Raw genomic sequence first — 893,581 nt, 5'->3', positions numbered from 1 at the left:
GGGCTGGTGGGGGGTCCCGTTCCGCATCCCCCCCGCTCACAGCTTGCACCCCCTCTTGCCCCGCAGCCAGCCAAGCCGCAGGGACCCATGGGCTTCCCCAAGGGGGTGACAGGGACAGCAGCAGAGCTTGTTGTCCCCCGGATCAGCCGCTCGCAGGGCGCTGGGCACGCAGAGCCTGCCTGTCCCCACGGCCCTCTGCCCCATCGCCTGCCTGTCCCCCCCAGTTCCTCTTTCCGGGTCCCGAGACACGTCCCCCCCAGGGTGGTGGCGTCTGCAAAGGGGAACCTGCTGGGGAAGCCGAAACAAGGGAAGAAAATCGGGGAAATCAGTGAAAGTGCGCAATGTGCCCGCGGAACCCCCGCCCGGGGAGCGGGGACTGGCACCGCGGGGCCTGGGGACACAGCTCTGCCCGTGCTGCCTGGGGACACCCGTGTCCTGCCTGGGGACACCCGTGTCCTGCCTCGGGACACCCGTGTCCGGCCGCGATTGCCTGGGCTGGAGGAGGGACAGGACCCCAGGGCGTGGGGGGCCGGGAAAGGCATTCGCTCCCTCCCCAGGAGGAACGCGGGCTGATAATATCGACAGATAACGGGGCATCCCAGGAATTCGGGGTGTGGGCTGGCGGGAGGGAGGCGGGGAGGAGATCCATGGGAGAGGGAGTGTAAATCAGCCCCGCTGGCAGGGGTGGGCCTGCCGCCCCCTCGGGAACCCCCCCTGCAGCAGAAAGGGGCTCAAAACCTGCTTCCCCCAAAAAACCTGGCTTTTTGGCTTTGCAACAGCGGGACGTGGAGGGGAGCGGGAGGGAGAGGAGGCAGCGCTGGAGGGTGGGGGCGAATCTCCCTGCAGCCCCCTCCCCAAAAGCCCCCTCGTCTTGACCTTGGTGGGGTGAAAAGCTGCAAGAAAAGGACAAATCAGATAACTAAACGGCTCCGGTGGGAGTGGGGCTGCAAACGGCCGCCCGGCCCCGGCCGCACCGCGCTCAGCCGGCACCCCAGTCAATGCACAGGATTTGGCTTGGGGGGGACTGGGAAGTGTGGGGGCCAGGGCCGGGGGGGCTCCGGGGGTCTGGGTGCCGGTTGGGGACGGTGGGACACCCCCCGGGGCCACTGTCCCCCCTGCTCCGGGTCAGACAGATGTTGGGCATCCCCTGTGTGATGCTCTGGGTGCACCCCCGCCTCTGCAAGCCCCCCCATTGCACAGAGCACACCCCCCGCAGCAACACACACAGGGATCCCCTCGCTCCGGAATGTTCGGGGGCTGGCAGGGATTTAACTGTCCCTCCAGCCTCACGGAGCCGGCTTGCAGCCGGAGCCGCCCCGCCGTGTCCCCCCGTCCCCAGCGCCGGCGGGACGCCAAGGGTCACCAGCCCGGGCACCGGCCCAGCTCCCGCGCTGGGTAAATATTGCCTTTGGCAGGGGGAGGGGTGAGGCCCCGGCCCCCCCGCTCCGCAGGGCTGGGAGAGGTGGGGGGGCTGCAGGCGGGGATGTGGGGCCGGTGCGGGGGGCTGAGCTATGGCGGCCTGTCCCAGGGGCGTGTGTGTCCCCAGGTATCTGGGGTGGCTTGTGCTGAGCCCAACGCTGGGAGAGAGGGGGGAGCACGGGATGGGGGGGGGAAACCCCACCTAGAGGATGGGATGGGGTGGGTGGGATGGGATGGGATGGGGATGGGTGCGGTGGGATGGGATGGGGTGGGATAGGATGAGGATGGGTGGGGTGGGATGGGATGGGGTGGGGTGGGATGGGGATGGGTGGAATGGGATTGGGATGGGATGGGATGGGATGGGATGGGATGGGATGGGATGGGATGGGATGGGACGGGATGGGGTGGATGGGATGGGGTGGAAGGGATGGGATGGGATGGGATGGGATTGGGATGGGATGGGATGGGATGGGATGGGATGGGATGGGATGGAATGGGATGGGATGGGGAGGGATGGGGTGGGATGGAGTGGGATGGGATGGGATGGATGGAGTGGGATGGGATGGCATGGGATGGGATGGGATGGCATGGGATGGGATGGGATGGCATGGGATGGGATGGGGTGGAAGGGATGGGATGGGATGGGATGGGATGGGATGGGATGGGATGGGGTGGGGTGGGATGGGATGGGATGGGATGGGATGGGATGGGATGGGATGGGATGGAATGGGATGGGATGGGAGGGGGTGGATGGGATGGGGTGGAAGGGATGGGATGGGGTGGAAGGGATGGGATGGGATGGGATGGGATGGGATGGGATGGGATGGGGTGGGATGGGATGGGATGGGATGGGATGGGATGGGATGGTACGGGATAGGGTGGGACGGGGATAGGATGGGACATCGTGGGGGTTGCTGGGGGGTGTAGAGCTGGCGCCAAGGGCGGTGGCAGCAGCTGGAGGGGCTGATCGGGCAGGGGACACCGCAGGGCTGGGAGTGGGGCTGTGCCACGGGCTCGAACCTTTGCAGAGCATCGTCCTCCCAGCCCCTGTTCACCCAGATGTGCTCCAGCTGCAATCCAAACCCCAGCTCGGATAGCCCTGGCAGGCCTGCCTGGTTTCCGTGCTCACGAGAGCACAAGTTTTGGGCTGAGCTGTTGCTTGACTCGAAGGAAATGTTTTGGGTTGGATTCTACATCTCCAGGAGCTTTTCAGATTCACATATGTAGAAGCAAAGTGAGCTTTCAAGTGAAAAATCAATTCTGAATGCACAAATCTGACTTGTAAATTTAGGAGATGCTGGACTGAAGTGTTTTAGGCATTTCAAGTCACTGATCCCAGACGCTTCATTAGTTCGAGAGTAAGGCAGGGTTTTTCTGCGGTCCCAGATGAGAAAAGCAGCTTAAATTATTCCTGGGACACGATGAGCAATAAGGTACAATGCGATGTGATATGACACGGCCACGGTCGCAGCCGCCGCTCGTCCCTGACAGCGCAGCGATGGGGCCAGCGCAGCCTGAGATGGGCCACCAGCGGGTCCTGACAAAACCCGACCTAAAGCCCAGCTCAGCCTAAACCCTGGGGTTTGCTCTTCCTGCACTGTTTGCACAACCCCCTCAGACACACAGTGTGACCTGTGGGGTGTCCTGTACAGAGACAGGAGTTGGACTCCATGGTCCTGTGGGTCCTTCCAGCTTGGGACATTCGATATTTCTACTTGTCCCCCCTCACCCGCAGGGACCAAAGTCCCCCAGGTCTGGAGCCATCTGAAGCCATCCTGATGTCCTGAGTGCATCCCGGTCCCAGTGCCGCTCTCAGGGACACACAGGGTCCCCCAGTTCCGGCATCCAAGGAGCCTCTAAACATCCCCCAGGTCCTGTCCTGCATGGCAAAGGGACTCAGGAGCTTCATGCTCAAGGGTTGGGGACAGATGTGGCCTCGTTGTGTCCCCACAGGCAGGGCCCGGCTGCCCTGAGCTTGGGGGGCACTGGATGGGACCCAGGGGTGCTTCTGCCCTCACCCAGCTTTGGCTCCCAAGGTCCTGACAAGCCCAATGAGGGAAATGCGAGCACAGGGATGCTCAAACATCCCTGGGATGCAGGAGATGCTGGAGCACCATGAGATGGGAGCACAGGGATGCTCAAACATCCCTCGGGATGCAGGGAGTGCTGGAGCACCATGAGACAGGAGCACAGGGATGCTCAGACATCCCTCGGGATGCAGGGGATACTGGAGCATGGTGGGATGGGAGCACAGGGATGCTCAGACATCCCTCGGGATGCAGGGATGTTGGAGCATGGCGAGACGGGAGCACAGGGGTGCTCACATGTCCCCCAGGACAGTGTGAAGTCACGCAGGTGTCAGGCCACCCTCACCCCATCGCAGCCAGGAGCTTGAGGATGATTTCGCTCCCCAGACACAGGGACAGGCCAGCTCTGTGTCTTTTGCTGCCACGGGGCAGAGCCAGCAGTGAGGACAGGGATCAAACCCTCGGTCCCCAGCTGTTCCCATGGATTGGGGACATCCTTCTCACACCCTGGGCATGGAGAAAACGTCCCTTCGCTCCCACCCGTGCCAGCGCTGGGACAGACTGACACCATTTGCCATCGCTGTCCAGGGAGCAAGCAGGACCTGTGACCCCGGGGACGTGGCCGTGTCCCTCCCTCCTGTCCCCTCAGCGCCCACCCGGACCTGCGGGAGCTGCTCGGGCTGATGGGACGAGCCCCTCGGTGATGCCAGCAGCAAAGGGACAGAGCGGTGCCTGCTGAGAGCCACAAACCAGCCTCCCCATCCACGAGAGGCTCCATGCAGAACAGCAACGGCGGCTTTGGGTGGAAATGCTCGGAGTTGGGGTTTCTCTTCAGCTTTCTGGCAGAGACAAAGCTGCTTCTGCCAAAACTGCTGGCGGGAAAACATCGCCTTGGAAGTCCCAGCGCTTGCAGGGGGGGTCAGAGAAAGCAGCTTCACGGGGAATTTGGAGGTTTTAAGGCATCCTGCCACAACGCAGCTTTTCCTCAATGGGTCCCCAAGGACGCCGGGGACCAGGCTGGGACACCCCGGGGTTGGCACCGCCTGGGAGATGGGGACCCCCCATCCAGGCACCTTTTCCCCCAATCCTGAAGCGGGGCCGCAGTGCAGGGTGCAGGGTGCAGGGCAGGAGACGCTCGCACCCCGCGCACGGGGAGGACACGGAGCTCGGAGCGAAGGACGATGTTCCAAAGCGCTCGGGGACAGGGGCTGTCAAGACGATGTCCCCGGCACGGCTCTCGCCTGCATCGCGTTACCGAGCACCAGCGAGGCGGCGGGAAGAGGCTACAGATCCTTGTTCTCTGGCTAAAGCCGCTTTGCTACATCGTTTTGCATTTTGCTCATCTCTTTGCGCCGCTCACGGTTATCAGGACCTGAAACATCAGTCGCGGGGGCTGGAGCTGGACCCCCCTTCCCACTGCGCTGTGGGCCCAGGACAGGGGCCCCCAGGGCACAGGAGGGGCTGTTTTGGTTTGAAATCCTCCATTTTCTGTGCCGGGAGCAGCTGGGGCCAAGCAGCAGCGATGCCCGTGGTGCTGGGGGTGATGCCATAGCGGGGTGATGCAGTGAGGGGTCTCTGTGCCAGTCCCCAAAACAGGGAAGGACATCTCCAACCCCCCCCTGCCGTGACTGTGTGATGGGATTTAAATCCCCAGAGCCCCCCAGGAGGGCAAAAATGGCAGGGAAACAGCAGGGCCCTGCTGCACCCCCCTGCCCAGCGGCCGTCCCGCTCCTTTGTGTCCCCCCCTTCGGCTGCCGGCGCCCAGGGGGTCTCGGGTGTGGGTTCCACGGGACAAGCGGTGGGAACACATGGCCTATGATTTAGTGTCCCCTCCATGGGGACTGTCACTAGAGAGTGATGGTGGCACAGACAAGGGCACAGCTGGGCACAGCTGGCAGTGGGAGGGGACCAGCAGCCCTGACCCCCCCCCGAGACAGCGTGAAGGTTCCCAAGGCAAAGCTGCCACACAGGGTCCCCCCCATTCCTGCGCCCCCGATCGGACCCTCTGGCCGGGTTTATTTTCCTTTTCCAGAGAACTGCAGCTGACCCAGTTCCGGAAGCCCAGGCTGGGGGGAGCGGGGGGAGCGCAGCGCTCGAGCAGCGTCCACGTCCTCCACACACCAGCCTGGCTGGTTAATGGTTTCCAGACCCGCACGGGGGCTCAGGCTGGGATGGGGGCGCGGGGGCCCAGCCGGGGGGGCAGGCGGGACCCCCCGGGCAGGGGACGGGGAGAGGCCATGGGTGGGGGGCCATGGGCTGGGGGCCACGGTGACAAAAGGTCTTGTGAGCACCGAGTCCCCACCGTGCCAGGTGCGGCAGAGCTGGGGGGTCACGGCTGGATCACAGGGATGGTGGCTGGGGGTGTCATAGCCCCCCATCACTTCCTCGAGGCCAGAGCTCCACGGGGCTCCTGGCATCCTCGGGGGGCAGAGGGGATGTCACCGCTTTGGGACCAGACCCAGGCACTGGGATCGCACCCAGGAAAAAATCGGGGCCACGAACCGGCTGGTCACCCCTGCACCCCCAGCCCCACCAGGCATGGAGAGGGGTCTGGGGGGGCCCCTCTGCAGGGCTCCACTGGCGAGGGCCAGGTCTCTGCACCCCCAACCAGCACAGCCCCCCCAACACCTCCAGCACAAGAAATGTGGGGAAACTGAGGCACGGGCTGTTTGCTGATGGCCAAATCTCGAGCACAACGCGCGCAGATGCCCCCGCGCCCCAGCGCTTTCCATCCCCCCGCTTCATGACTGATGTTGATGATGATGATGATGATTGATGATGATGATGATGATGATGATGATGATGCAGATTGCCCTCCTCACTGCAGGACCAGCTCGCAGCTTTGCTCCCCTGGGAGGTGCCGCCTGCCTGTGCAGGAGCAAACTGGGTGAACTGGGCAGGGGGCTGTGCCCGCCCCGGCTCCAGGGAGGGGACACCGCTGGCAGCCCCCGCAGCAGCGCAGGGTGACAGTGTCGGGACGCAGCAGCCTGGCACCGGCTCCGGTGCTCCCTTCCCAGCCCCGGTTCCCGTTCTCCTCCCGCCGTTTCCTGTCCCGGCGAGGCATTTCCAGGGGTTTGCCTCAATTACCGGAAAGCGCTACCTCATCGCTTGTCCGGGCGCCAGGGCCGCGCACAGGCGGAGCCGCCTCGCCCGCGCTTCCCCGCGGCCTCCGGACCCTTCCCGGCTCGGGGCTGAGACCCCCCCGCTGCGGCCACCCAGCCCGCACCTCCAGCCCAGCGCAGCCCAGTGCAGCCCAGTGCAGCCCAGCGCAGCCCAGTGCAGCCCAGTGCAGCCCAGTGCAGCCCAGTGCAGCCCAGCGCAGCCCAGTGCAGCCAAGCGCAGCCCAGTGCAGCCCAGTGCAGCCCAGTGCAGCCCAGCGCAGCCCAGTGCAGCCCAGTACAGCCCAGCGCAGCCCAGTACAGCCCAGTGCAGCCCAGCGCAGCCCAGTACAGCCCAGCACAGCCCAGTGCAGCCCAGTGCAGCCCAGCGCAGCCCAGTACAGCCCAGTGCAGCCCAGTACAGCCCAGTGCAGCCCAGTGCAGCCCAGCGCAGCCCAGTACAGCCCAGTGCAGCCCAGTACAGCCCAGCGCAGCCCAGTACAGCCCAGTGCAGCCCAGCGCAGCCCAGTACAGACCGGTGCAGCCCAGTGCAGCCCAGTACAGACCTGTACAGACCTGTACAGCCCAGTACAGACCCAGTACAGCCCTAGTACAGACCTGTACAGCCCAGTACAGCCCCAGTACAACCCCAGTACAGCCCAGTATAGTCCAGTACAGTCCCGTACAGCCCAGTACAGCCCAGTACAGCCCAGTACAGATCTGTACAGACCTGTGCAGCCCCAGTACAGCCCCAGTACAGCCCAGTACAGACCAGTACAGCCCCAGTACAGCCCAGGACAGCCCCAGTACAGCCCAGCACAGCCCAGTACAGTCCCAGTACAGACCAGTACAGACCAGTACAGCCCCAGTACAGCCCAGGACAGCCCAGTACAGCCCAGTACACCCCCAGTACAGCCCCAGTACAGCCCTAGTACAGCCCAGTACAGCCCCAGTACAACCCCAGTACAGCCCAGTACAGTCCAGTACAGCTGCTTTGCATGGCCTGGAAAGCAGTTTTTTCTGTCTGGGAACCAGGATTCAACACGTGTGCACATATGCACATACACGTGTGTGCACATGCATTATACACACGTACATGTGCATGCACAGGCTGCTCGGAGCCCACGACGGCCCCAAATCCACCCATATTTTGCCCATGTCCTGCTTGCCCCCACCCAGCGCCCATCCAGGCACCTCTGGGCTCTTCCCAGTTCCCAAACTGGGAGCGGGGACTCAGGCGCTGCTACAGCACGAGGAGGAGGGGAGGGAACGGGCAGCGAACAGGCAGAGGAATGTCCCCTCCAGCCAGTGTCACCCCGCTGGGACAGCGGGCACGTCCTGCTCCGGGACACCGCGTCCGGCTCTCTCCATCCCCAGCAGCAGGAGCCTCCGCTCCCTCAGATGGTTCGGGACCTGCTGAGATCCCTTGGGATCCGATTTGGATGCGCCATCTTCATTTTAGACACCTGGATTTTACACATCTTTGTGGGTTTTCAATAAGACCATCCCTGCAGTGATCAGCAGGGCAGGGGCTTCTGGATCTCAAGGCGTGATGCAAATAATCTCAATGATGTTCCTAATCCAAAGGATCCCAATGATCTCAAGATCAGTGATTCCAATGATCTCAACTGTCCCGAGGATCAAAATGATCCAAATGATTCAAATAATTTCAATGATCCCAATGATTCCAAAAGATCCCAATTGTCTCAGTGATCCCAGTGATCTCAATGATCTCAATAATCCAAAACAATCCAAATGATCTTGAGCTCAGTGATCCCAATGATCTCAACGATCCCAACGATCTCAATGATCCCAACGATCTCAACTACACCAACTATCTCAATGATCCCAGTGACCCCAGTGATCTCAACAACCCCGATAATCTCAATGACATCAATGATCCCAATGATGTCGGTGATCTCAACGATCTGCCTCTGCTTCTGAGTCCTCCAGGGCTGGTTTCTCCTGGGCACGGGGACATCTGGGAGCCACAGGATGAGCTCTCACCTGTCCCTGTCCCGCTCCCTGTCCCCCTCCCCTGTCCCCCGTTCTGGGGACTCCCCGGCACGGCCAGGACCCCCATTCCGGGAGCAGCGCAGCTCGGGGGGCTGTGGGAGTGGGAGAAACGGGGCTCTGGAGTCGGGAAGTGTCTGGACAGACGGACAGACAGGCAGGACAGACAGATGGGCAGAGCCCTGGGGCTGCGTCCTATGTGTCAGTTGGGATACAGAGAGTGACAAAACTGGGAGAGGAACGTGCGTGGGGCCGGAGAAATGACAAATTACCGATGTGACAGCGCTGGCAGAGGCGGGGGATTGCGGGTGTCTCTCCCCTCTACCCCGATTTCGGGTGTCTCTCCCCTCCCCCCAAACACCCCCATCCCCGGCCGTTTAGGGACACTTGTCCCCCCCGGGGTCCGTCCCCCCTGGGCAGCTGTGGGTCCCCGGCTGGGGGGCTGTGCCGAGCCCGGGGAGTTTCGGGGAGACGAGGTTTCGGTCCCGGCAGCGCTGGCCCTGCCTCCTCCTCCTCCTCCCGTCCCACAGCTGCAGCTGGAATTGCAATTTGAGGCGCTGGCGGGGCCGGGCGGGAGGAAGGCGCTGGGGGGCGGAGGAAGCCGGAGCGCCGGGGGCTGCGCGGCGGGGCCGGGGGCAGCGCCGGGGGCACCGGGAGGCACGGCCGGACCCAGCGGTCCCCAACCTGTCCCCACAGCCCAGAGGTAAGCGGCCGTGGGGCTCCGTGGCAGCCGGGGTCCCCCCGAGGTGCGAGGTGGGGCGGGGGTGTCACCACCCGGCCGGACGGGACGACTGGGGTCGCTCCCCAGTTTGAGGGCACTGGGGGGCTGGGGGTGTCAGGGCCCCGGGGCCTGTCCCCCGTGGGGACAGGGGCTGCGGGCTGGGGTGGGAGTGGGGGCTGTGCCTTGAGCCCCCCCGTGCCGCCGTGGGCACCGTCCCAACACACCCCGCCCTGGGGATACTGGTGTGACTGGTGGGGACACCACGAGAACCACGGGGACAGTGCTGTGACGTGCCAGCAGCGTGCGGGGGCTGCAAGTGCCACCGCAGCCCGCACTGGGGACATGCTGTGCTGGGGACATGCCATGCTGGGGACATGTCACTGGCTCCCGTGGCCCAGCCGTGGCCAGGGGAAAGGGGCGATTCCCACAGACGGCCATAGAAACGCGGATTCGGGGGCTCCCCAGCCCCGCAGCCGTGGTCGCTCACGGGGAAAACGTCTCCTCCCACTCCCCGCACATCTGGATCCCGGCCCCACATCTGCACTGAGGCCCTCGGGGACACCCTGCCCGGCCCAGCCGGTGACCCCACCGCGCCGGTGTCCCCTCCGCGCCGGCGATGCCGTGCCCAGGGCCCGCTGCCCCGAACCCTCCCAAACTTGTTTCCTTTCCCCGTTTCCGTGAGTCCCTGTGGAGGCGGAAATGGTGGAAAAGTCCTCAAAACCGCTGCAGAGTCCACAAAACCGCGGCTCCCGCACCAGCTGCTGGAGCGAGAGCCCGGAGCTGCGGGGAGAGGGGGCAGCAGGGCCCCCCAAAACCGGGGGGTTCGGCTCGTGTCCCTGGGGCAGCTGTGGGTGCAGGCAGGTTTGGGGGCAGGCAGCTGCGCATGCGGGCAGGTTTGGGGGCAGGCAGCTGTGTGTGCGGGCAGTTGTGGGTGCGGGCAGGTTTGGGGGCAGGCAGCTGCCCACGCAGGCAGCTGTGGGTGCGAGCAGGTTTAGGTGCAGGCAGGTTTGGGGGCAGGCAGCTGTGGGTGCGAGCAGGTTTAGGTGCAGGCAGGTTTGGGGGCAGGCAGCTGTGGGTGCGGGCAGGTTTGGGGGCAGGCAGGTTTGGGGGTAGGCAGGTTTGGGGGTAGGCAGGTTTGGGGGCAGGCAGCTGTGGGTGCGGGCAGGTTTAGGTGCGGGCAGGTTTGGGGGCAGGCAGCTGTGGGTGCGGGCAGGTTTAGGTGCGGGCAGGTTTGGGGGCAGGCAGCTGTGGGTGCGGGCAGGTTTAGGTGCGGGCAGGTTTGGGGGCAGGCAGCTGTGGGTGCGGGCAGGTTTAGGTGCGGGCAGGTTTGGGGGCAGGCAGCTGTGGGTGCGGGCAGGTTTAGGTGCGGGCAGGTTTGGGGGCAGGCAGCTGCCCACGCAGGCAGCGCAACCACTGCCCAGGATCTGCTGGAGGACACAAGGGCTCTGCCCAGCGTGTGCCCCACTCACACGCATGTGCACGGGAAGGGGGATCCCCTTGTGTCCCCCAGCTGGGATTGTGGGGTGCAGGGCTCACAGGGTACCCCAAAACCTCACCGGGTACCTAAATCCTCACCATGTACCCCAAAACCTCCCCAATGGGGTGCAGAGGCTGGGTGTCTATGAGAAGAAACCCCTTGGGGGGCGGGGGATGCTCTGACCCCTTGGGTCTCTGCCACCAGCTGCCAGGGCAGGCTGAGCCCCCTCACCGTCCTCACTGGGACCCCAGCAGGGGCCTGGCAGCTTGGGGACCCCCAGTGGGTTTGGTTTGCTGAGGTGGGGGTTTTAGCCCCCCTGAGCCCGAGGGGCTGCGCAGGCTCTTGAAATCCCACAGCCACGGTGAAAGGGCCAAAATATTGGGTCGTTGGAGCCTGGGGCCTCACTGCTCCCTCGTGCTCAGGTGGTGGGGACAGGGACACAGAGGATGTCCCTGCACAGCCCTATCAGGCTGGGACCCAGGGTGACAGACCCTGGGTTACCTCCAGCCAGGCCCCAGCAGCACGGGGTTGTCCGACCCACAGCCGGGACAAACGGACGCCAAACACGCCAGCTGAGCCCGAGCAGAGGTTTCGCTGGAGGAAAGACAAACTCCTGTGGCAGAAGGAATGTCCCCTGTGCACGTCCTCGCAGGGCACCAACACAGCCCAGCCTGATCGATGTAATAGCTGTAACCCCCCTGCATCACACCAGCACCTGCCCCGCTGTGGTTTGACCCGCAGCCTTCATCACACGCAGCCTTCATCACCCACCGCTCCTCCTTGCTCGGTCCCTGTGCCAGGGTGGCTGGAGCAGAAATCCCCTTATTTTGAGGAAAAACTCCCCACCTGCCATTTTTAGCACCAAGTTTTTCCCCTGGAGGCTGCTGGAAGCGGGACCGGCTGCGCGGGGTGGCTTTAGCTCAGGGCAGAGCCTGTCCCCGCTGAGCCCAGCCTTGTCCTGAGCCTGGTCCTAGGCCCAGCGCTGGTGGGACGGGCAGCCCGGGAGGCGATGGGAGCTCTGGCATCGGGCCCATCAGTCAGGTGGCAGCTTCCATGGAGAAAATCACTTTAAAGCATCACCTATCCTGTTTCCTCCTTGGGTTGAGCCTAAAAATCTGACCCCTCGCTGGTGGAGCGTCACTTCACACACATCTGGATCATGCACATCTGTCTGAGCTGCTTAATGAAAGGAACTGGGACCCCCTCTCACAGAGGCTCTGAAGCAGGACAGCCCCCACCCCTGTGCCCCCTACACCCCCTGTGCCCCGAGCCCCCAGGCTTTGGACTCTCCCACCATCCTGGGGGGCTTCGAGGGGGCCTGGAGCCTGGGCTCCCCAGTAACGCTCAGAGGGGGCATGGGGACCACTGCCATGCACTCCCTGCCCAGGGGACACGGGGACCCTGTCCCACTGTCCCCTCTCCTCTCCCACAGCGGGACGGCGTGGCCATGGCGATGCTGCTGGAGCCCGGGATGCAGAGTCTGAGCGTGGGTAAGTATGCGCCCCAGGGGGGCGTGGGGATGGGTGGGGGGTCCCCTGCGTCCCCCCCATCAGCAGAGCTGTGTGACACCGTGGCCCTTCTCCCTTCCCCTCCCCATACACCCCAGTGTCCCCTCCGCCCCCTGGTCCTCTCGCAGTCATCGTCCCACCGGGGGCACGGAGCACCCCCCCCACACCCCCTCACCCTGGGGTAACCAGACCCAGATGGGGGAGCAAACCCGACCCTAAAACTCCCCCCAGCAGCCACAGCAAAGTGGCGGCTGCACAAATGAACCCCCTGCGGCCCCCTCAGCGTCGCTGGGAGTCCAGTGCCCCCCCACTGGTGGGTACCGGCTCCGGCTCTGCCCCCACGGGAAAGGGGCTTCAGGGTGGGGTCCCCGGAGCCCCCGCTCCCCGTCAGCCTGGGCGATGCTCCCCCCGCGGTGGGGACCGCCCCCGCCCCCACCCCCACCGCGGGGCTCTGCCCACGCACCCGGGGGGGCGTTCCCGTTGTCGGGGATCAAATATTCATGGCCAGACGCGGGGTACAGCGAAAGGCACTTACGGAGCAGGTGTGAAGGGATCGGGGCTGTGTCGGGGGGAGCAGCCGAGCCCCCGACCCCCCCCGCGGGGGGACATGGGACAGCACTGTGCCCCAACACCGCCATGTGCCACAGCTCGGCTCCCGGCCCGGGACATAGAGCCGCGGGGGTCAGAGACCCCCCTTGTAGGACGGGGGTCCATGGCTGCTGGTGTGGGGGCCCCGAGCACCCCCAGTGCAGGCTCGGGGGCTGCCGGAGGGGCTTAGGGAGCAGCCCCTTGGGCGTCCTGGTGCAAACTGGTGGCAAAGTGGGGGCTGGGGGCATTCGCCAGGGGACAGTCATGGGCACAGGGGACCGGAGCCCATGTCTCAACACAGCCAGAGCTGGCGAGCTCCCTGGGGACAGTGACGCCCCTCCACCAGCTGCCCCGCCTGCAGCCGGAGCCCCTCGCTCGGTTCGTGCTTTCACAGGGCGGTGATTAATCCCCTGCGCTAATTGGAGCCATGTGGCCGCGGGAGCGCAGGCAGCGGGGCAGGGGGTCCCGTGGGGGCTCCTGCAGCCCCCCCAGCCCGGGCTGGCACAGCGGGGTTAATGGGGGTCCCCAGTACAGGGGGGATGCTGGGGGGCACCCGAGCAGACACAGAGCTGAGGGGTGTCCCGAGGAGGAGGAGGAGGAAGCACCGCAGAGCGAGGGCGAGTGCGCAGCCACCGCACCACAGTGCTGGCCTCACACATGGACCGCGCTGGTGCTGACCCCACGCGTGTCTGTGGGTCCCCACGTGTGTCACCACGGTACCCATCCCCACGCGTGTCCAGGGGTCACCACGGTGCCCACGCCCACGTGTGTTTGTGGGTCCCCACGTGTGTCACCACGGTGCCCGTCCCCACGCGTGTCCAGGGGTCACCACGGTGCCCATGCCCACATGTGTCTGTGGGTCCCCACGTGTGCCACCACGGTGCTCATCCCCACGCGTGTCCACAGGTCCTCATGTGTGTGACCACGGTGCCCATCCCCATGTGTGTCTGGGGGTCACTGTGGTGCCCATGCCCACAGGTGTCTGTGGGTCCCCACGTGTGTCACCACGGTGCCCATCCCCACGCGTGTCCGGGGGTCACCGCGGTGCCAACAGCTCCTGGCACAGGCTGAGCCTCCGTGCCCCAGCGTCACCACAGGTGCCACCGTGTCCCCCGAGCCGGCCGTCCCGCAGCGTGGCCGCGGCGCTGAGCCCAGCGCATCTCCCCTTGCCGAGCAGCCGGGTCTCCGCGCCCTCGTGCCTCAGTTTCCCGAGTTTCCCCCGTTCCCGCTGGACACAGCATTCCAGCCGCCGGCCCGGGGCAGCCCCCGGCACCCCTCAGCATCGCCCCGCCAAGCGCGTGTTTATGTGACAGTGGCTTTTCCGATTTAAAGCCGGGAGCCACCGCGTCCCGCTGTGCTGCAAACGCAGCACGGGCGTTCGGTCCTGACTCCTCTGTCGTTGTCACAGGGGGTGATTTATGGCTCTGCTGCTGCAGGACAGCGTTTAGATTTCTTAAAGCCAAGTGCAGAGCAGGCAGTCAGGAGACTGGACGCTCAGAAAATGAGGAGTTCAGTGGAATAGAATGGCAGCAGGGCTGGCTCCGGCTGGTACCTGTGCAGAGCTCCACCCCAGCATAGAAAACCACAAACTTCTCTGTCTTTACAGACCATTCACACCAGGATCCAGTCCCATAGCAGAACTTCCCCACCAGGTCCTTTGCTCCCCACTGGACCCTTTCCCCTGACTCCACGTGGCCTCTGTTTTGTGCAGCTGCAGACATTGGTTTTGGTCCATACCCCTGGAGGTGCCGTTTTGTCTGGATAAATCCTTTCTTCTCAGTGCAGTGCAAAATAGACCCCCCTGTGCAGATACCTGCAATGTCTCCATGTTAGCCCTGGATCACTGTTTTCCCAGTCGGTTCCGTTTTCCCAGCAAAGTGCAAGCTGGACTTTATTTTGCAGGCGTTTAGCGGAGTCTGCAGTCGCTCTTGGTAAATACAAGCAGGACCTTACAGCTTAAAACTATAGCAAATCTAGTCTACCAAGTAACGTGAATCAAAGAGTACACTAAAAATCATAGAAACGTCTATCTCTAAATAATCCATCGCATTTGGTGTGCATCTACTCGAGCTAAATGATGAGTATTGAACTCGAACTGGGCTCATCCACTGACCTCTGGGTAGCAAAACCATTGCCATACACTCACTTATTTAGCAGGGAGAGCTCACAGTGGCTCATCCAGGCGGTTGTATTTATGGAATGAAGTGGCTGACTCGTGGTCAGATTGCACACAGTAGGAAAAGTCTGCACGAGGCCCCTGAACCCACGACCCACGGGCGTTCAGTTCCAGTTCTGCTGTTTTGCTGATCAAAACCCCTCGATGTGCCAGGCAGGGTCCGTCCCCCCTCGGCCGGGTCATTTACAGAACTGTCCCCATCTGCAGCCGCCACCAAGGGTCCCTGTGGACACAGCTGGGAGGAACTGGGTTGTGGTTCACCCGCCTTCAGGTGCCGGCTCCGGGGGGAGAGCTCTGCCCCGTGTGCCCGTTCGTCCCTGGCACGGAGCAGACGTCGGGCCAGGGACTCAGCACCAAAACCCACCTGTGCCAGCCAGCTGGACCCCCCGAAACACCACGACTGACACTCCAACCCATCTCCCTGCCGAGCAAGAGCCAATGTCCCCGGAGACGGTCCCTCAGCCCCAGGGCTTTGGCCACTGTCCCCATCCCCTGCCTGAGCCCCAGAGCCAGCACCAGCTGCAACCAGCTCCTCACAACACCTGCGAGTGGCTCCTCATTTGCTAATTTAATTGGTGCTGATTAGACCCTTCCTTACACATGGTTGAAAACTGTGGGAAGCCTGCAGAGCCCCGACTTGCCACACAGAGCCCTGACTTGCCACACAGAGCCCCAAATTGCTGTGCAGAGCCCCCTCAGTGGCTTGGACCCAAACCTGCACCGGCTGCATCTCCATTGGGAAGTCATACATTGTCCTTGCCCTGCGGAGGGTCTTTGGGAGGGACAGGGGCCTGTCCCCCTCCTAGCCTCTCCCCCTGTGTCCCCAGGTGCCAGCGGTGAGCAATGTCCCACACCGTCCCCTCCCGGCTCCCCGGGGACGCCCCACGACAGCTGCAGCATCGCCCCGCTGACTCCCTCCCAGTCACCGGTAAGGAAATCGGGGTCCCCTGGGGGTGCTGGCGTCTGTCCCCACAGGATTGTCCCCTCTAGTCCTTCCCTGGGCAGTGCTCACCCCCCTGGTCTGGTTGTCACCACACACCCCAGGATCAGGCTCAGAACGGGTCAGGTTGTCACTGGGACCAAATCAAACCCCCCTTAGCTCTGGGGTCCGTGGGGCTGAGGGTCTTTCCCAGCACAGGGGAAGAGCTGGAGGAAGCACCAGTTTAACCCTTTGCAAAGCTCCTGGTCCCACTTTGCCCCCACCCAGCCACCCCAGGGGACTTCCCGGTGTGGGGGGGGACATGGGCAGGGAATGTCCCCCCGTGCTCGCTGTCCCTGCAGCTCCTGAACATGCACATTTCTGAGACAACCCCCTCGCCCGTGCAAATTCCCGGCGCTTTGCACAGCTCCCTAATGTCTGCGTTTAATCTGGGTGCGTTAAAAGTTAATGAGGCTTTTAGCTTTCCGTGTCTGTCCCACGCCGGGGGGGCCGCGGCGGGCGGTGACACAGGATGGGGCTCGCTGAGTGTTTGCGGCTGCTTCAGCTCCACCGGTCCCTGCCACCTCCCTCTGCCACCGTGGGGACGAGGGATGGGGATGAAGGCAGGACCAGAAACCCATCAGCCATGGGGACCCCCTGAAGCCAGAAAGGAGGAAGGAATTGTTGCCCCGAGGGTGGAGAGACCCCAGCCCAGGTACCCAGAGAGGTGGTGGATGAACCATCCCTGAGACATCCCAGGCCAGGCTGGACGGGCTCTGAGCAACCTGAGCTGGTGAAGATGTCCCTGCTCATGGCAGGGGGAACTGGGGAGCTGTAAGGTCCCTGCAACCCAAACCATTCTATGAAGCACCTAGGCCAGGAAGGTTTTTGGTTGGGTGAGCCCTGGGACACCTGGGACAGGCTCCCTTGGAGCGAGCTGGGGAGCAGGGAAGGTTTTGGGGAACCCCAGCTACAATTTACCGGGGTTCATGTGTGGAGGGCTCAGCACCACCCCAGCTGCAGAGAAACAGGGACCAGAAGCCACTGTGTCCATCCCTTGGGGCTGCCCAGGTCCCCGTGTCCCCTGAGCCCGGTTTTGGGGACAGCCACAGGGACCGCCAGACCCTGGTGCAGCCCCTCTCATAGAATCCTAAAGTAGTCTGGGTTGATTTGGAGCTGTGTGAGGGAGAAACCGCAGCATCTCCGCATCCCTTGCCCCGGCAGAAAGCGCAGCGCCCGCGGGCCCAATCCGGGAGAAGTTCCCCCTTTCCCGGGCTGTTCTGGCCCATTTTGGCAGCATCCAGCCCAGCCCGTCCGCTGCCGCTCCGGCCCGCGGTCCCTAACGCTGCCCTTGGTTCCAGCGGAGCGAGGCTCGGTCCCAGCCCAGCCAGCCCTTCGCCGTGGTGGTTGCCATCGACTTCGGCACCACGTCCAGCGGCTACGCCTTCAGCTTCGCCAGCGACCCCGAGGCCATCCACATGATGAGGTGAGCAGCCAGGTTGCCACAGGGCTTCTTCTGGGCCCAAACGGGCTGGAATTGGACTTGCTGGGAGGGGAGGATGGAGCAAGCTGGGCGGTGGACACCCCACCGCGATGGGTGAGGATGCTCGGGGATGTTGGTCCCATCTTTGTCCCTCTGGAGGTTGTGCCCACCTAAACTGATAAACTGGACGGGACCAGCTCTCTGGCCCTGAGGTTCACCGGCTCCCGTTTGCAGGAAATGGGAAGGAGGGGACCCGGGGGTGGCCAACCAGAAGACCCCCACCAGCCTCCTGCTGACGCCGGAGGGCACGTTCCACAGCTTCGGCTACACCGCCCGCGACTACTACCACGACCTGGACCCCGAGGACGCCCGCGACTGGCTCTACTTCGAGAAGTTTAAGATGAAGATTCACAGCACCAGCGTGAGTCCCTGGTCACGTCCCCACCTCCCCGGGGACCTGTGGGGACACGAGCTGGGCTGGGCTTGCAGAGAAAGCGGGTCTGGGGGGAGCAGGAATCTGTGAGGGCTGCAGATCCCATCACCAGCACCCATCTCCCCGGTTGCTTTACACCTGGCAACATTTCAGCCCTTTTTGGGGGTGAATTTTTGGTTCCCCCATCCCAGGTGGCTGTGGCTGCAGAAGCCGCATTTCAAACCCCTGTGCCACAGCATTTATGGTTGGATTCGATGATCTCGAGGGTCTCCTCCCACCCAAAGGGTGCCGTGATTTGGCACGGGGGACGAGCACCCTGCCCCGGGAACGTGGGCCGGAGCCGCGATGTGACACCAGCCACCTCCCAGCCACCTGCGTGTCACCATCGTCCCCTCGGCCCGCAGAGACAGCCAGGGCAGCGCCCCAGAGGAGCAGACACTGCACGCATCCCAAAAGGCCCCAGGACTCCTCGTCAGCTTGTTCTGTTTTCCCTGCCAAAAGAACGAAACAAGATCAGCTTTATAGCTGTTGATCGCCCAGCGCCCAAGGAAACAAACTGTGCTTGGGGACACGCGGTGTACATGAGAAAACACAGGATTTAACACGGAACTGAGAATCATCTCAGAAATTAACACCTGGGATGACATTAGTAAGATTAGGCAGTTACCTAGTGCATTGTTACACAGGACCAAAAATACTGATCCTGTTAGCACAAACAAGTCTCCAAATCAGCGGTAGCACGTGTCTATAAAGTTTACATACAAAATATCACTGTTTGTGTCTCTCACCCGTACAAGCTTTGCTCAAACGCTCCTTTCTCAAAAGAGCTGCAGGCTTGCCCTTGCGCCATTTGAACGCCAGCATTATTACCCACGCGACCCATCCTCTGCCCCCGCTCTTCCCGCAGGACCTCACCATGAAGACGGAGCTGGAAGCCGTCAACGGGAGGAAGATGCCGGCGCTGGAGGTGTTCGCCCACGCGCTGCGCTTCTTCAAGCAGCACGCGGTGCAGGTGGGAGCCCCCGCTGCACCCTCCCGCCGGGACCACCGGCCAGCGCTGGCCCTTGTGGCCAGGAAGGCAATGGTACCTGGGGTGGGTTAGACGGGGTCGTCAGCAGGTCAGAGAGGTTCTCCTGCCCCTCTGCTCTGCCCTGGGGAGACCACACCTGGAATATTGTGTCCAGTTGTGGCCCCTCAGCTCCAGAAGGACAGGGAACTGCTGGAGAGAGTCCAGCGCAGCCACCAAGATGCTGAAGGGAGTGGAGCATCTCCCGTGTGAGGAAAGGCTGAGGGAGCTGGGGCTCTGGAGCTGGAGAAGAGGAGACTGAGGGGGGACTCATTCCTGGGGATCAATATGGAAAGGGGCAGTGTCAGGAGGATGGAGCCAGGCTCTTCTGGGTGACAACCGATGGTAACGCAAGGGGTAATGGGTACAAACTGGAACACAAGAGGTTCCACTTACATTTGAGAAGGAACTTCTTCATGGTGAGGGTGTCAGAGCCTGGCCCAGGCTGCCCAGGGGGGTTGTGGAGTCTCCTTCTCTGCAGACATTCAAACCCGCCTGGACACCTTCCTGTGGAACCTCAGCTGGGTGTTCCTGCTCCATGGGGGGATTGCACTGGATGAGTTTCCAGGGCCCTTCAACCCCTGACATTGTGACTCTGTGACTCCTCCCCGAACGGAGCGCGGGCCGTGCCCATCACGCTCCCGCGTTCCCCCGGGGCCGGGGGTCACCGCCGCCTGTCGCCGCAGGAGCTGCGGGAGCAGTGCCCGGCGCTGCCCGAGCGCGGTGCCATCCGCTGGGTCATCACCGTCCCGGCCATCTGGAAACAGCCGGCCAAGCAGTTCATGCGGGAGGCTGCGTATAAGGTGAGGGGACAGGGGGGGACATTCCTGCACGGCCCCCCGCACCTACCCCCCTTTCCCTGCGTAACAGAGCGTGTCTGGGTGTCCTGGTAGCCCCACAAACCCCCAGCTCAGTGTGCGGATCAGTATTGTACCGTTACTGCCAAGTACCTATTAGTCTCTCTTATGAATTTCCTTAATCCCAACTCGAACGTGGATAAATGCAGCAGTTTCACCTCTGCTGAAGTTCATATTAATGAATATACCTGATTCTGAACATCCTCAGCATCATGAAGTTAAAAGCAATTTAAATATTCTGCGTAATACAGGCCCTAAAATGTCATACTAGCACTGAAGTTAAATTTGTGGGGACATTGTTAGAAGATTTCCAGACAAAAGCCACCATTTGCTGTTTAGATCGGGCATCACCCTTCTAGCTGCTGCGTATAGAGATTGTTAACGGTTGGACTCAGTGGTCTTAAAGGTCTTTTCCAGCCAAAGAATCATTCTGGTTGGAAGAGACCCTTAGGATGGCCGAGTCCAACCACGGAATGGTTTTACAGCTCTGTTCGCATGGATGTGCCAAGGCCAGGGATGGGGGACCCTTCCCGTGGCACCGTCACAGCACACAGGGACCCCCCGGTACCGCGCCACCTCCCCTGTGTGACCCCCCTGTCCCCTGCAGGCCGGGCTGGTGTCCCCCGAGAACCCCGAGCAGCTGCTGATCGCGCTGGAGCCCGAAGCCGCCTCCATCTACTGCAGGAAGCTGCGTCTGCACCAGCTGCTGGAGCTGAGCTGCAGAGCCCCGGCCGGCGGGCCCGAGCGCGCCATCGACTCCAGCTTTCGGCAGGGTGCCTGTGGGCTCTGAGGCTGGGGAGGGGGCCGGGGCAGCCCTGGGGGGCAGCGGGGGGTCCTGGGCTGAGCACCCTGTAACCCGGTGCTGGGGTGCAGACGTGGTGCATCCACCATGGTGCTCGGGGACCCCCAGCCCGAGGATCGGGCCCTTCCCCGGGTGGGGCTCTGGGAGCAGCCCCTGGACCAGTTCTGGTAAAAGCTGGTTGGGTTTCTGGGGTGTGCTGGGGAGAATCCCTGGCGGGTGACCCCCCCCGTTGTAAAGCGGGGGTAGTGATCCCTCACCCCCCCGTCAGGACAGGGCAGGGCTGGCTCCACTGTGGCAGGGACCCCCAGCCCATCACATCGTCTGGTGATGGGGGAAACTGAGCCAGGGACGAATGGGGCACCCTACCGAGGGGGGGCTGTGGTTGCTCCCCTCTCTCGCAGCCCTGGGGGGCCCTTCTCCTCCCTTTGCCCTCCCCCACCTTGAGCTGCACCCCGGGGCTCATTAATGAGGCTAATTAGTGTGCCATGTCCATCCTGGTGTGGCAAAAATAGGCCGGGGTGACGCCCCCAGCCTCCACAAACAACTCCCCACCCTTCCGGGCTCCTTTGATGTCCCCTGCCCCGGGACGCGGGGGGAGCAGAGGAAACCCCACCCGGGCTGGGGACAACAGGGGAAGCGGTGGCATCGCCCGGGGCCACCCGTGCACCGCGGGATGGATGTGGGGGTGTTGGGGGGGCTGGACCAGTTCCTCCTCCACACTGGAGCTGGGGGGCAGCGCTGGGTGTCCCAGTTGGAGGGGAGCAAGAAACCAGCGCTCCCAGCGCGGTTCCCGCCGGCAGGGGGTCCCAGGGATGCTCCTGCCCCGCCCCCCCCCAGCCTGACAGTGTCCCCCGCTCTGTCCCCAGCGCGGGAGCAGCTCCGGCGGTCCCGGCACAGCCGGACGTTCCTGGTGGAGGCGGGAGTGGGGGAGCTCTGGGCCGAGATGCAGGCAGGTACGGACAAGATTGGTTCAATTTGGGCTCCCCCGGGGGGAGCGCAGCCCAGGGCCGCGTCCCCGTGTCCCCCAGCCCACGGGCGGGTGTCCTGGGCTCAGCCTGGGGGACACCCCGCGGCGGGGACGCACACGGGACCCCAGTGGCCGCCGTCCCCGCCGCAGGTGACCGGTACATCGTGGCGGACTGCGGGGGGGGCACCGTGGACCTGACCGTGCACCAGATCGAGAAGCCGCAGGGGACGCTGAAGGAGCTGTACAAAGCCTCAGGTGCGCGGCCCCCGGGACCCCCCCGCCGCGGTCCCCGCTGTCCCTTGCAGGGTTGTGGCTGGGCTGGTGGCACCACCTGGTGTCCGCGGGGAAAACGACAGGGGAGGGGGGCCGGGGAGGGAGGGAGGGGGTGATGAGCTGGGGGGGGTCGGGGGTGCTGGGCTGGGGGGCTCAAGTGGGGCAGGAGTGCTGGGTTGGGGGGGTGACAGGGATGCTGGGCTGGGGGGGGCTTAGGCGGGACACGAGTGCTGGGTTGGGGGGTGACAGGAACAAGGCTGCTGAGTTGGGGGTGCTCAGGTGGGACAGGGTGCTGGATTGGGGGGGGTCAGCTAGGAGAGGATGCTGAGTGGGGGGGGCTCAGATGGGAGACAGGGGTGTTGGGGGATCGAGTGGGTTGGGTGACAGGGATGTGGGGGTGGGCTGGGGGGGTCGGGGGGGTTCAGGTGGGACAGGGGTGCTGATGGGAAAGGGGTGCTGGGTTGTGGGGTGACAGAGGGACAGGGTGCTGGGCTAGGGGGTCTCAGTTGCACAGGGATGTGGCTGGGAGAGGGCGGGGGGCAGGGGGGGCAGGGGGACCAGGGTGACTGCAAAGGGGACAAGGCAGAGGCTGATGCCCACGGGACCCTGGTTTGGGGACACAACCCCCCCCGATGTCCCCACATTCTGTGGATCGCAGCCCCCAGTGCCCCCTGGGCACTCAGGGAAGGCACAGGGTGACACAGCTGTGACATGTCCTGGTCTGTGGGACGTATCCTGACCTGTGCCCGTGGGGTCCCCACCCTGCTCCTGGGGGGCACGCAGAGCCCCCAGCCTCAGCCCATCTGGGGGGTGACATTGTGGGAGAGGGTGGCCGTGCACCCCTGGAGAAACGGGTGACAGCCACCAACCCGGGCCGTCCTGCAGAGCCCTGCCATGGGGGGACACTGAGCCCCTCCAGGGACCCCTGACAGGGTCCCCTTTGTCCAGGGACCTTTGTCCGCTGTCCCCACCGCCACCCTGCTCCTGGGGGACATTTCCATGGCCACTGCAGGACCTGTCCCTGTCCCCGGGGCCAGCCCTGGGTGGGGGGCTTCCCTCCATGTCATCCCCCCCATAGTGGGGCTGGGGGGGATGCAATCTTGCATAAAAAGTGCCCTGGCTTTGCTGGTGATGTTGGGGGGGCCTGGGGCCATGGTGATGGGGGATGCAGGAACATGGTGATGGGGGATGTGGGCACACGTCCCACGGGGACACTGCCTGACCCAAGCCCCTCCTCGTTCCCAGGGGGTCCGTACGGGGCCGTGGGGGTGGACCTGGCCTTCGAGCAGCTGCTGTGCCACATTTTCGGGGCGGATTTCATCGCCACGTTCAAGGCCAAGCGCCCGGCGGCCTGGGTGGACCTGACCATCGCCTTCGAGGCCCGCAAGCGGGCGGCCGCCCCCTCCCGCGCCAGCCCCCTCAACATCTCCCTGCCCTTCTCCTTCATCGACTTCTACCGCAAGCACCGCGGCCACAACGTGGAGACGGCCCTGAGGAAGAGCAAGTGAGACCCCGGGGGGCAGTGGGGTTTGGGGACCCCTGGGTGGTGTGTGACCCTTAGGGAGAGCAAGTGGGACCTGCAATGGGGGGACAGCGGGGTTTGGGGACCCCTGCGGGGTGTGTGACCCTTAGGGAGAGCAAGTGAGACCCTGGGGGGCAGTGGGGTTTGGGGACCCCTGCGGGGTGTGTGACCCTTAGGGAGGGCAAGTGGGACCTGCAATGGGGGGTCAGTGGGGTTTGGGGACTTCTGTGGGGTGTATGACCCTCAGGAAGAGCAAGTGAGACCCTGTGGGGGGGCAGTGGGGTTTGGGGACCCCTGTGGGGTATGTGACCCTCAGGAAGAGCAAGTGAGACCCTGGGGGGCAGTGGGGTTTGGGGACCCCTGGGGGGTGTGTGACCCTTAGGGAAGGCAAGTGGGACCTGCAATGGGGGGACAGTGGGGTTTGGGGACTTCTGTGGGGTGTGTGACCCTCAGGAAGAGCAAGTGAGACCCCGGGGGGCAGTGGGGTTTGGGGACCCCTGCAGGGTGTGTGACCCTTAGGGAGAGCAAGTGAGACCCTGGGGGGGCAGTGGGGCTTGGGGACCCCTGTGGGGTGTGTGACCCTTAGGGAGAGCAAGTGAGACCCTGGGTGGGCAGTGGGGTTTGGGGACCCCTGCGGGATGTGTGACCCTCAGGAAAAGCAAGTGAGACCCCCTTGGGGTGGTGGCAGAGTTTGGGGACCCCTTGGGAGCACATGGCCCCAGGGGGACTTGAATTGGGGGGCACAGGCAGCTGGGGTGCTCTGCTCATGGGGCTGCTGGGCTGGGGGAGGATTGGGCAGAGGTTTTGGCAAGGGGCAGCCTTGACCCCTCTGTCCACCCCCAACCCCTCTGTCCCCCCCACCCCTCTGTCCCCCGCAGCGTGAACTTCGTGAAGTGGTCGTCGCAGGGGATGCTGCGGATGTCGGCGGAGGCCATGAGCCAGCTCTTCCAGCCCACCATCAGCCAGATCATCGCGCACATCGGTACGTCCCGGGGGCTGCCCCGGCCCCTGCGTGTCCCCCCACAACGGGTGTCCCCTCTGCAGGGTGACACGGCCCCCAGCCCCGCCCACCGCCCCGCTTTGTCCCTCCCTCCCCAGCTGATCTCCTGAAGAAGCCGGAGGTGCAAGGCATCAAGTTCCTTTTCCTGGTGGGGGGGTTCGCCGAGTCCCCCATGCTGCAGCACGCGGTGCAGGCGGCCTTCGGCCTCACCTGCCGCGTCATCGTCCCCCAAGACGTGGGGCTGACCATCCTCAAAGGCGCCGTCCTCTTCGGGCTCGACCCCACCATCGTCCGCGTGCGCCGCTCGCCCCTCACCTACGGCGTGGGGGTGCTCAACAAGTTCGTGGAGGGGAAGCACCCGCGGGAGAAGCTGCTGGTGAAGGAGGGCAAGAGCTGGTGCACCGACGTCTTCGAGAAGTTCGTGTCGGTGGACCAGTCGGTGGCGCTGGGGGAGGTGGTGCAGCGCAGCTACTGCCCCGCGCGGCCCGGCCAGCGCCGAACCATCATCAACGTCTACTGCAGCGCGCGCGACGACGTGCTCTACATCACCGACCCCGGCGTGCGCCACTGCGGCACCGTCAGCCTGGAGCTGGGGGACACCGGCGGGCCCCCCCGCGCCCGCCGCGAGATCCGCGCCAGCATGCAGTTCGGGGACACCGAGATCAAGGTCACCGCCATGGACATCTCCACCTCCAAGACGGTGCGAGCCACCATCGACTTCCTCTCCAACTGAGCCCCGCGCGCTCCGGACCCCCACCCGCCCCCCCCGGCACCGCGGGACCCCCACGGGCAGAGACCGAGCGGAGCTGTGAGCTGACACCGGGCTGGGCCCCCCTGCTCGGGGACACCCCGGTGCTGCCCCCCGGGAATGAGGGGGACTGGCCCCCCAGCATTGCTGAGCGGGGACCGGGACTCAGGCTGCCCCCCAAATAGGCGTAAGGGCCCCCGCCAGCCCCTGTAAATACCAATATGAGCATTTTCTGTGCCCTCACATTCCCATATTTTACCTATATTGCACATCACCGCACAGCTGGCAGCTCCCCCAGCAGAGCCTGATGGGGACAGTGAAGGGGACAGTGAAGGGGACAGTGAAGGGGACAGTGAAGGGGACAGTGCCCCCACCCTCACCTGGACTCCTTTTATGTAGAGAGGGGGGGCACTGACTGCGCTAAGCCCCCACCTCCCAGAGTGCACAAATCAATGGACGTGACCCCCCTGTGCAGGCCCAGGAGCCCCTGAACCAGCCCAGCACTGCGGGAATGGGGGAGCTGAGTCCCCCCAGTGTCCCCTGTCCCCTCCCCGGGTATCACCTGTGTCCCCCCGTCACAGCAGGTTTTAATCAGCTCCCACACTCTGGGGGTTGAACGGGTTGATCTGACCTCCAGAACCTTCTCAGCTGCAGTTTATTGTTTCCCTCTATAGATTTTCGTACTTAACCCCCCCCCCCCCCCACACACACACACAGAGCCGTGTGTATATATACAGCTCTATATTTATATATATATATATATATATATGTAGGCACATAAAGCCTCCTGTTGCTTCCTGAACTGAGCCACTTCTTGTACCGCGGGTCGTACCGGGGAAAAGAAGAAAAATAGGGAAAAAAGGGAAAAATAGGGAAAAAAGGCAAGGCGACTAAGGCAACGGCTGCGCCATGGAGGGGGGGACAGGGACACCGGGGACAGGGACAGTGGGCCCAGGCTCCAGCCCTGGGGACCAGCCCCCCCACCAGCTGGATCCTGCCCCCATCCCAGCTCCAAACCCCGCTGGGAAAATGTCACCGTGGGGGGGTCCCTGTCCCCAGGTGTCCCCTCACCGGGGGTGAAAGCAGAGGGACAGCAGCAGCAGCCAGGGGCAGAAGCGGGATCCCCCCCGAGGCGCCAGCAGATGCTCCAGCATTTGGGGGCCCCCAGAGCGGCAATGACAGCTGGGGGGGCCGCAGAGCTGCAGCCCCCGGGCTGGGGGAGCTTTGGGTGCGTTTCCTCTATGGTTACTTGTTTCCGTTCCCCTGGCGGGGGCGGCGGGGGCCGGGGGGGTCAGTCGAAGCCGTGCCAGTCGCTCTGCTCCGAGTCGTACTCCAGCTCGGCGCCGACGCAGCGCACGCCGTCCAGGAGCATCGGCGTGCCGTGGTGCCGGTCTGCGGGACGGGACATAGGTGGGGACATGGGACAGGGATGGGGACAGGGATGGGGACAGGGATGGGGATGGCACAGCCACCTCCCCCCAGGGGCTCCCGATAGCTTTTCAGGGGGGTTTTCAGGCTCGTAAGTGCTTGGCCTCCCCACACGGTCCCCACATGGGTTTGGGGTGAGAGGGGCAAGGGGGTGGCCCTGACCTCCCCACTGCACCCCACTCCATGAATCCTTTGGGGGAGCAGCTCACAGCCCCATCCCCTGTGCTGGGGAGTTTTGGGGTGAAAGTTGTCTGGTTTAGACAATTTCATAGAACACCTGCAGTGGCTGAACTGGGAGAACTGGGGGGAACTGGGATGGGGAGAATGGAGCTGGGTCCAGGGGGACATGGGGAGAATGGAGCAGCACAGGGAGGATGGAGCGGGGTTTGGGGTGCAGGGGGGCGGAACAGGATTTGGGGATACAGAGAGGATGGAGCAGGGTTTGGGGTGCAAAGAGGATGGAGCAGGGTTTGGAGACACAGAGAGGATGGAGCAGGGTTTGGGGACACGGGGAGGACGGAGCAGGGTTTGGGGTGCAGGGGGACAGAGCAGAGTTTGGGACACGGGGAGGACAGAGCAGGGTTGGGGGACATGAGGAGGACGAAGCAGGGACTGGGGACACGGGGAGGACGGAGCAGGGTTGGGGACACGGGGAGGACGGGGGAGGCTTTGGGGACACGGGGAGGACGGAGGAGGCTTTGGGGACACGGGGAGGACGGAGCAGGGTTTGGGGACACGGGGAGGACGGAGCAGGGTTGGGGGACACGGGAGAGGACGGAGCAGGGTTGGGGGACACAGGGAGGACGGAGCAGGGCTGGGGACACGGGGAGGACGGAGGAGGCTTTGGGGACACGGGGAGGACGGAGCAGGGTTGGGGGACACGGGGAGGACGGAGCAGGGTTTGGGGACACGGGGAGGACGGAGCAGGGTTTGGGGACACGGGGAGGACGGAGCAGGGTTTGGGGACACGGGGAGGACGGAGCAGGGTTGGGGGACACGGGAGAGGACGGAGCAGGGTTGGGGGACACGGGGAGGACGGAGCAGGGTTGGGGGACACGGGGAGGACGGAGCAGGGTTGGGGGACACGGGGAGGACGGAGCAGGGTTGGGGGACACGGGGAGGACGGAGGAGGCTTTGGGGACACGGGGAGGACGGAGGAGGCTTTGGGGACACGGGGAGGACGGAGCAGGGTTTGGGGACACGGGGAGGACGGAGCAGGGTTTGGGGACACGGGGAGGACGGAGCAGGGTTGGGGGACACGGGGAGGACAGAGCAGGGTTATGGGACACGGGAGAGGATGGAGCAGGGTTGGGGGACACAGGGAGGACGGAGGAGGCTTTGGGGACATGGGGAGGATGGAGCAGGGTTGGGGGACACGGGAGAGGACGGAGCAGGGTTTGAGGACACGGGGAGGACGGAGCAGGGCTGGGGACATGGGGAGGATGGAGCAGGGTTTGGGGTGCAGAGCAGGGTTTGGAGACACAGAGAGGATGGAGCAGGGTTGGGGGACACGGGAAGGACGGAGCAGGGTTTGAGGACACGGGGAGGACGGAGCAGGGCTAGGGACATGGGGAGGATGGAGCAGGGTTTGGGGTGCAGAGCAGGGTTTGGAGACACAGAGAGGATGGAGCAGGGTTGGGGGACACGGGAAGGACGGAGCAGGGTTTGGGGACACAGGGAGGACGGAGCAGGGTTGGGGACTCCCCTGGCCCCCAGCAGCCCCTTACCCATGACCCGGGCTTGAACCGTGACCTTGACACTGGCGCCTTCGCCGGCCTCACTGGCCAGGAGCAGCTCCTCCTTCAGCACCCCCTCCCTGTGCGCCGTGTACTCGCACTTCACGCTGTGCCCTGGGACGCAGAGCACAGAGAGAGATACACAGACACATGTGGGCACGGAAAGCCTCCTGCTGTTCCCAGAACTGAGCGGCTCCTCCTCACCCTCGTACCGCAGGTCTTACCAGGGGAAAAAAAAGGAATAGAATTTAAAAAGAAAAAGCAAAAAGGGGAAGAAGAAAGGAAGGAAAGGGTGGAAAAGGGGGGAAAAGAAGGAAAAAGGGGGAAAAAGAAAAGGAAGGGGGAAAAAAGAAGAAGAAACCGAAGAAAGAAAAAGAAGAAAAAGAAGAAGAAGAAGAAAAAGAAGAAGAAGAAGAAAAAGAAGAAGAAGAAGAAAAAGAAGAAGAAGAAGAAAAAGAAGAAGAAGAAAAAGAAGAAGAAGAAAAAGAAGGAAAGAAAAAATAAAAAGAAGAAGAAGAAGAAAAAAAGAAAAAGAAGAAGAAAAAGAAGAAAAAGAAATCAAAAGGAAAACCAGCAGGTACCAAGGCAATGTGTGCGCCGTGCGGAGGGGCCAGGGTCGGGCACAGCACAGGGACCCGGGGACAGACCCCCTGCTGCACAGCGCCGCCTCCCACCGTCCCCTCCACCGCCACCCGCGCTGCGTCCCCAGAGCCCCTGTCCCACAGCCTGGCCCTGTGCCCGCGCTGAGCCGCCAGCCCCGGCCGCGGAGAGCGGGCAGACCGGGCTTAAGTGCTTTGCTGGGCCGGGGCCAGCGGCAGCGCGGGAAGAGCCACAGCCCGGCCCTGCACCAGCACCGCGGCTGCTGTCAGCACAGCCGCCTGGCCCCGCACCGCCACCGCCCGGCCCGGCACCGCCACCGCCACCGCCCGGCCCCGCACCGCCACCGCCCGGCCCGGCACCGCCACCGCCACCGCCCGGCCCGGCACCGCCCGGCCCCGCACCGCCACCGCCCGGCCCCGCACCGCCACCGCCCGGCCCCGCACCGCCACCGCCACCGCCCGGCCCCGCACCGCCACCGCCACCGGTGTCAGCAGAGCCACCGCCTGGCCCTGCACCGGCACAGCCACTGGTGTCACCCAGAGCCGTCTGTCCCTGCACTGGCACAGCCACTGGTGTCAGCAGAGCCACCGCATGGGATCCGCCAAGCGTCCCAAGGCACTGGTGGTGGCCTCAGAGCAGGTCCTGTGTCCCCAAGACAGCTGTCACCAAACCCAGGGTGACACCAGAGCCACCCTGCGCAGTTCTGCTCCCGTCTCTCATGGCCGGGCTGCTGTTTGAGCCTGGTGCGTGCTGGAGCAAACCCTGTCCCTGTCCCCAACAGCCTGATGGTGCCAAACCCTGTCCCTGTCCCCAGCAGCCTGACGGTGCCAAACCCCGTCCCTGTCCCCAACAGCCTGATGGTGCCAAACCCTGTCCCTATCCCCAGAAGCCTGACGGTGCCAAACCCCATCCCTGTCCCCAACAGCCTGCTGGTGCCAAACCCTGTCCCTATCCCCAACAGCCTGCTGGAGCAATCCCTGTCCCATACCCAGCAGCCTGACGTGCCCGCTGGAGCCAACCTTGTCCCTGTCCCTGTCCCCAGCAGGCTGCAAACCCCCGGCTGCTCTTTGTCTCTGCAGCAACAAGAAACAGCAGCTGATGGACATGCATTGGGGAAAACAGAGCATTTAAGCTCCCGATTGCAGACGATAAATTGCAGATGATAAATCGGGAAGGCGGGCGCGCAGGGGCTGGAGCTGCAGCCGTGGGGCAGGGGCGGTCGCGGGGCCCCAAGCAAAGCCCAGCAGCTGCTTTGCGAGCCACGTGTCAGTGCTCAGGACGCAATTCTCCTTTTCCCTACAACCAGAGAATTAGCAAGAGGGCTGGAGGCACGTAGAGGTGACTCCCCCTCGGCGCTGGGCACAGGCAGAGCGAAGTGCTACAAATCCCGCGGGTCTGGGCTCCGTTCCACCCGTTCCTGGATTTAAACACCCCAAAAGCTGCTCAGCCCGTGCCCAGGTCGGGCTCGGCCATGGCTGCAAACACTGATTCATTCTCTATGGGGCAGAGCTGCCCGATGTTTGGAAAGCGCTTTGGGGGACACTCAGCCACCAAGGTTCCCATGAGGCAGCAATAAAATCCATCCCCAGGGTGTCCTGGGGGGCTCCGAGGTCCCCAAGCGAGAGGAATTGTCCCCAATGCCTGGCAAGGGCTCAGCCCGCTGGCCACGGGTGCACCAAGGCACCCACCACCCCATGGAGATACCCGGTGTGTCCTCCCCACGGGGGACAAAAGGGGGTGACAAAAGCGGGGGGACCTTACCTTCAGGCAGGGGGGTGACGGCGATGACGCGCAGGTTGAGGTTGGGGACGGGGACGGCGCAGATGTCCCTCCCCAGCCGCTGCAGCGGCGGCAGCTGGAACGTGATCTCGTACTTGTGCAGGATCTTCAGGAACCCCACCTGCGGGACACGCGGGGGTCACACGGGCGCTGGTCACACGCGGCCATCCCGTCCCCGCCGGCCCACCCTGGGGACAGGGACCCCCTGCGGAGCCCGCGGGAAGGCGGGGGCACCCGCTGCTTCCTAAATAATGGGGAGAACGTAACAAACGCACCTAAAGCAGCAAAACCAACCAGTTCTGGGCAAAGCCCCCGGAACAACCACCCCCGGGCGCTGCGGGAGCCCGGACCCATTTTCCCAGCACTGGCTGTGCTTCTGGCTTCTAAAAGCCCAGATGTTTCCAGGATCACGTCTCCAAAGCTCATTTATCCAGCACCACGATGAAAACCAGAGCCCCGAGGGAGCCTCTGCCGCGGGGTCCAGGCTCCGGCGCGCTCCAAAATGCCATTTTGGGAAGGGAACAGCGGGTCCCGCCTGCGGCAAAGCTCGGAGCCACCAGCAGAGCCGCCCGAGCCCAGGGCTGAGCCAGGATCCGGCCCGGGGATGCAGGTGTATAAATACATATATAATACGTATGCACACCTACACATCGATCTATACACATAAATATAAACCTCATGCGGTGTGTTGGCACGTTCCCGGGCACGAGCGGCTCGGTAAAGATGGTTCATCCCCCCGGGGCCACCAGTCCCCAGCACCCTCTGGGAGCCGCCATAGAGGCCAAGGCGGTGCCACCCCCATCCTGTGGACATGGGCACATGGCGGGGGGGCTCAGCCGGCTCCAGGGGACCAACCCCCCCGCGGCCCCAACCTGACCCCTCCAAACCGCAGGAATCGGGTGCTGAACGGGTGAACCGGGAGCAAAGCGCCCACGTTTGTACCTGCACCCTCGGGAGCGTCACAGCTGTCCCCAGGGAGGGACGCGGGTTCTTGGGGTGCTCCCAGCCCCGCCTCGGCACACCAGGGAGCTGGTGGGGTCAGAAACACCCCCAAATATCTGAGGAGTGTGATGGGGCGAGAACAGTGTCCCCCCCCCGATGGAAACCACCCCCCAGGACAGCCCCAGCCCCATCGGGTGCAGGGACAGCCCAGGGTGGCACCGGGACCCCCGTTGTCCCCCAGGCCCCACCTTGACGAGGAAGCTGCCGTCCTTCTCCTGCGTCACCATCACCGCCGAGTCGTGGAGCTTCTCGTCGAAGCGCACGTGGCCGTGGGTGCCCTCGGGGGGCTGGCTGGGGGCGAAGCGCACGGCCCCCCCCTTGGCCTTGCTGCCTGCGCAGGACAGAGCGCCAGTGTCACCCCTGCCCGCCTGGGACACCACCCCCTGTCCCTGTGTCCCCCTGGGGATGGAGCATCGTCGGACATGGAGGGGTTTCCCCAGTTTCCCCGTCTTGTTTCAGAAACGCCCCGTGCCATGGGCTGGGGAGGGGGCACAGGGACACTGGTGACAAGTGGTGACAGCGAGGTGACCCTCAGAGCAGGGGGGGCACAGGGACCTGCCGCCAGCCCAGACGCTGTGGGGGTCCCATCCGCCCCCCCAGCTCAGCAGCATTCGCTCACCCCCGTGGTTTTCTCCACGCAGAGGAGCAGGACAAGCGGTGATGTGGGCTGTGCTGGGGAGGGGACCCGGATGGGACAAGGACAGGGGCAGGACAGCTCCCCGGGGTGCAAATCTGACCTGCGTGTTGGGGAGCAAACCCCACAGCATCCCAGGAAAACCCAAAACATCATGTCCCTGCAAGGACAGGCACCTGTCTGGGGACACCGAGGGACGCGGCCGCACAGAGGCACAAACGCTACCGAGCCCTTTTGCTCACACCTGTGCAACGTGTCCTCTGCGAGCCTGCCCGAAAAGGCAGCCCCTCCTGCGGCCCCTCCTGCGGCCCCTCCCGCTCGGGACAGCCCGGGACCCCCGGCCCCTCGCACCCATCTGCCCGCAGCCCCGAGCAGATTGTCGCCTCCTCGAAGAAAAGGCTCTTTGTGCCGGGCCCGGCTGGGAACGCCGCGGATTTAATAACCCGGCATTGTTCAGCCGGAACAGCTCGGCAGAAATCCCCTCCCGCGGGGGGAACGGGGGCTCGGCCGCGCGCGGGGCCACGCGGGGAGGGGGACACGGGTGGGACCGAGACCCCCGTGACGGGGCACGGGCACCCGCTGCCCGTGAGGGAGACACCGGGACCCCCGTGGGTCCCCAACGCCGGCTGGGAGCTGCGGCACCGGGCGAGGTCCCAGCCCGTGGTTGTCACCCGGGTCCCCGTGGGTGACGGGAGGGTCACCGGGACCCGCCGCGCCCCCCGGGCACCGGGGACAGAGCGAAGAGGCGGGAGCCGCGACCGGGCGCACAAAGGGAGCGGCACAAAGAGCCTCCTCGGTCTTTGTCTCGGCGCAGCGAGAGCCGGGCGCTGCCGCCGCCGCGCACCCCGTAGCAGCCGCCTGTCGGGGTCCCCTCCCGGCACGGCCAGAGCCTTTCGGGGGGGCGGCTGGAGGCTGGGAGCACCGCAGGAGCGCCCCAGGAGCACCCACCGCCTCCCGCAGCAGCCCTGCCCGGGGTGGGGGTGCCGGGGATCGCGCCGGTCACCGGAGCGGGGATGGCAGATGAGTGGTGCCAGCAGAGCCCCCGCGGAGCCCCCGCCCCACCACCAGCCCCCTCAGTGGGTGCTCGCTCACAACTCACAGCAAAAAAACAGCAGCAATGTCGCCCCCGCAAGTCCCCTGGCACCTCCAACCCGCCCGGCTGCTCCCTGGGCACGGGGGGCAGCTCCAAGCAGTGCTTGAGTCCCTGGCTGGGGACACAGGGACCCCCGGCAGGGCTGGGGACAAAGGGACTCCCCAGCAGAGGGACACCCCGGCAGGGTTGGGGACAAAGGGACCCCCCAGCAGAGGGACCCCCCGGCAGGGCTGAGGACAGAGGGGTTTTGCTGAAAAGGAGCATCAGATTTGGAGGCTGGCCCAGGTCCGGGCAGGCAGCCCAGGAGGGGCTGAGGTGCAGCGTGGCAGGGGGGGACACCGGGACTCACCCTTGCCAGCCGTAGCCATGTGTCCCCGCAGCCGTGGTGTCCTTGTGTGAAACTTCAGAGGCGCGGGCAGGAGGCCATGCTGGCCTGGCTGCCAGCGCCGGAGCTGGGGGGGGAACGGGCAGCGTCAGGCAGGGTGTTCGGCTGGTGCCAGGGCCAACCGAGCACCGGAGACACCACGGCACGGCGGGCAGGATGCGGCCACCACGCCTCCCAACCACCAGCACCCAGCAGAGCGCCTCGTGCCTCAGTTTCCCTATGTCCCCTCCCCGCAAAGGTTCCGGCAGCCCCACACCGGGGAAGCCTCATGTGCTGCCAACAAAAAGGCGGCCCCCAAACCCTTCCCTGGGGCCAGTCTCTCCCACACAGCCCCACCAAACAGGGGGCACCCAGCAGTACCACCAGCCCCAGGGTGGGCGCTGCCCCTGCACCAAGACAGGGGGAACCACCGGAGCCGAGCTGGGGGTGACGGGGCTCACGGCCCCCACATGGGGGTTTGGGATCAGACACCCCAAAAACGCCTTTGGTGGAAGATGATGCTCAAACCTTCCCCCCGCGGCGGGGCTCAAACAGCCCCCCTGCCCCTCGGGAGCCGAAATACGGGCTGGTCCCACCGCCAACATACCCTCCCACGGCCGGGCCCCCCCGAGGAACCCGCAGCGGGAGGCAGGTGCCCAAACCAGCCCCGTCAGCAGCTCAGCGGCCGAGCGCAGGGAAATCCACGGGAAAAGCGTCAACGGCGTCAGCCGTGGGGGAAAACAACAGAAAGACAAGCGGAGCTGGAAGGGCGGGGGCTCCCGGGGCTGGGGGGGGCCCAGAGCCCTGTCACAGCCCCCACACCGCACGGTGCTGCTGCCGGAGATGAGATGATCAGCACGGAAAAGAGCCGGGAGGGACGAGCCCAGGATTTGGGGACACCTGAACGGACACGGAAACGGGGCCATGGGCAGCTCGGGGTGGGAGGGGACCTCGGGACAGGACACGGCCCCACGGCGGGGCTGGGGTGGGCACCGTGTGTGGGCTCACACCGGGGGAAACGCGCGGCCCACGGGCTTCCCGTGTCCTTGCCGGGGTCAAGACCCCCCCGGCTGCATCCCCGGGGTGGGGGACACCCCACGGACCCCACGGAGAGTCGCACCCCACGGACACCCCCTGGCACCCCGGGTTCAGCCCCTTCCTGGTCTCCCCGGCACACCGAGGCCGGGGGGAGCGGCGAGAAGGAGGCGCCGGCGCTGCCGCGCGTCCCCCCCGCCGGGTGGCCCCAATCTGCCTCCGCCATCACCCGCGTGGCCCCGGTCTCCGTCACGCGTGGGTGTGGGTATCGCCCCCCGTGTTTTCACCCCCCCGCCGGCTCAACTCCGGTGCTGCGAGAGGGGACGCGGGGATCGGGCCCCAGCCTCGACGCTCCCTTCTGCGCAACGGTTGGCGGGGTGATCATCCCGCCCCAGCCCACCGGGACCCCACCGGAGCGGCTATGCCGGGAGGGGGCAATGCGGGGAGGTGCCCCCGCCGCCCCGGGCAGGGGAAGGCCCGGGGATCCCCCTCTGCCCCCTCCCGCTGCCGCTGCCCCCGCTCGTCCCGCACTCACCCCGGCCGGCGCGTCCCGGACACCACCGCGCTCCCCGCTCCCCGCTTCCCACTACCGGGACACGCCCCCTTCGCTCCTATTGGCCCCGGCACACCCTCGGCCTCCCGCATTGGTCCGTCCCCTTGACGGTTACGCCCCCAAGCCACGCCCACCGGCTGCGGCTCCGACGGCACCGCCTCCCGAGCGGCCCCGCGGGGCAGGGTCGTCTCCAAGGGGCGGGACCGTCGCTAGGGGGCGTGGCGAAAGGCTGGGGCAGCCAATGGGAGGCGGGCGCGCACGGCGTAGGGCGCCACGTGTGGGCGGGGGTGCCCACCTGGTCCCCCCACCCCCGGTGATGCGGTTGCCATGGCAACTTGCCATTTCCTGGCAATTTTTGCTGCTCAGACCCCGGTCTCCGAACCCGGCCGAGCTGCCACAGCGCAACGACACCTCGGTTAGGCTGGAGCCGGCGGTGGGAGAAAAGTGAGGGAAACAGCCGGGAAACCCCGGTGACAAAATCCTCATTTTCAGGTTATTTAAGAAAAAAAATTATAACAGCAAAACCCCTGGCACAAGAGGTCTGGGCAGAGCTTGGGCTTGGGAGGGGGAACGGGCACTGGCCGTGGAAGGGCCAGACCCTGCCTGGGGCTCGGGCTCCCCTGGCACAGCCGCACCGGCTCGGTGGTGCCACCACCTCCCCCGGCACATTCTGGTTCTCCTGGGTTGTGGGGGACACTGGCGGGTGGCCGGACACCGAGCTGGGATCCAGGCGTGATGGCTGCGCAGGGCCAGCTCATCCTGTCTCACCCCATCTCCATCCCATCGAGGGGACACGGAGGCACCAGCTGGGAATCATAGAGTCATAAAATCACAGAATCATTTTGGTTGGAAAAGCCCCTCAAGCTCATCCAGTCCAATCATAACCCATCCTGTCTCTGCCCCCTGTCCTGAGAACCTCCTGTCCGTCTGTCCAGCCCTCCAGGGATGGTGACTCCAGCACTGCCCTGGGCAGCCTGTTCCAATGCCCCACAGCCCTTTGGGGAAGAAATTGTTCCCACATCCAACCTCGACCTCCCCTGGTGCAGCTTGAGGCCGTTTCCTCTGCTCCTGGCGCTTGTTCCTGGGGAGCAGAGCCCGACCCCCCATGCTCCAAGCTCCTTTCAGGCAGTTCAGAGATCAGAAGGTCTCCCCTCAGCTCCTGTTCTCCAGCTGAACCCCCAGGTCCCTCAGCCGCTCCCATCACACTTGTGCTCCAGCCCCTCACCAGCTCCGTTCCCTCCTCTCCACTCGCTCCAGCACCTCAAGGGTTTCTTGGCCTGAGGGGCCCAAAACTGCCCCCGGGACTGGCGATCTGGGCTCCGCAGTGCCCGGCACATGGGATGGAGGGACCCGTCGGGGCAGCAAGGCTGGGAAAGGTGATGGGGACATGTCCCCACTGGGAAAACGTCACCGGTTCCCTTCCAAAGAGCACGTGCACCCGCCTGGGAATGGTGAGGGGAGGCAGCTGCCCCCCCGGGCAGGCGAGAGCCGTCCCCATGGGGAGTGGGTTGGGGACACAGCACAGCCAGGGCTGCGCTGGCCCCCTCGGCTCCTCCTGGCTCCTCCAGCCCTTCCCCGGCTTCGGCCGCAGCCTCCAGCTGCCAGAGCGCTCAAAACGCCTCAGAACGCCGGGTTTGGTTCCCAGGGAGCAGCTGCAGCCCCAGCTGTGTCCCCATGTCCGGGACGTGTGACACCGCACACAGCTCGGTCCCCCGGGAAGGGACACGCAGAGCTGGGCTCGTCCCTTTGCGGGACACCCCCGCCTTGGGAAAAAACAGCTGGTTTTTACCCTAAAAAGACCACAGGTGCCCCCTGTGCAGTGAAGGTCGTGGCCAGAGCCACCCCCAGGGATGTCCCCACCGCTGGGGACGTCCCTGGCACCGGTCCCACTGTCCCCCCACCCATGGCCACGCTGCCCACACCGTCAGTGCCAGGCCCAGGGCTGCGGCGCGGATTTTCTCCCAGATTACAAAAACAAGCAGCTTTGGGGATTAAATCCCAGCCTGTGCCACCGCACGTCCCCGCGGGTGGCCGAGCGCTGTCCCCACGCTGCCACCCCCCACAGCGACCCAGCCCTGCAGGGAATGCTCCGAGCCCACGCTTTTAATTACCAACGTGCACGAGGGTCCAGGGGTGGTCTCAGGGTCCCTGCCGCTGCACATGTTCACCTCCGGCTTTTGTCCCTGACAGTCCGTCCTAGGAACCGGGGCAAGCTGGGGGGTGCTGGGGTGGCCGTCCCGCTCGGCCACAGCTCCCTGCAGGCTCCGGTCACCGCTGCTGGCCCTGGGCGTCCCGCAGCCGCCGGCTCAGGTCGTCGATCCGCACGTTCTTGAGGTGCAGCAGCTGCTCCAGCCTCCCCACCTTCAGCTGCAGGATCTGCACAGAGCCCCGCGCCCCTCAGCTCGGTTTGGGGGCGGGGGGCACATCCAGCCGCCGCAGACAGCTCCATGGGGGCGCACAGGGGACACGGGGGACACCGAGAACTCAGGACCAGGCTGATGTGGCTGCTGGAGCCACTGAGCAGCATCAGGCGCTTTAACCAGAGGGAAACTGAGGCAGGGGAGCACCAGCGCCAGATTTGGGGTTCCAATTCCTGCTCCCACAACCCGCATCAAAGACTCCCCCAAAATGTGGCCCGAGAGTCCCAGCTCCCCAAAACCTGGTGACAAATCGGAGAAGCCCCACAGCATTCTTTCCCCTCTTTCAAAACTTCACATTCTAGGTGTTTTGCAGCAGAAAAGCTCCAGTTTTAGGCAAGACAGAGCTCCTGCCCTGGCTCAGTGCTGAGTGAACCTGTTTCAAAAGTCACGCAGGGTGGAATGTGGGGCTCCAGGGGGGTTTGGGTCCCCGGAGCTGCGTGCAGAGGGTCTGTGCAGCCGCGATGCCCGTTCTGTGTCGCCCTGGTGACTGCGGGCTGGAACGCTGACCACAAAACATGGGGACTGGGAACATCTGGGAATCCGGGATGGTGGGACTGAGCGGGGTGTGCGACTGAGGGCACAGCCCGGAGGGAAGGGACTGAAAGCCAAAGCCGTTCACCCCACGGGGGGATCCGCAGGCAGAGGCTTCACAGGGGATTTTACCCACAAACGGCAGAAACCACCTTCTGCTGCTGTGTGCACCGCGGCGGCAGCACCTGGGGACACACGGGGCCGGTCCCTGTGCCGGCGCTGGGGACACCGCGCTGGGGCCGCGGCGGGCTCACCTGGATGGTCTCCCGCGCCAGGAGCAGCGCCTGCTCCCTCTCTGCCAGCTGCAGGCGGACGGCAGCGTCCCCCGGGGCGGGCTGGGGACAGCCGGGGCGGCTCTTTGTCACCCTGCACCGGGAAGGAAGCAGCGGGACAATCACCGAGCCCTTGTGGTGCGCGGCTCGCAGCCCACGGAGCCGCACGGGCCGTGGGGTCACACATCCCAGCCCCAGTGGCACAGGGCTCCCCCCACACCCCAGGGACCCCCAGAACCCCGTCCCTCCAGAGTCCCCAGGTTAGGATGTGTCAGCAGCGGGCAGGAGCAGCAGCCGTACCCGGCAGCATGGGGAGCATCCTGGGCAGAGCCTCCTCCCGCGCCAGCCTTCGCCTTCGAGCAGCCTGAAAAACACAGCAATTAGAGCACGATCTGCACAAACCGCGCTGCCCCCCGCCCCAGGGACACCCCTTCTGCAGTGTCTCCAGCCCCCAGCGCTGGCCAGGCTCATCACTGGGTGTCCCAGCATTGGAAGGGCTGGGGGTGTCCCCTGCCAGGGACCAGAGGGTCATGGTTTGGGGTGTGCACTCGAGGAGCCCATAGCACAGCCAGAACAGGACCCCCCACTTCCCGATGTGCCACACACCGCCCTACCTGTCTCCAGGTAGCCGAGCTCCTCCTGCGCTGCCCATCCGCCTGGCTCCTGTATGGGGAATCACAGACTCACAGAATCATTTGAGTTGGAAAAGCCCCTCAAGCTCATCCAGTCCAATCATAACCCACCCCGGCACTGCCCCATGTCCTGAGAACCTCCTGTCCGTCTGTCCAACCCTCCAGGGATGGTGACTCCAGCACTGCCCTGGGCAGCCTGTTCCAATGCCCCACAGCCCTTTGGGGAAGAAATTGTTCCCCACATCCAACCTCAGCCTCCCCTGGGCAACTTGAGGCCGTTTCCTCTGCTCCTGGCGCTTGTTCCTGGGGAGCAGAGCCCGACCCCCCTGGCTCCAAGCTCCTTTCAGGCAGTTCAGAGATCAGAAGGTCTCCCCTCAGCTCCTGTTCTCCAGCTGAACCCCCAGGTCCCTCAGCCGCTCCCATCACACTTGTGCTCCAGCCCCTCACCAGCTCCGTTCCCTCCTCTCCACTCGCTCCAGCACCTCAAGGGTTTCTTGGCCTGAGGGGCCCAGAACTGCCCCAGGATTCATGGTTTGTCCTCCCCAGGTCCCAGCACAAGTTCGGTCACTGCCCTGGTCCTGCTGGCCACACCAGTGCTGGTCCCAGCCAGGATGCTGTGGCCTCTTGGCCACTTGGGCACACGCCGGCTCATGTTCAGATGCTGCCAAACAACTCAACACGTCCTGTAAACCCCAGTGCAACCCCCGATACCTGCCCTGCTCCTCTGCAGGGGCCTTGCTGGAGCAGGGAGCACAGCCAGGAGGGCCGGTGATGCTTCTCATCACCCTCCCCGCCGTAGCACATGGCACCTACAAGCAGGACAAGGCACGTTGGGTGCCCACTGACCTGGCCTGGCCCAGGCACTGCCTTGCTCTGCTTCTGCTTCTCCTCAATCTTCTGCCGCAGGAGGAGCAGCACCTGCTCCACCGTGCCCGGCCGGCACTGCACCACCTCCCGGATCACGTCAGCCGGGATGGAGAAGTTCAGCTTGCTCAGTACTTTCCTAAAACAGGAGCCAAACGAGCGCCCAGGAGAGCAGGGAGGCAGGCAGCCCCTCAGCCGGGTCCCAGCCGGCCTGGTCCCCGGCCAGAACCAAGGGGGACACTCTGCGGGGCTCCAAACGGGGGCAGCGGGGCAGCCGCCCGGCCGGTACCTGTTGAGATGGCCCCAGTTGGCGAGTTTCTGTGCCGTGGAGCTGGCGGGCACGTAGCTGTGCAGCTGCACCATGGCGGGGAAGAAGAACTTCACCACCTCGGCTGCCAGCACTGGGGAAGAGAGGAGAGGGGCTGGGGGTGGCGGGCACTCTGGGACCCCCGCGACCCCCGGCCTGCAAGGCCCCATAGCACCCCCTGGGCTAGACCCAGCCGCCCCGCCGGGCCCCCCCGTCCCACCCCCGTCGCTGAAGTCTCGGGCGATGTTCCTGCGCGGCCGGGAGAGCGGCACGCAGTCCAGCCAGCCGTACAGCGCCCGCAGCTCCGCCGCCCCGCCGCCCGCCATGCGCTCGCCGGCCCGGCCGCGTCCCGGCGCCATGGCAACCGCGCCCGGGGCATGCCGGGAGCGCGCCGCCGTCGCCTGGCAACGGGAGGCGGAGTGATGGGGGAGTGGGGGGCTGAGCAATGGGGGGCTGCGGTTCTGATATATGGGGAATGGGGTGCTGGAAGAGCAAGGGGGGGTGCTGACGGTCCTAGGACAGTGGGGCTTGGGGGGTGAATGAGGGACTCTGAACAACAGGGGTCTGGGGGGCTCTGAAGAAGTTAGGGGTGTCCTGAGCAGTGGGGGGGTCTGGGCAAGGAAGGGGTCTGGGAGTCCTGAGCGATGGGGGACTGGGGGGTTCAGAGAAAGGTGGGGGGGACCTAGGGGTCCTGAGCGATGGCGGCTGGGGGGATTAGAACAAGGAGGGGTCTGGGGGCTCTGGACAAGCTAGAGGGGTCTGGGGGTCCTGGGAAAGGGGGACTTGGGGGACTCAGAGCAAGAGTGGAGGCCTGGAAAAGGAGAGGGGACCCCAGACCCCCATCTTAGAGCAAGGGGGGTGTTGTCTGGGAGTCCTGAGCATTGGGGGCCTGGGGGGCTCTGAACAAGTTGGGGGGTTCCAGACATCCTGAGCCAGGCTGGGGGGCTCTGAGCAGGAGGGGGTCTGGGAGCAGGTAGAGGGAGCCTGTGAGCAAGGGGGTCCCAGGGCCACAGTGAGGGGGCCCTGAGCAAGGGGGGCTCAGGGGGGCAGGGTCAGGTCCAGGGGGGCCACAGGCAGTGGGTGAGGCTGGGGGGCCCCAGCACCCACCAGCAAGGAGAACCCGAGCAGGGGGTCCCCGCTCTGGGAAGGTGCAGGGACGAGGGTCCCCAGCCCCTGGGGGAGCCCAACATGGCGGTGGCTGCAGCTCCTGGTTCTACCAGGCTGGAGATGTTGCTGGTGGCCATGGGCACTCCAGCCTGGGCTTGACACCCCCTCCCCGGGACACCCTGCTGGGGGGACACCTCGGCTGGGATGGACCCCACAGCTGGGACGGACCTTCCCTGGGCCGACATCAGACCCTAGAGTTGCAGAGCTGGAAGGGCCATGGAGTCCAACTCCTGCTCCTCACAGATCTGCCTAAAATTGAACAATAAGACTTAGACTGTTGTCCAGATGCTTCTTGAACAGCCCTGAGGCCATGACCATGTCCCTGGGGAGCCTGTTCCAGGGACCCACCACCCTCTTGGTGAAGAACCTCTTCCTAACATCTTAGCTGGGACAGACTTTGTAGAGGGGACAGACAGCTCAGCTGTGACAGACAAATCAGCTGGGATGGACACCACGGCTAGGAGGGACCCTTCTCTGAGATGGACACCATAGCTGGGACAGACACCTTAGTTGGGATGGATACCATACATGATATGGACACCATACATGGGATGGACATCTTATAGAGAAGGACATCTTAACTGGGATGGACACCTTAGCTGGGATGGACACCATGGCTCAGAGGGACCCTTCTCGAGATGGACACCCTGGCTGGGACAGGTATCTTGGCAGAGAACATCTCAGCTGGGATGGACTCTCCTCTGGGATGGGCATCTTGGTGGAGAAGGACATCTTAGCTGGGACAGGCACCTGTCCGGGATGGACAGCCCCGCTGGGACAGACACCTCCCCAGACAGCGCCAGCACACCCGCCTGCCCCGGGCACAGGGTACCAGTGACACCAGTCACGTTTGTGGGGGGCAGTGGGGTACCAGTAACACCAGTCACGTTTGTGGGGGGCAGCGGGGTACCAGTAACACCAGTCACGTTTGTGGGGGGCAGTGGGGTACCAGTGACACCAGTCACGTTTGTGGGGGGCAGTGGGGTACCGGTAACACCAGTCACGTTTGTGGGGGGCAGTGGGGGTACCAGTAACACCAGTCACGTTTGTGGGGGGCAGTGGGGGTACCGGTAACACCAGTCACATTTGTGGGGGGCAGTGGGGTACCAGTAACACCAGTCACATTTGTGGGGGGGCAGTGGGGTACCAGTAACACCAGTCACATTTGTGGGGGGCAGTGGGGTACCAGTGACACCAGTCACGTTTGTGGGTGGGCAGTGGGGTACCAGTAACACCAGTCACGTTTGTGGGGGGCAGTGGGGTACCAGTGACACCAGTCACGTTTGTGGGGGGCAGTGGGGTACCAGTAACACCAGTCACGTTTGTGGGGGGCAGTGGGGTACCAGTAACACCAGTCACATTTGTGGGGGGCAGTGGGGTACCAGTGACACCAGTCACGTTTGTGGGGGGCAGTGGGGTACCAGTAACACCAGTCACGTTTGTGGGGGGCAGCGGGGTACCAGTAACACCAGTCACGTTTGTGGGGGGCAGTGGGGTACCAGTGACACCAGTCACGTTTGTGGGGGGCAGTGGGGTACCGGTAACACCAGTCACGTTTGTGGGGGGCAGTGGGGGTACCAGTAACACCAGTCACGTTTGTGGGGGGCAGTGGGGGTACCGGTAACACCAGTCACATTTGTGGGGGGCAGTGGGGTACCAGTAACACCAGTCACATTTGTGGGGGGGCAGTGGGGTACCAGTAACACCAGTCACATTTGTGGGGGGCAGTGGGGTACCAGTGACACCAGTCACGTTTGTGGGTGGGCAGTGGGGTACCAGTAACACCAGTCACGTTTGTGGGGGGCAGTGGGGTACCAGTGACACCAGTCACGTTTGTGGGGGGCAGTGGGGTACCAGTAACACCAGTCACGTTTGTGGGGGGCAGTGGGGTACCAGTAACACCAGTCACATTTGTGGGGGGCAGTGGGGTACCAGTGACACCAGTCACGTTTGTGGGGGGCAGTGGGGTACCAGTAACACCAGTCACATTTGTGGGGGCAGTGGGGTACCAGTAACACCAGTCACGTTTGTGGGGGGCAGTGGGGTACCAGTGACACCAGTCACGTTTGTGGGGGGCAGTGGGGTACCAGTAACACCAGTCACATTTGTGGGGGGCAGTGGGGGTACCAGTGACACCAGTCACGTTTGTGGGGGGCAGTGGGGGTACCAGTGACACCAGTCACGTTTGTGGGGGGCAGTGGGGTACCAGTGACACCAGTCACATTTGTGGGGGGCAGTGGGGGTACCAGTGACACCAGTCACGTTTGTGGGGGGCAGTGGGGGTACCAGTGACACCAGTCACGTTTGTGGGGGGCAGTGGGGTACCAGTAACACCAGTCACGTTTGTGGGTGGGCAGTGGGGTACCAGTAACACCAGTCACGTTTGTGGGGGGCAGTGGGGTACCAGTAACACCAGTCACGTTTGTGGGTGGGCAGTGGGGTACCAGTGACACCAGTCACGTTTGTGGGGGGCAGTGGGGTACCAGTAACACCAGTCACGTTTGTGGGTGGGCAGTGGGGTACCAGTAACACCAGTCACGTTTGTGGGGGGCAGTGGGGTACCAGTAACACCAGTCACGTTTGTGGGTGGGCAGTGGGGTACCAGTAACACCAGTCACGTTTGTGGGGGGCAGTGGGGTACCAGTAACACCAGCCACGTTTGCGGGTGGGCAGTGGGGGCTTCCCAGGACACCAGCACCGCGGTTGTCCCGTGGTGGCCCATGAGCGGTGGCTCCTGCCGCGGCTGTGGGCAGCGGGGCTGCAACCAGGAGCCGGCAGATCCTGGCGCTGCAGGCAGCGATGCCGGGGCTGAGCGAGACGCTGGGGACCCCGATAAAGCCCGTCCGAGCTCGGGCCCCGGCCAGGTGGGACAGGGACACGCGGGGCCGTGTCCCGCCGATGGGCGCTTTATCGGCCACTGCCGCCTGCTCGGCGCCGCGGCTCCCGGCCCGCGGGCTGCGTGCCTCAGTTTCCCCACCCCGTCCTCCTTCTGCCCGCGAAAGGAGGGGGCGATGAGGTTTCACTCCTGGTTTGCTTCTCGCTGCAGATAAAAGTGGCCCGAAAAGGTTTATTCTCGGCCAAACCAGGACCCAACTCAGCGTGTGGAAGTAGAAGCCCCCTTTTCGTGGCAGGACAGAGGTCACCGTGGCCACCACTGTCCCCAGTGCCCCCAGTGACAGGAGCGTCCCTGGGTGCGCAGAGCAGAAAGCAGCAAAACAGGAAGGGAGGGACGGAGACGCCCTGTGACCCCCCCGCGGGTTCCTCCCTCTGTGGGTGCTGGGGTGGGCGGTTTTGCTCCAGAGCCCCTGCCGTGGGTCCCGGTGTGCCCCACAAGCGGGGCATCTCGCTGCCACCACCCTCCTCACGCTGCCCCTCCAGCTCTCCGACCGCCAAAGGCTGTAAAACCTCCCAAATCCCGTGTTTCGGTGCTAGGGCACCCAGAGCTCCACGGCTTGGGTGACCCCCCGTTTGTCTCCTGCACCGTTGTCCCCACACAGAGCTGCCACATTTCTGAGCCAGGGCCGGTGGCTTCGCAATGCCCGTGGTGACACTGGTTGTGCCAGGGTGCGTGCTGCCTACGAGCTGCCACAAGGGACCCTGGGGACCATGGGGACACTGGGGACCATGAGGACCCTGGGGAACATGGGGACCACAGGGACCCTGGGGACCACAGGATGCTCCATCTCTCCACTGCAGGGCTATGGGGATCATGGGGACCACAGTGACCCTGGGGACCATGGGGACCACAGGATGCTCCATCCCTCCTCTGCCCTGCACTGGCAGGGTGGGAGCATGACGCTGGTCCCCTCCTCCCTTGCCATCATGCTGTGCCACACCACGTCACGCGTGGGGCTGAGCACACCCTGCCCCACCGATCCCCCGGGTCCAGCACCAAGGACTCAGCACGGGTACCAGGTTCCTGCATCCCACTCCCCGGCATCATCCCACCCCCAGCGCCAGCACCGCGAGCACCAGGGTCCTGCCACAGGTGCCTCACGGGTGACAGCGGGGCCCCCCCACAAATAAGCCACCCCGGTGATAAAGAATTTGGAAGGAAACAGCTGGGTGGGCATGTGTGGCCGTGAAAGCCTCTTGGGGCAAAACCCAGTTTTTCGGTGTTGGGAGGGAGGCTCTCGCAGAAGGTACCGGTGGTTTTGGTGCGAATGCCCAGCCGGAGCAGCCAGGCCAGGATGGAACCGGGGTGAACAGGGGATGCAGGGGGGTGATTTTCTGAAGGGGGGAGCTCACCCCCAAAGCGGGGGCCCCGCATTGGGGTGCGACACCGTGGGGCTGCAGGGCAGGGGGTCTGACCCCCCGCCCCAGCCCTGCCCTGCGCACAGCCCCCCACCCCGTCCTCGTCCTCGTTAATTAGAGCAATCTTGATGGCAGCTCTTGCTGTGCGGCCATTAAAGCGAGCCAGCCTCCCGCAGCCCCCCCGCCGGACCCCGGCTCCAGCCCGGGGACATGGGGCTCGGGGGCCCTGCACCCCACCATAGACAGGAGCACATGGGGCTTGTGTGGGTCCTGCTTTGGGCAAGGGGCTCTGCGCCCCCCGGGACACCTCATTCCCCTGACCCCCTCTTCGGGTGGGGGGAGCACAGCTGCCTGCAGAGCTCAGGCTGGAGACCTCCGGAGCTGCCCCCCCGGCCCCCAGCCCAGCCTCGTGTGTCTGCAAGCAATTACAGCCCTTGGTGGCCATGCCGGACACCCCGCAGCCCCCCAGGAACGCTGGGGACCCCCTAGAGCCCCCTGTCCTCCTCCCTTGGGGGCTGCAGCCCTGCTCCCCACACCCCCAGGACCCCCAGCCCGGGAATGGGGGGGTGTGGGACCCCCGTGCCCTGCAGTCGCTCCGGGAGGGGCACGATCGGGCCCCTGCGGGGGTGTCACCGGAGGCGCTGGGCTGAACGCCCCCAGCCGGGAGAGCTGCCCCCCGCCCCCCTGCCCACCCCCCCTTCTCCTTTCCCCTCTGAAAGGGAAGAATGGGGCTGGGGACAATGGATGAAAGGCTGGGGACGGCCACCCAGGCGGCCACCCGGCGCATTCCTGCCCCCTCCCACAGAGCCCCCCCGGCTGGAGACCCCCCGGGCAGGGCTCTGTCCGGCCGCCCCCCGGACAGACAGCCGGACGCGGTCTGTGCCCGGGCCGGACAGGCAGCGCGGTCGGGGTCGGGCGGCACCGTGGCCCGTGGCACATGGCACGTGGCTTGGGCTCAGTGGGGATGGGGGGCACGGACACGGGGCCCGGGGCACAGCACATGCACCAGGCCCTGGCACGTGGATGGGGATGGAGGGGCCGGGAAGGGCCCAATCACTGGGACCCCCGCCCAGGGCTGCACCATCACCCATGTGCACCCACCCGTGTCCACCCTCGTGTTCCCACTGCTCACCCTCCCCAGCTGTGCCCCCCACGCACCCCCCAACATGTGCACCCCCGCCACGTCCCCCCCAGCCATGCACCCTTTTGTGTCCCCCAGCCCCAGCCATGTCCCCTCCATGTGCCCCCCAACACCATGTCCCCTTCCATGTCCCCTCCAGCCATGCAGCCATGTGGCCCCCCAGCCATGCACCTCTCCATGCCCCCCCGGCCATGTCCCCTCCATGATCCCTAAACCATGCCCCCCGCCACCCCCTTCCCATTTCCCCCGCGGCCATGCCCCTCCGTGTCCCTCATCCACTTTGCGCCATGTCCCCCCATGAACCCCCCACCCATTTCCCCCCGCGGCCATGCCCCCCCGCGTCCCTCACCCACTTTGCGCCATGTCCGCCCCATGCACCCCCCATCCATTTCCCCCCGCGGCCATGCCCCCCCGTGTCCCTCACCCACTTTGCGCCATGTCCCCCCATGCACCCCCCCGGCTGTGTCTCCCCATTCCTCGCCCCCACTTTGGACCACGTGCCCCCCCACGTGTCCCCCCTGCACCACACTGCCCGCGCCATCCCCCATGTCCTGCACCCACTTTGGGCCATGTCCCCCGTGCCCCCCCGTGCCCCCCGTGGCCCCGCCCCCCCCGCCGCCGCCCCATTGGCTCCCGCCGCGCCGCTCCCTGTTATTTTTCGAATATAAATAGAGGCGGCGACGGGCGAGCGTCCCGCCGGTCCCCCCCACCCTCCACCGGAGCGGGCGCGGTGCGGCGGGCCCGCCGGAGCGGCGGGAGTACGAGCGTATATAAAAATATATAGGATTCTTTCAAGTTAATTCCTAAGTCGCTTTCCTGCCCGCACATGGCGGCGTGGGGCGGGCGGCGCGGGCTGGCGGCGGCGCGGGCCGGCGTGTCCCCGGCCACCGTGTCCCCCGCCACCATGTCCCCGGTCACCACGCTGGCGCTGGACATGGACAACCTGGTGGGGCTGGGCAGGTCAGTGGGGCCGGGGGGCTGCTCGCGCGTGGCCCCTGGGGACGCGGGGACACGGGCAGCCCCGCGCGGGGCTCGGGGGCGGGTGGATGGTTCGGTCCCCCCCACCCCTCGGGAGGGGGCTCGGGGGTCCCGGGGCTGACCCCTCGGGAGGGGGCTCGGGAGTCCCGGGCTGACCCCGTCCCGCCCGCAGCCACGGGGACACGCCGAAGCGGCGGGTGGCGGGGCTGTCCCTGCAGAGCCAGCGCTGCCGCCCGGCCCGGGCCGCGGGGGCCCCCGGCTCCCCCCGGCGCTCCGGCTCCTCCGACTCCTCGGACCAGGGTGAGTGATGGGTCCCCCTCCCCGACCCCTCCTCCAACCTGGGGACGTGCGTGGAGCTGTGACACCGGGGGGTGTCCTGGCAGTGGGGGGGGGGGTGTGAGGAAGGGACCTGGCAGAGCGGTTGGGGGGTCTGAGGTTCTCGCGTGCACATGGGGGCCGGTCCCGCTCTGCGTCACCCCCGTGGGTGCTCGGTTTCAAACCGGGACTTCCTCCCCGCGCTTCCGTCTGTGTCCCCTTCCGGGGGGGGGGACAACGGGTGAGAGCCCCCAGCGCTGCTCCCCCCGGGGGCTCGGCCGTGAAGCACCCAGTGGGTCCTTGCTCGGGGGACATGGGACATGCTGGCCAGGACGGGTGCTCCCAGGGTCGGTGACAGCCCCTGTGCTGTGCGGGGGGTGCTGGGTGACCCCCATGAGCACTGGCCATGGCCACCGTCCCAGCGGGATGTGGGGGCTCATCTGCAAAGGCCCCCCAGGAGCGGTGCCAGTGCGGGGTCCCAGGGCAGGACGTAGTTCTGTCCCCAGTGGGGCCCGATGTCCCCCCCGGTGCCACCCCTGGCCCTTGTTCCCGCAGGAGTGGACCTGGAGTCCCCCACGCAGGAGGACCCCATGGCACTGGAGGATGTGTGAGTGTTCCCCCCCCGGGGGCTCCCAACGCCCCCCATCTCCCTGGGGAGCCTTGGGGTGCTGCTGCACGGGCCCCATGGTGTGGGGGTGCAGGGTTGAGGTTGGGGGTGCAGGGTTCAGGAGGGGCTCTGCCCCCCTGCTGGAGAGCTGTCCCCAAAGCCCCCCCACTGTCCCCAAAGCCCCCCGTGCTGGTGCTTTGCTCGGCTGTTGGCACAGCCTGGCCTGGCAGATGTGCCGGGTGAATGAATAACCGGGGGCAGATGGTGATACCGGGACAGCTGTGGGGCGGGGGGGGACGTGCCGGGCCCCCGCATGCCGCCGGCGTGGCCATATGGCTGCCGGCCAGCATCCCGGTGTCCCCGGCGTCCCCGCCGGCGGGGGATTTACATACAGGTGGAGAGCGACCGCCGGCTTTGTCTGGGGGTGGAGCGGGGTCAGGGGGCCCCCGGGACCACCCTCATGTGCTGCCGCCCCCCACACGGGGGTCCCTGGGACCACCCCCGTGTGCTGCTCCCCCGGGCTGGGGTCCCCAGCCTGAAACCAGCAGCATCCAGATGGGGCTTTAACCCTTTGTGGGGCTGAGAACGGGGGCTCCTGGGGGGCTGCTGGTCCCTGTGCGGGTGGGGGGCTGGGGCACAGGGCTCGGCCCCCCTGATCCCAGCTCTGCTCTCCCTGCAGCTTCGAGAGCGCGATGCTCAAGTCCGGGAGCGTTCTCAGAGGGTGAGTGAAGGGCTTTGGCCCCGCAGCGACACCTGGAAGCCGGGTGGTCCCCAGATCCTAAAACTCTGCTGTCCCCATGCCCAGGCTGTCCCTAAACCCAGACCCTGAAGCTCTGCTGTCCCTAAACCCAGACCCTGAAGCTCTGCTGTCCCTAAACCCAGACCCTGAAGCTCTGCTGTCCCTAAACCCAGACCCTAAAGCTCTGCTGTCCCTAAACCCAGATCCTAAAGCTCTGCTGTCCCTATGCCCAGGCTGTCCCTAAACCCAGACCCTAAAGCTTTGCTGTCCCTATGCCCAGGCTGTCCCTAAACCCAGACCCTAAAGCTGTGTTGTCTCCATGCCCTTTAGGGTTTGTCCCCAAACCCTAAAGCTCCACTGTCCACATACCCAGACTGTCCCTAAACCCAGGTCCAAAAGCTGTTCTGTCCCTGTCCCCATGCCCAGGCTGTCCCCAAACCTTAAAGCTTTGCTGTCCCCAAACCCATGCTGTCCCTAAACCCAGACCCTAAAGCTGTGCTGTCCCTGTCCCCAGGCTGTCCCCATGCCCTTCCGGGGTCCAAATCAGGCCATTGCTGTTGCTTTATCCCCAGACGATTTGCTGCCCCCGGGTCCTTTGGGAGCTGTGACAGCTCTGGGGAGGTGTCACCCCACTGTGGGGACCCAAGGGATGGGGGCCCTGCCAGCCTCGGGGACACCCCGGCCAGGGCTCTGTCCCCCATCCAGCCCTTGTCTCCTCGCAGCAATAAGTTCCTCGCCCGGAGAATCCACTCGGTGCCGGTAAGTCCGGAGGCCAGAGCCGGGGGAGGATGGAGCCGGGGGGGCACAGGGGCTGTGCGGCACCCCTGACCCCCCCTCCCCACAGCCGCAGGTGCTGGGGGCCAGCCCGGTCCTGAGGAACATCTCCCACCGCCCCGAGTTCAACGGGCAGAGGGACCCCGAGGGCACGGTGAGGGGGACACTGGGGCGGGGGCTGGGGAGGGGGCGGGGGGCTGGGGAGGGGGCAGGGGGTGCTGACACTGCCCCCCCGCAGGAGGGGTTTGTCTTCAAGAAGCCGCAGAGGCCGTGCCAGCGCGGGCGGCCGCCCCCCGGCCAGGGGGCTGCGGGGGGGGACCCCGGCACCCCAAGACCCAGCTCCGCACCCGACCTGCTGGTGAGAGGGGCTGGGGGTCCTGCAGGGGCTGCTCAGAGGGGCTGGGGGAGCTCTGGGGTGGGGGTCCCACTGCAGGGGCTGCTGAGGGGGGCTGGGGGGCTGGAGTTGGGGGTCCTGCTGCAGGGGCTGCTGAAGGGGCCTGGGGGGGCTCTAGGCGTGGGGGCCCCACTGCAGGGGCTGCTCAGAGAGGCTGGGGGAGCTCTGGGGCTGGGGGTTTCACTGCAGGGGCTGGGGGAGCTCTGGGGCCGGGGGGTCCCGCTGCAGGGTCTGGGGGAGTTCTGGGGCTGGGGGGTCCTGTTGCAGGGGCTGGGGGAGTTCTGGGGACGGGGATCCCACTGCAGTGTCTGGGGGAGTTCTGGGGCTGGGGGGTCCTGTTGCAGGGGCTGGGGGGGCTCTGGGGACGAGGATCCCGCTGCAGGGGCTGGGGGAGCTCTGGGGCCAGGGGGTCCCACTGCAGGGGCTGGGGGAGCTCTGGTGGTGAGGGTCCCACTGCAGGGGCTGGGGGAGCTCTGGTTGTGAGGGTCCCACTGCAGGGGCTGAAAGAGCTCTGGTTGTGAGGGTCCCACTGCAGGGGCTGGGGCAGCTCTGGGTGTGGGGGTCCCACTGCAGGGGCTGCTGAGAGGGGCTGGGGGTCCCACTGCAGGGTCTGGGGGAGTTCTGGGGCTGGGGGGTCCTGTTGCAGGGGCTGGGGGAGCTCTGGGGCCAGGGGATCCCACTGCAGGGGCTGGGGGAGCTCTGGGTGTGGGGGTCCCACTGCAGGGCCTGCTGGGCTGCTCCAGCGTCCGTGTTCACCCTGGAAACGCGTGGACGGAGGGGCCTGGGGAGTCCCAGCCTGGGGCGGTGGGGGGCTGACCCCACTGACCCATGGGCTGTGTCCCCCCCCAGTGTGACACCCCCGAGAAGGAAAATGTGTCCATGGGAGAGAGCCCCATTGTGCTGCGCCGGTGCTCCCTGACCTCCTCCATGTCCCAGGAGGATGACGATGGGTTCATGGAGATCCTGGATGAGGAAGAGATGAAGGTGGGGGTCTGGATCAGCCCGGGTGTGGGGTCTGTCCCACCGGGGGGGGTGGGAAGTGGCCGGTGGGACTCGTCCCCTTCACCCCCTCCTCTTCCTTCCCCGTGTGCCCCAGCAGAGCGATGGCGCCGTGCCGCAGGGCATGGAGAACCTGCTGACCGCGCCGCTGGTGAGGACCGAGGAGGCAGAGCCGGTACGGAGCAGGGGGGTGGGATGGAGCCTGGGAGGGTGGATGGAGCCTGCGAGGGTGGATGAAGCCCTGGGGGGGTGGATGGAGCCCCGGGGGTGGATGGAGCCCCAGGTCTCCCCCAGGCTCTCCAGAGGGGTCTCTGGGGTTGGAGGTCTCTGGCACGGGGGGGGTTGTTGAGCGTCACCAAGCCTGGGGGCTCATCCATGAGCACCAGAGTAGGACCCTTGTCCCCTGCCGGCGCTGGGGGGGGACGCAGGGGACAGCGGCCCCAGGCAGCAGCACGGGCTCTCCCCGCAGCGTCCCACCAAGCGCGGCAAGTGCCGGCAGCTGTTCCGCTCGCCCTCCATGCCCAGCAGCGTCATCCGGCCCATCCTGAAGCGGCTGGAGCGGCGCCCCCCGGACGGGGACACCCCCAGCCCGGTCAAGCCCAAGCGGCGGCGGAGTGTGGCCGGGACCCCCGGCGAGGACACGGAGCCGGTGGGTGATGGGGATGCTGGGGCGGGGGTCCCGGCCCGTGTGGCGGCTCTGCCGGTGACACCGGGGGTCGTGGTTCGTGTCCCCGCAGAAAGCGCGGCTGCTGCGCTCCAGGTCCTTCTGCCACCAGGAGATCGAGGACCTGCTGGCCAACGACCACCGCGAGCTCATCGGGGACTTCTCCAAGGTGGGGGGGCCTGGGGGTGTTGCCCCCCCCGAGCAGAAGTGGGGGCCATAGCAGAGCCCTGTGCTGCTGGGAGACCCAGACCCAGCTGGTGGCACTTGCTTGGGGACAAGGGCACGTGGGGCTGTGACTTCCAGCCTGAAGAGCCTCACGGCTCTGGCAGTGCCAGCGCTGGGTCTTGTGGGGGAGCAGGTGACAACCCCCCAGGACAGATCCTGACCCCCCCGTCCCCTCCAGGCTTATCTCCTGCAGACGGTGGAGGGGAAGCACCAGGACCTCAAATACATTTCCCCGGAGATGGTAAAGGAGCAGCAGCCTCTCCCCGCACACCCCGGGGCTGCCTGCCCCATGTCCCCCGCCCCGGTGACATTCCCACCCCCCCCCCCCCACCCCGGTGACGTTGCACCCGCCCCGGTGACGTTCCCCCGCAGATGGTGGCGGTGCTGACGGGGCAGTTCAGCAGCCTGATCGAGAGCTGCGTGATCGTGGACTGCAGGTACCCCTACGAGTACGAGGGAGGACACATCAAGGTCAGAACCGCCACAGGGGACGGGGTGGGGGGCTCCTGTGGGGTGGGGGACGCTCAAACCCATCAAACTCCCGGGGGGCTGAGCTCCCCCAGAGCCGCTGAGCGCCCCCCCAAGCCGCCCAGCCCCGAGCGATGCTGCGCTGGGAGGTGGGTGGTGCTGGGGCAGCGTGCAGAGCCCCCCCGGATGGAATGGGGGGATGAAGGAGCCTCCCCCCGCAGGGCGCGGTGAACCTGCCGCTGGAGCAGGACGTGGAGGAGTTCCTGCTCAAGAAGCCCATCGTCCCCTTCGACGCCAGCAAGAGGGTGATCGTCATCTTCCACTGCGAGTTCTCCTCCGAGAGGGGCCCCCGGATGTGAGTGGGGGGCACGCTGGGATCCAGACCCCCCCGGGCACAGCCAGCTCCTGGTTTGGTGACAGTCCCCCCGTGTCCCGCAGGTGCCGCTTTGTCCGGGAGAAGGACCGAGCCTGTAACGAGTACCCCCAGCTGCACTACCCCGAGCTCTACGTCCTGAAGGGGGGGTACCGGGAGTTCTTCCCCCAGTACCAGGTGAGCCCTCCACTGCCCTGTGCTGTAGGGGCAGCTGGGACCCCCTGTCCCCTCCCCAAACCCTGAGAGGGGAAGGAGGGGTCTGGCCCTGAGCATCCTCCATGGGATGGTTTCCATGGGGGGGTCCCGCACCCCGGGGGGGCCGTGGCTGCTGTCTGGGTGCTGACGGCCCCCCCCCAGAGCCACTGTGAGCCCCAGGACTACCGGCCCATGCACCACGCCGACTTCAAGGAGGATCTGCGGCGGTTCCGCCTCAAGAGCCGCACTTGGGCGGGCGAGCGCAGCAAGCGGGAGCTCTACAGCCGCCTCAAGGACTTCTGATGGGCCCCCCGGGACCCCCGCCCTCCTGGGGACCCCCCACCTCCTGGGGCTGCCATCAGGCACCAGTTCCCAGCCCGAAACCTCATGTCCCCCCCCACCCTGTGCTGGGGACCTTGCACAGTGTCACCCTTGGCCATGGGAAGGGGGGACAGGTTGTAGTTTTACCCCTTTTTACCCTAAGGACAGGGTAAAAAGGGGTTTAGGTTTTACCCTAAATGGGGAGGGGGGATGCAATGTGCCACTGCCAGCTCTGCCTCACTGGGAGTGGGGGGCTCTCCCCGCAGTGGGGTGGGGGCTCAGGGGCTGTAGGGAGCCCCCCAACCCCGTCACCCCGTTCCCCTCGCACCCTGTGCCAGGGGGCTGTGTCAGCCCCTGGGGTGCAGCTGGGGGGGGCACGGAGCTGGGGATGGTGGGGACCCCCCATGAGGGGGTGGGGGAGCCCCTGATGGGGCTTAATTAGTAGAAATGTTGCAGAAAAGCACTTAACCCTGGGGGTGCTGTGGGGCCTGTCCTGTCCCTGTGTGGGGGACCCTGGGGGTGCCCCTTATCACAGTCACCAACTGCCTGGGGTTGTTTGGGGGGGCTGTTGATGTTGTTGGGGTTTGTTCTGCCCCAGATGTTATTTAAAGTAGTTTGTTCTCTTCCCACAAGCCAGCTCTAGTGAACTGGGGGGGCAGGAGCGGCTGCACCCCCACCCCCGGGGCTGTGGCACCCGTGGGGGGGCCATGGCACCCGTAGGGTGGCTCTGCCCACGTGTCTTGTTTCTTTGTTTGTGTTTTTTACACTCCTGGTTAATAGCTCCTGGTTAATAACTCCTTGAGGAGGGAGAGCAACCCCCAGCCTGGTGTGTGGCTGCATTGCGAGGGGCTGCAGGGGGGAGGTTTGGGGGGTGATGCGGTCCTTGGGGGCTCCCCCAGGGTGGTGGCAGCTGGGGTGGGGACAAATGACCCATTTAATGCTGTCCTTGTGCAGGGGGTGGCAGGAACTGTCCCAGACCTTGGGCACACCGCTGGGGGACATGGAGCTGGGTCATGGCTGGGACCCCCAGGGCCATGCAGGGCTGAAAAGATGAGGAGGTTCTACCCCTCTGTTCTGCCCTGGGGAGACCACACCTGGAATATTGTGTCCAGTTGTGGCCCCTCAGCTCCAGAAGGACAGGGAACTGCTGGAGAGAGTCCAGCGCAGCCACCAAGATGCTGAAGGGAGTGGAGCATCTCCCGTGTGAGGAAAGGCTGAGGGAGCTGGGGCTCTGGAGCTGGAGAAGAGGAGACTGAGGGGGGACTCATTCCTGGGGATCAATATGGAAAGGGGCAGTGTCAGGAGGGTGGAGCCAGGCTCTTCTGGGTGACAATCAGTGACAGGACAAGGGGCAATGGGTGCAAACTGGAACACAGGAGGTCCCACTTAAATCTGAGAAGAAACTTGTTGGGGGTGAGGGTGTCAGGACAAGGGGCAATGGGTGCAAACTGGAACACAGGAGGTCCCACTTAAATCTGAGAAGAAACTTGTTGGGGGTGAGGGTGTCAGAGCCTGGCCCAGGCTGCCCAGGGGGGTTGTGGAGTCTCCTCTGCAGACATTCAAACCCGCCTGGACACCTTCCTGTGGAACCTCAGCTGGGTGTTGCTGCTCCGGGGGGGTTGCACTGGATGAGCTTTCCAGGGCCCTTCAGCCCCTCACACTCTGGGATTCTGGGTGATGAGTGGGGCGTCCCCCATCCCGGCTCACACTGGCCGTGTCACCCCCTCCCCCGGGCCACTCTGTGTCACTCCCCTGTCGTCCCCGGTGCCCCTGGCTCTGCCACCCCAGGGTGACCCTGTCCGCCCCGCCCCGGGTGTTCTGTCACCCGCACCGGGTGCCCCTGTGTCCCCCCGGCCACGCTGTTCCCTCCCAGACCCTACTTCCTCCTTCTGCCTCGCCCACCAGCGCCTCTCTGCCAATCAGCGCGTCGCCTGCGTGGCCTTGCCCAATCACGACGCAGCGGGCGGACGCCCAGCTCCCGGCTCCCTCTCCACGCTCACCAATCGCTGCCGCCGCTTCCTTCCGCATCGGCCAACCGCTGCCTTTTGCGCGCCGCGCCAATCCGAGCACGGCCCCGGCACGGCAGCTGACCAATGGCAAGGAGCGGATGGGCGGGCCGGCCGCACGTGACCGCGCGGCGGGCCGGGGTCTCGTTGCCATGGTGAGGGCGTTCGTGCTGCTGGCGCTGGGCGGGCCCGCCCCCCCGGGCCCCGCCCCCTGCCGCGTGCTGTACGCGCGCTCCTTCGGGGCCCCCCCCGGGACCCCCGCGGACCCCGCTCGGCAGCGCCTCCTCCGCAAAGAGCAGCTGCTGGCAGTGGCCAGGTACCCCCAGACCGGGGGGTGGGACTGGGGGACCCCCGGGATGGGAAACCCCCACGGGATCCCCTGGCTGGAGATGCTGGGGCTGCGACCCCCACTCCACGGGACCCCCCAGTCCCCACTCCATCGGACCCTCCGTTCCGATGCTGGGCCCCCCTCCTCTATGGGACCCGTGTTTCTGGGGATGCTGGGACCCCCTCCCCTATGGGACCCCCATTTCTGGGGATGCTGGAACCCCCTCCCCTATGGGACCCCCTTTTCTGGGGATGCTGGGACCCCCTCCCCTATGTGACCCTCATTTCTGGGGTTGCTGGAACCCCCCCTTTTTGAGGATGCTGGGACCCCCATTTCTGCGGATGCTGGGCCCCCCTCCTCTATAGGGACCCCCATTTCTGGAGATGCTGGGAGCCTCATTTCTGGGGATGCTGGGACCCCTTACCCTATGGGACCCCCATTTCTGGGGATACTGTGCCCCCCTTCCCTATGGGACCCCCATTTCTGGAGATGCTGGGACCCCCTCCCCTATGTGACCCTCATTTCTGGGGTTGCTGGGCCCCCCTCCTCTATAGGGACCCCCTTTCTGGGAATGCTGGGACCCCCTCCCCTATGGGGACCCCCATTTTTGGGGATACTGGGACCCCCGTTTCTGGGGATGCTGGGCCCCCCTTCCCCATGGGACCCCCCTTTCTGGAGATGCTGTGGAACCCCCCAGGAACCCCAGAGCTCCAACAACCACTTTTAGGGGGACCAGGGCTCGGCGGGACCCCCTAATAGAGGGGGTCACCCTGTCCCTGGGGGTCTTAACATGAGCGTCCCCCCTTCTCTTGCAGACAAGTGACCTCCCATTGCCAACTGCTCCAATCATCCCCAGCACTCCCACCCACCCCCCAGCCCCCCGAGGACCCCCTATCTCTGCAAGATGCCCCAGGGGGGCTTTTCCATCTACCCCCGGGGGACCCCTTTCCGCAGGGGGTCACAGTCGCCTGGCTCTCCGTCCTGGCCGTGGCTTTCGCGTTGGTTTGCGACCCCCAGGAGAACTTGTCGCTGGCCGAAATGACGCTGCGCCGCCTGGCCCCCCGGCTCCTGGCCGCGCTGCGGCTGCTGGGCCCCGGAGCCGATGTGCTGCTGCGGCCCGAGGCTGCCGACGCCGTCCTGGACCGCATCCTGCCCCACGGACAGATGCTCTTCCTCAACCAGGCGTTTCTGCAGGCGCTGGACCGGGAGATGGGCATCAAACCAGCGCGCTGAGCACCCCCAGGGGATGGGACGGGGCTGGGGACAAAGGATGTGGACAAAGGATGGGGACAGGGGATGTGGACGAAGGATGGAGCAGGGGATGGGGAGAAGGAATGGGTACATGGATGGGGACAGGGATGGCACAGGGGATGGGGACAAAGGATGGGGACGGGGATAGGGACAAAGGATGGGGACAGGGGATGGGGACAGGAGTGGGACAGGGGATGGGGACAAAGGATGAGGAGAGGGGATGTGGATAAAGGATGGGGACAGGGGATGCGGAGAAAGGATGGGGACAAAGGATGGGGAGAGGGGATGCGGACAAGGGATGGGGACAGGGGATGGGACAGGGGATGTGGACAAGGGATGGGGACAGGGGATGAGGACAGGAGTGGGACAGGGGATTGGGATATGGATGGGGACAGGGGATGGGACAGGGGATGGGGACAGGGATGGGACAGGGGATGGGGACAAAGGATGGGACAGGGATGGGACAGGGATGGGGGTCCCGGGTGCCCCCCAGGGTCCTGCTCACTGTTGGGCTCGGGCAGCAGAGGGTTCCCCTGCACCCCTAATATTGGGGGGGAGCTGAGAAACCCCACCAGGATGGACAGCAGAAGCGTCCCGGGAATAAAGAGACGCGAGCCAGCAAAGAGCAGATTTTAATCCGTTTGACCCATCACGGGGGGCTGAGACCGCCCCCGTAAGAACCCACCCTGAGCAGGGAGGGGGACGTGTCCCCACGTCACTTTGTGTGGGTGGTGGCTCCACAGGGGTGGCTCCCGGGGGGCTGCAAACCTGCCCCCCAGCCCAAGGGACGGGTGCTGGGGGCTCCGTCCCCTCCCCGTGAGGGACCCGCGTTGGAGGTCCCTGGCCGTGGCAGCACAGGGACGGGGGGACAGGGGCGACCCCGGGGGGCGCAGGTGCTGAGGGGTCCTGGCACTGTGGGGTGCGGGGGCTCATCCAGTGTATGCAGGGGTGAGCGGGGCAATCAGCAGATCCAGCTGTGGATCCAGCTGTGGATCCAGCACAGATCTGGGAGCAGATGCAGCAGCAGAACCGGCAGTGGATCCAGCAGTGGATCTGGCAGCAGAACCAGCTGCAGATCCAGCCACAGATCCAGCAGTGGATCCAGCCACTGACCCAGTTGTGGATCCAGCTGTGGTTCCAGCTGCATATCCGACAGTGGATCCAGCTGCAGATCCACCAGCAGACCCAGCTGTGACTCCAGCAGTGGATCCAGCTGCGGTTCCAGATGCTGATCCGGTAGTGGCTCCAGCTGTGGCTCCAGCTGCAGGTACCGCCGCAGGTCCCGCCGCGGGGCTCAGGGGGGGCTCATGTCGCGCTTGCAGATCCAGAGGAAGGTGAAGTTGCAGTTGTGGTCGTTCCAGAGCCCGTTGCCCACGGGGTGGATCTGGGCGCAGCTCTCCTGGCCCCACTGTCCGTAGTCGGTGCTGTCCGGCTGTCCGGGCGCCCAGAAACTGCAAGCAGGGTGGGTCAGGGGGGCGGGGGGCCGGGGGTGCCAACCCCCCCAGAACCCCCTCACCTCTTGGCCTGTGAGTAGGGGGCTCCATCCACCCAGCGCCAGGAGCCACCCGGGCCCGTGGCCGACAGCCCGATCCAGTAGGAGCCGCCCCGCGCCTCCCGCGCCAGGTAATCCTGGGGACAGGGACACGGGGACACGGGCAGCGAGGGGTGGGCAGGGGGCGCAGGCAGGAGCTGGCAGCAAGCAGCAAGCGATAGAAGCAAAGGAAACGGCCTCAAGTTGCCCAGGGGAGGTTGAGGTTGGATGTGGGAACAATTTCTTCCCCAAAGGGCTGTGGGGCATTGAACAGGCTGCCCAGGGCAGTGCTGGAGTCACCGTCCCTGGAGGGTTGGACAGACGGACAGGAGGTTCTCAGGACATGGGGCAGGGACAGGGTGGGTTATGGGTGGACTCCATGAGCTTGAGGGGCTTTTCCAACCAAAGTGATTCTGTGATTCTATGAGGTTGTGCAGGCAGGGGGTCACAGGCAGGAGGTTCATATGCAAGGGCTTCATATGCAGGGGGTCACAGGCAGGGGTTCACAGGCAAGGGGCTCACAGGCAGGGATCACAGTCAGGAGGTTCATAGGCAGGGGGGTCACAGGCAGGGGTCACAGGCAGGGGCTCACAGGCAGGGATCACAGTCAGGAGGTTCATATGCAGGGGGTCACAGGCAGGAGGTTCATAGGCAGGGGGTTCACAGGCGGGGGGGGTCACAGGCGGGGATTCACAGGCAGGGGGTTCACAGGCAGGGGGTCACAGGCAGGGGGTCACAGGCAGGGGGTGCTGGGGCTGCAGGGGGGGCCGGGACCAGCACCCACCTGCTCCTCGGGGCTGGTGACGGACGCCAGGTGCGCGTGTGCGGAGCGGCAGGCGGCCTCCGCGTCCCCCCAGGCCTTGCGGTCCCCCGAGAAGAAGTAGATCCTGCCCTCGTGGTAGCGCCAGCCCAGCGCCAGCCCCTGCAGCCACCGCCCTGCGAGCCGCCGTGGGACGGGACGGGGACACGGTGGGGACAGGACAGGGACAGGGGACGTGGGACAGCGATGGGGATGGGATAGGGACAGGGGGATGGGGACCAGGTGGGGGACACGGGGACAGGTGTCCCCCCCTGGGATGGCTGTCACCCCCCCAGGAGGGCTGTTACCCGCCCCCGGGATGGCTGTCACCCCTCTGGGATGGCTATCAACCCCCAGGATGGCTGTCACCCCCCCGGGATGTCTGTCACCCCCCCAGGATGGCTGTCACCCCCCCGGGATGTCTGTCACCCCCCCAGGATGGCTGTCACCCCCCCAGGATGGCTGTCACCCCCCCGGGATGGCTGTCACCCCCCCGGGGCATTACCAAGCTGATCCTTTCGTCTCTGCGCCGCTGCCGAGCTCTCATGGGGGCTCCAGGGACCTGTGCGGGGTCAGGGAGAGGAGTGGGCAGGGGATGGGACAGGGGATGGGACAGGGGATGGGACAGGGGATGGGACAGGGCTGGGACAGGGGATGGGACAGGGGATTGGACAGTGGATGGGGACAGGGGATGGGACAGGGGAGGGGGACAGGGCTGGGACAGGGGATGGGACAGGGATGAGGATGGGGAATGGGGACAGGGAATGGGGATGGGGAATGTGGACAGGGGCTGGGGGTCCCGCGTGCCCCCCAGGGTCCCGCTCACCGTGGGGCTCGGGCAGCAGAGGGTTCCCCGCTGCCGCCAGCTCTGCCCGCGCTGCCCGCAGCTCCGCCTGGCCCTGCACGTCTGGGGAGCAGGCAGGGGCTGAGCACCGTGCCAGGGCTGCTGCCCGCGCCCCTGCCTGCATCCCTGCCTGTGCCCCTGCCTGTGCCCCTGCCTGCACCCCTGCCCGCACCCCTGCCTGCATCCCTGCCTGTGCCCCTGCCCGCACCCCTGCCCACGCCCCTGCCTGCATCCCTGCCTGTGCCCCTGCCCGCGCCCCTGCCTGCATCCCTGCCTGTGCCCCTGCCCACGCCCCTGCCTGCATCCCTGCCTGTGCCCCTGCCCGCACCCTTGCCCACGCCCCTGCCTGCATCCCTGCCTGTGCCCCTGCCCGCGCCCCTGCCTGCATCCCTGTCTGTGCCCCTGCCTGTGCCCCTGCCTGCACCCCTGCCTGCATCCCTGCCTGTGCCCCTGCCTGTGCCCCTGCCCGCACCCCTGCCCGCACCGGATCCCTGCCTGCACCCCTGCCTGCACCCCTGCCGGCATCCCTGCCCGCGCCCCTGCCTGCACCCAGCCCCTGCCTGCGTCCCCGCATCCCCGCGTCCCCGCGGTGGCACTCACGCAGGACGACCAGCGCTGCCAGCGCAGCTCCCAGCACCAGCAGCACGGCGGTGCCCACGGCCAGGACGGTGCCCGGTGTCCGACGGGACGCGGCCGGGGGCGCCCTGGGGGCTGTGGGGAGAAGCCAGAGTCAGCCCAGCCCCAGCGCGGAGCGGGCAGCTGTCTGTCCGTCTGTCCGTCTGTCCGTCCGTCCGTCCGTCCGTCCCGCGGCCGTACCTGCCGAGGCGCTGGGTGGGTAGTGGATCTGCAGCGGCTCATACAGGTCGGGCCCCGGCGCTGCCATCGCCGCAGCCGCGCTGGCACCGGAGCTGTGGCCGCGCCAGGAAAGGGAACCGGGGCGCGGGGACGGTTCCTGCTGCCTGCCGGGCACCACACGTGTCCCCACACCCCGGGTGGCGTCGTCTGGGACAACCCATCATGTGAGGGACATGGGCATCATGTGAGGGACATGGGCATGTGAGGGACAAGGCTGGGGTCCTGCACCCCAGCCATGGCCCGACCCTGACCCCGGCCTTGACCCTGACCCCGGCCTTGACCCCGACCCCGGCCTTGACCCCGACCCTGTGCTTTTGTCCCCAAACACACCCCAGTTCCAATTTGTGTTTCCCACCCACAGACACAGAAACTTTGGGGGTTCCCTGCACCCCAGGAGGGAATGGGCTCTCCAGCCCCAGGGAGCAGCAGCTGGGGGGGTGCTGGGGAGAAAGACATCATCTTCATCACCATCATCACCTTCACCATCATCATCTTTGTCATTATCATCACCATCATCACCTTCATCATCATCATCACCTTCATCATCATCATCTTTGTCATTATCATCACCATCATCACCTTCATCACCATCATCACCTTCATCATCATCATCTTTATCATTATCATCACCATCATCATCTTTACCATCACCAACGCCACCTTCATCTTCACCATCCTCATCTTTATTATTTATCATCACCTTCATCATCACCATCACCACTTTCATCTTCGTCATCTTTGTCATTGTCATCACCATCATCACCTTCATCACCATCATCACCTTCATCATCATCCTCACCATCACCATCATCTTCACCACCATCACCATCTTCACCGTCACCATCATCACTTTCATTGTCACCATCATCATCTTCATCACCACCCTCACCATCTCACTGGGACGTGAAGCCCAAGGGGGACTCCATGCCACGGGATCACTCGGGGTCACCATCCGTCCCCCCGGCGCAGCCCCTGGTGCCATCCCCCACCGCAGGAGCAGGATGTGGGCTTCGGGACTTCAGGGGGGGTTTTCCTCTTTTTGACCCAAACCGTCGCCGCGTTTGACACAGACGCTGGAAATAGCCTCGAATATGCTGACACAGCGTTTTTCCGGCAGACGGAAGAATTGCCCGGAACCCGGGGGTTACATTTCCGCCCTGCTTCCCCGCTCCATTTCGCATCCTTTCAACCCGTCTTCCCGCCCCCCCTCGCGGTTACGTGGCTGCGGCCCCCGTGTCGCTCCTGCCCTGACCCACTTCCACTTCCACTTCCACACCACGGATCTCTGTGGGATTGACCCAATTCCCCTCGAACCGCGGCCGCGCGGGGACTTTCCAAATCACGGACCCCACTGAGCTCCCTGAGCGCCTGCAGCCGCAGGCTCCACCACCGTCTTGCCAGTGAGGGGCCACTAAAACCCGATAATTCAGATTGTTGTGTGATTGTGAGGTGCTGGGGACACCCGCTGGAATCAGCTGGGACCGGGCAGGACCCGCAGCCGGGGGTTTGGTGCTCTCTGGATGCTCTGGCGTCCATCCCCGCTCGCCATAGCTCTGCTCAGCCCTTCACGGCTGGGTTTTGGTCCATGGGGGGTTTGGGGTTCTCTGGGCTCCATCCCATCCCGGTTGGGTTTCAGTCCATGGGGGGGTTTGGTGTTCTCCGGATGCTCTGGGCTCCATCCCATAGCTCTGCTCAGCCCTTCCCGGTTGGGTTTCAGTCCATGGGGGGGTTTGGTGTTCTCCGGATGCTCTGGGCTCCATCCCATCACTCTGCCCAGCCCTTCCCAGCTGGATTTTGGTCCATGGGAGGGTTTGGTGTTCTCTGGATGCTCTGGGCTCCGTCCCATAGCTCTGCCCAGCCCTTCCCGGTTGGGTTTCAGTCCATGGGGTGGTTTGGTGTCCTCTGGGCTCCGTCCCATAGCTCTGCTCAGCCCTTCCCGGTTGGGTTTTGGTCCATCGGGGGGCTTGGGGGTCTCTGGGCTCCATCCCATCGCTCTACCCAGCCCTTCCCGGTCGGGTTTCGGTCCGGGGGGATTTGTTGCTCTCTGGATGCTCTGGGCTCCATCCCCGCTCGCCATAGCTCTGCTCAGCCCTTCACGGTTGGGTTTTGGTCCATGGGGGGGTTTGGTGTTCTCCGGATGCTCTGGGCTCCATCCCATCGCTCTGCCCAGCCCTTCCCGGTTGGGTTTCGATCCATGGTGGGGTTTGGTATTCTCTGGATGCTCTGGGCTCCATCCCATCGCTCTGCCCAGCCCATCCCAGTCGGGTTTCGGTCCGGGGGGATTTGGTGCTCTCTGGATGCTCTGGGCTCCATTCCCGCTCACTATAGCTCTGCTCAGCCCTTCCCGGTTGGGTTTCGGTTTGGGGGGGGTTTGGTGTTCTCCGGATGCTCCAGGCTCCATCCCATCACTCTGCCCAGCCCTTCCTGGCTGGGTTTCAGTCCATAGAGGGGTTTGGGGTTCTCTGCGCTCCGTCTCATAGCTCTGCCCAGCCCTTCCCGGTTGGGTTTCGGTCCATGGGGGGGTTTAGGGTTCTCTGGGCCCCGTCCCATCGCTCTGCCCAGCCCTTCCCTATTGGGTTTCTGTCCATGGGGGGATTTGGGGTTCTCTGGGCTCCATCCCATCGCTCTGCCCAGCCCTTCCCGGTTGGGTTTCGGTCCATGGGGGGGGTTTCTCCTCGGCCTGGCCGTCAGGAGAAGGCTCCGCACCGCGTGTGTGGGTGGAACAGGGACATGGTCACGGCTGCCCAAGGGGCGTCTGGGCGACACTCTCGGTCTTATTGTTTAATTTTGGGTTGTCCTGCAGGTTGGACTTGACGACCCTGATGGGTCGCTCCCCCTTGAGATGCTCTGCGACCCTACATATGGGCACAATAACTTGCTTCATTCGTTCCTGTCGGCTCAGCTCCTACGCGGCGCAGACACGGACTTCATACCGGAGCCTTCGGTTTGCTACGTCAATTTTTAGAATGTTTGCCGGGGTGCAGCACCCCGACACCCACCAGCAGCCTGGGATGGAGGCGCCGGCTCGCTGCGGTGTGAGGATGTGACCGGGGTCTGCGGTTGTGCCGCGTGAGTCAGGGCCGGCGTTCCCGTCACCGGGCCGGGCGTGCCGGGGGTGCCGGGGGTGCCGGGGGTGCCGGGAGGAGGAAGGAAACCGTCGGCCGCACGTTGCGCAAGCGGTGAATCATGAAGACGCAGAACGTCTGCAGCGGGAAGGGACCCGACAGGACCATCCGTGGAGTCCACGGCACGGCCGGGAGGTGGGGTGGGACTCACCGGCCCCATTGGGGTCCCCCCCGAGCTCCCCAAGGGCTCTCTGCCCATGAGCGAGGCCACAGCTGCTCCTCGCTCAGCGTCGCTGGTGAACTCGCCGTACGTCTGGTTGCTGCGTCTATAAAAACAGGAGGCTGAGCCCTGGGAGCCCCGCTGGGACTGGGCACCAGCCGGATGTCACCCCCGGGCTGGAACGCACCAGGGAAGGGCTCACCCAACCTGTGATGGACCCAACATGTGATGGACCCAACATGTGATGGACCCAATGTGTGATGGACCCACCATGTGATGGACCCAACTTGTGATGGACCCAGCGTGTGATGGACCCACCATGTGATGGACCCAACCTGTGATGGACCCAACTTGTGATGGACCCAACGTGTGATGGACCCAACCTGTGATGGTCCCAATGTGTGATGGACCCAACGTGTGATGGACCCAGCCTGCAATGGACCCAATGGGTGATGGAGCCAGTGTGTGATGGAGCCAGTGTGTGATGGACCCAATGGGTGATGGACCCAATCTGTGGTGGAACCAGCGTGTGATGGACTCAATGGGTGATGGACCCAATGGGTGAGGGACCCAACCTGCAAAGGACCCAATGGGTGATGGACCCAGCATGTGATGGACCCAATTGGTGATGGACCCAATATGTGATGGACCCAGTGTGTGATGGACCCAACTTGTGATGGACCCAGTGTGTGATGGACCCAACGGGTGATGGACCCAACTTGTGATGGACCCAACTTGTGATGGACCCAATATGTGATGGACCCAATTGGTGATGGACCCAATTGGTGATGGACCCAATTGGTGATGGACCCAGTGTGTGATGGACCCAACTTGTGATGGACCCAGTGTGTGATGGACCCAACGGGTGATGGACCCAACTTGTGATGGACCCAACTTGTGATGGACCCAATATGTGATGGACCCAGCGTGTGATGGACCCAATGGGTGATGGACCCAGTGTGTGATGGACCCAGCGTGCGATGGACCCAGCGTGCGATGGACCCAACGTGTGATGGACCCAGTGTATGATGGACCGAATGTGTGATGGACCCAGCGTGTGATGGACCCAGCGTGTGATGGACCCAGCGTGTGATGGACCCAACGTGTGATGGACCCAGCGTGTGATGGACCCAGCGTGTGATGGACCCAGCGTGTGATGGACTCGTCTTGCCGGTGCTGGGAGTTTGTGCAGAAGGACAGGGCCAAAAGCTTTGCTGAAATCCGAAAGAGCCACTCGATGGGTGACCTTGTCATAAAAGGAAGTTAAGTTGGTTAAGCAGGTCTTTCCCCTCATTAACTGGGGACCAATGGCCAATGACTGTGTTGTCTCCAGTGGTTTTCAGGCACTTCCACCTTCTCCCCCGTAAGACCAAGGGCTGGTATTACCAGGGTCTCCCCATCCCCGCCGGGGACCCCAGGTTCCCGCAGCCCCCCGCATTCCCCTCTCAAAATGGCGGCCAGAGCCTGCCCTCAGCGCCTGCCCGCACCCAAGATGGCTGACACGGGGGTGGGCGGGGCAGTGGGAGTGACGTCGCCGCGGAGGGCCACGCCCCTTCTCCAAGATGGCCGCGCCCTCCCCGCTGCCGGCGCATTGCCCTTATCCAAGATGGCGGAAGACACGGAGGCGGAGGGAGCGCGCGCCCTCTTCTAAGATGGCGGGCGCGGCGTCGGCGCTGCGCCCTGGCGCAAGGCCTCTCCGCCACGCGCCGAGCGTAGGGGCGGGGTGGGAGAAAGCGAAAGTGGCGGAGGGACCGGAACCGCGGCGGCGGGACCGGGAGAGGGAGTGGGAACGGGAGCGGGAGCGGGGGCCGCCCCGGCGGGAGGCGGCCGGGCAGACAGGCCCCTGCTGGGCTCGGGGCGAGCGCCCCCTGCCGGGCCGGGGGAACTCCGCCGCGGCGGCGCCGGGGGGTTCCCCCGGGCGGGGCGGCGGGCCGCGGGGACCCCCCTGTCCCCCCGCGGGGACCCTCGGCCATGTCGCGGCTGGAGGCGGTGGCCAACGTGGCGCTGCGGGTGCCGGCGCTGGCGCTGCTGGACCTGCTGTACCGCTGGGACGCGGCCGCCATCGCCGAGCTGCTGCGGTCCCGCCGCGGGGACCCCCCCCTGCTGCGGCCCCCCGCCCTCCGCGGGGCCTCCTGCCTGGGTAGGGACAGGGGACAGGCTGGGGACACGCGGGGATCCACGGACTGGGGACACCCCGGGGGATCCACGGACTGGGAACACCCCTGGGCTGGACAGGCTGGGGACACCGGGGACACCCCAGGGACAGACTGGGGACGTGAGGGGGCACCCTAGGGATGGGTGTGTTGGGGTCACCCCAAGGGATGCACAAACTGGGGACGTGAGGGGTTAACCAGGCTGGGGACATGGTGGGGACACCCTAGGGATGGACAGGCTGGGGACATGAGGGGACATCCCAAGGGATGGGCAGGCTGGGGACACTGGGGGTTGGACAGAGTGCGGACGTGAGGGGACACCCCAAGGGATAAGCAGGCACTCCAAGGGATCGATAGGTTTGGGACACCCCAGAGACGGCCAGGCTGGGGACACAAGGGGACACCCCGCAGGTTGGACAGGTTGGGGACATGTGGTGCTACCCCAAGGCATGACCAGGTTGGGGACATGGTGGGGACTCATTAGGGGTGGACAGGCCAGGGACATGAGGGGACACCCCAAGTGATGGATAGGTTGGGGACATCCCAAGGGGCGGACAGGCAGGGCACGCGGTAGGGCCACCCAGAGGGATGGTCACGTTGTGGACACAGGAGGACGCCCCAAGGCATGGGCAGGTTGGGGACACAAGGGGATACCCCAGGGGACAACAGGGCTGGGGACACACTAGGGATGGACAGGTCAGGGACATAAGGGGACATCCAGGCCATGGCCAGGCTGGGGACATGAGGGGACACCGTGGAGACACCCCAAGGGCTGGCTGTGTTTGGGACATGAGGGGACACCCCAAGGGCTGGTTGTGTTTGGGGACATGAGGGGACACCCCAAGGGCTGGCTGTGTTTGGGGACGTGAGGGGACACCCCAAGGGCTGGCTGTGTTTGGGACATGAGGGGACACCCCAAGGGCTGGCTGTGTTTGGGGACATGAGGGGACACCCCAAGGACTGGCTGTGTTTGGGACATGAGGGGACACCCCAAGGGCTGGTTGTGTTTGGGGACATGAGGGGACACCCCAAGGGCTGGTTGTGTTTGGGGACGTGAGGGGACACCCCAAGGGCTGGTTGTGTTTGGGGACATGAGGGGACACCCCAAGGGCTGGCTGTGTTTGGGGACGTGAGGAGACACCCCAAGGACTGGCTGTGTTTGGGGACATGAGGGGACACCCCAAGGACTGGCTGTGTTTGGGACATGAGGGGACACCCCAAGGACTGGCTGTGTTTGGGACATGAGGGGACACCCCAAGGGCTGGCTGTGTTTGGGGACATGAGGGGACACCCCAAGGGCTGGTTGTGTTTGGGACATGAGGGGACACCCCAAGGGCTGGTTGTGTTTGGGATCCTGCCCTCCCAGCCCTGCTGACACCCACTCGCCGGGGGTCTGTCCCCAGGGCCGGCGGGCGCTGTGTCCCCAGCGTTGTGCCCTTGTCACCACGTGTCCCCTGGCAGGGCGGGCAGCCTGGGGACACGGGGCCGGGAGATGCCCCTCGCACATCCCCGTTGTTCCCACCCCAACGTGTGCGTGGTGACAGCCGTGTCCTCGCAGGGGTCCCGGGGGGCGGGGGTCTCCGTGGGGACACTGACCCTGTCCCCTCCCGCAGGACACGTGCTGTGCCTGGTGGTGCTGGCGCTGCCGGTGCGGTCCCTGGTGAAGCTCTACCTGCACCTGCTGACCGCGCTGCTGCTGGCCGCGGGGCACGGGGCGGCCCGGTGAGCGGGGATGGCAGGGGACACCGCGTGGGACACCGCGTGGGGACAGCGCGTGGGACGCCGCGGCTGAGCCTCTGTCCCCGCAGGGACTACGTGCGGCGTGAGCTGGAGTCCGGCGCCCAGGACAGCGTGTACAGTGACACCGCGGCGCTCGGCCGCTTCGCCACCGCCCTGGCAGGTGAGCCGGGGGGGTCCTGGCCCCACAAGGTGTCCCTGGGGTGGGGACGGGGGTGACAATGGGTGGGGTGAGGGTCTGACCGGCTGCAGGAGCTGTCACCTGCAGGATGGCACGTGCGTGACAATGACACTGGTTTGTGTTGAGTGGGGGGGCTGGACATGAGCCCTGGGGGTCTCCTCTGTGCCCCCCAACCCAGAGAGGTGGCACAGGGGCCCTTTGTCCCTAGCTGTCCCTGTCCCCCAGGCCAGCTCTGCCTGTGTGTGCTGAGCTCCCTGTCACCCGTGGGATGACATGAGTGACAATGGCACAGTCGAGCAGGGAGGCTGGACACTAATCCTGGGGGCCCCTCTACCCCCCACACTGTGGGGAGGTCACACGGGGGTCCCGTGTCCCTGGGTGTCCCCGGGTGTCCCCAGCTGTCCCTGTCCCCCAGGCCAGCTGTGCCTGTGTGCGCTGTGCTCCCTGCTGATGCGGACCCGCCGGCCCTGGCTGCTGGCGGCGCCGGCGCTGCCGGTGCTGGGGCGGCTGTGGGGGCTGCCCCCCGCCGCGCTGCCCCCCCTCTGCACGCTGGCGGCCGCCGTGACCACCAGCCAGGTGCTCTACGTGCTGGCCACCCACGTCCTCGTCCCCTTCCAGCTGGCGGCCACCGCCTGCCGGGAGCTGCTGCAGGTCGGGGGCTGCGGGATGGGGGGCTCTGGGATCGGGGGACTGTGGGGCTGAAGGCTACGGGGTGGGGGGGCTGTGGGATGGGGGCTGTGGGATGGAGGCTGTGGGATGGGGCTTTGGGATTGGGGGGTGTGGGATCAGGGGGCTGTGGGATGGGGGGTGTGGGATGGGGGGTGTGGGATGGGGGGTGTGGTATCGGGGTCTGTGGGATCAGGGGGCTGTGGGATGGGGTGCTCTGGGATCGGGGGGCTGTGGGATGGGGGCTGTGGGATGAGGGTATGTGGGATGGAGGGTGTGGTATCGGGGTCTGTGGGATGGGGGGTGTGGGATCGGGGTCTGTGGGATCGGGGGGCTGTGGGATGGGGGAGCAATGAAGTGGGGGGCTGTGGGATGGAGGTCTGGGGGATGGGGGGACTGTGGGGTTGAAGGCTACAAGGTGGGGGTCTGTGGGACTGGGGGGTGTGGGATGGGGGTTCTGCAGGGTTGCAGGATGGGGGGGGTCAGAGGGGTGGGGGGCCTGCAGGATGGGGGCTGCGCGATGCGGGGGGCTACAATGCAGGGGACTGTGGGTGGGGGTCCCATGCTGAGCCCGGTGTGCCACAGGGTGAGCTGCAGGGTGTCCCCTGCACAGCCGCCCCCCACGCCCCCTTGTCCGCCACGTGTGGGGCAGGACGGGGCCACCCCCTGAGTGTGTCCCCCCAGGCGCTGGAGCTGTCCCGGCTGGTGGCCCTGGGGGTGTCCCTGTGGAGCCAGCTGGCTGTCCCCCTCCTCTTCCTCGTCTTCTGGCTGGTGCTGTTCTCCCTGCGCCTCGCAGCCTTCCTCCTCGGCCCCCCCGGCCCCCGCGCCCAGCACGGCCTCCTCTTCCTCCTCCTCAGCAGGTGGGGCCGGGGGCTCAGCCTCAGCCTTCCTCCCTGCAGGGCAGCACGGGGGGTGGGCTCCCCGGGAGCTGGGGAGGAGGATGAGGAGGGGTCGGAGCTCGATGGGTGCTGGGAGGAAGATGGGGAGGGTCTGGGGTCCAGTGGGTGCTGTGGGAGGAAGATGAGGAGAGTCTGAGGGTCTGGGGAGTGTGGTGGGAGGGTGAAGAGGGTCTGAGGGTCTGGTGTGTGCGGTGGGAGGGTGAGGAGGGTCTGGGGGTCTGGTGTGTGCAGCGGGAGGATGAGGAGGGTCTGGGGGTCTGGTGTGTGCAGCGGGAGGATGAGGAGGGTCTGAGGGTCTGGTGTGTGTGGTGGGAGGATGAGGAGGGTCTGGGGGTCTGGTGTGTGCGGTGGGAGGGTGAGGAGGGTCTGGGGGTCTGGTGTGTGCGGTGGGAGGATGAGGAGGGTCTGGGGGTCTGGTGTGTGCAGCGGGAGGATGAGGAGGGTCTGGGGGTCTGGTGTGTGCGGTGGGAGGATGAGGAGGGCCGGGCGCCCCGGCGTGTCCCCGCGGTGACGGTGGCCCCGCAGCGTGGCCGAGTGCTGCGGGACGCCGTACGCGCTGCTGGGCCTGACCTCGGCCGTGTCCTACCTGGCGCTGGGGCTGCTCAGCCTGTGCCGCTGCTACCTGCTGGGCTTCGGGGCCCAGCCCCACGGCCACGGCTCCCACCGGTGCGCGGGGATGTGGGGTGGGGGGCGCGGGCGGGGGGCAGCAGGGGGCACAGGCGGGGGAGGGCACTGGCAGCAGGGGCGTTCATGGGCAGGGAGGGGCATGGGGGGGTCCACATGTGGGGGGCATGGGCAGGAGGGGGGGCTGAGGATTGGGGGTACAGGAGGGTGGGGGGCACCGGCAGGTTTGGGGGCAGGGCCAGGGAAGGGTATGGGCAGGAGGGGGCACATGCTGTGGGGTGTCACAGGCTGGGGGGTGTCACAGGCCAGGGGTCATGGATGGGGGTACAGGGGCACGGGGGGTGTGGGCAGGATGCGGCCATGGGTGGGGGGCACAGGCATCCCTCCTCCCGCCCTGTTTGTGTGCAGGACCCCAGCACAGGGTGGGGTCACAGGGGGGTCACAGGGGTTTGGGGACCAGGCAGGTCCCTGAGGGGCGGGCAGGACACGGCCCGTGCGGTGCCTGACGCCCCCTCCCGCAGGGGGGTGACGGAGGGGGTGACGCTGCTGCTGCTGGCGCTGCAGACGGGGCTGCTGGACCTGCAGGTCCTCCAGCGGACCTTCCTCCTCAGCATCATCCTCTTCATCGTCGTCACCTCCACGCTGCAGTCCATGATCGAGATCGCCGACCCCATCGTGCTGGCGCTGGGGGCCTCGCGCAACAGGTACCGGGGGGGGGCACAGGATCCAGCCCCCGTGCTTGGGGGCCACAGTGGGGAAGAGCACGTTGGGTCCCATGGCCTCCCCCCGCCTTGGGTTCTCGCTCCCTGGTTTTGGGCACAATCTGTGCCACATTTGGGGTGCGGGGAGGGCGGGTGCTGCTCACGGGGGCACACGGCCCCGCTGAGCCGTGCCCCCCCAGGAGCCTCTGGAAGCATTTCCGCGGCGTCAGCATGTGCGTGTTCCTGCTGGTGTTCCCCTGCTTCATGGCCTACAAGATCGCCCACTTCTTCCAGCTGGACTTCTGGCTGCTCATCCTGGTGTCCAGCTGCATGCTCACCTCGCTGCAGGTCCGGCCCCCACCCCGCAACCGGGGCTCCCGCCGCCCCCCGGCTGCGCCCCCGCCAGCGTCACCGAGGTGCCGCCCCGGCAGGTGCTGGGCACCCTCTTCATCTACAGCCTGTTCATGGTGGAGCGGGCGCAGGCGGCGCCGCTGGAGCGCATGGACGAGATCGTGTACGGCGTGAACGCGGTGAGCCGCGTGCTGGAGTTCCTGGTGGCCGTGTGCGTGGTGGCCTACGGCGCCTGGGAGTCGCTGTTCGGGGAGTGGAGCTGGATGGGCGCCTCCGTCATCATCATCCACTGCTACTTCAACGTGTGGCTGCGCGCCCGCTCGGGCTGGCGGAGCTTCCTGCTGCGGCGCCACGCCGCCCGCCGGATCGGCGCCCTGCCCCGCGCCACGGCCGCGCAGCTGCGCCGCCACGACGACGTCTGCGCCATCTGCTTCCAGGTCAGCCCCCCGGACACCGCGGGCAGCCCTGGGGTCCCCTGCCCGCCGGTGACACCTGTCCCCCCGCAGGACATGCAGGTGGCCGTCGTCACCCCCTGCAGCCACTTCTTCCACGCCAACTGCCTCCGCAAGTGGCTCTACGTGCAGGACACGTGTCCCCTGTGCCACCAGCAGGTCACAGCGGTGGCCACGGAGGAGGATCCCAGCGGCGGGGGGGCAGCGCCAGCCAGCAGGGACACGGGGACACGAGACGGAGGAGCTGCCAGCAGCCCGGCCGCGGCTCAGCTGCCTGGTGGGGACAGTGTGGTCCCCGGCCAGGGGGACATTGGGGCTCCCCAGGACGATGGGGACCCCGCTCATCCCGGCACCCCCACCCCGCGGGAGCCCGAAGCGGGGACCGTCCCGCAGCCCCCCGGGGACTGTCACCCCCACAGCTGGGACACGCAGCACCCGTCCCCTACACCTGCCAGCCCCGCGCTGGGCGTGGGGGACAGTGGGGACCCCCACAGCGCCCACCCGCGCTCCTAGCACCGCCAGCTGCCCCCCCCAGGTCCCTCTGCGGGGGCCGCGCTGGCAACGACCAGGGCCGGGACCCCCCATGGCACCGGGGGCCCCGAGCACCCACATCCCCTTGGACTCTTTTTGCAATAAAGCCGGAGCTGAAGCGGCTGCACCCGAGGGCTGGGCTGCGTGTCACCCCCCGGGACAATGTCCTGTGCCTGGCGTGTCCCGTGGGGGTGTGGGAAGGGGGCACCCAGGTGTGTGTGGTGGGGGCACGGGTGCCTTCTGGTGTCACCACACTGGATGGCACGGGTGGCACATGCCGGGTGGCTCGGTGTGGGTGGGGGTCTTGGGGGGGACCTGGGGCTCATGTAGGTCTGGCAGGGGTCCCCTTTCCCCAAACCCCGTTCCCTGTTCCCGCACCAGTACAGGACTGGGGGTTCCTCTCCAGCCCGGGTGTGACCGGGGGTTCCCAGCCACGGGAGGGGGCTCGGGAGCGGGGTCCCAGCTGCAGGGGGTCCCCGTCTCCCTCCCAGTGCTGCTCACAGGGGAGGGGGCGATCACAGATGGGGGTTCCCAGGGGGTGGTAAATGGGCCCCCCCTGCTCAGCCCCACCCTGCACTTACTGACCGCAGCGGCTGCGGGCCCCGCAGCCCATTAGTGGGGGGGGAAGCCATAAAACCCATATGGGGGGTGGGGGAAACCCCCATCCCCTCCACCTCCATCCACCAACCCCCCTGCTGCCCTGAGGTCCCGGCCCCCCCAGTGCAAGCAGGTGGGGGGGTCCCTGCTGGTGCTCCTGGGCAGGGGGTGCAGCTGCCCCACCCCCCGAGCGCCTCCCCTGGGCCCCCCGCGCTGCGGCCCCCCCGCGCTCGCCCGCTGCCTCCATTAGGGCCCATTACCGGCGCTGCGCTGGGAACGGGATCCCCACGGACCTGGTCCCGGGGGGCACCCGCGGCCCCCAGCGCGGCCCCACCCGGCGCTGCCTGGAAATGGGAGATGGGGGTGGGGAGCAGGTCCCCCCGTGCACCCTGCGGGGGAGCTGGGGTCCCTTGGGGGGGGTCCAGCCCTGGGGTATCTGGGTGGGATGGGGGCATGAAGGGGTGGATGCTGGGATGGACGAGGACATGGACAGACAGACACTGGGATGGATGGGTGGAGGCTGGGACGGATGGGGGCACGGATGTATGGACAACGGGATGGACAGATGGACACTGGGATGGATGAATTCTGGGCTGGACAGGGACATGGAAGGATGGACATGGGGATGGATGGGAACATGGCCTGATGGCACTGGGATGGACAGATGGACACTGCGATGGACAGGTGGACACTGGGAGGGATGGGAGCATGGACGGACAGATGCTGGAATGGATGGGGACAGGGATGGATGGACAGATGCTGGGGTGGACAGGTGCACATTGGGAGGGATGTGGACATGGATGGATGAATTCTGGGATGGATGGATGAACAGATACTGGGATGGACAGATGGACACTGGGATGGACAGATGCTGGGTGGCTCTTTGAGGTCACTCCGAGGTGTCTGAGGGGTCCATTGGGGGTCAGTGTGGGGGAACCTGGGGGTTCAGGGGGCACAGATGGGGTCCCTGTGGCACCTTGGGGCAGGCAGGGCCCCATGGGGGTCACACCAGGTGTCAGTAGGTTTGGGGGGTCTGTGGGGGTGGGGGGGATGCCAGGGTGTCCCACAGGCTCCTCTGGGGTCTCTACGAGGCACCTCGCAATGTGGGGGTTCTGCAGGAGGTGTCACCAGGGCATTTCAGTGTCAGCATTGGGGTCCCTCTGCCTCATCTCCAGAGCCCATTTGGGGTGTCCCCAGGTTGTCCCGGGGCCTGCCTGAGGTCCTTGCAGGGTCGGTCAGGGGATGTGTTGGGGTCTGCTCTGGGGTACCCCCGGGGTCTCTGCAGAGTGTCCTGGGCGATGCAGCGAGGTTGCTCTGGAACATGTTTGGGGTCCCTTCAGGGTGTCACAGGGGACACAAGGGTGTCCCTGAGCCTGTCTGGGGTCTCTCAAGGTATGTCAATAGGGTCTCCCCAGGGTACCCCCAGAGTCTGCCTGGGATGTGTGCAGAGTGTCCCGGGGGATGCAGCGGGGTTGCTCTGGAACACGTTTGGGGTCCCTTCGGTGTGTCTCTGGGGACAGAGGGGGGTGTCCCCAGGGCGTCTCCGGGCCAGCCCGGTGTCTCTGGGGCCGCAGCGGGGTGTCCCCGCGGTACCGGGGTTGGCCGGGCTCTCCCCGGGAGGCTCGGCCGTGCCCCCAGGTAGCGCAGGGACTCCCCTCTCCATCCCTCCCCGGCGGCCCCGGGGGCGCCCGCTCCCGCCGCCCCCTCCCCGGTGCGGCCGGTGCGGCGGTGGCCGCGGAGCCCCTCCGCCGGCGCGGGGAGGGACCGCTCCTCCCCGGAATGATGTCAGCCTGCCCGGCCGCGGCCCCCGCCTCCCCCGGCGGCTCCGGCCCTGCCTCCCCGGGGAGGCGGCGGCGGCATGGCCCGGGCCGGCGGGGCGGCGGGGCCGCGGCGCCCGGTGCTGCTGCTCATGGTGCTGGTGGCCGCGGCGGGGCGGCGGGGCCGGGGCGCGGGGCGGCGGCGGGGAGGCGGCGCCCCCGGCCCCTCCGGTGCCCCCGGGCCCCCGGCGCCCCCCGAGCCCCCCTCCCGGCCGCTCCTGCTGCTGCTGCCGCTGCTGCCGCCGCCGCCGCTGCCGCCGCCCCCCCGCGCCGCGCCCGCCGCCGCCGCCGCCCGCCCGGTAACGAGCCGCTGCCGCCCGCCCCCGCCCCATCCCGGGCCGCGTCTGCCCCTCCCGCGCCCCTCTCCGTTCTCCTCCCCCCTCCATCCCTCCACTCCTCCTCTCAGCCTCCCTCCATCCCTCCCTCCACCCCTCCTCTGCCTCCCTCCATCCCTCCCTCCGCTCCTCGCAGCCTCCCTCCATCCCTCCCTCCGCTCCCCTGAGCCTTCCTCATCCCTCCCTCCACTCCTCCTCTGCTTTCACCATCCCTCCCTCCATCCCTCCCTCCGCTCCCCTGAGCCTTCTTCATCCCTCCCTCCACTCCTCCTCTGCCTCTTTCCATCCCTCCCTCCGCTCCCCTGAGCCTTCCTCATCCCTCCCTCCACTCCTCCTCTGCCTCCCTCCATCCCTCCCTCCGCTCCTCTAAGCCTCCCTCCATCCCTCCCTCCACTCCTCCCCCGTCTTCCCCATCCCTCCTCCAGCCCCCCCCGCCCCTTCCCCTCCCGGTCCCCGCACTTGGCTGCCGGTCGCCTCCGTCTCCAACTTCTCCGGCCCTGCCTCCGCCTGCCTCCGCCTCCCGCCTCCCCCCGAGCCTCCCCGAGCCTCCCCCCGCTCCCTCCCGCTCACCCGCCGCAGATGCCGCTTCCCCGGCGGCCGGGACGGCGGCGGCCCCCGGCACCTGCCCGGCTCTGAGCTCCGCTGCCGGGCCCGGGGCAGGAAAGTTGAGGGCGGGGGGCGACCGCTGAGCCCCTGCCATGTTCTCCGTGCAGGAGCCGCTGCCCCGGGGGGGCCTGCCCATGAAGGAAGAGCCGCTGACCGCCGGGCTGCCCTCCGTCCGCTGGCTGCAGGGCACCGGCATCCTGGACGCCAGCACGGCAGCGCAGAGGTAAGGGGCTCCGCGGGCACCCCGGGCACTGGGAGCATCCTGGGCATTGTGGGCATCCCAGGCTCCACGGGCACCCCGGGCACTGGGAGCATCCTGGGCATTGTGGGCATCCCAGGCTCCACGGGCATCCCGGGCACTGTGAGCATCCTGGGCACTGTGGGCATCCCAGGCTCCACGGGCATCCCGGGCACTGTGAGCATCCTGGGCATTGTGGGCATCACAGGCTCCACGGGCATCCCGGGCACTGTGAGCATCCTGGGCATTGTGGGCATCCCAGGCTCCACGGGCATCCCGGGCACTGTGAGCATCCTGGGCATTGTGGGCATCCCAAGCTCCACGGGCAACCTGGGCACTGTGCGCATCCCAGGCATCCTGGGTACCGCAAGCATCCCAGGTCCCATAGGCATCCTGGGTGCAGTGCTCATCCTGGGCACTGTGGGCATCCTGGGTACCGTGAGCATCCTGGGCATCGTGAGCATCCCAGACTCCGTGGGCATCCTGGGTACCACGAGCATCCCAGGTCCCACAGGCTCCACGGGCATCCCGAGTGCTGTGGGAATCCCAGGTGCCATGGGCACCCCAGGCACCTTGCACGCCCTGGGAACCCTGGGCACTCCACACCCGCAGCACCCTGGGACCCCTGGGCACCCCAGGTACCTCCTGCCCTCCAGGTGCTTCAGGCACTCCGGGTGCCACAAGTCCCCTGGGTTCCCAGGGCCTCTGGGTGACCCTGCAAACCTTGGGCACCCCGGGGACCCCACAGACTGCAGCACCCCGGGTACCCTGAGCCCCTGGCACCCCATGTGTGCCAGGCCTGTTGTCCCACGTTGGGAGGGTTGGTGGGTGCTGGCAGGGGAGCAGGAGCTGCTGCTGGGGCTGCGAGGGGCTTGTGTCATGTTATGCCACACCATGCCATGCCATACTGTGCCATGCCATGCCATACTGTGCCATGCCATGCCATACTGTGCCGTGCATCCACTGGGGACAGGAGCTGCACCCTGAGCCCCAGCCCAGGGTGAGGGCAGGGCTGGCAGCGGTGCCATCCCTGTCACCCGGGCAGGGCTGGTGGCATCGGCTGGGGTGAGTGATGCCACAGCCACTCGGGCAGCCTGTGCTACCGGCTCAACAGAGCCCGATGGCCACCCATGTCCCCAGTGGCCACCCATGTCCCCGCTGTCCCCACCCCCAACCCCTGCCCACCCCAGGAGCTCCGTGTGCCCTGTCCCCATCCCCTGCCCTCTCTCCATGTTCCGTGTCCCCATCCCCTGCCCTCCCTGCGGGGCTCCATGTCCCCTGCTCTCTCTCCACCCTGGACCAGAGGGGTCCTGGCTGCAGCTGGGGGACCTTCACCACTGTCCCCAGATGTCCCCCCAGTGTGCGCTGTGGGGTTCAGGAGTGCGGGAGCTGTGCTTGAACTGTGCTGTGTCCAGGGGTGACAGGTGACACCTGGGGTGACCCACATCCTCTGCCTGGCTGGGCACAGCAGGTTTGGGGCTCTGGGGGGTGTCCCCTGTGCACGGGGCCCCAGCAGAGCAGGACATCCCTGGCACCAACCCTCTCCATGGCTGAGATCACCTGGTTGTGTGCACTGTCCCCAAGCTCAGGGTCCCCAGCTGTGGTGTCAGTGCTGCCACCGACTCGCTGATGGGGACGGTGACTGCACCAGAGGCTGCGCCCCACGGCCGGGCCCCTGGGGGTCCCTGAGGCTCCCCCAAAGCTGCCATGTTGGCAAATACTGCAAGGTGCTTGGAAACTGCAGTGACTCCCTGGCAAGGCGGCAAAGCCACCCAGCTCTGTGCCAGCACAGCCACCATGGGGGGGACAGTCACTGCTGGTGTGGGGACAGTCACTGTTGGTGGGGGGACAGCCACCGCCAGGAGGGGACAGCCACTTGGGGGGGACAGTCTGTGCCACAGCCCAGCCTGGACCCCTGGGCCCCCGGCTGCAGGGGGCTGGTGGGCAGTGCCGGGGGGCTGCAGTGCCTGAGCCGGGGTGCAGGGGGTGCTGACCTTGCCATTGCGCACCCCAAAACTTCCCCACGCCCTGGAGCGGGGCTGTGAGAAAGGGGGTGAAATCCAGCCCCCTCCTGCCCGTCCCTGTCCCCAGCGGCGCGGGGGGCACGCAGGGTGGGACAGCTGGGTGGTGCTGCCTGGTGACAGGGACGTGTGCCCACGGGGTCCCACACACTCGGTGTGTGAGGACGGGGCTTGCAGACCCCCTACCCACGCCAGCCCCCAAGCTGAGTGTGGGGCACTCTGTGCTGCTCCCCAGGTCCCCTCCTCTCCCTGTCCCACCGTGGGACCCCACAGCTGAGCTGTGCCACCTGTGCCACATGTGTGGATGTGCTCGTGGGGTGCTTGCCACCCCCATCCTGTCCCCATCCTGCATCCCGCACCCCTCTGGGACCCCCAGCTGGCAGGGGGCTCCTACCACCCCCCTGCAAACACTGGCACCCGCAGGGAGCCCCCTGCTCCCCTGGGACCCCACAGCCACGCAGGGACCCCACAGCCACCGCAGGGTCCCTGGGTGATGCCAGCGGCACCCGGGCCGGGGTCCCAGGGCAAGGCAGAGGCACTGGGGGTGACTCCCCCTCACCCCCGTTTGCAGAGCCGCGGCTGCGGGATGGGGGGGCCAAGGGAAGCTGCTGCTTTCCTGTAAGAGCCGCTGGCCAGCCCCGCTGCTAGGAAATGCGCTGATTGCCCTTAATAATTAATGGCAGCGGCTGGGAGCGCGGGGCTCGCAGCGCTGGCGCGGGGACGCAGCCATTACCCCGGCTGGCGGCTCCATCGCCCCCCCGGCACTTTAGGGCCAAACCTTGGGGGGGGCAGGGGGAAATGGGGGGTGGGGGTGCTGGCTCGCTGCCCCGTGTCACCATCTCATCAGCTGGGAGCCCCAGGGATGCTGCCGGGGACAGCGGGGTCCTGTGGCACTGGGTCCCCATCCCCTGGGGAGCTGGGTGCACTGGGATGGGAGCTGTGGGGTCCTGGGGGGTCAGCACCCCCAAATGCCACAGGGGTGGCTCTGAGAACAAACCCACCAGCGCGGGTCAGACCCCCGGTTGGGGACAAGGGACACCCGGACGTGTGCCCCGGTGTTTGCCCACTGGGGATGCTGGGGCTCCCTGGTAATCAGCTTAACGAGGTTTCCCCTCGTCAGGGAGCCGCGTCCCTGGGGCTGCGGGGCCTGGACTCTGGCTTGGCCTTGGCTGGTGCCCACGGCTGCGCCGGGGGTGGTGCCGGGGTAATTAACACCCGGGGAGCCTCATTAAAGGGTGATGAGGGTGGCAGCTCCTGGGGCTGCTGGGAGGGCTGGGCCCCCTTTGCTCTTCCTGTCTGGGGGAGACGTGGGTGGCTCTGGCTGGGGGGGGCCCTGGGAGGTGTCCCCATGTCCCGTGGAGCTGGGGTGCAGGGGTGGGTGCTGGGCAGCGTCAGCCCCAGGAGGAGCAGGATGGGGGGTTCAGCTGTGCGGGAGCAAAGGGCCCCCCAGTTGGAGCAGCTGTAAGTGGGGGGTCCTCTGGGGCTGGAGGGGGAAGCGCTCGTGGACCCCCACCCTGACCCCCACCCATGTGCTGTGTTCCATGCAGGGGTCCGGATGTTGGGGGTCCTGCTCCTCCCCAGGGGCTCCTGTTCTCCATGGCCCTCCCGGAGGGGCTGTGGGCAGGGGGCTGGGTGTTACCCCCCCTACCCGTTCCCGGGCCACCCACTGGGTGACAGTCGTGTCCCTCCGTGGCTGGGGGTGGTGGCAGCGGGTCCTTTCAGTGGGCACCCCTTGGGGACAGGGACCAGCCAGGTTGGGGACAAGGTGACCGGGATGAGGACTGGCCGGTGCTGGAGCCATTGTCCCTGGGGATGGCTCTGCTACCCTCCCGTGCTGTCACTGTCCTGTCACCTGCTGTGTCCCTGCAGGGACAGCAGTGGTGGCCCTTGGAGCAGCTGGAGCCACAAGCAAACTGGTGTGGGCAGAGGGTGCATGGGGGTGGGCTTGGGTGCAGGGGTCAGAGATGTCCCCTCCTGTCCCCAGTGCCTGCGCCCCGAGCTGGGGAAAGGTGACACTGCTCAAGAGCTGCTGGGTGTCCCACCCTGTGTCACCCCCATCCTGGTCCGCAGCACCCCAGGGGCTCAGGGACCATTGTCACCCACTGCGGGGGGTCCAGCAGTTCCCACTGAGCCTGTCCCAGAGCTGGGGGGTCCCGGGCAGGGTGCGGGGGTCCCGGTCCCCCCCTCACCCCGTCCTGCCGCAGCGGGGTGGGCCTGGCCCGCGCCCACTTTGAGAAGCAGCCGCCGTCCAACCTGCGCAAATCCAACTTCTTCCACTTCGTCCTGGCCATGTACGACCGGCAGGGCCAGCCCGTGGAGATCGAGCGCACCTCCTTCATCGACTTCGTGGAGAAGGAGCGGGTGAGGCCCCCGGGGCGGCGGGGATGGGGGGTGGCGGCGATGGGGACGCTGCCCGGCTTGTGGGGGGACAGGGGAGCCGGTGCTGCAAGGCTGAGACCTCACCCCAACTCATTGCACGTGTGGGAGCTGCCGGAACGGCTCCGCAGCACCCAGAGGGGACCCCCCCCATCCAACCGTCCTCCCCCAGGAGCAGAACGGCGAGAAAACCAACAATGGGATCCACTACCGGCTGCAGCTGCTGTACAGCAACGGTGGGTGCCGGGCGGGGGGGCCGGGGGCGCGGGCGGCCCTGACCCCCCCATGTCACCGCAGGGCTCCGCACCGAGCAGGACCTCTACGTGCGCCTCATCGACTCCATGTCCAAGCAGGTACCAGCGGGGGGCTGGCGGCCCCTGGCCCCCCAGGAACACTCCAGAACCCCCCAGCACCCCTGCCCCCTCCAGCCCCCCCAACACCCCACAGCCCCCCCAGCATCCCTGTCCACCACAGTCCCCCCAGCACCCCCAGACACCCAGATGTGAGTGTTGGGGGGGTAAGGAGGGACACGTCTGTGCAGGGGCAGAGCAGCACATCTGTACACATCTGTACACATCTGGGTGCGCGCACACAGTTGCCCAGCCGGGGTCACCCGGGGAGGGTCCATGGGTTGGGGACAGGTGGTGGCGGGGACACGCAGGGTGCCCGGAGGTGGTGGCACCCCCCTCCCCGCTCTTTTTTACCCCCCAGGCCATCATCTACGAGGGGCAGGACAAGAACCCCGAGATGTGCCGGGTGCTCCTCACCCACGAGATCATGTGCAGGTAGGTGGGGGGCACGGGGGTCCCGGACTGGGGGGACAGCGAGTGCAGCCCCCCCGGCTGGCACGGGGTCCCCAGTGCCCCATTAGCCCCGCTCTTGTTTACCTCCCTGGCGCTCGGTGTTTGTGCAAATTAGCGCTCCGTGCCAGCACCGCTAATTGATCTCCAGGAGCCGCGCTAACGAAGCCAGGGCTGGGCCCCCCCTCCCCGCTGCGCCCCCCGGGGCCGACACCACCGTGTTTGCTGGCACCGCAAGTGCCGCCTTGTCCCCCTGGGTGACACCGTGTCCCCAAGGGAAGGTGCAGGGATGGGACACCCCCGTTCAGAGCCCCCCCTTGGCTCACTGAGCATTTCCAGGGCTGGGGGGCACTGAGAGCCCCAAATTGGAGCCCAACTCCATAGCACTGGGTGGGTAAGGGGGTACCCCAGTGGTGTCCTCGCTGCCACAGCCTCCCATGTCCTGGTGTCACCCGTCTGATGTCTGCTTCTTCTCCTGGGGTCCCCTACCCAGCCCCCTGCGCCCTTGTGGGCCCCCCCCGCCCCGCTCAGCCGCGCAGGGCTGGGTGATGATGGGGGGCAGGGGGTGGGAATGGGGGCTCTCCCCGGGGTGGGGGGGGGGTGCGGGGCTGCCCCCGCCGCTCCCCTCACACCCGCTCCTGTCCCCAGCCGCTGCTGTGACAAGAAGAGCTGCGGGAACCGCAACGAGACCCCGTCCGACCCCGTCATCATCGACAGGTACGGGGGGCCCGGGCACGGGAGGGGGCGGCGGGGGACCCCGGGGGCCGGGACGGGGAGTCCCCTGGGCCGGGGAGCAGGTGCGAGCGCTGCCTCGTTAGCACTAACGAGCAGGGGAGCGGTGTGGGGGCTGGGAGGGCGCGCGGTGCCCCGGTCCGGCTGCGGGGACAGCCAGGGGACAGCCAGGGGACAGCCAGGGGACAGCCAGGTTGCTGTCACTGAGCGCTTCTGATGTGCATCCAACAAATAAATAACACAGGTGACATCCGGGCGCCCCGGCGGTGGTGGCCATGTGCCGTGGGGACAGCCCGGGGCCACCTGGCGCCACACCGTGTCCCCAGGCCCCACATGCGCCACAGTGCGGGGTGTCCCTGTCCCCGTGCGGGATGGGACCCAGGGCCAGCACTGAGCGGACTGAAAGCCTTGGGCATGGGCAGTGCTCGCTGGTGGGGACAGGGACACCACATCCTCCTGGCACTGTGGCGGGCGTCTGTCTGTCCATCTACAGCCGTGTCCTTCTGCCCTGCCTGGACAGCATGGACTGCCCTCCCTCCATCCACCCATCCCTCTGTCTGTCCATCCTTGTCCTTCTCCATCCCTCCATCCACCCATCCCTCTGTCTGTCCATCCTTGTCCTTCTCCATCCCTCCATCCACCCATCCCTCTGTCTGTCCAGCCTTGTCCTTCTCCATCCACCCATCCTTCTGTCTGTCCATGCTTCTATCCACCTATCCATCCACCTGTCCCTCTTTCCCTCCGTCCATCCCTGTTCTCCATCCTTCTTTCCCTCTGTCCATCCCTCCATCTGTCCATCCATCCACTCACCCCTTCCCCTGTTCTCTGCTTCCTCCCTCCCTCCTCCACCCGTCTCACCAACCCTCCAGCAATTCCTCCCCCCATCGCACAGCACCCCCAGGCCCCACACCTCTGTCCATCTGTCCGTCTGCCCCTCCACCCACCGTGTCCTGTCCCCATCCCTCTGTCCCTGTGCAGGACCCCTCATGTGTCTCCTCACCCCCGGTGACACCAAGTGCAGCCCGGGCGCTCTGGGGGTGCTGGGGGGTTTAGGGGCCCCGTGTCACCCTGCAGGACTCGGTCACCTTGGCTCCAGGCCAGGGGGCCTCAGGGGCAGGATGGGGCTGGCCAGCGCTGTGCCCCCTCCTCGCCTCCCCCTGCCTGCACGGGGGACCCCAGGAGTCCCTGTGGGCAGCACCGTGTCCCCAGGGTGCTGGAGGGTCCCTGGGGACTGGGCAGACCCTGCTCACCCCCTCCCAATCCCTGTTGCCCCCCTGGGTGACACCATCCCCGCTGTGACAGGTCCCCACCCCCTGTTCCCCCCACCCTGCCAGCGCCAACCAGCTGTGTCCCCCCACCCCCAACCAGATGTGCCCTGGCCAGATGTGGAGGTCACAGCCCCGGAACTCTGGCCCAGCCAATACAAACCTTCCGGTAACAACGTCCCCGTGTCCCCTCAGCCACCTCATCCCAGGGGTGTCCTGGGCGCTGCACCCACGCGAGTGCCTTTGGGGTGCGCAGGGGGTCCCGGGTGGCCTGTGACCCCCCTGCGCTGGGGTAGGGGCTGTGTCCCCTCCCAGGGCCAGTGTCCCCAAGGCCACCCCAGCCCTTTCTCCCCACAGACCCCTCGGGGCTGCACTCCAAGGAGGTGACACCCCCATCCCTGTCCGGGGGGCTTCCCCGTGTCCCCCTCTGTCCCCAGGGCCCCCGTGGGTCACCCGGGGCCAGGCGGGTCCCCGGCCCCGCCGCCCGCTCCCCCGGCCCCCCCGGCCCCGCTCCCCAGCCCGACGCCCAGCCCCACTGGTTTAGAGAGCCCGATAAGTGCCCTATCAACATGTTAATCAAATTACTTAGGAGCTAAAATTGACGCTTTTCATTAATTATACAAGATTATTCTAATTGCAAATTCAAATTTATGCGCTCGGAACAGAAGGTGTTCGGCAGCAGCGCCGGGAATTTGCATATTAAATGGGCAGCGCTGCCATTAGCGATGCTAATGCATGCGCAGCGCCGGTATTTTTAACTCGCGGGCCCATATGCGCCGCTGCCGCTCGGGGGGGACGCGGCCGACCTGGGGTTCGGGATGGGCCCCCCCGGCAGTGGGGGGGCTGGGGGGGTCCCCCCAACCCCACGCTGCCCCTGTCAATCTCCTGGCGGGGGGGTGGGGGGCGTTCCGGCCGTTTTCCGGCTCCTTCCTTCCCCTGATTACCACCCGCCGGGTGACGGGGATGGGGGACACGGGGGGGTCCCCTCTTCCCGCCCTCGCCCGGGAAAAGTGTCTCCCGTGGGCAGCGTCACCACTGGGGGGCCCCTCGCCATGTGCCCCGGTGCTGGCGCGGTCTGGGGGTCCCCTCCCTGCACAGGGGCCCACAAGGTGCCCAGCGCCCCCTGGGGGGTCCAGCTGGCCCGATGTCCCCTGGCTGTGGCCACCGTGTCCCACAGAATGGGGCGGGGGGGGGCTGCACCCATCCCTGCGCCCGAGGGGTCCCGGGGTGCCCATGGCCCTGGTGCACTGTGCTCCCCAGTGTCCCCTCCCGCCCCCAGCAGCTGACGGGGCCCTGGGGCTGTTCCTGCTGGGTGCCTGTGTCCCCCTCCCAGCCCCCTGCCCCGCTGCAGCCCTTGGGGAGCGGTCAGGGAGTTGGGGGACAGAGCTGGGGGCTGCGGTGGGCACCGGGGGGCTGGACTGAGGTGGTGGAGTCAGCCGCTGGTTTGGGGGCTCAGACGAGATGCCGGACCCAGCTACTAAGACGGGATGGGGACAGGGTGGGATGCTGGAACAGGGATAGGGCAGCGCAGTGGGATAGGGGCAGGGTGGCACACTGGGACAGAATAGGATGTCACACTGGTATAGGACAGGGTGGCACAGCGGGATGGAGGCACCAGCCCCATGCGGTGCCCGTGTGGGCAGGACGGAGCCCGGCACACCAGTGAGGGGACCGGGACATGGGCCACTCTGTGCCAGGCCAGAGGACGGAGGTGACACGGAGGGACATGGTGGTCTGGCATGGCACAGTGACCATGTATGGCACAGTGCCCTGGTGTGGCACGCTGCTCTGGCACAGCACGGTGACCTGGCATGCATGGTGGCCGCGGGTGGCACGGTGCCCTGGCGCAGCGGGGTGACCTGGCACAGCTTGGGGACTTGGTGCAGTGACACGGCATGGCAAAGCCAGCTGGCACAGTGTGCCGGGCGGGCACGGTGCACAGCAAATACGTGTGTGCTGTGTGTGCGGGGTGAGTGTCCCCATGTCCCCGTGTGTGGCCACGCAGGGTGCCTGTGCATGGGGGGTGTCCCCTGGCTGGGGACAGCGAGCATCACCTCGGTGCCCAGAAGTGCCAGGAGTGGGGGTCCCGGTGTGCACCCAGGTGTGCACAGGGACATTCTGGGGTGGGGGGGTCCTGGGGACACATCTGGCGTGTCCCCAGGCACAGGGCTGTGTCCCCCTGCTTGTGGGTGCACCCACGCGTGTGTCACAGGTGGGGGGATGCAGGGGACACCGTGCGCTCTGGTGCGTGATGTGACATTCGTGGTGCCACCTCCACCTGGGGACACCAAGACGGTGGGGACGCTCAGCCCTGCTGTGCTCCCAGGGACGGGGTGGGGGTCTCTGGGACCCCTCGATTTCCTGGTACAACCGCTGTTTATTTTCTTCCAGGTTTTTCCTCAAGTTTTTCCTCAAGTGCAACCAGAACTGCCTGAAGAACGCGGGGAACCCCCGGGACATGCGGCGCTTCCAGGTGGGCACCGGGACCCCGGCTCAGAGTCCCCGGATGGGTCAAGGGAAATTGGGGAATCCATTCCTTAATTCCCCTCCACCCCTTTGCAAACCCCAGTTCCCCCGGCCCTTTGCAAACCCTCATTTCCACACAGTAATTGCTCTTCCCCCTTTGTAAACCCTAACTTGCAAACTCTAATTTCCCTTGTTCCCTTTGCAAATCCTAATTTGCAGACCCCTAATTGCTCTTGAACCCCTCGGCAGACCCCGATTTCCAAACCCTAATTGTTTTTGAACGCCTTTGCAAACCCCAGCTCCCCTCGCCCCCTTTGCAAACCCCGATTTCCAAACCCTGATTCCTCTTGACCCCCTTTACAAATGCTAACCTGCAAACTCTAATTTCCCTTGATCCCTTTGCAAACCCTAATTGCTCTCGAACCCTTTTGCAGACTCTAACTTGCAAACTCTCGTTTCCCTTGCTGCTTTTGCAAACCCCAACTTGCAAACTCAGATTTCCAAACCCTAATTCCCCTTGAACCCCTTGCAAACCCTAATTTGCAAGCCCTAATTTCCCTCGACCCCTTTGCAAACCCCAGCTCCCCTCAACCCCTCTGCAAACCCACGTTTCCAAGCCCTAATTTCCCTCGCCCCCTTTGCAAACCCTAATTTGCAGACCCTAATTGCCCTTGAACCCCTTGGCAACCCTTGGTTTCCCTCACCCCGTCTGCAAACCCTAATTTTCAAATGCCGATTCCTCTTGAACCCTTTTGCAAACCCGAATTTGCAAACCCCATTCCCCTCTGATCCCTTTGCAAACCCCAGTTTCCCTCACCTCCTTTGCAAACCCTGATGTCCAAACCCTAATTTACCGTGACCCCCTTTGCAAACCTTAATGTGCAAACTCTAATTCAAACTCCGATTCCTTTCAACCCCTTTGCGAACCCCAGCTCCCCTCACCCGTTTTGCAAACCCCAATTTCCAAACCCCTGTTCCCTCACCCCCCAGCAAAGCCAGATTCCCAAACGCCGATTGCTCTTGGACCCCCCTGCAGACTCCAATTCCCCTCACCCACGCAACAAACCCAGATTCCCAACCTCTGGTTCCTCTTGGACCCCCTGCAGACCCTGGTTCTGATCGCCCCTGTGCAAACCCTAATGTGCAAACCCTAATGTGCAAACCCTAATGTGCAAACCCTAATTGCTCCGGAGCCCCAGCTCCCCCAGCCCCGCTCTCCCCACAGCAGCTGCAGTTGGGGAGCGGAGCAGAGGGGGGGTCCGGCCCGTCCCCCACCCAGCACGGGCGCCTTCATTAGGGCCTCTCGTAAAGATATGATAATTGTGACATTTTTACATGATTAACGACCTATCCAATTTGCATAGCGCCGAGCAGCTCCGGGAGAGCAGCCAAGTCCACGCTGAAGGGGGAGCGGGGTGCAGGGGCACCGGGGACAGGCTGGGGTGTCCCCTGGGGCGTGGGGTCCCCCGGCCGGCGCCGCGGACACCCCTCGGCACATACACACGCACACACACACAGGCGTGCGCGGCCACGCGGGTGTGGGTTTGCACGCGCGTGTGGGCACGGAGGGGTCGGGGACCGGGGGGGGACACTGGGGTGACGCGGTGGCCCCGGTTGTCCCGCAGGTGGTGGTGTCGACGACGGTGAACGTGGACGGGCACGTCCTGGCCGTGTCCGACAACATGTTCGTGCACAACAACTCCAAGCACGGCCGGCGGGCACGGCGCCTCGACCCCTCCGAAGGTGAGTCCGGGGGACCCCACGTGTGTGCGGTGTCCTGACACGTGTGCCACATCCCGACACGTGTGTGCCACGTCCCAACACTTGTGCCATGTCCTGACATGCCGGTGCCATGTCCCGAATCGTGTGCCCCATCCAACACGTTTGCCGTGCCCCAACACGTGTGTGCCACACGCCAATACACATGTGCCATGTCCCCACGCATGTGTGCCACGTCCTGACATGCGTGCCATGTCACACGCATGCACGGCGGTGTGGGGGACAGACACACGTCCGTGCCAGCGGGTGCTGCTCCCCCCGCAGTGTCCCCTGTGCTAGGGCAGCCCCAGTGACCGTGTCCCCACACTGGGACCCTAAGGGGGACGTGTGGGTGCCCAGTGCTGCCCCACAGCACTTGGAGACCACAGCCCCCCCCAGCACCCCTTGCCAGGGACCTGGGGGCACCAGCCCGTGCTTGTGTCCCGCGCGTCTGTCCGTCCACCCAGCACACACACACAGCCTCTCCTCCCACCCGCTGGCCATTGCTGTCTGTCCCCGTGTCCCTCTGTCCTGCACCTGCAGGCTGTCCTGCCCTCTCTGTTTGCCCCTTTGTCCCTCTGTCTGTCCGTGCATCCACCACGTCCATGTCCCTCTGTCCAACTCACATGTGCTCTGTCTGCCTGTCTGGCCCATTCACTCTCTCTGTCCGTCTGTCTGTCCATCCTGAGGATGCTCTTTCCACCCCGATGTGCTCTCCGTCCCCCAGTCTGTCCCCTGCGCACTGTCCCCCGCTGTCCCCGTCCCCTCCCCGCTGTCCCCGTCCCCTCCCCGCTGTCCCCGTCCCCTCCCCGCTGTCCCCGTCCCCTCCCCGCTGTCCCTGTCCCTCCCCACAGCCTGACCCGACCCCCTGCTCCCGCCTGGTGTCTGTCCATGTCTGTGCATCCATGTCCGTGTGTCTGTCCCCCCAGCCGCCGCCTGGTTCTCACTCTGCCTCTGCTCTCCCTCTCTCCCCCAGCCTCGCGCCCCCCACCCCCCGCGCCCCCCCACTCACTGCTGCCCTGTCTCTCCCCCCCCGCCCGAAGCAGCCACCCCCTGCATCAAAGCCATCAGCCCCAGCGAGGGCTGGACCACCGGAGGTGCCACCGTCATCGTCATCGGGGACAACTTCTTCGACGGGCTGCAGGTGGTCTTCGGCACCGTGCTGGTGTGGAGTGAGGTAGGGGGGCGCGGGGCGGCGGGGGGGCCGGTGTGACCCCCCTGGCTGCAGGCTGAGCCCCATCGTGCCCCCCAGCTCATCACGCCGCACGCCATCCGGGTGCAGACCCCCCCGCGGCACATCCCTGGTGTTGTGGAGGTGACGCTGTCCTACAAGTCCAAGCAGTTCTGCAAGGGCGCCCCGGGACGCTTCGTGTACACCGGTGAGGGACACGGGACCCCTGGGAAAGGGGCAGGGACCCCCGGTAAAAGGACATGGACCCCTGGGAATGGGGCAGGGACCCCCGGGAAAGGGGCACAGACCCTCAGGAAAGTAACATGGACCCCTGGGAAAGGGGCACCATCCCATCCCCTCGGGACCCTCCAGTGGGGCTGGGGCTGCCAGGCTGGGGGGGGTGGGAGAGGACGGGGCGCTGGGGCAGTTGATGCAGGTGGGGACAGTGGAACAGCTGGCGTGTCCCTGTGGTGGATGGGGTGTCCCCCCCTGCTGTGCCCTGGCTTGGCCCTGCACCCCATGGCCCGTGCCTCAGTTTCCCCATGGGGTCGGGGCGGGGGGCCCTCGCTGACCCCTCGTCCCTTGGCAGCACTGAACGAGCCCACCATCGACTACGGGTTCCAGCGGCTGCAGAAGGTGATTCCCCGGCACCCCGGGGACCCCGAGCGCCTGCCCAAGGTAGGGATCCCCCTGGGTTTGACGGGGGGGCTGTGCCCGGGGACACCCACGGGTGAGGGCAGAGACTCACTGTCACCCATAGGTGCTGGCACCACCTCGCCCAGAACCAGGGCTGTTCCCTGGCAGTGCCAGGTGACCAAGGGACAGGGAGGGGGACACAGAGCCCTGGTGCGCCCCCCGGTGCTGAGTACAGCCCAGGGTCTGGCCTGGCTCCCCACCCCCTGCTGTGTGTGGGGTCCCTGCTGCACCCCTGGCAGGACATCGGGACATGGGGGATGCGGGGGGTGGCAGAAGGGGGGACGTGGGGAAACACAGGGAGGGATATGGGGGAATACAGGGGAGCCACAGGGACATGGTGGGGGGGACACAGGGGCACACGTGGGACACAGGCCGTGGGTGGTGGGCAGTGCTTGGCTGGGGCTCTGGGCTTCTCATGGCAGTTCAAGGAGATGCTGGCTTGGGGACGTGTCACTGGCGTGGGGATGTGGTGGTGGCAGAGCGCGGTGCCTGCGTGTCCCCTGGGTGCGGATGCGGCCGGGGGGACCGTGTCCCCTGAGCTTGTCCCCTCCCTGCCCAGGAGGTGCTGCTGAAGCGGGCGGCTGATCTGGTGGAGGCTCTGTATGGGCTGCCCCACGGCAACCAGGTACCGCGGCCCCCGGGGCATCGCACCCCCAGCCGGGCCCCCCTGCACCCCCCCGGCCCCCCCCACATCCCCTGCCCCCCCCGCCGCGCTGCAGCCGCCCCGCGCTCCGGCCCCACATCTGCTTCCCATCAGGATTCCTCGGGCGCTGAGTCAGCAGCGGGGCCCCCCCGCAGGGACAGGGGAGCAGCCGGGCCAGGCTGGGGGTGGCGCCTCCGCAGCCGCCTTTGTTCCCACGGCACCAGCTGGGGGGTCCCGGCCCCTCGCCCCATCTCTGCCCACACGGCCCATGCTGCACCCCGGGGCTCTTGGGGCTGCGGGTGCCCTGGGAGGTGACACGAGCTGGGGGTCTCAGCCCCCCACGGCTGCGTGTCCCGCGGGTGACAGCGTCCCCGTGTCCCGCGGGTGACCGCGTCCCCGTGTCCCGCGCAGGACGCGCTGCTGAAGCGCGCGGCGGACGTGGCCGAGGCGCTGTACAGCGTCCCCCGCGGCCCCGCGCAGCTCTCCGCGCTGGCCGCCACCCACGGCCCCCCCGGCGTCATGGGGGTCGGCTCCTTCGGCACCCAGCTCCCCGGCACCATGGGCGACTCGCCGCAGGGACCCGAGCAAGGTGGGCCGGGGGCTGGGCCGGGTGGAGGGGGTGCCTGCCCCCCGTGTCCCCCTCTCTGTGTCCCCCGTGCCACCGCGGCCCCTCTCGCCCGCAGGGTACGCCCGGGGCACGGGCAGCGTCTCGCCGCGGGGGTACGGGCCCAGCCCCACGCCGCAGCCCGGGGGGTACAGCGGCAGCGCCGGCATCGCCGGCTACGGCGGCAGCATGGCCGGGCTGGGGGTGCCCGGCTCCCCCAGCTTCCTCAACGGCTCCACCGCCAACTCCCCCTACGCCAGTGAGTCGCTGCCCCACGGCGTCCCCAGAGCCACGGACCAGCCCCTGGGTGTCCCCAGAGCCACAGACCAGCCCCTGGGTGTCCCCAAAGCGATGAACCAGCCCGAGTGTCCCCAGAGCCACGGACTAGCCCTGGGCGTCCCCATAGCCATAGACCAGCCCCTGGGTGTCCCGACAGCCGTTGACCAGCCCCTGGGTGTCCCCAAAGCCACGGACCAGCTCCAGAGTGTCCCCAAAGCCACGGGCCAACCCCAGGGTGTCCCCAAAGCCACAGACCAGCCCTGGTATGTCGCCAAATCCATGTACCGGCCCTGGGACATCCCTGAAAACTCTGCATCAGCCCCAGTGTGTCCCCAAAGCCATGCACCAACCGCGAGGTGTCCCCAAAGCTGTGCACCAGCCCTGGTAGTCCCCAAAGCTGGCGGTGAGGGGGAGCGGGGACAGTGACCCCAGCCCTGGCCCTGGCAGAGCGGGTCCCCAGGGGTCCCCGGGCTGCGCTGCCGCCCCCAGCCCCCCGGGGTCTCTCCCGCAGTCGTGCCCGCCAGCCCCCCGCTGGGCGCCTCCTCCATCACCATCCCCGCGGGCGCTGCCACCCCCAGCGGGGGCTTCTCCTTCTCCCCCGTCAACATGATCTCGGCCGTGAAGCAGAAAAGCGCCTTTGCCCCTGTGGTGCGGCCGCAGCCGTCCCCGCCGCCCGCCTGCGCCAGCGCCAGCAGCCTCACAGGTGAGCCGGGGTCAGCCCTGCCTGCCCCCCTGCCTGACCCCCGAACTGCACCCCCTGCCTGCACCCAATCTGCACCTCAGTCCTGTACCCCTGCACCTCAGCCTGCACACCCAGCCTGTACTCCAGCGTGTACCCCAACCCACATCCCAAATTGCACCCCCCCAACCTGCACCCCAGCTTGCATCCCTGTCCTGTACTCCTGCCCCTGCACCCCAACCTGCAGCCCTGCCCGCCCCCTGCCCGCCCCCTGCCTGCCTGACTCCAAGCCTCCCCCCTGCACCCCAGGCACGGTTGGGGCTGCGCCGCAGGGATGGGTGCACCGTGTCCCCCCCAACCCTGTGCCCCCATAACCACCGGTCTGCCCACCTCAGCTCACCCCCTTTCTCTGCGCCCCCGTCCCCCCAGACCCGGCATTCGAGGACTCGGACAAGTTCCACGCGCCAGCGCGGCCGCTGCAGGGACTGGCCTATTCCTAAGCACAGTAAGTCCTGGGGTGCCCTGCCCCCCCATCCCCCTGGAATAGGGCAGCCCCCCCGCCCCAGTGTCCCACCCCTCACCGTCTCTTGCAGCTGTGCCCGGCCACCTTGAGCCACCCGGGTGAGCTGGGACAGGGACAGAGCCGCAACATGGATGGAGACTGAGCGTGGCCCCCCAGCCCGCTCCCAGGGCTTCCTGCTGGGGTGGGGGCACGTGGGGCTGCAGGACCCCCTGCCCAGCACCATCAAGCTCGGCCCCCTCCTAGGACAGGGGATGACCCCCCAGTGGGGTGTCCCCAGGGTGGGGGGGGACCCTGGCCAGGGCCAGCACTGGCGCGGCTTGGCACAGCCCCCCCCAGGCAAGAGAGGGGCCTTGGGGGGACCCGGGAGTGACCCAAACCTCGGGGTTTGGCCTCAGAAAGACACCAAGACACCCACGGGGTGACAACAGCAGCCACGGGCAGGGGGGTACGGACGCTCCGGGGTGGGATGCGGGGGGCGTTCCAGGGTAGGATGGGTGCTCGAGGTACGATACACGGATGCTGGGGGGCGGGACGGATGCTGGGGGGCAGGACGGGTGCTCGGGGGCGGGATGGATGCTTCAGTGGGACCCACACTTCCCAGCTCTCTCCCTGCCCTGGCCAGCACTCTCTCCCCAGATGTGCAGCTCCACATCTGGAGCCGCCCACCCGCAGCTGCCGGATCTGTGCTGCACCCCCTGCCCCCGCGCGGGATCGGGGCCCCGGTGGTGCCCGGGGGGAGATCCCACACCCACTGCCCCACACCCAGCGTGGGGGCAGCACCGGCCCCGGCCCCAGGAGCCACCGGGCCTGGCCCCCCAGGACACAGCCACAGCGCTTTCCTCATTTCCATCACTATTATTGTTAATATTGTTATTGTTTTTAGCAGCAGGCGGGGGCTGGTGGGTGGGCAGGAGCCCCCCCCGCGCTGCCCATTCCCGGGGGTCCCACAGCCCCCAGCCTGGAGGGAGCGGCCGGGAAGTTTGTAAATAAAGAAAAAGGGAAAAAAATCCCAAACCACTCCCCCCCCCCGCCCCCCCCCCGTGGGGGTGCCTGTGTCCCCTGCCATGTCTCATGCCATGACCATGGTGGTGCCACCATGCCCTGGTCAGTGTCAACATGTGTCCCCTCTGTTGCCCCTTGCTTGGTGCTGGGTCCTGGCCCGATGTCCCCAGGCTGAGGTGACCACAGGGGGCCCGGGGCTGGGGGTGGGTCCCCCCCGACCTGGGGTTGGGGTCCCAGTCCCCCCGTGGCGGTGGCACAGGCCGGTGGTCCCGGGGTCCCTCGCAGCGGGGGGGTTTCTGACATGGAAATAAAAGGCCTTGCAGAAGGGCACTGGCTCCGGGGGTCTGTGAGTGGGGAGGGGCAGCATGTGGGGACACCCCTGGGGACGGTGACACCAGCCCCACAGCAAGGGGAGTGTGTGGGGGTCCCGAGTACAGCCCTGGGGAGAGGGGATGGGTCATGGATCCTCCCTGGGCCCCCCTTTCATCCCACCCCTTTGCACAGGGGTCTCTGTCGGGGGGTCTGGGACAAGGAGGGGACCCCGATGTGGGGACTCCGGGGACACCGCCACCGTGCCCCGCCGGTGTCCCCCATGCACACGGTCCTGCGGGTGCCAGCTCCCGCCCCCCGCAACAGCACAGCCACGATGTTTAGATTTAGAGGATAATGTGCTGGAGATAATTGCCTTAATCAAGAAAGGTTAATGAGGCTGCTGTGCGCACCGCGGCGGCAGCGGCAGCGTTCGGCAAGCGGCAGCCGCGGCACTGGCTGTGCCGAACCGGCAGCCCACGGGTGCCTGAGGTTGGTGGCACGGAGTGTGGCACACCCCGGGCAATTGTGTCACCTCGTGCCCATGACCCCCTGGGGACGTGTCACATTCCCAGGGGACACGGGGTGCCACCAGCCTGGCCCTGGCAGCCCCAGGGTGCTGCCCTGGAACCGCCGCCCGCACAGGGTCCCCACCCCACAGCCAAGGTGTCCCCCTGTGGTGGCTGTGACCTGCTGAGGGAGCGGGGGCTGCGGGCACGGCCACCCCCGCACCTGGCGCAGCTGGTGCCGGAATTGGCACTTCACGGCAAGCGAGCGCTCGATGGCTCTTCAGGCTGCGCCGAGGGAGCTGCGGCACAGGGCGAGAGCTGAGGGGGACGTGTATGTCCCCCCCAGGAGCCACCACCAGCGAGGGACTGGGGCACCCCATTGCTATGGGGCTGCACCCCAAGTGGACGGTCCCCAAATCCGCACGTTCACGCAGTGCCCTGCGTGCTTACGTGCTGCAGCAGGGCTCCGCACGCTTGTCACGCTGCTCGCATGGTGCCCTGCATGCTTTGCACGCGCAGCACGCTCACGTTTGTGCCCAGCACACGTCCCACGCACACCCTTGCACCAGCACCTCGCACGTGCCTGCTGCTTGTTTGCAACAGTGCCGTGCACACGCACCCGGCTTGCACAAGCACGCGAGCTCACACCGGCGCCCTGCGGTCACCCCCTGCCTGCGCACTGTGCTCACACCAGCGCCCCACACGCACGCCCGCTCACACGGGTGCCGCGCTTGCACCGTTGCACAAGCGACGCACGTGCAGTGGGGCCCTGCACGTGCATCCTGCTCGCACAAGCGCCGCGCTCACGTCGGGGCCCACGTCGCCGTGGGGATGTGTGCCAGACCCGGAGCTGAAAATCCCACGGGGACACGATGCTGTCTGTCCCTGTCCCCCTGCACACCAGCTCCGGGACAGGCCTCGGCTGCACCGCACCACAAGAGGGCTGTCACGGCCCGCGGATGGGGCTGCACCCCCGCCCTGCACCCCAGCCCGCACCCCAGCACACGCAGCTCGGGGACCCCGAGCCGAGGGGTTCACCGGCTCCCGTGGGGTGCGGGGGTCTCCCAGCTGGGGGCAGCGCAGGGAGAGGAACGTGCCCGGCACAGGCTGGGAGCACCCACCCCACAGACACCCTGTGCGGCTCTCCCACCCCGGGGCGCCCTGCTCCCTGCGACACCCCGCTCCCCGTGAGACCCCGCTCCCTGTTCCCTGCGACACCCCGCTCCCTGCGACACCCCGCTCCCCGTGACACCCCGCTCCCCGGGCACCCCACTGGAGGGCTCCAGCACCTGGCAGCCTCCGCAGCGCTGTATTTAAGCACCGCTGACATTTCCCGCTTTCGGGACGTGTCAGGAGCTCTCAGTCGCTCCTTGCGGCTCATTAACAGCCAGACGAGCTGCAGCAGTAATTGCTTTAATTTATTTGCTTACGGCTGGGGCAGAGGGGAGACGCATGTGGCACCCGCTGCCGTTATGGGGACCATATGGAAACCATTTATCATCATTTGCTGCACCGGGGCAGGCGGGGGAAGGAAAGACTTTTATTAATTCGCTTGTAACATTGGACTTTTCCAATCAGGCCCTTGCAGCGAGCGGCACGGCCGGTAGCCCGGCCTGTGGGGCACAGAGCGGCCACTGCCGGGGGAGACTGGGGGGTGCCCGGGGGGGCTGGGGTGAGTGTGAGTGCTGCAGGATGAGGCCCATGCACCAGCCCTCGCACAGCTCCATGCACCGTCCCCAGCCCTTGTACACCTCCATGCACCGTCTCCAGCCCTCGCACAGCTCCATGCACCGTCCCCAGGGCTCACACAGCTCCATGCACCGTCCCCAGCCTCACACAGACCCCATGCACTGTCCTCAGCCCTCGCACAGCTCCATGCACCGTCCCATGCCCCATCCCACCCCAGCCCTTGCACGGCCCCAAGCCTGACCGTGTTCAAGAACTATTCGGCCAGCGCCCTCAGACACATGGTGAGAATTTCGGGGTTGTCCTGTGCAGGGCCAGCAGACAGACTCGGTGATCTTGTGGGTCCCTTGCAGCTCAGGACGTGCTGGGGTTCTGTGATTCTGTGATTCGACGATCCGTGCGGGCTCTGCTTGGACCCGGGAACCCGCAATGGGAGGGACCCTAAAGAGGAGTCCAGGGGACCAGGGGTAGGAGCAGGGGACATCCTTTAGGACCAGAGGAAATGGCTGGTGGACATGGACACACACACACCCTATGGACCACCCACACCTGTGGGACATGGAGGGGACACCGGGGCACAAGCAGCCAGCACACAGAGACACCAGGAAACGCACCCATCATGCCATCATTCCAGCTTTATTGGTGGAGCCAGGCCGGGGTGGTACGGTGGCACGGTGGTGGTGGTGGTGGCTGTGGCTCTCAGCACCGGCTCCCCAGACGCCCGGTGCTGGGTGGGCTCAGCGGCGGCGGCGCCGTGACCCCCGGCGGCGGCTCCTCCTGTACCGCCGGCCGCGGCTGCGCCGGTAGCGGGGGCGAGAGCGCCTCCGGTAGCGGCGGTGGCGCCGGCTGTGGCTGCGGCTCCGGCTCCGGCTGCGGCTCCTGCTCTGCCGGTACCGGCACATGGTGGTGTGGCCGCTGCCCTGTCCCACCAGATGATGCGGCTCTGCACCCCCCAGTCTGCTTTTATAGGAGTGCTGGGACGGGGCCCTTTGTGACACGGTGCCTACCTCATCAGTGACGTCACAATGTCCCCACGGTGCAGCCGCTGCGGCTCCAGCCCAGCCGGTCGCTCAGCCCACACAGCCGCTCACTCACTCCCTCCTGGTCCAGGCAGCACTGTGGGGACGTTGTGACGTCACTGATGAGGTAGGCGCCCGTGTCACAAAGGCCCCCACCCCAGCACCCCTATAAAAGCTGGGGGGGACACAGAGCCGCATCCTCTGGTGGGACAGAGCGGTGGCCGCACCACCATGGCCCGGTCCTGGCAAAGGAGCCGCAGGCAGAGCCGGCGCCGCCACCGCAGTCCAAGCCAACACCGGAGCCTCTCCCGCCACCGCTCTGGGGGCAGCCAGCGCCAGCGGCACAGGAGGAGCCGCCGCCGGCAGGGACGTGGCACCGCTCCTGCTCAGCGCGCCTTCACACCGGGCTCCTGCCGGAACACCGGCCCCGACAGCCCCGGCCGCCGTGGCCGCCGCCGCGCTGCTGCGTCACCGCAGCCCTGGCTCCAATAAAGCTGCAATGATGGCACAGGGGTGTGCGTGTCCTGCTGTCATGTCCCGTGGGTGGGTGTCTGTGTCAGCTGGGGGTGTGTCCCGTGGGTGGCAGGTCCAGGACCAGCACATGGCCCCAGGGATGGAGACGTCCCGGCCTGGCTGCTCCTCTGCTGGCCCTGAGCCCCACATCCATGTCCCAGCCCATCTCCACATCCCAGCCCATCTCCACGTCCCAGCCCATCCCCATGTCCCAGCCCATCTCCATGTCTCCAGCCCATCTCCATGTCCTAGCCCATCTCCTTGTCACAAACACATCTCCATGTCCCAGCCCATCCCTATGTCCCCAGCCCATCTCCTTGTCTCACAAACACATCTCCATGTCCCAGCCCATCTCCACATCCCAGCCCATCTCCACATCCCAGCCCATCTCCATGTCCCAGCCCATCCCCATGTCCCAACTCATCTCCATGTCCCCAGCCCATCTCCATGTCCCCAGCCCATCTCTCTGTCCCCAGCCCATCTTCATGTCCCAGCCCATCTCCTTGTCACAAACACATCTCCATGTCCCAGCCCATCTCCATGTCCCCAGCTCATCTCTCTGTCCTCAGCCCATCCCCATGTCCCCAGCCCATCCCCATGTCCCCAGCCCATCTCTCTGTCCCAGCTCATCTCCATGTCCCAGCCCATCCCCATGTCCCCAGCCCATCCCCATGTCCCCAGCTCATCCCTTTGTCCCCAGCCCATCCCCATGTCCCAGCCCAGGGACAGGCAGCAGCCTTTGTGCACTTTGGGTCACTTTTGTTCACTTTAAGCGTGGCCATTTGAGGGCCCAGGTGGTATTCGAGTGCTCCCCGCTGCAGGTCTCCAGCTGAGCAGCGTCATTGTCCCCATGTCCCAGGACACCAGCGCTGTCCCCATGTCCCAGCCATGCGGCCTCCACCCAACACAAGCCCTGGAGCTCGGTCTGGCCGTGGCACCTCCACAGGGTTCCCCCAAAGCACTGCTGGGGACAGAGCTGGGGACAGAGCTGGGGACAGAGCTGTCCCTACGATGGGGGCCGTGCTGCTGGGCGAGGGGACAGTCACCGCAGGCAGTGGAGCAGGAGGGACACGGAGCTGCTTATCACGGTGGTGCCCACATCCCCCACCCCAGCAACAACACTGCGCTGGTGGGGACAGGGGCTTCTTATTGAGCAGCACGAGCAGGAGCGGGGGCCATCGTCATCCTCCGACGGGCTCTTGGAAAAGGAAGGTGAGCGGCAGGAGCAGGAGCAGGTAGAGGAAGAAGAGGGCGGCCTGGCAGGGGCAGCAGGCCAGCGCCACACAGGCCGTCACCTCCAGGAGCCACTGGCTGTCACCGTCCAGCTCCATCGTCCCTGCGCAGCCCTGGGGGACACCAGGCTGTGGGGCATCAGCCGCGCTGCAGCCGGGGAGCCCTGCTGGGGTGTTCCCAGAGGGTGTCTGGCACCTGAGCCCCCCAGCCCCTGCTCGGGCTGATACACACCAGCTCTGCTCCCGATGGGGTCCTGGCACTGATCCTGTGGCTGGTAGTGACTCCCAGCCCAGCACAGGCAGGTCCTGGCTGGGACAGCAGGGAGGGCGATGTCACAACTGAGGGTTCTGGGCTGCCGCTGTCCCTGGGGAGGGGACAGCCTTGGAGCCCACCCTCCCTGGGGCCACGGCAGGACTGGGGCTGGGGACAGGGACATACGCTGGGGACATGGAGATCGGCTGGGATGTGGAGATGGGCTGGGACATGGGGATGGGCTGGGACATGGATGTGGGGCTCAGGGCCAGCAGAGGAGCAGCCAGGCTGGGGTGTCTCCATCCCTGGGGCCGTGTGCTGGTCCTGGACCTGCCACCCACGGGACACACACCCAGCTGGCACAGTGGCCGGGGACAGCCCTGAGCAACCATGGACACCCCTGCAAAGCCCCTTGGAGTCTCGTCCCTCCCCAGAACACAGTGACAGGGCCACGCTGGCTCGGGGACCCCTCGCCCAGCCCTGGGACCCCTCGCCTGGCCCATGCACCCAGGCGCTAACCCCTGCCCAGCCACTGCCAGGGGATGTGGGGTTGCCGGGCGGTTTGGGCACGAGCCCTGTGGCCAGCCCAGTGGCTGCCAAAGCATTTGCCTTGGCTGCCAGCCCCGACCTCAGCTGCAGCCCGCGGTCCCCATGGTCCCCACGCCGGGGCAGCGAGCCAGGCAGGCGGCAGCACCGGCACCAGGTGCGGGGCACCGGCATCCCCGGAGACAGGGACCCAGTGTGGGGACAGGGCTCAGCCATTGCACCCCAGGGAGAACCCCCCATTTTGGGAGACCCCGACACTGGGGGTTGCTGGGGGGTCTCCACACCTCTGCAGAGCAGCAGGCTTTCCCGGGAGCATTAGCTCCAACACCGAGTCAGTGAGTTTGGCCCCCGCTGCCGCCCCACTCCAGCTGCAGGGTGGCGGGGGGGCCGTGGGGTCACCCGGTGACACCCCAGCCGGGACAGGCTCCGGCGCCTTTAAGGCATCTCCCGCAGCGGGCCCTGGCAGCCGCTGGCGGTGCGGCCACGGCCGGCTTGACTCGGAGCCAAGCTGCATGGGGAAATTCACAACACCCCCGAAGTGCTGAGCGGGCTGAATCGGAGCGCTGGAGCCTGCTGAGCCCTGCGCCGCGGCCCTGCAGAGCTGGGAGCTGGGAGCGCGTCCAGCCCCGCCGGCCTCTCCTGCCCCGGAGCCGGGAGCTGTGCCCGGCGCCCCGGCCAGGATGGTGCGGAAAGGTGCCAGGTCCTCAGCAAACCTCGAAAGTCCCATCACGTGGGAGCTGAGTCAGGCCAGCGAGGGCGGCCTCCCCACCTGGGCCCTTTCCAGAGCCCTGGGCAGGATGTGGGAGATGCCTCAGCTTCCAGAGAAACCCTTCCCACCACCCAGCCCCCGGAGACGGGCACGGAACAAAGCGTCGTCCTGCGCCAGACGGCTGGGCCCCCGCCAGCCCTGTCCCTGCCGTCCCTGCTCCCGGGCAGGGATGGGGAAGCATCTCCCAGCACTGCTGGGACAGGGGACACTGTCTGGCAGGAGCATCCCGGAGTGCTGTGGGTCCCCGTCCCACTGCCCCTTCAGCCAGGCACAGCCCCCGGGCTGCTCTCTCCCAGGAGAACACGCAGTGCCCGCTCTGCCCGAGCCCTGCGCCGGGGCTCTGGGGACCCAGGGCTGGCTGCGAGTGCCACAGGCTGCAGCGGGCTCTGGGGCAGCCCCGTGGGGACCTGGCGGGGGCACAGGGACGGGGATGGTGATGGGACCGGCTCCCCGAGCTGCCAGCTCTGCTCCCCTGCCTGCTTCCAGCGGGGCATAAGCCAGATACATGTCGAGCTGTCACCAAAGGGTGCTAGAGTCCAGCCAGCTCCTTCCCATCCCCGAGCCCAGCCCTGCGGCTGCAGGCTGCAGAACATCCCAATAAAAGAAGTAAAAGTCAGGCTGGGAAAGTCCTTTTGGGGTGGAAAATGAGCTCATGGGAGGCTGGTGGTAGCGCCAGCGTCGAGGCTTTTTGGAGGATCCTCCTCAGGGTGGGGGGAGAGGTAGGACCCAGAGACCTTCCCCTCGGTGGGACGGCGGCCCCTGGGCACCCCGACCCGGGCCCCCGCCTCCCACCCGGGCACCCCCTGCCCGCACCTCCGTCCTTGCGGTGCTTCGCTCCTTCCCCGCGCAGCCGCCGCTGCCGCCGCCCCGCCGGGGATGCCCCGCGGCTCCGGGGACCGCGTCCCCCGGTGTCCCCCCCGGGCAGGGCACCGGGCAGGGCCCCCCCGCTGCGGGGCAGGGCCGGGGTTCGGCCCCGCTGCTCCGCGCCGGATTTGGCCGGGAAGTCCGGGCGGGTTCTGCTCCGCGCAGGCGGCTCCGGGGCCTCCCGGGTCCCCGGGCTCGGCCGGCGGCGCTCGGCCGGCGGCGGAGGGGGGTACGGCAGAGCCCCCCAGGGCTCCCGGCCCCCTGAGCCGGCCCGGCTGCCCCCGCCGTGCTGGCGGGGAAGGGCTCGGGTGTCCCGGGCGGGGGGGAGCCGGGGGGAGCAGCCGGGGAAGGGCTCGGATGTCCCGGGCGGGGGGGAGCCGGGGGGAGCAGCCGGGGAAGCGCAGTACGGGGCACCCCTCGGTTGGGGTGCAGCCGCGGCCCCCCCGGGATGGCCCGGGGGCAGCGGGATGGGGGACACACACCGATCAGCTGGTTTTGTTCCCCGGGTGGTCGGCTGGGGGGGCGCGTTCCCCCGCCGAGGGCCGGGCAGCTCCGGGGGGCGGGGAGCACCCCCAGCCCCGTCCCTGCCTCCCCGTAGCCCCCCGGCCGCAGCCCGGTGTCCCGGCACATCGCTGCACGCGGGGAGGCCGGAACCGCGCGTTTCCCGTGGGACCGGGACCCGCGAGCGGCCACAACCCGGCGGGGTCCGGGCCCGGGCCCGATCCTGCCGCCACCCCCGCCCCCTCCCCTGCACAGCCATGGCGGGGGCGGCCGGCAGGATCGGGCCCGGGGTGCCGGGCGGCTGCTCCCCCCCACCACCGCGACCGGGATCGGACACCGGCTGTGGGGACAGCGAGGACACTGCAGGGTGCTGGGGACAGTGAGGACACGCTGGAGACAACGTGCTCAGCTCAGGGTGAGCAGGCGGGACCCGATGTCCCCTGTTCGAGGGGCCTCTCTGAGCAGCTGGTCACACGCGCGGGACAGTGTTACCCAACACCCCCGCAAGCCCCCGGGCAGCCCGGCAGGACCCCTGCCCGGCCCGGCCCGGCCGAGGGGTGCGGGCAGCGGAACTTCGCCCGCTGGGGGGGCCCAGCGGGAGCCCACCCGGAGCCGCGTGTGTGACCGGTCCCGCTCCGCCACGGCCCCAGCGCCCGGTGCCCCCCCCGCCCCCGGGGGTCCCGGCCAGGCGGGAGTGGGCGGGGGGCGCGGGGGCGGGGAGGGGCGGGGAGGGCGGCGGGGGAGGACGGGGCAGGCAGGACCGGGCAGGCAGCGCCGGGAACGGGCAGCGCCGGGCAGGCAGGGCCGGGGGCTGCTCCGCTCCGCTCCGCCGCGGCCATGCTGGGGCTGCCCCTCGCCCCGCTGCTGCTGCTGCTGCTGCTGCTTCTGGTCCCCCCGCCGCCCCCAGCCCGGGCGGCGCCCCCCCGCAGCACCCCCCGGCCCCGGGCACAGGCGGCCGCCCCCGCCGAGCCCGCCCGCCCCGCCGCCGCGGGGATGGGCACCGCGGGGGCTGCCCCGGGAGCCACCGCCACCGGCGCCCCCAAAGGCACCGGGACCACCCCCCCGAGAGGCACCGCACAGAGGCCGCCCCCAACCACGGCGGGGCCCCCCAGAGGCACCGGGACCACCCCTCCGAGGGGCACAGCAATGAGGCCGCCCCCAACCACGGCGGGGCCCCCCAAAGGCACCGGGACGGCCCCCCCGCGAGGCACGGCAGCAGCGCCCCCGAAGGGCACCACGACCGGCCCCCCCAAAGGCACCGGGCTGGGCACCAGGAGCCCCACGGCCGCCCCCACGAAAGGCGCGGGGGAGGGGGGACCTGGCAGCGCACCCCCATCCAGCCCCGGCCCCCCCGGGCACGGGCGGCTGAAGGAGGGGGGGCCGGGGGCCAAAGGTAGGAACGGGGGGCTGGGGGGTGCGTGAGCTGCGAGTGTGGGTGAGCACGGCTGAGTGTGTGCAGGGGTGTGTGTGCACAGCTGAGTGTGTGCAGGGGTGTGTGTGCACAGATGTGTGCAGAGGAATGTGTGTGCATGTGTGCACAGCTGTGTGTGTGCAGGGGTGTGTGTGCACAGATGTGTGCAGAGGAATTTGTGTGTGCAGGGGTGTGTGTGCACAGATGTGTGCAGAGGAATTTGTGTGTGCAGGGGGGTGTGTGCACAGATGTGTGCAGAGGAATTTGTGTGTGCAGGGGTGTGTGTGCACAGATGTGTGCAGAGGAATTTGTGTGTACAGGGGGGTGTGTGCACAGATGTGTGCAGAGGAATTTGTGTGTGCAGGGGTGTGTGTGCACAGATGTGTGCAGAGGAATTTGTGTGTACAGGGGTGTGTGTGCACAGATGTGTGCAGAGGAATTTGTGTGTGCAGGGGTGTGTGTGCACAGATGTGTGCAGAGGAATTTGTGTGTACAGGGGTGTGTGTGCACAGATGTGTGCAGAGGAATGTGTGTATAGATGTGTGTGGACAGATGTGTGCAGAGGAATGTGTGTGCATGTGTGCACAGCTGTGTGTGTGCACATATGTGTGCAGAGGAATGTGTGTGCACAAGTGTGTGTGCGTGCAGCTCTGTGTGTGTCTGTGTTCAGGGCTATGTGTCCATAACTGTGTGTGCACAGTGGTGTTCAGAGGAATGTGCGTGCATGAGTGTGTGTGTGCACAACTCCATGCATGTGTGCGCACAACTGTGCATGTGTGTTCACGGATGTGTGTGCACAGCTGTGCATGCAGAGGCACACGTGCACAATCGCCTGTGTGTGGGAGTGCATTAAAGTGTGTGTGCACAGGAATGTGTGTGTGCGTGTTTGGCTGCGTGCACCACATGTGTGGACACGTGTGGTTTGTGTATCTGTGCATCAGCATGTGTGAGTGTGCACTCTGTGTGTGTGTGTGAGTATGCATTCTGTGAGTGTGCACTCTGTGTGTGTGAGTATGCATTCTGTGACTGTGCACTCTGTGTGTGTGAGTATGCACTCTGTGAGTGTGCACCCTGAGCGTGCACTCTGTGAGTGTGTGAGCGTGCACTCTGTGAGTGTGTGAGCATGCACTCTGTGAGTGTGCACTCTGTGTGTGTGTGTATGCATTCTGTGACTGTGCACTCTGTGTGTGTATGCACTCTGTGAGCGTGCACCCTGAGCGTGCACTCTGTGAGTGTGTGAGCGTGCACTCTGTGAGTGTGTGAGCATGCACTCTGTGAGCACGCACCCTGAGTGTGAGTGTGCACTCTGTGTGTGTGTGAGCATGCACTCTGTGAGCGCGCACCCTGAGTGTGAGTGTGCACTCTGAGTGTGTGTGAGCATGCACTCTATGAGCGTGCACTCTGTGTGAGCATGCACTCTATGAGCGTGCACTCTGTGTGAGCATGCACTCTATGAGCGTGCACTCTGTGTGAGCATGCACTCTGTGAGTGTGCACTCTGTGCACTTGTGCAGTTTCTGGGTGTGTGTGACGTGCATTTTTGTGCAGCATGTGCAGATGTGCGTGTGTGTACACATGTGTGCGCGTGCTGGGGGCCGTGCTGCGGCCTGTGCAGAGGGGCCATGGGGGGTTGTGGGTGTGCACGAGGGGTGTCGGCTCTGTGGGTGCGGGGGTCCCTGAGGGCCCAGCCCACCCGCGGGTCCCTCTGCCCGTCCCAGCCCCGGCGCCCCGGAGGAAGCTGGTGCGGGTTAAAGTGGTGAAGAAGAAAGTGGTGAGGAAGAAGAAGCCGAAGACTCCGGCCAAGGAGGCGGCTGCTCCGCAGGACCCTCGTACGTACGCACGGGACGGGACGGGTCCTGCGGGGCTGCGCAGCACGTGTGTGTGCGCACACACCTTGCACAGACACCTCCACACCTTGCACGTGCACCCACAGATGTGAGGAGCAGCCCCAGCGCTCGGGGGGACGCAGCCACCATCCTGGGCACACGCAGTGGTCCCCAGGCTGTCACACACGTGCACCCTGCACACACAGCGCTGGGCACGCGCCCTGCGTGTGACGGCACAGGGACACCCCCTGCAAGCCGTGAGCACGCGTGTGCAGACACACTGAGCTCCTGCCCCTCTGTGTGACAGGGACTGGGGTTCGTGTGACACAGAGCGGCGTTGGCCCTGCCCGCAGCCATGGCCGTGGCCCTGATCCTCAATAGGACCTGCCAGGCGCTGCGCTGGGGACACGGAGAGGGGACAGGATGGGGGCAGCCCTGGGAGCGGGACCCCCGTGTGGGGACACCCATGCCTGGGGTCTCTGAGCCAGCCCGGCCCCTCTGCTCTGTCCCCAGAGTGTCCCCCGCTGGGGCTGGAGTCCCTGCGGGTGCTGGACTCCCAGCTCCGAGCCTCCAGCGACAAGCGCTACGGCCTGGGCGCGCACCGCGGGCGCCTCAACATCCAGGTGGGACACGCGGCGTGTGCGTGGGACATCTGCACAGTGTATGTGACGTGTGCATGGCGTGTGCATGGCGTGTGTGGCATTTGCATGAGGTGTGTGACATTGCACAGTGTATGTGACGTGTGTGTGATGTGTGCATGGCGTGTGTGATGTTTGCGTGGGGTGTGTGACACTGCACAGTGTATGTGACATGTGTGTGATGTGTGCATGGCGTGTGTGATGTTTGTGTGGGGTGTGTGACATTGCAGTGTATGTGACCTGTGCCTAGCTTGTGCATGGGGTGTGTGACATCCGCATAGTGTATGTGACGTGTGCATGGTGCGTGTGATGTTTGCGTGGTGTGTGCGTGCTTCGATGTTTGCATAGTGTGTGCATGGTGCATGTGACGTTTGCGTGGGGTGTGTGACACCTGCATGGTGTATGTGACGTGTGCATGGTGTGTGCATGGTGTGTGTGACGTTTGCACGGGGTGTGTGACACCTGCATGGTGTATGTGACGCGTGCATGGTGTGTGTGACGTTTGCACGGGGTGTGTGACACCTGCACGACGTGTGATGTTTTCGTGGCACGTGCGTGGCACACCTGTGGCAGGGGCTCTCCAGCGCGGACCCCTCCAGCCTCGCCGCAGCCGGTGCAGCCAGCGGTGCCGGGAGCCCCCGCTCCCCTGTGTGTTGGCTGGGGGGGCCTCTGCCGCGGCCCCTCGAAGAGTCCCGTGAACCCCAGGGCTTGGTCCCGTGCCCAAGTGGCACCGTGCAGCTGGGGACGCCATCGCGGTGCCGCGCCCCCCAGCACAGCGGGGCCGGGGGCACGCAGCAGTGGGGACGTGCCCCCAGGGCCCTGCGTCCCCTCCATCCCTGACACCCCCACAGTCAGGGCTCTACGACGGGGACTTCTACGACGGCGGCTGGTGCGCGGGGCGGGAGGACACGGCGCAGTGGCTGGAGGTGGACGCCCGCCGGCTCACCAACTTCACCGGCGTCATCACGCAGGGGCTCAACTCCATCTGGACGTAAGGCAGCGGGCAGGGCCAGCCCGGGGGGCCGGGGGACCGGGACCCTGCTGACCCTCTCCCCCGCACAGGTATGACTGGGTGACCTCCTACAAGGTCCAGGTCAGCAACGACACCTACACGTGGCACCAGTGCCGCAACGGCACCGAGGAGGCGGTAGGTGCCCGCGGGAATGGCCCCGGAAGGGGACGGTGGGACTGGGGACCCCCAAGCACCTCCAACCTGCCCGGCTCCCCAGCCAGGGCGAGGACACGGGGATTAACTGGGGGGTTAACTGAGAGGCACCAGTTAACCAGAAGGGTAACCGTGCCGGGGGTTACCGGTGCCGGGGGGGTTAACCGTGCCGGCGGGCACCAGGCTGGGACCCGGCTCTGTTGCCTTTGGCCTCCCCACCCGTGAACATCCTGCAGCTCTTCCCTTGAGCACAAAGGCCACTTGTCCCCAGCTGCCGCCGCGGGGGCTGGCGTGGGGGCTGGCACAGGGACTGACATGGCCATGCTTGCAGGTGTACACAGCAGCCTGGGGCACGGGTGCAGGTGTGAGTGCGTGTGCAAGGACAGAGGGTGTGCAAACAGCCGGCGTGTGCACCCGTGGGTGCGGGGGGTGAGACGTGGGGCCTGCCAGAGTGGGGGGCCGGGAGCTGCCAGAGCCAGACACGCTGCTGCTCGTGTCCCTGTGCCAGGTAGGGTCTGGGGGTCCCTGTGCCAGGGAGGGTCTGGGGGGTCTCTGTGCTCAGGCTGGGGTGGGGAGGAGCTTGGGGACCCCTGTGCCAGCGCTGTGCCAGGGACAAGTTTGGGGACCCCTGTGCCAGGGACAGGTTTGGGGATCCCTGTGCCAGGAGTGAGTTTGGGCATCCCTGTGCTGGTGACAGGTTTGGGGGTCCCTGTGCTTATTCCTGGGGACCGTCCCCTTGGGGTGTGGGAGCCAAGTGGTGCAGGCGCCCCAGGCCCTGCGGCACCATTGGGCTCCGGTTCCTCAGCGCTGCCGGGCTCGGCCCCCCCAGGGCTCAGCCCCCCCAGCCGAGTCTCTGCTGCTCCTTAGGGGCTGGGGGGCCCAGGGGACCCCTTTGTGCCCCGGCGGGCGGCTCTGCTGCACCCCCCCACCCCCACAGCCCCCGTGGGTCCCCCGAGCGCAGAGACCCACGGGGGCTGTGTCCCCCAGGTGTTCCCCGGGAACAAGGACCCCGAGACACCGGTGCTGAACCTGCTGCCGGTGCCGGTGGTGGCGCGGTACCTGCGCATCAACCCCCAGAGCTGGTTCCCCAACGGCACCATCTGCCTGCGGGCGGAGGTGCTGGGCTGCCCGCTGCCCGGTGGGTGCTGCTGCTGCCTAATGCTGCTGCCTGCCCATTGCCTGCTGCTGCCTGCCCATTGCCTGCTGCTGCCTAATGCTGCCTAATGCTGCTGCCTGCCCATTGCCTGCTGCTGCTGCCTAATGCTGCTGCTGCCCATTGTCTGCTGCTGCCTGCCTGTTGCCTGCTGCTGCCTGCCCATTGCCTGCTGCTGCCTGCCCATTGCCTGCTGCTGCCTGCCGCTGCCTAATGCTGCCTAATGCTGCTGCCTGCCCATTGCCTGCTGCTGCCTAATGCTGCCTAATGCTGCTGCCTAATGCTGCCTAATGCTGCTGCCTGCCCATTGCCTGCTGCTGCTGCCTAATGCTGCTGCTGCCCATTGTCTGCTGCTGCCTGCCCATTGTCTGCTGCTGCCTGCTGCTGCCTAATGCTGCCTAATGCTGCTGCCTGCCCATTGCCTGCTGCTGCCTGCCCATTGCCTGCTGCTGCCTGCCCATTGCCTGCTCCTGCCTAATGCTGCCTGCTGCTGCCTGCTGCTACCTAATGCTGTCTAATGCTGCCTGCCCATTGTCTGCTGCTGCTGCCTGCCCATTGCCTGCTGCTGCCTGCATCCCCCTGCCCACCACCCCTCTCCCCAACCCACGACCACCCAGGATGGTCACGCTCTTCCAGGGCTGTCCCCAGGGTTGGGGTCCAGGCTGTCCTCCCGCCCTGGATCTCTGACCATGTCCCCCCTTGTCCCCTCTGCGCCCCCCGGTTCCTGGCAGACCCCAACAACATCTACGCTTGGCACAGCCCCCCCCCGCCCACCGACAAGCTGGATTTCCGCCACCACAACTACAAGGAGATGAGAAAGGTGCCTGCTCGGTGTGGGGCAGGGGTCTGCACCCCTGGGGACGCCCTGGGGTGGGGTGGGGGGTCTGCACCCCTGGGGACACCCTGGGGTGGGGCAGGGGTCTCCGTGCCCCCGGGGTGCCCCTGAGCCGTGCCCTCCCCAGCTGATGAAGCGGGTGAATGACGAGTGTCCCGACATCACCCGCGTCTACAGCATCGGGAAGAGCTACCTGGGCCTCAAGATGTACGTGATGGAGATCTCGGACAACCCTGGGGTTCACGAAGTGGGTACGTGCTGGGGAGGTGACAGCTGGGCTGGACGGGGACATCCAGGCTGTGCAGGATGGGACGGGGGGGCCAGGGACACCCAGGCTGTGCAGGGTGGGGACAGGGTGGCCAGGGACACCCAGGCTCTGCAGGATGGGACAGGGTGACCATGGACACCCAGGCTGTGCAGGATGCGGACAGGGTGGCCAGGGACACCCAGGCTGTGCAGGATGGGACGGGGTGACCAGGGACACCCAGGCTCTGCAGGATGGGACAGGGTGGCCGGGGACACTCAGGCTGTGCAGGATGGGACGGGGTGACCATGGACACCCAGGCTGTGCAGGATGGGACAGGGTGACCATGGACACCCAGGCTGTGCAGGATGGGACAGGGTGGCCGGGGACACTCAGGCTGTGCAGGCAGATGGGGACAGTCCCTGGGCCGCCCGGGCTGTCCCGGGGCGCAGAGGCCGGGGTGGCTGTGTCCCCGCTGCCACCGGGCTGTCCCCGGCAGGCGAGCCCGAGTTCCGCTACGTGGCGGGGATGCACGGGAACGAGGTGCTGGGCCGGGAGCTTCTGCTGAACCTCATGGAGTTCCTGTGCCGGGAGTTCCGGGCGAGCAACCCGCGCGTGGTGCAGCTGGTCACCGAGACCCGCATCCACCTCCTGCCCTCCATGAACCCCGACGGCTACGAAACCGCCTACAAGCTGGTAGGGTCAGGGTGCTGAGCACCCATGTGCCGCGGGGCTGTCCTGGCACCAGCCTCTGGTGACCCAATCCCCCGGTGACCCTGTCCTCCAGGGACCCTCCCCCCTGGTGACCCCATCCCTTAGTGATGCCATCTCCCCAGTGACCCTGTCCTCCAGTGACCCTGACCCCTGGTGACCCCATCACCCTGTTGACTCTGTCTCCCAGTGGCCCCATCTCCCTGGTGACCCCATCCTTTGGTGACCCCATCCCCATGGTGACCGCTTTCCCCCGGTGACCTCATCCTCCAGTGACCCCATCCAGTGGTGACCCTGTCCCCCAGTGACCCCATCCCTTAGTGATGCCATCTCGCCAGTGACCCTGTCCCCTGGTGACCCTGTCCCCCACTGACCCCATCCCTTAGTGACGCCATCTCCCCAGTGACCCTGTCCCCCAGTGTCCCCATCCCTTAATGATGTCATCTCCCCAGTGACCCTGTCCCCTGGTGACCTCATCCCCTCAGTGACCCTGTCCCCAAGTGTCCCCATCCCCTGGTGACCTGGTCTCCTCAGTGTCCCTGTCCCCCGGTGACCCTGTCCTGCAGGGCTCGGAGCTGTCGGGCTGGGCCATGGGCCGCTGGACGTACGAGGGCATCGACCTGAACCACAACTTCGCGGACCTCAACACGGCGCTGTGGGACGCCGAGGACAACGACCTGGTGCCGCACGAGTTCCCCAACCACTACATCCCCATCCCCGAGTACTACACCCTCACCAACGCCACGGTGAGCCCCCGCGTCCCAAAACACCTCCGCTGCTGCCCCAGCGCCCCGGGGTGACGCTCACCCATGGGGGGGTGCGCTGGGGACGGACTCATGGGGTTTCAGCCCCAAGGAGGGGGCGACAGGAGCCTTTCCTGTCCCGGTGGGGGGTTCACCGCCACGGCCCCCCCGTGACGCGGGGTTCCCCCAGGTGGCCCCCGAGACGCGGGCGGTGATCGACTGGATGCAGCGCTACCCCTTCGTGCTGAGCGCCAACCTGCACGGGGGGGAGCTGGTGGTCACCTACCCCTTCGACATGACACGCAGCTACTGGAAGGCGCAGGAGCTGACCCCCACGGCCGACGACGGCGTGTTCCGCTGGCTGGCTACCGTCTACGCCACCTCCAACCTGGCCATGGCCAGCGAGGACCGCCGCCTCTGCCACTACGATGACTTCGCCCGCCATGGCAACATCATCAACGGGGCCAACTGGCACACGGTGCCCGGCAGTGAGTGGGGGGCTGGCGACGTGGGGCGTGGGGCCGAGGACCCCCTGACACCCCCTGTCCTGTGCAGGCATGAACGACTTCAGCTACCTGCACACCAACTGCTTCGAGATCACGGTGGAGCTCTCCTGTGACAAGTTCCCGCACGCATCCGAGCTGCCGGCCGAGTGGGAGAACAACCGCGAGTCCCTGCTGCTCTACATGGAGCAGGTGGGACGGGGACAGCGGGGGGGACACGCTGCAGGGGATGTGGGTGCTGAGGGGTCGGGACTGCGGCAGGAGCTGAGCACGTGGCAGCAGGACATGGCTCAGGGGTCCGCAAACACCCCCAAGGCTCCATGTCCCCTGTGGGCACCTCCACAGGCACAGAGCAACATGGAGCAGGTGGGGACACAGACCCCTGGGGGGCTCTGTGCTCCTGAGGGGGGACGTGGGCACTGGGGGGCAGGGGTTTGGCAGGGGCTGAGCACGTGGCAGCAGGACACAGCTGGGGGTCCTCAAACACCCCCGAGGCTCTGTGTCCCCTGTGTCCCCTGTGGGCACCTCCGTGGCACAGAGCATGTGGGATGGGGTGTGTGCCACATGCCGTGCAGATGTGCACCCAGATGTGCAGAGCCCGCAGGGTGCCTGTGCTCTCGCAAGCGTGGCAAGTGTGCAAAGGTGTGCGTGTGTGCACGCGTGTGTCCCCTGCACGCCCCCTGCTGACACCCGCCCCGCGGTCCCAGGTGCACCGCGGGATCAAGGGGGTGGTGCGGGACAGTGACACGGAGCAGGGCATCGCCAACGCCATCATCTCGGTGGACGGCATCAACCACGACGTCCGGACGGGTGCGGCGGGGCGGGGATGGGGATGCGGTGGGATTTGGGGATGGGAATGGGGACTGGGGGCGCGGATGAGGATACAAATGTTATTAGGCTGGGAATGGGGATGGGGTGGACTGGGGATGGAGGTGGGGAGGGGATGGGAAGGGGATGGGCGTAGGAATGGGGGTGGGGACAAGGATCAGGGCTGGGCATGGGATGCGGATGGAAATACAATTAGGTTGGGAATGGGATTGGGGTCGGGACAAGAATGGGACTGGGGATGGGAATGGGGACAGGGATGGGATCGGGGACAAGGATGGGATCGGGAACGGGAACAGGGCTGGGGCCAAGGCCAAGGGCCGAGGCTGGGGCTGCACTGACGCCCCCGCTGTCACAGCCCTGGACGGGGACTACTGGCGGCTGCTGAACCCGGGCGAGTACGAGGTGACGGCGCGGGCCGAGGGCTACGAAGCGGCCACGCAGCCGTGCCACGTCTCGTACGAGAACGTCCCCACGCCGTGCAGCTTCCGCCTGGCCCGGCTGCGGCGGCACCGGCCGCGGGGGCGGCTGCCCGGGCGGGCCCCGCTGCCCTCCGACCTGCGGCTGCGGCGGCAGCGCCTGCGCCGGCTCCGCGCCCAGCGCCGAGCGCCGTGACCGGCACCGGGCACACGGGACACGGCCCGGGGCCGCGGGCTCGGCGGGGGGCCGGGGTGGAGCCGGTGACGGGGCCGGGGGACGCAGGGGGGCGGAGCGGGTGCTCCGGGTGTCGCTGCTGTGCGGGACACGTCCCAGTAAAGCCGCCTGTGCCGCCCCCGCCTGCGCCTCTGTCGGGAACGGACCCGCTGCACGCGGTGGGGGGCTGGGGCCCGATCCTGCCCGGCCGGTACGCGGTGCGGAGAGGACGGGGACCGATCCTGTCCCCGCCCCAGCAAGCCCCGCCCCCGATAGGCCCCGCCCCTCGTTTGCCCGCCCTTGCCCTTGAAGGTCAATGGCGCCTCCGCAGCCGGAGGTCCCACCCCCTTGGCCTGGCTCCGCCCCTTTGCTCCGCCCCGTCTGTGCGCCCCGCTGACACCACCCCGTCCCCCTCCGTGGCTCCGCCCCCGCCGCTCCTCGCTGGGCGCGTATTGGCTCGTGGTGGCGGGAGGGGCGTGCCCCCGGGAGGAGCGGCGGCCAATGGGCTGTGAGCCTTGTCCGTATCAGGCGGGCGCTGGCGGCGGCGCGGCTGCGGGTGGGGGGCGCGGTGAGTGGGGCGGGACCGGGGGGACCGGGGGGACCGGGGGGACCGGGAGCATGGGGGGACCAGGGTCATGGGGGGACCAGGAAGGGAGCAGAGGGCGCTGGAGCCATGGGTGGTTTGTGGGGGGGCCAGGGTTGGGGAGCTCGTGGGGTGTTGGGACCATGGGGTCATTAGAGGGGTCCCGGGTAGGGGGTGGGTGGAGGGTGTTGGACCCATGGGGGTCTGGGGGCGCTGGAAAGGTCCCCGGGGGGCCAGAGGGGAGTGAGCCCTTGGGGAGGGGTGTGGGGCCACTCATGGGGGTGATGGGGAAGGGTTCAGGGGGGGCGGAGGGGGGAAGGACAGAGCCCTGGGGTGCGATGAGGGGGACGGGAGGGGAAGGACAGGCCCGCGAGGGGTCGGGGATGGGGTGTGTGATAAGGGGTCTGCGGTAGATAGGGGGGCGGGACAGGCCCATGGGGGGTCAGGGAATGAGATTGGGGGGATGGAGAGGGGAATTACCGACCCCTGGAGTGCAAGAGGGAGTTGGGGGGTGGGATGGGGTGGTCTTTGGAGGATGGAGGGGCCAGGACAGGCCTATGAGGCCCGAGGGGCAGTCGGGGGCTGGGGTGGGGGGACATGTGGGGCTGGGGGCAGGCGCTGCCTGGTCTGTGGGACCCCCGGGCCCGCCCCAGGGGCAGGGGGCACCCGCCATGAGTGACCCCCGCAGCACACAGCATGGTGGAGTACCGGATCCGGCCGTACCGGCAGGAGGACGGCGAGGCCGTGCGCGAGATCTTCGCCACCGGCATGAGCGAGTACGCGCCGGCGCTGTGCCTGCACGTGCTGCGGCAGCCCTGGGCGCTGCTGGCGCTGGGCGGCACCGCGGCCGCGCTCCTGGCCAGCGCCCGCTCGCTGCTGCTGCCGCTGCTGGCGCTCACGCTGCTGCTGGCGCTGGCCCGGCACCTGCTGGGCTGCGCCTGGCGCGCCTACATCGACCGCTGCCTCGCCGGCGACCTGCGCGACATCGGCGCCGCCTACGCCGAGAGCGCCGGGGCGCGGTTCTGGGTGGCGGAGGCGGACGAGCGGGTGGTGGGCGCGGTGGGCCTGCTGCCAGGCGATGCCGACGGCGAGCTGGTGCTGAAGAGGATGTCGGTGCGCAAGGACTACCGGGGCCTGGGCATCGCCGCGGCGCTGGGCCACACCGCGCTGGCCTTCGCGCGGCAGCGGGGCTGCCGGGCCGTGGTGCTCAACACGCTGATGCTGCAGCACCGCGCGCAGGCCCTGTACGAGCGCCTGGGCTTCCGCCGGCACCGCCGCTACGTCCTGCCCACGCTGTACGGCCGCCTGGCCAACTGCACCATCACCGTCTACCGATACGAGCTGCCCTGAGCCGGGGTGGCACGGCGGCACCGGCACCCCGAGGGGCACGGGGGAGCCCTGACCAGAGCCCCGCGCTGGCTGTGCCGTGGGGCGCTGCTGGTGACCCTGCCCGGCGGACACGGTGCAGCCACAGGGCACTGGCCGTGGGTCGATGCTTCTCAGGGACTGCGGTGGCACGGGGGGTAGGGACCCTCGTGCCCGGCGCAGTTTGGGGGCTGTGGGGTGCAAGGGGCGGCTGGGGGGCTGCCCCCCCCCCGGCAGCAGGCAGAGGTGCCGTGGTACTCCCCACCAAACCCTGCCTGGGGGGGCTGTGTCCTGCCTGCTCCTGACACCCCAGCTCTGTCCCCCCGGTCACTCAGCGGTGCCTGCAGGTCGGGCGCTGCCCCTGTGCGGGGGGAGGAATAAAGGCTCATCCACAGCACTGGGCTGGGTCATTCTTCCCTGGGGGGTCACCCCAGCACGATGATGAGTCCCTGGTGCCACAGCCCCACGGGAATAACCCAGGATGGGGCTGGGGGGACGGCACCCAGCTGGACCCACAGGGTGTCCCCCTGAGCCCCCGGGGACAACCCAGCGTGCTGGGGGGTCCCTGGGCAGGGGACAGTGGCCCCCAGGGTGATGACACCCCCTCCCAGGTGCTGGCTGTCCCCAAGGGCTTGTCGTGCCTCACCACACTTGGACCTTCGCTCAGGGGACAAAAGGTGAGTTGGCCATTGGATGAGCTGCTTGGTGCGGACTCCGGTTGGACCGGGCAAAGTCCCCGGTGGGGCTGAGCCCCCCCAGAAGGAGAGTGCGGGATGGAGGGAGCCCTCCCTATAGAGGTTCCCACCGTTGTGAGGTCCAGCGCCAAAGCACCTCCCCGATTTGGCAGTGATGGGGGTTCCGGGGGAGCCCATCCCCACCCCTGCCTGTGTCCCCGTTCCCGCGCGGGTCCCCCCTCATCCGCCCCCCAAGGCTGAAGTGACCCCGCGGCGCAGCGGCCGGGGCAGTGGCAGCAGCTGGGGCAGTGGAAACGGCCGGGGCAGTGGCAGCAGCTGGGGCAGTGGAAACGGCCGGGGCAGTGGCAGCAGCAGGGACAGTGGCAGCAGCTGGGGCAGTGGCAGCAGCTGGGGCAGTGGCAGCAGCAGGGACAGTGGCAGCAGCTGGGGCCGTGGAAACGGCCGGGGCAGTGGAAGCGGCCGGGACGGTGGCAGCAGCCGGGGCGATGGCAGCAGCCGGGGCGGTGACAGCGGCCGGGACGGTGGCAGCAGCCGGGGCGATGGCAGCAGCCGGGGCGGTGACAGCGGCCGGGGCGATGGCAGCAGGGACAGGGGCAGCGGCCGGGGCGATGGCAGCGTCCCGGCGGAGGCGGCAGCACTTCCCCAGCAGCGCCTGCGCTCGCCGCTTCCTCGGAGCCGCCGCCAGCCGGGGTAAGGGCCGAGCCGGGGGTGCGACCCCGGTGCTGTCACCCCCTCCGAAAGAAAGCTGGGCGAGCCCCCCCGCGAAGGGCCGCGGGGCGCTGGGCTGGACCCGACCGGCCCCTCTCTGCCGGCACACGCAGCGCCGCGGCTGCGGGAAGCGAAGGGCCCCCGCGCCGAGCCGGGGGGCTATCGGACCCCCAGGGTTTGGCAAGGGACCCCCCGTTTTCAGCCGGACGAGCGGCGCAGCCGCGCTCCCGGTTGGAGCAGCGGCGGAGCGGGAGCAGCAGGTGGGGGGGGCACGGGAACGCGGCCAAGTGGGGGATGTGGGCGCGGGGGCTGAGGCCACGCTCCCCTTCACCCCCCCGGGCTTTTCGGCCGCTCGGGGCCCCCTCCCCAGGGCAAGGGGAGATGTCCCCCCGGGTCCCCGCGCCGGGGTGACTGAGCCCCTGAGCCCCCCCCTGCAGGGGCACAACCCCGAGCCGCCCCGTCCCCCCAACCCGTGTCCCTTTGCCCCGCTCCCATCACGGCACCGCGGGGCAAAGGACGGGACACAGGCGGCTACTCAGTCCTGCCGCCTGCCCGGAGCCGCGGTGAGTGCCGGGGCTGCTCGGGGAACGGGGGTACAGGCACCCCCAGACCCTCCTGGGCTTCCCTCTGCGCCCCCCAGACCCTGCTCCCGCTCCGGGGCGTCCTCTGAACCCGCTCCTGGGGGCTGGGGGTGAATCTCCCAGGTCCCAGCGCGGGGGGACAGGGTCCCCAGCCTGTGCCACCCCCACCTGCACGGACACCCCACGGTGCTGTTCCCAGCAGGGGAACTGGGGTGACACGGGTGATGCTGGGATTTCCATGGGGTCCCCATGGGGAATGAGGGGAGTTGGGGCAGGAACCCCGTGGGGGGCTGGGGATGCAGGCGCTCACCCCAGGCCCGGCTGGTGATTTGGGGTGAGAAGAGGGTAGTTTTGGCAGCGGGGTGCGGGCGGGTGCCCAGCCACCGGGAGCCGAGGGCGCCCGCACGGTGCCGGGGCAGCGATTCCTGCGCCCGGGGCCTGGGGGTGCCGGGGGGGTCCCTGTGCTGACGCCCCCGTGCCGCAGGTGCCAGCCGCCCATGGCGTCCTTCCGCATCCGACAGTACCGTGACCAGGACTACGAGGCCGTGCGCAGCCTCTTCGCCCGCGGGCTCCTGGAGCACGTGCCGGCCACCTACCGCTTCCTGCTGCGCACGGCGCGGGCGCAGCTGGTGCTGCTGGTGCTGTTCGCCGCGGTGCGGGCGGCCGCCGGCTCCTGGCTGCTGGGGCTGGCGGCCGTGGCGCTGGCGATGGCGGTTGCCTGGCCCATGGTGCACTCCGTCTGCCTCACCTACGTGCAGAACGCGCTGAACACCGACCTCTGCGACATCGAGAGCAGCTACATGCGGGCGCCCGACTCCTGCTTCTGGGTGGCGGAGGCCGGCGGGGCCGTGGTGGGCATGGTGGCCGTGGCGCCGCCGCAGAACCCGGCCGACCGAGGGGTGGCCCTGGAGCTGCTGCGGATGTCAGTCAGCAAGGACTTCCGCGGCCGCGGCGTGTCCAGGGCGCTGTGCGGGGAGGTGCTGCGCTTCGCCCGGGCGCGGGGCTACGGCGCCGTGGTGCTGTCCACGTCCATGGTGCAGGTGGTGGCGCAGCGGCTCTACGAGAGCCACGGCTTCAGGAAGGTGGGGATCACCGGCCTCTCGCCGCTCGGCGACCTGCTCTGCATCCAGATCTTCCGCTACCGCTGCGACCTGCCCGGCGGCACCGCGGACCCGCCGCGCTAGGGACCGCGGCACCGCGACCCCGGCACCGCCATGGCGTCCCCGACCCCGGCACGCCAGACACGGCCACCGCTCTCCGACCCCGGCGCACCGCACGCCGCCCCAGCGTCCCCGACCCCGGCACCCGGGACAGGGCTGCCCTGCCAGGCTGCCGAGGCCTCTGCCGGCGCCTTTTCTAGCTTTTTAGCACTGAGAAATAAATGGAGACCTGCAGGAAAGCCGTGTGGGGTGCGCGGGGTGCGTGTGTGCGCGTGCGAGCCCGCGCGGTGCTGGGTGTGCGCGAGTGGCAGCGCTGTGTGCACGGGGCCGTGCACGCGTGTGTGCCTGTGCCACCGCCTGGCCTGCAGCCCTGTCCCCCCCCGCAGGCTGCAGCTGTCCCAGAGGCATCCCTGGGGACACCCTGGGGCACAGGGGACACTTTGGGGGACAGTAGCATCCGGGGTGCCCGGGGCAGGAGGATCCCCGTGCAGGGGACACGGGGGTCCAGGGACACTCGGGGTGCTGAGGGCTCCCCCAGGGGTGACGGTAGGGGACAACCGGGTACAAGGCACCACGGGGCCTAGAAGCCGACGGGCGGCTGTGCCATCACTGAAGATGGCGACGACGCCGAGCAGCCCTGCCCTCACTGAAGATGGCGGCGGTTCCCTTTTTCCTTCTCTCCGTGCCCTCACTGAAGATGGCGGCGGCCGGGGCGGTGTCGCGGCGGGGCGGGGCGGGCCGGGCCGGGCGGAAGCGCGGGCAGGGGCTGGGCAGCGGCGGTGCTGCCGGCAGCGCCCGGTCCGCCCGGCACCGGCACCATGGACTGTTACACGGCCAACTGGAACCCGCTGGGCGAGGAGGCCTTCTACCGGTGAGGGGCCCGCGGCTGGGCGGCTGGGAGCCGGGGGCTGCTCATGGACCCTGGGGCTGCACGGGGATCCTGGGGCAGGACCGGGCGCCTGGGGGGTCCCGGGGCCGGACGGGGGTCCTGGGGCCGGGCGAGGGGGTGCAGAGGCAGCCATGGGTCGTGGGGCTGGGCAGGGGGTCCCGGGGCAGGACGGGGCGTCCTGGGGGCTGGACGGGGGTCTTGGGGCACGACAGGCGGTCTGGGGACTGGATGGGGGCTGCTGGGGGGTCCTGGGGCTGGGTGTGGGTCCCCCGGGGCTAAACAGGCGGTCCCGGGGCGACCATGGGTCCTGGGGCTGGCCGGGGGGTGCACACTGTCTGTAGCCCCCCGGTCCGTCTGTCTGTCCCCGCAGGAAGGTGGAGCTGTACGCCATGGAGTGGGGGCTGCGGGAGGACCTGCGGGACTGCCTGGTGGCGGCCGCCCCGTACGGGGGGCCCATAGGTGGGGCTGGTCCCCGGGACCCCACACTGGGGCGGGACCCCCGGCCAGGGGCCGTCCTGGAGCCCCGGCGGTGACGGCGGCTCAGGCGCTCCCTTCCCGTCCCCAGCCCTGCTGAAGAACAGCCCCCGCAGGGACAAGTCCCCCGGCGCCCGCCCGCTGCTGGAGATCTACTCGGCCTCGGGGCTGCTCCTGGCCGCCATCCCGGTGAGCGGCCCTGCCGCGCCGCCGTGTGCGGGGGTTTGCGGGGTGCGGGGAGCTCGGCGCGGCCCCGGCTGCCCCCTTGCGCCCATAACCCCGTGGGCAGGGGCCGGGGTCGCCGGTGGCTGCAGGCTGTGGCACCCAGGGTGAATCGCCGGGCTGTGTGACCGCGGCCGCCTCTGCCCGTGCCGCTCGCCGTCCCTCTGCTCTCCGCGGGGGAGCGGGCGCTGCCGTGTGCCCGCGGCACCCTGAGCTCCGCGGGGATGGCTCCGTGCGGCTCCCGCAGCCCTGGCAGCAGCTCGGAGAGGGGGGAGCTGCAGGGAGGAAGGCGCTGCCCAGCCCCGGGGAGAGGGAGCGGGCTGGGGACGATCACACAGTGTTGGTGGCCCAGGAGCATTGTCCCTTCCCCGCTGGGCGGGCACAGGGCAGTGGGGACATCGGGGACAGGGGCAGCTGCTGTGAGCGGCAGAGCTGGGGCAGCCAGGGCTGTCGGACCTCCGGACACCCACCTGTGGCCGTGGGCTTCATGTCAGCCCTGGAGGGACATCTGTGGGCTGGGCGGGCATCGAGCGGCCCCCAGCGCGCTCAGGCGTGTCCCTCCGCAGTGGAAGAGCGGGCAGCTGGTGCAGCTGGGCTGGACCGCCAGCGAGGACCTGCTGTGCATCCAGGAGGACGGCACCGTCCTCATCTACAACCTCTTCTGCGAGTTCAAGCGCCACTTCAGCATGGGCAACGTGAGTGGGGCAGGGCCGGGGTGCGCGGGATGGGCTTGGGATGGGGAACCGAGCGCTGTGGGGCCTCCCCAAGCGCTCCCCCCACGGGGCTGTGGCCCTTGGGGGTGAATGAGTCAAACCCCGAATCTTGGGGCAGCTCTGGGCCCCTCAGGCCAAGAAACCCTTGAGGTGCTGGAGCGAGTGGAGAGAAGGGAACGGAGCTGGTGAGGGGCTGGAGCACAAGTGTGATGGAGCAGCTGAGGGACCTGGGGGGTTCAGCTGGAGAACAGGAGCTGAGGGGAGACCTTCTGATCTCTGAACTGCCTGAAAGGAGCTTGGAGCCAGGGGGGTCGGGCTCTGCTCCCCAGGAACAAGCGCCAGGAGCAGAGGAAACGGCCTCAAGTTGCCCAGGGGAGGTTGAGGTTGGATTTGGGAACAATTCCTTCCCCAAAGGGCTGTGGGGCATTGGAACAGGCTGCCCAGGGCAGTGCTGGAGTCACCATCCCTGGAGGGCTGGACAGACGGACAGGAGGTTCTCAGGACACGGGGCAGGGACAGGATGGGGAATGGGTGGACTCCATGAGCTTGAGGGGCTTTTCCAAGCAACGTGATTCTCTGACTATGAGCTGGCAGCTGTCCCCATGGCCCCTGGGGCCAGGACGAGCCCCTGTCACCACAGGATCGAGTCCATTGTGCTGTGTCCCCACCAGCACCCCAGCGCAGGGCTGGCTCGCCTTCCCCCGGGGCTTTGTCCCCGAGCGGTGGCAGCAGTGCGGTGCTGAGCCCCCAGCCCCGCTGTCCCCCACGGCGCAGGAGGTGCTGCAGAACCACGTGCTGGAGGCGAAGGTTTTCCACACCGAGTACGGCACCGGCGTGGCCATCCTCACCGGCGCCCACCGCTTCTCCCTGGCCACCAACATCGACGACCTGAAGCTGCGCAGGATGCCCGAGGTCCCCGGTGCGTGTCCCCCCTGCCGTCCCCGCCGCCGGCCGGCGCAGGGGGTGACGCTGGTGCCCGTCAGGTCTGCAGAAGCCGCCGTCCTGCTGGGCCGTGCTGTCCCAGGACAGGGTGACCATCGTGCTGCTGGCGGTGGGGCAGGACCTCTACCTGCTGGACAACACCTCCTGCTCCGTGGTGGTGAGTGACCCGCGGGGTGGCCCCCTCCCCTGTCCCCACTGTCCCCTAGGGTGCTCTCCAGCACCTACTGTGAGGTCCTTGTGTCCCAAATGTCCCATGGGGTGCTGTGCAGCCCCCGTCACCTGCTGGCAGGTCCTTCTGTCCCCAGTGTCCCATGGGCGCTCTCCAGCCCCAAACACCCGCTGGCAGGTCCCCCTCTTGTCATTAATGTCCCATAAAGTGCTTTCCAGCCCTGAACACTCACTGGCAGGTCCCTCCCCTGCCCCAGTGTCCCATGAGTGTCCCCCAGCACTCACCGGCAGGTCCTGTCCCCACTGTCCCGTGGGCGGGGTGTACACCAGGTCCATCTGTCCCCGTCCTGGCTGGGGACAAAGGGCTGAGGGTGAACCGGGTGGAGGGCGGGATGTGACAGCCCCGTCCTCAGGCCCTTCGATGCTGGTGTGTGTCACGTACCCTGTCCCCAGAGCACGTCCCCAGGTGTAACCCAGTCCCCGTCCCCATCGCAGACCCCCCCCGGGCTGAGCCCCTCCGCCGGCGCCTACCTGCAGCTGGCCGTGTCCTTCAACCACCGCTGCCTGGCCCTGTTCACCGACACCGGCTACCTCTGGATGGGGCTGGCCACGCTGAAGGTCAGTGTCCCCTGGTGTCACCCGGCGGGTGGGCTGTCCGTGCGGGTTCCTCGGGGGCCCCATGGACCCAGGCCCGCAGGTCCTACCCTCGGGAGATCCCCCTCTTCTGTCCTCGCCTGACTTTATACCGGGCTCCCCACTCGTATTTCTGGACCCACCATTTTGCTGGTTTGGTGCCTCCCTTTCAGTCCGAACTCCCTCCAGATTAACGTCCCACCGCTAATTGCATTTCCCCGCTGGTCGCAGCTGTTATGTCCGTGCCCAAGCGCGCTGGCCCCGGCGCCGTTTCCCGGGCCGGCTCAGCCGTGTCACCGCGCTGCGCGGCCGCCTGGGCGGCGGGTTCAGCGCTGCGGGGATGGCGAGGGGCTGGCGCCTCCCCCGGCCCCGGGAGCAGGCGGCTCAGCAAAGCGCGTCCTGCGTCCTGGAGCCAGCAGCGGCTCCGACGCAGGTGAGACGCCCCTTGTGTGGAGCCCCGTGGAGGAGCTGAGGGGCCGTGGGTACCGGTGGCTCCTGGGGAGATTCAATGGGAGACAAGGAAATTGTTCCCGATGGGAACAGCCGGTCGTGGAATCTCCCCAGGGCAGGGCTGGGCTCCCGGCACTGGGCACCTTTAGGATCCAGCTGGGCAGGGCTGGGCCGGCTTGTCTAGACCGGGCTTGTGCCATGAAAGGTTGGACCAGGCGATCCCTGCGTCCCTGAACCCGGGATTTGGTGATTCTGTGGTTTTCCTTTCACCTTCGTTCACTTGCTGGGTCTCAGTTGAGCTTGAGGGTGGTGAGAGCCTGGGCAGGAACCTGGAGAGGTGGTGGATGAACCATCCCTGGAGACATCCCAGGCCAGGCTGGACGGGGCTCTGAGCAACCTGAGCTGGTGAAGATGTCCCTGCTCATGGCAGGGGCACTGGGGGCTGGGGAGATCCCTCAGCCCAAACCATCTGGTTCCACAAGCAGCTCCTCGCTCTGTGCAGCAGGAACGCGTCTCACGCTGGGTGTGGTGCTCACACCCCGTGCTCGCCCCTCGCTGTGTCACCCGCGTCCCCGCCTGCCCCCAGAGCTGTGACAGGGCCAGCTGCTCCCATGGGACCCACTCAGGGTGCAGCACCCCCAGTGCTCGCGCTGCAGCCGCGGCTGTGCCGCTTGTCCCCGGCACATGTCCCCGGTGCCCATGCGGTGCCGCTTGTCCCCGCGCCACGTCCCCCTGCCCCAGCTCTCTCTCTGTCTCTCTGCAGGAGAAGATCTGCGAGTTCAACTGCAGCATCCGATCCCCTCCGCGGCAGATGGTTTGGTGAGTGGCCCCCGGCCGTGCCCCCCCCAGCTCCTCCGGTTCCCCGAGCCGTGGCGGTGGCTGCGCCGTGGGACAAGCGGGACCCGCTGGCTTCCGGGCGCGGGGGCTGCGAGCGGCCGGGGCTCAGCCGGGGCTCCCGCAGGTGCCTGCGTCCGCGCAGCCGGCAGCGCGCCGTGGTGCTGGCCTGGGAGCGGCAGCTCATGGTGGTGGGGAACTCCGCGGAGTGCATCCGGTATCCTTTGGGTGCTCGTTCCCCACAGCCAGACCCACCTGTGCTCCCCACCCCGGACCCACCTGTGCTCCCCCCCCGGACCCACCTGTGTCCCCTCCGGACCCACCTGTGCCCCGCCCCCCCCGGACCCTCCCACGGGTGAGGGGGCTCCAGGAGCACCCGTGGCCCCCAGGGTGGTCAGAGGAGGCTGAACCTGTTCCTCTCCTCTGCAGCTCTGCCATGATGTCCCTGTCCCATCCCCAGCACCAAACCCCCTCCTGTCACCCCTCAGCCCCCTCCTCTCACCCCCCAGCCCCTCCTGTCACCCCCGGTCCCTTCCCGGAGGGGGATCCTGCTCCCCCTCAGCAGCCGGTGCCGGTGGCCACTGAAGCCCTGTGCCGGGGAGCGCTGGCCCCGCCGGGCTCCAGCCCTGGTCCGCACAGGTGGGGCTGCCGGGGTGGGGGTTCCTGCCACTGGCAGGGGCTGGTCTCTGCAGGAAGGGGGTCAGGGGCTCTGGGGTCCGTCTGTCTGTCTGTCTGTCTGTGCCGTGCCGCAGCCGCCCTCCCAGCCCTTAGCGGCAGCGCAGCTTTGTCCTGGACGAGGACTCGTTCCTGGTGCCCGAGCTGGACGGGGTGCGGATCCTGTCCCGCTCCTCCCACGAGTTCCTGCACGAGATCCCAGGTGAGACGGGGCCGGGGGGCGATGCTGAGCGGGACCCCCACGCCGGGCAGGCAGCGCAGCCCTCTCAGGGCACTGGGGGTGCTGAGACCCCCCCGCAGCCACCTGGCCCTGGGCTCCTCCATCCCCAGCACCGTGCTGGGTCTGGTCCCCTCCTGTGCCAGCTCTGCTGAGCCCCTGTGCCCCGAGCAGGGTCTTGCAGGCTGAGCCCCCCAGTGCTGCCAGAGCCCCCCACTGCGCACTGGGGCTGGGCACAGCTCGACACAGTGGTTCCTCACCTGCTACTGCTGCCACCATCGAGTGTCCAGAGCAGAGCTGCCCAGGGCGGCGAATGGCTCCCTGGGACACCGGTGTCCCCACAGCAGCCCTGTCCCCGTCCCCTTGGGTCAGTGTTTCCGGGGGGCTGCGGTCGCCAGGGCTGGAGGAGCCACCCTGAGCTGCCCATCGTCGGGCACCGAAGGACGGTGCTGGCAGGGGCTGCCCAGGGTCCCGAGCTGCGTGGGGACAGTGAGGAGCGGTCACAGCGGGGGCAGGTGGGGACAGTGAGGAGCGGTCACAGCGAGGGCAGGTGGGGACAGTGAGGAGCAGTCACAGCGGGGGCGGGTGGCAGCCTCTCGGTGTTTCCCCTGTCCCGCAGAAGCCAGCCAGGAGATCTTCCGCATCGCCTCCATGGCACCGGGGGCTCTGCTGCTGGAGGCGCAGAAGGAGTACGAGGTACGGGCCGGGGCTGCACTGGAAACCACTGCCGGTGTCACCCTGCTGGGGCGGGGGGACGATCCCGGCCGTCCCTGCTGGGGCGGGGGGACGATCCCGGCCGTCCCTGCTGGGGCGGGGGCTCCCCGGGCCGCTGGGGCTGCCCCACGGCCGTGCCCCCCGCAGAAGGAGAGCCAGAAGGCGGACGAGTACCTGCGGGAGATCAAGGACCAGAAGCTGCTCCCGGAGGCCGTGAGCCAGTGCATCGAGGCGGCCGGCTACGAGCACGAGCCCGAGACCCAGAAATCACTGCTGAGGGTGAGCGGGGGTCGCGGGGTGCAGGGTGTCCCCGGGCAGGGTCCCTCACGGCCAGCCCCCCCAACCCGCAGGCCGCCTCCTTCGGGAAATGCTTCATCGACAAGTTCCCCCCCGACGGCTTCGTGCGCATGTGCCAGGACCTGCGGGTGCTCAACGCCGTCCGCGACTACCAGATCGGCATCCCCCTCACCTTCACCCAGTATCCGCCATCCCTGCGCAGGGGGGGCCGGGGCTGCTGTGTGGGGCCACTGGTCCTGCCGGGCTGGCCACCTCGTGGGTGGAGTGAGACGGGGGTACGGGCACTGCAGAGGCCAAACCCCCAATCCTGGGGGCAGTTCTGGGCCCCTCAGGCCAAGAAAGAGCTTGAGGTGCTGGAGCGAGTGGAGAGAAGGGAATGGAGCTGGTGAGGGGCTGGAGCACAAGTGTGATGGAGCGGCTGAGGGACCTGAGGGTTCAGCTGGAGAACAGGAGCTGAGGGGAGACCTTCTGATCTCTGAACTGCCTGAAAGGAGCTTGGAGCCAGGGGGGTCGGGCTCTGCTCCCCAGGAACAAGCGCCAGGAGCAGAGGAAACGGCCTCAAGTTGTGCCAGGGGAGGTTGAGGTTGGATGTGGGAACAATTTCTTCCCCAAAGGGCTGTGGGGCATTGGAACAGGCTGCCCAGGGCAGTGCTGGAGTCACCATCCCTGGAGGGCTGGACAGACGGACAGGAGGTTCTCAGGACAGGGGGCAGGGACAGGACTGGGGGAACGGTTGGACACAGTGATCTTGAGGGGCTTTCCCAACCAAAATGATTCTCTGATACGATTCTGAGATGTCCCTTGACTGTCCCCAGATACAAGCGTCTCACCATCGAGGTGCTGCTGGACAGGTGAGGGGCAGTGCCCATCCGCACTGCGGTGCCATCCCCGCTGTCCCCGTCCCCCGGCCAGGGGCTGCGCAGGCTCAGACCCCCGCGAGGCTGGGGGCGCCGCTCAGCCCCCTGTCCCCACACCGCTGTCCCCCGTGTCCCCAGGCTGGTCCTGCGGCGCCTCTACCCGCTGGCCATCCGCATCTGCGAGTACCTGCGCCTCTCGGAGATCCAGGGCGTCAGCCGCATCCTGGCACACTGGGCCTGCTACAAGGTAAGGGGGCTCCAGGGGGCTCTGCCCCTCTGGGGACACACTCGGACCTCCCGTTTGTCCCCGCCAGGTGCAGCAGAAGGACAAGTCCGATGAGGAGGTGGCCCAGGCCATCAACCAGAAGCTGGGGGACACGCCAGGCATCTCCTACTCCGAGATCGCCGCCCGGGCGTACGACTGCGGCAGGACGGAGCTGGCCATCAAGGTCTGGGGGTCGTGGGGTGACGGGGCCGTGGGGTGACCAGGGGCTGGGACGTGGTGGCCGCGCGCTGACAACCCCCCCGCAGCTGCTGGAGTACGAACCGCGCTCCGGGGAGCAGGTGCCGCTGCTGCTGAAGATGAAGCGGAGCAAGCTGGCCCTCAGCAAAGCCATCGAGAGCGGGGACACCGACCTGGGTGAGGGGCTGGGAGGCTGGTCGGCCTCCCTCGGGGGGAAGGGGAGGGGAGCTGGTGGTCTCTGTGGGGCTGCAGCTCCCTGGGGTGGCCATGGGGGGTGGGCAGGGTCTCCGTGTCCCCCCTGAACCGCTCTCTGTCCCAGTCTACACCGTGGTGCTGCACCTGAAGAATGAGCTGAACCGCGGCACCTTCTTCATGACGCTGCAGAACCAGCCGGTGGCCCTGAGCCTGTACCGCCAGGTAGGGGCTGTCCCTGCGGTGACACCTCCCTGACCTCCCCCCCAGCTCCCTGACCCCCCCCCCAGCTCCCTGACCCCCCCCCCCAGCTCCCTGACCCCCCCCCCCAGCTCCCTGACCCCCCCCCCCAGCTCCCTGACCCCCCCCCCAGCTCCCTGACCCCCCCCCCCAGCTCCCTGACCCCCCCCCCCAGCTCCCTGACCCCCCCCCCCAGCTCCCTGACCCCCCCCCCAGCTCCCTGACCCCCCCAGCTCCCTGACCCCCCCCTCACTCCCTGACCCCCCACCGCTCCCCAGTTCTGCAAGCACCAGGAGCGGGAGACGCTGAAGGACCTGTACAACCAGGACGACAACCACCAGGAGCTCGGCAACTTCCACGTCCACTCCAGCTACGCCGAGAAGGTCCGTGCTGGGGGGACGGGCTGGGGGGCTCCGGGCTGGCGTGGGGGGGTCAGGATCCCACCCAGGTCCCAGTCGCTGGGCATCAGCGCAGACCCCTGCGGATCTTGGCCGTGGCTCCATGTGGGCACCGACCACCCCTCCTGTCCCCCGGGGGCTCTGGGGTGCTGCCCCGTCCCCGCGTCCCGTCCCCGCGTCCCGTCCCCGCGTCCCGTCCCCGCGTCCCGTCCCCGCGTCCCGTCCCCGCGTCCCGTCCCCGCGTCCCGTCCCCGCGTCCCGTCCCCGCGTCCCGTCCCCGCGTCCCGTCCCATCCCCGCGGGGCTGAGGGCAAAGGTTCGTTTTGGAGCGCTCTGTGCAGTGACATGGAGTGACAACCATCACCCAAGAGGTTCAGTTAAATCGCGTATTTACTGAACACCACACAGTGGATTATGGCAAACAGTGGCTTGGCAGAGGTTTGTAACTTATATCAAAAACTTAGCGAGGCTTTAACAACAAAACTCGCCAGATGCTTCTCTTATGTGCCCAGCATAGAGTTAGAAAGAGGCAGAAGAAAAGGAGAGGTGGGTTATCAGAAGGAAGGTAGGAGCTCGCCATTCCATTGCTCCAGCTTGTGGTGGGTACGAATACTTGGTCGATGCCACACGACACGCGCAAACAAACCCACCGAGACAAAACCACCGCGCACACAAAGCACAGAGCAGCCGGGCCCCTGGGTGGCCCGGCGAGGAGGCTCCGTAGCCCGGCCCGTTTGCGCGCGGGGCGGGGAGGGGGCTCCTGTCCCTCCGCTCGCCCGTCGTGCTGCCCAGGAAGGTTCCAGGAATGGGTCGGTGCTGTTAAAACCAGAGTGCGGTCGCGGTGCTGACAGCCGTGGGTCGTTTTGGCCCTCAGGGGTAGCTGCTGGTTGGCGATGTCTCCTGGTGGTCCATTGTCTGCTAGGTGACCCATCTTGGTCATCTCAATGAGGACCGAGGCCTTGTCAGCAGCACTGTTCTTTGTCTTTGTCTCAAAAACGCGTGCCTGCGTTTCACAGAGACCTTGAAAGGGAAAAGATGGGGTGTCTGCCTCCACAGCCACCTATCCTTTCCTGCCCAAAACTGCAAAACCCAGGTGTTTAAGGCATAACACACAGCACTAACGGGTCCGCAGCTTTGCAGAGGATGGGGGGCAGTTCAAGGCTGTCACCCCACAGCGTGACCCCGCGCTGGAGGGGCTGAGCCTGGCGCGTTCTCTCCCCAGCGCATCGAGGGCCGGGTGGGCGCCCTGCAGAACGCCGTGGACGAGTACTACAAAGCCAAGAATGAGTTTGCTGCCAAGGTGAGCGCGGGCATCGCCACGGGGACGGGGCTGCACCGCCGCGGTCCCTGCCACACGGGCCGGCGTTCTGCTCCCCAGGCCACGGAGGAGCAGATCAAGCTGCTGCGGCTCCAGCGTCACCTCCAGGAGGACCTGGACAAGCCCTACCTGGACCTGTCGCTGCACGACACCGTCACCAACCTCATCCTGGACGGGCACCACAAGCGCGCGGAGCAGCTGTACCGCGACTTCAAGATCCCCGACAAGAGGTCGGTCCGGGGGGCTCAGCCCGGGCGGGGGCCGCGCTGGGGCACCGGGGGCCCGGCAGCCCAAGGGGTGTTGATCTGCTGGAGGGGGGTGGCCGTACGGAGGATCTGGACCCGCTGGATCGATGGGCTGAGGCCAATTGTCTGAGGGTCACCAAGGCCAAGTGCCGGGTCCTGCGCTGGGGTCACAACAACCCCATGGGCGCTGCAGCTGGGGAAGAACCACAGAATGGTTTTGGTTGGAAAAGACCCTTAGGATCATTGAGTCCAACCACAACTTGAATCGAGCACTAACCCAAGTCCCTAAGAGCCTCATCTGTACATCCCTGAGACACCTCCAGCGATGGGGAATCCCCCACTGCCCGGGCAGCCTGGTCCAGTGCCCAACGGCCCGCTCTGGGAAAACATGTTTCCTGATATCCAATCTAAGAGCGGCTGGGAAGTGCCTGGTGGAAAAGGACCTGGGGGTGTTGGTGGCAGCGGCTGAACACGAGCCAGCGTGTGCCCAGGTGGCCAAGAGGCCACAGCATCCTGGCTGGGACCAGCACTGGGGTGGCCAGCAGGGCCAGGGCAGTGACCGAACCTGTGCTGGGACCTGGGGAGGACAAACCATGAATCCTGGGGTCAGTTTTGGGCCCTCGTGCCAAGAAAGGCCTTGAGGTGCTGGAGCGAGTGGAGAGAAGGGAACGGAGCTGGTGAGGGGCTGGAGCACAAGTGTGATGGGAGCGGCTGAGGGACCTGGGGGTTCAGCTGGAGCACAGGAGCTGAGGGGAGACCTTCTGATCTCTGAGCTGCCTGAAAGGAGCTTGGAGCCAGGGGGGTCGGGCTCTGCTCCCCAGGAACAAGCGCCAGGAGCAGAGGAAACGGCCTCAAGTTGCCCAGGGGAGGTTGAGGTTGGATCTGGGAACAAATTCTTCCCCAAAGGGCTGTGGGGCATTGGAACAGGCTGCCCAGGGCAGTGCTGGAGTCACCATCCCTGGAGGGCTGGACAGACAGACAGGAGGTTCTCAGGACATGGGGCAGGGACAGGGTGGGTTATGGTTGGACTCCATGATCTTGAGGAGCTTTTCTAACCAAAACGCCTCGACGCGGTGTGACCTGTGTCCCCAGGTACTGGTGGCTGAAGATCAGCGCCTTGGCCACCCGCGGGGACTGGGAGGAGATGGAGAAGTTCTCCAAGAGCAAGAAGTCGCCCATCGGGTACCTGGTAAGGGTTTTCCTGTCCATGGGGGGTATGGGGTGAGTGCTGGAGCTGGGGGCCCAGGAGAGCAGCCCCTGCCCCCCGCCCCCTCCAGCCCTTTGTGGAGATCGCGGTGAAGCACCACAACCGCTACGAGGCCAAGAAATACGCACCCCGGGTCACCCCCGAGCAGCGCGTCAAGGCCTTCGTGCTGGTGGGGTGAGTTGGGGGGATGTGGGGGCTGGGGGGTGTGGGGCAGGGTCGGAGCCCCTGGGAGCAGCGGGGTCCTTGTGCAGCGGGGCTGGGGGATCCGGGTAGGGGTGAGACCCCGGGGAGTGGGGTTGGTGCTGGGGGGCACATTGAGCATCATCCTCTGCTGCTGGGGGAGTGCATGGGGCACCGGTGCCCCCGGTGTGGGTGGAATGGTGGCTGGGGATCCCGCCCCCCCTCCCCCCTCCCGCCCCCCCTCCCCCCTCCCGCCCCCCCTCCCCCCTCCCGCCCCCCCTCCCGTCCCCCCTCCTGTCCCCCCTCCCGTCCCCCCTCCTGTCCCCCTCCTGTCCCCGCCACCCCCCAGCTCCCGCTGTGCCGCAGGGACCTGGAGCAGGCGGCCGACGCCGCCATCGAGCACAAGAACGAGGCCGAGATGAATTTCGTGCTGTCCAAGTGCGGCGCGGGCACCGAGGCCACCGTGGCCGAGAAGCTGAACCGGGCCCGGGCGCAGCTCCTCAAGAAGTGACCCCCGTTGGGGCCCTGCCCTGCTTCCCCCTCCCTGTGCTGGGGGGCTCCAGCCCCCTCGCCGCGGGTGTCCGTGTTGGGGTGGGGATGGGGCGGCAGACGCGTCTGGGTCCTGGGCCAGCGCTGGGGTCCCCTGGAAGCGCCAGCAGCCGGGCCCCCTGCCTGCGCACCCCCCACCCCCTGGGGCAGAGGGACCCCCGCCCTCTCGCTGTGCCCTCCCCCGTTCTTGTTCAATAAAGAGGAGAGAGCTCGCTGTTTGGCTCCTGGTGGGAACGGCTCAGCCCCCCCTGGCACCCACTGATGCTCTTGCTCTGCTCAACACCCCCCTGCCACCCCGGTTTGGGAGTGGGGGGCTCCTGGGCAGGTTTAGGGGGAGCTGTAGGGCGTCCATGGGGGACACAGGGCTCTTGGGTTATGGGGCCTGGAGCAGGCCCTGGGGGGTCTGGAAGGGGATCCCTGGGTTTCCCCTCGGGGTCCCCAGGCGCCTCCCTAGGGGGTCTCAGGCAGCCAGGTGTTCCCTCCCGCCCGCCAGGGGGCGCCGCAGGGTTGGCCCCGCCCCTCCGCGCGTGCCCTGGCCGGTGAGCAGGCGCGGTGCACTGTGGGGCGGCAAAGATGGCGGCGCTGAGTGTGGGGCGGGCGGTGACGGGGGTGAGGAACGGGAGGAACGGGGGAGGAACGGGGTGAGGGCTGTGGGATGGTGTGTCCGTCCGGGGCGGCTGTCGGTCCGGAGGGCCAGGCTGGGGTGGTGGGTCAGACTGGATGGGGGAGAGGGGCCGGTCTGGATGGGGGTGTCGGGTGGGATCGGGGGTCAGTCCGGGACAGGGCCTGGGGAGCGGGGCCCGGGATGAGGGGCTGGGCTGGGGGGCGTGGGGTGAGCTCAGCCTTGGGGTTCAGCCTGGACGGGGGTGTCAGGGCTTGGGGCTCCCTGTGTCTCACCGTGGTGCTGCCCCCCAGGGTCTCCTGCGCGCCCGGAGCCTGGGGCCGTGGCGCGGCCTGTGCGCCTCCGCCGCCCTCCGGCAGCTCCCCCGGCCCAAGGTGAGAGCGGGACCGCGCTGGGGCAGCCCTCGCTGGTTTTGGGCTGGGGTGCGGGGGGGCTCCCAGGGCCTCTGTGCAGCCGGAGGTCACAGAAGCTGTCACAGGGCCCCGTCACCACCCAGGAGACGCAGGATGGTTCCTGCGGGGACGTTTGGCTGCTCGCGCTCAGGGGAGGGCGTCTGCTCCCTGCACAGCACCGTGTCCCCCCCGCTGGGGCTGCCGGTGTGTCAGGAGGGCGAGTGGTTTGTGTTAAAACCCACGGCCAGAGCGGGGTTAACCCAGTGGTGAAAGCCCTTTTGATCCAGTCCTTGCTGTTTAACCCTGACTTTACTGTACCCGCCTGTAGTAGGTATCCTAAAACACCACAGGGAATAACGTGATAGCGAGTAGAGCTCAGATAAGGTGTGAGAGAGCACCGCTCAGCGTTGCTGGGGCTCTGCAGGCAGATCAGAGCTGTGAGAGGGAGAGGAGCTGGTTTCTGTGGGACCGAGGGTGGCAGAAACAGCCCTGGTGGAGACTCGAGGTCGGTCCCACTGGGGCGGTGGGGGCGGGGCGTTCCTGCCCCGTTCCCGGCTGGGGGGGCACATTTCTGCCGTTGTTTGGGACGCTGCGGGAACGCTCGGCACCCAGCGCGTGTCCTTTCGACCTTGGGCCGGCCCGTGCCGCGGTTCCTCTGCAGATGCTCTGCCCCTGTTTGAAATGCGGTTGCTGAGTTGTGGGTGAGGTTCCCTGCCCCGGAGCTTGCGTCTGTGGTTGTGTTCTCTGGGATATTACAACCAAAGGCAAAGACAACCTCCTCCTTTCTTTTCACACCCTTTCACTTTGCCTTTCCACAGTCACCGTTTCCCTGTGCTTCATATTTTATGCCACTGACACGTTTGTTGCGTTGTGTCGCTGCTCGTTCCCTCGTTTTGTTGTCTGATTAAATTAAGTCAGATTCTGGTCCCTGCCCGTGACTGTTTAGTCCCTGAGGTGTTTCTGTGAGATCCTGTGTCGGGAGCTCAGCTCTGTAAGGGAATTACTGCCTGAAGAAGGTGGATTAGTAAAAGAGGTGTAAAAATAGGCAGCTGAGGTGGGGGCGCAGGCGGTGGGGGTTGGGAGCTGGGTCGTGTGCAGAACGTCTCAAGAATTATCCTTGAGACTGATTGTGTGCTCAGGACCGAAAGAAAAAGCAGCTTACCAAAACCAGTGAGACACTGTGGGTGCAAGAGGAGGTTAGACTGGCACAGGAACGCTGGGGAGATCCTGAGGGTGGAGTGGAAATGGGGGAGAACTTAGTAAAGAGGGAGAGGTACCACCTGGAAGCCCCGTGTGAGGAGAAGGCCTTTGGTTTGCTGGTGGATCGTGGGACATGGGGTGCCGGTGCTGCACGGGGTGCCGTAACAGCAGGAGCTCCCCGTGCTCCAGCTCCCTGCTGGCGCTGCGGTGAAGCTGGGTGTCTGACAGCCGTGCCCCGGGTGCGGGTGTCCCCGCGGTCTGGCTGTCCTCGCTGTCCCCCCAGTCCGGCTGTCCCCACTGTCCCCGCGGTCCGGCTGTCCCCGCTGTCCCCGCTGTCCCCACTGTCCCCGCGGTCCGGCTGTCCCCGCTGTCCCCGCAGTCCGGCTGTCCCCGCTGTCCCCGCGGTCCGGATGTCCCCGCTGTCCCCGCGGTCCGGGCCCGCCCGGCTCTGACTCTGAGCTCTGACTCTGCTCCTCTCCGGCAGGCGGAAGGCGCCAGGCCTGAGGGCGCGTTCCAGGTGACGATGCTGCCCGGGGATGGCGTGGGCCCCGAGCTCATGCACGCCGTCAAGGAGGTGTTCAAGGTAACGGCCCTGAGGATGGGGGGACGGGGACAGGGGTGGCGTCTGCAGAGCTACTGAGCCTGAGCCCCCCAGGCCGGGCTGTCCGGCTGCTCCGGTTGTGCAGACCCCGGGGTCTCCGTGCTGCCACACGCGGGTTCGGCTGGAGCAGCAGCCTTGGAAAACGTGTGAGAATGTCCCGGGCTGGGACGCTGTCCTGGGGCCATCGCCCCTGGGTCCCCCTCCCTCCGTGAGGCGGCAGCCGGTGCTGTGGGGCTGGTGACAGAGGACACAGCGCGGCCTCGCCGCTCCCGTCGGGAATGTGGCCACATGGCTGGCATCATCCAGCTGTCCAGAGCCCTTCGTGTCCTTCTGTCCCCTCCAAGCTGTGACAAGCCCTCGGGCAGCGATGTCAGAACATGAGGGTTGGCAGTTAATGGTTCTGTCGTCTGACACACGTGTTCTGTCACCTCAAGGCAGCAAAGGGGGGTGGCTGCTGTGGTATTGATTATGCAGCTGAATCGATACTTACAGTAAGGACGGGGCGTGCTGGAGGTGACACAAATGTCCTTGTCCAACCGGAACCAGGGTGACCCTGGCCCGGGCTTCTTTGGGGCGTCCCGTCCCGGTGCTCCCAGTCCTGCCGCAGCCCCTGCACCGCGTGGCCTGGTGGGGCTGTGCGGTGACGCGGCTGTGCGGTGACACTGCTCTGGCCGTGCCCGCCAGGCCGCCAGCGTGCCTGTGGTGTTCGACGAGCACCACCTGAGCGAGGTGCAGAACATGGCGTCCGAGGAGAAGCTGGACGAGGTGGTCGACTCCATGAAGGAGAGCAAAGTGGCGCTGATCGGTGAGGAGCCTGTGGGGCCGCGCTCCAGCTTGGGGGCCGCGCTCCAGCTCGGGGGCTGCTGGCAAAGGGCGGGAATTCCTGTGGTTGGAGGCGGGAGAAGGGAGCACAGAATCACTGAATTCTCTTGGTTGGAAAAGCCCCTCAAGATGACCAAGTTCAGCTGTTCCCCCAGCCCTGTCCCTGCCCCATGTCCTGAGAACCTCCTGTCCGCCTGTCCAGCCCTCCAGGGATGGTGACTCCAGCACTGCCCTGGGCAGCCTGTTCCAATGCCCCACAGCCCTTTGGGGAAGGAATTGTTCCCAGATCCAACCTCAACCTCCCCTGGCGCAACCTGAGGCCACTGACATTTTTTTTAAGCTAAGAAGCAAATTAGCAGCACTCGGTTTACTGAGCTTATCAAAGCGGAGGTTTTATTCAGCCTCTGCATTTGAAACGAGCTCTTGTACAGCCCCAGCAATAAAAGGACTCACAAGGGTCCCTCGTAGTGAGAACCACATCTCCTCTGGCTGAGGTTCTCCTGAAGCTGCCCCAATCCGCGCTGTCCCCGGGTCCGGGCAGTGTCCCCAGCAGCTGCTCCGTGCTCTGTGCTGTGCTCACTGCTCTGCCCTGTCCCGCAGGGAAGATCCACACGCCCATGGAGTTCAAGGGCGAGCTGGCGTCCTACGACATGCGGCTCAGGTGAGCCCCGTCCCGAGCCGTGCAGGGAACGGCCGCGGTTGGGGGTCTGCTGTGAGCAGAGGGGCGCACACGGGGAGATCAGCGCGTCACAGGGAGGCAGAGGGTCCTGAGGGACTGGCAGGGGCTGCCTCTGTCGAGGGTGACCGCGTGTCCCCAGGTCCCGCAGAGCAGGGCTGAGTGGCCGGATTAGACTGGGGATTGTTGGAAGTGTGTGACCAGGTGTGACTGGCTCGGGGTGCCTGAGGGGAACGGTGGGCGGGCGGGCGGGCGGACGGACGGACGGATGGATGGACAGGCAGACACAGCTATGGGGAGGTGTCAGGAGGTGGGAGCTGTTCAGTGTCCCCAGCGCTCCAGGGAGCAACCGCTGCCCCAGAAGCAGCTGTTGCTGAAGCGCTGCTGCCGTGTCTCTCGCAGGCGCAAGCTGGACTTGTTCGCCAACGTGGTGCACGTGAAGAGCCTGCCGGGCTACCAGACGCGCCACAACAACCTGGACCTCGTCATCATCCGCGAGCAGACGGAGGGGGAGTACAGCTCCCTGGAGCACGAGGTGCGGGCTCGGGGCCACTGCTGGGACAGGGGCTCTGCCCAGGACGCGCGGCTTCGCTCGCTGCCGGGACACATCCTGCTGGCTGTGCGCAGCCGCTCGGCACAGCAGGAGCGGCAGTGACTACCGGGTGACAGCGATGGGGCTGGGAGAGTGTCGGGGGTGTGAACACAGCCAGCGAGGGGGGTGGGCAGCAGGAGGGTCACACCAGAAAAAAGGGACGTGGAACCTCTTGATGGGGTGACCAGGGTTGGGCAAAGGCTCCTCGTGTCTGTGGGAGCACCGGGGCTGCCGGTGCCGTGTGGGATGGTGAGCTGGGCATGGGCTGTGGGGCGCACGGGCTGTGGGGTGCACAGGCTGTGGGGTGCATGGTGTGTGGGGTGCACAGGCTGTGGGGTGCACGGGCTGTGGGGTGCATGGTGTGTGGGCTGTGCAGGCTGTGGGGTGCGTGGGCTGTGCAGGCTGTGGGGTGGGTGGTGCGTGGCTGTGCAGGCTGTGCCGTGGCTGCTCACGCTCCCCGTTCTCTCCAGAGTGCCAAGGGCGTCATCGAGTGCCTGAAGATCATCACCCGCGCCAAGTCGCAGCGCATCGCCAAGTTCGCCTTCGACTTCGCCACCAAGAAGGGCCGCTCCAAGGTGACGGCCGTGCACAAAGCCAACATCATGTGAGTGCCGCGGAGCGCGCGTGGGCACTGCGTGCCCTGCTGCTGCTGTCCCCTCTTGTCACCTCGTTGCTCTCAACTTTGGTGCCGGGCTGGCTCCTGAGGGCTGGGCTGGCCCTGTGAGCCATGGGTTTTCCTCTAACGATCTTGTCTCCAGCACGAGGCCCCAGCGCTGCGTCCCGGCGCCGTCAGCTGGGATGGGACCGGCGCTGGCTCTGGGTGCTGCTCCCCTGGCGCTCCCCGGGCCCTGGTTCCAGCACCCGTGGGTGTGTGGTGGTTGGGCTGCACTGGGGTCACCCGCCTTCCCCACCCCGCTGCGGGACGCCGTGCTGCGGGGTTCCGCTGCCATGCCGGTGTCACCGCTGTCCTGGCGTCACTGCTGAACCGGTGTCACTGCTGTGCCGGTGTCACTGCTGTGCCGGTGTCACTGCTGTCCCGTGCAGCCTTCACCGTGCTGCTCCTCTCGCAGGAAGCTGGGCGACGGGCTGTTCCTGCAGTGCTGCGAGGAAGTGGCAGAGTTGTACCCCAAGATCAAATTCGAGACCATGATCATCGACAACTGCTGCATGCAGGTGAGGAGCCCGTTCCCCTGCCCGGGGCCGCGCTGCCGCTCCTGCTGCTGAGCCGAACCCTCGGGTGTGAAACCCGAACGGCTGCTGCGGGCCCGGCAGGTCCGCCCTGTTTGCTCCTTGCACAGGAGAGCAGCTGCCGCCCTGCCCTGTGGGACGGGGGTGACGGGGCGGTTCGATCCACAGAACCACAGAATTACTGAAGTTGGAAAAGCCCCTCAAGCTCATGGAGTCCACCCATAACCCACCCTGGCCCTGCCCCATGTCCTGAGAACCTCCTGTCCGTCTGTCCAGCCCTCCAGGGATGGTGACTCCAGCACTGCCCTGGGCAGCCTGTTCAACGCCCCACAGCCCTTTGGGGAATTGTTCCCAGATCCAAGCTCAGCCTCCCGGGCACACCTGTGGCTCATCTGCCGGTGTCGCTCTGTGGTTCCTGGGTGTTGCAGCCGGGCTCCCTGTCCCGCTGTCCCGGTTTTGGGCTGTTCCCAGGTTCATGTCCCCTCACGTCCCCGTTTCCCCCGCAGCTGGTGCAGAACCCCTACCAGTTCGACGTCCTGGTCATGCCGAACCTCTATGGCAACATCATCGACAACCTGGCGGCCGGTTTGGTGGGCGGCGCCGGCGTGGTGCCCGGGGAGAGCTACAGCGCCGAGTACGCCGTCTTCGAGATGGTGAGGGCCTGGGGTCTCCGGGGCTGCCGTCCCCGGGCGGGGGCTGCTGGGGCCAGGGCAGCGCCCGTCACCGTCCATTCCCTCCGCAGGGCGCCCGGCACCCCTTCGCGCAGGCCGTGGGCAGGAACATCGCCAACCCCACCGCCATGCTGCTCTCGGCCTCCAACATGCTGCGGCACCTCAAGTAGGTCCCTTTGCTGGGGGGGCACCGCGGGGGCCGGCGCGGGGACTGACCGCACTGCTTTCCTCCCACCAGCCTGGAGTTTCACTCCAACCTGATCGCGGACGCGGTGAAGAAGGTGATCAAAGTCGGAAAAGTGAGTGTTGGGCGGGTGTGCCGTGCGTCAGCCGCCGCGTGTGCCGGGGGCAGCGAGTGGCTCTGCGCTCCCGAGGGACACGCGTGTCCCACCTCACCCGCTCCCAGCTCCGGGCCCTTTGCGCGTGTGGGGACGGCTCCTGCGCTCCTGCTGCCCCGGCAGGTTAGGGACGGTCTGGCAGGGCTGGGGACATGCGGCAGCTGTGTCCCCGCTGGGGCTGTGTCAGGGTTAGGGTGCCTAGAGGGAAGCTCCTGTCCTCTCCTGTCCTGTCCTGTCCTGTCCTCTCCCTTCTCACGATCATTTCACTTGGTTCACAATCACGTTTCTCCCGTTTCTCCCCTTCCCTGTGTTGGCTTTTTAGGTGCGGACGCGGGACTTGGGCGGTTACTCCACCACCTCTGACTTCGTGAAGTCTGTGATTGACAACCTGCACCCCCACTATGGGGCCTAGGACCAAACCCCCCCCCCCCCCCGCCAATTAAAGGGTCCAGCACTTCCCTCCACCCCGTGTCCACCCACGTGCTGTCCCCAAACCCCCAGGGAGGGGACAAAGGCAGCTTGTGGAGTGGCTGCTGAGGCAGCTGGTGCCAGGAGCCCGTCCCAGTCCCTGCCCGCAGCACCGCAGCCCCTTCCCCGTCCCCTCCAGCCCTGGGGGTGAGCCCGGAGCCCAGGGAGGGCAGAGGCTGCCAGGAAACCCTCTGCAGCTCTAACCTGAGCCTGAGCCTTGGGGAACTCAGCTGGAGAAAAGCTCCAGGGAGACCCTACTGCACCTTTCAGTGCTTAAAAGGGGCCCATAGGAAAGATGGGGACAGACTTTAGAGCAGGGCCTGCTGTGATAGGACAAGGGGTGATGGTTTTAGACTGAAGGAGGGAGATTCAGGCTGGATGTAGGAAGTTTTTACCCTGAGGGTGGTGAGAGCCTGGCCCAGGTTGGGCAGAGAGGTGGTGGCTGAACCATCCCTGGAGACATCCCAGGCCAGGCTGGACGGGGCTCTGAGCAACCTGAGCTGGTGAAGATGTCCCTGTCATGGCAGGGGGGCTGGGAGGTCCCTTCAATACAAACCACCTGTGATCCTACCGTTCCCTTCCCTGCGGGCAGCAGACGCAGTGCTGGGGGTGCGAACACCCCTGTTACTGTTAGGAGTGTCGAGACAGTTCTCCAGCTGCTTGCTCAACAATTAACTGCTTGAGGTATTGTTCGTTTAACTCTCACTAACAGCAACATTTTAAGACCAAAGTTGAGGCTGCACCAACCAGTGCTGCCTGTTGCAGTTCATCCTGTGGTGTTGCTTTCCTGAGCTTGTACATCAACTTTGGCCCAACGTATCTTAAGCTTCACCTGCAGAATCCCCTGCAGTTTGAATCCTTTGGTGCCCTGAAGCCATTGTTAGCTGTATTAATTACAGCATTGTTAGCTGTATTAATTACAGCTTTGTGATGCATTTTTTACTGCACAATGGTAGATGTGACCAGTGAAGTATTTGTATCTGTGATTTGCCAGAAGGCAGTTTGGGCACAGACTCCAAGAGCCATTTTTAGTCTCAAAGAAAATGATCAATGCAATGGACAGTACATTAAAGCAGATAAATCAGGAACAGGGGCGAGGACGGGACCCCCGCCCTGAGCCCAGACGGGGTGCAGCAGCTCAGGGTGTCCCCCCGTCCCTGCCGTGGGGCAGACCCACTGCAGCATCCCCCGCTCCTGGGGCACAGGGACACGGGGGACCCTCCCGGAGCTCACGAGCCCACAGAGCAACAGCCCGAGTGCTGCAGGGCCCCCCCTCACCTCCCGTCTCCTTGCAGGTGCGCACGGCCGACATGGGGGGCTACGCCACATCCCAGGACTTCACCCAAGCCGTGATCGCTGCCCTGGACGCCTGAGCCCCCTGCCCTGCACCCATAACTTATTGCTTCCTGCTAATAAAGTGGTCTCTGCAGCACGGGGGCTGCCGGGCACCCCCACTCGCAGCCCCGTCTCTGCCCTCGGAGCCGGGGAAGGACAGTGGTGACTGGGGTGCAGCGCCTGTGCTGGGGACAGCATTGTCACCTCTCGCTGAGTGAGGGGAGGCAAAGCCACACAGCCCCCTGGGCTCCTGCCCTTTTGGCAAAACACGACACGAGGGTCAGCAACCGCCTCAGCCCTTTACTGAGGCCGTTCACACCGAGCGGCTCCCCCCGCAAACGCCGCACGCTGGGATGGGGACATGGTACGGTGCCGCGGGACAGCGCCGCAAAAGGCACAGCTGCCGGGGCCCGGCCAAAGGGACCCGCGCGGGCCCCAAAATGCGCTGATGTCACCTCAGCGTGGTGCACTGGGACACGCGGCTGCCACCAACACCGGTGGGCAGGGGAGGCCACAGCACTGACCTCCTGCCCGTCTGTCAGTCCATCAGTCTGTCCAGCTGGAGCACAGCCCAGCTCAGCCCTGTGCCCCTAATCCTCCTCCTCTGAGTCCTGCACCTTCACCTTTTTCTTCTTCTTCTTCTTCTTCTCCTTGTCCTCCTCCTCCCCGTCAGCCTCCAGCGCCACTTTCCTTTTCTTCTTGGGCAGAGGCTCCTCCAGCCCGTTCTCCTCCGGCTCCTCCTCCTCCTCCTGCTGCTTCTTTTTCTTCTTCTTCTTCTTGGGCTCGATGTCGTTCTCCTGAGGGGACCCAGGGTCAGCAGGAGCCGCAGAGCTGCCCCACACCTGCCTCCCTGACCCCCAGACCCCGCTCAGCTGCCCCATGGCTCCCCCTGCCCCACACGCCGCAGCTCAGCCCCCGGCAGCCCCGGTCTCACCTCCACCTCCAGCACCGAGTTCTCCACCTCCTCAGCCGCCGCAGCCAGCGCCTCCAGCCGCCGCTTCTCCCTCTTCTTCCTCTTCTTCTCCTTCTTCTCCTGCTTCCGCTTCACCTCGGCCACCACCTCGCTGGCCTGGGGGACAGAGGGGGCTCGTCCGCGGTTCCCAGCCCAGGACCCCCCAGCACCACAGGTCGGATCAGCCTCATTAAATCAGTCTTTGGCCTCCACAGCGGGTCAGGACAACACAGTGACATCACCTCCGACCAGGGGACACGGCCACCGTCCCGCAGCCTCACCTCCACCACCGCCTCCTTCATCACCTCCAGGTTCTTGCGGGGCGGCTGCCCCGTCTCATAGAAGGCCAAGCGCTCCTCCACCTGCTCCCGCAGCTTGTCCCCAAACACACTGGTGGGGACCTCTGTGGGGACAGAAAAGGGGCTCAGCACCCCCCGCCCCGCTCAGCACCCCGCGGCTGCCCCCCCGCCCTGCTCAGCCCAGAGTCGTCACCATTCACACTGTGAGATGCTGTTGACGAAAAATATTCCCATCATGGCAGGGGCCGCCGGTGCCCGTCGCCCCCGCCCCGTCCCGCACGCACCTGAGAAGCAGTCGATGCGCGAGGCGATGGTGCACTTGTTGGCCAGGTACCGCGAGATGCGGCCCTTGTTCTTGGCGGCCGCGCGCCCGATGAAGGTGGAGTGGAAGATGAGCCCGTACTTGGGGGTGTTCCCACGCGTCTTCAGAGCCCTGGAACCGGCCACGGGGGTCAGGGGGGATGTGGGAGCGCCTGGGGCCATGGGCACCCCTGACCAGAGCTGCCCCCCGCCGCCCCTGCTCGCCCACAGCAAACAGCCCGGCCGCCTCCCCCCCCGCGGACGGGGCGCACACAGCCACGGTGGTCGCTCAGCGGCTGGGGCGGCTGATCACGCGCAGCCGAGGCCGCGGGGACCCGGCGCGTCACAGCCGGCGGCCCAGGGACCTGCCATCACCGCAACCACCCCGCAGCGGTACCTGAAAAGGGCCTTCTCGGCCCCCAGGATCTGCACGGTGGAGGCCGGGTACTTGGCCAGGTTGGTCAGGCTGCCGGCGTGGGAGATGAGGCGAGCGCCCACCTGGGAAGACAAGGACGGGGTTACAGCTGCCCCGGCCGGTTCCAGAGCCCGCGCAGCCCCCCGGGCACGGATCAGCAGTGAGGGTGTCAGCAGGAGCCTCAGGGGATTGACAGATTCACTCGGTCATCATCTCCGCAGCCCGGGGCAGGCAGACACGGCCACGCTCGCACTCACCACCTCCCCGATGAGGGCCGAGAGGCTGGGGGCCACCTGGCTCATTTTGGAGCGCAGGTACTCCTGCAGGCCCTTGCGGTACTCGGACAGCGAGATGACGCGGCTGGAGAAGCTCTCGATGTTGATGAGGTCGAGGGGGGAGATGTCCATGCCTGGGGAGACGGCAGCGGGGGCTGAGCGGCACCTCCCGGGGCACACGGGACCCCCCGGAGCTGCCACCGCCTGGCCCCACTCACCCATGGAGGAGCGCGAGGCCTCCAGGATGGCCTGCGCCTTGGCACCGTCCATGACAATCTCCTCCAGCCCCTCCAGGCTCTCCTCGCTCAGCTCCCGCCGGTTCCCGATGAACTTGGCCAGCCGGCAGTACGTGTAGTTCTCGGACACGATCTTGATCAGCTCGGGGAAGTGGTACCCGTACCACTCCCTGGGGGACAGCGTCAGCGCCACAGCCCGGCCACCACCCCATGCGTCCCCCACGATGTGCTGCTGACAGGCACTGTGGCCCTCACCCCACGTGTCCCCCCAGACACGCTCCCACTCTGTCCCCTTGCCCCATGTGTCTGACCCCCCCATCACACTCCTACCATAGCCCCTCACCCTGCATGTCCCAAACACATAGCACAGTGTCCCCTTGCCCCGTGTGTCCCGTCAGCCACACTCCCGTCACAGCACTGTGTCCCATTTCCCCGTGTGTCACCCCAGCCACACTCCCATCACAGCACTGTGTCCCATTTCCCCGCGTGTCCCCCCAGCCACACTCCCATCACAGCACTGTGTCCCCTTGCCCCGTGTGTCCCCCCAGCCACACTCCCATCACACCACTGTGTCCCCTTGCCCCGTGTGTCCCCCAGCCACACTCCTGTCACAGCACTGTGTCCCCTTGCCCCGTGTGTCCCCCCAGCCACACTCCTGCCGCGGCACCGCAGCCCCGGCCGGGCCGTGCCCGAGGCACTGCTGTTGCTCCCCGTCCTGTGCAGGCAGCCGGAGCGGCAGCTACCTGCGGTAAGCGTGGGGAGCCAGCCCCGTGCCCCCCGCTGGGACCCCACTCACCGCACGCGCATGGAGAAGGTGTTGATGTCCTTGTCCAGCTGGTCCAGCAGGCTGATGGACTGGATGATCATGTTATCCACACGGTTGACGTTGAACTTGACCTTGGCGCGGGAGTAGCTGTGGCCCAGGCCCAGCTGTGCCTTGGACGCCGACTGGGCCGTCAGGCCCTTCACCAGCGCGTGGAAGTGCAGCCGGATCCCTGCACCGGGACTGGGCGTCACCTTCGTGGCTCTGGCAGCGCCGTCCCCACTGCAGGAACCCCCAGTGTCCCCCCCAGGACTCACCGCGCAGGATCTCGGCCACCACCCCCCCGGTCTGGCACTGGTAGCCCAGCTCCTCCAGGATGGCCGCCCCCAGCTTGGCGTCCGCCACCCCCAGCAGCGCCTTCTTCTTCTTGGCCGGCATGGACGTCTCCAGCAGCAGCCGCAGGTCCTCGTGCAGGATCCCTGCGGGGAGGGGGGGTCAGCGGCTGCTGGTTCCCCAGGGTCCCGCGGCCCCTGCGCCCGCTCACCCTCCGAGATGGCGTTGATGTTCTCCAGGGCGCTCTGCGCCGACTTGAACGGGCTGAAGGCCACGAGCTTCACCACATTGTGGAACTTGCCCACGGTCAGGATGCTCTCCTCCACCTGGGGGAGGGGACACGGGAGCACCGGGCCCGCGGGGCTGCCCCGGGAACGGGCCCCGGACACGGGGAGGCGGCAGCACCAAGGAACGGGCCCCCGACCCCAGACCGGCCAGACCCTCCCCACGGGACTGGATCGCACACCCCGGCTGCCCCCACAGCCCGGACCTGCGGCAGCAGCACTGAACCAGCCCCCGGTACCGGATGGGCCCCAGTGCCCGTACCTGCGGCAGCAGCACTGAACCGCCCCCGGTGCCCATTACCTGCGGCAGCAGCACTGAACCGCCCCCGGTGCCCGTACCTGCGGCAGCAGTAGGCTGATCTCCTCCACCTCCCGCACGGCGAACAGCGCGTATCCGGCCGCGTGCTCGAACAGCACGTGCAGCAGCACCTGCACCGGCACCGGTCACCGCGGGCCTGGGGCGGCCGCGGGCCCCGCTCCCGCCCCCCATCCCGCCCCATCGCGGGACAGGAGGCCCCGTCCCGGGCCCCGCGGCACCCCGAGCCCGCGCACGCCCATCCCCGCCCCGCGCGGGCCCCGTCCCGGCCCGATGCGGGCAGATGCAGCCAGCCCGGCCCGGCCCGACACTCACCATCCTGCCGCCGCCACCGCCGCCCGCCGGAACTGGCAGAGCCGCGCCGGAAGCCCGCCCACTCTGCCCGCGGCCACTCAGCGGCCCCGTCCGCGCGCTCTCCACCAATCAGCGCAGGCTATCGTCGACGGAGCGGTCCGCCGCCAATCAGGTAGAGGACGGGACGATCCCTCCTCTCTTTGCCCCTTCTGCCAATCACGCTCAGGAAGCGCCGCGGCCTCCCGCCCCTTCCAGCTCTCGGCCAATGGGAACCGCCCGCGCGCCTCCCACCCCTTCCCGCGCTCCGCTCCGCGCGCCCCGATCCGCGTTTCGCGCCGCCGCGGCCGCACGTGCCCGGGCCCGGAACCCCCCCGGTCACCCCGATCCCCGTGTCCCGCCGTGTTCCCCCCGGTCACCTCGTGTCCCCCGATCCCCGTGCCCCCCACGGCCTCCCCGGTCACCTCTGGGCCCCCCACGGTTCCCCCCCCGCCCCCTTCCCGTGACCTCCCCGCTCACCCCCGGTTCCCTCCCGTGTTCCCCCGGTCCTGGCGCAGGGATGCGGGGCCGCGGGCAGGGTCAGAGCAGCTTTATTGGGGAGTGCGAGTGCCGAGGCCGGGGGGGCCGCAGCCCCGGGCCCGGCCCCCGGCTCGAGTGAAGGCTCCGGCCCCCCGGTGCAGCCCGGGCAGGGGGGGGGGCCCGGGGGCCCGTAGTGTCTGAGAGCGCTGGCGGCAGCGGGGGAGCCCCGCGGGGCCCGGCTGCCCCGGGGGAGGCTGGGGAGGGGCGGCGGGGGCTGCTCTGGGGTCGATCAGCGGGGGTCGGTGCGGGGGTCCCGCTCAGGAGCCGAAGTGGCTGCGCAGCCGCTGGAGCAGCTCGGGGGTGAGGAGCAGCCGGTGCTCCCGGCCCTGCCCCGGCGCGCAGGGGAAGCTCACCCGGCCGTAGTGCGCCATGCCCGCCTCCTGCTCCTGCTTGGCCTGCGGACACAGAGGCGGCCCCTGGATGTCCCCTGCCCCCCCAGCTGGTCCCTGAATGTCCCTTCTCCCTCCAGCTGGCCCCTCCCGCAGCCAGGGACACCCCCACAGGGACCCCATGGGACAAGACAGGACAGGATGGCTGCCATGTGGTCACAAGCATCATGCGGGTCCAAATGGGACAGGGCATGGAGGCTCCTGCCCCCCTGGCCTTTGGCCACCCCCCAGGGCCCCGCACCCCCCATGGCCCCGCACCCCCCAGGGCCCTGCGCCCCCAGCTGAGGGTCTCACCTTCAGGAAGGAGGAGGAGGGGAAGGTGCCAAAGTTGGTGGGGACGCTGGCACCCAGCTGCTGCTGAACCATCTCCCTCATGGTGTCATCCTGGGGGGACAAGCAGCGCGGGGTCACCTCTGGGCCCGCACAGCCCCTCGCCCGCTGCCCATGTCCCCAGGGACAAGGCAGAGGGGTCAAACCCGTCCTTGTTTTGGAAGGGGAGGGGGCAGCGCCCCAAGGGCTGGCACCAAGGTGCCAGCAGCACTGCTACGGTGCTCACGGTGAGATGTGCCCACCAAACGCCCCTCGAGGGCCTGGGGGACAGGGGCCGTGCCCAGGGTGCCACGGGACCCCCACCCAGCCCCCAGTGCAGCCCCCGGGCAGAGCTGCCCTTACCCGCAGCGCATCGATGGTGGTTTTGAGAGACCAGAGCCGCGCCGTCTGCTCCAGCAGCCGCGCCGACGAGCTCCGAGCTGCGCGACACGAGAGGGGAGAGGCTCAGCACCACGGGGCTGTGACACGGACGAGCTGCCCTCTGCCACGAACCGCGGCACCGCAGACACCGGGGCCGATGGACGGCGAGCCCCACGCTGCGCACAGAGCGGCACCGCTGTGCCGGCTCGTGGCGGGGAGCAGGGGTTGGCAGCGGGCAGGAGGAGGAAGGTGTCGCTCGGGACTCGGTGTGTGCAGAGCACAGCTCAGGTCGTCATCAGGGGGGGTTCTGGGGGGTGAGAGGCCCCCTGCCCAGCCAGAGCACCGTGGGAGAGAGGCTGAGCCGCTGCCACGCTGTCCCCAGGCAGAGCGCCACGGTGGGGACGGGGACAGCCACCTCGCGGGGACACGAGCCTGGTCCCTGCCGCACAGAATCATCGAATCACAGAATCATTGTGGTTGGAAGAGACCCCTAAGATCACCGAGTCCAACCATAACCCAGCTCTGGCACTAACCTGTGCCACCAAGATCCTCATCCCGCCCAGCCTGAGCCGCCCGGCATCACCGGTGCCAGCGCGGACCCCGTGCGGGCAGCTCTGAGCGGGGCCGGAGCTCTGCCCGGCTCAAACCCCGCTCTGGACAGCGGCTGCATGGGAAGGGGGTGCCGGTCCCGCCCCGGGCGGTCTGTGTGTCTGTGTAGGACCTACCCGACTTGTTCTGCTTCATGTTAACGACCTTGGCGTTGGCGCTCATCTGGTAGAGGGTCTCGAGGAGCTGGCTGCTCCGGCGGTACAGCGCGTGCGTGGCCAGCGCCTCGGCCTGCCGGGCCTTGGGCAGCGCGACCCGCGGCACCTGCAGCGGCGCCAGGCTGGCCAGCGCCAGCTTCATCTGCGCGCCCTGCGGGGACGGACAGCGTGAGCCGCGGGGAAGCGCCGTGCGGCGGCAGCAGAAACGGCTCCAACGAGAAAACAGCGCCTACAACCCCAGCCCAAAGCCCCGCAGGGCGCGCGTTCCACGGGCGGGATGGCGGGTGCCCAGTGATGTCCCCGGGCAGCAGGACATGGGGACACCCCTGGAGAACCAGCTGAGCCAGGGACAGAATTGGGGACGGGGAAACGGGCCGGCAGGTCCGTATTGCAGAACCGTAACCCAACGGTGGCCGCGCACGTGACTCGTTAGATTTAAGAGCTGTCATTAGCAGCTTCACAGCTGTGCATAATGATACGCATAATTATATATCTGAAAATTACGATTAGCGGGGTGTTACTCAGTTAATGACACCATTTGCTGCTCTGCCCATTTCCCCAGGTGTTCATCAATGAACACCTTGACCAGGCTGCACTGGTGTGTCTGGGGTCCCCGGTCTGACAGAGGGACCGAGGCTGGGCAGTGACACCGCGGCTCTGCTGCCGCTGCCCCTGCGCCGGGGCCCAGGGCTGGCCCTGCCCTGGAGCCCGAGCCCCTTCCCATGGAGCCCAAGCCCCTGCTCTGGAGCCCAAGCCCCTTCCCATGGAGCCCGAGCCCCTGCCCTAGAGCCTGAGCCCCTGCCCTAGAGCCCCAGCCCTTGCTCTGGAGCCCGAGCCCCATTCCCGAGCAGCCGGTGCCGTGGCAGCACCGCGCTCACCGTGGCCCCGCAGCAGAGCCGGGCTCCGGCCAGCATGGACCTGCTGGGCTGAACACCCCCGGCTCAGCCACGCAGAGCACGTCCGCCTGAGCCCGGCCCTGGGCATCTCCCGCCGCTCTCTACATCCCTGTGTCTCCAGATCTCCGTATCTAGCAGCGCACCTTTGTATCTGCAGATCTCTAGATGTCTGTATAGCTCTGTATCTGTGTCTTGTTATATCTCCATAGCTCTCACAGCTCTCTGTATCTTTATATCTGTGTATCTATTTGTATATCTCTGTATCTCTGTATCTGTGTCTTGTTATATCTCTACAGCTCTCGCAGCTCTCTGTATCTTTATATCTGTGTATCTATCTCTATTATCTGTATATCTCTATATCTGTATATTGTTATATCTCTATATCTCTTGCATCTCTCTGTATCTCTATATCTGTATATTCCTATATATGCATCTCTCTATATGTGTATATCTGTGTATCTCTGTATCTGTATATCCCTGTATCTCCCTGTATCTCTGTATATCTCTGTGTATCTCTACATCTGTACATGTCTGTCTCTCTGTCTCTCTATATCAGTATCTGTGTGTCTGTCTCCACCCCGTCCGTGAGGCAGAGCCCAGCTGTCCTGTCCCAGCCCCCTCACCTTGAGCCGGTTGTTCTCGCTCTGCAGGTGCTTGATGGAGAGCTGCAGGGCGTCGATCTGCTGCAGGAGCAGGGGCGAGTCCTTCACCTGCACGGGTCCTGAGCCCCCTCCTGCCCCCGGGCCAGCGCTGACACCTGCGCACAGACCAAGAGCCGCAGCGTGAGCGACCGCCACGGCAGGACGGCTCAGCCAAGGGGCCCGAGCTGCGGCGTGGGGACTGTCTGCGTGTGCCCAGCACCCACGGAGCCGCCCCCGCACCGGGCACCGCTGCTGCCCGAGGACACGGCCGCGCAGGGCCCTGGGCACCTGTGGGCACGGCCCCGCTCTGCACCGCAGCCGCGTCACACCTGCCACCCCATCCCCAGTCCCGGCGCTGCCATCGGCTGCCCCAGGCAGGACCCGCTCCCCCCGGACCGAGCGGCTGGGACACCCAAGCCCCACACACAGCTGCGGTGGCGGCCGCGCGGCTCCTACCTCTCTGCTGGTCCTCTGCAGCGCGGGGGGGCCGGAGAGACAAGAAGAAGCAGAATTAAAGCCGAGGACGGAGCGTGGGGGAAGCCGTGGCCACAGGAGCCCTGGTCACCACGGCTGGGTCCTGTGCCACCCCTGTCCCCTGGCGCCAGAGCAGTGACGGCCACCCCACGGGGGTCGCGGGACCCCTGTGCTGCTGCTGCAGGATCTGGGGGCATCTGGGGGGCCCGGGGAGCCCTGGTGGCAGCAGCCGCCTCTCCCCGCGGGTCTGGGGACACCCCCGCAGCCCCCAGCCTGTCCCCTGCTCGGCACCCCGAGAGCTGGGGTCCCCCCGCCCGCACCCGTGTCCCCCGCTCTGGGGCAGGGGAGCTGGTGCTGGCGCGGTGCTCACCGGCTGCACACGCTGTTGGGGACCGACACCGCGCTGCCAGCGTCCCCAGGAGCCAGCGCTGGTGGCCGCAGTGACATGGGGACAGGCTGCAGCTCTGCAAGGGCCGGGAGCTGCTGTGTGCAGGTGTCACCAAACCAGACTGGGGACCTGGACCCCTCGGGTCACGGCCACGCCGGGGCCAGGCTGCCCCACCGCCCTAGGGACAGTCCCAAGGGACACCCGCACTCCTGCTGTCCCACGGCCAGCGCGGTGACAAAGCTGCCAGCGCATTCCCACTGCCCCATGCTCTGCTCTGCCACCAAACTTGCCCCGGACATTTCTTGTGGGACGTGTCCCCCAAAGCGAGCGACGAGGAGGGCGCGAACACCCTGCCACACAGCACCCGCCACCAGCACCACCTGCGGCTGCGGGACAGCCCGGGGGACACCACAACTGGCGTTTCTTGGAGCAGCTCGCACAGGGAGCCTGGGGAGCTCCCCAGTCACCGTTACAGCCCAAACGCCACCCGTCCTGTCCCCTGTCACCGCTGTGGGGGCTCTGCTGGCTGCGGGGAGGGCAGTGGGACGGGGACATGTTTGCTGCTGCCGTGGCCCCCGGGCAGTGTCACCGGACACACAGGGCAGCCCCTGCGCAGCCCGGGGCTCCATGTTCCCACCATGTCCCCGTGTCCCTCCCAGCTGCAAAGCCCCCGTCCCAGTCGGTGCCGCACCTCCGGCGATGCCGGACACGATGGAGGCCACCCCCGAGGCGGGGGCTCCGCGCAGGCCCTCGATGGTCCGCTTGGACTGGTTGTTCAGGCGCTGCTTCAGCTCCACCTTCTCGGACTCCAGCTGGTCGATGTCGGCCTGCAGCGCGTCCATGGTCTCCTCGAACTCCCTGCGAGGGCACACGAGTCACGGGGCAGCAGGGACGCGGCCCCACGGCACCCCCAGCGCTGCCCGGCCCCTCGGAGCCCCCGCTGCCAGCCCCGCAAAGAACGAGTCCTGTCTGCAACTGCTGACCTGCAGACTCGTCAGACCTTCCGGGCTCAGGTCTGTCTGCTCATGTAACAAAGAGCGACTTGCAAATCGCCTCATCATGAACTACAGACACTCCTGCCCTTCACCTTCACACCTTTTGAACCCGCACAATTAGTCGAGTCGCTTTAACACCCATCTCGAGACCACTGGATGAAGCGTCCTTTAGCTGAACGTTGTTCATTACACACTACAATGAATACGTAACCCATGTGCAAATGTGTGGCCAGCTGGCTCTTCAGGTGTGACCGTAATAAGGTTTGGTATACAACGGCTGTTCCCTTTCTCGCTGGCTTTGTTCAGCACCCAGACTTGTGCGACTCTGTAACAAACAACACCTCCCCTCTGTGCTGAACGTGGCCCATCTGTACGCACAGGGGGTACGGAACCCTGGTTTTGGGACAACACTGACGCCCCCCCACCTTGCACGTACTTCTCCTTCTTTTTGAGCAGCGTCTGGGTCTCGTCCAGCTTCGTCTGTATCTTCTCCACGCGGTCGTCAGCGTCCTTGGACGCGCTGTCCAGCTTCTTCTCCAGGAGGCTGAGCCGCACGTTGGCCTCGCTGAGCTCCTCGCCCTGCGACACGGAGGAAATCAGAGCTCGGGGGGCACCCAGGAACGCTCCCACCCCAAACCCCAGCTCCCCCGCGCTGCTGGGACCACCAGTGCGCCCTGGACCAGAAGATGGTGGGGACAGGCTGGGACAGCGGGGACAGGGAGGTGCCAGGCGGACGGCACCTCCCTGACAACAGGAAGAACATGTCTATTATATGGCCGGGACTCGTCAGCCCCACAGGCGGCAAATGTGTCACCCAGAGCATGGTGTCACCCGGAGCACGGTGTCACCCAGAGCATGGTGTCACCCAGAGCATGGTGTCAGCCAGAGCATGATGTGACCCAGAGTATGGTGTCACCCAGAGCATGGTGTGACCCAGAGCACGGTGTGACCCGGAGCACGGTGTCACCCGGAGCATGGTGTCGCCTGGAGCATGGTGTCACCCGGAGCACGGTGTCACCACGGTGTCACCATGGTGGCTGTGCTGGCCCGGCAGGACGGCAGAGAGCGGCCGTGGAGCTGCTCACCTTGATCTTGAGGGACTTCTTCAGCTCCTTGATGACCGTCTCCCTGTCCTCCAGCTTCAGCCCCAGCCCCTCGGCGTCCGTGATCTCCGCCCGAAGAGCCGCGGCGCGCAGCTCGGCCGGGGGCGTGGGCTGCAACGGAACCAGGGGGCGCCGGCAAAATTAGTGTTGGATGGACAATCCGCGTCACTGCAGACGGGAGCGTGGCGAGAGGGGAACCGTTCTCGGTCCCCGAGTGCCCAGCTCTCTGTCCCCGTCACACCCCAAGGGCAGTCCCCAAGTCCCCAGCTCTCTGTCCCCATCATGCCCCAAGGACAGTCCCCAAGTCCCCAGTTCTCTGTCCCCGTCACATCCCAAGGGCAGTCCCCAAGTCCCCAGCTCTCTGTCCCCAGCACACCCCAAGGACAGTCCCCAAGTCCCCAGCTCTCTGTCCCCAGCACACCCCAAGGACAGTCCCCAAGTCCCTAGCTCTCTGTCCCTGTCACACCCCAAGGGCAATCCCCAAGTCCCCAGCTCTCTGTCCCCACCATGCCCCAAGGACAGTCCCCAAGACCCAGCTCTCTGTCCCCGTCACACCCCAAGGACAGTCCCCAAGTCCCCAGTTCTCTGTCCCCGTCACACCCCAAGGGCAGTCCCCAAGTCCCCAGCTCTCTGTCCCCAGCACACCCCAAGGACAGTCCCCAAGACCCAGCTCTCTGTCCCCGTCACACCCCAAGGACAGTCCCCAAGTCCCCGGCTCTCTGCCCCCGTCACACCCCAAGGACAGTCCCCTCCCGGGGGTGGCAGTGGGACCGCAGGGGGCCATGGGGGGACCAGGATGCTCCGGCTCTGCCCCACCTTGCTCTGCGGCCTGTCCGCGTCGTACTCGCCCTCCTGCATGGCCGTGGCCATCTTGTTCATGGTGGCGATGAGGATGCTGCAGGACTGGCGCAGGCACTCGTAGGGGTTGATGCCTGCGGTGCCGTAGATCTGCAAAGGACACGGGGAGGGTGGCAGGTGGCCCTGGGCTGGGCTCAGCCAGCGTCACAGCCCCCTCCACGCCCCCCACAACGGGGCCACAGACCCTCTGGGGGCTGCAGCGCCAGGGCAGCTGCGGGAGCACAGCGCAGAGCAGGGGAGCACGAAGCCCCCGCGTTCTGTGTCCCCTGCCTGTTCCCAGCTCCACACGGCTCTGCCACCGCAGCCGCCCACGACGGTCCCAGGTCACCCCGCAGTGCGGGAGTCGGGGTGTCCCACCTGCTCGCTGGCTTTGAACGCCAGGTCCTCCAGCTTCACCGCCTGCAGCCCCTCGTTCTCGGCCAGCGGAGCGATCAGCTGCGCCCCGGCGGCCGCCACCTCCTGCAGCACGGCCACCACCCACGTCAGGTGCTTGCGGCACTCCAGCAGCGTCTCCGACACCTGCACAGCAGGAAAGGCCCCTCAGGATCATGGAGTCCAACCATAACCCACCCTGGCCCTGCCCCATGTCCTGAGAACCTCCTGTCCGTCTGTCCAGCCCTCCAGGGATGGTGACTCCAGCACTGCCCTGGGCAGCCTGTTCCAATGCCCCACAGCCCTTTGGGGAAGAAATTGTTCCCACATCCAACCTCAGCCTCCCCTGGGCAACTTGAGGCCGTTTCCTCTGCTCCTGGCACTTGTTCCTGGGGAGCAGAGCCCGACCCCCCTGGCTCCAAGCTCCTTTCAGGCAGTTCAGAGATCAGAAGGTCTCCCCTCAGCTCCTGTTCTCCAGCTGAACCCCCAGCTCCCTCAGCCGCTCCCATCACACTTGTGCTCCAGCCCCTCACCAGCTCCGTTCCCTTCTCTCCACTCACTCCAGCACCTCAAGAGTTTCTTGGAGTGAGGGGCCCAGAGCTGCCCCAGGATTCATGGTTTGTCCTCCCCAGGTCCCAGCACAGGTTCGGTCACTGCCCTGGTCCTGCTGGCCACCCCAGTGCTGGTCCCAGCCAGGATGCTGTGGCCTCTTGGCCACCTGGGCACACGCCGGCTCGTGTTCAGCCGCTGGCACCAACACCCCCAGGTCCAGCAGAAACAGGGTGGTTGGGACAGGCAGAGACACACATGCAGCCTCCCAGCTGCACCACTCGCCTCCCCTGCTCTGACTTTAACTGGTCCTGTGGCAGCACCAGAAGCAGCAGAAAGAAAGAAACTGAGGGCTGGAGGAAAGCAGGTTACAGGTCCCTGTCTCCATCCCACCCGGAGACACAACACCCCGTTCACCTGCTGCCCGAAGCCCAGCGCCGCGGGGATCCCCGGCGCGTCCGTCCCGGGCATGCGGCGCCGGATCTTCTTGCAGAACTGGCGGATGTCGCTGCAGGACGTGTCCAGGTCCTTCAGCAGCAGCGGCAGGTCGGACGCCTCCTGCCCGGCCTGGGCGCAGACAGCGGAGCTCAGAACGGCTGCCAGGGTCACAGGGAGCCCCACGGAGCCCCACGGAGCCCTGCCCAGCCCCACGGAGCCCCACGGAGCCCTGCCCAGCCCCACGGAGCCCCACGGAGCCCTGCCCAGCCCCACGGAGCCCCACGGAGCCCTGCCCAGCCCCACGGAGCCCCACGTACCTGCAGGAAGGCGCGCAGGCGGCTCACCTCCACCCCCATGCAGTCCAGGGCGCTCTGGGTGAACTGCGGAGCAAACACAGGCACAGTCAGACCAGCGCGACAGCGGCTCTGGGAAACAGGGGTTCGGTCTGGCCGTTCTGGGACAGCCCCTCCACGCACGGCCCACGGCTCCAGGGATTCTGGAGCAGGAAAACGCGCGTTCAGCCCCTTTTCGGTTTACTCTGTGGGGCACAGGACGCTGGTGCCTCCCTGGCAAAGCGATCTCGGGGTGGGGGGCAGGAAGGGCAAAGGCAGACAACAGGCAGCAAGGGAAGAGCGGGGTTATTTCCCCCCTCACCTTGATGTGGTCGGCCAGCTGCATGGTGCAGTCCTCAGCCTGGTCAGCCAGGTGGATGCTGTACAGGTGCTGTGGAGAGCGCAGAGATCAGCACCCTCAAACCCAAGGAGCAAATGCACAACGAAAACCCCAAACACCAAGGGCTCGGCCTCATTTTTAACTGGAAGTGACCCCGCCTGAGCCCCTCTGAACGTTCAGCCCTGCAAAGGAGCTGCTGGTCCTGAATCCAGCGGGTTCTGCAGCCCCAGCCGCAGCACAGAGCTGCAGAGACATGGAGGGGGAACGGGGCGCTGCATCCCCCCAGGGGCAGACACAGCCATGGGGGACACGGGCACAGAGCCGCGGGGGACATGGGCACAGAGCCACAGGGGACACGGGCACAGAGCCACGGGGGACACGGACACAGAGCCACGGGGGACACGGACACAGAGCCGCGGGGGACACGGGCACAGAGCCGCGGGGGACACGGGCACAGAGCCGCGGGGGACACGGGGGACATGGGCACAGCGAGTCCTGTGGGTTCCAGAGGTGAAAACATCCAGGGTCCTGTGCTGCCAACGAGCTGCGAATGCTGTGTCCCAGGGCAGGATTTCCAGCCGTGGCCCTGCCACCGAGGCTGTCCCCGTCCCCACCCCGGTCACACAGACACTGTCCCCCGGGCCCCAATAGAATATTATAGAATCACAGAATGTTTGGGTTGCAGGGACCTTCCCAGCCCCCCAGTGCCACCCCTGCCATGACAGGGACATCTTCACCAGCTCAGGTTGCTCAGAGTCCCGTCCAGCCTGGCCTGGGATGTCTCAGGGATGGTTCAGCCACCACCTCTCTGGGTGCCTGCCCAGGCTCTCACCACTCTCAGGGGCAGCAATTCCTTCCTCGTGTCCCCCGGACCCACCTGGTAGTACTTGATGGCTTTGGTCAGCGGCTCCACGTTGACCGTCTCGTCCAGCTGGTCCTTGTGCAGCAGCTCGATCAGGAAGTCCAGCGAGCGCTCATGGACGCTCATCTCGGGGTACAGCATCCCCACCTTCTTGTAAACCTCCACGCTGCACTTGTTCAGGGCCCTGGGGAGGGAACACGGTTAGCGGGGCTGGAACAGACCCCTGCTCCAGGGAGCATCGAGCAACGGCCCCAGGGGCAAAGGGATCTCCGAGCTCTGGTCACACCGAGCCACGTCCCCAGGGGCAAAGGGATCCCTGAGCTCTGGTCACACCGAGCCACGTCCCCAGGGGCAAAGGGATCTCCGAGCTCTGGTCACACCGAGCCACGTCCCCAGGGGCAAAGGGATCCCTGAGCTCTGGTCACACTGAGCCATGTCCCCAGGGGCAAAGGATCCCTGAGCTCTGGTCACACTGAGCCACGTCCCCAGGGGCAAAGGGATCTCTGAGCTCTGGTCACACTGAGCCACGTCCCCAGGAGCAAAGGGATCTCTGAGCTCTGGTCACACCGAGCCACGTCCCCAGGGGCAAAGGATCCCTGAGCTCTGGTCACACTGAGCCGTGTCCCCAGGAGCAAAGGGATCCCTGAGCTCTGGTCACACTGAGCCACGTCCCCAGGGGCAAAGGGATCCCTGAGCTCTGGTCACACCGAGCCACGTCCCCAGGGGCAAAGGGATCTCTGAGCTCTGGTCACACCGAGCCACGTCCCCAGGGGCAAAGGGATCCCTGAGCTCTGGTCACACCGAGCCACGTCCCCAGGGGCAAAGGGATCTCTGAGCTCTGGTCACACCGAGCCACGTCCCCAGGGGCAAAGGGATCTCTGAGCTCTGGTCACACCGAGCCACGTCCCCAGGGGCAAAGTGATCTCTGAGCGCTGGTCACACTGAGCCACGTCCCCAGGAGCAAAGGGATCCCTGAGCTCTGGTCACACTGAGCCACGTCCCCAGGAGCAAAGGGATCTCTGAGCTCTGGTCACACCGAGCCACGTCCCCAGGGGCAAAGGATCCCTGAGCTCTGGTCACACTGAGCCACGTCCCCAGGAGCAAAGGGATCTCTGAGCTCTGGTCACACCGAGCCACGTCCCCAGGGGCAAAGGGATCTCTGAGCTCTGGTCACACCGAGCCACGTCCCCAGGGGCAAAGGATCCCTGAGCTCTGGTCACACTGAGCCACGTCCCCAGGGGCAAAGGGATCCCTGAGCTCTGGTCACACTGAGCCACGTCCCCAGGAGCAAAGGGATCCCTGAGCTCTGGTCACACCGAGCCACGTCCCCAGGGGCAAAGGGATCTCTGAGCTCTGGTCACACTGAGCCACGTCCCCAGGAGCAAAGGGATCCCTGAGCTCTGGTCACACCGAGCCACGTCCCCAGGGGCAAAGGATCCCTGAGCTCTGGTCACACTGAGCCACGTCCCCAGGAGCAAAGGATCCCTGAGCTCTGGTCACACTGAGCCACGTCCCCAGGAGCAAAGGGATCTCTGAGCTCTGGTCACACCGAGCCACGTCCCCAGGGGCAAAGGGATCCCTGAGCTCTGGTCACACCGAGCCACGTCCCCAGGGGCAAAGGATCCCTGAGCTCTGGTCACACTGAGCCACGTCCCCAGGAGCAAAGGATCCCTGAGCTCTGGTCACACTGAGCCACGTCCCCAGGAGCAAAGGGATCTCTGAGCTCTGGTCACACCGAGCCACGTCCCCAGGGGCAAAGGGATCTCTGAGCTCTGGTCACACTGAGCCACGTCCCCAGGGGCAAAGGATCCCTGAGCTCTGGTCACACTGAGCCACGTCCCCAGGGGCAAAGGATCCCTGAGCTCTGGTCACACTGAGCCACGTCCCCAGGGGCAAAGGATCCCTGAGCTCTGGTCACACTGAGCCGTGTCCCCAGGGGCAAAGGGATCCCTGAGCTCTGGTCACACCGAGCCACGTCCCCAGGGGCAAAGGGATCCCTGAGCTCTGGTCACACTGAGCCACATCCCCAGGGGCAAAGGGATCCCTGAGCTCTGGTCACACCGAGCCACGTCCCCAGGGGCAAAGGGATCCCTGAGCTCTGGTCACACTGAGCCACGTCCCCAGGAGCAAAGGGATCCCTGAGCTCTGGTCACACTGAGCCACGTCCCCAAGGGCAAAGGGATCTCTGAGCTCTGGTCACACTGAGCCACGTCCCCAGGGGCAAAGGGATCTCTGAGCTCTGGTCACACTGAGCCACATCCCCAAGAGCAAAGGGATCCCTGAGCTCTGGTCACACCGAGCCACGTCCCCAGGGGCAAAGGGATCTCTGAGCTCTGGTCACACTGAGCCACGTCCCCAGGGGCAAAGGGATCCCTGAGCTCTGGTCACACTGAGCCACGTCCCCAGGGGCAAAGGGATCCCTGAGCTCTGGTCACACTGAGCCACGTCCCCGGGAACAAAGCCGAGCAAGTCTCAGGGTGAGAAGCCCCCAGCCGCGAGCATTTGGTGCCTGCTGGCACTTGCAGGGACAACGTGGCTCCGCCGTGCTGCCGTGCGCTGCCAGCGATGGGCTCACACAAACCACGGTGGGGCTGACACGGGGACACCCGCACGGGTACCCGGGAAGGAGCCTGGGGTGCAGGGAGAGCTGGTTCGTGGGAACTGGAGCCTGAGCCAGCTCAAGGCAATGTGTGAAGCATCTCCTGGCAGCAGAGATGGAAAAGGAACATCCCGAGGCCGCTGTGGCCTGGGGACACGGTCACAACTGGAGAAGGAGCAGCACGTGCGGGAGGATGGGATCTCCCCACGTGTCAGCTCTTGGGAGGAACGGAGGGAAGGACTGAAATGGAAGCAAACACCCCCTCACGCGGCAACAACTGGGATCCCTCGCTTTCCTCCAGCCCAGCTGCCGAAATCTGGAACTCCAGTGGGACCAGGCGGCAGAGCTGCCCCGGCTCCCGGAGCTGCAGCACGGGATGAGGATGAGGAGGAGGAGGAGGAGGAGGGCGAGGGGAAGGTCGGTACTCACTGCTCGTATTTGTGCAGGGTGGCCTGCAGGAGGCTCAGTGAATACACCAGCCCCGCGGCGAAGCTGAGCTGCTCCCCGGCAGCGCCGCGCAGCCCACTGCGCCCCGCACAGCTCTCGCTCACATCGAACCTCTCCTGGGCCTGCTTGCTGATCAGCTCGGCCTGTGGGGAACAGGGAAGGCTCAGAGTCTGCCCGCGCGAGCTCCGATCGGCCCCACGGAGCATGGGCCGGCCCCACGGAGCATGGACCGGCCCCACAGAGCATGGACTGGCCCCACAGAGCACGGACCGGCCCCACGGAGCATGGACCGGCCTCATGGAGCATGGACAGGCCCCATGGAGCATGGACTGGCGACACAGAGCACAGACCAGCCCCACGGAGCATGGACCAGCCCCACAGAGCACAGGCCGGCCCCACAGAACACGGACCGGCCCCACAGAGCAACGACCACCCCCTCAGAGCACGGACCGGCCCCACGGAGCACGGACCGGCCCCACGGAGCACGGACCGGCCCCATGGATCATGGACCAGCCCCACGGAGCATGGACCAGCCAAACGCCCCTGGAAAGCAAGAGAAGATTTTCGTGGTGCAGAAGGGAACAAGTGGGACAGCAGAGCACGAAGCCCCCTTGGTGCCGAGGACACCGCGGTCACCCTGCCCTGACCAAACTGGTGAGCTCGACCCAGCGGGAGCACAGCTGGGAGCCCCCCACGCTGCACCCCAACCCTGCGGGCCGGGTTCAGCACCAGACAATCCCGAAAGGGCTCAAACGAGTAAACACTGCAAATCCCGGATCCAGCCGGGACAGGACGAAAAGCGACATTTCCCACAGAGCCGTGTGGCACGGCCACCAAGCCCTGGCCAGCCCAACCAGCACCGCGGTAATGGACAACACTCCTGGTCCCAACAGCCCCGCTCAGGGGATGGTCCCAGCTCAGATGGTCCCAGCTCAGATGGTCCCAGCTCAAAGCTTTGGGGCAGAGCCACCACAAGGTGGTGACAAGGCCCAGCTCCCCGGCGCCCGTCCCACCTTGCAGATGAGGCGCGGGATGAGCAGCAGCACCAGCACGCAGTCGTGGTCCCCGCCGTGGCGCAGGAAGCTGTCGGGCATGAAGGAGGTGAGGAGCGAGACGTGGCGGTTGGCCTGCTGCACCTCCATCTGCCGCAGCTCCATCTCGATGGCCTGCGGGGACACGCGGTCAGGGCAGCCCCTGCTCCCCTCCCCAGCCCCTGTGTGCCGGCCCCTCCAGTGCTTTAAGAAGACAGAACATCTTTCCTGCCGGGGCACGGCGGCCGCCCGGCTCCCGGCTGCACAGGAGCTGTTTGCTCATGACAACCACGGGGACCGGCCTGGGCTCTGCTCTGACCCGGGCACGGGACACCAGGTGTGCGAGCTCACAGGTTCTCCTTCCCCCACCAGTGTTCAGTGTGATCACAGAACCACAGAATCACAGAACTGTTGTGCTTGGAAAAGACCTTTACGATCATGGAGTCCACCCATAACCCACCCTGGCCCTGCCCCATGTCCTGAGAACCTCCTGTCCGTCTGTCCAGCCCTCCAGGGATGGTGACTCCAGCACTGCCCTGGGCAGCCTGTTCCAATGCCCCACAGCCCTTTGGGGAAGAAATTGTTCTCCACATCCAACCTCAACTTCCCCTGGGCAACTTGAGGCCGTTTCCCCTGCTCCTGGCGCTTGTTCCTGGGGAGCAGAGCCCGACCCCCCTGGCTCCAAGCTCCTTTCAGGCAGTTCAGAGATCAGAAGGTCTCCCCTCAGCTCCTGTTCTCCAGCTGAACCCGAGGGCCCTCAGCCGCTCCATCACACTTGTGCTCCAGCCCCTCACCAGCTCCGTTTCCTTCTCTCCACTCGCTCCAGCACCTCAAGGGTTTCCTGGCGTGAGGGGCCCAGAGCTGGCCCAGGGTTGGCGGTTTGTCCTCCCCAGGTCCCAGCACAGGGACGGTCACTGCCCTGGTCCCGCTGTGCTAACGAACGCCCTCGCTGTGAGCTCTGGGCACGCTGGTTCACAGAACCACCCCTCTGCGCACCCCTGCTCGGGTCCCCATGCGCACAGCTCTCCTCCAGCCCTACCTTGGCGTGCGCTTTTGTCTCTGCAAATTTAATCTTGAAGTCGAACATCTCGGGTGGCGGCTGCTGCTGCTTCTCGGCAGACGCCTCTTGCTGACTCATGAGCTCTCGGTTCACGTCCTGGCACAGAAAGACGCTGCCGTGAGACACAGAAAACCGGCCCAGAGGAGACCTGTGGTATCCCAGCTCCCCAGCACCCCACACCCAACCCCAGCGCCACGGGCGCTCCCTGTGCAACGCACACAGTGGTGGACGGCAGGGCAGGAGGGGAATACGTGTGCTTTCAGGCGCTGGGCTGACAACGCGCCGTGCTAAAGCCAAGGAACCCCCAGACTCATCACCCATCTCCTTCCTGGCCAGCAGAGCCCCAGAGAACAATCCCAGTGCTGAACAAACAACCCCGGTGCCAAACAACCAACCCCAGTGCGAACAACCCAGTGCTGAACAAACAACCTCGGTGCCAAACAACCAACCCCAGTGCGAACAACCCCAGTGCTGAACCCTCCAGTGCTGAACAACCCCAGTGCTGAACAACCCAGTGCTGAGCCCCCCAGTGCTGAACCCCCCAGTGCGAACAACCCCAGTGCGAACAACCCCAGTGCTGAACAACCCCAGTGCTGAACAACCCCAGTGCTGAACAACCCAGTGTTGAACAACCCCAGTGCTGAACAACCCAGTGCTGAGCCCCCCAGTGCTGAACAAACCCAGTGCTGAGCCCCCAGTGCTGAACAACCCCAGTGCGAACAACCCCAGTGCTGAACAACCCAGTGCTGAGCCCACAGCTGCTCTGCCGTGCCCAGGCCTTGTTCCCAGCCTGGCACACGAGCAGCAGGAGCTGCAGGAGCCGCGTGTTTTTATTGCAGTGCATTTACAGGTGCGCACGGCCTGGCTGCAGCTGGGCGCTGCCTGCGGGCCCGCGGGACGAGGCAGGGACAGGCAGGGACAGGCAGGGACAGGCAGGGATAGGCAGGGACAGGCAGGGACAGGCAGGGCTGCTGGGATCACCAGAAGCACGGGGGTCTGGCACGGCCAGAGGTGCCAGGAAAGCTCCTGAGGAGCCCTGACCCAGCCCCAGCGCTGTGTCCTGCGGCGCCACCTCCCCCAGCGCAGGAGGCAGCCGCTGTCCCTGCCGGGGCCACCTCTGCTGGGGACGCTCCTGCCCACACCTGCCCTGTCTCCCTGTCACCGAGGGGGGTCCCCGAGGAGCAGGGGACACGGCCGGGCGCACCTGGAGGTGAGCGGTCAGCTCTCGGTACTTTTTGATGGTCTGCTGGTAGTCGGCCACGGTCTCCTGCGCGGCCTCCACGCGCTTCTCGGCCTCGCGCACCCGCGCCGTGGCCATGTCCAGCTGCTCCCGCAGCTCCAGCTCCGTCTCCCGCGCGTTTTCCTGCAGCTCGTCGTTCATCTCGTTCATGGCTTCCTGGCAGGGCGGCAGGATGGGACACGGTGACTCCACAGCTCAGCCAGCCAGGGCTGCCGGGCACTTTCGGGTGCAAGGGGCGCACTCTGCGGAGCAGGAGGCTGCACCGCTGGGAAGCGACGGTGGGGCGATGCCTGCAGAGGCTCCCCTGTCCCTCCCCACCCTTGCACCAGCGCAGCCCCACACCAGGACCCACAGCAGCAGCACGGATGCCCCAGCACCCCCTCGCTCCAGCGGGGTCCGTCTTACCAGGTCCCCAACGGTCTCGCGCAGCTCCCGGACCTTCTCCTCCAGGTCGAGGTTTCTCTCGGTCAGCGTCTCCACCATCTCTTCAGCCCCCAGAGCAGCATCCACCTGCGGACACACGCGCGTCAGCCCCGCCTGGTGCTGCGGGGTCACCCTGCCGGCTGCGGCACACGGTCGGTAACCACAGCGCCCACCACGGCTGCGGCTTTGCCACCGCGCAGCGGGTCCCTCCGCAGAGCAGCTTCCCTGGAGAGAAACCACCCAAAGCAGCATGGGCAGCAGCCCGGCCTGCGACCTCAGGACGGGTACCCGAAGAGCAGCTCTGGTTCCTGGGTGCTCACCGGCTCCGCGGCTGCAGCACCGGGCGGAACAGCTCCACAGCACCCAGCCCGGCGGGCTGCAGGAGCTCTGCGGATCCCCGGCCCAGCCCTGCTCACGCAGGGTCACAGAGCACATCGCACAGGGTCACAGAGCACGTCGCACAGGGTCACAGAGCACGTCGCACAGGGTCACAGAGCACGTCGCACAGGGTCACAGGCAGGTTTGAATGTCTCAGAGGAGACCCCAACCCCCCGTGGCCTCACCTGCTCCTTCAGCTCATCAACCGTCTTCTCCGCCTGCTTCAGCTCCTCCTGTAGCTTCTCCCTCTGCTGGCGCAGGGACTCCAGCTCCGTGTTCTTCTTCTCCATCTGCTTCTGAAGCTTCACGTGTTCCTGCTTCTCCGAGGCAGACAAGTCCCGCATCCTTGGGAGGAACAACCAGCCCCATTGCAGGCCCCGCTGCCAGAGAGCCCGTTCCCCCCGGACGCTGCTCCTGGTGGGCACCGGCAGAGCCAGGACCCCCCACCATGGGGGGACATGAGCAGTGTCCCCCAGGAACAGCCCCTTAACAGTGAGGGGGGGAATCAGTGCCTGAGGCAGCACCTTCCTTGGGGAGGGTGAGACCGAGAGGGGATGGAGAGAGCAGCATGTGGAAAACAGCCCAGGGATGCGAGTTCTGCAGCTCCTCACTCTCCGACCTCCGCCCCCCGCCCCATATGGACACTATAGTTCCAAAGGGTTGCTGCCAGACGCCTCTCCCGGTTGTCATTTTGTGTGATTGTCACATGTTGCCATGGTGAAATACACTGCTTTGCAACGGGGTCCATGTTTCAGAAACACGCTGTATGTGGATGGGAGCCCTGACACAGATGGCGCTCAGAGCGGGACAGCGGGGCTCTCGTGGGACAGAACCAGCGCGGGGAGCACCCAGCCCAGGGAACACCCAGCCCGGGGAGCACCCAGTCTGGGGAGCACCCAGCCCAGGGAACACCCAGCCCGGGGAGCACCCAGCTCTGGGGAGCACCCAGCCCAGGGAGCACCCAGTCTGGGGAGCACCCATCTCTGGGGAGCACCCACCCAGGGAGCACCCAGCCCGGGGAGCACTCAGCTCTGGGGAGCACCCATCTCTGGGGAGCACCCACCCAGGGAGCACCCAGCCCGGGCAGCACAAGTGCTCTCCTACCTCACCAGAGCCTCCTTGAGCCTCGCGTTCTGCTCCTCCAGCTGCTTCACCTGGTAACTGGAGGCGGCCCCGTCCGAGCCTGCGGGGAGAGGACACGTTGTTCCGCCGGCGCAGCCGCAGCAGCTGCTGCCGGAGCCCATTCCCGCAGCGCCGGGACGGGGCAGACATGCAGGACAGCCGAGGGGAACGCGCCGGTCCCTCTGCAGCCAAGCAAAACCAAAGCCTTGTGCTCAACACCGGCGTTTGCGGGCTGAGAGACTCCCCAGCGGCGCCGGAGCCGGCTGTGCAGACGAGGAACCCCCACAGCCACCCGCGGAGCAGCCGAGCGGCCAGCGAGACCACGAGCTCCCAGCTCCTGACCCTCCCGCTCAGTGACACAAACTGAGGCTGCTCAGGGCAAAGCTGGGAGGTGGGATCAGTAACAAAAGCTGCTGTGTTACCTGCCACATAAAGTGTGTCCCACCACACACCTTCTGGGGTGGGATCCCCCATCCCCAGGGACAATGACAAGCCTTAAAAAGAAGGCTGGGCTTTCCCAAGCCCAGGACAGGGACACCTGTCCCCAGGGTCAGAAGCACACGGCTCCATCTCTGCCCTCCCAGCGGGGCCAGGACCCAAAAGATGAAGCCGAGCTGCTGCGGACTGCCCGGCTATGACAGTGGCACCGGTGCCACCCAGCGGGGCTGGGGACACGGCAGAAACTCCCGCGGCTGCTGGAAATGGCAGAGGCGCAGCCTCAGCCCCGGCACAGCGAGAGCCAGCGCTGCCCACAGCCCGCACCGCTCCCTCCCGCCAGGGCTGCCGGGACCCCCAGCCGCCCCCTTCCCACCTTTCTCCTCGATCTCGTGCTTCAGGATCTCCAGGTCCATGGTGAGATATTCCACCTTCTCCTTCAGGGAGTCCACCTCCTGCTGCAGGGACTCGGCTCGCTCCTCGGCCATCTCCTTGTCCAGCGTGGCCATCTCGATGGCATCGGCCGTGTCTGCCATCTCCTCCATGTAGCGCTCCTTGGCTTCCAGGGCATCCTTGGCCTCCTGCGGGGCACACGGGGTGAGACTCCCCGGGGAGCGCGGGGCCGGCAGCGGACAGAGCCCGCTCACCAACACCAGCCCGGCCTGGTCTGTCCTCCCGAGGGACAGTGACCCATTAACTGCCGCCCGTGGGGCTGAGAGGGGCCAGCCCGCCAGCCAGCGCCATGTGCCCATCGCCCTCCTCACGGCACAGCCCAGCAGGAAACCGCCTGCAGGCCAGGACACGGATGTGAAGACACAAAATCCTGAGGCTTGTCCTGGAGCAGACAATCAAACCAACCACTGGGGGAACAGAGCAAGAACCCTCCCGGGAAAGCCAGGGCAGAGAGGCAGAGGCTGATCACCAGCACGGCCGGGTCCCAGGAGCAGCAGGCGCGGGGACAAGAGCCGGTCCCGGCCCTGGGGAGGGACAAGGGAAGATGCCACCTGCAGGGACACCCAGGGGCTCAGCGGGAGCCGAGTGGCCATGGGAGAAATGAGAAACGTTCTCCTTAACGAGCCACACCACGGTTAATGAGCTGCAAAGCCCTGCGGAGCTCGCTGCCTGTACCCACAGCCCAGCGCGGCAGGAGCTCGGAGTGGGCCAGTTAAGGAGATGAGGTTTAACTAATTAAAGTCTGTGTTAGAAAGTCGGGATTGGGACTCCCTGGGAAGCCAATGCAGAGAGGAACCCAGGCCGGAGGGGCCAGGAGCGACATGGCGCCCGGGGCAGGGATGGGTGTGCAAGAAGGGACGCGGTGCGCAGGAAGGGACGCAGTGCACAGGGCAGGGATGGGTGTGCAAGAAGTGATGCGGTGTGCAAGAAGTGATGCGGTGTGCAAGAAGGGACGCGGTGCACAGGAAGGGACACAGTGCACAGGGCAGGGATGGGTGTGCAAGAAGTGATGTGGTGTGCAAGAAGTGATGCGGTGTGCAAGAAGGGACGCGGTGCGCAGGAAGGGACGCGGTGCACAGGGCAGGGATGGGTGTGCAAGAAGGGACGTGGTGCACAGGGCAGGGACATGGTGCACAGGGCAGGGATGGGTGTGCAAGAAGGGACGCGGTGCGCAGGAAGGGACGCGGTGCACAGGGCAGGGATGGGTGTGCAAGAAGTGACGCGGTGTGCAAGAAGGGACGCGGTGCACAGGAAGGGACGCGGTGCACAGGGCAGGGATGGGTGTGCAAGAAGGGACGCGGTGCGCAGGAAAGGAGCCCCCCCAATGTCCCCATTCCGGGAGGGACAGGACTCGTGTGGCCGTGCTCTGGGGGGCTGGGACACCACAGAGCGGCTGCTCCAGGCCCTGCTGGAGCCCCACACATCCCTGGGGATGGAGACACCCAACAGCCCTGAGCGCCCTGCGCTGGTGACCACACATCTCCACACGAAAAAGGGCTTTCTCATGTTTAAAAGCAATTCCTGCGTTTCAGTTTGCGCCCGTCTTTCCACACTCTGGGTGGGCACCACGGGAAGGATTGGGCTCCATCTTTCCTTCCCCGTCAGGTTTCCACACCACCGGTGAGGCCCCAGGCACCCTCGGCCAGCCCCCGCACGCCCGTCACGGCGTCCCCAGCTCGGACGGGGCTCCCGAGCACCAGGGCCATCCCAGCCCTGTCCAGCTCACTCAGCCCAGCTCCCAGAGTCCGTTCCCACGTCCTGAGAACCTCCTGTCCGTCTGTCCAGCCCTCCAGGGATGGTGACTCCAGCACTGCCCTGGGCAGCCTGTTCCAATGCCCCACAGCCCTTTGGGGAAGGAATTGTTCCCACATCCAACCTCAACCTCCCCTGGGCAACCAGAGGCTGTTCCCTCTGCTCCTGGCGCTTGTCCCTCGTCTCGAACTTGCCAGCTCAAGATCTCCAGGTGTTCCACTCCAGTTTGTGGAGGTGGGACGGGCAGTTTATTGGCAGCTCTGGAATGTGACCAGAGCCCCCAGTGCTGGCGGATTAAACCAGGGACACACGGGGACGCCCGTCCTGCAACGTGCCCTCAACCTCCGTGCTTGCTGTCCCCAAACGTCCAAGGACATCACGTCTACCTCCACCTTGCCTTTCCCTGCCCGACACTGAGTGTTGCAGCGATGGAGGAATCGCCCCATGGACGGCTCGGATGTCCGGGTGGCACAGAACAGCCGCACGCCGGGTCAGGCGCCGGTTTAGGCCCCGGCACGTATTAGAAGAGAAGGCGGGCCAGCCCACGGCTGAATGGCAGCGGGTACCCCACGTGCCCCACGGCACGTTCAGCGCCGCACCGGCCCCGCAGTGCTGGTCCCTGCCAGCCCCGGCCCCCGTTCTCACCTTCTTGGCCTCCTTCAGCCGCTTCTGCAGCTCGGCCTGCTGCTCCTGCATCTTGCTCTTCCACTCCTGCACCTGCTCCAGCTGGATCTTGTACTTCTCCAGCTCTTTGAGCTTCGCTTTGTCTTCATTTCGCTTTATCTTCAGAGTCTCCAATTTCTCCTCCAGGTCCCTGACTTGGGAGCGCAAGTTCTCCTCCTCCTGCAACACCAAACCAAGAATGACCAACGGGAGCAGCAACGGCCTCTGGCGCGAGCTCCGGGCACGAGCCGTGCCCACGGAGCCCGACCCGGCTGCTGTTCCAGCACCATCTCTGGGACACTTTGAGAAGCACCACTCTGCACTTGCAGCGACACAGCCTGTCTGTTATTTATCGATGTTCCTTGACGCGCTGACATGAACCTTTTGGCCGCCAAAAGGTCCTGAGCACGTTGCTTTTGACTTCACCGGGATCTGTGGATGCCTAAATCCTTCAAAAACAAACTAAATGCATAAACCCAGCACTAGCAGGTCCAAGCTCCCCCTTCAGTAACCCGCGGGTGCTCAGAGCAGAGCAGCGACGTGCGAGAAACACATTCCGGTGGTCAGAAACGGATCTTAGAGAGAGGTTCTAACACACACCGTGCAGGAGGTCAGTGGGTTTAGTGGTTAGCGTGGGATCCAGCAGCACGGGGCACACACGTGGGGCGATGCAGCAGCACGGGGACGCACACAGGGTGACTGTGCACCCAGACCAGCTCACGCAGGCGTCCGGGACCTTGTCTGAGGCTTTCCCAGCCGGTACCGCAGCCGGGCGGCTGTTCGGGGCTGGGCAGCCCCCGAGCTCACCCGTCTGCTCCAGAGCCGCGGGGCTCGTCCTGGAACCAGCTCTGTGTGCGCAGACCCGGCCAGGAGGATCCCGGAGCAGCAGAGCGGCCCAGGAGCTGCCAGCACCCCGCAGTGCAGCTGGGACCGGTTCGGGTGGAAAAGCCCCTTGAGGTCACCCTGTCCCTGCCCCATGTCCTGAGAACCTCCTGTCCGTCTGTCCAGCCCTCCAGGGATGGTGACTCCAGCACTGCCCTGGGCAGCCTGTTCCAATGCCCCACAGCCCTTTGGGGAGGAATTGTTCCCAGATCCAACCTCAACCTCCCCTGGCGCAACTTGAGGCCGTTTCCTCTGCTCCTGGCGCTTGTTCCTGGGGAGCAGAGCCCGACCCCCCTGGCTCCAAGCTCCTTTCAGGCAGTTCAGAGATCAGAAGGTCTCCCCTCAGCTCCTGTTCTCCAGCTGAACCCCCAGGTCCCTCAGCCGCTCCCATCACACTTGTGCTCCAGCCCCTCACCAGCTCCGTTCCCTTCTCTCACTCGTTCCAGCACCTCAAGGGTTTCTCGGTGTGAGGGTTTCAGCCCAAAGCCAGCGGGGCTGAGACGAAAGCCGGTGCATGGGGAAGGGACGGAGGGTTGAGATTCCCAAGCAGAGGCAACCGCAGCCCTGGGGTCACCGCCCGCGGCTGCCGCGGTCCATGGCACACGCTGGTCTGCTCCCAGGGCCGCGGCACAGCCAGTGCCCCCAGCAGTGGCACCGCGTTCCCATTCCTGTGCTGTCCCCGGAGCGCGGCCACAGCGTCACCGCACAGCAGCACAGCCACACGTCACACGGGTTAGGTCACAGCAGAGCCCGCAGCTCCGTTAGAGGTGACATGCACGGCCATCACACCGGGGCCTCGGCACGGTCACCTGGCCGTCCTGGGGACGCTGCGCGGCCGGGCTGGGCTGCGGACAGAGAACAGGTTCAGTGCCACCGGCCTGGCCCACGCCGCACTGAGCCCTCAGCTCACATCAGGCCGGTGGCTCCACTCACACCGAGTCCTAAGCCAGAACCTTCTGGGCAGTCGGATTTTAATTTGAAGCACTTGCCTTTCCACCGCCCCAGCTCAACTGGAAGATTACTTTATGAGAAATAATAATAATAATAATAATAATAATAAACCAATCCTATCTCCTCTACTTCAGGACAAGGAAAAGCCTCCCAGCCCGTGGAGAAGGGAGAAGGACGGCTCGCTCAGCGCAGTCTGCACAGGACACCGCAGCAGGGCGGCTGCTCCCCAGCCTCGGGGACCATGGGATCAGTCACCCCAGTCCCCGGCACACCCGGCGTGTGGTACAGAGCGGGAATGGGGGAGAGAGGGTGTCCCTGTCCCCCTCCCCGCCCCATCACCAGGTGCCTTTGGGAAAACCCCGTGTCCCTTCAGAGAACCTCCCAAGGTCCCAGCTGCTTCATTCAGCACAGAGCGTGGTGCAGCATAGGGAGCCCGAGCTCCCGGACCTGCAGGCGCCTCCTCTGCCCACAGCCCTCGAGGGACCCTGAGTGCCCTGCGCTCCTCCCTGCGCCCCCAGGGCCCCCAGGAAACTCTCCTGGGTCTGTGGGTGCTGCTGTGGCCAGAGCAGCTCCTGGGGCCACGGAAACGCTGACAACAGCATGGGGCACCGGCAAGGGCAGGGACAGGGACAGGGACAGGGACAGGGACAGACCCAGGTCAGACTGGAACAGGGACAGACCCAGGTCGGGCAGGGACAGACCCGGGTCGGACAGGAGCCAGAGCTGGAGCCTGTGTCCAAAGCTGAATCACAACTCAGGTGGCATTAGAGATTTCAAAGTCCTGCACAGTGTCGATTGGCACAGGAAAGCCATGGATTCCTGTGTCTGTCGGGACAGACGGACAGCACCGTTCTGTCACGAGCAGGGCTCTGGCACCACTGCAGAACCATCCCCAGAGCCCCTGGCAGCGAGGGGTCCCCTGTGCCCCACCAGCTCCCGGCCTCGCAGACTCTTCAGTCCCTGCCCTGTGCCCCAAATCTTCAACAAGCTCTAATTTTAACTCATTAACACGATGCAGGCTGGAAGTAATTACAAACTATTTCGAAGATCAAAAGTGGAATAACTACACTGATATAATTATTAGAAACACTCAAGTTTGGGAAATATTGGAGCTAAGGGGACGCCAGAGCGCTCCCCAGGCACCTCCACTGCCGCTCGTCCATCCCAGCACACCCAGCGCTGGAGCAGGGGAGCTGGTCAGGTCTGCCCTGGACTCACAGGGTCAGGCTCTGACCTGGAGCCTCCAGCCCCAGCTGCCCTGAGCTGCCCCGTCCCCCGGGACCCGGGAAGGGACCCATGCACCAGAACGGAGCTGAGCTACAGCAGCTGTGCTGGGGAAGCACCTCCCCAGCTTTGCTGTGTCGGTCCCTGCAGTGTCCCCGGCCAAGTCCCCACAGAGCCACACACGGTCCCCTCTGTCCCCAGGCACCTCACAGAGCCACAGAACCATGTTGGTTGGAAAAGCCCCGCAAGCTCATCAAGCCCAACGACATAACCCACCCTGTCCTGCCCCGTGTCCTGAGAACCTCCTGTCCATCTGTCCAGCCCTCCAGGGACGGTGACTCCAGCACTGCCCTGGGCAGCCTGTTCCAATGCCCCACAGCCCTTTGGGGAGGAAATTGTTCCTAAATCCAACCTCAGCCTCCCCTGGCGCAACTTGAGGCCGTTTCCTCTGCTCCTGGCGCTTGTTCCTGGGGAGCAGAGCCCGACCCCCCTGGCTCCAAGCTCCTTTCAGGCAGTTCAGAGATCAGAAGGTCTCCCCCCAGCTCCTGTTCTCCAGCTGAACCCCCAGGTCCCGCAGCCCGTGGTGCCAAAACCTGGCACGACCTGACGGCCGGTGACACAGCCCCGTGCAGCGAGCAGCACCAGCCTGAGAGCCTGTTCTCCCTCTTCCTCCCCTCTCCTCCTCCTCCCAGTCCCGGCACAGGTTCCCTCTGCCTTGGGCAGCCCCGCCGCACAGGGCCGGCAGCTCAGCTGCGCCACGGCTCACCTTTGTGGGCGAGGGCACCGGCGGTGCCACAGGCGAGGCCAGGGCAGGCGTCGGGATGACCGGGGCCACCAGCGGGGTCTGGGCCGGCGTGCTGGGCTCGCTGCTGCTCATCTCCCCACCCGAGGCCGAGGCCGAGCCCGAGGGCCCGGCCGTGCCGCTGGACGCTGCCGAGCTGGGGGTCCGGGCGGGCTGCAAAACAACACAGGCAGGAGAGGGTCAGCGCGGCACGTGTGACCGGAGACGGTGCTTCCCCGGCCGCCCCCCTCCCGCGCTTTGCCACCGCGCCTCCTGTCACCGGCTGTTCCTCCCGCCCCCAGACCCGCGTTCCCAGCACACACGGAACCCACAGGGACATTTCCCAGGTGCTCTGGGCTGACCCGTGGTGACCGAGGGGAGCGGGGACTGACCGCAGGAGCCCGGGAGGGACGGGCCGGGCACAGCCTTGTGTGGACACAGAGCATGGGGACAGCGGGGACACCAGGGACAGCAGGGACACCAGTGACACAGAGCACGGGGACAGCGGGGACACCAGGGACAGCAGGGACACCAGTGACACAGAGCATGGGGACAGTGGGGACACCAGGGACAGCAGGGACACCAGTGACACAGAGCACGGGGACAGCAGGGACACGAGTGACACCAGGGACACAGAGCATGGGGACAGCGGGGACACCAGTGACACCAGGGACAGCAGGGACACCAGTGACAGAGAGCATGGGGACAGTGGGGACACCAGGGACACCAGGGACACCAGTGACACAGAGCATGGGGACAGTGGGGACACCAGGGACAGCAGGGACACAGAGCACGGGGACAGCAGGGACACGAGTGACACCAGGGACACAGAGCACGGGGACAGCGGGGACACCAGTGACAGCAGGGACACCAGTGACACAGAGCACGGGGACAGCAGGGACACGAGTGACACCAGTGACACAGAGCACGGTGATGGTGGGAACACCAGTGACACAGAGCATGGAGATAGCGGGGCCACCAGGGACACAGAGCACGGTGATGGTAGGGACAGCAGTGACACAAAGCACAGGGACAGCAGGAACAGCAGGGACACAGAGCACGGGGACAGACGGGACACAAGTGACACAGAGCACGGTGACGGTAGGGACAGCAGTGACACAAAGCACAGGGACAGCAGGAACAGCAGGGACACAGAGCACGGGGACAGACGGGACACAAGTGACACAGAGCACGGTGACAGTAGGGACAGCAGTGACACAGAGCACAGGGACACCAGTGACACAGAGTACGGTGATGGTGGGGACACCAGTGACACAGAGCAGGGTGATGGTGGGGACCCCAGTGACACAGAGCACAGGGACAGCAGGGACACAGAGCACAGGGACAGACGGGACACAAGTGACACAGAGCATGGTGACAGTAGGGACAGCAGTGACACAGAGCACAGGGACACCAGTGACACAGAGCACGGTGATGGTGGGGACACCAGTGACACAGAGCACAGGGACACCAGTGACACAGAGTACGGTGATGGTGGGGACACCAGTGACACAGAGCACGGTGATGATGGGGACACCAGTGACACAGCGCGGGGTGACGGTGGGGACACCAGGGGCAGCCAGCCCTGGCGGGACGCAGCACAGGGCCCAGACCCACGCCTGCCGGGAGCGGGGGCGCTGGGATCTGCTGCTCCGGGGAGCCCAGCCCGGCCAAAGCCCAGAGAGCCAGCTGGCGCAGGGAAAGGTGACTCGGGGGAAGCAAACGCGGCTCCTGACCCTGCCCAGCTCCGGAACAGAGGGGCAGGGACAACGAGGGTCCTCAGGGCCGTCTGCACAGGTTTTGGGGCTCCAGCTCCAGAGGATCACAGAGCACAGATTCGTTTGGTTGGAAAAGCCCCTCAGGATCATGGAGTCCACCCATAACCCACCCTGTCCCTCCCTGTGTCCTGAGAACCTCCTGTCCGTCTGTCCAACCCTCCAGGGATGGTGACTCCAGCACTGCCCTGGGCAGCCTGTTCCAATGCCCCACAGCCCTTTGGGGAGGAAATTGCTCCCCAGATCCAAGCTCAACTCCAAAGCCCCTGTGATAGGAGCAGGGGAGGTTTCGCCCCATCCACCCTCCACACCTGGAAACACCACAGCGCACATCTGGGGCTCAGCACCTGCAGGAGGCCGAGCCGGGTGCTGCTGTGCCACCCCTGTCACCAGCACCTTGTTGGGGACACAGCGGGGCAGGCGCCCGAGGCGGCACCTCTGTCTGCAGCTACAGGAGCTGGGGACCAAGCGCTGAATTTATGGGGAACAAAAGGAGAATATGAGAGAGCAGCAGGAGTTCCCTGGAGTGCAGGGCAAACCAGGGGAGCTCGGAGGAACCGGACTGCAGGGAGCACAGCTCCGACAGACACCGCTGCTCGTCCCCAAACCCACCCGCGTCTCTGGAGCAAACCCAGCAGCGCCCTCGCCGTGCCCGGAGCCTCTGGGGAGGCTGCAGAGGGACGTGAAGCTGCGCAGGGAGCGGGGGGCTCCCCTCGTGCCCGCTCGCACGGCCCCGGCTGCCGGGGTGCTGGTCACACAAGGTCTGCCCACGGGGACGCCGGACACCCAGCTGCTGGGGCCCAATGAACCCATCGCTGCCCTTGCACACGCCGGTGGAAACCAAGCCCTCCTGCGGTGTGCCCCTCAGCGAGGAGAAAACACCCCAAAACCTGGCTGTTGCAGACGGTCTGGATTCATCTCCTGTGTCTGCAACTGGGCCAGACCCCAAACTGGGAGCGGGTGGTGCTGGGACCAGTGCGGGGCTGGCTGACCAGCAGACACCCCAGCATCCCCTGGGAGCACCCCCAGGCGGCAGGGACGGCCGGCAGGGTGAGGCGACGAGGAGCGCCCGGGGCGCTGGGGCAGGGGACACCGCGGGCACGCTCCGCTGGGTGCCACCAGCCCTGGCCCCGCGGGACGCTGTACCCACGCAGGCTGTCCCCGGTGTCCCGGAGGGCACAGCACCCCCGGGAGCTCCCCCGGGCTCCGGACGGACGGATGGATGAGGACAGGTTGGCCAAGCACCCGGCGCAGTCACCGCGCGGCCCCGACCGCCGCTGCTCACCTTGGGCCGCCGGGCGCTGGTCTGCAGAGAGGAGAGATGCACAGGACAGAGGAGCAGAGGGACAGACCGGCAGAGGGACAGACCGGCAGCGGCGGAGCGGCAGAGAGGGGAGAGGAGACAAAAGACAGCAGGGCAATTAGTGCGCGTCCGGAGCTGGTTAACCGCGCACCGGGGCCGCGCGGCGCGGAGCAGCTCAGCCCAGCACAGCACTCCAGGAGCCTCAAGTGGAGGGGGGGTTGGTTTTACTTGTTTCCCCCTCCCCTCGCCCATTTTTCAGGGAGCAGAGCATCACCAAAGCAGCTCCGCACAGAGACGCCGGAGCCCCCGGGTTCTATTGCTCTTTAGTCACCAGACTGGCAGGGACGACGAGGAGCTTCTTCTCGAGCACTTCCAAGTTCTCATTTCTGGATAGGGATCCATGCACGGAGGTCGAGGGGAACGCGGCGCCGCCCGCACTGCAGAACCACCCGGCGAGCTGGGGAGGCCGGGTGCTCAGCACCCACACCACCAACAGGCAGCGCGCCCACGGCCGGGCAACAGCGCTCAGGGCGGCGCTGGTAGCCGGAGGGGCTGGGAGCTGCGGGGACGTCTGCTCTGCGGCCTGGGGACAGGGCAGCAGCTTCCAGAGCTTCTCACCTTCTGCTTCGGGTTCTGTTGTTACCTGAGCCACAGCTCAAGTGCCCGGGAGCAGGGCAGATCCATGGACGCCACCATCTGACACCCCCGAGGGCGCAGCACGAGCCAGACCCGGCCAGGCAGAGCGGGCAGGCACGCTGGGCCCTGCACGGCTGCGGCAAACCCACCCGGATGGGCTCAGCACCACTGCCACAGCATCGCTGCCACCACCACACCCACCCGGATGGGCTCAGCACCACTGCCACAGCATCGCTGCCACCACCACACCCACCCGGATGGGCTCAGCACCACTGCCACAGCATCGCTGCCACCACCACACCCACCCGGATGGGCTCAGCACCACTGCCACAGCATCGCTGCCACCACCACACCCACCCGGATGGGCTCAGCACCACTGCCACAGCATCGCTGCCACCACCACACCCATCGGGATGGGCTCAGCACCACTGCCACAGCATCGCTGCCACCACCACACCCATCGGGATGGGCTCAGCACCACTGCCACAGCATCGCTGCCACCACCACACCCACCCGGATGGGCTCAGCACCACTGCCACAGCATTGCTGCCACCACCACACCCATCGGGATGGGCTCAGCACCACTGCCACAGCATCGCTGCCGCCACCACCACACCCACCCGGATGGGCTCAGCACCACTGCCACAGCATCGCTGCCACCACCACACCCACCCGGATGGGCTCAGCACCACTGCCACAGCATCGCTGCCACCACCACACCCACCCGGATGGGCTCAGCACCATTGCCACAGCATCAGTGCCACCACCACAGCATCGCTGCCACCACCACAGCATCAGTGCCACCACCACACCCACTGGGATGGGCTCAGCACCACTGCCACAGCATCGCTGCCACCACCACAGCTTCGCTGTCACCACCATACCCACCGCGATCAGCTCAGCACTGTTGTCACAGCACCGCTGTCACAGCACCGCTGTCACAGCACCACTGTCACCACAGCATCGCTGCCAGCACCACTGCAGCTGATGTTCAGATGCAACCATCCTTGGCAAAGCACCGGAGAGACCTTGCAGCTACTCCAAACAAACCACCAACCAAAAGCACAGGTATATTACAGCTGGACAGCTTCTAAAGAGCTCAGCACCGACTGTGTTACTTGGGCTCGCCCCTATTTTGCTCACGTCCGGCCTCGTCTAAAAGGGCGCGCTCAACAGGAGGCCCGTTCCAGCCCCGAGGGGACATTCTCGGCTTCCAGAGCAATTCCTGCCCGGCCAGGTCTGCCAGGAAAACGTAACGGGAACGGCTGAAGCGCCCAGGGGACACGGGGCTGGTGCGGGAGCCGCCCAGCGCCTCTCACACTGCCACGGAACAGAGACCGCACTGAGCCGCACAGAGCTGGAGGAACCTCTGGAACCCCTCCCCGGGGCACGAGCGGCCGTGGGGGTTTCACACCCGCCAAGGTCTCTGCGCTGGAAACGGCTCCATGGAAATGGTTCCATGTCTGCACTGGAAATGGCTCCGTGTCTCTGCTTGGAACGGCTCAGTGTCTGCGCTCGGAACGGCTCCATGTCTGTGCTGGAAACAGCTCCATGTCTGTGCTGGAAACGGCTCTGTGTCAGCACTGGTAATGGCTCCATGTCCGCGCTAGGAACGGTTCCATGTCCGCGCTGGAAACGGCTCCATGTCTGTGCTGGGAAATGGCTCCATGTCTGTGCTGGAAACGGCTCCATGTCTGTGCTGGGAAATGGCTCCATGTCTGTGCTGGAAACGGTTCCATGTCTGCGCTGGGAAATGGCTCCATGTCTGTGCTGGGAAATGGCTCCATGTCTGTGCTGGAAACGGCTCCATGTCTGTGCTGGGAAATGGCTCCATGTCTGCGCTGGGAAACGGCTCCATGTCTGTGCTGGGAAATGGCTCCATGTCTGTGCTGGAAACGGCTCCATGTCTGCGCTGGGAAACGGCTCCATGTCTGTGCTGGGAAATGGCTCCATGTCTGTGCTGGAAACGGTTCCATGTCTGTGCTGGGAAACGGCTCCATGTCTGTGCTGGGAAATGGCTCCATGTCTGTGCTGGAAACGGCTCCATGTCTGCGCTGGGAAACGGCTCCATGTCTGTGCTGGGAAATGGCCCCTTGTCTGCGCTGGGAAATGGCTCCATGTCTGTGCTGGAAAGAGCTCCATGTCCGCACTGGGAAATGGTTCCATGTCTGTGCTGGAAACGGTTCCATGTCTGCGCTGGAAATGCTCAAGCAGCTGCCATGGAGCCCTCCCTGGCTGGGCGTGGTGGGGAGACACGGAGCATCTTCCCAACCAAACATCACCAAACCCTTCAGCTGCGGGACAAGGCCCCCGGTGACCCTGTGTGACAGCTGCTGGGGAACGGCAGGGGCTGCTCTGGCTGGCGGCTCCTCCGGTGTCCTGCGCAAGGCCCTTCGGGTCCCTCTCCGTGTAAAGCCCAGGACAAGCTGAAGCGCCGGCTGCGAGATCCCCGAGCGGCTCCTCGTGCAGGGACACCGAGGTGCTGCTGGCGCCAGGTGGAGACAGGGCCCTGCCGTCCCCTCTCCACGCGGGGTCACAGCAGCGCAGCCGCCGGTGGAGCACTCGGGAACCTGCGACAGCAGCTGCTGCCCTTCCAGCCCTGGGTGCGGGGTCCAGCCCGCTGGGAGATCTCCAGAACCTCATGACAGCTCTCTGGGAGTCCATGACAGATCTCCAGAACTCTATGACTGCTTTCCAGGACTCCACGACAGATCTCCAGAACCTCATGACAGCTCTCTGGGACTCCATGACAGATCTCCAGAACCCCACGACAGATCTCCAGAACCCCACGACAGCTCTCCAGGACCCCACGACAGATCTCCAGGACCCAATGACAAAGTTCCCAGGGCTGTACCCATGCAGCTGTCCCGGTCCCCTCGCCACAGCTCCAGGCGGTCCCGGCAGCACCAGCAGCTCTGCCCGGAGCAGACGCCCCAACCTCAGCCGGGCTGCAGCCCCCACAGCAGCTCAACCCCCAACCTCTGTCCCCCCGGATCTCTGACCACCCGCCTGGGGACGCTCATGTTTCATCTGCCCGTGCTGAACTCTGCTGCGTGACGTTGCTCCATCAATATTTAATGACATTACACAACCTTTGTTCCCTCGGTGGGTCCCGCAGGCAGCAGCGCGTGGGGCTCTGGACGGCCACGCTCAGCACAAGCTTTGGTTCTGGAGCAGAAATGCGGCACCACTGCCGTCCCCGCTGCCGGCGGTGCAGCCGGCTGGGGATGCCGGGCCCTTCTGGCTTGGTTCCGCTCCCGGTGCAGTCTCGACCGGACCGGCCGGGAGCACCGAACGTCGCTGTCGCGAGGACAGAGGAGGACGCTGGTGGTGGTGTCGCCAGGCGGCACTCGCGCTGCGCTGCCCATCGCTTCACCCGGACCAAGTCTGGGCTTCCCGGCGCAGAAAAGCAAAACTCATTGTGGCGCAAGTGCTGCCGCAGATTGCCCGTCGGTCCCGGGGCGCCCAGCCTCCTGCACACACGGCCTGTGGCTCCGCGCCAGCCGCCCGCGGCCGCGGCACCAGCTCCTCGCGCGTTCTGCCGGGCTGGCGGTGCCTGTGTCACTGCTGGGGATGCGCCACAGGACACTCTGCACTTTGAACAGCCGCCGACACGTCGCACAAGCCCTTTCTCACAGAGGAACACGAACCGAGGAGATGCGGGTGAACCGCGGCGCTGGGACCTGCGACGCTGCCGGCAGGGCGGGCTGGCCCTCAACCCTCCTCACCCCGCACCAGGACGCGGGGTAAACCGGAGCTCGCGGTAACCACCGCCTAACGAGGCTTTCACTGTTCGGTGAGCTCAGGAGCCACACACACAAATCAAAGCATTTCCTGTAACGGTAACGAAATGGCAAAGGCTCCTCGCTGACACAGCACAGCTGCTGAAGTTTGTGCCTTCGCTTGTTTTTATTTTCACCTCTTCGAGATCGTACAAAATTCTCCGGATTCCTCCTTAAGCCGAACGGTGACATCCTGGTTGTGCCAAAAATAACCACCCGGGACACCACGGAGCACAAAGCGGAGCCCGTGCTGAAGGCTGCAGAACGGCAGCTGCCGGGGAATGCGGAGCAGGGGGACGGGAGCGCCGGCGGCGGAGCCGGTGGCGCGGCAGGGGAGGCGTCACCGCCAGCATGCGGGTCCCGGCCCGGCCCGGCCGCAGGATGCTCATGCAACACAGGCACAGGGATGCGATGGAGAAACCGCTTCAGGGGAACTTGAAGGGAAAGGCGAGACCCGGAATGAAGGTGCTTGCTCATCCAGCCCCCCGCCCGCACCCCAGCCCAGAGATCGGCTCAGCGGCATTAGCATACGAACAGAGGGGAAAAGGGGAAGGCAGGCAGGGGGAGCAGCGCCCGCAGCGGCAGGGGAGGGTGTGATCCGGCAGCCGTACCTTGCGTGTGGCCGGGGCCTGCCTCATCATTGCGGGGAGGACGAGCGAGGAGGGAAGAGGAGCAGACGTTAGCACCGGCGCTCGCTGCGGCACCTGCAAATGGCCGCGGCTCCGCGCTACCCGCTCGCCATCCGCCCCAGCCCGGCGGCCGCCTCTGCCAGCGCCGGCCGCTGCGGCGGCTCCGGGGCTGCGCCGGGGCCGCTCGTCCTCCTGCGCCGCTGCCGCCAACCACCGCCCCGGCGGCTCATGACATCACCGCCGCCGGCTCTCCTCCCGCCGTGCCGCGGGATGCGCCGGGATGCGCCGGGATGCAATGGGATGTGATGTGATGGGATCGGATGCAATGGGACGGGATGTGATGCTCAGGGCAGGGGGCCACAGTAGCTCAGCAACACCCCGCTCAGCAACACCCCGCTCAGCCGCCGCACCCATGGGTCCAGCCGGGTCCGTCCCCCGTCCCTCTGTCCCCCCTCAGCACCCCCCAAGCACACAGAGCCCCACGGAGCTGCCCTGCACAGCCCAGCCCACCCCACGGCCACACCAGCCAAGGGCAGCCGGGACCTGCCAGCAAACCCTGGACAGACGCACGGCGCTGAGCGCACAGACGGACAGACGTCTGTGCAGAGCAGCGTCCATCTTGCAGCGCTGCCCAGCCCAGCCCCGCGCCTGCTGCCGACAGGGGTTGTTTCCACGGAGCTCGGCGCTCCCTGCACGGCCAACGATGCCACGAAACCCCCACACCTGGGAGAACCCTGCCCAAAACAGCCCCCGTCCTAAAACCCTGCCCTACAAAATAACCCTGCCCTGAACCAGCCCCTGCCCTACAAAATAACCCTGCCCTGAACCAGCCCCTGCCACAGGAAAACCTGCCCGAAAACAGCTCCTGCCCTAAAAGCAAACCCTGTCCTAAGCCAGCCCCGGCAGCGCCCGGCTCAGCCCAACTCCTGTCTGCACCCCCAGCACCACCCCCAGCAGCACCCACAGCAGCACCCCCAGTAGCACCCACAGCCCCCCAGCAGCACCCACAGCCCCACAGCAGCACCCCCAGCAGCACCCACAGCCCCCACAGCCCCCCAGCAGCACCCACAGCCCCGCAGTAGCATCCACAGCCCCCAGCAGCATCCACAGCAGCACCCCCAGCAGCACCCCCAGCCCCATGGCAGCACCCCCAGCCCCCTGGCAGGGCTGCGAGTGCCACAGCAGCCGGTGACGCTCTGAGATCTGTGAACTGCTGGTGAGCCCTGGTGCCACCACACCCCGGGGATCCCGGCCTGCTGGGTACCGACCCTTGGACACACGCCCCTGTAACTCTGCACACCGCAGCATACGTGCGAACACGGACCTTCCTTTCCACACTGACAGCTCCCAGCACAGTTCCACCATTTTCCGGCATTTCCAGGCTAAGGCACCAGGAGGGAGAGGAGCTCGGACCAACCCGGGCTCACCGCAGCACCAATGGTCCTTACATAGCCACAGAATCACAGAACCACAGAGCTTTGGGTTGGAGGGACCTCCCCAGCCCCCAGTCCCCTGCCATGACAGGGACATCTTCACCAGCTCGGGTTGCTCAGAGCCCGACCAGCCTGGCCTGGGATGTCTCAGGGATGGTTCATCCACCACCTCTCTGGGAACCTGGGCTGGGGTCTCTCCTCTCACACCCTGCGCACACTGCACACACACTGCACACACACACACTGCACACACACACTACACACACAGTGCACACACACACACTGCACACACACACTGCACACACACACACTGCACACACACACTGCACACACAGTGCACACACTGTGCACACACACACACTGCACACACACACACTGCACACACAGTGCGCACACTGCGCACACACACACACTGCACACACACACTGCACACACATTGCGCACATGCACGCTGCACACACCACACACGCTGCACACACACTGCACATGCTGCACACACACACTGCACATGCTGCACACACGCTGCACATGCTGTACACACACACGCTGCACACACTGCACACTGCACACACACACTGCACACACTGCACACACATTGCACACACACACTGCGCACACACACTGCGCACACTGCACGCACACTGCACGCACACACTGCACACACATTGCGCACACACACTGCGCACACTGCACGCACACTGTACGCACACACTGCACGCACACACTGCACGCACACACACCGCACACACTGCACACACATTGCGCACACACACTGCGCACACTGCACGCACACTGCACGCACACTGCACGCACACACTGCACACACACACACCGCACACACACCGCACACACTGCACACACATTGCGCACACACACTGCACACACACTGCACACACTGTACACACACTGCACACACATTGCGCACACACACTGCACACACATTGCGCACACACACTGCACACACATTGCGCACACACACTGCACACACACTGCACACACTGCACACACACTGCACACACACACTGTTCATTTTTCTGCACCTTCCCTCCAGCCAAAGCTCAACCCCAGGAGCAGTTCATAGGAGACTCCAGGGCCACACAGGGAGCCAGAACCCGGTATTCACGTGGGATTTCTGCCCCACGCGGCTCACCCGACACCGCCGAGCGGGCTTTCAGTGTCTGATGCACCAAAAACTCCCACGGTGGTTTTGCTGTGGAAGCGATTTCAGGGCCTGGCGGTAAGAACAGCACATCTGGACTTTCCAAAAGGCACCTGGGGTGCTGTGGCCGCTCAGCGCCGGGGCTCTGGTTCCAGCTGTGCCGCACAACACGGAGCAGCGCAGCTCCCATCGCTCCTCCCGCCCATCGCCGGGGCTCCGGTTCCGGTCGTGCTACACAACGCAGAGCAGCGCAGCTCCCACCGCTCCTCCTGTCCACCGCGGGGGCTCTGGCTCCAGCTGTGCCGCACAACACGGAGTAGCTCAGCTTCCACCGCTCCTCCTGCCCATTGCCGGGGCTCCGGTTCCAGCCGTGCCGCACAACACGGAGCAGCGCAGCTCCCACCGCTCCTCCTGCCCATCGCCGGCCCAGCAAACGCCATGCGGGGCCCATGGCGCGGGAGCTGCTCGGGCTGTCTCTTCGGTGCCTCCAAACTCCCCAAGACCTGGGCTTCGCTTTTGCTTTTGTTTTCGACCAGCAGCGTCATTCCAGAGCCTTGAGTCCTGTTCAGCCGGCAGCTCAAACAGCGCGTGGTTGGTTGAACACAGCAACAGCCGGTCCGGTTTTCCCGCAGCATAAAGGATTGTGCCGCTGGATAAGCCAGAGAGCCAATGTGGGCATCCCACAGAGAGATGTTAAGGTGGGAGCCGCAGCACATCATTTTATTCTAATACTCTACCATATTCTCTCCCAGCAGCCAAGCTCGATCACCAGCAGCTTCAGGGACACATCCACCCTCCATCTACAACCTGAGAGCTCGAGAATTCCTGGCCCAGGACCTGAGCTGCCCACAGACTCACAGAGTCATTTCGGGTGGAAAAGCCCCTCAGAATCCTGGAGTCCAACCATAACCCACCCTGGCCCTGCCCCATGTCCTGAGAACCTCCTGTCCGTCTGTCCAGCCCTCCAGGGATGGTGACTCCAGCACTGCCCTGGGCAGCCTGTTCCAATGCCCCACAGCCCTTTGGGGAAGAAATTGTTCCCCACATCCAACCTCAACCTCCCCTGGCGCAACTTGAGGCCGTTTCCTCTGCTCCTGGCGCTTGTTCCTGGGGAGCAGAGCCCGACCCCCCTGGCTCCAAGCTCCTTTCAGGCAGTTCAGAGATCAGAAGGTCTCCCCTCAGCTCCTGTTCTCCTGTGCTCCAGCCCCTCAGCAGCTCCGGTGTCCGGCTGCAGGGACCTGTGCCCGGTGCCACATGTCACAGGCAGATCTGCTGCAGCACACGTGGCCTGTGCTTCTCGCGGTGGCTCTGGCGAGGACGATGACAAGGACGATGACAAGGACAAGGCTGCCGTCGCCATCCTCTCTGGGCAGGTCAGATGTGGCTGCCCAGTCCCGTGGGCTGCAGAGCCTCCGCATCCCCAGCCCCATTGCGAGGGAGGCCAAACCTCGGCGGAGCTCAGCGGGGACAAGGGACAGACTGGGCAGGCTGAGTCCCTCCAGCTCGGGTCAGGGCGAGCGCCTGTGCCGGCCCTTTCAGGGTAACACTCGCTGGCTCCTGCGCAAGGCGCTCCCAGCCCATTGCGTGTCCCCCGAAGCCCAGGCGGGCGAGCAGCGGCCTCGGGCAGCCCAGGCGGTCACTTCAACCAGCATCACGAACTCTGGGTACCCGGCAAGCCTGGAAACATCATCTGGCATCACCCGCCAGGCGGCCTCGCTCACACAACACAGAGGTGGGGATTTCGGAGGATCCCAGATCTCAGAAGGTCACAGATTTCGCAGGATCACGGACTTTGCAGGATCATGGATTCTGCAGGATCACGGATTCCAGATGACTGCAGAGCCCCAGGGTTCCGGGTGCAGGGTCCCCTGGTCGTGCTGCAGAAGCGGGGCCAGGTCAGCGGCCTGTCCTCTGCAGAAGGTGCTTGTCACAAACCTGCCCCGCGCCCCCGAGGCTGGAACAGCAAACCCCCCGTGGCACGGGCTCCTACCCAAAAATACCCACAATTGCAAACAGCTACAGCAGAGCAACAGCGAGGAGCCACTTCCAGCTGCGGTGACACTGACCTCTGGTACTTTCTATGCATGACAGGCTGAAAAAACGATCGTCCTCGAGAAAACGCCTCTGATCTCACAGCAGCGCATGGAAACAAGCCAGACAGCGCTCTAATGAGCCGGGAGACGGTAAGTGTCCGATCCAGAGCCAAAGGGAAGCGCTTGGGCAAGCGCCCAAGAGCTGAGGCGCCGGGACAAACACGTCTCAGGGTTAACCAAGAGAAGCGGCTTCAGGACACCAAACATCGTCACCCCATCATCACCCTGCAGAGTCACCCACACTGTCACCCCATCACCCCACATCGTCACTCCATCACCCGCACCAGCGCAGCTCCAGGCAGCCCTGCCGATGGGGACCAGGGGTTTGTCTGTGCCAAAGCACGGCCAGCAGCGCAGGACAGGGGTGCGGGCGGGTGCGCTGATGAAGCACCACCGCGTTTCACCCGCTTGAGCCTGGCACGGCAAAGCCCGGCCCGGGTGAGGCGTGGGTGACACAGACAGGGCTCTGAGGCACCCAAGGCGCCCCACGGCTCCCGCAGCTCCCACAGGGAGCTCACGCGGATTTAACACTGGGCTGGAGAACAGGGGTGACCCAGCTGGGGACCGGGCAGCGCCTGCTGTAACGAACCAGCTCCCCCTAACACAAATCCCGTTTCCTAAACCGGGACCCATCAGTCCCTCCCATGGCGCTGAGCGCACGCAGCCGGGGTGGCCGCGCTCCCACACAGACACAGCGGATGAGGAAACGTCAGCAAGGGAAGGAACAGGTGTCGGCTGCTTCGAGTGGCCCTTTGGAAACACTCGGTGATCTGCGAGAGGGGCTATTTATCTCCACGACGTGCTGATCAGGAGCCTTTAGCCCCGGCACGGCTAAGGCGATTGCTGTGTCCCGCTTTGGACGGGTTAATCCGGCTCATCGCCGCGGGGCCGCCAGCTTGCGGCGCCAGGTGCTGCTCGGCTCCTGCGTCCCCCGGTCCTTCCCTCCCTCGGCGAACGGCAGAACCACCGCGATCCCGCAGCGCGACCGTGCCGGCATCGTCCCCAGCAGCGTGGGGATGCGCCCCGCGGGCACAGGGTCTCACGTCGGCGCCCGGGCGCTCTGAGCCCTCGCAGGACGGGGTTCGGCAGGGCAGAGGTGAGGCGCGGTCATGACACAACGGGATTGCTCTTTCCTTCAAGGGATTAGCAGGGCTTGGCTCGGCCCCTCTGCTGCATAAAGCAACCGTCTGGGACCAGCGTGCTCCGTGCTCCCCCCGGGGCCACCCGCTCCCCACGGGACAGGGACCGGGGACAGGACACGGGCAGATGGGAGCAAGTGCCCAAGGGGGAGATGGAGCTGTGGGTGCCACAGAGCTCCGAACAAACACTCGAAGTGCAGCCCCAGCACGCGGAGCACCAGCCAGGGATGTCACTGGAGCTGGGACAAAGCCAACGTGTCCCACGGGACAAAAAAGGAACGGGCATCACACTGGGTCTGTGCTGTCACACGCTGAGTGACCTGCGGGGACAGCCAGCACCCCTGGGCAAGACACTTATGGTCACACAGCCCAGTGGTGACAATGTGGGCCACCAGCTCTGTGTGCTGGGGACAGTGGGGACCACCAGCTCTGTGTGCGGGGACAGCGGGGGCCACCAGCTCTGTGTGTGGGGACAGCAGGGGCAGGGTCTGCAGGGCAGGCGTCCACGTGAGGGACAGGGACCCCCAACACCCTGCACCGAGCAGGAGGGACCTCCTGCTCCATGCAGCCCTGGTGGTGGCACAGCTGGGGTCCCTCCAGCCAGGGCTGCCAGCCGGGCCATGGCACCGCCCGTGCCACCGACAGCATTGCCCATGCCACCGACAGCACCGCCCGTGCCACCAACAGCACCGCCCGTGCCACCAACAGCGAAGTTCAGAGCAGCCACAGGTGCCGTGGTGAGACCCTGGCCCACCGTCCCCAAGGAGCCCAGAGCCGGAGCAAACCGAGGCCAGCGGGGGACAGCAGCTGGGGGGACAAGGGCCATCTGGCACAGAGAAGCAGCAGCTTTCAGTGCTATTAACGTCTATATTTAACATGCAAAGAGCCCTGCTAATCTCAGGAATAGGGACTTATCCACTAATCACGTTAATTACATTGTGACCGCACCCCCGACTGCCGTTGTCGCAGCTCACGCGGTGTCCCCAGCGGCAGAGCCGGGGGCTGGAGAGCCGGCCAGGGCACCGGGGGCTGAAACACCGCAACTCCGAGGGGACCTCAGCAAAGCGGCGGCACCGGCCTGTCCCGGAGAACGGCCGTGACATCTCCGGACAGCTGTCACCGGACAGCTGCCACCACACGGCCCAACAGCAAAGCCCTGCACGGGCGCAGCGTGCGTGGCAACCTGCGACCACCGGGCTGCCCCGGGCCCGGGGCCGCGACAGGAACGAGCACGTGTTCACACCAGGAGCCGTTCCCGACGGCGTGACCGGGCCAGGCAGCCGGGTCTGAAGCAGCCACGGTGCAAGTCCCGGAGTGACACACACGTCCCTGCAGCTCCCTCGGAGCACTGGGGTGCTGGTGACGGCTGGGGACAGCGGGGACAGACAGGGACAGGCGCCACCGCCACCCCTGCAGCGACTCCGCAGCCGCTGCCCCTCGCCCGCAGGCTCCCGGGGACAAACGCGCTGTTCGGATCGCCTCTCCGCCCAAAAACCGAAATGAGGGCGGCTGGGAAGACAAGACCTGCGCCGAGCCGCCGCAGCAGGTACCGTACCGCTCCCCCCGGCGCCCGCACCGCGCCCGGGGCCAGAGCCGCTTTCCTCTTGGCGGGACTCCCATGGCAGAGAAGTATTCCCCAAACAGCCAAGGGGAAACGGCAACTCTTGGCCAAGCAGCAGCTGTTCTGGCAATGAGCAACACAAAGGGCTCTGGCTGCTGCGGCACTCACCAGCGGGCAGGGGGAGGTCTCGGCTCGGGAGCCGCACCGGGAGCCGCACGGGGAGCCGCACAGGGAGCCCTCACCTCGGGAGCCACTCGGGGAGCCGCGGCCCCAGGGGACGAGCACCCCAGGCAAACGCACCGTGACCTGGTCCAGGTCACCACAGCGTGTTCCTCAGCATCAGTGCCCTGTTCCAGCTCCGGGGCTCATTCTGTCACCGCAGCAGCTCCTGTTTTACCGCCGCGCAGCCACAGGCCAAAACCGCTTGGGAGAAAACCCGTGGTGCGGCATTGCCTGGTGCTGGTCAGAAAGCCGCTCTCTCGGGCAATAACGGGTCACCCCGTGGCGCTGGGATCACAACACACCCGGTTACCGACACAAACGGGCAGTTCTAAGCGCTTTGTGGTCGGACAGCGCGGTTGTGCTGCCCACGGCCCGGCACGCACCATGCAGGAGCCGGCCCCGCGGCGCCCGACCGGGAACACGCTCGTTAATCGGTAATTAGAGGGAGAGAAGGCCGAGCTGCGGCTGTGCTGGCGCGGGGCGTGCGGGCGATGGGTGTAAAACCTGCACAGATGGAGCGACGCTGGGCGCAGCCCGCGGGCATCGCGGCCACGGGGAAACGCGAGCGGGGTTGATGGAGCTGAGCTCAGAGCCTCCCCCGCACACAAACTCCGTCCCCGCTCCCACGCCACCGCCTCTGCTGCATTCCCCAGTCACCCCCCGGCCCCGGGCAGGCGAGGGCACATGCAATGAGCAACATGCAACGGTGCGATGGGGCACGGCAGCCACGGGGACGATGGACTGGGATGAACCGGGCCTGTCATGCGGCCAGAGACGCCAACACACAGAGCAAGTGACAGAAAAGCAGCACCTTTTTAGGTTTCACTCCACGCTGCATGAGGAGGGAATAAAAGGGAACAAGGTTAGAGCTCACGTCGTGGCGACCGCGGTGACGAGCAGCGATCTGCCTCCCGTTCAAACCGCACAAGTGTACGCGGCGCCTGGCACAGAACACGCAAAGAAGCCACTGGGCTGCAAAGATACGTGTTAGCAGAAAGGAAAATGCGTTCAGGTGAGTTTAAACCAGTGCTAAAGGCTTAAAGAGGAAAGCGGAGGACAGGGCTTGTTCCAGCCCTGGGATCCGGTCCTTGTGCGGTGCCACTGACCCGGTCTGCACAGCCCTTCCTTCCCAAAGGAAGATCAGGTCACCTCACGGCAGCACCAGCGGCAGCGTCCCCCGGCGTGCTCGGCGACGGGCACCCGGGACGGGGGAGCAGGGTCCTGAACCCCGCTCAGCCCCCGGCCCTGTGAGGGAAGCGGCTCTGAACCCCCTGCCCCGGCCGCTACCCTGCCGAGGATCTTTCGTGGCAGCTCGTGCAGCCGTGCTGGGAAGAAACTGCGTGTCACCCAGAGCCTGCTGGAAATCCCCGCTTCCTGCTGCCCGGGGCTCGTGTACCTGCGGGAAAGCAGCTTCTCCCTGTTGAGAATTCCCGTGACGGCCACCAGGGTCTGGCCGGGCAGCAGTTGGCGTTTCGGTGTCGGGATGTCCCAGGACACAGGTGAACCCCGAACAGACCCAGCGGCACCTCCGCACCTTCTGGCGGAGCCGTTACCATTCTGCACCCAGGGGACTGCCCAGACACACGGGGCACCCTCAGCTGCTCGGGCACCTCGGGGACGCAGACAGAGAGCGACCGGTCCTGCCACCAACCCAGCGCTGGGACGGGGAACAGGAGTGAGCGACACGGCAGCAGAGGGGAGCCCCCGTTCCTGCGGGATTTGCACCCGAACGCGCAGGCTCTGGGACAGCGTGGTGCCCGCGGCTCGGCCGGCTCCGGCCACAGAGCTCAGGGTCCACAGCCAATATGGAGCTCAAAGAACCATGTTGGGTGGAAAAGCCCCTCAGGATCATGGAGTCCAAACCCCTGTCCCTGCCCCATGTCCTGAGAACCTCCTGTCCGTCTGTCCAGCCCTCCAGGGCTGGTGACTCCAGCACTGCCCTGGGCAGCCTGTTCCAATGCCCCACAGCCCTTTGGGGAAGAAATTGTTCCCACATCCAACCTCAGCCTCCCCTGGGCAACTTGAGGCCGTTTCCTCTGCTCCTGGCGCTTGTTCCTGGGGAGCAGAGCCCGACCCCCCTGGCTCCAAGCTCCTTTCAGGCAGTTCAGAGATCAGAAGGTCTCCCCTCAGCTCCTGTTCTCCAGCTGAACCCCCAGGTCCCTCAGCTGCTCCATCACACTTGTGCTGCAGATCACGAGCTCTGGGGTGATTCCCCAGTTTCACCTTCAGCAGCAGCGTTAAGTCCCCACTCAGGACGGCAAACACCCACAACAGTGCCCGGCAGAGGCTGTACCCTCAGGAACTGGCAGCTCTTCATTAGGAAAACTGTGACAATGGTCACAATGTAGTGAAACCAACACACGTGGATCTGGCAAAAAAGAATCGAGAGGACCATAACCAGCTGGGGGACAGGAGACACTGTGCCTGGGGACAGGACAGGACGGGACAGGACAGGACAGACCGTGTCTGGGGCAGAACAGGACACACTGTCCCCGGGGCCAGGTGCTGTCCCCGCTGCCGGCCGCTCTCTGCTCAGCCCGGGCTGCACACGGGGGCTCCCACCAGCCTGGACTGCCCACAGCAACTCACCCCGCGCTCCCCAGGCTCCCGCTGCTGGGACCACGAACCATTTATTGCAGCACCTTCAGCAGAAAACCCCCATGCTTGAGACCCGGACGAGAGGCGGCGCTGAGCACCCGCCCCGGCGCCGGGGCTGTCACACCTCGGCACTGTTGTCTGCCGTCACCGCAGCCCCGCGGGCAGCAGTGGCCTTTGTACCCTCGGCAGCGAGGGCCGTGATGCCGGGTGGCAGCCGGGCCCTGTGGTGGCCGATGGGACGTCCCCAAGGACAGCGGGACCCTTCGGGGTGTCAGCGCTGCCCCGACCCCCGTGTCCCACGGCCCCGCCAGCGGCACAGCCCACACAGCCCGGCTCGGGCTGCACCCCGGCCAGCGGCTCAGAGCCCCCGCGGCACCGAGTCCCCGTGTTCCCGGGGGCCGCGTGACCCAGCTCACGGGGCAAAGCCCCACTCGCCCATCGCTAACACAGGGCGGACAACGAACCGCGTGTGCCCCGCGCTCCCGTCACCCAGGCAGGACGGGGATTGCGGGCTGGGGCGCCTCCCGCACCGACAAACCAAAGCCCGCCCAGGGCACGTCCAGCGCCCGGCCGGGGCGGCACGGGCTCCCTCTGCCGAACGCTTCGCTGCCAGCACCAAATCCTCACCCTCTTACGCAGACAGCAGGTACCATCAGCTATTTATCTGGGCTTTCTTCACCCTTCCGAGTGCAAGCCTGCCGGTTCACCTCCTCGCCTGTGACCTTCTCAAAACGTGAGCAGCATAAAGGATTTAAAGAACAATTCCTAGTCTAGAACCCTGATTTTGTGAACGTTAAGATTTTTTCCACTTTGTAATTATTATATTTGTCTTTTAGTACCGATGTTCTACAGGAACTCTCAAATCTTCCCTCCCAGGGCTCGCGACCGCGCGCTGCAGCCTGTACTGGGGGGGCACCGTGCTCTCCGTTCTCACCACTCAGCTCCACCGCACGCTAATTCCAGCGAATCGTTAAAGCAGGAGGCAAGATGCTTGTACCACAGGCAGGCAGCAGGGGACAGAAAAGATGCCGCCAGTGCCAGAGGTCCCACCACGGAGAAGGACCAGACGCCGCTGGGAAGTCACATCCCACACACACAAACAGGTAACTGCCCTAAAATCCTCCAGATGCCTTTGCTGAGGGTTCTGCCCCCGCTCTGGTGTCAGCGGGACACGGCACAACCCGCGGGTCCCTCACCGTGGCCACTGCCGGCAGGACCCACACATTCCCCCACCTGACACGAGCCGGCTTTCCCCAGATGGGCCCGTCCCAAAGCAGCCAGAGCAGACCCAGCGCCACCACCGAGCCCTCGCCACCCGTACACATGCACACCCACCCGTGTGCGTTAACGCCTGTACCCACGGACTGCGCTTGCCTGGGGTCAGGATACCTGCAGACAGGCACCTGCTGCAGGTTTTCGTTCCACAGGGAACAGCCCCACGGCCAGTACAACAGGAACCCGTCTGTGCCCCGAGCGGCGCGGGGTCCTGGGCAGAGCCCTCGGGAGCACACGGTCCCGTGAGCCCCACGCGGCTCGGTCAGTGTCCCCAGGACACGCTGCGCTGCAGGACATGGGGCCGGGGAGCCCGCAGGACGTGGGGCCAGGGAGCCCGCAGGACGTGCGCCTGCAATGCTCATTGAGCTGAGATAACACCCGCAATACAGGAAACCGGGCTGGGTTTAATTCCTCAGTAACTTACTGATTTCTGGTCATTAGCTGGAAATTGCTTTTTAATGGCCTCGTTTCCCGTGGTTTTCGGAAGAAATGTGCTTTACCACGGTATTTTTATGACAGAGCACTGAGCTGAAAAGGGAGAACTAAGAGACAGGCTGCCAAAACTCTGCCTCTCTGTGTGTTTTGTGTGTGCGTCACCTTGTGTGGGGATGGCAAACGGAGCTTTCAGAGAGGTGACGCAGGCTACTGACACGCACGGGCCACCGACACGCACGGGCCACCGACACGCACGGGGAACGTGTCCGCAGCGGCACAGCCCGCGCTCGGCACTCACCAGCTTGCTGGCTTTGGCGGCGTCCACGGCATCTGCAAAGAGAACAGAAGCACAACGTGAGTTTGGCTGAAGGAGGCCCCGGTGCAACCATTTCCACGTGTTCTCAGGGACGGGGTGCAAACAGAGCAGCATCAACCAGGCAAGGGTGGCACAGGGGGCAGGGCCTGCAGGAACAGGGACTCCCCGTGGGACCCGCTGGCACGGTTTGGGGAACCGGCACTCAGACACGCTCAGAACCAGCTCAGGCTGCGCTGCTGTGCTGGGGTTAAACCCCACAGTTCAGAGCCCCCGAGCCTCCGCCAGCACTGCCCATGGGACCCCAGCAGCCGGCGGTGTGTCCGGCCAGCAGGGTGCACGGCCACAGCTCACCAGCTGCACACAGCCAAACCAAGGGTTCCCATCCCGGCCCCGGCGCGGTCGGGAGTGTGAACCTGCACGAGGCAGAGGCACAGAGAAAGAAGAAATTGTTCCCCAGACCCAACCTCAACCTCCCCTGGCGCAACCCGGGGCCGTTTGCTCTGCTCCTGGTGCCTGTTCCTGGGAGCAGAGCCCGATTCCCCTGGCTCCAAGCTCCCCTACGGAAGCCAAGAGCTAAACTGTGAAATGGATACTGGGCCACCATGATGTTCTTTCAAAATTGAGTCTCCTCCGGAAAACACGATTAAGAACTCAGCAACACGTAATGAGTTTGTGCTGAGAGACAGCAGTCTCAGGGCAAGCGCTGGCTGGGGTTCAGCGGGACCCGCGCTGCTCCGGGACACACAGGGCGCCGCGGCAGGGCCGGCCGTACCTCGCTTGGGGACCTTCAGGGCGGCCGACTCTGGTGTTTCTGGGGACGTTGTGTCAGCGCCATCTTCAAAGACTTGGATCTGGAAAAGGTGTAACAACTATAATTACAAAAATAAAACACAAAACACACACACATGCAAAAAAACCTCCAGCACCAAAAATCAAACAAAAAACCCCCACGAAGAGACACGCAGAGCAAGCACAGCCGGACGTGCTGGGAAAGCAGGGCTGTTCCTGGGCACTGATACTGAGCTCAGTGGTCCGGGCTCAGCTCCCCGAGCGCCCTCCTGCAAAGAGCCAAGTGTTCTCCATTCACAGGAGGAACAGCGAATGTCCACACAGGGAATAAAGAATGTTCACATGAGGAATAATGAGTATTCACAGAGGGAGTAAATCATATTTGCATAAAGCACAAAGCAAGTCGAACCCGGACGTGCCAGCCAGAGCTCCTCTACCAGCTCCGCTCACAGCTGGGTCGAGAACCCCGCTCTGACCCAGTTTGGGTTCCTGGCGCTTGACAGAAGGCTCAGTTTTTATTTTGTGTGTGTTGCCTTACCAAGAGTCATTTAAATCCCGTTCTGTTCCTAAGGAAAGTGCTGCTCCTGCTGCACAGCGACTCAAGAGCAAGAGTCATTTAAACCCCGTTCTGTTCCTAAGGAAAGCGCTGCTCCTGCTGCACAGCGACTCAAGAGCAAGAGTCATTTAAACCCCGTTCTGTTCCTAAGGAAAGCGCTGCTCCTGCTGCACAGCGACCGCGACTTGGGAGGAGACAGAGCCAGGAGCTGTGGGGGCTGAGCCCCAGAGTTGCCGGGCTCCCGGGCCCCCCAAAACACAGGCCCACGGCTCTGAGCCCTGTTAACACACCTACGGGTTGAAGGTTTAGGGTTTTCTCCTCAGTATCTTTTCTTTCATGCATTTTTGCTTGATAAACACAGAAAAGTCTAGAAAGGATGAGGTCCCTCCAGAACCGAAGATCAGCGCTGCTGACGGGTCCTGCCCCCGCAGCCTGAGCTCCGTCACGATCAGGAACCATCCCCAACCTGTCAGGCACAGCTTCTGTTCTGGGAAGATGCCCAAATTCCAGGAGCGTATTGTTAATTTAAGAGAAGCAAGGACACTGAGCACAACCGTGCCCCAGAAACCCCAACAGGTGCCCCAGTGCTGCGAACACCCAAACCTGCTGGGTCGTGGGAGACGGGACCCAGGGCATCACAGAATCACCAAATCCCAGGTTCAGGGACTGCAGGGATCGCCTGGTCCAACCTTTCATGGCACAAGCCCGGTCTAGACAAGCCGGCCCAGCCCTGCCCAGCTGGATCCTAAGGGTGCCCAGTGCCGGGAGCCCAGCCCTGCCCTGGGGAGATTCCACGACCGGCTGTTCCCATCGGGAACAATTTCCCTGTCTCCCATCGAATCTCCCCAGGAGCCACCGGCCAGGACTGTGACACGGCCAGAGCCAGGACACATCAGTGTCCCTGGGGCCACCACCATGGAGCCAGAGACCCTCCCACTCCCCACTAGAGGATGTGTCTGCTGTCTGTGATTCTCTCTGCTGTCTGTGATTCTCTCTGCTGTCCGTGATTCTGTCTGTCTGCATTTGGGCTGTTGTGCTCGGTCGCAGGTTGGAAGACGGACAGTCCCGGACACGTCGCTGTCCCCGGAGCGCAGGAGGTGTATTTCACCTGTCCCCCTGGTGCCAAGGGCCGTTTCCCCGCGTGTCCCGGCCCGGGGAGTGTACCTGGGACTGCCGCACGAAGATGCCATGGTTCTCCTCGCAGGTGAAGTACTTCCTGCCCTGCACGGTCCCGTCGTTCTTGCCCTTGGCTTCATCCAGGATGACGCCGACCCACTTGCCCGTGGCGAACAGGGTGGCCCCCACGTAGGCCACGGTGCCGCGGTGGCCCTTGCCGATGACCTCCACCCTGGAGCCCACCTTGAGGGGCTTGCTGCCGCCCTCCGCGCTCATCCTGGGGCCGCTGCTGGGCACCTGCGGACACAGGGACACACGGGTCACAGGCGGCCGGACGGACACGCAGACAGACCTGCTCTTCCAGGGGTCAGCAAAGGGAAGCCCGCCTGCCGAACCGGGACGGTGAACCAAGGAAAACCCCACAAACCGCAGCTCTTCAGCAATACCAGACACATCAGACACAGCCAATTTGTAAGCTTTTCATAAGCTTGGGGAGAAGAAACCAGCCCACAAGTGTGAAGGGGCAGCTGCCAGCACAGCCACGTTTACCGAACCTGTACCCGCTCCATCCCTTCTCCATCACACCGGGGTCTGCCAGCTGCTCCCCAGCCCCTGGCTCATGTGCCCTGGCACAGAGCGGCGCTCCCTGACCCCTTCGTTCCCCTCCTGCTCACAGCCGGGCTTTGATCTGAGCCGGGGACCCAGCCCCCGGGTCCTGGCGGCGCTGGTGCAGGAGACACCGACGCTCAGTTCGTGGGGCTGTCGCGGCATCACCACCGTGAACACCGATCCATGTGTCAGCGCCATCCCCGGCCCGCAGGCCGGCCAGCCCTGAGAACCCGTGTTTGGGTGCGGTTACCCGTTTCTGGAGCATTTATTAGCAGGGGAGGCGGGGTGGAGGAACTCCGTGAAGAGCCTCAGTGCTGCCTGAACCGCGGTGAAGTTTGTTGGGATCTCCCCCGCACAGCACCTCCCCTGGCACCAGCCCCAGTGCAACAGATGGGGTTCACGCCACACTGCCGTACACCTACATTAACGGTGTGTTTTAGCTGATCCGAAGCAGCGCTGCGGTGACAGCCCCTCCGCAAAAGCCGTGCCGGCAGCGGGACCCCCGTGCCCACGGCCGGCGCCACGGAGCACGTTTGGCATTCACGTCATCCCGCTGGCCAGGAGTTCTGCTCATTGTGTAGAAAACATTTTGCTTTGCTGAGCGCTGGGCTCAGAGGGAAGAAAGTGCTCTGTGTGGAGCACAGTGCCCTGTCACCGCCGGGACGGGGCCCGAGAGAGGGGACACCGAGTCACGGCCGCAGCCAGAGGCCGAGCAGGGCTGGGGGCTTCAACAGCCCCAGGAAACCCGGGCAACGAAACAAGGATGCTCTGAAAGCTGCTGCAGAACCCGGGTCCCCTCGCACTCACAGCTCCGGGTGCGGCACGGACCCCCCTCGGGAACACGCTGGTCGAGGATGCTCTGAAAGCTGCTGCAGAACCCGGGTCCCCTCGCGCCCACGGCTCCGGGTGTGGCACGGACCCCCCTCGGGAACACGCTGGTTCCCCACGCCGAACCGAACGCCGCTCGCCTGAGCACCGCTGGCACGAGTCAGAAGCACAAGATCTTTTAAGGAAAAATAAAATCACCATTTCCTAACAAACAAACAAAACCAAACCTCGCATCTAAAACTCCTGCTGCACACTCCAGTACATGTGGGCTGAGCACTGGATCCCTTCAGCCTGCGGGAACGGCACCAATAGTCTGCAAAGTGCCTGCACTGTGAAACCAGCGCGTCCCACGCCTGCAGGGAATGAGCGCGGAGCTCTGAGACAACGAGAGGCCTCAAGCAAAGCAAGATTCACCAGTTAAATACAACAGTTCCTGCTCGGGGATTTTAAAAACAGTCGCTTCCCTTTCCACCCGTCCTGGTTGGTGTTTGCCGGTTCACAGCCCTGGGGCTGCGGCAGTTGCAGGGCCGGGGACACCAGCGTGGGACGGTCCTGGGGACATCAGCGTGAGCCGCAGGGAGCCGGAGCCGCCGCGGGGAGCAGGAGCTGCCGCAGGGAGCCGGAGCTGCCGCAGGGAGCCGGAGCCGCCGCAGGGAGCCGGAGCCGCCGCAGGGAGCCGGAGGCAGCTCGCTGCTGTTCCGTGCAAAGGCCTCTCCAGAGACCCCCGAGCTGCAGAGCCCACCAGTGCGCGACCTCGGGACGTTCCCGCCGTGTTCCAGTGGTGGTTCCAGTGGCGGCTCCTGCGCCGCGGCTCCTCCCGTGCCCCAGAGCAGCGAGCAGAGCTTGAGCAGAAGGAAAGAGCTTTTCCCAGCGTTAACCCACCTGAGATCACAGCGGGTTACCCAGCCAGAGCAGCAGAACGGAACCGAGAGCATGAGCCATGAGCGAGCGGCTGGCGAGACGCCGGCACCGGCACACGCTGCGTCCAGCAAACCACACGAGGTTCCGGCCCCGGCCGGGAGCAGACACCCGTTGGGATCCCTCCCCAGCGCACAGAGGGGTGGACCAAGGCAATCCCCATCCGCACAGCAAAACAGCACTGTGCACACCGCGCAAAGCTGCTGAGCAGGCTGGATAAATTGCCAGCTCGGGTGGCGTTCCCTCCCAAAGAGCTGTTCTGAGGGAGTGGCAGCGTTTCCAGCAGCAAACAAGACGGGGGTCTGTCTGTCTGTCTCCTCTGCACACCCACTTGCATGGGAAAAGCATTTCAAGGTTACTTTTCCATGGTAAAACACCTGAAAATCCCCTTGGAGCCACAACGCCCCTGTTTCCTCCGATGCACCACAGATCTGCCCTGTCCTGGTTTTGGGTGTCCGTCTGTCCATCCGTCCCGGGGTGATGGTGCCGCATCCCGGTGCAGGCGGCTCAGCTCCGCAGCAGAGACGGGAGCGGTAACCAAACGGCTTTCGGTCCGTGCCGGCAGGACAGGACAGGACATCCCTGCTGCAGCACCGGCGCCAGGCACGGCCACCCCGCCAGGAACATTGAGAGGCTTTAAATTACCCAGGTACTGACCCTGAACACCGAACACCCAGGCACAGAGACCACCGTCCCATCACCACGTCCCAGCGCCGAACCACCGCGCCAGTCAAAACCAACAGTCAAACCAGCACCAGGGTGGACCCGGGAACAATTCCTTCCCCAAAGGGCTGTGGGGCATTGGAACAGGCTGCCCAGGGCAGTGCTGGAGTCACCATCCCTGGAGGGCTGGACAGACGGACAGGAGGTTCTCACGACAGGGTTAGTACCAGGGCTGGGGGAACACTGGACTCCATGATATTTAAAGTCTTCTCCACCCAAACCGATCCTGTGGTGTCACCGCAGCGCTCCCCCTTCCCACCCGAGGTACCGGAGCTGAGCAACGTCACAGCACACACGGCACCGCACCGACAGCCGCGGCACCGCACCGACAGCCGCGGCACCGCCAAAAGCTCCGGCCTGGCCTGCCTGGTGACTGCGCTCAGCCTGCTGAACACGGGTGGGCCTCAGGCTCTGCTTGTTGGATGTTATAATTAACACAGCAGCCAATTAATAACACACGAGTATGCATCACCACCAGAAAGTAATGAAACACGGCGGTAACGACCTTCTCACGTGTCTACGGTCTCACTAGTGCCGAATGACAGAAGTTAATGCAACTACATCTGGCAAAAGGAGGTAGAGTTTTCAGTCCCAAATATAAAATTATTATAATTTTGTAAATCTACCAAATAAGGTTTCATTTCAAAAACCAGACAGGAAGTTTGCTGACTGCACAGCATCCCTGCTGAGCACCCTTCCTTCCAGACCTTGTACCACCAAAGGGCGCTGAGAACACTTTCCAGGTGCACTTCGCTCCCAGGCCTGGCCCGAGTGCCCTGAGCAGCGTCCTGTGCCCCCGGCTGCCCGGGCACCAGCGCGGCCAGAGCTCCTGCACCAGACGCCGGCATGGTGACCCAACAGTCACCCAGACGCCGGCACGGCGACCCGGCCGTCACCAGACGGCTGCTACCCATACAGAAGTCACGCCGAACAAAACGGCAACAACCAGACTGATCAAAAAGGGCAATTCAGGTGCTGCACGTGTGCTCGGAGCAGGGATCTGCCCACCTGTGACTGCCCGGGCACACCGGACAGAAACAGAAAACCATACCCTTGCTAAGAACAGAGATAAGAAGGTCGGGGCACCCAGGGGTTTGGGAAAAGAGCTCCAGGTGTGAAACAGGTGCCCGGGGAGGAGGGAATGCCCGCTGGGCACGGCCCCGGCCCCCGCCCCCACCTCCACCGCAGCTCCGCAGCCTTTCTGCCCCGCTCCCCACCCGGAGGACGGCGCTCCCTTGGGGCGGAGGACGGCGCTCCCTTGGTGCGGAGGACGGCGCTCCCTTGGGGCGGAGGATGGCGCTCCCTTGGTGCGGAGGACGGCGCTCCCTTGGGGCGGCGAGGAAACACCTGCCGGTCGCTCGTGGCCACACCAATAGCCAGAGCTGCCGCGCGAGCCCAGGTCCAACCAGCCCCGCTAAACCCGAGACCGGCATTCCCATCGCAGCTCAAAACAACATAATGCTGCAATTCTGGATTTTAAAAGGAGCGAAACAGTCCAAGCTGGAAATGCTGCACTCACATTTACTATCCTAGGGGGATGAGCACAGGCTGGGAGCCGCTGGCCATCCCTGGGAGCCGCTGGCCATCCCCAGCAGACGTGCCAGGCAGAGCCAGGTCCGTGGTGGCACAGGGTGCCCAGTGCCACCTGCGGTCACTGTCCCTTCCCAGCTGCGGAGGAAGGAGGTGTGGGTGGGACACAGAGCCAACTTGGGGATGGTCACCCCTGGGGACAGCAGAGCCCAGCACAGCAGCCGGTGACAGCACCCGGAGCCCACTCGAGCCTCAGCTCCCCGCCGAGCTCAGCCCATGTCCCTCGCACACGGCAGCTCCCCGTCCTCGCTGCCACCGCGACAGCTCCGGGGTGGCTGAGCTGCCAAGTGACACTAAAGGAGGAACCGGTGTCCTGTGGGCACGGGGCAGCGCTCCTGCCCCCTCTCTCAAACCCACACCGCGGGTACCGGCAGCCGCCGATGGAAAATGGTGCAACTGAAGTACTTGTGCCCTGGGCCTGATTTGGGTCACTCCGTGTCCCACCCGAGCACGATGGTTTCAGGGTTCACTCCATTACAGTGGATAACCCAAGGAATATTTCTTGCACTCCTTCCAGCAGCCGCTCACATCCCCGCGGTGCACTCGGCCTCCTCCCCGTGCAGATGTGACTAAGGGAACCTCAAACTGCCACTCAAGGCGCACATCAAAGCTCTCAGCGGAACCCTGAAGGCAGCAGCCACCTCTGAAGAGCTCCCGTGGATTCACGACCACAGGGCAAAACGCCCTGAGCCTCCAATCAAACATGACCCAAGGTGGCTGAAATAAGTCTGAAATAACTCTAGTTTCTGTTAAGTCCGGTCGGCACGGGACAGCGCGGGGCGCTGCCAAACCGCCCTGCCGGGAGCGGCGCGAGCCGGGATGCCGGGTGGGCCATCGGGGGTGGCATGGGGGGGGCACAGGGGGTGGCGGCACAGGGAAGCGGGGGACACGGGGGGTGCTGTCCCTCCCCACTCAGATCTGCTGCGCTCAGACGTGCGGCCGAGCTGGGGTGAAGCCCTCACCCTGGTGCTGGACACATCCTGGCCAAGGCTGGGGAGCAGGGAGGCGAAGGCGGATGGTTGCGGTGCTCCTGAGCACGATGACACCGGCCACGGCGCCAGCGTACGAGCACGTGTCCCCAGAGCCGGCTCCGGACGCTGCCGGCCCCGCCGGGCTGCCGCAGCCGCGGTCCCGCCGCACCAACCGTGGGAGCACAGCGCGGCCCAGCCCGCGCGCCCGGGAGCCGCGGCCGCCGTCTGCCCGGCCGGAACGCAACACGGTGTCAGGACAGAACCGCCACCACCCCCACTGAACACACCAGCCTTTGGCAAACCCCCTGCCGTGGGGTGGGGGTCATCGCGCACCCACAGACCCCGTGCCCCAGCCCCTGAGCCCCCGCACCCACATCCCCGCACGGACACACGACACATGCTCCGACCCACACCCGTGGGAGAAGCCACTTCAAGCCGCTTCCAGCCGCCCCGAGCCGTGGGCTGAGCAGCAGCGGCTCTGGAGACTGCACTGCAAATCGCTTTGGCCAGGGACCCCGTCACCCCACGTGCCCACCGCCACGGGCACCCGGGCTGGGACAGGGGCAGCCGCAGGTCCTGCTGCCCACGGGGCTTTGGGACATGGGGAGCGGCCGCAGGTCCAGTTCCTCATGGGGGTTTGGGGCAGGGGGAGCGGCCGCAGGTCCCCTTCCTCACGGGGGTTTGGGACATGGGGAGCGGCCGCAGGTCCAGTTCCTCACGGGGGTTTGGGGCAGGGGAGCAGCCGCAGGTCCCATTCCTCACGGGGGTTTGGGGCAGGGGGAGCGGCCGCAGGTCCAGTTCCTCATGGGGGTTTGGGGCAGGGGGAGCGGTCACAGGTCCAGTTCCTCATGGGGGTTTGGGGCAGGGGGAGTGGCCGCAGGTCCAGTTCCTCATGGGGGTTTGGGGCAGGGGGAGCGGTCGCAGGTCCAGTTCCTCATGGGGGTTTGGGGCAGGGGGAGCGGTCACAGGTCCAGTTCCTCATGGGGGTTTGGGGCAGGGGGAGCGGTCACAGGTCCAGTTCCTCACAGGGGTTTGGGGCAGGGGGAGCGGCCGCAGGTCCAGTTCCTCACGGAGGTTTGGGGCAGGGGGAGCGGCCGCAGGTCCAGTTCCTCACGGGGGTTTGGGGCAGGGGGAGCGGTCACAGGTCCAGTTCCTCATGGGGGTTTGGGGCAGGGGGAGTGGCCGCAGGTCCAGTTCCTCATGGGGGTTTGGGGCAGGGGGAGTGGCCGCAGGTCCAGTTCCTCACAGGGGTTTGGGGCAGGGGGAGCGGTCGCAGGTCCAGTTCCTCATGGGGGTTTGGGGCAGGGGGAGTGGCCGCAGGTCCAGTTCCTCATGGGGGTTTGGGGCAGGGGGAGTGGCCGCAGGTCCAGTTCCTCACAGGGGTTTGGGGCAGGGGGAGCGGTCGCAGGTCCAGTTCCTCATGGGGGTTTGGGGCAGGGGGAGCGGTCACAGGTCCAGTTCCTCACAGGGGTTTGGGGCAGGGGGAGCGGCCGCAGGTCCAGTTCCTCACGGGGGTTTGGGGCAGGGGGAGCGGCCGCAGGTCCAGTTCCTCATGGGGGTTTGGGGCAGGGGGAGCGGTCGCAGGTCCAGTTCCTCACGGGAGTTCGGGGCAGGGGGAGCAGCCACAGGTCCCATTCCTCACGGGGGTTTGGGGGCAGGCGGAGCAGCCACAGGTCCCGCTCCCCGCGGGGGTTTGGGCACGAGGGGGCGGAGGGAAGGGGTCTGTGCTCCCCCAGAGTTCCGAAGCGCTCTGCCAAGTTGGCAAACACGGGTAACGGAGATGCCAAAACCGCGCTGCCCGGTCCCGAGCCGGCGGGTGCCTGGGACACAATGTCACCGCGCTGGCGGCGCCGAACAAAACGACAAAGCCGGCGCGAGGCGAGGCCCGGCTGGGCCAGTGCGCTGCCCGCCGCGCCGCCGGGGTCAACTGCAATACGGTAAAACCTGGAAGCGATTGCCAGGCACTCGGAAGCTCAGAATCGCACCGTGCAACCTGCAAAATAAGCACAGAGCACGGAAAAAACAGCATGCAGAGAAGAAAACAACCCTGAATCTTTGTGTTGAAAAGCCCTGGGAAGGTTCTGTCATCACCGGCGGCTCTGCTGACGCCTCGCTGCTTTATCAGCGATAATTCACAGCAAAAGCAGACTAACTTAAATCAAAAGGACACGGCTGCTAATATAATTCAGACTATTCATCCACCCACCGTACATCACGACAGATATTGATAGTGATGAAGAGATCGAATTCCAGACCCACGGAAGTGCAGGGAACACGAGCCAGATTTCAGTATAAAATCGCTGTTTCCTTCATTGCGACAGCCCCAGCCGCAGCACAATGTCACCCCCCGCACGGCGGAGTTCGCGCCGAGCGCCCTCCCCGACTCACCCGGCCGGCCGGGTGCCTCTTGCCCTGGGCCATGCTGCCGCTGCCGCTGCCGCCGCGCCTGCAGAGACGAGCGCTGCAGGGAACGCTCGGTCCCGGCAGCAGGGTTCGGTGGGGCTCTCTCAGGTCTCAGCCGACATCCCCATCGCTGAGTCCCCGCGCGGCTCCGCGGCCACACGCAGCGGGAAAAGCCCTTCTCTGGCAGCGGATTCTCTCCTACAGGGCGGCAGGAAATCCAGCCCAGCTGATGGAGCCGACTCTGCGCTAGTGCCGCTCCAGACTTGTCACCGCTGCCAGCGCTGGGTCCTAACGCTGCCGCTCCTGCCGCAGGAGCCGCCGCCGCGGCCTGGCCGCCGGCACAGCCACAGCACAGCCACAGCCTGGCCACAGCCTGGCCACCGGCACAGCCACAGCACAGCCACAGCCTGGCCACCGGCACAGCCACAGCACAGCCACAGCCTGGCCACCGGCACAGCCACAGCACAGCCACAGCCTGGCCACCGGCACAGCCACAGCACAGCCACAGCCTGGCCACCGGCACAGCCACAGCACAGCCACAGCCTGGCCACCGGCACAGTCACAGCATAGCCACGGCCTGGCCACCGGCACAGCCACAGCACAGCCACGGCCTGGCCACCGGCACGGCCACAGCACAGCCACCAGCACGGCCGCCAGCACGGCCACAGCACGGCCACAGCACGGCCACAGCACGGCCGCCAGCACGGCCGCCAGCACGGCCACAGCACGGCCACAGCACGGCCACAGCACGGCCTGGCCACCGGCACAGCCACCACTGCCAACCCGCACCGGGGCGGGCAAAGGCTCCTCCCGCACATCCAGCGGGTGCTGGGCGGGGACACCCCGATCTCCCCCTGCCCGGAGCCCACCAGGACGCCCAAAGGCAGCAGCACAGCCCACCCGGGCTCCCCGTGCCCCCTGCTGCCCCCAACCCCCCCACCCCATCCCTGCAGAGCCAACCTGGGGACACCCCCGCTCTGTCACGGGGTCTGTCCCGGTGCCCGCGCATGGCACGGGGACCAAACGGTTAATCGTGGGGCATCGTTAAAATCAATAATTGTTTTGTGCCTGGTTGATGTGAATAGACGTCTAATTAAAGTCACCAGCCCCTCTTCTCAGAGACTTCTGCGGCGCTAATTGCTGCCTGCAGAACGGCAACCGGGCACACTGAGGGGCCCTGGCCGGGCACCGTGCCCAGCACCACGTGTGCTGGCTGCTGCCAGACACCAAAACACCCGTGGGACACCAGAACACCCGCGGGACACCGGCACGGCACACCCATCAGATACCGGCACAGCACACCCATCAGATACCGGCACAGCACACCCATCAGATACCGGCACAGCCGGCTCTGAAATGGGGGCTGAACCGTGAATTTTAGTGTCTGTTTGCATCCCATTTCAGCCCCTGATCGCAGTGACCGCAGCTGAGTGATGAACCACCTGGAGGGAAAAACCAGCACCACCAGGGAGCTTTTAACGGTGACGAGGAACCTGCTCGGGAAGCTCTTGATAAGTCAACGCGGGGCCTCCGTTTTTCAGCATTAATGAGCACACCCTCTGCTCCCTCATCTCCTGGGTGGCTGCAGGTGACTGCCCAGCGAGCCACGAAAGGCCAGGAGAGCGAAGCTGTGTCAGCTGGAGGCTGTTAGGAACGTTAGGAACTGGAACTCGGAAAAGCCCGAAACCCCAGCGCCGCACGCTTGGAAAGACGAGGACAGAACGTCTCAGAGGAGCAGGTGGCCTTCGAGGCCACAGCAATCGCGCTGAAGGGAACCACCTTTCAGACACACACCCAGGACGAACAACAAGAACTTCCCCAGAAACGCGTGGTTCTCCAGCCTGGAGCAGCCAGGAGCCAACCCGAGCACCGCAGAGCTGCCAGGGGGAGCCGGCGCCAGCCCCCGCCTCGGGAGCCCCCAGCCCGCACTGGACGGGAACAGAGCCTTGGCAGACACAGCTGGATCCCTCACGAGAGCAAAGGCTGCGCCGTCCCCGGCCGAGGTCGCTGCGGGCAGCAGAGCTGTCCCGTGTCACTCCGGACAGCCAGACCTGACCACGGCTTCCCGACGCTCCCGTGGGGACGCAGGTGTACGCGCTGGAGGCATTTCTGCCCATCCGTGTCCCTGGTAATAGGGTGATCACGCTCATCAAGTAATGGGCCGATGTTGTTTCTAGTCTGCCTTTTGCCATTAACATTTTTGAAAGCCTTTCCACCGTTCTCCCCAGCGCTGGCGGGGTCAGCTCGCACCCAGCTCCGGCCGCACCAACCTCCTCCCGGCAGCGGCTCCGAGCACCCATCTGGGACAGATGTCCCTGCCCACGGCAGAGCTCCCACAGTCCCTCCGCCCAAACCGGCTGGGATTCCGTGATACAAAGGTTCCTGTGACCGGGTACCAGACAGACCGGAGAAATCTGGAATCTCAACACCAAAGTCTTTTCTCTTTTCCTGTGGGAGCTCTGGCCCCCGGGGCAGAGCCAGTGGAAGTGTGGGGCTGGGGACACCCGTGGGCTGGGGACACCAGCGGGGTCGGGGGACACCCGTGGGGACGAGGCGGCACCGTCCTGCGCACACCGCCGCACAGCGAGGGGCTCGCACTGGAGGGAGAGCCTGGGACCACGAGCGGGGAAAGGAAGTTAAATCAACGCTTCATGCAAGCACAGAGAAAATGGGGAGACTGCTGCAGAGGTTCAGAGGGACGCTGGAAAGAGCAGGAGGGTGGCGGCGCTGCAGCCCCTGGGGACGGTGCCAGGGGACACCGGCCCCTCTGCAGGGATGGGGACCCACGGCCGTTCTCCCCTCGCTGGCAGCAGCACACACCGGCGAGCGCAGGCCGGCCCTCCCGCCAGCACGGCCAGGGCCTCCGTCCATCCTTAACTGAATGACAAACGCCGCTCAGCTGAGCTCTCCCTCCTGCCCAGCCCTGGAGGGCTCCGCACTAACCCGGGCACCAGGAATTCCTGGCACACAAACGCAGTCTCCCCGATGCCCAAGGCAGGTGGGACACGGTGCCACCAGCACAGGTGACCAGACCCACAGCAAACCGCCCGCTCCCCCCGCGAACACCGCGGTGACGGAAACCAAACCCGGGCAGCAAAGCCACACCAAGGAGGATGCCACGGAGACACCTGCAGCGAGAGCACGCACCAGACTGCTAACATCCAGCGAGGGACTGGTTACAACTTCAATGGGAATCTAAAAAGTTATGCACGACTTGAGAACACTTTACATTTCCAACAAGTCTGCGATTAACCCTGGGGAGACACGAAGTCCCCGCCAACGTCCAGCCCCTGCAGCCCCCGCAAACGCTGCCCGCACAGGGGACCGAGCCTCTGCTGCAGGTCACTTACAGGCAAACCCAAATACCGGGGCACATTCAAGCCATACACATACACCCGTACGGATGAACAGAAAAGCAAAGGCCTCCGCACGTGAGCCAGCGGCCAACGCGGCTGAACACCAAACCCGCTGCTCTGCCACCAGGGATGTGACAGCGACACCCTCGAGGAGATCCCATCCCATCCCATCCCATCACACCCCATCCCACTCCATCCCGCCCCACCCCATCCCTCCCGTGACAGTCCCCAGCACCATTCACCATTTTCTGGTTGTTTCTCATTACCACACGGACTCTGGGTGACACTTAGAACTTGCCGGAGAGCCAAGAAGCGGCGGCTGGGCAGTACTTTAACTGCCCTGCACGGGATGTGTGAAGGTTTCTGGGATTAAAGCCCTTCGAGACGGTCTCAGGGAAGCCTTGGCTACGCCGGCTGCTGCGGACCCGGGACCACACGCTCCAGAGCCAGGAGGACACTTCACACCTTCCCCAGACCCACTCATGGGCATTTCTGGATGAGCTGCTGCTTCAGCCACACAGAACAACCGAGATGAACAAGCATGCCTGGCCGGGCAGAGCCGGTCACAGCGGCCCCTCTGCACAGCAACACAGCCCGTTTCTGATGGTGTTACAGCCTGCAAGTACACTTACTGCTTGAACACCCCTTCGTCAACCCACGTTAGCAAACCACACGAGGCGATTTGGTACGGCTGACATTATTAACTGGGCCGTACGACCGGTCCCGGCCCCAGCCCCACCGTGGCCCCTGGGTACAGACCAAGCACCGGCAAGAGCCCGCGGAGCGTCCCGGCTGGAACCGGAGGCCCAGTGCTGAGAGCTGGGCTAAGGATGGGCCCCACGCCGAGGGGCCGGGCACCCACGGCCCGTTCTGTCTGAGCAACAGAGCAGGGACCTCGAAACCCTCCAGAGAACTCCCCACCATCGAGGAGGAACAAAATTCCATCTTATGCTATTTGTGTATATATAAAATATACATACACACACATCTCCCCAGGAAATTGTTACAGCAAAGCTGCTTTTTGATTTATAAGCAGCTTAGTTTGCCAGAGAAGAAATTCTAAAAATGGCACTCCAGGGTTGGGTCTCTACGGCCTCAGTGTAAATCCAGAGCGGGTTTGCCAAGCTCAAGGCTTCTGTAACTAAACTCGCAGCTCTGCGTTCCCCTGGTGACCCGAGACCCAGTCCAGGCTCCTCTCTGCACCCTCCTGAGCGCAGATGGGGTGAGGGGCGCTCCCCAGCTCCTCCTGCCCCGCAGTCACCGTGGTTCAGCTCCTCTCTGCACCCTCCTGAGCGCAGATGGGGTGAGGGGCGCTCCCCAGCTCCTCCTGCCCCGCAGTCACCATGGTTCAGCTCCTCTCTGCACCCTCCTGAGCGCAGATGGAGTGAGGGGCGCTCCCCAGCTCCTCCTGCCCTGCAGTCACCATGGTTCGGCTCCTCTCTTCACCCTCCTGAGCGCAGATGGGGTGAGGGGCGCTCCCCAGCTCCTCCTGCCCCGCAGTCACCATGGTTCGGCTCCTCTCTTCACCCTCCTGAGCGCAGATGGAGTGAGGGGCGCTCCCCAGCTCCTCCTGCCCCGCGCTCACTGTGGTTTGGCACACGGGGCTGGTACGCAGGGGCAACACCAGCCCGGTGGGTGCAGGACCAACCTCCGCCCGGCTCCTGTCCCAGCGCTGCTGCAGGAGCGCGGCTCATTTCTGCCTCCCAACAGCCACCTGCGCGAGGCCAGCAACACAGAAACACCTGCTGAGCTGTTCAAAACCTTAACGGAGCTTCTCCTCCGCAATGCCACCCAGCGCCGACCGACAGACGCCGTGCTGTGACCGCGAGGCTGCCGCCCACCGCTCTGCCCGCGTGTCCGTGTCCCCCGTGTCCTGTTTCACACGCAGACCCCGGTGCTCCTGCAGCACAGAGCGTCACTCGTCCTGTCCCCTGTGGGTCCGGCATGGATGGGTCTCAGCCGCAGCTCCAGCTGCCACAGCGAGGTGTTTGCCACCCAAAACCATCGAACCACTGCATCGTGCTTGGAAAAGACCTTTAAGATCATTGAGTCCAACCGTTGAGCACGTGGCACTTCTAAACAAACACGAGGAAGAAATTCTTTATACTGAGGGTGGTGAGAGCCTGGCCCAGGTTCCCAGAGAGGTGGTGGATGAAGCATCCCTGGAGACATCCCAGGCCAGGCTGGACGGGGCTCTGAGCAACCTGAGCTGGTGAAGATGTCCCTGCCATGGCAGGGGGAACTGGGGGCTGGGAAGGTCCCTTCAGCCCAAACCACCTGTGACTCCAAACTAACGCGGTTTTGCGTTTGACCCAGACCTGCCTGGCAGGCACAGGCGGCACAAACACCCCAGCGCCGTCCCTTGTGCCGGGGACCCGCCGGCAGCGCTGCCAGCGCCTGCGCACCGGGACGTTTGCTGGCCCCTTCGCCTCTTTAAAACAAGTTCTTGGAACCAGGCGCCCAGCGCAACACAACCCAGCGCCAGCCCGGCCGGAGGAGGGGACACGGCCGTCACGCAGCCCAGCGCCGCTCACCACGGGGCACCCGCCCCCGGCTCAGCCCAAACACACCCGAGGCACCAGGACCCACCGCGGCACCAGAGCCTGCGCCATGCATGGCCGCACCGCGCACAGCTGCATCGCGCAGGGCTGCACAACCACACTGCAGACAGCCGCACCGCGCAGGGCTGCACAACCACACCGCAGACAGCCGCACCGCGCAGGGCTGTACAATCACACCGCAGACAGCCGCACTGTGCACAGCCCCACCGCACAGGGCTGCACAATCACACCGCAGACAGCCGCACTGTGCACAGCCGCACCGCGCAGGGCTGCACCACACACAGCCGCATCACGCACAGCTGCACAGCCGCACCGCAGACAGCCGCACCGCACAGGGCTGCACAGCCGCACCGCAGACAGCCGCACTGTGCACAGCCGCACAACGCACAGCTGCACCACACAGAGCTGCACAGCCGCACCAGTGCCACCGCAGCCGCGCCGCAGGGACCACGCACCGTTTGGCATTTCTCACACCGCAAACGTAACAATCGGAGCGAGCCTCCCGGGATGGCAATCGATGCAGCGGCAGCGCTGCTGGGGGACGGTAACCACGGCAACGGACTGAGCAGCCCAGGATGCCGCGGAGCAGCCCCGGCCGGCGCAGGAGGAGGTCAGTCCGGTCCAGCTCACCCCCATCCGAACGCGCATCCATTGTCCCCCTCCTGCCGCCACCCCTGTGCCCATGTCATTCAGCCTTCCCCGGGTTTAATCACCGCGGGAAACGCCGAGTTCGTTATCTGCCTGCACTGCTTCACTGCTCAAGGACTCGGAGCAACCAAAACTGTTTGTTCTGTGGGAGACACTGAACAACTCCTGGAAAAGCACCTGGTGCATTTCAGCATTTACACAACGACCTTTGCTTTCTTTTCTGAGCAATTGGCATCCTTAACAAACTTCCCCATCGCCACAGAATTCCTGGCCAGCAGGTCCCCTTCCCTGCCAGCAGCGACGGGGCAGCGCCAGGGGCAGTGACAGGGGCAGCGCCAGGGGCAGGGACAGGGGCAGCGCCAGGGGCAGTGACAGGGGCAGCGCCAGGGGCAGGGACAGGGGCAGCGCCAGGGGCAGCGCTGGGGGCAGGGACAGGGGCAGTGACAGGGGCAGCGCCGGGGGCAGTGACAGGGGCAGCGCCAGGGGCAGCGCCAGGGGCAGTCCCTGCGGGCTCCAGCGGCGCTGGGGGTCGTTCCATAGCCCAGGAAAACAAACCCGCAAAATAGAACAGAACCACAGAACCATTTTGGTTGGAAAAGCCCCTCAAGCCCATTGAGCCCAGCCATAACCCAGCTCTGTCCCTGCCCCATGTCCTGAGAACCTCCTGTCCGTCTGTCCAGCCCTCCAGGGATGGTGACTCCAGCACTGCCCTGGGCAGCCTGTTCCAATGCCCCACAGCCCTTTGGGGAGGAAATTGCTCCCCAGATCCAAGCTCAGCCTCCCCGGTGTGAGGATCCGGCCCTTCCCGGCTGTGCCGCCAGGCGGGTGCAGCTGCAGAGCGGCCGCAGCCCCAGCAGGTTCATGGTCCATTCCCCACTGTTTGTATTCTTCGGGAATTTTTCAAACCAAGTAGACAGACCTGCAAACTCACACAATCATGGAATGGTTTGGGTTGCAGGGCCCTCCCCAGCCCCCCAGATCCCCCCTGCCACGACAGGGACATCTTCACCAGCTCAGGTTGCTCAGAGCCCGTCCAGCCTGGCCCGGGATGTCTCATGGATGGTTCATCCACCACCTCTCTGGGCAGTGGGTGAAGAACTCCTGCAATTCAGCTTCTGCGAGTCCTGCCTGGGATCTGGGGCTTTGTGGGGCACTGGTCCAACACAACCCCAGAGGAGAGCCCTGCTCTGAGCTCCCAAAGCCTCTCCGGCATTAAAAATGAACAAGTATTGCCCATTGCTCCTCCTCCAGCACTTTGAGGGAACACAGAACTGCCTCATGTTTCATTTAGCAAGACCCCCCAAGCACCCATGGGGCAGATCAGTCCCTGTCTCGGCTCCGTGTTTGGGAAATGAGGGATAAAGAAAAGGAGAAATTGGTCCAAGGTCACATGGTAAGACCTTGGAGAGATCTTGAAACACCCGAACATAACAGCCCCAGCCTGCTGACAGCACAGCCCTCCCCGTCCTGCACCGCCGAGCACGCACAGACCGGGAGGTTTTGTGCCTAAAAGGGAAAACAAAAAGCTCTGTGCCCATCTCTGCAGCGCCGCAGGGTCTGAGTCCACGCACGGGGAGCCTGTGCTTGATGTGCGTTGCAGGAGCTCAGCCCGTCCGTGAGACCAGCCCTGGTTCACTGGCACCGAGAGGCTCCGCTTTCCTTTATCCGGAGCTGAGAACCCACGGGGACTCTGGTCTGGCAGAGCCGTGAGCGCCGCCGGAGGGGAGAGACCTGGTGGTTTGGTTGCCACAGGACAGCAACGGGGAATCCCCGCTCCACCCCACCCAAAACCCAGCCCCCGCGGCAAAGGGCACAATCGCTGCAACACCTGGGTTCGCTGCAACAGCCCCATTAACAGCCGGGGGCACGGGACGCCGGGTCTCAGCGCGAGGGACGCCTGGCACACCGTTCAAATGTGGGGCTCGTGTCCCCTGCAGCGCAGGGGAAAATTAACTCCTCCAAATGCAAAAGCGAACGCGTCGATCAGGAAAACCGAAGATGCTGGCTGAAGGCAGCAACGCACGGCGGACACACAGCTTTCAGCACCCCTGCGACAGCGGGGACAGCAACTGGGGCTCTGGCTTGGTCCTGATCCGGCCGGTCCGTTATTCAAAGCGTTGACCACCGAGGGTGCCGGTTTGACCTTGCGCACCCAGCTCTTTGCCAGAAGAGCCGCGCCGCACCTCCACCACTCTGCGCTAATGGACATACTGCCCATAACAGTCCTGCTAAACCGCCCTGGTGCACACATGCAAATGAGCCCAGTCATTAATTATCCAAATGCTGAGTCGCTTCTGTCCCTCCTCTAAATCCTAATTTTTCCAACCCAAAAATACCCTTCAGCTTGTGCAAATTACACTCCTTCTTAAACGTTATTTCTTAAGTTTTCATTTCTAATAATGCTTTGGCTCCACCTTTAATGCAGAACTGGAATTCGAATGGATGGGGAAGACGGGGGTCACCCACTGGTCACCCGCGGGAACGTCCGGCTCCCAGGACAGAAGTCACCGGAGGGAACAGCTCCGAGCGGCCGGCGGGGCTGGGAACGGGCTCTGCTTGCGGGGGCTCTGCCGCGGGCACAGAGAAGGAGCCAACACCTCCAGCTCCGCAGCCCCCGGAGCTGCGGTGCAGGCTCCTCATCCCAAACGGCTGCGCTGAGCCCCCACGCGGAAGCCAGCACCGTGCCCTGATGAGCCGAAGGTTTCCAGCACCACGCTCAGGAAAAAGGTGAATGACACGGGAAACAAACGCCAAGGCCCGCAGCTACAACCGGCAGCTGACTGAAGTGAAAAATTACACTTTTTATTCCCCAAAACCAAGTTTAAAGTGGCTACAGACGCCTCTGCTGCGCCCACCCGGACCCGCCTGCCCTCGCGTCCGCTGCTGGCGACACCCGCGCAAGCAGAACCCGCATTTCTGCGGGGCCGTTACCGGCCGAGCCTCCTCCCCAACGACCCCCGAGCCGGCAGCGCCACCGGGGCTGCGGGGGCTTGTGCCCCAGCAAACACCCGCCGGCCGCCCCCACTGCAGCGCCGGGGAACAAAGCGCCGTGCGCAGCCCCGCGGGGGCACGGGGACAACGGGGACCGGCGGGCTCCAGGGTGGGGACCCACACCCCCCGTCGGGGGCGGGAACGGGGAGCACCGGGGCTCCCACGGGGCCTGAGAGCCCCCGGGTCGGGGTCCCCAGCACTGCCCCCGCACCCCTCGCGGTGCCGGTGTCTCCCAGCACGGTCCCCGCCCCGCACACCCACGGGGGCGGGGCAGAGCTGCCCCCCCGCCCCATCACGGCTCCCCCCACAGGCCCGCACAGGCCTCCGCACACTCCCACGCAGAAGAGGACGCTCCGCAGCCCCGCACCGACACGACGCCTTCCCTCCCCGCCAAACAAACGCACCGTGGGCGGGGAATCCCCTCCCGACCCCCAGGGCCGCTCCCCCGCCCGGTACCTGCGGCCCGGCCGCTCCCCAGCGCCGCTCACCGGCTCCCGCTCTCGGAACCAGCGGCCTCCCCCTGCCCGCGAGGCCCCCGCTAGGCCCCTCCGGGCTGCCCGCCGCGCCGCCGCACCACCCGTCTGGGCCGCCGGCCGAGATTGGTGTCAGGCACAGCATGGGGCAGGCCTCAGGCAACAAAAGGGCGGAAGGGGCCTCTCCAGCAGTGCGCATGCGCAGTAGGGGAAGCGAAGCTGGCGGGGCGCGGGCGGGAGGGCGTGCTATGGCGGGACAGAGGGGACAGAAGGAACAGAAGGGCGGCGGGACGGCACGGCGGGACGGCTCTGCCCGGGGCGGGGGGATCGGGTCGGACCGGACCGGGTCGGGTCGGGCCGCAGCGAGTGAGGCGGCCTAGCGGGGGAGCCCTTTGGGCCCGGCGGGACGGGGCGCGGCAGGGCGGGGGCCGCCGGTGACTAACGGTGCCCCGGTCCCGCCCGCCGGGGAGGTGGGGCCGGGCCGGGCGGGAGAAGGAAGTGGGACGGGACGGGACGGGACGGGACGGGACGGGACGGGACGGGACGGGACGCGGAGCCGCCGGTAAGTGCCCACAGCTCCAGGACCCCCCGCCCCGGCTGATCGGGCCCGGTCCGTACAGCGCAGGGCGCCGGGGGAGGCGGCCCCGCGGCGGGGCAGGGCCGGGGGCTCCGTCCCGGGGGCTCCGTCCCGGGCACGGTTCGGCCTCGGGGGCGGAACTTCTCCCGTGTGTTCCACGGGGATTTCCCCGCTGAATCCCGGCCCGCCCCTCCGGGGGTCTGGTTCTCCCCCAGGGACCCCCCGTCCCGGCGACCCCCAACCCGGGCACGGTCCGGCTGCGCTCCCGCCGGTGCCGCGGCAGGACGGACCCGGCCCCTCCGGCCCCGCGCCCACGGTGGCTGTCGGGCCGGCAGCGCCCGTGCCGTTCCCCGCGGGGACAGCCCGAGTCCCGCTGTGACACCTCCGCTCCCGGCAGCGCGGCCGCTTTTCCGCCCGTGCCCGCCGGCTTCCCCGCTGCGCCCGGGCCGTGACGGGGCGACACCTCCCCACGCTACTCCTCGCTCCGCGGCCGTTCCCCGTGTGCCCGCGCTCCAGCTGCCGCCTTCTCAGCCGCCGTGTGCCCGGAGGGGCCGCTCCGGGCCCTGTCCTGTCCCTGTCCCCTTCCCGGGCTCTGCTCTGTCCCCGCTCCGGGCCCTGTCCTGTCCCTGTCCCCTTCCCGGGCTCTGCCCTGTCCCCGCTCAGGGCTCTGTCCTGCCCGCGGTCCTCAGTCCCCGGTCCCCTCCCAGCGCTGCCGAGGCTCCCAGCCCAGTGAGCTGCCCCCCAGCCCGGTGAGCCGCCCCCAGCCCGGTGAGCCGCCCCCAGCCCGGTGAGCCGCCCCCAGCCCGGTGAGCCGCCCCCAGCCCAGTGAGCTGCCCCCCAGCCCGGTGAGCCGCCCCCAGCCCACTGGCCGCACTGGGACAGCTCCCAGGGTTACAGAGCCGGGAGTCAGTGTCAGGCTGGCTGGCGCTTCAGTCTCATCAAGACACAGCTAATGGTGGTGACTGGCACAGTGCAATTACCAGGTGTGGTCAGTCCCAATTAACACCTTTGCCCGGTGTCCCAGCCCCTGTCCCTTTCCTGGCGCCGTCCCCTCCCGTCCTCGGTGCTGCCCGAGCTGCCAGCCGGGAGGAGCGCGTGGTGCTGAGGTTTGGCTGTCCCCTTGGCCGGGGCAGTTTGTCGGTCCCTGTCCCCGCTCTGTGCCGTGCCGGTCGGTCCTGTCCAGCCGCGGTGGGATTCCCGCTGGGGCTGAGCCACCTTTTCGGGGCACAAAGCCAAGGAAAAGCGAAAGCAGCGCCGTGTCGCTCGCCCACCCCCGGCACGCAGACGCCCGGCCAAGGGCCGCGCTGGGTGAGGCCGTGCGCACCGTGGCGAGAATCTCAACCAAGTTTGCAGAAGCGGTTGAAGTGCACCCAAAATAAACTCAGCCGCTGACATCACAGTGCCTGCAGGGCCCGCGGGCAGCTCTGACCTGGCCGTGCCCAGCCGTCCCTGTCCCCGCAGCAGCCAGATGCCCCGGAGGAAGGAGGTGCCGGCGCTGGGCAACCTCTGCCTGCAGAGCCTGGCCCAGCACATGCAGAGCATCTGGGTGAAGGACTACAGCGAGAACTACCTGGACGAGTACGAGTTCCGCTTCGTCATGGGCCCCTTCAACGACCTGGGTGAGACGCGGGGTGCAGGGTCCCCTCCCTGCGCGGTGCCGGGCTGTCCCGCTGACCCCCGTGTCCCCGCAGCCGGCAGCCTGGTGCAGGAGCTGATCCGGCTGCTGGGTGAGAGCCGGCGGCTGACGCGGGCCGCGCTGCACCTGCTGCTGCTGCCGCACCTGCGCCAGCTCAGCCTGCGGCCCTGCCCCGGCCTGGCCAGCAACGCCATCGCCCGCCTCGTCACCCTGCGCTGCAAGGTCAGGGGGGACCCCACCATGGGGACGGGGGACTGGGGTAGGAGGTGACCCCACCATGGGGATGGGGGACCGGGGTAGGAGGTGACCCCACCATGGGGATGGGGGACTGGGGTAGGGGTCCCTGGCCTGCCAAGGGGCTGGGGGAGTAGGGCAGGGGGTACCCCTGCTGTGGGGCTGGGGGAGTGGATGGGGGTGTCCCCACCATGGGGCTGGGGGAGGGGGGCTGGGGGTGACCCCTCTTGTGGAACTGGGGCTGGGAGTGCCCCTGCTGTGGGGCTGGGGCAGCAGAGCTGGGGGCGCCCCTGCTGTGGGGCTGGGGCAGCGGGGCTGGGGGCGCCTCTGCTGTGGGGCTGGGGGAGCAGGGCTGGGGATGCCCCCACCATGTGTGGGTGCAGAGGGGTGCTGGGGTCCCTTCGCCCCGCCCTGCTGAGGGGTCTCTGTGCCGGCGGCAGAACCTGAGCTCCCTGGACCTGCACGGCTGCGGGCGGCTGTCGGCGGAGGTGCTGGTGGACCTGGTGGAGGAGCTGCCGCGGCTGAGCCGCCTGGGGCTGGCGGAGACTCAGGCCAACGTGCAGGTGCTGTCGGCCGTGGGCTCCTGCTGCCGCTGCCTGCAGGAGCTGGACGTGTCCCGCTGCAGGAAGGTGTCCCCGCGCGCGCTGCGGCACCTGGCCTACGACCCGCTGGAACGGGCCCTCTGCTGCCCCGCGCTCCGCGTCCTGCTGGCGCGCAGCCTGGAGCCGGCGGGGGACAGTGACATGGTGACTGCGCTGGCCTTCCTGCTGCTGGCCCTGCCCCGCCTGGAGTTCCTGGCCCACGTTGCTGTGCCGGACGCCCTGCGCCTCCTCCACGAGCAGCCGCTGGACGGCACGGGGGACGCCGAGGGCTTCCCCTCGCTGGCGGAGCTGGCGCGGTGTCGGGGGGCTGTCCCGGGGGAGCCCCCGCTCACCCTGCCCCTGCGGCAGCTGGAGGAGGTGGAGGAGCCCGCCCTGCCCGCCGTCCGCGCCGCGTGTCCCCAGGCCGAGGAGCTCAGCGTGTGGCTGGGGGACAGCGCGGCGGGCGCGCGGGAGCTGCAGGGCTGGGGCCGGCTGGCGCGGCTGACGCTGGGCTGTGCCGGGCAGCGCGGCCGGGCGCTGGCGGAGGTGCTGCCGGTGGCGCAGAGCCTGGGCGCCCGCTTGCAGAGCCTGGTCCTGCACGGCTTCTGCTGCCGGGATGCGCTGTCCCTGCCCGCGCTGCTCGCCAGCTGCCCCGGCCTGCACGCCTTCAGCGCCGAGCTGCTCGCCCCGCCGGAGGCCAGCCCCGATGGGGACGTCCCGGCCCAGCCGCCCCGCTGGGACACCGACCTGCTGCCCCGCGGCCTCCCCCAGCTCCAGAGCTTCTCCCTGGCGCTGGCCGGCACCTTCCCGGCCCGGCACGGGCTGGCGCTGTGCGCCACGCTGGCCTCGCTGCTGTGCCGTGCCCCGCGCCTGCAGAGCCTCCGCCTGCTCGGCATCCCCTTCCCGCTGGACTCAGTGTTCGAGACAGTGCTGGCGGCACCGGGGCTGCCGCTGCTGGAGCTGCAGGAGCTCTCGCTGGCCGAGAGCCACGTGTCCGGCCGCACCGTGTGGCTGCTGCTGGGCTCCGAGGGGCCCCTGCGGCACCTGGACCTGTCCCGCTGCCGGGACATCCACCGGCGGGACTACGACGGGTTCCTGCAGGCCGTGCGAAAGCAGCGGCTGGACCTGGACATCACCTGGGAGTAGTCAGCACCGGCTGTGCCGGGCTCTTTAATAAAGGAGTTACACCATGGCCGGCGGCACCGTCTCTCCTCCAGCATGGCTGCCATCCCGGCACGGCTGTGCCTCGCGGCCGCTCTCCCCTTTGGGAGGGGCTGGGGGCCCAGCGCAGCGGGGTCACCTCCTCTGCTGTGCGCCGGGTGCTGGCTCCTCTGGCTGCCCCCTGGCACCAGCCCTGGCTCCCCGCTGGCAGCATCCAGCCCCATGTCCCGGGGGGCCACAGGGACTCTGGCACAGCAGCTGGCAGTGCCGGACGGCACAGCCCCCGCCGTGTGCCCGCGCGAAGCCGGTGCCGGCTCAGGGCTGGGAGCCGTCGATGACTCCTGTCAGCTGCTCCGACTCCTCCCAGAGCTTGCGCGCCAGGCCGGCGTCGCGGGCGGCCGGGGAGGGCAGCGCCAGCCTGCACTCGCTGTCGAAGTACTTGCCCGTGATGCCCGACACCTCCTCCGCCACGGCACAGTAAATGGTGCTGATGGCCCCCTGCTCCGCCGACTGCGGGCAAAGGGGGTGACGAGGGTCCTGTCTGCCCCCAACCAGCCCCCAGCCAGCTCAGTGCCTCCGGGGCCATGGAATGGGGGCTCGGGCAGGATCTGCCCCCGCTCACCTTGATGAAGGGGCGGATGAGAACAAAGAGCGCCCGGATGGCCCAGCTGAAGTGGCGCATGATGCCGGTGTTCACCACGCCGGGGCTCAGGGCGTTGACGGTCACCCCTGCAGAGCCGCACCGTCACGCCGCAGAGGGGGCACGGCACGGGCAGCGCCCTGCTCCCTCTCCAGGACCCAAATCCCTCGTTGCCATCCTGATGGGAGCAACCCTCGGCACAGGGGCTCCTTTGTTCCCTGGGGACCCGGCTGTCCCTGGCCAGGGCTCTCCCAGCCGCAGGGGACACGGGGGTGTCCCAGGGAGTTTCTACAGCAGCCAAGATGCCCCAGCCCCAGCAGATGAACCCGGGACAGCCCTGCCCGGGAGCTGCACAGCGCGAGCCAGCAGGGTACGGTGGGGCATGGCACGGCATGGAATGGCACAGCTTGGCTCAGCACAACACTGCATGGTGTGGCACGATATGGCACAGCATGGCACAATGTGGTCGTGTATGGCATAGAACAGCCAGGCCCAGCATGGCATGGCACAGCATCACGCAGCCCAGCGTGACACAGCACAGCACAGCAAAACGCAGCACGGCCCAGCGTGGCTCGGCTCGGCTCGGCACGGCGCGTTACGGCTGGGCTGGCACCCACCTGTGCCCTGCAGGCGCCGCGCCAGCTCGGCGGTGAAGAGCAGGTTCATGAGCTTGGTGCTGCTGTAGGTGGCGTTGCGGCCGTTGAGCCGCTGCTGCCCGGTGAGGAAGCGGCCGTCGGCCGTGCCCGCGTGGTGCCGGAACGACGAGACGTTGACGACGCGGGCGGGCGCCGAGGCCTTCAGGAGGCCTGTGCGGAGCGGGGGTGAGCGGGGAGGGCGCCCCCAGGCCCCCCCGGCCGCCCCTGCGCTCACCCAGCAGCAGGTTGGTCAGCAGGAACGGGCCCAGGTAGTTGGTGGCGAAGGTTCGTTCCAGCCCCTCCGGCGTGACGGCGAAGGGCAGCCCTGGGGGGTGCGGGACGCCGTGGGGCCGGGTGCACCGCCCGCCGCGGCGGGACGGGGGGCGGGAGCCGCCCAGTGCGTACCGGTGACCCCGGCGTTGTTCACCAGCACGTCCAGCCGCTTCTCCTCCCGCAGCACGGCCCGGGCGAAGGCGCGCACCGAGGCCAGCGAGCTGGTGTCCAGCAGCCGCAGCAGCACGGCGGGGTTGCCGGTGGCCGCCCGGATCTCCTCCACCGCCACCTGGCCCCGCTCCCGGCTCCGGCACGCTAGGATGGTGCGGGCGTTCCTGCGCGCCAGCTCCAGGGCCACGCACTTGCCGATCCCTGCGGCACATGGAGCGGCGCGGCATGCTCCCCTGGGGGTCTCTGGGCTCTGTGCCCCTGTCCCCAGGGTTCGGGCAGCCCGGCGCAGGGCAGGCGATGGAGGGGACCCCGTCCCGGGCAGCTCGGTCGCTGCCAGCAGCCCAGCGCCAACGCCAGGCTGCCGGTGCTGGAGGGGGGCACCGGGGGCAGTGGGGCTGATGCCCCAGGACGGGGCTCCCGGCTCCGCAGCGCCGTGTGGCTGTGCGGGGATGGGGACAGGCAGGACGGCCACCGCGGGGTGCAGGAAGGAGCCGGCGATGGCAGCTCCCGGCAGCTCGGTCTGGGGCTCACTCTGGATCGCAGGGACCACGGCCACCGACCACCCCCAGCCACGCTGTACCGGCACCGAACCCCCAACCACGCTGTGCCGGCACCGAACCCCCAGCCACGCTGTGCTGGCACCGCTGCGCCGCGGTGAGAGGCATCTGGGGGTGGGGGGACCCCAGCGCATGTGGGGCCACCCTGTCCCTGGGCACACAGAGGGACACCCCAGTGCCCTGAGTACCAGGGGACACCCCAATCCCAGCACACAGGCACCGCTGCCCCGGCTGTGCTGTCCCCAGCACTGTGCGGTGCCCGGGGCACTGGCAGCGCCGTGGCCTTGGCCGTCGGTCACTAACCCGTGTGGGGCAGAGTCCGGCCGCAGGGACCGCGGGCATGGGGCTCCCCCGGCCCAGCGGGGACAGGGGACACCTGCCGGGGCAGCTTACCGGGGACAGCTTCCGAGCGCGGTGCGGGGGGCACCGGAGCGCACCGGTGTGACGGTGCCACGGGCACGGGAGCGCATCACACCTGCCCAGGGACCGGCCACTCCTGCAGCCGTCCCGCAGCACTGCGCCATCACGCCGTCACCCACACCCGTGTCCCCAGCCCCTTCTCCATCCCGGGGGAGCAGGGAGCTGCCACCACCCCCGGCTACGGCTGCAAAAGGCGGGTGGCTGGTCCTGTGCCAGGTGGGACCCGCAGCCCCACACCCGTGTCCTGCACCTTCCCGGCCCCACGGCCCCCACGCTCCCCTGTCACTCGTCCCCGCTCACCGCTGTTGGCCCCGGTGACAATCACCGTCTTGCCGGTCAGGTCGGTGGGACACTTGCGGGGGTCCCAGGCGCGTCTCCTCCGGGCCCAGAGGAGCAGCCCCAGGAGCAGCAAGAGCAGGAACCAGCCCGGGTGGCTGCAGGCGCTTGGCAGCTCCATGTCTGGGGACACGGGGTGTGACAGGGGGGACAGAGTCCGGCCGGGGCTGGAGGTCGACCGAGGACCTTCGTCCGGCCCGGCGGCCTTGGCACGGCGCGTCCCCTCCCGCTCCCCGAGCCTGCGGGAGCGGAGCGGGAAGATGTGCTGGTACCCGGAAGTGCAGAGCGGGCAGGGGGCAGAGCCGCGTGTCTCTTGTCCCATGGGGGGATCATCGCCGGCCCCAGACTGCACCTGGATTTGGTGATCTTAATGGTCTTTTCCGACCTAAATGGTTCCACGATTTTAAGCTGCCGCCGCTCCCTGGGCACCCCTGCTGCAAAAGTCTCCGGTGTTGCTCTGGCTCCTGCCCTGGCTGAGCCACCCCTGAGCTCCGCTGTCCCCAAGCGTCGCCCTGCACCGTCACAGCCAAAACCTGGCTCTTTATAGAAAAAGCTGGGGTGCTTGTGCAGCCGGAGCACCGCTGGAGCCGGCGATCAGCCCTGCGGTGGCTCTGGGTGCGGGGACCAGAACGGGGGCCACCCGCGGGGCCGCAGACGGGGACACGGGGCGGTGACAAACGCCGGGGAGCGCTCAGACATCCACCCGGTTCAATCTCACGCCGTGTTTGCGGAGCTCAGCGCAGTGCGGTCCAGGCCGGTGACCGGCGGTGAGTGTGACCGTCCCGGGTGCCGCGGGGCCGGTGACTCCGCGGGTCCTGTGGATCCCGCTTCCGGCCCCGGTGCGGGCGCTCGGCGGTGTGGCGGCCGCGGGGCTGTCACTGGCAGGGGACGGGAGACCAGCAACTGAAACCTCTGCTTTATTGTTTTCTTAGCAGGGCTTGCAAAGGGCTCTGAGCTCCCGGCCTCGCCGAGCAGCCGGGAGAGCCCGCGGTACAGCGCCGGTGTCTGCGCTGTGCCGGCCCCCGCTGGCTGCGGGGACCCGCGGGGATGCGGGGTTAGGTGGAAACGTGCCCAACACAGCGAGCGAGGAGCCGGCGAGGAGCGGGGGCTCTCCAGGAGCGGGGTCCCTCTGAGTCTGGGTCTCTCTGGGACTGGGGGGTCCCCCCGGCAGCTCGGGCACTCTGCGCTGGGCTGCGAGCGAGGGCAGCGCCAAACCGGTCACCCAACCCCGGAGCGTCGGGAGCCGGTTCCCAGCACAGGAGCTCCGAGATCGGGGGCCAAGCGGGCGGGTCTGCGCCCCAGGCTGCGGGGAGGAGGAAGAGGAAGCTCCCGGGGCGCCGCGAGCCTCCTGCAGCAGCTCGGGGTGGTGTTTGTCCTGCCACAGCGGGGACACGGGGCAGCCCGGGGGACCCGGCCCAGCTGCGCCCCCGCGCTGGGGTCGGGCGTGGGAAACGCGTGGGACACGGAGCCCGCGGGACGGCCGGGGCGGGGGCACGGGAGGGGGTGGCAGAGAGCGGGGCTCGTCCGCTTCAGCACTGGGCGTCGCCCGGGAGCTGCCGGGCCGCCGTGGCGGAGAAGGGCCCCGGAGGGCGGATGGGTCTCAGGTCCCGCTCGGCCTCCTCCTCCTCCTCCTCCTCCCCGGGGATGCCGCGGCCCCGCCTCACGCTGCCGCCGCGCCGCACGGTCACGCCGGGGACCAGCCGGGCCGGGTCCAGCAGGGAGCCGAGCGGCCGGGGCAGGGGGCTGGGGGGCTGCGGGGAGTTCGGGGGGGCCGGCTGGAGCTGTGTCGCCCCCGCGGTTCCCGGCTCCCGGGGCAGACCCGGGCCCCGGCCGCGCCGGCGGGCAGCGGGGGGACGCGCCGGTGCCTTGGGCTCCGCGCCCGGGTCCAGCACCTCCACCTGCGGCCGGACCCAGCGCTCGGGCGGGCGGACGGGGCCGAACCTGGGGACCCCCGGGACGGTGCCGGGCGCCTCTCGCTGCCCCGCGGGGCTGCGCGGGGGCCGCTCTGGCTGGACCGCGGTCAGGCTGGTGCAGGACGGGGGCGGCGGAGCCGGCACGTGGCTGCGGGCCCCCGCGGCGCCGCTGCCCTCCGCGACCCCGGGGGGCGACAGTAGCGGAAGCTGTCCCTGCTCCGGCCGCCCCGGAGGGTCAGCCCGGCCCGGGGGGGCGCGGGGAGCCGCAGGCCTGGCCGGCCCGAGCGGTGGGCGCCCGGCGCGGGGGCGGTTTCCCTCGGACGGACGAGGAGCGGCGGCCGCCCGGTCCGGCAGCGGCTCCGGGGAGGGCTCTGGTGCAGGCGGGACGGTGGCGGCGCTGGGGACCCGGCCGGGACACGGGGGCTGCGCGGGGGGAGCTCCGGGCTCGGCTGCCCCGGGGGGGTCCTGCCTTCCGCCCTGGCACGGGCTCTGCGCACCGGAGACCTGCCCGGGAGGGGGCGGTGAGGGAGCTGGGCTTGGCAGGGGTCGCCGAGGTGCCTGCGGGGGTGGCCCCGGCCCAGCACCGGCGGCGAGTGCAGCCGCGGCCCCCCCGGTGAGCGGGAGCCGGGGTGCTGCTCCCCACCCCAGCAACAAACACCCCCCGGGCAAGCCCCCCGAACCCGGCAGAGCTCCCCCTGCCCCCCGGCCACCTCCGCACCTCCCCCCCGGCTCCGCGGAGCTGTCTGGGGGCGCTGGTGCCGCTCAGCAGCGCCCGAGGGTCCCCACGCCGGGACCGGGGGCTCGGGGGTGTCCCACGGCCGGGGACACGTCTCACCTCGTCCCGGCACAGCCGCAGGACCGGGACAAAGCCCTGTGCCCAGGAGTCGGCGGCGCACGGCTCGGGCTCCTCGTCCTCCCGCCAGTCGCTGTCCCCCGCGGGTCCCTCGGGCTCCGTGTCCCCCTCATCCCTCGCCAGGAACCGGCACTCGGTGATCTGTAGGATGGCGTCCCTCGCCTGGCCCACCGTGAAGGGGATCCGCTGGGGACAGAGCCAGGGATGAGCGGGGCTGCGGGGACACGAGGTCCCCAAGAGCGGGGTGCGGGCGCTCACCTGCCGAACCGCGTGTGCCCTGGAGCACTCGGCCAGCACCCGCTCCAGCAGCTCCGCCACGACGTCCCCCGCGTCCCGGTCGTCCCGCTCGGCGCGGAGCAGGGACAGCCACTCCGCCTGGGACAGGCGCCCGGCCACCGTGTCTGCGCGGGCGGGGGGGGCCGTGGGGGGCCGGGACTTGTCCCCGCGGGACCGGGAGGCGGCCACGCGCTCCCGGGCGGGCATTTTCTGCGGAGAGAAACCGTCAGCGCGCGGGGCAGCGGCAGAACGGCCCCGGGCCCCAGCCTGAGCGGGACCGGAGACACGACGCCGGGGTACAGGGGGAGCCCCATGTCCTGTCCCATGGCGGGGGCGTCTTTGACATGGCCCCCCCGTGAGCTCCAGCTCATCCCAGCCCAGCCCAATGTCTCCGGGCACGTCCTAAATCACTGTACCCCCCCCAGCACAGCCCAGTACATCCCAGCACACCCCAATATAAAGCAGTACGGCCTAAATCACCCTAACCCACCCCAGTACATGCCAGCGCACCCCAATACAACCCAGCATGCCCCAGCACACCCCGGTAGCCCTCAGCTCATACCAATACACCCCAGCACATCTCAGCACACCCCAGTTATACTCCAGTTCACCCCAGTACATCCTGATGTACGCCAGTGCACCCCAATTCATCCCGACCCACCCCAGCACACCCCAGTATGCCCCGGTACATCCCGGTACACCTCAGCTCGCCCCAGCTCAGGACAGCCCGGTACACTCCGGCACACCCCAGTGCGTCCCAACACACCCCAGCTCCTCCCAACACCCCTGGACACCCCAGCCTCCCCGGGGATCCCCCATGTCTCCCCGGCCTTCCCCCGTCACCTCGGCCATCCCACCCGGGCGGGCGGCGTCCTGGTCTCCACGGCAACGCTGACGCCGCCCGCAGCGCACGGCGCCGCCCTTACGTCATCAGGCCGCGCCACCGTCTCCATGGTTACGGCGGACACCGAGTGAGCGGGACGGGAGCGGGAGGTCCCGGGGTTGGCGGGGGGTCCCGGGAGGGAACCCGGGGCTGAGGGGACCGGCGGGGCCACGGGGAGGGCGGCGGGGCGGCCTTGGGCCGCTGCGGGGTGGGGGCGCGGCCGGTGTCCGGGAGAGCGGCCCCGGTGTCGCCGGGGCGGCTGAGCCGCCCGTCCCGCAGGATGTACCGCAAGGACAAGAGCCTCCCGCTGCGGAGCAGCAGCGCCGCGCTGTACAACAACCTGAGCGTGCTGCGCACGGCCGGCCCGCAGCCCGCCCGCCTCTGCACCGTGCACGGCCCCGGGCTCAGCCTGCTCAGCGCCGGGCCCGGCGCGGCCCTGCGGCAGCTGCAGCCCAAGGAGGGCGGCTCGGGCCTCAGCGCCTCGCTGCTCACGCAGGTACGGGCGCCTCGGCTGCCCCGTCACCGGCAGACGGGCCCGGCGGGAGGGCGGCTGCCCGGGGAGCGCGGCGCGGCCGGCGGGTTCGCCGGGACGGGGTGGCACAGGGGTCACAAGGGGCACCTGGGGTTTGCCGTGACCGTCTCTGGCTGTAGAGCGGCTGGGGCACCGCAGGAGCCCGCAGTGTCCCGGTTACAGGGAGGGGGAGAGGGAAGGATCCTCCCCAAACGGTCTGTGGGACCTCAGAGAGGTTCCCGAGCACAGTACGGACCCGCCTCCTGAAACCCGGACAGGAGCCAGAACCACGCGTGTGACCGCGGGCTGTCCTGCCCGGGGAGGGGCTCCGGCCTGTGTCCCCCGGGCTCCCGCTGAGCCGCTTCTCCCCCAGGCTGCCTGGTGCGCGCTGCCGGCGCGGGTGCTGCTGGTGCTGGCCTCGCAGAGGGGGATCCAGGTGAGGGGCTTTCCATGGAGGACGAGGGGCGAAGTTGCGGCACCGGGAGGGTGAGCTGGCGTGCCGGGGAACCTTCTGGAAGTCCCGCTGTGCACCCCAGGAGCTGTCCCGCTCCCTCGGAGCCCTCTCGGGGCAGAAGTTGAACCCGAAGCTGTAAGAGAAACTTCCCTGCCCTGCTGGGCCTCACCCTGTTGCTGTCCCTCCCCAGATGTACGAGGCCGATGGCTCCATCATGGTTTACTGGCATGCACTGGACGTCTCAGAACATCCCCCAGGTAAATCCCATGGTGGGGGTGCAGTGGGGAGCCCCCCGCCCCTCTGCCCGCTCTCCTTCCCAGTGTGTGATCCCTGAGGTGCAGCCCAGCAGCCTCGGTCCTGCACCCAGTTAGGATCGAGCCAGGCCAGGCCTATGCAGCGGCTTAGCAGGGCGGTCTGGAAGAGGCCATAGTGTCACCCTGACTCCGTGATCCCAGCTCAGCAGGGGCCGGGGGGGCTGGAAAGGGGTTCAGAAGGGACCCATTGTGGCAGCTACGGGACTCATCCTAAGATGAAACTCCAACGGGTGCCCCGGTGCCTCAGGGCGCTGCACCGGGCTCCCGGGAGCTGCCGCGGGTCGTGACCGGCTCTCGGTTTCCCCTCAGCACAGGCCGTGTTTGCCCGAGGGATCGCGGCAGCCGGCGGGCGCTTCATCTGCGTGGGTGAGCTGAACCGGGTCTGGGGAAGGGCAGCGGGAGGGGGCGCCGAGGGGGACACTGGGGCCCCATGGGGTCGGCTGGAGGGGCTGGGGTCCATCACGGCTCTCGCAGGACCTGCTCCCTGCGGATCGGGGGCACCTGCGAGGAGCCGCCCTGTGGGGCCAGCGGGTCTGGGGGTGCAGGGACAGTGAGTCTGGGGGTGCAGGGAGCCCAGCTGCACCACGAGCAGCGGCGGGGGCTCTGGGATGGGGAACCGGCCCCCGCTGTCATCTCCGCCATCCCGCCCGCAGGGACGTCCTCAGGGCTGGTGCTGGTGTTTGACATCCCCCCCAAAGGGACCAACATCACGGTGAGCCAGGTCCTGGAGCAGCACCGCGACGCCATCACCGACATCGCAGCCGAGCTGGGCCAGGTGCCGGTACGTGGGGGTCAGCGCTGCGGGCAGAGGGGCCAGGGGTCCTCGGTGCCAGGGGACTCCAGGGGTCGCAGGTGCTGTGGGGGTTCAGGGCCACCGCCTTTGCTGCCGGGCAGCACCAGTTACCCCAGTGTCCCAGTTCAGCCACTCACTGCCCCGTTAGCACCCGATTCCCCGCATGCAGCGGGAAGGAGCCGATCCCCGCACCCAGCGCAGCCCCTTCCTGCCCAGCCCACCCCCGGACCCGTTGGGCCGGGCCACACGAGCCATTGCAGCCAAAGGCCACTTGTGGTACAGATGAACCGAACTGGCCATGAATTAACCCAGGCTGACGCTGAGGCTCCTGCTGTTAGTGGTGATTGTCACAGCAGCCCTGAGCGGAGGCGCAGGACGCGTCCTGCCCCTGTCCCCTGGCACAGGACACGTCCTGCCCGTGTCCCCTGGTGCGGGATCCCGCTCTGCCCCAGCCAGGCTGGAGACGGAGACGCGGGGCAGCACTGTGGCCCCATGTCAGCTGAGGGGATGAGCCAGCGCAGGGAGGTGGCCGACCCAGCAGCAGCGGTACTGGTGACCTTTCCCGTGGCAGACGAGATAACGTCACCTGAGCACAGAGCAGCCTGGGACGGGGCTCCCTTCAGCTCGGCTGACTCTGGTGACACCTCTGCAGAGGCACTAATTGGCTTCTGCGTTACCAGCCGCCTCCTCCCCAGCCACGACTCTTCCTTAGCCTTTCTCTAATTAGTTCCGTGTGACTGTCTCTGCGTTTGGGACTCCCCTGGACAATTAATTGCTTAGAGCTGGTTCCCAGTCAGCCTGTGTACAGCGCTGGTTTCCATGGAAGCTGTCCTGTCGTGTCCCTCTGCCTGTCCCCAGGAGCCTCCCGCGGGCCCTGCACCCTGGTTTGCTCGGGGCTCTGGAGCGGGGCCCGGGCGCCCCGGTGCCGGTGAGGTGAGGTGAAGCGCCGAGAGCGGGCGCAGCGCGTGGGGATGCGCTAATTCTGCTGAGAACGTGGAACTGGCGTTGCCAAACATGAGCGTGTTGGAACTGTGATGCCGCGTGTGATCCTGGCCCGGCCGTGCTCCATGTCAGCAGTTCTGGAGCTGCACACGCTCCGCTCTGGCTCTGCTTGGCACAGCTCCGGCGCCGCCGGCAGACGGGCAGCCAGAGCCCTCTGCCCACTGTGAGTCAGCAGGGCCGGGCTGAGCTGCCTCTGCTTTGCAGGACGGGGCCGGTGACCTGGTGACAGCCGATGATGCCGGGACCCTCTGCGTCTGGAGCACGGGGGAGGAGTTCACCCTGCGCAGCAAAATCCTGGGCTTTGGGTGAGCCTGAGGGTTCTGGATGACGCCGCAGGGTCCCGGCGCTGCCGGGGATGTCCCAGCGGGGCCACGGTGCCTGGCGAGGGCGGGAGGGTGGCAGGAGGGGACGCCCGGCACCAGCCCCTGCAGCGGTGGGGTGGAGGTGAACGGTGCCCTGTGCCCAGCTGCACCTGCTCCTCCGTGACGCTGTGGAACGGGGTTGTGGCCGCCGGCTACGGCAGCGGGCAGATCCGGCTGTACGAGGCGGCGAGCGGCGTCCTGCGCGCCGAGGTCAACGCTCACGCGCGCTGGATCTATGCGCTGGACCTGGCGCCGGAGACGGGAAAGGTACGGCTGCTGTGCCGGGGCGCCGCGGCCCCTGTGCGGTGTCCCCCCGGCGTCCTGCCCCGTGTCCCCTGGTGTCCCACCCCTCACCCTGCCAGCCTGGAGCGTGGCAGCCTGCGTGTGCCCAGGCGGGGGTTGCTCCCTTGCCCCAGCACCCGGTGCTGCCGTCCCCGTGACGTCCCTCCGGGTCCCGCGGGCTCTCTCCTGCCCCGCAGCTGCTCTCGGGCGCAGAGGACTCCTTCGTCCACATCTGGCAGCTCAGCAGGAACCCGGACACCGAGGACATTGAGGTGGGTCTGGGCAGCGGCGCCTCGTGGTGCTCCACCATCGCTGCCCGCGGCGCTGCGGCGTGGGCGCTGCTCTGTGCCGCAGCCTCTGGCCTGGCACCACGGCCACGGAGAGCGGCTCCACGCCCGGGGGAACCCCGGCCAGGCCCGTCTGAGCTGCCGTGCGTGGCACAGCCCGGGGCTGGCAGCGGTAAAGCTGCTTGGGCCGACGGGGCTGTGGGAAGGGGCGAGCTGGAACCATGAACCACTGGCCTTGTGCCTGCAGTCCCTGCCGGCGTCTTGCCCCGCGGTACCGGCTCTGCGGGCTGGCAGGGCCCGGGGCGGGTCGCTGGGTTCTGCCTGGGGGGCTGCATGTTCCTCAGCCTGTGCCCCTGCTCTGGCGCCTCCAGATCCAGCACCGCCACGCCGAGTGCGTCACCGACACCCAGGTGTGCGGCGCCCGCTTCTGCGACCCCCAGGGGGACTCCTTCGCCATCACTGGCTACGACCTGAGCGAGATCTTGTGCTACAGCTGCGTGTGAGCTGTGAGGTCTGTCCGGGGCCGTGCAGGCCGAGCCGGGCCCCCAGCACCGCGGTGTGCTGGCACCCAGCACCATAACCCGGGGGTTCAGCACAGAGCCCCGGATGCTCGGCACGGCACAGGGCTGTGTCCTGTGGAGGTGGGGCTGGGCCCCCATCCCAGCGCTCGCAAAGCCAACCTCCCCTTGGCACCGCGTGTCCCCACGTGGGGGACGAGGGCTGGGAGCTGCTTGGGACCCCAGCGGGTCCCTGGGCCGGGGGCTCTGCCCCCCCAGCCCTTCTGGGGAAGGAGACGGGGCTGGGAGCAGAAGCGGCTGCCCCTGCCCCGCGGACTCAGACGGGAGGATCCCGGCAAACCTGCGTTACACGCTGCTCCGGCCGGGACAGCCGCGGGAGCCGGGAGAACCGGGGCGGCAGCGGCTTGTGGGTGCAGCACCCGCGGGGCCACCCTCCCCCGGGGCAGCACCATTACCGGGGACGGGGAGAGGAGCCTCTTCTGCTCCGCAAGAGCCGTAGGGACACATGGGGCCCCATCAGAGCCTCTTCTGCTCCCCAAGAGCCGTGGGGACACATGGGGCCCCATCGGAGCCTCTTCTGCTCCCCAAGAGCCGTGGGGCCACATGGGGCCCCATCGGAGCCTCTTCTGCTCCCCAAGAGCTGTGGGGACACATGGGGCCCCATCGGAGCCTCTTCTGCTCCCCAAGAGCCGTGGGGACACATGGGGCCCCGTGGGAGCCTCTTCTGCTCCCCAAGAACTGTGGGGACACATGGGACCCCGTGGGACGTTGCATCCCCGGGGCTGGGCCAGCTGTGTGGGATCCAGCTGTGTGGGATCCAGCTGTGTGGGATCCAGCTGTGTTGCGGGGCTGGAGCAGCTGTACGGCGCTCGCTGCCAGCACCCCCAGGGACAGTCCCCCAGGTCCCCACCAGCTGCCACCCCTGTCCCCCTGCACCCCCAGCTGGCCTCAGCTCTGCCCAGACCGGGCTGTGCTGCAGGGGGGCAGATGCTGCTCCCAGCCCCCCGGCTCTGCCTCGGGCCCCCTTTCCCAGGGGCTGCGCTGCCCTGGCGCCCCCGGCCCCGTCCCCACAGCAGCCGCTGATGTGGCCCCAGGGACCAGCACAGCCTCTGGCTCTGCTCCTGGGGCCCTGTGGGGCGGGGGGTGCAGGGGGGCCCAGCTCAGGGCTGTGGGGTGAGCTCAGGACAGGCCCTGGGTGGGGGGCAGTCGGTGCCCCCCACGTGCTGTCCCCCCCAGCTGTGGGTCAGGAACCCCCCCCTCCTGTTCCCCATCCCCATCTGCTGTGTAACCCCCACCCAAGATAAAAGCACCTGAATGAACCCCCCCGTGTCGCTCCTTCCTGGGGGGTTAAGGGCTGGGGGTGCTGTCTGAACACCGTGGGCACGGGGGGCAGAGTCTGGTCCCGTTACAAAAGGTTTTATTAAAGGTTAAAACAGCCGATGCTGGGAGGCCGGGGCAGCCCCGCTCACAGTGCTGGGGGCCCTGGGGGGGGCCCGACGGCCAGTGTGCTCATGGGGTGGGATACAAAAGTGTAAAAACGCTTGTGCAGTTCAGCCCGGGCCCCCGGGCTGGGGACGATGGCCCCGGGACACGGCCCCGCACCGGGACACGGCCCGCGGGGCACGTCCAAGGCACAGAGATGAGCCGGGCCAGGCCCCTCCGGGCAGGAGCGGCTCTCGGGCCACACGAGCACCAGGGACCCCAGGGACCCTGCACCCCCTGCCTGCCCCCTCACAGCTTGGCCCCCCCGGCGGGAGGATAAACACAAAAACAGCACCAGCGAGCCCGGCCGGGGGGCCTCCGCGCCCCCAGCCCCACAATACTGCTCGGTCAGAGGTAGCACCGGGGCGGAGCGGACGCTGCCGCACGGCACAGCTTGGCAATGCCGGCACAGCTCGGCGACACCGGCACAGCTCAGTGACACCGGCACAGCTCGGCAATGCCGGCACAGCTCGGCGATACCGGCACAGCTTAGCGACACCGGCACAGCTCAGCGGTACCGGCACAGCTCAGCGGTACCGGCACAGCTCAGCGGTACCGGCACAGCTCAGCGATACCAGCACAGCTCGGCGATACCGGCACAGCTCAGCGGTACCGGTACAGCTCAGCGACACCGGCACAGCTCAGCGACACCGGCACAGCTCAGCGACACCGGCACAGCTCGGCAATGCCGGCACAGCTCAGCGACACCGGCACAGCTCAGCAATGCTGGCACAGCTCGGCAATGCTGGCACAGCTCAGCGGTACCGGCACAGCTCGGCAATGCCGGCACAGCTCAGCGACACCGGCACAGCTCAGCGACACCGGCACAGCTCGGCAATGCTGGCACAGCTCAGCGGTACCGGCACAGCTCGGCAATGCTGGCACAGCTCAGCGGTACCGGCACAGCTCGGCAATGCTGGCACAGCTTAGCGGTACTGGCACAGCTTGGCAATACCAGCACAGCTCGGCAATGCCAGCACAACTCAGCGGTACCGGCACAGCTCAGCGGTACCAGCACAGCTCGGCAATGCCGGCACAGCTCAGCGGTACCAGCACAGCTCAGCGGTACTGGCACGGTTTGGCACGGCCGGTCCCGCTCCCGTGCTGGGAAGGCACGCGGGACAGGGGACGGGCCGCGACCAGCGAGCGGCAACGGGCAGCGCCTGTAAACAGCTGGGGCGGGGGGACAGCGGCCCCCAGCCCCACCGAACCCCCGCTCGGGAGCTGGGGCTCAGGAAATGGGGGCTCAGGAAATGGGGGTAAGGAGATGGGGGTCTCAGGGGATGGGGGTCAGGAGCTGGGGTCGGGAGCGGGGGTCAGGAGACGGGGGGCGAGGGCCGCCAGAAGCACCACTTGCTGCGCGGGCGCTGCTTGCGCTGCAGCTGCTCCTCGCGCTCGCGCTCCTTCTGGCAGCGCAGGTACAGGTCCTCCTCCTTCAGGTACCACACGGGCGGCCAGCGGTGCCGCTCGCAGTGCGCGCGGTTCTCTGCGGGACCGGCCCCGGGTCAGCGGCACAGCCCGGCCTGACGCCGGACGGGCCCTGGCCCTGGCCCCAGCTCTGTGCCCTGTCCCCGGCCCCAGCTCTGTGCCCTGTCCCCATCCCCAGCTCTGTGCCCTGTCCCCGGCCCCAGCTCTGTGCCCTGTCCCCATCCCCAGCTCTGTGCCCTGTCCCCGGCCCCAGCTCTGTGCCCTGTTCCCGTCCCCAGCTCTGTGCTCTGTCCCCATCCCTGTGCTCTGTCCCCATCCCTGTGCTCTGTGCCGTCTCCCCATCCCCAGCTCTGTGCCCTGGCCCCGTCCCCAGCTCTGTGCCCTGTTCCCAGCTCCGTGCCCTGTCCCTGTCCCTGTTCCCGTCCCCAGCTCTGTGCTCTGTCCCCGTCCCCAGCTCTGCGTCGTGTCCCCATCCCCAGCTCTGTGCCCTGTTCCCAGCTCTGTGCCGTGTCCCTAGCCCCAGCTCTGTGCCCTGTCCCCATCCCCAGCTCTGTCCCCTGTCCCCATCCCCAGCTCTGTGCCCTGTTCCCAGCTCTGTGCTCTGTCCCCAGCTCTGTGCCCTGTTCCCAGCTCTGTGCCGTGTCCCCATCCCCAGCTCTGTGCCCTGTCCCCATCCCCAGCTCTGTGCCCTGTTCCCAGCTCTGTGCCCTGTTCCCAGCTCTGTCCCCTGTCCCCATCCCCAGCTCTGTCCCCTGTCCCCATCCCCAGCTCTGTGCCGTGTCCCCATCCCCAGCTCTGTGCTCTGTCCCCAGCTCTGTGCCCTGTCCCCATCCCCAACTCCGTGCTGTGTCCCCAACCCCAGCTCTGTGCCCTGTCCCTGTCCCCAGCTCTGTCCCCATCCCCAGCTCTGTGCCCTGTCCCTAGCCCCGTCCCCAGCTCTGTGCCCTGTCCCTAGCCCCGTCCCCAGCTCTGTGCCCTGTCCCTAGCCCCGTCCCCAGCTCTGTGCTGTGTCCCCATCCCCAGCTCTGTGCCCTGTTCCCAGCTCCGTGCCCTGTCCCTGTCCCTGTTCCCGTCCCCAGCTCTGTGCTCTGTCCCCGTCCCCAGCTCTGTGCCGTGTCCCCATCCCCAGCTCTGTGCCCTGTCCCCATCCCCAGCTCTGTGCTCTGTCCCCAGCTCTGTGCCCTGTTCCCAGCTCTGTGCCGTGTCCCTAGCCCCAGCTCTGTGCCCTGTCCCCATCCCCAGCTCTGTCCCCTGTCCCCATCCCCAGCTCTGTGCCCTGTTCCCAGCTCTGTGCTCTGTCCCCAGCTCTGTGCCCTGTTCCCAGCTCTGTGCCGTGTCCCCATCCCCAGCTCTGTGCCCTGTTCCCAGCTCTGTCCCCTGTCCCCATCCCCAGCTCTGTGCCGTGTCCCCATCCCCAGCTCTGTGCTCTGTCCCCAGCTCTGTGCCCTGTCCCCGTCCCCAACTCCGTGCTGTGTCCCCAACCCCAGCTCTGTGCCCTGTCCCTGTCCCTGTCCCCAGCTCTGTCCCCATCCCCAGCTCTGTGCCCTGTCCCTAGCCCCGTCCCCAGCTCTGTGCTGTGTCCCCATCCCCAGCTCTGTGCCCTGTTCCCAGCTCCGTGCCCTGTCCCTGTCCCTGTTCCCGTCCCCAGCTCTGTGCTCTGTCCCCGTCCCCAGCTCTGCGTCGTGTCCCCATCCCCAGCTCTGTGCCCTGTTCCCAGCTCTGTGCCCTGTCCCCGTCCCCAGCTCTGTGCCGTGTCCCCATCCCCAGCTCTGTGCCCTGTCCCCATCCCCAGATCTGTGCTCTGTCCCCAGCTCTGTGCCCTGTCCCCGTCCCCAACTCTGTGCTGTGTCCCCATCCCCAGCTCTGTGCCCTGTTCCCAGCTCCGTGCCCTGTCCCTGTCCCTGTTCCCGTCCCCAGCTCTGTGCTCTGTCCCCGTCCCCAGCTCTGCGTCGTGTCCCCATCCCCAGCTCTGTGCCCTGTTCCCAGCTCTGTGCCGTGTCCTCATCCCCAGCTCTGTGCCCTGTCCCCATCCCCAGCTCTGTGCCGTGTCCCCAGCTCTGTGCCCTGTCCCTGTCCCCGTCCCCAGCTCTGTCCCCATCCCCAGCTCTGTGCCGTGTCCCCAGCTCTGTGCCCTGTCCCCATCCCCAGCTCTGTGCTCTGTCCCCAGCTCTGTGCCCTGTCCCCATCCCCAGCTCTGTGCCCTGTCCCCATCCCTAGCTCTGTCCCCGTCCCCAGCTCTGTGCCCTGTCCCCAGCTCTGTCCCCGTCCCCAGCTCTGTGCCCTGTCCCCAGCTCTGTTCCCGTCCCCAGCTCTGTGCCCTGTCCCCAGCTCTGTGCCCTGTCCCCGTCCCCAGCTCTGTGCCCTGTCCCCAGCTCTGTGCCCTGTCCCCATCCCCAGCTCTGTCCCCGTCCCCAGCTCTGTGCTCTGTCCCCAGCTCTGTGCCGTGTCCCTGCCCTCGCCCTGTGCCGTACCTGGGGACATAAACTTCATCTCTCGGGGGAAGCGGCGGCACACGCGGTTGTAGTTGGTGCAGATGTAGTGCAGGCACCAGGCGGCCAGCTGCCGGGCGTTGTGGAACTGCGGGCAGGGGGGTGAGCGGAGGGGCCGCTGCGCACCCCCCGGGCACCCCCGGACTCCCAGCCCTCCCCTGTACCTGCGTCATCTCCAGGTAGATGAGGACCTGCTCGTCGATCTCCACGCGCTGCATGAACGCTCGCAGCAGCTCGTCCACCGCGTGTTGCTCTGGGGGTCAGCACGGGGGGGTCAGCACGGGGGGGTCAGCACAGGGCGGGGGGGGTGTCAGCACGGGGGAGTCAGCATGGGGGGGTCAGCACGGGGGGGTCAGCACGGGGCGGGGGGGGTGTCAGCACGGGGGAGTCAGCATGGGGGGGTCAGCACGGGGGGGATCAGCACGGGGGGTGGTCAGCAGCGGGGGGATCAGCACGGGGCAGGTCAGCGGGGGGGGGTCAGCACGGGGAGGGTCAGCACGGGGTGGGGGTCAGCATGGGGGTTCAGCACAGGGGGTGGTCAGCACGGGGTGGGGGTCAGCATGGGGTGGAGGTCAGCACAGGGGGCTCAGCATGGGAGGGGTCAGCACAGGGGGGTCAGCACGGGGCGGGGGTCAGCACGTGGCGGTCAGCACGGGGGGGTCAGCACGGGGCGGGTCAGCACGGGGGGGTCAGCACGGGGGGGTCAGCACGGGGGGATCAGCACAGGGGGGATCAGCACAGGGGGTGGTCAGCACGGGGCGGGTCAGCGCGGGGGGGCTCAGCATGGGGCGGGGTCAGCACGGGGGGCGGGTCAGCACGTGGTGGGGGGGGTCAGCACGGGGGGGTCAGCACGGGGGGTGCGCACACCAGGGACGTGCGCCCCGGCAGCCGGGCTGTGCCCTGGGGCTCAGCCGGGCTGCTCCGGCTCTTACATAAGCACCCCATTAATAACACTGGGGACACATCGATCCCGTCCCCACGGTGCCGTCATCGTATCGGCGGGTGACGTCAATGGGGGGGCTCACCTGTGAGCGCCTGCAGCCGCGGCAGGCACAGGCGGTTGGTGAGCACCAGCAGCTCCATGGCGTCCAGGTCGGGCGTGGGGGTGAAGACGCCGGTGTAGAGGAACTCGAGGACGGCGCGGAAGCAGGCGCAGTTGGTGCCGGGCAGGGAGACCTGCGGACGGCAGAGCCGGCGCTGCCGGGACACCGTCCTCCCGCAGCCTCGGGCGGAGTCCCCCCCCCGTCCCCGTGTCCCCCTCACCTCCGCGGCGTAGCTCTCGCGGAACGCGCCCCGGAACATGGCCATCATCCAGTCGCAGCCCGCGATGAGCAGCGGCTTGTGCGCCGGCACGGCCCCGTCGTCCAGGCGGAAAACCACGTCTGGGATGGCACGGGGACAGCCTGAGCGTGGGGACAGCCACCCCCCCAGCTGGCCGAGGGACACACACCCCAGGACCCACTGTGGTGACCCAGCCCCGTGGCACTGCCGCACGGTGACAGCACCGGAAGGGACGGGGCTCCAGGACCCCAGAGCACAATGGCCTCAGCACAGGGAGGGGGGTCAGGGCAGCTGGGGCCCCAGGTCCATGCAGCTGGGACACCCGGCTGGAGGGGAAGGAGCCGGGTGACATCCTGGCCAGGGCAGCCCTGTGTCCCCCCTGCCCCCAGGGACCCCCGTACCTGCAAAGACGCCCTTCCCCAGGCACTCCTTGATGCGGTTGGCGCGGCGCACGTGGAAGGCCTTGGTGATCTCCTGGTTCATGAAGCTCTCCTTGTTGAGCACGTTGGCCACCATCATGCGCAGGTCGAAGACCTCCAGCAGCTCGGCGATGGTGGCCACCTGCATCAGGTCCCCGCGCGCCTCGTCCAGCTGCCCGGTGTACAGGTACTGCAGCACGGCGCGGAACGGCTCCGCCTGCACGCGCCCGTCCATGCTCACCACCGCCATCCGCTTCTCCTGCCCCGCCACCGGGTCCGGCACCGGCTCCCAGCGCAGGCTGACGAACCCGCGGCCCCAGGTCGACAGGTCGTGCCCGCCGGCCGGCACCGCGCCGTCCCCCGCCGGCCGCAGGGCGTCGTCGCTCTGCGAAGTCCGCAGCGGGGCCCGCGCCCCCTCGGCCAGGGGGCCCCGCTCCCCGTCCAGGCTCTTGGTGCGGGCGGCCGGCTCCTTGGGCGACCCCCGCAGCCCCTCCAGCGTGAAGAGGTCGTAGAACTTGGAGCAGGAGGTGGCCAGGTAGACGCGGTGGGCAAAGACGCGCTGGCCGCCCTGCAGCTGGAAGACGACGTCGGCGCACAGGGGGGTGCGGAAGAGGGCAGCAGGGCCCCAGCCGCGGCTGGTGGGGGGGTCGGGGATCTGGATGACGGGCGGGGGTGGCTTGGGGGGCAGGAAGGGGGCCTGCAGCAGCGGCCGCTGCATCTTCTTCAGGTGGGACTTCCAGAACTGGAGGTGGCGGCGGGAGATGAGCGCGGCGCGGATGGCGTTGTCGAAGACGTCCTTGATGCCGAACTGCGCCACCACGCTGGTCTCGTAGTACGGCACCCCCAGCTCCTTGGCCACCTCGTGGCCCCGCTCCGGGGGCAGGATGTCCGTGGGTTTGATGGGCCTGGGGGACAGAGCAGGGAACGTCACCGCGTGCAGGTCTCAGGTCCCGGCCCCGGCGCCCCCCGCCCGCCCGGCACAGCCGCTCACTTGGCCAAGGGGCGCCGGGCGCGGTTGACGGCGTCCAGGTCGGCGTAGCGCAGGTCGAGCTGGCAGCCCACCAGCACGATGGGCGTGCGGGGGCAGAAGTGCTTGATCTCAGGGTACCACATCGTCTTCACGTGCCGCAGGGAGTTGGGGTTCGCCAGCGAGAAGCAGAGCACGACCACGTCCGACCTGCAGCCGCCGGGACCAGGGTGAGGGCAGCGCTGTCACCCGGTGTCCCCGGCCACCCCCTGCACCCACCTTGCCCAGGGAACCGCACTGGGGTCCCAGCCCCGCCAGGCTCTGCCCCACAGACCTGGGAGCCCCACAGCCCCGGGAGCCCCACAGCCACACACGGGGCAGCTGAGGCCGAGGAGGGCGCTGAGGGCACCCAGCTCTGTGTCTCCATGGGTGGCCCCGCCAAGGCGGCACAGCCCGGCACAGCACAGCACAGGGCTCATCCCAGCACCAGAAATGCCGTGCAGGGCACCGGGGCCGCGGCCGAGCACACACGGCTGTGAGGAGGAGCCACGGGGGGCGGCCGGTGGGTGCCACGGGTGTGCCAGCCCCAGCACGGGCAGCGCAGCCGGGACTGACGCTGCCCGGCCACCCCCAGCCCCGTCCCGGTGCCCAGCGCCGGGCTGTCCCGCTGCCGGCACCGTCCCAGCCCCGCGCCGGCACTGCCAGCGCCCGGGGGAGACTCCCGGGCAGGGTGACAGAGGACGCTCAGGAGGTGCCAGCGGCACCCAGGTCCCCACAGCCCCCGGGGCCTTATAAGGCGGCCGGGAGCAGCCACGTGGCCCCAGACCTGGTTTGTTTTTAGTCTGCGCTTTGCCGAGACGTGACCAGGAGGCGCCTTTGGAGCCGGGCCCGTGTCAGGGACCAAGATAGACACCGCCCGCGGGCCCCCGGCCAGCACGGCGGCCGCTGCCCACCGCGGGCGATGCCGGCCGGCCGGGACCCGGCACCCACCGCCTGTGGGGCCGGCACCGGCGACGCCAACACCGCGGGCATCTCGGGCTGGGGCGGCCCCCGCAGCCCCACTGACCGGCGTCCCCACCCCACGGGGCCACCGCGGCCCCGGACAGTGCGGCCGGGAGATTAGAGCGTGCCGAGCCGCGCTGGCACCGTGCGGCGGGCGATAAGAGCCTGGACGTGCCTGCAGCCACGGGGAAAGGGGATGTTTACAGCCCGAGGAGCGCGGGGCGCCAGGGGGAGTGGTGACCGCTTGGCCACAGCCCAGGGGCATCCGCTGCCAGCCCAGCACCCCATGGAGGGGCCCCAAAACCCCCAGGGAAGGGTCCCAGCACCCCAACCAGCACCCCAGAGCCAGCCCCCACCCCAAACAGGCAGCCCCGGTGCGGCTGGTGCCGGCCGCCCCCGGTGAGCAGCCCGGGGTGCTCGCCCGCGGCTGTTGGGGTGCACAGACCCGCTGCTGCCCGAGCTGGGGCCGCGGTGCCCCCAGGGCACAGAAAGCACCCCGGCCGGGGGTGGGGCATTCCCGCCCCCCCGAGGGTTCGGGGCGCCAGAGCTGCAATCTGGGTGCTGGCAGGAGCCCAACGGGCTCGTTTGGCTCCACAAGTCCCCGGGTGGGGGGCCAGGGGCAGGGCTGGGGGTGGGGTATCAATGGAGGGCCGGGGTGCCGGTGGGGGGGGTCGGGGTGCCGGCGGGGGGGGTCGGGGCACCCGCGGTCCCACCTGCCGTAGGCGAAGCGCCGGTCCTTGTGATGGTCCCCGAAGGTGTCCCAGAGGCGCAGGGAGACGCTGACCTCGTCCACCACATCCCGGGAGCGCTCCAGCACCTGCCCGGACACGGAGCGCCGCCGTCACCGCCCCGGCCGCGGCCCCCGCGCCGCCCCCCGCCCCCGCCGCCCCCCGCGCCCCCCGGCGCCCGCCGCCCCGCACCTCCTGGCAGACGCGGTACTGGTCGATGGCCCAGACGGTGGGGACGTGCGTGGCCAGCAGCTGGTACTGGCTCAGCGTGGCGTTGCAGGCGCGGGCGCAGATCAGCCGCGTCTTCCCCACCGCGTTGTCGCCCACCACCACGCACTTGATGGTCTCGACGTTGGGGCGCTCGTAGTCCACGTCCAGGTCCATGGGCGCCGGAGGGACGCGGGGGGACGCCGGGGGACACGGGGCAGCGCCGGGACAGCGGCCCCGGGCAGCGGCCCCGCACGGAGCGGCCGCGCTCAGCGCCGCCCCCCGCCCATGCCCGCGCCGCCGCCCGGGCCCGTTACCCCGCCCGCCCCGCCCCGCGCCCAATCCGCGCCCGTTCCGCCGGCCCGCCCCGCCCCGCCGACCCCGCCCCGCCGGCTGCACCAATCCCAGGCCGAGTCACCCGCCTCGCCCCGCCCCGCCCCGCCTCCGAGCCGCCAATCCGCGCCCGCCCCGCCGCGGCCCCGCCCGCGCGCGGACAAAGGAGCGCCGCCAGGGGGCGCCGCGGCCACGTGACCGGCCCCCACGCCCCTCGCGGAACGGCCTCGCGGGGGGCGGGGCCAAGGGACACGCCCCTCTGGCCGCACCCCGCCCACCCGGCACGGCTTGGGCGGGAGGGAGCGGAGACCGGCGGCACCGGGGACACCGGCGACCCCAGCGACAGCCGAGACACCGGCGACACCAGTGACAGCCGTGATACCGGTGATACCGGTGACACCAGTGACAGCCGAGACACCGGCAACACCAGTGACAGCCGAGACACCGGCGACCCCAGCGACAGCCGTGACACCGGCGACACCAGTGACAGCCGTGATACCGGTGATACCGGTGACACCAGTGACAGCCGAGACACCGGCAACACCAGTGACAGCCGAGACACCGGCGACCCCAGCGACAGCCGAGACACCGGCGACACCAGTGACAGCCGTGATACCGGTGATACCGGTGACACCAGTGACAGCCGAGACACCGGTAACACCAGTGACAGCCGAGACACCGGCGACCCCAGCGACAGCCGTGACACCGGCGACACCAGTGACCGCCGTGACACCGGCGACACCAGTGACAGCCGTGACACCGGTGACACCAGTGACAGCCGAGACATCGGTGACACCAGTTACAGCCGAGACACCGGCAACACCAGTGACAGCCGTGATACCGGCGACACCAGTGACAGCTGTGACACCGGCGACACTTCGCCTCCCACCGCCCGGACTCCTGGTACACCCAACTCTCACGGCAGCGGCACCAACACACACCAGTATGAACCCCCAGTACACACCAGTGACTTAAGAGTACCAGTGACACCAGTAACACCACCAACCTCCAGCACTGCCCCATTGTCCTCAGCACTGCCTCCTGTCCCCAGCACTGCCCCCCTGTCCCCAGCACTGCCCCCTGTCCCAGCACTGCCCCCTTGTCCCCCCAGTACTGCCCCCTGTCCCAGCACTGCCCCCCTGTCCCAGCACTGCCCCCCTGTCCCCAGCACTGACCCCCTGTCCCCAGCACTGTCCCCCCAGCACTGCCCGCCTGTCCCCAGCACTGTCCCCCCTGTCCCCAGCACTGTCCCCCCAGCACTGTACCCCTGTCCCCCCAGCACTTCCCCCTGTCCCAGCACTGCCCCCCTGTCCCAGCACTGTCCCCTGTCCTCAGCACTGTCCCCAGCACTGCCCTATGTCCCCCCAGCACTGTCCCCTGTCCCCAGCACTGCCCTGTGCCTGGGAGGGTGACAGGGTGGGCACAGGCCCTGGGCAAGGACCACAGTGAGTGGGGGGGTTCACAGAGGGCTGGTGGCCTTAATGGGCTGTTGGCCACAGTAGGGAGGTCTGGGGGTGTCCCTGGACCCCCCCCTCCCCACATGGGTGGGCAAGGGACGCCCGGGGACACCCTCAGAGCCGTGGGGACACCCTCAGAGCCATGGGGACACTCCCAGCCCCAAGGCCCCATTTTCCAGCTGCTGCAAATATTTTCCCTCTCTGGGGCTTTGGGGTTTGGAGGCCGTGGTGACCAAATAAGGGCACGGGCCGAGCACGGCTCTGCTGGGACAGCTGGCGTCTGGTGGGGACAGGGACAGGGGCAGGACCCCCCCACGCCAGCCCGAGCAACCTACACCCCGGTTTGCATAGCTGTGTGTCACCCCCTGCCAGCAGCTCTGTGTGACAGTCCCCTGGGACCTGCACAGCACCCACGTCCCGGTGGGACCCCGGGACCTGCTCCCACATTCGATGTTGGACCCTGTGCTGGCTGGGACCCTCTGCCGCACCCATATCCGCATGTGGGACCCACGTCCTGGTGCTGGGTCCCACAGCACAGCACCCATGTCCCATCATGAGACCCCGAGACCTGCATCCTCATCCCAGCCCGGGACCCTGCGTAAAGCACCCACGTCCCAGCCCGGGACCCTGCACAGCACTCGCATTCCGCCGTGGGATCCTGTGCACAGCACCCAGGGCCATGTGGAGCCCTGCGACCCACACCCACGTCCCAGTAGGACCCTGCACAGCACCCACGTCCCCGTGCTGGGTGGTGGCACAGCACCCAGGTCCCAGTGTGGGACCCTGACCCCGCACCCGTGTCCCGGCGGGATCCTGGGACCGCCACCCACGTCCCAGAGCCGGCCCCGGCCCGTCCCGGTGCGGCCGGCCCGGTTGCTCCCGGGCAGCGGCCCTGGCAGCGCCTCGCGTTCCCCGCCCCGCCCGGCTGGCGCCGCCGCCCCCGCCCCGCCCGGTGCCGCCCGGTCCCGCCCGTGGGCGGCGGGGCGGGGGCGGGGCGGGCGCAGGAGCCACGGGGCTGCGGGGCGGCGGGCGAGGGATGGCGGCCCCGGGGCTGGAGCGGCATCGGCTGGCGCTGCTGGCGGCCAAGGAGGACGTGAGCAACCCCCGGGCCGGGACCAACTGGTGAGCTGGGGCGGGGAACGGCAGAGGGAACGGGCGCCGGGAGCAGACACCGGGAACGGGCGCAGGGCACCGGCACCGGATGGGCACCGGGAACGGGGACCAGGCACCGAGAGTGCCGGGGCGGGGGTCGGTCCGAGCCACACCGAGCGGCGGCACCGGGACGGGAGGGTCCGGGGCGCACCGGGGATCCGGCTGGGACGCGGGGTGCCGGGCCCGGGGGGGCTGTTCCGGGGTGCCGGGACGGACCCGCGATCCCGGGACTGAGCCCCGCCCGCCGCTGCACCCGCCGAGCGGCGCTGGGAACCGGGCGCCCGGTCCCGTCCCGCCCCGCCCCGCCCGGTCCCGCCGCCGCCGGGCTGGGAGCGGCGCCGCCGCCCGGGGAACGGGGCACGGCCGGGGGCTGATCGGGGCTGGGGGAGCAGCCGAGCCCCGCGCCGGCTCCTGGTGCCGATCCCGGGCTGGGGAAGGGGCCGGGGGTACCCAGAGCTGCCCGGGGCGGTCAGGGTTCCCTGCCCGGCTGTGCCCCCTCCTGCCCCGGGCCGCACCGGGGGGAGAGGCGCCGTCCTGCCCGGGGGCAGGGAGAGGGAGGGGCCGGGGGTCCCGGGCCGGTGCCGCGGGGCTGGAGCCGCTTCCTCCCGCCTCACCCCGCTGGGCTGACATCACCGGCACGGCCCGGGATGGGGGACAGCAGCACCGGGACTGCACGGGCCCCCTTAGCCGCCCCTTGCCCCGTGGCCCGGCAGCGGCACTCTGGGCTCGGCATCGGGGCCACCAGCCACCCGGGCACTGCCCTCTGCCCCGGCCAGCACGCCACGGTGCCGGAGCTTGGCTGGCCCCGCGCCAGCACCCGTCCTGCTGCTGCCAGGCCTGCGCGCAGCCAGCGTGTCCTGCCGTGTCCTGCCGTGTCCTGCCATGTCCTGCCATGCCCAGCCACAGCCTGCCATGCCACGCCACACCATGCCCTGCTGTGCCACACCGTGCCGTGCCCTGCTGTGCAGTGCCTGCTGTGCCATGCCCTGCAGTGCCATGCTGTGCCAGACCATGCCATGCCGTACCATGCCATGCTGTTCTGTGCTGTACCATGCCATGCTGTTCCGTGCCGTGCCATGCCATGCTGTACCGTGCCATGCTGTTCCATGCCGCGCCGTGCCGCGCTCCACGCGAGCTCCCAGAGCTGTGCCGCGTCCCGGCCGGCGCGCAGCGCGGCGCAGCACAGCGTGCTGCCACATGTGCGTGTAATCGGAGCCATGAGGAGACAAAGAGGCGGCAGAGCCGACGGGGAATGCCCAGCCAGGGCCTCCGCCAGCAAGGGGTCCCCAGTCCCGCAGCCTCCAGGCCTGGATAGGGGGTCTTGGCACAGTGGGGGGGCCGGGGCTGCTCCCCCCGGTCCAGGCAGGCGGGGGGAGGATGGGGCTGGCGGCCGGGGTCTGCCCGCCCGGTCGGGAGGGGTCCCGGGTGCCCTGTGAGGTGCCAGCCGGGTGCTGGGTGCCACCAGCATCGCCCCGAGGGGCTGGGGAGGGGACAGCCCCGGGGGCTGGGGGGGCAGGGGAGGCCGTGCCGCTGCGGCGCTTCCCGCGGCCCCATTGTCCCCGGGGCGGATGCTGCCGGCGGCACTTCCATGAATTCAGTGCGGGCAGACGGCACAGGGGGGCTCCGGGGGTGCCCCGGCCTGGCACGCCCCAGCTGCCTCCTCCTGTCCCCCCAGGTCCCCTGGGGCAGCTCCCGCCCCCCCGCAGAGCCACTGCCCTGGGGGGACACAGCGGGTGCTGCCCGGAGCGGGCCGGTGGCCGCGGCCAGGGCCGTCCGGGTGGCCAAAGCACCTGCCACAGGTGACCTCACCGGGACCGGGGCAGCTGCCTGTGCGGCTCCGCTGCCCCCGGACCCTGACCCCCCCTCCTCCCCCCAGGGCCGTCTTTGCCTATGAGAAGCACCATGACCTCAAGCTCCTGGACTCTGGAGGTAATGGGGAGCAGTGCTGCTGACCCCCCCCAGGACAGCTGGGGGTTACCGAGGGGTCCCACCATTCTCACCCCCTCGACCAACCCCTCCCTGTAGCCGGGGGTCCGGATGAGCTTGCCGAAAAGTTCTCCAGCACCAGCATCATGTATGGGCTGTGCCGCATCCAAGACCCCAGCACTGGCGCTCACCGCATCGTCCTCATCAACTGGGTGAGTACAGGGCTTGGCGGGGGCTCTCTGAGCATCCTGCCCCCCTACCCAGCATCCCGGGGGACAGGGACGTGTCACGGGGTCCCAGCCTGAACCGGGCGCGTTGGCACAGGTCGGCGAGAAGGCGCCAGAGTCCCAGCGAGAGGCATGTGCCGGGCACCTGCCCGCCATCCGCGCCTTCTTCAGGGTGAGTTCAGGGGGCACAGGACCCTTTGGGGGGCTGAGGGGGGGGAGTAGGTCCCACACCCCCCGCTGTGTCCCCCCCATCCCGGCCAGCCCGACCTTTGCTTGCTGCGCCGGGTGCATTCCTGGCTCTGCTGACTCAGACGCCGCCGTTCCCAGTTCCCAGCCTTGGCCGACGATCCGGGGCTGTGGTTGGGCTCCCCGCCCCCCCCAGCCGGATCCTGTCCTCGCTCGGTGGGATCCTGCCCCCCACCCTGCTCCCATGTCCCGGCCCCTGAAGACCCAGCTGGGTCCTGGATCTGGATCCGGCTCCACATCTGGATCTGCCCCCCACAGCTGGATCCAGCCCCACATCTGGAGCCAGCAAGCACACACGAGGGAATGGTGCCAGGACTCCCCGGGGAGGCTGCACATCCGTCCCGGGGTGGGGGGGAGCGTGGGGGGGCCACGGGTGCCGGGGCGATGACGCCATCCTGTCTCGGCGGCAGGAGGCCAGTGTGGTGCTGAGCGCCCGCCGCACCGCAGAGGTGACGCAGGAGGGGCTGAGCCGGGCCCTGGCACACATGGCCCCCGCCGCCCCCGCCAGGAGGGGACCCCCCCCGGACGCCCAGGAGCTGGTGGTGAGTGGGGGGTCCTGGGCGAGGATGTGCCCGCACAGATGGGGACCGGCTGGAAGGGCACCCGGTGGGCAATGGGGCTCTCGCCCACCCTTCCCAGTGCACTCCCGGGGCTCCCTGGCTGGGGGTCTCCTGCCCTGAGCCCCCGGCTCGGTCCCTGCAGGGCACCAACTACCGCAAGACCAATCCGGCGCTGGAGATCCGCCGCACCATGCGGGAGTCCTTCTGGGAGCAGGCTGAGGTGAGGGGAGGGGGGCACGGGGGACACGGACGCTGGGTGCGTCCCCAGCCACCCCGGCATCCCCGGGACCGGGGTCACGGCTGCTCGTTCGGGCCATGGCGGTGCCAAGGGCTGAGCCTGGTGCGGAGCTGAGTGCGATGCTGGTGCTGGAGGGGGTCCCAGTGGGGGTCCCGGTGCTGGGCGCGGTGCCGGTGCGGTGCCGGTGCTGAGCGCTCGTGCGCAGCTGGAGGAGCAGCAGCGCAAGGCGGACGAGCGGCGGCGGGCGCAGGAAGAGCGGCGGCGCTGGGAGCGGCAGCGCATGGAGGAGGAGCGGCGGGGGGCGGCCGAGCGGGAGCTGCGCTGCCGGGAGAAGGAGCGGCTGATCGAGGAGCAGCGGTGAGCGGCGCCGGCCCCGCGGCGGGACCCCCGCGCTGCGCTTCCCCATCCCCGCGGCGGGACCCCCGCGCTGCGCTTCCCCATCCCCGCGGCGGGACCCCCGCGCTGCGCTTCCCCATCCCCGCGGCGGGACCCCCGCGCTGCGCTTCCCCATCCCCGCGGCGGGACCCCCGCGCTGCGCTTCCCCATCCCCGCGGCGGGACCCCCGCGCTGCGCTTCCCCATCCCCGCGGCGGGACCCCCGCGCTGCGCTTCCCCATCCCCGCAGCGCTGTCCCGTGTGGCTCCAAGCACGGAGACCCCAGCAGGGTCCTGCGCCCCACGGCTGCGTCCCCTGTGCCCCTCTGTGACTGGTGTCCTTATGTCCCTCGCACCTCCCATACCTCGCCGTGTCACACGTATGCCCCGTGCCCCCTCTGCTCCCTGTGTCCCCCTATGTCGCCCATACCTCTCGTACCCCCTAATCTCCCCCACGCCCCCAATGCCCCCCATGAGCCCCGTACCCCCATGCCCCCCCCGACACTCTTGTCCCGGTAGGAAGGAGCAGGCGCGACTGGAGGCGGAGGAGCGGAGGAAGGAGAAGGCGCGATGGGTGAGCGGCCGGCCGGGGGGTCTGGGGGTGCTGGGGACCCACGGCCGCTCAGCCCCGCGTGTCCCGCAGGAGCAGCAGCAGCGGGAGCACGAGGAGGCCACGCGGGACCGCGGCCGGCACAGCGAGTCCAGCGAGAAGGCGGCGGTGAGTGCCGGGGGAGCGCCCGGTGCGGCCGCGGGCGGCTCTGGCTGTGCCACGCCGGGGCGGTGCGCGCGGCAGTGCCATGGTGCCGTGTCCCCTGACGGTGTCCGCTGCTGCAGGAGGCGGCCGTCCTGGTGTCGCAGCGCTCGCAGAACCCCCGGGATTTCTTCCGGCAGCGGGAGCGCTCGGGATCCGCCTCCGGCCCCCCGCTGCCCGGTTCCCCCCTGGGCGCCAGGCCCGGTAGGTGCCCCCGGGGCGGTGACGGTGCCCGGGGCGGGGTGCGGGGCGGGGCGGCCGCTGACTCCCCTGTGCCGCAGGTGCCCGGCGGCCGTTCCTGCGGTACCAGCGCAGCCTGACCGAGTCGGCGTTCATCTTCCGCCGGCCCGAGCCCCCGCCCGGACCCCTCCAGCCTGGGGCCTTCAGGGCTGCGCCCCCCCCCAGCCCCCACCGACCCCCACCCGCCATCCCCCCCAGCCCCACGGGGACGGGGACCCCAACCAGCCCCATGGGGACAGGGTCCGCTCCTTGTGCCAACCTGGGGAGCCCCCTCAGCCCCGCCAGGGCAGAGCCCCCACCCAACACTGGCCCCACAGGGACAATCCCCCCTCCCTGTGCCACCCTGGGGACCCCCCCCGGCCCTGCGGCCACAGGGGCCCCACCTCTGGCCAGCCCCATAGGAACAGGGCCCCCCAGCCCAGCTGGGACAGGGACGGGGTCCCCCCCCATGCCTGGGCCAGGGCCCCTGACCCCCACCAGTCCCCCCAGGACTGGGTGCCCACCCAGCCCCCCCGGATTAGGGTCCCCTGACAGCACTTGTGGGGCAGCGCCCGTGCCCCCCCCCAGCCCCCCCTGGCACCCCCCCCCGGACACGGAGGAGCCCGAGACTCTGCCCCCCCCCAGCCCCCCTGACACCCCCCAGGCTGGGGATGGGCCCCCCCCCGACACCTTCCCCCTGCCCAGCCCCCCAGCGTGGGCGTCTCCAGGGCTGGGCGAGGGGGGCCTGAGCCCCCGGGGGGGTTCTCCTGTACCCCCGGCTGGGACCCCCCCGCGCAGCCCCAGCGCCCCCAGCCTGCCGCAGGATCGGGCCCAAGGATCGCAGCCAGGTGGGTGGGCAGGATGCCCCTGTGGGGCTGGGGGGGGTCCCGCACCCTGGACCCCCACCCAGGCCCCAGGGCTGCCAGGGGGCTCAGCCTCCCCTCTCCCCATAGGGTCTGTGGGACAGGAGCCCCCCCGGGACAACTCGGGGCACAACGGCATCGGGGGCCATGAGCAGGGGGGGTGGCCGGTCCCCTGGGAGCAGGACCTCCCCCCGGGACAGGTATGGCACCCACCGGGGCAGCCGGGGGGAGGATGGTTTTGGGACTGGAGGCCATGGCGGGGGGCTGGTTCTGGGGGTCAGGATGGGGTGGAGGGGACAGGACAGGGCTGGGGGCCGCAGGGGGGACACAGGGCAGGAGACAAGGCTGGGGACAGGACAGGGCTGGGGGGTCACCTGGGGGGGGACAGGCACAGCTGGGGGTCGTGAGGACCCCTCAGGCCCCCCCACATCTTGCAGGGGGACAAGCTCAGTGACAGCATCTTCCTGCCACAGCCCCTGCACAAAGCCAAGCCAGGTACCCCCAAACCCACCCCCCCATACCCCAGCCCTCCTGTCCCTGTACCCCCTGCACCCCCACCCCTGTACTCCCCAAACTCCCCCTATCCCGGCACCCCCAGTCCCCCCCGTCCCCCACGCTCACCCCCCTCTCTTCAGGCTTCGCGCTGCTGCTGGACCGGGACGCGCCCCCCCCGCAGCGCCCCGGGGGCCGCAGCCCCCCCGCCGAGGACGAGGAGCTGTCCCCACACGCTGTGTAGCCGGGGGCGCAGCCCCTCGCAGGGACACCCAGCGGCACCACAGCCAGCGTCCCCAGCCACGCCGTCCCCTCCCCACAGCGCGCACCCCCCGCACAGCCCCACACGCACCCCCATGAGCAGCTTTGGGAGCCCAGCCCCCCGGCGGTGGTGCAGGGCGGGGGTGCAGAGCCCACCCCAGGGAGACCAGAGGGACCCCCCCCAATCACACAGAGCGGCTGTTAAATAAACTTTAATGCACATTAATAAGGTGGCAGCTCTGGTCCCCAGGGGGGCCGGGCTGGTCCCTGCTGGGGCGCTGCCCCACGGGAAGGGCGGGGGGGGCAGCAGAGGGGTGGGGCAGCGGCCCCCCCGGTTAGAGGTGAGGAAAGCAGAGCTGGAGCCCTGTGCACCCCGGGTTAGACCCGCACCCACCCAGCGGGGTTTGCCCTGAGCACCCACCCGGGGGTCCCCAGCGCCCCTGCCATGAGGGGTGTCACCCCCAGCGCCCCCTTGCAGGGTCAGCCCTGAGCCCACCCTGCCCCCCCCAGCTGGCAGAAATTCCAGTTTCTCCCCAAGAACAGATGCTGGAGCCCCCAGCCCCCCAGGACTCCCTGCGGTGTCACCGGGGCTGCAGGGGCGTCCCCCCCACCACAAGGGTCCTGAGGCTCAGACCTGGGACTGGAGGGGCCGGGGGGGCGCGGGGGGGTCGTGCTCGGCGGCCGGGCTGGCGCTGCCGCTGCTGGAGCCGGAGCCGGGGGGCGAGGGGTGCGGGGGGGGCGCTCGCCGGGACCCCCGGCCCTTCAGGCTGCTGAGCTTGGCGTCCAGGGACAGGGTGCGGGGGCGGCCCCAGGGCCGGCGGGGGGGGCTGGGGCTGCCTGCCCGGCACGAGGCGGGGGTGCCGGGAGGGGGCCCCTCGAAGAGGGACAGCCAGGGGGGAGCCCCGGACGCCTGGGTCCCCGCCCGCCGCGTCAGGATGTCCGTCACCGCCTCGATGTCGTCACCTGGATCAATAGCTGGGGGGGGAACAGGGGGTCAGCCGGCCCCCCCGGACCCACAACCCGCTCCTGTGGGGACGGGACCTGCCGGCGGCCAGGACGGGGTGTCCCTGCGGCCAGGACAGCGTGTCCCTGTGGCCAGGACGGGGTGTCCCCACGGCCAGCATGGGGTGTCCCCATGGCCAGGACGGGGTGTCCCTGCGGCCAGGACAGTGTCCCTGTGGCCAGGATGGGGTGTCCCCGTGGCCAGCACAGGATGTCCCCATGGCCAGGACGGGGTGTCCCCATGGCCAGGACGGGGTGTCCCTGCAGCCAGCATGGGGTGTCCCCATGACCAGGACATGGCTCGGGGCAGGGGGGACAGAACGTGCCCATGGCTGGGACATGCACCGGCGCCAGAGCAACCGGGCCGTGTCCCGTGGCTGGCACAGCCACACATGCCCGGGAGCCAGGACAAGCGCCAGAGCCAGGCCCGCCAGGACGTGCCGCACAGCCGGGATGTGCCGGAGTGTCCCCGTGTCCCAGCCGTCCCCGCACTGTCCCAGCGGTGCCTGGGCCGCAGCACGTGGGGGTGACCCCGCCGGCCCCCCACCCGTCACCTGTCGCTGTAATAGGAGGAGAGCAGAGCACGGATCTCCGCCGAGACGGCGTTATCCTGCAGCAGGAGCCCTTCGCACGCCGAGGGCGGCACGGCCGGGCCAGGCAGGGCTGGAGCCGCCGCATGCGGCACGGAGAGACGGGACAGAGAGATGGGAACGGAGAGATGGGGACAGAGAGATGGGGACGGAGAGATGGGGACGGAGAGACAGGGACAGAGAGACAGGGACGGAGAGATGGGGGACGGAGAGACGGGGACGGAGAGATGGGGACAGAGAAAGGCAGGAAGGTACAGGAAGGCAGGAGGGGCACACAGAGAGATGGGGGGCAGAGAGGGGACAGGGCAGCGGAGAGAACAGCGGCGTTAGGGAGGTGCCGGGGAGGACCGGCGCAGGTTAGCGGAGAGCAGAGAGGACAGCGGCGCAGCCCCGGCCCTGCTCACCCATCTCGTGGTACAGCGAGCCCTGCCGGGGCAGCACCGCGGGCGGCCGGCGCGGCGGCGGCACCTCCATCCGCATCAGCTCCTCGCAGCACTGCTTCCACTGGCCTGGGGACATGGGGTCAGTGCCACCGGGGGCCCGTGGGGAGGGGCTGCCAGGCTGCGGTCCCACCGGGGCACGAGTCACGCTGGGATGAGTGTCCCACCATGACGGGGGTGGCTTCAGGATGGGGCACTGCTGGGACTGGGGTCCCACCGGGAGGGGGTCCTGCCAGGATGAGCATCCCGCAGGGGTGGTGTCCCACTGGGATAGGGTCACACGGGGCTGGGGGTCACATGGGGCTGGGGTCCCAGCAGGATGGGGTCCCACAGGGATGGGGTCCCGCTGCGATGGGATCCTGCAGGGATGGGGGTCCCTGCAGGGATGGGGGTCCCCGCGCCGCCCCCACACTCACTCATGTCGTAGAAGTGCTGCCAAAAGGCCTCCAGCCAGCGCTGCGCCTCGGCCTGGCTCTCGGCCACCAGCGTGTGTGTCACCTCCTCGCCGCCATAGCGGTTGGTGACGGCCACGCCGTGGGGCTGCCCGCGGCCCTCGCGCTCCGTCGCGCGGATGCAGGTCTCCTGCGGGGGGCAGCGGCCCTGAGCCCCCGCAGCCCCACAGCGCTGAGCCCCCGCAGCCCCACGGCCCCGTCCCGCCGTACCTTGTTGACGGCGATGGTGAGCGCCGGCTCCGTGCCGGCCTCAGCCTGTTCGGGGTCGCGGTAGCAGAGCAGCCCGGTGCCGCGCAGGACGCAGAAGAGGCGGGTCCCGCCCGGCGCCTCGGCCCCCGGCTGCTGCCCGCGGAGCCGGCACCGTCAGCACGGCCAGCACCGGGACACCGTGTCTGCCCGGCCACCCGCTGCCCTGCCGGGACCTCCCACCGCCCTGCCAGGACCCCCCGCTGCCCTGCCGGGACCCCCCGCTGCCCTGCCAGGACCCCCCGCTGCCCTGCCGGGACCCCCACTGCCCTGCCGGGACCTCCCACCGCCCTGCCGGGACCTCCCGCCGCCCTGCCGGGACCCCCTGCCGCCCTGCCGGGACCCCCGCCCACACAGTGTGGGGGGACAGGGGCAGCCCCCTCCCCGGCACAGGGTTCCCCGGTCACTGTTCCCAGCACAGTCCAGAGCCCATCAGTGGAGGCTGCTGAGACCCATCACGCTTGAGCCACCACCCGTCACTGTCCCTGTCCCCATCCTTGTCCCTGTCCTTGTCCCAATCCCCATCCCATCTCCTTGCTGTCCCCATCTTCATCCCTGTCCCCATCCTCGTCCACATCCCCATCCCCATCCCTGTCCCCGTCCCATCTCCCTGCTGTCCCCATGTTCGTCCCTGTCCCCATCCCCGTCCCCGCTCACCTGCAGCCCCAGGAAGCCGCTGGTCACCGGGGCGGCCATGCAGCGCGGCTGTGCCACCAGGCGACAGCACATGCTGCCGTAGAGGGGCAGCCAGAAGGAGCTCTCCTCTGGGGGGGGACGCTTGCCTGGGGTGCCAGGGCACGGACCCCCCCCACCTGGCAGGACCCCACACCCATCCCACCCCCACGGCAGCCAGGATCCCAGTCCCGTCTCTCCCCCACTGCACCCGCTCCCCCAGACTCATCTGTCACCCCCTGATCTCCCCCAACCCCTGACCCATCACCCCCTGATCTTCCCAGACCCCTCACCCGTCACTCCCTGACCCCCCAGCCCCACCAGCACCCCCAGCCCCATCTCCCCCCAGAGCAGTGGGGATCCAGCCCCACCCGTGCTCTGCACCACTGGGTCCCCTGAACCCCCTACACCCCAAACCAGCCAGGACCGCAGACCCCTCCCCACACACAGCGCCAGCCACGCCGCCCCGTGCCGCGCCACACTCACCGTTGCTGGCGATGGTGAGGTCGTGGGTGCGGAACCCGTCCTGCACCTCGGCCAGGGACAGCACGGCGTGTGCCAGCAGGTGGAACCGGGGGCCCCTGCGGACAGCGTGTGAGCGGAGGGGCCGGGGCACAGGGGGACGCGGGGCCGGGGGGACGGGCACTCACGGCACGCTGGGCGCGGGCAGCAGCAGCGGCGCGGTGCCGCCGCTCCCGGGGGGGCTGCCGGGCGCCCCGTCCATGGCCGCGCGCACGCGCCGGCCCGAGGAGCGGCCCAGGGAGGTGCTGAGCCGCGTCGCCAGCTTCCTGGGGGCGCTGCCCTGAGCCGCGGCCCCCGCCAGCGCCGCGCTGTACAGCTCCACCTTCAGCTCGAAGTCCGGCCCGGCCTCCGAGCTGCGGGACACACACACACAGACACACAGACACAGACACAGACACACACACAGACACACAGACACAGACACACACCCGTCACCCAGCCGGGACCCCCCAGGCACCGCACAGCCCGCCTGGGGGCGGGGGAGCGCGGGGGTCCCGAGGGAGGGAGCAGGGGAGGGCGGGGGCAGAGGTCCCTTGGGGGTGCAGGGGAGGGCACGGGTCCCCTCGAGGGGCTGCAGGGGTCCCCCCAGGAGAGTGTAGGGGACTCCCTGGGGGCGCAGCGGTCCCAAAGAGGGGTGGCAAGGGGGCGCAGGTGTCCCCTGGGGGCACAGGAGAGTGGGGGTCCCTAGGGGGTGCAGGGGTCCCCTGGGGAGCACGGGAGGGCAGGGGTCCTGTGGGGGGTGCAGGGAACCCCTGGGGGGTGCAGGGGCCCCCTGGGGGCACAGGAGGGTGGGGGTCCCTGGGGGGTGCAGGGGTCCCCTGCGGAGCACGGGAGAGCAGGGGTCCTGTGGGGGGTGCAGGGATCCCCTGGGAGGTGCAGGAGGGCAGGGGTCCCTGGGGGTGCAGGGGTCCCTGGGGGGCGCAGGGTCCCGGTGCCCCGCTCACAAGAGGAAGGCTCCCTCGAAGCAGATGTCGGTGAGGGTCCGGTCCACCAGCACCATGGGGGTGTCGTGGATCTCGGCGCCCAGCTGCAGCAGGCAGAACACGGCGCAGCGGTGCAGCTCTGCGGGGCGGGGGGGTCAGCGCGGGCGGGGGGGCTGCGCACCCCCCCGCGCCCCCACTCACCTCCCTTGTTCCTGAAGTACTCCGTGTCCTTCCACATCAGCGGGATGCGCAGGTCTGGGGGCAGGCGGGCGGTGAGGGGGACCAAGCCCCCAGGACAGCCCCGTGGGGACGCCCGAGGGCCCCGCGCTGGCTGCCCGCACCCAGGACCCCCACCATGGCAGGGTGCAGAGATGGGGTGCTGGGTGCATATGGGGGTGCCAGGAGGGGCATGACAGGACCCCCCACCATGGGAGGGTGCAGAGATGGGGTGCTGGGGGCACCCACTCTACCCAGGGGGCACAGCAGGACCCCCCACCATGGGAGGGTGCAGAGATGGGGTGCTGGGTGCATATGGGGGTGCCAGGAGGGGCATGACAGGACCCCCCACCATGGGATCGTGCACAACAGGGGTGCTGAGTGCACCTGCTCCACCTGGGGTGTGCACAGCAGGACTCCCCAGTATGGGAGGGTGCACACGGGGGTGCACAGGAGGATGCGGGACTGGGGTGCAGGGTGCGCCCTGAGGTGCCTGTGGGGCTCCCCAGGACGTGAGGGGCACACAGGGCCCCGTACCTGAGAGGCAGACGGTGCCCCTGCAGGGCAGGCGCTCGTCCCCGGGTGCGGTGTCCGAGGGGCTGTGGGGACACATTCGTTAATGTGGTGCTGTGCTGTGCTCTGTTGCTGAGCTGTTGTGCTGTGTCGCTGTGCTCTTGTGTTGTGCTGTGTTGCGTTGTTGTGTTGCTGTGTTGTGTTTTTGTGTTACTGTGTTGTGTTGCTGTTGTGCTGCTGTATTGCTGTGCTGCTGTTGTACTGTGCTGTGTTGTTGTGTTGCTGTGCTGTGTTGTACTGTGCTGTGTTGCTGTTGTCCTGTGCTGTGTTGCTGTTGTACTGTGCGGTGTTGTTGTGTTGCTGTTGTACTGTGCTGTGTTGTTGTGTTGCTGTTGAACTGTGCTGTGTTGTTGTGTTGCTGTGCTGTGTTGTTGTACTGTGCTGTGTTATACTATGCTGTGTTGCTGTTGTCCTGTGCTGTGTTGCTGTTGTACTGTGCTGTGTTGTTGTGTTGCTGTTGTACTGTGCGGTGTTGTTGTGTTGCTGTTGTACTGTGCTGTGTTGTTGTGTTGCTGTGCTGTGTTGTGCTGTTGTACTGTGCTGTGTTGTACTATGCTGTGTTGCTGTTGTCCTGTGCTGTGTTGTGCTGTTGTACTGTGCTGTGCTGTTGTGTTGCTGTGCTGTGTTGTTGTGCTGTTGTACCGTGCGGTGTTGCACTGTGCTGTGCCGCTGTGTTGTTGTGTTGCGTTGCTGTGTTGTGCTGTTGTACTGTGCGGTGGTGGTGTTGTGATGTTGTACTGTGCGGTGGTGTTGTTGTGCTGTTGTACTGTGCGGTGTTGTTGTTGTGCTGTTGTACTGTGCGGTGGTGGTGTGCTGTTGTACTGTGCGGTGGTGTTGTGCTGTTGTACTGTGCAGTGTTGTTGTTGTGCTGTTGTACTGTGCGGTGGTGTTGTGCTGTTGTACTGTGCGGTGGTGTTGTGCTGTTGTACCGTGCGGTGTTGCACTGTGCTGTGCTGCTGTGTTGTTGTGTTGCGTTGCTGTGTTGTGCCGTGTGGGGTCCCGCCCCCGCGCTCCCCGCCCGCTCCCCCCCGCCCCCGCTCCCCCCGCCCGCTCCCCCGCGCTCACCGCCGCGCCGCGCGCCGCAGCAGCTGCGCCTCCTTGCGGCGCTGCAGCTCCGCCATGTAGGCCAGCGCGCGCGCCGAGCACAGCAGCAGCGACTGCGCGGCCCCCAGCGCCTGCTCGCGCCGGCTGCACGCGGCCAGCAGCTTGCACGCGCCGTCCCGCAGCCGCAGCTCGCGCTCCAGCTTCCGCTGCATCTCCGTGTCCTGCAGGGGGCGGCACGCGGGGCACGGGGGGGACCGGGGGCACGGGGTGAGGGGCGGCGTGGGGGGGCAGGGTGGCGGGACGGGGATGGGGGGGCACGGCATGGGGCAGGGGCTGGGGGTCACGGTGATGAGGGCACGGGATGGGGGACAAAGTGGGGGGCACAGGGGTGGGGACACGGGGTGGGGGGCAGCCCCTGTGGCTGCCACTTCCCCCCCAGGGCCAGGGAGCAACACAGACACCCCCCGCTCTGCACCCCGGGGGTCCCAGCCATGCACCCCTGGGGGTCCCGGCCCCACACCCCCGGGGGTCCCAGCCCTGCACCCCCGGGGGTCCCAGCCCCACACCCCGGCTCAGCACAGCTCGGGACGCCCGTCCCAGATCCGAGCGCAGGGGGCACACAGCCCCCCCTCAGCCCCATCCCACCGCAGGCTCAGTCCCGTGGCCACCTCCGTCACCCCGAACCAGCCCGTGCTGCAGCCGGGTGGACACGCTGTGACCCCCAGGGCCGCCCAGCCGGGTGGACACGCTGTGACCCCCAGGGCCACCCAGCCGCCAGCTCCTGGGGGTCCCCCTCCCGGGCCCCACAGCTGCCCCCCGGGGTCCCCTGTCCCACTCTCCCCCGACAGCCCCCAAACCCGCCCATGGAGACAGCGTGCACCCCACAGATGTGCCATGCATCCCCCAGATGTGCCACACACCCCCCAAATATATAATGTGTCCCACGGGGCAAACATGCATCCCACAGATGTGACATGCACCCCACGGATACTTCATGTACCCCACAGCAGAGCCATGCACCCCACAGGTGCGCCAGGCACCCCACAGATATGCCACTCACCCCACGGATACATCGTGTACCCCACAAATACATCATGCACCCCACGGGGGAGCCACATACCCCACAGATCCACTGTGTGCCCCACAGGGGGATGACACACCCCACGGATACACCGGGCACCGAACAGATGTGCCATGCACCCCACAAATATACCGTGTACCCCACGGATGTGCCATGGGACCCCCAGACATGCCACGCACCCCACGGGGGAATGGTGCACCCCACAGATACGCCCTGCACCCCACAGCTGTGCCATGCACCCCACGGCCACATCGGGCACCACACAGGGGACCCATGCGCCCCACAGATGCACCACGTGCCCCACAGCTTTACCACAGATCCCCCAGATACGCCACACATCCCACAAATACTTAATGTGTCCCACGGGGCCACCATGCACCCCACAGATAAACCACACACCCCACAGATACATCACACACCCCACGGCAGAGCCACGTACCCCACAGACAAACCACACACCCCACAGATACACAGTGTACCCCGTGGGAGAGCCACGTACCCCACAGACACACCATGCACCCCACAGACACATTGTGTATCCCCAAGGGACGGACACACCCCACAGACACCCCACGCACCCCCAGATGTGCTGCGTGCCCCACGGCCACATCACGCACCCCACGGGACCCACGTGCCCCACAGATGCACCCCGCACCCCCAAGATGTGCCCCACGGCCCAGACACCCCCATAGGGCGGACACACCGACAGCCACACCCCCCGCCCCCCCGGCCGGTACCGGCTGCTGCTCCATCCCGGTACCGGCTGCGCCTGAGCCCCCCCGGCCCCCCGCCCGTGAGCCGCAGTGACGTCACCGCGCTATAAATAACCCCCAGCAGCGGGCGGGGGGGCGGCAGCACCCGGGCACTCGCCCCCCGGACCCGCCGGTGGGATGCGGGGGTGCTCCCCACAGGACGGGACTGGGGCAGCGCTCTCCACTGGCCCGGGACCCCCGGCTCTCCAGGCTGCGGGGCGTCCCAGGGGGGTCCCCAGATTCCTACCTGGAGGCTAATGGCGATCTGGCGGATATAGAGCATGTTGAGATCTTCCAGGATCCGCAGCTTCTCCTGCATCTGCAGGCGCTGCCCCCTCCCCGCCACCTCCATCGGGACCACCGGGGCCCCCCCGCTCACTCCGGGGGGGCTGGGGGGGGTGGAGGGGGTGTCCCGCATCCACCCCGCGTCCCCCTCCGCGGACCCCGCGGCATCCAGCGCCGTCAGGAGCGGGGCTCGCTGCCCACCCCCCGCACGGCTGCGGAGAGAAAAGGGCCCTTTCATCGGCCCCCCCGGTACCGGCTGCCCGGCCCCCCCGACCGGGCACCGACCGCCCCCGGCCGCCGAACAACCGGACACTGTGCGGGAAAGGGCAGCGGGGGCGGCCGGGGAGGGGACAAGGGGTGCGGGCGACAAGAGGGGGTACAGGGAGGGGACAAGGGGTGCAGGGGACAGAAAAAGGGGACCTAGGGAGGGGGGACAAGGGACGGGGGTGCGGGCACAGGATGGGGGGTGCGGGGACAGGACGGGGTTGCAGGGACAAGACGGGGGACACAGGACAGGGTGCAGGGACAGGACGGGGGGCACAGGACGGGACCGGGGGGCACAGGACGGGACCGGGGTGCAGGGACAGGACGGGGGGCACAGGACAGGGTGCAGGGACAAGACGGGGGGGACAGGACAGGGTGCAGGGGACAGGACGGGGGTGCAAGGACAGAATGGGGGTGCAGGGACAGGGGTCCAGCAGCCCGGACGGGCGCAGGGGACGGGCCGGGTGGGGGGCCCGGGGCAGCGGGTGCCGGGGACCGGGAGCCGTTCGGGGGCTGGGGGGGGGGGGTCGGATCAGGGTGCGGGGAGCCGACCGAGTACCGGGATCGGGACGGGCGTGGGAATGGGGGACGAGGTTCCGGTACCGCCCCCCCTCACCCCCGCCGGTCCCGGTGCCGCCCGCCGCCCCCTACCGGCCCCGGTGGGCGCAGCAGCGCGAGCCAACCCCCCGGTACCTTCCGCCGCTCCCGCTCCGCCGCTCCGCGCACAGGAAGGCGGCGGCCGCCCGCCCCCGGCCCGCCCCCCGGCCGCTCCTCCGCCGGCTCCGCTTACAGGGGCCGCCCCCCGCCCGTCCCCACGCACGGCGGCACCGGGACCCCCCAGCCCCTGTGCGGCGGGACCGGCGGTGCTGGACCCCCCCACTAAATGCACCGGGAACCACTCTCGTGTTCATCAGGACCCCCCCGTGCACCGGGACCCCCCCTCATGTGCATACAGGACCGGGGCTACAGGGCCCCCCTGGAAATGCGCCAGGACTTTCCCCCGTGTGCACCGGGACCCCCCCGTGTGCACCGGGAGCCAGGCGTGCGCACCAGGACACCCCCGTGTGCACCGGGAACCCCCGAGTGCACCGGGGTCCCGCTGTGTGCATCGAGACTCCCGCCATGTGCAGACGGTGCCGGGCGAACCGGGACCCCCCCATGCGCACGGAGACGTCCCCAAAAGTGCAACAGGGAGCCCCCCATGCGCAGCTGTCACCGGAGGAACCGAGACTCCCCTGTACGCACCACGACCCCCTTGTGTGCATATGAGACCCTATGCGGGACCCCCTATGCGGGACCCCCTATGCGGGACCCCCGGCTGCACCGCCCCCCGCTTCACGCCGCCGGGTGCCACGTGCCAGCGGGACGAGGGTCCCGTTCCCACCGGCCCGTCCCCTGCGGTCCCCGCCGCGGAGCCCCCCCGGACCCCGTGCGGTGCCGGCGCCCCCCGCCCCCCCGCCCCGGTGGCCCCCGGCCCCGGGTCCCAGCAGGAGCCGCGGTGCCGCCGGGCTGGCGCGCTGCCGGTGGCGCGGGCGGCTGTGCCGGGGGCGCGGGCGATTCCCGCCCTGCCGGGGCCGGGGCCGGGGCCGGGGCCAGCCGGTGCGGCGGGAAATCCCGGCTGGGCCGGTGGCAGCCGGTGCTGCCGGCGGGACGGGCCGGACGGGCGGGACGAGGGCGGCGGGAGCCAGAGCGGGAGGAGCGGCCGCCCGCTGCCTGCCCGCGGCCGGTGGCGGGCCCGGGGCCGGTGGCGGGGCCGTACCTGCGCGGTGTCAGCCAGGAGGCTGAGCCGGCAGCGGCCGCGGCGGATCTCCATCTCCAGCGCCGAGCCGCGGGCCACCGTCACCCGGCCGCGCTGGTTGCGGCAGAACATGGTGCCGGCGCCGGTACCGATCCTGGGCCGCTCGGGCTCCCGCGGGACTTTCCCCGGCTCCGGCCCCTCCCCGGCCCCGCCGCACCTGGCACGGGGCGGGACGCGCCGGGGGCACCGGGACGCGCCGCTCCCTGTCCCCGCCGACCCGCAGGGCTGCCGGGCAGCGCGGGGCGGGCGCTGGGACCGGGGCCGGTACCGGGCGGCTCCTGGCGCGGGAGGACAATGGCCCGAGTCAGCGCGGCAGCTGCGGGCGGGGGTGACAGGGGTGCGCACGTGCACGTGCCAGCGCCCGCCGGCGGAGCGGCACCGGACCGCGTGTGTGCGTGTGCGTGTGTGCGTGCGTGTGTGTGCGTGTCTGTGTGTGTGTGTGTGCGTGTGTGTGTCTGTGTGCGTGTGTGTGTGTGTGCGTGTCTGTGTTTGTGTGTGTCTCTGTGTGTGTGTCTGTGTGCGCCTGTGTGTGTGTGTCTGTGTGCGTGTGTGTGTGCGTGCGTCCGTGTGTGTTCACACGCGTGGCAAGAGCTGGCACGGGGGCATGTCCCCGCGCGCGCGCACACACACGTGCACACCACGCGTGTCTGTGAGCGCTCCCCCGTGCGCCCGGCAGCGCGTGCCCGCGGGCACACTCACACGCGCTGCCCGCCGGAAACCGCCGCCCCGGGCCCAAGGATCCCGCGGGGTCGGTTTCCGCCCGGGCCGCGCTCCCCCTTGCCCGCTTCAAAGATGGCGGCAGCGGCGCCGCTGCGCCCGCGCGCCCGCCCGGGGTCACCGCGCCGAGCGGAAGCGGGTCCGCGCGGAACCGGTTCCCCCGCCCGGCGGGCCCGCGGTGCCGGATGAGCGCGGGCGGGCGGCGCGGCGCGATGGACGGCGGCGAGCGCGGTGAGCGCCGGGCCGGGGCGGGCCGGGCCGGGCCGGGACGCGCGGCTGCGGCCCCGCGGGGCTGGCGGCGGGTCCCGGGCCGGGCCGGGACGCGCGGCTGCGGCCCCGCGGGGCTGGCGGCGGGTCCCGGGCCGGGCTGACCGCCGCGCCCCCCGCAGGGCAGGACGCCGAGGCGGGCGGCGGGCACGGCGCGCACAAGAAGAAGCACAAGAAGCACAAGAAGAAGCACAAGAAGCGGCACCACCACGAGGCGGCCGGGCCGCCCCCCCCGGGCCCCGAGCCCCGGCAGCCGCAGCTGAAGCTGCGCATCAAACTGGGGGGGCAGATCCTGGGCACCAAGAGGTGAGCGGGGCGGGACCGGGGCAGATCCCGGGCACCAAGGGGTGAGTGGGACCGGGACCGAGGGGAGGTCCCGGGCACCAAGAGGTGAGCGGGGCGGGACCGGGGGAGATCCTGGGCACCAAGAGGTGAGTGGGACGGGACCGGGACCGGGGGCACATCCTGGGCACCAAGAGCCGAGCGGGACTGGGGGAGATCCCGGGAATCAAGAGAGGAGCGGGATGGGACAGGGGGCAGATCCGGGCACCAAGGGGTGAGTGGGACCGGAGCAGATCCCGACACCAAGAGGTGAGCAGGACGGGACCGGGGAGAGATCCCGGCACCAAGAGGTGAGCGGACGGGGCTGCACGGGCTCTCCCCCCCCCCGCAGATGCGTGTCCCTGTCCCGGCCTCAAAGCCCCCGCTCTCCCTGCAGCGTCCCGACCTTCACGGTGGTCCCCGAGCTGCCGCGCTCGCCCTCCCCGCTCATGGTGGTGGACGAGGAGGAGCCCACCGAGGGGGTGCCCATCGAGCAGTACCGCGCCTGGCTGGGTGAGCCGGGGCTCCAGGGGGTGTGGGGCGGGAGGGGACCCTGTGGGGATGCTCTGGCCCCTCCAGTCGTGCTGGGGTGCGGCTGTTCCCCTGTGCCAGGGCAGGGACGGTTCCTGTCACCTTGTCCCGGGGTGGGGTGACCCCCGCGCCTCCTGTGCCCCCGCTGCCTGCCCAGATGAGGACAGCAACCTGGACCCCTCACCGCTGCCCGACCTGGACTCCGAGAGCTGCTTTCCCACCCGCGAGGAGGAGGAGGAGGAGGAAGAGCGCTGGCTCGATGCGCTGGAGAAGGGCGAGCTGGACGACAACGGGGAGCTCAAGAAGGAGGTGGACGAGTCCCTGCTGACAGCCCGGCAGGTGAGGGGGCCGGGGGCCACCGGGCGCCCGGGCGGGGCTGGGGCTGCCAGCGCTGGGCTGGCCGTGCCGCCCGCTGGGGTGAGGTGGGGTGCGACAGCCCCAGAAGCAGAGCGGGGCTGGAGTTGGGGGGCAGGGGGCCCTGGCCAGGCTGTGACGCCGCCCCTGTGCCCCCAGAAAGCGCTCCTGCACAAGCAGCAGAGCCAGCCGCTGCTGGAGCTGCCCATGGGCTACAAGGCGAAGGAGCTGACGGAGGAGATGCTGGTGAAGCGGGAGGAGCGCGCCCGCAAGCGGCGGCTGCAGGCGGCCAAGAAGGCGGAGGAGAACAAGAACCAGACCATCGAGCGCCTCACCAAGACCAACAAGGCCAAGGTGAAGACGCTGCGGGAGCGCAAGGCCAAGCAGGCGCCCTGCCCCGTCGTGCACTACTGCAACGCGGCCGACCGCATCACCGTGTCGTTCCCGCCGGGCATGGCGGTGCCGCTGCCGCCCGCCCCGGCCCCCGCCGCGCCCGCCCCCGTGCTCTGCGGCGTCACCGGCTGCTCCAACCGCAAGCGCTACAGCTGCTCGCGCACCGGGCTGCCGCTCTGCAGCCTGGCCTGCTACCGCCGCAACCTGCAGCTGCGTGCCGCCGTGGCGTAGGGGCCGCAGAGGGACGGACAGAGGGGCCGTGGGGCGGCCCGGTGTGGACCGAGAAGGGCTGGGGGCCTGGGGGGTACGGTGCGGTTGGTCCGGGGGTGGGGCTGGTGCCGCGGGGCCGATTAAAGGCTTTTGGAGTAGGAGACGAGTGTGGGTCCGGTGGGGTGGGGGGGACAGAGCGCCCTCCCCCCGAGAGCGCTGTGGTACAGCCCTTCACCCCCCCCCCTCCCCGAGCGGTGTGGTACAGCCCATCCTGTCCCGTATACCCCCGCGGAAGGGTTATCCTCTCTTTCCCCCCGCCCGGGAGCGCTGTGGTACAGCCCGCCCGTCGCGGGGGCGGGGACTCATCCTGCTGCAGCGCTCATTGGCTGGGACCTTTCCTGGCAGCGAGCGGCGGTGCTGATTGGCCTCCCGCCGCGCCAATCACGCGCCAGGGTTGTGCCTGCGCCACGCGTTCGCCACACTGTTCCGAACGCCCGGCCAGCCAGGGGCGGCGGTGCCAGTCCGCCGGGCGGGGAGGGGTCGCCGTTGGCTGGTGTCCCCGTCAGTCACACTCGGGAGGGCGGGGCTCCGCCTCCGGTTGGAGCTGCTGGCCGCCAATCTCGGCGGGGGCGGGGCTCGGTCCCTTTGTCTCTGTTGTTGGGCGTGAGGCGCGGGCAGACGGCGCCCGATTGGCGGAGACGGGGCGGCGACGGCGCCGCCGATTGGCGGGTGGCGGCGAGGCGGCGGCGGATTGGCCGGCGACGGCGGCGGGGGGCGGCACCTTCGGCCCGGGCGTGATGGCGGCGGCGAAGGCTGCGGCCCGGGCGGCGGCGGCGGGTCGGGCGGCCGCGATGGCGGCGGCGGGGCGGGCGGCGGGGCAGCGGCTGCTGCTGCGGGCGGCGGGGGCCGGGGCCGGGGCGGCCGAGCGGGCGGAGCCGGCGCGGGGCCGCGCGGGGCTGTAGGCGCGGCCATGGAGCGGCCCGGGAGCGGCGGCGCCGAGGGGGCCTGGGCCGCGCTGCTGGGCCGGCAGCAGCAGCAGGTACGGGCGGGACGCCGGGGGGGCCGGGCCGCTGACGGGTGCGCCGGCTGACGGTTGTGCCCGCAGGCCCGGGAGTTCTGCCCGGGGGTGAACAACCAGCCCTACGTGTGCGAGACCGGGCACTGCTGCGGGGAGACCGGCTGCTGCACCTACTACTACGAGCTGTGGTGTGAGTGGGGGTGCCGGGGACCCTGCGGCCGGGGACGGCTCGAGGGGAGGGTGACCTCGTTCTCTGTCCCGCACTTCCCCCCGCAGGGTTCTGGCTCCTCTGGACCATCCTCATCCTCTTCAGCTGCTGCTGCGCCTACCGGCACCGCCGGGCCAAGCTGCGCCTGCAGCAGCAGCAGCGGCAGCGGGAGATCAACCTCATCGCCTACCACGGTGCCTGCAACTACCCCGCCTCCATGATGGACCTCAGTGAGTGCGGGGTCCCGCGGCCCCCTGTGCCCCCCCCCCCAGCCCCTGTGTGTCCCCCAGCTCTGCCCCAGGGCCCCCAGGGCTGCGGCTCCAGGTTCATCCCCTCCGGGGCTGGTGGCAGCCCGGGCTCCGTGCTGATTCGTGCCCCTCCGCAGGGCTGCTGGCCTCCTTCAAGCTGCCAGCCTACGAGGAGGTGGCCCACCAGCCCAGCACGCCGCCGCCGCCGTACAGCGCCATCCTGGCCCAGCTGAGCGGCCCCCGCGGCCGCCCGGGCTCTGGCAGCCTCACGCTCTCGCCCAGCTCGGAGAACTGCACCAGCTGCTCCTGCGAGTCGAGCTGCGCCACGTCCCCCAGCAGCACGTCGCTGTCGGCGCCGGCGACGGACGAGACGGAGCGCAGCCGCGCCAGCACGCCCAGCGAGGACGGCGGCACCAGCAGCACCAGCTGGGAGCTGCCCCCCGAGGAGGCGCCGGCCCGGGGGGGCCCCCCCAAACACACCCTATTCTCCTCTACCGTGGACTTCTTTGAGGCTGACGGCCACCCCTGCTCCGACATCGAGGAGGGCGAGGAGGAGGAGGGCGGTGCGGCACGGGAGGAAGGCGGCAGCAGTGAGCATTTTCGGCACCGGCGCCTGACGGGGGACTCGGGCATCGAGGTGGGACGCTGCCCAGAGGAGGAGGAGGGTGAGGGCGAATGCTCCCAGCTCCTGGGCAAGGCCGGACCCCCGCCCCGCTGCGCGCTGCCGGGCCCCGGGGGCGCTGAGGGGCCTGGGTCTCCCGTGCTGCCCGTCTGAGCCTGCGCCGCCCCCCTGGCCTGTGCTGCCCCCCTGCCTTGGAGCAGCTGTGGGGAGTGGCAGGTGCAGCCCCCCCTGCTCAGAGGGCACTCGGGACGGGCAGCACTGCGGGGGGCTGCCCCACGGCCCCCCATGGCCGCTGCTGGGGGTCAGGGCAGCATCCTGGGGTCTGGACTCTCAGTGTGGAGCCCCTGGGGCCCCTCACCCCAACTGACCCTCCCGCCCCCATTGTATCCGGTACCTCGTGTGGCGCAGACCCCCCCACCCCGAACTGCTCCCGGGGCCCTGCGCCTGCCCCGTCCCCCCGTGCTGCCGTGGGGGGGTCCCCCCGCTGCCGGGGCCACGCAGCCACGTAGCTCTTGCACCATTAAAGATGTGGAAGAACAGCTGCCCCGCGCCTGCCAGGGGGCACTGGGGGGGCACTGGGGCTGAGCTGAGCACCCAATCCCAGGGAGGGGACAGGGACCCCCAACCACTCAGGGGCCTCTGTCCCGGCGCAGTATGGAGCCGTGAGCCCTGAGAGAGGCAGCGCCAGCCCGTGGGGATGGAGTTTATTCTGGGGGGGGCTCTGTGCCTCCCCCTGCACCTGAGAAAGACAAGCAGCACAGGCAGCTGCCCGCACTGCACCGGCACTAATAGTCCTCGGCCATGGCCAGCACCACCAGCGCGGTCCAGCCAGCGAAGGGCCGGCAGCCGTGGCCGTGGCCGGTGCTGTCGCTGTAGTGCTCCCACAGGAACCCGCTGTCCCGGTGCTGCCGGTACACGTTGCTCACCAGGTTGTGCCGCAGCTCCCGGTACAGCTCGGCCACCCGCTCCCGCTGCGGCCCCTCGGCCCCGGCGTAGCCGTGCAGCGCCCGCAGCGCCAGGTAGTTGATGTTGACCCAGACGTGGCCGCGCCAGTACGGCGGGTCGTGCTCGGTGTTGCGCTGCAGGTAGAAGGGGCTGTCGCGCGCCAGCGAGCGCAGCCCGAACGGCGTCCAGAGCTGCCGCTCGCTGCGCATGGCGTCCAGCAGCGCCGGCAGCCGCGGCGAGTCGGGGCGCAGCAGCTGCAGCAGCAGCGGGAAGAGGCTGACGTAGCCCAGGGCCCCCACGAACCGCGGCCGCGGCGGCTCCCGCACCTCCCGCAGTAGCTGTGGTGCCGGGGGGGGCTGTCCCGGCACCGCGGGCGCCACTGTCCGCCAGCGCAGCCCCACGGCCGCACTGTGGTTGCCGTAGTCGGCGAAAGCGCCCAGCTCCGGTGCCCAGTGCAGCTCGTCCAGCAGCGCGTTGTCGCTCAGCGCCCGCTCGGCCTCGCGGTACGGCCCTGCCGGCTCACCCAGGCGCTCGGCCAGCGCTGCCAGCACGCGGGCGCCCAGCGCCATCCAGCAGCGCAGGTCCAGGTGCCGCTCCAGCGGCGAGGGGTGCGAGGCGCGCGGGTAATCGTCCAGCCCCGACGCCAGCGTCTTGGGGTTGAGGAAGCGCTCGTGCTGCGCGTCGCGCCCGCGCCAGCGGAAGGTGAGCGGCAGCGGCCCGGCCTGCGTGCGGTTGAACCAGTCGTACCAGGCGCGCAGGCGCGGGAAGAGGCGGCGCAGGAAGGGCTGGGGGGCGTCAGGCAGCAGCCGCTCCAGCGCCAGCAGCAGCGTGGGGGGGTTGGCTGTCTCACTGTGCTGCAGCACGAACTCGGGTGGCACTTTGGCCCGCGCCTCCTCGCCCAGGATCTGCTCCCGCGGGATCCAGCCCTCGGCGTTCATCAGGTCCAGCCAGTGCGCCACGATGTCCCGGCTCAGCGCCGGCGCCCAGCGGCCCAGCAGCAGCTGGTGGAACCCCTCATCCCACAGGAACCCGCGCGGGAAGAAGGAGCGGGACGGGACGGCGGTGAAGAGCGCGGCCTCGGGGCCGGGCACCGGCTGCTCCTGCCCTGGCACCTGCACCAGCGAGCGCCCGTGGAAGTAGCCGACCCCCCCCAGCAGCTCGCTGAGCGCGGCCTGGGCGAAGCGCTGCTGCGGGGGGGGGAAGCCCTTGCGCCCCAGCCCGAACGTCTCCTCGAAGCGCCGCTCGAACGCGGCCGCGTGCCGCGAGAGCTCCGCCGACAGCGCCTGCCCCGCCAGGCGCCCGGGCCGGCCCGCTGCCGCGCTGCCCGACTCAAACGTCACCTCCAGCGTCCCTGGCGGCTCCAGCGTCACCTGGTGCAGCAGCAGCCGCCCACGTGAGGGGTCCCCCGGCGGCCCCTGGACGGCGTCCACGGCGAAGAAGCGGCGGCGCTGCTGCCCCGGCGCAGAGAAGACGAAGCGGCTGCTCAGGCTGCTCCGCACCAGCTCGGTCAGGCGGTGCAGCCCCGGGCTGGCCGCGTCCAGGTAGTTGTAGCTGTGAATGGAGAGAGAACGTCAGGGGAAAGGGGGCGTTGGGGACAAGGGGACAGGGGGGACGTGGAGACAAAGGTGACACTTCAGCCAAGCACCTGGCGTGTTTGGGGTCCTCCCCGCCCTCCGCCGTGGGTGGGAGGAAGGTGAGGGTGAAGCTCCCCAGCTCCTCCGTTGTCCCCGTCACAGCCGTCAGCCGCGTCCCGTTCTCCAGCTGCGGCTGCAGCGTCCCCTGCCCGTCCGTGGCCACGTAGAAGAAGAGGGACAGGAGGGGGACGGGGCCGCCCGTGCCCTGCGCAGGGAGAGCGGGCAGAGGTGAGAAGAGCCCTGCCCGCCCGGCTGCCCCGGCACACCCCGTGCTCACCTCGGTCCGCGCGGTGACGCGCCAGCTCCAGTCCCCGCCGTGCTCCCCTCCCGGCCGCTTCACGAACTCGGTTCTCAGGACCAGCCCCCCGTCTCGAATCTCCTGCACCCCGAAGTTCTCCCCATCGTGCATGAGCCAGCCGTACCGCTCCAGCCCGTCGCTCTGCTCGCAGCCGTGCCGCAGCTGCCCGCCCTGCCCGCCGTGCTGCAGCCACATCAGCCCTGCGGACCGCGGCCCGGGGTCAGCCCCGGCGGCACGGGGGGTCAGCCCCGGCGGCACGGGCAGCGCGGAGCCCCCGGCCCCGCTCCTCACCGGTAACGAGCGCCCGAGGGCTGCGCGTCTTCATCCCGAAGTAGACGTGCGGGCGGTAGGTGCCCCAGAAGAGCCGCGGCGCGGCGAGCGGGCCGGTGGAGCCGGGGGGCAGCGCGGGGGCCGCGGGGTGCGGGGTGACCAGCCGGGCGGCCGCGCTCCAGCGGCTCCACTCGGCCGCGGCCGCCGCCAGGCCCAGCGCCAGCGCCACCGCCGCGCCCGCCAGCAGCGCCGTGCGGCCCCGGCCCGGCCCCCGCGGCCGCTCCCGCTCCCGCCGCGCCCCGCGCTCCCGGGGCCGCTCCCGGGGCCGCTCCCGGGTCCCGTCCCCGCCGCGCCGCCGCCGCTCGCCCGCCATGGCCCGTCGCGCCCTCGCGTCATCACGGCGCGACGGGCAGAGCGACGCGGGCTGCGGTCATGGCGCCCCCTGGCGGCCGGGAGGAGGAACAGCAGGGTCAGTCCTCCCAGCGCCCCCCCCAGCCCCAAACCCGCCCCGCGGGGACACGGAACCCCCGGTCCCCCCACACACACCGGGCTCAGCGCGTCCCTGGAAAACGCTTTATTGTGTCCCTTGGCCGGCCCCACGGCCGGGCGGGGGTCCCGGGCACAAGCCAGAGGCGGAGGGGGCCGCCCCACGGCGCGGGGTCGGCGGGACTCGGCCCCCCCACCGCCGCCCCCCGGGGCCGCCCCGTCACTGCTTCACCTGTCCCCCGTCGCCCTCGCTCACGAAGCGTTTGCGGCCCCTGCGGAGGAGGAGGATGAAGGGGGGATGGAGGGGACACGGGCTCCCCCGTAACGGGGGATGAAGGACGCGGGGTCACCCCGTGGCGGGGGATGGAGGGAATGGGGGATCCCCCCCGTGGAGGGGATGGAGGGGCCGGGGTCTCCCCGGTGGCGGGGATGGAGGGAATGGGGGATCCCCTCCATGGCGGGGGATGGAGGGGCCAGGGTCCCCCTGTGTCAGGGGATGGAGGGAATGGGGGTCCCTCCCGTGGCGCAGTGGGAGGGGCCGGGGTCCCCCTGTGGCGGGGATGGAGGGAATAGGGGATCCCCTCTGTGGCGGGGGATGGAGGGGCCGGGATCCCCCCATGGCGGGGATGGAGGGAATGGGGGATCCCCTCCGTGGTGGGGGATGGAGGGGCCGGGGTCTCCCCATGGTGGGGGATGGAGGCGATGCGGGGTCCCCCCGTGCGGGGGGATGGAGGGGCTGGGGTCCCCCCGTGGTGGGGATGGTGGGGCTGGGGTCTCCCCATGGTGGGGGCTGGAGGGGCTGGGGGTCCCTCCCGTGGTGGGGGATGGAGGGAATGGGGGGTCCCTCCCGTGGCGGGGCTGGAGGGGCCGGGGTCCCCCGCGCCGGTACCTGGCGGGACAGGCGTCCCGCAGCGCGCGGGTGACGACGCCGCGCTCGCAGCACCGCTCCAGCAGCCGCTCCAGCAGCCCGTGCGCCCGCGGCACGTCCAGGCTGATGTCCCCCAGCTCCTCGAACACGCGCCGGAAGCCCTGGGGGGACGCGGTGTCACCCCCGGCGTCCGCGCGCCCTCCCCCCCGCGGCCCCGCGCTCACCCGGTTCATCTGGTCCAGCGTCACCAGCCCCGACTCCCACAGCACCTTCAGCAGCGTCACCATCTTCTCCACGGGTCCCTCGCCCTCCAGCACCATCAGCACCGCCTGCGGCACCGGCGTCACCGCGGCCGCCGGGACCCCCCGGGACCCCCGGCCCCCCGCCTCACCTCGTACACCAGCTCGTGGTGGAAATGAGGCACCTCCAGCTCCCGCAGGCACTGCTCGGCCTCCGACACCTCCCCGGACAGCAGGTACTCACGCAGCAGCAGCTTCATCTGGGGACACGGGGACACCGGGCTGAGGGGACAGTGGGGACAGCGTGCGGACATGGGGACACCGGGTTGCAGGGACACGCGGGGACAGCAGGGACAGCATGGGGACATGGGGACACCAGGTTGAGGGGACAGCGGGGACAGCATGGGGACAGTGGGGACACCGGGCTGAGGGGACACGCAGGGACAGCATGGGGACAGTGGGGACAGCATGGGGACATGGGGACACCGGGTTGCAGGGACACGCAGGGACAGCATGGGGACAGTGGGGACACCGGGCTGAGGGGACAGCGGGGACAGCATGTGGACAGTGGGGACAGCGTGGGGACAGTGGGGACATGGGGCTGCAGGGACACGCAGGGACAGCATGAGGACATGGGGACACCGGGCTGAGGGGACACGCAGGGACAGCATGGGGACAGTGAGGACAGCATGGGGACAGTGGGGACTTTGGGCTACAGGGACACGCAGGGACAGCAGGGACAGCATGGGGACATGGGGACACTGGGCTGAGGGGACACGCAGGGACAGTAGGGACAGCATGGAGGGGACACGCAGGGATAGCACGGGGACAGTGGGGACACCGGGCTGAGGGGACAGCGTGGGGACAGTGGGGACAATGGGCTGCGGGGACACATGGGGCACAGCATGGGGACACGGGGACACAGCACTGCAGGGACATGTAGGGGGCACAGGGGGACAGTGTGGGTGGGGGGATCACAGGGGGAGCCGGGGGGCACCACTGCCCTGGGTGGGCACAGGGATGCGCGGGGGACACCACTGGGGACATGTCCAGAGGGACGTGGCAGGGGACACCCGGGAGACATCTGGAGGCAGGGGGGTGCAGGGATGAGGGATGGAGCAGGGGGACACAGTGACAGGACCGGGGGACAGAGTGGCAGGACGGGGGACACAGTGACAGAACCAGGGGACACAGTGGCAGGACTTGGGGACATGGTGGCAGGACCAGGGGATGCGGTGACAGGACGGGGTATGCGGTGATGGGACGGGGCACACAGGCACAGGATCAGGGGACGCGGTGACGGGACGGGGGACGCGGCGCTGACCTCCTTGACGAGGTGCTTGACGGGGCGCTGGCCGCCCCCCGCGCCCCAGACGTTGTCCAGCCGGGTGACGCCGCGCTGGACGCGGAGCAGCACGGCGGCGCGGTCCAGGGCGGCCCTGCGGGACGGGGGTGAGCGGCGGCGGGGGCGCAGGGGCGCGGGGGGGGCGGCGCTCACCTGGCGTGTTCGCAGCCCACGCGCCCCCTGTAGCGCTCCAGGAAGTCCCGCGGCAGCGCCTGGTCGGCCACCGCGCGCGCCATGAACTGGCCCAGCATCTGCGGACACGGCGTCAGCGCCGGGACCCGGCGCAGCCACAGCCCCCAGCGTGCCCATGGCCCCCCATGGTGCCCCCGGGCATGGCCACGGCTCCCCAGCACAGCCATGGCCCCCCAGTGCATCCCCAGCACGGCTGTGTCCCCCTGGTACACCCGTGTCCCCCTTATCACCCCCTGCCATGGCCACGGCCCCCAGCAAGGTGTGTGTCCCCAGAGCATCCCCCAGCACAGCCACAGCCCCCCCAGTGCAGCCATGGCCCCCCACATCGCCCCCAGCACAGCCATGACCCCCCATGTCACCCCTGGCATGGCCACGGCCCCCCAGCAAGGTGTGTCCCCCCATGTCACCCCCGGCACAGCCATGACCCCCCAGCACAGCCATGGCCCCCCACGTCACCCCCCAGCACAGCCATGGCCCCCCACATCACCCCCCGGCACACCCATGGCCCCCCAGCAGAGCCATGGCCCCCCATGTCACCCCCCGGCACAGCCATGACCCCCGGCTCAGCGTGTCCCCCCAAGAGCGTCCCCAGCACGGCCGTGTCCCCCACCCGTCCCCGTCCCCGTCCCCGTCCCACCTGCGGGGCCTCGGGGGTGTCGAGGATGAGGTCGGGCAGGTCGCGCAGCATCTTGTCGAAGGCCCAGGCGATGTCCTCGGGGGCCAGCGCACGGGCCACCAGCTCGGCCAGCAGGCGGGAGGTCAGCTCGCGGTGACTGGCCTTGCCCTCCAGCGCCAGGGCCACCGCCAGCGCCGGCACCGCCGCGCGCCGCGCGCCCAGGTTCAGCCCCCGCAGCAGCTCCTGCGCCGCGGAACCGTCACCCCGGCCCGGGACCCCCTCCGGCCCCACAAAGGCCCCCCCGCCACGGGGTGCCCAGCGCCCCCCAAGGGACCCTTCCCCATCCCCGAGGGTCACTGGGAAGCCTGTCCCCGGCCCCAGGGACACCCACACCCACAAAGGACCCCCCACCAGGAGACCCTCCCCCATCCAGCCTACTCACCCCCGAGGGACCCCATGCCCCCAGCGCAGCCCCCCACGCACCATGACCTCGCGGGTGTCCCCGTGCTCGAAGTACTCCAGCACCATGGGCTGCACGTTCTTCTCCAGCTCCCCCTCCTCCAGCTCGGGCACCACGGTGGCGTAAACCGTGTCCCCCTGCGGGGCCAGGACCACGTCACCCCCTGTGCCGCTGCCGGACCCCGCGGGGCTGGGGGCTTGGGGGGCCAGGCCGTACCTGAGCCGCCTCGTCATAGTTGGGGTCGCGGGCGTCGGGCTCCTGGAAGCCATAGACCACGCCGGGGGCGCCCCACACGCCCTTGCCCCCCGCGCCGCCTGCACCGGGCACAGGGGTGAGCGGGGGCTCAGCCTGGGGTCCCCAGGTAGCCCCCCGGGCAGGGACTGAGCCTGCAGCTCTGGGATGGGTCCCAGCGCCACGGGGGATGCGGAGTGATGGAGCTTTATGGGGTCCCCATGGAGGGGACAGGAGGGTCCCAGCCAGTGAAGTGGACAGGAGGGTCCCAGCCCGAGCCCCACTGGGGACACAGGAAGGTCCCAACCCCAGGGGGATGCAGGAGGGGACTGATGGAGCTTTATGGGGTCCCCGTGGAGGGGACAGGAGGGTCCCAGCCCAATGAGGTGGACAGGAGGGTTCCAGCCCCACGGAGACACAAGAGGCATGGGGACACAGGAGGGTCCCAGCCCCATGGGGACACCAGAGGCATGGGGACACAGGAGGGTCCCAGCCCCATGGAGGGGACAGGAGGCTCCCAGCCCCACAAGGACACCAGTGGCTCCCAGCCCCACGGGGACGCTGCCCCCACTGCAGCCCCCCACCTTTCTTGGGGAGCCCGCGGCCCTTGCCGGTGCGGGAGCGGCGGTCGTGGCTCCGGCCCCTGGGGCTGCCGGGCTCGGGGCCGGGCTCGCTGCCCTCGCCCAGCGACTCGCGCGCCGGGTCCCGGGACGACGTGCGCCGCAGCCGCCGCTTGGCCTTGGCCTTCAGCCGCGCCTCGTGCAGCAGCTTCTCCTGGGGGGTCCAGGCGCGGGGACCCCCGGCCCCCAGCAGCTCCTCGTCCCCCTCCTCCTCCTCCTCTGCGCCCACCGGGCCAGGGCCCTGCGCACCGGGCACGGGGATGTGACACGGCCACCCCTGACCCCCCTGGGACCCCAGTGTGTACCCCTGACCCCCCTGGGACCCCCCTGGGATCCCCCCTGTGTGCCCCTGACCCCCCTGGGGCCCCCCTGGGATCCCCCCTGTGTGCCCCTGACCTCCCTGGGACCCACATGGGACCCCAGTGTGTACCCTTCACCTCTCCCAGGACTCCCATGAAACCCAGTGTGCACTCCTCGACACCAGAAGGACCCCCATGTACCCCCTGATCAACCTCAGGACCCACATGAGAACCCAGCATGTACCCCTGACCCACCCCAGGACCCACCTCAGGACCCACATGAGAACCCAGCGTGTACCCGTGACCTCCCTGGGACCCCCGTGGGACCCCAGCGTGTACCCCCTGACCCACCCCAGGGCCCCCATGGGAACCCAGTGTGTACCCCTGACCTCCCTGGCACCCCCATGTGCCCCCTGACCCACCCCCTGCACCCCCATTGGAACCCACCATGTACCCCTGACCTCCCTGGGACCCCATGGAAACCCCACCATGTACCCCCAGCCTCCCCTGGGACCCCCAAGTACCCCCTGACTCCCCCCAGGTTTCCTATAGGACCCCAACTACACACCCCTGGCTCCCCCAGGACATCCATGTGCCCCCAGCCTCTCCCAGCACCCCCATGGGACCCACCACGCACCCCCAGGCCCCCATAGGATCCCCACCACGCACCCCGCCACCCCCTGAGACCCGCCCCAAGTGCCCCCAACCTCCTCCGTGACCCCCATGGACCCCCCAAAGCGACCCCTGGGACCCCCCCCTTTCCCGCCGCCCCGATCCCAACCGGGGCTCCATCGCCGGTAACGGGGCCGGGGGGGGACACTCGGTGCTGGCACTTGCCGTGGGAAAGGGGCCGCGCTCGGCGGAGGGGGCGGCAGCGGCGGATGCGGCCATGGCGGGCGGCAGCGGGGACCGCGGTTCGACTCCGCCCCGCGGCGGAAGTGATCGGGGCGGGGGGGGGGGGGGGGGGTATCAGCATCATGGGAACCGTAGTCACACCGGTGGCCACCGAACCCCGAGCCCGGGTCGACGGGGCTTCGGGAGCGGCCGTTCGGCCGCTCCCGAAGCCCCGTCGACCCGGGCTCGGGGGCCGTGGACAGATATAGGGACGGACATGTGGACACCGGTTTTATTGGCTCAGGTTTCGGGGCTCCCCACGCACGGCAAACCGGGGACGCGCCAGCGGCGGGCGCGGTGCAGCCGTAGCGCCAGCCATTGCTGCTGGCTGGGGGACAGGTAGGGCTCTGGGGACAGGTAGGACTCGGGGACACCGCGGTGCGGTTGTGACGGCGCCTCGGCAGCAGGAGGGGACAACGGGGGTGTCCCCGGTGTGGGGGGCTCCAGGGCGTCCAGGGCGTGAAGGGCACCCGGGTGTGGGTCTGGGGGGTGGGCGCCGTGATCTGAGCCTGGGGGGGAGATGGGGGTCAGAGGGGTGGACACGCAGCTGGGCTGGGGATCCTGGACGTTCCCCCCCAAGTAGCAGATGTCCCCACCACGATGTCCCCAACACCACCTGACAGGGCTGGTGTGGCCATGGAACCACAGAGGGTTTGGGTCCCAGTGCCCCCTGCCATGACAGGGACATCTTCACCAGCTCAGGGTGCTCAGAGCCCCGTCCAGCCTGGCCTGGGATGTCTCCAGGGATGGTTCAGCCACCACCTCTCTGGGAACCTCCACCAGTGTTCCTCATAATAAATAAGTTATTCCTCATGTCCAGCCTGAATCTCCCTCCTTTAGCCTAAAACCACCACCCCTTGTCCTATCACAACAGGTCCTGCCCTAAAGTCTGTCCCCATCTTTCTTATCAGCCCCTTTTAAGCACTGAAAGGTGCACTAAGGTCTCCCTGGAGCTTTTCTCCAGCTGAACCCCCCAGCTCTCTCACCTGTCCCCAGCAGAGCTGTTCCAGCCTCGGGTCATTCCTGGGGCTCCTCTGCCCCTCTCAGCAGGTCCATATGTGTCCTGTGCTGAGGACCCAGAGCTGGACCAGCACTGCAGGGGGGCTCACAGAGCGGTGCAGAGGGGCAGGATCCCCCAAACCTGCTGCCCACGCTGCGGGTGACACAGCCAGGATGGGTGGGCTCTGGGCTGTGAGTGCACACAGCCGGGTCACGTCCTATTTTTCACCCCCACGCCCCACGTCCTCAGGGCTGCTCTCCGTCCCTCCATCCCCAGCCCGGACCCCCCCAGTGCAGGACATTGTCACCCCGTCCCGTCCCGTCCCGTCCCGTCCCGTCCCGTCCCGTCCCGTCCCGCCGTGACTCACAGCAGCGGCGCAGGGAGTGCCACGGCCGGGGGGCCGCGCCAGCCGCCCCCCCGGGCTGCTGCAGCAGGCAGAGGATGGCGCCGTCCATCTGCTGGAAGACGCGCAGGGCGAGCAGGGACTGCCGCGTCTCGGGGGCCAGCCCGTAGCGCTCTGAGCCCAGCAGCTCCCGCACCAGCTCAAAGTCCTGCCGCAGCTGCAGGGCTCCCTGCAGGCTGGGGCACCGGCACGCTCAGCGCGGCCCCCCGGCGCTGCCGCGCCCCCTGGCCCCCGCCCTACCTGAACTTGATGCGCTGGGCCAGGATGTGGTCCATCCAGGCCTCCAAGAAGGCCGTGGTCACCCGGGCCAGCGCGGGCGCCTGCGCGTCGCGGGGCAGCAGCTGCGCGACCTGCAGCACCTGGCCCAGCACCGCCTGCGCCGCCGCCGCCGCGTAAGCGCTGGGGGAGCTGGGCAGGTCTGGGGGGACAGCGGCTCAGCCCGGCCCGGGGACCCCCCGGCCCTGCCCCCGGCGCCGCGGCACCGCGGCAGCGCGACCCACCGGCACGGAGGCCGACCCTCCAGTGCTTGCCCAGCGGCATGGTCTGCCCGAAGATCTCCGCCGACATGCGCTTGCAGTCGCTGGAGAACATCTTCAGCACGTCCCCCGAGAACAGCTGCGCAGAGCGGGACAGCGCTGGCACCACGGGCCCGCGGCACCTGGCAGCTCCCCGGCGCGCCCAGCCGGGGCAGAGCCACACGGCGCGGCACGGCACGGCACGGCGCGGCATGGCACAGCGCGGCCGTACCGTACCTGGATGCTGGCAGCCGTGGAGCGGATCTGCCGGCACAGCTGGTGCTCCGGGGGACACAGGGCGGGGGACAGGGGGGTGTCCCCGGGCTCCGGGAAGGTCCCGCTCACCAGCACCACCAGCCGGTCCGTCTCTGTCTGCAGCAGCTGGGGGGACGAGGGGTGAGAGGAGCCCTGCCCAGCCCCCCATCCCAGCCCCCAGCCCCCCATCCCACCCCACAGCCCCCAAGCCCCCACAGCCTCCCCCACAGCCCCGCAGCCAGTCCCACAGTCCCACAGCCGGCCCCCACAGCCTCCCAGCCAGCCCCGCAGTCCCACAGCCCCCCAGCCCCGTGACCAGACCCACAACCAGTCCCCAGCCCCACAGCCAGCCCCACAACCAGCCCCCAGCCCCACAGCCAGACCTACAGGCAGCCCCAGCCCCACACGGCAGCCCGGTCCCCGGTACCTGCAGGTCCCCCTGGGTGACGAGCAGGAACTGCGGCACGGCCCAGGCCGCCAGGTGCCGGCAGGCGCTGCCCATCAGCCAGGCGCAGGCAGCGTGCGCCGTGGCCAGGCAGCGGCCCAGCACCTGCAGCCGCAGGCAGGGGGGGCGGCCTGGGGACAGGGGTGTCACGGCAGCGGGGCGGCACCGGCGGGGGGGTCAGCCCGGGGGTGCCCCCCAGGCGCCACTCACCGTGCGGGCAGGCGGGCAGGGGCCGCAGGCAGCGCAGGGCGAAGGCCAGGGCCGGGTAGAGCCGCTGCAGGCACCGCGCCGTGCGGCTGCACACCGGCACCGGCACCGCCGGCTCCCCCGAGCACTTGTCAGACAGAGCCGAGCCCAGAGCGCGGGCGAAGTCTGGGGGCACCGGTCAGTGGCCCTGAGCCACTGCTGCCGGCACCACAAACCCCACACACCCTGCCCCGTAACCTGTACCACGTTCCCCACACCCCGTACCCTGAACCCCCCGCCCCACACCCCGTACTCTGAACCCCCCGCCCCACACCAGCACCCCCCGCCCCACACCTGCACCCCACACCCCGCACCTGCACCCCACACCCCGTACTCTGAACCCCCCACCCCACACCAGCACCCCCTGCCCCACACCTGCACCCCACACCCCACACCTGCACCCCACACCCTGTACTCTGAACCCCCCGCCCCACACCAGCACCCCCCGCCCCACACCTGCACCCCACACCCCGTACTCTGAACCTCCCGCCCCACAGCAGCACCCCCCGCCCCACACCTGCACCCCACACCAGCACCCCCCGCCCCACACCTGCACCCCACACCCCACACCAGCACCCTCCGCCCCACACCAGCACCCCCCGCCCCATAGCCGGTACCTCTCTCCCAGTCGTGGAGGACGCTCCGGCACAGCAGGCGCAGGCAGAGCCGCCCCAGCTCCTCCTGGCACTCCCGGGGCACGGGGGCTGCAGGGGAGGGGTGAGGGCAGCGCACCCCATGGCGGCACTGGGGGCTCCCCGGGGAGCTGCTCGGTGCCGCCGCCACCCGGTGCCCCCCGGGCCCCCACCTACCCTGGGCGAGCGCCCGGCTCAGCTCCAACGCCGCGGCCGTGCCAGTCCCGTGGTGCCGCAGCCCCAGGCGCTGCCCCAGCGCGGTGCCGGCGGCTGCCCAGAGCAGCGGGCGGTACCGCGCGTGCAGGGCCGTGGCCGCCGGTGCGCGGGAGGCGTCCAGCCAGCGCACCGACTTCCAGCCCGCGGGGCTCGCTGCGGTGACCGTGCCCGGCCCGGCTGCCCGCGGCTCCGGCGGCTCGGGGGTCCCCGCCACCGGCTCCTCCTGCGGGGGCTCGTGGAGGACGTGGTGCCACAGGCTGTCGGCCGAGGCCACCAGCGCCCCCAGCACGAGGCCCATCAGCTCCTCGTCATCCCGGCACAGCGCCCGCAGCTCCGCGGCCAGGCCCGGCGGCTCCTCCCGCCCGGAGGGTCCCGCGTCCGCCGCCAGCGCGGTCCCGTGCTCCGGGGGCCAAGGCACCACAGCATCCTCCCAGCAGACGTGTTCCGCCCCGGCGCCCCCATCCCGCGGCTGCAGGAGGGGCTGGAGCCGCTCGGCCACCAGCCGGCCCCGCTCGGCCGCCAGGACCCCCAGCACCCTGGCTGCCGAGAAGGTGTGGGAGCCGCCCCCGGTGGCACCGCGGCAGCCGGCGATGCCAGCGATGCCCAGCTCCAGCGCCAGGTCACCCAGCACCTGGTTGTAGATCTCCAGGCCCTGGAAGAGGTCGGAGAGCAGTGCCGGGGTGGGGGGGCCGGCCCGTGCCAGCCCCCGCAGCCGCGCCTCGGCGTGGCGCTCGGCCAGGCGCGCGGCGTGCAGCGCCAGCACCAGCAGCGCCCGCCGCATGTGCGCCACCGACTCGTGCCGCCGCAGCAGCAGCGGCCGCAGCCACGGGTCACCGCGCATCCGCCGCCGCAGCGCGCTCCAGTGCCCGGCGTGCGTCCGCAGCTCCTGGCACAGCCCCCGCAGCGGCTGCGCGGCCCCCGGCGGCTCCGGCTGCTCCGGCAGGGCCAGGAGCCGGCGCAGGAAGGCGGAGGAGGCCTGGAGCCGGCGGGCGTAGTCGCGGGCCAGGCGCAGGAGGTGCCGCTGCTGCAGCAGGGCGTGCAGGGCGGCCCCGCGCTCGGCCACGCGCGGGCGCACGGGGTGGCGGGAGAAGGCGTCGCCGGGCTGGGGCCGCACGTGGCCGCGGAAGGTCTCAGTGCGGGGGTCCTCCCAGACACAGAGGCAGCGGCGCAGCCCCGGGAAGCTCAGCTCCAGCAGTGCCGGGAGGGCCGGCGCCTCCTCCTCCTCGTCCTCATCCTCGTCGTCGCTGCCGTCGCCGCGCTGGCGGGGCCGCAGGGGCAGCAGGCGCCGCAGGCCGGGGCTGACACAGCTGCGCAGCTTGGCTTCCGCCTTCTGCAGCGAGCGCGCCAGCCCGCCCAGGGAGCCGCTGCCTGCGGGGCAGGACCCGCGCTGGGGGGCGGCACCGGGACGGCCCGGCCCCGCCACCCCGGCTCTGTGAGGAGCTGGAGGGCACAGCAGGACAGTCCCACCGCCCCGGCCACCCCGGCCCTGTCCCGCAGATGGAGGGCACAGCAGGACAGTCCCACCGCCCCGGCCACCCCGGCCCTGTCCCACTGCTGGAGGGCACAGCAGGACAGTCCCACCGCCCCGGCCACCCCGGCCCTGTCCCGCAGCTGGAGGGCACAGCAGGACAGTCCCACCGCCCCGGCCACCCCGGCCCTGCCAGCGCCGCTGCCGAGACCCCCAAGGGCACCCGGGAGCCCGGGGCTCCGCTGGGCACGGGGCCCGTTCCAAGGGCTGCTCCTGCTCCTGCTGCGGCCAGGAGCGCTCAGGTACGTGTCCCGTGTTAATGACATCAACCGCGCAACAGTTGTCACCTGTCCTGCCCCTGCGAACCTGCACCCCTCAGGGAGCCGCGGGGCTACGGGCGATGGGCGGATCAGCCCCCCGGGGCTGCCCCAGAGACCCCCGGAGCCGGTCCCACCACCGGGTTCCGCCCCCCCGGCCAGCCCCTCACCTGGCTCGGTGTGCTCCCCGCGGGCAGCCCCATCGCCCGGGCCGGGCGGGGCCGGCCGGGCCGTCAGGAGCAGCAGGACGAGGCCGCTCAAACCGGCGCCGTCACCCTCGTCCACCTGCGGGAGACCGCGACCGGTCAGACCCGCGGGGAAGGGGCGGGGCCGCCGGCTAAGGGGCGGGGCATCCTGCTCAGCCCCCGCCCCCTCGCAGTATCTCCGCCCCTCGCCGCCGCCGAGCGCGGAGTCTCGTCTCCAGAGCCACGCCCCCACCAGGCCACGCCCCCTCCGCGGCGGCCGGGGCCGTTGTCAAGGAGACGCCGAGAGCGGCCCCGAGCCCGGTGCCGGGAATGGCGGCTCCCGGCTGGGCGGCGGCACCGGGCCCGAGGCCTGGCCGCTGGCCGCGGGTTGAATCTCCTAGGGGTCTCCTCGCCCGTTCGAGGCCTCACCTGCTGGCAGGGCTCCCCGCCGCGACGCTCAGGGCTGCCGTCCTCCATGCTGGGCCATCCCCGGGGGCGGCGAGAGGAAATAGGCTTAGGCCGCGCCCGCGCTAATCCGGAGGCACGGGCAGGACTGACCCGCTGGGGGGGCAGCGCCGCGGCGCCCGGTGCAGGGGAGGTCCTGAGCAGCGGGAGGCGGCCGGGCCCGCGGGTCGAGGGAAGGCGGGGACGGCGGGAGGGCACGCGGAGCCCCGGCGCTGCTTGGTACGGGCCTCACGGGCCGCCGTCCTGCCCACACCCAACATGGCGGCCGGGCAGCCTCATCCGGCACATGCCCCACTTCCGTCCCGCACTCCCGCGCTGTGCCCCACTTCCGGCGCGGGCAGCGGGTGCCCGGGCGATGCGGGGGGCGGGCGGGACGCGGGACTCGCCCTGGCCGGGCCTGGCGGCCCTCAGGGCCGGGGCCGCCCCCGCCGCCTGCCCCTGGGGCTGCGCGCTGGGCCCCGGCGGCTGGAGCGGCGGTACGGGGCTGGGGGGCCGGGGAGCGGGACCAGGAGGTCCCGGGGCTGCGGGGCCGGGTCCCGCAGGCGGGAGCCGCGCTGTGACCGGCCCGCCGGGGCCGGGGGTGCCCGCAGGGCCGGGGCTCGGCGGGGTGGGGCGGGGCCAGCGCGGCCCCAGCGCCGCGTTTCGGTTTCGTTTCCGCCGGCTCAGCGGCGGCTCCGCTCCCCGCAGCGCCGTTCTGCCCCCGGCACCGCCCGCCCGGCACCGCCCGCGGCCCGCGCGCCCGCCCGCAGGTACGAGGGACTCGGGGGGCGGCGGGGCCGAGCGGGGGGCGGCGGGAGCCCCGGGGACCCGCGGGCGGCAGCGCCGCCTCCCCCGGGCCGGTGCCGCCGCTCCAGCTGCCGGTGCCGCCGCAGGCCGGGTCCCGCCCGGGGAAGCCCAGCGCGGCGGGGGACGTGTCCGTGCCCTGGGACACCTCCGGTGAGTGGGGAGGAGTTACCGGGCGGGGAGGCTGCTGGGGCACCGGTGCTTGGGAGCTGCCGGTAACGGCCCCGGTTCTCCCTGCGCAGACCTGGGCTTCTGGTACAGCCCCCGGCGGCCGGAGCCGCCCAGCGAGGATGAGGACGAGGAGCAGTGGGTGGACTTCAGGCACCACTGGGACATCTCCAGCGACGACAGCGACAGCACCTTCAACTTCTGTGCCTTCGAGAAGTCGCTGCTGCTGGAGGAGCCGCCCGCCCGCCCGCCCAGCGCGCTGGAGGTGAAGATGCGCGGGCTGCCCGTGCCCTGGGGACAGCGGCTTACGGCCGAGGTGAGGGGGACCCGCTGCCCTGCTCCCGTGGTGCGCCCTGCTCGGGCGGGTCGCGTCCTCCAGCCCCTCCTGTCCTCCCCGCCGCGGGGGTGCCGGGCGCTGGCAGTGCTGACCAGGGGGCCGGCGCTGCTGTCATCGCACCCATGGCTGTCCCGCCGTCCGGCCGCGGCTCAGTGCCAGGTGCCGGCACTCACGGTGTCGCTCCCCCAGGAAGCGGACAGGAATGCGCGGGAGCTGGTGGCGGAGGAGGAGCGGGTGAAGAGGAAGGCGGAGAAGAAGAAACTGAAGAAGAAGGTGATTGTGTCCCGCAGGAGTCGCCCTGCCTGCCCGCAGCGAGCCCGCAGCTCCGCTCCCTGAGCCCGGCTGTGTCCCCGGGAGAAGCCGTCCCGGGGGCCTGGGCTGCACTCCTGCCCCACAGAGCTGCGGCTGGGGGTCTGTGCTGCTCTGCCGGGCGCCTGCTCACAGCTCTCTCTGGTTTCCAGAAGCAGAAAGACCGGAAGAAACGAGAAAAATTGGGACAAGAGCCGCAAAGCCAGCGGGAGGCCGAGCCGGTGGGTGCCTGTGCCAGCTCCTCGCCCCAGCCGGGCTGGGCTGCCCCGGGCTCCGCTGAGCCCCACGGCGGGAGGCGGCTGCCAGAGCCGCCCGGGGCTGCCGTCTCACCACCGCCATCTCCTTCCAGAGCTCCTCGCTCCCGAGCAGCACCGCGGGCCCCGGGTGCCCCCAGAGCAGCAACGCTGAGGAGGGGGAGGCCTCGCCAGGCCACAGCCCCTCCCTGTGCCCTGGGGACAGCGCGGAGTCCTCAGGAGAGGAGCGCGGAGGCCGCGGGGCCTGGGCAGAGCAGATGGAGGTGAGGGCTCCTGGTGCGGGGTCTGCGCTGCGGGGGGCCCGGGGGCTCTGACCTCTCACCAACCTGCGCCCCCGCCCCTCCCAGGACGAGCTGGACCTGAGCTGCACCTTCGTCTGCAAAGCGCGGCAGAAAGCGGGCGTGAGGCTGCCGGTGCCGGGGAAGGAGAAGCCGCCAAGGAAGGAGGATGCGGAGCCGGGCAAGAGGGCACCGGGGAAGGTGGGTTGGGGTCCTGGGAGGGAGCTGCCCCCCCAGTGCAGGTCTCACTGCCCCCCCTGCCTGAGCCCTCACTGCCCCCCCTGCCCACCCCACAGGCAGCCGAGCCCACACCGGTGCCCCCGGATGCCGGCGTGGTGCAGCAGAGCCTGGTTCTCGCAGGTCAGTGCCTCAGGTCCCCGAGGTGCCATTCCCTGGTGACCGGGTGACGGTGGAGCCACTGTTGGCTCTGCGGCCCCGCTCCCCTGTGCCCGTCCCCAGCAGACGCCCATGTCCCTGCTGCACGCGGGGGCCGCGGCTCCGCTCCCCAGCCGGGCGGGGGGTCAGCAGCGGGCTGTGCTGTCCCCCCAGCCCGCGGCACTGAGGCTGCGCAGCAGGGCCGGTTCGCCGAGGCAGTGGCGGCGTTCAGCGAGGCCGTGCGGCTGAACCCCCGGGAGCACCGGTGAGCGGCGCAGCTGGGGAGCGGCCCCGGGGGCTCCACGTCCCGGCTGTGCCTGGCAGCGACCCCCTGGTCCCCGCAGGCTCTTTGGGAACCGCTCCTACTGCTACGAGAAGCTGCAGCGCTACGAGGAGGCGCTCGGGGACGCGACGGCAGCCCTGCAGCTGCAGCCCGGCTGGCCCAAAGGCCTCTTCCGCAAGGGCAAGGCGCTGCGGGGGCTGCAGGTGCCGCGGATGGGGGGCTGGCCGGGGGCTGTGGGGTGTCAGTGGGGCTGGCCATGGGGCTGTGGGGTGTCAATGGGGCTGGCCGGGGGCTGTGGGGTGTCAGTGGGGCTGGCTGTGGGGCTGCGGGGTGCAGGGGCGCTGTGGGATGGATGAGAGCTTGAGGCTGGCCATGGGGCAGTGGGGTGTCAGTGGGGCTGGCCATGGGGCAGTGGGGTGCCAGGGAGCTGTGGGTGTCAGTGGGGCTGGCCATGGGATGCCGGGGCCCTGTGGGTGTCAGTGGGGCTGGGGGCTGGCCATGGGGCTGTGGGGTGCTGGGGGACTGTGGGGTGGACCGGAGCCTGAGGCTGGCCACACAGAGCTGTGGGTCTCAATGGGGCTGGCCGTGGGGTTGTGGGGTGTCAGGGGGGCTGGCCATGGGGTTGTGGGGTGTCGGGGGGCTGGCCATGGGGTTGTGGGGTGTCGGGGGGCTGGCCATGGGGTTGTGGGGTGTCGGGGGGCTGGCCGTGGGGCTGGGGCTGCTGTGGGGCTGTGGGTGTCAGTGGCGCTGGCTGTGGGGTGCCAGGGCGCCGTGGGGCTGGGGGTGCCGGAGGCAGGCAGCGGGACTCGGCTCGTGTCCCCAGCGCTACGCCGAGGCCGCCAGCGCCTTCGAGGAGCTGCTGCGCCGGGACGGGGCCAACGCGGAGGCGGCTGCGCAGCTGTCGCTCTGCCGGGCCCTGCTGCCGGTGAGTCCCCGTCCTGCCCCTCCCCCGCTGCCGCCCCGCGGGGCCTGACCTCCTGTCCCCCCACAGCAGAACGGCCCCCATGGATGGAGCAGCCTGGAGGGGATCCCCGCGTCTCCGCCCATGCTGGAGGCTGGAGAGCCGCCCCCGCTGCCTCCCTCCGGTAAGGGGCCTCGGTGCTGGTTTTGCTTTGGAGCTGGTGGCAGAGCTGGCAGCAGGGGGGAGTGTGGGAGCTGGGCTGTGGTCTGGGGGGGTGCTGGGCTGGGGGCGGCCATTGTGGGGGCTGCGCCGGCCCCCAGAGCCACCTGAGCCCGTCTCCATCTCTCGGCAGGGGAACGTGTGAGCAGGAGCTGCCGGGACAAGGACACGAGTGGCCTCGGGAGCTGCAGGAGCCAGGGCTGGGCTGCGGCCCCACAGACACTGCCCCCCACCCACCCTGCCAGGTACAGCTGGGGCTGGCAGTGCCGGGGCTGCCCCCCCTGCCCCGCTGGGACACTGCCAGGGCTGCTCCCTGCCCCGCTGGGACACTGCCGGGGCTGCTCCTTGCCCCGCTGGGACACTGCCGGGGCTCACTGGGGCCACTGGGTGGGAGCGGGTGGATCCCAGAGCTCCCAGGGGCTGGAGGTGCTCAGGTTGGTGTGGGACAGCGCCGGCTGCCGGTGACGCCGGTGCGGTTCTGCAGGGACTGCTATCCCCTCTGGGTGGGGAACGTCACCGCCAGGATCAGCCAGAAGGTTCTGCAGGGCTCCTTCAGCCGGTGAGCGCAGCCCCCCAGCCTTGCCACTGTCCCGCCCCGTGTCACCTTCCCGCTGTCCTGCACCCCCTGCCTGCCCCGTTCCCTGGTGCTCCTGGCCTGGGGGGCAAACCCTGTGACGGGAGCAGGGGGGAGCCCTTGGGGTGGGTGCTGACACCCCCGCAGGTTTGGGGAGATCCGGTCCCTGCGGCTGCTGCCGGAGCGGCGCTGCGCTTTCATCAACTACGCGCACAAGGCGGCGGCAGAAGCGGCGTACGCAGCCATGCAGGTGAGCGGGGGCACCCCGACCCCCAGCTCCGTGGCAGGGGGTGCCGGGGGGTGTCTGTCATAGGCATAGCCCCTCCTGTCACCCCCCGTGGGGCAGCGCTGCCAGCTCCCTCTGCCCTCCTGTCACCCCCCGTGGGGCAGCGCTGCCAGCTCCCCCTGCCCTCCTGTCCCCAGGATGCAGAGCTGGAGGGCATCCGCCTGGTGCTGCAGCTCAAACACCCCTCCCACGCCACCCCGGCCCCCCCCCGGCACGCCGAGCCCTGTGGCAAGGTGGGTGCCCCCCCCAGGGGCCCCCTGTAGCCAGAGGGGCTTGGAGCTCCCCCCGACACCGCGGCTCCTGGGGCCCGAGCCAGTGCCTGCCTGTGCCTTTCCCTCTGCGGGCAGCGGGACCTGCCCCCCCGGGCCCTGCCCCCCCGGTTCCTCTAGTGTCTGTGCCTTGCGGGGCTGCCCTGGGGGCTGTGCTGGACCCACCTGCACGGGGCCGCGAGGGTGCCGTGGGGCTGGGGGGGTCTGTGACCCCCTGGAGCTCCTCGTACCGCTGCTGGGGGGGCTGTGCCCCTCGGCCCCTTCGTGGATTTGTACCTGATTTGGGGTTTTAATAAAACTGGGAGCCAGTGGTGGCTGTCTGTCCGTCCCATCCCTCCTCCCTCCCCATCCCTCCTCCCTCCCCATCCCTCCTCCGCTTCTGCGGGGCCGGGGGCTCCTTCCCACGCCGGCGTGGGTTTTGTCTCTGGGACCAACTCTGTGCCCCTGAGGCGCCCGGTGCTGCCGTTGAGCTCCATTACGGCTCCCGGTGCCGAGCCGGCCCCGCCGGGGTTCCGGTAGGTCGGTGCCAGGGACCGGCCCGTGGCTCCACCGCCCCGGTGCCGCAGCGCAGCGCTTCCCACCGCGGCGCTTCCCACCGCGGCGCTCCCACCGCAGCGCTTCCCACCGCGGCTCCCACCGCTCCCGGTACCGGCCCCGCGCGGCGCCACCGGCGGCCAGCAGGGGGCGGCCTCGGCCCGCACGGGGGCGGGTCCGGTGCGGAGCGGCGCTGGGCGCCCTCCCGGCCCCACGCGGGTCCCGCGCTGCCCCGGGGAGCCCCGGGTGCGGAGACCCAGCAGCGGGAGCGCTGACACCCCCGGCGCGACCCCCGCGGACCCGCCCCCTCCCGCCCCGCGGTCCCGGCCGCCCCGGCCCTGCGGTGGTGTCGTTTGCAGGTGACGGCGTCGCGGGGCCGTGCGGAGGTGACGGGCAGGCCATCAAGTAGAATTTGATTAATATGCAAATAGGCAACAGGGAGAAGGCGCGCGGGAGACAGCGAGTAATTAATCACTAGTTAAAAGAAATTAATACCAACAGCAGAGGTTGTCAGGAAACAGCAGTCGAGTTAATCATCCAGAAAATTGGAAGAGGAAGAAGATGAGCGTGTGTGAGGAGGGGAGGAGCGGGGGCTGAGCCCGGCACAGCCCGCGGCCCCGGCGACGGGCGGCAGGGTGACGGGTGACAGGGTGACAGGCGACAGGGGTGACGGGTGACGGCTGCCCCGGGGCTGCTGGGCTGGGCCGAACCCCCTGGGGCCGGTTCCCCGCCAGCAGGGGCCGGTGGTCCCGGGGGAGCCGCAGTGGGTGCTGGGCAGGGGCCGTGGGGCTCACACGTGTGTGCGGTGCTGCCCCAGGGTCCCCGCTTGAGCCGTGTGCTTGGTTGCCTGTGCCGTGATGGGACACGTGTGCCACCATGTGCACCGCCAGCGTGTCCCGGTCACGGCTGTGCCACGATGGGACACGTGTGCTGTGTGCACCGCCAGCGTGTCCCGGTCACGGCTGTGCCGCGATGGGCCACGTGTGCTGTGTGCACCGCCAGCGTGTCCCGGTCACGGCTGTGCCGCGATGGGCCACGTGTGCTGTGTGCACCGCCAGCGTGTCCCGGTCACGGCTGTGCCACGATGGGACACGTGTGCTGTGTGCACCGCCAGCGTGTCCCGGTCACGGCTGTGCCTGCAGCAGCAGCTCCGGGCCCCCCATGCACACTGGGTGCCCGGCTCTGCTCCTGCGTGTGCGTGTCCTGGTGTCCGTCCGTGTGTGTGCGTGTCCCCCGCGGTGTGCCCGTGCCAGCGGTGTGGGCAGGCGCTGGCGGTGGTCCCGGCGGGCTGGTGTGGCGCGGTGGGAGCCGGCGGGCGCTGGGCTGGCGGTGGCAGCATGCCCGGTGCCTGCACGGTCTCCTGCAGCAAAGCCTCCCGCGGGGCAGCCGGGGGCGATGCCAGACGCTGCCAGGCCTGGCCGACGCTTCCGCCTGCGATTAGCTGCCCCGGGGGAGGCTGTGTGGGGCAGGGTGGGGGCGGAGGGGCGGCAGCCCAGGGGCCACAGTGAGGGAACTTGGCATCCATCATCTGCCCTGGGCCGAGTGGGGACAGGGGCGTCAGGAGGTGCTGGACTGGCTCGTGCTGCGGGGACAGATGAGATCTTGGTGGAAAAGGGTCTGGTAGGGCAGGGCTGCCCGGCTCTGGGTGCGGAGGGGGCACCGGGGCCGTCCTGTGGCACAGAGGTGTGATCCTGATCCCCTGGTGAGGCAGGGCTACCCAGCTCTGGGTGCTGAGGGGGACCAGGGCCATCCCACGGCACAGAGGTGTGATCCTGATCCCGCCAGCTGCTCCTGCGCGGGCACGGAGGGACCCGGCCCGGCCGTGAGCTCATCATGGGGCTGGACCCCCTGCCCCTGCTGCTCCCACATGGGTACCTGCACACCAGGGACACACGTACTGCTGGGACTCACGTACATCTGGGACTCACGTACATCTGGGACACATGTACCGCTGGGACACACGTACTGCTGGGACACACGTACACCTGGGACACACGTACCGCTGGGACACACATACACCTGGGATGCATGCATGTCCAGCACACACGTGTGTGCCTGCACACAAGCCTGCACGTGTGCGTGTGTGCTGGGACATGCTGTGGAGTGATCCTGGGTGCAGCCAGAGCAGCTCGGCTCTGTCACTGGGGCTGGGACGTTGTCCAGCTCTGCTCACACCAGGCCCAGGCTGCGGGTGACACGGCTGTGGGTGACACGGCTGCAGGGGCAGCAGACCCCATTGCCTGCAGCAAATGTGTCTTTATCCCGCTGCGGTGGCCGGGCTGCAGCTGCGTAGCCACCGGGAGCTGCCAGGGTCACCGGGAGCTGCTGGCACAGGTCTGGGGGAAACCTTCCCTTTCTGGGTCACAGTTCCTGGAGCCTGCCCAGGGAGTCACCTGCTGTGGTTCTGTGTGTGAACCCACTGCTGGGTGTGCAAACCCCACTGCTGGGTGTGCAAACCCCACTGCTGGGTGTGAAAACCCCACTGCCGGGTGTGCAAACCCCGCTGCCGGGTGTGCAGCCCCCAGGCCAGGTTGTGAACCCCAGTGGTGGGTGTGCAGCCCCCCCAGGGGCTGCAGGGAGGGGGTGGGAAGGTGGCAGCCCTGGAGCAGGCCCAGGGAGAGGGGGGTGCCGGGGTCTCCTTAACCCCCGGGGTACTGGGATGGGGGCCCTGAGCCCGGGGGGTGCCAGGCTTGGGGCTCCTTAACGTCGGCGGGTGCCAGGGTGGGGCAGCCAGGGGAGGTCCCAGGGACCGGGGAGAGGGAGGCAGGATGGGATCCACGGGGTTGCTCCCCATTGTCTCTTGGCCCTGCTGTGCTGTCTGTCCCTGCCGGTCCCTGCCTGTCCCTGCACCCACGGGCAGGGGTCCATGCCCCCCTCCGCTCGCCGTGCCCCCGGGTCACCCCCTGCCGTTACCGGGCCGGGGCGGGCAGCGGAGCCGGGGGGCGGGGCAGCACCGCGCATGCCCCACGCGTGTCGGCCGCGGCCGCTCCTACCTGTCAGATGAAAAGCAATTCCCCGCGGGGACGCTCAAAGGCACTTTCAGGCTAAATCTCATTTCTCTCCCTCCCCCCTCGGCCGGGCGGCTGCGGCGCGGGGGGAGGGGCGGGACAATGCAATCAAAACCGGAGAAAATACCGGGGGGGCGGCTCTGCCTTCGGAAGTTCGCACCGCCGTAATTAGATCAGCGGGGGCTCATATGGACGCTGGAGGGACCCGCAGCCGCGCCGCGCGTAGCCGCGGTGACAGGGGCCCCGGGGGACCCGCCGGGGACAGCGGCGGCAGCTGCCCGATCCCCCCCGCGCGGGGCTCCTCCCGGCCCCCCCCGCTCCGGCTCGTCGGAGAGTGACATCAGCGCTTCGCGCAGTGGCGTCACCGGGGCATGACGTCACGAGGGGTGGTGTGGGCTCCAGCGGCTGGGGCGGGTCTGCGGGGGGGGCGGGGAGTGAGGAGCCGCCACCCGGCGCTGCCCCGGCCCCGCTCCGGTCACGTGTGGGGCAGCGGTCATGGAGGGGTGGGCGCTGTCCCCGCCCGCGGAACGTGTTCCCCGCCGCCTCCCCCGCGGGTTCTGCGCCCCCCGCAGCCGACATGCGGGTGTGGGCGTGGGGCTGGACACACAGACACCCCCAGATCCCGCAGCAGCCGGGACGCAGCGCGGCCCCGGAGTCGCTTTGGGGACGCCTCATCCCCTGCCCTCGCCCGGGCCGGTACCGGGTGACCTCCCCAGCCGCGCTGTCCCCCCGAGGGGGCCTTTCGGCTCTCGGGGGCGGCGAACGCGGGGCAGCGGGGGACACGGGGGTCCGCAGTCCCGGAGACGCGCGGCGAGGCCGGGGCGCCCGCGGGGTGTCTGGTGGCCCGTGTTCGGGCCCGGGGGGTGCGGGGGTGACCTTCCGTCCGCCCGTCCCGCCGCCAGAGCCGCTCCGCGCTCCTTAGTAAGGTGTCGCCTTTATTCCAAATATTTACACCCGGCCGGGCCGGGCCCCCCGAGCCCCCGGCTCTGCGGCCCCGGGGCCGCGGACGGGCCGGCGGGACAGACGCGATAGAAAATAACGTTAAAACTAAAAAGAAAAAAAAGGAAAAAGGCGAAAAATTGCACCAGTTGCCCCCGGGGGGGCAGCGCGGCCGCCCCGTCCAGCCCGGGGGCTCGGTCAGTCTCGGTGCCGGCCCGCGACCTCCCGGCCCCACCGCCGCCGCTTCAGTCCCCCACGTCGATCTCCTCCTCCGAGAGCTCGGCGGGCGGCGGCGGCGGCGCGGGGCCGGGCCCGGGCGGGCGCGGGGGGTCGGGCAGGGCCGCCAGCTGCTGCAGGGCGGCGGGGGGCAGCGCCTGCAGCGAGGCCACGTCGGCCCGGAGCTCCTCCAGGTCCCGCTTGAGCTTGGCGCGGCGGTTCTGGAACCAGGTGATGACCTGGGCCGTGCTGAGCGCCAGCCGGGCCGCCAGCTGGTCGCGGTCCGCCGGGGACAGGTACTTCTGCCGCAGGAACCGCTGCTCCAGCTCGTAGATCTGCTGGTTGGTGAACGCCGTCCGCGACTTGCGCCGCTTCTTGCAGGCCGGGCGCTGCCCCAAGGCGCCCAGCGGCTCCCGACCTGCGGGAACAGCGGGCTCAGCGCGCCGGCACCGGTACCGGCACCGCGCCCGTACCGGCACCACACCAACACCGCCGAGCCGAGCTGAGCCGAGCTTAAGCGACCCCAGCTGCGCGGAGCCCAACCGGGCTCGTCCCTGCCCCGCCAACCCCGCTGCCCAGCACCGACCCCCTCCCAGCCGTGAAACGCCGAAACCGGCCGAACCGACCCCACCCGGGTCGCGCCGAGCTGAACCGAGCCGAGCCGGCCCCAGCTCAGCCGCACAAACCAAACCAAGCCGCGCCGAGCCCCGGGCCTACCCGCGGCGCTGCCCGGGCGTGGCGCCGCTGCCGGGATCCCGGTACCGGGAGCGAAGAGCTGCCCGGGCTGGCCCCGCGCCGTTCCGCAGCGGTCCCTGTCCCGCCGGGGCCGCCGCCCGCTGCTGCGTGGGGCCGAGCCCACCCGTGTCCCGCCGGCGGCGCGGTCCGGCGGTCCCGGGACTCCGTGAGCCCGGTCCGCTGCCGCGGGGCTCGCACCGCGCCGGGGCCGGTAGCCCATAACGGAGCCCCGGGAGCTCCGGACGGCGGGGCCGGACCGGCAGCGCGAATCGCGGCCGTTCGACTGTGCTTTCACCCAACGATGTTCACGGGCCCCGGTGCCGGTGACTCCCCGGTTCGTGCGGTGCCCCGGGGTCCGGTCCCCGCTGCCGCTCTCGGCACGGCCGCGCCGCAGCCCCGAGGCCCCGATCCCGTCGCCCTCCGGTGCTGGTGACGGTGGAGGAGAGAAACCTCCCGTGAGGCGCGGATCGTGTCTGCCCGCGGCACCGGTACCGGCTCCGCACCGGCCGCAGGGTTCCGGTCCTGTCCCCCGGGGACCCCCGGCCCCGCTGCTGCTGTGAGCGGGTCCGTCCGTGCAGCGGCCCCAGTCATTCGTTACCGGAGCACCGGGATCTCCCGGCCGTGTCCGTGGGTCCGTCCCGGTAACGGGGTTTTACGTCACTCGCGAACCCCGATCGCTCCGTTTCTGTCTGTCTGTCGGTCCGTCGGGGCGAAGAGGCTTTTTTTTTCGTTTATCACGGGACCCGCGCTCTGCCCGGCCGTGTCCGTCTGTCCGTCCGAGCAATGAGATTTTACAATAATTACGGGAACCTCGATCTGTCTTCTTTCTGCCGGTGAGTCCGTCTGTCCGTGGGTCCCGGTTCACTCGCCGTTAGCCGCGCCCCCCCCGCTCGGACAGGGAAGGAGTTTTGTTTTCGCTGATTACAAGACCCACGCTCGGCCCGGCCGTGTCCGTCTGTCCGGCCGCGTAACGCGGTTTTACCTCCATCCCGGGAGCCCCACTCTGTCCCGTGTCTGTCCGTGGGTCCGTCCAAGTAAGGGGATTTTTTCCTTTATCGTGGGACCTGCGCTCCGCCCGGCCGTGTCCGTCTGTCCGGCAGGCAACGGCTCTTTTCGTTAATTACCGCAGCCCCGCTCTGCCCGGCCGTGTCCGTCTGTCCGGCCGGGTAACGTGTTGGGTTTTTTTACCATAATTCTGGGAGCTCTAAGCTGTTCCCTTTCCGTCCGCCTGTCCGTCCGTGCAACAGCTTCTTTTCGTTAAATACAGGAGCACCGATCCACCCGGCCGTGTCTGTCTGTCCCTCCGGATAAGGGCTTTTCCCCTTCGTTAAGCCCCGCTCTGTCCGTTTGTCCGTCCGGTTCGTTAGTTACCGGCGAACCGCTCGGCCCTTTCCAGCCCGGTGGGGAAAGGAGGTTTTTTTTCGTTAATTATGGAGCTCGGCTCTGTCCGTGTCCGTCTGTCCGTGTCCGTCTGTCCGCCCGGACAAGGGTTTTTTCGTTAACCGTGGGGCTGCACTCTGTCTGTCCCTGTCCATCTGTCCGGCCGGGTAACGGATTTCTTGCTTAATAACGGGAGCCCCGCTCAGTCTATTCGTGTCCGTCTGTCTGGCGGAGCAACGGTTTTCTCGTTAACGGCGAGGCCCGCGCTCTGCCGATCCATGTCCGTCTGTCCGGCCGAGTAACGATTTTTTTTTCTTCGTTAGTTGCATGAGCGCCGCTCCGCTCGTCCCTGTCCGTCTGTCTGTCCGGCCGACTAAAGGGTTTTTTTGTTGTTGTTGTGGTTTTTTGTGTGTGTTTTTTTGTTTTCGTTTTTTGTTTTTGTTAATCACGAAGCCGTGCTCTGTCTGTCTGTCTGTCCGTCTCGGTAAGGGTTTTTTCATTAACGGACGGAGCCCTGTTCTGTCTGTCTGCGTGTCCGTCCATTTAAGGGATTTTTCGTTATCGGCAGGCGCCGCGCTCCGCCCGCGCTTGTCTGTCTGTCTGTCCGCCCGACGGATGACTTTCGTCTGGGCCGCAGGGGCCCTGTTGCCGCTCGGTTCGTCCGTCCGTCCGTCCGCTCTCACGGCGGGTTTGTTCGCTGGGGCCGAGCCGGCGGCCGTTGGGACCGGTTCGATCCCGCGGGTCTATGACCCCCCGGGTCTGCCCAGCCCGGTGTCCCGGGAGAGCAGCCGCCGGACCCCGCCGGGAACCGCCGCGGTTCCCCGGCCCCCCGGTAACGGGTTTCTGCCGGAGAACCGGAGCCCGGCCGGAGCCGCCATGCCCGGGGCTCGCGGACGCTGGCGGCGGCTCGGTAACGGATTTTCGTTGCCGACGGGACTGATCCGTCGCTCTGCCCCTGCGCTCGGTCACGGTCACGGCTCGGCGGGGCCGGCTGCAGCCGCTCCACCCGGTGCAGCCCGGTCGCCGCCGCGGGACCGATCCGCCGCCCGGTACCGCAGCCGCCGAGGCCCGAGGCCGGGTCGGTCCCCGCGTGTCCCGGTAAAGCGCCCGGCCCGGCCGGTCCTCTCGGAGCTCCGGGCTGCCCGCAGCGGTGTCTCGGTCCCGGTCGCGGCTCGTCCGCCGCCGCGGAGCGGATTCGGCCGGGACTCGCTCGCGGTACCCGTGTCCGGCCCCGGGCTTCTCCCTCCCTCCGGGCCGCGGCCGCCGGTGCGGCTCCGGGGAGCGGTGTCGGGGCTGCCCCAGCCGGGCTGCCGCGGCCCCGAACCAGCACCGGCCTCTCCCCGGCCAGCGGCCGCCGGGTCTCTCGGCCGCGCTCGCCTCCCCGGGGGACGAGCGAAACTTACCGGGGCCGCGCCGGGCTGGGGGCGAGGAGGGACCCCGGCACCGCCACGGGCCCGGCGGCGGAGCAGTCCCGGACCCTCCCGCCCGCCGTCCCGGGCACCTGCCCGATGCCCGCCCCTGTTCCCCCGGTCCCGGAGCCCCCGACGCCCCGGTACCTTCGGCCGCCTGCAGCACGCCCAGCTCCAGCCCCTGGAAGGTTTTGCTGGCGAGTTCCTCCAGCGCGCAGAGCGGCGAGGACGGGGCGCAGCCGCCGCCGCGGGGCCCCGCTGCCTTCTCGGGGAGCCGGGCGGGGGGCGCGGCGGGGCCGGGGGGGCTCCCGCCGCGGGGCCGCCCCAGGATGTCCTCGATGCCGAAGGGGGTCAGCGGCTTGTTGGAGTTGGCGGGCGGCGGGAGCTGGTCCAGGGCGCTCCGCCGGCGGCCGCCGCCCGGGGGGTGCAGCGGGGGGGAACCGGCCGCCTCCCGCGCCGAGGTCATGGCGCGTCCCCGCTCCCGCACCGGGGCCGCCTCAGCACCGCGCCCGCCTCATCCCGCCGGGGTCCCCCCCTCTCGCCGTCCCGCCCGCGCATCAAGCCGCGGTCGCACTTAAACCCCGTGGGCGCAGCCCGCCCCCTCGGCGGGGGCCCGGCGGACCGCGGGGAGCGCTCGGCCTCCCGGAGCCGCTCGGCGGGGCTGGGCAGCTCCGCGCTCGCCGCCGCTCCCCTTGCCCCGCGGCCCGGCTGCCGCAGACTTAAAGACCCGGGGCCGGGGCGGCAAATTGGGCACCGGGAGGAGGAGGAGCCACCGGCGGGGGCGGGGGGCACCGCTCCCTCTCTGCCGCCGATACCGGGATGCAGACAGGGCGCGGTGCCGCGCCTCCCCCTCGTACAGCCATTTTAATTCCCTCCCGGGGGGCGGCCGGTGGGTGCCCGCTGTCCCCCCTCCATCATCCTCAGCGGAGCTTTTACCGTCGCAAAAATTTATTAGCTCCCCTGCTCTAAAATGCCCCATAAAAGCGCAGGGGCCGCCGCGTCTGGGAGTGATTAGGCCGCTTCGGGTGGGTTTTGGGTTTCAGAGTGCGGCCCGGCCATAAATCCCCCCCCCCGCAGCTGCCCTCCCCGGTACAAATAGCTCTGGGATCCTGACCGCTCGTAAAAAGCCCAGGGACGCCCGCACACGCAGGTGAGCCCCGGCTGCCGGCACCGGGCCTGGAGCCTCCGGTAGGACAGGGACCGGGGGGTGCCAAATCATCCCTCTGGGGCAATTTGGCATCCCCCAGTCCCAGTCCTGCCCAGTGACCCCATGGGGCTGCTGCCAGGATGTTCTGGGCCTGGCGAGGGGACATGGGGGGCACACAGAGGGGGTGTGGAGGGCACAGGGGTCACAGCAGTAATGGGAAAAAATGAACCTGTGGGCAGGGGGTGGTGGGAGAGCTGTGCTGGGCTGGGGGAGCAGGTGCAGGGGACCTGGCAGTGCTGGCGCTGGGAGGGGCTGGGGGCTTCCAATCTTGCTGACAAAGGCAGAACGCGATCCCCCGGCTGGAAATTGGAGTTAGACAAATTCAACCTTGAAATTTCCCAGCAGCCGGAGCAATTAAACGCCGGCGCGGGCGGGGGTAGGGGCTCCGGCAGCCTGGGATCAAACCGATTCGGGAGAGATTTCCAGGCTGCTCGCAGGAAGCGCCGGCCTGGCAGCGCGGCTGCCCCGGCATGGTGCTGCCAGACAGGCCCCCCCACGGGCTCACCGGGCCCCTCGCCACCGGCGTGCGAACCGCGGCAAGCCGACACAGCGGCGTTTGCATGGCTGCCTCGTGTGCGGCTTTTGTCCTCTCCGATGGCGGCAGCGTGACGTGGGGAGGTGTGGAGCTGCCGCTGCTGCGTGTGCCGCCAGCTCCCCTCGCTTGCTCCGGGTGAGCCGTGTCCCCCGCTCCCGCCCCGGCCGCTGGCCCCGCAGGAGCTGCCAGCAGACCCAGGCTCAGCTGGGCCCTCCCTCCTGGACACGAGGCCGTGGGCACCCAGCAGGCAGGGCCAGGGAAGGGACACAGCCCCAGCACGGCCCCGGTTGGTGCCTGTGCCCTGCGCTCCGTCCCAGCTAATGTCCTGTGACACACCAGGAAATTGCTGCTCGGGATAATTCCTTGTTCTTGCACCGCTCGGGCTCAGGGCTCGCAGGGTTCGCAGCCGCCCTACTCCACTGAGCAAAGCCCCTGCAGCCCAGGAGCTCGGGGGCCGGAGCGAGCTCTGCTGCAGAGTCCTGGGCCAGCAGTGCCTGAGCGCTGCAGCCAGGCCGGGCACTGGGCACCGGGCACTGGGCAGGCAGGAGCGGGCTGGCGCCCAGCGGAGCTCCGGCAGCATCGCTCACCCGATGGGACACCCCAGCACCCCTGCTCCATGTCCCCTGCCCATCGCTTCGCAGTGGTTGGGTGAACACCCTGCGCGGCAGCCAATGCCCAGGAAAGCTCCCGCGAGCAGTGCCAGCACCTCTCGCTCTCCTTGAGCCCCGACTCGTGCCCAGGAGCCCCGTGGCAGCCCAGGGCGCTGCCGAGGTGCGCCAAGCAACCTGGGTCCTGCTGGGCCCCAGGCAGCGCTGAGCTGGGCAGGGGAGGCGCCAGCTCCAGCTGTGGGAACCGCTTGTCACCCCAAAGCGGGACACACAGAGGAAACAAAAGGAGAGCTCTGGGTTCTTGCAGGAACGTTGGCATTTCCTGCAGTGTGGGGCAGAGCGCCCTGCGCCGGCTGGACGCCCGCGGCGGGGGGGATGGCGGCGGGCACGGCTGCTTGGATGAATCCGGTGGCACCACGGGGCAGCACGGCTGGTGTGGCACTGCCAGCGCCGCCTCAGCTCCCACGCCCCTGTCCCACGGGGCTGCGGTCCCTTAGGGGTCCCTGCGGGTCTGGGGCCACGTGCGAGGCCTGGGCCCCTCCCCAGCAGCCATGCCAGGCTCTGCACACCGGCACGGGGGCAGTGGCGCCTCAGCGTGCGTGTGCACAAGGGTGCGTGTGCACAAGGGTGTGTGTGCACAAGGCTGTGTGCACATGTGAGGGTGTGTGCACGCGCGTGAGGGGGTGTGTGCACAGGTCAAGGCGTGTGTGTGTGTCACGGTGTGTATGTGCACAAGGGTGTGTGTGCACGTGTGAGGGTGTGTGTGCACGGGTGCCAGGGTGTGTGTTTGTGTCAGGGTGTGTGTTTGTGCCGGGGTGTGTGCACGCACGCGGGGGTGTGCACGCAGGCACAAGGTTGTCCCTGTGCTGGGGACCGTCCATGCCGGTGGGGCCTGCCCTGTTCCCCCCGTCAGGATGCTCCATCTCGGGGTGACCCCCAGTTCCAGGCACCGGCAGCTCTGTGTCCCCCACGGCGGGGCACCCAGGGCCACCCTGCCCGCGTGGCCCAGCGCGGTGCAGCCGCGGGGGCGCAGGTTGGCGGGACACCCGCACCGCGCCGGGTAGCGCGGCTGGGGGAGGCGGTGGCTCAGCCGCTAACACGCTTACGAACCAGCGCCGCGCGCTGCCCCTGATCTATTATTTAGCGGATCCATTTCAATAACGCGTCTCCGTGCCGAAGCGCCTGGCGGTAACTCGATTAGGGCCGCTCCCGGCCCCACGCCGGAGCTGGCGCTGCAGAGCAGTTTGCACATGGAAATTGCTTGCAAATGAATTTTCCTTTAATAAGGGGAATAGCTCGGTGCAAAATTAAACTGTCGGTAGCAGAGACAAGTGGGGCATTGCCAGGGGAGCCGCCGGCAGCGCCGCGCCGTGCACGGGGGAGGAGACCCAGACAATTACTGGCAATAAATCCTGACCCTGCTCACGGGGATGGTGGCCACTGGCGAAGCCACAGCTAATGGGATTACACCTTGCCCCGGTAAACAGGGATTAATGTGCTGGGAGCCGGGGGACGCTGGGGATCCCCCCCAGGGGCTGTTGGCAAATGATCTATTCATTAACACGTGCTGACCTCGCTGTGCGCACCGGTGCGGGGCTGATCGACCTCGCCGTGCACACCAGTGCGGGAGTGACCGACCTCCATGTGCACACCGATGTGTGGCTGACCAACCTGGCTGTGAGCACCAGTGCGTGGCTGACCGACCTGGCTGTGCACACCGGTGAGGGGCTGATCGACCTCGCTGTGTCCAGTGAGCTGGAGGGAGCAGTGACAGGGACAGGGACGGGGACAGGGACGGGGACAGGGATAGGGATGGGATGGGATGGGATGGGATGGGATGGGATGGGATGGGATGGGATGGGATGGGATGGTATGAGATGGGATGGGGATGGGGATGGGGACAGGGATGGGGATGGGGATGAGGACAGGGATGGGGATGGGGACAGGGATGGGATGGGGATGGGGATGGGATGGGGATGGGGACAGGGATGGGAATGGGATGGGGATGGGATGGGGATGGGGATGGGAAAGGAATGTCAGGGGTGTGGCTGGGGACACACGACACGTGGGGCCTGGCACATGGCTCAGCTGCTTCCACATGCGTGTTCCAGGGCAGGCTCAGCCTGGCGTGCAGACGGGTGCTCACACGTGTGTGTGCTGTGCTCACACGTGTGTGTGGTGTGCACAGTCTCCCCCTCCAGACACCCTGCAGCCGTGTGCGTGGGCCCAACTGTGTGCAGGTGTGTGCAGCGTGTGCAGACGTGCATGGAGGCAATCCTGGAGCGGCAAGATGTGCAGAGCTGCCACACGCGTGTGCAGGTGCACACACACATGGGGGCACACACACGCAGACACACGTGCCAGCGCCGCGGCTGCAGGGACCATCGGGGCTGGGGCAGGAGCAGGACAGGGCCCTGGGGGGACGCCCGGGCAGGGTGGGAGGAAAACGCGGGTCCCCTGCCCCGCGCCATGCACAGGGGGAGCGACGTGCCAGGGACAGGGGTCCCGCCGGCTCCAGCTGCTGCCCTGCCCCGGGACCCCCTCTCCACGCCGGGGCCTCCATATGGGCCTGGGCCAAACTCCAGCCAAATGGGCTGGGGGGGGGTTGCATTTCAAAGCCTCCGGCTGGAGCAAACGCCGCTGCCCCCCCGCTGGGCTGTCACCCGTCCGCGCCCCCTGACCCCGGCACGGCAGCCCTGGCGGGGACCGTCCTGTCCCCTTCCCAGGGCTGGTGGGGACCCTCTGGCCAGGGGCCCGTGCTGGGTGGCCCCGTGCTGGAACCCCTGCAGGAGTCGGGGTCCCTCCTGGGCTGATCGCAGGGGGCAGGGGGACACGCCAGACGCCACGGGGAGTGGGCTGGGGCAGTGGGTTGTGGGAACCGCGTCCCGCCGTGGGGCAGAGCCGCTGTGTGGGGCCACGTGGGGCAGAGCCGCTGTGCGGGGCCACGTGCCCGCTGCCCGCGGCGGTGGGGGCTGCCGGCGGCGGGCGGCAGGAAGCGGGCAGCAGCGCCGGCTCACCGCGCCGCTTCCTTCCCTGCCGCAAAAATAGCTGAGAAGGGATGGGAAGGGATGGGGACAGGGACGGGGATGCGGTGGCTGGCAGAGGTGGCCGGAGCAGGGGGTGCCAAGGCCCCGCTCTCCTGTGACGCCCCGGCACAGCAGAGGTGCCAGCGGTGCTGGCACGGCCCGGGCAGTGGCTGCTGCAGGAGACCGCGGCCACTCTCACCGGGCACAGTGGCGCAGGGTTTGGGGCTCTGGCCATGGTCCAAGGGTGCCTGTGAGTGGGGCACCCTGGTCACTGCCTGCTGTCCCCCCAGTGTCCCCAGGGCCCGGGACCCTGGGACCCGCGGCCGCAGCAGCCGGGGTGCGCTGGCAGGGCGGCCATGCGGATTCAATTAGGGCGAGAGCGCGGGGGGCTCGGCGCTCGGGGGGCAGCGCGGAGGAAATGGCCGTCTGAGCCGCTGACAGCCCGGCCCCGCGCCCAAGATGAACGACCGCCGGATGAAAGCTCCGCACGCCGACAGCGCGCACCTGAGCGAGGAGCAGGGCCGGGGCGGCGCGGGGGCTGCCGAGGAGCTGCGGAGGGTGGTACCCGGTGGCCTCAAGGATGGGGACGTGGCACCGGTGGGGCGCAGCCCAGGGCTGGGCACCCATGGTCGGGCGAATGATCGAAGGGTGAGGGCGAGCAGGGCACCCGTGGCAGCGCCGTATGCAGGGTGACACAGGGGGCTGGCGGGGCTGTGGCGGCACAGCGGCTCCTCCGGCACACGGCGCCGGTGGCACCCACGGGGCGCCCGCCACGGGACCGGCCCCTCGCGCCCCGGCCGGCGAGCGCTGGGCTGGCAGCGCGGAGCGGGGATCGATGGGCCGCGGCGGGTCAGCGATGCCATTAACCCCGGCGAGGCAGCCGCGCCGCGCCGCGCAGAGGTTAATTAAAAAGAAAAGTGCACTGAAACGCGGCGGCGGCGGGGGGGGCGCGTGGCTGCGCTTTGGCGGGCAGCGGGCACGGTGCTGCTGGGTTTGCCATTGGTGCCTTGGTGCCAGCACCTGCCTGGTGGGGTGGGGGGGATGTTGGGGTTGCGTGTGTGTGTGTGTGTGTGCGCACGTGCGTGTGCCCCCGTCAGTGTCTGCACTTGGGCACTTTACCGTGTGGGGCTGGGTGCCCGTGTGCCATGGAGCTGGGGGGGCACGGTGATCTTGAGGGTCTCTTCCACCCAAAATGATTCCGTGACTCGATGACCTGGCCATTCCGGCAGAGGGCACAGCGAGGGTTGTGTCACGCTGTGCCATGTGTGCCATGCCATGCTGTGCCATGCCATGCTGCGCCATGCCATGCTGTGCCATGTCAGGCTGTGCCATGCCATGCCATCCTGTGCCATGTCATGTGTGCCATGCTGCGCCATGCCTTGCCGTGCCGTGCCGTACCATGCCATGCCGTACCGTGCCATGCCGTGCCGTGCCATGCTGTGCCATGCCATGCTGTGCCATGCCATGCTGTGCCATGTCATGTGTGCCATGCCGTGCCATGCCATGCCATGCCATGCCGTGCCGTGCCATGCTGTGCCATGCCATGCTGTGCCATGCCGCGTGGCAGGGCTGGGCCGGAGGAAGAAGAGCCGTCGCAGAGGAAGCCCCATCCTTCCTCCTCCTCCCGCCCAGCCCTGCTCTATTCTTAGTCCCGGTCTGTCCCGCATCCTCCCCGCCCGGCCCGGGTCCAGCCCTGTGCCCCAGAGGGACCCTGGGGTGGGACAGTGGGGCTCCCCCCGTGGGCACCGCGTCCCTCTCCACAACCTGCTCACTGCCCCCAGCTGCTGCCCCAACTCCAGACCCGACAGCTGTGCTGCCCGGCCCCCCAGCTCCCACGGCACAGCACGGCACGGCACAGCATGGCACGGAATGGCACAGCATGGCACGGCATGGCACGGAATGGCACAGCACGGCATGGCACGGCATGGGCATGGCACAGCACGGCATGGCACAGCACATCACGGGGGGTCAGCCATCCAGTGTGCTGGTGCAGGATCGGACCCTCCTGCCCGCTGGCATCAGCCCTCACGCAGGGCCTGGCATGACCAGGTGTCCCCTGGCCCATCCCTGTCCCCTGGGCTGGGGGGGCTCTGCCCCGCTGATGAGGGTGTGGGAAGGGAGACGGAGCCCCCAGGGTGTGAAGGGGGAGGAAGAATGGGGCGTGGGGACAGTGCCCCTGGGGACGGGGCTCATCTGGATGTGGGAACAGGGGACGGCACCTTTCCCTGGACGGGGACCCCGATGACGGCGTCACTCCCAGCATGGGGACTCTGGGCACCCCGCCTGTCCGTGTGTCCTGGGTATGTGTCTCTGTGGGTTTGGGACTGGAAACCAGCCTTGCTGGGTTTGGGGATCAGGGGGTGTCCCCCAGCTGGGGCAGGGCCGTGCTGGTTCGCGGTGACCCCTGTGTGGTGAGGCCATCCCTGGCCCGTGGCAGGTGTGGGGGGGTCAGCACAGCAGCTCCGCATTCCTGCTCCCGGCGGGGTGATCCGGTTACCCGGCTGGCTGCCGGCCCTGGGATTAATCTTCCCGGGTGCCCTTTGGAATTTGCCGCCCGAGGCCCCGCGGGGTGTTTGGGGGGGTCTGGCCAGGCATGGGCTGGGCCAGCAGGGACAGGGACACAGGGGGTGGCAGCCGGGCTGGCACAGGAGCGGGAGTGGCTGGGATAGCGGGAGGATGGATGGGGATGGACACAATCCCCTTGGCCCCAGCACCGGCCCTGCTGGGGTGATGGTGGCCCGGCCAGCGCAGGTGACACGGGCATGTGGCTGTGTGTGCTGAGGATGGGATGGGATGGGATGGGATGGGATGGGATAGGGATGGGATGGGATGGGATGGGATGGGATGGGATGGGAATGGGATGGGATGGGATGGGATGGGATGGGGATGGGAATGGGATGGGATGGGATGGGATGGGATGGGATGGGATGGGATGGGATAGGATGGGGATGGGATGGGATGGGATGGGATGGGGATGGGGATGGGGATGGGGATGGGGATGGGGATGGGGTGGGATGGGGTGGGGTGGGGATGGTGCCGCCCCCCAGCTCACCCCCAGAAGCAGCCTCTGCCGCACCAGCGGTGCCCCAACCCCTGTCCCCTGCACCGCGGCCGGTGCCCCCGCCAGCAGAGCCGCGGGGCACGGGTGCTGCGTGACTGCGGCGTGGGAGGGGGACTGTGCTGCCGCGGGACCGGGATCACATGCAATTAGCCGCCAGACGGAGACGCGGCGTTTCAATAACCCGCCAAATTGATTTAGGGAGAGTGGGAGCGGGCGGGCGGCAGCCGCGGCAGAACGAGCCCCCGCACTGGGGCTCCAGGGACACCCGCCAGCCCCATCCCTTGGTTGGACCTGCCTGGCAGCCCCAGTCCGTCCTGAGGACACGGTGGGGTGGGCAGCAGGACCCCCACCCCGGCTGCGGGTGTGCTGCAGGGGGGTGCCGGGGGGACAGGGCCAGGGGTGCCCGGATCCACAAAGCCGGTCTGGGCAGGGGGCAGCGGTATCGGGGGCTGGACGTGGGGCTGCTGTGCTCCCAGGGTACCCACAGCCCAGCATATCCCGGGGCTCATTCTGCACCCCCTGCCCAGGAACGTGGCACCTTCCTGCTCAGCATCCCATACCCCCTGCCAGGGTCCCGCTCACGAACACCCAGCCGGATGGTGACGATGGAGCTGCCGTCATGGGAGAGATCCCAGCTCCGGCCCGCAGCCCCGGCACGGCCACCAGGTCGGGAAAAGGCGTGTGGTGGCTGCCGGTCACCCCCGGGCCCCGGCACCGCGCGATGTCGGCACGCTGGGGATGGCATTGCCGCTGGCACGGCTGCAGCGGGGGCTCAGCCTGGTGTGTGTGGTGTGGCCAGGACCCCCTGCCAGCGGCTGAGCCCAGCAGTGCCATCACAGCTCTGGGGGTGCCGGGGCACGGACCCCATGCACTGTCCCACCAGGGCGCTGCAGCTGCCGGCGGCCACCGGCTGGGAGTGGGAACGCTGGAGCGATGGCTGCGCTGCTGGCGCGGAGCAGCGGGGAGAGAGCCAGGAGCGCCGTCCTGCTGCACGTGGAGCCGCCAGCCCTGCTGGGACCGGGGCTTCCTGCGAGGAAGGTGCGACCAGGAGGGGAAGGCTATAAAACCCAGGAAATGCTCTGAATAGCGAAGGTAACCGCTGTGCCGGGCCCGTGCTGCCGGAGCTGAGCCGAGCAGGAAGCTCCAGGGTGCTGGGCTGAGACTGGGACAGCGGGAACCCCCCTGTGGCCCTGGCGCCGGCAGCCCTGGCGCTGGCAGCCCTGGCACCGGTGGCCCTGACATCAGTGGCACTGGTGCTGGCAGCCCTGGCACCAGTGGCCCTGTGCAGTGCGTTGGGCTGTGCTGAGCCCTCAGTGACTGTGGGTGTTTCCACTCTTGCTGTGATTTGCCCTGAAAACCTGACCCCGCATGGTGCCTGTTTGACTGCTGGGGGTCACCGGGGACCGGGGGGACCAGTGCGGCCATGGGGAAGGGACCGGCCAGTGTTGTGTGTCCCTGCAGTGCTGGGGCAGGTGGCAGCACAGGGGACGCGCTGCCCCATGGGTGGAGTGCTCACGGGGCCAAGGGACAAGAGCAGGAGCACTCGTCCTGTGTCTCCCACCCTGCCCGGGGCTGTGGACCCCAGGACCATGCAGGGAGGGAGGAGCGTCCTGGCCAGGATGGCTCCAGTGCCCACGGCGCCTTCGCTGGGCCGAAGCACGGCTGGTGGGAGCCTTGGGGACCAGCCGCCATGGCGCGGTGCAGGTCCCTGCACCAGCCCGGCGCTGCTGCACGGCTCGCCCGGGTCCTGCCCCTGCCCTGGGCACGTCCCAGGCGGCCGTGGGCTCGGCCGGTGCCCTCACTGGGGCCGTGGGCGTGCGGGCGGCCGTGCCGCGCTCCCCGTGCAGTGATTTATGGCGGGGGAAGCACGCGGTGCAGACAGATCGGGCCATAAAGCCGGGACAGGAAGTCGCCCGACTTCAAAGGGCGCGCGGGACTGCGGCCGCAACAATGGCAGGGCCGGCGAGCACCCGGCTGCGGCGCCCACGGCACAGCGCAGCTCCCACGGCACAGCGCAGCTCCCACGGCACAGCGCAGCTCCCACGGCACCCACAGCTCGGCACCCACAGCACAGCACTCACGGCACGGCACCTGCACCGGCCCATCCCCGGCGACCTGGAGAGACCCCACCTGTGAACACCCCACACCTGCACCCAGTGTGCGCAGCCCGTGCGCATCCTGCGTGCATCCCATGTCCGTCCCCTGCCCGTCCCGTGTGCACGGCCGCTGGGTGCCCGGGCCTGGCCGCGGCCCCCGAGCCGCTCCGCGGGGGTGCCCGGTGCGAGCACGGCGCTGGAGCGCACCCCGCCTCGCGCCCCGCGCACGCAGGAAGGCGGGGGGGCGCGGTGGCCGCAGCCTGCAGACAAAGGGCCGCAGGAAACGCCGTCGTCCAAGATAAACCGGGAAAGGTGAGGGGGTGCGGGGTGCCCTCCCTCCCGGTTCCCACGGCCCCGCCAAGCCGCACGCCTTGAGATGGGCTGGAGGCGCCCGGCCCCGGCGCCCCCTTCGCCGGGAGCACCCGCCCTGCCGCCACCGGCACTGGAGGGACGCCGGGCGCGGGCTCGTCCTCGCAGCCAGGGTTGTGCTGGGGGTGCCGGTGGGGCCGGTGGGACCGGTGGGACCGGTGGGACTGGTGGCAGGGCTGGGTCCCGGGCTGGGGTGCCAGGGCTGCTCCCATCACCAGCCAGGACTGCTCCGAGCTCCCCTGGGCACCGCACCGGTCCCAGCCCCGGCCGGATGGGGACCCCATGGCTGGGGGTGTCGGGGTCCTGGGGGCAGCACTCAGGGGGTCCCTGCAGCCAGCACCACTCTCCCAGGGCCCCGCGGCCACGTCCCCCGGGGCTGGGGCAGGACCCGCCGTGGCCCCTCCATCCGCGGGAAGGTGCCCCCCGCCCCCATTCCCACGCTGCCGGGCGCCCGGTGCCAGCGCCGGTGCCCACATCCGCGGGAAGCCGGCAGGAAGCCGGCACCGCCATCCCGCCCGCCCCGGCCCCGCCGCCCCCGTGCAGGGCATGGCGGGCACCGGCCGGCGCTGCCGCGGTGCCGGAGGGCGCGTGGGCACAGCATGCCGGCCCGTCAGAACCGCACGGCGTCGTTTAAAGACGATCAGGCAGTGACAGGAATTAAATTGTGTTTTGATTTTCTCATTAGCCTAATCTCCAGCACGCCTCGTTACGGGATAATTTCCCCGCACCGACATGACAGCTCATTCACACCATGACAGCCATATGCCAGTGTGCCCACGCCACGCACCGGCTGGCACCGCGATGCCCGGCAGGGATGACCGTGTGCCCCGGCGGGTGCCCTCAGGGTGGGCTGTGGCGGGGGCCAGGGTGCGTGGCGGCGCCGGCCGGGCCCTGGCACACGTGTCCCCGCGGTGCCCATCCGTCGGCGCCCCGCGGAGAGGCGCTGGCAGGTCCCGCTGTGCCGCGGGCTGGCAGCCGCGTGAGGCCCCGCTGTGCGGCCCAGCAGCTGGCCCGGCAGCACGGTGCCACCACGCTGGCACTGCCGGGGCTGGGGCCGGGAGGCCGCGGTGGTGCCATGCAGGGGGACCCAGGCTGTGCAGGGGTGTCCCAGGGCCAGCCCCATGCGTGGGTCGCACTCACCCCGCAATGGGGTGTGAAGGCGGCGGGCGCGGGCGGCTCGTTTGTCTCTGTCAGGAGCCGCGTGGGAGCCGGTGCTGCCGGAGCGTGGCAGGGATGGCGCGGCCGGGGGTGCTCAGCACGGCCCCGCTCGCCTGTGACACGGCCTGTGACACGGCCCGTGCCAGCACCGCACACCAGCTGGTACCGCGGGTGGGATCCCTGTGCCCACCCGTGGGATGGGGCAGGGGCTGGGGGGACAAGCAGGGCCCCAGAGCGAGGTCCGTGGGGCAGCAGGGAAGGGGCTCAGCCCCAGCAAGGGACGGTCAGGAGGGGCCATAGGGCGGGGGGCACAGCAGGACAGGGTGCTTGGGGACCTCGGCATTGGAGGGAGGGGGGCTGACACCATCCCCTGGGCTGTGCCATGCGCCCAGTGTCCCCACCCTGCCACTCCACGGTGACTCCAGGGTGCAGGGGCTGCAAAACCATGGGGGCCGTTACGGCTAATGGCGAGGGGTCCCTCCAAGGAGTCCCTCCTGTCCTCCTGGCAGCCCCACAGCGCTGGCACGGGTTCATCCTCCCGCTCAGCCACCCCGTTACCGCCCGGGCAGCCAGGGGCTGCGGGACCCGGCCGCACCTGCAGGCCCCGGCACGGCTGGAGCATCCCCCCGGCACAAGGGGTGACCATAGCAGCACGTCCCTGCCCCAGTGTCACCCCATGGGGCTGAGGGGGGCAGCTGGGGCTGTTTACCCCTTCACTCCTCAACAGGCCCTTCGCCGGGCCCGGGACCCCCTGGGCTGGGGGTGCCACCGTCCCCAGTGCACAGCCGGGCACACTCAAGGGACATGGGGACAGGGGAGTGGGAACCCCAGGGTCCCTGCATGGCCGAGGAGCTCCCAGGGCTGGGGGCCGTGCAGTGACCGGGCCGTGCCAAGGTCTCCCGGGCAGGGCTGTGCAGCCCCCGCCGCCCCCGGGACAGGGGGCTCAGGTTTCTCCCGCTGCCGGGCTGGAGCCCGCGGCCATTAGCCCCCTGGGAGCATGACGGGGCCGGGATATCAAAGTGCCTTCGCCCCTCACTAACCGGCGTGATCGTGGCTTGCAGCCCCCCCACCACGGCCGGGCCAAGGGTGCAGGACCCCGTACCGGCACCTGTCCCTGTCCCACTGCCCCCGGCACCACCCGCGGCCTCGACCGGGGGCTCCCGCCGCACCCCCCAAGCTTGTCCTGCTCTCCCGGGCTCCCCTGGGAACCTCCGTCTCCAGGGCTGCCTGGGGCTCCCCTTGCACCCCCGGGCTCCTTCTGCCCCCTGGGCCTCCCCAGGTCCCCCGAACCGCCGTCTCCTCTCGCTCCCCCGCATCCCCAGCAGCCCCCGCCCCTGCTGGACCCCGGCAGCCCCGGGGGATGGTGCAGCCCCAGCCCCCGGCGGGCGATGGGGCCAGGCTGCGGGCAGGGGCTGCTGGCACCGACCCCCGCGCCCGCCCCCGCTCCCGTCCCGGCGGGGGCTCATTTACCAACGTCAGCCCCGCAGTTGGTTTGAATTAGGCTGCTCCGCGGCCGGCGCTGATAAGGGAGGGGGCGCGGGGCTGGGGGGCGCGGGGGGCTCCCGGCCCCGCTCCCGCTTCCTGCTCTGCCGTCTGGAACCGACTGCCAGAGCCGCTGCTGAAAGACACGGGAACGGCCCCCGCCTCACCACCCCCTTCATCCATCCATCCATCCATCCATCCATCCATCCGTCCATCCATCCATTCGTCCGTCCCCCGCCCGCTCGCACGGCCGTGCTGCCCTCCCGGCGCCCCGGCAGGCGGCCCCGGTTGGGACCCCCGTCCCGCGCCCACCCCGCGCCCCTCTGCCCTGGCTGCCCCAGGAGGCTCCGGTGGGTGCCGGGGGGCGGGACGGAGCGGTGCCGGCGGGCCCAGCGCATCCCGGGGCTGCCGGGCGCGACCCGGCGCAGCGAGGCCCTGGGCACCGCGGGGGGGCACAGCGGCGGCCGGACACTGATCCCGTCCCAGCAGGGGCAGCGCGGCCCCCGGGCCTCTGCCCGCGTTTCACCACGTACTTAGCAGGGGCTTTCGGCACGGGGGGGCCGCGGCCGCCCCGAGTGAGGGATGGCCGACAGCTGGGCCGGGGAGAGGGGCCGGTAACCGGATCCCCCGGCGGCGGCGGCTGCGCGGGGTCCCGGCCGCGGGGTCAGCCGCGGTGCGGGGCCGGGGGTGAGGGAGGGGCCGCGGCCGCGCCCCGCAACGGCTGGGGACCCCCGGGGTGCGGGGTGGGCACGGGACCCCCGGAGGGGACGGCGCCCTGACGGCTCCGTGCCACGGCCGCTGAGGCTGGCGGGTCCCCGCCGTGCCCGCCCCAGGACGGGCCGCCCGGCTCCGCGGCGCGGGGGCAGCAGAGGGGCCGCGGCCGCCACCGCAGCGAGCCCCGGCACCATCAGCGCCGTGCGGGGCGGGACGGAGCGGGACGGCGCTCCCAGCAGGACCAGGGCCCACGGGGACGTCCCATCCGGCTCCGGCCACCGCTCCAAGGACACCCGCGCCCCGTCCCCGAGCCCCGCCCCGCGGCCGGGGCCCCTCGGGTCGGCACCTGCTTGTTCCTCCGCCCGGAGCGGCGGCCGCAGCCGCCGGATCGTGTTCGCGGCGCCCGGGCGGGAGGAGCGCGGCCCCAGCTCCGCACCGGGAGGGACCCCCGCGCCCGGGGACCCCCGGGCCGCCCCGCGCCGGCAGCTGGGCCCGACCCCGCCGCGCTCCGGCAGCGGCCCAGATGGCTGCGATATTGTCCCCACAATAGCGAGCTAATTAGGCGAGCGCTGGGGAGCTGGGGGGGGGCGCCCCGTCCCCCCCCCGCTCAGGCAATCAAAGGGCCCATGACTTTATTACGGCTCATTATGCGCGGGCGGCGGGGGGGCGCGCAGCCTGCGCCGAGGCGACAGGCGTGTTATTTCCCCATCACTCCTCATCGGGATTCTGGCACCGGCGGCGGCGCGGGGGGGCCGGGACGTGCGCCAGGCAGCCGTGACGGTGATTAATCTGCCGAGCGCCCGCACAACTGCGCGCGGGAGAGGGACCGGGAGGGGCTGCACCCCCCGAACCCCATCCCCACCTCCAGCACCCCCCTGCACCCCACAGCCGAGTCCCCCCCCCGCACCCACTGCCCACTGTGCATCCCCAGCCCCCCCAACCCCAATGCTGCATCTCCTCCCCAGAGCCCCGAGCACCATCCCCCCCGCATCCTGCACAGCGCACCCCAGGGCTCAGCCCCTCCCCTCCCAGCACTGCACCCCCCATATCCACAGCCCTTTCTGGGGGCACTGCTACCCCCAGGCCCACTCCGGGAGGTGTGGGATGCTCAGCAGGGTCCCCAGATCCACCGCAGAGACCCCAGTAGCAACCCTCAGCCCCATCAATGCTCCCCCAGGATGGAAGAAGGACTCGGGGGTATTTTCCACAGTTTTATTCAAAAAATATACTTGAGCAGGAAGGGTATTAAGTTAGGGGGAGCAGAGTGGGGGGCAAGGGGAGCAGGGCTGCGCTCTGGGGGTAGCGCCCGCCCCCAGCCCCTACCTCCTCTTGTCCTTGATGCTGTAGTGCAGCAGGAGGGGCGCGGGCTGTAAGGGAACAGGGGGGTCAGGGAGCTGGCACCCCCAGCCCAGGGCAGGCACCCCCAGCCCAGAGCAGGCACCCCCAGCCCAGAGCAGGCAGTCCATGCAGACACCCCCACCCCGGACCCGCGGGCGGGCGGCAGAAACCCCTCCCCACAGGGAGAGCCCCGGGCTGCCCCGTGAACTTGTCCACCCCCTTCTGGGACCCGTCCCCCTGCTGACCCGCGAGGAGCCGCGGGCTGGGCGGCTGTGGGGCGGCTGTGGGGCAGCCGTGGGCAACCCGGGTCACCAGTGAGCGACATTAATCATCTTTGACTCTCCGGCTCCTGACTCGGTCTCACGGCCTCAGCCCAGCGCCGCACCGAGCCGCCTGCCGGGGACGGTCCCCCCGCCGGACCCATGGAGCTTCCTGGTCCGGATGGGGCCACCCCCACCCCTAGCTGTGCTGTGGGGGCCGCAGTGGGGTGGGCAGTGAGTCCCATCCCACCGGGGGACGCCCACCTTGCCAAACCAGCGCGAGAGCCAGAGCTGCTTCATCGTCATGTGGTCGGGAAGGGCCTCGTTGTTGAACAGGATCTGCACCTACGCACAGGAGGCTGCATCACAGGGGGTTCGTGACCCCCGCCCAGCACTGTGACCCCCCCGGTGCCCAGACTCACGTGCTGCAGCGGCAGCTCCAGGCGGTGGCACAGGACCCTCCGCAGGTGCCGGATCTGCGCCCGCACGGAGCATCTCACATACTTCTGCTGCAAGGGCAGAGCGGGTCAGGGGTGCGGGAGCCCCGGCCCCACGGGACCAGTGCCGGTGCACGGCGCGGCTCCAGCTCCCCTCACCCCCCGCCCGGGAGCCCACGCACCGAGCCCGGGTGAGGGCTGTGGGGCCAGGTCCGGGCAGAGCCCGGGGCTCGGGGCCCGGAGCAGCGGCAGGGCGGCCACAGGGACCCCCGCTCACCTGCAGCACAGCCTTGCTCTTGTCCTTGCTGGAGCTGCGGAGAGAAGGGGCAGCAGGGAGGGGGGCTGTGGGCTGCACCCCCTGTGGGCACAGCCCCCTGCAGAGGCACAGGCTGCCCTGGGCTGGGTGCCCCTGCCCGCCCCAGCACTCCCCCCGCCCGCCCGTCACGCACACGGAGCCGGGGACGGCTGAGCGGCACGGGGACAGCGCGGTGGCAGCTGAGCGGCACGGGGACAGCGCGGTGGCAGCTGAGCTGCAGCCATCGATCCCAGCGCAGCCCCCAGAGCTGCTGCTTATTGACTTTGCTGTCGGAGCGGCAGGCAGCTGCGCGGCGCCCGCGCGGCAGCCATGAACGCTGCGGCCTCGGGGGACAGGGCTGGGGCAGCTCCAGAGGGGCAGCAGGACCCCCCAGCTCAGCCATGTCCTCTGCAGGGGCCAGGGGACGCAGCAATGCTGGTCCCCCCCACCCCTCCCTGTCCCGCAGCCGGGCCCGCGCTCACCTCTGCTTCTCCAGGCACAGCGAGACGTGCTCGTCATAGCGGAAGTAGTGGGCGCGGGAGTGATCGAAGGTGCTGTAGGGCAGCCCCATGGGGTCACCCCCAACCGTGTCTGGGGAAACCAGGGGAGGGGGCAGGAGTCAGCCCATGGCTGCCTTGCTGGCACCGTGGCACTGCCTGATTGCCACAGTGAGACCCCACGGCTCGGCCCGGCTGTCGGCCCCAGGCCCCGCAGGGTCCCCGCGCCCACCCTCGCCGCTGGGCTGCGTCACCCGGTCGAGGCCGCGGGACTGGTAGAACTCTCGGATCCTCTTCTCTTCGCCTGCGGAGGAGAGGCCGGTGCTGCTCAGGGACGCCCCCCGTGCTCCCCAGCACCCAGAGGCAGGGCCGGGCTGCCCTGAGCATAGCGGAGCTCGTGCTGCCAGAAACCAGACCCTCCTTCCCCGTCCTCCTCCGTACCCCGGGGGCTCCACCGACCCCTGCTGCAGGGGGTCCCCAGTCCCTGTCCCAGCCCACACAGACACGTCCCCGATGCTGTCGCCCTCACACCTTCCCCACTTCCCCCCTCTCCGCTGCATGGTGGGGTCCAGGGCCCACGCTGCATGTCGCTGTGCCCCCCATCCAGCCCAGGCCCCCGCCCCGTGTGGCGGTGTGACATTTCCAGAGAGGCGTCCCCAGCGCCGTCCCCGTCCTGAGTGACAGTGGCAAATCCCGAGCGTGCGGCGCGGGGCTGCCCCCCCGCGTGCTGCTTTGCGTTCACCGCCGCCGGTTCACCGCGCCGCCACGGAGCGCCCGGCCCCAGGGACGCCGCTCACGCAGCTCCGGCCCCACAGTGCTGAGCCCTGGCGCAGCACCCACCTCCCCGCTCCGTTCCCCATCCGGCAGCCGCTCCCCCGCCGGCACCGCCCAGGGAAAGGCGCGGAGCCCCGGCACAGCCAGAGCCTCCAGCGGGTCCCCACACCCGGACCCTCCAAACTGCGGCACCAGCACAGAGCACGCCCCTCCGCTCCCCATCCCCGAGCGGCCCCATGTGCTTCCCGGGTACGGTCCCCGCGGTCCCCTGGCCCTTGCTGCCAGGCCTGGAGGCCGTTTGTCCCGCCTTTCCCTCTACAGCCAGTTTGGCACACTAAGCTGTGCCCCCTGCCAGGTTTAGTAGCCACCACAGACCTGGTCAGCAGCGTTTTGAAGACCCACGGGCAGTCTCCCACACCCCACAGTGAGGTACCTCCCAAAAATCTCCAATTCCTTCCCCTTCCCCTGCCCCTGCCCTGGGCCCTTCCCGGCTCCTCCGCAGGACCCCGGTGACGTGGGACACCCGACCCCGGCCCCGGGACACTCACTCTCCTGCAGGCCGGGCACCAGCTTGTAGACGATGTCCTGCATGACGCGGTCCAGCTTGAGGTTGAGCAGCGGCTGCGTCTCGTGGATCTTGGTGTTGCACATGGGGCAGTACTTGCTGGTCTGCAGGTACTTGACGATGCAGCTCTTGCAGACTGCAGCCAGAGGGGGGTGTCAGGGGCCTGGGGGGGGCACAGCCCCACAGCCCCGGACACCAGCGCTGACCAGGGGACACATTCCCCTTGGCCCCCCAGACAGGAGCCCCGGTCCCGGGGCAGCGCTGACCCGCCGGTGGGGACGGGCAGCTCCGCCAGGACACCCTGGGGACCCCGCGGCGATGGAGCCACCAGGCAGCTGCCCCAGCAGGCGGGGACTCACAGGTGTGCAGGCACTCGGTGATGGTGGTGGCGTCAATGAAGTACCCAGCGCACAGGCAGCACACGATGTGCTCATTCAGCTCTTTCATCTTCACCTTCACCTCCTCCTGCAGAGACATGCCACCGTCACCTGGTCCCCACCCGCCAGGCTGGCACCTGTGGGCACCCCGCACGGCCCCGCTGCTCGGGCTCTCACCCCCACACAGCCCCCGCCTGCCCCACACAGCCCCTGCCTGCCCCACAGGGCCCCTGCCTGCCCCACAGGGCCCCTGCCTGCCCCACAGTCAGCAGGAACCTCCAGAACACTGGGGAAGGTGCCCCATGGGCAGCACGGCAGGGGACACGGGGCTGGGGGCAGCTCCCACCCAGCACGGGCGGAGGGACCCCTCGCAGACATGGCTTGTGGGACAGCGGCTCAGAGCCCCCCCGCACCGGTACCCACACCCAGCCTCACCCCGCGGCCCGGCCCTGCGGCCCCGAGCGGGGCTGCCACTGTGACGGGGCAGGGGGACAGGGCTGGTGGCCAATTCCCCCTCTGCTTCGGTGCCCAGCGTCGGCGGGGGTGGGGCTGCCTGGCACCGACAGCCTCACAGAGCCGAGCCAGCCCAGCCCAGCTCAGCTCAGCTCAGCTCAGCTCAGCCCAGCCCAGCCCAGCCCAGCCCGACCCGGCCCGGCCCACAAAGCCCGTTCCCCGGCCAGGACAGGGCTTAAATCCGCTGTGCCACACCCTGCCCCTGGCCCCGCCCCCAGTGCCTGGCCCCGCCCTCACCTGCGCCCCGCCCCTCACACCTGGCCGCGCCCCTCTGCGCGCGCCCCGCCCCTGGCCCCGCCCCTCCCCCGCTGCCCCGCCCTCCCGGGGCGTGGGCGGCCCGGCGCATGCGCGGGGCGGGCGAACAGCGCCTGCGCGGCCCCGGCGCCCCCCGAGCAGCGGCGCGGCGGCCTCTTCCGCCCACGCATGCACCGGCCCGGCCGCCGCCGCCGCCGCTCGCCTCGTTCCGGAGCGGGTCCATCTTGTAGACGGCCTGGAGCTGGTTCCGCAGCCGCATGGCGATCGCCATCGGGCCCCCCTGAGGAGGCGACGCCATCTTAGAACCTCCTCCGCCTCCCCGCTCACTTCCGGGTTCGGGGCGGGGCCGCCGCCGCCCACGCCGTGACTACAGCTCCCGCCGCGCCGCGCGCGCCGCCGGGCATGCCGGGAAGGCCGGGCCGCCGCGGAGCGCTCCTGCCCCCTGCTGGGCGCGGCGGGGACTGCGGCCTCGCGCACCGGGCCCGGCGCTGACCCGACCCGCAGGGACACCCGGGCTTTCCGGGGCGCTCGGTGGGAGGGAACCCCGTCCCGCCCGGCCGCGACCGAGGAGCTCCCGCCACCGTTGTACGGGCAGCGCGCCGGGCAGGGGCCGCAGACCCGCTTCGGGGCGGGTGTCCCCGCCGGTGGCCAATGGCGGGGCGCGCTCTCTTGACAGACGGCAGCCGCCGCCAATCGGAGAGGCCGCTGTGTGCGCGGTGGGGTGGGGGGGGCTGTGTGTGCCCGGGCCGCCGCTAGGGGGCAGCAGAGCTCCGCGGGGCCGAGGGCGGGGGCGGCGGGGGGGTCCCGGGGACTCCGTGGGCTCCGCTGTCCCGAGGGTCCCGTCCTGCCCCGGTGCGGGCGGCGGGGCCGTTCGGGGCTGTGACCCGCGGGGCTGCGGTTGGGGACCGTGCCCCAGCCAGGGGGGTCCGTGCCCAGCCCTGCCGTGGCCCCCCAGCCGCCCGGTGCGGGCTGCACCGCGGGCCATGCGGGGGTCGAGCCCACCGTGCGGATCTCGTGAAGGTCAAGGCCGAGTGCGAGGTCTTGCGCGAGGGTCGGGGCAGCCGAGCTGGCAGCGATGGGCTGAGAGCAGCTCTGAGGAGGGGGACTGGGGGTGCTGGCTGATGAGAAGCTCAGCAGGACCCGCAGTGCGCACTCACAGCCCAGAGCCCACCCATCCTGGCTGTGTCACCCGCAGCGTGGGCAGCAGGTTTGGGGGATCCTGCCCCTCTGCACCGCTCTGTGAGCCCCCCTGCAGTGCTGGTCCAGCTCCGTCCTCAGCACAGGACACATATGGACCTGCTGAGAGGGGCCAGAGGAGCCCCAGGAATGACCCGAGGCTGGAACAGCTCTGCTGGGGACAGGTGAGAGAGCTGGGGGGTTCAGCTGGAGAAGAGAAGCTCCAGCTGGAGGAGAGGAGAGGAGAGGAGAGGAGAGGAGAGGAGAGGAGAGGAGAGGAGAGGAGAGGAGAGGAGAGGAGAGGAGAGGAGAAAGAGGAGAGGAGAAAAGAGAAAAAAGAGGAGACCTTAGTGTGGCCTCCAGCACCTAAAGGGACCTACATGAAAGATGGGGACAAAGTTTTTATTAATACAAGGACACGTAGTGACAGGACAAGGTGTGACGGCTTTACACGGAAAGAGCAGAGATTTACATTAGATGTGAGAAATAAATTCCTCCCTAAGGGGGTGGTGAGAGCCTGGCCCAGGTTGGCCAGAGAGGTGGTGGATGAACCATCCCTGAGACATCCCAGGCCAGGCTGGACGGGGCTCTGAGCAACCCGAGCTGGTGCAGATGTCCCTGTCATGGCAGGGGGGCTGGGGAGGGCCCTGCAACACAAACCATCTGTGACTCCATGGACCCAATGGCAGGGGCGGGGCTTCTGGCAGCGAGCAGTGTCCCCTCTGCACAGGCACTGCTGGGGCAGTGGGCCATGAGGGGTGCGTGGGGGCCCGAGGGGGCACATAGGGGGCTGAACTGGGGGAGAGTGGCTGCAAGGGCTGTACCGGGGGAGGTGGAGGGGGCCGTGCTGGGGGCAGAGTGCAGGGGTGCAGAGAGCAAGGCTGCAGGGTCCCAGGCTGGGGGGGTCAAGGGGCGTTGCTAGCACTGGCAAACCGGGGGTGCCGGGGTGCTGCGGCGCCGGTGGATCGGGGTGCCGGGGATGCCGGTGCCGCGGCGCTGGTGGATCGGGGTGCCGGGGGTGCCGGTGCCGTGGCACTGGCGGGCGGCGGGCGGGCTCCCTGGCGCTGCCCGCCGGAGCCTGGAGCCGCGCTAATGGGGGGTGATTGGATCAGGGCTCTGGAGGGGAAGGAGCGGCCCCGCTAATGCAAAGCAGAAGCCGTTAAATGCCGTAATGGTTCGTTATGGTTACGATTATTGCTCCAATCCCGAGCAACAAGTGCCGCCTGGGGACCCGGCGGGGGCCGCCGGCGCGGGGAGGCTGCGCGGCCCCCCCGGGGCTGGGCGGGCGGGGCGGCTGCTGCCCCGCGGGGGACGCGGGAGCGGGCGGGGGCGCGGCGGGACCCCGGGCCGGCTGGCACCGCCGCTCCCAGCCGATGTTCCCCCCGCGCCCCGCTCGCATCGGCCGAGCGTCCGCGCTGTCGCTGCGGGGGCTCGCGGGAGGTGATTAAGTGCCGGGGGAGCCCAAATGCCGCGTCCCAGCGAGCTGGCCCGGGCGGGGCCCCGGCACGGAGCTCCTCGGCTCGCAGCCGCGCTGCCAGCCCGGCCCCGGCCCCGCGGGCTAACGGGGCTCCGGCCCCCTGCGGCCCGGCCGTACCCGCAGGAGCGGCCGCGCTCGCCATGGCCGTGCTGGGGCGGCGACGTCTGCCTCCTGACCGAGTGTGCGGGGCCGGACGCCTCCGGCTCAGCGGGGAGCGGCAGCCGTGGGGCCCGTGGGTGAACCGGAACCGTCCCCGGCCCCACCGGCGTCCTCACACACCGAGCAGGCGGCTGCGGCTGGAACCCCCGGCTCGGGCGCTCCTGGACGGGTCCTGCTCCCGGTCCCACTCCCCCCGTGATCCCGGTCAGTTTCTCTCCTCCCGGTCCCCGTCAGCGCAGTGTCGCCCAGTCCAGCTGGCCGGGCTGTCCCGGCCCCCTGTGACCGACCGCGGCGGTTCAGCCTGGCCCTGTGCAGTGCAGCTGGCACCGCCTGAGCCCCGGGGACCCCGGCGTGTCCCCACGGCGCCCCTGCCTCCTGCATGGCTGGGCTCCAGCACCCGCAGCCCGGTGCCCCGGGAGGGGACCCCACTGGGAGCGGCGTGGGCCCCCTCCCCGGTGCCCCACGGGCAGAGGCGGGCAGGATCGTGGCCCCCACGACTCACCCACCCACTGCGCGCCGGAGCCTGCCCGCCCCCCGGCCCCTCCTCGCCGGGGGGTGAGAAATGAGGCTAGGGCGGGTGACCCCCGGTCTGGGGAGGACCCGTCCCCATTTGTACCTGCCAGGGGCAGTTCCTGGGCGGAGCGGCCGGTCTGGGGGACGCGGGGGTCACGGCCCGGCCAGCGCAGCCCTCGGGCAGGGCAGCATCGCTCACTGCCGGTGCCGCGCTGCACCCGGCACCAGCACCGCACCCGGCACCGGCACCGCACCCGGCACTGGCATCGCACCCAGCACCGGCACCGCACTCAGCACCGGCACCACACCCGGCACTGGCATCGCACCCAGCACCCACATCGCACCCAGCACCGACACCGGCACCACACCCGGCACCTGCACCGCACCCAGCACCGACACCGGCACCGTGCCTGGCATTGGCATCGCACTCAGCACCCACACCGCACCCAGCACCGACACCAGCACCGTACCTGGCACTGACATCGCACTCAGCACCAGCACCCCGCTCTGAGCACCAGCACTGGCACTGAACTGAGCACCAGCACTGCAGTGGCACTGGCCCCACACCAGTTGACCTCTGGCACCAGCGCTGGCACTGCACTGAGCACCAGCACTGCACAAGCAGCAGCACCAGCAGCACTGAAAGCCCCGAGCACAGCACCGCAGTGGACGCTGCCTGCCCGCTGCCCGGCCCTATGCGTGCCCTGCGTGCGCCCCTTGTGCCCCCGTGTTCCCCCTCGGCCCAGGCCCGCAGGACGGGCGGGTTGTGGTGCTGATCCAGAGTGAGGCAGCGCTGGCGAGGGCACAGCAGGACAGGGACGAGCGCAGGCATGTGCTGGGCAGTGGTGCCTGCTTGGCGCAGGTCCCTGCGGAACGCTCTGACTCCAGCACAGAGCTCTCTGCGCCCCACATGCCGCCTCCTCACGCCCCACCTCACGCTCACCCCTGTGCTCATGGCAGCAGGGCCCCGCACACCTGCACCTACTGCACCTGTGCTGACAGCCCCTGCACGAGGACCTGGTTGTGTGCATGAGCGCACATCCCACCCGTGTGCACCCCCTCGTGCCCCCCTGCTCACACCAGCCCGACCTGTGAGCACCAGGCTGGTGGGGTGTGGGGTCCGCAGGGCAGCTCCGGCACTGCCCAGGCAGGGCACCCGTGGGGATGAGGGGCTGTGGAGGGGCTGGGGGGCCTGCAGCACCAGGACGGGGTGCACACACATGGTCCCTGTTCATGCTGGCCATGGGGGCCGGGGAGCCAGCAGCCAACGCTCCCCAGGGCCGTGCTTGCCAGCCTGGCACGCATGAAGCCGCGCAGCTCTATCTCCCTGTAAATAATTAATGCCTGGGCGGCAGCCGGCACTTCTCCCGGCCTCAGAGAGGCTCTGGGGCCGGGTGGGCCAGTGCTTTTAGCAGAGGCCTGCTCAAATATTCAGCTCCATTTCCGCTGCGGAGCCGCGCGGGGCCTGGGCGGCTCCTTCTGGTAAGCGTGGCAGGGGGCTTTCCCGGCCGGGGCTGACTGGACACGCTTGTGACTGCAGCGGGCGCAGGGCAGCAGCGCTCAGCCCCGGGCCAGGCGGGGTGGGGGCCATGCCACACCTGGCTCAGGACAGCAGGGACCACAGCAGGGCCGGGGCCAGCAGGTCCCGGGGTGGGCAGGGTGGGCAGGATGGGCAGAGTGGGCAGGGCGGGCAGGACGGGCAGGATGGGCAGGACGGGCAGGACGGGCAGGGCAGGTAGGGTGGGCAGGACAGGCAGGATGGGCAGAGTGGGCAGGACGGGCAGGGCAGGCAGGATGGGCAGAGCGGGCAGGACAGGCAGGGCAGGCAGGATGGGCAGAGCGGGCAGGACGGGCAGGATGGGCAGGGTGGGCAGGACGGGCAGGATGGGCAGGGTGGGCAGGACGGGCAGGGCGGGCAGGACGGGCAGGATGGGCAGGATGGTATGGACGGGCAGGGTGGGCAGGACGGGCAGAGTGGGCAGGATGGGCAGGGCGGGCAGCACAGGCAGGGTGGGCAGGGGGCCCTGCGCGCTGCGGTGCGGGCGGCCGGGGGGCTGGGCAGTTATGGACTGAACTCCTGCCTAATGCACCTGATTGGATTTGCAGAATCCAATTACCTGCCCTCGGCCTTTGATAACGAGGTTCTGAGCGACGGCTTCTGTCAACGGCCCCACGGCAGCCACGGCCACGGCCACCAGCACCTGATGGGACCCCGGCACGGGCAGCACCGGCACCCGCAGCCTCGTGCCAGGCAGGAACCCCCAGCAGCCCCCAGGCAGTCTCAGGCCCCGGGGGAGGCAGTGATGGGGCTGTGGGCACCAGTGCCCCCAGGAACGCTTGGCCGGGTCATGGAGGCTGGAGTACGGCAGAGGATCCCAGGATGCCTGCACGCGGCTCCGGCACCGCTGGGCCAGGGCGGAGGAGCGAGCCGGGCGGGGGCCGAGGCTGCCCACCCTGCCAGCGCTGTGCCTGCCTGGCCCTGTGCACGACCCCCCTACCCCAGCACCCCCCGACCCCCCTCTCCATCGCCACCCCCCAGCCCTCCCCCCAAACCATCGCCCCCCTGAAGACCTGGGGACTTGGAGCTGCCCGTGGTAGGAGCCCCCACCCGCAGGGCTCTCCACGACCTTCCCCCAGGTGGGGAGATGGAGCCAGGGGCACCGCCACCCGCGGCCCCTGCCCGGCAGCCCCCCCGCAGCCCGGGCCGGTGTCCCTCGCCGCCCGGGCGTCCCCGTCGCGCCCGGCTCCTCCCCGAGGCCGCCGTGCAGAAGCCGGCGGTCACCGTGTCGGTCACCGTGACGTGCGGGGCCCCGGGCGCGCGGTCCGGCCGCCTCCCGCCCTGCCGGTGCTGCTCGCGCTGCCCCGGCGCTCCCGGCGGGCCGGGGCCGGACCGTGCGCCCACCGGCTGCCACCCCGCTCACCCCGCGCCCCGCGCACCCCGGCCGGGTGCCGGCGCCCAGCCCGGGGCGGGCGGCGGGGGGCACCGGGAGTGTTTCATGCGGTTAAGAAGTGTCTGATTGAGGCAGGAGGCGCCAGCAGCTCCCCCGGGAGCCGCAAGCCAAGGACTGGAGGACCAAATGCAGGCTAAAGTAATCCAATCTGGGCTGGCTTCATCTAATTAGCCCAGAATTAACCCAGCAGCCAGAGAGGAGCTGACTGTCCCTACAGTTTGCCAGCGGGTTTGGGGGGAAGCGGGAGGAAGAAGGGGACGTCCAACGGTAATGAGATTACGGGGGGGAGCGGGCGGGAGCAGGCGCTTGGCAGCGTCTTGCCGATGGTAACGTGGGGCCCTACCAGGCCTCCGCTGCTTAATTGCCACGCATGGCCGTGGTCGGCGTGAGGGGCTGGCAGGGACCCGTTTCCATAGCTCCTGCCCCAGCAGCACCAGCTGAGCCCGACAGGACTCCCTGCAGGGGACAGGGACACCGGCACGCTGGGCTGGCGGGGACGTGGCACCGTGAAGCCGGGCGGCTGCATCGGCCGCGATTGGCAGCCCAGGGCCATGGGCACCGCAGGCACAGTGCGGGACGGGCACGGGGCCGGTGGTGGGGCCGAGGGAGCTCTGGTAGCTCTGGGGTGGCTGCAGGGACAGGCAGTGCCGCCAACGGGACCCCGCTATGGAGCAGGGTGGCAGCCAGACCCCCATGTGCCCACCCCCTGCCTGGGGTGCTGAGGGCCAGGGAGCCTGGGCCGGTGTGGGGCTGTGGGGTGGTGAGATGCTGAGATGCAGCTCCACTCCTGGAGCCGGCCCTGGCAGAGCCAGTGCAGCTCCAGTGGGGCCCGGTGCCGCAGTGGCCACAGGCAGAATGTCATGGCTGCAGGCAGATCTGTCACCTGGAACTGGGCAAATACCCCTTCTGCTGTGCCCCATCTGGCCATCTCGGCCACCGAGGTGCCAGGTCACACTCCTGCCCCGATGTGGGGACGTGTTTGCTGTGCCCCGCAGAGAACCCCCGGTCCAGCCTCGTGGGGAAAGGAGGGACACGCTCTGGGGACCACGGGGGCTCACGCTGTGGCTGAGGAATGGGGAGTGGGCTTTACCTGCGCACGCTGGGTGGCCCCAGTCCTCCCAGTGCGGGTGTGTGGGGGTCCCACCGCCTGAGACCTCTCTGGCCGTGGGGCGTGAAGCTGAGGGCAGAGCCGGGGGAGCCAGAAGCAGCAACTCTGCCTAGACCCAGGGTGCATGGTGGCTCTGGGGACCCAAGGACAGGCACAGGGAGACAGCACTGTCCAGCTGCTGGTGGCCTGAGGGTCACCGGCCAGACAGAGCCAGCAGCACGAGCAGGTGACAGCGGGGGGGACCTGGAGTCCCTGGAAGGGTGACCCCCTGCACCCACAGCCGGGTAGCACAGGGCTCGCTGATACTTTGAGCACCCTCAGCCATTCCTGAGCCCTTGGGGCTCTCCCTGCCCTGGGGCAGCCCCAACCAGGGGTCCGGGGGGAGCTGGGCAGGGGTGTGCGCCCCAGCCACAGGGCTGCGTGTGCTGCCAGCCCAGCCCCCTGTGGATGCCTCCCATCCTTCCAGAGCCAGTGCTGGCTGCTGGGGTCCCGCTCTGCACTGGGATCGGGCCGAGCACCCTCCTGGTGAGGCTGCAGACGGGGGTGCTGCCCAGGAGACCCCCATGGGCGCGGGGCGGACCGTGGCGCAGGCAGGCGCCGCATGAGCCTGTACGGCCCGCGGCCCTGTCACCCGTCCCCCAATCCATCTCCCAGGAGCGGCAGCATTCCAGCCCCTGGGCACGGCAAACATCTGCCTCCAAACATCTGCCTCGCTCCAGGTTTAATTAACCTGCTGCCTCCTCCCTCCCCCAGCACTCGGCGTTTCCCCCCCACCGCCGCTCAGGGCTGGGACAAGCACTGATGGGGCCTGGGCCAACACCAGTGCCAACACAAGTGCCAGTGCCGTGGCCAGTGCCGTGGCCAATACTGTGGCCAGTGCCAGTGCCAGTGGGAATGCTGTGTCCACAGGGCCATGGTGAGCCTCCCTGCCGCACCAGCCCACAGCCGGCGGCTCTCTCTGGGTGGTAAAGCCACGGCCGTGCCGTGTGGGTGCAGCTGGAGCACTGGGTGAGTTTCTCCCGGCACCTGTCGGGCCATGAGCAGCAAACTGTAGGGAACTGGCACGGCAGGGTCCTGGTGCTGCAGACTGGGGCGCAGTGCCCCCCCAGCTGAGGCGTGTGGGGCCTCCCACCCGTGGCACGGGGCTCCACGGGAGCAGCAGGGAGAGAAATGCCTCCGGCACGCAACGGGGCAGTTCTGCGCCTGCCCAGCACTGTGGTGGGACGCTGGCACAGCCAGCTCGGCACAGCATGGGGTTGGGCAGGGCAGAGTGTGCCCAGCCTGGGCCTGGCGGGGATGGACGTGTGTGCATGTGTATATGTGTGCATCCACGCTGTGCTGCATGCGTGTACGCGTGTGCAGCAGGCTGTGCGTACACATGCGTGTGCAGCAGGCTGTGCCCTTGGGGAACATGTTTGTCTATCAGCACCCCATGGCACTGGGTGAGTGTGTGCCCCTGCGGCCACCGCTGCCCCACACCCCGGAGGAGCTGCGGGAGCAAGGACGGTCACCCCACACTGCAGCAGATCCGGCTGAGCCTGAATCCACCCAGCGCCCCTGGTGCGTGTGGCCCCTGGTGACCCCGGGATGTGTAGTGTCCATTGGGACACGCAGTGCATTGCATGCAGTGCCCCGGGATGTGTGGTGTCTGTTGGGACATGCAGCGCGTTGCATGCAGTGCCCCGGGATGTGCAGTGCCCCCAGGACGTGCAGTGCCCCCGGGATGCGGCAGCTGCGGTTCCCGGTGCCGCCGTGATTTACAAGCACAGGCCCCGGTAATGTCATTTACCCCAGACCGGTGGCGCCAGAGTGGCCGGGCAGCCACCCCCCCTCGCCAGCCCCTGCCCCGGAGCCGTGACCCGTCCGGGAGCCGGGACCCCCGGCCCGGGAGCCGCCGGGACCGACCCGCGGGGCTGCCCCACGGCCGCACCTCACGGGCCGGACCCGCCGCTTGCGGAGCGGCTGTCGTGATAGTCACCGGGAGCCCCGATCCGAGCCGGTCCGGCCCGTGCTGCTCTCCGGTGGCCGGTCCACCGGCCGGGGCCGAGCCCGCCCCGGGCGGAACCGTCGCACCCCGCACACGGGCACCCGCTGGGGCTGCAGCCGGCCCCGCTTTTGCGAGCCAGGTACGAGCGTCCCGACGGGCCGGTCTAGGCTCCGTGCCCGGGAACGGCGGGTCGGAGGGACCGGGGTCCGTGTCCCGCGAACGGCTGATTAATAGGAACGGCGGATCCGCGGGAACCAGAGTCCGTGACTCGGGAGCGGCGGGTCAGGGGAACTGTGATCCACGATCACAGAACGGCGGCTCCGTGGAAAATGGGGTCCGTGCTACCGGGAACGGCGGGTCCGGGGGAAACGTGATCCATGGCCCCGGAACGGAAGATCGGCGTAACTGGGGTCGGTGTCCCGGGAACGGCGGGGTCCATCTACCAGGAATGGCGGGTTTGGAAAAGCGGGATTCGACCCGGCAAGGCGGATGGGTCCGTGCCCCGGGAACGGCGGGTCGGGGGAAGCTAAACGTGTGTCCCCGGGAGCGCGGGTCCCTCCTACCGGGAGGGGCGGATTAGTCCGTGCTCCGGGCCCGGTGGCTCGGGGAAACCGCGGTACGTCTGGGAGCGGCGGGTCGCGGTAAACGCCGGGTCCGTGTCCCGGGAGCGGCGGCGCCAGGGACCGAGAGGTCCGGTCGCTCCGCTGTGGATGGGCTCGGTGGGACCGGACTCTGCGCGCCCGGAGAGCAGCGGGTCAGCGGAACGAAGCCTGCGCGACTCGGGAGCAGTGGGCGCGGTGCGGGTCCCTGCGTCCCGGGATGCAGGAACGGGACAACGGCACCCCGACCGGGGACTGCTCCATGTGCCCCGGGAGGCGCAGCCGTGTGTCCCGCGAGGACGGGAGGCCGCGGCTCCGCCTCGGGCGGGCGAGCGGCCGTCCCGGCCCTTCCGCGCTGGGCGCCCCGACGCCCCCGGGGCGCGGAGAGGCACCGGTATCGCGGCGGCTTCGGTGGCCCCCGCGCCGCCCCTTCGTTGCTGCGTGCCGGAGGACGCCAGGCGACTTCCCCGGCGGCGGGGAACCGGACCGAAGCGCGGCGGGGCCGGGGGCGTCCCGGGGCCGGCCGGGGCGCCGTAAGCTCTGGGCCCGACGGGCCGGGCTGGAGCAGGTGCGAGAGCCCCGGCGAGGGGCAGGCCGGGGGCCCGGTACCACGGCAGGGGGGACCGGTGGCGGGGTGTGGCCCCGGGATGCGCGAGCCTCCGCCCCCGGGGGCGCGGGGCTGTCAATCACGGGGCACGGCCGCCAATCAGGGCGCGGGCGGTCGGGATTTTGGCAGGTACAGATGGAGCGGGGCAGAAAAGCGCGCGCCGCCAGGACCCGCCGTGCACCCGCGCTCCCGCGCCGGGGCCGCCAGCAGCCGCGGGCCATGCCCCGGACCCGGCTCCAGCCCCGGCTCCAGCCCCAGCCCCGCCGGGCCCGCAGCGGGCGCCCCGAACCAGCCACCCCCTCTCCCGCCCCCGCACGGGGCCGCCCGCTGCCGCCCGCCGCCGCCCCCCGCCGCCCCCCGGCCATGTCCGCCCCCCGCCGGCTCTGAGCGCGGCCGGGCGATGGAGGTGGCGGCGCTGGCGCGGGAGGGCGGCGGCCAGGGCCCCGCGCCCCACGAGCCCATCAGCTTCGGCATCGACCAGATCCTCGGCGGACCCGAGCCCGCGGGCGGCGGCGCGGGACCGGGCCGGGCGGCGGGGGAGCCCGACTACGGGCTCTACGGCGGCGGGTACGGCCCCGCCTGCTCCCTCGGCTCCTACAACCTCAACATGAGCATGAACGTGAGCGTCAACGTGACCCCCGCGCCCGCCGCGCCGCCCGCCGGGGTCATCCGCGTCCCGGCGCACCGGCCCGCGCCCGCCGCGCCGCCCGCCCCGCCGCCGCCGGTGCCCGGGCTCTCGGGGCTCACCTTCCCCTGGATGGAGACGACGCGCCGCATCGCCAAGGACCGGCTCTCAGGTGAGCGCGGCGGGACGGCTACCGACGATTGCCGGCGGCTCCGCTGGCTCCGTCGGTGCGGCGCGGCGGGCGCGGAGCGGGGCCGCGTCACCCGCGGGGCCCGGGCGAGGTTGGCCGGGCACCGTGCGCTCCGCCGGTTCCCGCAGCGCGGAGTCCTCGCCCGCGGCTGCCCCGCTCCTCCGGGTCCCGCCGGGCCGGGCCGGGCTCTCGCCGCCGCGGGACGCGGCCGCCGTCGGGGCCCGCCGGGAGCAGCTCGGGGCTGGTGCGGCCACCGGCAGCTCCGCCGCGGTTCCGCTCTGTCTCCCGGCGGCCACGGGCAGCGGACGGGCCGGGGTCCGACTCCAAGTGGCGCCCGAGCGGTCCCGCCGCGCTCTGGCCTCGGACTCTACGCCGTGTCTGGTCCCTTCCTGGGGCCCGAGGGCAGCGGCTGTCGGCTCCATCCCACCCGCGGGACTCACGGTGGGGTTGCGGGGCAAAACCCATCTGTGTGTGGGACTGGGAATGGGGAGCAGATACCCCTGTCCCGTGTGCCCGTGGGGATGGGGCAGGTGCTGCGGGTGTCTGTGGGCTGCCTGGGGATGGGACTCAGAGACCCACTGTGCAGGGGCAAGCACCGGGCATGGGGTGCAGGTGCTATGGGAGATGCTGGGCTGGGGTTGGGGCTGGGAAGGGCAGCTGATGGTGCAGGTGTCAGGGAGGTGGTGCAGGGTCCCGGTGCTGCCAGTGGGGCCAGGAGCTGAGTGCTCGTAGTGGGGGCTGGAGCACCCAGTGCTGGGGTGGGGATGCTGACTGCTGCAGCCCGGAGCAGAAGGTGTGTGGTGCTGCGGCTGCGATGCTGGTGTGGGGCCTGTGTGCCGGGCGGGGGCCGGGGAGCTCTGGCCTGGCTCAGCTTAGCTCAGCTGCTTCCCAAGATGGCGGCACCGCCACGTCCGCAGTGCGTGGCTCCATGTGGGGACAAGGCTGGGGCCACACGGGGCTGGGGGCTGAGCGCTGGGGACACTGGGGCCATGTGGGATGTGGGGGCTGTGGGGGCCCAGCCTGGGCACCAGCAGAGCCAGGTTTGCCTCCCGGCCCACCCCGCCATCCCGGTGGTGACGAAGCACCGTCCCTCACAGGGTGGCGGGTGACGTCCCCATCTCCTGCCTGGCGCCAGTGGTGGGTGGACGAGGCGGCCCCTCCCCGGTACGGGGTCTCCCAGCGTGGCCATCACTCAGCACCGTTGGCCTTGGGGTGGTCTGTGGGCTGTCGGCATCTGTTGTCAGCGAGGGGCCGCCCCGCATGAGGAGGAGGCGCGGGGGCCTCTGTCCCCCGACTGCGCGGCTCCACCTGCATCAACCACGTCCGCCCCCGCCGGCGGGCAGCCTGGCTCCCTGCCCGCGCTGCCTGCGGGTGCTGGCGGGAAGGGGGGTCTGCTGGGCACCGGGGTGTCCCTGGGGCCACTGCAGGGTCTGCCCATGTCCCTGTGGCCCCATTGCGGCCCCATGGCGGCCCCATGAGCAGCCCTGCCCGTGTGGTGCTGGCGCTGGTGAGGGCCGTGGTGCTGCAGGGCTGTGGCTTGGCTGTGGGTGCCATGGGAGCAGGAGGGGAGCAGGAACTGGGTGCTGCACCCCACCGAGCTCTTGCCTTCGCCTGCGCCGCTTTGCTGCCCCGACACTCCCGGTGGCTCTGGCTGTGTCCGTGTCTGCACGCGGCACACCAGACTCGCTGTCTCTGGTCACACTGGCCATGCGGGGACAGCCCGTTCCCAGCCCCTGGGCAGCTGGTGGCGGCCACATCGGCCGCTGCCGGCACATGGAAGGAGATGCCGACTGCCTCCTGATGGCTTCTGGGATCCTGTCCCCTCCCCAGGAGGGCTGGGAAGTCACTGCAGAGCCGCGGAGGCTCCTCTGGGGCTGTGACAGGGCTCGGCATGCAGCGAAGGGTGAGGTTGTGCTGCTGGCTGCCCCGCTGGCCCCAGCCCGTAGCCACCGGGCCAGGGGAGCAGTTGGGCTGTGGCCGTGGGCTTAGGATTGGCCACGTCTTGAGCTGCCCCGCGTGCCTCTGGGCTCTGGGAGCAGGTGGGGTGACTTGGGGTCTCCTCCTCCCCTCCTCTCTGCCAGGCAGTGCTGGTGGCCTTCCTGGAGCTCGCTGTCCCCACGGCCCCTACAGAGCTCACTGTCCCCATGGCCCCAAGCATCCCCCCAGGCCCTGGGCTCAACCGGGACCCTGCCCGGCCCCTACCTGTGCGGAGCAGCGGTGACAGGGCCTCCCTGTCTCTCCCACGGCTCCCCGAGCAGCCCCTCACCCCGCCTCTGCCCACAGCCGCGCTGTCGCCCTTCGCGGCGACCCGGCGGATCGGGCACCCCTACCAGAACCGCACGCCGCCCAAGCGGAAGAAGCCGCGGACCTCCTTCAGCCGGGTGCAGATCTGCGAGCTGGAGAAGCGCTTCCACCGGCAGAAGTACCTGGCCTCGGCCGAGCGGGCCACCCTGGCCAAGGCCCTCAAGATGACGGATGCCCAGGTCAAGACCTGGTTCCAGAACCGCCGCACCAAGTGGAGGTAACGGAGCTGGGCCTGGAGCGGCTGCTGCAGCCCCCACAGCTCTGACCTGCTGCCCCCTCCAGCAGCCACTGCTCCCCATGGCTGCCGCCCTCGGGAGAGGCTGGGCTGGTGCCCGTCCCCATGGCATCCCGCTGTGCCCGTCCCCATGGCATCCCGCTGTGCCCGTCCCCATGGCATCCCCCTGTGCCCGTCCCCATGGCATCCCCCTGTGCCCGTCCCCATGGCATCCCGCTGTGCCCGTCCCCATGGCATCCCGCTGTGCCCATCCCCATGGCATCCCGCTGTGCCCATCCCTATGGCATCCCCTGTGCCCGTTCCCCACGGCATCCCCCTGTGCCCGTCCCCATGGCATCCCCCTGTGCCCGTCCCCATGGCATCCCGCTGTGCCCATCCCCATGGCATCCCGCTGTGCCCGTCCCCATGGCATCCCCCTGTGCCCGTCCCCATGGCATCCCGCTGTGCCCGTCCCCATGGCATCCCGCTGTGCCCATCCCCATGGCATCCCGCTGTGCCCATCCCTATGGCATCCCCTGTGCCCGTTCCCCACGGCATCCCCCGTGCCCGGCTGGATGAGGCGCGGTGGTGCCGGAGGAGGGACGGTCGGCGGGTGGAGGCTCTGGGACGGTGCCTGTCTGGTGCACAGCGGTGCCGGCAGCCGGAGGGGCAGCGCTGGATGGGCTGTGTTCCTGGCAGGAGGCAGACGGCAGAGGAGCGCGAGGCTGAGCGCCAGCAGGCCAACCGCCTGATGCTGCACCTGCAGCAGGAGGCTTTCCAGAAGAGCCTGAGCCAGCCGCTGCCCCAGGACCCGCTCTGCATGCACAACTCCTCCCTCTATGCCCTGCAGAACCTGCAGCCCTGGGCTGAGGACAACAAGGTGACGTCCGTCTCAGGGGTGGCCTCCGTGGTGTGAGGTCCCCGGGGGCCATGGACACGCCGGTGGGTGGCAGTGGGCGGCGGGAGCCCAGCGGGGTTGGAGCCCAGCACCTCGGGCTGCTGCTTCCCAGGAGCTGCCCCCATCAGCAGCCCCCTCCCCACCATGGGATGGCGTCCCTGGACCCCCTTTGCTGTCCCCCCGGGCCCATGGCCACCCTGCAGCTCCAGGGGGGCAGATGTGCCCCTGGTTGGACTCCAAAGCTCTGTCGACCCTGCCTGGACTCCGCCTGTGTCACCTCCGTGGGCAGACCCTGCCGGACCCTCTGGGGAGCCCAGGGCTGGACCCCGCACCCTGCTCTGCCAGACTGGGCCCTCTCCCCAGCGCCCCCCACGCTGGGGGCAGCTCCTTGGGTGGTCCCAGCTCAGGACCTGCTGCCCACCCGCCAGCAGCCCCCAGCCCGGCAGCCTCTACCGGAGCCCCCAGCTCGCTGTGCGGGGACCCCCTGCCTGCAGTGGCGGCTGCTGCGGGGTCTGCACCACCCACACGCACTTGCCTTGTCCTGGCTGGAGTTTGCCAGCTCTGGGTCCCAGCTGCAGCCCCCGGACTGGATGAGGAACCTACAGCCCCCAGCAGTGGGACAGACTGACGGACTGGGCTCACCCGCCCCGTGGGCCAGGATCCTGCCCACTCATGGCCCCTCACCCACTGGTGTTCTGGCTCCCTGCGGCCCCGGGCCTGGATGTGCCCCCACAGCACCCTGCGACAGACTCGGATTGCACCAGCCCCCCCCAAATGGGACTGCCCTTGTGCCTGCAACCCCCAGTCTGTGGTTTCAGGGACCCCCCTCACTTCCCCCTGCGCCACTGGGGTCAGACTGAACCGCCATCTGACGTGACCCGCAGCACACTTGTGGGGAAGGAGAGGGGTGCACTGGGGGCTGAAACACCCCCATTCCCCAGCAAATATCTCTCCTCCTTCCCTGGTGACCTCCTGAGTGTCCCCAGCCACGGCCGGGGGTCCCCACCCCTGCCTTGTTCCCCTCTCAGCTGCCCCCAGCCCCATCGTCCCCCCCACTCCACCAATGTGGTGTCTGGTCAGTGGGACCCTAAACTTGACCTTGACCCCCACCCTGGCGCTGTCCCTGGAGCCTCTGCCGCCCCCCCGTTGGGCCCGGCGGGAGGCGGGCAGCCGGTGCCCCGGCAGCGGGATTGGCTGCGGTTCCGTGACGCGGCCCCGTTTTACCGGGGGCGGAACCGCGGCGGCGCGGCCGCAGAAGCGGTGGGATGAGCGCGGCCGAGGGCTGGCCCCGGTGCCGGCGGGGCGGCGAGGCGGTGCTGCGCGCCCGGGCCGAGGCTGCCGGGTACCGGCGGCTGCTCCGCGCCCGCGCGGCCGAGGTGGAGGCGCTGCGCGGGGCCGTGGGCGCGCTGCACCGGCAGCTGCAGGGGCTGCGGGACCGGCGCAGCGGGGAGCTCGCCAAGTACCAGGTGCGGGGCGCCGGGCGGGCTGGGAAAGGGCAGGCGGGCTGGGAAAGGGCAGGTGCCTGGGCTGTGGGAGGAGGCGGAGATCTGGGGTTGGAGGGGGAGCCCAGGCGCTGGGGGGGGCGTGGTGCGGGGCTCGGATGCCCGGAGGGCTGGGGAACGGGAGGAAGGGAGTCAGGATGGGGCTGAGGAGGAGGGTCCGGGTGGGGTTGCGGAACGGGGTCAGGCAGGATCTGCGGAGGGGGGTTCAAGTGGGCCGGGGGTCCGTGCTGGGCACGGGTCGGAATGGGGCTGGGGAGGGAGGTTCAGGTGCGGCAGGGGGTCGGGATGGGGCTTGGGAGGGGGTTCGGGGGCCGGGCCGGGGCTGGGGGCTCCGGGTGTCCGTGCGGGGCAGGGGTCGGGCCGGGGTCCCGGGCGGTGCTGACGGACGGCGGCAGGAGCGGGTGGCGGAGCTGGAGCGGGAGATCGGCGCGGCGGAGGCGGAGATGGCCCGGTGCCTGCGGGAGTACCCGGCGCTGCTGCGGCTGCGGATGGCGCTGGAGGCGGAGATCGCCGCGTACCGGTACGCGGGGGGGGCGGCGGGGCGGGCGGGGCGCGGGGCTCAGCCCGGGCCTGTCTCTTGCAGGGAGATGTTGGAGGGCGAGGAGCTGCGCCTGGGCTGCCTGGCCCCGCCGTGACGGGACCCGCGGCCCCTGCGGGACCCCGCGCCCCCAGAGCCCGGACTCTGCACCTCGGCGTCCTCTAAGCCCCCCTTGCCCGCGCCTCGGGACTCCCAGCCCCAGACACCCAGACCGAGGGACCCCCGGCCCCTCTGGCGTCCTGGAGCCCCGGTCCTTCTGTCCCCTGTGCCATGGGCTCCCTGGACTCCTGGGCTGCCCAGACCCCCGCCCCGGGAGACCCCAGCCCCCCAGGAGGGCAGCGCTCGTGGGGCTGCACACTCTCACCAGCCTCTCCGGAGCAGCAGCGAGGCTGGGCTCCCAGCCCCAACCTGTGCGGAAGCACCTCAATAAAGCCCCATGGCATTACCCAGAGCTGGCCCGTCTGTGCTGGGGGCCTGCTTGGCTGAGGGGCCTGGGCTCCCTCCCACCTGGCTGCAGCCCCTCACCCCGGGCTGGGCCCCCCATGGGGATGCCGACTGGGGCACATCATGGAGGCCCAACCGTGGGCATGTGGTGGACGGGACTGTGCCCCCCCAGTGCTGGTGGGTGGTCCTTGGCCGCCCCCTCCATGTCCGTGTCCTGACCTAGGACAGATGTTCCTGGGGTCAGGCAGGGATCTTGCACCCTGGGATGTGGGGAGGGGGCGCAGCTCCCAGGGCATGGTTGCGCGGTGGGGACTGGGGATGATGCCCCACTGCAGCCGCATTGGAGGAGGCAGATCTGGGGGGGTGCCGCACTGGCACCATTTGGGCACCTTGAGCAGGAGGGCAGGGAGCAGACCTGCCTGCGGGTGCCTGGCCAGAACGCGGGGACCAAGGGGCCAGCACCCCCCACCCCACACAAAAAGTGGCTGAGGCTGTGGTAGCGTCAAGCCCAGCTCTTTAACGGTTAACGATCCATTCCAAACCGTGCAGGGGAAGGGGAAGGTTGGTGTCGGGTGCCCACGGCAGCTGCACCTGGGGGATGCTGTGCTGTGCTGTAGCCCCAGCCCCGGGGGGGCCATGGCCACGGTGTCCCTGCGCACGCTGGGGTGCAGCGGGTAGGACGGTGCGCGGGGAGAAGGGGAGAAGGGGAGTCCGTGTGCGAGGTCACCGCGCTCGGAGCCGGGGCTGCCGAACTGCACCGACGTCCTGCCAGGTGCTCCAGGGGCTCCAGGCGGGGTTGGCGTAGGGGTCCTGGCAGCTGATGCGCACCCGCCGCACCCGCCCCTGCAGCCGCAGCTCCTCCGTGCCCTCCACGTACCTGTCCACCTGCAAGCGGGGCAGGTCACAGCCTGGGGGGGCAGGAGGCACCAGGGCTGCGGGGGTGAGGCGGTGGGGATGGGGAACAGGGCAGGACCAGAGCTCAGTGCCGGGGCTCAGGGTCGGCAGACACGGGAACCTCCCCGGCTCGGGCAGCGATGCTGCTGGGTGCGGGCAGCGCTGGAGCGGGGAGCAGAGGTGACAGCCAGGGGTGACCGTGCAGCACCCCAAGGGGAGCAGCATGTAGTGGGGAGGCAGGGGGGGACATTGCTGAGCCCCCCGTGAGCCCCTGTTCCCAGTGGTCCCCCTGGCAGCGGGAAGAGCCCAGTCTGGGGCCGGGCGGGCGCAGCGGAGCGAGGGCCAGGGCAGAGTGCGCAGGGCTCGGGCGTCCCGCGGTTACCTGGGTGCCGTTGCGGAGCTCGTACTGCAGCCGGTAGAGCAGAGCGAAGTAGGACTTGGGGAGCGGCCAGGAGGCGGGGGGAGCCCAGGTGAGGTGGAGCTGCTCCCCTCGCCACTGCACGGTCAGCTCCTGCGGCGGGTCCGGCCGCACTGCGGGCACGGTGGGGTCAGCGCGGGGACAAACCCTCCCACAGGGCCCCCAGAGCCCCCCGGGCCCCAGCGCCGCCGGGTGAGCTCACCGATGTCGCGGACGAAGAAGTGGAAGGAGAAGTTGAGGTAGGAGGTGTCCGAGAGCCCCTCCAGCTGCAGCTCCATGGGGCGCAGCTCCTCGGCGAAGGGGCAGAAGGATGGATCGGCCAGGCTGGCGCTGAACCGGCCCCAGCGCCCGGCCGCCGGCACCCACTGCCCCAGGGAGCCGTCGCTGTGGGGGGAGGCGGGCGTGAGGGCTGGGTGCTCACGGGCCAGGGCGAGGGGGGTCCCTGGGACACCCACCTGCGCGTGAGGCGGGCGCGGAAGACGGCGGAGCGGGGTCCGGTCCAGGTGCAGTGGAAGGAGCCGCGGTAGGACTCAGCCTGGCAGGACACGTTCATCCCCTCCTTGCCTGAGGGGGTTGGTGGCTCGGGGGGCTGCACGGGCCGGGAGAGGTGCCCCCTCCCCGTATGGCTCAGGCGTGGCTGCCCCACACCTGCGCTCTCCCCAGCCCTGCCCGGCGCGTCCCCACAGCCCCGCGGGCTGGGCACCAACGTCCGCGGCTGCACGAGCACCTCCCGGTCCCCAGCCTGCCCCTGCACCCCTCGTCACCGCCTGCTTCCCCTGCACCCCCGTCACCCCCTGCTTCCCCTGCACCCCCGTCACCCCCTGCTTCTCCTGCACCCCCGTCACCCCCTGCTTCCCCTGCCTGGCCGTGCCCCCCCACACCCGCCCCACGTACCGGTGCCGCCGACCACCACGTAGGTGCTGTCCAGCAGGACGGGGCCAGCCCAGCAGCTGTAGTTGCCGGCAGCCGGCAGGTCCACGCCGAGGATGGTGAGGGTCTGGCCCTCGGCCACCACCTCGGCCATGGGCTCGGGCTCCCCATTCTGCGTCCAGCTCACGTGCTGCACCGACGTGTTGCATCTCACCACCACGTCCCCGTTCAGTTTCCCCACTTGAACTGGAGATCAGAGTCTGGGGTCAGGCGGGCTGTGGGGTGGGCAGCCCAACCCTGCCACAACGGGGCTGGGAGCCCCTTGTCCTGACCCACTGCATCCATCCTGACCCACGGTCCCCAGCCCTGCTCTGACCACCGTTGCCATCACCCCCCGGACATCCACACCCTGCCCATCCCCCCACACCCATCCCCTGCTCTGTCACCCCGTGTCCCCATCACCCTCCTGCCTGTCCTCTAACCCCCACCAGGAGTGCAGCCCCCACCTAGGCTCATGTTGCCCCATGTCAGAGGGATGTGGGTGCTCCCTCCTGCTGCTGTGCAGGTCCCACAGCCCCCGCCCCTGGGACATCCCCCCCCGAGGCCCCCACAGCGCTCAGGCGGGCAGGACTCACACTTTGGGGGGAAGGCGGTCAGGGCATCTGCAGACACAAGGCACAGCACCAGCCCCAGCAGCACCAGCATCTGCAGGGGAAGGAAGGGCAAGGGCAGCCCCGTGCCGGGGGTTCTAGTGGTACCACCAAGGATGGGAGCTGCCAAGCTGGGCGCACCAGCAGGACCAGTAAAGGCAGAGCCCTCGGCCCTGGGGCGGCAGCAGGGTCAGGCCGGGGGGGAAGCGGTGGGAGCTGATGTGACACCCCAACAAGACACCCCAACCCTTCCCACCGCCACCCCGCTGTGACCCCTGGGCAGGGGGCCACGGTGTCCCTGGGGATCCCCAGTGCCGTGGTGCAGGACCCAGCCGTGCCTACCTCTCCGCCGCGGTGTGCGCTGCTCCGGGGGCTCGGCCACGCTGGGGCCGGGTATATAGCAGAGCGGGACCCTGCGGGGCTGCCCCAAGGTGAAGCCAAACCACAGCAGCATCACAGTTCTCAGAAGAGGCACGAGCTGTGCGGCTGGGGCTGCGAGCAGGGCCCCACACTCAGCCCCGACCCCCGCCCAGCCTGGGGGACTCACCGCCCGTACTTCCCCAGCTGCGGGGAGCGGGGGGCACCAGGACCTGACCCACCCCCACCCCGGGGTTCTTCCCCCAGAGGTGCTGGACACTGACCAGGCTCCCAGGGAGGTGTCACGGCCCAACCTGACAGTGTTCAAGAAGAAACTGGACAATGTCCTCAGACACACGGGGTGACCTGTGGGGTGTCCTGTGCAGGGACAGGAGCTGGACTCCGTGATCCTGTGGGTCCTTCCAGCTCAGGACGTTCTGTGACGCTGTGACCGAGGGCATTGCCGGGGCAGTGAGGACGGGCCCCGTGCTGGGAGCTGCTGGGCAAAGGGGCAGCGCTGGCTCCGGGTCGGTGCCAGAACCCCGGGTGCTCCCAGCACCCCCGAGCGATCCCGGCTGCGGGTCTGCCCGTCACCGTGTGCCGTAGAAGCACCCACTGCCCTGCGGGGACGGGACCAGCGGCCAGCAGCGCCTGTCCCAGGGGTGCGGTGCTTGGCCCCAGCCCTCGGGCTGCCGTGGGTCCGGGGAGCGGAGCGGGTCCCCAGGGAGGCTTGGGGTGCTGCATCCCCCAGGTACCTGCCGTCCTGCCCCTTCTCCCCTTCCCAGGCCACACGGCTGCTCCTGGTGCTTGTCCCCCGGGATGCTGGGACAGGGACATGGGGATACAGGCAGCCAGAGCCACCGGCCTTTGCCATCCTGGCAGGCACAGCCCAGCTTCTGCACCCATACCAGGCACTGGGCGGCTCCCAGGACAGGCTCCCCAGGATGGGCTCCCCAGGACGGGCTCCCCAGGATGGGGTTCCCAGGACAGGCTCCCCAGGACAGGCTCCCCAGGACGGGCTCCCCAGGATGGGCAGGGTGGGAGGTGCAAGCGGCGCTCGCTGCTCCGCTCACGTACTTTCTGCAGTTCCTAGAAAGCAAAGGGGAAGCGGGGGCTGCGGGGAGGCCCAGCCCTCACCTTTCTGCCCGACCTTCGAGGTTCTGCGGTGGGGACAGGGCGGCGGGGTCTCCGGGCCCCTTCCCGGGAACAGCGGAGCCCCACGCGTGGGTGTGGGAGGGAAGGAGGGGCTGGGAGGGAGGGGGCGGGAAGGAGGACACGGCGGGGCATCTGCCGAGATGGCACAGTCCTGTGCCATGGTGCCGGGAGCCGTGCGACTCGCTGGAGGGGACCCCAGGAGGGGCAGGGAAGGTGCGCTGTGCCCCGGGGTGTCGCCGCGCCCTGTCCCGGCCCGGGGGGCAGGGACCGCTGCACACCAGGCTGGCGCCTGCCCCCGCACGGCCGCAGCTTCCCCTCCGCTTCTGAGGAAGAGGGGCGGCCACGGGGGGAAGCCCCGTCCAAAGGGCAGGGCTGCCCTCGGCCGTACCCAGAACCGGGGGCGGGACGCGAGCGGCACCGGGGCCGCCTCATGTTCAGAAACCCCCGGGAGAGGGGCGGCGGGGGGCGCAGCGTAGGGCTGGGGAGCCCTCACCCCACTGCAGGCCGGACCCTGGGGGTGACAGAGCCCACCCCACCGGAGCCTTTTGCGGCGCGAGCCTTCCTGGCTGTAATGAGGGACACGGGGCCAGGAGCAAATGTCACAAAACTTTATACAGACAGACACGCACGCGGCCCCTCGGCCCCAGCTGCTGCTCCCCCCGCGCACGGGGAGCGGGACGGGCAGGGCCGTGGCCCCAGCCCCAGGAGAACAAGGGGCGAAGGAGCCGGGCGGGGGCCCCACAGGACACCCCAGGCCCGGGGCCAGTGCTCCCCGAACGGGCTCTGGCCCCAGGGCCGATGCTGGGGCCGGTCGGGTGGCCGCCGGCAGGGCGACCGCGGCGCAGAGCTGTGGTGGCACCGGCTCTGCCTGCGCCTCCCTGGGGACCGGGCCGGCCCCACAGCAGCACGGCTCCCCGGGCTCTCCCGGCCCGGTGCTCGCGGGCCAGCCCAGACGGCCCCGGCGCAGGGGCTCCGCGGCTCAGCTCACTGCAGCACGCAGGCCTCCCGCTCCTCATCCTCCCCGCCCGCCGCCTCGCCCAGCGGCTCCGGCAGCGCCGGCGCATCCTCCGTGGCCACCAGCTTCTCCCGCAGCTCCATCAGCAGGTCGCGGCTCTCGCTGGGCGGCAGGTTGCTCAGGTAGTACTGGGGTGCCAGCTCCACCAGCCTGGGGGCGTGGGGGGTCAAGGAGTGGACGCAGCCCTGGGTCTCCCCAGAGCAGCCTCCTCGCTCCCCCACGTGGGGATGGTCCCCCCGTCCCTGCGCACTGCGCACAGGGCTGCGCCAGCTCCACAGCCATGCACAGACAGGGCCCGAGCACATCCCACCCCTTCCACCCCCACGGCGCTCACATCTCGGGCTGGATCTCGGAGACCACGCGCAGACAGTTGTCCTGCGAGATGGTGAACTCGTGGTAGAGCACCCAGGGGGGCGGGCGCCGGGGGGGCTGCCGCAGCAGGTAGCAGCAGGCGGGGGGCAGGTGGGCCACGTGCTTGTGCGTCAGCATCACGTAGTTGCCGGAGCCATCGATGTCCCGGGCCACCTGCGGAGCGCAGCAGGAGGGCAGTGGGGCCGCTGGCACGACCCCCCCGGCTGGGCCCAGCGCAACCCCCACCCACCTTGAGGAAGTAGCCGGAGATGAGGGCGCGCTGCAGGTTGAGCGCGTTGGCGGCGGTGCCGAAGGCGGGCGGGGACACGGGCAGCTCGATGCGCCGCATCACCTCCAGCAGCTCTGCCCGCACGATGCCCGCCAGCCGCAGGGCTTCCCCGCTCAGCCCGTGCTTGCGGCACCAGCCCTCGTCCCCGTTGTCTGCAGAGACACAGCGCGGTCACACCGCGGGGCCACATCAGGGGACAGGGCTGGGCCACACCGCGGGGACACGGCTGGGTCACACCACGGGGACACACCGTGGGGACAGGGCTGGGCCACACCACGGGGACACGGCTGGGTCACACCACGGGGACACACCGTGGGGATAGGGCTGGGCCACACCACGGGGACACGGCTGGGTCACACCGTGGGGACACACGGTGGGGACAGGGCTGGGCCACACCGCGGGGACACACTGTGGGGCCACACTGGGGGACAGGGCTGGGTCACACGGTGGGGACACACTGCAGGGACAGGACTGGGTGAGCACAGACCCTGCATGAAGTGGGTGGCTTGGCTGGGGGCTCATGGGCCACGAAACCAGGCACGGCTGCTCCCACAGGCCATGTCCCCTCTACGCAGCGGGGACAGGGACCATGCAGAGAGCACAGTCCACAGGCCAGGGCTGCGACACCCTGCAGCCGGGCTGGGGCACCCGGATGGGGTCATGAACATGGCTGCAGTGCTTGTCCCCAGGAGGAGCAGGGGACACATGGGGGGCTGTGGGACACGCTTGGGGGGGACGTGGGACACGCAGCCCCCGCAGCCCAGCCCGGCCACACTCACGCTGCTGGAAGGCGTTGAAGATGTTGATGAGGGTGAAGTGGTCCCCGTTGGGGTGCAGCAGCGCTCGCCGGCGCAGCGTCACCGCCTCCTCCAGGTGCGTGGACGGGGACACAAAGAAGGGGGATGCTGGGGACAACACAGAGAGATCACCACGTGTACTCCAGCACCCCCAGCCCCCGGTGGCAGAGGCGCCGCGCCCTGGCGGGTACCGGTGAGCATGGCGGCCAGGCTGACCATCTCCTCCACGCAGTCGAACTCGCAGGACGCGATGAGCGCCTTGGCCAGCTGCGGGTCCAGCGGGAACTCGGACATGATGATCCCCACCTCCGACAGGTTCCCGTCATCATCCAGGGCTGCCAGGTAATCCAGGTCCTCCAGCGCTTGCATCAGTGACTCGGGGGCTGGGGCGGGACGTGACCCAGCTGCCAGGCGTAGGCAGCCCTGCCCGTGCTCCCCCCATGCCCGTGGGACCCCCACCCGTCCCCAGGGACACCCTGGGCTGCTGGGGCAGCCACAGCCAGCCCCCAGGTCCCCGCACACTACCTGGCCGGTCGAGGAAGTCGCACTGGCCCATGTCGGCAATGTCCAGGCGCTTGAGCAGCAGCACCAGGCGGCTGAGGCTGGTCTCGCTGACGTGGGGTGCGGGGCCGGGCGGCAGCCGCTGCTCATAGAACGTCTCTGAGTAGAGGCGCAGGCAGGTGCCTGCGGAGCGGGGCTGTGAGCGCGGCAGGGACGGAGCCGGGGACGGGGCAGCAGGCGCAGGCAGGGGCTGCCGGGGACCCCAGGGTGTGTGGATGCACTCGGGGCTCACCCGGGGGGCTGCCGGCAGCTCGCTGCATGCGCGACTCCGCCTGGCTCTTGCTGATGGGCCGCAGCACCTGCGACTCTGCACGGATGCGGGGGTTGTAGACCTGTGGGCGCGGTGTGAGAGGGGACACAGGCCGTGCCACCGGCAGCGCCACCGCTGCCACCTCCCCGGGGCAGGTCCTGCAGCCCGCGCAGCATTGCCCAGCCCGGGGCATCCCGTGGGGCCGGGACGGGGAGCGGGCAGACACAGCCCTCGCTGCTCCCGCCGGTTCGCAGAGCCAGGCCCCCGCTCGCTGCCGCTCGGCCCCGTCCCGGTGCCCCGGCGCCCGCCGGCACTCACACTGCGCAGCTCCAGCCCTGAGTCGATGACGAAGCGCACGGTGCCCAGGGAGAAGGACGAGTCCGCGAGCCAGTGGGTGACGATGACCCGTCGCTCCTGGCCGCCCTCCTCCGGCGCCTCGTACACCTTCTGCGCAGCGCGGCCCACGCCGGGGTGCAGGGGCAGCACCAGCAGTGGGCCCAGTGCCGGGCTCAGCGCTGCGGCCTCGCTCTGGATGGCCTGGCAGCACTCAGTGATCTCCTGAGGAATGACGGGATGTGAGGGACACCCACGGGCACCTGGAGCGCCCCGTCCCCAGGACACAGTGCCGTGCCATGCAGGGAAAGACCCCGGTGCCACCAGCACCTGCAGCCCCGGCTCTTGTGGTTCAGTTCCCTGCAACCCCCAGGGCTCCCCGCATGCAGCAGAGGGGTCGTCCCACCTTCCCCCCGGCCCCCGCCGTGGGCACCGCAGCGAACCTGCTCGCTGGCCAGGAAGAGCAGGACGTGGCCGGGCTCCCGCCGCCGGTGGATGTCCAGCACGGCCTGGCAGGCGGCCGCCACGTGTCCACGGGCCTGCAGGTCCCGGTACAGCAGCTGGGGAGGGGGCCCGGGCGCCGGCACCCGCACCACCGGCGGGTCCCCGCAGAAGGCGCGCAGCCGCTCCTCCATGGCGGGCGCGGTGACCAGCACCAGGCGCAGCGCCGGGCGCTGGCGCAGCACGTCCTTCAGCAGCCCCAGCAGCACGTCGCTGGGCACCGTCCGTTCCTGCACCTCGTCCAGCACCACCACCCCGTACTGCCGCAGCAGCGGGTCCGACGTCATCTCCCGCAGCAGCATCTCGTCCGAACAGAACCTGCGGTCAGCGGCCTGTCAGCGCGGGGACCCCTGGCTCTGGGGGCTGCACCCCGCGGGTGTCCCTGCAGGCAGCCCCAGGGGAGCACGACACAGCCCCCCAGGCCAGGTGACCCCACCGTGGCGCTGGGGGGGTGGGCAGCCCCGCTCCTCGCTCCCTAACGAGGCCAGGCCGGATTAAGGGATTAGGCTGCAGCCGGAGCTCAGCAGGATTAGCGCCGCAGCGCAGGCAGCCCCGCCGTACCTGAGGATGGTCTCGGTGGTGCAGCAGTCCTCGTGTGGCACGCAGTAGCCCACCTCGTGGCCCAGGTTCAGGTCCATCTCGTCGGCCACACGCAGCGAGAGGCTGAGGGCGGCCAGGCTGTGTGGCTGGGCACAGGCCACCAGCCCGTGGGCAAACTGCAGGGACAGCGCGTACTCGGCACACCACTGCGGGATCTGCGGGGACACGGCGGGGCTGGGGACAGCACGGCAGGAGTGCAGGGATGTCCCCCTGTGCCCCCAAAAGGGCAGAGGGACCCTCTCCACAGCCACCCCAAGACCTGGCCGCAGGACGTCCCTGCAGAGCCCGTACGGGAGCACCCAACAGCTCCTGCAGGACTGTCCCTCCCCGGCACTGTCACTTGTGAGCCCAACAGCCTGTGACACGAGCCCCATGGCCCCAGCGCCCCACGCCTGCAGCTTTCTGCCTCGCTGTGGGACGGCCTGGCCCTCGCACTGAGGACACGGGACACCAGCCCGCGCTCGAGAGGCGTCTGGACAGCCCCTGAACAACCGCTGTGACCCGGGCCAGCCCTGGTGCCGCGGGCAGTGGGACAGACGATGCGCCGGTCCCTTCCGACCCGAGCCCCACTCACTCTCACCAGCCCCGGTCCCTCTCCGGTGCCCCCAGGCAAGTGCCAGCTGGCTCCAGCATCCAGCTGTGGTCACCAGCCACATCTGCACAATCCAGACCTTGCAGCAGCTGCAAACCTGGGCCAGGGTCTCCAGCACCCTCATGTGGGGTCAGAGGGACCACACATCACCCCGGGAAACCCACGGTGAGAGGCAGGGAGGAAAACACCAGGAGTGGCTGCTGCCCGAGCCCCTGTCCCCGCGGGACGGTCCCAGGGCCGCGCGATGTCCCTCGGGCACCGAGGCGCAGGGATCTGCTATTTAACTGCATGGGCAGCGCCGGCTGCAACCACGGTGAAGAGACCCAGCTTTGGGCAGAAAGGCGGCGTCTGAGGAGTGCCGGCGCCCCAGCAGCCCCAGGGCCCCGCGGGGACCGTGGGCAGGTGCCTGTGTCCCAATGCGGCCCAGCCCTGGGCCAGGCCGGCCGGCACACGGGCTCCATTCCCCAAACCCGGCACCCATGGGTGGCCGGTGCCACGGGCTGAGCCCAGACCTGTGCTCAGCGGGGTCACACCCAGGGGAGGCGGTTTGGGCAAGTGGCCTGAGGCTACTGCCAAAGCCACGGTGGCCCCAGAGACCGGCAGTTGCCGTGCCACGCAGTGCACACCCGGCCCCGCCAAGGCCACGGCTGTCCCCGCGGCTCCCAGGTGATCCTTCCCCGGGTCAAAGTCTGCGTGACGATGTCTGCGGTGCCATGGCAGGGCTGGCGGAGGGACGGGCTCTCTGGGGCGGGCAGGCAGGACCCCGCACAAACCCAGTGCTGGGGACGGGCCGTTCCTCCCCTGCGCCCACCTGACGCCCTGTGCCACCGTGGCAGCTGCTCCCAGGCAGCCGCAGCAGCACCTCCCGGCTCGTGCCGAGGCTTTGCCCGGGGCCTCAGCGCCTGCCCTGGCACATCCTGGCGTGCGACTGCCCGGCTGTGCCTCGCGCCGGGCTCACCGCAGCCACACGCTCCAGGTACCACGACGGAGCTCAAGCTCTGCGGGGCCCGTCACCCCCCGCTCCCCCAGCAGCTCAGACGGTGCTGCAGGGTCCGGGAGCCACGGTGCAGCCACAGCCCCGTCCCTGCGCCTCTGCCCACAGCCCCAGGCTCCCGGCTCCCCGCGCACCGCAGCCCCGGCAGCACAGGGTGCTGACGCAGGGGTGAGCACCGGGTGCTCTCGGCACAGCCGCGCTCACCTGGGTGCTCTTGCCGGTGCCGGGGGGCCCGGACACCAGGATGATGCCGCTGTTGCCTTCCAGGTGCTCCATGAAGCTGTACTTGGTGGTCCAGACCGGCAGGTCCCGGCGCTGCCGTAGCAGCTGGTAGTAGCGGGAGGAGAAGGGCAGCCCGTCGTACGGGTTCACCTCCAGGTCGCCATCACCGCCCAGGGCCGGGTCCTCGTCCTCCTCCTCCTCCAGCGCCGAGCCGGGGCCACGCTGCCGGGCCGGGGAGCCGGGGGCCCCGCTGCCGGCCATGCCGGGGACACCGGGGCTGCGGGGACAGGCGGGAGCTGCGGCGGCCCCAGCGGGTCCCGGCAGAGCCGGGGCAGCCGCTGCTGACCCTCCCGGCCCCGGTAGCAGCCGGTGCGGCCACCGACCCGCCCCGCGGGGGACACGGGGGACAGGGACAGGCAGGAAGGCGCGGACAGAGGGTGACACGGCCCGGGCAGGGGCAGCAGGACAGGTCGGGGACCGGGGCAGGCGGGAGGATCGGGCCGGTCCTGGACCAGCCGGGCTGGGCTGTGCGTGGGGAACCGGGCCGAGGCACAGGGGGGCGGGACACGGCGGACACCCGGGAGGCGGGCGGGCAGCCCGGGGCCGGTCCCGGCGGGCCGGGGGAAACGGGATGGATCGGACCGAGCACCTGAGCACCGGGACCAGACCGGGCCCCTGCGCACCCGGACCGGACCTCACCGGACGGGACGGTGCGGGCTCCCCGGCTCAGCCCCCCGGGCCGCGGCTCCGGTTCCGGTTCCGGTTCCGTTCCGGCCGCCGCTCACCTGCGCGCGCCGCCGCCACCGCGGGCCCTGCGGGGGGAGAGCGTCAGGTGACCGTCACGTGGCCCCGCCCACGGCCGCCAATCAGCGCCGCGGGGCGTGCCCGGGACCGCGCGACCCCGGGCGGGGCAGGGGCGCGTGTGGCACGGAGGGGTCGCCGGTGTCCGTGTCCGGTGTCCGGTGTCCGTGTCCGGTGTCCGGTGTCCGGTGTCCGGGTCCGGGTCCGTGTCCGGTGTCCGGTGTCCGGTGTCCGTGTCCGTTGTCCGTGTCCGTTGTCCGTGTCCGTTGTCCGTGTCCGGTGTCCGTGTCCGCGTCCGGTGTCCGCGTCCGGTGTCCGCGTCCGGTGTCCGCGTCCGGTGTCCGCGTCCGGTGTCCGCGTCCGGTGTCCGCGTCCGCGCTGCGCCCTGCGCCGCCCGCCCCTCCGCTGCCAGGCCCCGGTGGGTGCTCCCGTTGCTCGGCTGCCGCCCGAACCCGCCGGCACCCCGTACCCGTGTCGGGCACCCCGTTACCGGACACCCCGTACCCGTGTCGGGCACCCCGTTACCGGGTACCCCGTACCCGGGACCCCGCGCCCGGAGCGGCGGCCTCATCCCGCGGGGCTCCCGGCGCTGCCGGCAGGTGGAGCTCCCGGAGCGGCAGACGGCCGTTACAGCCGGCCCGGAGCTGCCGCCGGGACCGGGCCGGGCAGGGACTGCGGGGCCGGCGGAATTCGAGGCTCCGAAGCTGCCGGCAGTCGCCGCTCTGCCCCCACGCTCCGAGCGGGCCCCGCCGCGCCCGTGCCCCGCTGTGCCGGCTGCTTGACCCGGTGCCGCAGCCCCGGTGCGGCCGGTCCTGCCGGCGGGCGCTGGCTGCTGCGGCTCCCGCCCTCGCACCTCGGCCCCGGGCAGCAGCTCCTGCACCGAAGGTTGCGCTGCAGCCCCACGGCGGGTGTTCCCGGGCTGTGCCGTGCCATCCCATCCCACCGCACTCTGCGGCGCTGCCGACCGGGCAGGGACCCCGCCGTGCCATCCCACCGCGCTCTGCGGCGCTGCCGACTGGGCAGGGACCCTGCTGTGCTGCCACCCAGGAACAGGCCCAGCAGAACGGAGGACGCTGGTGGAGCGGTGATGGTCTGGTGCGGCCACCGAGGACACGGGTGGCTCTCTGTGCTCGGGGGCCCTTCAGCGCTCCCGGCCAGCTCCTTGCTCCCCGTCCCCAGCTCTGCTGGCTCACCCAGAGCTACTCATGCTCCCTTTCCCATGGCCTCTCCGTCCCCCCCCCAGGCCGCAGGGTCCAGGAGGGCTGCCCGGGGCAGAATTTGGGACAGGCGTCTGTCCTGGGGCCGGGGGAACCGCTCCCGGGTGACCACAGTGCAGGCTCAGGCTGTGTGAGGAGGTGGGGGCTGCAAGGGGGGCACAGGGCAGGTGCAGAAGGGATGGAAAAGCAGCTCAAGCTGCAGGAGCAGCAGCCCGGCTGCAGCAGCCCCGGAGCAGCTCTCGGGGGGATGTGAGTCCCAGGGCAGCTTGGCTGTGCCAGGACAGAGGGGCCGGCCAGCGCTGCCGCGGGGCTGAGCGGGGCCAGGGAACAAGCGCCATCCCCGCGGGCGTTGGACAGCGGGGGTTTGCAGCGCGTGGGAGGAAGGAAGTGGTTGATGCTGAACCGTTGCTTTGCTTGCCGTCCCGGGGCCGCAGGGCGCACGGGGCTGGGCGCGGGTCAGGCCGCAGCGTGCGCTGCACCGGCGTTCGCCACCGAGCCTCGTGCACCACGGGCTGAGGACGGGAGGCAGAGGCCGGTTCCCTGCGGTGCTGCTCCGGGCGTGGGGCTGGCCCGAGTGCTGGGCTCCCTGCGCTCCCCGGCAGCTGGACCTGCGCTGGCTCCGTGTCTGGGGCTGCCGCCCGTGTCCTGGGGCTGCGGGGCTCTGGCTGCGCAGCTCAGCCCAGGGCTCGTGGTGCCGCAGCATCGCCCGGGCCAGCAGCCCCATTGCCCCTGTGCCAGGGCCGGTGACCCGCGCAGCGTTGGCCCTGGGGGGGTGGTGTGGTGGGTCCCGGAGCTCTGTCCCCGCCGCCCCGCTGTGGGGTGCAGCCGGTTGGGTGGGTCCCTGCAGCACCCGCTCGCCGTGAGGAAGCGGAGGTTTGCACAAGCCGGTGCGGTGCACGTGACCGGGGACCGCGGCAGGAGGAACCAGCAGCCGCCCCGCGCAGGGCCCTGGTCCCGCGGCACAACCGGCCATGGCCCCGTGGCTGCCCACCAAGGAGGAGAAGTATGGCGTGGGTGAGTGCCAGTGCGCGGTGCCGCTGGGCTCCCCGGAGGGTGCACGGTGGGCGGGATGGTGCTGGCGGCTGGGGTGATGCTGACGGTGACCGTGGCTGCGGTGGCCCCGTGGCAGCGGCTGTGGTGGGGCGGATGTTGGCGGCTGGGCGATGGTGGGGGCTGCAGGTGAACGGTGCTGGGCTGGGTGCTGGTGGCGACGTGAGGGGGTGCAGGGTAGGGGCTGGGTCTTGTCACTGCTGGTACTGGGGGTCCAGTGGGCGCAGGGACGATGGGGATGGCGGCGGAGGCTGCAGGGCTGGGGACAGGTGGGCCAGGGGACACGGGGCTGAGCACGGCAGGGGTCAGCAGGACCACACTGAGCATGGCTGGTGCTGGTGGGGCTGGGAGCTGCGGGGCTGAGCGGGAGGCAGAGCGCTGGGGCAGGTGCTCAGCGCAGGATCCGGCGCCCGAGCTGTGGGCCTGGGCCAGGCCTGGCTGCTGAAGGGCAGGGGCCTCCCCAGGGGCTGGCTGGCTTGTTAACGGGGATCGTTAGCAGGGACAGTTAGCTCAGAGCCACCCCAGGAATGTGCCCCCAGTCCCAGCTGGGGCTTCGCTCCCAGACGCTGCATCGGGGCTGGCAAAGCCCTGGGCAAACCCTGCACCTCCAGCCCAGGGTCCTGTGCCGACCCCGGCCCGTTTGAGCACCCCCATACGAGCATCCCCCATACGAGCACCCCCGTGTGCCCCCGCTGGCCCGTGCAGCCCTGCACCCTTTCCCGTTTCTGAGGGGCTGTTTCCCGCCCCCCCTTGTGCTGCCGGCAGCCCCGGGAGCGAGGGCTCCTGCTGCTGTGGGGTGCGCTGGGGCCCACACGGGGGGTTCGAGGAGCCGTGTGGCTCTGGGAGTGTCACAGCAGGGGCTGGCGCTGGGCACAGGGCACAGGCAGTGTCCCCGCTGGGACCCCGGCTGCCGGCAGGGCTGGGGGACTGTCCCAGGCACGGGGTGCAGCCAGTCCTGGGCCGAGCTGGGGCTGGCTTCGGCAGACAGAGCTGTCCCTGTCCCCGGGACCAGAACAGCAGCAGGACTAACCACGGCGCGGCCGGTGCAGCCCATGCCGCAGCAGGAAGTGTCTGCGCACCAGCCAGCTCCTGCACGCCCCTGCCGGCTCCCCCTGCCACCCACCGACACTGCCACCACCACTGCCACCCCCTGCCACCCACCGCCACTGCCACTGCCACCGCCACTGCCACCGCCACCGCCACCCCCTGCCACCCACCGCCACTGCCACTGCCACCCCCTGCCACCCACTGCCACCCCCTGCCAGCCCCTGCCACCGCCACTGCCACCCCCTGCCAGCCCCTGCCACCGCCACTGCCACCCCCTGCCACTGCCACCCCCTGCCACCCTGCAGCCCCTGCCAGCTCCCCCTGGGTTTGTGGGGCTGGGACCCCGCACCGTCTCTCAGGGCTGAGCAATAGCGGTTGTGGGGCCCTGCTGCCTGTGGGGAGGCTGCCGGGGGGCACACTGCCCCGAGAAGGGCACGGAGTGCGGGGTCTGGGTGAGAGGGCACGGGGTGCGGGGTCTGGGTGAGGGACCCCGGCTCGCAGCTCCCGGCTCTTCCCGCAGCCCTGTGGAACTTCCCACGCACCCACGAGCATCACCTCCCGCTGCAGATCGGGGAGACGGTGCACATCCTGCAAGCCTCCGAGGGTAAGGGGGCCCCGGCTACACCCCGACACCGGGCTGGGCACCCTCCCTCAGCCACGCCGCCGGCGGGCACCCAGCCCTGCCGTGCCGCGGGCTGCCGTCCCCGAGCGCGGCTGACGTGTCCCTGTCCCTGTCCCTCCCCTGGCAGGCTGGTACCGCGGGTACTCGCTCCGGAACAGGGCTGGCCGGGTAGGTGAGGGGGACTGGGGTGCGGGGGGGCCCAGGGATAGCTGGTGGCTTGTCCTGTCCCTGCTGGGGACACGCTGGGCGCTGCAGCGTGGCCAGGCCGAGACCCTCAGTCCCAGGATGGGGTCCCCTGGCCGTGCCCCCCCAGGGGCCGTGTCCTGCCCAGCCTGCGGGCACTGAGGGCTCCGGCTCCCCCAGGGCATCTTCCCGGCCTCGCTCATCCACCTGAAGGCGGCCGTGGTGCAGCGCAGGGGGTAGGTACCGCAGGGCACGGGGGTGGCCCCATCAGCCCCCAGCGTGGGGACTGCAGGGCTGCAGGGCTCCCCGTGCCCCCCCAGGGCCGAGGAGAGCCTGGTTCCTGCCGAGATGCCCATGGTGCAGGAGATCACCACCACGCTGCGCGAGTGGGCCGCCATCTGGAAGCAGCTCTACGTGGTGAGGGCCGGGGGGATGCGGGCGCTGGGGGGGCCGGGGGGACGCGCAGTGACCTGGTGCAGCGCCCGCAGGCGGGGCAGGCGGAGCGGTACCGGCAGGTGAAGCAGATGATGTGCGAGCTGATGGAGCGGCGCTCGCAGCTGCTCTCGGGGACCCTGCCCAAGGACGAGCTCCTGCAGCTCAAGAAGGAGGTGACGGGCAAGATCGACTACGGCAACAAGTGAGTGTGGGGACGGGACGGGGGCCTGGGCACCTGCAGCCCAGCACAGGCTGCGCCGTGCTGAGGGACACTTGGCCTCTCTGCTGTGGTGTCCCTGCCGACTGGCTGTCCCTGTGTCACCATCACCCTGGCTGGGTGTCCCTGGGGCACCCTGTGTCCCCACTGTGCTGGCTGGCTGTCCTGTGGTGGCTGGGACAGTGAGAGCTGGTGGCTGTGAAAGCCATCTGGCCAAGGGCTGTGGGCAGCAAGCCCTGGCTGGGACAGGACAGTGTCCCCTCGCCCCGGCTCTGCTGGGACCCCTGGGGTCTGTCCTGCACCCTCAGGCCCCGTGCCAGCCTGTACCGGGGCCGGTGGGTCCCCCTGGGGTGCACAGCCCCGTGTCCCCTGCCCCAGCCTCACCTGTCCTGTCCTCCACAGGATCCTGGCGCTGGACCTGGTGGTGCGGGACGAGGACGAGAACATCCTGGACCCCGACAGTACCAGCGTCATCAGCCTGTTCCAGGCGCACCGGAGGGCCGCGCAGACCGTCACGCAGCGCATCCAGGAGGAGACGGTGCGAGCCAGCGCTGCCCCGGCACGCTGACCCCCGCGCCCAGAGCCGGCTGCCCCCGCGTGGCTGTGCCGTGGGTCCGTGCCATGGGGCTGAACCGCCTCGTGCGCGCAGAGCCCGCAGCAGAGCGCGCTGGGCGGCAGCACCCGCTGGGCGGCCTCGCCGTCCCACAGCCTCTACCTCTGCGTGCGCAACTTCGTCTGCAACATCGGGGAGGAGGCGCAGCTCTTCATGGCGCTGTACGACCCCGCCGAGCAGCGCATCATCAGGTGGGCCCGGGTGCGGGGCCAGACCCCCCCGACCCTGCCCCAGCTCGGCTGGTGCCCGTCCTGCTGCTCCCCCCAGCGTCCCTGTCCTGGCTCCCTGCGCGGGAACGCCCCTCGGTAGCCCCTGCCCGCCCTGGGCTGTCCGTCCTGCCCGCCCTGGGCTGTCCGTCCTGCCCGCCCTGGGCTGTCCGTCCTGCCCGCCCTGGGCTGTCCGTCCTGCCCGCCCTGGGCTGTCCGTCCTGCCCGCCCTGGGCTGTCCGTCCTGCCCTCCCGGCTCAGCACATCTCGAGGGGAAGAAGCTCGTCCCTCCCGCGGGGTTTTCTCCTCTGGAGGGGAGGGTTTGTCACAGTGTGCAGGGTGTGCATGTCCCGTGGGACACCCGTGGCTCACAGCCCTGTCCCGTGGGACACCCGTGGCTGACAGCCCTGTCCCATGGGACACCTGCGGCTCGTCCTGCCCGGGTGCTGTGCGCCCGACACCCCGTAGCCCATCGCGCTGTGCTGTGCCGCCCTGCGCAGATCTGCCCGCGGCAGGCAGGTGCCGGCTCAGCCCGTGCCAGCCCACGGGTGCCACCGGGGCAGCGTGGCCCGTGCACAGGACCCGTGAGCTGGCGCGTCCTGCGCGCTGCGTGTCCTGCGGGCAGGGCTGGCGGGCAGTGTCCCGCTGCCGGGACGGCCGGGCCGCGCCAGTCCTGTGTCACCACTGGGGCCAGCGCTGGGACGAGGGGTCCGTGTGGGCAGCTGGCAGAGGCCGGGTGTGTGAACCGGGGCCGAGCAGCGCCCTGCCCGTGGCGGAGCCTCCAGCCCCGTTGTGTTTCCCCGCCGGCCGCGGCCGCTGCCCGTGGGGCCCGGGGACGCGCTGAGCTCCCGCTCTGCCGTGGCGGCGCCGGGCCCCGCCGTGGCTCCTCACCCCTCGCCTCCCCCGCAGCGAGAACTACGTGATCCGCTGGGCCAGCACCGGCGTCCCCCAGGACATCGAGCTGCTCAACAACCTCAAGGCCGTCTTCACGGTGAGCGCAGCCCCCGGGGGCCGCTGCCCCAGCGCTGCCTGGTTCTGCTCCCCGCGGACGTGCCCCCAGCGTTTCGGGTGCATCCAGCACCATGCACAGGACCCCCAGCCCTCGCCGCGGCCCATGTGCCCCCCGAGCAGCCAAACCCCGCTGCTGCCCACTGCTTTCTCCCTGCTGCCTGTTTCCCACATGTTCCCAGCGCAGCCAGCCCTGCAGCTCTGGCACAGACCCCGGTGCCGGCACTGGGATGGGGGCACCTACCGTGGAGATGCCCCATAAAGCCCCCCCTCCGGGTGTGTGTGGCTGTTGGGGTGCCCGTGCCCCCATCTCTGCACCGTCCCTGCCCACAGCCGGCTCGGGCGCTGGCCGCGGGCAGGAGCAGGCGCAGGCAGCGCAGGCAGCTCTGCTGAGCCAGCGATTTTCCCGCTGCGCCAGCAGAGCCGAGCTGACCCTCAGGACGGCCCAAGCGGAGCCATGGATATGCAGATGAGCTGGGAAAATCAATGCTAATGAGCAGCATCAGCACTTCCAGCCCCCGCAGCCCAGCTCCCCCGGGTCCCGCCCATTTCTGACCCCTGCCCGCTTGCTGGTGGCGGCCGCGCGTCCCCGTGCACCGCGGCGTGGCCCTGTGCACCGCGGCGTGACCCTGCCCTGTGCCACTGCCCTGTGCCGCAACCCCGTGCCACAGCGCAGGGGTGGCCCCTGCGAGACCCGGCTCCCATGGGGTGGCTCAAACTGGGGTGCGTGGCCTCCCCGAGCCCCACGCTCTGTCAGAGCTGTCCCCTCCCAGGTGACGTGTCCCCCCGGCCGTGCTGCCTGCCGCTGGCTGCCCCGTGGGGCCATCAGTCCCCGCCAGCCCCAGCATTGTCCCTGTCCCTTGGGCTCCGGCTGCCGGGCTGGCAGAGGCACGTGGCACGCGGTGCCGCCGGCTCACGCAGCCCCTGACCCCCAGGACCTGGGCAGCACGGACCTGAAGCGCGAGCGGCTGTTCCTGGTGTGCCAGATCATCCGCGTGGGGCGCATGGACCTGCGGGACAGCTTCAGCCGCAAGCTCAGCACGGGGCTGCGGCGGCCCTTCGGCATCTCTGGTGAGCGCGCGGCCGCGCGGGTGCGGAGGACGGACCCGCGGTCTGCACCAGCACCCAGCACCCAGCACCCAGCACCCAGCACCCAGCACCCAGCACCCAGCACCCGCCTCCTGCCGCCGGGCTCAGGGGCTCCCTGCGTGGGGTGTGGGGGCTCAGGGCTGCTCCTGCCCCTGCCAGGCACCCCCATCCCGACACAGACCCCGACCCCACTGCCGTGGCTATTTGCCCTGTCCCCTGTGCTCGATGCCCCGTGTCCCCAGCCCGACACACAGCCCCCGGTCCTGCTCTGGGCATTGATCCCCAGCGGGTGGCTATGCTGGGAAATTGATCTTACTTGGCTAATTAGCGTGCGCTGGGACCTCAGCCACAGAGAAGTTACCTGATTGGGCTCCGAGCTGAGCGTGGTCCTGTGGAGGGGACAGAGGGACTGTCCTGGTGCCTGTTCTGCAGTGACCTGTCTGTCCTGCACCGAACCCCCTGTCTGTCCTGCACCAAACCCCCGTCCATGGGTGATGGAGGGTTCTGGATAGGGCTTGTTTTGGCCCAAATCTGCCCCAGAGCTCTGAGGTCACCTCTGGTGACAGTCTTGGTGGTGGCTGCACCGTGTCTGTGCCGTTCCCCAGAGGTGCTCAGCTGGAGGGACACGGGTGCTGTCCCCAGCAGCCAGGGAAGTGCTGGTTGAGGAGGGGGAGCCAGGGTGGGCTTGGGGCTGCCGAGGGTGTTCCGCGGTGGGACCCCGCACCGTGCTGGGGCTGGTGCTGCCGAGGGTGCTCCGTGGTGGGACCCCGCACCGTGCTGGGGCTGGTGCTGCTGAGGGTGCTCTGCAGCGGGACCCCGCACCGTGCCGGGGCTGGTGCTACCGCAGCTCCCCGCAGCATCCCTGTGGGTGAGCTGTGGCTGGTGCCGGGTCCAGCCCGCACTGGCAGCACGGCCATCACCGTGGTGCTGTGTGGGTGCCGGGTTCCTCCTGCCAAAAGCCCCGAGCAGCTTGGAGTGTCTGTGGGTGGCAGAGGGGTCTCAGTGGGACAGGATGACCCCCCACGGGGCACAGACCAGAGCACAGCAGGGTCAGAGCTGGGATGCGGGCACAGCAGTGGCTGCAGGGTGGGACAAAACTGTCCTGGGTGCCGGTCCCTGGAGGATTCGGCACGAAGGGCCCGGGCTGGGGGTGCCAGCGCCCCCGGCAGCTCCCCCATGCTGCCGCCTCTGTGCCGCAGTGATGGACATCACGGACATCACCAAGGGCAAGTGCGAGAGCGACGAGGACAAGCAGCACTTCATTCCCGTGCACCTGTGAGTCCCGGGGGAGGGCGCTGGGGTGGGGGCTGGGTGGGGGGCGCAGTGCTCTATGGGCCTGGCTGGCACGGGGACATCAGCTGCAAGGGGGGCAGGATGTACTGGGATGAAAGAGAAAGGGTTTTCCCTTAAACGTGGCTTTCCAAGGGCCCGCGGATCCCTGGGACACGGTGTCACCAGGTCCAGACCCCAGAGCACAGAGGAGGTGTTTTGGTGGGCAGGGGCGCACTCAGGGCCACGGGAGCCCTGTGGAGCTCTGTCCCCTCGGGCACACGGTGCTGGGGTCCCCGGGCTGTGGTGGATGGGGACGGGCTGAGAGTTGGGGGGTTCAGCTGGAGAAGAGAAGCTCCGGGGACACCTTATTGCAGCCTTTCCTGACTTAAAAGGGGCTGATAAGAGAGATGGGGACAGGCTTTTGAGCAGGGCCTGTTGTGACAGGACAAGGGGTGATGGTTTAAACTAAAGGAGGGAGATTCAGGCTGGACATGAGGAAGAAATTGTTGCCCTGAGGGTGGTGAGAGCCTGGCCCAGGTTGGCCAGAGAGGTGATGGATGAACCATCCCTGGAGACAACCCAGGCCAGGCTGGACGGGGCTCTGAGCACCCTGAGCTGGTGAAGATGTCCCTGTCATGGCAGGGGTGGCACTGGGGAGCTGGGGAGGTCCCTTCAGCCCAAACCAGCTGTGGTTCTGTGATGCCATCCTGCTGGGGTCCCCATGCTGGGGTCCCCGTGCTGGGGTCCCCGTGCTGGGGTCACTGTGCTGGGTCCCCGTGCTGGGGTCCCTGTGCTGGGGTCCCCGTGCTGGGGTCACTGTGCTGGGATCACTGTGCTGGGGTCCCTGTGCTGGGTCCCTGTGCTGGGGTCGGTGGCAGCCGTGGGAGCAGCTGTGGGGTCCCCGTGGGAGCAGCTGTGGGGTCCCCGTGGGAGCAGCTGTGGGGTCACCGTGGGAGCAGCTGTGGGGTCCCCGTGTGTGTGAGCTCCTCCGAATCGCCTGCTCTGGTGTTTGCAGGGCAGCTGGTGACAACGATTTTCTTCACAATATGATCAGGAAGGCAGTGGAGGGGAAGGACATCAACCACAAGGGACAAGGTAGAGCCCTCGGCACATCCTGCATTTCCCTGCAGCTGGTGCTGGTGCTGGTGCTGGGGGCCCAGGCAGCCCCTGACCCCACGCTGGGGCCCCCCGTGTTGCTCCTCGCGGGGTCTGGGGGCTCCTCACCGGCCCTGGGCCCCTCCTGCTGCCCCCGGCTCCTGTCCGCTGTCACCCAAGAGGGCTGCGGGGGGCCCTGGGCGCAGCCGGGGCTCATGGTGCCGATTGCCCGGCCGGCGGGATCGTAGCGGGACGGGGTGGCGAGGGGAGGCACGTGTGGCACAGCCCGAGCCAGGCTGGTGGCTTCATGGGGACGGCGCCTCTGTCCCTGCAGGGTTCTGGGTGTCCCTGAAGATGCTGTGGGGTGACCTGAGCCAGGTGCGGAAGGACCACCCCCACCTGGTGGACCGCAGCACGGTGGTGGCGCGCAAGCTGGGCTACCCGGAGGTCATCATGCCAGGCAAGCGGGGCGGCGCGTTGGGCCACCCAGGGTGGTGTGGGGGGTGCCAGCGTGGGGGCAATGGGGTCCCGCTGCTGACGGGGCTGTACCCACAGGGGACGTCAGGAACGACATCTACCTGACGCTGGTGCAGGGCGAGTTCGACAAGGGGAGCAAGAAGACACAGAAGAACGTGGAGGTGACGGTGTGCGTCTGCGACGAGTCGGGCGGCGTGCTGCAGGTACGGCGGGCGCGGGGGCGGGCCTGGGCTGGCCGGCCCCCTTGTCACCCACTGCGGCAGAGGCAGCAGCACCGGTGCCAGCAGGAACGGCTGGAGTGACCCCTGTGGCTACCAGAGCAGCCCCTGTGGCTACTGGAGCGGCCCTTGTGGCTGCTGGAACCCCTGAAGCTGCCCTTCAGAAAAAAGAGCTGGGAAAGCGGTGGGAAGGGACAGAAAGTCCCTCCCCTGGGGACGTGCAGCCCCCTGGCCACCCCCGAGGCCGTGGCTCAGCCCCGGTTCCCCCAGGACCGGCTGTTGCCCCATCTCCCCAGGTGTTTGCTCCCATTCCCACCACCATTCCGCCATTCCCAGGGCACAGGCTGCGCTGCTGCGGGTCCCGCGGGGCTGGGCGGGGGGCACAGCCCCCACCTCCCTGACAGGGACGTCCCAGGGGCCGCCGAGCCTGACCCTGCCCCGGGGCCGCGTGTCCGTCGCCGGCTCCCTTGGCAGCGGGACAAGGCCTGGCGGGGGCGCAGGGGACGGGGGTGGGACGGGGGTGGGACGGGGAGCCTCTCGCACCCCTTGGCGCCTGGCTGGGGAGGGACGTTTGGAAAGATGTCCCCTGCGGGCTGGTTGCTGTGAAGCAGCCCCTGTGCTGGAGTTCTGGTGGGGACAGCGGCTCGGGGGCTGGAGCGTGCAGGGCTGCCCCGGGAGGAGGGGACGCGGGGTTCCTCGGCCCTTGGAGTCCCTCTGATGTGACCACCATGTGTCTCTGCTGCCGCCGCTCTCCCTGCAGAACGTGATCTACCACGGCGCGGGGGACAAGCCGTCGAGCGAGTACCGCTCCGTGGTGTACTACCAGCAGCGGCACCAGCGCTGGATGGAGACGGTGAAGGTCCGTGCCAGCCCTGGGGCGTGGGACGGCTGGGACTGGCGTGGGACCCCAGACCGTGTCCCTCACAGGACTGAGCTGCCGCGGGGGACACTGCGGCAGGGCCGGCTCTTCAGGGGCGCAGTGCCCGGCTCGAGGGGGATGGGAGGTGCTGCCGGTGTCACTGCCTGACCCCTGACGGGGACCAGGTGACCGCAGCAGGGACGCGACGTCGCCTGGGTCACTGTGTCACCGCTGGTGCCCCTGCATCGCTCCTGCCCCCCCATGGGCTCAGGGACACGCCAGCATCCCTGCACAGCCACCTGTGGCACCAGTGCAGCTGCGTTAACGGAAGGGAAAGCGCGTGGGGTTGGGTGTGTCAGCTGGCAGCTCAGCGCAGGGGCCTGGGCCAGGCGGGAGGCTCAGCCTGCGCCCCCCGTCCTCACACGCCCCCGTTCTCGCTCAGATCGCTGTTCCCATCGAGGACGTCCACAAGACCCACCTGAGATTCACCTTCCGGCATCGCTCCTCCAGTGACTGTAAGTGTCTGCTCCGCTCCTCTCCAGCAGCTCCTGGCCAGGCTGCGCTGGAGCAGGGCTGTGCTGGAGCGGGGCTGTGCTGGAGTGGGGCTGCGGGGGCTGTGCTGGAGCGGGGCTGTGGGGGCTGTGGGAACACGGGGCTGCGCTGGAGCAGGGCTGTGCTGGAGCGGGGCTGTGCTGGAGCGGGGCTGTGCTGGAGCGGGGCTGTGCTGGAGCGGGGCTGTGCTGGAGCAGGGCTGTGCTGGAGCGGGGCTGTGCTGGAGCAGGGCTGTGCTGGAGCGGGGCTGTGCTGGAGCGGGGCTGCGCTGGAGCGGGGCTGCGCTGGAGCGGGGCTGTGCTGGAGCGGGGCTGCAGGGGGCTGTGCTGGAGCGGGATTGTGGGGGCTGTGGGAACGTGGGGCTGCGCTGGAGCGGGGCTGTGGGGGCTGTGCTGGAGCAGGGCTGCGCTGGAGCGGGGCTGCAGGGGCTGTGCTGGAGCAGGGCTGCGGGGGCTGCAGGAACGCAGGGCTGCGAGCAGCCCCCCGGGCACCATGCGGGGTACGTGGGGTGCTGGGCTCATGTGTGGGGGGCAGGCAGCTGACCCCGTGCTGCTTGTGGGAGCAGCAGAGCCCTGGGACACCACGACCTCCAGCAGCAGCTGCTGCCCGGGTGCTGTGTCTGTGCCCGGCTCCCTGAGCCCCCGCTGTGCACCTCGGCCCTCTGCTCTGCATCCCGGCCCTCTGTTCTGCATCCCAGACCCTCCACCCTGCATCCTGGCCCTCTGCTCTGCACCCCAGACCAGCACCCTGCATCCCGGACCCTCTGCTCTGCATCCCGGACCCCCACCCCACACGCTGGGGCTGCAGCTGCCGCTGGGCTGCAGTGCCACAGGCTGCACCGTTGCAGCTCTGAACCCCCACACGATGGGACATGGTGCGGCATGTCCCCTGGTGCAGGGACCTTCCCCAGGGCCACTGCGGGGACCTGCAGCTGCTGGGTGGCCTGATCCTGTGCCAGTCAAACCCTGCCAGCCCCGCGCCCTGCCCGTCCCCAGCTGTGCCAGCCCCACGCCCTGCCCGTCCCCAGCTGTGCCAGCCCCGCGCCCTGGCCGTCCCCAGCTGTGCCAGCCCCACGCCCTGCCCGTCCCCAGCTGTGCCAGCCCCGCGCCCTGGCCGTCCCCAGCTGTGCCAGCCCCGCGCCCTGCCTGTCCCCAGCTGTGCCAGCCCCGTACCCTGCCCGTCCCCAGCTGTGCCAGCCCCAGCCCCTCTGTCCCCGCAGCAGTGTCTCTGGTGGCCCTGACCTGCGCAGCACACGCAGGGGCCGGCAGCTCCTCTGGCCACACACCAGCCATCGCTGCCATCTGTCCCCTCTCCCGCTCTGAGGTTCCCAAATGGCTGCAGCAGCTTCTCCCCAGTGCCGGGGGTCCCACTGCGGGGTCACAGCTCTGGGACGACCACCACCATTTCCCCGCAGCCCTGAGCCGCTGCGGCTGCGCTGTTGTTCCCTGCCCGTGCGCTGCAGCCTCGGGCTCCTCCTGTGCTGTGTCACCTCACCCCGCGCTTGTCCCCCCAGCCAAGGACAAGAGCGAGCGGATCTTCTCCATGGCCTTCGTGAAGCTGATGCGCCCGGACGGGACGACGCTGCGCGACGGGGAGCACGACCTGGTTCTGTACAAGGTGCGGGAAGGCAGAGCCCTCGGCGCGGGGAGGCTGCGGGGTGGGCTCCCAGCGCCCGCCAGAGCCGCCGTGCTGGTGACACGTCCCCAAAGGCCCCAGTCCCTCCCCCCCCGTCCTTTCTGCCCTTGGTGATGGGGGCTCCTGCCGCTGCTCCCAGCACATGGCATCTCGAATCTCCACGTGACTCCTCTGCGAATGATGAGTTTTGTTTAGACAGCGGTAACTTAAATGGAACTGACTTGGGAGGGAGCGTCCCCATGAAGATATTTGCTGCACTTCACCGGATCTCACCAGGCTTCCTCTACCTAAAACCCCTCGCTTTTTCTTCTGAGAGCAGAGAACGCAGGGAGGGAAAATTCAGTGTTTGTTTGCAGAAAGTGCAGTCAGCTGTGAGGCTGGAGTGTGACGGACGCTGTGACCGCGCTGTCCCCTTGCGCCCGCGTCCCCTCTGCCGGCCGGGTGGCTCTGCCGGGGCAGCGGGAGCTGTGAGCGGGTCCCCCGCACGGGCGAGCTCAGGCTGGGTGCGTCGGCTCCGCTGCAGCGCTCCCCGCCAGCACGGAGCTCCGGGTCCCGGGGCCGCTGTCCCCCTCGGTCCTGGGCTGCTCTGCATTTAGCTGGAGTTTCTCTGCTTTTCCTGCTGTTCCTGGAGACGTGACCCGTTCCTCGAGGCTGACCCACCTCCCTTCCCAAGCCGCCGTCTTTGTGGGCGAGCAGGTCTGTGTCCCGGCTGCTGTGACAGCTGCGCAGCCCGCCTCGGCCTGCGCTCCCCGTGGGCGCGATGGAGGAGCTCCTGCTCTTCATCGCCTCCTCCTCATCGCCGCGGTTCCCTCCTGGCCCCCCGTGCTGTTTCTGCAGCTGTGGGTCTCCCCGCAGAGTGGCTGCTGCCGGCGCACATTGTCCTGTGTCGCAGGGACGTGTGGTGGGTGTGACAGCGTCACCCAGGGTGCTCCCGCCCCACACTCCTGTAGCCGCCCCTCGGGGGCTGAGTGTCCGTCTGTCTGTCCGGGGCTGTCCCACCCGCCTCGTGCCCTGGGCAGCACCAGCTCTCCCCGGGCCGTCCCGGCGCTGCCGTTCCCGTTGCTCACGTCCCGCTCTCGTGACACCGCCGTCCCTCCCGCGGGGACCCACGGTGCCCCGCCGGCCCGGGGACGGGGCAGAGCTGCTCGTTCCCTCCCCGGCAGCTCCTGTTTGTTTGGGATGGTTACTGGGCCCCTCCTCCTGGTGTTTCTGGACAAAACACCCCGACTGTTGGAACGCTGCCGTGGCTGCAGAGCTGCAGACACAGTCCCGGCTCTCCGGGACCTCCCCTCGGCAGCCGGTGCTGCAGCGGGAGCACCTCGGGGCTGTACCGGTGCTGCCAGGGCAGCTCGGCCACATCCTGCGCTCCCCCGGCTGCTGTGCCTTCTCCCCCAAGGGCTGTCGCTGCCCTCGCTGAACCGTCGTGTTCCCTGGTGGCCCCCGAGCGGTGACAGCCACGTGCGCCGCTTTGTCCTCACTCCAGCGACTCCTGCTCTTCCTGGCAAACACCGGGGCTCGGTCCTGGAAGTCAGAAGCTATTTCATCTTTGTACCTGTTTGCCAGAGGAATGCGAATTAGGAGCTTTTAGCTCCTCAGACCTCTTGATCTGGTGCTGGTCAGGAAACGCCTGGAGCACAGCCGGTTCATCCTGCGAGGGCTCCGTGCGCTCGGGAGGGGCGCGGGGGCTCCCGCACGTTGGTTGCGCACCATGGGGACAGAGAAAAGCCCGCAGCACACAGTGTGACCTTCATCCGCCCTTCCGCGGGGGATTTCATCCCGCGGGGCTGCGGGCAGGATGGATGCTCCGCGCTGCCGGGCCGTGAGCCAGCGCCGCTGAGCCCGCAGCCGCCTGCTGCGCCCGTCCTCGGCCTCCCCCCGGACACCCCCACACCCCAGTGTCGCCAGCGAGCAAGGAAGGATCTTTAGGAAGTCACCCAGTGGGTCCTCCTGGCTGTAATGTCCTCTTAATTCTTCTACTTCACAAAGAAATGGGCTCTTTGTGCCGTGGAGGGACCCCGGTGTGCCCATGCAGGCAGGAAATGCCCCATCAGGCTGGTGTTGGTGATGCTGTGGGACTGCGCCGGCCACCTGCCCATGTGCTGCTGCCTGCCCGTGTCCTGCTGCCTGCCCGTGTCCTGCTGCCTGCCCGTGTCCTGCTGCCTGCCCGTGTCCTGCTGCCTGCCCGTGTCCTGCTGCCTGCCCGTGTCCTGCCCGTGTCCTGCTGCCTGCCTGTGTCCTGCTGCCTGCCCGTGTCCTGCCCGTGTCCTGCTGCCTGCCCGTGTCCTGCTGCCTGCCTGTGTCCTGCTGCCTGCCCGTGTCCTGCCCGTGTCCTGCTGCCTGCCCGTGTCCTGCTGCCTGCCTGTGTCCTGCTGCCTGCCCGTGTCCTGCCCGTGTCCTGCTGCCTGCCTGTGTCCTGCTGCCTGCCCGTGTCCTGCCCGTGTCCTGCTGCCTGCCCGTGTCCTGCTGCCTGCCTGTGTCCTGCTGCCTGCCCGTGTCCTGCCCGTGTCCTGCTGCCTGCCCGTGTCCTGCCCGTGTCCTGCTGCCTGCCCGTGTCCACGTGCTCAGCCATGTGCTCTGTTCCCGGTGCTGCCACCTGGCCCCAGCTCCTCTGTGCCACCGGCCTCCCTGTGCTTTTCCCGTGCCGGTTCCCGTGCCGTCCCTGCGGGCTCCGGTCGGGTTCGTGTCTCTCCAGGCTGGTTATCCCGGCTGGGCGCAGGTTCCCGCGGAGCCCGCAGGGAGCAGCTCTGCTGGGTGCTCAGAGCTCCGCAGCACAGGCAGAAGTTCCCCCGTGCGGCTCCATGTCCCAATGTTCCCGTGAGCCCGAGGTCCCAGCTGTCAGGATGCCGTTAGTGGGAGCCACCAGCTCTGCTGGCGTCTGTGCCCTGCCCCGTTCTGCACAGCGGGGTCCCCGCAGGGGACTTGATGTGGGGTCAGAACCGAGCACAGGGGCTCTGTGCGTGCGGGTCCCGGGCTGTTCTACCGGTGCCAGCCCCTCTCTGCCTTGCAGGGTGACAGCAGGAGGATGGAGGACGCCGGCGCGTACCTGTCCCTGCCCTCGGTGAGGAACGCGCCCGAGCCGAAGCTCCTGTCCGGCTCCTCCTTCCGCGTGAGCGGGGCCACGTCGGGGCTGGCGGTGTCGGCGCGGGACAGCTTCCAGATCTCCACCCTCGTCTGCTCCACCAAGCTGACGCAGAACGGTGAGTGCGGGCTCCGCAGGGGTGGCGGTGGCACTCCTGGTTCCACACCCGTTCTCAGTGCGCTGGCTCCAGCCCCAGGCGCTTTGTGCAGCTCGTTGCAGCCGAGAGCGCACGAGCCTCCTTGGCACAGATGCAGGAGCACTTGTGGATGCATTTTGCCTTGGACAGAATGTTCTGGGAGGTGGCGGAACCAAGAGGAGCTGGCAGCCTTGGCAACTGCTGGCGTTACCGAACGCTTCCCCGCGGGGCTGGCAGTGAGCGGGGCACAGGGCTGGCGGGGCCGTGCTCCAGCGCCCTCGCGGTGCCCAGCCTGGGGACACACGGCACACAGCTCTGCGGGGGCGGGACGAGCAGCCTGTTTGCCAGCTCTTGCCGTGCTGTGCTGTGTGGTGCTGCTGGCACTGGGGCCGCTGCCACCTTGTCAGTGCGTGTCTGTGGCCCTGCAGAAAGCGCCGCAGCCACCACCAGTCCCTCGGGGTGGGTGACATGAATGCCCGGCGGTGACGTTTCCGTGTGCCGGGAGTGCTGGGTGCTGCCGGGAGCACCGGTGGCAGTGGCACTGGGACAGGGGATGGGCAGTGGGACAACGGGGTCCCCTGTCCAGCAGCTCCTCTGTGAGGCCAACAGACAGAACCTCTGTGTCCAGCTGCTGCTGGAGCGCAGTGACACAGCTGGGGACACTGGTCCTGGCACAGGGCCCGGGGACACACAGCGCACTGTGACCCCTCACTGCCGAGCTCTGGGGCCTCTGCGGCTCAGCGTGAGCCGGGCTGGGCTGAGGCTGTGGCGTTAGTTCCCTCCCTGCAGCAGCAGCAGCACGGTTACAGCTTCGGCAGCGCCAGCCCCTCTCCTGCCGGGCTTTGTCTTCCCTGGTGCGAGGTCAGGGAGCTCTCGGTGCTCGGCAGCTGCTGCGCAGGGGCCGGGGGTTCTGACTGCTCCTGGCACAATGGGGCGAGGGTCGCTCAGTCGCGATGGGCGTTTGGTCACAACAGGCGGCTGTGCCCGCCCTGCGCGGGGCCAGCAGCGGGGATCCCCTTGTCCCCAGGGACGGGGTCTCTGGGGGCGGTGGGGTTCCTGGGGGCGGTGGGTGAGGCCGAGCTCAGTGTCCCCTCCTGCCGCCCAGTGAACCTGCTGGGGCTGCTCAAGTGGCGCTCGCAGCCCAGCCTGCTCGCCGGGAACCTCCAGAACCTGATGCACGTGGACGGCGGGGAGGTCATCAAGGTACCGCAGCTCTTCCCCCCACTCCCTCCCCGGCTCCCACCCTCACCTGCCGGCCGTGTCCCCACGTGGCCGCTCCCTGGGGACACAGGGCTGTGAAAGTTCCTAGGGATGTGTGGGCACGATGCTGAGAGTGAATGCTCGAGCCCTCACATCCTCTTGTCTCCCACAGTTCCTCCAGGACACGCTGGACGCCTTGTTCTCCATCATGATGGAGAATTCGGACACGGATGTCTATGACACGCTTGTGTTCGATGCCCTGGTAAGCAGGACCTGCGTCCCTGCGAGTGCGGAGCGCGGGTCTGACCCCGTCTGAGCCCAAGGCGGGTGCAGGATGGGCCCCGGGGTGGTTTCAGATGGGGTCACTGCTCTGACCCCCGAGCCGTGCTCAGGGCCCACAGCCCCCCGGCTCCAGCGCGGTCCCCCCGGCTGACCCCACGCAGGGCAGGGCTGTGGCAGATGGGGACACTGTCCCTGCAGGGAACAATTCCAGCAAGGGCCAAAGGTGCTTCTCTTGCAGCGAGACAGGAGCAGCCCCAGCGGCGGCCCCGGGCAGGGCGGGGTTGTGCTGACTCTCCTGGGACCACGGGGTCGGTGACGGACGAGCTCTGCACAACTGCCCATGAGATTCCGGGGGCCGCGGGGCTCGTTTGGGGCCCTTGTCCTTGGAGCTCTGTCCGCCCCGGGGGGCTGGGCGGGCGTGCAGGGGCTCTGGGGTCCCAGCAGCCTCACGAGGGGTCAGTGCTGCTCTGGCCACCCGGCTGTCCCCAGGTGTCCTGCCTGTGCTGAACTTGTCCCTGCCGCTCCCCAGGTCTTCATCGTGGGGCTGGTGGCTGATAGGAAGTTCCAGCATTTCAACGCGGTCCTGGAGGCCTATATCCGGCAGCACTTCAGCGCCACGCTGGCCTACAAGTGCGTGCGGGCACGGGGGAGATGGGGCTGGGACACGGGTGTGGGGAGGGACAGGGCTGGGATGGGGCTGGAGCCTGGGCAGTGCCCGGCGGGCAGTGCAGCTCCGCTCAGTGCCTGCCCCGAGGCTGCTCAGCCAACCCCTGGCCATGTGTCCCCATCCTGCCCAGCCCTGGCCGTGTGTCCCAGCCCTGTCCATGTGTCCCAGCCCTGGCCGTGTGTCCCAGCCCTGTCCATGTGTCCCCGTCCCGCAGGAAGCTGCTCTCGGTGCTGACGCAGTACGTGGAGCGTGCGAGCCGGGGGGAGCCCTGCGAGCCGCTCCTGCGCACCTTCAAGGCCCTGGAGTACGTGTTCAAGTTCATCGTCCGCTCCCGGCGCCTCTTTGCCCAGTAAGTGCTGGCGGTGGTTTGCACCGGCCTGGTGCCGCGCTCTGCCGGGTGCTGTGCCAGCCCCTGGGGAGGGAGAGGGAGGGTCCCGGGGGTCCCTGTGCCGCAGGAGTGGTGTTGGTGCTGACCGCTGGCCCCGGGGATGCGGCACTGGCACCTCCACCTGCCTGGAGCCGGTGCCGGCTGCTCGGGTCAGACGTGGCACCCCGGGTGGCCCCTGGCTCCCAGCACGCTGCAGACATGAGCTTTGGGGTCCCTTCAGCCCAAACCACCCCGAGGTCCTGTGATATGCGGGGTGAGGGGTGGGAGCCTCGACGGCTCCTGTTGCTGCTGAGGATGAGGTCCAAGTCCCCCCGGTATCTCCAGCCCCGTCCCGAGACCTGGTTTCATTTGTTCCCCGTGGATACGAGGTTCCCGTCCTAATGCGGGTGACAGGACAGATGGGGCTCCGCGGGCAGGCTCGGGTGGGCCCGGCTGTGCTGCTGGGCTCAAAACCGAAAACACCACCAGCAGCGTTACCAGAAAAAGCCAGTTACGTTCCTCTTTCGTTCCCCGTACGCGGCACCGAAAGCCGAAGCGGCCTGGCGAGGCGGGAGGGGAGGGGGATCCCGTGCTGCGGCAGCGCTGGCCGCGCTGGGGAGCGGGGGGTCGCCCGGTGCGGGGGCTGCGGTTTGCCCGGTGGGTGATCCCGGGGCGGCGCTCGCAGAGGTGCCGGTGTCGGTGTCCCCGCGGGGGCCCCGTGTGCGGTGCGGGGCTGCATGGGGGTCCTGGCACCCCCGGGGCTCTCAGACCTCGCTGTCCCCACCTCATCTTTGCTGTGTGGCTTCGGCGTGCACCGGCGCTCCCCGAGCAGCTGGCGCGTCCCCCGTCGCTCGCACTGTCACCCTGGGGTCCCGTCATGGCCGGGCGGCTGCTCCGGGTGCTCTAGCGCTGACCGAGGTGTCTGCCTCCTTGTCCCGGGAGCATACAGAGCAAACTGCTCAGCTTATGGAGCTCTGGCAGAGCAAATCGATTACGTGGCACATTTGCAGACAGTCCTGTGGATTATTTTGCTCTGGAATTAAGACATCCCTGAAGACATTTAGTGTTTTTATTCATCTTCCCTTTATCTTAGCGATCTTAACACTGCAATAACACGGACTCCTCAGATCTTCTGAATACTTTAAAGGCTGCTACAATTTGTACACAGTCTGTAATTAGAGGAATTAGATTGTAGTTGTAATGAGTTACTGCAGATCGCTGTATCTATGTGGTTGTGTGCGGTACCGCTGGGGTCAGCTCCGGCCGCGGTACGGGGGTCCCGGTGGCTGCGGGGGTCCCGGTGGCTGCGGGGACGGTGGCCCCGGCGCCCGGCCCGCGTGGCCGCTGTGGGGAAGGGGCTCCCGGTCCCCTCCTGCCCGGGGCTGGGGGAGCCAGGTTTGGTGAGACGGGGGGGACGTGACCTCCCGCTCGCGCTTCCTCCCTGCAGTTCCTCCAGCCACTTCTGCTTTGTGGCTGCCACCGCGGGGACAAACTTCTCCTGGAAGTGCTCCTTGTCACCTCAGGGCTTGCCCAGCGTGGATTGTGCTCTCTGATGTGTGGGGGGAGCTGGTGTCACTCGCTGTCACCATTGTCACCATTGCCTCCCCACAGCCGCCTGCCCCACAGCTCGCAGCCCCCCCAGGCTCTGCCACGGCCGCCTCGTCCCCTCTCAGCCCAGTGCCCTGGCATGGACTGTCCCCTTGCCCCCCCGCCAGCCACGTGCCGCCGGGACCCCGCAGCTGCTGGCTGTCCCCGTGGCCCCTTCTGCAGGACTTTGCGGGGTCCCCGAAGGCTGTCACCGCTGCGGCTGCAGCGCCGGGGCTCTGGGGCCGTGTGTCCCTTTGCGAGGGAACCCCGTCCAGCACGGCTCTGTCGCGGTCTGCGCCAGCCTGCTGTGTGAGCTGGGCGGGGATTCCTCCTGCCTCTTTGTCACAGGTGCTGCCGCGGTTCCTGAGCCGGGGTTCCCGTGCCAGGGTTCCTGAGCCGGGGTTCCTGTTCTGGGGTTCCCGTGCCAGGATTCCCATGCCGGGGTTCCCATGCTGGGGTTCCCATGCCAGGGTTCCCGTGCTGGGGTTCCTATGCCAGGGTTCCTGTGCCGGGGTTCCCATGCCGTGGTTCCTATGCCAGGGTTCCTGTGCCGGGGTTCCCATGCCGTGGTTCCTGTGCCAGGGTTCCTGTGCCGGGGTTCCCATGCCGTGGTTCCTGTGCCGCGGTTCCCGTGCCACGGCTGGAGCTGAGCCGCGCGTGGAGCTGGACGCTGTGGGACTGGTCTGGTGTCCTGGCAGCGCGGAGGCGCTGGGCTCCAGGATGGGCTCTGCTGGGCAGTTTTCCCGAGGGTCCTCCGGACCAAGGGCTGGTGACAAACCAAAGACCGCGCTGGCCCCTCTGCTGCAACAACGCAGACCAGCCCTGGGCTCGGCTTAGCTGAGCTGCGCCCTGAGTGCTTCACCCCGCTCTGGTGTAAGTCATCACACAGTGAGCGTCAGAAATCCGTGCTCACGCTGTGCCTCACAGGGGTTGATATTTTAGCCCGTGTTGTGCTCCTGCGTGCCCTCCTTACGACAGAACTACGGAGTTTTGTAGGCGGGAGTTTACGGGGGGTGCGTTTGGAGCTCCACGCAGTGACTTGTGGGCACGTGTGTTAAAAGTGGGGCTCTGGGGGTCACTCATCAATGGCAACCCCTGCGCGGTGTCCGCGCTGCGGGAGCAGGAGCCGCATGTGGCCTTTCTGTGCCGCTGATGGCCTTTCTGTGCCGCTGGTGGCCTTTCTGTGCCGCTGGTGGCCTTTCTCTGCTGTCGGTGGCCTTTCTATGCCGTTCATTGGTGGCCTTTCTGTGCCGCTGGTGGCCTTTCTGTGCTGCTGGTGGCCTTTCTCTGCCGTCGGTGGCCTTTCTGTGCCATTCGCTTGTTCGAGGACATTCAGAGTTGATGTGGCTGTGGGGCTTGGGCCCCGCGTAGCAGCTCAGGCAGGGGCTGTGGGGCAGTGGCTGTGTGGGGATATGGGGGTCGGAGGACATGGGGGATATGGGGGTCGGGGGCTGTGGGGGGATATGGGGGTCAAGGGCTGGGGGGGTCTGCGGGACGGGGGCTGGGGGGGATATGGGGGCGGTTTCGCGAGTCAGTCTGAGCTCTGCTTTGGGCTGCGGCTCAGCCCGGGCGCTGGGGCACGTCCGAGGTGCCCAAAGCGGATCAGGGGCTGTTCCCACGGCCACAGCCGGGGTTCCCGGGCTGGGGACCAGGCAGGGGAGGGGAACGTGGAAGCAGAACAGTGCAGCTGTAGTTACGTGAGTCAAGGCAGCCAAGGTGTTACAAGAACCCGGCTCGGTTTAAACAGCAAAACCGGACAGGTCGTCTTTGCTCTGCTGCTGTTTGCACAATCAGAAACCAGAACGCGATTCGGAAGCAAACACCTCCCTGGTGCCGCGGTGCCGGTCCTGGGGAGGTGGGGTCCCGTCCCGCTCCCCGCCTGTCCCCACGCCGGGTGGGGGCGCCGGGCGGGCGGGCTCGGAGGCGCCCGGGTTTGGGTTTCGCTGCGGTCACTGTGCTGACTTCGTTCTTACGGCTGTGCGTTCATCGGCTGCTCTGGAACCCTCTGGGGGTTGCTGCACGTCCCACAGCCGAAATTCCCCCACGCTGGGTTTGTTCTGCCGCAGCCACGCAGGTCACGCTGGGGCGGGGGCGCAGGGGGGTCCTGCTCAGCTGGGGAGATACTGAGCTCCTCCCGAAAGGACTTTGGTGTGTAAAGTCATGGAAAAGGTCTGTATACACAAAGAGAGTGCCCGTGTGGTCACATCTGTGTGCGTGCACCGGTATGCGGGGGAGCAGCTGCAGTCTCCAGCGCAGGTACCCGCACAACTGCGGCGTTACTGCTGCTGACCCTGGGGCGGGACGGGGGCCGTGACGGGACAGGGACTGTGATGGGACAGTGACCACACCGGGACAGGGACCGTGATGGGACAGGGACTGTGATGGGACAGGGGCCGTGATGGGACAGGGACCGTGCTGGGACAGGGGCTGTGCTGGGACAGTGACCGTGATGGGACAGTGACCGTGATGGGACAGGGACTGTGATGGGACAGGGACCGTGCTGGGACAGGGGCCGTGCCGGGACAGTGACCATGATGGGACAGTGACTGTGATGGGACAGTGACTGTGATGGGACAGTGACCACACCGAGACAGGGACCGTGCCGGGACAGGGACCGTGCCAGGGCAGTGACCCTGCCGGGACAGGGGCCGTGCTGGGACAGGGACCGTGCCGGGACAGTGACCCTGCTGGGACAGGGGCCGTGCTGGGACCATGGCCGTGCCATCACTCACTGCTAGGCCCAGCTGTAGCAAACGGTCACCGCGGAGCACAGTGACCTGGCCGTCGGGGGACACGGCGGGGGACACGGCGGTGCTGGGCGGGCACGGTGGCAGCGCGGTGGCTCTGGCTGTTGCAGGCTGTACGAGGGGAAGGAGACGGCCGAGTTCCAGCGCTCGCTGCAGCGGTTCTTCCTGGCCCTGAACCAGCTGATGGAGTCCCCGCTGGAGGGTCCCACGCTGCTGTCCCAGGTACGGCGGGGCCGGGGCGCGGGGGCTCAGCACCGGGGTGGGGGGGCCGGGCCGGCAGGGGGCGGGCAGTGGCAGCGATGCCCTTTGCGCTGCGGGTCCCTGCGGCACAGCCGCGCCCTTTGCTGGCAGCCGGTGTCGAGCTCCTCCAGCCGCTGGTGTGGCGGTGCCGGTGGCAGCCGAACGTGACCCACGGAGCCCATGTGGTTGGCGCCAGGAGGCGGAGCCGGTGCCGGGGCCGGCCGGTGTCACCTCGGTGCTGTGCAGGGTGAGGACGGGGCGCACTCTGCGGGGACCGCGGCTGCAGCCCGGGATGTGCACAGCGGCAGCCAGAGCTCCCGCGTTGCGCTATTTCACGGCATCCTTAGATAATTCCTTATAAATTAACCTAATTACAAAAGAAGAGGTAGTTTGAAGCCCAACACACAGCTGTCCTCGGGTGCAGAGGAGCTTTGTCCCCGCCGCGCCTCTCCCCGTGATGTCGCTCCGATTTCCATCTCAATGCTGTTGCTCTAGAGGCTCTGCCATGGTTGCCCGGCTGCAGCACATCCCATGGGCCATGTCCGCGTGGCTCAGCACCTTGTGCAGGGCCAAGGAACAGAATTCTTCAAATGCAACCCGGGTAGAGGGGACGGGTCTGCCCAGGTGTCACCAGAACCAGCATCACCGCAGCTGCCGGTGCCTGGGGTGGGGAGCAGCGGTGGCAGCAAATGACAGCGTGAGGGACACGGAGGGTGGCAGGGTCACCACCAGGCACAGATGGTGCTGCTGGCTCTGCCACCAGGCACGGAACCGCCTGCTGCTGGTGTCGGGAGGAGGGAGGCTGGGGACAGTCAGGAGCGGGTGAAGCCACATCTGGGATCCAGGGGCCGGTGAAGTCACATCTGGGATCCAGGAGCGGATTAAACCACATCTGGGATCCAGGGGCCGGTGAAGCCACATCTGGGATCCAGGAGCGGATTAGACCACATCTGGGATCCAGCTGTGTGTGTCCCGCTGAGGCTCAGGAAGACCCGTGTGCTTCGCCCCGAGCGCCGAGCCGCAGCCGGGCATGGTCGGTGTGGTTAGCCGGAGAAGGCGAGGCCCCGGTCGCTCGGCTGGCGGGTGTCCCAGCTCTGGGCAGCCCTGGGCTCGGCCGGCAGCCGCGGGACGGTGTCCTGGTGCAGCCTGGCTGCGGTTCCGCGGCTGCCGGAGGCACCGTGGCTGTGCACGGCAGCCCGGCGTCGGTAAAACACAGGCTGGGAATTGGCATTTCCTCGTGTGCTGTGGCACCGCTGTGGCTCGGGGCAGGATCCCTTGGCTCAGGGTGCGGGTTCAGCGGGAGCCGCTCTCTGCCCAGAGCAGCCTGTCGTAAACTGGGCACGCGGCTCGGGGACTTGGCCTCTGCTGGTGCTGGAGCTGCTGCTGCTGCTGGTGCTGCTGCTGCTGGTGCTGCTGGTGCTGGTGCTACTGCTGCTGGTGCTGCTGGTGCTGCTGCTGGTGCTGGTGCTGCTGTTGCTGGTGGTGCTGGTGCTGCTGGTACTGCTGCTGTTGCTGGTGCTGGTGCTGCTGGTGCTGGTGCTGCTGCTGGTGCTGTTGCTGGTGCTGGTGCTGCTGGTGCTGGTGCTGCTGGTGCTGGTGCTGGTGCTGCTGGTGCTGCTGTTGCTGGTGCTGTTGCTGCTGCTGCTGTTGCTGGTGCTGGTGCTGCTGGTGCTGCTACTGTTGCTGGTGCTGCTGGTGCTGATGCTGGTGCTGCTGCTGCTGTTGCTGGTGCTGGTGCTGCTGCTGCTGTTGCTGGTGCTGGTGCTGCTGCTGCTGTTGCTGGTGCTGGTGCTGATGCTGCTGGTGCCAGGTTTGCGGAGCACACTGCGCTTCCTCCCGGGAGCAGCCGGACTGCAGTGGGATCCCGGCTGCCAGGCGGGAGCCGTCCCGGTGCAAACCGCCTTCCTGGCTGCAGTCACTGGGAGCAGCAGGGCCTGGAGCTCTGGGCAGCCCTGCACGGTTTCCTCAAGGGAAATGTCCCCCAGGGCCCGTCCCTGGGGTTGCTGGGGCGCGGGGCGGGTCCGGTGCTGGCACACGCGGTGCCGGCTGCGGTGTCGGGCACCAGCGGGACACGGTCCCATCTGTCCATGAGCACCGGGGCTCAGATCTCTCACCAGGTCGCTGGTGGCGGCTCTTGGAGGTGGCAGGAAGGGGACTGGTTCCGTCAGAGCGGGGTGGCATCAGGTGGCTTCTTGTTGACCTCCACGGTCACTTTTGCTCCTTGCCTCCCAACTCTGACGTCCTCAGTTTTGTGTCATCCGTGTGTTTGGTGTTTCTGAGTGTGGCTTTGTGCTCGGTCGCGCTGCGGTGCGCGGTGTCACCTCACCCCAAGCGTGGTGTCAGCCGGGTGTCCGTCGCCGTCACCCGTCCCCCTCGGCGCCCGCCGCTGGCTCTGCTGCTCCGCGGTGTCACGGCGATGGGGTTTTTCTGCCACATCACCCACAAGGGGTTTCAGTGAGGACAGGGTGCCCAGATGGAATTAACCAGTGTGGAAGTGAGGATCAGAAAATGGTCTTAAAAGTGAGAAATCCCTTAACTTTGAATGCGTGGTGATGGGCTCCGCGGGCCCTGCGGTGTCCCCGGTGTCCTGACCACAGTCACCCGGCCACGCTTCCTGTGCCGTGTCCTGCACTGCTCCCGCTGGAGCTGGAAGGAGCGGCGTCCTGGGGACACACGGACAGGAGCTGGAGTGAGCGGCGTCCTGGGGACACACAGACAGGAGCTGGAGGGAGCAGCATCCCTGGGGACACACGGACAGGAGCTGGTGTGAGCAACGTCCCTGGGGACACACGGACAGGAGCTGGAGGGAGCAGCATCCCTGGGGACACACGGACAGGAGCTGGTGTGAGCAACGTCCCTGGGGACACACGGACGGGAGCTGGAGGGAGCAGCATCCTGGGGACACACGGACAGGAGCTGGAGGGAGCAGCATCCCTGGGGACACACGGACAGGAGCTGGAGGGAGCAGCATCCTGGGGACACACGGACAGAGCTGGGGGGAGGGGACACCGCTGTCCCGCAGCCGGGGACTCGCACAGGGTTTGTGCGTCGTGGCCGGACGGAGCCGATCCCGCCGCCGAAGCCCGGCCGGGACAGCCCGTTCCCGCGGTGAGCACCAGACGGTCTGGTCTGCCAGGCCGGGCAGGCAAAGCCAGACCGGGTTTCTGCAGGGGGTGCTCTCTCCGGCACAGACCCGTACGGAGGGGCCTTGTAGCACCAGAGGAATTCCCAGGAACGGGAACATCTCTGTTCGCTGGTTTCGGAAAGGGGATCCGGTGCCTTTGCAGCGCAGGGCACAGGGCTGGCCACGGGGAGCAGGCGATCGGTGCGCAGTGGAGGGGCGGCAGGGTAATTAACGTTAATCAGTGCAGCTGTGCTAAGCATGGAGTTTAATAACAAAAATCAAATTTAGCTGTTAGTTTTTGAAGTTGTGAATGTGACGGGGTGAGATAACTGACATAACAGGCGAGACTAACAACTGCCTGACTTCACACTGCGTTCTGACTTACAATTAGCATTGCATAAGTTCATTAAAATAACTGCTTTTCATTTCCTTAGAATATATCTTCTCTGTTCCAAAAAGGAGTTTCAAGTGCAGAACCGTCTTGCTGGACGGGCATTTCCGCGGGCCCCGGGCCGGCCCTTGCTCCTGGAGGTGGCCGCGCAGGGCGTTACAGGGAAATGCCCGGGGGGCGGCCGAACCGGCGCTCGTGCCGGGTCCGTGCAGCTCCGCAGTGAGGTGGGACGGCGAAGGAGGCAGGTGCCGGCTCAGCACCCGCGGCCAGGGTCAGTCCCTGCCCACGCGGCGTCCGTCTGTCCCGCGGGCACCGGCGCAGGGCACCCTCCTGTCCCCGCAGGGAGCGGCGCTGAAGTTCCTGCCGTCCGTGCTGGGGGACGTGTTTGGGATCCTCGACTCCTCGGTGCTGGGGTACGGTCCTGTCGCCCCGCACCCCCGGCCCTGCTCCGCTCTGCACTATGGCTGTGCCTGTGCCCGTGCCCGTGCCCGTGCCTGTGCCCGTGCTTGTGCCCGTGCCTGTGCCTGTGCCTGTGCCCGTGCTTGTGCCCGTGCCCGTGCTTGTGCCCGTGCCTGTGCCCGTGCCTGTGCCCGTGCTTGTGCCCGTGCTTGTGCCTGTGCCTGTGCCTGTGCCCGTGCTTGTGCCCGTGCCCGTGCTTGTGCCCGTGCCTGTGCCTGCTGCAGCCCCTCAGCCTCCCACCCCACAGCGACCCCATTCCACAGGGACCCCCATCCCGCAGCGACCCCCATCCCGCAGTGACCCCTGTCCCACAGTGACCCCCATCCCGCAGTGACCCCATCCCACAGTGATCCCGTCTCACAGTGACCCCCATCCTGGAGTGACCCCCGTCCCACAGTGACCCCCGTCCCACAGTGACCCCATCCCGCAGTGACCCCATCCCACAGTGATCCCGTCTCACAGTGACCCCATCCCGCAGTGACCCCCGTCCCACAGTGACCCCGTCTCACAGTGACCCCATCCCACAGTGATCCCGTCTCACAGTGACCCCATCCCGCAGTGACCCCCGTCCCACAGTGACCCCGTCTCACAGTGACCCCATCCCGCAGTGACCCCCGTCCCACAGTGACCCCCATCCTGCAGTGACCCCATCCCACAGTGATCCCGTCTCACAGTGACCCCCATCTCACAGTGACCCCGTCCGGAGTGGCCAGTGGGGACACAGGCTGATGCCACCCAGCTGGTGCAAGGGCAGGCGGGGTCTGGGTTTCCCTTCCCAGAGCAGAACGGGGCTGCAGAGCGAGTGGGGCTCTTTAACCCTCATTAAATTAGCGCTCGTTAACCCTCTCTCCGGTGGCAGGGCCTTGCTGCGGGACTTCATCGGGAACCTGCCCCCCCAGCGGCTGCTGAAGCAGAAGCTGCAGTCCCTGCGCGACATCGTCACCAGCAAGGTCTTCCAGTCCTACGGTGAGGGGACAGCGGGGCCCGGTGGCACCGCCCTCGGGGGGGCCGGGGGTCGCTGGGGACGGTGTAGGGGGTGCCAGACCGGAGGGGTTTGTGGAGCAGGTTCCTGGGTCTGTTGGGTGTCTCAGCAGGGACGTGGGTGATAGAGAAAAGAGCAAACAGGGTGAATTCTGCCCTGTGAGAGAGAAGTGACCGGGGTGTGCTGGGGGCAGACTCGGGACTCACATAATCTCAACAAGTTGGAGAAAAGGTTTTGAAAGACAGAGCTGCTGTTGAAGTTGAGCCGACCCTGCGGAGGCAGCCGGGGTGCGAGCAGAGCATGGAGCGGGGGCTCGGCCGGGCCGGCTCAGGATGGTTCGTGGCTGTGAGCTGGAGCAAGGGAGGCTCGGAGGAGGCTGCTCAGGCCGAGTTTGCTTTAGCAGAGAGGGGAGGTCACAGTGTAACACCTGCCCACCGGCTCTGGTGTTTTCCCAAAACCTGCTCCCCCGAGGATGCTGGCAGCTCCGTCTGTGTGCAGGGTCCGTGCAGGGTCCGTGCAGGGTCCATGCTGGCAGCTCCATATGCGTGCAGGGTCCATGCAGGGTCCACGCTGGCAGCTCCATGTGCATGGGTCACAGCCCAGCCCAGGTGTGCTGTGGTCCTGTCCATCCTCTTGGTCCCTTTCCTCCGGGTCCCCTCCTGTGCTGGGAGGTGCTGACACCCCCGCCAGCCCCGTGTGTCCCCACCTGTCCCCAGAGTGCCGGGAGCTGCTGCTGCAGACAGCGGTGCCCGTCCTGCGGGAGCTGATCGAGAGGGGCGAGGAGGAGGACGCCTGCATCGAGCTGCTCAGCAGCATCCTGGAGGTGCTGTACACGGCCCAGAAGGTAACGCCCGTCTGCTCTGCTGCTCCTTTGCCCTCCCCAGCCGTCACCTCATACATCACCGGCCTGAGCCCCCCGAGTGGGGCTGAGCACAAGTCACCGGCCACGGGGCGGCTGGGCCCAGCTGCGGTCCAGCCACAGTCAGAAGGGACTGTTGGTGCCCCCTCCCAGTGAGAACCCCCCGAGGGGGTAAAGCCCCTTTGACTTCCCCCTCAGCTGGTGTCTGGTGAGTTCCATCAGTCCCGGCGGTGGGGAAGAGGCCACCAAGCCAAGGACAGCACGGCCCTGGGAACAAGGGGCTGCACGGCTGTGCCCCCGCTGTCCCCGCTCCGTGGGCGCAGGAGGGGGGCACAGGCAGGGACAGGCCGGGGGCAGCGGCTGCCACGGGCTGCAGGGCACCGTCACCTCCAAGTGAGCGGTGGTGGCGCCAAACGTGACCCAGAGCCCCGTGGCACGGGGGGGCAGCCCAGCACCCCCCAGCAGGGAGCCGAGCGTGCCGGGGGTGCCCCTCGTACACCTTCCCCCACGCTGCCCCACGTACGCCTTCCCCCACGCTGCCCCACGTACGCCATCTCTCACGCTGCCCACAGGACCCTCCCGCGTCGTGGGGCACCAAAACCAGAGCCCCTGGTGACCCCTGGGGCTCACGGGGCGTCTGACGGGCACGGCCCTGCTGTGGGGACCTGTGGGGACCACATGTCACTTGTCCCAGGTGGCCTCTGGTGGGGCAGGGTCCCCTGTGCTGGGCGCCAGCCCCATGTCCCGGTGCTGTGTGTTGCAGCGAGCGGAGCAGCTGCGGGCGCAGCGTGGTGCCGGCGAGGGACGGCACAGGGACCGCGGGGACGCGGAGCTGGTGAGTGCCCCGCCGCGGGTGGGAAGGAGCCGGGTGCCCCTGCGCGTTCATGTTGGGCTTGGCTGCACTGCTGCGGTGACAATCCCTGTGCGGTTACTTGGAGCTGTGGTGACAATCCCTGTGCGGTCACTCGGACCTGCGGTGACAATCCCTGTGCGGTTACTTGGAGCTGTGGTGACAATCCCTGTGCGGTCACTCGGAGCTGCGGTGACAATCCCTGTGCGGTCACTCGGAGCTGTGGTGACAATCCCTGTGCGGTCACTCAGAGCTGCGGTGACAATCCCTGTGCGGTCACTCGGAGCTGTGGTGACAATCCCTGTGCGGTCACTCGGAGCTGGTGGGGATGCTGCAGTGACAGGGTTGGTCCGGGGAGGGCCCCTGCAGAGCGGGGGCCGGGGGTCTGTGTGGCTCTGGCGTGTGGTGACCTGCCCCGTGTCCCTGTCCTGTCCTGGGGGTGTCTGTGCGCAGACCGCTGTCCTGGCCCCGCTGCCATGCGGTGGTGGGTGCTCTCGGGCCGCTCCAGCTCCGCACGAGGAGCGAGGAGGTTTGTGGCTCTCGGGGGCCGCGGGGGCGCCCAGCAGCGTCCCCACACGGCAGAGCTCGCTGCTCCCCAGCACTGGGAGGGCAGACGGTGGGTTTGCAGTGCTGGGAGCCCTGTAGGAAGGGTCAAGCGCAGCGGTGACAGCCGGTGACCCCGGCAGCGTGACCGGCGGTCGTGTCTCCCCGTGCCGGATCCTACCCCGGTGCTGTGGGTGCTCGGGCTGCCGTGTGAAGGCCCAGCGCTGTGTGACGGGGCTTGTGGAATTCCATGGCACTGGGAGCCCCAGCAGCAATGGGAAAGCTTGGAAATTGGGTTGAAACGTCTCCTTTTGGCCTTAATGTTTTGACCTAAAATAGGATGGTCAGGATGCTCATGGGGGAGGATCCTGCTCCAGTTTCAAGTCATAGGAGCTGAACCCCACCTTTGTCTGCCTCCTGCGGGTGCTGCCAGCCCCAGCTGTCCCAGCTGTCCCAGCTGTCCCCAGGGCGGTGTACGAGGCCGAGCTGTGCAGAGACCCTGAGCCCCATGTTTACACCGGAGAGCGTCACCTTGCTCAGCTCCAGCGGTGGTGCTGCCGCCCCCGCGGTGACTGAATGAGCTGCACTGGTGCGGACAAGTCTTTGTGCTGTGATTTCATATAAATGGTGACTCTTTAGTCAGCTCGTGATTTCCCACCTCCCGAGGCGCCACAGCCTGTCCCTCCTGGCAATGTCACCGCCACGGCCCAGAGCCGCCTGGTCCCCCGGCCGAGGGTCCCGGGCACAGGGCTCATCCTGTCCGGAGCAGAGCTGCTCCCCCTGCGCGGGGCTCCCAGCTGCCCAGGGACCTGTGTCCCCATCCCGGCTCCTCTGCCAACAGCCACTGTGAACACATTGCCCCCTCCTCGCCTGCCGTTTTTGGTGGCCCGCGGTAACCGCGGCAGCGCCGCAGGGTCGATGGCGCTGCCATGGCCCCGGCCCAGCCTGTCAGCACCCATGGCGCCGGGGAGGGGGACACGTGCCAGCTCTGTGCCGCCGGGCGATTGCCGTGGCTGCAGCGATGGCGCTGCCACCCGTGCCCTCCCGTGGCACCACGCGGGGCGCTCCGGCTGTGACACCTCGTGCCTTGCAGGTACAGGTGAAGAAGCACGTCCAGCTGATCCTGGAGCGGCTGCTGCACACCGTCAACCGCAGGCTGATCGTCCTGGAGCGGGAGAGCGCGTTGCGGGTGAGTGTCACCGTCACCGTCACCGTCACCGTCACCGACAGCGCTGCGCCGAGCCGGGAGCGGGGCTGGAGCCGGGACGGGCGGGCGGGTGTTTGTGGTGCGTGGAGGCCACGTGGGCAGCAGACAAAGCGGTCTGGGCTGCATTCTCCTGGAAACAAGGGACTGGACCTGGTGAACCGTCACAAATTTACATGGCAAGAGCAGGCGGGGGGATGTGCCGGGACCCCCACCTCCGGGGGGCAGCAGATCCAAGCGCGGCTCAGCTGCAGCTCCAGGCAGAGCCGCTGCCCCGGGGCGAGGGTCTCGCGGTGCAGGAGGGAAAGGGGCGGTGGGCACGCCGCGGTGGATGTGGCAGAGCTGGCGTGCTGAGGAGTGGGGCCCACCGTGTTCTGTGAGCCGGGGGTGGGCAGTGGGGAAACGCTGTGCCGTGCCAGGGAGGTGCCGTGTGTGGGGAAACGCTGTGCTGTGCCACAGGGAAATGCTGTGCCGTGCCGTGGGGAAACGCTGTGCCGTGCCACAGAGAAATGCTGTGCCGTGCTGTGGGGAAACGCTGTGCCGTGCCAGGGAGGTACCGTGTGTGGGGAAACGCTGTGCCGTGCCACAGAGAAATGCTGTGCCGTGCCGCAGGGAAGAGCCATGCTGCGGGAAACATCGCGCCGTGCCGTGCCGTGCCGCGCCGTGCCGTGCCGCGCCGTGTGCCGTACCCGGGGAGGTGTGGTCATCCGGAGCGGCAGCTCAGCCCTTTGCTTGAGCCCTTCTGGGCCAAGCCTGCAGGTTTGCCATCCTGGATTTGTTCTGTCGATGAAGTCCTAGCCGAAGGGGGCGATGAGGCGGGCGGGCAGGACGCAGCGCTATCCCCGTGAGGCTGCCGGCTCTGTGCGTGTCCCACCGACGCGCTGAGGCCCCAGCGCTGCTGCTCCTTGCCTGGTGCCCCCTTCTCGTAACCTGGGGACAGGGGAGGTGCAGGGTCCCCCGGCACTGCAGCCCGGCTGTGACCGTTCCCCCAGCGGCCCCGCCGTCCTGCAGCGGCTTTGCCAGCCGAGCTGCTGGCGGGTGCAGTCCCTGGCACGTGCCCAGGCACAGGTGCCTCGTGGCCAGGCCGTGCCGCTGTGCCAGACGTGCCCTGGCTCTGCTGCCGAGGCTGTGCCGGGGCACGGTGAGCTCTCGGCGTTGGGGCGGGTCCGCCTGTGACCCGGCAGGACACGCGCGCGGGTGGCGCCTGCGTCCGTGTGCTGTCTGCCCTCGCTGCTCAGCGCCAGCGGAAGCCAGAGCACAAGGAGTGCCGGGTGTGCCGTGCCTGCCTGTGACAGCTGCTTTAACGGCGCGTTGGCTCCTCCATTTGCCAGTCTCCTGGTTTGGAGGCACCAGGGTGCAGGGCACCAGCCGGCGAGGCCACGGCCAAACCTTCCCGTCCTCTGTCCCCCTTGCCGGACCCTGTGGGTGCCACAGTCCCTTGCTGTGGCATGAGGAGGCTGGGCAATGTCCCCTCTCCAAGCTGGTGGCCCCGCTGGCACAGCCATGGCAGCTCCTGCGCTGGGAGCCCTGGTGCCCGATACGTGTGGTGTCTGCTGGTGCCAGGCCCCGGGCTCTGGGCACCGCTGGCCCCGGGCCCTGGGCACCGCTGGCCCCGGGCACACCGCAGGCTGTGCCGGATGCACCGCGCAGGGTATGCACTCGCTGCCCGCTGCTGCAGCCGCTCCCACCCCACACCTTGGCAAAATGAGGCTGAATTTCTCTCCTCGGGGCAGCTTTGCAGAGGCTGGAGTATTTGAGCTGCTAATTTCTTTCTCCTGTAATTAGCCAGAGCATCCTGCAGCCGGGGAGGGAGTTCCCAGCCACCAGAGTGGTGGCAGCCCCGGTACGGGCTGTGCAGGGCTCGCCCCCGGCGTCACCGCCAGACGCCGGCTGGAAGGACAGCCCTGTGCCCCCAACTCACCAGCCCACCCACCCACCGGGGGGCTCGGGGTCCGGTCTCTCCTCCAGCTCCGGGTCCTGCAGAGACCCGACCATTTCCCACTGTCTCTGGCTGCTCCTGGTCACCCTGCAGCAGGTGGGGGGACGGGCTGGGCCCCCAGGGCTGTGAGTGCCCACGGGGACACCCGAGGCTGCTCTCGCCCAGGGCTGTGAGTGCCCACGGGGACACCCGAGGCTGCTCTCGCCCAGGGCTGTGAGTGCCCACGGGGACACCCGAGGCTGCTCTCGCCCAGGGCTGTGAGTGCCCGTGGGGACACCCGAGGCTGCTCTCGCCCGGGGCTGTGAGTGCCCACGGGGACACCCGAGGCTGCTCTCACCCGGGGCTGTGAGTGCCGGCGCTGGGCAGGGAAGGGCTGCTGGCCCCCTCCTCATCCTCCCCCTCCCCCAGAAGAGAAGAGCACAGCTGGGAGAGGATGTAACAAAAATAGCGTCTCCGTAGAATTTATTGAATTCTCGTTAAATACAGCTGTTGCTCCCCTTGCCTTATGTACATGGGGGCTTCAGAACATCAAACTGACCAGTTAAAAATATAAAAGCTGGTGCTACCCAAACCCTACCGTCAGCGGAGGGAGAGGAGGGGGCGGGCAGGGGGTCAGTGCTGGGACGGCGCCCGCGGCTCGGCCGCCTCACAGGAACCAGAAGCACTTGCGCCGGGATTTCTTGGCGTCCAGCTTGGCCGGCAGCTTCGTCACCGGCGACAGCTCCTGCCGGGGCGGCACGGCCAGCGCGGGGGAGCCGGGCGCTGCCGCGGGGGAGCTGGGCGCCGCGTGCGGCTCCATGTGGCTGAGCACGCGCTGGAAGCGGCCCTCCTGCTGCCGGAAATCGTGCTCCACGCTGCGCGGGGACGAGGGGACAGCGTCAGTGGGGTCACCGCGCCCCCGCTGCCACGGCCCCGCGCCGCCTGCGCCCCGGCACAGGCACGGGTGTGACTTTGCCTGCGATGGGCCGGGAGCCGCCACCCGCCCTACTGGGGACAGGGACAGCCAGGGTCTGTGCGACCCCGTGGCACCCCAGAGCAGGGCAGCGCATCCCTGGGGACAGGGCATCGTGTCCCACTGCCGCTGCCACCGGTCCTGTGCCCAGCGCTGGCTGCGGTGTCAGGGGGTGACCCGAGGGCTGTGCCTGTCACACCCTGGTGACGTGAGAAGCTGGGTCTGGGGATGCAGGGGGGCCTGTGTCACCCCCCGGTTTCCTGCCAGTGCCGGAGTCCCGGTGTCCCCGCAGTGCCCGTGGCGTGGGCTGGCTGCCGGGGCCATGTGCCGCGTGTGTCCTCACCCGAAAGCACTCCACGTCCCCACACCAGCCACATCCCATCGCGTCAGCGAGGTGCCGCGTGTGCCGGGACCACGCACGTGGCACAGCCGCCCCGCACACAGCGCCCTGCGTGGCCCGCTGACACCTCCTGTCACCTCCCGTCACCTCACCCTGTGAGGACGCTGTCACAGCCATCTCTGGGACAAAGGCTGAGCCCTTAGCAGGGGCAGCATGTGGAGGGACCCGAGTCCCCAGCATAGACACAGGGGAGGGCTCGAGGACACCACGGGGTGATGTCCCCAGGTCGGGACGCGGGCGGGCAGCTCTGCGCCCTCCCTGCGGGTGACCCCGAGGCGGGTGCTGGGCGCGCTGCCCTCGAGCCCAGTCCTGTCCCACTCCCCGTGTCCCGTGTCCCACTGCTGCCTCTCCCCATCACCGGATACAGCAAAGCCGGGGGAGTCCCCAGCGGGAGCCTGGCAATGACAGGAGCCCCCCCACGATGTGACATCTCTCCCCGCTGCGGTGCCATGCAGAGACAGGCTTGTCAGTGCCAATTAGCGCTGAGGGCCCCCCCGGCTGCAGTGGGGTCGTGGTGTTGATAAGCGCAGAACGAGAGGCGGACGCGCGGTGCGGGGTGCAGGGCTGCGAGGGGCTGGGGCGCGGGGCCGGGCCCCCCAGACCGAGGAGCCCGGGGTAGGGGGCGAAGCTGTCACACACACACACACACACAAACACACACACAAACACACACACACACACACACACACAAACACACACACAAACACACACACACACACACACAAACACACACACACACACACACACAAACACACACACACAAACAAACACACACACACACAGACACACACACACACACACACACTCACACGCGCGCGCGCACACACACACACACACACACAGCAGCCCGGCGGGCAGCGGCACAACCGCCTGTGCACACACCGCAAGGGCTGCTCAGCGCCAGGCTGCACGCTGCCCAGCCCTAATTAACAGCACAATGAGAACACCCCCGGCCACCCTGCCCGCGCACAGGGGCGGGCGAGGGGCTGCGCGGCGGGGACGCACGGCACCCCCGGATTCCTGGGCGCGCAGGAGCTGAGGCAGAGCTGCAGCGCAGGGCGCGGGCAGAGGGTCGTGGCGCCTTTCCCTGAGACAACGAGGAGAGGGGCGGCAGAGGAGAGCGCTTCACACCCCACCCAAGGGCTGGAGCGGAGGCCCCCAGCCCTGTGCCGAGGACAGTGGCACCCGCACCCCCAAACCTGCTGCCCAGGGGTCCCGCACGCTGGCTGCTGCCGTGCGTGGGGCGGCGTCACCGTCCTGCCTGCCGCGGGGCTGCACGGCGGCTGTGCCGCGGTGCCCCGGTGCAGCCGACCCCCCGCGCCGCCTGGCACCGAGCACACCGCTGGCGGGAGGGCTCCTGCCGGAGACACACAGCCCCAGCACCCGCAGCCGTGCCGCCCTGCCCTAGCACGGCCCGGGCTCTGCTCTGGCTCCAGGGCCATCCCCGTCCACCTGCCCTGGCGCAGCAGCCCACCTGGGGATGGTCCGTCCCGACTGCTCAGCACCTGCTGCCACAGAGCCTGGGACCAGCGGTCCCGGCCGAGACGTGGGAGTGTGTCCCCAGCTCCGCCCTGGCCACAGGCCCCCCTGCGCTGCCGCGGTGCTGTGAGCACCCCGGCCCTGGGCTGCCCCAACCCTGAGCTGCACCTGCATTTCACACCCGAGTGTCTTGGCACAACAGGTGCTGCCGACTGCCCTCCAGCCCCACGGGATCTCCTGGCAGGCGAGGGGGCCTCGGCAAAGGTCTTTCTGTGGTAAATCGGCACCTACCGGCTGCACCCACAGCCTGGCAGGGTCAGGAGATCATAGAACCATAGAACCATTTCAGCTGGAAGGGACCCTCAGGATCATCCTGCCCAAACATACCCCAGCCCTGCCCCTGCCCCCTGTCCTGAGAACCTCCTGTCCGTCTGTCCAGCCCTCCAGGGATGGTGACTCCAGCACTGCCCTGGGCAGCCTGTTCCAATGCCCCACAGCCCTTTGGGGAGGAAATTGTTCCCACATCCAACCTCAACCTCCCCTGGGCAACTTGAGGCCGTTTCCTCTGCTCCTGGCGCTTGTTCCTGGGGAGCAGAGCCCGACCCCCCTGGCTCCAAGCTCCTTTCAGGCAGTTCAGAGATCAGAAGGTCTCCCCTCAGCTCCTGTTCTCCAGCTGAACCCCCAGGTCCCTCAGCCGCTCTCATCACACTTGTGCTCCAGCCCCTCACCAGGTCCGTTCCCTTCTCTGCGCTCTCTCTAGTACCTCCAGGTCTTTCTTATGATGAGGTGATGGAGCTCAGGGACAGGAGATGTGGCGCAGGCGGGTCCCCTCCCCAGCATGGTCCCCAGGACTCGCAAACCACTTCGCAGCCACATCAGCAGCCTGTGGGTGGAGGAGAATGGGGCCCCGCGCGTGCGCGGCGGTGCCGGAGCCGGCTCTCACCTATAGATGATGCAGGCGCAGTCCCGGCAGGTCCCGCAGTTGGCGATGTCCTGTCCTGTCCGGTATGAGTGTCGCCTGCAACAGAGCAGAAGTGCCATGAGCCTGGAGACCCAGCGGGTCTGCCTGTACCCCCCAGCCACCCCCAGACCCCTCAGCTGCATCCCGGCTTTGTGCTCCAGCAGAGAGAGCCAGGATCCCGCTCCTCTCCCCGGATCCTGCTCCCCGGTGCGGTGCCGGCTGGTGCTGGGCCAGGCACGGTGCCTCTCGGCTCCGCAGATTCCGCAGCTGGTTGCAAAGCAGCACAGGCGCAGCCAAAGCCCCAGGCCCTTCCCACCTCCTCTCATCTGCACCCAGAGCCGTTCCTCCTGCCCGCGGCCGCCCCGGCACACCAGGCCTCTCCCCACACGGTGCGCAGGGACAGTGGGACCGTGGGCGGCACAAGGCCTGTGCGTGGCCCAGGCAGCAGTGCCCGACAGATGGGCAGAGGGAGATGGGCCAGACTAATCTCCAGCCTACGCCAAACTTGGGATTTATCTCTTTTTGATGCTCTCATGTCAGAGAAGCATCCTGTGCCAAGGAAGGTGCACGGGACTCAAATTAAGCTGACGGGCCCCGAAGCCCAGCTCAAGCCCTGAGCAGTCCTCCCGCAGAGCTCTAAGGAGAGGGCATCTGCACCTCCAGTATTGCCGCGGCGCCTCTCGGTGTCCCCACGGCCTGCGCGCAGCACTCCCAGCCCCTGCCGCCCCGTGAGTGCCGCGCGGACACCGGGACGGGCAGCAAACCTCTGGCAGCTGCAGCGCCAGCCCGGTGCTCCCGAGCCGGCAGACCCCTGCGCCGCGGCCGGCCCAGCTCCCGCTGCCGGCATGGAGCCCCAGCTCCGGGAAAAGGGTCCTGACGCCTCCCCCTGCTCAGCAGCCTCTGACCTGAGTCATGTGCCTCTGCAGCCCCCGGGTGCCAGGGCTGCGCGGGGCTGTGCCGGGGAGCTGCCCCCAGCCCCTGGCACCCGGCAGTGCCGGCGGGCGCTCCCCGGCGGTGCCCGACTCCGGCTGCTCTCAGACCTGCACGCAAGGGCCTTGAGAGACGCTTTTGGGTGCCTGGCAGAGCCCGTCTCCACATCTCTGTTGCCCTCTCTGGCCAAGCAGGCTGCGGCTCTTGGGGGGAGCTGAGCAAACACCCCCGTGCCCCACATAGCAGTCACATTTTCATGGCTAAATCTTTCCCTGTTACTTGACCTTGATCATGATTGTTCTCAGCCCTTGGAAACTAGGTCTTTTAATGCACCAAATTACATATTACAATTGGGATTATACTCCTAGCACATAAATTAGATCATGATACCTTTTATATATAGAGAGAATGTACATAAATACGCGTGTGTGCGGGTATCTGATGCTGTAGAAGCTGCGCGTCCCTACCGGGATGAGCTCTGGCACTCGGGTGGGTGTCTGGGGGGCCGTTGCTGGCGGCAGGCGCCGGGACCCTGTGAGGACACGTCGCACCGCGAGCGGCATCGGGGCTGGCAGCACCGCGCTGGCGCACAGCGGGTGCCCCGGAGCCACCGCGCGTCTGCGGGACGCTGACCCGCGGCAAACGAGGCTGCGCTGTTCCGCAGCACAGGACACGCGGATAATGCTTGATGTGATTTCCTATCCCATCCCTTATGTCTCCGGGCACCTTGTTTGCTCATTTGACTGCAACAGTCTATGGAGCCGGGATCCTGATTAATCTGCCTGCAGTGAAGCTAAGCCCGCTCCCGAGCAGACAAGCTCAGTCCCGGCCAGGGGAGCACCCCTGCGTCCCCCCGCTCTGCAGGTGCCCCCGCAGGGCAGCAAACGCCAGCCCCGGTCCTGGCCCTGCTCTCGGCTCCCGTCACGGCGGCAGCAGCACCGCGGTGCTCACCCACCAGCAATGCTCTGCCAGCTCTGTGCTCTGCTTAGCCCGGCGGGCGTGGGAACACAAGCGGGTGATGCACCCCGGGCTGCACGGGCTGCACGGGCTGACGGTGCTGCCCCTGTGCCCGGGAGAACGGGACCCAGCCCTGGACACGCTCCCCTGGCCGGGGAAGGAACAGAGGCGAGCGGGGCGGCCGGGACACGGGCACTCAGGGCACCGCGAAGGGCCGTGGGAGCCGGTGCCCCAGGGCTGCTGGTGGCTCCAGTTGTGGAGCCGCGCCCGTGGCTGGGCAGCCTGTGCCGGGGAAACCGCGGTGCTGCCCGCCCTGCTGAAACACCCCGTGGGCTCATGCTCTCGGTCACCTTTATCGTCCCTAATTGGAAGGGGGTACTTAGCAGTCATTTGTCTTAGATAAAACAAACACGTGCACAGGCATCGGGTCAGGACTACCCAGCGCTGCTCATCTGGCCAGTCCAGATATCCCCCGCATGCCACCCCATGTCCCCAAAACCAAACCAGACACCAACGCCACCACGGCACGCACCGAGCTCGGTGTCCCAGCAAGGTGGGCCCCCTTCAGTCTATGAGGCCAAACTAACGAGCTGCCAGCCTAACGAGCTTCCTGTCCCGGTGCCCAGGGCTCTGCCCACAGGGCACGGCTGTACTGGCCATGCCAGTGCAAGGGATGCTCCATGTCACCTCTGCCCAGGACCAGGGATTCCGGTGGCTCCGTCCCCCCAGCTCCGCTCTGGGGGGGCAGGGGCAGCTCTGCTGGTGCTTCAGTTACAGCCAACATGGGCACAGCAGCTGCACCAGAGCCGGGCAGGGGCCCAGCTCCCACTGTCCTCTGGCCCGCACCCCCTGCACCTTCCCCAGGCACTGGGGGGCACCCTGGGCACAAGCAGGACAAGCCGGGGCGGGTGAGGCGCTGCACCGAGACATGGTGCCACACGCATGGACGGTGGCTCCTGGCACCCAGGGGCAGCAGCGCCCAAATCTCTGGCAGGGCCCCCCCCATTTTGCATCTGCCCCCCCCCGAACATCAGCGTCCCTGGTCCCCTGCTCACCCGTCCCGCTGGGCCTCCTTCTTCTCCAGGTCCTGGATGACGTCCAGCAGCACGCGGATGGTTTGCTGGCTGGTCTCCAGCACCCCTTCCAGGGACTGCAGCTGGGACTGCAGCTCCCCCTGAGCCCCGGGCCCCCGCGGGGCCTCTCCCTGAGATGTCTGGGCATCCTCGTCCCCCGCCGGTGGTCCCTTGGCTGCCACCACCAGCTGCAGCAGGTCCTGGACGTGGCGCAGCGTCTCCGACTGCTCGGCGGTGAGGCAGGGCTGCCCGTGCCGGGGGATCTCCGGTGCCCACCCGACCGGGTGCGTCCCCCCGCCGGGACCCGGCGGGGCTGGAGGCAGCGGCTCCCTGGGCCCCTCCAGTCCTGCACGGCTGAGCCCGGGCTTGGCGGCACGGAGCTGGCTGCAGGCGCCACGGGGATCCCGACAGCCGGGCGCAGCTGGTGTCTTCTCCGGCGTGGCAGCGGCAGAGCCGTGCCAGCCCGGTGCTGGTGGGGTGGGGGCTGGCGAGGTGCAGCAGGGTCCCCCCCGGGCCGTGCCGCAGAGCTGGTGCTGGGGTGGCGGGGTGCCCTGAGCTGGCTGGCGGAGGCCGTGGGTGTCCGTGGCGGGGCCGGGCGGCTGGCGCGGCGGCGAGGGCTGGGGCAGCGGGCGCCCGCGGGGCAGGATCCGCTCCGAGTCGCTGCGGCCGAGCCCCCGTGGCCGGGCGGTCGGCTGGGGCCGGGCGCAGGGCACCGAGGCCGGGCGCGGGGGAGCCCGGTGGCTGCCCCCAGGGTTCACCCGGAGCCGGGCGCAGACGGGGGGTGGCGGGCATGGCTCTGGGGAGCAGCTTTGCGCTGCGGGGGTGCAGCGGGCGGCGGGGCACCCGGTCGTGCCCGGATAGGGGGGACAGGGGTCCCTGGGCGGTGGCAGGCAGCGCGCTGCCGCGTGCTGGGCGAGGGCTGCGGCGTGATCGCGGGCGAGAAGGCTGCTGGGCGGCTGCGGGGGCACAGCGCGGCCGGTGCCGGTGGGCACAGCCGCCCCCGGGCACTGGGCACTCCCCAGCGCAGCCAGCAGCACCGCATCCCTGGCCACGTCGCAGGCGCTGCTGCTGCGGGGCTGGGGCGCCAGGAAGGGCTTCTGGAGGCTGGGGGAGGTCTGGATGGCGGTGCTCATGCAGGCCTTCCTGGGCATGGGCAGCGTCAGCGAGCCCGGCTGCGCCTGGGGCCAGCTGCGCCGCGAGGCACGGAGAGCCACCGGCTCAGGGGCGTCCCTGGGGGGCGGCGAGGCACGTGGGGTGTTGGGGCTGGGGGCGGCTGCGGGCCCCTCGCCGCCCTCCACCAGGTCCTTGAAACGGACCTGCTGCGTGCGGTTGCGCCGGCGCCGGAGGCGGCTCTCGATGTCGGGCGAGTCGCGGTTGAGCAGCACCGAGCGCACCGTCATGGCTTTCTCCTGGCCGCCCTCGCCGGCGGGGACCGGGCTGGGCCGCGGCTCGCGGCTCACCATGGCTCAGGGCCCCGGGGCCACTGCCCTGTGGCCAGGTGCTTTGGCAGGGCAGGGGGGCCGCGCACCGGTGGCCGGAGCCCAGGGCTGCGCCCGTCCCCGGAGCTGCCCAGGGCAGCGGGCGGCTCATCCCGCGCCACCCTGGAGAGCGGACGCTGCACGGGAGGGCGAGGGGCCGCGGGGCATGCTGCCACTGCCCGGCCCTACAGCCCCCGGCCCGCTGCCCCTGCAGCCCTGCCTGCTGCTGGGCCCCCCCGCTGGCGCCGGCTGCCCATGGTCTGTCTGCTCAGTGTCCCCTGCGGCGGGCGGCCCACGGCACCAGGCGCTGGCTGTCCCTGCCCATGGCTCCTGGCACCTGCAGGGACAGAGAGCAGTGTCAGCCCCGGCCCCCACAGCAGCGTCTCCCCCCCAGAATCCTCCTGCAGTGCCCCCTGAGCGTCCCCCACGCCTGCTGCCCCGCTGGCCTGTGCCGCGCTGCCAGCGCCGCCATCGCCAAACGCGAAGAGACAAGCTTTGATCTCCGGCGCTGCATCTTCAGCACAAAGAGACGGAAAAAAAAGAAACCCCTTTAGCATAAACACGTTACAAGTTCACAGCTCAAACCAAGCAGAAGCAGCTGTTAAAAATAGCGGGGCCTTGCCGGGGCGGTGCGCTCGCAGCAGTGGGCAGAGCGGGGCGGCAGGGGCTGCTGCTTTGGACGGGGCGCACGGGGCACCGGCTCTGCCGGGGGCTGGACAGCACGCGGGGCGCCCACCCTGCGTGGGGCATGGCTGGGGTGGGCACGGGGGACCCGTCGTATGCGGGATGTGGCCAGAGTGGGTACAGGGGACACGTCCTGCATGGGGCACGGCTGGGGTGGGCACAGGGGACCCGTCGTACGCAGGACGTGGCCAGACTGGGTACGGGGGACATGTCCTGCGTGGGGCACGGCTGGGGTGGGCACGGGGGACCTGTCGTATGCAGGACGTGGCCAGACTGGGTACGGGGGACATGTCCTGCGTGGGGCACGGCTGGGGTGGGCACGGGGGACCTGTCATACGCGTGATGTGGCCAGAGTGGGTACGGGGGACACGTCCTGCATGGGGCACGGCTGGGGTGGGCACAGGGGACCCGTCGTACGCAGGACGTGGCCAGACTGGGTACGGGGGACATGTCCTGCGTGGGGCACGGCTGGGGTGGGCACGGGGCATCCCCTGGGGGTGTGGCAGGGCAGGTGGGGCTGCAGACATGGGGGACCAGCGCCGTGGGGAGGCCGCGGCTCGAGGACACTGAGCCACTTCGGGTGTGTGAGAACCAGCCGAGAGGGAGCACAGGCACAGTGACTTCGGTGAGGTGGTGATCGCTCCCTCCACCTCCCCCGGGGAAGGGCGGCTGCTGGGGTCTCTCCAGTGCTTGCCCCTGGCTCTGCCGCAGGGCTATGGTTTGGGAGGCTGCTGTCCCCAGCACATCACACTGCCCTGGTCTGTCACACTGCCCTGGCCTGTCACACCGCCCTGGCCGGTCACACCGCCCCATCACGCTGCCCCGCCACACCACGGAGCACGGGGCGCACACCGGCGCCCTGCTGGGACACCCCCAAGGTGCAGCAGAGCCTGAGTGCTCGTTTTAGGAAGTGGTGCAGGGACAGGGCGGGTGAGACACCGTGCCCGGTGGGCAGCAGCGCTGCTTCGCATGGCGGTTCGGTCTCACAGCGTTCAGCGGCTGCAGACACCCAGAGGTACCTGCGGCACGGGTGAGGAGCAGAGCAATGTGGGGTTCCCCATGGCGTGGACTCAGCCCTCACACCATGGACTCACCCTTTGCACCACGGACTGACCCCTCGCACCACGGACTCGGCCTTCGCACCACGGACTGACCCCTAGCACTATGGACTCAGCCGTTGCACCACGGACTGACCCCTCGCACCGCAGTCTCAGCCGTCGCACCACGGACTGACCCCTCGCACCACAGTCTCAGCCGTCGCACCACAGTCTCAGCCGTCGCACCACGGACTGACCCCTCGCACCACGGACTGACCCCTCGCACCACGGACTGACCCCTCGCACCACAGTCTCAGCCGTCGCACCACGCCACTTCCCGCATCTTGCAGCACCACAGCCCCGGAGCACGGCGCCTGCTCCCCGGTGCCCCCGCGCCCTGCTGGGCACACGGAGCAGAGCCTGCTCGCTCCGCAGCCCCCCTGCCCTCCATGCGGACAGACACACGGCCCCAGCCAGCTTCCCTGGGCCCCTCGCCTCGCTCCCTCTATCAGGAAGCTGCTGAATCAGCACAGCACCCGCAGTCACCCTGCGCTGCCGAGGAGCAAAGGTCCTGAGCGCTGACCGTGCCGGTGCCCGGCACCAGCCCAGCAGAGCGGGGGTGATGCAGCCCCCAGCCCCTGCCCCAGCACCCCTGGCGTTAGTCAGGATGCTGCTCCATGCACCACCCAGCCGCCCGGCCCCTCCCTCCGAGCCTGGAGCCGTGCCCAGACAGCGGGAGATGCTTGTGAGGCAGGACGCGACGGAGACGCGGGCAGGGACGGTCACCTCGTTAGCATGGACAGCAACGGGCGGCAGAGCGAGCTCCAGGACGGAGCCAGCACCTGCCCCATGCTGCTGCAGCCTGGACAGCCCTGCAGGATGGGGCAGAGCCCAGGGGACAACGAGGGGCTGTGGGGACGGGGACAGCGAGGGGCTGCGGGGACACCTCGTCCCCAGGCCCTGCCACAGCCACAGTGCCACCGCTCCCGCTGCAGCGACGGCCGGTGCTGGGGCTCAGCATCCCTGGCGAAGGCACCGCGCCGAGCGGCAGAGGGGACATGGCTGTCACCTCGCCATGCCGGACTGACCTCCTGAGCACGGCCTGGGACAGCGCAGCAGGCGGAGCACTCCGGGAGGGCAGCCGGCACGTGGGCAGCCTGTTCCAGAGGTTCCTCAACGGGAGCACTAATGGGCAGAGGGTTCCAAGAGCCGCTCCAGGAGCTGCGCACGAGGCAGGAGCAGCCCTGGCACACCCCGAGCACAGGTGTGGCCCCACAACCCCACCGAGCCACGGCTGGCGGCAGAGCGAGACGAGGCCCTCGCTGCCACGCAGCAAACACGGCGCCGTCAGTCAGCGGGGCCCTGCCGAGGCGCCCGTGCCTGCGAACCGCGCCGCTGGAGAGATCAGAGACGAGCCACAAGGACAAAGAGAAGGGCTATGAATTATACATGCGCCCGCTCCAGCTGGGAACCGCTCTGAGGATGTCGAACACCGAGAGCTGGGACGCTCCCGCTTGTCCCTCCGCGGACGCTTTTTGGCACGGCTGGATTTGTGCCGAATTTGGGCGGTTTGCAGCATGCCGGTACCTCGGAGTGCTGATATGAGTCCTGCTGCAGGACAGAGCCAGGAACGCGCAGCCCAGCGCTGTGGAACCTGATGGGCCCTCCTGCCGTGAATCCTCCAGCACATTCACTGGGAAATGGCTCTCGGCCCCTGTTCCCGGGGCCCACACGTGTTTGGCCACCCCACCAATGTATCACGTGTCCGGCGCACAGCTCCGGTCCCTCGGGGCTGCCGTGGCTCCTTTCCCCAGGGGACATCGGGGACAAGGCGTGCAGGGAGGGCACGGCTGAAGGACACCTGTCCTGGCTGCCGTGCCATGGCCGATGCTGGTCCCCAGGCGCCCGTGGCTCTCAGGACAGCGCTCACCGGCCGGGGGACACGGCTGCCAGCCCCAGGGTGGCCGGGGGACCGAGCTGAGAGTGTGACAGTCACAGCACGTACCAGCCACACCAGCTAGGACGGGGCCGGGGAGAACACGGCTGATCAAACCCGTTTGCTGTCTGGTTTGATGAGTTTCCAGGTTTGGTCGATGAAGGTAAAAGCCCCGATGGAGCAGACTCAGATTTCTGAGAGGCATTTGACATTTCGACAAAGAAAGCGGAATAATGTGAAAGCAACATGGCATGCATTAGCTGGATTAAAACCGGCTAACCAGCGTGTCTCGAGACATCATCATCCAGCGGCCGCCGCCAACGAGCCGCGCTCCGGACGGGCCCCGCGGAGGGGCGGCCGGCCCGCGCAGCCGCCGGCTCTCACCAGCGCCGGGAAACGTGCGGATCACCCCCAACAGAGAGGGGCGAGGGAGGAAAGGACAAAGGCAGAGGCAGGAGAGGAGTGCGGAGCAGATGCTGTGCAGGAGGGGTCTCTGCCGCGGGGGCCTTGGGCAGCAGAACACTGAAAGCCGGGGCTCAGCACAGTCGGGAGTGACCTCCTTAAAACGTGAGGCCAGCCAGCGCCCCAGCAGCTCGAAAGGATTTGCACGGCGGTGGATCCTCCGCCTTGGCAATTGTTTAAGGTCGGAGTGTTTTTGTCCTGTGGTTCACGTGAATGAGGTGAGACAGCAGGTCACATCGGATGATGAACGGGTGAAACCAGACGACGCCACTCTAATGCAATAGATGACACGGGTGCTCCAACGAGGGGCTCTCGGTTCGGCTGGGAGTGACGTCTCTGCTGAACAAGCCCAGGAACCGTCAGGGACCGTTTCCTATGAGCTGCCCACGGACACCACTGAGCACCGGGCGCCGACTCCCACGCAGTCCTCAGATCGTCCTTGCTCCCCGCAGACACCAAACACTCCCCGGAACCAGGGGTTTGTGAGCAGGGCCGGGGCTCTGCACCCTGCGCCAGCCCGGCTGCCATCCCAGCCCTTCAGGTCCGTGAACCTGCTGGGACACTCGGGATGGTGGGTCTGAACCCTGGTCCTCCGAACCCTGTGCTCGGCGGTGCCGTCAGCTCCTGCTGCCGCTGCAATGGGCTTGTGGGTCCCCTGGGAGAGCCAGTGGCTCTGCGACTGGGGCACCCGATGGTGAATTTTGTGAGACGGAGACCCTAAATCTTCTGGGTTTGTATCTTGAGATTCACGTCTCCGGGCTGCAGGGAGCTGGAGGAACGGGGCCCTGCGGAGCGCAGGGGGAGCCTCCAGCTGCCTCCTCCTCCGGGCAGCAGGGCCCAGCTCAGCTCTTCCTCCTGGCTCGGCTCAGGAGGGACGAGGAGGCTGCTGGGCACACAACCCCCTGCTGCGGCCACCGAGCGGCAGGGCCACGGGCACCGGGGGACAGCCCAGCTGCCCGCGGCCACCAGCAGCCCTGCCCGCCCCCCGCCACCCATCCTCCACCTCGCCTTCCTGGCAATGTCTGTGGCAGAGGCAGAACCAGAGCAGACACATAAATCTTCTCCTCAAGACGCAGGAAGCTGGGAGATTAGATTTATGAGGAGGAAGTCATATTCTCCGGGAACGGCAAAGAGAACAGCTAATTACCCAGCTCCACTCGCTGGGTACAACGGCTCCTCCTGGGACAAAACCTTTGCTTCTCCCGGTCCCTGGGAAGGACAGGGGTGCAGGTGGCGCTGCAGGATGAGGCGCTCGCTCTTGGCCAAGCACCAGCAGGAGCCGGGCTCAGGACACAGCCCTCAGCAGCACAGCTTAATCCCGCTTTGGCTCGGAGAGGACTCGATGTGTTTGTACTCGGACTGGAGCATCTGTGAGACCTGCGGTTGGAGGACTAAGAGCATCTTCTTGGGCAGCGAGCAAACCCCAAATCTGGTTCCTCGCTGCGTAAGCCCCGCCACGAAGCCAGTTCGTGGGCTGCCCTCGTGGTTCTCCTGGAGGCTGCTCCAGCGCCCGGCAGCTCGCAGACCTCATTTCCTGCAGGCACTTAATGACGGCCAGGCTCACCGCCGGTGCTCGCGCCAGCACCGCGCTCCCGCCGAGCGCTCCGCTCCCTGCTCAGCGTCCTCGTGCGCTCACAGGCAGGACGAACGTTCTCGGTACGGCCACGCTCGGCAGGACTCCGCAAAGCCCGCTCTGCCAGGATCCCCAGGGCCAGCTCCCTGTGTCCCCGTGGTCCCCACAGCCTCCTCCACACCTGCAGCACTTGAACCTCCTCCCTCCCAGCGTGTTCAGGTCCTCGTGCTCTGCAGACACCCTGGGCTCTGCTGCAGACACTGCGCTGGCCCGGCTGAGGCACGGGAACGGTCCCTGTGCTGGGCAGCACCCGGGGTGCCCCACGCTCTGCAGCACCCCTGGCACCATTGCCACGGCCTCCGGGGTGTCACCGACACCTGGGTCCTCCCTGCGCCAGCCGGGGCTGGTGCAAGCAGCAGCTCCCGTGAGCCGAGGGATCTGCGCGTCGCTGTTCGGGTCACCGGCTGAAGTGCTCTGCAGAACGTTCGTCACTCCCCGCCACGCGGCCCAGGAGACGGCTCTTGGCACCCGCTGGAGCAGGGACCCTGTCACCCCATCCCCGCTGTGCCAGCGCCCCCGGGCACCCTGCGGCACCTCTCTGGGGCTGCCTGAGGCTCCCGGCCGCCCTTGCCATGCACCATGGCGGATGGCCCGTGGAAGGGATCCCAGCAACGAGGGACAGAGCAGCAAGCCCCTCCTCCCACCACACAGGGGTCACGGACTTGCACTCGCATTGCTCTGTCAGCTGCAGATACGCTGGTTCTGTCAGACGAGGCCTTGATGTGGTCAGGAGACACAGCCAAGCACAAAGCTTCAGAAACCTGCGGAAGGCAAATGTTCCTCTGCCTCCCGCGGACGCTAACAGGGCTGTCGTGGCAGTCGTGTGTCTGCCCTTGGTGCTACCCGCTTGCTACCACCTCTCCTTGCCCGCACAGGAGCACTGGTGTCACCATTTCAAAGGGGACCTGAAGAGGCAGGGTGACCTGTGCAGAGGAACACGGGCAGACCGCGGCACACAGCCCCTGTGGGGCAGGATGAGGTCAGGAGGACCCACATCCTCCCTCGGCCACCCCCGCAGAGGAGCCGGTGGGCGCCCTTGGCACCACGGCTCAGCACCTTTCCCAGGGGCTACCAGAGGGGCCACCGCGGGAGGAGCAAACACCCTGTCTGTCTGGCTGCTTCCTTCCCAGCAAACGTGGCATGGGCGCTGTCACATCTCTCCATGTCCCAAGACGCCTTGCGTGGCTGCACGGATGTGAGACCCAGCCCAGAGAGGGGCAGAGCTCGGCCGGTGCCCAGCACCAAAGCGTGCAGGCTCTGCTGGCGCCTCTGACACACTGGTCCTGCAGGGGTGACAGGGCAAGGGAGGCAGGACACGGCCCAAAGGCTTTGGCCACCGGAGCTGCGGCTCATCACAAGTGTTCCCGCAGCCCCGTGCTCCCCGGTGAGGAATGCTGCACCCCGTGAGGAATGCTGCACCCCTCGGGGAAGGCGCTTGCGCCCATCTGGAGCCAAACCGCCCCAGTGAGCGGAGCAGCCGGCGGGGCTGGGGAGCCCTGGCAGACTGGGACTCCGTGTGCTCCTCCACATGCCAGAAATCTCGTTAAGAAGCCACAAGCTGTCCACAAAGCACAGTATGGAGAAAGCTGGAAAGGCTTCGCTACCCAGCAGCTCCCAGAGGCGACGGCAGCATCGCGGCCGAGCCTGCGTGCGGCAGCGCGGGTGCGGGCAGTGTCCCCCGCAGCCCCGGCCCCTCCCCCGGGAGCCCCGTCCCTCCGCGCTCGCCCGGCGCAGCGGCCGCTGCGGCTGCACCTCCCGGCACGGACAGGGAGAACGCCGTCTCAGAATACCGATTCCTGCCTTTAAGTGCATTCCCAATGCCATCGAGCAGCCGCCCCCTCCCCCTTACGAGCTTTAGACAACACTGGCTTCTGGGGGAATTCAGGAATTAGCAAGTGTCTTTCTTCGCTGTGTGCCTCGTTTCCCCACCAACTAAACAGCCGGGATGACACAGACCATCCTTGTAAACACGTACGAGAGACTCTGTCCAAAAGCACCAGTCAGAACTGAGACAGTATTGTTACTACAGAAGGGAATAGACCCACTAATTATTTGTGGCCTCTGGATGCTACCATACTATTAAATAGTTATAATAATTACAATTCACGAAGAAGATAACCTCAGTCTAAAGGAGCTTCTGCATTTAAATCCTCTCCACTCGTCGGAGTGCACGGGAAGGACCAAACGGTTCCTGCAGAGCAGACGTGCTGGGGCAGGGCAGCGGGAGCACAGCCGGCGGTCCGCAGCGTCCCTGCCCCGCGGCTGGCCCGAGGGCTCACCGCTGTGCCCGGGGCGGTGACGAGTGAGGACACTGCCCGAGTACAAGCTGGCGAGGGCTGCTCCGTGCCTCGGAGGGGAGCCCGACCGACACAGCTGTCCCCATCGGGCACACACGGCAAAGCCCGGGTCCCGGCAGTTACTCAGACGTGTCCACCTCGTGCTCCAAACAGAAAACGGCTCCACCGAGACCCCTTCTCCAGGCGCCCCCGCGAAGAGCCGCGGCTCCAACTGGGTTTTGTGTGCGCTCCTGCGGGGAGGAGAGGGGCTGGAGCAGCCCCAAGAGCTGCACGCTCCTGTTTCATGGGGAGCAGCTGAGGCTGCACGCAGCTCCACTCCCGCCTCAGCGGCTGCCGGAGCCCCGCTGGCAGAACACAAAGGCCTTGAGCGCAGAGCACGGCGCTGGGAAGCTGCTGGGAGCAACGTGGGCTGAATCCCTCCAGCCCGAGCAGCCGTACCCTCGGCCGGGATCAGCGCGGCGTGCGCTACGCGAAGTGACATCCCCGGGATCACGCGTGTACACGTGTCAGCCAAACACAGCCCAGGCTGATGGACGCGTCTCCTAACGAGGGCGAGCAGAGCGCCAGCCAGCCGGGCTGAGCAGCGCCCGGAGCGCGGTCCCTCCGAGCTGCCGTGAGCGGAGCTGCCGCGGCCGGGGCGGCACCGGGGGCAGGCGGAGCGGGCAGCGGGGCGGGGGCCTGACCCGGGGGTCTCCTCAGGGGTTTATCTCCCTTGGTTGCACTCCACGCCACCGCCCCCGGTGTGGCTGTGTCCCCCTGAGTCCCTGGACATGGCAGCCCGCGGCTTGCTCGGTGCCGGGTGTCACCAGCCCCCTGGGTGCTGGTGCCCAGGGCAGGGTGCCTGGCACGGGGCGCTCGGCGCGGGGGATGTCACCGGCTCCCTGTTTGCGGGCTGTCCCGCGCAGCTCCGGCTCCGTGGCGGGGCAGACGAGGAGGAGACCCGGAGAGCGCTACGGGGTCGGGCACCGCGCACCGGCGGAGGGGTGGATGGGGCAGGAACGCCCGGGTACCGGGGTCCCGCCCGCCCAGCCCGGCTCCTCGCCCCGGCCACCGCTGCGCCCGAACCGCCCCGGGGTCCCCGCCCCGACGCGGGTCCCGGTCTGGGGGCTCCCTGAACCGCTCCGCTCCGGCCGCGGGTCTCCCTGCCCCGGGTCGGGGCTGCCGCGCCTCTCCAGGTGCCCGCGCCGCCCGGGGTCCCTGTCCCGGCCCGGGTACCCCCCGGGTGCCCCCCCGGCGCTGCCGGCGCAGGGAGCGGGCGCCGCAGGGCCGATGCCCACAGAGCCGAGCCCAGCCCGGCCCGGCCCGGCCCGGCCCGGCCCAGCCGCCGCGCCGCCCCGCCCCGCTCCGCCGCCCGCGGCCCCGTTCCCAGCCCGCCCGGTACCTGGTGCTCGGCGGCAGCGGCGCGGGTCGCACGGCGGCGGGCGCGGAGCACGGCGGGGCGGAGCCGCGCGGGATCGCCGGTACCGGGGCGGGGCCGGCGGGGGCGGAGCCGGTGGCGGCGCCGGAGCGGCGGGCGGGCGGGCGGTGACGGTGGGGCTGCCCGGACGTGGGGCCGGGGTGCCCGCGGGGAGCCCCGCGGCCGGGAACGCGCCTGGGAGCTGTGCCGTGCCGTCCCGTACCCCAGCGTACCGTATCCGCCGTGCTCCGCACCCCGGTACCGGCGGCCTGTCGGCCGGGCCGGGCCGGGCTCACCGGGCGGTGCGGCGGCTGCACTCCCGGAGCGTGCGCCGCCCTGCGGGGGCTGTGCCGGGGCCGCAGCAGCTGGTGCGGTGGCTCCAGGAGGTGCTGGGCAGTGGGACTGTGCCTCGGCTGGGGCTGCCTCGGACCGTTCATGTCTGTGACCGCCCAGGGGGTCTGGGGACCGTGTGCTGGGCAACCTCTCGGACTGGTCCCCACACGTGTGCCATCCACAGGACAAGCCACATCTGTATGTGTAGCACTGCTTCCATGTGTGGCTCCCAACAATGTAATTTGAATGTAAATACAGTTTCCCCCGAAGAAGGTGTAGCAGGCAGCACAGGGAGTTCACCTGAATCTGATCCCAGCAGCCGTCAGAACAGCTCTTTCCACATGACTGAACTAATCCCATCAAATCCCCAGAACAGCCTGTCTTGCCACAAAAGTTTCCTCCTGTCACGTTCCAGTCTCTCCCTGTGTCCCCTGTGGGGCTGAGCCGCACTTCTCTGTGCGGTGGTGGTGGGTGATGTCCACCCCTGGCTGGCACGTGAAATGTCCCAGAACCTCAGCCGGGGCTTGGGCTGTGCGGCTCGGCCCGGGGGCTGCACGGCTGGGCGGTGGCCGTGGGGACGGGGACCCTGACACCAGGCCCTGTGGTGACATGAACACGAATGCTCAGGGAACGCGGGTGGGTTTGTGGTCCTTCCCCACTTTGCCGGTGCCCAGTGCTTGCTCCCCTGCAGGGTGCGGGGTGGTGGGAGCAGGGCGCGCTGCGCTGTGAGGGGGGACCCGCTCCAGCTTCCAGCCGAGTTGTGCCGGTCGGTGTGCCCGGGGCAGCTGGTACCAGGTGTCTGCAGGACCACTGCGGCGTGCGCGGCCTCCCGGTGCACAGGGGCTGCCGGCACTGCTGTGTGCTGGTGATCGGGGGCTGCCGGCACTGCTGCGTGCTGGTGATCGGGGGCTGCTGGTACTGCTGCGTGCTGGTGATCAGGGGCTGCTGGCACTGCTGTGTGCTGGTGATCGGGGGCTGCCGGCACTGCTGCGTGCTGGTGATCGGGGGCTGCCAGCACTGCTGCGTGCTGGTGATCGGGGGCTGCTGGTACTGCTGCGTGCTGGTGATCAGGGGCTGCTGGTACTGCTGCGTGCTGGTGATCGGGGGCTGCTGGCACTGCTGCGTGCTGGTGATCAGCGGGGAAGCCACAGCTCTGTGGCTTCACTTTGATGCTGAAAGCACTGGGATCTCTTGGGGTTTTATTTGTTCGCTTTTCACAAAATGATTCCCTGCAAACCTGCCCGTGTGCTGAGGGCAGCCAGGGCTGGTCGTGGTCACGTCCCGCAGGGATCCCTGCGCACGCTGCTGCCCTTCCCAGGGTTCCCCAGGGGCCAGGGGCTGAGCCTGGGTCCTTGATCACAGGCAGCAGCTGCTAAACCATGTCCTGAGAACCTCCTGTCCGTCTGTCCAGCCCTCCAGGGATGGTGACTCCAGCACTGCCCTGGGCAGCCTGTTCAATGCCCCACAGCCCTTTGGGGAAGAAATTGTTCCCAGATCCAACCTCAACCTCCCCTGGGCAACTTGAGGCCGTTTCCTCTGCTCCTGGCGCTTGTTCCTGGGGAGCAGAGCCCGACCCCCCTGGCTCCAAGCTCCTTTCAGGCAGTTCAGAGATCAGAAGGTCTCCCCTCAGCTCCTGTTCTCCAGCTGAACCCCCAGGTCCCTCAGCCGCTCCATCACACTTGTGCTCCAGCCCCTCACCAGCTCCGTTCCCTTCTCTCCACTCGCTCCAGCACCTCAAGGCCTTTCTTGGCGTGAGGGGCCCAGAGCTGACCCAGGATTCAAGGATCCACATGTTGCCTTAAATTACCTTAAAAATTACAGATGTGCGCTGCAGCAAATGTCCTACAGAGTCACATCGGTGTCCGCTCAGCACCGCAGCGGTGTCAGAGCTGTCCCGGAGGGGCTGGCGCGGGGGCTGGGCTGAGCGGGCAGGAAAGAGCTTGGGGGGGAGGGACCGCAGCGGGCGGGGGCACCGGGGCAGCGGGACCTGGGCTGGGAGCTGCCTGGAGGAACACGGAGGGGTGCACAGGTCCCTCAGGGCCCCAGCACACCCTGGGGTGCCAGGCACGGGGGACACCCCGTTGTCCCCAGCACACCCCGTGGTGCCACCACCCTGACCCACCCTCTCCCCAGAGCCACTACGTGGCCTGCATGGCCGCCATCCTGAGCCAGATGGACAAGGACCACTACAGCTCCTACATCAAGACGTTCCCCTCCCAGCCCGAGCTGATGGTGAGTGCTGCTGCAGTGAGACCCGGGCGCTCCGTCACCCCCTGCCTCTCTAATCCATGTCCCAGCTGGGGCATCTCACTGGTCCCAGTTCCCTGGTGCTGGTGCCACTGGCCCTGGTCCCCGGCACAGCCCACGTCCTGCCCCACAGAGGGGAAGCTCTCGCTGCCAGCTGGTGGGGCTGCTCCCAGCCCCGGTGCTCAGTGCAGCATCGCCCCGGGACGGTGTCCTGATGTCTCCTCCCGCAGGACTTCCTCATGGAGACCTTCATCCTCTTCAAGGACCTGATCGGCAAGACGGTGTATCCCTGCGACTGGGTGGTGATGAACATGGTGCAGAACCGGTGAGGACCCTAGGGCCGGGAGGGACATTGGGCTGGGACATGAGGACCTGGGACCTGGGCAGGGGACGAGCAGGAACGGCAGCTCACGGCAGCTTGGCTGTGCCAGCCAGCCTGAGGCTGCTCAGCCCCAGGTCCATGCTCAGGCTGGCTCGGGCAGCTCTGGATGCTCCTGCTGGCTGGGGACAGTCCAGGAGCCGGGTGGCAGAGCTGCTCTGCAGCCCCTCGCTGTGCTGGGGGCTCTGGGGGCAGCGGGAAGCAGTGGGTGCAGGACCGGAGCACCCCGGGACCGCAGCGGGCGGGAGGGAGCAGCTGAGCCCGGGTGCGGGCAGGAGCCCCCGGGTGCGGGCAGGAGCCCCCGCGAGCCCCGGCACTGCCGGGCCTGACGCCCTGCACCCACTGCTCCTCGCCATTGCCGGGAGCCGCTAGCCCGGGCCCGCCCGCGCGTCGGTGCCGCTCAGCGCCCGCTCGCCCCACAGGGAGTTCCTGCGCGCCATCAACCTCTTCGCCGTGACCCTCAGGGAGATGTTCCTGAGCAACAGCAGCTTCGAGCTGCAGGTGAGCGGCTGCTGCCTGTGCCTTGCGGGGACAGGGAGGGGACCCGGCCTGGCCTGCGGTGCTGCGGGTGGGGGGCCGGGCTGCCCACCCCAGCTGGGCGTTCACCCTGTGTTTCCACTGCAGCTTTGGAACAACTATTTCCACCTGGCCGTGGCTTTCCTCACCCAGGACTCGCTGCAGCTGGAGAACTTCTCCCAGGCCAAGCGCAGCAGCATCCTGGCCAAGTGAGTCGCCCTCCCCTCGGGCAGCGCCCCAGGGCCTGCTCTGAGCCCCCGGTCCGGCCCCAGGCTGCCGCAGCGCGGGCTGCAGGGCGGTGCTGAGCCACAGCCGTCCGGCAGGTACGGCGACATGAGGGCTGCCATCGGAGCCTCCATTCGGGACATGTGGTACAACCTAGGTGAGACGCAGGGTGCCCAGCCGTGAGAGGCTGGTGAGCCCTGCAGGCTGGCATCCAGCGGCACCGTCCCCAAAACGGGGGCTGGGGAGCGGGATGTTCTGTGTGGGGCACAGGAGCCTGCAGGCGTGAGCAGGGTGTGTGGGGACGCAGGCGTGCGTATCTGTGGGATGTACGGTCTGTGGGAGGTGGCAGCCCATGGGATGTGCACATCTGCAGGTGTGCGAGGCTGTGGGTGTGCGAGGCTGTGGGTGTGCAAGGTGCGGGTGCTGTGAGGCTGTGGGTGTGTGAGGCTGTGGGTGTGCGAGGCGCGGGTGCGCGAGGCTGTGGGTGTGTGAGGCTGTGGGTGTGCGAGGCTGTGGGTGTGCGAGGCTGTGGGTGTGCGAGGCTCTGGGTGTGTGAGGCTGTGGGTGTGCGAGGCTGTGGGTGTGCGAGGCTCTGGGTGTGTGAGGCTGTGGGTGTGCGAGGCTCTGGGTGTGTGAGGCTGGGGGTGTGCGAGGCTGTGGGTGTGCAAGGCGCGGGTGCTGTGAGGCTGTGGGTGTGCGAGGCTGTGGGTGTGTGAGGCTGGGGGTGTGCGAGGCTGTGGGTGTGCGAGGCTCTGGGTGTGTGAGGCTGTGGGTGTGCGAGGCTGTGGGTGTGCGAGGCTGTGGGTGTGCGAGGCTCTGGGTGTGTGAGGCTGGGGGTGTGCGAGGCTGTGGGTGTGCAAGGCTCTGGGTGTGTGAGGCTGGGGGTGTGTGAGGCTGTGGGTGTGCGAGGCTGTGGGTGTGCGAGGCTGTGGGTGTGCGAGGCTGTGGGTGTGTGAGGCTGTGGGTGTGCGAGGCTGTGGGTGTGCGAGGCGCGGGTGCTGTGAGGCTCACAAGCTCTCACACCCTCGGGCAGCCTCCTCTCGGGCTGCACCTGCCCTCAGCTCTGCCTCCCGTTCCCGGCCCCGTGGGCTCCTTTGCTCCGTGTCCCTGCGCAGCGCAGGTCCCGCTGCCGCAGCCTCCCGGGGCCAGGCAGGGAGGCGCGGTGCCGGGGTCGGGCCGCACGCCCAGCCCTGGCTGTGCCGGCTCTCCTGGCACCGCCGCCCTCCTCTGCCCCGCATCGCCGCCCGTCGCAGCTGCGGGCCCAGGGCTGGCCCCAGGGAGCAGCCGCAGGAGCCCCCAGCCCTCCCTGCACCCCCAGGCCAGCACAAGATCGAGTTCATCCCGGGCATGGTGGGCCCCATCCTGGAGATGACGCTGGTGCCGGAGCTGGAGCTGCGCAAGTCCACCATCCCCATCTTCTTCGACATGATGCTCTGCGAGTACGAGCTGACCCGGAGCTTCAGCCGGGTGAGCGCTGGGCTGCGGGGCCGTGGCAGGGCCAGCATGGCCAGGTCCCGCTCCTCACCGGGGTGGAACCAGCCCTTTTGGGTGGGTGAGCGATGCTCAGCCTCCCCGTCATCCTGGGATGTGGGACTGCAGGGGGGAGGACAAGGGACAGGGACAAGGGAGCTGGCAGGGACAGGAGAGCAGGGAGAGCCGCTGGGTGACACAGAGTGTCCCAGGGACCAGCAGGGACAGGTCTGGTGTCACTCAGCTGGTCCCAGCGCTGCCTGGAAACGAGAGCAGGTGGGAGGGGAGCTCAGTATAAACCGCTGCATTTCCGCTCGTCCTCCCTCGCTGCCCTGAGCTTTCTCCATGCAAAAGGCTTCGTCAGTTCATGACGAGGTGGCGTTTGTCTCTACTGAGCCAGAGGCCCTTTGCCCGTTTGGGGTGTCTCGTGGGGGCAGAGGGGCTGGGACTGTCCCCAGTGCCGGGGGAACACGGTCCTGCTGGAGCCCCTTTCCCTGCACCGCTCGCTCCCGGCTCCGCAGCCACGGCAGCGCCGGCCTGAGCCCAGCAGGGTCGGGGACATGCGGCATTCACAGAGGGTGGCCCTGAGCCACTGTGCTGCTGCACGGGACCTGGGGAGTGGGTCCGGGACTCGGGGAGCAGGATGAGACCCCTCTGTGCCGGGACAGCCGGGTCTCGCTCCGCCTGGGAGGGGGACAGAGGGACAGTCTGTGCCCCTGGGGAAGGGGCTGCGGCTGTTCGGGACCCGCGCTGGCTCCAGCCCCCAGCCGCTCCTGTCCCTGTGCTGTGGCCACGTCCCGGCAGCGCAGCTGTGACAGCCCGGGGCTGAGCCCAGCGCGCCCTCGGCCCACGCTCACACTCGTCCGCAGTTTGAGGATGAGATCCTGCGCAGGCTGGACAGCGAGGTGGAGGGCGGCCGGGGCGACGAGCAGTACAAGCAGCTGTTTGAGAGCATGTGAGTGTGCCGGGACACCCCCGCGGCCACGCGTCCCTCCGCTGCCCACCGCCCCTGCCCGCCCTGTCCCCTGTGCACCACCACTGCCCGCCCTGTCCCCTGTGCACCAGCGCTGCCCGGCCTGTCCCGCAATGCCCTGCCCCACACCGTGTCCCTGCGCTGGGGACGTCCCTGCCCTGGCCCAGGTGATGCTGCCCAGTGTCTGTCACAGACTGGAGTGCAGCTGGGGCCGTCGGGTGTCTCCCCGTCCCTGGTGTAGCTGTTGGGGACAGCACGGTCCTGGCTCTGTCTGCTGCAGACCAGCTGTTGCTTTTTGACCCTCCTCGGGGGATCCTGTCCCCCCCAGCACCTTGAGGCACTGAGCTCGGGCGCTGCTGGGATCGCTGTGGAGCTGAGCATGCGCCAGACCCAGGACCTCCTGTTGTCCCCAGCCTGCTCAGCTGCTGCCGGGGACACCCTGAGCTGGCCAAGCCTGGGGAGAACTTTGTGGCGCTGGCGACGGGGCTCCTGGAGCGGCTCCTCGATTACCGGGCGGTGATGAACGACGAGAACAAAACCTACAGCATGAGCTGCACCGTCAACCTCCTGGTGGGCACCTCCCCGTCCCCCAGCCCCCGGAGCCAGCGGGGCTCAGCCCCACGTCCCCCCAGGTCCCACCGTGGCCCTGGCAGAGCAGGGATGGGTCACACACGGTGGCCCCGTGGGGACAGTCCCGGCAGCACCGTGACCCAGGGCAAAGCGTGGGAGGTGCAGCACGTGCCCCCCGGGGCTGCTGAAGGAGCCTTGTCTGCTTTTTCCCAGAACTTCTACAAGGAGATCGACCGCCAGGCCATGTACATCAGGTGAGCACGGCCCTGGGGAGCCCGGCGCCGCCTGGGGGTCCCTGCGCCCCGCGCGGCCCCCAGCCTGGCCCACACCGGTCCCGCACCCCAGGTACCTGTACAAGCTGAAGGACCTGCACATCAGCTACGAGAACTACACGGAGGGAGCCTACACCTTGCTGCTGCACGCCCGGCTGCTCAAGGTGGGCAGGGGGCACATGGGGGCTGCAGGGGACGTGGGGACCGCGGGGGAACCTGGGCGCGCAGGGGCTCGGCGTGACAGGCCCCCCTGCCTCTGCAGTGGTCGGACGAGGCAAACACAGCCCCCATGCAGGGCTTGCACAGCCCCAGCCTGCACACCCAGCGCCAGCTGAAGGAGTTTTTGTACAACCAGATCATCGACTACTTCGACCAGGGCAAGGCAAGCGTGGCGTGCACCCCGCAGCCCCCGCCCTGTCCCGCTGGCGGGAGCTGGGCTGTCCCGGGGCTAACCCGGCTCCTTGGCCACCACTGGCCCCTGCACCAAGCCCCCAACCTCAGCACAGGCCACCCACTGCTGGGGGCTGGACCATCCCTGCGCTGCCCAGCTGCCGCAGCCGTCCTTCCAACCCCTTCCCACCCCACCCCTTCCATCCCATCCCACCCCTTCCCACCCCACCCCACCCCACCCCACCCCTTCCATCCCATCCCATCCCATCCCATCCCATCCCATCCCATCCCATCCCACCCGTTCCCACCTCATCCCACCTCATCCCACCCCACCGCTTCCCACCCCACCCCACCCCACCCCACCCCTTCCATCCCATCCCATCCCATCCCATCCCATCCCATCCCATCCCATCCCACCCCTTCCCACCTCATCCCACCCCATCCCACCTCATCCCACCCCACCGCTTCCCACCCCACCCCACCTCAGCCTCTGTATGACCTGGGCCAGCACAGGGACACCCAGCAGAGGGTCTTGCCCATGGTGGGGGTCTGGTCTGGAACAGCAGAAGCTGCGTCCTGCTGCCGCCCGCCAGCCCCAGCTGGAGCAGCACGGGCTGGTCTGCTCGGGAAGCCCCCGCCCCAGCTCCCCCGTCCCGTCCCTGCAGATGTGGGAGGAGGCCATCCACATCTGCAAGGAGCTGGCGGAGCAGTACGAGAGCGAAGTCTTTGACTACGAAATGCTGAGTGACATCCTGGTGGGTGCCCGTGGACTGGGGATGCGAGCCATGGGGGTCTGCAGGGCTCTGCCCCACAGCTCTCGTCCCCACTCCTGCCCCTCTCCCTGCAGCAGCGGGAGGCCAAGTTCTACGAGAAGATCCTGAAGGTGCTGCGGCCCAGCCCGGACTACTTCGCCGTGGGCTACTATGGCCAAGGCTTCCCCACCTTCCTGCGGGTGAGCGCTCCAGGCTGCAACGGGCCAGCACCGGGCCAGCACCGGGCCAGCAGCCACACACACCCCTGCAGGCACACACACACCTGCAGCCACACACACCCCTGCAGCCACACACACCCCTGCAGCCACACACACACCTGCAGCCACACACACACCTGCAGGCACACACACACCTGCAGCCACACACACACCTGCAGCCACACACACCAGCAACCACACACACACCTGTAGGCACACACACACCTGCAGCCACACACACACCTGCAGCCACACACACACCTGCAGGCACACACACACCTGCAGCCACACACACACCTGCAGGCACACACACACCTGCAGCCACACACACACCTGCAGGCACACACACACCTGCAGCCACACACACCCCTGCAGCCACACACACCCCTGCAGCCACACACACCCCTGCAGCCACACACACACCTGCAGCCACACACACACCTGCAGGCACACACACCCCTGCAGCCACACACACACCTGCAGGCACACACACCCCTGCAGCCACACACACACCTGCAGCCACACACACACCTGCAGGCACACACACCCCTGCAGCCACACACACCCCTGCAGGCACACACACACCAGCAACCACACACACACCTGCAGGCACACACACCCCTGCAGCCACACACACACCTGCAGCCACACACACCTGCAGGAACACACACCCCTGCAGGCACACACACACCTGCAGGCACACACACACCTGCAGCCACACACACACCTGCAGCCACACACACACCTGCAGCCACACACACCCCTGCAGCCACACACACACCTGCAGGCACACACACCCCTGCAGGCACACACACACCTGCAGCCACACACACCCCTGCAGCCACACACACACCTGCAGCCACACACACACCTGCAGCCACACACACCCCTGCAGCCACACACACACCTGCAGGCACACACACACCTGCAGCCACACACACCTGCAGGAACACACACCCCTGCAGGCACACACACACCTGCAGGCACACACACACCTGCAGCCACACACACACCTGCAGCCACACACACCTGCAGGAACACACACACCTGCAGGCACACACACACCTGCAGGCACACACACACCTGCAGCCACACACACACCTGCAGCCACACACACCTGCAGGAACACACACCCCTGCAGGCACACACACACCTGCAGGCACACACACACCTGCAGCCACACACACACCTGCAGCCACACACACCCCTGCAGCCACACACACACCTGCAGCCACACACACCTGCAGGAACACACACACCTGCAGCCACACACACACCTGCAGCCACACACACCCCTGCAGCCACACACACACCTGCAGGCACACACACACCTGCAGCCACACACACACCTGCAGCCACACACACCCCTGCAGCCACACACACACCTGCAGCCACACACACACCTGCAGCCACACACACCCCTGCAGCCACACACACACCTGCAGCCACACACACACCTGCAGCCACACACACACCTGCAGCCACACACACACCTGCAGCCACACACACACCTGCAGGCACACACACACCTGCAGCCACACACACACCTGCAGGCACACACACACCTGCAGGCACACACACACCTGCAGCCACACACACACCTGCAGGCACACACACCCCTGCAACCACACACACACCTGCAGGCACACACACACCTGCAGGCACACACACCCCTGCAACCACACACACACCTGCAGCCACACACACACCTGCAGGCACACACACACCTGCAGGCACACACACCCCTGCAGCCACACACACCCCTGCAGCCACACACACACCTGCAGGCACACACACCCCTGCAGCCACACACACCCCTGCAGCCACACACACCTGCAGGAACACACACCCCTGCAGGCACACACACACCTGCAGCCACACACACACCTGCAGGCACACACACACCTGCAGGCACACACACCCCTGCAGCCACACACACCCCTGCAGCCACACACACACCTGCAGGCACACACACCCCTGCAACCACACACACACCTGCAGCCACACACACCCCTGCAGCCACACACACCCCTGCAGCCACACACACACCTGCAGGCACACACACACCTGCAGGCACACACACACCTGCAGGGACACACACCCCTGCAGGCACACACACACCTGCAGCCACACACACCTGCAGGCACACACACACCTGCAGCCACACACACACCTGCAGGCACACACACACCTGCAGCCACACACACACCTGCAGCCACACACACCCCTGCAGGCACACACACACCTGCAGGCACACACACCCCTGCAGCCACACACACCCCTGCAGCCACACACACCCCTGCAGGCACACACACACCTGCAGCCACACACACCCCTGCAGGCACACACACACCTGCAGCCACACACACACCTGCAGCCACACACACACCTGCAGCCACACACACCCCTGCAGCCACACACACCCCTGCAGCCACACACACCCCTGCAGGCACACACACACCTGCAGCCACACACACACCTGCAGGCACACACACCCCTGCAGGCACACACACCCCTGCAGCCACACACACCCCTGCAGCCACACACACACCTGCAGGCACACACACACCTGCAGGCACACACACCCCTGCAGCCACACACACACCTGCAGGCACACACACCCCTGCAGCCACACACACCCCTGCAGCCACACACACCCCTGCAGGCACACACACACCTGCAGGCACACACACCCCTGCAGGCACACACACACCTGCAGGCACACACACCCCTGCAGGCACACACACACCTGCAGCCACACACACACCTGCAGCCACACACACACCTGCAGCCACACACACCCCTGCAGCCACACACACCCCTGCAGCCACACACACCCCTGCAGGCACACACACACCTGCAGCCACACACACCCCTGCAGGCACACACACACCTGCAGCCACACACACACCTGCAGCCACACACACCCCTGCAGCCACACACACCCCTGCAGCCACACACACCCCTGCAGGCACACACACCCCTGCAGCCACACACACACCTGCAGGCACACACACACCTGCAGCCACACACACCCCTGCAGCCACACACACCCCTGCAGGCACACACACCCCTGCAGCCACACACACCCCTGCAGCCACACACACCCCTGCAGCCACACACACACCTGCAGGCACACACACACCTGCAGGCACACACACACCTGCAGGCACACACACACCTGCAGCCACACACACACCTGCAGGCACACACACCCCTGCAGCCACACACACACCTGCAGGCACACACACACCTGCAGCCACACACACACCTGCAGGCACACACACACCTGCAGCCACACACACCTGCAGGCACACACACCCCTGCAGGCACACACACACCTGCAGCCACACACACACCTGCAGGCACACACACCAGCAACCACACACACACCTGTAGGCACACACACACCTGCAGCCACACACACACCTGCAGCCACACACACCCCTGCAGCCACACACACACCTGCAGGCACACACACACCTGCAGCCACACACACCCCTGCAGCCACACACACCCCTGCAGCCACACACACACCTGCAGGCACACACACACCTGCAGCCACACACACACCTGCAGGCACACACACCCCTGCAGCCACACACACACCTGCAGCCACACACACCCCTGCAGCCACACACACACCTGCAACCACACACACACCTGCAGCCACACACACACCTGCAGGCACACACACACCTGCAGCCACACACACCCCTGCAGGCACACACACACCTGCAGGCACACACACACCTGCAGGCACACACACACCTGCAGGCACACACACATCTGCAGCCACACACACCCCTGCAGCCACACACACCCCTGCAGCCACACACACACCTGCAGCCACACACACACCTGCAGGCACACACACACCTGCAGCCACACACACACCTGCAGGCACACACACCCCTGCAGGCACACACACCCCTGCAGCCACACACACACCTGCAGCCACACACACCTGCAGGCACACACACACCTGCAGGCACACACACCCCTGCAGCCACACACACACCTGCAGCCACACACACCTGCAGGCACACACACACCTGCAGGCACACACACACCTGCAGGCACACACACCTGCAGCCACACACACACCTGCAGGCACACACACACCTGCAGCCACACACACCTGCAGGCACACACACCCCTGCAGGCACACACACCCCTGCAGCCACACACACCCCTGCAGCCACACACACACCTGCAGCCACACACACCCCTGCAGGCACACACACACCTGCAGCCACACACACCCCTGCAGCCACACACACACCTGCAGGCACACACACCCCTGCAGCCACACACACACCTGCAGCCACACACACACCTGCAGCCACACACACACCTGCAGGCACACACACCCCTGCAGGCACACACACACCTGCAGCCACACACACACCTGCAGCCACACACACCCCTGCAGGCACACACACCCCTGCAGGCACACACACCCCTGCAGGCACACACACACCTGCAGGCACACACACACCTGCAGCCACACACACACCTGCAGCCACACACACCCCTGCAGGCACACACACACCTGCAGGCACACACACCCCTGCAGCCACACACACACCTGCAGGCACACACACACCTGCAGGCACACACACCCCTGCAGGCACACACACACCTGCAGGCACACACACCCCTGCAGGCACACACACCCCTGCAGGCACACACACACCTGCAGCCACACACACACCTGCAGGGACACACACCCCTGCAGCCACACACACCTGCAGGCACACACACCCCTGCAGCCACACACACCCCTGCAGCCACACACACCCCAGCAACTACACACACACCTGCAGCCACACACACACCTGCAGGCACACACACACCTGCAGGCACACACACCCCTGCAGCCACACACACACCTGCTGGCACACACACACCTGCAGGCACACACACCCCTGCAGGCACACACACACCTGCAGCCACACACACACCTGCAGGCACACACACACCTGCAGGCACACACACCCCTGCAGGCACACACACCCCTGCAGGCACACACACACCTGCAGCCACACACACCCCTGCAGGCACACACACACCTGCAGCCACACACACACCTGCAGCCACACACACACCTGCAGGCACACACACACCTGCAGGCACACACACACCTGCAACCACACACACACCTGCAGGCACACACACCCCCGCAGGCACACACACACCTGCAGGCACACACACACCTGCAGGCACACACACACCTGCAGGCACACACACCCCTGCAGCCACACACACACCTGCAGCCACACACACCCCTGCAGCCACACACACACCTGCAGCCACACACACCCCTGCAGGCACACACACACCTGCAGGCACACACACCCCTGCAGGCACACACACACCTGCAGGCACACACACACCTGCAGGCACACACACCCCTGCAGCCACACACACACCTGCAGGCACACACACCCCTGCAGCCACACACACCCCTGCAGCCACACACACACCTGCAGCCACACACACACCTGCAGGCACACACACACCTGCACACCTGCACACCTGCACACCTGCGGATGAAAGCAGAGTGCCCCCCATTCACTGCTACCACATTCCTTGGGTTTTTAATCCACTCATGTATCCGTAACCTGGCGTGCCGGTGGCTTTCCTCCGTCGCAGTGTTTGTCCTTATCTTCCCACCCGCTGTTACAGCCGCAGTGTCATCGAGGTCACAGCGGGTGTCAGGGGCTCCGTGCTTCCTCTGGGTGGGTTTCTGTATCCACCGACCACAGACCCCGGTCGCTCTGTGCACAGCCACAGATGGTCCTTGTAGAGCCCTGGCTGCCCGAGCCAGCCCCCCTGGGCTCACTGCAGGGCGGGGGGCTCAGCCTGGTCAGCACCTGCCCCCTGGGCTCACTGCAGGGCGGGGGGCTCAGCCTGGTCAGCACCTGCCCCCCTGGGCTCACTGCAGGGCGGGAGGCTCAGCCTGGTCAGCACCTGCCCCCTGGGCTCACTGCAGGGCTGGGGGGCTCAGCCTGGTCAGCACCTGCCCCCCTGGGCTCACTGCAGGGCTGGGGGGCTCAGCCTGGTCAGCACCTGCCCCCCTGGGCTCACTGCAGGGCTGGGGGGCTCAGCCTGGTCAGCACCTGCCCCCCTGGGCTCACTGCAGGGCGGGGGGCTCAGCCTGGTCAGCACCTGCCCCCTGGGCTCACTGCAGGGCGGGGGGCTCAGCCTGGTCAGCACCTGCCCCCCTGGGCTCACTGCAGGGCGGGGGGCTCAGCCTGGTCAGCACCTGCCCCCTGGGCTCACTGCAGGGCGGGGGGCTCAGCCTGGTCAGCACCTGCCCCCTGGGCTCACTGCAGCTGAGCACGGTGAGGGCTTTGCAGCGCTGGGACCTGCTGCCGCCTTCCTCCCCCCAGAACAAGGTCTTCATCTACCGGGGCAAGGAGTACGAGCGGCGGGAGGACTTCGAGATGCGGCTGCTGAGCCCCTTCCCCAACGCCGAGAAGCTGACGACCACGTCTCCACCCGGACAGGACGTCACCGGCTCCCCGGGCCAGTGTATCCTCCGAGCGTGGGGACGGGGTGGGCGGGCGCTCGCTCCCTCTGCCATTGCCCCCCACGCGGGTCCCGCACACCCCCCGGACCCCCCGGGCCCCCTCCCCGCAGCCCCGTCCCCGCCGCGGTGCCCGTGGCTCCTTCACTCCCGCAGACATCCAGTGCTTCACCGTGCAGCCCGCGGAGGACGCCAAGGGCCGGTTCAAGGACCGGAGCATCCCGGAGCAGATCACCAAGTGAGTGCCGGGCCCCGCGGGGCTGCACCGGCTCTGCGTGGCGGGGGGGTGCGAGGGGGGAACCTCTACCGCCTTTCGCCCTTTCCCTCCCCGCAGTTTCTATAAAGCCAACCACATCCAGAAGTTCAGCTACTCACGGCCCTTCAAGAAAGGCCCAAAGGATCCAGACAATGAATTTGCAGTGAGTGCTGGGACCCCTGGCTGGGGGGACGGGGAGAGCTGGGGGGACCTGCGTGGAACCAGGTGTCAGAGGAGGGGGGATGCAGGAGAGACAGCGGGTGCCCCGGTCCTGGGGTGGGGAAGGTGCTGGGCTGCGCCTGTGGGAAGGGGAAGCGGGAGCCCCCGACCACACAGGGCGTCCCGGGGCGTCCCAGGGCGATGGGGCGGAGGGCAGGGGGTAACAACTGCCCTCCCCGCAGAACATGTGGATCGAGCGCACGACGTTCGTAACGGCCTACCCCCTGCCCGGCATCCTGCGCTGGTTCGCGGTGACGTCCACCACCACGGTGAGGGGCCGTGGGGGAGCGGGGCCGTGGGGGAGCGGGGCCCTCCCCGGGCAGCAGCACAGACCCCAGGTCCAGGCACTGCCCCCAGCCCCTTCCAGGCTTCCCCAGCTCAAGAAGCTGGAGCCAGAGCATGGGAGCGTGTCCTGCTGTGCTCACAGCACTGACCCTGCCCGCACTGACCCTGCCCGCAGCACTGACCCTGCCTGCAGCACTGATCCTGCCCACAGCACTGATCCTGCCCACAGCCTGTGCTCAGAGCTGGGGACCAGCCTGTCCAGTGCTTCCCTGTGAGCCCTCGGCTCAACTCCAGCAGTCAGTCCCGGGGCTCCGAGGGGCTCTGTGGGGTAGCCGTGCAGCCCTGGGGCCCGGGAGAGCCCCGGTGTCAGCATCGGGCACGATGGGCCGGTCACTGGGTCGGGCTGCTGACCTTCCCTCCCGGGCACAGACCGTCATCTCCCCCCTGGAAAACGCCATCGAGACCATGATGAAAACTAATGAGAAAATTATGAGCGAGATCAATCGGCATCAGAGCGACCCCAGCCTGCCCATCAACCCGCTCTCCATGCTGCTCAACGGCATCGTGGACCCCGCTGTCATGGGTGGCTTCGCCAAGTACGAGACGGTGAGGACACGGGGCTGCACGGGCACGCTCGGGGTGGCCACCACAGGCACTGGCACTGCCGCGTGCGCTCCCTGACGCGCGCAGCCCAGCCAGCCCGCCCGCGGCACTGAGAGGTCCTTGCAGGCCTTTTTCCAGGAGTCCTACCTGCAGGAGCACCCTGAGGATGAGGCGAACATCGAGAAGCTGAAGGACCTGATCGCCTGGCAGGTACAGCCCCAGCACCCCTGCAGCACCAGAGGGACAGCTGCCCCGGGGAGCCTCCCGAGCCCAGGCGGACCCACCCGTCCTCCCGCAGGCGCCGCTGCTGGCCGAGGGGATCCGCATCCACAGGCAGAAGGTGATGGAGGACCTGCGGCCCTTCCACGAGCGCATGGAGCAGTGCTTCACGCAGCTGCGCGCCAAGGTGGAGAGCCAGTACGGGGTGCGGGAGATGGTGAGTGCCGGGGTTCGGTGCGGCGCAACCAGGGCTGGGCGGGGGGTGCACGGCCCCCATAGGATGACACCGGGCAAGCCACCGCAGGTCTGGGCCAGCAGAGCAGCTCGATGGGGCTGCAGCTGCAGCAGCGACAGGCTGAGGGCCCCTGTGCGCGGGGGACGCTGGGGTCCCTGCCTGCCCTGCGTGGCGGGACAGCAGTGCCGGGGAGTGGCAGCGGGAGCACTGCTGGCCCTGGCTGAGCCGAGGGAGGGTGGGGGAGGCTCCGCACCCCCCACTCCGGGCTCTCTGGGCTCCCTGTGCTCCCAGGTCTGCTTCGAGGACCGTCGGAGCGGACGACCCCGGTCCATGGCGTGGGGAGCCGACTGGGACCGGCTGAGTAATGCTGGGGACAGGCAAGTGCTGCGCAGGGCGCGCTGGCCCCAGGACACCCCTATCCCCACCCCCACCCCACTGGCCCTGCGCCGCCGGGTCGTACTCTCTCCCCTTGCCCCGGACGCTTCTCCCACCTCCCCGGCCCTCCAGCTCCCTTCATGCCAAACCACGTCTCAGGGCTCCATCCTGCCCTGCTGCCGCAGCGGCTCTGTGCTGTGGAGGGGGAACGGGGCAGAGACATCCCATGTGCACCCCCAGGCTCACCTGGACACTGGTGTCACCTGAGCCATCTGCGCTTGTCCCCCCCGAGCACACACTGCTGAGCTCGGCTGGCGCCGGTGCCGGCCCACGTGTACCCAGCTCCCCGCTCCCCCCGGCCTGCCCCCCTCACCAGCCACAGTCGCTCCACAGCACAGAGACGCCCCCGACCCCAAAGCTGGCCCCTCACACCCCCGAGAGCGAGGACTGCAGGAGCGAGCGCAGAGAGAACCGCTCCAGCACCTTCTTCAGGTACCGCCGGCAGGACCCACGCCAGTCCATCTCGGAGCTGCCCGAGCCCCAGGTGACGCTCAGCACCGCCCGGGCATCCTGCTGCGCCCGGAGCCTGGGCACAGCCGGGAACCCTCTGCTGCAGCAGAGCCGGGGGCTCAGGCTGGAGCCCCAGCGCTGCGGGCAGGCGCGGGAGCTGCGATGCAGCCCGGCCCCCCCGCGGCGCTGAACCCCCCCCTGTGCCCCAGGACGAGAAGCGGAGACTGTCCCGCAACATGAGCGAGAGCGGCCCGGGCAGCCCTGACGGGAAACAGCCCCCGCCGGGCCGAGCCGCGCCCGGTGCCCAGCCCAGCCCCGCAGGTATCCCCCCGCCCCCGCTGCCAGCGCCTTCCCAGTCCCACCCCCCGCCGAGCTGGCCCCGGACACACCGGCAGCCCCCGCGGGGCGCCGGTCCGGCCGCTCTGCCCAGCTTCCCCACGCAGGGCTGGCCCCGGCCCCCACCGGCTTCGGCGGCCGCATGAGGAGCGCCAGCCGGGCGCCCCCGCCGCCCCGCAGGATCAGCCCCACCGTGTACGAGACGTTCCTGGAGCTCAGTGACGCCGCGGGGAAGGTACCGCCCGCCCCCCCCGGGCCCTGTCCCCCGGTCACCCCCCGGTAACGGCCGCTCTGCCCGCAGCCGCCCGCATCGCCCTCGGCGGAGGGAAACAAAGGGCTGAAGTCGCCGCCGCCGCCGCCACCCAAGTCCCGGCGCCTGTCCCAGCTCTGACCGCTGCCGGCCCCGGGACACGGGCCCCGCGGTGCGGGACAAACGGCGCTGCCCGATCCTACCCGATGCGGCCCCACAGCCCCGCACACCACAGGACCCCTGCATGTTCCAGCACCCGGGGTGGCTCAGGGCACTGCTGTCCCGAAGCTCCGGCCATTGCCACCCCAGGTGTCCCCAGTGCCGGGACCCCCCGTCCCACACACACATCCACCCCTTGGGGCCGCGCTCCCCTCCTGCCCCTATGCCGGGACACATCCCCATGCAGAGCGGCGCTGAGCTCCCCCAGCCCCTCCAGTGTGATCACACTGCACCAAGGACATCCGTCCGTCCGTCCGTCCGCCCCCGCACCCCAGCCTGCCCGCAGACCCTCCACGCACACCACACCCGAGCTCCTCCCAGCCCCGCTCTGCGGCAGCCCCAGCCCTCGGCCACCCCGTCCCGCAGCCCTGGACAAACGCTCCTGCCCGGTGGCCCTGGGCAGCGTCACCTCCGGGCGGTGCTGGCCCTGGGGCCGGGCTCTGGCGCTGCCACCACCTGCACCGGGACGGTGCTGCTGCCCCGGCCACCTGCGCTGCCTGCCTGCGTGCAGCAGGACGCGGCCACGGCCACGGCCACAGCCAGCTAATAAAGGACTCGCGTATCAGCCGGGCACCGCGTGGCGGGGCTGAACGCCCTGTGTGAGCCTCAGCACCATCCCTGCCCACGCACAGCTCAGCCGGGGCCTCTCCGCAGTCAGGCACCACCCAGCACCGCGCCCCAGTGCCCCAGAGCGGGGACTCCCCCTCCTGCAGTCTGGACCCCGAGGCAGGGAGAGCCCACGGGACCCGGTGCGCGCTCCTCTGCCACGGCCGGGCTGTGCCAGGCCCGGGGTGGTGGCTGCCACACGCTGCTCTGCCTGCAGAGCTGGCACAGGCTCTTTATTCACATGTGGTGTTGCAGGCTCAGGAGTCGTATTTACAGCCTTGTGCTAAAGAGAAGGAACCTGGACCCGTACCCGAGGGCTGGGGAGGGTGGGGCTGCCTGCGGCAGGGAGCTGCCATCAGGGGGACCCGTCTACGTGGGGGGGTCAGCCCCCTAGACCAGGACTACAAAGGGACAAGGGAGACGCCACCTCGTGCCACAGCGCGGAGTCTGGGAGCGGCTGGGCTGCGCTGGTGCCTGGGTTCCCCCACACAGAGCGGAGCCGCCCGTCCTCGCTGAGCCCAGCTCTTCACAGCGGGTTTGCCGAGGAGGCCGCCAGCCGCTTCCCGATGTAGATCCTGCGGTGGAGAGAGCGGCTGTGAGGGACGCGCATGGGACAGGCACCTGCACGGGGACAGTGACCCGCATGGGACAGGCACCTGCATGGGGACAGGCACCTGCACAGGGACAGGCACCTGCACAGGGACAGTGACCCATGCAGGGACAGGCACCTCAGCCTCAGCGGGCCAGCAGTGACAGGAGAGGGCAGCAGCCACAGGAAAGACTGCGGCTGTTGGGAGCAGCGGTGCAGAACAGCACCCACGGATCCACATCCAGGCACGTTCCCCCAGCCTCATGGGGACAGCCCCTGGGTTGGGGTTGGGGCTGGGCCCCCCAGACACCCCCGGCAGCGCCAGGCTCGTCCCGCTGCACCGTGGGGCCAGTCCTGGCCTGGGCCGCCCCGCAGCACCGCCACGCCCATCCGAAACTCACCCCAGGCCCAGGGTCAGCAGGTGGCTGAGCAGCAGCGAGGGGATGAAGAGCAGCAGCAGCTCTGAACTGAAAAGTCTCTTCTTCCTCCCCACTGTACCTCCCTGCAGGCTCCACAGCACCGGCTGGGGGGAGCACACAAAGGCAAACTCCCTGGGGAAAGTGCACGGTTAAGGGGGCAGGAGGAGCGAGGGCAGAGCACACAGGAGGGCATGGGGACAACAGGACAGGGGTGACAAGGCTAACAGTAAGACTGTGACCTGCTGGCACGGGACCCGGGCCTTACTTTGGGGACAGATGCGGGCGGCGGGCACAGGTCCTGGTCAGGGATGCTAGCAGGTGTTGCTCCCTCCGTTCGGCTTCCTCCGGCACATCCTGCTGGAAGGAGGCGCAGGGCAGGTGAGGGCAGCAGCACGGCCAGCGCAGCGGGGACCCAGGGCAGCGGCACGGCCAGCGCAGCAGGGACCCAGCGCAGCGGGGACCCAGGGCAGCGGGGACCCAGGGCAGCGGGGACCCAGGGCAGCGGGGCAGCCCCTCACCTGCCGCACGTGGGGCCAGCCGGGATGGGGCTGGCTGCAAGGAGGGGGCAGCTCGCTCTGCCCAGGCTGCTCGCTCTCCCGCCCGGCGCCGGCGTCCTCCCAGGCCAGGGAGCCCAGCGCCAGCAGGGCCCTGCAAACACAACCCGCTGTCAGCGTCCCGCACGGCCGCTCGGCCCCAGCACCGCCCGGGCGGGCAGGGCTGCAGGGGCTCGGGCTCCTCACTCACCCGTCACCGCTGTCCGGCTCCAGCTGGGCCTCCAGCAGCATCTGCTCCACGTCGGCGTGGCAGGAGGAGAACCGCTCGGGCTCCGGATACGCTGGGCCACAGCGCAGCTCCACCCAGGAGCCTGGGGGGCCGTCAGCCCAGCGCAGCCCCCACACCCCCAACCGCCCCTGGGGCCTCCTGGGCTCAGCCCGGCTGGAGCCCTCCCGGTGCGTCCGGGACCACGGGAGCACCGGGACCTGCCCGGGACATCTGCTCCCCCAGTGTGCCCAGGGCTGCTCCCCGGCCCCCCAGCCTCACATGCAGGACCCCCGCGAATCCGCCCCCCCAGCGCACATCACCCCATGGAACCGCATCCCCGGTGCAGCCATCCCGGGACCCCCGGTGCGTGTCAGCCCACCCGGGACTCCCGCTGACCCCGACCCGCACATCTGCCCGCCCGGCGATGCCCCCGGCCCCGACACCGGGTCACGCCGGCCCGCCCGGGACCCCCCCCCTCCCTCCTCGGTGCCCCCCCCGGCCCCCACGGACCGTCGTCGCCGGCGCGCGCCATGGCCCCGCGGGTGCCGCCGCGCTCAGCCAGTCACGTGACGCCCGCGAGCCCCCATGTAAATAAAACCACCGGCACCGGGAGCCCGTGTCTTAAAAGGGCACCGGCCGCGTCCAGTGGGGCCCGCGGGGTCCGCAGCCGGGCGGGAGCGAGGGGAACGCCGGCCCCCCACGGGGTTCCCGGTCAGCACCGCCCCGAAGCCGCGTCCGCCCGCCGCCCACCCCCCGGCGCGGGAGGGGCCGGCCCCGCCGCGTTGCCCATTTAAGCGGCGCCTACGTGCGGCGCGCGAGCGGGCGGCAGCCGCGACGCGTGCGACTCCGCACGGAGACGGGCCGCCCCGCCCCGGGCCCCGCCCCCCGCCCCGATAGCCCCGCCCCGGTGCCCCCGCCCCCCCGCCCCGGTGCCCCCGCCCCCTTGCAGAGCCGAGCCGCGCCAGACGCTGCCGCCGTTTATTTCCGCCGCCAGGGGGCGCCCCGCCGGCCGCGCAGGGCTCGGGCGCTTCCGGTCCCCCCGCCGCGCCTCAGGGGCCGCCGCGCGCCGCACGGAGCTTCTGGGCGAACCGGCTGCGGGGAGAGAGCGCGTCAGGGACCGGAACCGGAACCGGGACATCGCGCGCCAGGGACCGGCACCGGAACCGGGACACAGCGCGACCGGAACCGGGACACAGCGCGTCAGGGACCGAAACCGGCACCGGGACACAACGCGACCGGCACCGGGACACAGGGTGTCAGGGACCGGCACCGGGACACAGCGCGACCGGGACCGGCACCGGGACACAGGGTGTCAGGGGCCGGCACCGGGACACAGCGCGACCGGGACCGGCACCGGTGTGCGGCTGGAGCCCCCGGTGGCCCTGGGACACCCGGTTCCCTCAGAAGGAGCCGCCCCGTCCCCAGCTCTGCCCCCGTCACGGCTCTGCCGTCCCCACCCGTCCCCGCCCAGCCCCCCCCGCCGCACTGCCCACCAAACTCGTTTGGAACTCCCTGTATCTTTCTACAAAGGACCCATCCGGCACCGGGACCGGACCCCACCAGAGCCGGCTCGCGGTCCCGCTCGCTCCCTGCTCTCTGTGACTCCACCTGCGCAGGGCTCATCGCGCTGTCCCCACAGCCAAGCCGCAGACTTCAAAGCGAGGGTGCCAGGGCCTCACTGCCACCTCACATAAACCCCCGGCGCCCAGGGGCTCCCTCAGCCAAACCCCACGCCAAGGAACCAAGCGAGGCTTTTCGCTGAGCCCTGCTCCTGCCAAACAGCCGCTGTCCCAGCTCGGCCCAGCACCACAAGCACACCCGGGCTCTGCTGGGGACGGGGCACCGGGCAGACGGGCTCACCTCCTGGCGTAGTCATACAGCGCTCGCTTCCGCTCCTGCAGGGACAGGTGCCGCTCCACGGGGGACTTCGCGAACTGCTTTGGGGCTGGCTGGAACAGAAAGCGCAACAGCCGTCAGGAGACGCGCAGCCGGGAGACCTCGGCGGTGGCTTCATGAGGGCCACGCTGGCAATTTGGTCTCCGGGTTAAAATGCTCATTCCCCCGACACCATGGCCAGTCCTGCACACGGGCCATGGTGCTCTGGCCGTGGCCACCAGAGCAGCAGTACCACCCCCCAGCCGTACCTTGGCAGGTGCTGCCGCGGAGCCCTGGGTGCTGGACGCGGCTGCGGGCGCGGAGGGCGCTGGGGCGGGCAGGTCCGCGCTGTCCTCCCCGCTCTCGGGGCAGAATGGCACGCTGCCCTCCAGCAGGTTGGCAATGGTGGTGTCCACACAGCTGGTGCGGGCTGCGGGGACAAGGGGGATCTGTCAGAGGGAGCTGCTGCGTGGGACACCCACACCCTCGCTGCTCCTGCGCAGCAGGGACACGATTTCTGCTTCAGGTGTCGCACACCTGGCAGGGACGGTGATGCCACGTCCCTGCTCACGCCCCAGCATCGCTTACCCAGGTCTGTCCTGATGACCTCCAGAGGCACGTGGGGCAGCACCTCCTTCACCCGCTGTGCCATCGCTGCGATCCGCGCATCCTCGGCAGTGCCAAGCCCGGAGGGGACCCGGGGCCGGGCTGCCAGGGGCTGGCTGGAGCCTGCAAGAGCAGAGCGGTGGGCACAGGGGCGGCCCAGAGGCGCGCGGCCTCCGAGCTGCAACAGCTGCGCTTCTCCGGGATGAACTGGCGTGACAAAGCCAGACATCCTGCACGGGACCAACGTGTCTGCACTCGCAGCGCTGCTGCCTCCCCCCAGGCAGCGACACCCCCAGCCTACAGCACACGGGCAGCCCCTGCTCCCCAGGAGACCCAAAGTGCTGCTCCTCTCCCCCACACCTGCGTGACGGAGCCCAAGCAGCAGTTCTGCAGCCAGGACACCACCCAGGGACCTACCAGGGGCGAAGGGGAGCAGCGACGTGTGTCTCAGCCTCTTCATGTGCTCAGCTTTGTCTGCTGCGGTGAGCCGTGTGGATACCACACCCAGCTCCACGGCCAGGAGCTGCAGAAACGCAAAGAGCCACATGTGCAGGACACGCAGGACGCGCGGCCCCGGCTCGTGGGGTGTCAGCGGTACAGGCCTGCGTGGCGCCACGGCGAGGGCAAGAGCACGGGGAACTGATTTCTGCAGGGCCTCAGTGGTGCATTTCAGTGTTGCCTGGAGCACATGAAGGACCAGGGTAGGCAAGAGCATCCTGCCGAAACAGGCTGACAGGGAGATACGAGATCTTTGGTACAGGAGCTATGAAGTGCCAGCACATGAGGGAAAGGTGGAGAAACAATTGCTTTATTTGATTTGTGGTGTTATGAACAGGGAGTGAGAGGTTTGGACTGGATGGGGAGGGAGAGCCTTGGTAACAGGCAGGAGGATAAATGGGGGGTCACAAACAGGCCATGAAAAAATAAGGGGCAATAAATAGGGCCCAGAGTTCCCATCACATAGATACACCCGTCCAGCAATGCCCTTGGCAACTCCTGCACCATCCCAAATCGCAGCAGTCCTGAGCCCCCACCCACCCCATTCTCCTACCTCCTGAACTCGGAGCGCAAAATCCTCGCTCGGCTCTTCAGCTCGTCTGGGGACAGACGGCAGCCACCTGAATGGGGACAATAGCGCGGGGCTGGCAGCATCGGGGGCTGCTGGGGACCAGCCCCGCGGGGTCACCGCATCGTGCGGCCCCCAGCCCCCCGCTCACCCACGAGGAGGGGCGAGCCTCAGCACCAGGGCAAGGCACGGCCCAGAGACAGAACTGGCTGACTGAATCTTTATTGGCACTCAACATGCAAAGTGTCTCCCAGAAAGGACCCAAATGAGGAGATGCTGCTGTTTACATCAAAGTAGAAAACAGATCAGCAGGACTCGAGCAGAGGCGGCTGGGGAAGGCTACGCACGAGTTTCCTTTACTGAAACACCCCGACCCCCCAGTGTGACTCCCAGCCCCAGCGCTGCCCCGGCAGTTGGGCTCAGGTGGGTCCAGCCGGTCCTTGAGCCACCTCCGCAGGGAAGAGCCAGACAGACGGAGCTGCCGCAGGGAACCACCCACGGGACCAGCAGCCCTGGGCTGAACCACAGCAGAGCAGCTGTCTCAAAAATACACCCGGCAAACCCGACACGAAAGCCCTGGGAGACTCCTCTCCTTCACCAAGAGAACACAGGAGCCAGGAGCCCCCCTGCTTCAGAAGCTGGTCCAGGAGCTGGACCTTGCATGGACAAATCATGTTGAGCAAAGCCACGCTGAGTTAGCACACCAGGGGTGCACGTCAGCGCTCACCAAAAGATCTCTTACTGTAACAGTAAACACGTCAGGCGCTCTGCCCACCCTGAACCCTGCCCCAAATGAGAGAAAGAGAGGTAGTACCTTACTTGATAAACTGTGAAGGGAGCAAAGAAGGTCCAGAGCAGCTCTGTGATCCAGGAGGAGTCAGCGACGCTCTGGAGAGGAGAGCACAGTGAGAGAATAGTGACAGTGCAAGGAGACGGGTTGGCTGGGTCTCCAGGGGTGAGCAGGCAGAACACGGCTCTGCCTCGGCGGCAGCAGCTACACAGGCACAGAGACACGGGGGAACACGAGCCCGGCGCAGAGGGAACACAAGCGCAGTGTGCAGTGAGGGACACCCAGGACAGCTGCACCTTTGCTGGTCTGCACCTGGCAGGGTGCAAGTCACAGCTTCCCCTGCCCCGAGCCATCTGCTCCCCCACCAGGACAGCCAGAATTTCCCTCAATATTCCCCCATTCTCTAGCAGACTGTGCCTTTGGAAGGGAGCAGAAGTGTATTCAGACCTACTAATGCTTCCTTAGAATCATGAACAATCCTCCCTTGTTCTGATGGGAACAGCCCACATGATGTCTCAGCTCCCGTATGCTTTCTCTCTCCATTTCCAAACAGGCTGCACTGTGAACTCTCAAACTACTCTACTCTTCGAGGACAATTCACCAAAGGCAAGCAGTAATTAATTTCCTTTCTTTTTATTTCTAAAAACTATTAGATACCCTTTCCCTCAGCAGAGCTCCAAGGCGACGTGCTCTCCATCCTCTGCAGACACAGCCCTGACCGGATGGACCGTCCTCGGGTCCAGTCTGACCACGAGCAGAAAGCTGAAGACATCTCCAGAGATTCCCCACATCTACACTTTCCAACGATTCTCCAGAATTTGCCACTGGATGGAGGTGTTCCTGGGATTTCTGTAGCTGGCTGCTTTCATCCCGCAGCGACTGCGCAGCCACAAGCCAGTGAGACCACCTCCAGACCCGCAGCTCATGTCCCGGCCGCAGCAGCGCGGCTCCCAGGCAGGTTTGTACCGCGGTGCGAAAGGGCTGCTGTACGGGAGAACAGCCCGCCGACCACAGTGACCGAGGGCAACGTACAGGAACCCCATCTGCCGGATAAACAGATCTGAGGGGCTAAGCCCAAAGGCCCTACGGTAATGCCAACAGCCAGACCTGAGTCACACTGCCCCATGCCTCAGAGCAGCCGCCTCTGCTGAGGGTCCAGACAATTGGAGCCGGAGAAAATTCATCCTTAAACCCCAGTTTGGCAGTTTGCCCAGTGTCTGATAAAGGTCACATAAGTGTCCAAGGAAGCTTGGGGTGAAGTGCTGACTGAGCCACTGTTAGTATCCCAGCTTCAGCCCTTGGATGTTGCTGCTGGTTCACAGCTACAGGACAAACCCACGAGGACTTGCTGAGCCCATATGCTCCAGGGGCAAAACATCCTGGGAAAACCCGAGCCAACAAGTGACCAAACCAGTGACCACACAGCTCTGCAGCTGTGTGCTCGCTGCTCTCCCCGACATTCATGAAGGATGCACAGACAAATGTACACCCTGTCACATCTCACAGAACTGCTCAGAGGAGGCAAAACTATAAAAATACGATAAATTTGTTACAAACAGTCCAGAACGGGACAGCTCTGCCACTCCTCTGGGGTTGTCATTCAAAAACTTAAAGCATCCTCGCTGTTGGACAACAGTGTCTTAACCGAAACCCGAACGTGCGCAGTCCTGACACACGGTCCCTGCGCCAGCGGACTGCTGCTGTGTCAGAGAAGTGCAAGAATTCTTCACCCTTCAGGCTCGTCCCCAACACCAAGCAGCTGCCCACAACAACCTCTCTGCCGCTTGTCCGATGCGCTGACTAAGCCGAGTGCCTTGAGGAGCTGCTCTGCATTCTGCACCACGCCGGCCTGCCCTGAGCTCTGCTGCTGCCCCAGAGCAGCAGGGTGACCGGAGCTGCCACCGTATCGCAGCGGTTTCCACCACTGCGCACACCCTGCTCCTCACCCTGACAGATACTCCTCGCTACGCACCCGCAGACCAGTTACACCTACAAGTAACGGCCGTTCCCATGGTCATAATCAATAATCCGGCTGCTTCATTACTCAACAACACAAACTTTCCCAGCAGAGACCTCAGCACTGTCACCCGCAGCCCCGGTGTCAGCGCTGAGCAGCACAGGCACGGAACCCACGCCGACAGAGCTGCGTGGGGAACACCCGCACTCTGGTGCGTTAGTGCGGGCAGCGATGTTTGTGACCTGCTGGTAAGGGGCTTTAGATCCACCCACTGTGCACTACTGTCCTAAAGACATAGACAGGAGACCCTCAACCAAAACGTCAGACAAACATAAGACACAATCAAGCAGATCCATAAATCATGTCAAGAAATAAGAAATTCAACAAAATCTTGCTCTGTAAATAAGCTGAGGACAGTTCTATTGCAATCTATTTAGCAGCACCAGAATCGTGCTCATGAACTTTGCCACTTCTCTGAAACTAACGTTGCATCACATTACATGTCTGCACTTGGAGATGGAGCTCCAGACCTGCTCCAGAGCCCTGCGCAACGCGGCTGGACCCGCTGCTAAAGCGCCTTAAAGGTGGGGAGCTCACAGAGATGAGACAGAGATACTGTGGACAAGGGAGTCAGACGGCACCGCTAGACAGCCAAGTCGCTAAAACATCTACCAAAACTGCCGGAGTAACTAAAACATCTGGACTCAGCAGAAGGTCCCTGGGAAAGGCACTAAAGAGCAGCCTGGACACGAGGCCAGGCTGAGCTATCATAGGCAGCAGCAGAACTATGGGCACGGCCAGCCCCCCACAGCACACGTCCCCAGGAACCCCCCATAGCGCACATCCCCAGGAACCCCCCGCCCTGAGCCCCCAACTCACCACAGTGACCAAGGGCCTCTGGACGTGCAGGGCCACGGGCTGCACCACGTCTGCCAGGGAGAATGGCCAGGAGCTGGAAAGGGAGAATTCAGCCGTGAGGGATCCCAAAGCTGCAGAATTTGGCCATGAGGGATCCCAAAGGCAGAGAATTCAGCCACGAGGGACCCCAAAGCCAACGCCACGCGAGCACGGCCCCACGGCACCCGTTCCCGGTACCTGAAGCGCAGCAGGCCAGCCCGGCCGTTGGTGGCCGCCTCCTCTGGGAAGAGTAGCAGCGGGGGGTTGGCTCCGTGGGACGAATACGCCTTCAGAGAATGCACCAGCTCCGCTCGGCTGCCGGCTCCCAGCTCCAGGAACCCCCGCGACCAGCAGAGGAAGCCGGGGGCAGCGTTCAGCGCGGGCTGCGGGGAGAACAGTCAGGCAGGAACACACCCTGTTCCCCTCCGGGGCCTCAGCAGCCGCTCTGGCCCCGATTCCGCAAGGTTCAATGCCCAGTCTTCAGTCCAGAGTGTTTCTGGCTGCCAGAGAAATGAACCCCCCAGTGCCCTGGGTGACACCCACATTTCCCCATGTTCTCCCTCATGGCTCCTGACGAGCCGGCAGAGGACACGCCTCTGTCACGAGTGACTTTTCTCCAGGTGAGGAGCAGATCTGCTGCTCAGGATGCGGACCAGCCCGCTCGCGCCCAGGCGCGTTCAGAGCCTGTTGCCTCGGGAGCTCCACAGGAGGGATTTCACAAGACCACAGGGGACGTTACACAACCACCAGCCCAGCAGCGCAACCCAAGCCCCGCTGGTCCCCCACAGCCGCTGTCCCCACTCAGCCACGGCTCCCGCTGCTGCAGGGAAACCTGCTCTGACAGCACCGCTCCAGCGGGGCAGAAAACAACACAGCTCCAGGGCTGTCCGCTCTCCGTCCATGGAACGCTCCCTGCCCCTCCCCGCCCTGTTTCATTTTCTCATGCAGAGCCCAAGAACGCAGCACTGAACCACAGAAAAAACTCAAGGCTTGTGCACTCCTGGGTTCACAAATAAGAACTGAAGAACACAGCAACGCCCCCGCTCCAGAGGAGCCCTGTCTGGAGAGAGGTGCTGGCAGAGCTGCCGCGGGCTCCATGTCACCCACCGTGTTACATGAGGTCAGAAGGTTGATGACATTGTGATCGAACTGCGTCACGTGGTTGGCGATGTACACACGCACGCTGGCGTCGCGAAGCCGGGGGTCGCTTTGCCGCACAAACAAGCCCAGCACTGAGCACATCACACGTACAATAAACCTGAGAGGGCAGGAAAGTGATCTCCTCAGGCCCTGTAGCCTGAGCCGTCACTGGTGTTCACACCCGGAACAGAGACCCGGGAGCTCATGTGCCTTGCAGAAGGGCAGTGGTGCAAAGATACGACCGGTGTTGGACAGGGGCTGCTCGGGGCTGCAGCTGGGGCTGGGGGATGCCCACGGAGCTGGAGCTGCAGCACAAAACACGGGCGGCAACTGCACACGGAATTTCTTAGCGGGACACTCAGCTGATCCCAGTGCCTCAGATCAGCCCTCGAGCATTCAGGAGGCGACTACCAGCTCTGGTCTCGGCAGAAAAACACATTCATGGGGCCTGGGCAAAGAGTCCCGGAGCAGAGCTCCCCGTGCGCCGCTCCAGGCGCCACCCGTGGCTGAGGACCCGCGGCGAGGGCAGCCCCCCCGCACCCCACAGCCCCGGAACCGCAGCTCCGCGCTCACGCACCGGCGCAGGACGCTGTCGGGCAGGGTGCAGCTGACCAGGAAGACGTGGGCGCCGATGAAGAGGCGCAGGACGAGCAGGCAGAGCCCCACGGGCGCGTACAGCAGCAGGGCCAGCAGCAGGAACCCGTCGGTCGGGAACCTGCGGGGCCGAGGAGCAGAGCGGCCTGAGCGGGCCGCGACAAACGGGGCGGCCGGAGCCCGGGCTGCCCCCGGGGCCCAGCGAGACACCGGCCCCTCCTGGGCACACCCCTGGGCCCTCACCGGCCCCACGGACACCCCAGCTCCCCCCAGGTCCCCTGCGGGACGACCCTTCCGCAGCGGGCCCCGGGGCCTCCCCAGGGACTCCCCGCAGCCCGCACGGGGCTGCCGGCACGCCCGGCGAAGCCCCCGCGCCCCCCGCCGCTCACCGGTGCGAGTCGAAGAGCCGCTCGGGGCCCGGGCCCGGAGGCTCCATCCCCGCCGCGCCGGGACCTCAGCGCCGCGCCGCGCCCGCCGCCATCTTCCCGCGGCCGCGCGCCCGCCCGCGCGGGGCAGCCTGGGAGCGCCTTCCCGGCGTGCACCGCGCCCCCCCCCGCTCCCGCCCTCTGGCCGCGAGCGCCCGGCAGCGGGGCGGGGCTGTCGGGCCCGCTGATCCCGGTGATCCCAGTGATCCCGGTGAACCCAGTGAGCTGCTTCCGCCGCACGCTCTGCCCGCCCTGCCCCGCTGGCCGCTGCGCTGCGGCTACCGGCGGATCCGCGGCTTCCAGCGGGACTCGGCTCCCAGCGCGCCCCGCGGCTCGGACGCGCCCCCCGGCCGCACTCGGCTCCCAGCGTGCCCCGCGCCTGAGCAGCATGGCGGCGCTGGCGCGCGGGGCGCGGGTGCCGCGCGCGGGGCGCTGGTGCCGGGCGCTGTGCGGGGCCCCCGGGGTCCTAGCGCCGCCGCCTCCTCCACCTCCAGTTCCCTCCGCCGGGGCCTCCGCGCCGCCTCCTCCACCTCCTCCGCCTCCTCCCTCCGCCGGGGCCCGGGCGCTGGCGGCGGCGCTGGGCGCCGGGGCGGCGGCGCTGGTGCTGCTGTGGTTCCGAGGTAGCGAGGCCCGGCGGTCTGCGCTGCCCGCCCTGCCCGCCCTGCGCGCCGCCGTGCCCGCCCCGCCGCCCTCCTCGCCCCGCGCCGCCTTCAACTTCATCGCCGACGTGGTGGAGAAGACGGCGCCGGCGCTGGTCTACGTGGAGATCGTGGGCAGGTACCGGCACCGGCGGCCGCAGCCCCGCGGGCGGTTCCACCCGGCCCGGCCCCTCCGGTCCCGCTGAGCCGGGCCTGGCCCCCGTGCCGCGCCGGCCGGTGTCGCCCCCGCCGCAGGGACTCGCTGCGGCCGCGGCCGGGGCTGTTCGGGCACAGCCGCCCCGGCAGCCCCGCGATGCTGTCCCAGAGCACGGCCGCGGATCCGCTCCCGCGCGGCAGAGCCGTCGTTTGTCCCGCGTGTCCGGCCCGGGAGCAGCCCTGCCGCGGGTCTGTCCCGGCGGTGTCACCCGCGGTGTCCCGGCCCGGGGACAGCAGCATCAGTGGCGTTGTCCCCTCCCTCAGCCCCTGGCACACGTTGTCAGTACTGAACACCAGCTGGACTTGCACCTTGCTGGTCCCCACCGCTCCCCCTGCCGGGCTGGCAGGTGTCCCCTGTGGCTGCTGGTGTCCCCCTGTGGCTGGCAGGTGTCCCCCACAGCCGCAGGTGTCCCCCTATGGCTGGCAGGTCTCCCTTATGGCCCCAGGCGTCCCTTATGGCCCCAGGTGTCCCCCGTGGCTGGCAGGTGTCCCCTATGGCCCCAGGTGTCCCCCGTGGCTGGCAGGTGTCCCCCGCGGCTGGCAGGTGTCCCCTATGGCCCCAGGTGTCCCCCGTGGCTGGCAGGTGTCCCCCGCGGCTGGCAGGTGTCCCCTATGGCCCCAGGTGTCCCCCGCGTCCCCAGGTGTCCCCACAACTGCAGGTGCCCCAAGGAGCAGGCCAGGAGGTCTCCCCGGGGCAGCCGTGTCACTGCGCGCCCGGTGCCCGCACGGCCGGGCTGGCCGAGCACAACGTGCTGCCGTCCGTCTGTCCTGGCTGCTCCTGTCCCTGCCGTGTGTGCCGGGAAGCGATTCTGGGAGCATTTGCTGCACGCGTTTCCCAGCACTGGGGGCGAGGTGGCTGACGTGCAGCGTTCAGGACCCTCGTTCTTGGCAGTTTTGCAGGCTGGTGTGAGTTTTACCCTGTTCCAGTCACCAGGAGCCCATTCCCTGCTGTAACACCTGAGCAGGGACAGCAGCCGCCCCCCTGTGTGAATCCTGTCCGGTGCCGTGGATCGTTCGTGTCCCGTTGTCTTCAGCGTCCCCTCCCGTGACTTTCCTCTGCGTGACGCTGCGTTCCCATGGGCTCTGCCTGGGGACACGGGGAGCTGGGAGGAACGCGGCACGGTGTCCTGTGCCCCGCTCAGCACCAGGCCATCCTGCAGAGGTCGGGGTGACTGATGTGCCCTGCGGGGACCAGCCCCTGTGGTCCTGAGTGTCCCTCTGGCTGTCCAAGACGTGCCCATCGCTGCTGTGTGGCCGGGCCAGTGTGTCTGGGCAGGTCACAGCGCTCCCACCCCCCTCCCTGCTCCTTCCAAAGCGCCTCCACTGCCACTGCCACGCGTGCCCTGCCCCGTCCCCGCGGGACCCGGCCTGCGCGTTGTGTGCGGGCTGCGGATCTTCCTGCAGGGTCCCCGCTGCAGACTCGAGGGGCGGCGGAGGAGCCTCCCCGTGGTGCTGCTGCTAGACGGCCGCACTGTCCCGGCTTTGAGACGTCCGGGCCACCCCCTGCCCGCCCCTGGTCCCCTCGGGGTCCCTGCTACCCCTCCCTGACAGTGCCCCCCTTGCAGACACCCCTTTTCGGGCCGTGACGTGCCCATCTCCAATGGCTCGGGCTTCCTGGTGTCCCCGGACGGGCTCATCGTGACCAACGCGCACGTGGTGGCGAACCGGCGGCGCGTGCGGGTGAAGCTGGCCAGCGGCGAGCAGTACGACGCCGTGGTGCAGGACGTGGACCAGGTCGCGGACATCGCCACCATCAAGATCAAGGCGAAGGTTCGTGTCGGGGCTGGGGAGGCGCTCCCTGCGCTCCCCGCCGTCCGCTCACCGCCCTCCTCCCTCGCAGCACCCGCTGCCCACGCTGCCCCTGGGGCGCTCCTGCGAGGTGCGGCAGGGCGAGTTCGTGGTGGCCATGGGCAGCCCGTTCGCCCTGCAGAACACCATCACCTCGGGCATCGTCAGCTCGGCCCAGCGCGGCAGCCGGGAGCTGGGCCTGGCCGCCTCCGACATGGAGTACATCCAGACCGATGCCGCCATCGACGTGAGCGCGGCCCGCGGGGCGGCCCCTCGTCCCCGCGCGGTGGGGGGGCAGCTGGGGAAGGGCCGCGGGTGCCGTGAGATCGGGGGAGGCGGCTGGACGTGGAGCGCGGGGAGATGGGGATCCGGGCCGGTCTGCCCGGCGCTGGCTGCATTCCCCGGCCCGTTCTCCGGGCTCTGCCTCCCGCGCGGCTCTGGCTGTGCCGGGATGTGGCTTTCGCAGCCTGTTCACTGCTCTCTCCCCACTGCAGTTTGGGAACTCCGGGGGCCCCCTCGTCAACCTGGTGAGTCCTGTGCCCCCTCCCCAGCCAGGGCAGGGGGTGTCCCTCGGCGGGAGCACCCATCGGTGCCGCAGCTGCTGGGGCTGCGGGGGAGAGTGGGGGGTCAGCCTGGGGCGGGAGCCCCGTGCGGTGTCGGTTCTGGGGACCCTGAGCTGTTGGGGCTCTGTCGGGGGGTCCCTGCCTGGGGGGCTGTGGTTCAGCCGCGGGGGTCGGAGCAGGGACGGCGGTTCCCCCTCCACCTCGGTGCAGGCGGTAACGCGGCGCCTTTCACCGGCAGGATGGTGAAGTGATTGGGGTCAACACCATGAAGGTGACGTCGGGCATCTCCTTCGCCATCCCCTCCGACCGGCTGCGCGCGTTCCTGCAGAAGGAGGAGCAGCGCAAGGGTGAGCTGGGTGCCCCTGCACGGGCCAGGGCGCAGGGAGGAGGAGGATGGAGGACGGAAGCGGGAGGAGCGTGGACAGGAAGGCTCTGGCACAGCTGAGCTCCGGCCCCTTCTAAGAGGGCCCAGCAGAGCAGCAGAAAGGGCATTGACCCTGGCGTGGAGCCCCCGTGTCGTGGGGACAGTGTGCTGGTCCCTGCCATGGGGACGCTGTGCTGGTCCGTGCCGCGGGGACGCTGTGCTGCGGGTCCCTGCCATGGGGACAGTGTGCTGGTCTGTGCCGCAGGGACGCTGTGCTGGTCCCTGCCGTGGGGACGCTGTGCTGGTCCCTGCCGTGGGGACGCTGTGCTGCTGGTCCCTGCCATGGGGACGCTGTGCTGGTCCCTGCTGTGGGGACAGTGTGCTGGTCCCTGCCGTGGGGACGCTGTGCTGGTCCCTGCCGTGGGGACGCTGTGCTGCTGGTCCCTGCCGTGGGGACGCTGTGCTGGTCCCTGCTGTGGGGACAGTGTGCTGGTCCCTGCTGTGGGGACAGTGTGCTGGTCCCTGCCATGGGGACGCTGTGCTGCTGGTCCCTGCCGTGGGGACGCTGTGCTGGTCCCTGCTGTGGGGACAGTGTGCTGGTCCCTGCTGTGGGGACAGTGTGCTGGTCCCTGCCATGGGGACGCTGTGCTGGTCCCTGCCGTGGGGACGCTGTGCTGCTGGTCCCTGCCGCGGGACGGCGAGGACGGGCCTGGGGGCACCTGCTGCCATACAGATTTACAGAGTGTCCCAAGGAGCTCGCGCTTGGGTACCCAGGTGTGAGCGAGGAACGGGTCTTTGTGCCCGTTGCTGCTGTTCATTGGATGTCAGCGCAGGGGAGGTCAGCGAACCGCGGGTCCGTGCTCACAAGGGAGAGGATGACCCAGAACCTGGGCTGCTCAGCGCCGTTTTGCTGATGGAACGCAGGGGCTGCGCTCAGCCGTGTTGTGAGGACAGGCAGTTAATTTAGTCGCGTCGAACATTGCTTCTTCGTGTTCCTTTGTGTTTGTGATTATTTAATGCAGACTCTTGCTATCTGGTTGTCATGTTGACACCATGGAGTGACGTTCTCAGTCAAAAAATGACAACTCACACCAAGAAACCAGAGTCTGCAGTATCTGTACAGCTCCGCCAGGCAAAAGGAACTCAAATAAGCTGTTGGCAGGGGCTCGGGGTGACCCCCGTCTGCCGCGGGGTGCGAGGGCTTTGGGGAGCGCGCGTCTGTTTCAGCGCTGTCTCTTGACGTCCGTCTGTCCGACAGGCTCCTGGTTCGGCAGCACAGAGGCCAAGCGCCGCTACATCGGGGTGATGATGCTGACGCTGACACCGAGGTACGTGTGCGGGGCCAGCGCGGCGTGGCCGGTGACGCGGCTTCCGAACCAGCCCGGGGCGCCCGGCTCGGGAGCGTTGTCTGCACAGCTGGGGCGTCCGCGCTCAGATCTCGTGCTTGTGTCAGGGCTAAATTAGGAGCTTGCCAGTTTCCACACCTGTGGCAGAACCTGTAGCTAAAAAGCAGATCAAAAGTCCCTGAACCGACCCTCAGAGCGCCAGATCAGTCTGTGCTTGTCACGGGGAGGAGTGCGATCGGGAGCCCCGACAACAGCGTGGGTGAAAAGCCACCAGAAGTGTTGTGTAATTAACAGATAATGTGCCAATGAGAGCTGTGATGAAACAGCTGGGCAGGCTGTTCTCGGCGGGAGGAGGTGCCTGGTGAATTGCTGTGGCGCAGGAACGGGGGCAGAACCAGGACTGTCGCACGGGAAGGGGCGGGTTTGCCGCAGGCAGGAGCGGCTGGCGCGGGGAGGAGCGCTGGAGCCACCGTGGAGCCACCGTGTGCTGCCCGCACGGCGGGACGGGGATTCCTGCGGGTCCGAGGCTCCTCACCCTCGTGGCCTCAGCGTCCACCAGCAGCCCCTGTGCGCAGCGAGCGCTGGAGCCACAGGGCCTGCGCTCAGCCCTGGAGCAGCTCTGGCTCTTCCCAGAGACCTTTGCCCTCCGCTGGGGCTCAGTGCACTGAGGGCCGGGGGTGCCCCGTGCTCAGCAGAAACGCCTTTTGGGGCTGTGCTGTGCCCTTGCGACAGCTCCGAGGCTCCCGCGTGTCCGTTGGGTGTGGGGGCACCTCTGGACACCACGAGCAGGCTCAGGGGCACAAGGGAAGAGCAGCAGCTCTCTGTGCCTCCTGGGATTTGGGCCATGGGGTGCGGAGGAGCACGCTCGGCACTGCTGGCCTACCCAGCAGACGTCCGTGTGTCCGGCAGACGTCCGTGTGTCTGGCAGACGTATGTGTGCCCAGCAGATGGTGCTGATAATTGGCAAAACCCGCAGGCTGTGGGATCCCAACGAGGCTCACCGGCCGGGCTGTGGGACGGTCTGTTGCGGAAGCAGCAGGAACACTCAGGACGTGTCCCCGGGCGCGGGTCCAGCTCCAGCGCAGCCGGCGCGGGCTCGGGCAGCTGCTCCCAGGGAACCGTCTGGCTGCAGGGACGTGTGTGCCTGGGCACTGGGAACATCTCCCAGCAAGGAGTGCTCAGCTCAGAATCGGTGCTTACGCTGCCTGAGCACGCTGGTTGGGAGGGTCAGAAACTGGCCCTCGCACAGGCAGGAGGAGAAGCTCAGTGTTTGGTATGAGCTCCTCAGCATCTGTCAAAGCTGGGATGGTGTTTGGGGGCAGGAACGCGGTGTTTGGGGGCAGGAACGCGGTGTTTGGGGCAGGAACGCTGCTCTGGGGACATCCCGCAGGAGCACTGGATCCCGCTGGGATCCGGCACGGGCACTGGGATCCGACGTGGGTGCTGGGATCCGGTGTGGGCGCTGGGATCCGGCGCGGGCGCTGGGCCGGGCCGTGCGTCGCCAGCTGGCAGCCGCTCTGCCGTTCCCCGCTCTCCCTGCCGCGGTCAGGACTTTGCCAGGAGCGCGGTGCGTTCGGGCGCCCGGGCCTGCCGCTGGTCTGTGCTCAGGACAGCAGGCGGTTGCTGCCGCCCCACCGCCTCCCGGCGCTGCCTGAACGCGGCTGTCCCTGCAGCATCCTGGCGGAGCTGAAGCTGCGTGACCCCAGCTTCCCCGACGTGGCGCACGGGGTGCTGATCCACAGGGTGATCATCGGCTCCCCGGCCCATCAGTAAGTGCTGCTGCGCCCTGGGGGGGCTGCGAGGGAGCAGCTGCGCGGGGTGGGACGTGTTCAGCTCCGGAGCAGCAGGGCTGGGACCAGTGTGCAGCAGGAACCGGCGGTGACCCGGCCCAGGCCAGGTGCCGTGGCGGCAGGAGGGCCGCCCGGCGCAGCAGCTTGAGCCTGTGCCGGTGCCCGGAGCTCCTTCCTGCTCGAGAGACGGAGCTGAGCGTCCCACCGTGTGCTCCTGTCACGGCTGTCCCCACAGGGCAGGGCTGAAGGCGGGCGACGTGGTGCTGGAGATCAATGGGCAGCCGTCGCGGCGCGCGGAGGACGTGTACGAGGCCGTGCGGACGCAGCAGAGCCTGGCCCTGCTGGTGCGGCGCGGCTACGACACGCTGCTGGTGAGCGTCGTCCCCGAGGTCACGGAGTAGCGGCGCTGCCGCCAGAGCCGAGGGCGCAGGACGTGTCTGGCGGTCAGGGACAGACTGAGGGGCTGCAAGGGGCAGGCAGAGGGGCCTGGCCCGGTGCCGGGGTGGACTCGTGGTGCAACCGTTGCCTCTGAACTCAAATAAAGCACTTTTGTAGGGACCCCAGCACCGTGTGTCTGAGCTCTGAACCCACATCTGCCCCACGCAGCAGCTCTGGCCGTGCTGAAAGGGAGTCCACGGGCTCGGGGGCAGCCGAGAGCGCCTCGCTGGCCCTGGCGTGTGGGGGGACGGATGTGCGAGCTGGGACAGGGCTGTGCCGCTGCATTGCTGCTGCTTGTGTCCCCCCAGCCCCGTGTTCCCCCCAGCCCAATGTCCCCGTGCTGCGGCGCTGCTCCCACGCAGCAGCCGGGCCCTGGGGACAGCCGGGCCCTCCCTGTGCTCTGCAGCTGGTGGGCGCAGCTGGGAAGGAGGCGCTCCAGACACTCCTGCTGTCCTGGAGGAGCCCCCGCACCCCTCCGGCCAGGGCTGCAGACAGGGGTGCAGGCAGGAGTACAGGCAGGAGTGTGGGCAGGAGTACAGGCAGGGCTGCAGGCAGGAGTGTGGGCAGGAGTACAGGCAGGGCTGCAGGCAGGAGTGCAGGCAGGGCTGCAGGCAGGAGTGCAGGCAGGAGTACAGGCAGGAGTGCAGGCAGGGCTGCAGGCAGGAGTGCAGGCAGGAGTACAGGCAGGGCTGCAGGCAGGAGTGCAGGCAGGAGTACAGGCAGGGCTGCGGGCAGGAGTGTGGGCAGGGCTGCAGGCAGGAGTACAGGCAGGAGTGCAGGCAGGGCTGCAGGCAGGAGTGCAGGCAGGGCTGCAGGCAGGAGTGCGGGCAGGAGTGCGGGCAGGAGTACAGGCAGGGCTGCAGGCAGGGCTGCAGGCAGGAGTGCAGGCAGGGCTGCAGGCAGGAGTGCGGGCAGGAGTACAGGCAGGAGTGCGGGCAGGGCTGCGGGCAGGAGTACAGGCAGGGCTGCAGGCAGGAGTACAGGCAGGGCTGCAGGCAGGAGTACAGGCAGGGCTGCGGGCAGGAGTGTGGGCAGGGCTGCAGGCAGGAGTGCGGGCAGGGCTGTGTCTGGCCCAGCCTCAGCGCAGGAATGTGTCCGCCCGGCCAGGCCCTGCCCTGACGGGGCTCCCCGGCCCTGGGCCCTGCCTGTTATTTTTAGATGAAAGACGCACAGTTCCTGGGGTGCCGTGGCGGGAGCCGCTCCCCGCCCGGAGAACAGGGCTCCTTTCAGCCTCCCGGCCCTGCCAGAGGAATCTGCTCCCTCAGCACAGCCCCGCCGGCTGTGCACGGGAAATAGCTGAGACGCCGGGCGCGTTTCTCACGTCGCGGCTCCGGCAGCGCTGACCGCAGCGCGTTCCAGGCTGAGCCGGGGCCGGCCCTGCGCTGCCCGGCCCCGGCACGGGGTCTGTCCCCAGCACGGGGGGTCTGTCCCCAGCACGGGGTCTGTCCCCAGCACGGGGTCTGTCCCCAGCACAGGGTCTGTCCCTAGCACTGGCGGTCTGTCCCCAGCACGGGGTCTGTCCCCGGCACCAGGGGTCTGTCCCCAGCACAGGGTCTGTCCCCAGCACGGGGTCTGTCCCCAGCACGGGGTCTGTCCCTAGCACTGGGGGTCTGTCCCCAGCACGGGGTCTGTCCCCAGCACCGGGGGTCTGTCCCCAGCACCGGGTCTGTCCCCAGCACGGGGTCTGTCCCCAGCACGGGGTCTGTCCCTAGCACTGGGGGTCTGTCCCCAGCACGGGGTCTGTCCCCAGCACCGGGGGTCTGTCCCCAGCACCGGGTCTGTCCCCAGCACGGGGTCTGTCCCTAGCACTGGGGGTCTGTCCCCAGCACAGGGTCTGTCCCCAGCACAGGGTCTGTCCCCAGCACCGGGTCTGTCCCCAGCACAGGGGTCTGTCCCCAGCACCGGGTCTGTCCCCAGCACAGGGGTCTGTCCCCAGCACAGGGTCTGTCCCCAGCACAGGGTCTGTCCCCAGCACCGGGGGTCTGTCCCCAGCACCGGGTCTGTCCCCAGCACAGGGTCTGCCCCTAGCACGGGGTCTGTCCCCAGCACAGGGTCTGTCCCCAGCACAGGGTCTGCCCCTAGCACGGGGTCTGTCCCCGGCACGGGGTCTGTCCCCAGCACAGGGTCTGTCCCCAGCACGGGGGAGCTGGAGCTGCCTGTGCTGCAGGTGGGACCTGAGCACCTGCGGAGCGCAGGAGCCAAGTGTTGTTCCCTTTGCCTGCGTCTCACGTCCTTGCTCGCTGCCCCGGCTCTGCTGGGCTCTGTTCCCTCTGTGCCGCGGGACTGGAGAGCTGTGGGTCGCACCCGTGGGGCTGGTGAGGTTTCTGCTCGGTGTCGTTGCTGTTGTTTCGATGTGAGGATCAGCACCCCACCCCATCTCCCCCCCCGTGCCGGGGCTGCCTCAGGCTGGAACAGCTGTGCTGGGCTCCACAGCCCCTTCCTCACCTCCACCTTCCTCCCAGCAGGGCCAGGACCACAGAATCATAATCATTTTGGTTGAAATAGACCCTAAAGATTGTTAAATCCAACCATTTCCCCAGCCCTGCCCCCTGTCCTGAGAACCTCCTGTCCGTCTGCCCAGCCCTCCAGGGATGGTGACTCCAGCACTGCCCTGGGCAGCCTGTTCAATGCCCCACAGCCCTTTGGGGAAGAAATTGTTCCCACATCCAACCTCAACCTCCCCTGGGCAACCAGAGGCCCTTGTTCTCCAGCCCGCCCTGGCAGGGGTGCCGGCAGCGGGGGGCTGGTGTGCAGGGGGTGTTCGTGCTCCCCGGCACTGCGGGGGTGCAGGGGACGGGCTCGGCTCCCGCGCTCTGCGCCCCGTGTCCCGCCAGCCCCGCGGTGTGAGCCGCGCTGCCCCCGGTCCTGCCCGTGCCCTGCCCCACCCCGAGAAGAGCCCGCAGGGAAACAGAACCGACAACTTTATAGAGAAAATAAAATTACAACTAAGAGCTGGGTGTGGGGCCAGTGCAGCTGGAGGGGACCGTGCTGCTGGGGCAGGGGCGGCCGCACCGTCCCCGCACAGGGCTCCTGGGGCTCTGCGGGTCGGGCGGGGTGAGTCCCGTGTGGGCCGCGTGTGTCCCGGGGCTGAGGGCAGAGCCTGGGGGGCCATGGGGTGAGAGGGACCGGGAGAACGGGGGAGCAGGAAGGGGGACGCAGTTGGGATGGCAGGGATGGGGACCAGAGCAGGACAGTGGGGGTAGGGGATAGGCCTGTCCCATGTTCCACAGCCCTGGGACGCGGGCACGGAGCCTCTGGCCAGTGGTCTGGTGGTGGCCTCAGGCCGGGGGGCGTGGGTGTGCGGCGCCTCCAGCACCAGCTCCGCAGTGGGAGCGGCTGCCGGCGACGTGAGCCCTGGGCAGGGCACGGCGGTGCCGGCCCGAGGCCTCCGCGCGGGCCCGGCAGCTTCCTCGTCTGTGTGGTGAGGGAGGGAGGTGCCCGTCTCCCCAGGGCTGGGCCCTACAAAATCTGGTTGTTGAGCTGGCCGGGGTACTGCTCAAACCGCTTGCTGGCCTCCTCGCTGAGCGCGTCGCCTGGGCGGGCAGAGGGACAGAGCTGTCGGCGCCGCACTGCCCGCCGTGTGCCCTGCCAGCACCGCACTGCCCGCCGTGTGCCCTGCCAGCACCGCACTGCCTGTGTGCCCTGCCAGCACCGCACTGCCCGCCGTGTGCCCTGCCAGCACTGCCCGCCGTGTGCCCTGCCAGCACCGCACTGCCTGTGTGCCCTGCCAGCAACGCACTGCCTGTGTGCCCTGCCAGCACTGCCCGCCGTGTGCCCTGCCAGCAACGCACTGCCTGTGTGCCCTGCCAGCACTGCCCGCCGTGTGCCCTGCCAGCACCGCACTGCCCGCCGTGTGCCCTGCCAGCACCGCACTGCCCGTGTGCCCTGCCAGCACTGCCCGCCGTGTGCCCTGCCAGCACCGCACTGCCCGCCGTGTGCCCTGCCAGTGCCAGCACTGCCTGCTGTGTGCCCTGCCAGCACCGCACTGCCTGCTGTGTGCCCTGCCAGCACTGCCCGCCATGTGACCTGCCGGCACCGCTCGCTGTGTGCCCTGCCCGCTGTGTGCCCTGCCAGTGCCAGCACTGCCCGCTGTGTGCCCTGCTGGCACTGCCTGCTGTGTGCCCTGCCCGCTGTGTGCCCTGCCAGTGCCAGCACTGCCCACTGCGTGCCCTGCCCGCTGTGTGCCCTGCCAGTGCCAGCACTGCCCGCTGTGTGCCCTGCTGGCACTGCCTGCTGTGTGCCCTGCCCGCCGTGTGCCCCGCCAGTGCCGGCACTGCCCGCTGTGTGCCCTGCTGGCACTGCCCGCTGTGTGCCCTGCTGGCACTGCCCGCTGTGTGCCCTGCTGGCACGGCACTGCCACCGTGGCTGCCCCAGGACCCCAGCCCTGACCCCCACACCAGCCCCACCATCCCGCCCCACGCTCCCAGCCCCACGGCTTCCTGCAGCCCCTGTCCCCTCCTCCTGGGCAGCCCTGCCAGGACACCCCGTCCCTTCGCGCCACGTCCCGGGGCGGTTACCGATGTGGCAGCTGTGGACCCAGATGCGATGCCCGTCGTACTTGCAGTTGCATTTCATGGCGTTGTTGGTGAAGTCGCTCTCTGCCACCTCAAAGTTGGGGTTGATCACAACCTGTGGGGCACCGACAGTGAGGGTCACAGTCCGCTGTCCGGCCGCGCTGCAGCTGTGCCCTGTCAGTTTGTCCTTCCCGCGGAGCTGCAGCTGCCCCAGCACCCGGCCCCACAGGACACGGCCCTGCTGTGTGGCTGCCACTGTGGTGGGGTGGCCCTGTCACTGTGTCACTGTGCCCATGCACCCGCGAGCAGGGCTGCTCAGAGCAGGAAACCCAGCCGAGCAGTGCCCACAGGAGCCCCGCGCGAGCACGCACCCCCAGCCCCACTGAGCTCCACGCGAGCACACACCCCCAGCCCCACCGAGCCCCGACCTGCACGATCGTGGGCAGCCAGGGCCGGGGCGGCGCAGAGCTGAGGGGCAGCGCAGAGGTTGGGGACAGCGCAGAGGTTGGGGGCAGCACAGAGGTTGGGGGCAGCACAGAGGTTGGGGGCAGCACAGAGGTTGGGGACAGCGCAGAGCTGAGGGGCAGCGCAGAGGTTGGGGGCAGCGCAGAGGTTGGGGACAGCGCAGAGGTTGGGGACAGCGCAGAGGTTGGGGTGCGGGGCAGAGGTTGGGGACAGCGCAGAGGTTGGGGTGCGGGGCAGAGGTTGGGGTACAGGGGCAGAGGTTGGGGGCAGCGCAGAGGTTGGGGTGCGGGGCAGAGGTTGGGGTGCAGGGGCAGAGGTTGGGGGCAGTGCAGAGGTTGGGGTGCAGGGGCAGAGGTTGGGGGCAGCGCAGAGGTTGGGGTGCAGGGGCAGAGGTTGGGGGCAGCGCAGAGGTTGGGGTGCAGGGGCAGAGGTTGGGGACAGCGCAGAGGTTGGGGTGCGGGGCAGAGGTTGGGGTGCAGGGGCAGAGGTTGGGGGCAGTGCAGAGGTTGGGGTGCGGGGCAGAGGTTGGGGGCAGCGCAGAGGTTGGGGTGCAGGGGCAGAGGTTGGGGGCAGCGCAGAGGTTGGGGTGCGGGGCAGAGGTTGGGGGCAGCGCAGAGGTTGGGGTGCGGGGCAGAGGTTGGGGGCAGCGCAGAGGTTGGGGTGCGGGGCAGAGGTTGGGGGCAGCGCAGAGGTTGGGGGCAGCACAGAGGTTGGGGGCAGCACAGAGGTTGGGGACAGCGCAGAGGTTGGGGTGCAGGGGCAGAGGTTGGGGACAGCGCAGAGGTTGGGGTGCGGGGCAGAGGTTGGGGTGCAGGGGCAGAGGTTGGGGGCAGTGCAGAGGTTGGGGTGCGGGGCAGAGGTTGGGGTGCAGGGGCAGAGGTTGGGGGCAGCGCAGAGGTTGGGGTGCAGGGGCAGAGGTTGGGGACAGCGCAGAGGTTGGGGTGCGGGGCAGAGGTTGGGGTGCAGGGGCAGAGGTTGGGGGCAGTGCAGAGGTTGGGGTGCAGGGGCAGAGGTTGGGGGCAGTGCAGAGGTTGGGGTGCGGGGCAGAGGTTGGGGGCAGCGCAGAGGTTGGGGTGCGGGGCAGAGGTTGGGGGCAGCGCAGAGGTTGGGGTGCGGGGCAGAGGTTGGGGGCAGCGCAGAGGTTGGGGGCAGCACAGAGGTTGGGGGCAGCACAGAGGTTGGGGACAGCGCAGAGGTTGGGGTGCGGGGCAGAGGTTGGGGACAGCGCAGAGGTTGGGGTGCGGGGCAGAGGTTGGGGACAGCGCAGAGGTTGGGGGCAGCACAGAGGTTGGGGGCAGCACAGAGGTTGGGGACAGCGCAGAGGTTGGGGACAGCGCAGAGGTTGGGGTGCGGGGCAGAGGTTGGGGACAGCGCAGAGGTTGGGGGCAGCACAGAGGTTGGGGGCAGCACAGAGGTTGGGGACAGCGCAGAGGTTGGGGACAGCGCAGAGGTTGGGGTGCGGGGCAGAGGTTGGGGACAGCGCAGAGGTTGGGGGCAGCGCAGAGGTTGGGGTGCGGGGCAGAGGTTGGGGACAGCGCAGAGGTTGGGGTGCGGGGCAGAGGTTGGGGACAGCGCAGAGGTTGGGGACAGCGCAGAGGTTGGGGACAGCGCAGAGGTTGGGGTGCGGGGCAGAGGTTGGGGACAGTGCAGAGGTTGGGGGCAGCGCAGAGGTTGGGGGCAGCGCAGAGGTTGGGGTGCAGGGGCAGAGGTTGGGGACAGCGCAGAGGTTGGGGACAGCGCAGAGGTTGGGGACAGCGCAGAGGTTGGGGTGCAGGGGCAGAGGTTGGGGACAGCGCAGAGGTTGGGGACAGCGCAGAGGTTGGGGTGCGGGGCAGAGGTTGGGGACAGCGCAGAGGTTGGGGTGCAGGGGCAGAGGTTGGGGGCAGCGCAGAGGTTGGGGTGCAGGGGCAGAGGTTGGGGACAGCGCAGAGGTTGGGGTGCGGGGCAGAGGTTGGGGTGCAGGGGCAGAGGTTGGGGACAGCGCAGAGGTTGGGGTGCAGGGGCAGAGGTTGGGGGCAGCGCAGAGGTTGGGGTGCAGGGGCAGAGGTTGGGGACAGCGCAGAGGTTGGGGTGCGGGGCAGAGGTTGGGGTGCAGGGGCAGAGGTTGGGGACAGCGCAGAGGTTGGGGTGCGGGGCAGAGGTTGGGGGCAGCGCAGAGGTTGGGGTGCGGGGCAGAGGTTGGGGGCAGCGCAGAGGTTGGGGTGCAGGGGCAGAGGTTGGGGGCAGCGCAGAGGTTGGGGTGCGGGGCAGAGGTTGGGGGCAGCGCAGAGGTTGGGGTGCGGGGCAGAGGTTGGGGGCAGCGCAGAGGTTGGGGTGCAGGGGCAGAGGTTGGGGGCAGCGCAGAGGTTGGGGTGCGGGGCAGAGGTTGGGGGCAGCGCAGAGGTTGGGGTGCGGGGCAGAGGTTGGGGGCAGCGCAGAGGTTGGGGTGCAGGGGCAGAGGTTGGGGGCAGCGCAGAGGTTGGGGTGCAGGGGCAGAGGTTGGGGGCAGCACAGAGGTTGGGGACAGCGCAGAGGTTGGGGGCAGCGCAGAGGTTGGGGTGCGGGGCAGAGGTTGGGGACAGCGCAGAGGTTGGGGTGCGGGGCAGAGGTTGGGGGCAGCGCAGAGGTTGGGGTGCAGGGGCAGAGGTTGGGGTGCGGGGCAGAGGTTGGGGTGCAGGGGCAGAGGTTGGGGTGCAGGGGCAGAGGTTGGGGGCAGCGCAGAGGTTGGGGTGCGGGGCAGAGGTTGGGGTGCAGGGGCAGAGGTTGGGGGCAGCGCAGAGGTTGGGGTGCGGGGCAGAGGTTGGGGGGTGCGGGGGCAGAGGTTGGGGGCAGCGCAGAGGTTGGGGTGCAGGGGCAGAGGTTGGGGTGCACAGGGAGGCTGCAGGGGTGCAGGAGTAGAGCTGGGTGGCAGGGGCTGGGGCAGCTCGGCAGCAGCACCTGCAGGATGTAGTTGCCGGGCTTGACGTCGGTGATGTCGATCCACTGGCAGTCGATGTCGTGCCGGTACAGGTCCCAGCAGCCCACGGTGATGCCCTGCTCCCCGAAGTTGGCACACTCGTACCGCTTGGCCACGTCTGCAGGCAGGAGACAGCGGCTCACCCTGTCCCCGCTGCAGCGTGCGTGCAGCCCTGTGTCACCCCGGCCTGGCCACAGCCTGCAGGGTGACCAGGGACAGGCAGCCCGCAGTGGGGACATGGGTGGGGACGGTGCCACAAAGCCTCGATGCACCCACCTTCCTCGCACTCGGTGTCCTCGAGGCAGAAGCTGGCCTTGTGTCCCTCGGCCACCTTGGTGCCGTTGGGGGTCAGGATGTCGTAGTGGGTGAAGATGTCCATGCTGTGGTAGTGCCTGCGAGCGGGAGCCACAGCGCCTGGCTGCACCAGTGCCCGGAGCCCGGGGAGCTCGGGGGAGGCTTGGAGAAGGAGCGGATGGAGGACCCGTCCTGCTCTGCCTCAGGTCCCCTGTCACCCACCGAACCCTGTGCCATTGGGAAAGGTCCCCACAGCCCCTGCTCTGAGGCCACAGTGCCGTGAGGTTGGGCAGAGCTCAGTCCTGCCCTGGGAGGGGACGCAGCTGTCCCCAGCCCAATGGCCAAGGTGGGGGGGCTCAGCTGCAAGGCACGGCCCACGGCCCCATCGCCAAACCCCCAGCGCCAGCCCGGCTCACCGGGGACAGCCCTGAGCCAGTGCAGCAAAACCGGGCCCTGGGCAGCCGCGGTGCCTCGCTCAGCCACTGTGCCACAGCCAGTGTCACCCGGTGACATCCTCACCCAGCAACACCTGCAGCTGGGGACACCCTCACCTGGCATCACCTTCACCCAGTGACACCCTTGCCCAGCCCACCACAGCAACACCAGCACCCTCTCCCCACCCTAAGCCCAGCCCAGGTGTTCCCTGCCCGTCCCTGTCCCTGTCCCTGTCCCTGCACACACCGGTGGCATTCGTGCCAGACCCAGGAGTGCCGGCCGGCCTTGGGTCGGAAGTCGGCGCGGCCGTTGTTGTGGATCTGCGAGGAGAAGCGCAGCAGGCGCCGGTGCCCGTAGGGCCAGTTGGCCGTGCGCGCCGAGCTGGAGAGGCAGTTCTCCTCGGCCGCGCAGTACAGCATGTGCAGCGGCCGGTCCTCGATGTACGCCGTCTCCTGCACCAGCGGCGCGTGCAGCAGCAGGTCGGAGGCGGCTGCGGAGCAGAAAGCTGCTCAGGGACAGACGGACACCCGCGGCTCGGCAGGGACCGGGCGGGTGCCCAGCACGGGCAGGGCTGACCAGCCGGGGGTCCCGTGCCCTCCCCATCGGCTGAGCACAGCCTGAGCCTGCAGCCCCGTCATCTGCAGCCCCAGTGCTCACAGCCCCTTTATCTGCAGCCCCTGCCCCCACAGACCCCACTGCCCGCAGTCCGTGCTGCCCACAGCCCCCGTTTCCCACAGCCCCCCAGTCCCGCTGCCGCTCACTCTCAGAGCAGATGACGCCGGCGGCGAAGCGCGTGCCCGTGTTCCTGCAGCTGACACTGGTGCCGTGGTGCTGGCAGTGGCTCAGGGACATCTCGTGGCCAGCGCACTTCACCCCGCTCAGCACCATCTCCGTCACGTTGCTGGCGTCCCAGTACCACGTCTCCTGGGGAGGGCAGGTGGGCTGGGCTGGCTGCCCTGGCTGCCCCACATCACAGCCCACGCCCCCGCACAGCCCTGCCCACGTACCCCGGCTGCCCCGCGTCCCGAGGGTCCCGTCCTGCCCCGCACAGCCCCCCCACTGTTGGGGAAGCACCCGTGCCTGTGCTCGCCGGGGCGTCCCCGGGGCCTCCCCGCCGGCACCTACCGTCACCGCATGCAGGGAGTAGCCCAGGCCAAGCTGGCGACAGGCCACCATGGCCTCCTTGGTGGTCCAGCCATCGCTGCACACCGTGCCCCACTTACTGCCTCGCTTCACCTCCACACGGCCCTCGAACGCCGTCCTCCCGCCGGCCAGGCGGATCTGCAGAAACCCTGGGGCCGTGAGCCAGCACCCTGCACCGCGCCGCGTCCAGCCCAGCCCCGTCCCGTCCCGTCCCTGTGCCTGTCCCAGCCCCATCCACGTCCCTGTCCCTGTCCCATCCGTGTGCGGAGCAGTGCTGGTGCCGGCTTGCTGCCCTAGCCAAGCTGGCGCTGGCACCTACTTGTAAGCCGTGGTTAGCGAAGCCCAGCCCCAGCTGGCGACAGGCCACCATGGCCTCCAGCGTGCCCCAGCCTTCGCCGCAGACCAGACCCCAGCGCGGCTGCTCCCCGTCCGCAGCCCCCACCGCCACCTCGACCCGCCCCTCGAAGCGGCTCCGGCCCCCGCTCAGCCGAATCTGCGGAGAGAGGCAGCAGCAGCACCACTGTCAGCACAGCGGAGCCCCCGCCGGGCCGCGTCCCCGGGACCGGCCTGCCCAGCCCCGGCCCGCAGCGGCGGCAGCTTTGGTCGCTGACCAAAACTGCAGGGTTTGGGGCCAAGAAACCACTTGTGGGCTTGGGAATTGTCTCACCAAAGCAGGGAAAGTGGTTCATTTTGAAATGGCAGTCTCATTTCAGAAATGACAGGTGTGGGAGAGTTAAAAATGATTAAAAAGCCCGAAGTGGATGAAATGACAGACCAGGGCAAACAGCACCACGTGGATCCATTTGCTCATTTCATCATCAGTAAAAAAATCTCTCTGGGTTGGTCCATGGTGATTTTTTTCCGGTTGTGCCGCAGAGCTGGCACGGGCCGGCAGCAGGGAGAGCAGCCCCCCATCAGCCCACAGGGACCCCCGAGCCCCACGGCCTCACACGGCACCCTGGGACTCACCCCCGCGAGCCCCCAAGCTCCCAGGGCAGCCCCTGCCCCAGACCAGGCAGAACGCGTGGGGTGCACTGGGTGAGAGATTCCGGGCCCTCCCACGCAGGCCCCCGGGCCCTCCCCAGCTCCCCGTGCTGCGCACCAGGTTCTCGTAGCCCATGTAGGGGACGTTGCAGCGGACGGCCGCATCCTCCGTGTGCTTGCAGTCCTCCTGCGTGATGTTCTTGAAGGGGCAGCTCCACAGGGACTTCTCGGTGCCCAGGCACTGCACCTCGTTCATGTGGATGGGCCCCGTCCCTGCCGGGGGACAGTGGGGCTCAGGACACAGGGACATGGGGACAGCCACAGCCAGCCTGTCCTCGTGGCTGCCGCGGCTCCCCAGCGCACACCAAGGGGCCCAGGCACTCCTGGCCCCACAGCTGCTGCCACGGGCAGCACGGCTGAGTGCCTGCGGTCCCTGGGGATGCTTGGGGACACCCCACACCACGTGTGACCAGGCACCCAAGGGACACACCCGGCCGTGGCCCCCCCAGCCCGGCAGAGCCCCATGCACAGCCCCAGGAGCCTGGTCCCACGCCCCAGCACCTCACCTTGGCCCATGCGTGCGCCAGTGAGGGCCTCCCTGGCGCTGCCGAAGCCCAGCTCGCGGCACACCACGCTGGCCGACAGCAGGTTCCAGCGGTCGTCGCAGATCGTGCCCCACTCGCTGCTCTTGAGCACCTCGACGCGGCCCTCGCCCACCTTCGCGCCGCCCTTCAGCCGGAGCCGCGGCTGCGGGGAGCGGGGTCAGGGGTATGGACAGCACGGCACGGCACGGCGCAGCACGGCACGGTGTGGTGCTGAGTGGCACAGCGCAGCGCAGCACGGCGTGCTGTGGCACAACATGTGCACACAGATTGCTGGCCGTGGCTCCTGCCATGTGATGGGACACGACACTGTCCCCACCTCCTGCTCCAGGAGCTGGTCACCCAGGGACGTGCATACCCACCCTCAGGGACAGTGCGGGGGACAAGCCCTGCAGGGGGACAGGGGCAGCTGCGGGTCCCCTCCCGGGGCTCACCTGGCCCTGCTGCTGCTGCCGCTGCTTCTTCTTGTGCCCGTTGCCGGTGGCAAAGAGGGGCCCGGGCACGCAGCTGACGACGGCTGGCGTGCCGGCTGCGCAGGCGGCCGAGGCATTGCCGCGGTAGAACTCGAAGGTGCACATGGAGAGGTGAACCTCTGTGCCCATGCAGGACACCGAGTGCAGGCGGTAGTTGAGCTGCTGCCGCTCCATGAAGAGCCTGCGAGGAGAGAGGAGCCTGAGGCGCAGCGCACAGCCGGCAGCGCAGGTGCCGACGGCCACCCTGCCGCGCTGCGCCCCCTGTCCCTGCCCCTCGCCCTGCCCCGCGGAGGGACACGCGGTGCGTGGGACACCCATCCCGCGCCAGCTGCCTGCGCCACGTCCCGGGGACACACACAGCTCTGGTGCGACCGAGCGGGGCTCCTGCCACTCAGGCTCTGCACCGAGCCATTTACCTCTTCTTGAACCCTACGTCCTCCCTGTGCTTTTGTTTAGGCTGAGATTTGTTGGCCAGCCTGGAAAACAGAAAACACCCGTCAAGGAGCTCAGAGCCCCAGGCTGTCACCTCGGCCGGCTGCAGTGGCACGGGGAGCACAGCCCCCCAGCTTTCACTGTGGACTGAAATGGGCACATCGGTCCCCCGGGGAGACTCATGCACGTCCCCTCGGTGTCATACATAGGTGCAGCAGCATCATCTGCTGCCAGCAATGCGACACAACTGCCGTCCGCAGCAATGATGCGGTTTCCTGCCCACATCCCACCAGGAAACTCTGCCGGATGCAGCGACATCCGTGCTGCCTTGTCACGCAGCAGATCAAACACCAGCGGCAACGATTCGATCTGCCGGGTACCAGTGAGGTGTGCCCGTGTCCCTGTGCAAACACCAGACAACGTCACTGCCCGTGCTCCCGGGGCGCAGGACGCACAGCAAGCGCAGCACGAGCGAGCAGCGCAGGCGGGTACGGTCCCCGTGCCACGGGACACGGTGACGCTCGCTGCAGGGGCTGTGGGCCAGGGCAGCTCCCGGCCACATGCTGGGGCCAAGGAGGCTGCTCAGGACCCAGCACACGTGGTGCAGATTTGGTCCCAACACACCCAAATGCTTTGCTTCCCGCGGTGGGGGAGGATGCTGAGCCCGGCCAAGACCCCAGGGACCACAGAGAGTGAAGAGCTGAGCGCCCCAAAACAGGGCAGGGGACGGACACCCGCCAAGGGACAAGGCAAAACCAGGCCTGGCACCTGGCCCCGCTGGCGGTGGTGGGTTGGTGTCAGCCCACACAGCCCCGCGAGACCCAGGAGCACGGGGCTGCCGGGAGCCACAGCCCGGCTCTGCCCATCACCGCAGGGAAGAGCACGACAGAAAACAGACACAGTGCTCAGGACAAGACCTGCGGCTCCATGCCCAGCTCCAGCAGCCCCGCTGAGCCTGTGCTCCTGCGCCAGCCCGCCCGTGGGGATGCAGCAGCGCGCAGCCTCTACCGCTCCCCACCGCTGCTTTCTGCAGAGAGCAGCCCCTTCCCATCCTGCAGCTGAGACAGCTCCGCGCCAAGGCCTCCTGGTCCCCGTGGGGCCACAGCACAGGACACCCTGTGGCCCCGGGATCCTGCCCGCAGTGACCCCTGTGCCAGGACTCCTGCCCGTGCGCGGCGGCCCCAGAGGAAGGTTGTCTCTCATGGGGGACGGGGACCCTGGCGCGCACAGGCAGGTCCCGCTGCGGTGGGTTCGCCCTGCCTGTCCAGCACAGCCCCAGCTGCAGTCTGCTCCATCCGGATCCATCTGCGCCAGGATCCGCTGTGATGGCAGCGACCGCGGGGCCGGGCAGCCCGGCTCTGCCGAGGGCTCAGCAGACGGGGCGCCCCGGCCCCTTACCTGCTGTGCCTGCTGCCCGGCCTGGCGCTCCGGCCCTTCATCCCGGCCGCGCGTCTCAGCCGCCTGCGGAGCAGTGCCCGCCTGCCCGGTCAGGGTGTGTGCGGTGCTGGGCGCCGTGCCAGGCACCACACCATGGACGGCGTGTCCGTGCCCACACCCCAGGGCCCTCATTCGGGCCACGGCACTGCCAGAGCATCCCTGCCCGGCTCAGCACAAACCTCCCCTCGGCCCGGGGACCCCACACTCCAGCCGCAGGACACATGGGGGCCACCAGCACCGCCAGCAGCGGCAGCGCTGCCTCGAGTGGCCTCTGCAGGAGCACACGGAGCAGGGGGGGCACGGCCCCCAGCCACGCTGTGGCCTCCTGGTTTGGTTGGCCAGTGCCCACACGGCCAGCTGGGGCTCGGACTGGCAAGCAGCCGGGAGGGGAGGGCTGCTGGGGAGTCACAACACCCCACAGCATGGGCCCCTGCTGTCCCCCAGCTCTGCCCCACGTCCCTGGCACCGTCCCCAGCTCTGCCCCAGCCCTGCGTCCCAGCTCTGCTCTGACACCCCAGCCCCACGGGCTCCCTGCCGGCCCCACTCACTTGTAGAAGTTTCTGTTGACCTTCTTCTCCGCGGGGAAGCCCATCATGCCGCAGACGACGCGGCTGTTGCGGCTGTCCCAGCCCTGGTCGCAGATCTGCGCCCAGCCGTCCTTGTACCGCACCTCCACGATGCCCTCGGTCACAGGCAGCTGCCTGCGGGCGCCGGACACCACGGGCCGCAGCCGGACCTCCTCCACGTGGCTCTGCTCTGCCTGCGGGCACAGGGCGGCCCGGGCTCGCGCTGCACCCGCAGCCGGGCTGCCCCACGCCTGGGCCGCCCCGCGGCACGGCTTCCGGCAGCTGGCTCTGTGGGACCCTGGCCAGCAGCCTGCTCACCTCGATGACGTTGGAGTCCTTGAAGCCTGGGATGCGCTCGTCCTTGCAGATGATGCCCGCATCTTCCTCATGGCTGCAGTCGCTGTTCCCCCAGCCCCGGTGTTTACAATCCCCGACGCCCTTCTCACCTCCAGCGCAGTTCAGGTTGTCCAGCCAGATTCGCCCTGCCAGACACCAGGGTCACGGTGAAGGGTGCCAAGCCCAGGCACAGGGACAGGGGGTGACCATGGGGCGCCCGTGGGCACAGCCGGGGACCACACCGTGCGCAGCAAGAGTGCGGGTGCTGGGCTGGGGGCAGCCGCTCCGCGGCACGAAGCTGGGGCTGGTGAAACGCCAGAGCCCCGAGCAATCTGCAGGTGAGGAGCTCCCACCTCCCCACAGGGCTGCTCCGCCAGGCACAAAGCCCCTCACAACATGCGCCCTGGGGTCTGTGCAGCCCCTCAGCTGCGGCACAGCCTGCGGCACCTCTGCAGCCCTCCCACCACCACCGTGCACACAAACCCGCCGTGACACGCACCCGTGCACACAAACCCGCTGTGGCACACACCCGTGCATGCAAACCTGCCGTGACACACACCCGTGCACACAAACCTGCCGTGACACACACACGCATGCAAACCCACCATGGCACACGCACCGCCCCCAGCAGTGTGCCAACATGCTGCCACAGCCAGGCTGCGCCCACTGCCCCCTCTTACCGACGCCTTTGCCGTACTTGGCGCTGTGGGCCCAGCCGGTGGCAGCCACGAAGCCAAGGTGCCGGCACAGCACGTGCGCGTTGGCCAGCGTGAAGTCGTCGTCACAGATGGTTCCCCACTCGTCGTTGTAGAAGACCTCGACACGGCCCTCGTTGTGCTTGCGTGGGTACCCGGCCAGGCGGAACTTGAGCGGGGGCGCGGGGCTGCGCGTGGGGCCCGGGGGGGTGGGCTGGGCGGTGCAGAGCCACATGCTGCTCAGCAGCACCAGCAGCTCCCGGCCTGCCCACGCGCCGCAGCTCCTCATGGCAGCCGGCTCTGCAAGGGCACAAAGGGTCGGGGTACGCGGGATGGACGCGCTGTGCAAAACACCGGCTCCCTCGACCCAGACCCATGCTGGTTAAACCCCTGCTCGCACCCAGCTCTGCCCTGTGCCCCCACCCCAGCCCTGCGCCCCCCGCGGCCATCGGCCAGAGCTTCCCTGGTCCCCCCGGCACCCCGCACCCTCTGCCAGCAGCCGCTCTGACATCCCCCGCACCGCGGGGCTGCAGCTCCTGCGCCAAAGGGCAGCGCGGGCAGCCGGGCCGAGGGGTGGGTGTCACCCCGAGAGGCAGCTGGAGCACAGGGGTGGTGTCACCCCAGACAGGCAGCTGGAGCACAGGGGTGGTGTCACCCCGAGAGGCAGCTGGAGCACAGGGGTGGGTGTCACCCCGGACAGGCAGCTGGAGCACAGGGGTGGTGTCACCCCGAGAGGCAGCTGGAGCACAGGGGTGGGTGTCACCCCGGACAGGCAGCTGGAGCACAGGGGTGGTGTCACCCCAGACAGGCAGCTGGAGCACAGGGGTGGGTGTCACCCCGGACAGGCAGCTGGAGCACAGGGGTGGGTGTCACCCCAGACAGGCAGCGGGAGCACAGGGGTGGTGTCACCCCGAGAGGCAGCTGGAGCACAGGGGTGGGTGTCACCCCGGACAGGCAGCTGGAGCACAGGGGTGGGTGTCACCCCGGACAGGCAGCTGGAGCAGAGGGAGACCGGCTGCCGGGGCAGCGGGAGCTGGAGCAGGGGAAGCCCAGCTGGGAGCTGAATCCACCAGAACCTGACCACCAGGAGCCACGCGAGGGCTGCCGGCAGTGAGGGGCTGCCAGCCCACGCTCCTGCTGCTGCCTGGAGCCAGGCGGCTCGAGCGCTTCGTGTTCCGCCCTGTGCGGCTCCCCTCCAGCCTTGCAACAACACCTGCGGCTCCCTGAACGCCCGAGGGAGATGCGGTACTTCTGCACCAGTCCCATGGCAAACACCGGTGCAAACACTTCTCTGGGACCCGCCTGCCCCTGCGCCGTTCCCGTGTAACCCCACGGGTGCTGCGGCAGCCCAGGCACAGCCCCGCTCCAGGGCTCGCCCAGCACCGGCGCCCAGCCTGCCCTTCGCCACCGCAGCCGCAGCTCACCCGGCAGCCGGTCCCCTCAGTGGTGCGAGGGAGACCCCGGGACAGGCCCGCAGGGGCACCTCTGCGCCCCACGCCCCCACCCCGAGAGCAGCCCCTGCACTCACACCCAGGTCCTGCTCCCCTGTCACAGCCGGGGCACGGGGGACACCGCGGTGCTGATGGGGACGGCAGCCCCGGGTGCTGGCCCTGGCCCCGGGCTCCCCGCGCCCCAGCCGCCGGCGCTGGCACCGCGCAGACAAAACAAGGCCCAGCAGGGACCTGTTTGTGGGCAGGCAGCGGGAAGCACTCTGCTGAGCCTTTTAATCAGCCCGTGATGGCGGGGGCAGGGGGACGGGCGCCACGGGCCACCCAGCCCCTGGGCTGGCGGGGCAGGACACGCTGCGCTGTCTGGAGGGCAGCAAAGGGACGAGCTCACATCGCACAGCAGTCACAGACACCTCTCATTCTGCCCACCCCCACCGAGGGGACACCTCCCTGCCCAAACGAAGCATTATCAAAGCTTGGGCCCTCTGGCGCCAGTCGTAACACAGTTTGGGAGAGCGTGAGAGCTGCAGGCACCAGAGCACCAAAGCTTCGCCAGCGAGGGGGCGAGATTGCCCCTGGCGATGCGGCCGGCAGGCCCGGGCGGGTTGCACCGAGGGACAGCGGCACAATTATCGCCGGTCTGCAGAGCTCTGCAGAAACAGCCCGTGTCAGGAACCTGCTGTGACCTTTTATGAGATCACAGGCTCGGTTAATTGGAGTAACTGTGTTGATAAAACAGGCTGAGACCGCAAGGCATTCGATTCATCTTGCACCACCTTTTAATGAATAATTAGCACTCAAAAAATCAGTGCACCTTCTGCTAAGTGGATTAAAGCTGGTCACCTGCTGGAAATAAAATGTGGCTACAAGAGGGAAGTCACCGTTGAGCGGGCTCTCTGGTGAGGATCACCGGCCTTCCCAAGCAAATCCCCGTCTGGAGGAGGAAAAACGTCTGCAACAGCAGGGGGGCGGACGCAGAGCCGGACAGACGGGCGGACGGCATCACGGAGCCGTGTCCCTGACCGCAGGGGAAATTCAAGCACGTGCATTGAGGAACGAAGCACACAGGACCCGAGATCAGAGCACAGCACCAGAGAAACTGCTCAGGCTTTGCACGGCAGAGCACCATGCCCGAGCGAGCCCAGCAGCGTGACCTCCGGGATCCAGCACGCTCAGTCTGGATCCCCAGCATCGCCGCTCGGCCTGACGCGAGGTCTCAGCCCCAGTCCTGCAGCGACGTGGGGCAGCCCCACACGTGCCCGCGGTCCCACAGCCCCACACGTGCCCGCGGTCCCACAGCCCCACACGAGCCCGCGGTCCCACAGCCCCACACGTGCCCGCGGTCCCACAGCCCACGCGTGTCTGCGGTCCCACAGCCCCACACGCGCCCGCGGTCCCGGCGCCGTGGCCAGCACAGGTGCAGCCAGCAGAGCCGCTGCGGGGAGAGCAGCCCTGTCCTGGTGCCACAGCGGTGGGAGAGGGCGAGGGCCCCAACCCCTACAGCAGCGGCCGGAGTGCCGGGACAGGGCAGCGATGTCCCGCCCGCCCCTGCTCTGTCACTCGCGGCTCAGCCACCGCAACTTCAGCATTGAAAAGACCACTGTGGATTTCTCTTCCTCACCGTCCTGCAGTCACTTCTGAACGTGCCCAAACTGATGCCGTGGCGTTCTGTGTTAAGCCCAGCTTGCTGGCACTCTTCTCGCAGGTCATGGCGTTCCTGCGTTCAGGCTCCAGTGTCCCTCACCCCCCTGCGCTTCCCCTGCCCGTGCTGCTCAGCCCGTCCTCAGCTCCTGCCCCTCACCACCGCACTTCCCAGCGCAGCGCCAGCAGCCGTCGGGCTGGCCGCACCGGCTCCCCGGGATGCAGCGTGAGCCGCTGCCCTGTTCCTGCACGATCTCCCTCTCGGAACATGCTCCGAGTCCTTGTGCCAGGGAGGTCAGGCTAACAGGGCTCTCATTGTCTAGATCACTTTTTCCACTTTCTGAAACGCAAGCAGCACATTTGCTCTTCCCCAGCCGTGTAAGGCTGCCTGACTTCCCCACGCTGCCGTGGGTCCCGTCTGCAGCGCCAGCTCAGCAGGGCCGTCCCTGCCCCACAGCTCTGCGGGTCGGCGATGGGGCCGACCCGTGTGCAGCATCTCCCGGTGCCAGCCTGCGGCCCCGTCCGTCCGGCTGGCCAGCCCTGCCGCCGCCTGACGGCACCGGCTCACGGCACTGCGGTCCTGGCACAGCCAGACGGCACAAGATCTGTGCCTGGGCTGGGGCTCCGGCTGGGACAGACAAACGCAGGGGGGTCCCTCTACCCTGGAGGGGCTGATCAACCAGCACAGGTCCCACGAGAGATTTCTCTGTCTGGGGAAGGCGCACGCCTCTGCCCAGCCCCTGCGGGCTGTTCTCTGAGTGCAAGGGTCCCACAGGGTGACGGCTCCCACCCCATCAGCACGTGGGACACTTGGTGCCACCGGCAGCACAGTGGGAGGACATGAGTGCCGGTGCTTCCCCTGGAGAGGGCACGGGGCAGAGGTACAGAGAGCCTGGGGACAGCCAGCACCTGCGGGAGGGGCAGGGGCCAGGAACCACCTGGGACAGGGACGGGATGTCCGGCACGTCCCTTGGCTGCTGCCACCGCGCGCCTCGGACAGGAGCTGGGCACGGTCCCTCCCGCCCCCGCGCCCGGCAGCCAGGGACAGTCTCCTCTGGTCTGGGGCTCCCGCCGGAGCCATTGGCCTGTGCCATGCCGTGCCGAACGTGTCTGCCGCGCTGTGTGAGCAGGCTCGGACACAGCAGCACTCGGGCTGCAAGAGGAAAGGGCCCCGGAGGACGGGCTGGCCCAGCCGAGCCCTGGGCGTGGGAGCCGGAGAGCATCCCAGGGCCCTGCCGCTGCCCACGAAACCTCAGGAATGTCCCAGCCGGGCGTGCGCGGGGCCCCGAGCCACCTCTGGCTGGGGACACAGCTGGCGCTGGCAGCAGGCGGCTGAGCACCCTGCGGGGCTGGAACCCCGCGGCACCCCGGCCCCAGCCCCGCGCGGCCCCAGCGCAGGGACCCTTTGGTGCAGCCCCGCGCGGAGCAGGAGCCACGGGATCGCTCGCCCTGGTCCCGCACAGCCCCACCTCTCTGCCTGTCCCAGCAGTGACGGGGGCTCCTGCGGCCCCCAGGACACCCTTTTCTGTCTCTCCAGGGCTGCTCAAATCTGATGCGGCATTCTGCCCCCATCAGGCACTCAGAGGGACATTAGCCCATCCCAGCAAAACCCCAGCGAACAGTGAACAGCCCTTGGGAAGGGGCAGCTCCCGATGAACGAGCCCTGGCGGGCTGGCACGTTTGATCAGCGCGTGTTCGAGCCGCGAACCGGGGCAGCCCTGTGGCACGGGGACGACGGCTCGGGCCGCAGCAGCGGGGAAGGGCCCAGCCGTGGAACGTGCGCTCTCAGCAGCAGCCGGGGACACAGGGACATGGAGCAGCCCAGGCTCCGACAACTGGAAGGACTCAGAGAAGAGCAGCACAAGTGAGCAAAGACCCGGGAAACCCGCCAGCACAAGGAGGAAGAAGATCCCTCTGTTTATGCTTCCTTGGGAAGGTTAAGGGGTGACACAGTCACACTCTGCAGAGACCCATGCCAGGACATCCCTGAGAGTGCGGGGTCACGTCCCCAGCGCTCAGGGCAGCAGAAGGTCTGGTGGGTCCCATGGCTTCAGGCGCTGGCTCCATCCCTCCCGTTCTCCCCAGAGCCCCGGCGCACACAGCCCAGTGCTGGCCCTTGCGCAATCCCGGCTGCGTGGACAGGCCGCTCCACTCTCCCGCTTCCCGGCAGCCACGAGCTGGGACTGCACAAGCTGGGGGAGCCCCAGCACCCCAGCCCGCTTGGGCTGGCACCAGCTCCTGCCTGCAGGGACGCGATGGGGTCGGAGCTCTGGGTGAGCACAGCCAAGGGCTGGAGGGCAGCAGAGGCTCCGCAGCTGAACTGGGCTCAGAAGCACAGCCCAGGGCCGCCACAGGAGCCGGGCCACCCTGGCAGGCTTGGTGACACCTCCCAGCGCCATCCACCTCCGTCGGGCTGGGAGCTCGCTGCCCAGAAGGCAGGGTGCCTGTGCACACTGCCCTGCTGCGTGTCCCCACGCCCAGCAGTGACACGGACACTGCTGTGACAGCACAGCCCGGCTCCCAGGGCTGGCAGGGTGTCAGCTGCAGCAGAGCACGGAGTGCTTCGCTGGGGCTCCTCACTCGGGTCCATCCCCATTGGGCTACCTGATGTCCCCCTGTTCTGCCGTCCCCTTCTAAGCCCAGGCGTGTCACAGTACAGCACTCTGCAGCTCCTAAGAGCACCCAGTTTCCCCAGGACACGGCAGGGCCCTCAGCCCTGGGGGGTTTGCCTGCTCTGGGCTGCCCTGGGCCCTGGAGGGGCAGCCCTGCGAGGAACCGGCTGCAGCGGGAGGGAAAGACCCTGGAGGAATGTGCAGACGCTGTGGCCATCAGGCACACAGTCCCGACAGCCCAGACAGGCTGAGGGGCAGGCGGTGGGTCTGGGGGGCCCAGGCACCCCGGAGCAGAGACACAGCCTGCTTGGAGCAATGGGGAGCTGCTCAGCTGCCTGCCTGCAGCTCTGGAGAGCGGCTGGGAAGGTGCGGGGCCAGCAGCAAAGACAGAACGCACCCCTGGCCCTCACACCTCACGGCCCTGCATCGCTCCTCTCTTCCAAGGGCTAAAGCAAATTCCAGCTTCATGGAAATCCTGAATCTCCACCGGCCTTTGTAAACCACAGCTCAGCAAACAAGCGTCCTGCAGCCAGCGCACCGGATGCTCAGGGATACGGAGTGGCTACACAGCCCCGAGACGGCACCCACAAACCTGCCGGCTCTGCTGGGCACCCCTCCATCGAGCACGTGAGCACCGCGCTGCCCACACCCTGTCACCCTGTCACCCCGTCACGCCGGGGCAGGCGGCACAGGCGACACCCCCACACAACCGCCCATCACCGCACGCCGCCAGCGTCCCGCGGCGAGCACCCGCGGCAGCCACGGCCCGCGCCCCACGGACACGGCACGGTCACCCTGACAAACAGGGCTTCGGGGCAGCGACACCGCGACCCCGCACGGCCCCCGCAGCCCGGCCCGTGAGTCCCCCGAGCCCCGGTGCCGCTCCGCGGCGCCGGCAGCCCCGCCACGGACCCCCGCCCCACGGCCAACCCACCCGCACCCGGCCTGTCCCCACGCGTGTCCCCACACGGCCCGTCGGGCTTCGCGGGTGCCGGGCACGGCTCGGCTCCCCCAGCCCCGTCGGCCCGGGACGGTGCCGCGGTCTCCCCGGCGCCGGTCCCGTCCCGCTCCATTGCCCCGGCCGGTACCTCTCGTCCCCGCGGGCTGCGCGGCTCCGGTAGCGCCGAGCGAGAGCGTCCAGCCGAGTGCCGGCGGGGCCGAGCCGAGCCGAGCCGGGCCGAGTGCAGGCGAGGCGAGTCGAGCCGTGCGGAGCGGAGCGGAGCGGAGCGGAGCCGAGCCGAGCCGAGCCGAGCCGAGCCGAGCCGTGCCGCCCCTCTCCGCCCCGGCCCGCCCCGCGCCGTGCCCGAGTGTCCGGGGCCGCCCCGCTGCCCCAGCCCGCGCCGAGCGGCCCGGCCCCGCAGCCGGTACGGGGAGGGCGGGCACCGCGCCCCCCGCCCACCGCCCCGGGGCGGGCCGATCCCCCCAGCCCCCCGCCCCGTCCGGAGTGCGCTCCAGGGCCGGCACCGGCCCCCCGGGACGGAGTCTCGGGGTCGCCCCGCCGCTGTGGGGCCCGCGGGGGGGACACTGCCCGCTGCGGGGGGGCAGCCCCGGGCCTTCCTCCGGACAGCTCAGCGCTCGCCGCCCGCCCGGGAGCCGCTTCATTCGAGGTTACGCAGGACCAGCTCCAACGACAGCTGGGGTGAGGTGGACAGACAGGGCTTGCTGCAAGCTGGGCATGAGGGTGTGAGAGGGACATGCTGGTACCCCAACAGTTTCCCCCAAGAGATGAACCAGGGCGAGAGCCCAGCAAATGCTTTAATGCCAAGGACAGCACTTCCTTCGGGCAGCAGAGATGGCAGCTGCCTCACCGTGTCCCGTACCAGACCATGCGGACAAGCAGGTCCTTGGTGCCGAGAGCCAGCCCCGGCACCAGCTGCCCTGCCTAGTGCCACACAGCATGGAGAGAGCTGGACAGCCCAGTCCGCAGGACAGGGACACCCTCTTAGCGCTGGGGCACGGTGCCACGCTCTGTGACCTGAACGCTGCCCACGCGGTTCCGCCAGCCCTGCGCTCTGCAGCCAGCCCAGGGATGTCGCTGGCTGCCCAGCAAAGGTGGAGGGTGCTCGGCAAGCAGGAACAGTCAGGGGAGGAGCAGAGGGGCCCTGCTGCCCAGATCTCCTGAGAAGGCAGAAACACCTCTCTGTCGCCAAAGGACCCTCACAGCCGAGTGCCCTGCACACATCCCAGTGACGTCCTCCTCACCCCCAGGCTATGTCCCCATCATGTCCACCTGCCCTGCTCAAGGTGCCCCCTGCTCCCACTGCCTCAGGCCGATGCCGTGCGGGATGGGGGTCAGGCACGGCCTCCCTGTGCCTGCACCCCCCGCTGCTCAGAGGAGACGTCCCAGGAGCCGAGTGCCAGGAGAGCTGTCCCAGGCCACTGGCAGGGCGACAAAGCCCAGTCCGCTGTAGAAGCTCAGCTGCTGCTGGTCAGTGGCACTGACCTGGCAAAACACTCCCCGTGACCCTGGAAAGGAGGGGAGAGGTCAGGCCCTGGCACCAGGACCCCAGTGCTGGGGTTGGGGCCAGAGGCTGGGACCCCCTCCCCCAGGGGGGCAGCCTCTCCACAGCCCTTTGGCACTGGGTGCCTGAGCAATGCCCTGAGGCACGGGTCCGTGTGCCCTGGTGGGCATGCCGGGGCCAGACTGAGCCAGGGATGGGACAGGGAGCCCCGGGGAGGGCTGAGGGGTGGGGTGCAGGTGGGGCTGGCCCCTGGCCCTGCAGTGCGCAGGGGAGCAGGCGGGACAGGGCCGTGCAGGATGAAGGGGACCCCAGAGCCCCGGCTCGGGGGCCGTGCTCACCGTTGGCCCTGAGCGCACTGAGCAGGCAGATGGCCAGGCTGCGGCTGGCCCCCACGTCCTGTACCCGGGGGGCCGTGCCCAGCTGCACCAGCGAGGGGAAGCGCCGCAGCACGGGCAGGGGCACAGCCAGCGGCTCTGTGTGGAAGAAGAGCAGTGCTTCCTCCAGGGCATCCTGCGGGAGACAAACACAAGTGAGGGAGCTCCCTCCATACCCCCATACCCGCTCCCCTCTGCTCCTGGTGCCCCCTCACCTGTCCTGGAGCTGGGGTCCCTGTGCCCAGGTCTCGGGGGTACTTGTGCCGTGTGGCCGGTAGCCAGTTGCTGTCTCGCTGTTGCAGGAAGTCCTCAGCGCAGAGTGCTCCGGCTGCGTAGCCGCATGGGCCACCCTCATCCTCCAGCACAAACGTGTACTCGGGGCTCAGGCTCAGGAAGCTGCCCAGCAACCTGCCAGCCAGAGCAGAAGCACCGCTGAGCCGCACCTGGAGCCCAGCCTGGCCCAGGGAAGCTCAGCCCTGTCCAGCCCAGCCCAGCCTCCTCCTTCCTGCCCTGGCGGGACAGCACCCCAGCAAAGCCTGGGCCAAGGGGAGCCCCTGCAGCCCCCACAGCCAGGCTGAGAGCGGGTCCACCCCCACGGACACTGGCGCAGGGACTGCCCTCCCTGTCCCCTCCTGCACGGCAGGGCCATGGCAGCCGTGCTGCAGGCAGCACTGGTCCCCACAGCAATGAGAGGAGGGGCCGCTGCCTCCCACCACAGCTCAGCATCGCCCTGCGCATGGCCGGGCTTGGCAAGAGGGAGCCCCCGAAGGGCCACGGCTCACCTGTCACCGAGGAGGTCGGGGTGGGCCACGAGGATCTCTGCGACTCTGGGGTCACAGTCCAAACTCTCCCGGCACATCCGGTAAAGCTCTGCCTGGAAGATGCAGACCCACCTCAGCCCCACTGGCCCTGCCCCATCCCTGCCCCATCCCTGCCCCATCCCTGCCGGGCCATGGGACCAGCAGCTGCCCAGGGTGACTAACGGAGCGCAGCCAGGGCTGTGGCATCCCGCGCGTCCTGGCCAGGGAAGGTACAAGGGTATGCGCTTCAGCCGTCCAAGGGCACAGGCATCTGTGCCAAGCAATGCACTGAGCACCGCCTTGCTGGCCTGAGGGCCATTGCCACAGCACGGCACCACTTCCCCAGGAGAGGCTGCCGCTGCAGCCCGCATCCCGGAGCGGCAGCTGCTCAGCCGGGACCAAGCATGCTCAGAGCAACAGCAGCAAAACCAGCCCTGAAACCCAGGTCTCCACAGAGCATGTGCAAAGTGGGACATGTCAACATTTCCTGTGTTGGTCAGAGTTGAGTTTGCTGCTGCTTGTGGGACCAGCAGAAAGAGCACCCTGCTGGAAGCCTTGCTTCTCAAAGCACAGGCCCTGCGCCGAGCCGGGGCAGGACAGAGCTCCTCTGAGCGCCGCTCCAGAGCCGGCTGAAGTGCTGAGCTGGGTTTTCTCTCAAAGTTTCACTGAACACAGACATTCAGCTTGTTAAAGTTTAGCCTGATCAGATTAAAACTGACAACAGGCAACCGAAGAAAAGCTCTTGCAATGGAAGTGCTGGCAGCTGCAGTCTGATCATATAACTCGCTCTCCTGTGCCGGCAGCCCCGCTCTGTTATTTGTGAGCGCCGCAGCTCCACGCTGCCGGGCGCGGTATGAGCAGGGATGTGCAGTTGTGCCCGTGATCTGCAGCGCCAGCTCTGCCTTTGGTGAGGGGAGGCGGCAGGGCCAGGAGCGCGGTGCTTGGCGCAGACTGTGGTGCCTGGTGAGCCAGGGCTCTGCTGGATTCAGCAGCAGTTTAACTCCTGTGCCTCCCCACCTCCAAATTCTCCCGTTCCCTCCCCGTCCCATCGAACTGCTGCGATGCCACAGGCAGGGCTGGCAGCAAGCAGGTCACAGCTGACAGAGGCTGCTGCCTCTCCACTGGGAACTGCCCCATAGACTGGGTGAGCGTTTGAAGAAAGGGCTGATTTGGAGCTGGACCCGGACGGGCTCGGGCCGTGCCCAGAGCTGCAGGAGCTCGCCATCCACCCTTGTCTGTTCTGGATCTTTCCTGGCCTCTGCTTGTGGCCACCGCTGGAGACCAGGGCGGGGGCTGATCTGGAGAGCCCCTCGCAACCTGGTGACCCCAACTCTGTGCTGGTTTATCCGTGGCTCCTGCTGCTTGCACCTCGGCCGGGCCTCCCTCTCCGGCTGCCAGAGGGGCAGGTGACGGTCCCTGCCGAGGCTGCCGGGGCTGACACGCTGCCGGACACAGCCCCGGGTGACCTGCCCAGGCTGTCCTGCTCTGAGCGAGGCTGGAGCCCAGACGTCCCTTCCCACCTGCATCACCTGCACTGCGAGCTCAGCTCTGCGGCAGCAGCAGGTGAGCACGTGCCTCGTTAGACCACGCGAGGTGAGCTCCGGCCACCCCTTCGTGCCGCGGTCTCACCTTGTCCGGGGGCAGCAGCGGGCGCAGCAGGTACAGCTGGCTGGATGGGAAGAGCGGAGGTGGGTGGTAGAACAGGTCACAGCTGTTCCCCACGGGCAGCAGGGCCTGGAAGAGACACAGCCCGTCAAGGAGCAGGTTGTCCCGGCTCCAGAGCTTGTCCGGAAGCAGCAGGAGGAGGGTCCCTCTGAGGCACCCTGAGCCTCGGGAGCTGCAGCCAAGGCACAGAGGCCCAGGGCACCTCTGCCTTCCCGTGACCCAAAGGCAGGGCCGGGAGCAGCAGCTGGGATCCCAGCTCCCCAGCGGCTCCTTCAGCCCCACAGCCTGGCGCAGGCTCTCACCTGCAGTTCTCCAAACAGGCCCCCACGGCGTGCCCAGGGCTCGGCGTCCCCCCCCAGCAGGGTCGGGGCAGTGATGCTCTTGCACCCTGGAGGCAACAGGCAACAGATACATGTGAGGTGAACGAAAAACCCGCTGGGCTGAGGGAGATCAGCCTCCACTGCGCAGCAATGTCGTGCCGCACACTGGTCACAGCTCCAAGGGTCTGTCCCCGGACCTCGCCTGGCCGCGGCAGCCACCCGCACGCCTTCCGCGGCAAGGCCTGCAGTGGGGAACGGGGAAAGGGGTGATCTTGCCTCCATGAAGTGTAAGGTAAGACAGCTCCGGGGTACAGCCTGGCACGGCGTGCGCCTGCTGCCCTGCACAAGTGGTTCGAGGCACACGGCCCGTCCCACACTGGACCTGGAGACCCTCTCAGGTTGTCATCTGGTAACAGCTGCTGGCTGGTAGGAGATAACAAGGCTCACAGAGCAACTAGGGAACCCTAAACCAGAGGAGCTGGGGCTCCCAAAGTGATGCACAGGCATTCAAAATCCAGCCTCATCTCTGCCACCCAGGGCATTATGGCTTCCCATGGCTCCTGGATCCCTTCAACCGGAAAGAACAGGAGGTGCCTGGATTAAAAGGCCTGAGGAAGCGTGCCCTGGGAACAGGCATTCCTCCAGACTGAGAGATGGTGAAGAGCCGCTCCGGTGCCTGCCCTGCCCCCGCAACGGTGCCATCCTGCCTCGGTGTACCGAGCATGCAGGGCGCCGGGCTCCTCGTGGCCATCCCGCTCTGCCGGCCGCAGGGTGCCGGGGGGGCAGCCCCACGGCTGCGGGGCTGGAGGTGACCGGGCAGCAGGCGGGAGGGGAACTGGGCAGCACTGGTACTCACAGCCAAAGCAGCTTCCCCAGGTGCCCTTGGGGTCGGGGTCGCAGAGGAGATGCCCATCTGCAAGGGAGGCGAGGCAGTTACATGGGTACAGCCCAGCAGGAGCTGTTCTCCCGGAGAGACCCTGCCACCCCCAGCTGGACACAGGGACCCCAGGCTGCTGCGAGGGGTCCCAGGCACCTTCACCTCCTTACGGGGAGGAACAGTGGATCACCACAGAACAAGCTTCAGATGCTCGGGTGCACCACAGTGCCCAGGGGCCGCTGCCCTTCAGGGTGTCTGGATTTGGTGCAAACAGGGACTGCAGGGCCCCGAGGCTGGCTCAGGTCTGGCATCAACACGCACCCAGCCAGAGGACGAAGGCGCTGGCGGCCAGCAGCACGTTGCGGATGTCCCAGAGGTAGCGGTGCAGGTCGTAGAGCAGCGCCCGGCCGGCGCTGCTGACCAAGCGGCTGTGCAGGCGGCAGATCTGCGCGCAGAGCCGCTGGAAGGACTGGGCTCGGCCGCGCCACCGCGTGCCCTGGGGACAGACGGCGTCAGTGCAACCATGGTGGACACCGGCCCGCAGCGGCGCCTGGACCAGCCTTACCCCACTGGCATCGTCTGCTGCCGCCGGGACACCCACGCTGAGGCTGTTTGCCCAGAGCCACCGAAAGTGCTCCAGGAGATGCTGCGCCTGCGACCCATGGTGGTAGGGCAGGTAGAAGAGCTCTACCAGCATCCGCACCTCCTCCAGCGTCAGTGGTGCTGTGGGGTTGGACCTGGCCTCCTCTGGGGTCATCAGGGCTGTGGGACAGGACCTGGCCTCCTCTGGGGTCACCAGGGCTGTGGGGCTGGACCTGGCCTCCTCTGGGGTCACTGGTGCCATGGGGGTGGACCTGGCCTCCTCTGGGGTCACCGGGGCTGTGGGGCTGGACCTGGCCTCCTTGGCAGTCAGTGGTTCTGTAGGGCCAGACCCAGCCTTCTCCAGAGTCAGCAGGGCCATGGTGCCGGACCCAGCCTCCTCTGGGGTCCAGGGTACCGGGGAGCCAGGGCTGGCACCAGCCCCATCGGGGAATGGGGCCAGGGAGCCAGGGCTGGCACCAGCCCCATCGGGGAGTGGGGCCACGGAGCCAGGGCTGGCACCAGCCCCATCGGTGAGTGGGGCCGGGGAGCCAGGGCTGGCACCAGCCCCATTGGGGAGTGGGGCTGGGGAGCCAGGGCTGGCACCAGCTCCTGGCCCTGGGGGTGTCTGGGACATGTCAGCCCTGCTGGCCTCGGGCTGGGCACTACAGGGGGGCTGGGAGGGGCTGCCACCCCCTGTCCTGGCATCCCTGGTGGGAAGGGGAAGGTTCTGGCTGGCACTGGCCCTGTTGCTGCGGCACACGGCAGGGCCTGGGCTGTGCAGGGTCTCCGTAGCCAGCGGGGTTGCTATGGACGGGGTGCTCCCGGCCGCGCTGCGCAGAGCAGAGGGCTTGCAGCTCTCTCTGCTCCCTGCGGTGAGCGGGTCCCCAGCCCCTGTGGGGCTTTGCTGACCGTCAGCAGAGGTCCTGCTCCCGCTGCCCTTCCCAGGCTCCGAGGTCACCTTCCCCCATCCCGGCCCCGGTGCCACGCCGCAGGGCTCACGGCCACACTGCTCCGCCCCACCAGGAGCACAGTCGTGGGGCTGGGGGTCAGACACCACCTCCTGCCCTCCTGAGCCGGGCTGCAGCCTCGTTCCTCCCTTCAGGCTGATGCTGGGGTGTCCCGGGGCCCTTCCTCCTGGCAGAAAGGAGCAAGGGGAGGCCCTGCTGGCACCCGCATGGAACCTGCTGCCCACGGGCAGGACAGCCCTGGGGCGGCTGTGCTGGGAAGCTCCATCTCCAAGCTGGCGGGACCAGGGAGCTACCAGGACGGAGGGCTTTGGTTTGCTCTGTGCCTTTCAGGCCGCCGTGGCTGCTGAGGCTTTGCAGAGGCAAACACTGCGAAGCACCAAGCTTGCTCCTGGCTGAACCCGCTATTCCAGAGCCGTGCCAGCCTGGGCCAACACGCTGCCAGCCAAGGACATCCCCTCTGTGGTGCGGCTGGGGCAGCAGCACCCGCGGGGCAGCACGGCACGAGGGGCACGCACAGCCGCCCACCTCTGCGCACAGACCGTGCTGCAGCACCAGCCACAGCGCCCCATCCACACGGGCAGGGATGCGGCTCCCTCACCCACCGAGCGCCCAGCAGAGCCCGACCAGCACTCCGGGGGGGCTGAGGGGGCTGCACAGTGAGAGTTCATCACCTACCTGGCTCCAAGGCCTGCTGGTTTATCTCGGCCACCCAGTCAAGCAGCGCCAGCTCCAGGGCCTCCTGGGGGCTGTATGTGTCCTCCTGAGGGCTATACGCCCCCTTCTGTGGGCCTTGGCTGTCCCTCAGGGCCACTGTAATCTCCATCCCTAAGGAACCGGTGCTCGTCAGCCTGGGCAGCCCCATTCTTCGCTTGACAGAGCTGTCACACACCACACTGAGGGCAGGCAGTCCCTCCTGCCACCCCAGGGAGATGCGCCCAGGACAGATGCCATGCCCAGGGGTGCCGGCTGATGCCCATCTGGGTGAGACACCCCACCCCGGTGAGACAGACACCCACCCCAGTGACACCCCACCCCGGTGACACCCCACCCCGGTGACACCCCACCCCGCTGCCACGCGGAAGCCTCAGAGCCAAGCACAGACCGGCAGCGCTGGCCGGGCCGTGTCCTGGGGGCACGCACCCCTGCCAGCCCAGGCGCCGTGTGCAGAGCCGCCTGGTGCGCTGGGATCAGCTACCTGCGTGATCGGGGCGGGCACAGCTCCCCAGCTCGCTCTGAAACCAGCTGCCCAGGGTGTGTATGGGGATGAAGTTGGCCTGGAGCTCGCAGTTGGGGTTGAGGAGCAGTCCACAGAGCCTGGACATGAGGCCGGGGGCACGTCCCGTGTAGGGGCCCAGGAAGACACGCCTGCAGTCGTAGTCGTTGGCGTAGAGGTTGTCCCAGATGACGGGGCGGCGCCGCAGGACGCCCTCCACCTCCTCCAGCAGCGTGGCCGACAGCTCTTGTGACACCACCTTTGGGCCTGGAGCCCCACAGCACGGACACGCGTGGAGCAGCAGAACACGGCCCGTCATGCAGACGGGGACGCACACGTGGCCGGGCACCGAGCGCGGGGACGGGGATCACCCCCCAGCACACGCTCCCCAGCCAGCAGAGCAGACCCACAGCCCGACCCACAGCCCGACCCACAGCCCGACCCGCTGTCAGCCCCACGGCACCCCCAGCACCGCGCCGGTGCCCACCTGTCCAGATGACGCCGATCCCCGGGAGCAGCTCCTGGCCAAGTGTCAGCAAGTAGCAGGACTGGCTGGGGCTGGGGGAGCACAGGGAGCTGCAGTACTCTGTGGAGAGAGCAGAGAGCAGCCCCGTGGGGCAGAGACCAGGAGAGGAGAGGCTGCTTGGGACCAGCAGGCTGGGGCTGGGAACGTGTGCATGGGAACAAGCGTGCACGGCTACTGCTGTGCCAGCCCATCTGCCGCCTGGCCCCGTCCCAGCCCTGAGAAGCCCAGGGCTCCCGCAGGAGCAGGACGGGGCAGGAGGCTCCCAGCAGGCACGGGCGCTGGGTGCCGCCAGCCCCCTCTGCTGTGGGGGGCCAGGGCCAGTCAAGCACCGGGCCCCAGGGATGGGGGTCTGGGGCCGCACTGCTGCAGGCGGTACCTGTGGGGCAGAAGAGGAAGATGGAGGGCTGGCCCAGCTCCTGGTACGCCTCGTTGGCCACAGAGGCCTGAGCCTGCGCCAGGGTGGGGAAGACGTCTCTGTCAGCTTGGCACATGCAGGGGTCGATGTCATCAAAGAGCAGAGCGAAGGAGTGGCACCCCATGGCAGCCACCTGTGGGCATGGGCACGGACTGCAGGGACCCCTGGGCAGCAGAGAGAAGGGAGGCAGCAAGCCCTGGACGAGCCCCCGCTGCCCGGGCAGGGGTCTGAGCGCCCAGGTGGGCGCAGTGGGCAGAGCAGCCCCCGCCGCGGCCCCTCGCACAAGGCCCAGCCATTCCGTGGGCACACGCCAGCCCCACAGCCACGGCCGCAGAGCTGGGCACGGCCGCGTTGGCTGGCGGGGTGGCCAGGCATGGCGCGGGCAGCGGCCGCCGGGCTGTGCCGCGGGCAGGAGCAGCTGCCAGCAGAGCAAACCCACTGTGCCCGCGGCTCTCCACCCTCCTTGAGGAGCCGGGGTCAGCACCACCCGCACTGGCCTCCGGTGCTGCCCGGCGAGCCCTGGGGCCTGACCGGTCCCTCTCCTGCCCCAGGGCTGCCCAGGCACAGTCAGGCACCGGGGGAGCCCTCAGCTCCCTGTCACCGTGATGGGGACAGCACATCTGCCACCGGGCACCCCACAGCTGCTCCCCAACAGGCAGCAGGAGGAGGGGTTTACAGACCCCACCAGCCTTTGGGGCGGGCATGGGGCTCACGCACAAGCTCCTGTGCCCCTTGCCCTGGCGCAGCGGGTGAAAGAAGGACCACGGTACCTGCCTGAGTTTTTGCTGCAGCAGGAGCCGATCCCCGGCACTTGAAAACACCATGTCCTGGCCAGCAGAAATGGCAAAAACAAACTCCACACCCTGCTCTTGGGCGGCTTTGATGAGAGACCGCATGCGGGCTGGGGACAAAGCGGGTGCTGTGAGCACGGGAAGAGGGAGGTGGAACCACAGTGGCCCAAAAGGAAGGATCTGAGGGCATCGGGAGGCAGCAGAGAGCACCTGGAGGTGCCCAGGGGAGAGTTTCCAGCCCCTTGGGAGACAGAGGGCTCTCTGCAATGGTCTCCAGGCCCTGGCACATTCAAGCATTGCCAGAGCCCCGTGAGGAGCTCCCTGTGCTGGGTGGGCTTGTGGGCAATGCCGTGCGATGGGGTCTGGGAGGCTCCTTGCACCGGCAGGGTCTGGGGTTGCCCGCAACGGGCAGGTTCTGGGCAAGAAGAGGGGTAACAGCCCGCGGGACCCTGGCTGGCATGCAGACCTTGCTTCCCCGCGCAGACCCTGCGGCCGCCGATGGGGCCCAGCGGAGCCGCTACCTGCCTCGTGCTCTGTGTAGGGCTCTCGCCAGAGCAGCCGGTGCTTCAGCTCGTCCTTGGGCGCGTACATGTAGCAGTTCAGCTCCCGGCGTTTCAGCCTGTGCAAGGGCAAGGGGTCACCCGCGGCTCCAGAGGGGCTCTTTGCAAAGCAGCACCGGGGCAGGGGCCACCACAGCACCAAGAGCCCCTGTCCCTGTCCCTCCACGGATCTGCGCAGGGTCCCGCAGTGCCAGCCCCGGCCCACGCACAGCGGAGACGCGATTCCATCCCGGTGCTCCCAGCGCCAAGCCCAACAACTTGTATTGGTTAGGGACCCCTGGGAAGATCGCACATCTGGATGAGAAGGTCTCGGAGACCAGACGGACATTGTCTCCTGGGGCGGGTTAACACCCTTGCTGTGGAAAATGTGAGTGGGAGGGACCAGCTTGGCCTACACCGCCTGTTTTAACCACTTGACAAAGTCTGTGATGATGAAAAGCTCCATGTCCTGAGCAAGGGATGGAGGAGGGGCGAGCGGCCAGAGCAGCCTCAGGGCGGACAGGGGATCCCGGGGAGACTGGGAACAAAGCGGCCAAGGAGACAAATGGGGCTGGCGCTGCAGTAGCAGCTCCGTGTGCTACAGCCTCGTGTGCTGCAGCTCCGTGTGCTGCAGCTCCGTGTGCTGCAGCCTCTTGTGCTGCAGCTCCGTGTGCTGCAGCTCCGTGTGCTACCGTTCCGTGTGCTGTAGCCCTGTGTGCTGCAGTTCCGTGTGCTGCAGCTCCATGTGCTACCGTTCCGTGTGCTGTAGCCCTGTGTGCTGCAGCTCCGTGTGCTGCAGCTCCGTGTGCTACCGTTCCGTGTGCTGTAGCCCTGTGTGCTGCAGCTCCGTGTGCTGCAGCTCCGTGTGCTGCAGCTCTGGGTCCGGCTGTGGGCTCCATCAGGCCAGACCCCCCTGCGGCTGCACCACGGCTCTGCCAGGGCCTGCACTGAGTCCTGAGCCACCCACACCGGGGACACAGCGGCATCCAGATGTGACTCATGGGGACACGTGCTGGGCCGAGACGGGGAGGAAAGCTGCCCAGTTCTGCAGCGGCTCCGCTTGCAGCTGCAGGGAAGGGAAGGGAGCCAGAGGGAGACCAGAGCCCGTGTGCTCAGGAGACCAGACTGCACCGCCACCAGGCCCTGGCCTCGGAGAGCACAGATTCCTTCCAGAATCTCCACGGTAATCCCAGACTCATCGGAAATTATTGGGATGAGACAGACGCCTACCTAAACAGCTCTCCTGGCACCCCTCTATGGAACCCGTCTGATATACTCATTTATTTTTATTTATCCTCCTCAGCAGACAATGTTTTACATGTTCCCACAATGGAACAGACCAGGAAGCACTTTGTGCCCCACATGATGCAGACACCTCGTCTTGTCTCTTTCCAGAGCAGAAAACACTGATGATCACAGCGCTCCCACATCCCAGTCCTGTCCCAGGCAAGGCCACCGTCAGACCCTCTCACCCCGGCGTACTTTGAAACACCACATTCTGGTTTCCTTTCCGCATGTTTCCCCAAAGTTTCTAAGGTGCATTTTCCTGTATCTGCCTCTCTGGTCCTGCACTCGTGACCAGCTCAGTGTCACCAGCGCTGCCACAGCACGGCCAGCACGCTTCCCCCACGGTGCTCGGCTGCCAGTGCCAGCACCAGCACAGCCACCGGCACACGGCGCGGCGACACTGCCCGCTGCCAGTGCACTGCCCGCGCCAAACACACTGCACTGCCCGCTGCCAGTGCACTGCCTGTGCCAAAACCACTGCACTGCCCGCTGCCAGTGCACTGCCCGCGCCAAACACACTGCACTGCCCGCTGCCAGTGCACTGCCCGCGCCAAAACCACTGCACTGCCCGCTGCCAGTGCACTGCCCGCGCCAAACACACTGCACTGCCCGCTGCCAGTGCACTGCCTGCGCCAAAACCACTGCACTGCCCGCTGCCAGTGCACTGCCTGCGCCAAAACCACTGCACTGCCCGCTGCCAGTGCACTGCCCGCGCCAAAACCACTGCACTGTCCGCTGCCAGTGCACTGCCTGTGCCAAACACACTGCACTGCCCGCTGCCAGTGCACTGCCCGCGCCAAAACCACTGCACTGTCCGCTGCCAGTGCACTGCCTGCGCCAAAACCACTGCACTGCCTGTGCCAAACACACTGCACTGCCCACTGCCAGTGCACTGCCCACGCCAAACACACTGCACTGCCCACTGCCAGTGCACTGCCCGCGCCAAACACACTGCGCTGTCTGTGCCAAGCACACTGCACTGCCCGCGCTGTCCCCAGCACGCCGCCCGTTCCGTGACCAGCACGCTCTCCTAGTGTCCCCAGCACACTGCCCACTCTGTGACCAGCACGCTCTCCTCACCGTCCCCAGCACGCTGTCCATGTCACTGTCCACACTGGCAGTGCACTGCCTGGCTCATGGCCATGGTGCTGCCCACAGCGGGTCCTGCGGGGCCCGAGTCTGTCACTGGTCCTGTCCCAGCAGCTCATCCCGCCCACGGCCGGTGCTGGGGCAGCAGCTGCCAGGACACCCCTGTGCCTCCCCTGAACAGATCAGCTCCCATCCCAACACAACTGTCACTGCCAGCCAGTGGCAGGTCCTGCCCACATCCTTCCATGCAGGGACTCATGGTGACCCCACCACTCCCCATGGCAGCAGGTCCTGTCCCCCTGACCCCATGGCTGCCCCATGGCAGCAGGTCCTGTCCCCCTGACCCCATCGCTCCCCCATGGCAGCAGGTCCTGTCCCTCTGACCCCATCGCTGCCCCATGGCAGCAGGTCCTGTCCCCCTGACTCCATCGCTGCCCCATGGCAGCAGGTCCTGTCCCCCTGACTCCATCGCTGCCCCATGGCAGCAGGTCCCTCCCCGTCCCCTGTCCCTCGCTGCAGCTCCCGTGCCAGTTGGGCACCCCCCTGCAGCAGGGGCTGGTGCCCACCCGCTCCCCCCAGCCCCTTCCAGGCCCCATCCCCAGGTCCCCATCCCAGCACATCTGGCTGCAGCTGGGCTGTGGCAGAGTCCCAGCACCCTCTGCCGGCACAGAGCAGCACAGCCCACATCTGTCCGGGCGTCCTCGGGCCGCCTGTCCGTCCGCTCTCCCTGGGCTGGGCCCGGGGCGCAGGAGCGCACTGGGGGCACCGGGAGCAGCCTGAGCTCCCCGGCTGCCGTTGCCCCGGTGTCCCAGGGCTGGCCGTCCGCAGGGGCCTCCGTCCGCACGGCGTCCTCCCCGCTCTGCCTCCGCAGCACTCCGCCTTCCACCCCGTCACCCCACCACAGGCAGGTACCTCCAGACAGGAAAGTTCGGGGTACTTGCCATTGAAAGAGAAGCTTCCTCTGCTCCACAGACCATGGTCTCCCATAGAAACCTGTAAGAGTGGGGAAAAAAAAGACAACACCAAAATGCATTTGTAACTGCCTTAAAATCGAGTCTCTATGTGCTGTCCCCAGGTGGCCGCTCTTAAACCCAGATGTCCGCCAGCTGTTCACCTCTGGGCACGTCAGAAACGCTATCCTGATAGGGCCTTGCTGGGCACGGGTTGCCGATCCAGGGTACGGTGCCTGCGCTGCCAGACTTCCCGAAAGAGGCAGCTGGCAAGAATTACACAGGGTGGCTCTAACCTGGGGGGGATTTGCACAGTGAAACTGAGCCTAGAGGAGATGGCTGAGGGCTGGCTGGGTTCTAGGGCACTCGAGCACGAATTTGGGGTGCACCAAGGCACAGAACTATTGTACATTCATCACAGAGTTTTTTGCCTGGGGATTTTCTTCTTTACAGAGACCGGTTCTGTCTCTCTTTGCATCTCCCTGTGTCTGTGTAGTGTCAGGCTGCGTGAAGCAAATCATCATCACTCTACGTGGGCCGTAAAAGCTGCTCTCTCTGTCTTTAATCACCGCAAAATCAAACTGCACCAAAACCGCGGTGACAGATCTCCCCTCCACGCCGCGAACACACACCTGCGCCGCGGCGGGGCAGGACTCGGCGGTGTCCCTGCCCGCCCGCGAGCGTTCAGGGCAAGAACACACACACAGCCTTCCGGGATGCCCACGAGTGCTGGACTGTGACTCCACAAGGTGTTTCACAGACACCTTGCCTGGCCTCCGCTGGAAAACCCCCTCCCCATGAGCTTGCAAGGGAAAATCCAGAAAGGGACAGCCCTCAAGGAGGCGGCCCTGCCAGCTGTCTGCTAACAGACCCGCGTCGGCGCCCGCAAGGACATTGCCCTTCCAGAAGGTTCACACCAACAGAACTGAATGCAGGAACTGCAGATCTGGACTCAGCAAATTCCCCAGTGTTCCTGAACATTTCCACCCCTGCTCCCTGCAGGCTCTGTGGCTGCGGGCACTGCTGTCTGACAGCAGCTCACCCTGTGCTCTGAACATTTCCAGCCCTGCTCCCTGCAGGCTCTGTGGCTGCGGGCACTGCTGTCTGACAGCAGCCTGCCCTGTGCTCTGGGGCTGGGGACAGCGGGCGCGGGCACTGCTGGGCGTGCAGCTCACGTTCCCCCACCGAACCGCTTCCAGGGCAGGGCCCGTCCTATTTCTGCATGTAGGAAGACCTGGGAGGCACAGAGTTGTGTGCAAAGCCAGCGAGAAAGAACACCTGGTGGACAGCAAGCTCACTTGGGGACAATGGGAGAACAGGGAGGTAAATGTCTCTGGTGAGATACAGATTTGACAGCTTCTTAAAGACAAGGTTAAGAGGAACCTGTAAGTGTTCCAGCATCGACCTGAAATTTAGCAAGAGAAGGATCTTTAACATTTCAAGTCTCTGCAAGAGCCGGCAGCTGCAATGTGAAGTCTCACAGAAAATACATTACGTATTGAACAGTGCTGGCACCGAGCTATCGAGGCAGCTTCCTAGATTTGGATGGGCTCTGCTTTGTGGGCAACTTTTGAACCAGTCAATGCACTTTCCAGCAGACGAGGCCAACGGGAGCAGATATTCAGGGAAGTGGATGCGTTTGCCGAACTGTGCACCGCACAAGGGCAGATCGCAATTCCCCCTGCAGTCTGGGAGAAAGGACCGGCTCTCGGCATCCGGCACCAGGCCCAGAAAACAGCCACATTTCCCCAGCACCCAAGTGCGCCGGAGCTGGTCCGTCCAGGGGAGACCCTGCTGCCCGGCTCCCGCGGGAGGAGCCGCCCCGACGGCCCAGCGCCAGCCATGGGCAACGGCGCGGTCGTCGCACCACAGCACGCACTGACCATTATCTTCTTTTTCTGCCTGCTTGAACATGTACACTGTTCCATCTACTTTGAAATAATATATATTTGTCCCACACTGTGCACAGCGCCAAATATGTGGCCACTCAGGGATCAAACATTTTACCCAAAGAAAGTATTTCCATGATAAATAGATTTTCCATTTCCCAGCCCACCGCAACCCCTGCGCAGCTCACAGTGAAGTCCCAGGAGTCCCTGTACAGCACCTGCCTGCAAGTCCCTCACTCACCCTTCGCTGTGAACTGACAGGATCTTGCGAGTGTGCTGCCCACCCTGTACGCGTGCCCTGCCAGCAGCAGCCCTGTCGAAAACGCCTGTGCTACCGGGGTGAGGGAGCCTTTCCATCCTCCCCCTCCAGGCACCTCCTCCTGGAGAGGCTTTGCTGGCAGCATCTGTGTCCTTGTCCTTCCCAGGTCAGCTTTCCTGTATCAATGACTCTTGTCTGACTCGTATTTCTTTTCACTATCGACTTCCCCAGCCCTCTGCTTTCTGTTTATTTTGTGTGTATTTGCACGGTGGTTTTGCTCCTCCCGGGCAGGGCGGACACTGCTGCCGGGAAGAGCAGAGATGCTGTTGCCAGCGGGTGTCAGGCCTGGCCCCACTCCAGAGATGCTGCACAAACAGGAGCTGGGGGGCGGGCAGGACGGGGCTGAGCAACATGGAGCCGTCCTGAGAGACCCGGCTCTGCCGGGCCGGGCGCTGTCCTCGGGCAGGGACAGGACGGGCACACCCGGGATGTGCTCCCATGCCCCGGGCAGGGAGAAACCCTTCAGGGTGCTGAAGCCGGGAATGGCTGCGGGATGCAGCAGTGATGTGGGGAGGAGCTGGGCAGCGTCAGCAGGGGTGCTGGTCCATCACCCCCGGGCAGAGGTGAGGGGTGTGCAGGGGCCCGATCCCTGGCTCCCCAACACCCGGGGGCTCGGGCGCGGCTCGGGTCCCGGCGGCCTTTCTTGGCCCTGTTCGCTCCGAGTGGACCGGGCGGGGCCCCGGAGGGACCTACCTACCTTCCACCACGCCGCAGAGGAAGCGCGGCCGCCCCGCCATACCGCTGCTGAGGCGGGCGGAGGGACGGAGGGGTGCGCGGAGGGACGGGGGGGTGCGCGGAGGGACGGAGGGGTGCGCGGAGGGACAGGGGGGTGCGCGGAGGGACGGGGGGGTGCGCGGAGGGACGGGGGGGGTGCGCGGAGGGATGCAGGGAAGGACAGAGGGGTGAGCGGAAGGATGGAAGGACGCGCGGAGAGATGGAGGGTGTGCGGATGGAGGGGTGTGCGGAGGGATGGAGGACGCGCGGAGGGATGGAGGGTGCGCACAGGAATGGAGGGTGAGCACAGGAATGGAGGGTGCGCACAGGAATGGAGGGTGAGCACAGGAATGGAGGGTGAGCACAGGAATGGAGGGTGCGCACAGGGACTGGCGGGGGAGCGGCTCCGCCGCCTGCCCTCCCCCCCCCCGCCGCAGAGCAGGGGGCGGCCCCGGCGGGTGGCGCCGCAGCAGGGCCAGGGCGGGGGACCCGCGTAGCCCCCGGGCCGAACCGCCCCGTGGTGGGCCGGGCGCTTCAGCCTCCTGCGGATCGGGCGGGCGCAGCTGCCCGGTGCTGTGCGGAGCGGGGCCGCGGCCCGGGGCGGGCTCGGCAGCCCCTCGGCAGCCCCGCCGGGCCGACCCCGCCGCGCTGGCACCGGGGGGAGCTCAGGGCAGCGCCTGGTCCCGGCCCGCAGCCCGGTGCCCGTGTCAGCCCCGGCACCGCGTCCCCAGGTGTCCCTCGCCGCGGGGTTCTCCCGGTGCAGGCCCAGGGCAGTTGTTTCTCCTGCTTTTGCAGCTTCCAGGACCCAACGGCCCCAAGTCCGAGCCCTGTCCCCAGCGGCCGGATGTCATTGTCCCCCTGCGCTCGGCACTGAGCTGGCACCTGCCTGTGGTGCCTCATGCCGGGCCCAGGCTGTGGTGCCTCTGGCTTGCCAGGTTAATGGGATCGGGACTGTTCCATGTGCCTTGCATGTGCCTCCCCTGATCGTGCACGTCAGGCTGCTATTCGCCTTTCTGGCGCTACTCTGAGCTGCTGACACGTTTGGCTCGTGATCCGCTCCTTCCCACAGGTCCTGGTTTGCAGAAGTGCCACGTTAGTTCCCCATCCTGCAGCTGCAGTCACCACAGGACTGCGTGTTTGACATCACTGACTTGCTCGGCTGTTTTTCTGATGGCTTTTCCTGTTTGTCAGTCTCATTGTAAGGGGGACCTGTGTTCTGCAGCCTTCCACAGCCAAACGGCCTCCTAACCCAGACAGCAAATACCTGACTTTTTTACCATGCAAGTGCGAGGGAGGGAGGCAGGAGAAAGCAGATGTGCTTTCTGCCTGCAGCGAGGCACTACCAAGTACCCTCCCAGCAGCTGTCACCACCTGCAGCTGTTTCCTCTGGCCCACAGGCATTGGCTCACATGGGACAAGTGGGCATCACAGGCCTAGAAAATCAGGATCAGTGGTATCTCCCTCTTCCCTTTGCAGGTTAACGTAGTGCTAGGAAGCCAAGTCATGGAATCTGGGCCATCAAAGCAGCCAGGAGCCCAGGAACACAGAGCAGTAGTGGCCGGGCAGGGAAGAGGCCATCAGAGGGCACACAGGCCAGCAAGGTCTGCCCGAAGCACAGCGGCGCAGCACAGAGGGAGCACGCAGAGCCCCAGCCCCTGAACAGGGTGTCATAACCAGACTCGCACACAGCAATAAACCCACATTTATTATCTCAATAAAACCTCCTAACCAGACTGGCATACAGCAATAACGGCCGTGTGCTGGGTGCAGGGCAGGAAAGCCAGCCCGGTTTACCGGGGCTGGTTACTGACATGCCAGGATTGCTGGCACAGGCCACGCTGGTGTTTGCTCTCTGCCTCATGCCCCACCTGCCCCAGCCGAGTCCCACCGGGAGCGCCGAGTTCAGCCTGACTGCCGGGCAGACCGGAGCGGCCGCTGCAGCGGGCAGCGCTGGGAGCACCCGGGGCCCCCGGAACTGCCGCAGTGCCCGGGAAACGGCTCGGCCGGAGGGGGAGACGTGGGTGACGTTGCCCTGTCCACAGAGACTGTAGGAGGTCAGGCAGGGCTGCGCGCACACGGGTGTGTCTGCTGAGCCTTCGCGTTCCCTGCTGTCTGTGGGAGCACCTGGGTATCTGTTCTGTGGTTTCCTTGGGCTCCGGAGCTGAGCTCAGCGGCCTTTAACTCTTCACTTCCTTTTTTATCTCCTATCCGGGGCCGCGGCTGCAGGGACACGGGCCAGAGCCGCGAGGGGCCACCGGACACATGAGGGTCCCTCCGGACACACGAGGGCCCCTCCGGACACACGAGGGCCCCACCGGACACACGAGGGCCCCTCCGGACACACGAGGGCCCCACCGGACACACGAGGGCCCCACCGGACACACGAGGGCCCCTCCGGACACACGAGGCTCCCACCGGACACACGAGGCTCCCACCGGACACACGAGGCTCCCTCCGGACACACGAGGGCCCCACCGGACACACGAGGGCCCCTCCGGACCCCCGACCCGACCCGACCCCCCGCAGCCCCGGGCCCCGCGCGCACGTGTCAGGGCGTGGCAGCACACGTGACCACACGCCGCGCGCACGCACACGCCTCCCTCCCTCCCTCGCTTCCCCCGCACGTGCGTCCCTCGCGCGGCCCCGCCCCCCGGCGGCGCGTGCGGAAGCGCGCGGCGTGTCGCGGCGTGTCCCCGCGTGTCCCCGCGTGTCGCGGCGCCGCGGGATGGACCCGCCGGCCAAGGAGGGGCCGCTGCTGGTGCAGCACAGCCACAAGTTCGGCACCAAGGTGGGTGCTGCCGGCACGCGCCGCTCCGCGGGGCGGGGGATGGGCCGGGACGGGCCCGCGCGGCGGGACTGGACCGGAGTGGCCGGGCCGGGTGGGCGCCTTCCCCTCCCTCCCTCCCTCCTCTCTCCCGGGGCCGGGCGGGCTCCGTTTCGCCCCCATGCCGCCTCCCGGGCCGGGCCCGCCGCCCGCGGCCGCCCCGGCTGTGCGCGCTGCCGGGCGCCGCCCGGCGATTGGGGAAGTGGGGCCGGAGCTCTGTCGGCCGCCGGTACCCGCGCCCGGCCGGGCGGCGGCCGAGGGACCGCGCCTGGCCCCCCGGGGCTGTCTGGCACGGGGCCCGGCGGGCGGGGCCGGTCTCTTGCCGCGGGCCGGGCCGGGCGGGGGCAGCCCCGGCCCCCCCGCGATCCGCCGGCCGGCCCGCGGTGACGCCGCCGCTTGCAGCGCTGGAAGCGGAGCTGGTTCGTGCTGTACCCCGCCAGCCAGCACGGCGTCGCCCGCCTCGAGTTCTTCGACTGCAAGGAGCCGCTGTCGCCGGAGCAGCTGGGCAGCCGGCGGCTGGCGCGGACCGTGGTGCGGCTGGCGGACTGCACCAGCGTGGGGCCCGTCCCCGACAGCGGCCCCCGCGCCGGCACCGCCGTGTTCCGCCTGGACACCAGCGCCAAGAGCTACCTCTTCGCGGCCGAGAAGCAGCAGAGCGAGGAGTGGGTGGCGAAGCTGTGCGAGATCGCCTTCCCGGTGAGCCCCGGGCGGGGTGTCCGGGAGGAGGGGGCTGGGGGGTGCTGGGGCTTCCGTGAGACCCCTTCCCACGCAGCGGGAGGGGACCCATGGCACATAGGGGTGGTCCCAGGCCCCGGGACTCTAATTCCCTCTTGATGGTTCCTGCTGTGCCAGCAGCTGGGTGGGCTATGGGACTCCTTGGCATGCCGACAGTAATTCTGGGTTGCAGCTCAGAATTTCAAGCGGAGCTCTTCCCCCAGCGGGGAGCCTGTCCTCACGCCCCGCACAGAGCCCGCGGGGCCAGCGGTGGCTGAGCAGCGTTTCCTCTTGGCACAGGCACCGCTGTCTTTCCTGCCGCGGCGGCAGTGGAAGCGGGGCTGAGCGCGGTGCGAGGCTGAGCGCGGTGCGGGGCTGAGTGCGTTGCAGAGCTGGGTCCCTGCTCCCGGGCGGCAGCACCAGCAGCAGGGCCGCTGCAGCCCCTTGCCCAGCCCCAGCCTTGGGTCTCGCTCCCGCCTGCTGCTGGGAACGCCCCATCAGTGCCAGGCCTGTGGCACAGCCCTTCAGCTCCCTGTCCTCTGTCTGTGCCCGTGTGTCAGCTCTGCAGCCTTCCCTGCGAGGGCAGTTTGCACCACAGGTGGCCCATGAGCACGGTGATCCCCATGGCCCTGCAGAGCAGCCAGTGCGTGCCCTGCCCCATGGCGTCCTGCTCTCGCTCCTGGTGTCTGCAGGGCGCTGGGTTGTGTTCCAGCCAGCTGCAGGCTCCGAGCGCTGGGCTGCGCTGCGGGATGGCTGGCTGCACCGCTGCATCTCCCAGCAGTCCCTGTGAAGCCAAAGCTGTCTGTGCAGTAACAGCCCTGCTGACCAGGACAAGAGGCACTGCTGTCATACTGGAAATCGCTGCACATCCATGCTCGTGTCTGTTTGGTGCGGACAGCGTTGCAGCCTTCTTCCCGGGTCAGGAACACAGCATGTGCCTGTGGGTGGTGCAGGGTGCCGTCCGCTCGGAGCAGGGCGTGCGCGCGGTCGCTGCCAGCCGGCGTGCCTGGGGTCCGGACATGGGCAGCCTGGGGAGCAGTGGGCGAAAGACTGCAGGGACGGCGTGTGCTCTGCAGAGGCCTGGCCTGGAGCGGGAGGCGCAGGAGCTGCCTGTGGCCTCTCTGCAAAGAGCTGAAGACCCTTAATTGTGATTTCTGGTCATCTGCACGGGGAGTATGAGTTTGTGTCCGTTTGTTGCTGCCCAGAGGGTAGGCAGGGTCCAGTAGCTTGGGAGCTGGGGCTAGAAGCTGTTTGGAGCTCAGAACAGAATTTCTCTTTCTTTTGAAGAGTCACGCGCAGTGCTGGGGGGCTCCCGCAGATCGGCTGCTCCCCGGCCGGAACCTGCCGTGTGGGGCCTTAGCTGAGCAGAAGCTGCTGCTGTGAGCGCTAAGGACACGAGGGTTCAGCAGCCCACACTCTGCGTAGGGGCCAGACAAGGGTGCCTGATGGCCCTTTTTGGGCCTTGTCTCTAGTTAAGAAGCTCGTCTGGCCAAGTTTTAAGCTGAAATGTCTGTATGTCTTCTGCAAGACACTCTGCTGCAACCCTGAGAAACAGCTTCCAGCTCCTGTCCCAGTACAGACCCTCACACACCGGTGCAGGGTCTGCTGAAGCAGCTCTGGCCAGGCATTTGGGAGCTCTTGGTTCACGTGGGGCTTTCCCGGAGGAGGATCTTTGCTGTTTGGTGCAGCACCGTGGTACGTCGCCCACACAGGCCCTTAGGGGACCTTGCTGCTGCTTAGGGGACGCGGCTGCTGAGCTGTGTGCGTTGCACTTTCAGTTCTGCATGCGCTAAAATAGAAGTGCTTGCTTCCCTTCCGCGGGCTGAGCGCTGGTACCGGCGCCACCCCTGCCCGTGCAGAGAGGACACGGACCCTGCGTTACCGGGTCATCCCCCTGGCTCCTTCCGTTGCTTGTGATGCTGGGACAGTGTCCCAGGCCCATGCGAAGTTTTGAGCACCGGTGTCACCTGTGCTGGGGCACCTCGGAGAGGAAACAGAGCTGTTCTCTGCCTCAGCGCCCCAGCAGCCGCACGACTGTGCCGGAGCGGGGAAATGAGCAGCAATCTGGGTACACAGGACCCCCAGGTGCTGCCCCGCATCTCAGTGCTGGCTGGTGCTGTGCTGGTGCAGGGTCTGCAGGGCAGGGCCACCGGTGTAACTGCTTTTTTCTGCACATCATTCAGTGCACTGCCCGGCTGGGGCTGAGCGTCCTGCCAGGAGCTCCAGGGCCGCCCCTGCTGCCCGGCCCGTTCATCAGTGTTCACGCTGACACCGGGCGGGCAAGGGCTTGGCAGCAGCTGCAGGGCGACCGAGCTGTGTGGGGCTGGGCAGGTCCTTGGGGAGGGCGGTGGGCCCCAGGCGACACGGGGCTGGGGGTGCAGGGGCTGATGTGGGAGCTGGGGACTGGGGCTGATCTGCTCTCCCTTGTCAGGGAGGTGGCTCCAGCAATGCTGGCATGGTGGCCCAGCGTGGCAGAGAGGGCAGCGGGGAGGCGCCAGCCCTGGAGATGGCCGTGAACTCCATCTACTGCTCCAGAGACGAAGGTGGGACCTGCCCTGACCTTGGACCGCTTTCTGCGGGCCTGTGCTGCTGCTGCTCGGGGGGCAGGACGAGGCCTTGCCTGGGGACGTGGCTTCCTCTACCATCCCCTGAGCCCCTGTCCCCGCAGTGAACGCCTTCTGGGTGACGGTGCAACGGACCGAGGCTGCGGAGCGGTGCGAGCTGCGTGGCGCCTATGTGCTCAAGGCCGAGCGTGACAGCCTCGTCCTGAAGGACCCGCGGACAAACGAGACCCTCTACGTCTGGCCCTACCGGCTGCTGCGGAGATACGGCCGGGACAAGGTGGGGGCAGGGGGTGCCCGTGGCAGGGTCCCCAGGGTATCTGTGGTCCTGTCTGCCCTCGGCTCCCGCCTGTGCCAGCACGCAGGCGCGTGGGCTGGCGGGACTCCCGTCCCCGCGAGGGCATGGCTGTGCAGGGCCCCCTCCGGTCCTCGTCCCGCTGCGGTTCTGCAGGCCGTGCCGTGGGCTGGCGTGTCCCTCCATGCTGTGCACAAGCCGTCCCCGGCCTCCAGGGTCCGCGGTTCCCTCTGAAGGAGGGTGGCCAGAGCAGGAGGAGCTGTGTGAGACACCAGTTACTCTGGGCTTGTTTACCTTGCGGGGCGCGCTGCTCTTAGCCGGGCTGGACCGTGTCCCCTCTCCAGTGCCCTCCAGCAGCGGGTCCCCAGTCTCACTTGCTGCTCCCTGGATCGCAGGAGGCACCTGTGGCGCTGGGTGGGAGGAAGTGGCTCCCAGAGCCGTTTATAGAAGTGATGGTGTCAGCTGCAGTTTGCTGGCCATGTGTTCTGTGGCGCTTTATCAGAACAGAAGCAGAAGCCGAGCTGCTCCTGTGGAGGCGTGTGGCACGTCCGCAGGGCCTGTGGCCGGGGCAGGGCGAGAGCCGCGCCGCGAGGAGCAGGCGCTGCACCCCGTCCCTGCGCCGCGACAGCTGGCTTGCGCTCGGCAGCACGGACCCACAAACGGGGGCTGGCCCCAGAGGCCGCTGCTGCCCACGGGAGATGCGGTGAGGCAGGGAACCCACCTGGGTTCAGAGGCCAAGGTTTGGGGGGGCTGCGTTCAGGCCTGAGGAACAGCCTTGGTGCAAGACTTCTCTTTACGGTACTTTATACCGTTAACAGAGTGACGCTGGTGAGGCAAATGCTTTGCTTGCTACTGGTAGCCAAACTGCTGGTTCTGACCTTTTTCCTGTGGAAAGCCGTGTTTCTCTGTCTCGTATCTCCCGCTCGGGATCGCTTCCCTTCTGCCTGACTAATGCTGACTTACCCGAGGTACCCGTAACGGTTCTGCCTGCTGAGCTGTCACTGGTCTTCTCACGCTGCTCGTTCCCAGTGCTAACTGTGTGTTATTCCTGCGCTATCTGGTGCCAGGTGCTGGAATTGCTCGCGTGGGGCAGCAGGACCTGCATCTCTGACCAGGGGTGTCTCGTGGGGGTGTCCCCTCAAGTGTGCACCCTGCTCCAGTTTGGCGCCTGTTCTGCCGGGCAGCGCAGCCTCCCCGCGCGCAGCGTGTCCCCAGGCGGCGCTGGCCGAGCTGCGGGGAGCGGGATGCTCAGTGAGGTCTCGTGCGGGGTTGGCGCCGCGGCCCCGCGCCCTTCGGCAGGATGCACGCAGCCTGCGCAGCGCGGGTCTGACCCCCTCGCTCCCCCGCAGGTGATGTTCTCCTTTGAAGCTGGCAGGCGCTGCGACTCTGGCCCGGGGAACTTCACCTTTGAGACCAAGCAGGGCAACGAGATCTTCCAGCTGGTGGAAGCCTCCATCCGCGAGCAGAAGGCACAGGTGCAGGAGAACCGGCAGAGCTGTGGCTCTCTGGACTCGGACAGCCCCGGCGTGGTGCTGCTCCGCCAGGCCCTGGCCGACTCCCTGAGCCTGGAGCTGCCTGCGCAGGGGGATGACACCGCGGCACCCAAAGCGGGGCTGGCGCCCAGGCCCGGCGCGGCAGCAGAGGAGAGAGACGCCGCGTGTCTGCTGAAGAGCCGGACTCTGCCGGAGCTCCCTGTGCCGCCGGGCAAGCCCGCGGTGCTGAGCACGCCCCCGTGCTCCCCGCTGCCCCGGGCGCCCTGCGCTGTGCTGCCGGCCGAGGACCCGTCCTGCGTGTACTCGGAGCCGCTGGACTCGGTGAAGGGCGCGCGGCCCCGGCCGGACCCGCTGTACTCGGACCCCGTGGACAGCAAACCTGCCGGCGGGGCCAAGGACGAGGCAAAGCTCCGGCCGCCGGCGCTGCTGTACTCGGCCGCGTATGAGCGGGCGCAGGCCGAGGGGCCCGGCCCGGCCTCCCCGCGCGGGGAGCACATCTACGATGAGCCCGAGGGCCGCGCCCCCCGCTCGCTGCCCCCCGCCGCCTGCATCTATGACGAGGCGCGAACCCCGGGCGATGCCTGGCGCACCCAGGGCCATGACGGCCACGCCGGCTACGAATACCCCTACAACCCCAGCACTGACGACTACTCGGTACCCGCCTTCCAGGCCAAGGCCAAGGGCCCCAAGCCGGTGCCTGCCCCCAAGCCCCCGGCAGCCTTGGTCCCTAAAGGCGCCGAGCGGAGCAGGGACGTTGGCCGGCAGCGGGGGAGCGCTGCTCCGGAGAAGGGGGTCGTCAAACCCGGCCTCAACAGCAGCAACAACAACAACAACGTGCAGGGGCTGTACAGCCGGGTGGTGAAGCCCCAGAACAAGCAGAAGGAGCAGTCTGTGGATGAGTGCAACTTGTTACCCGTCTATGAGGACCTGGGAGAGATTTAGTGTGCTGCTGCTCCATGCCTGCCCAGAGGGGCTGGGGTCGGGGCTGCTCGTGGGTGGCCGTGGCTGCTGGCCCCAGGTCCAGGGTGGCTCGGGGCTGGGTCTGCTCCGTCTCAGGTCCCCGAGGGCTGTGCCTCCCCGAGCCCTGTCCGCAGCGAGAGCGGCACAGCCGTGGCTGCTGTGGGTGCCGGCGTGGCCCCCGCTCTGGTGCTGGTTCCGCTGCCACCCGACCAGCTGGCGGGGCTGCCCTGCTGCCGCTGCTCCGCTCGCTCTGACCAGCCCACAGGGCCGGGGCGCCCATTGTGGTGCCTGGGAGACTGCTCGCCATCAGTTTCCAAAAGTATTTTTATACAAAATTATTTTAATATTAAAATCTGTGTGTCTGAGAATGAAGCATTTGCCTGTGGCATGTCCAGGTGCGAGGCCCGTGGCTGGCGCGGTGCTGGCGCGGTGCTGGCGCGGTGCTGCGGAGCCGGCCGGCTGAGCCGTGCTCACGTGCTGGCTCGTTTGTCTGTGCCGGAGCTGCTGAGCCAAGGGGACCACAGGGAAAAGAGCGCGTGGCGCCTTGAGCTGCGGTCAGATGTCCCGATGTCGGGATCAGGGGCTACGGGAGTCAGGCTGGCAGGTACGTTTACGTGCTGATTGGGGCACAGGGTGTTGTAAGGCTGGGCAGGGCGGGCTCCAGCTCTGCTGCAGCTCAGCAGCTGTGGATCAGTCGCAGGATCTCTCCTTCCCCACCCTGATCCCTCTGCTGGTTTCCCCCTCTCCCAGCTGCCCTTGAAAGGCCTGGGACGGCCCAGCCTGGGTCCCGTTGACTTCAGTGGCAAGGTCAGTGGTCTGTGCTGTGTGGTCCAAGGCTGGGCGTTTGGCTGTGGCTGGGCAGAAACCTGCGCGGGGGAGAAAACAGCTTGTTCTTTTGGTGCTGGTGGTGGTTTTGAGATGCCGTGTCCCTTTGCGTGGGGCTGGAGCGGTGCCTTGGTATCGGCTGGGGCTGCCGCCGACGTCTGCCCGTTTCCTGGCCCGATGCGCCTGTGCAGAGCACCGAGCGCGGCCTCTGCAGCCCCAGCACAGACCCAGGGGTCTGGACGGTCAGATCCCCAGGCTGGTGGGATGGTGACAAGGCAGCGGGTCCCGGCTGGGCGTTTGTCTGATGCCCGGGTGCAGGGGGGAGCTCAGTCCTGTGGTGACACAGCACAGCTGTAGCCGGGACCAGTCTGTGTTTGTTCTCCTGTGCGGGGTCCTGTTCCACATTCGGGTTTGGCTGCAGGGCAAGGGAAGAAGCCGAAGGGGTTTCTGAGAGAGGCCGAGGCGGTTCCTGCCTGGGACGAGCAGCAGGTACCTGCTGCTCACGGCTGCTCTGGGTGGTCTCGTCTTGTGCAGTTCTGCCGCCTGCCCCGGAGAAGAGCTCTGGGCATTGCTTGGTGGGGAGGCCAAGCCCCTGCCTATTGTCCCTGCTCCTGTCTCCAGTGTGAGGCTTCAAGGCTCTTAAATGAGGAGCAGCCTCCCCGGAGCGGAGCCCCGGGGCCGTCCCTTCCGCAGGGCTGGGGTGTTTGTGCATCTCTGTCACTGTGGTCGCTGCATCTGAGCGCGGTGTCCGCTCTGTCCTGCGGAGCTGTGCGTGACAGACACGCGGTGGCTGACCTGGCTTCCAGTAAAGGGGCTGATGGTTAGGAAGAGAAGTGCTCCAGCACCTGTGCCGGATTAGTGATGGCTGCACAGCCCTATGGTCCTCTGGGCTGAAAGGAAAGCGGTCTTATTTTTCTTGCTTCAGCAATGACATCCTCTCGTAACAGCAGTCGTGGGACTAAGACATAAATGCACAAGACTTAAGGGACAGTCCTGCGCGTGCCCTGCTTTGTTTACGCACCCTGCCACACGACAAGCGCGTGCAGCGGGGACGGCTCCTGGTCTCTGCTGGTAGGAGGGACAGTCCGGTCTGTTCTGACTCGGCGTTGTGGACCAGATCCGTCACCCGCCCAGGCTGCTCTGTCACCTCCGCTCTGGCAGCACCTCGGGTGCAAGAGCAGCTTGGGGAAAGCATGAGAAGGTAAGTGCGGAGCGAGCCCTTGGCTGGTCACAGCAGTGAACCGGCTTTAGGAGCAGATTATGATCTTCCTGGCTGCTGCCTAGATTAGGGTTTCTCCTGTCTGCCTTCACGGGATGGTTTGGATTGGAAGGAACCCTAAAAGATGGTCTAGTTCCACCCCCCTGCCGTGGGCAGGTGCACTGTCCACCGGCCAGGCTGCTCCGAGCCCCGTCCAGCCTGGAACACACAAGGGGCACCCACAGCTGCTCTGGGCAGCCTGGGCCAGGGTCTCACCACCCTCATGGGGAAGGATTTCTTCTTGATATCTAATGTAAATCTCCCCTCTTTGAGTGTAAAATTGTGACCCCTTGTCCTATCACTCCATGTCCTTGTAAAAAGTCCTTCCTCAGCCTTTTTGTAGGTCCTTTTAGGTACTGGAGGCTGCACGGAGTTCTGCCTGGAGCTCCTCTCCCCCTCCCCCCTCCCCCTCCCCCCTCCCCCCTCCCCCCTCCCCTCTCCCCCTCCCCTCTCCCTCCCCTCTCCATTAAACAACCCAAACTCTCAGCCTGTTCTCACATGGAAGGTGCTCCAGCCCTCTGATCTTTGGCCGCCTTTCCCTTCCGTTTGCCTCACTTCCACTGTCTCCTTACAGCTAATTTCTGTGTGAAGCCCCTGGGTGCAGCTGGAACGCAGCTGTGGCACATCCCATTCAGTCTGTGCCCTCGGACGTGGCACCGGGCAGCCCGTCCTGATGGCGGCTGTGCCGAGGTGCGGGGATGTGGCTCATGCTTGGCCGCTCGCTGCACCTGTTTCTTACCCTGCAGAAATGGTCCTTTGTTTGCTTTGTTTGTTTCTACCCAGCCCAAGGGCCGTGGGACGCCTGGGTGCCCCCCGCTCTGCTGAAAGCCCGTGCCCCAGGTTGGCTGGGCTGTGTCAGCACAGGGCCAGCAGCTGCAGCGCCTGCCACCGAGTGGGGCCCGGGAACAGAGGTGGCTCTGCTGGCTCCGCTCCACTGCTCAGCCCCCGGGAATGTGGCGTTCGCATTGCGCACTTGGTCACCTGCAGCCGCTTCTCAGGACTCGGCTGGGTGCCGGGGCTGCTGCATGCAGCGCATGTTAGGAACTACAGGCACTGAGGGAACGTTCTGTCAATAACTTTATTTTGAAACAGCTTGTCAGAACAAAGTAGAACACAAACCCCTGCTGGTGCTTGGTCCCCAGAAGCCCAGTGAGACCCCCCCCACCTTGGCTCAGTCGAGCTGCCCTGCCAGGAGCGCTTGTCCCAGACCCGCACTGAAAACCAGGCTGGTGTCTGTGCGGGTGTGGGGCAGAAGCTCTGGAGAGCTCCACACCAGCTCCGTCTTCTGAACCCTGCCAGGAAACACTGCTGTGCTGGCTTGCAGAACAGCCCCGTGGGTGCCATGGGCCGCGGGGGGAGAGCGGCGCTGTGCTGCGGCTCCGAGTGGCACCGTGCAGCAGCCAGCGGGCGGCACAGCTGCCGCGGCACCGGCCACAGCCGCGTCGTGAGCTGGGGAGCTGGACGGAGACGTTGTCCATGGGAGCAAGCAGACAGACGTCATCACAGGTAACGCTGCTCTTGGCTTCTGGGCTTTCAGATTAAATTCAAACCCCTGTTCTATGCCTGTTCAAATACCCCAGTGAACCTGTCCCTGCAGGGTGAGAGCAGCTGGCGTCACTACCTGCTTTAGCTGTCTGACTTCCTCAGCGCCTGCCTTGCCGCTTTTCTGCACCCGCTGACGGCAGCGTGTGGTTTGTGGCCTGTACTAACCTAGTCCCAGAAACCGAGATGTGAGGTGTGCTGGCGATGTGCTGACGAGAGTGGGAAATAGGGGGTGCTGCGGGGGGACCAGAATGTCTGCACAGAGGGCCCCAGAGCAGCAAGCGTCCTGCAGACTGACCTGGTGACTAACAGAACCATAAAACAACGAGGAGGAACGAACGATGGGAAATGTGAGTCTGACCAAGGCCAAGCTCCGTGTCTTGCCTGACTGCTGCTGGCCCAGCGTGCAGGTTTGGTGGCCGAGGAAGCAGCCAGGCCCCTCGCGGCACGCGGGCAGGCTCGGCAGCACCGGGTTCACTGCAGGAACTCTTCGTCCTCATTGGGGAACAGGGAGTGCTCACAGGAATCTCTCTGGGCTGCTGCTGGTCTGAGCACTTGTACAGGAGAAGGAGCCATCAGAAGAGGTGCCACCGTGGCTTTGGCTCTGCTCTGATGCTGCAACACAGGGACAGACTGTGAATGCACCTGTGGCAGGAGGCGCTGGCTTGTCCACTGCCCAGCTGTGCTGCGTGTGCCAGCTGCTCAGCATCCCCGTTCTCAGCTGCGTGAGCTCGTGCTGCAGCCGTCCCCCCGCTCTGCCGGCTGCGTGAGCTCGTGCTGCAGCCTTTCCCCCGCTCTGCCGGCTGCGTGAGCTCGTGCTGCAGCCTTTCCCCCGCTCTGCCGGCTGCGTGAGCTCGTGCTGCAGCCGTCCCCCCGCTCTGCCGGCTGCGTGAGCTCGTGCTGCAGCCTTTCCCTCCGCTCTGCCGGCTGCGTGAGCTCGTGCTGCAGCCTTTCCCCCGCTCTGCCGGCTGCGTGAGCTCGTGCTGCAGCCTTTCCCCCGCTCTGCCGGCTGCGTGAGCTCGTGCTGCAGCCGTCCCCCTGCTCTGCTGGCTGCACATGGACGCTGCCCCTGCCACGCGCTGCTGTCCCTGTGCTGCCGTTCCTGTGGCGCGGAGCTGCCCTCGGCCCCTTGCGGGCAGAGCCACGAGATGTACCTGCTTGGGCTGCTGCCGCTCCGGTCGCTGGTCCCTGGGCTGGGCTGGCTGCCTCTGCAGAGGTTTGTACAACACACTCTTCAAGTATTTGTAGAGGTTGCTTTTGAGGTGCAGGGGGTTATAAGCAACTTCCACTTCCAGGCTGTTCAGGGCACTCTGCTCAGACAGAAGAAAAAACCCAGTGGCTACAAGATCTGAGGAGCAGAGGCTGGGGGGTTTGCTTGGGTTTTTGTTGGTTTTACTGTCAAGGCTGTTTCTGCAGGTCTGAATGCCACCGTCACCCTGTGCCACCCTGCAGTCATGGGAGAAGGGATCTTTGGCTGTGCTGCTGCCCACAAGGACCTCTCTTAGCTGTGTATAGAACAAGTGCCAGCTGCAACCACGTCTTAATGCATGTAAGTGTTCCCTTGGAAGGTGCAGTGCTACCTCCCCCGTGCCCAGAATCGGCCGAGGAGCTGGAGCGCCCTTTCACAGCTTTCCCACAACAGACGTGCAACGCTGCTCAAAGGACAGGCATTTGCTGTCTGTGAAGAAAGCTGCAGGACACATTGGCTGCTGGGAAGAAGGTTGGAGAGCTACATCCTATTCCTGCTGTCACTAGACATTTGCACAGCTGTTTCCTCCTCTGCTCATCTGCTAAGATCGGTAGTGAAGGCTCTGCCCTTCCTGGCATCACCTGAAGCAGAGAACTCGGGAGAAGAACACATGGATGCACAACAGGAAATGGGAAACCTGAATCTATTGGAAGAAACAGAGACACTTCATGTATTGATGCCTAAAGCACCGCTCTGCAGCCTGAGATCTGTGTTTTCCCGCAATGAGGGAGGTGGATGCACCTTCAGCAGCAGCTGCGTGTCCTGCGCGTGAAGGCCGATGGTGCCTCTGGTCCCTGCCTGTACCCCCGGCCCCCTTCCCGGCGCTGGCGCGGGGCTGCCGCTCGCTCACCTCCACGGGGCCGCGCGCTCGCTCGGGGTGCTCGGCCAGGAGCGCCGGGACGGTCGCCGGCAGCAGGAGCTCTCTGGTGGCCACGGCTTTGAGGAGGAGCGTGGCGGAGTCGGAAGGAACAATGACGTAGTAGGGATGCACCACGCTGCTCCAGTTTGGACTACTGTTCTGTGGCTCGCGTTTGGCCAAAAGCATCCACTTCCTTTTCTAAACAGCAAAAACCAAACCCAATGTGAACAACAGGCAATAGCCGCTTCTTCCAGCGCTTTTGCTGCAGGGGCTGCTGGGTTCAGGAGCAGAGATAGTCGCACACATCAGAATAAGGACGCTATTCTGCATTACAGTTGAGGACAGTATGAAGTTTGGGGCTTTAACTGAATGCAAGTCAATTCTTAAGAAAAACATCCAATTTGGCTTTATGACTTGTTAGTAATGGGAAGTCCTCCACATCCCCAGCCTTGGTGAATCATTTTCGCAGTCAGAGATGCATGTCTAACTCCAACCCTGACTTCTGCCCCCCATACCCGCAAACACCGGATTTCTGATAGGCCAGGGAGTCTTCTCTAAGGTTTGACGTGCTGTAGCATCTTTCCAGAGGATGCACCGGCTGGGAGGATTTACAAGCCCAGCTCTGGCCCGTGAGAGGAAGCTGCAGCTTTTGAAGCATTTTCTGGCATGGGCTGCACAGGTCTCGCTAAGTGTGCACTAACAGCTCCTTCCTGGGGCAATCCCTGCCACGAGGCTGCAGCCTGCGCACACTCACCAGGAGGCTGTGGCACAGAGCGTGGAAGCTGTGCTGGTTGATCTCCAGTTCATCCCAGTCCAGCTGCCAGCAGCTCGTGGGCCTGATGATGAGGGGCAGGCCGTGGAGCACAGACTCGCAGACGCCTTCGGCCTTCAGCGCCCTGCGGAGCACAGCTCGGGTTAGCGACCCAATGCGCCAGCGAACGCGCAGCCGGCGGGAACCCGCGGGCGCCCCCCGGGGCGAGGGGCTGTGGCAGCCCAGCACAGTGCTGCTACAGCACTTCGCGTCTGTGCTGCTGTCCCTGTGCAACCTTGCAGAAAAGTCTGCTTGCAGTGAAAGGAGCCTTTCCTTCTGATTTCCAGATTCCCTTGTATCTGCATTGACAACAGCACGCCAAGAAGTAAATCCGATCTTCGTACATTTACACAAAGCAGAGTGCTAATCTGGCCTCTGGGGCAATAACTCACCCAGGCAATTACATCTCTGCCTAAGTGATTTTTACTGGACTGCGTTATCCGTCACTTAGCCGACGGGGGCTCTACTGCGCAGAGCCTCCCTGCCCCACCAACAGCCCAGTGCTGGACGCTGCCCGCGCACAGGGCGCTGCGGCCTCGCGACAGGGCACTGGCGAGCGGGTTCGGTGCTTGGGCTGCGGCCGTTCACGCACAGATAGCTCAGCGCTCTCCAGCTGCCGACAGGATGAGCATCATTTTAAGAAAACCTGTACAGTTCAAAAATTACACATTTTTTTTTCCTATAAATAAACCTCAGACAAGACACGAGAGAGCATCACTCCTCTTGTGCTCTGTGCTTCCCAGCCATAGACTGCCAATGGGAAAGTGAATCAATTATATGTGGTCACACAGTACTATGAGACTTTGCTTGCTTTTTTACTACTAGTCAACTAGTCGGCTCAGGCTCTAATATGAAGTTAATTGCTGTGGCCTCATTAGGTAATGGGAGAAGCAGAATTATCCATGGAGCAATGGCTGCAATCTACAGAACTTCACACTGGAGGGAAGTATCTGTTGCATGAATGACATCTGTGGTGTCACACTCACAAAGTGCTGGTGACAGGGTAACAACATTTTTGACCCTGCGCCCCGTCTGCATGTGTGGGTTGTGCTGTTCTGCTAAGTTACAGCAGGCGAGGGTCTCTGGCATCGGAATTTTGCTCACGAGCCCTTTGAGGACCCCAGTGCTCTATGGTGATGTTACCAGGTCCTGCATGAAACTGCACAGAAAGAGTGAAGGCTGCTCTTTCAGTCTTCCAGTTAACAAGTGTGAAGCACGTAACACCTACTTCACAACCCGGAGTTTGTGCAGCACCGTAGCTGGCCAGGCTGCCGTCTGGCACGGGGAACCCACATCTGCTGCTCTCGTGGTGCCGTCAGCCGCCCCGGAAAGTAGAGCTGGGTCAAGCAATCTCTCCTGCAAGTCGCACTTCAGGCACACTAGGAGGAGGAGATTGGTTTAGACTGCTGGAAATAGCGATTTTTAGCACATTACATGCTCAAAGCACTTATAAACACTAAATCAATGTTTTCTAGCAACAGCAAATGTTAAGGGGAGAACACGCTGCAGTTTGTGACACAAGGCAACAATCCATCCCCATTTTACACACCAGGAAACACCCCACGCTCAGAATGTTACTGAAACAAGGGCTGGCTGGTAGCTGGGCAGGTGATGGCAGCTTTGGCGACGAGCAGCAGCTGCAGAGGGGACAGGCGCTCGTGTCCCAGGGCCACGCGGTTCCTGACACCTTCTCTGTGTCTGTGGGGTGTTCAACCTGGAGAAGAGAAGCTCCAGGGAGACCTTGGAGCAGCCTCCAGCACCTGAAGGGACCTACAGGAAAGCTGGAGAGGGACTTTTTACAAGGACATGGAGTGACAGGACAGGACAAGGGGTGACAGTTTTACACTGAAAGAGGGGAGATTTATATCAGATGTCAGGAAGGAATTCTTCCCTGGGGGGTTGGTGAGAGCCTGGGCAGGTACCCAGGGAAGTGGTGGATGAACCATCCCTGAGACATCCCAGGCCAGGCTGGACAGGGCTCTGAGCAACCTGAGCTGGTGAAGATGTCCCTGTCATGGCAGGGGGGCTGGGGGCTGGGGAGGTCCCTCCAACCCAAACCATTCTACAATAACCGCATGTGCAGATTCCCATGGCCGTGCAATGGTGACAGTACAGTTCACAACACCTTACGGGAAACACCTGTGTCTGCTGGAGCTGAGGGTGTTCTCAGTGCTCACCTAAGCATGGATTATGGATTTGGACTCAGACAAGTAAAGGAAAAAAATTACATATTCCTTATAAACTTTCCCATGAATTATTACAACTGCTGGCAGCTCCAGACAGAACATTAGCTATTTCAGTGCTAAATCAATAGATCTAAATACAAGCCAAGTCCCTTTGTAAGACAGCCTTTATTTTAAGTGCAGCTCTGGCACACACTTTTAGTATCAAACTCAAGGAACACAATTGTAGGGCTCTGCAGCTGAGCCAGAAGGTCCTTGGCTCTCAGTATGTAAAGCCCCTTTGACCAAGCAGCTGCAAATTCACGTACTCTTCAAGGCACGTTTTTGCCGCAGAGTGAAAATGATTTATCAGCAGTAACCTGGATATACTGTAAGCAAATGGTCCTGCTCAGCTGGAGACAAAAGGAACCCCAGAGAGCTGCCCAAGTCACCCAGGGACCCTTCGTGGGCCTCCAGGTGTGAGGGAATGTGCCATAGGAGGGGCCTGGGTGATCTTTAAGGCTGTGGAATTTAGGAGCTCTCTGCAGGGGGGGAGAGAAAATTCAATACTTAGGCTGGGCTTGGGCGCGGTGGCGTGGCCGAAGGCTCCCGAGGGCAGCAGGAGGTGGACGTGTTCTCTCTCTGTGCCGTAGTCGTGCAGCCACGTTTTAAACAGCATCTCCAAGCTGATGACGTTGTCCTCTATGGTTTGCACGTCGATGTCCATTCCCAGGATTGCAATATCTGCAGGAAAAAAGATGAAAAAGCACAAATATTTTCAGCCACAGAAAAGAATATTCTTTTGCATTTTCCACTGCACTGTACCTCCTTATTCCCTCCAGTGCTTTCATGGATGATCTTTAAGGTCCCTTCCAACCCAAACCATTCTCTGATATATAGCCACTTACACATCTTAAGTTGGCACAATACATGGCAATTGTAAAAAGAAATTCACCGCATCCCCTGCTGCCCATCCTTAGGAAGAACAGGCTGGGATGCCAACATCTATTGTGTGATGGGTCTTAAGATTCCTGGAGAGCAGACACGCAGAGGCCAGAACATCTGCTGTGGCTCCCGAGGACGCGGCCCCTCCATGGCCAGGAGCTTTTACAGCATAAGAGGGCTGAGGCAGCTCTGAGCACCTGGTCACACCACTGGTGTGTGAATTGGTCTGCAACCCGAGCAGAGGCAGCGGGGACAGCGGGGACAGCGGGGACAGGGCAGCAGGCATCGGTGCAGCGCGGTGTGCTTGGTGCTGTCCTGCGCGTGGGGAAACCCGCGGAGCTCCAGCCACCCAGCAGTCGTTTCATCAGCCTCAGGAAAGAGCTGAAACAACTGAGCAGACTTGAAAGTCAGGTGAAACGAATCAGAGACGCGAAAGCTGTGGTTCCAGCCGCGCTGCAGCGTGCAGGTTCTGCCCCGAATCGCTGCAGGACTGGACTTCGGTCACCATGGGTCTGGTTCATTTAGAGCCTGCTCAGCACCTTTTGCTTTGAAATAAAAAGGTTCAAAACAGGAGCTAACAGGAACTGCTGTTTCTGAATTTATTGTTACTATAGCTTAAATTCTCACTGCTGCAAACTGCCAGGAATTCTTCAGAGATATGGCTAGGAAAAATAACATTTGTGGTCTGGGCTGTGCTCGCTCTTTCACTAATGGTGTGGCTGGGCATCCAAGGGATGGGGCAACAGGGAATCTGCAATCCCCCTAAACGTCCCACGCCCCTGCTGTGCTAATTGACCTGACGTGGAACTGCGACCAGGAAAGAACAGCTAGAGACAGGTGAGGAGCGACATCCAACATGGCCTGTCACTCAGTCAAACAGCATTGTCATTGCTACTAACAGGTCTCGCACTAACTGCAAAGCATCGGGACTCAGGTTTTTAAGCTTGTTAAGTAATTGTGAGAACTTGTGTGAACCAGAGCTTGGTACCAGGTGTGTCTTGTAGATACGGAGTTTAAGTGTCAGCGGTAAAGGCCTTTGAATTGTAGACCTGTATGGGAAAACAGAGGCTGCAGAGCTACAATCACCTCACTGATGTAGTTACTGATCACTGGAGAAGCACAGCCTCAGGAGCTCGAGAAAAGCTGCCCTGAGCATGGAGAAAACCAGCAGCAGCAAATCAAGAACAACGTCAGCGACAAAACCAGCTGATCAACAGGGTAAGTATCCGACTTGGTCTGGGCAAGTAACTCTGCCCGGTATTGTGCAAAACGTAGTGCAGGGGAAAGGACTGGAGGTGAGAACTCTCTGGGAACCAGACATCCTGAAAAGGACAAAGCCTGGAGCCGGTGAGGGGCTGGAGGGGCTGTCTGTAGGACCGTGGGGCTGTGGTGGTCTGCCTGCTGCTCCTTGCCCCCGTTGCTCTCCCCAGCTGCCCAGCTCCCCAGGGGCTCGGGCCACCTCCGCCTCCACCGAGGGCCATTGCCGGGGGGCGCTCAGCGGTTTGTGTGTCCGAGCATTACCCCGTTAACTCTGTGCATTTTTCTCTTTAATCCCTCAGTAAAGCTGTGCTGCACGTGAAATTAGTTTCAGGTAATACCAGGAGATGCAGTAATGCATGAAGTCTCTACGCTAATTCTGCCCAAATGTGATAAAGCCCCAGAGAAGTGCTGCGGTACCAACATTTGCTGTTCTCCAGGCACCGCTCCCGCTGGCAGCACAGACACCGAACGGCACGTGGCGGTGTGTGTCGGAGCCGGAGCCGGAGCCGGTGCCGGTGTCTGTCCTGCTGTCCCAAGCTGTGCTCCCTGGGCACTCACCAGAGCCGCCCGGCTCCTCCGCCGGCCCGCCCTGCTCCACGGCCTCGGGCTCCACAAAGTCTCTCTTCAGAACCTCGATGACTTGTATCCTTCGCAGACTCATGAGATCCACATCTTTTAAGTTATTTTCCAGCTGCTTTACCATTTCTTTGCTGGGCTGGCTCGTTAGAATTGTGATCTGGAACACAAATTGGAGAGTGCAAGAGCTGCCTCTACCCAGCCTCTACCGGTGGGCAGTGACGCCTGGTCTGCTCGGATGGCGCAGGTCGCGCTGTGCATCAGGAGAGACATCTCGCTAAAATACCTCATCTATTCAAAATCAGATTTAAAAACACTTTTTTGTGCTTTGGCTTATATTTAAGTCATATGAAATGGATGGAGAGGTTCACTGTGGGGACCAGCAGGGTCTGTGTCACTGCTGAAGAAGACTGAACCACCCGCAACTGCCCGATACTCTGTGCCTTGCAGTGGGGGCGTGAGCACAGCGGGGACGGCGACCGAGGCCTTGTGGGGACGGAGCCGCTTCCAGCCCCGCATCACTCACAGCAATTATTGATGTAACGCTAAGTAAGTGGCTGCAAAGAGTTTGTTCCTCATCGACAATCAGGACAGTTTCCAGGAGCGCCGGGGGTGTTTGACAGCAGCTCCTGCCCTGAACGAGTAGTCTGGTGAAAGAGTTCAGAGTTCTGAGCTTGCCTGACATTTAGTGATGCTGAAGTACTGAGTCTTCTCAGCACAGCTGCTCATTGCTCCCGAGGACGATTTAATAACTCTAAATAAAGGATAAGGTGTATTTTAGGTAAGGCTGCTAACAAATATCCTGTAGGGAACACTTGGGGAAGCTTAACAGCAGACCTTCACAAATTAGTTCAGAGATATTAAAATAAAAGAAGAGACTAAAAACTGCCAAGAGAAGTGACAGTTCAAGGGTGAGAGATGCGGGGAGCTGGGGGCAATGCAGCGGGCAGGGACTGTACCTTCTCCATCCAGATCTATCCCTGGTGTTTATCTATGAGATACTGGGAATGAAGCAGTAGTTATGATCTCCTTTATGAACTGACAAAAGTAGATAATGGGAACCTTTCTTGAGTCTGGGGGGAGCAGAACCATCTAAAGATACTGTTGTTTTTTAAACAGCCATAGGTAAAGCATTTCCTTCACTAGAAGACCTTCATTTCATTAAAACCTTTAGGTTATACGGTGGAAGGTGGTCTGCACACGTAGGAAGAGCAGAGCCACGGTGGTGGGCAGAGGAGCCCAGGCGATGCCCTGCCCTGTCCTGGCTGCTGCCCCAGCCCACCGAGGCCTGAAAGAGCACAGGGACGGTGTGAGAGCAGGAGCCGAAGGGGCTCGGAGGAGGGGACACCCGCGGGCCGCTGCCCCAGCTGTGCCCAGAGAGCCCTGTCCGGGTGTGAACGCACAGGGATGAGTCGAACCCCGAGCACCTTCTGCCTGGCACAGGGGCTGTGCCTGGGGTGTGGGACATGTGCGACGTGGGGAAGAGCAGTTTGGGGGTGCACAAGGCTTCTCATGGCATGTTGAAGAGACGAACCAAACGTGGGCAAAGGGATGGAGCTCAGTGACTTGGGAAGGAACAAGCGTGGGAAAACAGAGCGGTAAGGGGATAAAAGAGCCAGTCCTGTGTAAGCGGCTGGCTGGCCAGTACACCTGCCTGGCCAGGCCCTGCCCGCCACCGTCTGTCCGTCTGCTCCTCAGGCTCCTTCCCAGCCATGTCCTGGGGAGGGGCCGTGTGGGGTTGGTGCCGCAGCCACAGCGGATGGAGCAACTGCAAGTGTGTGTGTGATCGTTGGCAAAGGCTAAACCGGCGAGCCGTGACCAGGGAGAGGCTGTGGGAGCGAGGGGTCTCTGGGGACACGCGGCCGGCAGCGGGACAACGGGCGTCCTGGCCGGTTCTGTCCGTGTGTCCCACTGCAGTCTGTGCTGCAGCTGTCCCGGGGGCTCCTGTGTCCAGATGTCAGCGACTGGGGACACTGGGGTCCCGGAGCAGCTGCTGGGCGGGCCGGGTGTCTGAGCCCAGCTGCTGGGGGACCCGCACTGTACGGATGGAGGTAGATGTGTGCACACACACATACAGAGCAGGCTGAGGCCACTGGGGTGTGAGTGTTTGTGAGTGCTCTGGATGTCTGTGCCCACTGTGACCAGCCATGTGTATATATTCTATACAGGCGTTCTGCCTGCATCCGTCGCTGGGAATACGTGCTCAGCTGCGGCAGCCTCGCTGTGTCAGATCCAGCTGATATCCATTACAAAGTTCACCTCCCCAACTGAACTTGTCCCAGGGGTTTCCCTCTGAGTCACTGGGAATGAAGAATTATCATGGGCTTCTTTTAGAAACTAACGCAAATGGCTGACGGGGACTGCTCTTGAGCTGGGGACAGCTGAACTGTCTGAAACATACTTCATTGTCTTTTGCAGAGCCGTAGACAGAGCGCTTGCTACACTGATGGTCCTTTATTTCACCGGAACCACCGCTCCATCACGCCTTAGCTCATCACCTCCGGTCCACCTCTCACTGCCTGACTCGCACCGGTACGCGCTGCTCCGAGACCAGGAGGAACGTTCCACCGCATACAAAAACCGAGGCAGCCACCGCGACCTCCTTTCACGGTACCAGGGTCTCTAGATATAATCCCTTAATGCCACTGTACTTCCTAATCTGACAGGAATGGGCTGCTGGTAACCTGAAAATGCTCTTCGTCTCCTGCAGACTGGCCACGCTTCCTGCCCTGTAGCTGCCGCTGGTTTTTCTCTCTGAAGGCAGGATCTCTAGAGTGTTTTCAACACTTTTAACAAATATTTGGGTTTTAAATGATTGCAGGTTGTAACAAAGTCTGCCTCCTGTGCTTGCTGCTCAGATAGGAATATTCTTGCCTCTTTGCAGTTTGTTAGGAAAATGCACATTTGCCTAAAGCTACATCTGATTAGCACAAGCAAATTGCCAGCGGCGCTCTCGTGGTATAAACACGGGCCGTTGTGATGACTGACGGTGACATTATTTACTCCAACAAGGAACGTACTGAAGATAATGAGTAACACGATATTTATAATGAAACACAGAAGGTCAAAAGGATTTAAACCGACAGGTATTTACCCTTGAACGTCAGCAACCTTTCCTAAACTAACTTGGAAAGTCAGCAGCGTTCCACAGACCGGTGTTCTGGAAGAGAACTATCTAACTACAGTCGGAAACCCACACCTCTGCTCTGGAAGTCGCCCGCGGCCCAAGGGAGAGCGCAACCCACTGAACGTGCACAATTAACTTTCGAGATGCTGTATCTTTAAATGAGGGTGAGAAGACTCTCAGCCAACTAACACATAGGTAGGAACGCACATAGATTAGAAAGGAGGGGTTTGATACAGACCAATGCATATAAACCTGAAGTCTTGGAAGCTGCGGCGCACTGGCTGCATGGACCTACCACCCAGCACCCATCTGCGCAAAACCAAAATAAATCTCGCAACTCTGTGTGTTTGCAGCTTTTTGCACACTGGGTAAAATAACCCTGTTTTTTTGCTAAAGAAACAGTATTTCCAATACAACTGTAACTCATCCTTAAGCACTTGCTCTTCTGTCACCTCACATGTGACCCTACTTAGAATAACAGAATCATAGAGTCATTCCGGTTGGAAGACACCCTCAAGGTCATCGAGTCCCATATTCACAGATAACTTCATTTTGGCGGTGGCTATCGCATTCCTTCAACTATACTAGAAGATGTCCTGGATTTTGTTGCGTGTCAGAAAAGGTCTTGTCTCAAAAGTGTTCTCTGTTTATTCCAACCCCCAGCTTTGAAGTTAAAGCACAAACCGCACTTGAGATGGTCGGGAAAAATGCCTCAAGGGCCTGAGAAAACGCAGCAAATTAGAAGAGAGGTTTCCTGGATAGACACTAGAAATGAGTCTTAATTAGAGCCGGGAGAGTCTGCCTGATGACAGCGACGCCCCAGGTGAACCGCAGGCTGTCCCGCCGGGCTCACCGCACCGACGCCCCAGGTGAACCGCAGGCTGTCCCGCCGGGCTCACCGCACCGACGCCCCAGGTGAACCGCAGGCTGTCCCGCCGGGCTCACCGCACCGACGCCCCAGGTGAACCGCAGGCTGTCCCGCCGGGCTCACGGCACCGACGCCCCAGGTGAACCGCAGGCTGTCCCGCCGGGCTCACGGCACCGACGCCCCAGGTGAACCGCAGGCTGTCCCGCCGGGCTCACCGCACCGACGCCCCAGGTGAACCGCAGGCTGTCCCGCCGGGCTCACCGCACCGACGCCCCAGGTGAACCGCAGGCTGTCCCGCCGGGCTCACCGCACCGACGCCCCAGGTGAACCGCAGGCTGTCCCGCCGGGCTCACGGCACCGACGCCCCAGGTGAACCGCAGGCTGTCCCGCCGGGCTCACGGCACCGACCTGTCCAACGAGACGTACTCAGCCCAAGTTCCTGTTCTTTCTGCTTTCTCCAGGCAAATCATCAATAGCCAGTCTCAAGACTTCACAAGCCTGGGCGGCACGGCAATGTTTGCACCTGCTGTTTGAGAACACTTTACTCCTAGGGCTTCCTCCTTAGACGGCAGTTTGAGAACTGGTGTGCATGGGATACAGGATAACACACAGCCTAGAGCCCAAATCAACAGAAATACCTTCATGATGCAGAAATGCTTATTTAGCTGCAGGACTTGCTTTTAGGCTGTCTTTCAAGAATTTTCCTAAGTTATGTGTGGGTAGGTGGAACATGAGAGATACATATTTATAAAGCATGATCCACGAAGTGGGAAGTGAGAGGGTGGTCTTAATGCATTAGGAGCTGCACCTTATCCAGGGCCTTGTAACATGTGAGGAGAGGGGATAACGTACCCATGTGGTGTGTATATGTTCTATACATATACCAGTGCATCAGGATGGAGATAGATACAGTACCAGTGCGCCAGCAGTTCTCCCCTGATTCTCTGGAGCACAGCCAAAGCAATTGGCTTGCCCCATTCTCTCTGTGTCTGCCATAACCACGTCAGAGGTGACCCCTTCTCCACTCACCCCATGTCGGGATGCACGACAAGAGCAAACGTGATGATTCCTGACCTTCTTATGATAGTCTTTTTAGGCTTTCTGGTTATTTCATGCAGCCAATGCCAATGAGGTGTGGTAAGGGATCTCTGTTACAATTTGCAGAGTAGGAGCCCTGTAGAACTCCCAAACTGCCACTCTGAAAAGAAAAACACTAATTATAAACAAACCCTCTTGTTATTCCAAATACTGACCATGTTTTCTCTTTACTCCGGAAACTGATTTGAAGAGGAATGTGCCAAGATAATGCCCGTTCTGTAGGCTTTTTCTGTCCTTTGCGACTACCCCAGCTGTTCTCAGGATGAAATGTATTTCTTTTGTCTGTATGAGTTCGCTTTCAGTAAACTATGGACACGGCTTCAAGCACGAGGACCTTTGTACAAACATCCTATTGCATCAGTGACACCATAACCACAAACTGAGAGGAAAACCATGTCCGTGTCTTTGCTTTTGACACAGTTCTTCTGTGAAAGTAATGAAAGTAAAGCTGAAAAAAGTCCAGTGTTAAGTGCCTGGAAACTAAATCCATTTTTCTATATGGTAAAGCCAGCATCCATAAGCAACTCGAATGTCCTGTCCCCATGAGCATTCAGCGGACACCCCCGACAGGGCAGTGGGTGGCTCCCCAGCACCTTTCGTGACCCGCTGTCCCTATCCCCCCCGAGCTCCGCGGTCAACGCCAGTGTCACCTCCGGCCCGGGCACGGTGACCCCTCGGGACACCCCGGCATTGGGTGGGGGAGGCGGGACACTTGCTGACAGACAGGGGCCTCAGCCAACCACAGCCCTGCTGGCCCGGCTCCTCGCGGCCACGGCCAGACCGGGCCGGGCTACAAAGCAGGTCCCGGCCGGGCCGCCGCGGGTGCCTGGGTGCTGTGGGCGGACCTTCCCCTGAGCAGGGAGCGTGTGGGCAGATGCGCCGGGAGGAGCCCTCCCGTGTTCCGGGTGAGTGATTGTTTCCTCTCAGCGCATCCTCGGCTGAGCCCCCGGGCAAGCGGTTGTTTCTGCGGGGTGCCCCGAGTGAGCGCGGCCGCTCCTGGGGGCGGGCCGGGGTCCCTGCGGTGCTCCTGCCGTGATGTCCCAGCTGGTACATGGAGCTTCGGTAAATGCTGCCGGAGTGCTGACCGCTTCTGAATTACGCGACCCTTCCCCCTCCTCCCCCGCACGGGTTTCTGCCGTTTGGTTTCGGTTCCGAGTTACAGTCGGTTCAGGCCACATGTGCTCGCGGTGGTTTTGGTGTCCGGGCACTGCCACGGGGGGGTTTTGGAGAAGTTGTTTCCGTAGTGACTGCACCTCCCGTGGCCCCGGGGACCGCACAGCCCCCACGCCAAGGTGCTAACGAGCGGCAGGTCTGCCCCCAGCCCTCCCGGCCCCTCGGCCCCTCACCTCCAGCGCTCCGTGCGCCGAGTGCCGGCTGTGCTGCTTGAACTGCTGCAGCGCGTCCTGCGCGGCGCGGGCGGCCCCGCGGGGCCCCGCCGGGAAAGCGCCGTCCCGGGGCAGCGAGCGCAGCTCCGACAGGCAGGCCTGCACCCGCGGGAAGCTCTCTCTCACCGCCTGCGAAACAGGACACACGAGATCGGAAGACTGGAAATGTCAAACTGGTGATGTGAAGTGCTTTTTTTTGGTGTGGAAGGAGGCTTTTGAGCTCACAGCACTGAGGCAGGACTGGGGGCAGGAGTCAGGACACGGAGCCGTGAACGGTGACATAGCTGAAACAGCCATGGTCACACCAGTCACAACAGGCATGATCGCTCAGCAGTTTTCAGCTGTCTGCCTGTTGCCTGCTGGGAACCCAAATGTGGTAGTTTGGCAGAACTTGGAACACAGACAGGAGCACTGTGGTGGTGTGATGTCCCCAGACCACAGTCACCCCACCATACCCATGTTACTGTGCTCTGGAGATGGGGACTGGAACCTGCGTTCAGGAGGTGGGGACAGGCTCAAAAAGGGGTTCAACAGACCCATGGGGAACAGGAGCACATACCACGAGGAACAGCCTCAGGTGTGTCCTCTGCTGTCTCAAGCCAGCTGTGGAGCCAGGGTGGTGTGAGGAGACTGAACTGCAGAAGCGACTGAGCTGCAGTGCTCCCCAAACCAGCCTGTGCTTTGGAGCGGCTGCTGGTCTGACCCAGGACGGCGCTTCCTGTGCTTTTATACTGCTCTTTTAGGACATTCACTGCAGTAACCATCATCAAAAAAGCAAACACCGCTTCAACAATGAGCTACTAGAGCAAGTGTTAGAAAGGAAAGATATCTGTACTTAAAAGACATGTAGATGTGGCGCTTTGGGACATGGTTTAGTGCTGCACTTGGCAATGTTAGGTTTATGGATGGACTCAATGATCTCAAGGGTCTTTTCCAACCTAAATGATTCAGTGATTCTGTGATTTTGGGATATTTTTCAAATTTGGCAAAAATATTTTGAATTCGGATCCTTTAAACATCTGGAACCTCTTGCGAAGTGGTAATATTTGTGTGACCAACAGCTACGCGGACCATTTCGCCATCCAGATTATTACAGCTGTAGAACTGTGTTTGGTAACTTTGACAGGCAGTACAGATAGTGCAGAAAGTTGCATGTGAAAGGAGAGGGACACCAGATGTTTTAGAAGGGAACAGCACAAAACCTAATTCATGCACACGAGCAACTTCACAGGTCAAAATTATTACACTCCTTTTAAACATCTTTCTTTCATGATAATTCACCTCTTCTGTGAAGTCTATGAAACTGTGCTCTGATTAACCTTTAGATAGGCACTTGCAGTACATCATAACCTTATGAAGTGCAGCAGCCTGCTGCACTGTTTGTGGGCTCCCGAGAGCCGCGGTGTGGCACGTACCGTGAAGGGCAGCAGACACTCCTGCTGGCTCTGCACCGCGTAGACGCTGAGCAGGGGCACGCGGCAGGGACCCGCCAGAGCGCACGCCAGGCAGAGCGTGTTCTCCAGCGCTTCCGACAGCACGGAGCACGTGTTGGCCCAGGAGGGTGACGTGGCATCCACGATGAGGGTCCGTGAGGGTTGCTGGCACTGTACTTTAGCAGCAGGAAATGTTCTCCGTGTTTCGGAGAGTAATTTTTTGGAATTCATGGCTTCTGAACAGGCGTATTAGATGACCAGTTATCCATCTGCATCTGAACAGGAAAAAATAACAAATAATAGCAAGGAGTGAGACTCTCCCATTCACTCGAAAGCAACCTGAGGCATAGCAGACAGTGACGGCTTAGACTGCTGGGGCTTTCTCCAGAGCAATCCTTGCCTGTTCTCTAATATAAATCCACACAAAGACAAGGGGAAACGCATACGGTCAGAAAGCAGAATGGTTCAGCTGAAGGTATGCATGGCAGGTGTACTGGTATGGAGGCACTGGAGCAGTTAAACGTCAGCGGCGTGGCTGAGCTGCGTGACGCGTCGCGTGGTCTCCCACAGCGACTCGAGCAGACACGTCGTGTCCCGCAGCTGGTGCAGGGCCGGACTGTGGCCTCCTGCCGCCACCAGGGGATCGCACCCAAGCACCCCGAGCAGAATGTGGTCCCCATGCCTTCACACCGGTATGAGACAGGTGGCTGTCGTAGCCAAAAAAGGCTGCATGTTGCAGCTAGGAAACATTGCTTATACATCAGTTTTACTTTTTGGAGAGTGGAGAGCTGAGCTTTATGCTTCAGAGTTTCTAACACCCGGGTTAGCTCCGCCCTGACAAAAGCCTCAGTGAACGCAGCACGGGGCTGCCAGCAGGATCTCTTGCTGTTCAGGAACAGGGAAGTGTTGCAAGCCTTGGAAAACCTGTCATGGCAAAACCTCTGGCAGAAAGTGCTCTCAGGCAAACAGCAGCTTTGGTTCCCAGAGCTGGCGGGGAGGCGGGGATGCTGCGCATGGAGGTGGCTCCAGTTTGTGTGTCACAGAGCTGTGCCAGGTGACACCGAGAGCTGGTAGGACAGCTTGGCAGTGCTGCAGGTGCCAGCAGGGCAAGGAAAGGATCAGGGCGCCTCCGTTCCTGGTCCTGTGTGCGGTACCAGAGGCGGTTCTGGCTGCCGAGCCTGGGACAGCCCAGGTCCCTGCGGCACACGGACGGTGCAGTCGGACACCGTTCTCCCCCATGTTCTCCCTCTGCACCCTCTCAAACATCCACCTCCCATCCCGCAGCAGCACCGCAGAGCTCAGCTCTGCTGTTCCGAGAGCCTTCCCCACGATCTGGAAGCAAATGTGACGGTTCCTGTGGAACCGTATGCAGAGGAGCAGTGAGCAGCAAACAGGAGGGCTGTGCTGTGGGTCCTGTCCGTGCCTCACGGGTACCAAACGGGAAACCCCAGCCCTGAGCCCGACGACGCCTCCTGCTTCGGCTCAAAGGGTTAGGAAAGCGTTCACCCGCGCTGGTCCTCAAACGCTGAATTTTGTTCCCCCTTCTCATTTCCCTTCAATACGTGTATCTTAAGCACTAGAGCCCACGCTTCTAAGAATCTAGAAAATGCTTTACAAATGTTTCTTGGCCTTGGTAATGGCAGTAGCATGTAATCACACAAGTCTCCGTGTGCCCAGAAAAGCATTTGTGTAATTGCATGTACCTTCTCAATATGAACTAGAACAAAGTCTTCCTGCAGCTGCGTGGATCCCTAGCAGGGTTTCTGTAGCAGGGTTTCTGTAGCTGGGCTCTTGTCAGAGCCCAGGCCCGTGTGTGTGCCTGTAACTCGTGTGGCATGTTCAGCTGGACAAGAACCTCCTGTATGTTCACCGAGGAGACAGGTTACTGCATTTCCACAGCCCCCGGCACTCTGCAGTGAGAGTTTCTGTAAGCCTTGAAAGGGCAAGAAATTGTATTTAATATCATCAGAAAAGAATCTCTCTATTTCTGGGATGTTTGTCAGTGAAGGCAAAACAGAGTGGTCGCAGATTGAATTTCAGAACTGAGGCTAACATTTCAGAACTGGTGAAAATGTTATAGATCATGTGCATCTGTGACTGGTAGCCTGATATAATTTCATCAGAAAATGAAAAACTGCCAGATACCACTTTAATCAGTGTCTCTTCTGGAGCTTTGCAATTTACAGAAGAGTTCACTGAATTACTGCACTGAAGCTGGGTGACCGTGTCAGTCTGTTTTGTGGTGAGGTTCGCATCGCATCGCTGCGCACGCCCCGGTGCTTTGGGACCGGGGAACACGGCCCCTTCTGCAGCCGCGGACGGAGAGCGGCGTCCCTGCCCTGCGTTGGTTTCACAGACAACAATAACCTTGGTTCTGAGAAAGACAGTTTTCTTAAATTTGAATGAATTCTCTCATTCTTGACACTTGACAGGACTGTGCTTTTTAAACTGCTTTAGTAAAACGGATCCCTTATCAGCCATGCTCTTGATCAACTGAATGGATTTCTTAGCTTAATTGTGGTGCCTTAATTAATCTCTGCTTAGCAATGCTCGTATGATTTATATGCAGCTCTGTACAATATTTGACATACGTTGTAAGCCACCTGCATCAGCTGCACTTGGCTGCAATGAGCTTGGGTCACTTTAGGATTCTGTCTAATGGTCTGATTGCTACAGTAAAATTATCACTTAAGCAGCAGGTGAACTGTCAGAGCCGAGCTTAAGGAATCCATGCCGTGATTGAAAGCTGTTAGTTCTAGCAGCTGCCGCATTCACTTATTGCTCGGTAGCCCAGGCGTTATCAGCTGTCAGGGCTGCTGGCAGTGCTGTACGTTTTGCTCAAGTTATTGTGAGTGCTGATCAGCCAACGTGTTGATGGATAAAGCAAAACAAGGACAAGCTAATGCATACTGCGTGTGCCCTACAGAACAACAGCCAGCGCACGGAACCCGCCGGGAAAGCCCTGGTGCAGGAGAGGCTTCTCTTCAAGTGGCTGTGCTGGAGCGCTCAGAATTATGACTTTTGCGTGTTGTAATATCTTTTTTTGATGAGATTATATGCACAATTATTGAAGCCTCATAGGGTATAGACTCTATTGTGCCTGACATTTTGATGGAGAAACTAGAATGATATGAAGAAACTAGAATGATATGTCAACATACACATCAAACGGATAAAAACCTGCATAATTCATCAGTCTCAGAACAGAACTGTAGACGGGTAATCATCACTGAGGGGCTTTAGTAAGTGCACGTGAAGTCAGGAGCTACATCTACGTGTCAGAGCAGACTAGAATTGCCCCCCAGTAACGCCCTTCAGACAGACAGGCTCGCTTGCTCCATTTCTGCCCCCTTCTCATTCCCCCACCTCCCCGACATGAGGCATCTTGAATCCTTTTCAATGCAATGAGACAGGATGAAGAGGGGACTGTTATTTGCCTTCTATCACACCTTGAAGCATCCTTTAACCTGCTGGTCAGGGCACTTATCTGAGAGGTGGTGCATCTTATGTGAACTCTTCACCCTGAGGACGATATGGAATCCATACCTCGCACATTCTGGATGTCTTTTCTAGCCGTTTATCCAGTGTAAGAAACGTTAAGTTTCGTACAATAACCACTAACCACATCAGCTTCAGCAGAGCAGTGATCACGTCTTGGTTTTCGAATGCAGCGGCTTGGTCACTGGCAGCAGGAGCATCTCTGGTACGCGTGTCCCGGGAGGAGCAGCTGCCCCGGCCCGGCCCGGCCCCGAGGCTTTTGCGGGCTGGGGAGGGTTTAAGATACCGCTTTGCTTTTCTCTGCTTTCACCTGGTCAGCTGAAATAATGCCTTGCGCAGGGCTAGACCCAGAAATCTAACACCGTGGTCTGGGTTTGGCTTTGGTTCTGCACAGGATCGTCCCAGCTGGGAATGGGTAGGGGTGCACCTGGGTGACCAAGAGCAATGCTGAAATCACAAACAGCAGGCCAAGGAAAATGGTCCCATATCTCCATCAACACCAGATTCTGCTGGGCTGTGGACAGCCAGGGGCTCTGCGAGGAGGGCTGGGAAGGGCTGGAACAGCTGCTCCTCTGGGGAGGCAGAAGGTGGCGAAGGGGAGCGGGACAGGATGTCCTGGCAGGGCCCGCGGCTGCGTCACCACGATCTACCAGTTGGTGTGAGAAACAAAGAGGCTCCTGTCAGGTTCCGGGCAGAATAACGTAGCAGGGGCTGCGTCTCCTTCCTCCTCCTCCCGCCTGCCCCAAAGCACCCACGCTTTTGGAGGCCGCACATTGTGCTGGCGGGCGGTTGTGCTTTACCTCGGTGGGTGACCCAGCAGCAGCCGCATGGCGGTGTTAGGACGCTGATGTCCTGCTGATCGGGTCACTGAACCTGTCCTTGGTGTCGCAGTGTCGTGCGGTTTCCCCGTTATCTGGTCAAGACTCGCTTTGAAGGCGGCTACAGCTTCCTGACCCGCCGTTCCTGGCGACAGAACTCCGAGCCTCAGAAACCTTCCGGGAACTTCCATCCCAACAGTGTCTGCCCATGTTGCACTGCTGGTCTTGTGCCAACACTATCCTTTCATACCTTTTCTTCCGCCTCATTATTTGCACCTTTCAATATTTGTAGACAAAACCTCCCATCCCTGCTTGGCTCTGCCTTGCCTTTCAGGAGGAAAGGCTTTTCTACTTGCAGCTTATGAAACGGGCTCTGTATTTCTCCCGCTATCCCAGTAACTAATTTCTGCACGTGCTCCAATTTGAACATTTCTGTACATATTTCACATCTGTTCATCTTTTATCCAGATTGCACAAAACATTTCAGGTGGTATCTCTCAAAATTGTAATGGAGTGATAGTTCCCTGTTATTACAGAATGGCATTTGTCATATATGATAATTGAAAATATGGAGTACTTTAAACTTGGATGATAAACCAAAGCACATGATTTAGTATATGTATTTTTTCAATGGCTGTGTTTTCCTAAGGTGTGGTTTAGGATTTTTCAAGTCTGGAAGTTGTCCTTGAGAGGTTTTATAAAATAAACAGATTTTAGTGCACACAAGTGGCAGAAAGCACAGCTTATGTGTGAATAATGTGTAAATAACAATTCTTGTTAATCAAGAACAAAATCCCTACAATACTAATGTATTACAAACACAGTTCTGTGTGTTTAGATTCTGGGCTACAGCCCAAACCCTTGGTATCCTGGGTGTGGTTTCAGACGCTAAGTGTTCAGTCTCACTGTGACATTCTCGTAGGTTCCTGTATCCTGCGCTGGTTTTGGAAGCTTTAGAGAGCAACCCTGCCCGCGGAGCCCGGGACACGGGGACGCAGCCGGGCCGCCCGCTGCCCCCTCCTCCGGCCCACACGGTAAATTCCACAGGTTTAACTGCGTGTCCCTCTGGAGCACGAGGAGGCCCCGGGGCGGCCTCTGTTCGGGGAACCTGCGATGGTTCCACAGCACGCGGGCGGGTGGAACGGGTGACGTTCCTCCTCCAGAAACGGAACCACAGAATCATTTAGGTTGGAAAGACTGTAGAGTCCAACCATTAACGCTACCAAGTTCACCACTAAACCGCGTCCCTGAGCGCCGCATCCACAAACACCGGCTCAGGAGGAGCTTCTCCCGTCCCCGGGAACCTGCCCGCAGGGACGCGCCACGGCAGCCCCGGCCTGGGCCTGCGTGGCCAGGTGTGCTGGGCCTGCGGAGCGGGGCCTGTGCGGGCATGGCTGGTGTGGGGTTACCTGCTGGGCTGTCCCGGCAGCGATCCCGGCGGGTACGCGGCTCCGGTGCCGCTGTCCAGGGCCCCGGCACAGCAGTCCGGGCAGGTTCGGGGCTGCAGCCCTCGCTCCGGCCAGGGCCTGTGGCGCAGCCTCAGGGCACAGGGCGGGCACTGCAGGGGGTGGGCAGGCACATGTGGGCAGGCACGGGCACGTGTACACAGGCGTACGTGTGGGCAGGCACAGGCACGTGTGCACAGGCGTACGTGTGGGCAGGCACGGGCACGTGTGGGCAGGTGTTCGTGTGGGCAAGTGTACGTGCAGGCAGGCACAGGCAGTTGTAGGCAGGCGTACACGCAGGCAGGCACAGGCACGTGTGGGCAGGCGTACGCACAGGCAGGTGTAGGCAGGCACGGGCAGGTGTACACGCAGGCAGGCACAGGCAGGTGGAGGTAGGCATATGTGCAGGCAGGTGCGGGCAGGCGTGGGCAGGCGTACGGGCAGGCAAGCACAGGCAGGTGCAGGCAGGCGTACGTGCAGGCAGGTGTGGGCAGGCCCAGGCAGATGTGGGCATGCACAGGCAGGTGTGGGGAGGCGTATGCACAGGTAGGCACGGGCAGGTGTGGGCAGGCATGGGCAGATGTGGGCAGGCATGGGCAGGTGTGGGGAGGTGTACACACAGGTAGGCACAGGCAGGTGTGGGCAGGCACGGGCAGGTGTGGGCAGGCGTACACACAGGCAGGTGCGGGCAGGCACAGGCAGGTGTGGGCAGGCGTACGCACAGGCAGGCACAGGCAGGTGTGGGCAGGCACGGGCAGGTGTGGGCAGGCGTACACACAGGCAGGCACAGGCAGGTGTGGGCAGGCACAGGCAGGTGTGGGCAGGCGTACGCACAGGCAGGCACAGGCAGGGGTGGGCAGGCACGGGCAGGTGTGGGCAGGCGTACGCACAGGCAGGCACAGGCAGGTGTGGGCAGGCACGGGCAGGTGTGGGCAGGCGTATGCGCAGGCGGGCAGCAGGAACAGGGAGAGGGCCTGGCGGTCACTGCTGCGCCAAGGCAGCTGTTTTTCATCTGTGCCCTTGCCCTCTTGGCTATTAAGAAATGGGTGCTTAAAGGAAAACCTGCATTTTTCAGAAGGGATTTTAGTCTAAAAATACATGCTAGAGATCTCAGGCTAAAGTCAGTGAAGAACCTTGCAATTTCAGAATGTTATTCTAAGTTAAATACGCCAGTTAAAATTACAAACTAAACTAAAATAAATACGCATTGACTCTCTGTTACGTGCTGATACCTCATCAGATGGGTTTCTGATCAGATGCAACAACAACGTGTTATCTCCCATGTCTTTATCATTCATTTGAACAGGTGTTTCTAGTCATTGTGCATCAAAATTATCAATAATACAATAGTCAGCACAGTAAATAATAACAAATACAGATTAGCTGGAATAGAAATATGTAGGTTTTATTTGCAGGTTGCAGTATATTTGTGGGAAACAAGAAGAGAATTTGGTTCGTCGTGAGAATTACAGAACATCTTAGACGCAATTGTTAAGAGAGGCGGCGCCGTCCTCTTACGTGAAGGGCAGCGCAGATTAGGGGTGCAGACGCGGTGTCTGTGTCCAGGTGCAGAGGATCCTCTGATCTATCAGACTGAAGAAGAGTAAATCCGAGGGCTGCAAGCTGAAGCAGAAACATATTTACCTTTTAGAGTATTTTCTCAGGGTTGGAGGCTGGAGTCACTGAATATTGTTAGTCATAGTATAAACTCCCTCTTGCTACCATATAAATATAGTTCATAGGATCACAGAATGTCTGAAGCTGGAAGGGACCCGCAAGGATCTCGGGTCCATCTGCTGTCCCTGCACAGGACACCCCGCAGTTCACACCGTGGGTCTGGGGACGTTGTCCAGCTGTATAGTTTATACTACGTGTGTTATACGGTCGTGTAGCAGGACCCGATAGCACTGGACACTGTTGAACCATGAACAAAAAACCCAAGGGACTACAGAAAGCCAGGACTATACGAGTGACCAGCATCGCAGAAAACACTTCTGCACTGTGTTAGTCCCCATGAAGCCATTTTTAGAGAATCCACGCCCTTCCAGTCCTGCTGTCTCACAGGGGATAAGGTATGATTAGAAAAAGTAAGGGAAAAACAATGGTTATGAAATGTATGTCAGCATTTCCGAGCAAGGAGAGATTAAATACAGCGTGTTTCAGAAAGATGGACGTGTTACAATTACAAAGGGTTTAATGAGTTACTGAGTTTTATTAACCTTGTTGTAAATGCTGTACGTTCTCCCCCTGCTGCACAGACCGCGAGAGTCTCATTCATAGGAGGTTTGTGGGTGCAGAGATATCGTGATTTCATCTTCTTGAGACACCCCGTAGATTCTGATCCCTGAGCTTCTGAGAGAGTGGCCGAGGGGATACATGACAGAACCCTCTAAGGTTGTGAATGGTGCTGAGAAAGCGAATAGAAATGCTTATCCATGTTTCTGTTGACAAAATCGGTACGAGACATTGAATTAAATGATCCGGTAGAAGTTTAAAACAAAGGAGTGAAAGGCTTTTTCTCATAGAGGGCATAATGAGAGTTCCCTGGCAGAGGATGGCACAGAGACCAAAAACTCCAACTGATTTTGGAATTAGGTGGTGAGTGAGACCCATGAGTGGCCGTTAAACTGAACGGTGCAGGTAGAACCTTTGTCCTAGGGAAAGTTCCCGATGTGGGGAGGTTCCAGCGCGTTACGAGCCGCCGGTGCTCGGCTCCCGCCGCCAGCGCCTCCTCTGTGCCGGCCGAGCTGCCCAGCGCCCGCGCTCGTTCTTTGCCAGCTGCTCTCCAGGTCCTTAAGACACAGGAGTAATGTAATTATTGCATCCAAGGAGTGATAAAGAAAACACAGCTCTTTTTCAGGAGGCTAGTGGTTTTGTTTTGTGGATAGTGAGAGTACAAGTACTGTATGGGGGGGGAAATAAAAGCAACAAAAACCCAAACCCAAAGACTGCCCATAGAGATTATAATTCGAGGCTTATTAGAAGTCGAATGTACAGCAGTGAATGAGAAAAGGGCAGTCGGCAGAGGATGTGTCTGTGGGTGCTGGAGAAGCTGCGTCTGCAGAGGGGTGGGATCCCCCCTCTGGGCTTTGGGCACACGAGCAAATGGTGCGGAGAGGCGGAGAATAAACCCCATTTCCCCAGGGGACAGGGCAAGTCCCAACGGGCTTGTATAAAAGCTTTGTAACAGTGAAGCACCGGCAATATGTTTGGATAAAAGCTTTGTAACGGTGAAGCACCAGGAATACATCACCTGAGGAAACCGCGGTATCGCTTTGACTGGGGGGCACAGGAGCGGTGCCGATACCCGCCATGAGGAAAGGGGAGTTGGTTGGAGGAGCTGGGAGCGAGGTTTTGGCTTTAGGCAGTCAAATAAGCACCAAAGAGGAAACGCTGGGGACTGAGAATTCGGTTTCAGCAAATCTGAAATAGTTTGGTTCGTTCGTGAGGCATTAGCATTGATTCACTGATTGACTTTAGTCCACTGGTTCTGTTTGCAGGTGAGATCACACAGAGGTTATGGAAAAGTCAAAATGAGACTTGAGGCCAGAGACCTGCGGAAATGTATCACATGGAGAAAGAAGATCATGTCATCAAAGAGACCCCAGAAAGGCAGGTGGGAAAGAGCGATTACATAGGAACTGGTGATTCAGCCAGGAAGTGCAAAGTCAGGTAACATGTGAAGAGGACAATGAAATGTGTCCAGCCCATGTCAGAAGCATCAAGCTGGAGCAGTGCTCTGAGCTCGAGCTCAGAAGGGACTTGGGTGAGAGCAATGACAGAGGCTGGAGCAGAGAAAGAGGTAACAAGCGCACGCATCGAAAAGCGCCGACAATGTAAACAGCAGATGTGCTTTAAGAAGCACAGTAAGGCGTGTGCTTCAAAGCGTAATTTGTGTGCGTGTGTAGACACTGGAAACGGCGCATGGAAATAAAGAAAGGGCCTGATCTGTACAAAGAGACCAAGAAGGAAAATTTAAAAAACAATAATGGGTCGGAGGACAGAGATGGAGGAAGAGAAAAAGGGGCCAGGCAGCCGGACAGAGGAGAGATGGAAAACCGGAGAGCCAGCTGGACAGGGAGGTGGGGAAAGGAACAACCCAACAGGCAGCAGGACAGAGAAATAAAGACAGAAAGAGCAGGGACGGGGAGCAGGACAGCAGGACAGGCAGAGGAAACCAGGGCAGGGAGCAGGAGAGGTGGAGGAAGATGCATCGGGGCAGAAGAAGAGAAAAAGGCAGGAGGAAGAATGAGGGACAGAGAGGGGAAAGGGAAGGACAAGGAGCAGGATCCAGATTGTGAGAGAAAAAGTGTGCCGTGGCTCCCGCGCTGCGGGCGGCTCTGCGCTGCGTGCGGCTCTGCGCTGCGGGCGGCTCTGCGCTGCGGGCGGCTCTGCGCTGCGGGCGGCTCTGCACTACGTGCGGCTCTGCGCTGCGGGCGGCTCTGCACTACGTGCGGCTCTGCGCTGCGTGCGCTCCGCAGGGGAAAGCCCCGGTTTGGGGGAAGTGGCCCCAAACTGGGGTGGGAAAAGGAGAAGCGGCAGCAGCGGCGGTAACGGCGGCGACCGCCGGACGGCAGCAGCGGCGCAGGTTTAGAGCAGCGCAGCGGCGCAGGTTTAGAGCAGCGCAGCGGCCGGTCCGACACCCGCGGCAGCGCGGGGGCTGCGGTGGCAGAGCCGGAGACGAGGGGGACGCTGAAATGCCGGAGTACGAGTGCGTCTGTGTCGTTACAAGGACAGGAGGAACGCGACTCGGAAGACGCGTTGTTGGCGGTGCAGCTACCGTATTTTACCTGTATATTCGCCATATATTGGAACAATACAATAAGCAAGCACACTGTGTGCTACGTGATACATCAAGGACAGAGGGATTGATACAGGATTGATACATCAAGGATGGGGTGGGGGGAGAGATTTGAGGGATTTTATCGAAGTTAATGGACATTATATGGAACTGAACTGAACAGGCCTCCGAGGCGTGTGTGTGCAGCGAGACAGCAAGAGCGGAGCAGCCTGCGTGCCTTACGTGACTTTGTGCAGCCTGGAGCAAGTGAGCAAGAGTCGGCAAGTCAGCAATTTTGTAGAAACTTTTTGCTTAGCACTAGAGTTCATGTAGATTTGTAAAATCCAATCACTTGTGAGTTTGCGGCGCGTAAACAGTAGTTACTATCCAAGTACATGCAGTCTTTAAGTGCGTGGACAGTGTCTGGACAGGTCAAAAAGATACTTAAGGAGAATTGTAACAAGCAATAAACAGCTTCGCTTGAATTCACATTGGATTGTGTGGAGTCTGTGATTTTTGCCCTTGCAAGTGGTGACCCCGACGTGATCCGCAAGGAGAATTGACAGCTGAGGGGATGACTGCGGGCCGTGGGCTGCGTGCCTCCCGATCGCATTGACGCCGGGGGACGGCTGCTGCGAGGAGCGAGCCCTGGCTGGACCGGGACCGGGCTGCGTGCTGTGTGCCTCCTGATCGCTGCGGTAGCCACGGAGAGGAGTGGAGGATCTGCCATCGTTGCAACGGACACCCGAAGAGGTGAGCAGCGGGGGTGAGAGGAGATGGGCAGAAAGTATCTAGTGAAGAAGCAGCAATACTGCGGCTCCTCTTGCATATCCTCTCTAGGAGAGGGATGAAGTATGCAGAGAGTAACCCCTTAATGACTAAAGGGTTAATTGTTTCACTAGTTGTTACTTTTTTTTAAGTATTGTTTTTTAAGTGCGCTGTAAGCCTTCTGATGGTTTTTACTTATGAAATGGGGTCAGGAACAAGTGTTTTCAGTTGTGTTCCTAAGAAATCAGTATTGGGAGGTGTTTTAGAACATAGGAAAGCACTTGGAAATACGAGGAGGGAATATCTTGTCAAATATTATAATCAGTGGTGGCTGCTGTGTTAGATGAATGGGAAGAGTGGCCGGAGAACAGAACCTTGAAGTAAACGCTTTGCAAACAATGTTGTTTTAAAGCGAGAAGAGCAGGACGGACGGTGTTGCGGGTGGAATGGTTTGAGCTTCACAGGCTGGGGGAGAATTGGCCGATGGTACACGGGTCACGGGGGTTGCTGGGGTCTGCAAGATGCTTTCCTTATTAACCTGCTTTCTTTGTGGGTGTCTGTTTAAGCATATTACAGTTTAATAAGTCTTTGCCTGCTATATGGTACAGTAAGTTCACAGACTGCTAAATCATGACAGTCCATTGCCTTAAGATGTATATTTTGTGATTATAAGAAGACAGTGAGTAATTCAGTTTTTTACTGCGTGAACATGACGATAAGATTTTGTGTGTAATAGCTGTTACTTTTCTTTCTAGCGTGCCAGCTTTATTCCAGCATCCAGACTTGCGCTGCTCTGCGACAGGCTGTGTCTCACTCGATGTGCTGGATTGGGCTCTGTTGTGTGCACACCGAGTAAAGAACCCTGTTTTGGGGTAACAGTTGTGGCACCCAGAGGGGACCCTGATCAAAGCCGTGCCCGGGGGGCTCGCGGGGGGCGGGTGCCGATGGGCTCCGGCCGCACGGCCCTTTCTGCCAGGAGACCCAGCGGCGCCTCCGCCTGCTGAGCAGCGAGCGGCCCGAAGGTGCGGTGGTAAAACCCAGATATTGGCTTGGATTAGTGTAGCTGTGATCCATCTGCGTATTTGAACTTGGTGTTTGGTTTGCATATCTGAGCTCTGTATTTTAGTTTGTGTATTTATATTTGGTACCAAAAGAATTGTGTTTGGGGAGATAATTACAAAATGGGAACCGGTTCCACTGCTAAAACACCACCTTAGGATGCATCCTTACACGTTACAGTAACCTTTGGGGAAATATTCTGATAAAAGAAAGCTTGAAACAATAGTGTACTCGAATGTGGCTTGAATGTGGAATTCTGGGCTTTAGTGCTGCATTGCAATTAATGTTGTTCTGCAGAACTTTGGAAAAAATTGGGTGAAGTATGGTACTGTAAGTCAATTTGCTGATTTTGAGACCAGAAAAGAATTGAAATTGTTAAATTCTGGTTTGCATTGGAAAACAAAACAAAACAAACAACAAAAAAAAAACCCACATGCACACAAAAAAACCCAAAAAACCAGAAACAAACCAAACCCTCAATGCTCTGATGGATGTGAACTCTGTGTTGTACGAGGTTGTGTTTAAAAGCTGCTAGAATATGAACTGATTTGGATCTAGGAAAATGGAATAATGGATTGATGGTTAATATGCTGGTTTTTGAGATCTGTAAATTGCAAAAGGTAAATGGAGCTGAGGAATGTAACGACTGTTGAGCTAATTGGAATTGCGTATAAAGTGGAATGTATATTGGTTGGAATGAAATGGGAAACCAAAAAAGCAAAATATCCCAGGCCTGTGTTTGAACATACATTTCAGGCCTGTGTGAAGCTGCAAGATAAACTCAGCTCATTGTATCGACGAGTTTGCCAGAGCCTCCCACTTTGCACCAGCGACCCCGCCGCCCGCGTGGCCTTGGTGCATCTGAACTGCAGCGGGAGAGAAAGGAAACAAGAGGAAAGACCCGGCTGCCCGCTAAGCGGAGAAGGGGGCTGTACTGCCCCGCTCTGTCCTGAAGCGTTGTGAGGTTTGACCTCGCTAGGGCCCAGTGCAGAGACACAACCACTTCTCCACTCCTGCTGGCCACACTATTCTTGATACAAGCCAGGATGCTGTGGCCTCTTCGCCCCTGGGCACACGCTGGCTCGTGTTCAGCTGCTGGCACCACCACCCCAGGCCCTTTTCCAGCCGCTCCTCCCCAGCTGCAGCGTCCATGGGGTTGTTGTGACCCCGGTGCAGGACCCGGCGTTGGCCTTGGTGACCCTCAGACAATTGGCCTCAAAACTCCCTGTATAGAGAAAGGCCTTAAAAAGTCAACCTTGCTTGATATATTTCTGAAGAAATAAAGATATAGAAGCACTTTCAGCAGCTGCCTCTGCCCCCTTCTCCATTTCCCCCTTTTCCCACTGCAGTTTGGGGCCAGTTCCCCCAAATTGCGACTTTACCCTGCGGGGCCACAGGCATGGAGGGGGAGGCGTCGCCACGGCACAAAAATATCCCAAACAGCCTGAATCCGGGTCTGCAACGGCGGGAGCGGGAGAAAGGGGCGGGGGAACAAAGTTACACAGAACAATTTTGGGGAAAAAAGCCCCCGGCACTTCCGGCGGCCGCGCGCTGCCGCGGAGCCGCACTACGGCCTGCGGAGCTGCGCATGCGCACTGCGCTCAGCGAGCGGGCGCTGTGCGGCACGAAGGGCGGGGACATGCGAATCAGACGAGCAGGTGTCGAACGGGCCGCCGGGAAAAGAAACAGAAAAGAAAATAAAATAGAGAGAAATAAAGACAGAGATAGAAAGAGAAACAGGAGAAACAGAAACAGAAGAGGCTGGGTAGAAATAGAACAGAAGCAAAAGCCGCGGCGATTATGCAAATCGGCTCGGGGTGTGGGCGGAGAGGCGAGTGGGCGGGGAGAATGCAAATGTGGATGCGGATCGTGCCAATCAGATCACGGACAGAAAACAAGGGGCGGGGTGACGAGGAGCAGGGGAGAATGCAAATTAGAGGCGGGGATGCACCAATCGAGCGCCAGAGTGGCCGAAGGGGCGGCTGGGAGCCTCAGTCGCCGGGGTCTCCGGGTGCGGCGAGGGCCGGTGTCCGTGGATTCCGGTGGAACCGCGGGGAGAGTGAGGGGAACAGAGCGAGAAAGGAGCTCGGGGGTTGGTGCGGGCGCGGCGAGAGTGACCGTGAGGTTGAAGGGGATGGAAGCGGATGGGGCGGTGCGGAGGAGGTTACAAAGTATCGCTTCTCGGCCTTTTGGCTAAGATCAAGTGTAGTATCTGTTCTTATCAGTTTAATATCTGATACGTCCTCGATGAGAGGACTTTATATTAAACGGATTTTTGGGCCTGGGAGTTGGATCCGGAGCTTGCTCCCTCCGCTCCGCGCATCGTCCCGGTATTGCAGTGCCTCCGGGAACGGTGCACCCCCTCGGGGGACCCTGAGCTGGTTAAAGACAGAGTTGAAATGGTGTTGGGTACGAGACTGCGCGGCTTGGGGCCGCGCTGGTGTTTGTTCCGTGTCTGCCGCTCTCCGGACAGTCGCGGCGGAGTGCGGATTCTCAGCTGCGGGTTGACTCATGTGGATCGTCTGGTCTGGCTGACCCCGGGCGGACCCCTCGGTGCAGGTGACCCCCGCACACGTTTGCCCCCCCGGCACCTTTGTAGTTCGCTATGCAGCCCCCGTGCTCCACGCTGCCGTCCGCCCGTACCGGCCGTGCGGTGCTGCGGGGCCCGTGAGGCGCTGCCACCGCGCTCGTTGCCGCCGCTCGGGAAGGAAACGCCGCCGCCCCCGCCGTGCCGAGCGCGCAACGCGGGAACCGCAGCGCCGGTGCCGCCGCTGCTGCCGCCCGGTGGCCGCAGCCGGTCCTGCAGCCCGGCCGTGCCGTGCCGGCTCTGGCGCCCGGGAGGACAGAATTGCTGCTGCTAAAAAACGCCTTTTATTTTGAAAAAGCCAACTACAAAACCCCTTAGACGCCTCTTTTTTTTTTGGGGGGGGGGGGGTCAGGGGGTTGAACAGTGAGGGGCTCAGGTGAGGGACAAGCGTCCTGCTCGGCTCTGTTTTCACAGAACACAGTGTTAGGGGCTGGAATGGACCTCCAAAGATCATCCACTCCAATCCCCCGCGGAGAAGAAGTTTCTTTTCCAAGGGAGGGAAGTTATGAAATTGAAGAAGTAAAGTGGTGAAATTTATCCCTAGAAACTGGGATAAAAAGAGGGGGAAAGGCTGGTGGGGGAGGGGACTGGGCAGACCGGTGACACTAAAAGGGATTTACACCCGCGCCTCCCCGAAAGATTTGGGTTAAATCCGGGTGGTTTTAGGGATATTTTTGGAGTTGTTTCCTCCCCACTTCCACTGCTGGTGCTGAAAACAAACAATATTCTCATTTTCATTTAAAAGGGGAAAAGTCCAAAGAAAAAAGAGGATGTGTTTTTTTTTTTTTCATCACTTCTGCCTCAAGGCAGCGGCACGAAGCCCCTTTATTAACCATTTCCTCCCCAATCTGGGGTTCTCTAAACTATCCCATTTCCCAGCTTGCTGTTGAAAACGCTCCAAACGGGACAAACTTCCCCCAAACCACAGAATTAAAAGCCCTGACCTCACCCTCGCGGCTTGCCCATTTGTGCTGGAGCTGTATTTTGGGCCAAAATATGCATAAATTGGTATATTTTCGGCATAACGGCCTGGCGATCTTAAAAAAAGCCTTTTGAGCCCCGTTGTTACACACACCCGCTGATAATTTACCTGAGTAATTGCAAACCCGTCCCCCAACTGCGCCTTTTTCCGCTTCAAACGGACCCTCCGAGGAGCAGGGGAGGGCGGGCGGCCGCGGCCTCTCCGGGGAGCCGCAGTCTTCAGTCAGGTCCGCTCCGGGGGGGAGGTCCCCGGGGCCGGCGGAGGAGCAGGAGGCGACAGCCGCCCGGGGGCAGATGCCGGGTGCGTCCCCAGCTCGCCAGAGCTCCCTCTGAACCTCCTCCCGCGGCCCCGCTCGCCCCGCGCAGCCGCCCCCAGCTCCGGCTGCTCCTGCGAGCCCGTCCCGTGTTCCTGGGCCGCGCCCGAGCCCCATGGTGAAGGCGGCAAGCCGGCCCTCGGCGTCTCCAGCGGCCCCTGTGGCGGATGCGCTCGACTCGCCCCCACCCCCCCAGCCAAACCAGCAGCAGGTGCGGGCTCCAGAGCAGGTGGGGGCCTGAGCTCCTTCCAGGGGACCCACAAGGAAGCAGAACGGCTACTGAATGCTGGTGGTTTGTGGGTGCAGGCAGTTTCTTTCAGACTTTTCCTGCTGTGTGCAATTTGACTGCGAGTCAACCACTTTATTCTATAAACACGACAGTCTGGGTGAGCCCACTGTGAGCTCTCCCTGCTAAATAAGTGAGCTGTATGGCAATGGTTTTACTACTCACAGGTCAGTGGCTGAGCCCAATTTAAGTTTAATATTAATAATTTGGCTTAAGTAGATGCACTCTAAATTAATTATTTAGAGATAAAAGGTTGTATGATTTTTAATATACTCTTTGCTTCATGTTACTTGGTAAGCTGGATTTGCTTAAATTTTAAAGTTCTGCTCATATTTACCAAAAGCAACTACAAACCACACTGAACGCTTGCAAGGTCTTGTTTGCACTTTGCTGGGAAGAACAGAACGGTCCAGGAAAAACAATGATCCAAGGCTAACACGGAGGAGACATTACAGACGTCTGCAAAATGGGGCCTATTTCACACTTTGCTGAGAAGAAAGGATTTATTCAGACAAAACAGTACCTGCAAGGCTATGGACCATAAACAATGTCTACAGCTGAAAACACAAAGGCCCACGAGGAGTTGGAGAAAAAGATCCAAAGAGAAGCAAGAAGACCTCACAGTGGAATATTGCTGTTGGACTAAATGATGGTATGAACTGTTTGTAAAGATACAGAAGTCTATGGTTTATATGCTGGGGTTGGACCTCTGTGGAGGTGCCAGCCCTGCTGCTATTCTACTCCATGTTTCTTCCCCAAGAATTTAGTCTGCTGCAGTCTGCCCTGTGTGCAGCTGTCGCCCGCGGTCTGCCCTGTGTGCCGTTACCAGCCCTCGCAGCCGTGTCCCTGTGCTGGCACTTGGCAGCTGCTGCAGGGGAGTTGGAGCTTTGCTTTTGTTGTATGCAGTAGTTGACACCTTTGGACAGAACTGTGACACTGATGTTTAGCAAAGCTGCAGGCTGATATTTATTATATTACTGCAAATATTAATAATCCAAGCGTTTGAGCTCACGGGGGTGGGGATGCGTAGGCGGGGGGCAGCACCCGCCGGGAGTGGGTGCGCGCCCAGGGGTGCTGCAGCACGTCCCGCAGGGGCAGGCGCTGGGCCGGGCTGCGGCGCAGCAGGCGCGAGATGAGATCACGGGCACCCTCGGGCACGGCGGGCGGGAAGTGCAGGTCCACCTGGCGGGACACGGGGGACTCAGGGACCCCGGAAATGGACGGGGCACAAGGACACCCCCACCCAGTACTGGTGTCCCTGGCCCCCCAGCCGTGGGTCTTGCCCCACACTGGGAATGGAGGGTGTAGGGCAGGTGCTGTGTGTGTGGGGCTGGGATTCTGGGGTCCCGCCCAGCCCTTGGGTTCCCCAGCAGCATGTGTGGCAGGGGCTGCTCTCCAAAGGCAGGGTCCCCATGGCAGGGGATTCCGGGGGGTGTGAGCTCCCTAAACATGGGGTCTCTGTGGCAGGGTCCCCCCTGTGAGAGCACAGCATGTGAGTCTGGGGGTTGCTCTGGGGTCCTTGTGGGTCCCCGGAGGTGCTCCCCGGGTGGGTGGGGGTCCCTAGGGCGCAGTCCCCACCTTGGTGATGCGGTGGTAGGTCTCGTTGTGGGAGGGGCTCTCGAAGGGGGGGTGCCCAACCAGCAGCTCATAGCAGAGCACCCCCAGGCACCACAGATCCACCTTCTCGTCGTGCTCGCGCCCCTCCACCATCTCGGGGGGAAGGTAATCCAGCGTCCCGCACAGCGTCCTCCGCCTGGGGGGCACCCCATGAGGAGACACCCCCACGTGTACACGCACCCACCGCCTCTCCAGAGGTACATAAAGGCAGCTCTGTTTCAGGGGGAGCCCCGCCTTGGCAGGTTGGGGCCCCCTGGGGTGCTTGTCACCCCCAGGCCAGTGACACCATCCCCATGGGGTCTCAGCCCCTGCTGTGTCCCTGTCCGCACAGGGTGCCCCATGGAGGACCCCCCCCAGAGCCCCCCCAGCCCTACAGGGCCCCTCCCCAGACCTTACCAAAGGGGAGTGGGTGCACAGACAACCCAAAGTCAGTGATCTTTAGCTCTTCCAGCCCCACGGGGTGCTCCCCCAGACTCACAGGGCCCCCCACAGCCGTACCGGAGGGAGGGGGCATGCACAGACCACCCAAAGTCGGCGATCTTCAGCTCCCCCATCAGCCCCAGCAGCAGGTTCTCAGGTTTGATGTCCCGGTGGATCACCTTCTTCCCATGGCAGTACAGCACCGCGTCTGCCGCCTCCTCCATCAGCTGGGGGAGACAAAATGAGGGGGTCAGGGCACCCCAAACTGGTCAGGGGACCCCCACAGCCCCCATGCAACCCCAGGGTCCCCCACTGAACAGAGGGTGGCCACTGTGGGTGTGGCAGCAGCTCCTCCATCAGCTGGGGATGGGTCAGGACACCCTCAAACTGACCAGGGGGCCCTTGGGGACCCCAACACCAATTCTTGGGTGGGACCTCAGCATTTGGGGCTGGTCAGGAGGCCCAGACCCCCATGTGTGTGGGTGACCCTGGTGTCTGGGGCGGTTCCAGAGCTCCCCCCTAGGGGTGCCCCATTTTGGGGTGACCTGACCGTGGCGGTGCGGGTGGCATCGAAGCGGCCTTGGCGCTGCAGCTCCTTGTAGAGCTCCCCCCTGGGCGCTTACTCCAGGATGAGGAACACCCGCCGCTCATCGTGGAAGTAGTTGTAGAGGCGCAGGATGTTGGGGTGCCTGAGGGGAACAGGGACACATGGTGAGGTCCCAGGACCCCTCACTACCACCCCAGGGTCTCCAGTGCCACCCGTGGGCTCTCTGCAACCTACCCCCGCTGTCACCTAGGGGACCCCAGAGAGGAGGCCTGAGGCTTCCTGGGCTCTTTGGGCAAGAAAAGAGCAATGAGGGGGACGGGGACAGGGGGAACCAAGAGTCCCTGGGGCTCATCTTCTTGGGAAGGGAGGCACTGGCACCTCCCTGGGGCTCTGTGTGTGGGCAGAGCTTTGCCTCAGAGCTGGTGAGGGGCTGGAGCACAAGTGTGATGGGAGCGGCTGAGGGACCTGGGGTGTTCAGCTGGAGAACAGGAGCTGAGGGGAGACCTTCTGATCTCTGAACTGCCTGAAAGGAGCTTGGAGCCAGGGGGGGTCGGGCTCTGCTCCCCAGGAACAAGCGCCAGGAGCAGAGGAAACGGCCTCAAGTTGCCCAGGGGAGGTTGAGGTTGGATGTGGGAACAATTTCTTCCCCAAAGGGCTGTGGGGCATTGGAACAGGCTGCCCAGGGCAGTGCTGGAGTCACCGTCCCTGGAGGGCTGGACAGACGGACAGGAGGTTCTCAGGGACATGGAGTAGTGCCAGTGTTAGCTTGACAATTGGACTCGATCCTGATGGTCTCTTCCAACCAAAATGATTCTATGATTCTACAAATCGGAGTTGTCAGCAGTGTCCCTGTGCAGAGAGCAGAGACCTTCTGATGCTGCTCTGAGAGGGGCAAATGAGGACCCCGGGCAGGAGGGTTTGGGGATGTCCCTGGGAGCTGACATCAGGGGCTCCCCTCATCCCAGCTGTGCTGGGCTTCTGCTTTCCCTGGAGCATTGCGGTGGCTTTAACCTCCTCTTCCTCCCCTCCCTGTTCTCCTGTAGAACCTCGGCCACATACTGCAGATGCTGGGGGGAGGTCAGACCCCAACCGCACGGGGCTCAGCTCTCGGCACCCGCACCACTGGGCACCGCCAGGTAAGGGGAGCCTGCGGGGCAGGGCAGGGTGTCCCTCCGCCAGGACCAGCTGCAGACCAGCGCGCCAGGGTGCGAGCCAGGGGCCATGGAAGAGCCTTAAGGGTGCAGGAAGAGCAATGCTGGGATCCCAGGGAATGGCAGAAGATGTGCTGGAGAAGGTCAGTGGGACATGAGGAAAAGGTTCTTCCCCCAGAGGTGATGGACACTGAACAGACTCCCAGGGAGGTGTCACGGCCCCAACCTGACAGTGTTCAAGAAGAGACTGGACAATGTCCTCAGACACAGGGGGTGACCTGTGGGGTGTCCGGTGCAGGGACAGGAGCTGGACTCAAGATCCTTGTGGGTTCCTTCCAGCTCAGGACATTCTGTGGTTCTGTGCTTGGAAGGGGCTGGAGGGGCAGCCTGGTTCCCACAGCCATTTCCCTCTCGGCCAAGCTGCAGGAGGAGCAAGGGAGGGGAGGAAGGCAGAGAGCACCAATTCTTTTTGGTCCCTCTCAAGGCCGATGCACATTTCTCTCAAATGACCCACGTTCCCACAGGTCCCTGGTGTGACTGAGGTGCCTGGCCTGGCCTGTAAGGCAAAGCCATCCCGCCCCATGATGCTGCAGGGTAAGGAGAGGGGACGGGGCGATGTCCCTGTGCCGTGGCAGCTCTGTCCCTGTCCTCGGCAGCCAGGGGCAGCCGCCTGCTAATGCAGAATGCGATTTCTTCCCTGCAGCCCGAACCTGCCCCGCAGCTGTTCTGCGGTCCCAGCTGAGGCACAGGAGCGAGACCCAGCGTGTGTCAACCCTGAGCCTGCTGGGAGAGCTGGCCCGCTCTGACAGTCAGTGCCAGGGGCTGGGGACACACGGCAGGGGCTGGGGCTGCTGGGCCGAATGCTGGAATGGGCTGGAAGTGGTGCAGCTGCACCCGAGAGGAGCTGCAAAGAGCGGGTCCCCCAGCTTAGCTGACCCCCTGTGATGATGCTCGAGCTGTCCCCGGCAGTTAGAAATGGGGGCACACCAGGGACGATGCTCCAGGCTCAGTGACATGAGTGGGTGGTTTGCACAGGAGATGCTCGTACCAGTGCCATTTCTCCCATTCTCTGTGTTACCAGAGCTTTCAGTGCCTCTAAAATAGCTGTGCCTCTAGAAACAGTCACTCTGGGCACACCCCTGCCTGATGTGAATTCAGAGTCAGGCCCTGCTTCTCTGTCCCAGCAGTGTACGTGAAGCTTGGAAGCTTCAAGGAATCCTTCTGCCGTCAGGCTTTGCCTCAACACAGCTCTCTGTGTCTCTTCCAGCTCCTGTAGCAAGGCAGAAGCTGACCCAGGGGGTGTTGGCCATGCAGCTGGTGTGCACCGACCCCAGCGTCCAGGTGAGCTGGTTTGGGAAGGGACAGTGCTGCCAGGGAAGGCAGAGAAACCCTTTTCCTCGGGGCAGAGCCTGACCAGGCCATGGCAGCAGCAGCAGAAGCTTCTGCTGTGCCCTCGTCATCTCCCCGTGAGCCACAAAGGCTTCCCCAAGCACAGGCGGCTTCCCTGTGGTTTGGAGCAGGAGGGTGATAACCACGCTCTCCCTGGCAGGTGCGGAGGGCAGTTCTGGAGTTCATCCGGGAACTGCTCAGCTCCGGCTCCCAGAGCTGCTGGCCATGGGATGTGGTGGGGCACATCTTCAGCGAGTACAGCCGGAGCTCGGGCAGACTGGTAAGGACAGAGCAGGACACCGGGGCTTTGGCCGGTGCCGGGGCCGTGCTGAGAGCTCCGCAGGTGCCCTTGCCCATGGAGAGCTCCACACTGCAGGGCCATTGGCGCCAGCTCAGCCATCGCAGCGGCCTCCACAGGGCTGTACCGTGGTGGTGGAGATGTTGGGGTGACGTGGGTTTGCACCTGGTCACGCCACCCGGGACTGCCTGCACGCCCCACGGGCTGAACTGTGCACACACGCACCTCCAGCAAAGCTGCCTTGTGAAGGGAGGGACAGACTTGTGGGGACAGGACATCATCCGTCCTGAAATGCTGATGGGCCATCAGCCCAGCTCAGCCCGTGCACACAGGTGGGCCTGGCTAGAGGAGCTTTCTGTGGTGTTCTCGTGCCCCGGCTCTCCAAAGCACGCCCTGCCCATCCCATAGCAGCCTGGGGCCCACATCCCTTCTGGCAAGGGGACAGGCTGCGCGGCAGCCCCTGCGGTGAGTGTTTCCAGCCGGGCACCCAGGAGATGAAGGCCAGGGATGGCCCAGCCTCCTGCTGGCTTGCCAAGGATCTTCCCTCTCTGGCTGGAGCATCTGTCTGGCTGGGAGATGTGTGTGTGCCACTCTTCTCCAGGGCTCCAGGAGGCTGTTCTGGGAGCAGGGCAAAGGGAAGGGCTTCTGGGTTCTCCTTCGGGAGGTCGCTGCTCCCGGGATGCTGGTGCAGCAGCAGTGGTGGGGCCGTGCCTGAGCCTGGTCGGTCAGGAGCTGAGAGGAACGGGGTTTTGCCAACTCTGTCTTACAGGCGGCAGGAGGCCTTTTTGCCTGGGAGCCCCAGGAGGACAGAGCTCTTCGAGCCCCGCACGTGGACATCCTGGGCTCGCTGGATGTCTCTCGGAGAGGAATGTCTCAAGTAAGTTGCCCTCTGGCCTGCTGCTGAGGCCACTTCTTGCCTTCAGAGTGTTTTTTGTTGCTCTTCCTCATGGCCTGAACCTCTCCCCTCACATGTGCTGAAGCGCACGAGGCTCAGGGAAATGTAGACCATCCTTTACATCTTGGAGCCGAGTGGAGATGCTGGTGTGCTGAATTGCTCGGTTCTGCTCTGCAGCTCCTGTGGCCCAGGCTGCTGCAGTACGTGGTGCCAGCCCAGTGCAGCGGCGTGCTGATCCCGCTGTCCCGCTGCCTGCGAGCCCTGCTGGAGAGACGGGAGAGAGCGGGATGTGAGGAAGAGGAGGAACCCGATGCTGTGGACTCGCAGGAGCAGGGTAGGAGCCCCAGGGAGTGCTGCTGGGTTTGGAAGGGGCTCAGACCAGTCTGTGTCTCCCTGTGCCCCATGAACCCTGAGCAGGAGCCCAGGAAAAGCAAATGGCAGAGTCAGGCTCTGGCTCCTGGGGAGCTGGGGCTCCTTCCTGGCCGTGCTGGATCTGCCTTCATCCCATGCGGGGCAGCCTGGGGAGCCCCCGGGCCAGCACTGTGGCCGTGCAGCTGCTCTCAGCCCTGTGTGGGCCACGGGAGGTACAGGGGTCAGGGCACAGCGGGGCCTCTTCATCTCACCAGCCTTTCCCCCTCCCCGCAGCCCGGCTGCCGGCTCCCCAGGCGCTGCTGGCTGGACCGCTGGTGAGTAGCGGGGCCCTGGGGAAAGAAAGAGCTTTTCTGGCAGCACTCCCGAGCCTGCCCGAGCCCCGCGGGGATCCCAGTCCTGTCTCGGGGCTGGCAGGGGTGGCTCTGGTGGCAGGGGTGACCCCTCTCTGCTGCCCTCGCCCAGGTGCTGGCGGCAGCTCCTCACACCAGCAGCGGCCGCGCAGTCGCCGCCTTGCAGCTGCTGCAGGCCCTGCAGGGCTGGATCCGCGGGGCCTTGGGGACAGCGTGGGCCACCGAGATCCCCCTCCTGCTGCAGCACCTGCCAGGTAAAGTGTGGGTGGGGGGAGAGGCTGGAGGGGAGGGAGGGCAGGAAAATGCAGCTTCCCAGCAGTCACACAGTGGGGATCAGCCATGGTCAGTGTGTCCTTCCCCAGCGTGAATCCAGTGGCTTTGACAAATGCCCCTGGGTTTCCTCCTGTGTCTGTGGCCTTGCAAGGGCTTTGGCACAGGCGCTTGTGGGCCCTTTCCAGCCTGATGGCCTGGGACTTCTGGGAGGTCTGACCACAGAGGAGAACACCGGGTTCTTCTTTGCTGTGAGCTTGAGCAGCAGCAGAGCTTTTGCTTCCTCTTGCTTTCTAGGAAGAGCTGAGAGCTCCCTGGACTCTGCAGAGTGGGAGCAACATGTGCTTAAGGTACAGCATCCTCGGGGGTGTCATAAACAGACGGGGAGAAGAGGGAGCAGGCAGAGTTGTGGGGAGCTGGTGAAAAGAGGGCTGGGCTTGGCAGGGGGAGACACTGCCATTCCAGCAGCTCTCCCCCAGCAGCATCCCAGGACACATGGGTGTGGGAAGGGCCCTGGCCAAGGGCAGGGGGACACTCACTTCCTCTCCTCTTCCCCCCAGTTCCTGTGAGTGTCCCTGGAGCCCATTGAGGACGAGACCTGGACCGTGGGCCTGAGCCAGCAGCTGAGCCGGCAGCTGGGCAGCTCTGCCCCCGGCTCCTGGGAGAAGGTTTTTCTCCTGCCCCACACTGGGACTCTGCCCACACCGGCAGTTTTCACTGCTTCACCCCCAAACTGCGCTTCCCCTGTGCTGCCCCAGCCTGGCACTGCGGCCAGTCTCGCCTGCTCCGGGGGCAGTCGGGTCAGTGTGGGGCCAGCCCTCTCCTGACAGATCGGCCTGTGAACGCATCTCAGGCTCAACCTCTTCTCTTTCAGCTTTTCCTGTACGAGGCTCTCGGGACAGCGCTGGCAGGTGGTCGGGACCTCAGCCATGTCCAAGGGCAGGTGCTGATGTTCCTCCAGGACACAGACTCTGTGGAGCTCTCTGAGACCCAGGTGAGGTGATGCTCATGTCCTGAGCATCCTCTGCCTGTTGCTGGTGCAGAGGGAGGGCTGGTGCTGGCCCTGCTCCAGACCTCCTTGATGTGCCCATTGCTGCTGTTTCCCCCTTATTGCAATGTCCTACCTGGCCATTGTCACTGGCCATGGCTGAGTGCCTGGGCTGCAGCCCACTCCCCATTTCCCTGTGGTTGCAGGGGATGATTTCTGTGGTGTCCCATGCTGCTGAGACCCACTTCAACCTGGTCTTGGACACAGTGACTGCTTTAACCAGAGACAGGTTTTATGAGACTTCCATGGGCTGGAAGGTAAAGGATCCAGGGTTTCGCTCTTTGACTTTCCTTTTTTTGACCTTATTTTCACTTCTACACCTTCTGTAGCCAAACTGTGGCAGCTGTGTTTATATCAGCCCTCTTGTAAGAGCTGCCCAAGACCTGTGTTTCAGAGGGGATGTCCTGGCATTGGGGCCCCTGAGATGTGCTGGGAAGGGCGGTGGTAAATCCGCCAGCAGTGTGTGCGATGCTGGCTGCTCCCTGCTCCGCAACCTGTGCCAGAGCCCCGGCTGCAGGACGGGAACAGCTCCCGGCCCCGGAGCTCGCAGCTCGAGGAGCTGGAACATGAGGGTGGGCAGGATCAGGGCAGTGAGCAGCAGGGAACACCACAAGTCACTCATCCTTTCTTCTCAGGACAGCACCGCACTGTGATCATCTGCAGTGCTCAGAATCCTGTGGTTTGACAGCACAAATTCTTCTATCATGCAACAGTTCCCCACATCTGGTATCTTCTCAGCCAGGAACAAGATGGGTTTAGGGAGGGGACTGCAGATGTAAAGCGTTACCCGCAGTGTGTGGAAAGAAGATGCTCAGAGCCATGAACTGGTTGAGAACTGGGGGTCCCCGGTCTGCAGTTGGTGTTTTGTCTGCTCATCAGACACTGGCGCTAAGTGCTCGAGCAAACTTTCCTTTCCACAGTCAGGCCCACCTGGGAGTTGGTTGAATGCATGAGCTGTCTTTAAAGAACACGTGAATTTATCTGATTCTCCACTGGATTTTTTTCCCCCATAGCTTTATGCCACCAGATTTGTTGCATTAATATGTTACTTACATAATTCCGTGAAGACCCAGCTCTAAAGCCTCTTGTCATGTTACTTACCTGACACATTCAATGCCTATACATCTCAGTAACAGTGTGCATCTTTGTACAACACAAACATGTGCGTGTGTGTATGCACATAAAGGTATGTAATTTGGGTCAAATCTTTATTTGCTGTATGTAGGTATGATAACACAACTTGCAGAAAAACACAACCTACCAATAAAAACAAGTTTCAGCTCTGCCCATGGGTGTTTTACCCGGATGAGTGTTGATTGTTCACCGTTACCCACCGGTGTCCTTCAGAACTCACAAAGATATCGGGACTAGATGTGGTTTTTCATAACATGTTTGTATACTTAATGTATAATACATTAATAAAGTGCACATTATACAGTAATTTAAGCAACAAAATAATTTCAGTGAAGATTTCTGGAAGTAAATGAAGGTATAACTGATATATCTTATAGCTGCCCAATTTGTAGTTAATCTGGTAAGAAATGTGCGATTACATGCAATCATGTTGTGTGTAGATGTGCAGTTGTATACCTTGCTGATAACTGCATCCTATTGTGGGTATTTTCATAAGAACTGATATGGGAAAATGAATCCAGGTGGTGTTTCTTCCACTCCCCCCTCCCATATTGTTGCCCGTTTGCTTTTTAGAAACTGTTTCTGATAATACGGCAAGTTGTTATTGTTGGTTTGAATTCCCTGTAGATCACTGAAATGAAACACTCAGAGCTTCATTTCAGCAAGTTTAATAGAAATAAATGGAAGGTGTCAGGAGACACTGAGGGAAATGTATCACATGAACTACTTGTGAGACCATTTAAAACTATTTATTATGTGCTAACTACACTTATTTTGTCCAATTAACAGCTAATTGCAAGCTTTCTTAAAGCTATCTTTCTGTTGAGTTGTGGCTACTTACAGAAATAATCCAAAGCACACTGATCCAGTGTCCTTTTTGAGTCAAAAAACCCTCACAAAGTGTATTTTATTAAACATGACTACAAACATATAGGCATTTATTAATAAGGGTGGCCTTCATATTTACTGATTTTTATGGGTGAATTATCTACACAAAGTGACACAATGCATTAATTCTGTAATGCAGAATGGTTACTTTTAGTCCGTTCCTTGCGTTTCCAGCAGAACTGTCTGTTCTGTGTTGTCCTTGCTGCGGGTCGGTTGCTCTGCCGTCTGGTTCAGGAGACTCACTGAGGGTAATGTCGCATGTCAATTTTATGGACATTCTTTCTAGAAACTCTGTGGGAACTCTGTGAGGTTTCTATTAATGTGAGGGCCTAGGGGAATTAGAGTTGCATTTGACGTATTGATAAAACACACTTGATTCCATAGCTGTATGTTTAGTTCATTCTCTTGTGAAGCTTTCTTATGAGCTGTTGGCATTTGAGCTGTGTGTCCTGTGTCTGATAGCAGAATTTGACCTGAGATGACGGTATAAGCTTGGAATTTGCTTCAAATAAATACATGCATTTGCCTGTATCTGGCAGAGATGATTGCATTTTATGAGTAACCTCCTATCCTGATGTATGGAGTATGAACTTTATGAGCTTGCTTTGTTTCTCCAAGTTGTGTAAAGTGACAGTATGTGCTGTGCAACAGTTAAATCAGTGTCTCTTTTCAGAATAGTGTGTAAAGTATTGAACAAGACCCGTGAGCGTGTTCATTGTCTGTACAAACTCTGACACCGTGTCGGTGCTGGATTTGCTGCTCTCATTGCCCACGCCTGCACTCTGTCTGATGATGGTGAGTTTCTCCATTGATGACATGATCATGGCCAGATAAAGACCCTCCTGGTGGAGAATAACCAGGCTGTTTGGTCTGGTTCCCCAACTGCTAAGCCCACACGACGACTTTTTTTGGTCTCCGTAGGCTTTAGGTGGGTGTCTCTGGTCTGTCATTGCTGCTTTTGTGCTGATCTTCTTTCTGTCTCCATTCACTGGAATCACATCCTCCATTCAACTGCTGCAAGTCTGCACAGCCAGTCTGTTCAAGACAGCCAGTTTAAGCGTATTCTATTCAAAAGAAAGAAGTCTTTGGACACTCTGAGTTTACAGCTCTGTTCCGAAAGGGCACAAGTTAGTACAGGTGGATCAACGTTACGTAAATGCCGTAGAACAAAATGTGGCTACTGTTGTTTATCTGCTACAATTTCTGTAGCATTTTCAGACAATTTTAGAAGTAGACTCTTGTAAGGAATCCAGGATCTTGTGCTTACCTGCATATTGCTCGTTCTGCACGTTTTCTTTGATTAATGCTGGCCTGAGGTATTTATCTGCAGTGCAATACAGTGTAGATACTAAATCAGGTCTGGAAGCCATCTCAGGAGATGTATTAGCTCATAATTACATCAAAAATAGAAGGAATGCCACTTCCATGTTTCCTGTGCTTATGTAATAAGGCACATATGTGATAGTAACAGAGTTCGTGACCCCCATACTTCATATGCTTATAGCAGTGTACAAATAAATTATTAAAATTAAGCTGGCTTTCAGGTCTTCTGTTTTAATTTTCCAGTTTGACTCTTTGTGTTTTTCTTTATCACTGCAGTCCAACCCCACTCACTGTCCCGCGACTGGGGACTCCAGACAAGGGGACACAGACGTGGGGGTGGCTGCACAGTGGAGCTCAGCGGACTTGAGAACCACTCAGCTGGTGTGAGGATCAGAGACGTACAAAGCAACTTTGCTTTTTAAATGATGAGGATGATGTGCTCTGTTTTGGAAGACATCAGATTTTGAATGTTTAAGGAAGCTGTAACTACCTCGATGTTTCCTTCTTACCGCAGTCGGATTTCTGGTTCTGTCTGTCGAGTTGTGCTCCTCTCCCGCACCAAGTGGTGATCGTGGGGCTCAGGGTGAGGGGGGCAGGGAGGGTGGGGGTGTCCGTGGACTTGAATAAGTTTTGTTTGGCGTTTTTTAGACGCCTCTGTTGACACATTGTATAAAAACTGATTGCTGCAGTGCTAATGAATGAACAGGAGGATAAGCAACAGATTTGAGAACCTGTTTGGGTTTTGGTTTATTGAAAAATTATTATTTAACTCAAAAAGCAATAAGATCTTGCAGTGGTCTTCTAATACTTACTGGTAGCTTTTTAATGTACTGGTTTGGAACTTTGAGATTATATTTGATATTAAGTGGCTGTTCCATTGTGGAATATTGCAGGAGAACTTTTGCATTTCAGCATTCCTGGCAGATCTGCAGCTTGATAAAGACCTGAGGCTGTTTAGTTTAATCAGACTTTTGTAGATCCCACCTTCACTGTTCAAAGCACTGGCTGTCAATGTGTTTTCTGGTGTTGTCACTTCTTTCTGAACAAAGACGACAGAGGTACACAGCTCTACTGGTATTGTCTGTTTTATTTAAACATGGAACTTTAACTTGAAAGCTTAGAAAGCTGTGGTCTGTGGTATATCTTTGTAATGTTTGTAAATTCTTATGCAGATACTTTTATGCCAACCAGCACGAACTTTTGTGAGTGTGAACTGCTGTGCAGTTAGAAAGAAGAAAGGTGTGTGAGCTAAACCAGCAGGAAGGCTGCAGCCGTGTAACCCGGGGGGTGCAAACGGCACGAAACGGGCTGCAGCGGCGGAGCCCTCGGTCCCGGGCTGTCCCGGGCAGGCGGCAGAGCCCTCGGTCCCGGGCAGACGCAGCCTGAAAGCTCCCGGCCCCGCCCTGCGGGCGGACAGCGCCGCTCTGCGGCCGCCGGTGGCTCCGGGACGGGAGGCGAGGGGCAGGGGAGGCCAGTGCCGGGCGCGGAGGCGGGGGGGGGGGGGCGCAGCCCGGTGGCGGACGCGGACGGGATTGGCTCCTGCGCGGGATGGGCGGGGACACGCTGCGTAAGTGCGCGGGCCGCGGAGCGCGTGCCGGCGGTGCGGCGGCTGGAGCAGCGCGCGAGGAACGGCGGGGCCGCCGGTGAGCGAGGGGCGGGCGGACAGCGGGGAGGCTGGACGGGGCCGGCCCGGGACCGGCTGAGGGGCGAGGCTGGAGGGTGACAGACGGGCTGGTTTCGGAAGGAGGAAGGCGAGGGGCAGCCAGCCGCAACAGCGCGGCCCCAGGCCGGGGCGAGGGGGAAACACGCGGGCGGCTGTGAGGGAAGGGAGCCCCGCGCTGAGCGCTGCGCGGGGCTCGGGCGGGGCCGTGGGGTGGAGGGGGAGCCCCCGTAGTGACACAGGACAGAGGGAGGAAAGCGAGCGGGAGGGGGCAGCGGCGGGTCGGGAGCGCCAAGGGGGGGCGCGAGGGGCGGGGGGGGCCGGGAACGGAGGGAGCGGCGGAGGAACCTGAGGGCGGGACGGCGCGGGAGGAGCTTGGGCGGGAAAAGCTGAGGTACCTCGGGGAGGGGATGATATCGGGGGAGGCTTTGACAGGAAAGGCTGAGGTACCTCGGGGAGGGGATGATATCGGGGGAGGCTTTGACAGGAAAGGCTGAGGTACCTCGGGGAGGGGATGATATCGGGGGAGGCTTTGACAGGAAAGGCTGAGGTACCTCGGGGAGGGGATGATATCGGGGGAGGCTTTGACAGGAAAGGCTGAGGTACCTCGGGGAGGGGATGATATCGGGGGAGGCTTTGACGGGAAAGGCTGAGGTACCTCGGGGAGGGGATGATATCGGGGGAGGCTTTGACGGGAAAGGCTGAGGTACCTCGGGGAGGGGATGATATCGGGGGAGGCTTTGACGGGAAAGGCTGAGGTACCTCGGGGAGGGGATGATATCGGGGGAGGCTTTGACAGGAAAGGCTGAGGTACCTCGGGGAGGGGATGATATCGGGGGAGGCTTTGACAGGAAAGGCTGAGGTACCTCAGGGAGGTGATGACATCGGGGGAGGCTTTGGCGGGAAAGGGTGAGGGACTTAAAGGAGAGGACAGAAGGGAGAGAGGTTTTGGTAGTAAAGGCTGAGGTACCTCAGGGAGGAGATGGCATCGCAGAGGCTGCAGTGGGAAATGCTGAGGTAGCTCTGGGACGGGATGGCACTAAGGTGTGGTTTCAAAGGGAAATGCTGAGGTACTTTGAGGAAAGGATGCTGGGCTAGGAACTATGAACACATCAGATCGGTTAAGAGAATGTTGATGACAGAAATTTCTACAGTAAAGTATTCCAGCAAAGACAGGGAGATGAGCAAAACTTATATCAGGCCTCCTAGGATTCCTGCAGGTTAGGGGACAGGGATGATGAGGTTGTTAACTCGGTCCTAACTTTTTCTTTCTCTCCCTCTCTTGCAGCACCAGACTGAATGGAGAAGCAAGTGGATGGGAAGTTCTTGCGCCACGACACAGACCACATTTATTACTCTCGGCCTCCGAGACACGGAGAACCGAACCGTTCTCATCGTGCCTTGAAGCAACCTCTGCACATGCGCTTCTCCCAGGGAGAAGGCAGAATGGGAGTGACTCGCCACGTTAAACAACAGGGTGTACACTCTGCAGCTTTCAAGCCCAGCTCTGCGTTAGCTCACCCCTGCAATTTTGCACCGCCCACGCAAATTTGAGTTGTCGCTGGTTGTTGCAGCGTTTGGCTTTGGTGAGGACAGCGTGTGTTTGTCAGCAGTTGGTGTAGGGTGGAATCTTGAGGAGAAAGTGATATTTCCGTGCCAGAACTGGTTGGTGTTTGCATGGTATTGTGGTAGTTGTTCCCACAGGTGATCAGTGCTGGAGTGTTATTGCAGGATGAGGGGATTTTGAAGGCTTGTCTGTGAGATGCACTAGAGGCAGCAGTTGAAAGCGAAAGGCTGAGATTTGGAGAGTTTGTCGGTGGGTTTTGGACAGTTGTCAGTTGAAGAGTTGGTTGTTTGCAGGGGAGGTGTAGAGCAGAGGGTGAAGCTGACTTTGCCTGGGCGGCGCAACTGGATGGGTGTGCAGAGCTGAGGAGAGCGGGCTTCTGCGGGTGACCCTAAAGCTGGAGAACCAGCCAGCGGCAGCTCCAGACAGTCCCGCTGCCGAGCTTGGCCGTGTAGGGCCAGTGCCCTGGGGCACAGGGAGTGTGACCCTCCGCAAGCACCAAACAGCAGGTGAGGACTGTGGGGATTTGTACTGAGCTATGATATCTCTAAGGCATGTGCGAGGGGCCGGGGCCAAGGCAAGGTGGGCTCGTTGTGGGGTGTGGGGAGGTGTCAGCCCCCGGACTCTGCCCGTGTCTGATTGTAGTGCCCTTGGGCTGGTGTAGCTCAGTCCTCTGTGTGTTTCTCTTCAGGTGGAGCAGTGTGCAAAGGAAAAGCAAGGAAGGAGAGGAAGGTGGTGAACCTATGAGGAAGAGTGTAGCGAATCTGGCGTGGACTCACGGTAAGGTGCCATGAGAGACATTTATTACAAACTCAGGTTTGCATTTATACTCGCTATGATGCTTGCTCAAGCATTTGCTCTTTAGCTAAGTTAGACATTACATGAGCGATGTAACTGCCATATACGCATTTTTTTCTATAGTAAGCTGTCCCTCTGTCCCTGATGTATCAGTCCTGTATCCTGTATCTTAGTAGTCATAATTTTTCCCCAAGTAGATGAATATTTTGCAAGCAGCTTTATCTCCAGTCGTTACCTGTTCATATAATTCTCATTCATCTTTGTGCCATGTCTCCAACTGAAATGTACCAGTTGTAGGAAAGTCTAGCACATGATTAGCAATCCATTCTAATAAACTCACCAATCAGACCCCTGATACATCCTGATTTGCGTTTGTAGCGCATGTTGAAGGACATCCAGGGTTTGTCTTTGCTTAAGGGATAACTTCCCTCCCATGGTTCCCAATCGCTCACCTTTCGTTGGTGGTGGGCGCGCACTGTCCTGGTTCCCGGTCCTGTTTCCTGGTTCGATTGGGCTTCGCTACCAGAGCGGCTACTGCCTTTATAGGCACGCTGAAAGTCCCTGTTCCAGGGCGCCATTTGTAGCGAATGCGGTACGGACTCTCTTTTAAGGTGCAATGAGAGATGTTTATTACAAATTCAGGCTTGTGTTTATACTCGCTATGATACTTGCTCAAGCATTTGTTGATTAGCTAAGTTAGTCATTACATAAGTGATGTGTTTTGTGTTCCCACCAAAGTCACTGCCATAAACACCTTTTTTGTCTATCACAAGCTGTCCCTCTGTCCTTGATGCATCAATCCTGTATCAACTCCTCTGTCCTTGATGTATCACATAGCATACAGTCCTTTGTTCTTGTATTTTTCCACTAATGCTTGTTCTCATGCTGTTGACTCTTGCAGTTTCTCATGTGCCCGGTCTTCCGTGTACTGACACAGAAGAGCGATCACGAAAGAGGATTGGAGCGCACCTGTGAGTCAAGCAGAGTCGAGAAAGAAGATGACAGTGGTGGACCTGTGAGTCAGGAGGGGACAAAAGAGGAGAAAGGTGATGGAGCTACGAGTCAAGAGTGAGGAGGAAGATGGGCAGCCTGAGCCAGCGAGAAGGAGAATGTATCCTTAAGCACAGGGAACGATCTGTGATTAGTGCGTCCCCCTCCCACCCCTAGAAACCGTGCTCGGGGGTAAAGTGGTAAAATGGGAGCAGGGGCTGTTGGCTGTGTTTTGGGAGGTGGGGGTGGTGAGCAGGGGCTGGGCTCTTGGACTTGGGAGCAGTTAAGGGAGCAGGGTGGTCATCCCTTGGGAGGTGTCTGTCTGCCAGCAGGTAAAGGAGGGGGAAGAGGATCCTGCCGGGGTGAGGGCCTGGCCAGCTCTCCACTCCCAGGGCTCTTGATGCTGGTGTGGTGTGTTGCTGTAAGTGCCAGGGGTGACTGGCAAAGAAAGTCTTTGTGGGGTGCATGCTGGGAAACTGTGCTGCTACGGAGGGGCTGGGTTGGTGGGAAGGCCTGTGCGGGGGGCCGGGGCCAAGGCAAGGTGGCCTTGTGGTGGGGTGTGGGGATGCGTCAGCGACCGGACTCGCCCCCTCGTGTGACTGTACGGGCCTGGGGTGGGTATATTTTTGTTTTCTGTGCATCTCTGTTTGGGTGGAGCAGCTCACAAAGGCGAAAGCAAGAAAGAAGAGGAAGGTGGTGAACCTACGAGGAAGAGCGATCAAGAAAGAGGATTGGAGTGCATCTGCAAGTCAACAGGGATCAAGAAAGAAGATGACGGTGGTAGACCTGCGAGTCAGGAGGGATCAAGAAAGAAGAGGAGGAAGGTGATGGAGCTGCGAGTCAGGAGTGAGGAGGAAGAAAATGTCCCCCTTGGGACAGGGACCTCCCTGTAATCAGGACTGCGCCCTCCCACCCCTGGAAACTGCTCAGGGGCCCAGACATCCATGGGAAGGTTGTGTCCGACAACACGAGCCAGATCTTCAGCACTGGCTGCTGTTCAGCTGGGACCAGGGGCTGCTGGTGGGGTTTTGGGAGGCCGGGTGGGTGAGTAGAGGCTGGGCTTTTGTACTCATGAGTGGTTGAGAGAGAGGGCTGGACACCTCTTGGGAGGTGTCTTGTCTGTCTGCCATCAGCTAAAGGAGGGGGAAGAGGATCCTGCCGGGGTGAGGGCCTGGCCAGCTCTCCACTCCCAGGGCTCTTGATGCTGGTGTGGTGTGTTGCTGTAAGTGCCAGGGGTGACTGGCAAAGAAAGTCTTTGTGGGGTGCATGCTGGGAAACTGTGCTGCTACGGAGGGGCTGGGTTGGTGGGAAGGCCTGTGCGGGGGGCCGGGGCCAAGGCAAGGTGGGCTTGCTGTGGGATGTGGGGATGCGTCAGCGACCGGACTCACCCCCTATGTGACTGTACGGGCTTGGGGTGGGTGTATTTCTGTCTTCAGGGCATTTTGGTTTGGGTGGAGCAGCTCACAAAGGCGAAAGCAAGAAAGGAAAGTAAGGTTGTGAACTTACGAGAAAGAGTGATCAAGAAAGAGGATTTGAGTTCATCCGGGAGTCGAGGGATCAAGAAAGAAGAGGAGGAAGGTGATGGACGTGCATATTGAAAATGAGAGGGAAGATGGGCAACCTGAAGCATGGAGCAAGGGAATGTCTCCTAGAACAAAGGGACCTTTCTGTAATCAGAGATCCCCCCTCCTACCCTACAAACTGAACAAAGAGGACTGCGAGAGGGAGCGCTCTGACAGGACAAGAGGTATCAGTAAATCTGGCAAGAGGACAGTGGGGGAAGCGCTCTGGCGGATCAAGTCTCAATATATGTGGCAAGAGGATGGTGGGGGAGAGTTCACCAGTGGTTCAAAAGTCACCCAGAAAAAGGGGAAGAGGATGTCAAGGGGGGAGCGCTCTGGTCGATCACAAGACTCTCCTAAAAAACACAACAGGATGGTGGTGGGGGGGAATGTCCTATATGGGACAAGGGGTCCCGAGAAATCCAGCAAGAGGATGGTGGGGGGGAGCACTCCAGCAGACCAAGAATGTACTAAGGAAAGGCAAAAGGACGGCAGGAGGAGAGACCCAGTGGGTCAAGAGGTACCGAGAAATCCAGCAAGAGGACGACAGGGAGGAGCTCTTTAGCAGGCCAAAATCCCACTGAGGAAAGGCAAGAGGACAGCGGGGGAGAGCGCTCCAGTTCTTCAAGTGACTTCCCAGGCAGAAGGCAGGAGCATGGCGGGGCAGGACTGCGGCAGGTCAAGAATTCTCAGTCTGGCAATAGGATGGCGGGGAGGAGCGTTCCAGCGGGAGAAGAGCGCCGTGACTAGAGGCAAGACAAGGGTGAGGGAGAGCACTCGGACGTGTCAAGAAGACTCCCCCAAAAAGTGCAAGAGGAAGGCCGGTGGGGAGAGCAATCCAGCAGATCAGGAAGTCTCAATAAATGCGGTAAGAAGGTGGCAGGTGGGAGCTCCCCAGTGGTTCAAGAGGTCCCAAGATATCCAGCAAGAGAACTGCGAGGGAGAGCGCTCCAACAGGTCAAGCGGTGTCAAGAAATCCAGCAAGACAATGGTGGAAAACGCTCCGGCGAGTCACAAGATTCCCCCAAAAAAAGGCAAGAGAATGGTGCAGGGGAGCACTCTGGTGGATCAAGAAGCACCCAGGAAAAGGGGAAGAAGATGGTGGGGGGGAGCACTCTGGTTGGTCACAAGACTCCCCCAGAAAACACAAGAGGGTGGCAGGGGGAACGCCCTAATGGGTCAAGAGGACCCAAGAAATCCAGCAGGAGGACGGCGAGGGGGAGCACTCCAGCAGATCAGGAAGTCTCGATAAATGCGGTAAGAGGATGGCGGGTGGGAGCCCCCCCAGTGGTTCAAGAGATCCCAAGAAATCCAGCAAGAGGGCGGCGAGGGGGAGCGCTCTGGCAGATCAGGACGTCTCAATAAATGCGGTAAAAGGATGGTGGGTGGGAGCCCCTCAGTGGTTCACAAGGTTCCAGGAAATCCAGCAAGAGGACGGCGTGGGGGAGCGCTGTGGCAGATGAAGAACCCTCAGTACATCTGGCAAGAGGATGGTGAGGGGGTGCTCTGATGGGTCAAGGTTGCTCTGAAAAAAGCCCAAGAGGGTGGTAAGGAGAAGCTCACCGGTGATTCAGGAATCACCCAGAAAAAAGGGAAGAGGACAGTGCGGGGGAGCTCTTCAGTTGTTGAAGAGAATCCCCAGAAAAAGGCAGGAGGATGATGAGGGGGAACACTCTGGCGGGTCAAGAAGTCTCAATAAGTCCGGCAAGAAGACGGTGGGGAGGAGAGCTCGTGTGGGTCAAGAGGTCCCAAGAAACCCAGCAAGAGGACAGCAGGGGCGAGCGCTCCGGCAGATCAGGAAATCTCGATAAATGCAGTTAGAGGATGGTGGGTGTGAGCCCCTCAGTTGTTTAAGACGTCCCAAGAAATCCAGCAAGAGAACTGTGAGGGGGAGCGCTCCGGCAGGTCAAGCGATGTCAAGAAATCCAGCAAGACAATGGTGGAGAACTCTCCGGTGAGTCACAAGACTCTCCCAAAAAAGGCAAAAGAATGGTACAGGGGAGCACTCTGGTGGATCAAGAAGCACCCAGGAAAAGGGGAAGAGGATGGTGGGGGGAAACGGCCTGGTTGATCACAAGACTCCCCCAAAAACCACAAGAGGGTGGCAGGGGGAACGCCCTAAGGGGTCAAGAGGTTCCAAGAAATCCAGCAGGAGGACGGCGAGGGGGAGCGCTCCAGCAGGCTGAGATTGTACTAAAGAAAGGCAAAAGGACAGCAGGAGGAGAAACCCAGTGGGTCAAGAGGTCCCAAGAAATCCAGTAAGAGGACAACAGGGAGCAGTGCTCTGGCAGGCCAAAATCTCAGTGAAGAAAGGCAAGAGGACAGCAGGGGGGAGTGCTCCAGTTCTTCAAGTGACTTCCCAGGTAGAAGGCAGAAGGACGGTGGGGTAGCGCTGGGACAGGTCAAGAATTCTCAATCTGGCAATAGGACAGCAGGGAGGAGCATCCAGCGGGACAGGAGCGCCCTGAAAATAGGCAAGACAAGGGTGAGTGAGAGCACTCCGAGATGTCAAGAAGTGTCAAAAACTCTGGTGAAGGATGGCAGGGGGGAGTGCTGTGGATATTCAAGAGACTCCCCAGTAAAAGGCAAGAGGACGGCGCGGGGAAGTGCTCCAGCACATCAAGATCGCACTGAAGAAAGGCAAGGTCACAGTGGGGGGGAGCATTCCCGTTGTTCCAATGGTTCAAAAGGTCCCAAGAAATCCAACAAGAGAACTGCGAGGGGGAGCGCTCTGGCAAGTCAAGCGGTGTCAATAACCCCAGCAAGGCAACGGCGGAGAGCGCTCTGGTGAGTCACGAGACTCCCCTACAAAGGGCGAGAGGATGGTGGAGGGGAGCCCACCAGTGGTTCAAGCAGCACCCAGGAAAAGGGGAGGAGGCTGGCGAGGGGCAGGCCTCTGGCGGGCCAAGATCGCTGAGGGAAGGTGCGGGGGAGCTTGCTGGTGGCTCAAGAGACCTCTAGAAAAAGGTAAGAGGGCGGCAGGGGGTGGGAGGGCGCCTCAGCTGGTGAAGAGGAACCCCGAAAACAAGGCAAGAGAATGTTGGTGGGGGGAGCGCTCTGGCGGTTCCAGAGGCTCCCCGAGATCCGCTCAGACGGCAGCGGGTAACGCGGCAGCTCAGCGTCAATCAAAGAAGAGCAGGAAGGCGGTTGACCTGCAATTCCAGAGCGAGGAGGAAGACTGGCAACCCGAACGAGGAGCAGCAGAACTTGGCATGGCCTCTGAAATCCTCCTTTAATCTGGGCTCAGGTAAGCTGGAAGCAGGGGACATAGGCTGGGGTTTGGGAGGTGGGCAGGTGAGAAATGATCCGCATTTTTGATCTCCTGAGTGACTGAAGCGCCTGGGAGTTCATTTGGAGTCGTTGCCTTAAATGATTTTACACTGACTTTTGCATTATATTTTAATGACGTAGAATTTTCCGCTTTGACATCGAAACCTCAACTTCTTTGGAAATTCATCCTCTGTCCCTTCAGTCTCAGCTCGTGGCACTTCCACTGTCTCGTGGCCCGCGTTTCAATGTACATTAGATCGCTTCCTGGGCCTTGGATTTTAAGTAATGGTCCGTCACAAGTTTGTTTTTCTTGTCCTTAACAGGCAGCTTTGAGAGCTCTCTAAGGAAAAGTGATATCTTTTTACCTTGTTACTGCTCTTTCCATGTTACGAGCAGCCACCCTCTTTATGATCAGTCTCATGCTTTTCTTCCTTTCTTGCCCAGGTTCAGAATACCGGGAATTCCAAGCTTCAAGTTTCCTGTGGAACATTGCGGGAGACCTTGATAACGTGGCAATGAGGGAGGTGATGAAGAGAAACAATACCTGTTCCTTTCCCATTTCAAGACGTTATTTTTTACCTTCCTGGTAGCTGTGAGATGATTTGCAATCTTGCGCTAGCATCTGCCTGAAAGAGAACACGGACCCTTTGGGTGCCTCCTCAAGAAATACTTGCTCTATGGTTCTGGCGATGTCCAGGCTTCAAGGGTGGGGCATAGGGGAGTGTAAATCTTAGGGGGCCTCCCGGGATGTCTGCAGGTTTGGGTGACCCGTGGCTGGGACGGGGACGCCGAGGTTGTCAATCTTGCCCTGAATCTCTCGCTCCCTCTCTTGCAGCACCCGAGACCGAATGGAGGAGCAAGTGTACGGGAAGTTCCTGCGCCACGACACAGATCACATTTATCGCTCTCGCCCTGAGAGACCCGGAGAACCAAACCGTTCCCATCGTGCCTTGAAGCAGCCTCTGCTCACGCGCTTCTCCCAGGGAGAAGGCAGAATGGCAGTAGCTCGCCACGTTATACCACAGGGTGCACACTCTGCAGCTTTCAAGCCCAGCTCTGCGTTAGCTCACCCCTGCAATTTTGCACCGCCCACGCAAATTTGAGTTGTCGCTGGTTGTTGCAGCGTTTGGCTTTGGTGAGGACAGCGTGTGTTTGTCAGCAGTTGGTGTAGGGTGGAATCTTGAGGAGAAAGTGATATTTCTGTGCCAGAACTGGTTGGTGTTTGCATGGTATTGTGGTAGTTGTTCCCACAGGTGATCAGTGCTGGAGTGTTATTGCAGGATGAGGGGATTTTGAAGGCTTGTCTGTGAGATGCACTAGAGGCAGCAGTTGCAAACGAAAGGCTGAGGTGTGGAGAGTTTGTCGGTGGGTTTTGGACAGTTGTCAGTTGAAGAGTTGGTTGTTTGCAGGGGAGGTGTAGAGCAGAGGGTGAAGCTGACTTTGCCTGGGCGGCGCAACTGGATGGGTGTGCAGAGCTGAGGAGAGCGGGCTTCTGCGGGTGACCCTAAAGCTGGAGAACCAGCCAGCGGCAGCTCCAGACAGTCCCGCTGCCGAGCTTGGCTGTGTAGGGCCAGTGCCCTGGGGCACAGGGAGTGTGACCCTCCGCAAGCACCAAACAGCAGGTGAGGACTGTGGGGATTTGTACTGAGCTATGATATCTCTAAGGCATGTGCGAGGGGCCGGGGCCAAGGCAAGGTGGGCTCGCTGTGGGGTGTGGGGAGGTGTCAGCCCCCGGACTCAGCCCCTGTCTGATTGTAGTGCCCTTGGGCTGGTGTAGCTCAGTCCTCTGTGTGTTTCTCTTCAGGTGGAGCAGCGTGCAAAGGAAAAGCAAGGAAGGAGAGGAAGGTGGTGAACCTATGAGGAAGAGTGTAGCGAATCTGGCGTGGACTCACGGTAAGGTGCCATGAGAGACATTTATTACAAACTCAGGTTTGCATTTATACTCGCTATGATGCTTGCTCAAGCATTTGCTCTTTAGCTAAGTTAGACATTACATGAGCGATGTAACTGCCATATACGCATTTTTTTCTATAGTAAGCTGTCCCTCTGTCCCTGATGTATCAGTCCTGTATCCTGTATCTTAGTAGTCATAATTTTTCCCCAAGTAGATGAATATTTGCAAGCAGCTTTATCTCCAGTCGTTACCTGTTCATATAATTCTCATTCATCTTTGTGCCATGTCTCCAACTGAAATGTACCAGTTGTAGGAAAGTCTAGCACATGATTAGCAATCCATTCTAATAAACTCACCAATCAGACCCCTGATACATCCTGATTTTGCGTTTGTAGCGCATGTTGAAGGACATCCAGGGTTTGTCTTTGCTTAAGGGATAACTTCCCTCCCATGGTTCCCAATCGCTCACCTTTCGTTGGTGGTGGGCGCGCACTGTCCTGGTTCCCGGTCCTGTTTCCTGGTTCGATTGGGCTTCGCTACCAGAGCGGCTACTGCCTTTATAGGCACGCTGAAAGTCCCTGTTCCAGGGCGCCATTTGTAGCGAATGCGGTACGGACTCTCTTTTAAGGTGCAATGAGAGATGTTTATTACAAATTCAGGCTTGTGTTTATACTCGCTATGATACTTGCTCAAGCATTTGTTGATTAGCTAAGTTAGTCATTACATGAGTGATGTGTTTTGTGTTCCCACCAAAGTCACTGCCATAAACACCTTTTTTGTCTATCACAAGCTGTCCCTCTGTCCTTGATGCATCAATCCTGTATCAACTCCTCTGTCCTTGATGTATCACATAGCATACAGTCCTTTGTTCTTGTATTTTTCCACTAATGCTTGTTCTCATGCTGTTGACTCTTGCAGTTTCTCATGTGCCCGGTCTTCCGTGTACTGACACAGAAGAGCGATCACGAAAGAGGATTGGAGCGCACCTGTGAGTCAAGCAGAGTCAAGAAAGAAGATGACAGTGGTGGACCTGTGAGTCAGGAGGGGACAAAAGAGGAGAAAGGTGATGGAGGTACGAGTCCAGAGTGAGGAGGAAGATGGGCAGCCTGAGCCAGCGAGAAGGAGAATGTATCCTTAAGCACAGGGAACGATCTGTGATTAGTGCGTCCCCCTCCCACCCCTAGAAACCGTGCTCGGGGGTAAAGTGGTAAAATGGGAGCAGGGGCTGTTGGCTGTGTTTTGGGAGGTGGGGGTGGTGAGCAGGGGCTGGGCTCTTGGACTTGGGAGCAGTTAAGGGAGCAGGGTGGTCATCCCTTGGGAGGTGTCTGTCTGCCAGCAGGTAAAGGAGGGGGAAGAGGATCCTGCCGGGGTGAGGGCCTGGCCAGCTCTCCACTCCCAGGGCTCTTGATGCTGGTGTGGTGTGTTGCTGTAAGTGCCAGGGGTGACTGGCAAAGAAAGTCTTTGTGGGGTGCATGCTGGGAAACTGTGCTGCTACGGAGGGGCTGGGTTGGTGGGAAGGCCTGTGCGGGGGGCCGGGGCCAAGGCAAGGTGGGCTTGCTGTGGGATGTGGGGATGCGTCAGCGACCGGACTCACCCCCTATGTGACTGTACGGGCTTGGGGTGGGTGTATTTCTGTCTTCAGGGCATTTTGGTTTGGGTGGAGCAGCTCACAAAGGCGAAAGCAAGAAAGGAAAGTAAGGTTGTGAACTTACGAGAAAGAGTGATCAAGAAAGAGGATTTGAGTTCATCCGGGAGTTGAGGGATCAAGAAAGAAGAGGAGGAAGGTGATGGACGTGCATATTGAAAATGAGAGGGAAGATGGGCAACCTGAAGCATGGAGCAAGGGAATGTCTCCTAGAACAAAGGGACCTTTCTGTAATCAGAGATCCCCCCTCCTACCCTACAAACTGAACAAAGAGGACTGCGAGAGGGAGCGCTCTGACAGGACAAGAGGTATCAGTAAATCTGGCAAGAGGACAGTGGGGGAAGCGCTCTGGCGGATCAACAAGTCTCAATATATGTGGCAAGAGGATGATGGGGGAGAGTTCACCAGTGGTTCAAAAGTCACCCAGAAAAAGGGGAAGAGGATGTCAAGGGGGGAGCGCTCTGGTCGATCACAAGACTCTCCTAAAAAACACAACAGGATGGTGGTGGGGGGGAATGTCCTATATGGGACAAGGGGTCCCGAGAAATCCAGCAAGAGGATGGTGGGGGGGAGCACTCCAGCAGACCAAGAATGTACTAAGGAAAGGCAAAAGGACGGCAGGAGGAGAGACCCAGTGGGTCAAGAGGTACCGAGAAATTCAGCAAGAGGACGACAGGGAGGAGCTCTTTAGCAGGCCAAAATCCCACTGAGGAAAGGCAAGAGGACAGCGGGGGAGAGCGCTCCAGTTCTTCGAGTGACTTCCCAGGCAGAAGGCAGGAGCATGGCGGGGCAGGACTGCGGCAGGTCAAGAATTCTCAGTCTGGCAATAGGATGGCGGGGAGGAGCGTTCCAGCGGGAGAAGAGCGCCGTGACTAGAGGCAAGACAAGGGTGAGGGAGAGCACTCGGACGTGTCAAGAAGACTCCCCCAAAAAGTGCAAGAGGAAGGCCGGTGGGGAGAGCAATCCAGCAGATCAGGAAGTCTCAATAAATGCGGTAAGAAGGTGGCAGGTGGGAGCTCCCCAGTGGTTCAAGAGGTCCCAAGATATCCAGCAAGAGAACTGCGAGGGAGAGCGCTCCAACAGGTCAAGCGGTGTCAAGAAATCCAGCAAGACAATGGTGGAAAACGCTCCGGCGAGTCACAAGATTCCCCCAAAAAAAGGCAAGAGAATGGTGCAGGGGAGCACTCTGGTGGATCAAGAAGCACCCAGGAAAAGGGGAAGAAGATGGTGGGGGGGAGCACTCTGGTTGGTCACAAGACTCCCCCAGAAAACACAAGAGGGTGGCAGGGGGAACGCCCTAATGGGTCAAGAGGACCCAAGAAATCCAGCAGGAGGACGGCGAGGGGGAGCGCTCCAGCAGATCAGGAAGTCTCGATAAATGCGGTAAGAGGATGGCGGGTGGGAGCCCCCCCAGTGGTTCAAGAGATCCCAAGAAATCCAGCAAGAGGGCGGCGAGGGGGAGCGCTCTGGCAGATCAGGACGTCTCAATAAATGCGGTAAAAGGATGGTGGGTGGGAGCCCCTCAGTGGTTCCCAAGGTTCCAGGAAATCCAGCAAGAGGACGCCGTGGGGGAGCGCTGTGGCAGATGAAGAACCCTCAGTACATCTGGCAAGAGGACGGCGAGGGGGTGCTCTGATGGGTCAAGGTTGCTCTGAAAAAAGCCCAAGAGGGTGGTAAGGAGAAGCTCACCGGTGATTCACGAATCACCCAGAAAAAAGGGAAGAGGACAGTGCGGGGGAGCTCTTCAGTTGTTGAAGAGAATCCCCAGAAAAAGGCAGGAGGATGATGAGGGGGAACACTCTGGCGGGTCAAGAAGTCTCAATAAGTCCGGCAAGAAGACGGTGGGGAGGAGAGCTCGTGTGGGTCAAGAGGTCCCAAGAAACCCAGCAAGAGGACAGCAGGGGCAAGCGCTCCGGCAGATCAGGAAATCTCGATAAATGCAGTTAGAGGATGGTGGGTGTGAGCCCCTCAGTTGTTTAAGACGTCCCAAGAAATCCAGCAAGAGAACTGCGAGGGGGAGCGCTCCGGCAGGTCAAGCGATGTCAAGAAATCCAGCAAGACAATGGTGGAGAACGCTCCGGTGAGTCACAAGACTCTCCCAAAAAAGGCAAAAGAATGGTACAGGGGAGCACTCTGGTGGATCAAGAAGCACCCAGGAAAAGGGGAAGAGGATGGTGTGGGGAAACGGCCTGGTTGATCACAAGACTCCCCCAAAAACCACAAGAGGGTGGCAGGGGGAACGCCCTAAGGGGTCAAGAGGTTCCAAGAAATCCAGCAGGAGGACGGCGAGGGGGAGCGCTCCAGCAGGCTGAGATTGTACTAAAGAAAGGCAAAAGGACAGCAGGAGGAGAAACCCAGTGGGTCAAGAGGTCCCAAGAAATCCAGTAAGAGGACGACAGGGAGGAGTGCTCTGGCAGGCCAAAATCTCAGTGAAGAAAGGCAAGAGGACAGCAGGGGGGAGTGCTCCAGTTCTTCAAGTGACTTCCCAGGTAGAAGGCAGAAGGACGGTGGGGTAGCGCTGGGACAGGTCGAGAATTCTCAATCTGGCAATAGGACAGCAGGGAGGAGCATCCAGCGGGACAGGAGCGTCCTGAAAATAGGCAAGACAAGGGTGAGTGAGAGCACTCCGAGATGTCAAGAAGTGTCAAAAACTCTGGTGAAGGATGGCAGGGGGGAGTGCTGTGGATATTCAAGAGACTCCCCAGTAAAAGGCAAGAGGACGGCGCGGGGAAGTGCTCCAGCACGTCAAGATCGCACTGAAGAAAGGCAAGGTCACAGTGGGGGGGAGCATTCCCGTTGTTCCAATGGTTCAAAAGGTCCCAAGAAATCCAACAAGAGAACTGCGAGGGGGAGCGCTCTGGCAAGTCAAGCGGTGTCAATAACCCCAGCAAGGCAACGGCGGAGAGCGCTCTGGTGAGTCACGAGACTCCCCTACAAAGGACGAGAGGATGGTGGAGGGGAGCCCACCAGTGGTTCAAGCAGCACCCAGGAAAAGGGGAGGAGGCTGACGAGGGGCAGGCCTCTGGCGGGCCAAGATCGCTGAGGGAAGGTGCGGGGGAGCTTGCTGGTGGCTCAAGAGACCTCTAGAAAAAGGTAAGAGGGTGGCGGGGGGTGGGAGGGCGCCTCAGCTGGTGAAGAGGAACCCCGAAAACAAGGCAAGAGAATGTTGGTGGGGGGAGCGCTCTGGCGGTTCCAGAGGCTCCCCGAGATCCGCTCAGACGGCAGCGGGTAACGCGGCAGCTCAGCGTCAATCAAAGAAGAACAGGAAGGCGGTTGACCTGCAATTCCAGAGCGAGGAGGAAGACTGGCAACCCGAACGAGGAGCAGCAGAACTTGGCATGGCCTCTGAAATCCTCCTTTAATCTGGGCTCAGGTAAGCTGGAAGCAGGGGACATAGGCTGGGGTTTGGGAGGTGGGCAGGTGAGAAATGATCCGCATTTTTGATCTCCTGAGTGACTGAAGCGCCTGGGAGTTCATTTGGAGTCGTTGCCTTACTTGATTTTACACTGACTTTTGCATTATATTTTAATGACGTAGAATTTTCCGCTTTGACATCGAAACCTCAACTTCTTTGGAAATTCATCCTCTGTCCCTTCAGTCTCAGCTCGTGGCACTTCCACTGTCTCGTGGCCCGCGTTTCAATGTACATTAGATCGCTTCCTGGGCCTTGGATTTTAAGTAATGGTCCGTCACAAGTTTGTTTTTCTTGTCCTTAACAGGCAGCTTTGAGAGCTCTCTAAGGAAAAGTGATATCTTTTTACCTTGTTACTGCTCTTTCCATGTTACGAGCAGCCACCCTCTTTATGATCAGTCTCATGCTTTTCTTCCTTTCTTGCCCAGGTTCAGAAGACCGGGAATTCCAAGCTTCAAGTTTCCTGTGGAACATTGCGGGAGACCTTGATAACGTGGCAATGAGGGAGGTGATGAAGAGAAACAATACCTGTTCCTTTCCCATTTCAAGACGTTATTTTTTACCTTCCTGGTAGCTGTGAGATGATTTGCAATCTTGCGCTAGCATCTGCCTGAAAGAGAACACGGACCCTTTGGGTGCCTCCTCAAGAAATACTTGCTCTATGGTTCTGGCGATGTCCAGGCTTCAAGGGTGGGGCATAGGGGAGTGTAAATCTTAGGGGGCCTCCCGGGATGTCTGCAGGTTTGGGTGACCCGTGGCTGGGACGGGGACGCCGAGGTTGTCAATCTTGCCCTGAATCTCTCGCTCCCTCTCTTGCAGCACCCAAGACCGAATGGAGGAGCAAGTGTACGGGAAGTTCCTGCGCCACGACACAGATCACATTTATCGCTCTCGCCCTGAGAGACCCGGAGAACCAAACCGTTCCCATCGTGCCTTGAAGCAGCCTCTGCTCACGCGCTTCTCCCAGGGAGAAGGCAGAATGGCAGTAGCTCGCCACGTTATACCACAGGGTGCACACTCTGCAGCTTTCAAGCCCAGCTCTGCGTTAGCTCACCCCTGCAATTTTGCACCGCCCACGCAAATTTGAGTTGTCGCTGGTTGTTGCAGCGTTTGGCTTTGGTGAGGACAGCGTGTGTTTGTCAGCAGTTGGTGTAGGGTGGAATCTTGAGGAGAAAGTGATATTTCCGTGCCAGAACTGGTTGGTGTTTGCATGGTATTGTGGTAGTTGTTCCCACAGGTGATCAGTGCTGGAGTGTTATTGCAGGATGAGGGGATTTTGAAGGCTTGTCTGTGAGATGCACTAGAGGCAGCAGTTGCAAACGAAAGGCTGAGGTGTGGAGAGTTTGTCGGTGGGTTTTGGACAGTTGTCAGTTGAAGAGTTGGTTGTTTGCAGGTGAGGTGTAGAGCAGAGGGTGAAGCTGACTTTGCCTGGGCGGCGCAACTGGATGGGTGCGCAGAGCTGAGGAGAGCGGGCTTCTGCGGGTGACCCTAAAGCTGGAGAACCAGCCAGCGGCAGCTCCAGACAGTCCCGCTGCCGAGCTTGGCTGTGTAGGGCCGGTGCCCTGGGGCACAGGGAGTGTGACCCTCCGCAAGCACCAAACAGCAGGTGAGGACTGTGGGGATTTGTACTGAGCTATGATATCTCTAAGGCATGTGCGAGGGGCCGGGGCCAAGGCAAGGTGGGCTCGTTGTGGGGTGTGGGGAGGTGTCAGCCCCCGGACTCAGCCCCTGTCTGATTGTAGTGCCCTTGGGCTGGTGTAGCTCAGTCCTCTGTGTGTTTCTCTTCAGGTGGAGCAGCGTGCAAAGGAAAAGCAAGGAAGGAGAGGAAGGTGGTGAACCTATGAGGAAGAGTGTAGCGAATCTGGCGTGGACTCACGGTAAGGTGCCATGAGAGACATTTATTACAAACTCAGGTTTGCATTTATACTCGCTATGATGCTTGCTCAAGCATTTGCTCTTTAGCTAAGTTAGACATTACATGAGCGATGTAACTGCCATATACGCATTTTTTTCTATAGTAAGCTGTCCCTCTGTCCCTGATGTATCAGTCCTGTATCCTGTATCTTAGTAGTCACAATTTTTCCCCAAGTAGATGAATATTTGCAAGCAGCTTTATCTCCAGTCGTTACCTGTTCATATAATTCTCATTCATCTTTGTGCCATGTCTCCAACTGAAATGTACCAGTTGTAGGAAAGTCTAGCACATGATTAGCAATCCATTCTAATAAACTCACCAATCAGACCCCTGATACATCCTGATTTTGCGTTTGTAGCGCATGTTGAAGGACATCCAGGGTTTGTCTTTGCTTAAGGGATAACTTCCCTCCCATGGTTCCCAATCGCTCACCTTTCGTTGGTGGTGGGCGCGCACTGTCCTGGTTCCCGGTCCTGTTTCCTGGTTCGATTGGGCTTCGCTACCAGAGCGGCTACTGCCTTTATAGGCACGCTGAAAGTCCCTGTTCCAGGGCGCCATTTGTAGCGAATGCGGTACGGACTCTCTTTTAAGGTGCAATGAGAGATGTTTATTACAAATTCAGGCTTGTGTTTATACTCGCTATGATACTTGCTCAAGCATTTGTTGATTAGCTAAGTTAGTCATTACATGAGTGATGTGTTTTGTGTTCCCACCAAAGTCACTGCCATAAACACCTTTTTTGTCTATCACAAGCTGTCCCTCTGTCCTTGATGCATCAATCCTGTATCAACTCCTCTGTCCTTGATGTATCACATAGCATACAGTCCTTTGTTCTTGTATTTTTCCACTAATGCTTGTTCTCATGCTGTTGACTCTTGCAGTTTCTCATGTGCCCGGTCTTCCGTGTACTGACACAGAAGAGCGATCACGAAAGAGGATTGGAGCGCACCTGTGAGTCAAGCAGAGTCGAGAAAGAAGATGACAGTGGTGGACCTGTGAGTCAGGAGGGGACAAAAGAGGAGAAAGGTGATGGAGCTACGAGTCAAGAGTGAGGAGGAAGATGGGCAGCCTGAGCCAGCGAGAAGGAGAATGTATCCTTAAGCACAGGGAACGATCTGTGATTAGTGCGTCCCCCTCCCACCCCTAGAAACCGTGCTCGGGGGTAAAGTGGTAAAATGGGAGCAGGGGCTGTTGGCTGTGTTTTGGGAGGTGGGGGTGGTGAGCAGGGGCTGGGCTCTTGGACTTGGGAGCAGTTAAGGGAGCAGGGTGGTCATCCCTTGGGAGGTGTCTGTCTGCCAGCAGGTAAAGGAGGGGGAAGAGGATCCTGCCGGGGTGAGGGCCTGGCCAGCTCTCCACTCCCAGGGCTCTTGATGCTGGTGTGGTGTGTTGCTGTAAGTGCCAGGGGTGACTGGCAAAGAAAGTCTTTGTGGGGTGCATGCTGGGAAACTGTGCTGCTACGGAGGGGCTGGGTTGGTGGGAAGGCCTGTGCGGGGGGCCGGGGCCAAGGCAAGGTGGCCTTGTGGTGGGGTGTGGGGATGCGTCAGCGACCGGACTCGCCCCCTCCTGTGACTGTACGGGCCTGGGGTGGGTATATTTTTGTTTTCTGTGCATCTCTGTTCGGGTGGAGCAGCTCGCAAAGGGGAAAGCAAGAAAGAAGAGGAAGGTGGTGAACCTACGAGGAAGAGCGATCAAGAAAGAGGATTGGAGTGCATCTGCAAGTCAACAGGGATCAAGAAAGAAGATGACGGTGGTAGACCTGCGAGTCAGGAGGGATCAAGAAAGAAGAGGAGGAAGGTGATGGAGCTGCGAGTCAGGAGTGAGGAGGAAGAAAATGTCCCCCTTGGGACAGGGACCTCCCTGTAATCAGGACTGCGCCCTCCCACCCCTGGAAACTGCTCAGGGGCTCAGACATCCATGGGAAGGTTGTGTCCGACAACACGAGCCAGATCTTCAGCACTGGCTGCTGTTCAGCTGGGACCAGGGGCTGCTGGTGGGGTTTTGGGAGGCGGGGTGGGTGAGTAGAGGCTGGGCTTTTGTACTCATGAGTGGTTGAGAGAGAGGGCTGGACACCTCTTGGGAGGTGTCTTGTCTGTCTGCCATCAACTAAAGGAGGGGGAAGAGGATCCTGCCGGGGTGAGGGCCTGGCCAGCTCTCCACTCCCAGGGCTCTTGATGCTGATGTGGTGTGTTGCTGTAAGTGCCAGGGGTGACTGGCAAAGAAAGTCTTTGTGGGGTGCATGCTGGGAAACTGTGCTGCTACGGAGGGGCTGGGTTGGTGGGAAGGCCTGTGCGGGGGGCCGGGGCCAAGGCAAGGTGGGCTTGCTGTGGGATGTGGGGATGCGTCAGCGACCGGACTCACCCCCTATGTGACTGTACGGGCTTGGAGTGGGTGTATTTCTGTCTTCAGGGCATTTTGGTTTGGGTGGAGCAGCTCACAAAGGCGAAAGCAAGAAAGGAAAGTAAGGTTGTGAACTTACGAGAAAGAGTGATCAAGAAAGAGGATTTGAGTTCATCCGGGAGTCGAGGGATCAAGAAAGAAGAGGAGGAAGGTGATGGACGTGCACATTGAAAATGAGAGGGAAGATGGGCAACCTGAAGCATGGAGCAAGGGAATGTCTCCTAGAACAAAGGGACCTTTCTGTAATCAGAGATCCCCCCTCCTACCCTACAAACTGAACAAAGAGGACTGCGAGAGGGAGCGCTCTGACAGGACAAGAGGTATCAGTAAATCTGGCAAGAGGACAGTGGGGGAAGCGCTCTGGCGGATCAACAAGTCTCAATATATGTGGCAAGAGGATGATGGGGGAGAGTTCACCAGTGGTTCAAAAGTCACCCAGAAAAAGGGGAAGAGGATGTCAAGGGGGGAGCGCTCTGGTCGATCACAAGACTCTCCTAAAAAACACAACAGGATGGTGGTGGGGGGGAATGTCCTATATGGGACAAGGGGTCCCGAGAAATCCAGCAAGAGGATGGTGGGGGGGAGCACTCCAGCAGACCAAGAATGTACTAAGGAAAGGCAAAAGGACGGCAGGAGGAGAGACCCAGTGGGTCAAGAGGTACCGAGAAATCCAGCAAGAGGACGACAGGGAGGAGCTCTTTAGCAGGCCAAAATCCCACTGAGGAAAGGCAAGAGGACAGCGGGGGAGAGCGCTCCAGTTCTTCAAGTGACTTCCCAGGCAGAAGGCAGGAGCATGGCGGGGCAGGACTGCGGCAGGTCAAGAATTCTCAGTCTGGCAATAGGATGGCGGGGAGGAGCGTTCCAGCGGGAGAAGAGCGCCCTGACTAGAGGCAAGACAAGGGTGAGGGAGAGCACTCGGACGTGTCAAGAAGACTCCCCCAAAAAGTGCAAGAGGAAGGCCGGTGGGGAGAGCAATCCAGCAGATCAGGAAGTCTCAATAAATGCGGTAAGAAGGTGGCAGGTGGGAGCTCCCCAGTGGTTCAAGAGGTCCCAAGATATCCAGCAAGAGAACTGTGAGGGGGAGCGCTCCAACAGGTCAAGCGGTGTCAAGAAATCCAGCAAGACAATGGTGGAAAACGCTCCGGTGAGTCACAAGATTCCCCCAAAAAAAGGCAAGAGAATGGTGCAGGGGAGCACTCTGGTGGATCAAGAAGCACCCAGGAAAAGGGGAAGAAGATGGTGGGGGGGAGCACTCTGGTAGGTCACAAGACTCCCCCAGAAAACACAAGAGGGTGGCAGGGGGAACGCCCTAATGGGTCAAGAGGACCCAAGAAATCCAGCAAGAGGACGGCGAGGGGGAGCGCTCCAGCAGATCAGGAAGTCTCGATAAATGCGGTAAGAGGATGGCGGGTGGGAGCCCCCCCAGTGGTCCAAGAGGTCCCAAGAAATCCAGCAAGAGGACGGCGAGGGGGAGCGCTCTGGCAGATCAGGACGTCTCAATAAATGCGGTAAAAGGATGGTGGGTGGGAGCCCCTCAGTGGTTCGCAAGGTTCCAGGAAATCCAGCAAGAGGACGGCGTGGGGGAGCGCTGTGGCAGATGAAGAACCCTCAGTACATCTGGCAAGAGGACGGTGAGGGGGTGCTCTGATGGGTCAAGATTGCTCTGAAAAAAGCCCAAGAGGGTGGTAAGGAGAAGCTCACCGGTGATTCACGAATCACCCAGAAAAAAGGGAAGAGGACAGTGCGGGGGAGCTCTTCAGTTGTTGAAGAGAATCCCCAGAAAAAGGCAGGAGGATGATGAGGGGGAACACTCTGGCGGGTCAAGAAGTCTCAATAAGTCCGGCAAGAAGACGGTGGGGAGGAGAGCTCGTGTGGGTCAAGAGGTCCCAAGAAACCCAGCAAGAGGACAGCAGGGGCGAGCGCTCCGGCAGATCAGGAAATCTCGATAAATGCAGTTAGAGGATGGTGGGTGTGAGCCCCTCAGTTGTTTAAGACGTCCCAAGAAATCCAGCAAGAGAACTGTGAGGGGGAGCGCTCCGGCAGGTCAAGCGATGTCAAGAAATCCAGCAAGACAATGGTGGAGAACTCTCCGGTGAGTCACAAGACTCTCCCAAAAAAGGCAAAAGAATGGTACAGGGGAGCACTCTGGTGGATCAAGAAGCACCCAGGAAAAGGGGAAGAGGATGGTGGGGGGAAACGGCCTGGTTGATCACAAGACTCCCCCAAAAACCACAAGAGGGTGGCAGGGGGAACGCCCTAAGGGGTCAAGAGGTTCCAAGAAATCCAGCAGGAGGACGGCGAGGGGGAGCGCTCCAGCAGGCTGAGATTGTACTAAAGAAAGGCAAAAGGACAGCAGGAGGAGAAACCCAGTGGGTCAAGAGGTCCCAAGAAATCCAGTAAGAGGACAACAGGGAGCAGTGCTCTGGCAGGCCAAAATCTCAGTGAAGAAAGGCAAGAGGACAGCAGGGGGGAGTGCTCCAGTTCTTCAAGTGACTTCCCAGGTAGAAGGCAGAAGGACGGTGGGGTAGCGCTGGGACAGGTCGAGAATTCTCAATCTGGCAATAGGACAGCAGGGAGGAGCATCCAGCGGGACAGGAGCGTCCTGAAAATAGGCAAGACAAGGGTGAGTGAGAGCACTCCGAGATGTCAAGAAGTGTCAAAAACTCTGGTGAAGGATGGCAGGGGGGAGTGCTGTGGATATTCAAGAGACTCCCCAGTAAAAGGCAAGAGGACGGCGCGGGGAAGTGCTCCAGCACGTCAAGATCGCACTGAAGAAAGGCAAGGTCACAGTGGGGGGGAGCATTCCCGTTGTTCCAATGGTTCAAAAGGTCCCAAGAAATCCAACAAGAGAACTGCGAGGGGGAGCGCTCTGGCAAGTCAAGCGGTGTCAATAACCCCAGCAAGGCAACGGCGGAGAGCGCTCTGGTGAGTCACGAGACTCCCCTACAAAGGACGAGAGGATGGTGGAGGGGAGCCCACCAGTGGTTCAAGCAGCACCCAGGAAAAGGGGAGGAGGCTGACGAGGGGCAGGCCTCTGGCGGGCCAAGATCGCTGAGGGAAGGTGCGGGGGAGCTTGCTGGTGGCTCAAGAGACCTCTAGAAAAAGGTAAGAGGGCGGCGGGGGGTGGGAGGGCGCCTCAGCTGGTGAAGAGGAACCCCGAAAACAAGGCAAGAGAATGTTGGTGGGGGGAGCGCTCTGGCGGTTCCAGAGGCTCCCCGAGATCCGCTCAGACGGCAGCGGGTAACGCGGCAGCTCAGCGTCAATCAAAGAAGAACAGGAAGGCGGTTGACCTGCAATTCCAGAGCGAGGAGGAAGACTGGCAACCCGAACGAGGAGCAGCAGAACTTGGCATGGCCTCTGAAATCCTCCTTTAATCTGGGCTCAGGTAAGCTGGAAGCAGGGGACATAGGCTGGGGTTTGGGAGGTGGGCAGGTGAGAAATGATCCGCATTTTTGATCTCCTGAGTGACTGAAGCGCCTGGGAGTTCATTTGGAGTCGTTGCCTTACTTGATTTTACACTGACTTTTGCATTATATTTTAATGACGTAGAATTTTCCGTTTTGACATCGAAACCTAAACTTCTTTGGAAATTCATCCTCTGTCCCTTCAGTCTCAGCTCGTGGCACTTCCACTGTCTCGTGGCTCGCGTTTCAATGTACATTAGATCGCTTCCTGGGCCTTGGATTTTAAGTAATGGTCCGTCACAAGTTTGTTTTTCTTATCCTTAACGGGCAGCTTTGAGAGCTCTCTAAGGAAAAGTGATATCTTTTTACCTTGTTACTGCTCTTTCCATGTTACGAGCAGCCACCCTCTTTATGATCAGTCTCATGCTTTTCTTCCTTTCTTGCCCAGGTTCAGAAGACCGGGAATTCCAAGCTTCAAGTTTCCTGTGGAACATTGCGGGAGACCTTGATAACGTGGCAATGAGGGAGGTGATGAAGAGAAACAATACCTGTTCCTTTCCCATTTCAAGACGTTATTTTTTACCTTCCTGGTAGCTGTGAGATGATTTGCAATCTTGCGCTAGCATCTGCCTGAAAGAGAACACGGACCCTTTGGGTGCCTCCTCAAGAAATACTTGCTCTATGGTTCTGGCGATGTCCAGGCTTCAAGGGTGGGGCATAGGGGAGTGTAAATCTTAGGGGGCCTCCCGGGATGTCTGCAGGTTTGGGTGACCCGTGGCTGGGACGGGGACGCCGAGGTTGTCAATCTTGCCCTGAATCTCTCGCTCCCTCTCTTGCAGCACCCGAGACCGAATGGAGGAGCAAGTGTACGGGAAGTTCCTGCGCCACGACACAGATCACATTTATCGCTCTCGCCCTGAGAGACCCGGAGAACCAAACCGTTCCCATCGTGCCTTGAAGCAGCCTCTGCTCACGCGCTTCTCCCAGGGAGAAGGCAGAATGGCAGTAGCTCGCCACGTTATACCACAGGGTGCACACTCCGCAGCTTTCAAGCCCAGCTCTGCGTTAGCTCACCCCTGCAATTTTGCACCGCCCACGCAAATTTGAGTTGTCGCTGGTTGTTGCAGCGTTTGGCTTTGGTGAGGACAGCGTGTGTTTGTCAGCAGTTGGTGTAGGGTGGAATCTTGAGGAGAAAGTGATATTTCCGTGCCAGAACTGGTTGGTGTTTGCCTGGTATTGTGGTAGTTGTTCCCGCAGGTGATCAGTGCTGGAGTGTTATTGCAGGATGAGGGGATTTTGAAGGCTTGTCTGTGAGATGCACTAGAGGCAGCAGTTGCAAACGAAAGGCTGAGGTGTGGAGAGTTTGTCGGTGGGTTTTGGACAGTTGTCAGTTGAAGAGTTGGTTGTTTGCAGGTGAGGTGTAGAGCAGAGGGTGAAGCTGACTTTGCCTGGGCGGCGCAACTGGATGGGTGTGCAGAGCTGAGGAGAGCGGGCTTCTGCGGGTGACCCTAAAGCTGGAGAACCAGCCGGCAGCTCCAGACACTCCCGCAGGGCCGGGCAGGGCCAGTGCCCTGGGGCACAGTGAGTGTGACCCTCCGCAAGCACCAAACAGCAGGTGAGGACCGTGGGGATTTGTACGGAGCTATGATATCTCTAACCCATGAAACTGGGGTCCAGCCTGAGCAGGGCATGTGCGGAAGCTGTGCTGCAGCGGAGGGGCAGAGCTGAGGGGAAGGGCTGTGTGAGGGGCCGGGGCCAAGGCAAGGCGGGCACGCTGTGGGGTGTGGGGAGGTGTCAGCCCCCAGATTCAGCCCCCGTCTGACTGTAGTGCCCTGGGGCTGATGTAGCTCAGTCCTCTGTGTGTTTCTCTTCAGGTGGAGCAGTGTGCAAAGGAAAAGCAAGGAAGGAGGCGAACCTGTGAGGAAGAGTGATCGAGAAAGAGGATTGGAGGGCACCTGTGAGTCAAGAGGGATCAAGAAAGAAGACAACGGTGGTGGAACCGCAGGTCAGGAGAGCTCAAGGAAGGAGAAAGGTGATTGTGGCAGTATTCTGACATTGGGCCTATGAGAAACTGTGAGAGTTGACAGCGTGAGAACAATCATTAGTGGAATAACACAAGAAGCAAGTACTGTATGCTACGTGATACATCGAGGACAGAGGGATTGGTACAGGAATGATACATCAAGGGGGATGACGGGGGTAGCTTGTGGTATAGACAACGATGCTTTTATGGCAGTAACAATATATCACTTATGTTATGACGAACTTACCAAATCAGCAAATGCTTGAGCAAGCATCATAGCGAGTATAAATGCAAACCTGAGTTTGTAACAAATGTCTCTTGTCTCACCTTAAAAGAGAGTCGGTGCCACATTCACTACAAATGGCACCCGAACAGGGACTTTGAGTGCGGCTGTAAAGGCAGCAGCCGTTCTGGTGGCAAAGCCCAATTGAACAAGGACAGGGAAACAGAGCCAGGAAACAGAAACCACAGCGTGCGCCCATCAGCAAGAAAAGATGAGCAATTTGGAACCATAGGAGGGAAGTTATCCCTTGAACCAAACAAACCCTAGATGTCCTTCAACTTTTATTAAGAAAGCAAAATCACAATGTACCAGTAGTCCGATTAATGACTTTATAAGAAAGGCTTGCTGATCATGTGCTGGACTTTCCTACAACTGGTACATTTTAGTTGGAGGCATGGCAGAAAGTTGAACGAGAATTATATGAACAGGCAGCAACTGGAGATAAAGCTGCTTGTGAATATTTATCTACTTGGGCAAAAATTATGTCTGCTTTAATAGCGACTCAGAAGGAAGTAGTTGCGCGGGTTGCAACTAATTGTGAACCTTCTGCTCCTCCCTTGCCAGGGAAGGAGGGGGATCCTGTAGATAGATTAGGCAAAAATGCACTGACCACAGATGTAGTAGTGGATAAAGGATTGGCTGATAACAAAGCCCCTGCATGTACCCTACAGTGAACACTTTTGGCAAATGATGGTTTGTGGGAGTCGCCTGACAAGCCCCTTGATCCTGGCCCGACGGACCCAGAGTAAGAGCCTGATTTATTCCCCCCGGATGTTACTTTGCAACCGAAAGTGCACACTAATTAAACCATGTGGGATAAATGTAGAGAAGAGGCTTTGAAAACAGGAGACTCGAAAGTGGTTACGGCATGGCCAGTGATCTGTTGTGAACAGCAATCTCCAGGCTTTCAGCAGCTACCATATGATGTTGTAAAGGAATTACCAACATTAGCTAAAGAAAATGGGGTTACTTTATCATTTGTTATACATTTTTGAAGCATTAAGCTCCTCTTACGAACTTACTCCACATGACTGGCGTTCTTTGTTGAAAATGATCTTAACCATACAGTATATTGACTAGTAGTTATCTGATTTTTGGGAGAACTGTACTATAGAGACCGTTGATAATGCATATCGGATGAGATGGATTGATTGCAGTCCTTTAGCTGGGGAATGTGCCCGTGCTTTGCCAGATAATCAAGTTGCGTAACCCAGAGAGATATATATGTGGTGTAATAGCAAAACTAGCAATGAAAGTGGTTCGGAAGTTACTGGAGGTTGGGAGAGATGCCAATACGTCCTTTTCAAAAATCTTGCAAGGATCACAGGAACCTTATGCGCTGTTTTTAGACCGCTTGCAAACTGCTTTGGAGAGACAAATTGATAATGACACAGCGCATGAGTTGTTACTAAAATAATTGGCTTTTGAGAATGCTAATGCTGATTGTCAGCGTGTGTTGCAGGATTTGGGGAATAGGGAAAGGTGTACTATAGCAGATATGAGAGTGTGTCAAAACATAATGCAACTGAACATTATACCAGCTCTCTAGCTGCTGCTTTAGCAGCACAGTTACAAGTATTGGGAACAGAACTGAAATCGAATTGTTTTTGTTGTGGGACACTGGGTCGTGTAAAGAAAGATTACACAAAGTATGCACACCAGACTTCGAAGGCTGTACCTCCTAGAGATCGTCCAAAATGGGGAAAGGGCAAGCACTGTGTGAGTGAACATCATTCAAGGGTTAATGTAAAGGGGGAGCCAATTAACCCTTCCCAGGAGGTGGGGGACAGGACTTCCCCCACCCCCATCAAATAAATTCAAGTCTAAACTCATGACCCGAGATCTCTTCCCTGGAACAGCTGGAAGTGCAGGGCTGGACTTGGCTGCCAGCCCGTCAGTGACGATAATTAATTACTGCTGTGGTATTGCTTATTCCCAGAGGAGTGTGGGGGCCTTTAGTGCCTAGTGTGCATGCTTTGTTAATAGGTTGATCATCTACTACCAAATTGGGTTTGTTTGTTTTACCTGGAGTAATTGACTCTGATTATCAAGGTGAAATCAAAATTATGGCATGGACACCTGTGCCACCTTGCTACATCCTGAGGATGCCCCCAGATTTGCATTTTGTGTTCCTTCACTTAATCAAGAGGAGCCTATGAAGAGATAGCATTGGGTGGTATCACCACAAGGGATGAGAAATAGTCCAACCATTTGCAAGACAGTAGTTGCAGCAGCTGTACAACCTGTGAGGAAGCTGTACCCCTCAGCTTGTATCTGTCGTTATATGGATGATATCTTGCTTGTCATGTTATAAGAGCAGGAACTACAACAAGTAATGCGAGTCCTATGTAACGCTATACAAAAGGCTAGATTACAAATTGCACAAGAAAAAATTCAGAAAACTGCTCCATGGAAATATTTGGGGTGGCAAATAACAGAACAAGAAATCATTCCTTAGCCAGTAACTCTTAAATTCCATAATATCATGACCTTAAATGACTTACAAAATTGCTAGGAGCCATAAATTGGCTCCGACCTATTTTGGGCATTGCCACAGAGGAACTGTGTCTACTTTTTACACTTTTGAAAGGAGACCTGAATTTATTGTCTACTCAGGTATTGGATGACAAAGCTTAGCAGGCCATATAGAAAGTATTCGATGCTGTTGAACAAAAATAGGGATGGGGACGCAATTTGCAGCTGCCAGTTTGGCTGGCACTCATAGCCAATACCGTCCAACCGTTTGCAGTACCGTTTCAATGGGACAAGTCATTAAGTGATTCTTTAAGAGTTGGAATGGGTTTTTCTAGCTCACACACCAATGAAAACAGTTTGGATAATAAAAGAAATGTATGCAAACCCAATAATTAAAGGCAGAGAATGTTTGTATGCTATGTATGGGACAGACTTTGAATGTATATTTATTCCTACAACAAAGGAGAATTTGCAATGGTAATTAACTGAAGATGTGAATTTCCAGATTGCATTGGCAACATACGCAGGGAACATATCAGTTTATTACCCTCAACATAAACTGTGGGCTGAAATTGGTAATTTACCGTTGTATGGCAAGTGCTGCTGTCAGCAACGACAAGACTGAATTTACCGATGCCTCTGGTTGCTCACGTAAAGTTGTAATTACATGGCTAAACTCAGATACCCAGTGTTGCAAACACAAGGTAGAAAAAGGAGACCAAGGGTCAAACAAGTTCTTGAGCTGACAGCTGTTAGGATCGCTTTTGAATGTTCTGTAATGAGCCTTTGAATGTTGTAACTGACTCATTATGCAGCTGGCATACTTAACCGCCTGGAAGCTTCTTTTCTTAAGGAAGAGGATAATCCTCTTTTGATGGCTGGATTGAGAATGCTATGGTTCCTAATAAATCATAGACGTCATGGTTTTTATGCAGCGCACATCCGCTCTCGCGCTGCCCTTCCAGGACCTCTTGCGGAAGGCAATAGGAGGGCCGATGCACGAGCTGTGCCGCTTACTGTGCCTAAAGCCTTGGAGCAAGCTAAATTATCACATAAACTCTTTCACCAGAATGCAAAGTCGTTAAAACGACAATTTCAAATTACAACGGATCAGGCCAGGAGCGTTCTTATGTCCTGCCCTGATTGCCAACAGTCGGCACCCGTGCCATCCAAAGAGGGTGTTAATCCAGGAGGGATTACTGACAAGTACGGCCAGCTGATGTAACGCGTTGTTCTGAATTGGGTAAATACGTATGTGTTTCTGTAGACGCTCATTCCAGATTTCTCGTTGCGGCTGCACGCACTGGTGAAAGAGCACGGGACGTCTGTAAACAGTGGTTGGCGTGTTTTGCTGTTTCAGGAGTTCCAGGATATGTAAAACCAGAGGAAAGCGGAACGCAGGCTGGATTAGAGGAGCGATCCCCCGAGTGCCCAGCGCGCCGTAATAAAAGTGCCTGCTTTTTAACACTTTCAAAACAGTGTTAAAGAGTCTGTTTGCCGACTTTTCGGTATCGTTTTCTGGCGACGAGGATGGGATAATCTGCCTGACCTCCCGTGGACCCCAGGATCTCTGGGACCTTGTGCCGGCACCGGGGAATTCCCGGAAGGGATCACGGATCCTCGGGCCAGCTCGGGACGTGGGTAAAACCCCATCAATGAGATAAGGCACTTTCATTGTCTGGTTTGTTTGCAGGCTGCCTGCGCGAGACGTGGGCGACACCAGCGCGTTGGGTCTGCGCGTTTTGGTAAATTGGGTAAATTAAAAAGAAATAAAAAACCAAAGACGAAAATGAGAAAACAATAAATAAAAGAGAAAAACGAGGGAATAGTAATTTGGTAAAGGTACCTTTAGTGATTTTGCTGTTTGTGCCTTAGCAATTGTATGATTGTTTGTGTCTTTAGTGATTTGTTGTTGTTGTTACTTGTGTCTTGGGTGATTTTGTAGTCCAATACTTATGGTTCACCAATTGTCTGTTATTGTGATTGTGAAATAGGTAGTGGACAATGGACAGGAGCGATTCGGAAGAAATCCCCCCCGGGCTGTGTTTTGTGACATTGGAAAAGGATCGTTTGACTCCCTGGGGAACAGCAACCAGGGAATATTGTAATTAATGGTGGCCACTGTAAATAATATTAATATGCTGCACAGGTCTGGGTGGGTATACCCGAGATGTGTAGTATAGTAATGCACTACATGTAATATATAATGAGATATGTTTTAAATCATATATTGTCTATTATATAATGCATATTACACAATACAAAATGTTACATACGCATTGTATTTGAAAAAGGACAATCAGGGAAAGAAATTGAAACCAGTAAAAGGTTTGTTGACGAACAGATATTGGTGTAGAATACACAGAGAACATTAGATCAGGATTGTCCCTTGGTGAATGCAGGGTGGCATCCTGATGTCCTTATATCGGGGGACAGGCTGAATTGGTATGGACAGTGCATTTTATACGGGATTGGACACGCTGTGCCTAAAGCTGTAAATACGCCAAAGCCTTCTGAGATAAAACAGGATCGTCTGTGCCTCATTTGCTACACCCCTTTATCTGTTTCCCAAATTACGATTTAGACTGTATTTACCATTGTAAAAATAAAGCTTTCCCCCTTTAATTTTTGTCATGTATTGTAATTCATAGAGATATTGGAGCCCGTCCTACCTAAACTGTAGAAAAGACAGCAGCCATGTGTATTTTTAAATAAAGATTAAACCAAGTCTGCTAGCCCATTATCTCTAAGCGTTCTACTGTGATCACCTCCCTCCCAAGGTTTTGTGTCTATTGTATCAGGGCCTGACACCCACGGCCACAGTGGATGAATCGCCATGGGCACAGCACCAGGACCCGCTTGTTGGTGTCCAGGGTATCCACTCCAGCAGACACTGTTAGTAAAAGAGCACATCATGAAACTGGAGAACCATCTAATTGTGTCATTATACACATTCACTGCTCTTTTTTCTGCTTTATACCCCTGGTAGCTTTTTAAAATGGCACAGTTTGAAAAGGATTTCTGTTTTGGCCCTGCACACGGAGGCTGATTTTCCTTTTCTAGGGCCTTCCACCCGGTTCACCGCACCCGTGTGATCACTGCGCTGCACGTGGGCAAAATCAGCTGTGCCCTGTGTTTCTCCCGTAAAATAGTAAGAACGCTAATACAATCGTGCCAGGAACTACCTTCACTGTGAATATTTGAAGGAACCCACTGCTAATGTATTGTTAATGGGTACTTGCATTGTGGATTAGATGCAACAAAAATCCATACTTTCTTTTATCCTTTGCTGTACAGGAGGTGGTTGAACTTTTCTATAGCAGATTCAATCACCTGTTGTAAAGCGAGATGGTTGTCTCCTGTGAGGAAGCAGGGTAGATTTACCCATACTCTATAAGCACCATGGATGAGCTATATAGAGTAACAGCTTAAAAACAAACCAACCAGCAACAAGAAGCTAACGATCAAAACAACAAAAGGAAAAAAACCCCAAACAAACCAACCCAAAAGCGCAGAGGCTCCTGAACGCCCCCTCTCAGTGCTGTGATGTCCGTTTCCAGGGAGCCCGTGGGGTGTCCCCACAGCCGCAGACACAGGTGACCCGGCTGGGTGGTGCCAGCAGAGAACAGTTGGTGTGACCCAGCCCGCTGCGCTGCCCTGGGAAAGCCGGGGACAAAGGGCCGGGCCGGGGCATGGGGAGGTTGGTTCCAGCTCACGGATCAACTCACAGCGACTGCGGAAACAGCCCCGAGCCGGGACGGGCCCGGCCGTGTGCTCCTGTCCCCCGCCGCGGGGGTCCTGGCTCTGGACATCGTTGCACAGGATCGTTTGAGAACCGTTCCTGAAGGATGCGCAGCGCCCAGAGCAGCAGCGCCTGCCCGGCTGCTGCTCAGCCGAGGGTAAGGGCTGGAACTGACCCTGTAGCAGCAGCAGAGCTGCCGCAGCTGCGGGCGAGCCGAGTTACTGCTGCAGACAAGACACGGGGCACAGGGAGAGGCAATGTATTTTATTAGGATAGAAGGCATCTTTAGGAAAAAAAAACATTTTAGCAATGTCGGGCTATTATCTTTTATCAGTGTGTCTGCCATGTGCGCGGCTCTGGGAAAGCGCGTTCGGGGAGCTCGGGCTGCCCACGGGTCAAGAAAAAGCGCCCGCGCTGCGGGGCCCGGGGGCGCTGCGTGACCGCGCTCGGTGCTGCCGTCTGGTGGCCACAGCCCGGAACTGCAGCTGGGGAGCGGCGCCCGGTGCCCGTGCCGCGGGTAAGAGGGGGGCGCTGCCGCTGCGACCGAGGTCGTGCCCGTCAGAAAGGGGGGGCAGCGGTCGGACGAGCCGCCGGGAAAAAAAGAGGCGCCCGGCTCTCCCGGGGCGGCCCCGCTGCGAGGGGAACGGGCGAGGCGGCAGCAGGAGGAGGCGGCGTCTCCTCAGTCCCGGGCACAGGGGAGAGAAACCTGCCGGCCGGAGCTCCTTACGGCTCTCTCTGTTCACAATGAATTTAAGGGTAGGTGACCACCCGCCCCCCTTGTCAGCGTAAAGCAAAGGAGCGCGGTTTGTTGTTTCCTTTCAAACGCGGCTGCTGGAAGCCGCGCGGGCAAAGGGCGGGGGGGGCCCGGCAGGGCGGAGAGCAGACGGGTGAGGGTGCAGAGCGGGCCAATCAGATGGCGCGGGAAGGCTGGGGGGGGGGCGGATCGCTGATAGGCTGCCAAGGCACGTCAATTGCCATTCTGTCCGCCAATCAGATTGCCGGAGGGGCGGGTGTCGGAGGCTCCGTACTGCGCATGAGCAAACTGCGAGTGCTGATGGGCCAAGAGAATGATGATTGACTTGTCTTCGGCAGCCAATCGTGTTGCGGAAAGGGGCGGGTGCTGCTCTCTCCCTACTGCGCCTGCCCTCACTGCGAGCTCTGATAGGCGGAGAAAATGGTGATTGACGTGCCTAGGCAGGCTATCATTTTGCCGGAGGGGCGGGCGTTGCGGGCCTCTGGGCGCCGGACGGAGCATCCAATAGGAGGACAGCGTGGTGGGGTGGAAAGCAGCCAATCAGCGCGGGTCCTGGCGAGCGGGTCCGTGGTGTCTCGGGGTGGGTACCGGGAATTAACGGGAACGGGGGTCGGGGCGGCTGTGGAGCGGTTGCTGCAACCGGCACCCGGGGACCTGGAGGCAGTCGGCTCAGGGTAGCCCTTCGTGAGGTCCCCGGAGGCGGCAGAAAGGAAGGAGGCGACAGAAAGGCAGAGGGGGCCTCCCGCCGCGGAGGTCTCCGGGGCGCGGCGGGTGTCGGTGCCCGCGGAGCCCGGCGGGACGGTGGGAGAGTGCGAGGGGAACGGAGCGGCGAAAGAGGCGGCAGGTGAGTGCGGCCGCGGCGAGGGTGACCGTGCCGTTGGAACGGGGGGAGTGGGATGGGCCGGCGCGGTGAGGAGGCGTTCGGTTCAGTTTCCCCCCTGCCCTTACGGCCGAGTTGGCGAAGCCGGTGGGAGGTGTGTGACCCCGAGGGCAGGTGCGCCGAAGGCTTACGGTCTGGAGCCGTGTGTCCCTCCGGGACAGCAGTCGCTCCGGGAGCGGCGCAGCCCCCGTTAGTCGGGGGGAGACGTTTCAAACCAGAGCTAAGGCGCGGTGGCAGGCTCGGTGGCGTGGCGGGTCGGGCGCCGCTTCGGCGGGAGCTCGGGGCGAGGCCCGGCGGGTTCTGTGTCCTGTACGCGCGGCTTTCGTTCCGCGGCTCTCTGTGTGCGTTTTTGTTTCGTTGCGTTTGTTTTCTGGAGTTTATTTTGCGGGGTTCCCGCGAAACGCGGCACGACCGCTCGCCCGGGGCTGCCGCGGCGGTCTCAGTGCTGCCGCCCTGTGGCGAAACTCGGGTACTGCAGCACACGGCCGGGGGAAGAGGCGCCGTTTGACCCGAAGCGGTCAGAAGTGCCGGAAACCAACGCCAGAACCGGCAGGAGCTGCGGCTTCGCAGTTCTGTCAGCATTGATCTTAGGACTCTGATTTTGATGCTAGTCGTTTTTACTTACATTACGCTACAGTGTTCTGTTTGGTACTGCTAGTGGGTAACAAATAATTGTGCTGTACCACAACGCGAGAGGATAATATTTCATAGACTTATACTGCCAAAGAGTTTGCAAGTGTATTGAAAAGGGGGGAATTCAAGAGAAGCTACCAAGTTAATGTATACTGCGATGAAGTTATAGAAGATGTACCCTTCATTAACCGGTTCACGTGGGGTAAATGCTTTCTGACCGCCTGCATGATGAGGGGATATTTTTCACCTTTTAGATCCTTCTGCATGACAAGAGGGAGACAGAAGATTTAATAACACATTGTTTAGAAGCTGAGAGCTTAGTTTATATTTAACTAATAGATGTGTTGTCAGTGAGAAACTAAACATTTATAACTAACTTCATCAATTATTTCTTAGGTTAGATATATTGTATGTTCAAAATTTAAAACAATTGTAATTAATATGTAGCAACTGTGTGATTATAAGCAATGCAAGAGCATCCAGTCGTGGGAGCACTTGCAGAGGACGACCCCCAGAGCTCCCCAGTGCAGATGAAAGAAACATTGCCTGCTTAACGGTGTAATTGACTCTGCTGTCAAGCTTATTTCTCCGTTTCAGTACGAGCCCGTCCCGTGGCCTCACAGGGCTGTGTCCTGTGGCGGTGCTGTGGGGAAGGGGCGAGATGCTTTCCTGCACCGGTGGATGTGTTTGCTTTTATGCTGAGCGTGTCCTAAACGGTGTCAGTTTGTCTTAATGCTGTCTGGCGTTGCTGCAGTTGCTCTGGTTTTTTGAGGATGCCTTGTGTTTTGGGGTGGCCCGTTTCCCTCGAATCCTCCGTTAGCTCAGCTGCTCTCCTGTCCCTTCTTCTGACTAATTCCTCTGCTTTCTCCTGCTCTATTTTTTTCAGAGGCTGCACTCTAATTTGGAATTTCTGTGTTTCTGAGGGGGAGCTGTGAACGCCCGATGCTCAGCAGACCCCCCAGCCCAGGCGGGGAATGGAACCTGGGGAGCAGCGCCCAGGTGGGAGACGCGGCGCCGTCCTCCGTCCCCAGCGTGCGGCAGAGGAGCAGGAGGCGACAGCCGGCCGGGGGCAGATGCCGGGTGCGTCCCCAGCTCGCCAGAGCTCCCCCCGAGCCTCCTCCCGCGGCCCCGCTCGCCCCGTGCAGCCTCTCCCAGCTCCGGCAGCTCCTGCGAGCCCGTCCCGTGTTCCTGGGCCGCTCCCAAGCCCCGTCGTGAAGGCGGCAAGCCGGCCCTCGGCACCTCTCCGGTGGCCCCTGCGGAAGGAGCAGGCTGGGGCAGGGGTGAGCTACGGTGCTAACGGCCGCTGCTTCTTCTCTCCCTCTCCCGGAGGCCGCGCTGAGGATGTGGCCGTTCGCTCCCAGCCCGGGGGATGCCGTTGGCTGCGCCCGCCTCGGGCTGGCGAGGCTCGTCTGGCAGCGTGGCGGGAGAAGGGACAGGGGAGCACGTCCCGTGCGTGGACGGGGGCTGCTGCTGCTGGAGCCAGAGAGGTTGGGGAGAGGTAAAGAGGAAGAAATGCGGGGCCGTCGGCCCAACGTCCGCTTCCTGCGGCGGGCGAGAGAGCGAGCCCCTCTCTCCGGGTGGCGAAGGCTCCCTCTGCGCGGCGTGCGGCGGGCCGGGGGCCAACGTGCGCGGCAGGGTCCGTGCGCGTATCCTGGAGCGGGACGGCTGCCTGGCGAGCGAGCCAGCGAGGCTCCATGTCCCCGAAGCCTCGTCTCGTAGGAGCCCTGACACCCCACCGTGTTCTCCTAGGCTGAGGACGGCCGAGCGCCCCGAGTTACCGGAGAGGAAGGGAGGAGAGAAGGAGACGGGAGCGTCTGAGCTGTTAGAAGCCTCCTGGCAGCCACCGAAAGCGAGAGCCGCTGTGAGTCCCTGGCCCTCGGGGCCTCGTCCCCGGCTTGTGTGTCCTGGTGCCTCCCTGCCCCTCCGTCTCCTTTTTCCCCACGCTTTCTCTGGCCCGTTCTTTTCCCTGCCATTAGTTTCCTCTCTGTGTCTGTATGTGCTGCTCTGTCTCTTTCCTTCCTCCCTCCCTTCGCCGTCTCTCTCTCTGTGCCTTTGTCGTGCTCGGCGTTGCCGGCTTTCTTCATTCCGTACGGCACTGTTCCCGTCCTCGTTCACGTTCTGAGCCTTTGTGCCGCCCCGTTTTTTTTTCTCTCTTTTTATTTTCTTTTTTCCTGTCCTCCGTCTCTCCGCAGGGCTCCTCATTCCTCTCTTTCTTCCTCCAAGCCCCTGTGTTCCCCGCGGTCTCTCGCTCTGCCATCGTTTTTGCCTGTTGCCCTCTCTCTTGCTTCCCGTTGATAGGAGGAACAAAAATCTTGTAGAAAGCCCTTGGCATAAGGCAGCAAGACCAGGCCTAACGGAACAGAAACCTAACAGAGAAACACTAGCTCTGTAGGGACTGGAGGTGGGGCAAAGCGGGATGTCCTTGGCTCGCAGGCTGGGAAAATGGGACGTTCCACTAAATGGAGAAGGAGCTACTTGAGTAGCAGCACAAAATGACAGCGGGCGTGCTCAAGACATGAGGTCGAGGAGCCGACACCGGGGCAGGGGGCACCGGGCTGCAGGGGCACCGGGGACCGCTGGAGACCCTTGATGGACACTGGCATACCAGAGATGGACTGCCAGCGAAGGGTGGGGTTATGGAAAGAACTTCTGTTTAATGCACTAACTAAGCGGTAGAAGCAAATGAATATGCAATAGGTGTATGTAAAGAATACCAAGAAGCGTGAATCACACGTACGCTCAAATACAGGGGCCATCCTCTGAGCGTGCGGTGCGCTGTATTGAAATTGCCCGCCGTTTAACACTTTCAGAACAGCGTTAGAGAGTCTTTTTTGCCGACTTTTTGGTATCTCTCCGCGTCCCGTGGTTCCTCGCCGTGTCCCCGTGTCCCGCTCCCTGCCCGTGGTCGCGTTCCTCTCTGTCCCGTTGACCGTGCCGGGTTTTTTTCCTCCGTCTCCGCGCCGCTGCCGCCGCGCCGATTTGTTTCTTTCTGTGCCCTGTTCCTGGTGCTCTTCCGGCCTCTTTTCCTCTGTCCCCGCCGCTGCTTTGATCTCTGCCTTGTTTTTTCAGAGCCCTGTCCCTTTTCTCTCTTCTCGCTTTTGAAGAGAAGCTGCCAAGTTAACGTATACTGCGAGGAAGTTATAGAAGGTGTACCCGTCATTAACCAGTTGACATGAGGTAAATGCTTTCTGACCGCCTGCACGATGAGGGGATATTTTTCACCTTTTAGATCCTTCTGCACGACAAGAGGGAGATGGAAGGTTAAGTAACACGTTGTTTAGAAGCTGAGAGCTTAGTTTATATTTGACTAATAATTAACAGATGTATTGTCAGCGAGAAACTAAACAATTATAACTAACATCGTCAAATGAAATAAAGAACGTGGCTTAGCAGTGCTGCTGACTCTGCCGTCCCGTTTCTTTCCCCGTTTCAGGCGGTGAGCCAGCCGGAGGACCCGCTCTGTCCGGCCGCAGGGCCCGTGGAGCCGAGGACTCTCTTGGCGCACCCCGGGGATGTCTCTGGAGAGACTCCTCGTCTCGGTCGGATCGCCGCGGGGACGGACGAGGACCTCTGGTGAGAAGTCTTTCTTCTCTGAAATTTGGGACCGGTCACGTGCTCGCGAACTGTCCGTAAGTCGTGGTACGGAATTTCGGCAGGATAGCGTGGACGGGGTTGCGAGCACCTTAGAGGTATACAGTAGTTGCTGTGGAGTTGTTTGTGCGGCCAGCTTTTGGTGTTGGTTGTTCCCGTGCTCCGTTGTGGTGCAAAGCTGGCTCTGTATGTAGCCGTGAAGTGTACCGTAGTTGGGTTTAATTCTTGGATGTGCCTTGGTTCTGACTATGCACTTGAACACCGAAAACTACAGCAGGAGCTGCTGTGGCTTTAAGTTGCAAGGAGTGTGAGCGTTGTGGAGCCATCTGTGTTGCAGAGTGTCCTAATTGCGGTGCTGAGTGTTAGAGAGATTTGAGCTGGGTACCGGAATTGTTTTGTTTTGGAGACGGTGGGATAAACTTGGAGTACAACTTGTGAGGGCGGTGTGTCGTGGGTAGGTTTGAGTATTATCTGTGGAGTACTGCTGTAGGTGTTAATAGTTATTTGCTCGTATTTGTTACAAGATGAGCCGTGTCGTTCCGTGTGACGCGTAATGGGAGGACGGCGTAGTAGCGGTATTCTGAAAAAGAGCCCGTTAGGGTGTATTTTAGCTCACAGGAAAGAGATTGAGGAACCACCTGGTGATAATGTGAATAGAGCAACCTTGATGAAATCTTGTGAGCAGAGGCCATTGTATAAATTGGACAAGGAAGGAAAGCCTGTGCGCAAAGCGCGGTGCTGCACCCGGGCGCCCCAATGCCGTGCCGCAGCGCGCCTCAGTGCTGCCGCCCTGTGGCGAAACTCGGGTACTGCAGCGCACGGCCGGGGGCAGAGGCGCTGTTCGCCCCGCAGGGCTCGCAGCCAGGTATCTGTGTGTCAGTGTCCGTCCCCATTTGTGTAAAAACGACATCCCTCCCTCGGTGGCTCCTTAGAACGTTTAAAGATGTAAATATTGCTACCACTAACATTGTCGATCCGGCTTCTTTCCTCAGTGGATCCGTTTTGCAGTCGGTGGCCCACGATTGCTTGGAAACAGCAGAAGCTGTTCGCTCCGGCGGAGCGGATTGAAAGGACCAGCCGCTGGAGGATGCTGAAGACTCCTGGGTCGCTGATGGAAGCAGCTTTGCATAAAGCAAGGGGTACGTGAACCTGGGCATGCAGTGACGACTGCCCAGCAGGTAATGGAAGCTAAACCTTTACCTCCAACGCCCGACAAAAATAACGCCAAGAAATGCCACTGAAAAAAACACAGTCAGGGAGGGTTTTTTTAAAATTTCCTTTAGTTCCCCCCCCTCTCCCCCGCCCTGCTGCGTTTAGTGCAGTGAATGACCCATTGGGAGATGACTGTGGATCTGGCTGTTGAAGGGTGTCTGAAGGAGAAGGAGATGTGTGTAGAGCAGGACTGGTTGTGGGGGTGAGTGTAACTGGTTTGGCTGTGGGGTTGTAAATTCTTTTTGGAGGCTTCCTAGTTTCTGGTGTCACCTGTGGGGTGAAGCGTCTTTCTGTGTGCAGGTTTGAAAGGTGCGACGTACGGAGCTCCATCATTTGCCACCAGAACTCCAAATCACAGAGACAACGTTGCTGTGCAGCTGCTAAGGACAGTGTGTGTCTCAGGTAGAGTAACGTCCTTTGTGCTCTGTGTGTGTGTTCCTCCCTTGAAACGAAGGTGCGCTGCCCGGAGTTTCACGTTCCGTGTGGTACCTGCTGGGCTGAGTCTCCTCCCTACGCTCGCCCGTTTTAGCCACGTCTCTGCTCCAGCCCAGTTCGGGAGCAGAGTGGGTCATCACTGACTGCAGGGCGGTTGCACCTTCTTCAAGCTGCTAACACAGGAGGATGAATTTGGCTTTCTGCTCACATCACACATTCAGATACTGGGCAAGTTGTGTATCTCCTTCAAAAAAGAAACACTGTCAAGGGGCTGACAGAGCGTGAGTTTCACAACACAACAAACCAACTCTGCTAGGCTTACATCGTTTTGGTGGTGCATAGCATGTTTCACTTAATCCCGTCATTGCAGGTGTCTTCTAGAGCCTCCATTGTCAAATCTTGCTGGTTATTCACCCAATTTCCTTTCCTAACTGTCTTCCCTTTTCCCTTAGCGTTTTGAGAAGCTTGATCCTGGGGTGTCTGGGGGTTGCCAGCTGACAAAATGACATTGCTGTGGCCTTGCTGAGAACAGGTGTCCCTGTGAGCCACCTCCCGGGAGCAGAGCTGAAGTTGAAAGGCGGCCTGAAAGCCCCGGTGAGAGTTTTCGTTAAAGAAACCGGAGATGATGGGGTTGACGCTGCTATTGAAAAAGGCCAGCCGGTGAGCAAAGGGATAGATATAAATGTGAAAGAAGTGCAACTGGACATCTGAAAGGTTGACATAGTCAGAAAGCATCATCAGAGTCCACAAGGGAAGCCAGGAGAGGGTGAAAAGCAAAACCACAATAATGAGCATTTTGATTACTCTTTGTTTCTTCTTTGACGTGCTGTGCCATCGCTCCTGGCTGTGCTTTCCCACCGTGGGCATCGCAGTGTTGAAGAGAGCAATGCTTATCCTGGCGTACATGATAACAGTGAGCGACAGGGGAGCCAGATAGATGTTCGCAAAGAGAACTGTTGTGTAGGTCTTTCTCATTCCTGGGTCAGGCCAGTCCTCTCGGCACCAGTATACGGGGCGGGTTTCGTTGCCGTAGCCGAGGATCACCCTGAAATGTTTCTCTTCTTGTACGTGCAGCATGACGGCAGAAGGACACGTGATTGCGATGGCCAGAATCCAAGTGACGGCTATGATGATGACTGCAGTTGAAACGGTCAGCTTCTGCTCGAACGGATGAACGATGCAGCGAAACCTGCAGCAAAGATATCCGGCGACATACGTAGAGAAGCTGTTTAAGGAACGCTCACTCAAACAGGCGAGCATACGTTCGCTTCTTCAATTGCATGCTTTTTAAACAGATTAAACATGATACTCCAGTTGTTGGAAGCTGTGCTGTTGCTGGAAAAGTTACCATCGTGCGTTGCAAAGGGCCTCAGAAGGGAAACACTGATCAGGAAACTGGAAATAAGTTAGCAGATGCCAGTGTGAAACCAGCCACCGAAAGGACAGAGACCGATACAAAAGCCGCATCTCTGATCCCAGGTGGCTGTCTCCTCCAGCCAACATCAGGAAACCGCAACAAAGAGGATAAGAAATTAATAGGAGATTTATAGCCGAATTAGAATTAGGGTCCAAAGAAGCTGTCACTGGTGACGGGAGAGCAGTGGTACCTCGCAGCGCAAGGAGCTGATGCGCTCTGTTACGATTAGGTGAAAAGGTAAGAGTGAATTTATAAACTGTTTGCGAAGGAGTGACCCAGCAATGTGAAATGTGTCTAGAAAACCATCATCTTAATACTGTATACAGGGTATAAATAAGAACAATTGGACGAGGGAAATGTCCCAGGACAACACTGGCAAATAGGGTTCTCCAAGCTGCCTAGAAAAGAGGGGTATGGCTATTGGGTGGCACTCACAGCAGCTCCCTTCTCAGGTTGGCCAGGAGCATTCCCGTGCCGGGGGGCGGCTGCCGGCCTGTGGGCCGGGGGCTGCGGCTGTTTGGGGCGCTGCCCCCGCTTTGTTTTCCTAGGGGAGCCCCCCCCTGCTTTTTGGGGGTTGTGGTACGTGCACGTGTAAATGACACAATGAGAGTAAATGACACAATGAGCTGCCTGTCGGGGCCGTTTCCCTCGTGTCGCGTGACGGTGTCACTTGTGGCGCCCCAGCGTGAGCAGGGGCCGGCGATGCGGGTGGGGGATGCGGGGGTCAAAAGGGAGTCCCCCTGAAAAGAGGGGGTCACAGTCCAAACGTGCCTGAAAATTCCCGGGGGAGGAGAACACGTGTTCGACCTGTAAACACGAGTGTGGGAATTGCAAACAGAGAAATCTGTCCTTGGTATTTATATATTGCAGGATGGCATTCACGTGTCTATCAAATGCTTTTATATCAACGCCCTTTTCTACTCTATTATATAAAGGATTTTTAGAATGTAAAAAATTCCTGTTGATGGTTTTAAAAATACCAATATCTTGTCTATATGTAAATTAAAAAATGAAGGACTCGAAAATGAGAAAAAATTATATAGAAAGCAATTTAAAATAGAGAAAAGTGTGAGTAGGTAGAGCTACCTGTAATGACTGTGCGTTACATAATCTAAACGGATATTAAATATCATCTCTATGTATTCACTCATACCCGTGTACGTATTTTTTTAATAAGTGCAGATAGATATCTCCGTCTAAACCTATGTAATTGTAAATATGTCAAAATCTGTAGATCTGGAAAGATCCTGAAGCAATGCGGGGCTGTGGGCCCGACGTCCGCTTCCTGCGGCGGGCGAGAGAGCGAGCCCCTCTCTCCGGGTGGCGAAGGCTCCCTCTGCGCGGCGTGCGGCGGGCCGGGGGCCAACGTGCGCGGCAGGGTCCGTGCGCGTATCCTGGAGCGGGACGGCTGCCTGGCGAGCGAGCCAGCGAGGCTCCATGTCCCCGAAGCCTCGTCTCGTAGGAGCCCTGACACCCCACCGTGTTCTCCTAGGCTGAGGACGGCCGAGCGCCCCGAGTTACCGGAGAGGAAGGGAGGAGAGAAGGAGACGGGAGCGTCTGAGCTGTTAGAAGCCTCCTGGCAGCCACCGAAAGCGAGAGCCGCTGTGAGTCCCTGGCCCTCGGGGCCTCGTCCCCGGCTTGTGTGTCCTGGTGCCTCCCTGCCCCTCCGTCTCCTTTTTCCCCACGCTTTCTCTGGCCCGTTCTTTTCCCTGCCATTAGTTTCCTCTCTGTGTCTGTATGTGCTGCTCTGTCTCTTTCCTTCCTCCCTCCCTTCGCCGTCTCTCTCTCTGTGCCTTTGTCGTGCTCGGCGTTGCCGGCTTTCTTCATTCCGTACGGCACTGTTCCCGTCCTCGTTCACGTTCTGAGCCTTTGTGCTGCACCCGGAAGGAGGCGAACCTGTGAGGAAGAGTGATCGAGAAGGAGGGTTGGAGCGCACCTGTGAGTCAAGAGGGCCCCAGAAAGAAGACACGGGTGGTGGAACCACAGGTCAGGAGAGCTCAAGGAAGGAGAAAGGTGATTGGGGCAGTATGGGTTTTTCTAGCTCACGCGCTAATGGAAACAGTTTGGATAATAAAAGAAATGTATTCAAAACCAATAATTAAAGGCAGGGAATGTTTATATGCTATGTATTGGATAGACCTGAAGGTGTATTTGTTCCTAGAACAAAGGTGAAGTTACAATGGTAATTAACTGAAGATGTGAATTTCCAGATTGCATTGGCAACATACGCAGGGAACATATCAGTTTATTACCCTCAACATAAACTGTGGGCTGAAATTGGTAATTTACCGTTGTATGGCAAGTGCTGCTGTCAGCAACGACAAGACTGAATTTACCGATGCCTCTGGTTGCTCACGTAAAGTTGTAATTACATGGCTAAACTCAGATACCCAGTGTTGCAAACACAAGGTAGAAAAAGGAGACCAAGGGTCAAACAAGTTCTTGAGCTGACAGCTGTTAGGATCGCTTTTGAGTGTTCTGTAATGAGCCTTTGAATGTTGTAACTGACTCATTATGCAGCTGGCATACTTAACCGCCTGGAAGCTTCTTTTCTTAAGGAAGAGGATAATCCTCTTTTGATGGCTGGATTGAGAATGCTATGGTTCCTAATAAATCATAGACGTCATGGTTTTTATGCAGCGCACATCCGCTCTCGCGCTGCCCTTCCAGGACCTCTTGCGGAAGGCAATAGGAGGGCCGATGCACGAGCTGTGCCGCTTACTGTGCCTAAAGCCTTGGAGCAAGCTAAATTATCACATAAACTCTTTCACCAGAATGCAAAGTCGTTAAAACGACAATTTCAAATTACAACGGATCAGGCCAGGAGCGTTCTTATGTCCTGCCCTGATTGCCAACAGTCGGCACCCGTGCCATCCAAAGAGGGTGTTAATCCAGGAGGGATTACTGACAAGTACGGCCAGCTGATGTAACGCGTTGTTCTGAATTGGGTAAATACGTATGTGTTTCTGTAGACGCTCATTCCAGATTTCTCGTTGCGGCTGCACGCACTGGTGAAAGAGCACGGGACGTCTGTAAACAGTGGTTGGCGTGTTTTGCTGTTTCAGGAGTTCCAGGATATGTAAAACCAGAGGAAAGCGGAACGCACGCTGGATTAGAGGAGCGATCCCCCGAGTGCCCAGCGCGCCGTAATAAAAGTGCCTGCTTTTTAACACTTTCAAAACAGTGTTAAAGAGTCTGTTTGCCGACTTTTCGGTATCGTTTTCTGGCGACGAGGATGGGATAATCTGCCTGACCTCCCGTGGACCCCAGGATCTCTGGGACCTTGTGCCGGCACCGGGGAATTCCCGGAAGGGATCACGGATCCTCGGGCCAGCTCGGGACGTGGGTAAAACCCCATCAATGAGATAAGGCACTTTCATAGTCTGGTTTGTTTGCAGGCTGCCTGCGCGAGACGTGGGCGACACCAGCGCGTTGGGTCTGCGCGTTTTGGTAAATTGGGTAAATTAAAAAGAAATAAAAAACCAAAGAGGAAAATGAGAAAACAATAAATAAAAGAGAAAAACGAGGGAATAGTAATTTGGTAAAGGTACCTTTAGTGATTTTGCTGTTTGTGCCTTAGCAATTGTATGATTGTTTGTGTCTTTAGTGATTTGTTGTTGTTGTTACTTGTGTCTTGGGTGATTTTGTAGTCCAATACTTACGGTTCACCAATTGTCTGTTATTGTGATTGTGAAATAGGTAGTGGACAATGGACAGGAGCGATTCGGAAGAAATCCCCCCCGGGCTGTGTTTTGTGACATTGGAAAAGGATCGTTTGACTCCCTAGGGAACAGCAACCAGGGAATATTGTAATTAATGGTGGCCACTGTCAATAATATTAATATGCTGCACAGGTCTGGGTGGGTATACCCGAGATGTGTAGTATAGTAATGCACTACATGTAATATATAATGAGATATGTTTTAAATCATATATTGTCTATTATATAATGCATATTACACAATACAAAATGTTACATACGCATTGTATTTGAAAAAGGACAATCAGGGAAAGAAATTGAAACCAGTAAAAGGTTTGTTGACGAACAGATATTGGTGTAGAATACACAGAGAATATTAGATCAGGATTGTCCCTTGGTGAATGCAGGGTGGCATCCTGATGTCCTTATATCGGGGGACAGGCTGAATTGGTATGGACAGTGCATTTTATACGGGATTGGACACGCTGTGCCTAAAGCTGTAAATACGCCAAAGCCTTCTGAGATAAAACAGGATCGTCTGTGCCTCATTTGCTACACCCCTTTATCTGTTTCCCAAATTACGATTTAGACTGTATTTACCATTGTAAAAATAAAGCTTTCCCCCTTTAATTTTTGTCATGTATTGTAATTCATAGAGATATTGGAGCCCGTCCTACCTAAACTGTAGAAAAGACAGCAGCCATGTGTATTTTTAAATAAAGATTAAACCAAGTCTGCTAGCCCATTATCTCTAAGCGTTCTACTGTGATCACCTCCCTCCCAAGGTTTTGTGTCTATTGTATCAGGGCCTGACACCCACGGCCACAGTGGATGAATCGCCATGGGCACAGCACCAGGACCCGCTTGTTGGTGTCCAGGGTATCCACTCCAGCAGACACTGTTAGTAAAAGAGCACATCATGAAACTGGAGAACCATCTAATTGTGTCATTATACACATTCACTGCTCTTTTTTCTGCTTTATACCCCTGGTAGCTTTTTAAAATGGCACAGTTTGAAAAGGATTTCTGTTTTGGCCCTGCACACGGAGGCTGATTTTCCTTTTCTAGGGCCTTCCACCCGGTTCACCGCACCCGTGTGATCACTGCGCTGCACGTGGGCAAAATCAGCTGTGCCCTGTGTTTCTCCCGTAAAATAGTAAGAACGCTAATACAATCGTGCCAGGAACTACCTTCACTGTGAATATTTGAAGGAACCCACTGCTAATGTATTGTTAATGGGTACTTGCATTGTGGATTAGATGCAACAAAAATCCATACTTTCTTTTATCCTTTGCTGTACAGGAGGTGGTTGAACTTTTCTATAGCAGATTCAATCACCTGTTGTAAAGCGAGATGGTTGTCTCCTGTGAGGAAGCAGGGTAGATTTACCCATACTCTATAAGCACCATGGATGAGCTATATAGAGTAACAGCTTAAAAACAAACCAACCAGCAACAAGAAGCTAACGATCAAAACAACAAAAGGAAAAAAAACCCAAACAAACCAACCCAAAAGCGCAGAGGCTCCTGAACGCCCCCTCTCAGTGCTGTGATGTCCGTTTCCAGGGAGCCCGTGGGGTGTCCCCACAACCGCAGACACAGGTGACCCGGCTGGGTGGTGCCAGCAGAGAACAGTTGGTGTGACCCAGCCCGCTGCGCTGCCCTGGGAAAGCCGGGGACAAAGGGCCGGGCCGGGGCATGGGGAGGTTGGTTCCAGCTCACGGATCAGCTCACAGCGACTGCGGAAACAGCCCCGAGCCGGGACGGGCCCGGCCGTGTGCTCCTGTCCCCCCGCCGCGGGGGTCCTGGCTCTGGACATCGTTGCACAGGATCGTTTGAGAACCGTTCCTGAAGGATGCGCAGCGCCCAGAGCAGCAGCGCCTGCCCGGCTGCTGCTCAGCCGAGGGTAAGGGCTGGCACTGACCCTGTAGCAGCAGCAGAGCTGCCACAGCTGCGGGCGAGCCGAGTTACTGCTGCAGACAAGACACGGGGCACAGGGAGAGGCAATGTATTTTATTAGGATAGAAGGCATCTTTAGGAAAAAAAAACATTTTAGCAATGTCGGGCTATTATCTTTTATCAGTGTGTCTGCCATGTGCGCGGCTCTGGGAAAGCGCGTTCGGGGAGCTCGGGCTGCCCACGGGTCAAGAAAAAGCGCCCGCGCTGCGGGGCCCGGGGGCGCTGCGTGACCGCGCTCGGTGCTGCCGTCTGGTGGCCACAGCCCGGAACTGCAGCTGGGGAGCGGCGCCCGGTGCCCGTGCCGCGGGTAAGAGGGGGGCGCTGCCGCTGCGACCGAGGTCGTGCCCGTCAGAAAGGGGGGGGCAGCGGTCGGACGAGCCGCCGGGAAAAAAAGAGGCGCCCGGCTCTCCCGGGGCGGCCCCGCTGCGAGGGGAACGGGCGAGGCGGCAGCAGGAGGCGGCGGCGTCTCCTCAGTCCCGGGCACAGGGGAGAGAAACCTGCCGGCCGGAGCTCCTTACGGCTCTCTCTGTTCACAATGAATTTAAGGGTAGGTGACCACCCGCCCCCCTTGTCAGCGTAAAGCAAAGGAGCGCGGTTTGTTGTTTCCTTTCAAACGCGGCTGCTGGAAGCCGCGCGGGCAAAGGGCGTGGGGGGCGCGGCAGGGCGGAGAGCAGACGGGTGAGGGTGCAGAGCGGGCCAATCAGATGGCGCGGGAAGGCTGGGGGGGGGGGCGGATCGCTGATAGGCTGCCAAGGCACGTCAATTGCCATTCTGTCCGCCAATCAGATTGCCGGAGGGGCGGGTGTCGGAGGCTCCGTACTGCGCATGAGCAAACTGCGAGTACTGATGGGCCAAGAGAATGATGATTGACTTGTCTTCGGCAGCCAATCGTGTTGCGGAAAGGGGCGGGTGCTGCTCTCTCCCTACTGCGCCTGCCCTCACTGCGAGCTCTGATAGGCGGAGAAAATGGTGATTGACGTGCCTAGGCAGGCTATCATTTTGCCGGAGGGGCGGGCGTTGCGGGCCTCTGGGCGCCGGACGGAGCATCCAATAGGAGGACAGCGTGGTGGGGTGGAAAGCAGCCAATCAGCGCGGGTCCTGGCGAGCGGGTCCGTGGTGTCTCGGGGTGGGTACCGGGAATTAACGGGAACGGGGGTCGGGGCGGCTGTGGAGCGGTTGCTGCAACCGGCACCCGGGGACCTGGAGGCAGTCGGCTCAGGGTAGCCCTTCGTGAGGTCCCCGGAGGCGGCAGAAAGGAAGGAGGCGACAGAAAGGCAGAGGGGGCCTCCCGCTGCGGAGGTCTCCGGGGCGCGGCGGGTGTCGGTGCCCGCGGAGCCCGGCGGGACGGTGGGAGAGTGCGAGGGGAACGGAGCGGCGAAAGAGGCGGCAGGTGAGTGCGGCCGCGGCAAGGGTGACCGTGCCGTTGGAACGGGGGGAGTGGGATGGGCCGGCGCGGTGAGGAGGCGTTCGGTTCAGTTTCCCCCCTGCCCTTACGGCCGAGTTGGCGAAGCCGGTGGGAGGTGTGTGACCCCGAGGGCAGGTGCGCCGAAGGCTTACGGTCTGGAGCCGTGTGTCCCTCCGGGACAGCAGTCGCTCCGGGAGCGGCGCAGCCCCCGTTAGTCGGGGGGAGACGTTTCAAACCAGAGCTAAGGCGCGGTGGCAGGCTCGGTGGCGTGGCGGGTCGGGCGCCGCTTCGGCGGGAGCTCGGGGCGAGGCCCGGCGGGTTCTGTGTCCTGTACGCGCGGCTTTCGTTCCGCGGCTCTCTGTGTGCGTTTTTGTTTCGTTGCGTTTGTTTTCTGGAGTTTATTTTGCGGGGTTCCCGCGAAACGCGGCACGACCGCTCGCCCGGGGCTGCCGCGGCGGTCTCAGTGCTGCCGCCCTGTGGCGAAACTCGGGTACTGCAGCGCACGGCCGGGGGAAGAGGCGCCGTTTGACCCGAAGCGGTCAGAAGTGCCAGAAACCAACGCCAGAACCGGCAGGAGCTGCGGCTTCGCAGTTCTGTCAGCATTGATCTTAGGACTCTGATTTTGATGCTAGTCGTTTTTACTTACATTACGCTACAGTGTTCTGTTTGGTACTGCTAGTGGGTAACAAATAATTGTGCTGTACCACAACGCGAGAGGATAATATTTCATAGACTTATACTGCCAAAGAGTTTGCAAGTGTATTGAAAAGGGGGGAATTCAAGAGAAGCTACCAAGTTAATGTATACTGCGATGAAGTTATAGAAGATGTACCCTTCATTAACCGGTTCACGTGGGGTAAATGCTTTCTGACCGCCTGCATGATGAGGGGATATTTTTCACCTTTTAGATCCTTCTGCATGACAAGAGGGAGACAGAAGATTTAATAACACATTGTTTAGAAGCTGAGAGCTTAGTTTATATTTAACTAATAGATGTGTTGTCAGTGAGAAACTAAACATTTATAACTAACTTCATCAATTATTTCTTAGGTTAGATATATTGTATGTTCAAAATTTAAAACAATTGTAATTAATATGTAGCAACTGTGTGATTATAAGCAATGCAAGAGCATCCAGTCGTGGGAGCACTTGCAGAGGACGACCCCCAGAGCTCCCCAGTGCAGATGAAAGAAACATTGCCTGCTTAACGGTGTAATTGACTCTGCTGTCAAGCTTATTTCTCCGTTTCAGTACGAGCCCGTCCCGTGGCCTCACAGGGCTGTGTCCTGTGGCGGTGCTGTGGGGAAGGGGCGAGATGCTTTCCTGCACCGGTGGATGTGTTTGCTTTTATGCTGAGCGTGTCCTAAACGGTGTCAGTTTGTCTTAATGCTGTCTGGCGTTGCTGCAGTTGCTCTGGTTTTTTGAGGATGCCTTGTGTTTTGGGGTGGCCCGTTTCCCTCGAATCCTCCGTTAGCTCAGCTGCTCTCCTGTCCCTTCTTCTGACTAATTCCTCTGCTTTCTCCTGCTCTATTTTTTTCAGAGGCTGCACTCTAATTTGGAATTTCTGTGTTTCTGAGGGGGAGCTGTGAACGCCCGATGCTCAGCAGACCCCCCAGCCCAGGCGGGGAATGGAACCTGGGGAGCAGCGCCCAGGTGGGAGACGCGGCGCCGTCCTCCGTCCCCAGCGTGCGGCAGAGGAGCAGGAGGCGACAGCCGGCCGGGGGCAGATGCCGGGTGCGTCCCCAGCTCGCCAGAGCTCCCCCCGAGCCTCCTCCCGCGGCCCCGCTCGCCCCGTGCAGCCTCTCCCAGCTCCGGCAGCTCCTGCGAGCCCGTCCCGTGTTCCTGGGCCGCTCCCAAGCCCCGTCGTGAAGGCGGCAAGCCGGCCCTCGGCACCTCTCCGGTGGCCCCTGCGGAAGGAGCAGGCTGGGGCAGGGGTGAGCTACGGTGCTAACGGCCGCTGCTTCTTCTCTCCCTCTCCCGGAGGCCGCGCTGAGGATGTGGCCGTTCGCTCCCAGCCCGGGGGATGCCGTTGGCTGCGCCCGCCTCGGGCTGGCGAGGCTCGTCTGGCAGCGTGGCGGGAGAAGGGACAGGGGAGCACGTCCCGTGCGTGGACGGGGGCTGCTGCTGCTGGAGCCAGAGAGGTTGGGGAGAGGTAAAGAGGAAGAAATGCGGGGCCGTCGGCCCAACGTCCGCTTCCTGCGGCGGGCGAGAGAGCGAGCCCCTCTCTCCGGGTGGCGAAGGCTCCCTCTGCGCGGCGTGCGGCGGGCCGGGGGCCAACGTGCGCGGCAGGGTCCGTGCGCGTATCCTGGAGCGGGACGGCTGCCTGGCGAGCGAGCCAGCGAGGCTCCATGTCCCCGAAGCCTCGTCTCGTAGGAGCCCTGACACCCCACCGTGTTCTCCTAGGCTGAGGACGGCCGAGCGCCCCGAGTTACCGGAGAGGAAGGGAGGAGAGAAGGAGACGGGAGCGTCTGAGCTGTTAGAAGCCTCCTGGCAGCCACCGAAAGCGAGAGCCGCTGTGAGTCCCTGGCCCTCGGGGCCTCGTCCCCGGCTTGTGTGTCCTGGTGCCTCCCTGCCCCTCCGTCTCCTTTTTCCCCACGCTTTCTCTGGCCCGTTCTTTTCCCTGCCATTAGTTTCCTCTCTGTGTCTGTATGTGCTGCTCTGTCTCTTTCCTTCCTCCCTCCCTTCGCCGTCTCTCTCTCTGTGCCTTTGTCGTGCTCGGCGTTGCCGGCTTTCTTCATTCCGTACGGCACTGTTCCCGTCCTCGTTCACGTTCTGAGCCTTTGTGCCGCCCCGTTTTTTTTTCTCTCTTTTTATTTTCTTTTTTCCTGTCCTCCGTCTCTCCGCAGGGCTCCTCATTCCTCTCTTTCTTCCTCCAAGCCCCTGTGTTCCCCGCGGTCTCTCGCTCTGCCATCGTTTTTGCCTGTTGCCCTCTCTCTTGCTTCCCGTTGATAGGAGGAACAAAAATCTTGTAGAAAGCCCTTGGCATAAGGCAGCAAGACCAGGCCTAACGGAACAGAAACCTAACAGAGAAACACTAGCTCTGTAGGGACTGGAGGTGGGGCAAAGCGGGATGTCCTTGGCTCGCAGGCTGGGAAAATGGGACGTTCCACTAAATGGAGAAGGAGCTACTTGAGTAGCAGCACAAAATGACAGCGGGCGTGCTCAAGACATGAGGTCGAGGAGCCGACACCGGGGCAGGGGGCACCGGGCTGCAGGGGCACCGGGGACCGCTGGAGACCCTTGATGGACACTGGCATACCAGAGATGGACTGCCAGCGAAGGGTGGGGTTATGGAAAGAACTTCTGTTTAATGCACTAACTAAGCGGTAGAAGCAAATGAATATGCAATAGGTGTATGTAAAGAATACCAAGAAGCGTGAATCACACGTACGCTCAAATACAGGGGCCATCCTCTGAGCGTGCGGTGCGCTGTATTGAAATTGCCCGCCGTTTAACACTTTCAGAACAGCGTTAGAGAGTCTTTTTTGCCGACTTTTTGGTATCTCTCCGCGTCCCGTGGTTCCTCGCCGTGTCCCCGTGTCCCGCTCCCTGCCCGTGGTCGCGTTCCTCTCTGTCCCGTTGACCGTGCCGGGTTTTTTTCCTCCGTCTCCGCGCCGCTGCCGCTGCGCCGATTTGTTTCTTTCTGTGCCCTGTTCCTGGTGCTCTTCCGGCCTCTTTTCCTCTGTCCCCGCCGCTGCTTTGATCTCTGCCTTGTTTTTTCAGAGCCCTGTCCCTTTTCTCTCTTCTCGCTTTTGAAGAGAAGCTGCCAAGTTAACGTATACTGCGAGGAAGTTATAGAAGGTGTACCCGTCATTAACCAGTTGACGTGAGGTAAATGCTTTCTGACCGCCTGCACGATGAGGGGATATTTTTCACCTTTTAGATCCGTCTGCACGACAAGAGGGAGATGGAAGATTAAGTAACACGTTGTTTAGAAGCTGAGAGCTTAGTTTATATTTGACTAATAATTAACAGATGTATTGTCAGCGAGAAACTAAACAATTATAACTAACATCGTCAAATGAAATAAAGAACGTGGCTTAGCAGTGCTGCTGACTCTGCCGTCCCGTTTCTTTCCCCGTTTCAGCCGGTGAGCCAGCCGGAGGACCCGCTCTGTCCGGCCGCAGGGCCCGTGGAGCCGAGGACTCTCTTGGCGCACCCCGGGGATGTCTCTGGAGAGACTCCTCGTCTCGGTCGGATCGCCGCGGGGACGGACGAGGACCTCTGGTGAGAAGTCTTTCTTCTCTGAAATTTGGGACCGGTCACGTGCTCGCGAACTGTCCGTAAGTCGTGGTACGGAATTTCGGCAGGATAGCGTGGACGGGGTTGCGAGCACCTTAGAGGTATACAGTAATTGCTGTGGAGTTGTTTGTGCGGCCAGCTTTTGGTGTTGGTTGTTCCCGTGCTCCGTTGTGGTGCAAAGCTGGCTCTGTATGTAGCCGTGAAGTGTACCGTAGTTGGGTTTAATTCTTGGATGTGCCTTTGTTCTGACTATGCACTTGAACACCGAAAACTACAGCAGGAGCTGCTGTGGCTTTAACTTGCAAGGAGTGTGAGCGTTGTGGAGCCATCTGTGTTGCAGAGTGTCCTAATTGCGGTGCTGAGTGTTAGAGAGATTTGAGCTGGGTACCGGAATTGTTTTGTTTTGGAGACGGTGGGATAAACTTGGAGTACAACTTGTGAGGGCGGTGTGTCGTGGGTAGGTTTGAGTATTATCTGTGGAGTACTGCTGTAGGTGTTAATAGTTATTTGCTCGTATTTGTTACAAGATGAGCCGTGTCGTTCCGTGTGACGCGTAATGGGAGGACGGCGTAGTAGCGGTATTCTGAAAAAGAGCCCGTTAGGGTGTATTTTAGCTCACAGGAAAGAGATTGAGGAACCACCTGGTGATAATGTGAATAGAGCAACCTTGATGAAATCTTGTGAGCAGAGGCCATTGTATAAATTGGACAAGGAAGGAAAGCCTGTGCGCAAAGCGCGGTGCTGCACCCGGAAGGAGGCGAACCTGTGAGGAAGAGTGATCGAGAAGGAGGGTTGGAGCGCACCTGTGAGTCAAGAGGGCCCCAGAAAGAAGACACGGGTGGTGGAACCACAGGTCAGGAGAGCTCAAGGAAGGAGAAAGGTGATTGGGGCAGTATGGGTTTTTCTAGCTCACGCGCTAATGGAAACAGTTTGGATAATAAAAGAAATGTATTCAAAACCAATAATTAAAGGCAGGGAATGTTTATATGCTATGTATTGGATAGACCTGAAGGTGTATTTGTTCCTAGAACAAAGGTGAAGTTACAATGGTAATTAACTGAAGATGTGAATTTCCAGATTGCATTGGCAACATACGCAGGGAACATATCAGTTTATTACCCTCAACATAAACTGTGGGCTGAAATTGGTAATTTACCGTTGTATGGCAAGTGCTGCTGTCAGCAACGACAAGACTGAATTTACCGATGCCTCTGGTTGCTCACGTAAAGTTGTAATTACATGGCTAAACTCAGATACCCAGTGTTGCAAACACAAGGTAGAAAAAGGAGACCAAGGGTCAAACAAGTTCTTGAGCTGACAGCTGTTAGGATCGCTTTTGAGTGTTCTGTAATGAGCCTTTGAATGTTGTAACTGACTCATTATGCAGCTGGCATACTTAACCGCCTGGAAGCTTCTTTTCTTAAGGAAGAGGATAATCCTCTTTTGATGGCTGGATTGAGAATGCTATGGTTCCTAATAAATCATAGACGTCATGGTTTTTATGCAGCGCACATCCGCTCTCGCGCTGCCCTTCCAGGACCTCTTGCGGAAGGCAATAGGAGGGCCGATGCACGAGCTGTGCCGCTTACTGTGCCTAAAGCCTTGGAGCAAGCTAAATTATCACATAAACTCTTTCACCAGAATGCAAAGTCGTTAAAACGACAATTTCAAATTACAACGGATCAGGCCAGGAGCGTTCTTATGTCCTGCCCTGATTGCCAACAGTCGGCACCCGTGCCATCCAAAGAGGGTGTTAATCCAGGAGGGATTACTGACAAGTACGGCCAGCTGATGTAACGCGTTGTTCTGAATTGGGTAAATACGTATGTGTTTCTGTAGACGCTCATTCCAGATTTCTCGTTGCGGCTGCACGCACTGGTGAAAGAGCACGGGACGTCTGTAAACAGTGGTTGGCGTGTTTTGCTGTTTCAGGAGTTCCAGGATATGTAAAACCAGAGGAAAGCGGAACGCACGCTGGATTAGAGGAGCGATCCCCCGAGTGCCCAGCGCGCCGTAATAAAAGTGCCTGCTTTTTAACACTTTCAAAACAGTGTTAAAGAGTCTGTTTGCCGACTTTTCGGTATCGTTTTCTGGCGACGAGGATGGGATAATCTGCCTGACCTCCCGTGGACCCCAGGATCTCTGGGACCTTGTGCCGGCACCGGGGAATTCCCGGAAGGGATCACGGATCCTCGGGCCAGCTCGGGACGTGGGTAAAACCCCATCAATGAGATAAGGCACTTTCATAGTCTGGTTTGTTTGCAGGCTGCCTGCGCGAGACGTGGGCGACACCAGCGCGTTGGGTCTGCGCGTTTTGGTAAATTGGGTAAATTAAAAAGAAATAAAAAACCAAAGAGGAAAATGAGAAAACAATAAATAAAAGAGAAAAACGAGGGAATAGTAATTTGGTAAAGGTACCTTTAGTGATTTTGCTGTTTGTGCCTTAGCAATTGTATGATTGTTTGTGTCTTTAGTGATTTGTTGTTGTTGTTACTTGTGTCTTGGGTGATTTTGTAGTCCAATACTTACGGTTCACCAATTGTCTGTTATTGTGATTGTGAAATAGGTAGTGGACAATGGACAGGAGCGATTCGGAAGAAATCCCCCCCGGGCTGTGTTTTGTGACATTGGAAAAGGATCGTTTGACTCCCTGGGGAACAGCAACCAGGGAATATTGTAATTAATGGTGGCCACTGTAAATAATATTAATATGCTGCACAGGTCTGGGTGGGTATACCCGAGATGTGTAGTATAGTAATGCACTACATGTAATATATAATGAGATATGTTTTAAATCATATATTGTCTATTATATAATGCATATTACACAATACAAAATGTTACATACGCATTGTATTTGAAAAAGGACAATCAGGGAAAGAAATTGAAACCAGTAAAAGGTTTGTTGACGAACAGATATTGGTGTAGAATACACAGAGAACATTAGATCAGGATTGTCCCTTGGTGAATGCAGGGTGGCATCCTGTTGTCCTTATATCGGGGGACAGGCTGAATTGGTATGGACAGTGCATTTTATACGGGATTGGACACGCTGTGCCTAAAGCTGTAAATACGCCAAAGCCTTCTGAGATAAAACAGGATCGTCTGTGCCTCATTTGCTACACCCCTTTATCTGTTTCCCAAATTACGATTTAGACTGTATTTACCATTGTAAAAATAAAGCTTTCCCCCTTTAATTTTTGTCATGTATTGTAATTCATAGAGATATTGGAGCCCGTCCTACCTAAACTGTAGAAAAGACAGCAGCCATGTGTATTTTTAAATAAAGATTAAGTCAAGTCTGCTAGCCCATTATCTCTAAGCGTTCTACTGTGATCACCTCCCTCCCAAGGTTTTGTGTCTATTGTATCAGGGCCTGACACCCACGGCCACAGTGGATGAATCGCCATGGGCACAGCACCAGGACCCGCTTGTTGGTGTCCAGGGTATCCACTCCAGCAGACACTGTTAGTAAAAGAGCACATCATGAAACTGGAGAACCATCTAATTGTGTCATTATACACATTCACTGCTCTTTTTTCTGCTTTATACCCCTGGTAGCTTTTTAAAATGGCACAGTTTGAAAAGGATTTCTGTTTTGGCCCTGCACACAGAGGCTGATTTTCCTTTTCTAGGGCCTTCCACCCGGTTCACCGCACCCGTGTGATCACTGCGCTGCACGTGGGCAAAATCAGCTGTGCCCTGTGTTTCTCCCGTAAAATAGTAAGAACGCTAATACAATCGTGCCAGGAACTACCTTCACTGTGAATATTTGAAGGAACCCACTGCTAATGTATTGTTAATGGGTACTTGCATTGTGGATTAGATGCAACAAAAATCCATACTTTCTTTTATCCTTTGCTGTACAGGAGGTGGTTGAACTTTTCTATAGCAGATTCAATCACCTGTTGTAAAGCGAGATGGTTGTCTCCTGTGAGGAAGCAGGGTAGATTTACCCATGCTCTATAAGCACCATGGATGAGCTATATAGAGTAACAGCTTAAAAACAAACCAACCAGCAACAAGAAGCTAACGATCAAAACAACAAAAGGAAAAAAAACCCAAACAAACCAACCCAAAAGCGCAGAGGCTCCTGAACGCCCCCTCTCAGTGCTGTGATGTCCGTTTCCAGGGAGCCCGTGGGGTGTCCCCACAACCGCAGACACAGGTGACCCGGCTGGGTGGTGCCAGCAGAGAACAGTTGGTGTGACCCAGCCCGCTGCGCTGCCCTGGGAAAGCCGGGGACAAAGGGCCGGGCCGGGGCATGGGGAGGTTGGTTCCAGCTCACGGATCAGCTCACAGCGACTGCGGAAACAGCCCCGAGCCGGGACGGGCCCGGCCGTGTGCTCCTGTCCCCCCGCCGCGGGGGTCCTGGCTCTGGACATCGTTGCACAGGATCGTTTGAGAACCGTTCCTGAAGGATGCGCAGCGCCCAGAGCAGCAGCGCCTGCCCCGCTGCTGCTCAGCCGAGGGTAAGGGCTGGCACTGACCCTGTAGCAGCAGCAGAGCTGCCACAGCTGCGGGCGAGCCGAGTTACTGCTGCAGACAAGACACGGGGCACAGGGAGAGGCAATGTATTTTATTAGGACAGAAGGCATCTTTAGGAAAAAAAAAACATTTTAGCAATGTCGGGCTATTATCTTTTATCAGTGTGTCTGCCATGTGCGCGGCTCTGGGAAAGCGCGTTCGGGGAGCTCGGGCTGCCCACGGGTCAAGAAAAAGCGCCCGCGCTGCGGGGCCCGGGGGCGCTGCGTGACCGCGCTCGGTGCTGCCGTCTGGTGGCCACAGCCCGGAACTGCAGCTGGGGAGCGGCGCCCGGTGCCCGTGCCGCGGGTAAGAGGGGGGCGCTGCCGCTGCGACCGAGGTCGTGCCCGTCAGAAAGGGGGGGCAGCGGTCGGACGAGCCGCCGGGAAAAAAAGAGGCGCCCGGCTCTCCCGGGGCGGCCCCGCTGCGAGGGGAACGGGCGAGGCGGCAGCAGGAGGCGGCGGCGTCTCCTCAGTCCCGGGCACAGGGGAGAGAAACCTGCCGGCCGGAGCTCCTTACGGCTCTCTCTGTTCACAATGAATTTAAGGGTAGGTGACCACCCGCCCCCCTTGTCAGCGTAAAGCAAAGGAGCGCGGTTTGTTGTTTCCTTTCAAACGCGGCTGCTGGAAGCCGCGCGGGCAAAGGGCGGGGGGGGCCCGGCAGGGCGGAGAGCAGACGGGTGAGGGTGCAGAGCGGGCCAATCAGATGGCGCGGGAAGGCTGGGGGGGGGGCGGATCGCTGATAGGCTGCCAAGGCACGTCAATTGCCATTCTGTCCGCCAATCAGATTGCCGGAGGGGCGGGTGTCGGAGGCTCCGTACTGCGCATGAGCAAACTGCGAGTACTGATGGGCCAAGAGAATGATGATTGACTTGTCTTCGGCAGCCAATCGTGTTGCGGAAAGGGGCGGGTGCTGCTCTCTCCCTACTGCGCCTGCCCTCACTGCGAGCTCTGATAGGCGGAGAAAATGGTGATTGACGTGCCTAGGCAGGCTATCATTTTGCCGGAGGGGCGGGCGTTGCGGGCCTCTGGGCGCCGGACGGAGCATCCAATAGGAGGACAGCGTGGTGGGGTGGAAAGCAGCCAATCAGCGCGGGTCCTGGCGAGCGGGTCCGTGGTGTCTCGGGGTGGGTACCGGGAATTAACGGGAACGGGGGTCGGGGCGGCTGTGGAGCGGTTGCTGCAACCGGCACCCGGGGACCTGGAGGCAGTCGGCTCAGGGTAGCCCTTCGTGAGGTCCCCGGAGGCGGCAGAAAGGAAGGAGGCGACAGAAAGGCAGAGGGGGCCTCCCGCCGCGGAGGTCTCCGGGGCGCGGCGGGTGTCGGTGCCCGCGGAGCCCGGCGGGACGGTGGGAGAGTGCGAGGGGAACGGAGCGGCGAAAGAGGCGGCAGGTGAGTGCGGCCGCGGCGAGGGTGACCGTGCCGTTGGAACGGGGGGAGTGGGATGGGCCGGCGCGGTGAGGAGGCGTTCGGTTCAGTTTCCCCCCTGCCCTTACGGCCGAGTTGGCGAAGCCGGTGGGAGGTGTGTGACCCCGAGGGCAGGTGCGCCGAAGGTTTACGGTCTGGAGCCGTGTGTCCCTCCGGGACAGCAGTCGCTCCGGGAGCGGCGCAGCCCCCGTTAGTCGGGGGGAGACGTTTCAAACCAGAGCTAAGGCGCGGTGGCAGGCTCGGTGGCGTGGCGGGTCGGGCGCCGCTTCGGCGGGAGCTCGGGGCGAGGCCCGGCGGGTTCTGTGTCCTGTACGCGCGGCTTTCGTTCCGCGGCTCTCTGTGTGCGTTTTTGTTTCGTTGCGTTTGTTTTCTGGAGTTTATTTTGCGGGGTTCCCGCGAAACGCGGCACGACCGCTCGCCCGGGGCTGCCGCGGCGGTCTCAGTGCTGCCGCCCTGTGGCGAAACTCGGGTACTGCAGCGCACGGCCGGGGGAAGAGACGCCGTTTGACCCGAAGCGGTCAGAAGTGCCAGAAACCAACGCCAGAACCGGCAGGAGCTGCGGCTTCGCAGTTCTGTCAGCATTGATCTTAGGACTCTGATTTTGATGCTAGTCGTTTTTACTTACATTACGCTACAGTGTTCTGTTTGGTACTGCTAGTGGGTAACAAATAATTGTGCTGTACCACAACGCGAGAGGATAATATTTCATAGACTTATACTGCCAAAGAGTTTGCAAGTGTATTGAAAAGGGGGGAATTCAAGAGAAGCTACCAAGTTAATGTATACTGCGATGAAGTTATAGAAGATGTACCCTTCATTAACCGGTTCACGTGGGGTAAATGCTTTCTGACCGCCTGCACAATGAGGGGATATTTTTCACCTTTTAGATCCTTCTGCATGACAAGAGGGAGACAGAAGATTTAATAACACATTGTTTAGAAGCTGAGAGCTTAGTTTATATTTAACTAATAGATGTGTTGTCAGTGAGAAACTAAACATTTATAACTAACTTCATCAATTATTTCTTAGGTTAGATATATTGTATGTTCAAAATTTAAAACAATTGTAATTAATATGTAGCAACTGTGTGATTATAAGCAATGCAAGAGCATCCAGTCGTGGGAGCACTTACAGAGGACGACCCCCAGAGCTCCCCAGTGCAGATGAAAGAAACATTGCCTGCTTAACGGTGTAATTGACTCTGCTGTCAAGCTTATTTCTCCGTTTCAGTACGAGCCCATCCCGTGGCCTCACAGGGCTGTGTCCTGTGGCGGTGCTGTGGGGAAGGGGCGAGATGCTTTCCTGCACCGGTGGATGTGTTTGCTTTTATGCTGAGCGTGTCCTAAACGGTGTCAGTTTGTCTTAATGCTGTCTGGCGTTGCTGCAGTTGCTCTGGTTTTTTGAGGATGCCTTGTGTTTTGGGGTGGCCCGTTTCCCTCGAATCCTCCGTTAGCTCAGCTGCTCTCCTGTCCCTTCTTCTGACTAATTCCTCTGCTTTCTCCTGCTCTATTTTTTTCAGAGGCTGAACTCTAATTTGGAATTTCTGTGTTTCTGAGGGGGAGCTGTGAACGCCCGATGCTCAGCAGACCCCCCAGCCCAGGCGGGGAATGGAACCTGGGGAGCAGCGCCCAGGTGGGAGACGCGGCGCCGTCCTCCGTCCCCAGCGTGCGGCAGAGGAGCAGGAGGCGACAGCCGGCCGGGGGCAGATGCCGGGTGCGTCCCCAGCTCGCCAGAGCTCCCCCCGAGCCTCCTCCCGCGGCCCCGCTCGCCCCGTGCAGCCGCTCCCAGCTCCGGCAGCTCCTGCGAGCCCGTCCCGTGTTCCTGGGCCGCTCCCAAGCCCCGTCGTGAAGGCGGCAAGCCGGCCCTCGGCACCTCTCCGGTGGCCCCTGCGGAAGGAGCAGGCTGGGGCAGGGGTGAGCTACGGTGCTAACGGCCGCTGCTTCTTCTCTCCCTCTCCCGGAGGCCGCGCTGAGGATGTGGCCGTTCGCTCCCAGCCCGGGGGATGCCGTTGGCTGCGCCCGCCTCGGGCTGGCGAGGCTCGTCTGGCAGCGTGGCGGGAGAAGGGACAGGGGAGCACGTCCCGTGCGTGGGCGGGGGCTGCTGCTGCTGGAGCCAGAGAGGTTGGGGAGAGGTAAAGAGGAAGAAATGCGGGGCCGTCGGCCCAACGTCCGCTTCCTGCGGCGGGCGAGAGAGCGAGCCCCTCTCTCCGGGTGGCGAAGGCTCCCTCTGCGCGGCGTGCGGCGGGCCGGGGGCCAACGTGCGCGGCAGGGTCCGTGCGCGTATCCTGGAGCGGGACGGCTGCCTGGCGAGCGAGCCAGCGAGGCTCCATGTCCCCGAAGCCTCGTCTCGTAGGAGCCCTGACACCCCACCGTGTTCTCCTAGGCTGAGGACGGCCGAGCGCCCCGAGTTACCGGAGAGGAAGGGAGGAGAGAAGGAGACGGGAGCGTCTGAGCTGTTAGAAGCCTCCTGGCAGCCACCGAAAGCGAGAGCCGCTGTGAGTCCCTGGCCCTCGGGGCCTCGTCCCCGGCTTGTGTGTCCTGGTGCCTCCCTGCCCCTCCGTCTCCTTTTTCCCCACGCTTTCTCTGGCCCGTTCTTTTCCCTGCCATTAGTTTCCTCTCTGTGTCTGTATGTGCTGCTCTGTCTCTTTCCTTCCTCCCTCCCTTCGCCGTCTCTCTCTCTGTGCCTTTGTCGTGCTCGGCGTTGCCGGCTTTCTTCATTCCGTACGGCACTGTTCCCGTCCTCGTACACGTTCTGAACCTTTGTGCCGCCCCGTTTTTTTTCCTCTCTTTTTATTTTCTTTTTTCCTGTCCTCCGTCTCTCCGCAGGGCTCCTCATTCCTCTCCTTCTTCCTCCAAGCCCCTGTGTTCCCCGCGGTCTCTCGCTCTGCCATCGTTTTTGCCTGTTGCCCTCTCTCTTGCTTCCCGTTGATAGGAGGAACAAAAATCTTGTAGAAAGCCCTTGGCATAAGGCAGCAAGACCAGGCCTAACGGAACAGAAACCTAACAGAGAAACACTAGCTCTGTAGGGACTGGAGGTGGGGCAAAGCGGGATGTCCTTGGCTCGCAGGCTGGGAAAATGGGACGTTCCACTAAATGGAGAAGGAGCTACTTGAGTAGCAGCACAAAATGACAGCGGGCGTGCTCAAGACATGAGGTCGAGGAGCCGACACCGGGGCAGGGGGCACCGGGCTGCAGGGGCACCGGGGACCGCTGGAGACCCTTGATGGACACTGGCATACCAGAGATGGACTGCCAGCGAAGGGTGGGGTTATGGAAAGAACTTCTGTTTAATGCACTAACTAAGCGGTAGAAGCAAATGAATATGCAATAGGTGTATGTAAAGAATACCAAGAAGCGTGAATCACACGTACGCTCAAATACAGGGGCCATCCTCTGAGCGTGCGGTGCGCTGTATTGAAATTGCCCGCCGTTTCACACTTTCAGAACAGCGTTAGAGAGTCTTTTTTGCCGACTTTTTGGTATCTCTCCGCGTCCCGTGGTTCCTCGCCGTGTCCCCGTGTCCCGCTCCCTGCCCGTGGTCGCGTTCCTCTCTGTCCCGTTGACCGTGCCGGGTTTTTTTCCTCCGTCTCCGCGCCGCTGCCGCCGCGCCGATTTGTTGCTTTCTGTGCCCTGTTCCTGGTGCTCTTCCGGCCTCTTTTCCTCTGTCCCCGCCGCTGCTTTGATCTCTGCCTTGTTTTTTCAGAGCCCTGTCCCTTTTCTCTCTTCTCGCTTTTGAAGAGAAGCTGCCAAGTTAACGTATACTGCGATGAAGTTATAGAAGGTGTACCCGTCATTAACCAGTTGACATGAGGTAAATGCTTTCTGACCGCCTGCACGATGAGGGGATATTTTTCACCTTTTAGATCCGTCTGCACGACAAGAGGGAGATGGAAGGTTAAGTAACACGTTGTTTAGAAGCTGAGAGCTTAGTTTATATTTGACTAATAATTAACAGATGTATTGTCAGCGAGAAACTAAACAATTATAACTAACATCGTCAAATGAAATAAAGAACGTGGCTTAGCAGTGCTGCTGACTCTGCCGTCCCGTTTCTTTCCCCGTTTCAGCCGGTGAGCCAGCCGGAGGACCCGCTCTGTCCGGCCGCAGGGCCCGTGGAGCCGAGGACTCTCTTGGCGCACCCCGGGGATGTCTCTGGAGAGACTCCTCGTCTCGGTCGGATCGCCGCGGGGACGGACGAGGACCTCTGGTGAGAAGTCTTTCTTCTCTGAAATTTGGGACCGGTCACGTGCTCGCGAACTGTCCGTAAGTCGTGGTACGGAATTTCGGCAGGATAGCGTGGACGGGGTTGCGAGCACCTTAGAGGTATACAGTAGTTGCTGTGGAGTTGTTTGTGCGGCCAGCTTTTGGTGTTGGTTGTTCCCGTGCTCCGTAGTGGTGCAAAGCTGGCTCTGTATGTAGCCGTGAAGTGTACCGTAGTTTGATTTAATTCTTGGATGTGCCTTGGTTCTGACTATGCACTTGAACACCGAAAACTACAGCAGGAGCTGCTGTGGCTTTAACTTGCAAGGAGTGTGAGCGTTGTGGAGCCATCTGTGTTGCAGAGTGTCCTAATTGCGGTGCTGAGTGTTAGAGAGATTTGAGCTGGGTACCGGAATTGTTTTGTTTTGGAGACGGTGGGATAAACTTGGAGTACAACTTGTGAGGGCGGTGTGTCGTGGGTAGGTTTGAGTATTATCTGTGGAGTACTGCTGTAGGTGTTAATAGTTATTTGCTCGTATTTGTTACAAGATGAGCCGTGTCGTTCCGTGTGACGCGTAATGGGAGGACGGCGTAGTAGCGGTATTCTGAAAAAGAGCCCGTTAGGGTGTATTTTAGCTCACAGGAAAGAGATTGAGGAACCACCTGGTGATAATGTGAATAGAGCAACCTTGATGAAATCTTGTGAGCAGAGGCCATTGTATAAATTGGACAAGGAAGGAAAGCCTGTGCGCAAAGCGCGGTGCTGCACCCGGGCGCCCCAATGCCGTGCCGCAGCGCGCCTCAGTGCTGCCGCCCTGTGGCGAAACTCGGGTACTGCAGCGCACGGCCGGGGGCAGAGGCGCTGTTCGCCCCGCAGGGCTCGCGGCCAGGTATCTGTGTGTCAGTGTCCGTCCCCATTTGTGTAAAAACGACATCCCTCCCTCGGTGGCTCCTTAGAACGTTTAAAGATGTAAATATTGCTACCACTAACATTGTCGATCCGGCTTCTTTCCTCAGTGTCAAGCAAAGGAGCGCGGTTTGTTGTTTCCTTTTAAAGGCGGCTGTTGGAAGCCGCGCGGGCAAAGGGCGTGGGGGTCCCGGCAGGGTGGCGAGAAGGCGAGTGAGGATGCAGAGCGGGCCAATCAGATCGCTCGGGAGGGCTGGAGGGGCGGAGCGCTGATAGGCGGGGAGAATGGCAATTGATGTGCGCAGGCAGCCAATCAGATTGCCAGAGGGCGGGCGTTGAGGCCTCAGTACTGCGCATGCCCAAATTGCGCAGTCCTCAGTCAGGTCTGACCCTGTGGCGGGCACCTGGGCGCGGAGCGCGGGAAGGAGCATCCAATAGGAGGACGGCGCGCTGGGGTGAAAAGCAGCCAATCAGAGCGCACCGACTCAATCCTGTTTGAACAGTTGCCTCCCTGGCAAGCGCGTCCGTGGTGTCTCGGGGCGGGCACTGGGAGTTAACGGGGAAACGGGGGTCGAGGCGAGGGAGGGGAGGCTGCGGAGCGCTCATTTTGGCCTCTCCTTCCCCTTGCCCTGCCTCTCCGTCCCTTTTGCCTCTCTCTCCCTCTCTCTGTGTCACCTTGTCTTGCTCCCTGTCCCTATCTTTCTCTGACAAGCTGACCTGCTCCTTGCCCTCCTTTTGTATGGAATCACAGGCTCATTCTGCTTGGAGAAGACATGTGCAATTTTCTAATGACTTGACGGTTTAGAGAAACGGCCTGGAAGAGATCATTCCTTTGTCTTTTTTTGGTGTTTTTTGTGTTTGTTTTTTTTTTTTTTCCCCACGTGGGGGAAAAAAAAAACAAAAGAAGAGGCAAATTCAGTGCCTCTGCGGAGAAGCTGGCGACCAGTTTTAGGTAAGAACGCACACCCCGTTGGCGAACGGGTCCCGCGGCAGTTCCACGTGTTGCAGGTAAAAGAAGGAAGTTTGATCTGCCATAGAGGAACAGCCGCCTCTTTCCCTCCTTAGGGTCGAGCGTTGCCCTTGTCTTTGTTCACATGAATTTATGGGCACGCTGGAAATAGCCTTTAAGATTTATATGTAGAGTTTAATCTAAGTGGTAAGTGGCATGGGCATAGTTAATTTTTGAACACCTTGCTGCCAGTTGAAATGTAAGGGATGAAATGTGATGGGAAGTAATAAGTAAATTTGGGTTTGACTTCTAGGGTGTTTTTTTCCCCATTAGTGTAAATCAATGGCACCGTTGTCCTGTGGCTCAATCTCTGTTCTGTTCCGTGGAGTCTTCAATTTAGGATGTTCAGGTAAGAAAGTTTGTCCTTCCAAAGAATGACCGGCCATTGGTAGGACAGAGAGAGGCTTTTAAGTGCATGATCAGAATTTAAGCCAAATTCCACTTGACGTTGCTGCTGTTGGTTTTGGCTTTCACTGGTTTCCCCACAGCTCCCTAGTGTTTGGGAGCTCGGAGTGGGCATTTTTTTCCCCCAGGGAGAGGCTATGCTTAAGAATGAATTTGTTTCCTTAGAGGAGTGAGAGTCCGTTTGTGTAACACAAAGAGAAACCCCAGCCTAGTCGAGTTCTGAGTGTGTGTCTGTGAGATGGCTGCTTTACTTTGATGAGTTCACACCTGTGCAGTTGTAATGCCAAAGAGCAATGCAAGATAGGAGGGTTTTTTCCGCTGTGGGGGGGGATGCAGAAAACCAGAGCTAAGGTGCGGTTGCAGGCTTGGTGGTGTGGCGAGTGGGGCGCCGCTTCGGTGGGAGCTCGGGGTGAGGCCCAGCGGGTTCTGTGTCCTGTACGCGTGGCTTTCGTTCCGCGGCTCTCTGTGTGCGTTTTTGTTTTGTTGTGTTTGTTTTTTGTTTATTTTTCTGCGGGATTCCCGCGAAACGCGGCACAACCGCTCGGCCCGGGCTGCCGCGGCGGTCTCAGTGCTGCCGTCCTGTGGGCAAAGCGCGGTGCTGCACCCGGGCGCCCCAATGCCGTGCCGCAGCGCGCCTCAGTGCTGCCGCCCTGTGGCGAAACTCGGGTACTGCAGCGCACGGCCGGGGGCAGAGGCGCTGTTCGCCCCGCAGGGCTCGCAGCCAGGTATCTGTGTGTCAGTGTCCGTCCCCGTTTGTGTAAAAACGACATCCCTGCCTCGATGGCTCCTTAGAACGTTTAAAGATGTAAATATTTCTACCACTAACATTGTCGATCCGGCTTCTTTCCTCAGTGGATCCGTTTTGCAGTCGGTGGCCCACGATTGCTTGGAAACAGCAGAAGCTGTTCGCTCCGGCGGAGCGGATTGAAAGGACCAGCCGCTGGAGGATGCTGAAGACTCCTGGGTCGCTGATGGAAGCAGCTTTGCATAAAGCAGGGGGTACGTGAACCTGGGCATGCAGTGACGACTGCCCAGCAGGTAATGGAAGCTAAACCTTTACCTCCAACGCCCGACAAAAATAACGCCAAGAAATGCCACTGAAAAAAACACAGTCAGGGAGGGTTTTTTTAAAATTTCCTTTAGTTCCCCCCCCCCCTCTCCCCCGCCCTGCTGCGTTTAGTGCAGTGAATGACCCATTGGGAGATGACTGTGGATCTGGCTGTTGAAGGGTGTCTGAAGGAGAAGGAGATGTGTGTAGAGCAGGATTGGTTGTGGGGGTGAGTGTAACTGGTTTGGCTGTGGGGTTGTAAATTCTTTTTGGAGGCTTCCTAGTTTCTGGTGTCATCTGTGGGGTGAAGCGTCTTTCTGTGTGCAGGTTTGAAAGGTGCGACGTACGGAGCTCCATCATTTGCCACCAGAACTCCAAATCACAGAGACAATGTTGCTGTGCAGCTGCTAAGGACAGTGTGTGTCTCAGGTAGAGTAACGTCCTTTGTGCTCTGTGTGCGTGTTCCTCCCTTGAAACGAAGGTGCGCTGCCCGGAGTTTCACGTTCCGTGTGGTACCTGCTGGGCTGAGTCTCCTCCCTACGCTCGCCCGTTTTAGCCACGTCTCTGCTCCAGCCCAGTTCGGGAGCAGAGTGGGTCATCACTGACTGCAGGGCGGTTGCACCTTCTTCAAGCTGCTAACACAGGAGGATGAATTTGGCTTTCTGCTCACATCACACATTCAGATACTGGGCAAGTTGTGTATCTCCTTCAAAAAAGAAACACTGTCAAGGGGCTGACAGAGCGTGAGTTTCACAACACAACAAACCAACTCTGCTAGGCTTACATCGTTTTGGTAGTGCATAGCATGTTTCACTTAGTCCCGTCATTGCAGGTGTCTTCTAGAGCCTCCATTGTCAAATCTTGCTGGTTATTCACCCAATTTCCTTTCCTAACTGTCTTCCCTTTTCCCTTAGGGTTTTGAGAAGCTTGATCCTGGGGTGTCTGGGGGTTGCCAGCTGACAAAATGACATTGCTGTGGCCTTGCTGAGAACAGGTGTCCCTGTGAGCCACCTCCCGGGAGCAGAGCTGAAGTTGAAAGGCGGCTTGAAAGCCCCGGTGAGAGTTTTCGTTAAAGAAACCGGAGATGATGGGGTTGACGCTGCTATTGAAAAAGGCCAGCCGGTGAGCAAAGGGATAGATATAAATGTGAAAGAAGTGCAACTGGACATCTGAAAGGTTGACATAGTCAGAAAGCATCATCAGAGTCCACAAGGGAAGCCAGGAGAGGGTGAAAAGCAAAACCACAATAACGAGCATTTTGATTACTCTTTGTTTCTTCTTTGACGTGCTGTGCCATCGCTCCTGGCTGTGCTTTCCCACCGTGGGCATCGCAGTGTTGAAGAGAGCAATGCTTATCCTGGCGTACATGATAACAGTGAGCGACAGGGGAGCCAGATAGATGTTCGCAAAGAGAACTGTTGTGTAGATCTTTCTCATTCCTGGGTCAGGCCAGTCCTCTCGGCACCAGTATACGGGGCGGGTTTCGTTGCCGTAGCCGAGGATCACCCTGAAATGTTTCTCTTCTTGTACGTGCAGCATGACGGCAGAAGGACACGTGATTGCGATGGCCAGAATCCAAGTGACGGCTATGATGATGAGTGCAGTTGAAACGGTCAGCTTCTGCTCGAACGGATGAACGATGCAGCGAAACCTGCAGCAAAGATATCCGGCGACATACGTAGAGAAGCTGTTTAAGGAACGCTCACTCAAACAGGCGAGCATACGTTCGCTTCTTCAATTGCATGCTTTTTAAACAGATTAAACATGATACTCCAGTTGTTGGAAGCTGTGCTGTTGCTGGAAAAGTTACCATCGTGCGTTGCAAAGGGCCTCAGAAGGGAAACACTGATCAGGAAACTGGAAATAAGTTAGCAGATGCCAGTGTGAAACCAGCCACCGAAAGGACAGAGACCGATACAAAAGCCGCATCTCTGATCCCAGGTGGCTGTCTCCTCCAGCCAACATCAGGAAACCGCAACAAAGAGGATAAGAAATTAATAGGAGATTTATAGCCGAATTAGAATTAGGGTCCAAAGAAGCTGTCACTGGTGACGGGAGAGCAGTGGTACCTCGCAGCGCAAGGAGCTGATGCGCTCTGTTACGATTAGGTGAAAAGGTAAGAGTGAATTTATAAACTGTTTGCGAAGGAGTGACCCAGCAATGTGAAATGTGTCTAGAAAACCATCATCTTAATACTGTATACAGGGTATAAATAAGAACAATTGGACGAGGGAAATGTCCCAGGACAACACTGGCAAATAGGGTTCTCCAAGCTGCCTAGAAAAGAGGGGTATGGCTATTGGGTGGCACTCACAGCAGCTCCCTTCTCAGGTTGGCCAGGAGCATTCCCGTGCCGGGGGGCGGCTGCCGGCCTGTGGGCCGGGGGCTGCGGCTGTTTGGGGCGCTGCCCCCGCTTTGTTTTCCTAGGGGAGCCCCCCCCTGCTTTTTGGGGGTTGTGGTACGTGCACGTGTAAATGACACAATGAGAGTAAATGACACAATGAGCTGCCTGTCGGGGCCGTTTCCCTCGTGTCGCGTGACGGTGTCACTTGTGGCGCCCCAGCGTGAGCAGGGGCCGGCGATGCGGGTGGGGGATGCGGGGGTCAAAAGGGAGTCCCCCTGAAAAGAGGGGGTCACAGTCCAAACGTGCCTGAAAATTCCCGGGGGAGGAGAACACGTGTTCGACCTGTAAACACGAGTGTGGGAATTGCAAACAGAGAAATCTGTCCTTGGTATTTATATATTGCAGGATGGCATTCACGTGTCTATCAAATGCTTTTATATCAACGCCCTTTTCTACTCTATTATATAAAGGATTTTTAGAATGTAAAAAATTCCTGTTGATGGTTTTAAAAATACCAATATCTTGTCTATATGTAAATTAAAAAATGAAGGACTCGAAAATGAGAAAAAATTATATAGAAAGCAATTTAAAATAGAGAAAAGTGTGAGTAGGTAGAGCTACCTGTAATGACTGTGCGTTACATAATCTAAACGGATATTAAATATCATCTCTATGTATTCACTCATACCCGTGTACGTATTTTTTTAATAAGTGCAGATAGATATCTCCGTCTAAACCTATGTAATTGTAAATATGTCAAAATCTGTAGATCTGGAAAGATCCTGAAGCAATGCGGGGCTGTGGGCCCGACGTCCGCTTCCTGCGGCGGGCAAGAGAGCGAGCCCCTCTCTCCGGGTGGCGAAGGCTCCCTCTGCGCGGCGTGCGGCGGGCCGGGGGCCAACGTGCGCGGCAGGGTCCGTGCGCGTATCCTGGAGCGGGACGGCTGCCTGGCGAGCGAGCCAGCGAGGCTCCATGTCCCCGAAGCCTCGTCTCGTAGGAGCCCTGACACCCCACCGTGTTCTCCTAGGCTGAGGACGGCCGAGCGCCCCGAGTTACCGGAGAGGAAGGGAGGAGAGAAGGAGACGGGAGCGTCTGAGCTGTTAGAAGCCTCCTGGCAGCCACCGAAAGCGAGAGCCGCTGTGAGTCCCTGGCCCTCGGGGCCTCGTCCCCGGCTTGTGTGTCCTGGTGCCTCCCTGCCCCTCCGTCTCCTTTTTCCCCACGCTTTCTCTGGCCCGTTCTTTTCCCTGCCATTAGTTTCCTCTCTGTGTCTGTATGTGCTGCTCTGTCTCTTTCCTTCCTCCCTCCCTTCGCCGTCTCTCTCTCTGTGCCTTTGTCGTGCTCGGCGTTGCCGGCTTTCTTCATTCCGTACGGCACTGTTCCCGTCCTCGTTCACGTTCTGAGCCTTTGTGCTGCTCCCCGCCCCGTTTTTTTTCTCTCTTTATTTACTTTTTTCCTGTCCTCCGTCTCTCCGCAGGGCTCCTCATTCCTCTCTTTCTTCCTCCAAGCCCCTGTGTTCCCCGCGGTCTCTCGCTCTGCCATCGTTTTTGCCTGTTGCCCTCTCTCTTGCTTCCCGTTGATAGGAGGAACAAAAATCTTGTAGAAAGCCCTTGGCATAAGGCAGCAAGACCAGGCCTAACGGAACAGAAACCTAACAGAGAAGCACTAGCTCTGTAGGGACTGGAGGTGGGGCAAAGCGGGATGTCCTTGGCTCGCAGGCTGGGAAAATGGGACGTTCCACTAAATGGAGAAGGAGCTACTTGAGTAGCAGCACAAAATGACAGCGGGCGTGCTCAAGAAATGAGGTCGAGGAGCCGACACCGGGGCAGGGGGCACCGGGCTGCAGGGGCACCGGGGACCCCTGGAGACCCTTGATGGACACTGGCATACCAGAGATGGACTGCCAGCGAAGGGTGGGGTTATGGAAAGAACTTCTGTTTAATGCACTAACTAAGCGGTAGAAGCAAATGAATATGCAATAGGTGTATGTAAAGAATACCAAGAAGCGTGAATCACACGTACGCTCAAACACAGGGGCCATCCTCTGAGCGTGCGGTGCGCTGTATTGAAATTGCCCGCCGTTTAACACTTTCAGAACAGCGTTAGAGAGTCTTTTTTGCCGACTTTTTGGTATCTCTCCGCGTCCCGTGGTTCCTCGCCGTGTCCCCGTGTCCCGCTCCCTGCCCGTGGTCGCGTTCCTCTCTGTCCCGTTGACCGTGCCGGGTTTTTTTCCTCCGTCTCCGCGCCGCTGCCGCCGCGCCGATTTGTTTCTTTCTGTGCCCTGTTCCTGGTGCTCTTCCGGCCTCTTTTCCTCTGTCCCCCCCGCTGCTTTGATCTCTGCCTTGTTTTTTCAGAGCCCTGTCCCTTTTCTCTCTTCTCGCTTTTGAAGAGAAGCTGCCAAGTTAACGTATACTGCGATGAAGTTATAGAAGGTGTACCCGTCATTAACCAGTTGACATGAGGTAAATGCTTTCTGACCGCCTGCACGATGAGGGGATATTTTTCACCTTTTAGATCCTTCTGCACGACAAGAGGGAGATGGAAGGTTAAGTAACACGTTGTTTAGAAGCTGAGAGCTTAGTTTATATTTGACTAATAATTAACAGATGTATTGTCAGCGAGAAACTAAACAATTATAACTAACATCGTCAAATGAAATAAAGAACGTGGCTTAGCAGTGCTGCTGACTCTGCCGTCCCGTTTCTTTCCCCGTTTCAGGCGGTGAGCCAGCCGGAGGACCCGCTCTGTCCGGCCGCAGGGCCCGTGGAGCCGAGGACTCTCTTGGCGCACCCCGGGGATGTCTCTGGAGAGACTCCTCGTCTCGGTCGGATCGCCGCGGGGACGGACGAGGACCTCTGGTGAGAAGTCTTTCTTCTCTGAAATTTGGGACCGGTCACGTGCTCGCGAACTGTCCGTAAGTCGTGGTACGGAATTTCGGCAGGATAGCGTGGACGGGGTTGCGAGCACCTTAGAGGTATACAGTAGTTGCTGTGGAGTTGTTTGTGCGGCCAGCTTTTGGTGTTGGTTGTTCCCGTGCTCCGTTGTGGTGCAAAGCTGGCTCTGTATGTAGCCGTGAAGTGTACCGTAGTTGGGTTTAATTCTTGGATGTGCCTTGGTTCTGACTATGCACTTGAACACCGAAAACTACAGCAGGAGCTGCTGTGGCTTTAAGTTGCAAGGAGTGTGAGCGTTGTGGAGCCATCTGTGTTGCAGAGTGTCCTAATTGCGGTGCTGAGTGTTAGAGAGATTTGAGCTGGGTACCGGAATTGTTTTGTTTTGGAGACGGTGGGATAAACTTGGAGTACAACTTGTGAGGGCGGTGTGTCGTGGGTAGGTTTGAGTATTATCTGTGGAGTACTGCTGTAGGTGTTAATAGTTATTTGCTCGTATTTGTTACAAGATGAGCCGTGTCGTTCCGTGTGACGCGTAATGGGAGGACGGCGTAGTAGCGGTATTCTGAAAAAGAGCCCGTTCGGGTGTATTTTAGCTCACAGGAAAGAGATTGAGGAACCACCTGGTGATAATGTGAATAGAGCAACCTTGATGAAATCTTGTGAGCAGAGGCCATTGTATAAATTGGACAAGGAAGGAAAGCCTGTGCGCAAAGCGCGGTGCTGCACCCGGAAGGAGGCGAACCTGTGAGGAAGAGTGATCGAGAAGGAGGGTTGGAGCGCACCTGTGAGTCAAGAGGGCCCCAGAAAGAAGACACGGGTGGTGGAACCACAGGTCAGGAGAGCTCAAGGAAGGAGAAAGGTGATTGGGGCAGTATGGGTTTTTCTAGCTCACGCGCTAATGGAAACAGTTTGGATAATAAAAGAAATGTATTCAAAACCAATAATTAAAGGCAGGGAATGTTTATATGCTATGTATTGGATAGACCTGAAGGTGTATTTGTTCCTAGAACAAAGGTGAAGTTACAATGGTAATTAACTGAAGATGTGAATTTCCAGATTGCATTGGCAACATAAACTGATATGTTCCCTGCGTATTACCCTCAACATAAACTGTGGGCTGAAATTGGTAATTTACCGTTGTATGGCAAGTGCTGCTGTCAGCAACGACAAGACTGAATTTACCGATGCCTCTGGTTGCTCACGTAAAGTTGTAATTACATGGCTAAACTCAGATACCCAGTGTTGCAAACACAAGGTAGAAAAAGGAGACCAAGGGTCAAACAAGTTCTTGAGCTGACAGCTGTTAGGATCGCTTTTGAGTGTTCTGTAATGAGCCTTTGAATGTTGTAACTGACTCATTATGCAGCTGGCATACTTAACCGCCTGGAAGCTTCTTTTCTTAAGGAAGAGGATAATCCTCTTTTGATGGCTGGATTGAGAATGCTATGGTTCCTAATAAATCATAGACGTCATGGTTTTTATGCAGCGCACATCCGCTCTCGCGCTGCCCTTCCAGGACCTCTTGCGGAAGGCAATAGGAGGGCCGATGCACGAGCTGTGCCGCTTACTGTGCCTAAAGCCTTGGAGCAAGCTAAATTATCACATAAACTCTTTCACCAGAATGCAAAGTCGTTAAAACGACAATTTCAAATTACAACGGATCAGGCCAGGAGCGTTCTTATGTCCTGCCCTGATTGCCAACAGTCGGCACCCGTGCCATCCAAAGAGGGTGTTAATCCAGGAGGGATTACTGACAAGTACGGCCAGCTGATGTAACGCGTTGTTCTGAATTGGGTAAATACGTATGTGTTTCTGTAGACGCTCATTCCAGATTTCTCGTTGCGGCTGCACGCACTGGTGAAAGAGCACGGGACGTCTGTAAACAGTGGTTGGCGTGTTTTGCTGTTTCAGGAGTTCCAGGATATGTAAAACCAGAGGAAAGCGGAACGCACGCTGGATTAGAGGAGCGATCCCCCGAGTGCCCAGCGCGCCGTAATAAAAGTGCCTGCTTTTTAACACTTTCAAAACAGTGTTAAAGAGTCTGTTTGCCGACTTTTCGGTATCGTTTTCTGGCGACGAGGATGGGATAATCTGCCTGACCTCCCGTGGACCCCAGGATCTCTGGGACCTTGTGCCGGCACCGGGGAATTCCCGGAAGGGATCACGGATCCTCGGGCCAGCTCGGGACGTGGGTAAAACCCCATCAATGAGATAAGGCACTTTCATTGTCTGGTTTGTTTGCAGGCTGCCTGCGCGAGACGTGGGCGACACCAGCGCGTTGGGTCTGCGCGTTTTGGTAAATTGGGTAAATTAAAAAGAAATAAAAAACCAAAGAGGAAAATGAGAAAACAATAAATAAAAGAGAAAAACGAGGGAATAGTAATTTGGTAAAGGTACCTTTAGTGATTTTGCTGTTTGTGCCTTAGCAATTGTATGATTGTTTGTGTCTTTAGTGATTTGTTGTTGTTGTTACTTGTGTCTTGGGTGATTTTGTAGTCCAATACTTATGGTTCACCAATTGTCTGTTATTGTGATTGTGAAATAGGTAGTGGACAATGGACAGGAGCGATTCGGAAGAAATCCCCCCCGGGCTGTGTTTTGTGACATTGGAAAAGGATCGTTTGACTCCCTAGGGAACAGCAACCAGGGAATATTGTAATTAATGGTGGCCACTGTAAATAATATTAATATGCTGCACAGGTCTGGGTGGGTATACCCGAGATGTGTAGTATAGTAATGCACTACATGTAATATATAATGAGATATGTTTTAAATCATATATTGTCTATTATATAATGCATATTACACAATACAAAATGTTACATACGCATTGTATTTGAAAAAGGACAATCAGGGAAAGAAATTGAAACCAGTAAAAGGTTTGTTGACGAACAGATATTGGTGTAGAATACACAGAGAACATTAGATCAGGATTGTCCCTTGGTGAATGCAGGGTGGCATCCTGATGTCCTTGTATCGGGGGACAGGCTGAATTGGTATGGACAGTGCATTTTATACGGGATTGGACACGCTGTGCCTAAAGCTGTAAATACGCCAAAGCCTTCTGAGATAAAACAGGATCGTCTGTGCCTCATTTGCTACACCCCTTTATCTGTTTCCCAAATTACGATTTAGACTGTATTTACCATTGTAAAAATAAAGCTTTCCCCCTTTAATTTTTGTCATGTATTGTAATTCATAGAGATATTGGAGCCCGTCCTACCTAAACTGTAGAAAAGACAGCAGCCATGTGTATTTTTAAATAAAGATTAAATCAAGTCTGCTAGCCCATTATCTCTAAGCGTTCTACTGTGATCACCTCCCTCCCAAGGTTTTGTGTCTATTGTATCAGGGCCTGACACCCACGGCCACAGTGGATGAATCGCCATGGGCACAGCACCAGGACCCGCTTGTTGGTGTCCAGGGTATCCACTCCAGCAGACACTGTTAGTAAAAGAGCACATCATGAAACTGGAGAACCATCTAATTGTGTCATTATACACATTCACTGCTCTTTTTTCTGCTTTATACCCCTGGTAGCTTTTTAAAATGGCACAGTTTGAAAAGGATTTCTGTTTTGGCCCTGCACACGGAGGCTGATTTTCCTTTTCTAGGGCCTTCCACCCGGTTCACCGCACCCGTGTGATCACTGCGCTGCACGTGGGCAAAATCAGCTGTGCCCTGTGTTTCTCCCGTAAAATAGTAAGAACGCTAATACAATCGTGCCAGGAACTACCTTCACTGTGAATATTTGAAGGAACCCACTGCTAATGTATTGTTAATGGGTACTTGCATTGTGGATTAGATGCAACAAAAATCCATACTTTCTTTTATCCTTTGCTGTACAGGAGGTGGTTGAACTTTTCTATAGCAGATTCAATCACCTGTTGTAAAGCGAGATGGTTGTCTCCTTGTGAGGAAGCAGGGTAGATTTACCCATGCTCTATAAGCACCATGGATGAGCTATATAGAGTAACAGCTTAAAAACAAACCAACCGACAACAAGAAGCTAACGATCAAAACAACAAAAGGAAAAAAAACCCAAACAAACCAACCCAAAAGCGCAGAGGCTCCTGAACGCCCCCTCTCAGTGCTGTGATGTCCGTTTCCAGGGAGCCCGTGGGGTGTCCCCACAACCGCAGACACAGGTGACCCGGCTGGGTGGTGCCAGCAGAGAACAGTTGGTGTGACCCAGCCCGCTGCGCTGCCCTGGGAAAGCCGGGGACAAAGGGCCGGGCCGGGGCATGGGGAGGTTGGTTCCAGCTCACGGATCAGCTCACAGCGACTGCGGAAACAGCCCCGAGCCGGGACGGGCCCGGCCGTGTGCTCCTGTCCCCCCGCCGCGGGGGTCCTGGCTCTGGACATCGTTGCACAGGATCGTTTGAGAACCGTTCCTGAAGGATGCGCAGCGCCCAGAGCAGCAGCGCCTGCCCGGCTGCTGCTCAGCCGAGGGTAAGGGCTGGCACTGACCCTGTAGCAGCAGCAGAGCTGCCACAGCTGCGGGCGAGCCGAGTTACTGCTGCAGACAAGACACGGGGCACAGGGAGAGGCAATGTATTTTATTAGGACAGAAGGCATCTTTAGGAAAAAAAAACATTTTAGCAATGTCGGGCTATTATCTTTTATCAGTGTGTCTGCCATGTGCGCGGCTCTGGGAAAGCGCGTTCGGGGAGCTCGGGCTGCCCACGGGTCAAGAAAAAGCGCCCGCGCTGCGGGGCCCGGGGGCGCTGCGTGACCGCGCTCGGTGCTGCCGTCTGGTGGCCACAGCCCGGAACTGCAGCTGGGGAGCGGCGCCCGGTGCCCGTGCCGCGGGTAAGAGGGGGGCGCTGCCGCTGCGACCGAGGTCGTGCCCGTCAGAAAGGGGGGGCAGCGGTCGGACGAGCCGCCGGGAAAAAAAGAGGCGCCCGGCTCTCCCGGGGCGGCCCCGCTGCGAGGGGAACGGGCGAGGCGGCAGCAGGAGGCGGCGGCGTCTCCTCAGTCCCGGGCACAGGGGAGAGAAACCTGCCGGCCGGAGCTCCTTACGACTCTCTCTGTTCACAATGAATTTAAGGGTAGGTGACCACCCGCCCCCCTTGTCAGCGTAAAGCAAAGGAGCGCGGTTTGTTGTTTCCTTTCAAACGCGGCTGCTGGAAGCCGCGCGGGCAAAGGGCGTGGGGGGCCCGGCAGGGCGGAGAGCAGACGGGTGAGGGTGCAGAGCGGGCCAATCAGATGGCGCGGGAAGGCTGGGGGGGGGGGGCGGATCGCTGATAGGCTGCCAAGGCACGTCAATTGCCATTCTGTCCGCCAATCAGATTGCCGGAGGGGCGGGTGTCGGAGGCTCCGTACTGCGCATGAGCAAACTGCGAGTACTGATGGGCCAAGAGAATGATGATTGACTTGTCTTCGGCAGCCAATCGTGTTGCGGAAAGGGGCGGGTGCTGCTCTCTCCCTACTGCGCCTGCCCTCACTGCGAGCTCTGATAGGCGGAGAAAATGGTGATTGACGTGCCTAGGCAGGCTATCATTTTGCCGGAGGGGCGGGCGTTGCGGGCCTCTGGGCGCCGGACGGAGCATCCAATAGGAGGACAGCGTGGTGGGGTGGAAAGCAGCCAATCAGCGCGGGTCCTGACGAGCGGGTCCGTGGTGTCTCGGGGTGGGTACCGGGAATTAACGGGAACGGGGGTCGGGGCGGCTGTGGAGCGGTTGCTGCAACCGGCACCCGGGGACCTGGAGGCAGTCGGCTCAGGGTAGCCCTTCGTGAGGTCCCCGGAGGCGGCAGAAAGGAAGGAGGCGACAGAAAGGCAGAGGGGGCCTCCCGCCGCGGAGGTCTCCGGGGCGCGGCGGGTGTCGGTGCCCGCGGAGCCCGGCGGGACGGTGGGAGAGTGCGAGGGGAACGGAGCGGCGAAAGAGGCGGCAGGTGAGTGCGGCCGCGGCGAGGGTGACCGTGCCGTTGGAACGGGGGGAGTGGGATGGGCCGGCGCGGTGAGGAGGCGTTCGGTTCAGTTTCCCCCCTGCCCTTACGGCCGAGTTGGCGAAGCCGGTGGGAGGTGTGTGACCCCGAGGGCAGGTGCGCCGAAGGCTTACGGTCTGGAGCCGTGTGTCCCTCCGGGACAGCAGTCGCTCCGGGAGCGGCGCAGCCCCCGTTAGTCGGGGGGAGACGTTTCAAACCAGAGCTAAGGCGCGGTGGCAGGCTCGGTGGCGTGGCGGGTCGGGCGCCGCTTCGGCGGGAGCTCGGGGCGAGGCCCGGCGGGTTCTGTGTCCTGTACGCGCGGCTTTCGTTCCGCGGCTCTCTGTGTGCGTTTTTGTTTCGTTGCGTTTGTTTTCTGGAGTTTATTTTGCGGGGTTCCCGCGAAACGCGGCACGACCGCTCGCCCGGGGCTGCCGCGGCGGTCTCAGTGCTGCCGCCCTGTGGCGAAACTCGGGTACTGCAGCGCACGGCCGGGGGAAGAGGCGCCGTTTGACCCGAAGCGGTCAGAAGTGCCAGAAACCAACGCCAGAACCGGCAGGAGCTGCGGCTTCGCAGTTCTGTCAGCATTGATCTTAGGACTCTGATTTTGATGCTAGTCGTTTTTACTTACATTACGCTACAGTGTTCTGTTTGGTACTGCTAGTGGGTAACAAATAATTGTGCTGTACCACAACGCGAGAGGATAATATTTCATAGACTTATACTGCCAAAGAGTTTGCAAGTGTATTGAAAAGGGGGGAATTCAAGAGAAGCTACCAAGTTAATGTATACTGCGATGAAGTTATAGAAGATGTACCCTTCATTAACCGGTTCACGTGGGGTAAATGCTTTCTGACCGCCTGCACGATGAGGGGATATTTTTCACCTTTTAGATCCTTCTGCATGACAAGAGGGAGACAGAAGATTTAATAACACATTGTTTAGAAGCTGAGAGCTTAGTTTATATTTAACTAATAGATGTGTTGTCAGTGAGAAACTAAACATTTATAACTAACTTCATCAATTATTTCTTAGGTTAGATATATTGTATGTTCAAAATGTAAAACAATTGTAATTAATATGTAGCAACTGTGTGATTATAAGCAATGCAAGAGCATCCAGTCGTGGGAGCACTTACAGAGGACGACCCCCAGAGCTCCCCAGTGCAGATGAAAGAAACATTGCCTGCTTAACGGTGTAATTGACTCTGCTGTCAAGCTTATTTCTCCGTTTCAGTACGAGCCCATCCCGTGGCCTCACAGGGCTGTGTCCTGTGGCGGTGCTGTGGGGAAGGGGCGAGATGCTTTCCTGCACCGGTGGATGTGTTTGCTTTTATGCTGAGCGTGTCCTAAACGGTGTCAGTTTGTCTTAATGCTGTCTGGCGTTGCTGCAGTTGCTCTGGTTTTTTGAGGATGCCTTGTGTTTTGGGGTGGCCCGTTTCCCTCGAATCCTCCGTTATCTCAGCTGCTCTCCTGTCCCTTCTTCTGACTAATTCCTCTGCTTTCTCCTGCTCTGTTTTTTTCAGAGGCTGAACTCTAATTTGGAATTTCTGTGTTTCTGAGGGGGAGCTGTGAACGCCCGATGCTCAGCAGACCCCCCAGCCCAGGCGGGGAATGGAACCTGGGGAGCAGCGCCCAGGTGGGAGACGCGGCGCCGTCCTCCGTCCCCAGCGTGCGGCAGAGGAGCAGGAGGCGACAGCCGGCCGGGGGCAGATGCCGGGTGCGTCCCCAGCTCGCCAGAGCTCCCCCCGAGCCTCCTCCCGCGGCCCCGCTCGCCCCGTGCAGCCGCTCCCAGCTCCGGCAGCTCCTGCGAGCCCGTCCCGTGTTCCTGGGCCGCTCCCAAGCCCCGTCGTGAAGGCGGCAAGCCGGCCCTCGGCACCTCTCCGGTGGCCCCTGCGGAAGGAGCAGGCTGGGGCAGGGGTGAGCTACGGTGCTAACGGCCGCTGCTTCTTCTCTCCCTCTCCCGGAGGCCGCGCTGAGGATGTGGCCGTTCGCTCCCAGCCCGGGGGATGCCGTTGGCTGCGCCCGCCTCGGGCTGGCGAGGCTCGTCTGGCAGCGTGGCGGGAGAAGGGACAGGGGAGCACGTCCCGTGCGTGGACGGGGGCTGCTGCTGCTGGAGCCAGAGAGGTTGGGGAGAGGTAAAGAGGAAGAAATGCGGGGCCGTCGGCCCAACGTCCGCTTCCTGCGGCGGGCGAGAGAGCGAGCCCCTCTCTCCGGGTGGCGAAGGCTCCCTCTGCGCGGCGTGCGGCGGGCCGGGGTCCAACGTGCGCGGCAGGGTCCGTGCGCGTATCCTGGAGCGGGACGGCTGCCTGGCGAGCGAGCCAGCGAGGCTCCATGTCCCCGAAGCCTCGTCTCGTAGGAGCCCTGACACCCCACCGTGTTCTCCTAGGCTGAGGACGGCCGAGCGCCCCGAGTTACCGGAGAGGAAGGGAGGAGAGAAGGAGACGGGAGCGTCTGAGCTGTTAGAAGCCTCCTGGCAGCCACCGAAAGCGAGAGCCGCTGTGAGTCCCTGGCCCTCGGGGCCTCGTCCCCGGCTTGTGTGTCCTGGTGCCTCCCTGCCCCTCCGTCTCCTTTTTCCCCACGCTTTCTCTGGCCCGTTCTTTTCCCTGCCATTAGTTTCCTCTCTGTGTCTGTATGTGCTGCTCTGTCTCTTTCCTTCCTCCCTCCCTTCGCCGTCTCTCTCTCTGTGCCTTTGTCGTGCTCGGCGTTGCCGGCTTTCTTCATTCCGTACGGCACTGTTCCCGTCCTCGTTCACGTTCTGAGCCTTTGTGCCGCCCCGTTTTTTGTTCTCTCTTTTTATTTTCTTTTTTCCTGTCCTCCGTCTCTCCGCGGGGCTCCTCATTACTCTCTTTCTTCCTCCAAGCCCCTGTGTTCCCCGCGGTCTCTCGCTCTGCCATCGTTTTTGCCTGTTGCCCTCTCTCTTGCTTCCCGTTGATAGGAGGAACAAAAATCTTGTAGAAAGCCCTTGGCATAAGGCAGCAAGACCAGGCCTAACGGAACAGAAACCTAACAGAGAAACACTAGCTCTGTAGGGACTGGAGGTGGGGCAAAGCGGGATGTCCTTGGCTCGCAGGCTGGGAAAATGGGACGTTCCACTAAATGGAGAAGGAGCTACTTGAGTAGCAGCACAAAATGACAGCGGGCGTGCTCAAGACATGAGGTCGAGGAGCCGACACCGGGGCAGGGGGCACCGGGCTGCAGGGGCACCGGGGACCGCTGGAGACCCTTGATGGACACTGGCATACCAGAGATGGACTGCCAGCGAAGGGTGGGGTTATGGAAAGAACTTCTGTTTAATGCACTAACTAAGCGGTAGAAGCAAATGAATATGCAATAGGTGTATGTAAAGAATACCAAGAAGCGTGAATCACACGTACGCTCAAATACAGGGGCCATCCTCTGAGCGTGCGGTGCGCTGTATTGAAATTGCCCGCCGTTTAACGCTTTCAGAACAGCGTTAGAGAGTCTTTTTTGCCGACTTTTTGGTATCTCTCCGCATCCCGTGGTTCCTCGCCGTGTCCCCGTGTCCCGCTCCCTGCCCGTGGTCGCGTTCCTCTCTGTCCCGTTGACCGTGCCGGGTTTTTTTCCTCCGTCTCCGCGCCGCTGCCGCCGCGCCGATTTGTTTCTTTCTGTGCCCTGTTCCTGGTGCTCTTCCGGCCTCTTTTCCTCTGTCCCCGCCGCTGCTTTGATCTCTGCCTTGTTTTTTCAGAGCCCTGTCCCTTTTCTCTCTTCTCGCTTTTGAAGAGAAGCTGCCAAGTTAACGTATACTGCGATGAAGTTATAGAAGGTGTACCCGTCATTAACCAGTTGACATGAGGTAAATGCTTTCTGACCGCCTGCACGATGAGGGGATATTTTTCACCTTTTAGATCCTTCTGCACGACAAGAGGGAGATGGAAGGTTAAGTAACACGTTGTTTAGAAGCTGAGAGCTTAGTTTATATTTGACTAATAATTAACAGATGTATTGTCAGCGAGAAACTAAACAATTATAACTAACATCGTCAAATGAAATAAAGAACGTGGCTCAGCAGTGCTGCTGACGCTGCCGTCCCGTTTCTTTCCCCGTTTCAGCCGGTGAGCCAGCCGGAGGACCCGCTCTGTCCGGCCGCAGGGCCCGTGGAGCCGAGGACTCTCTTGGCGCACCCCGGGGATGTCTCTGGAGAGACTCCTCGTCTCGGTCGGATCGCCGCGGGGACGGACGAGGACCTCTGGTGAGAAGTCTTTCTTCTCTGAAATTTGGGACCGGTCACGTGCTCGCGAACTGTCCGTAAGTCGTGGTACGGAATTTCGGCAGGATAGCGTGGACGGGGTTGCGAGCACCTTAGAGGTATACAGTAGTTGCTGTGGAGTTGTTTGTGCGGCCAGCTTTTGGTGTTGGTTGTTCCCGTGCTCCGTTGTGGTGCAAAGCTGGCTCTGTATGTAGCCGTGAAGTGTACCGTAGTTGGGTTTAATTCTTGGATGTGCCTTGGTTCTGACTATGCACTTGAACACCGAAAACTACAGCAGGAGCTGCTGTGGCTTTAACTTGCGAGGAGTGTGAGCGTTGTGGAGCCATCTGTGTTGCAGAGTGTCCTAATTGCGGTGCTGAGTGTTAGAGAGATTTGAGCTGGGTACCGGAATTGTTTTGTTTTGGAGACGGTGGGATAAACTTGGAGTACAACTTGTGAGGGCGGTGTGTCGTGGGTAGGTTTGAGTATTATCTGTGGAGTACTGCTGTAGGTGTTAATAGTTATTTGCTCGTATTTGTTACAAGATGAGCCGTGTCGTTCCGTGTGACGCGTAATGGGAGGACGGCGTAGTAGCGGTATTCTGAAAAAGAGCCCGTTCGGGTGTATTTTAGGTCACAGGAAAGAGATTGAGGAACCACCTGGTGATAATGTGAATAGAGCAACCTTGATGAAATCTTGTGAGCAGAGGCCATTGTATAAATTGGACAAGGAAGGAAAGGCTGTGCGCAAAGCGCGGTGCTGCACCCGGGCGCCCCAATGCCGTGCCGCAGCGCGCCTCAGTGCTGCCGCCCTGTGGCGAAACTCGGGTACTGCAGCGCACGGCCGGGGGCAGAGGCGCTGTTCGCCCCGCAGGGCTCGCAGCCAGGTATCTGTGTGTCAGTGCCCGTCCCCATTTGTGTAAAAACGACATCCCTCCCTCGGTGGCTCCTTAGAACGTTTAAAGATGTAAATATTGCTACCACTAACATTGTCGATCCGGCTTCTTTCCTCAGTGTCAAGCAAAGGAGCGCGGTTTGTTGTTTCCTTTTAAAGGCGGCTGTTGGAAGCCGCGCGGGCAAAGGGCGTGGGGGTCCCGGCAGGGTGGCGAGAAGGCGAGTGAGGATGCAGAGCGGGCCAATCAGATCGCTCGGGAGGGCTGGAGGGGCGGAGCGCTGATAGGCGGGGAGAATGGCAATTGATGTGCGCAGGCAGCCAATCAGATTGCCAGAGGGGCGGGCGTTGAGGCCTCAGTACTGCGCATGCCCAAATTGCGCAGTCCTCAGTCAGGTCAGACCCTGTGGCGGGCACCTGGGCGCGGAGCGCGGGAAGGAGCATCCAATAGGAGGACGGCGCGCTGGGGTGAAAAGCAGCCAATCAGAGCGCACCGACTCAATCCTGTTTGAACAGCTGCCTCCCTGGCAAGCGCGTCCGTGGTGTCTCGGGGCGGGCACCGGGAGTTAACGGGGAAACGGGGGTCGAGGCGAGGGAGGGGAGGCTGAGGAGCGCTCATTTTGGCCTCTCCTTCCCCTTGCCCTGCCTCTCCGTCCCTTTTGCCTCTCTCTCCCTCTCTCTGTGTCACCTTGTCTTGCTCCCTGTCCCTATCTTTCTCTGACAAGCTGACCTGCTCCTTGCCCTCCTTTTGTATGGAATCACAGGCTCATTCTGCTTGGAGAAGACATGTGCAATTTTCTAATGACTTGACGGTTTAGAGAAATGGCCTGGAAGAGATCATTCCTTTGTCTTTTTTTGGTGTGTGTTTTTTGTGTTTTGTTTTTTTTTTTTTCCCCACGTGGGGAAAAAAAAAAAAAAAAAAAGAGGCAAATTCAGTGCCTCTGCGGAGAAGCTGGCGACCAGTTTTAGTTAAGAACGCACACCCCGTTGGCGAACGGGTCCCGCGGCAGTTCCACGTGTTGCAGGTAAAAGAAGGAAGTTTGATCTGCCATAGAGGAACAGCCGCCTCTTTCCCTCCTTAGGGTCGAGCGTTGCCCTTGTCTTTGTTCACATGAATTTATGGGCACGCTGGAAATAGCCTTTAAGATTTATATGTAGAGTTTAATCTAAGTGGTAAGTGGCATGGGCATAGTTAATTTTTGAACACCTTGCTGCCAGTTGAAATGTAAGGGATGAAATGTGATGGGAAGTAATAAGTAAATTTGGGTTTGACTTCTAGGGTGTTTTTTTCCCCATTAGTGTAAATCAATGGCACCGTTGTCCTGTGGCTCAATCTCCGTTCCGTTCCGTGGAGTCTTCAATTTAGGATGTTCAGGTAAGAAAGTTTGTCCTTCCAAAGAATGACCAGCCATTGGTAGGACAGAGAGAGGCTTTTAAGTGCATGATCAGAATTTAAGCCAAATTCCACTTGACGTTGCTGCTGTTGGTTTTGGCTTTCACTGGTTTCCCCACAGTTCCCTAGTGTGTTTGGGAGCTCGGAGTGGGCATTTTTTTCCCCCAGGGAGAGGCTATGCTTAAGAATGAATTTGTTTCCTTAGAGGAGTGAGAGTCCGTTTGTGTAACACAAAGAAAAACCCCAGCCTAGTGGAGTTGTGAGTGTGTGTCTGTGAGATGGCTGCTTTACTTTGATGAGTTCACACCTGTGCAATTGTAATGCCAAAGAGCAATGCAAGATAGGAGGGTTTTTTCCGCTGTGGGGGGGGATGCATAAAACCAGAGCTAAGGTGCGGTTGCAGGCTTGGTGGTGTGGCGAGTGGGGCGCCGCTTCGGTGGGAGCTCGGGGTGAGGCCCAGCGGGTTCTGTGTCCTGTACGCGTGGCTTTCGTGCCGCGGCTCTCTGTGTGCGTTTTTGTTTTGTTGTGTTTGTTTTTTGTTTATTTTTCTGCGGGATTCCCGCGAAACGCGGCACAGCCGCTCGGCCCGGGCTGCCGCGGCGGTCTCAGTGCTGCCGTCCTGTGGGCAAAGCGCGGTGCTGCACCCGGGCGCCCCAATGCCGTGCCGCAGCGCGCCTCAGTGCTGCCGCCCTGTGGCGAAACTCGGGTACTGCAGCGCACGGCCGGGGGCAGAGGCGCTGTTCGCCCCGCAGGGCTCGCAGCCAGGTATCTGTGTGTCAGTGTCCGTCCCCGTTTGTGTAAAAACGACATCCCTGCCTCGATGGCTCCTTAGAACGTTTAAAGATGTAAATATTTCTACCACTAACATTGTCGATCCGACTTCTTTCCTCAGTGGATCCGTTTTGCAGTCGGTGACCCACGATTGCTTGGAAACAGCAGAAGCTGTTCGCTCCGGCGGAGCGGATTGAAAGGACCAGCCGCTGGAGGATGCTGAAGACTCCTGGGTCGCTGATGGAAGCAGCTTTGCATAAAGCAAGGGGTACGTGAACCTGGGCATGCAGTGACGACTGCCCAGCAGGTAATGGAAGCTAAACCTTTACCTCCAACGCCCGACAAAAATAACGCCAAGAAATGCCACTGAAAAAAACACAGTCAGGGAGGGTTTTTTTTAAATTTCCTTTAGTTCCCCCCCCTCTCCCCCGCCCTGCTGCGTTTAGTGCAGTGAATGACCCATTGGGAGATGACTGTGGATCTGGCTGTTGAAGGGTGTCTGAAGGAGAAGGAGATGTGTGTAGAGCAGGATTGGTTGTGGGGGTGAGTGTAACTGGTTTGGATGTGGGGTTGTAAATTCTTTTTGGAGGCTTCCTAGTTTCTGCTGTCATCTGTGGGGTGAAGCGTCTTTCTGTGTGCAGGTTTGAAAGGTGCGACGTACGGAGCTCCATCATTTGCCACCAGAACTCCAAATCACAGAGACAACGTTGCTGTGCAGCTGCTAAGGACAGTGTGTGTCTCAGGTAGAGTAACATCCTTTGTGCTCTGTGTGCGTGTTCCTCCCTTGAAACGAAGGTGCGCTGCCCGGAGTTTCACGTTCCGTGTGGTACCTGCTGGGCTGAGTCTCCTCCCTACGCTCGCCCGTTTTAGCCACGTCTCTGCTCCAGCCCAGTTCGGGAGCAGAGTGGGTCATCACTGACTGCAGGGCGGTTGCACCTTCTTCAAGCTGCTAACACAGGAGGATGACTTTGGCTTTCTGCTCACATCACACATTCAGATACTGGGCAAGTTGTGTATCTCCTTCAAAAAAGAAACACTGTCAAGGGGCTGACAGAGCGTGAGTTTCACAACACAACAAACCAACTCTGCTAGGCTTACATCGTTTTGGTGGTGCATAGCATGTTTCACTTAATCCCGTCATTGCAGGTCTCTTCTAGAGCCTCCATTGTCAAATCTTGCTGGTTACTCACCCAATTTCCTTTCCTAACTGTCTTCCCTTTTTCCTTAGCGTTTTGAGAAGCTTGATCCTGGGGTGTCTGGGGGTTGCCAGCTGACAAAATGACATTGCTGTGGCCTTGCTGAGAACAGGTGTCCCTGTGAGCCACCTCCCGGGAGCAGAGCTGAAGTTGAAAGGCGGCCTGAAAGCCCCGGTGAGAGTTTTCGTTAAAGAAACCGGAGATGATGGGGTTGACGCTGCTATTGAAAAAGGCCAGCCGGTGAGCAAAGGGATAGATATAAATGTGAAAGAACTGCAACTGGACATCTGAAAGGTTGACATAGTCAGAAAGCATCATCAGAGTCCACAAGGGAAGCCAGGAGAGGGTGAAAAGCAAACCCACAATAATGAGCATTTTGATTACTCTTTGTTTCTTCTTTGACGTGCTGTGCCATCGCTCCTGGCTGTGCTTTCCCACCGTGGGCATCGCAGTGTTGAAGAGAGCAATGCTTATCCTGGCGTACATGATAACAGTGAGCGACAGGGGAGCCAGATAGATGTTCGCAAAGAGAACTGTTGTGTAGATCTTTGTCATTCCTGGGTCAGGCCAGTCCTCTCGGCACCAGTATACGGGGCGGCTTTCGTTGCCGTAGCCGAGGATCACCCTGAAATGTTTCTCTTCTTGTACGTGCAGCATGACGGCAGAAGGACGCGTGATTGCGATGGCCAGAATCCAAGTGACGGCTATGATGATGACTGCAGTTGAAACGGTCAGCTTCTGCTCGAACGGATGAACGATGCAGCGAAACCTGCAGCAAAGATATCCGGCGACATACGTAGAGAAGCTGATTAAGGAACGCTCACTCAAACAGGCAAGCATACGTTCACTTCTTCAATTGCATGCTTTTTCAACAGATTAAACATGATACTCCAGTTGTTGGAAGCTGTGCTGTTGCTGGAAAAGTTACCATCGTGCGTTGCAAAGGGCCTCAGAAGGGAAACACTGATCAGGAAACTGGAAATAAGTTAGCAGATGCCAGTGTAAAACCAGCCACCGAAAGGACAGAGACCGATACAAAAGCCACACCTCTGATCCCAGGTGGCTGTCTCCTCCAGCCAACATCAGGAAACCGCAACAAAGAGGATAAGAAATTAATAGGAAATTTGTAGCCGAATTAGAATTAGGGTCCAAAGAAGCTGTCACTGGTGACGGGAGAGCAGTGGTACCTCGCAGCGCAAGGAGCTGATGCGCTCTATTAAGATTAGGTGAAAAGGTAAGAGTGAATTTATAAACTGTTTGCGAAGGAGTGACCCAGCAATGTGAAATGTGTCTAGAAAACCATCATCTTAATACTGTATACAGGGTATAAATAAGAACAATTGGACGAGGGAAATGTCCCAGGACAACACTGGCAAATAGGGTTCTCCAAGCTGCCTAGAAAAGAGGGGTATGGCTATTGGGTGGCACTCACAGCAGCTCCCTTCTCAGGTTGGCCAGGAGCATTCCCGTGCCGGGGGGCGGCTGCCGGCCTGTGGGCCGGGGGCTGCGGCTGTTTGGGGCGCTGCCCCCGCTTTGTTTTCCTAGGGGAGCCCCCCCCCGCTTTTTGGGGGTTGTGGTACGTGCACGTGTAAATGACACAATGAGAGTAAATGACACAATGAGCTGCCTGTCGGGGCCGTTTCCCTCGTGTCGCGTGACGGTGTCGCTTGTGGCGCCCCAGCGTGAGCAGGGGCCGGCGATGCGGGTGGGGGATGCGGGGGTCAAAAGGGAGTCCCCCTGAAAAGAGGGGGTTACAGTCCAAACGTGCCTGAAAATTCCCGGGGGAGGAGAACACGTGTTCGACCTGTAAACACGAGTGTGGGAATTGCAAACAGAGAAATCTGTCCTTGGTATTTATAAATTGCAGGATGGCATTCACGTGTATATCAAATGCTTTTATATCAACCCCCTTTTCTACTCTATTATATAAAGGATTTTTAGAATGTAAAAAATTCCTGTTGATGGTTTTAAAAATAGCAATATCTTGTCTATATGTAAATTAAAAAATGAAGGACTCGAAAATGAGAAAAAATTATATAGAAAGCAATTTAAAATAGAGAAAAGTGTGAGTAGGTAGAGCTACCTGTAATGACTGTGCGTTACATAATCTAAACGGATATTAAATATCATCTCTATGTATTCACTCATACCCGTGTACGTATTTTTTTAATAAGTGCAAATAGATATCTCCGTCTAAACCTATGTAATTGTAAATATGTCAAAATCTGTAGATCTGGAAGGATCCTGAAGCAATGCGGGGCTGTGGGCCCGACGTCCGCTTCCTGCGGCAGGCGAGAGAGCGAGCCCCTCTCTCCGGGTGGCGAAGGCTCCCTCTGCGCGGCGTGCGGCGGGCCGGGGGCCAACGTGCGCGGCAGGGTCCGTGCGCGTATCCTGGAGCGGGACGGCTGCCTGGCGAGCGAGCCAGCGAGGCTCCATGTCCCCGAAGCCTCGTCTCGTGGAGCCCTGACACCCCACCGTGTTCTCCTAGGCTGAGGACGGCCGAGCGCCCCGAGTTACCGGAGAGGAAGGGAGGAGAGAAGGAGACGGGAGCGTCTGAGCTGTTAGAAGCCTCCTGGCAGCCACCGAAAGCGAGAGCCGCTGTGAGTCCCTGGCCCTCGGGGCCTCGTCCCCGGCTTGTGTGTCCTGGTGCCTCCCTGCCCCTCCGTCTCCTTTTTCCCCACGCTTTCTCTGGCCCGTTCTTTTCCCTGCCATTAGTTTCCTCTCTGTGTCTGTATGTGCTGCTCTGTCTCTTTCCTTCCTCCCTCCCTTCGCCGTCTCTCTCTCTGTGCCTTTGTCGTGCTTGGCGTTGCCGGCTTTCTTCATTCCGTACGGCACTGTTCCCGTCCTCGTTCACGTTCTGAGCCTTTGTGCTGCCCCCCGCCCCGTTTTTTTTCTCTCTTTTTATTTTCTTTTTTCCTGTCCTCCGTCTCTCCGCGGGGCTCCTCATTCCTCTCTTTCTTCCTCCAAGCCCCTGTGTTCCCCGCGGTCTCTCGCTCTGCCATCGTTTTTGCCTGTTGCCCTCTCTCTTGCTTCCCGTTGATAGGAGGAACAAAAATCTTTTAGAAAGCCCTTGGCATAAGGCAGCAAGACCAGGCCTAACGGAACAGAAACCTAACAGAGAAGCACTAGCTCTGTAGGGACTGGAGGTGGGGCAAAGCGGGATGTCCTTGGCTCGCAGGCTGGGAAAATGGGACGTTCCACTAAATGGAGAAGGAGCTACTTGAGTAGCAGCACAAAATGACAGCGGGCGTGCTCAAGAAATGAGGTCGAGGAGCCGACACCGGGGCAGGGGGCACCGGGCTGCAGGGGCACCGGGGACCCCTGGAGACCCTTGATGGACACTGGCATACCAGAGATGGACTGCCAGCGAAGGGTGGGGTTATGGAAAGAACTTCTGTTTAATGCACTAACTAAGCGGTAGAAGCAAATGAATATGCAATAGGTGTATGTAAAGAATACCAAGAAGCGTGAATCACACGTACGCTCAAATACAGGGGCCATCCTCTGAGCGTGCGGTGCGCTGTATTGAAATTGCCCGCCGTTCAACACTTTCAGAACAGCGTTAGAGAGTCTTTTTTGCCGACTTTTTGGTATCTCTCCGCGTCCCGTGGTTCCTCGCCGTGTCCCCGTGTCCCGCTCCCTGGCCGTGGTCGCGTTCCTCTCTGTCCCGTTGACCGTGCCGGGTTTTTTTCCTCCGTCTCCGCGCCGCTGCCGCCGCGCCGATTTGTTGCTTTCTGTGCCCTGTTCCTGGTGCTCTTCCGGCCTCTTTTCCTCTGTCCCCGCCGCTGCTTTGATCTCTGCCTTGTTTTTTCAGAGCCCTGTCCCTTTTTTCTCTTCTCGCTTTTGAAGAGAAGCTGCCAAGTTAACGTATACTGCGATGAAGTTATAGAAGGTGTACCCGTCATTAACCAGTTGACATGAGGTAAATGCTTTCTGACCGCCTGCACGATGAGGGGATATTTTTCACCTTTTAGATCCTTCTGCACGACAAGAGGGAGATGGAAGATTAAGTAACACGTTGTTTAGAAGCTGAGAGCTTAGTTTATATTTGACTAATAATTAACAGATGTATTGTCAGCGAGAAACTAAACAATTATAACTAACATCGTCAAATGAAATAAAGAACGTGGCTCAGCAGTGCTGCTGACTCTGCCGTCCCGTTTCTTTCCCCGTTTCAGGCGGTGAGCCAGCCGGAGGACCCGCTCTGTCCGGCCGCAGGGCCCGTGGAGCCGAGGACTCTCTTGGCGCACCCCGGGGATGTCTCTGGAGAGACTCCTCGTCTCGGTCGGATCGCCGCGGGGACGGACGAGGACCTCTGGTGAGAAGTCTTTCTTCTCTGAAATTTGGGACCGGTCACGTGCTCGCGAACTGTCCGTAAGTTGTGGTACGGAATTTCGGCAGGATAGCGTGGACGGGGTTGCGAGCACCTTAGAGGTATACAGTAGTTGCTGTGGAGTTGTTTGTGCGGCCAGCTTTTGGTGTTGGTTGTTCCCGTGCTCCGTTGTGGTGCAAAGCTGGCTCTGTATGTAGCTGTGAAGAGTACCGTAGTTCGGTTTAATTCTTGGATGTGCCTTGGTTCTGACTATGCACTTGAACACCAAAAACTACAGCAGGAGCTAAACTTGCAAGGAGTGTGAGCGTTGTGGAGCCATCTGTGTTGCAGAGTGTCCTAATTGCGGTGCTGAGTGTTAGAGAGATTTGAGCTGGGTACCGGAATTGTTTTGTTTTGGAGACGGTGGAATAAACTTGGAGTACAACTTGTGAGGGCGGTGTGTCGTGGGTAGGTTTGAGTATTATCTGTGGAGTACTGCTGTAGGTGTTAATAGTTATTTGCTCGTATTTGTTACAAGATGAGCCGTGTCGTTCCGTGTGACGCGTAATGGGAGGACGGCGTAGTAGCGGTATTCTGAAAAAGAGCCTGTTAGGGTGTATTTTAGCTCACAGGAAAGAGATTGAGGAACCACCTGGTGATAATGTGAATAGAGCAACCTTGATGAAATCTTGTGAGCAGAGGCCATAGTATAAATTGGACAAGGAAGGAAAGGCTGTGTGCAAAGCGCGGTGCTGCACCCGGGCGCCCCAATGCCGTGCCGCAGCGCGCCTCAGTGCTGCCGCCCTGTGGCGAAACTCGGGTACTGCAGCGCACGGCCGGGGGCAGAGGCGCTGTTCGCCCCGCAGGGCTCGCAGCCAGGTATCTGTGTGTCAGTGCCCGTCCCCATTTGTGTAAAAACGACATCCCTCCCTCGGTGGCTCCTTAGAACGTTTAAAGATGTAAATATTGCTACCACTAACATTGTCGATCCGGCTTCTTTCCTCAGTGTAAAGCAAAGGAGCGCGGTTTGTTGTTTCCTTTTAAAGGCGGCTGTTGGAAGCCGCGCGGGCAAAGGGCGTGGGGGTCCCGGCAGGGTGGCGAGAAGGCGAGTGAGGATGCAGAGCGGGCCAATCAGATCGCTCGGGAGGGCTGGAGGGGCGGAGCGCTGATAGGCGGGGAGAATGGCAATTGATGTGCGCAGGCAGCCAATCAGATTGCCAGAGGGGCGGGCGTTGAGGCCTCAGTACTGCGCATGCCCAAATTGCGCAGTCCTCAGTCAGGTGTGACCCTGTGGCGGGCACCTGAGCGCGGAGCGCGGGAAGGAGCATCCAATAGGAGGACGGCGCGCTGGGGTGAAAAGCAGCCAATCAGAGCGCACCGACTCAATCCCGTTTGAACAGCTGCCTCCCTGGCAAGCGCGTCCGTGGTGTCTCGGGGCGGGCACCGGGAGTTAAGGGGGAAACGGGGGTCGAGGCGAGGGAGGGGAGGCTGAGGAGCGCTCATTTTGGCCTCTCCTTCCCCTTGCCCTGCCTCTCCGTCCCTTTTGCCTCTCTCTCCCTCTCTCTGTGTCACCTTGTCTTGCTCCCTGTCCCTATCTTTCTCTGACAAGCTGACCTGCTCCTTGCCCTCCTTTTGTATGGAATCACAGGCTCATTCTGCTTGGAGAAGACATGTGCAATTTTCTAATGACTTGACGGTTTAGAGAAACGGCCTGGAAGAGATCATTCCTTTGTCTTTTTTTGGTGTGTGTTTTTTGTGGTTTTTTTTTTTTTTCCCCACGTGGGGAAAAAAAAAAAAAAAAAAAAAGAAGAGGCGAATTCAGTGCCTCTGCGGAGAAGCTGGCGACCAGTTTTAGTTAAGAACGCACACCCCGTTGGCGAACGGGTCCCGCGGCATTTCCACGTGTTGCAGGTAAAAGAAGGAAGTTTGATCTGCCATAGAGGAACAGCCGCCTCTTTCCCTCCTTAGGGTCGAGCGTTGCCCTTGTCTTTGTTCACATGAATTTATGGGCACGCTGGAAATAGCCTTTAAGATTTATATGTAGAGTTTAATCTAAGTGGTAAGTGGCATGGGCATAGTTAATTTTTGAACACCTTGCTGCCAGTTGAAATGTAAGGGATGAAATGTGATGGGAAGTAATAAGTAAATTTGGGTTTGACTTCTAGGGTGTTTTTTTCCCCATTAGTGTAAATCAATGGCACCGTTGTCCTGTGGCTCAATCTCCGTTCCGTTCCGTGGAGTCTTCAATTTAGGATGTTCAGGTAAGAAAGTTTGTCCTTCCAAAGAATGACCAGCCATTGGTAGGACAGAGAGAGGCTTTTAAGTGCATGATCAGAATTTAAGCCAAATTCCACTTGACGTTGCTGCTGTTGGTTTTGGCTTTCACTGGTTTCCCCACAGTTCCCTAGTGTGTTTGGGAGCTCGGAGTGGGCATTTTTTTCCCCCAGGGAGAGGCTATGCTTAAGAATGAATTTGTTTCCTTAGAGGAGTGAGAGTCCGTTTGTGTAACACAAAGAAAAACCCCAGCCTAGTGGAGTTGTGAGTGTGTGTCTGTGAGATGGCTGCTTTACTTTGATGAGTTCACACCTGTGCAATTGTAATGCCAAAGAGCAATGCAAGATAGGAGGGTTTTTTCCGCTGTGGGGGGGGATGCATAAAACCAGAGCTAAGGTGCGGTTGCAGGCTTGGTGGTGTGGCGAGTGGGGCGCCGCTTCGGTGGGAGCTCGGGGTGAGGCCCAGCGGGTTCTGTGTCCTGTACGCGTGGCTTTCGTGCCGCGGCTCTCTGTGTGCGTTTTCGTTTTGTTGTGTTTGTTTTTTGTTTATTTTTCTGCGGGATTCCCGCGAAACGCGGCACAGCCGCTCGGCCCGGGCTGCCGCGGCGGTCTCAGTGCTGCCGTCCTGTGGGCAAAGCGCGGTGCTGCACCCGGGCGCCCCAATGCCGTGCCGCAGCGCGCCTCAGTGCTGCCGCCCTGTGGCGAAACTCGGGTACTGCAGCGCACGGCCGGGGGCAGAGGCGCTGTTCGCCCCGCAGGGCTCGCAGCCAGGTATCTGTGTGTCAGTGTCCGTCCCCGTTTGTGTAAAAACGACATCCCTGCCTCGATGGCTCCTTAGAACGTTTAAAGATGTAAATATTTCTACCACTAACATTGTCGATCCGACTTCTTTCCTCAGTGGATCCGTTTTGCAGTCGGTGACCCACGATTGCTTGGAAACAGCAGAAGCTGTTCGCTCCGGCGGAGCGGATTGAAAGGACCAGCCGCTGGAGGATGCTGAAGACTCCTGGGTCGCTGATGGAAGCAGCTTTGCATAAAGCAAGGGGTACGTGAACCTGGGCATGCAGTGACGACTGCCCAGCAGGTAATGGAAGCTAAACCTTTACCTCCAACGCCCGACAAAAATAACGCCAAGAAATGCCACTGAAAAAAACACAGTCAGGGAGGGTTTTTTTTAAATTTCCTTTAGTTCCCCCCCCTCTCCCCCGCCCTGCTGCGTTTAGTGCAGTGAATGACCCATTGGGAGATGACTGTGGATCTGGCTGTTGAAGGGTGTCTGAAGGAGAAGGAGATGTGTGTAGAGCAGGATTGGTTGTGGGGGTGAGTGTAACTGGTTTGGATGTGGGGTTGTAAATTCTTTTTGGAGGCTTCCTAGTTTCTGCTGTCATCTGTGGGGTGAAGCGTCTTTCTGTGTGCAGGTTTGAAAGGTGCGACGTACGGAGCTCCATCATTTGCCACCAGAACTCCAAATCACAGAGACAACGTTGCTGTGCAGCTGCTAAGGACAGTGTGTGTCTCAGGTAGAGTAACATCCTTTGTGCTCTGTGTGCGTGTTCCTCCCTTGAAACGAAGGTGCGCTGCCCGGAGTTTCACGTTCCGTGTGGTACCTGCTGGGCTGAGTCTCCTCCCTACGCTCGCCCGTTTTAGCCACGTCTCTGCTCCAGCCCAGTTCGGGAGCAGAGTGGGTCATCACTGACTGCAGGGCGGTTGCACCTTCTTCAAGCTGCTAACACAGGAGGATGACTTTGGCTTTCTGCTCACATCACACATTCAGATACTGGGCAAGTTGTGTATCTCCTTCAAAAAAGAAACACTGTCAAGGGGCTGACAGAGCGTGAGTTTCACAACACAACAAACCAACTCTGCTAGGCTTACATCGTTTTGGTGGTGCATAGCATGTTTCACTTAATCCCGTCATTGCAGGTCTCTTCTAGAGCCTCCATTGTCAAATCTTGCTGGTTACTCACCCAATTTCCTTTCCTAACTGTCTTCCCTTTTTCCTTAGCGTTTTGAGAAGCTTGATCCTGGGGTGTCTGGGGGTTGCCAGCTGACAAAATGACATTGCTGTGGCCTTGCTGAGAACAGGTGTCCCTGTGAGCCACCTCCCGGGAGCAGAGCTGAAGTTGAAAGGCGGCCTGAAAGCCCCGGTGAGAGTTTTCGTTAAAGAAACCGGAGATGATGGGGTTGACGCTGCTATTGAAAAAGGCCAGCCGGTGAGCAAAGGGATAGATATAAATGTGAAAGAACTGCAACTGGACATCTGAAAGGTTGACATAGTCAGAAAGCATCATCAGAGTCCACAAGGGAAGCCAGGAGAGGGTGAAAAGCAAACCCACAATAATGAGCATTTTGATTACTCTTTGTTTCTTCTTTGACGTGCTGTGCCATCGCTCCTGGCTGTGCTTTCCCACCGTGGGCATCGCAGTGTTGAAGAGAGCAATGCTTATCCTGGCGTACATGATAACAGTGAGCGACAGGGGAGCCAGATAGATGTTCGCAAAGAGAACTGTTGTGTAGATCTTTGTCATTCCTGGGTCAGGCCAGTCCTCTCGGCACCAGTATACGGGGCGGCTTTCGTTGCCGTAGCCGAGGATCACCCTGAAATGTTTCTCTTCTTGTACGTGCAGCATGACGGCAGAAGGACGCGTGATTGCGATGGCCAGAATCCAAGTGACGGCTATGATGATGACTGCAGTTGAAACGGTCAGCTTCTGCTCGAACGGATGAACGATGCAGCGAAACCTGCAGCAAAGATATCCGGCGACATACGTAGAGAAGCTGATTAAGGAACGCTCACTCAAACAGGCAAGCATACGTTCACTTCTTCAATTGCATGCTTTTTCAACAGATTAAACATGATACTCCAGTTGTTGGAAGCTGTGCTGTTGCTGGAAAAGTTACCATCGTGCGTTGCAAAGGGCCTCAGAAGGGAAACACTGATCAGGAAACTGGAAATAAGTTAGCAGATGCCAGTGTAAAACCAGCCACCGAAAGGACAGAGACCGATACAAAAGCCACACCTCTGATCCCAGGTGGCTGTCTCCTCCAGCCAACATCAGGAAACCGCAACAAAGAGGATAAGAAATTAATAGGAAATTTGTAGCCGAATTAGAATTAGGGTCCAAAGAAGCTGTCACTGGTGACGGGAGAGCAGTGGTACCTCGCAGCGCAAGGAGCTGATGCGCTCTATTAAGATTAGGTGAAAAGGTAAGAGTGAATTTATAAACTGTTTGCGAAGGAGTGACCCAGCAATGTGAAATGTGTCTAGAAAACCATCATCTTAATACTGTATACAGGGTATAAATAAGAACAATTGGACGAGGGAAATGTCCCAGGACAACACTGGCAAATAGGGTTCTCCAAGCTGCCTAGAAAAGAGGGGTATGGCTATTGGGTGGCACTCACAGCAGCTCCCTTCTCAGGTTGGCCAGGAGCATTCCCGTGCCGGGGGGCGGCTGCCGGCCTGTGGGCCGGGGGCTGCGGCTGTTTGGGGCGCTGCCCCCGCTTTGTTTTCCTAGGGGAGCCCCCCCCCGCTTTTTGGGGGTTGTGGTACGTGCACGTGTAAATGACACAATGAGAGTAAATGACACAATGAGCTGCCTGTCGGGGCCGTTTCCCTCGTGTCGCGTGACGGTGTCGCTTGTGGCGCCCCAGCGTGAGCAGGGGCCGGCGATGCGGGTGGGGGATGCGGGGGTCAAAAGGGAGTCCCCCTGAAAAGAGGGGGTTACAGTCCAAACGTGCCTGAAAATTCCCGGGGGAGGAGAACACGTGTTCGACCTGTAAACACGAGTGTGGGAATTGCAAACAGAGAAATCTGTCCTTGGTATTTATAAATTGCAGGATGGCATTCACGTGTATATCAAATGCTTTTATATCAACCCCCTTTTCTACTCTATTATATAAAGGATTTTTAGAATGTAAAAAATTCCTGTTGATGGTTTTAAAAATAGCAATATCTTGTCTATATGTAAATTAAAAAATGAAGGACTCGAAAATGAGAAAAAATTATATAGAAAGCAATTTAAAATAGAGAAAAGTGTGAGTAGGTAGAGCTACCTGTAATGACTGTGCGTTACATAATCTAAACGGATATTAAATATCATCTCTATGTATTCACTCATACCCGTGTACGTATTTTTTTAATAAGTGCAAATAGATATCTCCGTCTAAACCTATGTAATTGTAAATATGTCAAAATCTGTAGATCTGGAAGGATCCTGAAGCAATGCGGGGCTGTGGGCCCGACGTCCGCTTCCTGCGGCAGGCGAGAGAGCGAGCCCCTCTCTCCGGGTGGCGAAGGCTCCCTCTGCGCGGCGTGCGGCGGGCCGGGGGCCAACGTGCGCGGCAGGGTCCGTGCGCGTATCCTGGAGCGGGACGGCTGCCTGGCGAGCGAGCCAGCGAGGCTCCATGTCCCCGAAGCCTCGTCTCGTGGAGCCCTGACACCCCACCGTGTTCTCCTAGGCTGAGGACGGCCGAGCGCCCCGAGTTACCGGAGAGGAAGGGAGGAGAGAAGGAGACGGGAGCGTCTGAGCTGTTAGAAGCCTCCTGGCAGCCACCGAAAGCGAGAGCCGCTGTGAGTCCCTGGCCCTCGGGGCCTCGTCCCCGGCTTGTGTGTCCTGGTGCCTCCCTGCCCCTCCGTCTCCTTTTTCCCCACGCTTTCTCTGGCCCGTTCTTTTCCCTGCCATTAGTTTCCTCTCTGTGTCTGTATGTGCTGCTCTGTCTCTTTCCTTCCTCCCTCCCTTCGCCGTCTCTCTCTCTGTGCCTTTGTCGTGCTTGGCGTTGCCGGCTTTCTTCATTCCGTACGGCACTGTTCCCGTCCTCGTTCACGTTCTGAGCCTTTGTGCTGCCCCCCGCCCCGTTTTTTTTCTCTCTTTTTATTTTCTTTTTTCCTGTCCTCCGTCTCTCCGCGGGGCTCCTCATTCCTCTCTTTCTTCCTCCAAGCCCCTGTGTTCCCCGCGGTCTCTCGCTCTGCCATCGTTTTTGCCTGTTGCCCTCTCTCTTGCTTCCCGTTGATAGGAGGAACAAAAATCTTTTAGAAAGCCCTTGGCATAAGGCAGCAAGACCAGGCCTAACGGAACAGAAACCTAACAGAGAAGCACTAGCTCTGTAGGGACTGGAGGTGGGGCAAAGCGGGATGTCCTTGGCTCGCAGGCTGGGAAAATGGGACGTTCCACTAAATGGAGAAGGAGCTACTTGAGTAGCAGCACAAAATGACAGCGGGCGTGCTCAAGAAATGAGGTCGAGGAGCCGACACCGGGGCAGGGGGCACCGGGCTGCAGGGGCACCGGGGACCCCTGGAGACCCTTGATGGACACTGGCATACCAGAGATGGACTGCCAGCGAAGGGTGGGGTTATGGAAAGAACTTCTGTTTAATGCACTAACTAAGCGGTAGAAGCAAATGAATATGCAATAGGTGTATGTAAAGAATACCAAGAAGCGTGAATCACACGTACGCTCAAATACAGGGGCCATCCTCTGAGCGTGCGGTGCGCTGTATTGAAATTGCCCGCCGTTCAACACTTTCAGAACAGCGTTAGAGAGTCTTTTTTGCCGACTTTTTGGTATCTCTCCGCGTCCCGTGGTTCCTCGCCGTGTCCCCGTGTCCCGCTCCCTGGCCGTGGTCGCGTTCCTCTCTGTCCCGTTGACCGTGCCGGGTTTTTTTCCTCCGTCTCCGCGCCGCTGCCGCCGCGCCGATTTGTTGCTTTCTGTGCCCTGTTCCTGGTGCTCTTCCGACCTCTTTTCCTCTGTCCCCGCCGCTGCTTTGATCTCTGCCTTGTTTTTTCAGAGCCCTGTCCCTTTTTTCTCTTCTCGCTTTTGAAGAGAAGCTGCCAAGTTAACGTATACTGCGATGAAGTTATAGAAGGTGTACCCGTCATTAACCAGTTGACATGAGGTAAATGCTTTCTGACCGCCTGCACGATGAGGGGATATTTTTCACCTTTTAGATCCTTCTGCACGACAAGAGGGAGATGGAAGATTAAGTAACACGTTGTTTAGAAGCTGAGAGCTTAGTTTATATTTGACTAATAATTAACAGATGTATTGTCAGCGAGAAACTAAACAATTATAACTAACATCGTCAAATGAAATAAAGAACGTGGCTCAGCAGTGCTGCGGACTCTGCCGTCCCGTTTCTTTCCCCGTTTCAGGCGGTGAGCCAGCCGGAGGACCCGCTCTGTCCGGCCGCAGGGCCCGTGGAGCCGAGGACTCTCTTGGCGCACCCCGGGGATGTCTCTGGAGAGACTCCTCGTCTCGGTCGGATCGCCGCGGGGACGGACGAGGACCTCTGGTGAGAAGTCTTTCTTCTCTGAAATTTGGGACCGGTCACGTGCTCGCGAACTGTCCGTAAGTTGTGGTACGGAATTTCGGCAGGATAGCGTGGACGGGGTTGCGAGCACCTTAGAGGTATACAGTAGTTGCTGTGGAGTTGTTTGTGCGGCCAGCTTTTGGTGTTGGTTGTTCCCGTGCTCCGTTGTGGTGCAAAGCTGGCTCTGTATGTAGCTGTGAAGAGTACCGTAGTTCGGTTTAATTCTTGGATGTGCCTTGGTTCTGACTATGCACTTGAACACCAAAAACTACAGCAGGAGCTAAACTTGCAAGGAGTGTGAGCGTTGTGGAGCCATCTGTGTTGCAGAGTGTCCTAATTGCGGTGCTGAGTGTTAGAGAGATTTGAGCTGGGTACCGGAATTGTTTTGTTTTGGAGACGGTGGAATAAACTTGGAGTACAACTTGTGAGGGCGGTGTGTCGTGGGTAGGTTTGAGTATTATCTGTGGAGTACTGCTGTAGGTGTTAATAGTTATTTGCTCGTATTTGTTACAAGATGAGCCGTGTCGTTCCGTGTGACGCGTAATGGGAGGACGGCGTAGTAGCGGTATTCTGAAAAAGAGCCTGTTAGGGTGTATTTTAGCTCACAGGAAAGAGATTGAGGAACCACCTGGTGATAATGTGAATAGAGCAACCTTGATGAAATCTTGTGAGCAGAGGCCATAGTATAAATTGGACAAGGAAGGAAAGGCTGTGTGCAAAGCGCGGTGCTGCACCCGGGCGCCCCAATGCCGTGCCGCAGCGCGCCTCAGTGCTGCCGCCCTGTGGCGAAACTCGGGTACTGCAGCGCACGGCCGGGGGCAGAGGCGCTGTTCGCCCCGCAGGGCTCGCAGCCAGGTATCTGTGTGTCAGTGCCCGTCCCCATTTGTGTAAAAACGACATCCCTCCCTCGGTGGCTCCTTAGAACGTTTAAAGATGTAAATATTGCTACCACTAACATTGTCGATCCGGCTTCTTTCCTCAGTGTAAAGCAAAGGAGCGCGGTTTGTTGTTTCCTTTTAAAGGCGGCTGTTGGAAGCCGCGCGGGCAAAGGGCGTGGGGGTCCCGGCAGGGTGGCGAGAAGGCGAGTGAGGATGCAGAGCGGGCCAATCAGATCGCTCGGGAGGGCTGGAGGGGCGGAGCGCTGATAGGCGGGGAGAATGGCAATTGATGTGCGCAGGCAGCCAATCAGATTGCCAGAGGGGCGGGCGTTGAGGCCTCAGTACTGCGCATGCCCAAATTGCGCAGTCCTCAGTCAGGTGTGACCCTGTGGCGGGCACCTGAGCGCGGAGCGCGGGAAGGAGCATCCAATAGGAGGACGGCGCGCTGGGGTGAAAAGCAGCCAATCAGAGCGCACCGACTCAATCCCGTTTGAACAGCTGCCTCCCTGGCAAGCGCGTCCGTGGTGTCTCGGGGCGGGCACCGGGAGTTAAGGGGGAAACGGGGGTCGAGGCGAGGGAGGGGAGGCTGAGGAGCGCTCATTTTGGCCTCTCCTTCCCCTTGCCCTGCCTCTCCGTCCCTTTTGCCTCTCTCTCCCTCTCTCTGTGTCACCTTGTCTTGCTCCCTGTCCCTATCTTTCTCTGACAAGCTGACCTGCTCCTTGCCCTCCTTTTGTATGGAATCACAGGCTCATTCTGCTTGGAGAAGACATGTGCAATTTTCTAATGACTTGACGGTTTAGAGAAACGGCCTGGAAGAGATCATTCCTTTGTCTTTTTTTGGTGTGTGTTTTTTGTGTTTTTTTTTTTTTTTCCCCACGTGGGGAAAAAAAAAAAAAAAAAAAAGAAGAGGCGAATTCAGTGCCTCTGCGGAGAAGCTGGCGACCAGTTTTAGTTAAGAACGCACACCCCGTTGGCGAACGGGTCCCGCGGCATTTCCACGTGTTGCAGGTAAAAGAAGGAAGTTTGATCTGCCATAGAGGAACAGCCGCCTCTTTCCCTCCTTAGGGTCGAGCGTTGCCCTTGTCTTTGTTCACATGAATTTATGGGCACGCTGGAAATAGCCTTTAAGATTTATATGTAGAGTTTAATCTAAGTGGTAAGTGGCATGGGCATAGTTAATTTTTGAACACCTTGCTGCCAGTTGAAATGTAAGGGATGAAATGTGATGGGAAGTAATAAGTAAATTTGGGTTTGACTTCTAGGGTGTTTTTTTCCCCATTAGTGTAAATCAATGGCACCGTTGTCCTGTGGCTCAATCTCCGTTCCGTTCCGTGGAGTCTTCAATTTAGGATGTTCAGGTAAGAAAGTTTGTCCTTCCAAAGAATGACCAGCCATTGGTAGGACAGAGAGAGGCTTTTAAGTGCATGATCAGAATTTAAGCCAAATTCCACTTGACGTTGCTGCTGTTGGTTTTGGCTTTCACTGGTTTCCCCACAGTTCCCTAGTGTGTTTGGGAGCTCGGAGTGGGCATTTTTTTCCCCCAGGGAGAGGCTATGCTTAAGAATGAATTTGTTTCCTTAGAGGAGTGAGAGTCCGTTTGTGTAACACAAAGAAAAACCCCAGCCTAGTGGAGTTGTGAGTGTGTGTCTGTGAGATGGCTGCTTTACTTTGATGAGTTCACACCTGTGCAATTGTAATGCCAAAGAGCAATGCAAGATAGGAGGGTTTTTTCCGCTGTGGGGGGGGATGCATAAAACCAGAGCTAAGGTGCGGTTGCAGGCTTGGTGGTGTGGCGAGTGGGGCGCCGCTTCGGTGGGAGCTCGGGGTGAGGCCCAGCGGGTTCTGTGTCCTGTACGCGTGGCTTTCGTGCCGCGGCTCTCTGTGTGCGTTTTCGTTTTGTTGTGTTTGTTTTTTGTTTATTTTTCTGCGGGATTCCCGCGAAACGCGGCACAGCCGCTCGGCCCGGGCTGCCGCGGCGGTCTCAGTGCTGCCGTCCTGTGGGCAAAGCGCGGTGCTGCACCCGGGCGCCCCAATGCCGTGCCGCAGCGCGCCTCAGTGCTGCCGCCCTGTGGCGAAACTCGGGTACTGCAGCGCACGGCCGGGGGCAGAGGCGCTGTTCGCCCCGCAGGGCTCGCAGCCAGGTATCTGTGTGTCAGTGTCCGTCCCCGTTTGTGTAAAAACGACATCCCTGCCTCGATGGCTCCTTAGAACGTTTAAAGATGTAAATATTTCTACCACTAACATTGTCGATCCGACTTCTTTCCTCAGTGGATCCGTTTTGCAGTCGGTGACCCACGATTGCTTGGAAACAGCAGAAGCTGTTCGCTCCGGCGGAGCGGATTGAAAGGACCAGCCGCTGGAGGATGCTGAAGACTCCTGGGTCGCTGATGGAAGCAGCTTTGCATAAAGCAAGGGGTACGTGAACCTGGGCATGCAGTGACGACTGCCCAGCAGGTAATGGAAGCTAAACCTTTACCTCCAACGCCCGACAAAAATAACGCCAAGAAATGCCACTGAAAAAAACACAGTCAGGGAGGGTTTTTTTTAAATTTCCTTTAGTTCCCCCCCCTCTCCCCCGCCCTGCTGCGTTTAGTGCAGTGAATGACCCATTGGGAGATGACTGTGGATCTGGCTGTTGAAGGGTGTCTGAAGGAGAAGGAGATGTGTGTAGAGCAGGATTGGTTGTGGGGGTGAGTGTAACTGGTTTGGATGTGGGGTTGTAAATTCTTTTTGGAGGCTTCCTAGTTTCTGCTGTCATCTGTGGGGTGAAGCGTCTTTCTGTGTGCAGGTTTGAAAGGTGCGACGTACGGAGCTCCATCATTTGCCACCAGAACTCCAAATCACAGAGACAACGTTGCTGTGCAGCTGCTAAGGACAGTGTGTGTCTCAGGTAGAGTAACATCCTTTGTGCTCTGTGTGCGTGTTCCTCCCTTGAAACGAAGGTGCGCTGCCCGGAGTTTCACGTTCCGTGTGGTACCTGCTGGGCTGAGTCTCCTCCCTACGCTCGCCCGTTTTAGCCACGTCTCTGCTCCAGCCCAGTTCGGGAGCAGAGTGGGTCATCACTGACTGCAGGGCGGTTGCACCTTCTTCAAGCTGCTAACACAGGAGGATGACTTTGGCTTTCTGCTCACATCACACATTCAGATACTGGGCAAGTTGTGTATCTCCTTCAAAAAAGAAACACTGTCAAGGGGCTGACAGAGCGTGAGTTTCACAACACAACAAACCAACTCTGCTAGGCTTACATCGTTTTGGTGGTGCATAGCATGTTTCACTTAATCCCGTCATTGCAGGTCTCTTCTAGAGCCTCCATTGTCAAATCTTGCTGGTTACTCACCCAATTTCCTTTCCTAACTGTCTTCCCTTTTTCCTTAGCGTTTTGAGAAGCTTGATCCTGGGGTGTCTGGGGGTTGCCAGCTGACAAAATGACATTGCTGTGGCCTTGCTGAGAACAGGTGTCCCTGTGAGCCACCTCCCGGGAGCAGAGCTGAAGTTGAAAGGCGGCCTGAAAGCCCCGGTGAGAGTTTTCGTTAAAGAAACCGGAGATGATGGGGTTGACGCTGCTATTGAAAAAGGCCAGCCGGTGAGCAAAGGGATAGATATAAATGTGAAAGAACTGCAACTGGACATCTGAAAGGTTGACATAGTCAGAAAGCATCATCAGAGTCCACAAGGGAAGCCAGGAGAGGGTGAAAAGCAAACCCACAATAATGAGCATTTTGATTACTCTTTGTTTCTTCTTTGACGTGCTGTGCCATCGCTCCTGGCTGTGCTTTCCCACCGTGGGCATCGCAGTGTTGAAGAGAGCAATGCTTATCCTGGCGTACATGATAACAGTGAGCGACAGGGGAGCCAGATAGATGTTCGCAAAGAGAACTGTTGTGTAGATCTTTGTCATTCCTGGGTCAGGCCAGTCCTCTCGGCACCAGTATACGGGGCGGCTTTCGTTGCCGTAGCCGAGGATCACCCTGAAATGTTTCTCTTCTTGTACGTGCAGCATGACGGCAGAAGGACGCGTGATTGCGATGGCCAGAATCCAAGTGACGGCTATGATGATGACTGCAGTTGAAACGGTCAGCTTCTGCTCGAACGGATGAACGATGCAGCGAAACCTGCAGCAAAGATATCCGGCGACATACGTAGAGAAGCTGATTAAGGAACGCTCACTCAAACAGGCAAGCATACGTTCACTTCTTCAATTGCATGCTTTTTCAACAGATTAAACATGATACTCCAGTTGTTGGAAGCTGTGCTGTTGCTGGAAAAGTTACCATCGTGCGTTGCAAAGGGCCTCAGAAGGGAAACACTGATCAGGAAACTGGAAATAAGTTAGCAGATGCCAGTGTAAAACCAGCCACCGAAAGGACAGAGACCGATACAAAAGCCACACCTCTGATCCCAGGTGGCTGTCTCCTCCAGCCAACATCAGGAAACCGCAACAAAGAGGATAAGAAATTAATAGGAAATTTGTAGCCGAATTAGAATTAGGGTCCAAAGAAGCTGTCACTGGTGACGGGAGAGCAGTGGTACCTCGCAGCGCAAGGAGCTGATGCGCTCTATTAAGATTAGGTGAAAAGGTAAGAGTGAATTTATAAACTGTTTGCGAAGGAGTGACCCAGCAATGTGAAATGTGTCTAGAAAACCATCATCTTAATACTGTATACAGGGTATAAATAAGAACAATTGGACGAGGGAAATGTCCCAGGACAACACTGGCAAATAGGGTTCTCCAAGCTGCCTAGAAAAGAGGGGTATGGCTATTGGGTGGCACTCACAGCAGCTCCCTTCTCAGGTTGGCCAGGAGCATTCCCGTGCCGGGGGGCGGCTGCCGGCCTGTGGGCCGGGGGCTGCGGCTGTTTGGGGCGCTGCCCCCGCTTTGTTTTCCTAGGGGAGCCCCCCCCCGCTTTTTGGGGGTTGTGGTACGTGCACGTGTAAATGACACAATGAGAGTAAATGACACAATGAGCTGCCTGTCGGGGCCGTTTCCCTCGTGTCGCGTGACGGTGTCGCTTGTGGCGCCCCAGCGTGAGCAGGGGCCGGCGATGCGGGTGGGGGATGCGGGGGTCAAAAGGGAGTCCCCCTGAAAAGAGGGGGTTACAGTCCAAACGTGCCTGAAAATTCCCGGGGGAGGAGAACACGTGTTCGACCTGTAAACACGAGTGTGGGAATTGCAAACAGAGAAATCTGTCCTTGGTATTTATAAATTGCAGGATGGCATTCACGTGTATATCAAATGCTTTTATATCAACCCCCTTTTCTACTCTATTATATAAAGGATTTTTAGAATGTAAAAAATTCCTGTTGATGGTTTTAAAAATAGCAATATCTTGTCTATATGTAAATTAAAAAATGAAGGACTCGAAAATGAGAAAAAATTATATAGAAAGCAATTTAAAATAGAGAAAAGTGTGAGTAGGTAGAGCTACCTGTAATGACTGTGCGTTACATAATCTAAAGGGATATTAAATATCATCTCTATGTATTCACTCATACCCGTGTACGTATTTTTTTAATAAGTGCAAATAGATATCTCCGTCTAAACCTATGTAATTGTAAATATGTCAAAATCTGTAGATCTGGAAGGATCCTGAAGCAATGCGGGGCTGTGGGCCCGACGTCCGCTTCCTGCGGCAGGCGAGAGAGCGAGCCCCTCTCTCCGGGTGGCGAAGGCTCCCTCTGCGCGGCGTGCGGCGGGCCGGGGGCCAACGTGCGCGGCAGGGTCCGTGCGCGTATCCTGGAGCGGGACGGCTGCCTGGCGAGCGAGCCAGCGAGGCTCCATGTCCCCGAAGCCTCGTCTCGTGGAGCCCTGACACCCCACCGTGTTCTCCTAGGCTGAGGACGGCCGAGCGCCCCGAGTTACCGGAGAGGAAGGGAGGAGAGAAGGAGACGGGAGCGTCTGAGCTGTTAGAAGCCTCCTGGCAGCCACCGAAAGCGAGAGCCGCTGTGAGTCCCTGGCCCTCGGGGCCTCGTCCCCGGCTTGTGTGTCCTGGTGCCTCCCTGCCCCTCCGTCTCCTTTTTCCCCACGCTTTCTCTGGCCCGTTCTTTTCCCTGCCATTAGTTTCCTCTCTGTGTCTGTATGTGCTGCTCTGTCTCTTTCCTTCCTCCCTCCCTTCGCCGTCTCTCTCTCTGTGCCTTTGTCGTGCTCGGCGTTGCCGGCTTTCTTCATTCCGTACGGCACTGTTCCCGTCCTCGTTCACGTTCTGAGCCTTTGTGCTGCCCCCCGCCCCGTTTTTTTTCTCTCTTTTTATTTTCTTTTTTCCTGTCCTCCGTCTCTCCGCGGGGCTCCTCATTCCTCTCTTTCTTCCTCCAAGCCCCTGTGTTCCCCGCGGTCTCTCGCTCTGCCATCGTTTTTGCCTGTTGCCCTCTCTCTTGCTTCCCGTTGATAGGAGGAACAAAAATCTTTTAGAAAGCCCTTGGCATAAGGCAGCAAGACCAGGCCTAACGGAACAGAAACCTAACAGAGAAGCACTAGCTCTGTAGGGACTGGAGGTGGGGCAAAGCGGGATGTCCTTGGCTCGCAGGCTGGGAAAATGGGACGTTCCACTAAATGGAGAAGGAGCTACTTGAGTAGCAGCACAAAATGACAGCGGGCGTGCTCAAGAAATGAGGTCGAGGAGCCGACACCGGGGCAGGGGGCACCGGGCTGCAGGGGCACCGGGGACCCCTGGAGACCCTTGATGGACACTGGCATACCAGAGATGGACTGCCAGCGAAGGGTGGGGTTATGGAAAGAACTTCTGTTTAATGCACTAACTAAGCGGTAGAAGCAAATGAATATGCAATAGGTGTATGTAAAGAATACCAAGAAGCGTGAATCACACGTACGCTCAAATACAGGGGCCATCCTCTGAGCGTGCGGTGCGCTGTATTGAAATTGCCCGCCGTTCAACACTTTCAGAACAGCGTTAGAGAGTCTTTTTTGCCGACTTTTTGGTATCTCTCCGCGTCCCGTGGTTCCTCGCCGTGTCCCCGTGTCCCGCTCCCTGGCCGTGGTCGCGTTCCTCTCTGTCCCGTTGACCGTGCCGGGTTTTTTTCCTCCGTCTCCGCGCCGCTGCCGCCGCGCCGATTTGTTGCTTTCTGTGCCCTGTTCCTGGTGCTCTTCCGGCCTCTTTTCCTCTGTCCCCGCCGCTGCTTTGATCTCTGCCTTGTTTTTTCAGAGCCCTGTCCCTTTTTTCTCTTCTCGCTTTTGAAGAGAAGCTGCCAAGTTAACGTATACTGCGATGAAGTTATAGAAGGTGTACCCGTCATTAACCAGTTGACATGAGGTAAATGCTTTCTGACCGCCTGCACGATGAGGGGATATTTTTCACCTTTTAGATCCTTCTGCACGACAAGAGGGAGATGGAAGATTAAGTAACACGTTGTTTAGAAGCTGAGAGCTTAGTTTATATTTGACTAATAATTAACAGATGTATTGTCAGCGAGAAACTAAACAATTATAACTAACATCGTCAAATGAAATAAAGAACGTGGCTCAGCAGTGCTGCGGACTCTGCCGTCCCGTTTCTTTCCCCGTTTCAGGCGGTGAGCCAGCCGGAGGACCCGCTCTGTCCGGCCGCAGGGCCCGTGGAGCCGAGGACTCTCTTGGCGCACCCCGGGGATGTCTCTGGAGAGACTCCTCGTCTCGGTCGGATCGCCGCGGGGACGGACGAGGACCTCTGGTGAGAAGTCTTTCTTCTCTGAAATTTGGGACCGGTCACGTGCTCGCGAACTGTCCGTAAGTTGTGGTACGGAATTTCGGCAGGATAGCGTGGACGGGGTTGCGAGCACCTTAGAGGTATACAGTAGTTGCTGTGGAGTTGTTTGTGCGGCCAGCTTTTGGTGTTGGTTGTTCCCGTGCTCCGTTGTGGTGCAAAGCTGGCTCTGTATGTAGCTGTGAAGAGTACCGTAGTTCGGTTTAATTCTTGGATGTGCCTTGGTTCTGACTATGCACTTGAACACCAAAAACTACAGCAGGAGCTAAACTTGCAAGGAGTGTGAGCGTTGTGGAGCCATCTGTGTTGCAGAGTGTCCTAATTGCGGTGCTGAGTGTTAGAGAGATTTGAGCTGGGTACCGGAATTGTTTTGTTTTGGAGACGGTGGAATAAACTTGGAGTACAACTTGTGAGGGCGGTGTGTCGTGGGTAGGTTTGAGTATTATCTGTGGAGTACTGCTGTAGGTGTTAATAGTTATTTGCTCGTATTTGTTACAAGATGAGCCGTGTCGTTCCGTGTGACGCGTAATGGGAGGACGGCGTAGTAGCGGTATTCTGAAAAAGAGCCTGTTAGGGTGTATTTTAGCTCACAGGAAAGAGATTGAGGAACCACCTGGTGATAATGTGAATAGAGCAACCTTGATGAAATCTTGTGAGCAGAGGCCATAGTATAAATTGGACAAGGAAGGAAAGGCTGTGTGCAAAGCGCGGTGCTGCACCCGGGCGCCCCAATGCCGTGCCGCAGCGCGCCTCAGTGCTGCCGCCCTGTGGCGAAACTCGGGTACTGCAGCGCACGGCCGGGGGCAGAGGCGCTGTTCGCCCCGCAGGGCTCGCAGCCAGGTATCTGTGTGTCAGTGCCCGTCCCCATTTGTGTAAAAACGACATCCCTCCCTCGGTGGCTCCTTAGAACGTTTAAAGATGTAAATATTGCTACCACTAACATTGTCGATCCGGCTTCTTTCCTCAGTGTAAAGCAAAGGAGCGCGGTTTGTTGTTTCCTTTTAAAGGCGGCTGTTGGAAGCCGCGCGGGCAAAGGGCGTGGGGGTCCCGGCAGGGTGGCGAGAAGGCGAGTGAGGATGCAGAGCGGGCCAATCAGATCGCTCGGGAGGGCTGGAGGGGCGGAGCGCTGATAGGCGGGGAGAATGGCAATTGATGTGCGCAGGCAGCCAATCAGATTGCCAGAGGGGCGGGCGTTGAGGCCTCAGTACTGCGCATGCCCAAATTGCGCAGTCCTCAGTCAGGTGTGACCCTGTGGCGGGCACCTGAGCGCGGAGCGCGGGAAGGAGCATCCAATAGGAGGACGGCGCGCTGGGGTGAAAAGCAGCCAATCAGAGCGCACCGACTCAATCCCGTTTGAACAGCTGCCTCCCTGGCAAGCGCGTCCGTGGTGTCTCGGGGCGGGCACCGGGAGTTAAGGGGGAAACGGGGGTCGAGGCGAGGGAGGGGAGGCTGAGGAGCGCTCATTTTGGCCTCTCCTTCCCCTTGCCCTGCCTCTCCGTCCCTTTTGCCTCTCTCTCCCTCTCTCTGTGTCACCTTGTCTTGCTCCCTGTCCCTATCTTTCTCTGACAAGCTGACCTGCTCCTTGCCCTCCTTTTGTATGGAATCACAGGCTCATTCTGCTTGGAGAAGACATGTGCAATTTTCTAATGACTTGACGGTTTAGAGAAACGGCCTGGAAGAGATCATTCCTTTGTCTTTTTTTGGTGTGTGTTTTTTGTGTTTTGTTTTTTTTTTTTTCCCCACGTGGGGAAAAAAAAAAAAAAAAAAAGAGGCAAATTCAGTGCCTCTGCGGAGAAGCTGGCGACCAGTTTTAGTTAAGAACGCACACCCCGTTGGCGAACGGGTCCCGCGGCATTTCCACGTGTTGCAGGTAAAAGAAGGAAGTTTGATCTGCCATAGAGGAACAGCCGCCTCTTTCCCTCCTTAGGGTCGAGCGTTGCCCTTGTCTTTGTTCACATGAATTTATGGGCACGCTGGAAATAGCCTTTAAGATTTATATGTAGAGTTTAATCTAAGTGGTAAGTGGCATGGGCATAGTTAATTTTTGAACACCTTGCTGCCAGTTGAAATGTAAGGGATGAAATGTGATGGGAAGTAATAAGTAAATTTGGGTTTGACTTCTAGGGTGTTTTTTTCCCCATTAGTGTAAATCAATGGCACCGTTGTCCTGTGGCTCAATCTCCGTTCCGTTCCGTGGAGTCTTCAATTTAGGATGTTCAGGTAAGAAAGTTTGTCCTTCCAAAGAATGACCAGCCATTGGTAGGACAGAGAGAGGCTTTTAAGTGCATGATCAGAATTTAAGCCAAATTCCACTTGACGTTGCTGCTGTTGGTTTTGGCTTTCACTGGTTTCCCCACAGTTCCCTAGTGTGTTTGGGAGCTCGGAGTGGGCATTTTTTTCCCCCAGGGAGAGGCTATGCTTAAGAATGAATTTGTTTCCTTAGAGGAGTGAGAGTCCGTTTGTGTAACACAAAGAAAAACCCCAGCCTAGTGGAGTTGTGAGTGTGTGTCTGTGAGATGGCTGCTTTACTTTGATGAGTTCACACCTGTGCAATTGTAATGCCAAAGAGCAATGCAAGATAGGAGGGTTTTTTCCGCTGTGGGGGGGAATGCATAAAACCAGAGCTAAGGTGCGGTTGCAGGCTTGGTGGTGTGGCGAGTGGGGCGCCGCTTCGGTGGGAGCTCGGGGTGAGGCCCAGCGGGTTCTGTGTCCTGTACGCGTGGCTTTCGTGCCGCGGCTCTCTGTGTGCGTTTTTGTTTTGTTGTGTTTGTTTTTTGTGTTTTTTTCTGCGGGATTCCCGCGAAACGCGGCACAACCGCTCGGCCCGGGCTGCCGCGGCGGTCTCAGTGCTGCCGTCCTGTGGGCAAAGCGCGGTGCTGCACCCGGGCGCCCCAATGCCGTGCCGCAGCGCGCCTCAGTGCTGCCGCCCTGTGGCGAAACTCGGGTACTGCGGCGCACGGCCGGGGGCAGAGGCGCTGTTCGCCCCGCAGGGCTCGCAGCCAGGTATCTGTGTGTCAGTGTCCGTCCCCGTTTGTGTAAAAACGACATCCCTGCCTCGATGGCTCCTTAGAACGTTTAAAGATGTAAATATTTCTACCACTAACATTGTCGATCCGACTTCTTTCCTCAGTGGATCCGTTTTGCAGTCGGTGACCCACGATTGCTTGGAAACAGCAGAAGCTGTTCGCTCCGGCGGAGCGGATTGAAAGGACCAGCCGCTGGAGGATGCTGAAGACTCCTGGGTCGCTGATGGAAGCAGCTTTGCATAAAGCAAGGGGTACGTGAACCTGGGCATGCAGTGACGACTGCCCAGCAGGTAATGGAAGCTAAACCTTTACCTCCAACGCCCGACAAAAATAACGCCAAGAAATGCCACTGAAAAAAACACAGTCAGGGAGGGTTTTTTTTAAATTTCCTTTAGTTCCCCCCCCTCTCCCCCGCCCTGCTGCGTTTAGTGCAGTGAATGACCCATTGGGAGATGACTGTGGATCTGGCTGTTGAAGGGTGTCTGAAGGAGAAGGAGATGTGTGTAGAGCAGGATTGGTTGTGGGGGTGAGTGTAACTGGTTTGGATGTGGGGTTGTAAATTCTTTTTGGAGGCTTCCTAGTTTCTGGTGTCACCTGTGGGGTGAAGCGTCTTTCTGTGTGCAGGTTTGAAAGGTGCGACGTACGGAGCTCCATCATTTGCCACCAGAACTCCAAATCACAGAGACAACGTTGCTGTGCAGCTGCTAAGGACAGTGTGTGTCTCAGGTAGAGTAACGTCCTTTGTGCTCTGTGTGCGTGTTCCTCCCTTGAAACGAAGGTGCGCTGCCCGGAGTTTCACGTTCCGTGTGGTACCTGCTGGGCTGAGTCTCCTCCCTACGCTCGCCCGTTTTAGCCACGTCTCTGCTCCAGCCCAGTTCGGGAGCAGAGTGGGTCATCACTGACTGCAGGGCGGTTGCACCTTCTTCAAGCTGCTAACACAGGAGGATGAATTTGGCTTTCTGCTCACATCACACATTCAGATACTGGGCAAGTTGTGTATCTCCTTCAAAAAAGAAACACTGTCAAGGGGCTGACAGAGCGTGAGTTTCACAACACAACAAACCAACTCTGCTAGGCTTACATCGTTTTGGTGGTGCATAGCATGTTTCACTTAATCCCGTCATTGCAGGTCTCTTCTAGAGCCTCCATTGTCAAATCTTGCTGGTCATTCACCCAATTTCCTTTCCTAACTGTCTTCCCTTTTTCCTTAGCGTTTTGAGAAGCTTGATCCTGGGGTGTCTGGGGGTTGCCAGCTGACAAAATGACATTGCTGTGGCCTTGCTGAGAACAGGTGTCCCTGTGAGCCACCTCCCGGGAGCAGAGCTGAAGTTGAAAGGCGGCCTGAAAGCCCCGGTGAGAGTTTTCGTTAAAGAAACCGGAGATGATGGGGTTGACGCTGCTATTGAAAAAGGCCAGCCGGTGAGCAAAGGGATAGATATAAATGTGAAAGAACTGCAACTGGACATCTGAAAGGTTGACATAGTCAGAAAGCATCATCAGAGTCCACAAGGGAAGCCAGGAGAGGGTGAAAAGCAAACCCACAATAATGAGCATTTTGATTACTCTTTGTTTCTTCTTTGACGTGCTGTGCCATCGCTCCTGGCTGTGCTTTCCCACCGTGGGCATCGCAGTGTTGAAGAGAGCAATGCTTATCCTGGCGTACATGATAACAGTGAGCGACGGGAGCCAGATAGATGTTTGCAAAGAGAACTGTTGTGTAGATCTTTCTCATTCCTGGGTCAGGCCAGTCCTCTCGGCACCAGTATACGGGGCGGGTTTCGTTGCCGTAGCCGAGGATCACCCTGAAATGTTTCTCTTCTTGTACGTGCAGCATGACGGCAGAAGGACGCGTGATTGCGATGACCAGCATCCAAGTGACGGCTATGATGATGACTGCAGTTGAAACGGTCAGCTTCTGCTCGAACGGATGAACGATGCAGCGAAACCTGCAGCAAAGATATCCGGCGACATACGTAGAGAAGCTGTTTAAGGAACGCTCACTCAAACAGGCAAGCATACGTTCACTTCTTCAATTGCATGCTTTTGAAACAGATGAAACATGATACTCCAGTTGTTGGAAGCTGTGCTGTTGCTGGAAAAGTTACCATCGTGCGTTGCAAAGGGCCTCAGAAGGGAAACACTGATCAGGAAACTGGAAATAAGTTAGCAGATGCCAGTGTGAAACCAGCCACCGAAAGGACAGAGACCGATACAAAAGCCACACCTCTGATCCCAGGTGGCTGTCTCCTCCAGCCAACATCAGGAAACCGCAACAAAGAGGATAAGAAATTAATAGGAAATTTGTAGCCGAATTAGAATTAGGGTCCAAAGAAGCTGTCACTGGTGACGGGAGAGCAGTGGTACCTCGCAGCGCAAGGAGCTGATGCGCTCTATTAAGATTAGGTGAAAAGGTAAGAGTGAATTTATAAACTGTTTGCGAAGGAGTGACCCAGCAATGTGAAATGTGTCTAGAAAACCATCATCTTAATACTGTATACAGGGTATAAATAAGAACAATTGGACGAGGGAAATGTCCCAGGACAACACTGGCAAATAGGGTTCTCCAAGCTGCCTAGAAAAGAGGGGTATGGCTATTGGGTGGCACTCACAGCAGCTCCCTTCTCAGGTTGGCCAGGAGCATTCCCGTGCCGGGGGGCGGCTGCCGGCCTGTGGGCCGGGGGCTGCGGCTGTTTGGGGCGCTGCCCCCGCTTTGTTTTCCTAGGGGAGCCCCCCCCCGCTTTTTGGGGGTTGTGGTACGTGCACGTGTAAATGACACAATGAGAGTAAATGACACAATGAGCTGCCTGTCGGGGCCGTTTCCCTCGTGTCGCGTGACGGTGTCGCTTGTGGCGCCCCAGCGTGAGCAGGGGCCGGCGATGCGGGTGGGGGATGCGGGGGTCAAAAGGGAGTCCCCCTGAAAAGAGGGGGTTACAGTCCAAACGTGCCTGAAAATTCCCGGGGGAGGAGAACACGTGTTCGACCTGTAAACACGAGTGTGGGAATTGCAAACAGAGAAATCTGTCCTTGGTATTTATAAATTGCAGGATGGCATTCACGTGTATATCAAATGCTTTTATATCAACCCCCTTTTCTACTCTATTATATAAAGGATTTTTAGAATGTAAAAAATTCCTGTTGATGGTTTTAAAAATAGCAATATCTTGTCTATATGTAAATTAAAAAATGAAGGACTCGAAAATGAGAAAAAATTATATAGAAAGCAATTTAAAATAGAGAAAAGTGTGAGTAGGTAGAGCTACCTGTAATGACTGTGCGTTACATAATCTAAAGGGATATTAAATATCATCTCTATGTATTCACTCATACCCGTGTACGTATTTTTTTAATAAGTGCAAATAGATATCTCCGTCTAAACCTATGTAATTGTAAATATGTCAAAATCTGTAGATCTGGAAGGATCCTGAAGCAATGCGGGGCTGTGGGCCCGACGTCCGCTTCCTGCGGCAGGCGAGAGAGCGAGCCCCTCTCTCCGGGTGGCGAAGGCTCCCTCTGCGCGGCGTGCGGCGGGCCGGGGGCCAACGTGCGCGGCAGGGTCCGTGCGCGTATCCTGGAGCGGGACGGCTGCCTGGCGAGCGAGCCAGCGAGGCTCCATGTCCCCGAAGCCTCGTCTCGTGGAGCCCTGACACCCCACCGTGTTCTCCTAGGCTGAGGACGGCCGAGCGCCCCGAGTTACCGGAGAGGAAGGGAGGAGAGAAGGAGACGGGAGCGTCTGAGCTGTTAGAAGCCTCCTGGCAGCCACCGAAAGCGAGAGCCGCTGTGAGTCCCTGGCCCTCGGGGCCTCGTCCCCGGCTTGTGTGTCCTGGTGCCTCCCTGCCCCTCCGTCTCCTTTTTCCCCACGCTTTCTCTGGCCCGTTCTTTTCCCTGCCATTAGTTTCCTCTCTGTGTCTGTATGTGCTGCTCTGTCTCTTTCCTTCCTCCCTCCCTTCGCCGTCTCTCTCTCTGTGCCTTTGTCGTGCTCGGCGTTGCCGGCTTTCTTCATTCCGTACGGCACTGTTCCCGTCCTCGTTCACGTTCTGAGCCTTTGTGCTGCCCCCCGCCCCGTTTTTTTTCTCTCTTTTTATTTTCTTTTTTCCTGTCCTCCGTCTCTCCGCGGGGCTCCTCATTCCTCTCTTTCTTCCTCCAAGCCCCTGTGTTCCCCGCGGTCTCTCGCTCTGCCATCGTTTTTGCCTGTTGCCCTCTCTCTTGCTTCCCGTTGATAGGAGGAACAAAAATCTTTTAGAAAGCCCTTGGCATAAGGCAGCAAGACCAGGCCTAACGGAACAGAAACCTAACAGAGAAGCACTAGCTCTGTAGGGACTGGAGGTGGGGCAAAGCGGGATGTCCTTGGCTCGCAGGCTGGGAAAATGGGACGTTCCACTAAATGGAGAAGGAGCTACTTGAGTAGCAGCACAAAATGACAGCGGGCGTGCTCAAGAAATGAGGTCGAGGAGCCGACACCGGGGCAGGGGGCACCGGGCTGCAGGGGCACCGGGGACCCCTGGAGACCCTTGATGGACACTGGCATACCAGAGATGGACTGCCAGCGAAGGGTGGGGTTATGGAAAGAACTTCTGTTTAATGCACTAACTAAGCGGTAGAAGCAAATGAATATGCAATAGGTGTATGTAAAGAATACCAAGAAGCGTGAATCACACGTACGCTCAAATACAGGGGCCATCCTCTGAGCGTGCGGTGCGCTGTATTGAAATTGCCCGCCGTTCAACACTTTCAGAACAGCGTTAGAGAGTCTTTTTTGCCGACTTTTTGGTATCTCTCCGCGTCCCGTGGTTCCTCGCCGTGTCCCCGTGTCCCGCTCCCTGCCCGTGGTCGCGTTCCTCTCTGTCCCGTTGACCGTGCCGGGTTTTTTTCCTCCGTCTCCGCGCCGCTGCCGCCGCGCCGATTTGTTGCTTTCTGTGCCCTGTTCCTGGTGCTCTTCCGGCCTCTTTTCCTCTGTCCCCCCCGCTGCTTTGATCTCTGCCTTGTTTTTTCAGAGCCCTGTCCCTTTTCTCTCTTCTCGCTTTTGAAGAGAAGCTGCCAAGTTAACGTATACTGCGAGGAAGTTATAGAAGGTGTACCCGTCATTAACCAGTTGACATGAGGTAAATGCTTTCTGACCGCCTGCACGATGAGGGGATATTTTTCACCTTTTAGATCCTTCTGCACGACAAGAGGGAGATGGAAGATTAAGTAACACGTTGTTTAGAAGCTGAGAGCTTAGTTTATATTTGACTAATAATTAACAGATGTATTGTCAGCGAGAAACTAAACAATTATAACTAACATCGTCAAATGAAATAAAGAACGTGGCTCAGCAGTGCTGCTGACTCTGCCGTCCCGTTTCTTTCCCCGTTTCAGGCGGTGAGCCAGCCGGAGGACCCGCTCTGTCCGGCCGCAGGGCCCGTGGAGCCGAGGACTCTCTTGGCGCACCCCGGGGATGTCTCTGGAGAGACTCCTCGTCTCGGTCGGATCGCCGCGGGGACGGACGAGGACCTCTGGTGAGAAGTCTTTCTTCTCTGAAGTTTGGGACCGGTCACGTGCTCGCGAACTGTCCGTAAGTCGTGGTACGGAATTTCGTCAGGATAGCGTGGACGGGGTTGCGAGCACCTTAGAGGTATACAGTAGTTGCTGTGGAGTTGTTTGTGCGGCCAGCTTTTGGTGTTGGTTGTTCCCGTGCTCCATTGTGGTGCAAAGCTGGCTCTGTATGTAGCTGTGAAGAGTACCGTAGTTCGGTTTAATTCTTGGATGTGCCTTGGTTCTGACTATGCACTTGAACACCAAAAACTACAGCAGGAGCTAAACTTGCAAGGAGTGTGAGCGTTGTGGAGCCATCTGTGTTGCAGAGTGTCCTAATTGCGGTGCTGAGTGTTAGAGAGATTTGAGCTGGGTACCGGAATTGTTTTGTTTTGGAGACGGTGGAATAAATTTGGAGTACAACTTGTGAGGGCGGTGTGTCGTGGGTAGGTTTGAGTATTATCTGTGGAGTACTGCTGTAGGTGTTAATAGTTATTTGCTCGTATTTGTTACAAGATGAGCCGTGTCGTTCCGTGTGACGCGTAATGGGAGGACGGCGTAGTAGCGGTATTCTGAAAAAGAGCCCGTTAGGGTGTATTTTAGCTCACAGGCAAGAGATTGAGGAACCACCTGGTGATAATGTGAATAGAGCAACCTTGATGAAATCTTGTGAGCAGAGGCCATTGTATAAATTGGACAAGGAAGGAAAGGCTGTGCGCAAAGCGCGGTGCTGCACCCGGGCGCCCCAATGCCGTGCCGCAGCGCGCCTCAGTGCTGCCGCCCTGTGGCGAAACTCGGGTACTGCAGCGCACGGCCGGGGGCAGAGGCGCTGTTCGCCCCGCAGGGCTCGCAGCCAGGTATCTGTGTGTCAGTGCCCGTCCCCATTTGTGTAAAAACGACATCCCTCCCTCGGTGGCTCCTTAGAACGTTTAAAGATGTAAATATTGCTACCACTAACATTGTCGATCCGGCTTCTTTCCTCAGTGTAAAGCAAAGGAGCGCGGTTTGTTGTTTCCTTTTAAAGGCGGCTGTTGGAAGCCGCGCGGGCAAAGGGCGTGGGGGTCCCGGCAGGGTGGCGAGAAGGCGAGTGAGGATGCAGAGCGGGCCAATCAGATCGCTCGGGAGGGCTGGAGGGGCGGAGCGCTGATAGGCGGGGAGAATGGCAATTGATGTGCGCAGGCAGCCAATCAGATTGCCAGAGGGGCGGGCGTTGAGGCCTCAGTACTGCGCATGCCCAAATTGCGCAGTCCTCAGTCAGGTGTGACCCTGTGGCGGGCACCTGAGCGCGGAGCGCGGGAAGGAGCATCCAATAGGAGGACGGCGCGCTGGGGTGAAAAGCAGCCAATCAGAGCGCACCGACTCAATCCTGTTTGAACAGCTGCCTCCCTGGCATGCGCGTCCGTGGTGTCTCGGGGCGGACACCGGGAGTTAAGGGGGAAACGGGGGTCGAGGCGAGGGAGGGGAGGCTGAGGAGCGCTCATTTTGGCCTCTCCTTCCCCTTGCCCTGCCTCTCCGTCCCTTTTGCCTCTCTCTCCCTCTCTCTGTGTCACCTTGTCTTGCTCCCTGTCCCTATCTTTCTCTGACAAGCTGACCTGCTCCTTGCCCTCCTTTTGTATGGATCACAGGCTCATTCTGCTTGGAGAAGACATGTGCAATTTTCTAATGACTTGACGGTTTAGAGAAACGGCCTGGAAGAGATCATTCCTTTGTCTTTTTTTGGTGTGTGTTTTTTGTGGTTTTTTTTTTTTTTCCCCACGTGGGGGAAAAAAAAAAAAAAAAAAAAGAAGAGGCGAATTCAGTGCCTCTGCGGAGAAGCTGGCGACCAGTTTTAGTTAAGAACGCACACCCCGTTGGCGAACGGGTCCCGCGGCAGTTCCACGTGTTGCAGGTAAAAGAAGGAAGTTTGATCTGCCATAGAGGAACAGCCGCCTCTTTCCCTCCTTAGGGTCGAGCGTTGCCCTTGTCTTTGTTCACATGAATTTATGGGCACGCTGGAAATAGCCTTTAAGATTTATATGTAGAGTTTAATCTAAGTGGTAAGTGGCATGGGCATAGTTAATTTTTGAACACCTTGCTGCCAGTTGAAATGTAAGGGATGAAATGTGATGGGAAGTAATAAGTAAATTTGGGTTTGACTTCTAGGGTGTTTTTTTCCCCATTAGTGTAAATCAATGGCACCGTTGTCCTGTGGCTCAATCTCCGTTCTGTTCCGTGGAGTCTTCAATTTAGGATGTTCAGGTAAGAAAGTTTGTCCTTCCAAAGAATGACCAGCCATTGGTAGGACAGAGAGAGGCTTTTAAGTGCATGATCAGAATTTAAGCCAAATTCCACTTGACGTTGCTGCTGTTGGTTTTGGCTTTCACTGGTTTCCCCACAGCTCCCTAGTGTGTTTGGGAGCTCGGAGTGGGCATTTTTTTCCCCCAGGGAGAGGCTATGCTTAAGAATGAATTTGTTTCCTTAGAGGAGTGAGAGTCCGTTTGTGTAACACAAAGAAAAACCCCAGCCTAGTGGAGTTGTGAGTGTGTGTCTGTGAGATGGCTGCTTTACTTTGATGAGTTCACACCTGTGCAATTGTAATGCCAAAGAGCAATGCAAGATAGGAGGGTTTTTTCCGCTGTGGGGGGGATGCATGAAACCAGAGCTAAGGTGCGGTTTCAGGCTTGGTGGTGTGGCGAGTGGGGCGCCGCTTCGGTGGGAGCTCGGGGTGAGGCCCAGCGGGTTCTGTGTCCTGTACGCGTGGCTTTCGTGCCGCGGCTCTCTGTGTGCGTTTTTGTTTTGTTGTGTTTGTTTTTTGTGTTTTTTTCTGCGGGATTCCCGCGAAACGCGGCACAACCGCTCGGCCCGGGCTGCCGCGGCGGTCTCAGTGCTGCCGTCCTGTGGGCAAAGCGCGGTGCTGCACCCGGGCGCCCCAATGCCGTGCCGCAGCGCGCCTCAGTGCTGCCGCCCTGTGGCGAAACTCGGGTACTGCGGCGCACGGCCGGGGGCAGAGGCGCTGTTCGCCCCGCAGGGCTCGCAGCCAGGTATCTGTGTGTCAGTGTCCGTCCCCGTTTGTGTAAAAACGACATCCCTGCCTCGATGGCTCCTTAGAACGTTTAAAGATGTAAATATTTCTACCACTAACATTGTCGATCCGACTTCTTTCCTCAGTGGATCCGTTTTGCAGTCGGTGACCCACGATTGCTTGGAAACAGCAGAAGCTGTTCGCTCCGGCGGAGCGGATTGAAAGGACCAGCCGCTGGAGGATGCTGAAGACTCCTGGGTCGCTGATGGAAGCAGCTTTGCATAAAGCAAGGGGTACGTGAACCTGGGCATGCAGTGACGACTGCCCAGCAGGTAATGGAAGCTAAACCTTTACCTCCAACGCCCGACAAAAATAACGCCAAGAAATGCCACTGAAAAAAACACAGTCAGGGAGGGTTTATTTTAAATTTCCTTTAGTTCCCCCCCCTCTCCCCCGCCCTGCTGCGTTTAGTGCAGCGAATGACCCATGGGGGGATGACTGTGGATCTGGCTGTTGAAGGGTGTCTGAAGGAGAAGGAGATGTGTGTAGAGCAGGATTGGTTGTGGGGGTGAGTGTAACTGGTTTGGATGTGGGGTTGTAAATTCTTTTTGGAGGCTTCCTAGTTTCTGCTGTCACCTGTGGGGTGAAGCGTCTTTCTGTGTGCAGGTTTGAAAGGTGCGACGTACGGAGCTCCATCATTTGCCACCAGAACTCCAAATCACAGAGACAACGTTGCTGTGCAGCTGCTAAGGACAGTGTGTGTCTCAGGTAGAGTAACGTCCTTTGTGCTCTGTGTGCGTGTTCCTCCCTTGAAACGAAGGTGCGCTGCCCGGAGTTTCACGTTCCGTGTGGTACCTGCTGGGCTGAGTCTCCTCCCTACGCTCGCCCGTTTTAGCCACGTCTCTGCTCCAGCCCAGTTCGGGAGCAGAGTGGGTCATCACTGACTGCAGGGCGGTTGCACCTTCTTCAAGCTGCTAACACAGGAGGATGAATTTGGCTTTCTGCTCACATCACACATTCAGATACTGGGCAAGTTGTGTATCTCCTTCAAAAAAGAAACACTGTCAAGGGGCTGACAGAGCGTGAGTTTCACAACACAACAAACCAACTCTGCTAGGCTTACATCGTTTTGGTGGTGCATAGCATGTTTCACTTAATCCCGTCATTGCAGGTCTCTTCTAGAGCCTCCATTGTCAAATCTTGCTGGTCATTCACCCAATTTCCTTTCCTAACTGTCTTCCCTTTTTCCTTAGCGTTTTGAGAAGCTTGATCCTGGGGTGTCTGGGGGTTGCCAGCTGACAAAATGACATTGCTGTGGCCTTGCTGAGAACAGGTGTCCCTGTGAGCCACCTCCCGGGAGCAGAGCTGAAGTTGAAAGGCGGCCTGAAAGCCCCGGTGAGAGTTTTCGTTAAAGAAACCGGAGATGATGGGGTTGACGCTGCTATTGAAAAAGGCCAGCCGGTGAGCAAAGGGATAGATATAAATGTGAAAGAACTGCAACTGGACATCTGAAAGGTTGACATAGTCAGAAAGCATCATCAGAGTCCACAAGGGAAGCCAGGAGAGGGTGAAAAGCAAACCCACAATAATGAGCATTTTGATTACTCTTTGTTTCTTCTTTGACGTGCTGTGCCATCGCTCCTGGCTGTGCTTTCCCACCGTGGGTATCGCAGTGTTGAAGAGAGCAATGCTTATCCTGGCGTACATGATAACAGTGAGCGACGGGAGCCAGATAGATGTTTGCAAAGAGAACTGTTGTGTAGATCTTTCTCATTCCTGGGTCAGGCCAGTCCTCTCGGCACCAGTATACGGGGCGGGTTTCGTTGCCGTAGCCGAGGATCACCCTGAAATGTTTCTCTTCTTGTACGTGCAGCATGACGGCAGAAGGACGCGTGATTGCGATGGCCAGAATCCAAGTGACGGCTATGATGATGACTGCAGTTGAAACGGTCAGCTTCTGCTCGAACGGATGAACGATGCAGCGAAACCTGCAGCAAAGATATCCGGCGACATACGTAGAGAAGCTGTTTAAGGAACGCTCACTCAAACAGGCAAGCATACGTTCACTTCTTCAATTGCATGCTTTTTAAACAGATGAAACATGATACTCCAGTTGTTGGAAGCTGTGCTGTTGCTGGAAAAGTTACCATCGTGCGTTGCAAAGGGCCTCAGAAGGGAAACACTGATCAGGAAACTGGAAATAAGTTAGCAGATGCCAGTGTGAAACCAGCCACCGAAAGGACAGAGACCGATACAAAAGCCACATCTCTGATCCCAGGTGGCTGTCTCCTCCAGCCAACATCAGGAAACCGCAACAAAGAGGATAAGAAATTAATAGGAGATTTATAGCCAAATTAGAACTAGGGTCCAAAGAAGCTGTCACTGGTGACGGGAGAGCAGTGGTACCTCGCAGCGCAAGGAGCTGATGCGCTCTATTAAGATTAGGTGAAAAGGTAAGAGTGAATTTATAAACTGTTTGCGAAGGAGTGACCCAGCAATGTGAAATGTGTCTAGAAAGCCATCATCTTAATACTGTATACAGGGTATAAATCAGAACAATTGGACGAGGGAAATGTCCCAGGACAACACTGGCAAATAGGGTTCTCCAAGCTGCCTAGAAAAGAGGGGTATGGCTATTGGGTGGCACTCACAGCAGCTCCCTTCTCAGGTTGGCCAGGAGCATTCCCGTGCCGGGGGGCGGCTGCCGGCCTGTGGGCCGGGGGCTGCGGCTGTTTGGGGCGCTGCCCCCGCTTTGTTTTCCTAGGGGAGCCCCCCCCTGCTTTTTGGGGGTTGTGGTACGTGCACGTGTAAATGACACAATGAGAGTAAATGACACAATGAGCTGCCTGTCGGGGCCGTTTCCCTCGTGTCGCGTGACGGTGTCGCTTGTGGCGCCCCAGCGTGAGCAGGGGCCGGCGATGCGGGTGGGGGATGCGGGGGTCAAAAGGGAGTCCCCCTGAAAAGAGGGGGTCACAGTCCAAACGTGCCTGAAAATTCCCGGGGGAGGAGAACACGTGTTCGACCTGTAAACACGAGTGTGGGAATTGCAAACAGAGAAATCTGTCCTTGGTATTTATAAATTGCAGGATGGCATTCACGTGTATATCAAATGCTTTTATATCAACGCCCTTTTCTACTCTATTATATAAAGGATTTTTAGAATGTAAAAAATTCCTGTTGATGGTTTTAAAAATACCAATATCTTGTGTATACGTAAATTAAAAAATGAAGGACTCGAAAATGAGAAAAAATTATATAGAAAGCAATTTAAAATAGAGAAAAGTGTGAGTAGGTAGAGCTACCTGTAATGACTGTGCGTTATATAATCTAAAGGGATATTAAATATCATCTCTATGTATTCACTCATACCCGTGTACGTATTTTTTTAATAAGTGCAAATAGATATCTCCGTCTAAACCTATGTAATTGTAAATATGTCAAAATCTGTAGATCTGGAAGGATCCTGAAGCAATGCGGGGCTGTGGGCCCGACGTCCGCTTCCTGCGGCAGGCGAGAGAGCGAGCCCCTCTCTCCGGGTGGCGAAGGCTCCCTCTGCGCGGCGTGCGGCGGGCCGGGGGCCAACGTGCGCGGCAGGGTCCGTGCGCGTATCCTGGAGCGGGACGGCTGCCTGGCGAGCGAGCCAGCGAGGCTCCATGTCCCCGAAGCCTCGTCTCGTAGGAGCCCTGACACCCCACCGTGTTCTCCTAGGCTGAGGACGGCCGAGCGCCCCGAGTTACCGGAGAGGAAGGGAGGAGAGAAGGAGACGGGAGCGTCTGAGCTGTTAGAAGCCTCCTGGCAGCCACCGAAAGCGAGAGCCGCTGTGAGTCCCCGGCCCTCGGGGCCTCGTCCCCGGCTTGTGTGTCCTGGTGCCTCCCTGCCCCTCCGTCTCCTTTTTCCCCATGCTTTCTCTGGCCCGTTCTTTTCCCTGCCATTAGTTTCCTCTCTGTGTCTCTATGTGCTGCTCTGTCTCTTTCCTTCCTCCCTCCCTTCGCCGTCTCTCTCTCTGTGCCTTTGTCGTGCTCGGCGTTGCCGGCTTTCTTCAGTCCGTACGGCACTGTTCCCGTCCTCGTTCACGTTCTGAGCCTTTGTGCTGCCCCCCGCCCCGTTTTTTTTCTCTCTTTTTATTTTCTTTTTTCCTGTCCTCCGTCTCTCCGCGGGGCTCCTCATTCCTCTCTTTCTTCCTCCAAGCCCCTGTGTTCCCCGCGGTCTCTCGCTCTGCCATCGTTTTTGCCTGTTGCCCTCTCTCTTGCTTCCCGTTGATAGGAGGAACAAAAATCTTTTAGAAAGCCCTTGGCATAAGGCAGCAAGACCAGGCCTAACGGAACAGAAACCTAACAGAGAAACACTAGCTCTGTAGGGACTGGAGGTGGGGCAAAGCGGGATGTCCTTGGCTCGCAGGCTGGGAAAACGGGACGTTCCACTAAATGGAGAAGGAGCTACTTGAGTAGCAGCACAAAATGACAGCGGGCGTGCTCAAGACATGAGGTCGAGGAGCCGACACCGGGGCAGGGGGCACCGGGCTGCAGGGGCACCGGGGACCCCTGGAGACCCTTGATGGACACTGGCATACCAGAGATGGACTGCCAGCGAAGGGTGGGGTTATGGAAAGAACTTCTGTTTAATGCACTAACTAAGCGGTAGAAGCAAATGAATATGCAATAGGTGTATGTAAAGAATACCAAGAAGCGTGAATCACACGTACGCTCAATTACAGGGGCGATCCTCTGAGCGTGCGGTGCGCTGTATTGAAATTGCCCGCCGTTTAACACTTTCAGAACAGCGTTAGAGAGTCTTTTTTGCCGACTTTTTGGTATCTCTCCGCGTCCCGTGGTTCCTCGCCGTGTCCCCGTGTCCCGCTCCCTGGCCGTGGTCGCGTTCCTCTCTGTCCCGTTGACCGTGCCGGGTTTTTTTCCTCCGTCTCCGCGCCGCTGCCGCCGCGCCGATTTGTTTCTTTCTGTGCCCTGTTCCTGGTGCTCTTCCGGCCTCTTTTCCTCTGTCCCCGCCGCTGCTTTGATCTCTGCCTTGTTTTTTCAGAGCCCTGTCCCTTTTTTCTCTTCTCGCTTTTGAAGAGAAGCTGCCAAGTTAACGTATACTGCGATGAAGTTATAGAAGGTGTACCCGTCATTAACCAGTTGACATGAGGTAAATGCTTTCTGACCGCCTGCACGATGAGGGGATATTTTTCACCTTTTAGATCCTTCTGCACGACAAGAGGGAGATGGAAGATTAAGTAACACGTTGTTTAGAAGCTGAGAGCTTAGTTTATATTTGACTAATAATTAACAGATGTATTGTCAGCGAGAAACTAAACAATTATAACTAACATCGTCAAATGAAATAAAGAACGTGGCTTAGCAGTGCTGCTGACTCTGCCGTCCCATTTCTTTCCCCGTTTCAGGCGGTGAGCTAGCCGGAGGACGCTCTGTCCGGCCGCAGGGCCCGTGGAGCCGAGGACTCTCTTGGCGCACCCCGGGGATGTCTCTGGAGAGACTCCTCGTCTCGGTCGGATCGCCGCGGGGACGGACGAGGACCTCTGGTGAGAAGTCTTTCTTCTCTGAAATTTGGGACCGGTCACGTGCTCGCGAACTGTCCGTAAGTCGTGGTACGGAATTTCGGCAGGATAGCGTGGACGGGGTTGCGAGCACCTTAGAGGTATACAGTAGTTGCTGTGGAGTTGTTTGTGCAGCCAGCTTTTGGTGTTGGTTGTTCCCGTGCTCCGTTGTGGTGCAAAGCTGGCTCTGTATGTAGCTGTGAAGAGTACCGTAGTTCGGTTTAATTCTTGGATGTGCCTTGGTTCTGACTATGCACTTGAACACCAAAAACTACAGCAGGAGCTAAACTTGCAAGGAGTGTGAGCGTTGTGGAGCCATCTGTGTTGCAGAGTGTCCTAATTGCGGTGCTGAGTGTTAGAGAGATTTGAGCTGGGTACCGGAATTGTTTTGTTTTGGAGACGGTGGAATAAATTTGGAGTACAACTTGTGAGGGCGGTGTGTCGTGGGTAGGTTTGAGTATTATCTGTGGAGTACTGCTGTAGGTGTTAATAGTTATTTGCTCGTATTTGTTACAAGATGAGCCGTGTCGTTCCGTGTGACGCGTAATGGGAGGACGGCGTAGTAGCGGTATTCTGAAAAAGAGCCCGTTAGGGTGTATTTTAGCTCACAGGCAAGAGATTGAGGAACCACCTGGTGATAATGTGAATAGAGCAACCTTGATGAAATCTTGTGAGCAGAGGCCATTGTATAAATTGGACAAGGAAGGAAAGGCTGTGCGCAAAGCGCGGTGCTGCACCCGGGCGCCCCAATGCCGTGCCGCAGCGCGCCTCAGTGCTGCCGCCCTGTGGCGAAACTCGGGTACTGCAGCGCACGGCCGGGGGCAGAGGCGCTGTTCGCCCCGCAGGGCTCGCAGCCAGGTATCTGTGTGTCAGTGCCCGTCCCCATTTGTGTAAAAACGACATCCCTCCCTCGGTGGCTCCTTAGAACGTTTAAAGATGTAAATATTGCTACCACTAACATTGTCGATCCGGCTTCTTTCCTCAGTGTAAAGCAAAGGAGCGCGGTTTGTTGTTTCCTTTTAAAGGCGGCTGTTGGAAGCCGCGCGGGCAAAGGGCGTGGGGGTCCCGGCAGGGTGGCGAGAAGGCGAGTGAGGATGCAGAGCGGGCCAATCAGATCGCTCGGGAGGGCTGGAGGGGCGGAGCGCTGATAGGCGGGGAGAATGGCAATTGATGTGCGCAGGCAGCCAATCAGATTGCCAGAGGGGCGGGCGTTGAGGCCTCAGTATTGCGCATGCCCAAATTGCGCAGTCCTCAGTCAGGTCCGACCCTGAGGCGGGCACCTGGGCGCGGAGCGCGGGAAGGAGCATCCAATAGGAGGACGGCGCGCTGGGGTGAAAAGCAGCCAATCAGAGCGCACCGACTCAATCCCGTTTGAACAGCTGCCTCCCTGGCAAGCGCGTCCGTGGTGTCTCGGGGCGGGCACCGGGAGTTAAGGGGGAAACGGGGGTCGAGGCGAGGGAGGGGAGGCTGAGGAGCGCTCATTTTGGCCTCTCCTTCCCCTTGCCCTGCCTCTCCGTCCCTTTTGCCTCTCTCTCCCTCTCTCTGTGTCACCTTGTCTTGCTCCCTGTCCCTATCTTTCTCTGACAAGCTGACCTGCTCCTTGCCCTCCTTTTGTATGGAATCACAGGCTCATTCTGCTTGGAGAAGACATGTGCAATTTTCTAATGACTTGACGGTTTAGAGAAACGGCCTGGAAGAGATCATTCCTTTGTCTTTTTTTGGTGTGTGTTTTTTGTGTTTTTTTTTTTTTTTTCCCCACGTGGGGAAAAAAAAAAAAAAAAAAAAAAGAAGAGGCGAATTCAGTGCCTCTGCGGAGAAGCTGGCGACCAGTTTTAGTTAAGAACGCACACCCCGTTGGCGAACGGGTCCCGCGGCATTTCCACGTGTTGCAGGTAAAAGAAGGAAGTTTGATCTGCCATAGAGGAACAGCCGCCTCTTTCCCTCCTTAGGGTCGAGCGTTGCCCTTGTCTTTGTTCACATGAATTTATGGGCACGCTGGAAATAGCCTTTAAGATTTATATGTAGAGTTTAATCTAAGTGGTAAGTGGCATGGGCATAGTTAATTTTTGAACACCTTGCTGCCAGTTGAAATGTAAGGGATGAAATGTGATGGGAAGTAATAAGTAAATTTGGGTTTGACTTCTAGGGTGTTTTTTTCCCCATTAGTGTAAATCAATGGCACCGTTGTCCTGTGGCTCAATCTCCGTTCTGTTCCGTGGAGTCTTCAATTTAGGATGTTCAGGTAAGAAAGTTTGTCCTTCCAAAGAATGACCAGCCATTGGTAGGACAGAGAGAGGCTTTTAAGTGCATGATCAGAATTTAAGCCAAATTCCACTTGACGTTGCTGCTGTTGGTTTTGGCTTTCACTGGTTTCCCCACAGCTCCCTAGTGTGTTTGGGAGCTCGGAGTGGGCATTTTTTTCCCCCAGGGAGAGGCTATGCTTAAGAATGAATTTGTTTCCTTAGAGGAGTGAGAGTCCGTTTGTGTAACACAAAGAAAAACCCCAGCCTAGTGGAGTTGTGAGTGTGTGTCTGTGAGATGGCTGCTTTACTTTGATGAGTTCACACCTGTGCAATTGTAATGCCAAAGAGCAATGCAAGATAGGAGGGTTTTTTCCGCTGTGGGGGGGAATGCATAAAACCAGAGCTAAGGTGCGGTTGCAGGCTTGGTGGTGTGGCGAGTGGGGCGCCGCTTCGGTGGGAGCTCGGGGTGAGGCCCAGCGGGTTCTGTGTCCTGTACGCGTGGCTTTCGTGCCGCGGCTCTCTGTGTGCGTTTTTGTTTTGTTGTGTTTGTTTTTTGTGTTTTTTTCTGCGGGATTCCCGCGAAACGCGGCACAACCGCTCGGCCCGGGCTGCCGTGGCGGTCTCAGTGCTGCCGTCCTGTGGGCAAAGCGCGGTGCTGCACCCGGGCGCCCCAATGCCGTGCCGCAGCGCGCCTCAGTGCTGCCGCCCTGTGGCGAAACTCGGGTACTGCGGCGCACGGCCGGGGGCAGAGGCGCTGTTCGCCCCGCAGGGCTCGCAGCCAGGTATCTGTGTGTCAGTGTCCGTCCCCGTTTGTGTAAAAACGACATCCCTGCCTCGATGGCTCCTTAGAACGTTTAAAGATGTAAATATTTCTACCACTAACATTGTCGATCCGACTTCTTTCCTCAGTGGATCCGTTTTGCAGTCGGTGACCCACGATTGCTTGGAAACAGCAGAAGCTGTTCGCTCCGGCGGAGCGGATTGAAAGGACCAGCCGCTGGAGGATGCTGAAGACTCCTGGGTCGCTGATGGAAGCAGCTTTGCATAAAGCAAGGGGTACGTGAACCTGGGCATGCAGTGACGACTGCCCAGCAGGTAATGGAAGCTAAACCTTTACCTCCAACGCCCGACAAAAATAACGCCAAGAAATGCCACTGAAAAAAACACAGTCAGGGAGGGTTTATTTTAAATTTCCTTTAGTTCCCCCCCCCTCTCCCCCGCCCTGCTGCGTTTAGTGCAGCGAATGACCCATGGGGGGATGACTGTGGATCTGGCTGTTGAAGGGTGTCTGAAGGAGAAGGAGATGTGTGTAGAGCAGGATTGGTTGTGGGGGTGAGTGTAACTGGTTTGGATGTGGGGTTGTAAATTCTTTTTGGAGGCTTCCTAGTTTCTGGTGTCATCTGTGGGGTGAAGCGTCTTTCTGTGTGCAGGTTTGAAAGGTGCGACGTACGGAGCTCCATCATTTGCCACCAGAACTCCAAATCACAGAGACAAGGTTGCTGTGCAGCTGCTAAGGACAGTGTGTGTCTCAGGTAGAGTAACGTCCTTTGTGCTCTGTGTGCGTGTTCCTCCCTTGAAACGAAGGTGCGCTGCCCGGAGTTTCACGTTCCGTGTGGTACCTGCTGGGCTGAGTCTCCTCCCTACGCTCGCCCGTTTTAGCCACGTCTCTGCTCCAGCCCAGTTCGGGAGCAGAGTGGGTCATCACTGACTGCAGGGCGGTTGCACCTTCTTCAAGCTGCTAACACAGGAGGATGAATTTGGCTTTCTGCTCACATCACACATTCAGATACTGGGCAAGTTGTGTATCTCCTTCAAAAAAGAAACACTGTCAAGGGGCTGACAGAGCGTGAGTTTCACAACACAACAAACCAACTCTGCTAGGCTTACATCGTTTTGGTGGTGCATAGCATGTTTCACTTAATCCCGTCATTGCAGGTCTCTTCTAGAGCCTCCATTGTCAAATCTTGCTGGTCATTCACCCAATTTCCTTTCCTAACTGTCTTCCCTTTTTCCTTAGCGTTTTGAGAAGCTTGATCCTGGGGTGTCTGGGGGTTGCCAGCTGACAAAATGACATTGCTGTGGCCTTGCTGAGAACAGGTGTCCCTGTGAGCCACCTCCCGGGAGCAGAGCTGAAGTTGAAAGGCGGCCTGAAAGCCCCGGTGAGAGTTTTCGTTAAAGAAACCGGAGATGATGGGGTTGACGCTGCTATTGAAAAAGGCCAGCCGGTGAGCAAAGGGATAGATATAAATGTGAAAGAACTGCAACTGGACATCTGAAAGGTTGACATAGTCAGAAAGCATCATCAGAGTCCACAAGGGAAGCCAGGAGAGGGTGAAAAGCAAACCCACAATAATGAGCATTTTGATTACTCTTTGTTTCTTCTTTGACGTGCTGTGCCATCGCTCCTGGCTGTGCTTTCCCACCGTGGGCATCGCAGTGTTGAAGAGAGCAATGCTTATCCTGGCGTACATGATAACAGTGAGCGACGGGAGCCAGATAGATGTTTGCAAAGAGAACTGTTGTGTAGATCTTTCTCATTCCTGGGTCAGGCCAGTCCTCTCGGCACCAGTATACGGGGCGGGTTTCGTTGCCGTAGCCGAGGATCACCCTGAAATGTTTCTCTTCTTGTACGTGCAGCATGACGGCAGAAGGACGCGTGATTGCGATGGCCAGAATCCAAGTGACGGCTATGATGATGACTGCAGTTGAAACGGTCAGCTTCTGCTCGAACGGATGAACGATGCAGCGAAACCTGCAGCAAAGATATCCGGCGACATACGTAGAGAAGCTGTTTAAGGAACGCTCACTCAAACAGGCAAGCATACGTTCACTTCTTCAATTGCATGCTTTTTAAACAGATGAAACATGATACTCCAGTTGTTGGAAGCTGTGCTGTTGCTGGAAAAGTTACCATCGTGCGTTGCAAAGGGCCTCAGAAGGGAAACACTGATCAGGAAACTGGAAATAAGTTAGCAGATGCCAGTGTGAAACCAGCCACCGAAAGGACAGAGACCGATACAAAAGCCACATCTCTGATCCCAGGTGGCTGTCTCCTCCAGCCAACATCAGGAAACCGCAACAAAGAGGATAAGAAATTAATAGGAGATTTATAGCCAAATTAGAATTAGGGTCCAAAGAAGCTGTCACTGGTGACGGGAGAGCAGTGGTACCTCGCAGCGCAAGGAGCTGATGCGCTCTATTAAGATTAGGTGAAAAGGTAAGAGTGAATTTATAAACTGTTTGCGAAGGAGTGACCCAGCAATGTGAAATGTGTCTAGAAAGCCATCATCTTAATACTGTATACAGGGTATAAATCAGAACAATTGGACGAGGGAAATGTCCCAGGACAACACTGGCAAATAGGGTTCTCCAAGCTGCCTAGAAAAGAGGGGTATGGCTATTGGGTGGCACTCACAGCAGCTCCCTTCTCAGGTTGGCCAGGAGCATTCCCGTGCCGGGGGGCGGCTGCCGGCCTGTGGGCCGGGGGCTGCGGCTGTTTGGGGCGCTGCCCCCGCTTTGTTTTCCTAGGGGAGCCCCCCCCTGCTTTTTGGGGGTTGTGGTACGTGCACGTGTAAATGACACAATGAGAGTAAATGACACAATGAGCTGCCTGTCGGGGCCGTTTCCCTCGTGTCGCGTGACGGTGTCGCTTGTGGCGCCCCAGCGTGAGCAGGGGCCGGCGATGCGGGTGGGGGATGCGGGGGTCAAAAGGGAGTCCCCCTGAAAAGAGGGGGTCACAGTCCAAACGTGCCTGAAAATTCCCGGGGGAGGAGAACACGTGTTCGACCTGTAAACACGAGTGTGGGAATTGCAAACAGAGAAATCTGTCCTTGGTATTTATAAATTGCAGGATGGCATTCACGTGTATATCAAATGCTTTTATATCAACGCCCTTTTCTACTCTATTATATAAAGGATTTTTAGAATGTAAAAAATTCCTGTTGATGGTTTTAAAAATACCAATATCTTGTGTATACGTAAATTAAAAAATGAAGGACTCGAAAATGAGAAAAAATTATATAGAAAGCAATTTAAAATAGAGAAAAGTGTGAGTAGGTAGAGCTACCTGTAATGACTGTGCGTTATATAATCTAAAGGGATATTAAATATCATCTCTATGTATTCACTCATACCCGTGTACGTATTTTTTTAATAAGTGCAAATAGATATCTCCGTCTAAACCTATGTAATTGTAAATATGTCAAAATCTGTAGATCTGGAAGGATCCTGAAGCAATGCGGGGCTGTGGGCCCGACGTCCGCTTCCTGCGGCAGGCGAGAGAGCGAGCCCCTCTCTCCGGGTGGCGAAGGCTCCCTCTGCGCGGCGTGCGGCGGGCCGGGGGCCAACGTGCGCGGCGGGGTCCGTGCGCGTATCCTGGAGCGGGACGGCTGCCTGGCGAGCGAGCCAGCGAGGCTCCATGTCCCCGAAGCCTCGTCTCGTAGGAGCCCTGACACCCCACCGTGTTCTCCTAGGCTGAGGACGGCCGAGCGCCCCGAGTTACCGGAGAGGAAGGGAGGAGAGAAGGAGACGGGAGCGTCTGAGCTGTTAGAAGCCTCCTGGCAGCCACCGAAAGCGAGAGCCGCTGTGAGTCCCCGGCCCTCGGGGCCTCGTCCCCGGCTTGTGTGTCCTGGTGCCTCCCTGCCCCTCCGTCTCCTTTTTCCCCATGCTTTCTCTGGCCCGTTCTTTTCCCTGCCATTAGTTTCCTCTCTGTGTCTGTATGTGCTGCTCTGTCTCTTTCCTTCCTCCCTCCCTTCGCCGTCTCTCTCTCTGTGCCTTTGTCGTGCTCGGCGTTGCCGGCTTTCTTCATTCCGTACGGCACTGTTCCCGTCCTCGTTCACGTTCTGAGCCTTTGTGCTGCCCCCCGCCCCGTTTTTTTTCTCTCTTTTTATTTTCTTTTTTCCTGTCCTCCGTCTCTCCGCGGGGCTCCTCATTCCTCTCTTTCTTCCTCCAAGCCCCTGTGTTCCCCGCGGTCTCTCGCTCTGCCATCGTTTTTGCCTGTTGCCCTCTCTCTTGCTTCCCGTTGATAGGAGGAACAAAAATCTTTTAGAAAGCCCTTGGCATAAGGCAGCAAGACCAGGCCTAACGGAACAGAAACCTAACAGAGAAACACTAGCTCTGTAGGGACTGGAGGTGGGGCAAAGCGGGATGTCCTTGGCTCGCAGGCTGGGAAAACGGGACGTTCCACTAAATGGAGAAGGAGCTACTTGAGTAGCAGCACAAAATGACAGCGGGCGTGCTCAAGACATGAGGTCGAGGAGCCGACACCGGGGCAGGGGGCACCGGGCTGCAGGGGCACCGGGGACCCCTGGAGACCCTTGATGGACACTGGCATACCAGAGATGGACTGCCAGCGAAGGGTGGGGTTATGGAAAGAACTTCTGTTTAATGCACTAACTAAGCGGTAGAAGCAAATGAATATGCAATAGGTGTATGTAAAGAATACCAAGAAGCGTGAATCACACGTACGCTCAATTACAGGGGCGATCCTCTGAGCGTGCGGTGCGCTGTATTGAAATTGCCCGCCGTTTAACACTTTCAGAACAGCGTTAGAGAGTCTTTTTTGCCGACTTTTTGGTATCTCTCCGCGTCCCGTGGTTCCTCGCCGTGTCCCCGTGTCCCGCTCCCTGCCCGTGGTCGCGTTCCTCTCTGTCCCGTTGACCGTGCCGGGTTTTTTTCCTCCGTCTCCGCGCCGCTGCCGCCGCGCCGATTTGTTTCTTTCTGTGCCCTGTTCCTGGTGCTCTTCCGGCCTCTTTTCCTCTGTCCCCGCCGCTGCTTTGATCTCTGCCTTGTTTTTTCAGAGCCCTGTCCCTTTTTTCTCTTCTCGCTTTTGAAGAGAAGCTGCCAAGTTAACGTATACTGCGATGAAGTTATAGAAGGTGTACCCGTCATTAACCAGTTGACATGAGGTAAATGCTTTCTGACCGCCTGCACGATGAGGGGATATTTTTCACCTTTTAGATCCTTCTGCACGACAAGAGGGAGATGGAAGATTAAGTAACACGTTGTTTAGAAGCTGAGAGCTTAGTTTATATTTGACTAATAATTAACAGATGTATTGTCAGCGAGAAACTAAACAATTATAACTAACATCGTCAAATGAAATAAAGAACGTGGCTTAGCAGTGCTGCTGACTCTGCCGTCCCATTTCTTTCCCCGTTTCAGGCGGTGAGCCAGCCGGAGGACGCTCTGTCCGGCCGCAGGGCCCGTGGAGCCGAGGACTCTCTTGGCGCACCCCGGGGATGTCTCTGGAGAGACTCCTCGTCTCGGTCGGATCGCCGCGGGGACGGACGAGGACCTCTGGTGAGAAGTCTTTCTTCTCTGAAATTTGGGACCGGTCACGTGCTCGCGAACTGTCCGTAAGTCGTGGTACGGAATTTCGGCAGGATAGCGTGGACGGGGTTGCGAGCACCTTAGAGGTATACAGTAGTTGCTGTGGAGTTGTTTGTGCAGCCAGCTTTTGGTGTTGGTTGTTCCCGTGCTCCGTTGTGGTGCAAAGCTGGCTCTGTATGTAGCTGTGAAGAGTACCGTAGTTCGGTTTAATTCTTGGATGTGCCTTGGTTCTGACTATGCACTTGAACACCAAAAACTACAGCAGGAGCTAAACTTGCAAGGAGTGTGAGCGTTGTGGAGCCATCTGTGTTGCAGAGTGTCCTAATTGCGGTGCTGAGTGTTAGAGAGATTTGAGCTGGGTACCGGAATTGTTTTGTTTTGGAGACGGTGGAATAAATTTGGAGTACAACTTGTGAGGGCGGTGTGTCGTGGGTAGGTTTGAGTATTATCTGTGGAGTACTGCTGTAGGTGTTAATAGTTATTTGCTCGTATTTGTTACAAGATGAGCCGTGTCGTTCCGTGTGACGCGTAATGGGAGGACGGCGTAGTAGCGGTATTCTGAAAAAGAGCCCGTTAGGGTGTATTTTAGCTCACAGGCAAGAGATTGAGGAACCACCTGGTGATAATGTGAATAGAGCAACCTTGATGAAATCTTGTGAGCAGAGGCCATTGTATAAATTGGACAAGGAAGGAAAGGCTGTGCGCAAAGCGCGGTGCTGCACCCGGGCGCCCCAATGCCGTGCCGCAGCGCGCCTCAGTGCTGCCGCCCTGTGGCGAAACTCGGGTACTGCAGCGCACGGCCGGGGGCAGAGGCGCTGTTCGCCCCGCAGGGCTCGCAGCCAGGTATCTGTGTGTCAGTGCCCGTCCCCATTTGTGTAAAAACGACATCCCTCCCTCGGTGGCTCCTTAGAACGTTTAAAGATGTAAATATTTCTACCACTAACATTGTCGATCCGGCTTCTTTCCTCAGTGTAAAGCAAAGGAGCGCGGTTTGTTGTTTCCTTTTAAAGGCGGCTGTTGGAAGCCGCGCGGGCAAAGGGCGTGGGGGTCCCGGCAGGGTGGCGAGAAGGCGAGTGAGGATGCAGAGCGGGCCAATCAGATCGCTCGGGAGGGCTGGAGGGGCGGAGCGCTGATAGGCGGGGAGAATGGCAATTGATGTGCGCAGGCAGCCAATCAGATTGCCAGAGGGGCGGGCGTTGAGGCCTCAGTATTGCGCATGCCCAAATTGCGCAGTCCTCAGTCAGGTCCGACCCTGAGGCGGGCACCTGGGCGCGGAGCGCGGGAAGGAGCATCCAATAGGAGGACGGCGCGCTGGGGTGAAAAGCAGCCAATCAGAGCGCACCGACTCAATCCCGTTTGAACAGCTGCCTCCCTGGCAAGCGCGTCCGTGGTGTCTCGGGGCGGGCACCGGGAGTTAAGGGGGAAACGGGGGTCGAGGCGAGGGAGGGGAGGCTGAGGAGCGCTCATTTTGGCCTCTCCTTCCCCTTGCCCTGCCTCTCCGTCCCTTTTGCCTCTCTCTCCCTCTCTCTGTGTCACCTTGTCTTGCTCCCTGTCCCTATCTTTCTCTGACAAGCTGACCTGCTCCTTGCCCTCCTTTTGTATGGATCACAGGCTCATTCTGCTTGGAGAAGACATGTGCAATTTTCTAATGACTTGACGGTTTAGAGAAACGGCCTGGAAGAGATCATTCCTTTGTCTTTTTTTGGTGTGTGTTTTTTGTGTTTTTTTTTTTTTTTCCCCACGTGGGAAAAAAAAAAAAAAAAAAAAAAAGAAGAGGCGAATTCAGTGCCTCTGCGGAGAAGCTGGCGACCAGTTTTAGTTAAGAACGCACACCCCGTTGGCGAACGGGTCCCGCGGCAGTTCCACGTGTTGCAGGTAAAAGAAGGAAGTTTGATCTGCCATAGAGGAACAGCCGCCTCTTTCCCTCCTTAGGGTCGAGCGTTGCCCTTGTCTTTGTTCACATGAATTTATGGGCACGCTGGAAATAGCCTTTAAGATTTATATGTAGAGTTTAATCTAAGTGGTAAGTGGCATGGGCATAGTTAATTTTTGAACACCTTGCTGCCAGTTGAAATGTAAGGGATGAAATGTGATGGGAAGTAATAAGTAAATTTGGGTTTGACTTCTAGGGTGTTTTTTTCCCCATTAGTGTAAATCAATGGCACCGTTGTCCTGTGGCTCAATCTCCGTTCTGTTCCGTGGAGTCTTCAATTTAGGATGTTCAGGTAAGAAAGTTTGTCCTTCCAAAGAATGACCAGCCATTGGTAGGACAGAGAGAGGCTTTTAAGTGCATGATCAGAATTTAAGCCAAATTCCACTTGACGTTGCTGCTGTTGGTTTTGGCTTTCACTGGTTTCCCCACAGCTCCCTAGTGTGTTTGGGAGCTCGGAGTGGGCATTTTTTTCCCCCAGGGAGAGGCTATGCTTAAGAATGAATTTGTTTCCTTAGAGGAGTGAGAGTCCATTTGTGTAACACAAAGAAAAACCCCAGCCTAGTCGAGTTGTGAGTGTGTGTCTGTGAGATGGCTGCTTTACTTTGATGAGTTCACACCTGTGCAATTGTAATGCCAAAGAGCAATGCAAGATAGGAGGGTTTTTTCCGCTGTGGGGGGGGATGCATAAAACCAGAGCTAAGGTGCGGTTTCAGGCTTGGTGGTGTGGCGAGTGGGGCGCCGCTTCGGTGGGAGCTCGGGGTGAGGCCCAGCGGGTTCTGTGTCCTGTACGCGTGGCTTTCGTGCCGCGGCTCTCTGTGTGCGTTTTTGTTTTGTTGTGTTTGTTTTTTGTGTTTTTTTCTGCGGGATTCCCGCGAAACGCGGCACAACCGCTCGGCCCGGGCTGCCGCGGCGGTCTCAGTGCTGCCGTCCTGTGGGCAAAGCGCGGTGCTGCACCCGGGCGCCCCAATGCCGTGCCGCAGCGCGCCTCAGTGCTGCCGCCCTGTGGCGAAACTCGGGTACTGCGGCGCACGGCCGGGGGCAGAGGCGCTGTTCGCCCCGCAGGGCTCGCAGCCAGGTATCTGTGTGTCAGTGTCCGTCCCCGTTTGTGTAAAAACGACATCCCTGCCTCGATGGCTCCTTAGAACGTTTAAAGATGTAAATATTTCTACCACTAACATTGTCGATCCGACTTCTTTCCTCAGTGGATCCGTTTTGCAGTCGGTGACCCACGATTGCTTGGAAACAGCAGAAGCTGTTCGCTCCGGCGGAGCGGATTGAAAGGACCAGCCGCTGGAGGATGCTGAAGACTCCTGGGTCGCTGATGGAAGCAGCTTTGCATAAAGCAAGGGGTACGTGAACCTGGGCATGCAGTGACGACTGCCCAGCAGGTAATGGAAGCTAAACCTTTACCTCCAACGCCCGACAAAAATAACGCCAAGAAATGCCACTGAAAAAAACACAGTCAGGGAGGGTTTATTTTAAATTTCCTTTAGTTCCCCCCCCTCTCCCCCGCCCTGCTGCGTTTAGTGCAGCGAATGACCCATGGGGGGATGACTGTGGATCTGGCTGTTGAAGGGTGTCTGAAGGAGAAGGAGATGTGTGTAGAGCAGGATTGGTTGTGGGGGTGAGTGTAACTGGTTTGGATGTGGGGTTGTAAATTCTTTTTGGAGGCTTCCTAGTTTCTGGTGTCACCTGTGGGGTGAAGCGTCTTTCTGTGTGCAGGTTTGAAAGGTGCGACGTACGGAGCTCCATCATTTGCCACCAGAACTCCAAATCACAGAGACAACGTTGCTGTGCAGCTGCTAAGGACAGTGTGTGTCTCAGGTAGAGTAACGTCCTTTGTGCTCTGTGTGCGTGTTCCTCCCTTGAAACGAAGGTGCGCTGCCCGGAGTTTCACGTTCCGTGTGGTACCTGCTGGGCTGAGTCTCCTCCCTACGCTCGCCCGTTTTAGCCACGTCTCTGCTCCAGCCCAGTTCGGGAGCAGAGTGGGTCATCACTGACTGCAGGGCGGTTGCACCTTCTTCAAGCTGCTAACACAGGAGGATGAATTTGGCTTTCTGCTCACATCACACATTCAGATACTGGGCAAGCTGCGTATCTCCTTCAAAAAAGAAACACTGTCAAGGGGCTGACAGAGCGTGAGTTTCACAACACAACAAACCAACTCTGCTAGGCTTACATCGTTTTGGTGGTGCATAGCATGTTTCACTTAATCCCGTCATTGCAGGACTCTTCTAGAGCCTCCATTGTCAAATCTTGCTGGTTACTCACCCAATTTCCTTTCCTAACTGTCTTCCCTTTTTCCTTAGCGTTTTGAGAAGCTTGATCCTGGGGTGTCTGGGGGTTGCCAGCTGACAAAATGACATTGCTGTGGCCTTGCTGAGAACGGGTGTCCCTGTGAGCCACCTCCCGGGAGCAGAGCTGAAGTTGAAAGGCGGCCTGAAAGCCCCGGTGAGAGTTTTCGTTAAAGAAACCGGAGATGATGGGGTTGACGCTGCTATTGAAAAAGGCCAGCCGGTGAGCAAAGGGATAGATATAAATGTGAAAGAACTGCAACTGGACATCTGAAAGGTTGACATAGTCAGAAAGCATCATCAGAGTCCACAAGGGAAGCCAGGAGAGGGTGAAAAGCAAACCCACAATAATGAGCATTTTGATTACTCTTTGTTTCTTCTTTGACGTGCTGTGCCATCGCTCCTGGCTGTGCTTTCCCACCGTGGGCATCGCAGTGTTGAAGAGAGCAATGCTTATCCTGGCGTACATGATAACAGTGAGCGACAGGGGAGCCAGATAGATGTTCGCAAAGAGAACTGTTGTGTAGATCTTTCTCATTCCTGGGTCAGGCCAGTCCTCTCGGCACCAGTATACGGGGCGGGTTTCGTTGCCGTAGCCGAGGATCACCCTGAAATGTTTCTCTTCTTGTACGTGCAGCATGACGGCAGAAGGACGCGTGATTGCGATGGCCAGAATCCAAGTGACGGCTATGATGATGACTGCAGTTGAAACGGTCAGCTTCTGCTCGAACGGATGAACGATGCAGCGAAACCTGCAGCAAAGATATCCGGCGACATACGTAGAGAAGCTGTTTAAGGAACGCTCACTCAAACAGGCAAGCATACGTTCACTTCTTCAATTGCATGCTTTTTCAACAGATTAAACATGATACTCCAGTTGTTGGAAGCTGTGCTGTTGCTGGAAAAGTTACCATCGTGCGTTGCAAAGGGCCTCAGAAGGGAAACACTGATCAGGAAACTGGAAATAAGTTAGCAGATGCCAGTGTGAAACCAGCCACCGAAAGGACAGAGACCGATACAAAAGCCACATCTCTGATCCCAGGTGGCTGTCTCCTCCAGCCAACATCAGGAAACCGCAACAAAGAGGATAAGAAATTAATAGGAGATTTATAGCCGAATTAGAACTAGGGTCCAAAGAAGCTGTCACTGGTGACGGGAGAGCAGTGGTACCTCGCAGCGCAAGGAGCTGATGCGCTCTATTAAGATTAGGTGAAAAGGTAAGAGTGAATTTATAAACTGTTTGCGAAGGAGTGACCCAGCAATGTGAAATGTGTCTAGAAAACCATCATCTTAATACTGTATACAGGGTATAAATAAGAACAATTGGACGAGGGAAACGTCCCAGGACAACACTGGCAAATAGGGTTCTCCAAGCTGCCTAGAAAAGAGGGGTATGGCTATTGGGTGGCACTCACAGCAGCTCCCTTCTCAGGTTGGCCAGGAGCATTCCCGTGCCGGGGGGCGGCTGCCGGCCTGTGGGCCGGGGGCTGCGGCTGTTTGGGGCGCTGCCCCCGCTTTGTTTTCCTAGGGGAGCCCCCCCCCGCTTTTTGGGGGTTGTGGTACGTGCACGTGTAAATGACACAATGAGAGTAAATGACACAATGAGCTGCCTGTCGGGGCCGTTTCCCTCGTGTCGCGTGACGGTGTCGCTTGTGACGCCCCAGCGTGAGCAGGGGCCGGCGATGCGGGTGGGGGACGCGGGGGTCAAAAGGGAGTCCCCCTGAAAAGAGGGGGTCACAGTCCAAACGTGCCTGAAAATTCCCGGGGGAGGAGAACACGTGTTCGACCTGTAAACACGAGTGTGGGAATTGCAAACAGAGAAATCTGTCCTTGGTATTTATATATTGCAGGATGGCATTCACGTGTATATCAAATGCTTTTATATCAACGCCCTTTTCTACTCTATTATATAAAGGATTTTTCGAATGTAAAAAATTCCTGTTGATGGTTTTAAAAATACCAATATCTTGTGTATACGTAAATTAAAAAATGAAGGACTCGAAAATGAGAAAAAAATTATATAGAAAGCAATTTAAAATAGAGAAAAGTGTGAGTAGGTAGAGCTACCTGTAATGACTGTGCGTTACATAATCTAAACGGATATTAAATATCATCTCTATGTATTCACTCATACCCGTGTACGTATTTTTTTAATAAGTGCAAATAGATATCTCCGTCTAAACCTATGTAATTGTAAATATGTCAAAATCTGTAGATCTGGAAGGATCCTGAAGCAATGCGGGGCTGTGGGCCCGACGTCCGCTTCCTGCGGCAGGCGAGAGAGCGAGCCCCTCTCTCCGGGTGGCGAAGGCTCCCTCTGCGCGGCGTGCGGCGGGCCGGGGGCCAACGTGCGCGGCAGGGTCCGTGCGCGTATCCTGGAGCGGGACGGCTGCCTGGCGAGCGAGCCAGCGAGGCTCCATGTCCCCGAAGCCTCGTCTCGTAGGAGCCCTGACACCCCACCGTGTTCTCCTAGGCTGAGGACGGCCGAGCGCCCCGAGTTACCGGAGAGGAAGGGAGGAGAGAAGGAGACGGGAGCGTCTGAGCTGTTAGAAGCCTCCTGGCAGCCACCGAAAGCGAGAGCCGCTGTGAGTCCCCGGCCCTCGGGGCCTCGTCCCCGGCTTGTGTGTCCTGGTGCCTCCCTGCCCCTCCGTCTCCTTTTTCCCCACGCTTTCTCTGGCCCGTTCTTTTCCCTGCCATTAGTTTCCTCTCTGTGTCTGTATGTGCTGCTCTGTCTCTTTCCTTCCTCCCTCCCTTCGCCGTCTCTCTCTCTGTGCCTTTGTCGTGCTCGGCGTTGCCGGCTTTCTTCATTCCGTACGGCGCTGTTCCCGTCCTCGTTCACGTTCTGAGCCTTTGTGCTGCCCCCCGCCCCGTTTTTTTTCTCTCTTTTTATTTTCTTTTTTCCTGTCCTCCGTCTCTCCGCGGGGCTCCTCATTCCTCTCTTTCTTCCTCCAAGCCCCTGTGTTCCCCGCGGTCTCTCGCTCTGCCATCGTTTTTGCCTGTTGCCCTCTCTCTTGCTTCCCGTTGATAGGAGGAACAAAAATCTTTTAGAAAGCCCTTGGCATAAGGCAGCAAGACCAGGCCTAACGGAACAGAAACCTAACAGAGAAACACTAGCTCTGTAGGGACTGGAGGTGGGGCAAAGCGGGATGTCCTTGGCTCGCAGGCTGGGAAAACGGGACGTTCCACTAAATGGAGAAGGAGCTACTTGAGTAGCAGCACAAAATGACAGCGGGCGTGCTCAAGACATGAGGTCGAGGAGCCGACACCGGGGCAGGGGGCACCGGGCTGCAGGGGCACCGGGGACCCCTGGAGACCCTTGATGGACACTGGCATACCAGAGATGGACTGCCAGCGAAGGGTGGGGTTATGGAAAGAACTTCTGTTTAATGCACTAACTAAGCGGTAGAAGCAAATGAATATGCAATAGGTGTATGTAAAGAATACCAAGAAGCGTGAATCACACGTACGCTCAAATACAGGGGCCATCCTCTGAGCGTGCGGTGCGCTGTATTGAAACTGCCCGCCGTTTAACACTTTCAGAACAGCGTTAGAGAGTCTTTTTTGCCGACTTTTTGGTATCTCTCCGCGTCCCGTGGTTCCTCGCCGTGTCCCCGTGTCCCGCTCCCTGCCCGTGGTCGCGTTCCTCTCTGTCCCGTTGACCGTGCCGGGTTTTTTTCCTCCGTCTCCGCGCCGCTGCCGCCGCGCCGATTTGTTTCTTTCTGTGCCCTGTTCCTGGTGCTCTTCCGGCCTCTTTTCCTCTGTCCCCGCCGCTGCTTTGATCTCTGCCTTGTTTTTTCAGAGCCCTGTCCCTTTTTTCTCTTCTCGCTTTTGAAGAGAAGCTGCCAAGTTAACGTATACTGCGATGAAGTTATAGAAGGTGTACCCGTCATTAACCAGTTGACATGAGGTAAATGCTTTCTGACCGCCTGCACGATGAGGGGATGTTTTTCACCTTTTAGATCCTTCTGCACGACAAGAGGGAGATGGAAGATTAAGTAACACGTTGTTTAGAAGCTGAGAGCTTAGTTTATATTTGACTAATAATTAACAGATGTATTGTCAGCGAGAAACTAAACAATTATAACTAACATCGTCAAATGAAATAAAGAACGTGGCTTAGCAGTGCTGCTGACTCTGCCGTCCCATTTCTTTCCCCGTTTCAGGCGGTGAGCCAGCCGGAGGACGCTCTGTCCGGCCGCAGGGCCCGTGGAGCCGAGGACTCTCTTGGCGCACCCCGGGGATGTCTCTGGAGAGACTCCTCGTCTCGGTCGGATCGCCGCGGGGACGGACGAGGACCTCTGGTGAGAAGTCTTTCTTCTCTGAAATTTGGGACCAGTCACGTGCTCGCGAACTGTCCGTAAGTCGTGGTACGGAATTTCGTCAGGATAGCGTGGACGGGGTTGCGAGCACCTTAGAGGTATACAGTAGTTGCTGTGGAGTTGTTTGTGCGGCCAGCTTTTGGTGTTGGTTGTTCCCGTGCTCCGTTGTGGTGCAAAGCTGGCTCTGTATGTAACTGTGAAGAGTACCGTAGTTCGGTTTAATTCTTGGATGTGCCTTGGTTCTGACTATGCACTTGAACACCGAAAACTACAGCAGGAGCTGCTGTGGCTTTAACTTGCGAGGAGTGTGAGCGTTGTGGAGCCATCTGTGTTGCAGAGTGTCCTAATTGCGGTGCTGAGTGTTAGAGAGATTTGAGCTGGGTACCGGAATTGTTTTGTTTTGGAGACGGTGGGATAAACTTGGAGTACAACTTGTGAGGGCGGTGTGTCGTAGGTAGGTTTGAGTATTATCTGTGGAGTACTGCTGTAGGTGTTAATAGTTATTTGCTCGTATTTGTTACAAGATGAGCCGTGTCGTTCCGTGTGACGCGTAATGGGAGGACGGCGTAGTAGCGGTATTCTGAAAAAGAGCCCGTTCGGGTGTATTTTAGCTCACAGGAAAGAGATTGAGGAACCACCTGGTGATAATGTGAATAGAGCAACCTTGATGAAATCTTGTGAGCAGAGGCCATAGTATAAATTGGACAAGGAAGGAAAGGCTGTGCGCAAAGCGCGGTGCTGCACCCGGGCGCCCCAATGCCGTGCCGCAGCGCGCCTCAGTGCTGCCGCCCTGTGGCGAAACTCGGGTACTGCAGCGCACGGCCGGGGGCAGAGGCGCTGTTCGCCCCGCAGGGCTCTCAGCCAGGTATCTGTGTGTCAGTGCCCGTCCCCATTTGTGTAAAAACGACATCCCTCCCTCGGTGGCTCCTTAGAACGTTTAAAGATGTAAATATTGCTACCACTAACATTGTCGATCCGGCTTCTTTCCTCAGTGTAAAGCAAAGGAGCGCGGTTTGTTGTTTCCTTTTAAAGGCGGCTGTTGGAAGCCGCGCGGGCAAAGGGCGTGGGGGTCCCGGCAGGGTGGCGAGAAGGCGAGTGAGGATGCAGAGCGGGCCAATCAGATCGCTCGGGAGGGCTGGAGGGGCGGAGCGCTGATAGGCGGGGAGAATGGCAATTGATGTGCGCAGGCAGCCAATCAGATTGCCAGAGGGGCGGGCGTTGAGGCCTCAGTATTGCGCATGCCCAAATTGCGCAGTCCTCAGTCAGGTCCGACCCTGAGGCGGGCACCTGGGCGCGGAGCGCGGGAAGTAGCATCCAATAGGAGGACGGCGCGCTGGGGTGAAAAGCAGCCAATCAGAGCGCACCGACTCAATCCCGTTTGAACAGCTGCCTCCCTGGCAAGCGCGTCCGTGGTGTCTCGGGGCGGGCACCGGGAGTTAAGGGGGAAACGGGGGTCGAGGCGAGGGAGGGGAGGCTGAGGAGCGCTGATTTTGGCCTCTCCTTCCCCTTGCCCTGCCTCTCCGTCCCTTTTGCCTCTCTCTCCCTCTCTCTGTGTCACCTTGTCTTGCTCCCTGTCCCTATCTGTCTCTGACAAGCTGACCTGCTCCTTGCCCTCCTTTTGTATGGAATCACAGGCTCATTCTGCTTGGAGAAGACATGTGCAATTTTCTAATGACTTGACGGTTTAGAGAAACGGCCTGGAAGAGATCATTCCTTTGTCTTTTTTTTGTGTGTGTTTTTTGTGTGTTTTTCTTTTTTTTTTTCCCCACGTGGAGGAAAAAAAAAAAAAAAAAAAAAACAGAAGAGGCAAATTCAGTGCCTCTGCGGAGAAGCTGGTGACCAGTTTTAGTTAAGAACGCACACCCCGTTGGCGAACGGGTCCCGCGGCAGTTCCACGTGTTGCAGGTAAAAGAAGGAAGTTTGATCTGCCATAGAGGAACAGCCGCCTCTTTCCCTCCTTAGGGTCGAGCGTTGCCCTTGTCTTTGTTCACATGAATTTATGGGCACGCTGGAAATAGCCTTTAAGATTTATATGTAGAGTTTAATCTAAGTGGTAAGTGGCATGGGCATAGTTAATTTTTGAACACCTTGCTGCCAGTTGAAATGTAAGGGATGAAATGTGATGGGAAGTAATAAGTAAATTTGGGTTTGACTTCTAGGGTGTTTTTTTCCCCATTAGTGTAAATCAATGGCACCGTTGTCCTGTGGCTCAATCTCCGTTCTGTTCCGTGGAGTCTTCAATTTAGGATGTTCAGGTAAGAAAGTTTGTCCTTCCAAAGAATGACCGGCCATTGGTAGGACAGAGAGAGGCTTTTAAGTGCATGATCAGAATTTAAGCCAAATTCCACTTGACGTTGCTGCTGTTGGTTTTGGCTTTCACTGGTTTCCCCACAGCTCCCTAGTGTTTGGGAGCTCGGAGTGGGCATTTTTTTCCCCCAGGGAGAGGCTATGCTTAAGAATGAATTTGTTTCCTTAGAGGAGTGAGAGTCCGTTTGTGTAACACAAAGAAAAACCCCAGCCTAGTCGAGTTCTGAGTGTGTGTCTGTGAGATGGCTGCTTTACTTTGATGAGTTCACACCTGTGCAATTGCAATGCCAAAGAGCAATGCAAGATAGGAGGGTTTTTTCCGCTGTGGGGGGGGATGCATAAAACCAGAGCTAAGGTGCGGTTGCAGGCTTGGTGGTGTGGCGAGTGGGGCGCCGCTTCGGTGGGAGCTCGGGGTGAGGCCCAGCGGGTTCTGTGTCCTGTACCCGTGGCTTTCGTGCCGCGGCTCTCTGTGTGCGTTTTTGTTTTGTTGTGTTTGTTTTTTGTGTTTTTTTCTGCGGGATTCCCGCGAAACGCGGCACAACCGCTCGGCCCGGGCTGCCGCGGCGGTCTCAGTGCTGCCGTCCTGTGGGCAAAGCGCGGTGCTGCACCCGGGCGCCCCAATGCCGTGCCGCAGCGCGCCTCAGTGCTGCCGCCCTGTGGCGAAACTCGGGTACTGCAGCGCACGGCCGGGGGCAGAGGCGCTGTTCGCCCCGCAGGGCTCGCAGCCAGGTATCTGTGTGTCAGTGTCCGTCCCCGTTTGTGTAAAAACGACATCCCTCCCTCGGTGGCTCCTTAGAACGTTTAAAGATGTAAATATTTCTACCACTAACATTGTCGATCCGACTTCTTTCCTCAGTGGATCCGTTTTGCAGTCGGTGACCCACGATTGCTTGGAAACAGCAGAAGCTGTTCGCTCCGGCGGAGCGGATTGAAAGGACCAGCCGCTGGAGGATGCTGAAGACTCCTGGGTCGCTGATGGAAGCAGCTTTGCATAAAGCAAGGGGTACGTGAACCTGGGCATGCAGTGACGACTGCCCAGCAGGTAATGGAAGCTAAACCTTTACCTCCAACGCCCGACAAAAATAACGCCAAGAAATGCCACTGAAAAAAACACAGTCAGGGAGGGTTTTTTTTAAATTTCCTTTAGTTCCCCCCCCTCTGCCCCGCCCTGCTGCGTTTAGTGCAGTGAATGACCCATTGGGAGATGACTGTGGATCTGGCTGTTGAAGGGTGTCTGAAGGAGAGGGAGATGTGTGTAGAGCAGGATTGGTTGTGGGGGTGAGTGTAACTGGTTTGGATGTGGGGTTGTAAATTCTTTTTGGAGGCTTCCTAGTTTCTGGTGTCACCTGGGGGGTGAAGCGTCTTTCTGTGTGCAGGTTTGAAAGGTGCGACGTACGGAGCTCCATCATTTGCCACCAGAACTCCAAATCACAGAGACAACGTTGCTGTGCAGCTGCTAAGGACAGTGTGTGTCTCAGGTAGAGTAACGTCCTTTGTGCTCTGTGTGCGTGTTCCTCCCTTGAAACGAAGGTGCGCTGCCCGGAGTTTCACGTTCCGTGTGGTACCTGCTGGGCTGAGTCTCCTCCCTACGCTCGCCCGTTTTAGCCACGTCTCTGCTCCAGCCCAGTTCGGGAGCAGAGTGGGTCATCACTGACTGCAGGGCGGTTGCACCTTCTTCAAGCTGCTAACACAGGAGGATGAATTTGGCTTTCTGCTCACATCACACATTCAGATACTGGGCAAGCTGCGTATCTCCTTCAAAAAAGAAACACTGTCAAGGGGCTGACAGAGCGTGAGTTTCACAACACAACAAACCAACTCTGCTAGGCTTACATCGTTTTGGTGGTGCATAGCATGTTTCACTTAATCCCGTCATTGCAGGTCTCTTCTAGAGCCTCCATTGTCAAATCTTGCTGGTTACTCACCCAATTTCCTTTCCTAACTGTCTTCCCTTTTTCCTTAGCGTTTTGAGAAGCTTGATCCTGGGGTGTCTGGGGGTTGCCAGCTGACAAAATGACATTGCTGTGGCCTTGCTGAGAACAGGTGTCCCTGTGAGCCACCTCCCGGGAGCAGAGCTGAAGTTGAAAGGCGGCCTGAAAGCCCCGGTGAGAGTTTTCGTTAAAGAAACCGGAGATGATGGGGTTGACGCTGCTATTGAAAAAGGCCAGCCGGTGAGCAAAGGGATAGATATAAATGTGAAAGAACTGCAACTGGACATCTGAAAGGTTGACATAGTCAGAAAGCATCATCAGAGTCCACAAGGGAAGCCAGGAGAGGGTGAAAAGCAAACCCACAATAATGAGCATTTTGATTACTCTTTGTTTCTTCTTTGACGTGCTGTGCCATCGCTCCTGGCTGTGCTTTCCCACCGTGGGCATCGCAGTGTTGAAGAGAGCAATGCTTATCCTGGCGTACATGATAACAGTGAGCGACAGGGGAGCCAGATAGATGTTCGCAAAGAGAACTGTTGTGTAGATCTTTCTCATTCCTGGGTCAGGCCAGTCCTCTCGGCACCAGTATACGGGGTGGGTTTCGTTGCCGTAGCCGAGGATCACCCTGAAATGTTTCTCTTCTTGTACGTGCAGCATGACGGCAGAAGGACACGTGATTGCGATGGCCAGAATCCAAGTGATGGCTATGATGATGACTGCAGTTGAAACGGTCAGCTTCTGCTCGAACGGATGAACGATGCAGCGAAACCTGCAGCAAAGATATCCGGCGACATACGTAGAGAAGCTGATTAAGGAACGCTCACTCAAACAGGCAAGCATACGTTCACTTCTTCAATTGCATGCTTTTGAAACAGATTAAACATGATACTCCAGTTGTTGGAAGCTGTGCTGTTGCTGGAAAAGTTACCATCGTGCGTTGCAAAGGGCCTCAGAAGGGAAACACTGATCAGGAAACTGGAAATAAGTTAGCAGATGCCAGTGTGAAACCAGCCACCGAAAGGACAGAGACCGATACAAAAGCCACACCTCTGATCCCAGGTGGCTGTCTCCTCCAGCCAACATCAGGAAACCGCAACAAAGAGGATAAGAAATTAATAGGAGATTTATAGCCGAATTAGAATTAGGGTCCAAAGAAGCTGTCACTGGTGACGGGAGAGCAGTGGTACCTCGCAGCGCAAGGAGCTGATGCGCTCTATTAAGATTAGGTGAAAAGGTAAGAGTGAATTTATAAACTGTTTGCGAAGGAGTGACCCAGCAATGTGAAATGTGTCTAGAAAACCATCATCTTAATACTGTATACAGGGTATAAATAAGAACAATTGGACGAGGGAAACGTCCCAGGACAACACTGGCAAATAGGGTTCTCCAAGCTGCCTAGAAAAGAGGGGTATGGCTATTGGGTCGCACTCACAGCAGCTCCCTTCTCAGGTTGGCCAGGAGCATTCCCGTGCCGGGGGGCGGCTGCCGGCCTGTGGGCCGGGGGCTGCGGCTGTTTGGGGCGCTGCCCCCGCTTTGTTTTCCTAGGGGAGCCCCCCCCCGCTTTTTGGGGGTTGTGGTACGTGCACGTGTAAATGACACAATGAGAGTAAATGACACAATGAGCTGCCTGTCGGGGCCGTTTCCCTCGTGTCGCGTGACGGTGTCGCTTGTGGCGCCCCAGCGTGAGCAGGGGCCGGCGATGCGGGTGGGGGACGCGGGGGTCAAAAGGGAGTCCCCCTGAAAAGAGGGGGTCACAGTCCAAACGTGCCTGAAAATTCCCGGGGGAGGAGAACACGTGTTCGACCTGTAAACACGAGTGTGGCAATTGCAAACAGAGAAATCTGTCCTTGGTATTTATATATTGCAGGATGGCATTCACGTGTATATCAAATGCTTTTATATCAACGCCCTTTTCTACTCTATTATATAAAGGATTTTTCGAATGTAAAAAATTCCTGTTGATGGTTTTAAAAATACCAATATCTTGGTTATACGTAAATTAAAAAATGAAGGACTCGAAAATGAGAAAAAATTATATAGAAAGCAATTTAAAATAGAGAAAAGTGTGAGTAGGTAGAGCTACCTGTAATGACTGTGCGTTACATAATCTAAACGGATATTAAATATCATCTCTATGTATTCACTCATACCCGTGTACGTATTTTTTTAATAAGTGCAAATAGATATCTCCGTCTAAACCTATGTAATTGTAAATATGTCAAAATCTGTAGATCTGGAAGGATCCTGAAGCAATGCGGGGCTGTGGGCCCGACGTCCGCTTCCTGCGGCAGGCGAGAGAGCGAGCCCCTCTCTCCGGGTGGCGAAGGCTCCCTCTGCGCGGCGTGCGGCGGGCCGGGGGCCAACGTGCGCGGCAGGGTCCGTGCGCGTATCCTGGAGCGGGACGGCTGCCTGGCGAGCGAGCCAGCGAGGCTCCATGTCCCCGAAGCCTCGTCTCGTAGGAGCCCTGACACCCCACCGTGTTCTCCTAGGCTGAGGACGGCCGAGCGCCCCGAGTTACCGGAGAGGAAGGGAGGAGAGAAGGAGACGGGAGCGTCTGAGCTGTTAGAAGCCTCCTGGCAGCCACCGAAAGCGAGAGCCGCTGTGAGTCCCCGGCCCTCGGGGCCTCGTCCCCGGCTTGTGTGTCCTGGTGCCTCCCTGCCCCTCCGTCTCCTTTTTCCCCACGCTTTCTCTGGCCCGTTCTTTTCCCTGCCATTAGTTTCCTCTCTGTGTCTGTATGTGCTGCTCTGTCTCTTTCCTTCCTCCCTCCCTTCGCCGTCTCTCTCTCTGTGCCTTTGTCGTGCTCGGCGTTGCCGGCTTTCTTCATTCCGTACGGCACTGTTCCCGTCCTCGTTCACGTTCTGAGCCTTTGTGCTGCCCCCCGCCCCGTTTTTTTTCTCTCTTTTTATTTTCTTTTTTCCTGTCCTCCGTCTCTCCGCGGGGCTCCTCATTCCTCTCTTTCTTCCTCCAAGCCCCTGTGTTCCCCGCGGTCTCTCGCTCTGCCATCGTTTTTGCCTGTTGCCCTCTCTCTTGCTTCCCGTTGATAGGAGGAACAAAAATCTTTTAGAAAGCCCTTGGCATAAGGCAGCAAGACCAGGCCTAACGGAACAGAAACCTAACAGAGAAACACTAGCTCTGTAGGGACTGGAGGTGGGGCAAAGCGGGATGTCCTTGGCTCGCAGGCTGGGAAAACGGGACGTTCCACTAAATGGAGAAGGAGCTACTTGAGTAGCAGCACAAAATGACAGCGGGCGTGCTCAAGACATGAGGTCGAGGAGCCGACACCGGGGCAGGGGGCACCGGGCTGCAGGGGCACCGGGGACCCCTGGAGACCCTTGATGGACACTGGCATACCAGAGATGGACTGCCAGCGAAGGGTGGGGTTATGGAAAGAACTTCTGTTTAATGCACTAACTAAGCGGTAGAAGCAAATGAATATGCAATAGGTGTATGTAAAGAATACCAAGAAGCGTGAATCACACGTACGCTCAAATACAGGGGCCATCCTCTGAGCGTGCGGTGCGCTGTATTGAAATTGCCCGCCGTTTAACACTTTCAGAACAGCGTTAGAGAGTCTTTTTTGCCGACTTTTTGGTATCTCTCCGCGTCCCGTGGTTCCTCGCCGTGTCCCCGTGTCCCGCTCCCTGCCCGTGGTCGCGTTCCTCTCTGTCCCGTTGACCGTGCCGGGTTTTTTTCCTCCGTCTCCGCGCCGCTGCCGCCGCGCCGATTTGTTTCTTTCTGTGCCCTGTTCCTGGTGCTCTTCCGGCCTCTTTTCCTCTGTCCCCGCCGCTGCTTTGATCTCTGCCTTGTTTTTTCAGAGCCCTGTCCCTTTTTTCTCTTCTCGCTTTTGAAGAGAAGCTGCCAAGTTAACGTATACTGCGATGAAGTTATAGAAGGTGTACCCGTCATTAACCAGTTGACATGAGGTAAATGCTTTCTGACCGCCTGCACGATGAGGGGATATTTTTCACCTTTTAGATCCTTCTGCACGACAAGAGGGAGATGGAAGATTAAGTAACACGTTGTTTAGAAGCTGAGAGCTTAGTTTATATTTGACTAATAATTAACAGATGTATTGTCAGCGAGAAACTAAACAATTATAACTAACATCGTCAAATGAAATAAAGAACGTGGCTCAGCAGTGCTGCTGACTCTGCCGTCCCGTTTCTTTCCCCGTTTCAGGCGGTGAGCCAGCCGGAGGACCCGCTCTGTCCAGCCGCAGGGCCCGTGGAGCCGAGGACTCTCTTGGCGCACCCCGGGGATGTCTCTGGAGAGACTCCTCGTCTCGGTCGGATCGCCGCGGGGACGGACGAGGACCTCTGGTGAGAAGTCTTTCTTCTCTGAAATTTGGGACCGGTCACGTGCTCGCGAACTGTCCGTAAGTCGTGGTACGGAATTTCGGCAGGATAGCGTGGACGGGGTTGCGAGCACCTTAGAGTGATACAGTAGTTGCTGTGGAGTTGTTTGTGCGGCCAGCTTTTGGTGTTGGTTGTTCCCGTGCTCCGTTGTGGTGCAAAGCTGGCTCTGTATGTAGCTGTGAAGAGTACCGTAGTTCGGTTTAATTCTTGGATGTGCCTTGGTTCTGACTATGCACTTGAACACCGAAAACTACAGCAGGAGCTGCTGTGGCTTTAACTTGCGAGGAGTGTGAGCGTTGTGGAGCCATCTGTGTTGCAGAGTGTCCTAATTGCGGTGCTGAGTGTTAGAGAGATTTGAGCTGGGTACCGGAATTGTTTTGTTTTGGAGACGGTGGGATAAACTTGGAGTACAACTTGTGAGGGCGGTGTGTCGTGGGTAGGTTTGAGTATTATCTGTGGAGTACTGCTGTAGGTGTTAATAGTTATTTGCTCGTATTTGTTACAAGATGAGCCGTGTCGTTCCGTGTGACGCGTAATGGGAGGACGGCGTAGTAGCGGTATTCTGAAAAAGAGCCCGTTAGGGTGTATTTTAGCTCACAGGAAAGAGATTGAGGAACCACCTGGTGATAATGTGAATAGAGCAACCTTGATGAAATCTTGTGAGCAGAGGCCATAGTATAAATTGGACAAGGAAGGAAAGGCTGTGCGCAAAGCGCGGTGCTGCACCCGGGCGCCCCAATGCCGTGCCGCAGCGCGCCTCAGTGCTGCCGCCCTGTGGCGAAACTCGGGTACTGCAGCGCACGGCCGGGGGCAGAGGCGCTGTTCGCCCCGCAGGTCTCGCAGCCAGGTATCTGTGTGTCAGTGCCCGTCCCCATTTGTGTAAAAACGACATCCCTCCCTCGGTGGCTCCTTAGAACGTTTAAAGATGTAAATATTGCTACCACTAACATTGTCGATCCGGCTTCTTTCCTCAGTGTAAAGCAAAGGAGCGCGGTTTGTTGTTTCCTTTTAAAGGCGGCTGTTGGAAGCCGCGCGGGCAAAGGGCGTGGGGGTCCCGGCAGGGTGGCGAGAAGGCGAGTGAGGATGCAGAGCGGGCCAATCAGATCGCTCGGGAGGGCTGGAGGGGCGGAGCGCTGATAGGCGGGGAGAATGGCAATTGATGTGCGCAGGCAGCCAATCAGATTGCCAGAGGGGCGGGCGTTGAGGCCTCAGTATTGCGCATGCCCAAATTGCGCAGTCCTCAGTCAGGTCCGACCCTGAGGCGGGCACCTGGGCGCGGAGCGCGGGAAGTAGCATCCAATAGGAGGACGGCGCGCTGGGGTGAAAAGCAGCCAATCAGAGCGCACCGACTCAATCCCGTTTGAACAGCTGCCTCCCTGGCAAGCGCGTCCGTGGTGTCTCGGGGCGGGCACCGGGAGTTAAGGGGGAAACGGGGGTCGAGGCGAGGGAGGGGAGGCTGAGGAGCGCTCATTTTGGCCTCTCCTTCCCCTTGCCCTGCCTCTCCGTCCCTTTTGCCTCTCTCTCCCTCTCTCTGTGTCACCTTGTCTTGCTCCCTGTCCCTATCTTTCTCTGACAAGCTGACCTGCTCCTTGCCCTCCTTTTGTATGGAATCACAGGCTCATTCTGCTTGGAGAAGACATGTGCAATTTTCTAATGACTTGACGGTTTAGAGAAACGGCCTGGAAGAGATCATTCCTTTGTCTTTTTTTTGTGTGTGTTTTTTGTGTGGTTTTTTTTTTTTTTTTCCCCACGTGGAGGAAAAAAAAAAAAAAAACAAAAAAAACAGAAGAGGCAAATTCAGTGCCTCTGCGGAGAAGCTGGCGACCAGTTTTAGTTAAGAACGCACACCCCGTTGGCGAACGGGTCCCGCGGCAGTTCCACGTGTTGCAGGTAAAAGAAGGAAGTTTGATCTGCCATAGAGGAACAGCCGCCTCTTTCCCTCCTTAGGGTCGAGCGTTGCCCTTGTCTTTGTTCACATGAATTTATGGGCACGCTGGAAATAGCCTTTAAGATTTATATGTAGAGTTTAATCTAAGTGGTAAGTGGCATGGGCATAGTTAATTTTTGAACACCTTGCTGCCAGTTGAAATGTAAGGGATGAAATGTGATGGGAAGTAATAAGTAAATTTGGGTTTGACTTCTAGGGTGTTTTTTTCCCCATTAGTGTAAATCAATGGCACCGTTGTCCTGTGGCTCAATCTCCGTTCTGTTCCGTGGAGTCTTCAATTTAGGATGTTCAGGTAAGAAAGTTTGTCCTTCCAAAGAATGACCGGCCATTGGTAGGACAGAGAGAGGCTTTTAAGTGCATGATCAGAATTTAAGCCAAATTCCACTTGACGTTGCTGCTGTTGGTTTTGGCTTTCACTGGTTTCCCCACAGCTCCCTAGTGTTTGGGAGCTCGGAGTGGGCATTTTTTTCCCCCAGGGAGAGGCTATGCTTAAGAATGAATTTGTTTCCTTAGAGGAGTGAGAGTCCGTTTGTGTAACACAAAGAAAAACCCCAGCCTAGTCGAGTTCTGAGTGTGTGTCTGTGAGATGGCTGCTTTACTTTGATGAGTTCACACCTGTGCAATTGCAATGCCAAAGAGCAATGCAAGATAGGAGGGTTTTTTCCGCTGTGGGGGGGGATGCATAAAACCAGAGCTAAGGTGCGGTTGCAGGCTTGGTGGTGTGGCGAGTGGGGCGCCGCTTCGGTGGGAGCTCGGGGTGAGGCCCAGCGGGTTCTGTGTCCTGTACCCGTGGCTTTCGTGCCGCGGCTCTCTGTGTGCGTTTTTGTTTTGTTGTGTTTGTTTTTTGTGTTTTTTTCTGCGGGATTCCCGCGAAACGCGGCACAACCGCTCGGCCCGGGCTGCCGCGGCGGTCTCAGTGCTGCCGTCCTGTGGGCAAAGCGCGGTGCTGCACCCGGGCGCCCCAATGCCGTGCCGCAGCGCGCCTCAGTGCTGCCGCCCTGTGGCGAAACTCGGGTACTGCAGCGCACGGCCGGGGGCAGAGGCGCTGTTCGCCCCGCAGGGCTCGCAGCCAGGTATCTGTGTGTCAGTGTCCGTCCCCGTTTGTGTAAAAACGACATCCCTCCCTCGGTGGCTCCTTAGAACGTTTAAAGATGTAAATATTTCTACCACTAACATTGTCGATCCGACTTCTTTCCTCAGTGGATCCGTTTTGCAGTCGGTGACCCACGATTGCTTGGAAACAGCAGAAGCTGTTCGCTCCGGCGGAGCGGATTGAAAGGACCAGCCGCTGGAGGATGCTGAAGACTCCTGGGTCGCTGATGGAAGCAGCTTTGCATAAAGCAAGGGGTACGTGAACCTGGGCATGCAGTGACGACTGCCCAGCAGGTAATGGAAGCTAAACCTTTACCTCCAACGCCCGACAAAAATAACGCCAAGAAATGCCACTGAAAAAAACACAGTCAGGGAGGGTTTTTTTTAAATTTCCTTTAGTTCCCCCCCCTCTGCCCCGCCCTGCTGCGTTTAGTGCAGTGAATGACCCATTGGGAGATGACTGTGGATCTGGCTGTTGAAGGGTGTCTGAAGGAGAGGGAGATGTGTGTAGAGCAGGATTGGTTGTGGGGGTGAGTGTAACTGGTTTGGATGTGGGGTTGTAAATTCTTTTTGGAGGCTTCCTAGTTTCTGGTGTCACCTGTGGGGTGAAGCGTCTTTCTGTGTGCAGGTTTGAAAGGTGCGACGTACGGAGCTCCATCATTTGCCACCAGAACTCCAAATCACAGAGACAACGTTGCTGTGCAGCTGCTAAGGACAGTGTGTGTCTCAGGTAGAGTAACGTCCTTTGTGCTCTGTGTGCGTGTTCCTCCCTTGAAACGAAGGTGCGCTGCCCGGAGTTTCACGTTCCGTGTGGTACCTGCTGGGCTGAGTCTCCTCCCTACGCTCGCCCGTTTTAGCCACGTCTCTGCTCCAGCCCAGTTCGGGAGCAGAGTGGGTCATCACTGACTGCAGGGCGGTTGCACCTTCTTCAAGCTGCTAACACAGGAGGATGAATTTGGCTTTCTGCTCACATCACACATTCAGATACTGGGCAAGCTGCGTATCTCCTTCAAAAAAGAAACACTGTCAAGGGGCTGACAGAGCGTGAGTTTCACAACACAACAAACCAACTCTGCTAGGCTTACATCGTTTTGGTGGTGCATAGCATGTTTCACTTAATCCCGTCATTGCAGGTCTCTTCTAGAGCCTCCATTGTCAAATCTTGCTGGTTACTCACCCAATTTCCTTTCCTAACTGTCTTCCCTTTTTCCTTAGCGTTTTGAGAAGCTTGATCCTGGGGTGTCTGGGGGTTGCCAGCTGACAAAATGACATTGCTGTGGCCTTGCTGAGAACAGGTGTCCCTGTGAGCCACCTCCCGGGAGCAGAGCTGAAGTTGAAAGGCGGCCTGAAAGCCCCGGTGAGAGTTTTCGTTAAAGAAACCGGAGATGATGGGGTTGACGCTGCTATTGAAAAAGGCCAGCCGGTGAGCAAAGGGATAGATATAAATGTGAAAGAACTGCAACTGGACATCTGAAAGGTTGACATAGTCAGAAAGCATCATCAGAGTCCACAAGGGAAGCCAGGAGAGGGTGAAAAGCAAACCCACAATAATGAGCATTTTGATTACTCTTTGTTTCTTCTTTGACGTGCTGTGCCATCGCTCCTGGCTGTGCTTTCCCACTGTGGGCATCGCAGTGTTGAAGAGAGCAATGCTTATCCTGGCGTACATGATAACAGTGAGCGACAGGGGAGCCAGATAGATGTTCGCAAAGAGAACTGTTGTGTAGGTCTTTCTCATTCCTGGGTCAGGCCAGTCCTCTCGGCACCAGTATACGGGGCGGGTTTCGTTGCCGTAGCCGAGGATCACCCTGAAATGTTTCTCTTCTTGTACGTGCAGCATGACGGCAGAAGGACACGTGATTGCGATGGCCAGAATCTAAGTGACGGCTATGATGATGACTGCAGTTGAAACGGTCAGCTTCTGCTCGAACGGATGAACGATGCAGCGAAACCTGCAGCAAAGATATCCGGCGACATACGTAGAGAAGCTGATTAAGGAACGCTCACTCAAACAGGCAAGCATATGTTCACTTCTTCAATTGCATGCTTTTGAAACAGATTAAACATGATACTCCAGTTGTTGGAAGCTGTGCTGTTGCTGGAAAAGTTACCATCGTGCGTTGCAAAGGGCCTCAGAAGGGAAACACTGATCAGGAAACTGGAAATAAGTTAGCAGATGCCAGTGTGAAACCAGCCACCGAAAGGACAGAGACCGATACAAAAGCCACACCTCTGATCCCAGGTGGCTGTCTCCTCCAGCCAACATCAGGAAACCGCAACAAAGAGGATAAGAAATTAATAGGAGATTTATAGCCGAATTAGAATTAGGGTCCAAAGAAGCTGTCACTGGTGACGGGAGAGCAGTGGTACCTCGCAGCGCAAGGAGCTGATGCGCTCTATTAAGATTAGGTGAAAAGGTAAGAGTGAATTTATAAACTGTTTGCGAAGGAGTGACCCAGCAATGTGAAATGTGTCTAGAAAACCATCATCTTAATACTGTATACAGGGTATAAATAAGAACAATTGGACGAGGGAAACGTCCCAGGACAACACTGGCAAATAGGGTTCTCCAAGCTGCCTAGAAAAGAGGGGTATGGCTATTGGGTGGCACTCACAGCAGCTCCCTTCTCAGGTTGGCCAGGAGCATTCCCGTGCCGGGGGGCGGCTGCCGGCCTGTGGGCCGGGGGCTGCGGCTGTTTGGGGCGCTGCCCCCGCTTTGTTTTCCTAGGGGAGCCCCCCCCCGCTTTTTGGGGGTTGTGGTACGTGCACGTGTAAATGACACAATGAGAGTAAATGACACAATGAGCTGCCTGTCGGGGCCGTTTCCCTGGTGTCGCGTGACGGTGTCGCTTGTGGCGCCCCAGCGTGAGCAGGGGCCGGCGATGCGGGTGGGGGACGCGGGGGTCAAAAGGGAGTCCCCCTGAAAAGAGGGGGTCACAGTCCAAACGTGCCTGAAAATTCCCGGGGGAGGAGAACACGTGTTCGACCTGTAAACACGAGTGTGGCAATTGCAAACAGAGAAATCTGTCCTTGGTATTTATATATTGCAGGATGGCATTCACGTGTATATCAAATGCTTTTATATCAACGCCCTTTTCTACTCTATTATATAAAGGATTTTTCGAATGTAAAAAATTCCTGTTGATGGTTTTAAAAATACCAATATCTTGTCTATACGTAAATTAAAAAATGAAGGACTCGAAAATGAGAAAAAATTATATAGAAAGCAATTTAAAATAGAGAAAAGTGTGAGTAGGTAGAGCTACCTGTAATGACTGTGCGTTACATAATCTAAACGGATATTAAATATCATCTCTATGTATTCACTCATACCCGTGTACGTATTTTTTTAATAAGTGCAAATAGATATCTCCGTCTAAACCTATGTAATTGTAAATATGTCAAAATCTGTAGATCTGGAAGGATCCTGAAGCAATGCGGGGCTGTGGGCCCGACGTCCGCTTCCTGCGGCGGGCGAGAGAGCGAGCCCCTCTCTCCGGGTGGCGAAGGCTCCCTCTGCGCGGCGTGCGGCGGGCCGGGGGCCAACGTGCGCGGCAGGGTCCGTGCGCGTATCCTGGAGCGGGACGGCTGCCTGGCGAGCGAGCCAGCGAGGCTCCATGTCCCCGAAGCCTCGTCTCGTAGGAGCCCTGACACCCCACCGTGTTCTCCTAGGCTGAGGACGGCCGAGCGCCCCGAGTTACCGGAGAGGAAGGGAGGAGAGAAGGAGACGGGAGCGTCTGAGCTGTTAGAAGCCTCCTGGCAGCCACCGAAAGCGAGAGCCGCTGTGAGTCCCTGGCCCTCGGGGCCTCGTCCCCGGCTTGTGTGTCCTGGTGCCTCCCTGCCCCTCCGTCTCCTTTTTCCCCACGCTTTCTCTGGCCCGTTCTTTTCCCTGCCATTAGTTTCCTCTCTGTGTCTGTATGTGCTGCTCTGTCTCCTTCCTTCCTCCCTCCCTTCGCCGTCTCTCTCTCTGTGCCTTTGTCGTGCTCGGCGTTGCCGGCTTTCTTCATTCCGTACGGCACTGTTCCCGTCCTCGTTCACGTTCTGAGCCTTTGTGCTGCCCCCCGCCCCGTTTTTTTTCTCTCTTTTTATTTTCTTTTTTCCTGTCCTCCGTCTCTCCGCAGGGCTCCTCATTCCTCTCTTTCTTCCTCCAAGCCCCTGTGTTCCCCGCGGTCTCTCGCTCTGCCATCGTTTTTGCCTGTTGCCCTCTCTCTTGCTTCCCGTTGATAGGAGGAACAAAAATCTTTTAGAAAGCCCTTGGCATAAGGCAGCAAGACCAGGCCTAACGGAACAGAAACCTAACAGAGAAACACTAGCTCTGTAGGGACTGGAGGTGGGGCAAAGCGGGATGTCCTTGGCTCGCAGGCTGGGAAAACGGGACGTTCCACTAAATGGAGAAGGAGCTACTTGAGTAGCAGCACAAAATGACAGCGGGCGTGCTCAAGACATGAGGTCGAGGAGCCGACACCGGGGCAGGGGGCACCGGGCTGCAGGGGCACCGGGGACCCCTGGAGACCCTTGATGGACACTGGCATACCAGAGATGGACTGCCAGCGAAGGGTGGGGTTATGGAAAGAACTTCTGTTTAATGCACTAACTAAGCGGTAGAAGCAAATGAATATGCAATAGGTGTATGTAGAGAATACCAAGAAGCGTGAATCACACGTACGCTCAAATACAGGGGCCATCCTCTGAGCGTGCGGTGCGCTGTATTGAAATTGCCCGCCGTTTAACGCTTTCAGAACAGCGTTAGAGAGTCTTTTTTGCCGACTTTTTGGTATCTCTCCGCGTCCCGTGGTTCCTCGCCGTGTCCCCGTGTCCCGCTCCCTGCCCGTGGTCGCGTTCCTCTCTGTCCCGTTGACCGTGCCGGGTTTTTTTCCTCCGTCTCCGCGCCGCTGCCGCCGCGCCGATTTGTTTCTTTCTGTGCCCTGTTCCTGGTGCTCTTCCGGCCTCTTTTCCTCTGTCCCCGCCGCTGCTTTGATCTCTGCCTTGTTTTTTCAGAGCCCTGTCCCTTTTTTCTCTTCTCGCTTTTGAAGAGAAGCTGCCAAGTTAACGTATACTGCGATGAAGTTATAGAAGGTGTACCCGTCATTAACCAGTTGACATGAGGTAAATGCTTTCTGACCGCCTGCACGATGAGGGGATATTTTTCACCTTTTAGATCCTTCTGCACGACAAGAGGGAGATGGAAGATTAAGTAACACGTTGTTTAGAAGCTGAGAGCTTAGTTTATATTTGACTAATAATTAACAGATGTATTGTCAGCGAGAAACTAAACAATTATAACTAACATCGTCAAATGAAATAAAGAACGTGGCTCAGCAGTGCTGCTGACTCTGCCGTCCCGTTTCTTTCCCCGTTTCAGGCGGTGAGCCAGCCGGAGGACCCGCTCTGTCCGGCCGCAGGGCCCGTGGAGCCGAGGACTCTCTTGGCGCACCCCGGGGATGTCTCTGGAGAGACTCCTCGTCTCGGTCGGATCGCCGCGGGGACGGACGAGGACCTCTGGTGAGAAGTCTTTCTTCTCTGAAATTTGGGACCGGTCACGTGCTCGCGAACTGTCCGTAAGTCGTGGTACGGAATTTCGGCAGGATAGCGTGGACGGGGTTGCGAGCACCTTAGAGTGATACAGTAGTTGCTGTGGAGTTGTTTGTGCGGCCAGCTTTTGGTGTTGGTTGTTCCCGTGCTCCGTTGTGGTGCAAAGCTGGCTCTGTATGTAGCTGTGAAGAGTACCGTAGTTCGGTTTAATTCTTGGATGTGCCTTGGTTCTGACTATGCACTTGAACACCGAAAACTACAGCAGGAGCTGCTGTGGCTTTAACTTGCGAGGAGTGTGAGCGTTGTGGAGCCATCTGTGTTGCAGAGTGTCCTAATTGCGGTGCTGAGTGTTAGAGAGATTTGAGCTGGGTACCGGAATTGTTTTGTTTTGGAGACGGTGGGATAAACTTGGAGTACAACTTGTGAGGGCGGTGTGTCGTGGGTAGGTTTGAGTATTATCTGTGGAGTACTGCTGTAGGTGTTAATAGTTATTTGCTCGTATTTGTTACAAGATGAGCCGTGTCGTTCCGTGTGACGCGTAATGGGAGGACGGCGTAGTAGCGGTATTCTGAAAAAGAGCCCGTTCGGGTGTATTTTAGCTCACAGGAAAGAGATTGAGGAACCACCTGGTGATAATGTGAATAGAGCAACCTTGATGAAATCTTGTGAGCAGAGGCCATAGTATAAATTGGACAAGGAAGGAAAGGCTGTGCGCAAAGCGCGGTGCTGCACCCGGGCGCCCCAATGCCGTGCCGCAGCGCGCCTCAGTGCTGCCGCCCTGTGGCGAAACTCGGGTACTGCAGCGCACGGCCGGGGGCAGAGGCGCTGTTCGCCCCGCAGGGCTCGCGGCCAGGTATCTGTGTGTCAGTGCCCGTCCCCATTTGTGTAAAAACGACATCCCTCCCTCGGTGGCTCCTTAGAACGTTTAAAGATGTAAATATTGCTACCACTAACATTGTCGATCCGGCTTCTTTCCTCAGTGTAAAGCAAAGGAGCGCGGTTTGTTGTTTCCTTTTAAAGGCGGCTGTTGGAAGCCGCGCGGGCAAAGGGCGTGGGGGTCCCGGCAGGGTGGCGAGAAGGCGAGTGAGGATGCAGAGCGGGCCAATCAGATCGCTCGGGAGGGCTGGAGGGGCGGAGCGCTGATAGGCGGGGAGAATGGCAATTGATGTGCGCAGGCAGCCAATCAGATTGCCAGAGGGGCGGGCGTTGAGGCCTCAGTATTGCGCATGCCCAAATTGCGCAGTCCGCAGTCAGGTCCGACCCTGAGGCGGGCACCTGGGCGCGGAGCGCGGGAAGGAGCATCCAATAGGAGGACGGCGCGCTGGGGTGAAAAGCAGCCAATCAGAGCGCACCGACTCAATCCCGTTTGAACAGCTGCCTCCCTGGCAAGCGCGTCCGTGGTGTCTCGGGGCGGGCACCGGGAGTTAAGGGGGAAACGGGGGTCGAGGCGAGGGAGGGGAGGCTGAGGAGCGCTCATTTTGGCCTCTCCTTCCCCTTGCCCTGCCTCTCCGTCCCTTTTGCCTCTCTCTCCCTCTCTCTGTGTCACCTTGTCTTGCTCCCTGTCCCTATCTGTCTCTGACAAGCTGACCTGCTCCTTGCCCTCCTTTTGTATGGAATCACAGGCTCATTCTGCTTGGAGAAGACATGTGCAATTTTCTAATGACTTGACGGTTTAGAGAAACGGCCTGGAAGAGATCATTCCTTTGTCTTTTTTTTGTGTGTGTTTTTTGTGTGTTTTTTTTTTTTTTTTCCCCCACGTGGAGGAAAAAAAAAAAAAAAAAAAACAAACAGAAGAGGCAAATTCAGTGCCTCTGCGGAGAAGCTGGCGACCAGTTTTAGTTAAGAACGCACACCCCGTTGGCGAACGGGTCCCGCGGCAGTTCCACGTGTTGCAGGTAAAAGAAGGAAGTTTGATCTGCCATAGAGGAACAGCCGCCTCTTTCCCTCCTTAGGGTCGAGCGTTGCCCTTGTCTTTGTTCACATGAATTTATGGGCACGCTGGAAATAGCCTTTAAGATTTATATGTAGAGTTTAATCTAAGTGGTAAGTGGCATGGGCATAGTTAATTTTTGAACACCTTGCTGCCAGTTGAAATGTAAGGGATGAAATGTGATGGGAAGTAATAAGTAAATTTGGGGTTGACTTCTAGGGTGTTTTTTTCCCCATTAGTGTAAATCAATGGCACCGTTGTCCTGTGGCTCAATCTCCGTTCTGTTCCGTGGAGTCTTCAATTTAGGATGTTCAGGTAAGAAAGTTTGTCCTTCCAAAGAATGACCAGCCATTGGTAGGACAGAGAGAGGCTTTTAAGTGCATGATCAGAATTTAAGCCAAATTCCACTTGACGTTGCTGCTGTTGGTTTTGGCTTTCACTGGTTTCCCCACAGCTCCCTAGTGTTTGGGAGCTCGGAGTGGGCATTTTTTTCCCCCAGGGAGAGGCTATGCTTAAGAATGAATTTGTTTCCTTAGAGGAGTGAGAGTCCGTTTGTGTAACACAAAGAAAAACCCCAGCCTAGTCGAGTTCTGAGTGTGTGTCTGTGAGATGGCTGCTTTACTTTGATGAGTTCACACCTGTGCAATTGCAATGCCAAAGAGCAATGCAAGATAGGAGGGTTTTTTCCGCTGTGGGGGGGGATGCATAAAACCAGAGCTAAGGTGCGGTTGCAGGCTTGGTGGTGTGGCGAGTGGGGCGCCGCTTCGGTGGGAGCTCGGGGTGAGGCCCAGCGGGTTCTGTGTCCTGTACGCGTGGCTTTCGTGCCGCGGCTCTCTGTGTGCGTTTTTGTTTTGTTGTGTTTGTTTTTTGTGTTTTTTTCTGCGGGATTCCCGCGAAACGCGGCACAACCGCTCGGCCCGGGCTGCCGCGGCGGTCTCAGTGCTGCCGTCCTGTGGGCAAAGCGCGGTGCTGCACCCGGGCGCCCCAATGCCGTGCCGCAGCGCGCCTCAGTGCTGCCGCCCTGTGGCGAAACTCGGGTACTGCAGCGCACGGCCGGGGGCAGAGGCGCTGTTCGCCCCGCAGGGCTCGCAGCCAGGTATCTGTGTGTCAGTGTCCGTCCCCGTTTGTGTAAAAACGACATCCCTCCCTCGGTGGCTCCTTAGAACGTTTAAAGATGTAAATATTTCTACCACTAACATTGTCGATCCGACTTCTTTCCTCAGTGGATCCGTTTTGCAGTCGGTGACCCACGATTGCTTGGAAACAGCAGAAGCTGTTCGCTCCGGCGGAGCGGATTGAAAGGACCAGCCGCTGGAGGATGCTGAAGACTCCTGGGTCGCTGATGGAAGCAGCTTTGCATAAAGCAAGGGGTACGTGAACCTGGGCATGCAGTGACGACTGCCCAGCAGGTAATGGAAGCTAAACCTTTACCTCCAACGCCCGACAAAAATAACGCCAAGAAATGCCACTGAAAAAAACACAGTCAGGGAGGGTTTTTTTTAAATTTCCTTTAGTTCCCCCCCCTCTGCCCCGCCCTGCTGCGTTTAGTGCAGTGAATGACCCATTGGGAGATGACTGTGGATCTGGCTGTTGAAGGGTGTCTGAAGGAGAGGGAGATGTGTGTAGAGCAGGATTGGTTGTGGGGGTGAGTGTAACTGGTTTGGATGTGGGGTTGTAAATTCTTTTTGGAGGCTTCCTAGTTTCTGGTGTCACCTGTGGGGTGAAGCGTCTTTCTGTGTGCAGGTTTGAAAGGTGCGACGTACGGAGCTCCATCATTTGCCACCAGAACTCCAAATCACAGAGACAACGTTGCTGTGCAGCTGCTAAGGACAGTGTGTGTCTCAGGTAGAGTAACGTCCTTTGTGCTCTGTGTGCGTGTTCCTCCCTTGAAACGAAGGTGCGCTGCCCGGAGTTTCACGTTCCGTGTGGTACCTGCTGGGCTGAGTCTCCTCCCTACGCTCGCCCGTTTTAGCCACGTCTCTGCTCCAGCCCAGTTCGGGAGCAGAGTGGGTCATCACTGACTGCAGGGCGGTTGCACCTTCTTCAAGCTGCTAACACAGGAGGATGAATTTGGCTTTCTGCTCACATCACACATTCAGATACTGGGCAAGCTGCGTATCTCCTTCAAAAAAGAAACACTGTCAAGGGGCTGACAGAGCGTGAGTTTCACAACACAACAAACCAACTCTGCTAGGCTTACATCGTTTTGGTGGTGCATAGCATGTTTCACTTAATCCCGTCATTGCAGGTCTCTTCTAGAGCCTCCATTGTCAAATCTTGCTGGTTACTCACCCAATTTCCTTTCCTAACTGTCTTCCCTTTTTCCTTAGCGTTTTGAGAAGCTTGATCCTGGGGTGTCTGGGGGTTGCCAGCTGACAAAATGACATTGCTGTGGCCTTGCTGAGAACAGGTGTCCCTGTGAGCCACCTCCCGGGAGCAGAGCTGAAGTTGAAAGGCGGCCTGAAAGCCCCGGTGAGAGTTTTCGTTAAAGAAACCGGAGATGATGGGGTTGACGCTGCTATTGAAAAAGGCCAGCCGGTGAGCAAAGGGATAGATATAAATGTGAAAGAACTGCAACTGGACATCTGAAAGGTTGACATAGTCAGAAAGCATCATCAGAGTCCACAAGGGAAGCCAGGAGAGGGTGAAAAGCAAACCCACAATAATGAGCATTTTGATTACTCTTTGTTTCTTCTTTGACGTGCTGTGCCATCGCTCCTGGCTGTGCTTTCCCACCGTGGGCATCGCAGTGTTGAAGAGAGCAATGCTTATCCTGGCGTACATGATAACAGTGAGCGACAGGGGAGCCAGATAGATGTTCGCAAAGAGAACTGTTGTGTAGATCTTTCTCATTCCTGGGTCAGGCCAGTCCTCTCGGCACCAGTATACGGGGCGGGTTTCGTTGCCGTAGCCGAGGATCACCCTGAAATGTTTCTCTTCTTGTACGTGCAGCATGACGGCAGAAGGACACGTGATTGCGATGGCCAGAATCCAAGTGACGGCTATGATGATGACTGCAGTTGAAACGGTCAGCTTCTGCTCGAACGGATGAACGATGCAGCGAAACCTGCAGCAAAGATATCCGGCGACATACGTAGAGAAGCTGATTAAGGAACGCTCACTCAAACAGGCAAGCATACGTTCACTTCTTCAATTGCATGCTTTTGAAACAGATTAAACATGATACTCCAGTTGTTGGAAGCTGTGCTGTTGCTGGAAAAGTTACCATCGTGCGTTGCAAAGGGCCTCAGAAGGGAAACACTGATCAGGAAACTGGAAATAAGTTAGCAGATGCCAGTGTGAAACCAGCCACCGAAAGGACAGAGACCGATACAAAAGCCACACCTCTGATCCCAGGTGGCTGTCTCCTCCAGCCAACATCAGGAAACCGCAACAAAGAGGATAAGAAATTAATAGGAGATTTATAGCCGAATTAGAATTAGGGTCCAAAGAAGCTGTCACTGGTGACGGGAGAGCAGTGGTACCTCGCAGCGCAAGGAGCTGATGCGCTCTATTAAGATTAGGTGAAAAGGTAAGAGTGAATTTATAAACTGTTTGCGAAGGAGTGACCCAGCAATGTGAAATGTGTCTAGAAAACCATCATCTTAATACTGTATACAGGGTATAAATAAGAACAATTGGACGAGGGAAACGTCCCAGGACAACACTGGCAAATAGGGTTCTCCAAGCTGCCTAGAAAAGAGGGGTATGGCTATTGGGTGGCACTCACAGCAGCTCCCTTCTCAGGTTGGCCAGGAGCATTCCCGTGCCGGGGGGCGGCTGCCGGCCTGTGGGCCGGGGGCTGCGGCTGTTTGGGGCGCTGCCCCCGCTTTGTTTTCCTAGGGGAGCCCCCCCCCGCTTTTTGGGGGTTGTGGTACGTGCACGTGTAAATGACACAATGAGAGTAAATGACACAATGAGCTGCCTGTCGGGGCCGTTTCCCTGGTGTCGCGTGACGGTGTCGCTTGTGGCGCCCCAGCGTGAGCAGGGGCCGGCGATGCGGGTGGGGGACGCGGGGGTCAAAAGGGAGTCCCCCTGAAAAGAGGGGGTCACAGTCCAAACGTGCCTGAAAATTCCCGGGGGAGGAGAACACGTGTTCGACCTGTAAACACGAGTGTGGCAATTGCAAACAGAGAAATCTGTCCTTGGTATTTATATATTGCAGGATGGCATTCACGTGTATATCAAATGCTTTTATATCAACGCCCTTTTCTACTCTATTATATAAAGGATTTTTCGAATGTAAAAAATTCCTGTTGATGGTTTTAAAAATACCAATATCTTGGTTATACGTAAATTAAAAAATGAAGGACTCGAAAATGAGAAAAAATTATATAGAAAGCAATTTAAAATAGAGAAAAGTGTGAGTAGGTAGAGCTACCTGTAATGACTGTGCGTTACATAATCTAAACGGATATTAAATATCATCTCTATGTATTCACTCATACCCGTGTACGTATTTTTTTAATAAGTGCAAATAGATATCTCCGTCTAAACCTATGTAATTGTAAATATGTCAAAATCTGTAGATCTGGAAGGATCCTGAAGCAATGCGGGGCTGTGGGCCCGACGTCCGCTTCCTGCGGCAGGCGAGAGAGCGAGCCCCTCTCTCCGGGTGGCGAAGGCTCCCTCTGCGCGGCGTGCGGCGGGCCGGGGGCCAACGTGCGCGGCGGGGTCCGTGCGCGTATCCTGGAGCGGGACGGCTGCCTGGCGAGCGAGCCAGCGAGGCTCCATGTCCCCGAAGCCTCGTCTCGTAGGAGCCCTGACACCCCACCGTGTTCTCCTAGGCTGAGGACGGCCGAGCGCCCCGAGTTACCGGAGAGGAAGGGAGGAGAGAAGGAGACGGGAGCGTCTGAGCTGTTAGAAGCCTCCTGGCAGCCACCGAAAGCGAGAGCCGCTGTGAGTCCCCGGCCCTCGGGGCCTCGTCCCCAGCTTGTGTGTCCTGGTGCCTCCCTGCCCCTCCGTCTCCTTTTTCCCCACGCTTTCTCTGGCCCGTTCTTTTCCCTGCCATTAGTTTCCTCTCTGTGTCTGTATGTGCTGCTCTGTCTCTTTCCTTCCACCCTCCCTTCGCCGTCTCTCTCTCTGTGCCTTTGTCGTGCTCGGCGTTGCCGGCTTTCTTCATTCCGTACGGCACTGTTCCCGTCCTCGTTCACGTTCTGAGCCTTTGTGCTGCCCCCCGCCCCGTTTTTTTTCTCTCTTTTTATTTTCTTTTTTCCTGTCCTCCGTCTCTCCGCGGGGCTCCTCATTCCTCTCTTTCTTCCTCCAAGCCCCTGTGTTCCCCGCGGTCTCTCGCTCTGCCATCGTTTTTGCCTGTTGCCCTCTCTCTTGCTTCCCGTTGATAGGAGGAACAAAAATCTTGTAGAAAGCCCTTGGCATAAGGCAGCAAGACCAGGCCTAACGGAACAGAAACCTAACAGAGAAACACTAGCTCTGTAGGGACTGGAGGTGGGGCAAAGCGGGATGTCCTTGGCTCGCAGGCTGGGAAAACGGGACGTTCCACTAAATGGAGAAGGAGCTACTTGAGTAGCAGCACAAAATGACAGCGGGCGTGCTCAAGACATGAGGTCGAGGAGCCGACACCGGGGCAGGGGGCACCGGGCTGCAGGGGCACCGGGGACCCCTGGAGACCCTTGATGGACACTGGCATACCAGAGATGGACTGCCAGCGAAGGGTGGGGTTATGGAAAGAACTTCTGTTTAATGCACTAACTAAGCGGTAGAAGCAAATGAATATGCAATAGGTGTATGTAGAGAATACCAAGAAGCGTGAATCACACGTACGCTCAAATACAGGGGCCATCCTCTGAGCGTGCGGTGCGCTGTATTGAAATTGCCCGCCGTTTAACGCTTTCAGAACAGCGTTAGAGAGTCTTTTTTGCCGACTTTTTGGTATCTCTCCGCGTCCCGTGGTTCCTCGCCGTGTCCCCGTGTCCCGCTCCCTGCCCGTGGTCGCGTTCCTCTCTGTCCCGTTGACCGTGCCGGGTTTTTTTCCTCCGTCTCCGCGCCGCTGCCGCCGCGCCGATTTGTTTCTTTCTGTGCCCTGTTCCTGGTGCTCTTCCGGCCTCTTTTCCTCTGTCCCCGCCGCTGCTTTGATCTCTGCCTTGTTTTTTCAGAGCCCTGTCCCTTTTTTCTCTTCTCGCTTTTGAAGAGAAGCTGCCAAGTTAACGTATACTGCGATGAAGTTATAGAAGGTGTACCCGTCATTAACCAGTTGACATGAGGTAAATGCTTTCTGACCGCCTGCACGATGAGGGGATATTTTTCACCTTTTAGATCCTTCTGCACGACAAGAGGGAGATGGAAGGTTAAGTAACACGTTGTTTAGAAGCTGAGAGCTTAGTTTATATTTGACTAATAATTAACAGATGTATTGTCAGCGAGAAACTAAACAATTATAACTAACATCGTCAAATGAAATAAAGAACGTGGCTCAGCAGTGCTGCTGACTCTGCCGTCCCGTTTCTTTCCCCGTTTCAGGCGGTGAGCCAGCCGGAGGACCCGCTCTGTCCGGCCGCAGGGCCCGTGGAGCCGAGGACTCTCTTGGCGCACCCCGGGGATGTCTCTGGAGAGACTCCTCGTCTCGGTCGGATCGCCGCGGGGACGGACGAGGACCTCTGGTGAGAAGTCTTTCTTCTCTGAAATTTGGGACCGGTCACGTGCTCGCGAACTGTCCGTAAGTCGTGGTACGGAATTTCGGCAGGATAGCGTGGACGGGGTTGCGAGCACCTTAGAGGTATACAGTAGTTGCTGTGGAGTTGTTTGTGCGGCCAGCTTTTGGTGTTGGTTGTTCCCGTGCTCCGTTGTGGTGCAAAGCTGGCTCTGTATGTAGCTGTGAAGAGTACCGTAGTTCGGTTTAATTCTTGGATGTGCCTTGGTTCTGACTATGCACTTGAACACCGAAAACTACAGCAGGAGCTGCTGTGGCTTTAACTTGCGAGGAGTGTGAGCGTTGTGGAGCCATCTGTGTTGCAGAGTGTCCTAATTGCGGTGCTGAGTGTTAGAGAGATTTGAGCTGGGTACCGGAATTGTTTTGTTTTGGAGACGGTGGGATAAACTTGGAGTACAACTTGTGAGGGCGGTGTGTCGTGGGTAGGTTTGAGTATTATCTGTGGAGTACTGCTGTAGGTGTTAATAGTTATTTGCTCGTATTTGTTACAAGATGAGCCGTGTCGTTCCGTGTGACGCGTAATGGGAGGACGGCGTAGTAGCGGTATTCTGAAAAAGAGCCTGTTAGGGTGTATTTTAGCTCACAGGAAAGAGATTGAGGAACCACCTGGTGATAATGTGAATAGAGCAACCTTGATGAAATCTTGTGAGCAGAGGCCATAGTATAAATTGGACAAGGAAGGAAAGGCTGTGCGCAAAGCGCGGTGCTGCACCCGGGCGCCCCAATGCCGTGCCGCAGCGCGCCTCACTGCTGCCGCCCTGTGGCGAAACTCCGGTACTGCAGCGCACGGCCGGGGGCAGAGGCGCTGTTCGCCCCGCAGGGCTCGCGGCCAGGTATCTGTGTGTCAGTGCCCGTCCCCATTTGTGTAAAAACGACATCCCTCCCTCGGTGGCTCCTTAGAACGTTTAAAGATGTAAATATTGCTACCACTAACATTGTCGATCCGGCTTCTTTCCTCAGTGTAAAGCAAAGGAGCGCGGTTTGTTGTTTCCTTTTAAAGGCGGCTGTTGGAAGCCGCGCGGGCAAAGGGCGTGGGGGTCCCGGCAGGGTGGCGAGAAGGCGAGTGAGGATGCAGAGCGGGCCAATCAGATCGCTCGGGAGGGCTGGAGGGGCGGAGCGCTGATAGGCGGGGAGAATGGCAATTGATGTGCGCAGGCAGCCAATCAGATTGCCAGAGGGGCGGGCGTTGAGGCCTCAGTATTGCGCATGCCCAAATTGCGCAGTCCGCAGTCAGGTCCGACCCTGAGGTGGGCACCTGGGCGCGGAGCGCGGGAAGGAGCATCCAATAGGAGGACGGCGCGCTGGGGTGAAAAGCAGCCAATCAGAGCGCACCGACTCAATCCCGTTTGAACAGCTGCCTCCCTGGCAAGCGCGTCCGTGGTGTCTCGGGGCGGGCACCGGGAGTTAAGGGGGAAACGGGGGTCGAGGCGAGGGAGGGGAGGCTGAGGAGCGCTCATTTTGGCCTCTCCTTCCCCTTGCCCTGCCTCTCCGTCCCTTTTGCCTCTCTCTCCCTCTCTCTGTGTCACCTTGTCTTGCTCCCTGTCCCTATCTGTCTCTGACAAGCTGACCTGCTCCTTGCCCTCCTTTTGTATGGAATCACAGGCTCATTCTGCTTGGAGAAGACATGTGCAATTTTCTAATGACTTGACGGTTTAGAGAAACGGCCTGGAAGAGATCATTCCTTTGTCTTTTTTTTGTGTGTGTTTTTTGTGTGTTTTTTTTTTTTTTTTCCCCCACGTGGAGGAAAAAAAAAAAAAAAAAAAAACAAACAGAAGAGGCAAATTCAGTGCCTCTGCGGAGAAGCTGGCGACCAGTTTTAGTTAAGAACGCACACCCCGTTGGCGAACGGGTCCCGCGGCAGTTCCACGTGTTGCAGGTAAAAGAAGGAAGTTTGATCTGCCATAGAGGAACAGCCGCCTCTTTCCCTCCTTAGGGTCGAGCGTTGCCCTTGTCTTTGTTCACATGAATTTATGGGCACGCTGGAAATAGCCTTTAAGATTTATATGTAGAGTTTAATCTAAGTGGTAAGTGGCATGGGCATAGTTAATTTTTGAACACCTTGCTGCCAGTTGAAATGTAAGGGATGAAATGTGATGGGAAGTAATAAGTAAATTTGGGGTTGACTTCTAGGGTGTTTTTTTCCCCATTAGTGTAAATCAATGGCACCGTTGTCCTGTGGCTCAATCTCCGTTCTGTTCCGTGGAGTCTTCAATTTAGGATGTTCAGGTAAGAAAGTTTGTCCTTCCAAAGAATGACCAGCCATTGGTAGGACAGAGAGAGGCTTTTAAGTGCATGATCAGAATTTAAGCCAAATTCCACTTGACGTTGCTGCTGTTGGTTTTGGCTTTCACTGGTTTCCCCACAGCTCCCTAGTGTTTGGGAGCTCGGAGTGGGCATTTTTTTCCCCCAGGGAGAGGCTATGCTTAAGAATGAATTTGTTTCCTTAGAGGAGTGAGAGTCCGTTTGTGTAACACAAAGAAAAACCCCAGCCTAGTCGAGTTCTGAGTGTGTGTCTGTGAGATGGCTGCTTTACTTTGATGAGTTCACACCTGTGCAATTGCAATGCCAAAGAGCAATGCAAGATAGGAGGGTTTTTTCCGCTGTGGGGGGGGATGCATAAAACCAGAGCTAAGGTGCGGTTGCAGGCTTGGTGGTGTGGCGAGTGGGGCGCCGCTTCGGTGGGAGCTCGGGGTGAGGCCCAGCGGGTTCTGTGTCCTGTACGCGTGGCTTTCGTGCCGCGGCTCTCTGTGTGCGTTTTTGTTTTGTTGTGTTTGTTTTTTGTGTTTTTTTCTGCGGGATTCCCGCGAAACGCGGCACAACCGCTCGGCCCGGGCTGCCGCGGCGGTCTCAGTGCTGCCGTCCTGTGGGCAAAGCGCGGTGCTGCACCCGGGCGCCCCAATGCCGTGCCGCAGCGCGCCTCAGTGCTGCCGCCCTGTGGCGAAACTCGGGTACTGCAGCGCACGGCCGGGGGCAGAGGCGCTGTTCGCCCCGCAGGGCTCGCAGCCAGGTATCTGTGTGTCAGTGTCCGTCCCCGTTTGTGTAAAAACGACATCCCTCCCTCGGTGGCTCCTTAGAACGTTTAAAGATGTAAATATTTCTACCACTAACATTGTCGATCCGACTTCTTTCCTCAGTGGATCCGTTTTGCAGTCGGTGACCCACGATTGCTTGGAAACAGCAGAAGCTGTTCGCTCCGGCGGAGCGGATTGAAAGGACCAGCCGCTGGAGGATGCTGAAGACTCCTGGGTCGCTGATGGAAGCAGCTTTGCATAAAGCAAGGGGTACGTGAACCTGGGCATGCAGTGACGACTGCCCAGCAGGTAATGGAAGCTAAACCTTTACCTCCAACGCCCGACAAAAATAACGCCAAGAAATGCCACTGAAAAAAACACAGTCAGGGAGGGTTTTTTTTAAATTTCCTTTAGTTCCCCCCCCTCTGCCCCGCCCTGCTGCGTTTAGTGCAGTGAATGACCCATTGGGAGATGACTGTGGATCTGGCTGTTGAAGGGTGTCTGAAGGAGAGGGAGATGTGTGTAGAGCAGGATTGGTTGTGGGGGTGAGTGTAACTGGTTTGGATGTGGGGTTGTAAATTCTTTTTGGAGGCTTCCTAGTTTCTGGTGTCACCTGTGGGGTGAAGCGTCTTTCTGTGTGCAGGTTTGAAAGGTGCGACGTACGGAGCTCCATCATTTGCCACCAGAACTCCAAATCACAGAGACAACGTTGCTGTGCAGCTGCTAAGGACAGTGTGTGTCTCAGGTAGAGTAACGTCCTTTGTGCTCTGTGTGTGTGTTCCTCCCTTGAAACGAAGGTGCGCTGCCCGGAGTTTCACGTTCCGTGTGGTACCTGCTGGGCTGAGTCTCCTCCCTACGCTCGCCCGTTTTAGCCACGTCTCTGCTCCAGCCCAGTTCGGGAGCAGAGTGGGTCATCACTGACTGCAGGGCGGTTGCACCTTCTTCAAGCTGCTAACACAGGAGGATGAATTTGGCTTTCTGCTCACATCACACATTCAGATACTGGGCAAGCTGCGTATCTCCTTCAAAAAAGAAACACTGTCAAGGGGCTGACAGAGCGTGAGTTTCACAACACAACAAACCAACTCTGCTAGGCTTACATCGTTTTGGTAGTGCATAGCATGTTTCACTTAATCCCGTCATTGCAGGTCTCTTCTAGAGCCTCCATTGTCAAATCTTGCTGGTTACTCACCCAATTTCCTTTCCTAACTGTCTTCCCTTTTTCCTTAGCGTTTTGAGAAGCTTGATCCTGGGGTGTCTGGGGGTTGCCAGCTGACAAAATGACATTGCTGTGGCCTTGCTGAGAACAGGTGTCCCTGTGAGCCACCTCCCGGGAGCAGAGCTGAAGTTGAAAGGCGGCCTGAAAGCCCCGGTGAGAGTTTTCGTTAAAGAAACCGGAGATGATGGGGTTGACGCTGCTATTGAAAAAGGCCAGCCGGTGAGCAAAGGGATAGATATAAATGTGAAAGAACTGCAACTGGACATCTGAAAGGTTGACATAGTCAGAAAGCATCATCAGAGTCCACAAGGGAAGCCAGGAGAGGGTGAAAAGCAAACCCACAATAATGAGCATTTTGATTACTCTTTGTTTCTTCTTTGACGTGCTGTGCCATCGCTCCTGGCTGTGCTTTCCCACCGTGGGCATCGCAGTGTTGAAGAGAGCAATGCTTATCCTGGCGTACATGATAACAGTGAGCGACAGGGGAGCCAGATAGATGTTCGCAAAGAGAACTGTTGTGTAGATCTTTCTCATTCCTGGGTCAGGCCAGTCCTCTCGGCACCAGTATACGGGGCGGGTTTCGTTGCCGTAGCCGAGGATCACCCTGAAATGTTTCTCTTCTTGTACGTGCAGCATGACGGCAGAAGGACACGTGATTGCGATGGCCAGAATCCAAGTGACGGCTATGATGATGACTGCAGTTGAAACGGTCAGCTTCTGCTCGAACGGATGAACGATGCAGCGAAACCTGCAGCAAAGATATCCGGCGACATACGTAGAGAAGCTGATTAAGGAACGCTCACTCAAACAGGCAAGCATACGTTCACTTCTTCAATTGCATGCTTTTGAAACAGATTAAACATGATACTCCAGTTGTTGGAAGCTGTGCTGTTGCTGGAAAAGTTACCATCGTGCGTTGCAAAGGGCCTCAGAAGGGAAACACTGATCAGGAAACTGGAAATAAGTTAGCAGATGCCAGTGTGAAACCAGCCACCGAAAGGACAGAGACCGATACAAAAGCCACACCTCTGATCCCAGGTGGCTGTCTCCTCCAGCCAACATCAGGAAACCGCAACAAAGAGGATAAGAAATTAATAGGAGATTTATAGCCGAATTAGAATTAGGGTCCAAAGAAGCTGTCACTGGTGACGGGAGAGCAGTGGTACCTCGCAGCGCAAGGAGCTGATGCGCTCTATTAAGATTAGGTGAAAAGGTAAGAGTGAATTTATAAACTGTTTGCGAAGGAGTGACCCAGCAATGTGAAATGTGTCTAGAAAACCATCATCTTAATACTGTATACAGGGTATAAATAAGAACAATTGGACGAGGGAAACGTCCCAGGACAACACTGGCAAATAGGCTTCTCCAAGCTGCCTAGAAAAGAGGGGTATGGCTATTGGGTGGCACTCACAGCAGCTCCCTTCTCAGGTTGGCCAGGAGCATTCCCGTGCCGGGGGGCGGCTGCCGGCCTGTGGGCCGGGGGCTGCGGCTGTTTGGGGCGCTGCCCCCGCTTTGTTTTCCTAGGGGAGCCCCCCCCCGCTTTTTGGGGGTTGTGGTACGTGCACGTGTAAATGACACAATGAGAGTAAATGACACAATGAGCTGCCTGTCGGGGCCGTTTCCCTCGTGTCGCGTGACGGTGTCACTTGTGGCGCCCCAGCGTGAGCAGGGGCCGGCGATGCGGGTGGGGGACGCGGGGGTCAAAAGGGAGTCCCCCTGAAAAGAGGGGGTCACAGTCCAAACGTGCCTGAAAATTCCCGGGGGAGGAGAACACGTGTTCGACCTGTAAACACGAGTGTGGCAATTGCAAACAGAGAAATCTGTCCTTGGTATTTATATATTGCAGGATGGCATTCACGTGTATATCAAATGCTTTTATATCAACGCCCTTTTCTACTCTATTATATAAAGGATTTTTCGAATGTAAAAAATTCCTGTTGATGGTTTTAAAAATACCAATATCTTGTCTATACGTAAATTAAAAAATGAAGGACTCGAAAATGAGAAAAAATTATATAGAAAGCAATTTAAAATAGAGAAAAGTGTGAGTAGGTAGAGCTACCTGTAATGACTGTGCGTTACATAATCTAAACGGATATTAAATATCATCTCTATGTATTCACTCATACCCGTGTACGTATTTTTTTAATAAGTGCAAATAGATATCTCCGTCTAAACCTATGTAATTGTAAATATGTCAAAATCTGTAGATCTGGAAGGATCCTGAAGCAATGCGGGGCTGTGGGCCCGACGTCCGCTTCCTGCGGCAGGCGAGAGAGCGAGCCCCTCTCTCCGGGTGGCGAAGGCTCCCTCTGCGCGGCGTGCGGCGGGCCGGGGGCCAACGTGCGCGGCGGGGTCCGTGCGCGTATCCTGGAGCGGGACGGCTGCCTGGCGAGCGAGCCAGCGAGGCTCCATGTCCCCGAAGCCTCGTCTCGTAGGAGCCCTGACACCCCACCGTGTTCTCCTAGGCTGAGGACGGCCGAGCGCCCCGAGTTACCGGAGAGGAAGGGAGGAGAGAAGGAGACGGGAGCGTCTGAGCTGTTAGAAGCCTCCTGGCAGCCACCGAAAGCGAGAGCCGCTGTGAGTCCCCGGCCCTCGGGGCCTCGTCCCCGGCTTGTGTGTCCTGGTGCCTCCCTGCCCCTCCGTCTCCTTTTTCCCCACGCTTTCTCTGGCCCGTTCTTTTCCCTGCCATTAGTTTCCTCTCTGTGTCTGTATGTGCTGCTCTGTCTCCTTCCTTCCTCCCTCCCTTCGCCGTCTCTCTCTCTGTGCCTTTGTCGTGCTCGGCGTTGCCGGCTTTCTTCATTCCGTACGGCACTGTTCCCGTCCTCGTTCACGTTCTGAGCCTTTGTGCTGCCCCCCCGCCCCGTTTTTTTTCTCTCTTTTTATTTTCTTTTTTCCTGTCCTCCGTCTCTCCGCGGGGCTCCTCATTCCTCTCTTTCTTCCTCCAAGCCCCTGTGTTCCCCGCGGTCTCTCGCTCTGCCATCGTTTTTGCCTGTTGCCCTCTCTCTTGCTTCCCGTTGATAGGAGGAACAAAAATCTTTTAGAAAGCCCTTGGCATAAGGCAGCAAGACCAGGCCTAACGGAACAGAAACCTAACAGAGAAACACTAGCTCTGTAGGGACTGGAGGTGGGGCAAAGCGGGATGTCCTTGGCTCGCAGGCTGGGAAAACGGGACGTTCCACTAAATGGAGAAGGAGCTACTTGAGTAGCAGCACAAAATGACAGCGGGCGTGCTCAAGACATGAGGTCGAGGAGCCGACACCGGGGCAGGGGGCACCGGGCTGCAGGGGCACCGGGGACCCCTGGAGACCCTTGATGGACACTGGCATACCAGAGATGGACTGCCAGCGAAGGGTGGGGTTATGGAAAGAACTTCTGTTTAATGCACTAACTAAGCGGTAGAAGCAAATGAATATGCAATAGGTGTATGTAGAGAATACCAAGAAGCGTGAATCACACGTACGCTCAAATACAGGGGCCATCCTCTGAGCGTGCGGTGCGCTGTATTGAAATTGCCCGCCGTTTAACGCTTTCAGAACAGCGTTAGAGAGTCTTTTTTGCCGACTTTTTGGTATCTCTCCGCGTCCCGTGGTTCCTCGCCGTGTCCCCGTGTCCCGCTCCCTGCCCGTGGTCGCGTTCCTCTCTGTCCCGTTGACCGTGCCGGGTTTTTTTCCTCCGTCTCCGCGCCGCTGCCGCCGCGCCGATTTGTTTCTTTCTGTGCCCTGTTCCTGGTGCTCTTCCGGCCTCTTTTCCTCTGTCCCCGCCGCTGCTTTGATCTCTGCCTTGTTTTTTCAGAGCCCTGTCCCTTTTTTCTCTTCTCGCTTTTGAAGAGAAGCTGCCAAGTTAACGTATACTGCGATGAAGTTATAGAAGGTGTACCCGTCATTAACCAGTTGACATGAGGTAAATGCTTTCTGACCGCCTGCACGATGAGGGGATATTTTTCACCTTTTAGATCCTTCTGCACGACAAGAGGGAGATGGAAGATTAAGTAACACGTTGTTTAGAAGCTGAGAGCTTAGTTTATATTTGACTAATAATTAACAGATGTATTGTCAGCGAGAAACTAAACAATTATAACTAACATCGTCAAATGAAATAAAGAACGTGGCTCAGCAGTGCTGCTGACTCTGCCGTCCCGTTTCTTTCCCCGTTTCAGGCGGTGAGCCAGCCGGAGGACCCGCTCTGTCCGGCCGCAGGGCCCGTGGAGCCGAGGACTCTCTTGGCGCACCCCGGGGATGTCTCTGGAGAGACTCCTCGTCTCGGTCGGATCGCCGCGGGGACGGACGAGGACCTCTGGTGAGAAGTCTTTCTTCTCTGAAATTTGGGACCGGTCACGTGCTCGCGAACTGTCCGTAAGTCGTGGTACGGAATTTCGGCAGGATAGCGTGGACGGGGTTGCGAGCACCTTAGAGGTATACAGTAGTTGCTGTGGAGTTGTTTGTGCGGCCAGCTTTTGGTGTTGGTTGTTCCCGTGCTCCGTTGTGGTGCAAAGCTGGCTCTGTATGTAGCTGTGAAGAGTACCGTAGTTCGGTTTAATTCTTGGATGTGCCTTGGTTCTGACTATGCACTTGAACACCGAAAACTACAGCAGGAGCTGCTGTGGCTTTAACTTGCGAGGAGTGTGAGCGTTGTGGAGCCATCTGTGTTGCAGAGTGTCCTAATTGCGGTGCTGAGTGTTAGAGAGATTTGAGCTGGGTACCGGAATTGTTTTGTTTTGGAGACGGTGGGATAAACTTGGAGTACAACTTGTGAGGGCGGTGTGTCGTGGGTAGGTTTGAGTATTATCTGTGGAGTACTGCTGTAGGTGTTAATAGTTATTTGCTCGTATTTGTTACAAGATGAGCCGTGTCGTTCCGTGTGACGCGTAATGGGAGGACGGCGTAGTAGCGGTATTCTGAAAAAGAGCCCGTTCGGGTGTATTTTAGCTCACAGGAAAGAGATTGAGGAACCACCTGGTGATAATGTGAATAGAGCAACCTTGATGAAATCTTGTGAGCAGAGGCCATAGTATAAATTGGACAAGGAAGGAAAGGCTGTGCGCAAAGCGCGGTGCTGCACCCGGGCGCCCCAATGCCGTGCCGCAGCGCGCCTCAGTGCTGCCGCCCTGTGGCGAAACTCGGGTACTGCAGCGCACGGCCGGGGGCAGAGGCGGTGTTCGCCCCGCAGGGCTCGCGGCCAGGTATCTGTGTGTCAGTGCCCGTCCCCATTTGTGTAAAAACGACATCCCTCCCTCGGTGGCTCCTTAGAACGTTTAAAGATGTAAATATTGCTACCACTAACATTGTCGATCCGGCTTCTTTCCTCAGTGTAAAGCAAAGGAGCGCGGTTTGTTGTTTCCTTTTAAAGGCGGCTGTTGGAAGCCGCGCGGGCAAAGGGCGTGGGGGTCCCGGCAGGGTGGCGAGAAGGCGAGTGAGGATGCAGAGCGGGCCAATCAGATCGCTCGGGAGGGCTGGAGGGGCGGAGCGCTGATAGGCGGGGAGAATGGCAATTGATGTGCGCAGGCAGCCAATCAGATTGCCAGAGGGGCGGGCGTTGAGGCCTCAGTATTGCGCATGCCCAAATTGCGCAGTCCGCAGTCAGGTCCGACCCTGAGGCGGGCACCTGGGCGCGGAGCGCGGGAAGGAGCATCCAATAGGAGGACGGCGCGCTGGGGTGAAAAGCAGCCAATCAGAGCGCACCGACTCAATCCCGTTTGAACAGCTGCCTCCCTGGCAAGCGCGTCCGTGGTGTCTCGGGGCGGGCACCGGGAGTTAAGGGGGAAACGGGGGTCGAGGCGAGGGAGGGGAGGCTGAGGAGCGCTCATTTTGGCCTCTCCTTCCCCTTGCCCTGCCTCTCCGTCCCTTTTGCCTCTCTCTCCCTCTCTCTGTGTCACCTTGTCTTGCTCCCTGTCCCTATCTGTCTCTGACAAGCTGACCTGCTCCTTGCCCTCCTTTTGTATGGAATCACAGGCTCATTCTGCTTGGAGAAGACATGTGCAATTTTCTAATGACTTGACGGTTTAGAGAAACGGCCTGGAAGAGATCATTCCTTTGTCTTTTTTTTGTGTGTGTTTTTTGTGTGTTTTTTTTTTTTTTTTCCCCCACGTGGAGGAAAAAAAAAAAAAAAAAAAACAAACAGAAGAGGCAAATTCAGTGCCTCTGCGGAGAAGCTGGCGACCAGTTTTAGTTAAGAACGCACACCCCGTTGGCGAACGGGTCCCGCGGCAGTTCCACGTGTTGCAGGTAAAAGAAGGAAGTTTGATCTGCCATAGAGGAACAGCCGCCTCTTTCCCTCCTTAGGGTCGAGCGTTGCCCTTGTCTTTGTTCACATGAATTTATGGGCACGCTGGAAATAGCCTTTAAGATTTATATGTAGAGTTTAATCTAAGTGGTAAGTGGCATGGGCATAGTTAATTTTTGAACACCTTGCTGCCAGTTGAAATGTAAGGGATGAAATGTGATGGGAAGTAATAAGTAAATTTGGGGTTGACTTCTAGGGTGTTTTTTTCCCCATTAGTGTAAATCAATGGCACCGTTGTCCTGTGGCTCAATCTCCGTTCTGTTCCGTGGAGTCTTCAATTTAGGATGTTCAGGTAAGAAAGTTTGTCCTTCCAAAGAATGACCAGCCATTGGTAGGACAGAGAGAGGCTTTTAAGTGCATGATCAGAATTTAAGCCAAATTCCACTTGACGTTGCTGCTGTTGGTTTTGGCTTTCACTGGTTTCCCCACAGCTCCCTAGTGTTTGGGAGCTCGGAGTGGGCATTTTTTTCCCCCAGGGAGAGGCTATGCTTAAGAATGAATTTGTTTCCTTAGAGGAGTGAGAGTCCGTTTGTGTAACACAAAGAAAAACCCCAGCCTAGTCGAGTTCTGAGTGTGTGTCTGTGAGATGGCTGCTTTACTTTGATGAGTTCACACCTGTGCAATTGCAATGCCAAAGAGCAATGCAAGATAGGAGGGTTTTTTCCGCTGTGGGGGGGGATGCATAAAACCAGAGCTAAGGTGCGGTTGCAGGCTTGGTGGTGTGGCGAGTGGGGCGCCGCTTCGGTGGGAGCTCGGGGTGAGGCCCAGCGGGTTCTGTGTCCTGTACGCGTGGCTTTCGTGCCGCGGCTCTCTGTGTGCGTTTTTGTTTTGTTGTGTTTGTTTTTTGTGTTTTTTTCTGCGGGATTCCCGCGAAACGCGGCACAACCGCTCGGCCCGGGCTGCCGCGGCGGTCTCAGTGCTGCCGTCCTGTGGGCAAAGCGCGGTGCTGCACCCGGGCGCCCCAATGCCGTGCCGCAGCGCGCCTCAGTGCTGCCGCCCTGTGGCGAAACTCGGGTACTGCAGCGCACGGCCGGGGGCAGAGGCGCTGTTCGCCCCGCAGGGCTCGCAGCCAGGTATCTGTGTGTCAGTGTCCGTCCCCGTTTGTGTAAAAACGACATCCCTCCCTCGGTGGCTCCTTAGAACGTTTAAAGATGTAAATATTTCTACCACTAACATTGTCGATCCGACTTCTTTCCTCAGTGGATCCGTTTTGCAGTCGGTGACCCACGATTGCTTGGAAACAGCAGAAGCTGTTCGCTCCGGCGGAGCGGATTGAAAGGACCAGCCGCTGGAGGATGCTGAAGACTCCTGGGTCGCTGATGGAAGCAGCTTTGCATAAAGCAAGGGGTACGTGAACCTGGGCATGCAGTGACGACTGCCCAGCAGGTAATGGAAGCTAAACCTTTACCTCCAACGCCCGACAAAAATAACGCCAAGAAATGCCACTGAAAAAAACACAGTCAGGGAGGGTTTTTTTTAAATTTCCTTTAGTTCCCCCCCCTCTGCCCCGCCCTGCTGCGTTTAGTGCAGTGAATGACCCATTGGGAGATGACTGTGGATCTGGCTGTTGAAGGGTGTCTGAAGGAGAGGGAGATGTGTGTAGAGCAGGATTGGTTGTGGGGGTGAGTGTAACTGGTTTGGATGTGGGGTTGTAAATTCTTTTTGGAGGCTTCCTAGTTTCTGGTGTCACCTGTGGGGTGAAGCGTCTTTCTGTGTGCAGGTTTGAAAGGTGCGACGTACGGAGCTCCATCATTTGCCACCAGAACTCCAAATCACAGAGACAACGTTGCTGTGCAGCTGCTAAGGACAGTGTGTGTCTCAGGTAGAGTAACGTCCTTTGTGCTCTGTGTGCGTGTTCCTCCCTTGAAACGAAGGTGCGCTGCCCGGAGTTTCACGTTCCGTGTGGTACCTGCTGGGCTGAGTCTCCTCCCTACGCTCGCCCGTTTTAGCCACGTCTCTGCTCCAGCCCAGTTCGGGAGCAGAGTGGGTCATCACTGACTGCAGGGCGGTTGCACCTTCTTCAAGCTGCTAACACAGGAGGATGAATTTGGCTTTCTGCTCACATCACACATTCAGATACTGGGCAAGCTGCGTATCTCCTTCAAAAAAGAAACACTGTCAAGGGGCTGACAGAGCGTGAGTTTCACAACACAACAAACCAACTCTGCTAGGCTTACATCGTTTTGGTGGTGCATAGCATGTTTCACTTAATCCCGTCATTGCAGGTCTCTTCTAGAGCCTCCATTGTCAAATCTTGCTGGTTACTCACCCAATTTCCTTTCCTAACTGTCTTCCCTTTTTCCTTAGCGTTTTGAGAAGCTTGATCCTGGGGTGTCTGGGGGTTGCCAGCTGACAAAATGACATTGCTGTGGCCTTGCTGAGAACAGGTGTCCCTGTGAGCCACCTCCCGGGAGCAGAGCTGAAGTTGAAAGGCGGCCTGAAAGCCCCGGTGAGAGTTTTCGTTAAAGAAACCGGAGATGATGGGGTTGACGCTGCTATTGAAAAAGGCCAGCCGGTGAGCAAAGGGATAGATATAAATGTGAAAGAACTGCAACTGGACATCTGAAAGGTTGACATAGTCAGAAAGCATCATCAGAGTCCACAAGGGAAGCCAGGAGAGGGTGAAAAGCAAACCCACAATAATGAGCATTTTGATTACTCTTTGTTTCTTCTTTGACGTGCTGTGCCATCGCTCCTGGCTGTGCTTTCCCACCGTGGGCATCGCAGTGTTGAAGAGAGCAATGCTTATCCTGGCGTACATGATAACAGTGAGCGACAGGGGAGCCAGATAGATGTTCGCAAAGAGAACTGTTGTGTAGATCTTTCTCATTCCTGGGTCAGGCCAGTCCTCTCGGCACCAGTATACGGGGCGGGTTTCGTTGCCGTAGCCGAGGATCACCCTGAAATGTTTCTCTTCTTGTACGTGCAGCATGACGGCAGAAGGACACGTGATTGCGATGGCCAGAATCCAAGTGACGGCTATGATGATGACTGCAGTTGAAACGGTCAGCTTCTGCTCGAACGGATGAACGATGCAGCGAAACCTGCAGCAAAGATATCCGGCGACATACGTAGAGAAGCTGATTAAGGAACGCTCACTCAAACAGGCAAGCATACGTTCACTTCTTCAATTGCATGCTTTTGAAACAGATTAAACATGATACTCCAGTTGTTGGAAGCTGTGCTGTTGCTGGAAAAGTTACCATCGTGCGTTGCAAAGGGCCTCAGAAGGGAAACACTGATCAGGAAACTGGAAATAAGTTAGCAGATGCCAGTGTGAAACCAGCCACCGAAAGGACAGAGACCGATACAAAAGCCACACCTCTGATCCCAGGTGGCTGTCTCCTCCAGCCAACATCAGGAAACCGCAACAAAGAGGATAAGAAATTAATAGGAGATTTATAGCCGAATTAGAATTAGGGTCCAAAGAAGCTGTCACTGGTGACGGGAGAGCAGTGGTACCTCGCAGCGCAAGGAGCTGATGCGCTCTATTAAGATTAGGTGAAAAGGTAAGAGTGAATTTATAAACTGTTTGCGAAGGAGTGACCCAGCAATGTGAAATGTGTCTAGAAAACCATCATCTTAATACTGTATACAGGGTATAAATAAGAACAATTGGACGAGGGAAACGTCCCAGGACAACACTGGCAAATAGGGTTCTCCAAGCTGCCTAGAAAAGAGGGGTATGGCTATTGGGTGGCACTCACAGCAGCTCCCTTCTCAGGTTGGCCAGGAGCATTCCCGTGCCGGGGGGCGGCTGCCGGCCTGTGGGCCGGGGGCTGCGGCTGTTTGGGGCGCTGCCCCCGCTTTGTTTTCCTAGGGGAGCCCCCCCCCGCTTTTTGGGGGTTGTGGTACGTGCACGTGTAAATGACACAATGAGAGTAAATGACACAATGAGCTGCCTGTCGGGGCCGTTTCCCTGGTGTCGCGTGACGGTGTCGCTTGTGGCGCCCCAGCGTGAGCAGGGGCCGGCGATGCGGGTGGGGGACGCGGGGGTCAAAAGGGAGTCCCCCTGAAAAGAGGGGGTCACAGTCCAAACGTGCCTGAAAATTCCCGGGGGAGGAGAACACGTGTTCGACCTGTAAACACGAGTGTGGCAATTGCAAACAGAGAAATCTGTCCTTGGTATTTATATATTGCAGGATGGCATTCACGTGTATATCAAATGCTTTTATATCAACGCCCTTTTCTACTCTATTATATAAAGGATTTTTCGAATGTAAAAAATTCCTGTTGATGGTTTTAAAAATACCAATATCTTGTCTATACGTAAATTAAAAAATGAAGGACTCGAAAATGAGAAAAAATTATATAGAAAGCAATTTAAAATAGAGAAAAGTGTGAGTAGGTAGAGCTACCTGTAATGACTGTGCGTTACATAATCTAAACGGATATTAAATATCATCTCTATGTATTCACTCATACCCGTGTACGTATTTTTTTAATAAGTGCAAATAGATATCTCCGTCTAAACCTATGTAATTGTAAATATGTCAAAATCTGTAGATCTGGAAGGATCCTGAAGCAATGCGGGGCTGTGGGCCCGACGTCCGCTTCCTGCGGCAGGCGAGAGAGCGAGCCCCTCTCTCCGGGTGGCGAAGGCTCCCTCTGCGCGGCGTGCGGCGGGCCGGGGGCCAACGTGCGCGGCGGGGTCCGTGCGCGTATCCTGGAGCGGGACGGCTGCCTGGCGAGCGAGCCAGCGAGGCTCCATGTCCCCGAAGCCTCGTCTCGTAGGAGCCCTGACACCCCACCGTGTTCTCCTAGGCTGAGGACGGCCGAGCGCCCCGAGTTACCGGAGAGGAAGGGAGGAGAGAAGGAGACGGGAGCGTCTGAGCTGTTAGAAGCCTCCTGGCAGCCACCGAAAGCGAGAGCCGCTGTGAGTCCCCGGCCCTCGGGGCCTCGTCCCCAGCTTGTGTGTCCTGGTGCCTCCCTGCCCCTCCGTCTCCTTTTTCCCCACGCTTTCTCTGGCCCGTTCTTTTCCCTGCCATTAGTTTCCTCTCTGTGTCTGTATGTGCTGCTCTGTCTCTTTCCTTCCACCCTCCCTTCGCCGTCTCTCTCTCTGTGCCTTTGTCGTGCTCGGCGTTGCCGGCTTTCTTCATTCCGTACGGCACTGTTCCCGTCCTCGTTCACGTTCTGAGCCTTTGTGCTGCCCCCCGCCCCGTTTTTTTTCTCTCTTTTTATTTTCTTTTTTCCTGTCCTCCGTCTCTCCGCGGGGCTCCTCATTCCTCTCTTTCTTCCTCCAAGCCCCTGTGTTCCCCGCGGTCTCTCGCTCTGCCATCGTTTTTGCCTGTTGCCCTCTCTCTTGCTTCCCGTTGATAGGAGGAACAAAAATCTTGTAGAAAGCCCTTGGCATAAGGCAGCAAGACCAGGCCTAACGGAACAGAAACCTAACAGAGAAACACTAGCTCTGTAGGGACTGGAGGTGGGGCAAAGCGGGATGTCCTTGGCTCGCAGGCTGGGAAAACGGGACGTTCCACTAAATGGAGAAGGAGCTACTTGAGTAGCAGCACAAAATGACAGCGGGCGTGCTCAAGACATGAGGTCGAGGAGCCGACACCGGGGCAGGGGGCACCGGGCTGCAGGGGCACCGGGGACCCCTGGAGACCCTTGATGGACACTGGCATACCAGAGATGGACTGCCAGCGAAGGGTGGGGTTATGGAAAGAACTTCTGTTTAATGCACTAACTAAGCGGTAGAAGCAAATGAATATGCAATAGGTGTATGTAGAGAATACCAAGAAGCGTGAATCACACGTACGCTCAAATACAGGGGCCATCCTCTGAGCGTGCGGTGCGCTGTATTGAAATTGCCCGCCGTTTAACGCTTTCAGAACAGCGTTAGAGAGTCTTTTTTGCCGACTTTTTGGTATCTCTCCGCGTCCCGTGGTTCCTCGCCGTGTCCCCGTGTCCCGCTCCCTGCCCGTGGTCGCGTTCCTCTCTGTCCCGTTGACCGTGCCGGGTTTTTTTCCTCCGTCTCCGCGCCGCTGCCGCCGCGCCGATTTGTTTCTTTCTGTGCCCTGTTCCTGGTGCTCTTCCGGCCTCTTTTCCTCTGTCCCCGCCGCTGCTTTGATCTCTGCCTTGTTTTTTCAGAGCCCTGTCCCTTTTTTCTCTTCTCGCTTTTGAAGAGAAGCTGCCAAGTTAACGTATACTGCGATGAAGTTATAGAAGGTGTACCCGTCATTAACCAGTTGACATGAGGTAAATGCTTTCTGACCGCCTGCACGATGAGGGGATATTTTTCACCTTTTAGATCCTTCTGCACGACAAGAGGGAGATGGAAGGTTAAGTAACACGTTGTTTAGAAGCTGAGAGCTTAGTTTATATTTGACTAATAATTAACAGATGTATTGTCAGCGAGAAACTAAACAATTATAACTAACATCGTCAAATGAAATAAAGAACGTGGCTCAGCAGTGCTGCTGACTCTGCCGTCCCGTTTCTTTCCCCGTTTCAGGCGGTGAGCCAGCCGGAGGACCCGCTCTGTCCGGCCGCAGGGCCCGTGGAGCCGAGGACTCTCTTGGCGCACCCCGGGGATGTCTCTGGAGAGACTCCTCGTCTCGGTCGGATCGCCGCGGGGACGGACGAGGACCTCTGGTGAGAAGTCTTTCTTCTCTGAAATTTGGGACCGGTCACGTGCTCGCGAACTGTCCGTAAGTCGTGGTACGGAATTTCGGCAGGATAGCGTGGACGGGGTTGCGAGCACCTTAGAGGTATACAGTAGTTGCTGTGGAGTTGTTTGTGCGGCCAGCTTTTGGTGTTGGTTGTTCCCGTGCTCCGTTGTGGTGCAAAGCTGGCTCTGTATGTAGCTGTGAAGAGTACCGTAGTTCGGTTTAATTCTTGGATGTGCCTTGGTTCTGACTATGCACTTGAACACCGAAAACTACAGCAGGAACTGCTGTGGCTTTAACTTGCGAGGAGTGTGAGCGTTGTGGAGCCATCTGTGTTGCAGAGTGTCCTAATTGCGGTGCTGAGTGTTAGAGAGATTTGAGCTGGGTACCGGAATTGTTTTGTTTTGGAGACGGTGGGATAAACTTGGAGTACAACTTGTGAGGGCGGTGTGTCGTGGGTAGGTTTGAGTATTATCTGTGGAGTACTGCTGTAGGTGTTAATAGTTATTTGCTCGTATTTGTTACAAGATGAGCCGTGTCGTTCCGTGTGACGCGTAATGGGAGGACGGCGTAGTAGCGGTATTCTGAAAAAGAGCCCGTTAGGGTGTATTTTAGCTCACAGGAAAGAGATTGAGGAACCACCTGGTGATAATGTGAATAGAGCAACCTTGATGAAATCTTGTGAGCAGAGGCCATAGTATAAATTGGACAAGGAAGGAAAGGCTGTGCGCAAAGCGCGGTGCTGCACCCGGGCGCCCCAATGCCGTGCCGCAGCGCGCCTCAGTGCTGCCGCCCTGTGGCGAAACTCCGGTACTGCAGCGCACGGCCGGGGGCAGAGGCGCTGTTCGCCCCGCAGGGCTCGCGGCCAGGTATCTGTGTGTCAGTGCCCGTCCCCATTTGTGTAAAAACGACATCCCTCCCTCGGTGGCTCCTTAGAACGTTTAAAGATGTAAATATTGCTACCACTAACATTGTCGATCCGGCTTCTTTCCTCAGTGTAAAGCAAAGGAGCGCGGTTTGTTGTTTCCTTTTAAAGGCGGCTGTTGGAAGCCGCGCGGGCAAAGGGCGTGGGGGTCCCGGCAGGGTGGCGAGAAGGCGAGTGAGGATGCAGAGCGGGCCAATCAGATCGCTCGGGAGGGCTGGAGGGGCGGAGCGCTGATAGGCGGGGAGAATGGCAATTGATGTGCGCAGGCAGCCAATCAGATTGCCAGAGGGGCGGGCGTTGAGGCCTCAGTATTGCGCATGCCCAAATTGCGCAGTCCGAAGTCAGGTCCGACCCTGAGGCGGGCACCTGGGCGCGGAGCGCGGGAAGGAGCATCCAATAGGAGGACGGCGCGCTGGGGTGAAAAGCAGCCAATCAGAGCGCACCGACTCAATCCCGTTTGAACAGCTGCCTCCCTGGCAAGCGCGTCCGTGGTGTCTCGGGGCGGGCACCGGGAGTTAAGGGGGAAACGGGGGTCGAGGCGAGGGAGGGGAGGCTGAGGAGCGCTCATTTTGGCCTCTCCTTCCCCTTGCCCTGCCTCTCCGTCCCTTTTGCCTCTCTCTCCCTCTCTCTGTGTCACCTTGTCTTGCTCCCTGTCCCTATCTGTCTCTGACAAGCTGACCTGCTCCTTGCCCTCCTTTTGTATGGAATCACAGGCTCATTCTGCTTGGAGAAGACATGTGCAATTTTCTAATGACTTGACGGTTTAGAGAAACGGCCTGGAAGAGATCATTCCTTTGTCTTTTTTTTGTGTGTGTTTTTTGTGTGTTTTTTTTTTTTTTTTCCCCCACGTGGAGGAAAAAAAAAAAAAAAAAAAAAAACCAGAAGAGGCAAATTCAGTGCCTCTGCGGAGAAGCTGGCGACCAGTTTTAGTTAAGAACGCACACCCCGTTGGCGAACGGGTCCCGCGGCAGTTCCACGTGTTGCAGGTAAAAGAAGGAAGTTTGATCTGCCATAGAGGAACAGCCGCCTCTTTCCCTCCTTAGGGTCGAGCGTTGCCCTTGTCTTTGTTCACATGAATTTATGGGCACGCTGGAAATAGCCTTTAAGATTTATATGTAGAGTTTAATCTAAGTGGTAAGTGGCATGGGCATAGTTAATTTTTGAACACCTTGCTGCCAGTTGAAATGTAAGGGATGAAATGTGATGGGAAGTAATAAGTAAATTTGGGGTTGACTTCTAGGGTGTTTTTTTCCCCATTAGCGTAAATCAATGGCACCGTTGTCCTGTGGCTCAATCTCCGTTCTGTTCCGTGGAGTCTTCAATTTAGGATGTTCAGGTAAGAAAGTTTGTCCTTCCAAAGAATGACCAGCCATTGGTAGGACAGAGAGAGGCTTTTAAGTGCATGATCAGAATTTAAGCCAAATTCCACTTGACGTTGCTGCTGTTGGTTTTGGCTTTCACTGGTTTCCCCACAGCTCCCTAGTGTTTGGGAGCTCGGAGTGGGCATTTTTTTCCCCCAGGGAGAGGCTATGCTTAAGAATGAATTTGTTTCCTTAGAGGAGTGAGAGTCCGTTTGTGTAACACAAAAAAAACCCCCAGCCTAGTCGAGTTCTGAGTGTGTGTCTGTGAGATGGCTGCTTTACTTTGATGAGTTCACACCTGTGCAATTGCAATGCCAAAGAGCAATGCAAGATAGGAGGGTTTTTTCCGCTGTGGGGGGGATGCATAAAACCAGAGCTAAGGTGCGGTTGCAGGCTTGGTGGTGTGGCGAGTGGGGCGCCGCTTCGGTGGGAGCTCGGGGTGAGGCCCAGCGGGTTCTGTGTCCTGTACGCGTGGCTTTCGTGCCGCGGCTCTCTGTGTGCGTTTTTGTTTTGTTGTGTTTGTTTTTTGTGTTTTTTTCTGCGGGATTCCCGCGAAACGCGGCACAACCGCTCGGCCCGGGCTGCCGCGGCGGTCTCAGTGCTGCCGTCCTGTGGGCAAAGCGCGGTGCTGCACCCGGGCGCCCCAATGCCGTGCCGCAGCGCGCCTCAGTGCTGCCGCCCTGTGGCGAAACTCGGGTACTGCAGCGCACGGCCGGGGGCAGAGGCGCTGTTCGCCCCGCAGGGCTCGCAGCCAGGTATCTGTGTGTCAGTGTCCGTCCCCGTTTGTGTAAAAACGACATCCCTCCCTCGGTGGCTCCTTAGAACGTTTAAAGATGTAAATATTTCTACCACTAACATTGTCGATCCGACTTCTTTCCTCAGTGGATCCGTTTTGCAGTCGGTGACCCACGATTGCTTGGAAACAGCAGAAGCTGTTCGCTCCGGCGGAGCGGATTGAAAGGACCAGCCGCTGGAGGATGCTGAAGACTCCTGGGTCGCTGATGGAAGCAGCTTTGCATAAAGCAAGGGGTACGTGAACCTGGGCATGCAGTGACGACTGCCCAGCAGGTAATGGAAGCTAAACCTTTACCTCCAACGCCCGACAAAAATAACGCCAAGAAATGCCACTGAAAAAAACACAGTCAGGGAGGGTTTTTTTTAAATTTCCTTTAGTTCCCCCCCCTCTGCCCCGCCCTGCTGCGTTTAGTGCAGTGAATGACCCATTGGGAGATGACTGTGGATCTGGCTGTTGAAGGGTGTCTGAAGGAGAGGGAGATGTGTGTAGAGCAGGATTGGTTGTGGGGGTGAGTGTAACTGGTTTGGATGTGGGGTTGTAAATTCTTTTTGGAGGCTTCCTAGTTTCTGGTGTCACCTGTGGGGTGAAGCGTCTTTCTGTGTGCAGGTTTGAAAGGTGCGACGTACGGAGCTCCATCATTTGCCACCAGAACTCCAAATCACAGAGACAACGTTGCTGTGCAGCTGCTAAGGACAGTGTGTGTCTCAGGTAGAGTAACGTCCTTTGTGCTCTGTGTGCGTGTTCCTCCCTTGAAACGAAGGTGCGCTGCCCGGAGTTTCACGTTCCGTGTGGTACCTGCTGGGCTGAGTCTCCTCCCTACGCTCGCCCGTTTTAGCCACGTCTCTGCTCCAGCCCAGTTCGGGAGCAGAGTGGGTCATCACTGACTGCAGGGCGGTTGCACCTTCTTCAAGCTGCTAACACAGGAGGATGAATTTGGCTTTCTGCTCACATCACACATTCAGATACTGGGCAAGCTGCGTATCTCCTTCAAAAAAGAAACACTGTCAAGGGGCTGACAGAGCGTGAGTTTCACAACACAACAAACCAACTCTGCTAGGCTTACATCGTTTTGGTAGTGCATAGCATGTTTCACTTAATCCCGTCATTGCAGGTCTCTTCTAGAGCCTCCATTGTCAAATCTTGCTGGTTACTCACCCAATTTCCTTTCCTAACTGTCTTCCCTTTTTCCTTAGCGTTTTGAGAAGCTTGATCCTGGGGTGTCTGGGGGTTGCCAGCTGACAAAATGACATTGCTGTGGCCTTGCTGAGAACAGGTGTCCCTGTGAGCCACCTCCCGGGAGCAGAGCTGAAGTTGAAAGGCGGCCTGAAAGCCCCGGTGAGAGTTTTCGTTAAAGAAACCGGAGATGATGGGGTTGACGCTGCTATTGAAAAAGGCCAGCCGGTGAGCAAAGGGATAGATATAAATGTGAAAGAACTGCAACTGGACATCTGAAAGGTTGACATAGTCAGAAAGCATCATCAGAGTCCACAAGGGAAGCCAGGAGAGGGTGAAAAGCAAACCCACAATAATGAGCATTTTGATTACTCTTTGTTTCTTCTTTGACGTGCTGTGCCATCGCTCCTGGCTGTGCTTTCCCACCGTGGGCATCGCAGTGTTGAAGAGAGCAATGCTTATCCTGGCGTACATGATAACAGTGAGCGACAGGGGAGCCAGATAGATGTTCGCAAAGAGAACTGTTGTGTAGATCTTTCTCATTCCTGGGTCAGGCCAGTCCTCTCGGCACCAGTATACGGGGCGGGTTTCGTTGCCGTAGCCGAGGATCACCCTGAAATGTTTCTCTTCTTGTACGTGCAGCATGACGGCAGAAGGACACGTGATTGCGATGGCCAGAATCCAAGTGACGGCTATGATGATGACTGCAGTTGAAACGGTCAGCTTCTGCTCGAACGGATGAACGATGCAGCGAAACCTGCAGCAAAGATATCCGGCGACATACGTAGAGAAGCTGATTAAGGAACGCTCACTCAAACAGGCAAGCATACGTTCACTTCTTCAATTGCATGCTTTTGAAACAGATTAAACATGATACTCCAGTTGTTGGAAGCTGTGCTGTTGCTGGAAAAGTTACCATCGTGCGTTGCAAAGGGCCTCAGAAGGGAAACACTGATCAGGAAACTGGAAATAAGTTAGCAGATGCCAGTGTGAAACCAGCCACCGAAAGGACAGAGACCGATACAAAAGCCACACCTCTGATCCCAGGTGGCTGTCTCCTCCAGCCAACATCAGGAAACCGCAACAAAGAGGATAAGAAATTAATAGGAGATTTATAGCCGAATTAGAATTAGGGTCCAAAGAAGCTGTCACTGGTGACGGGAGAGCAGTGGTACCTCGCAGCGCAAGGAGCTGATGCGCTCTATTAAGATTAGGTGAAAAGGTAAGAGTGAATTTATAAACTGTTTGCGAAGGAGTGACCCAGCAATGTGAAATGTGTCTAGAAAACCATCATCTTAATACTGTATACAGGGTATAAATAAGAACAATTGGACGAGGGAAACGTCCCAGGACAACACTGGCAAATAGGGTTCTCCAAGCTGCCTAGAAAAGAGGGGTATGGCTATTGGGTGGCACTCACAGCAGCTCCCTTCTCAGGTTGGCCAGGAGCATTCCCGTGCCGGGGGGCGGCTGCCGGCCTGTGGGCCGGGGGCTGCGGCTGTTTGGGGCGCTGCCCCCGCTTTGTTTTCCTAGGGGAGCCCCCCCCCGCTTTTTGGGGGTTGTGGTACGTGCACGTGTAAATGACACAATGAGAGTAAATGACACAATGAGCTGCCTGTCGGGGCCGTTTCCCTGGTGTCGCGTGACGGTGTCGCTTGTGGCGCCCCAGCGTGAGCAGGGGCCGGCGATGCGGGTGGGGGACGCGGGGGTCAAAAGGGAGTCCCCCTGAAAAGAGGGGGTCACAGTCCAAACGTGCCTGAAAATTCCCGGGGGAGGAGAACACGTGTTCGACCTGTAAACACGAGTGTGGGAATTGCAAACAGAGAAATCTGTCCTTGGTATTTATATATTGCAGGATGGCATTCACGTGTATATCAAATGCTTTTATATCAACGCCCTTTTCTACTCTATTATATAAAGGATTTTTCGAATGTAAAAAATTCCTGTTGATGGTTTTAAAAATACCAATATCTTGTCTATACGTAAATTAAAAAATGAAGGACTCGAAAATGAGAAAAAATTATATAGAAAGCAATTTAAAATAGAGAAAAGTGTGAGTAGGTAGAGCTACCTGTAATGACTGTGCGTTACATAATCTAAACGGATATTAAATATCATCTCTATGTATTCACTCATACCCGTGTACGTATTTTTTTAATAAGTGCAAATAGATATCTCCGTCTAAACCTATGTAATTGTAAATATGTCAAAATCTGTAGATCTGGAAGGATCCTGAAGCAATGCGGGGCTGTGGGCCCGACGTCCGCTTCCTGCGGCAGGCGAGAGAGCGAGCCCCTCTCTCCGGGTGGCGAAGGCTCCCTCTGCGCGGCGTGCGGCGGGCCGGGGGCCAACGTGCGCGGCGGGGTCCGTGCGCGTATCCTGGAGCGGGACGGCTGCCTGGCGAGCGAGCCAGCGAGGCTCCATGTCCCCGAAGCCTCGTCTCGTAGGAGCCCTGACACCCCACCGTGTTCTCCTAGGCTGAGGACGGCCGAGCGCCCCGAGTTACCGGAGAGGAAGGGAGGAGAGAAGGAGACGGGAGCGTCTGAGCTGTTAGAAGCCTCCTGGCAGCCACCGAAAGCGAGAGCCGCTGTGAGTCCCCGGCCCTCGGGGCCTCGTCCCCGGCTTGTGTGTCCTGGTGCCTCCCTGCCCCTCCGTCTCCTTTTTCCCCACGCTTTCTCTGGCCCGTTCTTTTCCCTGCCATTAGTTTCCTCTCTGTGTCTGTATGTGCTGCTCTGTCTCCTTCCTTCCTCCCTCCCTTCGCCGTCTCTCTCTCTGTGCCTTTGTCGTGCTCGGCGTTGCCGGCTTTCTTCATTCCGTACGGCACTGTTCCCGTCCTCGTTCACGTTCTGAGCCTTTGTGCTGCCCCCCCGCCCCGTTTTTTTTCTCTCTTTTTATTTTCTTTTTTCCTGTCCTCCGTCTCTCCGCGGGGCTCCTCATTCCTCTCTTTCTTCCTCCAAGCCCCTGTGTTCCCCGCGGTCTCTCGCTCTGCCATCGTTTTTGCCTGTTGCCCTCTCTCTTGCTTCCCGTTGATAGGAGGAACAAAAATCTTGTAGAAAGCCCTTGGCATAAGGCAGCAAGACCAGGCCTAACGGAACAGAAACCTAACAGAGAAACACTAGCTCTGTAGGGACTGGAGGTGGGGCAAAGCGGGATGTCCTTGGCTCGCAGGCTGGGAAAACGGGACGTTCCACTAAATGGAGAAGGAGCTACTTGAGTAGCAGCACAAAATGACAGCGGGCGTGCTCAAGACATGAGGTCGAGGAGCCGACACCGGGGCAGGGGGCACCGGGCTGCAGGGGCACCGGGGACCCCTGGAGACCCTTGATGGACACTGGCATACCAGAGATGGACTGCCAGCGAAGGGTGGGGTTATGGAAAGAACTTCTGTTTAATGCACTAACTAAGCGGTAGAAGCAAATGAATATGCAATAGGTGTATGTAGAGAATACCAAGAAGCGTGAATCACACGTACGCTCAAATACAGGGGCCATCCTCTGAGCGTGCGGTGCGCTGTATTGAAATTGCCCGCCGTTTAACGCTTTCAGAACAGCGTTAGAGAGTCTTTTTTGCCGACTTTTTGGTATCTCTCCGCGTCCCGTGGTTCCTCGCCGTGTCCCCGTGTCCCGCTCCCTGCCCGTGGTCGCGTTCCTCTCTGTCCCGTTGACCGTGCCGGGTTTTTTTCCTCCGTCTCCGCGCCGCTGCCGCCGCGCCGATTTGTTTCTTTCTGTGCCCTGTTCCTGGTGCTCTTCCGGCCTCTTTTCCTCTGTCCCCGCCGCTGCTTTGATCTCTGCCTTGTTTTTTCAGAGCCCTGTCCCTTTTTTCTCTTCTCGCTTTTGAAGAGAAGCTGCCAAGTTAACGTATACTGCGATGAAGTTATAGAAGGTGTACCCGTCATTAACCAGTTGACATGAGGTAAATGCTTTCTGACCGCCTGCACGATGAGGGGATATTTTTCACCTTTTAGATCCTTCTGCACGACAAGAGGGAGATGGAAGATTAAGTAACACGTTGTTTAGAAGCTGAGAGCTTAGTTTATATTTGACTAATAATTAACAGATGTATTGTCAGCGAGAAACTAAACAATTATAACTAACATCGTCAAATGAAATAAAGAACGTGGCTCAGCAGTGCTGCTGACTCTGCCGTCCCGTTTCTTTCCCCGTTTCAGGCGGTGAGCCAGCCGGAGGACCCGCTCTGTCCGGCCGCAGGGCCCGTGGAGCCGAGGACTCTCTTGGCGCACCCCGGGGATGTCTCTGGAGAGACTCCTCGTCTCGGTCGGATCGCCGCGGGGACGGACGAGGACCTCTGGTGAGAAGTCTTTCTTCTCTGAAATTTGGGACCGGTCACGTGCTCGCGAACTGTCCGTAAGTCGTGGTACGGAATTTCGGCAGGATAGCGTGGACGGGGTTGCGAGCACCTTAGAGGTATACAGTAGTTGCTGTGGAGTTGTTTGTGCGGCCAGCTTTTGGTGTTGGTTGTTCCCGTGCTCCGTTGTGGTGCAAAGCTGGCTCTGTATGTAGCTGTGAAGAGTACCGTAGTTCGGTTTAATTCTTGGATGTGCCTTGGTTCTGACTATGCACTTGAACACCGAAAACTACAGCAGGAGCTGCTGTGGCTTTAACTTGCGAGGAGTGTGAGCGTTGTGGAGCCATCTGTGTTGCAGAGTGTCCTAATTGCGGTGCTGAGTGTTAGAGAGATTTGAGCTGGGTACCGGAATTGTTTTGTTTTGGAGACGGTGGGATAAACTTGGAGTACAACTTGTGAGGGCGGTGTGTCGTGGGTAGGTTTGAGTATTATCTGTGGAGTACTGCTGTAGGTGTTAATAGTTATTTGCTCGTATTTGTTACAAGATGAGCCGTGTCGTTCCGTGTGACGCGTAATGGGAGGACGGCGTAGTAGCGGTATTCTGAAAAAGAGCCCGTTCGGGTGTATTTTAGCTCACAGGAAAGAGATTGAGGAACCACCTGGTGATAATGTGAATAGAGCAACCTTGATGAAATCTTGTGAGCAGAGGCCATAGTATAAATTGGACAAGGAAGGAAAGGCTGTGCGCAAAGCGCGGTGCTGCACCCGGGCGCCCCAATGCCGTGCCGCAGCGCGCCTCAGTGCTGCCGCCCTGTGGCGAAACTCGGGTACTGCAGCGCACGGCCGGGGGCAGAGGCGGTGTTCGCCCCGCAGGGCTCGCGGCCAGGTATCTGTGTGTCAGTGCCCGTCCCCATTTGTGTAAAAACGACATCCCTCCCTCGGTGGCTCCTTAGAACGTTTAAAGATGTAAATATTGCTACCACTAACATTGTCGATCCGGCTTCTTTCCTCAGTGTAAAGCAAAGGAGCGCGGTTTGTTGTTTCCTTTTAAAGGCGGCTGTTGGAAGCCGCGCGGGCAAAGGGCGTGGGGGTCCCGGCAGGGTGGCGAGAAGGCGAGTGAGGATGCAGAGCGGGCCAATCAGATCGCTCGGGAGGGCTGGAGGGGCGGAGCGCTGATAGGCGGGGAGAATGGCAATTGATGTGCGCAGGCAGCCAATCAGATTGCCAGAGGGGCGGGCGTTGAGGCCTCAGTATTGCGCATGCCCAAATTGCGCAGTCCGCAGTCAGGTCCGACCCTGAGGCGGGCACCTGGGCGCGGAGCGCGGGAAGGAGCATCCAATAGGAGGACGGCGCGCTGGGGTGAAAAGCAGCCAATCAGAGCGCACCGACTCAATCCCGTTTGAACAGCTGCCTCCCTGGCAAGCGCGTCCGTGGTGTCTCGGGGCGGGCACCGGGAGTTAAGGGGGAAACGGGGGTCGAGGCGAGGGAGGGGAGGCTGAGGAGCGCTCATTTTGGCCTCTCCTTCCCCTTGCCCTGCCTCTCCGTCCCTTTTGCCTCTCTCTCCCTCTCTCTGTGTCACCTTGTCTTGCTCCCTGTCCCTATCTGTCTCTGACAAGCTGACCTGCTCCTTGCCCTCCTTTTGTATGGAATCACAGGCTCATTCTGCTTGGAGAAGACATGTGCAATTTTCTAATGACTTGACGGTTTAGAGAAACGGCCTGGAAGAGATCATTCCTTTGTCTTTTTTTTGTGTGTGTTTTTTGTGTGTTTTTTTTTTTTTTTTTCCCCACGTGGAGGAAAAAAAAAAAAAAACAAAAAAACAGAAGAGGCAAATTCAGTGCCTCTGCGGAGAAGCTGGCGACCAGTTTTAGTTAAGAACGCAAACCCCGTTGGCGAACGGGTCCCGCGGCAGTTCCACGTGTTGCAGGTAAAAGAAGGAAGTTTGATCTGCCATAGAGGAACAGCCGCCTCTTTCCCTCCTTAGGGTCGAGCGTTGCCCTTGTCTTTGTTCACATGAATTTATGGGCACGCTGGAAATAGCCTTTAAGATTTATATGTAGAGTTTAATCTAAGTGGTAAGTGGCATGGGCATAGTTAATTTTTGAACACCTTGCTGCCAGTTGAAATGTAAGGGATGAAATGTGATGGGAAGTAATAAGTAAATTTGGGGTTGACTTCTAGGGTGTTTTTTTCCCCATTAGTGTAAATCAATGGCACCGTTGTCCTGTGGCTCAATCTCCGTTCTGTTCCGTGGAGTCTTCAATTTAGGATGTTCAGGTAAGAAAGTTTGTCCTTCCAAAGAATGACCAGCCATTGGTAGGACAGAGAGAGGCTTTTAAGTGCATGATCAGAATTTAAGCCAAATTCCACTTGACGTTGCTGCTGTTGGTTTTGGCTTTCACTGGTTTCCCCACAGCTCCCTAGTGTTTGGGAGCTCGGAGTGGGCATTTTTTTCCCCCAGGGAGAGGCTATGCTTAAGAATGAATTTGTTTCCTTAGAGGAGTGAGAGTCCGTTTGTGTAACACAAAGAAAAACCCCAGCCTAGTCGAGTTCTGAGTGTGTGTCTGTGAGATGGCTGCTTTACTTTGATGAGTTCACACCTGTGCAATTGCAATGCCAAAGAGCAATGCAAGATAGGAGGGTTTTTTCCGCTGTGGGGGGGGATGCATAAAACCAGAGCTAAGGTGCGGTTGCAGGCTTGGTGGTGTGGCGAGTGGGGCGCCGCTTCGGTGGGAGCTCGGGGTGAGGCCCAGCGGGTTCTGTGTCCTGTACGCGTGGCTTTCGTGCCGCGGCTCTCTGTGTGCGTTTTTGTTTTGTTGTGTTTGTTTTTTGTGTTTTTTTCTGCGGGATTCCCGCGAAACGCGGCACAACCGCTCGGCCCGGGCTGCCGCGGCGGTCTCAGTGCTGCCGTCCTGTGGGCAAAGCGCGGTGCTGCACCCGGGCGCCCCAATGCCGTGCCGCAGCGCGCCTCAGTGCTGCCGCCCTGTGGCGAAACTCGGGTACTGCAGCGCACGGCCGGGGGCAGAGGCGCTGTTCGCCCCGCAGGGCTCGCAGCCAGGTATCTGTGTGTCAGTGTCCGTCCCCGTTTGTGTAAAAACGACATCCCTCCCTCGGTGGCTCCTTAGAACGTTTAAAGATGTAAATATTTCTACCACTAACATTGTCGATCCGACTTCTTTCCTCAGTGGATCCGTTTTGCAGTCGGTGACCCACGATTGCTTGGAAACAGCAGAAGCTGTTCGCTCCGGCGGAGCGGATTGAAAGGACCAGCCGCTGGAGGATGCTGAAGACTCCTGGGTCGCTGATGGAAGCAGCTTTGCATAAAGCAAGGGGTACGTGAACCTGGGCATGCAGTGACGACTGCCCAGCAGGTAATGGAAGCTAAACCTTTACCTCCAACGCCCGACAAAAATAACGCCAAGAAATGCCACTGAAAAAAACACAGTCAGGGAGGGTTTTTTTTAAATTTCCTTTAGTTCCCCCCCCTCTGCCCCGCCCTGCTGCGTTTAGTGCAGTGAATGACCCATTGGGAGATGACTGTGGATCTGGCTGTTGAAGGGTGTCTGAAGGAGAGGGAGATGTGTGTAGAGCAGGATTGGTTGTGGGGGTGAGTGTAACTGGTTTGGATGTGGGGTTGTAAATTCTTTTTGGAGGCTTCCTAGTTTCTGGTGTCACCTGTGGGGTGAAGCGTCTTTCTGTGTGCAGGTTTGAAAGGTGCGACGTACGGAGCTCCATCATTTGCCACCAGAACTCCAAATCACAGAGACAACGTTGCTGTGCAGCTGCTAAGGACAGTGTGTGTCTCAGGTAGAGTAACGTCCTTTGTGCTCTGTGTGCGTGTTCCTCCCTTGAAACGAAGGTGCGCTGCCCGGAGTTTCACGTTCCGTGTGGTACCTGCTGGGCTGAGTCTCCTCCCTACGCTCGCCCGTTTTAGCCACGTCTCTGCTCCAGCCCAGTTCGGGAGCAGAGTGGGTCATCACTGACTGCAGGGCGGTTGCACCTTCTTCAAGCTGCTAACACAGGAGGATGAATTTGGCTTTCTGCTCACATCACACATTCAGATACTGGGCAAGCTGCGTATCTCCTTCAAAAAAGAAACACTGTCAAGGGGCTGACAGAGCGTGAGTTTCACAACACAACAAACCAACTCTGCTAGGCTTACATCGTTTTGGTGGTGCATAGCATGTTTCACTTAATCCCGTCATTGCAGGTCTCTTCTAGAGCCTCCATTGTCAAATCTTGCTGGTTACTCACCCAATTTCCTTTCCTAACTGTCTTCCCTTTTTCCTTAGCGTTTTGAGAAGCTTGATCCTGGGGTGTCTGGGGGTTGCCAGCTGACAAAATGACATTGCTGTGGCCTTGCTGAGAACAGGTGTCCCTGTGAGCCACCTCCCGGGAGCAGAGCTGAAGTTGAAAGGCGGCCTGAAAGCCCCGGTGAGAGTTTTCGTTAAAGAAACCGGAGATGATGGGGTTGACGCTGCTATTGAAAAAGGCCAGCCGGTGAGCAAAGGGATAGATATAAATGTGAAAGAACTGCAACTGGACATCTGAAAGGTTGACATAGTCAGAAAGCATCATCAGAGTCCACAAGGGAAGCCAGGAGAGGGTGAAAAGCAAACCCACAATAATGAGCATTTTGATTACTCTTTGTTTCTTCTTTGACGTGCTGTGCCATCGCTCCTGGCTGTGCTTTCCCACCGTGGGCATCGCAGTGTTGAAGAGAGCAATGCTTATCCTGGCGTACATGATAACAGTGAGCGACAGGGGAGCCAGATAGATGTTCGCAAAGAGAACTGTTGTGTAGATCTTTCTCATTCCTGGGTCAGGCCAGTCCTCTCGGCACCAGTATACGGGGCGGGTTTCGTTGCCGTAGCCGAGGATCACCCTGAAATGTTTCTCTTCTTGTACGTGCAGCATGACGGCAGAAGGACACGTGATTGCGATGGCCAGAATCCAAGTGATGGCTATGATGATGACTGCAGTTGAAACGGTCAGCTTCTGCTCGAACGGATGAACGATGCAGCGAAACCTGCAGCAAAGATATCCGGCGACATACGTAGAGAAGCTGATTAAGGAACGCTCACTCAAACAGGCAAGCATACGTTCACTTCTTCAATTGCATGCTTTTGAAACAGATTAAACATGATACTCCAGTTGTTGGAAGCTGTGCTGTTGCTGGAAAAGTTACCATCGTGCGTTGCAAAGGGCCTCAGAAGGGAAACACTGATCAGGAAACTGGAAATAAGTTAGCAGATGCCAGTGTGAAACCAGCCACCGAAAGGACAGAGACCGATACAAAAGCCACACCTCTGATCCCAGGTGGCTGTCTCCTCCAGCCAACATCAGGAAACCGCAACAAAGAGGATAAGAAATTAATAGGAGATTTATAGCCGAATTAGAATTAGGGTCCAAAGAAGCTGTCACTGGTGACGGGAGAGCAGTGGTACCTCGCAGCGCAAGGAGCTGATGCGCTCTATTAAGATTAGGTGAAAAGGTAAGAGTGAATTTATAAACTGTTTGCGAAGGAGTGACCCAGCAATGTGAAATGTGTCTAGAAAACCATCATCTTAATACTGTATACAGGGTATAAATAAGAACAATTGGACGAGGGAAACGTCCCAGGACAACACTGGCAAATAGGCTTCTCCAAGCTGCCTAGAAAAGAGGGGTATGGCTATTGGGTGGCACTCACAGCAGCTCCCTTCTCAGGTTGGCCAGGAGCATTCCCGTGCCGGGGGGCGGCTGCCGGCCTGTGGGCCGGGGGCTGCGGCTGTTTGGGGCGCTGCCCCCGCTTTGTTTTCCTAGGGGAGCCCCCCCCCGCTTTTTGGGGGTTGTGGTACGTGCACGTGTAAATGACACAATGAGAGTAAATGACACAATGAGCTGCCTGTCGGGGCCGTTTCCCTCGTGTCGCGTGACGGTGTCGCTTGTGGCGCCCCAGCGTGAGCAGGGGCCGGCGATGCGGGTGGGGGACGCGGGGGTCAAAAGGGAGTCCCCCTGAAAAGAGGGGGTCACAGTCCAAACGTGCCTGAAAATTCCCGGGGGAGGAGAACACGTGTTCGACCTGTAAACACGAGTGTGGGAATTGCAAACAGAGAAATCTGTCCTTGGTATTTATATATTGCAGGATGGCATTCACGTGTATATCAAATGCTTTTATATCAACGCCCTTTTCTACTCTATTATATAAAGGATTTTTCGAATGTAAAAAATTCCTGTTGATGGTTTTAAAAATACCAATATCTTGTCTATACGTAAATTAAAAAATGAAGGACTCGAAAATGAGAAAAAATTATATAGAAAGCAATTTAAAATAGAGAAAAGTGTGAGTAGGTAGAGCTACCTGTAATGACTGTGCGTTACATAATCTAAACGGATATTAAATATCATCTCTATGTATTCACTCATACCCGTGTACGTATTTTTTTAATAAGTGCAAATAGATATCTCCGTCTAAACCTATGTAATTGTAAATATGTCAAAATCTGTAGATCTGGAAGGATCCTGAAGCAATGCGGGGCTGTGGGCCCGACGTCCGCTTCCTGCGGCAGGCGAGAGAGCGAGCCCCTCTCTCCGGGTGGCGAAGGCTCCCTCTGCGCGGCGTGCGGCGGGCCGGGGGCCAACGTGCGCGGCGGGGTCCGTGCGCGTATCCTGGAGCGGGACGGCTGCCTGGCGAGCGAGCCAGCGAGGCTCCATGTCCCCGAAGCCTCGTCTCGTAGGAGCCCTGACACCCCACCGTGTTCTCCTAGGCTGAGGACGGCCGAGCGCCCCGAGTTACCGGAGAGGAAGGGAGGAGAGAAGGAGACGGGAGCGTCTGAGCTGTTAGAAGCCTCCTGGCAGCCACCGAAAGCGAGAGCCGCTGTGAGTCCCCGGCCCTCGGGGCCTCGTCCCCGGCTTGTGTGTCCTGGTGCCTCCCTGCCCCTCCGTCTCCTTTTTCCCCACGCTTTCTCTGGCCCGTTCTTTTCCCTGCCATTAGTTTCCTCTCTGTGTCTGTATGTGCTGCTCTGTCTCCTTCCTTCCTCCCTCCCTTCGCCGTCTCTCTCTCTGTGCCTTTGTCGTGCTCGGCGTTGCCGGCTTTCTTCATTCCGTACGGCACTGTTCCCGTCCTCGTTCACGTTCTGAGCCTTTGTGCTGCCCCCCCGCCCCGTTTTTTTTCTCTCTTTTTATTTTCTTTTTTCCTGTCCTCCGTCTCTCCGCGGGGCTCCTCATTCCTCTCTTTCTTCCTCCAAGCCCCTGTGTTCCCCGCGGTCTCTCGCTCTGCCATCGTTTTTGCCTGTTGCCCTCTCTCTTGCTTCCCGTTGATAGGAGGAACAAAAATCTTTTAGAAAGCCCTTGGCATAAGGCAGCAAGACCAGGCCTAACGGAACAGAAACCTAACAGAGAAACACTAGCTCTGTAGGGACTGGAGGTGGGGCAAAGCGGGATGTCCTTGGCTCGCAGGCTGGGAAAACGGGACGTTCCACTAAATGGAGAAGGAGCTACTTGAGTAGCAGCACAAAATGACAGCGGGCGTGCTCAAGACATGAGGTCGAGGAGCCGACACCGGGGCAGGGGGCACCGGGCTGCAGGGGCACCGGGGACCCCTGGAGACCCTTGATGGACACTGGCATACCAGAGATGGACTGCCAGCGAAGGGTGGGGTTATGGAAAGAACTTCTGTTTAATGCACTAACTAAGCGGTAGAAGCAAATGAATATGCAATAGGTGTATGTAGAGAATACCAAGAAGCGTGAATCACACGTACGCTCAAATACAGGGGCCATCCTCTGAGCGTGCGGTGCGCTGTATTGAAATTGCCCGCCGTTTAACGCTTTCAGAACAGCGTTAGAGAGTCTTTTTTGCCGACTTTTTGGTATCTCTCCGCGTCCCGTGGTTCCTCGCCGTGTCCCCGTGTCCCGCTCCCTGCCCGTGGTCGCGTTCCTCTCTGTCCCGTTGACCGTGCCGGGTTTTTTTCCTCCATCTCCGCGCCGCTGCCGCCGCGCCGATTTGTTTCTTTCTGTGCCCTGTTCCTGGTGCTCTTCCGGCCTCTTTTCCTCTGTCCCCGCCGCTGCTTTGATCTCTGCCTTGTTTTTTCAGAGCCCTGTCCCTTTTTTCTCTTCTCGCTTTTGAAGAGAAGCTGCCAAGTTAACGTATACTGCGATGAAGTTATAGAAGGTGTACCCGTCATTAACCAGTTGACATGAGGTAAATGCTTTCTGACCGCCTGCACGATGAGGGGATATTTTTCACCTTTTAGATCCTTCTGCACGACAAGAGGGAGATGGAAGATTAAGTAACACGTTGTTTAGAAGCTGAGAGCTTAGTTTATATTTGACTAATAATTAACAGATGTATTGTCAGCGAGAAACTAAACAATTATAACTAACATCGTCAAATGAAATAAAGAACGTGGCTCAGCAGTGCTGCTGACTCTGCCGTCCCGTTTCTTTCCCCGTTTCAGGCGGTGAGCCAGCCGGAGGACCCGCTCTGTCCGGCCGCAGGGCCCGTGGAGCCGAGGACTCTCTTGGCGCACCCCGGGGATGTCTCTGGAGAGACTCCTCGTCTCGGTCGGATCGCCGCGGGGACGGACGAGGACCTCTGGTGAGAAGTCTTTCTTCTCTGAAATTTGGGACCGGTCACGTGCTCGCGAACTGTCCGTAAGTCGTGGTACGGAATTTCGGCAGGATAGCGTGGACGGGGTTGCGAGCAGCTTAGAGGTATACAGTAGTTGCTGTGGAGTTGTTTGTGCGGCCAGCTTTTGGTGTTGGTTGTTCCCGTGCTCCGTTGTGGTGCAAAGCTGGCTCTGTATGTAGCTGTGAAGAGTACCGTAGTTCGGTTTAATTCTTGGATGTGCCTTGGTTCTGACTATGCACTTGAACACCGAAAACTACAGCAGGAGCTGCTGTGGCTTTAACTTGCGAGGAGTGTGAGCGTTGTGGAGCCATCTGTGTTGCAGAGTGTCCTAATTGCGGTGCTGAGTGTTAGAGAGATTTGAGCTGGGTACCGGAATTGTTTTGTTTTGGAGACGGTGGGATAAACTTGGAGTACAACTTGTGAGGGCGGTGTGTCGTGGGTAGGTTTGAGTATTATCTGTGGAGTACTGCTGTAGGTGTTAATAGTTATTTGCTCGTATTTGTTACAAGATGAGCCGTGTCGTTCCGTGTGACGCGTAATGGGAGGACGGCGTAGTAGCGGTATTCTGAAAAAGAGCCCGTTCGGGTGTATTTTAGCTCACAGGAAAGAGATTGAGGAACCACCTGGTGATAATGTGAATAGAGCAACCTTGATGAAATCTTGTGAGCAGAGGCCATAGTATAAATTGGACAAGGAAGGAAAGGCTGTGCGCACAGCGCGGTGCTGCACCCGGGCGCCCCAATGCCGTGCCGCAGCGCGCCTCAGTGCTGCCGCCCTGTGGCGAAACTCGGGTACTGCAGCGCACGGCCGGGGGCAGAGGCGGTGTTCGCCCCGCAGGGCTCGCGGCCAGGTATCTGTGTGTCAGTGCCCGTCCCCATTTGTGTAAAAACGACATCCCTCCCTCGGTGGCTCCTTAGAACGTTTAAAGATGTAAATATTGCTACCACTAACATTGTCGATCCGGCTTCTTTCCTCAGTGTAAAGCAAAGGAGCGCGGTTTGTTGTTTCCTTTTAAAGGCGGCTGTTGGAAGCCGCGCGGGCAAAGGGCGTGGGGGTCCCGGCAGGGTGGCGAGAAGGCGAGTGAGGATGCAGAGCGGGCCAATCAGATCGCTCGGGAGGGCTGGAGGGGCGGAGCGCTGATAGGCGGGGAGAATGGCAATTGATGTGCGCAGGCAGCCAATCAGATTGCCAGAGGGGCGGGCGTTGAGGCCTCAGTATTGCGCATGCCCAAATTGCGCAGTCCGCAGTCAGGTCCGACCCTGAGGCGGGCACCTGGGCGCGGAGCGCGGGAAGGAGCATCCAATAGGAGGACGGCGCGCTGGGGTGAAAAGCAGCCAATCAGAGCGCACCGACTCAATCCCGTTTGAACAGCTGCCTCCCTGGCAAGCGCGTCCGTGGTGTCTCGGGGCGGGCACCGGGAGTTAAGGGGGAAACGGGGGTCGAGGCGAGGGAGGGGAGGCTGAGGAGCGCTCATTTTGGCCTCTCCTTCCCCTTGCCCTGCCTCTCCGTCCCTTTTGCCTCTCTCTCCCTCTCTCTGTGTCACCTTGTCTTGCTCCCTGTCCCTATCTGTCTCTGACAAGCTGACCTGCTCCTTGCCCTCCTTTTGTATGGAATCACAGGCTCATTCTGCTTGGAGAAGACATGTGCAATTTTCTAATGACTTGACGGTTTAGAGAAACGGCCTGGAAGAGATCATTCCTTTGTCTTTTTTTTGTGTGTGTTTTTTGTGTGTTTTTTTTTTTTTTTTTCCCCACGTGGAGGAAAAAAAAAAAAAAACAAAAAAACAGAAGAGGCAAATTCAGTGCCTCTGCGGAGAAGCTGGCGACCAGTTTTAGTTAAGAACGCAAACCCCGTTGGCGAACGGGTCCCGCGGCAGTTCCACGTGTTGCAGGTAAAAGAAGGAAGTTTGATCTGCCATAGAGGAACAGCCGCCTCTTTCCCTCCTTAGGGTCGAGCGTTGCCCTTGTCTTTGTTCACATGAATTTATGGGCACGCTGGAAATAGCCTTTAAGATTTATATGTAGAGTTTAATCTAAGTGGTAAGTGGCATGGGCATAGTTAATTTTTGAACACCTTGCTGCCAGTTGAAATGTAAGGGATGAAATGTGATGGGAAGTAATAAGTAAATTTGGGGTTGACTTCTAGGGTGTTTTTTTCCCCATTAGTGTAAATCAATGGCACCGTTGTCCTGTGGCTCAATCTCCGTTCTGTTCCGTGGAGTCTTCAATTTAGGATGTTCAGGTAAGAAAGTTTGTCCTTCCAAAGAATGACCAGCCATTGGTAGGACAGAGAGAGGCTTTTAAGTGCATGATCAGAATTTAAGCCAAATTCCACTTGACGTTGCTGCTGTTGGTTTTGGCTTTCACTGGTTTCCCCACAGCTCCCTAGTGTTTGGGAGCTCGGAGTGGGCATTTTTTTCCCCCAGGGAGAGGCTATGCTTAAGAATGAATTTGTTTCCTTAGAGGAGTGAGAGTCCGTTTGTGTAACACAAAGAAAAACCCCAGCCTAGTCGAGTTCTGAGTGTGTGTCTGTGAGATGGCTGCTTTACTTTGATGAGTTCACACCTGTGCAATTGCAATGCCAAAGAGCAATGCAAGATAGGAGGGTTTTTTCCGCTGGGGGGGGGGATGCATAAAACCAGAGCTAAGGTGCGGTTGCAGGCTTGGTGGTGTGGCGAGTGGGGCGCCGCTTCGGTGGGAGCTCGGGGTGAGGCCCAGCGGGTTCTGTGTCCTGTACGCGTGGCTTTCGTGCCGCGGCTCTCTGTGTGCGTTTTTGTTTTGTTGTGTTTGTTTTTTGTGTTTTTTTCTGCGGGATTCCCGCGAAACGCGGCACAACCGCTCGGCCCGGGCTGCCGCGGCGGTCTCAGTGCTGCCGTCCTGTGGGCAAAGCGCGGTGCTGCACCCGGGCGCCCCAATGCCGTGCCGCAGCGCGCCTCAGTGCTGCCGCCCTGTGGCGAAACTCGGGTACTGCAGCGCACGGCCGGGGGCAGAGGCGCTGTTCGCCCCGCAGGGCTCGCAGCCAGGTATCTGTGTGTCAGTGCCCGTCCCCGTTTGTGTAAAAACGACATCCCTCCCTCGGTGGCTCCTTAGAACGTTTAAAGATGTAAATATTTCTACCACTAACATTGTCGATCCGACTTCTTTCCTCAGTGGATCCGTTTTGCAGTCGGTGACCCACGATTGCTTGGAAACAGCAGAAGCTGTTCGCTCCGGCGGAGCGGATTGAAAGGACCAGCCGCTGGAGGATGCTGAAGACTCCTGGGTCGCTGATGGAAGCAGCTTTGCATAAAGCAAGGGGTACGTGAACCTGGGCATGCAGTGACGACTGCCCAGCAGGTAATGGAAGCTAAACCTTTACCTCCAACGCCCGACAAAAATAACGCCAAGAAATGCCACTGAAAAAAACACAGTCAGGGAGGGTTTTTTTTAAATTTCCTTTAGTTCCCCCCCCTCTGCCCCGCCCTGCTGCGTTTAGTGCAGTGAATGACCCATTGGGAGATGACTGTGGATCTGGCTGTTGAAGGGTGTCTGAAGGAGAGGGAGATGTGTGTAGAGCAGGATTGGTTGTGGGGGTGAGTGTAACTGGTTTGGATGTGGGGTTGTAAATTCTTTTTGGAGGCTTCCTAGTTTCTGGTGTCACCTGTGGGGTGAAGCGTCTTTCTGTGTGCAGGTTTGAAAGGTGCGACGTACGGAGCTCCATCATTTGCCACCAGAACTCCAAATCACAGAGACAACGTTGCTGTGCAGCTGCTAAGGACAGTGTGTGTCTCAGGTAGAGTAACGTCCTTTGTGCTCTGTGTGCGTGTTCCTCCCTTGAAACGAAGGTGCGCTGCCCGGAGTTTCACGTTCCGTGTGGTACCTGCTGGGCTGAGTCTCCTCCCTACGCTCGCCCGTTTTAGCCACGTCTCTGCTCCAGCCCAGTTCGGGAGCAGAGTGGGTCATCACTGACTGCAGGGCGGTTGCACCTTCTTCAAGCTGCTAACACAGGAGGATGAATTTGGCTTTCTGCTCACATCACACATTCAGATACTGGGCAAGCTGCGTATCTCCTTCAAAAAAGAAACACTGTCAAGGGGCTGACAGAGCGTGAGTTTCACAACACAACAAACCAACTCTGCTAGGCTTACATCGTTTTGGTGGTGCATAGCATGTTTCACTTAATCCCGTCATTGCAGGTCTCTTCTAGAGCCTCCATTGTCAAATCTTGCTGGTTACTCACCCAATTTCCTTTCCTAACTGTCTTCCCTTTTTCCTTAGCGTTTTGAGAAGCTTGATCCTGGGGTGTCTGGGGGTTGCCAGCTGACAAAATGACATTGCTGTGGCCTTGCTGAGAACAGGTGTCCCTGTGAGCCACCTCCCGGGAGCAGAGCTGAAGTTGAAAGGCGGCCTGAAAGCCCCGGTGAGAGTTTTCGTTAAAGAAACCGGAGATGATGGGGTTGACGCTGCTATTGAAAAAGGCCAGCCGGTGAGCAAAGGGATAGATATAAATGTGAAAGAACTGCAACTGGACATCTGAAAGGTTGACATAGTCAGAAAGCATCATCAGAGTCCACAAGGGAAGCCAGGAGAGGGTGAAAAGCAAACCCACAATAATGAGCATTTTGATTACTCTTTGTTTCTTCTTTGACGTGCTGTGCCATCGCTCCTGGCTGTGCTTTCCCACCGTGGGCATCGCAGTGTTGAAGAGAGCAATGCTTATCCTGGCGTACATGATAACAGTGAGCGACAGGGGAGCCAGATAGATGTTCGCAAAGAGAACTGTTGTGTAGATCTTTCTCATTCCTGGGTCAGGCCAGTCCTCTCGGCACCAGTATACGGGGCGGGTTTCGTTGCCGTAGCCGAGGATCACCCTGAAATGTTTCTCTTCTTGTACGTGCAGCATGACGGCAGAAGGACACGTGATTGCGATGGCCAGAATCCAAGTGACGGCTATGATGATGACTGCAGTTGAAACGGTCAGCTTCTGCTCGAACGGATGAACGATGCAGCGAAACCTGCAGCAAAGATATCCGGCGACATACGTAGAGAAGCTGATTAAGGAACGCTCACTCAAACAGGCAAGCATACGTTCACTTCTTCAATTGCATGCTTTTGAAACAGATTAAACATGATACTCCAGTTGTTGGAAGCTGTGCTGTTGCTGGAAAAGTTACCATCGTGCGTTGCAAAGGGCCTCAGAAGGGAAACACTGATCAGGAAACTGGAAATAAGTTAGCAGATGCCAGTGTGAAACCAGCCACCGAAAGGACAGAGACCGATACAAAAGCCACACCTCTGATCCCAGGTGGCTGTCTCCTCCAGCCAACATCAGGAAACCGCAACAAAGAGGATAAGAAATTAATAGGAGATTTATAGCCGAATTAGAATTAGGGTCCAAAGAAGCTGTCACTGGTGACGGGAGAGCAGTGGTACCTCGCAGCGCAAGGAGCTGATGCGCTCTATTAAGATTAGGTGAAAAGGTAAGAGTGAATTTATAAACTGTTTGCGAAGGAGTGACCCAGCAATGTGAAATGTGTCTAGAAAACCATCATCTTAATACTGTATACAGGGTATAAATAAGAACAATTGGACGAGGGAAACGTCCCAGGACAACACTGGCAAATAGGGTTCTCCAAGCTGCCTAGAAAAGAGGGGTATGGCTATTGGGTGGCACTCACAGCAGCTCCCTTCTCAGGTTGGCCAGGAGCATTCCCGTGCCGGGGGGCGGCTGCCGGCCTGTGGGCCGGGGGCTGCGGCTGTTTGGGGCGCTGCCCCCGCTTTGTTTTCCTAGGGGAGCCCCCCCCCGCTTTTTGGGGGTTGTGGTACGTGCACGTGTAAATGACACAATGAGAGTAAATGACACAATGAGCTGCCTGTCGGGGCCGTTTCCCTCGTGTCGCGTGACGGTGTCGCTTGTGGCGCCCCAGCGTGAGCAGGGGCCGGCGATGCGGGTGGGGGACGCGGGGGTCAAAAGGGAGTCCCCCTGAAAAGAGGGGGTCACAGTCCAAACGTGCCTGAAAATTCCCGGGGGAGGAGAACACGTGTTCGACCTGTAAACACGAGTGTGGGAATTGCAAACAGAGAAATCTGTCCTTGGTATTTATATATTGCAGGATGGCATTCACGTGTATATCAAATGCTTTTATATCAACGCCCTTTTCTACTCTATTATATAAAGGATTTTTCGAATGTAAAAAATTCCTGTTGATGGTTTTAAAAATACCAATATCTTGTCTATACGTAAATTAAAAAATGAAGGACTCGAAAATGAGAAAAAATTATATAGAAAGCAATTTAAAATAGAGAAAAGTGTGAGTGGGTAGAGCTACCTGTAATGACTGTGCGTTACATAATCTAAACGGATATTAAATATCATCTCTATGTATTCACTCATACCCGTGTACGTATTTTTTTAATAAGTGCAAATAGATATCTCCGTCTAAACCTGTGTAATTGTAAATATGTCAAAATCTGTAGATCTGGAAGGATCCTGAAGCAATGCGGGGCTGTGGGCCCGACGTCCGCTTCCTGCGGCAGGCGAGAGAGCGAGCCCCTCTCTCCGGGTGGCGAAGGCTCCCTCTGCGCGGCGTGCGGCGGGCCGGGGGCCAACGTGCGCGGCGGGGTCCGTGCGCGTATCCTGGAGCGGGACGGCTGCCTGGCGAGCGAGCCAGCGAGGCTCCATGTCCCCGAAGCCTCGTCTCGTAGGAGCCCTGACACCCCACCGTGTTCTCCTAGGCTGAGGACGGCCGAGCGCCCCGAGTTACCGGAGAGGAAGGGAGGAGAGAAGGAGACGGGAGCATCTGAGCTGTTAGAAGCCTCCTGGCAGCCACCGAAAGCGAGAGCCGCTGTGAGTCCCCGGCCCTCGGGGCCTCGTCCCCGGCTTGTGTGTCCTGGTGCCTCCCTGCCCCTCCGTCTCCTTTTTCCCCACGCTTTCTCTGGCCCGTTCTTTTCCCTGCCATTAGTTTCCTCTCTGTGTCTGTATGTGCTGCTCTGTCTCCTTCCTTCCTCCCTCCCTTCGCCGTCTCTCTCTCTGTGCCTTTGTCGTGCTCGGCGTTGCCGGCTTTCTTCATTCCGTACGGCACTGTTCCCGTCCTCGTTCACGTTCTGAGCCTTTGTGCTGCCCCCCCGCCCCGTTTTTTTTCTCTCTTTTTATTTTCTTTTTTCCTGTCCTCCGTCTCTCCGCGGGGCTCCTCATTCCTCTCTTTCTTCCTCCAAGCCCCTGTGTTCCCCGCGGTCTCTCGCTCTGCCATCGTTTTTGCCTGTTGCCCTCTCTCTTGCTTCCCGTTGATAGGAGGAACAAAAATCTTTTAGAAAGCCCTTGGCATAAGGCAGCAAGACCAGGCCTAACGGAACAGAAACCTAACAGAGAAACACTAGCTCTGTAGGGACTGGAGGTGGGGCAAAGCGGGATGTCCTTGGCTCGCAGGCTGGGAAAACGGGACGTTCCACTAAATGGAGAAGGAGCTACTTGAGTAGCAGCACAAAATGACAGCGGGCGTGCTCAAGACATGAGGTCGAGGAGCCGACACCGGGGCAGGGGGCACCGGGCTGCAGGGGCACCGGGGACCCCTGGAGACCCTTGATGGACACTGGCATACCAGAGATGGACTGCCAGCGAAGGGTGGGGTTATGGAAAGAACTTCTGTTTAATGCACTAACTAAGCGGTAGAAGCAAATGAATATGCAATAGGTGTATGTAGAGAATACCAAGAAGCGTGAATCACACGTACGCTCAAATACAGGGGCCATCCTCTGAGCGTGCGGTGCGCTGTATTGAAATTGCCCGCCGTTTAACGCTTTCAGAACAGCGTTAGAGAGTCTTTTTTGCCGACTTTTTGGTATCTCTCCGCGTCCCGTGGTTCCTCGCCGTGTCCCCGTGTCCCGCTCCCTGCCCGTGGTCGCGTTCCTCTCTGTCCCGTTGACCGTGCCGGGTTTTTTTCCTCCGTCTCCGCGCCGCTGCCGCCGCGCCGATTTGTTTCTTTCTGTGCCCTGTTCCTGGTGCTCTTCCGGCCTCTTTTCCTCTGTCCCCGCCGCTGCTTTGATCTCTGCCTTGTTTTTTCAGAGCCCTGTCCCTTTTTTCTCTTCTCGCTTTTGAAGAGAAGCTGCCAAGTTAACGTATACTGCGATGAAGTTATAGAAGGTGTACCCGTCATTAACCAGTTGACATGAGGTAAATGCTTTCTGACCGCCTGCACGATGAGGGGATATTTTTCACCTTTTAGATCCTTCTGCACGACAAGAGGGAGATGGAAGATTAAGTAACACGTTGTTTAGAAGCTGAGAGCTTAGTTTATATTTGACTAATAATTAACAGACGTATTGTCAGCGAGAAACTAAACAATTATAACTAACATCGTCAAATGAAATAAAGAACGTGGCTCAGCAGTGCTGCTGACTCTGCCGTCCCGTTTCTTTCCCCGTTTCAGGCGGTGAGCCAGCCGGAGGACCCGCTCTGTCCGGCCGCAGGGCCCGTGGAGCCGAGGACTCTCTTGGCGCACCCCGGGGATGTCTCTGGAGAGACTCCTCGTCTCGGTCGGATCGCCGCGGGGACGGACGAGGACCTCTGGTGAGAAGTCTTTCTTCTCTGAAATTTGGGACCGGTCACGTGCTCGCGAACTGTCCGTAAGTCGTGGTACGGAATTTCGGCAGGATAGCGTGGACGGGGTTGCGAGCACCTTAGAGGTATACAGTAGTTGCTGTGGAGTTGTTTGTGCGGCCAGCTTTTGGTGTTGGTTGTTCCCGTGCTCCGTTGTGGTGCAAAGCTGGCTCTGTATGTAGCTGTGAAGAGTACCGTAGTTCGGTTTAATTCTTGGATGTGCCTTGGTTCTGACTATGCACTTGAACACCGAAAACTACAGCAGGAGCTGCTGTGGCTTTAACTTGCGAGGAGTGTGAGCGTTGTGGAGCCATCTGTGTTGCAGAGTGTCCTAATTGCGGTGCTGAGTGTTAGAGAGATTTGAGCTGGGTACCGGAATTGTTTTGTTTTGGAGACGGTGGGATAAACTTGGAGTACAACTTGTGAGGGCGGTGTGTCGTGGGTAGGTTTGAGTATTATCTGTGGAGTACTGCTGTAGGTGTTAATAGTTATTTGCTCGTATTTGTTACAAGATGAGCCGTGTCGTTCCGTGTGACGCGTAATGGGAGGACGGCGTAGTAGCGGTATTCTGAAAAAGAGCCCGTTCGGGTGTATTTTAGCTCACAGGAAAGAGATTGAGGAACCACCTGGTGATAATGTGAATAGAGCAACCTTGATGAAATCTTGTGAGCAGAGGCCATAGTATAAATTGGACAAGGAAGGAAAGGCTGTGCGCAAAGCGCGGTGCTGCACCCGGGCGCCCCAATGCCGTGCCGCAGCGCGCCTCAGTGCTGCCGCCCTGTGGCGAAACTCGGGTACTGCAGCGCACGGCCGGGGGCAGAGGCGGTGTTCGCCCCGCAGGGCTCGCGGCCAGGTATCTGTGTGTCAGTGCCCGTCCCCATTTGTGTAAAAACGACATCCCTCCCTCGGTGGCTCCTTAGAACGTTTAAAGATGTAAATATTGCTACCACTAACATTGTCGATCCGGCTTCTTTCCTCAGTGTAAAGCAAAGGAGCGCGGTTTGTTGTTTCCTTTTAAAGGCGGCTGTTGGAAGCCGCGCGGGCAAAGGGCGTGGGGGTCCCGGCAGGGTGGCGAGAAGGCGAGTGAGGATGCAGAGCGGGCCAATCAGATCGCTCGGGAGGGCTGGAGGGGCGGAGCGCTGATAGGCGGGGAGAATGGCAATTGATGTGCGCAGGCAGCCAATCAGATTGCCAGAGGGGCGGGCGTTGAGGCCTCAGTATTGCGCATGCCCAAATTGCGCAGTCCGCAGTCAGGTCCGACCCTGAGGCGGGCACCTGGGCGCGGAGCGCGGGAAGGAGCATCCAATAGGAGGACGGCGCGCTGGGGTGAAAAGCAGCCAATCAGAGCGCACCGACTCAATCCCGTTTGAACAGCTGCCTCCCTGGCAAGCGCGTCCGTGGTGTCTCGGGGCGGGCACCGGGAGTTAAGGGGGAAACGGGGGTCGAGGCGAGGGAGGGGAGGCTGAGGAGCGCTCATTTTGGCCTCTCCTTCCCCTTGCCCTGCCTCTCCGTCCCTTTTGCCTCTCTCTCCCTCTCTCTGTGTCACCTTGTCTTGCTCCCTGTCCCTATCTGTCTCTGACAAGCTGACCTGCTCCTTGCCCTCCTTTTGTATGGAATCACAGGCTCATTCTGCTTGGAGAAGACATGTGCAATTTTCTAATGACTTGACGGTTTAGAGAAACGGCCTGGAAGAGATCATTCCTTTGTCTTTTTTTTGTGTGTGTTTTTTGTGTGTTTTTTTTTTTTTTTTTCCCCACGTGGAGGAAAAAAAAAAAAAAAAACAAAAAAACAGAAGAGGCAAATTCAGTGCCTCTGCGGAGAAGCTGGCGACCAGTTTTAGTTAAGAACGCAAACCCCGTTGGCGAACGGGTCCCGCGGCAGTTCCACGTGTTGCAGGTAAAAGAAGGAAGTTTGATCTGCCATAGAGGAACAGCCGCCTCTTTCCCTCCTTAGGGTCGAGCGTTGCCCTTGTCTTTGTTCACATGAATTTATGGGCACGCTGGAAATAGCCTTTAAGATTTATATGTAGAGTTTAATCTAAGTGGTAAGTGGCATGGGCATAGTTAATTTTTGAACACCTTGCTGCCAGTTGAAATGTAAGGGATGAAATGTGATGGGAAGTAATAAGTAAATTTGGGGTTGACTTCTAGGGTGTTTTTTTCCCCATTAGTGTAAATCAATGGCACCGTTGTCCTGTGGCTCAATCTCCGTTCTGTTCCGTGGAGTCTTCAATTTAGGATGTTCAGGTAAGAAAGTTTGTCCTTCCAAAGAATGACCAGCCATTGGTAGGACAGAGAGAGGCTTTTAAGTGCATGATCAGAATTTAAGCCAAATTCCACTTGACGTTGCTGCTGTTGGTTTTGGCTTTCACTGGTTTCCCCACAGCTCCCTAGTGTTTGGGAGCTCGGAGTGGGCATTTTTTTCCCCCAGGGAGAGGCTATGCTTAAGAATGAATTTGTTTCCTTAGAGGAGTGAGAGTCCGTTTGTGTAACACAAAGAAAAACCCCAGCCTAGTCGAGTTCTGAGTGTGTGTCTGTGAGATGGCTGCTTTACTTTGATGAGTTCACACCTGTGCAATTGCAATGCCAAAGAGCAATGCAAGATAGGAGGGTTTTTTCCGCTGGGGGGGGGGATGCATAAAACCAGAGCTAAGGTGCGGTTGCAGGCTTGGTGGTGTGGCGAGTGGGGCGCCGCTTCGGTGGGAGCTCGGGGTGAGGCCCAGCGGGTTCTGTGTCCTGTACGCGTGGCTTTCGTGCCGCGGCTCTCTGTGTGCGTTTTTGTTTTGTTGTGTTTGTTTTTTGTGTTTTTTTCTGCGGGATTCCCGCGAAACGCGGCACAACCGCTCGGCCCGGGCTGCCGCGGCGGTCTCAGTGCTGCCGTCCTGTGGGCAAAGCGCGGTGCTGCACCCGGGCGCCCCAATGCCGTGCCGCAGCGCGCCTCAGTGCTGCCGCCCTGTGGCGAAACTCGGGTACTGCAGCGCACGGCCGGGGGCAGAGGCGCTGTTCGCCCCGCAGGGCTCGCAGCCAGGTATCTGTGTGTCAGTGCCCGTCCCCGTTTGTGTAAAAACGACATCCCTCCCTCGGTGGCTCCTTAGAACGTTTAAAGATGTAAATATTTCTACCACTAACATTGTCGATCCGACTTCTTTCCTCAGTGGATCCGTTTTGCAGTCGGTGACCCACGATTGCTTGGAAACAGCAGAAGCTGTTCGCTCCGGCGGAGCGGATTGAAAGGACCAGCCGCTGGAGGATGCTGAAGACTCCTGGGTCGCTGATGGAAGCAGCTTTGCATAAAGCAAGGGGTACGTGAACCTGGGCATGCAGTGACGACTGCCCAGCAGGTAATGGAAGCTAAACCTTTACCTCCAACGCCCGACAAAAATAACGCCAAGAAATGCCACTGAAAAAAACACAGTCAGGGAGGGTTTTTTTTAAATTTCCTTTAGTTCCCCCCCCTCTGCCCCGCCCTGCTGCGTTTAGTGCAGTGAATGACCCATTGGGAGATGACTGTGGATCTGGCTGTTGAAGGGTGTCTGAAGGAGAGGGAGATGTGTGTAGAGCAGGATTGGTTGTGGGGGTGAGTGTAACTGGTTTGGATGTGGGGTTGTAAATTCTTTTTGGAGGCTTCCTAGTTTCTGGTGTCACCTGTGGGGTGAAGCGTCTTTCTGTGTGCAGGTTTGAAAGGTGCGACGTACGGAGCTCCATCATTTGCCACCAGAACTCCAAATCACAGAGACAACGTTGCTGTGCAGCTGCTAAGGACAGTGTGTGTCTCAGGTAGAGTAACGTCCTTTGTGCTCTGTGTGCGTGTTCCTCCCTTGAAACGAAGGTGCGCTGCCCGGAGTTTCACGTTCCGTGTGGTACCTGCTGGGCTGAGTCTCCTCCCTACGCTCGCCCGTTTTAGCCACGTCTCTGCTCCAGCCCAGTTCGGGAGCAGAGTGGGTCATCACTGACTGCAGGGCGGTTGCACCTTCTTCAAGCTGCTAACACAGGAGGATGAATTTGGCTTTCTGCTCACATCACACATTCAGATACTGGGCAAGCTGCGTATCTCCTTCAAAAAAGAAACACTGTCAAGGGGCTGACAGAGCGTGAGTTTCACAACACAACAAACCAACTCTGCTAGGCTTACATCGTTTTGGTGGTGCATAGCATGTTTCACTTAATCCCGTCATTGCAGGTCTCTTCTAGAGCCTCCATTGTCAAATCTTGCTGGTTACTCACCCAATTTCCTTTCCTAACTGTCTTCCCTTTTTCCTTAGCGTTTTGAGAAGCTTGATCCTGGGGTGTCTGGGGGTTGCCAGCTGACAAAATGACATTGCTGTGGCCTTGCTGAGAACAGGTGTCCCTGTGAGCCACCTCCCGGGAGCAGAGCTGAAGTTGAAAGGCGGCCTGAAAGCCCCGGTGAGAGTTTTCGTTAAAGAAACCGGAGATGATGGGGTTGACGCTGCTATTGAAAAAGGCCAGCCGGTGAGCAAAGGGATAGATATAAATGTGAAAGAACTGCAACTGGACATCTGAAAGGTTGACATAGTCAGAAAGCATCATCAGAGTCCACAAGGGAAGCCAGGAGAGGGTGAAAAGCAAACCCACAATAATGAGCATTTTGATTACTCTTTGTTTCTTCTTTGACGTGCTGTGCCATCGCTCCTGGCTGTGCTTTCCCACCGTGGGCATCGCAGTGTTGAAGAGAGCAATGCTTATCCTGGCGTACATGATAACAGTGAGCGACAGGGGAGCCAGATAGATGTTCGCAAAGAGAACTGTTGTGTAGATCTTTCTCATTCCTGGGTCAGGCCAGTCCTCTCGGCACCAGTATACGGGGCGGGTTTCGTTGCCGTAGCCGAGGATCACCCTGAAATGTTTCTCTTCTTGTACGTGCAGCATGACGGCAGAAGGACACGTGATTGCGATGGCCAGAATCCAAGTGACGGCTATGATGATGACTGCAGTTGAAACGGTCAGCTTCTGCTCGAACGGATGAACGATGCAGCGAAACCTGCAGCAAAGATATCCGGCGACATACGTAGAGAAGCTGATTAAGGAACGCTCACTCAAACAGGCAAGCATACGTTCACTTCTTCAATTGCATGCTTTTGAAACAGATTAAACATGATACTCCAGTTGTTGGAAGCTGTGCTGTTGCTGGAAAAGTTACCATCGTGCGTTGCAAAGGGCCTCAGAAGGGAAACACTGATCAGGAAACTGGAAATAAGTTAGCAGATGCCAGTGTGAAACCAGCCACCGAAAGGACAGAGACCGATACAAAAGCCACACCTCTGATCCCAGGTGGCTGTCTCCTCCAGCCAACATCAGGAAACCGCAACAAAGAGGATAAGAAATTAATAGGAGATTTATAGCCGAATTAGAATTAGGGTCCAAAGAAGCTGTCACTGGTGACGGGAGAGCAGTGGTACCTCGCAGCGCAAGGAGCTGATGCGCTCTATTAAGATTAGGTGAAAAGGTAAGAGTGAATTTATAAACTGTTTGCGAAGGAGTGACCCAGCAATGTGAAATGTGTCTAGAAAACCATCATCTTAATACTGTATACAGGGTATAAATAAGAACAATTGGACGAGGGAAACGTCCCAGGACAACACTGGCAAATAGGGTTCTCCAAGCTGCCTAGAAAAGAGGGGTATGGCTATTGGGTGGCACTCACAGCAGCTCCCTTCTCAGGTTGGCCAGGAGCATTCCCGTGCCGGGGGGCGGCTGCCGGCCTGTGGGCCGGGGGCTGCGGCTGTTTGGGGCGCTGCCCCCGCTTTGTTTTCCTAGGGGAGCCCCCCCCCGCTTTTTGGGGGTTGTGGTACGTGCACGTGTAAATGACACAATGAGAGTAAATGACACAATGAGCTGCCTGTCGGGGCCGTTTCCCTCGTGTCGCGTGACGGTGTCGCTTGTGGCGCCCCAGCGTGAGCAGGGGCCGGCGATGCGGGTGGGGGACGCGGGGGTCAAAAGGGAGTCCCCCTGAAAAGAGGGGGTCACAGTCCAAACGTGCCTGAAAATTCCCGGGGGAGGAGAACACGTGTTCGACCTGTAAACACGAGTGTGGGAATTGCAAACAGAGAAATCTGTCCTTGGTATTTATATATTGCAGGATGGCATTCACGTGTATATCAAATGCTTTTATATCAACGCCCTTTTCTACTCTATTATATAAAGGATTTTTCGAATGTAAAAAATTCCTGTTGATGGTTTTAAAAATACCAATATCTTGTCTATACGTAAATTAAAAAATGAAGGACTCGAAAATGAGAAAAAATTATATAGAAAGCAATTTAAAATAGAGAAAAGTGTGAGTGGGTAGAGCTACCTGTAATGACTGTGCGTTACATAATCTAAACGGATATTAAATATCATCTCTATGTATTCACTCATACCCGTGTACGTATTTTTTTAATAAGTGCAAATAGATATCTCCGTCTAAACCTGTGTAATTGTAAATATGTCAAAATCTGTAGATCTGGAAGGATCCTGAAGCAATGCGGGGCTGTGGGCCCGACGTCCGCTTCCTGCGGCAGGCGAGAGAGCGAGCCCCTCTCTCCGGGTGGCGAAGGCTCCCTCTGCGCGGCGTGCGGCGGGCCGGGGGCCAACGTGCGCGGCGGGGTCCGTGCGCGTATCCTGGAGCGGGACGGCTGCCTGGCGAGCGAGCCAGCGAGGCTCCATGTCCCCGAAGCCTCGTCTCGTAGGAGCCCTGACACCCCACCGTGTTCTCCTAGGCTGAGGACGGCCGAGCGCCCCGAGTTACCGGAGAGGAAGGGAGGAGAGAAGGAGACGGGAGCGTCTGAGCTGTTAGAAGCCTCCTGGCAGCCACCGAAAGCGAGAGCCGCTGTGAGTCCCCGGCCCTCGGGGCCTCGTCCCCGGCTTGTGTGTCCTGGTGCCTCCCTGCCCCTCCGTCTCCTTTTTCCCCACGCTTTCTCTGGCCCGTTCTTTTCCCTGCCATTAGTTTCCTCTCTGTGTCTGTATGTGCTGCTCTGTCTCCTTCCTTCCTCCCTCCCTTCGCCGTCTCTCTCTCTGTGCCTTTGTCGTGCTCGGCGTTGCCGGCTTTCTTCATTCCGTACGGCGCTGTTCCCGTCCTCGTTCACGTTCTGAGCCTTTGTGCTGCCCCCCGCCCCGTTTTTTTTCTCTCTTTTTATTTTCTTTTTTCCTGTCCTCCGTCTCTCCGCGGGGCTCCTCATTCCTCTCTTTCTTCCTCCAAGCCCCTGTGTTCCCCGCGGTCTCTCGCTCTGCCATCGTTTTTGCCTGTTGCCCTCTCTCTTGCTTCCCGTTGATAGGAGGAACAAAAATCTTTTAGAAAGCCCTTGGCATAAGGCAGCAAGACCAGGCCTAACGGAACAGAAACCTAACAGAGAAACACTAGCTCTGTAGGGACTGGAGGTGGGGCAAAGCGGGATGTCCTTGGCTCGCAGGCTGGGAAAACGGGACGTTCCACTAAATGGAGAAGGAGCTACTTGAGTAGCAGCACAAAATGACAGCGGGCGTGCTCAAGACATGAGGTCGAGGAGCCGACACCGGGGCAGGGGGCACCGGGCTGCAGGGGCACCGGGGACCCCTGGAGACCCTTGATGGACACTGGCATACCAGAGATGGACTGCCAGCGAAGGGTGGGGTTATGGAAAGAACTTCTGTTTAATGCACTAACTAAGCGGTAGAAGCAAATGAATATGCAATAGGTGTATGTAGAGAATACCAAGAAGCGTGAATCACACGTACGCTCAAATACAGGGGCCATCCTCTGAGCGTGCGGTGCGCTGTATTGAAATTGCCCGCCGTTTAACGCTTTCAGAACAGCGTTAGAGAGTCTTTTTTGCCGACTTTTTGGTATCTCTCCGCGTCCCGTGGTTCCTCGCCGTGTCCCCGTGTCCCGCTCCCTGCCCGTGGTCGCGTTCCTCTCTGTCCCGTTGACCGTGCCGGGTTTTTTTCCTCCGTCTCCGCGCCGCTGCCGCCGCGCCGATTTGTTTCTTTCTGTGCCCTGTTCCTGGTGCTCTTCCGGCCTCTTTTCCTCTGTCCCCGCCGCTGCTTTGATCTCTGCCTTGTTTTTTCAGAGCCCTGTCCCTTTTTTCTCTTCTCGCTTTTGAAGAGAAGCTGCCAAGTTAACGTATACTGCGATGAAGTTATAGAAGGTGTACCCGTCATTAACCAGTTGACATGAGGTAAATGCTTTCTGACCGCCTGCACGATGAGGGGATATTTTTCACCTTTTAGATCCTTCTGCACGACAAGAGGGAGATGGAAGATTAAGTAACACGTTGTTTAGAAGCTGAGAGCTTAGTTTATATTTGACTAATAATTAACAGATGTATTGTCAGCGAGAAACTAAACAATTATAACTAACATCGTCAAATGAAATAAAGAACGTGGCTCAGCAGTGCTGCTGACTCTGCCGTCCCGTTTCTTTCCCCGTTTCAGGCGGTGAGCCAGCCGGAGGACCCGCTCTGTCCGGCCGCAGGGCCCGTGGAGCCGAGGACTCTCTTGGCGCACCCCGGGGATGTCTCTGGAGAGACTCCTCGTCTCGGTCGGATCGCCGCGGGGACGGACGAGGACCTCTGGTGAGAAGTCTTTCTTCTCTGAAATTTGGGACCGGTCACGTGCTCGCGAACTGTCCGTAAGTCGTGGTACGGAATTTCGGCAGGATAGCGTGGACGGGGTTGCGAGCACCTTAGAGGTATACAGTAGTTGCTGTGGAGTTGTTTGTGCGGCCAGCTTTTGGTGTTGGTTGTTCCCGTGCTCCGTTGTGGTGCAAAGCTGGCTCTGTATGTAGCTGTGAAGAGTACCGTAGTTCGGTTTAATTCTTGGATGTGCCTTGGTTCTGACTATGCACTTGAACACCGAAAACTACAGCAGGAGCTGCTGTGGCTTTAACTTGCGAGGAGTGTGAGCGTTGTGGAGCCATCTGTGTTGCAGAGTGTCCTAATTGCGGTGCTGAGTGTTAGAGAGATTTGAGCTGGGTACCGGAATTGTTTTGTTTTGGAGACGGTGGGATAAACTTGGAGTACAACTTGTGAGGGCGGTGTGTCGTGGGTAGGTTTGAGTATTATCTGTGGAGTACTGCTGTAGGTGTTAATAGTTATTTGCTCGTATTTGTTACAAGATGAGCCGTGTCGTTCCGTGTGACGCGTAATGGGAGGACGGCGTAGTAGCGGTATTCTGAAAAAGAGCCCGTTCGGGTGTATTTTAGCTCACAGGAAAGAGATTGAGGAACCACCTGGTGATAATGTGAATAGAGCAACCTTGATGAAATCTTGTGAGCAGAGGCCATAGTATAAATTGGACAAGGAAGGAAAGGCTGTGCGCAAAGCGCGGTGCTGCACCCGGGCGCCCCAATGCCGTGCCGCAGCGCGCCTCAGTGCTGCCGCCCTGTGGCGAAACTCGGGTACTGCAGCGCACGGCCGGGGGCAGAGGCGGTGTTCGCCCCGCAGGGCTCGCGGCCAGGTATCTGTGTGTCAGTGCCCGTCCCCATTTGTGTAAAAACGACATCCCTCCCTCGGTGGCTCCTTAGAACGTTTAAAGATGTAAATATTGCTACCACTAACATTGTCGATCCGGCTTCTTTCCTCAGTGTAAAGCAAAGGAGCGCGGTTTGTTGTTTCCTTTTAAAGGCGGCTGTTGGAAGCCGCGCGGGCAAAGGGCGTGGGGGTCCCGGCAGGGTGGCGAGAAGGCGAGTGAGGATGCAGAGCGGGCCAATCAGATCGCTCGGGAGGGCTGGAGGGGCGGAGCGCTGATAGGCGGGGAGAATGGCAATTGATGTGCGCAGGCAGCCAATCAGATTGCCAGAGGGGCGGGCGTTGAGGCCTCAGTATTGCGCATGCCCAAATTGCGCAGTCCGCAGTCAGGTCCGACCCTGAGGCGGGCACCTGGGCGCGGAGCGCGGGAAGGAGCATCCAATAGGAGGACGGCGCGCTGGGGTGAAAAGCAGCCAATCAGAGCGCACCGACTCAATCCCGTTTGAACAGCTGCCTCCCTGGCAAGCGCGTCCGTGGTGTCTCGGGGCGGGCACCGGGAGTTAAGGGGGAAACGGGGGTCGAGGCGAGGGAGGGGAGGCTGAGGAGCGCTCATTTTGGCCTCTCCTTCCCCTTGCCCTGCCTCTCCGTCCCTTTTGCCTCTCTCTCCCTCTCTCTGTGTCACCTTGTCTTGCTCCCTGTCCCTATCTGTCTCTGACAAGCTGACCTGCTCCTTGCCCTCCTTTTGTATGGAATCACAGGCTCATTCTGCTTGGAGAAGACATGTGCAATTTTCTAATGACTTGACGGTTTAGAGAAACGGCCTGGAAGAGATCATTCCTTTGTCTTTTTTTTGTGTGTGTTTTTTGTGTGTTTTTTTTTTTTTTTTTCCCCACGTGGAGGAAAAAAAAAAAAAAAAACAAAAAAACAGAAGAGGCAAATTCAGTGCCTCTGCGGAGAAGCTGGCGACCAGTTTTAGTTAAGAACGCAAACCCCGTTGGCGAACGGGTCCCGCGGCAGTTCCACGTGTTGCAGGTAAAAGAAGGAAGTTTGATCTGCCATAGAGGAACAGCCGCCTCTTTCCCTCCTTAGGGTCGAGCGTTGCCCTTGTCTTTGTTCACATGAATTTATGGGCACGCTGGAAATAGCCTTTAAGATTTATATGTAGAGTTTAATCTAAGTGGTAAGTGGCATGGGCATAGTTAATTTTTGAACACCTTGCTGCCAGTTGAAATGTAAGGGATGAAATGTGATGGGAAGTAATAAGTAAATTTGGGGTTGACTTCTAGGGTGTTTTTTTCCCCATTAGTGTAAATCAATGGCACCGTTGTCCTGTGGCTCAATCTCCGTTCTGTTCCGTGGAGTCTTCAATTTAGGATGTTCAGGTAAGAAAGTTTGTCCTTCCAAAGAATGACCAGCCATTGGTAGGACAGAGAGAGGCTTTTAAGTGCATGATCAGAATTTAAGCCAAATTCCACTTGACGTTGCTGCTGTTGGTTTTGGCTTTCACTGGTTTCCCCACAGCTCCCTAGTGTTTGGGAGCTCGGAGTGGGCATTTTTTTCCCCCAGGGAGAGGCTATGCTTAAGAATGAATTTGTTTCCTTAGAGGAGTGAGAGTCCGTTTGTGTAACACAAAGAAAAACCCCAGCCTAGTCGAGTTCTGAGTGTGTGTCTGTGAGATGGCTGCTTTACTTTGATGAGTTCACACCTGTGCAATTGCAATGCCAAAGAGCAATGCAAGATAGGAGGGTTTTTTCCGCTGGGGGGGGGGATGCATAAAACCAGAGCTAAGGTGCGGTTGCAGGCTTGGTGGTGTGGCGAGTGGGGCGCCGCTTCGGTGGGAGCTCGGGGTGAGGCCCAGCGGGTTCTGTGTCCTGTACGCGTGGCTTTCGTGCCGCGGCTCTCTGTGTGCGTTTTTGTTTTGTTGTGTTTGTTTTTTGTGTTTTTTTCTGCGGGATTCCCGCGAAACGCGGCACAACCGCTCGGCCCGGGCTGCCGCGGCGGTCTCAGTGCTGCCGTCCTGTGGGCAAAGCGCGGTGCTGCACCCGGGCGCCCCAATGCCGTGCCGCAGCGCGCCTCAGTGCTGCCGCCCTGTGGCGAAACTCGGGTACTGCAGCGCACGGCCGGGGGCAGAGGCGCTGTTCGCCCCGCAGGGCTCGCAGCCAGGTATCTGTGTGTCAGTGCCCGTCCCCGTTTGTGTAAAAACGACATCCCTCCCTCGGTGGCTCCTTAGAACGTTTAAAGATGTAAATATTTCTACCACTAACATTGTCGATCCGACTTCTTTCCTCAGTGGATCCGTTTTGCAGTCGGTGACCCACGATTGCTTGGAAACAGCAGAAGCTGTTCGCTCCGGCGGAGCGGATTGAAAGGACCAGCCGCTGGAGGATGCTGAAGACTCCTGGGTCGCTGATGGAAGCAGCTTTGCATAAAGCAAGGGGTACGTGAACCTGGGCATGCAGTGACGACTGCCCAGCAGGTAATGGAAGCTAAACCTTTACCTCCAACGCCCGACAAAAATAACGCCAAGAAATGCCACTGAAAAAAACACAGTCAGGGAGGGTTTTTTTTAAATTTCCTTTAGTTCCCCCCCCTCTGCCCCGCCCTGCTGCGTTTAGTGCAGTGAATGACCCATTGGGAGATGACTGTGGATCTGGCTGTTGAAGGGTGTCTGAAGGAGAGGGAGATGTGTGTAGAGCAGGATTGGTTGTGGGGGTGAGTGTAACTGGTTTGGATGTGGGGTTGTAAATTCTTTTTGGAGGCTTCCTAGTTTCTGGTGTCACCTGTGGGGTGAAGCGTCTTTCTGTGTGCAGGTTTGAAAGGTGCGACGTACGGAGCTCCATCATTTGCCACCAGAACTCCAAATCACAGAGACAACGTTGCTGTGCAGCTGCTAAGGACAGTGTGTGTCTCAGGTAGAGTAACGTCCTTTGTGCTCTGTGTGCGTGTTCCTCCCTTGAAACGAAGGTGCGCTGCCCGGAGTTTCACGTTCCGTGTGGTACCTGCTGGGCTGAGTCTCCTCCCTACGCTCGCCCGTTTTAGCCACGTCTCTGCTCCAGCCCAGTTCGGGAGCAGAGTGGGTCATCACTGACTGCAGGGCGGTTGCACCTTCTTCAAGCTGCTAACACAGGAGGATGAATTTGGCTTTCTGCTCACATCACACATTCAGATACTGGGCAAGCTGCGTATCTCCTTCAAAAAAGAAACACTGTCAAGGGGCTGACAGAGCGTGAGTTTCACAACACAACAAACCAACTCTGCTAGGCTTACATCGTTTTGGTGGTGCATAGCATGTTTCACTTAATCCCGTCATTGCAGGTCTCTTCTAGAGCCTCCATTGTCAAATCTTGCTGGTTACTCACCCAATTTCCTTTCCTAACTGTCTTCCCTTTTTCCTTAGCGTTTTGAGAAGCTTGATCCTGGGGTGTCTGGGGGTTGCCAGCTGACAAAATGACATTGCTGTGGCCTTGCTGAGAACAGGTGTCCCTGTGAGCCACCTCCCGGGAGCAGAGCTGAAGTTGAAAGGCGGCCTGAAAGCCCCGGTGAGAGTTTTCGTTAAAGAAACCGGAGATGATGGGGTTGACGCTGCTATTGAAAAAGGCCAGCCGGTGAGCAAAGGGATAGATATAAATGTGAAAGAACTGCAACTGGACATCTGAAAGGTTGACATAGTCAGAAAGCATCATCAGAGTCCACAAGGGAAGCCAGGAGAGGGTGAAAAGCAAACCCACAATAATGAGCATTTTGATTACTCTTTGTTTCTTCTTTGATGTGCTGTGCCATCGCTCCTGGCTGTGCTTTCCCACCGTGGGCATCGCAGTGTTGAAGAGAGCAATGCTTATCCTGGCGTACATGATAACAGTGAGCGACAGGGGAGCCAGATAGATGTTCGCAAAGAGAACTGTTGTGTAGATCTTTCTCATTCCTGGGTCAGGCCAGTCCTCTCGGCACCAGTATACGGGGCGGGTTTCATTGCCGTAGCCGAGGATCACCCTGAAATGTTTCTCTTCTTGTACGTGCAGCATGACGGCAGAAGGACACGTGATTGCGATGGCCAGAATCCAAGTGACGGCTATGATGATGACTGCAGTTGAAACGGTCAGCTTCTGCTCGAACGGATGAACGATGCAGCGAAACCTGCAGCAAAGATATCCGGCGACATACGTAGAGAAGCTGATTAAGGAACGCTCACTCAAACAGGCAAGCATACGTTCACTTCTTCAATTGCATGCTTTTGAAACAGATTAAACATGATACTCCAGTTGTTGGAAGCTGTGCTGTTGCTGGAAAAGTTACCATCGTGCGTTGCAAAGGGCCTCAGAAGGGAAACACTGATCAGGAAACTGGAAATAAGTTAGCAGATGCCAGTGTGAAACCAGCCACCGAAAGGACAGAGACCGATACAAAAGCCACACCTCTGATCCCAGGTGGCTGTCTCCTCCAGCCAACATCAGGAAACCGCAACAAAGAGGATAAGAAATTAATAGGAGATTTATAGCCGAATTAGAATTAGGGTCCAAAGAAGCTGTCACTGGTGACGGGAGAGCAGTGGTACCTCGCAGCGCAAGGAGCTGATGCGCTCTATTAAGATTAGGTGAAAAGGTAAGAGTGAATTTATAAACTGTTTGCGAAGGAGTGACCCAGCAATGTGAAATGTGTCTAGAAAACCATCATCTTAATACTGTATACAGGGTATAAATAAGAACAATTGGACGAGGGAAACGTCCCAGGACAACACTGGCAAATAGGGTTCTCCAAGCTGCCTAGAAAAGAGGGGTATGGCTATTGGGTGGCACTCACAGCAGCTCCCTTCTCAGGTTGGCCAGGAGCATTCCCGTGCCGGGGGGCGGCTGCCGGCCTGTGGGCCGGGGGCTGCGGCTGTTTGGGGCGCTGCCCCCGCTTTGTTTTCCTAGGGGAGCCCCCCCCCGCTTTTTGGGGGTTGTGGTACGTGCACGTGTAAATGACACAATGAGAGTAAATGACACAATGAGCTGCCTGTCGGGGCCGTTTCCCTCGTGTCGCGTGACGGTGTCGCTTGTGGCGCCCCAGCGTGAGCAGGGGCCGGCGATGCGGGTGGGGGACGCGGGGGTCAAAAGGGAGTCCCCCTGAAAAGAGGGGGTCACAGTCCAAACGTGCCTGAAAATTCCCGGGGGAGGAGAACACGTGTTCGACCTGTAAACACGAGTGTGGGAATTGCAAACAGAGAAATCTGTCCTTGGTATTTATATATTGCAGGATGGCATTCACGTGTATATCAAATGCTTTTATATCAACGCCCTTTTCTACTCTATTATATAAAGGATTTTTCGAATGTAAAAAATTCCTGTTGATGGTTTTAAAAATACCAATATCTTGTCTATACGTAAATTAAAAAATGAAGGACTCGAAAATGAGAAAAAATTATATAGAAAGCAATTTAAAATAGAGAAAAGTGTGAGTGGGTAGAGCTACCTGTAATGACTGTGCGTTACATAATCTAAACGGATATTAAATATCATCTCTATGTATTCACTCATACCCGTGTACGTATTTTTTTAATAAGTGCAAATAGATATCTCCGTCTAAACCTGTGTAATTGTAAATATGTCAAAATCTGTAGATCTGGAAGGATCCTGAAGCAATGCGGGGCTGTGGGCCCGACGTCCGCTTCCTGCGGCAGGCGAGAGAGCGAGCCCCTCTCTCCGGGTGGCGAAGGCTCCCTCTGCGCGGCGTGCGGCGGGCCGGGGGCCAACGTGCGCGGCGGGGTCCGTGCGCGTATCCTGGAGCGGGACGGCTGCCTGGCGAGCGAGCCAGCGAGGCTCCATGTCCCCGAAGCCTCGTCTCGTAGGAGCCCTGACACCCCACCGTGTTCTCCTAGGCTGAGGACGGCCGAGCGCCCCGAGTTACCGGAGAGGAAGGGAGGAGAGAAGGAGACGGGAGCGTCTGAGCTGTTAGAAGCCTCCTGGCAGCCACCGAAAGCGAGAGCCGCTGTGAGTCCCCGGCCCTCGGGGCCTCGTCCCCGGCTTGTGTGTCCTGGTGCCTCCCTGCCCCTCCGTCTCCTTTTTCCCCACGCTTTCTCTGGCCCGTTCTTTTCCCTGCCATTAGTTTCCTCTCTGTGTCTGTATGTGCTGCTCTGTCTCCTTCCTTCCTCCCTCCCTTCGCCGTCTCTCTCTCTGTGCCTTTGTCGTGCTCGGCGTTGCCGGCTTTCTTCATTCCGTACGGCACTGTTCCCGTCCTCGTTCACGTTCTGAGCCTTTGTGCTGCCCCCCGCCCCGTTTTTTTTCTCTCTTTTTATTTTCTTTTTTCCTGTCCTCCGTCTCTCCGCGGGGCTCCTCATTCCTCTCTTTCTTCCTCCAAGCCCCTGTGTTCCCCGCGGTCTCTCGCTCTGCCATCGTTTTTGCCTGTTGCCCTCTCTCTTGCTTCCCGTTGATAGGAGGAACAAAAATCTTTTAGAAAGCCCTTGGCATAAGGCAGCAAGACCAGGCCTAACGGAACAGAAACCTAACAGAGAAACACTAGCTCTGTAGGGACTGGAGGTGGGGCAAAGCGGGATGTCCTTGGCTCGCAGGCTGGGAAAACGGGACGTTCCACTAAATGGAGAAGGAGCTACTTGAGTAGCAGCACAAAATGACAGCGGGCGTGCTCAAGACATGAGGTCGAGGAGCCGACACCGGGGCAGGGGGCACCGGGCTGCAGGGGCACCGGGGACCCCTGGAGACCCTTGATGGACACTGGCATACCAGAGATGGACTGCCAGCGAAGGGTGGGGTTATGGAAAGAACTTCTGTTTAATGCACTAACTAAGCGGTAGAAGCAAATGAATATGCAATAGGTGTATGTAGAGAATACCAAGAAGCGTGAATCACACGTACGCTCAAATACAGGGGCCATCCTCTGAGCGTGCGGTGCGCTGTATTGAAATTGCCCGCCGTTTAACGCTTTCAGAACAGCGTTAGAGAGTCTTTTTTGCCGACTTTTTGGTATCTCTCCGCGTCCCGTGGTTCCTCGCCGTGTCCCCGTGTCCCGCTCCCTGCCCGTGGTCGCGTTCCTCTCTGTCCCGTTGACCGTGCCGGGTTTTTTTCCTCCGTCTCCGCGCCGCTGCCGCCGCGCCGATTTGTTTCTTTCTGTGCCCTGTTCCTGGTGCTCTTCCGGCCTCTTTTCCTCTGTACCCGCCGCTGCTTTGATCTCTGCCTTGTTTTTTCAGAGCCCTGTCCCTTTTTTCTCTTCTCGCTTTTGAAGAGAAGCTGCCAAGTTAACGTATACTGCGATGAAGTTATAGAAGGTGTACCCGTCATTAACCAGTTGACATGAGGTAAATGCTTTCTGACCGCCTGCACGATGAGGGGATATTTTTCACCTTTTAGATCCTTCTGCACGACAAGAGGGAGATGGAAGATTAAGTAACACGTTGTTTAGAAGCTGAGAGCTTAGTTTATATTTGACTAATAATTAACAGATGTATTGTCAGCGAGAAACTAAACAATTATAACTAACATCGTCAAATGAAATAAAGAACGTGGCTCAGCAGTGCTGCTGACTCTGCCGTCCCGTTTCTTTCCCCGTTTCAGGCGGTGAGCCAGCCGGAGGACCCGCTCTGTCCGGCCGCAGGGCCCGTGGAGCCGAGGACTCTCTTGGCGCACCCCGGGGATGTCTCTGGAGAGACTCCTCGTCTCGGTCGGATCGCCGCGGGGACGGACGAGGACCTCTGGTGAGAAGTCTTTCTTCTCTGAAATTTGGGACCGGTCACGTGCTCGCGAACTGTCCGTAAGTCGTGGTACGGAATTTCGGCAGGATAGCGTGGACGGGGTTGCGAGCACCTTAGAGGTATACAGTAGTTGCTGTGGAGTTGTTTGTGCGGCCAGCTTTTGGTGTTGGTTGTTCCCGTGCTCCGTTGTGGTGCAAAGCTGGCTCTGTATGTAGCTGTGAAGAGTACCGTAGTTCGGTTTAATTCTTGGATGTGCCTTGGTTCTGACTATGCACTTGAACACCGAAAACTACAGCAGGAGCTGCTGTGGCTTTAACTTGCGAGGAGTGTGAGCGTTGTGGAGCCATCTGTGTTGCAGAGTGTCCTAATTGCGGTGCTGAGTGTTAGAGAGATTTGAGCTGGGTACCGGAATTGTTTTGTTTTGGAGACGGTGGGATAAACTTGGAGTACAACTTGTGAGGGCGGTGTGTCGTGGGTAGGTTTGAGTATTATCTGTGGAGTACTGCTGTAGGTGTTAATAGTTATTTGCTCGTATTTGTTACAAGATGAGCCGTGTCGTTCCGTGTGACGCGTAATGGGAGGACGGCGTAGTAGCGGTATTCTGAAAAAGAGCCCGTTAGGGTGTATTTTAGCTCGCAGGAAAGAGATTGAGGAACCACCTGGTGATAATGTGAATAGAGCAATCTTGTGAGCAGAGGCCATTGTATAAATTGGACAAGGAAGGAAAGCCTGTGCGCAAAGCGCGGTGCTGCACCCAGGCGCCCCAATGCCGTGCCGCAATTATAATGCCAAAGAGCAATGCAAGATAGGAGGGTTTTTTCCGCTGTGAGGGGGGACGCATAAAACCAGAGCTAAGGTGCGGTTGCAGGCTTGGTGGTGTGGCGAGTGGGGCGCTGCTTCGGTGGGAGCTCGGGGTGAGGCCCAGCGGGTTCTGTGTCCTGTACGCGTGGCTTTCGTGCCGCGGCTCTCTGTGTGCGTTTTTGTTTTGTTGTGTTTGTTTTTTGTTTATTTTTCTGCGGGATTCCCGCGAAACGCGGCACAACCGCTCGGCCCGGGCTGCCGCGGCGGTCTCAGTGCTGCCGTCCTGTGGGCAAAGCGCGGTGCTGCACCCGGGCGCCCCAATGCCGTGCCGCAGCGCGCCTCAGTACTGCCGCCCTGTGGCGAAACTCGGGTACTGCAGCGCACGGCCGGGGGCAGAGGCGCTGTTCGCCCCGCAGGGCTCGCAGCCAGGTATCTGTGTGTCAGTGCCCGTCCCCATTTGTGTAAAAACGACATCCCTCCCTCGGTGGCTCCTTAGAACGTTTAAAGATGTAAATATTTCTACCACTAACATTGTCGATCCGACTTCTTTCCTCAGTGGATCCGTTTTGCAGTCGGTGGCCCACGATTGCTTGGAAACAGCAGAAGCTGTTCGCTCCGGTGGAGCGGATTGAAAGGACCAGCCGCTGGAGGATGCTGAAGACTCCTGGGTCGCTGATGGAAGCAGCTTTGCATAAAGCAAGGGGTACGTGAACCTGGGCATGCAGTGACGACTGCCCAGCAGGTAATGGAAGCTAAACCTTTACCTCCAACACCCGACAAAAATAACGCCAAGAAATGCCACTGAAAAAAACACAGTCAGGGAGGGTTTTTTTTAAATTTCCTTTAGTTCCCCCCCCTCTCCCCCGCCCTGCTGCGTTTAGTGCAGTGAATGACCCATTGGGAGATGACTGTGGATCTGGCTGTTGAAGGGTGTCTGAAGGAAAAGGAGATGTGTGTAGAGCAGGATTGGTTGTGGGGGTGAGTGTAACTGGTTTGGATGTGGGGTTGTAAATTCTTTTTGGAGGCTTCCTAGTTTCTGGTGTCACCTGTGGGGTGAAGCGTCTTTCTGTGTGCAGGTTTGAAAGGTGCGACGTACAGAGCTCCATCATTTGCCACCAGAACTCCAAATCACAGAGACAACGTTGCTGTGCAGCTGCTAAGGACAGTGTGTGTCTCAGGTAGAGTAACGTCCTTTGTGCTCTGTGTGCGTGTTCCTCCCTTGAAATGAAGGTGCGCTGCCCGGAGTTTCACGTTCCGTGTGGTACCTGCTGGGCTGAGTCTCCTCCCCACGCTCGCGGTCGGTTCCCTCGCGCTGCCGCAGCCTCGGCAGCACCGTGGGGCTTGTCGGACGCGTTGTTGGCGGAGCCGGCACCGACAAACTCTGGACACGTCGAGGCGCCACGGTGGGTTTTCCTGGAAATTCCAAGGTCCTTGTGTTTTATTATTTTAACTACTTACTTACTGTAAGACATTTAGAATTAAAACTTAAGTAAGAGTAACCAGAAGAGTCTTTGGGAGTAAATAATGCCTATAATCTACTCTAGCTGTTACTCAAAGTTCTGCAGACAGTAATTATCCCAAATTTATATAGTAAAAGAGTGAATATAAATACTGGAGCACTATTTGGAAGTAATACCTGTAGAGAAAAAATCTCTAGTTTATATCTATAATAATAAATAATGTGTGCTAGTTAATTCGCCTGGTAGTAATGTAAGTTTAAAATGTTGAAGTGTAAATGAAATTATTTAGGCGTGATCAATAACTAAATTTAATTTCAGCTATTACTTGGTGAACTAGGGAGCAATTATTCCCAATCTGTATCATAGTTTAAAAAACACATTGTTTGGAATTCCTTTTAAATGATTAAGGCAGAAAACTAAATTGGAGTCATTAGTAGCTACATTTGAACAACCGTTATGAAATAAACTGCAGACACGAATGACTGCATAGGAAACTATGTAAGGAAGCTTTAGATTTTAAACAGTATTGGAAAGTAATCGGGAGTGTTTAGTATTTATATTACAACAGAGCCATGAGATTGGAGGCAACAACGCTCAGAACCGGACAGAGTCAAAACGTTACACTTCTTTTTCCAAAGAGAGGTAAAAAGGAACCACCAGATAGTGGCTGTTTATAAATGGAGGCATTAAAAAGTTCCCAGGCAGTAATGATTCCCAACAGAACATTAAAAGATGTTTAGATGTAAAATAAAATTAGAAAACAGTGTTATGATTGTCTAAATTTAACTACAGCTTTTTTGGGGTTGTGTGAGAACATGATCGGTATTAGTTACCTTTGAGTTACAGTAAAAAGACAGCAATGTCCATCTGATTACCAGCAGTTAATTTTAATGTTTCAGTGTGTTGTCCAGTCTGGCTTCTCCCTCCAGGGGCGTGGTCTGAGAAAACCACACCCCACCTCCACCCCTTCCAAGCTCCCCCCCACCAGTCTGTGCCCTGCCCGAGGGGTGTGTCCCTTACAGACCCCTCCCCTTTTGTCGTGCCCACCCCCAGCAGGACCGTGCACCGAAGTCCCGCCCCCAGGTCCATCCCCACCGTCATCCCTACTAAACCACACCCCCTCAGAGCACGTGCTATACACAGCCCACCCATACCTCGGCTCCACCTCTCCTTTCCTAAGCCACGCCCCCATCGTGCGTGTCCCATGGTAACCCCGCCCCAAGAGGCTCCTCCTACGGGGGCGTGACACACGGAGGCTGCACCCCCTGCTCCCTTTTCCCAGGCGGCCTCCCCGTGGGCGTGTCCTCCCAGTTCCCGCCCCTCAGCATTGACCCCACCCCCGTAGGTGGGGCCACTGTCAGCTGCACCCCCCACCCCGCCCGCAATACGTGACCCCTAAGTAACCCCACAGCAACCCTATGGCTGCCCCACAGGTACCGCTATAACAGCCCTGTACCTGCCCCCTAAGAGCCCCAGACGTGCCTCTCACGAGCCCTCACAGCAGCCACTTAAGTGCCCACAGGTACGGCCACAGCCGCCCCATCCCGCCCCACGGCCGCCGCTGCGGGACCCCCGGAGCCCCCGGTTCCGCGCCCGCCCCGCAGCGCATGGTCTCGCGCCCCCGGTGCCCGTGAAGCCACGTCCTGGCCGCGGCCGGAGGAGCCGCCGCTTTTCCGCCCCCCACATCCCCCGATCCCCCGATCGCTGCTGCTGCTGCCTGAGGAGCCGCCGCTTTTCCGCCCCCCACATCCCCCGATCGCTGCTGCCGCTGCCTGAGGAGCCGCCGCTTTTCCGCCCCCCACATCCCCCGATCGTTGCTGCTGCCCAAGGAGCAGCCGCTTTTTTTGCCCAGCCCCGACTCCCCCCCTTCCTCCTCAGTCGCTGCCGTCACGATGCCCCTTCTTCCGCCATCTTGTTTCCCCTTTCTCGGCACATTCGCTATTTTATACTGAGGGAGGGAGAAGGCGCTCGGTGATTGGCTAACGGTGTCAGCCGCGGAAGTCGCCCATTGGCTCATCCCCACGCGGGGTTCTCCCAGGAGGTGGGAGAAAGGCACTGACTGGTCACCGTATAGCTGAGGAGAGGAAGGCACTGATTGGTCACTTCCTTCCCGCCGAAGTTCGCACTCCCAGTGCCAGGCGCTGATTCGCTAGTGCACCTGAGGTACAAAAGGCGCTGATTGGTCGCCGTTTTCCCGCCGACGTTCGCCCACAGCAGCGAAGCGCTGATTGGGCAGTGCGGCTGAGGCGGGCGGTTCGCCCATTGGCCGGAGGGCTGGTGGGGGGCAGAACCAGGCGGGACAACGAGGCGATAAATAGGGCGACGCAGGGCGCTCGCAGGACCACAAAGGTGGATGCGTCAGCCGTTACGCGAGCCGCTCAGCGCTGACGAGCCGGCTGAGCACCACCCCCCACCACCACCCCCCCCCCCCCGTCTTCACCGTGGGACCCCGGGAGCGGCGGGAACGGCGGCCGGAATCAGTGAGCGGGGCGGGCTGGGGCGGTCGTTACCGTGCGGTGTTAACCGGGGCTCGGCGGGTTCATGAGGGATCGCGGGCTGGGCTGTGCTGGGGGTTCTAAAGCCGCGGGTTTGTGACGGGGGGCGGGGATTAAGGCTCCCGCAGCCGCTTTAGCGGTTTAAATCGTGTTTAAAGCGGGAGGAGCCGGTCCGGGGATTTTCTCAGCAATCGGGGCTGGTTTGGGTCGAATTCGGCTTTTAAAAGGTTTTTTTAAGTATTTTTTTGGTTTTTTTGGGCGCCGATTTGTGCCAAAAGGCGCCTTTAAAATCCGTTTATTGACGGTGTGTCAGGAGAATTAAAGTTTAAACCTCGGGGGATCTGGGGCTTTTCCCTGGGATTTTGTGTCCAAATCAGGGTTTTTTTAGAGCCCGTATTTATTGAAATTATTATGTTTAGAGGTTTTATTTGGAACATCTCGGGCGGGTTGAGGCTCCTAGAATGTAATTGTTGATTTATTAATGTCACATCGCTGTGTTTGACTTCCGAGGGCACTGAGCGTGTTCAGTGCGGATCCGGGGGGGGGAGGAGCCGTTTTGGGGCCGTTTGGGTCTAAATCGGCTTTTAAAAAGTTTATGTAACGCGGTTAAAGTTTGAGGAGCCGATTTGCGACTTCAAAGGTTTTTGAATCTACTTATTGATAAGAATTTATACAGTGGATTAATATTTAAAGACCGGGGGGCGATCTGGGGAGTCCAAATGCGGCTTTTTCCTTTAACCACTTGTTAATTTAAACTATTACATTGAAACGGGGCTTTCTGAGATTTTGAGTTCGGTTTTTTTTTTTTTTGAGCATTTTGGGCGGTTCTGAGGCTCCTAAAGCCGCTTAATTGTTTAAATTATTAATTGTGGAAACAATTTAAATAGTTTTTGAGATAAGTGTGTGAATTTTTGTATTTAAAGTCGGGAGGGGCATTTCGTTGCTTTTTGAGGGGTTTTGGGGCTGAATTCACTTTACTGAACGTGTCCGGAGCTGGAGGTCCCAGATCTGGTGCTGATTTGGACCCCAAAAAAAGCTTTTAAAATCTATTTATGGATAATTTACTGAATTAATATTTAAGCGGGAACAAATTCGGCTTTTTTAACCCGCCGCCGTTTTGTCTCCCCCTCCCGTTCTCCCCTCACGCTGAGGGGGCCGAGGAGGCGCTCGCTGATTGGCCGGTGCCGTCTGGCGGGAAAGCCTCCACTGACTGCGCCCCGCGCGGCTGTCTCCGAGGTGAGAAAGGTGCTGATTGGTCGCTGCCTCTGAGGAGAGGAAGGTGCTGATTGGTCGCCGCCTCCCTAAACCCACTTAATTGTTTACATTGTATTTTAAAATTTATTTTTATTTTTAATTTAATTCAATTTACATTTAAATTCTTTAATTTAATTTAATATATTTCAATTTAATTTATTTATTAAATAATATATTAACATTAAATATATAAAATCAATATAGTAATATACTAATATAAATGATATTATTTGATGAATAGTAGAAATATATATAATATATAATCTAATATAATGAACTAATCAACTAATATTCATTGATATTAATGTAATTAATATTTAATATATAATGACATATATAACATAATGTATTAATAATTATATTCATTATATAATATTAATATCTATATTAATATATATAATTACTATGTAATGTATCTAATCTATTTTTACATATATATCTTATTATATAAAGCTGTGAGGGACCATATTTGGGTGGGTCTTTGAGATTTTTAAGGCTGTTTGGTCTCAAATTCAATTTACTTGATTTTGGGGCTGTTTTTAGGATTATTTGTTGTCAAGGAAGCTTTTAAGATCCATTTTTTGGCAAATAATTTGCCCACTAAGTTAAGATTGAAGCGGGGGGATTTGAGGCTGTTTGACAGGACTGTGACACAAATAACGGCCCTTTCCTTCCCTTTCCTCCTGCAGCTCCTGCTCAGAGAACAGCGAAGGCAGCCTGGCCGCTCCCTGCTCCGGCTGACCGCGCCCCCCCCGCCCCGCTCCGGCTGACCGCGCCCTGCGCCCCCCGCTCCGGCTGACCGCACCCCCCCTGCTCCGGCTGACCGCGCCCACCCCCCCCCCGCCTCTGGCTGACCGCGCCCCTTCCCCCCGCCTCTGGCTGACCGCGCCCCTTCCCCCCGCCTCTGGCTGACCGCGCCCCTTCCCCCCGCCTCTGGCTGACCGCGCCCGCCCCCCCCCCCCCCCCCGGCTGACTGTTCCTCCACTGCACACCATGGTGGGGAAGCGGAGGGGATCACAAGGGTCTATGGGGTGGTGTGGGTGTCAGGGGGGCTGTGGGGGCAATGGGGCTGTTGTGGGATGAAAGAAGCTGAACCCCCTGCAGGTGAGTGACCCACACACTGACCCACAGCACCCCATAGCACCTCCACTCTGCCCTATAGATCCACAGCACTGCCCCACAGCACCCTATAGCTCTTGCTTGCTATCCCACAGCACCCCATAGCTTCTCCACTCTGCCCCATACATCTACAGCAGTGCCACAGAGTACCTGATTTGTCTTCAGTCTGCCCCATGGATGCAGAGTGCTGCCCTACAGAACCCTATAGCTCCTGTACTCTGCCCTATAGACCCACAGTACTGCCCCACAATGCTCCATAGCTCCTACACTCTGCCCCATAGACCCACAACACTGCCTCACAGGACCCCAGACATCGTCCGCTCTGCCCCATAGATCCACAGAAGTGCCCAACACCCCACAGCTGCTCCATTCTGCCCCATAGAGCCACAGTGCTGCCCCACAACACTCCATTGCTCCTGCACTCTGCCCCATAGATGCCCAGTACTGCCCCACAGCACCATATAGCTCCTGTGCTCTGCCCCATACATCCACAGCAGTGTCCCAGAGTACCTCATTTCTTCCACTCTGCCCTATAGATGCCCAGTACTGCCCCACAGCACCAAATAGCTGCTGTACTCTGCCCCATACATCCATAGCAGTGCCTCACAGCACCCCATACTGACCTTGCCCCATAGACCCACAGTACTGCCTCACAGGACCCCATAGGACTCTACTCTGCCCCTTAGACCCAGAGAGCTGCCCCATAGCAGCCTTTAGGTGCTGCATTCTGCCCCATAGGTGCAAAGTGCTGCCCCACAGCACCCCACACCTCTGTCCACTTGACCACCCTTTCCCCCCGACCACGCCTGCACTGCCTACTATGGGTGGGTCACAAGGGTCTGTGGGGTGGCTGTGGGGATCAGGGGGGCTATGGGGTCAATGGGGCTGTTGTGGGGTGAAACACCCCTGAAGAGGCTGAAACCCTGCAGGTGAGTGACCCACACACTGACCCACAGCACCCTATAGCACCTCTACTCTGCCCTGTAGATCCACAGCACCCTGTAGCCACTCTAATCTGCCCTATACAGACACACCACCCCGTAGCTGATTTTACTCTGCCCCATAAATGGACAGCACTGCTCCACAGCACCCTATGTCTCCACTCTGCCCCATAGATGCACAGTGCTGTTCCACAGCACCCCATATCTTGTTCACTCTGCCCTATAGACCCACAGTGTAACCCCACAGCACCCCATGGCTCCTCTGCCCTATAGATCAACAGCACTGTCCCAGAAAACACCATAGCTGCTTCACACTCGCCCATAGGCCAGCAATGCTGCCCCACAGCACACTGTAGCTCCTGCACTCTGCCGCATAGACCCACAGCAGTGCCCCACAGCACCCCACACATCTGGTCTACCCTATACATCCACAGCACTGCTCTGCAGCACCATATAGTTCCAGCACTGTGCCTCATTAATATTTAGCACCCCACAGTTTCTGCATTCTGCCCATAGATCCACATTCCTGGGTCCCCTCACCCCACCAGATGTCCTGGGTTGCGATGCTGTGTGGGGCCCTGCACACAACGGAGAAAATGAGGATAGCATGGCTGCTGGGCTCCACCCTGCTTGGAATCCGAGATGACTGGGGGGGCGAGGCTGGTGCCCATGCTGGCACTGCCGCAGGGGCTGTTTTTCTGGGCTGTGCTCTGGTGGCAGCTCCTGGCTGTATCAGCTGCTCCCATTGGCTGCCCCTGTGGCCCTGCACTGTGCTTTGCCCTGTGCCCTCCCTGCCAATGGGAACAAGATGGCAACCCTGATGGGCGTGGCCACCTTGGCTGCTGTGTCTCTGCTGGTGGCTGGGGCTATGGATGTCGTGGCTGCCAAGCCTGTGCTGGGAGGGTGGGGCTGAGGTGGGCGGAGCCTGTGTAGTGTGGCCATTTTGGGGCCCAAGGTGGGTGGTGGGACTCATGACTCTGGTTACCCATGGGGGCCATCTTGGAAAAGGGCAGCACTGTGCTGCTGCCATCCTCACTTGGCTCACCCACGGCCATGTTGGGGGATTTTTAACTTGGTTTTGGGGCCAATTCTCACCCAATAAAATTAAAAAATGTAAAAAAAACGTAAGCGTGTGGTTTGTTCTGTTTCCAGTGAATGATTTGGGGCTGGGGTTTGGGGTTGAGGCTGGGGCTGAAGATGTGGGTGGGGCCACTGCCAACTCCACCCTCCCCCAAGCTCAGTCCCCCCAATGTGCCTCCCTCGAGGGGTGTGTCCCAACCAGGCCCCACCCCCTTTCTAAGCACCCCGCCCTCCCTGTTGGGCTCCTCCCCCTTGACCCACGTTTCAACCCCCATTCGTGGGCTCCCTGACAGGGCATGACAGGGACTGACAAAGCTCCAGAAAGCCCAACAGAGCCCGGCAGGTCTCGACACTGCCTGACAAAGCCCGAGAGAGTTTGACGGATCCTCACAGAGCCTGACAAAGCTTGACAGAGGCCAACAGGACGCGTCAGGGCCTGACAAATCTTGTCAGTTCCTGATAGAGCCTTGATATGTATGACAGAGCCCTGGGGGTCTCAACAGAGCCTGAGAAATCTTGACAGGACTCAGCAGAGCCCAACAGGTCTCGACAGAACCCTACAGAGCCCACCAAAGCCTGACAGAGTCTGACAGACCCCAAGAGGTCTTGACAGGGCTTGACAAAAACCGACAGTGTCTGACAGAGCCTGACAGGAGTGCAGGTGCTGTCATTTCCAGTGAGGGCCCAGGTGATTTCATAAGGGTGGTGGACGGGCCCTGGGGTGATTGACGCCCTCCCCTTTCTCAGGGGATTGTGGGAAGGGGGTGGGTGGGGCTCAGAGTAGTCGAGCCCCAGCCCCTGAGCGGGGAGCTCATTCTGCTCCAGGACTGCTTTGGTGCTGGTTGTTTGCTACTCCTTCAACAGTCGGCAGCTGTTGAGCTGTTTAAGGTACATAGGCCGATGTGTTTGGAGAAGTGGAGGTGCCTGTTTGACGTAAGATCTTCAGGAGCAGCAAAGATTCAGCAGCAGCTATAGTAGAAGGTATGTTTGTAACTATGTTTCATTTATTGAATCAATGCCTGGTGCTTTGCGTTTTCCCAAAATTCTTGACTGCTATGAAGATGGAGCGTTCTTTTTTGGTTTGTATTGCTGTATTAATAGTTGCTGATATAATCTTTCCTCCTAGGACTGATGCTCAGGTTATCTAGCAGGGGTTAGGATGAGCACCTTGTATCTACAGGTGGAGTTTTACCATTTCTGAAGGAAGCAGCAGGGCCATAGGGCAGAGTGTCTTTCAGGCTATGGGGTGGCTCATCGCCTCCCTGATCACCCACAGAACAGTGTGTTGTCCGCAGAACCTTTGCACTGTGTGGTGGCCCCTGGTAGATCATTCAAATGTACCTCCAGGAACTCAGCCAAGGTGAGCAATGCCTCGTGGACTAGTACTGATAAACATCATCTGAGTGCTCATTATTGTGTGTGTGTTTTCTTATTGCGGGTGGTGAAGGGGAAAGTGGCAACTGCAGGAAGATCCCTGTGAGCTCACGTGGTGTTTTCCTCTGTTGGGGATGAATTCAGTCCCTTGGCCCTCTGAAAGCTAAGTGGAGGCACGAGGGCTGGGAAGGGGCTGGGAATTGCAGGGAGGGAGTTTAAAGCTCTCATAGGGGAAAGGGCCGTCCAGGAACAGTCCCCTTTGGGAGGGCAAAGGGTGCAGGTTTTCGGCTCCTTTGTATTCTAGGGTTGCAGTAGAGGCTCCTCGCCTCACCAGTGTCTCCCTGTAGATTATTTTGATCGATGCCTCTCTGGTCTCGGAGTCGTTTTCGTTGCAGAGCGTTTTTGGCTCCATTGCCGTCGCGTTGTCCGTAACGTTCTGTGGAGCGTGTGTCTGCGCGCGTGCGCATTTGGCTCGGAGCTGCTCTGCCCGGAGGTGTGGAGTCAGGGCTGGGTGCACTGAGCTCTAGGAGTCCATGGTGTCACGGTCTGTTCGGTGATGGACTCGTGATGCTTTTTAAACCTTCATCTCAGAGTGGAAAATTAAGGTGACCAAAAAGCCAAGGGGTTATAATTCAATCAAGCAGTGTTACTTTATCAATTTGCCTGTAAAGCGGCACGTGATAGAGAGAGAATAAGAAAAGAAAGGGGAAAGAAACAGGGAAAAGTAAAGGAAAATATGAGAAATGAGGTTGGATTTATCACCAGTCCAGTTCCAGAAGCGTTCCTCTGGTCTCCAGTCCTATAGAGTCCTGCTGGTCCTACGCGGTGGTTCGGGATCCTCTGGCGATAAGACCTTCAACGGTGTCCTTTCTGGTCTCATCTTTTATGTTTCTTCAACCCCCCTTGCTCCCATTGTTTTAGGTCAGTCTCCAACTTGATTTCGCAGACCAGGCTCGTACTGCGCAGGCTCGAGAGATTCACGCTTTCTTTTGCCAACGCTTACGTGTCCAGCATTCAGGGGTCTTTCTCTGGTCCATCGGGTGACCTCAGGACCCTTGGCAAGCTTCTGGGCATGCTCCTTTTTGTGGACCATTGTTTGGGGGAGCAGGTGGGGGGCACATGTAACTGAGGCTGCAGGTCCTCAGCTACGTGGGCAGATGTCTTTGGAGAAGTGGAGGTGTCCATTTGAGGTAAGAGCTTCAGGGGCAGCAAAGGTTTAGTAGCAGCTGTGGTGGAAAGTATGTTTGTAACTATGTTTCATTAATTGATTCAATTCCAGGTGCTTTGCATTTTTGCAAAATTCCTGATTGTAATGAAAATGGAGTGTTGGTTATTGTATTTCATTTTCTATCTGCTCCCTAGAAAAGCTAAGTTGAAATCCATACTCAGTCCCATTGCAGGTGCAATAGCATCAATAAAGTGCAGGTGCTGTCACTTCCAGTGACATTCCAGGTAATTTGAAAAGGGTCCTGGGGGGGGCCTGGGGTGATTGACCCCCTCCCCTTTCCCCAGGGATTGTGGGAAGGGGGTGGGCGGGGCTCAGGATATTTGAGCCCCAGTCCCCAGGTAGGGAGCTCGTTCTGCTTTAGGGCGGCTTGGGTGCTTGTTCTCTGCCCCTCCTTCAGCAGTCAGCAGCTTTTGAGCCGTTTAAGCTACATGGGCAGATGTATTTGGACAAGCGGAGGTGTCTGTTTGAGGTAAGAGTTTCAGGGACAGTGAAGGTTTGACAATAGCTGTAGTAGAAAAGTTGTTTGTCATTATGTTTCATTTGTTGATTCATTTCCAGGTGCTTTGCATTTTCCCCAAATTCCTGACTACAATGAAGATGGCGTGTTATTTTTTGGTTTGTATTGCTGTATTAATAGTTGTTAATATAATCTCTTCTCCTGGAAGGGCGTCCTGTCTCCAGAACCTTTGCGGCGTGCAGTGGCCCCCGGTAGATCATTCAAATGTACCTCCCAGAACTCACCCAAGGTGAGCGATTACTTGTAGGCCACTACCGATAAATACTATTTGGATGCTCAATAGTGTGCGTGTCCTTGCTTTCCTTACTGTAGGTGATGATGGAGAAAGTGACAACTGCAGGAAGATCCCTGTTAGCAGATGTTGTGTTTTCCTCTGTGAAGACGGATTCGGTCCCTTGGCCCTCTAAAAGTTAAGTGGAGGCACGAGGGCTGGGAAGGGGCTGGGAACTGCAGGGTGGGTTTAAACTTCTCAGACGGAAAAGGGCAGTCCAGGAACAGACCCCTTTGGGAGGGTAAGGGGTCCAGGGAACTGATGCCAGCTTGTGTGGGGCAGGGCACCTTCAGCCTGTGTCTGTTGTCGTGTACTTTGGGAAGCCTGCCTTGCGCCTGTCAGATGATCCTGGGGTCTCGTTGTGCTCCAGGGGCACAAAAGGCATATTTTTTTTTTGTATTAGCAGCCGAACATGTGGATAGTCCTTGTATTTTAGACACTTCTGGTCAGTTGTGTTTATGGTGTAGTTCTGGGCTGCATCGGCAGCTCTGCTCTCTACCCATCCAGTCTCAGGGACTGGCGCTTCTTCCCAGCATCTTGAAGTTTTTAAGTCTTGCAGCAGTTTCTTGTGTGTGCCACCATCTCTGTTTGTTTGGTTTTGACAGTACCACTGTCTCTGTTTGGTTGTGCCAGCGCTGCTGTCTCTGTCTGTGAAGTTTGGCCTCCTTTTTTTCCTGGGGTTGCAGTAGAGGCTCCTCGCCTCACCACTGCCTCCCTGCAGGTTCTTTTCATAGACGCAGTCTCTGGTTTGGAGTTGTTTAGTGCTGTTGCCATCGCATTGTCTATGACGTTCTGTGGAGCCATTTTCTGCACATAGGCGCATTTGGCTTGGAGCTGCTCTGCCCGGAAGTTTGTAGTCTGGGTTGGGTGGACTGAGCTCTAGGAGTCTATGATTGATCTGTGGACGTGTTAAATTGTGCAGGCAAAGGTTGTGCAGTCATCTGGGATGGGGCAGGAGAGGGGACAGTCCCTTCCCCAGTGTTTTAGGGACTTGATTAGAGCTTCTGGTGGGATTCCTGAATAGAAAGCAGACCTGTGGAATGGTCAAGCTGTAGATGAGCCCCTGGGTGACTTGTTGAACAACTTCATTTCAGATACAGAGGAGCAACGTGGCACAAAAAGGCAACAGAAGAGGCGAGCAGAGCGCCGTAAGCAGGTGGGACGGTGCGTGGTGCCAGCGGGAAGACGTGCTGTGTGGCTCTATGTAACTTTGGTCGTTTGTCTATTTTATAGGTGTGAAGTAAAGAGGAAAGCTGGGTATCCGCACCGCAGCTCCTCGGGCCAGGTGAATAATGAGTGCTGGCCGAAGCATCAGCTCATTTGAGGTCCCGTGTTGCTGCTGCAGGTATGAGCGTCCTTTGGTTGTGTTTTACAGGCGGTAGCTGAACCTCTTTGTGGTCAACAGCGTGGCAGTCCAAAGCAAGGGCGGGCAGGCGGGCGAGCGGCCCAGGTAAGGGAGGGGGAGGCGGGCCCGTCCGCGGGCAGGCTGTGCTTCCGGGCAGCGTCCGAGCGGGTGCCTTTGTTTTTGCAGGTGCCGCAGACGATCTCGGAGGAGCGAAGCCGCACGCCGACCAGCAGCAGCCGAGAAGGTGAGGCGGCGGTGGGAGTTGAGGAGCCCAGTGTCGCGTGGTGACTCGGTTCAGCGTTTCTTTCTTATTTTGCAGGCCCCTTTTGGGCCCTTTGGGCTTGGAGGAGCGTTTTCGGTGAGCTGGGGTAGGGGCTCAGAAGAGCATGGGGCTGGGGACTCACTCCAAGCGCTACGGTTCTTTTGTTTCTCGCTGTCTTAGGCGTCACGAGCGATGCGGGTTTCTGACTGCGCCCGAGGCAGCACACGCTGAGCGGAACGCCGTGGAACTTAGCAGGAGGTGGGTGCTGCGGAAGGGGTCGGCGTTCACCCCGCGATACTGTGTGCTGGCACGGCTCGGTGAGCGTGTGTTTTCTCGTGTTACTGTAGATGTTGAAGAGGAACCCGGCGATGCGGGGAGATCCCTGTTAGCGCACGTGGCGTTTTCTCTGTTGAAGATGGATTCGGTCCCTTGGCCCTCTTAAAGATAAGTGGAGGCACGGGGGCTGGGAAGAGGCTGGGAATCGCAGGGAGGGGGGTAAAGTTCTGATAAGGGAAAGGGCCGTCCAGGAAAAGTCCCCTTTGGGTGGGTAAAGGGCCCAGGGAATTTACAGTGCGATACCAGCATGTGCTGGGCAGGGCAGCTCCAGCCTCTGTGTGTGGTGTTGTGTAGCTCGGGAAGCCTGCCTTGCGCCTCTCAGACGATCCTGGGGTCTCGTTGTGCTCGAGGGGCCCAAGAGGCATCTTGGGTGCCATCCTGGGATCTGGAATGCTGGTCCTAATTGGCATAGTGCCAATCGGGTGCTGGATTCTTGTATCAGCCGCAGAAAGCGTGGATGGTTCTTGGATTTTGGGTGTTTCTGGTCAGTTGTGATTTATGGTGTCATTCTGGGCTGCATCAGCAGCTCTGCTCTCTACCCGTCCAGTGTAAGGGACTGGCACTTCAAGATGTTGGGAAGAAGTTCTTAGGTCGTGCCGCCGTCTCTGTGTGTTTGCGCCAGTGCTGCTGTCTTGTAAGGGGCCGTGACGTTTGGCTCCTTTTTTTTCTGGGATTGTGATAGAGGCTCCTCGCCTTACTAATTGGGTGTAATAATTGGGTGCTGGTTTTCTTGTATCAGCAGACGAAAGTGTGGACGGTTCTTGTGCCTTGGAAGTCGCTGGTCAGTTGTGTTTTCTGGTATCGCTGAGGGCTGCGTCGGCAGCTCTTCTCTCTACCTATCCAGTCTCAGGGACTGGCACTTCAAGATGCTGGGAAGAAGTTATTAGTTCTTGCAGCAGCTTCTTGTGTTTGCGCTGTCTCTGTGTGTTTGCGCCAGTGCCGCTGTCTCACAAGGGGCCAAGACGATTGGCTCAGTTTTATTGTGGGGTTGTAGTAGAGACTCCTTGCCTCACCACTGCCTCCCTGTAGGTTTTTGGACGGTGCCGTGTCTGCTTTTGGCGTCTTTGTTGTGGAGCGTTTTTTGGTGGCGTTTCCGTCGTGTTGTCTATTGCGTTCTGTGGAGCGTCTGTCTGCACGTGCGCACAGTTGGCTGAGAGCTGCTCTGCCCGGAGGTTTGGAGTCTGGGGTGGATGCACTGAGCTGTAGGAGTCCACGGTTAATCTGTGGACGTGTTAAATTGTGTAGGCAAAGGCTGTGCAGTCATCTGGGAAGGAGTAGCCGTGGGCAGTGGCGGGGACAGTCCCTTCCCCAGTGTTTTAGGGACGCAATTAGAGCTTCTGATGGGATTCCTGAATAGAAAGCAGACCTGTGGAATGGTCAAGCTGTAGATGAGCTCCTGGGTGACTTGTTGAATAACGTGATTTCAGATGCAGAGGGACAACTTGGCACGAAAAAGCCATGGAAGAGGCGAGCAGAGCGCCGTCAGCAGGAGGCTTTTAAGTGCACCATCAGAATTGGAGCGAAATTCCACTTGACGTTGCTGCTGTCGGTCTTGGCTTTCACTGGTTTCCCCACGGCTCCCTAATGTTCGGGAGTTCAGAGTGGGCATTTTTTTTCCCCAAGGAGAGGCTATGCTTAAAAATGAGTTTGTTTCCTCAAAGAAGTGCAAGTCCGTTTGTGTAACCCGAGCCTAGTCAGGTTGTGTTTTACGGGCGGTAGCTGAACCTCTTTGTGGTCAACAGCGTGGCAGTCCAAAGCAAGGGCGGGCAGGCGGGCGAGCGGCCCAGGTAAGGGCGGGGGAGGCGGGCCCGTCCGCGGGCAGGCTGTGCTTCCGGGCAGCGTCCGAGCGGGTGCCTTTGTTTTTGCAGGTGCCGCAGACGAGCTCGGAGGAGCGAAGCCGCACGCCGACCAGCAGCAGCCGAGAAGGTGAGGCGGCGGTGGGAGTTGAGGAGCCCAGTGTCGCGTGGTGACTCGGTTCAGCGTTTCTTTCTTATTTTGCAGGCCCCTTTTGGGCCCTTTGGGCTTGGAGGAGCGTTTTCGGTGAGCTGGGGTAGGGGCTCAGAAGAGCATGGGGCTGGGGACTCACTCCAAGCGCTACGGTTCTTTTGTTTCTCGCTGTCTTAGGCGTCACGAGCGATGCGGGTTTCTGACTGCGCCCGAGGCACCACACGCTGAGCGGAACGCCGTGGAACTTAGCAGGAGGTGGGTGCTGCGGAAGGGGTCGGCGTTCACCCCGCGATACTGTGTGCTGGCACGGCTCGGTGAGCGTGTGTTTTCTCGTGTTACTGTAGATGTTGAAGAGGAACCCGGCGATGCGGGGAGATCCCTGTTAGCGCACGTGGCGTTTTCTCTGTTGAAGATGGATTCGGTCCCTTGGCCCTCTTAAAGATAAGTGGAGGCACGGGGGCTGGGAAGAGGCTGGGAATCGCAGGGAGGGGGGTAAAGTTCTGATAAGGGAAAGGGCCGTCCAGGAAAAGTCCCCTTTGGGTGGGTAAAGGGCCCAGGGAATTTACAGTGCGATACCAGCATGTGCCGGGCAGGGCAGCTCCAGCCTCTGTGTGTGGTGTTGTGTAGCTCGGGAAGCCTGCCTTGCGCCTCTCAGACGATCCTGGGGTCTCGTTGTGCTCGAGGGGCCCAAGAGGCATCTCGGGTGCCATCCTGGGATCTGGAATGCTGGTCCTAATTGGCATAGTGCCAATCGGGTGCTGGATTCTTGTATCAGCAGCAGAAAGCGTGGATGGTTCTTGCATTTTGGGTGTTTCTGGTCAGTTGTGATTTATGGTGTCATTCTGGCCAGCATCAGCAGCTCTGCTCTCTACCCGTCCAGTGTAAGGGACTGGCACTTCAAGATGTTGGGAAGAAGTTCTTAGGTCGTGCCGCCGTCTCTGTGTGTTTGCGCCAGTGCTGCTGTCTTGTAAGGGGCCGTGACGTTTGGCTCCTTTTTTTTCTGGGATTGTGATAGAGGCTCCTCGCCTTACTAATTGGGTGTAATAATTGGGTGCTGGTTTTCTTGTATCAGCAGACGAAAGCGTGGACGGTTCTTGTGCCTTGGAAGTCGCTGGTCAGTTGTGTGTTCTGGTATCGCTGAGGGCTGCGTCGGCAGCTCTGCTCTCTACCTATCCAGTCTCAGGGACTGGCACTTCAAGATGCTGGGAAGAAGTTATTAGTTCTTGCAGCAGCTTCTTGTGTTTGCGCTGTCTCTGTGTGTTTGCGCCAGTGCCGCCGTCTCACAAGGGGCCAAGACGATTGGCTCAGTTTTATTGTGGGGTTGTAGTAGAGACTCCTTGCCTCACCACTGCCTCCCTGTAGGTTTTTGGACGGTGCCGTGTCTGCTTTTGGCGTCTTTGTTGTGGAGCGTTTTTTGGTGGCGTTTCCGTCGTGTTGTCTATTGCGTTCTGTGGAGCGTCTGTCTGCACGTGCGCACAGTTGGCTGAGAGCTGCTCTGCCCGGAGGTTTGGAGTCTGGGGTGGATGCACTGAGCTGTAGGAGTCCACGGTTAATCTGTGGACGTGTTAAATTGTGTAGGCAAAGGCTGTGCAGTCATCTGGGAAGGAGTAGCCGTGGGCAGTGGGGGGGACAGTCCCTTCCCCAGTGTTTTAGGGACGCAATTAGAGCTTCTGATGGGATTCCTGAATAGAAAGCAGACCTGTGGAATGGTCAAGCTGTAGATGAGCTCCTGGGTGACTTGTTGAATAACGTGATTTCAGATGCAGAGGGACAACTTGGCACGAAAAAGCCATGGAAGAGGCGAGCAGAGCGCCGTCAGCAGGAGGCTTTTAAGTGCACCATCAGAATTGGAGCGAAATTCCACTTGACGTTGCTGCTGTCGGTCTTGGCTTTCACTGGTTTCCCCACGGCTCCCTAATGTTCGGGAGTTCAGAGTGGGCATTTTTTTTCCCCAAGGAGAGGCTATGCTTAAAAATGAGTTTGTTTCCTCAAAGAAGTGCAAGTCCGTTTGTGTAACCCGAGCCTAGTCAGGTTGTGTTTTACGGGCGGTAGCTGAACCTCTTTGTGGTCAACAGCGTGGCAGTCCAAAGCAAGGGCGGGCAGGCGGGCGAGCGGCCCAGGTAAGGGAGGGGGAGGCGGGCCCGTCCGCGGGCAGGCTGTGCTTCCGGGCAGCGTCCGAGCGGGTGCCTTTGTTTTTGCAGGTGCCGCAGACGAGCTCGGAGGAGCGAAGCCGCACGCCGACCAGCAGCAGCCGAGAAGGTGAGGCGGCGGTGGGAGTTGAGGAGCCCAGTGTCGCGTGGTGACTCGGTTCAGCGTTTCTTTCTTATTTTGCAGGCCCCTTTTGGGCCCTTTGGGCTTGGAGGAGCGTTTTCGGTGAGCTGGGGTAGGGGCTCAGAAGAGCATGGGGCTGGGGACTCACTCCAAGCGCTACGGTTCTTTTGTTTCTCGCTGTCTTAGGCGTCACGAGCGATGCGGGTTTCTGACTGCGCCCGAGGCAGCACACGCTGAGCGGAACGCCGTGGAACTTAGCAGGAGGTGGGTGCTGCGGAAGGGGTCGGCGTTCACCCCGCGATACTGTGTGCTGGCACGGCTCGGTGAGCGTGTGTTTTCTCGTGTTACTGTAGATGTTGAAGAGGAACCCGGCGATGCGGGGAGATCCCTGTTAGCGCACGTGGCGTTTTCTCTGTTGAAGATGGATTCGGTCCCTTGGCCCTCTTAAAGATAAGTGGAGGCACGGGGGCTGGGAAGAGGCTGGGAATCGCAGGGAGGGGGGTAAAGTTCTGATAAGGGAAAGGGCCGTCCAGGAAAAGTCCCCTTTGGGTGGGTAAAGGGCCCAGGGAATTTACAGTGCGATACCAGCATGTGCCGGGCAGGGCAGCTCCAGCCTCTGTGTGTGGTGTTGTGTAGCTCGGGAAGCCTGCCTTGCGCCTCTCAGACGATCCTGGGGTCTCGTTGTGCTCGAGGGGCCCAAGAGGCATCTCGGGTGCCATCCTGGGATCTGGAATGCTGGTCCTAATTGGCATAGTGCCAATCGGGTGCTGGATTCTTGTATCAGCAGCAGAAAGCGTGGATGGTTCTTGCATTTTGGGTGTTTCTGGTCAGTTGTGATTTATGGTGTCATTCTGGCCAGCATCAGCAGCTCTGCTCTCTACCCGTCCAGTGTAAGGGACTGGCACTTCAAGATGTTGGGAAGAAGTTCTTAGGTCGTGCCGCCGTCTCTGTGTGTTTGCGCCAGTGCTGCTGTCTTGTAAGGGGCCGTGACGTTTGGCTCCTTTTTTTTCTGGGATTGTGATAGAGGCTCCTCGCCTTACTAATTGGGTGTAATAATTGGGTGCTGGTTTTCTTGTATCAGCAGACGAAAGCGTGGACGGTTCTTGTGCCTTGGAAGTCGCTGGTCAGTTGTGTGTTCTGGTATCGCTGAGGGCTGCGTCGGCAGCTCTGCTCTCTACCTATCCAGTCTCAGGGACTGGCACTTCAAGATGCTGGGAAGAAGTTATTAGTTCTTGCAGCAGCTTCTTGTGTTTGCGCTGTCTCTGTGTGTTTGCGCCAGTGCCGCCGTCTCACAAGGGGCCAAGACGATTGGCTCAGTTTTATTGTGGGGTTGTAGTAGAGACTCCTTGCCTCACCACTGCCTCCCTGTAGGTTTTTGGACGGTGCCGTGTCTGCTTTTGGCGTCTTTGTTGTGGAGCGTTTTTTGGTGGCGTTTCCGTCGTGTTGTCTATTGCGTTCTGTGGAGCGTCTGTCTGCACGTGCGCACAGTTGGCTGAGAGCTGCTCTGCCCGGAGGTTTGGAGTCTGGGGTGGATGCACTGAGCTGTAGGAGTCCACGGTTAATCTGTGGACGTGTTAAATTGTGTAGGCAAAGGCTGTGCAGTCATCTGGGAAGGAGTAGCCGTGGGCAGTGGGGGGGACAGTCCCTTCCCCAGTGTTTTAGGGACGCAATTAGAGCTTCTGATGGGATTCCTGAATAGAAAGCAGACCTGTGGAATGGTCAAGCTGTAGATGAGCTCCTGGGTGACTTGTTGAATAACGTGATTTCAGATGCAGAGGGACAACTTGGCACGAAAAAGCCATGGAAGAGGCGAGCAGAGCGCCGTCAGCAGGAGGCTTTTAAGTGCACCATCAGAATTGGAGCGAAATTCCACTTGACGTTGCTGCTGTCGGTTTTGGCTTTCACTGGTTTCCCCACGGCTCCCTAATGTTCGGGAGTTCAGAGTGGGCATTTTTTTTCCCCAAGGAGAGGCTATGCTTAAAAATGAGTTTGTTTCCTCAAAGAAGTGCAAGTCCGTTTGTGTAACCCGAGCCTAGTCAGGTTGTGTTTTACGGGCGGTAGCTGAACCTCTTTGTGGTCAACAGCGTGGCAGTCCAAAGCAAGGGCGGGCAGGCGGGCGAGCGGCCCAGGTAAGGGAGGGGGAGGCGGGCCCGTCCGCGGGCAGGCTGTGCTTCCGGGCAGCGTCCGAGCGGGTGCCTTTGTTTTTGCAGGTGCCGCAGACGATCTCGGAGGAGCGAAGCCGCACGCCGACCAGCAGCAGCCGAGAAGGTGAGGCGGCGGTGGGAGTTGAAAAGCCCAGTGTCGCGTGGTGACTCGGTTCAGCGTTTCTTTCTTATTTTGCAGGCCCCTTTTGGGCCCTTTGGGCTTGGAGGAGCGTTTTTGGTGAGCTGGGGTAGGGGCTCAGAAGAGCATGGGGCTGGGGACTCACTCCAAGCGCTACGGTTCTTTTGTTTCTCGCTGTCTTAGGCGTCACGAGCGATGCGGGTTTCTGACTGCGCCCGAGGCAGCACACGCTGAGCGGAACGCCGTGGAACTTAGCAGGAGGTGGGTGCTGCGGAAGGGGTCGGCGTTCACCCCGCGATACTGTGTGCTGGCACGGCTCGGTGAGCGTGTGTTTTCTCGTGTTACCGTAGATGTTGAAGAGGAACCCGGCGATGCGGGGAGATCCCTGTTAGCGCACGTGGCGTTTTCTCTGTTGAAGATGGATTCGGTCCCTTGGCCCTCTTAAAGATAAGTGGAGGCACGGGGGCTGGGAAGAGGCTGGGAATCGCAGGGAGGGGGGTAAAGTTCTGATAAGGGAAAGGGCCGTCCAGGAAAAGTCCCCTTTGGGTGGGTAAAGGGCCCAGGGAATTTACAGTGCGATACCAGCATGTGCCGGGCAGGGCAGCTCCAGCCTCTGTGTGTGGTGTTGTGTAGCTTGGGAAGCCTGCCTTGCACCTCTCAGACGATCCTGGGGTCTCGTTGTGCTCGAGGGGCCCAAGAGGCATCTCGGGTGCCATCCTGGGATCTGGAATGCTGGTCCTAATTGGCATAGTGCCAATCGGGTGCTGGATTCTTGTATCAGCAGCAGAAAGCGTGGATGGTTCTTGCATTTTGGGTGTTTCTGGTCAGTTGTGATTTATGGTGTCATTCTGGGCTGCATCAGCAGCTCTGCTCTCTACCCATCCAGTGTAAGGGACTGGCACTTCAAGATGTTGGGAAGAAGTTCTTAGGTCGTGCCGCCGTCTCTGTGTGTTTGCGCCAGTGCTGCTGTCTTGTAAGGGGCCGTGACGTTTGGCTCCTTTTTTTTCTGGGATTGTGATAGAGGCTCCTCGCCTTACTAATTGGGTGTAATAATTGGGTGCTGGTTTTCTTGTATCAGCAGACGAAAGCGTGGACGGTTCTTGTGCCTTGGAAGTCGCTGGTCAGTTGTGTTTTCCGGTATCGCTGAGGGCTGCGTCGGCAGCTCTGCTCTCTACCTATCCAGTCTCAGGGACTGGCACTTCAAGATGCTGGGAAGAAGTTATTAGTTCTTGCAGCAGCTTCTTGTGTTTGCGCTGTCTCTGTGTGTTTGCGCCAGTGCCGCCGTCTCACAAGGGGCCAAGACGATTGGCTCAGTTTTATTGTGGGGTTGTAGTAGAGACTCCTTGCCTCACCACTGCCTCCCTGTAGGTTTTTGGACGGTGCCGTGTCTGCTTTTGGCATCTTTGTTGTGGAGCGTTTTTTGGTGGCGTTTCCGTCGTGTTGTCTATTGCGTTCTGTGGAGCGTCTGTCTGCACGTGCGCACAGTTGGCTGAGAGCTGCTCTGCCCGGAGGTTTGGAGTCTGGGGTGGATGCACTGAGCTGTAGGAGTCCACGGTTAATCTGTGGACGTGTTAAATTGTGTAGGCAAAGGCTGTGCAGTCATCTGGGAAGGAGTAGCCGTGGGCAGTGGGGGGGACAGTCCCTTCCCCAGTGTTTTAGGGACGCAATTGGAGCTTCTGATGGGATTCCTGAATAGAAAGCAGACCTGTGGAATGGTCAAGCTGTAGATGAGCTCCTGGGTGACTTGTTGAATAACGTGATTTCAGATGCAGAGGGACAACTTGGCACGAAAAAGCCATGGAAGAGGCGAGCAGAGCGCCGTCAGCAGGAGGCTTTTAAGTGCACCATCAGAATTGGAGCGAAATTCCACTTGACGTTGCTGCTGTCGGTCTTGGCTTTCACTGGTTTCCCCACGGCTCCCTAATGTTCGGGAGTTCAGAGTGGGCATTTTTTTTCCCCAAGGAGAGGCTATGCTTAAAAATGAGTTTGTTTCCTCAAAGAAGTGCAAGTCCGTTTGTGTAACCCGAGCCTAGTCAGGTTGTGTTTTACGGGCGGTAGCTGAACCTCTTTGTGGTCAACAGCGTGGCAGTCCAAAGCAAGGACGGGCAGGCGGGCGAGCGGCCCAGGTAAGGGAGGGGGAGGCGGGCCCGTCCGCGGGCAGGCTGTGCTTCCGGGCAGCGTCCGAGCGGGTGCCTTTGTTTTTGCAGGTGCCGCAGACGAGCTCGGAGGAGCGAAGCCGCACGCCGACCAGCAGCAGCCGAGAAGGTGAGGCGGCGGTGGGAGTTGAAAAGCCCAGTGTCGCGTGGTGACTCGGTTCAGCGTTTCTTTCTTATTTTGCAGGCCCCTTTTGGGCCCTTTGGGCTTGGAGGAGCGTTTTCGGTGAGCTGGGGTAGGGGCTCAGAAGAGCATGGGGCTGGGGACTCACTCCAAGCGCTACGGTTCTTTTGTTTCTCGCTGTCTTAGGCGTCACGAGCGATGCGGGTTTCTGACTGCGCCCGAGGCACCACACGCTGAGCGGAACGCCGTGGAACTTAGCAGGAGGTGGGTGCTGCGGAAGGGGTCGGCGTTCACCCCGCGATACTGTGTGCTGGCACGGCTCGGTGAGCGTGTGTTTTCTCGTGTTACTGTAGATGTTGAAGAGGAACCCGGCGATGCGGGGAGATCCCTGTTAGCGCACGTGGCGTTTTCTCTGTTGAAGATGGATTCGGTCCCTTGGCCCTCTTAAAGATAAGTGGAGGCACGGGGGCTGGGAAGAGGCTGGGAATCGCAGGGAGGGGGGTAAAGTTCTGATAAGGGAAAGGGCCGTCCAGGAAAAGTCCCCTTTGGGTGGGTAAAGGGCCCAGGGAATTTACAGTGCGATACCAGCATGTGCCGGGCAGGGCAGCTCCAGCCTCTGTGTGTGGTGTTGTGTAGCTTGGGAAGCCTGCCTTGCGCCTCTCAGACGATCCTGGGGTCTCGTTGTGCTCGAGGGGCCCAAGAGGCATCTCGGGTGCCATCCTGGGATCTGGAATGCTGGTCCTAATTGGCATAGTGCCAATCGGGTGCTGGATTCTTGTATCAGCAGCAGAAAGCGTGGATGGTTCTTGCATTTTGGGTGTTTCTGGTCAGTTGTGATTTATGGTGTCATTCTGGGCTGCATCAGCAGCTCTGCTCTCTACCCGTCTAGTGTAAGGGACTGGCACTTCAAGATGTTGGGAAGAAGTTCTTAGGTCGTGCCGCCGTCTCTGTGTGTTTGCGCCAGTGCTGCTGTCTTGTAAGGGGCCGTGACGTTTGGCTCCTTTTTTTTCTGGGATTGTGATAGAGGCTCCTCGCCTTACTAATTGGGTGTAATAATTGGGTGCTGGTTTTCTTGTATCAGCAGACGAAAGCGTGGACGGTTCTTGTGCCTTGGAAGTCGCTGGTCAGTTGTGTTTTCTGGTATCGCTGAGGGCTGCGTCGGCAGCTCTGCTCTCTACCTATCCAGTCTCAGGGACTGGCACTTCAAGATGCTGGGAAGAAGTTATTAGTTCTTGCAGCAGCTTCTTGTGTTTGCGCTGTCTCTGTGTGTTTGCGCCAGTGCCGCCGTCTCACAAGGGGCCAAGACGATTGGCTCAGTTTTATTGTGGGGTTGTAGTAGAGACTCCTTGCCTCACCACTGCCTCCCTGTAGGTTTTTGGACGGTGCCGTGTCTGCTTTTGGCATCTTTGTTGTGGAGCGTTTTTTGGTGGCGTTTCCGTCGTGTTGTCTATTGCGTTCTGTGGAGCGTCTGTCTGCACGTGCGCACAGTTGGCTGAGAGCTGCTCTGCCCGGAGGTTTGGAGTCTGGGGTGGATGCACTGAGCTGTAGGAGTCCACGGTTAATCTGTGGACGTGTTAAATTGTGTAGGCAAAGGCTGTGCAGTCATCTGGGAAGGAGTAGCCGTGGGCAGTGGGGGGGACAGTCCCTTCCCCAGTGTTTTAGGGACGCAATTAGAGCTTCTGATGGGATTCCTGAATAGAAAGCAGACCTGTGGAATGGTCAAGCTGTAGATGAGCTCCTGGGTGACTTGTTGAATAACGTGATTTCAGATGCAGAGGGACAACTTGGCACGAAAAAGCCATGGAAGAGGCGAGCAGAGCGCCGTCAGCAGGAGGCTTTTAAGTGCACCATCAGAATTTGAGCGAAATTCCACTTGACGTTGCTGCTGTCGGTCTTGGCTTTCACTGGTTTCCCCACGGCTCCCTAATGTTCGGGAGTTCAGAGTGGGCATTTTTTTTCCCCAAGGAGAGGCTATGCTTAAAAATGAGTTTGTTTCCTCAAAGAAGTGCAAGTCCGTTTGTGTAACCCGAGCCTAGTCAGGTTGTGTTTTACGGGCGGTAGCTGAACCTCTTTCTGGTCAGCAGCGTGGCAGTCCAAAGCAAGGGCGGGCAGGGCAGGCGAGCGGCCCAGGTAAGGGAGGGGGAGGCGGGCCCGTCCGCGGGCAGGCTGTGCTTCCGGGCAGCGTCCGAGCGGGTGCCTTTGTTTTTGCAGGTGCCGCAGACGAGCTCGGAGGAGCGAAGCCGCACGCCGACCAGCAGCAGCCGAGAAGGTGAGGCGGCGGTGGGAGTTGAGGAGCCCAGTGTCGCGTGGTGACTCGGTTCAGCGTTTCTTTCTTATTTTGCAGGCCCCTTTTGGGCCCTTTGGGCTTGGAGGAGCGTTTTCGGTGAGCTGGGGTAGGGGCTCAGAAGAGCATGGGGCTGGGGACTCACTCCAAGCGCTACGGTTCTTTTGTTTCTCGCTGTCTTAGGCGTCACGAGCGATGCGGGTTTCTGACTGCGCCCGAGGCACCACACGCTGAGCGGAACGCCGTGGAACTTAGCAGGAGGTGGGTGCTGCGGAAGGGGTCGGCGTTCACCCCGCGATACTGTGTGCTGGCACGGCTCGGTGAGCGTGTGTTTTCTCGTGTTACTGTAGATGTTGAAGAGGAACCCGGCGATGCGGGGAGATCCCTGTTAGCGCACGTGGCGTTTTCTCTGTTGAAGATGGATTCGGTCCCTTGGCCCTCTTAAAGATAAGTGGAGGCACGGGGGCTGGGAAGAGGCTGGGAATCGCAGGGAGGGGGGTAAAGTTCTGATAAGGGAAAGGGCCGTCCAGGAAAAGTCCCCTTTGGGTGGGTAAAGGGCCCAGGGAATTTACAGTGCGATACCAGCATGTGCCGGGCAGGGCAGCTCCAGCCTCTGTGTGTGGTGTTGTGTAGCTCGGGAAGCCTGCCTTGCGCCTCTCAGACGATCCTGGGGTCTCGTTGTGCTCGAGGGGCCCAAGAGGCATCTCGGGTGCCATCCTGGGATCTGGAATGCTGGTCCTAATTGGCATAGTGCCAATCGGGTGCTGGATTCTTGTATCAGCCGCAGAAAGCGTGGATGGTTCTTGCATTTTGGGTGTTTCTGGTCAGTTGTGATTTATGGTGTCATTCTGGGCTGCATCAGCAGCTCTGCTCTCTACCCGTCCAGTGTAAGGGACTGGCACTTCAAGATGTTGGGAAGAAGTTCTTAGGTCGTGCCGCCGTCTCTGTGTGTTTGCGCCAGTGCTGCTGTCTTGTAAGGGGCCGTGACGTTTGGCTCCTTTTTTTTCTGGGATTGTGATAGAGGCTCCTCGCCTTACTAATTGGGTGTAATAATTGGGTGCTGGTTTTCTTCTATGAGCAGACGAAAGCGTGGACGGTTCTTGTGCCTTGGAAGTCGCTGGTCAGTTGTATCGCTGAGGGCTGCGTCGGCAGCTCTTCTCTCTACCTATCCAGTCTCAGGGACTGGCACTTCAAGATGCTGGGAAGAAGTTATTAGTTCTTGCAGCAGCTTCTTGTGTTTGCGCTGTCTCTGTGTGTTTGCGCCAGTGCCGCCGTCTCACAAGGGGCCAAGACGATTGGCTCAGTTTTATTGTGGGGTTGTAGTAGAGACTCCTTGCCTCACCACTGCCTCCCTGTAGGTTTTTGGACGGTGCCGTGTCTGCTTTTGGCGTCTTTGTTGTGGAGCGTTTTTTGGTGGCGTTTCCGTCGTGTTGTCTATTGCGTTCTATGGAGCGTCTGTCTGCACGTGCGCACAGTTGGCTGAGAGCTGCTCTGCCCGGAGGTTTGGAGTCTGGGGTGGATGCACTGAGCTGTAGGAGTCCACGGTTGATCTGTGGACGTGTTAAATTGTGTAGGCAAAGGCTGTGCAGTCATCTGGGAAGGAGTAGCCGTGGGCAGTGGGGGGGACAGTCCCTTCCCCAGTGTTTTAGGGACGCAATTAGAGCTTCTGATGGGATTCCTGAATAGAAAGCAGACCTGTGGAATGGTCAAGCTGTAGATGAGCTCCTGGGTGACTTGTTGAATAACGTGATTTCAGATGCAGAGGGACAACTTGGCACGAAAAAGCCGTGGAAGAGGCGAGCAGAGCGCCGTCAGCAGGAGGCTTTTAAGTGCACCATCAGAATTGGAGCGAAATTCCACTTCACGTTGCTGCTGTCAGTCTTGGCTTTCACTGGTTTCCCCACGGCTCCCTAATGTTCGGGAGTTCAGAGTGGGCATTTTTTTTCCCCAAGGAGAGGCTATGCTTAAAAATGAGTTTGTTTCCTCAAAGAAGTGCAAGTCCGTTTGTGTAACCCGAGCCTAGTCAGGTTGTGTTTTACGGGCGGTAGCTGAACCTCTTTGTGGTCAGCAGCGTGGCAGTCCAAAGCAAGGGCGGGCAGGCAGGCGAGCGGCCCAGGTAAGGGAGGGGGAGGCGGGCCCGTCCGCGGGCAGGCTGTGCTTCCGGGCAGCGTCCGAGCGGGTGCCTTTGTTTTTGCGGGTGCCGCAGACGAGCTCGGAGGAGCGAAGCCGCACGCCGACCAGCAGCAGCCGAGAAGGTGAGGCGGCGGTGGGAGTTGAAAAGCCCAGTGTCGCGTGGTGACTCGGTTCAGCGTTTCTTTCTTATTTTGCAGGCCCCTTTTGGGCCCTTTGGGCTTGGAGGAGCGTTTTCGGTGAGCTGGGGTAGGGGCTCAGAAGAGCATGGGGCTGGGGACTCACTCCAAGCGCTACGGTTCTTTTGTTTCTCGCTGTCTTAGGCGTCACGAGCGATGCGGGTTTCTGACTGCGCCCGAGGCACCACACGCTGAGCGGAACGCCGTGGAACTTAGCAGGAGGTGGGTGCTGCGGAAGGGGTCGGCGTTCACCCCGCGATACTGTGTGCTGGCACGGCTCGGTGAGCGTGTGTTTTCTCGTGTTACTGTAGATGTTGAAGAGGAACCCGGCGATGCGGGGAGATCCCTGTTAGCGCACGTGGCGTTTTCTCTGTTGAAGATGGATTCGGTCCCTTGGCCCTCTTAAAGATAAGTGGAGGCACGGGGGCTGGGATAGAGGCTGGGAATCGCAGGGAGGGGGGTAAAGTTCTGATAAGGGAAAGGGCCGTCCAGGAAAAGTCCCCTTTGGGTGGGTAAAGGGCCCAGGGAATTTACAGTGCGATACCAGCATGTGCCGGGCAGGGCAGCTCCAGCCTCTGTGTGTGGTGTTGTGTAGCTCGGGAAGCCTGCCTTGCGCCTGTCAGACGATCCTGGGGTCTCGTTGTGCTCGAGGGGCCCAAGAGGCATCTCGGGTGCCATCCTGCGATCTGGAATGCTGGTCCTAATTGGCATAGTGCCAATCGGGTGCTGGATTCTTGTATCAGCCGCAGAAAGCGTGGATGGTTCTTGGATTTTGGGTGTTTCTGGTCAGTTGTGATTTATGGTGTCATTCTGGGCTGCATCAGCAGCTCTGCTCTCTACCCGTCCAGTGTAAGGGACTGGCACTTCAAGATGTTGGGAAGAAGTTCTTAGGTCGTGCCGCCGTCTCTGTGTGTTTGCGCCAGTGCTGCTGTCTTGTAAGGGGCCGTGACGTTTGGCTCCTTTTTTTTCTGGGATTGTGATAGAGGCTCCTCGCCTTACTAATTGGGTGTAATAATTGGATGCTGGTTTTCTTGTATCAGCAGACGAAAGCGTGGACGGTTCTTGTGCCTTGGAAGTCGCTGGTCAGTTGTGTTTTCTGGTATCGCTGAGGGCTGCGTCGGCAGCTCTTCTCTCTACCTATCCAGTCTCAGGGACTGGCACTTCAAGATGCTGGGAAGAAGTTATTAGTTCTTGCAGCAGCTTCTTGTGTTTGCGCTGTCTCTGTGTGTTTGCGCCAGTGCCGCCGTCTCACAAGGGGCCAAGACGATTGGCTCAGTTTTATTGTGGGGTTGTAGTAGAGACTCCTTGCCTCACCACTGCCTCCCTGTAGGTTTTTGGACGGTGCCGTGTCTGCTTTTGGCGTCTTTGTGGAGCGTTTTTTGGTGGCGTTTCCGTCGTGTTGTCTATTGCGTTCTGTGGAGCGTCTGTCTGCACGTGCGCACAGTTGGCTGAGAGCTGCTCTGCCCGGAGGTTTGGAGTCTGGGGTGGATGCACTGAGCTGTAGGAGTCCACGGTTAATCTGTGGACGTGTTAAATTGTGTAGGCAAAGGCTGTGCAGTCATCTGGGAAGGAGTAGCCGTGGGCAGTGGGGGGGACAGTCCCTTCCCCAGTGTTTTAGGGACGCAATTAGAGCTTCTGATGGGATTCCTGAATAGAAAGCAGACCTGTGGAATGGTCAAGCTGTAGATGAGCTCCTGGGTGACTTGTTGAATAACGTGATTTCAGATGCAGAGGGACAACTTGGCACGAAAAAGCCATGGAAGAGGCGAGCAGAGCGCCGTCAGCAGGAGGCTTTTAAGTGCACCATCAGAATTTGAGCGAAATTCCACTTGACGTTGCTGCTGTCGGTCTTGGCTTTCACTGGTTTCCCCACGGCTCCCTAATGTTCGGGAGTTCAGAGTGGGCATTTTTTTTCCCCAAGGAGAGGCTATGCTTAAAAATGAGTTTGTTTCCTCAAAGAAGTGCAAGTCCGTTTGTGTAACCCGAGCCTAGTCAGGTTGTGTTTTACGGGCGGTAGCTGAACCTCTTTCTGGTCAGCAGCGTGGCAGTCCAAAGCAAGGGCGGGCAGGGCAGGCGAGCGGCCCAGGTAAGGGAGGGGGAGGCGGGCCCGTCCGCGGGCAGGCTGTGCTTCCGGGCAGCGTCCGAGCGGGTGCCTTTGTTTTTGCAGGTGCCGCAGACGAGCTCGGAGGAGCGAAGCCGCACGCCGACCAGCAGCAGCCGAGAAGGTGAGGCGGCGGTGGGAGTTGAGGAGCCCAGTGTCGCGTGGTGACTCGGTTCAGCGTTTCTTTCTTATTTTGCAGGCCCCTTTTGGGCCCTTTGGGCTTGGAGGAGCGTTTTCGGTGAGCTGGGGTAGGGGCTCAGAAGAGCATGGGGCTGGGGACTCACTCCAAGCGCTACGGTTCTTTTGTTTCTCGCTGTCTTAGGCGTCACGAGCGATGCAGGTTTCTGACTGCGCCCGAGGCACCACACGCTGAGCGGAACGCCGTGGAACTTAGCAGGAGGTGGGTGCTGCGGAAGGGGTCGGCGTTCACCCCGCGATACTGTGTGCTGGCACGGCTCGGTGAGCGTGTGTTTTCTCGTGTTACTGTAGATGTTGAAGAGGAACCCGGCGATGTGGGGAGATCCCTGTTAGCGCACGTGGCGTTTTCTCTGTTGAAGATGGATTCGGTCCCTTGGCCCTCTTAAAGATAAGTGGAGGCACGGGGGCTGGGAAGAGGCTGGGAATCGCAGGGAGGGGGGTAAAGTTCTGATAAGGGAAAGGGCCGTCCAGGAAAAGTCCCCTTTGGGTGGGTAAAGGGCCCAGGGAATTTACAGTGCGATACCAGCATGTGCCGGGCAGGGCAGCTCCAGCCTCTGTGTGTGGTGTTGTGTAGCTCGGGAAGCCTGCCTTGCGCCTCTCAGACGATCCTGGGGTCTCGTTGTGCTCGAGGGGCCCAAGAGGCATCTCGGGTGCCATCCTGGGATCTGGAATGCTGGTCCTAATTGGCATAGTGCCAATCGGGTGCTGGATTCTTGTATCAGCCGCAGAAAGCGTGGATGGTTCTTGCATTTTGGGTGTTTCTGGTCAGTTGTGATTTATGGTGTCATTCTGGGCTGCATCAGCAGCTCTGCTCTCTACCCGTCCAGTGTAAGGGACTGGCACTTCAAGATGTTGGGAAGAAGTTCTTAGGTCGTGCCGCCGTCTCTGTGTGTTTGCGCCAGTGCTGCTGTCTTGTAAGGGGCCGTGACGTTTGGCTCCTTTTTTTTCTGGGATTGTGATAGAGGCTCCTCGCCTTACTAATTGGGTGTAATAATTGGGTGCTGGTTTTCTTCTATGAGCAGACGAAAGCGTGGACGGTTCTTGTGCCTTGGAAGTCGCTGGTCAGTTGTATCGCTGAGGGCTGCGTCGGCAGCTCTTCTCTCTACCTATCCAGTCTCAGGGACTGGCACTTCAAGATGCTGGGAAGAAGTTATTAGTTCTTGCAGCAGCTTCTTGTGTTTGCGCTGTCTCTGTGTGTTTGCGCCAGTGCCGCCGTCTCACAAGGGGCCAAGACGATTGGCTCAGTTTTATTGTGGGGTTGTAGTAGAGACTCCTTGCCTCACCACTGCCTCCCTGTAGGTTTTTGGACGGTGCCGTGTCTGCTTTTGGCGTCTTTGTTGTGGAGCGTTTTTTGGTGGCGTTTCCGTCGTGTTGTCTATTGCGTTCTATGGAGCGTCTGTCTGCACGTGCGCACAGTTGGCTGAGAGCTGCTCTGCCCGGAGGTTTGGAGTCTGGGGTGGATGCACTGAGCTGTAGGAGTCCACGGTTGATCTGTGGACGTGTTAAATTGTGTAGGCAAAGGCTGTGCAGTCATCTGGGAAGGAGTAGCCGTGGGCAGTGGGGGGGACAGTCCCTTCCCCAGTGTTTTAGGGACGCAATTAGAGCTTCTGATGGGATTCCTGAATAGAAAGCAGACCTGTGGAATGGTCAAGCTGTAGATGAGCTCCTGGGTGACTTGTTGAATAACGTGATTTCAGATGCAGAGGGACAACTTGGCACGAAAAAGCCGTGGAAGAGGCGAGCAGAGCGCCGTCAGCAGGAGGCTTTTAAGTGCACCATCAGAATTGGAGCGAAATTCCACTTCACGTTGCTGCTGTCAGTCTTGGCTTTCACTGGTTTCCCCACGGCTCCCTAATGTTCGGGAGTTCAGAGTGGGCATTTTTTTTCCCCAAGGAGAGGCTATGCTTAAAAATGAGTTTGTTTCCTCAAAGAAGTGCAAGTCCGTTTGTGTAACCCGAGCCTAGTCAGGTTGTGTTTTACGGGCGGTAGCTGAACCTCTTTGTGGTCAGCAGCGTGGCAGTCCAAAGCAAGGGCGGGCAGGCAGGCGAGCGGCCCAGGTAAGGGAGGGGGAGGCGGGCCCGTCCGCGGGCAGGCTGTGCTTCCGGGCAGCGTCCGAGCGGGTGCCTTTGTTTTTGCGGGTGCCGCAGACGAGCTCGGAGGAGCGAAGCCGCACGCCGACCAGCAGCAGCCGAGAAGGTGAGGCGGCGGTGGGAGTTGAAAAGCCCAGTGTCGCGTGGTGACTCGGTTCAGCGTTTCTTTCTTATTTTGCAGGCCCCTTTTGGGCCCTTTGGGCTTGGAGGAGCGTTTTCGGTGAGCTGGGGTAGGGGCTCAGAAGAGCATGGGGCTGGGGACTCACTCCAAGCGCTACGGTTCTTTTGTTTCTCGCTGTCTTAGGCGTCACGAGCGATGCGGGTTTCTGACTGCGCCCGAGGCACCACACGCTGAGCGGAACGCCGTGGAACTTAGCAGGAGGTGGGTGCTGCGGAAGGGGTCGGCGTTCACCCCGCGATACTGTGTGCTGGCACGGCTCGGTGAGCGTGTGTTTTCTCGTGTTACTGTAGATGTTGAAGAGGAACCCGGCGATGCGGGGAGATCCCTGTTAGCGCACGTGGCGTTTTCTCTGTTGAAGATGGATTCGGTCCCTTGGCCCTCTTAAAGATAAGTGGAGGCACGGGGGCTGGGATAGAGGCTGGGAATCGCAGGGAGGGGGGTAAAGTTCTGATAAGGGAAAGGGCCGTCCAGGAAAAGTCCCCTTTGGGTGGGTAAAGGGCCCAGGGAATTTACAGTGCGATACCAGCATGTGCCGGGCAGGGCAGCTCCAGCCTCTGTGTGTGGTGTTGTGTAGCTCGGGAAGCCTGCCTTGCGCCTGTCAGACGATCCTGGGGTCTCGTTGTGCTCGAGGGGCCCAAGAGGCATCTCGGGTGCCATCCTGCGATCTGGAATGCTGGTCCTAATTGGCATAGTGCCAATCGGGTGCTGGATTCTTGTATCAGCCGCAGAAAGCGTGGATGGTTCTTGGATTTTGGGTGTTTCTGGTCAGTTGTGATTTATGGTGTCATTCTGGGCTGCATCAGCAGCTCTGCTCTCTACCCGTCCAGTGTAAGGGACTGGCACTTCAAGATGTTGGGAAGAAGTTCTTAGGTCGTGCCGCCGTCTCTGTGTGTTTGCGCCAGTGCTGCTGTCTTGTAAGGGGCCGTGACGTTTGGCTCCTTTTTTTTCTGGGATTGTGATAGAGGCTCCTCGCCTTACTAATTGGGTGTAATAATTGGATGCTGGTTTTCTTGTATCAGCAGACGAAAGCGTGGACGGTTCTTGTGCCTTGGAAGTCGCTGGTCAGTTGTGTTTTCTGGTATCGCTGAGGGCTGCGTCGGCAGCTCTTCTCTCTACCTATCCAGTCTCAGGGACTGGCACTTCAAGATGCTGGGAAGAAGTTATTAGTTCTTGCAGCAGCTTCTTGTGTTTGCGCTGTCTCTGTGTGTTTGCGCCAGTGCCGCCGTCTCACAAGGGGCCAAGACGATTGGCTCAGTTTTATTGTGGGGTTGTAGTAGAGACTCCTTGCCTCACCACTGCCTCCCTGTAGGTTTTTGGACGGTGCCGTGTCTGCTTTTGGCGTCTTTGTGGAGCGTTTTTTGGTGGCGTTTCCGTCGTGTTGTCTATTGCGTTCTGTGGAGCGTCTGTCTGCACGTGCGCACTGTTGGCTGAGAGCTGCTCTGCCCGGAGGTTTGGAGTCTGGGGTGGATGCACTGAGCTGTAGGAGTCCACGGTTAATCTGTGGACGTGTTAAATTGTGTAGGCAAAGGCTGTGCAGTCATCTGGGAAGGAGTAGCCGTGGGCAGTGGGGGGGACAGTCCCTTCCCCAGTGTTTTAGGGACGCAATTAGAGCTTCTGATGGGATTCCTGAATAGAAAGCAGACCTGTGGAATGGTCAAGCTGTAGATGAGCTCCTGGGTGACTTGTTGAATAACGTGATTTCAGATGCAGAGGGACAACTTGGCACGAAAAAGCCATGGAAGAGGCGAGCAGAGCGCCGTCAGCAGGAGGCTTTTAAGTGCACCATCAGAATTTGAGCGAAATTCCACTTGACGTTGCTGCTGTCGGTCTTGGCTTTCACTGGTTTCCCCACGGCTCCCTAATGTTCGGGAGTTCAGAGTGGGCATTTTTTTTCCCCAAGGAGAGGCTATGCTTAAAAATGAGTTTGTTTCCTCAAAGAAGTGCAAGTCCGTTTGTGTAACCCGAGCCTAGTCAGGTTGTGTTTTACGGGCGGTAGCTGAACCTCTTTGTGGTCAACAGCGTGGCAGTCCAAAGCAAGGGCGGGCAGGCGGGCGAGCGGCCCAGGTAGGGAGGGGGAGGCGGGCCCGTCCGCGGGCAGGCTGTGCTTCCGGGCAGCGTCCGAGCGGGTGCCTTTGTTTTTGCAGGTGCCGCAGACGAGCTCGGAGGAGCGAAGCCGCACGCCGACCAGCAGCAGCCGAGAAGGTGAGGCGGCGGTGGGAGTTGAGGAGCCCAGTGTCACGTGGTGACTCGGTTCAGCGTTTCTTTCTTATTTTGCAGGCCCCTTTTGGGCCCTTTGGGCTTGGAGGAGCGTTTTCGGTGAGCTGGGGTAGGGGCTCAGAAGAGCATGGGGCTGGGGACTCACTCCAAGCGCTACGGTTCTTTTGTTTCTCGCTGTCTTAGGCGTCACGAGCGATGCGGGTTTCTGACTGCGCCCGAGGCAGCACACGCTGAGCGGAACGCCGTGGAACTTAGCAGGAGGTGGGTGCTGCGGAAGGGGTCGGCGTTCACCCCGCGATACTGTGTGCTGGCACGGCTCGGTGAGCGTGTGTTTTCTCGTGTTACTGTAGATGTTGAAGAGGAACCCGGCGATGCGGGGAGATCCCTGTTAGCGCACGTGGCGTTTTCTCTGTTGAAGATGGATTCGGTCCCTTGGCCCTCTTAAAGATAAGTGGAGGCACGGAGGCTGGGATAGAGGCTGGGAATCGCAGGGAGGGGGGTAAAGTTCTGATAAGGGAAAGGGCCGTCCAGGAAAAGTCCCCTTTGGGTGGGTAATGGGCCCAGGGAATTTACAGTGCGATACCAGCATGTGCCGGGCAGGGCAGCTCCAGCCTCTGTGTGTGGTGTTGTGTAGCTCGGGAAGCCTGCCTTGCGCCTGTCAGACGATCCTGGGGTCTCGTTGTGCTCGAGGGGCCCAAGAGGCATCTCGGGTGCCATCCTGGGATCTGGAATGCTGGTCCTAATTGGCATAGTGCCAATCGGGTGCTGGATTCTTGTATCAGCCGCAGAAAGCGTGGATGGTTCTTGCATTTTGGGTGTTTCTGGTCAGTTGTGATTTATGGTGTCATTCTGGGCTGCATCAGCAGCTCTGCTCTCTACCCGTCCAGTGTAAGGGACTGGCACTTCAAGATGTTGGGAAGAAGTTCTTAGGTCGTGCCGCCGTCTCTGTGTGTTTGCGCCAGTGCTGCTGTCTTGTAAGGGGCCGTGACGTTTGGCTCCTTTTTTTTCTGGGATTGTGATAGAGGCTCCTCGCCTTACTAATTGGGTGTAATAATTGGGTGCTGGTTTTCTTGTATCAGCAGACGAAAGCGTGGACGGTTCTTGCGCCTTGGAAGTCGCTGGTCAGTTGTGTTTTCTGGTATCGCTGAGGGCTGCGTCGGCAGCTCTTCTCTCTACCTATCCAGTCTCAGGGACTGGCACTTCAAGATGCTGGGAAGAAGTTATTAGTTCTTGCAGCAGCTTCTTGTGTTTGCACTGTCTCTGTGTGTTTGCGCCAGTGCCGCCGTCTCACAAGGGGCCAAGACGATTGGCTCAGTTTTATTGTGGGGTTGTAGTAGAGACTCCTTGCCTCACCACTGCCTCCCTGTAGGTTTTTGGACGGTGCCGTGTCTGCTTTTGGCGTCTTTGTTGTGGAGCGTTTTTTGGTGGCGTTTCCGTCGTGTTGTCTATTGCGTTCTGTGGAGCGTCTGTCTGCACGTGCGCACAGTTGGCTGAGAGCTGCTGTGCCCGGAGGTTTGGAGTCTGGGGTGGATGCACTGAGCTGTAGGAGTCCACGGTTGATCTGTGGACGTGTTAAATTGTGTAGGCAAAGGCTGTGCAGTCATCTGGGAAGGAGTAGCCGTGGGCAGTGGGGGGGACAGTCCCTTCCCCAGTGTTTTAGGGACGCAATTAGAGCTTCTGATGGGATTCCTGAATAGAAAGCAGACCTGTGGAATGGTCAAGCTGTAGATGAGCTCCTGGGTGACTTGTTGAATAACGTGATTTCAGATGCAGAGGGACAACTTGGCACGAAAAAGCCGTGGAAGAGGCGAGCAGAGCGCCGTCAGCAGGAGGCTTTTAAGTGCACCATCAGAATTGGAGCGAAATTCCACTTCACGTTGCTGCTGTCAGTCTTGGCTTTCACTGGTTTCCCCACAGCTCCCTAATGTTCGGGAGTTCAGAGTGGGCATTTTTTTTCCCCAAGGAGAGGCTATGCTTAAAAATGAGTTTGTTTCCTCAAAGAAGTGCAAGTCCGTTTGTGTAACCCGAGCCTAGTCAGGTTGTGTTTTACGGGCGGTAGCTGAACCTCTTTGTGGTCAGCAGCGTGGCAGTCCAAAGCAAGGGCGGGCAGGCAGGCGAGCGGCCCAGCTAAGGGAGGGGGAGGCGGGCCCGTCCGCGGGCAGGCTGTGCTTCCGGGCAGCGTCCGAGCGGGTGCCTTTGTTTTTGCGGGTGCCGCAGACGAGCTCGGAGGAGCGAAGCCGCACGCCGACCAGCAGCAGCCGAGAAGGTGAGGCGGCGGTGGGAGTTGAAAAGCCCAGTGTCGCGTGGTGACTCGGTTCAGCGTTTCTTTCTTATTTTGCAGGCCCCTTTTGGGCCCTTTGGGCTTGGAGGAGCGTTTTCGGTGAGCTGGGGTAGGGGCTCAGAAGAGCATGGGGCTGGGGACTCACTCCAAGCGCTACGGTTCTTTTGTTTCTCGCTGTCTTAGGCGTCACGAGCGATGCGGGTTTCTGACTGCGCCCGAGGCACCACACGCTGAGCGGAACGCCGTGGAACTTAGCAGGAGGTGGGTGCTGCGGAAGGGGTCGGCGTTCACCCCGCGATACTGTGTGCTGGCACGGCTCGGTGAGCGTGTGTTTTCTCGTGTTACTGTAGATGTTGAAGAGGAACCCGGCGATGCGGGGAGATCCCTGTTAGCGCACGTGGCGTTTTCTCTGTTGAAGATGGATTCGGTCCCTTGGCCCTCTTAAAGATAAGTGGAGGCACGGGGGCTGGGATAGAGGCTGGGAATCGCAGGGAGGGGGGTAAAGTTCTGATAAGGGAAAGGGCCGTCCAGGAAAAGTCCCCTTTGGGTGGGTAAAGGGCCCAGGGAATTTACAGTGCGATACCAGCATGTGCCGGGCAGGGCAGCTCCAGCCTCTGTGTGTGGTGTTGTGTAGCTCGGGAAGCCTGCCTTGTGCCTGTCAGACGATCCTGGGGTCTCGTTGTGCTCGAGGGGCCCAAGAGGCATCTCGGGTGCCATCCTGCGATCTGGAATGCTGGTCCTAATTGGCATAGTGCCAATCGGGTGCTGGATTCTTGTATCAGCCGCAGAAAGCGTGGATGGTTCTTGGATTTTGGGTGTTTCTGGTCAGTTGTGATTTATGGTGTCATTCTGGGCTGCATCAGCAGCTCTGCTCTCTACCCGTCCAGTGTAAGGGACTGGCACTTCAAGATGTTGGGAAGAAGTTCTTAGGTCGTGCCGCCGTCTCTGTGTGTTTGCGCCAGTGCTGCTGTCTTGTAAGGGGCCGTGACGTTTGGCTCCTTTTTTTTCTGGGATTGTGATAGAGGCTCCTCGCCTTACTAATTGGGTGTAATAATTGGGTGCTGGTTTTCTTGTATCAGCAGACGAAAGCGTGGACGGTTCTTGTGCCTTGGAAGTCGCTGGTCAGTTGTGTTTTCTGGTATCGCTGAGGGCTGCGTCGGCAGCTCTTCTCTCTACCTATCCAGTCTCAGGGACTGGCACTTCAAGATGCTGGGAAGAAGTTATTAGTTCTTGCAGCAGCTTCTTGTGTTTGCGCTGTCTCTGTGTGTTTGCGCCAGTGCCGCCGTCTCACAAGGGGCCAAGACGATTGGCTCAGTTTTATTGTGGGGTTGTAGTAGAGACTCCTTGCCTCACCACTGCCTCCCTGTAGGTTTTTGGACGGTGCCGTGTCTGCTTTTGGCGTCTTTGTGGAGCGTTTTTTGGTGGCGTTTCCGTCGTGTTGTCTATTGCGTTCTGTGGAGCGTCTGTCTGCACGTGCGCACTGTTGGCTGAGAGCTGCTCTGCCCGGAGGTTTGGAGTCTGGGGTGGATGCACTGAGCTGTAGGAGTCCACGGTTAATCTGTGGACGTGTTAAATTGTGTAGGCAAAGGCTGTGCAGTCATCTGGGAAGGAGTAGCCGTGGGCAGTGGCGGGGACAGTCCCTTCCCCAGTGTTTTAGGGACGCAATTAGAGCTTCTGATGGGATTCCTGAATAGAAAGCAGACCTGTGGAATGGTCAAGCTGTAGATGAGCTCCTGGGTGACTTGTTGAATAACGTGATTTCAGATGCAGAGGGACAACTTGGCACGAAAAAGCCGTGGAAGAGGCGAGCAGAGCGCCGTCAGCAGGAGGCTTTTAAGTGCACCATCAGAATTGGAGCGAAATTCCACTTGACGTTGCTGCTGTCGGTCTTGGCTTTCACTGGTTTCCCCACGGCTCCCTAATGTTCGGGAGTTCAGAGTGGGCATTTTTTTTCCCCAAGGAGAGGCTATGCTTAAAAATGAGTTTGTTTCCTCAAAGAAGTGCAAGTCCGTTTGTGTAACCCGAGCCTAGTCAGGTTGTGTTTTACGGGCGGTAGCTGAACCTCTTTGTGGTCAGCAGCGTGGCAGTCCAAAGCAAGGGCGGGCAGGCGGGCGAGCGGCCCAGGTAAGGGCGGGGGAGGCGGGCCCGTCCGCGGGCAGGCTGTGCTTCCGGGCAGCGTCCGAGCGGGTGCCTTTGTTTTTGCAGGTGCCGCAGACGAGCTCGGAGGAGCGAAGCCGCACGCCGACCAGCAGCAGCCGAGAAGGTGAGGCGGCGGTGGGAGTTGAGGAGCCCAGTGTCGCGTGGTGACTCGGTTCAGCGTTTCTTTCTTATTTTGCAGGCCCCTTTTGGGCCCTTTGGGCTTGGAGGAGCGTTTTCGGTGAGCTGGGGTAGGGGCTCAGAAGAGCATGGGGCTGGGGACTCACTCCAAGCGCTACGGTTCTTTTGTTTCTCGCTGTCTTAGGCGTCACGAGCGATGCGGGTTTCTGACTGCGCCCGAGGAACCACACGCTGAGCGGAACGCCGTGGAACTTAGCAGGAGGTGGGTGCTGCGGAAGGGGTCGGCGTTCACCCCGCGATACTGTGTGCTGGCACGGCTCGGTGAGCGTGTGTTTTCTCGTGTTACTGTAGATGTTGAAGAGGAACCCGGCGATGCGGGGAGATCCCTGTTAGCGCACGTGGCGTTTTCTCTGTTGAAGATGGATTCGGTCCCTTGGCCCTCTTAAAGATAAGTGGAGGCACGGGGGCTGGGAAGAGGCTGGGAATCGCAGGGAGGGGGGTAAAGTTCTGATAAGGGAAAGGGCCGTCCAGGAAAAGTCCCCTTTGGGTGGGTAAAGGGCCCAGGGAATTTACAGTGCGATACCAGCATGTGCCGGGCAGGGCAGCTCCAGCCTCTGTGTGTGGTGTTGTGTAGCTCGGGAAGCCTGCCTTGCGCCTGTCAGACGATCCTGGGGTCTCGTTGTGCTCGAGGGGCCCAAGAGGCATCTCGGGTGCCATCCTGGGATCTGGAATGCTGGTCCTAATTGGCATAGTGCCAATCGGGTGCTGGATTCTTGTATCAGCAGCAGAAAGCGTGGATGGTTCTTGCATTTTGGGTGTTTCTGGTCAGTTGTGATTTATGGTGTCATTCTGGCCTGCATCAGCAGCTCTGCTCTCTACCCGTCCAGTGTAAGGGACTGGCACTTCAAGATGTTGGGAAGAAGTTCTTAGGTCGTGCCGCCGTCTCTGTGTGTTTGCGCCAGTGCTGCTGTCTTGTAAGGGGCCGTGACGTTTGGCTCCTTTTTTTTCTGGGATTGTGATAGAGGCTCCTCGCCTTACTAATTGGGTGTAATAATTGGGTGCTGGTTTTCTTGTATCAGCAGACGAAAGCGTGGACGGTTCTTGTGCCTTGGAAGTCGCTGGTCAGTTGTGTTTTCTGGTATCGCTGAGGGCTGCGTCGGCAGCTCTGCTCTCTACCTATCCAGTCTCAGGGACTGGCACTTCAAGATGCTGGGAAGAAGTTATTAGTTCTTGCAGCAGCTTCTTGTGTTTGCGCTGTCTCTGTGTGTTTGCGCCAGTGCCGCCGTCTCACAAGGGGCCAAGACGATTGGCTCAGTTTTATTGTGGGGTTGTAGTAGAGACTCCTTGCCTCACCACTGCCTCCCTGTAGGTTTTTGGACGGTGCCGTGTCTGCTTTTGGCATCTTTGTTGTGGAGCGTTTTTTGGTGGCGTTTCCGTCGTGTTGTCTATTGCGTTCTGTGGAGCGTCTGTCTGCACGTGCGCACAGTTGGCTGAGAGCTGCTCTGCCCGGAGGTTTGGAGTCTGGGGTGGATGCACTGAGCTGTAGGAGTCCACGGTTAATCTGTGGACGTGTTAAATTGTGTAGGCAAAGGCTGTGCAGTCATCTGGGAAGGAGTAGCCGTGGGCAGTGGGGGGGACAGTCCCTTCCCCAGTGTTTTAGGGACGCAATTAGAGCTTCTGATGGGATTCCTGAATAGAAAGCAGACCTGTGGAATGGTCAAGCTGTAGATGAGCTCCTGGGTGACTTGTTGAATAACGTGATTTCAGATGCAGAGGGACAACTTGGCACGAAAAAGCCATGGAAGAGGCGAGCAGAGCGCCGTCAGCAGGAGGCTTTTAAGTGCACCATCAGAATTTGAGCGAAATTCCACTTGACGTTGCTGCTGTCGGTCTTGGCTTTCACTGGTTTCCCCACGGCTCCCTAATGTTCGGGAGTTCAGAGTGGGCATTTTTTTTCCCCAAGGAGAGGCTATGCTTAAAAATGAGTTTGTTTCCTCAAAGAAGTGCAAGTCCGTTTGTGTAACCCGAGCCTAGTCAGGTTGTGTTTTACGGGCGGTAGCTGAACCTCTTTGTGGTCAACAGCGTGGCAGTCCAAAGCAAGGGCGGGCAGGCGGGCGAGCGGCCCAGGTAAGGGAGGGGGAGGCGGGCCCGTCCGCGGGCAGGCTGTGCTTCCGGGCAGCGTCCGAGCGGGTGCCTTTGTTTTTGCAGGTGCCGCAGACGAGCTCGGAGGAGCGAAGCCGCACGCCGACCAGCAGCAGCCGAGAAGGTGAGGCGGCGGTGGGAGTTGAGGAGCCCAGTGTCACGTGGTGACTCGGTTCAGCGTTTCTTTCTTATTTTGCAGGCCCCTTTTGGGCCCTTTGGGCTTGGAGGAGCGTTTTCGGTGAGCTGGGGTAGGGGCTCAGAAGAGCATGGGGCTGGGGACTCACTCCAAGCGCTACGGTTCTTTTGTTTCTCGCTGTCTTAGGCGTCACGAGCGATGCGGGTTTCTGACTGCGCCCGAGGCAGCACACGCTGAGCGGAACGCCGTGGAACTTAGCAGGAGGTGGGTGCTGCGGAAGGGGTCGGCGTTCACCCCGCGATACTGTGTGCTGGCACGGCTCGGTGAGCGTGTGTTTTCTCGTGTTACTGTAGATGTTGAAGAGGAACCCGGCGATGCGGGGAGATCCCTGTTAGCGCACGTGGCGTTTTCTCTGTTGAAGATGGATTCGGTCCCTTGGCCCTCTTAAAGATAAGTGGAGGCACGGGGGCTGGGAAGAGGCTGGGAATCGCAGGGAGGGGGGTAAAGTTCTGATAAGGGAAAGGGCCGTCCAGGAAAAGTCCCCTTTGGGTGGGTAAAGGGCCCAGGGAATTTACAGTGCGATACCAGCATGTGCCGGGCAGGGCAGCTCCAGCCTCTGTGTGTGGTGTTGTGTAGCTTGGGAAGCCTGCCTTGCGCCTGTCAGACGATCCTGGGGTCTCGTTGTGCTCGAGGGGCCCAAGAGGCATCTCGGGTGCCATCCTGGGATCTGGAATGCTGGTCCTAATTGGCATAGTGCCAATCGGGTGCTGGATTCTTGTATCAGCAGCAGAAAGCGTGGATGGTTCTTGCATTTTGGGTGTTTCTGGTCAGTTGTGATTTATGGTGTCATTCTGGCCTGCATCAGCAGCTCTGCTCTCTACCCGTCCAGTGTAAGGGACTGGCACTTCAAGATGTTGGGAAGAAGTTCTTAGGTCGTGCCGCCGTCTCTGTGTGTTTGCGCCAGTGCTGCTGTCTTGTAAGGGGCCGTGACGTTTGGCTCCTTTTTTTTCTGGGATTGTGATAGAGGCTCCTCGCCTTACTAATTGGGTGTAATAATTGGGTGCTGGTTTTCTTGTATCAGCAGACGAAAGCGTGGACGGTTCTTGTGCCTTGGAAGTCGCTGGTCAGTTGTGTTTTCTGGTATCGCTGAGGACTGCGTCGGCAGCTCTGCTCTCTACCTATCCAGTCTCAGGGACTGGCACTTCAAGATGCTGGGAAGAAGTTATTAGTTCTTGCAGCAGCTTCTTGTGTTTGCGCTGTCTCTGTGTGTTTGCGCCAGTGCCGCCGTCTCACAAGGGGCCAAGACGATTGGCTCAGTTTTATTGTGGGGTTGTAGTAGAGACTCCTTGCCTCACCACTGCCTCCCTGTAGGTTTTTGGACGGTGCCGTGTCTGCTTTTGGCGTCTTTGTTGTGGAGCGTTTTTTGGTGGCGTTTCCGTCGTGTTGTCTATTGCGTTCTGTGGAGCGTCTGTCTGCACGTGTGCACAGTTGGCTGAGAGCTGCTCTGCCCGGAGGTTTGGAGTCTGGGGTGGATGCACTGAGCTGTAGGAGTCCACGGTTAATCTGTGGACGTGTTAAATTGTGTAGGCAAAGGCTGTGCAGTCATCTGGGAAGGAGTAGCCGTGGGCAGTGGGGGGGACAGTCCCTTCCCCAGTGTTTTAGGGACGCAATTAGAGCTTCTGATGGGATTCCTGAATAGAAAGCAGACCTGTGGAATGGTCAAGCTGTAGATGAGCTCCTGGGTGACTTGTTGAATAACGTGATTTCAGATGCAGATGGACAACTTGGCACGAAAAAGCCATGGAAGAGGCGAGCAGAGCGCCGTCAGCAGGAGGCTTTTAAGTGCACCATCAGAATTGGAGCGAAATTCCACTTGACGTTGCTGCTGTCGGTTTTGGCTTTCACTGGTTTCCCCACGGCTCCCTAATGTTCGGGAGTTCAGAGTGGGCATTTTTTTTCCCCAAGGAGAGGCTATGCTTAAAAATGAGTTTGTTTCCTCAAAGAAGTGCAAGTCCGTTTGTGTAACCCGAGCCTAGTCAGGTTGTGTTTTACGGGCGGTAGCTGAACCTCTTTGTGGTCAGCAGCGTGGCAGTCCAAAGCAAGGGCGGGCAGGCGGGCGAGCGGCCCAGGTAAGGGAGGGGGAGGCGGGCCCGTCCGCGGGCAGGCTGTGCTTCCGGGCAGCGTCCGAGCGGGTGCCTTTGTTTTTGCAGGTGCCGCAGACGAGCTCGGAGGAGCGAAGCCGCACGCCGACCAGCAGCAGCCGAGAAGGTGAGGCGGCGGTGGGAGTTGAGGAGCCCAGTGTCGCGTGGTGACTCGGTTCAGCGTTTCTTTCTTATTTTGCAGGCCCCTTTTGGGCCCTTTGGGCTTGGAGGAGCGTTTTCGGTGAGCTGGGGTAGGGGCTCAGAAGAGCATGGGGCTGGGGACTCACTCCAAGCGCTACGGTTCTTTTGTTTCTCGCTGTCTTAGGCGTCACGAGCGATGCGGGTTTCTGACTGCGCCCGAGGCAGCACACGCTGAGCGGAACGCCGTGGAACTTAGCAGGAGGTGGGTGCTGCGGAAGGGGTCGGCGTTCACCCCGCGATACTGTGTGCTGGCACGGCTCGGTGAGCGTGTGTTTTCTCGTGTTACTGTAGATGTTGAAGAGGAACCCGGCGATGCGGGGAGATCCCTGTTAGCGCACGTGGCGTTTTCTCTGTTGAAGATGGATTCGGTCCCTTGGCCCTCTTAAAGATAAGTGGAGGCACGGGGGCTGGGAAGAGGCTGGGAATCGCAGGGAGGGGGGTAAAGTTCTGATAAGGGAAAGGGCCGTCCAGGAAAAGTCCCCTTTGGGTGGGTAAAGGGCCCAGGGAATTTACAGTGCGATACCAGCATGTGCCGGGCAGGGCAGCTCCAGCCTCTGTGTGTGGTGTTGTGTAGCTTGGGAAGCCTGCCTTGCGCCTCTCAGACGATCCTGGGGTCTCGTTGTGCTCGAGGGGCCCAAGAGGCATCTCGGGTGCCATCCTGGGATCTGGAATGCTGGTCCTAATTGGCATAGTGCCAATCGGGTGCTGGATTCTTGTATCAGCAGCAGAAAGCGTGGATGGTTCTTGCATTTTGGGTGTTTCTGGTCAGTTGTGATTTATGGTGTCATTCTGGCCTGCATCAGCAGCTCTGCTCTCTACCCGTCCAGTGTAAGGGACTGGCACTTCAAGATGTTGGGAAGAAGTTCTTAGGTCGTGCCGCCGTCTCTGTGTGTTTGCGCCAGTGCTGCTGTCTTGTAAGGGGCCGTGACGTTTGGCTCCTTTTTTTTCTGGGATTGTGATAGAGGCTCCTCGCCTTACTAATTGGGTGTAATAATTGGGTGCTGGTTTTCTTGTATCAGCAGACGAAAGCGTGGACGGTTCTTGTGCCTTGGAAGTCGCTGGTCAGTTGTGTTTTCTGGTATCGCTGAGGGCTGCGTCGGCAGCTCTGCTCTCTACCTATCCAGTCTCAGGGACTGGCACTTCAAGATGCTGGGAAGAAGTTATTAGTTCTTGCAGCAGCTTCTTGTGTTTGCGCTGTCTCTGTGTGTTTGCGCCAGTGCCGCCGTCTCACAAGGGGCCAAGACGATTGGCTCAGTTTTATTGTGGGGTTGTAGTAGAGACTCCTTGCCTCACCACTGCCTCCCTGTAGGTTTTTGGACGGTGCCGTGTCTGCTTTTGGCGTCTTTGTTGTGGAGCGTTTTTTGGTGGCGTTTCCGTCGTGTTGTCTATTGCGTTCTGTGGAGCGTCTGTCTGCACGTGCGCACAGTTGGCTGAGAGCTGCTCTGCCCGGAGGTTTGGAGTCTGGGGTGGATGCACTGAGCTGTAGGAGTCCACGGTTAATCTGTGGACGTGTTAAATTGTGTAGGCAAAGGCTGTGCAGTCATCTGGGAAGGAGTAGCCGTGGGCAGTGGCGGGGACAGTCCCTTCCCCAGTGTTTTAGGGACGCAATTAGAGCTTCTGATGGGATTCCTGAATAGAAAGCAGACCTGTGGAATGGTCAAGCTGTAGATGAGCTCCTGGGTGACTTGTTGAATAACGTGATTTCAGATGCAGAGGGACAACTTGGCACGAAAAAGCCGTGGAAGAGGCGAGCAGAGCGCCGTCAGCAGGAGGCTTTTAAGTGCACCATCAGAATTGGAGCGAAATTCCACTTGACGTTGCTGCTGTCGGTCTTGGCTTTCACTGGTTTCCCCACGGCTCCCTAATGTTCGGGAGTTCAGAGTGGGCATTTTTTTTCCCCAAGGAGAGGCTATGCTTAAAAATGAGTTTGTTTCCTCAAAGAAGTGCAAGTCCGTTTGTGTAACCCGAGCCTAGTCAGGTTGTGTTTTACGGGCGGTAGCTGAACCTCTTTGTGGTCAGCAGCGTGGCAGTCCAAAGCAAGGGCGGGCAGGCGGGCGAGCGGCCCAGGTAAGGGCGGGGGAGGCGGGCCCGTCCGCGGGCAGGCTGTGCTTCCGGGCAGCGTCCGAGCGGGTGCCTTTGTTTTTGCGGCTGCCGCAGACGATCTCGGAGGAGCGAAGCCGCACGCCGACCAGCAGCAGCCGAGAAGGTGAGGCGGCGGTGGGAGTTGAGGAGCCCAGTGTCGCGTGGTGACTCGGTTCAGCGTTTCTTTCTTATTTTGCAGGCCCCTTTTGGGCCCTTTGGGCTTGGAGGAGCGTTTTCGGTGAGCTGGGGTAGGGGCTCAGAAGAGCATGGGGCTGGGGACTCACTCCAAGCGCTACGGTTCTTTTGTTTCTCGCTGTCTTAGGCGTCACGAGCGATGCGGGTTTCTGACTGCGCCCGAGGCAGCACACGCTGAGCGGAACGCCGTGGAACTTAGCAGGAGGTGGGTGCTGCGGAAGGGGTCGGCGTTCACCCCGCGATACTGTGTGCTGGCACGGCTCGGTGAGCGTGTGTTTTCTCGTGTTACTGTAGATGTTGAAGAGGAACCCGGCGATGCGGGGAGATCCCTGTTAGCGCACGTGGCGTTTTCTCTGTTGAAGATGGATTCGGTCCCTTGGCCCTCTTAAAGATAAGTGGAGGCACGGGGGCTGGGAAGAGGCTGGGAATCGCAGGGAGGGGGGTAAAGTTCTGATAAGGGAAAGGGCCGTCCAGGAAAAGTCCCCTTTGGGTGGGTAAAGGGCCCAGGGAATTTACAGTGCGATACCAGCATGTGCCGGGCAGGGCAGCTCCAGCCTCTGTGTGTGGTGTTGTGTAGCTCGGGAAGCCTGCCTTGCGCCTCTCAGACGATCCTGGGGTCTCGTTGTGCTCGAGGGGCCCAAGAGGCATCTCGGGTGCCATCCTGGGATCTGGAATGCTGGTCCTAATTGGCATAGTGCCAATCGGGTGCTGGATTCTTGTATCAGCAGCAGAAAGCGTGGATGGTTCTTGGATTTTGGGTGTTTCTGGTCAGTTGTGATTTATGGTGTCATTCTGGCCTGCATCAGCAGCTCTGCTCTCTACCCGTCCAGTGTAAGGGACTGGCACTTCAAGATGTTGGGAAGAAGTTCTTAGGTCGTGCCGCCGTCTCTGTGTGTTTGCGCCAGTGCTGCTGTCTTGTAAGGGGCCGTGACGTTTGGCTCCTTTTTTTTCTGGGATTGTGATAGAGGCTCCTCGCCTTACTAATTGGGTGTAATAATTGGGTGCTGGTTTTCTTGTATCAGCAGACGAAAGCGTGGACGGTTCTTGTGCCTTGGAAGTCGCTGGTCAGTTGTGTTTTCTGGTATCGCTGAGGGCTGCGTCGGCAGCTCTGCTCTCTACCTATCCAGTCTCAGGGACTGGCACTTCAAGATGCTGGGAAGAAGTTATTAGTTCTTGCAGCAGCTTCTTGTGTTTGCGCTGTCTCTGTGTGTTTGCGCCAGTGCCGCCGTCTCACAAGGGGCCAAGACGATTGGCTCAGTTTTATTGTGGGGTTGTAGTAGAGACTCCTTGCCTCACCACTGCCTCCCTGTAGGTTTTTGGACGGTGCCGTGTCTGCTTTTGGCGTCTTTGTTGTGGAGCGTTTTTTGGTGGCGTTTCCGTCGTGTTGTCTATTGCGTTCTGTGGAGCGTCTGTCTGCACGTGCGCACAGTTGGCTGAGAGCTGCTCTGCCCGGAGGTTTGGAGTCTGGGGTGGATGCACTGAGCTGTAGGAGTCCACGGTTAATCTGTGGACGTGTTAAATTGTGTAGGCAAAGGCTGTGCAGTCATCTGGGAAGGAGTAGCCGTGGGCAGTGGGGGGGACAGTCCCTTCCCCAGTGTTTTAGGGACGCAATTAGAGCTTCTGATGGGATTCCTGAATAGAAAGCAGACCTGTGGAATGGTCAAGCTGTAGATGAGCTCCTGGGTGACTTGTTGAATAACGTGATTTCAGATGCAGAGGGACAACTTGGCACGAAAAAGCCATGGAAGAGGCGAGCAGAGCGCCGTCAGCAGGAGGCTTTTAAGTGCACCATCAGAATTGGAGCGAAATTCCACTTGACGTTGCTGCTGTCGGTCTTGGCTTTCACTGGTTTCCCCACGGCTCCCTAATGTTCGGGAGTTCAGAGTGGGCATTTTTTTTCCCCAAGGAGAGGCTATGCTTAAAAATGAGTTTGTTTCCTCAAAGAAGTGCAAGTCCGTTTGTGTAACCCGAGCCTAGTCAGGTTGTGTTTTACGGGCGGTAGCTGAACCTCTTTGTGGTCAACAGCGTGGCAGTCCAAAGCAAGGACGGGCAGGCGGGCGAGCGGCCCAGGTAAGGGAGGGGGAGGCGGGCCCGTCCGCGGGCAGGCTGTGCTTCCGGGCAGCGTCCGAGCGGGTGCCTTTGTTTTTGCAGGTGCCGCAGACGAGCTCGGAGGAGCGAAGCCGCACGTCGACCAGCAGCAGCCGAGAAGGTGAGGCGGCGGTGGGAGTTGAAAAGCCCAGTGTCGCGTGGTGACTCGGTTCAGCGTTTCTTTCTTATTTTTCAGGCCCCTTTTGGGCCCTTTGGGCTTGGAGGAGCGTTTTCGGTGAGCTGGGGTAGGGGCTCAGAAGAGCATGGGGCTGGGGACTCACTCCAAGCGCTACGGTTCTTTTGTTTCTCGCTGTCTTAGGCGTCACGAGCGATGCGGGTTTCTGACTGCGCCCGAGGCAGCACACGCTGAGCGGAACGCCGTGGAACTTAGCAGGAGGTGGGTGCTGCGGAAGGGGTCGGCGTTCACCCCGCGATACTGTGTGCTGGCACGGCTCGGTGAGCGTGTGTTTTCTCGTGTTACTGTAGATGTTGAAGAGGAACCCGGCGATGTGGGGAGATCCCTGTTAGCGCACGTGGCGTTTTCTCTGTTGAAGATGGATTCGGTCCCTTGGCCCTCTTAAAGATAAGTGGAGGCACGGGGGCTGGGAAGAGGCTGGGAATCGCAGGGAGGGGGGTAAAGTTCTGATAAGGGAAAGGGCCGTCCAGGAAAAGTCCACTTTGGGTGGGTAAAGGGCCCAGGGAATTTACAGTGCGATACCAGCATGTGCCGGGCAGGGCAGCTCCAGCCTCTGTGTGTGGTGTTGTGTAGCTTGGGAAGCCTGCCTTGCGCCTCTCAGACGATCCTGGGGTCTCGTTGTGCTCGAGGGGCCCAAGAGGCATCTCGGGTGCCATCCTGGGATCTGGAATGCTGGTCCTAATTGGCATAGTGCCAATCGGGTACTGGATTCTTGTATCAGCAGCAGAAAGCGTGGATGGTTCTTGCATTTTGGGTGTTTCTGGTCAGTTGTGATTTATGGTGTCATTCTGGCCTGCATCAGCAGCTCTGCTCTCTACCTGTCCAGTGTAAGGGACTGGCACTTCAAGATGTTGGGAAGAAGTTCTTAGGTCGTGCCGCCGTCTCTGTGTGTTTGCGCCAGTGCTGCTGTCTTGTAAGGGGCCGTGACGTTTGGCTCCTTTTTTTTCTGGGATTGTGATAGAGGCTCCTCGCCTTACTAATTGGGTGTAATAATTGGGTGCTGGTTTTCTTGTATCAGCAGACGAAAGCGTGGACGGTTCTTGTGCCTTGGAAGTCGCTGGTCAGTTGTGTTTTCTGGTATCGCTGAGGGCTGCGTCGGCAGCTCTGCTCTCTACCTATCCAGTCTCAGGGACTGGCACTTCAAGATGCTGGGAAGAAGTTATTAGTTCTTGCAGCAGCTTCTTGTGTTTGCGCTGTCTCTGTGTGTTTGCGCCAGTGCCGCCGTCTCACAAGGGGCCAAGACGATTGGCTCAGCTTTATTGTGGGGTTGTAGTAGAGACTCCTTGCCTCACCACTGCCTCCCTGTAGGTTTTTGGACGGTGCCGTGTCTGCTTTTGGCGTCTTTGTTGTGGAGCGTTTTTTGGTGGCGTTTCCGTCGTGTTGTCTATTGCGTTCTGTGGAGCGTCTGTCTGCACGTGCGCACAGTTGGCTGAGAGCTGCTCTGCCCGGAGGTTTGGAGTCTGGGGTGGATGCACTGAGCTGTAGGAGTCCACGGTTAATCTGTGGACGTGTTAAATTGTGTAGGCAAAGGCTGTGCAGTCATCTGGGAAGGAGTAGCCGTGGGCAGTGGGGGGGACAGTCCCTTCCCCAGTGTTTTAGGGACGCAATTAGAGCTTCTGATGGGATTCCTGAATAGAAAGCAGACCTGTGGAATGGTCAAGCTGTAGATGAGCTCCTGGGTGACTTGTTGAATAACGTGATTTCAGATGCAGAGGGACAACTTGGCACGAAAAAGCCGTGGAAGAGGCGAGCAGAGCGCCGTCAGCAGGAGGCTTTTAAGTGCACCATCAGAATTTGAGCGAAATTCCACTTGACGTTGCTGCTGTCGGTCTTGGCTTTCACTGGTTTCCCCACGGCTCCCTAATGTTCGGGAGTTCAGAGTGGGCATTTTTTTTCCCCAAGGAGAGGCTATGCTTAAAAATGAGTTTGTTTCCTCAAAGAAGTGCAAGTCCGTTTGTGTAACCCGAGCCTAGTCAGGTTGTGTTTTACGGGCGGTAGCTGAACCTCTTTGTGGTCAGCAGCGTGGCCGTCCAAAGCAAGGGCGGGCAGGCGGGCGAGCGGCCCAGGTAAGGGAGGGGGAGGCGGGCCCGTCCGCGGGCAGGCTGTGCTTCCGGGCAGCGTCCGAGCGGGTGCCTTTGTTTTTGCAGGTGCCGCAGACGAGCTCGGAGGAGCGAAGCCGCACGCCGACCAGCAGCAGCCGAGAAGGTGAGGCGGCGGTGGGAGTTGAAAAGCCCAGTGTCGCGTGGTGACTCGGTTCAGCGTTTCTTTCTTATTTTGCAGGCCCCTTTTGGGCCCTTTGGGCTTGGAGGAGCGTTTTCGGTGAGCTGGGGTAGGGGCTCAGAAGAGCATGGGGCTGGGGACTCACTCCAAGCGCTACGGTTCTTTTGTTTCTCGCTGTCTTAGGCGTCACGAGCGATGCGGGTTTCTGACTGCGCCCGAGGCACCACACGCTGAGCGGAACGCCGTGGAACTTAGCAGGAGGTGGGTGCTGCGGAAGGGGTCGGCGTTCACCCCGCGATACTGTGTGCTGGCACGGCTCGGTGAGCGTGTGTTTTCTCGTGTTACTGTAGATGTTGAAGAGGAACCCGGCGATGCGGGGAGATCCCTGTTAGCGCACGTGGCGTTTTCTCTGTTGAAGATGGATTCGGTCCCTTGGCCCTCTTAAAGATAAGTGGAGGCACGGGGGCTGGGAAGAGGCTGGGAATCGCAGGGAGGGGGGTAAAGTTCTGATAAGGGAAAGGGCCGTCCAGGAAAAGTCCCCTTTGGGTGGGTAAAGGGCCCAGGGAATTTACAGTGCGATACCAGCATGTGCCGGGCAGGGCAGCTCCAGCCTCTGTGTGTGGTGTTGTGTAGCTTGGGAAGCCTGCCTTGCGCCTGTCAGACGATCCTGGGGTCTCGTTGTGCTCGAGGGGCCCAAGAGGCATCTCGGGTGCCATCCTGGGATCTGGAATGCTGGTCCTAATTGGCATAGTGCCAATCGGGTGCTGGATTCTTGTATCAGCAGCAGAAAGCGTGGATGGTTCTTGCATTTTGGGTGTTTCTGGTCAGTTGTGATTTATGGTGTCATTCTGGCCTGCATCAGCAGCTCTGCTCTCTACCCGTCCAGTGTAAGGGACTGGCACTTCAAGATGTTGGGAAGAAGTTCTTAGGTCGTGCCGCCGTCTCTGTGTGTTTGCGCCAGTGCTGCTGTCTTGTAAGGGGCCGTGACGTTTGGCTCCTTTTTTTTCTGGGATTGTGATAGAGGCTCCTCGCCTTACTAATTGGGTGTAATAATTGGGTGCTGGTTTTCTTGTATCAGCAGACGAAAGCGTGGACGGTTCTTGTGCCTTGGAAGTCGCTGGTCAGTTGTATCGCTGAGGGCTGCGTCGGCAGCTCTGCTCTCTACCTATCCAGTCTCAGGGACTGGCACTTCAAGATGCTGGGAAGAAGTTATTAGTTCTTGCAGCAGCTTCTTGTGTTTGCGCTGTCTCTGTGTGTTTGCGCCAGTGCCGCCGTCTCACAAGGGGCCAAGACGATTGGCTCAGTTTTATTGTGGGGTTGTAGTAGAGACTCCTTGCCTCACCACTGCCTCCCTGTAGGTTTTTGGACGGTGCCGTGTCTGCTTTTGGCGTCTTTGTTGTGGAGCGTTTTTTGGTGGCGTTTCCGTCGTGTTGTCTATTGCGTTCTGTGGAGCGTCTGTCTGCACGTGCGCACAGTTGGCTGAGAGCTGCTCTGCCCGGAGGTTTGGAGTCTGGGGTGGATGCACTGAGCTGTAGGAGTCCACGGTTAATCTGTGGACGTGTTAAATTGTGTAGGCAAAGGCTGTGCAGTCATCTGGGAAGGAGTAGCCGTGGGCAGTGGGGGGGACAGTCCCTTCCCCAGTGTTTTAGGGACGCAATTAGAGCTTCTGATGGGATTCCTGAATAGAAAGCAGACCTGTGGAATGGTCAAGCTGTAGATGAGCTCCTGGGTGACTTGTTGAATAACGTGATTTCAGATGCAGAGGGACAACTTGGCACGAAAAAGCCATGGAAGAGGCGAGCAGAGCGCCGTCAGCAGGAGGCTTTTAAGTGCACCATCAGAATTGGAGCGAAATTCCACTTGACGTTGCTGCTGTCGGTCTTGGCTTTCACTGGTTTCCCCACGGCTCCCTAATGTTCGGGAGTTCAGAGTGGGCATTTTTTTTCCCCAAGGAGAGGCTATGCTTAAAAATGAGTTTGTTTCCTCAAAGAAGTGCAAGTCCGTTTGTGTAACCCGAGCCTAGTCAGGTTGTGTTTTACGGGCGGTAGCTGAACCTCTTTGTGGTCAACAGCGTGGCAGTCCAAAGCAAGGACGGGCAGGCGGGCGAGCGGCCCAGGTAAGGGAGGGGGAGGCGGGCCCGTCCGCGGGCAGGCTGTGCTTCCGGGCAGCGTCCGAGCGGGTGCCTTTGTTTTTGCAGGTGCCGCAGACGAGCTCGGAGGAGCGAAGCCGCACGTCGACCAGCAGCAGCCGAGAAGGTGAGGCGGCGGTGGGAGTTGAGGAGCCCAGTGTCGCGTGGTGACTCGGTTCAGCGTTTCTTTCTTATTTTGCAGGCCCCTTTTGGGCCCTTTGGGCTTGGAGGAGCGTTTTCGGTGAGCTGGGGTAGGGGCTCAGAAGAGCATGGGGCTGGGGACTCACTCCAAGCGCTACGGTTCTTTTGTTTCTCGCTGTCGTAGGCGTCACGAGCGATGCGGGTTTCTGACTGCGCCCGAGGCACCACACGCTGAGCGGAACGCCGTGGATCTTAGCAGGAGGTGGGTGCTGCGGAAGGGGTCGGCGTTCACCCCGCGATACTGTGTGCTGGCACGGCTCGGTGAGCGTGTGTTTTCTCGTGTTACTGTAGATGTTGAAGAGGAACCCGGCGATGCGGGGAGATCCCTGTTAGCGCACGTGGCGTTTTCTCTGTTGAAGATGGATTCGGTCCCTTGGCCCTCTTAAAGATAAGTGGAGGCACGGGGGCTGGGAAGAGGCTGGGAATCGCAGGGAGGGGGGTAAAGTTCTGATAAGGGAAAGGGCCGTCCAGGAAAAGTCCCCTTTGGGTGGGTAAAGGGCCCAGGGAATTTACAGTGCGATACCAGCATGTGCCGGGCAGGGCAGCTCCAGCCTCTGTGTGTGGTGTTGTGTAGCTTGGGAAGCCTGCCTTGCGCCTCTCAGACGATCCTGGGGTCTCGTTGTGCTCGAGGGGCCCAAGAGGCATCTCGGGTGCCATCCTGGGATCTGGAATGCTGGTCCTAATTGGCATAGTGCCAATCGGGTGCTGGATTCTTGTATCAGCAGCAGAAAGCGTGGATGGTTCTTGCATTTTGGGTGTTTCTGGTCAGTTGTGATTTATGGTGTCATTCTGGCCTGCATCAGCAGCTCTGCTCTCTACCCGTCCAGTGTAAGGGACTGGCACTTCAAGATGTTGGGAAGAAGTTCTTAGGTCGTGCCGCCGTCTCTGTGTGTTTGCGCCAGTGCTGCTGTCTTGTAAGGGGCCGTGACGTTTGGCTCCTTTTTTTTCTGGGATTGTGATAGAGGCTCCTCGCCTTACTAATTGGGTGTAATAATTGGGTGCTGGTTTTCTTGTATCAGCAGACGAAAGCGTGGACGGTTCTTGTGCCTTGGAAGTCGCTGGTCAGTTGTGTTTTCTGGTATCGCTGAGGGCTGCGTCGGCAGCTCTGCTCTCTACCTATCCAGTCTCAGGGACTGGCACTTCAAGATGCTGGGAAGAAGTTATTAGTTCTTGCAGCAGCTTCTTGTGTTTGCGCTGTCTCTGTGTGTTTGCGCCAGTGCCGCCGTCTCACAAGGGGCCAAGACGATTGGCTCAGTTTTATTGTGGGGTTGTAGTAGAGACTCCTTGCCTCACCACTGCCTCCCTGTAGGTTTTTGGACGGTGCCGTGTCTGCTTTTGGCGTCTTTGTTGTGGAGCGTTTTTTGGTGGCGTTTCCGTCGTGTTGTCTATTGCGTTCTGTGGAGCGTCTGTCTGCACGTGCGCACAGTTGGCTGAGAGCTGCTCTGCCCGGAGGTTTGGAGTCTGGGGTGGATGCACTGAGCTGTAGGAGTCCACGGTTAATCTGTGGACGTGTTAAATTGTGTAGGCAAAGGCTGTGCAGTCATCTGGGAAGGAGTAGCCGTGGGCAGTGGGGGGGACAGTCCCTTCCCCAGTGTTTTAGGGACGCAATTGGAGCTTCTGATGGGATTCCTGAATAGAAAGCAGACCTGTGGAATGGTCAAGCTGTAGATGAGCTCCTGGGTGACTTGTTGAATAACGTGATTTCAGATGCAGAGGGACAACTTGGCACAAAAAAGCCGTGGAAGAGGCGAGCAGAGCGCCGTCAGCAGGAGGCTTTTAAGTGCACCATCAGAATTGGAGCGAAATTCCACTTGACGTTGCTGCTGTCGGTCTTGGCTTTCACTGGTTTCCCCACGGCTCCCTAATGTTCGGGAGTTCAGAGTGGGCATTTTTTTTCCCCAAGGAGAGGCTATGCTTAAAAATGAGTTTGTTTCCTCAAAGAAGTGCAAGTCCGTTTGTGTAACCCGAGCCTAGTCAGGTTGTGTTTTACGGGCGGTAGCTGAACCTCTTTGTGGTCAACAGCGTGGCAGTCCAAAGCAAGGGCGGGCAGGCGGGCGAGCGGCCCAGGTAAGGGAGGGGGAGGCGGGCCCGTCCGCGGGCAGGCTGTGCTTCCGGGCAGCGTCCGAGCGGGTGCCTTTGTTTTTGCAGGTGCCGCAGATGATCTCGGAGGAGCGAAGCCGCACGCCGACCAGCAGCAGCCGAGAAGGTGAGGCGGCGGTGGGAGTTGAGGAGCCCAGTGTCGCGTGGTGACTCGGTTCAGCGTTTCTTTCTTATTTTGCAGGCCCCTTTTGGGCCCTTTGGGCTTGGAGGAGCGTTTTTGGTGAGCTGGGGTAGGGGCTCAGAAGAGCATGGGGCTGGGGACTCACTCCAAGCGCTACGGTTCTTTTGTTTCTCGCTGTCTTAGGCGTCACGAGCGATGCGGGTTTCTGACTGCGCCCGAGGCACCACACGCTGAGCGGAACGCCGTGGAACTTAGCAGGAGGTGGGTGCTGTGGAAGGGGTCGGCGTTCACCCCGCGATACTGTGTGCTGGCACGGCTCGGTGAGCGTGTGTTTTCTCGTGTTACTGTAGATGTTGAAGAGGAACCCGGCGATGCGGGGAGATCCCTGTTAGCGCACGTGGCGTTTTCTCTGTTGAAGATGGATTCGGTCCCTTGGCCCTCTTAAAGATAAGTGGAGGCACGGGGGCTGGGAAGAGGCTGGGAATCGCAGGGAGGGGGGTAAAGTTCTGATAAGGGAAAGGGCCGTCCAGGAAAAGTCCCCTTTGGGTGGGTAAAGGGCCCAGGGAATTTACAGTGCGATACCAGCATGTGCCGGGCAGGGCAGCTCCAGCCTCTGTGTGTGGTGTTGTGTAGCTTGGGAAGCCTGCCTTGCGCCTCTCAGACGATCCTGGGGTCTCGTTGTGCTCGAGGGGCCCAAGAGGCATCTCGGGTGCCATCCTGGGATCTGGAATGCTGGTCCTAATTGGCATAGTGCCAATCGGGTGCTGGATTCTTGTATCAGCAGCAGAAAGCGTGGATGGTTCTTGCATTTTGGGTGTTTCTGGTCAGTTGTGATTTATGGTGTCATTCTGGCCTGCATCAGCAGCTCTGCTCTCTACCCGTCCAGTGTAAGGGACTGGCACTTCAAGATGTTGGGAAGAAGTTCTTAGGTCGTGCCGCCGTCTCTGTGTGTTTGCGCCAGTGCTGCTGTCTTGTAAGGGGCCGTGACGTTTGGCTCCTTTTTTTTCTGGGATTGTGATAGAGGCTCCTCGCCTTACTAATTGGGTGTAATAATTGGGTGCTGGTTTTCTTGTATCAGCAGACGAAAGCGTGGACGGTTCTTGTGCCTTGGAAGTCGCTGGTCAGTTGTATCGCTGAGGGCTGCGTCGGCAGCTCTTCTCTCTACCTATCCAGTCTCAGGGACTGGCACTTCAAGATGCTGGGAAGAAGTTATTAGTTCTTGCAGCAGCTTCTTGTGTTTGCGCTGTCTCTGTGTGTTTGCGCCAGTGCCACCGTCTCACAAGGGGCCAAGACGATTGGCTCAGTTTTATTGTGGGGTTGTAGTAGAGACTCCTTGCCTCACCACTGCCTCCCTGTAGGTTTTTGGACGGTGCCGTGTCTGCTTTTGGCGTCTTTGTTGTGGAGCGTTTTTTGGTGGCGTTTCCGTCGTGTTGTCTATTGCGTTCTGTGGAGCGTCTGTCTGCACGTGCGCACAGTTGGCTGAGAGCTGCTCTGCCCGGAGGTTTGGAGTCTGGGGTGGATGCACTGAGCTGTAGGAGTCCACGGTTAATCTGTGGACGTGTTAAATTGTGTAGGCAAAGGCTGTGCAGTCATCTGGGAAGGAGTAGCCGTGGGCAGTGGGGGGGACAGTCCCTTCCCCAGTGTTTTAGGGACGCAATTAGAGCTTCTGATGGGATTCCTGAATAGAAAGCAGACCTGTGGAATGGTCAAGCTGTAGATGAGCTCCTGGGTGACTTGTTGAATAACGTGATTTCAGATGCAGAGGGACAACTTGGCACGAAAAAGCCATGGAAGAGGCGAGCAGAGCGCCGTCAGCAGGAGGCTTTTAAGTGCACCATCAGAATTGGAGCGAAATTCCACTTGACGTTGCTGCTGTCGGTCTTGGCTTTCACTGGTTTCCCCACGGCTCCCTAATGTTCGGGAGTTCAGAGTGGGCATTTTTTTTCCCCAAGGAGAGGCTATGCTTAAAAATGAGTTTGTTTCCTCAAAGAAGTGCAAGTCCGTTTGTGTAACCCGAGCCTAGTCAGGTTGTGTTTTACGGGCGGTAGCTGAACCTCTTTGTGGTCAACAGCGTGGCAGTCCAAAGCAAGGACGGGCAGGCGGGCGAGCGGCCCAGGTAAGGGAGGGGGAGGTGGGCCCGTCCGCGGGCAGGCTGTGCTTCCGGGCAGCGTCCGAGCGGGTGCCTTTGTTTTTGCAGGTGCCGCAGACGAGCTCGGAGGAGCGAAGCCGCACGTCGACCAGCAGCAGCCGAGAAGGTGAGGCGGCGGTGGGAGTTGAGGAGCCCAGTGTCGCGTGGTGACTCGGTTCAGCGTTTCTTTCTTATTTTGCAGGCCCCTTTTGGGCCCTTTGGGCTTGGAGGAGCGTTTTCGGTGAGCTGGGGTAGGGGCTCAGAAGAGCATGGGGCTGGGGACTCACTCCAAGCGCTACGGTTCTTTTGTTTCTCGCTGTCGTAGGCGTCACGAGCGATGCGGGTTTCTGACTGCGCCCGAGGCACCACACGCTGACCGGAACGCCGTGGATCTTAGCAGGAGGTGGGTGCTGCGGAAGGGGTCGGCGTTCACCCCGCGATACTGTGTGCTGGCACGGCTCGGTGAGCGTGTGTTTTCTTGTGTTACTGTAGATGTTGAAGAGGAACCCGGCGATGCGGGGAGATCCCTGTTAGCGCACGTTGCGTTTTCTCTGTTGAAGATGGATTCGGTCACTTGGCCCTCTTAAAGATAAGTGGAGGCACGAGGGCTGGGAAGAGGCTGGGAATCGCAGGGAGGGGGGTAAAGTTCTGATAAGGGAAAGGGCCGTCCAGGAAAAGTCCCCTTTGGGTGGGTAAAGGGCCCAGGGAATTTACAGTGCGATACCAGCATGTGCCGGGCAGGGCAGCTCCAGCCTCTGTGTGTGGTGTTGTGTAGCTCGGGAAGCCTGCCTTGCGCCTCTCAGACGATCCTGGGGTCTCGTTGTGCTCGAGGGGCCCAAGAGGCATCTCGGGTGCCATCCTGGGATCTGGAATGCTGGTCCTAATTGGCATAGTGCCAATCGGGTGCTGGATTCTTGTATCAGCAGCAGAAAGCGTGGATGGTTCTTGCATTTTGGGTGTTTCTGGTCAGTTGTGATTTATGGTGTCATTCTGGGCTGCATCAGCAGCTCTGCTCTCTACCCGTCCAGTGTAAGGGACTGGCACTTCAAGATGTTGGGAAGAAGTTCTTAGGTCGTGCCGCCGTCTCTGTGTGTTTGCGCCAGTGCTGCTGTCTTGTAAGGGGCCGTGATGTTTGGCTCCTTTTTTTTCTGGGATTGTGATAGAGGCTCCTCGCCTTACTAATTGGGTGTAATAATTGGGTGCTGGTTTTCTTGTATCAGCAGACGAAAGCGTGGACGGTTCTTGTGCCTTGGAAGTCGCTGGTCAGTTGTGTGTTCTGGTATCGCTGAGGGCTGCGTCGGCAGCTCTGCTCTCTACCTATCCAGTCTCAGGGACTGGCACTTCAAGATGCTGGGAAGAAGTTATTAGTTCTTGCAGCAGCTTCTTGTGTTTGCGCTGTCTCTGTGTGTTTGCGCCAGTGCCGCCGTCTCACAAGGGGCCAAGACGATTGGCTCAGTTTTATTGTGGGGTTGTAGTAGAGACTCCTTGCCTCACCACTGCCTCCCTGTAGGTTTTTGGACGGTGCCGTGTCTGCTTTTGGCGTCTTTGTTGTGGAGCATTTTTTGGTGGCGTTTCCGTCGTGTTGTCTATTGCGTTCTGTGGAGCGTCTGTCTGCACGTGTGCACAGTTGGCTGAGAGCTGCTCTGCCCGGAGGTTTGGAGTCTGGGGTGGATGCACTGAGCTGTAGGAGTCCACGGTTAATCTGTGGACGTGTTAAATTGTGTAGGCAAAGGCTGTGCAGTCATCTGGGAAGGAGTAGCCGTGGGCAGTGGGGGGGACAGTCCCTTCCCCAGTGTTTTAGGGACGCAATTAGAGCTTCTGATGGGATTCCTGAATAGAAAGCAGACCTGTGGAATGGTCAAGCTGTAGATGAGCTCCTGGGTGACTTGTTGAATAACGTGATTTCAGATGCAGAGGGACAACTTGGCACGAAAAAGCCATGGAAGAGGCGAGCAGAGCGCCGTCAGCAGGAGGCTTTTAAGTGCACCATCAGAATTGGAGCGAAATTCCACTTGACGTTGCTGCTGTCGGTCTTGGCTTTCACTGGTTTCCCCACGGCTCCCTAATGTTCGGGAGTTCAGAGTGGGCATTTTTTTTCCCCAAGGAGAGGCTATGCTTAAAAATGAGTTTGTTTCCTCAAAGAAGTGCAAGTCCGTTTGTGTAACCCGAGCCTAGTCAGGTTGTGTTTTACGGGCGGTAGCTGAACCTCTTTGTGGTCAACAGCGTGGCAGTCCAAAGCAAGGACGGGCAGGCGGGCGAGCGGCCCAGGTAAGGGAGGGGGAGGCGGGCCCGTCCGCGGGCAGGCTGTGCTTCCGGGCAGCGTCCGAGCGGGTGCCTTTGTTTTTGCAGGTGCCGCAGACGAGCTCGGAGGAGCGAAGCCGCACGCCGACCAGCAGCAGCCGAGAAGGTGAGGCGGCGGTGGGAGTTGAGGAGCCCAGTGTCGCGTGGTGACTCGGTTCAGCGTTTCTTTCTTATTTTGCAGGCCCCTTTTGGGCCCTTTGGGCTTGGAGGAGCGTTTTCGGTGAGCTGGGGTAGGGGCTCAGAAGAGCATGGGGCTGGGGACTCACTCCAAGCGCTACGGTTCTTTTGTTTCTCGCTGTCGTAGGCGTCACGAGCGATGCGGGTTTCTGACTGCGCCCGAGGCAGCACACGCTGAGCGGAACGCCGTGGAACTTAGCAGGAGGTGGGTGCTGCGGAAGGGGTCGGCGTTCACCCCGCGATACTGTGTGCTGGCACGGCTCGGTGAGCGTGTGTTTTCTCGTGTTACTGTAGATGTTGAAGAGGAACCCGGCGATGCGGGGAGATCCCTGTTAGCGCACGTGGCGTTTTCTCTGTTGAAGATGGATTCGGTCCCTTGGCCCTCTTAAAGATAAGTGGAGGCACGGGGGCTGGGAAGAGGCTGGGAATCGCAGGGAGGGGGGTAAAGTTCTGATAAGGGAAAGGGCCGTCCAGGAAAAGTCCCCTTTGGGTGGGTAAAGGGCCCAGGGAATTTACAGTGCGATACCAGCATGTGCCGGGCAGGGCAGCTCCAGCCTCTGTGTGTGGTGTTGTGTAGCTCGGGAAGCCTGCCTTGCGCCTCTCAGACGATCCTGGGGTCTCGTTGTGCTCGAGGGGCCCAAGAGGCATCTCGGGTGCCATCCTGGGATCTGGAATGCTGGTCCTAATTGGCATAGTGCCAATCGGGTGCTGGATTCTTGTATCAGCAGCAGAAAGCGTGGATGGTTCTTGCATTTTGGGTGTTTCTGGTCAGTTGTGATTTATGGTGTCATTCTGGGCTGCATCAGCAGCTCTGCTCTCTACCCGTCCAGTGTAAGGGACTGGCACTTCAAGATGTTGGGAAGAAGTTCTTAGGTCGTGCCGCCGTCTCTGTGTGTTTGCGCCAGTGCTGCTGTCTTGTAAGGGGCCGTGACGTTTGGCTCCTTTTTTTTCTGGGATTGTGATAGAGGCTCCTCGCCTTACTAATTGGGTGTAATAATTGGGTGCTGGTTTTCTTGTATCAGCAGACGAAAGCGTGGACGGTTCTTGTGCCTTGGAAGTCGCTGGTCAGTTGTGTTTTCTGGTATCGCTGAGGGCTGCGTCGGCAGCTCTGCTCTCTACCTATCCAGTCTCAGGGACTGGCACTTCAAGATGCTGGGAAGAAGTTATTAGTTCTTGCAGCAGCTTCTTGTGTTTGCGCTGTCTCTGTGTGTTTGCGCCAGTGCCGCCGTCTCACAAGGGGCCAAGACGATTGGCTCAGTTTTATTGTGGGGTTGTAGTAGAGACTCCTTGCCTCACCACTGCCTCCCTGTAGGTTTTTGGACGGTGCCGTGTCTGCTTTTGGCGTCTTTGTTGTGGAGCGTTTTTTGGTGGCGTTTCCGTCGTGTTGTCTATTGCGTTCTGTGGAGCGTCTGTCTGCACGTGCGCACAGTTGGCTGAGAGCTACTCTGCCCGGAGGTTTGGAGTCTGGGGTGGATGCACTGAGCTGTAGGAGTCCACGGTTAATCTGTGGACGTGTTAAATTGTGTAGGCAAAGGCTGTGCAGTCATCTGGGAAGGAGTAGCCGTGGGCAGTGGGGGGGACAGTCCCTTCCCCAGTGTTTTAGGGACGCAATTAGAGCTTCTGATGGGATTCCTGAATAGAAAGCAGACCTGTGGAATGGTCAAGCTGTAGATGAGCTCCTGGGTGACTTGTTGAATAACGTGTTTTCAGATGCAGAGGGACAACTTGGCACGAAAAAGCCATGGAAGAGGCGAGCAGAGCGCCGTCAGCAGGAGGCTTTTAAGTGCACCATCAGAATTTGAGCGAAATTCCACTTGACGTTGCTGCTGTCGGTCTTGGCTTTCACTGGTTTCCCCACGGCTCCCTAATGTTCGGGAGTTCAGAGTGGGCATTTTTTTTCCCCAAGGAGAGGCTATGCTTAAAAATGAGTTTGTTTCCTCAAAGAAGTGCAAGTCCGTTTGTGTAACCCGAGCCTAGTCAGGTTGTGTTTTACGGGCGGTAGCTGAACCTCTTTGTGGTCAGCAGCGTGGCAGTCCAAAGCAAGGGCGGGCAGGCGGGCGAGCGGCCCCGGTAAGGGATGGGGAGGGGGGCCCGTCCGCGGGCAGGCTGTGCTTCCGGGCAGCGTCCGAGCGGGTGCCTTTGTTTTTGCGGGTGCCGCAGACGAGCTCGGAGGAGCGAAGCCGCACGCCGACCAGCAGCAGCCGAGAAGGTGAGGCGGCGGTGGGAGTTGAAGAGCCCAGTGTCGCGTGGTGACTCGGTTCAGCGTTTCTTTCTTATTTTGCAGGCCCCTTTTGGGCCCTTTGGGCTTGGAGGAGCGTTTTCGGTGAGCTGGGGTAGGGGCTCAGAAGAGCATGGGGCTGGGGACTCACTCCAAGCGCTACGGTTCTTTTGTTTCTCGCTGTCTTAGGCGTCACGAGCGATGCGGGTTTCTGACTGCGCCCGAGGCACCACACGCTGAGCGGAACGCCGTGGAACTTAGCAGGAGGTGGGTGCTGCGGAAGGGGTCGGCGTTCACCCCGCGATACTGTGTGCTGGCACGGCTCGGTGAGCGTGTGTTTTCTCGTGTTACTGTAGATGTTGAAGAGGAACCCGGCGATGCGGGGAGATCCCTGTTAGCGCACGTGGCGTTTTCTCTGTTGAAGATGGATTCGGTCCCTTGGCCCTCTTAAAGATAAGTGGAGGCACGGGGGCTGGGAAGAGGCTGGGAATCGCAGGGAGGGGGGTAAAGTTCTGATAAGGGAAAGGGCCGTCCAGGAAAAGTCCCCTTTGGGTGGGTAAAGGGCCCAGGGAATTTACAGTGCGATACCAGCATGTGCCGGGCAGGGCAGCTCCAGCCTCTGTGTGTGGTGTTGTGTAGCTCGGGAAGCCTGCCTTGCGCCTCTCAGACGATCCTGGGGTCTCGTTGTGCTCGAGGGGCCCAAGAGGCATCTCGGGTGCCATCCTGGGATCTGGAATGCTGGTCCTAATTGGCATAGTGCCAATCGGGTGCTGGATTCTTGTATCAGCAGCAGAAAGCGTGGATGGTTCTTGCATTTTGGGTGTTTCTGTTCAGTTGTGATTTATGGTGTCATTCTGGGCTGCATCAGCAGCTCTGCTCTCTACCCGTCCAGTGTAAGGGACTGGCACTTCAAGATGTTGGGAAGAAGTTCTTAGGTCGTGCCGCCGTCTCTGTGTGTTTGCGCCAGTGCTGCTGTCTTGTAAGGGGCCGTGACGTTTGGCTCCTTTTTTTTCTGGGATTGTGATAGAGGCTCCTCGCCTTACTAATTGGGTGTAATAATTGGGTGCTGGTTTTCTTGTATCAGCAGACGAAAGCGTGGACGGTTCTTGTGCCTTGGAAGTCGCTGGTCAGTTGTGTGTTCTGGTATCGCTGAGGGCTGCGTCGGCAGCTCTTCTCTCTACCTATCCAGTCTCAGGGACTGGCACTTCAAGATGCTGGGAAGAAGTTATTAGTTCTTGCAGCAGCTTCTTGTGTTTGCGCTGTCTCTGTGTGTTTGCGCCAGTGCCGCCGTCTCACAAGGGGCCAAGACGATTGGCTCAGTTTTATTGTGGGGTTGTAGTAGAGACTCCTTGCCTCACCACTGCCTCCCTGTAGGTTTTTGGACGGTGCCGTGTCTGCTTTTGGCGTCTTTGTGGAGCGTTTTTTGGTGGCGTTTCCGTCGTGTTGTCTATTGCGTTCTGTGGAGCGTCTGTCTGCACGTGCGCACTGTTGGCTGAGAGCTGCTCTGCCCGGAGGTTTGGAGTCTGGGGTGGATGCACTGAGCTGTAGGAGTCCACGGTTAATCTGTGGACGTGTTAAATTGTGTAGGCAAAGGCTGTGCAGTCATCTGGGAAGGAGTAGCCGTGGGCAGTGGCGGGGACAGTCCCTTCCCCAGTGTTTTAGGGACGCAATTAGAGCTTCTGATGGGATTCCTGAATAGAAAGCAGACCTGTGGAATGGTCAAGCTGTAGATGAGCTCCTGGGTGACTTGTTGAATAACGTGATTTCAGATGCAGAGGGACAACTTGGCACGAAAAAGCCGTGGAAGAGGCGAGCAGAGCGCCGTCAGCAGGAGGCTTTTAAGTGCACCATCAGAATTGGAGCGAAATTCCACTTGACGTTGCTGCTGTCGGTCTTGGCTTTCACTGGTTTCCCCACGGCTCCCTAATGTTCGGGAGTTCAGAGTGGGCATTTTTTTTCCCCAAGGAGAGGCTATGCTTAAAAATGAGTTTGTTTCCTCAAAGAAGTGCAAGTCCGTTTGTGTAACCCGAGCCTAGTCAGGTTGTGTTTTACGGGCGGTAGCTGAACCTCTTTGTGGTCAGCAGCGTGGCAGTCCAAAGCAAGGGCGGGCAGGCGGGCGAGCGGCCCAGGTAAGGGCGGGGGAGGCGGGCCCGTCCGCGGGCAGGCTGTGCTTCCGGGCAGCGTCCGAGCGGGTGCCTTTGTTTTTGCAGGTGCCGCAGACGAGCTCGGAGGAGCGAAGCCGCATGCCGACCAGCAGCAGCCGAGAAGGTGAGGCGGCGGTGGGAGTTGAGGAGCCCAGTGTCGCGTGGTGACTCGGTTCAGCGTTTCTTTCTTATTTTGCAGGCCCCTTTTGGGCCCTTTGGGCTTGGAGGAGCGTTTTCGGTGAGCTGGGGTAGGGGCTCAGAAGAGCATGGGGCTGGGGACTCACTCCAAGCGCTACGGTTCTTTTGTTTCTCGCTGTCTTAGGCGTCACGAGCGATGCGGGTTTCTGACTGCGCCCGAGGCAGCACACGCTGAGCGGAACGCCGTGGAACTTAGCAGGAGGTGGGTGCTGCGGAAGGGGTCGGCGTTCACCCCGCGATACTGTGTGCTGGCACGGCTCGGTGAGCGTGTGTTTTCTCGTGTTACTGTAGATGTTGAAGAGGAACCCGGCGATGCGGGGAGATCCCTGTTAGCGCACGTGGCGTTTTCTCTGTTGAAGATGGATTCGGTCCCTTGGCCCTCTTAAAGATAAGTGGAGGCACGGGGGCTGGGAAGAGGCTGGGAATCGCAGGGAGGGGGATAAAGTTCTGATAAGGGAAAGGGCCGTCCAGGAAAAGTCCCCTTTGGGTGGGTAAAGGGCCCAGGGAATTTACAGTGCGATACCAGCATGTGCCGGGCAGGGCAGCTCCAGCCTCTGTGTGTGGTGTTGTGTAGCTCGGGAAGCCTGCCTTGCGCCTGTCAGACGATCCTGGGGTCTCGTTGTGCTCGAGGGGCCCAAGAGGCATCTCGGGTGCCATCCTGGGATCTGGAATGCTGGTCCTAATTGGCATAGTGCCAATCGGGTGCTGGATTCTTGTATCAGCAGCAGAAAGCGTGGATGGTTCTTGCATTTTGGGTGTTTCTGGTCAGTTGTGATTTATGGTGTCATTCTGGCCTGCATCAGCAGCTCTGCTCTCTACCCGTCCAGTGTAAGGGACTGGCACTTCAAGATGTTGGGAAGAAGTTCTTAGGTCGTGCCGCCGTCTCTGTGTGTTTGCGCCAGTGCTGCTGTCTTGTAAGGGGCCGTGACGTTTGGCTCCTTTTTTTTCTGGGATTGTGATAGAGGCTCCTCGCCTTACTAATTGGGTGTAATAATTGGGTGCTGGTTTTCTTGTATCAGCAGACGAAAGCGTGGACGGTTCTTGTGCCTTGGAAGTCGCTGGTCAGTTGTGTTTTCTGGTATCGCTGAGGGCTGCGTCGGCAGCTCTGCTCTCTACCTATCCAGTCTCAGGGACTGGCACTTCAAGATGCTGGGAAGAAGTTATTAGTTCTTGCAGCAGCTTCTTGTGTTTGCGCTGTCTCTGTGTGTTTGCGCCAGTGCCGCCGTCTCACAAGGGGCCAAGACGATTGGCTCAGTTTTATTGTGGGGTTGTAGTAGAGACTCCTTGCCTCACCACTGCCTCCCTGTAGGTTTTTGGACGGTGCCGTGTCTGCTTTTGGCGTCTTTGTTGTGGAGCGTTTTTTGGTGGCGTTTCCGTCGTGTTGTCTATTGCGTTCTGTGGAGCGTCTGTCTGCACGTGCGCACAGTTGGCTGAGAGCTGCTCTGCCCGGAGGTTTGGAGTCTGGGGTGGATGCACTGAGCTGTAGGAGTCCACGGTTAATCTGTGGACGTGTTAAATTGTGTAGGCAAAGGCTGTGCAGTCATCTGGGAAGGAGTAGCCGTGGGCAGTGGGGGGGACAGTCCCTTCCCCAGTGTTTTAGGGACGCAATTAGAGCTTCTGATGGGATTCCTGAATAGAAAGCAGACCTGTGGAATGGTCAAGCTGTAGATGAGCTCCTGGGTGACTTGTTGAATAACGTGATTTCAGATGCAGAGGGACAACTTGGCACGAAAAAGCCATGGAAGAGGCGAGCAGAGCGCCGTCAGCAGGAGGCTTTTAAGTGCACCATCAGAATTGGAGCGAAATTCCACTTGACGTTGCTGCTGTCGGTCTTGGCTTTCACTGGTTTCCCCACGGCTCCCTAATGTTCGGGAGTTCAGAGTGGGCATTTTTTTTCCCCAAGGAGAGGCTATGCTTAAAAATGAGTTTGTTTCCTCAAAGAAGTGCAAGTCCGTTTGTGTAACCCGAGCCTAGTCAGGTTGTGTTTTACGGGCGGTAGCTGAACCTCTTTGTGGTCAACAGCGTGGCAGTCCAAAGCAAGGGTGGGCAGGCGGGAGAGCGGCCCAGGTAGGGAGGGGGAGGCGGGCCCGTCCGCGGGCAGGCTGTGCTTCCGGGCAGCGTCCGAGCGGGTGCCTTTGTTTTTGCAGGTGCCGCAGACGAGCTCGGAGGAGCGAAGCCGCACGCCGACCAGCAGCAGCCGAGAAGGTGAGGCGGCGGTGGGAGTTGAGGAGCCCAGTGTCACGTGGTGACTCGGTTCAGCGTTTCTTTCTTATTTTGCAGGCCCCTTTTGGGCCCTTTGGGCTTGGAGGAGCGTTTTCGGTGAGCTGGGGTAGGGGCTCAGAAGAGCATGGGGCTGGGGACTCACTCCAAGCGCTACGGTTCTTTTGTTTCTCGCTGTCTTAGGCGTCACGAGCGATGCGGGTTTCTGACTGCGCCCGAGGCAGCACACGCTGAGCGGAACGCCGTGGAACTTAGCAGGAGGTGGGTGCTGCGGAAGGGGTCGGCGTTCACCCCGCGATACTGTGTGCTGGCACGGCTCGGTGAGCGTGTGTTTTCTCGTGTTACTGTAGATGTTGAAGAGGAACCCGGCGATGCGGGGAGATCCCTGTTAGCGCACGTGGCGTTTTCTCTGTTGAAGATGGATTCGGTCCCTTGGCCCTCTTAAAGATAAGTGGAGGCACGGGGGCTGGGAAGAGGCTGGGAATCGCAGGGAGGGGGGTAAAGTTCTGATAAGGGAAAGGGCCGTCCAGGAAAAGTCCCCTTTGGGTGGGTAAAGGGCCCAGGGAATTTACAGTGCGATACCAGCATGTGCCGGGCAGGGCAGCTCCAGCCTCTGTGTGTGGTGTTGTGTAGCTCGGGAAGCCTGCCTTGCGCCTGTCAGACGATCCTGGGGTCTCGTTGTGCTCGAGGGGCCCAAGAGGCATCTCGGGTGCCATCCTGGGATCTGGAATGCTGGTCCTAATTGGCATAGTGCCAATCGGGTGCTGGATTCTTGTATCAGCAGCAGAAAGCGTGGATGGTTCTTGCATTTTGGGTGTTTCTGGTCAGTTGTGATTTATGGTGTCATTCTGGGCTGCATCAGCAGCTCTGCTCTCTACCCGTCCAGTGTAAGGGACTGGCACTTCAAGATGTTGGGAAGAAGTTCTTAGGTCGTGCCGCCGTCTCTGTGTGTTTGCGCCAGTGCTGCTGTCTTGTAAGGGGCCGTGACGTTTGGCTCCTTTTTTTTCTGGGATTGTGATAGAGGCTCCTCGCCTTACTAATTGGGTGTAATAATTGGGTGCTGGTTTTCTTGTATCAGCAGACGAAAGCGTGGACGGTTCTTGTGCCTTGGAAGTCGCTGGTCAGTTGTATCGCTGAGGGCTGCGTCGGCAGCTCTTCTCTCTACCTATCCAGTCTCAGGGACTGGCACTTCAAGATGCTGGGAAGAAGTTATTAGTTCTTGCAGCAGCTTCTTGTGTTTGCGCTGTCTCTGTGTGTTTGCGCCAGTGCCGCCGTCTCACAAGGGGCCAAGACGATTGGCTCAGTTTTATTGTGGGGTTGTAGTAGAGACTCCTTGCCTCACCACTGCCTCCCTGTAGGTTTTTGGACGGTGCCGTGTCTGCTTTTGGCGTCTTTGTTGTGGAGCGTTTTTTGGTGGCGTTTCCGTCGTGTTGTCTATTGCGTTCTGTGGAGCGTCTGTCTGCACGTGCGCACAGTTGGCTGAGAGCTGCTCTGCCCGGAGGTTTGGAGTCTGGGGTGGATGCACTGAGCTGTAGGAGTCCACGGTTAATCTGTGGACGTGTTAAATTGTGTAGGCAAAGGCTGTGCAGTCATCTGGGAAGGAGTAGCCGTGGGCAGTGGGGGGGACAGTCCCTTCCCCAGTGTTTTAGGGACGCAATTAGAGCTTCTGATGGGATTCCTGAATAGAAAGCAGACCTGTGGAATGGTCAAGCTGTAGATGAGCTCCTGGGTGACTTGTTGAATAACGTGATTTCAGATGCAGAGGGACAACTTGGCACGAAAAAGCCATGGAAGAGGCGAGCAGAGCGCCGTCAGCAGGAGGCTTTTAAGTGCACCATCAGAATTGGAGCGAAATTCCACTTGACGTTGCTGCTGTCGGTCTTGGCTTTCACTGGTTTCCCCACGGCTCCCTAATGTTCGGGAGTTCAGAGTGGGCATTTTTTTTCCCCAAGGAGAGGCTATGCTTAAAAATGAGTTTGTTTCCTCAAAGAAGTGCAAGTCCGTTTGTGTAACCCGAGCCTAGTCAGGTTGTGTTTTACGGGCGGTAGCTGAACCTCTTTGTGGTCAACAGCGTGGCAGTCCAAAGCAAGGGCGGGCAGGCGGGCGAGCGGCCCAGGTAAGGGAGGGGGAGGCGGGCCCGTCCGCGGGCAGGCTGTGCTTCCGGGCAGCGTCCGAGCGGGTGCCTTTGTTTTTGCAGGTGCCGCAGACGAGCTCGGAGGAGCGAAGCCGCACGTCGACCAGCAGCAGCCGAGAAGGTGAGGCGGCGGTGGGAGTTGAGGAGCCCAGTGTCGCGTGGTGACTCGGTTCAGCGTTTCTTTCTTATTTTGCAGGCCCCTTTTGGGCCCTTTGGGCTTGGAGGAGCGTTTTCGGTGAGCTGGGGTAGGGGCTCAGAAGAGCATGGGGCTGGGGACTCACTCCAAGCGCTACGGTTCTTTTGTTTCTCGCTGTCTTAGGCGTCACGAGCGATGCGGGTTTCTGACTGCGCCCGAGGCACCACACGCTGAGCGGAACGCCGTGGAACTTAGCAGGAGGTGGGTGCTGCGGAAGGGGTCGGCGTTCACCCCGCGATACTGTGTGCTGGCACGGCTCGGTGAGCGTGTGTTTTCTCGTGTTACTGTAGATGTTGAAGAGGAACCCGGCGATGCGGGGAGATCCCTGTTAGCGCACGTGGCGTTTTCTCTGTTGAAGATGGATTCGGTCCCTTGGCCCTCTTAAAGATAAGTGGAGGCACGGGGGCTGGGAAGAGGCTGGGAATCGCAGGGAGGGGGGTAAAGTTCTGATAAGGGAAAGGGCCGTCCAGGAAAAGTCCCCTTTGGGTGGGTAAAGGGCCCAGGGAATTTACAGTGCGATACCAGCATGTGCCGGGCAGGGCAGCTCCAGCCTCTGTGTGTGGTGTTGTGTAGCTCGGGAAGCCTGCCTTGCGCCTCTCAGACGATCCTGGGGTCTCGTTGTGCTCGAGGGGCCCAAGAGGCATCTCGGGTGCCATCCTGGGATCTGGAATGCTGGTCCTAATTGGCATAGTGCCAATCGGGTGCTGGATTCTTGTATCAGCAGCAGAAAGTGTGGATGGTTCTTGCATTTTGGGTGTTTCTGGTCAGTTGTGATTTATGGTGTCATTCTGGCCTGCATCAGCAGCTCTGCTCTCTACCCGTCCAGTGTAAGGGACTGGCACTTCAAGATGTTGGGAAGAAGTTCTTAGGTCGTGCCGCCGTCTCTGTGTGTTTGCGCCAGTGCTGCTGTCTTGTAAGGGGCCGTGACGTTTGGCTCCTTTTTTTTCTGGGATTGTGATAGAGGCTCCTCGCCTTACTAATTGGGTGTAATAATTGGGTGCTGGTTTTCTTCTATGAGCAGACGAAAGTGTGGACGGTTCTTGTGCCTTGGAAGTCGCTGGTCAGTTGTGTTTTCTGGTATCGCTGAGGGCTGCGTCGGCAGCTCTGCTCTCTACCTATCCAGTCTCAGGGACTGGCACTTCAAGATGCTGGGAAGAAGTTATTAGTTCTTGCAGCAGCTTCTTGTGTTTGCGCTGTCTCTGTGTGTTTGCGCCAGTGCCGCCGTCTCACAAGGGGCCAAGACGATTGGCTCAGTTTTATTGTGGGGTTGTAGTAGAGACTCCTTGCCTCACCACTGCCTCCCTGTAGGTTTTTGGACGGTGCCGTGTCTGCTTTTGGCGTCTTTGTTGTGGAGCGTTTTTTGGTGGCGTTTCCGTCGTGTTGTCTATTGCGTTCTGTGGAGCGTCTGTCTGCACGTGCGCACAGTTGGCTGAGAGCTGCTCTGCCCGGAGGTTTGGAGTCTGGGGTGGATGCACTGAGCTGTAGGAGTCCACGGTTAATCTGTGGACGTGTTAAATTGTGTAGGCAAAGGCTGTGCAGTCATCTGGGAAGGAGTAGCCGTGGGCAGTGGGGGGGACAGTCCCTTCCCCAGTGTTTTAGGGACGCAATTGGAGCTTCTGATGGGATTCCTGAATAGAAAGCAGACCTGTGGAATGGTCAAGCTGTAGATGAGCTCCTGGGTGACTTGTTGAATAACGTGATTTCAGATGCAGAGGGACAACTTGGCACAAAAAAGCCGTGGAAGAGGCGAGCAGAGCGCCGTCAGCAGGAGGCTTTTAAGTGCACCATCAGAATTGGAGCGAAATTCCACTTGACGTTGCTGCTGTCGGTCTTGGCTTTCACTGGTTTCCCCACGGCTCCCTAATGTTCGGGAGTTCAGAGTGGGCATTTTTTTTCCCCAAGGAGAGGCTATGCTTAAAAATGAGTTTGTTTCCTCAAAGAAGTGCAAGTCCGTTTGTGTAACCCGAGCCTAGTCAGGTTGTGTTTTACGGGCGGTAGCTGAACCTCTTTGTGGTCAACAGCGTGGCAGTCCAAAGCAAGGGCGGGCAGGCGGGCGAGCGGCCCAGGTAAGGGCGGGGGAGGTGGGCCCGTCCGCGGGCAGGCTGTGCTTCCGGGCAGCGTCCGAGCGGGTGCCTTTGTTTTTGCAGGTGCCGCAGATGATCTCGGAGGAGCGAAGCCGCACGCCGACCAGCAGCAGCCGAGAAGGTGAGGCGGCGGTGGGAGTTGAAAAGCCCAGTGTCGCGTGGTGACTCGGTTCAGCGTTTCTTTCTTATTTTGCAGGCCCCTTTTGGGCCCTTTGGGCTTGGAGGAGCGTTTTTGGTGAGCTGGGGTAGGGGCTCAGAAGAGCATGGGGCTGGGGACTCACTCCAAGCGCTACGGTTCTTTTGTTTCTCGCTGTCTTAGGCGTCACGAGCGATGCGGGTTTCTGACTGCGCCCGAGGCACCACACGCTGAGCGGAACGCCGTGGAACTTAGCAGGAGGTGGGTGCTGCGGAAGGGGTCGGCGTTCACCCCGCGATACTGTGTGCTGGCACGGCTCGGTGAGCGTGTGTTTTCTCGTGTTACTGTAGATGTTGAAGAGGAACCCGGCGATGCGGGGAGATCCCTGTTAGCGCACGTGGCGTTTTCTCTGTTGAAGATGGATTCGGTCCCTTGGCCCTCTTAAAGATAAGTGGAGGCACGGGGGCTGGGAAGAGGCTGGGAATCGCAGGGAGGGGGGTAAAGTTCTGATAAGGGAAAGGGCCGTCCAGGAAAAGTCCCCTTTGGGTGGGTAAAGGGCCCAGGGAATTTACAGTGCGATACCAGCATGTGCCGGGCAGGGCAGCTCCAGCCTCTGTGTGTGGTGTTGTGTAGCTCGGGAAGCCTGCCTTGCGCCTCTCAGACGATCCTGGGGTCTCGTTGTGCTCGAGGGGCCCAAGAGGCATCTCGGGTGCCATCCTGGGATCTGGAATGCTGGTCCTAATTGGCATAGTGCCAATCGGGTGCTGGATTCTTGTATCAGCAGCAGAAAGCGTGGATGGTTCTTGCATTTTGGGTGTTTCTGGTCAGTTGTGATTTATGGTGTCATTCTGGCCTGCATCAGCAGCTCTGCTCTCTACCCGTCCAGTGTAAGGGACTGGCACTTCAAGATGTTGGGAAGAAGTTCTTAGGTCGTGCCGCCGTCTCTGTGTGTTTGCGCCAGTGCTGCTGTCTTGTAAGGGGCCGTGACGTTTGGCTCCTTTTTTTTCTGGGATTGTGATAGAGGCTCCTCGCCTTACTAATTGGGTGTAATAATTGGGTGCTGGTTTTCTTGTATCAGCAGACGAAAGCGTGGACGGTTCTTGTGCCTTGGAAGTCGCTGGTCAGTTGTGTTTTCTGGTATCGCTGAGGGCTGCGTCGGCAGCTCTGCTCTCTACCTATCCAGTCTCAGGGACTGGCACTTCAAGATGCTGGGAAGAAGTTATTAGTTCTTGCAGCAGCTTCTTGTGTTTGCGCTGTCTCTGTGTGTTTGCGCCAGTGCCGCCGTCTCACAAGGGGCCAAGACGATTGGCTCAGTTTTATTGTGGGGTTGTAGTAGAGACTCCTTGCCTCACCACTGCCTCCCTGTAGGTTTTTGGACGGTGCCGTGTCTGCTTTTGGCGTCTTTGTTGTGGAGCGTTTTTTGGTGGCGTTTCCGTCGTGTTGTCTATTGCGTTCTGTGGAGCGTCTGTCTGCACGTGCGCACAGTTGGCTGAGAGCTGCTCTGCCCGGAGGTTTGGAGTCTGGGGTGGATGCACTGAGCTGTAGGAGTCCACGGTTAATCTGTGGACGTGTTAAATTGTGTAGGCAAAGGCTGTGCAGTCATCTGGGAAGGAGTAGCCGTGGGCAGTGGGGGGGACAGTCCCTTCCCCAGTGTTTTAGGGACGCAATTAGAGCTTCTGATGGGATTCCTGAATAGAAAGCAGACCTGTGGAATGGTCAAGCTGTAGATGAGCTCCTGGGTGACTTGTTGAATAACGTGATTTCAGATGCAGAGGGACAACTTGGCACGAAAAAGCCATGGAAGAGGCGAGCAGAGCGCCGTCAGCAGGAGGCTTTTAAGTGCACCATCAGAATTGGAGCGAAATTCCACTTGACGTTGCTGCTGTCGGTCTTGGCTTTCACTGGTTTCCCCACGGCTCCCTAATGTTCGGGAGTTCAGAGTGGGCATTTTTTTTCCCCAAGGAGAGGCTATGCTTAAAAATGAGTTTGTTTCCTCAAAGAAGTGCAAGTCCGTTTGTGTAACCCGAGCCTAGTCAGGTTGTGTTTTACGGGCGGTAGCTGAACCTCTTTGTGGTCAACAGCGTGGCAGTCCAAAGCAAGGGCGGGCAGGCGGGCGAGCAGCCCAGGTAAGGGAGGGGGAGGCGGGCCCGTCCGCGGGCAGGCTGTGCTTCCGGGCAGCGTCCGAGCGGGTGCCTTTGTTTTTGCAGGTGCCGCAGACGAGCTCGGAGGAGCGAAGCCGCACGTCGACCAGCAGCAGCCGAGAAGGTGAGGCGGCGGTGGGAGTTGAGGAGCCCAGTGTCGCGTGGTGACTCGGTTCAGCGTTTCTTTCTTATTTTGCAGGCCCCTTTTGGGCCCTTTGGGCTTGGAGGAGCGTTTTCGGTGAGCTGGGGTAGGGGCTCAGAAGAGCATGGGGCTGGGGACTCACTCCAAGCGCTACGGTTCTTTTGTTTCTCGCTGTCTTAGGCGTCACGAGCGATGCGGGTTTCTGACTGCGCCCGAGGCACCACACGCTGAGCGGAACGCCGTGGAACTTAGCAGGAGGTGGGTGCTGCGGAAGGGGTCGGCGTTCACCCCGCGATACTGTGTGCTGGCACGGCTCGGTGAGCGTGTGTTTTCTCGTGTTACTGTAGATGTTGAAGAGGAACCCGGCGATGCGGGGAGATCCCTGTTAGCGCACGTGGCGTTTTCTCTGTTGAAGATGGATTCGGTCCCTTGGCCCTCTTAAAGATAAGTGGAGGCACGGGGGCTGGGAAGAGGCTGGGAATCGCAGGGAGGGGGGTAAAGTTCTGATAAGGGAAAGGGCCGTCCAGGAAAAGTCCCCTTTGGGTGGGTAAAGGGCCCAGGGAATTTACAGTGCGATACCAGCATGTGCCGGGCAGGGCAGCTCCAGCCTCTGTGTGTGGTGTTGTGTAGCTCGGGAAGCCTGCCTTGCGCCTCTCAGACGATCCTGGGGTCTCGTTGTGCTCGAGGGGCCCAAGAGGCATCTCGGGTGCCATCCTGGGATCTGGAATGCTGGTCCTAATTGGCATAGTGCCAATCGGGTGCTGGATTCTTGTATCAGCAGCAGAAAGTGTGGATGGTTCTTGCATTTTGGGTGTTTCTGGTCAGTTGTGATTTATGGTGTCATTCTGGCCTGCATCAGCAGCTCTGCTCTCTACCCGTCCAGTGTAAGGGACTGGCACTTCAAGATGTTGGGAAGAAGTTCTTAGGTCGTGCCGCCGTCTCTGTGTGTTTGCGCCAGTGCTGCTGTCTTGTAAGGGGCCGTGACGTTTGGCTCCTTTTTTTTCTGGGATTGTGATAGAGGCTCCTCGCCTTACTAATTGGGTGTAATAATTGGGTGCTGGTTTTCTTCTATGAGCAGACGAAAGTGTGGACGGTTCTTGTGCCTTGGAAGTCGCTGGTCAGTTGTGTTTTCTGGTATCGCTGAGGGCTGCGTCGGCAGCTCTGCTCTCTACCTATCCAGTCTCAGGGACTGGCACTTCAAGATGCTGGGAAGAAGTTATTAGTTCTTGCAGCAGCTTCTTGTGTTTGCGCTGTCTCTGTGTGTTTGCGCCAGTGCCGCCGTCTCACAAGGGGCCAAGACGATTGGCTCAGTTTTATTGTGGGGTTGTAGTAGAGACTCCTTGCCTCACCACTGCCTCCCTGTAGGTTTTTGGACGGTGCCGTGTCTGCTTTTGGCGTCTTTGTTGTGGAGCGTTTTTTGGTGGCGTTTCCGTCGTGTTGTCTATTGCGTTCTGTGGAGCGTCTGTCTGCACGTGCGCACAGTTGGCTGAGAGCTGCTCTGCCCGGAGGTTTGGAGTCTGGGGTGGATGCACTGAGCTGTAGGAGTCCACGGTTAATCTGTGGACGTGTTAAATTGTGTAGGCAAAGGCTGTGCAGTCATCTGGGAAGGAGTAGCCGTGGGCAGTGGGGGGGACAGTCCCTTCCCCAGTGTTTTAGGGACGCAATTAGAGCTTCTGATGGGATTCCTGAATAGAAAGCAGACCTGTGGAATGGTCAAGCTGTAGATGAGCTCCTGGGTGACTTGTTGAATAACGTGATTTCAGATGCAGAGGGACAACTTGGCACAAAAAAGCCGTGGAAGAGGCGAGCAGAGCGCCGTCAGCAGGAGGCTTTTAAGTGCACCATCAGAATTGGAGCGAAATTCCACTTGACGTTGCTGCTGTCGGTCTTGGCTTTCACTGGTTTCCCCACGGCTCCCTAATGTTCGGGAGTTCAGAGTGGGCATTTTTTTTCCCCAAGGAGAGGCTATGCTTAAAAATGAGTTTGTTTCCTCAAAGAAGTGCAAGTCCGTTTGTGTAACCCGAGCCTAGTCAGGTTGTGTTTTACGGGCGGTAGCTGAACCTCTTTGTGGTCAACAGCGTGGCAGTCCAAAGCAAGGGCGGGCAGGCGGGCGAGCGGCCCAGGTAAGGGAGGGGGAGGCGGGCCCGTCCGCGGGCAGGCTGTGCTTCCGGGCAGCGTCCGAGCGGGTGCCTTTGTTTTTGCAGGTGCCGCAGATGATCTCGGAGGAGCGAAGCCGCACGCCGACCAGCAGCAGCCGAGAAGGTGAGGCGGCGGTGGGAGTTGAAAAGCCCAGTGTCGCGTGGTGACTCGGTTCAGCGTTTCTTTCTTATTTTGCAGGCCCCTTTTGGGCCCTTTGGGCTTGGAGGAGCGTTTTTGGTGAGCTGGGGTAGGGGCTCAGAAGAGCATGGGGCTGGGGACTCACTCCAAGCGCTACGGTTCTTTTGTTTCTCGCTGTCTTAGGCGTCACGAGCGATGCGGGTTTCTGACTGCGCCCGAGGCAGCACACGCTGAGCGGAACGCCGTGGAACTTAGCAGGAGGTGGGTGCTGCGGAAGGGGTCGGCGTTCACCCCGCGATACTGTGTGCTGGCACGGCTCGGTGAGCGTGTGTTTTCTCGTGTTACTGTAGATGTTGAAGAGGAACCCGGCGATGCGGGGAGATCCCTGTTAGCGCACGTGGCGTTTTCTCTGTTGAAGATGGATTCGGTCCCTTGGCCCTCTTAAAGATAAGTGGAGGCACGGGGGCTGGGAAGAGGCTGGGAATCGCAGGGAGGGGGGTAAAGTTCTGATAAGGGAAAGGGCCGTCCAGGAAAAGTCCCCTTTGGGTGGGTAAAGGGCCCAGGGAATTTACAGTGCGATACCAGCATGTGCCGGGCAGGGCAGCTCCAGCCTCTGTGTGTGGTGTTGTGTAGCTTGGGAAGCCTGCCTTGCGCCTCTCAGACGATCCTGGGGTCTCGTTGTGCTCGAGGGGCCCAAGAGGCATCTCGGGTGCCATCCTGGGATCTGGAATGCTGGTCCTAATTGGCATAGTGCCAATCGGGTGCTGGATTCTTGTATCAGCAGCAGAAAGCGTGGATGGTTCTTGCATTTTGGGTGTTTCTGGTCAGTTGTGATTTATGGTGTCATTCTGGCCTGCATCAGCAGCTCTGCTCTCTACCCGTCCAGTGTAAGGGACTGGCACTTCAAGATGTTGGGAAGAAGTTCTTAGGTCGTGCCGCCGTCTCTGTGTGTTTGCGCCAGTGCTGCTGTCTTGTAAGGGGCCGTGACGTTTGGCTCCTTTTTTTTCTGGGATTGTGATAGAGGCTCCTCGCCTTACTAATTGGGTGTAATAATTGGGTGCTGGTTTTCTTGTATCAGCAGACGAAAGCGTGGACGGTTCTTGTGCCTTGGAAGTCGCTGGTCAGTTGTATCGCTGAGGGCTGCGTCGGCAGCTCTTCTCTCTACCTATCCAGTCTCAGGGACTGGCACTTCAAGATGCTGGGAAGAAGTTATTAGTTCTTGCAGCAGCTTCTTGTGTTTGCGCTGTCTCTGTGTGTTTGCGCCAGTGCCGCCGTCTCACAAGGGGCCAAGACGATTGGCTCAGTTTTATTGTGGGGTTGTAGTAGAGACTCCTTGCCTCACCACTGCCTCCCTGTAGGTTTTTGGACGGTGCCGTGTCTGCTTTTGGCGTCTTTGTTGTGGAGCGTTTTTTGGTGGCGTTTCCGTCGTGTTGTCTATTGCGTTCTGTGGAGCGTCTGTCTGCACGTGCGCACAGTTGGCTGAGAGCTGCTCTGCCCGGAGGTTTGGAGTCTGGGGTGGATGCACTGAGCTGTAGGAGTCCACGGTTAATCTGTGGACGTGTTAAATTGTGTAGGCAAAGGCTGTGCAGTCATCTGGGAAGGAGTAGCCGTGGGCAGTGGGGGGGACAGTCCCTTCCCCAGTGTTTTAGGGACGCAATTAGAGCTTCTGATGGGATTCCTGAATAGAAAGCAGACCTGTGGAATGGTCAAGCTGTAGATGAGCTCCTGGGTGACTTGTTGAATAACGTGATTTCAGATGCAGAGGGACAACTTGGCACGAAAAAGCCATGGAAGAGGCGAGCAGAGCGCCGTCAGCAGGAGGCTTTTAAGTGCACCATCAGAATTGGAGCGAAATTCCACTTGACGTTGCTGCTGTCGGTCTTGGCTTTCACTGGTTTCCCCACGGCTCCCTAATGTTCGGGAGTTCAGAGTGGGCATTTTTTTTCCCCAAGGAGAGGCTATGCTTAAAAATGAGTTTGTTTCCTCAAAGAAGTGCAAGTCCGTTTGTGTAACCCGAGCCTAGTCAGGTTGTGTTTTACGGGCGGTAGCTGAACCTCTTTGTGGTCAACAGCGTGGCAGTCCAAAGCAAGGGCGGGCAGGCGGGCGAGCGGCCCAGGTAAGGGAGGGGGAGGCGGGCCCGTCCGCGGGCAGGCTGTGCTTCCGGGCAGCGTCCGAGCGGGTGCCTTTGTTTTTGCAGGTGCCGCAGACGAGCTCGGAGGAGCGAAGCCGCACGTCGACCAGCAGCAGCCGAGAAGGTGAGGCAGCGGTGGGAGTTGAGGAGCCCAGTGTCGCGTGGTGACTCGGTTCAGCGTTTCTTTCTTATTTTGCAGGCCCCTTTTGGGCCCTTTGGGCTTGGAGGAGCGTTTTCGGTGAGCTGGGGTAGGGGCTCAGAAGAGCATGGGGCTGGGGACTCACTCCAAGCGCTACGGTTCTTTTGTTTCTCGCTGTCGTAGGCGTCACGAGCGATGCGGGTTTCTGACTGCGCCCGAGGCACCACACGCTGAGCGGAACGCCGTGGATCTTAGCAGGAGGTGGGTGCTGCGGAAGGGGTCGGCGTTCACCCCGCGATACTGTGTGCTGGCACGGCTCGGTGAGCGTGTGTTTTCTTGTGTTACTGTAGATGTTGAAGAGGAACCCGGCGATGCGGGGAGATCCCTGTTAGCACACGTTGCGTTTTCTCTGTTGAAGATGGATTCGGTCCCTTGGCCCTCTTAAAGATAAGTGGAGGCACGGGGGCTGGGAAGAGGCTGGGAATCGCAGGGAGGGGGGTAAAGTTCTGATAAGGGAAAGGGCCGTCCAGGAAAAGTCCCCTTTGGGTGGGTAAAGGGCCCAGGGAATTTACAGTGCGATACCAGCATGTGCCGGGCAGGGCAGCTCCAGCCTCTGTGTGTGGTGTTGTGTAGCTCGGGAAGCCTGCCTTGCGCCTCTCAGACGATCCTGGGGTCTCGTTGTGCTCGAGGGGCCCAAGAGGCATCTCGGGTGCCATCCTGGGATCTGGAATGCTGGTCCTAATTGGCATAGTGCCAATCGGGTGCTGGATTCTTGTATCAGCAGCAGAAAGCGTGGATGGTTCTTGCATTTTGGGTGTTTCTGGTCAGTTGTGATTTATGGTGTCATTCTGGGCTGCATCAGCAGCTCTGCTCTCTACCCGTCCAGTGTAAGGGACTGGCACTTCAAGATGTTGGGAAGAAGTTCTTAGGTCGTGCCGCCGTCTCTGTGTGTTTGCGCCAGTGCTGCTGTCTTGTAAGGGGCCGTGACGTTTGGCTCCTTTTTTTTCTGGGATTGTGATAGAGGCTCCTCGCCTTACTAATTGGGTGTAATAATTGGGTGCTGGTTTTCTTGTATCAGCAGACGAAAGCGTGGACGGTTCTTGTGCCTTGGAAGTCGCTGGTCAGTTGTGTGTTCTGGTATCGCTGAGGGCTGCGTCGGCAGCTCTGCTCTCTACCTATCCAGTCTCAGGGACTGGCACTTCAAGATGCTGGGAAGAAGTTATTAGTTCTTGCAGCAGCTTCTTGTGTTTGCGCTGTCTCTGTGTGTTTGCGCCAGTGCCGCCGTCTCACAAGGGGCCAAGACGATTGGCTCAGTTTTATTGTGGGGTTGTAGTAGAGACTCCTTGCCTCACCACTGCCTCCCTGTAGGTTTTTGGACGGTGCCGTGTCTGCTTTTGGCGTCTTTGTTGTGGAGCGTTTTTTGGTGGCGTTTCCGTCGTGTTGTCTATTGCGTTCTGTGGAGCGTCTGTCTGCACGTGCGCACAGTTGGCTGAGAGCTGCTCTGCCCGGAGGTTTGGAGTCTGGGGTGGATGCACTGAGCTGTAGGAGTCCACGGTTAATCTGTGGACGTGTTAAATTGTGTAGGCAAAGGCTGTGCAGTCATCTGGGAAGGAGTAGCCGTGGGCAGTGGCGGGGACAGTCCCTTCCCCAGTGTTTTAGGGACGCAATTAGAGCTTCTGATGGGATTCCTGAATAGAAAGCAGACCTGTGGAATGGTCAAGCTGTAGATGAGCTCCTGGGTGACTTGTTGAATAACGTGATTTCAGATGCAGAGGGACAACTTGGCACGAAAAAGCCGTGGAAGAGGCGAGCAGAGCGCCGTCAGCAGGAGGCTTTTAAGTGCACCATCAGAATTGGAGCGAAATTCCACTTGACGTTGCTGCTGTCGGTCTTGGCTTTCACTGGTTTCCCCACGGCTCCCTAATGTTCGGGAGTTCAGAGTGGGCATTTTTTTTCCCCAAGGAGAGGCTATGCTTAAAAATGAGTTTGTTTCCTCAAAGAAGTGCAAGTCCGTTTGTGTAACCCGAGCCTAGTCAGGTTGTGTTTTACGGGCGGTAGCTGAACCTCTTTGTGGTCAGCAGCGTGGCCGTCCAAAGCAAGGGCGGGCAGGCGGGCGAGCGGCCCAGGTAAGGGAGGGGGAGGCGGGCCCGTCCGCGGGCAGGCTGTGCTTCCGGGCAGCGTCCGAGCGGGTGCCTTTGTTTTTGCAGGTGCCGCAGACGAGCTCGGAGGAGCGAAGCCGCACGCCGACCAGCAGCAGCCGAGAAGGTGAGGCGGCGGTGGGAGTTGAAAAGCCCAGTGTCGCGTGGTGACTCGGTTCAGCGTTTCTTTCTTATTTTGCAGGCCCCTTTTGGGCCCTTTGGGCTTGGAGGAGCGTTTTCGGTGAGCTGGGGTAGGGGCTCAGAAGAGCATGGGGCTGGGGACTCACTCCAAGCGCTACGGTTCTTTTGTTTCTCGCTGTCTTAGGCGTCACGAGCGATGCGGGTTTCTGACTGCGCCCGAGGCACCACACGCTGAGCGGAACGCCGTGGAACTTAGCAGGAGGTGGGTGCTGCGGAAGGGGTCGGCGTTCACCCCGCGATACTGTGTGCTGGCACGGCTCGGTGAGCGTGTGTTTTCTCGTGTTACTGTAGATGTTGAAGAGGAACCCGGCGATGCGGGGAGATCCCTGTTAGCGCACGTGGCGTTTTCTCTGTTGAAGATGGATTCGGTCCCTTGGCCCTCTTAAAGATAAGTGGAGGCACGGGGGCTGGGAAGAGGCTGGGAATCGCAGGGAGGGGGGTAAAGTTCTGATAAGGGAAAGGGCCGTCCAGGAAAAGTCCCCTTTGGGTGGGTAAAGGGCCCAGGGAATTTACAGTGCGATACCAGCATGTGCCGGGCAGGGCAGCTCCAGCCTCTGTGTGTGGTGTTGTGTAGCTTGGGAAGCCTGCCTTGCGCCTCTCAGACGATCCTGGGGTCTCGTTGTGCTCGAGGGGCCCAAGAGGCATCTCGGGTGCCATCCTGGGATCTGGAATGCTGGTCCTAATTGGCATAGTGCCAATCGGGTGCTGGATTCTTGTATCAGCAGCAGAAAGCGTGGATGGTTCTTGCATTTTGGGTGTTTCTGGTCAGTTGTGATTTATGGTGTCATTCTGGCCTGCATCAGCAGCTCTGCTCTCTACCCGTCCAGTGTAAGGGACTGGCACTTCAAGATGTTGGGAAGAAGTTCTTAGGTCGTGCTGCCGTCTCTGTGTGTTTGCGCCAGTGCTGCTGTCTTGTAAGGGGCCGTGACGTTTGGCTCCTTTTTTTTCTGGGATTGTGATAGAGGCTCCTCGCCTTACTAATTGGGTGTAATAATTGGGTGCTGGTTTTCTTGTATCAGCAGACGAAAGCGTGGACGGTTCTTGTGCCTTGGAAGTCGCTGGTCAGTTGTGTTTTCTGGTATCGCTGAGGGCTGCGTCGGCAGCTCTGCTCTCTACCTATCCAGTCTCAGGGACTGGCACTTCAAGATGCTGGGAAGAAGTTATTAGTTCTTGCAGCAGCTTCTTGTGTTTGCGCTGTCTCTGTGTGTTTGCGCCAGTGCCGCCGTCTCACAAGGGGCCAAGACGATTGGCTCAGTTTTATTGTGCGGTTGTAGTAGAGACTCCTTGCCTCACCACTGCCTCCCTGTAGGTTTTTGGACGGTGCCGTGTCTGCTTTTGGCGTCTTTGTTGTGGAGCGTTTTTTGGTGGCGTTTCCGTCGTGTTGTCTATTGCGTTCTGTGGAGCGTCTGTCTGCACGTGCGCACAGTTGGCTGAGAGCTACTCTGCCCGGAGGTTTGGAGTCTGGGGTGGATGCACTGAGCTGTAGGAGTCCACGGTTAATCTGTGGACGTGTTAAATTGTGTAGGCAAAGGCTGTGCAGTCATCTGGGAAGGAGTAGCCGTGGGCAGTGGGGGGGACAGTCCCTTCCCCAGTGTTTTAGGGACGCAATTAGAGCTTCTGATGGGATTCCTGAATAGAAAGCAGACCTGTGGAATGGTCAAGCTGTAGATGAGCTCCTGGGTGACTTGTTGAATAACGTGTTTTCAGATGCAGAGGGACAACTTGGCACGAAAAAGCCATGGAAGAGGCGAGCAGAGCGCCGTCAGCAGGAGGCTTTTAAGTGCACCATCAGAATTTGAGCGAAATTCCACTTGACGTTGCTGCTGTCGGTCTTGGCTTTCACTGGTTTCCCCACGGCTCCCTAATGTTCGGGAGTTCAGAGTGGGCATTTTTTTTCCCCAAGGAGAGGCTATGCTTAAAAATGAGTTTGTTTCCTCAAAGAAGTGCAAGTCCGTTTGTGTAACCCGAGCCTAGTCAGGTTGTGTTTTACGGGCGGTAGCTGAACCTCTTTGTGGTCAGCAGCGTGGCAGTCCAAAGCAAGGGCGGGCAGGCGGGCGAGCGGCCCAGGTAAGGGAGGGGGAGGTGGGCCCGTCCGCGGGCAGGCTGTGCTTCCGGGCAGCGTCCGAGCGGGTGCCTTTGTTTTTGCGGCTGCCGCAGACGATCTCGGAGGAGCGAAGCCGCACGCCGACCAGCAGCAGCCGAGAAGGTGAGGCGGCGGTGGGAGTTGAAAAGCCCAGTGTCGCGTGGTGACTCGGTTCAGCGTTTCTTTCTTATTTTGCAGGCCCCTTTTGGGCCCTTTGGGCTTGGAGGAGCGTTTTCGGTGAGCTGGGGTAGGGGCTCAGAAGAGCATGGGGCTGGGGACTCACTCCAAGCGCTACGGTTCTTTTGTTTCTCGCTGTCTTAGGCGTCACGAGCGATGCGGGTTTCTGACTGCGCCCGAGGCAGCACACGCTGAGCGGAACGCCGTGGAACTTAGCAGGAGGTGGGTGCTGCGGAAGGGGTCGGCGTTCACCCCGCGATACTGTGTGCTGGCACGGCTCGGTGAGCGTGTGTTTTCTCGTGTTACTGTAGATGTTGAAGAGGAACCCGGCGATGCGGGGAGATCCCTGTTAGCGCACGTGGCGTTTTCTCTGTTGAAGATGGATTCGGTCCCTTGGCCCTCTTAAAGATAAGTGGAGGCACGGGGGCTGGGAAGAGGCTGGTAATCACAGGGAGGGGGGTAAAGTTCTGATAAGGGAAAGGGCCGTCCAGGAAAAGTCCCCTTTGGGTGGGTAAAGGGCCCAGGGAATTTACAGTGCGATACCAGCATGTGCCGGGCAGGGCAGCTCCAGCCTCTGTGTGTGGTGTTGTGTAGCTCGGGAAGCCTGCCTTGCGCCTCTCAGACGATCCTGGGGTCTCGTTGTGCTCGAGGGGCCCAAGAGGCATCTCGGGTGCCATCCTGGGATCTGGAATGCTGGTCCTAATTGGCATAGTGCCAATCGGGTGCTGGATTCTTGTATCAGCCGCAGAAAGCGTGGATGGTTCTTGCATTTTGGGTGTTTCTGGTCAGTTGTGATTTATGGTGTCATTCTGGGCTGCATCAGCAGCTCTGCTCTCTACCCGTCCAGTGTAAGGGACTGGCACTTCAAGATGTTGGGAAGAAGTTCTTAGGTCGTGCCGCCGTCTCTGTGTGTTTGCGCCAGTGCTGCTGTCTTGTAAGGGGCCGTGACGTTTGGCTCCTTTTTTTTCTGGGATTGTGATAGAGGCTCCTCGCCTTACTAATTGGGTGTAATAATTGGGTGCTGGTTTTCTTCTATGAGCAGACGAAAGCGTGGACGGTTCTTGTGCCTTGGAAGTCGCTGGTCAGTTGTATCGCTGAGGGCTGCGTCGGCAGCTCTTCTCTCTACCTATCCAGTCTCAGGGACTGGCACTTCAAGATGCTGGGAAGAAGTTATTAGTTCTTGCAGCAGCTTCTTGTGTTTGCGCTGTCTCTGTGTGTTTGCGCCAGTGCCGCCGTCTCACAAGGGGCCAAGACGATTGGCTCAGTTTTATTGTGGGGTTGTAGTAGAGACTCCTTGCCTCACCACTGCCTCCCTGTAGGTTTTTGGACGGTGCCGTGTCTGCTTTTGGCGTCTTTGTTGTGGAGCGTTTTTTGGTGGCGTTTCCGTCGTGTTGTCTATTGCGTTCTGTGGAGCGTCTGTCTGCACGTGCGCACAGTTGGCTGAGAGCTGCTCTGCCCGGAGGTTTGGAGTCTGGGGTGGATGCACTGAGCTGTAGGAGTCCACGGTTAATCTGTGGACGTGTTAAATTGTGTAGGCAAAGGCTGTGCAGTCATCTGAGAAGGAGTAGCCGTGGGCAGTGGGGGGGACAGTCCCTTCCCCAGTGTTTTAGGGACGCAATTAGAGCTTCTGATGGGATTCCTGAATAGAAAGCAGACCTGTGGAATGGTCAAGCTGTAGATGAGCTCCTGGGTGACTTGTTGAATAACGTGATTTCAGATGCAGAGGGACAACTTGGCACGAAAAAGCCATGGAAGAGGCGAGCAGAGCGCCGTCAGCAGGAGGCTTTTAAGTGCACCATCAGAATTGGAGTGAAATTCCACTTGACGTTGCTGCTGTCGGTCTTGGCTTTCACTGGTTTCCCCACGGCTCCCTAATGTTCGGGAGTTCAGAGTGGGCATTTTTTTCCCCAAGGAGAGGCTATGCTTAAAAATGAGTTTGTTTCCTCAAAGAAGTGCAAGTTCGTTTGTGTAACCCGAGCCTAGTCAGGTTGTGTTTTACGGGCGGTAGCTGAACCTCTTTGTGGTCAACAGCGTGGCAGTCCAAAGCAAGGGCGGGCAGGCGGGCGAGCGGCCCAGGTAAGGGAGGGGGAGGCGGGCCCGTCCGCGGGCAGGCTGTGCTTCTGGGCAGCGTCCGAGCGGGTGCCTTTGTTTTTGCAGGTGCCGCAGACGAGCTAGGAGGAGCGAAGCCGCACGCCGACCAGCAGCAGCCGAGAAGGTGAGGCGGCGGTGGGAGTTGAAAAGCCCAGTGTCGCGTGGTGACTCGGTTCAGCGTTTCTTTCTTATTTTGCAGGCCCCTTTTGGGCCCTTTGGGCTTGGAGGAGCGTTTTCGGTGAGCTGGGGTAGGGGCTCAGAAGAGCATGGGGCTGGGGACTCACTCCAAGCGCTACGGTTCTTTTGTTTCTCGCTGTCTTAGGCGTCACGAGCGATGCGGGTTTCTGACTGCGCCCGAGGCACCACACGCTGAGCGGAACGCCGTGGAACTTAGCAGGAGGTGGGTGCTGCGGAAGGGGTCGGCGTTCACCCCGCGATACTGTGTGCTGGCACGGCTCGGTGAGCGTGTGTTTTCTCGTGTTACTGTAGATGTTGAAGAGGAACCCGGCGATGCGGGGAGATCCCTGTTAGCGCACGTGGCGTTTTCTCTGTTGAAGATGGATTCGGTCCCTTGGCCCTCTTAAAGATAAGTGGAGGCACGGGGGCTGGGAAGAGGCTGGGAATCGCAGGGAGGGGGGTAAAGTTCTGATAAGGGAAAGGGCCGTCCAGGAAAAGTCCCCTTTGGGTGGGTAAAGGGCCCAGGGAATTTACAGTGCGATACCAGCATGTGCCGGGCAGGGCAGCTCCAGCCTCTGTGTGTGGTGTTGTGTAGCTCGGGAAGCCTGCCTTGCGCCTCTCAGACGATCCTGGGGTCTCGTTGTGCTCGAGGGGCCCAAGAGGCATCTCGGGTGCCATCCTGGGATCTGGAATGCTGGTCCTAATTGGCATAGTGCCAATCGGGTGCTGGATTCTTGTATCAGCAGCAGAAAGCGTGGATGGTTCTTGCATTTTGGGTGTTTCTGTTCAGTTGTGATTTATGGTGTCATTCTGGGCTGCATCAGCAGCTCTGCTCTCTACCCGTCCAGTGTAAGGGACTGGCACTTCAAGATGTTGGGAAGAAGTTCTTAGGTCGTGCCGCCGTCTCTGTGTGTTTGCGCCAGTGCTGCTGTCTTGTAAGGGGCCGTGACGTTTGGCTCCTTTTTTTTCTGGGATTGTGATAGAGGCTCCTCGCCTTACTAATTGGGTGTAATAATTGGGTGCTGGTTTTCTTGTATCAGCAGACGAAAGCGTGGACGGTTCTTGTGCCTTGGAAGTCGCTGGTCAGTTGTATCGCTGAGGGCTGCGTCGGCAGCTCTTCTCTCTACCTATCCAGTCTCAGGGACTGGCACTTCAAGATGCTGGGAAGAAGTTATTAGTTCTTGCAGCAGCTTCTTGTGTTTGCGCTGTCTCTGTGTGTTTGCGCCAGTGCCGCCGTCTCACAAGGGGCCAAGACGATTGGCTCAGTTTTATTGTGGGGTTGTAGTAGAGACTCCTTGCCTCACCACTGCCTCCCTGTAGGTTTTTGGACGGTGCCGTGTCTGCTTTTGGCGTCTTTGTTGTGGAGCGTTTTTTGGTGGCGTTTCCGTCGTGTTGTCTATTGCGTTCTGTGGAGCGTCTGTCTGCACGTGCGCACAGTTGGCTGAGAGCTGCTCTGCCCGGAGGTTTGGAGTCTGGGGTGGATGCACTGAGCTGTAGGAGTCCACGGTTAATCTGTGGACGTGTTAAATTGTGTAGGCAAAGGCTGTGCAGTCATCTGGGAAGGAGTAGCCGTGGGCAGTGGGGGGGACAGTCCCTTCCCCAGTGTTTTAGGGACGCAATTAGAGCTTCTGATGGGATTCCTGAATAGAAAGCAGACCTGTGGAATGGTCAAGCTGTAGATGAGCTCCTGGGTGACTTGTTGAATAACGTGATTTCAGATGCAGAGGGACAACTTGGCACGAAAAAGCCATGGAAGAGGCGAGCAGAGCGCCGTCAGCAGGAGGCTTTTAAGTGCACCATCAGAATTTGAGCGAAATTCCACTTGACGTTGCTGCTGTCGGTCTTGGCTTTCACTGGTTTCCCCACGGCTCCCTAATGTTCGGGAGTTCAGAGTGGGCATTTTTTTTCCCCAAGGAGAGGCTATGCTTAAAAATGAGTTTGTTTCCTCAAAGAAGTGCAAGTCCGTTTGTGTAACCCGAGCCTAGTCAGGTTGTGTTTTACGGGCGGTAGCTGAACCTCTTTGTGGTCAACAGCGTGGCAGTCCAAAGCAAGGACGGGCAGGCGGGCGAGCGGCCCAGGTAAGGGAGGGGGAGGTGGGCCCGTCCGCGGGCAGGCTGTGCTTCCGGGCAGCGTCCGAGCGGGTGCCTTTGTTTTTGCAGGTGCCGCAGACGAGCTCGGAGGAGCGAAGCCGCACGTCGACCAGCAGCAGCCGAGAAGGTGAGGCGGCGGTGGGAGTTGAGGAGCCCAGTGTCGCGTGGTGACTCGGTTCAGCGTTTCTTTCTTATTTTGCAGGCCCCTTTTGGGCCCTTTGGGCTTGGAGGAGCGTTTTCGGTGAGCTGGGGTAGGGGCTCAGAAGAGCATGGGGCTGGGGACTCACTCCAAGCGCTACGGTTCTTTTGTTTCTCGCTGTCGTAGGCGTCACGAGCGATGCGGGTTTCTGACTGCGCCCGAGGCACCACACGCTGAGCGGAACGCCGTGGATCTTAGCAGGAGGTGGGTGCTGCGGAAGGGGTCGGCGTTCACCCCGCGATACTGTGTGCTGGCACGGCTCGGTGAGCGTGTGTTTTCTTGTGTTACTGTAGATGTTGAAGAGGAACCCGGCGATGCGGGGAGATCCCTGTTAGCGCACGTTGCGTTTTCTCTGTTGAAGATGGATTCGGTCACTTGGCCCTCTTAAAGATAAGTGGAGGCACGAGGGCTGGGAAGAGGCTGGGAATCGCAGGGAGGGGGGTAAAGTTCTGATAAGGGAAAGGGCCGTCCAGGAAAAGTCCCCTTTGGGTGGGTAAAGGGCCCAGGGAATTTACAGTGCGATACCAGCATGTGCCGGGCAGGGCAGCTCCAGCCTCTGTGTGTGGTGTTGTGTAGCTCGGGAAGCCTGCCTTGCGCCTCTCAGACGATCCTGGGGTCTCGTTGTGCTCGAGGGGCCCAAGAGGCATCTCGGGTGCCATCCTGGGATCTGGAATGCTGGTCCTAATTGGCATAGTGCCAATCGGGTGCTGGATTCTTGTATCAGCAGCAGAAAGCGTGGATGGTTCTTGCATTTTGGGTGTTTCTGGTCAGTTGTGATTTATGGTGTCATTCTGGGCTGCATCAGCAGCTCTGCTCTCTACCCGTCCAGTGTAAGGGACTGGCACTTCAAGATGTTGGGAAGAAGTTCTTAGGTCGTGCCGCCGTCTCTGTGTGTTTGCGCCAGTGCTGCTGTCTTGTAAGGGGCCGTGACGTTTGGCTCCTTTTTTTTCTGGGATTGTGATAGAGGCTCCTCGCCTTACTAATTGGGTGTAATAATTGGGTGCTGGTTTTCTTGTATCAGCAGACGAAAGCGTGGACGGTTCTTGTGCCTTGGAAGTCGCTGGTCAGTTGTGTGTTCTGGTATCGCTGAGGGCTGCGTCGGCAGCTCTGCTCTCTACCTATCCAGTCTCAGGGACTGGCACTTCAAGATGCTGGGAAGAAGTTATTAGTTCTTGCAGCAGCTTCTTGTGTTTGCGCTGTCTCTGTGTGTTTGCGCCAGTGCCGCCGTCTCACAAGGGGCCAAGACGATTGGCTCAGTTTTATTGTGGGGTTGTAGTAGAGACTCCTTGCCTCACCACTGCCTCCCTGTAGGTTTTTGGACGGTGCCGTGTCTGCTTTTGGCGTCTTTGTTGTGGAGCATTTTTTGGTGGCGTTTCCGTCGTGTTGTCTATTGCGTTCTGTGGAGCGTCTGTCTGCACGTGTGCACAGTTGGCTGAGAGCTGCTCTGCCCGGAGGTTTGGAGTCTGGGGTGGATGCACTGAGCTGTAGGAGTCCACGGTTAATCTGTGGACGTGTTAAATTGTGTAGGCAAAGGCTGTGCAGTCATCTGGGAAGGAGTAGCCGTGGGCAGTGGGGGGGACAGTCCCTTCCCCAGTGTTTTAGGGACGCAATTAGAGCTTCTGATGGGATTCCTGAATAGAAAGCAGACCTGTGGAATGGTCAAGCTGTAGATGAGCTCCTGGGTGACTTGTTGAATAACGTGATTTCAGATGCAGAGGGACAACTTGGCACGAAAAAGCCATGGAAGAGGCGAGCAGAGCGCTGTCAGCAGGAGGCTTTTAAGTGCACCATCAGAATTGGAGCGAAATTCCACTTGACGTTGCTGCTGTCGGTCTTGGCTTTCACTGGTTTCCCCACGGCTCCCTAATGTTCGGGAGTTCAGAGTGGGCATTTTTTTTCCCCAAGGAGAGGCTATGCTTAAAAATGAGTTTGTTTCCTCAAAGAAGTGCAAGTCCGTTTGTGTAACCCGAGCCTAGTCAGGTTGTGTTTTACGGGCGGTAGCTGAACCTCTTTGTGGTCAACAGCGTGGCAGTCCAAAGCAAGGACGGGCAGGCGGGCGAGCGGCCCAGGTAAGGGAGGGGGAGGCGGGCCCGTCCGCGGGCAGGCTGTGCTTCCGGGCAGCGTCCGAGCGGGTGCCTTTGTTTTTGCAGGTGCCGCAGACGAGCTCGGAGGAGCGAAGCCGCACGCCGACCAGCAGCAGCCGAGAAGGTGAGGCGGCGGTGGGAGTTGAGGAGCCCAGTGTCGCGTGGTGACTCGGTTCAGCGTTTCTTTCTTATTTTGCAGGCCCCTTTTGGGCCCTTTGGGCTTGGAGGAGCGTTTTCGGTGAGCTGGGGTAGGGGCTCAGAAGAGCATGGGGCTGGGGACTCACTCCAAGCGCTACGGTTCTTTTGTTTCTCGCTGTCGTAGGCGTCACGAGCGATGCGGGTTTCTGACTGCGCCCGAGGCACCACACGCTGAGCGGAACGCCGTGGATCTTAGCAGGAGGTGGGTGCTGCGGAAGGGGTCGGCGTTCACCCCGCGATACTGTGTGCTGGCACGGCTCGGTGAGCGTGTGTTTTCTCGTGTTACTGTAGATGTTGAAGAGGAACCCGGCGATGCGGGGAGATCCCTGTTAGCGCACGTTGCGTTTTCTCTGTTGAAGATGGATTCGGTCTCTTGGCCCTCTTAAAGATAAGTGGAGGCACGGGGGCTGGGAAGAGGCTGGGATTCGCAGGGAGGGGGGTAAAGTTCTGATAAGGGAAAGGGCCGTCCAGGAAAGTCCCCTTTGGGTGGGTAAAGGGCCCAGGGAATTTACAGTGCGATACCAGCATGTGCCGGGCAGGGCAGCTCCAGCCTCTGTGTGTGGTGTTGTGTAGCTCGGGAAGCCTGCCTTGCGCCTGTCAGACGATCCTGGGGTCTCGTTGTGCTCGAGGGGCCCAAGAGGCATCTCGGGTGCCATCCTGGGATCTGGAATGCTGGTCCTAATTGGCATAGTGCCAATCGGGTGCTGGATTCTTGTATCAGCAGCAGAAAGCGTGGATGGTTCTTGCATTTTGGGTGTTTCTGGTCAGTTGTGATTTATGGTGTCATTCTGGGCTGCATCAGCAGCTCTGCTCTCTACCCGTCCAGTGTAAGGGACTGGCACTTCAAGATGTTGGGAAGAAGTTCTTAGGTCGTGCCGCCGTCTCTGTGTGTTTGCGCCAGTGCTGCTGTCTTGTAAGGGGCCGTGACGTTTGGCTCCTTTTTTTTCTGGGATTGTGATAGAGGATCCTCGCCTTACTAATTGGGTGTAATAATTGGGTGCTGGTTTTCTTGTATCAGCAGACGAAAGCGTGGACGGTTCTTGTGCCTTGGAAGTCGCTGGTCAGTTGTGTTTTCTGGTATCGCTGAGGGCTGCGTCGGCAGCTCTGCTCTCTACCTATCCAGTCTCAGGGACTGGCACTTCAAGATGCTGGGAAGAAGTTATTAGTTCTTGCAGCAGCTTCTTGTGTTTGCGCTGTCTCTGTGTGTTTGCGCCAGTGCCGCCGTCTCACAAGGGGCCAAGACGATTGGCTCAGTTTTATTGTGGGGTTGTAGTAGAGACTCCTTGCCTCACCACTGCCTCCCTGTAGGTTTTTGGACGGTGCCGTGTCTGCTTTTGGCGTCTTTGTTGTGGAGCGTTTTTTGGTGGCGTTTCCGTCGTGTTGTCTATTGCGTTCTGTGGAGCGTCTGTCTGCACGTGCGCACAGTTGGCTGAGAGCTGCTCTGCCCGGAGGTTTGGAGTCTGGGGTGGATGCACTGAGCTGTAGGAGTCCACGGTTAATCTGTGGACGTGTTAAATTGTGTAGGCAAAGGCTGTGCAGTCATCTGGGAAGGAGTAGCCGTGGGCAGTGGGGGGGACAGTCCCTTCCCCAGTGTTTTAGGGACGCAATTGGAGCTTCTGATGGGATTCCTGAATAGAAAGCAGACCTGTGGAATGGTCAAGCTGTAGATGAGCTCCTGGGTGACTTGTTGAATAACGTGATTTCAGATGCAGAGGGACAACTTGGCACAAAAAAGCCGTGGAAGAGGCGAGCAGAGCGCCGTCAGCAGGAGGCTTTTAAGTGCACCATCAGAATTTGAGCGAAATTCCACTTGACGTTGCTGCTGTCGGTCTTGGCTTTCACTGGTTTCCCCACGGCTCCCTAATGTTCAGGAGTTCAGAGTGGGCATTTTTTTTCCCCAAGGAGAGGCTATGCTTAAAAATGAGTTTGTTTCCTCAAAGAAGTGCAAGTCCGTTTGTGTAACCCGAGCCTAGTCAGGTTGTGTTTTACGGGCGGTAGCTGAACCTCTTTGTGGTCAACAGCGTGGCAGTCCAAAGCAAGGGCGGGCAGGCGGGCGAGCGGCCCAGGTAAGGGAGGGGGAGGCGGGCCCGTCCGCGGGCAGGCTGTGCTTCCGGGCAGCGTCCGAGCGGGTGCCTTTGTTTTTGCAGGTGCCGCAGATGATCTCGGAGGAGCGAAGCCGCACGCCGACCAGCAGCAGCCGAGAAGGTGAGGCGGCGGTGGGAGTTGAAAAGCCCAGTGTCGCGTGGTGACTCGGTTCAGCGTTTCTTTCTTATTTTGCAGGCCCCTTTTGGGCCCTTTGGGCTTGGAGGAGCGTTTTTGGTGAGCTGGGGTAGGGGCTCAGAAGAGCATGGGGCTGGGGACTCACTCCAAGCGCTACGGTTCTTTTGTTTCTCGCTGTCTTAGGCGTCACGAGCGATGCGGGTTTCTGACTGTGCCCGAGGCACCACACGCTGAGCGGAACGCCGTGGAACTTAGCAGGAGGTGGGTGCTGCGGAAGGGGTCGGCGTTCACCCTGCGATACTGTGTGCTGGCACGGCTCGGTGAGCGTGTGTTTTCTCGTGTTACTGTAGATGTTGAAGAGGAACCCGGCGATGCGGCGAGATCCCTGTTAGCGCACGTGGCGTTTTCTCTGTTGAAGATGGATTCGGTCCCTTGGCCCTCTTAAAGATAAGTGGAGGCACGGGGGCTGGGAAGAGGCTGGGAATCGCAGGGAGGGGGGTAAAGTTCTGATAAGGGAAAGGGCCGTCCAGGAAAAGTCCCCTTTGGGTGGGTAAAGGGCCCAGGGAATTTACAGTGCGATACCAGCATGTGCCGGGCAGGGCAGCTCCAGCCTCTGTGTGTGGTGTTGTGTAGCTCGGGAAGCCTGCCTTGCGCCTCTCAGACGATCCTGGGGTCTCGTTGTGCTCGAGGGGCCCAAGAGGCATCTCGGGTGCCATCCTGGGATCTGGAATGCTGGTCCTAATTGGCATAGTGCCAATCGGGTGCTGGATTCTTGTATCAGCAGCAGAAAGCGTGGATGGTTCTTGCATTTTGGGTGTTTCTGGTCAGTTGTGATTTATGGTGTCATTCTGGCCTGCATCAGCAGCTCTGCTCTCTACCCGTCCAGTGTAAGGGACTGGCACTTCAAGATGTTGGGAAGAAGTTCTTAGGTCGTGCCGCCGTCTCTGTGTGTTTGCGCCAGTGCTGCTGTCTTGTAAGGGGCCGTGACGTTTGGCTCCTTTTTTTTCTGGGATTGTGATAGAGGCTCCTCGCCTTACTAATTGGGTGTAATAATTGGGTGCTGGTTTTCTTGTATCAGCAGACGAAAGCGTGGACGGTTCTTGTGCCTTGGAAGTCGCTGGTCAGTTGTGTTTTCTGGTATCGCTGAGGGCTGCGTCGGCAGCTCTGCTCTCTACCTATCCAGTCTCAGGGACTGGCACTTCAAGATGCTGGGAAGAAGTTATTAGTTCTTGCAGCAGCTTCTTGTGTTTGCGCTGTCTCTGTGTGTTTGCGCCAGTGCCGCCGTCTCACAAGGGGCCAAGACGATTGGCTCAGTTTTATTGTGGGGTTGTAGTAGAGACTCCTTGCCTCACCACTGCCTCCCTGTAGGTTTTTGGACGGTGCCGTGTCTGCTTTTGGCGTCTTTGTTGTGGAGCGTTTTTTGGTGGCGTTTCCGTCGTGTTGTCTATTGCGTTCTGTGGAGCGTCTGTCTGCACGTGCGCACAGTTGGCTGAGAGCTGCTCTGCCCGGAGGTTTGGAGTCTGGGGTGGATGCACTGAGCTGTAGGAGTCCACGGTTAATCTGTGGACGTGTTAAATTGTGTAGGCAAAGGCTGTGCAGTCATCTGGGAAGGAGTAGCCGTGGGCAGTGGGGGGGACAGTCCCTTCCCCAGTGTTTTAGGGACGCAATTAGAGCTTCTGATGGGATTCCTGAATAGAAAGCAGACCTGTGGAATGGTCAAGCTGTAGATGAGCTCCTGGGTGACTTGTTGAATAACGTGATTTCAGATGCAGAGGGACAACTTGGCACGAAAAAGCCATGGAAGAGGCGAGCAGAGCGCCGTCAGCAGGAGGCTTTTAAGTGCACCATCAGAATTTGAGCGAAATTCCACTTGACGTTGCTGCTGTCGGTCTTGGCTTTCACTGGTTTCCCCACGGCTCCCTAATGTTCGGGAGTTCAGAGTGGGCATTTTTTTTCCCCAAGGAGAGGCTATGCTTAAAAATGAGTTTGTTTCCTCAAAGAAGTGCAAGTCCGTTTGTGTAACCCGAGCCTAGTCAGGTTGTGTTTTACGGGCGGTAGCTGAACCTCTTTGTGGTCAGCAGCGTGGCAGTCCAAAGCAAGGGCGGGCAGGCGGGCGAGCGGCCCCGGTAAGGGATGGGGAGGGGGGCCCGTCCGCGGGCAGGCTGTGCTTCCGGGCAGCGTCCGAGCGGGTGCCTTTGTTTTTGCAGGTGCCGCAGACGAGCTCGGAGGAGCGAAGCCGCACGCCGACCAGCAGCAGCCGAGAAGGTGAGGCGGCGGTGGGAGTTGAAGAGCCCAGTGTCGCGTGGTGACTCGGTTCAGCGTTTCTTTCTTATTTTGCAGGCCCCTTTTGGGCCCTTTGGGCTTGGAGGAGCGTTTTCGGTGAGCTGGGGTAGGGGCTCAGAAGAGCATGGGGCTGGGGACTCACTCCAAGCGCTACGGTTCTTTTGTTTCTCGCTGTCTTAGGCGTCACGAGCGATGCGGGTTTCTGACTGCGCCCGAGGCAGCACACGCTGAGCGGAACGCCGTGGAACTTAGCAGGAGGTGGGTGCTGCGGAAGGGGTCGGCGTTCACCCCGCGATACTGTGTGCTGGCACGGCTCGGTGAGCGTGTGTTTTCTCGTGTTACTGTAGATGTTGAAGAGGAACCCGGCGATGCGGGGAGATCCCTGTTAGCGCACGTGGCGTTTTCTCTGTTGAAGATGGATTCGGTCCCTTGGCCCTCTTAAAGATAAGTGGAGGCACGGGGGCTGGGAAGAGGCTGGGAATCGCAGGGAGGGGGGTAAAGTTCTGATAAGGGAAAGGGCCGTCCAGGAAAAGTCCCCTTTGGGTGGGTAAAGGGCCCAAGGAATTTACAGTGCGATACCAGCATGTGCCGGGCAGGGCAGCTCCAGCCTCTGTGTGTGGTGTTGTGTAGCTCGGGAAGCCTGCCTTGCGCCTCTCAGACGATCCTGGGGTCTCGTTGTGCTCGAGGGGCCCAAGAGGCATCTCGGGTGCCATCCTGGGATCTGGAATGCTGGTCCTAATTGGCATAGTGCCAATCGGGTGCTGGATTCTTGTATCAGCAGCAGAAAGCGTGGATGGTTCTTGCATTTTGGGTGTTTCTGGTCAGTTGTGATTTATGGTGTCATTCTGGCCTGCATCAGCAGCTCTGCTCTCTACCCGTCCAGTGTAAGGGACTGGCACTTCAAGATGTTGGGAAGAAGTTCTTAGGTCGTGCCGCCGTATCTGTGTGTTTGCGCCAGTGCTGCTGTCTTGTAAGGGGCCGTGACGTTTGGCTCCTTTTTTTTCTGGGATTGTGATAGAGGCTCCTCGCCTTACTAATTGGGTGTAATAATTGGGTGCTGGTTTTCTTCTATGAGCAGACGAAAGCGTGGACGGTTCTTGTGCCTTGGAAGTCGCTGGTCAGTTGTATCGCTGAGGGCTGCGTCGGCAGCTCTTCTCTCTACCTATCCAGTCTCAGGGACTGGCACTTCAAGATGCTGGGAAGAAGTTATTAGTTCTTGCAGCAGCTTCTTGTGTTTGCGCTGTCTCTGTGTGTTTGCACCAGTGCCGCCGTCTCACAAGGGGCCAAGACGATTGGCTCAGTTTTATTGTGGGGTTGTAGTAGAGACTCCTTGCCTCACCACTGCCTCCCTGTAGGTTTTTGGACGGTGCCGTGTCTGCTTTTGGCGTCTTTGTTGTGGAGCGTTTTTTGGTGGCGTTTCCGTCGTGTTGTCTATTGCGTTCTGTGGAGCGTCTGTCTGCACGTGCGCACAGTTGGCTGAGAGCTGCTCTGCCCGGAGGTTTGGAGTCTGGGGTGGATGCACTGAGCTGTAGGAGTCCACGGTTAATCTGTGGACGTGTTAAATTGTGTAGGCAAAGGCTGTGCAGTCATCTGGGAAGGAGTAGCCGTGGGCAGTGGGGGGGACAGTCCCTTCCCCAGTGTTTTAGGGACGCAATTAGAGCTTCTGATGGGATTCCTGAATAGAAAGCAGACCTGTGGAATGGTCAAGCTGTAGATGAGCTCCTGGGTGACTTGTTGAATAACGTGATTTCAGATGCAGAGGGACAACTTGGCACGAAAAAGCCATGGAAGAGGCGAGCAGAGCGCCGTCAGCAGGAGGCTTTTAAGTGCACCATCAGAATTTGAGCGAAATTCCACTTGACGTTGCTGCTGTCGGTCTTGGCTTTCACTGGTTTCCCCACGGCTCCCTAATGTTCGGGAGTTCAGAGTGGGCATTTTTTTTCCCCAAGGAGAGGCTATGCTTAAAAATGAGTTTGTTTCCTCAAAGAAGTGCAAGTCCGTTTGTGTAACCCGAGCCTAGTCAGGTTGTGTTTTACGGGCGGTAGCTGAACCTCTTTGTGGTCAACAGCGTGGCAGTCCAAAGCAAGGACGGGCAGGCGGGCGAGCGGCCCAGGTAAGGGAGGGGGAGGCGGGCCCGTCCGCGGGCAGGCTGTGCTTCCGGGCAGCGTCCGAGCGGGTGCCTTTGTTTTTGCAGGTGCCGCAGACGAGCTCGGAGGAGCGAAGCCGCACGTCGACCAGCAGCAGCCGAGAAGGTGAGGCGGCGGTGGGAGTTGAGGAGCCCAGTGTCGCGTGGTGACTCGGTTCAGCGTTTCTTTCTTATTTTGCAGGCCCCTTTTGGGCCCTTTGGGCTTGGAGGAGCGTTTTCGGTGAGCTGGGGTAGGGGCTCAGAAGAGCATGGGGCTGGGGACTCACTCCAAGCGCTACGGTTCTTTTGTTTCTCGCTGTCGTAGGCGTCACGAGCGATGCGGGTTTCTGACTGCGCCCGAGGCACCACACGCTGAGCGGAACGCCGTGGATCTTAGCAGGAGGTGGGTGCTGCGGAAGGGGTCGGCGTTCACCCCGCGATACTGTGTGCTGGCACGGCTCGGTGAGCGTGTGTTTTCTTGTGTTACTGTAGATGTTAAAGAGGAACCCGGCGATGCGGGGAGATCCCTGTTAGCGCACGTTGCGTTTTCTCTGTTGAAGATGGATTCGGTCCCTTGGCCCTCTTAAAGATAAGTGGAGGCACGGGGGCTGGGAAGAGGCTGGGAATCGCAGGGAGGGGGGTAAAGTTCTGATAAGGGAAAGGGCCGTCCAGGAAAAGTCCCCTTTGGGTGGGTAAAGGGCCCAGGGAATTTACAGTGCGATACCAGCATGTGCCGGGCAGGGCAGCTCCAGCCTCTGTGTGTGGTGTTGTGTAGCTCGGGAAGCCTGCCTTGCGCCTCTCAGACGATCCTGGGGTCTCGTTGTGCTCGAGGGGCCCAAGAGGCATCTCGGGTGCCATCCTGGGATCTGGAATGCTGGTCCTAATTGGCATAGTGCCAATCGGGTGCTGGATTCTTGTATCAGCAGCAGAAAGCGTGGATGGTTCTTGCATTTTGGGTGTTTCTGGTCAGTTGTGATTTATGGTGTCATTCTGGCCTGCATCAGCAGCTCTGCTCTCTACCCGTCCAGTGTAAGGGACTGGCACTTCAAGATGTTGGGAAGAAGTTCTTAGGTCGTGCCGCCGTCTCTGTGTGTTTGCGCCAGTGCTGCTGTCTTGTAAGGGGCCGTGACGTTTGGCTCCTTTTTTTTCTGGGATTGTGATAGAGGCTCCTCGCCTTACTAATTGGGTGTAATAATTGGGTGCTGGTTTTCTTGTATCAGCAGACGAAAGCGTGGACGGTTCTTGTGCCTTGGAAGTCGCTGGTCAGTTGTGTGTTCTGGTATCGCTGAGGGCTGCGTCGGCAGCTCTGCTCTCTACCTATCCAGTCTCAGGGACTGGCACTTCAAGATGCTGGGAAGAAGTTATTAGTTCTTGCAGCAGCTTCTTGTGTTTGCGCTGTCTCTGTGTGTTTGCGCCAGTGCCGCCGTCTCACAAGGGGCCAAGACGATTGGCTCAGTTTTATTGTGGGGTTGTAGTAGAGACTCCTTGCCTCACCACTGCCTCCCTGTAGGTTTTTGGACGGTGCCGTGTCTGCTTTTGGCGTCTTTGTTGTGGAGCGTTTTTTGGTGGCGTTTCCGTCGTGTTGTCTATTGCGTTCTGTGGAGCGTCTGTCTGCACGTGTGCACAGTTGGCTGAGAGCTGCTCTGCCCGGAGGTTTGGAGTCTGGGGTGGATGCACTGAGCTGTAGGAGTCCACGGTTGATCTGTGGACGTGTTAAATTGTGTAGGCAAAGGCTGTGCAGTCATCTGGGAAGGAGTAGCCGTGGGCAGTGGGGGGGACAGTCCCTTCCCCAGTGTTTTAGGGACGCAATTCGAGCTTCTGATGGGATTCCTGAATAGAAAGCAGACCTGTGGAATGGTCAAGCTGTAGATGAGCTCCTGGGTGACTTGTTGAATAACGTGTTTTCAGATGCAGAGGGACAACTTGGCACGAAAAAGCCATGGAAGAGGCGAGCAGAGCGCCGTCAGCAGGAGGCTTTTAAGTGCACCATCAGAATTTGAGCGAAATTCCACTTGACGTTGCTGCTGTCGGTCTTGGCTTTCACTGGTTTCCCCACGGCTCCCTAATGTTCGGGAGTTCAGAGTGGGCATTTTTTTCCCCAAGGAGAGGCTATGCTTAAAAATGAGTTTGTTTCCTCAAAGAAGTGCAAGTCCGTTTGTGTAACCCGAGCCTAGTCAGGTTGTGTTTTACGGGCGGTAGCTGAACCTCTTTGTGGTCAGCAGCGTGGCAGTCCAAAGCAAGGGCGGGCAGGCGGGCGAGCGGCCCAGGTAAGGGAGGGGGAGGCGGGCCCGTCCGCGGGCAGGCTGTGCTTCCGGGCAGCGTCCGAGCGGGTGCCTTTGTTTTTGCAGGTGCCGCAGACGAGCTCGGAGGAGCGAAGCCGCACGCCGACCAGCAGCAGCCGAGAAGGTGAGGCGGCGGTGGGAGTTGAGGAGCCCAGTGTCGCGTGGTGACTCGGTTCAGTGTTTCCTTCTTGTTTTGCAGGCTCCTTTTTGGCCCTTTGCACTTGGAGGAGCGTTTGCGGTGAGCCGGGGTAGGGGCGAGGAGGAGCGTGGGGCAGGGGACTCGTTCCAAGCGCTACGGTTCTTTTGTTTCTCGCTGTCTTAGGCGTCACGAGCGATGCGGGTTTCTGACTGCGCCCGAGGCAGCACACGCTGAGCGGAACGCCGTGGAACTTAGCAGGAGGTGGGTGCTGCGGAAGGGGTCGGCGTTCACCCCGCGATACTGTGTGCTGGCACGGCTCGGTAAGCGTGTGTTTTCTCGTGTTACTGTAGATGTTGAAGAGGAACCCGGCGATGCGGGGAGATGCCCGTTAGCGCACGTGGTGTTATGCTCTGTCGAAGATGGATTCGGTCCCTGGGCCTTCTGAAAGCTAAGTGGAGACACGAGGGCTGGGAAGGGGCTGGGAATCGCAGGGAGGGTGTTCAAGTTCCCATAGGGGAAAGAGCCATCCAGGAACAGTCCCCTTTGGGCGGTGAAAAGACCCTGGGGACTTTGCAGAGCGATGGCAGGGTGTGCCGGGCAGGGCAGCTCCAGCCTGTGTCTGTTGTCGTGTAGTTCGGGAAGCCTGCCTTGCGCCTGTCAGACGATGCTGGGGTCTCGTTGTGCTCGAGGGGCACGACAGGCATCTCGGGTGCCATCCCGGGATCTGGAATGCCGGTGCCGATTGGCGCAGCGCCAATTGGGTGCTGGTTTTCTTGTATCAGCAGCCGAAAGCGTGGACGGTTCTTGTGCCTTGGATGTCGCTGGTCAGTTGTGTTTATGGCGTAGTTCTGGGCTGCATCGGCAGCTCTGCTCTCTACCCATCCAGTCTCAGGGACTGGCACTTCTTCCCAGCATCTTGAAGTTTTTGAGTCTTGCAGCAGCTTCTTGTGCTTGCGCTGTCCCTGCGTGTTTGCGCCAGTGCCATTCATAAGGGGCCGTGACGTTGGGCTCCTTTTTATTCCGGGGTTGCAGTAGAGGCTGCTCGCCTCACTGCTGCCTCTGTGCCGGTTCTTCTGATCGATGTGGGGTCTGGTCTTGGAGTTGTTCTTGTTGTTGAGCATTTTTGGTGCTGTTGTAGTGGTGTTGTCTGTAACGTGCTGTGGAACTTCGGTCTGCACGTGTGCGTGTTTGGCTCGGAGCTGCTCTGCCCGGAGCTGCAGAGTCAGGGGTGGGCGGACTGAGCTCTAGGCATCCGTGGTTAATTTGTTCATATATACTAAATCGTGTATGCAGAGGTTGTTGCCATCATCTGGAATGGAGTTGCCATGGGTAGGAGGGCGGGCAGTCTCTTCACTGGTGTTTTACCGTTCACAGCCAAGGGCATTGGTGACTAATGTTTTCTGTAGCGTGCTGTTTTTTCACTGAGCATGTTAACAATTTCTTTTTTCTTTTTAGGCGACCACATTGTTAATATGACTGAAAACAGTATCTCCAGCTGCACAAAGTGAAGACCTGTCTGAGGTCCGTGGAAAGGATCCGCTGAGAATCACGAAGACCCCAGACTCAGCTATTGCCGTTGGACCGAATCGTTGCTTTACCATGCGAGCGACGGAACCCGACGCACCGATGCGATGTTCGCAGAGTTCACGTTGTTGTCGGCCGGGGCTGGCTTTATACCAAAGCTGCCCTGTCCAAGTGCCTAGCAACAATGTGATTGTTTGTAACATGTGCCGTGCAATAACGTGATATGCTGCGTGTACTGTCCACGCGCTCTGCACGCGCGTGCCCGGCGCTTGCTCGTTCATTGTTCCCACCTCATGGGGCTCCTTTGGTTTCTTTTGTCTCTGGCTTCACCTCTCAGCCCGACCGAGTTCATACCTGTGCAATTGTAATGCCGAAGGGCAATGCAAGATAGAAGGGTTTTTTCTGCCGTGGGTAAGCATCCGCCCCGCTTTTCAGCGTCAAGCAAAGGAGCGCGGTTTGTTGTTTCCTTTTAAACGCGGCAGTTGGAAGCCGCGCGGGCAAAGGGCGGGGCGGTCCCGGCAGGGCGGCGAGAAGGCGAGTGAGGATGCAGAGCGGGCCAATCGGATCACTCGGGAGGGCTGGAGGGGCGGAGCGCTGCTAGACCGGGAGAGTGGCAGTTGATGTGCGTAGGCAGCCAATCAGGTTGCCGGAGGGGCGGGCGTCTTCAATTTAGGCTGTTCAGGTAAGAAAGTTTGTCCTTCCTACAAGGGACCAGTCATTGGTAGGACAGAGAGAGGCTTTTAAGTGCACCATCAGAATTGGAGCAAAATTCCACTTGACGTTGCTGCTGTCGGTCTTGGCTTTCACTGGTTTCCCCACGGCTCCCTAGTGTTCGGGAGCTCAGAGTGGGCATTTTTTTTCCCCAAGGAGAGGCTCTGCTTAAAATGAGTCAAAGAAGTGCAAGTCCGTTTGTGTAACCCAAGCCTAGTCAGGTTGTGTTTTACGGGCGGTAGCTGAACCTCTTTGTGGTCAACAGCGTGGCAGTCCAAAGCAAGGGCGGGCAGGCGGGCGAGCGGCCCAGGTAAGGGAGGGGGAGGCGGGCCCGTCCGCGGGCAGGCTGTGCTTCCGGGCAGCGTCCGAGCGGGTGCCTTTGTTTTTGCAGGTGCCGCAGACGAGCTCGGAGGAGCGAAGCCGCACGCCGACCAGCAGCAGCCGAGAAGGTGAGGCGGTGGTGGGAGTTGAGGAGCCCAGTGTCGCGTGGTGACTCGGTTCAGCGTTTCCTTCTTGTTTTGCAGGCTCCTTTTTGGCCCTTTGCACTTGGAGGAGCGTTTGCGGTGAGCCGGGGTAGGGGCGGGGAGGAGCGTGGGGCAGGGGACTCGTTCCAAGCGCTACGGTTCTTTTGTTTCTCGCTGTCTTAGGCGTCACGAGCGATGCGGGTTTCTGACTGCGCCCGAGGTACCACACGCTGAGCGGAACGCCGTGGAACTTAGCAGGAGGTGGGTGCTGCGGAAGGGGTCGGCGTTCACCCCGCGATACTGTGTGCTGGCACGGCTCGGTGAGCGTGTGTTTTCTCGTGTTACTGTAGATGTTGAGGAGGAACCCGGCGATGCGGGGAGATGCCCGTTAGCGCACGTGGTGTTATGCTCTGTCGAAGATGGATTCGGTCCCTGGGCCGTCTGAAAGCTAAGTGGAGACACGAGGGCTGGGAAGGGGCGGGGAATCGCAGGGAGGGTGTTCAAGTTCCCATAGGGGAAAGAGCCATCCAGGAACAGTCCCCTTTGGGCGGTGAAAAGACCCTGGGGACTTTGCAGAGCGATGGCAGGGTGTGCCGGGCAGGGCAGCTCCAGCCTGTGTCTGTTGTCGTGTAGTTCGGGAAGCCTGCCTTGCGCCTGTCAGACGATGCTGGGGTCTCGTTGTGCTCGAGGGGCACGACAGGCATCTCGGGTGCCATCCCGGGATCTGGAATGCCGGTGCCGATTGGCGCAGCGCCAATTGGGTGCTGGTTTTCTTGTATCAGCAGCCGAAAGCGTGGACGGTTCTTGTGCCTTGGATGTCGCTGGTCAGTTGTGTTTATGGCGTAGTTCTGGGCTGCATCGGCAGCTCTGCTCTCTACCCATCCAGTCTCAGGGACTGGCACTTCTTCCCAGCATCTTGAAGTTTTTGAGTCTTGCAGCAGCTTCTTGTGCTTGCGCTGTCCCTGCGTATTTGCGCCAGTGCCATTCATAAGGGGCCGTGACGTTGGGCTCCTTTTTATTCCGGGGTTGCAGTAGAGGCTGCTCGCCTCACTGCTGCCTCTGTGCCGGTTCTTCTGATCGATGTGGGGTCTGGTCTTGGAGTTGTTCTTGTTGTTGAGCATTTTTGGTGCTGTTGTAGTGGTGTTGTCTGTAACGTGCTGTGGAACTTCGGTCTGCACGTGTGCGTGTTTGGCTCGGAGCTGCTCTGCCCGGAGCTGCAAAGTCAGGGGTGGGCGGACTGAGCTCTAGGCATCCGTGGTTAATTTGTTCATATATACTAAATTGTGTATGCAGAGGTTGTTGCCATCATCTGGAATGGAGTTGCCATGGGTAGGAGGGCGGGCAGTCTCTTCACTGGTGTTTTACCGTTCACAGCCAAGAGCATTGGTGACTAATGTTTTCTGTAGCGTGCTGTTTTTTCACTGAGCATGTTAACAATTTCTTTTTTCTTTTTAGGCAACCACATTGTTAATATGACTGAAAACAGTATCTCCAACTGCACAAAGTGAAGACCTGTCTGAGGTCCGTGGAAAGGATCCGCTGAGAATCACGAAGACCCCAGACTCAGCTATTGCCGTTGGACCGAATCGTTGCTTTACCATGCGAGCGACGGAACCCGACGCACCGATGCGATATTCTCAGAGTTCCCGTTGTTGTCGGCCGGGGCTGGCTTTATACCAAAGCTGCCCTGTCCAAGTGCCTAGCAACAATGTGATTGTTTGTAACATGTGCCGTGCAATAACGTGATATGCTGAGTGTACTGTCCACGCGCTCTGCACGCGCGTGCCCGGCGCTTGCTCGTTCATTGTTCCCACCTCATGGGGCTCCTTTGGTTTCTTTTGTCTCTGGCTTCACCTCTCAGCCCGACCGAGTTCATACCTGTGCAATTGTAATGCCGAAGGGCAATGCAAGATAGAAGGGTTTTTTCTGCCGTGGGTAAGCATCCGCCCCGCTTCTCAGCGTCAAGCAAAGGAGCGCGGTTTGTTGTTTCCTTTTAAACGCGGCAGTTGGAAGCCGCGCGGGCAAAGGGCGGGGCGGTCCCGGCAGGGCGGCGAGAAGGCGAGTGAGGATGCAGAGCGGGCCAATCGGATCGCTCGGGAGGGCTGGAGGGGCGGAGCGCTGCTAGACCGGGAGAGTGGCAGTTGATGTGCGTAGGCAGCCAATCAGGTTGCCGGAGGGGCGGGCGTCTTCAATTTAGGCTGTTCAGGTAAGAAAGTTTGTCCTTCCTACAAGGGACCAGTCATTGGTAGGACAGAGAGAGGCTTTTAAGTGCACCATCAGAATTGGAGCGAAATTCCACTTGACGTTGCTGCTGTCGGTCTTGGCTTTCACTGGTTTCCCCACGGCTCCCTAGTGTTCGGGAGCTCAGAGTGGGCATTTTTTTTCCCCAAGGAGAGGCTCTGCTTAAAATGAGTCAAAGAAGTGCAAGTCCGTTTGTGTAACCCAAGCCTAGTCAGGTTGTGTTTTACGGGCGGTAGCTGAACCTCTTTGTGGTCAACAGCGTGGCAGTCCAAAGCAAGGGCGGGCAGGCGGGCGAGCGGCCCAGGTAAGGGAGGGGGAGGCGGGCCCGTCCGCGGGCAGGCTGTGCTTCCGGGCAGCGTCCGAGCGGGTGCCTTTGTTTTTGCAGGTGCCGCAGACGAGCTCGGAGGAGCGAAGCCGCACGCCGACCAGCAGCAGCCGAGAAGGTGAGGCGGTGGTGGGAGTTGAGGAGCCCAGTGTCGCGTGGTGACTCGGTTCAGCGTTTCCTTCTTGTTTTGCAGGCTCCTTTTTGGCCCTTTGCACTTGGAGGAGCGTTTGCGGTGAGCCGGGGTAGGGGCGGGGAGGAGCGTGGGGCAGGGGACTCGTTCCAAGCGCTACGGTTCTTTTGTTTCTCGCTGTCTTAGGCGTCACGAGCGATGCGGGTTTCTGACTGCGCCCGAGGTACCACACGCTGAGCGGAACGCCGTGGAACTTAGCAGGAGGTGGGTGCTGCGGAAGGGGTCGGCGTTCACCCCGCGATACTGTGTGCTGGCACGGCTCGGTGAGCGTGTGTTTTCTCGTGTTACTGTAGATGTTGAGGAGGAACCCGGCGATGCGGGGAGATGCCCGTTAGCGCACGTGGTGTTATGCTCTGTCGAAGATGGATTCGGTCCCTGGGCCGTCTGAAAGCTAAGTGGAGACACGAGGGCTGGGAAGGGGCTGGGAATCGCAGGGAGGGTGTTCAAGTTCCCATAGGGGAAAGAGCCATCCAGGAACAGTCCCCTTTGGGCGGTGAAAAGACCCTGGGGACTTTGCAGAGCGATGGCAGGGTGTGCCGGGCAGGGCAGCTCCAGCCTGTGTCTGTTGTCGTGTAGTTCGGGAAGCCTGCCTTGCGCCTGTCAGACGATGCTGGGGTCTCGTTGTGCTCGAGGGGCACGACAGGCATCTCGGGTGCCATCCCGGGATCTGGAATGCCGGTGCCGATTGGCACAGCGCCAATTGGGTGCTGGTTTTCTTGTATCAGCAGCCAAAAGCGTGGACGGTTCTTGTGCCTTGGATGTCGCTGGTCAGTTGTGTTTATGGCGTAGTTCTGGGCTGCATCGGCAGCTCTGCTCTCTACCCATCCAGTCTCAGGGACTGGCACTTCTTCCCAGCATCTTGAAGTTTTTGAGTCTTGCAGCAGCTTCTTGTGCTTGCGCTGTCCCTGCGTGTTTGCGCCAGTGCCATTCATAAGGGGCCGTGACGTTGGGCTCCTTTTTATTCCGGGGTTGCAGTAGAGGCTGCTCGCCTCACTGCTGCCTCTGTGCCGGTTCTTCTGATCGATGTGGGGTCTGGTCTTGGAGTTCTTCTTGTTGTTGAGCATTTTTGGTGCTGTTGTAGTGATGTTGTCTGTAACGTGCTGTGGAACTTCGGTCTGCACGTGTGCGTGTTTGGCTCGGAGCTGCTCTGCCCGGAGCTGCAGAGTCAGGGGTGGGCGGACTGAGCTCTAGGCATCCGTGGTTAATTTGTTCATATATACTAAATTGTGTATGCATAGGTTGTTACCATCATCTGGAATGGAGTTGCCATGGGTAGGAGGGCGGGCAGGCTCTTCACTGGTGTTTTACCGTTCACAGCCAAGAGCATTGGTGACTAATGTTTTCTGTAGCGTGCTGTTTTTTCACTGAGCATGTTAACAATTTCTTTTTTCTTTTTAGGCGACCACATTGTTAATATGACTGAAAACAGTATCTCCAACTGCACAAAGTGAAGACCTGTCTGAGGTCCGTGGAAAGGATCCGCTGAGAATCACGAAGACCCCAGACTCAGCTATTGCCGTTGGACCGAATCGTTGCTTTACCATGCGAGCGACGGAACCCGACGCACCAATGCGATGTTCGCAGAGTTCCCGTTGTTGTCGGCCGGGGCTGGCTTTATACCAAAGCTGCCCTGTCCAAGTGCCTAGCAACAATGTGATTGTTTGTAACATGTGCCGTGCAATAACGTGATATGCTGCGTGTACTGTCCACGCGCTCTGCACGCGCGTGCCCGGCGCTTGCTCGTTCATTGTTCCCACCTCATGGGGCTCCTTTGGTTTCTTTTGTCTCTGGCTTCACCTCTCAGCCCGACCGAGTTCATACCTGTGCAATTGTAATGCCGAAGGGCAATGCAAGATAGAAGGGTTTTTTCTGCCGTGGGTAAGCATCCGCCCCGCTTTTCAGCGTCAAGCAAAGGAGCGCGGTTTGTTGTTTCCTTTTAAACGCGGCAGTTGGAAGCCGCGTGGGCAAAGGGCGGGGCGGTCCCGGCAGGGCGGCGAGAAGGCGAGTGAGGATGCAGAGCGGGCCAATCGGATCACTCGGGAGGGCTGGAGGGGCGGAGCGCTGCTAGACCGGGAGAGTGGCAGTTGATGTGCGTAGGCAGCCAATCAGGTTGCCGGAGGGGCGGGCGTCTTCAATTTAGGCTGTTCAGGTAAGAAAGTTTGTCCTTCCTACAAGGGACCAGTCATTGGTAGGACAGAGAGAGGCTTTCAAGTGCACCATCAGAATTGGAGCGAAATTCCACTTGACGTTGCTGCTGTCGGTCTTGGCTTTCACTGGTTTCCCCACGGCTCCCTAGTGTTCGGGAGGTCAGAGTGGGCATTTTTTTTCCCCAAGGAGAGGCTCTGCTTAAAATGAGTCAAAGAAGTGCAAGTCCGTTTGTGTAACCCAAGCCTAGTCAGGTTGTGTTTTACGGGCGGTAGCTGAACCTCTTTGTGGTCAACAGCGTGGCAGTCCAAAGCAAGGGCGGGCAGGCGGGCGAGCGGCCCAGGTAAGGGAGGGGGAGGCGGGCCCGTCCGCGGGCAGGCTGTGCTTCCGGGCAGCGTCCGAGCGGGTGCCTTTGTTTTTGCAGGTGCCGCAGACGAGCTCGGAGGAGCGAAGCCGCACGCCGACCAGCAGCAGCCGAGAAGGTGAGGCGGCGGTGGGAGTTGAGGAGCCCAGTGTCGCGTGGTGACTCGGTTCAGCGTTTCCTTCTTGTTTTGCAGGCTCCTTTTTGGCCCTTTGCACTTGGAGGAGCGTTTGCGGTGAGCCGGGGTAGGGGCGGGGAGGAGCGTGGGGCAGGGGACTCGTTCCAAGCGCTACGGTTCTTTTGTTTCTCGCTGTCTTAGGCGTCACGAGCGATGCGGGTTTCTGACTGCGCCCGAGGTACCACACGCTGAGCGGAACGCCGTGGAACTTAGCAGGAGGTGGGTGCTGCGGAAGGGGTCGGCGTTCACCCCGCGATACTGTGTGCTGGCACGGCTCGGTGAGCGTGTGTTTTCTCGTGTTACTGTAGGTGTTGAAGAGGAACCCGGCGATGCGGGGAGATGCCCGTTAGCGCACGTGGTGTTATGCTCTGTCGAAGATGGATTCGGTCCCTGGGCCGTCTGAAAGCTAAGTGGAGACACGAGGGCTGGGAAGGGGCTGGGAATCGCAGGGAGGGTGTTCAAGTTCCCATAGGGGAAAGAGCCATCCAGGAACAGTCCCCTTTGGGCGGTGAAAAGACCCTGGGGACTTTGCAGAGCGATGGCAGGGTGTGCCGGGCAGGGCAGCTCCAGCCTGTGTCTGTTGTCGTGTAGTTCGGGAAGCCTGCCTTGCGCCTGTCAGACGATGCTGGGGTCTCGTTGTGCTCGAGGGGCACGACAGGCATCTCGGGTGCCATCCCGGGATCTGGAATGCCGGTGCCGATTGGCGCAGCGCCAATTGGGTGCTGGTTTTCTTGTATCAGCAGCCGAAAGCGTGGACGGTTCTTGTGCCTTGGATGTCGCTGGTCAGTTGTGTTTATGGCGTAGTTCTGGGCTGCATCGGCAGCTCTGCTCTCTACCCATCCAGTCTCAGGGACTGGCACTTCTTCCCAGCATCTTGAAGTTTTTGAGTCTTGCAGCAGCTTCTTGTGCTTGCGCTGTCCCTGCGTGTTTGCGCCAGTGCCATTCATAAGGGGCCGTGACGTTGGGCTCCTTTTTATTCCGGGGTTGCAGTAGAGGCTGCTCGCCTCACTGCTGCCTCTGTGCCGGTTCTTCTGATCGATGTGGGGTCTGGTCTTGGAGTTCTTCTTGTTGTTGAGCATTTTTGGTGCTGTTGTAGTGATGTTGTCTGTAACGTGCTGTGGAACTTCGGTCTGCACGTGTGCGTGTTTGGCTCGGAGCTGCTCTGCCCGGAGCTGCAGAGTCAGGGGTGGGCGGACTGAGCTCTAGGCATCCGTGGTTAATTTGTTCATATATACTAAATTGTGTATGCATAGGTTGTTACCATCATCTGGAATGGAGTTGCCATGGGTAGGAGGGCGGGCAGGCTTTTCACTGGTGTTTTACCGTTCACAGCCAAGAGCATTGGTGACTAATGTTTTCTGTAGCGTGCTGTTTTTTCACTGAGCATGTTAACAATTTCTTTTTTCTTTTTAGGCGACCACATTGTTAATATGACTGAAAACAGTATCTCCAACTGCACAAAGTGAAGACCTGTCTGAGGTCCGTGGAAAGGATCCGCTGAGAATCACGAAGACCCCAGACTCAGCTATTGCTGTTGGACCGAATCGTTGCTTTACCATGCGAGCGACGAAACCCGACGCACCAATGCGATGTTCGCAGAGTTCCCGTTGTTGTCGGCCGGGGCTGGCTTTATACCAAAGCTGCCCTGTCCAAGTGCCTAGCAACAATGTGATTGTTTGTAACATGTGCCGTGCAATAACGTGATATGCTGCGTGTACTGTCCACGCGCTCTGCACGCGCGTGCCCGGCGCTTGCTCGTTCATTGTTCCCACCTAATGGGGCTTGTTTGGTTTCTTTTGTCTCTGGCTTCACCTCTCAGCCCGACCGAGTTCATACCTGTGCAATTGTAATGCCGAAGGGCAATGCAAGATAGAAGGGTTTTTTCTGCCGTGGGTAAGCATCCGCCCCGCTTTTCAGCGTCAAGCAAAGGAGCGCGGTTTGTTGTTTCCTTTTAAACGCGGCAGTTGGAAGCCGCGTGGGCAAAGGGCGGGGCGGTCCCGGCAGGGCGGCGAGAAGGCGAGTGAGGATGCAGAGCGGGCCAATCGGATCACTCGGGAGGGCTGGAGGGGCGGAGCGCTGCTAGACCGGGAGAGTGGCAGTTGATGTGCGTAGGCAGCCAATCAGGTTGCCGGAGGTGCGGGCGTCTTCAATTTAGGCTGTTCAGGTAAGAAAGTTTGTCCTTCCTACAAGGGACCAGTCATTGGTAGGACAGAGAGAGGCTTTTAAGTGCACCATCAGAATTGGAGCGAAATTCCACTTGACGTTGCTGCTGTCGGTCTTGGCTTTCACTGGTTTCCCCACGGCTCCCTAGTGTTCGGGAGCTCAGAGTGGGCATTTTTTTTCCCCAAGGAGAGGCTCTGCTTAAAATGAGTCAAAGAAGTGCAAGTCCGTTTGTGTAACCCAAGCCTAGTCAGGTTGTGTTTTACGGGCGGTAGCTGAACCTCTTTGTGGTCAACAGCGTGGCAGTCCAAAGCAAGGGCGGGCAGGCGGGCGAGCGGCCCAGGTAAGGGAGGGGGAGGCGGGCCCGTCCGCGGGCAGGCTGTGCTTCCGGGCAGCATCCGAGCGGGTGCCTTTGTTTTTGCAGGTGCCGCAGACGAGCTCGGAGGAGCGAAGCCGCACGCCGACCAGCAGCAGCCGAGAAGGTGAGGCGGCGGTGGGAGTTGAGGAGCCCAGTGTCGCGTGGTGACTCGGTTCAGCGTTTCCTTCTTGTTTTGCAGGCTCCTTTTTGGCCCTTTGCACTTGGAGGAGCGTTTGCGGTGAGCCGGGGTAGGGGCGGGGAGGAGCGTGGGGCAGGGGACTCGTTCCAAGCGCTACGGTTCTTTTGTTTCTCGCTGTCTTAGGCGTCACGAGCGATGCGGGTTTCTGACTGCGCCCGAGGTACCACACGCTGAGCGGAACGCCGTGGAACTTAGCAGGAGGTGGGTGCTGCGGAAGGGGTCGGCGTTCACCCCGCGATACTGTGTGCTGGCACGGCTCGGTGAGCGTGTGTTTTCTCGTGTTACTGTAGATGTTGAGGAGGAACCCAGCGATGCGGGGAGATGCCCGTTAGCGCACGTGGTGTTATGCTCTGTCGAAGATGGATTCGGTCCCTGGGCCGTCTGAAAGCTAAGTGGAGACACGAGGGCTGGGAAGGGGCTGGGAATCGCAGGGAGGGTGTTCAAGTTCCCATAGGGGAAAGAGCCATCCAGGAACAGTCCCCTTTGGGCGGTGAAAAGACCCTGGGGACTTTGCAGAGCGATGGCAGGGTGTGCCAGGCAGGGCAGCTCCAGCCTGTGTCTGTTGTCGTGTAGTTCGGGAAGCCTGCCTTGCGCCTGTCAGACGATGCTGGGGTCTCGTTGTGCTCGAGGGGCACGACAGGCATCTCGGGTGCCATCCCGGGATCTGGAATGCCGGTGCCGATTGGCGCAGCGCCAATTGGGTGCTGGTTTTCTTGTATCAGCAGCCGAAAGCGTGGAGGGTTCTTGTGCCTTGGATGTCGCTGGTCAGTTGTGTTTATGGCGTAGTTCTGGGCTGCATCGGCAGCTCTGCTCTCTACCCATCCAGTCTCAGGGACTGGCACTTCTTCCCAGCATCTTGAAGTTTTTGAGTCTTGCAGCAGCTTCTTGTGCTTGCGCTGTCCCTGCGTGTTTGCGCCAGTGCCATTCATAAGGGGCCGTGACGTTGGGCTCCTTTTTATTCCGGGGTTGCAGTAGAGGCTGCTCGCCTCACTGCTGCCTCTGTGCCGGTTCTTCTGATCGATGTGGGGTCTGGTCTTGGAGTTGTTCTTGTTGTTGAGCATTTTTGGTGCTGTTGTAGTGGTGTTGTCTGTAACGTGCTGTGGAACTTCGGTCTGCACGTGTGCGTGTTTGGCTCGGAGCTGCTCTGCCCGGAGCTGCAGAGTCAGGGGTGGGCGGACTGAGCTCTAGGCATCCGTGGTTAATTTGTTCATATATACTAAATTGTGTATGCAGAGGTTGTTGCCATCATCTGGAATGGAGTTGCCATGGGTAGGAGGGCGGGCAGTCTCTTCACTGGTGTTTTACCGTTCACAGCCAAGAGCATTGGTGACTAATGTTTTCTGTAGCGTGCTGTTTTTTCACTGAGCATGTTAACAATTTCTTTTTTCTTTTTAGGCGACCACATTGTTAATATGACTGAAAACAGTATCTCCAACTGCACAAAGTGAAGACCTGTCTGAGGTCCGTGGAAAGGATCCGCTGAGAATCACGAAGACCCCAGACTCAGCTATTGCCGTTGGACCGAATCGTTGCTTTACCATGCGAGCGACGGAACCCGACGCACCGATGCGATATTCTCAGAGTTCCCGTTGTTGTCGGCCGGGGCTGGCTTTATACCAAAGCTGCCCTGTCCAAGTGCCTAGCAACAATGTGATTGTTTGTAACATGTGCCGTGCAATAACGTGATATGCTGAGTGTACTGTCCACGCGCTCTGCACGCGCGTGCCCGGCGCTTGCTCGTTCATTGTTCCCACCTCATGGGGCTCCTTTGGTTTCTTTTGTCTCTGGCTTCACCTCTCAGCCCGACCGAGTTCATACCTGTGCAATTGTAATGCCGAAGGGCAATGCAAGATAGAAGGGTTTTTTCTGCCGTGGGTAAGCATCCGCCCCGCTTCTCAGCGTCAAGCAAAGGAGCGCGGTTTGTTGTTTCCTTTTAAACGCGGCAGTTGGAAGCCGCGCGGGCAAAGGGTGGGGCGGTCCCGGCAGGGCGGCGAGAAGGCGAGTGAGGATGCAGAGCGGGCCAATCGGATCGCTCGGGAGGGCTGGAGGGGCGGAGCGCTGCTAGACCGGGAGAGTGGCAGTTGATATGCGTAGGCAGCCAATCAGGTTGCCGGAGGGGCGGGCGTCTTCAATTTAGGCTGTTCAGGTAAGAAAGTTTGTCCTTCCTACAAGGGACCAGTCATTGGTAGGACAGAGAGAGGCTTTCAAGTGCACCATCAGAATTGGAGCGAAATTCCACTTGACGTTGCTGCTGTCGGTCTTGGCTTTCACTGGTTTCCCCACGGCTCCCTAGTGTTCGGGAGGTCAGAGTGGGCATTTTTTTTCCCCAAGGAGAGGCTCTGCTTAAAATGAGTCAAAGAAGTGCAAGTCCGTTTGTGTAACCCGAGCCTAGTCAGGTTGTGTTTTACGGGCGGTAGCTGAACCTCTTTGTGGTCAACAGCGTGGCAGTCCAAAGCAAGGGCGGGCAGGCGGGCGAGCGGCCCAGGTAAGGGAGGGGGAGGCGGGCCCGTCCGCGGGCAGGCTGTGCTTCCGGGCAGCATCCGAGCGGGTGCCTTTGTTTTTGCAGGTGCCGCAGACGAGCTCGGAGGAGCGAAGCCGCACGCCGACCAGCAGCAGCCGAGAAGGTGAGGCGGCGGTGGGAGTTGAGGAGCCCAGTGTCGCGTGGTGACTCGGTTCAGCGTTTCCTTCTTGTTTTGCAGGCTCCTTTTTGGCCCTTTGCACTTGGAGGAGCGTTTGCGGTGAGCCGGGGTAGGGGCGAGGAGGAGCGTGGGGCAGGGGACTCGTTCCAAGCGCTACGGTTCTTTTGTTTCTCGCTGTCTTAGGCGTCACGAGCGATGCGGGTTTCTGACTGCGCCCGAGGCAGCACACGCTGAGCGGAACGCCGTGGAACTTAGCAGGAGGTGGGTGCTGCGGAAGGGGTCGGCGTTCACCCCGCGATACTGTGTGCTGGCACGGCTCGGTGAGCGTGTGTTTTCTCGTGTTACTGTAGATGTTGAGGAGGAACCCGGCGATGCGGGGAGATGCCCGTTAGCGCACGTGGTGTTATGCTCTGTCGAAGATGGATTCGGTCCCTGGGCCGTCTGAAAGCTAAGTGGAGACACGAGGGCTGGGAAGGGGCTGGGAATCGCAGGGAGGGTGTTCAAGTTCCCATAGGGGAAAGAGCCATCCAGGAACAGTCCCCTTTGGGCGGTGAAAAGACCCTGGGGACTTTGCAGAGCGATGGCAGGGTGTGCCGGGCAGGGCAGCTCCAGCCTGTGTCTGTTGTCGTGTAGTTCGGGAAGCCTGCCTTGCGCCTGTCAGACGATGCTGGGGTCTCGTTGTGCTCGAGGGGCACGACAGGCATCTCGGGTGCCATCCCGGGATCTGGAATGCCAGTGCCGATTGGCGCAGCGCCAATTGGGTGCTGGTTTTCTTGTATCAGCAGCAGAAAGCGTGGACGGTTCTTGTGCCTTGGATGTCGCTGGTCAGTTGTGTTTATGGCGTAGTTCTGGGCTGCATCGGCAGCTCTGCTCTCTACCCATCCAGTCTCAGGGACTGGCACTTCTTCCCAGCATCTTGAAGTTTTTGAGTCTTGCAGCAGCTTCTTGTGCTTGCGCTGTCCCTGCGTGTTTGCGCCAGTGCCATTCATAAGGGGCCGTGACGTTGGGCTCCTTTTTATTCCGGGGTTGCAGTAGAGGCTGCTCGCCTCACTGCTGCCTCTGTGCCGGTTCTTCTGATCGATGTGGGGTCTGGTCTTGGAGTTGTTCTTGTTGTTGAGCATTTTTGGTGCTGTTGTAGTGGTGTTGTCTGTAACGTGCTGTGGAACTTCGGTCTGCACGTGTGCGTGTTTGGCTCGGAGCTGCTCTGCCCGGAGCTGCAGAGTCAGGGGTGGGCGGACTGAGCTCTAGGCATCCGTGGTTAATTTGTTCATATATACTAAATTGTGTATGCAGAGGTTGTTGCCATCATCTGGAATGGAGTTGCCATGGGTAGGAGGGCGGGCAGTCTCTTCACTGGTGTGAAGAGCCAAGAGCATTGGTGACTAATGTTTTCTGTAGCGTGCTGTTTTTTCACTGAGCATGTTAACAATTTCTTTTTTCTTTTTAGGCGACCACATTGTTAATATGACTGAAAACAGTATCTCCAACTGCACAAAGTGAAGACCTGTCTGAGGTCCGTGGAAAGGATCCGCTGAGAATCACGAAGACCCCAGACTCAGCTATTGCCGTTGGACCGAATCGTTGCTTTACCATGCGAGCGACGGAACCCGACGCACCGATGCGATATTCTCAGAGTTCCCGTTGTTGTCGGCCGGGGCTGGCTTTATACCAAAGCTGCCCTGTCCAAGTGCCTAGCAACAATGTGATTGTTTGTAACATGTGCCGTGCAATAACGTGATATGCTGAGTGTACTGTCCACGCGCTCTGCACGCGCGTGCCCGGCGCTTGCTCGTTCATTGTTCCCACCTCATGGGGCTCCTTTGGTTTCTTTTGTCTCTGGCTTCACCTCTCAGCCCGACCGAGTTCATACCTGTGCAATTGTAATGCCGAAGGGCAATGCAAGATAGAAGGGTTTTTTCTGCCGTGGGTAAGCATCCGCCCCGCTTCTCAGCGTCAAGCAAAGGAGCGCGGTTTGTTGTTTCCTTTTAAACGCGGCAGTTGGAAGCCGCGCGGGCAAAGGGTGGGGTGGTCCCGGCAGGGCGGCGAGAAGGCGAGTGAGGATGCAGAGCGGGCCAATCGGATCGCTCGGGAGGGCTGGAGGGGCGGAGCGCTGCTAGACCGGGAGAGTGGCAGTTGATATGCGTAGGCAGCCAATCAGGTTGCCGGAGGGGCGGGCGTCTTCAATTTAGGCTGTTCAGGTAAGAAAGTTTGTCCTTCCTACAAGGGACCAGTCATTGGTAGGACAGAGAGAGGCTTTCAAGTGCACCATCAGAATTGGAGCGAAATTCCACTTGACGTTGCTGCTGTCGGTCTTGGCTTTCACTGGTTTCCCCACGGCTCCCTAGTGTTCGGGAGGTCAGAGTGGGCATTTTTTTTCCCCAAGGAGAGGCTCTGCTTAAAATGAGTCAAAGAAGTGCAAGTCCGTTTGTGTAACCTGAGCCTAGTCAGGTTGTGTTTTACGGGCGGTAGCTGAACCTCTTTGTGGTCAACAGCGTGGCAGTCCAAAGCAAGGGCGGGCAGGCGGGCGAGCGGCCCAGGTAAGGGAGGGGGAGGCGGGCCCGTCCGCGGGCAGGCTGTGCTTCCGGGCAGCGTCCGAGCGGGTGCCTTTGTTTTTGCAGGTGCCGCAGACGAGCTCGGAGGAGCGAAGCCGCACGCCGACCAGCAGCAGCCGAGAAGGTGAGGCGGCGGTGGGAGTTGAGGAGCCCAGTGTCGCGTGGTGACTCGGTTCAGCGTTTCCTTCTTGTTTTGCAGGCTCCTTTTTGGCCCTTTGCACTTGGAGGAGCGTTTGCGGTGAGCCGGGGTAGGGGCGAGGAGGAGCGTGGGGCAGGGGACTCGTTCCAAGCGCTACGGTTCTTTTGTTTCTCGCTGTCTTAGGCGTCACGAGCGATGCGGGTTTCTGACTGCGCCCGAGGCAGCACACGCTGAGCGGAACGCCGTGGAACTTAGCAGGAGGTGGGTGCTGCGGAAGGGGTCGGCGTTCACCCCGCGATACTGTGTGCTGGCACGGCTCGGTGAGCGTGTGTTTTCTCGTGTTACTGTAGATGTTGAGGAGGAACCCGGCGATGCGGGGAGATGCCCGTTAGCGCACGTGGTGTTATGCTCTGTCGAAGATGGATTCGGTCCCTGGGCCGTCTGAAAGCTAAGTGGAGACACGAGGGCTGGGAAGGGGCTGGGAATCGCAGGGAGGGTGTTCAAGTTCCCATAGGGGAAAGAGCCATCCAGGAACAGTCCCCTTTGGGCGGTGAAAAGACCCTGGGGACTTTGCAGAGCGATGGCAGGGTGTGCCGGGCAGGGCAGCTCCAGCCTGTGTCTGTTGTCGTGTAGTTCGGGAAGCCTGCCTTGCGCCTGTCAGACGATGCTGGGGTCTCGTTGTGCTCGAGGGGCACGACAGGCATCTCGGGTGCCATCCCGGGATCTGGAATGCCGGTGCCGATTGGCACAGCGCCAATTGGGTGCTGGTTTTCTTGTATCAGCAGCCAAAAGCGTGGACGGTTCTTGTGCCTTGGATGTCGCTGGTCAGTTGTGTTTATGGCGTAGTTCTGGGCTGCATCGGCAGCTCTGCTCTCTACCCATCCAGTCTCAGGGACTGGCACTTCTTCCCAGCATCTTGAAGTTTTTGAGTCTTGCAGCAGCTTCTTGTGCTTGCGCTGTCCCTGCGTGTTTGCGCCAGTGCCATTCATAAGGGGCCGTGACGTTGGGCTCCTTTTTATTCCGGGGTTGCAGTAGAGGCTGCTCGCCTCACTGCTGCCTCTGTGCCGGTTCTTCTGATCGATGTGGGGTCTGGTCTTGGAGTTCTTCTTGTTGTTGAGCATTTTTGGTGCTGTTGTAGTGATGTTGTCTGTAACGTGCTGTGGAACTTCGGTCTGCACGTGTGCGTGTTTGGCTCGGAGCTGCTCTGCCCGGAGCTGCAGAGTCAGGGGTGGGCGGACTGAGCTCTAGGCATCCGTGGTTAATTTGTTCATATATACTAAATTGTGTATGCAGAGGTTGTTGCCATCATCTGGAATGGAGTTGCCATGGGTAGGAGGGCGGGCAGGCTCTTCACTGGTGTTTTACCGTTCACAGCCAAGAGCATTGGTGACTAATGTTTTCTGTAGCGTGCTGTTTTTTCACTGAGCATGTTAACAATTTCTTTTTTCTTTTTAGGCGACCACATTGTTAATATGACTGAAAACAGTATCTCCAGCTGCACAAAGTGAAGACCTGTCTGAGGTCCGTGGAAAGGATCCGCTGAGAATCACGAAGACCCCAGACTCAGCTATTGTTGTTGGACCGAATCGTTGCTTTACCATGCGAGCGACGGAACCCGACGCACCGATGCGATGTTCGCAGAGTTCCCGTTGTTGTCGGCCGAGGCTGGCTTTATACCAAAGCTGCCCTGTCCAAGTGCCTAGCAACAATGTGATTGTTTGTAACATGTGCCGTGCAATAACGTGATATGCTGCGTGTACTGTCCACGCGCGTGCCCGGCGCTTGCTCGTTCATTGTTCCCACCTCATGGGGCTCCTTTGGTTTCTTTTGTCTCTGGCTTCACCTCTCAGCCCGACCGAGTTCATACCTGTGCAATTGTAATGCCGAAGGGCAATGCAAGATAGAAGGGTTTTTTCTGCCGTGGGTAAGCATCCGCCCCGCTTTTCAGCGTCAAGCAAAGGAGCGCGGTTTGTTGTTTCCTTTTAAACGCGGCAGTTGGAAGCCGCGTGGGCAAAGGGCGGGGCGGTCCCGGCAGGGCAGCGAGAAGGCGAGTGAGGATGCAGAGCGGGCCAATCGGATCACTCGGGAGGGCTGGAGGGGCGGAGCGCTGCTAGACCGGGAGAGTGGCAGTTGATGTGCGTAGGCAGCCAATCAGGTTGCCGGAGGGGCGGGCGTCTTCAATTTAGGCTGTTCAGGTAAGAAAGTTTGTCCTTCCTACAAGGGACCAGTCATTGGTAGGACAGAGAGAGGCTTTTAAGTGCACCATCAGAATTGGAGCGAAATTCCACTTGACGTTGCTGCTGTCGGTCTTGGCTTTCACTGGTTTCCCCACGGCTCCCTAGTGTTCGGGAGCTCAGAGTGGGCATTTTTTTTCCCCAAGGAGAGGCTCTGCTTAAAATGAGTCAAAGAAGTGCAAGTCCGTTTGTGTAACCCAAGCCTAGTCAGGTTGTGTTTTACGGGCGGTAGCTGAACCTCTTTGTGGTCAACAGCGTGGCAGTCCAAAGCAAGGGCGGGCAGGCGGGCGAGCGGCCCAGGTAAGGGAGGGGGAGGCGGGCCCGTCCGCGGGCAGGCTGTGCTTCCGGGCAGAGTCCGAGCGGGTGCCTTTGTTTTTGCAGGTGCCGCAGACGAGCTCGGAGGAGCGAAGCCGCACGCCGACCAGCAGCAGCCGAGAAGGTGAGGCGGCGGTGGGAGTTGAGGAGCCCAGTGTCGCGTGGTGACTCGGTTCAGCGTTTCCTTCTTGTTTTGCAGGCTCCTTTTTGGCCCTTTGCACTTGGAGGAGCGTTTGCGGTGAGCCGGGGTAGGGGCGGGGAGGAGCGTGGGGCAGGGGACTCGTTCCAAGCGCTACGGTTCTTTTGTTTCTCGCTGTCTTAGGCGTCACGAGCGATGCGGGTTTCTGACTGCGCCCGAGGCAGCACACGCTGAGCGGAACGCCGTGGAACTTAGCAGGAGGTGGGTGCTGCGGAAGGGGTCGGCGTTCACCCCGCGATACTGTGTGCTGGCACGGCTCGGTGAGCGTGTGTTTTCTCGTGTTACTGTAGATGTTGAGGAGGAACCCGGCGATGCGGGGAGATGCCCGTTAGCGCACGTGGTGTTATGCTCTGTCGAAGATGGATTCGGTCCCTGGGCCGTCTGAAAGCTAAGTGGAGACACGAGGGCTGGGAAGGGGCTGGGAATCGCAGGGAGGGTGTTCAAGTTCCGATAGGGGAAAGAGCCATCCAGGAACAGTCCCCTTTGGGCGGTGAAAAGACCCTGGGGACTTTGCAGAGCGATGGCAGGGTGTGCCAGGCAGGGCAGCTCCAGCCTGTGTCTGTTGTCGTGTAGTTCGGGAAGCCTGCCTTGCGCCTGTCAGACGATGCTGGGGTCTCGTTGTGCTCGAGGGGCACGACAGGCATCTCGGGTGCCATCCCGGGATCTGGAATGCCGGTGCCGATTGGCGCAGCGCCAATTGGGTGCTGGTTTTCTTGTATCAGCAGCCGAAAGCGTGGAGGGTTCTTGTGCCTTGGATGTCGCTGGTCAGTTGTGTTTATGGCGTAGTTCTGGGCTGCATCGGCAGCTCTGCTCTCTACCCATCCAGTCTCAGGGACTGGCACTTCTTCCCAGCATCTTGAAGTTTTTGAGTCTTGCAGCAGCTTCTTGTGCTTGCGCTGTCCCTGCGTGTTTGCGCCAGTGCCATTCATAAGGGGCCGTGACGTTGGGCTCCTTTTTATTCCGGGGTTGCAGTAGAGGCTGCTCGCCTCACTGCTGCCTCTGTGCCGGTTCTTCTGATCGATGTGGGGTCTGGTCTTGGAGTTGTTCTTGTTGTTGAGCATTTTTGGTGCTGTTGTAGTGGTGTTGTCTGTAACGTGCTGTGGAACTTCGGTCTGCACGTGTGCGTGTTTGGCTCGGAGCTGCTCTGCCCGGAGCTGCAGAGTCAGGGGTGGGCGGACTGAGCTCTAGGCATCCGTGGTTAATTTGTTCATATATACTAAATTGTGTATGCAGAGGTTGTTGCCATCATCTGGAATGGAGTTGCCATGGGTAGGAGGGCGGGCAGTCTCTTCACTGGTGTTTTACCGTTCACAGCCAAGAGCATTGGTGACTAATGTTTTCTGTAGCGTGCTGTTTTTTCACTGAGCATGTTAACAATTTCTTTTTTCTTTTTAGGCGACCACATTGTTAATATGACTGAAAACAGTATCTCCAGCTGCACAAAGTGAAGACCTGTCTGAGGTCCGTGGAAAGGATCCGCTGAGAATCACGAAGACCCCAGACTCAGCTATTGCCGTTGGACCGAATCGTTGCTTTACCATGCGAGCGACGGAACCCGACGCACCGATGCGATATTCTCAGAGTTCCCGTTGTTGTCGGCCGGGGCTGGCTTTATACCAAAGCTGCCCTGTCCAAGTGCCTAGCAACAATGTGATTGTTTGTAACATGTGCCGTGCAATAACGTGATATGCTGAGTGTACTGTCCACGCGCTCTGCACGCGCGTGCCCGGCGCTTGCTCGTTCATTGTTCCCACCTCATGGGGCTCCTTTGGTTTCTTTTGTCTCTGGCTTCACCTCTCAGCCCGACCGAGTTCATACCTGTGCAATTGTAATGCCGAAGGGCAATGCAAGATAGAAGGGTTTTTTCTGCCGTGGGTAAGCATCCGCCCCGCTTCTCAGCGTCAAGCAAAGGAGCGCGGTTTGTTGTTTCCTTTTAAACGCGGCAGTTGGAAGCCGCGCGGGCAAAGGGTGGGGCGGTCTCGGCAGGGCGGCGAGAAGGCGAGTGAGGATGCAGAGCGGGCCAATCGGATCGCTCGGGAGGGCTGGAGGGGCGGAGCGCTGCTAGACCGGGAGAGTGGCAGTTGATATGCGTAGGCAGCCAATCAGGTTGCCGGAGGGGCGGGCGTCTTCAATTTAGGCTGTTCAGGTAAGAAAGTTTGTCCTTCCTACAAGGGACCAGTCATTGGTAGGACAGAGAGAGGCTTTCAAGTGCACCATCAGAATTGGAGCGAAATTCCACTTGACGTTGCTGCTGTCGGTCTTGGCTTTCACTGGTTTCCCCACGGCTCCCTAGTGTTCGGGAGGTCAGAGTGGGCATTTTTTTTCCCCAAGGAGAGGCTCTGCTTAAAATGAGTCAAAGAAGTGCAAGTCCGTTTGTGTAACCCGAGCCTAGTCAGGTTGTGTTTTACGGGCGGTAGCTGAACCTCTTTGTGGTCAACAGCGTGGCAGTCCAAAGCAAGGGCGGGCAGGCGGGCGAGCGGCCCAGGTAAGGGAGGGGGAGGCGGGCCCGTCCGCGGGCAGGCTGTGCTTCCGGGCAGCGTCCGAGCGGGTGCCTTTGTTTTTGCAGGTGCCGCAGACGAGCTCGGAGGAGCGAAGCCGCACGCCGACCAGCAGCAGCCGAGAAGGTGAGGCGGCGGTGGGAGTTGAGGAGCCCAGTGTCGCGTGGTGACTCGGTTCAGCGTTTCCTTCTTGTTTTGCAGGCTCCTTTTTGGCCCTTTGCACTTGGAGGAGCGTTTGCGGTGAGCCGGGGTAGGGGCGAGGAGGAGCGTGGGGCAGGGGACTCGTTCCAAGCGCTACGGTTCTTTTGTTTCTCGCTGTCTTAGGCGTCACGAGCGATGCGGGTTTCTGACTGCGCCCGAGGCAGCACACGCTGAGCGGAACGCCGTGGAACTTAGCAGGAGGTGGGTGCTGCGGAAGGGGTCGGCGTTCACCCCGCGATACTGTGTGCTGGCACGGCTCGGTGAGCGTGTGTTTTCTCGTGTTACTGTAGGTGTTGAAGAGGAACCCGGCGATGCGGGGAGATGCCCGTTAGCGCACGTGGTGTTATGCTCTGTCGAAGATGGATTCGGTCCCTGGGCCGTCTGAAAGCTAAGTGGAGACACGAGGGCTGGGAAGGGGCTGGGAATCGCAGGGAGGGTGTTCAAGTTCCCATAGGGGAAAGAGCCATCCAGGAACAGTCCCCTTTGGGCGGTGAAAAGACCCTGGGGACTTTGCAGAGCGATGGCAGGGTGTGCCGGGCAGGGCAGCTCCAGCCTGTGTCTGTTGTCGTGTAGTTCGGGAAGCCTGCCTTGCGCCTGTCAGACGATGCTGGGGTCTCGTTGTGCTCGAGGGGCACGACAGGCATCTCGGGTGCCATCCCGGGATCTGGAATGCCGGTGCCGATTGGCGCAGCGCCAATTGGGTGCTGGTTTTCTTGTATCAGCAGCCGAAAGCGTGGACGGTTCTTGTGCCTTGGATGTCGCTGGTCAGTTGTGTTTATGGCGTAGTTCTGGGCTGCATCGGCAGCTCTGCTCTCTACCCATCCAGTCTCAGGGACTGGCACTTCTTCCCAGCATCTTGAAGTTTTTGAGTCTTGCAGCAGCTTCTTGTGCTTGCGCTGTCCCTGCGTGTTTGCGCCAGTGCCATTCATAAGGGGCCGTGACGTTGGGCTCCTTTTTATTCCGGGGTTGCAGTAGAGGCTGCTCGCCTCACTGCTGCCTCTGTGCCGGTTCTTCTGATCGATGTGGGGTCTGGTCTTGGAGTTCTTCTTGTTGTTGAGCATTTTTGGTGCTGTTGTAGTGATGTTGTCTGTAACGTGCTGTGGAACTTCGGTCTGCACGTGTGCGTGTTTGGCTCGGAGCTGCTCTGCCCGGAGCTGCAGAGTCAGGGGTGGGCGGACTGAGCTCTAGGCATCCGTGGTTAATTTGTTCATATATACTAAATTGTGTATGCAGAGGTTGTTGCCATCATCTGGAATGGAGTTGCCATGGGTAGGAGGGCGGGCAGGCTCTTCACTGGTGTTTTACCGTTCACAGCCAAGAGCATTGGTGACTAATGTTTTCTGTAGCGTGCTGTTTTTTCACTGAGCATGTTAACAATTTCTTTTTTCTTTTTAGGCGACCACATTGTTAATATGACTGAAAACAGTATCTCCAGCTGCACAAAGTGAAGACCTGTCTGAGGTCCGTGGAAAGGATCCGCTGAGAATCACGAAGACCCCAGACTCAGCTATTGTTGTTGGACCGAATCGTTGCTTTACCATGCGAGCGACGGAACCCGACGCACCGATGCGATGTTCGCAGAGTTCCCGTTGTTGTCGGCCGGGGCTGGCTTTATACCAAAGCTGCCCTGTCCAAGTGCCTAGCAACAATGTGATTGTTTGTAACATGTGCCGTGCAATAACGTGATATGCTGCGTGTACTGTCCACGCGCGTGCCCGGCGCTTGCTCGTTCATTGTTACCACCTCATGGGGCTCCTTTGGTTTCTTTTGTCTCTGGCTTCACCTCTCAGCCCGACCGAGTTCATACCTGTGCAATTGTAATGCCGAAGGGCAATGCAAGATAGAAGGGTTTTTTCTGCCGTGGGTAAGCATCCGCCCTGCTTTTCAGCATCAAGCAAAGGAGCGCGGTTTGTTGTTTCCTTTTAAACGCGGCAGTTGGAAGCCGCGCGGGCAAAGGGTGGGGTGGTCCCGGCAGGGCGGCGAGAAGGCGAGTGAGGATGCAGAGCGGGCCAATCGGATCGCTCGGGAGGGCTGGAGGGGCGGAGCGCTGATAGGCGGGGAGAGTGGCAGTTGATGTGCGTAGGCAGCCAATCAGGTTGCCGGAGGGGCGGGCGTCTTCAATTTAGGCTGTTCAGGTAAGAAAGTTTGTCCTTCCTACAAGGGACCAGTCATTGGTAGGACAGAGAGAGGCTTTTAAGTGCACCATCAGAATTGGCGCAAAATTCCACTTGACGTTGCTGCTGTCGGTCTTGGCTTTCACTGGTTTCCCCACGGCTCCCTAGTGTTCGGGAGGTCAGAGTGGGCATTTTTTTTCCCCAAGGAGAGGCTCTGCTTAAAATGAGTCAAAGAAGTGCAAGTCCGTTTGTGTAACCCAAGCCTAGTCAGGTTGTGTTTTACGGGCGGTAGCTGAACCTCTTTGTGGTCAACAGCGTGGCAGTCCAAAGCAAGGGCGGGCAGGCGGGCGAGCGGCCCAGGTAAGGGAGGGGGAGGCGGGCCCGTCCGCGGGCAGGCTGTGCTTCCGGGCAGCGTCCGAGCGGGTGCCTTTGTTTTTGCAGGTGCCGCAGACGAGCTCGGAGGAGCGAAGCCGCACGCCGACCAGCAGCAGCCGAGAAGGTGAGGCGGCGGTGGGAGTTGAGGAGCCCAGTGTCGCGTGGTGACTCGGTTCAGCGTTTCCTTCTTGTTTTGCAGGCTCCTTTTTGGCCCTTTGCACTTGGAGGAGCGTTTGCGGTGAGCCGGGGTAGGGGCGAGGAGGAGCGTGGGGCAGGGGACTCGTTCCAAGCGCTACGGTTCTTTTGTTTCTCGCTGTCTTAGGCGTCACGAGCGATGCGGGTTTCTGACTGCGCCCGAGGCAGCACACGCTGAGCGGAACGCCGTGGAACTTAGCAGGAGGTGGGTGCTGCGGAAGGGGTCGGCGTTCACCCCGCGATACTGTGTGCTGGCACGGCTCGGTGAGCGTGTGTTTTCTCGTGTTACTGTAGATGTTGAGGAGGAACCCGGCGATGCGGGGAGATGCCCGTTAGCGCACGTGGTGTTATGCTCTGTCGAAGATGGATTCGGTCCCTGGGCCGTCTGAAAGCTAAGTGGAGACACGAGGGCTGGGAAGGGGCTGGGAATCGCAGGGAGGGTGTTCAAGTTCCCATAGGGGAAAGAGCCATCCAGGAACAGTCCCCTTTGGGCGGTGAAAAGACCCTGGGGACTTTGCAGAGCGATGGCAGGGTGTGCCGGGCAGGGCAGCTCCAGCCTGTGTCTGTTGTCGTGTAGTTCGGGAAGCCTGCCTTGCGCCTGTCAGACGATGCTGGGGTCTCGTTGTGCTCGAGGGGCACGACAGGCATCTCGGGTGCCATCCCGGGATCTGGAATGCCGGTGCCGATTGGCGCAGCGCCAATTGGGTGCTGGTTTTCTTGTATCAGCAGCCGAAAGCGTGGACGGTTCTTGTGCCTTGGATGTCGCTGGTCAGTTGTGTTTATGGCGTAGTTCTGGGCTGCATTGGCAGCTCTGCTCTCTACCCATCCAGTCTCAGGGACTGGCACTTCTTCCCAGCATCTTGAAGTTTTTGAGTCTTGCAGCAGCTTCTTGTGCTTGCGCTGTCCCTGCGTGTTTGCGCCAGTGCCATTCATAAGGGGCCGTGACGTTGGGCTCCTTTTTATTCCGGGGTTGCAGTAGAGGCTGCTCGCCTCACTGCTGCCTCTGTGCCGGTTCTTCTGATCGATGTGGGGTCTGGTCTTGGAGTTGTTCTTGTTGTTGAGCATTTTTGGTGCTGTTGTAGTGGTGTTGTCTGTAACGTGCTGTGGAACTTCGGTCTGCACGTGTGCGTGTTTGGCTCGGAGCTGCTCTGCCCGGAGCTGCAGAGTCAGGGGTGGGCGGACTGAGCTCTAGGCATCCGTGGTTAATTTGTTCATATATACTAAATTGTGTATGCAGAGGTTGTTGCCATCATCTGGAATGGAGTTGCCATGGGTAGGAGGGCGGGCAGTCTCTTCACTGGTGTTTTACCGTTCACAGCCAAGAGCATTGGTGACTAATGTTTTCTGTAGCGTGCTGTTTTTTCACTGAGCATGTTAACAATTTCTTTTTTCTTTTTAGGCGACCACATTGTTAATATGACTGAAAACAGTATCTCCAACTGCACAAAGTGAAGACCTGTCTGAGGTCCGTGGAAAGGATCCGCTGAGAATCACGAAGACCCCAGACTCAGCTATTGCCGTTGGACCGAATCGTTGCTTTACCATGCGAGCGACGGAACCCGACGCACCGATGCGATATTCTCAGAGTTCCCGTTGTTGTCGGCCGGGGCTGGCTTTATACCAAAGCTGCCCTGTCCAAGTGCCTAGCAACAATGTGATTGTTTGTAACATGTGCCGTGCAATAACGTGATATGCTGAGTGTACTGTCCACGCGCTCTGCACGCGCGTGCCCGGCGCTTGCTCGTTCATTGTTCCCACCTCATGGGGCTCCTTTGGTTTCTTTTGTCTCTGGCTTCACCTCTCAGCCCGACCGAGTTCATACCTGTGCAATTGTAATGCCGAAGGGCAATGCAAGATAGAAGGGTTTTTTCTGCCGTGGGTAAGCATCCGCCCCGCTTCTCAGCGTCAAGCAAAGGAGCGCGGTTTGTTGTTTCCTTTTAAACGCGGCAGTTGGAAGCCGCGCGGGCAAAGGGTGGGGTGGTCCCGGCAGGGCGGCGAGAAGGCGAGTGAGGATGCAGAGCGGGCCAATCGGATCGCTCGGGAGGGCTGGAGGGGCGGAGCGCTGCTAGACCGGGAGAGTGGCAGTTGATATGCGTAGGCAGCCAATCAGGTTGCCGGAGGGGCGGGCGTCTTCAATTTAGGCTGTTCAGGTAAGAAAGTTTGTCCTTCCTACAAGGGACCAGTCATTGGTAGGACAGAGAGAGGCTTTCAAGTGCACCATCAGAATTGGAGCGAAATTCCACTTGACGTTGCTGCTGTCGGTCTTGGCTTTCACTGGTTTCCCCACGGCTCCCTAGTGTTCGGGAGGTCAGAGTGGGCATTTTTTTTCCCCAAGGAGAGGCTCTGCTTAAAATGAGTCAAAGTAGTGCAAGTCCGTTTGTGTAACCCAAGCCTAGTCAGGTTGTGTTTTACGGGCGGTAGCTGAACCTCTTTGTGGTCAACAGCGTGGCAGTCCAAAGCAAGGGCGGGCAGGCGGGCGAGCGGCCCAGGTAAGGGAGGGGGAGGCGGGCCCGTCCGCGGGCAGGCTGTGCTTCCGGGCAGCGTCCGAGCGGGTGCCTTTGTTTTTGCAGGTGCCGCAGACGAGCTCGGAGGAGCGAAGCCGCACGCCGACCAGCAGCAGCCGAGAAGGTGAGGCGGCGGTGGGAGTTGAGGAGCCCAGTGTCGCGTGGTGACTCGGTTCAGCGTTTCCTTCTTGTTTTGCAGGCTCCTTTTTGGCCCTTTGCACTTGGAGGAGCGTTTGCGGTGAGCCGGGGTAGGGGCGGGGAGGAGCGTGGGGCAGGGGACTCGTTCCAAGCGCTACGGTTCTTTTGTTTCTCGCTGTCTTAGGCGTCACGAGCGATGCGGGTTTCTGACTGCGCCCGAGGTACCACACGCTGAGCGGAACGCCGTGGAACTTAGCAGGAGGTGGGTGCTGCGGAAGGGGTCGGCGTTCACCCCGCGATACTGTGTGCTGGCACGGCTCGGTGAGCGTGTGTTTTCTTGTGTTACTGTAGATGTTGAGGAGGAACCCGGCGATGCGGGGAGATGCCCGTTAGCGCACGTGGTGTTATGCTCTGTCGAAGATGGATTCGGTCCCTGGGCCGTCTGAAAGCTAAGTGGAGACACGAGGGCTGGGAAGGGGCTGGGAATCGCAGGGAGGGTGTTCAAGTTCCCATAGGGGAAAGAGCCATCCAGGAACAGTCCCCTTTGGGCGGTGAAAAGACCCTGGGGACTTTGCAGAGCGATGGCAGGGTGTGCCAGGCAGGGCAGCTCCAGCCTGTGTCTGTTGTCGTGTAGTTCGGGAAGCCTGCCTTGCGCCTGTCAGACGATGCTGGGGTCTCGTTGTGCTCGAGGGGCACGACAGGCATCTCGGGTGCCATCCCGGGATCTGGAATGCCGGTGCCGATTGGCGCAGCGCCAATTGGGTGCTGGTTTTCTTGTATCAGCAGCCGAAAGCGTGGAGGGTTCTTGTGCCTTGGATGTCGCTGGTCAGTTGTGTTTATGGCGTAGTTCTGGGCTGCATCGGCAGCTCTGCTCTCTACCCATCCAGTCTCAGGGACTGGCACTTCTTCCCAGCATCTTGAAGTTTTTGAGTCTTGCAGCAGCTTCTTGTGCTTGCGCTGTCCCTGCGTGTTTGCGCCAGTGCCATTCATAAGGGGCCGTGACGTTGGGCTCCTTTTTATTCCGGGGTTGCAGTAGAGGCTGCTCGCCTCACTGCTGCCTCTGTGCCGGTTCTTCTGATCGATTTGGGGTCTGGTCTTGGAGTTGTTCTTGTTGTTGAGCATTTTTGGTGCTGTTGTAGTGATGTTGTCTGTAACGTGCTGTGGAACTTCGGTCTGCACGTGTGCGTGTTTGGCTCGGAGCTGCTCTGCCCGGAGCTGCAGAGTCAGGGGTGGGCGGACTGAGCTCTAGGCATCCGTGGTTAATTTGTTCATATATACTAAATTGTGTATGCAGAGGTTGTTGCCATCATCTGGAATGGAGTTGCCATGGGTAGGAGGGCGGGCAGGCTCTTCACTGGTGTTTTACCGTTCACAGCCAAGAGCATTGGTGACTAATGTTTTCTGTAGCGTGCTGTTTTTTCACTGAGCATGTTAACAATTTCTTTTTTCTTTTTAGGCGACCACATTGTTAATATGACTGAAAACAGTATCTCCAGCTGCACAAAGTGAAGACCTGTCTGAGGTCCGTGGAAAGGATCCGCTGAGAATCACGAAGACCCCAGACTCAGCTATTGCTGTTGGACCGAATCGTTGCTTTACCATGCGAGCGACGGAACCCCACGCACCAATGCGATGTTCGCAGAGTTCCCGTTGTTGTCGGCCGGGGCTGACTTTATACCAAAGCTGCCCTGTCCAAGTGCCTAGCAACAATGTGATTGTTTGTAACATGTGCCGTGCAATAACGTGATATGCTGAGTGTACTGTCCACGCGCTCTGCACGCGCGTGCCCGGCGCTTGCTCGTTCATTGTTCCCACCTCATGGGGCTCCTTTGGTTTCTTTTGTCTCTGGCTTCACCTCTCAGCCCGACCGAGTTCATACTTGTGCAATTGTAATGCCGAAGGGCAATGCAAGATAGAAGGGTTTTTTCTGCCGTGGGTAAGCATCCGCCCCGCTTTTCAGCGTCAAGCAAAGGAGCGCGGTTTGTTGTTTCCTTTTAAACGCGGCTGTTGGAAGCCGCGCGGGCAAAGGGCGGGGCAGTCCCGGCAGAGCGGCGAGAAGGCGAGTGAGGATGCAGAGCGGGCCAATCGGATCGCTCGGGAGGGCTGGAGGGGCGGAGCGCTGCTAGACCGGGAGAGTGGCAGTTGATGTGCGCAGACAGCCAATCAGGTTGCCGGGGGGGCGGGCGTCTTCAATTTAGGCTGTTCAGGTAAGAAAGTTTGTTCTTCCTACAAGGGACCAGTCATTGGTAGGACAGAGAGAGGCTTTCAAGTGCACCATCAGAATTGGAGCGAAATTCCACTTGACGTTGCTGCTGTCGGTCTTGGCTTTCACTGGTTTCCCCACGGCTCCCTAGTGTTCGGGAGGTCAGAGTGGGCATTTTTTTTCCCCAAGGAGAGGCTCTGCTTAAAATGAGTCAAAGAAGTGCAAGTCCGTTTGTGTAACCCAAGCCTAGTCAGGTTGTGTTTTACGGGCGGTAGCTGAACCTCTTTGTGGTCAACAGCGTGGCAGTCCAAAGCAAGGGCGGGCAGGCGGGCGAGCGGCCCAGGTAAGGGAGGGGGAGGCGGGCCCGTCCGCGGGCAGGCTGTGCTTCCGGGCAGCGTCCGAGCGGGTGCCTTTGTTTTTGCAGGTGCCGCAGACGAGCTCGGAGGAGCGAAGCCACACGCCGACCAGCAGCAGCCGAGAAGGTGAGGCGGCGGTGGGAGTTGAGGAGCCCAGTGTCGCGTGGTGACTCGGTTCAGCGTTTCCTTCTTGTTTTGCAGGCTCCTTTTTGGCCCTTTGCACTTGGAGGAGCGTTTGCGGTGAGCCGGGGTAGGGGCGAGGAGGAGCGTGGGGCCGGGGACTCGTTCCAAGCGCTACCGTTCTTTTGTTTCTCGCTGTCTTAGGCGTCACGAGCGATGCGGGTTTCTGACTGCGCCCGAGGCACCACACGCTGAGCGGAACACCGTGGAACTTAGCAGGAGGTGGGTGCTGCGGAAGGGGTCGGCGTTCACCCCGCGATACTGTGTGCTGGCACGGCTCGGTGAGCGTGTGTTTTCTCGTGTTACTGTAGATGTTGAAGAGGAACCCGGCGATGCGGGGAGATGCCCGTTAGCGCACGTGGTGTTATGCTCTGTCGAAGATGGATTCGGTCCCTGGGCCGTCTGAAAGCTAAGTGGAGACACGAGGGCTGGGAAGGGGCTGGGAATCGCAGGGAGGGTGTTCAAGTTCCCATAGGGGAAAGAGCCATCCAGGAACAGTCCCCTTTGGGCGGTGAAAAGACCCTGGGGACTTTGCAGAGCGATGGCAGGGTGTGCCGGGCAGGGCAGCTCCAGCCTGTGTCTGTTGTCGTGTAGTTCGGGAAGCCTGCCTTGCGCCTGTCAGACGATGCTGGGGTCTCGTTGTGCTCGAGGGGCACGACAGGCATCTCGGGTGCCATCCCGGGATCTGGAATGCCGGTGCCGATTGGCGCAGCGCCAATTGGGTGCTGGTTTTCTTGTATCAGCAGCCGAAAGCGTGGACGGTTCTTGTGCCTTGGATGTCGCTGGTCAGTTGTGTTTATGGCGTAGTTCTGGGCTGCATCGGCAGCTCTGCTCTCTACCCATCCAGTCTCAGGGACTGGCACTTCTTCCCAGCATCTTGAAGTTTTTGAGTCTTGCAGCAGCTTCTTGTGCTTGCGCTGTCCCTGCGTGTTTGCGCCAGTGCCATTCATAAGGGGCCGTGACGTTGGGCTCCTTTTTATTCCGGGGTTGCAGTAGAGGCTGCTCGCCTCACTGCTGCCTCTGTGCCGGTTCTTCTGATCGATGTGGGGTCTGGTCTTGGAGTTGTTCTTGTTGTTGAGCATTTTTGGTGCTGTTGTAGTGGTGTTGTCTGTAACGTGCTGTGGAACTTCGGTCTGCACGTGTGCGTGTTTGGCTCGGAGCTGCTCTGCCCGGAGCTGCAGAGTCAGGGGTGGGCGGACTGAGCTCTAGGCATCCGTGGTTAATTTGTTCATATATACTAAATTGTGTATGCAGAGGTTGTTGCCATCATCTGGAATGGAGTTGCCATGGGTAGGAGGGCGGGCAGTCTCTTCACTGGTGTTTTACCGTTCACAGTCAAGAGCATTGGTGACTAATGTTTTCTGTAGCGTGCTGTTTTTTCACTGAGCATGTTAACAATTTCTTTTTTCTTTTTAGGCAACCACATTGTTAATATGACTGAAAACAGTATCTCCAACTGCACAAAGTGAAGACCTGTCTGAGGTCCGTGGAAAGGATCCGCTGAGAATCACGAAGACCCCAGACTCAGCTATTGCTGTTGGACCGAATCGTTGCTTTACCATGCGAGCGACGGAACCCGACGCACCAATGCGATGTTCGCAGAGTTCCCGTTGTTGTCGGCCGGGGCTGGCTTTGTACCAAAGCTGCCCTGTCCAAGTGCCTAGCAACAATGTGATTGTTTGTAACATGTGCCGTGCAATAACGTGATATGCTGCGTGTACTGTCCACGCGCTCTGCACGCGCGTGCCCGGCGCTTGCTCGTTCATTGTTACCACCTCATGGGGCTCCTTTGGTTTCTTTTGTCTCTGGCTTCACCTCTCAGCCCGACCGAGTTCATACCTGTGCAATTGTAATGCCGAAGGGCAATGCAAGATAGAAGGGTTTTTTCTGCCGTGGGTAAGCATCCGCCCCGCTTTTCAGCGTCAAGCAAAGGAGCGCGGTTTGTTGTTTCCTTTTAAACGCGGCAGTTGGAAGCCGCGTGGGCAAAGGGTGGGGTGGTCCCGGCAGGGCGGCGAGAAGGCGAGTGAGGATGCAGAGCGGGCCAATCGGATCGCTCGGGAGGGCTGGAGGGGCGGAGCGCTGATAGGCGGGGAGAGTGGCAGTTGATGTGCGCAGGCAGCCAATCAGGTTGCCGGAGGGGCGGGCGTCTTCAATTTAGGCTGTTCAGGTAAGAAAGTTTGTCCTTCCTACAAGGGACCAGTCATTGGTAGGGCAGAGAGAGGCTTTCAAGTGCACCATCAGAATTGGAGCGAAATTCCACTTGACGTTGCTGCTGTCGGTCTTGGCTTTCACTGGTTTCCCCACGGCTCCCTAGTGTTCGGGAGCTCAGAGTGGGCATTTTTTTTCCCCAAGGAGAGGCTCTGCTTAAAATGAGTCAAAGAAGTGCAAGTCCGTTTGTGTAACCCGAGCCTAGTCAGGTTGTGTTTTACGGGCGGTAGCTGAACCTCTTTGTGGTCAACAGCGTGGCAGTCCAAAGCAAGGGCGGGCAGGCGGGCGAGCGGCCCAGGTAAGGGAGGGGGAGGCGGGCCCGTCCGCGGGCAGGCTGTGCTTCCGGGCAGCGTCCGAGCGGGTGCCTTTGTTTTTGCAGGTGCCGCAGACGAGCTCGGAGGAGCGAAGCCGCACGCCGACCAGCAGCAGCCGAGAAGGTGAGGCGGCGGTGGGAGTTGAAAAGCCCAGTGTCGCGTGGTGACTCGGTTCAGCGTTTCCTTCTTGTTTTGCAGGCTCCTTTTTGGCCCTTTGCACTTGGAGGAGCGTTTGCGGTGAGCCGGGGTAGGGGCGAGGAGGAGCGTGGGGCAGGGGACTCGTTCCAAGCGCTACGGTTCTTTTGTTTCTCGCTGTCTTAGGCGTCACGAGTGATGCGGGTTTCTGACTGCGCCCGAGGCACCACACGCTGAGCGGAACGCCGTGGAACTTAGCAGGAGGTGGGTGCTGCGGAAGGGGTCGGCGTTCACCCCGCGATACTGTGTGCTGGCACGGCTCGGTGAGCGTGTGTTTTCTCGTGTTACTGTAGGTGTTGAAGAGGAACCCGGCGATGCGGGGAGATGCCCGTTAGCGCACGTGGTGTTATGCTCTGTCGAAGATGGATTCGGTCCCTGGGCCGTCTGAAAGCTAAGTGGAGACACGAGGGCTGGGAAGGGGCTGGGAATCGCAGGGAGGGTGTTCAAGTTCCCATAGGGGAAAGAGCCATCCAGGAACAGTCCCCTTTGGGCGGTGAAAAGACCCTGGGGACTTTGCAGAGCGATGGTAGGGTGTGCCGGGCAGGGCAGCTCCAGCCTGTGTCTGTTGTCGTGTAGTTCGGGAAGCCTGCCTTGCGCCTGTCAGACGATGCTGGGGTCTCGTTGTGCTCGAGGGGCACGACAGGCATCTCGGGTGCCATCCCGGGATCTGGAATGCCGGTGCCGATTGGCGCAGCGCCAATTGGGTGCTGGTTTTCTTGTATCAGCAGCCGAAAGCGTGGACGGTTCTTGTGCCTTGGATGTCGCTGGTCAGTTGTGTTTATGGCGTAGTTCTGGGCTGCATCGGCAGCTCTGCTCTCTACCCATCCAGTCTCAGGGACTGGCACTTCTTCCCAGCATCTTGAAGTTTTTGAGTCTTGCAGCAGCTTCTTGTGCTTGCGCTGTCCCTGCGTGTTTGCGCCAGTGCCATTCATAAGGGGCCGTGACGTTGGGCTCCTTTTTATTCCGGGGTTGCAGTAGAGGCTGCTCGCCTCACTGCTGCCTCTGTGCCGGTTCTTCTGATCGATTTGGGGTCTGGTCTTGGAGTTGTTCTTGTTGTTGAGCATTTTTGGTGCTGTTGTAGTGATGTTGTCTGTAACGTGCTGTGGAACTTCGGTCTGCACGTGTGCGTGTTTGGCTCGGAGCTGCTCTGCCCGGAGCTGCAGAGTCAGGGGTGGGCGGACTGAGCTCTAGGCATCCGTGGTTAATTTGTTCATATATACTAAATTGTGTATGCAGAGGTTGTTGCCATCATCTGGAATGGAGTTGCCATGGGTAGGAGGGCGGGCAGGCTCTTCACTGGTGTTTTACCGTTCACAGCCAAGAGCATTGGTGACTAATGTTTTCTGTAGCGTGCTGTTTTTTCACTGAGCATGTTAACAATTTCTTTTTTCTTTTTAGGCGACCACATTGTTAATATGACTGAAAACAGTATCTCCAGCTGCACAAAGTGAAGACCTGTCTGAGGTCCGTGGAAAGGATCCGCTGAGAATCACGAAGACCCCAGACTCAGCTATTGCCGTTGGACCGAATCGTTGCTTTACCATGCGAGCGACGGAACCCGACGCACCGATGCGGTATTCTCAGAGTTCCCGTTGTTGTCGGCCGGGGCTGGCTTTATACCAAAGCTGCCCTGTCCAAGTGCCTAGCAACAATGTGATTGTTTGTAACATGTGCCGTGCAATAACGTGATATGCTGCGTGTACTGTCCACGCGCTCTGCACGCGCGTGCCCGGCGCTTGCTCGTTCATTGTTCCCACCTCATGGGGCTCCTTTGGTTTCTTTTGTCTCTGGCTTCACCTCTCAGCCCGACCGAGTTCATACCTGTGCAATTGTAATGCCGAAGGGCAATGCAAGATAGAAGGGTTTTTTCTGCCGTGGGTAAGCATCCGCCCCGCTTCTCAGCGTCAAGCAAAGGAGCGCGGTTTGTTGTTTCCTTTTAAACGCGGCAGTTGGAAGCCGCGCGGGCAAAGGGTGGGGCGGTCCCGGCAGGGCGGCGAGAAGGCGAGTGAGGATGCAGAGCGGGCCAATCGGATCGCTCGGGAGGGCTGGAGGGGCGGAGCGCTGCTAGACCGGGAGAGTGGCAGTTGATATGCGTAGGCAGCCAATCAGGTTGCCGGAGGGGCGGGCGTCTTCAATTTAGGCTGTTCAGGTAAGAAAGTTTGTCCTTCCTACAAGGGACCAGTCATTGGTAGGACAGAGAGAGGCTTTCAAGTGCACCATCAGAATTGGAGCGAAATTCCACTTGACGTTGCTGCTGTCGGTCTTGGCTTTCACTGGTTTCCCCACGGCTCCCTAGTGTTCGGGAGGTCAGAGTGGGCATTTTTTTTCCCCAAGGAGAGGCTCTGCTTAAAATGAGTCAAAGAAGTGCAAGTCCGTTTGTGTAACCCGAGCCTAGTCAGGTTGTGTTTTACGGGCGGTAGCTGAACCTCTTTGTGGTCAACAGCGTGGCAGTCCAAAGCAAGGGCGGGCAGGCGGGCGAGCGGCCCAGGTAAGGGAGGGGGAGGCGGGCCCGTCCGCGGGCAGGCTGTGCTTCCGGGCAGCGTCCGAGCGGGTGCCTTTGTTTTTGCAGGTGCCGCAGACGAGCTCGGAGGAGCGAAGCCGCACGCCGACCAGCAGCAGCCGAGAAGGTGAGGCGGCGGTGGGAGTTGAGGAGCCCAGTGTCGCGTGGTGACTCGGTTCAGCGTTTCCTTCTTGTTTTGCAGGCTCCTTTTTGGCCCTTTATACTTGGAGGAGCGTTTGCGGTGAGCCGGGGTAGGGGCGAGGAGGAGCGTGGGGCAGGGGACTCGTTCCAAGCGCTACGGTTCTTTTGTTTCTCGCTGTCTTAGGCGTCACGAGCGATGCGGGTTTCTGACTGCGCCCGAGGTACCACACGCTGAGCGGAACGCCGTGGAACTTAGCAGGAGGTGGGTGCTGCGGAAGGGGTCGGCGTTCACCCCGCGATACTGTGTGCTGGCACGGCTCGGTGAGCGTGTGTTTTCTCGTGTTACTGTAGGTGTTGAAGAGGAACCCGGCGATGCGGGGAGATGCCCGTTAGCGCACGTGGTGTTATGCTCTGTCGAAGATGGATTCGGTCCCTGGGCCGTCTGAAAGCTAAGTGGAGACACGAGGGCTGGGAAGGGGCTGGGAATCGCAGGGAGGGTGTTCAAGTTCCCATAGGGGAAAGAGCCATCCAGGAACAGTCCCCTTTGGGCGGTGAAAAGACCCTGGGGACTTTGCAGAGCGATGGCAGGGTGTGCCGGGCAGGGCAGCTCCAGCCTGCGTCTGTTGTCGTGTAGTTCGGGAAGCCTGCCTTGCGCCTGTCAGACGATGCTGGGGTCTCGTTGTGCTCGAGGGGCACGACAGGCATCTCGGGTGCCATCCCGGGATCTGGAATGCCGGTGCCGATTGGCGCAGCGCCAATTGGGTGCTGGTTTTCTTGTATCAGCAGCCGAAAGCGTGGAGGGTTCTTGTGCCTTGGATGTCGCTGGTCAGTTGTGTTTATGGCGTAGTTCTGGGCTGCATCGGCAGCTCTGCTCTCTACCCATCCAGTCTCAGGGACTGGCACTTCTTCCCAGCATCTTGAAGTTTTTGAGTCTTGCAGCAGCTTCTTGTGCTTGCGCTGTCCCTGCGTGTTTGCGCCAGTGCCATTCATAAGGGGCCGTGACGTTGGGCTCCTTTTTATTCCGGGGTTGCAGTAGAGGCTGCTCGCCTCACTGCTGCCTCTGTGCCGGTTCTTCTGATCGATGTGGGGTCTGGTCTTGGAGTTGTTCTTGTTGTTGAGCATTTTTGGTGCTGTTGTAGTGATGTTGTCTGTAACGTGCTGTGGAACTTCGGTCTGCACGTGTGCGTGTTTGGCTCGGAGCTGTTCTGCCCGGAGCTGCAGAGTCAGGGGTGGGCGGACTGAGCTCTAGGCATCCGTGGTTAATTTGTTCATATATACTAAATTGTGTATGCAGAGGTTGTTGCCATCATCTGGAATGGAGTTGCCATGGGTAGGAGGGCGGGCAGGCTCTTCACTGGTGTTTTACCGTTCACAGCCAAGAGCATTGGTGACTAATGTTTTCTGTAGCGTGCTGTTTTTTCACTGAGCATGTTAACAATTTCTTTTTTCTTTTTAGGCGACCACATTGTTAATATGACTGAAAACAGTATCTCCAGCTGCACAAAGTGAAGACCTGTCTGAGGTCCGTGGAAAGGATCCGCTGAGAATCACGAAGACCCCAGACTCAGCTATTGTTGTTGGACCGAATCGTTGCTTTACCATGCGAGCGACGGAACCCGACGCACCGATGCGATGTTCGCAGAGTTCCCGTTGTTGTCGGCCGGGGCTGGCTTTATACCAAAGCTGCCCTGTCCAAGTGCCTAGCAACAATGTGATTGTTTGTAACATGTGCCGTGCAATAACGTGATATGCTGCGTGTACTGTCCACGCGCGTGCCCGGCGCTTGCTCGTTCATTGTTACCACCTCATGGGGCTCCTTTGGTTTCTTTTGTCTCTGGCTTCACCTCTCAGCCCGACCGAGTTCATACCTGTGCAATTGTAATGCCGAAGGGCAATGCAAGATAGAAGGGTTTTTTCTGCCGTGGGTAAGCATCCGCCCCGCTTCTCAGCGTCAAGCAAAGGAGCGCGGTTTGTTGTTTCCTTTTAAACGCGGCAGTTGGAAGCCGCGCGGGCAAAGGGTGGGGTGGTCCCGGCAGGGCGGCGAGAAGGCGAGTGAGGATGCAGAGCGGGCCAATCGGATCGCTCGGGAGGGCTGGAGGGGCGGAGCGCTGATAGGCGGGGAGAGTGGCAGTTGATGTGCGCAGGCAGCCAATCAGGTTGCCGGAGGGGCGGGCGTCTTCAATTTAGGCTGTTCAGGTAAGAAAGTTTGTCCTTCCTACAAGGGACCAGTCATTGGTAGGACAGAGAGAGGCTTTTAAGTGCACCATCAGAATTGGCGCAAAATTCCACTTGACGTTGCTGCTGTCGGTCTTGGCTTTCACTGGTTTCCCCACGGCTCCCTAGTGTTCGGGAGGTCAGAGTGGGCATTTTTTTTCCCCAAGGAGAGGCTCTGCTTAAAATGAGTCAAAGAAGTGCAAGTCCGTTTGTGTAACCCGAGCCTAGTCAGGTTGTGTTTTACGGGCGGTAGCTGAACCTCTTTGTGGTCAACAGCGTGGCAGTCCAAAGCAAGGGCGGGCAGGCGGGCGAGCGGCCCAGGTAAGGGAGGGGGAGGCGGGCCCGTCCGCGGGCAGGCTGTGCTTCCGGGCAGCGTCCGAGCGGGTGCCTTTGTTTTTGCAGGTGCCGCAGACGAGCTCGGAGGAGCGAAGCCGCACGCCGACCAGCAGCAGCCGAGAAGGTGAGGCGGCGGTGGGAGTTGAGGAGCCCAGTGTCGCGTGGTGACTCGGTTCAGCGTTTCCTTCTTGTTTTGCAGGCTCCTTTTTGGCCCTTTGCACTTGGAGGAGCGTTTGCGGTGAGCCGGGGTAGGGGCGAGGAGGAGCGTGGGGCCGGGGACTCGTTCTAAGCGCTACGGTTATTTGTTTCTCGCTGTCTTAGGCGTCACGAGCGATGCGGGTTTCTGACTGCGCCCGAGGCACCACACGCTGAGCGGAACGCCGTGGAACTTAGCAGGAGGTGGGTGCTGCGGAAGGGGTCGGCGTTCACCCCGCGATACTGTGTGCTGGCACGGCTCGGTGAGCGTGTGTTTTCTCGTGTTACTGTAGGTGTTGAAGAGGAACCCGGCGATGCGGGGAGATGCCCGTTAGCGCACGTGGTGTTATGCTCTGTCGAAGATGGATTCGGTCCCTGGGCCGTCTGAAAGCTAAGTGGAGACACGAGGGCTGGGAAGGGGCTGGGAATCGCAGGGAGGGTGTTCAAGTTCCCATAGGGGAAAGAGCCATCCAGGAACAGTCCCCTTTGGGCGGTGAAAAGACCCTGGGGACTTTGCAGAGCGATGGCAGGGTGTGCCGGGCAGGGCAGCTCCAGCCTGTGTCTGTTGTCGTGTAGTTCGGGAAGCCTGCCTTGCGCCTGTCAGACGATGCTGGGGTCTCGTTGTGCTCGAGGGGCACGACAGGCATCTCGGGTGCCATCCCGGGATCTGGAATGCCGGTGCCGATTGGCGCAGCGCCAATTGGGTGCTGGTTTTCTTGTATCAGCAGCCGAAAGCGTGGACGGTTCTTGTGCCTTGGATGTCGCTGGTCAGTTGTGTTTATGGCGTAGTTCTGGGCTGCATCGGCAGCTCTGCTCTCTACCCATCCAGTCTCAGGGACTGGCACTTCTTCCCAGCATCTTGAAGTTTTTGAGTCTTGCAGCAGCTTCTTGTGCTTGCGCTGTCCCTGCGTGTTTGCGCCAGTGCCATTCATAAGGGGCCGTGACGTTGGGCTCCTTTTTATTCCGGGGTTGCAGTAGAGGCTGCTCGCCTCACTGCTGCCTCTGTGCCGGTTCTTCTGATCGATTTGGGGTCTGGTCTTGGAGTTGTTCTTGTTGTTGAGCATTTTTGGTGCTGTTGTAGTGATGTTGTCTGTAACGTGCTGTGGAACTTCGGTCTGCACGTGTGCGTGTTTGGCTCGGAGCTGCTCTGCCCGGAGCTGCAGAGTCAGGGGTGGGCGGACTGAGCTCTAGGCATCCGTGGTTAATTTGTTCATATATACTAAATTGTGTATGCAGAGGTTGTTGCCATCATCTGGAATGGAGTTGCCATGGGTAGGAGGGCGGGCAGGCTCTTCACTGGTGTTTTACCGTTCACAGCCAAGAGCATTGGTGACTAATGTTTTCTGTAGCGTGCTGTTTTTTCACTGAGCATGTTAACAATTTCTTTTTTCTTTTTAGGCGACCACATTGTTAATATGACTGAAAACAGTATCTCCAGCTGCACAAAGTGAAGACCTGTCTGAGGTCCGTGGAAAGGATCCGCTGAGAATCACGAAGACCCCAGACTCAGCTATTGCTGTTGGACCGAATCGTTGCTTTACCATGCGAGCGACGGAACCCCACGCACCGATGCGATGTTCGCAGAGTTCCCGTTGTTGTCGGCCGGGGCTGACTTTATACCAAAGCTGCCCTGTCCAAGTGCCTAGCAACAATGTGATTGTTTGTAACATGTGCCGTGCAATAACGTGATATGCTGCGTGTACTGTCCACGCGCTCTGCACGCGCGTGCCCGGCGCTTGCTCGTTCATTGTTCCCACCTCATGGGGCTCCTTTGGTTTCTTTTGTCTCTGGCTTCACCTCTCAGCCCGACCGAGTTCATACTTGTGCAATTGTAATGCCGAAGGGCAATGCAAGATAGAAGGGTTTTTTCTGCCGTGGGTAAGCATCCGCCCCGCTTTTCAGCGTCAAGCAAAGGAGCGCGGTTTGTTGTTTCCTTTTAAACGCGGCAGTTGGAAGCCGCGTGGGCAAAGGGCGGGGCGGTCCCGGCAGGGCGGCGAGAAGGCGAGTGAGGATGCAGAGCGGGCCAATCGGATCACTCGGGAGGGCTGGAGGGGCGGAGCGCTGCTAGACCGGGAGAGTGGCAGTTGATGTGCGTAGGCAGCCAATCAGGTTGCCGGAGGGGTGGGCGTCTTCAATTTAGGCTGTTCAGGTAAGAAAGTTTGTCCTTCCTACAAGGGACCAGTCATTGGTAGGACAGAGACAGGCTTTTAAGTGCACCATCAGAATTGGAGCGAAATTCCACTTGACGTTGCTGCTGTCGGTCTTGGCTTTCACTGGTTTCCCCACGGCTCCCTAGTGTTCGGGAGCTCAGAGTGGGCATTTTTTTTCCCCAAGGAGAGGCTCTGCTTAAAATGAGTCAAAGAAGTGCAAGTCCGTTTGTGTAACCCAAGCCTAGTCAGGTTGTGTTTTACGGGCGGTAGCTGAACCTCTTTGTGGTCAACAGCGTGGCAGTCCAAAGCAAGGGCGGGCAGGCGGGCGAGCGGCCCAGGTAAGGGAGGGGGAGGCGGGCCCGTCCGCGGGCAGGCTGTGCTTCCGGGCAGCGTCCGAGCGGGTGCCTTTGTTTTTGCAGGTGCCGCAGACGAGCTCGGAGGAGCGAAGCCGCACGCCGACCAGCAGCAGCCGAGAAGGTGAGGCGGCGGTGGGAGTTGAGGAGCCCAGTGTCGCGTGGTGACTCGGTTCAGCATTTCCTTCTTGTTTTGCAGGCTCCTTTTTGGCCCTTTGCACTTGGAGGAGCGTTTGCGGTGAGCCGGGGTAGGGGCGGGGAGGAGCGTGGGGCAGGGGACTCGTTCCAAGCGCTACGGTTCTTTTGTTTCTCGCTGTCTTAGGCGTCACGAGCGATGCGGGTTTCTGACTGCGCCCGAGGTACCACACGCTGAGCGGAACGCCGTGGAACTTAGCAGGAGGTGGGTGCTGCGGAAGGGGTCGGCGTTCACCCCGCGATACAGTGTGCTGGCACGGCTCGGTGAGCGTGTGTTTTCTCGTGTTACTGTAGATGTTGAGGAGGAACCCGGCGATGCGGGGAGATGCCCGTTAGCGCACGTGGTGTTATGCTCTGTCGAAGATGGATTCGGTCCCTGGGCCGTCTGAAAGCTAAGTGGAGACACGAGGGCTGGGAAGGGGCTGGGAATCGCAGGGAGGGTGTTCAAGTTCCCATAGGGGAAAGAGCCATCCAGGAACAGTCCCCTTTGGGCGGTGAAAAGACCCTGGGGACTTTGCAGAGCGATGGCAGGGTGTGCCAGGCAGGGCAGCTCCAGCCTGTGTCTGTTGTCGTGTAGTTCGGGAAGCCTGCCTTGCGCCTGTCAGACGATGCTGGGGTCTCGTTGTGCTCGAGGGGCACGACAGGCATCTCGGGTGCCATCCCGGGATCTGGAATGCCGGTGCCGATTGGCGCAGCGCCAATTGGGTGCTGGTTTTCTTGTATCAGCAGCCGAAAGCGTGGAGGGTTCTTGTGCCTTGGATGTCGCTGGTCAGTTGTGTTTATGGCGTAGTTCTGGGCTGCATCGGCAGCTCTGCTCTCTACCCATCCAGTCTCAGGGACTGGCACTTCTTCCCAGCATCTTGAAGTTTTTGAGTCTTGCAGCAGCTTCTTGTGCTTGCGCTGTCCCTGCGTGTTTGCGCCAGTGCCATTCATAAGGGGCCGTGACGTTGGGCTCCTTTTTATTCCGGGGTTGCAGTAGAGGCTGCTCGCCTCACTGCTGCCTCTGTGCCGGTTCTTCTGATCGATGTGGGGTCTGGTCTTGGAGTTCTTCTTGTTGTTGAGCATTTTTGGTGCTGTTGTAGTGATGTTGTCTGTAACGTGCTGTGGAACTTCGGTCTGCACGTGTGCGTGTTTGGCTCGGAGCTGCTCTGCCCGGAGCTGCAGAGTCAGGGGTGGGCGGACTGAGCTCTAGGCATCCGTGGTTAATTTGTTCATATATACTAAATTGTGTATGCAGAGGTTGTTGCCATCATCTGGAATGGAGTTGCCATGGGTAGGAGGGCGGGCAGGCTCTTCACTGGTGTTTTACCGTTCACAGCCAAGAGCATTGGTGACTAATGTTTTCTGTAGCGTGCTGTTTTTTCACTGAGCATGTTAACAATTTCTTTTTTCTTTTTAGGCGACCACATTGTTAATATGACTGAAAACAGTATCTCCAACTGCACAAAGTGAAGACCTGTCTGAGGTCCGTGGAAAGGATCCGCTGAGAATCACGAAGACCCCAGACTCAGCTATTGCCGTTGGACCGAATCGTTGCTTTACCATGCGAGCGACGGAACCCGACGCACCAATGCGATGTTCGCAGAGTTCCCGTTGTTGTCGGCCGGGGCTGGCTTTATACCAAAGCTGCCCTGTCCAAGTGCCTAGCAACAATGTGATTGTTTGTAACATGTGCCGTGCAATAACGTGATATGCTGCGTGTACTGTCCACGCGCTCTGCACGCGCTCTGCACGCGCGTGCCCGGCGCTTGCTCGTTCATTGTTCCCACCTCATGGGGCTCCTTTGGTTTCTTTTGTCTCTGGCTTCACCTCTCAGCCCGACCGAGTTCATACCTGTGCAATTGTAATGCCGAAGGGCAATGCAAGATAGAAGGGTTTTTTCTGCCGTGGGTAAGCATCCGCCCCGCTTCTCAGCGTCAAGCAAAGGAGCGCGGTTTGTTGTTTCCTTTTAAACGCGGCAGTTGGAAGCCGCGCGGGCAAAGGGTGGGGTGGTCCCGGCAGGGCGGCGAGAAGGCGAGTGAGGATGCAGAGCGGGCCAATCGGATCGCTCGGGAGGGCTGGAGGGGCGGAGCGCTGCTAGACCGGGAGAGTGGCAGTTGATATGCGTAGGCAGCCAATCAGGTTGCCGGAGGGGCGGGCGTCTTCAATTTAGGCTGTTCAGGTAAGAAAGTTTGTCCTTCCTACAAGGGACCAGTCATTGGTAGGACAGAGAGAGGCTTTCAAGTGCACCATCAGAATTGGAGCGAAATTCCACTTGACGTTGCTGCTGTCGGTCTTGGCTTTCACTGGTTTCCCCACGGCTCCCTAGTGTTCGGGAGGTCAGAGTGGGCATTTTTTTTCCCCAAGGAGAGGCTCTGCTTAAAATGAGTCAAAGAAGTGCAAGTCCGTTTGTGTAACCCGAGCCTAGTCAGGTTGTGTTTTACGGGCGGTAGCTGAACCTCTTTGTGGTCAACAGCGTGGCAGTCCAAAGCAAGGGCGGACAGGCGGGCGAGCGGCCCAGGTAAGGGCGGGGGAGGCGGGCCCGTCCGCGGGCAGGCTGTGCTTCCGGGCAGCGTCCGAGCGGGTGCCTTTGTTTTTGCAGGTGCCGCAGACGAGCTCGGAGGAGCGAAGCCGCACGCCGACCAGCAGCAGCCGAGAAGGTGAGGCGGCGGTGGGAGTTGAGGAGCCCAGTGTCGCGTGGTGACTCGGTTCAGCGTTTCCTTCTTGTTTTGCAGGCTCCTTTTTGGCCCTTTGCACTTGGAGGAGCGTTTGCGGTGAGCCGGGGTAGGGGCGAGGAGGAGCGTGGGGCAGGGGACTCGTTCCAAGCGCTACGGTTCTTTTGTTTCTCGCTGTCTTAGGCGTCACGAGCGATGCGGGTTTCTGACTGCGCCCGAGGTACCACACGCTGAGCGGAACGCCGTGGAACTTAGCAGGAGGTGGGTGCTGCGGAAGGGGTCGGCGTTCACCCCGCGATACTGTGTGCTGGCACGGCTCGGTGAGCGTGTGTTTTCTCTTGTTACTGTAGATGTTGAAGAGGAACCCGGCGATGCGGGGAGATGCCCGTTAGCGCACGTGGTGTTATGCTCTGTCGAAGATGGATTCGGTCCCTGGGCCGTCTGAAAGCTAAGTGGAGACACGAGGGCTGGGAAGGGGCTGGGAATCGCAGGGAGGGTGTTCAAGTTCCCATAGGGGAAAGAGCCATCCAGGAACAGTCCCCTTTGGGCGGTGAAAAGACCCTGGGGACTTTGCAGAGCGATGGCAGGGTGTGCCGGGCAGGGCAGCTCCAGCCTGTGTCTGTTGTCGTGTAGTTCGGGAAGCCTGCCTTGCGCCTGTCAGACGATGCTGGGGTCTCGTTGTGCTCGAGGGGCATGACAGGCATCTCGGGTGCCATCCCGGGATCTGG

At 61.5% G+C, this 893,581-nt stretch overlaps 44 protein-coding genes, 7 long non-coding RNA genes, 3 other non-coding genes and 1 pseudogene across 106 annotated transcripts; 29 read left to right on the top strand and 26 right to left on the bottom strand.

The window, feature by feature from the left end:
* The first annotated feature begins 9,157 nt into the window (after window positions 1-9,157).
* On the top strand, window positions 9,158-25,899 carry HSPA12B (heat shock protein family A (Hsp70) member 12B). The gene is made up of 13 exons (XM_065837210.2): window positions 9,158-9,260; window positions 12,188-12,245; window positions 15,855-15,955; window positions 17,308-17,432; window positions 17,664-17,850; window positions 18,770-18,874; window positions 19,615-19,731; window positions 20,393-20,558; window positions 21,454-21,540; window positions 21,705-21,809; window positions 23,073-23,331; window positions 24,228-24,331; window positions 24,448-25,899. The coding sequence occupies exons 2-13, from the start codon at window positions 12,203-12,205 to the stop codon at window positions 25,080-25,082; spliced, it is 2,034 nt and encodes a 677-aa protein (XP_065693282.2). The 5' UTR covers window positions 9,158-9,260; window positions 12,188-12,202; the 3' UTR covers window positions 25,083-25,899.
* ADISSP (adipose secreted signaling protein) lies at window positions 25,824-35,397 on the bottom strand. Its single transcript, XM_065837211.2, has 6 exons — window positions 35,304-35,397; window positions 33,719-33,821; window positions 31,831-31,973; window positions 30,623-30,761; window positions 28,253-28,375; window positions 25,824-26,489 (listed from the first exon to the last, which is right to left on the bottom strand). Exons 2-6 carry the CDS (start codon window positions 33,735-33,737, stop codon window positions 26,389-26,391), a joined length of 525 nt encoding a protein of 174 aa, XP_065693283.2. The 5' UTR covers window positions 33,738-33,821; window positions 35,304-35,397; the 3' UTR covers window positions 25,824-26,388.
* A 2,029-nt stretch (window positions 35,398-37,426) lies between these two features.
* Window positions 37,427-40,693, bottom strand: SPEF1 (sperm flagellar 1). The gene is made up of 7 exons (XM_065837595.2): window positions 40,568-40,693; window positions 40,330-40,441; window positions 40,023-40,179; window positions 39,159-39,207; window positions 38,845-38,908; window positions 38,527-38,638; window positions 37,427-37,697 (listed from the first exon to the last, which is right to left on the bottom strand). The coding sequence occupies exons 1-7, from the start codon at window positions 40,671-40,673 to the stop codon at window positions 37,590-37,592; spliced, it is 708 nt and encodes a 235-aa protein (XP_065693667.1). The 5' UTR covers window positions 40,674-40,693; the 3' UTR covers window positions 37,427-37,589.
* A 6,898-nt stretch (window positions 40,694-47,591) lies between these two features.
* CDC25B (cell division cycle 25B) lies at window positions 47,592-54,782 on the top strand. 4 transcript variants are annotated; one of them, XM_065837710.2, is made up of 16 exons: window positions 47,592-47,869; window positions 48,060-48,187; window positions 48,758-48,809; window positions 49,489-49,530; window positions 50,271-50,307; window positions 50,393-50,476; window positions 50,561-50,680; window positions 51,566-51,700; window positions 51,816-51,890; window positions 52,185-52,364; window positions 52,453-52,548; window positions 52,783-52,845; window positions 52,977-53,075; window positions 53,294-53,427; window positions 53,511-53,622; window positions 53,803-54,782. In XM_065837710.2, the coding sequence occupies exons 1-16, from the start codon at window positions 47,736-47,738 to the stop codon at window positions 53,941-53,943; spliced, it is 1,632 nt and encodes a 543-aa protein (XP_065693782.2). In that variant the 5' UTR covers window positions 47,592-47,735; the 3' UTR covers window positions 53,944-54,782. The 4 variants fall into 4 exon arrangements, with proteins under 4 accessions (XP_065693782.2, XP_065693781.2, XP_065693780.2 ...); XM_065837709.2 differs by having other exon boundaries at window positions 51,813-51,890; XM_065837708.2 differs by having other exon boundaries at window positions 50,121-50,307.
* An 89-nt stretch (window positions 54,783-54,871) lies between these two features.
* Window positions 54,872-57,629, top strand: AP5S1 (adaptor related protein complex 5 subunit sigma 1). The gene is made up of 2 exons (XM_065837505.2): window positions 54,872-56,283; window positions 57,111-57,629. The coding sequence occupies exons 1-2, from the start codon at window positions 56,069-56,071 to the stop codon at window positions 57,526-57,528; spliced, it is 633 nt and encodes a 210-aa protein (XP_065693577.2). The 5' UTR covers window positions 54,872-56,068; the 3' UTR covers window positions 57,529-57,629.
* A 1,167-nt stretch (window positions 57,630-58,796) lies between these two features.
* Window positions 58,797-61,726, bottom strand: LOC136100902 (C-type lectin domain family 4 member F-like). Its single transcript, XM_065836434.2, has 7 exons — window positions 61,537-61,726; window positions 61,321-61,431; window positions 60,703-60,783; window positions 60,382-60,438; window positions 59,862-60,013; window positions 59,063-59,175; window positions 58,797-58,997 (listed from the first exon to the last, which is right to left on the bottom strand). The coding sequence occupies exons 1-7, from the start codon at window positions 61,601-61,603 to the stop codon at window positions 58,841-58,843; spliced, it is 738 nt and encodes a 245-aa protein (XP_065692506.2). The 5' UTR covers window positions 61,604-61,726; the 3' UTR covers window positions 58,797-58,840.
* A 1,578-nt stretch (window positions 61,727-63,304) lies between these two features.
* LOC139827882 (uncharacterized) lies at window positions 63,305-66,833 on the bottom strand. The gene is made up of 4 exons (XM_071808339.1): window positions 66,564-66,833; window positions 66,348-66,507; window positions 64,852-66,106; window positions 63,305-64,778 (listed from the first exon to the last, which is right to left on the bottom strand). The coding sequence occupies exons 1-4, from the start codon at window positions 66,831-66,833 to the stop codon at window positions 64,760-64,762; spliced, it is 1,704 nt and encodes a 567-aa protein (XP_071664440.1). The 3' UTR covers window positions 63,305-64,759.
* Window positions 66,594-73,282, top strand: LOC136101593 (RING finger protein 145-like). Its single transcript, XM_065837853.2, has 10 exons — window positions 66,594-67,000; window positions 68,627-68,735; window positions 68,822-68,913; window positions 69,347-69,582; window positions 70,282-70,457; window positions 71,022-71,162; window positions 71,642-71,824; window positions 72,022-72,169; window positions 72,253-72,609; window positions 72,679-73,282. Exons 1-10 carry the CDS (start codon window positions 66,832-66,834, stop codon window positions 73,135-73,137), a joined length of 2,070 nt encoding a protein of 689 aa, XP_065693925.2. The 5' UTR covers window positions 66,594-66,831; the 3' UTR covers window positions 73,138-73,282.
* Window positions 73,283-75,581: 2,299 nt separating this feature from the next.
* Window positions 75,582-94,090, top strand: EBF4 (EBF family member 4). Of its 5 annotated transcripts, none has more exons than XM_065836719.2 (18): window positions 75,582-75,868; window positions 76,618-76,733; window positions 80,974-81,130; window positions 81,318-81,381; window positions 81,443-81,498; window positions 81,857-81,930; window positions 82,594-82,662; window positions 86,334-86,415; window positions 88,034-88,151; window positions 89,213-89,343; window positions 89,419-89,545; window positions 89,927-90,015; window positions 90,593-90,658; window positions 91,088-91,265; window positions 91,360-91,539; window positions 92,071-92,262; window positions 92,668-92,743; window positions 92,832-94,090. In XM_065836719.2, exons 1-17 carry the CDS (start codon window positions 75,611-75,613, stop codon window positions 92,736-92,738), a joined length of 2,028 nt encoding a protein of 675 aa, XP_065692791.2. In that variant the 5' UTR covers window positions 75,582-75,610; the 3' UTR covers window positions 92,739-92,743; window positions 92,832-94,090. The 5 variants fall into 5 exon arrangements, with proteins under 5 accessions (XP_065692791.2, XP_071664503.1, XP_065692790.2 ...); XM_071808402.1 differs by having other exon boundaries at window positions 89,210-89,343; window positions 93,398-94,090; XM_065836718.2 differs by having other exon boundaries at window positions 89,210-89,343.
* Window positions 94,091-102,714: 8,624 nt separating this feature from the next.
* On the top strand, window positions 102,715-112,792 carry CPXM1 (carboxypeptidase X, M14 family member 1). 2 transcript variants are annotated; one of them, XM_071808399.1, is made up of 14 exons: window positions 102,715-103,357; window positions 105,093-105,203; window positions 105,714-105,823; window positions 106,690-106,829; window positions 106,901-107,072; window positions 107,991-108,141; window positions 108,888-108,976; window positions 109,119-109,242; window positions 109,735-109,931; window positions 110,513-110,692; window positions 110,880-111,177; window positions 111,245-111,384; window positions 111,900-112,002; window positions 112,376-112,792. In XM_071808399.1, exons 1-14 carry the CDS (start codon window positions 102,802-102,804, stop codon window positions 112,630-112,632), a joined length of 2,628 nt encoding a protein of 875 aa, XP_071664500.1. In that variant the 5' UTR covers window positions 102,715-102,801; the 3' UTR covers window positions 112,633-112,792. The 2 variants fall into 2 exon arrangements, with proteins under 2 accessions (XP_071664500.1, XP_065693510.2); XM_065837438.2 differs by having other exon boundaries at window positions 102,717-103,357; window positions 106,901-106,985.
* A 137-nt stretch (window positions 112,793-112,929) lies between these two features.
* LOC136101263 (probable N-acetyltransferase camello) lies at window positions 112,930-114,995 on the top strand. The gene is made up of 2 exons (XM_065837266.2): window positions 112,930-113,218; window positions 113,922-114,995. The coding sequence occupies exons 1-2, from the start codon at window positions 113,152-113,154 to the stop codon at window positions 114,581-114,583; spliced, it is 729 nt and encodes a 242-aa protein (XP_065693338.2). The 5' UTR covers window positions 112,930-113,151; the 3' UTR covers window positions 114,584-114,995.
* Window positions 114,996-115,067: 72 nt separating this feature from the next.
* LOC136101270 (N-acetyltransferase 8-like) lies at window positions 115,068-117,981 on the top strand. 4 transcript variants are annotated; one of them, XM_071808400.1, is made up of 2 exons: window positions 115,068-115,275; window positions 117,067-117,981. In XM_071808400.1, exons 1-2 carry the CDS (start codon window positions 115,193-115,195, stop codon window positions 117,764-117,766), a joined length of 783 nt encoding a protein of 260 aa, XP_071664501.1. In that variant the 5' UTR covers window positions 115,068-115,192; the 3' UTR covers window positions 117,767-117,981. The 4 variants fall into 4 exon arrangements, with proteins under 4 accessions (XP_071664501.1, XP_065693345.1, XP_065693346.1 ...); XM_065837273.2 differs by lacking the exon at window positions 115,068-115,275 and adding an exon at window positions 115,698-115,983; XM_065837274.2 differs by lacking the exon at window positions 115,068-115,275 and adding an exon at window positions 115,997-116,261.
* A 501-nt stretch (window positions 117,982-118,482) lies between these two features.
* On the top strand, window positions 118,483-130,832 carry VPS16 (VPS16 core subunit of CORVET and HOPS complexes). Its single transcript, XM_065836692.2, has 24 exons — window positions 118,483-118,613; window positions 119,002-119,090; window positions 119,197-119,294; window positions 119,894-120,022; window positions 120,815-120,959; window positions 121,024-121,139; window positions 121,646-121,768; window positions 122,997-123,052; window positions 123,195-123,284; window positions 123,850-123,944; window positions 124,579-124,655; window positions 124,821-124,952; window positions 125,024-125,151; window positions 125,786-125,821; window positions 125,966-126,074; window positions 126,142-126,276; window positions 126,359-126,467; window positions 126,610-126,707; window positions 127,001-127,105; window positions 128,342-128,419; window positions 128,498-128,667; window positions 129,775-129,871; window positions 129,960-130,063; window positions 130,436-130,832. The coding sequence occupies exons 1-24, from the start codon at window positions 118,561-118,563 to the stop codon at window positions 130,578-130,580; spliced, it is 2,517 nt and encodes an 838-aa protein (XP_065692764.2). The 5' UTR covers window positions 118,483-118,560; the 3' UTR covers window positions 130,581-130,832.
* On the bottom strand, window positions 127,492-128,466 carry LOC139827960 (uncharacterized). Its single transcript, XR_011739104.1, has 2 exons — window positions 128,233-128,466; window positions 127,492-128,139 (listed from the first exon to the last, which is right to left on the bottom strand). It is a non-coding gene; the product is annotated as an uncharacterized lncRNA (long non-coding RNA).
* A 329-nt stretch (window positions 130,833-131,161) lies between the features above and the next one.
* On the top strand, window positions 131,162-139,648 carry IDH3B (isocitrate dehydrogenase (NAD(+)) 3 non-catalytic subunit beta). Of its 2 annotated transcripts, XR_011739103.1 has the most exons (13): window positions 131,162-131,227; window positions 131,534-131,614; window positions 133,317-133,415; window positions 134,118-134,238; window positions 134,856-134,916; window positions 135,334-135,466; window positions 135,994-136,127; window positions 136,594-136,696; window positions 137,218-137,364; window positions 137,454-137,548; window positions 137,621-137,681; window positions 138,043-138,872; window positions 139,484-139,648. XR_011739103.1 is itself a non-coding variant. In XM_065836540.2 (12 exons), exons 1-12 carry the CDS (start codon window positions 131,192-131,194, stop codon window positions 139,559-139,561), a joined length of 1,149 nt encoding a protein of 382 aa, XP_065692612.2. In that variant the 5' UTR covers window positions 131,162-131,191; the 3' UTR covers window positions 139,562-139,648. The 2 variants fall into 2 exon arrangements, 1 of the variants encoding a protein (XP_065692612.2); XM_065836540.2 differs by lacking the exon at window positions 138,043-138,872.
* Window positions 139,214-144,132, bottom strand: NOP56 (NOP56 ribonucleoprotein). Its single transcript, XM_065836539.2, has 12 exons — window positions 144,012-144,132; window positions 143,720-143,809; window positions 143,308-143,422; window positions 143,081-143,242; window positions 142,797-142,995; window positions 141,983-142,170; window positions 141,747-141,898; window positions 141,472-141,572; window positions 141,059-141,207; window positions 140,757-140,878; window positions 140,458-140,592; window positions 139,214-140,320 (listed from the first exon to the last, which is right to left on the bottom strand). The coding sequence occupies exons 1-12, from the start codon at window positions 144,012-144,014 to the stop codon at window positions 140,114-140,116; spliced, it is 1,623 nt and encodes a 540-aa protein (XP_065692611.2). The 5' UTR covers window positions 144,015-144,132; the 3' UTR covers window positions 139,214-140,113.
* Window positions 140,654-140,722, bottom strand: LOC136101670 (small nucleolar RNA SNORD57). Its single transcript, XR_010651363.1, has one exon. It is a non-coding gene; the product is annotated as a small nucleolar RNA SNORD57 (small nucleolar RNA).
* LOC136101671 (small nucleolar RNA SNORD56) lies at window positions 140,946-141,016 on the bottom strand. The gene has a single exon (XR_010651364.1). It is a non-coding gene; the product is annotated as a small nucleolar RNA SNORD56 (small nucleolar RNA).
* Window positions 144,133-144,561: 429 nt separating the features above from the next.
* Window positions 144,562-211,102, bottom strand: DCTN1 (dynactin subunit 1). Of its 14 annotated transcripts, none has more exons than XM_071808387.1 (33): window positions 210,970-211,102; window positions 192,964-193,212; window positions 191,227-191,305; window positions 190,437-190,468; window positions 186,642-186,662; window positions 178,206-178,223; window positions 173,159-173,179; window positions 170,084-170,272; window positions 167,952-167,987; window positions 166,243-166,440; window positions 163,769-163,973; window positions 162,940-163,018; window positions 162,021-162,180; window positions 161,440-161,544; window positions 160,999-161,190; window positions 159,774-159,890; window positions 158,717-158,869; window positions 157,686-157,846; window positions 154,673-154,841; window positions 153,778-153,846; window positions 153,441-153,503; window positions 153,103-153,252; window positions 152,122-152,283; window positions 151,723-151,854; window positions 150,889-151,017; window positions 150,240-150,382; window positions 149,500-149,666; window positions 148,403-148,417; window positions 147,929-148,062; window positions 146,371-146,560; window positions 145,628-145,704; window positions 145,250-145,339; window positions 144,562-144,961 (listed from the first exon to the last, which is right to left on the bottom strand). In XM_071808387.1, the coding sequence occupies exons 2-33, from the start codon at window positions 193,189-193,191 to the stop codon at window positions 144,824-144,826; spliced, it is 3,822 nt and encodes a 1,273-aa protein (XP_071664488.1). In that variant the 5' UTR covers window positions 193,192-193,212; window positions 210,970-211,102; the 3' UTR covers window positions 144,562-144,823. The 14 variants fall into 14 exon arrangements, with proteins under 14 accessions (XP_071664488.1, XP_071664498.1, XP_065692402.1 ...); XM_071808397.1 differs by having other exon boundaries at window positions 211,002-211,025; XM_065836330.2 differs by lacking the exon at window positions 210,970-211,102 and adding an exon at window positions 200,943-201,159.
* A 132-nt stretch (window positions 211,103-211,234) lies between these two features.
* Window positions 211,235-215,206, top strand: LOC136101236 (uncharacterized). The gene is made up of 5 exons (XM_071808338.1): window positions 211,235-211,337; window positions 211,407-211,548; window positions 213,025-213,182; window positions 213,255-213,421; window positions 213,874-215,206. The coding sequence occupies exons 1-5, from the start codon at window positions 211,235-211,237 to the stop codon at window positions 215,158-215,160; spliced, it is 1,857 nt and encodes a 618-aa protein (XP_071664439.1). The 3' UTR covers window positions 215,161-215,206.
* On the bottom strand, window positions 215,152-218,544 carry LOC136100898 (retinol dehydrogenase 12-like). Its single transcript, XM_065836428.2, has 6 exons — window positions 218,172-218,544; window positions 216,856-217,095; window positions 216,686-216,775; window positions 216,433-216,621; window positions 215,798-215,904; window positions 215,152-215,685 (listed from the first exon to the last, which is right to left on the bottom strand). Exons 1-6 carry the CDS (start codon window positions 218,527-218,529, stop codon window positions 215,491-215,493), a joined length of 1,179 nt encoding a protein of 392 aa, XP_065692500.2. The 5' UTR covers window positions 218,530-218,544; the 3' UTR covers window positions 215,152-215,490.
* A 602-nt stretch (window positions 218,545-219,146) lies between these two features.
* On the bottom strand, window positions 219,147-221,086 carry LOC136100897 (uncharacterized). The gene is made up of 2 exons (XM_071808337.1): window positions 221,017-221,086; window positions 219,147-220,752 (listed from the first exon to the last, which is right to left on the bottom strand). Exons 1-2 carry the CDS (start codon window positions 221,084-221,086, stop codon window positions 219,737-219,739), a joined length of 1,086 nt encoding a protein of 361 aa, XP_071664438.1. The 3' UTR covers window positions 219,147-219,736.
* WDR54 (WD repeat domain 54) lies at window positions 220,604-227,963 on the top strand. Its single transcript, XM_065837193.2, has 10 exons — window positions 220,604-222,220; window positions 222,412-222,628; window positions 223,017-223,079; window positions 223,288-223,354; window positions 223,721-223,777; window positions 224,065-224,192; window positions 225,411-225,511; window positions 225,673-225,835; window positions 226,048-226,122; window positions 226,509-227,963. Exons 1-10 carry the CDS (start codon window positions 221,178-221,180, stop codon window positions 226,638-226,640), a joined length of 2,046 nt encoding a protein of 681 aa, XP_065693265.2. The 5' UTR covers window positions 220,604-221,177; the 3' UTR covers window positions 226,641-227,963.
* Window positions 227,964-228,055: 92 nt separating this feature from the next.
* On the bottom strand, window positions 228,056-236,961 carry LOC136101271 (rho-related BTB domain-containing protein 2-like). Its single transcript, XM_065837275.2, has 9 exons — window positions 236,644-236,961; window positions 236,437-236,540; window positions 234,746-234,931; window positions 233,737-234,659; window positions 233,318-233,436; window positions 233,080-233,230; window positions 232,219-232,307; window positions 232,037-232,142; window positions 228,056-229,623 (listed from the first exon to the last, which is right to left on the bottom strand). The coding sequence occupies exons 1-9, from the start codon at window positions 236,833-236,835 to the stop codon at window positions 229,454-229,456; spliced, it is 2,040 nt and encodes a 679-aa protein (XP_065693347.2). The 5' UTR covers window positions 236,836-236,961; the 3' UTR covers window positions 228,056-229,453.
* Window positions 236,962-239,437: 2,476 nt separating this feature from the next.
* On the top strand, window positions 239,438-245,985 carry LOC136101058 (uncharacterized). 2 transcript variants are annotated; one of them, XM_065836831.2, is made up of 14 exons: window positions 239,438-239,570; window positions 241,477-241,529; window positions 241,626-241,738; window positions 241,851-241,925; window positions 242,410-242,541; window positions 242,702-242,779; window positions 243,003-243,154; window positions 243,690-243,744; window positions 243,814-243,888; window positions 244,005-244,125; window positions 244,203-244,988; window positions 245,094-245,203; window positions 245,441-245,498; window positions 245,639-245,868. In XM_065836831.2, exons 1-14 carry the CDS (start codon window positions 239,485-239,487, stop codon window positions 245,737-245,739), a joined length of 1,995 nt encoding a protein of 664 aa, XP_065692903.2. In that variant the 5' UTR covers window positions 239,438-239,484; the 3' UTR covers window positions 245,740-245,868. The 2 variants fall into 2 exon arrangements, with proteins under 2 accessions (XP_065692903.2, XP_071664484.1); XM_071808383.1 differs by lacking the exon at window positions 245,441-245,498 and having other exon boundaries at window positions 245,639-245,985.
* RTKN (rhotekin) lies at window positions 245,953-256,818 on the bottom strand. 8 transcript variants are annotated; one of them, XM_065836824.2, is made up of 13 exons: window positions 255,512-255,576; window positions 254,517-254,766; window positions 252,458-252,657; window positions 251,357-251,418; window positions 250,805-250,858; window positions 250,625-250,742; window positions 249,809-250,033; window positions 249,645-249,739; window positions 249,144-249,250; window positions 248,451-248,582; window positions 248,205-248,370; window positions 247,753-247,857; window positions 245,953-246,731 (listed from the first exon to the last, which is right to left on the bottom strand). In XM_065836824.2, exons 2-13 carry the CDS (start codon window positions 254,685-254,687, stop codon window positions 246,385-246,387), a joined length of 1,782 nt encoding a protein of 593 aa, XP_065692896.2. In that variant the 5' UTR covers window positions 254,688-254,766; window positions 255,512-255,576; the 3' UTR covers window positions 245,953-246,384. The 8 variants fall into 8 exon arrangements, with proteins under 8 accessions (XP_065692896.2, XP_071664486.1, XP_065692902.2 ...); XM_065836825.2 differs by lacking the exon at window positions 255,512-255,576 and adding an exon at window positions 247,313-247,421 and having other exon boundaries at window positions 246,622-246,731; XM_065836827.2 differs by lacking the exon at window positions 255,512-255,576 and adding an exon at window positions 247,313-247,421 and having other exon boundaries at window positions 246,622-246,731; window positions 248,451-248,579.
* INO80B (INO80 complex subunit B) lies at window positions 255,926-259,452 on the top strand. Of its 2 annotated transcripts, none has more exons than XM_071808386.1 (5): window positions 255,926-256,055; window positions 257,723-257,906; window positions 258,319-258,434; window positions 258,610-258,791; window positions 258,966-259,452. In XM_071808386.1, exons 1-5 carry the CDS (start codon window positions 255,941-255,943, stop codon window positions 259,428-259,430), a joined length of 1,062 nt encoding a protein of 353 aa, XP_071664487.1. In that variant the 5' UTR covers window positions 255,926-255,940; the 3' UTR covers window positions 259,431-259,452. The 2 variants fall into 2 exon arrangements, with proteins under 2 accessions (XP_071664487.1, XP_065692709.2); XM_065836637.2 differs by lacking the exon at window positions 255,926-256,055 and adding an exon at window positions 257,407-257,564.
* A 268-nt stretch (window positions 259,453-259,720) lies between these two features.
* On the top strand, window positions 259,721-262,044 carry WBP1 (WW domain binding protein 1; the record flags this gene model as incomplete). Its single annotated transcript, XM_065836638.2, is given in 5 exon segments — window positions 259,721-260,174; window positions 260,177-260,448; window positions 260,515-260,617; window positions 260,704-260,865; window positions 261,021-262,044. Coding segments are annotated over 5 exon segments (1,629 nt in total), but the record flags the coding sequence as incomplete, so codon positions are not given.
* A 134-nt stretch (window positions 262,045-262,178) lies between these two features.
* Window positions 262,179-265,087, bottom strand: MOGS (mannosyl-oligosaccharide glucosidase). The gene is made up of 4 exons (XM_065836832.2): window positions 264,674-265,087; window positions 264,362-264,582; window positions 264,096-264,289; window positions 262,179-264,001 (listed from the first exon to the last, which is right to left on the bottom strand). Exons 1-4 carry the CDS (start codon window positions 265,023-265,025, stop codon window positions 262,291-262,293), a joined length of 2,478 nt encoding a protein of 825 aa, XP_065692904.2. The 5' UTR covers window positions 265,026-265,087; the 3' UTR covers window positions 262,179-262,290.
* A 124-nt stretch (window positions 265,088-265,211) lies between these two features.
* Window positions 265,212-270,899, bottom strand: LOC136100981 (programmed cell death protein 4-like). The gene is made up of 11 exons (XM_071808336.1): window positions 270,846-270,899; window positions 269,674-269,995; window positions 269,075-269,172; window positions 268,882-268,995; window positions 268,420-268,641; window positions 267,744-267,841; window positions 267,570-267,684; window positions 266,398-266,505; window positions 266,231-266,335; window positions 266,028-266,167; window positions 265,212-265,410 (listed from the first exon to the last, which is right to left on the bottom strand). The coding sequence occupies exons 1-11, from the start codon at window positions 270,897-270,899 to the stop codon at window positions 265,359-265,361; spliced, it is 1,428 nt and encodes a 475-aa protein (XP_071664437.1). The 3' UTR covers window positions 265,212-265,358.
* Window positions 270,900-271,120: 221 nt separating this feature from the next.
* Window positions 271,121-277,429, bottom strand: CCDC142 (coiled-coil domain containing 142). Of its 2 annotated transcripts, XM_065837716.2 has the most exons (11): window positions 277,014-277,406; window positions 276,570-276,684; window positions 274,576-275,982; window positions 274,384-274,470; window positions 273,731-273,892; window positions 273,503-273,651; window positions 273,058-273,201; window positions 272,806-272,920; window positions 272,546-272,723; window positions 272,270-272,481; window positions 271,121-271,411 (listed from the first exon to the last, which is right to left on the bottom strand). In XM_065837716.2, exons 1-11 carry the CDS (start codon window positions 277,059-277,061, stop codon window positions 271,143-271,145), a joined length of 2,886 nt encoding a protein of 961 aa, XP_065693788.2. In that variant the 5' UTR covers window positions 277,062-277,406; the 3' UTR covers window positions 271,121-271,142. The 2 variants fall into 2 exon arrangements, with proteins under 2 accessions (XP_065693788.2, XP_065693789.2); XM_065837717.2 differs by lacking the exon at window positions 271,121-271,411 and having other exon boundaries at window positions 272,323-272,481; window positions 272,546-272,679; window positions 277,014-277,429.
* TTC31 (tetratricopeptide repeat domain 31) lies at window positions 277,060-282,397 on the top strand. Its single transcript, XM_065836426.2, has 18 exons — window positions 277,060-277,144; window positions 277,194-277,268; window positions 277,737-277,798; window positions 277,922-277,985; window positions 278,075-278,316; window positions 278,527-278,610; window positions 278,799-278,867; window positions 278,996-279,163; window positions 279,248-279,379; window positions 279,475-279,538; window positions 279,728-279,818; window positions 279,898-280,039; window positions 280,660-280,761; window positions 280,828-280,921; window positions 281,090-281,201; window positions 281,441-281,515; window positions 281,678-281,780; window positions 281,954-282,397. The coding sequence occupies exons 1-18, from the start codon at window positions 277,060-277,062 to the stop codon at window positions 282,077-282,079; spliced, it is 1,890 nt and encodes a 629-aa protein (XP_065692498.2). The 3' UTR covers window positions 282,080-282,397.
* A 4,152-nt stretch (window positions 282,398-286,549) lies between these two features.
* On the bottom strand, window positions 286,550-290,992 carry LBX2 (ladybird homeobox 2). Its single transcript, XM_065837557.2, has 2 exons — window positions 290,454-290,992; window positions 286,550-287,200 (listed from the first exon to the last, which is right to left on the bottom strand). The coding sequence occupies exons 1-2, from the start codon at window positions 290,770-290,772 to the stop codon at window positions 286,812-286,814; spliced, it is 708 nt and encodes a 235-aa protein (XP_065693629.1). The 5' UTR covers window positions 290,773-290,992; the 3' UTR covers window positions 286,550-286,811.
* A 6,871-nt stretch (window positions 290,993-297,863) lies between these two features.
* LOC139827886 (uncharacterized) lies at window positions 297,864-300,045 on the top strand. Its single transcript, XR_011739008.1, has 3 exons — window positions 297,864-297,982; window positions 299,314-299,409; window positions 299,627-300,045. It is a non-coding gene; the product is annotated as an uncharacterized lncRNA (long non-coding RNA).
* Window positions 300,046-305,760: 5,715 nt separating this feature from the next.
* On the bottom strand, window positions 305,761-310,261 carry PCGF1 (polycomb group ring finger 1). Of its 3 annotated transcripts, none has more exons than XM_065837109.2 (9): window positions 310,076-310,261; window positions 309,088-309,193; window positions 308,712-308,864; window positions 307,622-307,693; window positions 307,375-307,483; window positions 306,875-306,908; window positions 306,583-306,669; window positions 306,425-306,519; window positions 305,761-305,929 (listed from the first exon to the last, which is right to left on the bottom strand). In XM_065837109.2, exons 1-8 carry the CDS (start codon window positions 310,169-310,171, stop codon window positions 306,463-306,465), a joined length of 714 nt encoding a protein of 237 aa, XP_065693181.1. In that variant the 5' UTR covers window positions 310,172-310,261; the 3' UTR covers window positions 305,761-305,929; window positions 306,425-306,462. The 3 variants fall into 3 exon arrangements, with proteins under 3 accessions (XP_065693181.1, XP_065693178.1, XP_065693179.1); XM_065837106.2 differs by having other exon boundaries at window positions 306,425-306,505; window positions 310,076-310,259; XM_065837107.2 differs by having other exon boundaries at window positions 306,425-306,505; window positions 306,583-306,666; window positions 310,076-310,259.
* Window positions 310,262-320,489: 10,228 nt separating this feature from the next.
* On the top strand, window positions 320,490-324,700 carry TLX2 (T cell leukemia homeobox 2). 2 transcript variants are annotated; one of them, XM_065836905.2, is made up of 3 exons: window positions 320,736-321,247; window positions 323,549-323,786; window positions 324,483-324,700. In XM_065836905.2, exons 1-3 carry the CDS (start codon window positions 320,851-320,853, stop codon window positions 324,697-324,699), a joined length of 852 nt encoding a protein of 283 aa, XP_065692977.2. In that variant the 5' UTR covers window positions 320,736-320,850; the 3' UTR covers window position 324,700. The 2 variants fall into 2 exon arrangements, with proteins under 2 accessions (XP_071664482.1, XP_065692977.2); XM_071808381.1 differs by lacking the exon at window positions 324,483-324,700 and having other exon boundaries at window positions 320,490-321,247; window positions 323,549-323,790.
* A 31-nt stretch (window positions 324,701-324,731) lies between these two features.
* LOC136101094 (neurofilament medium polypeptide-like) lies at window positions 324,732-327,166 on the top strand. Its single transcript, XM_065836906.2, has 3 exons — window positions 324,732-326,147; window positions 326,579-326,703; window positions 326,767-327,166. Exons 1-3 carry the CDS (start codon window positions 325,947-325,949, stop codon window positions 326,816-326,818), a joined length of 378 nt encoding a protein of 125 aa, XP_065692978.1. The 5' UTR covers window positions 324,732-325,946; the 3' UTR covers window positions 326,819-327,166.
* Window positions 327,167-327,888: 722 nt separating this feature from the next.
* On the bottom strand, window positions 327,889-330,052 carry LOC136100895 (interleukin-12 subunit beta-like). The gene is made up of 6 exons (XM_065836425.2): window positions 329,983-330,052; window positions 329,372-329,593; window positions 328,933-329,041; window positions 328,680-328,861; window positions 328,442-328,590; window positions 327,889-328,221 (listed from the first exon to the last, which is right to left on the bottom strand). Exons 1-6 carry the CDS (start codon window positions 330,050-330,052, stop codon window positions 327,889-327,891), a joined length of 1,065 nt encoding a protein of 354 aa, XP_065692497.2.
* Window positions 330,053-332,103: 2,051 nt separating this feature from the next.
* Window positions 332,104-338,964, bottom strand: DQX1 (DEAQ-box RNA dependent ATPase 1). The gene is made up of 12 exons (XM_065837894.2): window positions 338,714-338,964; window positions 337,997-338,291; window positions 336,168-336,361; window positions 335,549-335,924; window positions 335,091-335,330; window positions 334,755-334,854; window positions 334,487-334,645; window positions 334,153-334,344; window positions 333,944-334,069; window positions 333,126-333,316; window positions 332,859-333,049; window positions 332,104-332,674 (listed from the first exon to the last, which is right to left on the bottom strand). Exons 2-12 carry the CDS (start codon window positions 338,273-338,275, stop codon window positions 332,494-332,496), a joined length of 2,229 nt encoding a protein of 742 aa, XP_065693966.1. The 5' UTR covers window positions 338,276-338,291; window positions 338,714-338,964; the 3' UTR covers window positions 332,104-332,493.
* A 1,984-nt stretch (window positions 338,965-340,948) lies between these two features.
* LOC136101616 (dedicator of cytokinesis protein 2-like) lies at window positions 340,949-409,893 on the top strand. Of its 2 annotated transcripts, XM_065837892.2 has the most exons (53): window positions 340,949-341,046; window positions 342,650-342,733; window positions 342,879-342,919; window positions 343,115-343,170; window positions 343,255-343,351; window positions 343,423-343,571; window positions 343,989-344,124; window positions 344,236-344,390; window positions 345,315-345,396; window positions 346,349-346,484; window positions 347,702-347,777; window positions 348,790-348,869; window positions 349,204-349,329; window positions 349,425-349,549; window positions 350,325-350,423; window positions 350,866-350,938; window positions 352,489-352,592; window positions 355,618-355,807; window positions 356,931-357,028; window positions 357,198-357,287; window positions 357,837-357,937; window positions 358,189-358,323; window positions 362,786-362,897; window positions 366,773-366,843; window positions 367,749-367,855; window positions 368,588-368,715; window positions 369,494-369,565; window positions 371,217-371,312; window positions 393,408-393,506; window positions 393,752-393,846; window positions 394,323-394,401; window positions 394,525-394,625; window positions 394,740-394,798; window positions 395,960-396,108; window positions 396,981-397,066; window positions 397,498-397,654; window positions 397,868-397,908; window positions 398,000-398,090; window positions 398,189-398,308; window positions 398,982-399,071; window positions 399,164-399,268; window positions 405,685-405,826; window positions 405,978-406,059; window positions 406,156-406,240; window positions 406,479-406,565; window positions 407,011-407,187; window positions 407,311-407,394; window positions 407,483-407,620; window positions 407,930-408,015; window positions 408,407-408,557; window positions 408,733-408,844; window positions 408,967-409,094; window positions 409,161-409,893. In XM_065837892.2, exons 1-53 carry the CDS (start codon window positions 341,004-341,006, stop codon window positions 409,248-409,250), a joined length of 5,496 nt encoding a protein of 1,831 aa, XP_065693964.2. In that variant the 5' UTR covers window positions 340,949-341,003; the 3' UTR covers window positions 409,251-409,893. The 2 variants fall into 2 exon arrangements, with proteins under 2 accessions (XP_065693964.2, XP_071664481.1); XM_071808380.1 differs by lacking the exons at window positions 340,949-341,046; window positions 342,650-342,733; window positions 342,879-342,919; ... (2 more) ...; window positions 408,967-409,094; window positions 409,161-409,893 and having other exon boundaries at window positions 343,098-343,351; window positions 343,414-343,571; window positions 407,930-408,332.
* On the bottom strand, window positions 373,712-391,242 carry LOC136101618 (uncharacterized). 2 transcript variants are annotated; one of them, XM_065837896.2, is made up of 4 exons: window positions 391,175-391,242; window positions 380,001-381,833; window positions 377,041-377,115; window positions 373,712-374,120 (listed from the first exon to the last, which is right to left on the bottom strand). In XM_065837896.2, the coding sequence occupies exons 2-4, from the start codon at window positions 381,479-381,481 to the stop codon at window positions 373,913-373,915; spliced, it is 1,764 nt and encodes a 587-aa protein (XP_065693968.2). In that variant the 5' UTR covers window positions 381,482-381,833; window positions 391,175-391,242; the 3' UTR covers window positions 373,712-373,912. The 2 variants fall into 2 exon arrangements, with proteins under 2 accessions (XP_065693968.2, XP_065693967.2); XM_065837895.2 differs by lacking the exon at window positions 391,175-391,242 and adding an exon at window positions 390,927-390,996.
* A 249-nt stretch (window positions 409,894-410,142) lies between the features above and the next one.
* Window positions 410,143-421,182, bottom strand: AUP1 (AUP1 lipid droplet regulating VLDL assembly factor). Of its 2 annotated transcripts, XM_065836505.2 has the most exons (15): window positions 421,019-421,182; window positions 420,613-420,750; window positions 420,003-420,153; window positions 419,094-419,278; window positions 418,878-418,950; window positions 416,066-416,139; window positions 415,237-415,303; window positions 414,603-414,864; window positions 414,168-414,308; window positions 413,849-414,009; window positions 413,565-413,653; window positions 411,461-411,590; window positions 411,208-411,299; window positions 410,925-411,074; window positions 410,143-410,509 (listed from the first exon to the last, which is right to left on the bottom strand). In XM_065836505.2, the coding sequence occupies exons 1-15, from the start codon at window positions 421,063-421,065 to the stop codon at window positions 410,461-410,463; spliced, it is 1,809 nt and encodes a 602-aa protein (XP_065692577.2). In that variant the 5' UTR covers window positions 421,066-421,182; the 3' UTR covers window positions 410,143-410,460. The 2 variants fall into 2 exon arrangements, with proteins under 2 accessions (XP_065692577.2, XP_065692576.2); XM_065836504.2 differs by lacking the exons at window positions 410,143-410,509; window positions 410,925-411,074; window positions 411,208-411,299; window positions 411,461-411,590 and adding an exon at window positions 412,669-412,796 and having other exon boundaries at window positions 414,603-414,708; window positions 421,019-421,177.
* Window positions 421,183-421,261: 79 nt separating this feature from the next.
* Window positions 421,262-428,322, top strand: HTRA2 (HtrA serine peptidase 2). Its single transcript, XM_065836506.2, has 8 exons — window positions 421,262-421,831; window positions 423,474-423,678; window positions 423,749-423,943; window positions 424,191-424,223; window positions 424,498-424,606; window positions 425,882-425,951; window positions 427,643-427,738; window positions 427,995-428,322. The coding sequence occupies exons 1-8, from the start codon at window positions 421,443-421,445 to the stop codon at window positions 428,158-428,160; spliced, it is 1,263 nt and encodes a 420-aa protein (XP_065692578.2). The 5' UTR covers window positions 421,262-421,442; the 3' UTR covers window positions 428,161-428,322.
* Window positions 428,323-431,101: 2,779 nt separating this feature from the next.
* LOXL3 (lysyl oxidase like 3) lies at window positions 431,102-450,431 on the bottom strand. Of its 7 annotated transcripts, XM_071808374.1 has the most exons (16): window positions 450,298-450,431; window positions 443,494-443,808; window positions 442,796-442,959; window positions 442,460-442,671; window positions 440,459-440,518; window positions 440,004-440,223; window positions 439,534-439,714; window positions 439,086-439,240; window positions 438,303-438,476; window positions 437,966-438,121; window positions 437,602-437,764; window positions 437,087-437,330; window positions 436,388-436,503; window positions 436,093-436,229; window positions 432,715-432,826; window positions 431,102-431,730 (listed from the first exon to the last, which is right to left on the bottom strand). In XM_071808374.1, the coding sequence occupies exons 2-16, from the start codon at window positions 443,795-443,797 to the stop codon at window positions 431,657-431,659; spliced, it is 2,472 nt and encodes an 823-aa protein (XP_071664475.1). In that variant the 5' UTR covers window positions 443,798-443,808; window positions 450,298-450,431; the 3' UTR covers window positions 431,102-431,656. The 7 variants fall into 7 exon arrangements, with proteins under 7 accessions (XP_071664475.1, XP_071664477.1, XP_071664478.1 ...); XM_071808376.1 differs by lacking the exon at window positions 437,966-438,121; XM_071808377.1 differs by lacking the exon at window positions 438,303-438,476.
* Window positions 450,432-450,946: 515 nt separating this feature from the next.
* LOC136101178 (protein O-GlcNAcase-like) lies at window positions 450,947-467,428 on the bottom strand. 2 transcript variants are annotated; one of them, XR_011739101.1, is made up of 18 exons: window positions 466,973-467,428; window positions 464,059-464,110; window positions 460,724-460,821; window positions 460,182-460,312; window positions 459,373-459,544; window positions 458,958-459,056; window positions 458,453-458,737; window positions 457,933-458,082; window positions 456,273-457,423; window positions 456,029-456,203; window positions 455,687-455,743; window positions 454,813-454,898; window positions 454,475-454,579; window positions 452,828-452,919; window positions 452,261-452,453; window positions 452,010-452,181; window positions 451,412-451,675; window positions 450,947-451,327 (listed from the first exon to the last, which is right to left on the bottom strand). XR_011739101.1 is itself a non-coding variant. In XM_065837082.2 (17 exons), exons 1-17 carry the CDS (start codon window positions 467,010-467,012, stop codon window positions 451,539-451,541), a joined length of 3,195 nt encoding a protein of 1,064 aa, XP_065693154.2. In that variant the 5' UTR covers window positions 467,013-467,428; the 3' UTR covers window positions 450,947-451,538. The 2 variants fall into 2 exon arrangements, 1 of the variants encoding a protein (XP_065693154.2); XM_065837082.2 differs by having other exon boundaries at window positions 450,947-451,675.
* Window positions 467,429-468,275: 847 nt separating this feature from the next.
* DOK1 (docking protein 1) lies at window positions 468,276-476,204 on the top strand. Of its 2 annotated transcripts, none has more exons than XM_065837857.2 (5): window positions 468,276-469,777; window positions 470,216-470,509; window positions 472,959-473,070; window positions 473,196-473,368; window positions 474,733-476,204. In XM_065837857.2, the coding sequence occupies exons 1-5, from the start codon at window positions 469,715-469,717 to the stop codon at window positions 475,816-475,818; spliced, it is 1,728 nt and encodes a 575-aa protein (XP_065693929.2). In that variant the 5' UTR covers window positions 468,276-469,714; the 3' UTR covers window positions 475,819-476,204. The 2 variants fall into 2 exon arrangements, with proteins under 2 accessions (XP_065693929.2, XP_071664474.1); XM_071808373.1 differs by having other exon boundaries at window positions 469,191-469,777; window positions 470,254-470,509.
* A 2,785-nt stretch (window positions 476,205-478,989) lies between these two features.
* On the bottom strand, window positions 478,990-501,100 carry M1AP (meiosis 1 associated protein). Its single transcript, XM_065837693.2, has 10 exons — window positions 500,960-501,100; window positions 495,217-495,509; window positions 493,763-493,930; window positions 487,306-487,483; window positions 485,113-485,286; window positions 483,609-483,759; window positions 482,324-482,465; window positions 481,561-481,767; window positions 480,616-480,771; window positions 478,990-480,076 (listed from the first exon to the last, which is right to left on the bottom strand). Exons 2-10 carry the CDS (start codon window positions 495,463-495,465, stop codon window positions 479,936-479,938), a joined length of 1,566 nt encoding a protein of 521 aa, XP_065693765.2. The 5' UTR covers window positions 495,466-495,509; window positions 500,960-501,100; the 3' UTR covers window positions 478,990-479,935.
* LOC136101512 (maestro heat-like repeat-containing protein family member 2B) lies at window positions 493,176-523,681 on the top strand. 2 transcript variants are annotated; one of them, XM_071808371.1, is made up of 15 exons: window positions 493,176-493,321; window positions 504,496-506,528; window positions 515,398-515,490; window positions 516,030-516,099; window positions 516,209-516,313; window positions 516,773-516,846; window positions 517,055-517,174; window positions 517,962-518,069; window positions 518,265-518,421; window positions 518,733-518,773; window positions 518,922-519,063; window positions 519,377-519,429; window positions 519,954-520,073; window positions 520,274-520,384; window positions 522,823-523,681. In XM_071808371.1, the coding sequence occupies exons 3-15, from the start codon at window positions 515,419-515,421 to the stop codon at window positions 522,832-522,834; spliced, it is 1,185 nt and encodes a 394-aa protein (XP_071664472.1). In that variant the 5' UTR covers window positions 493,176-493,321; window positions 504,496-506,528; window positions 515,398-515,418; the 3' UTR covers window positions 522,835-523,681. The 2 variants fall into 2 exon arrangements, with proteins under 2 accessions (XP_071664472.1, XP_071664473.1); XM_071808372.1 differs by lacking the exons at window positions 518,733-518,773; window positions 518,922-519,063; window positions 522,823-523,681 and having other exon boundaries at window positions 493,179-493,321; window positions 520,274-520,525.
* LOC136101666 (U2 spliceosomal RNA) lies at window positions 509,776-509,966 on the top strand. Its single transcript, XR_010651359.1, has one exon. It is a non-coding gene; the product is annotated as a U2 spliceosomal RNA (small nuclear RNA).
* On the bottom strand, window positions 512,361-515,350 carry LOC136101655 (aurora kinase B-like; annotated as a pseudogene).
* A 2,774-nt stretch (window positions 523,682-526,455) lies between the features above and the next one.
* LOC136100803 (uncharacterized) lies at window positions 526,456-539,944 on the top strand. 2 transcript variants are annotated; one of them, XR_011739100.1, is made up of 8 exons: window positions 526,456-527,205; window positions 527,388-527,476; window positions 528,396-533,293; window positions 533,761-533,840; window positions 534,152-534,938; window positions 535,121-535,209; window positions 536,129-536,282; window positions 536,853-539,944. It is a non-coding gene; the product is annotated as an uncharacterized lncRNA (long non-coding RNA). The 2 variants fall into 2 exon arrangements; XR_010651261.2 differs by having other exon boundaries at window positions 536,129-539,944.
* A 29-nt stretch (window positions 539,945-539,973) lies between these two features.
* Window positions 539,974-555,389, top strand: LOC139827958 (uncharacterized). Of its 2 annotated transcripts, XR_011739099.1 has the most exons (9): window positions 539,974-540,228; window positions 540,696-540,775; window positions 541,087-541,873; window positions 542,056-542,144; window positions 543,064-547,964; window positions 548,432-548,511; window positions 548,823-549,598; window positions 549,858-550,015; window positions 554,125-555,389. It is a non-coding gene; the product is annotated as an uncharacterized lncRNA (long non-coding RNA). The 2 variants fall into 2 exon arrangements; XR_011739098.1 differs by having other exon boundaries at window positions 549,858-555,389.
* A 26,967-nt stretch (window positions 555,390-582,356) lies between these two features.
* On the top strand, window positions 582,357-585,416 carry LOC139827885 (uncharacterized). Its single transcript, XR_011739007.1, has 3 exons — window positions 582,357-582,647; window positions 584,203-584,596; window positions 585,066-585,416. It is a non-coding gene; the product is annotated as an uncharacterized lncRNA (long non-coding RNA).
* A 15,690-nt stretch (window positions 585,417-601,106) lies between these two features.
* Window positions 601,107-604,150, top strand: LOC139827884 (uncharacterized). The gene is made up of 3 exons (XR_011739006.1): window positions 601,107-601,381; window positions 602,937-603,130; window positions 603,800-604,150. It is a non-coding gene; the product is annotated as an uncharacterized lncRNA (long non-coding RNA).
* A 151,698-nt stretch (window positions 604,151-755,848) lies between these two features.
* Window positions 755,849-758,148, top strand: LOC136101258 (uncharacterized). Its single transcript, XR_010651322.2, has 3 exons — window positions 755,849-756,038; window positions 757,205-757,289; window positions 757,997-758,148. It is a non-coding gene; the product is annotated as an uncharacterized lncRNA (long non-coding RNA).
* The last annotated feature ends 135,433 nt before the right edge of the window (window positions 758,149-893,581 follow it).

Source organism: Patagioenas fasciata, chromosome 4 (genome assembly GCF_037038585.1).
Source record: "Patagioenas fasciata isolate bPatFas1 chromosome 4, bPatFas1.hap1, whole genome shotgun sequence".
In the NCBI taxonomy this organism is placed as follows: Eukaryota; Metazoa; Chordata; class Aves; order Columbiformes; family Columbidae; genus Patagioenas; species Patagioenas fasciata.
This window is presented reverse-complemented; position numbering and strand designations above follow the sequence as displayed.

Bases quoted from the DNA above. Each gene is read 5' to 3' on its own strand.
- ADISSP (XM_065837211.2), bottom strand. The intron at 28,376-30,622 runs GTAAGGTCCCCC...TCTGCGTCCCAG, and splicing joins CGTCACCCCCCTGCCTGAAG to GGCACAGCGTGAAGTGCGAG. The intron at 26,490-28,252 runs GTAAGGGGCTGC...CCCGTCCCGCAG, and splicing joins GGTTCAAGCCCGGGTCATGG to ACCGGCACCACGGCACGCCG.
- LOC136101236 (XM_071808338.1), top strand. From the start codon at position 211,235: ATGGCGGGACAGAGGGGACAGAAGGAACAGAAGGGCGGCGGGACGGCA. The intron at 211,338-211,406 runs GTCGGGCCGCAG...GGGGCGCGGCAG, and splicing joins GTCGGACCGGACCGGGTCGG to GGCGGGGGCCGCCGGTGACT. The intron at 213,422-213,873 runs GTCAGGGGGGAC...TGCCGGCGGCAG, and splicing joins TCGTCACCCTGCGCTGCAAG to AACCTGAGCTCCCTGGACCT.
- AP5S1 (XM_065837505.2), top strand. From the start codon at position 56,069: ATGGGCGGGCCGGCCGCACGTGACCGCGCGGCGGGCCGGGGTCTCGTT. The intron at 56,284-57,110 runs GTACCCCCAGAC...CTTCTCTTGCAG, and splicing joins CAGCTGCTGGCAGTGGCCAG to ACAAGTGACCTCCCATTGCC.
- LOC136100897 (XM_071808337.1), bottom strand. From the start codon at position 221,086: ATGAGGGGGACACGGAGCCCGAGGGACCCGCGGGGGACAGCGACTGGC. The intron at 220,753-221,016 runs GTGCGCCGCCGA...GGTGGGGAGCAG, and splicing joins GAGGACGAGGAGCCCGAGCC to CACCCCGGCTCCCGCTCACC.
- LOC136101270 (XM_071808400.1), top strand. From the start codon at position 115,193: ATGACACCCCCTCCCAGGTGCTGGCTGTCCCCAAGGGCTTGTCGTGCC. The intron at 115,276-117,066 runs GTGAGTTGGCCA...CCCGTGCCGCAG, and splicing joins CTTCGCTCAGGGGACAAAAG to GTGCCAGCCGCCCATGGCGT.
- LOC136101058 (XM_071808383.1), top strand. From the start codon at position 239,485: ATGGCGGCCCCGGGGCTGGAGCGGCATCGGCTGGCGCTGCTGGCGGCC. The intron at 241,530-241,625 runs GTAATGGGGAGC...CCCTCCCTGTAG, and splicing joins CAAGCTCCTGGACTCTGGAG to CCGGGGGTCCGGATGAGCTT. The intron at 243,155-243,689 runs GTGAGCGGCGCC...TTGTCCCGGTAG, and splicing joins CGGCTGATCGAGGAGCAGCG to GAAGGAGCAGGCGCGACTGG.
- SPEF1 (XM_065837595.2), bottom strand. From the start codon at position 40,673: ATGGCGGGCGGCGGGGCGGCGGAGCTGCGGGCGCTGTACGGCTGGCTG. The intron at 40,180-40,329 runs GTACCGGCCGGG...CTCCTGTTTTAG, and splicing joins AACTGGGGCCATCTCAACAG to GAAAGTACTGAGCAAGCTGA. The intron at 37,698-38,526 runs GTGAGCCCGCCG...GGCTCTGTGCAG, and splicing joins TGGCGCGGGAGACCATCCAG to ATCCTGCAGCTGAAGGTGGG.
- MOGS (XM_065836832.2), bottom strand. From the start codon at position 265,025: ATGGCGGGCGAGCGGCGGCGGCGCGGCGGGGACGGGACCCGGGAGCGG. The intron at 264,583-264,673 runs GTGAGGAGCGGG...CGCGGTCCGCAG, and splicing joins CCCTCGGGCGCTCGTTACCG to GGCTGATGTGGCTGCAGCAC. The intron at 264,002-264,095 runs GTGCTTGGCTGA...CTCCATTCACAG, and splicing joins GAGGACCCCAAACACGCCAG to CTACAACTACCTGGACGCGG.
- DQX1 (XM_065837894.2), bottom strand. From the start codon at position 338,275: ATGGCCGGCAGCGGGGCCCCCGGCTCCCCGGCCCGGCAGCGTGGCCCC. The intron at 335,331-335,548 runs GTTCGCTGCGGT...GTCATTCCTCAG, and splicing joins TCTTCCTGGCCAGCGAGCAG to GAGATCACTGAGTGCTGCCA. The intron at 333,050-333,125 runs GTGGGTGGGGGT...TGCGCTCCGCAG, and splicing joins TCTCCGGCTACTTCCTCAAG to GTGGCCCGGGACATCGATGG.
- IDH3B (XM_065836540.2), top strand. From the start codon at position 131,192: ATGGCGGCGCTGAGTGTGGGGCGGGCGGTGACGGGG. The intron at 137,549-137,620 runs GTAGGTCCCTTT...TCCTCCCACCAG, and splicing joins AACATGCTGCGGCACCTCAA to CCTGGAGTTTCACTCCAACC. The intron at 137,682-139,483 runs GTGAGTGTTGGG...GTCTCCTTGCAG, and splicing joins AGGTGATCAAAGTCGGAAAA to GTGCGCACGGCCGACATGGG.
- INO80B (XM_071808386.1), top strand. From the start codon at position 255,941: ATGTGCAGACGGTGCCGGGCGAACCGGGACCCCCCCATGCGCACGGAG. The intron at 257,907-258,318 runs GTGAGCGGGGCG...CTCTCCCTGCAG, and splicing joins CAGATCCTGGGCACCAAGAG to CGTCCCGACCTTCACGGTGG. The intron at 258,792-258,965 runs GTGAGGGGGCCG...CTGTGCCCCCAG, and splicing joins CCCTGCTGACAGCCCGGCAG to AAAGCGCTCCTGCACAAGCA.
- CPXM1 (XM_071808399.1), top strand. From the start codon at position 102,802: ATGCTGGGGCTGCCCCTCGCCCCGCTGCTGCTGCTGCTGCTGCTGCTT. The intron at 106,830-106,900 runs GTAAGGCAGCGG...TCCCCCGCACAG, and splicing joins GGGCTCAACTCCATCTGGAC to GTATGACTGGGTGACCTCCT. The intron at 108,977-109,118 runs GTGCCTGCTCGG...TGCCCTCCCCAG, and splicing joins ACTACAAGGAGATGAGAAAG to CTGATGAAGCGGGTGAATGA.
- LOC136100898 (XM_065836428.2), bottom strand. From the start codon at position 218,529: ATGGGACAAGAGACACGCGGCTCTGCCCCCTGCCCGCTCTGCACTTCC. The intron at 215,905-216,432 runs GTGGGTGCCAGC...GCGGCTCTGCAG, and splicing joins GCGGCGCCTGCAGGGCACAG to GGGTGACCGTCAACGCCCTG. The intron at 215,686-215,797 runs GTGAGCGGGGGC...CTTTGCCCGCAG, and splicing joins TCATCCGCCCCTTCATCAAG to TCGGCGGAGCAGGGGGCCAT.
- NOP56 (XM_065836539.2), bottom strand. The intron at 142,171-142,796 runs GTGAGTGGGGTC...GCTGTCCCCCAG, and splicing joins ACCTTCTCCATGCGCGTGCG to GGAGTGGTACGGGTACCACT. The intron at 140,593-140,756 runs GTGAGGCTGCGG...TCTGTCCCCCAG, and splicing joins TGAAGGAGGCGGTGGTGGAG to GCCAGCGAGGTGGTGGCCGA.
- LOC136101512 (XM_071808371.1), top strand. From the start codon at position 515,419: ATGCTGGGGGGAGGTCAGACCCCAACCGCACGGGGCTCAGCTCTCGGC. The intron at 515,491-516,029 runs GTAAGGGGAGCC...ACGTTCCCACAG, and splicing joins GCACCACTGGGCACCGCCAG to GTCCCTGGTGTGACTGAGGT. The intron at 518,070-518,264 runs GTAAGTTGCCCT...TCTGCTCTGCAG, and splicing joins CTCGGAGAGGAATGTCTCAA to CTCCTGTGGCCCAGGCTGCT.
- M1AP (XM_065837693.2), bottom strand. From the start codon at position 495,465: ATGAATTCCAAAAAATTACTCTCCGAAACACGGAGAACATTTCCTGCT. The intron at 485,287-487,305 runs GTGAGTGCCCAG...TTTTTCCTGCAG, and splicing joins GGAGGAGCCGGGCGGCTCTG to ATATTGCAATCCTGGGAATG. The intron at 483,760-485,112 runs GTATTGAATTTT...TCCTCCTCCTAG, and splicing joins CGCGCCCAAGCCCAGCCTAA to TGTGCCTGAAGTGCGACTTG.
- LBX2 (XM_065837557.2), bottom strand. From the start codon at position 290,772: ATGACCTCGGCGCGGGAGGCGGCCGGTTCCCCCCCGCTGCACCCCCCG. The intron at 287,201-290,453 runs GTACCGGGGCGT...CTGTTCCCGCAG, and splicing joins CGTGCTGCAGGCGGCCGAAG to GTCGGGAGCCGCTGGGCGCC.
- TTC31 (XM_065836426.2), top strand. From the start codon at position 277,060: ATGCTGGGCCATCCCCGGGGGCGGCGAGAGGAAATAGGCTTAGGCCGC. The intron at 279,539-279,727 runs GTCAGTGCCTCA...CTGTCCCCCCAG, and splicing joins GCAGAGCCTGGTTCTCGCAG to CCCGCGGCACTGAGGCTGCG. The intron at 280,922-281,089 runs GTAAGGGGCCTC...ATCTCTCGGCAG, and splicing joins GCCCCCGCTGCCTCCCTCCG to GGGAACGTGTGAGCAGGAGC.
- LOC136101094 (XM_065836906.2), top strand. From the start codon at position 325,947: ATGAGCGCGGCCGAGGGCTGGCCCCGGTGCCGGCGGGGCGGCGAGGCG. The intron at 326,148-326,578 runs GTGCGGGGCGCC...GGACGGCGGCAG, and splicing joins GGGAGCTCGCCAAGTACCAG to GAGCGGGTGGCGGAGCTGGA. The intron at 326,704-326,766 runs GTACGCGGGGGG...TGTCTCTTGCAG, and splicing joins GCGGAGATCGCCGCGTACCG to GGAGATGTTGGAGGGCGAGG.
- LOC136101618 (XM_065837896.2), bottom strand. From the start codon at position 381,481: ATGGTGAGCCGCGAGCCGCGGCCCAGCCCGGTCCCCGCCGGCGAGGGC. The intron at 377,116-380,000 runs GTGAGCAGGGGA...GCTCTGTTGCAG, and splicing joins AAGGAGGCCCAGCGGGACGG to GCGACACTCATACCGGACAG. The intron at 374,121-377,040 runs GTGAGAGCCGGC...GTCCCCGCGCAG, and splicing joins TGCGCCTGCATCATCTATAG to CGTGGAGCACGATTTCCGGC.
- LOC139827882 (XM_071808339.1), bottom strand. From the start codon at position 66,833: ATGGCCGAGGGTCCCCGCGGGGGGACAGGGGGGTCCCCGCGGCCCGCC. The intron at 66,508-66,563 runs GTGGCGGAGAGG...CCGCCATCTTAG, and splicing joins CCCGCCCCTACGCTCGGCGC to AAGAGGGCGCGCGCTCCCTC. The intron at 66,107-66,347 runs GTGCGGGCAGGC...TTTTATGACAAG, and splicing joins CCCCGTGTCAGCCATCTTGG to GTCACCCATCGAGTGGCTCT.
- LOC136100981 (XM_071808336.1), bottom strand. From the start codon at position 270,899: ATGGCCGCATCCGCCGCTGCCGCCCCCTCCGCCGAGCGCGGCCCCTTT. The intron at 269,173-269,673 runs GTGGGGGGCTGC...TGCCCGGTGCAG, and splicing joins CCGCGGGCTCCCCAAGAAAG to GCGGCGCGGGGGGCAAGGGC. The intron at 266,336-266,397 runs GTGAGGCGGGGG...CCGGTGCCGCAG, and splicing joins ACCACGAGCTGGTGTACGAG to GCGGTGCTGATGGTGCTGGA.
- VPS16 (XM_065836692.2), top strand. From the start codon at position 118,561: ATGGACTGTTACACGGCCAACTGGAACCCGCTGGGCGAGGAGGCCTTC. The intron at 119,091-119,196 runs GTGGGGCTGGTC...TCCCGTCCCCAG, and splicing joins CCCGTACGGGGGGCCCATAG to CCCTGCTGAAGAACAGCCCC. The intron at 125,152-125,785 runs GTATCCGCCATC...GACTGTCCCCAG, and splicing joins ATCCCCCTCACCTTCACCCA to ATACAAGCGTCTCACCATCG.
- HSPA12B (XM_065837210.2), top strand. From the start codon at position 12,203: ATGGCGATGCTGCTGGAGCCCGGGATGCAGAGTCTGAGCGTGG. The intron at 15,956-17,307 runs GTAAGGAAATCG...CCTTGGTTCCAG, and splicing joins TGACTCCCTCCCAGTCACCG to CGGAGCGAGGCTCGGTCCCA. The intron at 18,875-19,614 runs GTGGGAGCCCCC...CTGTCGCCGCAG, and splicing joins TCAAGCAGCACGCGGTGCAG to GAGCTGCGGGAGCAGTGCCC.
- LOC136100895 (XM_065836425.2), bottom strand. From the start codon at position 330,052: ATGCTGGTGCTGCTGGGGCTGGTGCTGTGCCTTGTGTCTGCAGATGCC. The intron at 328,862-328,932 runs GTGGGTGTCCCA...CTCCCCCCACAG, and splicing joins CGCGCCCGCCTCACGCGCAG to CGACGGCTCCCTGGGGCAGT. The intron at 328,591-328,679 runs GTGAGCTCACCC...CCGTGCCCGCAG, and splicing joins CTTCTTCGTCCGCGACATCG to TGCGGCCGGACCCGCCGCAG.
- LOC136101178 (XM_065837082.2), bottom strand. From the start codon at position 467,012: ATGGCGGGGCGGCCGCGCTTCCTCTGCGGCGTGGTGGAAG. The intron at 458,738-458,957 runs GTGGGCACCGGC...GTGGGGCTCCAG, and splicing joins GATCGGCGTCATCTGGACAG to GCCCAAAGGTGGTGTCACAA. The intron at 458,083-458,452 runs GTAGCTGATCCC...CCGGTTCCTTAG, and splicing joins TGCCCGCCCCGATCACGCAG to GGATGGAGATTACAGTGGCC.
- CDC25B (XM_065837707.2), top strand. From the start codon at position 47,736: ATGGCGGCGTGGGGCGGGCGGCGCGGGCTGGCGGCGGCGCGGGCCGGC. The intron at 48,810-49,488 runs GTGAGTGTTCCC...CTCTCCCTGCAG, and splicing joins CCCATGGCACTGGAGGATGT to CTTCGAGAGCGCGATGCTCA. The intron at 53,428-53,510 runs GTGAGTGGGGGG...CGTGTCCCGCAG, and splicing joins TCCGAGAGGGGCCCCCGGAT to GTGCCGCTTTGTCCGGGAGA.
- DCTN1 (XM_065836330.2), bottom strand. From the start codon at position 200,975: ATGGCCCAGGGCAAGAGGCACCCGGCCGGCCGG. The intron at 191,306-192,963 runs GTACACTCCCCG...CACCTTTTCCAG, and splicing joins TCTTCGTGCGGCAGTCCCAG to ATCCAAGTCTTTGAAGATGG. The intron at 151,855-152,121 runs GTGGGACACCCC...TGTCCTTTGCAG, and splicing joins CGTTCAAAGCCAGCGAGCAG to ATCTACGGCACCGCAGGCAT.
- LOC136101616 (XM_065837892.2), top strand. From the start codon at position 341,004: ATGGCCCCGTGGCTGCCCACCAAGGAGGAGAAGTATGGCGTGG. The intron at 343,352-343,422 runs GTGAGGGCCGGG...CAGCGCCCGCAG, and splicing joins TCTGGAAGCAGCTCTACGTG to GCGGGGCAGGCGGAGCGGTA. The intron at 398,309-398,981 runs GCAAGCGTGGCG...CCGTCCCTGCAG, and splicing joins ACTACTTCGACCAGGGCAAG to ATGTGGGAGGAGGCCATCCA.
- LOC136100902 (XM_065836434.2), bottom strand. From the start codon at position 61,603: ATGGCAGCGCCGGGGCCCGACCTGTATGAGCCGCTGCAGATCCACTAC. The intron at 60,784-61,320 runs GTGAGTGCCACC...CCTGCTCCCCAG, and splicing joins GGCAGCGCTGGTCGTCCTGC to ACGTGCAGGGCCAGGCGGAG. The intron at 59,176-59,861 runs GTGGGTGCTGGT...CCCTGTCCCCAG, and splicing joins TCACCAGCCCCGAGGAGCAG to GATTACCTGGCGCGGGAGGC.
- DOK1 (XM_065837857.2), top strand. From the start codon at position 469,715: ATGGACCCGCCGGCCAAGGAGGGGCCGCTGCTGGTGCAGCACAGCCAC. The intron at 469,778-470,215 runs GTGGGTGCTGCC...CGCCGCTTGCAG, and splicing joins GCCACAAGTTCGGCACCAAG to CGCTGGAAGCGGAGCTGGTT. The intron at 470,510-472,958 runs GTGAGCCCCGGG...CTCCCTTGTCAG, and splicing joins TGTGCGAGATCGCCTTCCCG to GGAGGTGGCTCCAGCAATGC.
- LOXL3 (XM_071808374.1), bottom strand. From the start codon at position 443,797: ATGAGGAGCTGCGGCGCGTGGGCAGGCCGGGAGCTGCTGGTGCTGCTG. The intron at 442,960-443,493 runs GTAAGAGGGGGC...GGTGTCTGGCAG, and splicing joins CAAGTACGGCAAAGGCGTCG to GGCGAATCTGGCTGGACAAC. The intron at 432,827-436,092 runs GTGCTGCTGCCG...GGTGCCCCACAG, and splicing joins CCGGCAACTACATCCTGCAG to GTTGTGATCAACCCCAACTT.
- RTKN (XM_071808384.1), bottom strand. From the start codon at position 254,792: ATGAAAGGGCCCTTTTCTCTCCGCAGCCGTGCGGGGGGTGGGCAGCGA. The intron at 250,743-250,804 runs GTGAGTGGGGGC...CCCGCCCCGCAG, and splicing joins GTACTTCAGGAACAAGGGAG to AGCTGCACCGCTGCGCCGTG. The intron at 249,251-249,644 runs GTGAGTGTGGCG...GTCCCCCCCCAG, and splicing joins CCTCACCATCGCCAGCAACG to AGGAGAGCTCCTTCTGGCTG.
- LOC136101271 (XM_065837275.2), bottom strand. From the start codon at position 236,835: ATGGACCTGGACGTGGACTACGAGCGCCCCAACGTCGAGACCATCAAG. The intron at 234,932-236,436 runs GTGGGACCGCGG...CGGCGGCTGCAG, and splicing joins CGGCGCTTCGCCTACGGCAG to GTCGGACGTGGTCGTGCTCT. The intron at 233,231-233,317 runs GTGAGGGGGACA...TGCCGTCCGCAG, and splicing joins GCGAGAGCTACGCCGCGGAG to GTCTCCCTGCCCGGCACCAA.
- PCGF1 (XM_065837106.2), bottom strand. From the start codon at position 310,171: ATGGCGTCGCCTCCTCAGGGGGGCCCGATGGCGATCGCCATGCGGCTG. The intron at 308,865-309,087 runs GTGAGTCCCCGC...CTCTGGCTGCAG, and splicing joins CACCGAGTGCCTGCACACCT to TCTGCAAGAGCTGCATCGTC. The intron at 307,694-308,711 runs GTGAGTGTCCCG...TCTCCTCCGCAG, and splicing joins GGTGCCCGGCCTGCAGGAGA to GCGAAGAGAAGAGGATCCGA.
- CCDC142 (XM_065837716.2), bottom strand. From the start codon at position 277,061: ATGGAGGACGGCAGCCCTGAGCGTCGCGGCGGGGAGCCCTGCCAGCAG. The intron at 273,652-273,730 runs GTGAGTGGCGCC...CCCTGTCCCCAG, and splicing joins CCTGCCCGCCTGCCCGCACG to GCCGCCCCCCCTGCCTGCGG. The intron at 272,482-272,545 runs GTAGGGCGGGGG...CCGGTGCCCCAG, and splicing joins GCCCAGCGCATCAAGTTCAG to CCTGCAGGGAGCCCTGCAGC.
- LOC136101593 (XM_065837853.2), top strand. From the start codon at position 66,832: ATGTCGCGGCTGGAGGCGGTGGCCAACGTGGCGCTGCGGGTGCCGGCG. The intron at 68,736-68,821 runs GTGAGCGGGGAT...CTGTCCCCGCAG, and splicing joins GCGGGGCACGGGGCGGCCCG to GGACTACGTGCGGCGTGAGC. The intron at 71,163-71,641 runs GTGCGCGGGGAT...CCCCTCCCGCAG, and splicing joins CACGGCCACGGCTCCCACCG to GGGGGTGACGGAGGGGGTGA.
- AUP1 (XM_065836505.2), bottom strand. From the start codon at position 421,065: ATGGAGCCTCCGGGCCCGGGCCCCGAGCGGCTCTTCGACTCGCACCG. The intron at 414,865-415,236 runs GTAGGAGAATGG...CATGTGCTCCAG, and splicing joins TTGCGCTCCGAGTTCAGGAG to GCAACACTGAAATGCACCAC. The intron at 413,654-413,848 runs GTACGGCTGGGG...TTTCTGTTCCAG, and splicing joins CCGCGGCAGCACCTGCCAAG to CCAGCCCCAAAGCAGTTCGC.
- TLX2 (XM_071808381.1), top strand. From the start codon at position 320,491: ATGCGCGAGCCTCCGCCCCCGGGGGCGCGGGGCTGTCAATCACGGGGC. The intron at 321,248-323,548 runs GTGAGCGCGGCG...CTCTGCCCACAG, and splicing joins CGCCAAGGACCGGCTCTCAG to CCGCGCTGTCGCCCTTCGCG.
- HTRA2 (XM_065836506.2), top strand. From the start codon at position 421,443: ATGGCGGCGCTGGCGCGCGGGGCGCGGGTGCCGCGCGCGGGGCGCTGG. The intron at 421,832-423,473 runs GTACCGGCACCG...CCCCCCTTGCAG, and splicing joins TACGTGGAGATCGTGGGCAG to ACACCCCTTTTCGGGCCGTG. The intron at 423,944-424,190 runs GTGAGCGCGGCC...TCCCCACTGCAG, and splicing joins AGACCGATGCCGCCATCGAC to TTTGGGAACTCCGGGGGCCC.
- EBF4 (XM_071808402.1), top strand. From the start codon at position 75,611: ATGGCCCGGGCCGGCGGGGCGGCGGGGCCGCGGCGCCCGGTGCTGCTG. The intron at 75,869-76,617 runs GTAACGAGCCGC...TTCTCCGTGCAG, and splicing joins CCGCCGCCGCCGCCCGCCCG to GAGCCGCTGCCCCGGGGGGG. The intron at 91,540-92,070 runs GTGAGTCGCTGC...TCTCTCCCGCAG, and splicing joins CGCCAACTCCCCCTACGCCA to TCGTGCCCGCCAGCCCCCCG.
- LOC136101263 (XM_065837266.2), top strand. From the start codon at position 113,152: ATGGGCTGTGAGCCTTGTCCGTATCAGGCGGGCGCTGGCGGCGGCGCG. The intron at 113,219-113,921 runs GTGAGTGGGGCG...TGACCCCCGCAG, and splicing joins GGCTGCGGGTGGGGGGCGCG to CACACAGCATGGTGGAGTAC.
- WDR54 (XM_065837193.2), top strand. From the start codon at position 221,178: ATGAGCGGGGCTGCGGGGACACGAGGTCCCCAAGAGCGGGGTGCGGGC. The intron at 223,355-223,720 runs GTAAATCCCATG...GTTTCCCCTCAG, and splicing joins CGTCTCAGAACATCCCCCAG to CACAGGCCGTGTTTGCCCGA. The intron at 225,836-226,047 runs GTACGGCTGCTG...CCTGCCCCGCAG, and splicing joins TGGCGCCGGAGACGGGAAAG to CTGCTCTCGGGCGCAGAGGA.